The following is a 1,077,081-nucleotide window of genomic DNA, read 5'->3' on the forward strand; positions in this document are numbered from 1 at the left end:
AAAGTCGTGTGACTCCCCATATTCCTCCCGCCACCTCCATGACTCCTTGCTGCACTTGCACTTAAACTTAGTGCGTTGCACAATGGGGGAGACGGCATCCCCTCCTCCTCTTCCTCCTGGAGCCCATTATGACATGGAGCATCTGCAACCAGGCAGCCCAGCCAGTGTCTCGGCGCATCTCCCCCAGCGGCTAAGATGCATACAGCACCAACAAGGGCCGGAAAAAGAAGCAAGTAGAGGGGTGCTTCGCTCCCACTCTGGAATATGGAGCAAGTCTCAATCCATCGGAGTCACCCTTCTCTTCTCAGGGCAGGCAAGGAGTGACGGGGAGGGGAGGGGCCACGCAGTGGTGGGATCATCTGACAGGGAGCTGCAGGAGAGGGTCCAAAGAGCCGCATGCAGCTCTAAAGCTGCATGTTGCTGACCCCCAGTACACACTCTCCTGCTAGGAATGATGGACTGCCAAGTCCTTCCAGCACCCATTAGAAGCACAGGGCTGTTTTCCACAAAGCTCATTTTTCACCAAAACCCCATTGTAGGACAAGTCATATCCTTATGTAGGAAGTTAGTACCCACCCCTTTCCTGGAAGAGTGAAATATTTTAGGAAATATGAAAAAGGCAGAATATTATATTTCCTTGGATGAGAAATGGATAAGCATGTTTTGAAGCAGCTCCCATCTTCCTGCCCCCACCCTTTGTCAATGGGCCATTAAGGCTTGGGCCAGTCTATTCTACATAACAAAGATCTACCTTCTTCAGGCAGAGCCATAGTAGGAATTGCCAAAGATCCAACAAAGATAGGATTAGCCCTCACAATAGAGGCAGAAACTCACCACATGTGACCTGGGAAGCATGTGACCTGGGAAGCACATGTGACCATCAGCCAGCAAGGCTAGCTAAGACCCCCACCCCCTTGGAGTCTGACAACCAATCAGGATACTCTTTCGGGGGCCCACGAAATGCAAAGCCAGAAAGAGCATAAAAACCCTTGGACTCGCTGTATTCCGCCCTTTTCTGTTCAGGAACTCAAGCCATGTGATCCTGTCCACCATTAAACCATCTTTCCAAGCAGTCTCCATGTTTCCAGTGTCTTTTTCCCCACTTGGAGCAGAACCTAGAAGGAGATTTCTTCCAACACTTATATAGCATCCTCTATAAAATTCAAATTTCACCAGCTGGCATGCAGAAATGGGAGCCTTATTCATGCTGGCATAAGGCTTCGCCTCTTTTTAATATTCTGCCCAACCATCTATGAAACAAATCCTTTTGGAAGGCATATTCTGCAAAAGACAAAAACCTCAACAGCCAGAAGTGTCAGATGATATATTTATTATATGTAATAGCTGTGTATCTATTATTCAATCCATATTATAACTCCTGTTGGTTTAGACTGATCACTCTTTGAATACCAAATATAGGACAGGCTTCTGAAATGAAGATTATAACAAGTGAATGTGATTTAGTAGAATTCTATGGAATGAATTTATAGTCTATCACTTGGATCATTTCAAAGTAGCCTCCCAAAATTAAAGTAAAAGATGGATGGCCCTTTCGAATTTTATCTGTACACTGGCTGATTCCAAGTTCAAATTAACCATTTTTAAAGCCAGTGGTGATCCTCACAAAGCTGCTTTCTAGAAGCTTTGCTTGTCTAGGGCCAGTCGAGTAATAAACTCAACCAGGGTACGTGTTGGCCTTCCCGCCATGCCTTTTCGCAGATATGGAACCTCATCTTTATTTTCCATTACACCAGCAATATCTAAATGAGCCCAGTGAGGAGCAGTCACAAATTCTTTCAGGAATGCAGCAGCTGTGCATGCACCACCAGACCTGATGGGAGAAAGATAAAGTTTAGTCACTTTGTTAAAGAATGAAATAAGATTGGTTTGGCATGATCTGTTTTTAACAAACCTGTGCTGGCTATTATAACTTTTTTTGTTTCTATATGTTCACAGATCTAGTTTTTAAATTTATTTTTCCCCAGTATCTTCCCAGGTATTAGTGTTAGGCTGATAGGTCTGTAGTTTTGTTTTTCTTCTTTTTTTTGAAGGTGGGAACCACATCAGTTCTTTTCCAAAACTCTGGTAGTTTCCCAGTGCTCCAAGATTTTTTTAAGATATACAATGGTTCTGAGATAACATCTGTCAGCTCCTTCAGAACTCTGGGATGTAATCTCTCAGGTCCTGGTGATTTATATTCATCAAGGTCAGATAGGCATTCTCTTACAGTTTGTATCCTTCTATCAGTACATTCCAGTCATCTGTTTCATCCCACCAAGTTTCATTAATGGCAACTATATCATATCTGCCTTCATGTACTAATATTTCAAGTTCATCCTGTTTGTTCCCTAAACTTTGAACATCAGTGTGTAAGCATTTCAATCCTTTAGTGGTCTTGGGTATGTTTCTTATATCTCCTACTCTGTAGCTGGGATTTCCATCCTTTCCATCACACTCTACTTCATTATGTTTTTCTTTTTTCTTTTTTTTTCTCTTACTTCCTTCTGCCCTTTGATTATCTAGTGGCTTTTCCTTAGAATTAGGTTCTATAGGTCATGAAAATTGCCCCCCCTTCCCCCTCAATTTTAGTTTAAAGCCCTTTGGATAAGATGAGCCAGTCATTTTCTGAATATATTGTTTCCAGTTCTTATGAGGTCCAGTCCATCCCTTGCAATTAGCCCTTGATCTAGGTTAGGGGTCTGCAACCTTAAACACTCAAAGAGCCATTTGGACCCATTTCCCACAGAAAAGAAAACACCGGGAGCCACAAAACCTGGGTAGGTATGGCCAACTCAATGTCACTCACTTCCACCAGTCACATGAACCCCCCCCCCCAGCCATGGCTACCCAGCCAGTCATTAGGGCAGAGAACCAGTTGTTAAAAAACACCGGAACCACAAAATCCTTTTGACATCTCTCTCTCCCCTCCCTCTCTCTCTCCCCCTTTCCCCCCTCTCTCTGTATCTCTTTATGTCTCTCTCTCTCCGCCTCTCTCTGTATCTCCCTGTCTCTGCCCTGGCCGCTTCTCTATCCCACACTGTCGCCCTTACCTTCTCAGGCCACGCAAGGAGTGACTGGGGGGGGAGGGTGGGGGGGCAGCCAGTGGTGGGATCACCTGACAGGGAGCCATAGCAGAAGGCCCAAAGAGCCGCATGCGGCTCTGGAGCCACAGGTTGCTGACCCTGATCTAGGTAATGCAGACCATGCTCTAAGAAGCCAAAGTTCTGTTGACACCAGATTTTTAAGCCAGTTTCTAAAATCTTTTGCTCCCTCATTGGATGTTGGCCTTTTGTTGGAAGTATAGAGGAAAACACCACTTGTGCTCCTAATTCTTTAACTTTCTTCCCTAGCTGTTTGTAATCTCTTGTTATTTTTTTCAGATTCATTGTTGTGTCATTGGTCCCCACAAGTAGGAGAAGAAAGGGGTAATAATCCGTGGGTTGATTACTTTAGTAAGGTACTCAGTTACATCTTTGCTCCAAGGAGACCATATACCTCCCTAGATTGAGTGCTTGGTCTGCAGACTATAGTTTCTATTCCCCTAAGAATTGAATCTCCTATTATCAATATTAACCTTTTTCCCCCCTAGGGAAGTCTGCAATACATTTCTTCCTGTTGAAGGAATGCTGGGTTGTGCCTCTTTTTTTAGAAACTATTGATGAATGTTCTTTTGAGAGTGTCTGTATATTTTCTTCCAGGGGGAGGCTATGAAAGCGAAAACATGATTTGATACTACACCAAACCTTGATTCACATAACCAGAAATCAGACTCTAAGCTATGATTTCAACTTGATACAAACAAAAGCCAAAAGAAATGTGCAGTGTTTAATCTGGTACAAGCACTGTCTCTCTACTTGTCTTTGGCACATTTTCCTGGACTCATGTGGAGTCACACTTACTTAGAAAAATAACACTTACAGAAGGAGTAGCATAGTTGCATTATTATTTCTTTATAATTTTGTTCTTCAACAAAATTCTCCATTGGTTGAATTCAGAAAAACAACAATCCATTTCTGCATCACAACAAAAAGCTGAAGCAAATTAGTGAAGAATTTTCTCTGAGCAAACGAGTGTCTGTTGTCCTCAGCAAAGTGGAAGGTCCAATTATGCTTCCTCTGCCTAGTCATACCCTCATGAACTTGGCCATAGCTTGTTGTTCTATTGGATCTTTGCCCAAATAAACAAGATCTGAGATCTGAAATATTTTCAGGTAGGTCCCTCCTTTAACTCCTATTTGCCCAAGTTCTCTGTAGGCACTGGAAAAAGTAATATGAACATAAAGCATAGCAGCAGCATTTCATTTCAGCTTAGCAATGTTACCTATATTTTCCAATGTTATTGATATCTGCTAGGTGGCAGTCTGTCATTTGCTTTGTGTAATGTTCGAAGAGAGGCATTCTCCAAACTCGATCCCCCGTCAGAATGCTAGCCTGTCAGTGTAGAGAAAAGAATCTATTCAGATATCAAATTTCCATACATTTCTCTACCGTCTTTAGTTTGCTTATAATGGTTGAGCCCAATAGCTAGACTTAAGCTGAAGTAGAGACTATGAAATACAGATATTAAGTTCTAAGTTTCACTCTTCTACCAAAATCCCTTTTTTAAAAAAAAATATATATTGCTTCAGAATAATAAAACAGAACTGATCTCAGGAATTGGCATGGAAAGGTGGGACTGACACTTTCAATTTTCTTCCTAATGACTTTCACAACCAACCTGCCTTTTTCATAGCAATCCCAGATTCGGGCAATATTAAACTATCTGCATCAAGATCCCTACAAGCTCAGGCCTGACAGTGTATCTATGAAGTTATTATTTATTAAATTTATAAATGAAGTTGAGGATTTTGTGCATCATTTTATAGTTGCTTAAACTGAACACTTTTACCCTTCCAATGCTCATTTCTTCTCTTTGAGACATTATCTTGATATTCTTTAATCTTTGCTTTATCCAACTAAATCATTTGTTCTCATTGCAAACTAAGCCACTTCTCATGCCTGCTTTCAGATCATGTCCGACATCCATGCCTGATCAAAGGGTATGACTCTTGAAACTTTCACTTGGCTAAAGAACTTGGTTGCCTATTTCATCTGCCACCTACAGAAAATATGTATCCTGGCTACATAGGTGCTGTATTGACAAGATCAGTCTGACAGTATTTTAGAAATTTATAACATAAATTGTTGAAATAATTAGGAACATCAAAAATACTGTTTTCCATTTTCACAGTTAACAATTAATAAATCCAAACTTAGTTCTCTTCTGTTTTCTGTCTGATAAATATTAGAGGCAGGATCAAATATATTCAGTTGCATTGCTGTGTTGTTTGTTTGTCTCCAGGTGGCTTACTTTAGGTAGCAGAATAGACAGAAGCCTCTAGGAATGTTGAAAACAAGGTGAGAAGATTATCACTAGTTCACAAAAGTATTATCAATTCCAAAGCCAAGGTTTTGTGTTTACAGTAGTGGCCAAAATTGTGGAAACCTTTTGGGAAAAGTGTATTTTCTAAAACTAGCTAATAACACCACCTTTTTTTGGAGTAGTACCATAAAATTATATATCAATGGAAAGATACTTTAGTCAAGAATGTAATGCAATAACTTTTATGAAGGATTTGCTATTAGAATAGCAGTTACAGTATAAAGAACAAAAGTGAAACAGAAAAAACGAGATATACAAAAGTTATCACCATAGAAAAAATGAGATATACAAAAATTATCACGTCAGTTAATATTTAGTTGGGTAACCTTTAGCATGAATTATGGCCTTACAATGTCTTCCCATGGAGTGAACCAAGTCTTTTAGTTCTGCAGCTGTTATAATGTGAAACCAAGATTGAATGATTGCTTCTATTAACTGGGTTTTATTGCTGGGTTGCTTCTGACTAACAAGTTTCTTTAGTCAGCTCCATAGATTTTCAATTGGGTTAAAGTCTGTGTTATTTCCAGGGCATTCCAGCAGTGGAATATGATTATCTTGAAACTCAAAACAGTGGTGTTATTAGCCATCAAACCTCAAAAGTACACTTTTCCCAAAAGGTTTCCACAATTTTGGCCACTACTGTAGCTTTCGTAGCCAATAGTCATGACTTGGATTCTCAATAAAAAGGGTTGAATCTTTTCTTAAAAACCCTCTAATTCAGGGGTGTCAAACTGGTGGCCTGCAGGCCAGATGTGTCACACACAGGCCATGCCTACCCTGGCTCTCCAAAGGTAAAAAAGTCATGATACGTCACGATACATCACATGATGAGATCAAGTTTGATACCCATGCTCTAAATCAAAACGTATCTTGAAATCAATTATTAGTAGCATCACTTACCTCATACAGGTGATGCCACAGCTTCTGTGAATTTGTAAAAACTCCAGTAGCTGCTGATCCTAATGCTACATCCATGGCACCTATAAAGTTTATAAAATACAGATTATCCAGCCATTTTTCCATGTCAACTAGCAAATTGCTCATCAGCTAACAATTTATATTCACATTACTAAAAATATCTTTGTTCTTTTATTTGCAAGGTTATAATATATAGAAAATGTTTAAAATTCAATACATTTGTTCTATGTTCTAAGAAAGTGGATCATTTTCCTGCACACCAGCATTACTATCAGATGCACAAGAGATATTGTTATGCAGTTCCACCCCACTTGTTGGAAGTGTCCTATGAAAAGTTTGTTTGATCCATCCAACTCTTTTTTAGTGTTTATTGCCAAGCAAAGATAATTTTATTCAGATGGTTTTCCATTTACTTTTGATGTTTCAACCTTTTTATTATCTGCAATATCGGCACCTGTTTTTGTTTTGCTTTGCTTTTAATTGCTTCAATTACTCACAATGAACTGCTTAAGTGCACAACCTTGATGAAAAGCTGAATCTTTATTTAAAATAATCCTCTCCCAGTAATCAGAATAGTGCTATGGTCAACATTATTTTAAACATCAAAGCTTATACTTTTGTATCTGAATATGTAACCTATTCTTCGGGGGGGAGTGGGGGCTCTAAGTAGTAAAAAAGAAAAAAATCCATTATGCTTTAAGACAATACAAATCCTCTCCATGCAATTTGGAGGGTCTGCAAGACATCACATTATTAAAATATTCTGCATAGGAAGGGGCACTTTTCATAGTATTCCTAATATTTTGGGAATATGGAATATAGAAGCTTCAGACAAATAAAAAAGGGCTACCTGTTAATGTTGCAGCATCTAAAATTGCCCTTGGATTAAAACGGTGTGCATAGTGAAGAGCATCAGCCAACACCAATCTTCCCTCTGCATCTGTATTGTCAATCTTTTATGAAGCAATCAGAAAATCAGCAAGAGAAAATTACATAACAGCATGGGTTAAAAAGCTTGCCTATATCATCAATAGCTAATTTTTTTTTGGGGGGGGGGGGCAATACTACAGTTTAAAACTGTAAAATTTAATGTATTATAACTCTAAACCCGAAGTAAATAAAATTACTATTATCAAATAATGGATACAATAGAATCAAACAAAGCTCAAAAGAATATAATATTTGTGAAAATATTTTATTTGCCACTAAGACATGCCTTTCCACCATTTCCTCTCTGTAGCAGCTACCTCCTGCACCACATTTTGTAGGGTAATCAGGAGGAATCCCCTATCTAGACTGGCAAATATGAAAGACTGCAATTCTTTTATTAGTGCAATGGTATTGCAATCCTGAAAGACTAATGATTAATATAAATAGTCTAAACCAATGTTTTTCAATCTAGGCAGCTTTAAGATATGTGGATACAACTCCCAGAATTTCCCAGCCAGCACAGGACCACATTAGGAGTATGTAATTGTTCTGTTAAATATGAGATTGCTAACATTCCCTCAACTCTGATGACCTTCAACGAGGATTAGAAATGTTAGCAAGGTTGGCCTCTAGGCCTTTCCATGGGGCTTTTGCGAGCAACTGTTGATTCAAAGTTTATTTGTTTAGCTAGAAATTATGTTACTAGATGAAACTTCAGGTCCAACCCAACCTCATGTTATTTTATTAAAACCTGTGCTGAGCAAGCATTTTAAAACATACCTGAATCGTTTTTCCATTCATGGCTGTCACAACATCTCCGGGTTTATTTGCTGTCCCACTGGGCAAGTTTTCACAAAGGGGGGCCAGACCTTAGATATAAAGAATTCCAACTGAATTTATGCATAGAATAACATTATTGGGTATTCTCAAAACTTGAATCAAAAATTCCTCAGCAGTGGTATTGTTTAATTGGTATTTAGTTACCTGATACCAAGACACAATTCCTTTGCTCACCTCTCTCGGCTAGTCCACCCAACTGCACTGGAAACAAGCCACCACCAGAACGAAATAAAGTGGTTGCAATTTCTTTAATCAGGTTCGGCACAGCAAACACAGGCAGGAGAAAGGCACAAGCCGGAAACAAGGTTTAAAGTTAGAGCTACATGCAATTGCAGTGTAGCGCCTTTTATATACGCAGCAATAAATCAATTGGCAATCAAACAGTTAACATCACCCCTCCTTCCCCTAGCTGGCCTGTAGGAGGAGCGCAATAAACCAATTTGCAATCAAACAGTTAACATCACCCCCTCCTTCCCCTAGCTGGCCTGTAGGAGGAACGCAATAAATCAATTTGCAATCAAACAGTCAACATCATCCCTCCTTCCCCTAGCTGGCCTGTAAGAGGAGCGTGCCTCTGTTACATCACAAGGCAGCGTCATCTGCATACTCCACGCCCCCCCGATCTCCAATGAAAGCGTTTGCTTCGTTTTGTGCGCGAGTGGTAAAGACTTCTCAAACAGCTGATGACACGCCCCTGGAGAGTCCAGCAGCTCGCCCCCTCCTCATCGTCCTCCCCATTGATGGCGAGACCCAACCGAGGCTCGACAGGCGGCTCCTCTCTACCAGGAGTCCACCTGCAGGAAACAAAATAAAGATGTTAGTATAGCAACCGTTCTACCCACTGGGACTTGGTTTATTTGGATATTTACGATGATACCGACGGAGCAACTGGTCGGCATGAATGTCTGGAGCTGCCACCCAAGACGCTTGTGCAAGTGGATAACCCTTCCACCGTACTAAGTACTGTAACCTGCCTCTACGTAGATGTGAATCCAACACTTTATCTATCTCATATTGATCTGAATGACTCGGTCCCGGGGAAACAGTCTGATGTGCGGGTCTTTCCTCCTTGACAGGTTTAAGGAGGCTGCTCTGAAAAACAGGATGTATTTTTCCTAACAGTGAAGGTAGTTTAAGCATGACAGTGACAGGGTTGATCACACGTGTTATAGGAAAAGGACCTATGTATTTGGGACCTAGTTTCCTACTAGATAATCGTAATTTCAAGTATTTGGTTGATAGATACACGTGATCCCCTACAGAAAACGGTTTTGGGTCGGCTCTTTTTTTGTCGACATAAAGTTTGTATTCATTTGCTGCTTTTTGAAGCGCCGTTTTTACCGCTGGCCACGTTTGTCGGATCTTGTCGGCCCAACCGGAATGCGTAGATACACCTGTAGCTGGAGGTTCTACTTCAGGTATGGCAGGGAATTCTCTTCCATAGATGATTTGGAAAGGAGAAAATCCCGTGCTAGGGTGGCTGATGTTATTGTACGCGACTTCAGCGAACGGGAGTAAGGTGGACCAATCAGTTTGCTGATACGAAACGTAGCAACGTAGATATCGTTCCACAGCGGCATTAGCCCGTTCGGCTGCTCCATTTGTACTGGGATGGAAGGCTGAACTTAATCCTTGAGTAGACCCTATCCTATGAATGAAAGACCTCCAAAACTTGGCGGTGAACTGGACACCCTGATCTGATATAATATGCTTCGGGACCCCGTGAAGGCGGTAGATATGTTGTATAAACATGTCTGTTAATCGTCGGGCAGATGGTAAACTCCGACAGGGTATAAAATGCGCCTGCTTTGAAAATAAGTCTACTACTGTCCAAATAACGGTATGTCCATTGCTGGGCGGAAGGTCCACTATAAAATCCATCACCACCTCCTCCCATGGACGACTAGGATCAGCCACCGATTGTAATCGACCGAGTGGTTTCCCTGACCATGGTTTTGCTGCCGCGCATGTTGGGCACGTTTTTACGTAACGTTCAATTTCACCACGCATTCGTGGCCACCAAAATTGACTTCTAATCAGGTGAAGTGTTTTAAGGAAACCATAGTGACCTGCTGGTTTGGCATCATGGCACCGGCGTAAGACTGTAGCCTGAAGCGGTTCTGGAATGTATAAACGATCCCCATTCCACCCTAATCCATCTCGTAGGACTATTGACGTTTGGTTTTGATTTAATCACGTATCCTGGCTGATAGCTATCCGAAGATTCATTAAGAAGGACTCTTCTTTCCGTAACACTGCTGCAACCGCATGCCCACTCTCAATGGGTGGTATAAGAGATTCCACTACTTCCTCGCGCTTACTGTTATATTGTGACACATGAGAAAGTGCATCGGCGAGGAAGTTCTTTCCTGCTGGCACATATTTGAGCCTGAAATTGAATCTTCAGAAATATTGTGCCCAGCGTAGTTGCTTTGGAGACAGACGTCTAGGCGTTTGTAATGCCTCTAAATTTTTATGGTCTGTCCATACTTCAAATGGGATAGTAGCCCCTTCCAGGATGTGACGCCACGTAAGTAGAGCCCAATGGACAGCGAAGGCCTCCTTTTCCCAGATCGCCCACCCTCACTCTGTAGTGTTTAATTTGCGTGATGTATAAGCACAAGGGCGTATCCTATCCTGTTCATCTTTTTGCAGCAACACAGCTCCCACAGCAACATCACTAGCATCGGCTTGAACGATGAATTCACGAGACAGATCAGGGTGTTTAAGTACCGGTTCTCTGGTGAAAAGATATTTCAACTGTTCAAACGCACTTTGACATTGAGCTGTCCATTGCAATAACTGGTTTGGTCTTGGTTTTATCACAGTGGATTTAGTGCGTAACAGGTCTCTTAACGGTAGTGCTATAGCAGCAAATGCGGGGACGAATTGGCGATAGAAATTCGCGAAACCAAGGAAACTTTGGAGTTGTTTCCTGGTTTTCGGCGCTTGCCACTCAACTATAGCTTGGACTTTACGTGGATCCATTTCTATCCCGTCGCTTGAGATCCTATACCCGAGGTAATCTATTTTTGATTTATGGAACTCACATTTCGAGAGTTTTATAAACAGTTTAGCAGCTAACAACTTCTCTAAGACCTGACGGACTAACACGACGTGTTCTTCCAAGGTGCGCGTATATATTAGAATGTCATCTAAATGAACAAGAACTCCTCTATACAAATGTTCATGCAAAACTTCGTTGATAAGCTGCATGAACACCGCTGGAGCGCCTTGAAGTCCAAACGGCATAACTCTATATTGGTAGCTACCAAGAGGGCAGTTGAAAGTGGTCTTCCATTCATCGCCCTGTTTGATATGTACTCGGTAGTACGCTTCCCTTAAATCGAGTTTTGTAAAGACCCGTCCTGTAGATAGCGCAGCTAACAAATCCTTCATAAGCGGAAGGGGGTATAAATGTTCTATACACACTCTGTTCAAACCTCAGAAGTCAACACATAACCGAACCCCGCCGTCCTTCTTCTCCCTGAAGAAAACTGGGGCGGCCATCCTAGATCTACTAGGGACGATGAAACCTCTAGCTAAATTTTTGTCGATATATTGTCGTAACTCGGTTAATTCTTGTTGGGTCATGGAATACATTCGAGGTTTCGGTAACTTAGCCCCAGGCACTAACTTGATAGCTCAATCCGTAGTCCAATGGGGGGGGGGTAGTACTTTGCATTCCTCTTCACTAAATACGGCTGAAAGGTCTTGGTAAACAATAGGAAAGTCCGGTGTATGCGGCACCTCTGTGGAGGCACAGCTATTGTCCTGTCCCTCACTCGACTGTCCCACTGAAGAAGCAGGGGATGGGACAGCAGGTCCCAAAGGGATTCTAAGCTTACAATAACCCCCCTCCCACCAGATGTGAGGCTGCCATTTATCTAACCATGAGACCCAGAATAACTGGTTCTATCATTTTTTCAACCACAATAAACTGGATGGACTCTTGATGTTCACCTATCGCCAACAACAAATGTTCGGTTACGTGGTTAGCAGGCGCCCCCCCCCCAATAACAACCCGTCCATCTGTTCGAACTTCACAGGAACTTTTAGCTTTTTTATCTGTAAGCCCAGAGTATCCACCACACTTCTCCGCACCAGACAACAGGTACATCCAGTGTCTATTAAAGCACCATACTGAAAACCCGTTGTGCTTCGGGGATTCCTCAGCACCACAGGTATGACAAAAGGGAACACAGTTTTGCTCACCATAGGGTCCTCTGGCTCGTCGTCATCACTGTTGCCCGATACCACCGGGAATTTCTCCACCACAGTGGTTGGTGTAATATCACGAGCCTGATGGTCTACGATGGACTTTGGTCCTTGAAGTGCTTGTGTACGGTCTTGTGGCTGCCATGGTCGACCTCTGGTCGCTACCCCCATAGCCGGCTTTTGGGTCTGTACTCGTAACGGAGGTACAGGGCATTCAGCCGCTCTGTGTCCTACCTGATTGCAGCGAAAACAACGAAACGCCGGTCGCTGAGACCTTTCAGGTGGGACGACGCTGGGCAGAGGTATTTGAACCCGCATTGTTGGCGGCTTTTCTGAGGCCCTTTCCGTGGGAACCCATCTCTGTCCCACATTAACTTCCGACCGAGGCCTAAACTCCCGGAGGGTAATGTCCAGTTCAATAGCGGCTTTAAACCAAACAGCTAGGCGTGGAGCCAGGCCTCGGTACGCACAGGCTTGACATAACTCATGGTCCAACCCCATCCAAAATTGCTGGACTAGCATCCGTTCGGGCCAGTCCCTTAAACGACTAGCAATTTTCCGGAAATCACGTACATAGTCTTTTGCAGGAACACCCCGCTGTTTGAGGGCCACAAGATCTCCTTCCATGATTTGTACACTGGAGTCATCCTCAAAAGCCGACCGGAGAGCTTCTAAGAACCTACCCACGTCCACCAGTTCTCTAGCATGGTTGCGATGTAATCCCGCCACCCAATCTGCTGCATCGCCAGTTAACACAGCCGTAATGGCTACCACCATGGCCCATTGTGATGGATACCAGCGACCATACTGGTCTAGATGACTGACCACCTAGCTTAAGAATAACGCCACACGGTCTGGGCTCCTGTCAAAGGTGGCTTGCAGTGCAGGAGGGCCCCAGATTGGAGGTGGTGCCCACATCCCAGGAACCGGGATCCATGCTGGGGGTGGTACAGGCGGTCTATTCTCCCCATCTCTCCTTAGGTCTCCAACGGGCCTCCGTTCCCCCACAGGACGTTGTGCCCTCCTTCCAGCTCCTACCTCTCTTCTGTTCGGTGGTTGTTCGGAACCCCTGGTGCTATCCTCCCTCTTAGGCAGGTGGTAGTCCCGGTCTTAGATCTGGCCCTTTCTTTTTCCTGTTTCCTGTTCCCTTCGGAGTTTGGGGCTAGCAATGCGAAACCGAACTTCTGACCTGGAAAGGCCCTCATCCTGCCAAGACATGCCCTATAACAGCTCCGCCCCAGTGGCCCAGGGTTGCCAAGACGGGGCGTCCCAGAAACTTCCTTCTCCAAACCGGTCTCTTATGGCATCCATAGCATTGGGTTCCGGACCTGTAGTATCATAGCCCCAGTCCGCCTCCTCGTTGTCTGTCCTTGTTGTCTCCCGCCAACCTCTAAATGACGGACCCAATGGGGGGGGGTAGGTGGCCATTGGGACTCGGTATGAGTAGAACTTGGCCACCAGCCCCCACCGGAAACCTGTCCTGAAGGGTCTAGCCCTTGACTCTGCGCACCAGCTGTCTCCACACAGTCCTCCTCACGTAGCTGGCGCAACTTGGGTCTGACCACCGGTTGGTGAGGGGTTACGGTTTGTAGCTTCTCCTCTTCCACAACCACCTCCTCCACGTCAGCCTCTCGAGTGGCCTCCAACTCCGAATCACCTAGCGCCGTCCCTTCTGCCATCTCTGACAGCCTTTCTCACTGGACCACAACTAGGGAACATAGGCAGTTGAAATTGGTGGGTGGTGGAGTGCTAACTTTCTCTCGGCTAGTCCACCCAACTGCACTGGAAACAAGCCACCACCAGAACGGAATAAAGTGGTTGCAATTTCTTTAATCAGGTTCGGCACAGCAAACACAGGCAGGAGAAAGGCACACCCGGAAACAAGGTTTAAAGTTAGCGCTACACGCAATCGCAGTGTAGCGCCTTTTATATATGCAGCAATAAATCAATTGGCAATCAAACAGTTAACATCACCCCTCCTTCCCCTAGCTGGCCTGTAGGAGGAGCGCAATAAACCAATTTCCAATCAAAAAGTTAACATCACCCCTTCCTTCCCCTAGCTGGCCTGTAGGAGGAGCGCAATAAATCAATTTGCAATCAAACAGTCAACATCATCCCTCCTTCCCCTAGCTGGCCTGTAGGAGGAGCATGCCTCTGTTACATCACAAGGCAGCATCATCTGCATACTCCACGCCCCCCCGATCTCCGATGAAAGCGTTTGCTTCATTTTGTGCGCGAGTGGTAAAGACTTCTCAAACAGCTGATGACACGCCCCTGGAGAGTCCAGCAGCTCGCCCCCTCCTCATCATCCTCCCCATTGATGGTGAGACCCAACCGAGGCTCGACACCCACTCAATAAGCAAATTTGTACAAATGCCAGATGAGAGGGTTTATTCCTTACAAAATAGATATCCTTGAAAATTTCTCTCCATCCTGTGTCCTGTTTGGTGTTTGTCAATGTTTCGAAGGAAAAGGGTAAACCCTCACCCAATTTTTTTTTCCTAGAGGAATTAAACCAACTAAAGATTGGGTCAGAGATTGTAAAAAGTTTGAGGGTCCACTGATCCATATGATATGGTCTTGTGAATGTCTGATAGACTTCTAGAATAGTATTTCAATGTACATAAACATTAAGATATTAAAGTGATACTAAATTATATTGTCAGATATGCCTGGCTCAGCTTGGGGAGCCTCATAGGCATCCTGCCATCAAAAGAAAAAAAGGAGAGGGGCGGAAGGATGAGAGGGAGAAAGATGAAAGGGCAATAAAGTTTTGTGTGTACATGATAGGAAATGGGGGAGGGGAGCGGATGACAGGTGACAAGGACCAAAGCAGCCAGATCCTGTTTGTACCAGCATCCCACGGCCAGGTACCCTGAGAAATATGAGGATTACTCCCAAACATCTCAAGAGTACTCAAAACATCATGGCGAGCTCTGGTTGGCTGGAAACAGAGTGTTCGGGGAGGGGGAGGAGGGCAAACCTACACCTTATTTTGCATCCAGCGAGCATGGTGATTTCAGAGCTGGCTTGAATTTACTGCAACCAACACTCTTAGTAAAAGAACACTTTGGTTTAATGGAGTCAAAGGCTTTTCTTTCCTAAGGGATCGGATTGGGGCAGGTCTGACATTAAGCCAGCTCTGCAGTTGTGGTCAACCCAGAGAGGAAACACCCTCTATCATGGGGACCATGCGAACAATGTCAGCTCACGGAAGTGACCAGGAAGAGATCGAAGCCTCGGGGGAAACATCCTCGAAACCCCCTCCTGGAGAGCTAGATCTATCTGGATGGCTGGGAGAGGATGACCTACAAAGACCCCAATGGTCCCTCAGGGTTGAGAAAAAGGAAGAATGGGAAGAGAAACCCATGGGAGTGACATTCACCTGTGGGGGCTGAGGCAGCCGTCCGCGAGAGACCTGAGTGGAGCTGGAGGAAGAATCGAGCACAGATGAGCCAGAGCAAGAGGACTGAATGCTGGAGGAAGCCATAACGTTCCTGAGGGGGGGCTTTTGGTAATCTCAAAGCTCAAGAAGCCCTAGCCTGGGTGGCATATCCCACTGACCAGCCAACTCCAGCCATGACAAGTGAGAGGGCAAGTATCTCTGCCACTGCAAGGGCAGCAGCAGTGAGCTCCTTGGCAACCGCAACCATCCCAGTGCCTAGCCCCACAGCCTAGCCTGAACTGGCTGCAGGAGCAGTGCCAGCAAGGTGAAGAGGATGCAAGACACCAGCCCTGAAAGTAAAGTTCAATGGAGACTCCAAGCATTTGGGGTTCTTCCTAGCACAAATTTGGACATACATGCAAGAATATGGTCTAGAAATAGCTACCGAAGAGGCTAAGGTATGATGTGTGATCATGGCATTAGAGGGGGCCACAGCTGAATGGATGGTCAAACTCCACAACAATGATGCCCTGGAGCTGAGAAACGTTGACTGCTTCATAGCTGTACTTTGGAAGTGCTTGAAAGGTCCTTTAGCTGATTGCAAAGCCAGAGATTGCAACCATCAGCCAAGGGCACAGGGGGATGGCTGGGTGCATCCAGGAGTTTCGGGACCTGGCCTGCCAACTGACTGACTGGCCAGAAGACATCTTAATCAGATGTGATGCATTCTACAACACCTGCATTTCCAGAAGTGCCCCACCCAACCTCCATGGCTGGTATGTCCTAGCAGAGGAAGTGGAAATCCACCTGGATTGATCTAGATACCGGCCAAGCCATGGATGGTGAAGATTCCCCCACCCTTTGAAAAGAAAGAACACATGCGCGTGAGTAGCCCTTGCCGCTGATCCATTAGCTGTTTCTGGTGTGGGAAGGAGGGGCACCGAGCTGCTGACTGCTGATCTGCATGCCCAGCCCAGAAGGCAACTCAGGATCCTGCTCAAAAACCAATGAAACCACAACAGTGAGCCCATGAAACTGTCCTGAAGAGAGTGGAAGTCGTAGAGTCCTCCAAAGAGGGTGAGAGAACTCTGACTGACCCAGTGGGCAGCCCGGTTGAGTCAAACTACGATGATGATCCCTTGGTAAATTGCCTGGTCAACCCAATGACCATCTCGATAGAACTGGTGGTTCAATCCTCGGAGCGAAAAGGGAGCCTAGTAGCCTTACTGGACTTGGGGTGCACCAGATGCCTGATCAACCCTGCCCTGGTCAAGAAACTGGATGTGAGACTCAAACAGCTTAAAGTGCCCATAGTTTTTTGCCAGCTGGATGGCTCAGTAGCAGAGGGGCAGCAACATTTGTTACCGAACCAATAGAGATGAGGATAGGCGCGCGCACAGAGACCATGAGCTTCATCGTAGCCCCTGGAATGGAAAGGAACCTTGTCTTGGCTCCAGAAATGGAAACCCTGTGTGAACTGGAGGAGGGGGCTGCTAAAAATCTGGCTTGCCAGCTATGAAGGGGGAGGGGAAAGGGGCATCAAAAACCTACTTTGAAGCTGCAGCAGGCAAAACTAAAAAGGGAGATTGGAGTAGCCACCAAAAATTAATCCCCTGGTGACTCTTGGATCCCCAAGGAGTATTGGGACTTACTGGATGTCTTCAGTGAATAGGGGTCAGACCCCACCAGCCAACTGACTGTGCCATAGAAATCCTACTGGGGGCCAAACTACCCAAACCTAAACTATATTACATGATCCCTAGGGAATTGGAGGAATTGCAGGCTTTTATAGACAAAAACCTGGATTCATCCAACCCACCAAACCGAGGGTGGCTGCTCCGGTACTATTTAGGGAGAAGAAGGATGGGCCCCTTTGTTTATGTGTTGACTATAATGGACTTAATGTTGTGTGTGTAAAACATTTACTCACTCCCCTTATGAAGGACATGCTGGCCCATTTGGCCAAAGGAAAGGTCTTGGATTTGCAGGAGGCATACTACCGAGTCAGGATCAAAGCAGAGGATGAATGGAAATCAGCTTTCAATTGCCCCCTAGGATGCTTCCAGTTCCAGGTTCTCCCTTTTGGACTACAAGAGGCCCCTGCTGTGTTATGCAGCTAATAAATGAAGTGCTACATGAACACCTGTATAAGGGAATGTTAGTTTACCTGAATGACATTTTAATGTATATTAAGACCATGGCAGAACACATAAAACTAGTTAGAGCTGTACTCAAGAAGCTTTGAGCAGCCAAACTATATGCCAAACTGTCCAAATGTGAATTCCACCAGGGTAAAATCAACTATCTGGGCTACCACATCCCCCACAAGGAGATAGAGATAACCCCAAAAAGGTACGGGCAATTCTAGAATGGGCTCATCCCCACACCCAAAAGCAACTACGAAGTTTCCTGGGATTTATGAACTTTTACCGCCAGTTCATCCCCTCATTTGCCTAGATAGCCCTCCCCATCACCAACTTGATAAAGACAAAAAGAGAAGGGAAACCCAAATCCATCCAGCTGCTTAAATGAACTATGGAATGCCAGGCTGCATTTGAAAAGCTTAAGAGCTTGTTTGCAGCAGAACCGGTGCTAAAACACCCAGACCCCAACATCCCCTTAGTCATTCAGGCTGATGCCAGTGATGTCGCAGTGGGCACAGTGCTTTTACAGGAAAATGAGCAAGGGGTCCTGCAGCCCTATGCCTATGTTTTTAAAAAGCTAAATGAGATGGAGCAGAGGTGGTGAGCCTGGGAGAAGGAAGCCTATATGGTGCACTGGGTGCTCCTAACTTGGAGGCATATTCTAGAACAGTGGTTCTCAACCTTCCTAATGCCGCGACCCATTAATACAGTTCCTCATGTTGTGGTGACCCCCAACCAGGGGTGGATTCTAAATTTTTTTACTATCAGTTCTGTGGGCGTGGCTTATTTTGTGGGCATGGCTTGGAGGTCATGTGACTGGGTGGGCATGGCTAGTTGGTCATGTGACCGGGTGGCCATGGCTATGTGTATAGGAACTACTCAGAGGGCTGAAAAAAGTCATTTCTGACAGATCCTCGCACTTTTGACTGGTCCTCACACTTATGACCATCTTCACATTTATGCCCGTGCAGCATTCTTAACAACCATGTCACTCATTTCACAACTGCTTCTCTTCACCATGGTGATAAGATAGGGCAAAAAACGTAAAATGTGAGGACAGTCGTAAATTCGAGGACTGGTCAAAAGTGCGAGGACCAATCAAAAATAACTTTTTCAGACCTCTGAGTAGTCCATGTGCACAAAAGGACTACCCAGAGGGCTGAAAAAAAGTGATTTCTGACAGGTCCTCGCACTTTTGACCGGTCTTCGCACTTATGACTAGTCATCATGCCCATTGTAGCATTCTTAACAACCGTGTCACTCATTTCACAACTGCTTCTCTTCACCATGGTGACAAGATAGGGCAAAAACGTAAAATGTGAGGACAGTCGTAAGTTTGAGGACTGGTCAAAAGTGCGAGGACCAGTCAAAAATAACTTTTTCAGCCCTCTGAGTAGTCCATATGCATAAAAGGATATAGCAATAGAGAGGGATGAAGGAAGGGAAGGGAAATTAGAGTAGGAGTGAGGGTAAGAGAGGGAGGAAGAGAGGAGAAGGAGAAAGGAAGAGAAAGTAGGAAGGAGAAGAAGAGGTGGGGGAAGAGAAAGTAAGAAGGAAAGAAAAGAGAGAGGTGGTAGGTTTGAGGAGAAAGATTGCTGTACAATAAAAAAGATAAAAGGGAAGAAAGCCAACCCCAAACAAATATAAGGATATTAAGATAAAGAATGAATTGTTAAACTTTAAAGAATAAAAGAGAACAAATATGAATAAATAACAATAATTAGAAACACACATACAAACATACAATGTATTTTCTTTGAACAGAGTATTTGGCCGGTTCACAAATTTAACCAGTGTTTAGTCATTTCAATTAAATTTACAATTTCTATATTTTCTTTTTGCCATATTTATTCCTCATCTATTTTTTTAAAAAACCAATATTACCCTTCATCCTCATCTCTAATCTTAATCAAATTCAATTTTTCCCTTCTATTCTATATTATACCCCTTCCGATTATCATCTATTTTTATATCCATCGTCACATTGGTTAGTTATGTAATTATGTAATACAGTTGTTTAATACAAATTCAACATTTTAATATAAATCAATTAGTTATATAACTATCTTTTTTGTATATCAATCAATATGAACATGAATATTCCAATTATTTCCATGCAATCCAATTTCTTACAAATCAATTAATTATATTTACCAATAATAATAAAAAACCAAATAATTCCCCCCATATATTCCTCCAAACCACAACTTAACCATTTCTGCTTTCAACACAAAATACAATTAATAGTATCTCAATTATTACAATTCCCTAGTTAAATAGAGCTTTTTTCCTTTGTGTTTTAAAATCTTGAACCTCCTCTTTTGCTCTAAATTTCCCATTGTTTGCAGTTTTGCACCTACCTTTTTTGGTGAGGAAAAAGAAAAAAAAGAAATCTCTCTCTGCCTCATTTTGTCACGTTGCTGCTTTGCTTTCAGTTTCGTTTTTCAGCATAGCTAGGGGAAAAAAAATCTGCTCCTCTCTTTGCAGCTAGCAACAGAGCCCTCGCAAAACAGCTGAGAGCAAAACAGCTGAGAGTCTGGAGGCTGATCAAATCAATTTATGGTAATTAACCTATGCTGAAGCTGAAAGGGTCTGTTTTTTTCTACTTTTGCAGGGACCGGTCTTCTCATTTGTTTTAACACTGATCAGCTGTAGGGCGGCCCTTTGAAGCCCCGCGGCAAGAATTTAAACGGTTTGTTTCCCTCCAGTATTGGAGGGAAACAATTCCCTCCGGAGGCAGCAATAGATTGGGAGTGGGCGGGGTAAGCAAACGGCGACCGGTGATCCAACAGAGGCAGAGGGTGAGGGTAAGTGAAGGCATGGGGGGGCAGCGAGAGAGGGCTTTGGCGACCCCTGTGAAATGGCCGTTTGACCCCCAAAGGGGTCGTGACCCCCAGGTTGAGAACCGCTGTTCTAGAAGGAGGGAAAACCTCATTTGAACTATGGACTGACCATAAAAATTTAGAAGCCTTTAAAAAAAGCCTAGAGACTATCACGCAAACAGGCTCGCTGGGTCCAGTACTTTAACCAATTCAACTTGACATTAAGGTACCTCCCAGGGAGGGGATGAACTTTCTAGCAGATGCTTTATCCAGGCTGCTGCAATACAATATTTCAAAGCCAGATGTGATTAAACCAGTTATCCCCTCCAAGCAACTGGCGGCCCTAGTCACCACCCGGGCACAAGCCAAAATGAAAACCCAAGTAGCTGATGTTTTAAAGGGCACCCTAAAGGCAGCTTTGGAGGAGGATGAGTAATTCCAAAATGCACAAGGGAGAATGTACAATGCAAGATGGTCTAGCTTGGGTGGTAGCTAAACTATATATTCCACAAAGCTAACATTTAATGGTTCTACAAAAAAGCCATGATTCAAAAGTGGCGGGGAACTTTGGCTTCATAAAAACCCTGCACCTAATCAAGTGGCAATTTTGGTGGCCGTCACTGAAAAAGGATATAAAGAGCTATGTGGCTAGCTGCCCCATTTGTGCCTCTGCCAACAGGCAACAAGGGAAAATACCTGGGCTTCTCCAGGCATTAGCAGAGCCCAAAGCCCCATGGAAAGAGATATCAATGGACTTTATTGTAGAACTGCCTGAAAGCTGGGGGAATACCTGATCTGAGTGGTAACTGATCTGTTCTCCAAGCAAGTGGACTTTATACCCTGTCAAAAAATCCCCTCAGCAAACAGTTTGGCTAAACTATGCAGCACATCTATCAGCTGCATGGTGCTCCAGAAAGAATAATCTCAGATCACGGAATGCAATTCACTTTGCGGCTTTGGTAGGAGTTGTTAAAACGTTTGGGGCCTCAACTCAGGCCTCAACTCCTCACATCATCTGGCTACTAATGGAGGGTATGAATGGAACAATGGCATCCTGGAACAGTAACTCAGATGCTATATTAATTACCAACAGGATAATTGGATGGACCTTCTCCCTTTTGCAGAGGTCACCTACAATAATTCAATGCACAGTAGCACTGGGTTCCCTCCATTTAAAGTGGCCACAGGACAAGACTGTATCTATCTCTGAATTACCTTAGGCCATCCCATTGACTGCATCACTGAAAGATTGGGTTGCCCAGTTACAGAACACCTGGCTGGTGGTGTTCACCACTTTGGATGAAGCTATGGAAGCATACAAAAAACAGGCTGATAAAAAGTCATCAAGCCAAAGGACTTTAAGGTGGGAGACATGGTCTATCTCTCTACCAAATTCCTACAATCTAGATAACCATCAAAAACATTGGGGCTGAAATACATTGGACCTTTCCCCATCAAAAGGATTATTAATCCATTAACTGTAGAACTTGAGCTGTCAAAAATGATCAGACATGTACACCAGGTATTTCACTGTAGCTTACTGAAACCAGAAATCACATCTTCCTTGCATCCCGAATCACAACCACTCCCGACCCCATTATGATCGAGGGAGAGCAGCACTTTGAGGTCAAAGACATTTTGGATTCTCACATACATCAGGGAAAAACTCAGTATTTGGTAGTCTGAAAAGATTTTCCCCCTCAGAAACTGAATGGGTCAACTTCCAACATATTAAAGCCCCCAAACTGCTTTAAAAATTCCATGACCGATATCCAGATAAGCCACATTTAACTGATTGCTAATTGAGAAATTTTGTGTATTTCTCTCTCCCCTCTTTTTTTTTTTCCTTTTGCAGGACTAACATCTCTGTCAAGGGGGTTGAATGTCAGATCTGCCTGGCTTGGCTTGAGGGATCTCACAGGCATCCTGCCATAAACAGAAGAAGGGGAGAGGGAAGGATGAAAGGGAGAAGGGGGGAGGATGAAAGGGGGAAAGATAAAAGGGGAATAAAGTTTTGTATGTACATGATAGAAAATTGGGAGGGGGGATGACAGGTGAGAAGGACCAGAGTAGTCAGATCCTGTTTGTATCAGCATCCCATAGCTAGGCACCCTGAGAAATATGTGGATTACCCCCAAACATCTCAGAGTCCTTCAAACATCTTGGGGAGCTTCGGTTGGCTGGAAATGGACTGGTCATAGGGGAAGGGGGGAGGGATGGGCTGGGGCAAACCTACACCATATTTTTGCATCCAGTGAGCACAAAACTTTCAGAGCTTGCTTGACATTACTGCAACCAACACTTAGTAAAAGAACCATTTGCTTTAATCAAATGGAGTCAAAGGCTTTTCTTTCCTAAGGGATCGGATTTGGACAGGTCTGATATATATGGCAAAACCCTGGGTAGGGAAAAATGGAAAAAGTCATATTATTATAGATATTTTGATTTTGGAAATGGGTAATTTTTCTGTTCTGCAAATGGCAGTGTTTTCAACAAATCAACAAATGAAGCAGTTATGTTCTTCTTTAGTATAGATTTTATGATACTTTACAATAACACTGTGATATCATTGGGTAATTTCATTTTATGTTTGCATTTAATTATAATAGACAGTACTATATGGTATTTTTTATAAAGCAGAGACTATAAGTTAATCATAAACATTAGAATTACATTTTAGTACAATTCTGTTAATTTTAACCCTTTACTATGAAATTTGTTAAATTATATTAGTCTTAAAATGGTTGTTGGATTTATTTAGTTTTAATTGTTATTATTGTTCAGTTTGGTGCTCTTTATTTTTTACATTCTTCTAAAATAAAGAAAAATATTTGAAAATAAAATAAAATACAGGTAATCTTCATACAAATAAATAAATAAAATACAGGTAAACATTCCAAGTTGGCCTGGAATTTCCACTGCTAAGCAATGCGGTCATAAAGTGCGATATCATATGATGGTACCTCTTAGCAAAGGCATCATTAAGTGAATCGCCATGTGTCACAAAATGAGGACATCACATGGCCACCATTTGTGACTGCCTGCCAGCTTCCCCATTGGCTTTGCTTGTAGGAAGCCAACAAAGAAGGTCACAAATGGGGTAACATAGCTTACTAGTGCAACAGTTTATTCAGGATCTTCAATCATATCTGCCCCCATCAATAGTAAATATCTTCTTATATGTATAAAAGTAAAAACAACCACCCAAGTGACATTATAATTATATTCCATATAGTAATATTGTGGGTTTCATCAGGATTATTAATTCCCATCATCGTAGTGGGTAACAACCCGATCTTCTGCATGCCCCAGCATAATTCTCTTGCCTTGTGATTCAAGATAATATAATATGTTTATCAACACAAAAAGAAATTCCAAAATGGATAATTCAAATCCATCAGTTTAAGGCTCGTTTCACGTCCCCGGATTACGGCCATGCAGAGATCTGCCACAAACCTCAGGATGATATTAACCAATACGTCGCCTCTTCTGTGTTTACCCATAATCGTTCATATTTTAAAATCACTGGCTTCACTGTTGCCTGATTAGAAATTTCTGTTTTTATGCCACCTATTTCTTTTTTTCTTTTCTTTTTGTGGGTTTGGTTTCCATCCTGGTTCCCTTTCTATAAAGTGTGTATCATCTGGTCGGTTTTTATTCTGCTTGGTGGTTTGGTCTTGTTGGTTTTGCTTTTGTATCTCATATTTCTTTTTTATCCCTTGTATATCCCCTAATTGGTTTCCATGTTTATCCTTGCCTTGATAAGTCATCACATTAGGATTAGATGCCTCTTCTCTCAAATTTGTAGATAGTCCAGCTGGGGTATCCAATAAATCCAATGGCAATTCATCTGGTACAGTCTCTATAATTCGATATTTTACCTTTATTTCCGGCTCCTTCTGCTTATCCTGTATTATACCTGGAGATGTTAAGTTCATTTTCAACCTATTTTGATAAAATTCTTCCGCTCTTTCAACAGTATTTAGCTGATATCTTTCTCCTTGGTATCTAAATATAATACCCACTGGGGCGTCCCACCTGTAGGAGATATTTCTCTTTTTTAACTCATTCACCAGAAAACCAAATTTCTTCCTTTCCATCAATATCTTAGGTGGAAGTTCCTTGTAAATCCAAATCTTTCTTCCATACAATTGCAAATTAGAATTGAAGGAGTTTTGAACGATATTATTCCTAATCTCCTTATCTGTAAAATAAATCACCACATCTCTAGGCCATTGCCTTTGTTTAGCAATCCAGGAGTTGATTCGATAAACTCTGTCGATCCTACAAAACACTTCGTCAGGTTGAACCTTTAGAATCCCAGCTAGAAATTCAGAAGATATTTTCCTTAAATCATCTCTATTATTTTCCTGCAAACCTCTTAATCTTATCGCATATTCTGTAAAATTATATTGTACCATTAAAGTCTCTTTTTCAATCTTCTGTTGCAGATTTTCTACATTACCATACTTTTGATCAGCATCCATTTTAGGTTTTTCTTCTAAGCTATTATCCTGAGTGTTTGTCAAATCATTTTCAATTTTTTGAATTCTATTGTCCAATTTATCTTGAATTTCTTCCATTTTAGACTCTAGTACATTAGTATTTGCGTCCAACTGTTTCATAAATCCTGTAAAACCATTAACCACTTTTGAGAGTTTTTTCTCCAAAAAATCAAACTTAGATTTCACCAATTCTTTAATTTCCTGCTTAAATTTTTCAAATTGCTGATTCACAATCTCCTCCCTTCTTTCAATCTCCTCTATAAAAAATTCTATTATATTAAAGTCAGGTTTCTGAGACTGAAGAATTAAGACTTGTTCCTTTAAGTTGTTGGTGGGGGGATCCCCCCCCCTTCTTGTTTATCTGACTTTATGAGTCTCAGTGCCATGTTTCCGCCCAGGCAGGCTTTGTTAAAAAAAAAAGCAAGCAAGAAAAAAAAAAGGGACTTCTTTCCAATCAACAACAATATCAGGTCTCCAAGGGAAAAAAAAAGAGAAAAAGACACAGGAGCAAAGTTTTGTCTACAAATGTAGCCAGATTATGGATGTTGGTTCTACCAATCCAGTGGAAAGACCTCAAAGAAGATACTATATGGATTATAAATTTAAAGTCATTGTCTTTTCTTTTTTTTTATTTAGATATAATGGAAAATATAGACATATATTTTTAAGAAGTGTGGGCAGTGAATCAAAGATGTTAAGAAATGTTGTGTATGGCAATTTTGCATGATAGTGGGTGAATAAGCTATTTAGTAGATTGATTAGTCTAAGAAAAGGGATTTTTAAGTGTTATATTTAGGGGAGTGGAGGAAATGGATAGAGTGGAATAAATGTTAAACTAGATTTTATGGGGAAGGCCGCTTTGGAATGTTATAGTAATATATATAGAAGATTAAATGTTAAAGTAGGACTTATCGTATAGTTTTAAAGTGGAGAAGTTATTTTATAATGTCATAGTATAATGTCTTTTTTTTCCCCCTTTCTTTTCTCTTTTTTGATATGTATGGATAAAGGGGGATGTTATAATATTAATAATATTTTTAGTAAGTAAAGGTCAATATCTAGAGGAGGGAGTAAGTAATCTGTTATGAATTATGGTTTTTTTTTTTGTTATGAAGAAGTCACAGGGGGGGATGGGTGGGGAGGGGGGTTAGGGAGGGGGAGGGAGAGGGGGAAAAAAAGGGGGGGAAATTTGTATTTGAAAACTTTTTCAATAAAAAAAAAAAAGAAGATCACAAATGCAGGATACTGCAATGTTATAATTACAAGCCAATCACAATCATGGAAACATTGCAGTGGTTGAAACTAGGAGGACTAATAGTAAGTATCTCTCATTCAGTGTCATCACAAGTTTGAATGGTTGTTGAATGAGTATTAAGCAGGACCACTGGTAATTAGGCAAAGGATATCTTCTAATCTAAAACACCATGGGAGAAGGGAATAGGTAGAGCAACTGGGAATCCTTACAAAGTGACAAACCCCAAAACTGGAACATCTACTGGAATGTCTGAACTGGAAGACTCTTGATGATGGAATCTAACCAGTCAAAATTACCGGATTTTGTTTTGGAGAAGAAGCCAGAGGGACAAGGCAATCCAGCCTTCAATTTCAGCAGCTAATTCAGTTTGTTTGAGTTCTTAGGTTTAGTAGGTTCTATATCCAGCTCAGGAAGCAAATCATGGGATAACTTCTGTACCACAGACCTTGGAGAATCAAGATGGGCTGACTGAAGGTCTGTTGACATCTCTTTCCAATTCAAATAACTTTTGTGAATTTATTCTTCTACAATCTACTTACCAATTAGATTAATGGGTAACTTGAACTCTGCAGCTGTAACAATAGCAGAAAAAATGATGGCTGCTCCTCCCATATCTGCTCTCATGGCATCCATATTGGCTGAAGGCTTGATGGAAATGCCACCGCTGGGAAAAAATATAAGAGATACCACAAAGATTGGTCTCTTTGCCCACCCGACCCCACAAAACTTTCAATATCAAGAGAAAACTTTGCTCAGATGCCAAGCCACAATTTTTTTGTTATAATAATTGAAAAAGCATGGAAAATATGGCACTATTATCTGACAGGAAGGTTCTACAACATAGAGGAACATTCAATTCAGGTCTTCTGGAATAATACTGGAGAAGAATTAAATGAAGTCCACAGGCTGAAATTGTAGGTAAGCAGAACAATTACAATCCATCTGATGGTAAAAAATACTTTAGCACCATGATTCCCTAATAGGTGCTTGTAAAGCAGGGGTGAAATGCTCCCGGTTCGGACCAGATCATTTGATCTGGTAGTGATGGTGGCAGGTGGTTCAGAGAACTGGTAGCAAAAATACCTGCCCTCCTCGCCCATGTCCAGCTGAGCCACGCCATCATCAGAGACTTTTTTTTACTTTTAAAAACATTTTTTCTACAACCTCTGAAGAGGTTGTAAAAAAAATGCTTTTAAAAGGCTCTGACGATCCCAGCTGAGTTGCCTGATTGTCAGAGGCATAAAGCTTTTAAAAGAAAAAAAAAAGCCTCTGACATCAGAACCTTTTAAAAGTATTTTTTCTACAACCTCTTAGGTTGTAAAACAAATGCTTTTAAAATGTAAAAAAAAGCCTCTGACAATCACAGCTGAGCAGCGCGATCATCAGAGGTTTTTTTTTTTTACTTTTAAAACTGGTAACTTTTAAAAGTAAAAAAAAAGATTGCGCGCCACAGCTGATCACCCTTGTGCACTGTTCTACTTACCACATGGCTCCTTTTGGTGTGCACTATGCACGTGCACCTTGCATTTGGTGCGCACTGCGCACTGCACATGCTCAGCCAACGAACCAGTAGTAAACCAGTTCAGATTTCACTACTGCTGTAAAGTTCCCTTTGTCTAGACTCATTATGCACCTTCTTTCTGAAAATGAATCCCATTATCAGAAGCCCATTTTTCCAGCACAATTTCAGGAATTTTCTCCTATCCTACTCCCAGGCCATGAAAGCCTCACTCTTAGACAGCCTCAGCATTCAAAAAATATAGCCCTGTCTCCTTGTATTTCTCTTATTGATAAGATAGAGAATAATCTCTGCAATGGATTCTTCATTTAGGAGATTTATTCATTTGTATCTTTATATACAGGTGGAAAGAAAAACTTTCCAATTATTCCATGAATCCTGAATGGTCCTTCCATGATCCATATCTGAAGCTGCACAGCTTTCTCCCTTTAAGACATGAGACCAGAACTGGAAAGCTTCTTTCTCTAGAAACCACACGACCTTGGGAAGATGAATGAGCTGAAACCATCTTTCCTACAATTCCTTTCAACAGAGTTTGCATTGCATTCATTTGCACTTTCAAAGCACATATCCTGGGAATGGGAGAAATTAAATTCTGCTCCAAAAATGCTCCGAAGAAGATGCTCACCTATCAAAAGTTATCCCCTTTCCAACAAATACCAATGGAGCTTCTTTGGGGTTGCTGCTGCCTTGGTAGTGGACTTCCAAAAAGACTGGGGGTTCATCCGAGCCTTTTGCCACACTCCAAAATGAGCCCATTGCTTGCTCCTGTATCCAAGATTTATCTCTGTAATGGCAGGGAACAATTTCCATTATTTCTTTCTCAGTTACTGAAAAAGGACATACATTGCATTCCCGAATGCCAGCTGATCAACAAAATAATATCTCAAATTTTAAGATGACAAAAAAGCAAACACATAAAAAAAATACACACACACACACACACACACACACACACACACACACACAGTCAGGTCCAGAAATATTGGGACATCGACACAATTCTAACATCTTTGGCTCTATACACCACCACAATGGAGTTGGAATGAAACAAACACAATGTGCATTAACTGCAGACTGTCAGCTTTAATTTGAGGGTATGTACATCCAACTCAGGTGAACGGTGTAGGACTTACAGCAGTTTGTATATGTGCCTCCCACTTGTTAAGGGACCAAAAGTAATGGGACAATTGGCTTCTCAGCTGTTCCATGGCCAGGTGTGTGATATTCCCTCATTACCCCAATTACAATGTGCAGATAAAAGGCCCAGAGTTCATTTCAAGTGTGCTATTTGCATTTGGAATCTGTTGCTGTCAACTCTCAAGATAAGATCCGAAGAGCTGTCACTATCAGTGAAGCAAGCCATCATTAGGCTGAAGAAACAAAACAAACCCATCAGAGAGATAGCAAGAACATTAGGCGTGGCCAAAACAACTGTTTGAAACATTCTCAAAAAGGAGGAATGCACCGGTGAGCTCAGCAACACCAAAAGACCCGGGAGACCACGGAAAAAACAAGTGTGGTGGATGACCAAAGAATTCTTTCCCTGGTGAAGAAAACACCCTTCACAACAGTTGGCCAGATCAAGAACACTCTCCAGGAGGTAGGTGTATGTGTGTCAAAGTCAACAATCAAAAGAAGACTTCACCAGAGTGAATACAGAGGGTTCACCACAAGATGTAAACAATTGGTGAGCCTCAAAAACAGGAAGGCCAGAATAGAGTTTGTCAAACAACATCTAACAAAGCCTTCAGTTCTGGAACAAGATCTTATGGACAGATGAGACCAAGATCAACTTGTACCAGAATGATGAGAAGAGAAGAGTATGGAGAAGGAAAGGAACTGTTCATGATCCTAAGCATACCACCTCATCAGTGAAGCATGGTGGTGGTAGTGTCATGGCGTGGGCATTTATGGCTGCCAATGGAACTGGTTCTCTTGTATTTATTGATGATGTGACTGCTGACAAAAGCAGCAGGATGAATTCTGAAGTGTTTTGGGCAATATTATCTGCTCACATTCAGCCAAATGCTGCAGAACTCATTGGACGGCGCTTCACAGTGCAGATGGACAATGACCCAAAGCATACTGCAAAAGCAACCAAAGAGTTTTTGAAGGGACAGAAGTGGAATGTTATGCAATGGCCAAGTCTATCACCTGACCTGAATCCCATTGAGCATGCATTTCACTTGCTGAAGACAAAACTGGAGGGAAAATGCCCCAAGAACAAGCAGGAACTGAAGACAGTTGCAGTAGAGGCCTGGCAGAGCATCACCAGGGATGAAACCCAGCGTCTGGTGATATCTATGTGTTCCAGACTTCAGGCTGTGATTGACTGCAAAGGATTTGCAACCAAGTATTAAGAAGGGAAAGTTTGATTTATGATTATTATTCTGTCCCATGACTTTTGGTCCCTTAACAAGTAGGAGGCACATATGCAAACTGCTGTAAGTCCTACACCGTTCACCTGAGTTGGATGTACATACCCTTAAATTAAAGCTAACAGTCTGCAGTTAAAGCACATTGTGTTTGTTTCATTCCAACTCCATTGTGGTGGTGTATAGAGCCAAAGATGTTAGAATTGTGTCGATGTCCCAATATTTCTGGACCTGACTGTATGTATGTATGTGTGTGTGTGTGTGTGTGTGTGTGTGTATGTATATGTATATGTATACACACACACACACACACACACATATATATATTAACCAGGTTTCCCTTTTACAACTATTATGTGGAAAAACTCCTCTGCAACAGTTGCTTTTACAGTAACCTTTTTTAATTCTTTTACAGTAAAGCATGGACATTTTCATGAATGCCTTTGGCAACAAGTGACACCATCCTGTCCTTCCTCTTTGCAGGAACTCATGGAAAGCTGTAGACCAACAAAACATTATTCTCAGACCAATCAAACAGCCAATTTGTTAGGTCTGTACCAGTGGTGAAATGTAAAATTTGTTACTACCAGTTCTGTGAATGTGGCTTGGTGGTGGTGGTAATGTGACTGGAAATCAGCCAAAATAAAATATGCTGGAAATCAGCCAAACGATAGGTGGAGGTATGGAGGAGAATATGCTGGAAATCAGCCAAAATAAAATATGCTGGAAATCAGCCAAACAATAGTTGGAGGTAGGGAGGAAAATATGCTGGAAATCAGCCAAAAAAAAAATGCTGGAAACCAGCCAAACAACAGTTGGAGTTATGGAGGAGAATATGCTGAAATTCAGCTAAAATAAAAATTGCTGGAAATCAGCCAAACAATAGAGGAGAATAGATATAGAGGAGAATATATTGGAAAATAATCAAATTAATATGGGGTGAAAAAGAATATGTTGGAAGACAATTAAAATGAAGTGAAACAATTTTGAGATTATTCTGTGTAAAATGAAATGCATAATAGATGATAAACTCAAGAAAATTAAGTGTAAATTGACAAAGTTTAAGATCTAAAGATTGGATGAAATGGGTCCAGACATTAAGAAATACAGATAGAATTTTGATTTATAAATTGAAATAAAAATAGAGTTGTATATATTGGAAATTAAGATTTGTGGTGATAAAATAGTAAGGTAAATACTTAGATCAAGAGGTTATAATATTTCTTAAATTTGTGTTTTGATATTGATGTTAAAAGAAGTAGTGGAGAAAATTTAGGAAAGAGTTAGAATGAACTTTGATTTATATTTGGATATAAAAATGAGTGGAGTTTATTTGGGAATTAAGATTTGTGGTGATATAATAGTATGGCCTAAATTAAGATGTTGGAATTTATGTTAAAAATTTTGATTTGATTTGTAATTTTAAAAGATGCAATGAGGAAATTTTGAATGGAGTTTGTTAAAAAATGTAAGCGATTATACCTATTTATGACTGGATCAAGACTTCATTCTTAAAAGATATATTTTATGTTTATGTTTGAAAAAAAATTAAAAATATTTAAAAAAAAAGAAGTGTGGACTTCTTAAAGCCAACGCTGGCTGGAAAATTCTGGGAGTTGAAGTCCACATTTCTTAAAGTTGTCAAAGACAAGAAGTACTGGTGTAAGGTATTTGATGCATAGCATAATACTGGAGATAATGTTAAGCCCATGCAACACTGGTACCTCAAATGCTAAGCTAGCACGGGTCACATGAATGTGACTGAGGTCCAGCTCTATTTAATCATTCTCAGAAATATGCTACCAACTAACAACCTCTTAAACGGAACTTACCTTTTATGAACAGTCACATTGCTGCTGAAGCTTTTCAATTTGTCCTCAATGATGGTAGCAAATTTGGTTGGTGTGATATGGTTTGCAGGGCCTTCCATAAGATATCTGGCCAGGTTCTGGCCTTCTGCATAGCGAATCCCTTTCTGCCAGGCATCAATTCCATCACTAAGTAGAGACACAGAATGTTTAGCTATAAAGTACTACTCTGAAGTTTTCTTAAACAAAACAGAACTGTAGAACTTTACATTCATGAAAGAGAAGATCAAGCTCAAAAACCCAGTCTGGGAACAATGTGAGTGGGCTGGAGAGTCTTCAAAGACAACAGATGCCTAGAGGACAGGGTGGGAGCAGGATCATATCCAAAGGATTGCAGCTTCTGCTAGGATTATTTCTTTCTAAGGAAGAGCTCTGAATGACAAGGGGCTCTAAGGAAGACAGCTGATTTTTTCAAGCTGGACAGCTCACACAAAATAATATTGGCCTGGACTTCCAGAGAAGAAATGGCAGATAAGACTTATGACTGTGGTGGAACAAAGAGCTGACAGGTGCAGGCTCTTCAATAATTCCTCTCCAGACAAGGAGAGGATTTGGGATTGCCCATAAATGTTCCAGACAGTCTTTGTGAGGAGATCACAAGATAATAGCCTCTAGTAGCTTTATTTCTCTGGGAGAAGAAGAAATAACCATCTTGTTTAAACCATGGCCAGCAACTTTAAGGACACTGGATTCACATGTTTCCTTTTCTAATTACTTTTGGAAATTGCTTGTTAATTATTTTTCAGCTGTTAGGAACCTTCAGAGCAACATATTTTACAGCACTGGGTGAATTTCCTTCAATTCTTAGTGAAATAAGTTTTAAATACAAGTTTAAGAACTTTAAATTTTTATTTTGGAATAAACAGCAATGATTAGAACTTTTTAGAAAGTTATAAATGGACTAAAGAGCCAGAAAGATCAGAAAAAAGATTGAGACTTCCGGCGGTGACGTCAGAGCAGAGTGGGTGAGGTGTGATTTATAGCTCCCGAAATCCTAATTAATTCCTGATAAGGAGCCCTTTAAGGGCATTTCTGATCCTGGAGGGATCAGAAAACTAAAGGGGAAAGTTGGAAGACTTCGGACAATGCGCTATCGTCCTGGATGACAAGACCAAACTGCTTAAATCCTGCAGGGAAAAAGTCCGTCTTCAAGATGGACCAAGAGCGATGGCCGCACAGTGAGGAAGCAAAAAGTGGAACCAGCATTGGTGGTTGAGGAGGATCTAAAAGAAGAAAAGACGAAATTCTATCGAGTAGAGGCACAAGAGGAGTAAGACATGGAGAGGAAGGAAAGCGCGATTGAAAAGAAAAGCGCAAAACGGAGAGATGATTGAGTGGAGAGGTTAGTGCGATGGGAGGAAGGATCCCATAAAGGGGATACAAAGTAACAAAGAGAGATACTTGGACTCAAGCTAAGGGCATAACTTGAAAAGGAAAGTGAAAATGGCACGGAAAGGAAGGGATACATAAACTTTGGACTAAATAAATAAATGAAGAGATTAGAGACTATAGACTGGTGGACTAAGGAGGAAGTAAACTCAGAAAGTATAAATAAACTTACGGTTATTTCTGTGGACAATTATGGATTTATAAACTTGAGATATATTAAGAAGATTACAAAATTGCAGTGGGAAGAGGAAAAAAAAGAAGAAACACAGAAGAAAATAGAATACAAAGAGAAGATCTTGAAGGACTTAGAGATGGTACTGTGGAATAGAAGGTGACTAAGCTTGTACTGTGTGATAGAAGGAGCCTGATGCAATAAAGACTTGAGAGAAAATAATAGAAAAGAAATTTAAAAAAGAAAAAAATTGGTTGGAATTTAAAACAATAGAAAGTGTAAACTGAAAGAAATTAATTTGTTGATTGGTTTTGAAAAGGGGGGGGAAATAGGAAAGGTTGTTAAAAATTAATGAAGTGTAAAAGAATTGATTGGATTTGTGCTGAATGAACTAAAGGGATTGGTATATTTGTATTACTTGGTACTTCACAATAATTATAGAGAATCTATTTGAAAAGGACCCATACTATGGGGGCAATAAGCTGACTTTGTATAAATATACAAAAGTATGAAGGCTATTGCTTAACGCATTGTAAACCGCCCTGAGTCTCCGGAGAAGGGCAGCATATAAATGAAATAATAATAATAATAATAATAATAATAATAATAATAATAATAATAAAAGAAAAACATTTAATTAATGTATTGACTGGATTTGGAAGGGAAGAAAAAAAGGAACGATTGTTAAAGAATTAACGAATTGTAAAAGAATTGATTGGAGCTGTGGTGAATGAACTAAAGTGATTGATATATATTGATATATATGTGTTATTGGTAAAAGGCAAATATAAAACATTGATTAAGGCAATTGCTGTTAGAGTCTAAGAAAGAGAAAAAAGGGGGGAATACACACACACACACACACATTGAATATCATAAGTACTTAAAAAGTAAATAAGAGTGATATTAATTAAGTGTGTAAGAAATTAGATAATTAAATTAGAAGGTGGCAGAAGAAGGTGGAGATAGCACTTCCAGTTGGCGCTGCGGCGATTCGGACGTGGAAATAGCAGGGCTCCTCGGAGCCCCATGAAAATCCCGTCTGCCAAGCCCCCGCCGGTAGGTCTGCAGACCTCCCCTGTCCTGTAGGGACAGGGGGACAAAGAGGGACCTCCTCGGAGCAGGTTCCTTGAGGCCGGAGGATAACCCTCTACGCTGGCGGCGGCAGGAGAGGCAGCCATGGCGGCTGCCCCAAAACCACAGCAGCCAGGACAAGCGAAGTGCAGGAGGAGACACTGGAGCAAGCTGTTTGAATGCTGGGTGAGTAAGACCAGCCCAGGGGGGAACAGCTTTCAAATATTTGGGACTAACAATGCCCTGGCCCTAACAGCGGCTAAGAATTATTGGGGCGAAAGATTTAAAATAATTAACAAGGAGAAGAGAAGACCCTTTAAAGGACGATAATATCTACTATCTGCTTTTGGAATTAAATGTTTTTTTAGATGGATTTTTGGTTATTAAAGAGAATGGATTAGCTGTAAAGAGAAAGAAGGAGAAGAGGAAATGGAATGTCTTTTTAAAAGCTGCGAGGATAAGTGGAGGAAGTTTAAGATGGACGCTTGTTAACAGAAGTGAAAGTGGAAACTGCAAATTGTGTATTCCTTCCTGTTTGAAGAAGAAACTTTGTCTCTTATTTCTCGAACTGGAGTATAGTGAGGAAAAACTAAGGAGGTCTGATTTTGGATGTATTCAATTTGTTTTTGAACTACTTATGGACAGTTGGGAAGAAGAAGCTATTTGGAACAGTTAAAACTGCTGATTAATGGTGTTGTAATGAAGAAGAAAGGCGTACCCCTAGAAGAGGACATGATGATACCATATATGGAATACAAAAGAACTAAATCTGTTAGTCTTTATAACTTTATGGATATTGGAACTGGAAAAAGGAGAAGAAAAAAGAAGAAAGAGTTTGGACAGAATGAAAAAAACACCATAGTTTGATTAAAATGGATGTAAATGTTTTTTATGTAATTTGACTCCTAAACAATGCAAGGAAGAGTTTCTCTTTCCTCTCTCTCTTCTTTTTACCTTTTTCTTTTTTGCTCTGTATTATTTTTCTACCTCATTCCTTTCTTTTTGCTTTTCCTTTTTCCCTTCTTTTTTCTTTCGAATCTTTTCCTTTGATATTTTTTGTCATACTTCTATTTCTTTTTTCCTCTCCCTTTCTCTTTCTTAAGTTTACCTTTCTTTATTATTATTAAAAGAATCATTTTTTTTAAAAAGGGGGGGAAATGGGAATATAGAAAAAATTACAAGAAATATGAAGATTATGAATGACTTTCTGAGTATTAATAAGAATTGCTGATAGATTTAATAATTACAGAAAACTGTTCTTTTGCTTTTTTATAGAAAGTAAGGAAATGTGGATATCTGAATATTGCTAAGAACTATTTATAGATGATAATTTCTAAAGCGAGGATTATTATTATAGAAAAAATGTGGATACTTTGAAAGAAATTTCTTTAAAAAAAAATTTTAATTAATAAGCATGGTTTAAAATGCTGTAAGCTATAAGAAATATGAAGATTATGAATGAATCTTTGATTACCAATAAGAATTATTGATAGATTTAACAATTACAGAAAATTGTTTCTTTAAAATGGTTAAAAATATTGTGCTTTATAGAAAATAAGAAAATGTGAATGAAGCTTTGAATACTCTTAAGAACTATTTATACACGCTCATTTTTAAAGCGAGAAATGTGATTAATAGAAAAATGTGAATACTTTGAAAGAATTCTCTAAAAAATATTAATAAGTGTTTTAATGGTTATAGAAAATGGATTTGAAAGTTGTTTTAAAATGTTGTTTTTCTATAGCAAACAAGAGAATGGGAATAAATAAGATTTGTTTATAAATTCTATGACTATGGTGAATTGGCCTAGAGCAGTGGTGGGATTCTGCCAGTTCTAGGGGGTTCGGCTGAACCCTTTGTTAAATTGCTGGCTCGCCCCGCCCCTTGCCCTGCCCCTCCGCACTACTATTTATTGCCAATAAATAGCAATTTAACAAACGGTTCGGTGTTTTTTTGCAATTTATTGGCCCCGCAGCACACCGGACCGTTTTTTAAATTGCTGGCTCACCCGCCCCTCACCCCGCCCCACCACTATTTATTGGCCAGGCAGCACACCGAACCGTTTGTTAAATTGATGGCCCGCCCGGCGCCCGCCCCTCACCCCGCCCCACCACTATTAGCCTCCCTCGCTGTGTTGCAAAGCTTGCCTTTGTGACACACCGAGGCATAGCTTCTTTTCGTCTTTGGCTCCTCTCAACCAGCCTGCTTTCCTACCTTTGCCCGCGGCGGCCTCTCACTCTGTTCCCGAACGCCCACCTCGGACTGCCCCGACCGCTCCAGCAGCAGAACAGGCAAGTACAGCCGAGTGCTGCCCTCGGGGAAGCGGGGCTGGGAAAGGTGGTCGACCTGCAGCCGCCCAGCTACCGGCCGCGGCCTACCCTTTTTAAAAATGTAGGAGCAGAATCTTGGTGAACTGGACAGGATAATAAAATTATATTTTGGCTTTTTTTTGATTCGTGATCTCCATGGTGGGGATAACCAGAGAGGCGCTTGGGTGGAGGTAGCCCCACCCAAGCCTCGTTGGCCACGCCAGCTCCCCCCACCGTCCACCCAAGCGCCTCGCCGGCTTCCTCCACCCAAGCGCCTCGCCGGCTACCCCCACCCAAGCGCCTCGCCGTTTACCTCCACCCAAGCGCCTTGCCGGCTAAGTCCACCCAAGCGCCTCGCCGTTTACCTCCACCCAAGCGCCTCGCCGTTTACCTCCACCCAAGCGCCTCGCCGGCTACCCCCACCCAAGCGCCTCACCATTTACCTCCACCCAAGCGCCTCGCCGGCTACGTCCACCCAAGTGCCTCGCCGTTTACCTCCACCCAAGCGCCTCGCCGTTTACCTCCACCCAAGCGTGTCACCGGCTACCCCCACCCAAGCGCCTTGCCATTTACCTCCAAGCAAGCGCCTCGCCAGCTACCCCCACCCAAGCACCTCGCCGTTTACCACCACCCAAGCGCCTCGCCGGTTACGTCCACCCAAGCCGGCGAGGCGCTTGGGTGGGGGTAGCCGGCGAGGCGCTCAGGTGGGGGTAGCCGGCGAGGCGCTTGGGTGGACGGCGGGGGTAGCTGGCGAGGCGCTTGGGTGGAGGAAGCCGGCGAGGCGCTTGGGTGGAGGGAGCCGGCGAGGCCCTTGGGTGGATGGTGGGGGTAGCTGGCGAGGCGCTTGGGTGGACGATGGGGGTAGCCGGCGAGGCGCTTGGGTGGACGGTGGAGGAAGCCTGCGAGGCTCTTGGTTGGAGGCTTCCTCCACCCAAGTGCCTCGCCGGCTTCCTCCACCCAAGCCTCATTGGCCACAGGGCCGCCGGCTACCCTACCCCATCCAGTCGCGGAGGGGCCAATCAAACGCTTCTCCTGGGTCTTCTCAGCAAATTCTAATGCCGCCGAGAGCAGCTCCCGAAAAAACTTACTGGCCGGTCCTGATTGGACGGCATGTGACGTTGAGACTAAGCTCCGGGTGTGGGTCAAAGTGAAGTTGTGCAGGTGTGTGTCTTGCTGTGGTCATGGGGAGGTTGTTCCCCTGTCATGGGTGGTGCCAGTGCCAAGCACCAAACTCCCGAACGCCCTCGAGAAAGGAAGGGTTGTCGGCAGAAGCAGAGACTCGGCAAGGTGGAAGGGGCGGTGGTGGCAACTTGTTGTACGCTCTTAACACTGTTATGGTAATGTTGGCATTATATAGTTGTATATTGAGAACTGGTCATAGCTAGATTGAAGAAAAAAAAGACATAACACTATTCCCTGTTTTGTCAGACACGAAAAGGCCATTTTGTTACCTAAAATATTGCCCGATACGTTCTAAAAAAGCTATTTGTAAGCTCCAGAGTTTTCTGTAAAAGCAAGGTTACCATGTTACCTATTTTTCTGAACAAATATTTTTCAAGGATAAACTTGGTAGGAATACATTCCACAGACAATATGCTTTTAAAAGCAAGACTGAGCTTGCGATGAATGTGTGGTTGATTTCCATTGCTTTAAATTATTCTAATTTTAGAGTATGTGGCAGTATTCTAAAAAATGGTGGATCTACTCCTTTTTTTCTAAAGTTTATTTAAACCAAATCTACTGTCATCGTAAGAGCTGCACTGTAGAACAGCTTTAATGCATTCCAGAACCTCTGGTTGCAGAGCTGTTCCATTGGAACAGCTGAATAGGGCAGATATACTGTATGGATTAAGTTAAAAGGCGGGATGAGTTTTTTGTTACTCTGAAAAGGGGCTACCAGATGACTCCTGAGTTTTGTCTACTGTTAAAAAGGACATTTTGAACAATAAGGGGACACTATTTACAAATTGTTTTTAACTTTACTCACATGAGAACTTGAAGCATTTTGCAAATCCTCACAGATACTCTATAGAGATGGTGCTTCAGGCACAAACAACACAAGAGCTTATTTTCTTTCAATACAGAATACATCATAAAAGTAAGCAAGGAAAGGTGAATATACAGGCAATCCTTGATTTACAACCAGCATTGGGACCATAATGTCTATGACTAAGCATTGTGGTTGTTAAGTTTGTTGCACCTGATTTTATGACTTTTTTTGCAGAAGTTGTTAAATAAATCACCATGGTCATTAAGCAAATCTGGCTTCTCCTATTGATTTTGCTTGCCAGAGGTCTCCTGGGAAGGTTGTAAGTGAATTCACATTCTTCAATGCCATCATAACTTTAAATGGTCATTAAATGAATGGTCATAAGTTGAGTACTTGAATAAGGTGCATAAGAAAACTGCATGGGGCAGCCATGTAAAAATGTATCTGCCTAATGTGGACATCATAATTATCCAGATTTCATTTTGTGAAAAAACCCTTTAGACCTTCAATAATGGACTGTAATAAAAAGATAATTTTCCATTGGCCTTGGGGGAAAATATGGAAAATCGGAGATAAAAATCAGCTACAGTAAAACTGGTTTTTTTGGAGTAGGAATTAGTTTACTGCTAAGATATCAGAAAATCTAATGTAAAAGTCACAGAGCTGACAATAGCTACATTTCCTCTTAAACAGTTTTCCATTACTATTCTGCTGTTGCCGAGTAAGTAGCGGCTTGGTGGAACAAGGCCTTATCTGCCAGGGACAACATTTATACTCCACACCCTGCCCTTTGAGCCATTCCTGTTGCAATGACAACTATGTTCAAACTTGTGACTAGAATAGATACTATTTGGGCCAATTTTCCCTCTAGGTTGAGTGTTTAAAGTTGCAGACCCCTGACCTACCCCACCCCATTGCTTCACCTTGCAGCCAGCCCTGTAGGCCTGCGCCCACCTCCCACCTGGGCAGCAACAGCCTATCTACCCTGGTTATATCACCTTGCCCTGCAGCCGGCCCAAACGCCCACCTCGGACTGCCTCCAACTGCTCCAGCAGCAGAAAAGGTAAACACAGCCAGGTGCCACCTTGTTTAATTTTAAATTTATTTATTTATTTTATAAAACTTGTGTAGCTATGTATAGTTTTTATTCATATTGTAAAACTTGTATAGTTTTGAATAAATAGTTTTTATTCATATTGTAAAACTTGTATGGTTTTGTATAGTTTTTCATTCATATTATAAAACTCATAACAAAATCTAGTTCTGTGTACCTCTTATTCTTAAGTATTAAATACTTATAAATAAACAACCTTTTGGTATATCTTTTTTATATTTAAAACAGTAATTGGGGAAAAGAAATGATGTCGAGTTGGCCACGCCCACCCAGTCACATGGCCACCTAGCCACGCCCACCCAGTCACATGGTCACTTAGCCACACCTGCCCAGTCACGTGGTCACTTAGCCACGCCCACTTAGCCACACCCACAGAACCTATTGTTAAATTATTTGAATCCCACCACTGGCCTAGAGAGAGTAGAAGAGAAGATATATTTCAAAACGTATTATTATCTTAAATTGCTAAAGAAGTATGATTTTAGGAATTAGATGATTAAAATTAAATTGTGAATTTGTTAAATATAAGGTTAGGACTGGAGGAAAGCATCCCTGGAGAGCAGCTGACTAGACTGTGAACCAGCTAAAAATAAACCTAGGAGGAGTGGAGGAGGCAATGCTGGAGAGCAGTTAGAGCCAAACTGCGAACCAGTTAATATAAGGTAAGGAGTAGAGGTAAGCATCCCTGAAAAACAGCTAATTAAGCTGTGAACCAGCCAAAAATAAACCTAGGAGGAGTGGAGGAGGCAATGCTGGGGACCAGTTAAAGCTAAACTGTGAACCAGTTAAATATAAGGTAAGGAGTGGAGGAAAGCATCCCTGGAAAAAAGTTTATTATGCTGTGATCCAGTAAAAATAAACCTAGGAGGAGAGGAAGAGACATACTGGGGAGCAGTTAAAGCTAAACTGTGAGCCAGCGAAATATAGGTTAGGAGTGGAGTGAAGCATCCCTGGAAAACAGCTGAAAAACTGTTATCCAGCTAAAAATAAAACTAGGAGGAGTGAAGGAGAAAATGTTGGAAGCAGTTAAAACTAACTGTGATCCAGCCAATAAATAAGGTTACGAGTGGAGGAAAGCATCCCTGGAAACCAGCTAATTAAGCTGTAATCCAGCTAAAAATAAACCTAGGAGGAATGAAGGAAATACTTCTGAAGAATGGATATTGACTTTAAAATGTTTTTCAGAGAGGAATGAAATATTTTATATTGGTTATTAGATATGTTCTAAAAGAAACATTGATTTGATTTGGGTCTTTGAAGTATAGAAAATACATGAAATACTGATTGTTTAAAATGATAAATGAATACTATAAAGTGCTGTTTGGATTTTAAGTTTAAGAGTTAGGGTGACTACATAATAAAAACTTAAATGTTAGAATAAGATGTTAGATTGGATGATAAAAATTGGGTTTAGATTTGGGTTGTGGTTTTTTTTGGTTTTTTTGTTTTTTTGTTATTTTTTGTTTGTCTTAAGATGTTAATCGATGAAATTGGGAATTTATACTTATGTTATATCGGGCCAAACTCTTGCTCCAAAAAGATGTTGTTTTATGTTTTATGTTTTAAAATAAATAAATAAAAAATTTCAAAAAAAAGAGAAGAAGGTGGAGATAGCAATTAAGAAACATAGAAGAACGATTAAAACCAAACGGAACACTTTATTTTTATGATACTGTGGAAGAATTTTACTAGAAGTTTAACAATGTCATCCACAGCAACAGTAGTCAAAATGGGGAAAAAACCTATTACTAACCCCTCACTTATGGCCTCCTTGTCAAACCAACGGACAATAGAAAACATGTTGAGGAAAGAAAAAGATAAAACAGAGCTGACAATGAATAATATGCATAGCATGCTCCAAATGATACAAGAAACCCTAATGAAGTCACAAGAAAAAATGGCCAATAACCATGAAGAGGCGAGAGAACATCACAAAGAGATTAAAAATGAGATGGGAGAAGTAAAGGAAGACTTTAAAAATATGAAGGAAAAGATGAAAACTATACAGCAAACGATTTTGGAGAATGAGCAAAAAATTAAAAATATGGAAACAAAAGTAGATCAAATAGACCTTAAATTAGAAATGATGGAACAGAAAGCATTACAGTCAAATAAGGAACTGTCAGATTCAATCATATTCCTGGAAAAGGAGAAAGCCTCGTATTTTTTATGCTTCCAGAATGTTGTGGAGGAGAAAGAGGAAGATCTGGGGGCGGGGTGGGGGGGGAATGGTCGAAATATTGGCAGAGTTAACACAAAGAAATAAGATGGAGATAAAAGACACCATAGATGAAATCTACCGTGTACACAATAATTACATAGGAAGACACCGATTGGTAAGGGAAGTGCATATAAGATTCACAAAAAAACCAGTAAGAGACGAAATTTACAAGAAATCAAGGGAAGAAACCATAACATATAAAGGTAAAGAAATCATAATCTTAAAACAAATTCCACGAAGAATTCAGACCCAAAGACAACAGTACCAGTTCCTTACATCTCAACTCATTAAGCACAAAGTGATGTTCAGATGGATTATTCCAGAGAGCATTCTTATCACTTGGCAAGATAGGAAATATAAGGTGGATTTGATAGAAAAGGCACAGGAATTTTATAAAAGTTATCTCCTACAAGAAGAACAAGAAAGTAAAGATGAATCAGAGAGTAAAAGACAGGAAGACGACCAACAAGAGGAAATAGAAAGAGAGAGAGAAATAAGAAAAATCCAAGAAAAAGAGCGAGAAGAAAAAGAAGGAGCAAGAGGAAGAGTAAAAAGAGAGACAAGAAACACCAAGAAACAACTGTTGTAAGAAATGGAAGAGACATTAAATCTCTTCTCAGTGAATACTAACGGCCTAAATTCACTGAAAAAGAGAACACAAACTTTTATGAAATTAAAAAAATTAAGAGGTAGATGTGACCTGCCTGCAAGAGGTACATATAAAAAAAAGATTCCAGAAATTATAAGAAAACGCGACACTAGGAAGATTATATGCATCACTAACACAACAGAAAGGAAGAGAAATTGCGGTATATATAAAAGAGAGAATAAACTCAAAATTAGTTTACGCAGATGAAGAAGGTAGAACTTTGATGATAGAATTAGACACAGAACAGAAACAAATCCTATTAGTAGTAATATATGCCCCAAATAAAAACCAACAGGAATATTTTAAGAAACTACATAACAAAATATTAGAATTAGGCCATGACAATATATGCATAGTAGGTGATTATAATGCCATAATAGATAGTCAAAAAAATTATATTAGCAACAAAAAGAATAAAAAAGAAGGAAATATTACCTAAAGAATTCTTCAATATGATAACAGAATTAAAGTTAAGAGATACATGGAGAGAAATAAATAAAGAAGAGAAACAATATACGTTTTATTCCTACCCACATCAATCATGGTCTAGGATCAACATGGCCTGGATGATAGCACAACTATAACTAGGTTTAGAAAAAATAGAAATAGGAATAAATGAATGGGCAGCCCACAACCCGATAATCATATATTGGAAAGGACAAAAAAAATATAAAAGATGGACTGTAAATCAAAACATATGTAAAGAGAAAGAGTATAAGCAATTGCTGGAAAATGAGTTGAAGACTTTTTTAAGCATAAATAAAAAAGAAGATACGTCAATTCAAAATCTCTGGGACACGTTAAAGGCATACATTAGAGGAGTGACAATAACCTATATGGCAAGAAAAAAGAAAGAAAAAAAGTCCCAACAAGGAAAATTTCAGGAAGAACTTACAAAATTAGAAGAAAACTTACAGAAAGACCCCCAAAATAAAAAAATAAAAGAGGAATGGAGAAGAATTAAACATAAATTAAATCTAATAACCCAAAAAGAAGTAGCATTGAAAATAAAGATGTCAAAGCAAAATTATTTCGAACACGCAAATAAAGTGAGCAGATGGTTAGCTTACAAATTAAAAAGGAGAGAGACAAACGAATGATATATCAATTGAAAGATGATAAAGGAACAATCCAACATGAAAGAGAAGATAAGAAGCAAATTATATATACGTTCTTTTCTAAATTATATACACAGGAAGAAATACCAGAAACAAAGATTAAAAATTATTTAGAGGAAATAAATATATGTAAAATTACAGAGGAACAACAGGAAATATTAAATCGACCAATATCAGAAACAGAATCTGGAATTGCAATGAAAAGACAAAAAAATAACAAAACGCCAGGCCCAGATGGAATAACAGTGGAGCTGTATAGGATTATACAAGAACAGACAGGAGGATTAATGCTGGAAATATTCAACGAAGCTTTAGAACAAACAAATATACCAAAAACCTGGACAGAAGCTTTAATTACGCTCATACTTAAGGAAGATTCAGACCATCAATTAATACAGAATTACAGGCCAATTTCTTTGTTAAACACTGATTACAAAATATTCATGTCAATTATAGCTGAGAGGACAAAAACAGTTTTAAATAAACATATACAGCCAGATCAAAATAGTTTCCTACCAGGCCGACAAATCAAAAATAATACACGGATGATATATTAGAGTTTTACAAGGCGCACCCGGAAAAACAAGCCTCACTGGTTTTCCTGGATGCCCAAAAAGCTTTTGATAATTTGAATTGGAAATTTATGGTACAATAATTGAAAAGTATGGAATTCAGGACTAAATTTGAAAAAATGATTGAGAAAATATATACAAAACAAACTGCAAGAGTAATTATGAACCAAGATATGACCGATAAATTTGAGATAACAAAAGGTGTGAGATAAGGAAGCCCACTTTCCCCACTTCCCTTTATACTATCATTGGAACCGCTTTTAAACAAAATCAGAGAAGACTGAGAGATAAAAGGACTGAAGATAAAAAAAGAAGAGCATAAATTGCAAGCTTTTGCTGATGATTTGGTCTTCATTGTGGAGGAACCCTTAAAATCAGGTTCAAAATTAATTTAAAAAATAGAAGAATTTGGTGCAGTGGCTGGACTAAAAATAAATAAAAGTAAATCTAAATTATTAACTAAAAATCTCACAAAAATCAAGAGGAAGAATTAGAAGAAAATATGAAGATCCAAACAACTAAAAGAATAAAATATCTAGCGATCTGGCTCACTGCAAGAGGTTCCTCAATTAAAAAAGATAATTATGATAAATCAATACAGCAAATTAATAAAGATTTGGATAATTGGAAGAACTTACAAATTTCATTCATGGGAAGAGTCGCAGCAATTAAAATGAATATCTTGCCTAAAATTTTATTCCTCTTCCAGATTATACCGATAAAATTAGACAAAATATTTTTCGATTCATTAAATAAATTGATTTCAAAATCTATATGGCAAGGGAAAAAGCCCAGAATTAGATTAAAAGTTCTGCAAGATACCAGCAAAAGAGGAGGAGTAGCACTCCTGGAATGGGAGATATATTATCAAGCAGCATGCCTAACATGGTTGAAAGAATGGATGGAGCTGAGAAGTAAAAGAATATTAATAATCGAAGGGCATGATCTACAGGTAGGATGGCATGCATTTCTGTGGGATGAGAAATGTAAAACACATGTATACTTCAGAAGGCACAGTCTCAGGAATGCACTGCTATCAATTTGGATTAAAATTAAAAAACATTATACGAAGATACTGACCTAGATCTCTCCTACTGAAACACTAACACACCCAAATTTAATAGATTGGACCAAGATAATCAGATATAGGGATATTTTAAATGATTTGGGAAAACTAAAAACAAAGCAAGAATTGGAAGGATTTGAATAAGGAAATTGAATGGTGGACATAGTCACAAATTTGGTCAAAATATAAAGAAGATACAAAGACGAATGAGGTACAATTGGAGCAAAATGAATTAGATAAAATTATATATGGGATGGAACAGAAATTAATTAGCAAAATATACAAATTCTTATTATGGTATAAAATGGAAGAGGAAACAGTTAAAGAAACCATGATCAAGTGGGCAAGGAACTTTAATCATACAGTAGAATTAGAGAAGTGGGAAAAGATGTGGCAAATAAATATGAAATTAACATTGTCTATGGCATACAAGGAAAACCAGTTGAAGATATTCCATAGATTGCATTTACCACCAGACAGAATAGCCAAGATGTTTCCGAGCACATCCCCAGTATGCTGGAAATGCAAAACAATTATGGAACATATTATCATCTCTGGTGGACTTGTCCAGCAGCAAAGAAGTTTTGGGCCAAAGTCAAAAAATGGCTACAGAAAATAACGCAACTATCAATAAAGGGAGAACCAGAGACATTTTTGCTAGGGATTTTTACAGAAAATTACACAAAGGAAATAAAATATTTAATATTACATATTCTAACAGCTGCCCGCATAGCTTATGCCCAAAATTGGAAAAAAGAAAGCACACCAACAGAGGAGGAGTTAATAAAAAAAAAAATTGGAATGCGCAGTGATGGATAAATTGACAAAAGAACTCAAAGAAAAAGAGGACACAGAATACTATAAAATTTGGTATATAGATGGTATGGGCCATGCTGCACCTCCTCCACCCCTTCTGAAATAGGCTGGGTCTCCACTGTGGCCTCCATACCTGTTTCACCTCGGTTGGTGTGGTCCTGTCCTTTGTGCAATGAGTGAAGGACGATCCTGGGAAAATGGGCCGAAGCTGTGAGGTGGGGGCGGACAATCCGCTTAGGCCGTGAAGCACTCAATCAAAGGCCTCTGTACTGGCCTAATCTGGCTCCTGTCCCCTTCCCCCTCCCATGACTTACTTTATTTATTTATTTATTTATTTATTTATTTATTTATTTATTTATTTATTATTTATTTATTTATTTATTTATTTATTTATTTATTTATTTATTTATTTATTTTATACTTATGCCGCCCTTCTCCCGAAGGACTCGGGGCGACTTACAGAAATTAAGACAATAAAAACGATAAAACAGTAAAACTAACTACACAGACAATCAATTTAAAATCCATCCAATTAAAACCACCCATCAGATCAGCAAATTTGTTCGGAAAGCCATGTCTTCAGCTGTCAGCGGAAAGAGCGGAGGTCAGGGGCCGTCCGGAGCTCCGTGGGTAACCCATTCCAGAGGGTCAGTGCGGCTACAGAGAACGCCCACATCCTTGGTGCCACCAGCCGACATTGTCTGGTCGATGGCACCTGGCGGTGGGAGACAGGCAGAAGGTGGTCCTGTAAATATCCCGTGCCCGTGCCATGTAGGGCTTTATAGATAAGTACCAGTACCTTGAAGCGAATCCGAAGGACCACCGGTAACCAGTGCAGCTCGCGCAGGAGAGGTGTTGCACGGGAGTAGTGGGAAGCTCCCATAACAACCCACGCAGCCACATTCTGGACCAGCTGGAGCCTCCGGGTACACCCCAAGGGCAGCCCCATGTAGAGGGCATTACAGTAGTCCAAACGAGAGATGACGAGAGCTTGGGTGACTGTGCGGAGGGCATCCCTGTCTAGGGAAGGACGTGACTGGCGCACCAGGCAAACCTGTGCAAAAGCCCCCCTGGTCACGGCCGTCAGATGGTTCACTAAAGACAGCCGCGAATCCAGGAGGACGCCTAAGTTATGCGCCCTTTCAGAGGGAGTAAGCAATTCCCCTCCCATCAAAAGAGGTGGGGCCACTACATCATGAGATGCCAGCAACCACAGCCACTCCGTCTTGGAAGGGTTGAGTCTGAGCCTGTTCCTACCCATCCAGACCCGCACCACCTCCAGGCAATTAGACATTATGGAAAGGGCATCTCTAGATTGGTCCGGGGTGGAGATGTAAAGCTGGGTATCATCAGCATATTGATGATACCTCACCCCAAAACTGCGAATGATCTCACCCAGTAGCTTCATATAGATGTTAAAGAGCAAGGGGGAGAGAACCGACCCCTGAGGCACCCCACACGTAAGGGGTTTCGGAGACGATCTCTGACCCCCCGTCCAGACAAACTGTGTACGACCAGCAGATAGGAGGAGAACCACTGCAAAACAGTGCCCCCCACCCACAACCTCCCGAGTCGTCGCAGTAGGATACCATGGTCGATGGTATCAAAAGCCGCTGAGAGGTCAAGTAGGACCAGGATGGAGGAATAACCCCCATCCTGGGCCCACCAGAGATAATTCATCAGAGCGACCAATGCCGTTTCTGTGCTGTGTCCACGCCTGAAACCCGATTGGTATGGGTCTAGATAATCCGTTTCCTCCAGGAATTGTGGAAGTTGGTACGCCACCACGGACTCAACAACCTTCGCTATAAAGCGAAGGTTGGAGACGGGACGAAAGTTGTTCAAGGAGGCCAGATCGAGGGCAGGCTCCTTGAGAAGGGGTCAAACCATCGCCTCCTTAAGGGTGGCGGGGAAGACCCCATCCCTCAACGAAGCATTGACAATCGCCTGGATCCAGTCTCTAGTCACCTCTCTGGTTGCTGCAACAAGCCAGGAGGGACATGGGTCCAACAAACATGTGGAGGCCCCCAATCTACCCATAATCCTGTCCACTGCATCTATGGATACAGGGTCAAAGTCAACCCAGATGTTACCTTCAAGACTTGCTCCTGTCTCCTCGTCAGACCCCATCCAGTCAGAGTCTAAACCCGTCTGGATCTGAGCGATTTTGTCTTGCAGGAATTGAGCAAAATCCTCAGCACTGCCCTGCAAGGAGTCCTCCCAAGGGAGCGGGTGACTCGAAACAAGGCTGCTGGGCGATTCTCTGCAGACGCAATGAGAGCGGCGAAGTAATCATGCTTCGCCGCTTCCATCGCCACAAGATAAGACCTAATATAAGTTCTTAACTTTATTCGATCAGACTCGGAATGGGAATGTCAGATCCCTAAAAGTGATACTGCCATTCAAGTGAAGGAAGGGGGGATGTGGATTTGATTTACTAGCATGGCCTGTGTCATCAGATATTTTACAACCTATATCCTGGCGCCAAGGAAGCCTGAGATTCCCTTTACCTGCAGGAATTTATATGATAGCCATGTGGGTTGTCTCACTTTAAAGGGAAGTGGTGGGAATGCATGTTTGTTCGGGTTCTCAAAGGAAATAGTAAAGAAAACATCTTCACACTTGTGTATTGGCTGAAATCTGCATTCTGACCTGAAGGGAGGGGTCTCTACCACTTTAATCCTACTGCTTTGCCTAAGGGCATTCAGATTGTGCTTTAGCTGGATGGTTTTCACTTCTGCTTAATAAAAGAATCCTTTTGAACAACTACGTTTCAAGAGTTCGTACTTTCTTAAGTTGGAAGGAGAGGCGATCCTCACAGAAAGCACAATCTGCAAAACGGTCAACCCAGAGAAGCAATCTTTGCTCTACTGAGGGGACCTTGCAAACCATGTCTGAACAAAGCAGAGAGCTGGGAGAAACCGATTGCTGGAGAGAGACAGCAACCGCCACCCAGTCGGATGCCTGTCTTGGGCAACCCATCGGAGAGGATGAGGTAACCCTGGAGAATCCTGAAAAGCCCCGCTGGTCGATTGGCATCGGGAAGAAAGATGGCTGGGATGAGAGAACCAGAGGAGTCACCCTCAACCGTGGCAGCCGAAAACCGGGGTGGAAACTGGAACTAGAAGCCCTTACTGACCAGGGGGGGCTGACCGAAGCACCCCTGAGGGAGGACTATCTGAAGAGGCATATAACCCAATTGGTGATGGAGACTTTGGAAAATCTTAACATCCGAAGGGAGCCAGGACAACAACCAAAGACCACTGAAACGGCAGCAGTCATGGATGATGCCAGTGGAGGCACCCCCCTCCTGGAGGCCGCCTATCGAGCAGATGGTGCAGCAGCTACGGGAGAAGACCCAGCAAACCCTCCCCCCCAGGCAGCACGCACACCGGCGCCCATTCCCAATCAACCCTGGGCTCCTCAGCTGGAAAGAGAAACTCCCCCTCTTGGGGTGAAGTTTGATGGGAATCTGCAACAATTAGGATTCTTTGTGGCACATGTGCTCACCTACATGCAAGAGTATGGGCGTGATTTCCAAACCCAAGGCTCCCGAGTGCGAGTTGTGACCCTAGCCCTAGAGGGTGCCGCAGCCAGATGGATGGTGACCCTACATAATGCCAACGCACCAGAACTGCGGAATTTCGACCATTTCATGATGGCCCTGCGACGTCGGTTTGAGGACCCACTGGCAGATCGCAAAGCACGTGACCGCATTAAGGTGGTGAGGCAGGGGCGACGGCCAGTAGGAGAGTATACTGAAGAATTCCGGAGCCTCGCGTGTCATGTGCACTGGCCGGAAGATATTTTGGTGAGCTGTTTTAAGGACGGACTGAGTGATGATCTATACAATGCCTGCGTGGCCCGAGGGGCACCGAATGACCTACATGAATGGTATGTCACCGCCGAAGAAGCTGAGATCGATATGGCCAGAAACCAGTATCGAGCGGGGCGAGCATGGAAGAAATCCTCACCCCAATGGAAGCAAGAGCCCCACAAACCACAAACCGCATTCTCCCCGAGATCTTCAGCCTGTTTCAAGTGTGGAAAAGAAGGGCACCGAGCTGCAGAGTGTCGTTCACAAACACCCGCCCGGAACCACCCACCAGGGGAGGGTCCTGGAAAACCGGGTCGGCGTGGGAAGGAGACTGCTCTGAGGAGCAGGGAGGCCATAGAAGTCCCATCCCCTCCCCTCTTTGGGGAAGAAACCCTGGCATCTGAACAGGAGGAATCACACTCGTTTGGAAGCGATCCAGATGATGAGCCACTGGTAAGCAAACCAATTAAACCGCTTACCCTCCCCTTAAGACTATTTATCCCAAACCAGGACAGGGAGATAAGTATCCCCACCCTAGTGGATTCGGGGTGCACCTGTTGTTTGATCAGCCCAACCTTAGTAGGGAAGTTAGGGATTAACGTAAGGAAGCTGAAAACCCCCATTGCTTTCTGCCAACTAGATGGGTCAATAGCAGGAGGGGAGCCAGCTTCTCTGGCCACCGTGCCTCTACATATAGGCATTGGAAGCCACGAGGAAAGGCTTACCTTTATAGTGGCACCTGGCATGGAATGGCCGTTGGTTCTGGGCCTTGCATGGCTAAAAAGATGGAACCCACAAATCAATTGGAAACAAGGCATCATAAAATTTCAGAGGAAGGTGACTTTTGCTGAGTATCCACATAAAGGACTTGAGGGGGGAGAGAATCGAGAAACAGCCATGCCTGGTCATGCCATACCAACTGAGGGCATACCCATAGAATACAAGGATTTAGCTGAGGTTTTTAGCGAAAAAGCCTCAGATGAGCTCCCCCCCCCCCCCACCGTGCCACTGACTGTGCAATAGAAATCCTACCCGGCGCGAAACTCCCTAAACCCAAGATGTACAGCATGTCACCGAGGGAGTTGGAAGAGCTGAGAACATTAATTGAGAAAAACCTAGCAAGGGGTTTCATCGAGCCAGCCCGACCAAAAATTGCAGCCCCAGTGTTGTTTAGAGAGAAAAAAGATGGTTCAAAACACTTATGCGTTGACTACCAAAACCTTAATACTATCAGTGTGCAGAACGTGTATCCTCTCCCCCTTATGAAAGATATGTTAGCATACCTCGCTAAAGGGAAAAATTTTTCAAAGCTGGATTTAAGGGAGGCTTACTACCGTGTCAGAATTAAGGAAGGGGATGAGTGGAAAACGGCATTTAACACCCCCCTCGGCTGCTACCAATTCAAGGTGCTCCCCTTTGGGTTACAAGGAGCTCCTGCAGTGTTTATGCAGTTAATAAATGAAGTGCTGCATCAGCATTTATATAAGGGGGTTCTGGTCTATTTGGACGACATTTTAATCTATACCGAGACCAAAGCAGAACATGTAAAACTAGTCAGGGAAGTTTTAAACAAACTCCGTGCTGCCAAACTTTATGCCAAACTTTCCAAATGTGAATTCCATCAAGAGAAGTTTGACTATTTGGGATACCACATTTCACACCAGGGGGTTGAGATGGATCCTCTAAAAGTGCAGGCTGTACTTGATTGGGACCCTCCACGCACACGTAAACAGTTACAGAGCTTCCTGGGGTTTGCCAACTTTTACCGCCAGTTTATCCCTGCGTTCGCTCAGATTGCCCTCCCCATCACCAAGCTCTTAAAAACAAAGGGGGAGGACAACCCTAAACCAAAGCAACCATTGAACTGGACTATGGAATGCCAGGCAGCATTTGAAAAACTTAAACGGCTGTTTTCAGCAGAACCAATTCTACAACACCCGGACACGGAGAAACCATTTGTCATACAAGCAGATGCCAGCGATGTGGCAATAGGAGCGGTCCTGTTTCAGAAGAATGAGCAAGACCAACTACAACCCTGCGCTTACACATCCAAAAAGTTGAATGAGACTGAGCAAAGGTGGGCTATTTGGGAGAAAGAGGCGTATGCAGTTCGTTGGGCATTGTTAACCTGGCGGCACTTCCTAGAAGGCAGTAAGACCCCTTTTGAAGTCTGGACTGATCATAAAAATCTAGAAGCCCTAAAGACCCCAAGGAAACTCTCCCCAAAACAAGTACGATGGGCTCAGTACTTTGATTTTACTCTAAAATACCTCCCGGGGGGGAAAAACTTTCTGGCGGATGCGCTATCCAGAAAACCACAATACATTCGTGCAAGGTCAGACGTAATCAAACCTATAGTACAAAACAGTCAACTAGCCGCTAAAGTAGTCACCAGATCCCAGGAAAAACAAGAAACAGTGACAGACAATGACACCACCCAAAATTTTAAACAAGGATTGGCCATTGATGAATGGTTTTTGAACAACAAATCCAGCTGTCTGATGAAAGAAGACTTGGCTTGGGTGGGGGGGAAGTTGTATGTCCCTGCAAGCCAAAGACTATGCTTAATGGTACGGTGCCATGACTCCAAATTAGCTGGACATTTTGGGTTTGTGAAAACTTTACACCTGATTAAAAGACAATTTTGGTGGCCATCACTAAAAAAGGACATAGAAAGCTATGTAGCTAGCTGCCCCATTTGTGCAGCAGCAAAAAGACGCCAGGGGAAATCCCCAGGTCTATTGCAGAAGGTAGCTGAACCTTCAGCGCCTTGGAGAGAGATTGCTATGGATTTCATTGTGGAATTGCCAAACAGTGAGGGAAATACTGTTATTTGGGTTGTGACAGACCTATTTTCAAAACAGGCACATTTTATACCCTGCCAAAAGATCCCAACTGCTAAAAGTTTAGCCAAATTATTCCTAATACACATTTATCGACTTCATGGTGCTCCACAAAGGATCATCTCCGACAGAGGGGCTCAATTCACCTCCAACTTTTGGAGGGCGTTTTTGGGCTTACTTGGTACTGGCCAGGGGTTGAGCACATCTTTTCATCCGTGTACTAATGGCAATTCTGAAATTTTGAACTCGGTACTAGAACAATATTTAAGATGTTTCATTAATTTTCAACAGGATAACTGGACCGAACTTTTGCCTTTTGCTGAAGTTGCGTTTAATAATGCTGTCCATTCAAGCACTGGTTTTACCCCTTTTAGAGTAGCAACAGGCCAGGATTTCAGCCCCATGCCTGAACTACCCACAGAAAAACCCACCATCCCCTCACTTAAGGAGTGGATGGATAATTTGCAAAACACGTGGCCAGTGGTTAGATTAGCCTTACAGGAAGCTAGAGAAGCTTTTAAGATTCAAGCTGACAAGGATGGAACCCAAACCTTTTCATATTGGAGACAGAGTATACTTATCTACAAAATTCTTGAAATCATTACAACCATCAAAGAAACTAGGGCCAAAGTTCATTGGACCTTTCCCCATCACTAGAATCATCAATCCAGTAGCAGTTGAACTACTTCTTCCAAAGACACTCAGGCAGATCCATCCAGTATTCCATATCAGTTTACTCAAACGAGAAGTAATCTCATCCCTCAGACCACCTGCATCTACACCACCTGTTCCCATCATGATTGAAGGTGAACAACACTTTGAAATCAAGGAAATCCTTGATTCTAGGATCCACAGAGGGAAAGTCCAATACTTAGTTGCTTGGAAACATTTACCATCAGCACACAATGAATGGGTCACTAAACACCACGTTAGGGCTCCAATCTTACTGAGAAAATTTCACTCCCAATATCCTAACAAACCTTGTTGATCTACTATCATGAAATCTTGTGTATATTTGTTTTTTCTTGTTTTTTTTTACAGGTGGACCCTTTTGTTTTCTAAGGAGGGTAGCATGTCAGATCCCTAAAAGTGATACTGCCATTCAAGTGAAGGAAGGGGGGATGTGGATTCGATTTACTAGCATGGCCTGTGTCATCAGATATTTTACAACCTATATCCTGGCGCCAAGGAAGCCTGAGATTCCCTTTACCTGCAGGAATTTATATGATAGCCATGTGGGTTGTCTCACTTTAAAGGGAAGTGGTGGGAATGCATGTTTGTTCGGGTTCTCAAAGGAAATAGTAAAGAAAACATCTTCACACTTGTGTATTGGCTGAAATCTGCATTCTGACCTGAAGGGAGGGGTCTCTACCACTTTAATCCTATTGCTTTGCCTAAGGGCATTCAGATTGTGCTTTAGCTGGATGGTTTTCACTTCTGCTTAATAAAAGAATCCTTTTGAACAACTACGTTTCAAGAGTTCGTACTTTCTTAAATTGGAAGGAGAGGCGATCCTTACAATAGCCTTCTAGGCGTCTTACAATAGCCTTCTAGGTGTCTCTTCTGATGCTTCATCTCCCTGAGCTCCGCGGTAAACCATGGAGCTGCACAGGATCCCTGTCGAAGGAGGCCGCAAGGGGGCGATTCGATCCAATGCCCCGGCGGCAGCCTGTTCCCAGGCATCCACCAGGGCCTCTGGCGAATCGCGGGATAGGAATGTGGGAAATGTCCCACTGTCCAAGCTCTGTCAGGAATCTTTCAGGATCCATCAGGCGCCTGGGGTGGAACCAATGTATTGGTCCTGCTTCCCAGCATGGGGGTTAGCGGATAGAAAGTCCAGCCTAAGGAGTAATGGTCAGTCCATGACAGGGGTTGAATAGATAATTCCCCCCTACCCTGAACATTTATCCACTGCCCAGAGACAAAAATCAGTTCAAGTGTGTGTCCGCCACTGTGAGTTGGGCCCTGTACAACCTGAGTCAGGTCCATGGCCATCATGGAGGCCATGAACTCCCGAACCAGCTCAGATGTCTCACCGGCTGACGGGAGATTAAAATCTCCCACTACCATCAGGTTGGGTAGCTCAACCGTCAGTTCGCTAAGACTTCAAGCAGTGCGGGCAGGGCTGAAGACACGCAGTTGGGAGACAGGTACGTAATCAACAGACCCGACTGTCCTCCAGGGCTCCATTTCAACAGTAGAAATTCACACCTGCCTATCTGAGGGACAGTGACCTCCCTGGGATTAAAACTTTCTCTAATAATAACCGCCACCTCCCCACCCCTTCCCCGGAGTTGCAGCTGGTGCAGCGCATGGAAACCCGGCGGGCATAGATCAGAGAGAGGAACCCGTGCCTCCAGGCCCAACCAGGTCTCAGTGATGCAGGCCAGGTCCGCGCCCTCCTCGTCAATAAGCATGAATAAATGTCATGAACAAATGTCTCTCTTAAAGTAGGACATAAAGTGAAATTTGAATATAAGAGTGAAATAATACGGGGTCAGCCTGGATGATCTCTGAAGGGCCCCTTTGACTTGAGACAGTTGCAGAGTTCAAGAAGTCAAACCGCAGGCAAAGAGACAGTTGCTGGGTTCAAAAAGTCAAACCACAGAGTTAGCTAATTTCTCTTGCCAGTCAATAAGGAAAGGGGGTGAGCCTAGCACGTAGGAGGTTTATTTCACATACTTCCTGTTTTGCTACTATTGAAAGACTATAAGAATGCATATCTGAATCAAAACATTGTTCAGAATATAACAGATTAATTAATCTGTCTGAACCATTTTTGGCCAAAAATAACGTTTCTCTTGATTTCGAAATTCATCTCTTTTATTTTTCTGCGACATTTTTTGATGAGCCAGCCAGGAGATGAAGCGAGATTTCGCTAAGGGATGGAACGGAGCAGTCAGTGCCCAGGTGAGACTTCAGGCGTCACTGAGAGTTTTTCTCTGGAAGGAAGCAGATGGCCCCTCTGGACACTCGATGGCTTCCACCGATCCAAGAACTAGACGAAATCAAGACAAGCTAACAAATAACGCCAGCTGAGAGAAAAGAAGACTCCTGCAGGCAAGTATTGTGGGAATTGTAGGCCCACTCCTTGAGAGTGGAAGAGGGAGCCTGATCACCTCCCTGGGTCTGGGAAACGTCCCTTCCTAATGGAACCGGCGTGTCCTAATGAGACTCTAGAATTGTGTGGGTGGTTAAGCCATTGCAGTTCCTATTGGTGACCATTGGAACATCCGGCACCGTAGGTCAGTGGCAGTGTCTCAGAAAATGGCTGGAAAAGGGAGTGTTCCCTGAACAACTCTTCAATGTATGTTGAAGAATTTTAAGAAAGGTTTTAGTGGGGATTATGAAGACCCCAAGGCTAATTCAGGTGACTTAAAGAAATCCTGTGAAAATCCCAAAAGCAAACCCCAGGATTTTTAGGAAATTGTGAAGCTGTGAAGTGTAGGTGGTGTCCGTAGTCTGTGTTGGGGGTACCAGGTCCTCCCAGATTTCCGTTATAAGAGGGGTCTGAAAATCAGTGGCAGAGCTGATGTTGTGTAGCCCAGCTGAACCAAAGTGTAAAACCCCACATCGAAAGGGGAAACATGGGAAGTTGCAGCCCTAGGGTGGTAGATACTTGTAGAGGGTGGTAAGGAAACTTGTCTGAGGCATGGGACGAGAGGCAGATGCCTGTCCTGGCCAGCCTGAAGAAGAGAGAGGAAAACAGATGTAGTAAATGGGCCTTGCTGAGGGATGACAGAGGAAAACCAATTTGGGTAAATAAAGGTCCTTAAAAGAAAAGTGGAGTTCAAACTTGCTCATGAGAGCCCTGGCTAAGTGCAAATGATGTGTGAACAAAAATCTGTATACATTTTGGATCTTTAAAAATAGGCCAGCGCCTGCTGGGAGATCTAAAATAGAAAGAGCTAGACAGAACATCCCCAGGGCAGAGACAATCCAGTGCTTGAGGAGATTGAACAACGGATGTAACTTTGAGTAAAAAGTGAGAAGTTCACTAAAACAATTAGAAAGAATCCCAAACTGTAATAGACCCGACTAGTCCTTAAAGGAAAAATATTTAGAAGTTGGGAAGCCCACCATACAGTAAAATGATTCAGACGTTGGGGCTGACCAAAGAAGATATGGTTAGTTTATGCTGTTATGTGTGGTAGGAGGAACCCAGAGTAGGAGAAAAGAAATACTGCAGTGTTATAAAGATTCTGACAATTTACCATTCTTAAAAAGAGCCAGAGAACTCTGAAAGAACTAAGAATAGAGAAGAAAATTGTTTAATTGTTCTTCCCACCTGGGGTTTAGCAGGTAAAGCCTGTCTAAATGGGAAGACTCAGATAATTTGAATTGATTAATATGATGTGATTTCTGTTAAAAATTATTTTGTTGATGTGCATCTATAATGCCTAGTGTGTATGTCTAAGTCGTTGTGTACCTTCAGGGTAACTGCAATTGTTAAATGCCTGATCTCTAGAGATATGAATTTTAAATTGTTAAAAAAAAAAAAGAGTTGAAGGCGCCAAGAGGAAGGAAAATGAATCACCCAGTTTGGTCTGGCCATTTAGACGGGGTGAAGAACAGAGTTAAACTTTTCCTACTCCTCTGTGCTTTTAAGATAAGCTCAAGTTTATGAGGAAACTTTTTAAGTTCACTTAACTACAATACTGATGAGTTGTGTTCTTTCAAACTTTGCCTGTAAGCTATCTATCCCCCCCACTTTTCTTTTTTTCTAATCCTGCAATGCCTTTCCTCACCCGGAAAGTGGGGAGGGGACCTCATTCTCATGTCTTTTAGCCCTGCAAGGATGACTCAGATCTGTGGAAGCAGAACTAGAGAGATTGAGGACTCAGCTTTTATTCAGTCATGAAGAATTATCAAAAGTGAAAGATGATTTACAAATAGGACACAAAATAAATATTGAAAATCTTAAAGATAATATGACTATGCAAGCTAAACAGCAATTAGATGATTTGCACAATGAAAAAAAAAATTAGAAGCTAAGCAATTCGAAAATGACAACTTAATAAAAAAAATAATAAAATCAGAAACAAATTACATTAGAAATAGCAAGACTAAAAGATTTACCTACAGTAATTACTATCTCCGAAGAAATGATGCTTCTGGATAAATAACCTCAAGGAAGAGATAGAAGTTCTTAGACAAATTAATAGCTGAAAATGAAAAACTCGTACAAGACATCAAACAAAAAGAAATTAAACATCCCTTTCTAATCGAGAGACTCATAGTCACTGTCAAGATACCAAAGACAGAAGCGATGATGCATTGCAAGGGATATCAGAAGGGGCAAGGTGAAATAGACAGAGGGAGACACCTAAGTTGGAAAGGGCTAGGAAAAACAGAGATTGGACTATAAAACAATTACTTATTTGCCAGATCCAGGACGGAAGAACCCAATCACAAAAAAAAGCAGGATTTAAACACCATAAAACAATCACACACACAAATCAAAGGATTCACATGCCAAATCAAAAGAATTTCAAAAGACTTTAAAGGGTCACATAGAAAAATCAAAATACCTTTTAGGATATAAAAAGGGTTTTTCTTACAGCTCAAACAGGCTAGCCTTGGAACGCTGTGCTTGTATTTGTTTCTTGCCTGCCTTCCTATAAACAATAAACTAATTCTGTTCTCAAGCAGCTGACCTCCAATCATTTCGAAGTAATCTCCCAGCCGGGAGTTTTGAATTCAAGAAAAAAGGAAGCTCTGCCTTCCAACAATCCTTAAAAGGAAAAGCTTCTTTTTTCCTTCCAGCAAGTCATTATAAAGACTCACAATCCTACCTGGCAGGACTTGGAACAGCTGATGACTACTCTCCTTAATGGTGAAGAGAGAGAGAGATTAAGTAATGCCATTAGTAAGAGCTTAAAACCCACGGAGGGGGAAACCTCCAGGCTATATTAGACCAACGGTTTGCAAGACGGGATCCACAGTGGGATCCCTATAATAACATGGTCAACCTTCAAGCTTATCAAGCATCGCTCCTTCAAGGCTTAGAGCAGGCTGCTAAACCTCCAGTAAACATGTCCAAGCCTTCCTTGGTAATACAAAAGACTGAGGAAAGCCCCGAGGCTTTCTCAAAAGGCTTGTTGAGACTTATAAGACATACACTCCAATCAATCCCCTGGATTCTGAGAATGCCCACATGTTAGCCCTGGCCTTCATATCCCAGAGTGCCCCGGACATAAAGTGGAAACTCCAGAGGAAAAGGCTGTGGTCAATTGACTCGGGAGGTCAAGATCTATGATTTTCAGAGAGGAGTGCGTCCCCGTGGTTTCCAAGGCAGAAGGCAAAGTCGCTTCCAAAAACGGACCCTCCCTTTCTTTCTCTTGGAGCATTGATGGATATTCTGTTTGAGTGAAAATGCATCTCTTCTCTGCGCACAACTTATAAAAAAACTTTGTTTGCATCTAATTGAGACCTTTGCTTAGCCACAAAAGTGACAAAACTTGCTTTCCTTCTCTTTGCATCCCAAATTCCATTTGGATTTTTTTTTTAAACAAAAGTTTTTTATTTTTTATATTCAAACAACTAAACATTACACAATCAATTATCATACATCATTTTATCCCCACCCAACCCCCCCTCCCCAATTCCCCCCCCCCGACTTCCCAGAGCAAAAACAGGATAGAGCATTTAACAAACATAAGCTAAAATATGCTAATTATTACAGAATTCAAAACTCTCTCACACTTGTTAACTCCCTTTTTAAAAATTATACTTCAACCTTCCTTTTATAAATTCTCTTATCACATTTCACATTTGTAAAAAAAAAACATCGTAATCTTATTTTAAACATTTTAAAATCTCTTAATACATTAGCAGAACATTCTCCAAAATATAAGTTTCAAGACTTTCAAAAAGTTATCCATTAAATTTTAAGTTATCCACCTTTAAACTTTAATACTTTAAAACTACCGTAAAATTCAAGTTATCCAACTTTAATTAAATCTTTTAACATCATGAGACAATCTCCAAAATATGACCAATCTTTCTTTCTTTCTATATTTTTTCCAGTCCTTTTCCAATACTACTTTCTTCTTCAGCATTGCTCCTCCCCCTGCTTTTATTTTCAAAAAATTTTGGGTTGAAATTGTAGTTGGTATGTCTTGGGAATTTGTTCTCTTCTTGGGATTGTTTCCTTTAATTTGAAGCCCCCATTTCGACTCTTCCTGCATTTGTAATCCTTCAGTTCATTCCTTATATATTGATTCTGTCTGTAGAGCCAAAACTTGTCAAAATATTTATCAACCTGCAGTAAAGAGTCTTCTTGCTGTTTCTCAGTTAATTGAACTTCCAGAACCTGTGTTTTCAATATAATAACCTCCATTTTAGCCCCAGCAATGTCTCTTCTATCCTCCAAAGGCGCATTGTCCTGATTAATTTCTTCCTCTTCTCCAGCCAGCAAGTCATTATTATTCCCCAATTTAAAATCTTGAATAGTTCTTTTAATTATCTGTCTTATCTCAGCAGTAAAAGATTTTAAAAAGTCTTTTAAGTCCTTCGCAGTCACTGCTTGTAAGTTTGCTGACTCATATAATCCATCTTTAATTTCAGCCATTTTTCAATTGTCTCTTTATGTTTGTATTAATTCAGCTATCAGGTCATAACTCCAATTATTTTCAAGCAAATTAGAGATATAAGTTAGTTAAAATCAATACCACAGTCTTTTCCATTCCAGTTCCACTTTAAATCTTTTTCTTGAATAACCCAATAGCTTTAACAATGTTACTGATGTTAACAAGGACTTTCACTTATAAGTTTCATTTTCACACCCTAAGGCGCCATCTTTTTTTAAACGGAGTTAACGTACAATACTTGCATTTTTAGTCTCCTGGATTAACTCTGCCAGCATCCAAAATCCAAAATCCAATTTCTTTATAATCCTTTTAATTGCTTGCTGGTGTGGTCGTGACGTTCGGTCTGCTTTAAACAGACTCATCCTGGCTCCGGAGATTTGGAGGGTTTCAGGGAGCTCTCACCCTGCAAACCCCAGGCTTAAAAAAAAAAAGCCTGGGGATCTAGGGGAGCTCTACCCAGACCCTTCTGCTCTTCTCTCCCCCTTTTCCCTGAGGGAGAGTTTTAAAGCCGCTAGACAGCTGATTTTCGCTGTTCTAGTGACTATACGGAGTCACGGGGCTGGAGCTCCTAAAAGGAGCTCCGTCAGCGTTTTGCGGAGCCACTGGATTTAACTGAGTAAAGTATTCTGCTCAGCAGTAAAAGGACAGAAAGAGGAAAGACAGTTCTTGTGTTAACTAAGAAGATTGCCCTGCAATAAAGGGGCCCAGGGCTGCATGTTTGAATCACCCTTGCAAAGTTGTGCGTATGTTGTTTTAGAACAGTGGTTCTCAACCTTCCTAATGCCGCGACCCATTAATACAGTTCCTCATGTTGTGGTGACCCCCAACCAGGGGTGGGTTCTAAATTTTTTTACTATCGGTTCTGTGGGCGTGGCTTATTTTGTAGGCGTGGCTTGGAGGTCATGTGACTGGGTGGACATGGCTAGCTGGTCATGTGACCGGGTGGACATGGCTATGTGTATAGGGACTACTCAGAGGGCTGAAAAAAGTGATTTCTGACAGATCCTCACACTTTTGACTGGTCCTCACACTTATGACCATCCTCACATTTATGCCCGTGCAGCATTCTTAACAACCATGTCACTCATTTCACAACTGCTTCTCTTCACCATGGTGATAAGATAGGGCAAAAAACATAAAATGTGAGGACAGTCGTAAGTTCGAGGACTGGTCAAAAGTGCGAGGACCAGTCAAAAATAACTTTTTCAGCCCTCTGAGTAGTCCATATGCATAAAAGGATACAGCAATAGAGAGGGATGAAGGAAGGGAAGGGAAATTAGAGTAGGAGTGAGGGTAAGAGAGGGAGGAAGAGAGGAGGAGAAGGAGAAGAAGAGCGGGGGGAAGAGAAAGTAAGAAGGAAAGAAAAGAGAGAGGTGGTAGGTTTGAGGAGAAAGATTGCTGTACAATAAAAAAGATGAAAGGGAAGAAAACCAACCCCAAACAAATATAAAGATATTAAGATAAAGAATGAATTGTTAAACTTTAAAGAATAAAAGAGAACAAATATGAATAAATAGCAATAATTAGAAACACACATACAAACATACAATGTATTTTCTTTGAACAGAGTATTTGGCCGGTTCACAAATTTAAACAGTGTTTAGTCATTTCAATTAAATTTACAATTTCTATATTTTCTTTTTGCCATATTTATTCCTCATCTATTTTTTTAAAAAACCAATATTACCCTTCATCCTCATCTCTAATCTTAATCAAATTCAATTTTTCCCTTCTATTCTATATTATACCCCTTCCCATTGTCATCTATTTTTATATTCATCCTCACATTGGTTAATTACGTAATTATGTAATACAGTTGTTTAATACAAATTCAACATTTTAATATAAATCAATTAGTTATATAACTATCTTTTTTGTATATCAATCAATATGAACATGAATGTTCCAATTATTTCCATGCAATCCAATTTCTTACAAATCAATTAATTATATTTACCAATAATAATAAACCAAATAATTTCCCCCATATATTCCTCCAAACCACAACTTAACCATTTCTGCTTTCAACACAATATACAATTAATAGTATCTCAATTATTACAATTCCCTAGTTAAATAGAGCTTTTTTTCTTTTGTGTTTTAAAATCTTGAACCTCCTCTTTTGCCCTAAATTTCCCATTGTTTGCAGTTTTGCACCTACCTTTTTTGGTGAGGAAAAAGAAAAAGAAATCTCTCTCTGCCTCATTTTGTCACGTTGCAGCAAAGACCCTGCTTTACTTTCAGTTTTGTTTTTTCAGCATAGCTAGGGGGAAAAAAATCTGCTCCTCTCTTTGCAGCTAGCAACACAGCCCTCCGCAAAACAGCTGAGAGCAAATCAGCTGAGAGTCTGGAGGCTGATCAAATCAACTTATGGTAATTAACCTATGCTGAAACTGAAAGGGGCTGTTTTTTTCTATTTTTGCAGGCACCGGTCTTCTCATTTGTTTTCTTTTAACACTGATCAGCTGTAGGGCAGCCCTTTGAAGCCCCGCGGCAAGAATTGAAATGGTTTGTTTCCCTCTAGCCATCAGCTGGGATTCAGGAGGCAGCAATAGATTGGGAGTGGGCGGAGTAAGCGAACGGTGAACGGCGATCCAACAGAGGCAGAGGGTGAGGGTGAGTGAAGGTGGGGGGGAGAGAGGGCTTTGGCGACCCCTGTGAAATGGCCGTTCGACCCCCAAAGGGGTTGCGACCCCCAGGTTGAGAATCGCTGTTTTAGAAGTTTACCTTGGCAGTAAAACGAGAAAGGCCTTGTTTTAGCACAAAGTAAGCAGAGCCACATGGCCTCCGTGAAAGTTGAAATTGCATGATACAAGTTGCTTTCTCAGCCTAGTGAGCTCAATCTGCATTTGAATAAAAGTTGCAAAGGCATTCTGTAAAGAAAGGAAGCCATAGGCCTGGCCACAGTAGATGAGAGGCCTGAAGACTGAAGGGGACCAAGGTTCAGTCAAGCCACCCCTGAACCCTTGGTCCGAATGAAAATAGGGGGCAATAATGTAACCTTCTTAATAGACACAGGGGCATCTAGATCTGTAATTACAAAGCTGCTGGCTCCCTTTTCTAATGATGTAGTAAATATCCAAGGGGTTAATGGCTTCATAAACCGTCGCCCCATGCTGAAACCCCTGAAATGTTCCCTAGATGGAAGAAATATAGAACACCAGTTTCTCTATATGCCTGAGTGTCCAGTTTCCCTCCTGGGTTGTGACATCCTATGTGAGATGGGAACTATTCTGTCCTTTGAAGAAGACAAGATGTCAACTAATAGGAGAGAATTGCAGGGATTTTAGGAGCAGCGGAAGCTAATAAATTAACCTTTGGGCAGCCAACTACCATTAATAATGAGGCACCCCGCCAGATGAAATATGGCGAATAATGTTGGCTCAAGAGGATCAAATCCCCAATACTTGGCAGGAGTTTGAAGTACCGGAGTTATGGGCAGAAGATAACCCACCAGGACATGCGAGGAAGGAAGCTGTCTGTTGAATTGCAGAACCATTTACACCAGCCATGCGATTTAGGGAGTTTTAGAGACGAAGGGCCATTTATGTCTGACAAACCCCAGAATTTACAAGCATCAAGCTCTCCTCATTCAGAACCCACGAGTGACCCTGAAATAAATAAATGCTTTAATCCACCCATGAACACAACTGTATGCAGGTCATCACAGCAACCAGAGTGGAGCAGACCTTCCCAAGCCTGACTGACCAGCCTTACCACCAAGCAGACATGAAAGAAAGGATAATCAGAAATTATTTGCTTTTGAATGAAAGGGCTGAAAGAATGAACAGAACTATAAGAGAAAAGGTGACAAAGGTGTGCCTTGAAAATAACCTTAAGTGGGTGGATGCATTACACTAGCACAGTGATGGCTAACCTTTTTGCCATTGCATGCCAAAAGCTGGGGGAGTGCGGGGTGGTCTCACACGTGTGTGCCCATACCCATAATTCTATGCGCCCTGCCCTCCCCATGCATGCATGCGTGATCCCCCCCTGCTTCTCCCACTTTTGGCATGTGATGGCCTGGTGGGCCCGGTAGGCCCGTTTTTTGCCCTCCCCAGGTTCCAGAGGCTTTCTAGGAGCCTGGGGAGGGCAAAAACAGCCTTTCCCACTTCCCCAGAGGCCCTCCAGAGGCTGGAAACTGCCCATTTGCCAACTTTTGTTGGGCCCAAAAATCAGCTGGCCACCGCGCACATGCGTGCTGGAGCTGAGCTAGGGCAACCCTCGCGTGCCCACCAATATGGCTCCTCGTGCCACTTGTGGCACGCATGCCATAGGTTCGCCATCACGGCACTAGCACTTTGGTCTGTGCAAAGTACTCCACGTAAAGGAATTAGATTAACTCCTTTTGAAATACTTGAAAATCATATAGGGGACTTAAGCCAGATAGGAACTAAGTGGGTGAATCAGCTGGTGGGAGAATTAAATAAGCAAATACAAGAAATACAACAATATTGTGTGTCCCTTAGCCCACCATTTTTGATCACCTCTAGTTATAATATTCAAATAGTAGTAAGAAATAAATGGGAAAACATGATTGTACAAATGAAATGAATAATAATTGGAGTATTTGTCTTTGTATTTTTGAAATCTAGACAATGATAAGTTTTTCTTTTAGAAATATGAATAAGTATAAACTGTAACAATTTAAATACCTTAATGGTATATGGTGGTGAAAGTAAAAAGGATTAAGTTGTAACTTGGATAACAGCTAGAACATTTCTAAATTTAATTAGGGAAATTGTAACGATTAAAAATATTTTTAAAATTTATATTGTGATGAAAGTAGAAATGATTAAATTGTGATTTGGAGGATTGTATGGGTAAAACACTGGAAAGGAGAAAATTTAATGCCTAGGTGGAAGGGCCCGTATACTGTGGTCATGTGTTCCCCGCTTGCAGTAAAAATGTTGGAATCCAAGTCTTGGATTCACTGGACTTGAGTTAAGTCCGCAGCTGAGGAATATTGGGAGGCAGAACAGGACCAGGCCCAACCCCTAGTGGTACGCTTGAAGAAGCGCCCCCTATAACTGTCCTACCAGCAACGGGCAGGCAACATACGGGGCAGAAGAGGCCTTACTGGTGTCACACCGGAAGCTGACCCTCCACGTACGGCTGAAGATTTGGAGGAGAAAGAGAACATTCTATTTGTTAGAAGTAAAATATATAAGGTTGAACATATATAGCCATAGTTACACTATCTCTTGCTTTAGTGAGCATGCTTGTCCTTATTGTGAATTGCTGTATTGGCTATTCATTTTGCTGGAATCACCTTCTCCCCAGAAGGACAGGTGCTGAGCCTAAAATCATTGACAGTGACAGAGAGCAGTACGAAACTCCTGTAGATACTTAAGCCTGGGAGTGGGCTCTCTGTGATGCTGCTCTAGCTCTAAGACTGTGGATATTGTATTTAACAAATAAGGGGTGGTTCTGTGGGATACCTAAGACTGATATTGCCTTTTTCCCAAGTCACATATAACCCTAACCTTCTTCCTGACGTGGTGATTTTGTAGATTGAGGGAATTGTGATTGGATAGATTCTGTGTAGAGGACAATTATGAGTTTATTGTGGCTTTGGCTATTATTGTCAAAGGGCCTAATGAGTGATAACATCCTGAACAGTAGTTCCCAATGTTGTGAGAATGCCTGAGGGACCCCCCTTGCCCTTGAGAAAGGTTCCGGGAAAGTTGAGAACCCCGAAGAACAGGGCAGGAACAGGTCACAAGGTGTGGACACTTTGAAACAGGTCCACTCCCACCAACGACGTATCATCAATAGGTGGGGTCGGTGCCCTGGACCTAAGCCAACCCCAAGACCTAAAGATAAGCATCTGACAATCCTGATACAGAGTGGGGTAGAACAAAGGGAAAATGGGCCCCTGCAACAATTGAGAAAAGGGAACTACATGTTAAGAATACTGGAATTGAGTCAAAGCTTAGTTAATCAGTCTGACCCTGCCCTAGGTCAAAAAAAATGCTGGTTGTGTTTGTCTGCTGGTTTTACAATGCTGTTCCAGTTGAACCAGATCTTTGGGTCAGGCTCAGGGCCACAATAGTCCTTGAGAAAGATATTAGATGGAGAACCAAAGTGGCAGTAGCCAATTTGCAAGGAGACTGTTATAATGCATTCAAAAGGCTGCGGATGAGCCACCTCCCTATTGTTGGCCCTATAGTCATTGGTGTGGAAATCCTAGGGTCACCCTCCTTGTGTGTAAAGCAACATCAGGAACCAGGTATTCCTGTAGGATCCCTGAAGGGAGAACAATGTCCATCAGAAATACATCTTGGCCCTAAAGAGACACTTATGGATATAAAACTATCTAGTGGCATTTCTCCTTATGCCCACTATTTATTTCTACAGAAGATCACTTTCTTAATACCACGTTTCCATTAAAAAATGGGGAGGATGGAATATGTCTCAGGAAAAGTGCTCGAGACCATTTCAGCCATCCCAATTTCCAGTCTGGCTCTCCCTTAGGTCCAGCACAGGCTTATGTGTCCTATTTCTCCCTGGAAATGCAAGTTCCTGTTATCTTTTTGAAGGCCCAATTCTCAGAGATAAGCAAAAGGACCCAACACTAGAAGTCCCATTGCAGCCGCTGACTGGCATGCTAGTGGCAGGGACTTTGGGAGTCTGGACTAATGAGAAAAACCAACGGGCCCATGCCTTTTCCATGAATATAGGTGTGTGTGTAGGGAAAAATGGAGTTTTCTTCTTCTTCTTTTTTTTTAAATTTGATTTATATGCCGCCCTTCTCCGGAGACTCAGGGCGACTTACAATGCGTTAAGCAATAGCCTTCATTCTTTTGTATATTTTATACAAAGTCAGCTTATTGCCCCCACAAACTGGATCCTCATTTCACCTACCTTAGAAAGGATGGAAGGCTGAGTCAACCTTGAGCCTTGGAGAGATTCGAACCAGCAGAAATTGCAGGCAGCTGTGTTAATAACAGGGTGCACTAAACCCCTGTACTATCAAGGTTCTTATGTGGGAAAAATGTGTATTTGTGTTTACCTACAAACTGGACTGGAACATGCACTTTGGTACATCTTTTCCCCAAGTCAGGTGTGGTCAGAGAGATTGCCAAGGATTTACGGGACCGGGCATCTAAAATGGGTCAGCAGTTACAAGCTACAGAAATGTGGTTCTCTTGGTTGCCTGGGTCCGGCTGGATTAAACAGATGTTATTCCTGTTGCTATGTACTGCGGCAGGCCTGGCTTTTATTCCTTGTGCAATACCTCTGTTCAGACAACTAGCTATGAGAGCAGTAAAGGAGATAAGAGTTGAGAAAGAGTTGATTTTGCTGGAAAGCCTTATTGACCGTAAAATTGACTCCGATCTCTTTGATGAAAATGAAGTTTCTGATGCAGGAACATATGTACAACTCTCAACCAGGTGACTAGAGAAAATGCCTTCAGAGAATAAGATTTGACAGTCATATGTATTACTTGTCTTTTCCTTTGCATTACTATATATCTTATCCTGAATTGATTATGTTATGCCAAATGTTATATGCTTGCATTGCTGATTTAAGCTCTGTAATAGGTAAGACTCAATTGTAACTAAGTAAAATAGAGCCTTAAAGGGGGGAATAAAGTAGGACGTAAAGTGAAATTTGAATATAGGAGTGAAATAATACGGGGTCAGCCTGGATGATCTCTGAAGGACCCCTTTGACTTGAGACAGTTGCAGAGTTCAAGAAGTCAAACAGCAGGCAAAGAGACAGTTGCTGGGTTCAAAAAGTCAAATCACAGAGTTAGCTAATTTCTCTTGCCATGTCAATAAGGGAAGGGGGTGAGCCTATTACGTAGGAGGTTTATTTCACATACTTCCTGTTTTGCTACTATTGAAAGACTATAAGAATGCATGTCTGAATCAAAATATTGTTCAGAATATAACAGATTAATTAATCTGTCTGAACCATTTTTGGCCAAAAATAACGTTTCTCTTGATTTCAAAATTCATCTCTTTTATTTTTCTGCAACACTCTAGGATGCTGCACTCGCTCTCCATAAAGGCCCAGGCTTTCCAAAGTTATGCTGGAACACACAGATACAGACAGACACACACACCCCAGGGGTGTCTTACCCCCACAGTGCTTGTCTGTGGAGGGTAAGTCATCTGTGTACCAAGTTTGGTTGAAATTGCTCAAGGTGTTCCAGAGTTATGCTTGAACATACATACATACATACATACATACATACATACATACATACATACATACATCCTTTTATATATATATAGATAGATTTCAACGTTTTTCTTTTTTTTTATTATAACACACTAAACCAATACAAGACATACAACACATATATACAAAACTCTTTTTACAGCTCTTTCATAGTGGTCCTTCCTTATTATTTACTATTTCCACCAATTTTACTTCATCTTATTCCAAATTACTATCTATCCCCATCATTTCATTTACAATATGATTCTCTTTTTCATTTCAACCACTAAATTATATTTTAACAATTTTTCCCATTATTTTTGACATTTCTTTATCTTCCCCTTATTTTTCTTCTTCATTTTTCCTTTCCTCCAACCACTCATACCATATATACCAGTGGTTTCCAAACTTTTTCAGCCCACCACCCCCTTGGTACTACAAACTCATCCTCACTGCCTCCCCCCCCAGGGGTGGGTTCTACTTACCTTTACTACCGGTTTGCAGCAGGGCCGCGCGTGGGTGCTCACTTCGCTCGTGCATGCACATGCTCTTCTGCACATGCGCAGAAGCGTTTTGGTGATGTCGGGGTCGGTGGGCGGGGCCTCCTGCTGGTTTTACTACTGGTTCTAAAGAACCGGTGAGAACCGGGGCAACCCACCACTGCCCCCACCCCCACCCCCTATAAATAGCATTGTTCGGAATAGCGGTTTGCACGACCCACTAAGGAAGATAGTAACAGTAAAATACACGGAATACAGCCATTTTTGACCTCCCGCATGTCCCGTTTTTGTGAAAAACAGGCCTGCAGTGATTCTCAGCTAGGGGTTCCTTTTGAATTTGCTGACCATCAGCGAGTGGAAGAAAGCAATTTCACAGAGGAGGGGATGGAGAGGGCTGTGGGATGAATTCACACCCACTCCGAGACCCTGTTGTGACCCCGGCCCCGGAGACTGATATATCTTCGCATGCTGAGTTGGAGGATGATATGGAGGAGGAGGAAACTGTTACGAGCTATGTGCCGGAGGGGCCGTCTTCACTGGTGAGTCAGCAAGAACTGACAGTTGCTGACGTACCTCTGGACCCCAGCCAAATTGAGGAGGAAGCAGAGGCCGGTAACGACGAGGGGGAGCCCCTATTGGATGCAAGAGAGAGACGTAGGAGAGGTCGTAGAGAACAGCTATTGCCACGTCCCAAGAGGTGTGGTCAGGAGATGTAGGGCCACACCCTACAAAGTATAAAAGGGGTGTGACTGGGCTGGAAAGGCGTGGTGAACAATTTGTTGGCGTTTTGGATGCAGTGGATTTACAACTGTTAGTTTGGAGGTTTTTTTGACAAGAATCTGCATTCCTGCATTAGCCTGCTAGCCGTCTGCCAAGACCTTTGGAACATTGCCCGGTAACTATTGGACTGATATACTCTTTGGAAGAGAACTATTTATTAAAGGGCCAGCTTCAGCCTCTCTACCCTGCATTTGTTACTCCCGGGCTATTTGAGCCTCTGCAAGGCCACTTGTGGGAGGGGACAGAACAGACCCCCTTGGAATCAACCTGCAGCCCTCCCCTGCTTCCTCAGGTGGTGGAGCATGTGTGTGGGGGGGATGCTTTTCAAGAAGTCACAAGGAGGGCTGAGAGTTGGTTTCTGTCCCACAAGTAAGATTTGGTCCAGAACCCCAACATGAAGGTCTTTTATTTGCTCCTTGTACTCCTTGTCTTTGCATTTTTAACAGGTAATAAATTAAATTTCTGATGATGTAAAAATAGCTCATAACTCACCTTTCTAGACAACTATTATCATGTCTAAAAGCAAGATACTCTTCTCCATCTTTTGTCTTGAGTACCATTTAATCCAGAGCCTTTTAATTCCAGAAGTCCAAGTTTAAAGAATGGACTTCTGGAATTAAAGCTCCATTTTTTAGCTAAAACTTAATTCACACCTGTTAGTTTTGCTTGAGCAGTGTGAACAATTGACAGTGTGATCCTCCACAGGTCTGAAAAATATATCATTGATTTTTTTTGGCGTTTAAACTAGATAACCAATGTGAAAAAGTGCAAAAGTGCAAAAAGGACTGGAAAGCCAACTCATACTGAACTATATTGGGTTTTCTGTTGTTATTTGAATAAAATGAAAAGAAATCAAATAGTGGTACCTAGTGCGGAAAAAGAGATGAAATAATGGGTCATTCTAAACACTTGAATTCTCTACACTTAAAATATCTAGAAATTATTATGGTTGAGTTTTGCCCCATTTTACTATTTTTCTTGCCATAGTTCAAATCAAAGTTCAAATCAAAGATTTGATAGTTCAAATCAAAGTTCAAATCAAAGATTTGATAGTTCAAATCAAAGTTCAAATCAAAGATTTGATAGTTCAAATCAAAGTTCAAATCAAAGATTTGATCGTTCAAATCAAAGATTTCTAAGACCAATGTTGAATACTTAAATTTCAGTAGTCACCAATCCCAGTCTTAAAATGAGTTTAGAACCAGTGGGAGTCACTGATAACAATGAATTACTAGCTACTGATAATGAGTCCAGTCCTGCCTTTCTTTTCCTTCTGTCCAAGTTTTGCAAGTACTTTTTCCAGGTATATGTTTTATTCCAAAGTATACAAACCATTATTGTTAGGGAAAAAATGGGTCTTCCCAGCAATTTTAAAAGACACTGTCAGAATGACTCTGCTCTCAGCCCCCCTTGTGGCTCCTTGAAAAGCATCCCCCCCATATGTAAATGAAAAGAATAAGCTTAAAAATCCTAACCTTTTAAAATTGAAAATATGGAGAATTGGGAGGATGAATATGACACTAAGGGAGATGTTTCAAAAAGTAAGGGAGGCATTTAAGAGAAATAAAGAAGCAGAGAATTGGTTAGCTTGCAAAAAAAAAAAAGAGAGAAAAGATGAATGAGAAGCAAGAAAAACAAGGAGATAATATTGAAAAGGAAATAACTGAAAAAAAAGATAAAGATGATTACATTGGGTTCAATAGTGATAGAATAAAAATGGATATGGGAAAATACATCTCAAATATGAGGAAAAGAGAAATAAATGGGGTAAGATTGAGAATGAAAAGTAATAGAGTTAAAATTAAAGGAAAAAGGCTGAAGGAGAGATATAAGAACAGGAAAAAGAAGAAGGTAAAGAAATGGGAGAAAGAGAGGGAAACATCAAGAAAAAGAACTGTGGAGAGACCAAGAGAAAATGGTTAAGAGTCAGTGAAAATGTTAATTTGTCAATAAAGAGAAGGATGCTAGTTTTAGAAATTATATGTGAAAATGCTGTTAAATGAAAAATAGAACAATGTAATGTGAAAGAAAGAATGATATTGGAAGAAGCACTAAAAGGAGAGAATAAATTATAATATAAGAATTAATTGAATAAGATGGAATATGGAAATTAAATGTAAAACTGAGTGAAATTGAAATGCAAAAATGATTCAAATTATATACTTGTAAGAAGTAAAGTAAAAATATATTGTTAAAAGTAAAAAGTCTAAGGATTGGAAGATTGTTTGAGTAAAGATTTAAAAGAAAAAATGGAATAAGATGAAATATACTGCTAATAATTAAAAAGATGAGGGGAAATTTTGAGAAATATACTTGATAAATGAAAGAAAGACCGGGGTTGCCTGAACTCCACAATGGAAAATATAAAATTGAAAATGAATACAGCAATAGAGAGGGATGAAGGAAGGAGAAGAGAGATGGAAGAAGGAAGGAGAGAGATGGAAGAAAGAGAAGGGAGGAAGGAAGGGAAGGGAAATTAGAGTAGGAGTGAGGGTAAGAGAGGGAGGAAGAAAGGAGGAGAAGGAGAAAGGAAGGGGAAGTAGGGAGGAGGGGGGAAGAGAAAGTAAGAAGGAAAGAAAAGAGAGAGGTGGTAGGTTTGAGGAGAAAGATTGCTGTAAAACAAAAAAGATGAAAGGGAAGAAAGGCAACCCCAAACAAATATAAAGATATTAAGATAAAGAATGAATTGTTAAACTTTAAAGAATAAAAGAGAACAAATATGAATAAATAGCAATAATTAGAAACACACATACAAACATACAATGTATTTTCTTTGAACATAGTATTTGGCCGGTTCACAAATTTAACCAGTGTTTAGTCATTTCAATTAAATTTACAATTTCTATATTTCCTTTTTGCCATATTTATTCCTCATCTATTTTTTTAAAAAACCAATATTACCCTTCATCCTCATCTCTAATCTTAATCAAATTTTTCCCTTCTATTCTATATTATACCCCTTCCCATTGTCATCTATTTTTATATCCATCCTCATATTGGTTAATTATGTGATATTACAGTTGTTTAATACAAATTCAACATTTTAATATAAATCAATTAGTTATATAACTATCTTTTTTGTATATCAATCAATATGAACATGAATGTTCCAATTATTTCCATGCAATCCAATTTCTTACAAATCAATTAATTATATTTACCAATAATAATAAACCAAATAATTTCCCCCATATATTCCTCCAAACCACAACTTAACCATTTCTGCTTTCAACACAATATACAATTAATAGTATCTCAATTATTACAATTCCCGAATTAAATAGTTTTCCCCTTGTTACTCATTTTTACATCTTAAATTCTCCCAATAACCCAAATAGTTTCGCCCATATAATCCTCCAAATCATAACTTAATCATTTCTACTTTCATCACAATATATAATTAAAAATATTTCAATCGTTACAATTTCCCTAATTAAATTTAAAAATATTCTAGCTGTTATCCAAGCTACAACTTAATCCTTTTTACTTTCACCACCATATACCATTAAGGGTATTTCAATTGTTACAGTTTATACTTATTCATATTTTTTAAAAAAATAAAAAAATAAAAACTTATCATTGTCTAGATTTCAAAAATACAAAGACAAATATTCCAATTATTATTCATTTCATTTTTACAATCATGATTTCCCATTTATTTCTTACTACTATTCATATTTCAATTCTAAATATGTATAACATCTTTCACTTTCATTTCTTTTTCTTTTTCTCCCTTCCCATTTTTGCCTTTTTCTTTCTCCTTTTTTTCTTTTGTGTTTTAAAATCTTGAACTCTCCTCTTTTGCCCTAAATTTCCCATTGTTTGCACCTACCTTTTTTGGTGAGGAAAAAGAAGAAAAAGAAATCTGCCTCTGCCTAATTTTCCAACCTTGCAGAAACAGCCAACAGCCTGCTTTACTTTCAGTTTCATTTTCTGCTTGATTAGCACAAGGAGAAAAAAAAATCTGCTCCAGCAATTTAGCTCTTTGCAGCAAGCAGCAGAGCCCTGCACAAAACAGCTGAGAGCAAATCAGCTGAGAGTCGGGAGGCTGATCTAATCAACGGGCTAATTAGCCTATGCTGAAGCTGAAAGGAGTTGTTTTTTCTTGCTGTTTGCTTGCAAGGAGGTAACTGCTGCGAGGCACAGGCCAAAGGGTGGGGGCCACCCTCCTTGCCACTTAGCGCCCCCCTGCCGTCCCCCTTTGCCTCTAGCGCCCCCTGCCACCCCCCTTGCCTCTTACCGCCCCCCTAAGGCATCCCACTGCCCCCCAGAAGGTGGTACCACCCACTTTGGGAACCACTGGACTAGACGTACAAGAGAAACTGGCTGATGTCTTAATAATTAAAAGGGATATACAAATAAAAAAAAAACCCAAGAGATTGACTGGGATAATTTTCTTTTCCTTGATTTACAAGGCTTCTTAAAGCTTTGAAGAATGTTTTGAGAAGGAGAAAGAGAAATGAAATGAAAAGAAATAAAGTTTTAGGCCATTAACAGAGAAGATGTGATAGAGGAAGAAGTTGTTACTGGAACTTTGGGTGAGAGTGACCATACCATATTGGAATTCAGCATAAAACATACTCAAGCAACAGAGAATAATCAAACTAGTGTCCTAGACTTTAAAAGAGCTGATTTTAACAAAGAGAGAATGTGAGAAGGATTTCTTAAAGGGGAAAACAACCTAAGATGCTTGGGAAATTCTGAAAAATCAAAGAAGCCTAGCCCAGCACAATACCACTGAAAAAGAAAAACAGGAAATCCAAAGATCACAAATATGCACAAAGATCTCTCTAACAAACTAAAAGACAAAAGGGATCAATACAGAAAATGGAAAGAAGGACTCATAACTAAGACAGAATACCAACAAATAACAAGAACTGGCAAAGATGAAATCAGGAAAGCTAAGGCTCAGAATGAAATAAGATTTGCAATAAATACAGTCAGGTCCAGGAATATTGGGACATCAACACAATCCAAACATCTTTGGCTCTATACACCACCACAATGGAGTTGGAATGAAACAAACACAATGTGCGTTAACTGCAGAATGTCAGCTTTAATTTGAGGGTATGTACATCCAACTCAGGTGAACGGTGTAGGACTTACAGCAGTTTGCATATGTGCCTCCCACTTGTTAAGGGACCAAAAGTAATGGGACAGAATAATAATCTTAAATCAAACTTTCCCTTCTTAATACTTGGTTGCAAATCCTTTGCAGTCAATCACAGCCTGAAGTCTGGAACGCATAGACATCACCAGACGCTGGGTTTCATCCCTGGTGATGCTCTGCCAGGCCTCTACTGCAACTGTCTTCAGTTCCTGCTTGTTCTTGGGGCATTTTCCCTCCAGTTTTGTCTTCAGCAAGTGAAATGCATGCTCAATGGGATTCAGGTCAGGTGATTGACTTGGCCATTGCATAACATTCCACTTCTGTCCCTTCAAAAACTCTTTGGTTGCTTTTGCAGTATGCTTTGGGTCATTGTCCACCTGCACTGTGAAGCGCCGTCCAATGAGTTCTGCAGGATTTGGCTGAATGTGAGCAGATAATATTGCCCGAAACACTTCAGAATTCATCCTGCTGCTTTTGTCAGCAGTCACATCATCAATAAATACAAGAGAACCAGTTCCATTGGCAGCCATACATGCCCACGCCATGACACTACCACCACGCTTCACTGATGAGGTGGTATGCTTAGGATCATGAGCAATTCCTTTCCTTCTCCATACTCTTCTCTTCCCATCACTCTGGTACAAGTTGATCTTGGTCTCATCTGTCCATAGGATCTTGTTCCAGAACTGTGAAGGCTTTGTTAGATGTTGTTTGGCAAACTCTAATCTGGCCTTCCTGTTTTTGAGGCTCATCAATGGTTTACATCTTGTGGTGAACCCTCTGTATTCACTCTGGTGAAGTCTTCCCTTGATTGTTGACTTCGACACACATACACCTACCTCCTGGAGAGTGTTCTTGATCTGGCCAACTGTTGTGAAGGGTGTTTTCTTCACCAGGGAAAGAATTCTTCGGTCATCCACCACACTTGTTTTCCGTGGTCTCCCGGGTCTTTTGGTGTTGCTGAGCTCACCAGTGCATTCCTTCTTTTTGAGAATGTTTCCAACAGTTGTTTTGGCCACGCCTAATGTTCTTGCTATCTCTCTGATGGGTTTGTTTTGTTTCTTCAGCCTAATGATGGCTTGCTTCACTGATAGTGACAGCTCTTTGAATCTCATCTTGAGAGTTGACAGCAACAGATTCCAAATGCAAATAGCACACTTGAAATGAACTCTGGGCCTTTTATCTGCACATTGTAATTGGGGTAATGAGGGAATATCACACACCTGGCCATGGAACAGCTGAGAAGCCAATTGTCCCATTACTTTTGGTCCCTTAACAAGTGGGAGGCACATATACAAACTGCTGTAAGTCCTACACTGTTCACCTGAGTTGGATGTACATATCCTCAAATTAAAGCTGACAGTCTGCAGTTAACGCACATTGTGTTTGTTTCATTCCAACTCCATTGTGGTGGTGTATAGAGCCAAAGATGTTAGAATTGTGTCGATGTCCCAATATTTCTGGACCTGACTGTATCAAAAATAATAGTAAAAAAGTTTCTTTCAACATATTAATAGTAACAAAAAGTCAAGGAAATAATCGCCTCACCAATTTTAGAAAATGGTAAGAAAGTGACAGGTAATAGAGAGAAAGCAGAACTTCTCAATCCATTCTTTGCATCTGTCTTTACACAAAAAGAAAATATAGCTCAATGTGCCAATAACATAACTGCAAAAGACAGTCTAGTAATGCAAATTAAAATAGGCAAGGAAATAGTAAAAGAACACCTGACTGCTGTAAATGAGTTCATATCACCAGGACTTGATGGATTATCATATTTTTTGGTCTATAAGACGCTCTGGACCATAAGGCACACCTAGCTTTTGGGGAGGAAAACATGAAAAAAAAATCTGCCTCTGCCTCCCAACATCCATTGGTATTCATCTGGCTAGCATCCTTGCAGCAACCAACAAACAGCAAATAGCCTGGTCACTTTCAGCATCTTATCGCAACCTGATTTAGCATGAGCACCTGATTGGCAATTGGATCGGCCTCCCGGAATACCACCAATCAGCTGTTCCAGGTTGCAGGGAATCACCGCCTATCGCCACCTCCATGCATCCCATTTTTGGCCTCCGTGCACCCCATTTTTGTCCTCCGTGTGACCTGTTTTTGGCCCATTCCAGGTGGTGGGGATCACTGCTGCCTATCGGCACCGATTGCCGGCAGAGATTGCCGGCAGAGATTGGCGGCGGCAGTGATAGGCAGCAGTGGTGATCAGCAGTGACAATTGGCTGCAGCGGCAATTGCCACCGCCTAGAACGGGCCAAAAATGGGATGCACAGAGGCCAAAAGCGGGGCACGTGGAGGCCAAAAATGGGACGTGCAGAGGCCAAAAATGGCTGAAGGGTGGGGACTGTTGGGTGTGCAGGGCTTTGGCAACATTCACTCTATAAGACACACAGACATTTCCACCCACTTTTTGGGGAGAGGGGGGAATGTGTCTTATAGTGTAAAAAATACGGTACACCCTAAAGTACTGAAGGAGCTAGCAGACGAGATACCAGAACCATTAAATATCTTTCAAAGATGCTGGAGAATTGGAGAACTACCAGAAGATTGGAAAAGACCTGATGTGATCCCCATCTTCAAAAAAAGGGGGAAAACATATCCAGGAAACTATAGACCAATCAGTCTGACATCAATACCTGGGAAGACCCTAGAAAAGCTAATCAAGCAACACATCTGCAAACAACATAAAGCAAGCAGAGTTATAACTAGTAGTCAATATGGGCTTGTCAAACAAATCTTATTTCATTCTTTGACAAAATACTAAATTAGTGGACCAGCAAAATGCAGTGAACATAGTATACTTGAACTTCAGTAAGGCATTTGACAAAGTTGATTACAACTTATTTCTTGTTAAGCTAGAAAAATGTGGAATAGATTGCATCACCACCAGATAGATTTGTTACTGGCTGACAAACCACACTCAACATGTAGTCCTTAATGAAACTACATCTACATGAAGGGAAGTAAGTAATGGGGTTCCCAAAGTTCTGTATTAAGCCCAGGACTCTTCAAGGTCTTCATAAACAACTAAGATGAAGAAATAAAAGGGGAACTCATCAAATTTGCAGATGACACCAAAGTGGCAGGAATAGCCAATACCCCAGAAGATAGACTCAAGATCCAGATGATCTCGATAGACTTGAACACTGGGCCCTATCCAACAAAATGAAATTTAACATAGAGAAAAGCAAGATCTTAGGCAAAAATCTTAGTAAAAAAACCCAAATACAGGTACAGACCAGGTGAAACATAGCTCAATAGTAGTAAGTGCAAGAGGGATCTTGGAGTTCTAGTGGGCAACCATCTAAACATGAGCCAACAGTGTGCAGCAGCAGGCAAAACAGCTAATACAATACTAGGTTGCATTAGCAGAAAAACAGAATCAAGATCACATGAAACATTAGTACTGCTTTAAAACCCAATAAGGCCACACCTAGAATACTGCATCCAGTTTTGGTCACCCCAATATAAAAAGATGTTGGGATTTTAGAAAGAGTACAGAGAAGAGCAACAAATATGATTAAGGGCCTGGAAGCTATACCATACAAAGAAATGGGTTGCAGGAATTGGGTATGCCTAGTCTAGTGAAAAGAACCGGGGGTGACATAATAGTCTTCCAATACTTGAAGGGGTACCACAAGGAAGAGGAAGCCAACTTATTTACCAAAGAACCTGAAGCCAAGACAAGAAACAATGGATGGAAAATAATAAAGGAGAGAAGCAATTTAGGACTAAGGAGAAAATTCCTAACAGTGAGAACAATCAATCAGTGGAACAAATTGCCTTCAGAAGTTCTGGATGCCCCATCATTGGAGGGTTTTAAAAAGAGACTGGACAGCCAGAAATAGTATAGGTTTCTGTATGAGGAGGGGGTTGGACTAAATGACCTTCAAGGTCCCTTCTAACTCTGTCACTGTCACTGTTACTATTATTTGAAGGGACTAACGATCAATATTGTTAGAAGTAAAAGGAAGGAATTGGTCAAGGTTAAAACAGATATGCTATTTCTAGTAAATCTTAATGGACTTTTCTTGACATCAGAACTGAAATGATGATGCTTTAAGGATTTGTTATAGATAAGAGATGGGATATAGAAAGAAGATATCATTTGTTTTATTTACATATAGAGTCAGAGAATGCAATGTTGCTAAAAGTGTTGATGAAAAGGAGTGATTTTTCTTCCTTACTAGATTCTTCCTTGTTTTTTTCTATTTCTCTTTCTATTTTTTTCTGTACCTATTTTTCCTTTTTATTCTTTCAATTTTTTTTAATTTGTATTAGTTATTGTTGTACTTGTAAATTTGCTAACAAATTAGTTTTAAAAATGGATAATATTTCCCTGACTTAAAACTGGGTCCCCTCCATCACGCAACTAAGGGAAGCACTATTCATTTGCTCCTCTCTTCTAACAAGTTGATATTCCAGCAACTTTGTCTATCTTGGTCCCCAATTATTCAATTCTCTGCTATTCTTTACTAGGGCAAATTACTTAAGTTTGACTCCTTGGGGTAGCAAACCTAACAAGACTGCACAAACCAAACCACTCTGCCAATGCTCTTGATTCATTGGTTGATCACTGCTGGAGTATAAACCATGTTTGCATATGGAAATGATTTGTTTATTTAAGTGCAAGGTTTTAGGGTGACTTTCAGTAAAGACTTCATTCAACAGCCTTTTATTTCTCAACACTTCATAGCAAATAAATTATTTCTGCAACAGAAGCACCATACCAAGGTGATGTCTCGGTTACCTGCCATGTAACTGAATTTGAAGAGTGGGTTTCTTTTTTTGCTTCAGCTCCTCATATTCAAAGATGCTGAGGGCAGCCCCTTCAGCTGCAGCCTGAGCATCTCCACAAGGGTCCACTTCAACACAAGGGAGTTCTAGGTCCTGCAGCTGCCTGCATCCAGCTAAACAATAAAATACACATTGGAAAAATTATGACCAAGACAGAAGCAAGGAGGTGTTTTCTAGCAAATACACCTCCTGCCATAAGGAGTAAAAATCAGCCAAGACAATCATTTCTGCAATCAAAGCTTTCTGAAGTGAAAATGATTAATTATAGGACAATTAGACAAGTTATCTAGAAGCTACTCCCTACAAGTAATTCAAGAATGAGAAAGTGCCGCACCCAACTTTCTCATGTTAGAAAATGATGACTGAGCAACCTCAGTTGGCCAAAGTACACAATACATTAAAAAAACAATTTTTGCAATATGTGCCTTTATTTAGCCATGTTCAAAACTCAATTCTGCCAAAGGCCACTTTATCAGCCCATTGAGTAACAGTAAAATAAAATTACAGAATTACAGAGTTGGAAGTGACCTTGGATATTTTTTAATACAATCCCCTTCTCAAGCAGGAAATCCTATGCCATTCCAGACAAAAGGCTCTCTTCTTGAAAACTTCCAATGAAGGAGCACCTACAACCTCTAAAGGCAAGTCGTTCCATTTGTTAATTATTCTCACTGTCAGGAAATTTCTCCTTAATTCTAGATTGGACTCTCTTTGATCATACTTTCTTTTATGTAAAGCTATTACAAACCAATTGCTGTGCCAGCGTTGGTTCTAAAGGCTGCAAAAAGTGGTGTTGTTGAAAATATGAGATTTGACATTTTGCATTTGGGCTGGATTCTGCTGCCATGCTTCCCTCATGGTGCCAAGGACAAGGGCCTTACATACCCATCACATTTGTGTGGAACAGGCAGTTCCATCAGTTGCCATTCAAGCTGCCCTATTGAAATTCCCTTAAGTGTGTATCTTATGGTTGCAGAGGTCTGATCTCTTGTAAATTAAAAAAACCATGGACTTTTATCCATCCTGCTTACAACAGAATGTTTAATATTCACTAAGTTCAGCAGAATTTAATGCAAGAGGGACCAGCAACAGCCATCTAAGCTACTAAGCTTGACAAATGGAAACAACCTTCTAAAATATAGATTGCACTCATTATGGAAGTAGTATTAGAGATTATACATTAACACAAAAGTAGTGTTTTAATTTTGCTAACCTGCCACAGCTGCCCGTATGTTTTCCTTGTCTTCATTCCAGTTTTCATCTATGTTCATTCCCATTGCTTTCTTTCCCAGCCCAACAACTACTACATTTGGAAAGGCCTGCAACAAAACAGAAGAGAAAAACAATTAATTTTTCCTTTTTTTAAAAAAACTCAACCAACTGGAATTTCAAAGAATGTCTTTCAAGATTGGAGCAAATCTAGTATTTACTTTCTTCACATTTTAAAATATTAAAATGGAGGGAGACTAAACTAGCATTATGTAGTAAATGCTCTCCAAAAAATATTCCAAGAAATAGAAATGTTTTTTGTAATATCCAGTATCTAACTTGATGCATTAATGCAAAAAGGATAAGCAACAGGATGGTGTATAATTGCAAGAAAGCCCTAAAAGGCTATTTTGTTTTTTAAACATTTAATTCAGTACATGCTATCAGATCTTTTAAACACATAATTGCAACCTCAGATGTTGGGATGGTTCATTGCTTTGAACAAGGATAGCAATACACTTAGACTTATATACCACTTCATAGTGCTTTACACCTCTCTCTAAGGCTAAGCAGTTTACAGAGTCGCATATTGCTCCCAACAATCTGGGTTCTCACTTTTCCAACCTTGGAAGGATGGAAGGTTGAGTCAACCTTGAGCTGGTGAGGATCGAACTCCTGGCAGTAAGATGAATTAGCCTGCTTTCCACAAATAAAACTGTGATGCCATTTTCAACTATTTTAGTTTCAACTATTTCAACTGTTTTAGTTTTAGTCAAAGGTTTGCAATTTTTGCAATGCTTTTCTTTTTGGAACACTGAGTCACCACATTGCTTCCTTGGACCTGCCCCATGGCTTTCATCAGAGCTTTCATGCCCAAAAACAGTTTACCACATTCCCGTAGCTAACGTCCCAAGTGTCATTTAAGAGATCGAGTTTCACAGTCAAGATTTGAAGGACTGGAAGTCAATTTTAGAAGTGAGATCAGACTTGAGGAGCAGGTCTCCGCGCTCCCATGCTGAGTTCTCCTGTTGGAGGGTTCCAAAAGGAGCTAAAGTCATCCTGTAGGGTGGTGAAGAAAAGAGGGGTGCCCTGCAGGTCATGTAGAGTAGCAACTCTCCTGCTTGACCCAGGGCTTCTTCCCTCTCATCCACGATGAGAAGAGGCAGCCAACATGGCTGCCATGAAGCTTGGACAGCCGCAGCAACAAAGAAATGTGCAGGAGCGGTGTAGATGAACAGTGACTGGAGCTGGGTGAGAAGATTCCTTTTTTATTTAAAAAAAAAAGAGGAAAATCCAGGAAAAAAGACTCTTAGAACTATTTCTTAAAGTGGTGAACAACCATAGAAAGAAAAATCCTAGACCCGAAAGAAAGGAACTAAGGGGAGAAAAGCTAAAGACTTTTTAAAACATAGAAAATTTGATTTTTAAACTGGATAGGCGTTGTTTTGGAAAGGCATTATAAAATGCTGGGACTATCGAATAGCCGATTTTGCTTTCATAAATTAAATTGAATTAAAATCGGATTAATCAATTTATCAGACTTAAAACAACACTGAAACCTAAGCTGAGGGTGCCATCTACTGGTGAATGGAAAATATACTATACCTCTACAAGCCTAGGAAAATTCCTGATAAGAGAAATAAACAACATTCATCTGGAGGACTGTGGTGACACTATAACTATCTACTTTATGATTACTGGAGACTCTATTGTGAGAATAAGGAAGACTCTTAAGTAAAGTAAAGTGACTTTTGATTTGTGGAAGCTGCCTGGACTACTTAAATTGAACTGATTAATAATCCTGAGATGTAAAGAGCTATGATTATTGAACCTTTTAAGGAGCAACATTCGACTTGAATACATTGTTTTTGGACTATTGACTAAGAGCTTACTAAACTAAGACAAGATGCTCCATCAGGGGGAAATGAGTGAGATTTTATAAGAAATGGCGTTGATGTTTCAAAGTATTAGGGATACTATGAAAAAGAATCACAGAGAGATAAAGAACCTATTGCAAGGCATAAATGGGAAAATAGAAAATATCCTACAACTGATAATGAAGATCAAAGAGTCCAGAAAAGAGAGGAGACAGCAAAAAGAATGGAGGAAAAGAGAGAACAGACAAACCAGAAAATAAAGCAAGAGGAGGAGAAGACAATAAATATAATAATGACTGATGAAATAAACCAAGGAAAAAGTACTTTAAGACAGGGGTCACTAACCTTTTGGACCTCAGGGACCACTAAATTCATAATTTTAAATCCTGGGGACCACTAATATGAATCCAGCACGCCACTCGCTGAAGCGCCTGGACTCCCAGTGACAGGATGGGATTCTTCAGGCACTTAGTTTGGCCTAAGAAAGAAAGAAAAATCTCTCTTTCTCCTCTCTCTCCCCCTCTCTTTGTCTGTCTGTCTGTCTCTCTCATCTCTTTCTCTCTCTCTCACCTTTCTTTCTCTCTCTCCCCCTCTGTCTGTCTCTCTCATCTCTCTTTCTCTCTCCCCCCTTTGTGTCTCTCTCATCTCTCTCTCTGTCTGTCTTTCTCTCTCTCTCATCTTTCTCTCTCTCTCCTCTCTCTCCCCCTTTGTCTCCCTCATCTTTCTCTCTCTCCCCCTTTCTTTCTCTCTCTCATCTCTTTCTCTCTCTCTCATCTCTCTCTTTCTCTCTCATATATCTCTCATCTCTCTCTCTCTCTCTCATATATATCTCTCATATATATCTCTCTCCTCTCTCTCTCCTCTCTCTCATCCTCTTTATCTCTCTCTTTCTCATCTCTCTCTCTCTCTCTCTCATTCTGATTCTCCGGCGCTCTTTGGGTCTCACAGGTGCTTCTTCGGCCTTTGTTGATACTGGACACACCTCAGTGCTCAAAATACCCGACCTGCTCTCCGTCCCGAGACACTCACCTGACCCAGCTGCAGCTGATGCTCCACATTGTAATGAACTCCAGGAGGAGACGCCGCCTCCTCCATTGTGAAGCACGCTAAATTTAACTGTGCTGCAAGAGCAGCAGGCAGGCCATGGAGGCACCAACAGCAGTGGCAGAGAGAAATGGCCGGGTCAGGCCAGTGTCTTGGGGCTGAGAGGAAGTCGCGCGTCTTCCCAAGAGACCAAGGTGTGCGGAGCACCAACAAGGGCCAGGAGAAACACCCGTGACACCCAACAAGAGATGAAGCTTCGCTCCAGCTCTGGAATCTCCATCCCCTGCCCTTCCCTTCTCAGGCCAGGCGAGGAGTGACGGGGAGGGGAGGTCAAGGGGTGGGCCAGCCACTGGTGGGTTCAGCTGACAGGAAGCCACAACAGGGGGAAGAAAGAGCTGAGGGTTGCCGACACCTGTTGCTTCGGCCCGACTGTGCCACCCCCACCCCCGTTGCACCATTACCTTGTTCCGGCCAGCGAGGGCTATGCTACTCCTTGCACGTTGCACTGATTGCAAAATTGCAAGTTGCACGTACCTCCCTCTACGGCAGAGATTTCCAGCCCCACCACAAACTGCCTGGCTGGTCCCATATTTCAAAGCTCTAGTCACAGGACTGACCATTGGTCATCCCAGAGCAGCTCCTCCACCTGGGTGCACTGTGGACCACCAAAATTTTCCCACGGACCACTAGACCGCTGCCTTAAGAGATTTAAAAATGAAATTGGATAACTTCGAAGATACTTTTGAAAGGAAGATAGGGGTTTGGGTGGACACTCTGGAGACCTGGCATCTTAGGAGGATACAGATGGAAGAAATATTCAGACTGTATAGTAAAGACACAGATGCTGATAGAGACAAAGATCCAAGAGAGGAGTATGGGAGGCAAGCTAAAAAATGAATAAGAATTGAAGTATTAAAACGAGCAAGAGATGATGGATAGAAAGGAACTATTTCTTTTTTCTCCTTTTTTTCTAATATAATGATTGCCTGACTAAAAACTAGAATAGAGATAGAAATAAGAATATACGCCTTTATATAAAGCAATAGTTAGATGGAAAGAGTGGAGGTTGAAAGATGGTATTACTATGAACGCTTAATAATATAATTGGCATTAAAATGGAACATTGAAATATTGAATAACTACTCTAACACAAACATGTATATCAATACTAGGATTATAGAAGTTTGATTAATGTAACAACTATTATTGTTGTTGTTGTTGTTGTTGTTATTGCTGTTTGTATCAAAATGAATTATACCCAGAGGCCACATTGTTCATGTATTGATCTTGATGTATATTTAAAAATAGAAATCCAATAAAACTTTTTTTTTAAAAAAAGAAGCCCTGGAACCTAGGGCTGCATTCAATGTACTCTGGAACTCAGCATTCAGAGTGCTCCCAAGTGAATGACCCAAAGCTGTACCAACACTGTCCCAATGGACAGTGAAATTCCCTTCTAAAAGGTCAGGTTCCTCACTGGCTAAGAAACTTGGTTGTAAGCAAACCAGAGCTGGTTTTAAGACAGGCCGCTATACAGGTAGTCCTTAACTTACCACAACTGGGACCAGAATTTCCATTTCTAAGCAAGGTGGTGGTTAAGTAAGTCATGTCTAATTTCATGACTATTTTCCATAGTTAAGTGAAGCATTGAAGGTGTTAAGTAAATCATGTAGTCTAAATCAGGTTCTGCTAAAGGGTTTCACTTTATGAGCAAAAGTTGGCTGCTGACGGTTATCACTGCATTTTAACTATTTTAATTCCTCAAGGTGCTCTGACACCCTGCCTGATTTGTAACTCTGGGTTGCAGTTATTGCTGATAAAAAGGAAAGTATTTAGACAGAATGGTTTAGGTTTCATGATGGCTGTGACTGTTATTGATCTTCAGTGTGTATTCCCCCATTTCTAATCTAATGATTGGTATTTAGGGCAGCTTTTTTGCAAGCAAAGAAGTTTTTTGTATTTCTGTACAGATAATCCTTGATTTACAACAGTTCATTTAGTGACCATTCAAAGTTACAATGGCACTGAAAAAAGTGACTTATGACCGTTTTTCACACTTACAACTGTTGCAGCATCCCCACAGTCACGAGAGGCCTGGCGAGGCGAAGTAACCCTCAATGTGAGTGATGTCGAGTTGGCCACGCCCACCCAGGCACATGACCACCCAGCCATGCCTACTCAGCTGGTCATTAGGGCAGAGAACCGGTTGTTAAATTATTTGAATTCCACCACTGGGTCACCTGAGTAGTGCAAACGGGTGTGGAGCTTTCTTGGAACTGCTGAAACTGGCACAGTCTTTTCAGCAGTTCCAAGAAAGCTCCACACCCATTTGTACTACTCAGGTGACCTGATGACACAGATGAACCTCCAGGTGGCCTCAACAACTCTCTAAAACTCTCTATTCCAACTGTGTGCAAGGAATATAAATCCTTCCATTCCCCACTATCCAGTCAGAGCTGAAGAAGCTTCTTGGATCAGAAGTGAAATGACTTCAAAGAAAACAAGAAAGTCCAGTTGCCTCTTGAAAAAGCACCTTTGGAATTTCCATCTTATCTCCTACCACTAGATGACCTTCTCAACATTAACTACCATAATCACTTGATTCTCAGTCTTTGCTTCAATCCTGAATCTGCTGTCTTCTTATGAGGTTAGAGCAAGCTGTGAAAAGAAGCCAAACTCCACACTGGAAAAACTATGGGATGTACACATTTTTATTCCAGTGCTGTTCTATAAACTCTGCCAATGAGAAAGACAGTTCTGAAGAATCTGTTTTTATCAGAGAGAAATAAAAAAGTACTATGGGAATTTTCAGTTCACTGTCATATTTATGTAATATTGTAATATTTTCTCTTCCTCAAAATTCAGCAGGAAATCCTCAAAGCTCCACCACATTCTTCCAGCAAAAAAACCAAAACAAAACCCTTTAAAAATTAAGAAGCACAAGGTTAAATTAGTTAAATATTTACCCCCTACCTGATGCAAACCATGAAAGATGCGGGTCTTCCCTTTCTTCAGAGGTGGTCCAGAACTATAATAGGAGACAAAGATGTTCAGTAGTCCACAACAAAACAGATGTTGCCCACTCACTATCAGCAACTGAATCAGAAAATTAGAATATAACAATGATGGAGCTGACAGAAGCAATTAAAAAACAAAAAAGTGGGAAAGCACCAGGTCCAGATGGATTACCGGCAGAATATTATAAGACTTTGCAGGAATCACTGAGTCTCCCATTACTAGAAATTATGAATGAAGTAATGTTACAGAAGGAAATACCCAACTCATGGTTAGAAGCATATATTACACTTATTCCAAAAGAAGATACCGACCTACAGCAAGTCAAAAACTATAGGCCAATATCCTTGCTAAACTCAGACTATAAAATCTTCGCTAGAATACTAGCAGAAAGACTTAAAAGATATTTAAACAATTTTATACACCTGGACCAAAATGGATTTCTGCCAAAAAGGCAGATTAGAGATAATTTGAGGATAATTTTGGATACATTGGAATATTATGATGCGCACCCAGAAAAGCAATGGCTTTGATCTTTTTAGATGCACAGAAAGCCTTTGACAATGTGAACTGGTGATTTATGATACTACAATTGAAACAGATGGGCTTTGGAGAGAAATTTGTCCAAGCTATAGAAGCTATATATTATAAACAAACAGCAAAAATAATGATGAATGGAGAGATGACAGAATCTATTGAAATACAAAAAGGAACAAGACAAGGATGTCCATTGTCACCATTGTTGTTTGTGTTAACATTAGAAGTACTAAACAGAAATATCAGAGAAGAAAAAGGAATAAAAGGAATGAAAATTCAAAATCAAGAATATAAATTGCAAGCATTTGCTGATGATCTGGTGTTTATCTTGGAAGAACCACTTCAATCTGTAAACAAATTGATAGACAAAATAGGAGATTTTGGGAAAGTGGCTGGTTTGAAAATAAATAAAGATAAAACGAAGATGTTGACAAAAAATATGTTAAAAAAACAGAAAGAAGAATTGGCGGAAGTATCAAGGATGCAGGTCACGAATAAGGTTAAATATCTGGGAATATAGTTGACAGCAAGATGTGGTACTCTTAAGGAGAATAATTATGATAAGCTTAAACAACAGATAGCGACAGATCTAACAAAATGGGAGAATTTGCAGCTATCATTGATAGGGAGAATATCAACTATTAAAATGAATATACTGCCCAGACTTTTATACTTGTTTCAGACAATTCCAATTAAGTTGGGGAAAAAATATTTTGAAGATTTAAATAAAATGGTGTTAAAATATATATGGCAGGGCAAAAAGGCAAGGATAAAATTAAAATTGATGCAAGATGTTAGATCAAGAGGAGGTTTTGGTTTGCCGGATTGGGAATTGTATTATCAATCTTGTAACTTGATGTGGATTAAAGAATGGATAACGCTAAGGAATATTAGATTGTTGACCTTAGAAGGACATAATTTACTGTTGGGTTGGCACACTTTTATGTGGTATAAAAGTACAAAGTACAGGGTTATTTCAGAAGACATATGATACGAGAGCCTTTGTTATTAAACTGGGAGAAGATCAAACAATGTTACTATTTAAAAATTCCAGTCTGGTTATCACCTATTGAAGCAGTCTCACACGCAATAACATTTAGAAAGGAACAAATTGTTAGATATGGTGAATTATTAAATGAAAGGGGTGAACTTAAGTCGAAGCAAGAATTAGAAGAACAAGAGCTTGAAATGGATTGGTTTTCATATATGCAAATACAGTCTAGATATGATGAAGATTCTAAAAAGGAGGGTTTTTATAGTAACTTGACAAACTTAGAGAAAATCTTAACAGGTTCTGATGACCATGTAATTAAAAAATTGTACAGTCATTTATTAGAAGTAAAATTGGCAGAAGAACAAGTTAAAGAAACAATGATTGCATGGGGGAAAAATGTGGGTCATGGGATTGACTTAGAGAAGTGGGAAAAATTATGGCCGGGGAATTCTGGGAATTGAAGTCCACACATCTTAAAGTTGACAAGATTGAGAAGTACTGCTTTAAATCAAGTGGTTTTCTCAGGCTTACAAGAGGTTTGAACTAATCAGTCCTATCAATATCTCCACCAATGCATTTGCATCAATAATGCCTTTCTAACTTAGCCTATCTAAGTTCTAGTTTTAAAATCCTCACTCACACAGATGTGGCCCCTTGACTTTATAAAAACAACATGACCAAGACATTAGTATCATTTAGTATATTGCTAATCACTTGTTTCCAGTTAGTGAACCATTAAAACTATGCATACTTTGGACTCTCTTCCAAAAGGTGCTTCAGAAGGCCATGCATATAAAACATCAGTGTTTTAAAACAGCCATGTCTTTTCCTGGGACTTCATGGTAGCTACAAAAGTACATACATTCTCCTGGAAAAAGAGCTGCTTGATTTATATGAATGTTACATTCAGGTTCATACAGGAACCTGTATGCAAATCTTTTGGGAATAGTATTAAGTGTTGCAGGACCCTTTTGATTATGACTGTTAGGCCATCTCACTTTTCTAGTCACCTGCTCCTTACTTGAAATTGAGAACACCTGACAAAATGGGCTTTTGGAGAAGTCCAAAAAAGGAAGGGGGGTTGCTTGCAAAGAGAGCAATGGAATCAACATCATTTGAATGGCAAAAAGGAAAAAGATGAATGTGGGAATGGAGAAAGGAGAAAGGAGGAAACAAACTTGCAACAACTTCTGCAGCTACTTGCAAAACATCCTTAAGGCCAAATGTTTTTCCTGTCATTTTGCAACAGTTTAATAAAGAGAAGGAAATGCAACCAGTTGCTTACAGGGCCAGTAACTCCTTCAGCTTCCCGTTGACTTGTTTGTCAAAAGCCTCTCCTGCATAAGACAATTGAGAAGGTTCATCATCACGGTCGCTGGCAAAGGCTCCAAGAATGAGACCCTACAGAAAGTGAGGGTTAAATTAGGTAACATCCATAAAACAATGGCAGATTCTTTCCACAGGATCAAGATTGGAGGGCAAAAGATTTCCATCACGAACTCATAGGTTTTATATTGTATCATTTTGATGGAGCAACATTCTCTTCTACTGAAACCAGGGTCACTCTGAGATATATTAACTTTTAATTAATAGGTTAATTTCACCTAATCTTATCATCTTCTTAAACATACTTATGACAGGCCAGTCTTTTGAAAGAAAAAGCTATGCCGTGAAAGATCCTACACAAATTGGGAAAAAGGCAAAATCCCTATTTAGACCATGTAATTGCTGCAAATTCCTATTCTCAGCCCTTGATGGCTTCTTCTTGCCCCAAGATCCGAACTCACCTACCTTTCCAGCATGAGGACTATCACTTTGTTGATGAGGCATTGTCTGCAGAACTGCTGCTTCTGGCACTTTCAGCTCACTACCGGGGCAGATTTTATAGCAGGGACGATATCTTGGTCCCGCCTCCAAGGCTTAATTAATTCTGCCCAGTGTGAAAACAGAAGGAACAGCAGGGCGTGAGCCACTGCAAGCCCTCAAGGTGCTCAGTGCTGCCTTCCCAGGAGATTTAATTTTGTTTATCTCAATTTGCCTTGGGGGGAAATCTAAGGAACAAGCTAGAAGCAGGATTCAGCAGGTTCAGAAAGCACCTGACCTGTGCCAAGATCATATGTAATACTCATGGTCTACTCCAGTGTTTCTCAACCTTAGCAACTTTAAGATGTATGGACTTCAACTCCCAGAATTTCCCAGCCAGCATAGTCCACATATCTTAAAGTTACCAATGTTAGAAAACTCTGGTCTACTCACTTTAAAAGCTTCCAGTTGCTAAATCAAGGCACTTGTCCCTTCAGGCGGTTTAAAGGATTTTTTTGGGGGGGGAAGGGGGGGTATTCTCAATTTTGGGGAGACTGGCAACAGTAGACCTATCTAGTCTTTTTTCTATTTTGTCACATATTCCCAGTTTTTTTCTTGTCTTTCTCTATACAAAAGATTTTTTTATTATTATTGCCCTAAAAGTGGCTGAAAAGACAGTTCCCCATAATTTAAAGATTAAGAAACCTGATCTCTTAAGACTTAGAGCAAAGCTGTTCTGAATTAAACCATGTTTTGAGTGTAGGCAGACTAAAACCAAAGCTGCAGTTAAGGCTGGAAAAACTGCTGCTGCCAGTCACTGAGGACGATATCAATCTAGATATGATTTAGTCCTCTGAGATCATATGCAAAATCAATACAATTTAATCACTCAGTTCATCCACAGAAGAACAAATTGGATCAAGACCACATGATTTCTGATACAACCTAGTTACAGGCAAAGCTGGAATGGCCTCAGCTGGATCCCAAACATTGGGAACAAGGGCATGGCAGGAAAGGATGGCCCATCTCAATGTGAGCAATCTCCTGGCCTCCTGATGTACTGGATTACAACTCCTATCCCCTCGGGTCACTGGCCACATTGTTGGGGATAATGAGAGATGGATCTCAAAACACGCTGGTTATCAGATATTTTATTTTATTTATTTATTTATTTTATTTTATTTGTATACCACCCTTCTCCAACAGGACTCAGGGCGGTGAACAGCCATGGTAAAACATAACATATAAAATTTAAAAGCAATTTAAAAACATTAAATAATTTGGCTATCCAATTAAAACAACCTGATATAATACAGACTATAATACAGATACAATACAATATAAAATTGTATTGAATTACAATACTATAAAACACGATACAATACTATAAAACAGAATACAATACAGACACAAGTAACAGAACCAATATTCAAACCAGTGCATTAGAACTTTAAAAGAGCTAATTTTGACAAACTCAGAAAAAGCTTGGGAAGGATCCCATGGATGAAAATCTTAAAGGGGAAGCCAACTCAAGAAGCTTGGGAAATTCTGAAAAATGATAATAAAAGCCTAGTTCAGCTCAATACCACTGAAAAAGAAAAACAAGAAATCCAAGAAGAAATCACTATGGTTGCACAAAGAGCTCTTAGACAAACTGAAAGAAAAAAAGGATAAATACAAAAAATGAAAAGAGGGACACATAACTAAGGCAGAATACCAACAAATAGCTCGAACCTGCAAAGACAAAGTTAGGAAAGCTAAGGCTCAGAACAAAGTAAAACTTTCAGCAATCCACTAATTGGAGATGATGGCAAGGAAGTAATGACCAGAAGAAAGAAAACAAAACCTTTTAACTCATTCTTTGCATCTGTCTTCACGCACAAAGATAATACAACCCAACTTACCAAAAACAGAACTGTAAAAGATGGAATAGGAATGCAAATTAAAATAAGCAAAAATAAGCTAAGAGAATACCTCTCAAGAGTCTCAACTCTAGACAAATTCAAATCACTGGATCCTGATGCATTACATCCCAGAATTCTGAGAGAACTGTCAGACATGACCTCTGAACCACTGATCCATATCTTAAAGTTCTTGGAGTACCAAGTGACTAAATTAGTTAAGTCTGTTTTTATATTAACCGATGGTATAAAAATGTCACTACACTAAAGAAATTCTGTCATATGGATTTACAGACACTATTCATTAATTTAATACTCTTCTATGACTGCCATGAGTTTTGTTCATTTATACCAGGGGTGTCAAACTCAAGGCCCGCGGCCCAGATCTGGCCTGTAGGGGGTTCGATCTGGCCTGTGGGGCCAGCCTGGAAATAGCAAAGGCAGTGGCTCTGCTAGGGAAAACAGGGCACAGGGGGCCACACACTGCCTGCTCGTGCCCTGTTTTTGCTGCCAGAGTGCCACAGAATGCCACCCAGGCCAAAAAGGCATTTCCATCTCCTGTTTTGACTGGCAGAGGGCTATCAAAACTAAAATCAAAATAAAAGGAGAAATGTTTCCCCTTTTGCATTTGAGCATGCAAGAAGGGGCACGAAAGGAGAAAGGGAAAGAGGAAAGACAAAGAAAAAGATGGGAAGATGGGAAGAGAACAAGGAAGGAAAAATAAGGAAAGGGGAAGGAAGAAGAAAGGAAAATGAAGAGGGAAGGAAAAAGAAGAAAAAAGTAAGTAAGTAAGTAGGGAAGGAAGGAAGGAAGGAAGGAAGGAAGGAAGGAAGGAAGGAAGGAAGGAAGGAAGGAAGGAAGGAAGGAAGGAAGGAGATTATAATGAGTGAGTGAGGGTCTCAGGGAAGACCTGCCTTAGCACTTGGCCACCACAGGTGCCCCCCCAACACAAGTCCCGTGTCATACCCACATGCCCACCCCCACCCCCACCCCCGAGGTCAAACACAACCCTGATGTGGTCCTCAAAGAAATTGAGTTTGACACCCCTGATTTACAGTAGTTGTGGTCTTCATACATCCTAAGCTTGCATAAATAAGGCATTGCAAACCTTAGCAAACCAAATCCTGTGGGCTGAACAGAGATATCCAGACTCCCTACTCATTGTGTTAGGAGATTTTAACTGTTCTAATCTAAGCCAGGAGCTGCCAAGATACACTCAGCATGTCAGTTGTCTCACTAGAAGCAAGAATATTTTAGACCACTGCTAGTCAACACTAAGAAAATTCCTATTGTTCTCTAACAAGAATGGCTGTGGGACACTTTGATCACTGTATGATTCACCTGGTACCTGTTTATAGACAAAGACTAACATCATAAAACCGATAGTTAAAACAGTGAAATCTTGGACTGAAGAGGCAAAGTTAAACCTACAGGCTTGCCTCAACTGCAGACTGGAGCATTTTTGAAGCTGCCTGAGAGGATTTGGATGAACTCACACTGTGACATCATACATAAGTTGTTTTTTTAAATAAATTTTTATTAGACATTTTCAACATTAAAAAACAAAACACAATTTTTCACTCATTACAGCATTTCCATATCGGTATCAATATCATCCATAACATTCATATTTTCATAGGTTCTATTTCTATGGTTCACTATTATATTATACAGTCGTTTGAGTTATAATAATATAATTATTATTAATTATATCTGCATGTGCAGATCGTCCATTATGACGTCCAGGTGGGTGGGTGGAGCTTCCTGCCGTTTTTACTACCAGTTCGCAAGAACCGGACAGAACTGGGAACAACCCACCACTGATGCTGACCAAAACCTTATGCATCTACAGTAATAATAAACCTTGGTTCACAGCTAAGTTTAAACAACTACATCATGCCAAAGGAAAGGAGATAAAATGCTCTACAATCAGGCCAGGAATGTATTAGCATGAGAGGTCAGGGCAGCAAAGAGAAGTTACTCTGAAAATCTAAAGAATCAGCTCTCAACAAATGAACCAGCAAATGTGTGGAAAAGCCTGAAAAATATCACTGGCTATAGCACACCTACCTCTCTTGCTGAAGGGTTGATGAGCTGAATGTGTTCTACTGTAGATTTGAGAGGATATCACAGTCAACTATTGCTACCCTCTCCATCTCAGATACACCAACAATAGCCAAGTCTCCTACACCTCACTCTGTCTCTCTGCCCCGCCCCTCTGGTGAGGCTACAAAAAGAGATGCAGGGTCTATTCCACAGACAAAAGTCTAGAAAAGCACCAGACCAAGGCAGGCTAACTTCTTGCTTGAAGTCTGTGCTGATCAACTGGCCCCCATCTTCTTTAATAAATCACTGGAGATATGCTATGTTTCTTCTTGCTTCAAACACTCTACTATCATTCTGGTGCCCATGAAACCCTCCATTAAGGAGCTGAATGACTACAGACCAGTTGCTTTGACATCTTTAGTTATGAAAATCTTTGACAGGTTAGTGTTAGCCTACCTGAAAATCATCATGGATCTGCTGCTTGCAGGTTGCTTACCATGCAAATAGATTGGCAGATGATGCTGTCAATATGGCACTGCACCACATCTACAACATCTTGTAAGGTATGCACGGGTTCTTTCTGTAGACTTCAGCTCGGCATTGAATACCATCATTCCTGAAATCCTTCTCTGATTCAGGTAGCTATGCCTGACCTACCGTATTTTTCAGAGTATAAGATGCACTTTTTCCCCCCTAAAAGAGGGTGAAAATTTGGGTGTGTCTTATACCACTGGCCCCCACCCTTTGACCTCTGCCTCCCAACAATTTACCTCCTTGCAGCAAGCAACAAACAGCAAAACAGCCCATTTCAGCTTCAGCACAGCCTGATTAGCACAAGCAGTTGATTGTCAGTTGGATGAGCCTCCCGACCCTCAGCTATTTCAGGCTGCAGGGATTGCCATTGCCTATTGCCACACGGGCCTCCGCTGCTTGCCACAAGCAGGCAAATTGCTGGGAGGTAGTTTTTTTTTTTCTTGTGCTGAAAATGAAAAGCAAGGCTGTTTGCTGCAACGAGGCAAACTGGGAGGCAGAGTTATTGTGGGTGTTTTATGGTCTTATTTTTTTCTTTGTGTCCTTTTGTTATAAAATTTCTGTCTAGAATCAACAATTAGCTGGAATTTAAAAAGCATTTCACTAACTTAATTAAAATGTTACCTGAAGGAAAATAAAGAGGTGGGGGGGAAGCTTTAAATCTAATAGATTGCATGCTGAATAATTTACTGATTCTGATTACAATACCAATCTATGCAAAGAAAAAAACTTAAAACAGTTCCAAACTGGTAAAATTTCATATTATTTCCCATATCCATGCACTAGCATATATCCTGTTTTCCTCCCCAAAAAAGGTAGGTGCGTCTTATTGTCCGGGACGTCTTATACTCCAAAAAATACTTGCAGATAGATTATAAGCTTTCTAACAGATAGGAAGCAGCAAATGAAGCTGGGTAAAATCATATTGAATACCTGTTCAATTAGCACAGGAGCCTTCCATGAGCTGTGTGCTCTCTCTATTACTCTCTTCTCTATATACCAATGACTGCATCTTGAAGGACACCTCTGTTAAAATACTGAAGTTTGCAGATGACAACAATCATTGGTCTCATTCGAAATGATGATGAGTCTGCATACAGCTGAACACTCTTAAAACTGTAGAGATGATAGTAGATTTTAGGAGAAGCTCTACTATTCTACTAGCGCAGACTGCCCATGGAGCTGCTTATACAGTTCTACAGAGGAATTATTGAGTCTGTCATTTGTACTTCTTATCACTTGTTGTTTGTATCTTATGGTTTAGGATTGTATTTTATGATTTATGATATTTGACTATATTTCACTTTGTTTTCTGTATATATACTGAGAGCTTATGCACCAAAGACAAATTCCTTGTATGTCCAATCACATTTGGCCAATAAAGAATCCTATCCCACCCTACCCTACCCTACCCTTTAGATCAGCAAAATGATGTGGAGATAATATACTTAGATTACACCAAGGCATTTGACAAAATAGACCACAGCCTACTTGTTGGAAAGCTAGAAAAATGTGGGATAGACAACACTACCACCAGATGAATTCAAAATTGGCTGCCAAACTGCAATCCATATGTAGTCTTTAATGTAACTACATCTACATGGAGGAAAACAAAGCGTTGAGTACCCACGGTTCTGTCTTAGGCCCAGTACTCTTCAATATCTTCATAAACAATTTAGATGAGGGAATAGAAGGGGAACTCATCAAATTTGCAGATGATACCAAGCTGTCAGGAATAGCCAACACTCCAGAACATAGGCTCATCATCCAGATGGATCTTGACAAACTTGAACAAAGTAGACCACAACCTACTTCTTGATAAAGTAAAAAAATGGGGGATAGACAGCATCACCACCAGATGGATTTGTAACTGGCTGACAAACCGTATTCAATGTGTAGTCCTTAATGAGACTAAATCCACATGAAGAGAGTGGACAGTGAGGTACTCCAGGGTTCCGTTTTAGGCCCAGTACTCCTCAATATTTTCATAAATGATCTAGATGAGGGAATAGAAGGGGAACTCATCATATTTGCAGGTGACACTAAGCTAGCAGGAATGGCCAACATCCCAGAAGATAGGCTCAAGATCCAGAAGAATATTGACAGACAAGAATATAACAAAGGCCCTATACAACAAAATAAAATTCAGTATGGATAAAAGTAAGATTTTATACTGAGAAAGAAAAACAAAAAGTATAGGTACAGACTGGGTGAAACTGTGAGAGGGATCATGGAATCCTAGTGGACAACCAGTTAAATATGAGCCAGCAGTGTGCGGCTGCAGCCAAAAAAACCCAATGCAATTCTAGGCTGCAATAATACAGAAATAAAATCAAGATCATGTGAAATATTAGTACCACTTTACAAAGCCTTAATAAGACCACACTTGGAATACTGCATCCAATTTTGGCCACCGCAATATAAAAAAACATGTTGCGACCCTGGAAAGAGTACAGAGAAGAGTGACAAGGATGATTAGGGGGCTGGAGGCTAAAACATATGAAGATCGGTTACAGGAATTGGGTATGTCCAGTGAAAAGGACTTGGGGAGACATGATAGCAGTATTCCAGTATTTGAGAAGCTGCTACAAAGAGGAGGGGGTCAATTTATTTTCCAAAGTCAGAAGGCAAGGCAAGAAACAATGGAGGGAAACTAATCAAGGAGAGAAGCAACCTAGAACTAAGGAGAAATTTCCTAGGTGAGAACAATTAATCAGTGGAATACCTTCAGAAGTTGTGGGTGTCCCATCCCTGGAGGCTTTCTTAGGAGAGACTGGAAAGCCACTTGTTTAAAATGGTATGTGTCTCCTGCTTGGGCAGGGAGTTGGATTAGATGACCTCCAAGGTCCCTTTCCTACTCTGTTATCCTATGTTCTATCAACATAGCAAGGCAGGTTTTAAATAAGTTCAGTGAATTCTCGATTCATGTTATAGTGACTCCAGTTCAGAAATATAAATAATAAATAAATAAATAACTTTATTGTCATTGTACATGTATACACAATATACCCATACAACGAAATTCACTTAACACCCAAAGACCAGGCCCAACACATATAACAATCCCCAAACACACTCCCACCCACCACAATCCTCCACCCCTAAACCACCCAAACATCCACACAACAGACCAAGTAATACTGTCCAACAGCTCACTGATGGTGGCCCTTTAGTTCATTGTTGAGTGCAATTATAGCTCTGGGATAAAAACTATTCAGAAAATGTGTGATCCGAGTTTTAATTGTTCTGTATCTTCTGCCAGAAGGCAACAGTCCAAAAAGATTGTAAGCAGGATGGGAAGAGACTCTGAGAATGTTATGCAACTTTCTCAAACAGCGAGATTTGAAGATGTCGTACAGGGCTGGTAGCTGGAATCCGATGATATTCTGGGCAGTTTTAATGATTCTCTGTAGAGCTTTTTTGTCTCCTACAGAGCTGCTCCCATACCATGCAAGAATGCCGTATGTCAGGACACTCTCAATGGTGCTGCGATAGTAGGACAGAAGTAGATGCTGAGATAGATTTATTTTCCTGAGCATTCTCAAGAAGTACAGACTCTTCTGTGCCTTCATCACAAGCATGTTAGCATTCATAGTCCATGAGAAGTCCTCCAAGATAAAAATGCCCAGAAATTTAAAACTACCCACACTCTCCACCTCCTCACCATTTATGTACAATGGTAAATGTACATCGATCTTCCTCCTGAAGTCAATTATAAATTCTTTAGTTTTGGTGGTGTTAAGTGTGAGAAATATTGAAAGTTGAAACCGCAGGGGCTTTAAGCCATTCCTTCCAAGGGGAACAGATTTTCACTGCGTTACAAATAGAAATATAACATTACAAATAAAACATTCTTATTGCGCTGTTCTATTTCCACAAAAAAACTTGGAAGCAGGAAATTACTAAGCACCTGAAGGGATCTGAAAAGTGCTTCTGAGCCCCTGGAACACACCAACCTGTGTCATGATCGTGGGCAACCAAGCTCCACTTAGAGGCGTCTTTTTTCCCACAAAAACAAAATCAGATTCAGGTCACTAATGCAGCAGAGGGTCGCGGTCTTGGGACAATGTCACCCAGAAGGTTTGATCTTGGGACAGTATCACCGGCAAACGCAAACCACCCCGGCCATCTTCCCTCGCTAGTTCCGCAGCCAGCCAGCCAGCACTCCAACCGCTGGGGCGGCCGAGCCCCTAGCTCAGGGGTGGGCAACTATGGCCCTTTTATGACTTGTGGACTTCAACTCCCAGAATTCCTGAGCCAGCCATGTTAGCTCAGAAATTCTGGGAATTGAAGTCCACAAGTCATAAAAGGGCCATAGTTGCCCACCTCTGCCCTAGCTCAACTGCGAGGATCAGAGGAACCTCGAAAGGACAGGGACAGGCTGTCCGCGACGCAGCGCCCCGGAGCATCTGCCGCCGAGCGTCGCGAGGGCTTGACACCTGCCTCTCCCTTCCTCTCCGATTCCCAGAGCCCGGGAGGCGCGCTCGAGCCCTACCTGCCGAGCGGCGGCGCGCGTGCCGGCTGTCATGGAGGCGGCGAGGAAGAGGAGGGCGCGCGGGGGATGGGCGACCAGCGGGCACCGAACTCTCACCAACAGCAGCCGCAGAAGCATGCTCGCCGCCCACGGCCAGGAGGACGACGGGAACGGGGCGGGGGAGAGCGGGAGGCGAGGCTCCATATGAGGGGTGGGGGGGAGCCATCGTGGGAAGAGACGTCTTTTATGCAACAACCTCGCTTTCTCTGCGCTGCTTACAAGGGTCTACGCTTGCTGACCAATGCATGAACAAAGTAATAATCGCAGGCGGCTGGGCAGATATCAATCCCTGAGCAAAGCTTCCGCTTCTCTCCCTTGTTGAGTGAGGAGGTCCCCAGGCGGCCGCTCCTCCCCCTCGCCTCTTGCACGCGAGTCCGCCAGGAAATCCAGCCTGCTGGATTTAAGATTCCGGCCCTCGTGGAATGGAAAGAGACCTGGATACCCCGACCCTGGAGGCAAATTCTGTCCAGTGTGAATGGGAAGTTATTTGGTTTCTTCTCCAAAACCAATTCCAGTCCAGAGCCAAGTTGGGGAAGTTCTCTACCAACCAGGAGAGCCTGAGTTCTAGTCCTATCCTAGGCACTAAACCAGCAGGGCAACTTTAGACAAGACCCCTTTCTCAGCCCAAGAAGAAGCAGCAGTCAAGGGTCACCTTTTTTTGTAAAACGCAGCAAGAAAACTGCAGAGCCTTGTCTGCGAAATTACCTGTCAAAAGCAGACCCACATATAAAAGTCCAGCTAGACTCTGCTTCTCTGCATTTACAGCCCGTCCCTCCTCCTTGTCAAGCAATAGCCTTGCTGTTATTACAAGTTTGACATCAAATCTCCCCTCAATTTCTCTGGGACAAACAGGCTCACCTGCTTCTTGGGACTCCAGTCCAGCCTGTTTGCCATGACCTTCCCTCTTCTGGCTTCTTGTACATCCCACTCCAGTATGTGACTCCTAACACAGGCCTGGACTTAATATGGCTTAGTTCAGTGGTGGCGAACCTTTTACTCACCGAGTGCCAAACAGGTATGCCCTTCACTTACCCGTGGCTCCTCCCCCAGGCACTACACACGCAACCACAGCATCAGCACATGCACACGGCTTTTGTTCGCCTCCCCTGTGTGCTGTGTGCACAACCGCACCATCTGTACTTGCACATGGTTTTTGCGCAGTTCCCCCATGCGTTGTGCGTGCAATTGCACTATCTACACAATGCACATGCGCGAACACGAATGCATGCACAGGATAACTCCAAAGACCAGCTGGGTCTCCGAAATTGCGCGCATGTGCATCAGAGGCCCAAACACCAGCTGAGGGATGCGCGCATGCACAGCTGCAGGTGAGGTGTTTTTTTTTTAAATTTGATTTATATGCCGCCCTTCTCAGGAGACTCAGGGCGGCTTACAATGCGTTAAGCAATAGCCTTCATACTTTTTGTATATTTATACAAAGTCAGCTTATTGCCCCCACAAACTGGGTCCTCAATTTACCCACCTTAAAAAGGATGGAAGGCTGAGTCAACCTTGAGCCTGGTGAGAATTGAACTCGCGGTAATTGCAGGCAGCTGGATGTTAAATGCTGCCTTAGGAGGCATTAGCCTCCTACGCCACTCAGGCTCTTGAGTGACAGCTCGCATGCCTGGAAAGATGGCTCTGCGTGCCACCTCGGGCACGCATGCCATAGGTTCGTCATCACAGGCTTAGTTAATGCAGAACAGGATAGAGTCATGACCTTCTTTGACTTGGACAGGACTGACTTCTATTAATAAGAGCAAAGGCATTCCACCCCTCAGTTAAAGCACTTAACAACCTCTCTTTCGTTTGACATGCAGCCTTTCCAGCCTGAGATTTTCTTTCTCCATTTGTAGCTTGTGGTAGGTAGTCTCACTACTCAGAGACACGGAGCCACATACTTCCTTTTGAATGGGAAAATAAAGATTTCTTTTCATCGAAAAGTTGAGTTTCTCTTTTCTTCTCCTGAACTCTGCTTGCTTGCTTGCTTGTTTGTTTGTTTAATCAAATTTAGAAATCGTCCATCTCACTTTCAGAGTGTCTCTTGTTCTTTAATGCGTATATTTGCGATTGACAATTCCTAAAGCTCCGTGCCTTGATTCTCCTTCTCTAATTCTCCTAATCTACTACTTTTATCTTATTTTCACTTTTCTTATGTTTGGCTTCCATTTAAAGCTGTGCCCTGTTGAACCTTATGTCCTACTCAGGTCCACACATCTTAAAGTTGCCAAATATGGAAAACAATGGCCTACAGCAAACAAACCAACTTAATCTGCTCCTACATTGACAACGAAACTTTAGCTTGTCTGTAAAGTCAGACAGAAGGTAACCTCTAGCTGTCCTATCTAATAATGAAAATAATATTAACCCGGCCCTGCGACACACACCTACAGAGAGAGAGAGAGAGAGAGTCAGAGACACTGGTTTTATCTCTTATTCCAATACTGTCAAAGGGCAGCTTCAAAGCGCATCCTATCATGGAGTATGTTGCTTTTTTTGGAAAGTATCTTGGGACCCAAGGAAATACTGCAAGGAGGTTTAACAGATTAATAGAGTTGGAAGGTTCAATCACTCAGTCAACATAAAGGGCTTGTCACAATGCTTGACAATTTCTGGGATTGTTGCTCTTCCTGTCTTTATAAATGCAGAGGAAATTTTGATTGAGGGAGCAGCTGCTTTCAGCACCACAGGACAAAGAAAGAAAAAAGAAGAGAAGGAGGAAGAGGGGCAAATGAGCTGGAATCCTCCACAGGGTCAGAAAGCATGGGGTAAAAAATATTCTCTTCCCTTGCTCCATTTAACTAATCTTTGCTCACTTTTAAATAAGATGGATGAACTGCTCCTTTTAAATAGGATTAACTCCGACTTTTCCAACTCAGCAGCCCTCTGCTTCATAGAAACTTGGCTAAGTGAATCAATGAGTGATAACTGCTTGCAAATCCCAGGATTTCAGATTCAAAGAGCAGATGGAATTGCAGAAACAAGAAGGGAGGAGATATCAGTTTTTATATTAACAACTGATGGTGTAAAAATGTCACTACACTAAAGAAATTTTGTGATGTGGACCTAGAGACACTATTCATTAATTGCATACCCTTTATTTCCCCCCCCAAGTTTTCTTCATTCATACTATAGGTAATGCCAGATTCCTATGGGGTCATGAAAGGGTCATAACAGAGCCCTCTCTGTGGGCACATGCACTGTCACCAGCTGCTCTTCCAGGTTCCGTCACGCACATGCGGCAGGCCAGCTGGCACACATGCACGCACCAGAACCCAGAAAAGATCAGTTGGCTGGCACGCATGCACACAATGGAACCCGGAAGAGCAGCTGGCTGCAGCACACATGTGCACCGGCAAGCTGCTCTCTTCTAGGTTCTGGCGCTCTGGCTTTTCGGCTAGGTTAACCATCACTGTCCTAGGTGTTTTGTTTGTCTGAACTTGTCAGCTTCAGCTCTTTGCCTATAGGTAAAGGTAAAGGTTTCCCTCTCACATACGTGCTAGTCATTCCCAACTCTAGGGGGTGGTGCTTATCTCCGTTTCAAAGCCGAAGAGCCAGCGCTGTCCGAAGATGTCTCCAGGGTCATGTTGCCGGCATGACTAAACGCCAAAGGCACACAGAACGCTGTTACCTTCCCACCAAAGGTGGTCCCTATTTTTCTACTTGCATTTTTTACGTACTTTCGAATTGCTAGGTTGGCAGAAGCTGGGACAAGTAATGGGAATTCACCCCGTTAACGCGGCACTAGGGATTCGAACCGCTGAACTGCCAACCTTTCGATCAACAAGCTCAGCATCTTAGCCCCTGAGCCATCGCATCCCATTCTTTGCCTAAAGTGTTCTTATTTGGAGTTTCTGGCTGCTCTTTGCTTATGAATAGATTGACTGAGCTTTCTGAATGGATACAAAATATCTGTTCCTAAAGACTAGCCTTTTCAGGTTTCTGCTTGAGGCTGTTTTCCTATAGCAAGAAAACTGGAGATGCTTTCTGCCTTTTAAGATATTTCTCCTCTTCTCCTTCAGGGGAAATATTCTATTCTGCCTCTTTTTAAAATTAAGAATAGAGAATATTTTATTCTGGGGAGAGGGGCCTTCCTACAGTAGCATTTAGAAGTGATTTTTCTTCCCAATTGGTGATTTTGCTTAGAACTGCAAAACATCTGGTGTTCCTTCCAGAAATTTATTCCAGTGAGTTCCAAACAACAAACCTATAATAAATTACATATAAATTGCCAATTCTATTAATAAGTCTCAAAAGACCAGCTATCCCTGTTCATGTTCATATACAAAGAGATTTCATTTGATTGGGATGCCAACATTTCATTGGCTGCACGATCTTTAGCAGATATCAAGAGTTGCCCCTTGAAGGCTTGAGAGGTCTACAGCTGGAGAAACTAACACATGTTGTTCTGAGAAAGATGAGGAGCTTCCCTTTGATGGGTTGTTCCTAATCACAGCCAGTCCAGCCCAAACCACAGTTACAAATGACTGTCTGGATTGGTAGAATTACAAATGCTTTGGGTACAAGATTCAATCAACCTCTCAACCTCTCTCAAGACAGAATGTTATATTGTCTTCTCTTCTTTTTTCATTACAGCACAGCTTTGTTTCGTGATTTGTTATATGTTAAATTAAATGTTATAATTTGATGAGGGACTGGAATACCTGCCAATCTCAGTCTTGTGGCTCCTGGATTCTCTTCATTTCCTTAAAACTACAGTCTCCCAGTACAATCAATGGTAACAGCAGCTTTGTCATTCTCACACTTTGGGCAGCAGAATGCCTCAGTGAGAATGTTGTTATTTGATTATGTGCCATCAAATTGGTGTCAACTCTTAGGGACCACTTAGATAGATCTTTTCCAGGACACTCTCTAACCTGGTTGGACTTTCTGCAACCTGGTCTTTCAGATCTTTCAATGATACATCCATAGTTGCTGCTGGATGTTGTATTCTCTTTCCTTTCACTTTTCCCAGAAACTACGGTAGGTTTTCACATAAGGTCTCCTAAATAGAATCATTTGAGCCTGGTCATTTTTTGTCTTAAGTTGGTTTGTTTGATAATCCATTTATTTATTTTCTTGATTATCCATTGTATTCTCAGGAATCTTTTGAATGAAGTTCAAAAGCATCTTCCTGTCTTGCTGCTTCAAAGACCACTTCCAAAGAGCATGACAGAGAAAACTATGGCTTGCACAATTCTGATACCTGCAGGTACAGACAAATTGCACCATCTGAATATGTTACTTACAAATATCTAATTTCCCAGTTCAGAATTATTCAAGGTAGTGCCTTAATTAAAGTATTTCCCCGCCTCATCCATTGAAGTTTGCAGAATCTGAAGACTGAGGCTTTTCCTTTGGACATACATAGTCCTAGTCCATAGTTCTTTCCACAATAAATCATTCAGGAGAGAAATAGCAATCACTTTTGTTTTGTCACTAGTTTTATTTATGCATATCTCATCTGGCGTATATTTGTCAGTTTTAGGTGGCTTTGATAGGCACAGACCAAGAACTTAGACTTTTTTGTATTATGGTTTTTCCTTTCTGGCATTCCATTTATCTGAGAAGTTTGAGTTAAATTCCAAAATGCTAAGGATATTGTGACTGGGTAATTATCTTCAAGGCTCAGTAAAAATAGTAAAAATGAGCTAGTGATGCAAAATAAAATTGGATACAATAATAAATGAATAAAAATAAAAGGAGACATAGAGGAAGTGATTTGTGCCACAGGCTCATCAGCACCATTTTCCTTTCATTCTGAAGAGAAGGATGAAATGTTTAGTGCCTTATAGATGACATCATTGAAATAACTCAACAGCAGCATTTGAGAGGTGGTCAAAATCTGTAAGATGGAAGCAAGACTTGGACCACAATGCCACACTTTCCATTTTGAAGATTTGGACCTTCAATCCACAAATTCCCATGGAGTCCCATGACTTGACAGCTCTCAATAGTTCCATGATTCCATTTCCTTGCACAATAGGATAGGGAATGCCATCTGACAAGTTTTCCAACAAAACACTAGTGTACTTCTTGTAATCTCAGCTATGCATGTTAGGCCAAAGTTTTTGTGATGCTTGTCTGGGAAAGCAAATACCTTAGGTCACCCAAGAGAGAGTCAAAAACTGTAATAGGAAATTAGTTTTCATCTAATTTTTTGTTGCTCCTCAAAAAAGGCAATGTATTTTTAATTCTTTAGCAAAGGCTTATGGTATCTTGCCAAGAGTAAAACAGGAGTATGAATTAATACACTTCAAAAATAATCATGTGGCAGGAGGAAAAGTTCTCCTTTAGTTCCTCACCTTTAAAGAAACAGTGATACAGACCTCTTTAGCTTCTGTGGTACTGAACAAAGGCTAATGATATACTGAATTAGTTTTCATGAAGCAAAGGAATCCATTTTCCAATATACAATGTTGGGGCAAAGGTAATGTAAACTTCTCTTTTGGAAGATCTATGGATGACACCTTATAACCAGCAGGAAAAGGTGGAGGGCTCCTAAAATTTTGAACACTGTGAGGGAGACACAATCCTCTTCCAGAGTATGGACACAGCAATCAATGGACATCAGCATTTGCTGAAATCAACCTGTTTGTAATACTAATTTTCCCCCTTTAAGACCCAGAAACTCTACTTGATGTCAGTGGCTTTAAAGTATGCAGATGATCAAAGGATCATGGAAGTTCAGAAGAGGCAAATGGCAAACAAAGAACTTAGTACATAATATCTTCTGCTGTAACATTTGCTTCTTCTGTCTTTGTTTTCAGAGTTGGGAAGCGAATTGTGCTGAGGGCAACAATGATCAAATTCAGCCCATGGATTGTTGCACTTGCTACACAAAGCCAGAAAGAAGGCATGTACTCTTCTTCCAGGATGAGAAACTGGAAGCTGTTTTCTCGAAAATTGGTGATTCTTTCTGTAAGCCGATGCAATTTAACAGCTGCCACAAAAGCAGTCACAGCCAACACAGTACATCCACCTAGAAATAAATGTAAAAAAAAAAAAAAATCATTTATGCACATGCCCTACAGAGCAGATGACTCTCATTTCTAAGCTGATCCTAGAGTTGTTCATGTTTGAGTTGTTGAACCAGCCAAAGATTGCATCTAACCTTTTAAGAGATGCCAAAGCTACAGAGAGCAAGATGCTGATGCAAAGTGAAAGAGGACCCCTCATCCCATAAGCAGAGTTGGGCTTTTCATTTTTCCCTTGGATTTTGGAGAAATTAAACTATCCCTTTTGAGCCGAAGGGGTTCAATGGTCATAAATGTCTGGGGCCAGAGGTTGATTTTGCTTTTAATACCCCCCCCCCAAAAGCCTTGCAAATATCTCCAGTGGCACAAAGATTTCCTTCCAAAAAGACATGAAACTCACAGAATTTATCTCACTGGAGAGGCACAAACCAACCGGTTGTACCATAGCTGCAGATATTGACCTGTAAATTGTTTCTATTTTCCTTACAGATAGTCCTTAATGTACAATGTAGCAATAGCAATAGCACGTAGATTTATATACCACTTCACAGTGCTTTATAGCCCTCTCTAAACAGTTTAGAGAGCAGTCAGCATATCGCCCCCAACAATCTGGGTCCTCATTTTACCCACCTCGGAAGGATGGAAGGCTGAGTCAACCTTGAGCCTGGTGAGATTTGATCTGCCAAACTGCTGGCAGCCGGTGATCAGCAGAAGTAGCCTGCAGTACTGCATTCTAACCTCTGTGCCACCGCAGCTCATGTACTCATGTTTTCCCAAAAAATAAGACCTGGTCATATATATTTTTGCCTCCAAAAGAGGCATTAGGGCTTATTTGGGGGGGGTCTTATTTTTTTTCATGTAGAGGAGGAGAGTATGAGGGCTGATGGAAGTGGGAGCACTGCTACTGCTGATCCCACCCTCTCTGTCCCACTGTCTGCTTGCCTATGGCCACAATGGGCCAGGCTTTTGGCATGCCCTGGCCTCCACCCACCCTGCCTGCTGCGTCTGCTGCTGCTGGGACACTTCTTGGCTGCTGGCCACTGAGCGGCTGCCTGTGCTGCTGCTGGCCTTTTGGGGCTCTTCACCCTCCTGGAAACAATGTTCCCAGCTGCCCTGTTGTCCTGCTCCTGCCTGGCGCAAGGCAAGTCAGTCCATCTACAGTACGACCACCAGAGTGCCCCCTGCCACCAGTGCAACTGTGCTGCCTGCGCTGCCTTGCACAGCTGGCCCGAGAACTGCAGCACCCACCAGGCCAGGGCTCAAAGAGCGCCAGGCTCAGTCTGTAGCCCAGCACCTGCAGCACCAAGTAGACGTGCAGGTTGCACTCAGCAGCCCGAAGGCAGTGGCTAGTGAGGTGGTATGGCTCCACCGGTGGCCACTGTTGAAGGGGCCCTGGCAGGCTGGCAGTGCTGGGGAGTGCTCCAGAGGTCATAGATATGGGCCAACTCACCCCAACCAGGCAGGAACAGCCCAGCAAGGCAGCCGAGAGCAGCACTGCCAGGAGGGTGAAGAGCCCCCAAGGGGCCAGCAGCAGCACAGGCAGTCACTTGTGCCAGTTGCTGCAAGCAAGTGGCAAGCACATCAAAAGCAAAAAGTGGGATTCATCTGCCACTCCTTGCACTGCAGAAGATGGGAAAACATAGAGAAGAGTCACCCTCCCTTCGGGAAAGAGCCTGGAGGCATTTCAATAGCAGGTCTTATTCAGATGTCATGTTCTGGAAGGGAGATAAAAATAAATCCTGCAGTCTCTCACCACCACCGTGCAAACCCCAGCAAGGGCAATAGCAGTTGTGCCTTCTCCCTTCCAAAACATGCTGGGATGTGATCTGAATTAGACCTCGCTTGACATGCTATTGAAACACCTGCCAGCTCTTTCCTAAAGGGATGGTGGCTCTTCTCTACATTTTGCTGCCTTCAGCTGTGCAAAGTGCAATGGGCGAGTCCCACTTTTCATTTTTGATGCGCTCGCTTGCAGCAACTGGGACCACTTGGGTGGCACCAGCAGCAGGCAGAGGCATGGGTCCACCCACTCTATGTCCAGCAGGTGCTGCAAACACATTTTGGGAAAGAGCTGGGAAGCATTTCAATACCAGTAGTAGGTCAAGCCAGGTCTAATTCAGATCACATCCCAACGTGTTTTGGAAGGGAGGAGGCGCAGCTGCTACTGTATTGCCCAGGAAGTGACCTGAATAATACCAAACTGCTACCATATTGAAACACTTCTTGAAAAAGAGGAACAAATGGGAAGGGCACCCAAACTCATGGTGCTTTCTTTTGATTCAGTTGCTGCTGCTGACTTGGAAGGGGTGGCTTTTACATTTGCACACCATGTCTCCTGAGAGGTCTTGTGGAGATGTGGGCGATCCCCTCATCCTTAGTCGCTTGGCTTCTCAACCCCTCTTTTTCCTCTGCTTCAGCCCAGCCTAGCCCTTCATCTCCCTCCAAGGAGGGAGGCCAGGTTCAAAGGGGATGGGAGGCTCCAGACCAATCTGCAAGAAACAGACCCTTCCTTCCATGCCAGGTTCCCTCAAGCAAGCCAGGAGCAGTGATCTAGAGACAGCCCTCTAGCGACCATTCTCCCTTCTCATCAGGGGTGGGTTCTACTTACCTTTACTACTAGTTCACAATGGGATAGCTGATGACAACATCCGGGGCAGTGGGCGGGGCCTCCCACTGGTTTTACTACTGGTTCTTGCAAACCAGTCTGAACCGGGGGCAACCCACCACTGCTTTCCATCCTTCTCTTTCCCTTTGCTTCTGAGGTGAAGGTTGAAAAGCCCCATCATTCCCAGCTGCCATCCCACCATCTGTCTTTGCAGAGAGTGTGGTAGAGCTGGAGGATCAGACTGGACAGTGGGAGCTGAGCATGAAGGGACCATGGTGTGCCCCTGCCCCTTCCCCACTGCCTGCTTTGCCTAGCCTCACTGTGGCGGCACCAACAACAGGCGGAGGCAAAGGCACATGGGAATGGGGGAGGCATGCAATACGGACATGCTGTGTGTCTGCCTGCCCCATCGCAGCCACGGGCAAAGATGGACAGAGTGGGTGGGTGGCTACACAGCACATCTGGCAGGCCAGATCATGTGCCTCCACCTGCGCCTCTGCCGGTGCCACCGCTGTGAGGTGAGGCAAGTGGTGGGGTGGGGATGGAACCATGCCATGGCTCCTCCCCTGTGCTCTCAGCCTCCACAATCCAACCTTGTCCTCCAGCTCCTCTGCACACTCTGCAAGCAAAGACAGACAGTGGGATGGATCACGTGTCTCCCCCCTGTGCCTCTGTCTCTGCCTGCTGCTTGAAAGGACTGCGCTGTGTGGGCTGCAGCTGCTTCTGGACACCATCAGCCCCCACACGTGCGCTCTCCACCTCCTTTGCTAGCTACACCTACCCCTCGTTGATGAGGCTCTGAACTAGGGCTTATTTTGGGGGTAGGGCTTATATTGCAAGCAGCATGAAAAATAATGCTAGGGTTATTTTGGGGATAGGTCTTATTTTTGGGGAAATCCGGTATGTACAATTGGGATCAAAATTTCCATTGCTAAGCAATGCAGTCATTAAACAAAGAGCCTTGGTAGTACAGTGGACTAAAGCACTGTTATTAACATCTGCTGCTTGCAATTACTGCAAGTTCAAATCTCACCAGGCTCAAGGTTGACTCAGGCTTCCATCCTTTCAAAGGTAGGTAAAATGAGGACCTAGATTGTGGGGGCAATAAGCTGACTTTGTATAAATATACAAAAGTATGAAGGCTATTGCTTAACGCATTGTAAGCCACCCTGAGTCTCCGGAGAAGGGCGGCATATAAATTAAAGCAAAAAAAAAAAAAAGTCACATCTGATTTTATGACCTTTTTGCCATGATTGTTAAGGAAGTCACTATGGCTGTTAAGCAAATCCAGTTGCCCTCATTGAAAAACAAACCAGTTCCATATCACTCTAAAAAAGCTGAATGGAGCTGGGCTTTTTGATTGCAGTAAAGCATTATACTAAGCTTAGCTGATCCTCCCAAAGCTGCATGGAACTGGGTCTTGTTAAGACTTCCTAGGTTTTAGGTTCCATTTAAAATTAAAATATATAATTGAAAAATATTTGGAAAATTAAAGAAACTTTAATAAAATGTTTTAGCTTTAGTTAATTTTTTTCAAAGATTATGCTGTGGTCAAGAAAAGAACAGGAACAGAGATAACCATGAATCCATCAGAAGTTCAGCATGACTCAAGATTGTCTTTATCTTTTTACGTACCTCCTAGACCATTGATTAGCGGACTCTGTAATTTCAAAGGGCACATGTAATCAAATTATATTCCATTTATCACTTATCAGCATAAAATGTTTTAATATGTTATAACTGTTGAAGTTTGCAGTTCACCAACTCAAATTACACTTTAGAAACTGATGTTATCTTGTGAATTGCATCATGTGGGTTTTACTGAAGATCCAGTATCACCACATCAAATACTTTGTGATTATTTTTCAGCAGTTCATATTTTACTTTAGTAGCATTTTTGCAACACCCAACCTCCCAGCCATTTACAATGAAAGCCCTAAAATCTGCAAAAGTATGTTTACACTTAAAAAGGTAGACTTAAATCCATGGTTAGCATAGTTTATAAATATATAGTTTACAATGAGAGAAGCTTCTAGTGGACCTGCATTTGTTCACCAAAGTATTCATTATTAAAGTCCTCAAACCAAACTCAGTGATATTTTTATTAGGCTAGGTTTGGAAAATTACAACAAAAAAATTATCTTTTTGTGGGCAATGTTTCTAATATCAAGATATACAAACTAGAAAAGGGTGAGATGGGAGAAAAAGGGGTGGCTGAAATTCACCCTTAAATAATGAGATCTGCATGGTTAGGAGAGATATTTGAAGGATATGATCAGAAAATGTCAAGATGGCAGCATAGCAGTGTGATTGATATACATATAAACAAGTGATGTTCCAATTACAGTGTTGTGGCTGCCTTTTTCTGACCACACCTGGTGGACAGCCCTGATGATCAGAATTTGTGAACTGTGGAAGGAGATCTCAGACTCTAACATTACATCTTCCCAAAATTTCAAGATTGTTGGTGTGAAGAAAGAAAAGTTCATTATACCTGCCACCAAGTTCCACAAAGCTACTCCTGCTGGTCCTTGAATGGCCCGAAAAGGGACTTTTAGGAGGTTCAAGAAGCAGAATCCGCAGCTGACCAGAGCAAAGAAAAATGCCACCGACAGGGAGAAGATAACTGTCACATGGAGCATCGCGTTCACCTTTTTCACCAGGTGTGGAAACACTGACAAGGGAGGAAAAAGCAAACTCCAGAAAGATTGGGGAGGTAAGCAGATCCCATAAATAAACAATATTACAGAAAATGGAGCAGATATTGTCAGATTTTCCATTTGGATTCAATGCAGATTTGTATTACTTTTGCCTAAAGTCATGTGCACACCCATACATGTTTGGTATTAGGGAACATAGAACATAAAATAATAGTGTTGGAAGAGACCTTAGAGGTCTTCTACTCCAACCCTTTGCTCAAGCAGGAGATCCTATACCATGCTGGACAAAGGGTTGTCCAGTCTCTTCTTGAAAACCTCCAGTGATGTAGCACCCACTTCTGGAGGCAAGTCATTCCATTGATTAATTGTTCTCACTCCCAGGAAATTTCTCCTTAGTACCAGGTTGATCTCTCTTTGATAAGCTTATATCCTTTATTTCTTGTCTTGCCCTCAGATGCTTTGGAGAATAGGTTATCCACCTCTTTCTGACAGTGTCTCAAAAATTGGAAGACTGCAATCATGTCATCCCTAGTCCTTCTCTTTGTTAGACTAGACCAGTGATGGCTAACCTTTTTGTCATCGCATGGCAGGAGTGGGGGTGGGGTGGGGTGGGGGGATGTTGCATGCATGTGTGCCCACACCCATAATTCTGTGCCCTGCCCCCATGCATGTGCATGCGACCCCCCCGCACCCCTGCTCCTGGCACAGTAGGCCCATTTTTTGCTGTCCCCAGCCTCCAGAGCCTTTTTAGAAGTCTGGGGAGGGCAAAAATGGCCTTCCCCTCACCCCCAGAGGCCTTCCAGTTGGCAAACAGGCCGTTTCTGACCTCTGGAGGGCCTCCGGGGGGGCATTTTTGCCCTCCCCAGATTCCTAGAAAGGCTCTGGAGGCTGGGGAGAGAGGAAAAACGGGCCTTCTCCACCCCCCCCCAGGTCCTCCAGAGGCAGGAAACAGCCTGTTTCCCTACTTCTGGTGGGCCCAAAAATCAGATGGCCAGCATGCACATGCATGCCGGAGCTGAGCATGTGTGCCCACCGATATGGCTATGCATGCCACCTGTCGCACGTGTGCCATAGGTTCGCCATCACGGGACTAGACATACCCAGTTCCTGCAACCATTCATCATATGATTCATCCTACAGCCCCCTAATCATCTTTGTTGCTCTTCTCTGCACTCTTTTTAGAGTCTCAACATCTTTTTGTATCATGGTGACCAAAAGTTTTGCGATGACGCAGTACTCCAAATGTGGTCTCACTAGTACAGTATAAAGCAATACTAACACTGTACATGATCTTGAAATTATCCCTAGGTTGATGCACCCTAGGACTACATCAGCTTTTGTGGCAGCTGCAGCAAGCAACCGAACTCTAAATCTAATTATGCAAAAGATCTGGCAACATTTTGGCCTTTGTCATAACAGAGAGGACTACTTTCCCTCTAACAATTCTAGTTGTATTACAGGTAGTCCTCCATTTGCAACCGTTCATTTAGCAACTTTTCAAAATTACAACAGCACTAAAAAAAAAATTATGACTGGTCCTGACGCTTATAACCATTGCAGCATCCCCACAGCCATGTGATCAAACTTTGGATGTTTGGCAATAGGCATGTATTTACAATGGTTGCAACTTCCTGAGGTCAAGTAATTGCCCTTTGCACTTTCCCAGCTGGTTTCCAACAAGCAAAGTCAATGGGGAGGCTGGATTTGATTGATGACCACATTTTACTTAACAACTGCAGTGATTCACTTAATAACCATGGCAAAAAATATCTTAAAACTAGACATGACTCACTTAGCAACTGCTTTGTCTTTCCAAGTAATGGAAATTCTGGTCCCAATTATCATCATAAGTGAAGGGCTGTGTTCTGTTCTTTGGGTGGGAATAATAATTTTAAGTACAGTTAACAAAATCTGGTCTGCAAAGATATAGACCACCACTAGACAATAGCAAAGACATGTTTTCTGTGTCTCTTGGTTGCCCTCTAGTAGTCCCTTTGCTTAGTCAACACAGCAAGTGAATTAGCCATCTTCTCTGTAATAAGATACATCATTTTCACCTTATTAGTTCCCATGGTTGCCACTTTGGTCAAATTATATTGAAAAATAAAATTCCTTTTTCAATCCAAACTTCAGAAGATGAGAATACAGAATAACAAAGCTGGAAAGGACTGTGGAGATCTTCTAGTCCAACTCCCAGCCCAAGCAGAACTTCCGGTAAACAAAATTTTAGGGCAAATAATGACCTGAATAATCACTAATAATCAAAGAACCTCACTTGAATATGTTTATTTGCAAATGCAGGAAAAATGGAAACAAAAGAGGCACTTACTTCTGAATCCGGAAGGGCGACCCCCAAGTCCACACTGTCGCATTTTGTGGCCCCCAAAGAGCCCGTAGTAAATTTTCCCCATGAATTTGACTAACTCAGGGTCTGTGGCATTGACCAGCTCAGCGCCAGTTTTGCAAAGGATTTTTCCCATCATCCATTTCTGGCTGCCCATGGCCACGAGGATCAGGATGAAAGAGGCAAAGCTCAACATAGCACTGAGAGCAAATAAAACCTTTTGAAAGCAGCTGGACATTCCTAACAGTTTTGGGAATCATATGGTGAGGCCTACCCACAAGGTCTCTTTCCAATCCATGGGTTAACTCTTTTTCTTTTTTCTTTAAAGTACCTCCGAAAGATTATTTTTATCTGCAATAATCCAGAGACAGACAACAGAAGCCTCGTAATTCTGCAGGAAGAGGATGCTTGTTGCTAAGAGGACAATCTAGGATCTATTACATGACTAATGTTTCATTGAAAGGTTCAAATTTCTCCCTGGTTTTAAATATTGAAGTGACACCTATGTCTGACCTGGAATGTATTTAGCTTCACAGTCTGCTTCTAAGACTCTTCTGGACAAAGAAAGATGAATTTATTAGATTTTAGGACACCAAATCGCTGTCACCTAGAATTTCTGTTTCTTAAATGTCATCCTGGCCATCTTGCTCAGATGATACTCTGCTTTCCAAGACTAAATAATATTTCCAGATGAAAAGGCACACCACTAGCACAATTTTCAGGCCATGAAAAAAAAAAAAAGAAGATACAAATTGATTGCAGCCTGGAGAAACACATGCTTTTCTTGCAACATTCTCAGGATGTAAAATAACCTCACGAGGCATCTCTCAGGTATGCCAGTTGCAAATGTTTGTTTAATGACCATTTATTTTATTTTATTTATTTATTGATGGCTGATGGGAGCATCTATACTAATCTGTGCACAAAAAGAAGAAAAAAATCTGGCAAAAAAACCCAACAGCAAGCAGCGTTAATTTCTATATTTGCAAATATGGGGCTGCCCAAGACAATTTGCTACTTGAGGCATCAGGTTTGTGGGGTCTTTAGTGCCCTCTGAGCTTGGTTGTTTTCTTGCAGATGTTTTATTACCCAACTAAATTGTCAATGTTCCGACTAATGAACACAAGCAAATCAGAACTCTGAGGCTAGAGACTTCCTCAAAGAACTTCTTTATTGGATACATCATATCGGCATGATCAAATGCAAAGCCAACTCTAAATGTTTCAGTATAATTAAAATAAGAAATAATTCCCTCCCCAACAGTCTCAGGTCATGTTGGCCAATTAGGTTAATTGGTGGGCTTTTCAGGCACTCCTCCCCGGCTCTATCCATCACCTGTAGAGATGACCTTGGTTCTCATGAGAAAGATCTGTGTTGTGTCTAGCAAAGCATTCCATCCTCCTTCCCCACTTCCCACTCTGTGTGGCAACTGAGGAATAGGAAAATGGCTTCTGCTAAATTCAATTCAAAGTTGACAGTTGGATCTCCCCCTAGTGAGTGAGGAATACCTGGAAAAAATATAGATAGGCTAATTTCCTATTATCTCCCCCTCCCATCACCTGGTGGTTTCTTTGGTTTCTGGGGATTTTTTTTATGGAACTTCCTGACTAACCTCTCTGCTCTAAATTCTGCTCTTCACCCATGTAGCTTCTGACAGGGGGTAACCCTTCCACTGCACTAAGTATTGCAGCTTCCCCTTATGTAGTCTTGAGTCTAGGATCCTTAGTTCATAATGGGTTTTCCTTTCCACTATGATAGGACCAGGGGTTGCCTGAGCTATTGGCCTCAATGCCGATCTTATTAGCAGCTTCAATAAGCAGCTGTGAAAGATTGGATGCACTTTCCCTAGTAACCAGTAGTAACAAATCTAAAATTTGTTACTACCGTTTCTGTGGGCATGGCTTGGTGGTGGTGGTGGGGTGTAATGTGACTGGGTGGGCATGGCCAACTTTTTTTTTTTTACTTTTAAAAGCATTTTTTCTACAACCTTAAGAGGTTGCAGAGAAAGATGATTTTAGAAGCTTCTGGCGATCAGGCAAGTCAGCTGGGATCACCAGAGGCTTTTAAAGGCATTTTTTTCCCTACAACCTCTTCGGCTGAAGGGGTTGCAGAAAAAAATGCTTTGAAAAGCCTCTGACGATTCCAGCTGAGCCGCGTGATCATCAGAGGCTTTTTAAAAAAAAATTTTAAAGCATTTTTTGGCTGGAGAGGTTGTAGAAAAAATGCTTTGAAAAGTTAAAAAAACAGCCTCTGATAATCGCGGCTCAGCTGGGCATGGGGGTGTGTGTGTGCAGGGATTTTTGCTACCGGTTCTCCAAACCACCCGCCGCCATTGCTACTGGATTGGGCGATCTGGTCTGAACCGGGAGCATTTCACCCCTGCCTAGTAGGCATGGGAGTTTCAGCTCTAGTGTGACTGGGTTGATGATTCTTATAATGGGGAAAGGTCCTAATAAACTTAGGACCCAGTTTTTTGCAAGGCAACTTGTTTCAGGTACTTGATAGAAAGGTAGACTTTCTCTCCTATGTGAAAGGGTCTCTATGGGGATCGCCTTTTGTCTGCTTGTTCTTTTTGCATCTCTGAAGCTTTGCCAGGTGCTCGTTTCACATTTCCCCAAACATTCTACAGTGTGTCCACCCATTCTGTGAGACTCACTAGGAAGGTGGCTCCTGAGGGTACTCAGGAATGGAAATGAACTGAACTCCAGTAGTCACTTTAAAGGGAGTAAGCCCAGTGCTGCTGTGCACAGTATTGTTGTATGCAACCTCTGCGAAAGGCAGTAAATCTGGCCAATTAGTTTGTTGGTAATAACATCTCAAATATTGCTCTACCATCGCTCATTCCACAGCCCCATTGGCACTTGGATGGAAAGCTGAACTAAGCCCCTGGGAGGACCCAATTTGCTTTATGAACTCCCTCCAGAATTTGGCTGTAAAGTGAACCCCTCAATCTGATATGATTCTCCTTGGAACTCCATGCATTCGGTAGATGTGTTTTTTAAACCCCAAAGTGGCCAGCTTGCTTGGTGTCATGACTTCTGTGCAGAACCTGGATTGGAGGGTGCTGGGGATGTACAATTTGGGCACCTTCCATGCTAACCCTGCCCTGAAAACCAGGAGCTGTTTGTTATCCCTCAACTAGGGGTCTGCCTGTAACTCGGCTTTGAGCTTCTGGGTCAATTCTCCATCAGGCTCGGTCGACCTCCCTCAGGCTTGATGCCTCATAGCACTGCCTTTTGAGGGAGGGGGATGATGGAATTGACCACTTCTTCGTAATTGCTTTAGTATTGTGACATTTGGGACAAGGCATCTGCTAGGATGTGTCCCCCCCCCCAAGATATACTTCAAAGTGAAATCAAATCAGTTAAAGTATAGAGCCCATTGGACCTGTTTGGGCAAGAGCTTCCAAAAGGTCCTAAGTGCCTCCAAATTCTTGTGATCAGTCCATACTTTGAACAACACTTTGCTTCCCTCTAGGAAGTGACACCAGGTCAATAATGCCCACTGGACAACAAAAGCCTCCTTCTCCAACACTGCCCATTTCCTTTTGGGGTCAGTGAGTTTCTGGAGATATATCTGCATGGTTTCAGGTTCCCCTCTGATTTTTCTGTATGAGCATGGTGCCCATGGCTACATCACTGTCCTCAGCCTCGATAACAAAAGGCTCCTTGGGTTTGGTGTGTTTTACGACAGGCTCCTTCACAAAGAGTCACTTAAGGGTCTTGAATGCCCCCTGGCATTCCATAGTCCATCCTAGTGGTTGACTGGGCTGCAGCTTGCCCCCCCCTTTTCCTGTCTTTAGCAGCTCAGTGATCGGCAAGGCTATCTTGACAAATGAGGGGATGAACTGATGGTATAACTTTGCGAACCCTAGAAAGCTTTGTAATTGCTTGCTGGTTCAAAGGGCTGCCATTCTAGGATGGCTTTCACTTTTCCTGGGTCCATCTCCACCCCCTTGCTCAATACTTGGTACCTAAGTAGTCAAGGTCAGTTTTGTGACACTCACATTTAGACAATTTAGCATAGAGGTTTGCGGCCAGGAGTTTTTTCAGTGCCTGACAAACCAATTTTATGTGTTCCTCCATCATCTTGGGAAAGATGAGGATGTCATCTAAATAAACTAGGACCCCTTTATACAAATGATCATGCAGCACTTTGTTAATCAACTGCATGAACACCGCAGGGGCCCCATGGAGACTGAAAGGCATCACTTTGAACTGGAAACCAGCCAGGGGGCAGTTAAATGCTTTCTTCCATTCATCTCCCTCTTTAATTCTTACTCCGTAGTATGCCTCCCTCAGGTCTAACTTGGTGAAGATCCTTCCTTTTGCCAGGTGAGCCACCATGTCTTTCATAAGAGGGAGGGGATACATGTTCTCCAAGCATACACCGTTTATTCTTCTAAAATCCATGCATAATCTCATAGTCCCATTTTAATTTTCCTTGAACAGCACAGAGGCCACCACGTGAGATTTACTGTTGTGAGCCGCCCTGAGTCCAGCTGGAGATAGGGCGGCATATAAATCTCATTAATAAAAATAAATAAATAAAATTTTGCTGGTTGGATGAAACCCCTGGATAGGTTTTTGTCCATGTATTCCCTTAGCTTCTTCATCTCCCTTGGGGTCATGGAATACATCTTTAGTTTGGGAAGTTTTACTCCTGGCAGGATATCAATTGCACAGACGGTGGGGTGGGGGTGGGGGTTTAGTGCATCTCATTCCTTCTCACTGAACATCCCAGCCAGATCCTGGTATTCCCGGGAATTGAGGGGGGTCCCCGATGCTTGCTCTCTTTGGTTCCTGCTGTCTGCTGGATGGCCCCCTTTCTGGGGTCATTTCAAGGTGGGAGAGGACCCATTCCTCTCTCTGCATTCCCATCAGATCATTGGGCCCCATATGTCTAGCCAAGATAGTCCCAGTTTCACTGCCTCAGTCATTTTTGAGATTATTACGAAGCAAATAGTTTCCCAAAATTGGGCCATCTCTAGCCGCAGTGGCTCAATTAGGTATGTGGTGGGGGATCTCCATCAACTTACTTGAATCTCATGGCTTGGAGGAGTTTCCTCATTCAAATCCCCAACCTCAGCACCATCGGTAAGCTAATTAGGCACTTGGTACATCCTGAGACTATTAGGGCATCCACCTCTCCCTGAACCCCTGATTGTGGCACCACGATTCTCACAGGAATAGTGAAGGGGCAGATGGCTTCACTTACCATCGAATCACCTTTGCCTTCACTGTCATAGGGGGCCAGTTGCCGGTTCTCTTCTGTCTGAGTTCCCTCTCCTTCACTTGAGGGGGTGGAGACCTGAATGGCCTGGTGCATTCTGAGTGATATGCCCATTGAAAGCAGAACTCCCAAGTTACCAAAATTGCCTCTGGTATCAGGCATCTGAAATTTACAATGTTTTTAATCAGCTGACCTGTCAGAAATTGATATTGTTGTCTTAGTTTTCTTACTCTTCTTAGCACCTGTTTGATCACCACAATTTCTTTGCCTTTATATTGCAGAGGTTCATCTCTTGCTTTTTTGAGTATTTCAACTCTTATCATCTTCTTGACAAATCTGACATGAACTTCTCTTGGGAGATTATGTCTTCTCGCGTAGGTTGTGTGTATTTGAAATATGACATCAATCTCTGCTTGCATTTCCTGTTTTGTAATTTGTAAAGCATTTGCCAGCAATTCTATCATTATATCAGGTAGGTCTTCTCCTTTTTCCACTTCTATATTTTGGAATCTCAGAAAGTAAGCAGCCTTTTCCATTTGCAATGAAATCATGTTTTCCTCCAACTGTTTATTTTCCTATGTAAGCCTTTGGTTCATATCATCCATTTTTTTCTTGGCTTGTTCTGATTTTTCTTCTATTTCCTGAATCCTTTGTTTATTTTTTTCTATCATCTGTTGGAAATTCCCTATTCTTTCATTCATATCATGTATCATTTCTTTCAAGATATAGACTGGACTCACTAGATAAAGCACATGAATTTTATGAATATCAATTTGGAACTACTGAAGAACAGGAAAGGGAAAAGGAAGTAGAATGTAAAGGACAACAAGAACCAGTAAATGTGGAAAAGACTACATGGCAAGAAGAAAATGAGTCCGAGAAAACAGAATAAGCAGAATGAGAAGAAGCAAAAGCAAAGGAACAGAGAGAAATAAGATCAACTAGGACAATACAACCTATATACAAATGAGAAGATGGAAGAAGAAATACAGATGCTATCAATTAACATGAATGGATTGAATTCACCAGTGAAAGGGGAAAAAACTGTCACAAAGTTACAAAAATTAAAATTTGATTTAATTTGTCTCCAAGAACTCCATATTCAAAAACAATATAGTAACCTTTTAGATTACCCCAAAATGGGAAAGTATATATTTCATTAGCACAACAAAAGAAAACAGGGGTGGTTTTATATATAAAGGAAACAATAAATGCCAAGCAAATATACAGAGATGAAGAAGGGAGAATTTTGATGGTAGAGGTAATAATAAACCAAAGCCAAGTACTTTTTATAGCAATATATGCGCCAAATAATAAACAAGAGAATTCTATAAAAAATGCCACATGAAAATAACTGAAATGGATTAAGAAAATATTTTTGTATTAGGGGACTTCAATGCTATTGTGGGTGCAAAACTGGACTATAGAAGCCGGAAAATAGGTAAAAGGCACGGAATACACCCCCTAGGACCTTCTTTAAAATGATAGAACAACTATCACTTCAAGATACATGAAGAGAAATGAACTTAGAGAAAAACCAATACACATTTTACTCAGATAGACATCAATCATGGTTGAGAATAGATATGATATGAATGACACCAGAATTAAGAATAAATGTACAAGAGTTAGAAATTGAAACAAATATATGGGCAGATCACAACCCAATGAAAATAAAATGGAAAGGTCAAAGGAAAAAAGTGAGATGGATGTTGAATCAAGCAATATTAAATTATAAAGAGTTTATACAAATAATGGAGAAAGAGATGGACTTCTTTTTCAAGGAGAATAAAAAAGAAGAAACCTCACTACAAAACATATGTGATACAGCAAAAGCATATATTCAGGATCATCTATACAGCAAAAAAGAACAAGGTAAAGATGCAAACACAAAAGAGATGGGACTTCCGGTTGAACTTCTGGCACCTTCAGAAACGAGTTCCTCTACCTCCACGGGTCCGTTCCAAGCTCTGTCGGGGGCTTCACTTGAAGCCACAGCCACCCTGTGGGGGTGGTGAAGCAAAGGGGGACTGCCTTGCAGGTTGAGGGGAGCCGCACCTCCCCTCCCTGACTCGGAAAACCCCCTCATCCGAAGACTAGGAGCAGTGGCAGTTAAAATGGCTGCCATGAAGCTGGGGAGCAGCCAGAAACCATAAGTTTTGCAGGAGCAGAGAAACAGTGAATGGTGTGTCATCTGGGTAAGAAAAGATTTACAGCTGAAGCCGGACCCTAAAAAAATTTAAGGGGAATACCTTTTAGAACAATTTGTTACAGCGGCATGTAACTATTGTGAAAAAGCATATTGGAAATTTAAAGAAGTAAATATTTGTTTAAAAAGAAAATTAAGTTGGACACGGAATCCCCAAAACAAAAGGTGTGATATTAAGAAGGCATATTAATGGAGTTATAAGTTAAACTATGCAAGAGAAATAAATTGGACTTGTCAAAATAAAAGCAGAGTGGCAGCAGAGTCATTATCTTCAAGACCGCCTTCTACCACATAGCTCCCAGTGACCGGTAAGATCCCACAGAGTTGGTCTCCTTTGGGTCCTGTCAGCTAAACACTGCCGGCTGGCGGGCCTGCGAGGGAGGGCCTTCTCTGTGGCTGCCCCAGCTCTCTGGAACCAGTTACCTCCTGAGGTCCGGACCACCCCCACCCTATTGGCCTTCCAAAAAGCAGTGAAGACCTGGCTTTTCCAGCGGGCCTGGGGCTGTTGATCTCACTGTTGCGATCTTGTGAGATCTGGCCATGAATGGTGTGAATGGGTTTTAATGTTTTAATGTTTAAATGTTTTTTTTTTTAAATGCATTGTAAGCCGCCCTGAGTCTCCGGAGAAAGGCGGCATATAAATTGAATTATTAAATAAATAAATAAATAAATAAATAAATAAATAAATAAATAAAATAAAAGCAAAGAGGCAGCAGAGTGAAATAAAGAGTGCCATCTGCTGATGACAGTGAATTTTTGCAACTTGGGAGTAAATATTGAAATGAAGGGAAATAACTGTTGAACTATACATATTTACCTTCTAACCACTGGAGACTGGAATATTAAAAAAGGATTTATGTCTGGGGACCTCTAAATACTATTGGATATACAAAAACGACTTGAGGAGTGAAGGATCCCTGAAGTAACTAACTGATTTGACTGAACATTGATGAGACATTTAAATTTGACTTGGAGGTTTGGTTTATGAACTGACAATTGTGGAGATTCAAACAGAATGGAGTTAATGATTCAAAACATTAAGGACATTAAGGATCTTATCCTGGAACTACATAAGGACATGGTGGAAATATATGATTGTTAGATAGAAGACAGGAAAATTGTATACAAGAGACAAGGAGCAAAGACCAGGACAAGAAGGAAAGAATGGAATCATCAGTTGGAACAGAAGGGGAATTAGAACTGAGAAACAAACAAAAAAAAAAAGAACTGAGAAACCAGCAAAAAGAAGATAACAAGGAGGAGATATTATTAAAATTAATAAGAATTGAGGAATTAAAACAGGAGGTAAACATTTTAAAAGATTTTAAAAAGAAATGGGAGAAACAGGAAGAGGTTTGGAGGGAAGCGATAGGATTTAGAGCAGAACTTTTTCAAATTAAACAGTGGGAAAAGACAGGGCAAGGAGAAAAAATTAAATTATGGAGTCAGAATATAAACTTAGAAGTAGATGGAATAAAAGACTTAAGAGGAAAACGGGAGACAAGTAAAAAAAAGGTAGGATTAAAGGATGGGATGTGGATAAGAGATAATGGTTAAGGGGAGAAAAAGAGTTATAGATATGACATGATAATATGTTAATAATTGTATTAATATTAGAATGATATAGGCTGGACAATTAGTTGGTATTAAATATAAATAAATATTAGGATAAATATTACCACAAATAGATATGAAACTGGAAAATTATGAATGAGAATTCATTATTAATTGTAAATGAGAAGTTGAATGATGGTATTATTAAACTGCATAAAATATGACTATTATGTAGGTAATGTGAAAGTAGATATATTTATGTGTATTAACAAACTTTAAAATATACAGAGAAGAAGAGTTAAATAATGGAAATATGAATAACAAAACAGAGTATCATGTCCTTGAATATAATAATGTGGAGGGGAAAAAATATTAGTGGAAGTTGAGAATGGAAGGGTGTAAAGCAATGTATCACAAAGTCAAATAAGTTAGGAAAAGAAACATGAAAAATAGATACAAAGAATGAAAATAGTGGTAAGCTTGAAATGTTAGGATGTAAGAAACTGGTATTCAGACGGTATGCTGTTTGAACAATGAAGTGATGTTAGTATTAAAAGAATAATATTGTAGTTGCATATATATATATATGATTAGAATGATGATGTGTGTAAAATTATTAACAAGAAGATTAATCAATATTATGATGATATTATTATTATTATTAATAACACATGTTTAAGTGATTAAGTCTGTTGCTTTTATTTTTGAATGTAACTTTAAGAAGTTGTATAGTTATAGTTGAAAGAGATATTAATTGGAAAATACACAATATCCTGTAGGTATTGGGAATATTATATACAACGATATATCTGCTCGATATATTTTTTAGCATTTTTAGATTTGTTTTAACTTACTTGACACCTTCTGCTAGAGTTATAAATTTTATCTTGGGGAGGGTGTGTGTGTGTGTGTATGTGTGAGTGTATCAGGATGGATTGGATAGAAGGAGTGGGTTTGGAGCGGCTGAATTTGGGGGGAATGAGGGAGCCGGGGGCAAGAAATGGAGCCCCCCCTGCTGAGTGTATAAACAGAAGCAGATGGGGGTTCAGATATGACCCCCAGCTTGGTGTGAGTGGGATGCCTTGCCTGCCGGAGAGGAGGGGGGGGCGTTAGGGTGGGGGAGGGGATCTCTGGGGTATTAGAGAGCCAGAGTATTGCGGTTATGACTGGGACAGGTAGATATGGCGGGAGCCGAGGGGTAGGCCGCTCTCGGGGAACTAGGACTCGCTGTCTCAAAGCGATTACTTGTTCCGGTCCCTCTGGTTCTGGTTCACTGGGCTCGCTTCGTATACCTGGTAACTTGGGATGTCAGGGCCCTGACCTCAGGCTGCTGCTGTTTAATGCAAAAGAGCCTAGTGGCGCAGCAGACTAAAGCAGACTGTTATTAACACCAGCTGCCTGCAATTAGTGCAAGTTCAAATCTCACCAGGCTCAAGGTTGACTCAGCCTTCCATCCTTTCTAAGGTAGGTAAAATGAGAACCCAGTTTGTGGGGGCAATAAGCTGACTTTGTATAAATATACAAAAAGTATAAAGGCTATTGCTTAACGCATTGTAAGCCACCCTGAGTCTCCGGAGAAGGGCGGCATATAAATCATTTTTTTTTAAAAAAATGCCAGGTCTGTTGTCAACAAGGCCCCCCTCGTTCAGGATTTAATCCCGGAGGAGGGGGCTGACCTGACATGCATAACTGAGACCTGGCTGGGCCAGGAGGGGGGTGTTCCCCTCTCAGAAATGTGCCCAGACGGGTTTCAGGTATTGCATCAGCCGCAACTCCAGGGAAGGGGTAGAGAAGTGGCAGTTATTGTCCGTAAGAGTCTTTGTCCTCGCAGGATCCCTGCCCCGGAGATTGTTGGGTGTGAGTCTCTCCTCTTGAGGTTGGACTCAAGGGTTCAGTTGGGCTTGCTGTTGACGTACCTGCCTCCCAGCTGTGTTACAACAGCCCTGCCTGTGCTGCTAGAGGCAGTAGCTGGGTTGGCGGTGGAGTTCCCCAGGCTTATGGTACTGGGGGACTTCAACTTGCCGTCACTTGGCGAACCCTCAGATGCGGCTCAGGAGTTCATGGTTTCCATGACAACCATGGACCTGACCCAAGTAGTTCAGGGTCCAACTCATAGCGGGGGACACATCCTTGACCTGGTGTTTCTCTTGGGGCAGTGGAGACATGATCTGGAATTAAGGGGTATAGATGCTTCTCCCTTATCGTAGTCAGATCATTTCCTGCTGAGGTTGGACTTCAGGGCGCCACTCCTCCATCGCAGGGAGGCGGAGCTGATTAAGTGGTTCAGCCCCAGACGCCTAATGGACCCTGAAGGGTTCCAGAAGGAGCTTGGGGAGATAACCTGACTCCCTTGTCCACAGTCCGGCCGAGACCCTGGTGGCTGCCTGGAATACGGCGGCATCCGGGGCACTGGACCGGATTGTGCCTTTGCGACCTCTCCATGGCAGTGGATCCAGGAAAGCTCCCTGGTTTACTGAGGAGCTCTGGGAGATGAAGCACCAGAAGAGACATCTAGAGCGATGCTGGAGGACCAGTAACTCCGAATCTGACCGAACACTCTTAAGAGCCTATATTAGGACTTATTTAGTGGCGATACGGGCAGCAAAATGTTCGCATTTTTCCGCACTTATTGCATCCGCTGATTCACGCCAAACCACCCTATTTAGGGTGACGCGCTCCCTCCTTGATGTAGGGGGAGTGGAGGAGCCCTTGCAGAGTAGAGCTGAGGAGTTTGTACAGTTTCTGTCGGATAAAGTCGCTCAGATTCGGATGGACCTGGATTCTGATTGGACAATTCCGACCGAGATGATGGGGGCAGGTCTTAGTCCTATTGTGTGGGATGAATTTGAGCCTGTGACTCCTGAGGAAGTGGACAAGGCTGCAGGGGCGGTGAGTTTCTCCACTTGTTTGTTGGACCCATGCCCCTCCTGGCTGGTCTCGGCCAGCAGGGAGGTGACACAAGGCTGGCTCCAGGCTTTAGTTAACGCGTCCTTGAGGGAGGGGTCCTTCCTGCAACCATTGAAGGAAGCGGTTGTAAGGCCCCTCCTCAAGAAGCCTTCCCTGGATCCAGCAGAATTAAAGAACTTTCATCCAGTCTCCAACCTACCCTTTGTGGGAAAGGTTGTAGAGAAAGTGGTGGCACTTCAGCTCTTGCAGTCATTGTGTTGCAGGAAACCCAAGTTCCCAAAATCAGGAGACAAGACCACGAAAGTTGGAGAACACAGGTTTATTTGCTAGCAAAGGTTCAGAGTAATAGTTTGGCAAGGTCTTTTTTAGGTTTTGCAATTCTAGTTCTACTGATGCTTTACATTTTCTTATACGTATCGAGATACAGTACATCAAAACAGGATATGAAAAGAAGAAGTTATCTTTCGGTACATATTCCATATAGGGTTATATCTTGCATATCTTACACCATCTGTTAGTTTCAGAACTCCTCACGTGCCAAATATTGTGTTACAGAATAATATGATACATAGGTCATTAAGCATACAAGTACATTTAGCAAGAAGTTGGTACTTTCCTAATCTTGTGACAGAGATAGAAACAAGTAAAGGTCAATCTACCTATACTTTGATATCAATTTAGTGGTATTTGGGCCTACCTGCCTCAATTGGATGAAATGGATTATCTTGACCCTTTTCAGTCTGGCTTCAGGCCTGGCTACAGCATGGAAACTGCTTTGGTCACACTGATGGATGATCTCTGGCGAACCCGAGATGGTGGTCAATCCTCCATCTTGGTGCTACTTGACCTCTCAGCGGCTTTCGATACCATTGACCATGGTATCCTTCTGGGACGACTAAGGGAGTTGGGAGTGGGAGGCACCATGTTACAGTGGTTCTCCTCCTACCTCTCTGGTCGGTCACAGTCAGTGTTGGTAGGAGGTCAACCTCTAGGCCCCTCATTTGCGGGGTGCCTCAGGGCTCGGTCCTCTCTCCCCTCCTATTTAACATCTACATGAAGCCGCTGAGTGAGATCATCCGACAATACGGGGTGAGATATCAGCAGTACGCTGATGATACCCGGCTGTATATTTCTACCCCGCGTCAATTCAGTGATGCAGTGGATGTGATGTGCCGGTGCCTGGAGGCTGTGAGGGTCTGGATGGGAGTCAACAGGCTCAGACTTAACCCAGACAAGACTGAGTGGCTGTGGGTATTGCCTCCTAAAGACTATGTCGATTGTCCATCCTTGGTTCTGGGGGTGGGGGAGAAATTGTCCCCCTCAGAACAGGCTTGCAATTTGGGTGTCCTCCTAGACTCACAGCTAAGATTAGAGCAAGATCTGACAGCTGTGCCTAGGGGGACCTTTACACAAGTTCGCCTGGTGCACCAATTGCAGCCCTACTTGGATTGGTAGGCTCTCCTCACAGTCACTCATGCCCTTATCACCTCATGGTTAGATTATTGCAATGCGCTCTACATGGGGCTACCCTTGAAAAGTGTTCGGAGACTACAGTTGGTCCAGAATGCAGCCGCGTGAGCTATCGTGGGTGCACCCAGATACACCCACATTACACCAATTCTCCGCGAGCTCCACTGGCTCCCTATTGGTCTCCGGGCACAATTCAAGGTGTTGGTTATTATCTTTAAAGCCCTACATGGCTCCTAGCGATTGGTAAGATCCCATAAAGTTGGTCTCCTCCGGGTCCCATCAGCTAAACAATGCTGGCTGGCGGGCCTGCGGGGGAGGGCTTTCTCTGTGGCTGCCCCAGCTCTCTGGAACCAGTTACCTCCTGAGGTCTGGACCACCTCCACCCTATTGGCCTTCCGAAAAGCAGTGAAGACCTGGCTTTTCCGGCAGGCCTGGGGCCGTTGATCTCGCTGTTGCAATCTTTTTTTTAATGTTTTTTATTTTCAAAAAACAAAAACAAAACACAATATAAAAACCATTATCATTCCGTACCATCAAAGACAGTGTAACAGTCGGTGGCATTTTTTGTGCTCCTCCTCTCTTCAATTTCTTATTTTCAAAAAAATTCAACATCCATTTATATCATAATTATTTCCAATTCTTATTCTCTATCCATTGATAAAATAAATCCCATATCAAATAATATTGTATATCTTCCTGTTCTCTTATTTCAAATGTCAATTTGCTCATTTCAACACATTCCATCATTTTCTTAATAATTTCTTCATCATTAGGTAACTTTTCTCCTTTCCAGTTTTTAGCAAATACAATTCAGGCTGCTGTCAAGAGATTCACGATTAAGTATTGCAGTTCTTTATTGTATATCTCCAGTACGATCCCTAATAAAAATATCTCTGGTTTAAAATCAATGTGTCTCTTTATCATTTTTTCCAACCACGTGTGTATCTTAGTCCAATATCTCCTTGCTTCTGCACATGTCCACCACATGTGGTAGTAGGAACCTGGGGTCTGATGACATTTCCAACATTTCTCCAATTTATTCTGGAACATTCTGGCTATTCTCAACGGGGATAAATGCCACCTGTAAACATCTTATACAAATTCTCCTTATATGTCAAGAGCCTGGTGGCACAGCAGACTAATAGCCTGTTATTATCATTCAGCTGCCTGCAATTACTGCTAGTTCGAATCTCCCCAGGCTCAAGGTTGACTCAGCCTTCCATCCTTTCTAAGGTAGGTAAATTGAGGACCCAGTTTGTGGGGGCAATAAACTGACTTTGTATAAATATACAAAAGTATGAAGGCTATTGCTTAACGCATTGTAAGCCACCCTGAGTCTCCAGAGAAGGGCAGCATATAAATCAAATTAAAAAAAAAAAATGCTGTAGACATTGTCATTTTATACTTATGTGACCACAATTTTTGCCATGTCTCTAAGTCAAAGCATAGCCAAAATTCTTCCCCCATGCTATCATTGATTCTTTAACTTGTTCTTCCTCCAATTTAACCTCTAGCAAATAACCATATAACTTTTTAATTACATGATCATCAGAACCCATCAAAATCTTATCTAAATTAGTCAATACATTATAAAAACCTTCTTGTTTGAGATCTTCTTGATATCTAGAAAGTATTTGTATATATGTAAACCAGTCCATCTTATACCTTGATCTTCTATATCTTGCTTTAATTTAAATCCACCCTTTTCATCCAATAATTCCTTATATCTTATAATTTGTTTCCCTTTAAATGTCACTGGATACAAAAATGCTTCAGTTGTAGATACCCAGACTGGTATCTTCAAATAGTGTCCTTTTTTTGTCTTCTCCCAGTTCAACCATAATGCTTCACGTATTTTATGTCTTCTAAAATACCCCTGTATTTTAGTTTCTTTATACCACAAAAAGGCATGCCATCCCAACAACAAATCATGTCCCTCCAAATTTAACAATTAGTATTTTCTAATGATATCCATTCTTTAATCCACATTAAACTAGCTGCTTGATAATAAAGTTCAAAATTAGGTAAGCCAAAACCAACCCTCATTTTAGCATCTTGTAACAACTTCATTTTTATTCTTGCCTTTTCCCCCTGCCAAATGTATTTCAGTATCATTTTATTCAAATCTATAAAAAAATCCTTGTCCAGCTTTATCGGAATCGTTTGGAATAAATATAAAATTCTAGGCAAAATATTCATCTTAATAGTTGCAATTCTCCCAATTAGAGATAGTTGCAGATTTCCCCATTTTTCCAAATCTTGTCCTATCTGTCACTTAACCTTAATATAATTATTTTCTTTGAGAGAGCTACACCTTGCTGTCAATTGTATTCCCAGATATTTTACCTTATTCATAACTTGCATATTTGAAATCTCCATCAATTCTTCTTTTTGCTTTTTCAGCATATTTTTAGTCATTATCTTTGTCTTTTCTTTATTAATTTTTAGACCAGCCACTTCTCCGAACTCTCCAATTCTTTCTAGCAATTTATTTATTGATTTTAAAGGTTCTTCCATAAAAAAAACCAAATCGTCTGCAAAAGCTTGTAACATATTCCTCTTTCCGAATTTTCATACCTTTTATCTCCTTTTCTTCTCTAATATTTCTGTTTAACATTTCCAATGTCAATATAAACAACAATGGGGACAATGGGCATCCTTGTCTAGTGCCTTTCTCTCTCAATATATTCGGACAATTCTCCATTTATCATTACCTTAGCCTTTTGTTTTGAGTATATAGCTTCAATTGCCTGAAGAAATTTTTTCCCAAAGCCTATCTCCTCCATCTGTAACATCATAAATTGCCAATTGACATTGTCGAAGGCTTTTTGTGCATCTAAAAATATCAAAGCCATCTGCTTTTCAGGATGCGCTTCATAGTATTCTAAAGTGTCCAAGATTATTCTTATGTTGTCTCGGATTTGTTTTTTAGGGAAGAATCCATTTTGGTCAGAATGTATAAAATTATTCAAATATCTCTTAAGTCTTTCTGCCAGTATCATAGCAAAGATTTTATAATCTGCATTTAGCAGGGATATCGGACTATAGTTTTTTATTTGTTGTGGGTCTGTCTCTTCTTTATGAATCAAAGTGATGTATGCCTCAGTCCATGTCTTGGGTATTTCTTTTTTTTATCATTACTTTATTCATAACCTCCAGCATTGGGATTGATAGTGATCTTGTAAAGTCCTATAATATTCGGCTGGCAGTGCATCTGGACCTGGTGCCTTTCCATTCTTCTGTTTCTTAATTGCCTCGGTTAGCTCCATCATTGTTATATTTTCATCCAATAACTCCTCAACCTCTTTGGGGATTTTTGGTAATTTAGCTTTTTGTAAATATCTTGCCACTTTATCCTCTTCTATCGCTATTGCGATCTTGTGAGATCCGGCCATGAATGGTGTGAATGGGTTTTAATATTTTAATATTTAAATGTTTTTATAATGGTTTTTTTTTAATGCATTATAAGCCGCCCTGAGTCTCCGGAGAAAGGCGGCATATAAATTGAACTAATAAATAAATAAATAAACGAAAAGAGAGGGAAATGGAATGGAGTGGAAGGGAGTAGGAGAGGAAGGGAGAAAGAGTAAGGGTAGAGAGGGGAAAGGAGAAAGGGAAGTGGAGGGGAGGGGAGGGGAGGAGAAGAGTAGAAAGGGAAGGAAAGGGAAGCGGAGAAGAAAAGAGGGGAAATAAAGGAGAGATGAAGGAGAGAAGGAGAGAAGGAGAGAGGGAAAAAGAGGAGAAGGAAGGAGGGAAGTAGAAAGAGAGGGGAGAAGGGAAAAGAGGGAGGAGAAAGAAGAGGAAAGGAAATGGATTGTTGTTGTAAAATTGGGTGAAATATGGTGTACAGGAGAAAAGAAAACAGACGGTGTCAGGTATGCTTCCTTCAGTATCCAGGAAAGAAAACCCCAAACTCAAGCATTTTGAAGAATCTGGTACTTTTACTGAATATGAAAAGATTAACATCCCAGTGAAAAGCTGGAAGTGATCAAAACGCGCGAAATGCATCTACTAAGCTTCTTCCCCCCCTCGTGTTTATAGTTTCTCAGCCAATCTAAAGGTCTTCCAAAGGTCAGGTGGCAACACGTCTGGCAGCGTCATCCATCAGGAATGTCGAGACAGTTGGTCGGCCATCCCCTTCTGAAATCCAGCTTTCGATTCCCACGAAGTCCCCTCCTACAAAGACAAACCCCCTCCTGCTCTCTTCCCCCCCTTTGCTCCATACCTAATCCCTCCCCGTTTCTTATGGCAGCTAAAGCAGGAAAGCTGATGCTGACATTCGGCCCCTCTTGCAGAAGAGACGTTAGTCCTAATTAAAAGGAAAAAGAGAAAGAGAAACAGAATATATACAATGATCAAGGTTTATCAGGGTATTTGGCATAGAACTGTTGTACTTTCTTGGGAGCTAGGACATCCCGTTTATTTACCCATTCAGTCTGAGATAGTGGAAAATGTTTCCAGGCAATCAGATATTGGACTTTACCATGGTGTTTTCTAGAGTCCAAGATTTCCTTAACCTCAAAATGTTGCTCCCCTTCTACGAGGATGGGAATTGGAGGGTTGCTATGATCAACCCTTAGGGGAGATGAGTGTTCAGGTTTCAATAAACTAACATGAAATACAGGATGTATCCGTCTCAAGGTTTTTGGTAATTCTAATTCAACTGTCACTGGATTTATCAGTCTGATCACACGGAATGGTCCTACATACTTAGGCCCCAGCTTTTTAGACCTCTGGGTGGTTTGTAAGTATTTGGTAGACAAATAGACTTTATCCCCCACTTTGTAAATGTGAGCTGGGGACCTTTTCTTATCGGCTTGTGCCTTATGAGCTCGGTGTGCCTCATCTAATGCCTTCCGAGTCACTGTCCAGGTGCTCCTTAATTGTTCTATCCAATCTATCAAAGAGGGATTTTGGAGATCATCTTGAGGTAACTCGGGAATGGGTACAAAATCCTGGCCCGATGCAACTTTAAAAGGGGTGAATCCGGTGCTACTATGCACAGAATTGTTATACGCCACTTCTGCAAATGGCAACAAGTCCACCCAATTGTCCTGTTGGTAATTCACGTAACATCTAAGGTATTGTTCGAGCACCCCATTGGTTCTTTCACAAGCACCATTTGTCTGAGGGTGGTGACTGGAACTCAACCCCTGTGCGGAGCCTATCAATCTTAAAAATTCTCTCCAGAAACTGGAAGTAAATTGCACACCCCTATCAGAAATTATTCTTTTCGGAGACCCATGTAGTCGGTAAATCTGCCGAATAAATAACTTTGCGAGGGTTTTTGCTGAAGGGATCTTTGAGCAAGGTATGAAATGTACTTGTTTAGAAAACAAATCAGTTACTACCCAAATGACAGTGCAGCCCTCACTGTCAGGTAAGTCCACCACAAAATCCATAGATATTTCCTTCCATGGGGCGTTCGGTCTAGCCACACTTTGCAGTAATCCAGGGGATTTTCCTGGAGGTCTTTTAGCCGAGGCACATACTGGACAGCTAGCCACATATGTCTGTATGTCCTTTTTTAGTGCAGGCCACCAAAATTGTCTCTTAACAAGATGTAAAGTTTTGACAAACGCAAAGTGTCCTGCGGCTTTGGCATCATGCGCATATTTCAATACGGTTGGTCTTAATGTGGTCGGAACATACAATTTCGATCCAACCCAAGCTAGTCCATCGCGAAGTGTGCATTCATTCGAGTGGATTTTAAACCACTCGTCAGCTTTTAGTGCTTCTCGTAACTTTTCGAGTAAATCCCCTGAGAGTTCTGGATCGGTTTTACTCTGCGCTCTGGTAGTGACAGGTGTTGCCAATTGCGTTAAGGGGATCATTGGTTGAACCAGTTCCTTCTTTATGCTGTTGTACTGTGGCAATCTGGAAAGTGCGTCTGCCATGAAATTTTTTCCCCCAGGAAGGTAACGTAAAGTGAAATTGAAACGCTTGAAATGTTGGGCCCAGCGTGCCTGTTTGGGTGACAATTTGCGTGGTGTTTTTAATGCTTCTAGATTCTTATGGTCAGTCCACACCTCGAAAGGATGTTTTGCCCCTTCCAAAAATTGTCTCCATGTTAACAGCGCCCATCTAACTGCAAACGCTTCCTTCTCCCATATGGCCCATCTCCTTTCTGTTTCAGATAGTTTACGGGATGTGTAAGCACAGGGTTGTAATATTCCATTCTCGTTCTTTTGCAAAAGTATCGCTCCTACGGCAACGTCGCTAGCATCCGCTTGTATTACAAAAGGTTGTTCTATGTCGGGGTGTTTGAGCACAGGTTCAGCTGCAAACAGCCGTTTCAGTTTTTCGAAAGCGGCCTGACAGTCCATAGTCCATTCTAGTGGTTTCGAGGGTTTGGGTTTTATTTCCCCTTTTGTTTTGAGCAAGTTTGTAATTGGCAGTGCGATTTTTGCGAAAGAGGGGATAAATTGTCTATAAAAGTTAGCAAACCCTAAGAAACTCTGTAACTGTTTACGGGTGCATGGTGCGGCCCATTCCATTACTGCCCGGACCTTTTCCGGGTCCATCTCTATTCCCTCATGCGATATATGATATCCAAGATAGTCGATTTTGTCTTGATGGAATTCACATTTAGAAAGTTTGGCATAGAGTTCAGCTGCTCTGAGTTTATTCAAGACCGCTCGAACCAATCTTATATGGTCGGCCATGTTGTCAGAATAAATTAGAATATCGTCCAAATAGACCAACACCCCCTTATATAGATGCTCATGCAACACTTCGTTGATCAACTGCATGAATACGGCCGGGGCCCCCTGTAGTCCAAAAGGGAGTACTCTAAATTGGAAACACCCCAGTGGGCAATTAAATGCTGTCTTCCATTCATCTCCCTCTTTTATTCTCACTCGGTAGTATGCCTCTCTTAAATCAAGTTTGGTAAAAAATTTTCCCTTTCCTAAATGGGCCAACATGTCCTTCATAAGTGGGAGGGGATAGACATTTTCCACACAAATGGCGTTCATGTTTCTATAATCAACAACTAATCTGAAGGATCCATCTTTCTTTTCGCAGAACATTACTGGCGCTGCTACCTTGGGTTTGGCTCGTTCGATAAATCCCCGTTCTAAGTTTTTGTCAATAAAATTCCGCAATTCCTCCAATTCTCGAGGTGTCATGGGGTATATTTTTGGTTTGGGAAGCTTCACCCCTGGGAGTATTTCAATGGTGCAGTCAGTGGCCCTGTGGGGAGGCAGATTATCAGAAGATTTTTCACTAAACACTTCCTTGAGGTCCCAATATTCCTTCGGAATTTTCTCTTCTCCCTCAATATAGTTAATGGCTACTGCGGCCCCTTCTGGTCTTATGTCGTCCCTTAGGGAGGGGCCTTCCTTTTCCGGAGGTGGTTCTGCCGTACGGATGCGCAGGACCCCCGTTTTCCAATTTACTCGTGGGTTCCATTTACGAAGCCAGGGCAGTCCTAGAATTAGGGGCCTTTCCATGCCAGGGGCTACAATAAAGCTGAGCTTTTCTATATGATTCCCCAACTGTAGTTCGAGGGGTTCGGTCATAAAACTAGCTGGGCCCCCCCCTGCAATCGACCCATCTAATTGACAAAATGCAATGGGTCTTTTTAAAGTTTTCAGTCTCAGTCCCATTTCCTCCACTACTTTGGGGCTAATTATGCACCTAGTGCACCCCGAGTCCAACAGGGCTAACAATTGCGCGTGAGTTCCTGTGGAGGGCACCCTTACTTCTACGGGGATGAGTAAGGGTTCTTCCGTGTGACTCACCCGTTCATCGGTGTCCGAGTCGGAGTCTGTCTCGCTGTCGTCATCGTTGGTCGGAGTTCCCAACTCACGCTGGTTCCGGGGAGTGAACTCAACGACTTCTCCTTTCAGGGCGGTGCCGCGGGTTTTGGCGGGTATTTTATCGCTTTTCTTTTGGCTGGCCCCGGTGGCTTTTGGCGGTGGTTTGGAGAAACATTCGGCCGCCCGGTGACCCTCCTTCCCACATTTGAAACAGGTGAAGGGCTTTGACTTGGGTTTGAATTCGGTCTTCCCGCCAGTCATCTTGGCCGCCCCCTTACGGTAGAGAGAGGATGACTGGTCCCCCATCCGCCTTCCTCGGAGTTCGCTCCGTTTCAGCTCGATCTCCACATCCTCAGCTACTATGTACCATCTATCCAAATCATCGGGGACCCCCATGCTCCTGCAATCTCGATATATCTCATCATTCAATCCATCCTTGAAACTCTCCAAAAGCACCATTTCTGACCAGCCTGTCATATAAGGTGCCAGTTCACGAAACTCTTGGATATACTCTGCCACCGGCCTCCGGCCCTGCTGAATGCTCTTCATTCTGAGTCTCGCCTTTCGTTCAGCTAAATGGTCTTCAAAACGTCTTCTAAGGGCCCTCATGAACTGGTTGTAATTTCTCAGCAGGAGGGAGTTGTTATTGTGGAGAACTACCATCCACTCAGCCGCCACTCCCTCTAGGGCATTCGCAACGCTTCTGACTTTAGCCGCATCTGTTTCGTAGTCCTCCCCCCAATCCTGCATGTGGTTCCACACTTGGGTCAGGAAAAATCCCAAGGTTTTAGGATTTCCATCAAACTTTCCAGGAAGGGGGGGGATTTTTGGCTTTTTACATCTGCGGGGGGGGGGCTGCAGGGCTGGGGTTCTCTGGCCGGCTGCATCTCTTTCTCGAGCTGCCGAAGCCTGGGATGTTCCCTCCTCAAACTCTTCCTCTCCCCCGCAGGCTCTCTCTTCTGCCTCCCCCCTGGGGTCTGCTTCCCCCTTCTCCACAGGAGTTTCAAAAGACTCACGCCAGCAATTTCGTATTTTTTTCTACTTGAGGGTTATACTATTGAAATTATAATGAAAGATAATACGGTGGACGTTAAAGCATATCGGTTTAGATGTTATTGCATACTTGTTAATATTTATATGAAAATAAAAATTTTGTGTAAAAGATAGGGGTAAATAATATGGAATAAGGAAAATGGAATGTAATAATTATGAATATGTTTATCTGTATTGAAATGTATGATACTCAAACACCACACCATCCACATAATGATATGTATAAATTTTAAAAAAGTAAAAACTTGATGGGAAAAAAAGAGAACGAAAATAAAATGGAAAGGTCAAAGGAAAAACATGAGATGGATGTTGAATCAAGCAATATTAAATGATAAAGAGTTTATACAAATAATGGAGAAAGAGATGGACTTCTTTTTCAAAGAGAATAAAAAAGGAGAGACCTCATACAAAACATATAGGATACAGCAAAAGCATATATTCAGGATCACCTATACAGCAAAAAAGAACAAGGAAAAGATGCAAACACAAGAGATGAACAGAAGAACACAAAAGACTGGAAACAGAGTTACAGAAAGAACCGCAAAAAAGAAATTAAAAAAATTGGAACTATAAAACATAAATTCAATTTAATGGAAACAGAAGAACTAGCACAAAAGATTAAAAGAGAAAAACAAAACTACTTTGAAAATGCCAATAAACCAGATTTCTGATTGACGTTGCAGCAGCTTTCAGACACAGGAGAATGGAGTTCTGTCCCCTGCACTGAATTCTTCCTGTTTCTGGGCTCCGTGAGGGGCCAAAGCCCGCCAGGATGAATCTTAGCAAATGAGGGGATGAATTGTCTATAGAAATTTGCAAAACCAGGAAACTTTGCAACTGCTTTCTGGTGTGAGGGGGCACCCATTCTAAGACTGCCCTCACTTTCTCAGGGTCCACCTCTATCCCCTCATGAGATATATGATAACTGATAGAGTCAATTTTATTCTGGTGGAATTTGCACTTAGCCAATTTAGTATACAGTTCAATGCAGGGGTGACATCTAAAACTTTTTGCTACCGGTTCTGTGGGCGTGGCTTAAGTGGTGGGCGTGGCTTGGTGGTCAGGTGACCCAGTAGGCGTGGGTTGATGGTCAGGTGAGCAGGTGGATGTGGCCAAGTCGATGTCACTTCTTTGCCTTTTTTTGCCCTACAAAAAGTTATACCAATTATTTCATGCAATACTTAAATAAACAAAGTACACAAAACAATAAGAGGTACACAAATACTTATATAAGAGCAATAAAAGTGTTGTCTTCAATGTTACTTCTTGCATCAATGATAATAATGACCTACAAGGAGATATAACATGATATACAAATTTAACCATTTAATACATAAATAAGGATAACAGAAGTACACAAAACAATAAAAAAACCAATAAAAGAGGTACACAAATACTTACATAAAACTGTTAGTTGTCTTTAGCTTTAAGATGTTTCCACATAGCTATTTCAGTGGCACTCTCCTCACTTTCACTTTTCTTGCACTTCATGCGTGGATCATTGGCTGAGCGATGGTGTTCTCTGAACCATTTTTTCACTGCAGGAATAAGGTCCCATTTTGGAAGAGGTAGTATGGTAACGCTGATGGTCATGAGGTTGGTTAAATTGGAAATGGCTAGACGACTTCTGCTCTCTGAACATATGAGGTTCATTTTCGAAAAACCCCTTTCCGCTTCTGCAAAACTCACTGCAATTGTTCTGACAATATCTTTTGCTTTTTTGATACTGTCAGGAATTGCATAGCTCTTCGAATCTTTTAACACATTCTCCACAAAATCTCTATAGTCGTTGATGTCAATGTTGTAGTTGAAAATGTCACCAAAGGTGCGCAATTGTTTTTCAGCTGCTGTCCATGGAACGACTATTTTGTCAAAATCCCAGTACTCTGGCACCAAAAACTGTAGAAACTGTAGTTTATTTGTGGTGTCTTGCAATTGGTTCCCAGTTTTTAAATGTTCACAGTCCATCAGTCATTTCTGCAAATTTTTTATGATACTTTGTAAAAGTCTTTCTTGATGAAAACCAACAAATCGATGATTTTCTATGAATTTTATATTCCTGAAGGTTTCTGAGGTAATTAGTCCTTCAACTTTTCTTTCGTAAGGGCCCTTTCCCTTTCTTAGCAGTTCAAATGCTTTTATTGATCTTCTCACCAGTTTTTCAGCCTTTATTATGTCTGTATTGCATGCTTGCAGTGCAGTTTAAAGAAGTGAAATTTCTTCCAAAATGTCTATCATCAATACCAAATCATTTAAAAAATGTTTATTTTCCAGATGGGCAGCCATACTTGAGTATTTTGCATTCGCATGAAAATATTGATGTAGCACAGGATAAGCACACCACACAGCTATGGTTGCCCGTAAACTACAGACAACCCATCTTGGTCCAAAAACTCGAACAATCCTTATGATGTTAATTTCAAGTTCTTCAGATATTTCATCAAGTTCAATTTGGTTTTTATTGGATTGCTGGAAAATGGAGCATATCTTATCAATAAATATTTTAAAATGATTTACTTGCTTTATTTCCTTTATGGCATCATCTAAAACAAGTTGAAGGTGATGGTTCAAGCAGTGCCATATGATGATGTTTGGAAACTCTTTTGCTATTCTGGTGCTCACTCCAGATTTTCTCCCAAACATAATGCTGGCACCATTAGAGCAGAACGCTATTACATTTTTTTGTAGGAAGTCCCGGGTAAATCCAACCTTATGTAAACTTTCAAAAACTGCAGAACATATTGTCTCTGCATCTTGTTTCTTCAATTCAACAAGCTCGACAAAAATTGTTGATGGGTCCTCTGAGTCCTCAACTTTTATGAAAACTATCAGAACTGGTTTGTAGGATACTGTTGAAGCTTCATCAATGATCAGACATATTTTCAGATTCTGTGCAATGATGCTGGAAAACATTTGGGTTTTAATTTTGTTTGCAATGCACTCAGCTATTTTCACAACCATTGACCTTGAATGCAATCCTACTCCCAGATCTACACCATTTTCAGTTTGTAATTCTGTCAATTCCTCTATGCTTGAAATTGGTCTGCATGCTTTTGCCAGGCTGTAAACAGTTTTGAACATTTTAGAAGTGGTGCCAAATTGCCTTTCAGAAATCTTGTCCATTGCTTTTGTCATGGCTTCCTGCTCAGCTTGTTTTACGTTGTCTCTACAAATGATGTGCGATTTTGATACAAAATATTCTCTCATTTTCTTCCTTAGAGACGCCTGGTGTACTTCCTTGTTTTTCCTAGCCGCCTCAATCTTGAAAAGCTTCCCCTCTTTGGACACATGAATACTGCTCTCTATTACAAAGTCATGTTTTGCACAGTACTTACAACCTAGTTTCTTGTTTGAAACTTCCAACCCATCATACTTCTCTTGGAAGTAGCTGTACTGTTGCATGGTCCAGCAGTCTGGAAGAATGCTTCCGATTTCAGGTGTGGTGGGTGACTCTATACTTGATTTGCTGCTTTCTCCGGTTTCAGATGGTGGTGCTTGTGGCGCTGGGGATGGTTTTGGTTCCACTTCTGCTGGTTGTTGTTCATGTTTTGGTTTCTTGGCCAAGAAATCCATCAAAGTCTATTGCCTATTCACCCTTCCTCTTAAAGGCGGCAGCTACTGCAAAAAGAAAAAAAGGAGGTTTGTTAGCTGATGACACACAATATAAAAGCACACAAAAAGTTCAAAAAACTCAAAAACCAACTTTCACAACACAACAACACAACTGATTCACACACAATGTAAAAGCAGCTGTGCTTGACCCAAAATGGCCCCTGCAACAAGCAGGAACCTCACACAGCCACAAAAAGCTCAAAAACCAACTTTCACACTTTACACACACACAACACAACACAAGTGACTCACACACAATGTAAAAGCAGCTGCGCTTGACCCAAAATGGCCTCTGCAACAAGCAGGGACCTCACACAGCCACAAAAAGCTCAAAAACCAACTTTCACACTTTACACTCCTCCTTTCTCTCCGACCGGTCACAGTTTGTGTTGGCAGGGGGGCAGAGGTCGACCTTGAGGCCTCTCATTTGTGGAGTGCCGCAGGGATCGGTCCTCTCGCCCCTTCTGTTCAACATTTATGTGAAGCCGCTGGGCGAGATCATCCGTGGCTTTGGGGTGAGATACCACCAGTACGCTGATGACACCCAGCTGTACATCTCCACCCCAGGCCACCCCAACAATGCCCTTGAAGTGATGTCCCAGTGCCTGGAGGCTGTGCGGATCTGGATGGGGAGGAACAGGCTCAGGCTCAACCCTTCCAAGACTGAGTGGCTGTGGCTCCCGGCATCCTGATATAGTCAGTTGACCCCATCGCTGACTATTGGGGGCGAGTCTTTGGCCCCCACTGAAAGGGCTCGCAATCTGGGAGTCCTCCTGGATAGGCAGCTGTCTTTGGAGGAACATCTAACGGCTGTTACCAGGGGGACCTTTTATCAGGTTCGCCTGATTCGCCAGTTGCGACCCTTTCTTGATCGGGATTCCTTGTGCACAGTCACTCACGCCCTCGTCACCTCTCGCCTTGACTACTGCAATGCTCTCTACATGGGGCTCTCCTTGAAGAGCACCCGGAGGCTCCAGCTGGTCCAGAATGCAGCAGCGCGGGTAGTGATGGGAGCAACATGGCGCTCCCATGTAACACCGCTCCTGCGCGAGCTGCACTGGCTCCCGGTGGTCTTCCGGGTGCGCTTCAAGGTGTTGGTTATCACCTTTAAAGCGCTCCATGGCATAGGGCCTAGCTATCTCCGAGACCGCCTGCTGCTACCGACGACCTCCCATCATCCCGTGCGCTCCCACAGAGAGGGCCTCCTCAGGGTGCCATCAGCCAAACAATGTAGGCTGGTGACCCCCAGGGGGAGGGCCTTCTCTGTGGGGGCACCTACCCTCTGGAATCAGTTGCCCCCAGAGATAAGAAGAATCCATGACCTCAATGCCTTCCGTCGTTCCCTGAAAACCTATATTTTTCAGCAAGCCGGGTTGGCTTAGAAGAAATTTTTAGATTCTTTTAATTAGTTTGTGATTCTTAACTTTCGGGCCGAAATTTATATATATTTTTAAATGTTTTAATATTTGTATTCTATGTTTTTTTATCTTGGCTGTACACCGCCCTGAGTCCTCAGGGAGAAGGGCGGTATATAAATTGGAAATTAAATTAAATTAAATTAAATTAAATTAAATTAAATTACACACACACAACACAACACAAGTGACTCACACACAATGTAAAAGCAGCTGCGCTTGTCCCAAAATGGCCTCTGCAACAAGCAGGGACCTCACACAGCCACAAAAAGCTCAAAAACCAACTTTCACACTTTACACACACACAACACAACACAAGTGACTCACACACAATGTAAAAGCAGCTGCGCTGGACCCAAAATGGGCCCTGCAACAAGCAGGAACCTCACACAGACACAAAAAGTTCAAAAACCAACTTTCATACTTTTTCCACACAAAATGCCATATACAGCTTTGTGAGATTGTGTGTTTGTGTAGTTAGAGTGAAACACTACAGAAACACACCAAATCTCAGAAATCTGCACAAATATTTTATTTTATTATTTTATTTTATTTTATTTATATTTTTAGATAAAAGCAGCTAAATTTAAAACTTCCTAAACTTTAAATGGCTATGTCTAAAAAAAACCCAAATTCCTAAAAAAAAACACCAGTTAACTATTTTTTAAAGCTCCCCCCCCCAAAAAACCCCAGTTGTTTACCCAATTGAAGGCATAAGGCAGGCAGATTCAGTTGCTCACCTATGAGATTGATTGCAGGCAGGCAGATTCAGTTGCTAACTGATGCAATTGATTGCAGGGATTGCAGCAAGTGAAGCAAGGCAGGCGTTGTGACCAGCAGCTCGGGATTTGGTCCGAAGAGTGAAGGTAAGCAAGCTGGAGGCTGGGGGGAACATGGGTGGTTAGCTAGGCGGCTTAGCCAGGCCAGGCAGGCAAGCATTGGGACCCGGGGACCAGGAGGGCAGCACAAGGCCCACAAACTATGAACTACGAACTGCACGAACTACGTGAGCCCGGAGATTGGGGGGGGGGCGCGGCAGGCTAGGCCGCAACCGGCAATGCTTACCTTTTTGAGGGAGCAGCAGTCAGCGAGGTGAGGTCCAGGCGAGGTGAGGTCCGAGCGGGCAGACGCCAGCGAACTTCTGGCCGAAGTAGCTGGGCCATGTAGAAAGGGGAACTTATATAGGCCGGGGGATGAGGGGGAGGAAAAGCAAGTAGCCGGAGCGCCAAGTGGTGGGAAAAGTAAGTGAGCCAGAAAGAAGTGCCAAATGGGCAAGTGGGCAAGCAGGCGACCGGGCGATAGGTTGGCCATGACGTGGGGGGGGGGGCAGGGATTTTTGCTACCAGTTCTCTGAACCACCCACCACCATTGCTACCTGATCGGCAGATCTGGTCTGAACCGGGAGCATTTCACCCCTGGTTCAGTGGCCCTGAGTTTGTTTGATTGTCGACACTAACTTCACATGTTCCTCCATAGTTTCCGTGTATATAAGATTGTCATCTAAGTATACCAGGACCCCTTTGTAAAAATGCTCATGTAGCACTTCTTTGATTAATTGCATGAACACAACAGGTGCCCCTTGTAATCCAAATGGGAGCACTGAACTGGAAGCAGCCCAAAGGGCAATTTTTTTTGTAAAGTTTTTTAATTTTTTAAACACACAAACAAACATACAATGCATCTTTTCTGAACAGAATATTGGCCTGGTTTTAAATTTATACAGATTTTTGTTCATCTTTAACACAATTTTATATACAATTTTTCTCATATCATTTATTTTCTCTAATTCTAAAAAACCAATATTACCCTTCATCTTAACTTCTCATCCTAATATAGTTCATTTTTTCTTTTCCCTCCTTAAAATTTGAACCCCTAAATTTAACTTCACATAACATAATACAATCCGCAATTATTACCTTAAATTCTCTTATTCCAATCACCAATGATTCATTTATCAACTATTCCAAATAATACATTTCAACAATTAAACATATTCAATAAAAATTAAGTATCAATCTTGCTCCAATATCTCTACATTTAAATTCGTATAACATAATACAATTCCCAATTATTTTCTTAAATTCTCTTGTTCCAATCTCAAATAGTTTTTTCTTTATCAATTGTTCCAAATAGTACACTTCAACATTTTTATCAAAAACCAGTTAAATATATCTAAGTAGTTCATAATCCAATATCATTTCAACTTTCTTTTCTTATTTAGTTAAATTCCAACTATATAATTAAGAATATTCCATTTGTTACAATACCCTTCATTAATTAAAAATATTCCAATTATTACATTCATCATCCATCCATATATATTTAAACTCACTTCATTCAAAATACAGTTCATTTCTGCATATTGACTTCCATATGGTTTTCAAATCACTTCATTAAAAATACATTTTCATCTTTTCCCTAGTATTCATTTCCTTTACCACATATTCTCCATTTCTTTCTCCCTTTCTATCTTTATATTTATTTATTTATTTATTTATATAAATTTATTTATTTGTTCGATTTATATTCCACCCTTCTCCGGAGACTCAGGGCAGCTTACAATGCGTTAAGCAATAGCCTTCATACTTTTGTATATACCTGCTTAGTAGGGCTTTCGTCCCCCCCAAGCGGTGTTCTTTTTTTTAATACAAAGTCAGCTTATTGCCCCCACAATCCGGGTCCTCATTTTACCTACCTCAGAAGGATGGAAGGCTGAGACAACCTTGAGCCTGGTGAGATTTCAACTCGCAGTAATTGCAGGCAGCTGGCAGCTAAGTGCTACTTAACAGCGCTTTAGTCCGCTGCTCCACCAAGGCTTTACTTTCTTTTTCTTTTTCTTTTTCTTTCCCCTTCTTCTTTTTTGTATTTTAAAATCCTGATCTCTCTCTTCCCTTTTTCTTATCTTCCCACTGTTAATCACAATGTAATCTTTTGTTTTTTAAGATCATAAACTCTTATATTTTGCTGTATCTTTCCCATTATTTTCCATCCCTTTTCCCTTTTTTAAATTTTCTCACTGATAATCCCAGTGTAATCTTTTACGTTTTTTATATTCTTTCTATTCCATCCTCCTTTCTTTTTTTGTTTCTTTTCCCTTTTTCTATTTTTTCCATTGTTAAACCCAATGTAATTTTTAAAGTTCTCCTTTTTATTATTAATACATCTGATCGAACACTAATTAGGTCTCACATTAACACCTATTTAGTGGCGATAAAAGCGCCACTTTTTCGCTCTTATTGCATCGGCAGATAATCACCCAACCGCCTTGTTTAGAGTGACCCACTCCCTCCTACATCAGGGAGCGTGGGAGGACCCCTTGCAAGGGCAGGCTGAGGATTTTGCACAGTATCTGCATGATAAAATCGCTCAGATTCGGGAAGGCCTGGACTCTGACGGGGTAGAGTCCGGCGGGGTGGCTGAGGCGGTTCTTGAGAATGTTATCTGGGACGAGTTCGATCCTGTGACTCCTGAGGACGTGGACAGGATTCTGGGGAGGTTAAACGCAACCACATGTTTACTGGACCTGTGTCCCTCCTGGCTGGTACTGGCTACCCGGGAGGTTACGTGAAGCTGGCTCCAGAGGATTATAAATGCTTCTCTGGGGGAGGGTTTCCTGCCGCCTGCCTTGAAAGAGGCGGTGGTGAGGCCACTCCTTAAGAAGCCTTCTCTGGACCCGGCTGTTATGGCTAACTACCGTCCTGTCTCCAACCTTCACTTTATTGCGAAGGTTGTTGAGAGTGTGGTTGCGCAACAGCTCCCGCAGTACCTGGATGAAACCGTCTATCTAGACCCGTGCCAGTCCGGCTTCAGGCCTGGGTACAGCACGGAAATGGCACTGGTCGCGTTGGTTGATGATCTCTGGAGGGCTCGGGACAGGGGTTGCTCCTCTGTTCTGGTTCTATTAGATCTCTCAGCGGCTTTTGATACCATTGACCATGGTATCATGCTGCACCGGCTGGAGGGATTGGGGGTGGGAGGCCGTGTTGCGGTGGTTCTCCTCCTATCTCTCCGACCGGTTGCAGTCTGTGTTGGCAGGGGGGCAGAGGTCGACCTTGAGGCGCCTTGTTTGTGGGGTGCCACAAGGGTCGGTCCTCTCACCACTCCTGTTCAACATTTATGTGAAGCCACTGGGTGAGATCATCCATGGATTTGGGGTGCGGTGCCATCTGTACGCTGATGATACTCAGCTGTACATCTCCACCCCAAACCACCCCAACGATGCCCTTGAAGTGATGTCCCAGTGTCTGGAGGCTGTGCGGGTCTGGATGGGGAGGAACAGGCTTCGACTCAACCCTTCCAAGACCGAGTGGCTGTGGATGCCAGCATCCCGATATAGCCAGCTGGTGCCATCGCTGGCTATTGGGGGCGAGTCATTGACCCCCACAGAGGGGGCTCGCAACTTGGGCGTCCTCCTGGACACACAGCTGTCTTTAGAAGAGCACATGACGGCCGTGGCCAGGGGGGGCTTTTTATCAGGTTCGCCTGATATGCCAGTTGCGCCCCTTTCTGAGTCGGGATTCCTTATGCACAGTCACTCATGCTCTCGTCACTTCTCGCCTGGACTACTGCAACACTCTCTACATGGGGCTCCCCTTGAGGAGCACCCGGAGGTTCCAACTGGTCCAGAATGCGGCCGCGCGGGTGATTACGGGAGCGACATGGCGCTCCCATATAACACCTCTCCTGCGCGAGCTGCACTGGCTCCCGGTGGTCTTCTGGGTGCGCTTCAAGATGTTGGTTCTCACCTTTAAAGTGCTCCATGGCTTAGGGCCAGGGTATTTACGAGACCGCTTCTGCTACCCATAACCTCCCACCGGCCAATACGCTCTCACAGAGAGGGCCTCCTCAGGGTGCCGTCGGTCAAGCAATGTCGGCTGGCGGCCCCCAGGGGGAGAGCCTTCTCTGTGGGAGCACCTGCCCTCTGGAACGAGCTACCTCCCGGAATACGGCTGATCCTGGATCTCCACACTTTCCATAAGGCCCTGAAGATGTTTTTATTTCAGCAAGCCGGCCTGGCCTGAATAGGGTTTATGGGTTAGTTTTTTAATTGTATAGCTTGGGGTTTTAAATTGGGAGGCCGATTAATTTAATTTATTTTTAGTTATCTTAACTTTTATATTGTATGTTATTTTAATTTTCGGCTGTTCCCCTGAGTCCCTTCGGGGAGAAGGGCAGGATATAAATTCAATAAATAAATAAATAAATAAATAAATAAATAAATAAATAAATAAATAAATAAATAAATAAATAATCTCTTAGCTGGGGGGCATTATCACTGTGAAGAGTGATCATCCAGTCTGCTGCAGCCCCTTCCAGCGCCATGGTGACACATCTCAGTTTGGCTGCTTCCAATCCAAAGTCTTCTCCATACTCCTGCATGTGATTTCAGACTTGAGCTAGGAAGAATCCCAAGGCTTTGGGATCCCCTCCATATTTTATTCCCAGCAGAGGAACCTTAGGAATTTGGTGCCCCGGGGGATCCCCCACCCCCTCTTGGGGCCTGGACTGCAGCTGTCAGAGTTTGTTGCACCACACACAAGCAGATTATTAAGCAGGATTCAAATTATATAAGAAACGTCTTTATATACAATACCAACACATAAGGCATACAATACCCTTGTAGGTTTTTCCACGTTGTAGAGAAGAGAAATAGCAAGTACAAACACAGCACAAAATGGAAGCACAAAATGGAGAAGGCAAATGGAGAAGAGAGACGCTAGTGCCCTCAAGCTTATATACAGAACAGTTAAGTCACACCCAGGCTCCAAACTGTCTCTTATGGTCCCATACAACAAATACTACATTTCAGTTACCAAACAGCCCTCATTGGCTGACCTGTTGCTATGCCCTATTCCAGTTCATGAATATACTCTGACAGCAGCAACAGTTGTTGCTGGGGCAGCGGCTGCCAAAGCTGCCCCCTGCGGAATGATAGGGGCTGCCACTGGGGTTGCAGAGATGGTGGCGACTCCCCCTGCATGCCTCACCTGCCTCTCCATGCACTGGCAGGGAATGCTTCTATGCTAGGGTCTCCCGAGCTATCCGACTCTCAATTGCTTCATGCAGTAGTTGCAAAGCATGGGTCAGCAGGAGGTCCTCTTTGTCAGATTCTGGCAGGGCGTAGTCTCCATGTTAATCTCTGGTGAGAGTCACCCACGGGGGGTTCTCCTCAGGGTCTTCCATGAATCCTACATCCAGTGACCATCTGGCTTGAACTGGAATCCCCTCAAGCTGCAGCTCCTCCAACCATTCTGTCTCCTCCTGGCACCGGTGTGGCTGGAGAGAGGTCGACCCCAGGGTTCCGGACTTTTCTTGGTTGCTCCCATGGTGTCAAGCGCCCTCGACAACTTACCAAATAAGAGGAGCACTCCACATGGAAAACCAGCTGGCAGAACATATTAATGCCAGAATAATAAACACTGGTGTTGGTGATGGTGGTGAGAATGGGGCGATAGCAGTAGCAATGTTGGTGGTGGGATTAGTGGGGTTCGGTACAGCTGTTTGTGGGATATTGGGAGATAGGAATCCTGTGCTGGATAGTTGGAACAGCCCAACCTGAAGCTGTAAACACAGACCAATGATGTCATATGCCAGCAACCCAAGGAAAGCTCCAGCAACTTCAAAGCAGGGAGGAAAGCATGCAGCTTATCAACTGACGCTAATTGTGAGCAATTACAAAGCAGCCGGCAGAATAGCCTATAAAAAGGAGCTGAGTAGCGGCCATTCTCAGCTCCAGCTTTATTCTTGTATAGGGAGCCGGTATTTGCTTATCATCTGTCTTTCAACCTGCATTGCTTCATACCATTTGTCTTGCTCATAATGGAGTCGCAGAAGAATGTCAAAGCATTGATTAATCCCATGTTTGGCTCTGGGACAAATCACCCTGATTAATTAGAGGATGGATCGTGGCTTCTCCAAGTTGCAATATTCTGAAATAAAACCCAAAGAAAAGTTCTCTAATAAAACTCATTTATTTGTTATAAAGAAAATAAAACACCTCACTAACTAAGAAAGATAATTGTTACATTTTGAAAATAATTTGGGCCGGCTGCTTTTCACAGCAACCGGCACTCCTGGCAAGAGAACAAAGGAAGGAGTGTGAAGGAATGTGGGTGGATGGACATGCGTAGTAGCTTTTGATAATAATTCTTGGCAAGGTATGGAAAGTCTGATAGTCCAGAAATAATTAGCTCTGCTGGTAAATAAAATAACGCAGTGACATTCCCCTTCTTTGCCAGTTGAGCGAATATCAGTACATCATCAAATAAGGCACATCTTCTTACGCAGATACTCGTGTTGAGCTGCTGGAAGTGGTTTGTTGAGGATATCAGCAATTTGATCATGTGTGGATACATATTGCATTTTAACAAAACCTTTTTTCACTAAATGTTTTATGTTTTGATAACGGATGTCAATGTGTCTGGACCTAGAACCTGTGAAATGTGATTCAGAAATATAAACCACAGATTCATTGTCTTCCATCACGGTGATCGGTCGGATCGGGTGTGTCCAGATATCTCTGACTAAAGCATCAAACCAAGTTAGAGAATTACATGCATCTGAAACACAAGCATATTCAGCTTCAGTAGATGAACAAGAAACAAAATTCTGTTTACGCACTTGCCAATAAACAGGACATCCATTTAAGAACATCATATAACCTGAAGTACTTTTACGTGATTTCTTATCACTTGCCCAATCAGAATCTGCATAACAACATAATTCTGCATAATCAGTATGTGTTGGTTCTAACAATAACTTCAAATGTTTAGTGTATTTTAGGTGTCTCAGTAATTTCTTAATACATGTCCAATGAAACTGTTTTGCTTTACCTACGTGTCGTGATAAAAGATTAACACTAAGTGCAATGTCGGGTCTGGTCCAACTACTAATGTATATCAATGACCCAATGACTGAACGATAAAGTGTTTGATCCTCGAACTCAGGACTTGCTTCTTGAGTCAAGTTGTGAAAATCTGTTTGCATGGGTGTTTTTGTTGTGTTAGCATCTTTCATGTTGCAATGATGCAAAATTTGTTCAATTTTATCTTCTTGTGAAAGACTAAACCCCTTCTGTATTTTTTCAATCTGAACACCTAAGTAAGTGCTAATATGACCTAATGATTTCAATGTGAAGTATCTCTGCAAAGCTTTGGCAAAAATCTCACTCATTTGCCTATTTGGACCAATATAAACAATATCATCAACATAAACAAGAACTATCTCATATGCATTGTTAGATCTTTTTGTGAACATGCACTCATTAGTTTCGGACTTAATAAAGCTCATTTAATTTAGTTTGTCAGTAAGACATAAATACCACATTAAACCAGATTGTTTCAGACCATAAAGACTTTTGTTTAGGAACCAGGTATCCCCTTCTTGCTGTCGGAATCCTGGAGGACTTCTCACGTAGATCTCTTCATCTAGGTCTGCATGCAGATAAGCCGTGTCAACATCAAACTGGAAAACTTCTAAACCAAGGATAGTTGCAGTTGCTAAAGCAATTTTTACACTCTCAGTTCGAACTGTCGGTGAGTAAGTATTTGTGTAGTCCTCAGGATAACGTTGAGCGAAACCCTGAGCTGCAAGTCTGGCCTTGTACAGTGACTCACCATTTGGTTTCTTTTTGATTCTGTAGACCCATCGAGTGCCAATGACCTTTTTGTTTGTTGGAGGTTTTGCAGGTGTAAACACTTTAAGTTTCTTTAGACTGTCCATTTCAACCTGCATTGCTTCATACCATTTGTCTTGCTCTGAATCAGGGAGCTGCTTGATCTGTGTGAAATTATCAGGTGGAAGTGTAACATTGCAAATCAAAGGCAAGGGTGCTTTTGTCAGTTGCCAAGAATATCGTTGTGGAGGGATCCCTTTTGTGGCCCTCTTGGAACATCTCGGGACAACTGTCCAGTCTTCTTCTGCTTCGCCCTCGTCCTCACTTTCGTCGCTAGCGTCAGCATCTGCGGCTTGCAAAGACGGAACATCGAGTTGAGAAGAACCAGTGGAATCTTGATCATCAATCTGCGTAGCATCAGCAGTATCATCTCTAGGAAAATAAACTCCAGGATCATTGGAATTAATCCTGGACCAGTCTTCTTCAAAATTAGCAGATTGGGAAATCACAATTGCATGTTTAGAGTCAATAAATTTGCTCCATTTTGAATTATCATCAATACCCATAAATCTCAGTCTCTTTGCTGCTGGACTTCCTTTTCTTCTTTGAGCTAAGAGAATGTTCACCATAGCATATGAACCAAAAATATGAATGTTTTTAAGATCGGGCTTATAGCCATACAACATGAAGAAAGGAGTCTGATTTGTTACACTGCTCCAAGTACGGTTGACAATGTAATTTGCATACTTTATAGCTTCACCCCAGTATATCATGTCAAGGTTGGTGTCTTCTAGGAGACAACGCATCATGGTTTGCAGTACCTCTCCGTTGTGAGCCGGTGTGTCAGGGGCCGACGTCTGATGAAGAATTCCATTCTTACGCATCCAGTCCTGAAAACGCTGAGACATGAATTCGGCACCACGATCACTCTGGATTCCGGCGATGCGAACTTGGTGTTGGGTAGAAACAAGGGCTGCAAAGTCTTTAACGATCTGAAAAGTCTCTGATTTTTCTTTCATAGGATATACATATCCATATCTAGAGTAATTATCAACAATTGTTAGAAAATATTTTCTACCACCAAATGATGGCGGAAATGGACCAACTATGTCAATGTGAACCAAATCAAAAATGCGTGTTGACAGGCGTGTAGTGTGTTTGGGAATGGCTGCTGCTTTGGATTTCGCCTTTTTGCAGACAGCACAATCCAAAAACACCTTACACCCCTTTAGATCCAAACCTTTTGCGAACTCCGGCATCTTCCTAAGAACACGGAAACTGGCATGCCCCAATCTTCTATGCCATTTATGGATACACCTGGAATGCAAAGGTTTACCTGTTAGTGAATTCTCAACATTAACATTTTTATGCGGAACCTCAGGCTTGCTCTGAGCAACCTGTTTACCAACTCTCTTTTTGTTGGCTTTAGGACCCTTTGGAATAGCAACAGGATCTCTCTCTGGAGCATCTCTCTCTGGGCCTGTGCTCTCCCTTTTTGGAGTTTGTATACTTGCCTGTGTTTGTGGTTTAGGCTTTGGCTTTAAGTAATAAACACCACCAATTAATATGGTTCCAGCAACAATATCTCCATCTTTAACTATGTAACTTGCATTTTCAAGGTGGTGAACCTGGAATTTTAACATTCTAGACAAGTGACTCTGACTAAGCAAATTACTGGTTGCTGTTGGTATGTAATAAACATCAGGAATGAATGCATCAAGCTCTTCAACATAAACAGTTCCTTTTCCTTTGACCTGACAAGGATGATTTGAAAAAGAATAAAGTTCACGTAGTTCTGGTTCAGGCTCGTGCATCTCTGTGAAAAGTTCCTTTCTGTAGGTAACATGCAATGCTGCACCACTGTCCAAAGTCCACAGGAGTCGTCTGTCGTACTCTGGTTGAGGTTGTGGATCATTGGTTAAAGCCAATGTGGCGAGTGGAGTTTGTGGATCACGCCGGGGACCACGACGACCTTGTCTTCCACCTCTGCATCTGCCTCTGGAATCTGTTCCTCTGGGCTGGTATGTGACGGGAGCTGGAACTCGTTGGGGACAATCCCGGGTGGCATGTCCCACACGATTGCAGGTGTAGCATCTTGGCATCCTTGGAGCGTAGGTCCTTCCTCGGAAGGGGCACCTAGCTGGAGCTCTTGATGCGGGTGGTCCTCTCAAATGTGGCGTGGCCAACATGAATGCCTCTTCTTCAATTAAAAGTCTACAGACATTGTCCACTGTGCATTGAGCAATTGGGACTTGGTTAATTTTTGTAACAGCATCTTTCCATTCATAATTCAAAGAGTTAATGATGATGTTGATCATTTGAATATCTTCAATGTTATGGCCTCTTTCTCTCAATTCTGTTCTCAGTCCTTTCAGTTTGGTCAAATGCCCTCCAATTTGTTCACCAGGTTTCAATCTCGAACCATGGAGTTCAGACATGAGTAAACATGAAGATTCAATTGAGACAGGCCTGTAGCAATTTTCCAATTCAGCCCAAATTTGTCGGGCTGTTGTGTTTGGTGGAAAAGTGACCTGCAGTTCAGTATCCATGGACATCAATAATGTTGTGCGAGCTCTTATCTCTAAATCTCTTATTGCAAAATTCCAAGGTTGTGCAGGAGGGTTAAAAATCATGCAGTGAGTGCCTTCTCTAAGAAGCAATAGTGTAATCTCACTGACCCAGGCTTTATAATTGTGTCCTGACATTTTTAGTTTTGACTCACCAGTTAGTGGAGAGACAGAAAATGCCTGGTAAGGAGCCTGCATTTGGTATGCTGGCTGTGCTGGCAGAAATGCCTGTGGTATTTGCTGTGCCTGTTGTGGACCTAAAAATGGTCTTGGTTGTGCCATTGGAGGTGGACCAGGAGCTGGCCCTATTTGCACTTGTGGCTGTGGCATATATGCAGGCATTTGTTGCTGGGGCACATATAGAATGTGCTGTATTCCAGCTGCCATTTGTGCTTGAGCTGCAATATTGGCATGACCTGCTGGAGATGCAGTCATTTGCCTTTGCTGCACTAAGCGTGGTTGTGTTCCATCTAAAAGGACACCAACACCACCAGGGGGTGTTGGAGTTTGGGCCCGTGGAAACACTTGTGGCATTTCAGCTTGAATTTCTGAATGAGTTAGAGACAGGTTTGCCAGGGTCTGCTGTAGTAATTTAAAGTGTTCATCTACGCTTCGTTCTGTTTCAGCTTCCTGTAGTAAATTACTTTCGCCAGCAGATGGTGCTGCACCTTTAGCTTTGGGCAGCTTTGCAGTTACAAGAAATGACTGCGTGGCAGGTTTATGTGTAACTTGATCAGGGAGACTTTCATGTGACGTATGTAGTGCTCTTTGTCTTAATTGGCCTGACACAGAATCCACCAGGGGGAGTGTCTTTGGCTCTGAGGAAGAAGACAAGATGGCGCTTTTTGAAAAACTTAAGTCATGGGGCTCTGCCTTTTCTTGTTCCAGCATAAACAAATCTCTCTTAAATCGAAACAGTTCATTTTCATAATATTTTACATGCTCATGATAGGATTTGATGGCCATCTCACACTGGGTGGTTTCAGGCCCTTGAGGAGGATAGTAAATTACTTCTCTCTATATATGTGAGGAAGAATGCTCAGCAGTTTGTGGAAACTTTCTTGGCCTAGCACCAAGCACATCGTAATCTGTGGGCTCTGGGGGGATAGATTCATAGTATGCAAATTGAGAAGAAAAAGCTACTGACCTCAGTCGCAATTCATTATCTTCAAAAGCAGCTGTTCTGATATCTCTCCTTTGATGTGTTTCCGAAAGCATTTTCAGATCTTCCTCACCTATGGCGCCTTCTTGTTCCAGTTGCATAGCTGTAGCAAGAGGCTGGAACCTTGAAGGCGTTACTATCTCCTGTTCTTCTTCCAAAGAGGATAAAGCTCTGGGCTTCATTTTTTCCTTTTTCTTGTGTTTCAGCATGTTAGCAAAAATAATTAGCGTACCTCAGTAGCTAAAAAACTAATTGCCTATGCGCTCTTATCAGAAATAACAAACAAGGAAAAAAAAAACCATAAATCAACCTCCTCTGCTACCAGAATGTCAGAGCATTGATTAATCCCATGTTTGGCTCTGGGACAAATCACCCTGATTAATTAGAGGATGGATCGTGGCTTCTCCAAGTTGCAATATTCTGAAATAAAACCCAAAGAAAAGTTCTCTAATAAAACTCATTTATTTGTTATAAAGAAAATAAAACACCTCACTAACTAAGAAAGATAATTGTTACATTTTGAAAATAATTCGGGCCAGCTGCTTTTCACAGCAACCGGCACTCCTGGCAAGAGAACAAAGGAAGGAGTGTGAAGGAATGTGGGTGGATGGACATGCGTAGTAGCTTTTGATAACAATTCTTGGCAAGGTACGGAAAGTCTGATAGTCCAGAAATAATTAGCTCTGCTGGTAAATAAAATAACGCAGTGACAGAGTAGCTGTCATTAAATGAGTTAAATCATAGTTTGAGTCGTGTGTTTAACTCAGCCAGCACAGGCAGGAAAGAAAAGCCGAGACATGGGTTGACATTGTGTGCTCATCCCCCTCGGTAGACTGGGGCCTCCGGATTGGCAGATAAAGCAGATCTTGTCTAATGTCAGGCTTGCCTCCATTCAAAACTCAAGAAAGAAAACCCCAACTCCATTGAGATAGATAAGAGATACTGTCAGCATTCCAGCAAGTCCCCAACTCCAGGTAAAACTCCGAGGCAGGCATTTCTCAAAGTTCCATTTATTAGAGAAGGTAAACTGGCACATCTGGGAAAACCCGAATCTGAGAGTTCGTTTTCCCTCAGTAAAACAAAAACCCAAATCCAGCCCCTGCACCCATCAGTCTGTCACATGGCCCAATCATCATCCGTCTCAACTTGAGCCATCCCTGCAACCACTCCTCCTCTAGGTGCATAAACACCATGACCTTGACTGAAAGGAAGAATGCTATTATGTCTAACTATCATTCCTTTAAATCCCCACTCCTATTTTCCCAAGCGCAAGAAGTTGGCAGCAGGGAAGCATCTGGTGCTAATATGGTTTCCAAAGCTGACAGATGTCCACCCCCACCCCCCGATGGAAAGACCATGCTCTGGAAAATAAAATGGACAAAATACAAAAGAAGAGGTTAACATAAGATCCCCAGGCTGGATCTTGCCACTGGGTGGGGAGTGGGCTGGCTGCTCTAGCCAGCGGTGGGGCTCAGACTGCGCCAGGACAGAAGTGATTGAGTGGTTCAGGTCAGGAGTCCTCCAGGCAGTTCGAACAGACGTGCTTGCCCCATTCTCTTGAGGCTCATCCAGTTGAACTTCTTCCTTAGTTGCTCCACCATTTGGCCTGGGAGAGTGATCCAGTACCACCATTCTCCAGATTCATCCAGCTCAATTGATCTCCTCGCCCTCAACTGCATCACCAGGGCAGCCAAGTCACGCGTGGACATCAAGGGAAAGTCAAATCCAATCTCCCGGCCAGGGCCTTGATGCCCAAGGTCCTCCTCAGCCCGGTAGAGTTCTCCAATGACTGAAATCTCCTTTCAGACCTTTGGCCTGGTCACTGCTAGTAGGGCCATCCTGGCTGGCACTCCTGCAGCTGGCTCATTATCAGCTGGGGTCATGCTGGTGCTGGCGGCGGCCTCAGACAGCCCTTCCATCTTCTCCATCTCCCCTGAGTTTTATCTGACCCCATGAATGAATTGGGTGGGCAGCCGGGCCTCAGGACCCTGGAGATTGCTTCCATGTGGAGTGGAAAGTTTTCAGAGTTGGCTTAATGTCAGCATTCTAAGTGACGCACCCATCGAAAGCAAAACTCCGAGGTAGGCAGATTCCTCAAAGAGCGTTTTTATTAGATGCATCATATTGGCATAGCCTGTGAAAGCCAATTCTGAGAGGTTTCCTGCATTTGTAATGCAATTAAATATGCAATTGCTCTCCTCCCCAAGTGTCCCAGATCACATTGTCCAATTACAACATTTGGCGGGTCTCTTGGTCACTCTTCTTCTTCAGCAGCCATCTGTTCTTGGTTCCCATGAGAAAGCTTTTTGTTATGACTGCTAGCCAGTCTATCTACTTCCCTTCCCCCCTCCCTTCAGAGTTCGAGGCAGCAAAAGATGGCTTTGGTCAGGTTCGCTTCAGAGTTGACACTTCTCCAGAATCTTCCTCAGCAGCTTTTTTGGCTTGGCTGTGGTGGGCAGGTTGCCCTTTGGCTGGGGAGTGGGTGCTAGGCATTTGGCTGCTTGATGACCTGCTGGCTGCACCTGAAGCATTTGATAGGGGCTCTGGCTGAAGCAGTGGGGGAGTCGGTGGTCAGAGTAGTGATGAGTCATTGTCTGAACTGGCACATCTCCTGGCTCTGTTTTGGTTTCTGCTCAGCTGTGCTGTGCTTCTTACACTGTTTCAGCTTGAGGTACAGTGCTATGGCCATCCGGTACCATTCATGTATTCACTCTGGGACCCCCCCGGTAAATGCAGCCTTGGAGCAGCTCTTGGTCTAAGCCCTCTTTGAAGTAGTAGACAAGTAGCCACTCCAGCCACTACCTCAGCTTGCCAGCAATCCTGCAGAATGAATTCTTTCGCCGGTCGGCCTTTCTGCTTCAGGTCCCAAATCTCCACCTTAGCTTGCAAGGCTTGGGACTCATCCTCGAATCTGAATCTCAGTTCATCCAGGAAAACATTGATGTCTCCAGCTCTGGCGTGTCCTCATCATGGAGTTTTGTCACCCACTCTGCAGCTTTCCCCTCAAATTTAGTGGTTACAGTGTTCACAATCACCACCTACAACAGGTCTAGGTGAGCCTACACCTGCTTGAGAAAAAATGTTTGTTTCTCTGGGTCCCTGTCAAACGTGGCTTTCATTGGCGGAAGGTCTATCAGTGGCAGAGGTGAAGGTGCCCATGGGCCGGGGAACCAACTGGGGGCTGGATAGTAGGGCCATGGTTGGTGGCTGGGCCATCCAGGGGGGAACCAAGGTTGGCCGGCTGGGCTCGCTGCTGCCACTGAGGGCTCTGCCTCTGGCCCAGACTTGCTGCCACTGTTGGGGAGGCAGGTTAGCCACTTGGGCTGCTGCAGCCGGGCTTGGGCTCCAGCAAACAGGAAGTGGCCAAACTGCCCAGGCTATGGTTTCCACCAGCAGTGAATCTCTCTCTCAGCTGTTTGATCGATGGGCTGTGGGTGGCAGCCAGGTACCTCCTCTACTTGTCCCACTCGGCTGTTCTCTTTGCTTTGCATCTCAGGAGAGGGGTGTCCACCTCCACTTGGTAGAGATCCTCAGCAGCTAGGGCTTCTCCTCATACCAGTGGCCTTTGAGTCCTCTTCATGCAGATCTTCGGTTTAGCTGCAAGGAGGGAAATTACCTCTCCAGCCTGACCTGTTGGTTGCGCTCCATCAACCAGGGTTGTACCAGGATTGGCAGCAACCTCCCCCTTCTACATCTCTGAATCTTCCCTGAGTCTTCTCGGTCCTCCCGGGGTTGCCGGGTAGGCGGCCGGGGCTCAGGACCCCGGAGGGCTTCTCCTTTTGCAGAGCAAAATTTAAGAGAGTTGGTTTAATGTCAATGTTCCGACTAACAAACCCAAGCAAATCAGAACTCTGAGGTTAGAGACTTTCTCAAAAATCTTCTTTATTGGATAGATCATATTGGCACAATCAAATGCAAAACCAACTCTAAATATTTCCTGTGGTTTTAGTATAATTAAGAGATAACTCCCTCCCCAACAGTCTCAGGTCACATTGGCCAATCAGATTAATTGGCAGGCTTTTCAGGCATTCTGCCCCGGCTCTATCCATCACCTGTAGAGATGATCTTGGTTCTCACGAGAAAGATCTGTGTGTATCCAGCAAAGTATTCCATTCTTCTTCCCCACCCCCCACTCTGTGTGGCAACTGAGGAATAGGAAAATGGCTTCCACCAGGTTTGATTCGAAGTTGACATAGATAATATGAAGATACATCTAAAGTCTGTAAGAAACAATCAAGCTAAGAGAGCCCCAAGGACCCCACAGTTCAACCCTGAGCTACAGATCTCTTCTATTAATACATTTAGGCAAGAAAAATAAAATGCATAGGTACAGTATATGTGTACTACATATGCTCAATAGTAGTAACTGTGAGAGGGATCTTGGAGTCCTAGTGGACAATCATTTAAATATGAGCCAGCAATCTGCTGCAGCTGCCAAAAAAAATCAACACAGTTCTAGGCTGCATAAACACAGGGATAGAATCAAGATCATGTGACGTCTAAGGTATACACACTAGGAATACTGCATCCAGTTTTGGTCGTCACAACATAAAGAAAATGTTGAGACTCTAGAAAGAGTGCAGAGAAAGCAACAAAGATGATTAGGGGATTGGAGGCTAAAACATATAAAGACTATAAAGTAAAATATAAAACATAAAAACATATAAAGTTGCTGGAATTGATAATTAATCAGTGGAATAACTTGCCTCCAGAAGTTGTGACTGCGCCAACATTGGAAGTTTTTAAGAAGAGATTGGATAACCATTCGTCTGAAATGGTATAGGATTTCCTGCCTAAGCACGGAGTTGGACTAGAAGACCTTCAAAGTTCCTTCCAATTTTCTGTTCTGTCCTGTCCTGTCTTGTCCTAAGTGCTACTAGGTGCCCAGGTGTTACTCCTAAAACCCGGAGTAAGTCTTAGGTTAGAAGTGATCAGTAGTCTCTGTGCTAGGTTCCCCTCTGTGTTACAGATAGTCCTTGATTTACAACCACAATTGAGCCCCAAATTTCTATTACTAAGTAAGGCAGTTGTTAAATTAGCTTTGCCCAAATTTACAACCTTTTTTGCCACAGTTGTTAAGCAAACCTGGCTTCCCCCATTGCCATGCTTGTCAGAAACCATCTGGGAAGGTTAAAAATGGTGATTACCTGAACTGGGGAGAATGCAAGAGTCATAAATATGAGCCAGTTGTGATTCTACTGGAAGCGTCACGGTGAGACAGTCGGGGAATAGCAGGCTCTGATGAGCCTTGCAAAATCCTGGGCTGACAAGGTGCTATCGAGGGGTCTTTGGACCAGATCTGTCCTGTAGGGACAGTGGAGAAGGAGAGGCATCTCAGACAACCAAGAGGAACAGGAAAGTTCCTTGGAGGTCAGAGGAAACTCTTCGACTTGGCAGCGGGTGTGGCAGCCATTGTGGCCATCATTAAGCTGGGGCAACCGGACCAAGTTTTGAGCAGGAGCGGTGATTTGAATGGAGTACTGAAGCCGGGTGATTGCCAGCTCATAGGCAAAAAAGGAAGATTTTTAAATTTGTTAAAGGTGCCCCAGTGAAATAACAGTAGCTAATGGGCGTGGGGGCAATGAAGGAAGAAGAGTAAAGCGGAAATTTAAAGTGGCAAAGCCCGAAAAGAAAATTGATTTTTGGACTAAAATGTGGGAATGCGGTGGCCATAGTACATGTATAGACCAGTCTAACTGGTTGGACACTGTATGGAGCTTGGCACCGAAATAATCTGACTATGAAAAGCGGGTTCAGCTGGATACTCTCTGAAGGGCCCTATTCGTTCTCTCTTTGTTCAGAACATAGGCTGTGCCTGTATAGAAGAGACATCTCCTTGCAGAACGGGGCCTCTTTGTTGGCAGGTGATGGGATGCTGGGAACAAAGCCAAATATGATAACATGACAGAATTAAGTTTTGTTTTACCTTAAGTATCGCTTTCCTAGAATTCACGTGATTTACTGTAAATTGTAGAATGTGAAACCTATATGGATATTTTTCTATTTCTTGTATGTAATATGAGATGTGTAGCCATAATAACGCCTTCTGATGACTCTGTATTTGGATAACTAATAAAAGAGATGGTAGCCTTTTGTTCGCTGCTCTCTCATCACGAGAAAACACCTGTCCTTGTGTTTTTTCTAAACTGGAACCCTCATGAGAAGCCCATCAGAATGAATGCAACACTAAAATGTGTGGAGATAATTAAAAAATTAGAAGAAACAAAAACCCATAATAGGTGTGAAGAGGATTGGGAAGAATGTAAAAAAAATCCCTGTTGATCGTTGAAGAAAGAACAAAGAGAAACTTAAAATTAGCCCTGTAATAGAAGATTTTTTTAAAAAAGAAAAAAGAAAGAAAAAATGGATTTTGGAATTTGGATTTGGATTCTAAATTGACTTGGGGAAATACAAAATAAAAAAGAAGAAGAGAATTCTGCAAAGAAGTGTGTTATTATTTACTTCTAGAAATAAGGTCAGTTCCTGATTAATCTTTTGTATGTATTCCTTCTCTTGTAGTATCTGTGGGTTTAATATCCATTTGCAGAATCTATGGGACAATAAAAGCATACACAAAGAGGGATAACTGTAGCATATATGGCAAAAAGAAACAAGGAAAAATGGAAACAACAGGATATATTAGTAAAAGAATTGGAACAGCTAGGAAAAAAATTCAGATAAGACCAGGTGATGTACAACTAATGGGCTGACCCTGATCTTTGGATTTTATTATTTTATTGTTGTTGTTTTAACTACATTACCTTTTATTATTGTATGTTTTAACCTTTAATTACGTTACCTTTTATTATTGTATGTTTTAACCTGTGTTCGCCGCCCTGAGTCCTTAGGGAGAAGGGCGGCATATAAATTTTTGGAAATAAATAAATAAAAATAAATAAATAATTGAAGAATTAACATTAGTAAAACATAAATTAAACCTAATAGAACAAGCAGAACATGTTAAAAACATTAAATATGTGCAACATTACCAATTTGAGAACGCAAATAAGCTAGGGAGGTGGTTATCATACAAATTAAGAAAAGGAAGGGAAAGTAGAATAATACACCAACTGCAGGACGAGGTAGGGGATTTACAAAATAAGGAAGAAGAAATTAAAAGGATTGCATTAAAATATTTTGAGAACTTATATACACAGGAGGAAACTGAGATAGAAAAAATAAATGACTATTTAAAAAAGAAAAAGATGCCCATCATAGAGGAAGATAAGAGAACGCTGCTAAATAGGGAAATAACATTGACAGAGCTAAAAGAAGAGATTCAAAAACAAAAAAATAATAAGACCCCGGGACCAGAAGGTTTACCAGGAGAATTTGACAAAAACATGGGGGAGCTATTAGATCCCATTCTTTTAGAACTGTATTAACAAGGTTTTGTTAGAAGCAAAAATCCGTTTCATGGAGAGAAGCATATATCACAATGATTATGAAAGAAGGTACCGACCCAAACCAAATTCAAAACTACAGGCCAATTTCACTTTTGAATGCAGGCTACAAGATTTTTATGGCAGGAAGAATAAAATAAATACTGAATGAAATTATTCACTCTTTTTTTTATTTTTTATTTTTTTCATCAACATATTTAAATGTACAGTCTTTTATCCATCCTTATCCATCGTTCATTCATCTTATTCTTTAATTTCTATTAGCTAATTAATGAATTGTTCGGGTCTGCTCTTTTACCATTTCCTTCCTTTGTTTTACTACAACCTTTCCTTTTTCTCTTCCTCTTTTCTTTCTACTTTCCTCATTCCTCCTCTCTTTTCCTTTTCTACTTCCTCTCCTCCTTCCCTCTCCTCTATTCTTCCTCCCCTTCTTACCCTCTCTCCTACTCTTCTTTCCTCTTCCTTCTTCCTCTCCTTTTCCCATTCTTCTCTTCTCTTCTCTTCTCTTCTCTTCTCTTCTCTTCTCACCTCATAACTCCCCTACTATTCCCTCTCTACTCCTCCCCTCTTTCCCATTCCCTTGTTTCCTTTTTTAATTCAATCTAAGATGGTATTCGAGCAGACCCGATTTCTATTTACATACATCTTCATTTCAAATTTCTTTTTTACTTTACAATTCTTCTTCTTCTAATATTCCTGTACATTATTAATTAATCCATGTACAGTATCATCTCGGTATAACTTTTGTGCCATCATCTTCAAAGTTGATCATCATTTCTTAACATATATTTATCTTTCCTTTTTTTCATTTAATTTTAACATACTACAACATATTCATCTCAAAGTTCTTACCATGTTTATTGTCTATACTCACTTTCTATCCATTGATAAAATTTCCCCCAAATGTTGTAATACTCCAGTTCTGTTTTCCCTTTAATTGCCAATGTCAACCAATTCATTTCTGCACATTCCAATATTTTCTTAATTACTTCTCCCTTTGTAGGGTTTTTTTCTGCTTTCCACTTTTGTGCAAATATCATTCTTGCCACCATTATAACATGTATTATCAAATATATATGTTCTTTACTATACTTCTCTGAAAAAATACCCAACAGGAACAGTTCTGGTTTTAAATCAATATGTTGCTGTATCATCTTCTCTAACCATATTCTAATTCTTGCCCAGTATTTTCTCGCTTCTGGACATGACCACCACATATGATAATATGATCCTGGTATCTGATGGCATTTCCAACATTTAGGTGATTTATCTTTTTGCCAATCTCTCTGGTGGCATGTGCCATCCAAAGAACATTTTATACAAGTTCTCTTTATATGCTGTGGCCATTGTTAATTTATAATTTCTTTCCCATAGTTGTTCCATATAATTTTGCATCTTTTTCATATCTTGATTGTATTTGCAGCTGGGTATACCACTCCATTTCAATCCCTTGTTCCTCTAATTCTTGTTTCATTTTCAATTCCCCTGTTGCTGATAAGATATCTTTATATCTTATAATATTTCTCATATTCATAATATTTGGATGTACAAATGCTTCCATTGTTGAAAGCCATATTGGTATTTTCAAATAATGTTTTTCTCTAATTCTTTCCCATACTAATAATAATGCATTCCTCACATAATGTCTTTGAAAATAACTATGTATCTTATTCTTCCCATACCATAAAAAAGCGTGCCAACCCAGTTGTAAATCATGTCCCTCCAAAGTTAATAGTCTTATATTTCTCAACACAATCCATTCTTTTAACCAAGATAATGCTGCTGCCTGATAATATAGTACCCAATTTGGTAATTCAAAACCTCCTCTTAATCTTGCATCCTGTAACATTTTCATGCTAATTCTCACTTTTTTCCCCTGCCATATAAATTTCAATATCATTTTATTCAAATTTTCAAAATATTTCTTTTCCACTTTTATTGGTATTGTCTGAAATAAGAACAGCAGCCTAGGTAATATATTCATCTTAATTACTGCTATTCTTCCCATTAATGATAGTTGCAATCTCCCCCATTTTCCCAAATATGTTTCAATCTGATTTTTCAATTTGTAATAATTATCTTCTTTAATCGTTGCACACTTTGCTGTTAATTGTATTCCCAAATACCTTACTTTTTTAGTAATCTGAATATCTAGTTTCTCCATTAATTCTCTTTTCTGTTTCTCTATAATATTTTTCACCAATATCTTTGTTTTATCTTTATTAATTTTCAGTTCTGCCACTTCTCCATATTCCTCTATTTGTTCTATTAATTTAGGTCCTACCTCTAATTCTTTTAGTATAAACATTAAATCATCAGCAAATGCTTGTAATTTATACTCTTCTTTTTTGATTTGTGTCCCCTTTATCTCTTTATTTTGTCTACTCATCTGGGTAGAACTGGATGGACTGATGGAGGGGAATCTTGAGAATGTTATCTGGGAGGGGTTTGACCCTGTGACTCCCGAGGACATGGACAGGATTCTGGGGAGGCTTAGCGCTGCCACATGTTTATTGGATCTGTGTCCCTCCTGGTTGGTGCTGGCCTCCCGGGAGGTTACATGAGGCTGGCTCCAGGGGATTATTAATGCTTCTTTGAGTGAGGGTTACTTCCCCCCTCTTTGAAAGAGGCGGTGGTGAGGCCTCTCCTCAAGAAGCCTTCCCTGGACCCGACTGTATTAGCGAATTATCGCCCAGTCTCCAACCTTCGCTTCGTTGCGAAGGTTGTTGAGAGTGTGGTGGCGCGACAACTTCCCTAGTACCTGGATGAAGCCGATTATCTAGACCCGCTCCAGTCGGGCTTCAGGCCAGGGCACAGCATTGAAACGGCATTGGTCGCATTGGTCGATGATCTCTGGAGGGCTCAGGACAGGGGTTGCTCCTCTATTAGATGTCTGGTCCTATTAGATGTCTCAGCGGCTTTTGATACCATCGACCATGGTCTCATGCTGCAACAATTGGAGGGGTTGGCAGTGGGGGGCACAGTGTTGCGATGGTTCTCCTCCTTCCTCTCCGACCGTGTGCAGTTTGTGTTGGCAGGGGGGCAGAGGTTGACCCCGAGGCGCCTTGTATGCAGGGTGCCGCAAGGGTCAGTCCTCTCACCCCTTCTGTTCAACATTTATGTGAAGCCGCTGGGTGAGATCATCCGTGGTTTCGGGGTGAGATTCCATCAGTATGCTGATGATACTCAGCTGTACATCTCCCGAACCACCCCAATGATGCCCTTGATGTGATGTCCCGGTGCCTGGAGGCCATGTGGATCTGGATGAGGAGAAACAGGCTCAAACTCAACCCCTCCAAGACTGAGTGGCTGTGGTTTCCGGCAGCCTGGTAGAGTCAGCTGGCACCATCGCTGACTATTGGGGGTGAAACCTTGGCCCCCACAGAGAGGGCTCGCAACTTGGGTGTTCTCCTGGATGCACGGCTTTCTTTGGAAGATCATATGATGGCCGTGGCCAGGGGAGCTTTTTATCAGGTTCACCTGATACACCAGTTGCATCCCTTTCTGGACCGGGATGCCTTGCGCACAGTCACTCATGCCCTCGTCACGTCCCGTCTGGACTACTGCAGCACTCTCTACATGGGGCTCCCCTTGAAGAGCACTCGGAGGCTCCAGCTGGTCCAGAATGCGGCCGCGTGGGTGGTTACGGGTGCGACCCGGCGTACCCATGTAACACCCCTCCTGCATGAGCTGCACTGGCTTCTGTTGGTCTTCTGAGTGCGATTCAAGGTGTTGGTTACCACCTTTAAAGCTTAGGACCGGGGTATATATGAGACCGCCTTCTGCCAGCAACAACCTCCCACCGGCCAATACACTCCCACAGAGAGGGGCTCCTCAGGGTGCCATCGGCCAAACAATGCTGACTGGCGACACCCAGGGGGAGAGCCTTCTCTGTGAGGGCACCAGCCCTTTGGAATGAGCTGCCCCTAGAGCTTCGTCTTAGCCCCGACCTGCGCACTTTTTGCCGCACCCTTAAGACCCTTCTGTTTCAGCAAGCCGGACTGTCCTAATATGAATTTTAAATGGGTGTATGTGTGTTTTAAATTGATGGCCAAATTTCATATATCTGATTTTAATTGGTTTTAAATTTTATAAATTCATGTGTTTTAATATGGCTGTACATGGCCCTGAGTCCCTCGGGAGAAGGGCAGTATAGAAATTTAATAAAACTTAAACTTAAACTTATATTTCTAGTTAACACCTCTAGAGTCAACACAAATAACAATGGGGATAGAGGACATCCTTGTCTTGTTCCTTTCATAATATTAACTTTCTCTGTCATATCTCCATTTATTATTACTTTTGCAAATTGTTTACTGTAAATTGTCTCAATCATCTTTATAAATCTTCCCCCAAAATCCATAATCTGTAGTTGTTTTATCATGAATTTCCAATTCACATTATCAAAAGCTTTTTGTGCATCTAAAAACATCAATGCCATTTGTTTTTCTGGATGTGCTTCATAGTATTCTAAAATATTCAAAATCATTCTCATATTGTCTCTAATTTGTCTTTTTGGTAAAAACCCATTTTGGTTTACATGTACAAACTCATTTAACCACCTCTTCAATCTATTCGCCATTATTGATGCAAATATTTTGTAGTCTGCATTTAGCAAAGATATTGGTCTATAGTTTTTAACTTGTTGTAAGTCTGAATCCCCCTTTGGTATAAGCGTAATATACGCCTCCCTCCATGAATCAGGTATTTTTGCATTCACTAAAAGATCATTAAATACTTCCAGCATCATATTACTAAGTACATCCTGAAATGTTTTATACAGTTCTGCTGGTAATCCATCTGGACCTGGTGTTTTACCATTTTTTTGTTTTTTGATGCCTTCTATGACTTCCATCATCGTTATCTTTCTCTATATTTATACTTACGCTTATACGAGTATAAGCTTCCTTATACTCTTCTGGTATTTTTGGTAAATTTATTTATTTATTTATTTATTTATTTATTTATTATATTTCTATACCGCCTTTCTCCCGTAGGACTCAAGGCGGTGTACAGTCAAGAAAAATATAGACACACAAACATCATAAAATTGCTAATTAAAATTGTTACTTAGTTTGGTCAATTAAATAAAACCCAGAATTAGATAACATTTAAAAAACCATTCGCATGTTTGTATGTTTAGCCCTGCCTGTTGGAACATCAGGGTCTTGAGGGCACGGCGGAAAGCATGGAGATCAGGGATATTCCGTATCTCTGGGGGCAGTTCATTCCAAAGGGTTGGAGCCCCCACAGAGAAGGCCCTCCCCCTGGGAGTCGCCAGTCGACATAATTTGACTGACGGTACCCTGAGTAGTCCCTCCCTGTGAGAATGAACTGGTCGGTGGGAGGCTATTGGTGGCAAAAGACGGTCTCGTAGGTACCCAGGTCCTAAGCCATGGAGCGCTTTAAAGGTGATAACTAACACCTTGAATCACACCCGGAAGACCACCGGGAGCCAGTGCAGCTCGCGTAGGAGAGGTGTTACATGGGCGTAACGAGCTGCGCCCATAATCACCCGCGCGACTACGTTCTGGACCAGTTGGAGCCTCTGGGTGCTTTTCAAGGGGAGCCCCATGTAGAGAGCATTACAGTAGTCCATACGGGAGGTAACTAGGGCATGAGTGACCGTGCGCAAGGCGTCCCGATCCAGAAAGGGACGCAACTGGTGGATCAGGCGAACCTGATAAAAGGCACCCCTGGCCACGGCCGTCAAATGATCTTCTAAAGATAACCGTGAATCCAGGAGGACACCCAAGTTGCGGGCCCTCTCTGTGGGGAGCAAGATCTCCCTCCTAGCCTCGGAGTTTCAGCTCTGAGCTGCCATTTTGTTTTGCAACTGTCAACGGAATTTCAGACTTTTCTAAATATTTTCTCTTCTGATATTGTCTCTTGCTCATAGAGTTTCTTATAGTATTTCTGTACCACTTTTTTCTTTTCCTCATTTCGATAACATAGTTGTCCTTCTTCATCTATTAATTGATTAATTAATTTCTTCTTCTCCTTTTTCATTTTATATGCCAGCCATCTACCTGGCTTATTTGCGTTTTCAAAAAAGTTTTGTTTAGACATCTTTATTTTATAGGCCAAATCTTCTTTTTCAATTAAATTCATTTCATGTTTTTTTCAAATCCATTTGGTTTTTAATCCTCTCAATTTGTGTGTTTTTTTGTAATTCCATCTCCAATTTCTTGTATTCTTCTTCCAGTTTTTTCTGTGCTTGTCTTTTCTTTTTATTTTTTTCCCACATAAGTCATTGCCAATCCTCAAATGTATGCTTTTACTGTATCCCACACATTTTGTAGTGAAGTATCTTCCTTTCTGTTTTCCTTAAAAAAGAAACGCAATTCTTTCTCTACAGATTGTTGAAACTCTTTTTCATTTAATATTGTCTGATTCAATGTCCATCTTAATCTCTTTCTTTGTCCCTTCCATGTAGTTATAATCGGGTTATGATCTGCCCAAATACTTGTTTCAATACTTATGTCCTGTACATTAGCTAATAAATCATTTGTCATCCACATCATGTCTATTCTGGACCATGACTTATGTCTATTTGAGTAGAAAGTATACTATTTTTCTTTCAAATGCCTTTCTCTCCAAACATCTTTGATACCTATTTCCTCTACCATTGTGAAGAAGGCCTTTGGGAGCATTTTTCTGGGTTTCTTGTTAGTTTTTGTCGTCTTATAGTCCCAGTTTACTTCCCTTATCACACTGAAATCTCCCATTATATAAATATTATCATACTCTTTTTTTGAAGTTTTTTATTGTAAACACATTAAAACAAGACACAAACATACAACATTTATATACATACACTTTTTTTAAAAACAGCTCTTTCGAAGTGGTCCTTTCTTACTATTTACACATATTTTAACTTTATCTTACTCCACTTGTTATCTATCTTCCCTTATTTCGTCTACATTTTACCTTGATCTTTAACATTTTTTCTCTCTCCTTTATTCCACTTTCTCGTTTTTCCTATTCTCCAACCATTCATACCATCTGCACCACACTTTATAATATTCTGTATCCGCTTTCTCCTTGAATTCTTTTGTTAGTTTGTCCATCTCTGCGCACTCTAAAATTTTTTAAATTAAATCTTCTTTTGTTGGTGAGTTTTCCTTCTTCCAATTTTGCACATAGACTATGCAGGCTGCTGTTAGTATGTGTAATGTTAAATATTGCATTTCCTTTGTGTAATTTTCTATGGGAATCCCTAGTAAGAATTGCTCTGTTTCTCCCTTTATTGATTTCTGTGTTATCTCCTCTAGCCACTTTTTTACTTTGGCCCAGAATTTCTTTGCCACTGGGCAAGTCCACCAGAGATGATAGTATGTTCCATAGTTACTCTTACATTTTCAGCATTTTGGTGAATTACTAGGGAACATCTTTGCTATTCTAGCTGGCAGTAGATGCCATCTAGGAAACATTTTCATCTGGTTTTCCTTGTATGCTGTTGATATTGTCAATTTCATATTTATTCTCCACATCTTTTCCCACTTCTCTAATTCTACTGTATGGTTGAAATTCCTTGCCCATTTAATCATAGTATCTTTCACTATTTCCTCTTTTTATACTGTAATATGGCAGTTTATTTCTCATTGCCTATCGAGTATGAACTCTGTATATCTCATCAATCCCATTTAGTATCTTTTCCTTGGTCTCCTCCATCACTCCTGCCAGTATCTCCGCCACCACTTCCACCAAGTTTTCTCCCTTCTCTTCTATATTTTGGAATCTTAGGTAATACTCTGCTCTGTCCATTTCGAGAGAGATAATTGTTTTTTCCTGGTTTCTATCAGCAATTGTGAGTCTGTCATCCATTTCTCCAGTTTTTTTTCTGTTGAGTCTGCCTTTTCCTCCACTTTCTGTATCCTTTCTTCATTCTTACCCATCATCACCTTCACTTCTTTAAGCTCTCCTTCCACCTTTTCCATCCTTTCTTTAAAGTCATCATGGAAGACCTGTATCATATTTTTTAGTTCCAGTTGCATGGTCATAGTATCCAATGTCCTCTGCACTGCAGGGCTTGAACTTAGTGTTGTGAAAGGTAATTGTGTTGTTGCCTTTTTCATCTTGTCCCACCTTGTACACTGTGATCAAATGGGTTTGTAATCAAAATGCTATTTTAAATTATAATCCAAATAACTAATCCACCCCATTGAATGAATTAGTTAAACATAAAAATCAAAAAGTTCCATCACTCTCCAAAAACACATTGCCAACAATCAAAAGAAAAAAACAGAAAAAAAGCAGAAAAAAAAGAAAAGGAAAAAAAAAGTGGGGGGGGGAACCAACCAAAAACAAAACCCAAAAGCTTCTGTTTCTTCAGGTTCTTCTTACTTTAATCCAATTTTTTATATATCATCAAAATTCCCACATTCAAAAAACCTACCAATCAAAAAAGGATAAAGAAAAAAAAGATGAAGAAAAAAAAAGAGTACAAAATTTAATCCAGTCGATGAAGATAAATCAATAAAAATAAAAATAAAGGAAAAATAGAAAAGATAACTGAGAATAATCAAATAGTGATACAATCCTAAACCCAAAGCGAGGAAAGAAAAAAAAATCAAGAATTCAACAAAAAAGAGGGGAAAAAAGTAAGAAAAAGATGTCCCCCACAAAAAAGGAGTAAAGACAAAGCCCACTTCAAGAGAAAAAAAAATTCCCAGACAAAGCTGTTTATATTGTTTTGATTGTCTTGTTCTTATTTTTGCTTCAAAAGTTTCAAAGATTCACTCTTTTATGTTTCTGTTAAAGCTAACAATCTCAATACACAACTCTTTGCCAGACACAGCTGTTTCTTATCAGTCCAAGCCTACAATCTCAAGGCCAGTCTTCTCAGTCAATTTATTTGAAACAATGTCTTTTAGTTTGTATCTCTAGATGGCGCTGCCAACCACTTTGATCCAGGAAAAAAAAGAAAAGAGAAAAAAAAATAGAAAAATTTTTTTATAACTAAAGTTCCTTCAATAATTTTCACTCAGTCTCATTTTTTAATATAGGTTCACAGATCTAAAATTTGCAAATACTCAATCTGGCTTCTTATTTTTATTTTCTTGCTTTCCAAAGCAATTTTGTTACTTCTTTTAATTCATTTCTTCTGCTTGAGCCAATCCACTTTCTTCGCCACTAAACAGCTGAAGGTGGAGAGCTGACACACACCCCACTCTCCTCTCTTCTCTTTGAGCCCTTCACTTTTCCTTCAAGATACTTCCTGGGGTTTTTAAAAAGGAAAAGGAATTCAAATCACCAAAGAAATTATGGCGAAATTATTCACTCTGACCAAAATGGTTTTCTCCCTTCTAGACAAATTAGAGATAACACAAGAATAGTATTGAACATATTAGAGTATTACAAGGCACATCCAGAGAAACAAATTGCCCTTATTTTTCTGGATGCACAAAAAGCATTTGATAATTTAAATTGGAAATATATGATTAGTCAAATTAGAGAAATGAAATTCGGCGACCAATGATTGAAGCAATTTATTCGTTTCAAAAAGCAAACATAATAATAAACGGAGAAATTACAAAAACATTTTAAATAAAGAAAGGAGTCTGTCAGGGATGCCCACTGTCACCTCTGCTTTTTATTTTGACTTTAGAATCGCTATTGATGAAAATTAGAGCAAACCCAGAGATTAGGGAACCAAAATTAGAATGGAAGAATATAAATTAATGGCATTTGCAGATGATTTGGAATTTTTTTGGGAAGACTCAAAGGAAATAGGACCAATATTATTACGGGAAATAGAAAAATATGGGGAAGTAGCAGGCCTTAAAATTAATAAGACAAAAACAAAAAGGATAGTCAAAAATTTAACAATACAACAGGAAAGAGAATTAGAGGGGAAATTAGGATTACAGAATGTGAGAAAAGTTAAATACTTAGGAATTTGGCTGACAGCGAGATGTTCTTCAATCAAAGAAGACAACTACATAAAGCTTATGCAACAAATTAAATTTGATTTGGAAAGATGGGGGGCATTAAACCTATCCTTACTGGGTCGGATTGCGATGATTAAAATGAATATTCTTCCGAAATTGTTATATTTTTTCCAAATTATTCCCATAAAATTAGATAAGAAATTTTTTATAGAACTGAATCAAATTACAACAAAATTTATATGGGTGAAGAAAAAAGCAAGAATAAAATTATCTGACCTTCAGGACAGTAGAAGCAGAGGTGGCTTAGGGCTCCCAGACTGGTGACTTTATTATCAAGCAGCAACTCTAGTTTGGATTAAAGAATGGATTAACCTGAGAAATAAAAGATTACTCACACTGGAAGGACATGACTTAAAAAAAGGATGGCATGCCTTCCTATGGGACAGAGAGAACAAATCTCATTCCAATTTTTTTCAACATAAAATACGAGAAGCTCTAATGCAAACATGGCATGAAATTAAGAAAAAACATTACATGAAAATCCCAAATTGGGTTTCAACTATGGAAGCAATGATCCATACTAATACATTGAATTTAAGTAAAATGGTAAAATACAGTGAAATTTTAGACAACCAGGGAAATCTAAAAAGTAGGCAAGAATTGGAAGAACAGGGAATAAATATAGATTGGTGGCTTTATCTACAATTAAAATCAAGATATATAAAAGATAAAAATGAATATGGCATTGAAATTCTACCAAAACAATTAGATAAAATATTGATTGGCCCAGATGAAAAATTAATAACCAAAATTTATAATTATTTACTAGAATTTGACAGAACTGAAGACATAGTAAAAGGAGCTATGATAGTCTGGGCTAGGAATATTGGATATAATATCGAACTAAAGGATTGGGAAATAATTTGGAACAAAAATTATAAATTAACCAGATCGGCAAAATATAAAGAAAATCAATATAAAATGTTTTACTGTTGGTACTTGGCACCTTCTAGACTGGCAAAAATATATCCAAATTTAAACCCCAATTGTTGGAAATGTGGACAAAAACAAGGTACCGTCTTTCACACATGGTGGTTATGCTTTGAAACCAAAAAATATTGGATTGAAATACATAGTTGGATACAGGAAGTAACAGGCTTCCAGATAGAATATACACCAGAATTGTTTCTTCTAGGAATAATGAAAAAGAAATATGAAAAAACGACAACATATATTATTCTACATATGATAACGGCAGCAAGATTGGCATTTGCACAATGTTGGAGAAGTTCGAACACACCCTCCGAATATCTAATAATCAGAAAGATATTAGATTGTGCCGAGATGGATAAAATGACATTGGAACTTAAAGAACAGATGGATTTGGACTTTTACGTAATATGGGAGAAATGGTATAATTGGATTGAAGATAGAAAAAAAGGGAAATAACAGATAGTAGATTTTGTAAAATTATATAGAGTATAGGAGAAAATTAGCGTGATGATATGTAAATGGTCACAGTCATGCACAAGAGTTGAATAAGAATTGTTTAATTGTTAAACCCAATAAAACTCAAATGAAAAAAAGAAGAGAAAAATTGGCAAAGATTGGTAACATGGATTTTAAACAAAATGGATACTTCTTTAGGCTGTTGATTGGAATTGTGGATTGGAGAGGGACATCTATAGGCGGAAAAAGAACATTACAACATTGAACTTTTATTTTGAAGACAAGAGAAGGACTTTTGTAGTGATAAGAGCAGTGGGAACTTTTAAGGAAGGTTTGTTTGTCTGCAAGCTGCTCAACTTTGATAATCAAAGAAGGTGGATTACAACGAAACTTACAATTAGAATAACAACAATCCAGAAATAATAAAATGGCGCAGGAACTTATTGAAATGGTTAAAATGATGTCTATATCACTGAAAACAGAATGAAATGAAATGATTATAATGCTGCATGGAAAACTTAAACCTGATGAACCAGAAATCACGTTAGAACATACTCAAAAATTCAAAAATAAATAAATAAATAAATAAGTGGATAAAGAAACTACAAATGAGAAGCAAGAAAGTGAAACTGAAGATAAAGACAAAGGAAAAGATATTGACCATGAAAAATTAAATGATCACGTGGGTAGTAATAATGAAAAGGAGAAGAGAATCGGGAGAAAAGAGAAAACTTTAGTAATAGAAGTGAACCTTAAAGATTACATTGGGATTAACAATGATAAAATTAGAGAGGGTGGAAAGAGACAAGGAAAGAAAAAAGGAGGGAACGGAAAAAACAAAAACTCAAATGATTACAGTGGGATTAACAGTGGGAAGAAAAAGGGATGGAGAGTAATGGGGAATACAGGGCAAAACAGAAGAGTTCAGGATTTTAAAATGGAGAAAAAAAGATGGGGAAAAAGAAGAAAAGAAAAAAAAAGAAAATGGGAGAAAGGGAGAAAGAAATACATTTAGATTTATAGATACAATGAATTTTAGAAAATGCAACAGTTGAGATTGCAATACTTGGAATGTATCTAATTATAATTTTGTTTAAATTAAGTATAAAGCAATGGATAATTACCTTGATTTATAAATGAATTGAAATAGGATTTAGATCTTTATAACTAGGGAAACTGTAATAATTGGAACATTTTTAATCGTGATTTTGGAATTTAACTAAAAAATTGGAAATTATATTGTATTATGAATAATTAGATTTACTGCTCAATTAGAAGTGAAGATATTGTTGAAGCGGTATAAATATATATATTTGAAAAAATAATTGAAAATTGTATTTAAGATTTAAGAACATGTACTGTGCAAAGTAATTTGGTTTATTGTTTAATAAGAAGAGATCAGATACATATTTGAAAAAGCAATGGAAAAGAAATGAATGATTGTAATGTTATATATTTAAGTGACTTTTAGTAAAATATTGGATTGTAATATTTGGAAAAGTTGACAAAGAAAAATATTTGTGATTAGAATAAGGAAATCTAGGGAAATATGGGGAATTACATTATGTTGTGAGATCTTAAAGTTAAGGGTTTTAATTTGGAGAAAAAAGGGAAAAATTGAATTTGATTAAGATTAGAGATTAGGATGAAGGGTAACATTGGTTAATAAAAATTAGAGAGAAAGATTATTATGGCAAAAAGTGAAATATATAAATTGTGTTGGAGATGACCAAAAATTGTATAAATATGTGACTCGGCCAATATTCTGTTCAGAAAAAATGCATTGTATGTTTCTTTGTGCATTTGTGTAAAAAAAAAAAAACTTTTACAAAAAAAATATATGAACCAGTTGCTAAGCACCTGAATATTGAGCATGTGACCATCAGGATGCTGCAATAGACATAATTGTGAAAAAGAGTCATAAGTCACTTTTTCTGTATGGTGTAACTTTGGTCACTAAAAATGGTTGTAAGTCAAGGACCACCTGTATTATCTGGCCAAATGCCCCTATCTCATTCTGGCTAATGGCAGGCACTGTTTATGAAAACCATGAAGGTCCTACTTCTGTCTCCTTCAAAAAAGCACCTTACAAGCCCTGAACAAGGCTGCCCTGGAACCTCCCACTTTTGGAGAAGTAAGGAGCAAGAAATCTCAGCTGAGATGTTCAGTTGTTAGGTTGATCTCTGGATGTCTCAAGGGGCTGCAAGCCAAGACCATTTCATGAGAAAGAGGTTAGACTCAAACCTTAGGGTCCAGTTGGTGAGCAAGGCTTCTTGCTTTCCTGCAGCCCCACCAAGATTGTTATGAGTACAGTGGAGGATCACTTTGGCCTCCCAAAGAAAAGGCAGGGTTCAATAACAATGCAATAGTAACAAAAGAATATGGTAATCCTTCACTTACGACCACAATTGGGACCAGAATTTCTGTTGCTAAGCAAGGTGGCTGTTAAGTAAATTGTGCCAGATTTTACAATATATTTTTGCCATGGCTGTTAAGCAAATCACTGCAGTTGTTAAGTGAATCATGCAGTTTTTAAGTGAACTTTGGAAGGTCACAAATGACAATCACATGACCCCATGACACTGCAATAGTTTTAAATACATGCCAGTTACCAAGCACCTGAATTTTGATCATGTCACCATAGTAACGCTGCAATGATCATAAGCCAGAGACTAGTCGTGACTTTTTTCAGTGCCATTGTAACTTTGGTTGCTAAATGAATGGTTATAAGTCAAAGATTATATGTAATGCAATTTCCCTGGAGCCAGAGGGGAGGAGATAATCAAGCTACCTGAGTTTCAGTGAGAAGGCATCCATGTGGGAACCAGGCAAAACCCGATCTTGAAGTGCTGTTATTTAAAGGTTGCATCTCTGTCCTAAAGTGAAGGGCTGAAATGAAGAATACGTGGGCTAATCAGATGAGCAAGAACTAGAAAGCATTAATTGGTTGCTTCCTTTTTCTTTTGTGCAGGTTAATCCAGGTAGCAGATCATAGTGTACTTCAGGAAAGTAGAATACAGCATGCAATATTTAGTGCTGGGATGGGAGACCTCAGGGAATCCCACTTGTATAGGCTCAAGTTTTTTTTTTTTAAAAAAAGGATCCTAGAACAGTGGTCGGCAAACCGCGGCTTGCGAGCCACATGTGGTTCTTTGGCCACTTGAGTGTGGCTCTTCCACAAAATACCAAAAAGTCCACAAAGTGCCGAAAAGTCCTTCAGCCGGTGAGAAGAAAGCTGCGCATGCGCAAAGATGGCGGCAGTGACCGGAGGTCTTTTCGGCGCTGTGCGCCAGTGGCTGGATAGAAAGATCAAAAGGCGTGGAGCAGTCTTTAATTAGGTAAAAGAAAACAAACCACTGAGGGAAGGAGCCCACTGAAGCTGCCAGCGTTGCAGCCGCCCCCCCCTCCCCGCAACTTGGAGCTCCAAGCGGAAAAAGTCCTCGGCTGTTGCAAAGAAGCAGCAGCTCTGGGTGAGCCATGCCCGCTTCGTTCTCTTTGAGAGTTGCTTTGCAAACAAGGTGCAAAGCAGCTCTCAAAGAGAACGAAGCAGGCATGGCGCACCCAGAGCTGCCGCTTCTTTGCAACAGCCGAGGACAGAAGAGTTCGCTCAGGAGCGACACCAGCAAGGAAGGCGGCTGGGTCAGAGGGAGGCGTAGCCCGAGCTCTCTGGGACGGGTAAACAAGTGTGGGGAGGTGAACGGGAGCGGACTTGGCCCTCTGCGTGTTGCATCCCCCTCCCCCTACTTTTTAATTGTAGTTAAAAAGAACTAATTAAGTTAATAACAATGTACCTACCTATATAGTTTAAGTTTAAAAAATTTGTCTCTCAAAAGAAATTTCAATGGTTGTACTGTTGATATTTGGCTCTGTTGACTAATGAGTTTGCTGACCACTGTCCTAGAACAAAAGCAAAGCTACATTATTTCGATATTGTTACCAACATATGGCAAAATATCTGGAGCTTAATTCAGCCCAATTGAATTCAATTCAGGAGGTGTAATGACTCAAAATCAAGGCAGCTTTAATCTTTCTCAGAAAAAAAAGAGGCTTTTGGAGAGCTGACAGAAGGGACCTTATAGGTCATCTAGTCCAACCCCCCACCCACCAGACCCTACACCATTTTTGACAGATGGAAGTCCAGTCTCTTCTTGAAAGCTTCCAGGAATGAAGCTCCTACAACTTCTGAAGGCATTGGTTGATTGTTCTCACTATCAGAAAATGTATCCTTATTTCCAGGTTTCCATCCATCTATTATTCCTTGTCTGGCCTTCAGGTGGTTTGGAAAATAGCTTGACCCCTTCCTCTCTCTGGCAGCCCCTCAAATATTGGAACACTGTTATCCTATCTCCCTGGTCCTTCTCTTCACTAGACTAGCCATGTCCAGTTCCTGCAACTGTTCAGCGTATGTTTTAGCCTCCAGTCCCTTAAGTTCCCTGACCTTTGACCCCATTGGCAACATTTCTTTAGAATCATAGGACTTTCTCATCCAACCAAGACGTCCTTGTATCATCCTGGACAAATGGCTACAGATGGAAACTAATCAAGGAGAGAACCAACTTAGAACTAAAGAGAAATTTCCTAACAGTGAGAACAATTAACCAATGGAATGGCTTGCCTCCAAAAGTTGTGAGTGCGCCATCACTGGAGGTTTTCAAGAAGAGACTGGATAGTCATTTGTTCAAAATGATAGATTCTCCTGCTTGAGCAAGGAGTTGGACTAGAAGACCTTTAAGATTCCTTCCAACTTTGTTATTCTGTATTTTCTTTAAAACCTCCAGCGCTGGAGCACCCACAACTCTGGAATGCAAGGTATTCCACTTAATTGTTCCCATTGTCAGGAAATTTCTCATTAGTTCTGGACTGGATCTCTCTTTAATGATCTTCCATCCATTACTTCTTGCCTACCCTCAGATGCAAGCTCTTGCCAGGATTAACCTCACACCCTTGGAGGATTTGTGCACAGCTTCCTGCCAGATTCCCTGGAGCAGTGCTGGCTGGGGGATTCTGGGAGATGAAGTCCCCGCCGCTTGAAGTTGGCGAGATTGACAAGCACAGGTCTGGACACTCCCCCCTCCCTGACTGTACGGAAGAGAGAAACCAGGATCGCCTAGCAGGGGCCGTGCCTCCTTTTCCGCCACTTAACCAACCTATCGGGGGCGGAGAGTTCGGGCGCCCGCCTTCTGCTTCCCTTTCACCACGAACGCTTGTCGTCGGAGCAGCGGTCATGGCAGCGGGAGAGGTCTCCCGGGCGTTGGTATACGGCGGTAGGGGAGCGCTGGGCTCAGCCTGCGTGCGGCACCTGCGTGCGAAGAATTGGGTAAAGGGCTGGGGGGTGCGGAAAGGTTGGCAAAAGTTGGTCTGTGGACTCCGGCTTCGGTGGAAGAAACCTTGGAGAAGGCGGCTTTCCTACACCTTCGCATACAAGGGGGGGGGCGGTGATGGGGAGGCCGCTGTGCAAAGGAAGGAACGCACACGGAAAGGTGTTGCACACTTCTGGCCCGGGAGAGAAGCCGCGCTGCCCTTAGCAAAAGAGCGGCCGGGGGCGGAGAGGCGGTTGCAACGAAGTGCTTCGCTCTCTTGCCTCCTAGGTTTGGGGCAAATGCAGCCCCGTTTGAAAACATCAAAACAAAACAAAATCTTGGTGTGTGTGTCTGTGTTCTCCCCCGCAGTGGGTGCTCAGCATTGATTTAGCAGAAAACCAAGAGGCAAGCGCCAACGTCGTGGTGCAAATGGGCGATTCGTTTGTGGAACAAGCAGAGCAGGTAAAAAAAAAACGAGCTCAAGTTTTTAGGCGCTTTGTGATTGGAAAAGAGCGGAAATGTTGACTTCAGCTTCCTAAGCAAAGCTTGAAAAATTTGGGATTGGTCAACAAATGTGTTCCATCTCTGCCAGATTAGGAACAAAAATCTTTGTAGCTGTTAAGACACAAACTTGATAGCAGATAATCAATCACTTCTCCTAATTGTCCTAAATCTCATTCTGACTGGGGAATTCTGGGAATTGAAATCCGTGCATTTTAAAGTTGCCAAGGTTGGGAAACCCTGTTCTAAATCTTTCCAAAATCAGGTGGAGTCTGGTAGCATCTTTTCAGAGGAACAAATATGAAGGCATTGAAATGAAAAATCATTCTGAAAAGACACTACTAGACTTCTCATTTTTGACTACCATAAATAACATCTCTGTTCTCCCACAATATCCATAAGAATTAGAAGGCGTTGATTGGTGGACAGTATTCTGATTGAAGTTTTGCCTGTCACGTGGCTGGTAAAGTGCCAGTGTTGGAAACCCTGAAGAAACATTTCACAACTGTTTACTCCATTACAGGAGTTAGACTTATTGTAACCTGCGAATTTTGCATTGATTGGTATGTTGGAGAAAAGGGAAAACATAATACCACATGCCAGAGTCCAACTTGTGCCACATAGGCCTCCCTTAGATGTGATATATAGGTAATCCTCAAATTACAGCCATTTGTTTAGTGACTGTTCAATTACAGTGGCACTGAAAAACTGGGGAAGTTTCTCATACTTATGACCATTGCACTTCCCCATGGTCATATGATCAATATTTGGGCGCTTGGCAATTAGTTCATAGTTATGACGGTTGCAGTATCCCAGGGTCATGTGATCCCTTTTGTGACTTTCTGACAAGCAAAGTCAAAGGAGAAGCCAGATTCACTTAACAATCACGTTACTAACTTAATTGTGGCAAGAAAGATCATAAAGTGGAGCACAACTTACTTAACTGTAAGCTTAGCAATGGAAATTTTGGGTTCAATTGTGGTCTAAGTCAAGGACTACCTGTATTTTCAGTGCCTATTAAAATGTAAAGGATTTCCTGTGATGCCATCAAAGTTGCTGTCCTGATTTTTTTGAAAGTCCTCTTGGAAGTAATATTTTTGGTGCATGCTCAGCCACTGCTTGTGAGAGATCCACAACAGAGAATGGAAAAAGAGGGCCAGACCAGCCTTACAAAACACAGGCTTACATTAAGCATTATGCTTTGCATTCTTGCTCCTATTTAGAGGTAGGGAAGTATGGTTCATGCATGTTAATGAGATGAAAATTCAGGAAAAAAAGACCATGAAAAGTTTTGCAAAATTCCCAGTTCCATTAGTTACAACATTAGCATCTGCTCTGCAGCTTTCTGTCCTATTTCACTCCCAAAACAGTCAGTCTTATTTTTCCCAGTAGCTTTCCAAAACCTGTTTTGTAACTCGCTCAGTCTTGCTCACCCAAACAAGTTTTGAGGCATCTTCTTCATACCAAAGTGACACCTGAGTCCTCCCCCCCACCCCTCCCCAGGAAAAGAAACCACCCTTCCCTCCCTTAGAATCCCGTTTTCTGTTATTTTCATATTTGTAATTTTACTAATTCCCAATGTTGTTAATAACAGCAAAATGGTGAAAAAAGCATGAAGATTCTCTATTGCAGGTAGGGAAGGAGTTTGGAAAATTCTCTCTGTTAACCAGGCAAGTAGAACTCTTTCTACTCCTTTATACCTGAGTAAGAGAAGAAAGAGAGGAAAACAGAAGCCCAGCTACTTTAGTTTAATAAAATCTGTGCCAAAGCCAGATGATTTCAGATTTCAGATTAAGATTTGCTGAAAGCTTAACACCAACAAAGCCAGGCTTCTAACGATTCCATATGGAGAAATATTTATCGATCTTGTTTTACAGAGTCTTTGTACTACTTTGGTAAGGACTGGTTGAAATATTTATAAATCAAAGTTGCTAGTACTTGTTCTGTAACTCTGCTCTTCCAACTCTGCCTTTTGAAAGGTGACAGAAGACATTGGAAAAGTCCTGGGTGAAAAGAAGGTGGATGCTATCCTGTGTGTGGCTGGTGGATGGGCTGGAGGCAGTGCCAAGGCAAAATGTAAGGGTGGCAGTTCACACAATGCTCTCTTCTTTCTCTTTCCCATGGTCTTTCAGAATGGCCTATTTCTGGTCTGTGATGGAGCTGCTCAGCAAAGAGTGCTGCAGCTCCCCCATTTAATGTCTTCCTGATGTCTCCAGCCCTGAATTTCCATTGATGCAATAGAAGCTGTAGGATAACATCAGCTTCCTCTCTTCCAGTGGTGTCCTGGACTGGCTGGCATTGGAAAAAAAGCCTGTTGGGGAAAAATAGAAGACTTTATAACAGATTTCTAAATTTAAATGCATTTTAGTAGGGATGTGTTGCACAGTTGAGTCTGCCCTGAAGCCTATGATTGCAAAGATAGCGACTAGAAAGCATTTGGGATTTTTATTTTACTTATTTGATTTTTATCCCACCTTTATTACTTTCTACAGTGCATTCAGAAAGTATTTGGACCCCCTTCACTTTTGCCCATTTTGTTATGCTGCAGACCGATTCTATAGTTGTTCAAATTAATTTTTTTCTCATTAATCTACCCCATAATGACAAAGTAAAAACAGAATTTTAGAAATGTCTGTAAATTTATTAAAAAGAAAAAAACGAGAAATATCAAATTGGCATAAGTATTCACTCAGTACTTTGTTGAAGCACCTTTGGCAGAAATTACAGCCTTGAATCTTTTGGGGTATGATGCACACCCAAGTTTTGCACACCTGGATTGGGGGATTTTCTGCCATTCTTCCTTGCAAATCCTCTCAAGTTCAGTCAGGTTGGATGACAACTGTCGGTGGAAAGTCATTTTCAGATCTCTCCAGAGATGTTCAATAGGGTTCAAGTTAGGGCTCTGGCTGGGCCACTCTAGGACATTCACAGAGTTATCCCTAAGCCACTCCTATATTGTCTTGGCTGTATGCTTAGGATCATTGTCATGTTGGAAAGTGAACCTCCCAGTCTTGAGCACTATGGAAAAGGTTTTCATTGACAATATCCCTGTACTTGGCTCCATTCAGCTTTCCCTTAACCCTGACCAGTCTCCCAGTCCCTGCTGCTGAAAAACACCCTCACAAGCACGATTCTGCCACCACCATGCTTCACTGTTGGGATGATATTGGGCAGGTGATGAGCAGTGCCTGATTTTCTCCAGACATAATGTTTAGAATTGAGGCCAAACTCTTCAATCTTGGTTTCATCAGACCATAGAATCTTGTACCTCACAATCTGAAAGTTCTTCAGATGCTTTTTTGCAAACTCCAAGCAGGCTTTCATGTGTTTTGCACTGAGGAGACACTTCTGTCTAGCCACTCTACCATAAAGCCCAGATTGGTAGAAGGCTGCAATGATGGATGTCCTTCTGGAACTCTGTGCCATCTCCATACAGTATCTCTGGAACTTAGTCAGAGAGACCATTAGGTTCTTGGTCACCTCTCTTACTAAGGCCCTTCACCTGAATTGCTCAGTTTGACTGGGTGAGTTTTGGAAGAGTCCTAGTTGTGCCAAACTTCTTCCATTTGAGAATTATGGAGGCTACTGTGCTCTTAGGAATCTAAGCAGAAATTTTATTCTAGCCTTCCCCAGATGTGTGCCTTGCAATAATCCTGCACTCTGAGCTCTGCAGGCAGTTCCTTTGAAAAAGTCTCATGGCTTTGGCTTTGTGCAATATGTCAGCTGTGAGGTTTTCTATATAGAGGTGTGTGCTTTCCCAAATCATATCCAATCAATTTAATTTATCACAAGTGGACTTCAATCAAGGTGTAGAAACATGTCAACAACAATCAAGAGAAATGGGAGGCACCAGAGCTAAATTTCACGTGTTGTTGCAAAGGGTCTGAATACTTACGCCAATGTGATATTTCAGTTTTTTCTTTTTAATAAGTTCACAGACATTTCTAAGATTCTGTTTTCACTTTGTCAGTATGGAATACTAAGTGTAGATTAATCAGAAAAAAATGAATTTCAACAGAATCAGGCTCTCGCATAACAAAATTGACAAAAGTAAAGAGGGTTTGAATACTTTCTGAATGCACTGTAAGTAACTCAAGGTGGTAAACATATATAATACACCTTCCTCCTCCTATTTTCCCCACAATAACAACTGTTATGAGGTGGTTGAGAGAGTGATTGACCCAAAGTCACCTGCCCGGCTATCATGCCTAATGTGGGACTAGGACAGAGGTCGGCAACCTTAAACACAAAGAGCTACTTGGACCCGTTTCCCACAGAAAAAAAACACATTGGAGCCACAAAACCTGGGTGGGCATGGCTGACTCGATGTCATTCACTCCCACCCAGTCACATGATCCCCTAGCCATGTCTACCCAGCCACAAAACCATTCTCTCTCTCCCTATCTCCCCCTCTCTCCCCCCATGCCTCTCTTCCACTGTATCTCTCTCTCCCTCTCTCACCCCTCTCTATGTATCACTCTGTGTGTTTCTATGTCTCTTTCTCTCCCTCTCTCTCCGTATATGTGTGTGTGTGTGTCTCCCCCTCCCTTTGGGTGACCGTCCTCCTCCCCTCGTGATGCCCTGACTGGCTGTGGCTGAGCCGGCTGCACACGCATGGGGAGACCCTCCCCAAGTGAGCGCCAAAGTGCAGCAAAGGCATACACAGGGTGGGTGGCCGCTCGCTTAGGAGGGTCTTAACAGGACACGGCTTCTCTCCTGCACTAATGCTCTGGCCATCGCCTTGCCGTTTCATCCCCCACCCCCAGCAACTCTTCAGCCAAGTGTGGAGTCCAGCCCGAAGCGGCAGGAAGCGAAGGCTGCCTTACGTGCAAATGTGGCACAGAGGCAGATACAGGGAAGCTTCACTCCTGCACGCTCCTCCCACTCTTGTGATGCCCTGGCCAGCTGTGGCTGAGCCAGGAGCATGCGCACACGTGGGGAGACACTCAAGCGAGCCGCTGCTTGCCCCACGCGCACCTTTCCCAAGCTTCGGTGCTTCCTTGAGGAGGGTCTCCCCGCACGTGCGCACGCTCCCGGCTCAGCCACAGCCAGGGCATCACGAGAGTGGGAGGAGGATATCCGGTAATGGCCAGATCATTAGTGCAGGAGAGAAGCCGCGTCCTGTTAAGACCCTCCTAAGCGAGCGGCCGCCCATCTTGCACGTGCCTTTGCTGCGCTTTGGCACTCACTTGAGTGTGTCCCCACACGTGCGCACGCTCTCGGCTCGGGGGGAGGAGAATGCAGGAGCGAAGCTGCCCTGTATCTGCCTTCGTGCCACATTTGTGCATAAGACAGCTTTTGCTTCCTGCCATTTCGGGCTGGAGTAAAAAAAAGAAATAAGAGGGGTGAACCAGTGATGGGACAGGGAGCCGCAACAGAGGGCCCAAAGAGCCGCATGCAGCTCTGGAGCCGTGGGTTGCCGACCCCTGGACTAGGACTTAAAGTCTCCTGGTGATTAGCCCAAAGTCATGCAACCAGTTTTCATGCATAAGGCAGCATTAGAATTCAGGTCTCCTGGTTCCTTGGCCAGCACCTTAACCACTGGCTCTCAGATGTGGTTTATATTCCAAACCCTTGGCATAAGCATAATATTTAAGAAAAAAGATTTGTGTGTGCCTTGTAGGGCAGCAATAGGTTAGTGTGGATCCTCCCTTTACATATCTGATGTGAGTAGAAACAGTTCATATTGTTTAAATGAAATTTTTGTGTAATGGTTGAACTGCAGACTTGGGATTGTTTAATGTGCTTCCTGCAAAATAAAATTGCCTCCTTCAACTTTAAATCGTAGTTTGTAAGAAGATTTAAGGCCCAGTTTGGAGGTTATGGGAAATGGAGTTAGCAAACTATGAAGTTGATCAAAGGCATTGGTGTACGTTTTCTGTCCTTCACTCCTGTCCGTATCGAGAAACCAGATGGTTAATAGGGGAGCGTCTAAATTTGAAGCAGGATTGAGTCATCGGTGTCTCATTAGATTTAAATCAGATTAAAAAGAAGTGGTGTGAAATGAACAAAATAAAATTGCAATTGACAGTTTATTTTTGAACTGGGAGAGTGATCTAGATGTTCTGAGACTTGCTTTGAATGCTACAGGTGTCTGAATGCTACCAGTTTTTTTTTAATATATGACCATCCCATTGTTAAACCCACAGGTATCTGACTGGGCAGGTTGGAGTTAAATTCCTATTTCATACCTGGCAGCTAAGCTAGGGAGCTGTTCTCAACTGTCTTCTGCAGAACAAGACCTTATCTGGCTAAGAGAGAACAGTTGGTGATGCTCTCTCCAGAAGGTGGATATGTTTCATGATGTCTAAAGTTTTTCATATCTTCCCTTAGCTTTATACAAAAACTGTGACCTGATGTGGAAGCAAAGTGTTTGGACATCAACCATCTCTACTCATTTGGCTACCAAATACCTGAAGGAAGGGGGGCTATTGACTTTAACAGGTGCAAAAGCAGCATTAGCTGGAACTCCAGGTAAAATGGGAATGTTCCTGGTGTGTGCATGTTCATTTGGTCAACATTTTCCTTAGCCTTTAATACTCAGATTGGAAATTTCAGTTGTAGAAATTCTGTCCTCCATGACAATTTTAAAATTCTGTTAGGGTTGAGTGTATAGTTTAAGAAAATATTTGGGAGAAGAATGTATGTATGTTCATGAAAGGCTTTTTTTAACTTGTACAGAAAGGCTTTAGCTTGAATATAAGCTGCAAAAAGGCTAAGACCTAAGCTTATATTTTGTTCCTTAAGTAATAATGCTGATTCTGCTTGTTTACTTTGAATTAGACCTTTGTATTTTCTTGCTTCAAAGACAAAAGACCGTCAACCCTCTAACTCAATCCTTACAAAATAGACCTGGCCCTATTTGTAGTTTTGTGTCTGTATAAAGTCTACAGAAATGCTGTGCTTTCAATATTGAAACAGTGAGTTCTGTAATCAAATCAATGTTAATAACATTTTAAAAATTGCAAATGAAAAAAGCCCAGTCTTTGAAATGCTAGGAGTTTTCACTATCTTTTGCTGAATTGGCAGATTCTAGTTCAGACCAGGGAATCTGCTTTTGTATACAGACCTCCAGCTCAAAGAAAAGGTAGAGGATTAAGGATTCCTATTTTCCTTAATAGAGTAGTGTCTGAAATATATTGTAGGATATCCACAATCAAATAAGGTTTTTGATTCTAAATGAATTTAGATTTGTAATTGGGTTACAATTTACATTGTTTCCTTCACTTAAGAAAAAAAGTATCCAGGTTCAGTAGCAGAATACATAAACCAGTTTTGTGGTAGGTAGGTAGGTAGGTAGGTAGGTAGGTAGGTAGGTAGGTAGGTAGGTAGAAGGAAGGAAAGTAGAAAGGAAGGAAGGAAGGAAGGGAAATCCAATCTAAATTCATAAATATGGAATAGTTTAATAAATTCATTGGTTCATTTTGTAATACAGATAGTCCTCAACTTACATCCATTCATTTAGTGACCATTTGAAGTTATGATGGCACTGAAAAAAAATGACTTATGATAGATCCTCATACTAACTGTTGCAGCATCCCAGCAGGCATGTGATTGCAACTGGGCAATCTTATAACAGTTACAGCATCCTGCAGTCATGTGATCATATTTGTCACCGTCCCAACCTTCCCCTTTCAACAAGGCAAAGTTAATGGGGAACTGGCAGTGGAGATCACAAGTTGCAGTAACATGATGTCTTGCTTAAGAACTATAGCAAAAAAAAGGTTATAAAAATGGGTCAAGTGATTCCTTACTTAATAACTGGATTACTTAACAGCAAATATGGCTGTAAATCAAGGACTATCTGTAAAACAAAATTTGAAGCATTGATATTTAATGCTAAATACTACTTTTTAATGGGTTACAAAAACCCACTAAAACAGCAACATGAAACAGTCCATAATATATTAAAATGATAGTTAAAATTAACATATTTGCAAGTCATTTCTTAACCTTGCTCTTATATTCCCACACTGATGCAATGACAGGTGGGCTTCCAGAGGCCATCTGATGTGGTGGGATTCCACAGTAAGGTGCATTTCATAACAGGCTGAAAGTCAAACTTTATTCTTAACCATGAAATGACTGAGGAAGATATTGTTGTGATCAAGACTATTTCTGTGGAAAACAGAAAAATCCAAGGTCATGGGGTTGAACGGTTAAGAAATAGCAATAGCACTTAGACTTATATACCACTTCATAGTGCTTTTACAGCCCTTTCTAAGCTGTTTACAGAGTCATCTTATTGCCCCCAAACATCTGGGTCTTTATTTTACTGACCTCGGAAGGTTGGAAGGCTGAGTCAACCTTGAGCTGGTGAGATTTGAACTGCCAAACTGCAGCTAGCAGTCAGCTGAAGTAGCCTGGAGTGCTGCACTCTAACCACTGTTCCACCTCGGCTCTAAATATACAGGTAGTCCACAACTTACAACCACAATTGAGCCCAAAATTCATGTTGCTAAGTGAAACATTTGTTAAGTGAGCTTTGCCCCATTTTATGACCTTTTTTGCCACAGTTATTAAGTGAATCATTGCAGTTGTTAAGTTAGTGACTATGTAGGACAGATGGGAAGGAAGCTAACCACCAGATTGCAAGAATATAAGCAAGAAGTCAGACGAGGAGACCTGAAGTTATTGGTAACCTCACACCGCAATGAACAAGGATATACATTCAATGCTGCAGCTACTAAGATTGTTGGACAAACAGGCACAAAAACAGCCAGGGAAGTGATTGAAACCTAGTAAACAGCCCTCATCAGTTAGCAGGAGTGCTGATTTACCACCAGCCTATCAAGTATGTAGAAGGCAAGGGCTGGACAGCACAAACAAATGACAACCAATGACTTAAAAGCCAGTCATCAACACACTCCAATCAACATCTAAAAAGCCACATACAACAGGCACTATAAATAACACAGACAAAGAGTAGTTCTCTGAAGATGGCTCCAGCACATGTCTGAAAGCTTGGAAGACAAAACCTCTGGTACCGCTGACCGACCCCAATTGGCTCCTGCAACATTATCCTGGGATATAAGTTAGAGGAGGGAACTAGAGGGACAGCTATACTGGATCTAATTCTTACTGACAGAGAAGAGATAGACGGGGTTGAAGCAGCCTAGAACTAAGGTGAAATTTCCTAACTGAGAACAAATAACCAGCGGAATGGCTTGTCTTCAGGAATTGTGGATGCTTCATCACTGGAGGCTTTTAAGAAGAGACTGGACTAGCAAAGGACCGGCCCGCGGTGGCTCTGCTAGCAAAAACAGGGCACAGGGCCACGCATGACCTGCCCGCACCCCGTTTTTGCTGCCAGAGTGCTGCAGGAGGCTGTCCAGGCTGTAAACAGGGCGGGGGGGGGGTTGCGTGCAGCCCGCCCATGCCCTGTTTTAGCTGCCAGAGTTCCGCAGGATGCCGTCCAGGCTGAAAACAGGGTGCAGAGGGAACCTGCACCAGTTTTGGCTGGCAGAGGGCTATCAAAACTAAAAACAAAAGAAATGTTTCCCCTTTTGCATTTGAGCATGCAAGAAGAGACAGGAAAGGAGAAAGGGAAAGAGGAAAGACAAAGAATAAGAAGAAAAGATGGGAAGAGTGCATGGAAGGAAAAATAAGAGGAGAAGGAAGAAGAAATTAGAAAGAAGGGAAGGGAAAAAAAGGAAGGAAGGAGATTATAATGAGAGTGAGGAAGGGTCTCAGGGAAGTCCTGCTTGAGCACTTGGCCACCACAGGTGATCCCCCAACTTGAGTCCCATGGCATGCCCACCATGGCCATGCCCACCCCCGGCCCCCTGAGGTCAAACACAATCCTCATGTGGCTCTCAAAGAAATCGAGTTTCACACCTCTGGTATAGAGTCTCCTGCTTGAGCAGGAGGTTTGACTAGGTCCTCTAAGGTCCCTTCCAACTCTTGTATTCTGTATTCTGTATTCTAGGAATGATTGCATATGGCATGGCCAAAGGAGCTGTCCATCAACTCTGCCAGAGTCTTTCTGGTTCAAACAGTGGCCTACCCCCTGGCACTGCAGCTGTTGCGATCCTTCCGTAAGTCATTCTGGAATCACATGGGAGTTATGTGGTTCAAGGGATGGCCTGAAATTCACTGGGTGCCAAGCTCCTGCAGAGTTGGAACCTCACAGAGAAGTAGCTTGAATATTGGGCCTAGATCCAGAGGCATGTGCCACACATACAAAAAGAGGGTGGGACTTGGATAATGTGGTCTCTGCTGCAATCTTGACATTTTTAATCTCCTCAGGATTTGTGAATCCAAAGATGCGAAAAAATAGTTTATGAAAAACTGTATTTTCCATATCTGGGGGAGAAAAAAACTATTGGACCTTTGATGAAGTTTGGATGTAATATTTTATTCTGGGTAACGTGTCTGCTTTAATCAAGAAGATTGTAATGAATGAAAGTGCATTTTCCTGGAGACTGGATTGAAAAAAAAATATGCTCTTTATTCTGGGTTGAGCCAGATGCTTTTGTTAGAGCACAGAAGAAATGATGGCAGAATTGATCAGATGAACCAGACAGTGACCAAAGGAGTTTATCTCTCTCTCCCTCCCTCCCTCTCTCTCTCTCTCTCTCTCTCTCTCCCTCTCCCTCTCCCTCTCCCTCTCCCTCTCCCTCTCCCTCTCTCCCTTTCCCTCTCCCTCGCTCTTTTTCTGTTCCAGGGTTACCTTGGATACTCCGATGAACAGGAAATCCATGCCAGAGGCTGACTTCAGCTCCTGGACACCACTAGATTTCATTGCAGGGTGAGCAAAGAAAACTGTTTTCTAGCTCCCAGTCGTTTGAAACCTTGAACATCTGTTGTATGCATTTTGGTTCAGAGATTTGTGGAATAACAAAACCTGTGTTCTGCACAAATCAGTGTCCTGCAAATTGATGCTTGGAGTCTTGGATGTCCACAGTGAGTTGGGGGAGGGAGGAAGCCATTATGGTGGCCATGATTGCAGAAGAAAAACAGAATAACAGAGTTGTCAGGAAATTTCTCCTTAGTTCTAGGTTGCTTCTCTCCTTGATTAGTTTCCATCTATTGTTTCTTGTCTTGCCTTTTGGCGCTTTGAAAAATAGATTGACCCTCCTCTTCTTTATGCCAGTGCCTCAAATATTGAAACACTGCTATCATGTCAAACCCAATTCCTATAACCGTTCTTCATATGTTTTAGTTCCAGCTCCCTAATCATTTTTGTTCCTTTTTTTTGCACTCTTTCCAGAGTCTCTACAACTTTTTTATAATAAGATGTCCAAAACTGGATTCAATATTCTAAGTGGTCTTACTAAGGCTTTATAAAATGTTATTAATACTTCACATCATCTTGATACTATTCTGCTGTTAATGCAATGTAGGATTGCGTTGGCTTTTTTGGCTGCTGCCGCACACTGATGACTCATATTTAAGTGTTTGTCCACTAGGACTCCAAGATTCTTTCACAGTTACTGCTATTGAGCTAGGTTTTACCTAAACTGTACATATACATTTGATTTTTCTTGCCTAAGTATAAAACCTTACTTTTCTCTACTTTGAATTTCATTTTATTAGATAGGGCCCAGTTTGTTGGGCCCTATCAAGTTTGTTGAGATCCATCTGAATTTTTAGCCTATCTTCTGGGCTGTTGGCTATTCCTGCCAGATTAGTGTCATCTGCAAATTCGATGAGTTCCCCTTCTCATTTAAATTATTTATGAAGATGTTGAAGTGTACTGGGCCTAACACAACCCATTTCTTCTTGGTTGTATGTGTGTGTGTATTATACACCTATGGCAATGGCATTCTTTTTTCCTTTTATATTGACCCATATTCATTCTGGAAAACTTATTGATTTTATGCGTTTCTATAGAGATGTAATGATGTCTTACATATAATGCAACTCCACTGCCTCTTTTGTTAGGTTTTTTTCTTTTGAACAATTTGTATCTTTCCATCAGTACATTCTCGTCCTGAGTTTCATCCCACCAAGTTTCAGTAATGTTAATTACTGTATATCATACTTGTCCTTGTGTACTAGGACTTCAAGTTCACCTTGTTTATCTGATCTATTTATTTATATTTTCTATCTTGTGCAAGCAGAATAAGCTGAACTACAGAAGAGAGATCTCCTTTAGCTGAGATGTCTCAAACCAACCTCAACTTCATAGTGCCTCTTTTAAATTGTAGATTGGGAATAATTATGATTTATCTCCTTGTATGTAGTAGGTGGTTTAGCTTCTTTTAGTAGTAGCCCTGATGAAGCTGAGAACAGTTGTTCTTGTGCATGACAAAAATAATGTTACATCTTAACAAATCTTTGGATTTAGGACGTTTGTCTTTCCAGGAAAATAAAGAAATGCATCTCAAGCCCATTAAAATAGAACCGTCTGCACTACAATCTTTTACAAGGTCCTCTGAATGGGGGACTCAAATTTCTTTTCAGCTTGTTATCTCAGAACGTTATTGATAAGGGAATTATGGAATAACTATGGAAACTCAATGAGCATTTGGAATGTGAAACTTTACAATGAAGCTAACTCATGTACTTGTTCTGTTTCCATCTGTTCTGCCAGAATTTTTTATGACTGGATCATCGGTAAAAACCGGCCAGACTCTGGAAGTTTGATTGAAGTGGTAACAACTGGAGGAAAATCTGAACTTTCACTGGCCCACCTCTGACCCAAGAGTGACATTTGTGCAAATAGGGGTGAAATCATAAAGATATAAAATCGGTCTAGTGTATTTGATCACCTTCTGTTCCTGCCATTATCTGGCTTTATTTGGAACCAGATCTGCAGTTGTGTTTATCTTGCTTAATGTGACTTAATTATTCAAAGGGGCAAGGCATCATGCATTTAATCAATGCAGAAATGAGTTTCAAAATGGATTAATAGCTTAATTTTGCAGAATGAAAACTAGGGAGAGAGAGCAGGTGGGAAGCAAATGATAAAACATGGCTCATGTGGCAAATCCCACAACTTATGTATTTGTATCTGATCTTGGTGTGCAAGTACAGAAGAATGAGGCTTGCATTGGGGCATCCCTACCCTCATTTATAGGTGAGGATGCTGTGAATGGAAAATCGTCTTCTTGTAGAATAGTTGTATTTCTGTGAATGGCCATCTTGAATGTTACCCAGGTAGATGTTGTGCTTAGTTGTCATATATTACTGTATTTTTTGGAGTATAAGACGCACCCCCCTCCCCAAAAAAAGTGAATGAAAATTGTGCGTCTTATACACCTAATGTTGCTGAAGCTGACCAGGCTGTTTGCTGTTTGCTATAAGGATGCTAGCCAGATGAATATCGATGGATGCTGGTAGGCAGAGACAGAATCTCCAAAAACTAATGTGTGTCTTATACTCTGGAGCGTCTTATACTCTGAAAAATACGGTAATTCTGATCAAAGATGCAATACAGTTACTGTCTTTGAATAACTATGACTATGTCAAGAGGTTCCACAAAAACCAAGAACAAAACAAGAGTATGTATTCTACCTTCCCATTTCACAAAAAATACTTTCCCATTTCACTAAATACAACCTAGAGAATGTAAGTGCTGTCACTTAATTCTTCATTCCCAAATACTTTCTGAAGTTTCTTTACAAATGCAGAAAGAAGGGGATATTTAGAAGAGCCCATTTAACATGGACATTATTGTTACTGTCATTTGCCTTAAAAGCAATGAAAAATTGTCAGTGCAGAGTGCCAGTTCTCAGGGCTGGTATATCTGGCATATTCCTGTTATCATGTGCATACAGAAGGCTGTTGACATTATTATTTCTCGGGAGAGTAATCCTTCAGATGAATTCTTCAACCCACACCAGTGATGTTGCTAAATTGTAGCTAAGGGTTTTTAAGTCTACATGTTCCCTACCATTCTTGATTCAGGGCAGAAGGAAGAGAAGGGAAGAGAAAATAGAATAGAAAATAGAATAACAGAGTTGGAAGGGACCTTGGAGGTTTTCTAGTCCAACCTCCTGCTTAGGCAGGAAACCCTATACCATTTCAGACAAATGGTTATCAAATCTCTTCTTAAAAACTTCCAGAGTTGGAGCATTTACAACTTCTGGAGGCAAGTAGTTCCACTGATTAATTGTTCTAACTGTTAGGAAATTTCTCCTTAGTTCTAAGTTGCTTCTCTCCTTGATTAGTTTCCATGCATTGCTTCTTGCTCTACCCTCAGGTGTTTTGCAGAATAGCTTGACTCCCTCTTCTTTATGACAGCCCCTGAGATATTGGAACACTGCTATCATGTCATCCCAGTCCTTCTTTTCATCAAACTAGACATACCCAGTTCCAGCAACCATTCTCTATATGTTTTAGTCTCCAGTCCCCTAGTCATCTTTGTTGCTCTTCTCTGCACTTTCTAGAGTCTCAACATATTTTTTATATCGTGGCGACCAAAACTGGATGCAGTATTCCAAGTGTAGCCTTACCAAGGCATTATAAAGTGGTATTAACACTTCATGTGATCTTGATTCTATCCCTCTGTTTATGCAGCCTAAAATTGTGTTGGCTTTTTTGGCGGCTGCAGCACACTGCTGGCTAATATTTAAATGATTGCCCACTAGGATTCCAAGATCCCGCACACAGTTACTACTATTGAGTGAGGTACTACATATACTGTACCTGTGCATTTTGTTTTTCTTGCCTAAATGTAGAACCTTACTTTTTTCATCATTGAATTTCATTTCGTTAGATAGCACCCAATGTTCTAGTCTGTCAAGATCCTTCGGTATCTTAAGCCTATCTTCTGGACTGTTGGCTAGTCCTGCTATCTTGGTGTCATCTGCAAATTTGATGAGTTCCTCATCTTTCCCCTCATCCAAATCATTGAAGATGTTGAAGAGTACTGGGCCTAAAACAGAGCCTTTCACCTATGTAAATGCAGAGGCCTGATAATATAACTCCCAGTCTGGCAGCCCAACCCCCCCCTTTGTTTTTAGAGTCTTGTAACATTTTCAATCTTGTTCTTTTCCCTTGCCAAATGTATTTTGACATTTAATTTAGCTTCTCAAAATATTTCTTTTCTAACTTTATCGGAATTGTTTGGAACAAAAATAATCTCGGCAAGATACTCATTTTTATTGTAGCTATTCTTCCTATCATCGATAATTGCAAATTTTTCCATTTCTCCAGATCTAGTTTAATTTGTTGCAACAACTTAGTATAAGTATCTTCTTTAATAGTTGCCCATCTTGCGTTAATTGAATTCCTAAGTATTTTACTTTCTTAACTATCTGAATATTTGTCTTCATCAATTCTTTTTGTTGTTTATAACATTTCTGACTAATACCTTGGTCTTTTCTTTATTTTCAATCCTGCAACTTCACCATATTCTTCTATTTTTTTATTAATTTGGGTCCAGTTTCTTGCGTTTCTTCTAGAATAAATACAGGTCATCTGCAAATGCCTATAATTTTTTTTCTTTTTTAAATTCCGTACTTTTTATTTCTGAGTCTTGTCTAATGTTTCTGTTTAGCACTTCCAATGTTAATATAAATAGTAAAGGGGACAAAGGACATCCTTGTCTTTGCCTTTCTTTATATTAAAGTTCTCTATCATGTTCCCATTAACCATCACCTTTACAGTTTGTTTAGAATATATATTGCCTTAATCATATTAGTAAATTTTTCACCAAAGTCCATATATTTTAATTGTAATAACATAAATTGCCAATTCACGTTGTCAAATTCTTTCTGTGCATCTAAAAAAATCAACAACATTTGTTTTTCAGAATGTACTTCCTAATACTCCAACGTATTCAAGATAATTCTCATATTATTTTTAATTTGTCTTTTAGGTAAAAATCCATTCTGGTCTAAGTGTATACATTTATTCAAGAATCTTTTTAGTTTCTCTGCTACTATTGACACATATATTTTATAGTCTACATTTAATAATGATATTGGCCTATAATTTTTTATCTGTGTTAAGTCTGAATCTTCTTTAAGTATTAAAGTGAGGTTTGCTTCCATCCAAGTCTTTGATATCTTGGCTTCTAATAATACTTCATTGTAAACCTCCAACATTGACAAGCCTAAAGTGTCTTGTAGATTCAGCAGTTTCTACTTTTACCTCCCCGGGCAACTATAAGAATCAGTGGGGCCTACCCATCCACAAACAACTTAATGAATACTCTCTAATATGTAGCTACTTAAAATTGAGCCTTAAAAGAGTGAAATAGTCAAAATATTGTTATCGCCATATAGAATGTATACTGAATAAATATACTTAACAGGAGAAAGTCTAATTGGTCTTTTGTGATCTTTTATGAGCCTTGGTGGTGCAGTTGTTAGAATGCAGTATTGCAGGCTAACTGCCCACAGCCTGGGGTTCGATCCTGACAGGGCTCGAAATTGACTCAGCCTTCCATCCTTCCGAGGGTGAGGAGCCAGATTGCTGTGTGCAATACACTGACATTGTAAACTGCCCAGAGAGTGCTGTAAAGCACTATGGGGTAGTATATAAGTCTAAATGCTATTGCTATTTGGTGCTTTTCCTCAAATGCGCCTTGAAAATTTATCTTCACATTGGATAAGCTATTTCTTATGATTTACAATCTGCAAAATGACAAACATGTAAGTATTTGTATTAAATACATTTATTTAATGAATAAATATTGTAAGACTGCACAAGGATACTGATGTAAAAGGCAGTATATAAGCATTGTGAATATCCTTATAGATGATATATAATAAAATAACATGTTCAACTGTTTCAACATTTCCTGTTTAACACAGACAAACATGTTTTTCAAATAGGATTTTAGATAATTTTCTGTGTAGTGATGCTGAAGGCAAAATAGAAAAAAAATCCTTAGTTTGAAAATGCCAGTAAGGAGAGATAATTGCCCGCTTCCCAAAAGTCTTGGTCATCTAAATTCTATTTCTTTCTGATATGTACAGGATCATGAGGTGGTTTGAAATGGTCTCCAAGAGTGCCTCAGTCTAGCCAATATCCTGCATTTCTCAGATAGTTCCCCCCAATCTGATGCTAATTCTGCATAATTTCTTATATTGCTGTAGACACAAATTATATTAGAATAAATGTGTAGATGTAGGAAATAACAGCTTCTTCAGGTTTTCATCAATCTTAAATTGTGCGAATCTTAAACATCTTGCCAGCCTGGTTTTCTCAAACAAAAACAATGAACTTGGCATTGAAACATGCAACATTTATTTTCCTCCTCCTCTGCTGTTCTGTTCTTTTTCCAAAAGACTCATGATCAACAGAAATAGGGCAAACCCTGACAACAGATTTTGTATAACCAACCAAACACTTTTTGTCCTCATCTTTTGTGATTTTATTTATTTATTTATTTTATTGAATTTCTATACCGCCCTACTCCCGAAGGACTCAGGGCGGTGAACAGCCATAAAATAAAACACATACATATACAAAATTTAAAATCGAATCAAATGAATTAAATAAATTTGGCTGAATTAATACCCATTATTTAAAATACCCATATTTTATTTTGATTGATATTTTGATTGATGATCATCTCTTGGCATTACACTGCTTTCCTCTCACTCAGCCAATCCAGAAGGTATTTGTGCTATGCTAACAGTTTAACAAGATATTTTATTCAGACTTGAGCTCTATATACATGTACAACACAGTCTCTTAGATTGTTTCAACAGCCTCCCTGCTCCCAGTCTCAATGGGTATTGGTGCAAACAACATCAGCTTTTCTCACTGAAATGCTATAACTTTTAACGCATGCTATTTTAAACCACCAGTTGTCACTGTTAGGGTATGGAAGCATAAATGTACCTAGATCCTATAGGTGACAAGGATGAGCTGTACCAAAAAAAGAGGAGGAAGGAACAAATATTTCAAGCAACATGCAGAGAGAAGAGAGACAAGGTGAGTGGGAGAGAGCCTTCCGACTTTAGTGTTTCAATATTTGGGACAAAGTGGAGACATCATCAAAACAGGCTGTTGTGACTCTTCCAAAGAAATAGAACATGACAGAAGTGAAGAGGAGAGAATTGTCTCCAGCGCATAAGATCTCATTGTACATGCAAACAGCAGAGTGATAGGTTATAGATCATAAATCATAGTTACAATTATTTATTTATTTATAAAATTTATTGACTGCCCAATTTATCATAGGGTAACTCTGAGTGGCTTACAGTTACATATTCAGTTAAAACATAAAAACTTAAAATCAAACATTAAAACCAAGTTCACATGGAGCGGGAATGGAGTGGGGGGAGGTGGGATCTGTTATTAATCAACCAGCTCCATTGTGCTGTTCCCCCACTGGAGCCCCAAGTTTATTCTTTTTTATTATTATTATTATTACCAGATTTATATACCGCCCTTCTCCCGGAGGACTCAGGGCGGTGCACAGCCAAAGTAAAAACATAAATACAAACATTAAAATACAGTTAAAAAGATATGTATGCGTTTGGCCCCATAATTAAAAAACAATAAACCTATTAAAAACATTTAAAAATGTGTTAAGCCAGCCCGACTTGCTGAAAAAGAAAGGTCTTCAGGGCATGGCGGAAGGTACCGAGGTCTTGGATTCTTCGTATCTCTGGGGGCAGCTGATTCCAGAGGGCAGGTGCCCCCACAGAAAAGGCCCTCCCCCTGGGGGCCACCAGTCTACATTGCTTGGCCGATGGCACCCTGAGGAGGCCCTCTCTGTGGGAGTGCACAGGTCGGTGGGAGGCCATTGGTAGCAGCAGGCGGTCTCGAACATATCCAGGTCCTATGCCATGGAGCGCTTTAAAGGTGATAACCAAAACCTTGAAGCGCGCCTGGAAGACCACTGGGAGCCAGTGCAGCTCACACAGGAGAGGTGTTATGTGGGAGCACCATGCAGCTCCCTTGACTACCTGCGCGGCCGCATTCTGGACCAGTTGGAGCCTCCGGGTACTCTTCAAGGGGAGCCCCATGTAGAGAGCATTGCCCTAGTCCACGCGAGAGGTGATGAGGGCATGAGTGACTGTGCACAAGGAATCCCGATCTAGGAAGGGCCGCAACTGGCGGATCAGGCGAACCTGATAAAAAGTCCCCCTGGTTACAGCCGTCAGATGTTCCTCCAAGGACAGCTGCGTATCCAGGAGGATGCCCAAATTGCGAGCCCTCTCCGTGGGAGCCAAAGACTCGCCCCCAATAGTCAGTGATGGTGTCAACTGACTATATCGGGATGCCGGAAACCACAGCCACTCAGTTTTGGATGGGTTGAGCCTGAGCCTGTTCCTCCCCATCCAGATCCGCACAGCCTCCAGGCACTGGGACATCACTTCAAGGGCATCATTGGGGTGGCCCAGGGTGGAGATGTACAGCTGGGTGTCATCAGCGTACTGGTGGTACTTCACCCTGAAGCCACGGATCTCACCCAGCGGCTTCACATAGATGTTGAACAAAAGGGGCAAGAGGACCGACCCCTGAGGCACCCCACATATGAGGCATCTCGAGGTCGACCTCTGCCCCCCTCCCAACACAAACTGCCACCGGTCCGAGAGAAAGGAGGAGAATGACCGTAACACGGTGCCCCCCATCCCCAACTCTTCCAACCGGCGCAGCATGATACCATGGTCGATGGTATCAAAAGCTGCTGAGAGATCTAACAGGACCAGAACAGAGGAGCAACCCCTGTCCCGAGCCCTTCAGAGATCATCTACCAATGCGACTTATGCCGTTTCTGTGCTGTACCCGGGCCTGAAACCCGACTGGAATGGATCCAGATAAGACGTTTCCTCCAGGTATTGTGGAAACTGTCATGCGACCACACTCTCAACAACCTTTGCCACAAAGTGAAGGTTGGAGACGGGACAGTAGTTGGCAAATACTGCCGGGTCCAGGGAAGGCTTCTTGAGAAAAGGCCTCACCACTGCCTCTTTCAAGGCCGTGGGGAAGTAACCCTCACTCAACGAAGCGTTGATAATTCCCTGGAGCCAGCCTTGTGTAATCTCCTGGGAAGCCAGTACTAACCAGGAGGGACACAGGTCCAGCAAACATGTGGCCGCACTAAGTCTCCCCAAAGTCCTGTCCACGTCATCAGGGGTCACAGAGTCAACCTCTTCCCAGATAACATTCTCAAGACTATTCCTCGCCACCCTGCCCGAATCTACCCAGTCAGAGTCCAAATCCCCCCAAATCTGTGTGATTTTGTCATACAGATATTGTCCAAAATCCTCGGCCCTGCCTTCCAGAGGGTCCTCCCGCACTCCTGGATGTAACAGGGAGCGGGTCACCCTGAACAGGGCGGCCGGACGATTATCTGATGACACAATAAGAGCGGAAAAGTAATTAAACTTTGCCGCCTTTATCGCCACTAGGTAGGTCTTAATAAGCGACCTTACCAGTGTTCGGTCAGATTCAGTGAGACTGGCCCTCCAACCACTCTCCAGGCGTCTTTTCCGGCGCTTCATCTCCCTCAGCTCCTCGGTGAACCATGGAGCCACATGGGATTGGCACCGGGTCAGAGGCCGCAAAGGCACGACTCGATCTAAAGCCCCACCAGCCGCCCGCTCCCAGACAGCTCCCAGGTCTTCGGCTGAGTTGTGTGCCAGATCCTCAGGAAATGGCCCAAGCTCCGTCTGGAACCTATCAGGATCCATCAGTTGCCTGGGGCGGACCCACCTTATTGGTTCCTCCTCCCTGTGGCGGGGTGTAGCGGTTCAAAAGTCCAGGCGAAGGAGCGAGTGATCTGTCCATGACAAGGGTTCCATCTCTATATCCCCTATAAAAAGACCACCCAACCACTGGCCAGAGCAAAAATCAGGTCCAGAGTGTGTCCCCCCCCTGTGAGTGGGGCCATGAACTAACTGGGTCAGGTCCGTGGCCATCATGGAAGCCATGAACTCCCGAGCCATCTCAGACGTTTCGCCAATGGATGGCAGGTTGAAGTCACCCATGACCATAAGCCTGGGTGTATCAACTGCCACCGTGGCTATCACGTCGAGTAGCTCGGGTAGGGCCGTTGCCACGCGGCAGGCAGCCAGGTACGTTAGCAACAAGCCCATCTGAACCCCCTGACCCCACCTCACAAAGAGGGACTCGCACCCGGCAATCTGTGGCACAGTGGTCTCCCTCAGACCACGACCTTTAATAATAACCGCCACCCCCCCGCCCCTGCCCTGGGCCCTTGGCTGATGGAATGCTCTGAAGCCTGGTGGGCACATCTCAACCAGAGGGATCCCTCCCTCCGGGCCCAACCAGGTCTCATAATACCCGCCAGGTCCGCTCCCTTCTCCTGTATAAGATCGTAAATGAGGGGGGCCTTATTTACCACGGACTTGGCGTTGCACAGCATCAGCCGAAGGCCCAGGGCCTGAATATCTGTGCAACCTAGTACCCGAGAGGAGCATTGGGGACCGGGGTGTGTAATTGCTCTCAAACAGCGAGTGCGCACCCCCGACACATGGTATGGCCCCCTGCTCCCGCCGTATCTGCCCCTCCCATCCACCGTGCTGATAGTGCATCCCTCATTAGGATGGCCCTCCATCACCTCCCCAGCCCCTCATCCTGCACCCTCCAAACTGTTACCCCGTGCCGGGCTCAGCTCCGACCTTGGTGGATTACCCCCCCCCCCATCCCCCTTGGTCGTCCTCCCAATTCCCCTTAAAAAATCATTAAAAGCCCTTTTTAAAAACCCTTCAATCCCTGCTTTAAAACATGCCACCTCTCGGGGCTCCAAAGCCCGTCCTTGAGGTAGGCCTTCGATAGAGTGGAAGGCCATCGCCGCGAGAGGGGGATATCTCGCAGCGCAAGCAGATCCGCCGAGGTGTAAACCATACAAGTGTGATGAGGTAGGAGAGGGTAACTCTGGGTGTCAGCGATAGTCATAGAGGCGAGAGATAGCGATGCAAAGTCACATCATTTGGACCCTTACAAAAAGATAGGAGGGTTGGGGCCAATCTCACATGGGGGGGGGCAAGATGTTCCAGAGGGTAGGAGCAACAGTACAGAAGGCCTTCCTCTTGGATCCCCCCCAACTGGAATAATTGAGCTGACAGATCCCGCAGCATGCCTCCTCTGCTGGCACGAATGGTATGGGCCAATCCCCGTGGCGTGAGACCGACCCTCAAGTAACCTGGACCCATGCCATAAAGGACTTTAAAGGTGATCACCAACACCTTGCATTGCACCTGGAAGCAAATTTGCAGAGCAGTGGTGTTACAGGGACTGTTCTTGGGCCTCCCAAATGTACCCGCACTGTTGCACTCTACATGAGCTGTAGCTTCCGAATGACCTTCAAAGATAGAGCACATTACAATTATTCAGCCATGAGATGATTAGCAACTGAATGACTGAGCACAGGGAATCCTGATCCAGGAAAGGCTGCAACTAGTGCATAACAAGAAGTTATGCAAAGGGTCTCCTAACCAGGACTACCACTTGTTCTTCAATAATCATAAGATGCAACAACAAGTGATAAATCATAAGATACCAATAAGAGAAGATAATAGGAAAGAAGAAAAGGTGAGAAATGCTCCAGATTTTTCTGGCTGCATTGCAGGACCAATTTGTTTAATTATATGCAGACTCATCTTTATCTCGAATGAGACTGATAACTGTTGTATCATCTACGAACATCAGTACTTTAATAGAAGAATTTTTTGAGATGAAGTCATTGGTATCTATAGAGAAGAGTAAGGGAGAGAGCACACAGCCCTGGAGGGTTCCTGTGCTAACTGAATGGGTATTCAATGTGATTTTCCCTAGCTTCACCTGCTGCTTCCTATTAGAAAGTTTATAATCCATCTCGAGACATGGTAGGTCATCCAGTGACTACAAAAGACAAACATGGGAAATGGACCTACCAAAAGGACAGATCACTGCATGAATCCTTTTTCTACAATCAGGAACAAGTAAAGCACTGGACTTCAATAGGATTGTAGCAGCTTCAACAAGCCCAAGATCTGCTTTTATGCCCGAAGGATTAAATCCCGAGTTTTGTTTTGCTCTTTTGTAATGGGCTGTTTAAGGACCATTTGTCACACTGGTTAGATGGTCATACCAGCTCTGTGTTTATAAAAAAAACCACTCTATATCTGGGGGCTTTGTTATCTATCTTGTCCCTTCCAATTCCTAAACCATTTCCAGATGGTGGAAATGGATTAGAGCCATGTGCACAACATGGTAATTCACAGTGGACTGAACCATGGACAATTGAAAGGATAGGCAATGTTTGAGAAAGACAAGGGCATCCTCCTAATCGTCTAGATCTAGAAGGCCGCAGGAGAACATCTGCTGATAGAATGAGGGCAGGCAAACTGCTCGGATTATATTCCTAACTCTGCCTTCAATATCCCCAAATGCATTGACTATAAATCAACTGTATTGATCAATTCATATAATTTGCTGAACAATAACCTAACCATTAAGATTTTAGCTAAGGATGCTTAGAGACTCACAGGATTTATACCTTAGCACTGGGAAATGGTCTTTTTTTTTTTTTTTGATAATTTTTTAATATTTTTTTTAAAACAAAAAAATAAAACAAAATAGAACACATCTTTTCAAAACGAAGCTTTTGCTCCAGTCACAAATTGAAACAAATCATTAACAAATCTTATTTTCAATTAACACAATTCAATATTTTAAACAGATATTTCCCTCAAATCTATCTATATAACTATACCATTATCCCCAAAAACCCGTTACTTAAATCTTAAATCCTATTCAGTTAACAATTCTTTTTTCTCTTTCATTTGCTTAGATGGATATTTTGACAATATAAATCATACAATTATATTAGACAAATTAAACATTCATTAATTATTTAATTATTATTAAATCTAACATGCGTTTTATCTTAACTATCACTCTCAACATCCACCTCCTTGTTTTGATCATTCCACCTCTTTTTATTATCTTTGATGTTAAACCAATCATTTCTATTTCTTGACTGTTGATCACAGCATAATCCTTTGTTTTAGCTATTAAATATAGCATATTTTTATTTTTTGGCCGTTACCCAGCATGCCCTTTGTTTGGCTGTTGAACACAGCATATTATAACTTTTTGGCTGTTAAATACAGCATGTTCATAGTTGGTTTAACCATCTCTACTTAAACCTTTCCGTGTTGTTTCCCTCCATCTATGCAATGCTTTTCATTTAGTCATATTTTTCTTTATCTTTTTTCATAGCAATCATAACATTTTAACCTTGAGACATGGTTCTTGCATAAAACATATTTTTAAGTATATTTTTAAATTTCTTTTAACATTTTCAATTAATCATGTTTACCCTTATTCTTTATCTTGACATTTTACCATTAAAACATAGTTCTTGCATTAAACATATCTTTACATGTATTAATTAGTTTCATTTAACAATCTTAATTTCTATAAAAGCCTCCCTTTAATTTATTACAATCATCTTTATTTTTAATCACATTAACTTCATTTCCTCGTCTGCAAACATAAATTTCTTTCCATTTTCCAAGTTTTAATTTTATTCTCCATAAATCCAATTAGATCTCTTTTCATATTTTTATTTCGGATATAATGTATCAAATCTCTTTCTTTTGGGGCTGCGCTAAATCCTTCTTCTATTCCTGCGCCAACATTCAAGTTATTATTTGTTCAACTGTAGGAGTTCCATTGTAAATTCCTTTTCTTTTCACCCAAGTCCAGCTGCTTGCAGTCAGGAAAGAAAAATCTTCCTCCACAGTTCAGCAATTTTTTTTTTCTGTAGAGCTCAAAGTTCTCATAACAAAGGGAGGTTACATAGTTCCTCTTTGTGCCAGATGGTGTCTCTCTATAATTCACATTTCTCATTAGTCATCCAAGACTCCATTTTATTTCTTATTATATAACCATTGACTTTATTTTCTTCTTTTTTTTTTGAAAAAAGTTTTATTTTAGATTAAAAATAAAATAAAAAAAAAACAAAAAAAAACACAACAATAACATAAAAATATCATCCTTACAAACAATCATAGACAGCATCTCAATCGGTTAAAATCATTTCGTGCTTACAATTCTCCAAATCTCCTCATATAACAATTATTCTTTACTTAAACTAAAAATACATATTTAAACATTTCACATATGCTATCTCATCTCCATACTTTTTTATCAAACCATTGATAAAATATCTCCCAAATCAAATGGTATTGTTTATCTTCCTGTTCTCTTATTTCAAATGTCAATCTACTCATTTCAGCACAGTCCAACATTTTCATAATAATTTCTCATCGGTAATTATCTTCTCTCCTTTCCAGTTTTTGGCAAATACAATTCTGGCCGCTTTTAAAATGTTCACAATTAAGTATTGTAGTTCTTTATTAAATGTCTCTGGTAAGATTCCTAATAAAAATATTTCTGGTTTAAAGTCAATATGTCTCTTTGTCATTTTTTCTAACCATGTATGTATTTTAGTCCAAAATCTCCTTGCTTCCACGCATGTCCACCACATATGGTAATACAATCCTGGAGTTTGATGACACTTCCAACATTTCTCCGATTTATTCTTAAACATCCTGGCTATTCTCGTCGGGGGTAGATGCCACCTATAAAACATCTTATACAAATTCTCTTTATATGCTGTTGACATTGTCATTTTATAATTATGTGACCACAATTTTTGCCATTTCTCTAGATCAATACTATAACCAAAGTTTTTTCCCCATGCTATCATTGATTCTTTAACTTGTTCTTCTTCCAGTTTTGCTTCAAGTAAATATCCATATAGCTTTTTAATTATATGGTCATCTGAACCCATTAATAACTTGTCTAAACCAGTCGAAACACTATAAATACCTTCTTGTTTAAAATCTTCTCGATATCTGGAAAGTATTTGCATGTATGAAAACCAATCTATCTTAATTCCCTGATCTTCTAAATTTTGTTTCAATTTAAGTTCACCCTTTTCATCCAATAATTCATTATATCTAACAATTTGTTCCCCTTCAAATACCACTGGATAAGAAAAAGCTTCAATTGTGGATACCCAGACTGGAATCTTCAGATAATGGTACTTTTTGATCTTCTCCCATGTCAAAAACAAAGCTTCACGTATCTGGTGCCTTCTAAAATACCCCTGAATTTTAGTTCCTTTATACCATAAGAAAGCATGCCATCCCATCAGCAAATCATGTCCCTCCAAATTTAATAATCTAGTATTTTTCAATATCACCCATTCTTTAATCCACATTAAACAAACCGTTTGATAGTATAATTCAAAATCCAGTAATCCAAAACCACTCCTCATCTTAGCATCTTGTAACAGTTTAAGTTTTATCCTTGCCTTCTTTCCCTGCCAAACATATTTCAAAACCATTTTATTTAAATCTGTAAAAAATTCCTTACCCAGCTTTACAGGAATTGTCTGAAAAAGATACAAAATTCTAGGTAAAATATTCATCTTAATAGTTGCAATTCTACCAATCAAAGATAACTGCAAGTTTCCCCATTTCCTGTCCTATCTGTTGCTTAAGTTTATTATAATTATTTTCTTTAAGAGAACTACATCTTGCTGTTAATTGAATCCCCAAGTATTTTACCTTATTTGTGACCTGCATCTTAGAGATCTCCATCAGTTCTTCTTTTTGTTTTTTTAACATATTTTTAGTCATTATCTTCGTCTTCTCTTTATTAATTTTCAAACCAGCAACCTCCCCAAATTCGCCTACTTTTTCTATCAATTTATTTATTGATATTAGTGGTTCTTCAATAATAAAAACCAGGTCATCAGCAAAGGCTTGTAATTTATATTCTTCCTTTCTAATTTTCATTCCCTTTATCTCTTTTTCTTCTCTAACCTTTCTATTCAACACTTCCAACATCAATATAAATAACAATGGGGATAAGGGACATCCTTGTCGAGTACCTTTTTCTATTTCAATAGCATCGGTCAATTCTCCATTAATCATTACCTTTGCTGTCTGTTTCGTATATAGTTTCAATTGCCTGAATAAATTTTCTTCCAAAGCCCATCTCTTCCATTTGTAACATCATAAATCGCCAGTTCACATTATCAAATGCTTTTTGTGCATCTAAAAATACCAAAGCCATTTGTTTTTCAGGGTGCGCTTCATAATATTCTAGAGTATTCAAAATTATTCTTATATTATCTCTAATTTGTCTTTTTGGAAGAAATCCATTTTGATCTGAATGAATAAAGTTATTCAAGTATCTCTTAAGTCTTTCTGCCAGTATTGAGGCAAAGATTTTATAATCCGAATTCAGCAGGGATATAGGCCTATAGTTTTTGACTTGCTGTGAGTCTGTGTCTTCTTTATGAATCAGTGTAATATAAGCCTCAGTCCATGATTGGGGTATTGTTTTATTTGTCATTACTTCATTCATGACGTCCAAAAGTGGAAGGCATAAGGATTCTTGTAATGTCTTATAATATTCAACAGGCAATCCATCTGGTCCTGGTGTCTTTCCATTTTTTTGTTTCTTAATTGCTTCTGTTAGTTCCATCATTGTTATATGCCCGTTTAGCATTTCTTCAATGTTCTTAGGGATCACAGGTAGTTTTGCGTTCTGTAAGTATTTTTTAACTTTCTCCTCTTCAACCTGCTCTCTTTTATAAAGTTGCCTATAGTATTCTTGTATTATTTTTCCCATCTCTTTATTTCCAAATTTACTTTGTCCTTGATCATCAATCAGTTGCGTTATTTTTTTTGATTCCCTTTCTTTTTTCAATTTATATGCTAGCCACCTTCCCGGTTTATTTGCATTTTCAAAATAGTTCTGTTTAGCACTTCTTATTTTTTGGGCTAGCTCTTCCTTCTCCAGTAAGTCCATTTTATGTTTTAACATATCCATTTTCATTTTAACATCTTTCTTATGTGGATCTTTCTGGAGTTCCTTTTCAAATCTCTTATGTTCATTCTTTTTTTTTTTTTATTGCAAAAGTTTTACAATTACATTTTCACCCCTTTTTTTTCCACCCCCCCTCCCCAAACTTCCCATCCTCCCTAACCCCCCCTAACCCTCCCCCCCCAGACTTCCCTATTATGTACTCATAACTAATAACACTGATATATAAGCTTGAACCCATCCCTCCCCCTGTATAATTTTTCCTCTTTGTCTCTTTACATTAAAATATTTCTAATACATTATTTTCAAATAAAAGCTATTTGATACTTTCTAGTTTGGTATTTGTTCTGAACATATTCTATCCACCTTTTCCATTCCCATTCATAAGTCTCTTGTGAACAGTCATTCTTTAATATTGTAAAAGTTTGTCTTTTTTTCACATTCCTTTTCTTTATGTAATCTATTATTATACCTCTAGCATAGGCCTTCATTGTATCCCAACGGTTTTGTATCGATGTATCTTCTTTTTTATTCTCCTTAAAGAAAAACTCCAACTCTCTTTGCATTTTCTGTACAAATTCTTTTTCTTTTAAAATTGTATTATTCAAAGTCCATCTGGCTTTCCTTTTTTGACTTTTCCAAGTTACTATCACTGGGTTATGGTCAGCCCATAAGTTAGTGTCTATTTCCACCTGTTCAATTTTCGGAATTAAGTCCATTGTTGTCCATATCATATCTAACCTGGACCAAGATAAGTGCCTGTTTGAATAAAAAGTGTATTGTCTATTCTTCCCATTTCTGATTCTCCATATATCTTTCAAATTTATTTCCTCTGTCATTTTAAAGAAAGAGTTTGGCAGTGTCTTTCTATTATGCTTTCCTGTTTTTGTTGTTTTATAGTCCAATTTTTCATCTGCTATTCCATTAAAGTCTCCCATCATGCATATATTATCATAGTCCATTTTGATTATTTTCATATGTAAATTTTGAAAGAAGTCACTCTGGTTGTTATTTGGCGCGTATATTGCAACTAGAAGTATCTTCATGTTATTATCAATTATCTCCACTATCAAAACTCTACCCTCTGAATCTGCATATATTTGTTCTGCTTTTATTGAATTTTTAATATATAGAACAATGCCTCTCTTTTTGTGTTGCCATAATGATGAAAATTTTTTCCCAAGTTTGGTTTGTGCCAATAATTTTTCGTGTTGCTTTTTAATGTGAACTTCTTGCAAACAAATTATATCAAAATTTAGCTTCTCTAATTTATGAAAGACCTTTCTTCTTTTCACAGCTGAATTGAGTCCATTTATATTTATTGAAATTAATTTTGTTTTGTTACTTTATTTTCTTCTTTTGGTTAAAAAAGTATCAAATCTTCTCCCCCCCCCAGTCCAATTCAGATTTTAACGTGCTTAGTCCTTTTACCAAATCTCTAAATTAAGTCTCTTAATTCTTGTTCCAAAATTAGTTGTTTCTCGGGTCTTTGTTCTTTAAAGTTGCAGTTTAAATTTTTTTTTCAAAGCTCCTTTGTTACTTAGCCGCTGTTTTACGCTAGGGGTCTTCTAGTTACTGATATAGCTCCAAACGTTGTTACAAGCCTGGGGTGTTGTCACTCAGCCAGCTTCAAAAGGCTCCATTTTACTTCACTTTCCTCCAGCACTTTTCTTGCCGTTTGTCCCAGCTTCGTGGCAGCTGACATGACTGCTGCCCCCTGCCGACGACTCACAGAGGGTTTCCTCTGACCTCCGAGGAACTTGCCTGATCCTCTCGGTCTTCCGAGCGCCCCTCTTCTTCCCCCGTCCCTGCAGGACAGGTTCGGGCCACAGACCCATCGGCAGCAGTTTGGCAGCCGGGGTTTTCGTGGGAGTCATCAGAGCCCTCTATTTCCCCAACTGTCTTGCTGCGACGTCAACCAGAACTTCCTGCACTGGGAAATGGTCTTTATGCTGGTTTTACCTTCCATTTATCCATTTTTTGGGTCACATTTTATTTATTATGAAGCTTCAATCAGGACACAGAGTTGCAGGCATACGTCAACAGCAGCGAACATAGAAAAGCGACAACTCCGATCTCGCAACCTACCCACAGCTTCTAAACTGAAAGTAGGGGCCCGATGATAAAAAGTTAGAGAGCTTTTCGAAATGTTGCCAAAAGAAAACTTTTAAAGTGTTGGTTAGGATTTTAGTCAGAGTCTCAAAAGACCTTACAAAGTGTTTGGTTGGGATTTTGGAGGATTTTAAGCTGGGATTTTAGCCAGGATTTTAAGTATTTCAGCAACAGACTTCTAATGACGCGGGAAAACACCTGAGATTTTAACTTTTACATAGACACACCCATGAAAACTTGAGAAGATATATATATATGTGTGTGTTCTGTCCCCCTTCCTCACATCAGGCCTGCTGGCTGCCAGAATACATGACATGTGGGTGTGGCTTACAGATGATGGCTAACAAGCCAGAAATAGATCTATATAAGTCTCTCACTAGGCAGCATAGGGCAGCATCGGGCCTGCTGGCTGCCAGAAGTAAAAAAAAACAACAGCCCAGAATCGAGTGGATGTGACTCCACTGAGCTAGGGCTGTAGAAAAATCTTGGTTACATAGGAAAAACCTAGCTAAAAGAAAAACACACATAAAACCTACGAAAAAGTAAGAAAATAGATATTGTACCCTTACAGGGAGGATATATGAGATGTGGGTGTGGCTTACTGATGATGGCTAACGAGCCAGGAATAGATCTATATAAGTCTCTCACTAGGCAGCATAGGGCAGCATCGTGCCTGCTTGCTGCCACAAGGAAAAAAAAAGCCCAGAATCGAGTGGATGTGACTCCACTGAGCTAGGGCTCTAGAAAAATCTTGGTTACGTAGGAAAAACCTGGCTAAAAGAAAAACACACATAAAACCTGGGAAAAAGTAAGAAAATAGCTATTGTACCTTTATAGGGAGGATACATGAGATGTGGGTGTGGCTTACTGATGCTGGCTAATGAGCCAGAAATAGATCTATATAAGTCTCTCATTAGGCAGCATAGGGCAGCATCGGGCCTGCTGGCTGACAGAAGAAAAAAAAAAACTCGGACTTCCGGCGGCGACCTCAGCAGGTTAGGGACAAAAGGGACGGCGCTCCGTTCCTGAGTCTCTAACAATCCCACATCTGGAGCCGAAACAGGCGCTATCGATCTCGGAGGGATTGATAGTTTAAAGGGGAACGTCTTAGGACCTCGGAGGAGACCGCAACTCCCTCGAAGGTACAAGACAAACCCTTAATCCAGAGTGAGGAAAAACCAGCCTTTCGAGACTGGCCGGAGGCGCTGACAACTCCGTGAGTGGGAAGCGAAGATTGAAAAAAGAAAAGAAGTCATCAACAGAGGACTTTAACCTAAAAAAACCCAAAAAGCATTTGATGAAGAAGCAGACGCTGGTGGCAGAGATACCGGGAAAAGACATTAGACAAGCGGCGGCAGAAAAGATCGAGCGGATTGGAGCCATTTTGAACAGAGATGACAGCGCAAAAACTTTGAACAGCCGAGAGAAAAGAGAGAGCGACAAGAATTGCGGAGGATTTAACTCCGATATAACCGGATTTTATTGGGGTGGACTGGATCGAGAGGACTAAACTGAGAATAAGAATAAGAACAGATCTTGCGAGATTGAAGGAAATAAAGAGAGAGTGAGGAGGCTGGTGTGCCGGAGATCGGAAGGAAATAAAGAGAGAGTGAGGAGAGCGGTGTGTTGGAGATCGGAAGGAGGATTCTGGACGGACTTCTAAAAACTGATTGCATTGGACTCTATTGGCTTCGGCTGGGCAGATTGGATTAAATTGGAAAACCGAGTGTGAAATAGACTGAGGAGAGCGGTGTGCTGGAGATCGGAAGGAGGATTGAAGGAAATAAAGAGAGTGTGAGGAGAGCGGTGTGCCGGAGATCGGAAGGAGGATTCTGGACAGTTTCTAAAAACTGATTGCATTGGACTCTATTGGTTTCGGCCGGGCAGATTGGACTGAATTGGAAAACCAAGTGTGAAATAGACTGAAGGAGAGTGTGGACATTGCATTGACAGAGACGAAACAAACTTTGATACAACGTACTTTGAGCGGACTTTTAGAAGCTACCAATATTTTCACCATTTCCACTGGCACTCTTCTAAAAAACTGGGATATATAACGATCTAACCGTTAAATATCGAACTATTTAACTATTGAACCACCGAAACAACTGGTGAACAAACGGACAATATAGCTATTAATGGTCGCTTAATCTTATCATAATATATTAGAACGGAATAGAATTGAAAAGAATATTTAATAATTTAGTAGTTTTTCTTTCCTCTTTTTTCTGTTGGTGACTATATAAGTTGATTATAATAATAATAAGTTGATCACTCAAACAACCATAGAGTACTACATGTGTGATAAATATTGATTGAAAGCTAATTAATTTAAACAATTTAATACAGTTATAACAATTAAGATAACTAGCAATATAAATTGATATAGAATTGATTTTAGAATTACTACAAATACTGCTAGTGAAATAGATCTTTTAACTTACAATTAATTTAAGAATAAGGTAATTTATGAATTGCTAGAAACGTGCCCTTTCCCCGCTGTTTTCCCCATTTCTACCTTCCCTCCCCCTGCTTTTCTCTTCTTTCTATATATATTATTATATTGCTGATTGCTGATTAGAAGTATTTCCACTAATATTAATCCCAACAAGAACGTTTCATTTAAGCCATTAACATAAAATAGGCAATACATAATTATATGAAATTGTGGACAAGACTAACACATACAATAGACATGGCTACTTCAAGTATATCAACTACTATTAAAACAACCAAAAAGGTACCTCAAACTCAAACACTACTAGTAGCCTCCCCAATACAGCAAAAGACGGGAGAAGAAAAGACCAATACTATCATAGGCATGCAGAATATACAGGCTGCCCTCGCAATGATACAAGAGGGAATGAAAAGGATGGAAGATAAGATGACGCTAAATCACGATGAAACTAGAAAAAACCATGAACAATTGCGACTGGATGTAGGAGAAATTAAAGATGACATCAGAAATATAGATGAGAAGATAGTGAAAATCCAGCAAAATATCATAGAAAATGAACAGAGAATACATAAAGTGGAGGAAAAAACAGAAGCTACAGCCTTGAGGCTGGAGAGGATGGAGAACCAACAAACGATGAGGAGCCGGGACACCGAAGATGCACTCACGTTTCTTGAAATGGAAAAGGCATCCTTCTTCCTTAGATTCCAAAATATAGAAGAACAGAGAGATGAAGACCTGGGCGAGATTATGATCGAAATACTGGCAAAGGCAACACACAAAGATAAGGACGAAATTAGAAATGGAATTGATGAAATTTACAGAGCCTTTACAAATTATGCAAGGAGAAACAAACTCCCCAAAGAAGTCCATATTAGGTTTACAAAAAAAACAATGAGAGAAGAAATATATAGAAGAATGAGAGAGGAGACAGTTATGTACAAAGGGAGGGAAGTTCTAACATTGAAACAAGTACCGAGAAGAGCCAGAGACAGGAGAAGAGACTACAATTTCTTAAGTAGACAACTGAATAAACTCAAGATAAAATTTAGATGGCTCATACCGGAAGGCCTACTTATTTCATGGGAAGGAAGGAAAATCAGAATAGATACAATAGAAAAAGCTCAAGACTTTATGGACCAATATCTAGGAAATGAAGGAGAACAGGAAAGCAGAGATAGTAGAGAAGAACATAACCCAAGTGACCAAGAGACACAAATGACAAACAAGGAAGACAAAGAACAAAAGAAGGGAAGGTTGGAGAAGGAGGAAACAGCGGGGATCTCACAAAGAGTTACAAGAAACACAACAAAGCTCAAAATAACAGACAAATAAACACTAGCGGAAATGGAAGAAGAAATAAAGCTCATTTCCATAAATATAAATGGTTTAAACTCACCAAGCAAAAGACATCAAATGTTTACAAGGTTGCAAAAATTAGAGGCAGACATAATCACATTACAAGAAGTACACATAAGAAAACAACAGAAAAAACTACTTGAAAACAAAAAATTAGGAGTAATATATACATCTTTAGGAGATTGCAAAAAAAGGGGAGTGATAACATATATTAGAGATCATATAAGATCTAAACTGATTTACACTGATAAAGAAGGCCGAGTCTTAATGGTAGAACTAAAATTGGAAATAAAAACAATATTGTTAGTAGCTATTTACGCTCCAAATGGAAACCAATTAGATTTTTACAAAAAATTACATGACAAACTAAAGGAGTTGGACTACGAAAATGTATGCATTGTCGGCGACTTTAACGCGATAGTAAACTTACGAGAAGATTACCACAGCACTAGGAAGAATAAAATTAAAAGGAAGACATTGCCACAAACATTCAAAGATTTAGTACAAGAAATGAGCCTACACGACACCTGGCGAGAACTAAATATCAAAACAAAACAATATACATATTTCTCGGGCCCACATCAATCGTGGTCCAGGCTGGATATGGCTTGGATGACACCTCAACTAAGTAAAGAAACACACGAAGTAGAAATTATGTCTAGTATATGGGCTGATCACAATCCTATCAAAATAGTCTGGAAAGGTTTCCGAAAACAGAAGAGATGGAAAATGAACACAAGTATAATAAAGGAAAAAGAATATCAGCAAATGATAGAAAAGGAAATCAAGATATTTCTACAAATAAATACAAAAGACACAACATCATTACAAAACCTATGGGATACCACGAAAGCCTATATTAGAGGCCTAACTATTGCATATATGGCAAGAAAGAAAAAGGAGAAACAAAGAATCAGAAATGAATTATTGGAAGAAATTAAGACAGAGGAACTTAAATTACAACAACAGCCCAACAACACGAGTGTGCTACAAAAGCTAAATTTGGCCAAACATAAACTGAATCTAACCACAAAAACTGAATTGGCACAGAAAATAAGAATGGTAAAACAAAATAATTTTGAACATGCTAACAAAACTGGACGCTGGTTAGCATATAAGCTAAAAAAGCAAACAGAAAAAAGAATTATACACCAACTCCAAGACGAATCAGGAACTCTTTACCACACACATCTGGAGAAGAAAAACATAGCCAAATTTTTTTTTCAAAAACTTTATTGCCAGAAAGAGGTCCCGGAAGACCAAATAAAAAGATACCTCCAAAAAACCAATCTTATGCACTTCACAGAAGATCACAGAGAGATGTTAAACCGGCCCATAACAATGCTGGAACTAATGGAAGCCCGCAAAAAACAAAAGAACAATAAGACTCCAGGACTGGATGGAATTCCTACTGAATTCTATAAACTTTGTCAACAATCGATAGACCAAATACTGTTACAAGTTTTTAATGAAGCACTACTGATAGCAGAAATTCCAAAATCTTGGACAGAAACTATTATTACATTAATACACAAAGAAGACTCAGATCCGACGCAAATTAAAAATTACAGACCAATTTCATTACTCAATGTGGACTATAAGCTATTCATGTCAATACTAGCTCAGAGACTCAAAGCAATAATACACAACTATATACATCCAGACCAAAACGGTTTCATACCTAAAAGACAAATAAAGAATAATTTGAGAATGATTATAAATATTCTGGAATACTATGATCAGAAGATAGACAGAGAAATGGCCATAATCTCCCTTGATGCCCAGAAGGCCTTCGACAATTTGAATTGGTCTTTTTTCACAAAACAACTTGAACTAATGAACTGTGGAGAGAAATTTCATAATCTGATTAAAAAAATTTATTCCCAACAAACAGCAAAAATCTCAATAAATGGTGACATGACACAAATTTTTGATATTCAGAAAGGAGTACGACAAGGATGTCCCATGTCATCGCTAATATTTATAATAGCATTGGAGGTATTATTAAACGAAATAAGGAACGAGGAAGAAATCAAAGGACTCAAGATCCGGGGAGAGGAGTACAAATTGCTCGCCTTTGCAGACGACGTAATTTTCAACTTGGAAAACCCAAGACGATCTGGACCCAGACTGATGTCGATGATAGAACAATACGGGGAAGTCGCGGGCCTCAAAATAAACAAACAAAAAACAAAACTAATGACAAAAAATATGACCCAGACTCAGAGATCGGAATTAGAAGAAGAATTAGGAATCCAATTAGTAAAGAAGATAAAATATTTAGGTATTTGGTTGACGGCGAAAGCAACCACAATCACAGAAGACAATTACACGAAATTACTAAAAGAAATTAAAAAAGACCTGGAAATCTGGAACAGGCTACAATTGTCATTGATGGGCAGAATCAGTTCAATTAAAATGAATATATTACCGAGGGTACTATATCTATACCAGGTAGTACCATTACATCCAGGAAGGGACTTCTTCAAAAATCTCAACAAAATTACAATGACCTATATATGGCAGGGAAAGAAGGCCAGAATTAAGATTAAAGCGCTACAAGACACATGAGACAGAGGAGGCCTTGCAGTACCAGACTGGGAGCTATATTATAAAGCAGCCGGATTGACCTGGATCAAAGAATGGATGAGATTAGATGACAAAAGAATGTTATATCTAGAAGGCTTTGATCTCATACGAGGATGGCACGCGTTCCTATGGGATGGACCAGACAAACAACACATGTACTTCCAAAGACACATAATTCGAGCCTCACTCTTCAAGATTTGGCAGGGAATTAAGAAAACTTATTATACTAAAATACCAAAATGGTGGTCCCTGATGGAGGCATTGATATTTCCAAATACCCTTGAAATCGGAAAGATGATGAGATAGATTTACTGAATCATGAAGGAGAACTCACTCCAAGACATCAACTCCAAAATGGCGATATAAATATTGATTGGTGGCACTACACTCAAATACACTCAAGATACAATGCGGATAAAATCAAATATGGAATTGCAAAAGATCTGAACGAACTGGACAGAATTTTATTGGGAGCAGACCAGAAAATGATTACTAAAACATATAACTACCTTTTGAGAGACAAATTAATAGAAGAAACAGTTAAACATAATATGACAATGTGGGCCAGGGACATAGGACATAATATTCAATTGGCAGACTGGGAGAAATTATGGAAGCAGAACATAAAAATGACAAGAGCCACATCCTACAAGGAGAACCTCATTAAGATGTTTTATAGATGGCACTTACCACCAGCCCGACTTGCCAAAATACACCCAAACACTTCGGCGTTGTGTTGGAAATGTAAATCAAAAAAGGGGACATATTATCACACTTGGTGGAAATGTAGGAAAGCCCAACACTATTGGCAAGATATAAAAAATATTATCGAAGAAATAACGAACATTCAAATAGAAAACAGTCCAGAATTTTTTCTATTTGGCATGATAACGGCACAACATCTTAAGGAAACGAAATATCTCATCATACATATCTTTTTTTTTTTTATTGCAAAAGTTTTACAATTACATTTTCACCGCATTTCCCCCCCCCATCCCACCCCCCGCTCCCCACCCTAACCCCCCTCAAACCCCCCCTAACCCTCCCCCCTGACTTCCATGAAGTATAATCCCATCAAAGTCCCCTTTTTACAAAACTTGAACCCCTCAAACCCCCTTAGGAAAAAAAAAAAAATTCCCCCCCCCTCACAGTATTCATACATTTCTATTTTTATATAATACTTTCAATGAAAAGCTATTTGGTATTTCCTAACTTGATATTTGTTCTGCACATAATCTATCCACTTTTTCCATTCCCATTCATAAGTCTCTTGTGGGCGATCTTTTAAAAATGCTGAAATCTTCGCCATCTCCGCAAAACTGGCCATTTTCAAAGTCCATTCTTCAATAGTGGGTAAAGACTCATTTTTCCAATATTTACCTATCAATAACCTCGCTGCTGTGATCATGTACAATATCAACTTAATTTCATCCAGTGTAAAACCCTTTACTATACCCAATAAGAACAATTGTGGGGAAAATGGAATTTTTCTCTTCAAAACATTCTGCATAACCCACCATATTTTAATCCAAAAAGCCTTAACTTTCTTACAATTCCACCAAACATGATAATATGTAGCATCTAAACAATCACATCTCCAACATTTTGGCTGAACATTAGGATACATACAGGATAATTTCTTGGGATCTAAATGCCATCTGTAAAACATCTTATAAAAATTTTCCCTCAAATTCTGCGATTGTGTAAATTTAACATTCTGAACCCATATCTTTTCCCATGTTTCTAACATCACTGGTTCTTCAAAATTTTGTGCCCACTTAATCATACAATCTTTAACCAATTCAGTTTCTGAATCCCTTTCTAACAAAACATTATAAAGCCTTTTAATATGCATTGGACCTTTCTCTTTTATATGTCTGACCAATTCTTCCTCATGCAACATAATACCAGTTTTTTGGTCCTCTTTCCATCTCAATTGTAGTTGATTATATTGTAACCAAGTTAAATTAATTCCTTCATCCAACAGTGTCTGTAATGTCTTCAACTGCCATCTGCCCGCATCTGTAAAAAGAATCTCTTTATATAAAAACCCCCCGAGTGACATTATATTTGTATTCCACATAGTATGACCAAGATCCAGCCATAACGGTATTTTGTAATCCCATTTGAGTCGGTGCTTCTTCCAAACTCTCATCAAAGAGTCTCTAAGTATATGGCTTTTAAATACTTTATCCACTTTGTTATCATAAAATAAATAAGCATGCCATCCAAATTCAAGATCAAAACTTTCTATATTCAATATTCCAGTCTTTTTCCTTCCAAACCAGTCACTTGCTTGAGTCAAAGCTGCTGCTTCATAATATAACTGTAGGTTTGGAAGTTTAAGACCTCCCCTTTCTGGAACATCTTGCATAATTTTCAATTTCACTCTCGGTTTTTTCTCATTCCAGACAAACTTATTCAGTCCTCTTTGCCACTCTTTCAGTTGTTTATCACTTTTAAGCACCGGAATCATTTGAAACAGAAATAGAAATCTTGGCAAAATATTCATCTTTACTGCTGCTATTCTTCCAAGTAAAGAAAGCTGCAGTTTTTTCCATGTCTCCATGTCTTTTTGCACCTCTCGCCACAAAACCTCATAATTATTTTGAATCAGTTTCATATTAGATTCTGCAACCTGAACTCCTAAATATTTAACCTTTGACACAATCTCAAAACCTGCCCTCCTTTCAAGTTCATATTTTCGTTCTTGTGTCATATTTTTGACTATCATCTTAGTTTTTTTCTGGTTCAGTCTGAATCCTGATACTGCACCATAATCTCTTATAATGTCTTTCATCAGGATTATTGATTCCACCGGTTGTGTTAGGGTAACAACCAGATCATCTGCAAATGCCCTTATTCTGTAATCTTCTTGCCTTATCACTATACCTTTCAAGCTAATCGAATCCCTTATTATATTCAACAAGACTTCTAATGTTAAAATAAAAAGCAATGGGGATAACGGACAACCTTGTCTTGTTCCTTTTTCAATTTTGAAATCTGTTGTCAAACTTCCATTAATAATAATCTGTGCCTTTTGCTCTTGATAAATTGCTGAAACCGCCAATATAAATTGATCCCCAAAGTCCATTTTTTTCAAAGTCTTTAATAGAAAATTCCAATCCACTCTATCAAAGGCTTTCTCCGCATCCAAAAAAGCCAGCACTGCAGGGATCTGTTTATTCTTCTCAAGATATTCCAGTAAATCTATCACTTGCCTTACATTGTCCTTCATATATCTACCCTCTATAAATCCCGCTTGATCTTCATGAATCACCTCTTGAATCACTGGCATCAACCTGTTGGCTAATACTTTTGCATAAATTTTGTAGTCATTATTCAGAAGAGATATTGGCCTATAATTTTCCGGTTTTTTAGGACCCGCTTGCTCTTTTGGTATCAAAGAAATATAAGCTGTTTTCCATGATGGGGGTATTTTACCCCCTTGTTGTATATTACAAAATAAGTCTCTAAGTTGTTCCACCATTTCTGCTTGCAAAGTTTTATAATACACTGCAGTCAAACCATCTGTTCCCGGAGCTTTGGCAGTTTTCAGTTGTTTTATTGCTACAATTATCTCCTCAGCTGTTATAGGGTGATTCAGTCTTTCCTTTTGTAAGTTAGTAACTTTTGTAACTCTTTTATTTTCTAGATATTTTTCTATAAGTCCATTCTGTATGTCATCTTTAGCATATAGTTTAGTATAGTAATCTACAAAAACTTCTTTAATTAATTTTTGTTGATAAATTTCTGTCCCTCCAATGTCAATACAGTCGATGGTCCGCATACTCTGCTTCTTCCTTAGGGTGTAAGCCAGCCATCTGCCCGGTTTATTGGCATTACAAAATGTGTTATGCTTTGCATATTGTAAATTTGTTGCAACCTGGTCCGCCATAAGCATTTGGAATTGGTCTTTCAAGAGTTTTATAGCACTATGTGTTCTTTTATCTGTTGGATTTTTAATAAGTAACTGTTCTTTTTTCTTTATTTCTGCTTCAATTTCAATTCTTTTCTTTTGTCTATTCAATTTGTGCTTAGAGTTCATGTAAATGAGTACCCCTCTCATATATGCTTTACTCGCATCCCATACAATTTCAATAGGGGTACCCTTGTTCAAATTGATTTCAAAAAATTCTTTCATCTGCTTCTTAAGTTCTATTATATTTTTTTCATATCTAAACAGATTTTCATTTAGTCTCCATGATCTTCTCTCAATTTTTGCAGTCTCAATTTCTATCCATACTGGACTATGATCAGATAAAGTTCTTGGAAAAATTTTTGTTCTTTTTGTTTTGACAAGTAAATCATTTGATACTAAAATAAAATCAATCCTTGAAAAAGATCTATGTCTGTCAGAAAAGAAAGTATAATCCAAGTCTTTTAAGTTATGTATTCTCCAGACATCCTTTAGTTCCAAATCTTCTTTCATTTCAAAAAAAGTTTGTGGTAGTCTAATCTTTGACTTCGCCAGACTTCTTTTATCTAGCTTGGAATCAATTACTCCATTCCAATCTCCCATAATCAAAATTGATCTATAGTCCCATTGCAACATTTTAGTATGCAAAGTTTTATAAAAGTGATCCTGCTGTTGGTTGGGAGCATAAAGCCCAATCACAAGAATTTGACCATATGGAGTACACAGTTCAATTGCTACAAATCTACCACCTTCATCCGCTTCTATAATTTTAGCTGAAAATCTTTTGTTTATATAAATAACCACGCCATTCTTTTTTTCCAAATTTGATGCTATGAAATGTATTCCTAACTTTAAGTTTATCAAATATTTTTGATCTTGCGTTCTGATATGAGTTTCTTGTAAACAAATTATATCATTATTAAATTGTTGTAAATATGTAAATATTTTCTTTCTTTTCTGTGGCGAATTCAGTCCATTCACATTCCAAGACAAAAACTTAACCATCATGTATACCTTTTTGAAGCGACGAGCAGAATTGCCGGATGTCTTCCGAGGCCACCGACGTTGCTCTCCCCATGGCTTCCCTTTGATCTGTAGTACTCTTAGCTCCTTTTTTATATTGTTGTGCCGTAGCTCTTTCTTGCAGTTGTTTTTCTTTAAGTTGTTTTGAAACTGCACGAGTTATTCGCTGGTCTTTAGCTTCAGCCATACGCTTTAGGTCCAGTGCCACATCTCTTGTAGTCAGAATTGGAGAAGATTCTAACAGGGGCTCATCCAGAAAACCTCCTTCAGCACCCTGCGCTTCCGTTGGATCTAGTTCAATCTGCTTAAGCTGCGCTTCCAATTCTTGCTGGGGTTGCTTCTCCTTCTCACTCTCCTTTATCTCCAGTACAGTAGATGAGCGTGGGGATGGTGACCTCTCTTTAAAAACATTGTAGTAAAAATATTCCGCTTTTTCAACAGTATTCAGTCGGTGTTTTTCCCCCTGGTACTTCAAAATTATACCCGTTGGGGCATCCCACCGAAATGGAATCTGTAATTTGTTTAATTCCTTTACTAGAAAACCAAAATCTTTTCTATCTTTCAGCATCTTTGGCGGTAACTCTTTATAAATTCCAACTTGAGTTCCCTCAACTTGCACAGAGGAAAGAAAGGATTTTTGCAGAATATCATTTCTCATTCTTCTGTCTGTGAAATAAATCACCACGTCTCTTGGTAATTGTCTTTGTCTGGCCACCCACGAGTTCACTCTGTAAATTTTATCTATTTTGCATAAAATCTCATCAGGATCAATTTTTAACAACACAGCCAAGGCATCAGCACAAACCTGTCTCAGATCTTGCCGGTCACTCTCCTTGATACCTCTAATTCTTATAGCAAATTCCATGGATCGGAATTTCATCATCGTGATTTCATCTTCAACTCTCTGCACTTTATTATCCACATCAGAAATTTTAAAATCAGTATCTTTTATTTTAACATTCACTTCTGATTTAAATTCTTCCAATTTAGAGTCCACTTTAATGATAACTTCTGACAGGCCAGAAACTGCATTTGATAATTTATCAGTCACCTTGTCATAATTCTCTTTCACCAAATTTTTCATTTCAGTAATTTCCTGCTTAATTTCCTGTTGGGATTTTTGAAATTTATCATCCAAAGCCTGCGTGATAAATTTTTTTAAACTTTCAAAATCAAACTGCTCTTCAGGCTTATGTGTGGGAGATCCCCCCCCTGCTGCCTTGCTTTCCTGTTTTTTAGAGGCCATTTTACCTCGTGAGTTAGATTTTCTAAAAAAAGAAATCCTTTTTCTTCTTCCAGCACCACAAAGTCCTCTTAGAAAATCCCCCAGTTTTAATCAGGTTAGAAGTAAGTAAATTTAAACTTGTGTGAAGTCAGCTTGTTTTAGAAAGGGATTTCTTTTTTTTTTCTCACCCCTCTTCTCCTGTACTCGCAACAAACAGCGCTACAATGTAACTTGTTAGAATAGCTTCAAAGAGTCACTTTCCCTTTCAGCTTGTTAACTTGTTAGCGCTGGAGCGGCGCCATCTTTTCAAGCCACTCCCACTCACTTCAGTTTTTAGTCAGATCAAAAAGTCACAAAGAAAGGGAAATACTTGCAATTCCTTGGTTTCAGGGTTCGGGTTTTTTTTTTTTCTCCGTTAATTAGTAAGGTTAAATTCAATCGGCTGTGTTTGCTGCTGCCGGCTTGCTCTGCAATAAACAGAGTCGTCCCACGCCGCCCGGAGTCTTTGCAAGTTGAAAGGGAGCCACGCCTGTTTCCTCCCCAGTAGCAAATTCCTGGGGGCTCACAGGGGCTCAACCTGCGCCTTGCCAACTCTCTCCTTCAAATCCTACAGATTCTGGAGTTTTCAAGCCGCTTCTCACGATCGAAGCGGCTCTACAAACGGCGGGGCTGGCGGACCTTAAAAAGGCACCGTCTTCACCGGAGCCAGCAAAACCCGGAAGTCCTCATCATACATATCTTGACAGCAGCAAGACTACTGTTCGCGCAAAACTGGAAATCAGACCAACTCCCATCCAAAGATAAAATCGTTGCAAAGATAACAGAGTGTGCTGAAATGGACAGATTAACGCTGGAACTCCAGGAAAAGGAAGAAAGCGAATACTATCTTGTATGGCACCAATGGTATCAATGGCTGGAAAGGAAAATCAACAAAAATGTAGAGGACAGAAATTAGGGTAAAGACTTTCACAAGGAGATGAACCCATAAGAAATGTAAATTTGTAGTGAAAAGTTATAACATTGGAATTAGACATTTAATAATTACTCTTTATTAAACTATATAAGCTCAATGACATATATTCTGTTGATGACAAAAGCGTAAATGTAAAATGTTAGGTGGGTTTGTAGGTGGTGGGTTTTTTGTTTGTCTTTGTATTGTATTATCTTTATATCTGTGTTTATATTTTAATAATAAAAAAAATTTTAAAAAAAAAAGAAAAAAAAAGGAAAAAAAACTCAGAATCGAGTGGATGTGACTCCACTGAGCTAGGGCTGTAGAAAAATCTGGGTTACGTAGGAAAAACCTGGCTAAAAGAAAAACACACATAAAACCTACGAAAAAGTAAGAAAATAGATATTGTACCTTTACAGGGAGGATATATGAGATGCGGGTGTGGCTTACTGATGATATCTAACGAGCCAGGAATAGATCTATATAAGTCTCTCACTAGGCAGCATAGGGCAGCATCGGGCCTGCTGGCTGCCAGAAGGGGGAAAAAAAAGCCCAGAATCGAGTGGATGTGACTCCACTGAGCTAGGGCTGTAGAAAAATCTTGGTTACGTAGGAAAAAGCTGGCTAAAAGAAAAACACACATAAAACCTAGGAAAAAGTAAGAAAATAGATATTGTATCTTTACAGGGAGGATACATGAGATGTGGGTGTGGCTTACTGATGATGGCTAACGAGCCAGAAATAGATCTATATAAGTCTCTCACTAAGCAGCATAGGGCAGCATCGTGCCTGCTGGCTGCCAGAAGGAAAAAAAAAAAAAGCTCAGAATCGAGTGGATGTGACTCCACTGAGCTAGGGCTGTAGAAAAATCTGGGTTACGTAGGAAAAACCTGGCTAAAAGAAAAACACACATAAAACCTACGAAAAAGTAAGAAAATAGATATTGTATCTTTACAGGAAGGATATATGAGATGTGGGTGTGGCTTACTGATGATGGCTAACGAGCCAGGAATAGATCTATATAAGTCTCTCACTAGGCAGCATAGGGCAGCATTGGGCCTGCTGGCTGCCAGAAGGAAAAAAAAAAAAAAGCCCAGAATCGAGTGGATGTGACTCCACTGAGCTAGGGATGTAGAAAGATCTTGGTTACGTAGGAAAAAACTGACTAAAAGAAAAACACACATAAAGCCTACGAAAAAGTAAGAAAATAGATATTGTACCTTTACAGGGAGGATACATGAGATGTGGGTGTGGCTTACTGATGATGGCTAACGAGCCAGGAATAGATCTATATAAGTCTCTCACTAGGCAGCATAGGGCAGCATCGGGCCTGCTGGCTGCCAGAAGGGAAGAAAAAGCGCAGAATCGAGTGGATTCTCCCCTCTCGCAGGTTTGGCCCTCCACATTATCGAGGGCCTATCTCGATGACGGACTTTGGAGTCCGGAGAGATGGCATGGAGCAAGGAAGAATTTGTGGGACTTTTTAGGGAAATTTTTAAAGATTTTAAGGGGTTCTGGGGGGGGGGATTTGTAATAATCTTTTTAGAGAAATTGGGAAGATGACTATGGTGGATGGGGGGGGAATCCACCAGGGTCAGAGCCGAGCCCGGCACACGGTAACGATTTGGGGGGCGCTGGACGAGGGATTGGGAAAGGGATGGGGGACAACACCTATGAGGGTTGTACCATCAGCATGGTAGATGGGAGGGGCAGATATGGCAGGAGCAGGGGACCATATGTGTTGGGGGCTTGCACTTGCTGTCTGAGAGCAATTGCTTGCCCCGGTCCCCAAGGCTCTGCTTGGATACTAGGTGGCTTAGATACTCAGGATCTGGGCCTTCGGCTGATGCTATGCAATGCCAGGTCCGTGGTAAACAAGGCCCCCCTCATTCACTATCTTATACAAGAGGAAGGAGCGGACCTGGCGGGTATTACGGAGACCTGGCTGGGCCCGGAGGGCGGTGTCCCTCTGGTTGAAATGTGCCCACCAGGCTTCAGAGCATTCCATCAGCCGAGGGCCCAGGGGAGGGGCGGGGGGTGGCGGTTATTATTAACAATGATCTAGGTCCGAGGGAGACCACTGTGCCTCAGACTGCCGGATGTGAGTCCCTCCTTGTGAGGTGGGGCTGTGGGGTTCAGATGGGCTTGTTGTTTACATACCTGGCTCCCTGCCGCATGGCAACAGCCCTACCTGAGCTACTCGACGTGATAGCCATGGTGGCAGTAGACACACCCAGGCTTTTAGTCATGGGTGATTTCAACTTGCCATCCGTTGGTGAAACGTCTGAGGTGGCTCGGGAGTTCATGGCTTCCATGACGGCCATGGACCTGACCCGGTTAGTTCATGGCCCTACTCACAGGGGAGGTCACACTCTGGACTTGATTTTTGTCTCTGGCCAGTGGTTGAGTGGTCTTGTTATAGGGGATATAGACATGGAACCCTTGTCATGGACTGACCACTCACTACTTCAACTGGATCTTCGAACAGCTACCCCTCGCCGCAGGGAGGCGGACCCAATTAGATGGATCTGCCCCAGTCGCCTGATGGATCCTGATGGGTTCCAGATGGAGCTTGGCCATTTCCTGAGGATCTAGCACATGACTCGGCCGAGGACCTGGTAGCCGCCTGGGATCGGGCGGATGGTGGGGCCTTGGACCGAGTTGTGCCTTTGCGGCCTCTGACCCAGTGCCGATCCGGGCGGCTCCTTGGTTTACTGAGGAGCTGAGGGAAGTGAAGCACCAGAAAAGACGCTTGGAGAGCGGTTGGAGGGCCAGTCTCACTGAATCTGATCGAACACTGGTAAGGTCGCATATTAAGGCCTACCTAGTGGCGATAAAGACGGCAAAGTTTAATTACTTTTCCGCCTCTATTGCGTCATCAGGGAATCAGCCGGCTGCCCTGTTTAGGGTGACCCGCTCCCTGCTCCATCCGGGATTGCGGGAGGATCCCTTAGAAGGCAGGGCGGAGGATTTCGGACAATACCTGTATGACAAAATCGCTCAGATCCGGGGAGATTTGGACTCTGACTAGGTAGATCAAGGCAGGGTGACAAGGAATAGTCTTGAGAATGTTACCTGGGAGGAGTTTGATGCTGTGACTCCCGATGATGTGGACAGGATTTTGGGGAGACTTAGTGTGGCCACATGTTTACTGGACCCGTGTCCCTCCTGGTTGGTACTGGCTTCCCGGGAGGTTACACGAGGCTGGCTCCAGGGTGTTATCAATGCTTCGTTGAGTGAGGGTCACTTCCCTGCTGCCTTGAAAGAGGCGGTGGTGAGGCATCTCCTCAAAAAGCCGTCCCTGGATCCGGCAATATTGGCCAACTACCGTCCTGTCTCCAACCTTCGCTTCATGGCGAAGGTTGTTGAGAGTGTGGTCGCGCAATAGTTTCCACAATTCCTGGAGGAAACATCTAGATCCGTTTCAGTCGGGTTTCAGGTCTGGGCACAGCACGGAAATGGCATTGGTCGCGTTGGTTGATGATCTCTGGAGGGCTCGGGACAGGGGTTGCTGCTCTGTTCTGGTCCTGTTAGATCTCTCAAGCAGCTTTTGATACCATCGACCATGGTATCATGCTGCACCGGCTGGAAGAGTTGGGGGTGGGAGGCACCGTGTTGAGGTGGTTCTCCTCCTTTCTCTCCAACTGGTCGCAGTTTGTGTTGGCAGGGGGGCAGAGGTCGACCTCGAGGCCTCTCATCTGTGGAGTGCTGCAGGGATCGGTCCTCTCGCCCCTTCTGTTCAACATTTATGTGAAGCCGCTGGGCGAGATCATCCGTGGCTTCGGGGTGAGATACCATCAGTACGCTGATGACACCCAGCTGTACATCTCCATCCCAGGCTACCCCAACGATGCCCTTGAAGTGATGTCCCAGTGCCTGGAGGCTGTGCGGATCTGGATGGGGAGGAACAGGTTCAAGCTCAACCCTTCCAAAACTGAGTGGCTGTGTCTCCCGGCATCCCGATATAGTCAGTTGACTCCATCACTGACTATTGGGGGCGAGTCTTTGGCCCCCACTGAGAGGGCTCGCAATCTGGGAGTCCTCCTGGATATGCAGCTGTCTTGGAGGAACATCTGATGGCTGTAACCAGGGGGACCTTTTGTCAGGTTCGCCTGATTCGCCAGTTGCGGCCCTTTCTTGATCGGGATTCCCTGTGCACAGTCACTCATGCCCTCGTCACCTCTCGCCTTGACTACTGCAACGCTATCTACATGGGGCTCCCCTTGAGGAGCACCCGGAGGCTCCAACGGGTCCAGAATGCAGCAGCGTGGGTAGTGACGGGAGCAGCATGGCGTTCCCATGTAACACCGCTCCTGCACAAGCTGCACTGGCTCCCGGTGGTTTTCCAGGTGCGCTTCAAGGTGTTGGTCATCACCTTTAAAGCGCTCCATGGCATAGGGCCTAGCTATCTTCGAGACCGCCTGCTGCTACCGACGTCCTCCCATCGACCCGTGCGCTCCAACAGAGAGGGCCTCCTCAGGGTGCCATCAGCCAAACAATGTAGGCTGGTGACCCCCAGGGGGAGGGCCTTCTCTGTGGGGGCACCTACCTTCTGGAATCAGTTGCCCCCAGAGATAAGGAGAATCCAAGACCTCAGTGCCTTTCACCGTGCCCTTAAAACCCATTTTTTCCAGCAAGCTGGGCTGGCTTAAGAAGAAATTTTTAAATGTTTTAATTGGTTTGTGATTTTTAATTTTTGGGCCAAATTTATATATATTTTAATTGTTTTTTAATATTTGTATTTCATGTTCTTAATTCTGGCTGTACACTGCTCTGAGTCCTCAGGGAGAAGGGCGGCATATAAATTGGAAATAAAAAAAAAAAGAATATACTGAATAACTGTTGTAATGGGAATAAGAAAGCGGGGATAAATAAAAATAAGTGATATCTAAGCCCAAAAAAGGGGGGTTTAGGACTCCCAAATATTAAATTATATTATGTCGCTAATAGGCTTAGACATGTTATAGAGGCAATTTTAGGAATAGGAGAATTGGAATGGTTGGAAGATAAATCTAAAATTAAAACCAAATTAGAATGGAAGCTGGAAAATATATTTTTTATGGAAGGTGGAAAGAAATGGGCTGAAAGCATAAGCAATCCTCTCCTGAAGTTTCATTGGGAAATTTGGATTAAATATAAAGGGAGGCTGCTTCCGAAGAACTCTCCATTATCACTGGTAGTAATCTTGGAAAAGTTCCCAGGGAATTTGAAGAATAAAGTGAATAAAATTTTAAAAGAGAAAAATAAAATGAAACTAAGGGAATGGTTAGGAGGAATGAGGACACGTGGGGAATTGGAAGAGGTTCTAGGAGGAAAACGGTTGTCTTGGTTAAATTACAGCCAAGTGGAACAATGGACTAAAAACTGGATAAGAGAAAATGGAGAGTGTAGAGAGTTAACAAGGTTCGAGGAATTAATTGAAAAAAATAAAACTGTAAAGGAAGAAAATAAAGGGATAAAAGGCTTAATGAGTGGAATTTATAAAATATTGTTGGAGGAAGAGGAGAGGGAAAATTTAGGAAAGATGGTATGGGAAACTGATTTGAAGATACAAATAGGGCAACAGAGTTGGGAAAGAATTTGGCAACAAAGAGTGTTGAGAAATATGTCAGTAAGAATAAAAGAGAATTATTATAAAACGGTATGGAGGTGGTACTTAACTCCGGTTAGATTAAGCAATATGAATCAGCACTATTCAGATAACTGTTGGAGAGGTTGTGGGGAAAAAGGAATGTATTTACATATGTGGTGGGATTGTAAATTTGTGCAAAAATTGTGGAAGATGGTGTTTAAGGAGATTGAAGAAATTGTAGGAATAAAGGTAGAAGAGGCACCAAAGGTAGCATTACTCTTACTATTGGAAGATATAAAGTGTAAAAAAGAGACTAAAGAGTTGATAACAAATTTGTTGACCGCAGCAAGGTTAATGTTTTCTAGGAACTGGAAGACACGAGGTGATTATTGTTTGGAAGAATGGTATAAGGAAGTATGGGATATTACCATAAATGATAAACTGACTTGTAATATTGAAGGAATATTAAAGTAAGGAGGGGCATAATGAAAGTAAATGAATTCAATGGAATCTGGAAACAGTTCCTAATATATGGAAGGAAAGGGAATACCACCACCAGAAGAAGCTTTAAGATTTTGGAAGCAGGAATGATCCCAAGGTGGGGGAGCACGTTGATTGTTTGTATTGTGTATATTGTTATATATTATATATTATGATTTATGTATGTTAATAAAATTTTTAAATTAAAAAAATATTGACATTACAGATTTTAAATAGAAAAGTGAGACAGGAAAAGGAAATAAAAGGAATGAGAATCAAAAAAGAAGAATATAAACTACAAGCATTTGTGGATGATTTGGTATTTATCATGGAAGACCCAATAGAGACTGCGCCAAAATTTTTAGAGCAAATAGAAGAATATGGGAAAGTAGCAGGTCTGAAAATCAGTAAAGATAAGACAAAGATATTAGTTAAAAATAAAAATGAATGTATTACCAAAAATATTATTTTTATTTCAAACTATACCAATAAAACTGGAGAAAAAATATTTTGAAGAGTTGAAGAAAATAACATGGAAATATGTGTGGCAAGGAAAGAGAGCAAGAATCAACATAAAAATGCTACAAGATGCGAGAACTAGAGGTGGGTTTGGCTTACCGAATTGGGAATTGTATTATCAAGCGGCAGTGTTAACATGGATTAAAGAATGGATTTCATTGAGGAATACAAGACTATTGACTTTGGAGGGTCATGATTTACAACTGGGTTGGCATGCCTTTTTATGGTACGGGAAACAAAGGATAAATGGATATTTCCAAAGACATTACATAAAAAAATGGTTTGTTATCAGTGTGGGACAGAGTGAAAGAAAAACATTATCTGAATATACCAATGTGGCTTTCTACAATAGAAGCAGTGACATACCCAAATATTGTGAATATGGGGAATATTGTTAGATATAAGGACATCTTGACAAATCGGAGAGAACTGACACAAAAACAAGAACTAGAGAGTCAAGGGATTGAGATAGATTGGTGTACAAGACTGTAAATACAATCAAGATATGAAGCAGATCATAGAAAATATGGCTTTAACTTGGGGAAATCAGAACTGGATGAAATATTGACAGGAACAGATGAGAAAATGATTAAGAAATTATATAATTATTTATTGCGGATCAGACTAGAAGATGAAGAAGTAAAAGAAACAATGATAACATGGGCAAAGAATTTTGGATACACCATAGAATTGGAGAAATGGCAACAACTTTGGGAAGGAAACTATAAATTAACAATGGCAACAGCTTATAAATAAAATGTATATAAAATGTTCTATAGATGGCATATGCCACTAGAAAGATTAGCTAAGATGTTTAAAGATAAATCAGTTAACTGTTGGAAATGTTACCAGTTGCCGGGGTTATACTATCATATGTGGTGGTTGTGTAAAGAAGCAAAACATTATTGGGTGAAAATACAAACATGGTTAGAGGGAATGTTGCAGCCACATATACAGTTTAATTTAAATTTAATTTAATTTAATATTTAAATTTATATACCGTCCTTCTCCCGAAGGACTCAGGACGGTGAACAGCCAGAAGCAAAAAACATCAAATACAAAATATAAAAAAATTTAAAAATGAATTAAACAATTTGGCCCAACAGTTAAAATCCCCCATTAAAAATCCAAATTAAAATACACAATTGGAGAGATTAGGCCAGCCCGACTTGATGAAATAAAAAGGTTTTGAGGGCCCGACGGAAAGTACGTAAGTCTGGAATCATCCATATCTCCGGGGGGAGCTCGTTCCAAAGGGCAGGTGCTCCCACAGAGAAAGCTCTACCCCTGGGGGCCACCAGTTGGCATTGTTTGGCCGACGGCATCCAGAGGAGCCCCTCTCTGTGGGAGCGTACTGGCCGGTGGGAGGCTCTTGGTGGCAGAAGGCGGTCCCGTAAATATCCCGGCCCTAAGCCAGGGAGTGCTCTAAAGGTGGTCACCAACACCTTGAATCGCACCCGGAGGACCACCGGGAGCCAGTGCAGCTCACGCAGGAGAGGTGTTACATGGGAGCGCCATGACGCTCCCATAATCACCCGCGCGGCCGCATTCTGGACCAACCCCTCCAACCGGCACAGCATGATACCATGGTTGATAGTATCAAAAGCCGCTGAGAGATCGACCAGGACCAGGACAGAGGAACAGCCCCTGTCCCGAGCCCTCCAGAGATCATCAACCAACACGACCAATGCTGTTTCCGTGCTGTGCCTAGGCCTGAAGCCCGACTGGAATGGATTGAGATAGACCACTTCATCCAGGTACTGGGGGAACTGTCGCGCCACCACACTCTCAACAACCTTCGCCACAAAGCGAAGGTTGGAGACTGGACGATAATTTGCTAAAACAGCCGGGTCCAAGGAGGGCTTCTTGAGGAGAGGCCTCACCACTGCCTCTTTCAAGGTGGCGGGAAAGTAGCCCTCTCTCAACAAAGCGTTAACAACCCCTTGGAGCCAGCCTCGTGTAACCTCCTGGGAAGCCAGCACCAACCAGGCGGGACACAGGTCCAATAAACATGTGGCCATGCTAAGTCTATCAAGAATCCTGTCCACGTCTTCAGGGGTCACTGGGTCAAACTCCTCCCAGATAATGCTCTCAAGACCTGTCTCCGTCACCCCACCTGTATCTACCCAGTCAGAGTCCAGGCCTTCCTGAATTTGAGTGACTTTGTTATGCGAATACTGCACAAAATCCTCAGCCCTGCCCTCTAAGAGGTCCTCCCGCGCTCCCGGATGGAGCAGGGAGCGGGTCACCCTGAACAGGGCGGCTGGGCGGTTAACTGCAGACACGATAAGAACAGAAAAATAATTAAACTTTGCCGTTTTTATCGCCAATAGGTTGGTCTTAATATGAGACCTTACCAGTGTTCGGTCAGATTTGGAAAGGCTAGCCCTCCGACTGCTCTCTAGGCATTTTTTCCAGCGCTTCATCTCCCTCAGCTCCTCAGAGAACCAGGGAGCTAAGTGAGATTGGCGGCGGGTCAGAGGCTGCAAAGGCACAACACGGTCCAAAGCTCCAGTGGCCGCCCTATCCCAGGCGGCCACCAGGTCTTCAGCCGGGTCGTGAGCCAGAGCCTCAGGGAATGGCCCAAGCTCTGTCTGGAACCTATCAGGATCCATCAGGCACCTGGGGTGGAACCACCTAGTCAGTTCCTCCTCCCTGCGGTGGGGTGTAGTGGTTTGAAGGTCAAGTTGAAGGAGAGAATGGTCAGACAATGACAAGGGTTTAATCACTACATCCCCTATATCTAAACCATTCAGCCACTGGCCAGAGATGAAAACCAAGTCCAGAGTGTGTCCCTCTATGTGTGTAGGGCCATGAACTAACTGGGTCAGGTCCATGGGCATCATGGAAGCCATGAACTCCTGAGCTGCCGCAGACGTTTCACCGATGGACGGCAGGTTGAAATCCCCCATAACCATAAGTCTGGGGGTATCAACCGCCATCCCGGTTGAGCAGCTCAAGCAGGGCCATCGCCATGTGGCAGGGAGCCAGGTATGTGATCAGAAGGCCCACCTGCACCCCATGACCCCACTTCACAAAGCGGGACTCACATCCGGCTATCTGAGGCACAGTGGCCTCCTTCGGACCAAGACCTTTCTTTATAACAACCACTACCCCCTCGCCCCTCCCCTGAACCCTCGGCTGATGGAATGCTTGGAAGCCTGGTGGGCACATTTCAACAAGGGGAACCCCTCCTCCTGGCCCAACCAGATCTCCGTAATACCCGCCAGGTCCGCTCCCCCCTCTTGAACAAGATCACAAATGAGGGGGGCTTTATTTACAACGGACCTGGCGTTGCATAACATCAGCCGAAGGCCCGGGCCCTGAGGATCTGCGCAGCCCAGGGAACGAGAGGAGCATTGGGGGCCGGAGCGCACCACCACTCAGAGTCAGCAGGCGCGCGCTCCTATAACCAGATATGGCCCCCTGCTCCCACCATATCTGCCCCTCCCACTTACAGTACTGATGGTATCGCCCTCCTCAGTACGGACTCTAACCCCCTCATTGACTCTGGACCCCGCACCCCCATTACGTAGCCCACTGTCGGACCCGGCCTCCCCCTCAGTGGGTTATCCCCCAAACCCACAATCCTATCCCCCCTCCCAGAACCCCTTAAAATTTTGATTAAAAAAGAAGTTAAAAAGCCCCTCAACCCCCTCTTTGCCACATGCCATCTCTCGGGATTCCAAAACCCTTCATCAAGGTAGGCCCTCGATAGAGTGGAGGGCCAGGCCTGCGAGAGGGGGGAGTCTTGCAGTGCAAGAAGGACAGCTGCCGTGTACATCCAATAAACATAAACATAGATGGGAGGTAAAAAATCCGGTCAGGGGTATGATGAAAAGTTTAAAAGTACTGGAGCAAGATGGATCTGAATGTCAGTAAGCTGGACTCCACTGCCCTCTCACGGCAGTAGGAGGAGTCCCGTGTCATTTTGCCAAAACTGGAGGTAAGGATCCAAGCCACCCTCTCACGGTGGTTAGCCCGGATGGAAATGGCTCAGGAAAGTCAGATAGTCTGTTTCTCCATTGGTGAAAGGCAACAGCTCCCTCAGCTCCCGCATAACAATTGCCCAGACACCCTCCGGCTGGGGCTCAGATGAAAAAGGAGACTGGTCCGTAGAGACAAGATGATATTAGACCTTGAGGGAGGAAAGATGTTCAAAAAGGAGAGGGATAACATGCATCTGGACACAATCTGGAGGTAGATGGCCATATAAGCCAAAGACCAGGCCACAAACGGGGGGGAGAGCACCCGAGGTGACCAGATGACCAGTCCTTGGCTGCCCTCCAGCCTCTCCAACCCCCAGAACTTTATAAATCCTCCCAGTCATGTCCCCAACTTCCAGGCTCCAGCCCCCAGATCACAATGGGGCCTGTAAATCCCTGCAGTCCCCGCTGGTAGGTATGGTAAGGCCAGAAATAAGCCAGCCATATCTCCCCCTCTACTTGGCTGCTAGGCACCAGGCTGCCACTGCCATCATCTCGCCATCAAGCCGCCACCGCCATTGCCGCCCCGGCTGCCGCCGTCGACGCCATCCGGACCCAGGCCCCTCAGCACATCCCAGGACCACCAGCAAAATATCCAGGGCCTGGGAGGGGGGCCCCGCTCCATACCGCTGCCGCCACACCCACAGCCACCGCCGCTCTGGCCTCTGCAACCTCTGGCGCTGAAGAAGGTTGCTGCACTCAGGCTGCCGCCGCCGCCATCCCACAGCATCTCCCGCATCGGCTCCAACCCAGCCATGTCATTCCGGAGGGCAAAAAAGCCCTCAACAGGCTGGGCAGAGACTCCCCTAGCCGGGACTGGAGCCGCAGATGGTTAAATCAGCCACCAAAGCCCCCAAATGACCAGAAACCATCCCATCATCAGGCGTAGCTCACACGGACAGCGCCATCTTGGGGCATGTGCCAAGAGTTAAAGCCAGAGATATTCTTACTGGGAATTTTATCAGAGAATTACAGTAAAGAAGATACATATTTGATTATTCATATAATAACAGTGGCTAGAATTGTATTTGCACAAAATTGGAAAGCAGATAAAATCCTGTTGGAAGGAGAAATTATAAAGAAAATTTTAGACTGCAGAAATGAATAGATAAACATTGATAATAAAAGATAAAGAGGAGTTGATGTATTTCAAGACATGGGAAAATTTTATGATTGGGTAGAAAGGAAATATTAATAAGGGTATAGAGGTAAAATAGATAGAGAACAGATGGGAGAAAACAACTAAAAAAATAAATACCCAGATGATGCCAAGTAAAAGGAGAAAGGGGGGGGGTAAAAGGGAAAAAAGGTGAGAATTATAAAATGTACACAAATGATGAAATAAAAATAAATATTAATTGAATAAGAAATTGAAATGAGAATAAAGATAATTAGAAAATTGGGACTGCTCGAATACCACTTTAGATTGAACTGAAAAGGGAAACAACAAGAGAGAGGGGAAGGAGTAGAGAGAGAGGAAGGGAGAAGAGAGGAGAGGAGAAAGAAGAAAGGGAAAAGGAGAGGAAGAAAAGGGAGGGGAAAGCGGAGTAGAAGAGAAGGTTAGAAGGGGGGAAGAAGAGAGGAGTGGGGGAAGGGAAGGGGAAGTAGGAAAGAGAAGGAGAGGAAGAAAGAAGAAAGTAGGAGAAAGAGGAAGGAAGAGAAGGGGAGGAAAAGAAGAAAGGTTGGAGTAAATTTAAATGGTAAAAAAGCAGCCCCGAAAAATTAAAAATGATAAGGTGAATGAAAAAGGATGGATAAATGACTGTACATGTAAATGTGTTTATGAGAAATAAAAATAAAAAAAAACTTTTTTGAAAAAAAAACAAAGAACCACTTCTAATTTAACTGGAATACATTGTTTTCATTCTCAGTTTTTCTGGTTACAGAACATCCCTTCTCCTTCACTCATCATTTCTCCCTTTAATGATGTTTGTACGTACTTGCAAGAAAAGGATCCGCCATATCCAGGCCCGGCTTCATCCCGAGCGGTGATCCCAGCACTGGTCTGGTGGCCATCACTGGCTTGCTAGCCCGCCAGCCAGCCTGCCTAGCCCGAGTCTGCCAGGTGTTCCTGGCCAGTCTCCTGGGGACCAGGTGCAAAGGGACGATCATGCCCAGTCCCGCATTGCCTGGAAAGGCTGACAAGCAAGGCTTCCAGGTCCAACAAAGGGGTCGGGGGCGGGACTTTCTCCCCTCCCTCTTTTGGGGAGATTTATAAACAAAGGGCTGGGAACTTTAAGCAAGGCATGCACTGCAGCCTCGCCCATCCTGCCGGCAGCTAAGGGCTAGGCAATGGTTCGGCTTTCCCAACTGGCTGCAACCTTACCTTCCTCCTGCAGCTGGTGGCAGAAGGGAAGGTGAGCCAGCCAGGACTGATCTGTCACTGCTCAGCTACCCTCAACCCACATCTTGCCCCCTGCTCGGATTCTCTGCAGCTGCTGGGCCTTGCTTGCCAGTGGGTGGGGGGTTGGGAGGTGACCAGGGAGCATGATGCTACACCATCCGCATCACCCCTCTGCCAGCTGCCCCTCCCTCACCCAACTGCCGGCCTGTGCACTTTGGCCGCTGTGAGAATGGTGTGAGCCCCATTGGCTGGAAGGTAAGGCTGATGGCAGGGAAGGAGGATCCGCTCCAGGCTTCCTGCGCTCAGCTGAAGAGCTGCCTTGTTGGGGGGTGGGGGACATGGTGAGGCGAGGATGCCTTTCGGGCCCTGCTCTGGGCTGCTACCTGCTTAACTTCCGCTCTGCCTCTGGTCCTGCATCTACCCCGTGACAAGGGGTCATGCTGCTTCCAGGCCAGCCCAGTTGGCAGATGGGTGAGCGGGCAACACACAATTAAGGGAGGTGTCAGCCCCACTTGGAACCACCTGTGCTGCACCGGATAAACACACACACTCACGCTCAGAAGAGGAATCTATCTGGTTTAATCATAGCTTACACGATGGTCAAACAGTAAGCGCTGAAGTTCTTTGGTGAGAAACAAAGTCGGAGACGGCTGTTTCTCCCGTGTCTCCGGCTTTATAGAACGCCCTTCAAGAGCCCCTCCTTTGCTCTATTACAAATTTAAAGTAACCGCGCTGCTTATCCCATTCTGGCTACCTACAGGTCGCCCTTACTTCCGGGTTTTTACTATCTTCTCCTGTCACTGGGATCTGTTTGATGTTGATGGATTTATTCCCCCCCCTTTTCCCTTATACTGTCCATCACCTAATATCACCGTGCCATCCTACATGCTATAACACCCCCTCCACCGTGTGTGTTCTTCCGGGTCTGTCCGATCTCATTCTGGATCTGCACAGATGCTCATGTTCAGGTGTTTCATATTCCCCAGGATATTGTGTCAAGGGGTTGTTTGACACTCGACAGGAGGCATTTTCTCTCAGGCCTCCCACCCAGAGGCCCTGCAGAAGCCAAAGCTGGGCCCGAAAGATGGCTGAGCCTCACTATGTCCCCCCCCCCGAGGTGGCCCTTTGGATGAGTACAGCAAGCCTGGAGCAGATCTTCCTACCCCGCCATCAGCCTTACCTTCTGGCCCATGGGGCTTATACTGTTCTCACAGCTGTGGCTCGCACCTGGCCAAAGAGTTCAGCCTGGCGGGCAGGTGAGGGAGGGGTGGGTGGCAGAGGAGAGATGTGGGACACATAGCCTCATGCTCCCTGGTCACCCCCTGCCCCCCACCCACTGGCAGGTGAGACCCAGCAGCTGCAGAGAATCACCCGGTTCCCAGGAGACTGGCCAGGAATCTGTTGGGCTTAGGCTAGGCAGGCTGGCTGGCTCGCAAGGTGGTGGTGGCCTCCAGACCGGTGCTGGAATCGCTGCTCGGGATTCAGCCGGGCATGGATACAGCCAGCTGCAGGGCGAGGTGATCCAACGAAGGTAGACAGCCACCACTCTGGTGGGAGGTGGGCGAAGGCCTGTGGGACTGAATGCAGGGCGAGGCAATTGGATGGAGGTAGGCTGCAGCTGGTGGCTGGGTGGGCACAGGATGACCACCCTTCCCAGTCCCACTTCCCCAAGGGGGCACTAGGCTGTACTTACCTGTTCTGTTGCTGGAGCTGTTGGGAACAGCCCGAGGTGGGTGTTTGGGAGCAGGCCAAGATGAGCAGGAGGCCACCGCATCATAGGCCGCATTGTTGGCAGCAAGCAGGCTGGCCACATAGTCGAGGCAAGGGAGCCAAAGAGCAACTGCAGCTATGCCACGGTGTGACTCTAAGGCACCAGTAAAAGCGTGCGAGGCCAATAAGTACTGGTGGGGTGGGGCAGGGCGAGGCGGAGCCAGCCAGCAATTTAACAACCAGTTCACCCAAACCGGCTGAATCCCAGCACTTATCCCAGGGCTTTAATCTGATATGCTTTGTGTACTATTTAAAGGGAAATTATAGTAGTTTTTATACAAAAAAGGAATGATAAATAAATGTGCCTCTATGTGCCCTGCATTGTTTGTATTCCCCTGACCTTGCTTTTGATCATTCAAATGGGTGTGCAAGGAGCTACATGCAAAGAAATTACAGTTTGTGCATGTCACTGTGTTATTTTATTTACTAGCTGAGCTCATTATTTCTGGACTGTCAGACTCTCCGTAGCTTTGCCAACTTCTTATCAGTAAACTACGCATGTCCATCCACCCACATTCCACTCACTCCTTCCTTTGTTCTCTTGCCAGGAGTGCCGGTTGCTGGAAAGCAACTGGCCTGATTTATTTTTAAAAATGTAACAATTAATTTTTCTTAGTTAGTGAGGTGTTTTATTTTCTTTATAACAAATAAATGAGTTTTATTAGAAACCTTTCTCGCGTTTCTTTTCAGATTATTGCAACAAGGAATAAGCCTCGATTCATCTCCTCTAATCTAAACCAGGGTAATTAGTCCCAGAGCCAAACATGGGATTAATAAATGCCCTGACATCTGATAGCACGAGGACAGTTTGATTTATGGCTTTTTTCCTTGTTTTGTTACTTTCTGATAAGAGCGCATAGGCAATTAGTTTTTAGCTACTGAGGTACGCTAATTATATTGCTGAGATGCTGAAACAGAAGTAAAACAAATACAAAATGTATTTTGCTGAGAAGGTGGCAGAAAGGAGGTTTCCAGATTTCCAGCCCCTTACTACAGCCACACGCCTGGAACAAGAAAAAGCCGTGGGAACAGAAATGGAGGGAGATAAGACAGAAGCTGTTTTTGAAGATGATGATTTACGACTGAGGTCAGTAACATTTTCTTCTGATCTTCCAAGCTCTGAAAAAGTCTTTCCAGAACCTTCTGAATTTGTAACGCTCGATGCAAGGCCAAAGCACACTGCTGAGCAAATTTCCTCCCACGCAGAGAGAGAAACAATTCATTATTCTCCTCGAAGCTCTAAGCTCACCCTGGATGAGCTGGCTATGAAAGCCTATTGTGACCGTATAAAACTCTATGAACAGCAGCTATCCCAAGCAAAAATGGCTATATCTATGCTTGAGCAAGATATGGGAGATAATTTAAATTTTTCAAAAAGCGCCATATTGCCGCCTTCTCCAGAGCCAAAGACACTCCCCCTGGTGGATTTTGTGTCAGGCCAATTAAGGCAGAGAGCACTGCATACGTCACATGAAAGTCTCCCTGATCAAGTTACACATGTCTTACATAACCACTCCTACTCTAAAGCATACAATGCCACGTATGCAAAGCTGCCCAAAGGTGCAGCACCATCTGCTGGCGAAAGTAATTTACTACAGGAAGCTGAAATGCCACAAGTGTTTCCACAGGCCCAAACTCAAACACCCCCTGGCGGTGTTGGTGTCTTTTTAGATGGAACACAATTAAACTTAATGAAGCAAAGGCAAATGACTGCATCTCCAGCAGGTCATGCCAATATTGCAGATCAAGCACAAATGGCAACTGGAATACAGCAGATTCCAGTGCATCAGCCACAGCAGCTACAAATGCCTGCATATGTGCCCCAGCCACAAATGCAAAGAGGGCCACCTCCTGGCCCACCTCCAATGGCACAACCAAGACCATTTTTAGGTCCACAACAGGCACAGCAAATACCACAGGCATTTCTGCCAGCACAGCCAGCATACCAAGTACAGGCTCCTTACCAGGCATTTTCTGTCTCTCCACTAACTGGTGAGTCAAAACTAAAAATGTCAGGACACAATTACAAAGCCTGGGTCAGTGAGATTACACTATTGCTTCTTAGAGAAGGCAGTCACTGTATGGTATTTAACCCACCTGCTCAACCATGGGACTTTGCAATAAGAGATTTAGAGATAAGGGCTCGCACAACATTATTGATGTCCATGGATATTGAACTGCAGGTCATTTTTCCACCAAATACAACGGCCCGACAAATTTGGGCTGAATTGGAAAATTGCTACAGGCCTATCTCAATTGAATCTTCATGTTTACTCATGTCTGAACTCCACGGTTCGAGATTGAAACCCGGTGAACAAATTGGAGGACATTTGACCAAACTGAAAGGTCTGAGAACAGAATTGAGAGAAAGAGGCCATAACATTGAGGATATTCAAATGATCAGCATCATTATTAACTCTTTGAACTATGAATGAAAAGATGCTGTTACAAAAATTAACCAAGTCCCTATTGCTCAACGCACAGTGGACAATGTTTGTAGACTTTTAATTGAAGAAGAGGCATTCATGTTGGCCACGCCACACTTGAGAGGACCACCCGCATCAAGAGCTCCAGCTAGACGCCCCTTCCGAGGAAGGACCTACGCTCCAAGGATGCCAAGATGCTACACCTGCAACCGTGTGGGACATGCCACCCAGGATTGTCCCCAACGAGTTCCAGCTCCCGTCACATACCAGCCCAGAGGAACAGATTCCAGAGGCAGAGGCAGAGGCGGTAGACAAGGTCGTCGTGGTCCCCGGCGTGATCCACAAACTCCACTCGCCACGTTGGCTTTAACCAATGATCCACAACCTCAACCAGAGTATGACAGACGACTCCTGTGGACTTTGGACAGTGGTGCAGCATTGCATGTTACCTACAGAAAGGAACTTTTCACAGAGATGCACGAGCCTGAACCAGAACTACGTGAACTTTACTCTTTTTCCAATCATCCTTGTCAGGTTAAAGGAAAAGGAACTGTTTATGTTGAAGAGCTCGATGCATTCATTCCTGATGTTTATTACATACCAACAGCAACCAGTAATTTGCTTAGTCAGTGTCACTTGTCTAGAATGTTAAAGTTCCAAGTTCACCACCTTGAAAAAGCAAGTTACATAGTTAAAGATGGAGATATTGTTGCTGAAACCATATTAATTGGTGGTGTTTATTACTTAAAGCCAAAGCCTAAAACACAAACACAGGCAAGTATGCAAACTCCAAAAAGGGAGAGCACAGGCCCAGATAGAGATGCTCCAGAGAGAGATCCTGTTGCTACCCCTAAGGCTCCTAAAGCCAACAAAAAGAAAGTTGGTAAACAGGTTGCTCAGAGCAAGCCTGAGGTTCCGCATAAAAATGTTAATGTTGAGAATTCACTAACAGGTAAACCTTTGCATTCCAGGTGTATCCACAAATGGCATAGAAGATTGGGGCATGCCAGTTTCTGTGTTCTTAGGAAGATGCCGGAGTTCGCAAAAGGTTTGGATCTAAAGGGGTGTAAGGTGTTTTTGGATTGTGCTGTATGCAAAAAGGCCAAATCCAAAGCAGCAGCCATTCCCAAACGCGCTACACGCCTGTCAACACGCATTTTTGATTTGGTTCACATTGACATAGTTGGTCCATTCCCGCCATCATTTGGTGGTAGAAAATATTTTCTAACAATTGTTGATAATTACTCTAGATATGGATATGTCTATCCTATGAAAGAAAAATCAGAGACTTTTCAGATCTTTAAAGACTTTGCAACCCTTGTTTCTACCCAACACCAAGTTCGCATCTCCAGAATCCAGAGTGATCGTGGTGCCGAATTCATGTCTCAGCGTTTCCAGGACTGGATGCGTAAGAATAGAATTATTCATCAGACTTCACCCCCTGACACATCGGCTCACAACGGAGAGGTACTGCAAACCATGATGCGTTGTCTCCTAGAAGACACCAACCTTGATATGATATACTGGGGTGAAGCTATAAAATATGCAAATTACATTGTCAACCGTACTTGGAGCAGTGTAACAAATCAGACTCCTTTCTTCATGTTGTATGGCTACAAGCCCGATCTTAAAAACTTTCATATTTTTGGTTCATATGCTATGGTGAACATTCCCTTAGCTCAAAGAAGAAAAGGAGGTCCAGCAGCAAAGAGACTGAGATTTATGGGTATTGATGATAACTCAAAATGGAGCAGATTTATTGACTCTAAACATGCAATTGCGATTTCCCAATCTGCTAATTTTGAAGAAGATATTGATTGGTCCAGGATTCATTCCAATGATCCTGGAATTTATTTTCCCAGAGATGATACTGCTGATGCTACGCAGATTGATGATCAAGATTCCACTGATTCTTCTCAACCCGATGTTCCGTCTTTGCAAGCCGCAGATGCTGATGCTAGCGACGAAAGTGAGGACGAGGACGAAGAAGAAGACTGGACAGTTGTCCCGAGACGTTCCAAGAGGGCCACAAAAGGGATCCCTCCACAACGATATTCTTGGCAACTGACAAAAGCACCCTTGCCTTTGATTTGCAATGTTACACTTCCACCTGATAATTTCACACAAATCAAGCAGCTCCCTGATTCAGAGCAAGACAAATGGTATGAAGCAATGCAGGTTGAAATGGACAGTCTAAAGAAACTTAAAGTATTTACACCTGCAAAACCTCCAGCAAACAAAAAGGTCATTGGCACTCGATGGGTTTACAGAATCAAAAAGAAACCAAATGGTGAGTCACTGTACAAGGCCAGACTTGCAGCTCAGGGTTTCGCTCAACGTTATCCTGAGGACTACACAAATACTTACTCACCGACAGTCAGAACTGAGAGTGTAAAAATTGCTTTAGCAACTGCAACTATCCTTGATTTAGAAGTTTTCCAGTTTGATGTTGACACGGCTTATCTACATGCAGACCTAGACGAAGAGATCTACGTGAGAAGTCCTCCAGGATTCCGACAGCAAGAAGGGGATACCTGGTTCTTAAACAAAAGTCTTTATGGTCTGAAACAATCTGGTTTAATGTGGTATTTATGTCTTACTGACAAACTAAATTCAATGGGCTTTATTAAGTCCGAAACTGATGAGTGCGTGTTCACAAAAAGATCTAACAATGCATATGAGATAGTTCTTGTTTATGTTGATGATATTGTTTATATTGGTCCAAATAAGCAAATGAGTGAAATTTTTGCCAAAGCTTTGCAGAGATACTTCACATTGAAATCATTAGGTCACATTAGCACTTATTTAGGTGTTCAGATTGAAAAGACACAGAAGGGGTTTAGTCTTTCACAAGAAGATAAAATTGAACAAATTTTGCATCATTGCAACATGAAAGATGCTAACACAACAAAGACACCCATGCAAACAGATTTTCACAACTTGACACAAGAAGCAAGTACTGAGTTCGAGGATCAAACACTTTATCGTTCAGTCATTGGGTCACTGTTATACATTAGTAGTTGGACCAGACCCGACATTGCACTTAGTGTTAATCTCTTATCTCGACACGTAGGTAAGGCAAAACAGTTTCATTGGACATGTATTAAGAAATTACTGAGATACCTAAAATACACCAAACACATGAAATTATTGTTAGAACCAACACATACTGATTATGCAGAATTATGTTGTTATGCAGATTCTGATTGGGCAAGTGATAAGAAATCACGCAAAAGTACTTCAGGTTATATGATGTTCTTAAATGGATGTCCTGTTTATTGGCAAGTACGTAAACAGAATTTTGTTTCTTGTTCATCTACTGAAGCTGAATATGCTTGTGTTTCAGATGCATGTAATTCCCTAACTTGGTTTGATGCTTTAGTCACAGATATCTGGACACACCCGATCCGACCGATCACCGTGATGGAAGACAATGAATCGGTGGTTTATATTTCTGAATCTCATTTTACAGGTTCTAGGTCCAGACACATTGACATTCGTTACCATAACATAAAGCATTTAGTGAAAAAAGGTTTTGTCAAAATGCAATATGTATCCACACATGATCAAATTGCTGATATGCTCAACAAACCACTTCCAGCAGCTCAACACGAGTATCTGCGCAAGAAGATGTGCCTTATTTGATGATGTACTGATATTCGCTCAACTGGCAAAGAAGGGGAATGTCACTGCGTTATTTTATTTACCAGCTGAGCTCATTATTTCTGGACTGTCAGACTCTCCGTAGCTTTGCCAACTTCTTATCAGTAAGCTACGCATGTCCATCCACCCACATTCCACTCACTCCTTCCTTTGTTCTCTTGCCAGGAGTGCCGGTTGCTGGAAAGCAACTGGCCTGATTTATTTTTAAAAATGTAACGATTAATTTTTCTTAGTTAGTGAGGTGTTTTATTTTCTTTATAACAAATAAATGAGTTTTATTAGAAACCTTTCTCGCGTTTCTTTTCAGATTATTGCAACAAGGAATAAGCCTCGATTCATCTCCTCTAATCTAAACCAGGGTAATTAGTCCCAGAGCCAAACATGGGATTAATAAATGCCCTGACAGTGCATACCAAGGCCTCTCTCTGAAGTGAACCTGGGTACATACAGGTACATTTTGAGACCATTGTGTTGTTCAGGGAAAATGGGGAGCCTTCTCTCCTTGTAATGTGGACTTTTTGCAATCCTAAACCCTGTTGTTTCATTTATTAATATTTAGGTCAAAGCAGTCTGAACATCTCTGAAATAAGATTTCCAAAACAAAATAAATATATGAAATAATGTTGATTCAAAAGGGAGCCACTGTAATTCAACACTTCATCATATGAGCCAATGTTGCATTTTAAAGTCCCACTTCTACAATTAACTGAATCCACAATTTCTTTCTGAATATATACATAAATATTCAATATCTATAAAATAACAGGTGGGCAGTAAAATCTTTCTTAAGGATCCTGAAAAGTTTTAAAAACTGTTCACGGGTAGCCCAAAGCAAAGCATAAAATGGTCCCAGGGGTTTTTGTATGGTGTGGTAAAAAAAATTAAGCTCCAATGGTGCAATCAAAACTTTGATTGTTTTGCCTGCCCCACACATAAAAAGAAGCAAAGCATCATCATAGCCACCATCTTGATTTTTTTTAACCATTGTAGGAAGTTAGCACCCACCCCTCTCCTAGAAAAATGAAATATTCTAGGAAATATTAATTTTTTTTCTTATTTTGAGGACCCTTCAGGGTGCAGAAAGCCTGGAGGGCATTGCGAACTAGAGGGAGAGTCCAGAGCGTGGCAAAGTGAAGGGCGATCACTCGTTGCCCGAATGGACACCCCTGTCGAACCAGCGTGAATGTGTCTGACAGCTTGTTATGGCAGACCTGAGGCTGCGATGAGCCAGTGAGTATAGGGAAGAGAAGATTTTTACAGCAGATGGTGTCATTTGAATACAGCAAGATTAAAGATCATTTCGAAGAACTGAGTCCGGTTTTAGCTGGTTAAAAGATTTCCAGGGAGAGAGCGAGCGGCGATTTGGTGGAAGGTAAAATGAGTCAGCATATTACATCTAACTGTTAAGACAGCGATGAGGAGAAATGTGTGAAGACTGGGAAGGTGCGGCAAGATTGTTGATAACTGGTGAGAAAAGAAACTAGAAGATGAAGAAGGAGAGAGAGCTGGTATAGTAGAGCAACAGAAAAGGACAGGATCAGAATCGAAAGGAGAAGAAGTGAGGGCTGACATTGCCGTGTTTCAACAGTAAGAGGAGTTGATCGGACAAGTGCTTGAACTGTAAAAGAAAGGAAAGAATTTTCTTTTATTCCAAATGAACCTTCGAATAGAGCAGCGGTTCTCAACCTGGGGGTTGCGACTCCTTTGGGGGTCGAACGGCCATTTCACAGGGGTCGCCAAAGCCCTCTCTCGCCCCCCCCCACGCCTTCACTCACCCTCACCCTCTGCCTCTGTTGGATCGCCCGGTCGCCTTTCGCTTACCCCGCCCACTCCCAATCTATTGCTGCCTCCGGAGTCCCAGCTGATGGCTAGAGGGAAAAAAAACTTTAAATTCTTGCCGCGGGGCTTCAAAGAGCTAGCTGCAAAGAGGTAAATTCCTGGAGCAGATTTTTTTCCCCCTAGCTATGCTGAAAAAGCGAAATTGAAAGTAAGCAGGCTGCAACATGACAAAATGAGGCAGAGAGATTTCTTTTTCTTTTTCCTCACCAAAAAAAGTAGGTGCAAAACAGCAAACAATGGGAAATTTAGGGCAAAAGAGGAGAGTTCAAGATTTTAAAACACAAAAGAAAAAAGCTCTATTTAACTAGGGAATTGTAATAATTGAGACACTATTAATTGTATATTGTGTTGAAAGCAGAAATGGTTAAGTTGTGGTTTGGAGGAATATATGGGGGAAATTATTTGGTTTATTATTATTGGTAAATATAATTAATTGATTTGTAAGAAATTGGATTGCATGGAAATAATTGGAATATTCATGTTCATATTGATTAATATACAAAAAAGATAGTTATATAACTAATTGATTTATATTAAAATGTTGAATTTGTATTAAACAACTGTATTACATAATTAACCAATGTGAGGATGGATATAAAAATAGATGACAATGCGAAGGGGTATAATATAGAATAGAAGGGAAAAATTGAATTTGATTAAGATTAGAGATGAGGATGAAGGGTAATATTGTTTTTTTTAAAAAACAGATGAGGAATAAATATGATAAAAAGGAAATATAGAAATTGTAAATTTAATTGAAATGACTAAATACTGTGTTGGAAGAAATATCCTTCTGGGTTCTGCTCCAAGTGGGGAAAAAGACACTGGAAACATGGAGACTGCTTGGAAAGATGGTTTAATGGTGGACAGGATCACATGGCTTGATGGGGCCCATTGTGTTAGTTTCTGTTGCTATTGTGTTGCAAATGTCCTTTGACAAAGGATTGACTTTCTGCCTCTGGCCCATTAACAAAGGGTGGGGGGCAGGAAGGTGGGAGCTGCTTTGTCTGTAAAATATGCTTCTCCATTTCTCATCCAGGTAGGGAAATATAATATTCTGCCTTTTTAATATTTCCCAAAATATTTCATTCTTCTAGGAAAGGGGTGGGTGCTAACCTCCTACAACTGTTTAAATTTGTGAACCGGCCAAATACTCTGTTCAAAGAAAATATGTTGTATGTTTGTATGTGTGTTTTTAATGATTGCTATTTATTGCTATTTGTTCTCTTTTATTCTTTAAAGTTTAATAATTCATTCTTTATCTTAATATCTTTATATTTGTTCGGGGTTGGCTTTCTTCCCTTTCAGCTTTTTTATTGTACAGCAATCTTTCTCCTCAAACCTACCACCTCTGTCTTTTCTTTCTTTCTTACTTTCTCTTCCCCCCCTCTTCTTCTTCTCCCTACTTCCTCTTTCTTTCTCTTTCTCCTCCTCTCTTCCTCCCTCTCTTACCTTCACTCCTACTCTAATTTCCCTTCCCTTCCTTCATCCCTCTCTATTGCTGTATCCTTTTATGCATATGGACTACTCAGAGGGCTGAAAAAGTTATTTTTGACTGGTCCTCGCACTTTTGACCAGTCCTCGAATTTACGACTGTCCTCACATTTTACGTTTTTTGCCCTATCTTATACCATGTTGAAGAGAAGCAGTTGTGAAATGAGTGACATGGTTGTTAAGAATGCTGCACAGGCATAAATGTGAGGATGGTCATAAGTGTGAGGACCAGTCAAAAGTGTGAGGACCTGTCAGAAATGACTTTTTTCAGCCCTCTGAGTAGTCCCTATACATATAGCCATGGCCACCCGGTCACATGACCAGCTAGCCACGCCTACCCAGTCACATGACCTCCAAGCCACAGCCACAAAATAAGCCACGCCCACAGAACCAGTAGTAAAAAAATTTAGAACCCATCCTTGGTTGGGGGTCACCACAACATGAGGAACTGTATTAAAGGGTCGCGGCATTAGGAAGGTTGAGAACCACTGGAATAGAGGATCCAAAGGACATTAAGGAGAAATTAAAGTGCAAGGGGGAAGAAAAGTGATCCAAGGAATTATATAAAACCTATAAAATTATATACCAACTACACTACTGAGGCACAAGAGACTTGGGAGGAGTCAAGAGAGGTATTTGAAAGAAGGCACTGGAGAAGACATAAGATTTATACTCCTAAGAAATTGGTTGTCTTAATGTATACTTAAACCATTTTATAACTTTCTTAGTGACCAAGTGAATAATTGTGAATTAATCAAGAAGATTTAATTATATTTATATCTGGTAATAATAATTATATTATAATTATATTAATTGCAAATATTAGACAGTAGTAATATTGATAAAATTTATATCTTATAAAGAGTGTAAACAGTTTATAGATATTAGATATAGATAATATAGATTTTGTGAATATATGAAGTATTGATAATTGATATTAATTTGTTTAATTTAGTATACATTGAGATTTATATTTTTGAATTAACTTGGGATATATACCTACTTGACTGCTAATAGATACTCTAATCCTAATTGCTAGTATTGATTCTGAAATTGATATACATATAGACTTGTTCAGTGACCTAAGATAGTTTGATTAATTAATATAGAATATTGATATTGTTATTTATCCTACCTGCACTTTTGTATATTTATAGCTATATTAATAATAATAACAATAATAACAACAAGTAGATAGTATTTGGTTGATGACAGTGTGAAAAAATATTTATAAGGTTTTGGGAGAGCAAAGCAGAGTATTGAAAGAGATGACCAGTCTTACAACAACAACTTTAAAGGCAGGGAAAAAAACAGCATTGAATCCAATGATAACAATGGCGTCTCCTTCAAACCAATGATCGACTGAGGGGCCTTCAAAGACGGAAAAATCTACAATGGCTCCAAATATGCAAACAATGCAGGCGACCCTGACATTGATTCAAGAGACAATGGTAAAGATGCAAGAAATGATGTTCAGCAACCATGGCGAAATGAAAGCCAATATTCAAAAATTAGATAGTAAAATGAACTCAATCCAGGAAGTAATTCAGAAGAATGAACAAAAAATAAAAATTGTTGAAGCTAAGGCTGAGCAAACTGAAAAAAAATTGGATCAGGTAGATCAGAAGATGTTATGAAATGGGGTTGAGGGGTACCCCGGACCGTGAACCAGCTCATGAGTAAACACACTGAGACTGAAATAATTCTGACAGAGGCGTCTTGTGTAAAAATATAATTTACTTTAAAACATTTAAAAAGCACTATGTCTTTAAGAAAGCACATTAAAAACAAAGTCTTATCTGGGTATGTGAAGCAAGGCTATCACCCTAGATCCCTCTCCACAGTACCGAAACAGTTCACAAGAGAATAAAGCTAGCATGAAGGTAAGCAGCTTCGGCGTCGATACATCATCAAGGCAATCAAAATGGGGGCAGCACAAACTTCACAGCTGAAAGTCAGCTGAAGTAAAAATAGTTCAAACAGCAAACATTGCTTGAAGCTTGTGGGAGGAAAAAGGTCCAGCAGCAGTCCCGATGATAGCTTGCGTGCTTCAAAACAGCAAAAGGCAAGCATCTGTGGGAGTTTCTCTGCAACGGCGTCTGGAGTCCTTATCTGCATTCTTCTCCCATCTGCGGCGTTGCACTGAGCTTCCTGCAGGAGCTGTGCATTTAGGCCTAAACCAGGAGTCTAGGCCCGAGTAGCAAGCGAAAAGGTCCTTGCTTATATAGGGAGTTAACCTGCAATTAACTAGAGTGGGGAAGGCTTGCAGGTAATTACAAACAGGAGATGACTTGATTGAAACCATACTGTTTGTGAGTAGGCAAGTAGCCACAGCAATCCTGGAAACACTCGTGACAATCCCCTTCTCTGCGGCTATTTGACTTGTTAACAAACATACATTCTACATTGGGTACATGTACACATCAATGGTAAGTACATTCACATAGCCATCGACATTTTACCCAGAAGATAGAGGTGTTGGTCACGGGGCAGCGGTTTGGTAAACACGTCCGCTACCTGTTCCTTGGTTTCACAATACACAGTCCTAATGAAACCTGTTTTCACCAATTGCCTCACATGTTTGTTTTGTATATCAATATGGCGCGATCTCTGGCCCACAGCATCAGCTTCCGATATGTTAATGGCAGCCATGTTGTCCTCATAGACTTTTATAGGTTGCATGGGCTGCCTCCATAAGCTTACCAGAAGATCGTCAAACCAAACTAGGTTATTGGAAGCTTTGGACAAACTCACATACTCAGCTTCCGCTGTGGAGGTTGCAATTAGCTCCTGCTTCCCGGAGTACCAATACACGGGGCTACTATTTAGGTATACAATGTACCCCGAGGTACTTTTTCTAGATCTAACATCCCCTGCCCAATCGGCATCCGAAAAACAACTCAATCTTAATTCTCTAGTTGCTTCTGGTTCCAATAACAATGAATAGTTCACAGTACCTTTTAAATATCTCAGGAGTCGTTTGATTCCGCTCCAATGGTACTGTGTAGGATGTTCAGAGTGTCTAGATAACACATTTACACTTAGACTGATGTCCGGTCTAGTCCAATTTGCAATGTACAACAACGACCCAATCACAGGCTTGTAAAGGGTCTTATCTTCAAACTCCGTACTCTCAGTGTACATATTCTTAAGGAAGTCTGTTGCCATAGGGATATCGCATGGCTTCGCCTCTACCATGCTACACTTTTTAAGCAATTCCTGAATTTTATCTTCCTGAGAGAGCCGAAACCCCACAAAATGGGGTTTGTGACCTTTATGCTCAGTTATCCCTTGGACTATGACAGATTCCCGGACTGGCTTTTCTTTTCCCATCTTTGGTTCGGTTGATGCTCCAAAAAACCGACCTTCTTGCGCTGCGAGACTCCCCCCTCTCACAGGCCTGGCCTTCCACGTTATCGAGGGCCTATCTTTATAACCGGCTTTGGGACCCCGAGAGATGGCATGCAGCAAAGAGGGGGTTGAGGGGTTTTTAAGCTAAATTTTTAAGGAAAATTTTAAGGGGACCCGGGAGGACGGGTGGGGGTTGTAAAAGTGGACCTGGGGGGGTCCAGATAGCGACTGCGCGGGATGATGGGTTGATTAGCTACAGCAGAGGGGTCGCGAAAGGAAATTTAACCGGGGGGCAGGGAGACGATAGAAAGGGCTGTGTAATTGAAATCATGAGTGGGAGGGGCAGGTATGACGGGCACAGGGGGTCATATCAGGTGTTGGTGGTGCGCACGCGCTGTCTCCGAGCGATTGCGCACTCCGGCCCCCAATGCGTGACTCGTGTCCTGGGTTGTGTAGAGCCTCAGGCCCAGGGTCCACGGCTGATGTTATGTAATGCCAGGTCGGTGGTTAATAAGGCCCCCCTCATCTGTGATCTTATTTTGGAGGGGGGTGCAGACCTGGCAGGTATTATGGAGACCTGGTTGGGCCAAGAGGGGGGGGGTCCCCCTCGTTGAGATGTGCCCGCCAGGTTTCCATGCATTTCATCAGCCAAGGGCCCAGGGGAGGGATGGGGGAGTGGCAGTGATCATTAGGGAGAGTCTTTGTCCGAGGGAGACCACTGTTCCTCAGATAGCCGGATGTGAGTCCCTTTGTGTGAAGTGGGGCCGTGAGGTGCAGATGGGTTTGCTGACTACGTACCTGGCTCCCTGCCACATGGCAGCGACCCTGCCCGAGCTACTCGACGTCATTGCCGGGGTGCCAGACTTATTGTCATGGGGGATTTCAACCTCCCATCCGCAGGTGAGGCGTCAGAGGTGGCTCGGGAGTTCATGGCTTCCATGACGGCCTTGGACCTGACCCAGTTAGTTCAAGGCCCCACTCACATAGGGGGACACACTCTGGACCTGATTTTTATCTCTGGTCAGTGGTTGAATGATCTTGGTAGAGGGGACCTAGATATTAAATCCTTGTCATGGACAGATCATTCACTCCTTCAACTAGACTTTCCTACCGCCTGCCCCCGCCGCAGGGAGACGGAACCGACCAGATGGTTCCGTCCCAGGCACCTGATGGATCCTGAAAGGTTCCTGACGGAGCTTGGGTCGTTTCCTGAGACTCTAACACACGACTCGACTGAAGAGCTGGTGGCCGCCTGGGAGAGGGCGGCCGCTGGAGCTTTGGACCGCGTCGTGCCTTTGCGACCTCTGACCTGATGCCGATCTCAATTAGCTCCTTGGTTCTCTGAGGAGCTGAGAGAGATGAAGTGTCGGAAAAGACGCCTAGAGAGCATTTGGAGGACTAGTCAATCCGATTCCGACCGGACACAGGTGAGGTCTTATATCAAGACCTACCTAGTGGCGATAAAAGCGGCAAAATCTAACCATTTTTCCGCTCTTATCGCATCTGCAGAGAACCACCCAGCCGCCCTGTTTAGGTTGACCCATTCCCTTCTTCGGGGGGGAGTGCGGGAAGATCCCTTGCAGGGTCGTGCTGAGGATTTTGTGCAATTCCTGCACGATAAACTCGCTCGGATTCGGGATGGCTTGGACTCCGATTGGATGAGTCCACGGGAGGAGACCGGGGCAGGTCTTGAGAATGTTATCTGGGAGGAGTTTGATCCTGTGACTCCTGAGGATGTGGACAGGGTTCTGGGTAAGATTAGTGCCGCCACGTGTTTATTGGACCCGTGTCCCTCCTGGTTGGTACTGGCCTCCCGGGAGGTTACACGAGGCTGGCTCCAGGGGATTATAGGTGCTTCTCTGAGTGAGGGTGCCTTTCCTGCCGCCTTGAAAGAGGCGGTAGTGAGGCCCCTCCTCAAGAAGCCTTCCCTGGACCTGGCTGAATTAGCCAACTATCGTCCAGTCTCCAACCTTCGTTTTGTGGCGAAGGTTGTTGAGAGCGTGGTGGCACGACAACTTCCCCGGCACCTGGATGAAGCTATCTATCTAGACCCGTACCAGTCGGGCTTCAGGCAGGGGTACAGCACAGAAACGGCATTGGTCGCGTTGGTGGATGATCTCTAGAGGGCTCGGGACAGGGGTTGCTCCTCTGTCCTAGTCCTATTAGATCTCTCAGCGGCTTTTGATACCATCGACCATGGTATCATGCTGCAGCGGTTGAGGGGGTTAGGAATAGGGGGCACCGTTTTGCGGTGGTTCTCCTCCTTCCTCTCCGACTGCTCGCAGTTCTGTTGGCAGGGGGACAGAGGTCGACCTCAAGGCGCCTCGCATGGGGAGTGCCGCAAGGGTCGGTCCTCTCGCCCCTCCTGTTCAACATTTATGTGAAGCCGCTGGGTGAGATCATCCGTGGTTTTGGGGTGAAGTGCCATCTGTACGCTGATGATACTCAGCTGTACATCTCCACCCCAGACCACCCCAATGATGCCCTTGATGTGATGTCTCGCTGCCTGGAGGCCGTGTGGGTCTGGATGGGGAGGAACGGGCTCAGACTCAACCCCTCCAAGACCGAGTGGCTGTGGCTTCCGGCGCCCCGATATAGTCAGCAGGTGCCATCGCTGACTATTGGGGGTGAATCTTTGCCCCCCACGGAGAGGGCTCGCAATCTGGGTGTCCTCCTGGACGCGCGGCTGTCTTTAGAAGAGCATATGTCGGCCGTGGCCAGGGGGGCCTTTTATCAGGTTTGCCTGATTCGCCAGTTGCAGCCCTTTCTGGATCGGGACGCCCTGCGCACGGTCACTCATGCCCTTATTACTTCCCGGTTGGACTATTGTAATGCTCTCTACATGGGGCTCCCCTTGAAGAGCACTCGGAGGCTCCAACTGGTCCAGAATGCAGCCGAGCGGGTGGTTATGGGCGCAACCCGTTGTGCCCATGTGACACCCCTCCTGCGTGAGCTGCATTGGCTTCCAGTGGTCTTCCAGGTGCGATTCAAGGTGTTGGTTACCACCTTTAAAGTGCTCCATGGCATAGGACCCGGGTACCTCCGAGACCGTCCTCTGCCATCAATAGCCTCCCACCGACCAGTCCATTCCCACAGAGAGGGTCTCCTCAGGGTGCCATCAGCCAAGTTATGTCGGCTGGCGACACCCAGGGGGAGGGCCTTCTCTGTGGGAGCCCCAGCCCTGTGGAACGAACTGCCCCCGGAAATTCGTAAGATCTCCGACCTCTGGGTGTTTCGCTGCGCATTGAAGACCCTGTTGTTCCGCCAGGCCGGACTATCAACACAATAGCTTTAAATTGGGGTATTTATATTTTTTGGGGTTTTAAATCTGAGCCAATTTATTTAATTATTTTAAATTTTATATTGTTGTTTTGTCTGTGTTTTTAAATAGGCTGTACACCGCCCTGAGTCCTTCGAGAGAAGGGCGGTATAGAAATAAAATTATTATTATTATTATTATTATTATTATTATTATTATTATTATTATTATTATTATTACTACTACTACTACTACTACTATTATTATTCTCGGTTTTTACGAATTGCACCCCTAAAAATTTGCTAATGTGACCTAATGGTTTTAAGGCGAAACTCTTACTTAGGTCCTCAGAGAACTTCTTATGCCTGTTCTTGATCTGCAATTATATAGGATGTTATCAACGTACAACAGTACCGTTTCCCTAATGCCCTGATCTTCCTTGACAAAAACACACTCGTCAGCCGACGATGGTAAAAAGCCCATCTCTCTCAGGCTTTTTGTGAGACACTTGTACCATCGTTTACCGGATTGTTTTAAGCCATATAGGCTCTTGTTCAACAACCACACATCGTCTTCCCGATGGCTTACTCCCTGAGGAATCCTCACGTACAGCTCTTTATCTAACTGGGCGTGCAGGTACGTGATCTGAATGTCGAACTGATAGACATGTTCGCCTCGCATGGTAGCGATGGTGAGAGCTGCTCTCATGCTCTCAGGGCGCACCGTGGGGGAGAAGGTGTCCTCGTAATCGTCAGGGAATCTCTGCAAGAATCCCTGCGCCACTAGTCTTGCCTTATAGATAAAGCCCCCACCTTCAATGGGCTTTTGCTTGAAAAGCCACCTGGTGCCGATCACCCTCTTGTCCTTGGGCAATCTTGTTGGCATGAATACATCCAGCCTTTTCAGGCTGTCTAGTTCTGTATCCATGGTGGCCAGCCACTTCTGTCGTTCATGGTCAGGTAAGGCCAGCACATCCTCATATCTCTGAGGGGTGGCCAAAACCTGGTCAACTGAGGTAACAAAGTCATCGTACCTCCTATGCTTATTGCCTCTAGTAGCCCTTACTGGTCTGCCTCTGGGCGTGTCACTGACATCAGAGTCGTCCGATGAGTCATCTACCTCGTGACTATCACTGTGCGTCTCAGAAGCTGGGTGCCTATCCTTCCTGGCTACCCCCATCTTACGCTTCAATATCCCTTTCAAGGGTGCCTGGGATGCACGCTTCCCAGAACCAGATGTATCCCTATCCTCGGGTAGGTTTTCCGATATATCCTCCGCTCGTCTACGACAACTACGGGAAGGGTTCTGAGTAAGAATCTCATTGGCATGGATCTTACTCCAATTGGCCCCTTCATGAAAGGTAGCAGACCTTGATATCATCAGTTTTCCGTTAGGGTAGGCAAACCTAAATGCCTTGGAGCCCTGCTCGTAACCAACGAATCTCAGTTTAACAGAGATCCGGTCTCCCTTTCTCCTGAGCTCCTTCAGGACATGAACATCGGCCATCACCCCGAAAATGTGGAGGTGTGCCAAGCTAGGCTTTTGGCCGTATAGCACCTCGTATGGGGTCTTCTGCACCACGCTAGACCACACTCGGTTCAAGGTGTAATTCGCGTATCTAACTGCTTCTACCCAGTACGCGAAGTCTAGTCCGGAATCCTCTAGGGCGCACTGCATCATTGTTTGTAATATGTCGCTGCGCTGTTCTGCGATGCCATTTTGAAACTTAGAGTAAGGCGCGGTGCGTAAGTGGACTATGCCCTTACTCCTCAACCAGCTGGAGAACTGCCTGGAATTAAATTCAGTCCCCCTGTCAGTTAAGATCTTCTTAACTCTGACCTGGTGCTGGTTCTGGACTAAGTTACAAAATTCCTTAAAATTAGTCAACGTTTCACTCTTGGACATTAGGGGAAAAACGAATCCAAATCTGCTATGGTCGTCTACTATGGTAAGAAAGTACCGTCTCTTACCCACGGAAGATGCGAATGGACCCACCAAACCCATGTGGATGAGCTGAAATGGGTGTTCAGAGTACCTCTGAGACCTCTTGGGCGCAGATTTCACCTTCAACTTTGCACTCCTACAAATTGAACAATCTAGAAATGTGTTACAATCATTGATCTTGGTTCCCTTTGAGTGTTCGGTTACCTTTTTCACTATAGGAAAACTCACATGACCTAGCCTGCGATGCATCAAGTGAGCACATTCATTGTGCAGCGGCTCACCTATAGCAATTGCATTAGCATTTTCAGGTTCCCTATTATCTGACTCTAAGTTAAAGTTTAAAAACTTTTTATTAACTTTACATTTGTCTTTACAAGGCTTCCTCTGGTGAAAGTCTTGATCCTCATCACCTAGTTCTAACTGTGATTCATTGTTACTACCAAATGAGATAGTATAATTGCTATCACTGCAGGTCTCAGCATTCGTATTGGGGAAATAACAAGGCAAGCCACCTATCTTCAAAACCACCCCAATCACACATTTATTGTTTTGGATCATAGCTGTTTCTCCTGAGGACAGAATCTCCATTCTGGGGTTCTCACATATCCTCATTAGGCTTAGCAAATTATGATCTATCTCAGGTACATACAATGCTCCATGAATCTCTCCTATCCCAGGGATATAAACATCTCCAATGCCAACAACATTCACCTTTTTACCGTTTGCAACTTTGACCATGGATTGATGCCTTCTCATATTAACAAACAACCTTTGGTCACTCACAACATAGTTACTGGCCCCACTGTCCATCAACCATAGTTGCTCTCGCTGTTCCCTTGTAAGCTCTGACTCAGTAGTTTCCACTATACCTACAGAGCTATCATTAAACCTGGGATTGTTCCCTTTGTTGCTGATCTGTCCCGTCCACAAACACACACAAACACAGCCAGCTGAGGGTTAAGGAAACACTTTGGCACACACCCAGGTCTTTATCTCCAACTTGGCAGCGATTTACACACCGTCTGCCAAGTGCATTTATTTCCACAAAACAGAAAGATAAGATACTTAGCGTACAAAAGTCCAATCAGAATAATATTCCTCTCAGCAGTTTCCGGATGAGGCTTTAGTGACTATCCAAGGTTTACTTTTGTTCATCACAGGGATCGCTGGCCACCACCCTCTATTATATAGTCTCTGGGGTGTGGTCCAGTGACTCAGTTCTAATCCCTAGCACGCCTCCTGAGCTGCTGCAATCGTTTATCACGCCTTCGGAGGCGTGCGTCCAGGAATGATGTCTCTCCCTCGCTCTCATCCGAGCCACCTGTCTCCCTGCTAATCTCCTCTCCCTCGGCCGGCACCTGAGACAGTGCCAGAGGGGAGGGGCCTGGAGAGGGAGGCCTGGCTGACTTCTCTTCCCCATGCTTGGAGCTTTCTTCCTCCGATGGGACAGGCTCAGAGGGCGGGGCTACAACAGTTGCCTCTATTTGGCTTTTTACCCCTTCTGTGGTTAGGAACATCTACACTTGGCTTTCTACCAGGAGGTAATGGCCTCCTTTTACATTTATTATCAGAAGGTACCTTTGAGCATGCCCTAGCATTCACATTTTGTGGGCAATCCCTTCTATAATGTTCTTTTGAACCACAATTGAAGCATTCTCCGATAGTATATGCTCTATCTGAACTATCGGGCCTTCTTAAAGGTTTTTCTTCTTTGTGAAAAGCCACCCTGCATTTTCGCAAATTATCTTCTGCAATCAATCTGCCAGATAACACTTCTAAAGATAAGTTATTACAACTAACATTATCCAGTTGCGATATAAAATTATCCCAGCTAGAATCAAGGGAATTGAGTATAACAGTAATGAGGGTTTGTTCAGACACTGTTTCCCCCCTCAACATCAATTCCTGCCTTAACCTGTTTAACTCACATAAGTGTTCATTAATATCTACTCCCGCCTTCAACCTTGCGGAATAGAACTCCCTATAAACTCTGTTTGTAACATGGGAGCTTTTTGAACAAAATAGCTTATGCAGTTTCACCCAAACTTCTGTTACGGTCAGGTTACTAGGTATACTGGGATATAGTGCAGGGTCAATGGACATCAATAAAATACAAAAGGCCTTATGATGTAAAAGATCAACTTCTAAGGACCATGGTCTAGGTGGGGGTTTTAACAACAACGATAAAACATTCTCTTTCATTAAGATTACTTGGATACTCTTAACCCATTCCTTAAAATTTCCTCCACCCACACTTAAACTTTTAAAATTAGGAGGAAGGACCTGTACATTATTAAACATGGAAACAGACATTAATTGATGTTCAAAATGTGGTCCATCTTGGAACGGGCAATAAGGCATTGGAATGGAAGCACACAGCACAGTGTCTTCCATCTGGCATTCTGACGGTCGTTCCTCCCCAATGGGAGGGATTAAAACCTCACGTTGTGCAGATGCAAAGCTCATCCTGGTTTGATCACAAAAGCTCGAGGGTCCTCTCTGGTGCACATCTCTAGGAATTTCTGGACGCGGTCCCAAATTCCCATCTTCAGTTGAGGCAGCCTCCGGAACCGTCCTGGATGTCGATGTTGTCACGGATGGATATATCCCACTCGTGGTGTGCGCTGAATTAGTCGCAGACATCAAGGGTACTTTGGTACATGCAGCTACTATTTGTTGAGCCGATGGCGCCTGCAAACCATCGCCTAAAATGGTTGCCAAAGTTTCTATCACACTTGCAACCTTACGCTCAACATGAGAGTCTCTTAAATTTTTAGCAGAAGTCACTGACGTCATCAAGGGAGCTAAAGTCTTTATGGCCTGATCTATGATGGCTTCAACAGCAGGTGGCGCAATATCAACTTGGCCATGCTGGTTTAACAAAGAAGCAGGAACACTCGAATCAGGCAGTCTGTTATCCCCCATTCTCCACTTATGGTCTGAGGTAGGGGTTTTAGGAAAAGATTGAAAGTCTCTTACCAATCCGGTGTTTTCTAGGGCTTCTTTCCTTTCACGGCTGGATTCTTTAATAATTCGCTAGAATCAGGGCAAACCTAAAAACTGAAGGATTGCCTTCCTAAATTCATTATCATCCACCTCAGTATTTGTTTTCAAGACCTGAAGTGGTGTTCTTCCAGTCTCTACTTCTTTAGGTGATGATGGTTTACTCACTATCTTAGGCCCTTCAGAAGTTAAGGCCTCTGCTCCAAAACTTACAGCTCCACTATTCTCTAAATCAATTAGAGTTTGGGGTTTTTCAGCCAAAACATTTTTGGCCTGAGCCCCAGACAGTCCAGTTTGTGACTGCATACTTTTTGCTGCTGCTGCTGCCCCAATCAACATCTGTTCAACTGCAGACATTCCAGTCTAGCGTGTTACCACATGAGCGTAGGTTCGTTAAACCATCCTCTGCTACCAACTGTTAGGGAATGGGGTTGAGGGGTACCCCGGACCGTGAACCAGCTCATGAGTAAACACACTGAGACTGAGATAATTCTGACAGAGGCGTCTTGTGTAAAAATATAATTTACTTTAAAACATTTAAAAAGCACTATGTCTTTAAGAAAGCACATTAAAAACAAAGTCTTATCTGGGTACCGAAACAGTTCACAAGAGAATAAAGCTAGCATGAAGGTAAGCAGCTTCAGCGTCGATACATCATCAAGGCAATCAAAATGGGGGCAGCACAAACTTCACAGCTGAAAGTCAGCTGAAGTAAAAACAGTTCAAACAGCAAACATTGCTTGAAGCTTGTGGGAGGAAAAAGGTCCAGCAGCAGTCCCGATGATAGCTTGCGTGCTTCAAAACAGCAAAAGGCAAGCATCCGTGGGAGTTTCTCTGCAACGGCGTCTGGAGTCCTTATCTGCATTCTTCTCCCATCTGCGGCGTTGCACTGAGCTTCCTGCAGGAGCTGTGCATTTAGGCCTAAACCAGGAGTCTAGGACCGAGTAGCAAGCGAAAAGGTCCTTGCTTATATAGGGAGTTAACCTGCAATTAACTAGGGCGGGGAAGGCTTGCAGATAATTACAAACAGGAGATGGCTTGATTGAAACCATACTGTTTGTGAGTAGGCAAGTAGCCACAGCAATCCTGGAAACACTCTTGACAGAAGATGATGGCCTTAAATAAAGACCTCGAGGACTCTGATTCAGCTAGAAATGGACAGGGCATCATTCTATCTGAGATTCGAAAACGTGATTGAAGCAAAAGATGAAGATCTTGGGCAGATAATGACAGAGATTATAGCAGAATCTTTACAGAGGGATAAACAAGAAATTGTGATGGAAATAAATGAGGTATATCAAATTCAAATGAATTATGCCAGATGCCATAAACTGCCCAGAGAGGTCCATATCAGATTTGTTAGAAAGAGGGTCCGTGACATACAGTAATATACAGTATAACCTGAGAAGAGCCTATGATTTACAGGGGAAAGGAAATCACCACCTTGAAACAAGTTCCTAGAAGAGTTTGAGATAAATAAAGGGGTACGACAAGGGTGCCCATTGTTACCATTGCTATTTATTCTAACATTAGAAATCCTATTAAATAGAATTAGAGCAAATTGTGAGGTAAAGGGAATGAAAATTAAAAGAGAAGAATATAAGGCACAGGCCTTTGCAGACGATGTGGTATTTATCATTGAGGAACCTCTGGAATCTGGCCCAGTTTTATTACAAGAAATAGGAAGGTATGGGGAAGTATCAGGACTTAAAATCAACAAAGGGAAAATCAAAATGTTAGTTAAGAACTTAACAGCAACTCAGAAAAAAGAATTAGAAAAGGAATTGGACTTACAAATTGTTAAAAAAATCAAATACCTAGGGATATGGTTAACAGTGAGATGTTCATCCCTAAAGGAAGATAACTATGTGGCTTTGGTCCAAAAAATAAAAAGGGATCTGGAAAAGTGGGGGGGAGGGGCTTGACATTGCGGCAAAATGGACGGGTGATTCCTGGGCTCTAGGGACACCGCCGAAATCTCCGCTGCTGGACAGTCCATTTCGGACCACACAGTCTCGTTTTGACTGTGTTAGCAGAGGGCACATCCTGTGGGTCTCAGGGACATCACAAAGTCCCTAACAGCAGAGCAGCAGCCATTGAGCTGCTGAAGCTGGGAGAAGCTCTGGAAGAGGAAGAGAAATAACAGTAAGCCGATGCAGTGAGAGACTTTTAACTTAATTAACAACACCCTGACTTGAAATGGACTTAGAATTGGATTCAAAAGAAACCAAGCGGCGAATTTAAACAGGAGCTATTTTTTCTATCTTCTACCTAGTTAAGTTAGTGAGTTTTAAAGTTTTATTTCTGACTGGGACCAGACTGAGAAAACTGATTGAATTGAGACTTGTAAGCCTTTGTGTTTTAAAAGTGAATATTTTTACTCCTGGAGTTAACTTTTTTACTTGGATTTAATTCTCTTATTTTTTTTCTTCTCTTTTGGGGATTGTTTTGTTAAAATTTTTGACTTTTTTCTCTTTTAACAAAGAATTGTTGGACTATAAAAGGGAACTAGGAGAGTGTGTAACATTGCTATTTACTGCTATCTGCTGGACGGAAACATTGCTAACTTTCCGTTTTTATTAGTAACAAGCTGAAACAATTACATAACATTGTTGCCAAGTAGAGATGCTGAACTGAACTTTCACTGCTGTTAAGAAGTGTGGGAAGAACATCTAAGAGAGTTGGAGTTATTGGTTGTGTTTATTCAGGTGTTCTTTGGAGATATATTTGAAGCAGGAGACTGAGGCAAATGAGAGAGGCTTGTTAATGTATTGCTGTAGAGAGTGAGATATTTTTTCCTTTTGACCTTCTAATATTTGGGAGTTTTTTTCTAATATTTTGGCTAAATGATAACTCTCTGTAAGTTCCCTTAGTTTAAATATTTTTGATGGTACTTTTATTCACTCTTCCTTTAATTGGTTTCAAATAACTGTATTGGATTAGGACTACAAGAGTCTGAAGATGAAATATTGATCTTTTTCTTCTCTTTTTTTTCTTTTTCTTTTGCTGTTTCCTCAAGTTGGCTATTTTTGAAATTGATTGAAATTTTGGCGTAATTTTGCTACTATTTGGATTAATTTTTTTTTGTTGCTGATTTTTATATTTTGATTTTATTTTTTTTCTCTTTTCTCTCCTATGTTTCTTTTTTTAAAAAAGTGGATTAGGGTATTGAAGAATCTGAAGAATTGATTTTTCATTCTTACGCTTTTCATTTTTATTCTTTTTCCTTTTTTCCTTTTTTTATTTGTTATTGTTTATTTTCTTGGATTTTTTCCCTGGCTGTTGGTGTTTTCGACTATTGGATAAAATGAGGCCTCATCTCCATCTGGAGGACAGCGATCAATTCAGTTGATGCTTCAGCAGGAGAACGACAAGGAAAAGGATAAAGACAAAGAAGTAACATTACAAATGATCTTTCAAACAATGCAGAGGATGGAACAACAAATACTTAAAATAGATGAAAAAGTAGAGAACACGCAGCAAATGATGGTGAAATATGACGAGAGGTTGCAAAAGCTTGAGAAAAGAGGAGCAAAAAGAGGAAAAAATTAAAGATATAGACAACAGATTGGGAGAAGTTGAACGGAATAGGAGTGGATTAATTGGATGAGAGATGGATAAATCAGATTTTTACCTCAGATTTCAAAATGTGGAAGAAGAAAAAGGAGAGAATTTGGGGGACATAATGATTGGAATTTTGGCTAAGGCATTAGAAATTACCAAGGAGAAGATGGACTGGGTTGATGAGATATATTGAGTCTATACGAAGTACGCAATGCAGAACAAGCTACCACGAGAAGTTCATATAAGATTTACTAAGAAATCAATTAAAACACAAATACTGCAAATTGCCAGAGGAAAAATGTTGAAGTATAAAGAGAAAGAAATTGCGGTTTTGAAACAAATACCCAGAAGAGTGAGAGAGATGCAGAGAGAATATCAATTTCTGACCAAAGTATTACTCCAAAAAGGTGTGAGCTACAGATGGCTGGTACCAGAGGGTCTTATATTAACATGGCAACTTCAAAGATATAGAATTGATACAATAGACAAGGCAAGAGTATTCTATACTGATTTTTTTAAAGAGAAAGAAACAGAAATGGAATTTCAATCAACTGTTGTTCCAATACAACTCCAAGAAGAGGAATTGGCAATGATGGAAAAAGTAGAAGGGGCAGTAGGAGGGGCTGTGGAACAAAAAGAACAGAGGGAATTAATATCAACTACAGCAACAAAGCCTACATATAAAGTATGAATACGGAAAAAAGAAAATTAATTTCAATAAATATAAATGGACTTAATTCGGCAGTAAAAAGAAGAAAGATATTCCACAAATTAGAAAAATTAAAATGTGACATAGTTTGTCTGCAAGAAGTACATATTAAAAAACAATGTGAACAGATACTTGTACATTCTAAATTAGGGAAAATCTTTACATCATTACCACAATGTACAAAAAGAGGAGTGGTTTTATACATTAAAAATACAATACCAGCCGAGCAAGTATATGTGGATAATGAAGGAAGAATTTTGATGGTGGAGATTATGGACAATAATATGAAAATCCTCTTAGTAGCAATATATGCTCCAAATAATAATCAAAGTGACTTTTATAGAAAATTGCACATGAAAATAATAGAAATGGAATATAATAATATTTGCATGATAAGAAAATACCACAATCATGGTCTGAGGCTTACATCACATTGATACCGAAGGAGGATACAGACCCACAACAAATCAAAAACTATAGACCAATATCCCTGCTAAATTCTGATTATAAAATCTTTGCTTTAATACTGGCAGAAAGACTTAAAAGATACTTAAATAACTTTATATATTCAGATCAAAATGGGTTTCTGCCTAAAAGACAAATTAGAGACAATATGAGAATAATTCTGGATACTTTGGAATACTATGAAGCACACCCGAAAAAGCAAATGGCTTTGATATTTTTAGATGCGCAGAAAACCTTTGACAATGTAAATTGGTGTTTCATGTTGCTTCAAATGGAACAGATGGGTTTTGGAAGAAAATTTACTCAAGCAATTGATGCTATATATTATAAACAAACAGCAAAAGTAATGATAAATGGAGAATTGACAGATTCCATTGAGATAAAAAAAGGCACTAGACAAGGCTGTCCACTATCCCCCCTGTTGTTTATATTAACCTTAGAAGTGCTAAATAGATGCATAAGAGAAGAAAAAGTTATAAAAGGAATGGAAATTCGAAAAGAAGAATATAAATTGCAAGCATTTGCTGATGACCTAGTTTTTATTCTTGAAGATCCACTAACATCAATAACTACATTGATAGATAAAATTGAAGAATTTGGGAAGGTGGCCGGTTTGAAAATTAATAAAGATAAAACGAAAATATTGACTAAAAATATGTTGATAAAGCAGAAAGAAGAGTTGGCGGATATTTCAAAATTGCAGGTCACAAATAAAGTTAAATATTTGGGGATATATCTAAGAGCAAGATGTAGCACACTTAAAGAAAACAATTATAATAAACTTAAACAACAGATAGGGATAGATTTAGCAAAATGGGAAAATTTACAGCTTTCTTTGATTGGAAGGATATCTACCATTAAGATGAATATCTTACCCAGAATTCTATATCTATTCCAGACAATTCCAATTAGATTGGGGAAAGATTTTTTCGAAGAATTGAACAAAATGGTGTTAAAATATATTTGGCAGGGAAAGAAGGTGAGGATAAAACTAAAATTGCTGCAAGATGCTAGAATGAGAGGGGGTTTTGGCCTACCGAATTGGGAATTTTACTACCAGGTGACAAGTTTGATGCGGATCAAAGAATGGGTAACATTAAGGAATACTAGATTATTGAATTTAGAAGGTCATGATTTGTTGATGGGGTGGCATGCATATTTATGGTATAAGGGGACAAAAATACAGGGGTATTTTAGAAGACATCATATATGGGAGGCTTTATTGTTGAATTGGGAGAAGATGAAAAAACAGCATTATCTGAAAATTCCAGTCTGGGTCTCAACAATTGAAGCCTTTTCATATTCTGTAATATTTAGAAGAGAACAAATTGTTAGATATAGTGAATTAATGGATGAAAAGGGTGAACTTAAGTCGAAACAGGAAATGAAAGAACAAGGTTTTCAGATGGATTGGTTTTCTTATTGGCAAATACCCTCTAGATATGAATAAGATGTTAAACAGGAAGGTTTTTACAATGTTATGACTACTTTAGATAAGATCTTAATGGGTTCTGATGATTATGTGATTAAAAAATTATATGGATATTTGCTAGAGGTAAAATTGGAAGAAGAACAAGTTAAAGAGACAATGTTAGCATGGGGGGAAAATTTTGGGCATGGGATTGACTTAGAAAAATGGCAAAAATTATGGTTGCAAAATTATAAAATGACAATGTCCACAGCATATAAGGAAAATTTGTACAAGATGTTTTACAGGTGGCACCTACCCCCGATGAGAATAGCCAGAATGTTCAATAATAAATCGGAGAAATATTGGAAATGTCATCAGACCCCAGAATCATATTACCATATGTGGTGGACATGTGTAGAAGCTAAAAGATATTGGACTAAAATCCACACATAGTTGGAAAAAATGACAAAAAAAACACACTGACTTTAAACCAGAGATATTTTTATTAGAGATTTTACCAGAAATATACAGTAAAGAGTTAAGATATTTAATTGTGAACGTTTTAACAGCGGCTAGAATTGTTTTTGCTAAAAATTGGAAAGGTGAAAAGATACCTACTGAAGATGAAATTATTAAGAAAATTATGGACTGTGCTGAAATGAGTAAATGGACACTTGAAATTAGGGAACAGGAAGATAAACAATATTATTTAATTTGGGATTTGTTTTATCAATGGCTAGATAATAAAACATGGAGATAAAAAATGAAATAGGAATTAATATAAAGATAAAAATATACGAAGTGATATTCCTTTTGTTTTTATTCTCTCTTCTTTCTGTTCAATAATGGCTAAGTGAATATATATGTGTGTGTGTGTGTGTGTGTGTGTGTGTGTGTCTTTAGCCAGGTTCTACCTACATAAACCAAGATATTATGCAGCCCTAGTTCAGTGAAATCACAATTCACTGAATTGTGAATTGTGAATAATATCTTGGTTTACGTAGGTAGAACCTGGCTAAAGAGACATACACATAAAACCTACGAAAAAGAAAGAAAAACAAATATATATACCGTTAAACGAGAGAAATTAAATAACTTGAAATTTGGGAGGACAGACTGAGCACAAAATTTTTTTAAATGATCAACATACTGTTTGTAATTGTATTTGAATGATGGACATTTTATGTTTTGTTTTGTTTTTTCTACGTTTGTTATAAATATATTTAAAAAAAAAAGAAAAGAAAAGTGGGAGAAGTTACAAATATTGCTTTTAGGTAGGATAGCATCTATTAAGATGAATATCCTATCTAAACTACTATATATATTTCAAACGATACCCATCCCATTAGATAAAAAATTCTTCATAGAACTCATTAAAATTAGTACCAAATTCGTCTGGTCCGGGAAAAAGGCAAGGATAAAATTACGATTGCTTCAAAATAGTAGATGTAGGGGTGGTTTTGGTCTTCCAGCGTGGGAAATGTATCATAAAGCAGCTACGTTAGTTTGGGTAAGAGATTGCATCAATTTAAGGAATAGAAGAATTTTAACTCTGGAAGGACATGACCTACAAAAGGGGTGGCATGCTTTTAGTTGGGACAAAAGGAACAGGATACATTCATACTATTTTAGACATAAAATTAGAGATGCATTGATACGAGTTTGGGAATAAGTAAGAAGGAAGCATTATATGAAAATTCTGGGCTGGCTATCAACCATGGAAGCTATGATCCACCCCAACTCAGTAGATATTAGCAAAATGCTTAGATACTCAGAAATTTTAGACAAACAAGGAAAACTTAAAAGTAACCAGGTATTAAAAGAACAGGGAATGCCCATTGATTGGTGGCCATACTTACAAATACAATCCAGATATAAAAAAGATATGGAAGAATTTGGTATTGCCATAGAACCAAATCATTTAGATAAATTGCTGACGGGCCCCCGAAAGAAAATTAATATCCAGATTATAGAATTACTTATTAGAATTTGACAGAGCGGAGGAGGTGGTAAAAGAACCGATGATTACCTGGGCCAAGAATATAGGACACAATATAAACTTAGATGAATGGGAAACTGTTTGGAATAAAAATTATACATTAACAAAATTGGCAGCATATAAGGAAAATCAATATAAAATGCTATATCATTGGCATCTAGCACCAGCAAGACTGGCTAAAATATACCTGAACCTAAGTCCCAAGTGTTGGAAGTGTAATCATCACCAGGGTACCTTCTTTCATGCATGGTGGCTATGCCCCGAAGCGAAGAAGTATTGGAGCAAAATACAACACTGGTTACAAGATTTAACAAACTGCCAAATTGAGTTAATTCCGGAAACATTTCTCCTGGGTGTACTAAAAACCCAAATATGACAAAAAAAATAAGCTATTTGATTCTACATGTACTTACAGTAGCAAGAATTGCATTCGTGCAATATTGGAAAGAACATAACTTACCACCAGAGGGATTGATTATTCAAAAAACATTTGAATGTACCAAAATTAATAAATAAACTTTAGAATTAAAAGAAAAAAATGATTCAGAATATTATGCTGTGTGGGAAAAATGGTATGGGTGGATAGACAATAGAAATAAAAATAGGTAGTGTTTATAAGGAAGTTGATGTTGTACATATGTATGTATATAATGTAGATCTCATATGAACTTTAATCCAACATCTATAAAAATGACACTGTCTGTTTGATTATGTATTAGAGTTTTGGAAAAGGAAAAATCACAATAAAAAATATTTTTTAAAAAAGAAGAAGTTTATAATTCTCCTTTAGGGGAGGGGGAGGGGGGGTTGGGGTTTTTTTCCGCTAATAAAACTTTTTCAATAAAAAAAAAAAATTACCTGCTTATTCATATTATCTTCTACACTTTAGGCATAAATACCTTATCTGAAATAAAGGCAAATGTTTTGCCTTTATTTGAAGTCTCCCCAGAACTGGGAGCCGAAAGATTCTGACTTAAAACTGTAATCATATTAATTACTTTTGGCTATCGTTTTGCTATCTGAGTGCAATGTTACACACTATCAATATTAAAAATGTAAATAAAATAGTATGTTCTAAAAATGAAAATCACTTTAAATGTAGAGCTGTTTCAATTTCAAAGAGCCATTATGTTTAATGGCATTTTAAAAAAACTATTAAAGTTGAGTGGTTACTTTTTATTTTTGCATTTAGTTACATTTGGGAGTCATTTGTTTTGTTTCATGCTCTAACAACAGTGAAATTGTTAGGGAAGAAAGATCTCTGTAAGGATTGCCTCTCCTCCCAATTTAAGAAAGTAAAAACTCTTGAAATGGAGTATTTCAAAAGGACCCTTTTATTAAGCAGAAGTGACAGCAATTAATTCAAAGCAAGGTCTGAATATCCTTAGGCAAAACAGGTAGGATTAAAGCAGCAGAGACCCCTCCCTTAAGCCAGAATGCAGTTTTTAGCCAATACACATGTGAAGATGTTTTTTTAAAAAAAAATTTAATTTTTTAAATTTGATTTATATGCCGCCCTTCTCTGGAAAACTACTCACTACTCTAAACGGGGGAAAACCAGTGCTTGAGTGTACAGCATTATTAAACGCAACTTCAGCAAAGGTAAAAGTTCAGTCCAGTTATCCTGTTGAAAATTAATAAAACATCTTAAATATTGTTGTAGCACTGAGTTCAATCTTTCAGAATTACCATTAGTACACGCATGATGTGAGGAGCTCAACCTCTGGCCAGTACCAAGTAAGTCCAAAAAAGCCCTCCAAAATTTGGAGGTGAATTGAACCCCTCTGTCGGAGATGATCCTTTGTGGAGTTCCATGAAGTCGATAAATGTGTATTAGGAATAATTTGGCTAAACTTTTAGCAGTTGGGATCGTTTGACAAGGTATAAAATGTGCCTTTTTTGAAAACAGGTCTGTCACGACCCAAATAACAGTATTTCCTGCACTGTTTGGCAATTCTACAATGAAATCAATAGCAATTTCTCTTCATGGTGCTGAAGGCTCAGCTACTTTCTGCAATAGACCTAAGTTTTTCCCCTGATATCTTTTTGCTGCTGCACAAATGGGGCAGCTAGCTACATAGCTTTCTATGTCCTTTTTTAATGATGGCCACCAAAATTGTCTTTTAATAAGGTGTAAAGTTTTCACAAACCCAAAATGTCCAGCTAATCTGGAGTTGTGGCACCTTGCTATTAAGCATAGTCTTTGGCTGGCTGGAACATACAACTTCCCTCCCACCCAAGTCAAGTCTTCTTTCATCAGACAACTGGATTTGTGGTTCAAAAACCATTCATTGGTGGCCAATGCTTGTTTAAAAGTTTGGGTTGTGTCATTGTCCATCAATGTTTCTTGTTTTGCCTGGGATCTGGTGATTAGCAGCTAGTTGATTGTTTTGTATTATGGGTTTGATTATGTCTGACTTCACACTATTGTATTGCGGTTTTCTGGATAGTGCATCTGCCAGAAAGTTTTTTGCCCCTGGGAGGTATTTTAGAGTAAAATCAAACCATTTAAAGGACTGAGCCCATCGTACTTGTTTTGGGGAGAGTTTCCTTGGGGTGTTTAGGGCTTCTAAATTTTTATGGTCAGTCCAGACTTCAAAACGGGTCTTACTTCCTTCTAGGAAATGTCTCCAGGTTAACAGTGTCCAATGAACTGCATAAGCCTCTTTCTCCCAAATGGCCCACCTTTGCTCAGTCTCATTCAACTTTTTGGATGTGTAAGTGCATGGTTGTAGCTGGTCTTGCTCATTTTTCTGAAATAGGACTGCTCCTATTGCCACATCACTGGCATCTGCTTGTATGACAAATGGTTTCTCCATGTCTGGGTGCTTTAGAATTGGTTCTGCTGAGAACAGCCATTTAAGTTTTTCAAATGCCGCTTGGCATTCCATAGTCCAGTTCAAAGGCTGCTTCAGTTTAGGGTTGCCCTCCATTTTTAAGAGCTTGGTAATGGGGAGGGCAATCTGAGCGAAAGCAGGGATAAACTGGTGATAAAAGTTGGCAAAACCCAGGAAGCTTTGTAACTGTTTATGTGTGCGTGGAGGTTCCCAATCAAGTTCAGCCTACACTTTTTGAGGGTCCATTTCTATACCCTGGTGTGAAATGCGGTATCCCAAATAGTCAATCTTCTCTTGGTGGAATTTACATTTAGAAAGTTTAACATAAAGTTTGGCAGAGCGGAGTTTGTTTAAAACTGCCCTGACTAGTTTTACATGTTCTGCTTTGATCTCGGTATAGATTAAAATATAAAAGGTTGAATTTATCATGGTTTGGAAGAATTGCTTTAGTAAAAATGAAGATTTTAGCAAAGATTAATTTTGCTTTTAGGATGCTACCAATAATAATATCAGATTTAGAGTTAAAGAGTTGGCAGAATATGAAAGCTTCTTCTGCGCATGTCCAAGATGGCGCTCCGGCGCTGAATCTCGGATCTTCAGGGGGCGATGCCTTGGCTTGGGGGGCCTCGGGGGGGTCATTTTGAACATCCATGACCCCCCGTCTGGGTAAAGGAGCATCTGGGGAGCCCGTTGGGAGCTTTGCTGGCTCTCTGGATCACCCCAGCTCCGAGGAGGACGACGTCGAGACGGTGGCGGGTGATGGCGTGAATGGACGCGGCCTGCGGGGAGCAGCACTGGCATTGGCAGCTACGGGTGATCATGGTAGCGGCGGTGGCGGCCCCTTGACGACGTCGACGTTGTGAGGCCCCTACGGAGGTTCCCCACGCCCCTGGATGCCTCGAGGTGGATCTGCGGAGGCAGGGGGCAGTTGGGGACGTACGTGGGGGGGCCGATGGCGATGGTGGCTGTGGCGGCTGCCGCGGTGATGGTGGCTGATGTCGGGGCGGCTCCCAAAGGCCTGCAGACCTTAAAACAGATGGCATAGGACCCTTCAGCGGCAGACTTAGACCTGATTCCTGGGTGATTGGAGAGTGTTTGACCCTTGGGGGAAGGGTTACCTCCATGGAGACCCAGAGACCCCCCAGGGTGAGCTGGACGGGGGGAACGAAATAGGAAAGCTCGATTCATCAGAATGGAAGGTTGAGGGATTTACAGGGGTTGGAAAATGACTACAAACTTATGCTGTTTGAATTTCCCCTCCCTCCTCCTTTCTTTCGACCGAGTTTAGGCCTATTGGCCTTATTACGGCTATAACTACCCATCTATCCTGGCCTGCTGAATTATTCCTAATTTTCCCCACCTTTATCTAGCCTGTCTGGATTCCCTGCCATGTAAAACTTCTCTGACGTAAATTTACGAACTTAAACCTCCTTATGAGCAGGATGTTGGATTCCCTGATGCTACTAATCCCAGGAGGGATACTGGTTCTATGGACGCAAGGCCGGTTGGAGGTGGAATATGGCTATCTTCACCCCTAAGTTTTCCATCAAAGTTTCTATGGGTCGGCCTAGGTGAGAGGACGGCTGCCCTGGAAACTTCTGGGGTCGAATGAAGACTGTCGTGAGAAGACAATGGAGCTTGGCGGCCTGACCATAGACTGGAATTTTCCCTATGTTTGTAACATCGGTGGCCCCCCACCCTTGGACTTTGTCTCCCCTGATGATTATATGTATTCGGTGTCGGAACTCCTTGCCCTCCTCGCCAGGGACCACAACGACCTTGTCTTCCGCCTCTGCTTCTGCCTCCTCTGGAGTCTGTTCCTCTGGGCTAGTACGTGACGGGAGCTGGAAATCGTTGGGGACAATCCCGGGTGGCATGTCCCACACGATTACAGATGTAGCATCCTGGCATCCTTGGAACGTAGGCTCTTCCTCAGAAGGGATGCCTCGCTGGAGCTCTTGATGTGGGTGGTCCTCTCAAATGTGGTGCAGCAAGCATAAATGCCTCTTCTTTGGTTAAAATTCTGCATACATGATCCACTGTACGTTGAGGAATGGGCAGTTGATTAATCTTTGTAATGGCATCTTTCCATTCATAATTCAATGAGTTAATAATAATGCTGATCATTTGAAAATTATCAATATTATAGCCTCTTTTGCCCAATTCCTTTCTCATTCCTTTCATTTTTGTTAAATGTTCTCCAATATATTCACCAGGTTTCAATCTCGAACCATGGAACTCAGACAAGAGCAAATATGTAGATTCAATTGAAACAAGCTGGTAGCATGTTTCTAAGTGGGCCCAAATTTGTTGGGCAGTTGCATCAGATGGAAAAGTAACCTGCAGTTCAGTATCCATGGACATCAATAATGTTGTGCATGCTTTAGTATCTAAGTCTCTTATTGCAGGAGTCCATGGCTGGTCAGGAGGATTAAACACCATGCAATAGGTACCTTCTCTACGGAGTAAAAGTCCAACCTCACTGACCCATGCTTTATAATTTAGTCCTGAACGCTTTAATCTTGAATCACCAGCCAGTGGAACAATAGAAGTTGCCTTTGAGGTGTTGTGGCCAAGTTGGAGATAAAGAAACTGGGTGTGTGCCAAAGTGTTTCCTTAACCCTCGGCTGGCTGTGTTTGTGTGTGTGTGTGGACGGGGACAGATCATGAGGAAACACCTGTGGTACCATTGGAACAGGTGCTGGTCCTGGCTGAGCAGGCTGTGCAGCTAAAGGCATTTGTAGTTGAACCTGAGGCTGATGTATTTGGACTTGTGGTTGGTGTGCTCCAGCTGCCACTGGTGCCTGAGCTGCAATATTAATATGGCCTGCTGGAGGCGCTGACACTTGTCTTTGCTGCATTAAGCGTTGCTGTGCCCCATCTAAATTAGGAATTTGGACAAAAAAGTCATCAGTACCACCAAGGGGTGCTGATGATTGAGCCTGTGGAGGCTCGGTTGCAGCCTGAAGAACTGATTGATTTAGAGACATCGTTGAAATAGTTTGATGTAATTTGCTTAACTGCTGTTGCATCTTGGAGTGCATTTCAGCTTTATTTTGTAAATTACTTTCACCAGCAGGTGGTGCGCAACATTAGTTTCAGGCATTGCAAAGTCATGTGTAATCAGAGAAGGTCCAGCATCACGAGTTAAATGTGATGTGGACACTGCTTTCTGTTCTGATTTGCCTGGCACAAAACCCTCCTGGAGGAGTGGCTTTGGCTTCGAAGGAGAAGACAAGATGGAGGATTTAGGAATTTGAAAAAGACGAGAGTCCCTCTTATCTGGCTTGAGCATAGAAACAAACGCTTTTGCCTTCTGCAGCTCATGTTCTAGAAACTCCATTTGATCACAATAACTTCGCACAGCCTTATCATGCAGAGTTTCTTCAGGAGTAGGAGGAGAATAATGAATATCACCTCTCTCTGTGGGTAAAGAAAACCCAGCCGCTTGTGGAATTTTAGGTTTGGCACCAAACCTTTCAAATTCCTGGGCTTCTTTAGTACATTCTTTAGTAATTAACTGGGGGCTTGAAGAAATATAAGAAGGTGTCACTGACCTCAGCACATCTTCTTCAAGAGCAGCTCCCCCAACAGCACCTTCATCAATTCTGGTTGCTGAAGCAAGCGCTGTTTGAAAAGTTGAAAGCCTCTTTAAAATTCTTTTAGCCACTTCATAAGAGAGATCAGAGATATCTATGTCTTCAGCAGACAGTGTCCTGTATTTTGTTTTCTTTTTCTTTCTTGGCATATTTGAAATAAATAATCAGCGTTCCGCAGTCGCTGAAAACTAATTGCCTAATAGCCTATTTGCTTATCAGTTGAGTAACAAACAGCCAAGGAAAACAAAATAAATCAAACCATCCTCTGCTACCATTGTCGAAGCGTGAATCAGCTTCGTCCCCCCCCCTGGGGAAACTGTAATTAATTAGAGGTGATGGGACCTTGTTTTCCATGGAGTATACTCTCAGAAAAAGAAAACCCGAAGTATATATTCTAAGAAACATTTTATTATAAAAGTACAAAACTAGCTAACTACATCTTACCGGACAAAGGAAGAAAATCAGGAAGTTAGAAAAGAAAGAATGCAGACATGCGCAGTAGCCAATGTCTCACAAGATCAGCCTTATCTCAGCTACAGATAAATTCCCTGGCAAACTACCATACTGCTTAGAATGGGAGCTCAGCTGGCAAACACTTAACGCAGAGACAGTGGTGGCTCACCATCTTATGGTGGCCACCTTGAAGCTGGGACAACTGAACTGAAAAATTGTGCTGGAATGGCGACTGGACAGAGTGCTAGAACTGGGTGAGATAAATGCCAATTTATACTAAGAAAGATCGAAATTGAAGCTTTAAAAGAATTTCTGAGCCTTGATTAGCAGCTATTTGGCATTTGAGGGGAAAACATATATGTGGAACAAAGAGAAGGCACGGACTGTAATATAAAGAATCTAAGAGAGAGTCTTGGATTTGGAAAATTGGGAAAAGCAAAATATTTTAAAAAGGAAAAAAATGATTTTCGGAAGAAAACAATAATTTATAAGAGAACTTTTAAAAATCATTGGACATTTTGACAAACGATTGGATAAAATAGCCTGCTTTGTAATGGAGTAGAAACAGAGTGTGACATCTGCCGGAGGAAAGAAAAAGTACTGTAACATTCTATTCAAATAGTCAAAACAGAAGAAACAGCAGCTGAAAATTTTGTACTTGGCCATATAGAAGAAGATAATTTGGACACTGTGAAAATATTGAAGGAGTGACTGTGTTTTACATCTGGGTGGTTGTTTTATTTCCCTTCTCTTTTGGAAGATAGCTTTATAATTGGATTTGATTGTTACTGAATTTGGACAATAATTAATAATTGAGAAGAACATTTTAACTTAAAGAACAAAGGAATAATTGAAGAAGAAAAGAAGAAAAGAAGAGGAGATACAAACTATATTGACTTAAAATTCTGGGTAAGTGCATAGAAATACAATTGGGGAGGTATTAGTAACCTTTTAAATTGTCATAAAATGGAGTTGCAGATGCATGAAGAGTAACTTTTGATGTTTAAAAGTATGTGTGAATCTTTAATAGGCAAAAAAGAAATAGAAAATTCATTTAAATATACAGAAAAAGAAAATGAAAAGAAGTTGGAAGAGGGAAATTTAAATTAGAAACAAGAAATTAGCAATGTTGAAGAGAAAATGTTAAAAAACAGAAATCAGATAGAGAGCATTATAGAAATGGTTGGGAATGTAAAAAGAGCAGAAAGGAAAGGGGGAAAATTCCCCCTAAAAAAGAAACAGGCCAAAGGAAAGAAGGGGAAAATCTGGACGAGACAAGTTTTGGTGAGGGGTGCTCAAATAATACAACAAAAAAAGATAAAAGGAAGACAGAAGATGAAATATAACATACATAAAAAAATAAAAAAGAGAATTGGGAAGTTAGAGCAAGATAAAGGGTCGTGCAAAAAATTATTAGAAAAGGGGATGCTAAAAGATTTAGAGATGATAGTTAAAGATGAAGGATGATGGGGTAAAATTGGCCAATATATATGAGATAGATTAATAAATGGGAATGGGAAAGTAGATAATAATAATAATAGTATTTTTGACAGTTTTTTAAAATTAGAATGGAATTTTAATTGTTATAGTAGTGGTAAAAGAGAACAATTATAGGATATATTGTGATATTAGCTAGATGAAAGCATTGAAAATGAAATGATAAAGAAATATGTAAGAATAATATGGTAGAAATTGAAAAAATATTATATGGCGGACAATGATTATAAATGAATATATGATAAAGGTGAATGAATAGAGTTTGTCTACACTAAATCTTAATAGATAGAAATGTGAAAATAAGCAATTTGACAATATTATTAATTTTGATATCAATGTAAATTAAAATGGACATTTAAAATGTTAATTGTAAAGAGAATAACAGTGTTGAAATAGAACATGTTTGTGATAAACCACAGCAGATGGAAAGGTGAAAATAAGTAATCTAAGGATATTATTAATTTTGATAACAATATAAATTAAGATGAATATTTTATTGTTAATGATTGGGTAGAAGGAATTAGAGAGACACTTCTGGAAATGAAGAAAGAATGAAAACAACTGGAGTAATTGTAACTGAGAAGAAGCATAAGGCATAAAGTGATATTATTTATATAAAATTGAAAATGATAAAAAATAATGGAAAGAAAATAATATGGCAGAAGTTGAAATAAGAAGATATGGAGAAAAATGATAAATTTGTGATAAAGGATATACAAAAGAGATGAATATTGGAAAAAAATGGGAAGATTAAGATATATTATAGTGATGATTTTGATTATGTATAAGATGTGACCTGGTCAACACTCTGTTCATAAAATATGTATGATGAAAAAAATTTTTTTTAAATAAAACTTGTCTCTCTCTATATATAAAAAGAAATCCTCCCGGGGTGAAACTCCCTAAACCAAAGATCTACTCCATGACCCCTCATGAATTGGAGGAGTTGCAAAATTTTATTGATAAAAACCTGAGACGGGGCTTTATCCAACCAGCAAGGCCATGAGTGGCCACCCCGGTGCTGTTCAGGGAGAAAAAAGATGGCTCTCTTCACCTGTGTGTTGACTACAAGAACCTGAACACCATTTGTGTAGAAAATGTTTACTCACTGCCTCTTATGAAGGACATGTTAACTTATCTGGCCAAGGAGAAGATTTTCACTAAGCTGGACTTGAGAGAGGCTTACTACAGAGTTCGAATTAAGGAAGGGGATGAATGGAAGACTGTCTTCAATTGCCCTTTGCGTTGTTTTCAGTTTAGGGTGCTTCCATTCAGATTACAGGGGGCACTGGCGGTGTTCATGCAACCGATTAATGAGGTGCTACAAAGGGGTCCTGGTCTATCAAGATGACATTTTATTTACACTGAGACCATGGAAGAACACATGAAAATAGTGCAGTCAGTCCTGAAAAAACTCAGGGCTGCTGAGCTGTATGCTAAATTGTCAAAGTGCGAGTTTCATCAAAGTAAGATTGACTATCTGGGTTACCACATATTGCATGAGGGAATTGAAATGGATTCGGAGAAAGTCCGGGCAGTCTTGGAATGGGCCTTCACGCACCCGCAGCAGCTGCAACGCTTCTTAGGCTTTGCCAATTTTTATCGCCAATTCATTCCCACATTTGCAAAAATTGCATTACTCATTACCAATCTCCTAAAAACAAAGGGAGAGCCTAAGCCAAAGCCTAGCTGGTCCCTCAAGTGGACCATGGAATGCCAGGCATCTTTTGAGAAACTGAAACGATTGTTTGCAGCCGAGCCCGCCCTTAAGCATCCCAACATGGAGGCCCCTTTCATAGTCCAGGCTGACGCCAGCGATGTGGCTGTGGGGGCAGTGCTACTTCAAGAAAATGCTGCTGGAACTTTACAACCCTGTGCCTACACCTGTAAATTAACTGAAATCGAAAGGAGATGGGCAATCTGGGAGAAGGAAGCTTTTGAAGTTATTCCACTCCAAATACCCTGATAAACCTTGATTATATTATTCTCTATGATTGTATTATTGTCTATGTTTTGATGCTTTTGGGAGGTATCTACCCTGTCCATTTTATTTTGTTTTTCTTCTAGGACTAACGTCTCTTCTGCAGGAGGGCTGAATGTCAGCCTCTATGATGCTTGCTTGCTATTGGCTGCCATAGTAACGGGGGGTGGATGTACAGATATTTGGGTGTGGGGAAGCGAGCTGGTGGAGATGTCTCATGATGTGACCGAAAAGGGAGGAAAAGGGAGGGATGCTCTCATTGTCTTCTGTGCAGTTGAATGGACTTATTGATAGCCAGTCAAGGTCAACCATTCTGGCATACCAGATGGATGGAGCCATCTGAAAATGCATCTCACATGACACCTTGGGGAGCTGAAGAGGGTGGTACAAGAAGTGGTGCAAGAAGTAGCACAGCCAGCCAGAGCAAGGTAATGGTGCAGTTGCAGCAAGGTGGGGCAGCGCAGGTGGGCCAAAGCAATGGTGGCAATGGCGGGAGTCTTGGTGTGCCGGAGCGAAGCACCCCTGTACTTGTCTTGAAGGCAACAGTATTCTGCCTTCATTGTGGTACATTTGTTCTAGCTGGTGGTGGCCAAAGCAGCCCTTGCCTCCCACCACTTCAGGCTTGGAGCTGTAAGCTGCATCCAAGAAGCACTGTAGCAGAGAGAAGCAGCTGGGGTTGATTCTCCAGTGTGTTATCTCTTGCTGGGTCTCGCTGCCTGACAGACTGCAGCACAACATGGCAGGCAGATTCTTCTGGCCCTTGTTGCTAATGGGTGTGATTTGGTCACTCGGGGAAACATGCAACCTGCTCTCTGCCCTGAGATACCGGCCCGCCCCACACTGTGGCTGACACTGCTGCTGTTGCCACCTCATGGGTGAAGTGGCCTACCACTGCTCACACAATGCCTTGTGCAGCACAGTGAAGTTCAGCATGTGTCACAATGAGGGAGATGGGGTCCCCTCCTCCTCCTGGAGCTCATTACAATGTGGGGTCACAATGTGACCCTGCCCCACTCGCCCCTAGCTGGCCCTGATTTATCTTCTGCTGGGGAAAAAAAGATGGCACGTGGATTCCAGTCTCTAGAAGTGAGCTAGAACAGATGCTTTGGTGGTGCAGTGGCTCTCCAGATCGAAGCAGAACTGCAACTTTCCACAATATTAGTGGAATGGGAACTGGAGTACCACCTGGAATTCGGATTTGGACTCCCGGCATCGGAAAAATATTATAAAGCCTCAAGCTTAACATGGATTAGAGAATGGGTAACCCTGGGAAATCAAAGATTATTAAATTTAGAAGGTCATGATTTAATGAAGGAATGGCATGCCTTTATATGGAGCCCTAGAAATAAAATATACAAACATTTTAATAACCATATTATTAGGAAATCATTAATTGGTATATGGCAAGAGATAAAAAGCAAACACTACATGAAAGTTCCTGGCTGGTTATCAACGATAGAAGCAATAACATACCCCAACATATTAGCAAAACAAAAACCATTAAGATACAGAGAAATATTAGATTCACAAGGAGTATTGAAAACAAGGGAAGAACTCAATGAACAAGGAATATCAATAGACTGGTGGCCCTATTTACAAATAAAAATAAGATACAGAAAAGATCAAGAGGAGGGAGGAATAGATCCAAAACCAAACAGATTAGACAAATTATTAGAATCCAAAGAAGGAAAACTAATTTCAAAAATTTATAAATACTTACTAGAATTTGATTTGGCAGAAGAACTGGTTAAAGGACAGATGATAGCATGGGCAAAGAACATCGGGCACAGCATACAGTTAGAAGAATGGGAAAGGGTATGGGAAAACAATTACAGTATGACAAAATCGGAAGCATATAAGGAGAATCATTATAAGATGTGGTACAGATGGTATCTGGCTCCTTCGAGGCTACCGAAAATGTACCCGAATGTAAATCCTGTTTGTTGGAAATGTAAATAAGCCCAGGGTACTTTCTTCCATGCTTGGTGGCTTTGCCCAGAAATAAAGAAATATTGGAAAAAAATAAAAACATGGATAGTAGAAATAATAGACCAAGAAATTGAATTAGAACCAGAAGTTTTCTTATTAGGCATGATTAAAGGGAATATTAGTAAAGACATAAAATATTTAACACTACATATAATTACGGCGGCTAGACTGGCACTAGAACAATTGTGGAAAACAGATCGTTTGCCAACAGATCAGGAAGTAATTCAAAAAATTTATACATGTGCAGAAATGGATAAATTAACTTTAGAATTAAAAGACAAGGAAGACTCAAAATATTTTATAGTATGGAATAGATGGTACAAGTGGATAAATCAAAGGAAAAAAGGGTAAAGACAAAAATTAGGGGAAATTAACGTAACAAAGAAGCACCTCAGAAAGATAGAATAGGTAATAAGTCACTGTTTGTATATATGTGTATATATAATCACATGTATTTAGTTTGTTTGTGGTGTTGTATATTGATTATGTAATTTTATGATTGAGAAAATTTGTATATTTTTTCTTTTTTAATATTTTTAAATTTAATAAAGTTTGTTTTTAAAATTAAAAAAAAGTTGATTATGCTAGGATTAACAGCAAAAATAAAAATGATTATGCTGGGTTTAACAGTAAAAACAAAGATGATTATGCTGGGATTAACAGTAAAATTAAGATGATTATGCTGGGATTAACAGTAAAATTAAGATGATTATGCTGGGATTAACAGCAAAAAACCCAAAAATGATTATGCTGGGTATGATAGCAAAAATAAGGAGGATTATGCTGGGTATGACAGCAAAAATAAGGAGGATTATGCTGGGATTAACAGTTAAAATGAAATGATTATGCTGGATTCAACAGTAAAAATAAAGATGATTATGCTGAGATTAATAGTAAAAGATGATGATTAAGATGAAGATGATGTGTTGGGATAAATAGCTAAAATAAAGATGATTGCGCTGGGACTGGTGGTAAAAATAAGATGATTATGTTGGGATTAATAATTAAAATTAGGATGATTATGTTGGGATAAACAGCAATGAAGATGATTATATTGGGAGCAACATTTAAAATATTGTTTAAATGTTTATAATAATTGTAATGATTTATATTTTTAAAATACATTCATCTAAGCAAAAAGAAAAAGAAAAATGAAATGATATTTGGTTAGGATTTAACCTAACCAAACCATTATTTTTGGGATAATGGCATTATTAAATAGACAGAATTTAGGGAAATAATTGAGTAAAATATTAAGTTGTGTTAATTGAAAATTAAATTTGTTAGTGATTTGTACCAATTTATGACCGGATCAATGCTTCATTTTGAAAAGATGTATTTTATGTTTATATTTAAAAAAAAAAAAATTAAAAAAAAAGAAACCCTGGTTACAATTTCTTCACTCTGTATTGGCTGTATTCACCATTGATACTAGGCAACTATTTTATTCATGATTTCTTGAATAAGCCACAATTTTGAGTGAGCCCAAACCATAATGATTAAGCTAATACAACATACTAAGCCAAAATCAAACAAAATATTTATAGTTTAGCACATTGTAAACCTAGTCAGTTCTTGCATGTAAGATATTTAGATGCGAATCTCAAAATGAACAATCAAAGACAGACAAAACTGAAAGTTATTCATACAAATGACTGTTTGGTCTGGATAGTAGGTAACATTTTCTGCATCCCTATATACTGTGCATATAGATGGGGTAGATCTAAAGAAGAGTATATACACACTATTACAGAAATGCCTGGAGGCCGTGCGGATCTAGATGGGGAGGAATAGGCTCAGGCTCAACCCATCCAAGACCGAGTGGCTGTGGTTTCTGACGTCCCGATATAGTCAGTTGACACCATCACTGACTATTGGGGGCGAATCATTGGGCCCCACAGAGAGGGCTCGCAACTTGGGCGTCCTCCTGGATTCACGGCTGTCTTTAGAAGAGCATTTGACGGCCATGACTGGGAGGATTTTTCATCAGGTTTGCGTGATTCACCAGTTGCGTCCCTTTCTAGATCGGGACTCCTTACGCACAGTCACTTATGCCCTCGTCACTTCCCGCCTGGACTATTGTAATGCTGTCTACATGGGGCTCCCCTTGAGGTGCACCCGGAGGCTCCAACTGGCGCAGAGTGTGGCCGCGCAGGTGGTAATGGGAGCGACATGGCGTTCCCATGTAACACTCCTGCGCGAGCTGCACTGGCTCCCAGGGGTCTTCCGGGTGCGCTTCAAGGTTTTGGTTACCACCTTTAGAGCGCTCCATAGCTTAGGACCTGGTTACCTACGGGACCGCCTACTACCACCAATAGCCTCCCACCGGAAGGTACGCTCTCATAGAGAGGGGCTCCTCCGGGTGCCATCAGCCAAACAATGTCGACTGGCGGCCCCTAGGGGGAGAGCCTTCTCTGTGGGGACACCTACTGTCTGGAATGAGCTCCCCCTGGAGATACGGAGGATCCTGGATCTGCGCACCTTCCGCCGCGCTTTGAAGACTTTTTTATTTCACCAGGCGGGCCTGACCTAATCTTTTTCCCTCTTTTCTTTTTAAACATGCAAATTTTAATCTGTTTTTAAACGACTGGAGTGTTTTAATTTGTCTGGGCCAAATTGTTTAATTCGATTTTATCCTGTTTTTTAAATTTTGTATTTATGTATTTTACTGTTTGGCTGTTCACCGCCCTGAGTCCTTTGGGAGTAGGACGGTATACAAATTTGATAAATAAATAAATAAATAAAATAAATAAAGTTAAAGCTCAGAATGAACTGAAATGTGCAAAGTGCATGTGTATGTGTGCTCTGCGTATTTATGATTTGGGTTTTTTTATGCATTCAAGTCAGTTTTTACACCTGGTGATTATTTGGATAGATCCCTGCCATTTTCTTAACAGTATTTGTCCTTGCCTTCTTAGGCAAGAGAGAGGGAGAGGGAAGGAGAGGGGCAGGGAGGGGAGGGAGAGTCACTGGTTCAACAGCAAGACTAGAACTTGCAGTCTCCTGAGATTAACAGTTTAACAGAGTTGGAAAGGACCTTGTAGGTCATCTAGTCCAATCCCCCACCCAAGCAGGAGACCCTACACCATTTCTAACAAATGGCAGTCCAATCTCTTCTTGAAAGTCTCCAGTGATGAAGCTCCCACAACTTCCAAAGGCAAGCTGTTCCAGTGGTTGATTGGTCTCACTGTCAGAAAATGTCTCCTTATTTCTAGGTTGAATCTCTCTTTGATCAGTTTCCATCCATTATTCCTTGTCTGGTCTTCAGGTGTCTTGGAAAATAACTTGACCCCTTCCTCTCTGTGGCAGCCCCTCAAATATTGGAACACTGCTATCATGTCTCCCCTGGTCCTTCTCTCCACTAGACTAGCCATGTAATTGTTCTTCATATGTTTTTGTCTCCAGTCCCCTAATCATCCTGGTTGCTCTTCTCTGCACTTTTTCTAGAGTCTCAATATATTTTTTATACTGTGGTGACCAAAACTGGATGCAGTATTCTAGGTATGGTCTTACTAAGGCTTTATAGAGTGGTATTAGTACCTCACTTGATCTTAATTATATCCCTGTTAATGCAACTGAAGATTGCATTGGCTTTTTTGGCTATCGCCGCTCATTGCTGGCTCATATTTAACTGGTTGTCAACTAAGACTCCAAGATCCCTCCCACAGTTACTGCTATTAAACCTGGTTTCACCCAGTCTATATGTGCATTTTTGGTTTTTCTTGCCTAAGTGTAACACTTTACTTTTCTCTACGTTGAATTTCATTGTGTTAGATAGGGCCCAGTTTTCAAGCCTGTCAAGATCCATCTGGATCTTGAGCCTATCATCTAGGGTGTTAGCTATTCCTGCCAGCTTAGTATCATCTGCAAATTTGGTAAGTTGCCCTTCTATTCTCCTATCAAAGTCATTTATGAAGATATTGAAGAGTACTGGGCCAAAGATGGAACCTTGTGGTACCCCACTGCTTACTTCCCTTCATGTAGATGTAGACCCATTAAGGACTACTTGCTGAGTATGGTTTGTCAGCCAGTTACAAATCCATCTGATGATGATGCTATCTATCACACTTTTTTCTAGCTTACCAAGAAGTAGGTTGTGGTCTACTTTGTGGAGTGCCTTGCTGAAGTCTACGTATTTTATTTTATTTTATTTTATTTTATTTTATTTTATTTTATTTTATTTTATTATTTTATTTTATTTATTTTATTTTATTTTATTTTATTTTATTTTATTTTATTTTATATTTTATTTTATTTTATTTTATTTTATTTTATTTATTTTATTTTACTTTACTTTATTTTATTATTTTATTTATTTATTTATTTATTTATTTGTTTGTTTGTTTGTTTGTTTGTTTGATTGATTTTTATACCGCCCTACTCCCGAAGGACTCAGGGCGGTGCACAGCCAAACAATAAAATACATACATACAAAATTTAAAAAGTGGAATTAAAATCAAATTAAATAGTTTTGGCCCAGACAAATTAAAACCCCAATCAATTTAAAACCAATTTTAAAATTTGAATATATAAAATACTAAAAAATATAAAAAATTAAAAATCTTTTATAAAAGAGGGAGAAAATTAGGCCAGGCCCACCTGGTGAAATAAAAAGGTCTTTAGAGTGCGGCGGAAGGTGCGCAGATCCAGGATCCTCCGTATCTCCGGGGGGAGCTCGTTCCAGATAGTAGGTGCCCCCACAGAGAAGGCTCTCCCCCTGGGGGCCGCCAGTCGGCATTGTTTGGCCGACGGCACCCGGAGGAGCCTCTCTTTATGGGAGCGTACCGGCCGGTGGGAGGCTATTGGTGGTAGTAGGTGGTCCCACAAGTACCCAGGTCCTGAGCCATGGAGCGTTTTAAAGGTGGTAGCCAAAACCTTGAAGCGCACCCGCTTATGTCCACAGTATTTCTCTGGTCTACTAATTAAAGCCACTATGTTGAAGAATGAAATAAGACTGGTTTGGCATGATCTGTTTTTAACAAACCCATGCTGACTTCTAGTTATTACTTTACTCATTTCTAGATGTTGGCAGATCTGGTTTTTTGTTTTGTTTTTTTTGCAAGTCTTTCCGATCCTCTGCTTTCCTGACTTCGTCTTTGCAGATTTTGGCTGTCTGCTGATATTCTGCCTTAGTTGTGTGTTCCTCTTTCCATTTTTTGTACTTGTCCTTTTTGTCTTTTAATTTGTCAGAGAGATCTTTGTGCAGCCATGCTGATTTCCTCTTAGATTTCTTGCTTTTCTTTTTCAGTGGTATTATGCTGGTCTGGGCCTTTATGATCATATTTTTCAGAGTTTCCCAAGTTTTTTGAGTTGTTTTCCCCTTTAGGATTTTCATCCAAGGAATTTTTCCCAAGTTCTCTCTGAGTTTGTTAAAGTCAGCTCTTTTAAAATCTAAGACTCTGGTATCATTATGTTCTATTGCTTCTGTTTGGGTTATGTTGAATTCTAGCAGTGGTGGGTTGCTCCTGGTTTGAACCGATTCGCAAGTAAAAATTTGTAGTAGTTCGGAGAACCGGTAATAACATTGGCTGGCCACGCCCCCGAACCAGTCCCCGGCCCAGTCGTTGCTCGCTTACCCTGCCCATCTCATCAGAGGCTTTTTTTTTTTTTACTTTTAAAAGCATTTTTTCTACAACCTCTTTGGCCGAAAAAATGCTTTTAAAAGTTAAAAAAAAAAAAGGCTCTGATGATCGTGCAGCTCAGCTGGGATCATCAGAGGCTTCTGAAAGCATTTTGTCTGCAACCTCTTCGTCCGAAGAGGTTGTAGAAAAAAAAAATGCCTTTGAAAGCCTCTGGCAATCCCAGCTGAGTTGCCTGATCGTCAGAGCCTCCTGAAAGTATTTTTTTCTGCAACGTTTTAAGGTTGTAGAAAAAATGCTTTTAAAAGAAAAAAAAAAAAGTTGGCCGTGCCACCCAGTCACATTATCCCCCCACCAAGCCACGCCCACAAAATAAGCCACGCCCACAGAACCGGTAGTACAAAATTTTAGAACCCACCCCTGAATTCTAGTATGATATGGTCACTCTCACCCAAGGTTCCTGCAGTTTCAACCCCATCATCTCTTCTCTGTTTGTAAGAATTAAGTCCAGTATGGCTATCCCTCTAGTTCCCTCCTCTACCTTTTGGACAACAAAGTTGGCAGCTAGGTTGGTTAGGAATCTATTTGATTTCTCACTTGGTGCAGAATTAAATCTTCCAATTGATGTCAGGGTAATTCAGGGGTGAAATCCAGCAGGTTCTAACAGGTTCTGGAGAACCAGTAGCAGAAATTTCGAGTAGTTCGGAGAACCGGCAAATACCATCTCTGGCTGGCCCCAGAGTGGGGTGGGAATGGAGATTTTGCAATATCCTTCCCCCAGAAGGGGAGGGAATGGAGATTTTGCAGTATCCTTCCCCTGCCATGCCCACAAAGTCATGCCCACAGAACCAGTAGGGAAAAAATTTGGATTTCACCCCTGGGGTGAAAAGTCCAACCATTACTATTCTAGTGTGTTTCCTACATATATTTGTTAGCTGATTAGCAAAAAGGACATTTATTTTTTCTGCTTGATTGGGTGGCCTATAGTACACACCTATAGCCGTGTCATTCTTTTTTTCTTTTATATTGACCCATATACATTCTAGGAAGTTTTTGTCTTTGGTTTCATGCATTTTTGTAGCAATATAGTGGTCCTTTACATATAGTGCAACTTCACCTCTTTTATGGGGTCTGGTTTTTTTGAAGTTTTTATCCTTCTATCAGTATGTTCCTGTCATGGGTTTTATCCCACCAAGTTTCTGTTATTCTGACTATATCATATCTACTTTCATGTATTAATAATTCAAGTTCACCCTGTTTGTTCCCCAGACTTTGTGTATTTGTATATAGGGACTTGACATCTTTATGTCTGATTCTGGGTATGCTTCCTATGTCTCCTATTTGATGTCCTTCTCATCCCTCCTTACATCATTATTTGACTTGCTTTCTAGGGGTTTTTGCTTGGAATTAGGCCCTGAGATCTTAAAGTTTGGTCACCCTCCCCCCTCAATTTTAATTTAAAGCCCTCTTGATAAGTTAAACTAGTCGTTTTCAGAAAACATTCTTCCCAGTCTTTGTGAGGTGCAGCCCATTCCTTGCCAAAAGCCCATTATGGAGATCGTACAGACCATTGTCCAGGAATCCAAAATTTTTTTGGCAACACCAACCCTTTAGCCAGTGGTTCTCTTCTGAAATTCTTTATTCTGTTACCAGATGTTCTTTCATTGGCAGTACAGATGAAAAAATGACTTGGGCACCTAAGTCCTTGATTTTCTTGCCTAGCTGCTCAGTCACTCAATATTGTTTTCAAATCCTTTTCTGTGTCATTTGTCCCTACATGTAGAAGTATAAAAGGGTAGTAATCTGTGGGCTTTATTATTTTGGTTCAGTTCTCAGCCACATCCTTTGATTTTTGCTCCAGCTTACCTCTCTTGATTGACTGCCTGGTCTACAGACTGCCTGGTCTAAATCTTCTCCCCTTTTAAATATAAATTTTAAATATAAATTTTAATTTGTTTTAAATTATGGGGTATTTTAAATTCAGCCAAATTATTTAATTCGTTTTTAATCTATTTTAAATTTTTGTATTTATCGGGAGAAGGGCGGTATAGAAATTTAATAAAATAAAATAAATAAATAAATAAAATACAGATGGCTGGTTCTATTCCCTTGAGAATTGAATCCCCTATCACCAAGAGTCATATTTTACTATCTATCACAGAAGCATTTGATGGTGCTACTTTTTTAGGGATATTTGATGATGCTTCTTTTCTATGTGTCTGCATATTGTTTTCTAGCAAGAGTCTATGAAATTGATTGCTTAGCACCAGTGGGGCTGCATCAGAATGGGTTGGGTTGGACATGGGTTTTGTACTAGGTTTGTGTTTCTTTTCTATGAGTGACATGTTTCCATCTGTCTTCTTCTTTCTCTAAGGGGTCAATTCTTTTAGAAGTTGTTTGATCATTATTATGTTCAATTTGGGCATATTCTTCTTGCAAGATTTGGGGTTTTTCATTTTGTAGGTTGAGTTTCAGAGTGGTTAGAGTTTCCTCTAGACCAGTGATGGTGAAAACAGCCTCCCCCGGCACTCTGGAGGCTTTCCTGGAGCCTCCAGGAGGGCAAATACAGACTCCCCTGGGCCTCCTGAGTCCTCCGGAGGCCGGAAATGGCCTGTTTTTCACTCTCCACAGGCTCCGGAGGCTTTACTTGAACTCCAGGAGAGTGAAAACGGCCTCCGCCGGCCCTCCAGAGGCCCTCTGGAGGCCGGAAATGGCCTGTTTCCGGACTTCTGGTAGGCCTGTTTTTCGTCCTTCCAGAGCCTCTGTGTGAGCCCTATACTTACCTGGCATCCAAAACGGGCCGTGTGGAGACTCGTGGGAGGGGTGGGGCAGGATGGGCAAGCGCGCACATCTCCTGCATGCGTGGCAGAGACCCGAAAATCAGCTGGCTGGCGGGAGGCACATGAGCATGCATGGTGGAGTTGATCGAGGGTGATGGCTTGTGTGCCTGCAGAAATGGCTCCTCATACCACCTGTGGTATGCATGCCATAGGTTCACCATCACGATTCTAGACCCTTTACTCTGCTAAGAATTCTATCCACCTGAGCATTCTGGGCGAGAGGATAGGAGGCATGGGTCTGTCTCCCGCTATGATGCCCAGTAGCGGTTTGTGGTCGGTTGTGAGTTCGAATTGCTGACCGTAGAGGTATTCATGAAATCTTTTTATTCCGGCTACTGCAGCCAATGCTTCTTTGTCCAATTGGCTGTAGTTTCATTCTGGCTTTGACAGAGTTCAGGAGAAAAATGCAATGGGGCTTCTTTTCCGTTTGGCATGCTATGGCTCAATACAGCTCCGATGCCGAAAGGTGATGCATCGCACGTTAGTCTTATTGGCAATGTCCCGTTGTATTGCACCAAAATTCTGTCTGAAGTTAGCAGCCTTTTGATGTCTTCAAATGCCTTCTTCTCCTGATTCCCCCATCTCCATTCCGCCATTCTGTCCAGTAGCCGGTGGAGTGGTTCAGCAGTAGTAGCTTTCTGCTGCAGGAATATATTATAAAAATTAAGTACACCCAAAAATGCCTGTAGTTCCGTCTTATTCTTGGATGTGGGGGCCTCTTTGATGGCTCTCAGCTTTCCTGTTGTGGGCCTGATTCCCGACCCATCGATTAGATACCCCAGGAATTCGACCTGTTTCTCTGCTAGATGGCATTTGTCTCTCTTCACTTTAAGCTCCACCTTCTGGAATCTCGCCAGTACCTCTCATAATCGCTGCTTCAATTGGGGTAGGTCTATTGCCGATATAAGGACATCATCGAAGTAAGGAACGACTCCTTCGATTCCTTGTAATAGTCATTCCATCAGGCTCTGGAATAGTCCGGGCACTACGCTAACCCCAAATTGCAACCTTTTGCACTTAAATGCCCCCCTGTGGGTGACGATTGTTTGGGCTTCAGGTGTGGCATCGTCTACTGGAAGTTGTTGGTACGCCTGTGCTAGGTCCAGCTTTGCAAAAATCTTTCCCTGGCCCAACGAGTGTAACAGATGCTGCATCACTGGCACGGGGTATGCGTTTTGCTGAAGTGCCTTGTTAATGGTACTTTTGTAGTCCCCACACAAATGTACCGACCCATCTGGCTTGATGGGTGTCACTATAGGAGTTTCCCACTTTGCTTGATCTGTAGGTTCTAAGACACCCTGAGCAACCAGTTTGTCTAGTTGCTCATCTATCTTGGGCCTTAGAGCAAATGGGACCCTTCGGGGCTTTATCCGGACAGGGCCTACCTGGGGGTCTAAGCTAAATGAGATCGGGGACCCCTTGTACTTGCCTAGCTCGCCGTTAAAAACTTCCTCAAACTCTCTCATCAGGTCTTCTTCCCAGCCGTCATCTCCGATGTGGTCGATGCCAGTAATTGCAAGTCCTAGCGGCTCGAACCACTCCAGGCCCAGTAGGCTGGGTCTGTCTCTGTCCACTATGGTGAGAAGTAGCGTGGCTTTGAAAGTTTTGTAGGCGACGTTGAACATGCTGGTGCCCACTACAGGAATTCAGTGTCCTTGGTAGTCGATGAGTGTTAACCTCACCATGCATCTGGCAGCTGCCCCTTCTAGGGTTAGGGTAATGACTCACACTTATGCCCCCTGGGTTGGGAAATTCTGCCCGTACTCTTGCATGTAGGTGAGGACTTGGGCCAGGAAAAATCCCAACTTTTGGAGTTCTCCATTAAATTTTACCCCCAAGGGAGGGGTCTTCTTCTCTAACTGTGGGCCCCTGGGTTGGCCGAAGATGATTGCTTGGGCTGGGACAGTGGAAGGTTGGGTACCTGGTGCAGCTGCTGCTCCGCCGGCTTGGTCATCTGTTTGGTCAGCCATGGCTGGGTCAGGGGTGATGGCTTGATTTTCCTTGGCTGCTGGTCCACCCGCTCTCCTTCGTTGGTGACCCTGTTCACCTCGAACATTGAGATTTTCTAGGGTTTCCATCATGATAGGGTTGATGTACTGCTTCAGTCGATCATCCACCAGGGGATCCTCGGTCAGCTCTTCCTGATTGGAGAGGGCCTCCAGCTCCCTTTTCCACCCAGGCTTGCGGGTGTCATGGGTGAGAGTCACCCCCTTGGCTCTTCCATCCCAGATGTCTTTCTTTCCTATGCCGATTGACCATTGGGGCTTCATGGAGCTTTCAAGGACAGCTTTGATGTCCTTGATGGGACATATGGAGCCGGTGACTGGGTGGGTAGTTGTTGAGGTTTCTCCCCAGCACTCGGCTTCCCCTTGTTCACTGCTTCGTTCGGACATTGTTGCAGGGTCCCCTCGGTAGAGTGGAAATTAAGGGGAAAATTTTTTTCTCTTTGGGTTGACCACTATTGCAGAGCCTGCTTTATGTAAGGACCAGCTTCTCCCCTCCCCTTTCAAGAAAGTACAAACTCTTGAAAACTTTGTATTTCAAAAGGAACCTTTTATGTATGCTGGAATTACCTGTCAGAATATTGATTATCTGTTTGAATAAATAGAAATGGAACCTGTTAGAATTTGTGCAATGTTGAAGTTGAGCTGAAGGCGCCATCTACTGGTGAATGAAATAGACAGTATACTCCTACAACCCTGGGAAAAATACTGTTAAGACAGAGGACAAAGTGGAAATAACACCTGGAGGACTGCTGTGCTATCTATTGCTCTACACTTATCTCCTCCAAGACTACTGGAGTTCTAATGGTGAAAACACAGAAGACATCTAATTAAAGTGACTTTCAAACATCAGCAGTTATGATTGAACTTAAGTGGACTTAAGGAGACATTTGGAAATCTTTCTGGATTACCTAAAAAGTGCTAAATTGACTAACTGTGGGACATAAAAAACTATATTACTGTATTCCCTGACGAGAAATGTCTGGATTGAGTAAATGGTTTTCAGCTCGACTTTCTGAGATCAAAGATAATTGAGCCTCTGGGGAAGTGATAGACCACTGACAGACTATAGAGCTATACTAACTTCCTGTTATACTTCCGGCACCTTCGGAGCTGGACTGTGACCTCTCCGGCCCCGCTCCGATCTCTCCTCATCAGAGGGCTCAAAATCGAGCCATAGCCGTCCTGGAGGGGTGGTGAAGTAAAGGGGGACCGCCTGACAGGTCGAGGAGAGCCGCATCTCTCCTCCCTGACTAGGAAAGCCCCTTCACGAAGACTTGGAGCAGTGGCAGCAAACATGGCTACCATGAAGCTGAAGAAAGCCTGAACACTTAAGACAGTGCTGGAGTGGAGAAAGTGAGTGGTATAGATCTATTTCAAGTTATTTAGCTCATCAGCTAGCCATACCCTTCTGGGATTCGAACCCAGGCTGCCAGAAGCACATGGCTAGCTGATGAGAGCTAAATAGCTTGAAATGGATCTATACTAGTCTTCCTTTATTTCTTTGTTGGTAAATATAAATTTAACACAAAAATAGTTTGTCGCGAAAGTGACTGCTTGCAAAGGCTCTTGGATTGGAGCTGAAGGGCGAAAGCATAAGTAGTATGCTCCATCCCATATTTGGGTAGACCAGGTTACCCTGATAAAAACACTTTCTCTTCTGAGTTGAGCTTAACTCCTTAACTATGAAAACCCAGCAGAAAATCTCCCACTACTTTGCAAAAGTTTAAATTTGAGACATCACTGTGATGCAAAAGAAGAAGAGAAGATATTATCAAGTAGGACCAACTGAATAGGTTTTCATTTCCACCAGATCTTTGGACTGTGGCCTAGTATATGGAAACTGGTTATATGCAAGAATCTAGTCAGTGTTTTCTCATGTTTTTGAGCTGGGAAGATCCTCACAAGGTTTTCAGAAATCTGAAAACTGAGAGTTGCTTGCTATCTCTGACTTGAATGCATGTCAGGCGGGAGAGAATAGTAGAAAGATAGAAAATCTTGCCTTGGGTGCATCAATGTTGTGGCCCCCATGTTGACTTTTTCCAAACTACAGGTAGTTTCTGGCTTATGACCATTTGTTAATGACCATTCAATGTTGTGATGACACAGGGAAAAAATGAGTCATGACTGGTCCTTGCACTTATGACCATCACAGCATCTCCATGATCATATCCTAAAAATTAGGTGCTTGGCAACTGGCATATATTCACAATAGTTGCAGCATCCTGGAGTCATGGATTGCCATTTTCAACCTTCCCAGGAGACTTTAGACAAGCAATGGGAACATCCATATTTGCTTAAGAACTATGTGATTCATTTAACAACTACTGCAAAAATGCTGTATGACACAATAACTGCATTTCTTAGTGACCAAAGTTTCAGTCCCAATTGTGGGTCATAAGTCAAGGACTATCTGAACTTTGCAGATGCCCCTGTTGGTCTAAATCCTCAGTTAAATACTTATCCCTATGTTTTTATAGGGACAAATAAAAACAAAGCCCAAGAAGTAAGTTTCTAGGATAGTCAATTTTGGCTGAGATATGTTAATTTTTTAAGAAGGTGTCTTTATGACTAAGTAGCTTTCAGTCATATTATATAAATTTTCAGGCATACAGCCCTTAGACCTTGAAGAAAACATTCCCAGAGGTTTATCAAAACAATAGAAGAGATCCAGCCCCAGCAGCTTGCCCTTCATTTGTGTTAACAACACTAGGATATCAATCTGTCTTCAGCGGACAAAAATTCTGCATCACTCCCCTTGCCCCACTTTGCAGGGGTGAAATCCAACAGATTCTGACAGGTTCTGGAGAACCAGTAGCAAAAATTTTGAGTAGTTCGGCAAATACCACCTCTGGCTGGCTCTAGAGTAGGGTGGGAATGGAGATTTTGCAGTATCTTTCCCTTGGAGTGGGGTGGGAATGGAGACTTTGCAGTATCCTTCTCCTGCCATGCCCACCAAGCCATGCCCACCAAGCCATTCCATGCCCACCAAGCCACGACCACAGAACCAGTAGTAAAAAAAATTGGATTTCACCACTGCAACTTTGCCCCAATCCATTCAGTAGGAGATCAAGGGCAGAAAGTATCAGCTTTTCCTACTGTCAAAAGAAGGGCAGAGACAGAGACCCTAAATTGCAAGTACTTATACTTATTTTGCAAAGGTAAGTAAAAAAGAACTTTTAAAATGGCGACTGCCGAAATTTGAGCAGGGAAGCTGAAAAGGGAAAGTCCTTCCGTTTCTTATTAAGCCACAAAGTAGCGGAATAAATGCTCTGGGCTACAATTGAAGAAAAAGCTCCACTTTTGTGTTTTCTCCTTTCTGGAGATTTGATTTGATTTGATATTGGTCTTGTTTGGAAAGAAGCTTTGCTTTTTTTTCTTTTCTAAAAAAGTTTGCCTGTGTGGAAACATGGCGTTTAGGCTTACAAAGCTGGACAAACAAGCAGGGGGGGGATTCCCCCATCCACAAACTATATGAACAAGTTCTTAATCTACAGTCTCAGAAAACTGATTTTAATATAATTGAATTTCTTCTGGAGGAGACTGTAAGAAGGGATGAGATTATGAATCAGAACTTTGAGAAATTTAAGCAGGAAACTAAAGAAAAGATTATAAAAATGGCTAATGGTTTCTCAGAATTTTTGATCAGGTTGGATACAAATATTAATCTATTAGAGTCTAAAATGGAGGAAATTGAGGACAATTTGGAAAATAAAATAGAAAAAATTGAAAATGATTTGATAAACATCCAAGACAATAGTTTAGAAGAAAAACCTAAAATGGAGGCTGATTGTAATGTAGAAAATATACAACAACGTATTGAAAAGGAAGTTTTAATGATGCAATATAATTTTACTGAATATGCGATCAGACTGAGAGGATTACAGGAAAATAACAGAGATGACTTAAGGAAAATATCTTCTGAAGTTCTGGCTGGGATTTTAAAGGTTCAACCTGAGGAGGTATTTTGTAGGATCGATAGAGTTTATAGAATAAACTCCTGGATTGCAAAGCAAAGGCAATTGCCTAGAGATGTGGTGATTTATTTTACAGATAAAGAAATAAGAAATAATATTGTGCAGAAATCTTTTAAGTCTACTTTGCAACTGTTTGGAAGAAAGATTTGGATTTATAAAGAACTCCCGCCTAAGATGTTATTGGAAAGAAAGAAATTTGGTTTTCTGGTGGCTGAGCTTAAAAAAAGAAATATTTTATTCAGATGGAATGCTCCAGTTGGTATAATATTGAGATATCAAGGAGAAAGATATCAATTAAATACTGTTGAAAAAGCAGAAGAATTTTATCAAAAATTTTTAAAAATGAACTTAACATCTTTATGCACAACACAAGACAAGCAGAAGGAGTTAGAAATAAAGGAAAAATATCGAGTTACAGAGGCCTTTGTAGATGAATTGCCTTTGGATTCTCCAGACACCTCAGCTGGATTATTTATAAATAAGAGAGAAGTGGTATTGGATTCTAACATGACGACTCACCAAGTTACAGACAATCATGTAAATCAACTAATTGATATACAACTTACAGAAAAGAAATATGAGTCACAAAAGCAAAACCAACAAGATCAAGTTATAAAGCAGAATGTAAACCGATCAGTTGACACACAACTTGCAGAAAGTAAATTAGGATGGAGATCAAACCCACAAAAAGAAAGGAAAAAAAGAAACAGGTCTCACAAAAACAAAAAATTTCTAAATTAAGCAACAGCGAAGCCAGTTATTTTTTTAAAAAAATACATGATTGAATATATGAAAAGATGGTTGAGGCGAAGTAGTGGTTAATATCATCCTGAGGAGAGTGACAGACCTCTGCAATGCCGTAATTTTTGGATGTGAAAAGGGCCTTAAATTGTTGGATTGGAATTATCTATTTTTGGTTTTGTTTTTTTTTTTTCATTGGTCAACGTATTATACGTATGCTGAGCTATAAGGCAAGAGAGTTATGCTGGGGCATGCAGAAGATCTGGCTGTTACCCCATTATGAGAATGGGAATTAATAATCCTGAAGAAAGCCACTATTACAGATATTATATGGATTACAATTATAAAGTCACTCGGGTGGTTGTTTTCTTTTTTTTATATATATACGAAGATATTCATTATTGTTGGGGGCAGATGATAACTGAGGATTTTGAATATTCTGTTGCAACTGGGATGTCATGTTACCCTAATTCGGATGATGGAGTCAGCAATCCACTGGAAAGATATTAAAGAAGATATTGTATGGATTATAAGTTTAAAGTCATTGATTTTGTTTATATAAGGAAATATTTTTTAGTAGGATGGGCAGAAGAACAAAGATATTAAGAATTGTTGTGTATGGTAATTTTGTAGGAAAGTGGGTGGAGACAGGTTAGTGTATTGATTGTACAGATTAAGAAAAGGGATGCTTAAGAGATATATTTATGGGAGTGGAGGAAATGGATAGAGTAGAACAAATGTAAAATTAGAATATATGGGGAAGGCTGCTTTGAAATGTTATATTAATATACACAAAAGATTAAATGTTAAAGTAGGATTTATTATATAGTTCTAAAGTGGAAGGTTATTTTGAAATGTTATATTAATATACAGACATAAGTATGGGGGAGGAGAAAAAAAAGGGCAGATTATCGATAAATTGGGAGTTATAATATTACTGTGTTAAATTAGAAGTTATTACATAGTGTTATAATGGAATGTTATTTTGAAGTGTATGGTAAGAGGGGGAAGTAATAATATTAATAATATCACTAGAAGTAAGGGTCAGTATTTGGAGGAGGGAGTAAGGGGATGGTAAAATATTATATAATCTGTTATGTATTAGGTTTTTATTTTGAAGAAGTCACAGGGGGGAGGGGGGTTGGGGTGGTGAGGGGGGGTTAGGGAGGAGGGGGTGGAAAAAGGGGGAAAAATTTGTAATTGAAAACTTTTTCAATAAAAAAAATAAAAAAAATAATGGGGTTGTTAAGCAAACCTGACTTCCCTATAATGATTTAAGTGTTATATTTGCAAGAAGTAAAGAAGAAAAAAACATATTGTTCAAAGCAAAGAAGATAAAGGATTGGAAGATTGTTTGGGTAAAAATTTAAAGGGAAAAAAATTGAAAAATGGAATAAGATGAAATGTATTGTTTATAATTAAAAAGATAAGAGGGAAAAAAAAGGATAATGACTAAAAATATGTTGAAAAAGCAAAAAGTGGAATTGATGGAGATTTCAAGTATGCAGATTACGAATAAGGTAAAATATTTGGGAATACAATTGACAGCAAGGTGTAGTTCTCTCAAGGAAAATAATTACAATAAGGTTAAGCGACAGATAGGACAAGATTTGGAAAAATGGGGAAATTTGCAACTATCTTTAATTGGGAGAATTGCAACTATTAAGATGAATATTTTGCCTAGAATTTTATATTTATTCCAAACGATTCTGATAAAGTTGGACAAGGAATGTTTTATAGATTTGAATAAAATGATATTGAAATATATTTGGCAGGGAAAAAAGCAAGAATAAAAATGAAGTTGTTACAAGATGCTAAAATGAGGGGTGGTTTTGGTTTACCTAACTTTGAACTTTATTATCAAGCAGCTAGTTTAATGTGGATTAAAGAATGGATATCATTAAGAAATACTAATTGTTAAATCTGGAGGGACATGATTTGTTGTTGGGATGGCATGCTTTTTTGTGGTATAAAGGAACTAAAATACAGGGGTATTTTAAAAGACATAAAATACGTGAAGCTTTATGGTTGAATTGGGAGAAGACAAAAAAAGATCACTACTTGAAGATACCAGTCTGGGTATCCACAATTGAAGCATTTTCATATCCAGTGACATTTAAAGAGAAACAAATTATAAGATATAAGGAATTATTGGATGAAAAGGGTGAACTTAAATTAAAGAAAGATATAGAAGGTCAAGGGTATAAGATGGATTGGTTTTCATATATGCAAATACTCTCTAGATATCGAGAAGATCTTAAACAAGAAGGTTTCTATAATGTATTGACTAATTTAGATAAGATTTTGATGGATTCTGATGATCATGTAATTAAAAAGCTATATGATTATTTGCTAGAGGTTAAACTGGAAGAAGAACAAGTTAAAGAATCAATGATAGCATGGGGGAAGAATTTTGGTTATGGTATTGATTTAGAGAAATGGCAAAAATTGTGGTCACATAATTATAAAATGACAATGTCTACAGCACATAAGGAGAATTTGTATAAGATGTTTTACAGGTGGCATCTATCCCCATCGAGAATAGCCAGAATGTTCCAGAATAAATCGGAGAAATGTTGGAAATGTCATTAGATCCCAGGATCCTATTACCACATGTGGTGGACATGCGTAGAAGCAAGGAGATATTGGACTAAGATACACATGTGGTTGGAAAAAATGATAAAGAGACATATTGACTTTAAACCAGAGATATTTTTATTAGAGATCATACCGGAAACATATAATAAAGAACTGCAATACTTAATGGTGAATCTTTTGACAGCAGCCAGAATTGTATTTGCTAAAAATTGGAAAGGAGAAAAGTTACCTAATGATGAAGAAATTATTAAGAAAATGATGGAATGTGCTGAGATGAGTAAATTGACATTTGAAATAAGAGAGCAGGAAGATAGACAATATTATTTGATATGGGATTTATTTTACCAATGGATAGAGAATAAGAATTGGAAATAATTATGATATAAATGGATGTTGAAATCATTGGAAATAAGATAGCATGTTTAGTGATAAATTGAAGAGAGGAGGAGCACAAAAAATGCCACCGACTGAAACACTGTCTTTGATTGTATGGAATGATAATGCTTTTTTATGTTCTGTTTTGTTTTTGTTTTTGAAAAATAAAAAAAAATATTAAAAAAATTGGTCATTAAATGAATGGTTGTAAGTAGAGGACTAATGTATGATGGGATTTTAAATATTGTACTGATGTAGAAATCCTTCTCCTTCATGGATTACTGCCTTGTCATGGCAAAGGGGCTACCATAGCTCAATGAAGCTATGAGCTATGCTGTGCAAGGCCACCCAAGACAGACAGGTCATAGCAGAGAGCTCTGACAAAATGTGATCCACTGGAGAAGGAAATGGCAATCCACTCCAATATCTTTGCCATGAAAACCCCATGGACAGTACCAAAAGGCAAAAAGATATGACGCCAGAAGGTGAGCCCTTCAGGTCGGAAGGTGTCCAATATGCTACTGGGGAAGAGCAGAGGGCTAGTACTAGTAGCACCAGAAAGAGTGAAGCAACTGGGCCAAATCTGAAAGGACGCTCAGCTGTGGATGCATCTGGTGGTGAAAGGAAAGTCCGATGCTGTAAAGATCTATTCTCCATAGGAACCTGGAATGTAAGATTCATGAATCAAGGCAAGCTCGATGTGGTCAAACAAGAGATGACAAGACTGAACATCGACATCTTAGGAATCATGGAACTAAAATGGACAGGAATGGGTAAATTTAATTTAGATGACCATCAGGTATACTACTGTGGGCAAGAATCCCTCAGAAGAGCCTTGGTAGTACAGGGGTTTAAGGCACCCTGTTATTAAGCTGGTTATTAAGACCAGCTGCCTGCAATTACTGCAGGGTTCGAATCTCGCCAAGGCTCAAGGTTGACTCAGCCTTCCATCCTTTCTAAGGTAGGTAAATTGAGGACCCAGTTGTGGGGGCAATAAGCTGACTTTGTATAAATATACAAAAGGATGAAGGCTATTGCTGAGCACATTGTAAGCCACCCTGAGTCTTCGGAGAAGGGCGGCATATAAATCAAATAAAAAAAAAAAAGAAATGGAGTAGCCTTCAAGGTCAATAAAAGAGTAGGAAAAGCAATACTGGGATACAATCCCCAAAATGGCAGAATGACTTCAGTTCGAATCCAAGGCAAACCATTCAATATCACAGTAGTCCAAGTCTATGCCTCAACCACTGGTGCTGAAGAGGATGAAGTTGACCAGTTCTATGAAGCCCTACAGCACCTTATAGAATTAACACCAAAAAATGATGTCCTTATCATCATGGGGGATTGGAATGCTAAAGTAGGAAGCCAAAAGATAACCAGAATAACAGGCTAGTTTGGCCTTGGAGTACAAAATGAAGCAGGGCACAGGCTGAGAATACGATGGTATTTCCAACAACCCAAGAGATGACTCTATACATGGAGATCACCAGACGGTCAACACAAAAATCAGATTGACTATGAGCTCTGCAGCCAAAGATGGAGAAGCTCTATACAGTCAGTAAAAACAAGACCAGGAACTGACTGTGGCTCAGATCATGAGCTTCTCATTGCAAAATTTAGGCTTAAATTGAAGAAAGTAGGGAAAAGCACTAGGCCACCCAGATATGAACTAAATCATAACCCTGATGAATATACAGTAGAGGTGACAAATAGATTTAAGAAATTAGATCTGATAGACAGAGTGCCTGAAGAAATATGGACGGAGGTTCACAACATTGTACAAGAGGTAGCAACTAAAACCATCCCAAAGAAAAAGAAATGCAAGAAAGCAAAATGGCTGTCTGAGGAAGCTTTGCAAATAGCTGAAGAAAGAAGGGAAGTGAAAGGCAAGGGAGAAAGAGAAAGATACACCCAATTGAATGCAGAATTCCAGAGAATAGCTAGAAGAGATAGGAATGCCTTCTTAAATGAACAGTGTAAATAAATAGAAGAAAACAATAGAATAGGGAGGACCAGAGATCTCTTCAAGAAAATTGGAGATATGAAGGGAACGTTTCATGCAAAGATGGGCATGATAAAGGACCAAAATGGCAGGGACCTAACAGAAGCAGAAGAGATAAAGAAGAGGTGTCAAAATTACACAGAAGAACTATACAAGAACAAACTTAACGTCCCTGATAACCATGATGGCATGGCCACTGACCTCGAGCCAGACATCCTAGAATGTGAAGTCAAATGGGCCTTAGGAAATCTGAGCAACAAAGCTAGTGGAGGTGATAGTATTCCAGCTGAGCAGGGGTGAAATACTCCCAGTTCAGACCGGCTCAGGCGAGTAGGTAGCGATGGCGGTGGGCAGTTCGGAGAACTGGTAGCAAAAATCCCCGCCCCCCATGCCCAGCTGAGCCGCGCGATCATCAGAGGCTTTTTTTCTTTTAAAAGCCTCTGACGAGCCAAGCTCTGATGATCCAAGCTCTGACGATCCCAGCTGAGTTGCCTGCCGATCAGGCAACTCGGCTTGGATTGTCAGAGCCATTTAAAAGAAAAGAAGTTTTTTTCTTTTAAATGGCTTTGATGATCCAAGCTCTGACGATCCCAGCTAAGTTGCTTGATTGGCAGAGGGTTTTTTAAAAACCCTCTGACGATTAGGCAACTCAGCTGGGATCGTCAGAGCCTTTTGAAAGCATTTTTTAGCATGGTTTTACATGTAAAAATGGTTTTAAAAGTAAAAAAAAAATTGGCCACGCCCGTCCAGTCACATTACCCCCCCACCAAGCCACACCCACAGAACTGGTAGTAACAAATTTTAGATTTCACCACTGCAGCTGAGCTATTCAAAACCTTAAAAAACAATGCAGTAAAAGTGCTACACTCAATTTGCTAGCAAATTTGGAAAACTTTGTGGCCACAGGATTGGAAAAGGTCAGTTTACATTCCCATTCCAAAGAAAGGCAATGCCAAAGAATGTTCAAACTATCGCACCATTCCACTCATTTCACATGCTAGTAAAGTTATGCTTAAAACCCTACAAGCTAAACTCCAGCAGTATGTGGATCGAGAACTACCAAAAGTACAGGCAGGATTTCCAAGAGGCAGAGGAACTAGAGATCAAATTGCCAACATACGCTGGATCATGGAGAAAGCTAGGGAGTTCCAGAAAAATATCTACTTCTGCTTCATTGACTATACTAAAGCCTTTGATTATGTGGATCACAACAAATTGTGGCAAATTCTTAAAGAGATGGGAGTACCAGACCATCTTATTTGTCTCTTGAGAAACCTATATACAGATCAAGAAGAAACAGTGAGAACTGGACACAGAACCACTGATTGGTTCAAAATTGGGAAAGGAGTCCGGCAAGGGTGTACTGTTTATTGTCTCCTTGCCTATTTAACTTATATGCAGAGAACATCATGAGAAAGGTGGGGCTAGATGAATCAAAAGCTGGAATTAAGATTGCCGGGAGAAATATCAACAATCTCAGATATGCAGATGATACCACTCTAATGACAGAAAGTGAAGAGGAACTAAAGAGCCTCTTGATGCAGGTGAAGAAAGAGTGTGCAAAAGTTGGCTTGAAACTCAACATTAAGAAAACTAAGATCATGGCATCTGGCCCTCTCAATTCCTGGCAAATAGATGGGGAAGAAATGGAGATAATGAAAGATTTTATTTTCCTGGGCTCCAAGATCACAGTAGATGGGGACTGCAGCCAAGAAATTAAAAGACCCTTGCTCCTGGAGAGGAAAGCTATGGAAAATCTAGATAGCATACAAAAAAGCAGACACATCACCCTGCCAACAAAAGTGTGTATAGTCAAGGCCCGTGATGGCGAACCTATGGTGTGCATGCCGGAAATGGCATGCAGAGCCATTTTTCAAGGTACACAAGTTGTTGCCCAACTCACCTGCAGCTGCGCATGTGCAAGCCCTGCAGCTGTTCAGGTCTCCACAATTCAAGGGACCCAGCTGGTCTTTGGAGCTCTCCTGCGCATGCGTGCATGTTTGAGCAAGCACCCAGGAGTACTGGTGCACAGTGCATGCATGCACAGACGGCATTCACACATGTGCATTGCATGTGCAAAAACCACACACATGTGCAGATGGTATGATTGTGCATACAGCGCATGGTGGGGCACACACACAAAAGCTGTGCGCATGCGCAGATGGTGTGGTTGTGCATGCAGTGCATGGTGGGGGCAGTTGCATGTGCAGCACATGGGGGAGGAGCCATGCATTACACGGATGGCACACGTGCGCACAAAGCACACAAACCACTGACCTGTTCGACATTTGGTGAGTAAAAGATTCACCACTGGTCAAGGCTATGGTGTTCCCAGTTGCAATGTATGGCTGTGAAAGTTGGACCATAAGAAAGGCTGATAGCCAAAGAATTGAGACCTTTGAACTATGGTGCTGGAGAAGACTCCTGTGAGTCCCTTGGACTGCAAGGCAATCAAACTGGTCAGTTCTAGAGGAGATCAACCCTGACTGCTCTTTAGAAGGCCAGATCCTGAAGATGAAACTCAAATACTTTGGCCACCTAATGAGAAGGAAGGACTCAGGAGAGACCGGAAGCATCGTGGTGAGACTGGCTGGGAAAATAGCAGGCTCTGACGAGTCTGGCGAAACCCAGCCAGATGAACCATTATCGAGGGGGTCTTTGGACTGGAACCATCCTGGAGGGACAGCAAAGAAGGAGAGGCATCTCGGACAGCTAAGAGGAACAGGCAAGTTCCTCGGAAAGCCAGAGAAAGCTCTCTGATCCAACGGCGGGGGGCAGCATCCATTGTGTCCGTCATGAAGCTGGGGCATCTGGAATAAGAATTGTACAGGACTTCCAGTTGGCGCCATGGTGATTCAGACAGGGAATTAGCGGGGCTCCTTGGAGCCCCGCGAAAACCCCATCTGTTAAGCCGCCGCCAGCAGATCAGTGGACCTACCCTGTCCTGTAGGGACAGGGGGTTAGAGAGGGACCCCTCGGACAGCCGAGAGGAATGGGCAGGTTCCTTGGGGCCGGAGGATTGCCCTCTGCGCCGGCAGCGGTGGATGCAGCAGCCATCGCGGCTGCCCTGAGACCGCATCAACAGGAACGAAAGGATGCGCAGGAAGGGAAGCGGAGAGCGGAGCAGGGAGTTTGAAAGCCGGGTAAGTGGACTTCTGCCCAGGTGGGAACTGCCCATAAATGCTGGATTACAATAAGTGTGCCCCAGCCTTAACAGCGGCTGAAAACTATTGGGGCAAAAAGACTCAAATGAATGGTGGAAGGAAAAGACCTGTTGATGGATAGCGTTAAGGGGGTTTTTATACTCAGGGTAAGCCCCTCCTTTCCACATAGGGGTGGAGACACTCTCTGCCTCCACTGGTGTCTATATGACACATGTGCCAATGGCTTGCAAATGCTTGACAAATTTGGAACAAAATTGGTTGAGGAAATGTGAGTAATTGTACCTGTTTTATACCAGATCAAATCCTTGCTCTAAAAAGATGTATTTAATGTTGTATGTCTAAAAAAAGAAATTTTTTTTTTACAGGAGCGGAGATTTGAACAGAGTATTGGTACCGGGTGAGTGATTGGCCAACTCACAGGTAATAAAGAAAAAAAATTGGAAACTTTTAAAGCTATCCTGGCATGGAAACAGCAATTAAATAGCGTTGGGGGAGGTTAATTGACAGAGAAGAGAGAAAGCGGAAGTAAAAAACACAAAAGCCCAAAATGGAGTTTGATGTTTAAACTTTAAACGTGGATACTGAATTTGGAGAGACTAAATTTATTATAAGAAAAAGAAACTCAAAAGAAAATAGTTTTGGAATAGGATTGGATATAAACTGCAAGAAAAAATTTGAACCTTAAAGGAAGATGAAAGAATAAAGAAAAATCCACAATAGAAAAGCCCTGTTAAGGATTTTAAATTGGACTTGAATTGGAATGTAAAGTTGGAAATTGGAAAGCATAAAAAAAATTAGAAGAGAAAGAAAGTTGGACTTCAGGGCGGAGGATCGGTGTGGTGCAAGCTCCGTGGTGCCGATCAAGTTTCTTGAAGCTCCGTGGCTGTTTTTAGCCGCTTCCAGCCCCAGAGAGGCAGGGGGAAAAAAGGGACTTCCTTTGGAGGCGAGGAGAGGGTGTGCGACCCCCTCGCTGCAACAAAACGTGAGCCCCGAAGATCCGGAGATCAAGAAGGCCGCGTATAAGTGGCCCCAAAGCCAATGACGCTGCGGTTTTGACCGGCATGGGGAGGCAGGACAGAACGTGAAAGGAGAAGAAGAGGAAAGAGAGATTGATTTGAGAATCGTAGGGGCTGTACAGCGACTGGAGAGAATAGCGGCAGCCCAGATAAGAAAGGGAAGGAAGTTTTTATTTACAAAGCTTTTGGCAATCTCGCTGCTGAGAAATTGGAGAGAAACGGAAGGGCGAGTGAGATAAGGACTAAAACTCAGTGGATTAAGGAACAATATATAACGATTAACTTTATAAAGCCAGGGATGATTTGGGGGTGAATCTCTTTTCTCCGAACCCCCCCTTCCTCACTAGTAACTTAGCGTGACAGTGAGCGCTTTTCCTGTTTATATTAATTAGCTGGACAAACGGAAATAAGAGTGGGGATTAAAGAAGCTTTCCTTTCTCTTTGAAGATTTATTCAACTCTTAGTACAAGTGTATATAATAATTATGATCTAATAGTTTGAGTAATTAATTATTTATTTAGAGTTATTTATTACTTAACATAAACTGATATAATAATTTGCATATATAGTCATATAGATTTTACTTGTGTATTTTGATAGGAATGAAATAAGGGAGAAAGTGGACTGAATGTGTATATCTAAATAGACTTCATAATAATATTTAATATCTAATATCTAATAATAATAATAATAATAGTAGTGTATGATAATTTGGAAAAGCTTTCTTTGTTTAGCAAACATGTCAACCACAGTAACCTCCACCAAAGTAACTAAAAAGCACATAGCCTCTACAGTGGCATCCTCACTGATCACAACGCCTCCAGGTTTAAGAAAATCAGCTGAAAATTTACCAACAGCAGAGAAACCAATCACAATGCAAGGAATGCAGACAATGTTCCAAAATATTCAAGAGCTAATTGAAAAGAACCAAGAAGCTACATCTAAAAATTTCGAGGATCTGAAAACGGAGATGAGTGAATTAAGAGGAGAGATGAAACAAATCAAAGAGACATTGGGAGAGATGAGATCAACTCTGATGAAACACGAGGAGAGATTGACTGAGGTTGAAAAAACTACTGAAAGAGTTGAAACTCAAATAGACATTTGTGAAAGGAGATGTGCTCAAGCGGTTGGGTAACTCGAAGAGGAAGTAGTATTTTTAGAGATGGAGAAGTCTGCTTTCTTCTTACGTTTGCAAAATGTGGCGGAGGACAGAGAGGAACGGTTGGAGGAAATTGTAGGAGAAGTGATTGCTGAAGTAGTGGGGAGGAAGAAGGAAGAAGTCTGTGGCGAGATAGATGAGGCCTACCATGTTTATACCAACTACGCGAGACGGCATAATTTACCTAGAGACTACACATAAGACTTACTAAAAAGGCGCTCAGAGATGAAACCCTTCATAAGGCCAGAGACCAGAACATTACATATAAGGGATGACAAATTACATTTTTAAAACAGATCCCTAGAAGGGTGTGAGAACAGAGACAGAGTTATCAGTTTATAACCTCGCAATTAAGAAAACACAACGCGCCTTATCGATGGTTATTGCCGGAAGGACTTTTGGTGACCTGGCAAGACCGAAAGATTAAAATTGAAAACATACAGGATGCATAGGATTTTTGTGAAAACTTCTTTGGACCCACTGAAAGGGAAAGAGAGAAAGAAATAGATAAAAAGAATCAGAAAGATCAGAAAGAGGAGTGGAGAAATGAGAGAGAAACACAAGCATACCAAGGAAAGGTGAAACGAAATGGGAGGAAGGGGGAAGAAGGAGAAATAGAAGAATACGGGGTTGAAACTCATCTAGCAGCTAAAATTAAAGGGACCAATAGATAGGGATGGACCAAGGAGTGAGACTATTGACAGTAAATGTCAATGGCCTCAATGCTCTGGCAAAGAGGAGACGTATATTAACTAAAATTGTGAAAACTAATGTGGATATTGTCTGTATGCAAGAAACACACATCAAATTGTCACATGCTAACTTACTGAAATGTCCTAAAGCTGGGAAATTGTTTGTAGCGGCCTCAGAGGAGAGAAAGAGAGGCGTTGCAATGTATGTAAAGGAGTATCTCTCCCCAAAACAACTCTTCGCAGATGAAGAGGGACGAATATTAATGTTAGAGGTGGAAATATCTCAGAGTAAAGTCTTACTGATAGGAATTTATGCCCCAAATATTAAACATAAATTGTTCTTCCGGAAAATACAAAGAGAAATCCGTGACTTGGACTATGAGCAAGTATGTCTTCTGGGTGATTTCAATGCAGTTGTTAATAGGATACAGGACTACAAAACAGGGAAAAGTCAAAAAAGAAACGGAGGACAAGATAGGATAATCTTACCAGTCATTTGCAATGAAATGAGAGAGGAATTAGGACTGAAAGACACATGGCGTGAGCACAATCCGACCAAAGAACAATTTACTTATTACTCATCCAGACACAAATCGTGGTCCAGGCTGGACATGATTTGGTTGACACAAGAACTTAACTCTCTAGTAGAACTATACAAAACAATGTTCGAGGTTATGGGAGAGCATATGAAGGATCTATTTAATGAAGTAGTGGGAAAAGTGGAAATTCCCCATTCGTGGAGAGAGGCAAATATTAGCTTGATTCCCAAGGAAGATCCCCCCCCCATCAGATATAAAAAATTACAGACCAATTTCCCTTCTGAATTCAGATTATAAAATTTTCACTACTATTTTGGCAAATAGATTAAAAGGGTTTTTGAATGAATTTATACATATGGACCAAAATGGATTCCTACCATCACGACAATTACGGGATAATATGAGATTTATGTTAAATATATTGGAATACTATGAAGAACACCCAGGCAAACAGGCTGCATTAGTTTTTATAGACGCCATGAAGGCATTTGATAGAGTTAATTGGGATTTTATAATAGTGCAACTAGAATATATGGGCTTTGGGCAGAGGTTTATAAATGCGATTAAAGCTATTTACTCTAAACAAGTGGCCAGATTATTGATAAATGGGGACTTGATGGAAGAATTTGTTATTGGCAAAGGCACAAGACAGGGATGTCCCCTATCTCCTTTACTTTTTATTTTATTATTAGAAATCCTATTACATAAAATAAGGAAAGAAGAAAAAATTAAAGGCCTTAGAATTGGACAACAGGTATATAAAACCCAGGCCTTTGCTGATGATATGGTTTTCATTTTGGAAGAGCCCATAGAATCCTGTTTATACTTATTAGAGACAATCAAAGAATTTGGGGCTGTAGCAGTGTAATTAATTAATAAAAACAAAACAAATATATTAACTAAGAATATCCTAGAAGAACCTAAGAGAGAGCTACAGGTGGTAACTGGACTAAAAGTAGTCAATAAAGTTAAATACTTGGGAATCTGGCTAACTAATAGATGTTCGAGTATACAGGAGGACAATTACAATAAATTATTAATCCAAATTAAAAAAGACCTAGATAGATGGGGTAAAATACAACTCTCACTACTAGGACGAGTTACAACAGTGAAATCTTATGTTTTACCAAAGTTCAATTTTCTATTTCAGACTGCACCAGTGAGTCTATCTAAGAAATTTTTTATAGAGTTGAATCAAATAATATCGAAATTTGTTTGGCAGGGGAAGAAACCACGGATTAAAAGAAAGATGATGCAAGAAGTAAAGGAAAGAGGAGGCTTAGGACTACCATGTTGGGAGAATTATTATTCAGCTGCTTTACTAACTTGGGTAAAAGAATAGATTACCTTATGTAACAATCGGCTCCTAAAGATAGAAGATTTTGATATACAACAGGGTTGGCATAAGGCACTTTGGCGTGAGAATATCCCACAGAGTAAATGGTTTACCCGACATTATATAAGAAAGATTTTAATCCAAAATTGGGAAAAAGTCAGTAAAAAGTACTACATTAAAACGCCCTGTTGGTTAGCACCTCTAGAAGCAGTGACATATCCCAATTTATATAATGTGGCTAAAAAATTAACATATAAAGACTTACTGAATGCACAAGGGAGATTAAAGTCTAAACAGGAATTAATCGTCCAAGGAGTGCAAATGGATTGGTGGAGTTATCTGCAGATCCAGTCTAAATACCAAAAGGATAGGGATGGAAGAGGGATTGATGGAGAATTACAAGAATTAGATAAAATTTTGATGGGTCAAGAAAAGGGTATGATTTCAAAATCTTATAAATTGCTTATGAAATTAGAGATAGGTGAAGAAATAGTCAAAGATTCTATGATCGCTTGGGGGAAGAATTTTGGGTACCCAATACACCTAGATAAATGGCAAGAGATCTGGTGGGATAATATGAAATTAGTAGTATCCATGGCCTATAAAGAAAATATCTATAAAATGATATATAGGTAGCATCTGCCTCCCAATAGACTAGCTAAAATGTTCTCAGGGCAGTCGGCTGATTGTTGGAAATGTGGAGGGGAATGTGGCACTTACTATCACCAATGGTGGTCATGCCCGAAGGCAGTGATATTTTGGGGGGAAATTAAAAAATGGCTCAATGAGATATTAATGTTAAAAATCGACTGGCGACCAGAGACATGCCTGCTCGGCTCCAAACCGGAAAATATAAAAAAGGACCTATGGTATTTGGCATTACATATCATTACAGCGGCGAGACTGACATACGCACAATTTTGGAAGAACCAAAATATCCCAACAGAGGAGGCTATTATAAAAAAAAAATTGGAATGTGCGGAAGCAGATACGCTAACTAAAAAATTACAGGATAGAGAGCAAACACAAGTAGGTTTAGCTTGGGACAAATTTTATAAATGGTTAGAAAAGAGGAATCTATAACCCACATTAGTTGAGGATTGGTATTTGAAGAGAAATTTATACTATATAAGGTAAGTGTGGTCGGACAGACCTAAGTGATGCACTAAGAGATATAAGATGTTCTGCCTTCTCCGGAATATAATTTAGAGTTATAGTACCAAATACTTGTTTACTATGGTACTATATGGAAGTACGTATATTTATTGTTGTATTGTTATGTTTGTCATTTTATGTTGTTTGTTCTTTCTTTTTAAATGAAATGTAAATAAAGATTATTTAAAAAAAGAGAAAGAAAGTTAATTGGATTTAATACACAAAACTGGATACTTTGTTATATTGTTGATTTGCTACTGGTGGATTCTAGAGCGCCATCTACTGGCAGAAAAAAGCAGTACAGTGAACACTTTAAATATAGGAAATTTACTGCATCCTTGAGGAACGAGCCGTGAGAGTTTGTAAGGATGATTTGTTTGTTTTCTCAGTAACTGGACATTGATAATACAAGAGGTGGAGGGAGGCTCATCTAATCAACTTGTGCTAATTAACCTATGCTGAAGCTGAAAGGGGCTGTTTTTTCTTGCTGTTTGCTTGCAAGGAGGTAACTGCTGCGAGGTACAGGCCAAAGGGTGGGGGCCACCCTCCTTGCCACTTAGCCCCCCTGTCGCCCCCTTTTGCCTCTAGCGCCCCCCTGCTGTCCCCCTTGCCTCTTACCGCCCCCCTAAGGCATCCCACCGCCCCCCAGGGGGTGGTACCGCCCACTTTGGCAACCACTGGCTTAACTACTTAACTACTTAACAACCGATTCTACTGAAGTAGAATCCCACCACTGGGTCTACCCATTTATTGTTGCAGGCACCAGTCTACTAATTTGTTTTCTTTTAACACTGATCAGCTGTAGGGCAGCCCTTTGAAGCCCCGCGGCAGCTGTGAGGCCAATAAAATTATAAAAAAACACCGAACCGTTTGTTAAATTGCCGGCTCGCCCACCCCTCGCCCACCACTATTTATTGGCAATAAATAGTGGTGCGGAGGAGGGGGCAAGGGGCGGGGCGAGCCAGCAATTTAACAAATGGTTCGGCCGAACCACCTAGAACTGGCAGAATCCCACCACTGATTGGTTTGATATAAAATTATTTCTTTAGAAGGGGAAATTATATATAAGTATAATAATAGTTTTATTAATAATTGTGTTAGAAATAATATTGGTGATTATATTATATGAATAAATTGAAATATATTTTCTAACCCTGAAAGCGCAAAGGAATTTTTATTAATATCGGGACAGTAAAAATTGAATTATACAAAATGAATTATTTGAAGGGGAAAGTTGGAATGAATTCGAAATGGAAATTAGGTTTACTCAAAAAGGGGGTTATAAAAACAAATGTGAAGAATTGTATTGTTTCTGGTAAAATGGTAAAATGATTAATTTTTAGATTAAAATGATGTAAAACAAATATAAAGAAATTTATGCTTAAAAAGGTAAAATAATGGATAAGGTAGTAAGACAGGAGAAAATGGCTATTGGGATTGTAAAATTGAATTTATGACAATATAAATGGTTTAATATAAAAGGATTTATTTAGAAAGGAAATTTTGAATCACATTGAAATGGAAGAGAGGTCTAGAAGAAGGATAATATGATATATAAATATAGTAATAGTCTTAATAATGGTATTAGGAGTAATATTGGTGATTATATTAATGATATATTTAGGAGGGGTTAAGAGATGGAAAGTTAAATGAAATTAGAATAACAAATGTGAAAAAGTGTATTGTTTTTGCTAAAATGGCAAAATGACTAATTATTAGATAAAATAAATGTAATGTAAAATAAATTCAAAGAAATATATGGTTAAAATGATAAAATTAATAAGGACCGATGATATGATAAACTGGTCCACCTTAGGAAAATAATTGTGAAAAATTAAATGATTAAATAACTGTGTTTAAAGTACAGGGTTTCAATAGAATGAAAAACTTTGGAAAATAGATATGATAAAGGGAGTAATAAGATGAAATAAGCTAAGATAAGGAGGTTAGGGCAGATGGCAATATTGATTATATATTATATAGTAAATAAAAATTAGAGAAAAGGGGAAAGTAGAATACATTGGCAGAAATTGAAATATATATATAGTAAATTTGGAGAAAATAAGCTTATGAATTTTGACTTGGTCAATACTCTATTTCAGTGATGACTAACCTTTTTGCCATCGCGTGCCAAAAGCTTGGGGAGTGTGGGGTAGTCACACGTGCGCATGCCCACACCCATAATTCTAGGCGCCCTGCCCCCCAATGCATGCGCGTACGATCCCATGTTCCCCCCCATTTTTGGCATGTGACAGCATGGTGGGCACGGTAGGCCCATTTTTTGCCCTCCCCAGACTCCAGAGGCTTTCTAGGAGCCTGGGGAGGGCGAAAACAGCCTTCCCCACCCCACCGGAGGCCCTCCAGAGGCTGGAAACAGCCCATTTGCCAACTTCCAGTAGGCCCAGAAGGCCCAAAAATCAGCTGGCCAATGCGTGCATGCATGCTGGAGCTGAGCTTGGGCAAGGCTCGCGTGCCCAACAATATGGCTCCATGTGCGGGACTTCCGGTCGGCACCGCAGGCTCTGTGGACGGTCTTTTAAGACTGCCAGCCCTGCGTCTTCGTAAAAGCTGCTTTGACAGTGCAAACCGGCTGTCTGGCAGCTGAAAAACTCTCCTTCAGGAAAAGAAGGAGAGGAGAGCCGGTGGGCGAGAGGAGAGCTCCCCGAAAGCCCTCTGGAACATTTCCAGAGGCTTGGAGGGTGAGAGCTCCCCAGCCAGCCCGCCAAGAAGCTCTGGAGCCAGGACGACTCTGCGAAAGCAGAGCGAGAAGCCGCGATCCAATCCTGCTTTCAAAAGTGAGTTTGACTGATTACAAGCGCAGGCAGAGTGGAAAACAGGGGAACAAGCTTTAAAAGTACAGAGCTTAACTCTGAAGTTACTTTGTTTCAAATTGAATTTCATTGAGCTGGAGGCTGAAGATGGTGTCTTTGTTATGGTTTTGAAAGTGAAAGCCAGAAACGAAAGTGCTTGAGAACTTTGTGCTGGGAGAGTGACTATCTGCTTATTAACTGCTGGGAAGTGAGTGTTTGTGGAAAACCCAAAAAAAAAAAACCAAACTATCCTGCCTGATAAATTGGAGACTATAAATTACAAACATTTTAAAGTTGTTTAAAAGACTTTGTGGCTTTCAAAGATCTCCTTAAAAGAGGAGGGGGGGGGAAAGGCTTCTAGACAAGTGAAACCAGGAGTTGTTAAAGGAGGGGGAGGTTCTCCAGTTGTGTCAGTTGTGACACAGAAAGCACAACTTCTGGTTGATCCACAGACTCAGACTCAGAGTCAGGAGGCTGCACTTAATGATTTTAAAGAATTTATGAAAGAAGCCATGAATAATCAAGCAACATCAATGAGAGAAGCTATGAATAATCAAACAATAGCAATGAAAGAAGCTATGAATAATCAAGCCACAGCAATGAATAATCTAACACTACTTGTGGAAGGGAAATTAAAGAAAGTTGAGGAGGATATCAGTTCAATCAAGGAGGTGGTTGCAGAAAAACATGATGAAATAAGAGATGATATTGTTTATGCTGTATCAGGATTGTCAAACCTTGTTATCCAGCTTGATGGGAAAGTTGAAGAAATTAATGAAGCCAATTTAAATTTGGAAAGCAAAATGGGTGATGTCATGACCAGAACAGAGAAAGTGGATGATGAATTGGTAATGTTACAATACAGATCCATGGAGTTTGCTCTGAGACTGAGAGGCCTGAAGGAAAATAGCAAAGAAAATTTAAAAGACATTTGTGCTGATGCTATGGCAGAGATAATTAAAGAAAGACCAGAAGATGTGGCAATCCAAATTGATAAAATTTACAGGGTTAATTCTTGGTTGGCAAAACAAAGACAGCTGCCAAGAGATGTGGTGATCTATTTTACAACTAGGAGGATCAGAAATGAAATCCTACAAGCTTCTTACAAGAATAAAGTCCAGGTGGCTGGGCAAGAGGTGGTGGTTTTGAAAGAGATTCCTCCAAAGATGTTGAGAAGTAGAAAAGACTTTGGCTTCCTGGTAAATGAGCTGAGAAATCAACAAGTGACATACAGATGGGACGTTCCAATTGGACTAATAGTGACTTATAATGGAGAAAGATACTGGTTAAACACAGTCTGGAAGGCAAAAGATTTCTATGTAAATGTTTTAAAGGCTGGATACCCACCCTCACCAGGGAGGAGAAGGAAGAAAACGGAGATGTTACAACAAGAAAAAGATGGAAAACAGATACAAACCTATGCTGAAGTTGCAGCTGGAGGAATTATTATGGAAGAAGATTTGGATCTTGGGGGCTTACCCCCAACTTTGGAACCACCTAAGAAGGGAGAGCCGAAAGTATAACGACTGACCCGATCAACTTATAAACTTCAAGAACAACAATCAAAAAGGCAACAATCTCAAGATTTATCTCAAGAAGTTCAAAAAACAGAAGCAGTGGGGGGGGGGGGTGGGCTAGGCCGAGGAGTAAGGTGGAGGAGGATCTTCAGCTGATGCTCACAAGGCTTCGAAAGGCTAAAGATGGCAACTAAATTCCTATCTTGGAATGTCAATGGCCTAAACTCACCACAAAAAAGAAAGAAAGTATTTCACTACTTGAAACAATTTAACAATGACGTTATTTGCTTGCAAGAAACACATATCAGATTATCAGATCAAAAATATTTGATAAATTCAAGATTAGGTACACATTTTGTGGCATCAGCACCAGAGAAGAAAAATGGACTAGTCATATATGTAAGGAAAGGACTATCAGCTAATTTAATTGAGGCAGATGATCAAGGAAGATATATTGCAATTGAATTATTAACACAGATTGGAAAAATGCTTTTTATTGGAATATATGCCCCTAATCAGCAACAAGACAAGTTATACAAAGTTATATGCTAGTGACTCAATACAAGGTATAGATATAGATAGATATTTAAAGGATGGGAACATTTCGGAATTAACGTTGGAACAGAGGGAAGGATTGAATCAACCAATAACCTCTGAGGAGATCATTGTGGCAATTAAGCAGTTAAAAACAGGGAAAGCTCCAGGAACAGATGGATTAACAGCTGTTTATTATAAGAATTTACAGCTTGAAATGGTAGAGCCACTTAGAGCTCTATTTTGTAAAATTCAATTGGGGGAGGAATTCCACCCGCTTGGAAAACAGCTTTTGTTTCATTGATTCCGAAGGAAGATCAAAACTGTATCAAACCTGAAAATTTTAGGCCAATTTCACTTTTGAATACTGATTATAAAATTTTTGCTAAGATATTAGCGAATAGGTTAATGCCAGTTATGCAACAAGCAATTCATAATGACCAATCAGGTTTTATAAAAGGGAGGCAGATGAAATCTAATGTTAGACAAATTATTAATTTATTGGAATATTTGGAAAAAAATAACCAGGTTCCTGCAGCGTTCATATTTTTGGATGCAGAGAAAGCATTTGATCGATTGAATTGGCAATTTTTGTTTAAGATAATAGAAAAAATGCACTTTGGGGAGTATTTTATACATTCAATTAGAGCAATATATCAGGAACAAACAGCACAAATAATAGTTAATGGAGGCCTAACAGAAGCCTTTAAAATTGAGAAAGGTACAAGGCACGGTTGTCCCTTGCCGCCATTGTTGTTTATTCTAACTTTAGAAGTTTTGTTGAATAAGTTACGGGACTCTGATAAAATAAAAGGAATTGTAATTAGACAGCAGGATTATATGTTAAGAGCGTTTGCAGATGACCTGGTTGTTACTTTATCTCAACCTATAGAGGCGGCTCCCTATATGCTGGACATAATAGCTCAATACGGTAAAGTATCTGGATTTAAAATAAATCTACATAAGACAAAGATGATAACAAAAAATATGTCCATAACTCAAAGAGAAGATTTACGGAGATTAACAGGGTTTGAACCAGTGATGATGGAAACGTGGGAAAAGATTTGGGTCAGAAATGTTAAATTTACGCAAGCATAAAATTTGAGAGAGAACTTTTATAAAATGTTTTATAGATGGCACTTAGATCCTAAAAAATTATCATGTATGTACTCTAATTTGCAAGCTAAATGTTGGAGATGTGAATGTGATGATGCAACCTATTATCATATATGGTGGACCTGTAAGAAAATCAAGGCATTTTGGATAAAAATTTGGTGGGTGATGCAGAATATTTTGAAAAGAATGTTGAAATTTACTCCTCAATTGTTCCTATTGGGTATAACTATGGACTGTACAGTATCAGAGACTAAATTGATTTTGAATCTAATATCAGCAGCTAGGCTGTTGGTAGCACAATATTGGAAGAAGGACTCTTTGCCTACTATTGAAGAGTGGATACTGAAAGTAACGAACCTAACAGAAATGGCGAAAATCTCAGCGTACTTGAAGGACTATACACAAGAAAGATATGTATCGGAATGGAGAGGATGAATTGACTATATTCAAAATAAGTATCAGACAAGAAAATATCAAATAGCTTATGAATGAACGTTAAGTATTAGAAGTATTTTGTTATCTATAGTGGAGTTAAGGTTTCAGGGGGGGAGTTAGTAGTCTAAGGATAAGTAGGTTAATCTAGTTTATGATTGTTAAATGAAACACCTTGTATTTTGCTCTGGGAAGTCTGTGGGGGAGGGTGGGATGAGGGGAGGGAAAGGGTGGGGGGAATATGGGGGGGAAGAAAATTTTTGTTTTTTGTAAAACTTTTCAATAAAAAAAAATATGGCTCCGGGTGCCATCTGTGGCATGCGTGCCATAGGTTCGCCATCACGGCTCTATTCAGAAAAAAAGTGAAGGAAGGAATCACCGGAGAAGTGCCTAATGCTGGGAAAGATTGAGGGCAAAAGAAGAAGGGGACGACAGAGAACAAGGTGGTTGGATGGAGTCACTGAAGCAGTCAGCGTGAGCTTAAATTGACTCCAGAGGATGGTAGAGGATAGGAAGGCCTGGAGGAATGTTGTTCATGGGGTCACGATGGGTCGGACATGACTTCGCAACTAACAACAACAAAGAAATCCTTTACATAAACCTGAATATTGGTTCCTCAAACATTCCCCTTTGGCTCACTAACAGCTTGTCTTCCATCAGGCAATAGGATGCAATTTTCATTCTCTTTCAGTGTTTTATCCTGTTTCTATTTACTATTTGACTAGCTGGTTGTCTCTTTTATTTTCAAAGTTCCTAGGTTTATTTATTTAAGGTCACAGTCAAATATAAATATAAAATAGCAACAACAACCTGTGAACTAAAATGTTGAAAAACAATATAGTCAATATCCAGTGGTGGGATTCAACCAGTTCGCACTGCTTCAGCTGAACTGATTGTTAAATTGCTGGCTGGCCCTGCCCCACCCCTCACTAATCTCGCCCCGTCCACCTTGACCGATGCCTTCAGTCATGCATGTGGCATAGCAACTGCTGCTGCTCTCTGGTTCCCTCGCTTGCCTCGATTGTGGCCTCCGCAGCCCAGCTGATCTCTGCCTGGTGAGTCTTCCTCTCTTAGCTGCCTCTCACACAGCCCAGCCTGCTTGCCTGCCTTTGCTGTGGCCTACCTGATCTCTGCATGGGCGACTGTGCATGTGGCTGGCACTTGGCTTCCAGGGCCAGACAGGGTGGGGAAGGAAAGCAGCTGAGCTGCTGCTGCCTTCATCGGGGTGCATGGAGCGAGATGGAACTCCTCTTGCTGCCTCTTCCCCCCCCTGCCAGGCATGGCAGGTCTTCCTGCCCCTCACTTTTGCTGTAGTGTGGAAGTTGGGGAAAGGTGGGGTGGGCGAGGAAGGGTATTCCAGACTCCCAGGCTGTTCTGTCCCCATCCCACACACGCACCCCGATAGACGGCCCGGAGTTAATAAGCCACACGACAAAGTCTTTGAAGATAAAGCTGGCAGCAACCCAATGGCTAGCTGCCAATTCAGACTTTACTCATACAAAACAAAGATTAGACTGCAAGCATTCCGATAAAGCAGGCAAAGTTTCAGCAATACAAGGATTAGTCCAAATGCAGTCTGACAAGGCAGGCAAAAGTCCAGTAACACAGAGATCATGATTATTTCTAGTTTTTGCTTGTCACAAACTGAACTGGCCACCACACCCACATTTATACCCTGTGGGGTGTGGTCCAGTGACTCAGCTAATCTCTGGCACGCCTTCCCCTCTGTTGCGCATGCTTCTCCCTGCGCCGCTGTCGAGGATCCAGCCAGCACTTATCTCCTTCGTCGCTGTCCACCCGTGGCTGCAGGGACATGCTTGGCTCTGGGCCTATCTCTTGGCCTTCGGTGTCCTCCGGAGGCATTGCCAGAGAGGAGGGTCCTGGAGAGGGAGGCCTTGCCAACTCCTCTCCCTCACTCTCAGAGTCTGTATCTGTTGATAGCCCAGGCTCAGGCAACGGAGCCACAACACAGGCCTACTGACTTCTTCCCCGCAGCTCTTGCTCTGCCTTTTGGTGTCAGCCGTCAAAGACAAGCTTTTTGTAGGCAGAAGAGTTTGGCGGCACCGGCCAGATGCCCTTGCTTCCCCAAAGCATTTTTTTTTTTTTGCCTACCTGATTTCCAGCTCCATCGCGTTTCTCCATCGCGTTTCTTACCATCGTGTGCAGGGAAACAAAACTTTGTGGGACTAAAAATAAAGTGCAATCAATCAATTTCAACTTCTTGTGAAAGAAAAAAATCTCATGAAGTTGGAATCAATTAAATTTTTTTTAGTCCCACAAACCTTTGTATTCCTGCACATGATAGCAAAAAATGCAACAGAGCTGGAAATCAGGTAGGCAAAACAATGCTTGGGGGAAGTGAGGGTATCTGGCTGGTGGTGGGTGGGGCAAGTGGTGGAATCGTGGGGAAAAAAATGAAACCACCCGTTATAGCCAGGACCCACTAAACAAGTAGCAGCCATGGTGGCTTCATTGTGCCATGCAAGAGAAGTCTCCAACCTCTGTTTGTGTGTGTGTGTGAGAGAGAGAGACAGAGGGAGGGGGGAGGGAGGGAGGGAGCGATCCGTGCTTCAGCCGAGGCATCCAAACTGCTGGCAGTGGCAGAGGCAGCTTCAGAGCAGCATGATCCTGCCTCCAGTCAGCCAGCTCCACCTGACCTACTCCCTGAGTCTCACTGTTCTCCTTGCCCCCCCTCAAGCAGCAGCAGGCTCTGCAGAACAGGGCCTCTCATTTTTCCCACAGCGCGGCGTATACTTGCTGCCTCTGCTTGTCTGCTTTCAAGCAGCAATCTTCTCTGCTGCTCTCGGGATGCTCGTGCAGGCATCATGCATCGCTTGTTGGGGCTGAGCAGGGAAGCCGCTGTCACACCACTCCCCCCTTCCTTCCCCGAGCACAAAACCAAGGCTGTGCGCTTCCTCACCTGGCTGGCCACCAGTAAAGAGCTGTGTGGCCGATAGCCACTCAATGCCCTATGCAGCATTACCCAGCCGCCGGTGAGGATAGAGCACCCAGCCCAGCCCAGCTTGGGCTTGGACTGTCTGGTTGGAAGCAACCGCTGACCCAGAGAGCACATGGAGCCACTCCACATATTCTCCAGGCCGGCAGCTGTTTTCTCTCCACTGCTGCTCTTGCTGGTAAAGCGTCTTGTGCAGCACAGCAAAATTTAGCAACTGTGAGCTGCTGCTTTGGGTCCTGTAGTAAGTCCCATCCAGAAAGCACTACAGCAGAGAGAAAGAGCATTCAACCTGGCTGCTTCTCTCTGCTGCCATGCTTTCCGGATGGGACCTAGAGGAAAGCGGCAGCTCATGGTTGCTAAATTTCACTGTGCTGCACAAGATGCTCTCCCAGCATGAGCAGTGGCGGAGAGAAACAGCTGCCAACCCAGAGAGTACATGGAGCATCTCCCTGAGCACCCAAGGCACGTTCAGCACCAACAAGGGCCGCAAGAAGTGGCTGTGAGATCAAGCAACATCTTGATGGATGGAGGCTGCCACCACTCTGGAGCTCTCCTTCCACCGCCACTGCCGCCGTTGCCACTCTGGAGCTCACCTTCGGGGTGGATCAGTAAGTTCTTGCTTTGCTCCCTGGGAAGGGCTCCGTCATGGAGGGCTGTGTGCCCAGACTAGGAACTTTCTCTGATGCCTCCCGCCTCTCATGGGGCAGCAGGAGGAGGAAGTGTGTGGTGGGGAAGGCTGCCTTCAGTTCTTGCAGCCAAAGTTGGGATGTCTGTGAACTTGCACATCTGTGAGGTCTTCTACCTTAAGCAGAAAGTTGAACTATAAGACCACCAAGGTACCTTCTGATTCTAAAGTCTCCAAAATAAGGGAATTTGCTTAAATTGAGTGTATGTGTGTGTATTTCTTCTCAGGAATAATGAAATAACAGAGTTGAAAGGGACTTTGGAGGTCTTCTAGTCCAATCCGCTGCTTAGGCAGGAAAACTGAAGATGCCAAAATCTGAGTGGAGGGCCTGGGAAAGGTGTCAGAATAACAGAATAATACTTAGAAGGGATTTTGGGGGGGGACTCTATACCATTTCACAGAAATGGCTACCCAGTCTTTTCTTTAAAACTTCCAGTGATCAAGCACCCAGAACTTCTGGAGATAAGCAGTTCCACTGGTTAACTGTTCTCACTGTCAGGAAGTTTCTCCTTAGTTTTAGGTTGCTTCACTTTTTGTTCAGTTTTGAACTATTGCTTCTTGTTTTGCCTTCTGCTTCTTTGGAAAATATATTGCCCCCCCCTCTTTTTGGCAGCCCCTCAAAAGCCTGTTTTGTGACCTGCCTATCACACTCTTGGGCAAAGCATGTGAGCCATTTTGTCCTTTCAGTGGTCCATGAAAGTACATCTATAGTATGTAGATACAGATAATAAAATCGAAAAAAGGTGAACAACGTTTTTACGAAACTATAGATATGTTGAGGCCGGGTGTGACAAGGAGTGGCTGGGAGGAGAGAGGCCAGGCGAAGCACCCCTCAACGTGAGTGATGTTGAGTTGGCCACACCCACCCAGTCACATGACCACCAAGACATACCCACCAAGTCACGCCCACCAAGCTACGCCCACTGAACTGGTTGTTAAAAATTTTGAATCCCACCACTGCCAATATCATATATCAGAATATGACATAACAGAATGTGTAATGCAGCATGATAATCACTCAAAAATTCCTAAATATTATTTCATTATTTTTGCCACCTTTTAAAAAATTTATGATGGTTCATTGGCCAATAAAAAAGATGTGTTCTTGGTATTGGAGTGTTTAATGGTCATATTAATCAATTAATATGACCATTAATATCATACATGGTACATCAGGCATGGTGCACTATGTATGATATGATGGATACTCAGCAGAATATGAGAACAGACTCAGGAATTATTAAAATGAATATCTAGTTCATTTCTTTTTGTTTTTAAGCATATGCCACATTTTAAAAAAATCTGAATTCCAGAAATGCATTATTGAAGTTTAATGCATAAAGGTCAACTGCACTTCTACATAGAAATGTAGATTTAAGCCCAGTTTAAGAATATGTTGTTTTTCTAATATCCACATTTTACCAACATGTTTTATTATAGGACATTTGAGGTGTAGCCATTCTTTTATTTATTTATTTGTTTTGCTTTTATTTATTTAGTCAGTTAGTCAAGCATGTATGAGAAAACAGGTATAAGTATGAACATAACATATAAACCTATAAGTATAAACAGGTATAAGTATATACATAAGAAATGGGGACAAATAAATGGGGACACTAGAACAGGGATGGTAGGCATGCCCCTTACAGACCTCTTAGAAATGGGGTGAGGTCCATGGTAGACAGTTTAAGGTTAAAGTTTTGGGGGTTTGAGGATGTAACAATAGAGTCAGGTATAGCATTCCAGGCATTGACCACTCTGTTGCTGAAGTTGTATTTTCTGCAATCGAGTTTGGAGCCGTTTACTTTGAGTTTGTATCTATTGTTTGCCTGTGTATTATTGCGGTTGAAGCTGAAGTAGTCATTGACAGGTAGGATATTGTAGCAGACAATTTTGTGTACTAAATTTAGGTCACACCGTAGGCGGTGTAGTTCTAGGTTGTCCAGATCCAATATTTCAAGCCTGGTAGTATAAGGTACTCTATTGTGAGCAGAGGAGTAGAGTACTCTTCTTGTGAAATACCTCTGGACTCGCTCAATTGTATTAATGTCTGTTATACAGTGTGGATTCCAGGCAGATGAACTGTATTTGAGAATTGGTCTGGCAAAGGTTTTGTATGCCCTGGTTTGCAGTACAATGTTACTGGAGAAGAAGCTTCGCAAAATTAAGTTAACAACTTGTAATGCTTTTTTGGCAATGCTGTTACAGTGAGCTCTGAGGCTTAGATCTTTTGAAATGAGTACTCCTAGGTCCTTGACAGAGTGAGTGTCGTCTATGAGATCGTATCAGCCCAGTTGTATCCTGGTCTTCTAGCTCGTTCTTCCTTTCTCCCAGTCCATCTTACTTACAGCATCCCTAATCAAGTTTATAGAAAGTGCAGCATGGAGAGTTAACTCTTAGGTATTTCTTTCTTAAGACCGGGCCTCCTCCATATGGGAAGAACCCCAGGGGAGCTGGTTCCATGTTTCCTTCCCCACCAATCATTATGGCTTCTTTTCCAAACCTTTGCATTGACTGTCCACAGGGTTGGGCAGTCCCATGGTTGTTCTTGGAGTGCCTCGTTGAACTCCCCTCCCTTGGATGTGCTAGAGAGGATTCAAGCAGATTTTCTTTGTCTTGTGGGACTTGCAGTTTCATGGAAGGTGCTGGGCTCTGGCACCTCTGCCCTAGAAAGGACACCTCTCAAGCAGGGGTGAAATGCTCCCGGTTCGGACCGGATCGCCCGACCGGAAGACGCCAACCAGAGATAAGTGCAGCAAGACAAGAACAAGTCTATCAACGTTATTTTCCGACAAAGAGCCCAAGAGCCGTTGTTGGTCTTTTAAACCTTATGGGAGGGGCCAATCATCTTTCGGCCCTACTCCCGAGTCATCCTCTTTGCTTTAGCTGCTCTTGCCTTCTGGCAGCTCTCCTCATACGTGCACTAGGAACAGGCTCCTCTTGTTCCTCTGCCTCTCTACTATTAGCCTCTGGAGGCTCCGGAGTCCACACCTCACTCCCCGATGGCCCTAGCCCCATCTCTGCCTCCAACACAGAGCCCTCATCTGGGCCTTCCCCAGCCTCCAGGACTGGCCCATTTTCTTCCTCAGCCTCATCGCTGTCTGACTCTACTGCCAGCTCTGCAGGCTGCTGGTGGACCACAACAGAACTGCAGAAAAAACAGTTACTACCAACTTGCCTTACATTCAGGACCTGTATACTGCACGAGTCAAAAAGAGGGCTGTGAAAATATTTACAGACCCCTCGCATCCTGGACATAAATTGTTTCAACTCCTACCCTCAAAATGACTCTATAGAGCACTGTACACCAAGATAACTAGATACAAAAACAGTTTTTTTCCTGAACGCCATCACTCTGCTAAACAAATATTCCCTCAACACTGTCAAACTATTCACGTTAGGCTGCATTACTATTGCTATTGGTCTTCTCATCGTTCCTGTCTCCCATCTCTTCCCACTTGTGACTGCATGACTGTAACTTTGTTGCTTGTAACCTTGCAATTTATATAGATATTGTTTCCTAGTATGATTTGATTGTTTATTGTACCATATGACTGGGTGTTGTGCCCTGTGATTCTTGACGAGTGTATCTTGTCTTTTTATGTACACTGAGAGCATATGCACCAAAGACAAATTCCTTGTGTGTCCAATCACACTTGGCCAATAAAGAATTATATTTTATTCTAATAGTTAGAGGAGGATGACCTTATTTTATTTTATTTTATTTTATTTTTCATATTTGTATACCGCCCTACTCCCGAGGGACTCAGGGCGGTGAACAGCCATAAATAAATACAAAGACATACAAAAGTTAAAAACTATTAAAAAATATTAAATAATTTAGGATTAGGTTCAAAGATTAAAGCATCCAAATTTAACTAAAAGAGATTTAAAACCCAATTTAAAGCAATTTAAAGGCCAATTTAAAAGGGAGAGTTAGGCCAGACCAGCCTGTTGGAATAAAAACGTTTTTAGGGCGCGGCGGAAGATGCGTAGGTCTTGGATCCTCCGTATCTCCGGGGGGAGCTCGTTCCAGATGGCAGGTGCCCCCACAGAGAAGGCTCTCCTCCTGGGGGCCGCCAGTCGACATTGTTTGGCTGACGGCACCCCGAGGAGCCCCTCTCTATGGGAGCGAACTGGTCGGTGAGAGGCTACTGGTGGCAGGAGGCGGTCTCCTAAGTACCCTGGTCCTGAGCCATGGAGCGCTCTAAAGGTAGTAACCAAAACCTTGAAGCGCACACGGAAGACCACCGGGAGCCAGTGCAGCTCGTGCAGGAGGGGGGTCACATGAGAGCGCCACATTGCTCCCGTCACCACCTGCGCGGCCACATTCTGGACCAGTTGGAGTCTCCGGGTGCTTCTCAAGGGGAGCCCCATGTAGAGAGCATTACAATAATCCAGGCGTGAGGTGACAAGGGCGTGAGTGACCGTGCGTAACAAGTCCCAATCCAGAAAGGGATGCAACTGGCGAATCAGGCGAACCTGATAAAAATCCTCCTGGCCACGGCCGTCATATGTTGTTCTAAAGACAGCTGCGAGTCTAGGAGGACGCCCAAGTTGCGAACCCCATCTGTGGGGGCCAACGACTCGCCTCCAATAGTCAGAGATGGCGCCAACTGACTATATCGGGACGACGGAAACCACAGCCACTCGGTCTTGGATGGGTTGAGTCTGAGTTTGTTCCTCCCCATCCAGATCCGTACGGCCTCCAGGCACCGGGACATCATTGGGGTGGTCTGGGGTGGAGATGTACAGCGTACATTGGGGTGGTCTGGGGTGGAGATGTCATCAGCATACTGATGGTACTTCACCCCAAAACCACGGATGATCTCACCCAGCGGCTTCACATAAATGTTGAATAGAAGGGGCGAGAGGACCGATCCTTGTGGCACCCCACATATAAGGGGCCTCGGGGTCAACCTCTGCCCCCCTGTCAACACAGACTGCGACCGGTCAGAGAGAAAGGAGGAGAACCACTGTAGAACAGTGCCCCCCACCCCCAACCCTTCCAACCGGTGCAGTATGATATCATGATCGATGGTATCAAAAGCCGCTGAGAGGTCTAGTAGGACCAGGACAGAGGAGCAACCCCTGTCCCAAGCCCTCCAGAGATCATCAACCAATGCGACCAATGCTGTCTCAGTGCTGTACCCGGGCCTGAATCCCGACTGGAACGGATCTAGATAATTCGATTCATCCAGGTACTGAGGCAGTTGTCATTCAACCACACTCTCAACAACCTTTGCAACAAAGCAAAGGTTGGAGACAGGACGATAATTTGCTAATACAACTGGACCAGGGAGGGCTTCTTGAGGAGGGGCCTCACCACCGCCTCTTTCAAGACGGTGGGAAAGACACCCTCACTCAAAGAAGCATTTATAATCTCCTGGAGCCAGCCTCGCGTCACCTCCCGGGAGGCCAGTACCAACCAGGATGGACACGGGTCCAATAAACATGTGGTCGCATTTAGTCTGTTCAGTATCCTGTCCACGCTTTCGGGAGTCACAGGATCAAACTCTTCCCAAATAATATTCTCAGGACCTGACCTTGTCATCTCCCCTGGATCAATCCAGTCAGAGTCCAGCCGTTCCCGAATCTGAGCGATTTTGTCATACAGATATTGTACAAAATCCTCAGCTCTACCCTCCAAGGGATCTTCCCGCGCCCCTTGGTGGAGCAGGGAGCGGGTCACCCTAAACAGGGCGGCTGGGCGATTATCTGATGACGCAATAAGAGCAGAAAAGTAGTTACTCTTCTCTACTCTTATTGCCACTAGGTAATTCTTAATTAATTAATTAATTAATTAAGGTTAATTCTTAACCTTGATGGAGATAGCTTTCCCCTTGTTGCTCTGTAACTAAAGTAACAAGGGGAAAAGCAGGAAGTATGATGAAGCACCTCAGATAGACACCTCCCCAATTCAGATGGGTATAAGCAGGAGGGGAGGCACAGCACAATCAGTTCTTCTAGATCAGGGGTGTCAAACTCATGTCATTCCATTGTCACATGATGTATCACAACTTTTCCCCCCTCCACTAAAACAGGGGTGGGTATGGCCATCATGTGACGCATCTGGGCTGCGGGCAGCAAATTTGACACCCCTGTTCTAGATTGTGTTATTAGAACCATTCTCAGTAAAAGTGGTTTGAGATTTCCCAATGGGATTGATTCTTAGTGCGTGGATGACAGTAATTCAGATCTAGCTGTGTTTCAAGCTATGGTTTTCTGTTTAATCTGCTCCAAGCTTACTAGGAATTTAATTGCAATCAACTCTCTCAGTACCAGTCACTGTTAGTCAGGAGAGAGAGAGCACTGCAGTATTGCATTTACATTCTGGTGTAAGCTCTCTGCACCTTCTTAGTAACCTATGAAAACTGAATGCTGAAGTAGGTAGGACTTGAAATGCTTCAGCACAGTTCCTCTTAAGAATTTATAATCCCTGGTCAATAGTCTATAGCAGGGGTCCTCAAACTTTTTGAACAGAGGGCCACTTCACAGTCTCTCAGACTGTTGGGGGGCCGGACTGGGTAGGTGGATGTGGCTAAATGGTCATGTGACTGGGTGGCGTGGCTGGCTGGATGTGGCCAATTTATCAATCCATTTTGCCAATTTAGCAGCCCATTAAATAATACACACAAATTAAATTTTAATTTGTTTTCCTCCTGGGGGTGTGTTATTTGCTTTTGTTTGACTTTTCTTTTTACTAGATCATTTTTTGTTTACGAGTCTAGTGGTCCACTTCAGAAAACTCAGTTTTTCAGCAATTCTTCTCAGCCCCAAGAAGGTTACAATCAGCAAGTCTCTCTCTCTCTCTCATCTCTCTCTCAGGAAAGAAAAGTGTGCTAGAAGAGCAAAGGGGATGGGGAAGAGAAACCTTGCTGAATTCCATTCCATCCCATCCCTATTCCCATTCCATTCCATTTGCATTGTGGCAGTCTCAATCTGCTTTTGGGATATCATTAGTTGTCCCGGAGCTTCCTCCACATGTGTCGAATGCGTGCAACAGATTCGGGCAAGGGATTCCCGCGTCTGGCAGGCAGGTTACAGCCCAGGCAGGCATCACTTGGAGCAGATCTGGCGAGGAAGCCCCAAGGTGGGGGCTCAGCAGTGCTGACCCACTGGCCAGCCAGACAGCCCTTCCTGCCTCCCTTTCCAGGGGTGGAGATGGCCATCCTCCTTTGGGGGGCCGGCAGCCTCACCAGCCACAGCCCTGTAACTGCCAAGCACCAAGTAGGAGAAAGGCGGGCAGCCAAGCGCTGGCAGCAGGAGGGGAAGACAGCAGTGGGGGTGGCTGTTGCGGTGCCCGCTCCCTATCTCACTTGCGTCTTGCTAGCCCTACTTCGTCAACAGGTGTCTGCTGGCTTGTAGAAGCCTCTTTTGGGCCAGCGGCTTGGCCACTTGGAGCGTGCTGGTTTATCCCCACCCCGAGTCTGGAGATGGAGGAAGCCCAAATTAAGAAGCAGAGGCAGAGGGACACCACAGCTGCCCAACGCATGAGTCCCTGCGGTTGCCATTGGACCCAGATGAGGGTGGGGCTGGGAAGCCCCTCTTCTGGGAAGCTGAATCGCGCTCAGCTCCCAGCATTGCATCACTCGCTCAGCCCTCCCACTGTGCAGCTGTGAAAGGGAAGGGAAGGGAAAGGAAGGAAGGAAGGAGGCTCATCCAGAGCAGCTGACACCATTGGCCCCAGGAGCAAAAGGTGGCTGCCTTGTAGGGCAAGAGAGCTACCGGCTGAGGAAAGAGCTCAAAGATTTGCCACCATCGCTCCACCGTGGGGGAAAAAGCCAAAGGGTCCCAACGAGAGGTTGTACCTGCCATGTAATTATGCATCTATTCCAAGAATCGCGCTTAGTGCCATGGTGGCGCTCTCCCCTGAGGGCCCCCCACTCACCATCCCCTCCGCCTCAGGCCCTGCATCCAGCCCAGGACTGGGGGATGCGCCACTTCCATGCAAGTCCAGTCACCGGGAAGAGCGCCGCTCTGGAACTCTGCGTGCTCTCAGGCCTCCTGCCCTTTTCTGCTTTTGCTCTGCTTCACCCAGGATGAATGGAATGCTCGCAGGTACCTGGCACTAAGCGCAACTCTTGGAAGCAATGCGTAATTACGCGGCAGGCACAGCCTCTCCCATTAGGACCCTTCAGCTTTCCCCCCCTCAGCAGAGCAATGGTGGACTGAAGTCCCTGGTAAATCTTCAAGCTCTTTCCTCGGCGAAAGGCATGTTCCTTTATTGGCTGGCAGAGTACTTCTGGGGGTGGGGGAAGGCAAAAACGGGTCCCTTGGAGGACTCCTGGGTCCATTTTTCTCTCCCCTGTCCCCACAAGCACTCTGCCGGCCATAAACAAGATGTGCGAAGGCCTTCCAGGAGCTCCGTGCAGCCCATTTTTCCTTCCCTCATCCCCACAAGCACTCTGCCAGCCATAAATGAGGTGCATAAAGGCCTCCCAGGAGCTCTGCACAGCCTGTTTTTCCTTCCCTCATCCCCACAAGCACTCTGGCGGCCATAAACGAGGTGTGCAAAGGCCTCCCGGGAGTTCCGCGCGGCCTGTTTTTCCTTCCCTTATCCCCAGAAGCACTCTGATGGCCTTACCTTCCAGTTCAAGCCACGGGGCTTGCTAAGGTAAGTCCTGCGCTCGGCTGAAGGGTGGGGGCCAGCAAATGGGTGGGGTGAGGTGGGCGGGGCAGCCTCTGAGTCCCCCGTGGGCTGGATTAATGGCTTGGGTGAGCCGTATCCGTCCCACAGGCCTTAGTTTGAGGACCCCTGGTCTATAGAGACATTTCATGAACAGCTTAACTTCTAAAACTTGTTGGAACTCTTGCAAAAAAACATTGGTCTTTGGTTTCATCCAGCAAGGATTTCCTTACATTCCTAAGCAAGAGTGCTTACCCTAGATCACAAACACACATGAGTTTTGAGTTTCTATTAATAGTAGATCACAGAGGCTGGAGACTATTTTTCCTACTTCACGGCTTGAAAAAGCAAGAACAGTATTCCTCATATATCTGATTATATTTTCCATTGTGGTCCCGATCATTTGTCCTTAATTTGTTTAGTACAGTGGTTCTCAACCTTCCTAATGCCCTTTAATACAGTTCCTCATGTTGTGGTGACCCCCAACCAGGGGTGGGTTCTAACTTTTTTTACTACCGGTTCTGTGGCTGTGGCTTATTTTGTGGGCGTGGCTTGGAGGTCATGTGACTGGGTGGGCGTGGCTAGCAGGTCATGTGACCGGGTGGCCATGGCTATGTGTATAGGGACTATTCAGAGGGCTGAAAAAAGTCATTTCTGACAGGTCCTCGCACTTTTGACTGGTCCTCACACTTATGACCATCCTCACATTTATGCCTGTGCAGCATTCTTAACAACCATGTCACTCATTTCACAACTGCTTCTCTTCAACATGGTGATAAGATAGGGCAAAAAACGTAAAATGTGAGGACAGTCGTAAATTCGAGGACTGGTCAAAAGTACGAGGACCAGTCAAGAATAACTTTTTCAGCCCTCTGAGTAGTCCCTGTGCACAAAAGGACTACCCGGACGGCTGAAAAAAGTGATTTCTGACAGGTCCTCGCACTTTTGATTGGTCTTCACAGTTATGACTGGTCATCCTTTATGCCCATTGTAGCATTCTTAACAACCGTGTCACTCATTTCACAACTGCTTCTCTTCACCATGATGACAAGATAGGGCAAAAACATAAATTGGGAGGACAGTTGTAAGTTCGAGGACTGGTCAAAAGTGTGAGGACCAGTCAGAAATAACTTTTTCAGCCCTCTGAGTAGTCCATATGCATAAAAGGATACAGCAATAGAGAAGGATGAAGGAAGGGAAGGGAAATTAGAGTAGGAGTGAGGGTAAGAGAGGGAGGAAGAGAGGAGGAGAAGGAGAAAGGAAGAGGAAGTAGGGAGAAGGAGGGGGGGAGAGAAAGTAAGAAGGAAAGAAAAGAAAGAGGTGGTAGGTTTGAGGAGAAAGATTGCTGTACAATAAAAAAGTTGAAAGGGAAGAAAGCCAACCCCAAACAAATATAAAGATATTAAGATAAAGAATGAATTGTTAAACTTTAAAAAATAAAAGAGAACAAATAGCAATAAATAGCAATAATTAGAAACACACATACAAACATACAACGTATTTTCTTTGAACAGAGTATTTGGCCGGTTCACAAATTTAAACAGTTGTAGGAGGTTAGCACCCACCCCTTTCCTAGAAGAATGAAATATTAAAAAGGCAGAATATTATATTTCCCTGGATGAGAAATGGAGAAGCATATTTTACAGACATGTAAAATACATGTGATCCTGTCCACCATTAAACCATCTTTCCAAGCAGTCTCCATGTTTCCAGTGACTTTTTCCCCACTTGGAGCAGAACCCAGAAGGATATTTCTTCCAAAACAGTGTTTAGTCATTTCAATTAAATTTACAATTTCTATATTTCCTTTTTACCATATTTATTCCTCATCTATTTTTTAAAAAACCAATATTACCCTTCATCTTCATCTCTAATCTTAATCAAATTCAATTTTTCCCTTCTATTCTATATTATACCCCTTCACATTGTCATCTATTTTTATATTCATCCTCACATTGGTTAATTATGTAATTATGTAATACAGTTGTTTAATACAAATTAAACATTTTAATATAAATCAATTAATTATATAACTATCTTTTTTGTATATTAATCAATATGAACATGAATATGCCAATTATTTCCATGCAATCCAATTTCTTACAAATCAATTAATTATATTTACCAATAATAATAAACCAAATAATTTCCCCCATATATTCCTCCAAACCACAACTTAACCATTTCTGCTTTCAACACAATATACAATTAATAGTATCTCAATTATTACAATTCCCTAGTTAAATAGAGCTTTTTTTCTTTTGTGTTTTAAAATCTTGAACCTCCTCTTTTGCCCTAAATTTCCCATTGTTTGCAGTTTTGCACCTACCTGTTTTGGTGAGGAAAAAGAAAAAGAAATCTCTGTGCCTCATTTTGTCAGGTTGCACCAAAGAGCCTGCTTACTTTCAATTTCTCTTTTTCAGCATAGCTAGGGGAAAAAAAATCTGCTCCAGGAATTTACCTCTTTGCAGCTAGCTAGCAACAGAGCCCTCTGCAAAACAGCTGAGAGTAGGGCAGCTCTTTGAAGTCCTGTGGCAAGAATTTAAAGTTTTTTCCCCTCTAGCCATCAGCTGGGACTCCGGAGGCAGCAATAGATTGGGAGTGGGCGGGGTAAGTGAACGGCCAGCGATCCAACAGAGCAGAGAGTGAGGGTAAGTGAAGACGTGGAGGGGGGGCGAGAGAGGGCTTTGGCAACCCCTGTGAAATGGCCGTTCGACTCCCAAAGGGGTCGCGACCCCCAGGTTGAGAACCGCTGGTTTAGTAGCTTCTGTAGCACATGGCTAATAGCTAAGTTATAGATCAGCATAAAATTGTTCAGCTAAAATTTCATCATTTTTTACTCTGTGTACCTTTTTTTTATTGTTAGTGTTTCTTACATAGCTTTGGTTCTCAGCACAAAAGGCCCAAGGACAGAAAAGGTTTAGAAGAAGACTTTTAGACATATTTTAAAGTCTTTTACATATTGATTTTACAGAAGACAATGTTGAAAAGGCACTACACAATCTAAAACCATCTCTATCTATGGACCTGATGGACTATGTGCATACTTCTTAAAAAAGCTTTCCACTGCAATTGCAGAACCTCTAAGCATAATTTTTGAAAAATCTTTCAGTACCAGTACCTTGCCCTACCAATAGTCACAAACCAGGACTATTGGTAGGGCAACAACAACAAAGCCTAGTTGAAAATTACAGACCAATCTCTTTATGTTGAGTCACCTGCAAAGTCATGGAATCAATCATTAACCAATCTATTACTCTCCACCTAGAGACAAACAATCTACTTTCTAACAAATAATTTGGTTTCAGAAAAAAATTATCCTGTAATCTACAACTACTACATTGCAAAAACAAATGGACTACACATCTCGCCATGATGAAGAAGTGACCAGGAAAACCCCCTGGACTGCTACAATCAGTAGCAGAGCCTACAAGACCATGGGAAGAGATGCAATGGACTTTACAGTGGAGTTACCGAAAAGTGGGGGAAACACGGTGATCTGGACTGTAATAGATTTATTTTCCAAACAGGCACACTTCATACCCTGCAGCGGACTACCCTCAGCCCACCAGATGGTCAAACTGTTCCTGAAACACATCTACTGCCTCCATGGAGTACCAAGAAGAATTATCTCTGACAGAGGGGCTCAGTTCACGGCTAAGTTCTGGAGGGAGTTCCTACGGTCCATTGGGTCATCCCAGGGCCTTAGCTCAGCCTTTCATCGAAGCACCAATGGGGGGGCAGAGAGACTGAATGCTATGGTAGAGCAGTACCTGAGGTGCTACGTGAACTATCAGCAGTCCAATTGGGCGGACCTCCTGACTTTCGCTGAGGTCGCGTATAATAATGCTGTTCACAGTAGCATGGGGCTAACCCCGTTCAAGGTAGTGAGTGGCATGGACTTCGTCCCAATGCCTGAGTACCCAAGGGAACCCTCCTCCTCAGTCAGCTTGACCAATTGGATGGCGACACTGAAAGCAACCTGGGAGAATGTCAAGAAAGCGCTAGCTAAAGCGGCACAAACCTACAAAAACAGGCAGACAAACACCGAGCTCCCCAAAGGCCATTTCAATTGGGGGAGAAGGTTTACCACGCCACAAAATATTTGAGGTTAAAACTCCCTAGCAAGAAATTGGGGCCAAAGTTTATGGGACCATTCCCCATAATAAAGATAATCAACCCGGTCACGGTGCAATTGAAGTTGCCCCGACTGCTAGGGAAGATACACCCGGCATTCCATAGTAGCTTCTTAAAACCCGTGGTCGGATTGACCCTGAGGCCACTACTCTGTGAGCCCCCAGACCCCGTGGTCATACGGGGCCAGACCCATTATGAGGTGCAGCAAATCCTCAATTCGGGGTGGCACAGGAGACAATCCAATATTTAATCAAGTGGAAGGGTTACCCCTTATCAGAGGCATCTTGAGTAAAGAGTTGAAACATCCAGGCTGATCGTCTGATAGCCAAATTTCACGTGGAAAATCCAAACAAGCCAGGTGGGGGGTCACATCCCTAAACTCTACATCTGTACTAAAATTGTTTTGCTTTGCGCAGGTCACCCTCGGAAAGTGAGGGGAGCTGAATGTCAACTTGCAAAGTTTTCAAGTTGCCATGAGCAGGAGGGAGGGAGAACTGATAAGAGCTAATTGATTTCCATAACAGAAGCTACATTCCATACATGCTTTCTCCCGCAATTAAAAGAAGGGTGTTGGATTTCACAGCCAGCCAAAGTGGGTAATTGGAGAATGTGATTTATGACACGGCCAGGGAGGAGGGGAAAGACAGGGTCATAGGGGAACGTAAATCTACGTGGGATTAGTTCTAACTGCATCCGAATATTGCTGAAATGGTGCTCCTAATAAATGACTGTATTTCTTTTGAAGTTTGGCTCATGGCTCATGAATTAATTAGGGCATCTTTCAGAAACTTCACACTTCACTAGTATCGCTTATGATAACTGTAAAACCTGTTCCCTCTAGAGGCCTGGCAGTAGCCCACCTTAGTTTTTTGCAAGGAAATGAAACAAATTTGTTCTTCCACTCTGCCTGAAGGGAGACATTATAATGGCTTTTAATAAATGGATTTTATAGGAATTGTATTAGTAGTTTTGTTGTTGTTTTACTGTAATTGCAGTGCTGTTTTATTGCAATGAGACTTTGTTGAGAGTGGGGCAGCTAGAAAGTCTAGAAATGGTGAGAAGCAAGGAAGGAAAAGAAAGAGAAAGAAAGGAAGCAAGGAAGAACGGATTGGACAAGTCTTCAGGAAACTTAGTTTGCAAAATCTAGGAATTTCACTTTTTAAAAGTGAAGGAAATTAAACAAATAATATTTATGTAAAATATCAGATTGAGAAACGTTCCTTTCCAGCAGTGCCAAAAATGCACACTTCTTTTCCATAAAAATTAGGGTGTTTTTAGCTTGTACTTATGATTTTGTTTATTGTTTTTCATTAAGATTGAAGATTATTTTGTTTTAAAAATAAACAAAATGGACAGGTACAGTATATGTGGTACCTTGCTCAATAGTAGTAACTGTGAGAGGGATCTTGGAGTCTAGTGGACAGCCATTTAAATATGAGCCAGCAGTGTGCAGCAGCTGCCAAAAAACCCAACAGAGTTCTAGGCTGCATAAACAGAGGGATAGACTCAAGATCATGTGAAGTGTTAATAACACTTTATAATGCCTTGGTAAGGCCACACTTGGAATACTGCATTCGGTTTTGGTCGCCACAATGTAAAAAAGATGTTGAGACTCTAGAAAGAGTGCAGAGAAGAGCAACAAAGATGGTTAGGGGACTGGAGGCTAAAACATGAAGAACGGTTGCAGGAACTGGGTATGTTTAGTTTAATGAAAAGGAGGGGAGACATGATAGCAGTGTTCCAATATCTCAGGGGCTGCCAGAAAGAAGAGGGAGCCAAGCTATTCTCCAAAGCACCAGAGGGTAGGACAAGAAGCAATGGGTGGAAACTAATCAAGGAGAGAAGCAACTTAGAACTAAGGAGAAATTTCCTGACAGTTAGAACAATTAATCAGTGGAACAACTGAGAACTTGGGAATGTGGGCATAGGTGTGCATGTGCCTGCCGTAGAGATCCTGAAAAGCTCTAAGAAGAATTGTCAGGTCCAAATAGATTTCAAAAGATTAGAAATGGCGCCGCAGGCGGGGAATTTTGCTTAGCGTTAAAAAATGGGGAAAGAACGGGCGAGGCATTTAAGCACAACACTTTGAGGCTCGTCCAGTACACCTCACAGAGCTGTTGTGTGGCTTGAGCACATTTAGTCTTCAAAGCCCTTTTCAGCAATTGCGTCCCGGGACATTTGCATTTCCAAATGCTTTAGACTGCAGGGAATGAACTCGAGAGGCTGCGCGAAGCCCTCTTTCGGATACCTGGCAGATACCTCCCTGCCGACGTCTTTAATTGCCAAACTTTCGGCGCAGCTTCTTTTTTAAGCACATGCCTCCTGCTCTCTTACTTCCCTTCCTATGAAAGCTGCTGCTTCGGGTGTGGGAAGCAAAGCCGGACAGCGGAGCGCAGAGAAAGCTGGGCCATCCCTCAACCAATCTGAAGCCCGCGCCAAGACGGGGTCGGAGAAGCAAGGCATTCTTCGGGCAGCGCGGAATAGCGTCCCCCCACCAAGCCCAGGTGTGCCCGGACCCTCTTCCGAGGAGAGGGGGTAACGCCGAGCGGAGTCCTCGCTTGGCACGGGGAGGGGGGGCGCCTCTCTCCCGGGCCCGTGCGCGCGCGCGCCCGCCTGCGCGGTCTCTCCTTTTCTCCATCTCCCGTTCTGCCTCTCTCCCTGCATCTTTAGGCTCGGTCCTCGCAGGGGCTCCCGTGTGGCCGGGAAGTGATCCTCTGCTGCCGCCGCCGCTTTCCAACTCAGGTGGAGAGCTCGCATCCTAGCAGCTGACCCCCCCCCGCCTCTCCCTCTCCAGCGGCAGCGGCGCTTCCCAGCCAGTCGCGTACCCCGCCTCCCTTCCTCCCCGCCTGCCCCCGCCTTGCGCTGCTTACTTTGCAGGGCGCAGAGCCCCCAGCCCATGTGCTCGCTCGGCGCTCCCCTGCTGCGGGCCTCGTCTCTAGCCCCGGCCAGCAGGCACGATGTCCAGTGTGTCGCACGATCCCTTCTACTCCTCGCCCTTCGGCCCCTTTTACCGGCGCCATACGCCCTACATGGTGCAGCCTGAGTACCGAATCTACGAGATGAACAAGCGGCTGCAGGCTCGTTCCGAGGTGAGTGCGCGCAGCCAGGCCAGCCGCTGCGCCTTGGACCGGCTCACCTCCCGTCTTTGGCCCGGTGCACTGCAACTCCACGCCGCCTGGAAGACCGGGAGGTGGGCGGGGGGCGCACTTCCCGCCTAGGTTCGCTCTCTTTCTTGGGCACTTGTGCATCGTCGCAAGATTTCAGCGGCGGGGTTGTGGGGTGTTCAGTTGCTTGTCTGCGATCCCCCGCCAACCCACACGCGCTCACCAGTTGCGTGATTTGGAAGGCGACTTGGCCAACTTGCTGCCGGAGGTTGCGGCGGAGGAGCAGAAATGGCCCCGTAAAGGGTGGCCACCCCCCCACCCCCCCACTTCTGTTTTGGAGGATCTGATGTGCGAGGGTATCTTTCCCTCGAGGCTCGCCCAACACGATTCTCCCTGCTGGTCCCCGAGCAGAAACGGGTGTCCTGGATGGTTCTTGTTTTTAGGTCAAGTTGCTCTTGCGCACAGGGCAAGGAAGCCGTTACTCCCAGGGCGGAACTAGTCCTTTCCGGAATTCAATAGCTCAGTTACTTTTCTGTTCCTTTCCAAGTTTTTCTCTTGGAAGTTGAAGTTACATTTTTGAGGCTGGGGAATGGCTGCCTTGCAAAAGGAGGTTTGGTTAGGTTGGCGAAGGCGGGGAAGGGACTCCGAGTTGTCGAACCAGAAGCTGCTTTGCGGGTTAGGAGATCAAGATGTGACCTCCTTTCTGGCTGATGTCTAAGGACAATGGTTTAGATTTCCAGACACTAAACTGGGTTTGTGGGTTTGTTTCCTTTCCAACCGTCGTTGTAGTTTCTGTTTAGATTTGGGGGGTTGGTGTCAGCTTCCACTGAAGTTGAAAGAAAGTTGAGGTCCTGATGGCTTGCAATCGCAAATGCGTGTGCTCTGATAGTCATTCCATTTCCTCAACATTTTGGAAAATCCTGCTTTCCTGAAATATTTGATAATAAGGGAAAGTAATGAAGCCTGGCATAGGTGCTGATTCTTTTCTGCAGATTTTTACTAGCAGTTCCTAGATCCTCCTTCCACTAGTTTAAGCTTGCAAATTAAATTTTGTGAATTTGGCAACTGATATTTTCCATGATTACAAGTTGTTTCTTTTGGAGATCGCTTTCATTTTACACTAAAAAAAGTTTTGAAAATATATTTACAAAGATTGAAGCTTATTAGCTTGAATTGATAAGATTGTAGTCTTATAGTCTGTTTACCTATTGCCGTCACCTGGTGTGCCTGGTTCTTAGGAAGGACAATGCTAAGATATTCTCTGAGTTTTGCAGACTTCTTTAAAACTTTGATGACTTCAAAACTACCTATTTCTGAATTTTTAATTTTTTTTAATTTAATTTAATTTAATTTAATTTATTTTATTTATTTATTTATTATTTATATTTATATTTATATTTATATTTATATACCGCCTTTCTCCCAAAGGACTCAGGGCGGTGAACAGCCAAGATCAAATACATAAATATAAAAATTAAAAACAATTTAAAACCAGATTAAATACTTTGGCCCACAATTAAAAACATCCCATTAAAATCCAATTTAAAATTTAAAACCGTTAAAATTAGGCTAGCCTGGCTTGCTGGAATAACAAAGTCTTCAGGGCATGGCAGAAGGTGCGCAAGTCCGGGATCCTCCGTACCTCCGGGGGCAGCTCATTCCAGAGGGCAGGAGCCCCCACTGAGAAGGCTCTCCCCCGGGGGGGGGGGCTCGCCAGTCGACAGTGTCTGACCGACGGCACCCTGAGGAGCCCCGCCCTGTGGGAGCGTACTGGCCGGTGGGAGGCTGTTGGTAACAGAAGGCGGTCCCGTAAGTACCCAGGTCCTAAGCCATGGAGCGCTTTAAAGATGTTAATCAACACCTTGAATCGCACCCGGAAGACCACTGGGAGCCAATGCAGCTCGCACAGGAGAGGAGTTACATGGGAGCGCCCCGCTGCTCCCATAATCACCCGCACGGCCGCATTTTGGACCAGCTGGAGCCTCCAGATGCTCTTCAAGGGGAGCCCCATGTAGAGAGCATTGCAGTAGTCCAGTCGGGAAGTGACAAGGGCATGAGTGACCGTGCGCAGGGAGTCTCGATCCAGAAAGGGATCAGGTGAACCTGATAAAAAGCCCCCCTGGCCACAGCCGTCATATGCTCTTCTAAAGACAGCCGCACATCCAGGAGGACACCCAAGTTGTGAGCCCTCTCCATGGGGGCCAATGACTCGCCCCCAATAGCCAGTGATGGCACCAGCTGGCTATATCGGGATGCCGGAAGCCACAGCCACTCAGTTTTGGAGGGGTTGAGTCGGAGTCTGTTTCTCCCCATCCAGACCCGCATGGCCTCCAGGCACCAGGACATCACTTCAAGGGCATCATTGGGGTGGTCTGGGGTGGAGATGTACAGCTGAGTGTTAGTTAGTTAGTTAGTTAGTTTATTTGATTTGTATACCGCCCTACTCCCGAAGGACTCAGGGCGGTGAACAGCCAACAATAAAATACATAAATACACAAAATTTAAAAACCCGATAAAATCAAATTAAATTATTTGGCCCAGACAAATTAAAATACCCCAATAATTTAAAAACAGATTAAAATTTACGTATTTAAAAAGGGAAGAGATCAGGCCAAGCCCGCTTGATGGAATAAAAAGGTCTTCACAGCACGGCGGAAAGAGCGCAGATCCGGGATCCTCCGTATCTCCGGGGGGAGCTCATTCCAGATGGTAGGTGCCCCCACAGAGAAGGCTCTCCCCCTAGGGGCCGCCAGTTGACACTGTTTGGCTGACGGCACCCGGAGGAGTCCCTCTCTATGAGAGCGTACTGGCCGGTGGGAGGCTATTGGTGGTAGTAGGCGGTCCCGTAAATAACCAGGCCCTAAGCCATGGAGCGCTTTAAAGGTGGTAACCAAAACCTTAAAGCGCACCCGGAAGACCACCGGGAGCCAGTGCAGCTCGCACAGGAGAGGTGTTACATGGGAGCGCCATGTCGCTCCCATCACCACCCGCGCGGCCGCACTCTGCGCCAGTTGGAGCCTCCAGGTGCTCCTCAAGGGGAGCCCCATGTAGAGAGCATTACAATAGTCCAGGCGGGAGGTGACGAGGGCATGAGTGACCGTGTGTAACGAGTCCCGATCCAGAAAGTGACGCAACTGGCGAATCAGGCGGACCTGATAAAAAATCCTCCCGGTCATGGCCGTCAAGTGCTCTTCTAAAGACAGCCGTGAATCCAGGAGGACGCCCAAGTTGCGAGCCCTCTCCGTGGGGGCCAATGATTCGCCCCCAATAGTCAGTGATGGTGTCAACTGGCTATATCGGGACGTCAGAAACCACAGCCACTCGGTCTTGGATGGGTTGAGCCTGAGCCTGTTCCTCCCCATCCAGATCTGTACGGCCTCCAGGCACCGGGACATCACTTCAAGGGCATCGTTGGGGTGATCCGGGGTGGAGTGTCGTCAGCGTACTGATGGAACTGCACCCCAAAACCACGGATGATCTCACCCAGCGGCTTCACATAAATGTTGAACAGAAGGGGCAAGAGGACCGACCACCACTAGTTCTGCTCTTGTACACATTCCAGTATAGAGGGAAAATAATGTTCCATCAGCATGTCATCTTCATAAAGAATGGATCTTCACCACAAAAAATTATCAGATGTAGGAGCTTGGGTTCACTGCTCCATTATCTATAAATGGGTTTACTTACAGTCTGTCACAGGATTTCTTATTATAATCAGGTGTTAAAGGTATGAATAGAATTGAACCATTTGTCATTAACATTCTACATTTGGTAGTGAGTCTTCATAATTACATGTAGCAATATGTTTCAGCAATCGGTGATTTCTAAACATGTCAATTTATATTAACCAATGGCATCCAAAAATCGGGACTGGTCACATATTTTCTGACTAACTAATGTTATTAATAGGCATAAGAAAGCCTTTGACATTCATTGTGCCACAAATGATGACATTTGTTAGTCTGAAAAGTGTGATCAGCCTCCTGATTTTTTGAGAACTTTCTAAACAAAAGTTTGTCAAAGTATTAGTTGTCATCTCAGACAACTTGGCAATTTTGGATGACAATGTGAGATTTATTTATTATTTATTAGTTTGATTTATATAAATCATTTATATGATTTAAAATATAAAAATATTTATATTTTATATAAATATATCATATTTATATGATTTATATTTTATATGAGATACTTGTATTAAACATGAATATGTGTGTACTTTTATTATAAATATTTTCATACAGCATCTTAACTTTTGTGAACTTGTCAATGTACTATCATTTCAGCAATTGCTTGAATTTGTGAAGAATTGATTTCAGTCCTGGAAGGTCATTTCATGCCAGAACACATGGTATATGATGGTGCCTTAGAACATGTGCGGAATCATAACAATTAGCTTTATTTTTTCGTTTCCATAACATCTAAATACCTCCTTACAGGACTAATGTATCAGACACCATTGAGATGGATTTCTTAAATTCCTAGTGATCTGGGATGGGGTATTTTTCCAACAGTTAGCATCCTCTGTTACCTGTCTACCTCTTAGCTTCTGAACTACCTGGCTATCATTTCTTTTCTAAGAAGAATAACAATCAGAGTTGGGTTCTCTTCTATACAAAGCATCTTTGCCGGCATTCACATAATACGTTTCTATGCTTTAGTTCTCCAGATTTCTAAGATGTTAAATGAGTAATTTCTAAAACACTTTGACATTTGGATGATTAGTTGAATGGAAATGTTGACCAACAGTTATTGAGCTATTGTCATTTAGTAACTGAAAAGGTGAAATAATGAATTAGATGATGTTGGGTTATTTACTAAGATGTGTGCAAAAAGAAAGGTGGAGCTTTGATCACACAGTCAATGCTGCCATCAGACTTTGTTGAACCCTTCTCTCCCTTCAGCTGTCCCTGGTTGTATCCATCACAAACATAGAAAATGGTCTGCAATGAACCTTTGTTCTCTCCATTTCACCTTTTCTTTCCTCTAAACCCATGATGGCGAACCTATGGCACACATCTCTGTGGGCATGCGCACTGTCACCAGCTGCTCTTCTGGTTTCCAGTGCTGGCCAACTGGTATTTGCGGGTTCCGGAGCACCGAAAAATGGCCTGAAAATGTCCCCCAAAAGCAGCCAAAAAACCGGGCCTTTTTCGGGCTGTTTTCAGGCCATTTTTGTCCCCGAAAAACGGCCTGAAAAACGGCCAAAAAAACAGGCATGCATGCACTGGCCAGCTGGTCTTTGGGTTTCTGGCACTCAGGGGCGTGCACATGCACGTGTGTTCTGGTTTGGGCACTCGGTGCCCAAATGTTCTCCATCACTGCTCTAAACTAAGTATGGGAGCAATCACACTTCTATGTTTTGAAGAGTCATGTTAGTGATCACAAGATCCTGTTTGGTCTAATGGTTAAAGCACCAAGCTAGAAAGCAGGTGACCGCTTTCTAGTCCCACCTTAGCCATGAAAGCCAGCTGGGTCACCTTGGGCCAGTCACTTTCTCACCTCACCTCACCTCAAAGGGTTGTTACTGTAGGAAAATAAAAGGAGGAAGGTGTGCTGCATATGTTTGCAAATTAAAATATGCAGAAAATAAGAGAACACCTGTCACTTGTAGATGGCTTCAGATCATTGGGTCCTGATGGACTGCATCCCAGAGTTCTGAAGGAAATGGCAATGTAATTTCAGAACCATTGAAACATGTCTCACAGTTCTCAGATCACCGGGGAACTACCTGAGGACTGGAAAAGTGCTGATGTGGTCCCCAACTTCAAAAAAAAAAAAAAAAAACCCGGAGAAAAAACAAATCCAGGAAATTACAGATCAATCAGTCTGACATCAATACCTGGGAAAATAATCAAGCAACAAATCTGCAAACCTCTAGAAGCAATCAAGGTTATAGCCAGTAGTCAACATGGGTTCGTCAAAACCAGATCATGCCAAATAAATCTTATTTCATTCTTTGACAAAGTGACCAAATTAGTAGATCAGTGAAATGCTGTGGACAAAGAATACTTAAATTTTAGTAAAGCATTTGATAAAGTAGACCACAACCGACTTCTTGGCAATCTAGTAAAATGTGGGATAGAAAGTATCTCCACCAAGTGAGTTTGTAACTGGCTGACAAATCATACTCAATGTGTAGTCCTCAATGGAACTACACATGGAGGGAAGTAAGCAGTGGGATACTCCAAGTTTCCATTTTAGGCCCAATAGTCTTCAATATTTTAATAAATGATCTAAATGAAGGGGAATATATGAAATTTGCAGACAACACTTAAGTTGTCAGAAATAGCCAAAGACAAGCTCAAGATCCAAAAATATCTTGACCGACTTGTGAGGACCAGCTTCTCCTCCCCCTTCTAAGAAAGTACAAACTATTGAGAACTTTGTATTTCAAAAGGAGTCTTATTGAAAGGGATGAAAGCAAGTCAAAACTCAAAGCAGGCTCTGGGGTCCCTCAGGGCATGCAGTTCAGGATAAAGGAAATTATCCTCCTCCCCACCTTCCAATGTGGATTCCGACCAGTCCGTTGGTGTGAATACGAATTGCACCAGCCTCTCTGAGAAACAGATATGAAGAGCTGCTTAGGGTCATCTTTCAATCCACCCGTTCCCCCCCACCTTCCCTTTCCCAAGGTGTGAGAATTCTCCAGGCATTCCTGGTGCCAGGAAACGGTTATAAATCAGGGTAAAGTTTATACAAAGAGGGCCAGACAGGAAATAGGATACTTAGGATACATAGGAAAAGAACTAAACGTGACAACTCCAAATCCCCCCCCCTTCTTCCACGAAGAATGGCAGATACACGGATCTGACAAGACTTGAACACTGGGTCCAATCTAACAAAATGAAATTCAACATAGATAAAAGTTAGGTTTTATACTTAGGCAAGAAAAAACAACTGTATAGGTATAGGCTAGGTGAAACTTGGCTTAACTGTGAGAAGGATCTTGGAGTCCTAGTGGACAATCATATAAATAAGAGCCAACAATGTGTGGCAGCTGCCCAAAAACCCAATGCAATCTTAAACTGCATTAATAGAGGGATAGAATCAGATAACGTGACATTCTAGTACAGCTTTACTTAGTAAGACCACGCTTGGAATACTGCATTCAGTTCTGGTCACCACAATACAAAAAAGATGTTGAGACTCTGGAAAAAGTGCAGAGAAGAACAACAAAAATGATTAGGGGGCTGGAGCCTAAAACATACCAAGAACGGTTACAGGAATTGGGTATGTCTAGTGTAATGAAAAGGACTATGGGTGATAGCACTGTTCCAATATTTGAGGGGCTCCTACAAAGATGAGGGGGGGTCAAACTATTTTCCAGCACACCAAAAGGCAAGACAAGAAACAATGGTTGGAAACTAACCAACAAGAGAAGCAACCTAGAACTAAGGAGAAACTTCTTAATAATGAGAACCATCAACCAAGCTTGCCTTCAGAAGTTCAGAGCTCCATCACTGGAGGCTTTCAAAAAGAGCCTGGACAATCATTTGTCTGAAATGAGTTATTTGTAAAAATAGTAAAGGTGGGAATGAATGAATGAATGAATGAATGAATGAATGAATGAATGAATGAATGAATATGTACAATACTTAAATCCTAACTGTGTAGGCAGTCATAACTACCTTCTTCCAAAATGCTTCAACTTTTCAGGTGGCTTACTGGGCCTATCCATGCAAGTTTCTTCACGTAATTTTCTGCAGAGTTTTTCCAACTCTCTGATTTTGCTACAGCCCTGGTATTCCCAGGTTTACCAAGTAGGGCTGGTCCCTACGTAGCTTCAGCACTGGTTGAGTAATTGCTGATCCTGCCAAAGGAAGTCTGGAATATATGACACATACAGTTCTTGGAAATCTCAAAAGCACCAGATAAATATGAAAGGTCAAATCTTACTAATCGGTAAAAACAAAATCATAGTAATCTTGTGATGATAGAAAAAGTTCCCTGAACTCCATTTTTGGGGCTCTTGTTTCCTGTCTAGTACTAATGGTGTTTCCTTCAAGGATGTGGTGCTACCTTTAACAGTATCAAACTTACCAATAGTAGCATTGAGCTGGATTGACACCTGTTGAGATTTCTGTAAATGACCAGTAAATGTATAAAATCCAAGGTTTATATTTTTTCCCTCAAAATATTCCTTTTTTTTTTGTAAATATTTTTTTTTTCAAATATAAACATAAAATATAACTTTCAAGAACAGAGTCTCGATCCGGTCATAGTTGGTTACCACACTTACATTCCTTTAACAAGCTCCATTCACAATTTCCCATTACATCTTTTACGGATAAAAATTCAAAACATAAAAGAACAAATTTTAACATAAAGTCTAGCATCTTCAACTAAACAAATCCATTATATCAATACAATTTTAATTTCAAATTAACTTTCACTCATTTTTATATCTATATATCAATCCTGATTATATCTTCTTGTTCTTCACCTTGTATCTTTTACCATCAAGGTCAAAATAATTTTTAACAATATTCTAACCTCTTATTCTAATTATTTACCTTACAATTTTATCACCACAAATCTTAATTTCAAATTCAATACAACTCCATTTTTATTACACTTTATAAAACAAAATTCTATCTAATTCTTAATCTCTTGACCCTTTTCCTCGAATCTTAATATCTTAAACTTTATCAATTTATCCTTGATTTTATCCCACTTATCATCTATTACACTTTTCATGTTACACAGGTTTATCACAAAAACATGTTTTATTTGAACTAATTTCCAGCATATTTTCTTCCATACCTCCCTCTATTGTTTGGCTGCTTTCCAGCATATTATGTTTGGCTGATTCCCAGCATAGTCTCCTCCAGAGCACCAACTATTTTTGGCTGATTTCCAGTATAGTCTCCTCCAAGTCTACCACCATTATTGGCTGATTTCCAGCATATTATGTTTGGCTGATTTCCAGCATAGTCTCCTCCTAAACTCCCTCCATTGTTTGGCTGATTTCCAGCATAATCTCCAACTCTCCTCCTATTTGCTTGACTGATTTCCAGCATTTTATTGGCTGATTTCCAGCATATTTTGTTTGGCTGATTTCCAGCATAGTCTCCTCCAACTCTCCTGTAAGCGTTTGGCTGATTCCCAGCATTTTAACTAGTTTCCAATGTATTTCCTCCGAATCTCAAGCTCTTATCTAGTTGGTATCCATCCCTCTTATTTTAATTTTCTCTTACAATATGATTATCTATTTTGTGTCAGTTTCCCAGCATGCTCTTTCAAATTAATTCTCAATATATTTCATAATAATCATCATTTCCAGCATATATTAAATTAAATCACAATTTGTTGCTGTTATCTTATAGTTTGTTCAATAAAACCTTAGTCAAGCGTAATCACCAATCTAGCATTTGTTTGCAAATTAAAATTAAAACATTACATCAAGCAGTAAATTTTCTTAAAGTTGTTTCACATTAATATATACTCTTCTTTATTGTTTTTAATCACCTATATATCATTCTCTATTTTAGTTGCCATCTCTTATTTTCTATTTTTATTACTCCAAAAACCCTCCTGTTTTTATCCAAAAATCATATATACCTTTAGGCTTTTAAACTTTACATTTCAATTTAGTTACATTTCAATTTATCTACTTTATTTTTTCCTTTTCTTCCTTTTTCTATCTGTCTATAAATGTTCCATTTCAAAGTTCATTTGTTCAAATTAAAAAATTCTGTATGTCCCTTTAATGCTTTATAATGTCTGTTCCATGTGTGATGCATCAACTTCCTGTCTTTTGTTCCTACGCCACACCTAATTTCTTTTGCTAAGCTTGTTAATTTCCATTGTCAAATGTCCAAAATATTCCTTCTTTCTTCTTAAAATCATCCAGGACAGAATAGGGATCTCCAAATTCCATAGATCTAATGTTATTTTCAAAGTAATCCAAGGTAAAAAGCCATTTAAAATGTTTCTTTTCCAAACAGAAAGGGAAATCTCTTCAATCCACTCTCCTGCTTAGTCACCGCAGACTCCATGGCAATTATGTAGCCATCCATCTGTCTTTCTTCATTAACTTTCAAAGGTGTAAACTCCCAGAGATACATTTCTCCAATCCACTCCAAATAAAAGAAAAATCACTTTTCTAAGTTGTTAAAAGCCAATTCTTCCAAGCCAAATTTACTAAAGCAAGGTCTGTCTTGGGTCTTTATTTCCATTTCCCCCCCCCCATTTTAATCTTCAAGCCCCACAGGTCTGTAGCCACTATTTAAAGTTTGGGGTCTTATTTTTTTTTAAAAAAAATCCAAATAATCATGTTGTTTTGCCTGAGTTGGTGTCACTCACCCGGCTTCGAGATACTCGCTCTTTCTTCATCTTCTCTCCTGCACGATCTTGTGTGCTGGTCTGCCGCGGCTTTGTGGCAGCCGCCATGGCTGCCTACCCCCACCGCCGATTTCGAGGATTCCCTCTGGCCTCCAAGGAACTTGCCTGTTCCTCTTGGCACACCGAAGCACTCCTCTTCACCCCCCATCCCTGCAAGATGGGGGTCGGTCTGAAGACCGATTGGACAGTGGTTTGTCAGTCGGGGTTTTCGCGGGCTCGTTAGAGCCTGCTATTTCCCCGACTGTAGCGCCGCGGCTCCAGACCGGAAGTCCCTCAAATATTCCTTGAGGAGTCTGAATATGGACTAAGTTTCCAGTTCTGAAATATATAATAATATTGACAGAATTTAGAAAAGTTTAATCACAGGTAGGTAGGCATATTAAGTGAAGGGTTTGGATTTGCATTAGCAGAGCCATAACAAATGTAGGAAATTTGCTTCTAATGATTTTAAGCTAGAACAAAAAGATCCTTAGAGATAATCAAGACCCTTTAAGGTGGCAGCACTTTTTAAGAAGAGAAATGGATCTTTGATTTGAAGGTCCAGAGCACAGACAAAAATTACTATGCTGCTAATAAAAAGCAACCAGCATCGACGAAAAAAAAATAGTATACATATTCTCCAAATACTTTGTTAAATTCAGATAGGTTTGTTAAAAAACCTATCTGAAAAAGAAATGGGGAGGAAAAGATAAAAACGAAACATTAAGAATTTTCATTTGCTGATTCTTGATTGTAAAGTAGTAGTTTGATCTGAATGGAACTGAATTTCTTTTCTTTGGTCTTTGTACTCTTAAATATAAGCTCAATCATGATGCATAGTACTGTTTCAACACTCAAGGCAGCAGCCAAAACAGTGTGGTTGCAGTCCTGCCCTTGTTATGTGCACCACACCTAAACCCCACCCTTTTTAGCTACCTCATACAAACCCTCATTTGTGGATAGCCCCACTAAGAGCCAGGTTCTGGGTCTATGAACATGAGTGCTTGTGTATGTGTTTTATCTTTTACAAAGATAAAAGACAAGTATGAAAATAAAGAAAAAAAATGCAGAAATCAGTACAGTAAAAGAAAAAAGATTATTCAATTAACAAGAGTCAGGAAAAGGAAGTGATGTCTGATCTCAGCAGTTACAAACTTATACCTCTCCTATCAATGTTACAAATACCCCTTCAGTCCCTTATTTAATCCTTTTTCAGGCATCAAATCCACAAATTGTTTCATTCTTTTCCATTTTCAGCAAAATGTCCATAAAAGTTTTCCAGACTTTTATGAAAGTTCTTCTTGTTGTTTTTTTCCTGATGAACCAGGTCAGTTCTTCTTCTGCCAGTTCTGACATCCTTGCAATCTATTCCTCCACTGTGGGTGTTTCAGTACATCTGCATCTTGAACAGGATACTGGGCAGACTAAAAATGGAGGGGTAGCATTTTGCCGATGTGTGAGGGAGGAAATGCAGCTAGAGGTCTTGCACACCTACTTCCCTGCATTCTTGCTAATCTCCAGGTGTTCATTGAGATTTCATGACTAAACCTGGTCTTGTGTGGGCTTCAGCGATGTGCTGCTCCTGTGCAATACAAACATTGCACAATCAGGTCCCAGATTCTGGAGAGAGCTGTATGTAGTGCATCTCCTCTTCAGCATTTCCATGTGCTGGACTTAGTGTGCAGGGACTGGAAGTGTTCCTGGTGTTTGTTTACCTGAAGGATTGCAAGGACATTATCACCACTGGTGGAAGTGGACCCTTTCTAGAGTCCAAAGCGTAATTATTTTTCCCAGGAGCCTTGCTTTTTGACATTAAAAAAAATTAGAAAGAAATTACTAGGCAATTTGTACAGGTAGTCCTCAACTTATGACTGGTCGCTCAGTGACTAAAGTTATTACAGACGGCAAAAACTACTTACGACTTGATTTTGAAGTTACAATGGCTGATACCCTTCCCCTATGGTCAATGATCAGATTTTGGGTATTTGACAACTGGCATAGATTCTGTGTGGAGATGGGACAGAGTTCCAGAAGGACATCCATCATTGCAGCCCTCCACTGATTTGGGTTTTATGACAGAATGGCTACACGGAAACCTCTCCTTAGTGCAAAACATACAAAAGCCCACTTGGAGTTTGGAAAAAAAGGACTCTCAGATAGTGATGAACAAAATTCTCTGGTCTGATGAAACCAAGATTGAACTGTTTGGCCTCAATTTTAAAAGTTATGTCTGGAGGAAACCAGGCATCGTTCATCACCTGCCCAATACCATCCCAACAGCGAACCATGATGGTGGCAGCATCATGCTGGGGGGTGGGTGGGTGGGGTTTCAGCACCAGGGATAGCTAAGACAACACAGGAGTGGCTTAGGGACAACTCTGAATGTCCTAGAGTGGCCCAGCCAGAGTCCTTACTATCCATGGTCATGTCCTCATTATTTCTTTGCAGCAAGAAATGTTTTGAAAAGCAGAGAGAGTTGCAGGGCATGTTTTAAAGGGTAGCCTTTGAATGGATGATTGTGACCACCATATTAACTTTTTTTGCCCCCACCCCTGCCAATTCCTTCTAGGATTTGCAGGGAAAGGTGTGGCCTGTGGAAGAAACTGACTTCATAGTGCAGCATTACCCACATCAGATGCACATCTCTGTTTTCCCATACTACTGAAAGAACATTTAATTTTCCTTTTTAATTTTATTCAGCCTGATTTAATACTGCTTTGGTTGTGTTTTACATTCATATCATTTTTTGTCAGATAGACTTGTTCCTTTGTATTGATAGCCATCTGCAAATATTTTATATAGTATAGAGATTACAATATACCAATAAATCAAGACTTTTTGGGGAGAATTTTTTTTTTTAAAAAAAGGGAATTACAGCAGCCATCTTGAAGAAGATAGTAGAATATCATTTCAATACATCAGTTGGTAGATGAGTGTGATGATGGTTGTGTTCCAAGGGGGATGATATTAGATTTATCTCTGGCCCTTGAACACTGAAGGTTTCATTATTTTCTTTCTGAGTTCAATATCAACATCTGGGGTTCCCAAACTGTCCATGCAGCCAGGTCATTCTCGGCAAAATTTAATTTAATTTAATTTAAAATTTAATTTTTGTAATTTTGTTTCTCCACATAATTGATCTTATTGGCATGGTTTTATTTAGGTCTCTTTTTATTCTTTTCTAAACTGTTCTGGTTCCTCTGTGAGAAAAAATGAGAGCGGGATAAATATACTGCTACAGCTCTTAATTATCTTCATAGCAACAAATAGTGATAAAAATTCAGATTGTAGAGGACTGGATCTAATGTTTCTGTGTTGTGAGCATGAATCTTGGGCTTTATTTTGCATGAGGTTTTTTACCTGAATGTGGAGGTGCCAAAAGACACTTGGTATTCACAGAGTGCATTTAAGGCCTGGCATTTAAAAAAACAAACAAACATTAAAAATAATCTATGACTGAAATCCTCATTGACATGTTGGCTGTTGAATACAGTATATTCAGTTGCTTGGAATTCCTTCTTGCTTTTGGTTCCCATTCTTGTGTCTGTGGTAGTTTTTTCTCACTTTAATAACTTCAACGTCTAGCAACGTTAATAAATAAGGACTCCTGCTTTGGGCAGGAGGTTGGACTTGAAGACCTCCAAAGTCCCTTCCAGTCCTAGGATTCTACAAACTTAAGAACTTCCTGTTTCACAGGCAGGACAAACTTGAACATTTTACAACATGGTGAGATGAGAGGCTTTCTTACCAATCCAGTGCGATCGGAAATTACTACTGGTGTTATATTACCAAGGAGGGAGGGGGAAAATGTCTTTTATTTAGCTTTATTAGATTTGATCTGCCCTCTGATCCCTTGTATTCAACATTTTGTTTTAACACAGTAACCAAATCTCAGAGCATCACTATTCCACTCTTGTAGCAGGAACTGCTATACTTTAATTGTATTGGATCAGAAAACACTGTGAATTCTGCCTATTTTGTATTTCCATTTTTCCTGATTTTGAACACAAGTAGGATGTTTGTATGATGTCACATAATCTCTCTCAGCAGACATCTGAGATTGGAATGGGTTTATTCTTATACCGGTAGTACCAATCCAGTGGGATGAGAAATTACTACTGGTGTTATGTTCCCAAGGAGGGAGGGGGCAAATGTCTCTTACGTTGATTCATTAGATTTTATCTGCCCTCTGATCCCTTGTATCCAACATTTTGTTTAATACAGTGATAACATGGCTCAGGAATTCTGGGAACTGAAGTCCACAGGTCATAAAGTTGCTCACCCCTGTTTTAGAAGACTCCAAGGTTCCTACTAGCCCTATGATTCTATGATTCTATTTTATGATTTTATCATTCAACCCAACATAGATGGGCTCTCACCCAACATAAAGACAGAGGCACACACTTTTCCTTGTTTGCAGTTTTAACCATTTTGTTATTCATAACAGATTGAACCCTTTGTGATTGCAAACAATATTAAGTTGTTGATAAAAAGCACAGACCATTGTACACCAAGGACCTATTCTGCGCACCTAACATGCTAATACAACAATTTTAAACAATAAGCACCTTCCTTCCCTTGCAGGGCTTATGATAAACCTGCTTCTTTATTGGGAAATAAAGAATATCTTTATTCTTTAATATCTGCAGTTGCTAATATGCAAATCAGCAGAGATCCTTAGGACCATGAACAGCAGAATGCATCATGTGTCTGAGGAGATTTTTGAAAGTACCAGTATATCAGGTGTTTTCAGTCCACATTCGGTGGACCACATGCAGCCCTGGACAACTAGTAATGCGGCCCCACAAGATTCCCCACCTCCAAATAACGGAAGTTTGTTATTCATATACATTAACTATATTCTATATTTTATATGTCACTCAAGACAATTCTTCACTTAATGTGGCCCAGGCAAGACAAAAGGTTGGATGTGCCTGGTCTATATGGTTAGACTTGATTTATATTTGAATGAGGCACCAGCAGGGAATTCCCAGGGGGCAGTCTAGATTGACAACTTGCAAAAACAAACTGGAGGAAGGCAACCACAAATCCCTTCTGTATTTTTTTTAAAATAAATTTTATTAAGTTTTCCAGGTTAAAATCAACATGAGACAAAAACATTGATTATACATAAAAACAAAAACCATACATTCCCCTCCCCCCCTCCCCCATTCATAACACTAAACATACAAACACGTCTATCCCGGCAGATAATATTCCTGCCCTCATTAATAAATAATTATGCCCACAACACAGAATAAAGTAAATAATCCCCAAATATGGTTTTCATACAATTATCTTTCAATCTAGATAAGTATATCTCTCCTCATATTGATTTAGGCCCTCACTTCATCTCAATCCTTTTATTCAACAACCGATACCAACTGTCCCAACTTTGAAAAAATTCAGAATCCTCTTTTTCTTTCAACATACATGTCATTCTGTCCACCTCAGCGCACTCTAATACTTTATTTATAATTTGGGCACTTGCCGGTATCTTTTTCTTTCCACTGTTGGGCGAACACTATTCTAGCTGCGACTAAAATATGTAGAGTGAGATACCATTTTTTCTTACTCAGCCCCTCTGGGCGAATACCTAGTAAATATATCTCAGGTTTCCATTGGAGGTCCACATTAGTAATTTCCTTAATCCAATTCCTAATCCTTCTCCAATACTTCTTTGCCATTATACAAGTCCACCATTGATGGAAATATGTACCTCTGGTTTTCTCACATTTCCAACATAACTTTGATGCACTTGGAAACATTTTAGCAATTCTTGATGGTGGGAGGTGCTACCTATACAACATTTTATATATATTTTCCTTGAAAGACGTTGCCGTAGTCATTTTAATATTTCCCCCCCCCCCCACATTTGTTGCCATTTTTCTAAAGGAATCGAGTACCCAAAATTCCTCCCCCAGGCAATCATAGTATCTTTTACAACCTCCTCTCCTATCATTCGCTCAAGCAATTGTGCATACATTTTGGTTATGTATTTATGGTCCTCTCTCAATAGTATTTTATCAAAACTCTGTTCCATCACATATATCCCATAATTATCTCTATCTCTCCTGTAACGAGATTGAACTGTAGCGTAGGTCCACCAATCTAGCCTGATTCCTTTATCAACCAAATCTCCCCTAGACCTTAATATCCCTTGGGCATCCACAAGATTTTTATATCTAAAAATATTATCCTGTTTAAGAGCTGTTGGGTATGTCATTGCTTCTGTTGCTGAGAATCAGGTTGGAATCTTAGTATAGAATTTTCTTCTGAATATATCCCAGGTTTCCAGCAATATTCACCTTAGGTAATGTCTCTTAAAATACTTATACTGTTGCACTTTCTCTCTCCATAGCAGTGCATGCAAGCCGTGTTATAGGTCGTGCCCTTCTAAATCTATTAAAGACCTCCTTTTCAATAATACCCAACCCTTCATCTGGGCCAGCAGTGAAGCTCGATAATATAGTTCCCAGCAGGGGAGGCCGAAGCCCCCCCCCTCTATGCTCTTGTAACTTTTTTTTTTAAAATTTGATTTATATGCCGCCCTTCTCCGGAGACTCAGGGCGGCTTACAATGTGCTCAGCAATAGCCTTCATCCTTTTGTATATTTATACAAAGTCAGCTTATTGCCCCCACAATCTGGGTCCTCAATTTACCTACCTTAGAAAGGATGGAAGGCTGAGTCAACCTTGAGCCTTGGCGAGATTCGAACCTGCAGTAATTGCAGGCAGCTGGTCTTAATAACAGGGTGTTTTAAACCACTGTACTACCAAGGCTCTTGAGCTTCACCCTAGGCCTTTTCCCCTGCCAAATAAATTTCAGCACGACTCAATCCAGACCTTTAAAAAACCTTTTATCTAGCCTCGCCAGAGCTGATTGAAATAAAAATTTATTGAAATAAAATTTGCCATTTAGGCAAAACGTGTCTTAATTGCAGCTATCCGTCACATCAAGGACAATTGTAAATTTTTCCACTTTTCCAGGTCTCTTGCAGTCTGATCATATAATTTAACAAAATTAGAATGATTAGAGGAGATCCGTTGGTGACGTCAGCGTGATAGGAACCGAGGGGACAGCGCTCCGTTCCTAGGTCCCAATTTTCGGTCTGAAAGCTGAATTTTTTTAGCTCTATTGACCACGAAGAGGTCAATAGATAAAAGGGAAAATCCTGAGGACCTCGGGAGTATAAAAAATTGCCCCGAAGGTTCAAGGAAAGTCCCTTAATTCAGCCCGGAAAAAAACCAACCTCTTGTCGGTTGGCCAGAACGCTGATGGTTGCTTTTAAAAAAGGGAAGCGAGGATCGAGCAAACAGCATCAATAAGAATAACTAATTACTCTTATTCTGAAACATTTAAATATTTAAAACATCGGATACATAACTAAAAAGAGAAACTGATCGGCAAAGCAGAATTGTTAAGAAGAAACGGAGTGAAAATATAACGGAGTGAGTTAACGAGGCTAATTGAAGTGTGAGGGGGCGAAACTGACAGGCAACGGAGCTGAGGCGATTTTGAGGAAGTGCAACGGAGAGGTGTGGATTGGAAATAAAACACATAGTTATAGATTTACCAGACAGAAATTGGGAAATAGACAAAGATTATTCATTTGGGGAAAGAAATACAGATCCAAGTGTTGGACTTATTTTTAAAAAAAAGAAGGTGGTGCGGAGACAATAAAGAAGAGACGAAGAAGAAACAGTATCTAGTTTCGGGAGTGACTGTGAGGGATTTAAAAACTTTGTAACGGTGGCAGAGCTTCAGTGAACAGATACTGTAACTATATTAGAGTATTAACTTGCAAATAAATAAAAAACATTGAGGCTCTGGAAGAGGTGTTTAAAATATTTTTAGAAGGCAAATTGAAGGACTTTGGAAACAATTACAAACTAGACGACTGAAAAGACACAAAACCAAGTGAGGATTGCAAAGACTTCAATTCTGGAACCTAATACAACGAAAGAAATTTATTTTATTGTTTGAAAGACTTAATTTATTTGAATTATTTTAATTGAATTATTTTAATAATATTTTAAGTACTTTTAAGTACTTTTATCTATTTATTTGTTTATTTATGTAATACTTAATGTTTTAATATAGAATATAGTATATAATATTATAGCCCAAATAGCATAAGGTTTAGGATTACTTAAGTTTAAATGTTAAATATATACTTTTTAATATATTCTGGAACCTAATATAACGAAAGAAATTTATTTTATTGTTTGAGAGACTTAATTTATTTGAATTATTTTAATTGAATTATTTTAATAATATTTTAAATACTTTTAAGTACTTTTATCTATTTATTTGTTTATTTATGTAATACTTAATGTTTTAATATAGAATATAGTATATAATATTATAGCCCAAATAGCATAAGGTTTAGGATTACTTAAGCTTAAATGTTAAATATATACTTTCTAATATAAGTAAGAAAAGTTGGAATATATAAGTTTTGAATAGATATAATAATATAACACATAGCATATCTGTTTTTTCTTATTTCTGTTTTATCTTGTTTTTCTATTCTAATAGTTTTTTTATGTGACACAATTTAATATTAATTTAAAAATTGATATGGTGTTAAAAGAATGAATTGAAAATTGATTATTAATATTGATATATATTGATTTAAATAAGAATAAATTTATTAAAATTGATAAAATTTATTAGAGATATAACTAAGGATTTAATAGAACTTATTAGAATTAATAATATATTTAAATAGAATATTTAGTTTAGAAACTGAAATATGACTTGCTGAGATATCATATTTTATCCCTGCTCCTTATTTAAATTTAATTAATCCCTCATATAATGATATTATAGTTTGAAATTTGACTGTATTTGAAAACTAAACAAGTGATATTGGCTTCTGTAATTATCAGAAGGAAAATCTTACTATATACTATAGACAGTGCATGAAAATTTGGGAATTATTAAATTAGAAAATTAAGACGACAACTACTGACTTATTAATAATGACAAAACCAGGTAAAAAGGCAATAGCCAACCAAGCAATGTCTATTACGTCATCAACACAACAGAAAACAATAGACACAATGTTACTTTCAGAAAAAGAGAAATCTCCTCAATCAATTAACATCAAAAACATTCACTCAGTATTATCAATGATACAAGAGACTATGAACAAAACACAGGAATCAATTGCTGATAACCATCAAGAAAGTAGGAAAAACCATGAGGATTTGAAAATGGACATAGGTGAAATTAAAGATAATCTTAAAAAAATGGATAATAAGATGGAGAAAATTCAACAAAATATTGCTAAAAATGAACAAAGGATCCAAAATATTGAAGATAAGATGGGCAAAGTAGAAAAAAAGATAGAAGAGTCAGAATGTGCTCAAACAACAATAAACAAAGAACTGGAAGATTCAATTTCATTTTTAGAAATGGAAAAGGCGTTATTTTACCTAAGATTTCAAAATATAGTGGAAAACAGAGAGGAAGATTTGAGAGATGTAATGGTGGGAATTCTGGCTGAAGCAACATTAAAGAATAAAGAAGAAATTAATAAGGAAATTGATGAAATTTATAGAGTATTCACAAATTACGCCCGAAGAAACAGGTTACCAAAAGAGGTTCATATTAGATTTGTAAGGAAGTTGGTGAAAGAGGAAATATACAAAAAAATGAGAGAAAAACCAATTATATATAAGGGAAAAGAAATAATTACATTAAAACAAATACCAAGAAGAATAAGAGAAACAAGGAAAAATTATAACTTTCTGACAACAGAATTACACAAACATAAAATAATGTTCCGGTGGTTAACGCCAGAGGGACTGCTTGTTTCATGGCAAGATAAAAAATATAAACTTGATACACTAGAGAAAGCACAGCAATTTTTTGATAGCAACTTTTTTCCTGAGGAAGAACAAGAATCTGAACCACAGCAAGAAATTGCAAATCAGGAGAACAAACCGAGAAAAATACAGCAAGAAGAAAGAAAAAGAGGGGAGAAAGAAAGAATGGAAAGAGAAGGAGCAAGGGATAAAATACAAATTACAGGGAAAAAAAGACACTAGGAAAATAAGAACATCAAGAAAATAGAAATTTGAAATGGAGAAAGATTTAAAATTGATATCGATTAACATAAATGGACTAAACATTCCATCAAAGAGATCACGTACTTTTAGAAATTTACAAAAATTGAAGATAGATATTATAACATTACAAGAAGTTCATATTAAAAAACAACAACGCAGTTTATTAGAGAACAAAAGATTAGGAAAACTTTATACGGCACTAACAGAACAAAAAAAGAGAGGTATAGCAATGTACATCCGGAATCATATACAATCAAAGCAATTATTTGCAGATGAGGAGGGTAGGATGCTGATGGTTGAAATTGAAACAGAAAAGAAGAAGATATTACTAGTATCACTTTATGCACCAAATGGAACCCAAATTGATTATTTTAAAAAGATGCACAACAAAATTAAGGAATTGGAATACCAAAACATATGCATAATTGGAGATTTTAATGCAATTGTAAACATAGAGAAGGACTATAGGAGTTGTAAACATAATAAATCCAGGAAAAAAACACTTCCAGAAACATTTTATGATATAGTAGAAGAATTTCAATTACAAGATGCTTGGAGGGAACTCAATTATGATAAACAACAATACACATTCTATTCAAATCCACATCAATCGTGGTCCAGAATTGACATGGCTTGGATGACAGCAGAGCTTATAGCAGACATTAAACAAATAGAAATTACAACAAACACATGGGCTGATCATAGCCCCATTGAAATAACATGGAAGGGACACCAAAAGCGTAAAAGATGGATGATGGATAGAGATATTATAAACGACAAACAATATGTGGATATGATCCAAAAAGAATTGAAAATATTTCTACAAATTAATGTGAAAGAGCACACCAGTCTACAAAATCTATGGGACACAACCAAGGCATATATCAGAGGCTTAACAATTGCCTATACTGCACAAAAAAATAAAAACAAACAACAAATAAAACAAAATTTACAGACAATATTACATCAATATGAATTAGATCTACAGAAACAGCCATATAATCAAGAAATTAAGGAGAAAATAAATTTAACAAGGCATAAATTAAATTTGATCACAACAACAGAAATAGCAAGAAAAATAAAAATCGCTAAACAAAACCAATTTGAACATGCAAACAAAACTGGACGGTGGTTAGCATATAAATTGAAAATAGAAAAACAGAGGAATATTATAATACAGTTAAAAGATGTAGATGGTTGTTTATACCAGAATATTGAAGACAAAAAACGAATTGCAAAGGAATTTTTCAAAAACTTATACGCAAAGGAAGAGATTAGAGAAGAAAATATCATAGAATATTTAAATAAAATAAAGATTCAAGAATTAGAAGAAGAACATATAGAATTATTGAACAGACCAATCTCAATGTTAGAATTAATAGAAGCGAGAAAGAAACAAAAAAATAACAAGACACCGGGAACAGACGGTATACCGGCAGAGTTTTATAAGACATTCCAACAACCATTAGATGATAGATTAATACAAGTTTTCAATGATGCATTAATGGAAGCTGAAATTCCGAAGTCATGGAATGAAACAATAATCACATTAATACCAAAACAAGATTCGGATCCCACGGAAATTAAAAATTATAGACCAATTTCTCTTCTCAATGTAGATTATAAACTATTCACATCAATTATAACACAGAGATTGAAAAACCTAGTCAAATACTATATACATCCTGATCAAAATGGTTTTATTCCTGGAAGACAAATTCATAACAATACAAGAACAATTATTGACACTCTGGAATTCTATGAGCAAAGATCGGAAAACCAGTTAGCTCTAATTTTCCTAGATGCGCAAAAAGCGTTTGATAATCTCAACTGGACATTTCTATTAGCACAATTAGAAAAAATGAAATTTGGAGAAAGATTTATAAAAATGATTAAAAAGATATACAACACCCAAACAGCAAAAATACAAATTAATGGCGATACAACTGAACAATTTGATATAAAGAAAGGAGTGAGACAAGGATGCCCATTATCTCCTATACTGTTTATATTAACATTGGAAATATTACTAGAAGAAATCAGGAAAGATACAGAAATAACTGGACTAAAAATAAAAAATCAAGAATATAAACTGCAAGCCTTTGCAGATGATATAGTATTCATTTTAGATAAACCCATACAATCTGGACCAAAATTAATGATAAAAGTACAACAATATGGAGAAGTAGCGGGATTGAAAATTAATAAACAAAAAACTAAAATTATAACAAAGAATCTTAACAAATATCAAAAAGAAGAATTGGAAAATATATTAGGGATACAAATAGCAAAGAAAGTTAAATACTTAGGAATATGGATTACAAACAAAATATCAACTTTGAAGGAAGACAATTATATTAAATTGGCTAAACAAATAGAAAAGGATTTGGAAAAATGGGCAAAACTCCAATTGTCTCTTTTAGGCAAAATTGCTACCATTAAAATGAATATTCTGCCAAGAGTGTTATACTTATTTAGGGTAATACCAGTAAACCCAGGAAGAACATATTTTAAAGATTTAGACAGAATGATATTAAAATTTATTTGGCAGGGGAAAAAAGCAAGAATCAAATTAAAACATCTACAAGACAAAAGAGAGAGAGGGGGAATGGGACTCCCTGATTGGCAGAGTTATTACAAAGCCTCAGCGTTAATATGGATAAAAGATTGGATCGAACTCAAAAAACATAAGAACATTAATATTGGAAGGTTTTGACTTAACAAGAGGTTGGCATGCATATCTTTGGGGAGAGAAAATTACAAAACAAGAACAATTTCGCAAACATATTGTAAGAGATAATTTGCTTAAAATATGGAATGAAATCAGAAAATATCACTATGATAGGATTCCTAGGTGGACTTCCATAATGGAAGCACATATTTATCCAAATACAATAGATACAAATAAATTAAAAACATATAAGGACATCTTAAATGAAGAAGGAAAACTAAAAACAAGAGAAGAATTGAGAATGCAAAATGTGGAAATAGAGTGGTGGTCATATTTGCAATTAAAATCCAGATATAAATCTGATATGGAAAAAACTGGAATTCAAATGGAACCAAATCAGTTGGATAAAATTTTATTAGGCCCCAATGAGAAATTAATAACCAAAATTTATAATTTTCTATTGGAATATAAACTAGCAGAGGAAGTAGTTAAAGAGAATATGATCACATGGGCGACGAATTTTGGGTATGCAATAGAATTAAATAAGTGGGAAAATTTGTGGAAAAATATTAATAAATTAACATTATCTGTACCATACAAAGAAAATGCTTATAAATTGTTCTATAGGTGGCATCTACCACCGGCGCGAATTTCTAAAATGTTTCCTGGCACATCTCCACTCTGTTGGAAATGTAAAGCGCATAAAGGGACATATTATCATATATGGTGGTCATGTTCCAAAGCTAAAAAATTCTGGAACAATATAAAAATGCAACTAGAACAAATAATAACTCAAAAGGTGCCATTAAAGCCAGAAACTTATTTATTAGGAATACCTACAAGCAAATATGAAAAAGAAATAATATATTTAATAACACACATTTTGACTGCAGCAAGAATTATATACGCACAAAATTGGAAACAAGAAGAGGTCCCGACTCAAGAGAAATTAATATCCAAAATTATGGAATGCGCTGAGATGGATAAACTTACCAAGGAGATCCAAGGAAAAGAAGAATCTGAATATTATTTAGTCTGGCAAAAATGGTATAAATGGTTAGAGGGAAGTGAAAAAAGAAGAGAAGAAGAAAGAAAGAGAAATTGAATAAAAGAAAAGATATCAATAGAGTAAAATAAAGTTTTAAATCAAATGAAATTTAAGAAAGAGACACGAGATATCAATAAAATAATATCATTATATAAGGTGAGAGAAATAATGTATATTGAAGAATATAGGATATTGATATTGTAACAATTCAGATATTATAGGTAGATGTTATAAAGATGATGTTTGTTGTAAATTGTTTTACTTGCATTTATAAATGTATTATGTGGTTTCTTAAATTAATAAAAATTTAAAAAAACAAAAAACAAAAAAAACAAAATTATCTTCCTTAATTGTAAAGTGTTGGGCTGTTAGCCAAATTCCTAGATATTTAATTTTATTTACAATTTGAACATCCAATTTAGATTCTAATATATCCTTCTGCATCTTTGGAATATTTTTGACCAATATCTTGGTTTTATCCTTATTCATTTTTAACCCAGCCTCTCTACCATATTCTTCTATCATCAGCTTGGTCCGATAAATTCATATGGTGCCTCGCCAATCCTCTTGCTTCTTTCGCTATCTTATCTGTCAGTTCCTTTTGTAATCTCATTTCCCATTTCTCCAACCTGTCTGCCCACTCTAGTCTCTCCTGCTTATTTTCCTTCATTTTTTGGCCATATATTTAATCATGACCCCTCTCACCACTGCCTTAGCCGTGTCCCATATTATTTGTAAAGATGTATCCTCTCGTCTATTTTCCTGGAAGAAAATAGCCAGCTCCCGATCCCCTGTGCACTGCTTGGAGTGTCCAAGCCTGGGTTCTTGTCAGTCAGATATGATGTCACTGGGTTGGAATTTCTTTGGCCACGCCCTCCATCTTTTGGCCGAGCCTTCAGTTTTTCCAACTCAGTCAGAGGAAAGTCTTGTTAGAGTTAGCTCTTAAATTTATTTAAATTTAAAGGTATTTTTCTTAGTTAATTTGGCCAATTTCTTTAATTCTTCAAAAAAAAAAACCAACAACAAGCCTTTTGAATTCGGCTTGGGTGGCTGAGTGAGTGAGTGTGAGTCAGCAGCTGAGCGCTCTGCAGAGGAGGCTAATAGATCGCTCCCAGCCGGCCTTTTTCTCTAAGTGCAGCCAGGATCACAGGAAAGGCTTGGGGAAGCCTTTTAAAGCATCGGGGCAGTCCGAGGCTTTGGATTTCGCCGCGGATTGCTGCAGGAGAGAGAGCACGCTGACTGCATGGCCAATAGTCACCATTTTGCTGGCGGTGGCCATTTTGTTTGGGCTTAAAGGCACAGCAAACTATTGTGGAAGGCAGCTGGGCGAAAACTGAGAGGATTGCAGCTTTGGAGAGCCGGATCTGCTTCTGCTCACACAAGTAAACGTGTTCCAGTATTTTTTTCTACAATTGTGGCCTTGGCAACAGTATAACTAGACTTCTGTGCCTGTATTTACTTGGGCTGCCCTTTCTTGCTGCTGCTGCTGCCTGATTATTGTAAAAAAACCGTGTTGCTGGTTTAGCAATTCATTATAAGCCCTGAACTGCGCAGTGAGTAATCCTTTTACATTTGACTTATTTTGATTGTTATATTGTGTCCATCATGGCCAATAGTAGTGATTCTGAGGAAACTTATGCTCCTCAACCTCAGCCTGAAGGCTCTAGAAGATTGAGATCCAGCAAGCCTTCTGCTAACACCCAGGCTAAACAATCTAAATCATCTGCAGCTGCTGATAAAGATGCCTTGAGAAGACAAAAAGCTTTAGAAAAACATTTTGCAAAAGCTCAACTGCAGGCTGTTTCTGCTACTTCTAAATCCCTTGTGGGGTCAGGGGATCAAGGTGGGGCTCCCCATATTTTTCCCACTGTTATTATAAATCAAGAGCCTCAAGAGGAGCAATCTAACTGGTCTCCCACTATTGTTCAGGAACAACAGGAGTTTCACGCTGTTCCTTTTCAGGAAGGTCATGTCTTGCCTACTGTTCAGCCCACTCCTGTGCCTTCCCAGGCCCCAGATGCTCAGGGCCCTGCTCCCTCAGCTACTTTTACGCCCACAGCAGCAGGGCTCCGCCCACAGGAGCCTGCACAGCAGGTTTTGTCCTCAGACTTATGTTTTGCCATTGTGCAAACCATTACTCAGGGCATTGATGAGGCATTAGCCCAGAGGGGTTTTTCAGCTCCTGCTCACCCAAGGCCTTCCAGGGCAGACCCTGTGACTCAGCCAGCTAGACATAGGGATTACAGGGAGGAATCCTATCAGGATACTCAATCTATTCACAGTGAAGATTCCCTGGTAGATGAGGAGGAATTAGGTGAATTTGAGATGTCTGGGGATGAAGGCTTTTCTCAGGATAAGCCTACTTATTCTGGTTTATTCAAACCTCACCTTTTCAGAACATAATTAATGAAGGCTAAGATGACTGCTAATATGGGCCAGGTGGATAAATCTACTTCTGCCCTTAGGGATTCTCAGGATTTGTGCGCCAGCCTGTTTTCAGAACAGGTCACTACTCAGGAGGTTATCCCATCTCCACAGTTCTTTGTGGATACAATTAAGAGGCAATGGGAACACCCTATTTCTGTTTCTCCTCCTAGTGGCATGGATAATAAGTTGTTTTCTGTAGAGAAGGAACTTGAGGATCTTCTCCAGATTCCTACTGTTGATTCCTCCTTGACTAATTTGGCTTCGGCCTCTATTCTTCCCTCTGATAACGCAGAAAGATTGAAATCTGAGGATAGGAAGGCAGATTTGGCTGCGCGCAAAACTCATCAGCCGCGGCTTGGGTGATTAGATCTGCTACTGCGGCTTCCTTCATGGCCAGAACTTCGCTTCTCTGGTTCAAGCAGCTTCAGACCAGGGTTTCCCCTGAGGATACCCGCCTGCAACTGGACCTTAGTAAGTTGATTGCCGCTACTGAATACACAGCTGATGACCATATTTCCAGGGAGGAGATAGACTTCATGACAGATCAGGATTCCAAGATAGATCTCGGCAATCACAGTCCAGACGCCCCTACAGGGGTTCAGGGGGACGCCCCTATCGTCGTTCCAAGTGACTTTTGGCCCACATTCTCATTGGCGGCAGGTTGAAGGTGTTTGCCGACCAGTGGAGGGATTCCACCATGGACGCATGGGCTTTACAAACTGTGAGTCTCGGACTAACACTAGAATTTTGTTCCAGACCCCCTCATCGTTTCCTTCAGTGTCCAGTTCCTAGGGATGCCACCAAGAGGGCCGTGATGGAGACCGAAATTCAACATTTCCTGGATATCGCTGCCATAGAACCGGTACCGATTGGTCAAAGGGGTTTCGGATTCTACTCCATACTCTTTCTGGTGCCAAAGAGTTCGGGGGGCCAGAGGGCTATTTTGAACCTGAAAGACCTCAACGTTCACATTCAATACAAGAGGTTCAAGATGCATTCTCTGCATTCGATCCTGGGAGGCCTCAGACATGGGAATCTCTTAACATCAATAGACCTCAAGGAGGCTTACCTTCATGTGGCCATAAGGTTATCCCACAGGAGGTTTCTCAGGTTTGCCTTTGCGGGCCGTCATTGGCAATACCGGGCCCTTCCATTCGGCCTATCATCAGCACCCCGCACCTTCACCAAATTATTAGACATGGTGGCAGCTCGTTTGTGGGCCCATCCAGTCCGCCTGCAGTGTTACCTGGACGATGTGCTGATCCAGTCATCATCTCCCAGACAGGCACAGTGAGACCCTGCAGGATCATGGCTTCTCCGTAAACTGGGAGAAAAGCCATCTGACTCCATCCACCAGACTGGTGCATTTGGGGGTGGTAATAGACACCCAGTTATCTCAGGTGTTTCTATCGCAGGAACGCAGGGACAGCATCAGACAGTTGATAGGGCAGATTCAGGCGTCTGGCACTGTGCCCCTTCTCCTGTCTCAACTATTGGGAAAGATGATACCTTGCCGTGCCATAGTTCCCTGGGCTCGGTTTCATACCAGAACCTTACAATGGTTCCTACTTCCCAGTCAGAAGTTAGGGAGCAGCAATTCTCTAGGCAAGGTCAGGGTTCCTCCACAGGTGCTTCGCTCCTTGGACTGGTGGCTGTCGGTAGCCTTGGAGAAAGGATGTCTGTTTCGGGACCCTCCCAGACTGGTCTTGACGTCGGACGCCAGTCTCTTCGGTTGGGGAGCGCATCTGGGAGCCTCCGTGACACAAGGGTGTTGGTCTCAGGAAGATTTCTTTTTTTTTTAAAAAAAAAAATCTTTTATTTATATTTCAGTTAAAAAGAAAAAACAACACAACATAAAATGACACACGAAATGCAATACAACAATAAACATACGTTCTTCCTACTTCCATATAGTACCTTAATGAACAAGTATTCGGTACTATAGCTCTAAATTATATTCCGGAGAAGACAGAACAACTTATATTTCTTAGTACATCACTTAGGTCTATCTGACCACACTTATATAATATAAATTTATCTTTAAAAACCATTCCTCATCTAATGTGGGTTATAGTTTCCTCTTTTCTAACCATTTATAGAACTTGTCCCATGCCAAACCTACTTGTGTTTGCTCTCTATCCTGTAGTTTTTTAGTTAGCGTATCTGCTTCCGCACATTCTAAAATTATTTTTATAATAGCGTCCTCTGTTGGGATATTTTGATTTTTCCAAAGTTGCGCGTATGTCAGTCTCACCGCTATAATGATATGTAATGCCAAATACCATAAGTCCCTTTTTAAATTTTCCGGCTTAGAGCCGAGCAGGCATGTCTCTGGTTGCCAGTCGATTTTTAACATTAATATCTCATTGAGCCATTTTTTAATTTTCCCCCAAAATATCACTGCCTTCGGACACAACCACCATTGGTGATAGTAGGTGCCATGCTCCCCTCCACATTTCCAACAATCCGCCGACTGCCCAGAGAACATTTTAGCTAGTCTAGCGGGAGGCAGGTGCCACCTATATATCATTTTATAGATATTTTCTTTGTAGGCTGTAGATACTACTAATTTCATATTATCCCACCAAATCTCTTGCCATTTATCTAAGTGTATTGGGTACCCAAAATTCTTACCCCAAGCGATCATGGAATCTGTTGTGGCTCCGATCCCCGAGCCCATCTTATTGGAGGAAGAAGGCTCCGAACATGAAGGAGAGGAGCCGGTCAGTCCTCCCTCTCCAGGCCCCTCCTTCTGGCAATGCCTCAGGTGTCTGCCGAGGGAGAGGAGATTGACCAGGAGCCAGGTGTTTCCGATGACAGCGATGAGGGGGATAAGTCGTTCCTGGATCCACGCCAACGAAGACGAGATAAACGTTTGCAGCAGATGAGGAGGCATGCCAGGGATTAAGCTGAGTCACTGGACCACACCCCACAGGCTATATAAGAGAGAGTGGTGGCCATTTAGACTCTGTGACAGACAAAGCTAACTTCTGGCTAGTCACTTTGTACAACGCCTGATTTGCTGAAGGTTTCATGTTTGAGCTGGACTGTTTTGAAAACTGTGTGTATTAGTTGGCGTTATCTGGTGGAGGAACACTCCCTCTTCTTGTAGTAAAGCACTTGGCAGACGGTTATCGTATTGCTGCCAAGTTCCTGATAACGAACCTTGTGTGTGCCGAGTACTTCTTTAACCCCCGGCTGGCTGTTTGTGTGTGTGTGGGGACGGGGACAGAACAGAATCTTTGACTATTTCCTCACCTATCTCTAATTTCATAAGCAATTTGTACGATTTTGAAATCATGCCTTTTTCTTGGCCCATCAAGATTTTATCTAGTTCTTGTAATTCGCCATCAATACCTCTTCCATCCCTGTCCTTTTGGTATTTAGACTGAATCTGCAGGTAACTCCACCAATCTATTTGCACTCCTTGGGATGTTAATTCCTGTTTAGACTTTAATCTCCCTTGTACATTCAGCAAGTCTTTATATATTAATTTTTTAGCCACGTTGTATAAATTGGGATATGTCACTGCTTCTAAAGGTGCTAACCAACAAGGCGTTTTAATATAATATTTTTTACTGACTTTTTCCCAATTTCGGATTAAAATGTTTCTTATATAATGTCGGGTAAACCATTTACTCTGTGGGGTATTCTCAGGCCAAAGTGCCTTATGCCAACCCTGTTGTATATCAAAGCCTTCTATTTTAAGGAGACGGTTATTAGATAAGGTAATCCATGCTTTTACCCAAGTTAATAAAGCAGCTGAATAATAATTCTCCCAACATGGTAATCCTAAGCCTCCTCTTTCTCTTACTTCTTGCATCATCTTTCTTTTGATCCGCGGTTTCTTCCCCTGCCAGACAAATTCCGATATTATTCGATTCAACTCCATGAAAAATTTTTTAGATAAACTCACTGGTGCAGTGTGAAATAAAAAGTTGAATTTCGGTAAAACATAGGATTTCACTGTTGTAACTCGTCCTAGTAGTGAGAGTTGTATTTTACCCCATCTATCTAAATCTTTTTTAATTTGAATTAGTAATTTATTGTAATTGTCGTCCTGTATACTTGAACATCTACCAGTTAGCCAAATTCCCAAGTATTTAACTTTATTAACTACTTTTAATCCAGTTACCTCCTGTAGCTCTCTCTTAGATTCTTCTAGGATATTCTTAGTTAATATATTTGTTTTGTTTTTATTAATTAATAACCCTGCTACAGCCCCAAATTCTTCAATTGTTTCTAATAAATATAAACAGGATTCTATGGGCTCTTCCAAAATAAAAACCATATCATCAGCAAAGGCCTGGGTTTTATATACCTGTTGTCCAATTCTAAGGCCTTTAATTTTTTCTTCATTCCTTATTTTACGTAATAAGAGTTTCTAATGATAAAATAAAAAGTAAGGGAGATAGGGGACATCCCTGTCTTGTGCCTTTACCAATAGGAAATTCTTCCGTCAAGTCCCCATTTATCAATAATCTGGCCATTTGTCTAGAGTAGATGGCTTTAATCGCATTTATAAACCTCTGCCCAAAGCCCATATATTCTAGTTGCACTATTATAAAATCCCAATTAACTCTATCAAATGCCTTCATGGCATCTATAAAAACTAATGCAACCTGTTTGCCTGGGTGTTCTTCATGGTATTCCAATGTATTTAGCATAAATCTCATATTATCCTGTAATTGTCATGATGGTAGGAATCCATTTTGGTCCATATGTATGAATTCATTCAAAAACCCTTTTAATCTATTTGCCAAAATTGTAGTGAAAATTTTATAATTGAATTCAGAAGGGAAATTGGTCTGTAGTTTTTTATATCTGATGGGGGGGTGGGATCTTCCTTAGGAATCAAACTAATATTTGCCCCTCTCCATGAATGGGGAATTTCCGTTTTTCCCACTACTTCATTAAATAAATCCTTCATATCTCTCCCATAACCTCAAACATTGTTTTGTATAGTTCTGCTGGAAGTCCATCTGTGCCAGGTGTTTTTAGATTCCCCTGTTTCTTTACTGCTTTTTCTATCTCCATTAAGGTAATTTCCTCCTCTAGTATCTCTTTCGTTAAATTAGCTATCTTGGGTAAGTCCGAATTCTCTATATAATTTTTTATTGCACCTAATGAGATCTCCTCCCTTTTATACAGTTCTTTGTAGAAGTTCACTGCAATTTTTTCCTTTCCTTTTTTTATCTTTTAATAGATTCTCTTCCTTGTCTTCCAATTGGTCGATTCGTCTAATCTGTTTTTCTTTTTTTAATCTAAATGTCAGCCATCTTCCTAATTTATTAGCTGATTCAAAGTGTTTTTGTTTTGCTCTCTTTATCTTATCTTTCAATTTATCCAATTCCAGGAGATTAAGCTGATGCCTTAGTAGTATTATCTGTTCTTTTGCCCCTGCAGAGAGTGGGTTATCTTGTAATTGTTCCTCAGCTTTTATTAGTTTACTTATTAGCTCACCTCTTTCTTGTTCTTCTTTTTTATGTTTATTGGCCATATATTTAATGCTAAGCCCTCTTATAAAAGCTTTAGCGGTGTCCCATATTGTTTGAAGTGGCATTCCCGGTGTTTTATTTTCTTGAAAGAACAGGGGTATTTCTATTTTAAGCTTCTGTATGAACTCAGTCTCTTTTAAGATCTCTGACCTCATCATCCACCTCCTTCTATTTTTCTCCTCTTTCTTTAATATAACTAGTACTGGAATATGATCTGCCCAGTCGTTCGGCATAATTCTAGTCTCTGCTACTAAAGAGTTAAGTTCTTGTGTCAACCAAATCATGTCCAGCCTGGACCACGATTTGTGTCTAGATGAGTAGTAAGTAAATTGTTCTTTGGTCGGATTGTGCTCACGCCATGTGTCTTTCAGTCCTAATTCCTCTCTCATTTCATTGCAAATGACTGGTAAGATTATCCTATCTTGTTCTCCATTTCTTTTTTGACTTTTCCCTGTTTTGTAGACCTTTATCCTATTAACGACTGCATTGAAATCACCCAGAAGACATACCTGCTCATAGTCCAAGTCACGGATTTCTCTTTGTATTTTCCGGAAGAACAGTTTATGTTTAGTATTTGGGGCATAAATTCCTATCAATAAAACTTTACTCTGAAATATTTCCACCTCTAACATTAATATTCATCCCTCTTCATCTGCGAAAAGTTGTTTCGGGGAGAGATATTCCTTTACATACATTGCAACGCCTCTCTTTCTCTCCTCTGAGGCCGCTACAAACAATTTCCCTGCTTTAGGACATTTCAATGAGTTAACATATGACAGTTTGATGTGTGTTTCTTGCATACAGACAATATCCACATTAGTTTTCACAATTTTAGTTAATATACGTCTCCTCTTTGCCAGAGCATTGAGGCCATTGACATTTACTGTCAATAGTTCACTCCTTGGTCCATCCCTATCTATTGGTCCATTTAATTTTAGCTGCTAGACGAGTTTCAACCCCGTATTCTTCTATTTCTCCTTCCTCCCCCTTCCTCCCATTTCGTTTCCCCTTTCCTTGGTATACTTGTATTCCTCTCTCATTTCTCTCTTTCACCTTCAGTGAGTCCAAAGAAGTTTTCACAGAAATCCTGTGCATCCTGTATGTTTTCAATTTTAATCTTTCGGTCTTGCCAAGTCACCAAAAGTCCTTCCGGCAATAATCGTCAATAAGGCGCGTTGTGTTTTCTTAATTGCAAGGTTATAAACTGGTAACTCTGTCTCTGTTCTCGCACCCTTCTAGGGATCTGCTTTAAAAATGTAATTTGCCATCCCTTATATGTAATGTTCTGATCCCTGGCCTTATGAAGGGTTTCATCCCTGAGCGCCTTTTTAGTAAGTCTTATGTGGATTTCTCTGGGTAGATTATGCTGTCTCGCATAGTTGGTATAAACACGATAGGCCTCATCTATCTCGCCACAGACTTCTTCCTTCTTCCTCCCCACTACTTCTGCAATCACTTCTCCCACAATTTCCTCCAACCATTCCTCTCTGTCCTCCGCCACATTTTGCAAACGTAGGAAGAAAGCAGACTTCTCCATCTCTAAGAATACTACTTCCTCTGAGTTTCCCGACTGCTTGAGCACATCTCCTTTCACAATTGTCTATTTGAGTTTCAACTCTTTCAGTATTTTTTTCAACCTCAGTCAATCTCTCCTCATGTTTAGTCAGAATTGTTCTCATCTCTCCCAATGTCTCTTTGATTTGTTTCATCTCTCCTCTTAATTCACTCATCTCTGTTTTCAGGTCCTCGAAATTTTTAGATGTAGCTTCTTGATTCTTTTCAATTAATTCTTGGATATTTTGGAACATTGTCTGCATTCCTTGCATTGTGATTGGTTTCTCTGCTGTTGGTAAATTTTCAGCTGATTTTCTTAGCCCTGGAGGCGTTGTAATCGGTGAGGATGCCACTGTAGAAGCTATATGCTTTTTAGTCACTTTGGTGGAGGTTACTGTGGTTGACATATTTGCTAAACACAGAAAGCTTTTCCAAATTATCATACACTACTATTATTACGTATTATTATTATTAAATATTGTTATGAAGTCTATTTAAATATATACATTCAATCCACTTTCTCCCTTATTTCATTCCTATCAAAATACACTCTCAAATTCCAATATTTATAACCATATGTCAATTCAATCTTATCATATATATCTATAATTAGCTAAAATCTATATGTACAAATTATTATATCAATTTATGTTAAGTAATAAATAAATCTAAATAGGTAATTAAATACTCAATCTATTAGATCATGATTATTATATACACTTATACCAAGAGTTGATTATATCTTCAAAGAAAAAAGAAAGCTTCCTTAATCCCCACTCTTATTTCCGTTTGTCCAGCTGATTAAGATAAGCAGAAAAAGGCTCACTGTCCTTCCTAGGGAGGAAGGGGGGTTCGGAGAAAAGAGATTCACCCCCAAATCATCATTAGCTTTATAAAGTTAATCGTTATATATTGCTCCTTAATCCGCTGAGTTTTAGTTCTTATCCCAGCTAAGAGTTTTCACTCACTCCAATAGTCACCAACACTTAATCCAATTCACTCGCCCTTCCATTTCTCTCCAGTTCCTCAGCAGCGAGATCACCAAAAGCTTCGTGAATAGAAACTTCCTTCCCTTCTTATCTGGGCTGCCGCTATTCTTTTCAGTCGCTGTACAGCCCCTGCGATTCTCGATCCAATCTCCTTCTTCTTCTTCTCCCTTCACGTTCTGTCCTGTTTCCCCGTGCCGGTCAAAACTGCAGCGTCATTGGCTTCGGGGCCGCTTATATGCGGCCTTCTTCTTGATCTCCGGATCCTCGGGGCTCACGTTTTGTTGCAGCGAGGGGGTCGCACACCCTCTCCTCACCTCCGAAGAAAGCCCCTCTGCTCCCCCTGCCTCTCCGGGGCTGAGAGCGGCTAAAAAAAGCCGCGGAGCTTCAAGAAATTTGATCGGCACAACGGAGCTCGCGCTGCGCCGATCTTCCGCCTTGACAGCTGCACCGGAAGTCCCGGTCTCAGGAAGATTTCCAGAACGACATCAACTGGCTGGAGCTGAGGGCAGTGCACCTGACGCTTCAACACTTTCGGGCTGAGCTTTCGGATCAACATGTTCTACTTCTCACAGACAATGTCATGGCCAAGGCGCATGTCAACCGTCAGGGCAGCACCCGTTCGAAGGTCCTCATGCGCGAGGCGAGGCAGCTGTGTCTCTGGGCGGAACGACATCTTCGGTCCTTGAAAGCAGTAAACATCGCCGGGACGTCCAACTCCACGGCGGATTGGTTGAGCTGGACTACAATAGACCAGGCCGAATGGCGTCTTCACCTGGACCTGTTTCATCTCATCACTGTTCGTTTCGGGGACCCGATCCTGGACTTGTTTGCTACCCCTCAGAATGCTCATCTTCCGAGGTTTTTCACCAGATTTTGGACTCCAGCGGCTGAAGGGGTCAATATCCTTTGCTCCCCGTGACCGACTGGGTTGCTGTACGCATTTCCCTCGATTCCCCTGCTCCAGAAGGTGATCGGGAAGATTCTGGTGGAACAGGCGGAGGTGTTACTAGTGGCGCCGTACTGGCTGAGACGTCCATGGTTCGCAGACCTCATGTCTCTTTCGACGGAGCGCCCCTGGAGGTTGCCACCGCACCAGGTCTCCCTCAGTCAGGGCACTCTTCAACATCCAGATCCTCAATGGCTCCAGTTAACCACCTGGCGATTGAGCGGGAAGCTCTCCAGAGGGAACACTACCCCTCCGAGGTAATTTCCACTATTTTAGCTTCTCGGAAGCAGTCAACGCTTTGCATCTACCAGGCCACCTGGGCGGTGTTTTGTTGCTGGTGCGCAAAGAATTCCTTCGTACCAACAGCTGTGACGGTCCCGCAGGTTCTCGCCTTTTTGCAGTACGGCTTGAAGAAGAAGCTGTCCATTAATACGCTGCATCGTCAGGTTGCCGCCTTGGCAACTGTTTTACCAGGTGAGGGTCCTATTCCCCTTTCACACCATCCCAAGGTTCGCAGTTTCTTGAAAGGTACTGCCAACTTGTTGCCACCCGTGGTCCACTACATTTACTGTGCAAGAAAAGAGGAAAAAGGTTTTTTTTGGCTGATTCACTTTCAGACATTGCACACGATTTCTGGTTCTTGGGGATTGAATTGAGTAGAAAATTGGATTTCTGGCTCTTGACACTGAAATTACTTTGTAATCCTTTTGGATAAAGAGCCAGTGTATGCATGAGTGGGGTAGGCGGTGGAAGCTTGCAATTATGTCGACAGTAACAAGGTCTTAACCCTTTCAATGGTGCCTACCCCCACGGTGACATCTCCAGCATTAAGAGGATTGGTAAGACCCCCAGAAAAAGGTCGGAGGACAGGAACTTCAAAATATGCTACAGATGATACAAAACACTATTACAAAGAATCAGGAACAGACAATGAAAAAGTTTGAAGATGTGCAGGAGGAAATGGCAAGTATCAAACAGGAAATCATGCACATCCACTCAAAATATGAGGAAGTTCAAGAAATATTAGTGGCTCATGAACAAAGATTTGACCGAGTAGAAACAAAAGTGAAGAAATCAGAGAATAAAATGGACAAATGTGAAGCACGATTAATGGAAGTAAATCGAGAGTTAGAAGGGGAGATAATTAATTTGGAGATGGATAGCGCTGCCTTCTATCTTAAATTTCAGAACGTGACGGAAGTGAAAGACGAGCAGCTTGAAGATATAATTGGGAAAATAGTAGCTGGTGCGCTTGGGAGAGAGAAGGAATTGGTACAGCGCGATATAGACGAGGTCTACCGAGTCTATAAAAATTATACTAGGCGGAATAAATTACCTCATGAAATACATGTCCGATTTAGCAAAAAATCGTTAGGGGATCTAACTAGGGATCAAAAGATTACTTACAAGGACCGAGAAATTGTGATATTAAAACAGGTCCCGCAACGTGTTCATGAGCAAAGACAGAAATACCAGTTCTTGACAGAACAATTAAGGAAATATAGGGTTCCTTATTGGTGGTTGCTCCCAGAGGGATTGATGATGACGTGGCAGGAAAAGAGAGTGAAGATTGAGAACCTTCGAGATGCACATGATTTCTATGAAAACCAAGTTAATGCAAGCGAACCCGGTAATGAAGAAGAACTGGAACAAAAGAATTGCGAGAACCAAAAGAGTGACAGAACGGAAAAGGGCGGGAAACTGAAAGAGACAACGAAAGGAGGAAAGAGTAATATAAGTGAAGATGAAATCCCAGGAACCCGATGAGAAACAAGACAAACAACAAAGGCGAAAGCCACAGCGAAGTGAGGATATGGAGAAGATTGGAAATTTGATTTCGATTAATATTAATGGACTAAATGCTCCAATAAAACGAAATAGGATCTTTTCAAAATTACAAAAATTAAAAACTGGTATAATATGTCTCCAGGAAATCCCTTCTGTATTGATGCCAAGAGTTAAACCTGACTTTGGAAGGATGTCCATTTTTGCAATAGGATCTCCTCCCACAATAAACCTGCACTAGACCAAACCTGGTGAGGAATGTGGTGACACTGTTTTTCTTATTTCACTACAGATTCTTATTTCACTACAGTTTTGTGTAGTGAATTGTGATTTTCTAGCATAATGACATATTTATTGTAATTTTACAGTTTGAAGCACAGTTGAAGAGCTTTTCTTGAATTATGATGTTCAGGATGTGTTAGTACTCTTTAAGGAGAAAAATAATTGAATATAAATTATTTGATTTATTAATTTAGGTAAGAAATATGGTACTATTTTAGCTTTTAATTGATTACCAATTTCAATAAATGAAAATAAAGCAGATACATTTGTGCAATGATTGGCTTTGGGAGTTGCAGAAAATTCATGTCTGTGGCCTGAAAAGGGACTGAGGGAAAAATTGCTTCTGCAAAGAGTACAACTGTTAGTATGTAGGCCATTGTCTCATTTCTCATTATAACAATAAACCAGAGAACAGTCTGTCATTTTCTGTGTTCCTGTCAGTGGTGCTATTTAGCCGATTCTATCTGGTTCGGGCAAAGCGGTAGCAGCGGCTGCGGGAGGCTCCGTCCACCCACCCGGATGTCATCACGTCCCATTTTTGACGCTCTGCACATGCGCAGAAGGTCCTGCACATGGGCAGAGGTGGCGTGCACGCTTTCATTTGTGAACCGGTAGCAAAGGTAAGTGAATACCACTCCTGATTCCTGTGTGTTATTTTTACATACAGAACATTCAGATAAAAACAAAATTGTAAGGATCAACATTAAAGAGTTGGAAGGAAACAAAGCAAGGGAAGATAATACTGAAAGGAACTGCTTCTAATTGAGGGTGGGGTCATATGTTAACAGATCTTGTGGATGGGAATTCACCTGACAGTTTTAATCTATCATGACTTATAAAAAACCAAAAATCCTCTTCTTAATAAGGCTATTAATATAAAAATAAACTACTAGACTTAACCACTAGACCAAACTGGCCCTCAGGCTTATTTTCAGGGAGGTCTTTTGTTTTTTTAGTGCAGGAGGTGGCGAGCGCAGGGCCTGATGGGAGTGGGAGCGCAGCTACTGCTGGCCCCGCCCTCTCCATCCCACTGTTTGCTTGCCCGCAACTGCAACAGGTCAAGCTCTCGGCATGCCTCGGCCTCCTTGGTGCAGCACAAATACTATTAATTCGGATGGAAGCTTTAATACACCCAAATGTTTTTAATTTTGGAAATTCTGTTAGATACAAGGATTTGTTAACAGATAAGGGGGAATTGAAAGAGAAACGAGAACTAGAAGAACGGGATTGAGATAGATTGGTATATGTATATCCAGATAAGAAAAAGATATGAAAAAGATGCTAAGTTACATGGTTTTTATTTGGAAAAGACTGAGTTAGATAGGATACTAACAGGAACAGAAAAAAAATTAATAAAATTTTTAAATAATTTTTTGTTATATATTGAATTGGAGGAGGAACAGGTGAAAGAAACAATAATAACTGCCAAAGTTCTTCAGCAGGTTTGCATCACGGGGGGTGGAAGGGGTCAATGCCCTCCACAGTCCATGGCCCAGGGGGCTCCTCTACGCCTTCCCTCCTGCTAATTTCAGCGGTAATCAGGAGGGTGTTGATGAAAAGGTCGAAGATATTACTATTGGCCCCCCATTGGCCCAGAAGACCATGGTTTGCCAATCTGGTCAACCTGTTGGTGGCCCGACCCTGGAGGATACCTCAGGACAGAATCTCTCTCAGCCAGGGGGCTCTGATCCACCCTGATCCACAGTGGCTCCAACTGACCATCCGACGCTTGAGTGGAAGGTCCTGAGTCAGGACAACCTTTCCTCCAGGGTCATCCAAACCATACAGGCCTCCAGGAGGCCATCACCGACAGGATATATGATGCTACCTAGAAGGCCTTTTGCACCTGGTGTTCCAGGATGTACGCTGATCCTTCTTCGGTGTCAGTGGCTCAAGTTATGGAGTTACTCCAGGAAGGATTGGACAAAGGGTTGACACCTAATACTATCCATAGGCAGGTGGCAGCACTGTCTTTGGTCTTATGTGGGAGTCGAGTCTCTCACTAAACATCCTACCATGTGCAGGTTCCTCAGGGGTACTACGAACTTGAGGCCTCCTGTGGTCCACAGGTACCCCACCTGGGACCTGATGAAGTTTTTGCATGCCCTCATTGAGGGACCCTTTGAGCCACTAAAATTGGCTAGCCTGTGCTTCCTCACATGTAAGGTAGCCTTCCTTGTGGCCCATCACGTTGGCCAGACAGATCTCAGAACTGATGGCTCTTTCTGTGAGGAAAGACCTATATATATTCCACCCTGACAGGGTAGTCCTGCGGTTGAACCCCTCCTTCGTTCCCAAGGTGAATTCCTGGTCCAATAGGGCCCAGGAACTGATACTGCCCAACTTCTGCTCTGGGCCAAAGCATGCTCTGGAGAAAGAAATGGCACACCTTGGATATTAAGAGGGCCCTTCACATTTATATTAAGAGGACTTCCCCCCTCAGGAGGACAGAGTCCCTGTTTATTTCCTTCCAGCCCTCTATTCTGGGCAACAGGGTCACTCCATCGATGGTGGGACAATGGATTTGGGCATGCATTGCCAAGGCCTATGAGGTTCAGACTCTTCCAGTGCCTTGGAATGTGACAGCCCATTCCACCAGAAGCATGGCCATGACAGTTGTATGGGTGACACAGGCCTCTATAGAGGAGGTCTGTCGAGCAGCGACATGGTCCTCTCCATCCCCCTTCATCAGACATTACAAGTTGGACGCCTTCGCTTCAGCTGAAGCGGCCTTTGGCAGGTGAGTCCTCCAGAGGGTCCACACTGCTTCCCACCCATAGAGCAGGCCGGCTTTGGTAAGTCCCATTCCTGGATTCTCTCTCCCCAGCGCAATGGAGAAGGAGCGTTGGTCCTACCTGATACGGTCCTTCTTGTGGCTCTGGGAGAGAGAATCCAGCCCCATCCTGACTAACATTCCTGGATGGCTATTACATCAGATTTAGATAAGAAACTCACTAGTCCACTGTCAGCCACTTCTTTCCACCCAGCTATGTTCCAAAATCACAATTTGTATAGGACTCCTGAAAGCAAGATATTCTGACTGGGTTTGTTGACTAGGGAATAAGGGTACTGAATGTCAATTTATTTTTGGAGCTGGATTTGGATTTATATTGTTATATCCTGCTGAGTATTCTTTACTTTACTTTTTGCTTTGGGCTGACACATTCCCTTTTTATTTTGTTGGGGATTTGGTGCTTTCAGAAATAGAGCTTAGTAACAATTCTGCAGAAGAGCAGCTAGAGGGGAGCTTTCTGTTGCATTAGTTGTCAACTTCGATATTGAACTGATTATTCTGATTTTCTTTAAAATCAGCTGTTGATCTTCTGGGCAAAGGGTGGCAAACTGATGAATGAATTCTTCTTCATCCTCCATAAACTGTTACTATCTGTTAAGTAGATCTGAGTTCTCTTTTTATTATCCTTATCGTGTTCTATCCTTGTTAATAGAGGGATTCTTTGCTTGGCTGTTAATGTTTTAGAATTTTCAAGGTTAGAGTAGGCCTCCCTCGCTGTCTTGGCTCTCTGCCCAGACTTTTAGCAGAGGTTGGATTTGGGTGGTATAAAACACCCGTATTGGCCGAATACAATATTTCCTTAGAAAGGTTTCAAGACTGAATAACATCGATGGAAGAACAATCTGCCCAAAGGTTAACAATATTCTTTTACACTTAGCTGGGGAGCCAAGAAATCTCTGTTAGTTCATTAGAATATACCCTGCAGTGTAGAAGTTGGGAAAGAGAGTTCAATATTACTATGCCACCTATGCATGTTATTATGCAGCCTGCCCCTGTTCAAAGGAATATCAGCAACTTGGAGTACTATCCTAAGTCTTTGTAGCACTAGCCTCTCTTCTGTGTCTTCTCCATCTTGCAGCCCCTGATCCACGTGAACTGTCTCTAAAAGTAAGTTTTGGAGCATGGGCTTTGCTATTTACTTCCATAACTGTTTGTGCTGTCAAGAGGCAATTCTTAGCAACCAAATCCAAGTGTCCTTTAAAATTGCTCTTAATATTATTCTTGTACCCTAACCCCTGTGTCTCCTGATGAAGCCTCATTTTCCACAAAATGGCAATGCTCCTCCTCCCAATCCAGTTAGGAGCAGGACTTGTTTACAGAGGTTACAAGGGGAGACGAGAAAAAAGAAGACTTACTCCTTCTAAAATTTCTTTTCAAGTCCCTTTTTGCTTTTATTGTTAGCTTTTGTTTTTGCATCCTTGGATGGTTTAAAGGATTTTAACATACTCCCACTTCATCAAACGAATGTTTGGAGCTGATAAATTCCAAAACTTGTAGTCTAAAACCTAATCCTATCTAATCCTAAATCTAAAAGCCTAAAATTACTTCTCCTTGTGAAAGAAAACTAACCTTATTAGTTAATAATATTAGATAAAAATAGATAAAAATAAATCATTTTACAACCCTATATAACAGTAACTAAAATAAGATGGTAAGGAACTCACTAAAAGAGCTGTCACATGGTGGCCATCTTCAGACTGACTTCTGCTCTCCAAATTGTTTGTCAGACAAGCAGCTCCCAAACGCAGAGAAATGCAAAGGAAGCAGAAGACTAGTGGTTAAACCAGAGGTATTTTCATCCATCAGGACAAGTGTGTTGACAGTATTAAATGCATTAACTAGGGGCATCCACATACTAGTTGCATATAGGAAATCCATATGTTGGAAATAGAAGTGGCATCTCAAAGGCTGCAGCTGGCATCCATGTCTCCACAAAAGTTCTAACACAAAGAAGATAGGAGTAAAGCTAGTGAACACCAACCCATGAGAAATAGGAGGTGGTTAATGGATCCATTAGATTAATGGATCATTAGGAACATGAGCAAGTGAGTTATACCTTCCTTCTCTGTCACTTTTTGGGCCCCTCTACATAGGACCTAGATGCTATTCCTGGGGTGAGGCTCTCTCCCCTTAGGATCCAGCTCGGGTTCCTCCTTAGGTAGGCAACAGATCCCCCAAGTAGTGGCTCAGAAGGAATAACAAAATTCTAGACTCTGTGGCTCCTCATCACTGAGACTCAGCCTGTTCTGGCTTCTAGACTGTGTCCCCCTCTTTTACAAAGAAGGCACTATGACACTATGGCATTGTTGCAGTGAAGGTATGAATAAGCTAGAGGAATGACCTCTTTGCTTTTCATAAGCAAGTTGAGCATTGGGGTTTAATTTTTGATGAAGTTAGCAGGTTATTGGAGATATCTCCTGTAGCCTTGGTACTGCGCTCAAAGTGAGATGTCCTCAATCAGAAAAAAGTGCCTTTCTAACCCATATTTGGTTAAGACTGCTTGTACCATAAGCTGCTGTTTAGTGTCATTCTTTTAACCTCAGAATGTCTGAGGAAAAGAGCAAGAAGCAGGGATGATTGTTTTTCTCCTGCTTGCTTGGAAAATTTGAAAGAGTGCTCTGCAACTCAGCCTTTGGGATCTCTACAATTTGAATCCTCTAACCAATCATTTGAGGGCAGTCGTTTTTTAGCTAGAGCCATCTGGTTTTAATTTTTTTTCAGTTTAAGATTTTATTGAGTTATAAAATATTGTAAAATACAAAAGGAAATAGAAAAGCAATGGGGAGGAAAACGGGGAAGAGAAGTGAGGAAGGATAAGTATTGTACCGCAAACTAGGGCATACAAAACTTTTGCTAGACTAATTCTTGAATACAGCTCATCTGTCTGGAACCTGCACTGCATATCGGACATTAATACAATTGAACGAGTCCAGAGATATTTCACGAGAAGAGTCCTCCACTCCTCTACTCGCAACAGAATACCTTATGCCACCAGACTCGAAATTTTGGGCTTAGACATTTAGAACTTTGCCGCCTTCGGTCCAACCTAAGCATAGTACATAAAATTATCTGCTACAATGTCCTACCTGTCAATTACTACTTCAGCTTCAACCACAATAATACATGAGCACACAATAGATACAAATTTAAGGTAAACTGCTCCAAATGTGATTGCACAAAATACAACTTCAGCAACAGAGTGGTCAATGCCTGGTATGCATTACCTGACTCTTGTGTTTCTTCCCCAAACCCCCAAAACTTTAACCTTAAGACTGTTTCCTGTCGACCTCACCCCATTCCTAAGAGGTCTTTAAGGGGCATGCCTATCGTCCCTGTCCTAATGTTCCCTTTTATTCGTATCCATTTCATGTATTCATAATTATGTTTATACTTATATCTGTTACCTAACACATGCTTGATGAAAGAAAGAAAGGAAGAAAGGAAGAAAGGAAGAAAGGAAGAAAGAAAAAGAAACATTGGCTTCCGACTCTCTCTGTTGCAATAAAATAAGGCTTTAACATCAAATCACAAGCATTTGTTTTTTCATAATAATATGAACAAGCTATTTCTGTAAAGATCTATCGATCTACTGAGTAAAACCCAAAATCAAAGTTTCATTCTTTTCCACTTCAAGCACGAAGTTCAGAAGCGATCTCCATGTGAAAACATAAGTATTTATGTTCTTTTCTTAACCAAAGTAGTCAATTTTGCCATTTCAGCCAACTCCATCAACTTCTGAAATCATTCGTCCATAGTAGGAATCGAAGTGTCCTTCCATTTTTGTCCATACAATAGTCTTGCTGCTGTCAACATATATAATAACAAAGTTCCAAATTTTATCTCTAGTTTTTTTTTCCATTAGGCCCAAAGGAAAACTGGTTTCATTTTTATCTCCATTTTCAAAATTTTCTGTATTGAAATATGAATCATTCTCCAATTTTGCTTTATCACATGTCCACCATAGATGATAAAAAGTCCATTCTTTACTTTTACACTTCCAACATTCATTTGACATATCTTTATACATCTTAGATAACTTATCTGGTCTTATATATCAATGATACATCATTTTATAGAAATTTCCTTTTAGATTATAATTCAATGTAAATTTAAAACCCTTTTTCCACATATTTTCCCATTGTTCAAGCAACACATTATATCGAAGATTCCTTGCCCACTGAATTATACAATGTTTTTACATGTTCATTTTCCAAATTCAATTTCAATAGCATTTTATAGACTTAGCAATAATATGTTCATCGTTGCCACATAATGAAATTTCCAATTCATTTTTAACAAAGTCAAATCCATAGCACTTTTTGTCCAGTTTAAAACTTTCTTTCTTGTTGATAAGTAAACCAATGGCAAACATAACCTTCTGATTCAAGTTCTTCCCTCAGCTTTAGTACTGGGTCACCAGAGTTGAGAGATAAAATTTTATCATACGTTGAGAGATAAAAAGTTTATCAGCCAGACTGTTAGCCTTGGAAGCCATATTAGGCCGGAAGCTTCAATGCTGCCACCTCCTCATGTGTGGGAAAGTAGGAGGGGGGATTTAGGAGAGAGGAATTAGTAGACATAATAGCATTCTTCCTATCGGTCAAGGTCAGGGTGATCCAGCATCTGGAGGAGGAGGGTCAGGTGCTGGGTCGAGGTGGAACGGACATTGATTGGAGGAGGTGATCAATTGAGGAGAAAGGGGGTGGTTTTGGGAGCTTTGTATTCCTGAAAGAAAGCCCGGGCTTTTCCTATTCGGGATTTCCCAGATGTGCCAGTTTACCTATTTCTAGTAAAGAGAACTTTGGAAAATGCCTGCTTCCGCATCTTTACTGGGAGTCGGGGGTTTTCTGGAACACTGACATTATCCTGAATCTCTCTAAAACCTAATGGCACCCCATAAGGGGGCTGTCAGGGGTGCTGAGCCCCAGCATCTACCTAAACCCTGGGTGGTGCGAAGACTCAGTGAAGATGGAAGAGAAGGAAGGAGCTGTCGGGGGCCTGGGGGCTCAAGGAAGTACCGACCCCTTGCTTTCTTCTGCTGAAGAAATGGAACAGGCCATGAAGGCTGCAGAGGAAGCCCTTCGGCTCGGGACTTGGCCTAAGGCATCAGAGTCCTGAAGAGTTGCCAGTCCGACCCAGCTTCAGGAGGGGATTTGAAGTCGCCACGTGAGAGTGACTGGAGGATAGGGGCTGCTGTGGGCTCCAGCGACTGCCAGGACTGGGACCGGCTGGACCCCACGCAGAGCCAGTCCTTGTCTGGACTTCCTGAATGCTTTGAATGGATGGAAGTGGGGAAATACGCACCCTCTTCAAAACCCCTTGAGGTGAGATGGCTAGCGCAACCTACTTTCTCTTTCCCTGGCCTGGGACAAGGATGGGGGGTTAGTGGAGTGCAGTCCCCACCCCCATGGCTAGGAGCGAATTGGAAAGATCGACACACCATGGCAACCCTGCAGCAGTGGGATTCCAAAACCCTCCTTTTTGGGGCCCTCTCCAGCCTGCATTACCTCCTGCGGAGAGCATACCGCCCATTTGGGCTTTTTACCCAGGCCAGGGATGGATCCAGTGCCAGTGGTATCCCGCGCCATCTGTCCCAAGCTCCCAGGGATCCCCCTGGCCCCCCTCCTATGCCTCAACAATCTTGGCACCACAGGGGGGGCTAATCCAGCAGCCATCTGGAATGCCTTTTCCTCCAGCGCAGCAAGCAGCTCAGCAACCAGCCCCCCTCCCCCAACAACCAACACCGTCACCTGCCGCCCCTCCAACCCAGCTACCTTCACACCAACCTGTTGGAATGCAACAACCAGGGGCACTACAGGGGGGACTAATCCAACAGCCAGCTGCAATGCCCTCCCCTCCAGTGCAGCAAGCAGCTCAGCAACCAGCCCCCCTCCCCCAACCACCCGCAGCTGATGCCCCCCCCATGAGGCCAACACCACCCCGCCTCAGAGCAACTTTTGACAGAACACCAGCCAAGCTAGCTTACTTCCTCAGCAGGGTCTAGGCTCACGTTGATCAGTATGGTGACCAATACAAAGCAGAACAGGACTTGGTGTCGGCAGTCTCAGATGGGATAAATGAGGGGGAGGCCTCTGAATGGATAGCCCAGCTACACGATGAGGGTGCTGTTTAACTTTATGATATTGAAGGCTTTATCACACTGCTATGGTCCCGCTTTGACGACCCAGACCGTATAAACAAAAACGAAGCCACGCTAAAACTCATGAAGCAAGGTAATCGACCGATGAAAGACTTTGTATGGGACTTTAGGCGAGTCGCAGGCACTCTGAGCCATTGGCCTGATCGCATACTCCTGCACTACTTCAAGGACGCCAGCGACCCAGAAGTCAGAAAAGCCTGTGGGATCCGGGGAGTACCTGAGCATCTCCACGACTATTATACCATGTCCATTGCGCTGGACAGAGAAGTACACCCCCCCCAAGCCAAACACCAGCTCAGCAGCCACTTCGTAGGGCATTAGCAAAAAAGCCCATTTCAAAACCTGCATATCGCACCCCCCCTCCACAAGGGGGGGGTGATTAAATGCTATCGCTGTGGACAAACAGGACATTGAGCTTCTGAGTGCTTGGCCCCTGCCCCAGTTCCAAAGAACAATGACTCGCCACAGCTGCATGAGGGAGGAGAGCTCCAAAGAAAACCCCAGACACCAGCCAATTCACCAAACAAGCCATGGAGATTCCCCTCCCCACTGAAGAGAGGGGGGATTCTCCGGCTACAGGAGCACCTCCCGACGAGCCCAGCGGGGATGAAGACCCGATGGTGAGTGCCCCCATCACCCCTTTCTCTTTTTTTTTATTGAAAAAGTTTTCAGATACAAATTTTTCCCCCTTTTTTTTCCCCCTCCCCCTCCCCCTCCCTAACCCCCCCTCCCCACCCATCCCCCCCTGTGACTTCTTCATAACAAAAAAAAACCTAATTCATAACAGATTACTTACTCCCTCCTCTAGATATTGACCTTTACTTACTAAAAATATTATTAATATTATAACATCCCCCTTTATCCATACATATCAGAAAAGAGAAAAGAAAGGGAAAAAAAAAGACATTATACTATGACATTATAGAATAACTTCTCCACTTTAAAACTATACGATAAGTCCTACTTTAACATTTAATCTTCTATATATATTACTATAACATTTCAAAGCGGCCTTCCCCATAAAATCTAGTTTAACATTTATTCCACTCTATCCATTTCCTCCACTCCCCTAAATATAACACTTAAAAATCCCTTTTCTTAGACTAATCAATCTACTAACTAGCTTATTCACCCACTATCATGCAAAATTGCCATACACAACATTTCTTAACATCTTTGATTCACTGCCCACACTACTTAAAAATATATGTCTATATTTTCCATTATATCTAAATAAAAAAAAAGAAAAGACAATGACTTTAAATTTATAATCCATATAGTATCTTCTTTGAGGTCTTTCCACTGGATTGGTAGAACCAACATCCATAATTGGGTAACATAGCTTGCTGGTGCAACAGTTTATTCAGGATCTTCAATCATATCTGCCCCCATCAGTAGTAAATATCTTCTTATATGTATAAAAGTAAAAACAACCACCCGAGTGACATTATAATTATATTCCATATAGTAATAATTGTGGGTTTCATCAGGATTATTAATTCCCATCATCGTAGTGGGTAACAACCCGATCTTCTGCATGCCCCAGCATAATTCTCTTGCCTTGTGATTCAAGATAATATAATATGTTTATCAACACAAAAAGAAATTCCAAAATGGATAATTCAAATCCATCAGTTCTGGGCTCGTTTCACGTCCCCAGATTACGGCCATGCAGAGATCTGCCACAAACCTCAGGATGATATTAACCAATACGTCGCCTCTTCTGTATTTACACATAATCGTTCATATTTTAAAAATCACTGGCTTCACTGTTGCCTGATTTAGAAATTTCTATTTTTATGCCACCTATTTCTTTTTTTCTTTTCTTTTTGTGGGTTTGGTTTCCATCCTGGTTCCCTTTCTACAAAATGTGTATCATCTAGTCGGTTTTTATTCTGCTTTGTAGATTGGTCTTGTTGGTTTTGCTTTTGTATCTCATGTTTCTTTTTTATCCCTTGTATATCCCCTAATTGGTTTCCATGCTTATCCTTGCCTTGATAAGTCATCACATTAAGATTAGATGCCTCTTCTCTCAAATTTGTAGATAGTCCAGCTGGGGTATCCAAAAAATCCAAAGGCAATTCATCTGGTACAGTCTCTGTAATTCGATATTTTACCTTTATTTCCGGCTCCTTCTGCTTATCCTGTATTATACCTGAAGATGTTAAGTTCATTTTCAACCTATTTTGATAAAATTCTTCCGCTCTTTCAACAGTATTTAGCTGATGTCTTTCTCCTTGGTATCTAAATATAATACCAACTGGGGCGTCCCACCTGTATGAGATATTTCTCTTTTTTAACTCATTCACCAGAAAACCAAATTTCTTCCTTTCCATCAATATCTTAGGTGGGAGTTCCTTGTAAATCCAAATCTTTCTTCCATACAATTGCAAATTAGAATTGAAGGAATTTTGTACGATATTATTCCTAATTACTTTATCTGTAAAATAAATCACCACATCTCTAGGCAATTGCCTTTGCTTGGCAATCCAGGAGTTGATTCGATAAACTCTGTCGATCCTACAAAACACTTCGTCAGGTTGAACCTTTAGAATCCCAGCTAGAAATTCAGAAGGTATTTTCCTTAAATCATCTCTATTATTTTCCTGCAAACCTCTTAATCTTATCGCATATTCTGTGAAATTATATTGTACCATTAAAATCTCTTTTTCAATCTTCTGTTGCAGATTTTCTACATTACCATACTTTTGATCAGCATCCATTTTAGGTTTTTCTTCTAAGCTATTATCCTGAGTGTTTGTCAAATCATTTTCAATTTTTTGAATTCTATTGTCCAATTTATCTTGAATTTCTTCCATTTTAGACTCTAGTACATTAGTATTTGTGTCCAACTGTATCATAAATCCTGTAAAACCATTAACCACTTTTGAGAATTTTTTCTCCAAAAAATCAAACTTAGATTTCACCAATTCTTTAATTTCCTGCTTAAATTTTTCAAATTGCTGATTCACAATCTCCTCCCTTCTTTCAATCTCCTCTATAAAAAATTCTATTATATTAAAATCAGGTTTCTGAGACTGAAGAATTAAGACTTGTTCCTTTAAGTTGTTGGTGGGGGGATCCCCCCCCTTCTTGTTTATCTGACTTTATGAGTCTCAGTGCCATGTTTCCGCCCAGGCAGGCTTTGTTAAAAAAAAAGCAAGAAAAAAAAAAGGACTTCTTTCCAATCAACAACAATATCAGGTCTCCAAGGGAAAAAAAAGAGAAAAAGACACAGGAGCGAAGTTTTGTCTACAAATGTAGCCAGTGGTATTTATTCCGCTACATTGTAGTAATAGAAAACGGAAGGACTTTCCCTTTCAGCCTCTCCTCCAGCCGACGCCATTTTAAAAGGCTTTTTTTCCCCCTCTTTCTTCTCCTCCTCTCTCTTAAGTAATTTTCTTTAAAAAATCAGTAAAATACTTGCGGTTCAGTATTACAGGTCCAGCTCACATTTTCTTTGAGTAGTCTGTTAAATTTGCAGGCTTGCTTTTGACGCCTGGCTCTGCATCAGCAGAGGTCTCCCAAAGCCCGGAGCAGCGGCTGGGGATACGGGGCATCTCATCCGCTCCGTCCCAAAAGTAAAGGAAAAACTTTTGGGACTCCGCAGAGAGTTCTACCCACCCCTGCCGGCTCTATCTCTGTTTCCTCATGGAAACGGAGTTTTTTCGAGCCGCCATTCCGTTGTGAAGGCGGCTCTAACAGGCGATGGAAGCTGACGATCCCAAAGGAACGTCTGGCAGCGACAAACAGCAACCCGGAAGTCTCCCCCCATCACCCCTTTCTCAATTAAAGTAAAACTAGTCCTGCCAGAAACAGGGAAAGAAACAGAACTCCCAGCAGTAATAGACACGGGCTGCACCAGATGTCTAATCGGCCTTAAAATTGTAGAACACTTGGGCATCAAAACAACACCCTTTAAAAAAATCGATTAAATTTTACCAGATTGATGGCACGCTAATTGGGGGAGTCCCTTCCTCTCATGTTACTGAACTGATTAGATTAGAAATGGGGAAACATCATGAACTCATATGATTTATAGTAACCCCAAAGATGTCAGAATTTATCATACTAGGCTTGGCTTGGCTAGATAAATGGGGGGCCCACCATCACATGGGAAGGTGGATACCGAAAAGTCAGGATAGGGGTTGGCCCAACACCCCTTAGCCCTCCCCCCAACCACCAACCTACCCAAAATGACCAGCAGCCAGAAACAGCAGCAGCTTGTTCAGACAAGCCTCCAGGCGAACACCAAATCCCCAAGGTATATGCAGACTTAGCCGATGCTTTCAACGAGGAGGAATGTAACCACCTCCCCACTCACCGGCCCACAGACTGCGCCATCGAATTACAACCGGGGGTTAAATTGCCAAAGCCTAGGATGTACTCCATGACACCTGCTGAGATGACTGAATTGAGGAAGTACATTGACACCAACTTAGCCAGAGGGTTCATCGAGCCTGCAAAATCCACCATGGCCGCCCCAATATTATTTAAAGAGAAAAAAAATGGCACTTTGAGGATGTGTATCGATTTTCGAGCCATAAACACAATTTGCATTCAAAATACCTATCCTCTCCCACTAATGAAAGACTTACTCAACCACCTATTGAAAGGAAAAATTTTCACCAAGCTAGATCTAAGAGAAGTTTGCATAAAGGAGGGAGATAAATGGAAAATCGCTATCTCCTGTGCACTGCTTGGAGTGTCCAAGCGTGGGTGTTTTTCAGTCAGTTATGACATCACTGAGTTGGAATTTCTTTGGCCACGCCATCCTCCTTCCAGCCGAGCCTCAGTTTTTCCAACTCAGTCAGACAGGAAAGACTTATTAGAGTTGGTTCTTCATTTTTTCTTAAAATTCAATATATAATTGGCCAAACCCCCCACCCAAAACCCGAGCCTCTTTAAAATTGGCTTGGGTGGCTGAGGCAGTGAGAGTGAGCTGTGAGTCAGCGCTGCATGCTCTGCAAGGCAGGGATAAGATCGCTGTGGCGGCGGCCATTGCTCCCTGACTTACAATAGCAGCTGGGAGCATGAGGAGGTCATTTTTAGCCTTAGGTCCGAGGCTTTGGATTTCGCCACGGATTGCTGCTGGAGCGCTGCGGATCGCTGGAGAGAGAGCGCTGACTGCGCGGCCGATAGCTGCCATTTTGTTGGCAGCAGCCATTTTGTTCGGGTTTACAACGCAGCAAAATACTCCTTTGAAAGCAGCTGGGCGAAGATCTGCAATCTGGGAGCCTTTACATTCTTATCACGCAAGTAAACTGTGTTTTCTTCTTGGGATCAGTGTTTTTGTGGCCTGGGAGTCTGTGTAGCAGCCTTTTTGTCTCCTTAACTCCTGGAGTGCCCTTCTATTGCTGCTGCTGCTGCTTATTATTATTGCAAACAAACCGTGTTGCCGGTTTAGCAATTTAAGAGCCCTGCACTGCGCAGTGAGTAACCCCTTTTCTTATTACCTTATTCTTTGGGTTGAATCTCTCAATTTGCATCCATTATGGCCAATAGCAGTGATCCTGAGGGGTCTTCTACACCTCAACCTCAGCCAGAAGGCTCTAACATTAATAAGCCAAGAGTGAGATCCAATAAGCCTTCTGTTAGCACCCAAGCTAAACAGACTAAATCCTCTGTAGCTGCTGATAAGGATGCCCTGAGAAGGCAAAAAGCCTTGGAAAAGCATTTTGCAAAAGCTCAAACAACAGGCTGCAGCTCCCAAATCCCCTGTGGGTTCAAGGGATCAGGGTGGGGTTTCTCATATTTTTCCCACTGTTATAATAACTCAGGAAATACAAGAGGAGCAACCTAACTGGTCTCCCACTATTATTCAGGAACAACATGGGTTTCAAGCTGTTCCTTTTCAGGAAGGTTATGTCTTACCCACTGCTCAGCCCCCTGCTAAGACTTCTCAGGTGCCAGGCAGACAGGGCTCTGTGCCTTCGGCCACCTTTACGCCCACAGCAGCAGGACTCCGCCCTCTGGAGCCAGTGCAGCAAAGTTAGTCCTCAGAATTACGTTCTGCCATTCTACAAACCATTACTCAGGGTATTGATGAGGCATTAGCCCAGAGAGGTATTTTGGCTCCTTCCCATCCTGGACCTTCCAGGGCAGCCCCTGTGACTCAGCTACCTAGGCATAGGGATCACAGGGAGGAATCATATCATGATACTCAATCCCTTCGCAGTGAAGATTCACTGGAAGGTGAGGAGGAATTAGGTGAATTTGAGATATCGGGATGAGGGCATTGCTCAGGACAAACCAGTTTATTCTTGTTTATTCCGCCCTCATCTTTTCAGAACCTTATTGCTTAAGGCTAAAATGACTGCTAATATGGGCCAAGTGGATAAATCTGCTTCAGCTCCTAAGGATTCTCAGGATCTTTGTGCTAGGCTGTTTTCAGAACAGGTCACTACTCAGGAGGTTATCCCTTCTCCACAATTTTTTGTGGATACAATTAAAAGACAGTGGGAACATCCTATCTCTGTTCCTCCTCCTAGTGGCATGGATAAAAAGATGTATTCAGTGGAAAAGGAACTTGAGGATCTTCTCCAAATTCCTACAGTGGATTCTCTCTTGACTAATTTGGCTTCTGCTTCTATTCTTCCCTCTGATAACGCAGAAGGGTTGAAGTCAGAGGATAGGAAGGCGGATTTGGCCACGCGTAAAACTCATTAGGCTGCTGCTTGGGTGATTAGATCTGCTACTGCGGCTTCCTTTATGGCCAGGACATCACTCCTATGGTTCAAGCAGCTTCAAGCCAGGGCTTCCCCAGAGGATCTCCGCCTACAGCAAGATCTTAGTAAGCTGATTGCTGCAACAGAACACACAGCTGATGCCTCTATTACTGCTGCAAAATTTGCCTCCAGGGCTGTAGCTTCTAATGTGGCATCTAGATGTTTGTTATGGCTGTGCCAATGGCAGGCAAATGCCAGGTCTAAAGGGCGTCTGGCAGCTTCACCCTTTAAGGGACAACAGCTCTTTGGAGATGTGTTAGATCCCATCCTGGTGGAAGGGAAAGACAAGAGGAAGGTGCTACCCCAGCTGCATAGGAGATATGATAGGAGACCAACTCCTTATTATCGTAGGCAGCCCTTTCGGAATACGGAGGCAGGATTCCCCGCCTCCCAGTCTCAGAGACCTTATTTCCAGGGAGGAGACAGATCTCAGGACAGGTTAGGGTTCCGAGATAGATCTCGGCAGCCACAGTCCAGGCTGTGGCTTTTTACCTTGAACGTTCCATCTATGTGCACTGCTGGAGTGTCCAAATCCCACCCTGGCTTGTACTGGTCCGGGGTCCAGGAGTGGTCGGTTCTTCTATCGGATGGCGTCTTCCCTGGTTCCGGTTTCTTTGAAAAAACTGAGGCTCGGCTGGAAGGAGGAAGACGTGGCCAAAGAAATTCCAACTCAGTGATATCATAACTGACCGATAAACACCTACGCTTGGACACTCCAGCAGTGCACATAGATGGAATGTTCAAGGTAAGCCCAAAGTTCATTTAACTGCCCCTTGGGCGGCTTCCAATTCCGGATCATGCCTTTCGGACTCCAGGGGGCCCCAGGGGTCTTCATGCAACTGATCAACGAGATTTTGCATGAGCATTTATATCAGGGAGTTCTTGTTTATCTCGATGACATTCTTATATTCAGCGAAAATATTGAAGACCACATCAAATTAGTCAGACAAGTGCTGAAAAAACCCCTAGCAGCCAAACTTTATGCAAAATTGTCCAAATGCGAGTTCCACAAGGAGGCCCTGGAATACCTGGGATACAGGGTGTTGAATAAGGGTATCGAAATGGACTCAGGTAAGGTGAAGGCAGTACTGGACTGGCAGCCCCTACGCACCCGTAAGCAGCTCCAAAGCTTCCTGGGATTTTTCAAACTTTTACAGACAATTCATCCCTTCCTTCACTGAAGTCGCACTCCCTTTGACAGAATTGCTAAAGACCGGCCCATCTCCCACCAAGCCAAAACCCAGCCAGCCCTTAGCTTGGACAATGGACTGCCAAAAATCTTTTGAACGGTTAAAACGCCTATTTGCGATGGAGCCGATACTACAGCATCCTGACCCAACTAAACCCTTCGTGGTTCAGGCTGATGCAAGTGATGTGGCAGTGGCAGCTGTTCTACAAAGAGACCCCCGGAACAATCTAATGCCATGTGCTTACGTATCCAGGAAGTTAATGGACACTGAGCGCAGATGGGCGGTATGGGAAAAAGAGGCATTTGCACTCTCCTGTCCTGGAGACATTTCCTGGAGGGGGTGGATGAGCCTTTTGAGGTTTGGACTGACCACAAGAATCTCGAGGCACTGAAGACCCCGAGGAAGCTTTCTCCAAAGCAGGTTCATTGGGCTCAATATTTCAAACTTTTTAACTTTAACCTGAAATATATCCCAGGGGGTAAGAACCTTCTGGCTGACGCTCTCTCCCGCAAACCCCAATTTGACAGCTGACGGGAAGAGGTAAATCACGCCATGATTTCAGAGTCTCAGCCAGCTGCCCAAGCCCACACCAGAGTGCAAACATGCCAGGGTTCTAACCTCCCCAAAGACAAATTGACAGCGGAGCTAAAAGCAGAGCTTTCAGATGATTCCTGGTTCAAAGAGCACCAGGCGGACCTCACCCTAAGGGACAGGTTGGCATGAAAAGGGAATAAACTTTATGTGCCCCACAGCCTACAGCTCCTGGTACTGAAGAGAAGTCATGATTCTCGCTTAGGGGAACACTTTGGGTTTTTAAAAATCCTCCATTTGACTAGGAGGCAATTCTGGTGGCCAAAAATGAAAACCGAAGTGGAAGACTATGTCAGGAGCTGTGCCACCTGTGCCACCATGAAATATTGACCGGGGAAGCCCCCTGGACTTCTCCAGACTGTGGCCGAACCCACCAAGCCCTGGGAGGAGATTGTGATGGACTTCATAGTTGAGCTCTCCGACAGTGGGCAACCGAGTCATTTGGACTGTCATTGATTTATTCTCCAAGCAAGCCCACTTCATTGCCTGCAGTGGACTACCCTCAGCTAAAAAACTGGCAAAGCTATTTGTGAAACACATCTACAGGCTACATGGAGTCCCAAGACGAATAATATCGGACCACGGGGTCCAATTTACCACTAGGTTTTGAAGGGAGTTTCTATGATCCATTGGGTCATCTCAGGGACTTAGCTCAGCTTTTCATCTGTCGACTAACAGATTGGCTGAAAAATTGAATTCAATGGTGGAGCAGTACATTAGGTGTTATGTGAATTATCAACAAGAGAACTGGGTGGACTTGCTACCGTTCGCAGAAGTTGCTTATAATAATGCAGTACACAGCAGTACTGGCTTGACTCCTTTTCAGATAACTACGGGCATGGATTTTGTGCCGATGCCTAAATTGCCTAGAGAGTCGCCTACTTCCATGTCCTTAATGGACTGGATGACCTCATTGAAAAAGGGTTGGGAGAATACAAAAAAAGCTTTAGCGGAGTCAGTGGAAAAATATTAGGCTGAAGCCGACAAACATCGGGGTCTCCAACCACCTTTCCGAATAGGTGATAAGGTGTATTTGTCAACCAAGTACTTAAGATTGAGTGTGCCCAGCAAGAAGTTTGGACCCAAATTCATAGTTCCCTCTCCTATAATGAAAGTGATTAACCTGGTGACTGTCCAACTTAGACTCCCTCGCATATTAGGGAAAATACACCCTGTTTTCCACAGTAGCTTATTGAGACCGGTCAGAGAATCTACCCTCAGACTTTTGCCAGCTGCTCCGCCCCCTCCTTTAGTAATACAAGGGAAGACTCATTATGAGGTGAAGAAAATCCTGGACTCTAGACTCTACAGGGGTCGAATACAATATTTGGTGCACTGGAAAAATTACCCTTTGACTGAAGCTATTGGGTTAAGAGTTGGGATGTGAAGGCTGATGCGCTTGTGAAACAGTTTCATGACAAATTTCCTGACAAACCAAAAGGTCCTCCTGGTGGGGGGAGGGGGGGTTAAAGGGATTGGTGCTAAGCGGTAACCCCTTCCTTTTGTGTTTTGTCTGTTTTATTTTTCAGGATGTGGTTCTTCCTGCACGGGGAGACGCCTGTCAGCCTTGGAAGCCATATTAGGTCAGAAGCTTCAATGCTGCCACCTCCTCATGTGTGGGAAAGTAGGAGGGGGGATTTAGGAGAGGGGAATTAGTAGACATAATAGCATTCTTCCTATTGGTCAAGGTCAGGGTGATCCAGCATCTGGAAGAGGAGGGTCAGGTGCTGGGTCGAGGTGGAACGGACGTTGATTAGAGCATGTGATCGATTGAAGAGAAAGGGGGTGGTTTTGGGAGCTTTGTATTCCTGAAGGAAAGCCTGGGCTTTTCAGATTCGGGATTTCCCAGATGTGCCAGTTTACCTATTTCTAGTAAAGAGAACTTTGGAAAATGCCTGCTTCCACGTCTTTACTGGGAGTTGGGGGTTTTCTGGAATGCTGACAAACCAATGGCAAACATAACCTGATTCAAGTTCTTCCCTCAGCTTTAGTATTGGGTCACCAGAGTTGAGAGATAAAATTTTATCATATGTCGAGAGATTAAAAGTTTATCAGCCAGACTGGTTGAAGTCTGGATTTGCCACCATTTATTTTCTAAGAAAAGCTTCCTGGGGTGACACCCAAAGGGACAGCTTCATACAGAGCCTTGTTTTATATTTATTCCAAACTCCTAGTATAGCACGTCTAACAAAAACAAAAAAGAGCCTTGGTAGTACAGTGGTTTAAAGCACCCTGTTATTAACACAGCTGCCTGCAATTACTGCAAGTTCAAATCTCACCAGGCTCAAGGTTGACTCAGCCTTCCATCCTTTCTAAGGTAGGTTAAATGAGGACCCAGTTTGTGGGGGCAATAAGCTGACTTTGTATAAATATACAAAAGTATGAAGGCTATTGCTTAACGCATTGTAAGCCGCCCTGAGTCTCCGGAGAAGGGCGGCATATAAATCAAATTAAAAAAAAAATGATTATTAAAATCAACATTAACTTTTATCATACCATAAGTAGCCATGCCATCCAAACCTTAATTCATGGCCCTCTAATTCAAGTAACCTCTTATTCCAGAGACTCACCCATTCTTTGGCTGAGGTCAAACAGCATGCATCAAAATACAATTTCATATCTGGTGGACCCAAACCCTCTTTCCTTAGCATCTTGCAGTAGCTTATATCTAATTCTTGGTTTTTTCCCTTGCCATATGAACTTAGATATATCCTTCTGACATTGTTTAAATGGTTTGCCAGTTGTAAGTATTGGTAACGTTTGAAATAAAAAAAGCATCTTTTATAAAATATTCATCTTGATTACAGAGATTCTGCCCAATAGTGATACGTACAATTTATCCCATCTTTGTAAATCCTGTTTTAATATCCCTCCAAAGAGGGACATAGTTGTTTTGAAGCAGTTTTATATTTGTATTTGTCAACATAAGCCCTAAGTGTTTCATGTTTTCCTCAACCCTAAAACCTGACTTTTTGTTCAATGTATCACTATCTTGAGAAAGCATATTCTTTTTTTTAATAAATATTTTATTGATTTTCAACAATTAAAATACAAAAAGAAGGAAGTTTGTGCATCTGTGACCATTTACATGAGATATTACTATATTTCACTTATACTCTATATATTCTAACTAAATTCAATCCTATTTTATCTAAAAAAAATTCTATTCTCAATCCATTTATTTACTTCTCCCATATTATATAATATTCCAAATCCATCAATCCTTTCAGCTCAAGTGTCATCTTGTCCATTTCAATGCAGTCCAAGACTTTTTTGATTAAGCCTTCCGAGGGTATATTTGTGTTTATCCAACACTGTGCAAAGGCTAGTCTTGCTGCCATTATTATAGGTAGAATAATGTACGTTGTTTTTTTGTTGTATTTCTTTTTCGTTATCCCCAGAAGAAACAGTTCCGGAGTGTATTCTATTTGGACACCAGTTAATTCCTGTAACCAGTTTTGTATTTTTTTCCAATATTTTTTTGATTTTGGGCATAACCACCATGCATGAAAGAAGGTACCCTGCTTTTGTCCACATTTCTAACAATTTGGGGTTAAATTTGGATATATCTTTGCCAATCTTGAAGATGCCAAATAGCAGCGATAAAACATTTTGTATTGATTTTCTTTATATTTTGCTGATTTTGTTATTTTATAATTTCTGTTCCAAATTGTTTCCCAATCCTCTAATTTGATGTTATGTCCTACACTTTTTCCCAAGCTGTCATTGCTCCTTTCATTATGTCCTCGGCTCTGTCAAATTCTAATAAATAATTATAAAATTTAGTTACCAATTTTTCATCTGGGCCAATAAAAAATCTGTCTAATTGTTGTGGGACCAATTCAATTCCATATTCTTCTTTATCTTTTAAGTTTCGTGACTTTAATTGCAAATAAGGCCACCAATCTATATTTACTCCCTGTTTTTCTAAATCTTGTCTACTTTTTAAATTTCCTTGAGAATCTAAAATTTCTTTGTATTTGGCCATTTTTATTTATTTATTTATTTATTTATTTATTTATTTATTTATTTATTTATTTATTTATTTATTTTTAAATTTGTATACCGCCCTTCTCCCTGAGGACTCAGGGCGGTGAACAGCCAAGTAAAAACATAAACTACAAACATTAAAATACAATTAAAAAGATATATAACTGGTCCAGAATGCAGCAGCGCGGGTAGTGACGGGAGCAGCCTGGCGCTCCCATGTAACACCGCTCCTGCGCAAGCTGCACTGGCTCCCAGTGGTCTTCCGGGTGCGCTTCAAGGTGTTGGTTATCACTTTTAAAGCGCTCCATGGCATAGGGCCTAGCTATCTTCGAGACAACTTGCTGCCACCGACGATCTCCCATCGACCCGTGCGCTCCCACAGAGAGGGCCTCCTCGGGGTGCCATCAGCCAAACAGTGCAGGCTGGTGACCCCCAGGGGGAGGGCCTTCTCTGTGGGGGCACCTACCCTCTGGAATCAATTGCCTCCAGAGATAAGGAGAATCCAAGACCTCGGTGCCTTCCGCTGTGCCCTTAAAACCTTCCTTTTCCAGCAAGCCGGGCTGGCCTAATTTTTTTTAAGTGTTTTTAAGTGTTTTGTTTATTGTTTTTAATTAATGGGGCCAAATTTATATATGTATATTTTAACTGTATTTTAATATTTGTATTTGATGTTTTTACTTGGCTGTTCACCGCCCTGAGTCCTCAGGGAGAAGGGCGGTATACAAATTCAAAATAAATAAATAAATAAATATATATAAATTTGGCCCCATGATTAAAAACAATAACAGACAATTAAACATTTTAAAAGTGTTAGGCCAGCCCGGCTTGCTGGAAAAGAAGGTTTTAAGGGCACGGCGGAAGGCACCAAGGTCTTGGATTCTCCTTATCTCTGGGGGCAGCTGATTCCAGAGGGTAGGTACTCCCACAGAGAAGGCCCTATATTTATATCCATAGTGTTGGGATGAATCATCGCCTCCATTGTCGACACCCATCCAGGCATTTTCATATAATGTTTTTTCTTGATTTCTTGCCATATTTGCATTAATGCTTCTCATACCTTATGATGAAAAAAATATGAATGTGTTTTATTTTCGTTATCCCATAGGAAGGCTTTTTGTAAATCATGTCCTTCCAATGTCAGTAAACTTTTATTTCTCAAATTAATCCACTCCTTAACCCAGGATAAGATTGCTGCTTTATAATAGAGTCGCCAATCTGGAAGCCCAAGGCCACCTCTGCTCTGCTATCCTGAAGGTCTGTTAGTTTTATTCTCGCTTTTTTGCCAGTCTATATAAATTTTGTTGTAATTTGGTTCAAATCTGTAAAAAATTTCTTATTTAGTTTTATGGGTATGGTTTGAAAGAAGTAAAGCAATTTTGGGAGAACATTCATTTTAATAGTAGCAATTCGGCCTAATATAGATAATTGTAATGTACTCCATCTTTCCAAGTCCAATTGTATTTGTTGCACTAATTTTGCATAATTGTCATCTTTAATCAAGGAACACCTTGCTGTCAACCATATTCCTACATATTTAATTTTTTCGTGCTCTGTAGTCCCAATTCTTTCTCTAATTCTTTTTCTTGTTGTGGTATCATATTTTTGACTATCATTTTTGTTTTTGTTTTGTTAATTTTAAGACCTGACACTTCTCCAAATTTTTCTATCTCCCTTATTAAAATATGTCCTGTCTCTTTTGGGTCTTTGATAAAAACACCAAGTCGTCTGCAAATGTTTTTAGTTTATATTCTTCCTTTCTAATTTTAGTTCCCTTAATTTCTGAGTTTGCCCTAATTTTCTTCAATAACGACTCTAAAGTCAAAATAAAAAGCAGAGGTGACAGAGGGCATCCTTGGCGAACTCCTTTTTTATTTCGAATGGTTTTGTAATTTCCCCATTTATTATTATATTTGCTTTTTGAGAAGAGTAAATTGTTTCAATCATCATTCAAATTTTTCTCCAAATTTCATTTCTTTAATTTGTTTTATCATATACTTCCAATTTAAATTGTCGAAAGCTTTCTGCGCATCCAGAAAGACAAGAGCCAAGTGTCTCTCTGGATGGGCCTCATAATACTCTAGTATGTTCATAACTGTTCTTGTATTGTCTTGGATTTGTCTCAGTGGGAGAAAGCCAGTTTGATCAAAGTGGATAATTTCTTTTAATATTTTTTTCATCCTTCCTTCTATGACGGTCATAAATATTTTGTAATCTATGTTCAAAAGAGAAATTGGTCTATAATTTTGAATTTGGTTTGCATCAGTACCTTCCTTTATGATCACTGTGATATATGCCTCTCTCCACGAGATGGGCAGTTTTGCTTCCAGTAACCTCATTATACAATTCTAAAAAAATCGGTTCTAATATTTCCCCCATGTTTTTATAGAATTCTCCTGGCAAACCATCTGGTCCTGGTGTCTTATTATTTTTTTGTCTTTGGATTGCCTCTTTTAACTCTACCAATGTAATCTCTCTATTTAACATCATTCTCATCTCTTCCCCCAATATGGGCATACCTTCCTCTTTTAAATAGTCATTTATTTTTCCCATATCCACTTCCTCTTAATTATACAGGTTCTTGAAATATTCTGATGTAATCTTTTTAATTTCTTCCTCATTGTTTTGTAAATTTCCTATCTCATCCTGTAGTTGGTGTATTATCCTACTTTCTTTTTCTTTTTTTTTAGTTTATATGCCAACCACCTCTCAGGTTTGTTTGCATTTTCGAATTGATATTGCCTCACGTATTTGACATTTTTAACAGGATCTGTTTGTTCTATTAAATTTAGTTTATATTTAACTAATGTTAGCTCTTCCTTAAACTGTACATCATCTGTCCTTAATTGATTTTTTTTAAAAATACTCTACTTCTTTCAATAGTACATCCTGTTGTTTCCACCTTCTCTTATTCCTCATTGATGTATATGCTATTGTTATCCCTCTTGTAAATGCTTTTATTGTGTCCCATAAATTCTGCAATGAGGTATGTTGTTTTTTATTAACGTCAAGGAATAAAGTTAATTCTTTCTTCATCTTCTGCATATACTCGTCTTCTTGAAGTATTCAGAGTCCATCTCCTATTTTTTCTTTTTTTATTTTTCCAAATTATTCTCTAGAGATTATGATCTGCCCAAACATTCGGGAGTATCTCTAAATTTTCAACCTCTTTAGTTATTTCTCTATTTGCCCACATCATATCAATTCTCGAAAAGGATTTGTGTGGGTTAGAGTAGAAAGTATTTTTTTTTCCTTTGGGATTTAATAATCTCCACGCATCTATCAAATTTAGTTCTTCAACCATGTCAAAGAAAGTTTTTGGTAATACATTCCTTTTTTTTGTTTTTTGTTTATTACAAACATAATCATTTTTTTCTGTCCACTATTCCACTGTAATCACCTACTATGCATATATTTTTATAACTTACCTTGATAATCTTTTCATGTGTTTTCTTATAAAATTCCCTTTTGTTTTTTATTGGGGGCATATATATTAACTAATAACATTTTGGTATCCCCCAGTATCAATTCAATCAATAATACTCTTCCCTTCGGATCCTCATAAATTACCTTGGCTTTTATTTCTTTCCTAATATATACCACTACCCCTCCCTTTTTCTCTGCTAGTGCTGCAAACAAATTTCCCAATTTATTGTATCCCAAATAGTTCTGATCTTGCTTTTTAATATGTACTTCCTGGAGACATATAATATCTACATTCTGTTTAGTTAATTTCTTGAATATTTTTTTCCTTTTCACCTGGTCATTTAATATGTTCACATTTATTGATAATAATTGGGTTTCTTTTTCTATTTTCCTAATTATTTGCCGATCTCTGATTTCTAGCTGTTCTGGTGATTCTTTGTTGTCTAGTCCTGGTACCCTTTTTTTCATTTCGGTTTTCTTTTATTGCCTTTGAACTTCCTTCTATTTCTTCGCCTCCCGATTCTTATCTCTGATCTTCTAGGCTAGCGACCTCTAACTTCTTTTTACTGGTTGAATCCTCCATTTCCATTAATTGGTCATACAGTTCTTGAGCTTTGTTTAGGTCAGGGGTGGGCAATTGAGGCTCTTTTACAATCTGTGGACTTCAACAGGTTGTAAAAGAGCCACAATTGCCCACCCCTGGTCTAGGTCATCCACTTTAATTCTTTTACCCTGCCAATTTATCAGCATTCCCTCTGGAGTGATCCACCTAAATAGTATTTTCCTTCTATTCAATAGAGATGCTAAAAATCGATAGTCCTTTCTCTGTTCCCGAATTCATCTGGGAATCTGTTTCAGTGTTATGATCTCTATTTCCGTGGTAGAACATAGGTTCTTCTCTTGTAATTTTGTATATGGTGGTGCGAACCTTTTTACACGCAAATCTAATATGTACCTCTCTAGGCAAATGATGGTGCCTCGCGTAATTGGTTTGGACTCTGTATACCTCGTCCAATTCATTTATAATCTCCCTCTTATTCCTTTGAAGAACTTCTGCGATCAGTCCCACCATTACTTCTCCTCAGGGTGGATTTAATTTAAATCAAATTGATTTAAATCACAATTTAAATCACTAGTCAGTAAGGCTTGATTTAAATCATAGTTTTCTACATAAAGACTAATTCTTGCTGGTATAACTTTAATATGCAAGTAGATGAAGATTTTTAGAATAACAACTTTTCATATTAGTTTTTTTATCCCCAGTTTAATAGGTTAATCATTCATATTTGGACAACTTTTCTGTTGTACTTAGGAAGGAGAAAAATAATCATTACCTTAATAATAACAATTTAAATAGATTTATTCAACTGAAACAATAACATTACAGCATATGTTATTTGCTTAAACAAACATCCATGTTTGTTAACTAATTTGGCTAAACAAAATATATATATTTTAAGAAACTTAGACTGTCAGCCCAGCCTACACATGAAAAACTTAAATACTGTCCTCTGTAGCTCACTTGTCATCTTCATCTTCTTCTTTGTTCATAATCTGGAAAAGAAAAACAAGCTTTCCTGCTTTATCGGGTCCCAAAGATTTCTCAAGTTAGAATGAATGAGTCCAAAGGAAGAGAATATTCTTTCTTTTCTTTTTTTTTTGGAATTTTTTTTTATTTTTAAACAAAACTTAAAACATAAAACAATTATCATCCATTACAATTACAGAAAGTGTATTGATCGGTTACAAATCTTTTGTGCTTAATCCTCTATCCAACATTTTCTTATTTAACAATTTATTACATTATTATTCTCATTTACCAATTATTTAACAGTAAATTGTCCTCTATAAGGGGAAAAAAAAACCCTTTATATGTTTTATTATCTTATCCATTTCATATTTCATATTTCATTTCCATTCTTTCTTGTCTAACCATTGATAAAATAAATCCCATATCAAATAATATTGTTTATCTTCTTGTTCCCTAATTTTAAATGTCAATTTACTCATTTCAGCACACTCCAAAATTTGAAAGCGTTGAAAGAGAATATTCTTTCAACGCCTGCAGAAGAGGCTACTGCTGTTAAAAGTGAAATCATTACTTGAACAGTCTCTAAATCCAAGTGTTTAAGTGACTTCCACCAGTTCACTGGTGTGACTTTCTTTAAAATATCTTCAGCAAACATATATTTCTTGAAGGGTTCCCCCTTAGCTTTGAATTTTATTATAGTTGGCATTACAGATGGATGATTGCTGGATACCCATGTCATAGCTAACTCCTCTTCCTCAGCACTTAAGTTTTGACCCTGATACTGGATATTGACAATATTTGCCAAAAAATGAGCTGGAGACAGTACTTGTCCCATTTGTTTTTTTAATGCTTGTAATTTAATTCTGTCCATGTGTAGTTCTGTTTTTAAGTGTTCACTCAGTTCCTTCCAAATTTCAACAGCATCAGCAATAAAACAGCTATTTTTCTGTATTTTGTTTAAAGCTTCAGAGATGGGTTTCAGGATGCTCAGCATATGTTCAACATTTCTCTTAAGCCCAACGTTGAGGATTTTGGCCGTGACAGTGCCATCTATTTTATCTCGATTTTCTTCACAAACTGTCATCAGAATAGGCCAATTCTTTTTTTTTAATTTTTTATTTATTTCTTTACAACAAAATATTTATTCACACACAGATCGCGACGGGAGCTTTACACAATATATTAACTTCAGTCAAAATATACAAATAAATAAAATCTATACTAACCTTATCCTTTTTTTATTCTATTATTCAACCAGATATACCATTGGTCCCAACACTGAAAATATACGGAATCCTTTTGATCTCTCAAAATTTTTGTTAACCTGTCAGCTTCCGCATATTCGATAATTTCCCCCAAAATCAAATCTTCAGCCGGTAGGTCTTTCCCCTTCCAATGTTGAGCAAAACATATTCTTGCTGCGGTTGTGATATATGTAATCAGACACCATATATTTGTGCCTATCTTATCTGGCCTAATATTTAATAAATAATATTCTGGTTTCAATTGTAATTTATATCCCGTGATTTCTAAAATCCACCTCTGTATAAATCTCTAAAATTCGATTACCTTAGGGCAGGTCCACCATACATGATAGTAAGTACCTATCTCCCCACACTTCCAACAATTTGGAGAGAGTTCTGGGAACATTTTGGCTAATCGAGCAGGAGGGAGATGCCATCTATACACCATCTTATACAAGTTTTCTTTGTAAGTGGTTGCCATCAGAAATTTCAATTGTTTCGTCCATATTTCTTCCCATTTTATCAGTTCAATTGAGTAACCAATATTTCTCCCCCAGGCAATCATTGAATCTTTAACAACCTCATCCCCTATCCAATAGGTTATTAAGAATTTATAGATCTTAGATAATATTCTTTCCTCCTTTCCTAATATAATACTATCTATTTCTTGCTGGGTCATATCTATACCACTTTGTTCCTTGTCTTTCTTATATTTAGAGCTAATCTGGGCATAAGACCACCAATCCAATTTTATTCCTTGAAGCTCTAACTCAGTTCTTGTTTTTAAGCAGCCTTGGGCATCCAACAATTCCCGATAGGATAAGTGTTTTTCTTTATTGTAAAGCGAACTATATGTTGTAGCTTCTAACGGGACCAGCCAAGAAGGGGTCGAAGAGTAGAATTTCCCCTTAACTTTCCTCCATGTATCAATTAAGATATCCCTTACATAATGTCCTGCAAAACTCATATGTTTTTTAACCTTATCTTGCCAAAGAAAATAGTGCCAATCCTGTTGTAGCCCTGAACCTTCCAGAATCAACAACCGTCTTCTTCTCAGCAGGATCCATTCCCTTACCCAAACTAAATTTGCAGCCTGATAATAATATTCCCATTTTGGTAAGCCAAATCCCCCTCTTTCTTTCACCTCTTGAAGCATTTTAAGTTTAATTCTGGGCTTTTTATTCTGCCAGATAAATTTAAGGACACATTGATTTAACTTTTTGAAAAAATTATTGTCTAGTCTAGCTGGTGCTGTATAAAATAGATATGTCCATTTTGGGAGGATATAGGATTTTATAATCGCGATCCTACCTAATAGAGACGTCTAAAGATTCTTCCATTTCTCTAAATCCTGTTCTGTTCGTTGGAGTAATTTCAAATAATTATCTTTTTTAATTGTTGTGCATTTGGCTGATAATATAATACCTAAATATCGTAATTTATTGACAATTTGGAATCCCAAATTCGCTTCTAATTACTTCCCCTGCTTTGTTGTCAAATTTTTAATGATAACCTTAGTTTTTTTCTTGTTTACTTTTAAGCCTGCTACATTTCCATATTTTCCTAACTCATAAATCAAATTTGGACCCGATAAAATGGGATCTTCCAATATAAATACTAGGTCATCAGCGTATGCTTGTACTTTATATTGTTGGTTTTTAATATGCAATACTTTTATCCCTGAGTTATGCCTAATTTCCCTCAATAAAGGTTCTAATGTTAAAATAAATAGCAACGGAGAGAGCGGGCAGCCCTGTCTAGTTCCTTTCTCAATGCAGATTTGTTCAGAAACATCTCCATTAATTAGAATTTTAGCAGACTGCTTCGAATAGATTGAACAAATTGCCTGGATAAACCTTTCCCCAAATTGCATATGTTGTAATAAACCCACTAAAAAACTCCAACTCACTCGATCAAAGGCCTTTTGCGCATCCACAAAAACCAAAGCCAATTGTTTATCAATATGGGTTTCATAATGTTCCAAGACGTTCATAATTATTCTCACATTATCTCTAATCTGCCTACAAGGTAAGAAATCAGGCCAGTTCTTGATATACTGCTCAAAACAGTCCACCACAGAGTTCCATCTAACATCTTGTGGGAGCATTAGCTTGGTTCCACCCATCCTTTTCAGAGCTGCTGCAGCAAAATGATTGTTACGGAACTATGTAGCAATTTCAATAACATTGGTCTTTATTTCTGGAACACTTAAGTCTTTGGCTAAGAGGTTCCAGCAAATGAGCACTGCAACCATATGTTATTAGCTTTGTATTCCCTTCCTGCTCTTCTAAATTTCTTCTCATCTTGGATACATTTGCAGCATTGTCTGACCAAACTGCGTACTAGACATTTGAATTTTTGTTCACATGTTATTATAGCTTTTACTGCCACTTCTTGTAAGTATTCTGCTGTGTGTGCATTTCCTGACATATCAATTGTTTGTGCAAGGAAGACTTTCCCTTCTTCTGTTGTTATACAAGCACATACAATAGGATCATTGTGGACATTACTCCACCCATTAATACTTAGGTTAACAATTTTACCCTCCAGAGCTGTTGCACATTGCTCCATTTCTCTGTCATACACTTTATCCAGCAGTTTCCCTGCAACATCTGCTCTGCTGGGTGGACTGTATCCTGGTTTCAGTGACTGAACCATATTAATGAAATGTGGGTTCTCAGTCAGACGGAAAGAAGAGTTCGTTGCATAAACAAACTGGGCAATGTTTTCATCAATTAACTCTTTTTTCTAATCTGCTAGTTTTTATCACAAACTTATCTATGGTGGTTCCAGGAGGGAAGGGTTTTTTCTTTCTTTTAGGTGATAGTGATATGTGGCTGTGGGTGTCTGATGATGAAGATGTTAATGAAGCACTATCCTGGATGGATAACTCTGAAACTGTAGAACAGGAGGATGGTGATCTTGAAGGTGGATAGTTTCCAGATTCCATGAATTCCCCTAAACAAAAAAGTCAATGCTGTTATTTTATTGTTTATACAATTTCTGCTTATTGTACACAGCACTGCCCCAAAAGGAATATTTGCTTTTCTTCATAACTGTACCAAATGACAGTAACATGAAGTAATAATAAGAAATATAATTTTGCTCAAACATGACAGTTCAAGGCAGTCTTTAGAAATATGATTCAATAAAAATGTTTACCAACCTGAAGATCCTGCCTGTTCAAATGTGTTTCTTTGGTCATCTTCATCACAGCACTTCTCATGATGTTGCCTCATTTGGGCCACCAGGCCTTGCATTTCTTTGTTGCAGTGTTTGCAGTTTGCACGCATGCCTGCCTTACCGATAGGTAAAGGAACTTCATTAAAATATTGCCAAACTGGGTCTCTTTTACGGCCTGCTGCCATTATAGGTTTTTTCCTCCCAAGGAAAGAATGTGATAAACCTCAGGTCACACAAAAAGATCCAAAGACTTGTCTGTCTGTGGCTGTGCAGTATTGTGCTCAGAAAGTTTCACTTTCATTTTGTACTGCTTGTTTGCTTGCCCCTTCCTCCTCACACTTAGTTTCACTTTCTTCTTGTGCAGATCTATTCCACTCCAAACAATCAGAAAAATATTGTTTCTATTCTATTCACTGAACTTCTTGAAACTTAGCACTGAAGGGGTTGATTCTGTATTCATAGGTTTGTAGAACAATAGGATTAAGGTCTTTTTCTCAACTCTGTTCATGTTATAACATTTTTGATTTTTATCCACCCTGCTTCTCCTAGATCGTCTTCTTTTGTTTCTTGGATGGTTTGAAACCTCAAGTAAAAAGAGACTCAGTCCATTTCGAGATGTATCTGCAAACTTTACAGATCTTTATTTGTTGCCATCAATTTTTGATCTATTTGTTCTACTTTTTTTTCAGTTTGTTCAGTTTTCATTTCAACTGCCTTGATTTTTTTGTTCATTTCTGTGTATCGTCTCTTGAATTGAGTCCATTTTATTATCCATAGTTTGTATATCAATTTTCAGGTCCCCATGATTTTTTATCATTGTCTCCTGAAGCTTCATCATGGTTTCCTGTATCATTACCAGGGTAAACTGCATCGATTGAGCGGTTAAGTTAAAACTCAATTTTTCATCAGGCAGCATCCCTTCTATCATTCTTTGAGTTGACGGAGAAGCTGTCACCACCATCGGGTTGGATGCCACCTTTTTCCCTGTTCTCAATGTTATGGTAGCGATACTAGTCATTTCTTTTAAGATTCTACTTTGTTCTCCCAAAATTTTATAGATTTTTTCCCAAATTACCATCCACTACTTTTTTTCCCCCCGATCAAAAATTTATGTTTCTTTCTTTTATCAAAATTTAGTTCAGTTATCTATATGTTACTTATAGTTCTATAATTATTTTAAACTCTAGTTTTCTATTATCTTTAGTTGCTTACGTAACAAAGAAAAACTATATAACTGTATATCAATATACAAATATATAATATAATACAATATACTTAGAGATAATTCAATATACTTCCTCTATATTCAATCAAATAAAGTAATTTAATTAATTAATATAGATTAAACTAAATTAACTATATTAAATATCTCTGATTTATAATAAATGTCTCTGATTTAATACATATTATTTGTAAATAAGTTACTATTAAATATAATATCCCCAGTTTGGTTTAGTTAGTCAAGAACTTCTATTAATACCAATCTATATATTTATGAATACAATCTTAGTGCAAAAGCAATATCATAAAAATGTTCTGAAAAAGAAGAAAACCGTTACTAACCTAATAATCACCACATACAATAAATATAATATGACAATCTATTTAATATTCCATCCAGAACAAAGTCTCTACTGTAACTTTTAGGATTTCCAAAGTCTTACATTGTTCTTAATATTTATGTCTTCAATTCCAACACCACCTTTGTCCTCTTTCCTGCTTAGTCACTTAATATTATGTCCAAGTCTCTTTGTCACTACAAATCCTCCTCCTTCTTCTCACCACTCACTATCTTTCTCCAATGTCTTTACTTCCATTGATGTCGCTCTGCTTTCTCTTTCTTGTTATGTATTATTGTTAGCCTTATCTCCCTAAATCAATCTTTCAAAGCTCCGTCTGGTCTTATTTTCCTGTCCAGGATTTCTTCTTGCCTCTTGAATTCTCCCTTTTCGCCTGTTTGTTTCCTTTCTTAAATCCTCTCCTTCGAGCCTCCAGTGATCATATCAATTGTCAAAATGTGGATTAAAGTGTAGATTCCTCTTTTCGCCTTTTCTTAGTTCTTTTCATCCTCCGTTGTCATGCACTCTCCCACTCCCACTCTTCCATTTATAGTCTTATATCAGTCTTACTTTCCTTTTCAACTCCTCTCACTTGGCAGTTGATTTTGATGAGTCACGGCTCGCCTCTTAGTCGCCGCTAGTTTTCTACCGGAGCTCCTTTCAGTTTTACCGGAAAAAAAAAAAGTTTAGAATTACTCACTATGACAGTTCCGATCTCTACAAGTAAGGGAGTTCCTCGCAAGCATGAATGGACACAGTCTGCTAGAAATCTTTTTTGTGAGCTGTCACGGCCTCAAGTCCGCCATGTCAAAGTGAAATGACAGGACACATTCGTGGCAGATTAAAGAGGGATCTCTCGTTCCAGCGGGCGGTTGCGCACCACCTCACTGACCTCCGGGCTTCCCCTATGTTTCGCGCGGCTCTCCAAGCATAGCACGCTTTCGAAGGGTCTCTGAATATGAAAAAATCAGAGGTAAAAGACAGAGCTTGTCCTTTTCCCCCTGCGCCGCCCCAACAGCACCATCAGAAGCCTGAGAAAGCATATTCTTCATCAGCATTGTTGTTTTCTGTTTGTTTATTTTGAAACCTGTCAAAGCCCCAAATTCATTCAATTTCCTCATCAAATATTCAAAATAATTTTATGGATCCTGTAAAAATATAACCAGATCATCAGTGAAAGCCCTCAATTTATAAACTTCTTTCTTACTATTTATACCCCTTATTTTATCATCTTGTCTAATATCTCTATTCAGAACTTGCAATACCAAAATAAACAATAGAGGGGACAAAGGACCTTTGTCTTATTCCCTTTTGAATTTCACATGAGTTAGTTAGATCACCATTTATAACAATTTTTGCATTCTGTGACATGTAGATTGCTTTCATTCCTTGAATAATATTCACTCCAAAGTCCGTTTCTTCCAACACTTTAAACACAAAGGCTCAATTTAGGTTGTCTCTGTATCTAAAAATATTAAGGCAGCCTGTTCCTCATTATAATATTGCAAGTATTCATAATATTTAAGGCAGTCTTCACATTATCATTTAGCTGTCTTTTCAGCAGAAAGCCTGCTTGGTCTTCATGTATATACTTCTTTAGTCTTTCTGCCAGAATGGCGGTGAAGAGTTTGTAATCTTTGTTTAATAATGAAATTGGTTTGTCTTTGTAACATCTTGACCCTTCTTTGGGAGCAACACAATGTTGGCTTCTTTCCAGATCTGGGGTATATTTCCCCTCTGTAATATATCATTCATTGTGTCCTTTAGTGGTTGAAGAAGTTCATCCCCAAAGCACTTATAATATTGGTTTATGAAACTATCTGGGCCTGGGACTTTGCCTGACCTCATTTTTTTACTAGCTTCTGATACTGGATCATTCATAAGTTGTTTTTGGGTTTGTGATAGTTTAGGAAACTGTTGTCTTAAAAGATATTCATCTATTTTAACATATCTATCTCCTGCCTTTTATACAAATTTGAATAGAAATTATGAAAGGAATTTTTAATAAGTTCATTGTCTGTTATTATATTATTGCCTTCATAAATTTTTCCAATCATTGTCTTTTCTGTTTCTTTTCTTAATTTATATGCCAACCATCTGCCTGCTGTATTTGCAAATTTGAAATGTCTTTGTTTTGCATAGGTCAATTTTGTTTCTATTTAACTGTACAGTTAACATAGATAATTGTTGCCATAGCAACTTAATATGGTGTAAAATTTTAGAATCTATAGATGTCCTTTGCAGCTGAATTTCTTTCTGTCTAATGTCATCCACGCAGAGCCCTCGTCCGAGCCTTCCCCAGACTCCAGGACTGGCCCATGGTCCTCCTCAGCCTCCTCACTGTCTGACTCTGCTGCCAGCTCCATAGGCTGCTGGCGGACCACAACAATATCCTTTGCATCTTTTCCTGGGATTTTTCTTCTCTAAGTGATTGTATTGTATAAAATAGCCCCTCATAACCATTTCACTAACATCCCATAATGTCGTTAAGTTTGTCCCTTTACCCAAATTATTCCCAAAGTATTCCTGCCATTCGTTTTTACAATCTTTTCCTTCTGTAAAATAGCTTCATTTAATCTCCAACTGAAACTCAAACTCTTTCCTTTTAAAGCCAAAATCACAGGATTATGGTCAGAGAAAGATTTAGGCAGAATGTCCACTTTCAGAATTTTATTTGCGAGACTTTTAGATATCCATATTATGTCAATCCTTGAAAAATTTAATTTAATTCAATTTAATTAATTCAATTTATATGCCGCCTCTCTCCGAAGACTCATGGTGGCTAAAAGATTTATGTTTTTCAGAAAAGAAGGTATATTCTCTGGCATCTTCATTTTTATATCTCCATGAATCTATTAGTACTAGATTATCCATCTTCTCAAAGGAAGTCTTAGATAATTTGCCCTGTGAGGGTTTAACCCCTTTGATGGATGTTCTATCCAAAGCTGATGTAGTCACTCCATTCCATTCCCCCAACATAAGCCAGTTTCAATATGAGAAAGGCACTAACTGATCCATTAAATGATCAAAAAATGTGCTTCTATCATCATTTGGCCTATACACACCCACCACTATTGAATTTATTCCATTAAATTCAATTTCCATTGCTACAAATTTACCATATTCACCTGCTATAATTAAACTTAGGTTTGAATTGGGGTTTTATATATAAAACAACTTCATTAATCTTTTTTACACCAGCTGATATAAATTCATCTTCTAGTCATTTATTTATCAAATATTTCTTGTCTTGTTTCTTAATATGTGTTTCTTAAAGACAAATTATATCCAAATTAAGTTTCCTCAAATAGTGAAACAATTTTTTATGCTTAGATGGGGCATTTGCTCCATTAATATTCCATGGGATAGACTTAATCTCTATCTTTAAGCACCGTAATAGATTCCTGTACAACTATCTTGACCACATCTTCTTCTTTCTTTCTACTTCTTTCTGCCACATCTTCTTCTTCAAAGCCATCTTTTGGGTCTTGCTAACTTCTTTTCTAATTTCTTTTCAATACCCATTTCTCCACATGGATCTGGAATTAATTTATATCTGATCAAAAAATCCTCAGCTTTTTCTATGGAATTCAGCCTAAATCTTTGCTCATGTTAAGTAAATATCACCCCTTCCAATTTATCCCAATGGAATAAAATGTTTGTCTGCTTCAGGATATCAGTAATCTCAAAATTCTGACCGGAATTTCCTTCAGAACAATAATATCTATATTTTCCATTTTCAGCCTGTATTTAAAATGGCAATGATCCCTTGTTATTCTTCTTGCAAAATGAACTAGAACCATGATGGTGAACTATGGCATGTGTGCCAGATGTGGTACGCAGAGCCCTTCTGTGGGCATGCATGCCATCACCCCAGCCCAGCTCCAATCATGTTCAATTCCAACTTCTCATGAAAGAAAAAGATCTCACGAAGTTGGAATTGATTAAGTGAACTTTTTCACTCACATGCTTCACAATGGGGGAGGCGGGGTCCCCTCCTCCTCCTCCTGAAGCCCATTATAACATGGACCCACAATGTGACCCATGCGGCTCTTTCACCCCTCTGCTGCGGCACCCTGACACGGCAGAGGGATGAAAGAGCTGTTGCCCTGTTGCCACAGTGGCAATAGGCGGAGCCTCAGTGCAGGAGCGAAGCACCCCTGCACTTGCCTTTGTGTGGCAACAGCATTCCGCCTTCGCTACATTTGCTGTTGCCGCCAGCAAAGAGGGCTGGGATAGAATGGTGGGGGTGGATCTTGTAGGGTGGGGGCCATCCCCTAAACCTGGCCTTCCTCCTCCCTTGTCAGCGGGGCCAAGAGAAGCATTCCCCTCCTCTGGCTGAGCACTGACCACAAAAGCCTAGCAGGAGGGGGGTGGCTGGCCCAACAGAAGCGGCCCCATTGGTGAGTTGGATGGTGGAGAGGCCTGGCCCGGCTCTCGCAGCTGCCCTGCTGTTTGGCATTTCCAGATGTGAGCTGCCACTTTTGAAATGTGCTGCACCTTTGAGGAAGCCAAGCAGTGATGGCTGGGGCCGTGGGAGGGGGCAGCGGAGGTGTCAGGCCTGCTCCCCGCTCCTCAGCAAGCCGGGCCTGGAGGAGCACGGAGAGTTGCGGGCCAAGAGCCGGTGTGTCAGAAGGCACGCTCCTATGTCGCCCTAACACGTTTCCAGCATGCATTCCTCTGTCCCGAAGTGGGATTGAGTGGGAGTTAGGGAAAAGGGACCAGGGAGCAGAGGAGAGGGGAGGGGGCTTCTAGGAGGAGAAGCCCAGCTGGCTTTCCTTTTGGCGTGGGGTGGGGGGAAGACCCAATAAAAATCCAATTTCCCCCAATAAATGGGAAAATAAAAGCCCACCGGTCCAGAGTCCCAAAAGAGGGGTGGGGTCTGTTGGAGAATCAGAGAGAAAATCAGTTGAAATTTGGGTGGGAGGCTATTCAGAGAGGGATCTGTCTAGGTCTCTTCTTCCCTCCCCCTTAGATTCTCCCCTCCTGGCTTTCTTCCCTAGCCTCATTTTAAAAGGAGGAGGAAGCAAGATGGGACAATAGTAGCTAAAAGGCTGCAGGAGGGGGTATTAAAGACAGGGATGGGAAAAAGATGCCATTCCTTTCCCAAGGACCCAGGGAAAGTGGAATAAAAATAGGTGTGTGTGTGTGTGTAAATAACAACCCAGGATATCTTCAGCTACAAACAACAGCTGCTGTTATTTTTGCTGAGAGCTTCTAAGCTACACAGCATTCTTTAATAAAACTGACAATAACGAACCATAATATACAGGATTAAAGGAAGGAAGGTGAAATCAGAGGAGCGGGGAAGGAAGGGAGGGAGGGAGGGAAGGAAGGAAAAGAAGGAAGGAAGGAATAAGGATGTGATGGCCCTCCAGAGGCTACTGCACTACACTCCCATCATTCCTGAGTTGTGCTGTTAAAAATATCCAGTGCCACCAGGGAAAAGTCAAGTTGTGAAAGAGTGATTGAAATTCCTCACAAAACCTCATTATTCAGGTTAAATTGTCATGTTGGCACTTTGTGATAAATAAGTGGGTTTTGGGTTGCAGTTTGGGCACTCGGTCCCTAAAAGTTCGCCATCACTGAACTCGAACATCTCTTGGTAACTTTCTTGTTGTGGCAAATCTGGAGTTTATTCTGTATATCTTATCAAGATCAAATTCTATTTCATTTCCCACTTTATTAATTAACTGAGCCAAAGCCGGACTTCCGGTTGGTGCCGCGGGGACACAGACGGGGAAATGGTGAGCTCCACGGAGCTCTGCCAAAACCCCTTCTGCCAAGCTGCTGCCAACAGGTCTTCGGACCTTCCCTGTCTTGAAGGGACAGGGGGACAAGAAGGGACCCCTTGGGTGGCCGAGAGGAACGGGCAGGTTCCTCGGCGCCGGAGGCTTTCCCTTTACGCCGGGGGCAGTGGAACGACAGCCATGGCGGCTGTCCCAAAACTGCGGGAACCGGGAACAAAGATTGTGCTGGAGGAGAGGAGGAGAAGCGGAGAAGAACAGGGAACTTGTATGCCTGGTGAGTTTAACAATTGCCCAGGCGGGAGCTGCCCTCAGATGTGGATTGCAACAAGTGAGCCCCTGTTTTAATAGTGGCTAACAACTACAGGGGCTAAAAGACAAAGGACCTGTTTGATAGAAAGCACTTATTATGACCGTGTGGAAATGGCTTAGTTACAAATTTTAAAACTATTTTTATTTTTATTTTTTTTCCTGTGGATAAATGAGGCTAGACTGATTTTGTGGAATGAGACTGGATTATATCTGGGGGAGAGGAAGGAGAAGAGGAAATAACAATGTTTTAAAAGTAAAGACAAAAGACAAACGGTGATGGATAAAATGGCTGCTAGCTCTGAAGGGAAAGTATGAATCCCAGACTATTTGTTAATTGAAAAGAGAAACTATATTGCTTGTTACTTGTACTGAATTGATACCGAGAAAAGACTTAGAGACCTTGGTTTCTGATACATAATCTGTTCACTGAAGGATTTATGGAAGATTTGAAAGAAGAAATTTAATGGAATAATGGAAACTGAACAAAAGGAAGACATGATGATTCCATATATGGAATAGTTCCAGAATTAACTTTACAGAATTTATAACTTTGATGACACTGAAAGGGAAAGAAATACATTTGGACAGATTGGAGGGAAAAAAAAACAAGGGAATAAATCAAGTAACAAGATAACAAAATATCATATTTTGATTCAAATGGATGTAATGGTTATTGAGTGAATGATTAATGTTAGGAGATACTTTTCTTTTCCATGCTTTCTTTTTATTTCCTATCTTTTTTTTTCTCTTTGTTTTATTCTTTTCTCATTTGCTTTTTTCCTTCCCTCTCTATTTTCTCTCTTTTCTCTCTCTAATATAATTGTTTAATTCTTTTTTTTTGTTATTTTTAAACTCCCTTTTCCCTTTTTACTGATGTCTCTATTACTTCCTTATTTTTTTATTGTAATTACTATTATTATTTTCCTTGTTATTACTATCACCACCTTGTTTTAATATATATATATATATATATATATATATATATATATATATATATATATATATATATATATATAAATACAGAAATAATTTGATTAAGAAATAAGAGCACAAATGATTTAAGAAAAATACGATCTCTGGAGGCTTTAACTTTTTTTTAAACTTTGAATTTTTCGTAGATTCAACAACTTAGAAGAAAAGGTTTTTTAAGACATTGGAAGATATTTGTTAAAATATATTTTTATTTTAAGTTAGAAATATGGAGGAGAATAAATGGAAAAACAATATGGGTAATACATTGTGAAGTAATTTGAAGCTAACAGATTGAATAAGAGAATAGGAGTGGAGGAAGGTATTATATTAGAAAACAGTTGAAACAAAGCTTGGAATTAGTTAAAAATTAAAATAAGAGTTAGGAGTGGAGGAAAGCATGAGCTGGAAAACAGTTAAAGCAACGCTGTGGACCAGCCAATTAACAGAGTTAGGAGTGGAGGAAAGCATATGCTGGGTAACAGTTTATATGAACTGTGAACTAGTTAAAAATAAAAAGGTAGGAGTGGAGGAGACTATATCTGGGGATCAATTGAAATATAATTGTGAACCAGTTAAAAATAGGGGTAGGAGCGGAGGAAAATATGCACTAGAAGACAGTTAAACTAAAGCTGTGAACCAATTAATATATAGATTAGGAGTGGAGGAAAGCATATATTGGGTAACAGCTAAAGCTAAACTGTGAACTAGCCAAAAAATATAAAGTTAGGAGTGGAGAAGACTATACCTGGGGAACAATTGAAATATAGTTGTGAACCAGTTAAAAATAAAGGTGGGAGTGGAGGAAAGCACTGCTGGAAAACAACTATTTAAGTTGTAAACCAGTTATAAAATAAATATAGGAGGAGTAAAGGAGATAAGGCTGGTGTGTAGTTAAAATCATACTGTGAACCAGCCAAAATAATTTAAGGTCCACCACACATGCGCAAGATGGTGGTTCCCCGAGGGCGATGGCGATGAGAGGATTGCATCAGCTGGGCGCCGCTAGGAGGGCGGCGTCGGCCTCTGCAACAGCGCCACGGCCATCAGAGCTTCATTGGCCAGATCAGCGCTCTAGACGCTGTATACACTCGGCAATTCTACATCGGGGGGCGCTACAGGCGCTGTGGTTGCTGTAAGATCGTTAGCCCCCCTTATGAATCTGCTGGGATTAGGTTGGCGAGCATTGTGGAGGCCTTGTCGATGGTGGTGAGTGCCACACCGGAGATGAAGGGACTATGGCCCAGCAGATTATTCTGCTGGGATTACATCTAATAGCCCCTGAAGGGCGTGAGGCCGGGAAGATCTGGATCTGGGTTGTAATATCCCAGCGTGGACAGACTATGACTGTGGGGTTGGTGGACCTGAAGAAGATCTGGGGATTGGGAGTTGGCCGGAGGGGAAGTGGTAATTATCCATCTTGCTCTTCCCTGGGGCTTCTCCCTCCCCCGTTTTTTATGCCCCCCCCCCGGACTGTTGCCTGCCTTGGTTTGGCCCACCTGCTAATTCATCTTCAGTTGTTTATTGGGACCTTGTCATCCGCCTCCTTTTTGAACTGCCATCTGATCCCTGGCTCCTCTCTCATCACGATGTGTTACACCTCATCTTTTTACCCCCTATTACTGCCTTCATTGGACTCGATGTATCGGACAGAGGCATGGAGTTACAGGCTAAAGAGCTGTGAGTCCTGGTGGACTGCTGCATCATGTTCCTAGGAACTGTTCCATGACTCCGCTGGTGGTTGCTCCCCACCTAACCACCGTGAGAGGGTGGTTGCGGCTGGTTCCGCTGGATTCATTCGCTGCAGCTTCTGGACTCCCCCACCGCTGTGAGAGAGTGGTGGACATGCCGGCCTGGTTTGCCGGCCTGGTTTACTCCTATTTTGTTATTCTTCCCCTCTTGTTTACCATCTCGATCCCGTCGCTGTCTTCCCACCCACTTCTCGTATTTATTCTGGCTTACACTTTGGTGACCCTCCTCGCTCTGCGAGATGCCCCCTTCTCACAGACATGGCCTTTGGATTTATCGAAGGCCTACCTCAAGGATGGGTTTTGGAACCCCGAGTGGTGGCATGCTTCTAAGCATGGTCTGAGGGGTTTTTTAATTAAGACTTTTAACCAAATTTTAAGGGGACCCGGGTGGTGGGTGGTGAGGGATGAGCCGGGGCGGCTCCTATGGTTCAGCAATTGGGCCCGTCGGATGGTTGTGGGGGGATGGGGGGAGGGGGAGGGAACGAAGAGGCTCGGTGGAGAGAGGGTCTTCCAATCCCTGTGATGGTTGGGAGAGGCAGAGGTCGGGAGAGGGGGGGCTTGGAGAGCGCCCCCGCTTTGGTCAAGCGGTGGCGCTCTCCTGCCCCCTCAGCTCATCCTGCTCTCCCGACGGCGACGGAATGCGGAGCCCTGGACTCCGGCTGGTATATTTGAATGCCAGGTCCGTGGTGAACAAGGCCCTCCTCGTTTGAGATCTTATTGATGAGGACGCGGACCTGGCTTGTATCACTGAGACCTGGCTGGGACCAGAGGGTGGTGTCCCTCTCATGGATTTATGTCCTCCAGGTTTTCAGATACTTCACCAGCCGCGACTCCAGGGGAGGGGCGGAGGAGTGGCAGTAATTATTAAGGAAAGTCTCAGTCCTAGGGAGGTCACCGTTCCTCAGATAGGCGGGCGTGAATCCCTTCTTTTGAAATGGAACCCTGGAGTTCAGTCAGGGCTGTTGATCATGTACCTCTCCCCCAGCTGCGTGGCCTCAGCCCTGCCCGCACTACTAGATGTCTTAGCCAAATTGGCGGTGGAACTACCCAACCTTTTGGTTGTGGGAGACTTCAACTTGCTGTCGGCTGGTGAGACATCTGAGTTGGTGCGGGAGTTCATGACCTCCATGACGGCCATGGACCTAACTCAGATTGTACAGGGCCCAACTCACATTGGAGGACACACACTCGACCTGATTTTTCTCTCTGGACGGTGGATAAATGATCATGGGGAGGGGACTTTATCTATCAACCCTCTGTCATGGACTGATCATTCCCTCCTTAGGCTTGACTTTCCCACTGCCATCCCCCGTCGCAGGGGTGCGGAACCGGTAAGATGGTTCCGCCCCAGGCGCCTGATGGAACCCGAAAGGTTCCTGATGGAGCTTGGGTCATTTCCCGCCTCCTTAGCTCACGATTCATCCGAGGCCCTTGTCGCAGCCTGGGAACGAGCTGTGGCCTCTGATCCGACGCAGATCCCGGGTGGCTCCTTGGTTCACCGCGGAGCTCAGGGAAATGAAGCGTCGGAAAAGACGCCTGGAGGGTGGTTGGAGATCATCCCGATCCGAGTCCGACCGAACACAACTAAGAACCCATATTAGGTCTTATCTTGTGGCGATGGAAGTGGCGAAATGTAACTATTTCGCCACTCTCATTGCATCTGCAGAAAACTGCCCAGCAGCCCTGTTTAGAGTGACCCACTCCCTCCTTAATCAGGGAGCGAGGAAGGACCCCTTGCAGGGCCATGCTGAGGATTTTGCACAGTTTCTGCAAGATAAAATCACTCAGATTCGGACCGAGTTGGACTCCGACTGGACAGAGTCCATTGAGGTGACAGGGGCTAGTCTTGGTGGAAACATCTGGGTTGAGTTTGAGCCTGTTTCGCTGGATGACATGGACAGGATTATGGGTAGGCTGGGGTCCTCCACGTGTTTATTGGACCCTTGTCCCTCCTGGCTAGTTTCGGCAGCCAGAGAGGTGACTGGAGACTGGATCCAGGCTGTTGTCAATGCTTCATTAAAGGAGGGGGTCTTCCCCACTGCACTCAAAGAGGCGGTGGTTCGACCCCTCCTTAAGAAGCCTAACCTGGACCCTGACATTCTTAACAACTACCGTCCAGTCTCCAACCTTCGCTTTTTAGTGAAGGTTATTGAGTCCGTGGTGGCGCAGCAATTCCCTCAATTCCTGGAGGAAACTGACTATCTTGATCCTTACCAATCTGGTTTCAGGCGTGGTCACAGCATGGAAACGGCATTGGTCACCCTAGTAAATGATCTCTGGCGGGCCAGGGATGGGGGTTGTTCCTCCATCCTGGTCCTTCTTGACCTCTCAGCGGCTTTCAATACCATCGACCATGGTATCCTGCTGCAGCGGCTCGGGGAGATGGGGTTAGGAGGCACTGTTTTACAGTGGTTCTCCTCCTATCTCTCTGGTCGTCTGCAGTTTCTTTGGGCTGGGGATCAGGGATCCTCCCAGAGGCCTGTCACTTGTGGGGTGCCTCAGGGATCGGTTCTCTCCCCTCTGCTCTTTAATATCTACATGAAACCGCTGGGTGAGATCATTCGTGGTTTTGGGGTGAGGTATCATCAATATGCTGATGATACCCAGCTTTACATCTCCACCCCTGACCACCCTAGGGATGCCCTTTCTGTGATGTCCCACTGCCTGGAAGCGGTGTGGGTTTGGATGGGGAGGAACAGACTTAGACTCAACCCTTCCAAGACTGAGTGGCTGTGGATGCCGGCATCCCGGGATCTGGAGGTTCCATCTCTAATGATCGGGGGAGAAACACTTGCTCCCTCTGATAGGGTCCGCAACTTGGGTGTCCTCCTGGATTCTCGGCTGTCCTTAGAGGACCATCTGATGGCCATAACCAGGGGGGCCTTCGCACAGGTGTGTCTTGTGCTCCAGTTGCGCTCTTTTCTAGACCGGGATGCCCTCGCCACGGTCACTCATGCCCTCGTTACCTCTAGGTTGGACTACTGTAATACCCTCTACATGGGGCTGCCCTTGGGATGCGTCCGGAGGCTCCAGCTAGTCCAGAACGCAGCCACGTGGGTAGTTACGGGGGCGTCTAGATACTCCCGTGTAACACCTCTCCTGCGTGAGCTGCACTGGCTGCTGGTGGCGCTCTGGATACATTTCAAGGTGCTGGTGCTCACCTATAAAGCCCTTCATGGCTTAGGCCCGGGATACTAACAGGACCATCTCCAGCCGCTCTCCCACCGTCCTATGCGCTCTCACAGAGTCGGCCTCCTCAGGGTGCCGTCGGCCAAACAATGTTGGCTGACGGCCCCTAGGAGGAGGGCGTTCTCTGTGGGAGCCCCAACCCTCTGGAATGGATTGCCCACCGAGCTCAGGATAGCCCCCGACCTTCTTTCCTTCCGTCGCGAGCTGAAGACTGTCAGGACATCGATTAATCCCATCTTTGGCTCTGGGAAAAATCACCCTGATTTAATTAGAGGATGGATCGAGGCTTTCTCCAAGTTGCAATATTCTGAAAAGAAAACCCGAAGAGAAGTTCTCTAATAAAACTCATTTATTTGTTATAAAGAAAATAAACATCTCACTAACTAAGAAAGATAATTGCTACATTTTGAAAGTAATTCGTGCCAGCTGCTTTCCAGCAACCGGCAGCCGTGGCATGAGAACAAAGGAAAGAATGTGTGAAGGAATGTGGGTGGATCTGGAAACATGTAGCTTACTGATAAGAGGTTGGCAAGCTACGGAAAGTCTGACAGTCCAGAAATAACTAGCTCAGCTGGTAAATAAAATAACGCAGTGACAAAGACATGGCTCTTTCGTCAACTCAACTGATCTGTTTGGGGATACACTGTCATAATTTTAAACTGTTTTTAATAGGGTTGCTGATTTTAATTTTATTTCATTGTGATTTGTATTGGAATTTGTCATTTTGTAAGCCGCCTTGAGTCCCTAGGGAGAAAGGCGGCATATAAATCGCAATAATAAATAAATAAATAAATAAGGTCAGGAGTGGAGGTAAGCCTTGCTGGAAAGCAGCAGATCAAGATGTGAACCAGCTAAAAAATAAACTTAGGAGGAAGTGGAAGAAACTTTACAGGAGAATAATAATATAACTGTGAACCAGTTAAATAATCAGATTGGAGTTATATAAACTACTAAGAGAAAAGGGAAATAAATTTTTGATAAGATTTGGATATTAGTTGTGATCAAGAAGAGGTGAAATACAGGTTTGGTGTAATGGGTCTTAAATTGAGAAATGTATATGAAATATTGATTGTTAAAATGATAGAGATTTAGAATGGTGTTTATAGTCTAGAATGTTGGGCAAAATAATTAAATGATAAATGTTTAGAATAAGATTTTTTTTCTTTTTTCTTTTTTTTTTAAAAAAAGATGTAATTGGATAAAAATGGGAACAAAATTGATTGTGGGAATCTTAATAATTGTACTTATTATATGACAAAACAAGCACCTGCTCTAAAAAGATGTATTTTATGTTTTGTGTTTTGAAAAATAAAAAAAAATTGGAAAAAAAAAATAACTGAGCCAAAGCCTTTACCATTTTTAATCTGACATATTCACCTGGTTGTTCAGGTATTCCACAAAATCTTAATTGAAATTCTCTAATGTGAACTTCCAGAGTTATTATCTCATCCAGTTCAGCTTCACAAAAGCATTTGTCTTCTCCAATCCATGCTCCTTACAATCTACTCTGGCTTTCACCTGTTTCATGTTCCTTTCAGACATTTGATTTCTTCCCGGAGTTCCCTTGTGAGTGAATCAAACTTGGTTTCCAGCTGTAATCTGACATTTTGGATGTGCTCTTGCGTTTTTGACATGTACTCATCCATAAATGGCTTTAAAAGTTCTATATCTCCTGATAGTCATTCTAATTTCTCTGTCTTCTCTGTATTCCTTCTTCTGGCTATCCTTTTGGGGTTTAAAAAAAAGATTTTAAAATTATAAGTTACAGAATTATAGGTTTGAAACCTATATTTTACTGGGTTTAATAAGACTGAGTGTTTTTTTTTTCTTTCATCACTAAGAGGCATCAGCAAGAAATGGTAAGTAGAATTCCCGCCATTGCATTTTTTTTAAAAAAAAGTCAAGGTGCATTGAATCATTAGCTGCCTCACTGCATTGTTTAATTCAAAGAGAATTCAAAAGCTAAAATCATGTTGCCATAACTTCTGAGATGCCACTAAATTTTATCAGAGTAAAGTTGGAAGCCATTGGGGACTGCAGGACGGAGGTTGTGGTGCTCTTTATGTCAAGAGGTTATTGGTTGCTCTTCAATTCCAGAAAGCAGAAGGATTCTAAACCTTTTAAGATTTAGCAAAGATCATAATGATTTTTCATTTGTCTCATCTCAGGTAACAGTGTTATTAACATTGGTAAAATGAAACAAATGCTATAAATTATTATGCATAACTTCTTAGAATAATATAAAGAGCCTTGGGAGTACAGGGGTTTAAGGCACCCTGTTATTAAACTTATTAAGACCAGCTGCCTGCAATTACTGCAGGGTTCGAATCTCGTCAAGGCTCAAGGTTGACTCAGCCTTCCATCCTTTCTAAGGTAGGTGAAATGAGGACCCAGTTTGTGGGGGCAATAAGCTGACTTTGTATAAATATACAAAAGGATGAAGGCTATTGCTGAGCACATTGTAAGCCGCCCTGAGTCTTCGGAGAAGGGCGGCATATAAATCAAATTTATATATATATATATATATATGTGTGTGTGTGTGCAGGCCACGGCCATCCCATCTCCGCAAAGGGAAAAAATGCCACAATACATCACATGATGGCAATGTGACGCTGCGGATTTGACACCCATGCTCTAGTAATGATCTTTACTAATGATCTCCTGTCTGAAACTGAAAATTTTTGATTTTCTGGAGTTGAACATATTTCAGCCATTGCATAAAAGCTCAGATTATGATGTGTGAGCCTTTGAACAGCATGGCAACCATGTCAAAGAAACTACTGAAACAATGGCAGAGTCAATTACTACAAGTCTCCACCCATCTCTGTCTTAAATCTAATGAAACTTGAACCATCCAGTTATCACGAGTCAAAGGGGCTTTACCTTTATATTTCAGGCTTTGATGAAGGCCAGGCTTTCTTGAGATCTTGCTCTTCTACAAATAATTGTAACATATAAAATCACTTCATCATTTGGTTGGATGGACTTTTTGGAAGGGTTGCTTGAATTAATAGCAATAGTACTTAGATCAGGGGTGTCAAACTCAAGGCCCATGAGCCACATCCGGCCTACGGGGTGCTTAGATCTGGCCCATGGGGCTGGTCTGGAAATAGCAAAGGACCAGCCCGCGGTGCCTCTGCTAGCAAAAATAGGGTGTGGGAGGGCACCCTCCCCTGCAACCACATTTGGCCTCCGGAGTGGTCCAGGAGGCCTTCCAGGCCCAAAACGGGGTCTCCGGAGTCATCCAGGAGGCCTTCCAGGTCCAAAATGCTGCCTCCGGAGTGACCCAGAAGGCCTTCCAAGCCCAAAACGGGGCCTCTGGAGTACTTGTAGAGGCCATCCTTGACTCAGAAGATTATAAAAGGGAGGAAAAATAAAATATTTTACCTTTCAGGCTTTCACGATTCTGCTACTAGCCTATGTCAATAATTAAAGTTCTAGTCTTCCTATGGAGTCAGTTTCTTGATCTGGTCTCTCTCATAAGGTGATCAGGTAAATCAAGTAAGTATTAAAACAAAATCACAGAAATGTATGCCTCCCTATTTTTATAAGTTTATAAAACCATGTCTGTGGAGATGCGGTTCCATGTCATGCCCACCATGGCCACAGCCACATGGCCATGCCCACCCCCCTGGCCCTCCAAGGTCAAACCGAATCCTGATGTGGCCCTCAATGAAATTGAGTTTGACACCCCTGACTTGGATTGTATACCGCCCAAGAGTCTCTGGGCAGTTTAGTGTTGTGACTCCGGCTCCCGAGCCTGTCCTCATGGAGGAAGATAACTCTGAAAGTGATGGGGAGGAACTGACAAGGCCTCCCTCTCCAGGACCCTCCTTTCTGGCAACGCCTCAGGTTCCAGCTGAGGGAGCTGGAACCTGTTGGAGGAAGAGGCGTGCACAGCAAAGGAAGAGGTGGGGAAGGGCCAGAGATTGCTGAGTCACTGAGCCATGCCGCACAGGGGATAAAAGTGGGTGGGGTTGCTCTGCAGGCTCTGTGATGGACAAAAATTGCATATCGTGAGCTTTGGATGGGATATTGTTTGGAATTAAGGCTTGGACTTTGTGAATGACTTCTGACTACTCTTTGAACTCTTGGTTGCCCAAGCAATGGACTACAGATATGCTGACTCCTGTTTCTAGAGGTGATAAGAAACTTGGCAGGCATTCGGAAAGTAGCTGCCAGAATTTTTATCTGCCAAAGGGATTCAGGTTGGCTTGTAAAATTAAATTACTGATAGACATCTTTTGCTCGTGTGTCTGCCTATGTGAGGTAGGGGGACAGAACAGTTTACAATGTAAAAGCATTATTTGCATATTGCCTCAAATAATCTGGATCTTCATTTTACCAATCTTGGAAGGATGGAAGGCTGAGTCAACCTTGATTCCTGTCAGGATTGAACTCCAGGCTGGGGGCAGAGTTTATGTCATAGCTGTCATTGTTACTTACTTCGCATTGCATCTTGCCAGCTTGATATCAGCAATGGCAGGAGGGAGAGATTGAAATGTGGGTTGTTGGAAAGGGGTTGGTTTGAAGCAGAGCTGGCCCTGACTATGAGAAGCATCACTCAAGCACAAGCTCAGCAAAAGGAATGTGGAGATGAGAAAGGTACGAATGCAGGATCCATTTCCACAACAACCTGAAATTTTTTAATTAGACTTTGACTGATAACAGGGGGATTGCCAGGGGAAAAGGGAAAATTAATTGCATCGTTTTGTGCCAAGCCAACAGATTCTGCCTGCTCTAATCTCTAACCACTTTGTTCTTAGTAAAGTATACTCTTGGAAAAAGAAATGAACCAGAGGTCTTTCTTTACTAAGTAAACTAAGTGTGATGGATGACAGTTTGCCTGCAGTATTGGATTTTAGTGTGTGGACATGATGGTTCAGTGGTTAAAGATGCTGACCTTGTCAACTGGAAAGCTGACAGCTCAGTTGGAGATCTGAATGCTGTGCAATGGGGATGAGCTCCCATTCTTGCCCCAGATCCTGTCCACCTAGCAGTTTGAAAGCATGCAAAAGTGAGTAGACAAACAAGTATCACTTTGGTGGGAAGGTAACAGAGTTTTGTGTGCATAGTCAAACTGGCCACATGACTACAGAAATGTCTTTGGACAATGCTAGTTCCCTCGGCTAAGAAAAGGAGATGAGCACTGCTCCCTAGAGTCGGACACAACTGGACAGAAGAAACCTTTACCTGTACTTTACTGTATTTTAACCATAGTGCCACACGGCCTCTGAAAACAAGCTTAATGAAAAAAGGATGGCTGGTTTTATATATATATACATAGGATTAAATAGTATATTTTGGATGTTCAGTAGTAATAAATAGATAGAGAAATTGTATCTCGTTGAGGCCTTTGAGGCGAGGAGAGGCCAGGCACACTAACCCTAACCCTAACCCTTGATGTGAGTGACGTCAAGTTGGCCACGGCCACCCAGTCACATGATCACCCAGCTATGCCCACCCAGTCACATGATCACCAAGCCAAGCCCACCCAGTCACATGATCACCAAGCCAAGCCCACCCAGTCACATGGCCCTATCACATCTGCATTATCTAGAATTCCTGTCTGGAAATCCAAGGCCTTGGTTCTCAGAATCTGATTGCCACAAAGACAGGATGACTCCAGTCATTGCAGATGATTGATAAATTCACCATTGAATTTGCAGAGCCACACGGTGTTCTTTTTCCATTTCGTGATCCTTATCCTTTTCCTTTTCCGTTTGATGACGTGAGGGTTAAATGCAGCATTTTCATCATTGTTTTTGCTTCCAAAGGGCCTTAACTTTTAATTTTGGCAACATGAGGGGAGGGTGAGTGGTCTTTCCTTCCGTTTGTTTTCCTCCTGTTTGAAATTATTTCCTTGTTTATTTTAGCTTCTTTGGGGAAAAGAAAATTTCAGCATTCCAAACTAGGCCAAATGGATCTTGGAGGACATTAAAAACAGCTATATGTAATTCAATTTGCTGGTGCTCTAAGCACTATCACCCCTTTCCTCACTTAGCTACCTAGCATTTATAGGGATTTGAGAAAAATAATGCAGGTGAATGACTTCCTTCACACTTTCACCTGCCAGCCTTTTCAGAGACGGGCAGACCATGATTCCTAATGCACCATGCTGTACCCGGGAGATATACTGAGCAGAACTGTCTAGTATGTTTGGCTTGGAGAAGGCTCCATAAATTGGAAGGAATTGGGATCAGGGAAACTATGTTGCATGCACATAGGAGGAGAAATCCAGTCAGAATTGTCTTCAAAGCTTCTAACTCAGTCAATCAAAACTAAATAAAGCTGATCTTCTTCCTGAAGGATAAATAATCCAAAATCTTTTTTTTTTGGAAAAAAGTTTTTTATTTTATTTCTTACAAACAAATCGTAAATGTACATTCTCTTATTCATAATTACTCACACATATACATATATTTTCTACAGAAAAAAAAGATTTTTTAATTATGTTCGGGGTTGTTCTACCCTTTCTTCTTCCTTATTTTACAACAATCCTTCTTCTCCTCTCTTTCCCTTCTGTACCTCCTTCTATCCTTTTCTAATTTCTTCTTTCCACCTCTCCTTCCTCTTCTCTCCTTCTCCTTCCTTTCCCCTCTTCTCCTTTCTTCCCCCCCTTTCTAACCTTCTCTCCTACTCTTTTTCCCCTCCCTTTCTTCCTCTCCTTTTCCCTTTCTTCTGTTCCTCTCTGTCAGGTGTGCTTCCTTCAAAGTCCAGGAAAGAATGAGCCAAACTCCATATTTTATAGAGTAATGTACTTTTACTGGAAAATGAAATGAACACAACCAAAGAAAAGCTGAAACTAAAGCAATAGGCGCGAAAGTTGCATGTAGAAAGCATCCCCCTCCCACTGTCCATCATCAATCACCCAATCCAAAGGTCTCCCAGAGGTCAGGTGGAAGCACGTCTGGCATCGTCATCAATCAGGAACGCGATGACGGTTGACCCGATAGCCACTTCGGTGATTAGGTTTCATTTCTTCAAAATTCACCAGCTTGCTTCCCTCCCCCCCGCTCTCCCCCCCCGTTTCTTATGGCAGCCAAAGCAGAAAGTCGGAGGCTGACATTCGGCCCCTCCAGAGAAAAGACGTTAGTCCTAAATAGGGAAAAGGGAAGGAAGGGGAAAAAAAGAAATTGCAATATAGGCATTAAGGTTTATCAGGATATTTGTTATGAAACAACTGTACTTTCTTTGGCACCCGGACATCACGTTTGTTCACCCACTCAGCTTGAGACAAAGGGAAATGTTTCCAAGCCACCAAATATTGCACCCTACCATGGTGCTTCCTAGAGTCTAGAATTTCTTTGACTTCGAAATGTTGTTCCCCTTCTATCAGTATGGGAACCGGAGGGGAATCTTAGTCTGGTCATAAAGGAAACAAGTGTTCTGGTTTCAACAAACTAACATGAAACACAAGGTGTATCCGTCTCAACGTTTTTGGCAATTCCAATTCAACTGTTACTGGATTAATAAGTCTAGTGACCAGGAAAGGATTCACATACTTGGGTCCAAGCTTTTTTGATTTCTGTGAAGTCTGTAAGTATTTGGTGGAAAGATAAACCCTGTCACCCACTTTATACACATGTGCCGGGGACCGTTTTTTATCTGCTTGTGTCTTATGCGCTCGGTGTGCATCATCTAGGGCTTTTCGAATTACAGCCCAAGTGCTCCTTAACTGTTCGATCCACTCAACCAAAGATGGGTTTTGTGGGGTGTCTTGTGGTAACTCGGGGATTGGCACAAAATCCTGACCAGATGCTACCTTAAACGGAGTGAAGGTATGCTATGGATAGAGTTGAATGTTGAAGGGATGATGGGTTGAACCACTTCTTTCTTGGTACTGTTGTATTGAGGCAGTCTGGAGAGTGCATCCTCCATGAAATTCTTTCCACCAGGAATGTAGCGTAGAGTGAAATTAAAATGGTTGAAATGCTGGGCCCAACGAGCTTGTTTTGGTGACAGTTTACGTGGTGTTTTCAATGCCTCCAAATTTTTGTGATCAGTCCAAACTTCAAACGGGTGCTTTGCTCCTTCCAGAAATTGTCTCCACGTTAACAATGCCCATCGCACCGCAAAAGCCTCTTTTTCCCATATGGCCCATCTCCTCTCGGTTTCTGATAATTTACGGGACCTGTAAGCACAGGGTTGTAATTCCCCTTCTGCATTCTTTTGCAGAAGTATTGCTCCCACAGCCATGTCACTCGCGTCTGCCTGTACTACAAAAGGCTCTTCCATGTCTGGATGTTTGAGGACCGGCTCAGCAGCAAACAGTCGTTTCAACTTTTCGAAAGCTGCTTGACAGTCCATAGTCCATTCAAGAGGTCGTGAGGGCCTTGGTTTTGCCTCACCCTTAGTTTCCAGAAGATTTGTTATAGGCAGAGCTATTTTGGCAAATGAGGGGATAAACTGTCTATAGAAATTCGCAAAACCCAGGAAACTTTGCAATTGTTTGCGAGTGCGTGGGGCAGCCCATTCCAATATGGCCCGAACCTTCCCAGGGTCCATCTCTATCCCCTCATGTGATATGCGATATCCAAGATAGTCAATTTTGCTTTGATGGAACTCGCACTTAGAAAGTTTGGCATATAGTTCAGCAGCCCTGAGTTTTTTCAGGACCGTTTGCACCAATTTCACATGGTTGTCCATGTTCTCTGAGTAGATAAGAATGTCATCCAAGTAGACCAGAACCCCCTTAAACAGGTGCTCATGCAGTACTTCGTTAATCAATTGCATGAACACAGCAGGGGCTCCCTGTAGTCCAAACGGAAGCACTCTAAACTGGAAACATCCAAGTGGGGAGCTAAATGCTTTTTCCATTCATCTCCCTTTTTAATTCTCACTCGGTAGTAAGCTTCCCATAAGTCAAGTTTGGTGAAGATTTTTCCCTTTCCTAGGTGAGATAGCATATCCTTCATAAGTGGTAGGGGGTAAACGTTCTCCACACAAATCACATTTAGGTTCCTATAATCAACTACCAAGCGAAAAGAACCATCCTTCTTTTCTCGGAAGAACACTGGTGCCGCCACCTTTGGTTTGGCAGGTTTAATAAACCCCCGTTCTAGATTTTTATCAATAAAGTTTCACAATTCCCCTAATTCTCGAGGGATCATGGGGTAGATTTTCGGTTTAGGAAGTTTCACACCTGGGAGTATTTCAATGGTACAGTCCATATCTCTGTGGGGAGGCAGTACATCCGAGGCCTTTTCACTAAAAACTTCACGGAGATTCCAATACTCTTTTGGAATCTTCTCCTCTCCTTCAATGTGGCCTACTGCCATTTCCACAGTTTCGGGCCCTGACCTGTCCTCTGGGGGGGGTCCCTCTCCAATCTCGGTTTTCTGGTGCGAATACGCAAGACCCCTGTTTTCCAATTAACCCGTGAGTTCCATCTACAGAGCCAAGGCAGTCCAAGTATGAGGGGTCGTTCCATGCCAGGGGCCACAATGAATCTGAGACTTTCTACGTGATCCCCCAGCTGCATTTCAATGAGTTCGGTCACAAAACTGGCTGGGCCCCCTCCTGCAATTGATCCATCCAACTGACAGAACGCAGTGGGCCTTTTTAGCGTTTTTAGTCTCAGGCCCATCTTTTCCACCACTTTCGGGCTGATTATGCACCTGGTGCACCCAGAGTCTAGTAGGGCTAATATCTGCGCTTGTGTCCCTGTGGATGGCACCCTTATTTCTACGGGGATGAGCATGGGTGTCAGGGCATTTATTAATCCCATGTTTGGCTCTGGGACTAATTACCCTGGTTTAGATTAGAGGAGATGAATCGAGGCTTATTCCTTGTTGCAATATTCCGAAAAAGAAACGCGAAGGAAGGCTTCTAATAAAACTCATTTATTTGTTATAAAGAAAATAAAACACCTCACTAACTAAGAAAAGTAATTGTTACATTTTTGAATTAATTTGGGCCAGCTGCCTTTCAGCAACCGGCACCCGTGGCAAGAGAACAAAGGAAAGAGTGTGAGAAGGAATGTGGGTGGATGGACATGCGTAGTAGCTTCTGATAACAATTCTTGGCAAGGTACGGAGAGTCAGACAGTCCAGAAATAATGAGCTCAGCTGGTAAATAAAATAACGCAGTGACATTCCCCTTCTTTTGCCAGTTGAGCGAATATCAGTTCATCATCAAATAAGGCACATCTTCTTGCGCAGATACTCGTGTTGAGCTGCTGGAGGTGGTTTGTTGAGCATATCAGCAATTTGATCATGTGTAGATACATATTGCATTTTGACAAAACCTTTTTTCACTAAATGCTTTATGTTTTGATAACGAATGTCAATGTGTCTGGACCTAGAACCTGTGAAATGTGATTCAGAAATATAAACCACCGATTCATTGTCTTCCATCACGGTGATCGGTCAGATCGGGTGTGTCCAAATATCTGTGACTAAAGCATCAAACCAAGTTAGGGAATTACATGCATCTGAAACACAAGCATATTCAGCTTCAGTAGATAAACAAGAAACAAAATTCTGTTTACGTACTGGCCAATAAACAGGACATCCATTTAAGAACATCATATAACCTGAAGTACTTTTACGTGATTTCTTATCACTTGCCCAATCAGAATCTGCATAACAACATAATTCTGCATAATCAGTATGTGTTGGTTCTAACAATAACTTCAAATGTTTGGTGTATTTTAGGTATCTCAATAATTTCTTAATACATGTCCAATGAAACTGTTTTGCCTTACCTACGTGTCGAAATAAGAGATTAACACTAAGTGCAATGTCGGGTCTGGTCCAACTACTAATGTACAATAGTGACCCAATGACTGAACGATAAAGTGTTTGATCCTCGAACTCAGGACTTGCTTCTTGTGTCAAGTTATGAAAATCTGTTTGCATGGGTGTCTTTGTTGTGTTAGCATCTTTCATGTTGCAATGATGCAAAACTTGTTCAATTTTATCTTCTTGTGAAAGACTAAACCCCTTCTGTGTTTTTTCAATCTGAACACCTAAATAAGTGTTGTGACCTAATGATTTCAATGTGAAGTATCTCTGCAAAGCTTTGGCAAAAATTTCACTCATTTGCTTATTTGGACCAATATAAACAATATCATCAACATAAACAAGAACTATCTCATATGCATTGTTAGATCTTTTTGTGAACACGCACTCATCAGTTTCGGACTTAATAAAGCCCATTGAATTTAGTTTGTCAGTAAGACATAAGTACCACATTAAACCAGATTGTTTCAGACCATAGAGACTTTTGTTTAGGAACCAGGTATCCCCTTCTTGCTGTCGGAATCCTGGAGGACTTTTCACATAGATCTCTTCGTCTAGGTCTGCATGTAGATAAGCCGTGTCAACATCAAACTGGAAAACTTCTAAACCAAGGATAGTTGCAGTTGCTAAAGCAATTTTTACACTCTCAGTTCTGACTGTCGGTGAGTAAGTATTTGTGTAGTCCTCAGGATAACGTTGAGCGAAACCCTGAGCTACGAGTCTGGCCTTGTACAATGACTCACCATTTGGTTTCTTTTTGATTCTGTAGACCCATCGAGTGCCAATGACCTTTTTGTTTGCTGGAGGTTTTGCAGGTGTAAATACTTTAAGTTTCTTTAGACTGTCCATTTCAACCTGCATTGCTTCATACCATTTGTCTTGCTCTGAATCAGGGAGCTGCTTGATTTGTGTGAAATTATCAGGTGGAAGTGTGACATTGCAAATCAAAGGCAAGGGTGCTTTTGTCAGTTGCCAAGAATATCGTTGTGGAGGGATCCCTTTTGTGGCCCTCTTGGAACGTCTCGGAACAACTGTCCAATCTTCTTCTGGTTCGTCCTCGTCCTCACTTTCGTCGCTAGCATCAGCATGCGCGGCTTGCGAAGATGGAACATCGGGTTGAGAAGAATCAGTGGAATCTTGATCATCAATCTGCGTAGCATCAGCAGTATCATCTCTGGGAAAATAAACTCCAGGATCATTGGAATGAATCCTGGACCAGTCAATATCTTCCTCAAAATTTGCAGATTGAGAAATCACAATTGCATGTTTAGAGTCAATAAATCTGCTCCATTTTGAGTTATCATCAATACCCATAAATCTCAGTCTCTTTGCTGTTGGACTTCCTTTTCTTCTTTGAGCTAAGGGAATGTTCACCATAGAGTATGAACCAAAAATATGGATGTTTTTAAGATCAGGCTTGTAGCCATACAACATGAAGAAAGGAGTCTGATTTGTTACACTGCTCCAAGTACGGTTGACAATGTAATTTGCATACTTGATAGCTTCACCCCAGTATATCTTACCAAGGTTGGCGTCTTCTAGGAGACAACGCATCATGGTTTGCAGTACCCCTTGTCTTCGTTCTGCGACTCCATTATGAGCCGGTATGTAAGGAGCCGAAGTCTGATGAATAATTTCATTCTTACGCATCCAGTCCTGGAAACGCTGAGACATGAACTCGGCACCACGATCACTCTGGATTCTGGCGATGCGAACTTGGTGTTGGGTAGAAACAAGGGTTGCAAAGTCTTTAAAGATCTGAAAAGTCTCTGATTTTTCTTTCATAGGATATACATATCCATATCTAGAATAATTATCAACAATTGTTAGAAAATATTTTCTACCACTAAATGATGGCGGGAATGGACCAACTATGTCAATGTGAACCAAATCAAAAATGCATGTTGACAGGCGTGTAGCGCGTTTGGGAATGGCTGCTGCTTTGGATTTGGCCTTCTTGCATACAGCACAATCCAAAAACACCTTACACCCCTTTAGATCCAAACCTTTTGCGAACTCCGGCATCTTCCTAAGAACACGGAAACTGGCATGCCCCAATCTTCTATGCCATTTGTGGATACACCTGGAATGCAAAGGTTTACCAGTTAGTGAATTCTCAACATTAACATTTTTATGCGGAACCTCAGGCTTGCTCTGAGCAACCTGTTTACCAATTCTATTTTTGTTGGCTTTAGGACCCTTTGGAATAGCAACAGGATCTCTCTCTGGAGCATCTCTCTCTGGGCCTGTGCGTTCCCTTTTTGGAGTTTGTATACTTGCCTGTGTTTGCGGTTTAGGCTTTGGCTTTAAGTAATAAACACCACCAATTAATATGGTTTCAGCAACAATATCTCCATCTTTAACTATGTAACTTGCTTTTTCAAGGTGGTGAACCTGGAACTTTAACATTCTAGACAAGTGACACTGACTAAGCAAATTACTGGTTGCTGTTGGTATGTAATAAACATCAGGAATGAATGCATCGAGCTCTTCAACATAAACAGTTCCTTTTCCTTTGACCTGACAAGGATGATTGGAAAAAGAATAAAGTTCATGTAGTTCTGGTTCAGGCTCGTGCATTTCTGTGAAAAGTTCCTTTCTGTAGGTAACATGCAATGCTGCACCACTGTCCAAAGTCCACAGGAGTCGTCTGTCGTACTCTGGTTGAGGTTGTGGATCATTGGTTAAAGCCAATGTGGCGAGTGGAGTTTGTGGATCACGCCGGGGACCACGACGACCTTGTCTACCGCCTCTGCCTCTGCCTCTGGAATCTGTTCCTCTGGGCTGGTATGTGACAGGAGCTGGAACTCATTGGGGACAATCCCGGGTGGCATGTCCCACACGATTGCAGGTGTAGCATCTTGGCATCCTTGGAGCGTAGGTCCTTCCTCGGAAGGGGCGTCTAGCTGGAGCTCTTGATGCGGGTGGTCCTCTCAAGTGTGGAGTAGCTAACATGAATGCCTCTTCTTCAATTAAAAGTCTACAGACATTGTCCACTGTGCGTTGAGCAATAGGGACTTGGTTAATTTTTGTAACAGCATCTTTCCATTCATAATTCAAAGAGTTAATAATGATGCTGATCATTTGAATATCTTCAATGTTATGGCCCCTTTCTCTCAATTCTGTTCTCAGACCTTTCAGTTTGGTCAAATGTCCTCCAATTTGTTCACCGGGTTTCAATCTCAAACCGTGGAGTTCAGACATGAGTAAACATGAAGATTCAATTGAGATAGGCCTGTAGCAATTTTCCAATTCAGCCCAAATTTGTCGGGCTGTTGTGTTTGGTGGAAAAGTGACCTGCAGTTCAGTATCCATGGACATCAATAATGTTGTGCGAGCTCTTATCTCTAAATCTCTTATTGCATAAGTCCAAGGTGGAGCAGGTGGGTTAAATACCATACAGTGCGTGCCTTCTCTAAGAAGCAATAGTGTAATCTCACTGACCCAGGCTTTGTAATTGTGTCCTGACATTTTTAGTTTTGACTCACCAGTTAGTGGAGAGACAGAGAATGCCTGGTAAGGAGCCTGTACTTGGTATGCTGGCTGTGCTGGCAGGAATGCCTGTGGTATTTGCTGTGCCTGTTGTGGACCTAAAAATGGTCTTGGTTGTGCCATTGGAGGTGGGCCAGGAGGTGGCCCTCTTTGCACTTGTGGCTGGGGCACATATGCAGGCATTTGTAGCTGCTGTGGCTGATGCACTGGAATCTGCTGTATTCCAGTTGCCATTTGTGCTTGACCTGCAATATTGGCATGACCTGCTGGAGATGCAGTCATTTGCCTTTGCTGTGTTCCATCTAAAAGGACACCAACACCGCCAGGGGGTGTTTGAGTTTGGGCCTGTGGAAACATTTGTGGCATTTCAGCTTCCTGTAGTAAATTACTTTTGCCAGCAGATGGTGCTGCACCTTTAGCTTCGGGCAGCTTTGCATACGGGGCATTGTATGCTTTAGAGTAGGAGTGGTTATGTAAGACATGCGTAACTTGATCAGGGAGACTTTCATGTGACGTATGCAGTGCTCTTTGCCTTAATTGGCCTGACACAGGATCCACCAGGGGGAGTGTTTTTGGCTCTGAGGAAGAAGACAAGATGGCCTCTTTTGAAAATCTTAAGTCACGGGACTCTTCCTTATCATGCTCAAACATAAACAAATCTCTCTTAAATCGAGAGAGTTCATTTTCATAATATTTTACATGCTCACGATAGGATTTGATGGCCATCTCACGCTGGGTGAGCTCAGGGCTTTGAGAAGAATAATGAATTACTTCTCTCTCTGCGTGGGGGTGAAAAAGCTTTGCCGTTTGTGGAAACTTTCTTGGCCTGGCACCAAGCACATCGTAATCTGTGGGCTCTGGTAGAATAGATTCATAGCATGCAAATTGAGAAGAAAAAGCTACCGACCTCAGTCGCAGTTCATTATCTTCAAAAGCAGCTGTTCTGATATCTGTCCTTTGATGTGTTTCCGAAAGCATTTTCAGATCTTCTTCACCCATGGCACCTTCTTGTTCCAGTTGCGTAGCCGTAGCAAGAGGCTGGAATCTTGAGGGCGTTACTATCTCCTGTTCTTCTTCCAAAGAGGATAAAGCTCTGTGCTTCATTTTTCCTTTTTTCTTCTTCTGTTTCGGCATCTTAGCAAAATAATTAGCGTACCTCAGTAGCTAAAAACTAATTGCCTATGCGCTCTTATCAGAAGTAACAAAACAAGTAAAAAGCCATAAATCAAACCGTCCTCATGCTATCAGATGTCAGGGCATTTATTAATCCCATGTTTGGCTCTGGGACTAATTACCCTGGTTTAGATTAGAGGAGATGAATCGAGGCTTATTCCTTGTTGCAATATTCCGAAAAAGAAACGCGAAGGAAGGCTTCTAATAAAACTCATTTATTTGTTATAAAGAAAATAAAACACCTCACTAACTAAGAAAAGTAATTGTTACATTTTTGAATTAATTTGGGCCAGCTGCCTTTCAGCAACCGGCACCCGTGGCAAGAGAACAAAGGAAAGAGTGTGAGAAGGAATGTGGGTGGATGGACATGCGTAGTAGCTTCTGATAACAATTCTTGTCAAGGTACGGAGAGTCAGACAGTCCAGAAATAATGAGCTCAGCTGGTAAATAAAATAACGCAGTGACAATAGGGTCCTCTGTGTGACTCACCAGATCATTGGAGTCGGAGTCTGTCCCGCTGTCATCAGCGGTGGTCGGAGTTCCTAACTCACCCTTGTTTCGGGGAGCGAACTGAACGACTTCTCCTTTCAGGGCAGTGCCGCGGGTTTTTGCGGGTGTTTTGTCGGCCTTTCTTGGTCCCAAACCGGCAGTCTTTGGTACTGATTTGGAGAAACATTCGGCAGTCCGATGTCCTTCCTTCCCACATTTGAAACAGGTGAAAGGCTTTGACTTTGGTTTAATTTCCGCCTTCCCTTCGGCCATCTTAGGTGCTCCTTTACAGTGAAAGGAGGATGACGGGTCTCCAGCACGCCCCCCTCGGAGTCGGCTTTGGGCCAGCTCGATCTCCACATCCTCAGCTGCTATATACCAACTCTGCAAATCTTCGGGGACCCCCCGGCCTCTACAATCCTTGTATATCTCTTCATTCAGCCCATCTTTGAAACACTCCAGGAGAGCCGCTTCTGACCACCCTGTCATGTAGGGTGCCAGCTCGCGGAATTCTTGGGTGTATTCTGCCACTGATCTCCGGCCTTGCTGGATGCTTTTCATTCTAAGTCTCACTAAGTCTCCTAAGAGCTCCCATGAATTGGTTGTAGTTTCTTAGCAAGGGGGAGTCATTATTGTGGAGGACCACCATCCAGTCAGCTGCGGCTCCCTCTAATACGCTCGTGCCGCATCTCACTCGAGCGGCATCTGATAAGTAGTCCTCCTCCCAATCCTGCATGTGGCTCCACACGTGAGTCAAAAAATAACCCAAGGTCTTCGGATTCCCATCATATTTCCCAGTTAGGGGGGGAATTTTTGGTTTTTTACGTCTGCGGGGAGGGGCCTGCAAGGCTGGGGGTCCCTGACCTGCTGCATCCCTCACTTGAGCTCCCGAAGTCTGAGATGTTCTTTCCTCAGCTTCCTCATCCTCTCCCCCACAGGCTGTTTCTTCCGGCTCCCCCCTGGGGCCGTCTCCTCCCTTCTCTACAGGGAACCCATAAGACTCATGGCTTTTCCGGCTTTCTTCAATATCATGGAGGAGTTGCAATGCCTGTGCCAGCATGAAGCTTTCCTTTTGCTCTTGCAGCCACACCGCCTCTCTCTTACGTGGTCTGGAGCTGGTTACTCCCTGGGGGGGGTCCCTCCCCAGTCCGGCAGCCTTCCTACTCCTTTCGACCATCTGGTTTCCTCAGGCTCCTCTCTCAGCCGGAGTTTTTCCAACCATTCGGCAGTTTCTTTCTCTGTTTGAAATGAAGCCATCATAGAGCCCGATGCTCCCATTTCTGCTTCTTCAGCTTCCTGATCCGACATGATCTGGATCACAGTCCCCTCGGTGGTTATCTGGGATGACTGGAGTGAGTTTCAGCTTAATGTCAGGTGTGCTTCCTTCAAAGTCCAGGAAAGAATGAGCCAAACTCCATATTTTATAGAGTAATGTACTTTTACTGGAAAATGAAATGAACGCAACCAAAGAAAAGCTGAAGCTAAAGCAATAGGCGCGAAAGTTGCATATAGAAAGCATCCCCTCCCACTGTCCATCATCAATCACCCAATCCAAAGGTCTCCCAGAGGTCAGGTGGAAGCACGTCTGGCATCGTCATCAATCAGGAACGCAATGACGGTTGACCCGATAGCCACTTCGGTGATTAGGTTTCGTTTCTTCAAAATCCACCAGCTTGCTTCCCTCCCCCACGCTCTCCCCCCCCCCGGTTTCTTATGGCAGCCAAAGCAGAAAGTCGGAGGCTGACACTCTCTCTTGTTCCCCCCTTCTATCTTACCCTCTACTCCTCTCTCCATTCTCTCTCCTTTGTTGTCCAATATTTCCTCTATTGGTATCCAAGCAGCCCCGATTTTCTATTAATATATGCTTTCTTTTCAATTTCTTTTCTATTTTACCAATTACACATATATCATCATGATTGTACATTTATATAGTAACATTTTTTCCTTCCCCCCCCTTTTCCATTTACACAAGTGTCATCTGAGTTTCTATTTCTTTTTGTCTTCTCTCTTATATACCTTTACATTGCCTGTCATATTTTATTCATATTGATGGAAGGAATTAAAAAACAGAAGAATGGCAAAGCCCCAGGACTAGATGGATTACCAGCAGAACTAAATAAAAGGTTGCAAGATATATTAAATAATATAACGTTACAAGTATTTAATGACTTATTAATAGAAGCCAAGGTCCTGAACTCATGGATGGAGGCATATATAACTCTTATACAAAAAGAAGAATCAGATTTACAACAAATAAAGAATCATAGATCAATTTCATTATTAAATGTAGACTATAAAATATTTGCATCAATTATGGCAGAAAGATTGAAGAAGTTGTTAAATGAGTTTACACATTCAGATCAGAATGGATTTTTATGTAAAAGACAGATCAGAAATAATATATGAATCATATTGGATGTCAGCTTTGGAAGCCATATTGAGCCGAAAGCTTCCATGCTGCCACCTTCTCATGTGTGGGAAAGTAGGAGGGGGGATTTAGTAGAGGGGTTGTCTGTAGACATAATAGCATTCTTCCTGTTGGTCAAGGTCAGGGCAGTCCTGCATCTGGAGAAGGAGTGGTCGGAGTGATGTCTTGAGAGGGGACGGCAGTTGATTGGAGCATGTGATCGGCTGAGGCGGGATGGTTTGGGGTTTTTTGATTTACTGAGGGAAAACCCAAACGTCTCAGATTCGGGTTTTCCCAGATGTGCCAGTTTACCTATTCTAGTAAATGGAACTTTGAAAAATGATTGCTTCAGAGTTTTACTTGGAGTTGGGGGTTTTCTGGAACACTGACATTAACCCGAATCTGTCTTAAAGCATAAAGGCACCCCGAAAGGGGTTGCTGAGCCCCAGCATCTACCTAAACCTCGGGTGGTGCAAAGACTCAGTGAAAATGGAGGAGAAAGGAGAGATCGCAGAGGGGGCCGAGGAAGCCCGAAGGCTAGGTGCTTGGCCCAAGGAGTAGGATTCCTGGAAAAGTTGCCAGTCTGGCCCAACTCCAGAAAGGGGAGAGACCGCCTGGATATAGTGCTGCTCCCAGCCCAATGAAGTCATCCCATGAGCCAGAGTGGAGAGAAGGGACAGCTATGGGATCCGGAGACTTCTGGGACAGGAACCTGTTGCCCCCATCACGAAGCCAATCGTTAACTGGGCTCCCTGAGCGTTTCGAACAAATGGAAGTGGGAAGTTATGCACCCCCTCCCAACCTCAAGTGAGATGGAGCTTAGCGCAACATACGTTCACTTTCCCCAATCCAGGACCTGGTGGAGAAATTAACAGGGTGCAAGCACTTCTCTACCCGGCCAGGGGCAAAACGAGTGGATCAGTGCAGCATGGCCATCCTGCAGCTGGGGGATCTCAGACGCAGCCAGCATGGGGAAATGCGAAACCCCACTTTTGGAGCCCCTCGCCAGCCTGCCTTTGTGCTACCCCTTGTTGAATGTATACCCCCAGGCTGGGGATTTTATCCCGGCCAGGGGTGGGTCCAGTGCCAGTGGTATCCAGCCTGCTCCACATTTCCAGGGATCCCCATGGCCCCAATATGGCCCAATGATCCTGGCACCACAGGGGGGGCTAATTCAGCAGCCAGCTGGAGTCACCCCTCTCTCTCCAGCCCAGCAAGCAGCTCAGCAACCGGCCCCCCTCCCCCAGCAGCTGGCTGGAGTCCAGCAACTAGCAGCAGCTCCGCCACAGGTTCCAGCTCAGCCACCCATTGCCGGGCCCCATCAACCCATGAGGCCAACATCACCCCGCTTCAGAGCAACCTTTGATGGTACGCCTGCCAAACTGGCTTACTTCCTCAGCAGGGTCTGGGCTCATGTAGATCAGTATGGAGACCAATACGAGTCAGACCGGGACTTGGTATTGGCGATTTCTGACGGGATGAATAAGGGGGAGGCTTCTGAATGGATAGCCCAGCTGCACAATGAGGGCACTGCAGAACTAAATGATGCCGATGGGTTTGTTGCACTGCTCCGGGCCACATTTGAAGACCCAGATCAAATAAATGAAAATGAAGCCACACTAAAGGTGATGAAGCAAGTTAATCGACCCATAAAAGACTTTGTATGGGACTTTAGACGGGTTGCAGGGAAACTGGGGCACTGGTCAGACCGCATACTGCTACACAGGGTGGATTTGATTTAAATCGAGTTGATTTAAATCACAATTTAAATCATGATTTAAATCACTAGTAAAAAGGCTTGATTTAAATCAACTCGATTTAAATCATATTTTTAAAGAGCAACTGTCATCTCTGCTACTCCTTTGATCCACTGTTGACTCACCGATAGTCCCAGTGTTGCAGCATATACAGCCTCATGCTACATAACTAAGCTCCATTTCATGCCGAATAAACTAAATTATTTATTTATCTTAAATAGAAAACTATCTTACGATAGATTTTTACCCCAAAAGTTTTTTATTAAAATAAATTCGATAAAAATCAAAAAAATCTGATTTTTTTATTTTTTTTTAAAAAACCATTGATTTTTATCCACCCTGCTGCTATACTATTTTAAAGAGGCCATTGACCAAGAAGTCAGAACAGCCTGTGGGGTTCGGGGGGGGGGTGCCTGAGCAACTGCACGACTGGTATACCATGTCCATAACTGTGGATAGAGAAATTCACACCCACTGCAAAACCCCAGCAGAGAAACCTCCTCGGAGAGCTTTAGCTAGACAGCCCCTTTCTGTTGTGGCCCATCAGCGGCCTGTGCAGCTAGTAGCTGATTCCGACAGCGAGGAGGCTGGTGTGGTGCTGCGCCAGCAGCCTTTGCAGCCGGCACACGAGTCAGACAATGAGGAGGCTGGAGAAGATGTGCCAGAGGTGGGGATTCAGCCAGGGCCTTCAGAACCTCCAGAAGCTCCTATAAGTGAAGAGGAGGAGCCTCTTCTCGATGCATGGGCGCACAGAGCTGCCAAAAGGCAGGAGTGGCTCCACAGGAGGAGGTCTCCTCGAGAGTAAGGCTTGGGGCTAATTGGCCACTCTCTTAGCCTATTTAAGGAAGGACGACGACTGAGGCAATTTGCAGGGAACAACTTCATTCACTCTCCTTCGTGTCTCGATCTTAATTCTCTTACCAGGTTCCTGCAAATTGCTTCTGGGCTTTCTGCCAACCATAGTAAGATTATGATTATTTATTCTTTGGATTCTTGTAGGCTGTTAAGAAAGTTAATTAACAGCCTTTGTTTGAAAAAGACTGATTTAATTTAGTAAACTAAGGTTTGTACAGACTTTGTGTGTGCTGTGTTCTTTGGGGTTCGTAGCTGGGGCAGAACACTTTCAAAGCCTGCTGAAGTCACACACACCCTCTCAACTGGCAGGGGCGATTAAATGCTATCGGTGTGAACAACTGGGACATTGAGCTTCTGAGTGCCTGGCCCTTGCCCCAGTTCCACAGCAATGTCCTGCCACAGCTGAACGAGGCAGAAGGGCTCCAAGAAAGGCCCCAGACACCAGTCGATTTGCCAGACAAGCCATAGAGGTTCCCCTCCCCACTGAAGGGAGCGAGGAACCTCCAGCCACAGAAGCCCCTCCCAGCGAGGCTAGCAGAGATGAAGATCCGATGGTGAGTTCAATTAAAATGAAACTGGTGCCAGAGACAGGGAAGCAAGGAGAACTGCCAGCAATAATAGATACCGGCTGTACCAGATGTTTAATTGGACTTCCAATTGTTGAACAATTGGACATCAGAACAACAGCCTTAAAGCACCCAATTAAATTTCACCAGGGATGTTAATTGGAGGGGTCCCCGCCACCCCTGTTACAGAACTGGCTAGATTAGAAATTGGAAGACATCATGAACTTATACGATTTATAGTAACCCCAAAGATGTCAGAATCTGTCATACTGGGCCTGGCTTGGCTGGACAAATGGGCCCCCACCATCAAATGGGAAGATGGATACCGGAAAATCATAATGGGTGTCATCCCACTACCCCATGCCCCTCCTCCCCAGGAACAGCCTACCTATAAAGGCCAGCTGCCAGAAACAGCAGCAGCTTGTTCAGACAAGCCTCCAGGCAAACCCCAGATTCTTAAGGTATATACAGACTTGGCTGAAGCATTCAGGGAGGAGGAATGTAACCTCCTCCCCACTCATCAGCCCATGGATTGTGCCATCGAATTAGAACCGGGAGCCAAGTTGCCAAAACCCAGGATGTACTCCATGGCGCCTGCTGAAATGACCAAGTTGAGGAAGTACATTGACACCAACCTAGCCAGAGGGTTCATCGAGCCTGCAAAATGCAGGGTGGCCGCCCCCATATTGTTTAAAGAAAAGAAAGATGGGGGGCTGAAATTGTGTGTCGACTTTAGGGGAGTAAATTGCATTTGCATACAGAATACCTACCCCCTACCACTAATGAAAGACTTGCTGAACCACTTGTCAAAAGGCAAGATTTTCACCAAGTTAGGTCTAAGGGAAGCCTACTACTGGGTTCACATAAAGGAGGGAGATGAATAGAAGATGGCTTTTAACTGCCCCCTGGGCAGCTTCCAATTCCGGGTCATGCCTTATGGACTCCAAGGGTCCTTGTTTACCTTGATGACATTCTTATATTCAATGAAACTTTGGAAGAACATGTCAAATTAGTCAGGCAAGTGCTGAAAAAACTCCTAGCAGCCAAACTTTATGCAAAACTGTCAAAATGTGAGTTCCATAAGGAGTCCTTGGACTACCTGGGATACAGGGTATCGAATCAAGGAATCGAAATGGACCTGGGGAACGTGAATGTGGTGCTAGACTGGCAACCCTCACGAACCTGTAAGCAACTTCAAAGCTTCCTGGGGTTTGCAAATTTTTACAGACAATTCATCCCTTCCTTCGCTGAGGTTGCTCTCCCCTTGACGGAATTACTAAAAACTGGTCCGTCTCCCACCAAGCCAAAACCTAGCCAACCCCTAGCTTGGACAATGAACTGTCAAAAATCCTTTGAACAATTAAAACGCCTATTTGCAGTGGAGCCAATCCTCCAGCACCCAGACCCAAATAAACCATTTGTGGTCCAGGCTGACGCGAGTGATGTGGCAGGAGCTGCTATTCTACTGCAAAGGAATGCCCAAAACAAACTAATGCTGTGTTCTTACGTATCAAGAAAGCTAACGGACACTGAGTGCAGATGGGCGGTATGGGAGAAGGACGCTTTTGCGGTGCCATGGGCTCTCCTATCCTGGAAACACTTCTTAAAGGGGGTTAAGGAGACTTTCGAAGTGTGGACTGACCACAAAAACCTCAAGGCGCTGAAGACCCCACAGAAGTTTTCCCCCAAGCAGATTTGCTAGGCTCAGTATTTCAAATGTTTTAACTTCAACCTGAAATACATTCCGGGGGGGGGGAACCTATTAGCTGATGCTCTCTCCCATAAGCCCCAGTTTGACAGCCGATGAGAAGAGATAGTTCATGCCATGTTCACTGAAACTCAGCCAGCAGCCCAAGCCTGCAGTAGAGCGCAAACGCGCCATGGTTCCAACCTCCCTGAAGACAAGTTGACAGCAGAGCTAAAAGCGGCACTCTCAACCGACTCCTGGTTCGAGGAAAACCAGACGGAACTAATCCTAAGAGAGGGATTGGCTTGGAAGGGGAGTAAGCTTTATGTTATTTATATACCCTTTTTATACCCCAATGGAGGAGACGGAACATCATCCCTGGTGTAACCATCTCTAGGGAGACTAACCATCATGAGAGGATGGTTTGGATATGGCCCTCCGTTGGGTGAAAAAACAAAGGACATTGGACCTTCTCCCTGTCATGAGAGGACAACGGAGTCCAGCTCTACGATGGATATTTTGTGATCTTGTGCACGGTTATCTCTCTGGACTATGGAGGAACCCCGAACTGGCCCTCCTTTCTCATCCTTGGTTTGGATGATGCTTTTTTTTTTATTATTATTATTATTAAAAAGTTTTACAGAAGGTTTACATGTTTATTCCCCCCCTTACTTTCATTGTCCATTCTTGGATTGTAGGTAAATCTTGCTTCTTCCAATATTGTGCCACCAACAACCTTGCTGCAGTTATTAAATTCAAAATCAAATTAGTCTCTATAACCATACAATCCGTAACTATACCCAACAGAAACAACTGTGGTGTAAATTTTAAGCTCTTTTTAAGAATATTTTGTAAAATCCACCAAACTTTTATCCAGAATGCTTTAACCTTTTTACATGTCCACCAAATATGAAAGTATGTAGCATCCTCACAATCAGATCTCCAACATTTTGGTTGTACATTTGGATACATACAAGATAGTTTTTTTTGGATCTAGATGCTATCTATAAAACATTTTATAAAAGTTCTCCCTTAAGTTTTGTGCTTGTGTAAATTTCACATTTCTTACCCATATTTTTCCCCATATTTCCATCATTATTGGTTGTTCAAAATTCTGCGCCCATTTTATCATACAATCTTTAACTAGCTCTGTTTCCGAGTCTATCTCTATCAATATATTATACAATCTTTTTATATGCATTGAACTTTGGTCTCTAGTTTGTCTTATTAAATTTTCATCGCTTTGTATAATACCAATTTTCTGATCTTTTCTTCATCTGGCTTGTAGTTGTACATACTGAAACCAAGTTTGAATTATTTTCTCCTCTTTCCACACATTCAAAGGTTTTAATTTTAGTATACCTCCCTCCATATTAAGAATATCTATATATGTAATTACATCCTGTCTGCTTTCTATACTCGTATTCTCTATTGAGTGCCTGGGTACTGTCCATATAGGTATCTTTTCATTTAACTTATATTGATATTTCTTCCAGACACGCAATAAAGCATTCCTCAATATATGGCTCTTAAATGCTCTATCCACCTTTTTATCATACACTAAATAAGCATGCCAACCGTAAACCAAATCATGCCCTTCAATGTTCAGAATCCTTCCATTTGTTAAATTAATCCAATCACTAATTGCTGATAAGACAGCTGCTTCATAATATAATTTTAAATTGGGCATTTTCAACCCCCCTCTTTCTCGTATATCCTGCATTATTTTCAATTTTATCCTTGGTTTCTTACCTTGCCATACAAACTTATTAATACCTTTCTGCCATTCTTCCAGGTTGGCATCCTTTTTTAGTATTGGTATCATTTGAAAGAGGAATAAAAACTTAGGTAAAACATTCATTTTTATAACTGCTATTCTACCTAACAAGGACAATTGTAATTTTTTCCATTTATCCATTTCAACTTGTATTTTATGCCATAACAACTCATAATTATATTTATACAGTTTCCCATTAGAAGGTGCAATATGAACACCTAGGTATTTAACTTTTTTAACTATTTCACATCCCGTTACCCTTTGTAACTCCTCTTTTTGATTTATTGTCATATTTTTAACTATCATCTTTGTTTTTCCAATGTTTATTTTAAACCCAGACACTTGACCATACTGTTTAATTATATCCATCAGAACCTTTGCTGATTCCACTGGTTGAGTTAAGGTCACAACCAAATCGTCTGCAAATGCCTATACCTTATATTCATGATCTCTAACTTTAATTCCCTCTATCTCATCTATATTACGTATTCTATTCAACAACAGTTCTAAAGTTAATATAAATAATAATGGCGATAAGGGGCATCCCTGCCTCGTACCTTTCTCAATTTTGAAAGTTTCTGTTAAACTGCCATTAACAATTATCTGAGCTGTCTGTTCTTGATATATTGCTTTTATAGATTGCATAAAGCAATTCCCAAATTGCATCCTATAAACCACTCTCAATAAAAATTGCCAATCCAATCGATCAAAAGCTTTTTCCGCATTTAAAAATATAAGCACCGCAGGGATTTGGTTGTTCCTTTCCAAATATTCCAATATATCAACAATTTGTCTTACATTATTTTTCATTTGCCTCCCTTGTATGAAACCAGATTGATCAGCATGAATCATTTTTTGCATTACTGACATTAACCTATTTGCCAATATCTTAGTAAATATCTTATAATCTGTATTCAATAATGATATAGGTCTATAATTCTTTGGGTGTGTCAAATCTTGATCTTCTTTTGGAATTAATGAAATAAAGGCTGTTTTCCATGAAGGTGGTACCCCTTCTCCCAACTGTATTCTGTTAAACAATTCTTTAAGAGGTACAACCATTTCCGATTGTAGATATTTATAATACACAGCCGTTAATCCATCCGCACCATATTTTGGTGATAAACCTCTTTACCTTTATACTTTATTTTCTCTATGGTACAAGATTTTTGTTTTTTCCTCAGGATGTATGCCAATCATCTACCTGGTTTATTTGCATTACAAAAGGTATTATGTTTAGGATATTGTAAATTAGTTGCCACTTGATCTGAGAGCATCATATTAAACTGCCCTTGTAATAGGGTAATCTCTTCTTTAGTTTTCTTATCCCCTGGGTTATGTATTAACACCTTTTCTTTTTTCTTAATCTCTTCTTCTAATTCCCTCCTTTTTTCTGTCTGTCTATGCCTATATGCATTATTCATATTTATCAAAACTCCTCTCATATATGCTTTACTAGCATCCAATACCATATCCATAGATGTTCCCTTATTCATATTGAAAACAAAAAAATCCTTCATTAATTTTTTACACTCTATTACGTTTTTCTCATATCTAAAAAGATTTTCATTTAACCGCCAAGATCTCCTAGACCTTTCCCCACACTCCAGTTCCATCCAAACTGGACTATGATCCGTTAAAATTCTGGGGCAAATCTTTGTCTTCTTTACCCTGGAAAAAAAAATCATTTGTAATTAATATAAAATCAATTCCCGAAAAAGATTGATGTCTATCTGAAAAAAATGTAAAATCTTGTTCTTTGTAATTCTGTTCACGCCAAATATCTCTTAATTCCATATCCTCCATCATATCGAAAAAAGATTTAGGCAGTCTCGCTCGCAATTTAATAGATTGTAAAAGTATTTTCTTATCAATATTGGGGTCTATTACTCCATTCCAATCCCCCACCAGCATACATGAATTATAATCCCAGTGTAATAATTTTGTATGTATCAATTTATAAAATTTTTCTTGTTGTTGGTTAGGTGCATATATCCCCATTAAAAGTGTTTTCTTCCCTTCTATCAGTAACTCAATTGCCAAATATCTTCCTTGTTGATCTGCTTCAACTAATTTAGCCGCCAAGTCTCTTTTCAGATAGATCACTATTCCATTCTTTTTTTCCGGGGCAGACGCAACAAAATGTGTTCCCAGTTTTGCATTTATTAAATATTTTTGATCAGTTATCCTTATATGTGTTTCCTGCAGGCATATTATATCATTTTTAAATTGTCTCAAATGGTGAAATATTTTCTTCCTTTTTTGTGGTGAATTTAAACCATTGACATTCCAGGTTAAAAACCTAAAAGCCATCTTCAGACTCTCGAAGCTTGGCAAGAGCCGCTTGGTAATCCACTTGGAATTTCTTTTTCGGTCTTGCCCCTCCCACAGCTTCTGTACCGGTATTCACATTTTCTTGTAATAAGGCCTGCACTTGTAACATTTTTAATTCTTGTTCTTTACGTTTAGTAACTGCTCTGGTTTGTCTTTGATCTTTAACTTCTTGTTTTTCAACTATATTCCATGCTTGGACAGCACTTGAAAGTTGCAGTAATTCATCCTGCATACTCATAGCTCCACCTTCTGCTTGCTTCTGCAGATCCTCTTTCCTTCCCTCTGTTGCATCTCCTACTTTTTTAACTCCCACAGATGGTGGGTATCCAGCCTTTAGTATGTTAGTGTAGAAATCTCTTGCTTTCCAAATTGTATTAAGGCGATATCGCTCTCCTGCATAGTTCACCACTAATCCGACTGGAACTTCCCATCTGTATTGTATCTGTCGATTCATCTGCCAGAAATGCATACTCTTTCTTGGATTTCAACATTTTAGGTGGTATTTCTTTGACTACTGCCACTTCTTGTCCTGCCACTTGCAGCTTGTTTTTGTAAGAGGCTTGTAAAATCTCATTTCTAATCCTTCTGGTAACAAAGTACATTACAACATCTCTTGGTAATTTCCTTTGTCTGGCTATCCATGAGTTAACGCGATAGATCCGATCAATTTGCCATTCAAGTTCTCCTCTGGGCTCTCCTATAAACTGTGCCAGGGCTTCCACAAAGATCTCTTTCAAGTTTTCTTTGGGATCTTCTTTCAAGCCTCTTATTCTTACAGCAAATTCCATCATCTTATATTGTTGTCAACATCACTTCAGCTTCTGTTTTATCAATATTAATTTGTGTTTCCTCAAATTTACCGTCCAGAATCTCATTAGTTTGAGCAACCTCTTCAACTCTATCCTCTACATAATTAACATGCTTTACCAGTCCCTGGAGTGCAACAACTATGTCTTCCCTTATATGTTTATTTCTTGTCTTAATTATGTCCTTCATTTCTTCCATTTGATCTGAGACTCCTTTAAATACAAATGCAATATCTTCTTTAAATCCTTCTTTAATTTCTTTCATGGCTTCCTGAAACATCTCAAGTGTTAATGTTTGTGCTTGTGCTTGTGGTTGTGATTGAGCTTGAGCTTGTGTATCTGCTGGGGGCAATAAAGCTTGCAGCCTGGTAGTCTGGGCGGGAGAACTTCCCGCATTCCCTGTTTTAGGCAGCCCAGATTTTATCTGCTTTGAAGCCATTTTAAAATCACACAGTCTCAGAATCAGTTCATAAAGCCAGTGAAGAAAATACAGAAAATCTTTAAATTTTAAATCCCAAAGTCTAAAATACAGAATTAAATCCAAAAAATTTTGAGCGGGGCTGGTAGCTGAAAGGCGCTAATGAGTTAACAAGTCAATAAAAACTTTCTTCTTAACTTTCACTTTCGTCTCTTTGTGTTAACAAGCCAGCGCCATCTTCCCCCCCTTTCCGCTTCACCTCCGTTATTGTAGGCTCGGAAAGAAGCGATGTTCAATGGAATTGAGGTATAAATACTTGCAATTATGTAGCCTCCTGTCTTTGTTCTGCCTGCTTCAGTTCAATTTGTTTCAATTTTGTAGCAGGGGCGGTTGCAGCGTTTTGCTCTGCCTTTTGGCAGAGGTGTCCCGGCTTTGGAGCTTTCCCCGGCTCCTGGGGAGCTTTCACCTTTCAAGCCCCCTAATTCTAGGGCTCTTAGGGAGCTCTACCCTGCGCCTGGCTGCTCTCTTCTCCCTCTTCTCCCGGGGGGGGGAAGGTTCTTCACCGCTAGACAGGTTTTTTCGCTGTTCTAGCGGCTAACAAAGTCGCGGGGCTAGCGCTCCACAAAGGAGTGTCCACAACGTCCTGCGGAGCCGCCGGAAGTCCGGTTCGGATGATGCTTTTAAAAGCCGACCTTCTAGTGCTGCAAGACTCCCACCTCTCGCAGGCCTGGCCCTCCACGTTATTGAGGGCCTATCTTGATGATGGGCTTTGGAACCCCGAGAGATGGCATGCAGCAAAGAGGGGGTTGAGGGTTATTTTAGCAAAATTGTTAATGAAAATTTTAAGGGGACCTGGGAGAAGGGGAGGGGGTTGTAAAGGTGGACCTGGAGGGTCCATATAGCCACTGAGCAGGGTGATGGGTCGATTGGACGCAGCGGAGGGGTCGTGGAAGGAAATTTGACCGGGGAACAGTGGGGGTGATAGGAAAGGCAGTGCAATCGAAATAATGAGTGGGAGGGGCAGATATGACGGGCGCAGGGGGCCATATCATGTTCCGGGGGTGCGCACACACTGTTTACGAGCGATTGCGCACTCCGGCCCCCAATGCGCGACTTGTGTCCGGGTTTGCACAGAGCCTAAGGCCCTGGGTCCACGGCTGATGTTATATAATGCCAGGTCGGTTATTAATAAAGCCCCCCTCATTTGTGATCTTATTTTGGAGGGGGTGCGGACCTGGCAGGTATTACGGAGACCTGGTTGGGCCAGGAGGGGGGGTCCCCCTCGTCGAAATGTGCCCACCAGGTTTCTGTGCATTTCATCAGCCAAGGGTTCAGGGGAGGGGTGCCGATTATTAGGGAAAGTCTTTGTCCGAGGGAGACCACTGTTCCTCAGATAGCCAGATGTGAGTCCCTTTTTGTAAAGTGGGGCCGTGGGGTGCAGATAGGTTTACTGACTACATACCTGGCTCCCTGCCATGTGGTGGCGGGACACACTCTGGATTTGATTTTTGTCTCTGGACAGTGGTTGAATGATCTTGGTTGAGGGGACCTAGACATTAAACCCTTGTCATGGACAGATCATTCGCTCCTTCACTTGGACTTTCCAACTGCTTCCGCCCACTGCAGGGAGACGGAACTGACCAGATGGTTCCGTCCCAGGCGCCTGATGGACCCCGAAAGGTTCCTGATGGAGCTTGGGCCGTTTCCTGAGACTCTGACACACGACTCGACCGAAGACCTGGTGGCCGCCTGGGAGAGTGTGGCCACCGGGGTGTCAGCATTCCAAATTAGGCTTTCTTCCAGCGCTGACATAACAAGTTGAAGCAGAAAGAACGGAAGCTTGATTTATTGCTGAGATGAACTTTTACCTAGTTTTGTATGTACAGATAGTGTTTCCTGGGAGACGAGGACGGGGGCTGCATTCCTGTGAGAAGAACGTGCCGGGATGTAGAGATGGATCTGTATGATGGCCAATGGGACATTGGAGTTGGAGAGCGGAAGAGGAGGGGGTTGGAAGGAGGGGCCAGTTTGGCTGCAATTTGAATCAGAAATGTCGGATTCTGCTATTCTTAAAAATAAAATGATTCATTAGACAGCTTGCGCTTGAGAATGAAGTTTATTCAAGATAGCACCGAAACCTGACAGACAGCCAAACTCTCCTCCAAATCCAGGCTGGCTGAGTTTAAATCATCCCGTTCCCTCCCAGACATCTGGTCGGACGGACTATGGCTGAAGCCAAGCTATCAGAGGAAAGCCTGCTTCAAGAAACGGGAGGAGCAGAAGCGGTCGTGATTCCAGCCAACTTGGAAAATACAAAGGTTCAACTTTCTTCGCCTTCCCTCCCCGCAGAACTTCAAGCAAAGAAACGTGAAGCAGATAAGTACCCGGGGACTGTGCCAAAAGCCTTAGAGGCGGAATCCCCTTTTGCAAAGGTAAAAGATAAAGAAAAACCCCTAAGTGAATTGGGAAGGGCGAGCTGGGGATGGGAATGGCAGCGAAGCCCAGACAAGGCAGCACCTCCCCACCCCAGGATGAGAGACGAGGCAGAGGACTATCAACACCAGGGCTGGCCCTCCAGAGCTCAGCACAGAGAGGAGAGGGCAGAGAGGGAGGAGCCACCCCAGTTCAGAGGGAAGTTCGATGGTGACCCAGACAACCTCGCCCAATTCCTCGATTCAGCTGAGATATACATAGAGCGGTTCGGACACCTCTACCCTTTCCCCAGAGCCCTAGTGAATGCTATCTCGGAAGGGCTGGAGGGAGAAGCAAAGAGGTGGTCAGCATCACTCTACAAATACAGGGCACCCCAGCTACAAAATGCGGATGGGTTCTTGCAACTATTGAGAGCCCGTTATGAGGAGGAGGAGGAGGACCCCTATGTGGAAGACGAGCTCAGAAACCTAATGCAGAGGGGGAAGCCTATCAGAGAGCATATCCGTGAATTCAGGAGAGTCATTGGGACACTGCCTCCCCTACCAGAGCGATTGCTGGTGTATTTTTTTAGAACAAGCCTAGATAAAAGAATTTCCCAAGTGACTGCCTATCGTGACATCCCAAACCGACTCGCTGAATGGTTCCGGGTAGCGATAAAAGTCGACAGAGGGCTGCGGGCGAGTGACACATCAAAACCACCAGAGGGAAAGGAGAGAGGCTGACCAGACCAGGGGCCACTCAACAGATGAGAAACCCCAACATCACAGCCCTCCTACAGACCAACTGCCCCACGGAGCCCACTGAAATGCTACAGATGTGGGGGAAGCGACCACATAGCAGCAAGATGTGGAATGCCTAGACCGGGACCAGCTCCACCACCCAAAGCACGACCGGAACGAGGACCCAAGTGCGTCACCCACGTACCGCAGGAAGCTCCCCAGATCCCTGAGTTTTTCGCTCATCTGACTGAAACCAGAGGAATCCCAGATGAGGGAGATCAGTTCCCTGAACCCTATGACACGGAAGACGAAGGCGAGGATGACCCGATGGTGAGTGGACCCGTTCATCCTTTTCTTTTCCCCATACGCCTAACAGCCCCCAAAACAGGGGCCCAAGAGACTTTCCAAGCCCTAATAGACTCGGGTAGCACACGGTGCCTAATCAACCTACCCACAGTTCTAAAATTGGGAATCCGAGCTAAACAGCTCAAACAACCAATTCGCTTCGAGCAAGTTGATGGGTCCCTAGTGGGAGGAACGTACGCCACACACTTGACTGAACCCGTGAGACTAGAACTCGCAGATCACTGGGAGACAATCCGCTTCATAATAGCCCCCAAGATGACAGAACCAGTCATATTGGGACTCTCATGGCTCGACAAATGGGGCCCAATCATTTGGTGGCAAGAGGGAACCCGCAGGCTGAGAATAGCAAAGGGGCCCCAACCCCTGCCGCCCCGACCAGAAGAATTCCCTCCCACGCTGAAACCCCAAAGCAGCCCTCCACTACAGAAGAAAACACCATCAACACAAGGGTCCCTCCCAGAAGGTGCAGCAAAGCAATTGGCAGCCGCACCCACCACCGCTTGTAACACAAACCAGATCCCACGGGAGTACCAAGACCTTGCAGGGGTATTCAGCGAGGCCGAGTGTGACATTCTGCCCCCCCACCGCGAGACCGATTGTTCCATCGAGATTATCCCAGGAGCGAAACTACCCAAACCTAAAATGTATGCCATGACGCCCCGAGAAATGCAGGAAATGCGGGACTACATAGACAAAAACTTACAAAGGGGATTTATTGAGCCAGTGAAACCAAGGGTAGCGGCCAAGGGTAGCGGAGAAAAAGGACGGCTCCATGAGACTGGTGGTCGACTTTTGAAGTATCAACGCTGTTTGCGTACACAACGTGTACCCCCTTCCCCTCATGAAAGACATGTTAGCCCACCTAGCTAAAGGGAAGGTTTTCACCAAACTAGACCTTCGAGAAGCTTATTACCGAGTACGCATAAGGGCAGGAGATGAATGGAAAACAGCATTCAACTGCCCCCTGGGTAGTTTCCAGTTTAAAGTAATGCCTTTTGGATTGGATTGCAAGGAGCCCCGGCAGTGTTCATGCAGTTAATAAACGAAGTCTTACATGAACACCTTTACAAAGGGGTCCTCGTCTACCTGGACGATATTCTTATCTACACGGAGACCATAGACGAACATATACCCCTCGTCCGCCAAGTACTGAAAAACTGCTACGGGCAAACCTATATGTCAAACTGCCAAAATGCGATTTCCACCAATCACGGCTAGACTACCTGGGCTACCGAGTATCAAATGAGGGGATAGAGATGGACCCAGCCAAGGTCCAATCAGTTCTACAATGGCAGCCCCCTCGCACCCGCAGACAACTGCAAAGTTTTCTAGGCTTTGCGAATTTCTACAGACAATTCATCCCCTCGTTCGCGAAGATTGCCAAACCTTTGACAGATCTCCTAAAGACAGGAAGCCCAGCGATGAAACCTCGCCCGGGACAACCCCTACAGTGGGACCTGACCTGCCAACAGGCATTTGAGACGCTAAAAGGACTGTTCGCGAAAGAACCTGTCTTAAAACACCCGGATCCAGAACAGCCTTTTGTCATCCAAGCAGATGCAAGTGATGTGGCAGTAGGAGCCGTGTTACTCCAAAAGAACAACCAAGGTGATCTACAACCCTGCGCCTACACCTCCCGCAAACTCACCAATACGGAGAGGCGATGGGCGGCATGGGAGAAGGAAGCGTTTGCAGTAAGGTGGGCCTTGTTGACCTGGCGGCACCTTCTAGAGGAGGCCAGAAACCATTTGAAGTCTGGACTGATCATAAAAACCTAGAGGCCCTAAAAACCCCACGAAAACTGTCGCCCAGGCAAGTGCGGTGGGCACAATACTTCAATCGTTTCAATTTCGAGCTTAAGCACATCCCACGTGGGAGAAATTTCCTGGCTGATGCCCTCTCCCGGATGCCCCAATACAACAGTGAGCGGGAGCAGGTAGTGAATGCCATCATCCCCTCCACCCAAGCTGCGGCCCAAGTGGTCACCAGACGGCAACGACGTGACCAGCAAGGCCAACTTGCAAGTGACTTAACTGCGAAATTAAAAAATGAAACGCTGACAGACCCCTGGTATCGGGACAATCAACATCTCTTGACAAAAAGAGATGAACTAGCATGGAGGGGGACAAAGCTCTATGTCCCACAGAGTTTACGCATCCTGATTCTCAAGAGGAGCCACGATGTTAAACCAGCAGGACACTTCGGGTTCCTAAAGACTCTGCACCTAGTACGAAGGCAGTTCTGGTGGCCACATATGAGAAAGGATGTAGACAGTTATGTAAAAAGCTGCACCATTTGTGCCACGATGAAGACAAGGCCAGGGTGCCCGCCTGGATTGTTGCAACCAGTAGCTGAGCCAACAAGACCATGGGAGGAGATTGCAATGGACTTTATAGTAGACCTACCGAGGAGCAGTGGAAATACAGTGATCTGGACTGTAATAGACTTATTCTCCAAACAGGCACACTTCATTCCTTGTAGTGGACTGCCTTCAGCCCGTCAGTTATCCAAACTGTTCCTGAAACACATTTACCGCCTACATGGAGTCCCCAGGAGAATCATTTCCGACAGAGGGGTCCAGTTCACAGCAAAGTTCTGGAGGGAGTTTCTACGGTCCATAGGTTCATCCCAAGGGCTCAGCTCAGCATTTCACCCGAGCACCAATGGGGGGGCAGACTGAACGCTATGATAGAACAGTATTTAAGATGCTACGTCGACTACCAGCAGTCCAATTGGGCAGACCTCCTATCTTTTGTGGAGGTTGCATATAATAATGCTGTCCACAGCAGCACGGGGCTAACCCCGTTCAAAATAGTGAGTGGCATGGATTTTGTTCCCATGCCAGAATACCCGAGGGAGTCCCCTTCCTCAGTCAGTTTGACCGACTGGATGGCAATGTTGAGACAAACTTGGGAAAATGTTAAGAGGGCACTGGCAAAGGCGGCTCAATCTTATAAGGACCAAGCAGACAAGCACCGAACTCCCCAAAGACCATTTCAGCTGGGAGAGAAAGTTTACCTCTCCACCAAGTACTTGAGACTTAGACTCCCGAGCAGGAAATTGGGCCCAAAATTTATAGGACCATTTCCTATAATAAAAATAATCAACCCCGTTACAGTGCAATTGCAGTTGCCACGGCTTTTGGGGAAAATTCACCCCGTTTTTCACAGTAGCCTTCTAAAACCTGTAGTGGGGTCTACTTTAAGGCCAATGCCACGTGAACCCCCTGGGCCCCTGGTTGTTGGGGGCCAAACGCACTACAAAGTGCAGCGGATTCTTGATTCAAGATGGCACAGGGTGCGCCTTCAGTACTTAATTAAATGGAAGGGTTACCCATTGTCAGAGGCTTCCTGGGTGAAGAGCGCAAACATCCAAGCTGATCGCCTTATAGCAAAATTCCATGCAGACCACCCGGGAAAGCCGGGGGGGGGGTGCACAGCCAGGGAGGGGCTGATGAGACTAATCTTGTTGTGTTTTCCCTATGGGATAGGTGATGTCGCAGAAGTGAAGGGAGAGGGGCCGGATGTCAGCATTCCAAATTAGGCTTTCTTCCAGCGCTGACATAACAAGTTGAAGCAGAAAGAACGGAAGCTTGATTTATTGCTGAGATGAACTTTTACCTAGTTTTGTATGTACAGATAGTGTTTCCTGGGAGATGAGGATGGGGGCTGCATTCCTGTGAAAAGAACGTGCCGGGATGTAGAGATGGATCTGTATGATGGCCAATGGGACATTGGGGTTGGAGAGCGGAAGAGGAGGGGGTTGGAAGGAGGGGCCAGTTTGGCTGCAATTTGAATCAGAAATGTCGGATTCTGCTATTCTTAAAAATAAAATGATTCATTAGACAGCTTGCGCTTGAGAATGAAGTTTATTCAAGATAGAACCGAAACCTGACACGGGGCTTTGGACCACGTCGTGCCTTTGCGGCCTCTGACCCGATGCTGACCTCAATTGGCTCCTTGGTTCTCCGAGGAGCTGAGAGAGATGAAGCGTCGGAAAAGACGCCTAGAGAGCATCTGGAGGACTAGTCAATCCGATTCTGACCGGACACAGGTGAGGTCTTATATCAAGACCTACCTAGTGGCGATAAAAGCGGTGAAATCTAACCATTTTTCCACTCTTATCACATCTGCAGAGAACCGCCCAGCCGCTCTGTTTAGGGTGACCCACTCCCTTCTTCGGGGGGGGGAGTGCGGGAAGATCCCTTGCAGGGTCGAGCTGAGGATTTTGTGCAATTCCTGCATGATAAAGTCGCTCGGATTTGGGAAGGCTTGGACTCCAACTGGATGAGTCCGGGGGAGGAGACGAGGGTAGGTCTTGAGAATATTATCTGGGAGGAGTTTGATCCTGTGGCTCCCGAGGATGTGGACAGGGTTCTGGGTAAGATTAGTGCCACCACGTGTTTATTGGACCCTTGTCCCTCCTGGTTGGTACTGGCCTCCCGGGAGGTTACACGAGGCTGGCTCCAGGGGATTATAAGTGCTTCCTTGAGTGAGGGTGCCTTTCCTGCCACCTTGAAAGAGGCGGTGGTGAGGCCACTCCTCAAGAAGCCTTCCCTGGACCCAGCTGAATTAGCTAACTACCGTCCGGTCTCCAACCTTCGTTTTGGTGAAGGTTGTTGAGAGTGTGGTGGGACGACAGCTTCCCCGGCACCTGGATGAAGCTATCTATCTGGACCCGTACCAGTCGGGCTTCAGGCAGGGGTACAGCACAGAAACGGCATTGGTTGCGTTGGTGGATGATCTCTGGAGGGCTTGGGACAGGGGTTGCTCCTCTGTCCTGGTCCTATTAGATCTCTCAGCGGCTTTTGATACCATCGACCATGGTATCATGCTGCAGTGTTGAGGGGGTTAGGAATAGGGGGCACCGTACTGCAGTGGTTCTCCTCCTTCCTCTCCGACCGTTCGCAGTTTGTGTTGGCAGGGGGGCAGAAATCGACCTCGAGGCACCTCGCATGGGGAGTGCCGCAAGGGTCGGTTTTCTCGCCCCTTCTGTTCAACATTTATGTGAAGCCACTGGGTGAGATCATCCGTGGTTTTGGGGTGAGAGTCCATCAATACGCTGATGACACTCAGCTGTACATCTCCACCCCAGACCACCCCAACAATGCCCTTGATGTGATGTCTCGCTGCCTGGAGGCCGTGCAGGTCTGGATGGGGAGAAATAGGCTCAGACTCAACCCTTCCAAGACCGAGTGGCTGTGGCTTCCGGCGTCCCAATGTAGTCAGCTGGTGCCATCGCTGACTATTGGGGGTGAATCTCTGCCCCCCCCCCACAGAGAGGGCTCGCAATCTGGGCGTCCTCCTGGACGCACGGCTGTCTTTAGAAGAGGATACAACGTCCGTGGCCAGGGAGGCTTTTTATCAGGCTCGCCTGATTTGCCAGTTGCAGCTCTTTCTGGACTGGGATGCCCTGCGCACAGTCACTCACGCCCTTGTCACCTCCCAGCTGGACTATTGTAATGCTCTCTACATGAGGCTCCAGCTGGTCCAGAATGCGGCCGCGCGGGTGGTTATGGGTGCAACCCGTTGTGCCCATGTGACACCCCTCCTGCGTGAGCTGCACTGGCTCTTCCGGGTGCGATTCAAGGTGTTGGTTACCACCTTTAAATGGCTCCATGGCATAGGACCTGGGTACCTTCAAGACCGACTTCTGCCACCAACAGCCTCCCACCGGCCAGTTCGCTCCCACAGAGAGGGTCTCCTCAGGGTGCCATCTGCCAAGTTATGTCGGCTGGCGACACCCAGGGGGAGAGCCTTCTCTGTGGGAGCTCCTGCCCTTTGGAATGAACTGCCCCCGGATATGCGTAAGATCTCCGACCTCCGTGTATTTCGTTGTGCCCTCAAGACCCTGCTGTTCCACCAAGCTGGGCTATCAATGTAATGATTTTTAAATTGGGTTTTAAATTTTGGGGTTTTAAATTTGAGCCAAAATTATGTAATAATTTTAATTATTTTTTAACTGATGTTTGTCTTTGTGTTTTTAATAGGCTGTACACCGCCCTGAGTCCTTCGGGAGAAGGGCGGTATAGAAATAAAATTATTTATTTATTTATTATTTATTTATGTGCCCAGCAGCATGCAACTCCTGGTGCTAAAGAAGTGTCATGATTCTTGACTAGGGGGCCACTTTGTATTTTTAAAAACCCTCCATTTGACTAGGAGACAATTCTGGTGGCCAAGAATGAAAGCTGATGTAGAAGACTATGAGAAAAGCTGCGCCACCTGCGCCACCATGAAGTCCAGACCAGGGAAGCCCCCTGGGCTTCTCCAGACCGTGGCGAACCCACCAAACCCTGGGAGGAGATTGCAATGGACTTCATAGTCGAACTCCCTGATAGCGGAGAGAACAAGGTGATTTGGACTGTCATTGATTTATTCTCCAAACAAGCACACTTCACTGCCTGCAATGGACTACCCTCAGCCAAGAAGCTGGCAAAGCTTTTCATGAAGCATATCTACAGTCTACATGGGGTTCCAAGGAGAATAATATCAGATCGCGGTGTCCAGTTTACTGCTAAGTTCTGGAAGGAGTTCCTGCGGTCCATTGGGTCATCCCAGGGACTTAGCTCAGCTTTCCACCCATTGACTAATGGATTGGCTGAAAAATTGAATGCAATAGTAGAACAATACATTAGATGTTATGTAAATTATCAACAAGAAAACTGGGCGGACTTATTACCATTCGCAGAAGTGGTTTATAATAATGCAGTACACAGCAGTACTGGGTTGACTCCTTTTCAGATAACCATGGGCATGGATTTTGTACCGATGCCTGAGTTGCCTAGAGAGCCGCCCACTTCCATGTCCCTAACAGAATTGATGACCTCATTAAAAAAGAGTTGGGAGAATACTAAGAAAGCTTTAGCTGAATCAGCAGAAAAATATAAGGCCCAGCCGACAAACGCCGGTCTCTCCAACCACCTTTCCGAATAGGAGATAAGGTGTATTTGTCAACCAAATACCTAAGATTGAGGTTACCTAGCAAGATGTTTGGCTCCAAATTCATACATCCCTTCCCTATAGTGAAAGTGATTAACCCAGTGACTGTCCAACTTAGCCTCCCTCGCATATTAGGGAAAGTGCACCCAGTTTTTCACAGTAGCTTATTGAAACCAGCAAGATAATCTAATATAAGGCCCTTACCAGCTACTCCCCCCCTCGTTTGGTAGTACAAGTGCAGACTCATTATGAAGTTAAGATGCTTGACTCTAGACTATACAGGGATCGGTTACAATATTTGGTACATTGGAAAGGGTACCCGTTGTCTGAAGCCACTTGGATGAAAAGTTGGGATGTGAATGCTGATACTCTAATAAAGCAATTTCATAATAAGTTCCCTGAGAAACCAAAGGTCCACCTGGAGTGGTGAGAGGGGGTTAAGGGGTCCTGTACAAGGTGTTAACCCCTTCTTTTGTGATTTGCTTGTTTTATTTTTCAGGGTATGTTTTTTTCTGTGGGGGGGGGGACGCCTGTTAGCCTTGGAAGCCATATTAGGCCGGAAGCTTCCATGCTGCCACTTTCTCATGTGTGGGAAAGTAGGAGGGGGGATTTAGTAGAGGGGTTGTTAGTAGACATAATGGCATTCAAGGTCAGGGCGATCCTGTGTCTGGAGAAGGAGTGGTCGAAGTGATGTCTTGAGATGGGATGGCAATTGATTGGAGCATGTGATTGACTGAGGAGCGAGGGGATGGTTTTGGAGTTTTGATTTACTGAGGGAAAACCCGAACCTCTCAGAGTCGGGTTTTCCCAGATATACCAGTTTACCTATTCTAGTAAATGGAACTTTGAAAAATGATTGCTTCAGAGTCTTTACTTGGAGTTGGGGTTTTTCTGGAATGCTGACATTGGATACATTGGAATATTTTGAAGCACATTCAGAGGAACAAATGGCATTGTTAATTTTAGATGCACAGAAAGCATTTGATAATGTGAATTGGCAATTTATGACTACACAACTATAAAAGATGGACTTTGGGGCTGTGGTGAAATGTAACATTTGTTACTACCAGTTCTGTGGGCATGGCTTGGTGGTGGTGGGGGTAATGTGACTGGGTGGGCATGGCCAACTTTTTTTTTTTAACTTTTAAAAGCATTTTTTCTACAACCTCTTCAGCCAAAGAGGTTGTAAAAATGCTTTTAAAAGGCTCTGATGATCCCAGCTGAGTTGCCTTATTGTCAGAGGCTTTTGTTTTCTTTTAAAAGCATTTTTTTTGGCTTTTAAAAAATTTTTAAAAGCATTTTTTCAGCCAAAGATGATCATGTGCCTCAGCTGGGCATGTGGGGGAGGGGGCAGGGATTTTTGCTACCCGTTCTCCGAACCACCCACCACCATCACTACCGGATCTGGCAGCCTGGTCTGAACTGGGAGCATTTCACCCCTGCTTTGGGGATAGGTTTATTAATATGGTTAAAACTATATATAAAGATCAATCAGCAAAGGTAATGGTAAATGGTGAAATGACAGAAAAAGTGGACACTAGAAAAGAAACCAGACAAGGATGTCCGCTATCTCTGTTATTATTTATTTTGACTCTAGAAATCTTAAATAGAAAAATAAGACAAGATAAAGAAATAAAAGGAATGAAAATCAAAAAAGAATATAAACTACAAGTATTTGAGGATGATCTAGTATTCATTATGGAAGAATCAACAGAAATGAGTCCAAAGTTAATTGAGCAAATAGAGGAATATGGAGAAGTAGTGGGACTGAAAATTAATAAAGATAAGACAAAAATTATAGTTAAAAATATGAGAGAAAAACAAAAGAAGCAACTAATGGAGAAGTTAGATATTCAAGTAGTGAAGAAAGTAAAATATTTGGGCATCCAATTAACTTCAAGGTGTATTATGGTGAAGGAAGACAATTACTATAAATTGAGAAATCAAATTGAGATAGATTTGGAAAAATGGAAAAATTTGCAATTATCACTAATGGGAAGAATAGCGTTAATTAAGATGAATATATTACCAAGAATTTTGTTTCTCTTTCAAATGATTCCGATAAACTTGGAGAAAAAATATTTTGAAAATTTGAATAAAATGATGTGGAGATATATATGGCAAGTTAAAAAAAGCAATTATTAATCTTAAACTGCTCCAAGATTCTAGAATCAGAGGAGGATTTGGCCTACCAAACTTGGAAGTCTATCACCAAGCGGCGATATTAACTTGGGTTAAAGAATGGATTTTATTGGGAAATACAAGATTATTGATTTCGGAAGGACATGTTTTGCAATTAGGTTGGCACGCTTTTCTATGGTACAGGGAAAATAGGATTCATGGATACTTCCATTCTGTAAGGAATAGCTTGTTAACAGTATGGGAGAGAGTGAAAGAAAAACATTATATGAAAATACCAATGTGGCTTTCAACAATAGAAGCGTTGATACATCCAAATATGATTTAACATGGAAAATATTGTGAGATATAAGGACATTTTAACAGAGAAGGGAGAATTAAAACAGAAACAAGAACTAGAAAAACAATGAATTGAGAGAGACTGGTATACACAATTACAAATACAATCAACATGCAATAAAGACTTGAAACAGTATGGTTTTCATTTGGGAAAATCAGAACTGGACGAGATAATGACTGGAACAGATGAAAAATGATTAAGAAATTGTATAATTACTTATTGCAAATTAGATTAGAAGACGAAGAAGTAAAAGAGACATTGATAACAAAGGCAAAAAAAAATTGGTTACACAATAGAATTAGATGGCAACAATTATGGGAAAGGAATTATAAATTACAATGGCAATCAGGAGTGAAATCCAGCAGGTTCTGACAGGTTCTGGAGAACTGGTAGCAGAAATTTTGAGCAGTTTAGAGAAGTGGTAGCGGAAATTTTGAATAGTTCAGAGAACTGGCAAATACCACCTCTGACTGGCCCCAGAGGGGAGGGAATGGGCATTTTGCAATATCCTTCCCTTGGAGTGGGATGGAAATGGAGATTTTGCAGTATCCTTCCCCTGCCTCGCCCACCAAGCTGCATCCATCAAGCCACACCACGTCCACCAAGCCACGCCCACGAAACCGATAGTAAAAAAATTTGGATTTCACTACTGATGGCACTACTGCATATAAAGAAAACTTATATAAAATGTTTTATATATGGCATATGTCACCAGAAAGGTTAGTAAAAATGTTTAAGGATAAATCAGCTAAATGTTGGAAATGTTTGCACTTGCCGGGATCATATTATCATATGTGGTGGTCATTGATAGAAGCAAAAAATTATTAGATTAGAATACAGACATGGTTAGAGGAAATGTTACAGCAATGTATAGAATTAAAACCAGAGATTTTTCTATTGAGTATTTTACCAGAGAGATATAGTAAAGAAGATACGTATTTAATTATACACATAATAACAGCAGCAAGAATTTGCACAATGTATTTGCACAAAATTGGAAGGTAGAAAAAAATCCCATCAGAAGGTGAAGTAATAAAGAAGATTTTAGATTGTGCAGAAATGAACAGATTAACATTAAGAATAAAAGATAAAGCGGAATTGGCGTATTTCAAGACATGGGTTCGATAATCCAAAATCTATAGCTGCTCTTGCAAGCGTTTGAATTGTACCACATGCTCTTTCAAACTACAAGATTTTAAAAGAAACAGAGATTGTGAAACACAATAAACAACTTTCAATATTTTGCCAGGTTTGTGGCCCTGAGATAATGCAATTTAGACTTGATCTGAAAATGGAGACTGAAGACAGGCTAAATCGATCACAGGAGCCTATTTTATTTATTATTTTATTTTTATTTTATTAAATTTCTATACCATCCTTCTCCTGAAGGACTTAGGGCGGTGTACAGCCAGAAATAAAACCATGACAATATAAAAATTAAAAGCAATTTAAAACAATTAAATCAATTGGCCGAAAACTCTAATAAAACAACCCATTAAAATAGTAAAAATACTATTATTATTTAGGCCAGCCCTGCTTGTTGGAATAATAATGTTTTTAGGGTGCAACGAAAGGTACGCAGGTCGGGAATCCTATGAATCTCCAGGGGCAGCTCATTCCAGAGGGTGGGGGCCCCCACAGAGAATGCTCTCCCCCTGGGGGTCGTCAGCCGACATTGCCTAGCTGACAGCACCTGGAGGAGCCCCTCTCTGTGGGAGCGTACCGGTCAATGGGAGGCTATCGGTGGCAGAAGGCAGTCTCATAGATACCCAGGTCCCATGCCATGGAGCACTTTAAAGGTGGCAACCAGCACCTTGAATCACACCTGGAAGACCACCGGGAGCCAGTGCAGCTCGCGCAGGAACGGTGTTACATGGGCGCATCGAGTCACTCCCATAATTACCCGCGCGGCCGCATTCTGGACCAGTTGGAGCCCCCGGGTGCTCTTCACGGGGAGCCCCATGTAGAGAGCATTACAATAGTCCAGACGGGAAGTGACAAGGGAGTGAGTGACTTTGCATAAGGAGTCCCGGTCCAGAAAGGGACACAACTGGTAAATCAGGCAAACCTGATAAAAAGCCCTCCTGGCCACAGCTGTCAGATGGTCTTCTAAGGACAGCTGCGAGTCCAGGAGGACACCCAAGTTGCGAGCCTTCTCTGAGGGGGTCAAGATCTCACCCCCAAGTCAGTGATGGAGTCAACTGACTATGACGGGACTCCGGAAACCTCAGCCACTCGGTCTTGGATGGGTTAAGTCTGAGCTTGTTCCTCCCCATCCAGATCCGTACGGCTTCCAGGCACCGGGTCATCACTTCAAGGGCATCATTGGGGTGGCCCGGGGTGGAAACGTACAGCTGAGTATCATCAGCGTACTGATGGAAATCCACCACGAAGCCACGGATGATCTCGCCCAGTGGCTTCACATAAATGTTAAACAGGAGGGACAAGAGGACCGACCCCTGTGGCACCCCACAAACTTGGCACCTTGGGGTCGACCTCTGCCCCCCCTGCCAACACAGACTGCGTACGGCCGGAGAGGAAGGAGGCGAACCACCGTATAACGGTGCCCTCCACTCCTAACCCCTCCAGCTGGCGCAGCATGATACCATGGTTGATGGTATCAAAAGCCGCTGAGAGATCTAACAGGACCAGGACAGAGGAACAACCCCTGTCCCGAGCCCTCCAGAGATCATCAACCAATGCGACCAATGTCGTTTCCGTGCTATACCCAGGCCTGAAACCCAACTGGAATGGATCCAGATAATTTTACAGATTCATTCCAGTGATCTTCCGCTTCTAGTCACCTCCTGAACTCCTTATTGTAATAAAGTTACTGAGTGCTTCTATACTGGAGATAAATACCTTGTATATCTAATTACACTTGGCCCAATAAAGTATTCAGTTCAAATAAAGTCTTGAACTGAAGTACTGTATGTGTTACTCCCCAGTGGGTTTTGAAAGTTTATGAATAGGAGTTAGGGAACTGTAGTGACATCAATCCAGAATTCATGCTTCTGAATCTCTGTGGACTTGGTTGAGTTTTGGAATTGGAAGTTTAAGCCTGTGGGAAAAACAAGTTTGGAATTGTGATGGAGACAAATACTATTGAACTTTGATGGATTATAAATAGCTTGGGTTAACTGATATAAAAGTAAAAAAAAAAGTTATTTTGCTGACGTCTGGGGAAATAGCGGGCCTTATGGACTATAAATATCAATGAAGAAAATACAAAAGATATAAAAAGTAGATAGCTACTGGACAGGAGGAAAATATTATATTGGAGCTACTGTGGACTTTTTTGGACTACCAAAACCAATGGATCCAGGTTTGACTCTGAGCTTCTGAACTATTAAGACTCTGAAAAATGAAAGACTGACTGAAACAGGATTGAAGAAAAGTGGAAGCAGTTATACTGCTTTTCTACCTTGGTACCTCAACACGGGGGTTATTTGTTATTGTACTGTTATGTATTGAAGGTGGGATATATTGATTGTATTGGAATACTTTAGGCGCTTAACTCTGGGTTGGCCCATGTTCTTAGTGGATAGTAGGATTGGTGGGAATATCTACCTGCTAAAAACACTAATTACTAAAATGTCAACCTTAAATATAACAAAAATAGGGAAGAAGGCATCTTCCACACCATCTTCAGCATTCTCAAATCCTTCTAACTAGAGGTAGATTGAAAGTGTTTTACAGCTGGAGAAAGCTAACTCATCCCAAAAGGAGATATTAACATTGCTACAGGCATTACAGGAATCTAGGACCAAAAGTCATAACGAAATAAGGAAAGATATAGGTGAAGTGAGAAACCATATGGGAGAGATGAAGGGGAAAATCCAAAATATGGATAAGAAACTTGAGAGCTTTCAACAAATGATCATAAAAAACGAGCAAAGAATCCAGAAAATGGAAGAAAAAACAGAACAAGTAAAGAAAGTAGATTATATAAATTATAAACTGATACAAGCAAACAAAGAGTTAGAAAATACTGTGATAATGTTAGAAACAGAGAAAGCTGACCACGATCTAAGGTTTCAAAATATAGAAGAGAAGATTTACCAGAGATAAGGAAAGAACTACTGGCGGAGGCGCTAGGAATAGATAAACAGGAGATGGATATTGAAGTGGATGAAACATATAGGATCTACACAAACTATGCGATAAGATATAATCTTCACAGAGAAGTGCATGTAAGATTCATGAAAAAATCAATACGAGATGAGATCCTTAATAAGATGAGAGACGAACCACTAGATTACGAAGGGAAACAATTGGTGGTTTTGAAACAAATCCCTAGGAGAGTAAGGGAGCTCAGAAAACAATATCACTTTCTGACCACAGTATTGATTAGACACAATGTAAATTTTAGGTGGCTGATCCCCGAAGGGACTTTAGTCACCTGGTAGGAAAAAAGACATTGTTTAGATTCTCTTGACAAAGCAATGGATTTCTATGAAAACTACTTAACTTCAGAAGAGGAACAGGAAGCAAGAGATGAATTAGCACACAAGGATCAAGAAGTATCAACAATAGAAGGGAGACACTTACAACAAGCACTAAGTTCAGAAGCAGTCTCCATGTGGAAACAAAAGTACTTATGTTCTTTTCTTTAATCAAAGTAGTCAATTTTGCCATTTCAGCCACCTCCATCAACTTCTGCAACCATTCGTCTATAGTAGGAAATGGAAGTGTCCTTCCATTTTTGTGAACTCATCTTCAAAAAAGGGGGAAAATACAAACAAAAAACAGACCCAGGAAATTACAGACCAATCAGCCTAACATCAATACTTGGGAAGATGCTGGAAAAAATAATCAAAGAACAGAACTGTGAACATCTAGAAACAAATAAAATTATAACTAGTATTCAGCATGAGTTTGTTAAAAACAGATCATACCAAACCAATTTATTTCATTCTTTGATAAACTGACTAAATTAGTACACCAGCGAAATGCTGTGGACACAGTATACTTAGACTTCAGCAAGGCATTTGACAAATAGACAACTACCTACTTCTTGGTAAATTAGAAAAATGTGGGATAGAGAGCATCACTCTCAAATGGATTTATAACTTGGTGAAAAACCATACTCAATGAGTTGTTCTTAATGGTACCACATCTACGTGGAGGGAAGTAAGCAATGGAGTACCAGAAGCAGAGGTGGGCTGCTGCCAGTTCGCACTGGTTTTCTAGAACTGGATGTTAAGGATCTGTGCAGTTCAGCGAACTGCCAAATCCCACCTCAGGCTGGCCCCACCTTGCCCCTCCCATGAGTCCCCTGCGCCCTGTTTTGGCGTCCAGGTTAGTGAAGGGAGGCCTTCCAGGCCCAAAATGGGGCACCAGGGGGGGGGGCATTGCGGGCCCTGTTTTTGCTTCCAGAGTGGTGCTGGGAGGCCTAGCAGGCCCAAAATGAGCCTGTTTTTGCTTCCACAGTGGTGCTAGGTGGCCTAGCAGGCCCAAAACGAGCTCTTTTCACTTCCAGGGTGGTGCTGGGAGGCTAGCAGGCCCAAAATGGGGTGCGGTGAGGCATTTTGGCTGCCAGAATGCTGCAGGAAAATAGTGCGTTATCATTACTGTGGGGTGAATTGGGAATGTGGATTTTGCATTATGATTGCTCATAAATAAGTAGAAATCAGTAAAAGAGGAATGGAAAAATCCCTATCTGTAAATCAGCGTTTTTCAGTCTTGGCAAGTTTAATATGGGTGAACTTCATGCTACCTGGGGAATTCTGGGAATTGAAGTCCATGCACCTTAAAGTTGCCAAAGTTGAGAAACATGGGTCTACATTAGAGTTTAGGATTTTCCATTCCTGTTTTATTTAGAGTTTGGTGCAATTCAATAAATCAGTAGTGGTTTCCTTAACAAATAGTGAGTAAAGCAATATGAAAAATTACTGGACTTTTTGTGAGAAACTGAAATTAAAAATTGATCTGGGCTTTAATGATTAGATATGGGATTATGGAAATAATGTAGACAAATGTTAATCTTAAGAGTAAGAGTTTATATATTTTGTACTTATATCTGTACCAAAGAAAGTTGGAAGTCATTCTTTTTCGATTTTCCTTCTTTTCCTCTTTCTTTCTTATACTTTCACTCTTTTTCTTTCCTGAGCCTTTTTTTTCCAAATCTGTTTTTTATTTGTTTATCCCTTAGCTTTGCACTTTTTGATGTATGAAGGATCAAATTCGCAGCCATTATAATTCTACATTCCTTATTTACCCAAATATATCAAAATTTAAAATTAAATCTACTGGGAGCCATCTCATATAAGGCAGGCTCTGAGTCCCTCTAACCAAAAAGTGTTTATCAATAGAAGAGAATGTTTGTAGCTCAGGGTTGAACTGTGGGGTTCTTGGTGCATCTTGCATCTTGCATCTTGCAGATGTTTCATTACTGTAGAAAGTTAGAACCCACCCCTCTCCTAGAAGAATGAAATATTCTAGGAAATATTAAAAAGGCAGAATATTATACCTCCCTGGATGAGAAAAGGAGAAATATGCTCATGGGAAGCAGCCCCTGCCTTTGTTGATCGCCCCAGCGATATTTTGGTGCCAACCTATCTGCAAGACAAAAGGTTGGGCCAGCTCATCTACAAAAAAAAGAACCTCACCCTCAGGACATGATAGGATTAGTCCACTACCCAACTCACCACATGGCACAAATAAAGTCCATCATTGCATCAGAATTATGGCCCATGACTTCACATGGCCACGTGGTAGCCTACAACCAATCAGGATACTTGCCCTTGTCACAGGAACAGGAAGCAAGGTCATAGCCCAAGAGAGGATATAAATCTATCCTTCTCTCTCACCCATGTGCTCATTTTGCCCAGGACCAAACCATGTGGTCTTGTCCAGCATTAAAACCATCCTTCCAAGCAGTCTCCATGTTTCCAGTGTTTCTTCCCACTTGGAACTGAACCCAGATGGATATTTCATCCAACATTACCAAACTAGGTAACATCAGTACTAGAAGGGAGTGGAGTTTGCTCTTATTTTCATATACCAGTGGCTTACCCTGTCAGTGTTGATCGGTTGCTTCACAAACAGTGTTTTGCTTGGTGCCAGGTCTCTATAGCCTCAGGCAGAGAAGGGCTATTCTGCACCACTCCCTCAAATGTTCTTTAAAATAGAGTTTCCCATCATTCCTTTAGGAACCTCCAACATATAAACTGGTTACTCATCCTAAAATGAATCCTCTTTATCTGGAGCTTCAAAATTTGCTCTTTGCTAGGAAGATGTGTAGCTAAAAGTCAGTTTACATTTAGTGTACATCTGACTTTGGGGATATTTCTTCATAACCAAACAAAAGTGCAGTTCACACCCCTTGCTCACTGGATCTGGATGTCACTTGTAATTAACCCCCGCACCCCGTTTTGTCTGGCAGAATGCTGCAGGAGGCTGAGTGCTGTCATGCCCCTTGGCCATGCCCACCCAATCACGCCCACCCAGCCAGTCATTAGGGCACAGAACCAGTGTTAAAAAATTTGCAGCCCACCACTGACCATAAGGTTCTGTCTTAGGCCCAATATTCTTCAATAGCTCATAAACAACTTAGATGAGGGAATAGAAGGGAAATGCATCAAATTTGCAATGACACGAAGCTGTCAGGAATAGCAACACCCCAGAAGACAAGCTCAGGATCCAAAAAGATATTGACAGACTTGAGCAATGGGTCCTATCCAACAACATGAAGTTTAATGTGAAGAAAAGCAAGGTTTTCTACCTAGGTAGGAAAAACCAAAGGCACAATTACAGAGTAGGCAAAACCCTGCTCAAAAACAGTAACTATGAGAAGGATCTTGGAGTCCTAGTGGACGATCACTTAACCATGAGCCAGCAGTGTGCGGCAGCAGCCAAAAAAGCCAATACAATCCTTGATTGTATAAACAGAGGCATAGAATCAAAATCACATGAAGTATTAGTATCGCTTTATAAAGCCTTAGTAAGACAATACCTGGAATACTGAATCCAGTTTTGGGCACCACATTACAAAAAAAAAATGTTGAGACTTTACAAAAGGTGCAAAGAAGAGCAAATAAGATGATTAAAGTCTATAGAAAGTAAATAGCCAGTAGCCAACCTGGGTTTGTCAAAAATCATGCCAAACTCCTCCAAATTCCATCTGTAGATGCTCCTCTAACTACATTGACTTCCCCTGCTATTCTCCCTTCAGACACTGCAGAGGGGTTGAAAACAGAGGATAAGAAAGCAGAGTTGTCTGCCCGCAAGACTCATCAAGCGGCAGCTTGGGCAATTAGGTCAGCCACTGCAGCTTCTTTTTTTGCCAGAATCTCACTACTATGGCTGAAACAAATGCAGGCCAGGGCCTCTCCTGAGGATATCCGCCTGCAACAGGATATCAGTAAATTGATTGCTGCAACTGAGTATTTGGCTGATGCGACTCTTAATTCAGCCAAATTTGCCTCAAGGGCTTTAGCCTCAAATGTCACTTCCAGACTTTTATTGTGGTTGCATCAGTGGCCAGCTGATGTGAAATCCAAATGGAGGTTAGCTGCAGCACCATTTAAGATCGGTCAGTTATTTGGGGAAGTGTTGGACCCTATACTCTATACCCTATACTCATCTGTGATCTTGTTCAGGAGGGGGGTGCGGACCTGGCAGGTATTACGGAGACCTGGTTGGGCCAGGAGTGGGGGGGTTCCCCTCGTTGAAATGTGCCCGCCAGGTTTCCAAGCATTCCATCAGCCGAGGTCACAGGGGAGGGGCGGGGGGGTAGCGGTTATCATTAAAGAAGGTCTGAGACCGAGGGAGGCCACTGTTCCTCAGACGGCCGGCTGTGAATCCCTTTTTGTGAAATGGGGTCATGGGGTTCAGATGGGTTTGCTGATCACGTACCTGGCTCCCTGCCACGTGGCAACAGCCCTGCCCGAGCTACTCAACGTCATCGCCGCGGTGGCGGTTGATACCCCTAAGCTTATGGTTATGGGGGATTTCAACCTGCCGTCCGTGGGTGAGACGTCAGAGATGGCTCGGGAGTTCATGGCTTCCATGACAGCTATGGACCTGACCCAGTTAATTCATGACCCTACCCACACAGGGGGAAACACGCTGGATCTGGTTTTTGTCTCTGGACAGTGGTTGAGGGATCTTGATATAGGGGATATAGTTACTGAACCCTTGTCATGGTCAGATCACTCTCTCCTTCGTCTCGACTTTCGAACCGCTGCACCCCGCCGCAGGGAGGCGGAGCCGGTCAGATGGTTCCGCCCCAGGCGCCTGATGGAACCTGACAGATTCCAGACGGAGCTTGGGCCATTTCCTGAGGTTCTGGCACATGCCTCGACTGGAGACCTGGTGGCCGCCTGGGATAGGGCGGCTGCTGGTGCTCTGGATCGGGTCGTGCCTTTGCGGCCTCTGACCCGGCGCCGATCTCAATTGGCTCCTTGGTTTACCGAGGAGCTGAGGGAGTTGAAGCGCCGGAAAAGACGCCTAGAGAGTAGTTGGAGGGCCAGTCTTCTTGAATCTGACCGGACACTAGTAAGATCCCACATTAGGAATTACTTAGTGGCGATAAAAGCAGCGAAATGTAGTTATTTTGCTGCTCTTATTGCGTCATCAGATAATCGCCCGGCTGCCCTCTTTAGGGTGACCCACTCCCTGCTCCACCAGGAAGCGCGGGAGGACCCCTTGGAGGGTAGAGCCGAGGATTTTGTTCAGTATCTGTATGACAAAATCACTCAGATTCGGGAAGATTTGGACTCCGACTGGGTAGTCTCAGGGGGAGAGACAGGGGCAGGTCTTGAGAATGTTATCTGGGATGAGTTTGATCCTGTGACCCCTGAGGACGTGGACAGGATTCTGGGTAGACTGAATGCGACCACTTGTTTATTGGACCCGTGTCCTTCCTGGTTAGTACTGGCTTCCCGGGAAGTGACACGAGGCTGGCTCCAGGGGATTATAAACGCTTCGCTGAGTGAGGGTGACTTTCCCGCCGCCTTGAAAGAGGCGGTGGTGAGGCCTCTCCTCAAGAAGCCTTCCCTGGACCCGGCAATGTTGGTAAATTATCGTCCGGTCTCCAATCTTCGCTTTGTTGCGAAGGTTGTTGAGAGTGTGGTCGCGCAACAGCTCCCCCAGCACCTGGATGAAACGACGTATCTGGATCCGTTCCAGTCGGGCTTCAGGCCCGGGTACAGCACGGAAACGGCATTGGTCGCGTTGGTTGATGATCTCTGGAGGGCTCGGGACAGGGGGTGCTCCTCTGTCCTGGTCCTGTTAGATCTCTCAGCGGCTTTTGATACCATCGACCATGGTATCATGCTGCACCGGTTGGAAGAGTTGGGGGTGGGAGGCACTGTGTTGTGGTGGTTCTCCTCCTTTCTCTCTGACCGGTCGCAGTCTGTGTTGACAGGGGGACAGAGGTCGACCCCGAGGCCCCTCATATGTGGGGTGCCGCAAGGGTCGGTCCTCTCGCCTCTCCTGTTCAACATTTATGTGAAGCCGCTGGGCGAGATCATCCGTGGTTTCGGGGTGGAGTACCATCAGTACGCTGACGACACCCAGCTGTACATCTCCACCCCGGATCACCCCAACGATGCCCTTGAAGTGATGTCCCGGTGCCTGGAGGCCGTACGGATCTGGATGGGGAGGAACAGGCTCAGGCTCAACCCATCCAAGACTGAGTGGCTGTGGTTTCCGACGTCCCGATATAGTCAGTTGACGCCATCACTGACTATTGGGGGCGAATCATTGGCCCCCACGGAGAGGGCTCGCAACTTGGGCGTCCTCCTGGACTCACGGCTGTCTTTAGAAGAGCACTTGACGGCCGTGACCGGGAGGATTTTTCATCAGGTTCGCCTGATTCGCCAGTTGCGTCCCTTTCTGGATCGGGACTCTTTACGCACGGTCACTCATGCCCTTGTCACCTCCCGCCTGGACTATTGCAACGCTCTCTACATGGGGCTCCCCTTGAGGAGCACCCGGAGGCTCCAACTGGCGCAGAGTGCGGCCGCGCGGGTGGTAATGGGAGCGACATGGCGTTCCCATGTAACACCTCTCCTGCGCGAGCTGCACTGGCTCCCGGTGGTCTTCCGGGTGCGCTTCAAGGTTTTGGTTACCACCTTTAAAGCGCTCCATGGCTTAGGACCCGGGTACTTGCGGGACCGCCTACTACCACCAATAGCCTCCCACCGGCCGGTACGCTCCCATAGAGAGGGGCTCCTCCGGGTGCCGTCAGCCAAACAATGCCGACTGGCGGCCCCCAGGGGGAGAGCCTTCTCTGTGGGGGCACCTACTATCTGGAACGAGCTCCCCCCAGAGATACGGAGGATCCCGGATCTGCGCACCTTCCGCCGCGCCTTAAAGACCTTACTATTTCACCAGGCCGGCCTGGCCTAATTTTCCCCCTCTTTTATAAAAGATTTTTAAAATTTTAAATATTTTTTAGTATTTATATATTCAATTTTAAATTGGTTTTAAAAGTTTGGGGTTTTAAATTTGTCGGGGCCAAAATTATTTAATTTGATTTTATTCTATTTTTTAAATTTTGTATTGTATGTGTTTTTATTGTTTGGCTGTGCACCGCCCTGAGTCCTTCGGGAGTAGGGCGGTATAGAAATCTAATAAATAATAATAATAATAATAATACTTGTAGAGGGTAAGGATAAGAGAAAAGTTCTGCCTCATGTTTCTAAAAGGACGGATAGGAAATCCACCCCCTTTTATTGCAGGCAGCCCTTTTGTGGTTCGGAGGCAGGGTTTTCTGCCTCACAGTTCCACAGGCAGTATTCCCAAAGTATGGACAGGGCTCAGGACAGATAAGCCTTCAGAGATAGGGCTCGTCAACCACAGGCCAGACGACCTTATCGGGGCGCCGGTGGCCAGCCTTACTGTCATTCAAAGTGACTCACCATCACAGGTCCCCATTGGCGGCAGGTTAAGGATGTTTGCCGACCAGTGGCGGAAGACCACCACCGATGCGTGGGCTTTGCAAACAGTAAGTCTTGGCCTGACCCTAGAATTTTGTTCAGTGTCCAGTTCCCAAAGATGTGGCCAAAAAGGCCATGATGGAGGCCAAGATTCAGCACTTGCTAGATATCGAGGCCATAGAACCAGTTCCAGTGGGGCAGAGGGGTCTAGGCTTCTATTCTGTTCTTTTTCTAGTTCCCAAAAGTTTGGGAGGCCAATGAGCCATTCTGAACCTAAAGGAACTGAATGCATATGTAAGGTACAAAAGGTTCAAGATGCAATCACTTCAGACAATCCTGGGTTGCATCAGACAGGGAGATCTGTTAACATTGATAGATCTCAAGGAAGCATATCTTCATGTCCCCATCAGACTGTCCCACAGGCAATTCCTCAGGTTCGCCTTTGCAGGCCACCACTGGCAATATCGGGCACTCCCTTTCGGCCTCTCTTCGGCCCCACGAACTTTCACCAAGCTGTTAGATGTAGTTGCAGCTTGTCTGCGGGCCAGGTCCATCCGCCTGCAATGTTACCTGGACAATGTATTAATTCAATCATCATCCATTAGTCAGGTAATGTTGGATGTTCAAGTCACTGTCCAAACTCTGCAGGATCATGGATTTTCCGTGAACTGGGAGAAAAGTAATCTGACCCCTTCCACCAGACTTCCCCACTTGGGAACAGTGATCAACACTCAGTTATCGCAGGTTTTCCTATCTCAGGAACACATAGATAGCATAAAGGGGATGGTGGCACAAGTCAGGTCCTTAGACCTAGTTCCCTTGTTACTACTTTCCCAGTTATTAGGAAAGATGATATCTTGCCTCGCTATTGTCCCTTGGGCCCGATTGCACACACGGGCCCTACAATGGCTCCTGCCCAGTCAGAAATTGAGGCACAGCAATTCACTCTCCAAGATCAGGGTCCCACAGCAGGTCCTTCATTCTCTGACTTAGTGGACGTCTGCAGCAATGGTGAAAGGATGTCTGTTCCGGGAGCCTCCCAGACAGGTCCTGACATCGGACGCTAGTCTATTTGGATGGGGGGCATATCTGGAATCCAAAGTGACACAAGGGAGGTGGTCTCAGCAAGATTTGTTCAATGACATCAATTGGCTGGAGCTGAGAGCAGCTCACCTTGCACTGCGCCACTTCCAAGCCGACCTGTCAGGACACCATGTACTTTTGTTGACGGACAATGTCACTGCCAAGGCGCATGTCAACAGACGGGGGCACTCATTCCAGGGTCCTGATGCGAGAAGCTATGGCCCTGGGGAGCTGGGCGGAACTACATCTGCTGTCATTGTGAGCAGAGCATATTGCTGGGAAGTCCAACTCCCAAATGGACTGGTTGAGCAGAACGACCATAGACCAGTCCGAATGGCGACTTCATCCGGATCTCTTTCACTTCATAACAATCAAGTTCGGGACTCCGGTTCCAGACTTATTTGCCAGTCTGCAGAACGCTCAACTTCCAAGGTTTTTCTCCCAGTTCTGGACTCCAACGGCCGATGCCCTTCGTTGCCAATGGCCACCTGGTCTGTTGTATGCCTTTCCTCCCATACCTCTGATCCAGAGGGTGGTTCAGAAGATCTTAGAGGAAGAAGTGGAGGTATTGTTGATAGCTCCTCACTGGCCACGTCCATGGTTTGCGGATCTGATGTCACTGTCCGTTTCCCGTCCCTGGACAATTCCACCTCACAGGATCTCCCTCAGCCAAGAGGCCCTTCAACACCCAGACCCTCAGTGGCTACAGTTGGCCGTTTGGCACTTGAACGGGAGGTCCTCTGGAAGGAACACTTTTCAGGAGACGTAATTTCCACTATGCTTGCTTCAAGGAAAGCTTCAACGGTCCAGATTTATGATGCTACATGGGCATCATTTTGCCGTTGGTATGCCAAAAGAAATGTAGTTCCTATAGTAAATCCAGTTCTTTTAGAAATCAGTATGGCCACCCCATTTTTTTTTTTGAAGTCCCCAGTGCCTTTTCATAATGGAGTGACCACTTCAAACGAACTTCATTTACTCCATCCTTATCCTGATGAGTTTCCAGCAAAAAAATGATGTCAGATCTTTCCTTGTTTAACAATTGTACAATTCTCCTCCTTTTCACCACTGCCCCCAAACCTTTGACATCGAGTGTTGTAATTCTTATAGTTTTATCCATATTCAGCACATACCAATTCTTTACGATCCCTTGTGCACTTTAACTTAAACCAACATATAAAAAAACATAAAACAAACTCAACTAAATAACCCTCATAACCTACCCCCCTTCTCCACCCTCAAGTCTCCCCAAACTCTTTTCCCCCCACTAAATCCCCGGTAGCCTAATGCTCCAGCCATTCCCTTAAAGGGGGGGGGATGAAGCCCACAGTCCAGAACCAGCAAGCCTTCTAGTATTAATATGTTACAGATTTATCATCTCAGTCATGTCGATTTCACTTCCCACTTGCCATGGCTCCTCTTCCTCCACCATTGGCACTTTTAAGAGCAGGATCGCCCTGCAATTCTAGCCCCAGACTTTTAAGTAGCTCAATGCCTTGCTCCAAAGAGGTAATCCTATATTGTTTCCCATCATACATAAACCTCATAAATACTGGGTTTCCCCATGCGTACTTTATCTCCCTTCTCTTGAGCTCTTCGGTGATTGATTTAACACTACGCCTCCACTTAATTGTTTGGTGACAAAGATCGTTATAAACTTGAACTGTAGATCCTTGAAACTTCAACAAAGCTAATGACCTCAGCTTTATCATCAGCTGTTCTTTTTTGTAATAATTAGAAATTTTACCAAAATGTCTCTGGGACGAGACCCAGCTCTGAAAGCGCCCACTCTGTGGACGCGTTCAATGTCCTCTTCTCCTGTGGTCAGGTTAGGGATTATTTCTTTAAACCATCGTGGGATCAAATTCCTCATGTCCTCTTCTGTCATCTCTGGTAAGTTTCGAATTCGTATTGATGATCATCTGCTTTGATCTTCCAGAGAAATCAGTCTTTTCTCATGCTCATCAAACTCCAGAGAGTGCTTTTCTTCCATCTGCCTCATTTGTTTCCCTAATTGGTCAGCTTCCACTGTTATGAGTAAATGCCTAACTGTGTATACACCATTGCATAGACTGACCCACTGATCCCTCCTCCCTCACTTAGCCCTTCCCATAACCCCTCCTTACCTTGACTCCACCTTCTCCATATATAAGGCTGTGCGCAGAAGTCCAGGACCAGTTCCAAATGAATACCTGAATAGAAAGAAATGGAGTAAATAAATACATTGAACTCAAAGCCTGTCATGTCTGTGATTATTGGGCAAGATCCTTGGAAAACTTACTTATCAAAATGGCAGCAGAGGACGGTTATGCCCAATAAACAGAACCAAAATCGGAAATGGAAGGAAGGATGAACACAAGGTCCACCACCAGGCTGATGGCAGAGATGGAGGAACTGGACCAGACAAACAGAAGCGTGAGGCCAAAAGAAAGTGCAGCCAGGCACGCCAGAGACAGATCACCCGAGAGAGATGAACTAAAGGACATCATACAGAAAATGATAGAAGCCTCCATAAGCAAGAATGAACTCATCGCGAAGCTCCGGGACCTTCTAGATGACCAGGGAGCAGCAATGAGCCCCCAGGAGCAAGACCACGAGGCTGCCAGACCGGTAAGACAGAGATACCCCCTGGCAGAGGCCCAAGAGCCAAACGGTTCCATTTTCGTGCCATGCTCCGGGCGGCCATCTTGGGATGGCCACCGACCAATAGGGAGCCAGGATTCAAATCCAATGGCGGGAAATGAAAGAAACCCCAGAACAAATGGGGGAACAGCCAAAGGCACCCCAGAAGGGACACACCAAGGCAGCTGGAGCTCACCTCCCGAGCTCGAAGCCAGAAAGACACCCGAGGCCCCAGCAGCCGTGATAGGCCCTGCACGCAACCCCTTCACACCAGCCATGCACCCCAGAGACCCCGCCGCGAACCGAGGGGGCTACGGGGGGGCCATCGATGATAGCACACACACCCAGATACTCCACACGATGACCAGCCCCCACGAAGACAACCGCAGGGCACCAACTATGCTTGAATCATGCAGATGGCAGGACTCGAACCCAGCACCCGCAGCACCAAGCATAAGAGGCCCCAGGGGAAGAGGCCACACCTGCTACTCAACCCCCATGCGGCCTCCGCCCGGCCTACTCACGTGCCCAGGGACCAGCAATCAAGGATCGGGACCCACCACAGCCGCCACGCCTCAGAACCCCAGAAGTCCTTGACTTACGACCGCCTCGCCTCCTCGCCTCTCTCCAGCCCCCTGCATGGATCCGGATGCCCAGTGATGGATGCCTGCCTCCAGAGATGAAGCCGGACACCCCAGGAGTGAGATGGGACCCCCAACTGGAGGCCTAGGCCGAGGCCTAAGAGCAGCAACAGCCAGCTACTCCCCCATTGGCTACAGTAGCGAAATGGGCCTCACACATGCTCAGTCGGCTCCAGCAAGAAGAGAAGGAAGGAACATAAATCCAAGTCTGTACAGAGCTGCAAACTGCATACCCAAGCCATATTGTGAGTTCCCTCACCTGAGACACCATGGGCAGCAACAGACTGTGAGTAATTCATCACACAACTCAGGGAATTTACCAGCTAACTTTCCCACTCTTAAATTAGACGGATCGAACCTCATGCAGTGGAATCACCAACTCCAGGTTTTATTTTTAAAAGAGGATCTATTGTTTTTAGTTGATGATCCCCCCCCCCACAAAACCTTGGACTTTAGAAACAGATTGCTTGCATCACAGGGCTTACTCTTTAATTATAGCAAGTATCCCACCAGGTGTATACCCCAGTCTAAGCCATTATCTGACTGTGTCTGAGATACAGCAGAGAATATTTAATCTGTTCTATAGTAAAAGCGCTGCCACCACAGCAAGGATATCCAGGGAATTCCACTCTGCCAGGCATAAAGCAGGGACTCCCATGGGTGAACATATACTGAACCTGAATGCCACAAGGACTGAACTGATACAAAGGGGGGAGGATATATCCGAAGAGAGCATGAAGAGCATAGTCATCAACTCCCTGGACTCCAGCTGGGACAATTTTATAATGCAGCTGGATAGCATAGGCTTAGGCCACCTCACACTCGAGTCACTGACAAATAGGATAATAGCAGAAGATAGCTTAAGGAGGGACCGCTCCATCAGCCGCAGGGACAGCAGGCCAACTAAGAAAGTTGAGTTCCAAACCAGGAACCTAGACTACCCAGAATGCTTCACTTGTGGCTCAAAGAATCACTACAAACGGGATTGCCCAAGAAACTCAAGGGGAAGGAACCACACCTATCAAAGGGAAAGGGAAGGCAGGAAGCCGGGGCTCCCCGATAGATCCCCATCAGACAACAGATACAGGCGCAGAGACTCCCCCGACCCAAGGAACAGAAGGGGAAGTAGGGACAGCTCTAGGGAGAGCCGACCAGGGTCCATGTATGGGATCGAGGAGAACACACACACACACTCACAAACCAGAGAAGGAGAAGCATGGCTCATCGACTCGGGAGCCACCAACCACACAACTCATGACATAAAGATACTGACCTCATTCACAGAGGAAAACTACCACATTAAGGTGGCCAATCAAAACAGGGTCCTAGTGACAGGAAGAGGAAACACGTTCATAAGCGGAATAGGCAAAGTAGAGGGGGTATTACTCATACCCGAAATACCCCACAACATTTTAGCACCGCTTAAACTGAGCAAGGACATGGGCATAGAGACCACCTTCAAAGAGGGAGAAGCCTACCTGACCAGAGACAGGGAAAGCATCGGCAAAATAGTCATTAATGGAGGGCTAACATACCTCCACCCTAAAAAGAATAACCAGACCCAAGTTATCGCCCAACTAGAAAACACTGAGAATAGAGTCAACACACATGTTGAGGCAGAGGGGGGCAGGGAAGACGACCCCACCGAAGGCAACACGACACACAGAGGGAAATTGCTAATAGGCAAACCCATTCACGATGACTGCGCCCATTTGCTACACAGAAAATTGGGCCATGCCAGCTTCCCAGTCATCCAAAAAATGACAGAATGTACCAGTGATTTGAAAATAAAAAACTGCAAAAACTACTTAGAGTGTTCTATATGTAAATCATCTAAGTTAAAAACCAAACCCAGACCTAGAAAAGCCACCCGTACTACCAATTCTATCTTCCACCTGCTACATATGGACATTGTAGGCCCCATGAAGCCCTCTATAAAATACAAAAGGAGATATTTTCTGACAATAGTAGACGACTACAGCCGCTATGGCTTTGTGTATACCATTAATCATAAAGACGAGGTATTCCAAAAATTTAAAGAGTTTTATAAGAGAGTGGAAACGCAACACAACACAAAGATAAGGCAAATAATGACAGATAGGGGGTCTGAGTTCTTATCGAGGGAATTCTCGAACTGGTCAAAGATGCACGGGATAATACACTACAAGACTTCTCCCTTTTCCGCGTTCCAAAATGGAGTCGTAGAGAAGAGGAATGGAGTCCTACAAACAATGATGAGATGCGCCCTAGAGGATGCGGGGTTAGGACAGCCATTCTGAGCAGAAGCCCTCAACTACTCAAATTATACCCTGAACAGACTCTGGTCTAGCGTAATAGGGAAAACACCTTATGAGGTGATGAACGACCGAAAACCAAAGATTGCGCACCTGCACATATTTGGAGTCACGGCGGATGTGTACATCCCCAGGCAACTGAGGCGAAAAGGAGACAAGGTCTCCAGGAGATTAAGGTTCATGGGGTATGAACCAGGCACAAAAGGCTATAGATTCATTGACAGGGACAACAGGTTCATCGTATCCAGAACAGCGGTGTTCCATGAGAACGCCAACTGGTCTAAGATACACCTCAACGAGACACTCATCAGACAGGAAGACACAAACGAATCAAGGGACAAAAGCAAACCCATCACATTAGAAGCAAATACACAAGACAGACAAAGACCAAGACACCATGAGGTAGCCACCAAGGGGTGGAAGGAAGACCACCCCATCATCAAGGTAGACACGGTCACAGAGAAGGAGGCCAAATACATGCATGACACCGACACAAGACCCATGAGACCTATCAGACCCAACAGAAACAAAATGCCCAAGAGGTCTAAAGATTATGTCATGTCCATTCACCCAAATAGAACAACACCCAACTCATACGAAGAAATCATTAGTCTGCCGCAGGTAGAGAGAGATAAGTGTGAGCAAGCTATGGAAAGGGAGATGGCTAGCCTGCACGAACTGAACGTGTACACCCCCTCTAAGGTCCCAGCCGATAAGACACTCATAGGCACGAAGTGGGTTTTCAAAATCAAGGAACTCGAAGACAACAAGGCCCTCTACAAGGCTAGACTCGTAGCTCAGGGGTTCGCCCAAAGGTATCCAGATGACTACACGGATACCTACTCACCCACAGTTAGGGCAGAAAGTGTCAAAAGCGCCCTAGTAGTTGCATCTATCTTAGGCCTAGAAGTCTACCAATTTGACGTTCAAACCGCATACCTCCATGCGAAGTTAGACAAAGAAATATATGTCAGGGCACCCCCAGGGAAAGGCGCGAAAGAGGGAGTCACTTGGCTACTAAACAAAAGTTTGTATGGTTTAAGACAGTCCGGGAAAAGATGGTATGAATGCCTAGCCAAAACACTCAGGGACATGGGTTTTACCGCCACATCAGCAGACCTCTGCCTCTTCGCCAAGAGGGAGGGCACATCGATCGAATACGCACTCGTTTACGTAGACGACATCCTGTACATGGGGCAGCACAAGCAAAATTGCGATAAATTCGCCAGAGAACTAGGGAAACAATTCACACTCAAGACCCTAGGGAAAGTCAATAAGTATCTAGGAGTACAAATCGAGAAAACAGAGAACGGGTTCAAGGTTTCTCAAAAGGAGAAAATATTAGAACTTATACATAGATGCAACATGAGGGATGCTAAGCCATGCGAAACCCCCATGCAAACAGACTTCTTGAAACATATGCACGAAGAGGGGGAGTCATTTAAGGACAACACCTTGTATAGATCTGTCATTGGATCCCTCCTGTATATTGCCAATTGGACAAGGCCCGATATCAGCTTAGCTGTTAATTTATTATCCAGACATGTCAGTGAACCCAAGGCATACCACTGGGAAGGGGTGAAGCGAGTAATCAGGTACCTGAAACATAGCATAGACGCGTACCTATGCCTGGAACCATCCAAATCCAAAGAACTGGCACTGACCTGCTATGCGGACGCTGACTGGGCAGGTGATACCAAGAGCAGGAAAAGCACATCAGGTTACGTGTTCCTTATCAATAACTGCCCGGTACACTGGTATACTGGCAAACAGAACCTGGTTGCCACATCCACAGCAGAAGCAGAGTACATCTGCCTATCAAAGGCAGCTAACAATTTAGTGTGGTTCGATGACCTGCTCTCTGAAATATGGACCGAACCGGCTTATCCTATAACTATCCACGAGGACAATAAAGCAGCCATAGACATCTCCAACGCAGAAGCAGTGGGTCAGAGATCCAGACATATCGACATCAAGCATAAGCATGTCAGGCAGTTATCAAATGTAGGTTTTATTAGGGCCGTACATTGTGAAACCTCTGAGCAAGTCGCGGACATTCTAACGAAACCATTACCAAACAAGCAACACACATATCTCACATCAAAACTAGGGGTGACCATGCCGGGCACAGAATCAACCCCGAATGTTAGGCATTTAGAGGGGGATTTGTTACGAGTAAATGCCTAACTGTGTATACACCATTGCATAGACTGACCCACTGATCCCTCCTCCCTCACTTAGCCCTTCCCATAACCCCTCCTTACCTTGACTCCACCTCCTCCATATATAAGGCTGTGCGCAGAAGTCCAGGACCAATTCCAAATGAATACCTGAATAGAAAGAAATGGAGTAAATAAATACATTGAACTCAAAGCCTATCGTGTCTGTGATTATTGGGCAAGATCCTTGGAAAACTTACTTATCATCCACTCTAAGGAGCTTAATCTCTTTATCATTATGACCAATATTTATAGCTAATTGGTCCATGCGCTTGTCAACTTTTTCTGCATAATCATCCATTCGTTTGAAAATCACCTCTTTAGTGCTAGTCAGCATTTCTCTGAGTTCATCCACTGTTGCTGGCTGTGAGCCAGTTTTCGCCACCATTATTGTTTCACTCTCTGAGCTCTCTTGCTCTGATTCACCCAGAGATTGTCTTTTTAATCGTGCTGCGGTGTGATTTGAAGGACGGATACATTGCCACTTATATTTACTAACCCCTTTTTGTTTTTTCGATGGCATAAATCTTCAAAGCCTGGGCAACAATCAAATAAACCTTCTGCTTCCAGCGGGTGTTTTTTTTTTTTTTATCCATAATAAAACTGGCTGCTTAACGATGTGAGGTTGTAAAATTATTAATCACTCCTTGAAGCACGCTGCTGTCTAAAAACAATTCCAAATATTCTTCTGTGGCATTCCAACAACAGCGATTAGACCCCACACTTTAAACATTATTTATCGGTTTTTCACTGTCCCAAACAACTCTCTTTTTCCTCCGCTGTTGGCCCAGGTAATCATAAACAATCCTTCACAAATTTCTGTCCATTTTAGTTAGATGATAAATTTTATCGGCCCACTATTCCGGAGCCAGGAAAAACTCTTACTGGCTCATCAGGCTGTCAGGCTCCACCCCACAAGTCCTGGACTTTTTGCAGAGTGGCCTTAAGAAAGGGTTAGCCACTAATACTCTCCGCCGACAAGTTGCAGCATTGGCTACCATTCTGCCTGGTGAGGGGCCAGTTTCGCTTTCTCAGCATCCAAAGGTCAGCAGCTATTTGAAAGGGGCCACTAACCTGTTACCACCAACGGTCCACAGATATCTGACCTGGGATCTGTCTGTAGTGTTGAGGGCACTCACCTTGCCTCCATTTGAGCCTTTGGGAGCTGCCAGTTTATGGCTTTTTACTTTCAAGGTTCCCTTCCTGGTGGCGATCACTTTGGCTCGCAGAATTTCAGAATTGGCGTCTCTTTCGGTGCATTCCAATTTGTGCATTTTTCACCCGGATAGAGTCATACTTCATTTAGACCTGACATTTGTGCCAAAGGTAATACTTGGTTCCACAGGGCACAGGAAGTTATTCTAGCAGACTTCTGCCCGAGCCCGAGACACCCGCATGAAAAACGATGGCATTCCTTGGATGTCCGCAGGGCTCTCAAGTGATATATTAAACGTACAGCTTTTTTCAGAAGAACAGAGGCCTTGTTCGTGTCATACCAACCACCGTCTATTGGTAAGAAAGTATCGCCATCCACCATCGGACGTTGGCTTAAGGCTTGTATTACACTGGTTTATGAACATTAAGCTCGTCCTGTGCCATGCCGCATTACGGCACACTTGATTCGCAGTGCGGCCACTTTGGCTGCTTGGGCTACACAAGCTTCCATTCTGGAAATTTGCAGAGCGGCCACTTGGACTTCACCTTCTCCATTTGTGAGGAATTACAAGTTGGACCAGTTCGCTTCTGCAGAGGCGGCATTCGGGAGACGGGTGTTACAGCGAGTCCTACTGGCCGAGGGGACCCTGGACCAATCTGTTTTCCACCCTACAACAATTTAGCTTGGGTATATCCCATGCTTGGACTCTCCAAGCAACGCACAGGAGAATGTACGTTGGACTTACCGTGAATGTTCATTCTATGTGCGCTGCAGGAGAGTCCAATCCCACCCTGTTTTATTATGGTCTGGGGTCCAGGAGTGGTCGTGATGTTGCTTGGACTTCGTCTTCTCCAGTTCTTGGTCTTAGTTGAAAAAACTGAAGCTCGGCTGGAAGATGTAGGCATGGCCAAAGAATTTCCAACTCAATCTCTGACAAATCACACAAATTGAACCCATGCTTGGACTCTCCTGCAGCGCACATAGAACGAATGTTCACGGTAAGTCCAACGTTCATTATGGACTGAATGCTGAAAGAAATGTGCTTTGCTCTTAACATTTTTGAGCCCAAACCAGCACACCATTCAACTTCCATTTGAGCCTAGCCAGAAGCAAGTCCCTAAATATCCAAAAAAGCTAAGATTTCCCCCCTATTATTACTATGTACATGCACCTAACTATTATATTTTGAAGAAGAAAAAAAACCATTGCATCGGTTAATGTTATTTTACTATTGCCCATGCATTTATACAAGCTTTGGAAGTATCTCCTGCTTACCCTGTTTTTTTTTTATTTGCTTTTTTAATGCCCTACCATGTGCCAACAGCTTCCAGAGTACATTCTCATTCATCATGTTTGTATTAAGAAAGAGATAGGGAGAAAGGTTGCAGCAGCAATAGTCAGCTCCTTTAATTTTTGCATCTTTCAACCCTCTGTTCAGCCATTAAAGAATCAATCAACATGATTATGAAAAACAGTGCTTGAGATGCACATTTTACATTTTCCTTTATCTCCATTGGATAGGGAAAAGTAAATATTGAAGATTGTGCTACAGTAAGTCAATTGTGGAGCATTCATACAACTGCCTCACTGTCCTGTGATCTGCAGCCTCCATCTGCCTCTATTCCTAATATAGATCTTAAAAAATAGAGTTAAAAAGCATTGTTCAGGATTCGACCGGAAGCGTCGCAGCGAGAGAGTTGGGAATTAATGAGCTTTGCAAAATTCCGGACTGACAAACCGCTGGAAGGGGGGTCTTCAGAATGGATCTGTCCTGTAGGGACGGAGAAGAAGGAGAAGCACCTTGGATGACCAAGAGGAACAGGCAAATTCTTCGGAGGTAGGAGGAAATTCTTCGCTTCGGGGGTGGGGGCCATAGTGGCCACCATAAAGCTGGGGCAACTGGACTAAGTTTTGAGCAGGAGCAGTGATTTGAATGGAGTACTGGTACCAGGTGAGTGATTGCCAGCTCACAGGTAAAAACAGAAATATTTTAAAATTGTTAAAAGGTGCCCAGTGAAGAAACAGCTAATGGGCATGGGGGAATGTTAATGGAGAGAGAAGAACAAAGCGGAAGTTTATAAAGTATTAAAGCCCGAAACGGAACCTGATTTTTGGATTAGAATTTGAGTGGAGATAATTAAATTATTAGAAGAAGAAACCCGAAATAGCTGTGAAGAGGACTGGAAATAACTTTAAAAACTTTGACCATTGAAGGAAGAACAAAGAAAAATTTAAAACTAAAGCCCTGTAACAGAAGTCTCTTAATTGGATTTGGAACTAGATTTTAAATTGGTTTTTGGGAAATACAAAATCAAGAAGAAGAAGATGGAAATTGGCAAATATTGGTAAAGTGGATTTAATAAATAAAATGGATATTTTCTTAGTTTGTTGATTGGAATTGTGGATTGGAGAGACATCTACGGGTGGAAAAAAACATTACAACGCTTAACTTTGTATTTTGGAAAAAAACTTCTTAAAGTGATAAGAGCAGTGGGAACTTTTGAGGAGGATTTATTTTCTTTTAAGCTGCTTGATCTCGACAACTAAAGAAGGTGGATTATAATAAAACTTAAAATTGAAACAACAACAACCCAGAAACAACAAAATGGCACAGGAACTAATTGAAATGATTAAAATGATGCATATATCATTCAAATTGGAATTAAATGAAATGATTATAATGATGTATGGAAAACCTAAGCCTGATGAATTAGAGACTGCATTAGAACATACTGAAGCGGATAAAGAAACTATGAATGAGAAACAAGAAATTAATACTGAAGATAAAGACATTGATTATGAAAAATTAAATGATCATGTTGGGAGTAATAATGAAAAAAAGAGAGGAGTTAGGAGAAAATTAACTGGAAAAAGGAAACAAAGAAAGTGAAGAAAAGAAAATGGGAAAAGATTAGGAACAAATGTGAACTTTAAAGATTACATTGGGATTAACAATGACAAAAATAGAGAGGGTGGAAAGAGACGAGGAGAGAAAGAAGAGGGGAAGAGACAAAACACAAAAAATTCAAATGATTACACTGGATCAACAGTGGGAAAATAAGGGGAAAAGGGGAAAAAGGCGAGCAGATAGAAATACAGGGCAAATCAGGAGAGTAAAGGACTTTAAAATTAGGGGGGGGAGGGAAAAAGAAGAAAATAAGAGAAAGAGAGAAAGGAGTAGTTAATGGAAAGGAAAAGGGAAAATATGTTTTATATTTAGAACTATAAATGAATTAAAGTAAGATTTATAATTATAAATGAATTGTAGGAAGTTTAATATATGTGATTGTAATACTTGGAATGTATTTAATTGTAATAATGGAATTCAGCTAAAGCATTTGAAATTGTATTGTGAAAAGGGATTAATGGATTATTAAATAAGAGGAGAAGGGAAAGGGAAAAGATGAAAATTGACTTTGTTTACTGTTTAACATGAAGAGATTAAGACACTGTTAGCAATAATCGAAATTAACTTTTAAGAGGGGGAAATATTACTGATTATGGTTTATTATGAAAAGGTGTAGATAGTATATATACTTGAAAAAACAATGGAAAATTGGGTCTATTTTAAAAAACAACTGGAATTGAGAAATAGAAATGAATGACTTTAATGTTATATACTTAAGTGAATTGTAGTAATATATTTGATTGTAATATTTAGATAAACTGATAAAGGAAAGAAATGGAAAAGAGGGAAGGAAATGGGTTATATATGTAAAATTGTATGAATACTAATATCCATAATTGGAATAATGGAATCTAGGGAAAATATGTTGTGAGAAGGGAGCAGTGGGAAAATATTTGAATAAGATGATTTAGAGTTAGGGTTATGTTTTAAGAAAATGATTGACTTTAAATTAAAGGGTTTCAATTTGAAAAAAGTAATGAGAGGGGGAAAAAAAAGAAAAATTGACTAAGATTAGAGATTAGGACGAATGGTAATATTGGTTATATACCAGAAGAAACAGAAGGAAAATAAAATAAAAAATTAGAGAGAAAGAATATTATGGCAAAAAGTGAAATATATAAATTGTCTTGGAGAAAACTAAAGGCTGTACAAATTTTGACTTGGCTAATACTCTGTTCAGAAAAAAAGTACTGTTTGTTTGTTTGTGTGTGTGTTTGAAAAAAATAAAATTCTAAAAAAAAAAGCATTGATCACAGGAAACCCCTCCCCCCCAATATTTGTTTTCTGAGAGGTATTAATGTCTCATAGGCGTGTAATGTTGGGGGTAGGTGACCAGAATTTGCTATTTTGCTTTATTAGACAAACAAATTGTAATGATAACGTAATATTGTTGAAGCTAAAAGTGTTAAATTATTTTGATTGTCTTATATAAAATATTAACAAATTATACAAGTTGCCATGATAAGAAACATAGTTTGTCAAGTTCAGGTTTAAAACAAAACAAAACATTTTCATAGATGAAAGAATACAAGAATATTTGATCACATTGCTGAAAACTCTTGCCTCTTTATTGCAAAAATACTGTTTCAAATGTTAACTGTTTCAGACGTTAATCTACTGCTGCAAATGATTAGTTTTTCAGTCTTGAATAATAATTAAGTTTGCTAATACTCATGTGTGTAAATCCAGAATTGTTGAAGCCTTATTAAATTCCAAAAAGTGAAATCAGAATCCAGAAGATGGTATGAGTAGTAATAATCACTCTAAAATCAGGTTAACAAATACATGAATTTAAGTGAAAACCATATGAGTTAATGTCCCAGCTTCTGTTGTTTCAAAATAAGGGTTAATACTAACAACCAGTAAATATTGTATGATAGAACATGCAAAGAATAAAACTTTCTGTGATATTAATCATAATTTAATATTAGAAATTAGAATTACACAGTTTTTAAAACAATCAGTCACTCCTTTGTAAAAACAGATTTAAGCCATTAATCTAGAAGAACCAGGAATAAGACCAATTTCAGCTATTATCTTCAATTTTTCTTGAAGAAATACTGTTGAGTTGCAGAGATGCCATCAGGGCCAATTAATCTAAGTAACAGGTTTTCAGGTTAAATAAATTGCCCAAAATAACTGAAAAAAATCTGGATCAAGATAAGATAGCTGAGATCCAGCCTAGACTTGCAGTAAATGTCAAAAATAATAATAAAAAGTTTCTTTCAACACATCAAAACCAAGAAAAAACAGTTGGTCCACTAATGGAAGAAGATTTCCAGCAAGCCGGGCTGGCTTAGGAAGAAATTTTTTAAATGTTTAATTGGTTTGTGGTTTTTTAAATTTTTGGGCCAAATTTATATATATATTAATTGTTTTTAATATTTGTATTTCATGTTTTTAATTCTGGCTGTGCACCGCCCTGAGTCCTCAGGGAGAAGGGCGGTATATAAATAGAAAAATAAATAAATAAATAAATAAAGATGGAAAGGAAATAATGGGCAGTATAGAGAAAGCAGAACTGCTTTATTCATTCTTTGCATCTGTCTTCATGCAAAAAGAAAATACAAATCAACTTTACAAAAACAACTAAAAGACAGGCTGGGAATGCAAATGAAAATAAGCAAAAATCAAGTAAAAGAACACCTGTCAGCTCTAGGCTGATTCAAATCACCATGTCCTGATGGATTACATTCCTGAGTTCTGAGGGAACTGAAGATGTGATCTTGGAACCATTGAATCATATCTTTCAAAGTTCTTGGAGCACTGGGGAACTATCTGAGGACTGGAAAAGAGCCAATTTGCTTCCTATCTTCAAAAAAGGAAAAAGAAAAACACCCAGGAAACTATAAACCAATAAGCCTGAGATCAATACCTGGAATAATCTTGGAAAAGATAATCAAGCAACAGGTCTCGAATACCTAGAAGCAAACAAAGTTATAACAAAGAATCAAAATCACATGAAGTATTAGTACCACTTTATAAAGCCTTAGTAAGACAACACCTGGAATACTGAATCCAATTTTGGTCACCACATTACCAAAAAATAAAAAAATGTTGAGACTTTACAAAAAGTGCAAAGAAGAGCAAATAAGGTGATTAAACTCTAGCCACCTGGGTTTGTCAAAAGTCATGCCAAACTAATCTTATTTGATTCTTTAACAAAGTGACTAAATCAGTGGATCAGCAAATTGCTGTGGATAAAGTATACTTGGATTTCAGTAAGGCATTTGACAAAGTAGGCCACAACCTACATCTTGCTAAGTTTAAAAAAGTGGGATATACAGCACCACCATTAGATGGATTTGTAACTGGCTGACAAACCATACTCAATGTGTAGTCCTCAATGGAACTACATCCACATTGAGGGAATTAAGCGGTAGGTTACCCCAAGGTTCTGTTTTAGGCCCACTACTCTTCAATAGCTTCATAAATATTTTAGATGAGGGAATAGAAGGGGGACTCATCAAATTTGCAGAATAGCCAGCACCTCAGAAGATAGGTTCATGATCCACTGTTATGTTCCAGGTCACCTTGGCAGAGACAGGTAATGATAGAGTCCTTTATTGCTCTGTTAACTGCCACAACAAACGCCCTACAGTGGTCAGTAAGGCTCCACCCCATACTTCCCTGAAGGTAGCCTCCCTCAGCCCCACAAACAAAAGCCAGTAAACAAACAAATCCAATTTGCAAAGGCAAAGAAGTCCAAAGAGAAGGTGCAAACTCATGGGACAAGGTCCAGAGTCAAGGTCCCAAAGGCAAGGCAATTTGACAGGGTCAGGAAAGTTCATGAGGCCAAAAGCAAGTCCTTGAGGCAAAGGCAAGGCAGAAACAAGAGTCAAGGCTGAATGTTTCCAAAGCCAGGGGAGCGTAAACCAAAGGAAACAATTGCTCCTGACAAAGACAAACTCCTCCAGCTTCTCCTTAAGTCAACCCATGCCAGGTGTTCTTTGTGAAGAGGGGCGGGTAACCTCCTGAGCAGTCTTGCAGCCCTCCTTTGAACTTGTCTTCACTTTATTCTCCATACCCTTGAATTGAGTGGGGGAAGCAGCTGTTCCTCATCAGAAGGAATCTGCTGCCTCTCAGCACCACTGTCTGTCTGCAGCCAATTGTTACCTGTATCTATTTATTTATTTATTTATTTATTTATTTGTTTGTTTGTTTGTTTAAATTTCTATACCGCCCTTCTCCAATATAGGACTCAGGGCGGTGAACAGCCAAAGTAAAAACAAGACATACAAAATCTAAAAACTGTTTAAAATAATTAAATATTTTGGCCGTAATTAAAAAATTCCAATTTAAAATCAGTTTAAAATTTAACTCAAGCCAGCCCAGCTAGTTGAAATAAATGGGTTTTCAGGGCCCGACGAAAAATCCGGAGGTCTGTTATTGTACGTATCTCTGGGGGGAGGTTGTTCCAGAGGGTGGGCGCCGCCACAGAGAAGGCTCTCCCCCTGGGGGTCGCCAGCTGACATTGTCTGGCGGACGGCACCCTGAGGAGGCCCACTCTGTGTGAGCGTACTGGCCGGTGGGAGGCTATTGGTGGCAGAAGGCGGTCTCGTAAATACCCCGGCCCTGAGCCATGGAGCGCTTTAAAGGTAGTCACCAACACCTTGAAGCGCACCCGGAAGACCACCGGGAGCCAGTGCAGCTCGCGCAGGAGAGGTGTCACATGGGAGTGCCTCGTCGCCCCCATAATCCCCCACACGGCCGCGTTCTGGACCAGCTGGAGCCTCCGGGTGCACCCCAGGGGGAGCCCCATGTAAAGAGCGTTGCAGTAGTCCAGGCGGGAAGTGACGAGTGCCTGAGTGACTGTGCGTAGGGAGTCCCGATCTAGAAAGGGGCGCAACTGGCGTATCAGGCGAACCTGATAAAAAGCCCCCCTGGCCACGGCCGTCAAATGATCTTCTAAAGACAGCCGTGCGTCCAGGAGGACGCCCAAGTTACGAGCCCTCTCCGTGCGGGCGAGTGATTCACCCCCAATAGCCAGCGATGGCATCAGCTGGCTATATCGGGACGCCGGAAGCCACAGCCACTCAGTCTTGGAGGGGTTGAGTCGGAGCCTGTTTCTCCCCATCCAGGCCCGCACGGCCTCCAGGCACTGGGACATCACTTCAAGGGCATCTATTAGGGCAGGCAGCTCTCTGTCTGGTCAACCACCTCACCCAATGCCTGAAGGGCCTGGGACAGCATTGTCCTCAGCCCCTGATCTCTTCAAACATTCCAAAGGAGATGTGCCATCTCTGTCCCAGTTCCAACTCCTCCTCCTCTTCTGAAATGGGATTAAATGGGGCCATGACATCTAGATGGATCTCAACAGCCTTGAGCACTGGACCCTATTTAACAAAATGAAACTCAATGTAGAGAAAAGTAAGGTTTTACACTTAGGGAAGAAAAATCAATTGTACAGTTATAGACTAGCTGAAACCTGGCTCAATACCAGTAATTGTAAGAGGGACTGTTTGAGTTTTAGTGGGCAGTCACTTAAATATGAGCAAATAGTGTGTGGCTGCAGCCAAAAAAGCCAATGCAATCCTAAACTGCATTAATAAAGGGATAGAATTAAGATCATGTACAGTATTAGTAACCCTTTACAAAGCCTTAGTAAGGCCACACCTGGAATACTGCATTCAGTTTTGATCACCACAATATAAAAAGAATGAAGAGAAGAGCAACAAAGAAGATTAGGGAGCTGGAGGCTAAAACATGAAGAACGGTTGCAGGAATTGGGTATGTCTAGTCTAGTGAAAAGAAGGAGTAGGGGAGACATGATAATAGTGTTCAAATTTTTGAGGAGATACCACAAAGAAGAGGGGACAGCTTACTTTTCAAAGTACCAGAAAGCAAGACAAGAAACAATGGATGGAAATTAATTAAGGAGAGACGCCACCTAGAACTAAGGAAAAAATTCCTAATGAGAACAATCAACCAGTGGAATAGCTTGCCTTCAGAAGTTGTGAGTTCTCCATCATTGATGGCTTTTAAGGAGAGACTGGAAGCCATTTGTTTGAAATGGTATAGGAATTCCTGCTCAAGCAGGGGTTTTGGATTAGAAGACCTCCAAGGTCCCTTCCAGTTATTTTATATTCTGTCAAGCTCCCCTCAGAACAATATAGAGCAATCTAGCCAAAGTTCAGTTCTTTTTTTTTTTGCTTACATCCAATAGATCAGAATTCCCCAACCTTTCTGGCTTTGCAGACCAGCCAGGGGTGGAGAGGGGATGGATCCATGTGAGCAGCGGGCAAGTGTGCACACCCCCACAGCTCCATTTGTGCAAGCAGTGGGCACGCCCACCTGCTGCTCACAAAATGGAATTTGCGTGCCCGCACTTGCCCACTATTCGTGCAAGTGAGGATGCACATATGCTCCCGCCTGCCACTTCCATGGCCCCATTCTGAAGGGCTCAAGCCCCGGTAATGGGCCGCAGCCCAGGAGTTGAGGATGCCTGCAATAGATAGAATCTTGCCAGACTAAACCTATACCACTTTCCCCCTAACAGATATCATGTGGGGAATTCTACATCCTATATCTCTTCCTCTCCAATCCAGCTCTGGGTTGTGTCGTCTCTTGACTCACCTCCCTTCTTGGAATGTGCTCCCTCCTTCATGGGAATCTACCACTTCAGTGTAGCCCTTTACACTACCTCCTCCTTCATAGACAGAATCCATCACAAGCCCCTCTGCCAAAAGTCCTCAGTTATTTCTTAACAAGGACAGACCCCTGTAGAGTACAATACAATAGTTCTATTGGGTGGTGACTAAGGCAAGAGTGATCATGAACAAGGCCTCCTGGTTCAGGAATGGGCACAAACTGGTGTACAAGTTGGAGTTGTGCAAAGGCTATACTGACCACAGCAGTTTCCAGTTTTTGGAGCAGCAGGTATGAGTCCAGGAGGATCCCCAGATTGTGCACTAAATCTGAACAGGGCAGACCACCCAGTCCAGAGTCAAAGGTGGAAACTGCTATGATATGTGGAAAAGATCTTGGGAGATGTAGCAAAGAAATGCTGCCTAGGGAACAATCAGATAAGAGACAATGTAGCTACTGCTGAAAAGTGGGTGGGCAAGAGGCTCAGATGAGACCTCCCTAGTTTCTCAGGCCACTAAGGAGACAGCAGGAGAATTGTACTTTCAGAGTTGTAAGATTCTCTTAATGTAGTCTTACAATAAATAGAATTAGCTGATCTGATCATGTTTCCTGTTGGGTCTATCCAGTGGTGGGATTCAAATAATTTAACCGGTTCTCTGCCTTAATGATTTCTTCCAACAACCAGTTCACCAAACTGCTCAGAAAGTTAACAACCGGTTCTCCTGAAGTGGTGTGAACAGGCTGAATCCCACCACTGCATCTATCTGGAAAGGCTGATAGAAACATCCAATTTCTGGATCCAGGGGACTCAGAACCCCAGGCATTCTATCCTGGCAGAGTTGAGCCATAAGCTGTTCTTCCCCCTTCAGAACCTTACAGTCCGCAGACACTGGGGCAATAGTTGACAGCTTCATCTGGATGGATGTGGATAGAGATGTATCATCAATATCAGGATTTTGATGATATTTCACCTTGTATAGGCAGGTGACAGTAGTACTCAAATTCAAAGATGAGCAGAAGTTTGAAATTCTTCATTATAATCTACAATGGAGCCAAAATATATATGTATGTTCCGCAAATGTGGAAAATGACAGCTCTGTTTCTCAACAGGCAATTAAATTTATTCAGTGGGAATTTTGGAGGGTGATTCTGCCAAAGAGAATGGTTCAATAGTTGATTAGTCATTTAAAATAATGTCAAGTAATAAAAATAAGATCTCTTGTAATTTGGATCATACTTGGTATTAAATTGATCTTAATCTTATATATTCTGCCTCAGCACCTAGAGAAATTTTAGAGGACCTGTTTTGGACTTCTTAATTTATTTTGACATTTGGATAAATTTTAATTTGGGAAGGCTTTCTAAAAATTATTACATTGAGTTAAAAAAAATCAGAATACCACCTTTAAATATCACTGTTGGTATTGTAACTAGCACTGTTACCTCTATTATTACAAAATTATTGCAAGACTACCAAGTCTGATTTATCTAAAATTAGGTACACTTCAGAGAAAGTGTTTAAAAATCACCTTAAAAGAAGTAAGATAAGGATATATGCTGCTAGCATTTTTATAAACCAGAAAGGTTTGATCTGTTTGTAAGTATCCACAGGGACATATTAAAAATAATTAAGATGGAGACTGTGATCATGTGATCAAATCCCTCCCTTTCTACATGTGTTACACATGCAATGTATTAAGGGGGTGGGTTCTTGATTGCATACTCAAAAATGCCATATTTTTAAATCACGCCCCCCTCCCCCCCTGACATAGGCAATTATTTCTCAGGGAGAAGAAGTCAAATTGAGGTTGGTGACTTGGCTTTAGGACAGTTATCTGTTTCCTAGGTTCTGTGAAAAGCAAAGAGTGAATCACATTACATAGTTTCCACAATAAAGTTAAAATAATAACTTGATATTATTATTCCATAGGGATCACAAATAAGAAAGAGACTATTTCATTTCTTAATTTGAAATCCAGTATCTTGTTAGATTCTTCACCCCTTTCTCAATATTGCTTCCAATTTCATTTTGCCTAAATATCTCTTTTGAAAGCATGAAGCATGAAGAATTAACATTTCCTTGCCTTTCTCTGGTATGAACTGAATTTTGGTGTGAATGTTGGGTTTTTTTTTCCTATAAGAAACCTGTTCAATAACATGACCTCATTTTGCAGCATCTCCTACCAAAGAGAACAATGCCTTCTGCTATGCAAGAGCTAGTTGGCTCATGGTCAAAAGGGCATTGTATGTCATAGTATATGCTCTATCGATCAGCATCCACATGGCCCTGACTCTATTGGTCTTTCATAAGGCATTAAAGAACTGGTTGCTCCCACTGACCTTTGGGCTGGGAGGTGAAGTGTGGTCTTTTTTTATTATTATTATTTGTGTGGTTCCAGTCTTCGAGGACTAAAACAAGAATGTATTTAGATTTTATATTTATTTTTTCATTGTTAATGTTTTGGTTTTGATCCAAAATCACTTCTTGGTAAGCTAGAAAGAAGTGGAATAGATAGCATCACTATCAGATTGATTTGTAATTGGCTGACAAACCATACTCAGCAAGTAGTCCTTAATGGTACTATGTCTATATGGAGGGAAGTAAGCAGTGGGATACCACAAGGTTGCATCTTAGGCCCAATACTCTTTAATATCTTCATAAATGACTTAGATGAAAGAATAGAAGGGGAACTATTCAAATTGGTAAATGATACTAAGCTAGCAGGAATAGCCAATACCCTAGACTTTAGACTCAAGATCCAGATGGATCTTGACAGACTTGAATACTGGGCCCTATCTAACAAAATGAAATTCAATATAGAGAAAAGTAAAGTCTTACACTTGGGCAAGAAAAATACACATATAGATCGTATAAACCTGGCTCAATACAGTAACTGTGAGAGGGATCTTGGAGTCTTAGTGGACAACCAAATAAATATGAGCCAACAGTATGCAGTAGCAGCCAAAAAAAGCTAATGAAATCCTAAGTGGCATTAACAGAGGGATTCAGTCAAGATCAAGTGAGGTACTAATACTATTCTATAAAGCCTTAGTATGACCACATCTAGAATATTGCATCCAGTTTTGATCACTACACTATAAAAAAGATGTTGAGACACTAGAACATGGGTCCTCAAACTATGGCCCGCGGGCCGCATGTGGCCCGCTGAAGCAATTAATCCGGCTCGCGGAGCACCATGAGGTTGCCCCGCCCACAATACCCCACCCATGCTTCAGCAGAGCGCAGGACTTGCCTTCGGGAGACCTGTGGGCTGGAACCAAAAGGTAAGCTCAACAATTTTAGCCTGAAGAATGGTTGTGGAGGTGTGTGTGTGTGTGGGGGGGAGGTTAGAAGAGGCAAAAAAACAGGCAAAAATGGCCAATTCAATCTAAACTATTAGGAGTAATAAGAGAATGTCCGCATTAACAACATTTGCAGTATTCGAATCAGCCACTGAAACTTGGATTCGTATGTAGCCCGATTTGAATGTTTCCTGCTAGCTAATGATTTTGGCAAACTGTCAAATAAAAGGAAAAAGGCATATTTCCTTAGTTTTTGTGGAAATGCCGTATTTGAAATGACACGGGCTCCAGTAGCACCTCAGCCCATTAGAGATGTTCATTGGGACGTATTACTAACCAAATTACAAAGTCACTGTGCTCCCAAACCATCACACATTGGACATAGACATACATTTCACTGCAGAAATCAGGCTGAGGGGGAATCCATTAATCAATTTATGGCAGCCTTCAGGGTAGCTGCCCTATACTGTGATTTTAGGGATCTTGATGATGTCCTGTTGGATAGATTTGTCTGTGGCGTTCGAGACCTCCAGCTGCAGCGCTATCTCCTGGCTAAACATGACCTTACCCTGCAAATGGCATTGGATGAAGCACGAGCGACCGAGATGTCAGAAAATTCCATAGCTGTCATCCAGAAGCTGAACAGCCCGAGTCTCGACAGAAAGCCTCTAACCGTGCATTATGAAGAACCCGAGTCTGGAGAAGCTACAGATGACAGTGAGGACGAAGACATCCATCCCTTCAAGCCTGTGATCAGGAAAAGCCGGCTGGGTGAGAAAAATGTTCCTCAGTCCCTTTGCATGGGCTGGGGTGCTACCCATCCCCACTCAGTATGCAAATTTAAAAACACCATTTGCTTGCGTTGTGGGAGAAAGGGTCACATGGCCAAAGTATGCCAGGCAACTCTGCCCAATTCAGCCCAGATTAATAATAGAGGGTTCCCTAGGAAATACTCTAAGAAAGCATTTAAACAACCTGAAGCTTGTCACACAGTTTATAAAGATCATACGGCCCCTATTGCGAATCAAACTACCAAAACTCCTCTTAAGAAAATCTTTCTAAACATTAAAGTAGAAGAGCCTCTTGCCCCATGGAGGTAGACTCAGGATCCTCTATATCAGCGGTTCTCAACCTGGGGGTCGCGACCCCTTTGGGGGTCGAATGGCCATTTCACAGGGGTCGCCAAAGCCCTCTCTTGCCCCCCCCCCACGCCTTCACTCACCCTCACTCTCTGCTCTGTTGGATCGCCGGACTTTCGCTTACCCCGCCCACTCCCAATCTATTGCTGCCTCCGGAGTCCCAGCTGATGGCTAGAGGAAAAAAACCTGTTTAAATTCTTGCCGTGGGGCTTCAAAGGGCCTCCCTATAGCCAGTGGTGGGATTCTGCCAGTTCTAGGGGGTTCAGCCGAACTGTTTGTTAAATTGCTGGCTTGCCCCGCCCCTCCGCATCACTATTTATTGCCAATAAATAGTGGTGGGCAAGGGGCGGGTGAGCCAGCAATTTAACAAATGGTTTGGTGTTTTTTTGTAATTTTATTGGCCCGTGGAGCTTCAGCATAGGCTAATTAGCCCTTGATTAGATCGGCTCCCGACTCTCAGCTGATTTGCTCTCAGCTGTTTTGCTCAGGGCTCTGCTGCTTGCTGGAGCAGATTTTTTTCCCCCTAGCTATGCTGAAAAACGAAACTGAAAGTAAAGCAGGCTGTTGGCTTTGCTGTTGCTGCAATGTTGGAAAATTAGGCAGGCAGATTTCTTTTCTTTTTCCTCACCAAAAAAGGTAGGTGCAAACAATGGGGAATTTAGGGAAAAAGAGGAGGTTCAAGATTTTAAAACACAAAAGAAAAAAAGCTCTATTTAACTAGGGAATTGTAATAATTGAGATACTATTAATTGTATATTGTGTTGAAAGCAGAAATGGTTAAGTTGTGGTTTGGAGGAATATATGGGGGAAATTATTTGGTTTATTATTATTGGTAAATATAATTAATTGATTTGTAAGAAATTGGATTGCATGGAAATAATTGGCATATTCATGTTCATATTGATTAATATACAAAAAAGATAGTTATATAATTAATTGATTTATATTAAAATGTTTAATTTGTATTAAACAACTGTATTACATAATTACATAATTAACCAATGTGAGGATGAATATAAAAATAGATGACAATGTGAAGGGGTATAATATAGAATAGAAGGGAAAAATTGAATTTGATTAAGATTAGAGATGAAGATGAAGGGTAATATTGGTTTTTTAAAAAATAGATGAGGAATAAATATGGTAAAAAGGAAATATAGAAATTGTAAATTTAATTGAAATGACTAAACACTGTTTTGGAAGAAATATCCTTCTGGGTTCTGCTCCAAGTGGGGAAAAAGTCACTGGAAACATGGAGACTGCTTGGAAAGATGGTTTAATGGTGGACAGGATCACATGTATTTTACATGTCTGTAAAATATGCTTCTCCATTTCTCATCCAGGGAAATATAATATTCTGCCTTTTTAATATTTCATTCTTCTAGGAAAGGGGTGGGTGCTAACCTCCTACAACTGTTTAAATTTGTGAACCGGCCAAATACTCTGTTCAAAGAAAATACGTTGTATGTTTGTATGTGTGTTTCTAATTATTGCTATTTATTGCAATGGTGGCTGCCTGGAATAGGGCGGCATCTGGGGCATTGGACCGGATTGTGTCTTTGCGACCTCTCCATGGTGGTGGATCCAGGAAAGCTCCCTGGTTTACCGAGGAGCTCCGTGAGATGAAGCACCAGAAGAGACGTCTAGAGTGATGCTGGAGGACCAGTAACTCCGAATCTGACCGAACACTCTTAAGAACCTTTATTAGGACTTATTTAGTGGCGATACAGGCGGCAAAATGCTCACATTTTTCCGCACTTATTGCATCCGCTGATTCGTGCCTAGCCACCCTATTTAGGGTGACTCACTCCCTCCTTAATGTAGGGGGAGTGGAGCAGCCCTTGCAGGGTAGAGCTGAGGAGTTTGTGCAGTTTCTGTTGGATAAAGTCATTCAGATTCAGATGGACTGGACTCTGATTGGGCAATTCCGACTTAGATGACAGGGGCAGGTCTTAGTCCCATTGTGTGGGATGAGTTTGAGCCTGTGATTCCTGAGGAAGTGGACAAGGCTGTAGGAGCGATGAGTTCCTCCACTTGTTTGTTGGACTTGTGCCCCTCCTGGCTGGTTTTGGCCAGCAGGGAGGTGACACGAGGCTGGCTCCAGGCTTTAGTTAACGCGTCCTTGAGGGAAGGGGCCTTCCCGCAACCATTAAAGGAAGCGGTTGTAAGGCCCCTCCTCAAGAACCCTTCCCTGGATCCAGCAGAATTAAAGAACTTTCGTCCAGTCTCCAACCTACCCTTTGTGGGAAAGGTTGTAGAGAAAGTGGTGGCACTTAAGCTGCTGCGGTCATTGGAGGAAATGGATTATCTAGACCCTTTTCAGTCTGGCTTCAGGCCTGACTACAGCACAGAAATTGCTTTGGTCACGCTGATGGATGATCTCTGGCGAACCCGAGATGGGGTCATTCCTCCATCTTGGTGCTACTTGATCTCTCAGTGGCTTTCAATACCATTGACCATGGTATCCTTCTGGGACAACTAAGGGAGTTGGGAGTGGGAGGCACCGTGTTATGGTGGTTCTCCTCTTATCTCTCTGGTCGGTCACAGTCGGTGTTGGTAGGAGGACAGAGGTCGACCCCTAGGCCCCTCGTTTGCGGGGTGCCTCAGGGCTTGGTCCTCTCTCCCCTCCTATTTAACGGGGTGAGGTATCAGCAATACGTGGATGATACCCAGCTGTATATCTCTACCCCGCGTCAATTCAGTGATGTGGTGGATGTGATGTGCTGGTGCCTGGAGGCTGTGAGGATCTAGATGGGAGTCAACAGGCTCAGACTTAACCCAGACAAGACCGAGTGGCTGTGGGTATTGCCTCCTAAAGTCTATGTCTATTGTCCATCCTTGGTTCTGGAGGAGGGAGAAATTGTCCCCCTCAGAACGGGCTCGCCATTTGGGTGTCCTCCTAGAATCACAGCTAAGATTAGAGCAACATCTGACAGCTGTGGCTAGGGGGACCTTTGCACAGGTTCGCTTGGTGCACCAATTGCGACCCTACTTGGATCGGGAGGCTCTCCTCACAGTCACTCATGCCCTTGTCACCTCACGGTTAGATTATTGCAACGCACTTTACATGGGGCTACCCTTGAAAAGTGTTTGGAGACTACAGTTGGTCCAGAACGCAGCCGTGCGAGCTGTCGTGGGTGCACCTAGATACACCCACATTACACCAATTCTCCGCGAGCTACACTGGCTCCCTATTGGTCTCCGGTCACAATTCAAGGTGTTGGTTATTACCTTTAAAGCCCTACATGGCTCAGGGCCAGGTTATCTTCGAGACTGCCTTCTGCCGCATAGCTCCCAGCGACCGGTAAGATCCCACAGAGTTGGTCTCCTCCGGGTCCCATCAGCTAAACAATGTCGACTGGCGGACCCGCGGGGGAGGGCCTTCTCTGTGGCTGCCCCAGCTCTCTGGAACCAGTTACCGCCTGAGGTACGGACCATCCCCACCCTATTGGCCTTCCAAAAAGCGGTGAAGACCTGGCTTTTCCAGCAGACCTGGGGCCGTTGATCTCGCTCTTGTGATCTGGTGAGATCCAGCCATGAATGACGTGAATGAATTTTTAATGTTTTTTATTTTTAAATGTTTTTTTTTATATAATGATTTTTTAAAATGTATTGTGAGCCGCCCTGAGTCTTCGGAGAGTGGCGGCATATAAATTGAATTAATTAAATTAAATTAAATTAATTAACTCCCAGAATTCCTGAGACAGCTTCACTCTCTCAGGAATTCTGGGAGTTGAAGTCCACAGGTTGTAAAAGAGTCACAATTGCCCACCCCTGCCCTAGGGGAAGGCAAAGTGTTTGCCAAGTTAGACTTGGCCCAAACTTATCAGCAGCTTCCCGTCGACAAAACTACTGCTCTAGCCCAAACCATAGTAACCCATAGAAGTGCTTTTAAGTGCCATCCAAACCATCTCCAGTTTGGAGTCTGTGTGGCCCTGGGAATATTTCAAAGCTTAATGGAGAGGCTTTTACAAGGAATAAAGGGAGTAGTTCCTTGCTTGATGACGTTCTGGTTACAGCAACAAATAACAAGGAATTACTGCACTGTTTGAGAACAGTACTCCAAAGATTTCAAAATGTAGGATTGAAATTAAAAAAAGAGAAGTGCCATTTTGCAGTCCCTAAGGTAGAATTTTTAGGTTATTTGGTAAATTCTGCGGAATACATCCCACAGCTGAAAAGATAAAGGCCATCAAGGAAGCTCCAACTCCCACCCAAATGGCTGAGTTACAAGCCTTTTGGGGACTGCTTAACTTTTATAGCATTTTCCTTCCTCATAAGACTTCCGTAGCAGAACCCCTACATAGACTGTTAGATGCTAAAGCCCCTTGGTCATGGGGAACCAAGGAAGCCAAAGCATTTAGAGCTGTCAAAGCTCTCCTAACATCTGACAGCATTCTTGTTCAATATAACAAGAAATTGCCAATAGTTTTAGCCTGCGATGCCTCCCCATATGGGGTCGGGGCTGTACTCAGCCATTGTCTTCCAAATGGCGCTGAGGCTCCCATAGCTTTCTTTTCAAAAACCCTTTCTCCTACTGAGAGGAAATATAGCCAGCTCGATAAAGAGGCTCTGGCTATGGTAGCTGGAATTAAAAAATTTCCTGAATATCTTTATGGCCATCATTTCAAGTTGATTACAGATCATAAGCCACTCTTAGGTCTACTGGCTGGTGACTATCAGACACCGCAAGTACTGTCTCCTTGGATGACCTGTTGGACTGCCTTTCTTGCTGCCTATGACTATTCGCTGTTCTACAGACCAAGCAAATACCTATCACACACTAATTGCCTTGAGTCACTGCCTGCTGCCTACAACGGTTCAAGACCCTGCCCCTGCGCGATCGGTTCTCCTCATCAATTAGTTAATGGGTTTGACAGCCAGGTATAAATAGCCGGCTGGTGCGAACTCAGCTATTGCGGACAGCTGAGCGGAAAATTGTTAGCTATCGCTCCAGCAACCTTGTTAGCCACCTTATTAGAGAATTGTTAGCCACCTTGTTAGAAATAAAACTTACTGTTAGCCTGTTAGCCTCCGTCTTGCCTCCGTTATTGCCCATCGTTTGCAGAACATGAAACCCTATTTTTATAAGTGTTTAAAAACATGTCTGCAGAGGTGCAGTTCTATGTCATGCCCGCCATGGCCACGCCCACCCCACACCTCCACCCAGCCCTCCAAGGTCAAACCCAATCCTGATGTGGTCCTCAATGAAATGGAGTTTGACACTCCTGGTCTAGAACAAGGGTGTCAAACTCACATTGTCACGGCGGCATCATGTGACATATCAGGACTTTTTCCCCCTTTGCTAAACTGGGCATGGGCATGGTCAGCTCATGACATATCTGGCCCCCGGGCTGGGAGTTTGGCAGCCCTGCTCTAGAAAGAGTGCAGAGAAGAGCAACCAAGATGATTAGGGGACTGGAGGCTAAAACATACGGTGAACGGAACTGGGCATGGCTAGTGTAGTGAATAAAAGGACCAGGGGAGACATGACCAGGGGAGACTGGCGCCGGCCTCTGACCTGGTGCCAGTCTCACCTGGCTCCTTGGTTTACTGAGGAGCTGAGGGAGATGAAGCACCGGAAAACACGCCTGGAGAGCAGTTGGAGGGCCAGCCGTTTTGAATCCAACCGAACACTGGTAAGGTCATATATTAAAACCTACCTGGTGGTGTTAAAAGCGGCAAAATGCAATTATTCTTCCGGTCTTATTGCGTCATCAGATAATCGCCCAGCCACCCTGTTTAGGGTGACCCGCTCCCTGCTCCACCAGGAAGCGCGGGAGGACCCCTTGGAGGGTAGAGCCAAGGACTTTGTACAGTATCTGTATGACAAATCGCTCAGATTCGGGAACACCTGGACTCTGACTGGGTAGATTCAGGGGGGATGATGGAGGCAGGTCTTGAGAATATTATCTGGGAAGAGTTTGATTCTGTGACTCCCGAAGACGTGGACAGGATACTGGGTAGACTGAGCGCGGCCACATGTTTATTGGACCCGTGTCCCTCCTGGTTGGTGTTGGCCTCCCGGGAGGTTACGCGAGGCTGGCTCCAGGGGATTATTAATGCTTCCTTGAGTGAGAGTGTCTTCCCCGCCACCTTGAAGGAGGCGGTGGTGAGGCCTCTCCTCAAGAAGCCTTCCCTGGACCCGGCAGTGTTGGCTAATTATTGTCCAGTCTCCAACCTTCGCTTTGTTGCGAAGGTTTTTGAGAGTGTGGTAGCTTCCTCAGTACTTGGATGAATCGGCTTATCTAGATCCATTCCAGTCGAGCTTCAGGCCTGGGTACAGCACGGAAACGGCATTGGTCGATGATCTCTGGAGGCCTCGGGACAGGGGTTGCTCCTCTGTCCTGGTCCTATTAGATCTCTCAGTGGCTTTTGATACCATCGACCATGGTATCATGCTGCACCAGTTGGAAGAGTTAGGGGTGGGGGTCGAAGTCTGTGTTGACAGGGGGGCAGAGGTTGACCCCAAGGCCCCTTGTATGTGGGGTGCCACAGGGGTCGGTCCTCTCTCCCCTTCTGTTCAAAATTTATGTGAAGCTGCTGGGTGAGATCATCCGTGGTTTTGGGGTGAAGTACCATCAGTACGCTGATGACACTCAGCTATATATCTCCACCCCGGATCACCCCAATGATGCCCTTGAAGTGATGTCCCAGTGCCTGGAGGCTGTACGGATCTTGTATGGATCCCATCCAAGACCGAGTGGCTGTGGTTTCCGACATCCCATCACTGCCATCACTGCCATCACTGACTATTGGGGGTGAGTTGTTGGCCCCCACGGAGAGGGCTTGCAACTTGGGTGTCCTCCTGGACTCATGGCTGTCTTTAGAAGAGCATTTGACGGCTGTGGCCGGGAGGATTTTTTATCAGATTTGCCTGATCCACCAGTTGCGTCCCTTTCTGGATCAGGACTCGTTATGCACGGTCACTCATGTCCTCGTCACTTCCTGCCTGGACTACTGTAATGCTCTCTACATGGGGCTCCCCTTGAGGAGGCTCCAACTGGTCCAGAATGCGGCCGCGCGGGTGGTTACGGGAGCGACATGGCGTTCCTATGTGACTCCCCTCCTGCGCGAGCTGCACTGGCTCCCGGTGTCTTCCAGGTGCACTTCAAGGTTCTGCTTACCACCTTTAAAGCGCTCCATGGCTTAGGACCAGGGTACCTACGAGACCGCCTTCTGCCACCAGTAGTCTCTCACCGACCAGTACGCTCCCATAGAGAGGGTCTTCTCAGAGTGCCATCGGTCAAACAATGTCGACTGGCGGCCCCCAGGGGGAGAGCCTTCTCTGTGGGGGCACCTGCCATCTGGAATGAGCTCCCCCCAGAGATACGGAGAATCCCATATCTGCGCACTTTCCGCCGCGCCCTCAAAACATTCCTATTCCAGGGATTTCCTGTGGCTCCGCCGGTGCCGAAAGACGCTCCTTTGTGAGCGCCAGCCCCAGGATTCCATTAGAGCCACTAGAACAGCGAAAATCAGCTGTCTAGTGGCTTGAAAACTTTCCCCCCGGGAGAAGGGGGGAAAGAGAGCTGACGGGTGTGGGTAGAGCTCCCCGAGAGCCCCAGGTTTCTTTTTAAATCTGGGGCTTAAAGGGTGAGAGCTCCCCGGAAAGCCCGTCATTGCTCCGGACCAGGGATGTTTCTGCTTCAAGCAGAACTAGACACCGCGACCACCCCAGCAGCTCAATTTAAAAAAAGATTTTGGACTTGAAAGCTGGCAGAGCAAATACAGGAGAAACTAAAATTGCAAGTACTAAACTTTAACTCCGAAAAGTCTATCACTTCCCTCTGTATTTCTATGGGAGAAAGGGAAAGTAAGATGGCGTTTGATTCTAACGGGGCGTGAAGAAGTGAAAGTTAGATACAAAGTATTATGTTGTGTTGAAAGCCCCTGTTTAAAAGAAGAGGATTTTATCTTAAAAGAGTGATAGCCAGGGCAGTAGGTTGAGTGGAGGGGATGATTGGGATGAGGACTTCAGCCATGGAGCTATTATATTGAGGCAACCAGGACAGGGCATCAGCCAGAAAGTCCCACCCACCCACCCAGGGAGATATTTTAGCATAAAGTTAAAGCAGTTGAAATACTGAGCCCATCACACTTGCTTTGGGGATAGCTTCTGGGTTTTTTTCAGGGCTTCCAGGTTCTTATGATCTGTCCATACTTCAAAATGGGCCTTACTACCCTCCAAAAAATGTCTCCATGTTAGGAGGGCCCATTGCATGGTGTACGCCTACTTTTCCTAGATTGCCCACCTTCACTCAGCTTCAGACACTTTCCTAGAGGTGTAAGAACATGGTTATAGGACCCCCTGTTCATTTCTCTGGAATAGGACAGTCCCGACAGCTACATCACTAGAATTGGCTTGAATGACAAACTGGGGATTCAGGTCTGGATGCTTTAGTACAGGTTCACTGCAAACAGGCATTTAAACTTTTTGAACACTGCTTCACATTCCATAGTCCATTTAAGGAGATGGCTTGACTTGGCTTTTCCCTCCCCCTTAGTTTTTAGAGCATGGTGCTCACGAGTAAACTGCAGATTACAGGAAGACGGCAGATCGCTGGCTTACTCGCTCTACTGCTTGCCTGGCAGAGCGTAGACTGTCAGCTCCAGGTCGTCTCTCAGCCATTGTGTGCAGGGAAAAGTCTTGCAAAGTAAAGGAAAACTTCTGAGTGTGAGAAGTTAATTGCCTTGTACTCCCTGCACACATTGGCTGAGAGATGACCCAGAGCTGCCACTCTCCAGTAAAATGCACGTCTTGCAGTGGGGCGCAATTTGGGGTGGCAGGTGGGGCAGGGGATGAGGGAAGCTTGGAGCCTGGTGGCGCAGTGGACTAAGTGCTGTTAAAGTAGCACTTAGTTGCCAGCTGCCTGCAATTACTGCAAGTTCAAATCTCACCAGGCTCAAGGTTGACTCAGCCTTCCATCCTTTCAAGGTAGGTAAAATGAGGACCCAGATTGTGGGGGCAATAAGCTGACTTTGTATAAAAAAAGAACACCACTTAGGGGGGCCCAAAAGCCCTACTAAGCAGGTATATACAGAAGTATGAAGGCTATTGCTTAATGCATTGTAAGCCGCCCTGAGTCTCTGGAGAAGGGTGGCATATAAATCGAACTAATAAATAAATAAATAAATAAATAAATAAATAAACAAACAAACAAACAAACAAACAAACAAACAAACAAACAAACAAACAAACAAACTTGGCAGTTGTGTGGCTACAAAGGTTGCTTGGCTGGCTCCCCTCTCCCTGCCGGCCAGTGGCGTTGCATGCAGCCGCTGGCAGCAGCAGTCCTCTGTCTTTTTCCAGCTGGGCAGGAAAAAAAGGAGGGGGACTTCACAAACAAAAGAGAATTCCCTCTTTTGGCACCGAAGCCAAAGCTAAAAGCAACTGGTGGTGAGAAAAAGAGGGAGGGTAGGAACAGGGGAAGGGCAATTTTTTCATGGTTTTAACTCTATAGCAGCATCCTTCCCAGCTACTGCTTTCTCTGCTCAGCAGCAGAACTTTCTTTTTTTTTTTAAGGTTAGTCCCCTTCTTCCCAGGGGAGAGAAGAGCAGGGGCGGGGAGAGAAAAAGAAGGCAGCGTGGGATGGTAGGGGGTGGGAGCGGAGGTCTTCTTAGTCCCGGCTGGATGCTGCTTCCTTGAGTCCCGTCAACTTTTCAGTCTCAGAAAGCGGCTGAAAAATGCCCTCCTATTTTGCAGCCATGCACCATTTTCTCTCCTTGCCTCCTTCCCGTTTTTATTTGGCTTTCCCTCCCACCATGAAAGGAGTTTCAAGCAAAAGAAAGTGAGGGGGGAGGGGAAAAGAAGGATCCGGGAGTGGAAAGGGAAGGGATTGGGAAGAATGAGAACGAGGAGGGCATCCCAGCTCAGGGAAGGCTCAGAGTCCGGAATCCAGAGCACGCCTTTCCCCTTTTCTCTTGCTGCGCTTTTATTTCCAAAGCCCCCACCCCCCTCCAGTCCACTCTCTTTACCTAAAAATGGAGCTCTTGGTCCAAGGTGGGCGGTGTGTAACGAAAGCAAGATTTAAAAGAAAGAAAGTTGAGTTAGTTTCTAAGGAAAACAAATACTGTCAAGGTTCAGTGCAAGCCATACTAGTATTCCAAACTAATGAGTTTTAATGTTTGGTTAAAATGGGTAGTACTTCCATTTAAAGAAGAAAAGCATAGCTCAGACTACTGCTATGATTTTTTGCTCCTATATTGTTATGAAGTGGAGGTTGAGGGGTACCCCGGACTGTGAACCAGCTCATGAGCAAACACACTAGGACTGAAATAAATCTGACAGAGGCGTCTTGTGTAAAAATATAATTTACTTTAAAACATTTAAAAAGCACTATGTCTTTAAAAAAGCACATTAGTAACAAAGTCTTATCTTGGTTATGTGAAGCCAGGCTATCTCCCTAGATTCCTCTCCACAATACCGAAACAGTTCACAAGAGAAAAAGGTTAACATGACAATAAGCAGCTTCGGTGTCGATACATCATCGAGGTAGTAGAAGGGCGGCAGCATAAACTTCACAGCTAAAAAAAGTCACCTGAAGAAAAAACAATTTCAATCAGCAAACGTAGCTTGAAGCTTGTGGGAGGAAGATTGTCCAGCAGCAGGAGTTCTGATGATGGCTTGCGTGCTTCAAAACAGCAAAAGGCAAGCATCCATAGGAGTATCTCTGCAACAGCATCTGGAGTCCTTATCTGTGTTCTCCTCCCTTCTGTAACGTTGCACTGAGCTCTGCATCTAGGCCTAAACAGCGTTTAGGCCCGAATAGCAAGCGAAAAGGTCCTTGCTTATATGGGGAGTTAACCTACAATTAACTAGGACGGGGAAGGCTTGCAGGTAATTGCAAACAGGAGATGGCTTGATTGAAACCATATTGTTTGTGACTGATCAAGTAGCCACAGCAATCCTGAAAACATATATTGACATATATTCTGTTGTTTAGGTATAAATTTTGTTAATATAGAAATTTTACTTACAGCCTATTAAACAATGGAGCTAGCTGTCTGCCTGCAATCATGTGTATCTATTCGTAGTAAATCCCACTGAAAGAGAGTAGCCTTATTGCCAAGTAAACATGCATAGGCTTTACGTAGTTGAGAAATAGGGTATCGATTAGTATGAGGTGTATTATAGAGAGAAATGAGAACTTCTGTAACAACAGATACTTTGTGCCCAGACCGGGGGGGGGTGTATGTGTGAGAGAGTGAATGAGTGAGTGAGAGAGAGAGAAAGAGACAGACAGACAGAAAGAAAGAAGGAAGGAAGGAGAGAGAGATAGAAGAGAAAGAAAGAGGAAGGGAGAGAGAGAGAAAAAAACTGTGCTATTATTTTTAATTGTTCCATTATTTATCATGTGTTAATATTTTACCCTGTCCCTACACCTAGAATTATTTTACTGCCTTTCTTTTGCCCAGGGCTACCACATATTTTTCAGAGATTTACATGCATTCAATGACTATAGTCCAGAGCATAAATATGTACGTGTTTATTTGTACATCAGATTGCATAAATCCATCTTAATATGCTATTCCTGGTATGTGATGTTTTGTATACATACAGAGAAAGAAGCACTCTTGTGGTCTTTGACTTTTAGGCTTGCTGTCAAACATCGGCCATAATACTAATGACTGTTTTGAACAATATGCAGGTTGTATTACACAAATGGCTATTTTATATGTGAAATTATGACTGAAATATTTTTGCACCTATATTGGTTCACAGTGTCAGGAAGTTTCTCCTTAGTTTTAGGTTGCTTCTTTCTTTGTTCAGTTTCCATCCATTACTTCTTGTTTTGCCTTCTGGTGCTTTGGAAAATACATCCCCCCCCTTCTGGTAACCCCTTAAAAGCCTGTTGCCTATCACACTCTTGGGCAAAGCATGTAAGCCATTTCCTCCTTTCAGTGGTCCATGAAAGTACATCTATAGTCTGTAGATTATAAAGTTGAAAAAAACTGAACAACTTTTTTACAGAACTATAGATACGTTGAGGCTGGGGTGACAAGGAATGGCTGGGAGGGGAGGGGCCAGGTGAGGCACCCCTTGACATGAGTGACATTGAGTTGGCCATGCCCACCCAGTCACATGACCAAGCCATGCCCACTGTCACATGACCATCAAGCCATTCCCACAAAATAAGCCACACCCACAGAACCGATAGTAAAAAAATTTAGAACCCACCCCTGATACATAGTATCTTTTTCCATATCCACCTAACCTAATTCTTTTGCATTCCAACTTCTACCTCATGTTTTTAATCATTGATAGAATCGATTCCATGTAGCATAGTATTCTGTATCTCCTTTATCTTTTATTTTTAGTCTGTCCATTTCCGCACAGACTGATATCTTCCTTATTGTCTCCTCCACTGAAGGGGTGTTTTCGCTCTTCCATTGCTGTGCATACACAATTCTTGCTGTGGTCAAGATGTGTAATATTAGGTATATTGTCCCTTTATCATAACCATCTGATATAATGCCTAATAAAAATAATTCTGGCTTAAACTCTATATGTTGTCTGGTCATTTTTTCTAACCACATATGAATTTGTATCCAAAATTCCTTGCCTTTATACAGGTCCACCACATGTGGTAATATGTGCCAGGTATTTGTTTATATTTCCAACAGTGTGGGGACATATTGCTAAACATTTTGGCCAATCTTGCTGGGGGCAGATGCCATCTATAGAACATTTTATAGAGATTTTCCTTATATGATGTGTCCATTGTCAGTTTCTGATTTCTCTCCAAAAGCTTTGGCCATTTATCCAGATCTATATTAAAAACAAAAATTTTAGCCCATATTTTAGCTCATCATCTTTTTAACTTGGTCTTCTTCCATTTTATAATTTAATAAATTACTGTACAGTATCCTTATCAATTTGTCATCAGTCCCCACTAATATCTTGTCCAATGTAGTTAATTCTCTATAAAAACCCCATGTTTTCACATCTTTCACATAACACGATTGTATCTGCAGGTACGACCACCACTCTAATTCCACCCCTTGGTCTTTTAATTCTAATCTGGTTTTCAATTCATCATTCTCATTTAATATATCCTTATAAGAAACATTTTTTGTCATATTTATAAGATTTGGGTGTATCAATGCTTCTAAGGTGGAGAGCCAGACTGGTATTTCCTTACAGCTTTGTTGTTTAATTTTGTCCCACACTGATAACAATGCGTTTCTTACATAATGTCTTTGGAAATATCGATGTGCCATATTTCTCCCATACCAGAGAAACGCATGCCACCCTAGTTGCAGATCGTGATCCTTCAATAATAATAGTCTTCTATTCCTCAACGTTATCCACTCTTTCACCCATGTGAGTGCAGCTGCTTGGTAGTACAGTTCCCAGTCAGGCAGACCAAAACCTCCTTTCCCTTTTGACTCTTGCAGTAGTTTCAGTTTTATTCTCAGTTTTTTTTCCTTGCCAAATGAATTTCAACATTATTTTATTCAATTCCTCAAAATATTTTTTCTCTAGTTTTATTGGTATTGTTTGGAATAAAAAAAAAAGTATCTTCGGCAATATGTTCATCTTTATTGTAGCTATTCTACCCATCACGGAAAGTTGCAAGCTTTTCCACCTCTCCATATCCAGTTTAATTTGATGCATTAATTTTGTGTAGTTGTCCTCTTTGATTGTTATACATCTTACTGTTAGATAGATTCCTTAGATAGACTTTTTCCACTATCTGGATATTCATTTTCTTTATTTAATTCATCCCTCTGTTTATTTGTAAGATTTTTAACTATCATTATGGTTTTTTCCTTATTTATTTTTAGTCTAGCAACCTCTCCATATTCCTCTAATTTCTCTATGAGTCTCGGGCCTGATCCTAACGGTTCCTCTAATATGGAAACTAAATCGTCTGCAAATGCTTATAATTTGTACTTTTCTCTTCTGATTTTGATTTACTCATCTTGCCTGATGTTTTTGGTTAGTACTTCCAGTGTTAAATAACAATGGAGGTAATAGGCAGCCTTGCCGTGTACCTTTTTGAATTGAAAATTTTTCAGTCACTTCACCATTCACAACCGCTTTGGCTTTCTGCTTTGTGTATATTGCCTTGAACATATTTATAAATTTATCTCCAAAATCCATATGTCTTAATTGTTGTAACATGTATTGCTAGTTCACATTATCAAATGCCTTTTGGGCGTCCAAAAACAACAGTGCCAATTGCTTTTCACTATGCATTTCGTAGTATTCCAATCAGAGGTGAAATGCTCCTGGTTCGGACCGGCTCGGGCGAGTAGGTAGCGATGACAGCGGGCAGTTTGGAGAACCGGTAGCAAAAAACCCTGCCCCCCCCCATGCTCAGCTGAGCCACACGATCATCAGAGCCTTTTTTTTTCTTTTAAATGGCTCTGAGAGCCCAGCTCTGATGATCCCAGCTGAGTTGCCTGGATCACCAGAGCCATGTAAAAGAAAAAAAGTTTTTTTCCTTTTAAATGGCTCTGACCAGCCAAATTCTGACAATCCCAGCTGTTGCCTGCTAATCGGTAGCAAAAATCCCTCCCCCCCCTCAGCTTGCTTACCTTACTGCTGGTCGTCACGCCTTGCTGTAATCCCTGCAATCGATTGAATCAGCAAACAACTGTATCTCCCTGCCTGCAATCAAGCTGGCAGAGAGTTGTGGACTTCAACTCCCAGAATTCCTCAGCCAGCAAAGCAAAGCTGGCTGAGGAATTCTGGGAGTTGAAGTCCACAAGTCTTCAAGTTGCCAAGGTTGGAGACCCCTGTTCTATTGGGTAAGTTTTTTTCCCCTTTGGGAGCTTTAAAAAAAATAGTTAATTGGGGTTTTTTTTAGTTGTTCTTTTTTTTAGACCTAGCCATTTAAAGTTTAGGAAGTTTTAAATTTAGCTGCTTTTATATAAAAATAAAAATAAAATAAAATAAAATAATATTTGTGCAGCTTTCTGAGATTTTGTGTGTTTCTGTAGTGTTTCACTCTAACTACACAAACACACAAAATCTCACAAAGCTGTATGTGGAATTTTGTGTGTCTAGCACAGCTGCTTTTACATTGTGGGTGAGCCAGTTGTGTTGTGTTGTGTGTGTGTAAAGTGTGAAAGTTGTTTTTTGGGCTTTTTGTGGCTGTGTGAGGTTCCTGCTTGTTGCAGGGGCCATTTTGGGTCTAGCACAGCTGCTTTTATATTTGGGTGAGCCAGTTGTGTTGTGTTGTGTTTTGTAGGTTAAAAAAGGGTAAAGCAGTGACATTGACTTGGCCACGCCCACCTTACCAACAAGCCACACCCTCTGAGTCACCTTACCATTAAGCCACGCCCACTAATTAAGCCACGCCCACAGAACCAGTAGCAAAAAAAAATTAGATTTCACCCCTGATTCCAATGTATCTAATATTGTTCTCATATTATTTCTTATCTGCCTTTTGGGTAGGAAGCCATTTTGGTCAGAGTGTATGAACTCCTTCAAAAAACTCTGCAGTCTTTCTGCTACTATTGAGATGAATATTTTATAGTCGGCACTTAGTAGGGATATGGGTCTGTAGTTTTTAATTTGCATTAAGTCTGAATCCTCTTTTGGTATCAAAGTAATGTTAGCTTCCACCCATGATGGTGGTACCTTTGCTTCAGATAGGACTGCATTGTATACCTCTAATAATGATTGGCCTAGAGGATCTTGTAGCTCTTTATATATTTCTGCTAGTAGCCCGTCTGGACCAGGTGTTTTGTTATTTTTTTGTTTTTTAATTGCCTCTGCTAGTTCTGTCATTGTTATCCTCTTGTTCAGAATAGATTTCATTGCTTCTGGAATCTTAGGCAAGTTAGCTTTTTCCAGGTATTGTAATATTTTTTCTTCTGAATGTTGCTCATCATATCATATAGTTTCCTATGGAAGTCCTGGATAATATTCTTCTTTTCCTCAATTTGATAACGTAAGGTTCCCTCATTGTCTTGCAATTTACTTATCAATTTTTTCTCTTCTTTTTCAATTTGTAAGCTAGCCATCTCCCTGGTTTGTTTGCATTCTCAAAAAACTTTTGCTTCATTCTTTTTATATGTTGCGCCAGGTCTTCTTTTTCAAGGATATTCAATTTGTGTTTAGTTAGCTCCATTTGCTGTTTTAAATTTATTTTTTGTGGTTCCTTTTGTAACTCTGCTTCGAGTCTTCTACTGTATATTCTTCTTCTAACATTCTTTGTTGTTGCTTCTTCCTTTTATTTTTCTTCACTATAAATGTTATAGCAACTTCTCTCATATATGCTTTCACTATGTCCCATAGGTTTTGTAATGACGTATCTTCTTTCCTATTTTCTTTAAAGAAGAATCTCATTTGTTTTTCCAACGTCTGCCTAAGTTCTATATAATTTAATATCAATCAGTTCAGAGTCCATCTTGTACTTTTCTTTCATCCTTTCCAGCTGATTCTCATTGGATTGTGATCTGCCCATAGATTTGTATCTATTTCTACCTCATATACATTAGTATTTAATTCCATCGACATCCATACCATATCTGTTCTGGACCAGGATTGGTGTCTGTTAGAATAAAATGCGTATTGGTTTTTCCCCTGGTTCCTCTCTCTCCATACATCTTGTATGTTTAACTCTTCTGGCATTTTAAAGAAGGTTCTAAGTAGAATACTTCTTACTCCTTTCCTTGTTCTATTACTTTTATAGTCCAATTTTTTTTGTCTATTATTGCATTGAAGTCTCCTAGGAGACAAAGATTATCATACTCCATATCACGTATAGTATTATGTAGATTTTTATAAAATTGTTCTTGTCCACTATTTGGTGCATAGATTGCAACTAGGAGTACCCTCTTTTGATTTAGTGTTACTTCCACAATCAGGATCCTTCCCTCTTCATCATTATATATTTGGTTAGCCTGAATAGTTTCTTTAACAAATAACACCACTCTCCTCTTCTTTTGTGATAACGACACAAATAGTTTCCCCAATTTAGAATACTCCAGTAGTTGTTTATGTTTTTCTTATATGGACTTCTTGTAGTGATATTATGTCTAGATTCAATCTTTGTAATTTATTGACGGTTTTCTTTCTTTTCATGGTGAGTTCAATCTGTTGATGTTTAATGATAGTATCTTAAGATCTTCTTGCATTGTTCTATCTTTATCTGGGTCTTATACTCCTTCTTGTTCTTATTTCTCTCAGTTCTTTGGGTCTTACTCTGTTGCTCTCTGTTCTGTCCCTTTTCTCTTTTTCACTTTTCTTTGCTGCAGTTTCTTTTTTTCTGTAGCAGGCATCCCTTGATCTCTATCTTCTATTACTTCCCCCTCCTCCAGTTCCTCTTCGGTACCGAAATGCTGATTGTAAAACTCCATCGCTTTATCCAGTGAGTCCACTCTATGTCTCTTTTCATGCCATGTGACCAGTATCCCTTCCAGAGTCAACCATCTGAAATTAACATTATACTTAATCAACAATGTAGTTAAAAATTGGTACAGCTTCCGCAACTCTCTAACTCTTCTTGGGACCTGTTTTAGAACTACCAATTGTTTCCCTTTGTACTGTATTGGCTCGTCTCTTGTCTTGTTAAGCACTTCATCACTCATCGATTTTTTCATGAATCTTACATACATCTCCTTTGGTAGATTGTGTCTCCTTGCATAGTTTGTATGTATTCTGTATGTTTCATCGATTTCTATTATCTTTCTCTGTCCCCAATGCCTTTGCTAGTAAATCTACCATAGCATCTGGTAGGTCTTCCCCTTTCTCCTCTTCCATATTCTTGAATCTCAGATAATGTGCTGCTTTTTCTGAGTCTAGCAGTATTACTGTGGTTTCTAACTCTTTATTTTCCTGGGTTAGTCTATTGTTTATTTCATCTACTCTTTTTTCTTCTTTCTCCATCCTCTCTTCTATTTCCTGTATTTCCTGTTCACTTTTTGTAATCAATTGCTGGAATTTTCAAACTCTTCATCCATCTTTTGTATCTTTTCTTTTAATTCTCCCATGTTGTTTCCCACTTCTACTATTTCTCTCTTCATTTCATCATGGTTTTTTGTCATGGATTCCTGCATCAATTGGAGCATAGCCAGCAATTCCTTAAATGAATTTGATCTCTCCCTTTACAACATATCTACTATTGACCTCTGATTGGATTGGCTTGAGATGGCCAATGATGGTGTGGAGGCAGGTTTCCTCCCTATCCCTATCTTTGTTAAGTTTGTAATGCTTGTCATAGTCAACAATTTTACCTCAGATTTTTTTTTGTATCCAACACCTCCACCACCTTTTAACAGGTATATAACCCTCCAGCACTCCAATCTCGCTTGAGCTATAGATATAGGCAAAGACATAAACTTCTTTCAGATCCAATCCCACTTCATTCCTCCCTTTAGACCATTCTTTTTGTAATCCACAATGTTTTATATGCAATTAAAAGAAACAACAACAACAACAACAACAACAACAACAACAACAATAATAATAATTTTTCCGTATTTCTTCAAGTTCGACTTCACTGAGCACTTTGTTCCGAGTGGTGAATTGTCGCTGATTGGCTAATTGTAATTCAGTTATCCTTGAGTCTGGGTATTCTTGTTTCCATAATTGGTACATCCTTTTTTGGTAGCCTCGTTTTTCTGGTTCTGCTTTGTAATAGCATTTCATTACATTGTGGTTCTCTGACATGGTGTATTTCTGCCGCTTCTGAGGTTGTTCATCTTCCAGTTGCTCTGCAGGCCCATGCCCTGGTTGGTCAGCTATGGGACCCGCGGCCTGTAGCCCACTTGTCAATGGATGTCCAGGTTCCCCAACACCTGACGCGGTCCTTGTTAACCCAGGCGACAACTGAGCCAGTATAGGCTTCATTCAGTTGTGTTTCACCATGCTTCATTGCATGGGTTGTTGGGTGCACTCAGTTCTGCTCCTCAGCCTAGACCTCTCTGCTGGTAGTTTACAGTACCGCCAGCACAGCTCTCAGCTTCATTGGAGCAGTTAAGCCCCCCGCCACATCAAGGCGGCACCCGACCTTGACGTGGTGATGTCGACAGGCTATATTTGCCCAGAAATGCAGGCAGCAGAGGACTTCTGCAAGTAAAGCAGACAGTTGAAGAAGAGAAGCATGCTCTGGCAGATTATGTGAAAGACAATGTTGAACCAGCTCTGCTGGAGGTCAACAAGAGGAAGCTGCTCAAAGTGCAGCAAACCAAGATTCAATATAGGAAAACAGTGATGCAAACTTGGGCTGAAAGCTGGTGTAACAAAGCACTGCATGGACAGGACTTCCGGGTTGCTGTTTGCCGCTGCCAGACGTTCCTTTGGGATCGTCAGCTTCCATCGCCTGTTAGAGCCGCCTTCACAACGGAATGGCGGCTCGAAAAAACTCCGTTTCCATGAGGAAACGGAGATAGAGCCGGTAGGGGTGGGTAGAACTCTCTGCGGAGTCCCAAAAGTTTTTTTTTTACTTTTGGGACGGAGCGGATGAGATGCCCCGTATCCCCAGCCGCCGCTCCGGGCTTTGGGAGACCTCTGCTGATGCAGAGCCAGGCGTCAAAAGCAAGCCTGCAAATTTAACAGACTACTCAAAGAAAATGTGAGCTGGACCTGTAATATTGAACTGCAAGTATTTTACTGATTTAAAAAAAAAAAAATTACTTAAGAGAGAGGAGGAAAAGAAAGAGGAAAAAAAAAGAAGCCTTTTAAAATGGCGTTGGCTGGAGGAGAGGCTGAAAGGAAAGTCTTTCCGTTTTCTATTACTACAATGTAGCGGAATAAATACCACTGGCTACATTTGTAGACAAAACTTCGCTCCTGTGTCTTTTTCTCTTTTTTTTTCCCTTGGAGACCTGATATTGTTGTTGATTGGAAAGAAGTCCCTTTTTTTTTTCTTGCTTTTTTTTTTAACAAAGCCTGCCTGGGCGGAAACATGGCACTGAGACTCATAAAGTCAGATAAACAAGAAGGGGGGGGGATCCCCCCACCAACAACTTAAAGGAACAAGTCTTAATTCTTCAGTCTCAGAAACCTGACTTTAATATAATAGAATTTTTTATAGAGGAGATTGAAAGAAGGGAGGAGATTGTGAATCAGCAATTTGAAAAATTTAAGCAGGAAATTAAAGAATTGGTGAAATCTAAGTTTGATTTTTTGGAGAAAAAACTCTCAAAAGTGGTTAATGGTTTTACAGGATTTATGAAACAGTTGGACACAAATACTAATGTACTAGAGTCTAAAATGGAAGAAATTCAAGATAAATTGGACAATAGAATTCAAAAAATTGAAAATGATTTGACAAGCACTCAGGATAATAGCTTAGAAGAAAAACCTAAAATGGATGCTGATCAAAAGTATGGTAATGCAGAAAATCTGCAACAGAAGATTGAAAAAGAGATTTTAATGGTACAATATAATTTTACAGAATATGCGATAAGATTAAGAGGTTTGCAGGAAAATAATAGAGATGATTTAAGGAAAATATCTTCTGAATTTCTAGCTGGGATTCTAAAGGTTCAACCTGACGAAGTGTTTTGTAGGATCGACAGAGTTTATCGAATCAACTCCTGGATTGCTAAGCAAAGGCAATGGCCTAGAGATGTGGTGATTTATTTTACAGATAAGGAGATTAGGAATAATATCGTTCAAAACTCCTTCAATTCTAATTTGCAATTGTATGGAAGAAAGATTTGGATTTACAAGGAACTCCCACCTAAGATATTGATGGAAAGGAAGAAATTTGGTTTTCTGGTGAATGAGTTAAAAAAGAGAAATATCTCCTACAGGTGGGACGCCCCAGTGGGTATTATATTTAGATACCAAGGAGAAAGATATCAGCTAAATACTGTTGAAAGAGCGGAAGAATTTTATCAAAATAGGTTGAAAATGAACTTAACATCTCCAGGTATAATACAGGATAAGCAGAAGGAGTCGGAAATAAAGGTAAAATATCAAATTACAGAGACTGTACCAGATGAATTGCCTTTGGATTTATTGGATACCCCAGCTGGACTATTTACAAATTTGAGAGAAGAGGCATCTAATCTTAATGTGATGACTTATCAAGGCAAGGATAAACATGGAAACCAATTAGGGGATATACAAGGGATAAAAAAGAAATGTGAGATACAAAAGCAAAACCAACAAGACCAATCTACAAAGCAGAATAAAAACCGACCAGATGATACACACTTTATAGAAAGGGAACCAGGATGGAAACCAAACCCACAAAAAGAAAAGAAAAAAAGAAATAGGTGGCATAAAAACAGAAATTTCTAATCAGGCAACAGTGAAGCCAGTGATTTTAAAATATGAATGATTATGTGTAAACACAGAAGAGGCGACGTATTGGTTAATATCATCCTGAGGTTTGTGGCAGATCTCTGCATGGCCGTAATCTGGGGACGTGAAACGAGCCTTAAACTGATGGATTTGAATTATCCATTTTGGAATTTCTTTTTGTGTTGATAAACATATTATATTATCTTGAATCACAAGGCAAGAGAATTATGCTGGGGCATGCAGAAGATCGGGTTGTTACCCACTACGATGATGGGAATTAATAATCCTGATGAAACCCACAATTATTACTATATGGAATATAATTATAATGTCACTCGGGTGGTTGTTTTTACTTTTATACATATAAGAAGATATTTACTACTGATGGGGGCAGATATGATTGAAGATCCTGAATAAACAGTTGCACCAGTAAGCTATGTTACCCGATTATGGATGTTGGTTCTACCAATCCAGTGGAAAGACCTCAAAGAAGATACTATATGGATTATAAATTTAAAGTCATTGTCTTTTCTTTTTTTTTTATTTAGATATAATGGAAAATATAGACATATATTTTTAAGAAGTGTGGGCAGTGAATCAAAGATGTTAAGAAATGTTGTGTATGGCAATTTTGCATGATAGTGGGTGAATAAGCTATTTAGTAGATTGATTAGTCTAAGAAAAGGGATTTTTAAGTGTTATATTTAGGGGAGTGGAGGAAATGGATAGAGTGGAATAAATGTTAAACTAGATTTTATGGGGAAGGCCGCTTTGGAATGTTATAGTAATATATATAGAAGATTAAATGTTAAAGTAGGACTTATCGTATAGTTTTAAAGTGGAGAAGTTATTTTATAATGTCATAGTATAATGTCTTTTTTTTCCCTTTCTTTTCTCTTTTTTGATATGTATGGATAAAGGGGGATGTTATAATATTAATAATATTTTTAGTAAGTAAAGGTCAATATCTAGAGGAGGGAGTAAGTAATCTGTTATGAATTAGGTTTTTTTTTGTTATGAAGAAGTCACAGGGGGGGATGGGTGGGAAGGGGGGTTAGGGAGGGGGAGGGAGAGGGGAAAAAAAAGGGGGGGAAATTTGTATTTGAAAACTTTTTCAATTAAAAAAAAAAAAGCACTGCATGGACAGTTCCTTGAGAAGATCCAAGGAAAAGTAGATAAGGAAAAGACCTGGTTATGGCTGACCAACGGAACACTGAAGAAAGAGACAGAAGGCTTGATTCTTGCAACCCAGGAACAAGCCATCAGAACGAATGTAATCAAAGCCAGGATAGAAAAATCTGCTGATGACCCCAAATGCAGACTCTGCAAAGAAGCGGATGAAACCATTGATCATATACAGAGCAGTTGCAAGACAATAGCTCAGACTGACTACAAATAATGTCATAACACAGTCGCTCAGATTGTCCACTGGAACTTATGTCACAACTACCATCTGCCTGTAGCAAAGAACTGGTGGGATCATAAGACTGAAAAAGTGGTCAAAAATGAGCGTGCAAAACTACTGTGGGACTTCTGAATACAGACTGACAAAGTTTTGGAACACAATACCCCGGATATCACGATTGTGGAGAAGAATAAAATGTGGATCATCGACATTGCCATACCTGGTGACAGCAGAATCAACAAGAAACAACTTGAAAAAGTCACCAGATATCAGGACTTGAGAATTGAACTGCAGAGACTCTGGCATAAACCAGTGCAGGTGGTTCCAGTGGTAGTCGGCACACTGGGTGCTGTGCCTAAAGACCTAGGCAAGCACCTAAAAACAATTGGCACTGACAAGATCACCATTGGTGACCTTACTGGGATCTGCTCGCATAATCCGCCAATACATCACGCAGTCCTAAACACTTGGGAAGTGTTCGACTAGTGATTTGTGATACGAAACCCAGCATGGTTATCTCGTTTGCTGTGTATACTGTCATTTTTGTGTAAATAATAATAACAACAACAACAACAAAACAACAATAATAATAATAATAATAATAATAATAATAATAATAATAGTAATAATATTGGGCCCAGAATAGGAAAAAGAAATTTGTAATCCAAGAGGGACCACTCTGCTTGTCTTTAGCATTCTGCTTTATCTGTCCAATAGTATTATGAGTTCATCAAGAGTATTTATAATCCACAGGGCCTGATAAATTGCTTCAGTGTCTCAGTATTCCAAAGAAATGTAGCCAGACAGCACTTGGCCTTAGTCCACGTTATTTGTAATCCATCACCAGTCAGCCAAAGTTATAGGTTATAAGATATCCAGGAACAGAGAGAGAGAGAGAGAGAGAGAGAGAGAAACAAAGAAGCGGTATTCATCAATTCCACCATCCTTCAGTTATATATCCTCTTTGCCCAGTAGATGTCCTCCTTGCTCCTTACTTCTCTTCTCAGAGTGGTTTATATGTCAATGCAAGAAGGGAAAGCCATTTTATTTTCCCTATTTTAACCCACAGTCCAGGAAAGCGACTCAGATTATCTCTATTCAAAGTTAACTCTGTCCAAATCTTTTTTTGTAAACTCCAGACCAGTTCAGTCTCTCCATGTTTTTTTTATCACAACAACTCTCCCTTTACTCCTTCCTTATTGTTATGGATCTGTAACTGCTCCATGTTTTTTCCTCGCTGCTTCAAAGGTGGATGGAGGGAGAAGAAAATCCCACCCCCTCCTCACTGGAGTCCCTTTTCTTAAATCAGGATAGGGAAATTCACTCACTTTGGTGGAAGTTGGAAAGAAACTTCATCCAGGTCCAATCCACTGCTTTCTTCCACTTTCTCACCGCTTGCTCTGACCAGCTGTCACTACTTTGGTTCGGCCATTAATGGCCATCTTCCTCTCCACCTTCTTTCAGGAAGGATTACTCCTGACCAGCAAAACAGACCACCGCCCATTTATTTTTTTTATTTTATTTTATATTGGATTTCTATACCGCCCTTCTCCCTGAGGACTCAGGGCGGTGTACAGCCAGATTAAAAAACATGCAGAACAAATATTAAAAACAATTAAAAGATATATAAATTTGGCCCAATTAAAACTCATTTACCAATTAAAAACATTTAAAACATTTAAAAACAGTTAAAAATTTCATCTTAAGCCAGCCCGGCTTGTTTAAATAAATGGGTTTTAAGGGCGCGACGGAAGGCACTGAGGTCTTGGATTCTCCTTATCTCTGGGGGGAGCTGATTCCAGAGGGTAGGTGCCCCCACAGAGAAGGCTCTCCCCCTGGGGGTCACCAGCCTACATTGTCTGGCTGATGGCACCCCGAGGAGGCCCTCTCTGTGGGAGCGCACGGGTCGATGGGAGGTCGTTGGTAGCAGCAGGCGGTCTCGAAGATAGCTAGGCCCTATGCCATGGAGCGCTTTAAAGGTGATAACCAACACCTTGAAGCGCACCCGGAAGACAACTGGGAGCCAGTGCAGCTTTGTGATCAACAGAGAGCCCTTCCTCTCCCGTCACCCCTACAGGGCAACTTTGGCTCCAAGGAGCCCCTCAAATGGACAGAAATCAGCTATGCTCTGCAGAGAGCCCACTCGCACACCTGTCCACGATGACTCCAGCTGGTTCCTCCCATTCCTCCGGGCTTTTGTTCTCATCAATAAAGGCCTCCTCAAGCCGGGAGGGAAACACAAGGCCATGGTCTCCGTTCTCATCAGCAAAGAGCTTGAGGAGGCCTTTGCCAATGAGAACAGAGGCCTGGAAGGACACATACAGCCATCCCAGGCTCTGTTCTCATCGGCAAAGGCTTTTTGCAAAAACAACCGGAGCCTGAAGCACTGAAACCTTCCCTCCATTTTCAAAGCCTTTTGCTGTATTTGCAAAAATCCTTTGCTGCTGAGAATTGAGGCCGCAAGGGATGCACCCTTCCCTCCGGGCCTCCATTCTCATCAGCCTCTTCAAGCCCTTTGCTGATGAGAATGGAGCCTGGGATGGCCGAATGTGTCCTTCTGGGCCTCTATTCTTGTTGGCAAAGGCTTTTTGCAAAAATGACTGAAGCCAGGAGGGATGCAATCTTTCATCCCTGTAGGCCTTGGCAAGTCTTTGCTCCAGGAAAACCACGGCATAGAGACTAGAGTGGAGAAAGCTCCTTTGATCATTGAGATGTATGTAAGGTAAGTGACCCGGTCAGGCAGGAGAGGGGGGATTATGAGATATCTCAGTGGGTTCGGGGAAAGCACTAGGTAGGGAAGGCCCCTGATGGCCTTCCCTACCCTGAGATACCTCATGCACTTAACGACCCACACATTCAATTAGTGAATGCATGGAAGAAAGCAGAAGTTATGACATTTAAGTTACATGATTCACTTCTACGAATCCTCAGGTTACGAATGTAATTAGTAGGCTGTGTTACATTCGTAACTCAAGGACTATCTATCCTTCATCTCAGAAGGGTTTAGAGCAGTTGGTGATTTGTCTAACATGTAATTTATATTACTAAGTATAGTGGGTGAATAAAAGACAAAGTTGATTTTGGAATGTCTTGAATTTGGAGACTTTAAGCAGCTGCTGTTAAAATCTACTTCAAACAGCTATGATCCAATGTTTTTGAAAATAATGTACTGTGCCCAAATTTTGGTTGTTATTTGCTTGAAGCTATTAGCAAAGTGGATGGACTCATTAAGCTCTGCTTTTCACTTCTGATAGCAGCAATCTTCATTTTAATGGCATGTTGCAAAATAACACATTAAAGTGACTTATCATTCAACTATTCCTTAATTATGTCCATTGCCTGAATCTGTATATTAGAAAGCCTGAAAGAGCAAATGCTGCTTTTGATAAAATTTTATTTTTCTTTTGATTGCAGAACCATTTGGTTCTTGAAGCCCCTATGTTTGGAAACTGGGTCGATCTCAATTGAAATTATAGCTTATTCATGAAACAATTAAGGTGGTTGTCCTATAGACTTCCTCCCTTCTGTAACAGTAGGATTTGTGTCAAAAAAGATAAACCCTTTCCTTTCTATTCATTGTCTCTTGCCCGCTTCAGTATTTTAGTTGCTATGCTTTTTTTTTGACTTGCCTCCCTTATTCCTCTCTTGGATCTTTATCTCTGTCTGCATCTACTTTTTAGCTATTCAGTCTAAATATTTCTCCCATCTCTATTCTCTTCCACTGCCTAGCTTCCAAAGTATCTGCCTAAACCCCTATCTCCCATTCAAAAGTATCTTCCTGTATCTCCAATTCTCTTTTCAGCTCTATTAAAATACCCCCCCATTTAATTCATCAACCACTGTTATTTTTATTATTATCTCCTCCTTGTCTTCTTTTATTCACTGGTTCTTCGGTTCTATCTTTTCTTCAATTCCTTCTGTTAGCTCCTCCTTTTTCTGAGCATCTAAATCAGTGGTTCCCAATCTTTTTTGGGCCATGCCCCACCTAAGCATCTGTAAAATCCTGATGCCCCCCCCCCGTGACATATAATTCTTACTATTCAAAAAGTGAACTCCTACTCATGTGGAGGAAGCCTAAAAGGCCATTAACTTGGTTTAAACAAGGTTCCAAAGAACATGGCATCCATGAAAGAGAAAAATAAAAAAACAAAAGACAGTAGAAGTACTGAGGAACTTAAAAAATATGAAAGGATATGAAAAAGCAGCAAATAAAGTTTCAAAACATATAGTAGAGAACTGAAATGCATAAATATAAAATAATTTTAATGAAAGCTTTTTCTGTAATACTTTGATCATATTAATTACTATACATCTATATATATAAAAGCAAAAATCACTCACGCCGTAATCACAAAATCTCCAGAAGTATAAAGCCTATAAACTTGAAATTTGCCACGTATGTTACTCTCGGCTTCTAGGTGCTCACTAAGAAAGGATTTTTTGAAATGACCATCAGAGCATTAGTATTTCCTATATTATGATTAACATGCTCTGATGCTAAGGAGCTCTACTCCCTCTCCCCACCTGAAAAGAAATCTGTTCCAAATGCAAAACACAAGCAGAGGATAAGAGTTTCACTTTCAGTTTTACTTTCACAGAAGCAACCAGGGGATAGGATAGGGGAGGCTTCTGTGGGGCAAGGCTAAGGGAGAGAAGGAGATAGGATAGGGGAGGCTTCTGTGGGGCAAGGCTGAGGGAGAGAAGGGAATAGAATAGGGGAGGCTTCTGTGGGGCAAGGCTGTGGGAGAGAAGAGGATAGGATAGGATAGGGTTCTGTGGGGCAAGGCTGAGGGAGAGAAGGGGAGAGGAGAGGCCGATCGTAACTACTCGTTAATTTTCAAGCTGTAAGTGTTGATTTATCAAGCCCGATCACATAGTTTGGTAGCGAAGCACGGGTATCCAGCTAGTATTAAAATAAAGGTACCTAACAAATTCAAAATACTCCTGAGTCCTTCGGGAGTAGGGCGGTATAGAAATTTGATTAATAAATAAATAAATAAATAAATAAATTTGAGCTCACCTCAAGATCATATTTACAACGCAATCCTATGCATGTCTACTCAGAAGTAAGCACCATTGTCTTCAATGGGGCTTACTGCTGGGAAAGTGTTTTGCAACTTTAGAAGTGCAACTTTAGTCTACTTAAGCTAGTGAGATGCTTGTGCTTGATGCCTGCTGCAGAGAGATTTTATATTAGGCTCCAATTTAGTCAGCTTCATTCTCAAATCTCCTCGTTCAGTGATATCCAGTCAATTTCTTCAGTAGCAAATCATTTACAGCACTAAAGCCACATTCAGCTAAATATGAAGATGGGAATGGTAACAGCAGTTTTCTTGCAAAGTAGGTTGAATTTGGGTACTTAGTTTCTGTCTCATCACAAAGCCATGCCATTGCTCCGTTTATATTGAATAAAGTTTTAAATGACTCATCATTTTGCATTTCCAAGAGTTCTCCTTGGTACTGCATTGAAACATCAGATAGAGTTCATTCATCCATTTGTACTGAGAATTTTCTTGATTTCAGCTTTTCAACAAGTTGTGTTTCAATATCTTCGCTCATTTCATCTATTCTTCTGCTAACAGTATTGTTACTGAGTGGCATGGCTTTCACATCTTTGTCATCTTTTTCCAGAACTGTTTTAAGAAATGCTGATATTGATGGTTTAATTAAATCATCCTCTTTAGCAGGGGTGAAATCTAAATTTTTTTGCTACCAGTTCTGTGGGCATGGCTTAATTAGTGGGCGTGGCTTCGTGGTAAGGTGACTGGGAGGGCATGGCTTGTTGGTAAGGTGGGCGTGGCCAAGTCAATGTCACTGCTTTGCCCTTGTTTAACCTACAAAACACAACACAACACAACACAACTGGCTCACCCACAATATAAAAGCAGCTGTGCTAGACCCAAAATGGCCCCTGCAACAAGCAGGAATCTCACACAGCCACAAAAAGCCCAAAAAAACAACTTTCACACTTTACACACACACAACACAACACAACACAACTGGCTCACCCACAATGTAAAAGTAGATGTGCTAGACCCAAAATGGCCCCTGCAACAAGCAGGAACCTCATACAGCCACAAAAAGCCCAAAAAAAACAACTTTCACACTTTACACACACAAAATTCCACATACAGCTTTGTGAGATTTTGTGTGTTTGTGTAGTTAGACTGAAACACTACAGAAACACACTAAATCTCAGAAAGCTACAGAAATATTATTTTATTTTATTTTTATTTTTATATAAAAGCAGCTAAATTTAAAACTTCCTAAACTTTAAATGGCTAGGTCTAAAAAAAGAACAACTAAAAAAAACCCCAATTAACTGTTTTTTTAAACAGTTTCCCAAAGGGGAAAAAAACTTACCCAATAGAACAGGGGTCTCCAACCTTGGCAACATTAAAACTTGTAGACTTCAACTCCCAGAATTCCTCAGCCAGCTTTGCTTTGCTGGCTGAGGAATTCTGGAAGTTGAAGTCCACAACTCCCTGCCTGCTTGATTGCAGGCAGGGAGATTCAGTTGCTTGCTGATGCAATGGATTGCAGGGATTACAGCAAGGCAGCTAAGGTAAGCAAGCTGAGGGGGGGAGGGAGAGGAATTTTTGCTACGTCAGAGCCATTTAAAAGGAAAAAAGTTTTTTTCTTTTACATGGCTCTGGCGATCCAAGCTGAGTTGCCTGATTAGCAGGCAACTCAGCTGGGATGTCAGAGCTTGGCTCGTCAGAGTCATTTAAAAGGAAAAAAAGGCTCTGATGATCGCGCGGCTCAGCAGGGCATCGGGGGGTGAGGGCAGGGATTTTTGCAGGGATTTTTCCAAACTGCCCGCCGCCATCGCTACCTACTCGCCTGAGCTGGTCCGAACCGGGAGCATTTCACCCCTGCCCTTTAGTATGATTTTTTCCAGATTTAGCAATGAGTAAAGAAATTTCATAACTAGCCTCAAGACAACCTCGTTTCATTGATTCATTGGTTCATCATGGGTAGCGGGTATGAAGCCAAGTTTTAAATATTCTTGTGAATACTGAGGAACTTTTTTCTTGCTTGCACTACTCATTTTATGCATAGGGTTTGTGACTAAAAGAAATAAATGTGAGGAAAAACTTATGAAATGGTGCAAATTATTTAAAGAAATAACTATTAAAAGAAGATGGCACAGAAAGAGGGAAATTTAAAAAACATTCTTAGCTTAATTTATGAATAATAAGATTGTCATGAACGAAAGGGGGGTTGTAACCTATGATCCCCCTACTCGCCCACTTGGTTTGAACCTGCAGCTTAGTGGAGAAATGCTTTGGTACTTCAGTAGGTGGAGGTGAATCACACAGGTCTGGCAAGGTCTATGCACGCGTGGCCCAGCTGCAGATTGCTCTGAGAGGAAAAATCTTGTAAAACATGGCCTGGGAAAATACAGACTAAAAATAAGTGTAAATCTAACAATTTCTTACTTAAACTTGGGTCCTGGCTCTGGCCTTCCCCCAGCAGCCATCCACTCTGTCAGCAATCCCTGCAATCACCCAGCAACAAAGCCCACAGGAAAAAGAGAGACTGCTAGTCCCATGATCCTTAGTGGGAACACATCTGATTGTCTGGCAGTTGCTCCCTCCTCTCCCCAGCTGGGATATCCTTTTCAGACCAGGCCCTAGAAAATGCACTTTAACAAAGACAACAATAGGTAAATGAAACACAGCTGTTTCATCACAAATATATAAGAACAATTAGCAGGCTTTTAAAAATTCAGTTAATAGCTCATTTTCAAATTGCCCCCTTTAAAAATCAAATTGCCCCCCTTTGGAACGTGGGCCCCATGTTTGAAATCACTGGTCTAGATCTTTACTCATTATCCCTTGTATAGTATTTTCCATTTTTTCCCATGGTCTCCTTAAATCCTTTCTCCATGATGTCGTTTATGCTTTGGAAAATCAATTCCATCTCCTTCAAAGTTCCACTCAATTCTTCCTTATGAAGCATCTTATTTTGTTTTTTTTAAAAACCCACTTTTGTTCAGTACAAGAACCATTTATTCAAACCTAAAATTGCCCTTCAAGAAGTACACTAATCACAGTTCTTTGTATCCCATAAGAAATCAATCAGTTCTGTTTAAATGGTCCCAGAAGTTATCAAAAGCCTCTTTACACCCCCTTTACAGATTCAATCTTCTAGCATAACATTCAGGGATCACTTTAATTAAATAACTTCCTTGTTCTCATATTTGAGTCTCCAGTAGTAATGGAGTAGTTAGATATAACCCAGTAGATATTTTCACAATCCTTCATATAAGTATTCCCAGACATGTATATTTTCCTTTTGTCAGCAGGTGGCATTCTCAACTTAAATTTCAATGTTGCCTCTAGTCAGTCTAATTTTAGTTATTTTAATCATAATTTTAATTGTAATTCAATTATAGAAGCAGGATAAGTTTTTAAAGTAAATAATTCCAGCATTTTAAAATGCCTTCCCATTACCACAGCTTCCCAGTTTAAGAGTCCAATCTTCTGTATTTGTAGAAATTTATTGTTTTTCTCTCTTTAGGTCTTTTCCTTCTAGTCTGGTATTTTTCTCAGAATGCTTAATCACTGCTTTAACAAACAATTCTGAGCAAATAGTTCTAAATTGTTCCTTGGGGTTAGGTTTTAAGTAAAAAGGAATCTTCTCACTCAGTTCCAGTCACTGTTCACCTACTTCACTCCAGCACCAGTCTTAGTTGTTCCTCAGCTGTCCCAGCTTCGTTGCAGCCATCTTTAGGCTGCCTCTTCTCCTCATTGTGGCTGAGAGGGAAAGGGAACCCTGGTTCAGACAGGAGAGTTGTAACTCTCTGCGACCTCACAGGGCACCCCTCTTTGCTTCACCAGCCCTACAGGGTGGCTTTGGCTCCTTTCAGATCCCACTAATGGGGAGAACTTGGCATGGGACTGTGGAGATCCGCTCCTCGTGTCCAATCTCGCTGCGACATCAACAGGAAGACCCCATGATAATACTTTTATTGAGGTATAATGAATATGCTTTCCTCCTTTCTCTCTATATCTTTGTGAGAACTATAAGTATCTTGTCTCAGATGCTTACACTGGGTACCATTCTAGTCTGGACTCAGACTTCTCTTATTTATTGTTCTCTTGGTTGCAACTCTTCTCCTGTTCCTCAAGATAATTTTTTCTGGGTCTAGGACAACTCGATGTGGACAATTCAACATGGCATAGTTCAGTGTGGGATAACTTTATAGAGTACATTGGAGGAAAGAACCCATTCCTCTCTTAATATTATTAGGGCAACTGTCTGCCTCTTCTTCCTTTCTTAGTTTTATTAAAATCATTAGCACATGACTCTGATCCCTCGAGGAACCCATGCTGCTTGGAAAAACTGGGAAGAGACTGAGAGAACCGGAGCTGGTTGCGCTAAAGTTGTGGGCCATTGTTGCACCAGCATTGGTTTAACTAAATCAAGGCTGAACCTTCCACTTTGGTTTCCAAAGCTGGCCTGGTTTAAGGAAGGTGAAAGTTCCCACCAGCCTGCACTCCTCTGAAAGCTTACATCCCTCACTTGCCAGAGCCACCCCACCCCTGTGAAAGGTGGGCTGAGTGGGAGCCATTATTCCGAGCCGGACAGCAGGAAAAGCCTTCATAGCGATGGCTGTCAGGAGCAAGTCAGCCTATCACTGTCCCTGCTTGCCCCTCTCCTGGCCCAGGAGCCATACATGTCCATTGCAACAGCATGCTGAAGAAGAGCTCCTACTCCTCAAGCCCAGGCATGATTGGAAGCTCGGATACTGGATTAATTTGGGTGATCACAGCTTTAGAAGGAGTCAAGATTGATCCCAGGCATTTAGATAATGGCTTTAGTTTGCCAGTTTGGATGTGAATAAAAATTCCCAAACTCAGAACGGCCTGTGTGTGTGTGTGTGTTGGACGCTCCAGTCTTTCAAGCCTCGCCTTTAAGGTCATTTGCATTTTATTCTTTCCAACACCTCTATTACATCTGCTAAGCTGGTGTTCCCTCAGGTATTATTCAGGCGGCATCAGCATTGAAGACATCTCTGGACTCTTCTGTGCACTTGCACCAAGCAATATTTTCCTCAACACTCGGCCTCCACACCCCACACTCTCTTTCCACACCTAGGCTGAAATCCAGTCCCTGCCTGCATTAGGAAAGTGGACACCAGGGCAACCAAGCTCAGCTCAAGTTGGAGTTCAGGGCTGGTCCAGATGAATGGAGCAGTGGGAGGGAGAGGCAGATGGGATCTCTCTTTCTTCTTTCCTCTCCCAGGGTCCCAGAGAGAAGAAAAGGCAACTCCCAATAGGCGGAAGGACCAAGGACTTTGGCAGCTGGAGCCATACCAGAGACAGCAGAAGCTGTGTCCTCTTCTCAATTGTCTGTCAGGGTTCCAACCAATGCCCTAATTAAATAATGAGCCTCAGGCCAAGCTTCAAAGGAAATCGAGTTATTTATTAGGAGCTTCATGTCGGCATTGTCCAAATGGAGCCAACTCTGACCTCACATAATTAGCGCTTTGGCTCTGACTCTGTTTCCCCCTCCCCCCAAGATGTGACATCAGTCACATTTCCCAAAGAAGCAATTTTGCGGGTTGTAGAAGTCACTCCGGCTACTGTGTCTTCCTGTGGAGATGACCTTGACATCACCAGCTGGAATGTGCTTTGTCTAGAATAGAATAGAATAGAATAGAATAGAATAGAATAGAATAGAATAGAATAGAATAGAGTAGAGTAGAGTAGAGTAGAGTAGAGTAGAGTAGAGTATTGTAGAGTAGAGTAGAGTAGAGTAGAATAGAATAGAATAGAATAGAATAGAATAGAATAGAATAGAATAGAATAGAATAGAATAGAATAGAATAACAGAGTTGGAAGGGAACTTGGAGGTCTTCTAGTCCAACCTCCTGCCCAGGCAGGAAACCCTACACCACTTCAGACAAATGGTTACCCAACATCTTCTTAAAAATTTCCAGTGTTGGAGCATTCACAACTTCTGCAGGCAAGTTGTTCCACTTATTTATTGTTCTAACTGTCAGGAAATTTCATCTTCCGGTTTGACGTCGCTGCGAGACAGTCGGGGAAATAGCGGACTCTGAGGAGTCCCGCGAAAAACCCAACTGTCGAACCGTCGCCAATGGGTCTTCGGACCAGAACCGTCCTACAGAGACAGGGTAGGAAGAGAGGTGCCCTGGACGACCAAGAGGAACAGTCAAGTTCCTCGGAGGTCGGAGGGAACTCTCTGTGAGTCGGTGGGGGGGGCAGCAGCCATGGCGGCTGCCACGAAACTGGGACAAACCGAACTAAGTGATAAGCAGGAGGAAGGAGGAAAAGAACGAAGTTCTTTGAAGCCGGGTGAGTGACACCAACTCAGGCTTGAAACAATGCTAGAGCAATGATTGTTATTTGTAAGACCCCTAGCCTTAAAACAGCGGCTGTGGATTTGAGGGGCATAGAAGATTTGGAAAAATAACTTCAGGAGGGAAAGACCCGCTAGGGAATTTATTTTGGGATAGATTTAACTGGAACAATTAAACATTGAGGCATGCTGAAAGGACTGGAAAAAATTTTCAAATTAGAATTGGACTTTGGAAAAAAAAAGAAAAAGACAAGGATTCAACACTTTTAAAATTCAAGAGAAGAAGAGAGTCAAATTGGATTGTCACATAACTGCAACAAAATGGATACTGGGGTGACTAAGGGAAAGTGTGGATTGCAGAGATACACCTTCTCCTTTTAAAAAAAACACTGTAACTTGCTGTTTTGCTTTGGAACATTCTGAAATTACAAATAATAGCTATGGGATTTTGGTGTTGGAGGTTTTTGCTTTGTCTACAGACGGCTCCTTCAGGGGAAAAAAAGAGGAAATAAAATGGAACTTTTACAACTGTTACTAATTGGCGCAGGAACAAAAGAAAATGGCGCAGGAACAAAAGAAGGAAAGCTGATGTACTTTGCACAGAATAGAATTAACAAAAAGAACTAAAATGACTTATGGAGAATTAAACTTGAGAATACTGAATTTGAAATGGAATATATGTTGATAGACAAGGGAATGAAGAAATAAAATATACACGGTTGGGGAAAAAGAATATAAAAATAGTTTGATTTAAAAATGAAAATATAATATTTGGATGAATATTAATTATAAAAAGGAGGTGTTTAGAGATGTATAAGGGTGGCAAATAAAACAGTGTGATTAAAATAAAGTAAAGATGGATTATATTGATAAATAAGAATGTATATGAATAAGAGAAGAATCCAAGAAATTTTATTGATTTATATCGGGATGTGTGTGTTTTTTTTTTTATTTGATTTATATGCCGCCCTTCTCCGAAGACTCAGGGCAGCTTACAATGCGTTAAGCAATAGCCTTCATACTTTTGTATATTTATACAAAGTCAGCTTATTGCCCCCCACAAACTGGGTCCTCATTTCACCTATCTTAGAAAGGATGGAAGGCTGAGTCAACCTTGAGCCTTGGAGAGATTCGAACCAGCAGTAATTACAGGCAGCTGTGTTAATAACAGGGTGCTTAGACCACTGTACCATCAAGGCTCTTTGATGAAACAATTAAGTCTCAATGTTAAATTGCAGATAAAGTTGAGAATGACAATATGATTAAATATGAACAATTAATGTATAGATGGAAGGTAAAATAAAATAGGGAATTACACAGAGATAAACAGTAAAATTAAGAATATGCTTAATGAATATTCTGGAAACAGCCAAATAACAATGAATATGCTGGGAAACAGCCAAATAATATGACTATGCTGGGAATCAGCCAAATAATATGAATATGCTAGGAAACAGCCAAACAATATGAATATGCTGGGAAAAGCCAAAACAATAGTTGATGATGCTGGGAAACAGCCAAATAATAAAAATGAATATGCTGTAAAACAGCCAAAAGAAGATGATCAAGAGACAAATAGTTAAAATAAATATGACTTAAATTGGATTATAATAATGAAATGACTCTCTGTAAAACGAAGAGTGTAATGTGTGATAAGTTTAAGAAATATAGATATAAATTCAAAGAGATTAGGATTTAAAGATTTATTGTAATGGGTCCTAGGATATGGTTATACAGATAGAATTTAGGGTAATAATTGTAATTAAATATTGAGTTGTGTTATTTGGAAATTAAGATTTGTGGTGATATAATAGGTAAATGTTTAGATTAAGATATTACAATTGTGGTAAAAAAAATTTGTTTTGGTTTTTATTTTAAAAGATGTAATGGTGGAGATTTGGGAAAGAGCTTGACAAAGAGGGATAAGCGATTGTACCTATTCATGACCGGATCAAAGCTTCATTCTTAAAAGATGTATTTTATGTTTATGTTTATGTTTTAAGAAAAATAATAAAAACTTTTTTTTTTAAAAAAATAAATAACTGTCAGGAAATTTCTCCTTAGTTCTAAATTGCTTCTCTCCTTGATTAGTTTCCACCTATTGCTTCTTATTCTACCTTCAGGTGCTTTGAAGAATAGTTTGACTCCCTCTTCTTTGTGGCAACCCCTGAGATATTGGAACACTGCTATCATGTCTCCCCTAGTCCTTCTCTTCATTAAACTAGGCATACCCAGTTCCTGCAACCGTTCTTCATATGTTTTAGCCTCCAGTCCCCTAATCATCTTTATTGCTCTTCTCTGCACTCTTTCTAGAGTCTCAACATCTTTTTTACATCGTGGCGACCAAAACTGAATGCAATATTCCAAGTGTGGCCTTACCAAGGCATTATAAAGTGGTATTAGCACTTCACGTGATCTTAATTCTGTTTATCCCTCTGTTTATGCAGCCCAGAACTGTGTTGGCTTTTTTGGCAGCTGCTGCACATTGCTGGCTCATATCTAAATGATTGTCCACTAGGACTCCAAGATCCTTCTCACAGTTACTACTTTTGAGCAAGGTACCACATATATGGTACCTGTGCATTTTGTTTTTCTTCCCTAAATGTAGAACCTTGCTTTTTTCACTGTTGAATTTCATTTTTTTAGATAGCGCCCAATGTTCAAGTCTGTCAAGATCCTTCTGTATCTTGAGCCTATCTTCTGGAGTGTTGGTTATTCCTGCCAGCTTGGTGTCATCTGCAAATTTGATGGTTTCCCCATCTATCCCCTCGTCCAAGTCATTGATGAAGATGTTGTTGTTGTTGTTGTTGTTGTTGTTGTTATTATTATTATTATTATTATTATTATTATTATTATTATTAATTCAATTTATATACTGCCCTTCTCCTATTGGACTCAGGGCGGTGCACAGCCAAGGATAAAAAACATACCAATACAAAATTTAAAATCAATTAAAAGAATTATACAGCTTTGGCCCACAATTTAAAACAATCCAATTAAAACCCAATTTACACTTAAAAAGCTAAAAAGAGCTAAAAAGGGGAGGGGGGTTTCACGCCAGCCCTGCTTGATGGAAAAGAAAAGTTTTTAGGGCATGGCGAAAGGCCCGGAGATCTGGTATCCTTCGTATCTCCAGAGGGCAGGTGCTGCCACAGAGAAGGCCCTCCCCCTGGGGGTCGCCAGCCGACATTGCCTGGCTGATGGCACCCTGAGGAGTCCCTCTCTGTGGGAGCCGCTTGGTCGGTGGGATGCTATCGGCAGCAGAAGGTGGTCTCACAAATACCCAGGTCCGATGCCATGGAGCGCTTTAAAGGTGGTAACCAATACCTTGAAGTGCACCCGGAAGACCATTGGAAGCCAATGCAGCTCGCGCAGGAGAGGCATCACATGGGAGCGCCCTCTTGCTCTCATAATCCCCCGTGCAGCCGCATTCTGCACCAGTTGGAGCCTCCGGGTGCTCCTCCAAAGGAGCCCCATGTAGAGAGCATTGCAGTAGATGTTGAAGAGCACTGGGCCTAAAACAGAGCCCTGGGGTACTCCACTGCATACTTCCCTCCATGTAGATGCAGTTCCATTGAGGACTACATGTTGAGTCCGGTTGGTCAGCCAGTTATGAATCCACGTGGTGATGCTGTCTAACCCACATTTTTCTACTTTATCTAGTAGTAGGTTATGATCTACTTTATCAAATGCTTTACTGAAGTCCAAGTAAATTATATCGACAGCATTCCTCTGGTCCACTAATTTTGTCACTTTGTCAAAGAATGCAATAAGATTAGTTTGGCATGATCTGTTTTTGACAAACCCATGTTGGCTTTTGGTTATTACTTGGTTTGCTTCTTGGTGTTCGGTGATTCATTGTTTGATTATCTTTTCCAGAATCTTCTCTGGTATTGAGCTCAGACTGATAGGTCTGTAGTTTCCTGGATCTATTTTTTTTTCCTTTTTTGAAGATGGGAACTACATCAGCTACAACTACATCAGGAGCTACATCCAATCCTCTGGCAGTTCCCCTGTGCTCCAGGATCTTTGAAAGATATAGTTCAGTGGTTCTGAGATTTTGTCTGCCAGTTCCTTCAGTATCTTGGGGTGTAATCCATCTGGTCCTGGTGATTTGAACTCGTCTAGGGTAGACAGGTGTTCACTTACCATTTTCTTCCCTATTTTAACTTGTGTTCCTAATCTGTTTTTTGTGGTGCTGTTTTTGATAGGTTGGACTGTTTTTTCCTCTTGTGTAAAGACAGATGCAAAAAATGAATTAAGTAGTTCTGCTTTCTCCCTGTTGCTTGTCACCTTGCCACTTTCTCCCAGCAATGGGCCAATTGTTTCCTTGACTTTTTTCTTGTTTTTAATATGTTGGAAGAAGCTTTTTTTGTTATTTTTTACTTTAGTCGCTAGCCTTTGTTCATTGTGAGCCTTAGCTTTCCTCACTTCATCTTTACAGGCTCGGGCTATTTGCTGATATTCTGCTTTAGTTATTTGCCCCTCTTTCCACTTTTTATACTTGTCCTTTTTGTCTTTCAATTTGTTAGAGAGTTCTTTATGCAGCCATAGTGGTTTCTTTTGAGATCTATTATTTTTCTTCTTCATTGGTATTGTGCTAGACTGGGCTTTTATAATCTCACTTTTCAAAATTTCCCAAGCTTCTTGAATTGTTTTCCCCTTCAGGAGTCTCATCCATGGAATACTTCTCAAGCTCTCTCTAAGTTTATTGAAATTAGCTCTCTTAAAGTCCAAGACTCTAGTTTGACTTTGTTCTACTACTTGTGTTTGCATAATGTTGAATTCCAATATTGTGTGATCACTTACCCCCAAGGTTGATTGAAATGCAAATTCCTTAATGCAGCTGCAAGGTTCGATTCCCCATCCTCCTTGCCTATGGCAACTTGAGAGCAGGTCAGGGATGCTCCACGAGTTGACATTGCCTCTACTAGCCAGTGAGCTGGCCATGGCATGTTGTCCCATTCTGATTCCTTCTACTCATTATACTCCAACAACCTTTGTTATTTTTAATAAGGTGCCACTAACTTATAGTTTTGTTCTGGGTTTTATAATTGTGCAAATGATACCTGTGACCTAATTGAATCTGGACTGTTGTGCGAAGCAAACAAATTCTGCTTCTTGCTCCAGCCATCAGGTCTTGAGTTTGTTTTATTGGTTTGTTGGAAAAGCTTATATTACACCACAAATTAAAATTAAAATATCACTCATTCTATGCTAAGCTATCCACCAAAATGTATATAGATACACGAAATTAATTGTACATTGGTATTTTATTTCACAATCGGTTAAATTTTTAATCAGAATAAATCTTGAGATTTTTGTTCACAGTATCTTTTATGTGTTTAATTTCCACCTTGCCAAATTCTCAAAGCAGCTGATTTTTTTAAAAAAAAACACTTCTATTGACTCAAAATTGTTTCCAAAATAGAATGTATGAAGAATAAAAAGTCCTTTAAAAATTAAAGATTTAAAAAGCTCCCATACACCTATACATCACCAGTACCAATAAATAAATTTAAGTAGTGTGATTTTTATTGTTATTAAAAATAATGCAAAGAACCTTTGACATTTTCATTATGTTGCCTTAATCTTACAACCTTGTAAAAATACTTTTCTACTGGCAGTATTCCCCCTTATTGCAGATGACAAGATTAGATTAGATTAGATTAGATTAGATTAGATTAACAGAGTTGGAAGGGACCTTGTAGGTTATCTAGTCCAACCCCCTGCCCAAGCAGGAGACCCTACACCAGGGGTCCTCAAACTTTTTAAACAGGGGGCCAATTCATGGTCCCTCAGACTGTTGGGGGGCCAGACTGGCTGGGTGGGTGTGGCTAGGTGGTCATGTGACTGGGTGGGCATGACCAATTTAGCAGTCCATTAAACAATACACACAAATTAAAGTTTAATTTGTTTTGCTCCTGGGGGGTGTTTTATTTGCTTTTGTTTGCATGTTGCTCTTTTGGTTCACTTTTGAGAACCAGTCGACATTGCAGCAGGCTGAAAATAGTGGAACTCTGCTGAGCTCAATGAAAATCAGCCAGTATCTGCGTGCCGGGAGACCCTATGTGGTCAAAGCCACCCTGGAGGTGTGGTGAAGGAAGGAGAGGTGCTTCATCAACCACAGGGGAAACCACAATTTCCTCGTTAGGTCCAAAGAAAGCTCTCCCGAATGGCAGCAGGACGATGGCCATTTTTTGCAAGTCATAAGCTGTGACAACTGGGACAATAAGATTTGTGCTGGAGCGGTTCATGGACAGAGCATTGAAACTGGATGAGACAACTTCCAACTTTTATTCTAGAGATCTAACCCAAGTAAAAGAATTTTTTAAAATAATCTCCAAACGTTAAGAAAATGATGATGGGATACATGGAGAAAGATTAAAGACTCAGATGTGAAAGTAATATTTAAGGGAAGCTTTAAAACATAGAAAGCCTGGAAAAAGATTTAACAACTTCTTGAAGAGTGATTATGGGGAGAAACTGCTTTTTTTACTTTTATTTCTAATCCCCCCCCATTGGTTGACAATCAGCTGTTTTTTGTATGCTGTTTAATATTGGATTTGGAGCAGGGGAGCATCTACTGGAGGAAGAAGATTACTGCAGCATGGGAACTTCAGTGAAAGTGATAATTGTTTAATATACACAAAGAAAAGGAGAGAAAGTAAGCAACACTTGGAAGCCACTTGACCTTGATTCTATTTCAGTAGGCTATTTGGATGTTTGGAAATATCTAATGAGCTCTCTGAAGATTTTTAAGACAAATTGAATTGCAAATGACTAAAACCGTATTGAAACTGTTTATTGGAAGGTGGATTTGAAAGACTTGAGAAAACTGGGTGGGCCAATTTGGATTTGGATTACTAATGATACTTGACAGAACATCCTACGAGGCAAAAGAAGAAAGGTGATAGAAGAAAAGAAGAAGAAAAGAAGAAGAAAAAATAAGACTTTAAAAACTGGACAATTGGGAAGGTGTAAACTGGAAAATTATAAAGTTTGTAAGTTATCAATTTATAGCTTTTAAGGACTATAAATTTAGCGGACTTGAAGGTATAATTTTGTGATTGACTGAATTTTATTAATAACTGGCTTTGGACTTTTTAGATATTGGGACACTGAAATCTTAGTGGTATATTGAACAACTTTTATATTAAACTATTACAAAATGACTCAAAGGGAGACAATAAAGATGTATGAAGAAATGTTAGTGATGCTTAAAAGTATTTATGGAAATGTGACAAAGAATCATAAGGAGATGATGGGATTGTTCAAAGATAAAGATGTGAGTGTAGGAGACCCTCAACAGATGGTGGAAAAAGATGAACATAATATTCAGAAGACAGATGAGAAATTAGAAGGAGTGGTGGAGAAGAAAAATCAAAATAAGTTACAAGAAGTCAAAAACACTGAAGAGACAGTAACAATAAGTACTATGAATCAAATAGTTAATCCTTCAAGAGTTTACAATAGAACAGAGAGAAAAAAGAAAGCTCTCCCAAAAATAAGGAAAAGTTTATGGATGGGTATTCAAATGATTCAGCAGAAGGATACAAGGGGTAAGGCAGAGGGAACATTCAGTCTGTGCAAAAACGTTAGAAAGAAATATAAGGTTCCAAAAGAGAAAGATAAAAGAGTTATCAAAAGTCAATAAACAATGAAATTCTAAAAAGGTTAAGAATGGATAGAGATGAAATATCTTGTAATACGGTGACTGCATTAAAACTAATAGAAAAAAGTAGAAAGTATAAATTGGGGAAATAGTAGTATACATATTGACATATAATAGAATTTATTATAACCACAAATATATTAAGGTTAGGAGGTGGAAGACTATGATTAGGCATATTTAAGGTTAGGAGGTGGAAGACTATGATTAGGCATATTTAAATGTATTATAGTTTTGCAGCAATTCTTCTCAGCCCCTAAGAGCTTACAATCAACAAGTAGATCAAACGAGGGAAGGCATTGCCTCTCCTTGTTTTGGGTGGGTGGGAGGCAAGGGATACAGCCCAAGAGCTGGGCTTCCTTAGAGAGGCAAAGGAGCAGAACCTGGAAACAGGTATCCCTCAGCAGCAACCTCCCACATACTTGGAACTGTTCCCTGGCCAAGTCTCCTAACCAGCAGGGGCTCCTTTTGCTCTCCCTCCACTGCTGCTCCACCTCATGCTTCAGAACAGACAAGAAGGAAAAGGGGTGCTTCTCCTCTGGGCTTGATTCCTTTGTCCCCTCCCCAATAGCTCCCTTGCCAAGATAATGTGTTTTATTATGGCTGAAGCAGAAGCCATGAGACCCAGGCAAGTCTCTTCTGGCATAAGGGTCTCCTCTGCCTTCCTGGGCTGAGTTAAACTACCAAGTATAGTAGCCTGCCTGCCCACTTAATTGGTGGGGGAAGGGAAAATGAGGAATTACTAGACTGGCCTACCTTCCCAGAAAGTTCTGCCTTTCTCTCCCCCGCTCACAATTTGGCTACTGAAATTAAGGCTGGCTTCCCCTCAGCCCCACTCTTGATCAAGGAGCCCATAGCCTCAATCTAAAAACTATGAAGAGGGATAGGGGAGCACGGAAGCAATTAAGAAAACTTAAAATCTACATTGCCACTTTTTCAGAATGCTGCACCAAAACCCTTTTCTTGAGTGGGGAAGAGGAAGATCACCTTTACTGCAGGTTCCTGCTCCCATTGCCACTGTGCAAGCCCAACCACAGCAGAGGCACCATCCACAGGGCCAGAGATTGGGGGTTTTCCTGCCTTGCTACTCGCTGCCACCTTCATTACCTCACAGCCACCTGACAGGCAAAGTAGGGGCGATGGGCCCTCTTTATTGTGAGGGCCTCCTGGAAGGGATCTTGCTACTCCAGCTCCCCCTTGACATGCTCCCCAGGGGCAGATATTAAACTGCCCTCCCCACTGGAACTGGGTAGCGAAGGGCGAGCATCCCAAGCAAAGCAGGAAGCTGTGGTGGCACTTGGGGCAGGGGATTTGGCTGGTGCGAGGCGCTTCAGGGAAGAGCCAGGGAGCATTCCAGGAAGCCTCACCAACCCTGCTGTCACCATCCTGCCTGAAGTGCCACCGCAAACATTCCTAGCAAGGCAGGGAGTGGCGGCAGGGAGTGGCGGCAGCATTCGGGATGGGATTCAGCTGGTGCGAGGCGCTTCAGGGGAAGCTCTCCTCCCTGCGCACATCAGTCCACCTGCCGCCGCCGCCCTGGCCACTTAGGCCTTGTGGTGTTCCGGGAAGCCTCACTAACCCCCCCGCCACTGCTGTCCTGTCCAAAGTGCAGCTGTGAGTGTCCCAAGCAAGGCGGGAAGTGGCGGTGGTGGCATTCAGGTCAGGGGATTCGGCTGGTGCAAGGCATTTTAGAGAAGAACCAGGGAGGGTTCTGACGCCACCCTCTCCCGCACGCTCCCCTTCCTCCCCGTGCGTATCAGTCCACCCCCTGCCAGCATCATCCCTCCCCCAGCCACCCCTTCTCTGCCTGCCCCGGAGCACATGGCTGTGCTACTGACATCACCCTTCTGCCAGCTGGCCCTCACCCACCCACCCACTTGCCCACACCCTTTGGCCTTACTTTTGCAGGCAGCTGTGGTGCGGTTGAAATGAGCAGAAGTTCCGATGGATTCTGGAAGATAAGGCCTACGGCTGGAGGAGGGGTAATGGGGGAGGTGCAGGCTTGTGTTTGGCGAGGCACCTCCTCCCCAGGCCCCGGTCAGCCAGGAAAAGCCAGCAATGGAAGGAGAGGGGTGGGGCAAGGGATAGGGCTGAACCACTGCGCAGGCCAGATACACTGAGTCAGCGGGCCATATGTGGCCCATGAGCCATAGTTTGAGGACCCCTGCCCTACACCATTTCTGACAAATGGAAGTCCAATCTCTTCATGAAAGCCTCCAGCAATGAAGCTCCCACAACTTCTGAAGGCAAGCTGTTAAATTGGTTGATTGTTCTCACTAGGAGCCTTGGTAATACAGTGATTTAATGCACCCTGTTATTAACATAGCTGCCTGCAATTACTGCAGGTTCAAATCTTACCAGGCTCAAGGTTGACTCAGCCTTCCATCCTTTCTAAGGTAGGTGAAATGAGGACCCAGTTTGTGGAGGCAATAAGCTGACTTTGTATAAATATACAAAAGTATGAAGGCTATTGCTTAACGCATTGTAAGCTGCCCTGAGTCTCCGGAGAAGGGCAGCATATAAATCAAATTAAAAAAAAAAAAACTGTCAGGAAATTTGTCCTTATTTCTAGGTTGAATCTCTCCTTGATCAGTTTCCATCCATTATTCCTTGTCTGGCCTTCAGGTGCCTTGGAAAATAGCTTGACCCCTTCCTCTTTATGGAAACCCCTCAAATATTGAAACATTGTTACCAAAGATGAAGCTGAATGATATGCAGGAGAAATAAAAATAATTCAGAATGGTTGTTGCAACAGTGTAATTGATAGTGTTCATCAAAATGCCTTCATTCATGTCATTTGCATGACAACATAACATGTGACATCACTGCAGCTTCTTCAAAATGCTAAAACCTGTAAGGATCGCCTCTCCTTCCAATTTAAGAAAGTACGAACTCTTGAAACGTAGTTGTTCAAAAGGATTCTTTTATTAAGCAGAAGTGAAAACCATCCAGCTAAAGCACAATCTGAATACCCTTAGGCAAAGCAGTAGGATTAAAGTGGTAGAGACCCCTTCCTTTAAGTCAGAATGCAGATTTCAGCCAATACACAAGTGTGAAGATGTTTTCTTTACTATTTCCTTTGAGAACCCGAACAAACATGCATTGCCACCACTTCCCTTTAAAGTGAGACAACCCACATAGCTATCATAAAAATTCCTGCAGGTAAAGGGAATCTCAGGCTTCCTTGGGACCAGGATATAGGTTGTAAAATATCTGATGACACAGGCCATGCTAGTAAATCGAATCCAAGTGCCCTCTCCCTCCACTTGAATGGCAATATCACTTTTAGGGATCTGACATGCTACCCTCCTTAGAAAACAAAAGGGCCCACCTGTAAAAAAAAAAAAAAAACAACAACAACAACAAATATACACAAGATTTCAAGATTTCATGATAGTAGATCAACAAGGTTTGTTAGGGTATTGGGAATGAAATATTGTCAGTAAGATTGGAGCCCTAACGTGGTGTTTAGTGACCCATTCATTGTGTGCTGATGGTAAATGTTTCCAAGCAACTAAGTATTGGACTTGCCCTCTGTGGATCCTAGAATCAAGGATTTCCTTGATTTCAAAGTGTTGTTCACCTTCAATCATGATGGGAACAGGTGGTGTAGATGCAGGTGGTCTGAGGGATGAGATTACTTCTTGTTTGAGTAAACTGATATGGAATACTGGGTGGATCTGCCTGAGTGTCTTTGGAAGAAGTAGTTCAACTGCTACTGGATTGATGATTCTAGTGATGGGGAAAGGTCCAATGAACTTTGGCCCTAGTTTCTTTGATGGTTGTAATGATTTCAAGAATTTTGTAGATAAGTATACTCTGTCTCCAATATGAAAAGGTTTGGGTTCCATCCTTTTCTTGTCAGCTTGAATCTTAAAAGCTTCTCTAGCTTCCTGTAAGGCTAATCTAACCACTGGCCATGTGTTTTGCAGATTATCCATCCACTCCTTAAGTAAGGGGATGGTGGGTTCTTCTGTGGGTAGTTCAGGCATGGGGCTGAAATCCTGGCCTGTTGCTACTCTAAAAGGGGTAAAATCAGTGCTTGAATGTACAGCATTATTAAATGCAACTTCAGCAAAAGGCAAAAATTTGGTCCAGTTATCCTGTTGAAAATTAATGAAACATCTTAAATATTGTTCTAGCACCGAGTTCAAAATTTCAGAATTACCATTAGTACACAGATGAAAAGATGTGCTCAACCCCTGGCCAGTACCAAGTAAGCCCAAAAACGCCCTCCAAAAGTTGGAGGTGAATTGAGCCCCTATGTCGGAGATGATCCTTTGTGGAGCACCATGAAGTCGATAAATGTGTATTAGGAATAATTTGGCTAAACTTTTAGCAGTTGGGATCTTTTGGCAGGGTATAAAATGTGCCTGTTTTGAAAATAGGTCTGTCACAACCCAAATAACAGTATTTCCCTCACTGTTTGGCAATTCCACGATGAAATCCATAGCGATCTCTCTCCAAGGCGCTGCAGGTTCAGCTACCTTCTGCAATAGACCTGGGGATTTCCCCTGGCGTCTTTTTGCTGCTGCACAAATGGGGCAGCTAGCTACATAGCTTTCTACGTCCTTTTTTAGTGATGGCCACCAAAATTGTCTTTTAATCAGGTGTAAAGTTTTCACAAACCCAAAATGTCCAGCTAATTTGGAGTCATGGCACCGTACCATTAAGCATAGTCTTTGGCTTGCAGGGACATACAACTTCCCCCCCACCCAAGCCAAGTCTTCTTTCATCAGACAGCTGGATTTGTTGTTCAAAAACCATTCATCAGTGGCCAATGCTTGTTTAAAATTTTGGGTGATGTCATTGTCCGTCACTGTTTCTTGTTTTTCCTGGGATCTGGTGACTACTTTAGCGGCTAGTTGATTGTTTTGTACTATAGGTTTGATTACGTCTGACTTTGCACTAATGTATTGCGGTTTTCTGGATAGCGCATCCGCCAGAAAGTTTTTCCCCCCCGGGAGGTATTTTAGAGTAAAATCAAAGTACTGAGCCCATCGTACTTGTTTTGGGGAGAGTTTCCTTGGGGTCTTTAGGGCTTCTAGATTTTTATGATCAGTCCAGACTTCAAAAGGGGTCTTACTGCCTTCTAGGAAGTGCCGCCAGGTTAACAATGCCCAACGAACTTTCTCCCAAATAGCCCACCTTTGCTCAGTCTCATTCAACTTTTTGGATGTGTAAGCGCAGGGTTGTAGTTGGTCTTGCTCATTCTTCTGAAGCAGGACTGCTTCTATTGCCACGTCGCTGGCATCTGCTTGTATGACAAATGGTTTCTCCATGTCCGGGTGTTGTAGAATTGGTTCTGCCGAGAACAGCCGTTTAAGTTTTTCAAATGCTGCCTGGCATTCTATAGTTCAGTTCAATGGTTGCTTTGGTTTAGGGTTGTCCTCCCCCTTTGTTTTTAAGAGCTTGGTGATGGGGAGGGCAATCTGAGCGGACGCAGGGATAAACTCGCAGTAAAAGTTTGCAAACCCCAGGAAGCTCTGTAACTATTTACGTGTGCGTGAAGGGTCCCAATCAAGTACAGCCTGCACTTTTAGAGGATCCATCTCAACCCCCTGGTGCGAAATGCGGTATCCCAAATAGTCAATCTTCTCTTGATGGAATTCACATTTGGAAAGTTTGGCATAAAGTTTGGTAGTGCGGAGTTTGTTTAAAACTGCCCTGACTAGTTTTACATGTTCTGCTTTGGTCTCGGTATAGATTAAAATGTCGTCCAAATAGACCAGAACCCCCTTATATAAATGCTGATGCAACACTTCATTTATTAACTGCATAAACACTGCAGGAGCTCCTTGCAACCCAAAGGGGAGCACCTTGAATTGGTAGCAGCTGAGGGGGGTGTTAAATGCCATTTTCCACTCATCCCCTTCCTTAATTCTGACACAGTAGTAAGCCTCCCTTAAGTCCAGCTTTGAAAAAAATTTCCCTTTAGCGAGGGGGAGAGGATACATGTTCTGCACACTGATAGTATTAAGGTTTCGAAAGTCAACGCATAGGCGTTTTGAGCCATCTTTTTTCTCTCTAAACAACACAGGAGCTGCAATTTTTGGTCGGGCTGGCTCAATGAAACCCCTTGCTAGGTTTTTCTCAATGAATGTTCTCAGCTCTTCCAACTCCCTCGGTGACATGCTGTACATCTTGGGTTTAGGGAGTTTCGCGCCGGGTAAGATTTCTATTGCACAGTCAGTGGCGCGGTGTGGGGGGGAGCTCATCTGAGGCTTTTTCGCTAAAAACCTCAGCTAAATCCTTGTATTCTATGGGTATGCCCTCAGTTGGTGTGGCGTGACCAGGCATGGCTGTTTCTCAATTCTCTGCCCCTTCAAGTCCTTTATGTGGATACTCAGCAAAAGTCACCTTCCTCTGAAATTTTATGATGCCTTGTTTCCAACTGATTTGTGGGTTCCATCTTTTTAGCCACACAAGGCCCAGAACCAACGGCCAAATGTAAGCCTTTCCTCGTGGCTTCCAATGCCTATATGTAGAGGCACGGTGGCCAGAGAAGCTGGCTCCCCTGCTGCTATTGACCCATCTAGTTGGCAGAAAGCAATGGGGGTTTTCAGCTTTCTTACGTTAATCCCTAACTTCCCTACTAAGATTGGGCTGATCAAACAACGGGTGCACCCTGAATCCACTAGGGTGGGGATACTTATCTCCCTGTCCTGGTTTGGGATAAATAGTCTTAAGGGGAGGGTAAGCGATTTAATTGGTTTGCTTACCAGTGGCTCATCATCTGGATCGCTTCCGAACGAGTATGATTCCTCCTGTTCAGATGCCGGGGTTTCTTCCCCAAAGAGGGGAGGGGATGGGACTTCTACGGTCTCCCTGCTCCTCAGAGCAGTCTCCTTCCCACGCCGACCCGGTTTTTCAGGACCCACCCCTGGTGGGTGGTTCCGGGCGGGTGTTTGCGAACGACACTCTGCAGCTCGGTGCCCTTCTTTTCCACACTTGAAACAGGCTGAAGATCTCGGGGAGAATGCGGTTTGTGGTTTGTGGGGCTCCTGCTTCCATTGGGGTGAGGATTTCTTCCATGCTCGCCCCGCTCAATACTGGTTTCTGGCCATATCGATCTCAGCTTCTTCGGCGGTGACATACCATTCATGTAGGTCATTCGGTGCCCCTCGGGCCACGCAGGCATTGTATAGATCATCACTTAGTCCGTCCTTGAAACAGCTCACCAAAATATCTTCCGGCCAATGCACACGACACGCGAGGTCCCGGAATTCTTCAGTATACTCTGCTACTGGCCATCGCCCCTGCCTCACCACCTTAATGCGGTCGCGTACTTTGCGATCTGCCAGTGGGTCCTCGAACCGACGTCGCAGGATCATCATGAAATGGTCGAAATTCCGCAGTTCTGGTGCGTTGGCATTATGTAGGGTCACCATCCATCTGGCTGCAGCACCCTCTAGGGCTAGGGTCACAACTCGCACTCGGGAGCCTTGGGTTTGGGAATCACGCCCATACTCTTGCATGTAGGTGAGCACATGTGCCACAAAGAATCCTAATTGTTGCGGATTCCCATCAAATTTCACCCCAAGGGGGGGAGTTTCTCTTTCCAGTTGAGGAACCCGGGGTTGGTTGGGAATGGGTGTTGGCGTGCGTGCTGCCTGGGGGAGGAGGGTTTGCTGGGTCTTCTCCCGCTGCTGCTTCACCATCTGCTTGATAGGCGGGCTCCAGGAGGGGGGTGCCTCCCCTGGCATCATCCACGACTGCTGCCCTTTCAGTGCTCTTTGGTTGTTGTCCTGGCTCCCTTCGGATGTTAAGATTTTCCAAAGTCTCCATCACCAATTGGGTTATATGCCTCTTCAGATAGTCCTCCCTCAGGGGTGCTTCAGTCAGTTTCCCCTGGTCAGTAAGGGCTTCTAGTTCCAGTTTCCACCCCGGTTTTCGGTTGCCACGGTTGAGGGTGACTCCTCTGGTTCTCTCATCCCAGCCATCTTTCTTCCCAATGCCAATCGAACAGCGGGGTTTTTCCGGATTCCCCAGGGTTACCTCATCCTCTCCGATGGGTTGCATGAGACAGGCATCCAACTCGGTGGCGGTTGCTGTCTCTCCCCAGCAATCGGTTTCTCTCAGCTCTCTGCTTTGTTCAGACATGGTTTGCAAGGTCCCCTCAGTAGATTGCTTCTCTGGGTTGACCGTTTTGCAGATTGTGCTTTCTGTAAGGATCACCTCTCCTTCCAACTTAAGAAAGTACGAACTCTTGAAACGTAGTTGTTCAAAAGGATTCTTTTATTAAGCAGAAGTGAAAACCATCCAGCTAAAGCACAATCTGAATACCCTTAGGCAAAGCAGTAGGATTAAAGTGGTAGAGACCCCTCCCTTTAAGTCAGAATGCAGATTTCAGCCAATACACAAGTGTGAAGATGTTTTCTTTACTATTTCCTTTGAGAACCTGAACAAACATGCATTGCCACCACTACCCTTTAAAGTGAGACAACCCACATGGCTATCATAAAAATTCCTGCAGGTAAAGGGAATCTCAGGCTTCCTTGGCGCTAGGATATAGGTTGTAAAATATCTGATGACACAGGCCATGCTAGTAAATTGAATCCAAGTCCCCCCTTCCTCCACTTGAATGGCAGTATCACTTTTAGGGATCTGACATAAAAACAGCATAACCTAAAGCATAAGATATTGGCACCTTGCTGAAAATTGTGCAGGATCTGGATAGAAAAATACAGAACCTGGAAACCAAATTTATACCTTTTGAGAATCACAAGAGTAATAAGAGATGATATCAATTGGTCCTTCTTCTCCAGAGGTTAAAAGAAAGTATTCCTTTATAGTAGTGTTTCTATGTTGAATTTATTTATTTATTTATTTATTTATTTATTTATTTATTTATTTATTTATTTATTTAATTATTTAATTTATTAATTAATTTTATTTCTATACCGCCCTTCTCCTGCGGGACTCAGGGCGATGTACAGCCAAGATAAAACATAGCATATAAAATTTAAAAAAAACTTTAAAAAACAATTAAATAATTTTGGGCTAAGTTTAAAACAACCCAATTAAAACCGAATTCGATTAAAAACTGAGAGGATGGGATCAAGCCAGCCCGGCTAGATGGAATAAGTGTGTTTTCAGGGCCCGACAAAAAGTCCGGAGGTCTGATATCGTGCGTATCTCAGGGGGCAGGTCATTCCAGAGGGCTGGTGCTGTCACAGAGAAGGCTCTCTCCCTGGGGGTCGCCAGACGGCACTGTCTGGTTGACGGCACCCTGAGGAGGCCCTCTCTGTGCGAGCGAACCGGTCGGTGGGAGGCTATTGGCGGCAGAAGGCGGTCTCGCAAATACCCCGGCCCTAAGCCATGGAGTGCTTTAAAGGTGGTCACCAACACCTTGAAGCGCACCCGGAAGACCACAGGAAGCCAGTGCAGCTCGCGCAGGAGAGGTGTTATATGTGAGTGCCCCGTCACTCCCACAATCCCCCGTGTGGCTGCATTCTGGACCAACTGCAGCCTCCGGGTGCACCCCAAGGGGAGCCCCATGTAGAGAGCATTGCAGTAGTCCAGGCGGGAAGTGACGAGTGCTTGAGTGACCGTGCGTAGGGAGTCCCGATCCAGAAAGGGACGCAACTGGCGTATCAGGCGAACCTGATAAAAAGCCCCCCTGGCCACGGCCGTCATATGCTCTTCTAAAGACAGCCGTGCATCCAGGAGGATGCCTAAGTTGCGAGCCCTCTCCGTGGGGGCCAGTGATTCGCCCCCAATAGCCAGCGATGGCACCAGCTGGCTATATTGGGACGCTGGAAGCCACAGCCATTCGGTCTTGGAAGGGTTGAGTTGGAGCCTGTTTCTCCCCATCCAGGCCCACACGGCCTCCAGGCACTGGGACATCACTTTAAGGGCATTGTTGGGGTGGCCTGGGGTGGAGATGTACAGCTGAGTGTCATCAGCGTACTGATGGAACTCCACCCCAAAGCCATGGATGATCTCACCCAGCGGCTTTACATAAATGTTGAACAGAAGGGGTGAGAGGACCAACCCTTGTGGCACCCCACAAACAAGGCGCCTCGGGGTCGACCGCTGCCCCCCTGTCAACACGGATTGCGACCGGTCAGAGAGGTAGGAGGAGAACCACCACAGAACGGTGCCCCCCACCCCCAGCCCCTTCAACCGGTGCAACATGATACCATGGTCGATGGTATCAAAAGCCGCTGAGAGATCTAACAGGACCAGGATAGAGGAACAACCCCTATCCCGAGCCCTCCAGAGATCATCCACCAATGTGACCAATGCCGTTTCCGTGCTGTGCCCAGGCCGGAAGCCGGACTGGAGCGGGTCTAGATAGACAGCTTCATCCAGGTACTGGGGAAGCTGCCGCGCCATCACACTCTCAACAACCTTCGCAACGAAGCGAAGGTTGGAGACTGGACGATAGTTAGCCAAAATAGCCGGATCAGGGAGGGCTTCTTGAGGAGGGGCCTCACCACCGCTTCTTTCAAAGCGGGCCGGCAGGACCCCCTCACTCAGAGAAGCGTTAACAATCCTCTGGAGCCAGCCTCGTGTAACCTCCCTGGAAGCCAGTACCAACCAGGAGGGGCACGGGTCCAATAAACATGTGGTCGCGTTCATCCGTCCCAGATCCTGTCCATGTCCTCGGGAGCCACAGGATCAAACTCCTCCCAGATAACACTCTCAAGACCTGCCTCAGTCATCCCATCCGGACTTATCCAGTCAGAGGCCAGGCCTTCCCGAATCTGAGCGATCTTGTCATACAGATACTGCACAAAATCCTCAGCTAAGAAGATTGAGTTTCTGTGTTGTTATTAAATATTTATTTGTTTTAATTAAGAATTATTTACTCTGATTTTAGTATATGTGGGTGTGTCTGCAGCCACTATGCAAAATGGAAGCAGCAGTTTAAAATATTTATTTCATTAATTTAGTGATCTTTTGCTGTGATTTTTCTTTTTTTCCCCCTCCATAATTCTCCATAATATGCATGTGGTGCAATATGCAATATCTTAAAATTAATAAATATGCAAATACTGGGCAATGCAATTTTTGGAAGGGTTTACAGACCGTGAGAGAATAACATTCAATGTTAAGTGTGGCTTCATATTTGAAATACTGAGCCTAGAAGTTAATTGCTTTTCGGAACCAAAACTGTGCATGACCTTGAAAATTACAACTATACTAGAAGTTCATGTCACACTTTTGCAGAATGTGGCAGGAGGTGTTAAGAAATACGGTTCTACTTCTTTCCCCAAGCACAGGGGAGAGTGCCATCCAGTAGGCTGAATAACTGTCTGCAAATAATTAAGCTGGGGTGTTGGGAAAATAATACCCAAAATCACAAGCTGGCTCTGCTGTTTATAAATCAATACCAGCTGTTGCTGTTTACAGAATGCTTTGCAAGATGAAGAGCATTGGTAGAAAGTACATATTCCCAGTTACAGGAGAAAACAGTCAATATGCTAAGAAAGAAGAAAGGGGAGGGGAACACAAATGGGAGGGAGGAGAAGACAGAAAGATGTGGGAGAGGAAGAGAGGAGTGAACAGAAAAAGGTAAATAGGGAGAAATGGAGGAGAAATGGGAGGGCAGAAAGAAAGAGAAAGGAAAGAAAGAAAAGAAAGAAAGAAAGAAAGAAAGAAAGAAAGAAAGAAAGAAAAAGAAAGAAAGAAAGAAAGAAAGAAAGAAAGAAAGAAAGAAAGAAAGAAAGAAAGAAAGAAAGAAAGAAAGAAAGACGGTTACTCCACATTTTCAACAGACTTTTACAGTTCCTATTTCATTAATAACTAGCTGTACCTGGCCACGCGTTCTGGGGCTTCCGCTGGGCTAAAAGAGTGAGGCTGAAGTTCCAAACTCTCCATGAACATTTGGTGGGCATGGCCAACTCGATGTCACTCACTTTCATCAGTCACATGACAGCCCCCGAGCCACGCCTACCCAGCTGGTGATTAGGGCAGAGAACCAGTTGCTAAAAAACAATGGGAACCACAAAATCCTCCCTCTCTGTCTCCCCCTCTCTCTTTGTATCTCTCTATTTCTCTCTCTCTCCCCCATCAGTATCTCTCTATGTCTCTCTCCCCGTCTGTATCTCTCTATCTCTCTCTCTCCCCCCTCTGTATCTCTCTATGTTTCTCTCTCTCCCACCCTCTCCTTCTGTATCTCTGTATGTGTCTCTCTCTCTCCCCCCCCATCTCTCTGTATTTCTCTATGTCTCTCTCTCCCTCTCTCTGTTTATCTCTGTCTCTGGACCGGCCTCTTCTGCATCCCCCGCCATCACCCTTACCTTTTCAGGCCAGGCCTTCCCAGCTCTCCTCACCACAGCAGAAACTCAGGGGCCCCCTCCATCCTCCCTACACAGATGTTCTCTGGGGGCTCGATGGGGAGATGCATAGCAGAGAAGGGAAGGGAAGGGAAGGGAAGGGAGGGAGGGGGTGCGGTGGGGGTTTGAGGCTGGTTTGGGGCTTCCCGCCCGAAGGAAGAAAGCGGCAAAGCCAGGAGCCACGCACACCCCACTGGACCCCTCCTGCGCAGTTCTCCTCCCCTGCCTGCCAAGGGCAGGGAAATGATTAAATCCCCTGCTCTTCCAGGCGAAACGAAGGAGGGCCAGCCATCCTCCCTACTGGCCGTTTCCGCCCCCCAAAGCCTCCCCGGAGCCCCTTTTCTGCCACAGGCCGAAATTTTTGTGTAGACTCCGTGAACTGCCAGAGCACCCACCTGGGAATCAAAGGCCTCCATCTCCTGCTCACCAACCGGATTCACATAGCGCCGGTTAGCGGCTGGTCTTTCTGACCTCGGGGCCCGTGGTAGCGCTGGGCCAGGTGCGATTCGGGCCAGGCAAGGGATGGAGGGTTCCCACTCGGCGGACACAGGCAGCCTCATTGCCAGGTGTTCTTTGGCGGGAGCCCCAAGAGCGGCTGGTGAGGGGGATGGGCAGCAGCGGCAGGCGAGGCTAGTTCGCGGGGCGGCCAGGGAAGGGGGAGGTCAGAGCCAGGCTCGGGCAGGCCCCGGCCCACCCTAAAAGTGCTGGCTGCGAGGGCTTCCCAGCAGGGAGCCGGCTGCCTACCTGTCGAGCCTGGTGGCAGGATATGGCCCTCGGGCGTCTCTGCCTTCCAAATGCACAGTTTCTTGGAAGCAATATGGAGAGTCTAAATATAAGGAGCAGAAATCTGTTGAGCGTAATCTGGGCTGGGAGGCTGCCATGTTGGTTTTACCAGATGGCGCTGTTTTTCAATGTTTGTCAATGTCTTTCAATGTTTTCCAATGTTTTTCATGTTTTTACTTGTCATAGGTGTGACATGTATATAATATAGGTATATAAAAACATGCCCGTAGTCGAATGTAACATTGTGTCAAAATTTGAAAGCAATCAGTGAAGAACTTTCAGAGATGTGCGGTTATGTACAAACAGACATTTACATTTTTATTTATATAGATGAAGGGAGAGAACAGATGGAATCCCTGAATATGTTAGCTTTAGCAGAGTTCTTGGTGCAAACAAGCAGATATTATTGCTTTGCAATCTTCTTTGGAAAGGAGTCCAAGGAACTCTGCTTGACTAATAATTTTCTTTGCAAACTAACCCTATTGCTGGGCACTTTTTATACCCATCCCATCTTTCCAGAACAATCTGAATGAGTCATGGATCTAGAGCAGGGGGGTCAAACTCAAGGCCCAGGGGCCGGATCTGGCCCCCACGGGCCTTAGATCTGGCCCACAGGGATACCCTGGAAACAGCGAAGGACTGGCCCGCAGTCCTTCTGCCAGCGAAAACAGAGCTCAGGAAGCCGTGCGCGACCCTCCCAGGCTCCGTTTTCAGCCGGGACGCCTTTGTGCAGCCCTCTACCAATGAAAACAGATTCTTTTTAGCTCGTTTTCACTGGCAGAGGGCTTCAGGAAGCTGTCCCAGCCAAAAATGGGGCCCGGGGGCCGTGCATGGCCTCCTGAGCTCCATTTTCACTGGCAGAGGGCCATGCCTATCCCACCCTGGCCCCCTGAGGTCAAACACAACCCTGATGTGGCCCTCAATGAAATAGAGTTTGACACCCCTGATCTAGAGAAAAAATCCATTTATTTGTCCCAAAGATGCTTTTTCCGGAGACAACTGGCCTTTTTTGTTTTTTCTGTGAAGACGTTTTGCTTCTCATCCAAGAAGCTTCTTCAGCTCTGACAGGATGCTCCAATGACCCTCCAAAAGGATGCAAATGACCAGCTATTTGCAACGAACACAAATTGAAGCATCCTGTCAGAGCTGAAGAAGCTTTTTGGATGAAAAGCGAAACATCTTCAAAGAAAAAACGAAGTCCAGTTGCCTCTGGAAAAAGCACCTTTGAGACAACCATGACCTGGATGAGTGAGAATCTCCATAAATCCATTTACTTTCTTTTCATACTCTTGAAGCTGAGCAGCTTGTCTGCCCTTTGCAGCTGGTCAGTGAATGAAATTCTGGGGGTCAGTTCCCTCTCCCAAGCAGATCCAGATGGATTTAGAAGACTTCATTCTCACAATTGGCCCATTTTGGCAACTAGCATCCTCTATCAGGAGCACAACAAAAGCTTCAGTGTCACTTTGTCTTTGCTGCTTTTGCTGCTTTGAAGTTTCTAAATCTTTGACAACACTGGGAATTTCTGTCCTTTTTCAGATATCAATTTATTAGTGCAAAGATTAAAAACAGAGTTAAAATGTAATTTTTTAAAAAGTAGAAATGGCAAAATGGCTGGTATTTAGAAATAAAATTAACCAGCTGGCAATTGTGCTCATCTACAGAGTTTGTGTCTGGTAATTGTGCTCATTCTACAGAGGAATTATTGAGTTTGTCATCTGCACCTCTATAACTGTCGGGTTTGGCTCTGCAACCAAACAAGACAGACACAGACTTCAATGGATAATTAGAACTGCAGAAAAAAACAATTGCTACCAATCTGCCTTCCATTGAGGACCTGAATACTGCATGAGTCAAAAAGAGGGCTGTGAAAATATCTACAGACCCCTCACATCCTGGGCATAAATTGTTTCAACTTCTACCCTCAAAACGACACTATAGGCACTGCACACCAGAACAACTAGACACAAGAACAGTTTTTCCCTGAATGCCATCACTCTGCTAAACCCACAACACTGTCAAATTATTTACTAAGACTGTATTACAATTATTCTTCTCATCCTTCCTATTATCTATCTCTTCCCACTTACGACTATAACCATGTTATCTTTACAATTTATATTGTTTTATTTGTTTCCTAGTATGATTTGATTGCTTATTAGTAACCTATGACTGTCACTAAGTGTTGTATCTTATGATTCTTGATGAATATATTTTTTTTTCTTTATGTACACTGAGAGCATATGCACCAAAGACAAATTCCTTGTGTCTCCAATCACACTTGGCCAATAAAGAATTCTAGTCTAGTCTAGTCTAGTGTAGTCTAGTCTAGTCTATCTTAACATATTAAGGCAATGATAAGCTTACACTTTAGTTTATGGATGGGGGTAAGAGCCATAATTAGAGGGTTTCTTTAAAAGAACAGAATTCTTCTAAACTCAATTACTGAGTCACATGGTCCTTTCTAAGTGACTTTTTGGAGAAACATTTTTCTTAAAATGCAGCTGTATTGCAGTTTTTTTTTAAAAAAAATAATCAGTGGCTTGTGCTTTGTACATTTTAGGAGTGATGATAACTTTAAAGTTGGCCTGTTATAAAGCAGGTGCATTTATTTTGCATTTCTGCACCCTCATGTAATCACTGTTTTTGCTACTGGGTTTGGAAAACATCACCATTATCTTTCTGCCAGACAGAATGGAAGAGCAAAAATTTCTCTTTGAGTCTTGATGTTAGACTGATTGGTCTGTAGTTTCCTGGCTTTGTTTCCCACCTTTCTTGAAGATGGAAACCTTATCAGCCCTTCTCCAATCCTCAGGTAATTCCCTGGTGTTCTGAGATAACATCTGACAGCTCCTTCAGAACTCTGGGATGTAATCTGTCAGGTCCCAGTGATTTATATTCATCAAGGTTAGCTAGGTGTTCTCTTACCATTTTCTTACTTATTTTAATTTTTATTTCTAGTTTGTCTTTTACAGTAATTTTTTTGGTATGTTGGGCTATAATTTCTTTTTGCATAAAGACATGCAAAGAATGAGTTAAACAGCTCTGCTTTCTCCCTACTGCCTGTTATTGCCTTGCCACTTCCCACACTAACTTTACGTGATCTTCCATCATTTCAGAATCAATGAGGATGTTGTTCAGGTACACCAACACCCTCTTATACAGATGCTCGTGCAGCATTTTGTTTATCAGCTGCATGAACACTGCAGGTGCTTTCTGCAGTCTGAAGGGCATCACTGGGAATTGGTAACACCCTAAGGGGAAATTGAAGGCTGTTTTCCACTCTTCCCCCTCCTTAATTCTCACTTGGTAGTATGCTTCTCTCAAGTCCAGTTTGGTGAACATTTTCTTGGCCAGGTATCCTACCGTGTTGTCAGGGTAATGCAGATTTAAAGCTGACCAGCCATTGTAAGGATGTGGCCCTTTAAGACTGAGGATGAGTCAGCAGGGTTATTGCCTTTAAGAAGCTGTCTATATAAAGGAGACCATTAGAGAGAGTCTCTCTCTCTCTTCATGTATCACTCTCTCTCCTCATTTATCACACTCTCTCCTCGTGTATCTGCATTGTAGTTCTCCATGTCGATTGCTTGCATGACTTTGCTTAACATATGTATGTATACTGCTCAAAAAAAATAAAATACACTGCTCAAACAACTAAAGGGAACACAAAACTACTGTATGTAATGAACAAAGTATTTAATAAGGCTTTTTCATTCATTCAGATCTCAGATGTCTTCTGCTTGTGTTCCCTTTATTTTTTTGAGCAGTGTATATATATTTGTCTCAAAATAGTAGTCATGCTGTAAACATTCTGACAGGTTATAGGCCCAGTCCAGAGAAAAGGCCAGAGTGACTAGAGAGACTAGAGAGAAGAGAAACCCAGTGAGAGCTTGTACCAGAGCCAGAGGGGTTGTGCATCACAGTTTGATAATGGTTAGTGGCTTGTGAAAGAAAGCAGGCAACATGGCCTTTGTCGGCATAATGGGAGGAGGTTTCATGGTGTCTCAGCTGAATGAGACAAACTACCTCTCCTGGAGTGTAAAGATGGAGATGTACCTGCAGAGGGAGGAGTTGTGAATGATCATTTCTAATCCATCATCAGTCCTGGATGATGGAGACCAGAGGAGAAATGAAAAGACATTAGCCAACATAATTCTGGCTTTAGAAGACAGTCAGCTGATACACATGAGGGGTCTCCAGCCTGTGAAAGAGTGCTGGGAGGCTTCGCGTAGTGTGTATATGAGAGAGACTGTGTGCAGTAAAGTGTTGCTGACAAGAAGACTGTATAAAGCATAACTGAAGCAGGGGGAAAGCATGTCCACACATCTGCAGGCTATGAGAGGGACATTTCTTGAGTTAGAGGATGTTTACTGAGGCACACAAGATGTATGTACAATGTTCTATTGTACCTGCATTAAATCATAATCTGTTAAGTGTATCCAGATTAGACAGGCAGGGTTATGAAATATTGTTTGCAGGAGGGCAGTACTCCATTAGAAAAGGTGGAAGGATACATGCACGAAGGGTTAAGAAATGGCCTGTACATTCTAGGAAGGCAGGAGAATAGTTGTGCACAAACTTGTACAAATGCTGCCACACATGGTAACTGTTCATTTGTTGCATAGGGAGGTGGAGCATGCGAGTGTTAGAGAGTTGCAGAAGATGCCAGACCTAGTTAGGTGGCATGAGCCACAGCAAAAACCAAAGCAGTGCAAGATGTATGTAGAACGTGCTGTTTGTAAGGAGGAAAAATACAGGGTGTGTCCTGTGAGTAAGAAAAACCCAAGGCAAACAAACAGAGGTATACATAGGAGACCTGAAGGGTAAGATAAAGGGTTAACTCCTGAGCAGTTCACTGCAAGGGAGGTTAGAGTAGATAGTGTTAGGAATGAACCCCATAATTACCAAGAGATACAGTATGGTCATGGTCATTGCCTAATGAACAATGAGATAAATGGAGGAAGCCAGAGTTAAAGAGAATGACAATCAAGGCCTGATATAACCAATGCTGTTAGTATATTAAGTCGGCACACTGCAGCACCAAAACACCACCACTGGTTAGGAGTGAAAAGAATATTAAGGTATCTAAAAGGAACAATGGACGTAGGACTGTGGATAAAACCATCCGGTGACCTCTCATTAAAATGCTATGTAGATAGTGACTGGGCAAATGATATACAGGATAGAAAATCAAACACAGGGTTTGTCGTGTTATTTGCGTGTTATTGGTTATTTACTATAATTGGATGGAAATCCAGAAAACAACCTTCAGTAGCACTCTCTACTGCTGAAGCGGAATTCATAGCACTGTGTGAAGCTTGTTCAGAAATAACCTGGTATGTACAATTGCTGAAGGATGTAAGGAATGTAAAAGAAGCCATACCAGTGTTTGAAGACAATGTTGCATGTATAAAGATGGCAACAGGCGATCGCATTGGAAGCAGGAGTAAATATGTAGACATCAAATATTGTACTGTTAGGGAGGCTGTAAAGGAGAAACTAATAAGATTACAGCAATGTTCTACTGACCATAATATAACTGATATATTAATGAAGCCTATATCTTTGTACAAAAATCAGGAACATGTTAAAGCATTTGGATTATCAGATGTTCAGTTTTAAATGGGAGGAGTGTCAGTAATGTAGATTTAAAGCAGACCAGCCGTTGTAAGGATGTGGCCCTTTAAGACTGAGGATGAGTCAGCAGGGTTATTGCCCTTTAAGAAGCTGTCTATATAAAGGAGGCCATTAGTGGGCATCTCTCTCTCTCTCTCGTGTATCACTCCTCGTGTATCTGCATTGTAGTTCTCCATGTAGAGTTGAAGAAGACTGATTGCCTGCCTGGCTTTGCTTAGCACGTGTGTGTGTGTGTGTGTGTGTGTGTGTGTGTGTGTGTGTGTGTATGCTGTAAACACTCTGACACATATCCTTCACAAAGGGGAGGGGTTTCATATTTTCCATGCAGACTCCATTAATTTCTCAAAAATCCATGCACAATCTCAAAGAACCATTTTTTTTCCCTTGAAGATCACCGGGGGCTGCCATTCTGGATTTTGCCTTTTGGATGAAGTCCCTAGCTAGATTTTTGTCCACAGAGTTCTTGAGCTCCTCCATTTCCCTTGGGGTCATTGAGTACATCTTTAGTTGGCTAATTTTGCCCCAGGCAGTATTTCAATTACGCAGTCCATTGGGTGATGGGGAGGGAGTACATCCAACTCCCACTTGCTAAATGCTTCTGCTAGGTCCCGGTATTTTTTTGAGATGCTCAACCATACTAGCACTCTCAGCTAGTTCATTAATGGGCTCTGTCTTCCCCTTCCCCACCAATGATATTTTGCCAACTTTGTGCATCATCCCCACTCACTGTAGTTCGCCTACTATACTTCTCAAGCACCACTTGTTGCCCTTCCAGTTAACTGCTGGATTCTACTTTTTCAGCTACGCCAACCCTAATATCATAGTCTCTGCCATTTTGGGAATACTATAAATCAAATGGTCTCTCATGGCTCCCGGTCTTTAGTCTCACTGGCTCTGTTAGGTACGTTGCAGGCACGCACACCCCTGAGTGAACCATCAACTTGTTCAAAGTTCATAGGCTGCCTCAATTTCTTAAGTCTCCATCTTTTCTACCGTTCATAGGCTGACCAAGCAGCCAAGCAGGTGGAACTTTAGTCTACCAGGGCAGTGAAGACCCCCTTGCTCCTGAGTAGGGCACTAACATCTCCACCTGCATGGTCAAAGGGCCGATAGTTCCACTTACCATCGGGTCGTCATCCTCCTTGCTGTCACTGTCATAGAGGATCAGATTAGGCTTGCTGGTGATCGGAGTTCTGTCCCCCTTGCTGAATGGAGAGAGCGACCTCCACAACCTGTTGTGCCACCTGCATCTTCTCCTTTGTCTTTCTTGGTGTCCTTTTGGCCTTCGGTTGACTTGGAAGACTGAGCACTGACATGGGCTGTGGGGCTAGGCAATTTGCAGCCCAATGGCCTTCTTTTCCACATTGGAAGCAGGCTCTGGAAGGGTGTCACAGACTCTACTTTGGGGTCGAGGGAGGGGCTATTTCACCTTTGAGCACCAGAAGGCACTTCTCATGGCTTCGTCAGGCGCAACCGTGATGCTCTGTGTGCTGCTGATATTCCAACAGATCTAGCTTCACTGTGGTTGCCAGGTGGTACCACACATGTTGCTCGTCCAGAATTCCCCGGGAGAGGCAGTTTTTTGGTATAGTTCCTTATTTACTCCATCTTGAAAGTGATAGACCAGAAATGCTCTGGCCACCTCCTTAGCTTCCCAGCCAGGCTATGGAACTCCCAAATGTATTTGGCTATGGCTTATGGCACGGATTCCAGGTGCTGCTTGGCAGGTTTGTGTGGTGTGTCCAAATCTAGCTCGAAGTTCATCTAGGAAGGCATCCTCATTTCCCTACTCTGGGGCCCCTTCATTGTGGAGAAACATCACCCAGTCCACAGTCTCTCCTTCTAGATTTGAAGTAATTGCAACTTCACACAGGCAACTTCATCTAGGTATATTGCTCTGCATCGCTCCAAGTGGTTCCACACCAGGTTCAGGAAATAGGCTAACTTCTTTGGCCACCAATCGAACATGGCTTTCAGAGGCAGGGGTTCTCAGTCATTCTGGACTGGCACATAGTCTGGTGGCAGCCCCATCACCTTTGGGACTGCATGAGCCAGAGATCCTGCCACTGCAGGGACCCCTTGGGCTTGTCTTTCTGGAGGGAATGGAGCCATCCCTCTGGGACCCCCAGCTCCTTGCCCCATGTGCCCTGGCCTCACCAGTTGGGGTGGAGATGAGGCTGAGGCTGCTGATGCTTGGCCAGTTCCAAGCCCTGCTCCCAGGACTGATAATTTCATTGACACTGCTTCCTGCATCTTCATTCCGACAAATCTGTCATGCAGCTGCTCTACCGAAGGGCTGTGTTATGCAGTCAGGAATTTCCACTCTGCTGGCTCTTCTCAGTCTGCATCTCTCCTGGCTTTCCATTTGCTTCCTCGAGTCACCGCAACCCTAGGCAGGATCAAGGGGAATTCTATTTCAGCTGCCTTCCCCACCTCAACTGGCCATCGCATTTTTGGGTCAAGGTGGAGGGATCCTGCCATGGCTCCTTCCTCTTGCACTGGTGGCTGCTCTGTCTTCTCCACCCTTAGCTTGGATTGGGTCCCGGAGTCCTCCTGGGCTGTTTCGAATGCTTCCCATGGATGGCCAGATCCAGGCTTTGCTGTGGCATCTACTTTTTGCTCTGTACTGGACATTGTTATGTCATAACTCTCTTAGAGGCATCCAAGTAGGCTGCATTAAATTAAAGAGAGTTGGTTTAATGTCAGCTGTAATGCACTAATGCACCAAAACAAGTAAACACTCTTGGGAGCTTTGAATTCCCAAAAGTAAATCTTTATTGAATACACCATTTGGTACTGAAAAAACAAAACCAGCTCTGGTTTCTCCCTTCAGTTCATTGTCAAGTTGAATAGCGATAAGGTTTGAAAAAAAGAAAGAGATTCTATCTGACACCTTCATTATATTTAAAATAGGTAGTGGTCAAGTAGAGGTCTAGTATGACACATACATGGTTTGGGCTGAGGTTGGTTCTGTCACTTAAGGTGCTGTCTTGTAGCAGTCATCTTTTCACTACCATGATAGTTTCAGTTGTTGGAATGCAGGTGAAGACAGAAGTCACATCATAGGAAACCATGATTCCATCCAGGTTCAGTTTGGTTTCCAAACTTTGCTGGTGGTCCTGTGAATTGTTGACAAGAAAGAATTCAAGAAAGGAGAGCTCGATAGGAAGAGTCCAAAACATCACCATCCTGCCATCTGATAAAGGAAGATGAGTACAAGGCCAATGTGAACAATCTTCTGAAGGAGATTACTACGTATGAGACTCAGAAGAGACACCGCACCAGCAGTTACAAGAAAATGGTGATTGATTTCTTGCAATACCTGCTGAAGGACAATGCCATCAACAAGCCACAATATTATCATCTTTACCCTGGGGAAGCTACCCCATGCATATACGGATTCCCCAAAATCCACAAAGAGGAAACTCCACTCAGACCAATTGTCAGCAGCATCAACTTTGTCACCTACAACATTGTAAATATTTAACCACCTTATTAACTCTGACTCGGCGCCGATCTCAATTGGCTCCTTGGTTCTCCGAGGAGCTGAGAGAGTTGAAGCGCCAGAAAAGACGCCTGGAGAGCGGTTGGAGGGCCAGCCGTTCCAAATCTGACCGAACACTGGTGAGGTCTCATATTAAGACCTACCTAGTGGCGATCAAAGTGGCAAAATTTAATTATTTTTCCGCTCTGATTACGTCTGCGGATAACCGCCCAGCCGCCCTGTTTAGGGTGACCCGTTCCCTACTCCATACGGGAGTGCAGGAAGACCCCTTGCAGGGTAGGGCTGAGGATTTTGTGCAATATCTGCATGACAAAATCACTCAGATTCAGGAAGGCTTGGACTCCGACTGGATGGGTTCAGATGGGGTGATGGAGGTGGGTCTTGAGAGTGTTAGCTGGGAGGAGTTTGACCTTGTGATTCCTGAGGATGTGGACAGAATCCTGGCTGAATGCGACCACATGTTTGTTGGACCCGTGTCCCTCCTGGTTGGTGCTGGCTTCCCAGGAGGTTACACGAGGCTGGCTCCAGGGGATTATTAACGCTTCTTTGAGTGAAGGTTTCTTTCCCGCCACTTTGAAAGAGGCAATGGTGAGGCCCCTCCTCAAGAAGCCTTCCCTGGACCCGGTTGTTTTATCAAATTATCGTCCTGTCTCCAACCTTCGTTTTGTGGCGAAGGTTGTTGAGAGTGTGGTGGCATGACAGCTTCCTCAGCACCTGGATGAAGCGGACTATCTAGATCTGTTCCAGTCGGGTTTCCAGGCCTGGGTATAGCACGGAAACGGCATTGGTCACATTGGTTGATGATCTCTGGAGGGCTCGGGACAGGGGTTGTTCCTCTCGATGGCTTTTGATACCATCGACCATGGTATCATGCTGCGCCGGCTGGAGGGGTTAGGAGTGGGGGGCACCATTCTACGGTGGTTCCCCTCCTTCCACTCCGGCCGTACGCAGTCTGTGTTGGCAGGGGGGCAGAGGTCGACCCCAAGGCGCCTAGTTTGTGGGGTGCCACCAAGGTCGGTCCTCTCGCCCCTCCTGTTCAACATTTATGTGAAGCTGCTGGGCGAGATCATCCGTGGCTTCGGGGTGGATTTCCATCAGTATGCTGATGATACTCAGCTGTACATTTCCACCCCAGACCACCCCAATGATGCCCTTGAAGTGATGACCCGGTGCCTGGAAGCTGTACGGATCTGGATGGGGAAGAACAAGCTCAGACTCAACCCTTCCAAGACCGAGTGGCTGTGGTTTCCGGCGTCCCGTCATAGTCAGTTGACTCCATCACTGACTATTGGGGGTGAGACGTTGACCCCCTCAGAGAGGGCTCGCAACTTGGGTGTCCTCCTGGACTCGCAGCTGTCCTTGAAAGACCACCTGACGGCTGTGGCCAGGGAGGCTTTTTAATCAGGTTCGCCCGATTTACCAGTTGCGTCCTTTTCTGGACTGGGACTCCTTACACACAGTCATTCACGCCCTCGTCACCTCCTGTCTGGACTATTGTAACGCTCTCTACATGGGGCTCCCCTTGAAGAGCACCTGGAGGCTCCAACTAGTCCAGAATATGGCTGCGCAGGTAATTACGGGAGTGACTCAACGCTCCCATGTAACACCACTCCTGCGCGAGCTGCACTGGCTCCCGGTGGTCTTCCGAGTGCGATTCAAGGTGCTGGTTGCTACCTTTAAAGCGCTCCATGGCTTGGGACCTGGATATTTACGAGACCGCCTTCTGCACCTGTTAAGGATATTGTTAACCAACCAACAGAGCGTAGAGCACAGGGAAACGGTGCTGAGAGCAATGAATAAAATACATACAAACTGGTTTATCAAAGTTTTTACTTTGTAGTGAAAAACAATCTCATAGTCTTTTATCAATCCAAGTCTTTGCCAGTCAAATCAGTCCAGTGATACAAAAGTCTTCTTACCATACATAACAGCAATAGGTAATAAATAGCAGCACATTCACGCTGGTAACAGATCATGATGGTAGCATTTCCGCACACGATGGGTATCCACCCATGATGATAGCATTTCCACACACGATGGGAGCATATCCACACACGATGATAGCATATCATCAATGACATTTCAGCTAGATTTCAGCTCCCTTCTTAAATACAGTTACAACAGAGCTTATCCAATCAGGATACAATGACTCAGCATTACAATGATTCATCAGTACCTCTTAAAGTCATATAATACATATTCATGTTAAAGTCATAGAACACATATATTGTCCATATATTGCCTGGACAACCTGTTAGGCATACACCATATCCTAACATTCTCCCCTTTGGACAGGCCAATATATAACTGTTCATATTCCCAAGCCATAGCTTTCGCAACACATCTTATGTTTGACTGCACCCTGCGCTTTGGTGAAATTATCGGCAATATTATTTTCGGACATACAATATTCCAGCTGGACCATATCGCTTTATTGGATTTGCGGCCTCCCAATGCCGATCTGTTGGCTCTGCATTATATCTTGCTAATTGGTTTACGCTATATGAAATATCAGGTCTCGACCAATTGCTAATATATGATAGACTTCCTATTAGGGATTGATAGATCTCCTTACTAAATCCAGGACTTTGGATTTCTCCATGTTGGAAATCCTGTGCCATAGGTGTTTTAGCTGGCTTACATAGCTCCATACTATAGCGTTGAACATCTGACTTATCTTGCTAGACTGAGACAATTTATATCCTCTAGCTGTTTGAACAATATCAAGGCCCAAATAATGTCTAATATGACCTAAATTCCTGATCTTGAATTTATCTTGCAACTTTCTAATAATCTCCATTGCTTCTTTATCAGTTTTAGTCTCTATTGCTATATCATCAGTAAATAATAGCAAAAATGATATTAAACCATCATTCTCTCCTTTAAAGAAACATTTGTCTGCTACACCTTCCTGAAATCCAATATTATTAAGCTCTTTAACTATACACTGGTTCCATTCAGACCCTGATTGTCTTAAACCATAAAGGCTTCTTTTTAATTTCCAACAATCAGTTTGATTATTTGTTTTAACTCTTAACGGCTTTCTCATATAAATGTTATGTTGTAATGGAGCATGCAAGTATGCTGTCTCCACATCTATATGGTTAATTATATACTTATTCTTTGCCACCCACACTAGCATTGTTCTTAGCGTGCTAGCTCTTAAACTCGGAGCAAACACCTCATCAAAATCTTTTTCAGTTTGAGCAAAACCTTGAGCTACAAGGCGAGCTTTATGGGTTACAGACCCATATATACCTTTCTTTAATTTATACACCCATCTACAACCAATCAATTTCTCTCCAGGTGGTAATTTAACATTTACATAAATTCCTAATTTAGTTAATGGGTTGATTGCTTTACTCATTGCCTCCTTCCATGCATTTTACTTCTTTTCAGATACATCTTGATGTCCTCATAATTTGAAGGTTCTATGTTAACCTGACAAACTACGGTTGCTTTATACCTATCAGGTGGATGTCTTTCCCTATTAGATCTCCTAGGCAATTCAGGACTCATTTCTGGTATCTCCTCCCCTAAACCTACGTCCTCTATGTCATCCTTAATAGAGACCTCTACATTGTCTATATCCTCATCAGGGGTATCGTTAAACATTTCATGCTTAATACTAACATTATTGTCATCCTGTCTGTAATCTGCATGCTCAAGTTTCTCCCATCCTTCGTGCTCCAGAAATTTTGCATTTGTACTACAGTAAACACTAGTAGTTCCTGGTGCCCAAAATCTAAAGGACCGATGATTTGAATCATAGCCAACAAAAAACATTTTTTTGGCTCTCTGTTGTTCCTTCCTCCTCACATTAAATGGAATATGTACCCAAGCAGGGGCTCCAAATGTGTGCAAGTAACTAAGGTTTGGTTTCCTCCCATGCCATAATGTAAATGGTATTTCACCCGTAGATGAATGTACAACGTTATTTAGTACATGATTAGCACACATAACAGCCTCACCCCATAAGGTTTCAGGCAAACCAGAATCTGCCAACATTGTTCTAGTCATAGCTTGTAATGTTTGACCCCTTCTCTCAACATAAGCATTGGGTTGTGGTCTATACGGTGCAGATCGTTTATGCTGTATTCCTGCCTCTTGCAAAAATTTCTCTAACCTTTGGTTAGTGAATTCTGTGCCATTATCAGTTACTAAGCACATTACTTTAAACTTCTGTTTCCTTTCTACAAATCGCAGCCGGTTATTTATATGCTGGAATGTTTCACATTTCGTTTTCATTAGATAACAGAATCCGTATCTAGAGTAATGGTCTACTATGCTTAGGATATAGCAGGCTCCTCCTATACTGGGTTTTTTTGGTCCAATCAAATCTATAAACACTACTTCTAATGGCTTTTTGGTTTTAAAACCATTGATACGATTTGCTGGGGTTACCTTTATTCAATTCCACAAAAAATTTTCTATTCCTAGTAATAGATTGAGAAGTACCACTATCAACAACCCACCAATCCTGGTTCACTTTAGTAGTTGAACTGGATATAGCTAAATTACAACCCTTCTTGGGTCTATTATTGTCCCCAACAGACATTTTCTTATTCTTACAATACTTAGCTATATGCCCTTTAGCCCCACAAGCAAAACATCATTTTACAAAAGCAGGTGTCCTCTGGAACGAGCTGCCCCGGGAAATTCATCAGATTCCTGACCTTCGTACCTTTCGCCGCGCCCTTAAAACACTATTATTCCATCAAGCAGGGCTGGCCTAAAATATTATTTTATGGGTTATTTTATTTTAGATTATTGGCCAAACTATTTAATAATTTTAAATTATTTTTAACTTTTATATTGTTGGTTTTTATCTTGGCTGTACACTGCCCTGAGTCCTTCGGGAGAAGGGCGGTATAAAAATTTAATAAATAATAAATAAATAATAATAAAAATAACATGCAATCATTTGCCTAATAGTATGAATCTTAAAACTAGGATTCATTTTTACTTTGTCATACCGCAAATAGGCATACCACCCAAATCTCAAATCAAAACCTTCAAGGTCTAACAGCTTTGAATTTTTTAAAGTTATTCAATCTTTTAACCATACCAGACAACAAAGGAGCCTTGGTGGCACAGCAGACTAAAGTGCTGTTAAGTAGCACCAGCTGCCTGCAAGTTCAAATCTCACCAGGTTCAAGGTTGACTCAGCCTTCCATCCTTTCGAGGTAGGTAAAATGAGGACCCGGATTGTGGGGGCAATAAGCTGACTTTGTATAAAAAGAACACCACTTGGGGGTGGCGAAAGCCCTACTAAGCAGGTATATATAAAAGTATGAAGGCTATTGCTTAATGCATTGTAAGTGGCCCTGAGTCTCCGGTGAAGGATGGCATATAAATCGAACCAATAAATAAATAAACCCAGACCTCTTGTATCTTTGGAATTTTGTAGCAGCTTAGATTTAATTATTTTTAATTTAATTTTTTTTTATTTTGCCAAATAAATTTCGGTATAGTCTGAAATAAAAATATCATTCTAGGTAGTACAAAAGTACATTCATTTTAATTACTGAAATTCATCCCATTAATGACAAATCTAATTTTTCCCATCTATTTAAATCAAATTTCATTTCCTTCCATATTTTACCATAATTATTTTTATAAAGCTTATAATTTTCCTCAGTAAGAGTCACCCCCAAATACTGTACCTTTTTACATACTTTAAAAAGTATAATTTGTGGCCTCTGCAAAACAGACTAATTTAATCTCCATTTAAAAGACTGAGGACCAAATTTAAGATGTAAAGACACTGGATTATGATCAGAAAAAGTTGTTGGAAGAATTTAGTTGTTTTGTGAATTGGATTTTTTGTAATCCAAATCATATTGATTCTAGAAAAGGATTTGTGTCATTTTTACACCTCCAAACATCAATCAAACCTAAAGTATTGGTCAGCTCAAAAAAATGTTCGGGTTTCTTTCATTCCTTTATCAAGTGATCTGTCCAATTGTGGGGTTACTACCCTATTTTAGTCTCTAATTATACACCAATACTGAAAAGAATAGGAGAATAAGTGTTCAGACAAATGTTTAAGAAACTTGCCTTTTTCTTGCTGTGTGGTGTATAATCCCACCACAATAGATTTTATTCCCTGTAATTCAATTTGCATAATTACATATCTGCCTTGATCATCAGCAAACAAATGTGGATGTAATTGGAGTTTTATATACAAAACTACCCCATTAATTTTTTGCTTAGAATTAGCAGAAATAAGTTCCAGACTTATTAAACTTTATTTAAGTAACTTTAACTTTATTAAAGTTCCAGTGTTATTTATTAAATATTTTTTGTCAGTCCTTTTTATATGAGTTTCTTGCAAACATATTGTATCATGGTTCTCTTTTTTCAAATAATGAAATAATTTCTTTCTCTTTTGTGTGGAATTTGCTCCATTAACATTCCATGTCAGAATCTTGCAATGCATCTGTTATGAAAAGGATGTTCCAGGGATTCCAGCTGTGGCTCCCATCTCCACAGAAAGATATTCTTTGTGTTTCCTTAATGTTGTAATTGGAATTTCTCTGAATATTTGCAACTCTTTTCCAGAAATGTTAAATCTCTGATGGTAATGGCAATTAGTGTATATAGACAACATTAAGGAAACACAAAGAATATCTTTCTGACAGATCTCCTGAAACAAAATAATATTCCCTTTTGCTGGGACAATATAGATGTATATATGTGTATAGACCAGTTAGATGTTTCAATCAAAAACTATGCAGTTCATCTTCACCTGGTGCTGACCAATTCTTGATCTTCCTTGCTCTTTTCTCTACCATTTCTGCAGGTACTACTATTTTCATTTCAACTTGTTTTTTATTCTTATCCACCACTTTTAACTTTGTTGTATATCTTTGGATTATCCCATATCTATGACCAGAACTGCACCCTTTCTTCCTTGTCAGGTACTAACTGATTCTGTTTTCCATTTTCCATTGATAGATTGTAGAAATGTTTCTGATTGGATTGAAATTGGGAGGTTCTGCCTATAATTTGCAATTCGAGCTTTGTATCTGCTGATCTTGGCTATAGCTCAGTGGTGGGTTCCTCCCGGTTCGGTGGGGAGGAGCCAGTAGCGGTGACGATATGATGTCACCGAACCGGTTCTCCCCCCTGCCCTCCCCCCCACCCCCCCACGTTATTCTTACCTTTTATTTGGTCCCACCCCCAATCTATTGCTGCCTCCTGAGTCCCAGCTGATGACTAGAGGGAAAAAAACTGTTTGAACTCTTGCCGCGGGGCTTCAAAGGGCCGTCCTACCGCTGATCAGTGCTAAAAGCAAACAAATGAGTCGGGTCATAAGTGCGAGGACTGGTCGTAAGTGCAAGGACTGGTCGTAAGTGCAAGGACCTTCCAGAAATGACTCTGACCAGCTAGCCACACCCACCTAGTCACATGACCTCCAAGCCACACCCACAAAATAAGCCACGCCCACAGAACCGGTAGTAAAAAAAATTAGAACCCACCCCTGCTATAGCTGTTATTTGCTGCTTTATTATTTCTAGTGCTTCCTTGATCTTCCTTATTGTGGTATTTCTTGATTAGGTATTCTTTGGTCTTATTGTTTTTCAGCTTCTTTTCTTTCATCTGTTCTAGTTTACTTGCATCTGATCTTAACTTGCTGATCTTATTTTCCAGTCTAATCTTCCATTTTTGTGGAGCACTGTTTGGGTTTTTTTCTTCTCTGTTGATTTTGCATCCCAGGTATTCAGTTATAACTGCAACTGTGCTGTAAATTAATTGGTTTGTTTCTTGCAGTGCTTATACTTGATATTGCAGTATTTACATCTTTTAATGTGTGTGCTAGCTGTTTCTTTGGAACAAGCTTCAATGCAGACAGCCTTATTCTGATGTTTTTGTGCTGTTCTAGATGCTCAGTTATTCTTTGTTTGAAGTCTTTATTTCTTTAGTTTAGAAGGCTTTGTTCTTCCTGAGGCAGAAGAGTGGGTGCCTGGTTTCCAAATGAAAACAATTGTTTATCTTTGCTGGATTCCTCTACTGTGAACTTCCCCTGGTTTGCTTCTACATTCTGAGTTACTTCTGGCAAGTCTTTGATTTCCTTGCCGTGGGTAAACTTTTGTAGTTCTTCCAATTCTGCTTCTGTGAATACTTTATTTCATGTTATAAATTGATGTTGATCTGCTAGCCTTTGTTCTGTTATCTCTAATTCTGGATGTTGTTCTTTCCAGAGCTGGTGCATTTGTTTCAAATATTCTCTTCTTGCTGGACATGATCTGTAATAACAGATTATTATTATTATTATTATTATTATTATTGTTGTTGTTGTTGTTGTTGTTGTTGTTGTTGTTGTTGCTGTTGTTGTTGTTGTTGTTGTTGTTGTTATTTTCAATCACTGTATATTTGTGATGGGTAAACACCCTTTCTTCCAATAGTTCTGCAGTGGCTGGTTCTCAGGACTGCTCAGCCAACAATCTTGAGTCCTGTAGCCCATTTTTCATCAGATATCCAGGAACTTCCACATCTAGCACAGATGTCAACTGTCCAATTAGTGAACCAAAAACAAGGAAATACTCTTGGGAGAATTGAATTCCCAAAAGTAAATCTTTATTGGATATACCATGTTGGTACTGAAGAAATGAAACCAGCTCTGGTTTCCCGTGCAAATGCTTGCCCTATTAATACTTTTTCCAGTGAGGTTCTGATAAGACTCCAGGCTCCTTTAGCAGCCAGCGCCATTTTGAAGAGCTTGTTGGTGTGGGTGTTGATTTTTGGCATGAACTCTACAGCAGGCAGAAAGACCCAAGTGGCCAGGTGCCAGATTGATTGTGAATAGCGTGAAGGGCCGTAGGCTCGAGCCTGCTACTCAGAGGGAGTGCTCCAGCGGCAGGAAGGTGTTATCAAGCCGCAGAGCTTAACAGAAACAACAGAAGCCACTGTTGGCGCCTTGGGTCGGATTAGAGTATTTGCTGGCTGGAAGCACAAAGGAAAAGGAGCTCTCTCAGCTGCCTGCCCAGGAGGGAGTGCAGACCCTGAGCAGCATCTACCATGAAGGGCGTAGAGAGGCTCCTTCAGGCAGCCTGCCCGGTTGGGAGGTAGACTGAGACCTCCGACTTCTAGAAGCCTTAGAAGACCTGCTGGGAGTGGTGAGATAATTGTTTTTGGCTGGAAGCCTTCAGGCTTTTGACAGAAGAAGAAGAAGAAGAAGAAGAAGAAGAAGAAGAAGAAGAAGAAGAAGAAGAAGAAGAAGAAGAAGAAGAAGAAGAAGAAGAAGAAGAAGAAGAAGAAGAAGAAGAAGAAGAAGAAGAAGAAGAAGAAGAAGAAGCAGCAAGCTGGTAGACCAGGTCATACGATAGTGTCTACAGCTTCTGTTAGTGACTATAATCAATCAGTCAACCACAATCAGTCAGACAGGGCTGTCAGTCGAGGCTTCAGATATGGATCCTCTAAATCTAAGAGGGGGATCACAGGGGTGGGTTCTAAATTTTTTTACTACCGGTTCAGTGGGCATGGCTTATTTTGTAGGCATGGCTTGGAGGTCATGTGACTGGATGGCCATGGCTATGTGTATAGGGACTATTCAGAGGGCTGAAAAAAGTCATTTTTGACAGGTCCTCGCACTTTTGACTGGTCCTCACACTTATGACCATCCTCACATTTATGCCCATGCAGAATTCTTAACAACCATGTCACTCATTTCACAACTGCTGCTCTTCACCATGGTGATAAGATAGGGCAAAAAACATAAAATGTGAGGACAGTCGTAAGTTCAAGGACTGATCAAAAGTGCGAGGACCAGTCAAAAATAACTTTTCAGCCCTCTGAGTAGTCCATATGCACAAAAGGACTACCCAGAGGGCTGAAAAAAGTGATTTATGACAGGTCCTCGCACTTTTGACCAGTCTTTGCACTTATGACTGGTCATCATTTATGCCCATTGTAGCATTCTTAACAATTGTGTCACTCATTTCACAACTGCTTATCTTCACCATGGTGACAAGATAGGGCAAAAATGTAAAATGTGAGTACAGTCGTAAGTTTGAGGACTGGTCAAAAGTGCAAGGACCAGTCAAAAATAACTTTTTCAGCCCTCTGAGTAGTCCATATGCATAAAAGGATACAGCAGTAGAGAGAGATGAAGGAAGAGAAGGGTAATTAGAGTAGGAGTAAGGGTAAGAGAGGGAGGAAGAGAGGAGGAGAAGGAGAAAGGAAGAGGAAGTAGGGAGGAGAAGAAGAGGGGGGAAGAGAAAGTAAGAAGGAAAGAAAAGAGAGAGGTGGTAGGTTTGAAGAGAAAGATTGCTGTACAATAAAAAAGATGAAAGGGAAGAAAGCCAACCCCAAACAAATACTGTATAAAGATATTAAGATAAAGAAGGAATTGTTAAACTTTAAAGAATAAAAGAGAACAAATATGAATAAATAGCAATAATTAGAAACACACATACAAACATACAATATATTTTCTTTGAACAGAGTATTTGGCCGGTTCACAAATTTAAACAGTGTTTAGTCATTTCAATTAAATTTACAATTTCTATATTTCCTTTTTGCCATATTTATTCCTCATCTATTTTTTTAAAAAACCAATATTACCCTTCATCCTCATCTCTAATCTTAATCAAATTCAATTTTTCCCTTCTATTCTATATTATACCCCTTCCCATTGTCATCTATTTTTATATCCATCCTCACATTGGTTAATTATGTAATATTACAGTTGTTTAATCCAATTCAACATTTTAATATAAATCAATTAGTTATATAACTATCTTTTTTGTATATTAATCGATATGAACATGCAATCATTACAAATCAATTAATTATATTTATCAATCATAATAAACCAAATAATTTCTCCCATATATTCCTCCAAACCACAACATAACCATTTATGCTTTCAACACAATATACAATTAATAGTATCTCAATTATTACAATTCCCTAGTTAAATAGAGCTTTTTTTCTTTTATGTTTTAAAATCTTGAACTCTCCTCTTTTGCCCTAAATTTCCCATTGTTTGCACCTACCTTTTTTGGTGAGGAAAAAGAAAAAGAAATATCTCTCTGCCTCATTTTGTCACGTTGCAGCAAAGAACCTGCTTTACTTTCAGTTTCGTTTTTTCAGCATAGGTAGTAGAAAAAAAATCTGCTCCAGCACTCTTTGCAGCTAGCAACAGACTGAATCCTGAGAAAACAGCTGAGAGCAAATCAGCTGAGAGGCTGATCTAATCAACTTGAGCTAATTAACCTATGCTGAAGCTGAAAGGGGCTGTTTTTTCCATTTTTGCAGGTACCGGTCTACTCATTTGTTTTCTTTTAACACTGATCAGCTGTAGGACGGCCCTTTGAACCCCCGCGGCAAGAGTTTAAACAGTTTTTTTCCCTCTAGCCATCAGCTGGGACTCAGGAGGCATCATAGATTGGGAGTGGGCGGGGTACACGAACGGCGACCAGGCCGGAACCAGTTCAGGAGCGTGGCCAGCCAATCTTATTACCGGTTCTCCGAACTATTAAATTTTTTTACTACCGGTTCTTGAGAACCGGTGCGAACCGGGAGCAACCCACCACTGGGAGATCAGAGGAGCGGCAACCAAGATTAGAATCAAGGCAGCCGCTAGCAAGAAACCATGTAAGGCCCAGGAGAAGGCAGAGCAGAAGCTTCAGAAGGCCTTAGAAAAGCAGGTGGCAAAAGTGGCTAAAGCTGCAGAGAAGATAATGCAGCTAAACCCACTAGTGGACAAGGGCATTATTGCAGTTCCTTCTTCCAACCAAATATCAGAGCCAGACAATGTCAGCATAACAGGAGGTTCAAATTTCCAAGATGGGCCACCCAGGAGTAGGGCAGGTTCAGTGCTGATGGCAGATCCTGGCCCTTCGACTAGCGATATGTGGCCTCCTCAGTCCGTGTCACCTTTGCTACAAGATAGGGCAATTGGCAGTCATAGAAGGCATACGCCAGAGGCCACTTTCACTCCTACTGTGGTGGGGCTCCGTCAAGAAGGAGAGGGTGACACAGGAATGCCACTAATAGTACAGCAGTGGATTCCTGAGGCAGTTCAGCGAGGCTTTGAGGCCGGCAGGCAGCATTTTCAGTAACCATTGGTGGTGCCTGAGTTGCCAGTGCAGGGGAGATCATTTCAGGAGCCAGGGGACATAGCTGAGTAATCGGTCCATGTTTATTTATTTTATTTTTATTTATTTTATTGAATTTCTATACCGCCCTACTCCCGAAGGACTCAGGGCGGTGCACAGCCATGAAATAAAACACATAAATATACAAAATTTAAGATCAAATAAAAATGAATTAAATAAATTTGGCTGAATTAATACTAATTAAAAACCCATAATTTTAAAATACATTTAAAAATTTAAAATTTACAGTTTAAAAGGGAGAAGAATTAGGCGAGGCCGGCTTGATGAAATAAAAGCGTCTTCAACTCGCGGCGGAAGGTGCGCAGATCCGGAATCCTCCGTATCTCTGGGGGGAGCTCATTCCAGATCGTCGGGGCCCCCACAGAGAAGGCTCTCTCCCTGGGGGCCGACAGCCGACATTGTTTGGCCGACACCTGTTCTCCAGATTCTTCCACAAGGAGTGATAATTCTATCTCCAAGGAAGAGGGCCTGATTGATCAGGAGTTATCAGAAGATGAGGGAATGGTGCCTGAGCAACCTACCTTTAAGGGTTTGTTCCAGCCACATTTATTTAAAATGCTACCGTTTAAGGCAAAAACTTCAACCCGGCTGGGTACAGACTCGACTAAGCCTGAGACTTCTCAGGAGACAGCAGATCCCACTGAGCTCCTTTTTTCAGAGCCTACAGCAGAGACAGAGACCATTCCAGTGCCACAACTATTTATGGACGTAATTCAATGTCAGTGGGCTTGTCCTGGGGCTTATCCCAATCCCACATCATTTGAGAAGAAATTTTACAATGTCACTCCGGACCTCACCGAGCTTCTGCAGACCCCAGAGGTTAACAAGCCGGTGATGGTGTTAGCATCCCCCTCAGCTACTCTCACAGATGCTGAGGACGTCCTAAAGCCAGATGAAAAAAAGGTGGAGTTTATGCTTTACAAGGCCCACCAGGCGGCTGCCTGGCTGGTCAAGTCTGCCACGGCGGCTTCCTTTTTTACCCAAGCATCACTGCTTTGGCTAAAGCAGATGCAGGAGAGGATACCACCCAGTGACCTCCGGACACATCTAGATTTTAATAAAGTGGTGGCTGCCGCGGAATTCACAGCGGATGCCACGCTGAATTCTACAAAATTTGGAGCATGAGCTATTGCCTTTTCTGTCACGGCAAGACATCTCCTTTGACTCAAGCACTGGCAGTCAGATACTAAGAGGAAGTGAAAGTTGGTATCTGTGCCATTTAAAGGGGCCAAGTTATTTGGAGCGTCCTTAGAACCAATTTTGGTGGAATCTAGGGACAAAAGGAGAGTTTTGCCATTGATCTCCACGAGGTTTGACCGCTGCCCCTCCCCTTCTTTCTGTAAGCCTTATTTTTGACCATAAGCGGGGTCAGGCTTTCAGCGACAGCAGAGGAGTTATGCGCCTAGGCAGTATAACCAACCAGGGCAGGGGTTCACAGATAAGAATTGGTCACAACCCCAGAACAAGCGGCCCTTTTGAGGGGGGGCAATCGCCCCTTTCGTTTCTCACAATGACTCCAGGGCCACGGCTCCCATTGGTGGCCAACTAGGACTATTCTCTCACCAATGAGATGAAACAACTATGGACGCTTGGGTCAGGGAGACCATAAGATCAGGTCTCTCTCTAGAATTTCTTTCCATTCCCCCGAGGTTTTTTATCTGCTGTCCTGTATCCAAGGACATGACCAAAAGGAAGAGCATGGAAGCTGCCATCCAGAATCTACTGGATATATAAGGTGGTGGAGATGGTTCCAGTAGAACAAGAGGGACAGGGCTATTATTCCATGCTATTTGTGATTCAGAAAGCCTCAGGGGGCTTGAGACCAATTCTCAGCCTCAAAGGACTCAACAAATATTTATGGTACCGGAGATTCAAGATTCATTCTCTACAGTCGATCTTGGAGAATGTCAGAGAGGGAGATTTCTTGACCTCCATCGACCTCATGGAGGCATATCTTCACATACCGATTCTACCAACCCACAGACAGTACCTGAGGTTTTGTTACAATGGCAGATATCTGCAGTACAGGGCCCTCCCTTTGGACTGGCATCAGCTCCCAGAGTGTTCAACAAGTTCTTGACAGCACTGGGGGCCTTTCTCAGGGCAATACCAGTCCAGATACAATGTTATCTGGATGACGTACTAGTACAATCCGTCTCTCACAGATGGGCAGAAGAAGACCTAGGGGTCATGGCATGGCTTCTACAAAGCCATGGCTTCTCCATAAATGTGAAGAAGAGCCACCTGAGACCAGCTACCTGCCTATTACATCTGGGAGTGATAACAGACACCTTAGCAGGTCAGGTTTTTCTTTCACCAGACAGACGGGAGAGCATCAAGACAGTAACAAGACAGATCTGATCGGAAAGGGTGCCCCCCGCCTTACTATCCAAGCTCCTAGGCAAGATGATATCTTGCATAGGGATAGTTCCTTGGGCTTGGTTCCATGCCAGACACCTGCAGTGGTTTCTGCTCCCCTTCCAGAAGTCAGGCAGGAGCATCTCACCTGTGAGAGTTCGGGTCCTGACAGCGGTACTGAGATCATTCCTCTGGTGGGAATCAGACCTCCTGGACAGAGGCTGTGTTTTCAAGGAACAGAAACCTCTAACTATTACCACAGACACCAGCCTGGGGGGCTGGGGAGCCCATCTCCAGAACTTGGTGGCCCAAGGGAAGTGGTCGCAGATGGACTTATGCCAAAATATCAGTTGGCTAGAGCTAAAAGCGGCTCGCCTGGCACTGAAGGAATTCAAGGAGCAGATTGCAGGCCACCATATCCTCATCCTCACTGACAATGTGGCCACCAAGGCACACATAAGCAGAGAAGGGGACACACACTCCAAAGCGCTCATGAAGGAGGCAGAGTGGCTTTGTCGCTTGGCAGAGAAGAACGTACTTTCCATCAAGGCCGAGCACATTTTGGGATTGAGGAATGTGCAGGTAGACTGGCTGAGCAGGGCTACCATAGACCATTCTGAGTGGCGCCTGCACCTGGACTTGTTCTGGGACATATTGGATCTTATTGTCACAGTTGTCACACTTTACGACTTACCAAAATGACCTCCATCCCTGCTGCCATTCAGGAGAGCTTTCTTCAGATCTAACAAAATTGCAGTTTCCTAGTGATTGACGAAGCACATCTCCTTTCTTCACCACCCTTTCAGGGCAGCTTTGACCCATAGGGTCTCCTGGCAAGCAGATACCGTCTGGTTTTCATGGAACTCGGTGGAGCTCCACTATTTCCAGACCATTACCGCCACAACACCAACTGGTCATCCCCATCCTTCCTGGTTCTTGTGAAGTACACAAAGAGATTATGAAATTGTTTACAGTTGTCATGCTGAAGGTGGGACATTTCTTTCTTAGCTTTTCTTTTCTGTCTCTATTTTTATCTCTTTCCTTTCTTACATCTTTTTCTTTCCTTTTTTCTTTCTTTCTATTGTAATTACAACTTTCAATAAAATTATTTTTAAAAACTAAGAGCGACTGACATATTATGTTATACTAATAAATAAACTGAATCTTCTGTCATTGCACTCAGTCTTTGCTCATCCCTTATTAAAATTGGCCCAAGTTCCTCCCCAACCTCCTCACTGTCAGACTCTGCTGCCAGCTGTGCTGGCCGCTGGTGGGCCAGAACAGAAATGCCTAAATTGTAATTTACAATTTGTAAATTCTCTACCTTTTGGTTTTTTTTTTAATTGAAAAAGTTTTTCAAATACAGATTTTTCCCCCTTCCCCCCCTCCTCCCTAACCCCCTCCCCCTCCCCTCCCCCTGTGGCTTCTCCAGAATAAAACCCAAATTAATAACAGATTATATAATACTTTACCATCCTTTTTGCTCCACCCCCCATATGCTGACCCTTTCTTTCTAACAATATTATTATATCCCCCTTATACTATACATTTCAAAGCAACATTCAGCTGTAAAATTATATAACAAATCCTAATTTGGCAATTTCAGCTCATAATCTATCCATTTCCTCCTCCCCCATGCATATATCTCTTAATTCAAATCTTTTATGTATATTAATATAGCATAACATCCCTTTACCTAAACTAAACAATCAATAAGATAACCTATCTCCATCCACTTTCCTACAGGTCTACCATACATAATATTTTCGATATCTTTGTTCTTCTGCCCACACCACTAAAAAATATTTCCATATATAAATAGAATTCTCAAATGACTTGAAGCTTGTAATCCATATAATATCTTCTGTGATGTCTTTCAACTGGATTGTTAATTTCATCACCCATGTTAGGGTAACATCAAATTCTAGTTCCAACAGTATGTTCAGTATCTTCAATTACCATCTGCCCCCATCAATAGTAAGTATTTTCGTATAGCAAAAAACCACCCGAGTGACTTTATATTTGTATTCCGTATAGTGTCTTTTGTAATGTCTTTCATCTAGATTATTCATTCCAACCACCGTGTTAGGGTAACAACCAGATCTTCTGCATGCCCCAATCCCATAATTCTCTTGTCTTGTAGCTCAGCATAAACGTAATCCATTTGTCAAAGAGTCCAAAATAGAAAGTTCCAATCCACTCAATTTAAGGCCATCTCACATCCCAAGAGTACAGCACTGCAGAGATCTGTCACTCTCCTCAAGATAATATAAACTAATACTTTGCCTCAACTATATTTTCATATATTCAATCGTCTCTTAAGTAACTGGCATTACACTGTTGTTTAGTCTACAAAATTTTATTTTTGTAGGACCTGCTTCTTCTTTTCTTAACTTTTTGTGGCTTAGATCTCCATCCTGGTTTCCTTTCTATGAGTTGTATATCAACTGTTTGATTTCCATGCTGGTCTATAGCTTGATTAGTCATCACCTTAGAATCCAAAGCCGCCTCTCTTGTATTTATAGGTAATCCAACTATAATCTCTGAAGGAGAATCCAGAAGCGGCTCATCCACAAAGGCCTCTGTAGCTTGTTGTTCTTCCGTTACCTCCACCACCATCTGCTTAGCCTGAATTTCAATCTCTTGTTGATTTTGCTTTTCTTTATTCCCCTCATGTGTTATACATGGAGATGTTGAACCCATTTTAAAAACCTTATAGTAAAATTCTTCCGCTTTTTCAACAGTATTTAGTTGATATCTTTCTCCTTGATATCTCAGTATTATACCAACTGGAACATCCCACCTAAATGGGATGTTTTGTTTTTTTAGCTCAGTCACCAAAAATCCAAAATCCTTTCTATCTTTTAACCTCTTGGGCGGTAACTCTTTAAATATCCAAATCTTCCTTCCATGCATTTCAAGAGTGGAGTTAAAAGACTTTTGCACAATATCATTTCTTATTTCTTTATCAGTAAAGTAGATCACCACATCTCTAGGCAACTGCCTTTGCTTTGCCACCCAAGAATTAACTCTATAGGCCTTATCAATCTTGCAGGATACCTCTTCAGGACTAACCTTTAAATCCCAGCCAGAACTTCAGCAGACATCTTTCTCAAATCTTCTCTTTTATCTTCCTGTATTCCCCTAATTCTGACCGCAAATTCCATAAATCTGAATTGCATCATTATGACTTCATTTTCAATCCTTTGTTTTATATTATCTGCATTGTGAGTCTTGTAGTCAGCTTCCTTTATTTTTGACTCTACTTCTGAGCTATTTTCTTGAATCATTGTTAAATCATTCTCAATTCTTTGTATTTTATTATCCAAATTATGAATCTTGTAATCAACTTCCTTCATATTAAACTCTATTTCTGAATTAAACTTTTCATCCATCTTTATCATTGTGTTTAAGAAACTTATCATATGTTGCTTGAATTTATCATACATTTGTTGAACCAACTCTTTAATTTCCTGTCTAAATTTTTCAAGGTTCTGATTCACAATCTCATCACGTCTTGCCATCTCCTCCAATACAAATTGTGTTAGATCTTTAAAGCCATTCCTCTGCATCTGCAAACTCAAAACTTGTTCATGTGATTTATGAATGGGGGACCCCCCCCCACAGTTTGGTTGTCTGGCTTTGTGAGTTTTAACGCCATCCTGCCACACAAACAGATTTTTTTTCCTTTTTCCCCTTTAAAGAAAAAGACTTCTCTCCAAACAGTATCAATATCAAGTCTCTAAGAAGAAAAAAGCATGAAATAAGGATTTTTCTCTTCACTTCTAGCCAGCACTGTTATCTTAGTTACTTTGTAACATATTAAATTAGTCAAATGGAAGGACTTTCGCTTTCAGCTCTTCTCAAGCCTCAGCCAGTCGCCATTTTAAATTTTCTTCCCCCCCCCCTTCCACTCTTCTTTGCTTTTAAAGTCAGTCTTAGGGTCGTTAGAAGTACTTGCAGTTTAGGGTCCCAGGTCCAGACTTCATCCTTCTTATTCAAGAAATCTGTTAATTTTCGTTGGTTGGTCTGGTCCGATCGCCTGGCTCTGCAGAGCGCAGAGTTCGCCCGAAGCCCGGAGCAGCGGCGAGGAGAATAGGGAGCCTCATCCTGCTTCCTCCCCAGAGGTAAAAAAGAACTCTGGGGACTTCGCAGAGAGCTCTACCTGCCCTCGCCGGCTCTGTCTCACGTTTCCTTATGGAAACGGAGTTTTTTGAGCCGCCTTTCAGGTGTAAAGGCAGCTCTTTACGGGCGACGGGGCTGGCGGTCTCAAAGGACTGTCTGGCGGCGACAGAAGCCAGACCGGAAGCCCTATCTTTTGGTTTAACCTTAACAGCCTTAGTAGCTTTTTTCATTCTCAAAGATGGCTCATCGCCATCTCTGCAATAGTGTATGTTTAAACTAGCAGAAAAATTTAACAGCTTGGCATGAGGAACAACATGTTTTTGATTTAATGATACTTATCCTGTGAGTTGCCAGGAAATCTACTTTATAGAGCCTAAGACTCATTCTGCAACTGATTTATTAATTAAGTTGCATTTTTGTTGAAGTGTCAGCTTGGACCTAATCTGTGCTTTCTTCAGAAAATAAAAATGATTCAATTAAAAAACAATGATTGAGCTATAGTATATAGGAGGGAGCTAGAAATGGCACTATTTTCACATATAAGCAAGCTGAAGTGTACTGACAAGTTAAAGAGGATTCAAGACAGAAAATAAAAAGTATTTATTATATAAACATATTTACATAATGCTTAATTAAACTAATTGTTCATTTGTAGAGTTTAGAGTTTAGAGTTTATTGGATTTCTATACCACCCTTCTCTCAGGGGACTCAGGGAGGTGTACAGCCACATTAAAACACATGCATTTATAAAATTTAAAACCAATTAAAACAAATATATACAATTTGGTCCTCAAATTAAAACACACATACACCCACTTAAAATTCATATTAGGCCAGTCCGGCTTGCTGAAACAGGCACGACGAAAAGTACACAGGTCAGGGCTAAGACGAAGCTCTAGGGGCAGCTCATTCCAAAGGGCTGGTGCCCCCACAGAGAAGGGGTGTCACCAGTCAGCATTGTTTGGCCAACGGCATCCTGAGGAGCCCCTCTCTATGGGAGCGTATTGGCCGGTGGGAGGTTGTTGATGGCAGACGGCGGTCTCGTATGTATGCCGGTCCTAAGCCATGGAGCACTTTAAAGGTGGTGACCAACACCTTGAATCGCACTTGGAAGACCAACGGGAGCCAGTGCAGCTCGCGCAGGAGGGGTGTTACATGGGCGCGCCAAGTTGCACCCATAACCACCCACGCGGCCGCACTCTGAACCAGCTGGAGCCTCTGAGTGCTCTTCAAGGGGAGCCCCATGTAGAGAGCGTTGCAGTAGTCCAGACGGGATGTGACGAGGGCATGAGTGACTGTGTGCAGGGCATCCCAGTCCAGAAAGGGACGCAACTGTAGAAGGTATACATATGTGGAAGCACTTTTCAGAGCTTGAATTGGAAGAGTTGCCTCCCCCTCTCCAATTTATAGACAAAGGAGAGCATCTAATACATGATACCAGAATTCCTCAAGTTTTAGGTTTTGTGGACCAGTGGGAGAGGGAGGGAATGGTTCTGTGTGAGTGGTGGGTGAGTGCATGCACTTCCATTTATGCGTATCTGCCAGTCACATCAATGAAGCTGTGCACGCATGTTGCCACTCATACAAGTGAAGCTGTGGTGCATGCTCTCGCACATCATTCATGTAAGTGGAGCTGTGTGCGTACACTTGCTTGCCTGCCACTTCCTCAGCCCAGTTCCAAATGGGCTGTAGCCCAGTACTGGTTTGCAACCCAGGGGCTGGGGACCCCTGTACTATACTATACCATAAAATCAAAATGGATTATCCATATTTGGAATCAGTACATAAGAGGGAAAAATGCAATGCATTTTTGGCTTTATGTTCTGTTTTCAGAATTCCCAAAAGCAAGAGACTAAAGTCTTTTGGGAAAAATAATGCTGGGCTGAATTATCCTCTGTCAATCCAACAACAACAACAACAAAAAAAAAAAATCAGGAGTTTTTTTTAAAATTAGCCCTATCTTAATTTAACATCCATATGACAATAAAAAATGACAGAATTTTTTTTTAGAAAACTCAAACTTTTTGCAGCCATTTAATAGTCATCAAGACTTTTGCTACCCCATCTTTTGCTCCTTATGCCCCCTTCTATAATCATCATCGTCGTCATCATCATCTGTCACACAACACCCCAGATTTAACAATTATCGATAAGAAAGACAAAAAGTCTGAATAATGGATATTATTCATGGAGACAGCAGAAGAGAAGAGAAAGAACTGGAGAAGATAACAAAATACAAAGACCTACAAATAGAAATAGAACGACTATGGCAAAGGCAAGCAAGGATAGTACAAATAGTAATAGGTACCTTGGATGCAATCCCAAAACAACTGAAGCACCACTTGAATACCATTGGCATTGACAAATTCACCATCAATCAATTTCAGAAGGCAGCTTTACTTGGAACAACTTCCATCCTGCGATGATATCTGTAAAAACTGTCGAACATCCAATTCTGCCTATCCCAGGTCCCTGGCAAGGACTTGATAGGTAGATAAAAATGCCAAACTCAGTCTGAACATCTGGCTGACTGTGTAATGATCAATAATAATAATGATGATTTGCAAATTGAAGTTGAGTGACTATGGAGGAAAAAATCAATGGTTGTACCAATAGTAATAGGAGCACTTGGGTAATACCCAAAGGGTTGCCTAGATACATGGAAATTGTGGACTTATTTGTTGTGGCCTGCTGGCAGCCAGCAGAGTTGGCTGCAGATTCGGACAGTGAGGAGGTTGGGGAGGAACTTGGGCCAGTCCTGGGGGCTGGGGAAAGCTCGGACGAGGGCTTTGCATTGGAGACAGAGAGAGAGTTAGACAGCAGCGAGGCAGAGGAACACCTGGAGCCTGTTCCCAGTGTGCGCATGCACAGAGCTGCCAGAAGACGATAACAACTCAGAAAGCAGGGTCGACTTAGGAGTAAAGCCACACTTTGGAAGTGATTGCCCCCCTCCCATAGGAAATAAAAAAGGAGCGAACAGGGAATGGGCTTTTACAGGAAACAATTTGTTCATTCCGTGACTCTGAGGGACTCTGTGCCAAGTTTTGCCTTATACTGCGGTTGGAAATAAGTTACATGGCAGCTTGCCAAGCGAGATAAGGTGTGTTGAGAAATATTCCTTTGAAAAACTGTTTGGACAAACCTTGCTGATTGTGAATGAATGTAATTCACAGTCGTGTAAATAAAAGAGGTTTTGCCGGGACCAATTCCTGCCTCCTGCTTGTTAAGGGAGCCTAGGTCAGAACATTATTAGACCTGAATATCTTTGCAAAAAAAACCCTTTTTTTATATTGTGGTGACAAAAACTAGATGCAGTATTCTAAGTGTTGTCTTACCAAGGCATTATAAAGTGGTATTAATCACTTTACATGATCTTGATTTTATCCCTTTGTTAATGCAGCCTAGGACTGTTAGCTTTTTTGGCAGCTGCAGCAAGCTGCTTTCTCATATTTAAGTGATTGTCCAGTAGGATTCCAAGATCCCTCTCACAATTACTACTATTGAGCCAGGTACCACCTACACCAGGGGTATCAAACTCGATTTTATTGAGTGCCGCATCAGGCTTGTGTTTCATTTTGGGGGGTGGAGGGGTGGCCAGGGTAGGGGTGGCCAGCTCAATGTTACTCATGTCAGGGGCGCCGGTGGCAGTCCGAGCGCTCTGCCAGAGAAAACAGGCTTCCGAAAGGCAGCTGAGCCTTGCCGTCCTCTCCGATGTTGCCCACACCCTTCATCCGAGTGTAGTGGACACAGAGCTGGTCTCCCTCCCCCACTGTCATCCTTGCCTTTCAGCCTGCAGGACTTGCACCTCTCTGCTCACCACGGCTGCCCACTCTCTGTAATTTTGGTATTGGACACAAACAAGTTCACTGCTTGTAATATGAACAAGCTTTTCATATACTCAGGTGGTTGAATTATCTAATGTGAAGATGACATTAATACAAGAGAGGAATGGACTTCCGGTGGCACCGTAGGCACCGAAGACGCTCCTTTTGTGAGTGCCAGACCCACAATCGCGTAAAGCCGCTAGAACAGCGCAAATCAGCTGTCTTGCAGCTTGGAAACTTTCTTCCCAGGAAAAGGGGAGGAAGAGAGCAGATGGGTGCAGGTAGAGCTCCCCAAGAAGCCCCAGGAACAATTCTGGGGCTTGAAGGGTGAGAGCTCCCTGGAAGCCCGACAGAGCTCCGGATCCGGGATGCTTCCACTTTAAGCAGAAGAAGATGCCGTGACCACCCCTGCAAACAACGCTTTGAATAAACATTGGATTTGGAAGCAGGCTGAGCAAAGCCAGGAGACAACAGATTTGCAAGTACTAAGCTTTAACTCCAAATGTGTATTACTTCCTTCTGACTAACTAAGGGGAGAAAGTGAAACCAAGATGGCGATTGAGTCTTAATGGGGCGTGAAAGTGAAAGTTCAAAAGGAAAATTTCGTTTAGCGCTTGCAGCCCCTGTTTAAAATTAGAGATCTTTGCTTTGAAAGAAAGAAGATTAAAAGGCTAAAAAGACTATAGCAGTGCTTTTAAAAAAGGGTTGATATTATTTAAAAACTGGAAATTTCTGGATTTGGATGATTTGTTGTTCTGGTTGCTGAATAAATTCAAATTGGAAACTAAAAATGGCTTCAAAACAAATAAAGACTATTGTTCCTAAAAGTGCTGGGAGCTCGCCAGCTCAAACGTCCAAATTGTAATCTCTCTCTGTTCCAACGGAACCACCAGTATTAACACTTGAAATATTGCAGGAAGCCCTTAAAACACAAGCCTGTTACAGAAAAAAAAATTACTTCGGTGTTTGAGGATAAAATTTGAGATGTTGCTGAGATGGTTCAAATTAAAGAGTTCATTCAAAAATGAAATCAGGAAATTAGAGAAGATATTATCATGGCAGTCCAAGGTCTGGCAGGCCATATTGAAGCAATAGATGAAAAAGTGGAAGAAATTAAGCAGTCTAATGAGAACTTGGAAAATAAAATGGGAGATGTCCAGAATAAGATGGAAAGAGCAGAGGCCAATGTGATAATGATACAATATAGAGATATGGAATTTGCTTTGAGAATAAGAGGCCTCAGAGAAAATAAGCAAGAGAATTTGAGAGAGATTTTTTCAGAAGCATTTGCACAGATAATGGGAGATCAAAAAGCAAATCTGGAATGGCAAATTGACAAAATTTACCGTGTCAACTCATGGGTTGCCAGACAGAAACATCTACCAAGAGATATTGTAGTCTATTTTACAACAAGGAGAATACGCAACGAAATCCTACAAGTCACTTTTAAAAATAAACTTCAAGTGCAGGGGCAGGAGGTTTTAACATTGAAAGAAATTCCCCCCAAAACGTTGAGAGCCAGAAGGGATTATGGCTTTCTGGTGGAAGAACTGAGAAACTGTCAGATACAGTATAGATGGGAGGTTCCAGCTGGACTAGTGGTGAACTATTCAGGAGAAAGATATCGTCTTAACTCAGTGTGGAAGGCACGAGATTTCTACACCAATGTACTAAAGGCTGGATGCCCACAGTCCCCAGAAGCTAGAAGGAAGACGGAAGCAGAGGGGGCAAGAAAGGGGGAGAAGGAAGAATTGTTGGCACAGGCCCAAAGGGGAGCTTTGAGTACTCAAGAAGATTTAATACAACTTTCGACTACTGCTCAAGCTTTGGAGGTACTCAAAAAAATAGAAGAATCTAATGATCAAAGACAGACCCGAGCGGCAGCCAAGCATCAGGAAGAATTAAGAGTGCAGCAACTCCAGATGATTCAAGAAACTACAAAAACAGAAGCAGTGGGAGGAGCAAGGCCAAAAAGCAAAATGCATGGAGATTTCCAGCAGATGCTCCAAAAGCTTCAGGGGACCAAGAATGGCAACTAGATTTCTGACTTGGAATGTTAATGGCCTAAATTCACCACAAAAGAGGAGAAAAATATTTCATTATTTGAAACAGTTTAAAAACAATGTAATCTGTCTACAAGAGACTCACATTAGAACGGAAGATCAAAAATATTTAATAAATACAAGGTTAGGTATACATTTTGTTGCATCTGCTCCCGAGAAGAAGAATGGTATAGTTATATACCTAACAAAAGATTTAATTGCTAAATTAATTGAAGCAGATGATCAAGGAAGATTTATAGCAATTGAACTTTTAATAAAAGGAGAAAAAATACTTTTAATTGGAGTATATGCACCGAACCAACAACAGGAAAAAATTTATAAGCTTTTACATTCCAAGTTACTACAATGGGATTACAAATCATGAATTTTATTGGGCGATTGGAATGGAGTTTTGGACACTAAAAAAGATAAGAAGGGGCTCTTGCAAAATATCTCAACGCATGCTAGATTGCCAAAATCGTTTTTTGAAATGATGGATGATATGGAGTTGAGAGATATCTGGTGAGAGAGGAACTCTAAAGAAAAAGACTTTACCTTTTTTTCTGATAGACATCAATCTTTCTCTAGGATTGATTTCATATTAATTACTAATGATCTTTTTTCTAGAGTAAAGAAGACGAAGATCTGCCCAAGAGTTTTAATGGATCATAGTCCAGTTTGGATGGAATTAGAGTATGGAATGGGATTTGAGAGGTCTTGGAGGTTAAATGAAAATCTGTTTAGATATGAGGAAAATGTAAAAGAATGTGAAAAATTTATGAAAGAATTTTTCATTATAAATATGCTTAAAGGTACATCTATGGAAATGGTTTGGGATGCAAGTAAAGCATATATGAAAGGTATCTTGATATATTTAATAATAAACATAGACGTAAACAGGAAAAAAAAAGGAAGGACTTAGAAGAGGAAATTTTAAAAAAAAGAACAAGCTTTGATATTGAATCCAGCAGACAAGAAAATAAAAGAGACAATTAAGTTACTGCGAGGGCAATTTAATATGCTAATGGCAGATCAGGTCGCAACTAATTTGCAATATGCTAAACATAATACTTTTTGCAATGGACGGTTTTTCCATGGACTGGGAGGAGGGGTGTGGCTTTGCATGCTGCCTGGATCCCACGCGTGCATGGATAGGGCTTCACTTGCTTATGCAGCATGGTTCCTGGTGGACCTTCAATTGGTGCCAGGCCACAGACCAGGGATTGGGGACCCCTGTTGAATATGAAATGATTTGAATATTTAACTACATAAGATTATGTTTTTCTTTTCCTTCCAGAATAGAATGAGTGTGTCTATAGAAAGTCTCTGCTACATTCGTTCATTTAGTTCTTTCTTCATTGAAAAATTAGTCAATAAGTTGTTCTCATTCTTATCAACCTTGAAAGACTCACCACGCAATCAAAGCATTTGGAATAGATTCCTCTCTTGTATTTTTTTTTATTAAAAAGTTTTATCAAGTATTACAACAATTTTCCCCTCCCTCCTCCCCCCTTCCCTCCTACACCCACCCCCCATCCCTCATCCCCCCTCTCCCTTCAACCCCCCACCCACCCACCCACCCACCCCGGACTTCCCAGAGCAAATACAGGGTATAACATTTAACAAACATAAACTAAAATATGCTAACTTTCTGTAGGCTCCAAACTCCCTCTTGCTCTTTAACTCCCCTTTCAACTAACAAAACTAATTCAACTAATTCAAAAAGAAAATGTTGGTTTAATTCATAAGCTATTTGAAACTTTTTAGTCCAATATTTGTTTTGAATATAGTCAATCCATCTTCTCCATTCCAATATATATCTTTCATTTGAATGGTCCTTCAAGTATGCCGAAATTTTTGCCATCTCTGCTAAATTCACTACTTTTAATGTCCATTCTTCAATAGTAGGTAAGTCTTCCTTCTTCCAATACTGCGCCACCAAAAGTCTGGCTGCTGTTATTAAGTTTAAAATCAATTTAGTCTCTATGACTGTACAATCTGTAATTATACCTAACAGTGGAGTAAATTTTATCTTCTTTTTGAGAATGTTTTGGATAATCCACCATATTTTTATCCAAAATGCCTTAATTTTTTTACATGTCCACCATATATGATAGTACGTGGCATCATCACATTCACATCTCCAACACTTAGGTTGCAAACTTGGATACATACAGGCTAGCTTTTTTAGGATCTAGATGCCATCTATAAAACATTTTATAAAAATTCTCTCTTAAGTTTTGGGCTTGCATAAACTTTACATTTCTAACCCATATTTTTTCCCACGTTTCCATCATTATTGGTTCTTCAATGTTTTGTGCCCATTTTATCATACAATCCTTAACTAGCTCTGTTTCTGAATCTGTTTCTGAAAAACCATAGATAACACTCTTCTAATACAGCCACATTAAATTTACCCAAGCTGAAATTTCTTTGTATGAATGCAGTTTCCTAAATTGAATAAGCCTATGGTAGCCTCCAATTATAATTTGTTCAGGTTTACTATTTCATTTCTTACTTTTCTCTTGCTAATAATATTATTTGGTTGTGTATGTGCTCTTCTAGGTGTTTGCTTTACATTCACTGATTCTTACCAATTTACTGAAGAAATCATTTATAGAAGGTTTAACAGAAACTCTCAAACAACTCCTAGGGTTATCAAATGTTCCTGCAAAGCCTACCTATTGTTCCTATTGTTTGGCAATGGTTTCATTGTACAAGCACTGATACTGGTTCCTCAAATGACTGTTTTGCCAAGGCTGATAGATTCCATTTGTTTTGTATGGCAGTATGCCATACAGTCTATTAGTTTATGTCAGCTATAATTTAGTCACCTATAGATTCAAGTGGAAAGCTGATTCATTGGTGTAGAGTACATTAAAATCGAAAACAAACGAAGAATTAGCTTATCACTAGATCTCTAGTTTTCACTGAATTTATAATGCACTTGTCAGCCCTGGAGGCCATCTTTACTTTGGATCTTCAGGGCTGCCACACTTGGTGGATGGGCATGCTGTAGGAAATGGGAGGGGTGGTGGATGGAGACAGGGTGAAATGTATAGCCATAACAACATTCTTTTCCCTGGGAGTCAAGGATGTTAAGCCTGCACCTGGAGAGGCGTGACTGGGAAGCAACTCTAGTTGGGACGGGGACATGATTGGACCATATGATGGACATGTGGGTGCAGGGGAAGGAACTTTGATTTTGATTTGGGTGGGGAAAACCCGGAGGCCTTTCAGATTCAGGTTTTCCCAGATGCGCCAATATGACATTCTAATAAAATGGAACTTTGAGGAGAATGCCTGCCTTGGAGTTGTATTTCTCCTGGGGATGTTACTTGGAACCCTAATATTAACCCGAATCTTTAAAAAAAATTAAAGATTTATTTTTTTTAAAAAATATACCCAGCTCCCCGCTCCCCGCAGTCTGCATTGCCAGCTGCCAGCTGCATTGCCAGCTGCCCCATGGTTCAGGGCAATGTTCTATGGAAATGTCATTCTCCCCCCCCTTTATGTTGACCTAAATACATTGACGCAAGGGACGCGGTGGCTCAGTGGCTAAGATGCTGAGCTTGTCGATCGAAAGGTCAGCAGTTCAGCGGTTCAAATCCCTAGTGCCGCGGAACGGGGTGAGCTCCCGTTATTTGTCTCAGCTTCTGCCAACCTAGCAGTTTGAAAGCACGTAAAAAATGCAAGTAGATAAATAGGGACAACCTTTGGTAACAGCATTCTGTGCGCCTTTGGCATTTAGTCATGCCAGCCACATGACCATGGAGACGTCTTTGGACAGCGCTCTTTGGGTTTGAAATGGAGATGAGCACTGCCCCCTAGAGTTGGGAACGACTAGCACATATGTGTGAGGGGAACCTTTACCTTCACCTTAAATGCATTGAAGATAGTTTTCATCATTGTTCTGCTCTATTGTAGTAGTTATTTCTTATATATAGTGCAATTCTATTAGTTATATCTATCTATCTATCTATCTATCTATCTATCTATCTATCTATCTATTTATATACACACACACACATATATACATACATATTAGTTATATAGTGCAATTCTACTAGTTATAACTAGTAGCCAGTACCAATTTGTTAAAAACAGATTGATGCCAAAACAATCTTATTTCATTCTTTGACAAAGTGACTAAATTAGTAGAAAAGCGAAATACTATGCACATAGTACATTTAAACTTCAGCAAGGGAATTGACAAAGCAGACCACTACTACTTGTACTACTGCACAACCTACTACTTGGTATTGCTAGACCAATTCTCGAATACAGCTCATCTGTCTGGAACCTGCACTGCATATCGGACATAAATACAATTGAGAGAGTCCAGAAATATTTTACAAGAAGAGTCCTCCATTCCTCTACCCACAATAAAATACCTCATGCCACCAGACTTCAAATTTTGGGCTTAGACAACTTAGAACTATCCCAACTTCAGTCTGACCTAAGGGTAGTACATAAAATTATCTGCCACAATTTCCTACCTGTCAATGACTACTTCAGTTTCAACCACAACAGTACACAAGCAAATAATAGATACAAATTCAAGGTAAACCACTCCAAACTCAATTGCAGAAAATATGACTTTAGTAATAGAATGGGCAATGCCTGGAATGCACTACCTGACTCTGTGGTTTCTTCCCCAAACCCCCAAAACTTTAACCTTAAACTGTCTACTGTTGATCTCACCTGAGAGGTCTGTAAGGAGCAGGCATAAGTGCACCAGCGTGCCTACCGTCCCTGTCTTAACATTCCTTTTTACTCTTACTCTTTTCATGTATTCAAATTATGTTTATACTTTTACCTGTTATCTTATATATGCTTGACAAATAAATAAAATAAAATAAAATTGTGGAACAGACAGCATCACCACCCGGTGGATTTTATAACTGGCTGACAAACTGTACTCAATGTGTAGTCCTTAATGGTACCACATCCGCATGGAGGGAAGTAAGCAGTGGGGTACCACAAGGTTCCATCTTAGGCCCAAGTACTCTTCAATTTCTTCATAAATGATTTAGATAGAAGGAGAACTCATCAAATCCGCAGGTGACACTAAACTGGCAATAGTAGCTAACACTACAGAAGACAAGCTCAGGATCCAAAAAGATCTTGACAGACGAACACTGGGCACTATCCAATAAAATGAAATTTAATGTCAAGAAAAGCAAAGTTTTATACCTGGGCCAAAAAAACCAAAGGTACAAGTACAAATTAGGCAAAACAGTAAAACAGTAACTGTGAGAGGGACCTTGGAGTCTTATTGAATGATCACTTAAAGATGTGTCAGCAGTGTGCTACGGCAGCCAGAAAATCCAATACAATTGTAAACTGCATTAACAGAGGGATACAATCAAGATCAAGTGAGGTACTAACATCACTCTATAAAGCCTTAGTAAGACCACACCTAGAATATTGCATCCAGTTTTGGTCATCGCACTATAAAAAAGATGTTTGAGACTCTAGAAAATGTGCAGAGAAGAGCAACCAGGATGATTAGGGGACTGGAGACTAAAACATATGAAGAACAATTACAGGAACTGGGCATGGGTAGACAAGAAATAATGGATGGAAACTGATCAAGGAGAGATTCAACCTAGAAATAAGGAGAAATTTTCTGACAGTGAGAACAATCAACCAATGGAACAGCTTGCTTTCGGAAGTTGTGGGCACTTCATCACTGGAGGCTTTCAAGAAAAGATTGGACTGCCATTTGTCAGAAATGGTGTAGGGTCTCCTGTTTGGGCAGGGGGTTGGATTAGATGACCTACAAGGTCCCTTCCAACTCTGTTAATCTGTTAAATCTCTCTAGCTATATATTTCATTCATAGGTTTCTTTACACCAAGTTTCCATAATGGTAGCAATATCATATCTGCCTTCATTTACTTGAATTTCTAGTTCACCCTTTTTATTCCTTACACTTTGTGCTTTGGTGTATAGACATTTCAGTCCTTTTTGATTGACCCTGTGTTTACTTTCTACATAATCTGTTTTGTTTCTGAATTCCCATTCTTTTTTACCACATACCAGCACATGTTATGGTGTGTACTATCAAAAGCTTGATTTTCCTTGACAGCAAGGTTGATGTTCTTAACTGCACAATCATCTGTGTTAGAAGTACTGATAACCCTATTACTTTTAGATTTCTGGGGACAGAAATGATCTGTGTCAATTAACTCTCTGTCCCCATTGTTTAGTTTACATATTTCTACAGAAAACCCCTGAATTTAGTACTAAGTAAGTCACTCCCTTTGTTTGATGGATGCAAACCATCTCTTTTGTACAACATTTCATCAGATCACCTCACCTCTTTCAAAATCTCCCCATCCATTCCTAAATTGACATCTCTTACAATTGAATTGCCAACCTGAAGGTAGCTTCTCTTTTTAGATACCTCCTCACCTCACATCATTGATTTGTAATATCTGATTCACACCTTCCCCTTTCCAGAACAACTTCTTTCTCTCAGACCATGATCTCCTGCTAAGTTGAGTTATTGTCAGACTGGCCCCAGCTATTCCCTAGGAAAGAATAACCCTTGACCCCATAGGTTTTAGAGAAATGTACTCATTCCTGACCCATTCCGCAGCCTTGGAGAAATGGTGTTCACGGTAGGACCAACACCCCTTTTACTAGAGATGCTGAGTGTAGCATGGATGAGGCAAGTTCTGATGAGAAACTGTGAAAATCAGGGATGAAATGCTCCCGGCTCGGGCGAGTAGATAGCGATGGTGGCGGGCAGTTTGGAGAACTGGTAGCAAAAATCCCTGCCCCTCCCCCCATGCCCAGCTAAGCTGCATGATGATCAGAGCCTTTTTTTCCCTTTTAAATGGCTCTGATGAGCCAAGCTCTGACGATCCCATCTGAGTTGCCTGCTAATCAGGCAACTCAGCTTGGATTGCCAGAACCATGTAAAAGAAAAAAACTTTTTTCCTTTTAAATGGCTCTGACGATCCAAGCTCTGACGACCCCAGATGAGTTGCCTGCTAATCAGTAGCAAAAATCTCTCCCCTCCCCCCCTCAGCTTGCTTACCTTAGCTGCTGGTCGCAACACCTTGCTGTAATCCCTGCAATCTCACACCCACAGAACCGGTAGCAAAAAAATTTAGATTTCACCCCTAGTGAAAATCATATATTGAAAGGAATTCCCAGTGTTCAAAACCTCCTCCTCTGGGAGAGCAGTCCAATCAGGTCTTTTTTTTTATATTGAAAAGTTTTTTTAAAAAGTTTACACATATTTTCCACCCTCTCCTCCACCCTCCTGCCCCAACCCTCCCGCCCCCGCCCTGGACTTCCCAGAGCAAATACAGGGTATGGCATTTAACAAACATAAAAAAAAACATAAGCTAACTATAGATTTGTCTCCCTCTTGCACTTTAACTCCCCTTATTCATATCTAAATATAACTATTTAGACCAATTATTGCTTGAAAGTGATCAATCCAACTTCGTTCTTGTCCGTTCTTCAATAATAAACAAGTCTTCTTTCTTCCAGCATTACACAATCGGAGCCCAGTTACAGTTAACCATCAGATCTCCAACCCTTACATATATTAATACCTTAACAAAATATTTTAACCAATCTCAAATAAAATACATTGTAAAAACCTTATTTTTACTTTTTACCCCATAAATTTATATTAATTCTTCCTGAAAACATTCCTTGCTTAATAACTTTGCATAAACTTATTCATCTTATTCTCTACAAATCCACTACGTATAATCAAATAACATCTTCACTATTAATATCTATATAAAATATTGTCAAAAACCTTCCCTCAACCCTTGCACCACTTATATTTTCCTTATACCCCACAAGTTTATATTTATTCTTCAACAAAGCATTCTTTAATATAGTATTAATGTAATTTAAAACAAAGTATAAAGGTTTAAGTAATATCCTTCTTCTAACCCATAAACTTATATTGAATGATCTACACTGTCCATAATTTTTACATCCACAATATTTTTCTTTTAACCCATAAACTTATATAAATTCTTCACCAATTCATAACAATTCAACCATAACATTATATAATATAACTTTTCAAAACAAATCATGTCCCTAGATATAAGTAAATCATTCATTTCACTATAATATAACTTTTCAAAACAAATCATGTCTCTAAATACAGGTATAATCATTCATTTTCACTATTACTATCCTCCCCAAGAAAGAGGATTGTAATTTTTCCTTCTCCATTTTTTCCTGACTTTTTTGCAAACCTTCTGCTTCAGTCTTTTTCCTCCACCTTCTTTTATTTTTATAAGTTCTTGAATTTTTAACTGAAGTTGCTGAACCTCACAATCCTGTTCTCTTCGCAAAGTAATTCCTTTCAGTAAAAACACCTCTTTAACTGCGATTGGGAATCCATTTTTGTTAAAAAAATTGTAAAGTTCCACTTCGAATCTTCCTTCTTATATAAGAAATCCCAACACCTCCTGTGATGGTAGGGAGGGCAGATGAGATGGGAGTGGGGGCCGGGGACCCTGCACCCGTTGTATTCGGGTGGTGGTGCGCTCCTGCTCCCACTGTTCATCCTGCTTCCCTGGGGGTGCAAGAGCAGGGAACCCTTGATTCCGACTGGTGTATGTGAATGCCAGGTCCATAGCGAATAAGGTCCCCCTCGTACAAGATCTTATCGATGAGGAGGGCGCGGACCTGGCTTGCATTATGGAGACCTGGTTGGGGCAGGAGGGGGGAGTGCCTCTCTCTGACTTATGCCCCCCAGGCTTTCGTATACTGCACCAGCCGCGATGCCAGGGAAGGGGTGGGGGGTGGCGGTGGTTATTAGAGAAAGTCTTAGTCCTAGGGAGGTCACTGTTCCTTAGATAGGTGGATGTGAGTCTCTCCTATTGAAGTAGGACCCTGGAGTTCAGTCGGGTTTGTTGGTCACATACCTATCTCCCAGCTATGTGGCCACTGCCCTGCCCGCACTGCTTGATGTCTTGGCTGAAGTGGCAATTGAACTCCCCAGCCTTCCGGTTGTGGGAGATTTCAATCTGCCATCGATTGGCGAGACATCAGAGATGGCTCGGGGGTTCATGGCCTTCATGGCGGCCATGGACCTGACTCAGGTAGTGCAGGGCCCAACTCATAGGGGTGGACACACACTTGACCTGGTTTTTCTCTCTGGGCAGTGGATAAATGGACGGGGTAGGGGGGAACTCCATTGCCCCCCTGTCATGGACTGACTATTCTCTCCTTAGACTGGACTTTCAACCCACCAACCCTCGCTGCTGGGAGGCTAAACCAGAAAAATGGTTCCGCCCCAGGCACCTGATGGACCCAGAGAGATTCCTGACAGAGCTTGGGACATTTCCTACTTCCCAATCCCGCGATTTGGCCGAGGCACTGGTAGCATCCTGGGAGCGGGTGGCTGCCGGAGCCTTGGACTGAATCGCACCTTTGCGGCCTCTGACCCAATGCATATCCCGGGTGGTTCCTTGGTTTTCCATGGAGCTCTGGGAAATGAATCATCGGAAAAGACACCTAGAGGAGCGTTGGAGGTCCTCCCAGTCTGAATCTGATCAAACACAGTTAAGAACCCATATTAGGTCTTATCTTGTGGCGATGGAAGCGACGAAGCGGGATCACTTCGCCGCTCTCATTGCATCTGCAGAAAACCGCCCAGCAGCCCTGTTTAGAGTGACCTGCTCTCTTCTCAATCAGGGAGCGAGGGAAGACCTCTTACAGGGCAGAGCTGAGGATTTTGTACAGTTTCTTTTTTCTTTTCTTTTTTTTTTTTATTGAAAAGGTTTTCAAATACAAATTTTTCCCCCTTTTTCCCCCCCTCCCCCCCTCCCTAACCCCCCCTCCCCACCCTTCCCCCCCTGTGACTTCTTCGTAACAAAAAAAAACCCTAATTCATAACAGATTACTTACTCCCTCCTCAAAATACTGACCTTTACTTACTAAAAGTATTATAAATCCCCCTTTATCCATACATTTCAGAAAAGAAGAAGAGAAAAAAAACAAAAAAAAACAAACACATTATACTATAACTATTATAAAATAACTTCTAATTTAGCATAATAGTGTTTTATATCTATACATTATTGCAACAATTCAAAACCACCTTCCACTTTAAAACTATACGATAAGTCCTACTTTAATAACATTTCAAAGCGGGCTCCCCATAAAATCTAATTTAACATTTATTCCACTCTATCCATTTCCTCCACTCCCCTAAATGTATCACTTAAAAATCCCTTTTCTTAAACTAATCAGTCTGTAGCTAGCTTATTCACCCACTGTCTTACAAATTTACCATACACAACAATTCTTGATATCTTTAATTCACTGCCCACACTACTTAAAAATATATATATATATATATTCCATTATATCTAAATAAAAAAAGAAAAGACAATAACTTTAAATTTATAGTCCATATAATATCTTCTTGAAGTCTTTCCACTGGATTGTTAAAACCAACATCCATAATAGGGTAACATAGCTTGCTGATGCAACAGTTTATTCAAGATCTCCAATCATATCTGCCCCCATCAGTAGTAAACATCTTCTTATATATATAAAAGTAAAAACAACCACCCGAGTGACATTATAATTATATTCCATATAATAATAATTGTGGGTTTCATCAGGATTATTAATTTCCATCATCGTATTGGGTAACAACCCGATCTTCTGCATGTCCCAATGTGATTCTCTTGCCTTATAATTCAAGATAATTATAATATATTTATCAACACAAAAAGAAGTTTCAAAGTAGATAATTCAAAACCATCAATTTGAGGCTCTTTCCATGTCCCAAAATTACGGCAATGCAGAGATCTGCCACTATCCTCAGGATGATATTGACCAATATGTCGCCTCCTCTATGTTTTCACATAATCATTCATATTTTAAAATCACTGGCTTCACTGTTGCTTGGGTTAGAAATTTCTATTTTTGTACAACCTATTTCTTTTTTTGTTTTCTTTTTGTGGGTTTGACTTCCATCCTAATTTTTTGTGTCTCGCGTTTCTTTTTTATCCCTTGTATATCCTCTAATTGGTTTCCATGCTTGTCCTTGCCTTGATAAGTCATCACATTAAAATCAGATGGCACTTCTCTCAAATTTGTAGATAATCCAGCTGGGGTATCCGATAAATCCAAAGGCAATTTATCTGGTACAGTCTCTGTCTTTAATTCCAGCTCCTTCTGCTTATCCTGTATTATATCTGAAGACGTTAAATTCATTTTCAACCTATTTTGATAAAATTCTTCCGCTCTTTCAACAGTATTTAACTGGTATCTTTCTCCTTGATATCTCAATATAATACCAACTGGGACGTCCCACCGGAATTGAATATTTCTCCTTTTTAACTCAGACACCAGAAAGCCAAATTTCTTCCTTTCCATTAATATCTTAGGTGGGAGTTCCTTGTAAATCCAAATCTTTCTTCCATACAATTGCAAATTAGAATTGAAGGAATTTTGCACAATTTTATTCCTAATTTCTTTATCTGAAAAATAAATTACCACATCTCTAGGCAATTGCCTTTGCTTGGCAGTCCAGGAGTTTATTCGATAAGCTCTGTCAATCCTACAAAACACTTCCTCAGGTTGAATCTTTAAAATCCCAGCTAGAAATTCAGAAGATATTTTCCTTAAGTCATCTCTGTTATTTTCCTGCAAACCTCTAAGTCTTATTGCATATTCTGTGAAATTATATTGTATCTTTAGAACCTCTTTATCAATCCTCTGTTGCAGATTTTCTACATTACCAGACTTTTGGTCAGCATCCATTTTAAATTTTTCTTCTGAACTATAATCCTGAATATTTAACAAATCATTTTCAATTTTTTGAATTCTATTGTCCAATTTATCTTGAATTTCATCCATTTTTGACTCTAGTAAATTAGTATTTGTATCCAACCGAATCATGAATTCTGACACTTTTAAAATTTTTTGCTGCAAAAAGTCAAACTTGGATTTCACCAATTCCTTAGTTTCCTGCTTAAATTTTTCAAGTTGCTGATTCACAATCTCATCCCTTCTTTCAATCTCCTCTAAGAGAAATTCTATTATATTAAAATCAGGTTTCTGGGACTGAAGAGTTAAAACTTGTTCCTTTAAATTCTTAGTGGGGGAATCCCCCCCACCTATTTGCTTGTCTGACTTCACAAGCCTCAGTGCCATGTTTCCGCCTAAGCAGGCTTTGTTAGAAGAAAAAAAAAAAAAACAAGACAAAAGACTTCCAGCCAGCAACAAGGGAAAAAGAGAAAAACAAAAACAGGAGCGGAGTTTTATCTACAAATGTAGCCAGTGGTATTTATTCCGCTACATTGTAATAATAAAAAACGGAAGAACTTTCCCTCTCAAACTCTTCTCCAGCCGCGGCAGACGCCATTTTAAAAAGAAACTTTTTTCCTCTTTCTCTTCCTCTATTCTCTTAAGTAATTTTTAAAAGATAAGTAAAATACTTGCGCTTCAGTATTACAGGTCCAGCTCACATTTTCTTTGAGTAATCTGTCAAATTCGCAGGCTTGCTTTTGACGCCTAGCTCTGCATTAGCAGAGGTCTCCCAAAGCCCGGAGCAGCGGCTGGGGATATGGGGCATCTCATCCGCTCCATCCCAAAAGTAAAAGAAAAACTTTTGGGACTCTGCAGAGAGTTCTACCCACCCCTGCCGGCTCTATCTCCGTTTCCTCATGGGAACGGAGTTTTTTCGAGCCGCCGTTCCGTTGTGAAGGCGGCTCTGACAGGCAGTGGAAGCTGACGATCCCAAAGGAACGTCTGGCGGCGGCCAGCAGCAAACAGGAAGTCTGTACAGTTTCTACAAGATAAAATCGCTCAGATCTGGACTGGATTGGACTCTGACTGGGCAGAATCCATCAAGGAGACTGGGGCATGTCTTGGGAGTAGTATCTGGGTTGAGTTTGACCCTGTTTCCATCAATGAACTGGACAGGATAGTGGGTAGACTGGGTGCCTCCACGTGTTTGTTGGATCCGTGTCCCTCCTGGCTTGTTTCGGCTGCCCATGAGGTGACTGGGGCTGGATCCAGGCAATTGTCAACACTTCTCTGAGGGAGGGGGTCTTCCCCGCCTCTCTTAAGGAGGCGGTGGTTCGACCCCTCCTCAAGAAGCCTGCCCTGGATCCAGACTCACTTAATAACTATCGGCCTGTCTCCAACCTTCGCCTTATAGCGAAGGTTGTTGAATCCGTGGTGGCGCAACAGCTCCCACAGTTCCTGGAGGAAACGGAGTTCCTAGACCCATACCAATCAGGGTTCCGGCATGAGCACAGCACGGAAACGGCATTGGTCGCTCTGGTGAATGATCTCTGGCGGGCCCGGGATGGAGGTTGTGGTCCATTCTGGTCCTACTTGACCTCTCAGCAGCTTTTGATACCATCGACCATGGTATCTTACTGCAGCGACTTGGGGGGTTGGGGGTAGGAGGCACTGTTTTACAGTGGTTCTCCTCCTACCTCTCAGGTCGCTTGCAGTTTGTATGGGTGGGGGGGCAGAGGTCAACCCGAGGCCCCTAACCTGTGGGGTGCCGCAGGGTTCGGTTCTCTCCCCACTACTCTTTAACATCTATATGAAGCCGCTGGGTGAGATCATTCATGGTTTCGGGATGAGGTATCATCAATATGCTGATGATACTCAGTTATACATCTCTACCCCGGACCACCCCGGGGATGCCCTTTCCGTGATGTCCCGATGCCTGGAGGTGGTGCGGTCCTGGATGGGTAGGAACAGGCTCAGACTCAACCCCTTCAAGACTGAGTGGCTGTGGATGCCGGCACCTCGTGGTCTAGAGGTCCCATCACTTGTGATGGGGGGGGAGGTACTTGTCCCCATTGAAAGGGCCCACAACTTGGGTGTCTTCCTGGATTCCCAGCTGTCGCTGGAAGATCATTTGACGGCCGTGACTAGGGGGGCTTTTGCACAGGTTCACCTGGTGCGCCAGTTGCGCCCTTTCCTAGATTGAGATGCCCTTCGCACGGTCACCCATGCCCTGGTTACTTCTTGCTTGGATTACTGCAACTCCCTCTACATGGGGCTGCCCTTGAGGTGCACCCGGAGGCTCCAGCTGGTCCAAAATGCAGCCGCACAGGTTGTTACGGGAGCTCCCCGTTACTCCCGCATAACATCTCTCCTACGTGAGCTGCATTGGTTACCAGTGGTCCTCTGGATCCGCTTAAAGGTGCTGGTACTTACCTTTAAAGCCCTACATGGCTTAGGTCCGGGGTATTTGCAGGACCATCTCCTACCCGCCTCCCACCATCCTGTCCGCTCTCACAGGGCTGCTCTCCTCAGGGTACTGTCAACCAGACAATGTTGGCTGGCGATGTTCAGGGGTAGAGCGTTCTCTATGGGTGCCCCTGCCCTCTGGAATGAGCTACCCACCGAACTCTGGACGACCCCTGATCTACGCTCCTTCTGTCAAGGCCTAAAGACTTGGCTGTTTCAACAACTGGGCTGAGTCTGATTCTTGGGTTGTATTATTTATTTATCCTGTTTTAATTGGTTTTTAATTAGGATTTTTTATTATTGTATGTTTTTAATTTGTGTTCGCCACCCTGAGTCCTTTGGGAGAAGGGCGGCATATAAATAAATGAAAATAAATAAATAAATAAATAAATAAATAAATAAATAAATAAATAAATAAATACTTCCCAATTTCCCATGGCATTCTTTTACACCTCCAGCATGCTTCCCTTCCCAGATGCCCCCTCCCCCCTGGTTATGACAGTTGTTAGCAAACTTCAAAGAAAGCTAAGATGAGCAGCTGACAGTTATCATTCTCACAAACAGCTTGACCTGCCACTTTGCTATCCCTATTCAGCAAGGGCACTCTATCTGTTATACAAGGATATACCAAAAGCTTTGTGTGTATGGCTCACAGCTATCACCCTGCCAAATTACACAGTTATCCTTACTGCCCTTCTCCTGCAGGATTTTGTGGTAGAGGGAGCTGATAGTGGGACAGCTCAATAGAACAGAACGGCTAAATTGGACATTTAATTTCTGCCTGGAGAGCACAGATTAGAGAGTCTAGATAAGCAACCTGTCCAGATAGACTAGCAATTTGCTTACAGATAGGACAGTATCCAAATTTTAAAAAGAGTACCGTGAAAGACAGCTGCAAAACAAATATTGCATTGAACTAAGCCAGACATTCTAAAATAAAATTGCAATCACAGAAGCACTTACCAAGGATGAAACACTGTTGATTTTCAGTTATATGATTTGCGCGCCATTAGGCACATGGGCCACTACCTTGGTCAACTGGATTTCCTTTCAGTCTTCCTGAACTCACATTGATTAGCTCTTCCCAGCAGTCTCTGGTGGTATGCAAATGCAATGCAGATGCAACCAGTAACTCAGCTCCCAGGTGCCTATCTTGGTCCACTGGACTTCATCTCAGACTCAGTGGTGGGATTCAGCCGGTTCGGGTAAATCAGTAGTTAAATTGCTGGCTGCCAAGAAATTGTCCCTTCCAAGGATCCAACGTGCCCCATTTTGGCTCCCAGGTAAGTGCAGGGAGGCCTACTAGGCCCAAAACAAGACACGGGGGGCGCGTCCCCCCCATGGCCCGTTTTTGCTCCCTGAAGGATGCAGGAGACTGAGTGCTGCCTGTCACACACCCTGGCCATGCCAACCATGGCCATGCCCACCCAGCCGGTCATTAGGGCAAAGAACCAGTTGTTAAATTATTTGAATCCCACCACTGGTCTCAGTCCTCCTGAACTCACAGTGAGCAGCTCTTCCCAGCAGTCTCTAGTGCTATGCAAATGCAATGTCTGAAAGGGACCTAAAATTGAGCTAGCCTAAAATTAGAACAATTAGGATTGTTAACCTAATCCAATTTGGAGGGTTCATGCGCAGAAGCAGAAATGACCTGGAGCTTCATCTTTTTTGCTCTAGCCCCCTGCCTGCTGATTTGATGTGCCTGCAAAGGCACATCCGTATTTAAAGTCTATGGTAAGAGTTGGACTATGGCTAAAAGGTCCCATTTTAATATTTGATGTCAAAGAGTAAAATTTGGGGGAATGTCACAGAAATCTATAATTTAGAGAAGAGACCCTAACAGAAGCTTATATTTCCTAGCTTCCATATTTTCAAGAAAATGGCAACAATGAAATCTAGCAATCTTTTTAAAAAATTCTCTTTTATTTGAACATAGATTTTGGGGGAAAACAACAAGGAAAATTAAAATGGATTTTTTTTAAAAGAAAAATCTCTAGTTAGTTTTTAATGGTCACAGGTAAGTCCTCTTCTGTGGAATTTCTTCTGTATTTTTTCCTTCTTTTGTCCCATGCATTAAATATATCTTTAAAGTACTCTTCTAAGTATTATTTTTTTGTCCATTATTTCAGTGTTGGAGAGCATTAATGCAATGTGAAAGAAGGGTTGCCATGGAAATATCTCATTATTGTTGAATTGGAAAATAATTACTCTGCCAAAAAATCCCAGGTAACCTGTCAGTGCTTGAGTTAAGGATGACTAGGGCAGCCTCTACTCTTTCTCTTTAAAATGGGGGAATATATATATATATATTAGGATGGCTTCATTTTTCTTTCTGTTGATTTATAGCATGAAGATCTGATTAAAAATCTTGGCTAGTGTTCAACTTGTACCTGAAAAGTACACATAAAAAATTTTATGTGAATGTATGAGCTTGTGTGTGGATTCCCTACATAGAAGCCATTAAGGTATTTTCTATAGTTTACTGCAGGTAGAACCACAATCCCCAGTCCACAGACTGGCATCGGTCCGTGGATGCCAGAAACTGGGCTATGCAAACAAACAAAGCCTCATCCACAGAATACAAGCAGCACACAAAACCACACTGCCCTCTGGTCCACAGAAAAACCTCTCCATGGAACCAGGCCCTGGTGCCCAAAAGGTTGGAGGCCACTGACCTAGAATGTTGAGTTGTAAATAAAAGCAATAAGCACATGAAATGAGCAGAAATCAAGCAATTGTTCAACCCAACCAGTGGTGAAATGCTACCAGTTTGCACCGGTTCAGGCAAACTGGTAGTGATAAAAACTACCGGTTTGGGCGAACCGGTAGTAAAAAAAGCTACCAGTTCCTCCAAACTGGTATTTCCAACGATCAGCTGTGCTGCGCAATTTAAAATTGCTAGAAAGCAGAAAATCCTACTTTCTAGTGAATCTAAATCACACAGCACAGCTGATTCCCCCCTCACTGCTCTACTTACCTTCCCAAGCGTCCTTTTGGCATACACTGTGCATGGGCTCATGCGGCGCACGTGTCAGCTTTGGAAGCCATATTAGGCCAGAAGCTTCCATGCTGCCACCTTCTCATGTGTGGCAAAGTAGAAGGGGGGATTTAGTAGAGCGATTGTTGGTAGACATAATAGCATTCTTCCTGTCAGTCAAAGTCAGGGCGATCCGGCATCTGGAGAAGGAGTGGTCGGAGTGCTGAGTCGAGATGGGACAGATGTTGATTGGAGCATGTGATCGACTGAGGAGTGAGGGGATGGTTTTGGGGGTTTTGATTTACTGAGGGAAAACCCGGACCTTTCAGATTCGGGTTTTCCCAGATGTGCCAGTTTCTAGTAAAGAGTAAAGATTAATTTAATTTAATTTAATTTAATTTAATTTAATTTAATTTAATTTAATTTAATTTAATTTAATTTAATTTAATTTAATTTAATTTAATTTAATTTAATTTAATTTAATAATTTAATTTAATTTAATTTAATTCATTTAATTTAATTTAATTCTAGTAAAGAGAACTTTGGAAAATGCTTGCTTCTGCATCTTTACTTGGAGTTGGGGTTTTCTGGAATGCTGACATTAACCTGAATCTCTCTTAAAGCCTAACGGCACCCCATAAGGGGGCTGTTGGGGGTACTGAGCCCCAGCATCTACCTAAATCTTGGGTGGTGCGAAGACTCAGTGAAGATGGAGGAGAAAGGAGAAATTGTAGAGGGGGCCATGGGGACGGATGCTCAAGGAATTACTGAGTCCTTGTTTCTCCTTCTGAGGAAATGGTATGAGCCATTGAGGCTGCAGAGGAAGCCCGAAAGCTGGGGCTTGGCCCAAGGCAGCAGATTCCTGGAAGAGTCACCAGTCTGACCCAGCTCTGGGAGGGGATATGAAGTTGCCCTGTGAGCCAGAGTGGAGAATGGGGACAGCTGTGGGATCCGGAGATTTCTGGGACTGGGACCTGTTGCGCCCAATGCAAAGCCAATCCTTAATTGGGCTCCTGGAGCGTTTTGAATGGATGGAAGTTGAGGTGAGATGGAGATTAGCGTAATTTACATTCACCTTCCCTGATCCAGGACCTGGAGGGAGAATTAGTAGGGTGCAGACACCTCTCTACCCGGCCAGGGGCGAAACGAGTGGATCAGCGCAGCCTGGCCATCCTGCAGCTGTGAGACACCAAACACAGCCAGCATACAAAATGCAAAAAACCCCTTTTGGAGCCCCTTGCCAGCCTGCCTTTGTGCTACCTCCTGCTAAGAGTATACCGCCAGGCTGGGGATTTTATACCGGCCAGGGATGGGTCCAGTGCTAGTGGTATCCAGCGCCATCTGTTCCAAGCTTCCAGGGATCCCCATGGTCCCAATATAGCCCAACAATCCCAGCACAACAGGGGGAACTAGTCCAGCAGCTGGCTGGAGTGCCCCCCCCAGCCGAGCAAACCCGGCTGTTTGCTGGGCTGGAGAGAACAGCTCAGCGGCCGGGCCCCCTCCCCCAGCAGCCGGCTGGAATACAGCAACCAGGAACAGCTCTGCAACAAGTTCCAGCTCACCCAACTGCTACCAGGGGCCCTCCACCCATGAGGCCAACACCACCCCGCTTCAGAGCAAACCTTTGATGGTAGGCCTGCCAAACTGGCTTATTTCCTCAGCAGGGTCTGGGCCCCTGTGGATCAGTACAGAGACCAATACGAGTAAGACTGGAACTTGGTGTCGGCGATTTCCAATGGGATGAATGAGGGGCAGGCTTCTGAATGGATAGCTTAGCTGCACAATGAGGGCGCTGTGGAACTGAATAATGCCGAGGGGTTTATTGAGCTGCTTCGGGCCCGATTTGAAGACCCAGACCGAATAAATGAAAGTGAAGCCACGCTAAAGTTGATGAAGCAAGGTAATCGATCCATAAAAGATTTTGTATGGGACTTTACATGAGTTGCCAGGAATCTGGGGCATTGGCCAGATCGCATACTCCTACACTATTTTAAAGAAGCTATTGATCCGGAAGTCAGAAAAGCTTGTGGGATCCAGGGGGTTCCTGAGCATCTGCACGACTGGTAAGCCATGTCCATAGCTCTAGACAGAGAAATCCACCCCCACAGCAAAGAAGAAATCCACCCCCAGCAGAGAGCGTTATCTAGATGGCCCATTTCAAAGGCTACTGAAATCACCCCTTCTCAACCGGCAGGTGCAATTAAATGCTATTGGTGTGGACAATTGGGACATCGAGCTTCTGAATGCCTGGCCCCAGTTCCACAACAACATCCTGCCTCAGCTGCATGAGGCAGGAGGGCTCCAAGAAAAGCCCCAGACACCAGCCGATTTGCCAGACAAGCTGTAGAGGTTCCCTCCCTGCTGAAGAGAGCAAGGATCCTCCGGCTAAAGAAGCCCCTCCTGGCAAGGCTAGCAAAGATGAAGACCCGATGGTGAGTCCACCCATTCTCCCCTTTTCAATTAAAGTGAAACTGGTGGTGCCAGAGACAGGGAGGCAAGCAGAACTGCCAGCAATAATAGATACCGGCTGCACCAGATGTCTAATTGGACTTCCAGTTATTGAACAATTGGAGATCAGAACAGGAGCCTTAAAGCACCAATTAAATTTCACCAGGTGGATGGAACATTAATTGGGAGGGTCCCCGCAACCCATATTACAGAACTGGTTAAATTAGAAATCGGAAGGCATCATGAACTTATACGATTTATAGTAACCCCAAAAATGTCAGAGTCTGTCATACTGGGCTTGGCTTGTCTGGACAAATGGCCCCCCACCATCAAATGGGAAGATGGATAACTGAAAAATCAGAATAGGGGTTGGCCCATTACCCGCTGGCCCTCCTCCCAATGAGCAGCCTATTCATAACGGCCAGCTGCCAGAAACAGCAGTGGCTTGTTCAGACAGGCCTCCAGGCGAACACCAGATTCCTAAGGTATATACAGATTTAACCAAAGCTTTCAGTGAGGAGGAATGTAACCTCCTCCCCCCTCATCAGCCCACGGATTGCACCATCGAATTAGAACCAGGAGCCAAATTGCCAAGACCCAGGAGGTACTCCATGACACCTGCTGAAATGACCAAGTTGAGGAAGTACATTGACACCAACCTAGTCAGAGGATTCATCGAGCCTGTGAAATCCAGGGTGGCTGCCCCACTATTGTTTAAAGAAAAAAAAAGATGGTACGCTGAGATTGTGTGTCGATTTTAGGGGCATGAACAGCATTTGCATACAAAATAGCTACCCCCTACCACTAATGAAAGACTTGCTGAACCACTTGTCAAAAGGCAAGATTTTCACCAAGCTGGATCTAAGGGAAGCCTACTACCGAGTTCGCATAAGGGAGGGAGACGAATGGAAGACTGCTTTTAACTGCCCCTTGGGCAGCTTCCAATTCCGGGTCATGCCTTTTGGACTCCAAGGGGCCCCTGCAGTCTTCATACAACTGATCAATGAAGTTTTGCATGAGCACCTGTATAAGGGGATCCTTGTTTACCTTGATGACATTCTTATAATCAGCAAAAGTATGGAAGAGCATGTCAAATTGGACAGACAAGTGCTGAAAAAGCTCCTAGTAGCCAAGCTTTATGTGAAGTTGTCCAAATGCGAGTTCCATAAGGAGTCCTTGGACTACCTTGGATACAGGGTGTTGAATCAAGGAATCAAAATGGACCCAGGGAAGGTGAAGGCAGTGTTGGACTGGCAACCCACCCCCCGAACTCCTAAGCAGCTTCAAAGCTTTTTGGGGTTTGCAAACTTTTACAGACAATTCATCCCTGCCTTCACTGAGGTTCCTCTCCCTTTGACAGAATTGCTAAAAACCGATCTGTCCCCCACCAAGCCAAAACCTAGCCAACCCCTAGCTTGGACTGTCAAAAATCCTTTGAACAGTTAAAATGCCTATTTGCTGTGGAGCCAATCCTACAGCACCCCGGCCCAAATAAGCCATTTGTGGTTCAGGCGGATGCGAGTGATGTGGCGGTGGCTGCTGTTTTACTGCAAAAGAATGCCCAAAACAATCTGATGCCATGTGCTTATGTATTGAGGAAGTTAACAGACGCTGAGCGCAGATCAGCAGTATGAGAGAAAGAGGCTTTTGTGGTGCGATGGGCTCTCCTATCCTGAAGACACTTTCTAGAGGGTGTTAATGAGTCTTTTGAAGTATGGACTGACTACTCTCAGCCAAGAAACTGGCAAAGCTGTTTGTGAAACATATCTACTGGTTACATGGGTTTCCAAGGAGAATAATACTGGATCACAGGGTCCAGTTTACCGTTAAGTTCTGGAGAGAGTTCCTACAGTCTATTGGGTCATCCCAGGGGCTTAGCTCAGCTTTCCACCCATCAACTAACGGATCGGCTGAGAAGTTGAACTCAATGGTGGAACAATACATTAGGTGTTATGTAAATTATCAACAAGAAAACTGGGCGGACTTACTACCATTTGCAGAAGTGGCTTATAATAATGCAGTACACAGCAGTACTGGGTTGACTCCTTTTCAGATAACTTGGGCATGGATTTTGTGCTGATGCCTGAGTTGCCTAGAGTGCCGTCCACTTCCATGTCTCTAACAGAATGGATGAACTTGTTGAAAAGGGTTGGGAGAATACTAAAAAAGCTTTAGCGGAATCAGTGGAGAAGTATAAGGCCCAAGCCGACAAATGTCGGTGTCTCTAACCACCTTTCCGAATAGGAGATAAGGTGTGTTTGTCAACCAAGTACCTAAGATTGAGGTTACCTAGCAAGAAGTTTGAACCCAAATTCATAGGTCCCTTCCCTATAGTGAAAGTGATTAACCTAGTGACTGTCCAACTTGCCTCCCTCGCATATTAGGGAAAGTGCACCCAGTTTTTCACGGTAGCTTATTGAAACCAGCAAAAGAATCTAACTTAAGGCTCTTACCAGCTGCTCCCCCCCCTCATTTAGTAGTGCAAGGGGAGACTCATTATGAAGTGAAGAAGATCCTTGACTCTAGACTCTACAGGGGTCGCTTACAATATTTGGTGCACTGGAAAGGGTACCTATTATCTGAAGCTACTTGGGTGAAAAGTTGGGATGTGAATGCTGATATGCTAGTGAAGCAATTTCATGATAAATTTTCTGAGAAACAAAAAAGTCCCCCTGGGGGGGGGAAGGGGGTTAAGGGGTACTGTACAAGATGTTAACCCCTTCTTTTGTGTTTTGTCTATTTTATTTTTCAGGATGTGGTTTTTTCTGCAGGGGGGGGGGGGGCGCCTGTCAGTTTTGGAAGCCATATTAGGCCGGAAGCTTCCATGCTGCCACCTTCTCATGTGTGGGAAAGTAGAAGGGGGGATTTAGTAGAGGGGCTGTTGGTAGACATAATAGCATTCTTCCTGTCGGTCAAGGTCAGGGCGATCCGGCATGTGGAGAAGGATTGGTCGGAGGGCTAAATTGAGATGGGATGGATGTTGATTGGAGCATGTGATCAACAGAGGGGATGGTTTTGGGGGTTTTGATTTACTGAGGGAAAACCCGGACCTTTCAGATTTGGGTTTTCCCAGCTATGCCAGTTTATCTATTCTAGTAAAGAGAACATTGGATAATGCTTGCTTCCGCGTCTTTACTTGGAGTTTGGGTTTTCTGGAATGTTGATAGCACGCTTGGCATGCAGTGCGCATTCGTGACCAGCAAACTGGTGGCAAACAGGTTCAAATTTCACCACTGAACCCAACCCTTTATTAATTTTGAACTATATAATATACAAGGTGTTCCTCAAATTATTACATGTAGGAACTTAGCACTTCAATAGTTGGTCAATTTAAAAAGTTTTATTTAGTTTTATGTTCTATGTAATCCATTAAAAGTCTCTGACTGGCAGGGTACAAATGTACAATAAATAAATAAGTAATTCAATGATTGTTTTTTCTTTCAAAGCAATTCAAGAGGGATTTTATGCTATTTACTTGCTGAAAATATTGAGTTAAAATATATTTTAATATTCTAGTGCAGAATAATCACAATTTTGTAAAAAAAAAAAAAAGTATAACTCAATATTTGTTAGCTAGTTTGCATAGTTCTTCCCTTGTTTTGAATGTCAAGGGTAAATTCACAAGACTTAAGGGTAATTTAAGCTTGATTTAAAAAGAAATACTTCAACTACATTTTGTGATAGAAAAGGACAGGTGTCCGGTAGATGCTATAGTGGTGTCATTGCTCAACTGAAACAAATTAGTTAATTTGTATGATAATGTGTATGTTGTTATTCTACTCTACCACATACACATAGACATACAAATGTGCATAGGATGGTGTGCTCTAAGCAGTGAATGCATTGTATATCTTACTGGTTTTCCCTCATATAAAAAGGAAGGAAGGAAGGAAGGAAGGAAGGAAGGAAGGAAGGAAGGAAGGAAGGAAGGAAGGAAGGAAGGAAAGAAAGATTTATTGAAGTATCTGCAAAACCTGTTTTTTACTTCTACCTGACCCAATTGCCTATGCTTTTGAGATCTTTCTTGGGAAGTGAGACTGGGTGCCAACATTTACAGAAATAGAGGATCATTGCTTGTTCTAGGGTAATATTTCTAGATATTACACCCTGTTTGAAGCGTCATTGCAATGTGACATTTATTTTAGCATAATAAGTATGGCAGCTGAGGTCCCTGGTATTTATTTTAAGCATTCTTTAGTAACCTCACATGAATAAATATTTCACTAACTTGACAACTTGTTCTTTTGCTGTGGTGAAAAAAGAAAATAGAGAAAATAGGATCACACTCACGAGCAGGGCTCATGTTTGTACAAAAAGAGTTAAAATCTATCTTCTTTTTTAATGTACTGAAAGTCTTGCTCAGGGTGTTGCCTGACAAGGTGAAGCACAAATAATAAACTGGAGATGGAATCTATTGCATACTTACATTTATCCTATTTGGTCATTTAATATAAAATTATTCTTTAAAAATATTTGTTTGATATGTTAGCAAATAGCAGTAGTAATAGCACTTAGACTTATATACCACTTCAGAGTGCTTTACAGCCCTCTCTAAGTGGTTTTACAGAGTCAGCATATTGTCCCCAACAATCTGGGTTCTCATTTTACCAACCTCGGAAGGATGGAAGGCTGAGTCAACCTTGAGCCTGGTGAGATTCGAACTGCCACATTGCAAGCAGCCAACAGTCAGGAGAAGTAGCCTGCAGTATTGCATTCTAACCACTGAACCACCAAGGCTCATATGAGATTATAAGTAAGATGCAGGGCATTCTTAATTATTAATAAAGGCATCCTGGATGTATGTGGGTTATAAAAGTCAAGAGGTGCCCCTAAATTGTATGGTCCAGGTTTTATTCCTTGTTTATGCATGAGATACCTTAAGAAGAGCAGGACTTTGATTGCACAGTCCCATCCAATGTCTTTAACTCCTCCTCCCAATGCAGAGGCCCCTCATTATTAGCAATATTAGCAATATTTAAATAATAATAATAAATTATTAAATACTGGGAATCACAGGTTGAATACAAGTTGAATGCTTATGGAAAATGAAATCCATTGAAATCATGCCTGGAGCCCTCAGAGAGATATTTAAAGGAATTCCTCTATATTTGGGAATATAGAATTTATCAGACCTGGGCACCCTACTTTTCCAAAATCCCACCCTGCTTGGAATTGCCTATATTCTTAGATCCTATCTTAATAATTCTTAGCTCCTTGGTTAGAACCTTATTAAATATCTACCAGTCTTAAGATGTAAATCTAACTGTAGATTACTGATATGTAGTAATTTCCCTTTCTTGATATTTAGATAAGAACAGATATTGTTTTTAAAATAGTAAAATATATATTTCCTGTTAAAAGAACATTTTTCTCTCTCTCAGGACAGTGACAACCTGTGGTGGGATGCCTTTGCGACAGAATTTTTTGAAGATGATGCAACCTTAACACTTTCCTTTTGTTTGGAAGATGGACCAAAGCGATACAGTAAGGGAAAAAATATATTTTAATATTTCACTAGCTTGTGGCAGAGCTAAAACTTATCAGTAATGAAGTGAGGAGATATATAAAGTCTTCCTTCAACTGTGGGTTATATTGATTATGAAACTCTTCTTCTGACCAAATTTAGAGGCTAAAGTAAAAATGAAATGAAATGATTCCTTCCAAGCATCCAGTCTGTATTTGAATAAGGAGAGTAAACTTCATATATATGGCATTTATTTGGAAAGCTGAATTGGAGATTGATACAAACATAATGGGCAGGCAGATAATGTGAAAAGAAAGGCTTCTGGTCTATTTCTGACACAAATAAAAGAAACAAGAAAAGCCTGTAAGTGGGAGGGAGCAGTCATAGATTGTTTCCCAGAATATTTCCATAAGCCCAACTCTTTTTAAAAGAGAGTTTCAGTTGCAGAATTTTTATATTATACTGTGTAATCTTATCATGGTACTTTTGATTCATTCTCATCCAGTTCTCAAATAATGGCAAATTATGACTTACAGGTACTTGATGCAAAAGAAAAAAGATATCTCTGGTGCAGTTAACTACATGAGTGTTTTATGCTTCTGAGTAGTTCTTCTGTTATGGTCTTCAAGAGTCAATTCAAAGACTACTCATCATATAAAAAAATAGGAACATTTTTGTATACTTATAAAGCCTTTAGTCTTAAAGCAGGATTCCCTTTCAGCTTGTTTGTCCATTTGACATACCTGAAGCTATTCTAGAACCACTTTTCTGTCTGGGTTTCTGAAATGAAGGGAGGTCCTTAGCAGACCTTAATCATTAAATTATTATTTACTGATATGACATGATTTGTTCTTGCTTTATGGTAGGCCAGCCATCTCTACTTTTCAACATTTTCTTATTATGTGGCAAAAGAAGGAGAATTATCACACATCACATAAATAATTATTGCATCTGCTGATTCTCGCCCAGCCGCACTGTTTAGGGTGACTCGCTCTCTCCTTGATGTAGGGGGAGCGGAGGAGCCCTTACAGGGTAGAGCTGAGGAATTTGTGCAGTTTCTGTCGGATAAAGTTGCTCAGATTCAGATGGACCTGGACTCTGATTGGGCAATTCCAACCAAGATGACCAGGGCAGGTCTTAGTCGTATTCTGTGGGATGAGTTTGAGCCTGTGACTCCTGAGGAAGTGGACAAGGCTGAGGGTGCGATGAGTTCCTCCATTTGTTTGTTGGACCCGTGCCCCTCCTGGCTGGTTTCGGCCAGCAGGAAGGTGACACGAGGCTGGCTCCTGACTTTAGTTAATGCTTCCTTAAGGGAGGGGTCTTTTCCACAACCATTAAAGGAAGCGGTCATAAGGCCCCTCCTCAAGAAGCCTTCCTTGGACCCAGCAGAATTAAAGAACTTTCGTCCAGTCTCCAATGTACCCTTTGTGGGGAAGGTTCTAGAGAAAGTGGTGGCAATTCAGCTCCTATGGACATTGGTTGAAACGGATTATCTGGACCCTTTTCAATCAGACCTGGCTACAGCATGGAAACTGCTTTGATCGCTCTGATGGACGATCTCTGGCGAGCCCGTGATGGGGATCATTCCTCTATTGTGGTGCTACTTGACCTCTCAGCAGCTTTCGACTGTCACTGCGTTATTTTATTTCCCAGCTGAGCTCATTATTTCTGGACTGTCAGACTCTCCGTAGCTTTGCCAACTTCTTATCAGTAAGCTACGTGTTTCCGCATCCACCCACATTCCTTCACTTGCTTCTTCTCTCTCTCTTTCCTTTGTTCTTTTTCCAGCAAGGTCCGGCTAAGAGATAGCCGGCCCGAATTACTTTAAAAAATGTAACAATTAACTTTTCTTAGTTAGTGAGGTGTTTTATTTTCTTTATAACAAATAAATGAGTTTTATTAGAAACCTTCTTCGCGTTTTCTTTATCAGAATAGTGCAACTTGGAATAAGCCTCGATTCATCTCCTCCAAACCAGGGTAATTAGTCCCAGAGCCAAACATGGGATTAATAAATGCCCTGACATTCTGGTAGCACGAGGATGGTCTGATTTATGGCTTTTTCCTTGTTTTTGTTACTTCTGATAAGAGCGCATAGGCAATTAGTTTTTAGCTACTGAGGTACGCTAATTATTTTGCTAAGATGCCGAAACAGAAGAAGAAAAAAGGAAAAATGAAGCATAGAGCTTTATCCTCTTTGGAAGAAGAACAGGAGATAGTAACGCCCTCAAGATTCCAGCCTCTTGCTACGGCTACGCAATTGGAACAAGAAGGTGCCATGGGTGAAGAAGATCTGAAAATGCTTTCGGAAACACATCAAAGGACAGATATCAGAACAGCTGCTTTTGAAGATAATGAACTGCGACTGAGGTCGGTAGCTTTTTCTTCTCAATTTGCATGCTATGAATCTATTCTACCAGAGCCCACAGATTACGATGTGCTTGGTGCCAGGCCAAGAAAGTTTCCACAAACGGCGAAGCTTTTTCACCCCCACGCAGAGAGAGAAGTAATTCATTATTCTTCTCAAAGCCCTGAGCTCACCCAGCGTGAGATGGCCATCAAATCCTATTGTGAGCATGTAAAATATTATGAAAATGAACTGTCTCGATTTAAGAGAGATTTGTTTATGCTTGAGCATGATAAGGAAGAATCCCGTGACTTAAGATTTTCAAAAGAGGCCATCTTGTCTTCTTGCTCAGAGCCAAAGACACTCCCCCTGGTGGATTCTGTGTCAGGCCAATTAAGGCAAAGAGCACTGCATACGTCACATGAAAGTCTCCCTGATCAAGTTACATATAAACCTGCCACGCAATCATTTCTTGAAACTGAGCTGCCCGAAGGTGCAGCACCATCTGCTGGCGAAAGTAATTTACTACAGGAAGCTGAAAGAGAAAGGAGCTTAGATGAACATTTTAAATTACTACAGCAGACCCTGGCAAACCTGTCTCTAACTCACTCAGAGATTCAAGCTGAAACGCCACAAGTGTCTCCACGGGCTCAAACTCCAACACCCCCTGGTGGTGATGGTGCCCTTTTAGATGGAACACAGCAAAGGCAAATGATTGCATCTCCAGCAGGCCACGCCAATATTGCAGCTCAAGCACAAATGGCAACTGGAATACAGCAGATTCCAGTGCATCAGCCACAGCAGCTACAAATGCCTGCATATGTGCCCCAGCCACAAGTGCAAATAGGGCCACCTCCTGGCCCACCTCCAATGGCACAACCAAGACCATTTTTAGGTCCACAACAGGCACAGCAAATACCACAGGCATTCCTGCCAGCACAGCCAGCATACCAAGTGCAGGCTCCTCACCAGGCATTTTCTGTCTCTCCACTAACTGGTGAGTCAAAACTAAAAATGTCAGGACACAATTATAAAGCCTGGGTCAGTGAGATTACACTATTGCTTCTTAGAGAAGGCAGTCATTGTATGGTATTTAACCCACCTGCTCAACCATGGGACTTTGCAATAAGAGATTTAGAGATAAGGGCCCGCACAACATTATTGATGTCCATGGATACTGAACTGCAGGTCACTTTTCCACCAAATACAACAGCCCGATAAATTTGGGCTGAATTGGAAAATTGCTACAGGCCTATCTCAATTGAATCTTCATGTTTACTCATGTCTGAACTCCACGGTTCGAGATTGAAACCTGGTGAACAAATTGGAGGACATTTGACCAAACTGAAAGGTCTGAGAACAGAATTGAGAGAAAGAGGCCATAACATTGAAGATATTCAAATGATCAGCATCATTATTAACTCTTTGAATTATGAATGGAAAGATGCTGTTACAAAAATTAACCAAGTCCCTATTGCTCAACGCACAGTGGACAATGTCTGTAGACTTTTAATTGAAGAAGAGGCATTCATGCTAGCCACACCACACTTGAGAGGACCACCCGCATCAAGAGCTCCAGCTAGGCACCCCTTCCGAGGAAGGACCTATGCTCCAAGGATGCCAAGATGCAACACCTGCAATCGTGTGGGACATGCCACCCGGGATTGTCCCCAACGAGTTCCAGCTCCCGTCACGTACCAGCCCAGAGGAACAGATTCCAGAGGCAGAGGCAGAGGCGGAAGACAAGGTCGTCGTGGTCCCCGGCGTGATCCACAAACTCCACTCGCCACATTGGCTTTAACCAATGATCCACAACCTCAACCAGAGTACGACAGACGACTCCTGTGGACTTTGGACAGTGGTGCAGCATTGCATGTTACCTACAGAAAGGAACTTTTCACAGAGATGCACGAGCCTGAACCAGAACTACGTGAACTTTATTCTTTTTCCAATCATCCTTGTCAGGTCAAAGGAAAAGGAACTGTTTATGTTGAAGAGCTCGATGCATTCATTCCTGATGTTTATTACATACCAACAGCAACCAGTAATTTGCTTAGTCAGTATCACTTGTCTAGAATGTTAAAGTTCCAAGTTCACCACCTTGAAAAAGCAAGTTACATAGTTAAAGATGGAGATATTGTTGCTGAAACCATATTAATTGGTGGTGTTTATTACTTAAAGCCAAAGCCTAAAACACAAACACAGGCAAGTATGCAAACTCCAAAAAGGCAGAGCACAGGCCCAGAGAGAGATGCTCCAGTGAGAGATCCTGTTGCTACCCCTAAGGCTCCTAAAGCCAACAAAAATAGAATTGGTAAACAGGTTGCTCAGAGCAAGCCTGAGGTTCCGCATAAAAATGTTAATGTTGAGAATTCACTAACAGGTAAACCTTTGCATTCCAGGTGTATCCACAAATGGCATAGAAGATTGGGGCATGCCAGTTTCCGTGTTCTTAGGAAGATGCTGGAGTTCGCAAAAGGTTTGGATCTAAAGGGGTGTAAGGTGTTTTTGGATTGTGCTGTATGCAAAAAGGCCAAATCCAAAGCAGCAGCCATTCCCAAACGCGCTACACGCCTGTCAACACGCATTTTTGATTTGGTTCACATTGACATAGTTGGTCCATTCCCGCCATCATTTGGTGGTAGAAAATATTTTCTAACAATTGTTGATAATTACTCTAGATATGGATATGTATATCCTATGAAAGAAAAATCAGAGACCTTTCAGATCTTTAAAGACTTTGCAACCCTTGTTTCTACCCAACACCAAGTTCGCATCGCCAGAATCCAGAGTGATCGTGGTGCCGAGTTCATGTCTCAGCGTTTCCAGGACTGGATGCGTAAGAATGGAATTCTTCATCAGACATCGGCCCCTTTCACACCAGCTCATAATGGAGTCATAGAACGAAGACAAGGGGTACTGCAAACCATGATGCGTTGTCTCCTAGAAGACGCCAACCTTGATAAGATATACTGGGGTGAAGCTATCAAGTATGCAAATTACATTGTCAACCGTACTTGGAGCAGTGTAACAAATCAGACTCCTTTCTTCATGTTGTATGGCTACAAGCCCGATCTTAAAAACATCCATATTTTTGGTTCATATGCTATGGTGAACATTCCCTTAGCTCAAAGAAGAAAAGGAAGTCCAGCAGCAAAGAGACTGAGATTTATGGGCATTGATGATAACTCAAAGTGGAGCAAATTTATTGACTCTAAACATGTAATTGTGATTTCCCAATCTGCTAATTTTGAAGAAGATATTGACTGGTCCAGGATTCATTCCAATGATCCTGGAGTTTATTTTCCTAGAGATGATACTGCTGATGCTACGCAGATTGATGATCAAGATTCCACTGATTCTTCTCAACCCGATGTTCCGTCTTCGTAAGCCGCGGATGCTGATGCTAGCGACGAAAGTGAGGACGAGGACGAAGCAGAAGAAGACTGGACAGTTGTTCCGAGATGTTCCAAGAGGGTCACAAAAGGAATCCCTCCACAACGATATTCTTGGCAACTGACAAAAGCACCCTTGCCTTTGATTTGCAATGTTACACTTCCACCTGATAATTTCACGCAAATCAAGCAGCTCCCTGATTCAGAGCAAGACAAATGGTATGATGCAATGCAGGTTGAAATGGACAGTCTAAAGAAACTTAAAGTATTTACACCTGCAAAACCTCCAGCAAACAAAAAGGTCATTGGCACTCGATGGGTCTACAGAATCAAAAAGAAACCAAATGGTGAGTCATTGTACAAGGCCAGACTTGTAGCTCAGGGTTTCGCTCAACGTTATCCTGAGGACTACACAAATACTTACTCACCGACAGTCAGAACTGAGAGTGTAAAAATTGCTTTAGCAACTGCAACTATCCTTGGTTTAGAAGTTTTCCAGTTTGATGTTGACACGGCTTATCTACATGCAGACCTAGACGAAGAGATCTACGTGAGAAGTCCTCCAGGATTCCGACAGCAAGAAGGGGATACCTGGTTCCTAAACAAAAGTCTCTATGGTCTGAAACAATCTGGTTTAATGTGGTATTTATGTCTTACTGACAAACTAAATTCAATGGGCTTTATTAAGTCCGAAACTGATGAGTGCGTGTTCACAAAAAGATCTAACAATGCATATGAGATAGTTCTTGTTTATGTTGACGATATTGTTTATATTGGTCCAAATAAGCAAATGAGTGAAATTTTTGCCAAAGCTTTGCAGAGATACTTCACATTGAAATCATTGGGTCACATTAGCACTTATTTAGGTGTTCGGATTGAAAAAACACAGAAGGGGTTTAGTCTTTCACAAGAAGATAAAATTGAACAAGTTTTGCATCATTGCAACATGAAAGATGCTAACACAACAAAGACACCCATGCAAACAGATTTTCACAACTTGACACAAGAAGAAAGTCCTGAGTTCGAGGATCAAACACTTTATCGTTCAGTCATTGGGTCACTGTTATACATTAGTAGTTGGATCAGACCCGACATTGCACTTAGTGTTAATCTCTTATCTCGACACGTAGGTAAGGCAAAACAGTTTTCATTGGACATGTATTAAGAAATTATTGAGATACCTAAAATACACCAAACATATGAAGTTATTGTTAGAACCAACACATACTGATTATGCAGAATTATGTTGTTATGCAGATTCTGATTGGGCAAGTGATAAGAAATCACGTAAAAGTACTTCAGGTTATATGATGTTCTTAAATGGATGTCCTGTTTATTGGCAAGTACGTAAACAGAATTTTGTTTCTTGTTCATCTACTGAAGCTGAATATGCTTGTGTTTCAGATGCATGTAATTCCCTAACTTGGTTTGATGCTTTAGTCACAGATATCTGGACACACCCGATCCGACCGATCACCGTGATGGAAGACAATGAATCGGTGGTTTATATTTCTGAATCTCATTTTACAGGTTCTAGGTCCAGACACATTGACATCCGTTACCAAAACATAAAACATTTAGTGAAAAAAGGTTTTGTCAAAATGCAATATGTATCTACACATGATCAAATTGCTGATATGCTCAACAAACCACTTCCAGCAGCTCAACACGAGTATCTGCGTGAGAAGATGTGCCTTATTTGATGATGAACTGATATTCGCTCAACTGGCAAAGAAGGGGAATGTCACTGCGTTATTTTATTTCCCAGCTGAGCTCATTATTTCTGGACTGTCAGACTCTCCGTAGCTTTGCCAACTTCTTATCAGTAAGCTACGTGTTTCCGCATCCACCCACATTCCTTCACTTGCTTCTTCTCACTCTCTTTCCTTTGTTCTTTTTCCAGCAAGGTCCGGCTAAGAGATAAGAGTCGGCCCCTAGGCCCCTCATTTGTGGGGTGCCTCAGGGCTCGGTCCTCTCTCCCCTTCTATTCAACATCTACATGAAATCGCTGGGGGAGATCATCCGACGATACGGGGTGGGATATCAGCAGTATGCCGATGATACCCAGCTGTATATCTCCACCTCGCATCATTTCAGTGAAACAGTGGATGTGATGTGCCAGTGCCTGGAGGCTGTGAGAATCTGGATGGGAGTCAACAGGCTCAGACTTAACCCAGACAAGACCAAGTGGCTGTGGATATTGCCTCCCAAGGACCATGTCGATTGTCCATCCTTAGCCCTGGGGGGGGGAGAAGCTGTCCCCCTCAGAACAGGTTCGCAATTTGGGTGTCCTCCTTGACCCACAGCTGAGATTAGAGCAACACCTGGCAGCTGTGGCTAAGGGGACCTTTGTACAGGTTCGCCTTGTACACCAATTGTGACTCTACCTGGATCGGGAGGTTCTTCTCATGGTCACTCATGCCCTTGTGACCTCACAGTTAGATTATTGCAACGCGCTCTACATGGGGCAACCCCTGAAAAGTGTTCGGAGGCTACAGTTGGTCCAGAATGCAGCCGTTTGAGCGGTCGTGGGTGCACCTAGGTACTCCCACATTACACCAATCCTCTGTGAGCTGCACTGGCTTCCTATCGATCTCCGGTCACAATTCAAGGTGTTGGTTATTACCTTTAAAGCCCTATATGACTTAGGGCCAGGCTATCTTCGAGACCGTCTTCTACCGCATAGCTCCCAACGACCGGTAAGATCCCACAGAGTTGGCCTCCTCCAGGTCCCGTCAGCTAAACAATGTCAACTGGCGGGTCTGCGGGGGAAGGCCTTCTCTGTGGCTGCCCCGGCTCTCTGGAATCAGCTACCTCCTGAGGCCCAGACTGCTCACACCCTACTGGCTTTTCCGGCAGGCTTGGGGCCATTGATCTCGCCACTGCGATCTTGCAAGATCCAGCCATGAGCGGTGTGTATGGGTTTTTTAATGTCTTTTATTGTATATTGTTTATACTGTCTTTGTTGTAAGCCGCCCAGAGTCCTCGGAGAGTTGGGCGGCATAGAAATATGAATAATAAATAAATAAATAAATAAATAACCTGTGAAGTTTATTCACACAAAACAGTGTGATAGCCACCAATTTGGAGATCTTTAAAAGAAAGTTGAATCAATTCCTAGAGAAAAGTTTGTTGAAGGCTATCAGTTGTAGATTCCAGGTTGGAGGTGGCATTGTTCAAAATTATCAGTTTTGGGAGAACAGTGGTGGGGAAATGATATATTTTCATCTCCTGCTTATGAACACCTAAGACACATCTGATTGTGAGAAATAGAGAAGGATCTTTGTCTCATGTCTTCTTATATTTGCTAGTATCTAGAATAACATTTCTCTTATTCTTACCTACTCACTGATGACTGACCAAAAACTGTTATTGTTTATCTTAAAGCATTTACATTCTGTATTTCCAGACTTCTATGAAAAAAATGAAGACAGCATGCATAAGCATAGGTAATTCGTGCAAGACTCCTTATTTATTTATTTATTTATTTATTTATTTATTTATTTATTTATTTATTTATAAAATTTGTATGCCGCCCTATCTCCAAGGACTAAGGGCGGCTCACAACAACAATCGACCAAGCAACTGTTAAAATCAACAAATATACACAAAAATATGAAAAGTTTTAAAAATTTTAAAATATATTACCTCATCAGTCCAGGCTGGGGGACATAAATAGCCAGGTTTTCAATTCACGGCGGAAGGTGCAAAGGTCAGGGGCCAACCAGAGCCCCAAGGGAAGTTGATTCCGAAGGGTGGGGGCGCTCACAGAGAAAGCTCTTCCCCTGGGGGTCGCCAGCTGACATTGTCTAGCCGACGGCACCCTGAGCAGGCCCTCTCTGTGAGAGCGCACCGGGCGTTGGGAAATTGACGCTGGTTGCAGGTGGTCCGACAAATAGCCTGGGCCTAAGCCATGAAGGGCTTTATAGGTTAACACCAGCACCTTGAATCTCACCTGGAGGGCAACCGGCAACCAATGCAAGCCGCGCAGGAGAGGTGTAATATGGGAGTATCGAATCCCTCCCGCAACAACCCACACAGCCGCATTCTGTACCAGCTGAAGCCTCCGGGTGGTCTTCACGGGCAGCCCCAGATAGAGAGCATTGCAGTAGTTGATCCGGGAGGTGACTAGCACATGAGTGACTATGTGTAGGGCATCTCAGTCCAAGTATGGTCGCAACTGGCACACCAGGTGAACCTGGGCAAACGCCTCCCCCCGGTCATGGCCATGATATGTCCTTCCAAACTCAGCCGTGAATCCAAGAGGATGCCCAAGTTGCGCGCCCTGTCTATGGGGGGCAACACCTCGCCCCCCAATAGACAGCGTTGGAACTTCTAGCTCGGCCCGAGATGCCGGTATCCACAGCCACTTGGTCTTGGCCAGGTTGAGTCGAAGCCTGTTACTCCCCATCCAGATCCGTACCGCTTCCAGGCACTGGGACATCACGTCGAGGGCATCACTGGTCTGGTTCGGAGTGGATATAAAAAGCTGGATATCATCAGCGTACTGAGGATACCCCACCCCAAAACCACTGATGATCTCTCCCAGCGGCTTCATGTAAATGTTGAACAGGAGGGGCAAGAGGACCGACCCCTGAGGCACCCCACAAGTGAGGGGCCTCATGGCTGACCTCTGCCTCCCTGCCAACACCGCTTGTATACGACACAAGAGGTAGGAGGCGAACCACTGTAAAACAGTGCCAGCCACTTGAGGCGTCGCAGCATGATACCATGGTCGATGTATCAAAAGCCGCCGAGAGATCTAATAGGACCAGGAGCGAGGAATGACCCCTGTCCCGAGCCCTCCAGAGCATCCACCAGCACGACCAATGCCGTCTCCGTGCTGTAACCGGGCCTGTAACCCGATTGGCACAGGTCTAGGCAATCTGCTTCATCCAGAGCCACCAGAAACTGACGTGCCTCCACGCTCTCAACAACCTTTGCCAGAAAGCGAAAGTTGGAGACCGGACGAAAGTTACCCAAAATGGTTGGATCCAAGGCAGGTTTCTTAAGGAGGGGCCTAACCACCACCTCCTTCAAGGCAGTGGGAAAACTCCCTCCATCCAAGGATGCCGTTATCACTGCCTGGATCCAACTGCGTGTCACCTCCCGAGCTGCATAAACCAGCCAGGAGGGACATGGGTCCAGTATGCAAGTGGTCGCACTCAGCTTCCTCATGATCCTGTCCACTTCCTCTGGGGTAACAGGGTCAAACTCTTCCCAGATAACAAGACCCGCCACCTCCCCACCGTCCGACCCTGCCCAAGCCATGCCGAATCTGAGCGATCTTGTCCCGCAGATGTTGACTAAACTCCTCGGCTCGCCCCCGCAAAGGGTCCTCTCCCACCCTCTGATACAGGAGGGAGCGGGATACCCTAAACAGGGCAGCCGGGCGATTATCTGCGGAAGTGATGAGGGCGGAGAAGTATGTACACTTCGCTGCCACCATCGCCTCCAGGTAAGACCGTGTGAACGATCTTAGCTGGGCTCGGTCAGATTTGGAACGACTAGCCCTCCAACAGCTCTCTAGGCCTCTTCTCCTGCGCTTCATCCCTCGGAGCTCCTCAGTATACCAAGGGGCAAGCCGGGGTCTGCGCCGGGTCAGAGGCCTCAAAGGCACGACACGGTTGAGAGCCCCAGCAGCCGCCCTATCCCAGGCCTCCACCAGGGTCTCGACCGGGGCGTGGAGAGAGAGAGAGGGATCATCCCAAGCTCCGTCTGGAACCTCTCCGGGTCCATCAGGCGACTGGGTCAGAACCAGATGGTCCGTTCCGCATCCCAGCAAGGTGGGGTGGCATTCTGGAAGTCCAACCGGAGGAGATGATGGTCAGTCCATGACAGGGGGAAATGACAAATACCCCTCCCACCGAGCATAACACACCACTGCTCCGAAATAAAAACAAGATCGGGTGTGTGCCCTTCCTCATGAGTCAGTCTCTGAATAATCTGAGTCAGGTCCATGGCCGCCATGGATGCCATGAACTCCCGAGCCACCCCCAACCCCCCGCCCAGGGAAGGCAGGTTGAAGTCCCCTAGTACCAAAAGTCTGGGGAGCTCCACCACCAATCCCGACAGGGCATCGAGTAGGCCAGGCAGGGCCACTGCCACGCAGCTGGGAGATAGGTACGTGATCAGCAGATCCAACTGACCCTGTGGACCCCATCTCATGAGGAGGGTTTCGCATCCATCTATCTGCGGAACAGTGACCTCCCGCGGACTAAGGGCTTCCCTTATAACAACCGCCACCCCGCCTTCCCTTCCCTGGGCCCTCAGTTGGTGTAGCATCCCGAAACCTGGTGGGCAAAGTTCAGTCAGAGGGACACCTCCCTCTGAGCCCAACCAGGTTTCCGTAATGCAAACCAGGTCTGCGTTTTCCACCTCAATCAAATCCCGAATGAGGGGAGCTTTGTGAACCACAGACCTGGCATTAAAATAGACCAACTGGAGCCCAGAGTCCCTGTCTCTCAAACCCCCAGGAAGTCGGATAGAACCAGGAGGGTCGGAGCATGCTACCACTCGAAGAGAGCAGGGACGAGCTCCTGAGTTTTGATATGGCCCTCCATTGATCCAACTGCCTCCATTCCCAATCACAACCGGAATATGAGCTCCCACCCTTTCCCTTAGGGCCCCCAGGGCCCCCCATCCCACTCCCCCTCCACCGTTCTCCCCCCAAAGCCTGAACTGCTGCTGGCCTGACGGAGCCCCCCCCAGCCACCCGCTGGCAATACCCCTCCCCAATCCCCTTAAAAATTTAGTTAAAAAACAATATAGTGTCCCCTTAAAAAATCCCTTAGAGCCTGTATGCCACCTCTCCGGGTCCCAAGACCCGTCATTAAGGTAGGCCTTCGCTAGGCCAACAGGCCACTCCCAGGAACAGGGGGCATTCCTCAGAGTCACTAAGTCTGGCTTGTTTTGAAAAAGACAGCTATCACACAACCCCCAAATACACCCACCAACTGCATCCCTCTTGTAATTGGATTGAGAAAGAGCTGTACCGAACAATATAACTGTTTAATCGCACTTGCAAGTATTTTGTCTTTCACTTTAAGATCAAGTTTATGGATTTGCTCTCTCATGAACTAATGCCAGTTAATTGTTGTGCAATTAATAAAAATTAGTTGTGACAACAGGAATGCTCCCCCTCCCTTTGATAAATCTTTTCATATGTAGCCCAGTCCAATCTCACTGGACATTAATTACTTTTTTGCTGATGTATCTATGCTTCTTCAGCTGATAAAACAACTAACAAATTTGATATCTGACAAGTTGACTCCATCTAGTTCCTTGGTTCATGGAGGAGCTGCGGGAGATGAAGTGCCGTAGGAGAGGCCTAGAGAGCGGTTCAAGAGCCAGCCGTTCTGAATCCGACCGTTCCCAGTTGAGATCGTTCACACGATCCTATTTGGTGGCGATGGAGGCGGCGAAGCGGGCATACTTCTCCGCCCTCATCGTGTCTGCAGATAATCGCCCGGCTGCCCTGTTCAGGGTGTCCCGCTCCTTCCTAAATCAGAGGGCGGGGGACGATTCTTTGCAGGGATGCGCTGAGGAGTTTAGTCAGCATCTGCTGGATAAGATCGCTCGGATTCGGGATGGTCTGGACTCTGACTGGACAGAGTCAGATGGGGAGGAGGCGGCGGGTCTTGTTCTTTGGGAAGAGTTTGATCCTGTTACCCCAGAAGAAGTGGACAGGATCATGAGGAAGCTGAGTGTGGCCACATGTGTATTGGACCCATGTCCCTCCTGGTTGGTTTACTCAGCGCAGGAGGGGACACGAGGCTGGATCCAGGTGGTGATAACTGCCTTCTTGGAGGAGGGAACGTTTCCTGCAGCCTTGAAGGAGGCGGTGGTGAGGCCCCTCCTCAAGAAACCTGCCTTCGATCTGGCTGTTTTGAGTAATTACTGTCCAGTCTCCAACCTTCGCTTTCTTGCGAAGGTTGTTGAGAGCGTGGTGGCACGTCAGCTCCCGATGGCCCTGGATGAAGCAGAGTACCTTGATCCATACCAATTGGGTTTCAGGCCCAGATACAGCACGGAGACGGCATTGGTCACGCTGGTGGATGATCTCTGGAGGGCTCGGGACAGAGGTCATTCCTCACTCCTCGGTCCACTCCGTCTTGGAGGGGTTGAGCCTGAGCTTGTTTCTCCCCATCCAGATCTGTATGGCCTCCAGGCACCGGGTCATCACTTCAAGGGCATCATTGTGGTGGCCCAGGTTGGAAATGTACAGCTGAGTATCATCAGAGTACTGATGGAAATCCACCCCGAAGCCACGGATGATCTCACCCAGCGGCTTCACATAAATGTTGAACAGGAGAGGCAAGAGGACCGACCCCTGCGGTACCCCACAAACTAGGCACCTCGGGGTCGACCTCTGCCCCCCTGTCAACACAGACTGCGTTTGGACAGAAAGGAAGGAGAACCACCGTAACACGGTGCCCCCCACCCTAACCCCTCCAACCGACGCAGCATGATACCATGGTCGATGGTATCAAGCACTGCTGAGAGATCTAATAGGACCAGGACAGAGGAACAGCCCCTGTCCCGAGCCCTCCAGAGATCATCAACCAATGCGAGCAATGCCGTTTCTGTGCTATACCCAGGCCTGAAGCCCAACTGGAACGGATCTAGATAGTCCGCTTCATCCAGGTACTGGGGAAGCTGTCGCACCACCACACTCTCCATAACCTTCGTCACAAAGCGAAGGTTGGAGACCGGACAATAGTTTGGTTTAAACAGCTGGGTCCAGAGAAGGCTTTTGAGGAGGGGCCTCACCACCGCCTCTTTCAAGGCGGCAGGAAAGAAACCCTCACTCAGAGAAGCGTTGACAATCCCCTGGAGCCAGCCTCATGTAACCTCCCGGGAAGCCAGTACCAACCAGGAGGGGCACGGGTCCAATAAACATGTGGCCACGTTCAATCTACCCAGAACCCTGTCCATGTCCTCGGGAGTCACAAGGTCAAACTCGTCCCAGCTAACATTCTCCAGACCCACCTCCATCACCCCATCCGGATATACCCAGTCGGAGTCCAGACCCTCCCGAATCTGAGTGATTTTGTCATACAGATATTGCACAAAATCTTCAGCCCTGCCCTGCAAGGGGTCTTCCTGCACTCCCAGGTGGAGGAGGGAGCGGGTCACCCTAAACAGGGCGGCTGGGCGATTATCTGATGATGCAATAAGAGTGGAAAAATAATTACATTTTGCCGCTTTTATCGCCACTAGGTAGGTCTTAATATAGGACCTTACCAGTGTTCGGTCAGATTCGGAATGGCTGGCCCTCCAACCGCTCTCCAGGTGTCTTTTCCGGCACTTCATCTCTCTCAGCTCCTCAGAGAACAAAGGAGCCAATTGAGAATGGCGCCAGGTCAGAGGCCGCAAAGGCACGATGTGACCCATAGCCCCAGCGGCTGCCCTCTCCCAGGCCGCCACTAGTTCTTCAGTCGAGCCGTGAGCCAGAGCCTCAGGGAATGGCCCAAGCTCCATCAGAAACCTATCCGGGTCCATCAGGCACCTGGGACGGAACCATCTAACCGGTTCCGTCTCCCTGCGGCGAGGGTTAGCGGTTTGAAAGTCCAGTTGGAGGAGTGAATGATCAGACCATGACAAGGGCTTGGTGACTAAGTCCCCTCTTTCTAGATCATTCTGCCACTGACCAGAGACAAAAATCAGATCCAGAGTGTGTCCCCCTGTGTGTGTGGGGCCATGAACTAACTGGGTCAGGTCCAAGACTGTCATGGAAGTCATGAACTCCTGAGCCGCCATAGACGTTTCACTGACCGACAGCAGGTTGAAATCCCCCATAACCATAAGCCTGGGGGTATCAATTGCCATCCCGGCTATCACATCAGGCAGCTCAGGTAGGGCCGCTGTTGCGTAGCAGGGAGCCAGGTACGCAATCAGCAGGCCCACCTGCACCCCCTGGCCCCACTTCACAAGGAGGGACTCACATCTGGCTCTCTGAGGAATAGTGGCCTCCCTCGGACATAGACTTTCATTAATAATAACTACCACCACCACCCCACCCCTTCCCTGAGCCCTCGGCTGATGGAATGCCTGGAAACCTGGTGGGCACATTTCAACAAGGGGCACCCCTCCTTCCGGGCCTAGCCAGGTCTCCGTAATACCCACCAGGTCCGCACCCCCTCCTGAATAAGATCGTAAATGAGGGGGGCTTTATTTACCACGGACCTGGCGTTGCACAACATCAGTCGGAGGCTCCGGCCCTGATGATCTGAACAACCTGGGGAACGAGAAAAGCATTGGGGACCGGAGTGTGCAATCGCTCAAAGATAGCGAGTGCACACTACCCGAACATGATATGGCCCCCTGCTTCCACCATATCTGCCCCTCCCACTCACAGTACTGATAGAACGGCCCTCCCTAAGTTGAACTCCAGCCCCCTCCCTAACATCCGACCCTGTATCCCTAGTGCCACAGCCCCTCGCAGGGCCCGGTCTTGACCCTGGTGGATTACCCCCAAACCCACCCTGGTCCCCCCCGAACCCCTTAAAATTTTGATGAAAAACCCACTTTAAAAACCCCTCAGTCTCTTCTTTGCCGCATGCCATCATTTTGCATTGATGTGTCCTCTTTTCTATTTTCTTTAAAAAAGAAGGCCAATTCTTTCTCCATTTTCTGTACAAAATCCTTTTCTTTTAATACTGTATTATTTAGAGTCCATCTAGATCTTCTCCTTTGTCCTTTCCATTTCATTGTCATTGGATTATGATCTGCCCAGGTATTTGCTTCTATGTCAATTTCTTCTATATTAGAAGCCAATTCCCTTGTCATCCATATCATATCTATTCTGTACCATGATGAATGTCTATTTGAATAAAAAGTATATTGTCGGGACTTCCAGTTGGTGCCGTCGTCGTCGCTAGATGGTCTCCTCAAGACCGCCAGCCCCGCCGTCCATAAAGAGCTGCCTCTACAGCTGAGAGGTGGCTTGAAAAACTCCGTGTTCCTGAGGAAATGTGAGGAAAGCCGGTGAGACCAGGTAGAGCCCCCTGCGAAGCCCCCAGATTGTCTTATTTGCTTCTGGGGAGGAAGCAGGGTGAGGCTCCCTATCCAGCTCGCTGAGGCTCCAGACTCCGGGGACAACTCTGCATCCAGCAGAGCCAGATGACGCAACCAACATAACCAGTGAAAGCCAAGAGAATTATTAAAAATAAACAGAGTGGAATCTGGACTTGAAACTCAAAACTGCAAGTATTTGTATTAGCCCTGTGATTGAATTTAAGAATGGAGAAAAAGTGAAAGTTTGCTAAAATGGCGTCCGGCTTCAGCGAGGAAAAAAGCTGAAAGTGAAAGTGGATTTGCTTGAGTGTTTTAATACGTTACAAAGTATCTAAAGCAACAGCACTGGCTAGAAGAAAAGGGAAAAGTTCTTTTTAAAGTGATTCTGATCTGTTCCTTCTCCCTTAGAGACTTGATTAAAGCTGGGGAAATTTTTGAGAGGACTCTGTGGTGAAAAGGGAGGGAAGACTTCCTTCTTAGAAAGAGTTAGACTGCGTGGCAGAATGGCTTCAAAGCAGACAAAGCCAGCCACTAAAGCTGCAGGGGGGGGGTTTCCCCCACTCATAAGTCACAAGAGCAGCTATTAAGTTTGCAGACTCAGAGCCAAGCACAGGAGACTGGTTTTAAAGATTTGAAGGAATTTATTGCTGCAGCTCTGATGAATCAAAATGAAGTTTTGGACCAGAAATTTGAAAAATCTCAACAGGAAATTAAGGAGGTGGTTCAAGAAAAGTATGACAAGATGAAGCGTGACATACTGACAGTTGTGACTGGCTTGTCAGAAGTAGTTGTTCATATTGATAAAAAAGTGGAAGAACTTAGTTCAGAAGTAGAATCTAAAATGAAGGAAGCTGATTATAAAATCTCTAATGTTGACAATAAAACACAAAGGATTGAAAATGAAGTGACAATGATGCAATTTAGATTTATGGAGTTTGCTGTAAGACTGAGAGGAATAAAAGAAAACAAAAGAGAGGACTTGAGAAGGGTTTGTGCTGATGCCCTGGCTGTGATGTTAAAGGTTAATTCTGAGGAGATTTTGTGCAAGATGGACAAGGTCTATAGAGTGAATTCTTGGGTGGCAAGGGAAAGGCAATTGCCTAGAAATGTGGTGATCTACTTCACAGATAGAAGAATAAGAAATGATATCTTGCAAAAGTCTTTTGTTTCTACTATTCAAGTGGATGGAAGGGAGATTGGGATTTACAAAGAGTTGCTGCCTAAGATGCTAAGAGATAGAAAGGATTTTGGATTTTTGGTGACTGAATTAAAGAAACAACAAATTCCATTCAGATGGGATGCTCCAGTTGGCATAATATTGAGGTATCAAGGAGAGAGATATCGATTAAATACTGTTGAAAAAGCGGAAGAATTTTACTTCAATGTTTTTAAAACTGGCACAACATTTCCACGCACATCCTCAGTGTTAGGTATAGAGGAGGGTGATAAAGAGAAGCAATTGGAACAAGAGCTTGAAGAGCAGCGGAAACAGATGGAGGTGGAGGCAATGGAAACTCAAGGAGCAACAGGGTTTTTTTTGGATGAACCGTTGCTGGATCTTCCTTTAGAGGCTATAGGTGGACCACCCAAAAATACAAGAGAAGTGGCAGTGGATCTCGAGTTGATGTCGTATAAAGCTAAAGACCAGCGTATAACTCGAGCAGCTTATAAACAAATTTTAGAGAAACAACAACAGCAGAGGTCTAAGCCACGACAAGATAAGAAGGGAGTCGATGGTAAAACACAAAAATCTGAAGCTATGGGAGGAGCTAAGCTGCTGGAACAGAAACTTCAGCAAATGCTCTCAACGCTTCAGGAGACTACAAATGACAATTAAGTTTTTATCTTGGAATGTGAATGGATTGAACTCACCACAGAAAAGAAGGAAAATATTTCATTATCTGAGACAATTTAATAATGATGTTATTTGTCTACAAGAAACTCATATTAGAATACAAGATCAAAAATATTTGATAAATTCTAGATTAGGAGCACAGTTCATAGCCTCAAATCCGGAGAAAAAGAATGGTGTAGTGATTTATATAAATAAAAGATTGCCAGCTAAAATTATAGAAGCAGATGACTGTGGAAGATATATAGCAATTGAACTTTATACATATAATGGTCCAATTTTGGTGATTGGAATTTACACTCCTAATCAGCAACAAGAAAATTTCTATAAAATATTGTATTCTAAAATATTACAATGGGACTATAGATCTATTTTACTTATGGGAGATTGGAATGGAGTAATAGATCTTAAAAAAGATAAAAAGAGTTTGGCAAAGTCATGTGTTAAATTACCACAGATCTTTTTTGATATGAAAGAAGATTTGGAATTGAAAGATATATGGAGAGTGCATAACCCAAAAGAATTGGACTTTACTTTTTTCTCAGACAGACATAGATCCTTCTCTAGGATTGATTTTATCCTACTTACGGCTGATTTACTTTTAAAAACAAAGAAAACAAAGATATTTCCGAGGACTTTAACTGACCATAGCCTGACATGGATAGAAATAGAAATGGGAAAGAATGAGAGAAGATCGTGGAGAGTAAATGAAAACTTGTTTAGATATGAAAAGAATGTAAATGAACTCAAAAAACAAATGAAGGAATTTTTTGAAATGAATTTGAATAAAGGTACCCCTATTGAAATTGATTGGGATGCGAGTAAGGCGTATATGCAGGGGGTACTGATCTATATGAATTCTAAACATAAATCAAATCGACAAAGAAAAAGATTAGAATTGGAAGGAGAGATAAAGAAAAAAGAACAGTTACTCATAAAAAATCCAACAGATGAAAAATTACAAGGAATTATAAAACTTTTGAAAGATCAATTTCAAATGCTCACAGCGGAACAAGTAGCAACTAATTTACAATTTGTGAAACATAATACATTTTGCAACGCTAATAAACCAGGCAGGTGGTTGGCTTACACACTGAGGAAACAACAGAGTACTCAGACTATTGGCAGTATTGAGTATGGAGGGAAGGAAGTTTTTCAACAAAGACTAATCAAAGAAGCCTTCTTAGATTATTATACTAAACTATATGTCAAAGATGATATACAGAATGAACTTATAAATAAATATCTAGAAGAAAGGAGAGTTATGAAAATTTCTAGTGATCAAAAGGAAAGAACGAGTCTACCAATAACAGCTGAGGAGATTATTGTTGCTATTAAACAACTGAAAACAGCTAAAGCTCCAGGAACGGATGGTTTAACTGCGGTGTATTATAAAACTTTACAAGTAGAAATGATTGAACATCTTATTTTGTAGCATACAACAAGGGGGTAAAATACCCCCTTCATGGAAAGCAGCTTTTGTTTCATTGATACCAAAAGAGGAAGCAGGTTCTACAAAACCAGAAAATTTTAGACCAATATCTCTCCTGAATACGGATTACAAAATTTTTGCAAAAGTATTAGCCAACAGATTAATGCTGATAAACAGATCTCTGCAGTGCTGGTGTTTTTGGATGCGGAGAAGGCCTTTGATCGAGTGAACTGGAACTTTCTATTAAAGACTTTAAGAAAGATGGACTTTGGGAATCAGTTTGTGCAGGCGGTTTCGGAAATTTATCAAGAGCAAACAGCACAAATTATTATTAATGGAAGCTTAACTACAAATTTCAGTATAGAAAAAGGCACAAGACAAGGTTGTCCGCTATCCCCGTTGTTGTTTATCTTAACTCTAGAAGTCTTGTTGAACACAATATGGGACTTGAGTACTTTGAATGGAATAGTTATAAGGCAAGAGGATTACAGAACAAGGGCATTTGCAGATGATCTGGTTGTTACCCTAACACGGCCGATGGAATCAATAATTCAGATGAAAGACATTATAGAAGAATATGGTATGGTATCAGGATTTAGACTGAATCAGAAAAAAACCAAGATGATAGTTAAAAATATGACAGAAGATCAAAAGAAGGAACTTGAAAGGAAGGCAGGCTTTGAAATAGTACCAAAGGTGAGATATCTAGGAGTCCAAGTTGCAGATTCAAATATAAAACTTTTCCAAAATAACTATGAGGTGTTGTGGCGAAAGGTACAAAAGGATATGGAAACCTGGAAAAAACTGCAGCTGTCCTTACTTGGAAGAATAGCAGCAGTTAAAATGAATGTTCTACCTAGATTTTTATTTTTGTTTCAAATTATTCCGGTGCTTAAAAGTGATAAACAGCTGATGGAATGGCAAAAAGGAGTGAATAAGTTTGTTTGGAATGAGAAAAAGCCAAGAGTTAAATTGAAAATTATGCAAGATGTTTGTGAAAGGGGTGGCCTTAAACTTCCAAACCTACGACTGTACTATGAAGCAGCAGCGTTGACACAAGCAAGTGATTGGTTTGGAAGGACAAAGACTGGAATATTGAATATAGAGAGTTATGATCTTGAACTTGGTTGGCATGCATATTTATTCTATGAAAATGAAGTGGATAAAGTATTCAATAGCCATATACTTAGAAACTCCTTGATGAGAGTATGGAAGAAGCACCGGTTCAAATGGGATTATAAAATACCATTGTGGTTGGATCTTGGTCATATTATACGGAATACAAACATAAAGTCACTCGGGGATTTTTTATACAAAGAAGTACTTTTTAATGATGGGGGCAGATGGCAACTAAAGACATTAAATACACTGTTGGAAGAAGGGATTAATATAACTTGGTTACAGTATAATCAACTTCAACTGAGATGGAGAGAAGATCAAAAAACTGGTTTAATGTTGCATGAAGAAGAATTGGTAAGACAGATAAAAGAGAAAGGCCCAATGCATATCAAGAGGGTTTATAACGTTTGTTAGAAAGAGACTCAGAAAATGAATTGGTTAAAGATTGTATGATAAAATGGGCACAAAACTTTGCAGAACCAGTTATGATGGAAACGTGGGAAAAAATATGGGTTCAGAATATTAAATTTACGCAGTCACAGAATTTGAGGGAAAATTTTTATAAAATGTTTTATAGGTGGCATCTAGATCCTAAGAAATTGTCATGCATGTATCCTAATGTTCAACTAAAATGTTGGAGATGTGATCGTTTAGATGCTACATATTATCATATATGGTGGACTTGCAAGAAAGTGAAGGCTTTCTGGATAAAAATTTGGTGGGTTATGCAAAATGTTTTGAAGAAAAAACTCCAATTTTCTCCTCAATTGTTTTTATTGGGCATAGTTAAGGACTTTTCAATGGGTGAAACAAAATTGATATTGTATATGGTGACAGCAGCTAGGTTACTGATTGGTCAATATTGGAAAAGGGACGTTATGCCTACTATTGAAGAATGGACTCTGAAGGTGGCCAGTTTTGCAGAAATGGCGAAGATATCAGCATACTTAAAAGACCGGACTCAAGAGACTTATGTATGGGAATGGAAGAAATGGATAGATTATGTGCAGAATAAATATCAAACTAGGAAGTACCAGATAGCTTTTAGTTGAAGGTTGTATAGAAATGTATAGTATATAGGGGGTAGAATAGTTTAATGTCATGTAGAAATGTATAGTACACAGGGGGCAGAATAGATGGGCGGTAAAGTATGATTTGGATTTGGATTTCACCTTGGGGAAGTCATGGGACGAGGGGAGGGCTAGGGAGGGTTAGGGAGGGAAAGGGGGGGGAATGGGAAAATTTGTATTTGTAAAACTTTTTCAATTAAAAAAAAGTATATTGTCTATTTTTTACATTTCTTTCTCTCCATACATCTTTTAGGTTTATTTCCTCTATCATTTTAAAAAAGGATTTCGGAAGAACCTTTCTACTTTGCTTTGTCGTCTTCTGTGTGTTATAGTCTAATTTCTCATCTACTATACCGTTGAAGTCTCCCATCATGCAAATATTATCATAGTCCAATTCAATTATTTTCATATGTAATTTTCTATAAAAATCTTGTTGATTATCGTTAGGTGCATATATTGCTATTAAAAGTATTTTCATATTTTCTGTTATTTCCACCATCAAAATTCTTCCATCTTCATCTGTATAAATTTGCTGCGCTGGGATTGTATCTCTAATATATAAAACAACTCCTCTTTTTTTTACATTGTGGCAATGAAGAGAATATTTTCCCTAATTTTGGCTGTACCAATATTTCTTCATGTTGCTTCTTAATATGCACTTCTTGTAGACAAATTATATCAATCTTTAATTTCTCTAGTTTATGAAATATCTTTCTTCTTTTGGTAGCTAAATTAAGTCCATTTATGTTTATTATAAATTGAACTAATAAATAAATAAATAAATATTGTAATCAGTTTTTTCTTTTCCATGTTTATATTTTATAAGAAGGGTTTATTGCTCTAGTGGATCTCGGTTCACGTTGCTCTTTGTATTCCACATTGCCATCCACTGCTCCTTCTTCTTTTTCTATCATTGCTAGACACTCCTCTTGTAATTCGATCAAAGATTCTTCTCTTCTTATCTCCACTTCTTTCTCTCTTATATGTTCTACATAAAAAGCTTTTGCTTTATCAATTGAATCTATTCTGTATTTTTGTTGTTGCCATGTAAACACCAAGCCTTCTGGTATCAACCATCTGTAGTTCATACCTTTCTGAAGTAATATTATGGTCAAGAAGTGATATTCTCTTCTCATCTCCCTTACTCTTCTCGGTATTTGCTTCAAAACCACAATTTCCTTATCCTTATATTTCAATGTTTTCTCTCTAGTAATCTGCAGTAGTTGCATTTTAATCGATTTCTTAGTGAATCTTATATGGACTTCTCTTGATAACTTATTTCTCATTGCATATCTTGTATAGACTCAAAATATCTTGTCTATACCATCCATCATCTTTTCTTTAGTAATTTCTAATGCTTCTGCTAGAATTTCTATCATTATTTCTGCCAAGTTTTCACTCTTTTCTTCTATATTTTGAAATCTGAGATAGAATTCTGCTCTATCCATCTCCCATCCCAATATTCCACTTTTATCTCATTTGACCTCGTCCAATCTACTGTCAATGTCAATATTTTTTTTTATCTCTTTGTTCTTCTTTTTCCTCAATTTTTTGGAGTCTATCCTCATATTTCTTCATCATTTGCTGTATGTTCTCCACCTTTTCATCTGTTTTTTCTGTTCTCTGTTCAATATTCAATTCTCACGCCTTCTATTCAACATTTATGTGAAGCCGCTGGGTGAGATCATCTGTGGTTTTGGGGTGAAGTACCATCAGTACGCTGATGACACCCAGCTGTACATCTCCACCCCAGACCACCCCAATGATGCCCTCGAGGTGATGTCCTGGTGCCTGGAGGCCGTACGGATCTGGATGGGGAGGAACAAACTCAGACTCAACCCATCCAAGACCGAGTGGCTGTGGTTTCCGTCGTCCCGATATAGTCAGTTGGCGCCATCTCTGACTATTGGGGGCAAGTCGTTGGCCCCCACAGATGGGTTCGCAACTTGGGCATCCTCCTGGACTCATGGCTGTCTTTTGAAGAGCATATGACGGCCGTAGCCAGGAGAACTTTTTATCAGGTTCGCCTGATTCGCCAGTTGCATCCCTTTCTGGATCGGGACTCGTTACGCACGGTCACTCACGCCCTTGTCACCTCACGCCTGGATTATTGTAATGCTCTCTACATGGGGCTCCCCTTGAGAAGCACCCGAAGGCTCCAACTGGTCCAGAATGCGGCCGCGCGGGTGGTAATGGGAGCAATGTGGCGCTCTCATGTAACCCCCCTCCTGCGCGAGCTGCACTGGCTCCCAGTGGTCTTCTGGGTGCGCTTCAAGGTTTTGGTTACTATCTTTAGAGCGCTCCATGGCTCAGGACCAGGGTACTTACGAGACCGCCTCCTGCCACCAATAGCCTCTCACCGACCAGTTCACTCCCATAGAGAGGGACTCCTCAGGGTGCCGTCGGCCAAACAATGTCGACTGACGGCCCCCAGGGGGAGAGCCTTTTCTGTGGGGGCACCTACCATCTGGAACAGGCTTCCCCCGGAGTTACGAAACATCCAAGACTTACGCATATTCCGCCGTGCCCTGAAAACATTTCTATTCCAACAAGCTGGTCTGGCCTAACTCTCCCTTTTTAATTGGCTTTTAAACTGGCTTTTAAATTGGGTTTTAAACCTCTTTAGATAAATTTGGATGTTTTTAATCTTTGAGCCTAAATTACTTAATCTGTTTCTTAATAGTTTTTAACTTCTATATGTATTTGTATTTATTATGGCTGTTCACCGCCCTGAGTCCTTCGGGAGTAGGGCGGTATACAAATATGAAAAATAAATAAATAAATAAATAAATAAAATATTCTCTACTCTTGTATGTATTTTTTTGGATTCCTTGCCAAATCATCTGCAGTGTCACTTCCTTATCCTTCTCTTGTTCTTTTTCCTTTTCTTGTTGTAACATTGTCTGTATTGATCGTTGTCCTCCAGACAGTGAAGAGGAAGGGGTCGATGTAGATGAACTAATAACTGTTACTTTTCTGCTCATTTCTGTGGAGTGCTTAGGAAAAGTTCAAACAAATAAAAAATATTCAGGTTCTTCTATACCTTAATCCACTTATATATAGGACAAATATTATCCCAGGTACCAGTAAGCAAAAGAGAAGCAAAGAAAAAGAACACCGCAAAAAACCATAAAAATAGGGGAAAAAAGGAAGTAGAAAAAAACTTCAAGCTCTTGTGTGCCTTAATCCAATTAAACGAGAACAGAAAAACACCAAAAAAGAAACAAAGAGCAAAACACTTGGAAAAAATCTATGTATATGTGGAAAATTAGGAGTCCTTCAAAAAATCACAGTCTGGTTAAAAGTAATTTAAAACAGGGAGAGTAGCACCAAAAAAGAAAAAAAATTAGAAAAAAAACCCATAATCTTTCTATCTGAAGGGAAAATCCACCACTATGTAACAACCACAAATTCTTTTGTTGAATCTCAAATATATATTTACAGCTCTCTTTCCAGAGTCACTGTAATCTTCTTCTTTTCAATTTCAGACTCCTGCCACTGACAGTTCCCAGAAGAGCACCTGAGTAAACAATCCTGCAGACAGTCTTTGATGCTCTTCCCACTATCTTATCTATGACTAGGCTCAGAGTCCTTGAAGAATAGCACAGTTGTTACTTTCTTAAGCCAAAGAAAAGAAAAGGCAACAATGTTTCCAATCTACTCGATGGCAGTGCTACTTATTTTCTCCACCCTCCCTCCCTTCTTGTCATTCAATATGCCATAAAAAGTTACAAAATAAAATTGTCCTTAAGCATCCACAAGTAAAAATAAATGGAAAAATAAGAAAAACTACCTTCGACTCAAGCTTAATTCCGCCGCTTCCTCTTATTCTGTCTTCAATTTTAACTTCCTTATGACCTCAGGGTGTTCTCTCAAATAATCTATTTAAAAGTTCTCTCACCAAGCCGACACACTTTCACTGGATCTCTTCCATTCCGGAGCTGTCCCAAGTTCAGCAGCTTCTATGGCTGCCTCTTCATCGCTGGAAAAAAGGGCTTCTCCTGGATCAACCAGGGACTTTGCGGTGTCTCTGGGATCAATGTGCCCTCCACTATCACCATCTCTATGGGACAGTGAGATCCAAAAAGGACTGTCCAGCGGCGGAGATATCGACGACGATCTTGGAGCTACAAGATCGTCTGTTGTACCATCGCGACGTCAGCTCCACCTCTCTAAATCGTCACAAGGTCCCACTTCTGTGGTGACTTTTATGAACAGAAGTGGGACTTGGAAGAGCCTTGGTAGTGCAGCGGACTAAGTGCTGTTATGTAGCACTTAACTGCCAGCTGCCTGCAATTAGTGCGAGTTCAAATCTCACCAGGCTCAAGGTTGACTCAGCCTTCCATCCTTCTGAGGTAGGTAAATTGAGGACCCAGATTGTGGGGGCAATAAGCTGACTTTGTAGAAACACCGCTTATGGGGGGCCAAAAAAAGTCTGTTAAGTGACTAATGCCTAATTTTATGACCTTTTTTTACCATGGTTGTTAAGTAAATCATTGCAATTATTAAGTGAATCACATGGTCATTAAGAGAATTCAGTGTCGCTATTAACTTTGCTTGTCAGAAGCCTGTTAGGAAGGTCACAAATGGCAATCACCTAACCCTGGGATGCTGCAACCATTGTAAATGTGTGCAGGTTGCCAAGTGCCCAGATTTTCATCATGTCATCATTGTGATCAGGGGTGGGTTCTAAATTTTTTTTACTACCGGTTCTGTGGGTGTGGCTTATTTTGTGGGTGTGGCTTGGAGGTCATGTGACTGGGTGGGCATGGCTATGTGTATAGGGACTACTCAGAGGGCTGAAAAAAGTCATTTCTGACAGGTCCTTGCATTTTTGACTGGTCCTCACACTTATGACCATCCTCACATTTATGCCCGTGCAGCATTCTTAACAACCATGTCACTCATTTCACAACTGCTTCTCTTCACCATGGTGACAAGATAGGGCAAAAAACGTAAAATGTGAGGACAGTCGTAAGTTCAAGGACTGGTCAAAAGTGCAAGGACCAGTCAAAAATAACTTTTTCAGTCCTCTGAGTAGTCCATATGCACAAAAGGATACAGCAATAGAGAGGGATGGAAGGAAGGAGAAGAGAGATGGAAGAAGGAAGGAGAGAGAGGGAAGGAAGAGAAGGGAGGAAGGAAGGGAAGGGAAATTAGAGTAGGAATGAGGGTAAGAGAGGGAGGAAGAGAGGAGGAGAAGGAGAAAGGAAGAGGAAGTAGGGAGGAGAAGAAGAGGGGGGGAAGAGAAAGTAAGAAGGAAAGAAAAGAGAGAGGTGGTAGGTTTGAGGAGAAAGATTGCTGTACAATAAAAAAGATGAAAGGGAAGAAAGGCAACCCCAAACAAATATAAAGATATTAAGATAAAGAATGAATTGTTAAACTTTAAAAAATAAAAGAGAACAAATATGAATAAATAGCAATAATTAGAAACACACATACAAACATACAATGTATTTTCTTTGAACAGAGTATTTGGCCGGTTCACAAATTTAAACAGTGTTTAGTCATTTCAATTAAATTTACAATTTCTATATTTCCTTTTTGCCATATTTATTCCTCATCTATTTTTTAAAAAAACCAATATTACCCTTCATCCTCAACTCTAATCTTAATCAAATTCAATTTTTCCCTTCTATTCCATATTATACCCCTTCCCATTGTCATCTATTTTTATATCCATCCTCACATTGGTTAATTATATAATATTACAGTTGTTTAATACAAATTCAACATTTTAATATAAATCAATTAGTTATATAACTATCTTTTTTGTATATTAATCAATATGAACATGAATATTCCAATTATTACCATGCAATCCAATTTCTTACAAATCAATTAATTATATTTACCAATAATAATAAACCAAATAATTTCCCCCATATATTCCTCCAAACCACAATTTAACCATTTCTGCTTTCAACACAATATACAATTAATAGTATCTCACTGTTTTTTTTTTAATTTGATTTATATGCCGCCCTTCTCCGGAGACTCAGGGCAGCTTACAATGTGCTAAGCAATAGCCTTCATTCTTTTGTATATTTATACAAAGTCAGCTTATTGCCCCCACAACTGGGTCCTCAATTTACCTACCTTAGAAAGGATGGAAGGCTCAGTCAACCTTGAGCCTTGGCAAGATTCGAACCTGCAGTAATTGCAGGCAGCTGTTCTTAATAACAGGGTGCTTTAGACCACTGTACTACCAAGGCTCTTTGTTATTACAATAATTTACAATTGTAAATTATTACAATTCCCTAGTTAAATAGAGCTTTTTTTCTTTTGTGTTTTAAAATCTTGAACTCTCCTCTTTTGCCCTAAATTTCCCATTGTTTGCACCTACCATTTTTGGTGAGGAAAAAGAAAAGAAATCTGCCTCTGCCTAATTTTCCAATGTAACAGCCAACACCCTGCTTTACTTTCAGTTTCATTTTCAGCTTGATTTGCATAAGGAGAAAAAAAATCTTCTCCAACAATTTAGCTCTTTGCAGCAAGCGGCCAAGCCCTGTGCAAAACAGGTGAGAGCAAATCAGCTGAGAGTCGGGAGGCAGATCTAATCAACGGGCTAATTAGCCTATGCTGAAGCTGTTTTTTCTTGCTGTTTGCTTGCAAGGAGGTAACTGCTGCGAGGCACAGGCCAAAGGGTGAGGGCCACCCTCCTTGCCACTTAGCGCCCCCCATCACCCCCTTTTGCCTCTAGCGCCCCCTGCCACCCTCCCTTGTCTCTTACTGCCCCCCTAAGGCATCCCACCCCCCCCAGGGGGCGGTACCGCCTACTTTGGGAACCACTGGCTTAACTACTTAGCTACTTAGTAGCTACCAGTTCTACCGAAGTAGAATCCCACCACTGGGTCTACCCATTTATTTTTGCAGGCACCGGTCTACTCATTTGTTTTCTTTTAACACTGATCAGCTGTAGGGTGGCCCTTTGAAGCCCCGCGGCAAGAGTTTAAACAGTTTTTTTTCCCTCTAGCCATCAGCTGGGACTCAGGAGGCAGCAATAGATTGGGAGTGGGGCCAAATAAAAGGTAAGAATAACACGGGTGGCGGAGTGGGGGGGCGGGCAGAACCGGTTCGGTGACGTCATATCGTCACTGCTACCGGCCGAACCGGACTGAACTGGGAGTAACCCACCACTGATTGTGATGCTGTGTAGGTCATGAGAATGAGAACCAGTCATAAGTCATTTTTTTCACTGCTGTTGTAATTCAAAAAGTCACTAAACATGGTTGGAAGTCAAAGATTACCTATAAATGCTATAATTTTTTTGTATTCATTATTTCTAAGCATTGCTGCTTAGAATATTTAGAGAGAGAATAATTACATCATCATCATTATTATTATCTCTTTTATTCATTAAACATGAAACACAGTCAACTGTATCACAAATATCATTGACTGGTGCTGATGGTTGATACGGGTTGCTGCCAGCATCCTAGGTATCAACCAAGTATCTTCTTAAAATGTACAATGTTCTGAGTAGCAGTTTTTTGCAGTTCCACTAGTGTTATTGCAGGAAGCTGCAATTTCTTGATATATTTTGTAAAATTCTTGGACATGGTACCAAGTGCTCCAATGACAATGGATATCACTGTTACATGTTTCATCCATAATCACATAGTTTTGATGGCCAGGTTGCAATATTTCGTGATTTTTTCCAATTCTTTTTCTTCGACTCTGGCATCTCCTGGTACAGCAATATCAATAAATTGTACGCTTTGGTTACTACTACTACTACTACTAATTATTATTATTATTATTATTATTATTATTATTATTATTATTATTATTATTATTGGTTAATCTTTAGTGAGATTCACAGCCTTTGAGGCTGGTTAATAGCTCAGCAGCTCGAGTCCTAACCAAGGACCTAGGAACTGTTAAGGTATCGTTGGAGGATGTAAGCTGTTCCGAGTAAGGTGGTTTTTTGTAGAGTCAAAATGTTCAAGTCCGGTAAATTTTTTAAAAAAATTTACCTAAATTTTAATTATTATTATTATTATTATTATTATTATTATTATTATTATTATTTAATCTTTAGTGAGATTTACAGCCTTTGAGGCTGGTTAATAGCTCAGCAGCTCGAGTCCTAACCAAGGACCTAGGAACTGTTAAGGTATCGTCGGAGGATGTAAACTGTTCTGAGTAAGGTGGTTTTTTGTAGAGTCAAAATGTTCAAGTCCGGCAAATTTAGAATTTCTAACTAATGGGGTAGCCCTTTGGGTATTGCTCCAAGGGCTCCAATTACAATTGGGACAACACACGATTTCTTTTTCCACAGTCGCTCAACTTCAATTTGCAAGTCCCGGTACTTTGTGATTTTTTCTTGCTGCTTATCTTCAATCCGTGCATCACCAGGTATTACAATGTCAATGAACCATACTTTTTTCTTTTCAACTATTGTTATGTCAGGTGTGTTGTGGACCAAGTGCCTGTCAATCTGAATCCTGAAGTCCCACAAGATCTTGAGTTTCTCATTCTCTAACACTTTCTCAACCTGATGTTCCCAGTGGTTTTTGCTATACTCAAATCCAAACTTCTGGCACAATTTCCAGTGAATGATCTTAGCAACGCGGTCATGGCATTGTAGGTAGTCAGTTTGTGAAATTTTGCTGCACCCACTGATCGACTGTCTCATCTTTCTCATTGCAGAGGCGGCATTTGCTGTTGGTGGTAACATGTTGAATTTTTGCCTTCATGCAGTTTGTGGCTAGGGCTTGTTCTTGAGCTGCCAAAATAAAGCTTTCTGTTTCTTTTTTCAGTACTCCTGATCTTAACCAGTTCCAAGTTAGTTTCTGGTCAGCTTTGCCTTCAATACTTTTCAAGTATTGGCCATGCAGAGCTTTGTGTTTCCAATTTTCAGCTCGCTGCTCAATTACTTCTTTCTTATATTCTGCTTTTGTTTTAGTTGTCTTTAAAAGGCCTCCTTTATTTACTTCCTTAATCATTGGTTCTTCACTTTTCTGGATGTAATCATTCAAGCTGCGTTTTTCTTCTTCCACAGTCTGCTTTACTTGTAGGAGTCCTCGACCACCCTCTGCTCTTGGTAAATATAATCGGTAAACATCACTTTTGGGGTGCAAGGCATGATTCATTGTCATAAGCTTCCTTGTTTTTCTGTCCAAGCTGTCTAACTCCATATGGGTCCAGTCAATTATTCTATGTTTTTAAAATGTTATCTAATTTTAGGTTCTATTTAATTGGGCCAAACTATGTTATAATAATAATTTTAATTAGCAATTTTATGATGTTTGTGTATCTATATTTTTCTTGACTGTACACCGCCTTGAGTCCTACGGGAGAAAGGCGGTATAGAAATATAACAAATAAATAAATAAATAAATAAATAAATAAATAAATAAATAAATAAATAAATATTCCTGCAGAGTATCGAATCACAGGTATAGCCCAGGTATTTATGGCTTTTATGATGTTTCCTCCACTCAGCTTGGACATTAATATCTTACGAATTCGCCGAATGTACTTGGCTGAGATTAATTCCTTGACTTTATTATGCATTAAGTCAGAGGTCTCTAAAATCCCCAAGTACTGATAGCCTTCTTCTGATTTTACTGCCTTTATCATTTCTTCATTCTCTAGTTCTATTCCATCCTCTTCTGTGATCTTGCCTGCTTTGGTTGCTATTGTTGCACATTTGTCAATTCCAAACTGCATACCAATGTCTTGGCTGAATTCTTTTGTGTTTTCAATTAATAAATTCAGTTCAGCTTTTGTTTTACTGAACAGTTTCAAATCATCCATGTACATCAAGTGCGAGATTTTCAGTCCTTTCTTTGCAAGTTCGTATCCACAGTTCATCTTCTTTAGAATGATTGTCAGTGGTAGCATGGAGAGTATAAAAAGTAGGGGTGAAAGGGAATCGCCCTGGAAAATGCCTTGTTTAATTTCAACTTCACTCAGTTCTTCTTCATTAGCCATAAGTTTCGTTTTCCAGAGGTTCATTGAAGACTCCATGAATTTTTGTATGTTGCTGCTGTTGCCAAAGATTTCCAGGCATTTCTTGATCCGGCTATGGGGAATTGAATTAAATGCTTTCTTATAGTCTATCCAAGCCATGAACAGGTTGGTTCGTCTTTTCTTTGAGTTCTTTAGGATTAGCTTGTCAATCAGCAATTGATCCTTTGTTCCTCTTGAGTTTTTGCAGCATCCTTTCTGTTCTACAGAGCAAGTTATTTCTTTCCAAGTATCCATAGATTTGGTTTGCAATGATACCAGTAAGAAGCTTGTATGTTGTTGGCAAACAGGTGATTGGCCTGTGATTTCCAGGATCCTTTCCTTTATCTTTTTGGATCAAAAATGTCCTTCCAGTTGTCATCTATTCGTCATTTTCAGGTGTTTTTAGGATCTGGTTCATCTAGGTTGTCAATCTTTTGTGCACACTTGTAAGTGCCTTTAACCAGAAGCCATGCAGCTCATCCGGTCCAGGTGCGCTCCAGTTCTTCACTTTTCTTGACTGTCTTTGAACCATTTCTTTTGTTATTTTCATGTCTTCTATTTTATGCACTTTAATAGAGTCCTCAACCTGTTTGATCCATTTTGCATTTCTGTTGTGCTTCTTGTTGTTTTCCCACAAATTCTTTCAGAATTTCAGAGCTTTCTCTTTATCAGGCTTTTCATTTGTTGTTACTCCATCTCCATTTTCTAAGCTCTTATAAAACTGGTGCTGATTTGCTCTGAACTGTGAGTTTTCCTTGAACTGGATTACTCAATTTTCATATCTTTTAATCTTTTCAGCGATGGCAATAACCCTCTGCTTCAGCTCTTCAATTACTACCACAATTTCCTTATTCCTCAGATTGTATCTTGCTCCCAGGCTGCTTTTGACCTGCTTGTTCTTTAGCTGACCTTACCTTAGGTTCTTCAAGTTACTTAAATCTCCATGTAATTTTTTGATCTTCAATTCCAACTGAATTTTCCACTTAGCCTTCCCCTTCTTGCCTCTTTGGTTCTTTTGTATTTTCAAACCCAGTTCTTTGGTGGTTATGACGCTGCTGCATACATCAGTTGTTTTGTTTCGGCTAATGTAGTGGTTCAGATAGTTTGCACAGCCTCATTGACTTTTTTTAGTACTTTTCTCAATTCTTTCCAGTTCATTTGGTTCAGCTTTGGCAAACATGTTCTTTCAGCATCTACCATTTGATGCTTTATTTTTCCAGCTAATTGAGTACTATCTGTTGGTGTTTGTTCTTCAGTGCTTCCTTGTTCTTTATCTTCATCCATTTCAATATCCTCTTCCTCCCTTTCTTCCTCAATTTGCTTTTGAATCTGCAAATCATTCTTGATGTTACTGTTCTTTGTTGGTGTACTCAGACCATTAATTGCTTTCTCTTCTATTGTTGTTGTTGTTGTTATTATTATTATTATTATTATTATTATTATTATTATTATTAGTTAATCTTTAGTGAGATTCACAGCCTTTGAGGCTGGTTAATAGCTCAGCAGCTCGAGTCCTAACCAAGGACCTAGGAACTGTTAAGGTATCGTCGGAGGAGGTAAGCTGTTCTGAGTAAGGTGGTTTTTTGTAGAGTCAAAATGTTCAAGTCCTGCAAATTTAGAATTTCTAAATAGCAGGGTAGCCCTTTGGGTATTGCTCCAAGGGCTCCAATTACAATCAGGACAACACATTATTATTATTATTATTATTATTATTATTATTATTATTATTATCATTATTATTATTGCAGCCAAAGTTTTGCTGATAATTCTATTACCCAAATTTCACTACAACTCAGTAATTATGCTGAAAAAATGACTTAATAAGCTTTGAATCTTGAGATTCGCCAAATCATGCTGCAGGGTAGAAACATTTGTGCATGAACCACAAAAATGGATTCAATGATAAGATTCTACAGAAGAAAAGGAATATGATATTACAGTTGCCTTTTGAACACCTTCCTGGGAGTTCTTTGGAGCTTCTCCAGCAGACTTGTAAAGAAGTGTCATTTGCTCCATCGCGTCCAAGGCACCTTTTCAAATTATTATTTCTGAGGCAATGAACAGCCCTGTACTAGATTTTTTAGAAGTACTTCTGAAAGTTCTCTCCCTCCCCAAAATTCCTATTTGTCCAAGTAAAATATTATTTGAAATGACTAGTATGGAACAATAAAGAAACATGTGTTTTTAGCAGTAAAAATTATTAAGAAATGTTTGTCCAACAAATTGAGTTTAACAACCTAGGTACTAGTTGGGGGACTCTATTGATTCTGGAATATTGCGTCAAAATAGACTTTAGTGATGTTATTAGAGAGCAGTGTTTCTCAATCTCAGAAACTTTTAAAATGGGTGGACTTCAATTCCCAGAACCCTCCAACCAGCATGGGAGTTGAAGTCCATGCATCTTAGAAGTTGTTGAAATTGAAAAACATTACCCTATTCAGGGGTCTCCAAACTTAGTAATTTTAAGACTATAAACTTCACAACTTTAAGACATGTTGGCTGGGGAATTCTAGGAGTTGAAGTCCACAATTCGTAAAGTTGCCAGGTTTGGAATCCCTGCCCTAATTGATTGGATGTTTGCTTCACTCATTGATAAGCCATAGTTTATCATGTTTTAGTGAATGGATTATGATTGGCTGAGTTTATAAAAGAGTGGGCCCCACACAAATCATATTTTGATTAAATATGGTGTGCCTTTAATGCTATAGTACGAAGACAAGTATGGTTCAAAGTGAAATGTTTTTAGTTATCTCATGTCATGGGGGCCAAATTCAACGGGGGTTCCTACACAGGGGTGAAATCCAAAATTTGTTACTACCGGTTCTGTGGGCTTGACTTGGTGTGTGTGTGGGGGGGTGTAATGTGACTGGGTGGGCGTGGCCAACTTTTTTTTTAACTTTTAAAAGCATTTTTTCTACAACCTTAAGAGGTTGCAGAAAAAAATGCTTTTAGAAGCCTCTGATGATCAGGCAACTCAGCTGGGATTATTAGAGGCTTTTAAAGGCTTTTTATTCCTACAACCTCTTCAGCCGAAGAGGTTGCAGAAAAAAGTGCTTTTAAAAGCCTCTGATGATCCCAGCTGAGCTGCGCGATCATCAGAGGCCTTTTTTTTTTTACTTTTAAAAGCATTTTTTCAGCTGAAGAGGTTATAGAAAAAATGCTTTTAAAAATAAAAAAAAGCCTCTGATGATTACTCAGCTCAGCTGGGCATGGGGAGGGGACGCGCAGGGATTTTTGCTACCGGTTCTCCGAACCACCCGCTGCCATCATGATCCGGTCTGAACTGGGAGCATTTCACCCCTGGTCCGACCCCAAGCTCGTGATTGATTGATTGATTGACTGATATCCAAATTTATTATTTTTATAAGTAACTCAAGCCGGCGAGGATTCCTAACACTAGATATACTATTTATTTTCCACATAACAACAACAACCTTGTAATATGGGTTAGGCTGAGTGGCAGGGGTGAAATGCTACCGGTTCGGACCAGTTCACCTGAACCAGTAAAAAAATGCTACTGGTTCAGGTGAACTGGTATTTCCGACAATCAGCTGTGCCGTGTGATTTATATTTGCTAGAAAGCAGGAAATCCTGCTTTCTACTTACCTTTGCAGACTCAGAAAAGGCTTCTTAATCCTCCTTTTTCAGGGCTGCGCAGTAGCGCTTGAAGTGTGCATGCCCGCGAAGTGGGCATTTGACGTGCACTGCACATGCGTGCACAATGCAAACTGATAGCAGACTTCAGAGCATTTCACCCCTGCTGAGTGGTTAACCCAAAGTTGCCAATCTTTAATGCCTAAGGAGGGACTAGAATTCACAGACTCATTGTTTCTAGCCTGATTCCTTCACTACTAGACTTAACATGCTCTCCATTCATGATATTTTGAATGATAATTTCTCAGCTTTTCGTCATGCAATATATTTTAGAAAACAGTCATAACACCAGTAGAGTAATTAATTTTAACATTTCTTTTTTAAAAAATTAAAAACAAATAAGATTTTAATCTGTAATAAGATTTTTAAAAAATAATAGACATTTTATATATCGACAGTTTTAAATGATATTTTCCTGGTTGCTATAATATAAACAAAAACTGAGTAAATGAGCTATTTTGATTTCTTAAACTTATTAATTTTATGCTTTGTTATCTTGAGATTGCTATGTACATTAGAAAAACAATCAATTAGCTGATTATTAAATATACTGAGTAATTAAATGCAGAAATTGTTTCATGCATAATAGTTTATAAGCATTTTACAGTATAGTACTCATGTTATGGACCGTATTGTTCTGCACACAAGGATTATAGTTGAAATCATTATGTGATAAACTGTGTAATGTTTAAATAGAAATCATTGAAAAAAATAATTGCCACTAATCTCAACAGAGAATGGCGAAGTTCAAACATTGTCCCAAACTAATATATGAGATGATTTCAGCCATCATGGCTTAGCAAACAATTGCTAAGTAATCATTAGCAAGCCTTTAATTACACCATATATGCAGACATTCTGTGAATTCAACCAGTGTGAGCACAACCTCAGAATTTTCTTCAACACTCTTTGGGTCCAAAACAATTCAGAATTCTGGATGATTTGTCATGAGATGCAAACACTGTCAGAACAACTAGTTCTTGCAGCAAAAAATGCTGGTGGTACAAGCAAGGATCCAAGACAATTGGGAGAATTTGTACTTATTTCAACTCCTGGAGTGAGTGCCAAAGAAGTAGATTTTTGGTCTTAATGCTTTTGAGTGTCTTTTGACATCACAGAAAGCTACCTTTGCAGGAAGAAAACAAAATCTATACAAATATTGTAATATCCCTCCCAGTGTGTTCAATCAAGTGGAAAGGAGTCAGGTTGTAACTGTTGTGTTTGGCTGTCACATTTTAAGAGACCTGAGGACTAGATGTTCTTTTGGGCTCCTGGTATCCTCCATTGAAGTCAGTAAATCAGTAGTGGGTTTCAATTTTGTTCACTACCAGTTTGCTCATGGATGCACATGCATGCACAGAGACATCCGGGCGGGTGGGCAGAGCCTCCTGCCACCACTACCAGTTTGCCCGATCCGGGCAACCCACCACTGTAGTAAATGACAAATGGGGAAATCAAACTGATTTATGAAGTTGAATTTCAGTGGATTAGTTTTTCACTAGCTTGGATCTATTTAAAACTATTTCAAATTCTGGAATTGTACTTGGACAGGGTCCCTCCAGATGTAGTAGATGCAAGGGTGCAATGCACTGGTGGGTTCCAACCGGTGTTACCACCAGTTCTCTTCACGCATACGCTTTGTGCGCAATCGCTGCGTGCATGCTCACTTCGCTTGCATGCGTGACCAAACTTGTGCTCCATGCAAGCGTGTTAGGTTTCTGGCCAGCTGAGGTGCAGCAATCCACTCTGCCGCACCTATCAGCTGGGCTAAAAAACCAGAAATAAAGTAAATAATAAATAAGGAATAAAGTGGGGGCGGGTGGGAGGGCCCAGCTCCCAGTCAAAGAGAACTGGTTTGGTGACGTCACATAGTCACCACTACCGGCTTGGCCGAACCGGACCGAACTGGGAGCAACCCACCTAGATGCCTCCCAACACCCTGCATCAAGGTTCTGTATCCATCTATTTCTCCCTCCCTTCCTATCATCTCTGTATCACAGAGATTCAGTTCAAGAAAAATGCCTCTGAATGGTACATGTATACAGGCTGATTTTGGGTTTATATCACACCAGTTTTTGGGATTGATCTTTTATTATTTATCACTAAAACAACCTTATAAGATAGGATGGGAGGAGAGAGGATGACTGACCAAGTCACCCAGTGAGCTTCTACAGTTGAAGTGGATTTTAAGTGGCATCTCAATGGGCAGGGGATGCAGGGAAGCCAGGATGCAGGGGAATCAGATAATAGCTGGACAGATTGTCAGTTTCCTTACATTCAGTCTCATAAACAACATTTATACCAGCCTGTATAATGAGCATTCAGATCATATAAAGCAATTGAATCTGTGAAAGCTCATTTTAATTCTTTCAAACCCCATGCTGGCACAGACTCACGTTCCATCAATTTTTTGCTGAGCAAGAAATGCTGTTGGCAGAAGCCCACTGGAAATCAGCCTAACAAATGTGAATTATGGAGCCAAGATTCTTGTCTCACAGTGTTGTTAAAGACAAAATCTAATTCACCTCTGTTATCATATCCATTTATGCTGATGTAACTTCTGCTTTATCTATCTACTCATTTATTTGAAGTGACTATATAAAAATAAGAAAAGGTTCAATTAATTTGTGGACAATAAATCTTTGGTAATCTTGCTCTGATATTAACTTGTTCCTGTTATTCTTGATGCACCCCTGGAGCACACCAGCAATAATTTAAGTATGTGAGTTTTATAATTTTTGATTCTCAGAGGGTAGGGAAGTGCTTCTTTCAAGAAACCAACTCACATTGTCATTTTTTTATCTACTGCCGAATAATGCTCCATTCATTAAAATTATAAAATATTGCAGATAAAAAGTTTCAGTTAGCTTCAGAACTTCTCATGATTAGGCTGAACGTACACTGAATCTTGAAATATTACAAAGCAATCAAAAGACAGATTTAAAAGAGCCAAATTAGATGACACTGAAATCATTCCTCTGATAACAGAATAACAAAGTTGGAAAGACCTTGAAAGTCTTCTATCCAACCCCCTGCTCAAGCAGGAGACCCTGTATCGGTGGCTGTCTAGTCTGCTTAAAAGCCTCCAGTGATGCAGCATCCATAGCACCCATAACTTCTGAAGGGAAGCCATTCCACTGGTTAATTGTGCTCGCTATTAAAAAATTTCTCCTTAGTTCTAGTGTTAAACATCTAAATGACAGGTAGGCCTCAACTTATGACCAAAATTGGGACCAGAATTTCCATTGCTAACAAGGCAAACAAGTTGTTACATGAGCCACACACGATTTTACAACACTTTTTCCCATCGTTGCTAAGCAATCCCTGCAGTTAAGTGAATCACACAGTTGTTAAGCAAATATGGCTTCCCCCATTGACTTTGCTTGTCAGAAGTCAGCTGGGAAGGTTGCAAATAGCAACCACGTGACCCCAGGATGCTGCAACCATCGTAAATACATGCTGGTTGCCAAGCATTTTGATCACGTGACCATGGAGATGCTGCAACAGTCATAAGTGAGAGGATCAGTCATAAGTCACTTTTTTCATTGCTGTTGTAACTTTGAATGAAGGCTAAACAAATGGTTTTTCAAGGACTATCTGCATCTGTGGCTTTAACCTTCCAATTAACATCTAACTAGATTTCAGCTGCATCTCTGCACCAGGCACAAGAGGATAATTTCCTTATTTCCAAAATGCAGGAGAATAACCTAGGCTCAAATGAAGTTGTTGTACTTCTGAGTGTTTTTCAAGCTTAGCAACTTTAAGTCATGTGGATTTCAATTCCCAGAATTCCCCAGGCAGCATGAGATCTGATCATTTGATTACTCCCAAGTCAGTAACATGAAAGAATTACCAACTTTAAAGATATTGAGCATTGTATCTCTGTATGAATTGATTTAATAAGATTCCATACTTACCACGCTTGTGTCTCTGCTTGGACAGAACCATCAAGGCGCTTCTACTGGATACCATTTTGGTACCCTGATATCTTGTACCATTTTGGGGGGCTCTGATTTAATATTGCCTCCTCCTCCTTGTTAGGATATGGTTTGAGCCTAACAAGTTGTCCAGGCAATATATGTGTTCTGTGACTTTAATATGAATATGTATTGTGTGACTTTAAAGTTTTCCTGCTGATTCATTGTAATGCTGAGTCATGCTGTAATTAGTTGTGAACGTATTTAAGAAAGGTACTGTAACGTATTCAGTTGATGATAAGCTACCATAGTGTGTGGAGTTGCTATCCATTGTGCTATCATCATTGGATGGATCTGCTACCATCGTGGTTTGTGAACCAGAGTACGTTTGTTATTCTAACCAACTACTGTTTGTGTGGTAAGAAGATTTTGTATCACTGGACTGATTTAACTGGCAAAGACTTGGATTTATTTAAAGACTATGAGATTGTTTTTTCCTTATAAAGTAAGCTTTTGACAAACCAGTTTGCACATCTCTTATTCATTGCTCTCAGCAACGTTTCTCTGTGCTCTACACTCTGCTGGTTGGTAACACAACAACAATATCCTTAACACTCTTCACTAAATGCATGGATTGACCTCAAATGGATGTTACCTATTTTCTATTGGTGGATTAATCTATCAAAATGTAATATAAACTGCCCCTTCATCACAAGGACACAGCTTTACAAAGGGTTTTTCCCCCTAAATATCTCTTTCAGGATGGCTGTTCCTAGTCCATTAAAATGTTCTAGGGTTAGTGCTGTCTTAAATTTAGAAATAGGTATTTGGTTTAATTATATTGTATTAATTATATTAATAGTGTAAAGCAGCAGAGATTGAATACTGAAAATCATACCTAGAAAGGCCAGCAAATCTAATTGTCTTTCTAACTCCATAACATAATTTTAAGGCTGAGTATTACCTGTTTATAGCCCCATCATAAGCACTACAGCAAATGAAAAGCCATAACATAGCAATTTCCAATGAATTAGTCAATTAAATAATAATTTTAAACTACTTTTTCTCCCGCAATCTGGGCTGAAGCAGAATTAAACCATATCTGCTCCTTTGTGTTTTCTGAATAGATTTTATAGGAAGGAGGCTTAATTTCACACCCACATACACCAGCCACTCGATCTACCTCATTTAGGAAGCATGGAGGAGGTAGTCAGCTACAGCAAAACTCAATATCTTCCAAATGGGATAGGCGCAGATGGAGGGGGGAGGGATTCTTGCTTCAGGCTACTTTAAAATGCTTTAAAGCCTGGCCGTTCAGCTCCAGCAACAGTGGCTTCCTGGAACTTTTTCTCCTTTTGCACTGAGCTCCTTGGCTTTTATTTTGAAATCCAGCACTCTTGGATTTCAAGAGTGCTCAGGCTCAGAAGCTGGAGAAGCAGCACTGAATTTAAAAAGGCAAGCAGCTCAGTGCTTCAAGAAGTGCCAGGGTGGCTGGGAGGGGCAAGGGGCATGGCTGGTTGTGCAGAGCTACTGGTTTGGGTGAACCAGACAGGACTGGCTGAATCCCACCACTGGGACTGCCCCTATTGCCACATCACTTGCATCCGCTTGTATTACAAACGGTTTCTCTGGGTCTGGGTGTTTTAAAACTGGTTCAACCAAAAAAAGCCGCTTGAATTTCTCAAATGCCACTTGGCATTCCATTGTCTAGTTCAATGACTGTTTAGGCTTTGATTTCCCCTCCCCTTTTGTTTTTACAAGGTCAGTTATCGCAAAGGCGGGGATAAATTGGCGGTAAAGGTTAGCAAATCCCAGGAAGCTTTGTAGTTGCTTGCATGTGTAGGGCATTTCCCAGTCAATTACTGCTTGGACTTTTTGGGGATCCATTTCTATCCCTTGGTATGAAATGTGATATCCCAGATAGTCAATCTTTTCCTGGTGGAATTCGCATTTAGAGAGCTTGGCATAGAGCTTTGCTGTGTGGAGTTTATTTAGGACCACCCTGAGTAATTTTACATGTTCTTCTTTTGTCTCCATATAGTTTAAAATGTCATCAAGGTAAACCAGGACCCCTTTATATAAATGTTCATGGAGCACTTCATTTATTAGTTGCATGAATACGGCTCGGGCTCCTTGTAATTCAAAAGGAAGTACCTTAAATTGGTAGCAGACCAGTTGTGTGTTAAATGCCGTTTTCCACGCGTCCCCCTCCCTTATTCTTATTTGATAGTATGCCTCTCTCAGATCTAACTTTGAAAAGATTTTCCTTTGTGAGAGGTGTGCCAACATGTCCTTCATAAGGGGGAGGGGATACATGTTTTCTACGCTTATTGTATTTAAATTCCTATAGTCCACACATAATTTATTTTATTTATTTATTTTATTAGATTTATATACCGCCCTACTCCCGAAGGACTCAGCCACAGAATAAAACACATAAATACAAAAATTTAAAATAGAATAAAAAAAAATTAAATAATTTGGCTGAGACAATTTAAAATACCCAATAATTTAAAAACAAATTAAAATTTACATTTAAAAGGGGAGAAGATTTAGGCCAGGCCAGCTTGATGAAATAAGAAAGTCTTGAGTGCGCGACGGAAGGTGCGCAGATCCGGGATCCTCCGTATCTCCGGGGGGAGCTCATTCCAGATCGTAGGTGCCCCCACAGAGAAGGCTCTCCCCCTAGGGGCCGCCAGTAGACATTGTTTGGCCGACAGCACCCGGAGGAGCCCTCTCTATGGGAGCGTACTGGCCGGTGGGAGCCTATTGGTGGTAGTAGGCGGTCCTGTAGATAACCAGGTTCTAAGTCATGGAGCACTCTAAAGGTGATAACCAAAACTTTGAAGCGCACCCGGAAGACCACCGGGAGCCAGTGCAGCTCGCGCAGGAGAGGTGTTACATGGGAACTCCACGTCGCTCCCATAACCATCCGCGCAGCCACACTCTGCACCAGTTGGAGCCTCTGAGTGCCCCTCAAGGGGAGCCCCATGTAGAGAGCGTTACAATAGTCCAGACGAGAGGTGATGAGGGCATGAGTGACTGTGCGTAGGGAGTCCCGATCTAGAAAGGGATGCAACTGGCGGATCAGGCGGACCTGATGAAAAATCCTCCCGGTCACGGCCGTCAAGTGCTCTTCTAAAGACAGCCGTGAATCCAGGAGGATGCCCAAGTTGCGAGCCCTTTCTGTGGGGGCCAATGATTCGCCCCCAATAGTCAGCGATGGCACCAGCTGACTATATCGGGACATCGGAAACCACAGCCACTCGGTCTTGGATGGGTTGAGCCTGAGCCTGTTTTTCCCCATCCAGATCCGTATGGCCTCCAGGCACCGGGACATCACTTCAAGGGCATCGTTGGGGTGGTCCGGGGTGGAGATGTACAGCTGGGTGTCATCAGCGTGCTGATGGTACTTCACCCCGAAACCACGGATGATCTTGCCCAGCAGCTTTACATAAATGTTGAACAAAAGGGGCAAGAGGACTGATCCTTGCGGCACCCCACATATGAGGGGCCTTGGAGTTGACCTCTGCCCCCTGTCAACGTAGACTGCGTTTGGACAGAAAGGAAGGAGAACCACCGTAACACGGTGTCCCCCACCCTAACCCCTCCAACCGACGCAGCATGATACCATGGTCGATGGTATCAAGCACCGCTGAGAGATCTAACAGGACCAGGACAGAGGAGCATCCCCTGTCCTGAGCCCTCCAGAGATCATCAACCAACGCGACCAATGCCGTTTCCATGCTGTACCCAGGCCTGAAGCCCGACTGGAACGGATCCAGATACGCCATTTCATCCAGGTACTGGGGAAGCTGTCGCGCAACCACACTCTCAACAACCTTCACCACAAAGCGAAGGTTGGAGACTGGACAATAATTAGCCAATACTGCCGGGTCCAGGGAAGGCTTCTTGAGGAGAGGCCTCACCACCGCCTCCTTCAGGGCGGCAGGGAAGACACCCTCGCCCAATGAAACATTTATAATCCCCTGGAGCCAGCCTTCCCAGGAGGTGACCTCCTGGGAAGCCAGCACTAACCAGGAGGGACACGGGTCCAACAAACATGTGGTCATGTTCAATCTACCCAGAATCCTGTCCACGTCACCTGGGGTCACAGGATCAAACTCATCCCAGATAACATTCTCAAGACCTGCCTCCGTCACCCTCGCTGGATCTACCCAGTCGGAGTCCAGATCTTCTCAAATCTGAGTGATTTTGTCATACAGATACTGAACAAAATCCTCGGCTCTTCCCTCCAAGGGGTCCTCCCGCGCTTCCTGGTGGAGCAGGGAGCAGGTCACCCTAAACAGGGCAGCCAGGCAATTATCTGATGATGCAATAAGAGCAGCAACATGAGTACATTTTGCTGCTTTTATCACCACTAGGTAATTCTTAATATGAGATCTTACCAGTATCCAGTCAGATTCAGAAAGACTGGCCCTCCAACTACTCTCTAGGCATCTTTTCTGGCGCTTCATCTCCCTCAGCTTCTCGGTGAACCAAGGAGCCAGGTGAGATCGGCGCCGGGTCAGAGGCCGCAAAGGCACGACTCGATCCAGAGCTCCAGCGGCCACCCTGTCCCAGGCGGCCACTAGGTCTCCAGTCGAGGTGTGAGCCAGAACCTCGGGGATTGGCCCAAGCTCCATCTGGAACCTGTCAGGTTCCATCAGGCACCTGGGGCGGTACCATCTTATTGGTTCCACCTCCCTGCGGCAGGGTGCCGCAGTTCGAAGGTCAAGGCGAAGGAGAGAGTGATCCGACTATGACAAGGGCTCAGTGACTATATCCCCTATCTCGAGATCACTCAACCACTGTCCAGAGACAAAAACCAAGTCCAGTGTGTTTCCCCCCATGTGTATAGGGCCATGAATTAGCTGGGTCAGGTCCATGGCCGTCATGGAAGCCATGAACTCCTGAGCCACCTCAGACGCCTCACCCACAGACGGCAGGTTAAAATCCCCCATGACCATAAATCTGGGGGTATCAACCGCCACCGCGGTGATAACGTTGAGTAGCTCGGGCAAGGCTGCTGCCACGTGGCAGGGAGCTAGGTACGTGATCAGCAAACCCATCTGAACCCCATGACCCCACTTCACAAGGAGGGACTCACAGCCGGCTGTCTGAGGAACAGTGGTCTCCCTTGGCCTAAGGCCTTCTCTAAGAATAACCGCTACTCCCCTGCCCCTCCCCTGTGACCTCGGCTGATGGAATGCATGGAAGCCTGGTGGGCACATTTCTACCAGAGGGACCCCTCCCTCCAGGCCCAACCAGGTCTCCGTAATACCCGCCAGGTCCTCTCCCTCCTCCTGAACAAGATCACAAATGAGGGGGGCTTTATTTACTACAGATCTGGCGTTGCACAACATCAGTCGAAGGCCCGGGCCCTGAGGATCTGTGCAACCTGGAGAATGAGTGGAGCCTTGGGGGCCGGAGCGCCCTACTGCTCGAAGACAGCGGGTGCGTGCTCCCTTAACATGATATGGCCCCCTGCTCCCGCCATATCTACCCCTCCCACTCACAGTACCGATGGTAAAAACACAATCTGGACAAGCTCAACCCCCCCATTACCCCCGGATCCCCCACCCCCCCATCGCGCATCATGACCAGGCCCAACCCTCCCCTTGGTGGGTTATCCCCCAAGCCCACGACCCTAGTTCCAATCCAACCCCCCTCCCCCCTCCCCAATCCCCCTAAAAGATTAAACAAAGACGATTTTAAAAAACCCTGCAGCCCCCTCTTTGCGGCATGCCACCTCTCGGGGTTCCAAAACCCATCATCGAGGTAGGCCCTCGATAGAGTGGAGGGCCAAGCCTGCGAGAGTGGGGAGTCTCGCAGACCAAGAAGCTCCGCTGCTGAATACATCTTGACCATAATGGGTAAACACGACCATATCCTGAGGGATATGCCATATCATAGAGAAGGGCCAGGGGAGAAGACAAAGAAATGGGGGGTCTCGAAGACACGTTCACAGGACCAAGTCCACTGTCCCCTCACAACAGAGGACAAGTCTAGATCCAAGACGACCACAATCCAAGGGGGGGGAAGATCCAACCACCCTCTCACAGTGGTTAGGTCAACTGGTCAGCCCCCTCTTGTGGTGAGATGGCAGTGATGAAACCGATGCAGACAGATAGCGTCCGGGGATCAGGTCCAAAAATCACCCTCTCACAGCGGTTGGTCCGATGGTCAAGTCCCCTCCACTGACAAAGTGCATAAATATGTGAAATCATCCTAGTTCAGCCCCCAGGGGCCCTGACACCAGGCCATCCTCTCATGGTGGTTGAACTGATGTCCAGCCCCCTCAGCCGACGGGATGCAGCCATGTACCAACCTCCAATTCAGATGGAAATAGCCCTCTCCACAGTCAGGGGGGTTCAGATGACAATAAACATAGCGACACGTGAGTCCCACAGGCTAACAGCTGGTCCAGGTGGGCCCAGTCCTAAAAGGGGAACGCTGGAGGAAAAAGAAATGGGGCAGAAATAGGGCAGTTGTCTCAAGCCCCCAGCCACAATTTGAGGCCTCCCAAGGCCTGGGAAAAGATATCACACCAGGTCCTAGCAGGTCTTGTTGTTTCGTTGCCCCCCCAACTCCAACTCCAAGGGGGGGGGTCGCCAGTGCCCTCTGACCGCCAGACAGCCACCACCGCCATCGCCATCGTCATCGCCACTGCCACCGCGCCATCGTCGCCAGCACCACAAAAGAGCCTGGCGGCGTCCCAGAGGTCTTCGGAGGTGCCCGACATGTCTTGCAACTCTTCAGGCAACCCCCCCAGGCTTGGAATCTCGCCGTGCAGCGGGCGCCCCCAGCGCAACGCCGCTCCAACACTCAGATGGCCTCCGGCTGTGGAAAACGCTGCCACCGCCCAGCTGAACAGCCTGCTGCTCCCGACATCACACCTTCCTCTCTGCTCAGTCACGGAGGGAAAGAAAAGCCTCTCCGTACTGGCAGGGAGCTCCCCTAACCGGTCCTGGGGTCATGGGTCATTGAAACGACTCCCAAAAGACCCAAAAGGTAGGTTGGCGCCCCGTCCTCAGATCGCGATCCCAGCGGGCGCTGCCATCTTGGACATGCGCAATATGTCATAGAGCCATCTTTTTTTTCTCTGAAAAGTATTGGGGCTGCGATTTTCAGGCATGCTGGTTCAATTAACCCTCTTTTCAGGTTTTTGTCAATGAAAGCTCTTAATTCTGTCAGTTCTCTAGGGGACATGCAGTACAACTTTGGTTTGGGAAGCTTTGCCCCTGGCAAGATCTCGATTGCGCAGTCGGAGGGGGAGTTCGTCAGATGCCTTGTCACTAAAAACCTCAGCTAGGTCTCTGTATTCCTATGGTATATCCCCGTTCGGCATTCCCCAACCAGGCATCGCCATTTTGCGGTCAGCCCACCCCACCTTCCGGTCTCCCTTTTCGTCATCTACAAAAGTTACCCATAACTGAAATCTGATTGACCCTTGCTTCCAGTGTCAGACTTCGATGCTATCTCAAAATAAATGAATTTCCAAACTGCCAATCTTTAAGGAAATCTTTTCTTTAATTGAGCACAGCCACCGGATCATGACTCGATGCGGACAAGACTGACCTTTTGCCCCCCAATCCCTCCCTTTCCGATCCCCAAATCTCTGCTTCTGATTGGCTATCTTCCAAGTCATTCTTCAGACTTCTTGTCTCATCATTTCCCAGGAATGTCTCCCCCCTTCATTTCCACGACAACCGGACATCAAAGGGATTTAGCAGGCAGAAGTTCAGAGCTTATCTCTCTCTCTCTCTCTCTGCTCTCTATGCCAGCGTTGAAATGCTGACATCCAGTTAATTTTGGGATTCCATTTTCTCAGCCATGCTAACCCCAATACTAATGGCCATTCCATCCCAGGTGCCACCACAAATGTCAGTGTCTCTTTGTGATTATCCATAGTTATTTGTAGGGGCTCAATAGCAAACATGGCAGGTTCTTCCTTGGATATTGATCCATCTAATTGGCAAAATTCGATTGAGTTCCTTTGCTTCACGACTTTGATTCAGTCTCGGGCTTTTCGATCGGCAAGAGGGTCCTCGAAATGGTGACGTAGAGCCATCATGAATTTGTTGAAGTTTCTTAACTCTGTGGCATCTGCATTGTGCAGGGTGACCATCTATCTGGCCGCGGCTCCCTCTAATACAAGCGTCACGACTTGTACTCAAGCACCTTGGGTTTGAAATGTGCACCCGTATTCTTGCATGTAGGTGAGTACATGTGCCATAAAGAATCCCAGCTGTTGCGAGTTTCCATTGAATTTCACTCCTAAGGGTGGTGCCTGTCTCTCCAACTGTGGGCCACTGGGCTGACCTGGTGTATTCACAGTAGCTCAGATCATTGGTTGCAGTAGCAGCTATTTCAGTGGTGTCGGCTTGATCCCCTGCGGCAGGGTCTGGGGTAATCACCCGGTTGCCGTCTGTGGCTTCTGATCCTCTGGGTGGCGGTTATGGTTCCCCCCCTCAGGTTGATGTTTTCTAGTGCTTCTATTACCAGCCGGTTGATGTGGTCTTCAGTCAGTCCCCCCTCCTGGTTTCTTTGAAAGTTTCCTCTTGATCAGACAGGGCTTCCAGCTCTAATTTCCAGCCAGGCTTTTGACTGCCTCTGGTTAGGGTGACTCCTCAGGTCCTCCCGTCCCAGCTGTCTCTTTTCCTCCCAATTCAGAGTGACCAGCACAGTTTTTTGGAGTCCTCTTGGGGTATCCCCAACTCCACAACTGGGTATGAGCAGTATGCTTTGGGTTGAGCGATCTATGTAGCATTCAATTTCTCCTCATTTGCTGCTTTGCTCAGACATCGTTGCAAGGTCCTCAATGTAAAGAGAAATGTGCTTCTCCAGGTTGACCTACTTTGCAGAGTATGCTTTCTGTAAGGACCTCCCTTTCCTCCTTTCCCAAGAAAGTATAGACTCTTGAAACATGGTATTTCAAAAGGAACCTTTTATTGAGAAGAAGTGATAGCATAACAAGCAAAGCAGACTCTAAATTCCCTCCTAAACTACACAGTTAGAAATAGAGCTTTAGAATCCCTTCCTCCCATCCAAATGTGGATTTAGCCAATTCACAGCAAGGGGTGAGTTCTAAATTTTTTTACTAAGGTTTACTAAGGTTCTGTGGGCGTGACTTGGTGGGGGAATGGGACTGGGTGGGTGTGGCCAACTTTTTTTTTTTACTTTTACTTTTAAAAGCATTTTTTCTACAACCTTAAGAGGTTGCAGAAAACAATGCTTTTAGAAGCTTCTGACAATCAGGCAAATCTGCTCGGATCGCCAGAAGCTTTTAAAGGCATTTTTTCCCCTATAACTTTCTCGGCTGAGGAGGTTGCAGGAAAACATGCTTTTAGAAGCTTCTGACAATCAGGCAAATCTGCTGGGATCGCCAGAGGCTTTTAAAGGGATTTTTTCCCCCTACAACCTCCTCGCCTGAGGAGATTGCAGGAAAACATGCTTTTAGAAGCTTCTGACAATCAGGCAAATCTGCTGGGATCGCCAGAGGCTTTTAAAGGGATTTTTTCCCCCTACAACCTCCTCGCCTGAGGAGATTGCAGGAAAACATGCTTTTAGAAGCTTCTGGCAATCAGGCAAATCAGCTGGGATCGCCAGAGGCTTTTAAAGGGATTTTTTCCCCTACAACCTCCTCGGCTGAGATGGCGATGGGGGGGGGCAGCCTTTCCAACAAGCAAAGTCAATGGGGGGGGGAGCCGGATTCACTTAAGTTAACAACCATGTGAATCACACCTCCCTGCCTAGCCTAACACAACACACACATACATATCCCCTCTCCCCAGGCAAGAGAGACCCAATCCTGACAGAGCCAAGACAGGCAGGGAAGCCAGCAGCACAAACGTTTGGGCGACCTGTCCTTTTTTTGGGGGGGGGATCTTTGCAAAGAAAATGAATGCAGATAAGGCAGGTTTAAAGACCCCTCCGCTGCAAAGGCAGGGGCATCCCCTGGAAGTCCCAGTCATCGGAGATCCTGGCCCCCACTCCAAACAAGCCAATCCACAGGCTCGGATTCCCGCCCACCCCCTTCTTCCCATGAGCCACACAAAACGCGCATGGAGCGTCAGAATCCCCAACTCGTGCCTGGTTTTGCAAAATCCCAGTTGGATAGGACACCCCCCCATGCCCACCCTCCCCACTCCCTCCGCCGGTTCCCTAGTGGCATACGCGCAGCAGTCCCGGCTGGGGAAAGGAGGCACTGGCCGTGAGGCTGCTTTGCAAAGGCGCACCTGCACTGCGCAGTGCCTCCTGCGCTCTCACCTGTTGGATCTGCCTGGACGCCATCACCTGTCTCATCTTCCTTAAGAACGGGGGAGGCACTTCCGCAACAATCAGAGGCCACTTTTGACTTCTTTGGCACTCCAGAGAAGGCGGTGGTAGTAATTCCAGACCCCTCCACCAGAAGGGTGGAGGAAGAGATACAAGGAGTAGTGCCTCGGGGTGATTGACTAGACAACAAATGGCCAATAACTAGGGTATCTTATATCACTAGCCTTTCCCTCCTGTCCTGGAATATAGCGGGCTGGAAAGGCATTGCAAACCGGATGGATTTTATAAAACTGATTTCAACACATCATCTCATCCTCCTTCAAGAAACCTGGCTGACTACTAATGATCCACAGATCAGCTTACCGGGCTTTGCCTCATGGCATAAACCGGCAGGCAAAGTCAATTTAAGAGGGAGGGCAATTGGGGGCTTAACCACGATGGTCAAAAGGGATACGGGATGGAAGGGTGAAGAAATTTCTTTAGACCCTCAATTCCAATATATTCTGCCTATTAGATTTCCGTTCAGGGGGATGGACTTAATCTTTTTTTTTTTTATTGCAAAAGTTTTACAATTACATTTTCACCCCTTTTTTCACCCCCCCTCCCCAAACTTCCCATCCTCCCTAACCCTCCCTAACCCTCCCCCCCCAGACTTCCCTATTATGTACTCATAACTAATGACACTAATATATAAGCTTGAACCCATCCCTCCCCCTGTATAATTTTTCCTCTTTGTCTCTTTACATTAAAATATTTCTAATACATTATTTTCAAATAAAAGCTATTTGATACTTTCTAGTTTGGTATTTGTTCTGAACATATTCTATCCACCTTTTCCATTCCCATTCATAAGTCTCTTGTGAACAGTCTTTTAAATATGCTGAAATCTTCGCCATCTCTGCAAAACTAGCCATCTTCAAAGTCCATTCCTCGATAGTGGGCAAAGCTTCATTCTTCCAGTATTTACCTATCAACAATCTTGCTGCTGTTATCATATACAATATCAGTTTTGTTTCACCCCGTGTAAAACCCTTAACTATACCCAATAAAAACAACTGTGGAGAGAATTGAATTTTTTTCCTCAAAACATTCTGCATGACCCACCAAATTTTTATCCAAAAAGCCTTAACTTTCCTACAGGTCCACCAAACATGATAATACGTAGCATCCAAACATTCGCATCTCCAACATTTTGGCTGAACATTAGGGTACATACATGACAACTTTTTAGGATCTAAATGCCATCTATAAAACATTTTATAAAAATTTTCTCTCAGGTTTTGCGACTGTGTAAATTTAACATTCTGAACCCAAATTTTTTCCCAAGTTTCCAGCATCACTGGTTCTTCAAAATTCTGTGCCCACTTAATCATACAATCTTTAACTAATTCCGTTTCTGAATCTCTTTCTAACAAAACATTATAAAGCCTTTTAATATGCATTGGACCTTTCTCTCTTATATGTCTAACCAATTCTTCCTCATGCAACATAATACCAGTTTTTTGGTCCTCTTTCCATCTCAGTTGTAGTTGATTATATTGTAACCAAGTTAAATTAAACCCTTCATCCAACAGTGTCTGTAATGTCTTCAGCTGCCATCTGCCCGCATCTGTGAAAAGAACCTCTTTATATAAAAACCCCCCGAGTGACATTATATTTGTATTCCACAAAGTATGACCAAGATCCAGCCATAGCGGTATTTTGTAATCCCATTTGAGTCGGTGCTTCTTCCAAACTCTCATCAAAGAGTCTCTAAGTATATGACTTTTAAATACTTTATCTACTTTATCGTCGTAAAATAAATAAGCATGCCATCCAAATTCAAGATCAAAACTTTCTGCATTCAATATTCCAGTCTTTTTACTTCCAAACCAATCACTTGTTAAAGTTAAAGCTGCTGCATCATAATATAACTGTAGGTTTGGGAGTTTAAGGCCTCCTCTTTCTGGAACATCTTGCATAATTTTCAATTTCACTCTCGGCTTCTTCTCGTTCCAGACAAACTTATTCACACCAGACTGCCAAACTTTCAGTTGTTTATCACTTTTAAGCACCGGAATCATTTGAAACAAAAACAGAAATCTTGGCAAAATGTTCATCTTAACTGCTGCTATTCTTCCAAGTAAAGACAGTTGCAGCTTTTTCCAAGTCTCCATGTCTTTCTGAACCTCTCGCCACAACACCTCATAATTATTTTGAAACAATTTCATGTTTGATTCTGCAACCTGAACTCCAAGATATTTTACCTTAGGTACAATTTCAAAACCTGCCCTCCTTTCAAGCTCATGTTTACGATCTTGTGTCATATTTTTAACTATCATTTTAGTCTTTTTTGAATTCAGTCTAAAACCTGAAACTCTACCATAGTCTTGTATAATGTCCTTCATCAGGATTGTTGATTCCATTGGTTGTGATAGGGTAACAACCAGATCATCTGCAAATGCCTTTATTCTATAATCCTCTTGCCTTATCATTATGCCTTTCAAAATTTTAGAGTCCCGTATTGTATTTAGCAAGACTTCCAATGTTAAAATAAATAAAAGTGGGGACAACGGACATCCCTGTCTTGTTCCTTTTTCAATTTTAAACTCTGTCGTCAGACTTCCATTAATAATAATCTGTGCCTTTTGCTCTTGATAAATTGCTGAAATCGCCTGTATAAATTGGTCCCCAAAGTCCATCTTTTTTAAAGTCTTTAGTAGAAAATTCTAATCCACTCTATCAAAGGCCTTCTCTGCATCCAAAAAAACCAGCACTGCAGGAATCTGTTTATTCTTATCAAGATATTCCAATAAATCTATTACTTGCCTTACATTATCCTTCATATATCTGCCCTCAATAAATCCCGCTTGATCCTCATGAATCACCTTTTGGATTACTGGCATCAACCTGTTGGCTAATACTTTCGCATAGATTTTATAGTCTGTATTCAAAAGAGATATTGGTCTATAATTCTCTGGTTTTTTAGGACCAACTTGTTCTTTTGGTATCAAAGATATATAAGCAGTTGTCCATGATGGGGGTATTTTACCCCCTTGTTGAATATTGCAAAATAAATCTCTAAGTTGTCCCACCATTTCAGCTTGTAAAGTTTTGTAATACACTGCGGTCAAACCATCCGTACCAGGAGCTTTAGCTGTTTTTAACTGTTTAATTGCTGCTATTATCTCCTCCTCTGTTATAGGGTAATTCATTCTTTTCTTTTGTTGATCAGTAATTTTTGTAACTCTCTTGTCATTTAGATATTTTTCTATAAGTCCATTCTGCACCTCCTCTTTGGCATATAGTTTGGTATAATAGTCCACAAAAGCTTCTTTAATTAATTTTTGTTGAAAAATTTCTTTCCCTCCAATATCAATACTATCAATAGTCCGTATACTTTGTTTTTTCCTCAATGTGTAAGCCAACCATCTGCCCGGTTTATTAGCGTTGCAAAATGTATTATGCTTCGCATATTGTAAGTTTGTTGCAACTTGTTCCGCCATAAGCATTTGAAATTGGTCTTTCAAAAGTTTTATAGCACTTTGTATTCTTTCATCTGTTGGGTTTTTAATAAGTAACTGTTCTTTGTTCTTTATTTCCGTTTCCAATTCAGATCTTTTCTTTTGTCGGAACAGTCTATGTTTAGAGTTCATGTAGATAAGTACCCCTCTCATATAAGCTTTACTTGCATCCCAAACAATTTCAATTGGGGTACCTTTATTCAAATTTGTTTCAAAAAATTCTTTCAAATGCTTTTTAAGTTCTATTGTATTTTTTTCATATCTAAACAAGTTCTCATTTAATCTCCAAGAACGTCTCTCAACCTTATCCATCTCAATTTCTATCCATACAGGGCTATGGTCAGTCAAAGTTCTTGGAAAAATCTTTGTTCTTTTTGTCTTAACAAGTAGATCATTTGACCACATGATAAAATCAATCCTAGAAAAGGATCTATGTCTATCAGAAAAGAAAGTGTAATCCAATTCTTTTGGGTTATGTATTCTCCAAACATCTTTTAGTTCCATATCTTCTTTCATATCAAAAAAAGTCTGTGGTAGTCTAATTCTAGACTTTGCCAAACTCTTTTTATCTAGTTTAGAATCAATTACTCCGTTCCAGTCTCCCATAATTAAAATAGATCTATAGTCCCATTGCAATATTTTAGTATGTAACATCTTATAAAAATAGTCCTGTTGTTGATTGGGAGCATAAATTCCAATCAAAAGAATTTGGCCATTTGCTGTAAACAATTCAATTGCTACAAACCTACCATCTTGATCTGCTTCTATAACTTTAGCTGTTAACTTTTTATTTACATAAATAACCACACCATTCTTTTTCTGCGAAGTTGAAGATATAAAATGTGCTCCTAGTTTTGAGTTTATCAAATATTTTTGATCTTGAGTTGTAATATGCGTTTCTTGTAAACATATTATATCATTATTAAATTGTTTCAAATATGTAAATAGTTTCTTCCTTTTCTGTGCTGAGTTCAACCCATTGACATTCCAAGATAAACACTTAAAGGTCATCAGCCTCTTTCTGGAGCACAGAGCAAAATGCTTGAAGATCATCCGAAAGCTTCGATCTCGCTCCTCCCATAGCTCCACTCTCTTGTACAGTACTCTTAACTGCCTTCTTGTCTTGTCTTTCCTGTTGTTGTTGTTGCTTTTGTTTAAGTAGCTTAGATTGAGCTCTAGTTATACGTTGATCTTTAACTTCAGTCAACTGAATCAAGTCCAAAATTGGAGAAGAATCAAACAAGGGCTCACTCAAAAAACCTCCTTCTGCACCTTGCACTACTTCTAATTCCTGCTTGGACTGTTCTTGCACTTAATCTTAATTAATGTATATATTGCTCCTTTTTCATTCCACCTTCTAGGAAGGGATTTGTGGGATGAATTAGATTCAGTATTAGCTACCTTAAAGGGACACTTTCCCTTTAAAAAGCAAAAATTATATTAGCTGGAGATACTAATGCAAGACTAGGCCCCTCAATGAAGAGCTATGCTAACCGAGGCCTGGTACCAACTGGATACTTTTATAATGAGTTCACCTGGTCCTCAATGGACAAGAGGACCAATAAATATGCCCAGAGGTTAATTTCCCTGCTGTTTATGAATGATATGCAAGTACTTAGTGGCTTGAGTGATGGGTATATATATCCCTATACTTTCAACAAAAACATCAACCTCTATCGATTATATCTGCACTTCCTCTAGTTTAGTACACCATTTTTCAGATGTAAGAGCTATATTTAGAGAGGAAAGTGACCACTTTCCCATCACGGCTCTGGTTTCACTCTCTTCAGAAGTTAGGCCTCATTCAAGAGAGGAAATTGACACCTTAGTAAACGCCCGGGTTTATAACTACAAAAGGTTATATTGGCACAGACTTGATGTCAAATCTGTGACCACTTATTTGGGCTCAGACGAAGCCAGGCAGCTAGCAAGGGAAATCTCCCAATCTAAGCCCGGAGACAACACCCCAATGCCAGCTTATATAGAGCTAACTTCTACTCTTAAGAACTTAATGATCCAGAATGATAGAAAAGTAGATGGGATCTCTAGAAAGTGGTTTGATGACGATTGCCATAGCTTGAGGTCAAATCTAAGAGCCGCAGTTAGGAAAGTTAACCGGTCCAGACAGGATGGTGATTATTCAAATATGGTTCAACTCAGGAGAGCATACAAATCCCTCCTGAAAAACAAGAAAAGTATCTATAATACCAGGATGTGGAAAGAGGTAGAAATGGCAGCGAAATCCCAATTCCCTACGATCTTTTGGCATAAGATAGCCGGTATATTAAAACAACGTTCCCCATTTATGGACACTGATATATCAGCAGTAAAATGGGAGAAGCACTATCTTGCTTTATTTGATGGTAATAATACAACAAATGTCTTGCAACTGGATATTCTCCAGCAGGAATTAAGGAAATGTCCGGAATGGACACCAGTTACCTCTACCAAAGTTAAACATATAATTCAATCCTTAAAGGCCGGGAAGGCCCCTGGAGAGAACTTGCTGCCTCCTGAACTCTTTAGGTCCAACATTGACTTTTGGGTACCGGTGCTGGTAGCACTGTTTACTTATATCGATAAAGTCGGGATAATCCCTGAAGGGTGGAGGTTAGCTATAGTTTCCAATTTTTAAGAAAGGTGACAGAGCCGCCCCATCCAACTACCGACCCATCAGTCTTCTTAATATAATTTCAAAAATGTATACGAAACATCTGCTAAACAAAATAGAGGACTGGTGCTTGGATAAGGAAATTCTGGCAAATGAGCAGGCAGGTTTTAGATAAGGTAGGTCTACCATTGACAATTGTTTTGTCCTTTCCCACTTAATTAATAAATACAAGACCCAGCGGAAAAAGCTGTATACCGTCTTTATTGACCTTACCGCTGCTTTTGATTCTATAGATAGGAACCATTTGTGGAGGAAACTACAAGTCATGGGGATGGACCCCAGACTTATTTTGTTGATCAGGACTCTCTATACTAATACGGCAATTAGAGTCAGATATGCAGCAAATGGGGCCTCAACAAACAGCATACCGACAACTAGAGGAGTGAGGCAGGGCTGCCTGCTGGGCCCTACTCTTTTTAACCTTTATATAAATGATATCCCAGCGCAGCTGGAAGATCTTCTGACGCATAGCCCCCAAATAGGCTCTAGATTTATTAACGTATTAATGTACGCCGATGACTTAGTGCTGTTTTCTAGAACCCAAATAGGAATGAGGAGACTTCTTGCCAAGCTCACACATTATTGTACTACAAACCACTTGACTATAAATGTAGCTAAATCAAAAGTTTTAGTCTTTGGCAATAAGAATAAAAAGCTCAATTGGCAGATTAATGACACAAAGATTGAACAAGTTACCCAATATACTTATCTTGGAATTGTTTTTTCCAGTGCAGGAGGTTGGACTCCGCACCATCAATACCTTTCTCAAAAGGTCAGAGCAGGAGCAAGCCTTGTATCCAAATTAAGTAAACGTATCCAACCTACCTCCATTTTACCTCTTCGTAAAGTCTTTCAGGCTAAACTTGTTCCGATCATGCTCTATGGTGCCGAAATTTGGGGTTTTACAGAGGCCCCCCATATTGGAGAGAACTCAAAATAATTTGTTAAGGAGGATGCTCGGGGTAAACAATTCCACTTCAGCTGCAGCCGTCAGAGCTGAATTGGGACATTTCTCACTGTACACCTATACAATCACTAGGGCAGTAGCCTACTGGCTAAAAATGACTCAGATGGAAGCCAGCAGACTCCCCAAAATCTGCCTAGAGGAACAGCAGATTTCAAATCCTCAAAGGTATTCCTGGCTAACCTGGCTGTCAGAAATATTGAACCGATATGGCGTAGGGTTCCCATTGTGTGACACACTGAAGCAAGTTAAACAATAGATTAAAGATATACATGGGCAAATGGACATGGCAACTCTTTCAACTAATCACTCCCTTAAACTGCTGACAGCAGTTAAAACAACTTTCACCCTGGAAAAGTATTTACATTTAGAAATGCCATCAGTGGAGAGACAGTTATTTGTTAAGTTTAGATTCGAACTTTTAGATACCAACGTTAAATTCGGCCGTTACCAGAAAATCCCGTATGACAAAAGAACAGGTATATGTGGGGTAAACGTCGTGGAGGACACGGCACATATAATATTCGAATGTAGGCTGTATGAGGAAGTAAGAAAACAATATCTGTCCCCAATTATAAATAAATTTCCCCACTGGAATATAAGGCATAAATTAGCATTTCTGTTGAAGGCTGACTCTCCTCCCATGGTAAGGGCTATCACTCGCTATCTTAAAAGGATGACAGCAATACGAGCCAGTTATATCAAAAAGAATTTCATTGATTGTAAGAAAGATGAGCTGAGTTAGAGAGGAGCTATCTTATTTGGGTTATCTAGTCTTGGCAATTTAGCTATTGAAATCTGATACTGTAAAATTTTAATGTCATATATCATATATTTTTAGATTGTTATTTCTGTAACTGTTTTGCCTTTTTCCCTTTTTCTTTTCTGTTTTGTTTGAAAAGGCCTTAGGGCTATTCAATAAACAAATACAATACATTACCGCCGTCGCCACTGCAGCCACCGGAGCCTGTCCGGTGCTGGTGGGGAACTTTTTCAAACTTGGCCTGGCCCCACGGAGGAAATGCGGCATGCATCTCACGCCCTTTGCTGGCTCTCCAATCCGGCCGGAGCCGGCAAGTCCCCGTGGAAAACTTGCCGTCTTTGCCCCGCGGGTTCTGCACAATGACCCTCGCAGGTAGACCCAGGGCCCTAGGAAGGTCGTGGGGATGCTGGGCACCACGCGCCCAAGTGAGTCGTGTTTGGCGCAGTGGGCGCATCGTGGGGGTGGCGGCCTCTGGGGCAAGTTTTGCCTTCTGCTCCCACATGTCTGGGGCGGATGGCTTATCCCTCGGTCAAGCCAGCTAAGAGGCAACATTCCTCCTCCTGCCATCCCTGAGCTCAGCTCCAGGCAGCGTCCAGCCAGCCATACCTGGCTTCTCCCTGCGGCAGCCCACGTCAATCCCAGGCAGCGGAACTTCGGGGCCTTTCTTCATTGTGGCGGTGACGAGGCAGGCAGGCAGCCAGGTGCATGGGAGCGACTGGCGGCAGTGCTCCTGGCTGGCAAAGGGCGGAGTGAGTCCCGGGGCTGCATGCGGGCAATGATGGTGGGCAGGGTAAATGACCGGAGACTGGCCCGGGAACCGGTTCAGGGGCGTGGCCAATCAATCTTATTACCGGTTCTCCAAAGTATTAAAATTTTTTACTACCGGTTCTTGCGAACCGGTGCAAACCGGGAGCAACCCACCACTGATCCACAGGTATGAAGATGTTTATTGTAATGGCCATCTTGAGAAACAGATAAGGAGCAGTTCCCAGGATCTTTTTTTCATTTTTTTTTCATTTTTATTAAATTTGTATACCACCCTACTCCCGAAGGACTCAGGGCGGTGAACAGCCATAAAATAAAACATGTAGATACAAAATTTAAAATAGAGATAAAACTAATTAAATAAATTTGGCTGGGACATTTTAAAACCCCAATAAATTAAAACCAAATTTAAAATTCCATTTAAAAGAGGAAAAGTTTAGGTCAGGCCAGCTTGATGGAATAAAAACGTCTTAAGCGCGCGACGGAAGGTACGCAGATCCGGAATCCTCCGTATCTCCGGGGGGAGCTCGTTCCAGATCTTCTTCCACCTTCAGCAAACTGAAACAATCCACATGGCCCTCCCTCTTTATTACATTCCAAAGAAGGTGAGAATACTGCAGGGTGCTTAGACACAAGGAAAACAGTTATAAAAATACAGCTTATCCCCTTGCTCCCCCCTCCCTCCATTTGAATGGCAGTATCACATTAGGGATCTGACAGGTTCAGGCCAGTCTCTCAGTTTTCTTGCCAACTTCCGGAAATCCCAGGCAAAGTCTTTTGGGGGTTGGCCTGCTTGCTTCAGGGCTTTGATCTGGGCTTCTGCCTCTTGCCTATGGGCCATGTCTTCAAAGGGGATTCTGATTCAGGTTAATGTCAGGTTCCAAGTAACACCCTCAACCAATGAAGACTCCAAGGCCAACAGTTTCTCAAAGTTCCATTTTATTAGAGATGTCATATTGGCACATCTGGGAAAACCCGAATCTGAAAGCTCCTGGGTTTTCCCCATCCAAAGGAAAGTCAAAGTCCCTTCCCCTACACCCACATGTCCATCACATGGTCCAATCAATCCACCATCCCAACTGGGGATGCCTCCCAGTCACGCCACTCCAGGTGGAGGCTGAACATCCTTGACTCTCAGAGAAAAGAACATTGTTATGACTAAATACCTCTATCAATAAACCTCCCTCCCAGTTTCCCACAGACTAAGTGTGGCAGATCCAAAAGAAAAGATGGCCTCCAGGGCTGACAGCCAGCTTGTATGGGTCTCCGACAAAGGTAGCTCTGAAGCGTGGTGGAGCTGCAACCCGAGTTGATGGTGGAGGCAGTGGTGGCGATGCAGGGGCAGGGGTCCACTGGGCTTGGATCCAGCCATGCCCCGTGTAGTAGGCCCAGCCAGGCGGCACTTGAATATTTGGTGGGAGCTGGGGCTGGCCAGGTGGGCTGGCTGCTCTCTGATGTCTCAGTGGGCTCCATTGCAGTCCTAGGCTTGACTGCGCCGAAGGGAGCAATGGAGGGCTAGTCACCCAGGATATTGCGGGGGTAGACCAGTCCCTCTGGGAAAGGTATAATCCTGAGCTTGATTGTGCTGAACAAAATGGTGGAGGGCTGGCTGGTCAGGGGGCTATAATCAAAGTGGGAAACAAATATATATCACTTTCTCATAAAGAGTTCTTCCTGCCTGATTTACTATATTATTTGCATCAGAGCTAAGGAGCTATTAAAGCTTCTAACCTTTAAAAGATCCCACAAAGAGAAAGATGAGTATCACTCCTGGTTACATGTGCTTTACTCCTTTAGTAGCAAATACCAAATTCCATATGCAGTAGGCTCATTTTGCAAATGAGAAAGTTATTACAGTGCTATTAGTTCAATTAGGAATGCAAGACATTGCAAATTGCTCTAGAATACGCAATGACTAGATTTAGATATTAAGTTTCTATTATATCCTGTTAATCATATGGACAGTTTGCATACTGTTTCTAAACATATTCAGGGGGGGAGGGGGGAGGGAGGGAGGGAGGGAGGGAGGGAGGAAGGAAGGAAGGAAGGAAGGAAGGAAGGAAGGAAGGAAGGAAGGAAGGAAGGAAGATCATGGCGTTTTCCTTCTTTCAGGAAAAAAGAAATAGAACATTTCAAACTAACAAGAACTTGTTTTCTTTTTTCTGCCATGATGTGGTAAACAGGGAAGCTTTTTTTTGAGGTAAAAAAGAAAAAAAAGATAAAATTGTATGACTGTCTTAAATATTACATGAGTCAGGTACCAAGACTACCTGTCTGTACTCTCCAATTTCTCAGGGTATTTTCAAATGAACTCTTTTATATCCAGGGATTTGGATACAAAGCATTTATAAGTATTTATACCCTAAGGTATATATTCTTGGACAAATACATTGATTCATGAATGTACTTTATATATTTTACTTTCACTTCAGAGATTCAAACCTTTTCACAAGTGTTAATTAAAGCTCACCACAGTTGTTATTCTTCAGTTTCCTATTATGTCAAATATGAACATTTTCTACAGATGGAAACAGAGCTTTGCAGTATAATCAAAACTTACTAGTTTCCTAGTTCCATCTTATTATTTGAACTATCATAGCAAGATATATTTCTTTTTTTAAAATAGATTTTATTAAGCATTTTTCACCTTTAAAAACAGAAAGAAAGAAAAAGGACAAAAAAAAATAGTAAAAAACAAGACAAACATAACATTGTGCCATATTTTTACAGCCTTCCGCATTGGCATGTACAGTATATTCTGCTTTTATACTTAACTCTTCTACTTTATCTTTCTATCCTTTATAACAACTTTAACAACTATTGTAACCACACTTGTTACATATATTTACATTATACTTATTTACATAGTCAGTAATTTAACATTAACAATAATTAATAACTTTTTGTTTTTATTTAATTGATATTAGGTTTAAACTCCTATTTCTTATTTTGGTTTCTGTTTTCTAGCCACTCGTACATTCTATTCCACACTTTATAGTAATCCGAATCTTCTCTTTCTTTTATTTCCATAGTCATTTTATTCATTTCTGCACTTTCAAGAATCTTTCTAATCACTATTTCCTCTGATGGTATATTAATCTGTTTCCACTTTGGTGCGAGAGTAATCCTAGCCGCTGTTAATATATGCAGTATTATATATTGCAATTTTTTCTCCATTTTCAGGTCTATTATTCCTAATAAGAACAGCTCCGGTTTAAGTTCTATCTTTTGTTCCGTAATTTCTTCCAGCCATCTCTTAATTTTACATCAGAATTTTTTTATATTGGGGCACATCCACTACATGTGGTAGTATGTTCCTAGTGTATGGCCACATCTCCAACATTTGGGAGATAAATTTGGAAACATTTTGGCCAATCTTGCTGGAGCCAAATGCCATCTATAAAACATTTTGTAAAGATTTTCTTTGTATGCTACCATCATTGTAAATTTGTAATTCCTTTCCCACAATTTATCCCATTTTTCTAATTCTACATTGTGTCCGAAATTTCTGGCCCAACTAATTATTGTTTCTTTTACTATTTCCTCTTCCATTTTATATCTTAAAAGAAAATTGTAAATTTTAGTGATCATTCCCCTCCCCCACCCCACGATCCTTGTAGTAATTTATCCATTTCCAATTGTTCCTCATATATACCATATTGTTCCTGGTCTTTTTTAAATCTAGTTTTAATTTGTAGATATGGCCACCATTCCATATTTATTCCTTGCATTTTCAAATCCTGAACTGGTTTTAATTCTCCTTTTTCATCGAGTAATTCTGCATAGCTCACCATTTTGCTCAAATCTGTGGTACTTCCGGGGTGACGTCACAATGGTGTGGTGCAGGAGAACAAGACTTCGCTCCTTTTGCCTGATTTTTCACATCTGGAGGTAAAGTTGGACCTTGGACCTTGGAGAGGACAGCGATAGAGAGGGGATAACCCAGAGGTGGCGGGGAGAAGAGCGATCCCCCGTCACAGAGGGTGGAACCCCCAAAATCTGGCATGGAAGAGACCAGCTGTCATGGCTAGGTCCGGAGGCGTGATTGAATGGTGAGGAAGCAAAAAAGTGAGAAACAGCAAGAAGTAATGGCAGAGAGAGTTTAAATAAAGCGAAATACCGAACTACTTCTTTAAATTGGTGGGATTTACAAACAAGTAACAAAGTGAGCCTTCAAAGTGTGAAGAGTGGCACCTTAGCAGTGGGAGTGGAAAAGAAAGAAGAAAGAGACAGTATAGAATTAACAGAGTGAAAGTGTTTGCGAGTGGCAATCTGAAAGACTGTCTAATAGATCACTGAGACTGAGACTGAGACTGAGGCTGTGAGATGTGTGTTGAGGGTTTGTGTAGGTGGTGAACAGACTGGAAAAAGAAGAAAAGAAAGGGTCTTTTTGGAGACAGACGGAGAAAGTGAGGAGGAGGGACAGTGACTGAGCAAATTGGAGAGTTTAAAGCAAATCTTTAAACTTGGAGAATGGGACATAGCAGAGAATATAGAAAGCAGAGAGATTGAGTAATAAAGAACTTCGGTAATTTGGGTGAAGAACTTTGGACTGGACTCATTAAACCAATTGTGTATATTGATTATCTATATTTTCTTCTTTTTTTTAACTGAAAAGTTTTACAAAAAAAATACAAAAATTTTCTTCCCCCCCATGTTTCCCCCATCCTTTCCCCCCCTCATCCCACCCTCCCCCCATACTTCCCAGAGCAAAATACAAGGTATTTCATTTAATCAATCATAAACTAGATTAATCTACTTATCCTCCAAGTACTAACTCCCCCCCTGAAACCTTAACTCCACTATAGATAACCTAATACTTCTAATACTAACATTCATTCATAAGCTATTTGATATTTTCTTGTCTGATACTTATTTTGAATATAATCAATCCATCTTCTCCATTCCGACACGTATCTTTCTTGCGTGTGGTCCTTCAAATACGCTGAGATTTTCGCCATTTCTGCTAGTTTGTTACTTTCAATATCCACTCTTCAATAGTAGGCAAAGAGTCCTTCTTCCAATACTGAGCTACCAACAGCCTAGCTGCTGATATTAAGTTCAAAATCAATTTAGTCTCTGATACTGTGCAGTCCGTAGTTATGCCCAATAGAAACAACTGAGGAGTAAATTTCAACCTTCTTTTCAAAATGTTCTGCATCACCCACCAAATTTTTATCCAAAATGCCTTGATTTTCTTACAGGTCCACCATATATGATAATAGGTTGCATCATTACATTCACATCTCCAACATTTAGCTTGCAAATTCGAGTACATACATGATAATTTTTTAGGATCTAAGTACCATCTATAAAACATTTTATAAAAATTCTCTCTCAGATTTTGTGCTTGTGTAAATTTAACATTTCTGACCCAAATCTTTTCCCACGTTTCCATCATCACTGGTTCCTGAAAGTTTTGTGCCCATTTTATCATACAATCCTTAACCAATTCTGTTTCTGAATCTATTTCCAATAATGCATTATACAACCTTTTAATATGCATCTGACTTTGATCTCTAATCTGTTTCACCAGATTTTCCTCATTTTGCATAACCCCAGTTTTTTGATCCTCTCTCCATCTAGCTTGAAGCTGACCATACTGAAACCAAGTATAAATTATCCCTTCTTCTTTTAATTCATCTAGAGATTTCAGTTGCAACTTACCCCTTTCCAAAAGAAGAAACTCTTTATAAGTAATCACCTCTATTTTTTGCTCTATACTTATATTTTCTATTGCATGTCTGGGATTTGCCCATATAGTTCAGCTTATATTGGTACTTTTTCCAAACCCTCAACAATGCATTTCTGAGTATATGACCCTTAAACACTTTATCAACTTTTTTTTCATATAACAAATAAGCATGCCATCCATATAACAAATCATAACCTTCTATGTTTAACATTCTTTCTTCAGTTAAGTTAAACCAATCACTAATTTGTGATAAAGCTGCTACTTCATAATACAATCTTAAATTAGGCATTTTAAGACCTCCTCTCTCACATATATCCTGTATGATTTTCAGTTTCACTCTTGGTTTCTTCCCAACCCAAATAAAAGTATTAACCCCTTTCTGCCATTCCATCAGATTTCCATCTTTTTAAAGCACTGGTATCATTTGGAACAAAAATAAAAACCTAGGTAGTACATTCATTATTTATTTTCATTTTATTTATTTATATTATCACCCAGTAGTGATAATTGTAACTTTTTCCATTTTTCCATTTCTTCTGTACTTTTTGCCAAAGAATTTCATAATTATTTTTAAACAATTTCGTGTTTGAGGCTGCAATATATATATTCCTAGATACTTAACCTTTTTAACTACTTCAAACCCCGTTATTCTCCTTAAATCTTCTCTTTGAGTTATGGACATATTTTTAGTTATCATCTTTGTCTTGTGAAGATTTACTTTAAATCCAGATACTTTGCCATATTGATCTACTATGTCCAGCATATAGGGAGCCGCTTCTATAGGTTGAGATAAAGTAAGAACCAGGTCATCTGCAAACGCTCTTAGTCTATAATCCTGCTGTCTAATTACAATTCCTTTTATTTTATCAGAATCACGTAACTTATTCAACAAAACTTCTAAAGTTAAAATAAACAACAATGGCGACAAGGGACAACCCTGCCTCGTACCTTTCTCAATTTTAAACACATCTGTTAAACCTCCATTAATTATTATTTGTGCTGTTTGTTCCTGATATATTGCTCTAATTCAGTGGTTCTCAACCTGTGGGTCGGGACCCCTTTGGGGGTCGAATGACCCTTTCACAGGGGTCGCCTAAGACCATCAGAAAACACATATTTTCAATGGTTTTAGGAATAATTTTATGGTTGGGGGTCACCACAACATGAGGAACTGTATTAAAGGGTCGCGGCATTAGGAAGGTTGAGACCCACTGCTCTAATCGAATGTATGAAATACTCCCCAAAGTGCATTTTTTCTATTATTTTAAACAGGAATTGCCAGTTCAATCGATCAAATGCTTTCTCTGCATCCAAGAATATGAACGCTGCAGGGACCTGGTTATTTTTTTCCAAATATTCCAATAAATTTATAATTTGTCTAACATTATATTTCATCTGCCTCCCTTTTATAAAATCTGATTGGTCATTGTGAATAACTTGTTGCATAACTGGCATTAATCTATTCGGTAATATCTTAGCAAAGATTTTATAATCTTTTGTTCAAAAGTGAAATTGGCTTAAAATTTTCAGGTTTGATACAGTTTTGATCTTCCTTCGGAAACAATGAAACAAAAGCTGTTCTCCAAGAGGGTGGAACTCCTCCCCCTAATTGAATTTTACAAAATAGAGCCCTAAGTGGCTCTACCATTTCAAGCTGTAAGTTCTTATAATAAACAGCTATTAATTCTTTCCCTGTTTTTAACTGCTTAATTGCCGCAACGATCTCCTCAGAAGTTATTGGTTGATTCAATCCTTCCCTCTATTCCAACGTTAATTCCTAAATATTCCCTTCCTTTAAATATCTATCTATATCTATACCTTGTATTGAGTCACTAGCATATAACTTTGTATAAAATTCCAAAAAAGCCTTTTTAATCATATTCTGTTGGTAAACTTCCTTACCTCTATATTCTATCTTACTAATGACTCATGATTTCTGTTTTTTCCTCAGCATGTAGGCCAACCACCTACCTGGTTTATTGGAATTACAAAATGTATTATGTTTAGCATATTGTAAACTAGTTGCCACCTGATCAGCCATTAACATATTAAATTGCCCTCGTAGTATATTTATTGTTTCTTTTACTTTCTTATCTCCTGGATTAGATATAAGTAATTGTTCTTTCTTTTTTATTTCTTCCTCTATCTCTTTACGCTTCTTTTGTTGTTTTAGTCTATATTTATTGTTCATATGTATTAAGATACCCCTCATATAAGCCTTGCTAGCATCCCAGACCATTTCCATAGGAGTACCCTTATTCATATTAATAACAAAAAATTCTTTCATTTGTTTTTTAAGCTCTTTTACATTTTCTTCATATCTAAATAAGTTTTCATTTAACCTCCAAGACCTCCTTTCTCCCCTCTCCTGTTCAAATTCCACCCAAACCGGACTATGATCAGTTAAGGTTCTTGGACATATCTTCATCTTCTTCACCCTGGAAATAAAATCATTTGTGGTTAGTATAAAATCAATCCTGGAGAAGGATTGATGTCTATCAGGAAAAAAAGTAAAATCTTTTTCCTCCAGGTTACGTTCTCTCCAGATATCTCTCAGTTCTATATCTTCCATCATGTCAAAAAAAGATTTAGGTAGTTTTGCACGTGTTGAAATCTTTGATAAGCTTTTTTTATCTTTCTGCATGTCAATTACTCCATTCCAATCACCCATTAATATAAAAGATTTATAGTCCCATTGTATTATTTTAGTATGTAAAAATTTATAAAACTTATCTTGTTGCTGATTAGGGGCATATATTCCAATAAAAAGCATTTTTCCAGTCTGTGTTGATAATTCAATTGCAATATATCTTCCTTGATAATCTGCCTCAATTAAATTAGCTGATAGTCCTTTCCTTACATATATTACTAGTCCATTTTTCTTCTCTGGTGCTGATGCCACAAAATTTGTACCTAATCTTGAATTTATCAAATATTTTTGGTCTGATAATCTAATATGTGTTTCTTGCAAGCAAATAACATCATTGTTAAATTGTTTCAAGTAGTGAAATACTTTCTTTCTTTTTTGTGGTGAGTTTAGGCCATTGACATTCCAAGATAGGAATTTAGTTGCCATCTTTAGCCTTTCGAAGCCTTGTGAGCATCAGCTGAAGCTCCTCCTCCACCTTATTCTTCGGCCTAGCCCCCCCCGCTTCTGTTTTTTGGAAGCCATTTTTTTCCTCCCCCCCTCTATATTATCTATATATTCTTGATCGTTTAAACACTCTTATATAATTTAGAGATACTTATTATTGTGAGATTTATATAGAACCTTTGAATTTTAAAACTTAATATTTTATATATACATATATATAGATATACCTAATATATTTATATATTTCTTTTTCTTTCTACTTTTTTTTACATATTTACATACTCTCTATATATTGATTATAGATTTTTATATATTTAAAAATAGATTAAGGTTGCTTTTTTTCACTATCGTAGATTTGAAAATAACTGCTGATTAATATTAATTTCCTATTGATTAAGTAAAGGAAAAAAATAGTTAAGTTAAGTTAAGGTACTGTATATTAAATAACATTAATCATAAATAGAATAATATATAACGGTGATTTATATAAACAATTGTGCACAGAAAATAGATATTATAAGTTGGACTAAATTGATGAATTACACTGCATTTTCATTGTAATTGTAAAAATATTATAATTGTTCTAGGATCAAATATCAGATATAAAAGGAGGTATAGACTGGGATAGTGACTAAGGAAAGTTCCTTTAGAGTAGAAGATTAGACACTTATGGTATTGTGGAATAATCTTTTCCAAAAGTTAAAAATGTCAAACACATCCACAGTCACTAAAACTGTAGAGAAGACAATTCCAATGACAGCCTCTCCAGCAGGTCAGAAATTAATAACAGACATGTCACACAGCAAAAAAAAAGGATCAGCATTAACCTTACAAAATATGCAAACTACATTGAATATGATTCAGGAGGTTATGATGAAAACGCAGGACAATAAACAATAACCATGAAGAAATGAAAGGCAAACTGTGTGAAGTAAAAGAAGACATAAAGAAATTAGATGATAGAATGGGAAAGATTCAAGAAACAATAGCCAAAAACGAGCAAAAGATAAAAATAGTAGAGGCAAGAACAGAACGAACTGAAAGGAAACTGGAAGCAGTGGAGGAGAGATTGACAGCAGTGAACAGAGACTTGGAAGAGACAATAATCCATCTAGAATTGGAGAGATCCTCCTTCTATTTAAGATTCCAAAACATAACAGAGAACAACGAAGAGGACCTTCCCAAGCTCATGATAGAATTGCTAGCAGATCCACTGCAAATGGACAAACATGAACTACGAAACAATATTGATGAAGCATATTGAGTACATACCAACTATGCGCAACGACACACGTGTGAAATCCATGTAAGGTTCGTGAAAAAATTGGTGTGAGATGAAATGTACAAAAGAACAAGAAAAGATCAACTGATTTATAAAGGAAAGGAAATTATAATACTTAAGCAACTACTGAAAAGAATTTGAGATCAACAAAGGAGCTACCAATTTCTCTCCTTGCAACTGATAAAACATAGAATAATGTTTCGCTGGTTAATACCTGAAGGCATGTTAATATCATGGCAGGCTAAGAAAGTAAGAGTGGATACTGTAGATAAAGCCCAGGAATTTTATGAGCAATGTTTAGGGGAAGAATCAGACAGCAGAGAGGAGTTAGAAACCAAGAGCCAAGAGGAGCAACAGACAGAGGAAAGTGAACCAGATCAAGAATTGAGAGAGAAGATAGACACAGAAAATCAGGAAAGAGAAGGAGCAAGGACAAGACACCAAAGGGAAATAAAACCAAGGAGAGGAACAAGAGTATATAAATAAGTAACAAAATGGAGAAGGAGGAGAATTTAATATTGGTTAATATAAATGGATTAAATTCACCTATAAAAAGAAGACAACCAATCACCAAACTTCAAAAATTAAATGTGGACATCATATGCTTATAAGAGGTGCATATCCAAAAAGAAAAAAGTGGTATCTTGGAATCCCCCAAATTAGGGAAATTATATCTAGCATTGGCTGAAAAGGGGAATTGCAGTATATATAAAGGAATGGCTAAAGTCTAAACAAGATAAAGAGGGAAGAACATTAGTGATAGAAGTCTTAATAAAACAAAAAAGAGTATTAATTGCAGTTATCTATGCACTAGAAAGAGTATTATAGTAAATTACACAAACAAATAGTAGAATTAGAATTGGACAATGTTTGTATATTAGGAGATTTCAGTGCAGTAGTAGATCCAAAGAAAGATTATAAAAGGGGGGGGACTTTGAAAGGAGAACATTACCAACTGCATTCTTTGAAATGGTCCAAGAATTAAATTTAAAAGATGTATGGAAAGAAATTAATCCGCAAAAGAATCAATGTACCTTTTTTTCCAACCCCCACAATTCGTGGTCTAGGATCGACATGGTGTGGATGGACCCAGAAATAGAAAAAGATATAGCAGAAATAGAAATTGCAACTAATACCTGGGTGGACCACAATCCGTTAATAATCAAGTGGAAAGGAGAAGTAAGGAGGAAAGGGAGGTGGACCATGAACCAGACAGAACAGGGAGTGTGTGCAAAGTGATTCCCTTCCCTAGAAATGCTTCTACTGGTTTTTCTTCCAAATCTATCCTTTCTATCTACTCATAACAGGGCTGTGCTACAGCTGCTGTATAAGCAGGTTCTCCATTTTTATTTTTTTTAATAAGGAGAAAACAAGTTACAGAGTTCAGACCCTCAGCAGTGGTGCTTAAATAACAGCAATAACCACAGAGGACAAGAGCATAAATTACATAGGTTAAACTCTTTTCTGTAGACACTCCATCTTTTCCATTTAATTCCATAATTTAAGTTTCACTGCCATGCGAGTCTGGACCAATTTTCTTCCACTCCATCATTCTCTCTCCCTGCTGCTTACCCACCACCAGCAGCTAACAAGAGACTTGGCTGTCTCATCGTGTTTTATATCCATGTCTAACTGCTGCATTCAAACCTGTGCACTTGTTTTCCCAGCCATTGGCAGTGGGCCACATAGCAAATCTATCCACTTGTATGCTAGTCAGATCCCACTTGGATGTTAGTCCATGACAACACCTGCCTGTATTGGTGGAGAAATTTCTAAAAGAGCCACAATGTATCCTTCTGCTGAGTGTTGGGATTTAGAGTGACAGAAATATTAGCAACAAAAAAATTATTCTCCATATGATCTGGAATTTTACCATTGCTTTGCATAAGAAGGCAAATGCGGTTCTACTGAGAATATTTCTCTAGAGAATAATATATATTCAATACCTGCATGATACCTGCACCATAATAAGCCTTAGTTGGCCTTCCTCTGCTGCCAACTGAGATATATTTAGCTTTAAGTACTTAGTATAGATATAGTAATATAAAAGAAGAATCTCTTTCTTCCAGTTTATAAACATTTCCTAGCCTTGTCTCCCACCTGAAGCATTTGTGTCTTGCTATTGGCTCCTAGCAAGAAGTTTTAGTGGCCACATTCACACAAGGCAAGCATTCCATCACCAGTCAGCTAAAGTGCTACTGTCTCTCCATCTGAATGATTCTATCTATCACCCAGTAGCTGTTTTGATGTTTTTCCAGCTGTTGCAAAGACTGTTGTTCCTTTTTTGTTCTCTCTTAGGATATTGTGTAGAGAAGGTCTTCTGGTGATGCTATTAGAATTGCTGCCACCGCTGATTGGATTACCCTTCCAATTCCTTTCCTTTTAGAAATCATTAAACATAAACCACTGCATTAGACTCTTGATCTATTTTTTCTGTTTTGGAAAAGAAAATGTGCCCATACTTCAGCTAGAGATGAACATATTGACTTATTATTTTAGACACCAGGCATATTAAACTTAAACAGAACAGGGCACATTTAGACTATGATAGGGATTTTGTCGTAGTTACAGTGGAGGAAATGTAAGATATTCATATGAATTACATCCTGGATATAATTCTGAAATAAAATTTGTACATGCAACGTATACATTTTCTGTTTCTCCTTTTGTTATATAACAAATTACCATTTTGAAGCACAAGTTTGTTTTGATTCAGTCCTGAAAGGTAGAAATTTCATTGTCTCTTCTTGCTGCAGTGTGTAGTTTCTCTTCAAGAATCTGTTCTAGTCAAACATGGCAGCAATGTCTATACAGAAGACGTTTTGTCCTTAATTCTCAAGTATAATTTATTTTCAGGAATAATTGCTAACATCAGAAAACAAAGATGCTCCCAGCTCTTACTTTTATACCAGCAGGAATACAAATAAATAGGTTTCCTTACTGTGGATTCTGAACAGGTTCTGTTTTCTGGAGTTAATTTGACAAATATGTTGGATGGTAGGAAGTATTTGCCAGAAATAGGTAAGAGGAAAGCTAAACACAATTTACCTGGTGCTTATTGTTGTTAGTGTCTACTGTCATTCTCCCAACCTTGCAGAAGAGGTGGCCAGTGCCTTCCAAAAACAAATTGAAGATCTTTCCAGGAGGCATACAGTCATAATAAAAGATGACTATCTTCCCCAGCATTTGTTAGAAAGTCTGCCAAACATGGTCCTTCCAGGAAATTCCTGAGTTGTATTATTGACAGCTTGAATCTTCCTAAGATGAAAGAAAGCACAAGAATTGTCCTTGATGTGATATTAAGCAATAGTTCCTTACTTAAGGAAATGGAAATATCAGCAACTCTGCAGGGAAATAACTATGTAAGCATGTTGTGGATTGTAAGGGACATGTGTGTGTGTATACATAAATACACATATACATACATACATACATATCTCCATCTTTTTTAACCATTGTTTTATTCTTGTTCTTGTTGTTGTTGTTAGTTGCAAAGTCGTGTCCAACCCATCGTGACCCCATGGACAATGTTCCTCCAGGCTTTCCTGTCCTCCATCATTCTCTGGAGTCCATTTAAGGTCACGCCTACTGCTTCAGTGACTCCATCCAGCCACCTCGTTCTCTGTTGTCTCGTTCTTCTATTGCCCTCAATCTTTCCCAGCATCAGGCTCTTCTCCAGTGAGTCCTTCCTTCTCATTAGGTGGCCAAAGTATTTGAGTTTCATCTTCAGGATCTGGCCTTCTAAAGAGGAGTCAGGGTTGATCTCCTCTAGGACTGACCGGTTTGATCACCTTGCAGTCCAACCGACTCGCAGGAGTCTTCTCCAGCACTATAGTTCAAAGGCCTCAATTCTTTGGCGCTCAGGCTTTCTTATGGTCCAACTTTCACAGCCATACATTGCAACTGGAAAACCATAGTCTTGACTATGCACAGTTTTGTTGGCAGGGTGATGTCTTTGCTTTTTAGCATGCTGTCTAGATTTGCTGTAGCTTTCCTCCCAAGGAGCAAGCGTCTTTTAATTTCTTGGCTCCAGTCCCCATCTGCGGTGATCTTGGAGCCTAGGAAAATAAAATCTGTCACTACCTCCATTTCTTCCCCATCTATTTGACAGGAATTGAGAGGGCCGGATGCCATGATCTTAGTTTTCTTAATGTTGAGTTTCAAGCCAACTTTTATACTCTCCTTCTTCACCCACATCAAGAGGCTCTTTAGTTCCTCTTCACTTTCTGCCATTAAAGTGGTATCATCTGGATACCTGAGGTTGTTGATATTTCTCCCTGCAATCTTAATTCCAACTATTGATTCATCTAGCCCCGCCTTTCTCATGATGTGCTCTGCATATAAGTTAAATAGGCAGGGTGACAATATACAGCCTTGCCGGACTCCTTTCCCAATTTTGAACCAATCACTGTTTTCATGTCCAGTTCTCACTGTTGCTTCTTGACCCGCATATAGGTTTCTCAAGAGACAAATAAGGTGGTCTGGTACTCCCATCTCTTTAAGAACTTGCCACAATTTGTTGTGATCCACACAATCAAAGGCTTTAGCATAGTCAATGAAGCAGAAGTAAATGTTCTTCTGGAACTGCCTAGTTTTCTCCATGATCCAATGTATGTTGGCAATTTTTTTAAAAAATTTGATTTATATGCAGCCGTTCTCCGGAGACTCAGGGCGGCTTACAATGCACTAAGCAATTTGATCTCTAGTTCCTCTGCCTCTTTGAAATCCTGCCTGTACTTCTGGTAGTTCTCGATCCACATACTGCTGGAGCCTAGCTTGTAGGAATTTAAGCATAACCTTACTAGCATGTGGAATGAGTGCAATGGTGCAATAGTTTGAACATTCTTTGGCATTGCCTTTCTTTGGAATTGGAATGTAAACTGACCTTTTCCAATCCTGTAGCCACAAAGTTTTCCAAATTTGCTAGCAAATTGAGTGTAGCACTTTTACTGCATTGTGTTTTAAGATTTTGAATAGCTCAGCTGGAATACTGTCACCTCCACTAGCTTTGTTGTTGCTCAGATTTCCTAAGGCCCATTTGACTTCATATTCTAGGATGTCTGTCTCAAGGTCAGTAGCCACCCCATTGTGGTTATAAGGGATGTTAAGCTTGTTCTTGTATAGTTCCTGTGTGTAATTTTGCTACCTCTTCTCAAACTCTTCTGCCTCGGTTAGGTCCCTGCCATTTTGGTCCTTTATCATGCCCATCTTTGCATGAAACGTTCCCTTCATATCTCCAATTTTCTTGAAGAGATCTCTGGTCCTTCCTATTTTATTATTTTCTTCTATTTCTTTGCACTGTTCATTTAAGAAGGCATTCTTACCTCTTCTAGCTATTCTCTGGAATCCTGCATTCAATTGGGTGTATCTTTCTCTTTCTCCCTTGCCTTTCACTTCCCTTCTTTCTTCAGCTATTTGCAAAACTTCCTCAGACAGCCATTTTGCTTTCTTGCATTTCTTTTTCTTTGGGATGCTTTTACTTGCTACCTCTTGTACAATGTTGCGAACCTCCATCCATAGTTCTTCAGGCACTCTGTCTATCGGATCTAATTCCTTAAATCTATTTGTCACTGCTACTGTACATTCATCAGGGATATGATTTAGTTCATACCTGAGTGGCCTAGTGCTTTTCCCTACTTTCTTCAATTTAAGCTTAAATTTTGCAATGAGAAGCTCATGATCTGAGCCGCAGTCAGCTCCTGGTCTTGTTTTTACTGACTGTATAGAGCTTCTCCATCTTTGGCTGCAAAGCACATAGTCAATCTGATTTCTGTGTTGACCATCTGGTGATGTTCATGTGTAGAGTCATCTCTTGGGTTGTTAAAAAAGAGTGTTTGCTTTGACCATTGTATTCTCTTGACAAAATTCTATCAGCCTGTGCCCTGCTTCATTTTGTACTGCAAGGCCAAACTTACCTGTTATTCCAGTTATCTTTTGGCTTCCTACTTTAGCATTCCAATCCCCCATGATGATAAGGACATCATTTTTTGGTGTTAATTCTCTAAGGTGCTGTAGGGCTTCATAGAACCGGTCAATTTTATCCTCTTCAGCACCAGTGGTTGGGGCATAGACTTGAACTACTGTGATATTGAATGGTTTGCCTTGGATTCGAACTGAGATCATTCTGTCCTATCTTTTTTCCTTTTGGTACTGTCCAAGGGGTTTTCATGGCAAAGATACTTGAGTGGGTTGCCATTTCCTTCTCCAGTGGATCATGTTTTGTCAGAGTTCTCTGCTATGACCTGTCCATCTTGGGTGGCCCTGCACGGCATAGCTCATAACTTCAGACCAGTTGCTCTAACATCTGTAATCATGAAAAACTTTGAAAGGCTAGTGCTGTCCCACTTGAAAAACATCACGGATCCGCTGTTAGACCACTTGCAATTTGCATACTGAGCAAATAGATCAACAGATGATGCTGTTAATATGGCTCTGCACTACATCCTACAACATCTTGAATCTCCAAATACCTACACAAGGGTCCTCTTTGTAGACTTTAGTTCAGCATTCAATACCATCATTCCAGACATTCTTCTAACTAAGCTAAACCAGCTACAAGTACCTGAACACACTTGTAAGTGGATCATAAGCTTCCTAACAAAAAGGAAGCAGCAGGTGAAGCTAAGCAGAATCACATCAGATACCTGTACAATTAGCACAGGGGCCCCACAAGGCTCTCCCCACTTCTCTCTATATACCAATGACTGCATCTCTAACGATCCATCTGTTAAACTACTGAAGTTTGCAGATGACACAACAGTGATTGGTCTCATTCAAGACAATGATGAATCCGCATACAGATGGGAGGTTGAACAACTAGCCTCATGGTGTGACTGGAACAATCTGGAACTGAACACACTCAAAACCGTAGAAATGGTGGTAGACTTTAGGAGAAATCCTTCTATACTTCCACCTCTTACAATACTAGACAACACAGTATCAACAGTAGAGACCTTCAAATTTTTAGGTTCCACCATATCGCAAGATCTAAAATGGACAGCTAACATCAAAAATGTCATCAAAAAAGCACAACAAAGAATGTTCTTTCTCTGCCAACTCAGAAAGCTCAAACTGCCCAAGGAGCTGCTGATACAGTTCTACAGAGGAATTATTGAGTCTGTCATCTGCACCCCTATAACTGTCTGGTTTGGTTCTGCAACCCAACAAGACAGACACAGACTTCAGAGGATAATTAGAACTGCAGAAAAAACAATTGCTACCAACCTGCCTTCCATTGAGGACCTGTATTCTGCACGAGTCAAAAAGACGGCTGTGGGTCGCTGCCAGACGTTCCTTTGGGATCGTCAGCTTCCACTGCCTGTCAGAGCCGCCTTCACAACGGAATGGCGGCTCGAAAAAACTCCGTTTCCATGAGGAAACGGAGATAGAGCCGGCAGGGGTGGGTAGAACGCGGAGTCCCAAAAGTTTTTTTTTACTTTTGGGACGGAGCGGATGAGATGCCCCATATCCCCAGCCGCTGCTCCGGGCTTTGGGAGACCTCTGCTAATGCAGAGCCAGGCGTCAAAAGCAAGCCTGCAAATTTAACAGATTACTCAAAGAAAATGTGAGCTGGACCTGTAATACTGAACCGCAAGTATTTTACTTTTCTTTTAAAAATTACTTAAGAGAAAGGAGGAGAAGAAAGAGGGAAAAAAAAAGCCTTTTAAAATGGCGTCTGCCGCGGCTGGAGAAGAGGCTGAAAGGGAAAGTCCTTCCGTTTTCTATTATTACAATGTAGCGGAATAAATACCACTGGCTACATTTGTAGACAAAACTTCGCTCCTGTGTTTTTTTCTCTCTTTTTCCCTTGGAGACTTGATATTGTTGTTGATTGGAAAGAAGTCTTTTTTTTCTTGTTTTTTTTTTAACAAAGCCTGCCTGGGCGGAAACATGGCACTGAGACTTATAAAGTCAGATAAACAAATGGGGGGGGGGATTCCCCCACCAACAATTTAAAGGAACAAGTTTTAACTCTTCAGTCTCAGAAACCTGATTTTAATATAATAGAATTTCTCTTAGAGGAGATTGAAAGAAGGGAGGAGATTGTGAATCAGCAACTTGAAAAATTTAAGCAGGAAATTAAAGAATTGGTGAAATCTAAGTTTGATTTTTTGGAGAAAAAATTCTCAAAAGTGGCTAATGGTTTTTCAGAATTTATGATACAGTTGGACACAAATACTAACTTACTAGAGTCTAAAATGGAAGAAATTCAAGATAAATTGGACAATAGAACTCAAAAAATTGAAAATGATTTGATAAACACTCAGGATAATAGCTCAGAAGAAAAACCTAAAATGGATGCTGATCAAAAGTTTGGTAATGTAGAAAATTTGCAACAAAAGATTGAAAAAGAGATTCTAATGGTACAATATAATTTCACAGAATATGCGATAAGATTAAGAGGTTTGCAGGAAAATAATAGAGATGATTTAAGGAAAATATCTTCTGAAATTCTAGCTGGGATTCTAAAGGTTCAACCTGAGGAAGTGTTTTGTAGGATTGACAGAGTTTATCGAATAAACTCCTGGATTGCCAAGCAAAGGCAATTGCCTAGAGATGTAGTGATTTATTTTACAGATAAAGAAATTAGGAATAATATTGTGCAAAATTCCTTCAATTCTAATTTGCAATTGTACGGAAGAAAGATTTGGATTTACAAGGAACTCCCACCTAAGATATTAATGGAAAGGAAGAAATTTGGTTTTCTGGTGAATGAGTTAAAAAAGAGAAATATCCCATTTAGGTGGGACGCCCCAGTTGGTATTATATTCAGATATCAAGGAGAAAGATACCAGCTAAATACTGTTGAAAGAGCGGAAGAATTTTATCAAAATAGGTTGAAAACGAACTTAACATCTTCAGGTATAATACAGGATAAGCAGAAGGAGCTGGAAATAAAGGTAAAATATCAAATTATAGAGACTGTACCAGATGAATTGCCTTTGGATTTATCGGACACCCCAGCTGGACTATCTACAAATTTGAGAGAAGTGGCATCTAACCTTAATGTGATGACTTATCAAGGTAAGGACAAGCATGGAAATCAATTAGGGGATACACAAGGGATAAAAAAGAAATATGAGACACAAAAACAAGACCAACAAGACCAATCTACAAAGCAGAATGTAAACCGACCAGATGATACACAATTTGTAGAAAGGAAACCAGGATGGAAACCAAACCCACAAAAAGAAAAGAAAAAAAGAAATAGGTCACATAAAAATAGAAATTTTTAAATCAAGCAACAGGGAAGCCAGTGACTTTAAAATATGAATGATTATGTGTAAACATAGAAGAGGCGACGTATTGGTTAATATCACCCTGAGGATTGTGGCAGATCTCTGCATGGCCGTGAAAAGAGCCTTAAACTGATGGATTTGAATTATCCACTTTGGAATTTCTTTTTGTGTTGATAAACATATTATAATTATCTTGAATCACAAGGCAAGAGAATTATGCTGGGGCATGCAGAAGATCGGGTTGTTACCCACTAGGATGATGGGAATCAATAATCCTGATGAAATCCACAATTATTACTATTTGGAATATAATTATAATGTCACTCGGGTGGTTGTTTTTACCTTTATACATATAAGAAGATATTTACTACTGATGGGGGCAGATATGATTGAAGATTCTGAATAAACTGTTGCACCAGCAAGTTATGTTACCCTATTATGGATGTTGGTTTTACCAATCTAGTGGAAAGACCTCAAAGAAGATATTATATGGACTATAAATTTAAAGTCATTGTCTTTTCTTTTTTTTATTTAGATATAATGGAATATATAGACATATATTTTTAAGTAGTGTGGGCAGTGAATCAAAGATATTAAGAATTGTTGTGTATGGTAATTTTGCATGATAGTGGGTGAATAAGCTAGTTAGTAGATTGATTAGTCTAAGAAAAGGGATTTTCAAGTGATATATTTAGGGGAGTGGAGGAAATGGATAGAGTGGAATAAATGTTAAACTAGATTTTATGGGGAAGGCCGCTTTGAAATGTTATAGTAATATATATAGAAGAGTAAATGTTAAAGTAGGATTTATCGTATAGTTTTAAAGTGGAAGGAGGTCTTGAATTGTTGTAATAATATATAGATACAAGCTTGGGAGAGGTGAAAAAGGGCAGATTATTGCCAAATTGGGAGTTATAATACTATTATGCTAAATTAGAAGTTATTCTATAATGTTATAGTATAATGTCTTTTTTTCCCCTTTCTTTTCTCTTTTCTGAAATGTATGGGTAAAGGGGGATGTTATAATGTTAATGTTAATGATAATAATATTTTTAGTAAGTAAAGGTCGATATCTAGAGGAGGGAGTAAGTAATCTGTTATGAATTAGGTTTTTTTTTTGTCATGAAGAAGTCACAGGGGGGGATGGGTGGGGAGGGGGGGTTAGGGAGGGGGAGGGAGAGGGGAAAAAAAGGGGGGGGAAATTTGTACTTGAAAACTTTTTCAATAAAAAAAAAAAGAGGGCTGTGAAAATATTTACAGACCCCTCACATCCTGGACATAAACTGTTTCAACTCCTACCCTCAAAATGACTCTATAGAGCACTGCACACCAGAACAACTAGACACAAGAACAGTTTTTTCCCAAATGCCATCACTCTGCTAAACAAATAATTCCTTCAACACTGTCAAACTATTTACTAAGTCTGCACTACTATTAATGTTCTCATCGTTCCCACCACCCATCTCCTTCCACTTATGACTGTATGACTGTAACTTTGTTGCTTGTATCCATAAGATTTATATTGATATTGTTTCCTGATTGCTTATTGTACGTTATGACTATCATTAAGTATTGTACCTTATTATTTTTGATGAATGTATCTTTTCTTTTACAGTATGTACATTGAGAGCATATGTACCAAGACAAATTCCTTGTGTGTCCAATCACACTTGGCCAATAAAAAGTTCTATTCTATTCTATTCTATTCTATTCTATTCTATTCTATTCTATTCTATTCTATTCTATTCTATTCTATTCTATTCTATTCTATTCATTGAGCTACGCAAGCCCCTTCGCCATAACAAGGCAGTAATCCATGAAAGAGTTCTATCCCATAGTTTCTGCCATTTATCTAATTCATTCAGATAGCCGAAGTTTTTAGCCCATACTATCATTGTTCCTTTTACTTGTTCATCTTCCATCTTAATACTTAACAAATAGCTATATATTTTCTTTATTAATTTTTGATCTGTCCCTATTAAAATCTGATCTAATTCTATTAATTCTTTATTTAAAGCATACATTTTAATATCCTTCTCATATTTAGATTGTATCTGCACATATGACCACCATTTTATCTCAATCCCTTGATCACTCAGTTCCTCCTTAGTTTTAACTTCCCCCTTTTCATTTAAAATATCTTTATATATGGTAACATTGTCTATATAAATAACATTTGGATAAATCAGTGCCTCCATTGTGGAGAGCCAAACCAGTATTTTAAAATAATGTTGTTCTTTAATTCTCTCCCATACTAATAATAATGCATTCCTAATATAGTGTCTTTGGAAGTAGCTATGTATTTTGTTTTTTCCATACCATAAAAAAGCATGCCAACCAGTGGTGAAATCCAATTTTTTTTACTACCGGTTCTGTGGGCGTGGCTTGGTGGGTGTGGCAGGGGAAGGATACTGCAAAATCTCCATTTCCACCCCACTCCAGGGGGAAGGATATTGCAAAATCTCCATTCCCACCCCACTCTGGGGCCAGCCAGAGGTGGTATTTGCCAGTTCTCCAAACTACTCAAAATTTTCACTACCAGTTATCTGAACTGCTGAAAATTTCCACTACCAGTTCTCCAGAACCTGTCAGAACCTGCTGGATTTCACCCATGATGTCAACCTAATTCAAGATCATGTCCCTCCAAGGTCAATAGTCTTTTGTTCCTCAAACCAATCCATTATTTCACCCAAGTAAGTATTGAAGCCTGATAATACAATTCCCAATCCGGTAGCCAAAAACCACTTCTATTTTTAGAATCTTGAAACATTTTCAAACTTATCCTTGCTTTTTTTCCTTGCCAAATATATTTTAATATTGTTTTATTTAATTCTTCAAAGTATTTTTTCCAATTTTATTGATATTGTTTGAAATAAATATAATAAACATAATCATTTTTTTAAGTGGCTATTCTTCTCATCAATGATAGTTGTAGATTTTTCTACTTCTCCAAATCCTTTTTAATTTTTTGCACCAGTTTGTAATAATTCTCTTCTTTAATTACACACTTTGCCATTAGTTGAATTCCTAGATATTTAACTTTCTTAACTATCTCTATACCTATTTTCCTCCTTAGTTCTTTTTTCTGTGTGTCTGTAACATTTTTAACTATTATTTTGGTTTTTTCTTTATTTTCTTCAAAAAATAAAGGACTTTTTCTTCAAAGAGAATAGGAACAAAATGTTTTGTTACAAAATGTTTGGGACACTGCTAAGGCATATATTGGGGGATTAGCAGTGATGGGTTCCTCCCGGTTCGGCCCAGTTCCACCGAGCCGGTAGCGGTGACAATATGACATCACCGAACCGGTTCTGTCCCCCGCCCCTCACCCCCCTGCATTATTCTTACCTTTTATTTGGCCCCACCCCCAATCTATTGCTGCCTCCTGAGTCCCAGTTGATCGACTAGAGGGAAAAAACCTGTTTAAACTCTTGCCACGAGGCTTCAAACGGCTGCCCTACAGCTGATCAGTGTTAAAAGAAAACAAATGAGTAGACCGGTGTCTGCAAAAATAAATGGGCAGACCAGTGCCTGAAAAAATAAATGAGTAGACCGGTGCCTGCAAAAATAAATGGGTAGACCAGTGCCTCCAAAAACAAATGAGTAGACCGGTACAGTTCTGCAAGCAGTTAAAAGCCTGGTAGACCAGTACCTCTGCTAAATCCTAAAGAATTGTCACAGGATCATCAAGCCACACCCACAAAATAAGTCACACCCACAGAACCGGTAGTAAAAAAATTTAGAACCCACCCCTGGGGATTAGGTATAATATATACAGGGGAAAAAACAAGAAAAAGAAACAAAATCAAAAGACGTTAGTAGAAGAACATAAGAGACTGGAATTAGAATTACAGAAAGAACAAAAAAAATATTAAAAAATCAAATTAAACTAATAAAACATAAAATGAATCTACTAGATAAAGAGAAATTGGCACAAAAAATTAAAAATGCTAAAAATAATTTCTTTGAAAATGCGAATAAATAAGGTAGATGGCTGGCATATAAATTGAAAACAGAGAAAGAGAAGAAATGAATATATAAACTGGTAGATGACAGATGTTATTTTTAATAACTCTCCAAAATATAAACAGAACAGCTGGATAGAGTCTTTCTACAATATTTAGTAACTTCTCAGTAGGAACTTGAATATAGGCCACAGGTTTAACAGTGGGATGTTTAGCAAATTCTGCACACAGTTTAAACAGCTTTCATTTTTAACATCAATTAGTCATTGTTTCAGACTACTTTGGTATCCATGACATTCTAAGTAATCTGTATGAAGTATTGCGATTTCTATAGTGACTGTTACAAAGAAAGGAAGTGTTAGGATATGGTATAAGTCTAACAAGTTGTCCAGGCAATATATGTGTTCTATCACTTTAAATGTATTCTGTAACTTTAAATGTAATGCTGAGTAATTGTACTGCTGAGTCATTGTAGTGACTAATGACTGCTGACTGACTGCTGACTGCAATTATCATAATTGTACTGTTGAGTCATTGCACTGCTGACTTCACTTATCTTAAGTGGATAATTACTAGTGTAAACTGTATATAAGAAGGAAGCCGAGTTATAGTCATTGTTGGACCTGCTCTCGTCATTGCTTGACTTGTTGGTTGGAACTGTTACCGTCGTGTGTGAAGAAGTGGATGGATATGCTACCATTGTGATTTGTTACTAGCATTGAATTGCTGTTTATTACCTACTGTTGTTTGTATGGTAAGAAAATATCTCTAACTTCGGACTGATTTGAATGGCTAAAGACTTGGATTCATTAAAAGACTATGCAATTGTTTTTCACTACAAAGTAAAAGCTTTGTTAAACCAGTTTGTATGTATTGTATTCATTGCTCTCAGTACCGTTTCTCTGTGCACTTACTCTGCTGGTTGGTAACACAACAATATCCTTAACAGGAAGGAATCAAAATATTGAACAATAAATAATACCGCATTTCCCCAAAAATAAGACCCTGTCTTATATTTTGCCAACAAAAAAGGCACCAGGTCTTATTTTCAGGGAGGAGGGGGGTGTCTTACACTGACTTACCTTGCAGCAGCAGCACCGACAGCCCCACCCAGCAGGAATCCACTGCTGGCCCACTTCTGTGGCTGCTTGCCGCCGCTCGCACACTTCGCCCCCAGCCTCTGCTTCGCTGTCAGAGGCCCTTTCGGAAAGCTGTCCAGCCAAGAAATGAGGTCAGGATTGATGCATGTGGCTGGTAGCCAACTTTTTGTACAGTTCAGTGAACCAGCTGAGTAGCATGCCTCGCTATACCCTGCCCCTTGCCCCATCCCTCCAAGCCACTCCTTGCCTGGCCTGAGAAGATAAGGCTGACAGCAGGGAAGGAAGACCTGCTCCAGGCCTGCTGCACTCAGACGAATAGCCACTTGGGGGGGGGAGCACACAGCAAGGGCCCAGCTCTCAGCTTCTGCAGGGCCTCTGGGCGGGAGGCCCAAGAGAAAGCATCTGGTCTGGCACACAGCCCTCCACCATGGAGCCCTTCCTGGGGAGCAAAGCCTTGGATGACCTGATCTGTCCTAAAGGCCTTGAGGGGCTCCAGAGTTTCCATGAGCCTCCACCGGCCAAGCACCTAATGGGTGGTGGTACTCCTGGCAGGCAGGCAGATGTCCCAGGGCTGCACACATGCACTTTGCCACACCGCAGCAGAGCAGCAGCCTCTACCCTAGTGCAGCACTCCCCTGAGGGAGTGGCCGGGCTGGCCCAGAAGCGACACATCTCTCCATCACAGGCTGGATGCGGGACCTGAGGTGGAGGGGAGGGCGAGAAGGTGGCAGCTGCCCAGAGGCCAAGTAGAAGCCAAGATCCAGGCCCGACAGACAGCCAATCCTCACTGTGTCCCCCCCCCCCAAGGCAGCCCTTCGGCTGAGCGCAGCAGGCCCAGAGTGTGTCTCCCTCCCCCACCGTTGGCCTTACCTTCCCGGGCAGCCACAGTGAGCATAACAGTGTGAGCCCTGTGGGAAGGTAAGGCCAACAGTGGGGGAGGGAGACCCACTCCAGGCCTGCTGCACTTGGCCGAAAGGCGTGTGACGGGTACGGCGAGGCTTGGCCGCCTTTTGGGCCTGGCTCTTGGTTTCTGCAGGGCCTCTAGTGGCTGCCACCTGCTTGCCTTCCTTCCACCTTGGATCCTGCATCCTGCCCACAACGGCGGGATGTGCCGCTTCATAGGTGGCTTCATAGCTGGTCTTAACACCAAGCTATGGAAAGGTAGATGGATGCACCTTTTAGGCAGCTCTAATTCCACTATCACCAGATTTACAATCTGGACAAATCGGAGAGTCCCAGCTTTTTGCAAGTTGGACTTGAACTTGCCTCAAGTTCAAAAGCTTCGTGGACAGGTATACTTTATCTCCAACTCTGAACTGGAGTGCATTTTTCCTGTCTGCTTGTCTCTTCTGTGCTTCCCTCACTTTTTCTAGTGCACATCATACTGTGACCCATAGGGCTTACAAAGTATTCAGCCAATGAGGCTGATGAGGGTCTCTCCTGAGGGAGTTCTGGCATAGGCACAAACTCTAACCCAGTGATCACCCCGAAAAAGGTAAATCTGGTGCTACTATGTACTGACTTATTATAGGCCACTTCTGTGAATGGTACAAGCTCAGTCCAGTTGGTTTGTTGATAATTTACATAACATTGCAGATATTGCTCCAAAACTGAATTTCTACTTTCGCAAGCCTTGTTCATTTGAGGATGACTGGAGCAAGCCTCATTAATTTGAGGATGACTCCTTGGGAGGAGTCTATCAAACTCAGGAATTCCTACCAAAACATTGACATGAATTGCACTCTCCAGTCTGAGATGATAGCTTCGGGATCTCATGCTGCTGATATAAATGCTGCACAAATAGCTTAGCCAAGGACCAGGCTGAAGGAATCCTGAGGCATGCCACAAAATGGGCTTGTTTGTGTTCCCAGGGCTTTCTGACAGCTCCACAGTAAAGTTCATAGAGATTAGCTCCCAGGGCTTTGTAGGGTTGGTCATTGACTGCAACAGTCCTTGGGGCTTGCTGGGCAACTGTTTCATCGAAGCACACACGGGGCAGCTGGCTAGGTCTACTCTATGTCCTTCTTCATCTTCGGACACCATCAGGGTCTCCCAATTTCTAGCCCAATGTTTCAACCCATAGACCAAACTGTCTCTACATAGTGACTACTACAGTGTGAATAGTAAAAGAATATTATAAGATAATCTAGTGTTACTTTTATTTTATAAAAGCTTGTCAACAACATGTCAACCTGTTCTACCTTGATCAGTGGCTAGAACCCCAGCAATGGGACTATGAAAAGAGAAAGAGATCTTATTAACAGTTACAGAAGTCACCATGTCTTGGGTTCAAGCTTGACCTCTATCCCACTATCCATAACAAGAATATTTTATTTGCTATGGATGTTTTATGTGTTAATAAAGGATCATCATTCATTTCAATAGATAACATAGAACACAATATTAAAACTTGGGAGCTGAAAAAATAGATCTGAGAGATCATTCCATGACCCACAAACTATGTAAGATCTGCATCAGTATAATTTAGCCAGCCTAACTCCACTACAAATACCTAACTTGCTTTTTGTGGTATAGCTTATCACACTTAAAAGACTTCCTATGTTAAAATCATACCAAACATTGAGAACTTTAGTTATGTCCTTCAATGGGAACTGTCCTTGATAGTCTGCAGATATTCCCAGTATTTGATCATTTTCCACCATCTGATCAAACCAAATAATCCAACATTTCCTCAAAACTTTCAATGTCTGGAAATGAACAATCTCCTGCTTAACATGGTGGTAATTTAGCTGAAACACATTTTGAATTCTGATGTGTTTCAGTGATCATCAGCCTTTGATCCAGGTCATTGAGTCTTCAAAGATGCCTCTGATTCAAAAGTTCTTATTCCTATTCCTAATAACAGTGTCTGTAGTGTTGTAACACTTTTTAGCAATAGATACAAGGACTTGTCATTTTCCTTGTCATTGCTCCTACTCATCACAGATCCTGCAATTTGGATTTAAATAGTCCAATCTTTTCCAGTTCTTGCTTCTTTCTTGTTTTGGTAGAACCATCTCTCAATATTTCCTTTTTCATATTTAGTTTGCATATCTCTACTTGTCCAATATTTATAATAGAATTATCTTCCAAGAAAACTGGAACAGGTAACCAGATTTGTAAAAATGTGCTGACCAAATATAATTTGTTTCCTGTGGTATAAGGAACCCAAAGGTTTATGTTCAACCTAGCAAAGAGAAGATTATATTTTGTTCCCTTACACCTGCATACAACTGAGAGCTGTGCACCTAAGTCAACATCTGCCAACTTTCCTTCTGAATAATACCCAGACCTAGTGCCAGGTTAGAAATCATTTCTTTGTTCAAATTGCCATCCTGATCAGAAGTGAGAGAAGCCTCAATTCACTGTTTTCATTAGCTTCCCTGCTTCTGAATGCAGATGTGGGGAACTATGCAGGCTGTTGGATCCTCAGACTGTGTTCTTTCTTCTGCAGCCTCTAAGGGTGCAGGAACAACAGTGGTACCTGGTTAAATATCAAAAGTTGCCAAATCACAGCTTGGAGGAAAAAGTTACTACTGTGGACTTGCTGTTTTTCCCAAGTTGGCCACCATCTTTAACATCATTAATGCAGGCTGTCCAAGTTGGGAAGAGCATTAAGACTTTCTGAAATGGCTCATGCAGGAAATCATATTGTTTCTCTTCATACTACATGATTATGCCCTTGCATCTTTTCTGCATTGTGTCTGACTTCCTGAACTTTATAAAATCATAGATTTGGAAGGTACTTTGGAGGTCTTCTAGATCAACCCCTGCCCAACATAGGAGACTTTATACCAGGGGTGTCAAACTCACGTCATGGCAGCATCATGTGATGTATCAAGACTTTTTTCCCCTTCACTAAACCTGGCGTGGGCGTGGCCAGTGTGTGACACCTCCAGCCCATGTGCCGGAAGTTTGACAGCCCTACCTTATACCATCCAGACAAATAAATGTCCAATCCTTTCTTGAAAACCTCCAGCAATGGAGCACCCACAATTTCAGGACGCAAACTGTTCCATTGCTTAAGTGTTCTAATTGTCAGGAGACTGGTTGGATCTCTCTTTAATCAAGCTTCGACCGAGCATCTTATCCTGACCTCAGGTGCTTTGGAGAATAAGTCAATCCCCTCTTTTCTTTTTTCCTCTTTCGGAAACTTGACACCCTCAAGCAATGGAAAACAGCTATCCTATCACCCCTAATCTTTCTCTTTGGACATTGCCTAGCTTCCTTAACCTTTAAAATGCTTTGTCTCTATAACGTTAATTCCCATGCACTACTCAGAACTAGGATGACATACTGGACCACTTCTTGAGTCCCATTGGTTTGACCCTGACTACCTACCTTTTTGTCTGTGATCTGCTGAACCTCTTGCTTGGGATAAATAGGCTGAAATTTCTGATTGCTTATTGTGCATCTTTCCATGGTAAAGTTAGTGTTGAACTGTTTTCTAACTATAGTATCATGCAGTCCTAATTTCATTGCAGCCAACTCTTTGAGGGTAGTATTAAGAAGTTATTGATTCTTCACATGGCAGAGCACACATATAATAATGTACAATCCCATTTGTACATCCAGCTAGTTCAAGAAAAGAATTTAATGAATTGACCAGTTGTTTATAATCTGTTTTATTTTTCTTTTAAATTAATAGCACATTTGTAAAGCTCTTTCCACTTGAAGATTGAAGAATGAGAAGATTCATCATACTCCTTCAATGCAACTACTCATTGAAGTTCGTTGTTCAACTGTGGTTTCCTCTGTTTATGATGCAAGATACATTATGTGGCTTGGACACCCCGACTTAAGGATGCACCTCACCACTGCTTTTGCATTTGTATATCACAATGAGCAGCAGATGGGGCATCAGTAACACATTACCTGTAGCCTAGGAATCTGATTACTGTAATAAATCAGAATGTCCTGCTAACAAATATGGGCTGAATTAGTTTCTTGCATGTGCTTTGATTTGTGCTAGAATATTAATTTAATTTGATTTGTAAGTAAAACATAGCTACAAAACATACAGGCCTGCAACATTCAAAACATCTGAAAGTATTCTTTTAGCAACCCTGCGAAGCCCATAGCTGCAAACTGAGTTAGGTCTGTCTGTAATAAGAGGTCTCAGCTTGCTCCTTTGAGATAGACAGATTAACAGAGTTGGAAGGGACCTTGTAGGTCATCTAGTCCAACCCTCCGCCCAAGCAGGAGACCCTACACCATCCCCGACAAATGGCAGTCCAATCTCCATTTGAAAGTGATGAAGCTCCCACAACGTCCAAAGGCAAGCTGTTCCGTTGATTGATTGTTCTCGCTGTCTTCTCCTTATTTCTAGGTTGAATCTCCCCTTGATCCGTTTCCATCCATTATTCCTTGTCTGGCCAACAGGTGCCTTGGAAAATAGCTTGACCCCTTCCTCTCAATGGCAACCCCTCAAATATTGGAACACTGCTATCATGTTTCCCCTGGTCCTTCTCTTCACTAGACTAACCATGCCCAGTTCCTGTAACTGTTCTTTTTTTTCCCCTGAAAAATATTTTTTTATTTTTTTCAAAACATAAACATAAAATATATCTTTTAAGAACAAAGTCTTGATCTGGTCATAGATAGGTACAATCGCTTACATTCCTTTAATAAGCTCTATTCCCAATTTCCCCGTTACATCTTTTAAAATTAGAAATCAAAACAAATGTTTTTAACACAAATTCTAACATCTTAATCTAAACCAGTCTATTATATCACCAAAATCTTAGTTTCCAAATAAACTCTACTCATTTCTTATATCCAATTATAAATCAAAATTCTATCTAGCTTAATTCCCTCCCTTACATCTTTTAACATTAAAATCAATAACACAAATTTTAAAAAATATCTAACATCTTGATCTAAATGTTTACCTTACTATTTTATCACCACAAATCTTAGTTCCCAAATATGTACAACTCTATTTTTATTTCAACTTATAAATCAAAATTTTATCTATATTCCTTAATCTCTAGACTCATTTCATCAAATCTTTAAATCTTAAACTTTAACAATTACACTTAATTTTCTTAAATTTGTCATCTAATACACATTTCAATTTACACAGATTCATCTCATACTCATTTCGCTTCATTTTAGTTGTCTTCCAACATATTCTTTTTCACTCTGTATTATTTTAGGTATTTTCCAACATATTCTTCTCTATATCTCCAACTGTTTGTTTGGCTGACTTCCAGAATATTTTATTTTAGCTGATATCCAGAATAATCTCCTCCATATCTCCACCTATTTTTTGGCTGATTTCCAGCATATTTTGTTTTGGCTGATTTCCAGCATATTCTCCTCCACCTCTCCAACTCTTGTTTGGCTGATATCCAGCATATCTTATTTTAACTGTTTTCTTTTCAATCTATTTAATCTATTATTTAACTATTTCCTAACATACTCTTCCAGGGTGACTCCCAACATATTTCTAAATATTAATCATTTCCAGCATACATTAAGTTTAATCACAATTGTATATCTTGTTTTATCATCCAATAATACATTAATCATTCAAATTTAATCATATTTACATTCTCAACTTTGTTTACAATTTAAAATTAAAACATATTATACCAGGCATATTCTCTTCTTATTCTCTCATAATCTAATAAGTTTTCTTAGGTTTATCTCATATTAGTATATACTCTTGTATTTTTATAAAGATCTCATTTTTAACCACCTTTACATCAATTTTCTATTTTAATAACCTTCTTTTATTCTCCATCTTTATTATTCTATAAGCACCTCCTGTTTATATTTAAAAGTCATTTAAATATTTGAACATTTAAACATTACATTTTAATTTTATCTATTTTATTTCTTCATTTCCCTATCTGTCCATAGGCATTCCACTTCAAAATCCGTGTTTCCATGTTTGAAACTCTATAACTCATTTTAATTCTTTTGCAACATCTGTTCCATATAAAATCCATCAGCTTCCCTTCTTTTCTTCCTGCGCCACATCTTTTGTTCCTGCGCCAGTTAGTTTCGATTTTAATCGCTCCATTATATTTCTTCTTTCTTTATCAAATCACCCATAGACAGAATAGGAATCTCCAAAATCCAAAAGTCCATAATTATTTTCAAAATAATCCAGAACAAGTAGCAAGTCAGAATATTTCTTTTTCAAGCAGAAGGCGAGTCTCTACAATTCACACTTTCACTTAGTCACAGCAATCTCCATTTTGTATCCATTAGGTAACCATCCATTTGTCTCTCTTCTTTTAACTTTTAAAGGTGTTAAATCCATAGTTATCGCTTTTTTCTTTTTCCAAGGATCAAATCATTTCCAATTTAAAGAAAAACCCAATTTTCTAATATATTAATAATCAATTCTACCAAGTCAGCCTGTACCAAGGCAGATTCCTTAATGAGTCTTTGTCTCCTCTTATTACTTTGCCAAATCTTCATGCCCCGCAAATCTACAGCCTCTATTTAAAGCTGGGGGTCTTATTGGTAAAAGTCCATACTCAAATGTTGTTTCCCGCCAGGGTTGGTGTCACTCACCCAGCTTCAAAGTACCTCATTCTTTCTTCTTTCCTCCTGCACAATTCTTTTCCCAGTTTGTCACGGCTTCATGGCAGCCGCCATGGCTGCCGCCCCCCGCCACCGACTCAGAGGGTTCCCTCTGGCCTCCGAGGAACTTGCCTGTTCCTCTCGGCCGTCCGAGGCACACCTCTTCTTCCCCTGTCCCTGCAAGATGGGTTCGGTCCGAAGACCCATCGGCGGCGGTTCATCAGTCGGGGTTTTCGCGGGGCTCATCAGAGCCCGCTATTTCCCCGACTGCATCCCCACGACACCAAACTGGAAGTCCCCTGTAACTGTTCTTCATATGTTTTGGTCTCCAGTCCCCTAATCATCCTGGTTGCTCTTCTCTGCACTTTTTCTAGAGTCTCAACATCTTTTTTATAGTGTGGTGACCAAAACTGGATGCAGTATTCTAGATGTGGTCTTACTAAGGCTTTGTAGAGTGGTATTAGTACCTAACTTGATCTTGATTGTATCCTTGATTGTATTAATGCAATTTAGGATTGCATTGGCTTTTTTGGCTGCCGCTGCACACTGTTGACTTATATTTAATTGGTTGTCCACTAAGACTGCAAGATCCCTCTCACAGTTACTGCTTTTTAGCCTGGTTTCACCCAGTCTATATGTCTACTCTTGGTTTTTCTTGCCTAAGTGTAAGATTATGCTTTTCTCTACATTGAATTTCATTTTGTTAGATAGGGCTCAGTGTTCAAATCTGTCAAGATCCATCTGGATCTTGAGCCTATCATCTAGGGTGTTAGCTAGCCCTGTCAGCTTAATATCATCTGCACATTTGGTATGTTCCCCTTCTATTCCCTCATCTAAGTCATTTATGAAGATATTGAAGAGTACTGGACTTAAGATGGAACCTTGTGGTACCTCAATGCTTACTTCCCTCCATGTAGACATAGACCCATTAAGGACTACTTGTTGAGTACAGTTTATCAGCCAGTTACGAATCCATCTGGTGGTGATGCTATCTATTCCACTTTTTTCTAGCTTACAAAGAAGTAGGTTGTGGTCTATGTTGTCGAATGCCTTGCTGAAGTCTAAATATATTATGTCCACAGTATTTCGCTGGTCTGCTGATTTAGTCACTATGTTGAAGAATGAAATAAGATTGGTTTGGCATGATCTGTTTTTAACAAACCCATGCTGGCTGCTAGTTATTAAATTACTCGTTTCTAGATGTTGCTGTTTTTTTATTATATTTTCCAGTATCTTCTTGGGTATTGATGTTAGACTGATTGCTCTGTAGCTTCCTGGGTCTGATTTTGTTTCCCCCTTTTTTGAAGATGGAAACCACATTAGCTCTTTTCCAGTCCTCTGGTAGTTCCCTGGTGCTCCAGGATTTTTGAAAGATGTGGGGCAGTGGTTCTGAGATGGCATCTGCCAGCTCCTTTAGAACTCTGGTGTAATCCATCAGGTCCCGGTGATTTATATTCATCAAGATCAGGGACAGGTATTCTCTTACTATTTTTTCTTATTTTAACTTTTATTTCTAGTCTGTCTTTTACAGTTATGCTTTTGGTAGATTGGGCTATAGTTTGTTTTTGCAGGAAGATCAATGCAAAGAATGAGTTAAGCAGCTCTGCTTTCTCTCTGTTGCCTGTTACTTCCTTGTTGTCTTCTCTCTGTAGTGGACTGACTGTTTCCTTGATTTTTTTCTTGTTATTTATATGTTGGAAGAAACTTTTTTTTATTATCTTTACTATTGTTGCAAGTCTTTGTTCATTCTGAGCCTTTACTTTCCTAACTTCATCTTTGCAGATTCTGGCTATTTGCTGATATTCTGCCTTTAGTTGTGTATCCCTCTTTCCATTTTTTGTACTTGTCCTTTTTGTCTTTCAATTTGTCAGAGAGATCTTTGTGCAGCTATGCTGGTTTCTTCTTGGATTTCTTGTTTTTTTTGTTGTTGTTGTTTTTTCCCCTCATTGGTATTGTGCTGGTCTGGGCTTTTATGATCATATTTTTCAGAGTTTCCCAAGCTTCTTGAGTTGTTTTCCCCTTTAGGATTTTCATCCAAGAAATCTTTCCCAAGTTGTCTCTGAGTTTATTAAAATCAGCTCTTTTAAAATCTAAGACTCTGGTATCATTATGTTCTATTGCTTGTATTTGTGTTGTGTTGAATTCTAGTATGACATGGTCACTCTCACCCAAGGTTCCTGTAGTTTCAACTCCCTCTATCATTTCTTCTCTGTTTGTAAGAGTTAAGTCCAGTGTGGCTGTCCCTCTAGTTCCCTCCTCTACCTTTTGGATGACAGAGTTGTCAGCTATGTGGGTTAGGAGCCTATTTGATTTCTCATTTAGTGCAGAATTAGTCTTCCAATTGAAGTCAGGGTAATCGAAGTCCCCCATTACTATTGTGTGTTTCCTACATATACGGTATGTGTTAGTTGGTTAGCAAAAAGGACATCTATTTTTTCTGCTTGATTGGGTGGCCTATAGTATACACCTATGGCTATGTCATTCTTTTTTTCTTTTATTACCCATATGCATTCTAGGTGGTTTTCGTCTTTGGTTTCATGCATTTCTGTAGCAATATAGTGGTCCTTTACATACAGTGCAACTTCATCTCCTCTTTTATGGGGTCTGGGTTTTCTGAACAGTTCTTATCCTTCTATCAGTATGTTCCAGTCATGGGTTTCATCCCACCAAGTTTCTGTTATTCCAACTATATCATATCTACCTTCATGTATTAATAGTTCAAGTTCACCCTATTTGTTCCCCAGACTTTGTGCATTTGTATATAGGCACTTTAGATCTTTATGTCTGATTCTGGGTATGCTTCCTATGTCTCCTATTTGGTGTTTGAGTTTGTCTTCCTTCCCATCCCTCCTTACTTCATTATTTGACTTGCTTTCTAGGGGTTTTTGCTTGGAATTAGGTCCTGGAGATCCTAAAGATTGGTCACCCTCCCTCCTCAATTTTATTTTAAAGCCCTCCTGATAAGTTGAGCCAATCGTTTTCTGAAAATATTCTTCCAAGTCTTTGTGAGGTGCAGCCCATCCCTTGCCAAAAGCCCATCATGGAGATAGTACAGAGCATGGTCCAGGAATCCAAAGTTTTTTTGGCAACACCAACCCTTTAGCCAGTGGTTCACTTCTAGAATCCTTTGTTCTCTTACCGGATGTTGTCCTTTCATTGGCAGTACAGATGAAAAAACTACTTGTGCACCTAGGTCCTTGACTTTCTTGCCTAGCTGCTCATAATCACTCAATATTGTTTTCAAGTCCTTTTTTGTATCATTCATGCCTACATGTAGTAGTAGAAAAGGGTAGTAATCTGTGGATTTTATTATTTTGGTTAGGTTCTCAGCCGCATCTTTGATTTTTGCTCCAGGGAGACAACATACCTCTCTGGAGTGACTGTCTGGTCTACAGACGGTTGATTCTGTTCCCTTGAGAATTGAATCTCCTATCACCAATACTTGCCTTTTTTTTTCCTAGGAAGGTTTGGGGCATTTTTCTATCTATCACAGAAGCATTTGATGGTGCTACTTTTTTAGGGACATTTAATGATTCTTCTTTTCTATGTATCTGAATGTTTTCTTCTAGGGATGGCTTTGCTTCCTGATGCTGAAGCCTCTTTGACTTTCACCCAGTTCAAGCAGTTTTTGATCTCTTCCACAGATCCCAAAGCATTTTTATCCATCACTCTGGCTCTTTACCTAAATAGATCTACTACTGCTGGTCATCGGTTGTCTAGATAACAACTTCCTCTCCCACAGTCCTGATGGAATCTTTTTAGGGATTTCATTGCCAGCTCCAGCTTCTTACCAGCCATATCCAATGTGGTGTTTTGCAGACAGTATTTGGGGTGCAGACCACCACATTACCAGCAGTGTATGACAATACCAGTAGTATCTTGAAGGACTAGGCAGAGAGAACTGCAATACTGTTCCTAGTGCAAGAGAAATTGACCTCCTTATCTCTGCTTACTTCCTGAGATCATCAGTTATTAAAATTTATATAATGGTAAACAATGCAAATATATTTGGCAAATCGTAGGAGGAAAACTGTTTGGTATTATATGGCAACTACAGCATGATTATTTTGAAATGTAATTTGTATTGATTAACCCAAGCGGTTAAGAAATCAATTTAATAGGGCATATTTTACATTTTATATATTTTACATTTTTATATATTTCTATATCATAAAGCAAAGCGCATGATGTTTTGCCTTTTTTGAAAAAATAACTGTATGCTGACCTTCCATTTCTTTTCTCTGGTTAATTTTTAAATGAGAGAAATAAAATGCAGAACATGCTGATCGGAAGTTGCAATGGCAAAACAAGAAATTGCATTGGCTTACAGTGATAAAGAAGCATCTCCAAATCGTAAAGGGATGTGAGTTGAAATAACCAGTCAGCAATATTTCACCTATTTTACTAATAAAAATTCTTAAGCCCATAAAAGTTGACAATGACAGAGAAACATGATGTCAGAAGGTTTTCTCCATAATCAAGCTTTCTTCTTAAACCCATTCTTGCCTTCTTCAGTTCTCAGGCTATCCTGAGTGTGTTTAATTAGAGAACAAGCTTATTCTATAGAGCAGTATTTCTCAATCTTAGCAACTTTAAGATGTGTAGTGTAGACTTTAACCACTTGAACTGCCCAGCCATACCAGGAAGAAGTCCACATACCTTAAAGTTACTAGTGTTGAGGAACATTGTATAGATAGAGGGTACTTCAATCTGTAAAGACTGCATGAATCTTCATTCCAGTAATGTGATTTAACAGTAATTCCATAAATTGTATCCCAAGATTCTGAGAAGTTGTGAAGAAGTATTTTATCACATTCCAGCACTGCATTAATAAATCTAAAAATAGTCTTGCATCTCTAATAGGATATTACTGATTATTATATCAGCAACCTCTTTCCTTTGCTCAAATACATCCAGTCCTTTAAATAATGAGCAAGTTTTTCTCTACCTGCTGTGGGTTCATGTTATTTTTCCTGCAAGGATCTGTCCTGTGGTCGCATTTGATTTAAGAGGGTTACTAAACTGAGTATTGTATACTAAAATTTCCTACCATGTTTTTTAAAAAACAAATAAATGAAATAATGCTTAGCAAACTGCTAAATCTTGCGGTTATCATTTTTACAGACTGGAAGGATTTTTTAATAAAAATATTTGTAACTATGCAGATACTTTCCCTACACTAAATAGAAAAGATGCTGGTCTGCTGTGTGTGTGTGTTGGTAATTAAAAATAAAATGCAATTAAAAATAAAATAAAATGTGTAAAAGAGTATAGGAAAAGTGAATACTTGGCACTGGCTAATTTAGGTTTTAATCAAGTATATTCGCAGCATCAACAAGGGATGTTGCAAGGGACAGAATGATGAAAGCATTGTGATGTAAGCCCCACCTCCTTTGGGCATACCTTTTGACATCATATAGGTATTACACACCAGTGGAGCTTAGTCCCCTGCTAAGAAGAGCAGGAATCTTCTGCAGGAATCCATGGCTGTCTGAAAAACAGGAGCAAAATATAAACCAATTTTCTATCCTCCAAAAGTAGACTTCAATCAACAATAATCAGCAGTGAGGAAAGGATTTGAACATTGTTTGAGGTCGCCTTCTTCTCATCTAAAAAGAACTAGGATTGGTGGATAATTGGAAGTTTAGTCTGAAGACTAGTTGAAGGAGACTAACTGAGGTATAATCACTCCAAGAGAACTTGATGAATGTGATTGAGTCAGAGATAATGGTCCCAATTGAGACAACGGGGCTCCAACTTGTTCCATGGAAGAAAGCAGACACCCAAAGATCTTCCTATTACTCTCTTTTGAGCCTCTTTCTCTCAAGGCTATCAGAAGAGTGGTGAATTTGCAACCTTATGCACACTTACTTGTGAATAATTCTAAATCTGATAAGGCAGTAAAATTTATTCATGAGGGGTCTCTAAAACCATGGAAATCACAATAAAAAAACTCTTGAGTTCTGTTAACCTCAGTAAACAGAGCAGGAGTTTATAATCTTATTTATACAGTGATAATTTTATAATATTGTATGTATTAATAGCTGGATCATTATGTATCTGAAGCACCTTTATCTACTCAGAATAGAGGGAAATAAGTCTCCTTGCAGAAGGAGAAAGAAAACTGAAAAATGAAGGATGGGCCCAGTTGCTTTGAAATAGGCAGAGAAGGCCTGGAATGCTGTCCTTCTGAAATAGAACAGAGAATAAATGAAATGGAATCCTAAGTAAGAATATTCCACCTTTCAAGTCTTACTTAAAGACATGTAACAGGAGAATCCAGAGGGGCAGGTATGGTTGTCACAAAAATTAAAGTGATGGACAAAACTGTATGCATTTGCAGTGCATACAACATGATGCAGGACTTCAATTGCATAGACCCAACAGTCGTAATTTTCTTGAAATCCACCCCTGCAGACCCATGGTGCAGAAATAAAAGTTACAATAAAATTACCATTCGGTGGCAACTGATTGTTAATGAATAATGTCCAGTTGCTACTCTATTACTGTTTTTGGATTAGGATTGGTTTGTTATAAAGTCAATGTGGTCTAGTCAATTAACAGCTGTCAACAGTTTAACATGTTCTCTCTAGCAGCTCATGTGCTTTGTATTTTCCCCACAGCCATTGGAAGGACCCTCATCCCTCGTTATTTTAGTACTGTCTTTGAAGGAGGAGTGACAGAGCTGTATTACATCCTCAAGCACTCAAAAGAATCCTATCATAGCTCCTCCATCACAGTGGATTGTGATCAATGCAGCATGGTCAGCCAATATGGAAAACCTATGTTCACAAAGGTAATAGGAAAGAGTGATGTGAAACATGCAAATAATGGGTGTTTGAGATACTTTTCAGTGTATAACAAATGTTTTCTCCTGAGAGTTGATGAATTTCTTGGTTTCTTCAGTATTCTTTTTTTAAAGGACATATAACTAGATTGTTAGTCATAAACAAGAAACTGGGGGAAAGCGCCGCTATTAATTTTAATATATTTTGTTTAAGAGTATGAAAAAGAGACTGCCAGATCTGGACACAAGCCTAGATGGATACTTCAATTTGTTTAGCAAAGGGACAGTCATACAACTGTTCCATTAAACATGAGCTTGACATATCATGCAAAGACTCAGTTGTATAGAGACCAAGTTTGCACACGCCATATATTGTATTAAATTGGAGGTGATCTGTCCCTATTCTCTATCAGGAAATGAGCATATCAGTCTATATAGGGACAGGCTATCTATCTATAGAGTCTTCCAGAAGACATTCTGGAAGAGAACAATGATAGCCAAAAATATAATGAGTCTGGCAGTACCAGAAGAGTTACTTAATTTGGAGAAAGTAAAGCTAGGGAAGAATTCATGCTGAATATTTGAACATGCACTTGAATGGAATGGAAAAACTCTGTGTGCCTAGGTATTGAGGGAGCTGGACAGATTCCAACAATCCCAGATGCCATGACAAATAATCATACATCATCATCCTCAACAACAACATCATCATTGTATTTGAGTGCCATCAAGTCATTACAGCTTCCAGTTCCTTAAAAACTGAACAAAATGACATAAATCCAACTTTAATTAAACACCCATGGTAAACAAAGAAAAGGTAATAATTAAATTTTTACTCTACACCCCTCATAACACTAGAGCTCAAAATAACTTTAAAATTAAATCAAAAGTAGCATTAATAATAAAATTTTTAAAAATCATAAAATGGCTGGTGAAAGGATCACTACCCAACTATATTTAACACCTTCTGGAAATCCATTACCAAAGTACATATTCTACCTTCTAGAGCTGTGATGGTGAACCTATGGCACGCATGCCACAGGTGGCACGCAGAGCCCTCTCTGCGGGCACGCTAGCCATCACCCCAGCCCAACTCCACTGTACATGTGTGCGCGCCTCCCGCCAGCCAGCTGGTCTTCGGGTCTCTGCAGTGCATTCATGGAGGGCGGGGAGCATGAGGGGGACATGTGTGTATGCACAGGGGTGGGGTGGATGCACGGGGGGGGGGGGTGCAGGCTGGTGCAGGAGGGTTTCCAGGTCCAAAATGGGGTGCAGGGGGGGCTCACTCAGTGCCCCCGCACCCCATTTTGGCTTCCAGGTTGGTGCAGGAGGCTTTCAAGGTCCAAAACTGGGCATGGGGGGTGCTTGCATTGTATTTTGGGGTTTCAGGCACTGGCGCATGCATTCTTGCATGCATGCTTGTGCTTTGGGCACTCGGCACCAAAATGGTTAACCATCACTGTTCTAGAAGTAGTTGTTCCAAAAAGAATAGTTGCTCAGCAATGCTTTATTGTCATAGTTCCCCCATCTTACAAAAATGGGATTTGTAGACACTGCAAATATCTTGGTGTCAAGCCTTCTGGATAAATAAGTTAAAGCTACCACTAGAATTCCACTCAGAAGCCAGCTGATAAAAGTTGTGATCCAGTAATATCTCTGGTTAACATCCTTTCTCTATAATTTTACCTTTAAAGATAAATAGTCGCCCATTATTCCAAAGTTTTGGGAGATCTCCCTTATGCAACAGGTTTTATCTTTTTGAGAAAATGATTGCCACTTTCAATAATAACAATATCCAGTAAAAGCTACAATGATGCCAGGCACAACATGGCTTCACACACAAATGATGCGAATTGTGTAGTTTGCACAGTGGCATAATTATGTGCATGATATTACTTACCTCCCCTACCCCATACCCTGGCAAATGCTACTTCCAATTATTTATTAAATCTAAATACAGGTGATACATTCTCAGCTACTTATGAAAGCTATGTACTTTTCTTTTGGTTTCAAAATTAGGCAGGTTTTTTATAACTAAAAAGGTATCTTCATTCATATCTTCTTGGTTTACTACTCAGGGTTATTTAAATGCAATCTCTTTGGCCAAAGGAGCTTGCAACCATTTCATGTTTGATCACCAGCATCTCAGAGGCAGTGGTGAGAAGTGGTGAGAAGTGTAACATTTCATTAGATTTCATCAGCACTGTTAAGCGCAATACCACTGTCCATTAATCAGGAGTTTGTTTGCATGCTGGTAATCCCCTGCTATGCCACCAAATAAATAAGAATTACTTAACCCAGCTGATTCATTAATAACAAAAGACCGCTTCCCTACTAATGGATCACTTTGCTTCTGGTCTGAATTGTTTTTATTATGTCTCACCTTCTTAATCCCAATTTAACTCAAAATTAGAGGCCAAATTGGCTTAAAAGAGTGTTAATTTGAATGTTTAAACTTTAAGAGAGAGAAGGTAGGCATTACCACTGCATTGCTTGACTTCAAGTACCTTAAAAATATTTACTACTGTATTTAGCTCTCTTGATCCATAACTGGATAAATGATTATTTATTTTGTAAATTCTGCTTCAGTGAAGTATAAATAGCTTGGACAGAATTTAACAGCAGGGGTGAAATGCTACTGGTTCGGGCTGGTTCGCCCAAACCGGTAGTAAAAAATGTTACTGGTTCGCTGAACCAGTAGTAAAAAATGTAAAAAGAAAAGTTCCGATGATCACGCATCACTCAGCTGATCGTCGGAAATTTTTAAAAAACTTTTTAGGCATTTTTTTTACTACTGGTTCGGGCGAATAGGTAGTAAAAAATGCTTTAAAAAGTAAAAAAAAAAAAAAGAGGCTCCGACGATCACAGCTTTGCCACGCAATCACTGGAGCCTTTTTTTTTTACTTTTTTAAAGCACTTTTTTACTATCTATTCGCCCAAGTAAAAAAATGCTTTTAAAAGGTAAAAAAAAAAAAAAGGATTTTTGAAGGATATAGCAGGCTGAACAATGGCAGGCTGTTCAATGAAATGAACAAGGATACTCTATTTAAAGTATATGTCTTTTATACTGGATTCTTTGCAGTTGTTAGCATTGTTTCCAATATTACTATATGAACAACATTTTAGAGACCTCCTTAATTAGATCATAGATAAATTGAGCCTCATTCTTTTCCTGTATTTCACATATGGGAATATAACCTTTTATAGTTTGTCTCAGTGGTGGAGAGAAATGGATTTGGTTAAAAATAGATTGTCAGTATATTCTTATAGCTTAATATAAATCTCTTTATAGACATCAGCACATAAAAATGTTAATAATATATTCCAGATACAACTAAAATATACTTTTCCTTCTTATGCAATCAGAAGCATTTTCCTCAATCTTGGGTACAACCCTGAGGTTCAATTTATGTTTTCCAATTTTATCTGAACTTAAAAAAAAAGGAAAATGCACATACTTTATTTTGCACATTTATACAAACTATATCTCAGGTAAAGGTTTTTGGTCTCGGTAATAAAACTGAAGGTCAAAAAATAATTCATAGCTATTTTAGCCATAGTTATCATTAGCTAAGAAGAGGGAAGGGTTAACTGGTGAGTTGTAGAAATGTTCTTTTTCCACTCTCCCCACTTTCCTCCCCTGGCCTACTCTAGCACCTCCACGTGATCTGCTGAAAGCTGATGGGCCCTTTCTTGTTGATTCTCTAGAGAACCTCTGTACTGGGGGCATTGATTAGAAACAATCTGGCAGATTTATATCTTTTCTGTTACTATGCCAACAAATCAGCTGATTCGGGTTGCCACAGAAACAGAATGTCAGAGCTCATAGTGCAGGAACATGAATTCAGCACAATTGAAAATGTTTTCTTAATTGGAGACCTTTTTCATTTAGGATTTTGTGAGGAAGGCAGCTGGCAGGGTAGCTAGGGAGGAAAGCTTCAAATAAGATTTTGCCTTAATTGATTAGAAAGTAAGTTTAGGGTTGTTTTTGTTTTTCTACAAATTGGAAAGGGGAATGTCTTTATAAAGTGTGCTGTAATCTGGGGGTTGCTGTTGCTCAGCTTTTCCTAAAGAAGGGTGTTCAAGAAGCGATATGCAAATTCTGGTGTTAATGGAGGTGGATTTCAGTGGACATGATCCACCATTGGTTTTATTAGGAAGAAGTGAATATTTACATCAAACTCTCAGTATTGAACTAGGACTAGTCACTAGAACTACTACAAACAGATCTGAGCTGCAAAACCACCAGCAGCCACTAGAGAACAGTAGAAACATGCAGAAGACCCTCTGCTGTTCTCCAATGGACCCTTTAATATTTGCAGACCAAATTTCATAGCCTTTAATCTGGGCCTTTCAGATTTACCCATATCATGGGATATCCACATGAAGGGGTCAACAAAAAAAATCAAAATGGGGGACTTCCAGCTGACGTCGCAGCACTACCAGTCACAAGAAACAGAGCTCTCCATTCCTGTGCTGGCTTCTCCCTGTTTGTGGGCTCCGAAAGGAGCCAAAGCCACCTTGTAGGGGTGGCAAAGCTAAGGACAGGCAATCTGAGAGATTGCAACTCTCCTGCTGAACCCCAGAGCTTTTTTCCCTCTATGTCACAGCGAGAAGAGGCAGTCTAAGATGGCTGCCATGAAGCTGGGACAGTCAAGGAATATCTATCTTGTGCTAGAGTGAAGTTGGTGAACTGGGTGAGTGTCTGGAACTGGGTGAGAAGAATCCTTTTTATTCAAATTTTAACTTCAAAAGAATATTTAGGAAAAGAGAGGCTCTTAACTATTTTTAAAAGCAGCAGTGACTTAACACTCTGAGGAAAATTTCAAAACTGAAAGAAAAAGAATTAAAGGGAAAAAGGCAAAAAAAATGTAAAAATACAGAAAATTTGATTTTTAAATTGGACAGACATTGTTTTGGACAGGTATTTTGAAATGCTGGAATTATCTACTTTAAAAACATTATTTTTACATTGTGAAAAACTGGAAAAATTGGTTAACATTGAAATCTAATCAAAGAGTGCCACCTGCTGATGAAAGGAAGTATAATACATACCCAAAATCTTGGAAATACTTGATTACTGGAGACTTACCATATTTTTCGGACTATAAGATGTTCCGAAGTATAAGACGCACCTAGCTGTTGGGGAGGAAAATAAGGGGGGAAAATCTGCCTCTGCCTCCCAGCAATTTACCTCCTTGCAGCAAACAGCAAACAGCCTGGTCAGCTTCAGCACAGCCTGATTTAGCACAAGCCCTTTGGCACTGTCACCGTCCATTGCTGCTGCTGCCTATCACCACCTCTGCATGGCCCATTTTTGGCTTCCGCACCTCCCATTCTTGGCCCATTCCAGGTGGCGGGGATCGCTTCCACCACCGCCTATCCCTGTCACCTGGAACGGGCGAAAAGGGGATGCGCAGAAGGCAAAAATGGGGCACATGGAGGCTGAAATGGGACACACACAGGCAGCAATAGGCAGCAGCAGTGATAGGCAGCAGCAGCAATAGGCAGCAATGGCGATGGGCGGTGGCAATCCCTGCAGCCTGGAACACCTGATAGGCAGTATTCTGGGAGGCTGATCCAATCACTAATCAGCTGCTTGTGCTAAATCAGGCTGTGATGAAGCTGACCAGGCTGTTTGCTGCAAGGAGGTAAATTGCTAGGAGGCAGAGGCCAAAGGATGGGGCCTGGTGGGTGGGCGGGGCTTTGGCAACATTCACTGTATAAGACACACAGACATTTCCACCCACTTTTTTGGGGGGAGAAAAGTGTGTCTTATAGACCAAAAAATATGGTAAATGTGAAAATAAGAAAGACACTATCATTAAAATGAGCCCTGAAGATTACATCACAAGATGGACTTAAGGAGGTTCTGAAAAACTTATGGGACTATCCAGAGGAACAGGTTGCTCAATTGTGGGATACAAAGAATTAAGAATATTGAATTTTTTGAGAAATGACTTTAGGCTTGAATATATGGTTTTTGGATTATTGGACAAAGGAGGGACACAATAAAATTTAACAAGATGCTTCATCAAGAAAATATTAATGGAATTTGGAAAGAGATGGCATAGTTAGTTCAAAGTACAAGGGAGATACTGATGAACCAAATTGAGAGCATAGATGAAAAGCTGGGAAATATAATACAAAGGACAATGAGTGATCAAGACGCCCAGGAAGAGGAGGAGCCAAATCAAAGAGTAGATGAAAAAATGGAACAGACAAAACAAATGAAACAAGAAGGAGATAATAACAAAAATAATAAGGATTGATGAAATAAGCCAAGGGGCGAGTATTCTAAGGGAATTAAAAAAGGAACCAGAGAACCAGGAAGATTTTTCTGGAGGAGAGATAGGGACAAAAGTAAAGCTAGACAATGGAAAAGGGCAGAGAAAGGAGAAATGTTTAAAATGAGTAGTCAAAATGTGGAAGTAGATAGAAATAAAGATCCAAGAGAGGAATATGGGAGGCAAGCTAAGAAATGAGCAATTAAAGCTTTGAAGCATGTAAGAAACGATGGCTAGAAAGGGAATATGTTTAAATATAGTAGTGGCATAACCAAAAGTTAAAATAGGTATGGAAACTAGAGGGAAGGGGATTAATAAAATACACATTTTATATAATAAGGAGAAGTAATAATAATAAGAGGGGAAATCAGAATTTGAATGATGGTTTTATCAAGTATGTTAAAATAATATGGTGACTGGCATAAAAATAATATATTGGACTTCTGGTGGTGATGTCATAGTGGTGCAGGAGAAAGAAAATGCTCTCCATTCCTAGATCCCGAATTTTTCATGTCTGGGGACCCTTCGGGGCGTGGTGAGCCTGGAGAGCCATGTGGAATAGAGGGGAAACCTGGACGGCAGCGAGGTGAAAGGCAATTACTTGCTGCAATGAAGGAAATCCCTGTCAACCCAATGTGAAAGTGTCTGCCATCACATTATTGGCGGTCCAAGGCTGTGACGAGCCAGAGAGGCTAAGGAAGAGAAGATTTACTTAACAGACTGTGACATTCTATCTGGCTGAAAATCTCAGAGCCGCAAAGGTGATAATTGGCCATAAAAGTAACTCCTGATTTTGCAGTTATAAAGGAAGCTCCAGTTGGGGGGAATCCCCCAAAGAACGAGTGGCGACCCAGCGGGAGGAGCAGTGACTCAGCATAATAAAGTTAACTGCAAGAGTGAAATGAGGAGAGAGGACATAAACTTTTGAGAGGTGAGATTGAAAGGAGACGAGCGGGTATTCAGATAAAAATCAGAGGAAAAAAGGAAGAAAAGAGGAGCAAGGAGAGTGATCCGGTGAGCCAGAGTGGCAGGAAAAGAAAAGAAGGAAAAAAGTGAGAAATGGCAAGAATGGACTACGGCGGACTATGGCGGTGAGAGAAGCTTGAGCATTTGAGACGGAGGTTGTAGGTAGAAACTGGTGTCCCAAAATGACGGAATAAAAGATGGGAGATGCACAGAGATCGATACAAAACAGAGAGGGAGCAGAAGGGCTCGGTGTTGAACAAGGAAGAAGAGAGGATTAAAAACTATTTAATAGATAACAAGACCCCTATGGAGGATTAAAAAGGAAGAAGGAGAAGCAATTGCCTGGACATTGAAAGTAATGTTAACAAGCAACTATTTATTAATTTACCAAGTTAACTAAGAAGACCTGAAGAAATATTTATACATATTTAAGTGGTTAAGTAAGCAACTCATGAACTAATAACCATAAAAGCTATATCTAAAAATTGTTTACAATTAAACCATATTATACCTGTAATTATATATTTGCATCTTTATACATTTTTGTTTATATCTCAATGCATATTTACATTTAAATTTATATATATACTAGCTGTATCCGGCCACGCGTTGCTGTGGCCCAGTCTGGTGCTTCCGCTGGGCTAAAAGAGCAAGGCTGAAGTTCCAAACTCTCCACAAACATTTGGTGGGCGTAGCCAACTTGACGTCACTCACTTTCATCAGTCACATGACAGCCCCCGAGCCACGCCTACCCAGCTGGTGATTAGGGCAGAGAACCAGTTGCTAAAAAACAATGGGAATCATAAAATCCTCCCTCTCTGTCAGTATTAAAGGGTCCAAATATGCCTATAAAGCAGGGGTGAAATCCAGTAGGTTCTGAGAACCAGCAAATGCCACCTCTGGCTGGCCCCAGAGTGGAGTGGGAATGGAGATTTTGCAGGATCCTTCCCCTGGAGGGGGGTGGGAATAGAGATTTTGCAGGATCTTTCCCCTGGAGTGGAGTGGGAATGGAGATTTTGCAGGATCCTTCCCCTGGATTGGGGAGAGAATGGAGATTTTATTTATTTATTTATTTATTGGTTCGATTTATATGCCGCCCTTCTTCGAAGACTCAGGGCGGTTTACAATGCGTTAAGCAATAGCCTTCATACTTTTGTATATACTTGTTTAGTAGGGCTTTCGCCCCCCCCAAGTGGTGTTCTTTTTTATACAAAGTCAGCTTATTGCCCCCACAAACGGGGTCCTCATTTTGCAGGATCCTTCCCCTGGAGGGGGGTGGGAATGGAGATTTTGCAGGATCCTTCCCCTGGAGTGGGGTGGGAGATTTTGCAGGATCCTTCTCCTGGAGTGGGGAGGGAATGGAGATTTTGCAGGATCCTTCTGCTGGAGTGGGGAGGGAATGGAGATTTTGCAAGATCCTTCCCCTGCCATGCCCACCAAGCCACGCCCACCAAGCCACACCACACCCACCAAGCCACACCCACAGAACCAGTAGTAAAATAAATTTGGAATTCACCACTGATATATATATATGGAGAGAGATAATATAAAACATGATGCATGTATACAATACCTTTGCAGGTCTTGCAATGTGGTAGATAGAAGAAGAAGTAGCAAGAACAAGAACAAGAACAAGAAGCAGAAGAACAATCAAGCAAAGACAAACAAACTCTTATATACACAGAACAGTTAAGCTAAATCACGGCCAGGCTCTGAGCCATCTCACATGGCTCACAAGAAATCCTGTGCCTCAGTCACCAAACAGTTGCCATTGGCTGACTTGTTATGGCTATTCCAGTTCATAAATTCTTATACACTGACAAACTTTAGATCCTGCTTTCTTTTGTCCTACAATCACTCTCCTTCAATAAAAGGTCCTTTTGAAATGCTAATGCTTCAAGAGTCTTTACTTTCTTGAATGGAGAGGAGAGGCAGACTCTTACATAAAGCAGGATCTGCAAAAGTGGTCAACCTGGACAAGCAACTTGCTCTACCAAGGGGACCCTGCAAGCCATGTCTGAGCAAAGCGGCGAGCAAGGAGAGGGAGAATGCTGGGGTGAAACCTCTATCCCCACCCAGGCAGATGCAAGGTCCATGTGCCCCATCGAAGACATCGAGGCTGTTTTGGGAAACTCCATGGAGTCAAGATGGTCAATCGGAGTGGGGAAGAAAGACAGCTGGGACGGGAGAACCAAAGGTGTCACCCTTACCTGAGGCAGGCAGAAACCAGGCTGGAAACGTAAGCTGGAAGCCCTGTCGAACCAGGAAGAACTGACCAAGGAACCGGCCAGGGACAATCGACTCAAAAGACGTGTCATGTAATTTGTTATGGAGGCCTTCGGGGAAGTGGACCGATTTGTGATGGAAGCCTTCGGGGAACTGGACCAGCACGAGAGAGGAGGTGAGATGGCAGCAGTAGCTGACAGAGTCAGAGCCACCATCCCAGATCTGACAGCCACAGATCAAGCAGATGGCACAGGGGGAGCAGCAGCCATTCTGGCAAACCCGCTCTGCACAGCACCAGCTCCTGCAAGAGTCCCCAGTCAGGCCAGAGCTCCACAACTGGAAAGGAACCCTTCCTCCACCAGGAGTGAAGTACGATGGTGATCCACAGCAGTTGGGTTTTTTCCTGGCACATGTCCTCACATATATGCAAGAATATGGGAGGGATTTCCAAACCCCGGGTGTCCAAGTCGTCACCCTAGCCCTGGAAGGGGCAGCCACCTGCTGGATGGTGACTGTCCACAATACCAATGCCCCCGAATTGCAGAATTTCAATAGTTTCATGCTGGCCCTCCATCACTGTTTCAAGAATTCCCTGGCAGACCGAAAAGCCTGCAACCGCATCAGAACGTGAAACACATCCTGGTGAGCTGGTTTAAGGATGGGCTAAATGCCTGCCTAGCCCGAGGGGCCCCAAACTGCCTTCATGACTGGTACATCCTGGCCGAAGAAGTAGAAATCGACCTAACCAGAAACCAGTACTGAGCAAAGAGAGCCTGGAAGATATCCCCTCCCCAGGGGAAGTGAGAGCCATCCAAACCGCAAACCGCTCTCACACTGTGATCATCCACTTGCTTCATGTGTGGGAAGGAAGGGCACCATGCAGCCGAGTGCCACTCAAAAATCCCTGCTCGAAAACCTGAGTGCCTGTCAAATGGAAAGCCTGTGAAAACCACCACACCACCCCCCGTGGGAAAGACACTGCACTGAGAAGTGGAGAGGCCATGGAGTTTGGCACCTTACAAAACTGGGGGAAAACCCACCAGGACAAGACCCAGGCCCATTTGAAAGCGACCTGGAAGACGACCCACTGGTAAGCGAACTGATCAAACCAGTCAAACTGCCCCTAAAACTATCCATCCCCAGCTGGGGAAAAAGAGTAAATGTCTCAGCCCTCCTGGACTCAGGGTGCATCTGGTGCTTAATTAGCCCAATCTTGGTGGGGAAATTGGGCATCCACCTGTGAAAACTAAAGACCCCCATTGCATTTGGCCAATTAGATGGGTCAGTTGCGGGGGGAGGGGGAGCCACACACTTTCACCATGGAACCTTTAGAAATAGCTATGGGGACCCATGATGAGAGACTCACGTTCATTGTGGCACCCAGAATGAAGTGTCCACTAGTTCTCACCTGGCTGAAGAAATGGAACCCCAGAGTAAAGTGGAAGCAGGGGACCCTAAGATTCCAATGAGGAGTGACCGGACCAGATGACCGAAGGGAGGTTTTGGGAGAAAATCCAAACAAAGAAACAGCTGTGGATGGGAGGGCCGAGCCAGCTCAGTGCATTCCCTGGGAATACAAGGACTTAGCTGAAGTATTTAGCGAGTTCCCCCTCCCCACCACCCCATAGACTGCACCATTGAAATCCTCCCAGGGGCCAAACTACCAAAGCCCAAAATGTATAGCATGTTCCCCCAGGGAACTCAATGAATTGCGAGTTTTCATAGATAAAAACCTTGCCAAGGGGTTTATCCAACCAACACGATCCAAAATTGCCATACCAGTACTGTTCAGAGAAAAGAAAGATGGGTCTTTGCACCTATGTGTAGACTATAAAAATGTAAGTGCTATAAGTGTGGAGAATGTGTACCCACTTCCCCTTATGAAAGATATGTTAGCCCACCTCTCCTCAAAACTGGACTTGAGGGAAGCTTACTATAGAGTCAGAGTTAAGGAAGGGGATGAATGGAAAACAGCTTTTAACACACCCTTGGGGTGCTACCAGTTTAAGGTGCTCCCATTTGGACTACAAGGCGTCCCAGTAATGTTCATGCAACTAATAAACAAGGTACACCATGAGCACCTATACCAAGGAGTTCTGGTGTACTTAGATGATATTTTAATATACACCAAAACTAAGGCTGAGTATGTAAAACTTGAACGGGCGGTCCTAAACAAACTCCATGCCGCAAAGATTTATGCAAAACTGTCTAAATGTGAATTCCACAAGGATAAAATTGACTACCTGTGGTACCAAATCTCTCATGAGGGCATGGAGGTGGACCCAGAAAAAGTGCAAGTGGTGATTGACTGGACCCCTCCCCACATGTGCAAGCAACTGCAAAGTTTCCTGGGTTTTGCAAACTTTTATCAGCAATTTATTCCAATGTTTGCACAAATTGCACTCCCCATCGCTAACTTGCTGAAAACAAAAGGGGGCGGCAAGCCAAAACCAAGACAGTCCCTAAATTGGACCATGGAATGCCAAGCAGCATTTGACAAACTGAAATGATTGTTTTTCACTGAACCAGTGCTAAAGCACCCAGATCCAGAAAAACCTTTTGTCATACAGGCAGATACTAGTGACATTGCCATCAGGGCCGTCCTACTCCAAAAGAGTGAGCAGGGCCAACTACAACCCTGTGCATACACTTGTAAAAAATTAACAGAAACTGAACAGAGATGGGCTATCTGGGAGAAAGAGGCCTATGCCGTACAATGGGCTCTCCTCACATGGAGACATTTCCTGAAGGGGAATAAAATCCCTTTCCAAGTTTGGACTGACCACAAAAATCTGGAGACCCTTAAGACCCCTCAGAAACTGGGTGGTTACACCCCTGGACCCAGCCTCCCAGCTAGCAGCCAAAGTTATAACCAGGGCTCAAGCTAAACAAAACCTCCTAATGGACAATGCCACCACCTAAGCTTTCAAGCAAGCCATAACTCAAGGATGACTGGTTCTAGGCCCATAAGAATACCTGCTTCCTTAAAAACAACCTGGCATGGGTGGGAGGAAAGCTATACATCCAATCCAGCTAGAGACTTCCTCTCATGAAAGCCTGCCATGACTCAAAATTTGCTGGCAACTTTGGGTTCGTGAAAACCCTGCACTTAATTAAAAGGCAGTTCTGATGGTCATCCCTCAAGAAGGACATAGAAAGCTACGTCACCAGCTGCCCTGTCTGTACAGCTGCAGAAAGAAGGCAGGAAAAAAACCCTGGGCTATTGCAAATTGTAGCACCCTCGAGAGAGATCTTCATGGATTTCATTGTAGAACTGCCAGAAAGTGGGGGGAACACTGTTATTTGGGTTGTAATGGACCTGTTTTCTAAACAGGCCCACTCCATTTCCTGTCAAAAAATCCCCACTGCCAAGGCACCTGCCAAACTGTTTCTACATCACATTTACCGGCTGCATGGTGTCCCCCCACCAAGGATAATATCCAACCAGGGGGTGCAATTCATGTCCAAATTCTGGAGAGCGTTCCTGAGCCTTCTAGGTATCATCCAGGGCCTACGTTCTAGTCATATCCCCATACTAATGGTGGGATAGAGAGAACGAACAGTGTTCTAGAGCAGTATTTAAGTTGTTTTATCAACTGCCAACAAGACAACTGGACCGACCTCCTCCCATTTGCAGACGTCACACGTACTCAGAGCATTCAAGCACTGGTTTCATCCCCTTTAGAGTTGCCACAGGTCAGGACTTCAACCCAATGCCAGAACTACGAGGAGAAGAACCAACCATACCCTCCCTTAAGGAGTGGATAAAACAACTACAAAATACCTGGCCAGTAGTAAGAAAAGCTTTGAGCAAGGCTAGAGCCGCCTTTAAAGCCCAAGCTGGTAAGAAAAGGATAGAACAGCGGTTCTCAACCTGGGGGTCGCGACCCCTTTGGGGGTTGAACGGCCATTTCACAGGGATCGCCAAAGCCTTCTCTCACCCCCCCGCACACCTTCACTCACCCTCACTCTCTGCTCTGTTGGATCGCCGGCCGTTCGCTTACCCCGCCCACTCCCAATCTATTGCTGCCTCCGGAGTCCCAGCTGATGGCTAGAGGGAAAAAAACTTTAAATTCTTGCCGCAGGGCTTCAAAGAGCTAGCTGCAAAGAGATAAATTCCTGGAGCAAATTTTTTTTCCCCTAGCTATGCTGAAAAAGCGAAATTGAAAGTAAGGAAGCAGGGTCTTTGCTGCAACATGACAAAATGAGGCAGAGCGTTTTCTTTTTCTTTTTCCTCACCAAAAAAGGTAGGTGCAAAACTGCAAACAATGGGAAATTTAGGGAAAAAGAGGAGAGTTCAAGATTTTAAAACACAAAAGAAAAAAAGCTCTATTTAACTAGGGAATTGTAATAATTGAGATACTATTAATTGTATATTGTGTTGAAAGCAGAAATGGTTAAGTTGTGGTTTGGAGGAATATATGGGGGAAATTATTTGGTTTATTATTATTGGTAAATATAATTAATTGATTTGTAAGAAATTGGATTGCATGGAAATAATTGGAATATTCATGTTCATATTGATTAATATACAAAAAAAATAGTTATATAACTAATTGATTTATATTAAAATGTTGAATTTATATTAAATAACTGTAATATTACATAATTAACCAATGTGAGGATGGATATAAAAATAGATGACAATGGGAAGGGGTATAATATAGAATAAAAGGGAAAAATTGAATTTGATTAAGATTAGAGATGAGGATGAAGGGTAATATTGGTTTTTTTAAAAAAATAGATGAGGAATAAATATGGCAAAAAGGAAATATAGAAATTGTAAATTTAATTGAAATGACTAAACACTGTTTAGATTTGTGAACCGGCCAAATACTCTGTTCAAAGAAAATACATTGTATGTTTGTATGTGTGTTTCTAATTATTGTTATTTATTCATATTTGTTCTCTTTTATTCTTTAAAGTTTAACAATTCATTCTTTATCTTAATATCTTTATATTTGTTTGGGGTTGGCTTTCTTCCCTTTCATCTTTTTTATTGTACAGCAATCTTTCTCCTCAAACCTACCACCTCTCTCTTTTCTTTCCTTCTTACTTTCTCTTCCTCCCCCTCTTCTTCTCCTCCCTACTTCCTCTTCCTTTCTCCTTCTCCTCCTCTCTTCTTCCCCCTCTTACCCTCACTCCTACTCTAATTTCCCTTCCCTTCCTTCATCCCTCTCTATTGCTGTATCCTTTTATGCATATGGACTACTCAGACGGCTGAAAAAGTTATTTCGGACTGGTCCTCACACTTTTGACCAGTCCTCGAACTTACGACTGTCCTCACATTTTACGTTTTTGCCCTATCTTGTCACCATGGTGAAGAGAAGCAGTTGTGAAATGAGTGACATGGTTGTTAAGAATACTACAATGGGCATAAATGATGACCAGTCATAAGTGCGAAGACCGGTCAAAAGTGCGAGGACCTGTCAGAAATCACTTTTTTCAGCCCTCTGGGTAGTCCTTTTGTGCACATGGACTACTCAGAGGGCTGAAAAAGTTATTTTTGACTGGTCCTCGCACTTTTGACCAGATCTTGAATTTACGACTATCCTCACATTTTACGGTTTTTGCCCTATCTTATCACCATGGTGAAAAGAAGCAGTTGTGAAATGAGTGACATGGTTGTTAAGAATGCTGCACGGGCATAAATGTGAGGATGGTCATAAGTGTGAGGACCAGTCAAAAGTGCGAGGACCTGTCAGAAATGACTTTTTTCAGCCCTCTGAAATAAGCCATAGCCATGGCCACCCGGTCACATGACCAGCTAGCCATGCCCACCCAGTCACATGACCTCCAAGCCACGCCCACAAAATAAGCCACGCCCACAGAACCGGTAGTAAAAAAAATTAGAACCCACCCCTGGTTGGGGGTCACCATAACATGAGGAACTGTATTAAAGGGTCACGGCATTAGGAAGGTTGAGAAACACTGGGATAGAGCCTAAGCCATTTAAAATAGGGGATAAGGTATACTTATCCATCAAATTCCTACAATCCTTGCAACCTTCAAAAAAGCTAGGTCCAAAACTCATAGGACCTTTCCCCATCATTTGAATCATAAACCCAATAACAGTTGAATTACTACTCCCCAAAACCCTTAGACAGGCCCACCCAGTGTTTCATTGCAGCCTGTTGAAGACACAGATTATCTCTCCCCTGAAACCACCAGCAGACATCCCATCTACTCCTATCATGATTAAGAGGGAGCAGCATTTCAAAATTAAGGAAATCCTGGACTCACGCACACACCATGGCACCACGCAATACCTAGTTGCTTGGAAACATTTGTCTCAAAACGAGTGGGTAGCTAAAAAACATGTTAGGGCTCCCATCCTACTGAAAAAAATCACTCACAGTATCCTGACAAACCCAAATAACTCACTGTTTTGTTTTCTTTTTGTGCTTATTTTGCAGGTGGATTTCTCCTTTTTCTAGCATGTCAGATCCCACAGATCCCTATCAGATGCTGCCATTCTTGTGGGGATGGGGCGTGGGTGCATTCTTTAGTTTATAGCATTTTTTCTGATGCTTATGTATCCTGTACTTTGATTTACCTTCTGGGGAATGTAAGGGGGGAGGGCCATCTGTTTTGTCTCAGTTCCTAAGCCTCCAGCAAGAGATGCCTGGGAACAGTTTCTTATCACCTTCTCAGCCTAAGCTTCTCACAACAATTTCACACCTATGGATTGGCTCATTCAACATCGGACTGAGGAAAAGGGTTACTAATTGCTTTATTCTAATTGAATTGCCAAGGAACTTTAGATCCTGCTTTCTTTTGTTCCGCAATCACTCTCTTTCAATAGAAGGTTCCTTTTGAAATGCTGATGTTTCAAGTCTTTACTTTCTTGAGCAGAGAGTAGAGACTGATAGCTTGCTTTAATTTCCTTAATTTACTTAAAGGAGTTTAAATAAAGAGCACTAAGGATAATTAAAACAGAGATTTGCAACCTTTGACTCTGCAGTGCTTTTTTGCCATTATGCCTTTTTCTTTCAAGCAAACATGATCCTCAGTCCAGTTGTTTGCTTATTTTTTTAAAAAGCCTATTGTCCTGCTTGAACCTCTGAAGCATTAGTTGAAGACAACACTGCTCTCTTTTTAAATTGATGTAGCAGTTTGGAGGACTGAAGGGTGGCCATTTTAAATGGGTTGAGGTTTTTTTCCCCCTTCTGGTGTTGCGTCACCCAGTTTTTAAACTTTGTCTGTAGCTCACTAAATAAGTTCAACAGGAAAGAGCTATCTCATCCCAGTAGAGGTAGAGGAAGTTCATCCTTATTTAAATTAATGTTATTAATGGATGACTTGCATGTTTTAACCATGGCTGGTATGCTGACTGAAGGAACTAGGAAAAAAACTAAAGAAAAAGTCTAAAAGAAAAGAAACGAAAACTACAGTAAATGAAATGGGATAAAGATTAATACCTGTGAGATGTGTCTGTATTGAATTCAGTTGAATAATTACTCGTATTTCAATACCTATCAATATCATATGCCTATATGGGTACAAATGCATCATCTACTTCAAAAATCAGCTATCCTGAATGTACTACTGCTGATCACACTCAGACTAACAGGCTTAGTATTGTTAACTAGCAACAGCAATTTCAGAGAGAAGGAAGAGATAAACAAAGTTTTAGTACTCATAAAATTTACAGCTTGATCAACTGCCATCAGTTGCTTTCTCTTAATTCTTCTTTGCTCAGGAAAGGATACAATTGCCCTAATGAAATCAAATGGCAAACTCTATTGACATTTGAAAAAGTTTTCAAAAATTTTCTAGTAAATCTATTTACATTTCTTGTTGCCCTTTATTTTATGCTTGTAGGTGTGCACAGAAGGACGTCTGATCTTGGAATTTATGTTTGATGACCTTATGAGAATAAAAACATGGCACTTTACCATTAGACAATACAGAGAACTTGTCCCTCGCAGTATTTTAGCCATGCATGTAAGTATTCAGCCCAAATTGCTTTCTAAAACTTTTGGAGACCATCAAAGCCATAATTTATTGTCCCAGAAAATGTATCTTAGGTTGAAGAAGAAAATCTTAGAAGTGGCATTGCCTTTGTTATTGTTCAGTGATGTGTTGAACTAGAGCATTAGGTGGATATCTCTGAAATTTCACTTAATACCTTGCTTTTTGAAATAAAATTAGAGGTACATTCAATGCCATACTTGCACACATTCAGGTTTACTGAATGTTAGAACAAGTCACTTGCTAGCCAGGAAGGTCAGCTACAAGATCCTGTTCTCAGGCTCACCCTCGAGATTTGTTAAATAGTACATAGAAGAGCAAGGACTTTTCAGTGGATAGTTATCTTCAGAATCCTCTTCCAACAGAAAAAGTACTGAATCCACTTTTATTTATTTATTTTAAAAATGATCATCTTCTCTACTTAGCACAGAATTTTGCATTACAGGCATGGATATTTCACTGTTTTCCAGAATAATTTTCTTGCTTTCTCCAAATGGCTAATTTGGCCTTTCAGATATGATCTGAGTCAAGGTGGATCATATCTGGAATTTCACAATTTCCTATTCTAAAAAATTTAAATTCTAGAACCATTGGTTGATGTACCTGGCCCAAAACTAAACATTCTGTGCATTATATTGAATTCTACACATCTTTGTCCTGAAAGTAGGTGGGCTTTAGTTTTAAACGGCCATGAAGAGTTAGTTCTGTTTTTAATTAATAGTGGTTTGTACACATAACAGTTGATACCATTCTTTTCTCTTTGTATACCGGATAGTTTTGTTTTAGAGGGATGGAAATGACTTATGGGTCTTTTTTTTATTGTTTTGGGAACTGCGTATTTAAATAGCAATATAAATATTTCAGTCAATATAAATAAATCAAAAGGTACATCAACAATTGCTAGGAATAGTTGGATATGAAGTAAATTCATTTCTGAGCCCCAAATGCAATTGAGTTTTATCAGCATCAGACAAGTTGCATTATTACTGTTTTGCTAACTCCATGGTTCCTGCTAGTATTTTCAGAGGTGCTTTCTTCTGAAAGAGGGACTGGCCCAAGGTCATCCAGTGGGGTGCGTGCCTAAAGTGAGACTAGAACCCATGCTCTTCTAGGTTCAAGATTGAAGCCATTAAAACCATCAAATCAAATCGAGTCTTTTAATTGTTGTGCTAAGCAGTGTCTAAGAAACCCTGAAGACAATGGGAGAACACCTCAGAAGAATAATGTGAGTTCATTATCTTGTGAATGTCCTAAGCCCATGATGGCGAACCTAGGCACATATCGGTGGGCATGCGAGCTTAGCTCTGGCACGCATATGTGCGCCAGCCAGCTGATTTTCAGACCTGTTTCCAGCCTCCAGAGGGCTCCGGAGGGGGTGGGGAAGGCCATTTTTGCCCTCCCCAGACTCCTAGAAAGCCTCTGGAGACTGGGGAGGGTGAAAAATGGGCCTACCGGGCCCACTGTGCCATCACGTGCCAAAAGCGGGGGGAGCGCAGGGGGGTCACACGTGCATGTGCAAGGGGACAGAGCGCATAGAATTATGGGTGTGGGCACATGCACATGCGACCCTCCCCCGCGCCCCCCGCTTTTGGCACGTGATGGCAAAAAGGTTAACCATCACTGTCCTAAGCTATGAACTAAATTAGATCAAGTTAAAATCTTAACTTACTTAATCTTCATCTTTTAACTTTACATTAGGGTTATGATTCAAAGCAATATTTTCCTCAGGAAGATGTCAAAAATGTATCACTTCAGTATCCTTGCTTTTTTTAGTGTTGTGGTAACATATAGTGACAGATTATTTAAAAACCTCTCAAGATAACAACTATGATCAAAGCCACCATCTTAACTATTCTATGATACCTTGGTATCATTTTTTTAAGAATAATGATTCCTAAGAGTTTGATCATCTGCAAACTGTGTTGAAGTACTGCATGTCTCTCATTGAAACATAAAAAGATATATCTATTTTTTGGTGCAGGCACAAGACCCTCAGGTTTTGGAGCAGCTGTCCAAAAATATCACTCGTATGGGTCTGACTAACTTCACTCTCAACTACCTCAGGGTAAGCTTTCTGTGATTCGTTTCAAGCATTACTCTTGTTCTTTCTTCACCTTCAAACTTTGCATGCCTTCATCATCTTCATGATTAAAGTCACAACAAAAATGTTTAATAAAGCTAGTTTTCTGGAAATCTGGGATTAATCTGTTTGCTCCACATTCTACTTAGTGGTTCTTCTCAACAAAGATACAACTTGGCTAGTCCAGTCAGAAGATGGGGCAATTTTTAAAAATTCTACGACAATGAAAATACTTATTCCCCCTTCATTTGTGTTGCCTTAGACAATATATGCTTTGTTAATACCATTGCCTTTCAGAAGGATCATTACAAAGTTTAAAATCTTTTGCAGGAAAAGATAAATATAGCACTCTTTTTTGCATAGTTTTATTCTACATTATGCAGTTGCATTTACCTCCTGTTTTCCCATGTGTCAAAACAATGCACAACACCTTGTGAAGTAAGTTAGGTTGCAGACTAGTAACTGGCCCAAAGGCATACAGGCAAGTTTTCCATTTGAATGGGAAATTGAATGGGAAGTTTGGTCTAATGATTAAGGCACCAGGCTAGAAAGCAGGAAACCATGAGTACAAGCCCTGCTTTAGCCATGAAAGCCAGCTGGGTGACTTTGGGCCAATCACTCTCTCTCAACCCAATTCACCTCACAGGGTTGTTGTGGGAATAATAGGAGGAGGAAGGTATGTTAAATATATTCATTACCTTGAGTTATTTGTAAAAATGATAAAAGCACTAAACTGGTCCTACTTCCACACCCCGGAACATCACATACACTTCAGATACAGATTAACAGAGTTGGATGGGACCTTGTAGGTCATCTAGTCCAACCCCCCACCCAAGTAGACCTTACACCATTTTTGACTGATGGCAGTCTAGTCTCTTCTTGAAAGCTTCCAGTAATCAAGCTTGGTTCGCGTCTCTTTCCGCCGCGAACTAAAAATGTGGCTATTTCGCCTGGCCGGCCTGGACTGATGGGGTTTTTTAAAATGGATTTTAATTGATTTTAGGATTTTTTGTGTAACTTTTAACCCAGAGTTTTTGTTTTATTTTTCTGTTTTATTGTTGTGAGCCTCCCTGAATCCTCTCGGAGAAAGGGCGACATATAAGTTTAAACAAACAAACAAACAAACAAACAAACAAACAAATAAATAAATGAAGCTCTTACAACTTCTGGAGGTTCATTGTTCTCATTGTCAGAAAATTTCTTCTTATTTTCAGATTGACTCTCTCCTTGTTCAGTTTCCATCCATTATTCCTTGTCTGGCCTTCATTTGCTTTGTAAAATAGCTTGACCCTCTCTTTTCTGTTGCAGCCCCTCACATATTGGAACACTACTATCATGTCTCCCCTGGTCCTTCTCTTCACTACACTAGCCGTGTCCAGTTCCTGCAACCGTTCATCGTATGTTTAAGCCTCCAGTCCCCTAATCATCTTCTTTGCTCTTCTCTGCACTCTCTCCAGAGTCTCAACATGTTTTTTATAGTGTGGTGACCAAAACTGGATGTGGTCTTACTAAAGTTTTATAGAGTGGTATTAGTACCTACCATAATCTTTTTTTTTTAAAAAAAATTATTTATTTCTTTACAACAAAATATTTATTCACACACAGATCGCGATGGGAGCTTTACACAGTATATTAACTTCAGTCAAGATATACACATAAAAAATAAAATCTACACTAACCTTATCCTTTTTTTGTTCTATTATTCAACCAGATATACCATTGGTCCCAACATTGAAAATATACGGAATCCTTTTGATCTCTCAGAGTTTTTGTTAACCTGTCAGCTTCCGCATATTCGATAATTTCCCCCAAAATCAAATCTTCAGCCGGTAGATCTTTCCCCTTCCAATGTTGAGCAAAACATATTCTTGCTGCGGTTGTGATATATGTAATCAAACACCATATATTCGTGCCTATCTTATCTGGCCTAATATTTAATAGATAATATTCTGGTTTCAATTGTAATTTATATCCCGTGATTTCTAATATCCACCTCTGTATAAATCTCCAAAATTCGATTACTTTAGGGCAGGCCACCAGTAAGTACCTATCTCCCCACACTTCCAGCAGTTTGGGGAGAGTCCTGGGAACATTTTGGCTAATCGAGCAGGAGGGAGATGCCATCTATACACCATCTTATACAAGTTTTCTTTGTAAGTGGTTGCTATCAGGAGTTTCAATTGTTTCGTCCATATTTCTTCCCATTTTATCAGTTCAATTGAGTAACCAATATTTCTCCCCCAGGCAATCATTGAATCTTTAACAATCTCATCCCCTATCCAATAGGTTATTAAGAATTTATAGATCTTAGATAATATTCTTTCCTCCTTTCCTAGTATAATACTATCTATTTCTTTTCTTTTTTTTTATTGAAAAGTTTTATGAAAAATACAAACATTTTCACCCCCCCACCCTTCCACCCTCAACACCCCCTCCCCTTAATACTATCTATTTCTTGCTGGATCATATCTATACCACTTTGTTCCTTGTCTTTCTTATATTTAGAGCTGATCTGGGCATAAGACCACCAATCCAATTTTATTCCTTGAAGCTCTAACTCAGTTCTTGTTTTAAGCAGCCTTGGGCATCCAACAATTCCCGGTAGGATAGATGTTTTTCTTTATTGTAAAGCGAACTTATAGCTTCTAACGGGACCAACTAAGAAGGGGTCGAGGAGTAGAGTTTACCCTTAATTTTCCTCCATGTATCAATTAGGATATTCCTTACATAATGTCCTGCGAAACTCATATGTTTTTTAACCTTATCTTGCCAAAGAAAATAGTGCCAACCCTGTTGTAGCCCCGAACCTTCCAGAATCAACAACCGTCTTCTTCTCAGCAGGATCCATTCCCTTACCCAAACTAAATTTGCAGCCTGATAATAATATTCCCATTTTGGTAAGCCAAATCCCCCTCTTTCTTTCACCTCTTGAAGCATTTTAAGTTTAATTCTGGGCTTTTTATTTTGCCAGATAAATTTAAGGACACATTGATTTAACTTTTTTAAAAAATTGTTGTCTAGTCTAGCTGGTGCTATATAAAATAGATATGTCCATTTTGGGAGGATATAGGATTTTATAATTGCGATCCTACCTAATAGAGACGTCTGAAGGTTCTTCCATTTCTCTAAGTCCTGTCTGTTCGTTGAAGTAATTTCAAGTAATTATCTTCTTTAATTGTTGTGCATTTGGCTGATAATATAATACCTAGATATCGTAATTTATTGACAATTTGGAATCCCAAGTTCGCTTCTAATTCTTTCCCCTGCTTTGTTGTCAAATTTTTAATGATAACCTTAGTTTTTTCCTTGTTTACTTTTAAGCCTGCTACATTTCCATATTTTTCTAATTCGTAAGTCAAATTCGGGCCTGATAAAATGGGATCTTCCAATATAAATACTAGGTCATCAGCATAAGCTTGTACCTTATATTGTTGGTTCTTAATATGCAGTCCTTTTATCCCCGAGTTACACCTAATTTCCCTCAATAAAGGTTCTAATGTTAGAATGAATAACAACGGAGAGAGCGGGCACCCCATCTAGTTCCTTTCTCAATGCAGATTTGTTCAGAAACATCTCCATTAATTAGAATTTTAGCAGACTGCTTCGAGTAGATTGAACGAATTGCCTGGATAAACCTTTCCCCAAATTGCATATGTTGTAATAAACCCACTAAAAAACTCCAACTCACTCGATCAAAGGCCTTTTGCGCATCCACAAAGACCAAAGGCAATTGTTTATCAATATGGGTTTCATAATGTTCCAAGACGTTCATAATTATTCTCACATTATCTCTAATCTGCCTACAAGGTAAGAAACCATTTTGATCTTCATGTATAAATTGACTTAGGAAACCTTTTAGCCTTTCTGCTAGTACTGCCGCAAATAGTTTGTAGCCTGCATTAAGAAGCGAAATAGGTCTATAATTCTGGATCAGGGATAAGTCACTGTTTTCCTTCGGCAAGAGGGTTATTAATGCTTCTGACCAGGAATTCGGAATCTGTCCCTCCTGGATTACCCCATTAAATAATTCTGTCATATAAGGACTTAAGACTTCCCAAAGTGCCTTATAATATTCTATTATAATATTATAATATTCTGTACCGGGAGTCTTTCCTGTTTTTTGTTTGCCCATAACCCTTTCAATTTCCCCTTCGGTTATCTCCCTGTCCAGTATTTCCCTAGACAGGTCCGATATTTTGGGTAGGTCAGATTCTTCTAGATATTTCTTTATTTCCTGCTCGGACTTATCCTCTTTTCTATATAAGTCGGTATAAAATTCCTGCGCTATTCTTTTCTTCCGTTCTTCCCCTGTAATCCATTCACCATTCCCATCTCTCAAGTTGTGAATTCTACTCCTTTCCTTTTCTTTTTTTAATCGGTATGTGAGCCACCTTCCCTGTTTATTTGCGTTTTCAAATTGTCGTTGTTTCATCCACCTAATTTTTTTTTCTAAGTCCTCTTGATCTAATAAGTTAATTTGATGTCGTACTAATTTCAAATTCATATTGAGTTCTCTATTGTTTGGGTCCTGTTGCAACATAGCCTCACTTTTTGTCAAGTCTTCTAATAATTTATCTCGTTTAGCCCTCTCCTTCTTCCGTTTCCCAGCTATATAGTTTATCACTAAACCCCGAAACACTGCTTTAGCTGTTTCCCAGACATTTTAAAAGTTCACATCTTCCTTATTATTTTCCTGAAACAAAAAACCCATCTCCTTCTTTAAATAACTTAAGAATTGTTCATCTTTGAGGACTCTTACATCCATTCTCCACCTAGGCCTTGTTTTCAAACCTCCCCATGATATCCATAGTGGATTATGGTCTGCCCACTCATTGATACCTATTTCTACTTTCTGTTTTTTGTTTTTTTTTTAAATTTGATTCATATGCCGCCCTTCTCCGGAGACTCAGGGCGGCTTACAATGCGTTAAGCAATAGCTTTCATTCTTTTGTATATTTTATACAAAGTCAGCTTATTGCCCCCACAAACTGGGTCCTCATTTCACCTACCTTAGAAAGGATGGAAGGCTGAGTCAACCTTGAGCCTTGGAACGAACCAGCAGAAATTGCAGGCAGCTGTGTTAATAACAGGGTGCACTAAACCACTGTACTATCAAGGCTCTTGACTGTGTTCCCTGCCTCAGTTTCCCCAACATCCAAGCCGCATCTATCCGCGATCAGGATGAGTGCCTGGCGGAGAAATATGTGTACTGTCTATCTTCCGGATGTTTTTCCCTCCAAATGTCTCTAAGTTCAAATTCCTCTTGTATTTGATGACAAATAGTAGGCAATCTTTTCTTTGCTGATCTCTTTTTTCCCTCCTGATTCTTATTTCCAGATATATATAGTCTTTATCCTTATCATCTATGGCGTTGAAGTCCCCCACTACACAAATGTGTGAGTAATCATATTCTACCAATTTACTATAAAGATTCTGAAAAAAACCTTTCTGATTCCCATTAGGTGCATAAATACAAACCAGTAGGCATTTTTTACCACAAATTTCTACTTCAATCATCAAAAGTCTCCCTTCTTCATCTGCAAAAATTAGTCTCAAGTTTATATGCTTTTGAACATAAATTGCTACTCCTCTTTTTTTTAGTTTCCACTAAAGATGTATATAATTGACCCAATTTGGTATAATTCAGTAAATAAAGATGATCTCTTTTCACGTGTACTTCTTGAAGGCATATAATATTCAGACGTGCTTTTGTTAATTTATTAAAGATCTTCTTTCTCTTACTTGGGCTATTCAGCCCATTGATGTTAACTGACAATAAATGAATTTCCTCCCCCATCCCTTCTCCCTTCTGTTGCCCTTACTTGCCTTCTACTTGGAGTTTCTTTTTTGTTTGTCTTGTTTCTCTCTGGTTTAGTCCCTCGGTTCCTATTTCTGCCTGTATCTGCATCTGTCCTCTTCCTTTCTTTCTCCCATCTAGCTGTTCTGGTTCCCCTCTCTCTTCCTCCTCTAGTAATTCTTCCCCACTCTTACTCTCTGACTCTTCTCCCACATCCGCTTCTAAAGGGTTCATATATCTTATCAGAAAGTCTCTGGCATCTCTAAGGTTATCAATTCTCACTTTTTTATCTGCCCAGGTAAATTGTAACCCTTCCAGTAATAGCCACCTGTATATAATACTTTGTGTTTTCTTAGTTGAGTAGTTAAGAAATGATAGTTTCGCCGTATTTCCCGTACCCGTCTGGGGAGTTGCTTCAGTATTATTATTGTTTATCCATATATGTCACCGTTTTGTCTCTGGACTTCAAAATCACTTCTACCCTAAGAGCTTTTTTGGATAGTCTAACATGGACTTCTGTCGGAAGTCTCTGCCTACTGGCATAACTTGTATATACACAAAAAACGTCATCTATATCTCTCAGGACATCTTTCTTAGTTATCTCCAGAATCCCAGCCAAAATATCCACTACAATATCTCTTAGAGGCTCCCCCCATTCTTCCACCACATTTTGTATCCTCAGGTAAAAAGCTGATTTTTCCATTTCAAGAAAAATAATTTCTTCTTCGGGGGCTTTATTCACCGAGAGCTGCTCTCTTTCATTTCCATCCAGTCTCTCCTCACATTGTCCCACTCTCTTCTCTATCTCTTGAACTTTACTCTCCTGTTGTGTCAACACCCCCTGAACACCTTCCAGTCTCTCGTTCAACATTTTGATATTGTTTCTAACAGCTCCCAACTCCCTTTTAAGGTCTGATGTTAAGTCCTCTAAGTTTTTGGAGATAACTTCTTGATTTTTTGTCATCACTTCATACATTGCCTGCAGCATATTCTGTAGACTTGATAATGATGGAGGTTTCCCTGCAGCAGCTAAGTCATCCAAAGATTTAGATGATGATGAAGATGATGATGTAGGTGTGACTGGAGTAGCAACCATTGGAAGTGTCAGAACTTTTTTCCCCGCTTTTGTGGTTGTCACAATTGTTGCACTTGACATCTTGCTTATAGGGATATTCCCAATCACTTTCAATATATCTTAATCAGCTTTTAAGCTAGTCAATTCAACAAATATATTATATTCCAAGTCCTTCACGTCAAGTTTAGTCAATAAAGATAATAATCAATGGGGGTAATTCATTCAATCACGTACAATCAGGTACAGAGCAGATTCAGATTTCTTCTCTCCTAAGAGCACAATGTATAATATAATTCTACAATTCGCCACTAGAGGGAGATAGAGTACTGTTCCACACACACATCCTCTAATGATAAAAAAATGGGGAAAGGAGTATTTCTCTACCAAGGGATATATCTGTCCGTTCGACCGCCGTTCTTAATTCTTAATTTATCAGCAGGAAGAAAGGAAATAAACCATCCAGCAATACTTCCCACCAATCAAATACAAATCCAATATTTCTTTCAGTCAGCACAATTCAATAACGGCTCGAAGTTCATGGTGTGATAAACTAGCAGCCACTTTCCCCGTCTTAGCTCCAATCGTAAAAGGGCACTCAGAACATTCCTCCACCACCACAGCACTCACAATAGGGAGATCAAAAAGGTCAAAGGTCCATCTCAGTGTAGATTAATTTTAATTAGAAGAGGGCTCCTTGCCTGTCTGCGATCAGGTTTCCCTTCCAATATAGGTAGTCATAGCTTTAGGGACGCCATGGCTGGCACCATCTTCCCAGCCTGTGACAGGAGAGATTCGCCTTCGCGCATCGGATTGCCACTCCACATGCGCTCTCTGCTCCTCTCCGCTTACGGCCGCCTCTCTGGGGCCGCCGCCGGCAAGGAAAAGCCGCCCAGGCTGGAAAGTTTACAAAAAAGGGACAGGAGCGATCTCCATACCCGTCTTGCTTGGCACGATGACGTAACCGGAAACCTCAGTACCTACTATAATCTTGATTGAATCTGTAAGATTAGCTCGTCTCCCAACTTAAGAAAGTAAAACTCTTGAAACGTAGTATTTTATTAAGCAGAAGGGACAGCAATGGATTCAAAGCAATGTGTGAATACCCTTAGGCAAGACAAGTAGGATTAAAGCAGTAGAGACCCCTCCCTTAAGCCAGAATGCAAATTTAGCCAATACACAATGTGAAGATATTTTCTTTACCAACTGCCCTGAGAATCGGATAAGTATGTATTCACATCGTTTCTCCTTTATCCTTTAAAGTGAAACAGCCCGCATGGCTGTCATGAACATTCCTCAACGTTAAGGGGATCTCAGGGCTCTTTGACACCAGGATATAGGTTGTAAAATATCTGTTGACACAGGCAATGCTAGTAAATGGAATCCAAGTCTCCCCCTTCTCCCAATTGAATGGCAGTATCACTTTTAGGGATCTGGCATGCTATCTTCCTTAGAAAATGAAAGGTTCCACCTGTGAACAAAATATAAACAAAAAATTCATGATAGTATATTAACAAGGTTTGTTAGGGTATTGGGAATGAAATATTGTCAGTAAGATTGGAGCCCTAACATGGTGTTTAGCGACCCATTCATTGTGGGCTGAGGGTAAATGTTTCCAAGCAACTAAGTATTAGATTTTCCTTCTGTGGGCCCTAGAGTCAAGGATTTTCTTGATTTCAAAGTGTTGTTCACCTTCAATCATGATGGGAACAGGTGGTGTAGATGCAGGTGGTCTGAGGGATGAGATTACTTCTCGCTTGAGTAAACTAATGTGGAATATTGGGTGGACTTGCCTGAGTGTCTTTGGAAGGAGTAGTTCAACTGCTACTGGATTGATGACACTAGTGATAGGGAAAGGTCCAATGAAATTTGGCCCTAGTTTCTTTGATGGCTGTAATGATTTCAGGAATTTTATAGATAAGTATACTCTATCTCCAACGTGGAAAGGTTTGGGTTCCATCCTTTTCGTGTCAGCTTGAATTTTAAAAGCCTCTCTAGCTTCCTTTAAGGCTAATCTAACCACTGGCTATGTGTTTTGCAAATTATCCATCCACTTCTTAAGTGAGGGGATGGTGGATTCTTCTGTGGGTAGTTCAGGCATGGGGCTGAAATCCTGGCCTGTCGCTACTCTACAAGGGGTAAAACCAGTGCTTGAGTGTACAGAATTATTAAACGCAACTTCAGCAAAAGATAAAACTTTGGTCCAGTTATCCTGTTGAAAATTAATAAAACATCTTAAATATTGTTCTAGCACCAAATTCAATCTCTCAGAATTGCCATTAATACACGTGTGATGTGAAGAGCTCAACCCCTGGCCGGTACCAAGTAAGTCCAAAAATGCCCTCCAAAATTTGGAGGTGAATTGAACCCTTCTGTTGGAGATGATCCTTTTGTGGAACTCCATGAAGCCAATAAATGTGTATTAGGAATAATTTGACTAAGCTTTTAGCAGTTGGGATCTTTTGGCAAGGTATAAAATGTGCCTGTTTTGAAAACAGGTCTGTCACGACCCAAATAACAGTATTTCCCACACTGTCTGGCAATTCTACAATGAAATCCATAGCAATCTCTCTCCATGTCGCTGAAGGCTTGGCTACTTTCTGCAAGAGACCTGGGGTTTTTCCCTGACATCTTTTTGCTGCTGTGCAAATGGGGCAGCTAGTTACATAGCTTTCTATGTCCTTTTTTAGTGATGACTTTTAAGTAGGTGTAAAGTTTTCACAAAACCAAAATGTTCAGCTAATTTGGAGTCGTGGCACCTTGCCATTAAGCATAATCTTTGACTGGCTGGAACATACAACTTCCCTCCCATCCAAGCCAAGTCCTCTTTCATCAGACAGCTGGATTTGTGGTTCAAAAACCATTCATCGGTGGCCAATGCTTGTTTAAAAGTTTAAAACATTGTCCATCAATGTTTCTTGTTTAGCCTGGGATATGGTGATTACTTTAGCAGCTAGTTGATTGTTTTGTACTATGGGTTTGATTACATCTGACTTTGCACTATTGTATTGCGGTTTTCTGGATAGCACATTGCCAGAAAGTTTTTTCCCCCGGGGAGGTATTTTAGAGTAAAATCAAACCATTTAAAGTACTGAGCCCATCGTACTTGTTTTGGGGAGAGTTTCCTTGGGGTCTTTAGGGCTTCTAAATTTTTATGATCAATCCAGAGTTCAAAAGGGGTCTTACTCCCTTCTAGGAAATGCCTCCAGGTTAACAGTGCCCAATGAACTGCATAAGCCTCTTTCTCCCAAATGGCCCACCTTTGCTCAGTCTTATTCAACTTTTTGGATGTGTAAGCGCATGGTTGTAGCTAGTCTTGCTCATTTTTCTGAAGCAGGACCACTCCTATTGCCGCATCTGCTTTTTTGACAAATGGTTTCTCCATGTCCAGGTGTTTTAGAATTGGTTCTGCTGAGAACAGCTGTTTAAGTTTTTTAAATGCAGCTTGGCATTCCATAGTCCAGTTCAAAGGCTGCTTTGGTTTAGGGTTGCCCTCCCCCTTCATTTTTAAGAGCTTGGTAATGGGGAGGGCAATCTGAGCAAAAGCAGGGATAAACTGGTGATAAAAGTTGGCAAAATCCAGGAAGTTTTGTAACTGTTTACCCATGTGTGGTGGTTCCCAATCAAGTACAGCCTGTACTTTTTGAGGCTCCATTTCTATGCCCTGTTGTGAAATGTGGTACCCCAAATAATCAATCTTCTCTTGGTGAAATTCACTTTTAGAAAATTTAGCATAAAGTTTGGCAGAGCGGAGTTTGTTTAAAACTGCCTAGTAACTGACTAGTTTTACATGTTCTGCTTTGGTCTCGATATATATTAAATGTTGTCCAAGTAGACAGGACCCCCTTATACAAATGCTGATGTAGCACTTCATTTATTAATTGCTTAAACACTGTGGGGGCTCCTTGTAATCCAAAGGGGAGCACCTTGAATTGGTAGCACTCGAGGCGGGTGTTAAATGCCATTTTCCACTTGTCCCCCTCCTTAATTCTGACACAGTAGTAAACCTCCCTTAAGTCCAGCTTTGAAAATTTTTTCCCTTTAGCGAGGTGTGCTAGCATATCTTTCATAAGGGGGAGGGGGTACATGTTCTCCACACTGATCGTATTTAGGTTTCAAAAATCAACACAGAGACGTTTTGAGCCATCTTTTTTTTCTCTAAATAACACTGGAGCTGTGATTTTTGGTCGGGCTGGCTCAATGAAAACCCTTTCTAGGTTTTTCTCAATAAATGTTCACAGCTCTTCCAACTCCCTCAGTGACATGCTGTACATTTTGGGTTTAGGGAGTTTAGCGCTGGGTAAGATTTCTATCGCACAGCCGGCGCGATGGGGAGGGAGCTCGTCTGAGGGTTTTTCGCTAAAAACTTCAGCCAAATCCTTGTATTCTATGGGTATGCCCTCAGTTGGCATGGCGCGACCAGGCATGGCTGTTTCTCGGTTCTCTGCCCCCTCAGTTTCTTTATGTGGATTCTTGGCAAAAGTCACATGCATCCGAAATTTTAAGATGCCTTGCTTCCAATTGATTTTGGGGATCCATTTTTTCAGCCATGCAAGGCCCAAGACTAACGGCCATTCCATGTCAAGTGCCACTATAAATGTAAGTATTTCCTCGTGGCTTCCAATGTCTATATGTAGAGGCTCGGTGGCAAAAGAAACTGGCTCCCCCCCGCTATTGACCTATCTAATTGGCAGAAAGCAATGGGGTTTTTCAGCTTTCTGATGTTAATCCACAATTCCCTACTATGGTTGGACGGATCAAACAACAGGTATACCCTGAGTCCACTAGAGCAGAGATATTTATCTCCCTGTCCCAGTTTGGGATAAATAGTCTTAAGGGGAGGGTGAGCAGTTTAATTGGTTTGCTTACCAGTGGTTCATCTTCTGGATCACTTCCGAATGAGTGTGATTCCTCCTGCTGAGATGCTAGGGTTTCCTCCCCAAAAGGGGGGGGGATGGAAATTCTATGATCTCCGTGCTCCTCAGGGCAGTCTTCTTCCCATGTTGGCCAGATTTTGCAAGTCCCCACCCCCTTCCCCGGTGGGTGGTTCCGGGTGGATGTTTGTGAATGACACTCTGTAGCTCGGTGCTCCTCTTTTCCACACTTGAAACAGGTTGAGGATTTCGGAGAAAATGCGGTTTGTGGTTTGAGAGGCTCTTGCTTCCATTGGGGTGGGGATTTCTTCCATGCTCGCCCCGCTCGGTACTGGTTTCTGGCCATATCGGTTTCAGCTTCTTCAGCGGTGATGTAGGTGATTCGGTGCACCTCGGGCCATGCAGGCATTGTATAGATCATCACTCAGCCCGTTCTTGAAACAGCTCACTAAAATATCATTTGGCCAGTTCACATGACATGTGAGGTCCCGGAATTCTTCAGTATACTCTGCTACTGGCTGTCGCCCTGCCTCACCACCTTAATGCAGTCCCGTGCTTTGTGATCTGCAAGAGGGTCCTCAAACCGTCATCGCAGGGCCATCATGAAATGGTTGAAATCCCGCAGTTCTGGTGCATTGGCTTTATGAAGCGTCACCATCCATCTGGCAGCAGCACCCTCTAGGGCTAGGGTCACAACTCACACTCGGGATCCTGGGGTTTGGAAATCACACTCTTACATGTAGGTGAGCACATGTGCCACAAAAAATCCTAATTGTGGACTTCCGGTTTGGCGTCGCGACAAGACAGTCAGGGAAATAGCGGGCTCTGATGAGCGCTGCGAAAACCCCGGCTGTCGAACCATCACTGATGGGTCTTTGGACTGGAACTGTCCTGCAGGGACGGGGAAGAAAGAGGGGTGCCTCGGACAACCAAGAGGAACAGGCAAGTTCCTTGGAGGTCAGAGAGAACCCTCTGTGAGTTGGCGGTGGGGGGCAGCAGCCATGGCGGCTGCCACGAAGCTGGGACAACCAGACTAAGAGATTTGCAGGAGGAAAGTGGAGCGAAATGGAGCTCTTTGAAGCCGGGTGAGTGACAACCAACCCAGACTTGTAACAACGCTTAGAGCAATATTTTTAACTATAAGACCCCTAGCCTTAAAACAGCGGCTGAACAACAAAGGGGCTATGGAAAGTTTAAAATGTAACTTTAATGAGACAAAGACCCAACAAACAACTAACCCTTGAACAGAACTAATGGGATTAAATATCAAGACATGGTGAAAAGAGAAACTTCCGTTGGTGGTTGCTCCCTTCGGAGTGCTAGCCCTGCGATCGCGTTAAAGCTGCTAGAACAGTGAAAATCAGCTGTCTAGTGGCTTGGAAACTTTCCCCTCAGGAAAAGGGGGAAAAGAGAGCAGCCGGGCGTGGGTAGAGCTCCCCAAGAGCCCCAGGAGTAATTCTGGGGCTTGAAGGGTGAGAGCTCCCTGGAAGCCCGACAGAGCTCTGGATCCGGGACGCTTCTGCTTTAAGCAGAACAAGACGCCATGACCACCCCTGCAACAACCTTTCAAAATACTGGATACAAAAGCAGGCACAGCAAAGGCAGGAGTGATCATAATTGCAAGTACCAAACTTTAACTCTGAATGTGTATTATATACTTCCTTCTGGATTATTAAGGGAAGAAAGAGAAAGGAAATGGAGCCAGAGCTTTAATGGGATGTGAAAGTGAAAGTTAAGAGCAAAGTATCGTCTAGTGCTGACAGCCCCTGTTTAAAATTATTGGATTTTACTTTAAAAGAATGAAGATTTAAAATTGACTTTAGATGAATCAAAAAATTTACCAAGAACTGGAAATTAACTTGATTTAATGGACTTATTGTTTTGGCTGTTGCAAAAGTTTAAAATTAAAATTGAAAATTAAAAATGGCTTCAAGACAAATAAAAATTGTTGCGGCTAAAAGTGCTGGGGGATCACCAGCCCAACTATCTAAATTGCAATCTTTGTCAGCTCCAATGGAACCACAAATATTAACACTGGAAGCTTTGCAGGAAGCTTTAAAGACACAAGCCTCTGTTTTAGAGGAAAAAAATTACTTCTGTCTTTGAAGAAAAAATGCAGGATGTGGCTGAAGAGATGGCAGAAATTAAAGAGGTAATTCAAATTTGAAATAAGGATATCAGAGAAGATATTGTTTTGGCATTTCAGGGTCTGGCAAGCCATATTGAAGGGCTGGATGAAAGAGTAGAAGAAATTAATCAATCCAATGTGGATTTGGAAAATAAAGCGAGGTCCAGACAAAGATGGAGAGGGGAGACTTAGAAGTGACAATGATGCAATATAGGGTGATGGAGTTTGCCCTGAGAGTAAGAGGCCTGAGAGAAAATAATCAAGAGAATTTGCGAGAGATCTTTGCAGAAGCCTTTGCACAGATAATTGAGAACAAAATGCAGATCTTGAATGGCAAATTGACAAAATTTATCATGTTAACTCATGGGTTGCCAGACAGAAAGATTTACCAAGAGATATTGTAATCTACTTTGCAACAAGAAGGATATGAAATGAAATTTTACAAGCTTCCTACAAAAATATACTTCAAGTGGCAGGGCAGGAGGTTTTAATATTGAAAGAAATTCCCCCCAAAATGCTGAGAACCAGAAAGGACTATGCTTTTTTGGTGGAAGAACCTAGAAATCGCCAGATACAGTACAGATGGGAGGTTTCAGTTGGATTAGTGGTGAATTACTCAGGAGAAAAATATCGTCTCAATACAGTTTGGAAGGCAAGAGACTTTTACACAAATGTATTAATGGTTGGATGCCCACCATCCCCAGAAGCTAGAAGAAGAAAGGAAGCAGAGGAGGCAAGAAAGGGGGAGAAAGAAGAAATGCAGGCACAGGCCCAAGGAGGGGTTTTGATTACTCAAGAAGACTTAATACAACTCTCTGCACTGTTCGAGCTCTGGTGTTATTGGAAAAAATAGAGGAACCAAAGGATCAGAGACAGACCCGAGCGGCAACTAAGCGCAGAGAAGAATTAAAGGTGCGGCAAATTCAGACGAAAACTCAAGAAATCACAAAAACAGAAGCAGTGGGAGGAGCAAGGCTGAAGAGGAAAATGCAGGAAGATTTTCAGCTGATGCTCCAAAAGCTTCAAGGTGCCAAGAATGGCAACTAGATTTTTAACTTGGAATGTCAATGGTTTAAATTCACCGCAAAAGAGAGGAAAATATTTCATTATCTGAAACAGTACAAAAATGAAGTAATTTGTTTGCAAGAGACACATATTAGAATGAAAGATCAAAAATATTTGATAAACGCAAGATTGGGAACACATTTTGTAGCATCTGCACCCGAAAAGAAAAATGGCATAGTTATATACTTAAAAAAAGACTCAATAGCTAGACTAATTGAAGCAGATGATCAAGGAAGATATATAGCAATTGAAATTTTAATAGAGGGGAAATACTTTTAATTGGAGTATATGCACCTAACCAACAACAAGAAAAATTTTAGAAGCTTTTACATACCAAACTAATACAATGGGATTACAAATCGTGTATATTATTGGGTGATTGGAATGGAGTTTTGGATACTAAAAAAGACAAAAAAGGACCTTCGCAAAATATTCAAATGTGCGCTAGATTGCCTAAATCTTTCTTTGATATAATGGAAGATATGGAGTAGAGAGATATCTGGTGAGAACGGAATGTTGAAGAAAAAGACTTTACTTTTTTTTCTGATAGACACCAATCCCTTTCTAGGATTGACCTTATTTTAATTACTAATGATTTTATTTCTAGGGTGAAGAAGATGAAGATATATCCAAGAACATTAACAGATCATAGCCTGGTTTGGATGGAACTGGAACATGAAAAGGGACCCAGGAGATCCTGGAGGTTAAATAAAAATTTGTTTAGATATGAGGAAAATGTGAAAGAATGTAAAAAATGTTTGAAAGAATTTTTTGTTATGAATATGCATAAAGGTACATCTATGGAGGTGGTATGGGATGCAAGCAAAGCATATATGAGAGGTATTTTAATATATATGAATAATAAACACAGACGTAGACAGGAAAAAAAACGGATTGATTTAAAAGAGGAAATAAAAAAGAGAGAGCAAGTATTAACATTGAACCCAGCAGATAAGAAAATAAAAGAAGCAATTAATTTATTGCGAGGGCAATTTAATATGTTGATGGCAGATCAGGCTGCAACTAGTCTGCAATATGCTAAACATAATACTTTCTGTAATGCTAACAAACCAGGTAGATGGTTAGCATATTTGTTAAGGAAAACACAAAAGCTACGTATTATAGAGAAAATAGAATATAAAGGTAAAGTGGTATATCAGCAAAACATGATTAAAAAAGTCTTTTTAGAATTTTACACGAGGTTGTATGCTAGTGACAAAATTCAAGGTATAGATATAGATAGATATCTACAGAAGGAGAATATTTCTAAAGTTACAGAAGAGCAAAGGGAAGGTTTGAATCAACCGATAACCTCGGAAAAAATTGTCTTAGCAATTAAACAGTTGAAAGTGGGTAAAGCTCCTGGGACAGATGGATTGACAACTGTTTATTATAAAAATTTGCAGTTAGAAATGGTGGAACCACTTAAGGAATTATTTATTAAAATACAATCTGGAGGAGATGTACCCCCATCTTGGAGAACAGCATTTACTTCTTTGATTCCAAAAGAGGATCAAGACCATAGTCAGCCAAAGTACCAGTACGCTCCCATAGAGAGGGGCTCCTCAGGGTGCCATCGGCCAAACAGTGTCGACTGGCGGCCCCCAGGGGGAGAGCCTTCTCTGTGGGGGCACCTACCATCTGGAACGAGCTCCCCCCAGAGATACGGAAGATCCCGGACCTGCGCACGTTTCGCCGTGCTCTCAAAACTTTTCTATTTCAGCAAGCTGGCCTGGCCTAACTCCCATCTTTTAAATTTTTAAATTTTTTAAGTCGTGATTTTACAAATTGGGTGTTTTAATCTGTGTTTCGACCGAAATATTTAATAATTTTAAGGGATTTTTTAATATTTGTATTATCTGTATTTTATCTTGGCTGTTCACCGCCCTGAGTCCTTCGGGAGTAGGGCGGTATAGAAATTTGATTAATAAATAAAGAAAGAAAGAAAGAAAGAACTATAGGCCTATATCGCTTTTAAATACAGATTACAAGATTTTTGCTAAAATATTAGCAAATAGGTTAATGCTAGTTATGCAACAAACGATTCAGAATGATCAAACTGGTTTTATAAATGGGAGATAAACGAAAAGTAATGTAAGGCAAATAGTTAACATATTGGAATATTTGGGGAAGAACAACCAAGTCCCTACGGCGCTTATATTTTTGGATGCAGAGAAGGCATTTGATCGATTGAATTGGAATTTTTTATTGAAAATAATAGAAAAAATGCAGTTTGAAGAGTATTTTACACAATCTATTAAGGCAATATACCAGAAACAAACAGCACAAATAATAATTAATGGTAGTTTAACAGAAACTTTTAATATTGAAAAAGGAACAAGACAAGGGTGTCCTTTGTCTCCATTACTGTTTATTTTGACTTTGGAATTTTTGCTGAATAAAATACGTGGTTCAGATAAAATAAAGGGAATTAAAATTAGGCATTATGATTATAGATTACGAGCATTTGCAGATGACTTGGTTGTTACTTTAACCCAACCAGTGCAATCGGTTATAGGTTTAATGGATATAATTAATCAATATGGACAAGTATCTGGATTTAAAATAAATGCAGGGAAAACAAAGATAATGACTAAAAATATGACTATAAATCAAAAAGAAGAAATAGAAAGAGTAACAGGATTTGAAATAGTAAAGAAGGTTAAATATTTAGGGGTTTATATTGTGACTTCAGATGTAAAATTATACAAGTATAATTACAAACCGTTGTGGCAAAAAAATACATAAAGAGATGGAAAACTGGAAAAAACTACAACTGTCTTTGTTGGGAAGAATAGCAGCAGTAAAAATGAATGTTTTACCAAAGTTTTTATTTCTTTTTCAAATGATACCAAACTTTAAAAAGATGCAAATTTGAAGGAATGGCAGAAGGGTATCAGCAACTTTGTTTGGGCAGGAAAGAGACCGAGAATAAAGCAAAAAATAATGCAAGATATACGTGAGAGAGGAGGTCTCAAAATGCCCAATTTAAGATTGTATTATGAGGCAACTGCCCTTTCAGCAATTAGTGATTGGATTAACTCAACAGAAGAGAGAATATTGAATATAGAGGGATATGGTTTGGTATATGGCTGGCATGCATATTTATTATATGATAAAAAGGTGGATAAGAATTTTAAAAGTCATATATTAAGGAATGCGTTATTACGTGTCTGGAAAAAGTATCAATATAAACTAAACAATAAAATACCTATATGGGCAATACCCAGACATGCGATAGAGAATATAAGTGTAGAACAAAAACAAGATGTGATTACTTACAAAGAGCTTCTTATTATGGAAAGAGGCACATTGCAGTTAAAATCTTTGAATGTATTAAAAGAAGAAAGGATAATTCAAACTTGGTTTCAGTATGGACAGCTGCAAGCTAGATGGAAAGAGGATCAGAAAATTGGTATCTTGCAAAATGAGGAAAACTTGATAAAACAAATTAGAGACCAAGGTCAAATGCACAGAAAAAGGTTGTATAATGTATTGATAGAGATAGATTCAGAAACGGAGTTAGTCAAAGACTGTATGATAAAATGGGCACAAAATATTGAAGAACCAATAATGATGGAAACGTGGGAAAAAATATGGATTAGAAACATAAAATTTATGCAAGCCCAAAACTTGAGAGAAAATTTTTATAAAATGTTTTATAGATGGCATCTACATCCTAAAAAGTTAGCTTGTATGTATCCAGGTTTACAATCCAAGTGTTGGAGATGTAAGTGTGGTGATGCCACGTATTATCATATATGGTGGACGTGTAAAAAAATCAAGGCATTTTGGATAAAAATATGGTGGATTATGCAAAATATTCTTAAAAAGAAGATAACGTTTACTCCACAGTTGTTTTTATTGGGTATAATTACAGATTGTATGGTTATAGAGATTAATTTGATTTTGAACTTAATAACCGCAGCCAGACTTTTGGTGGCGCAGCACTGGAAGAAGGAAGATCTACCTACTATTGAAGAATGGACACTAAAAGTAGTGAATTTAGCAGAGATGGCTAAAATTTCAGCATATTTGAAGGATCACTCAAATGAAAGATATATATTGGAATGGAGAAGATGGATTGACTATATTCAAAATAAATATGGGACTAAAAAGTTTCAAATAAGAGCCTTGGTAGTACAGTGGTCTAAAGCACCCTGTTATTAAGACCAGCTGCCTGCAATTACTGCAGGTTCAAATCTCACCAGGCTCAAGGTTGACTCAGCCTTCCATCCTTTCTAAGGTAGGTAAATTGAGGACCCAGTTGTGGGGGCAATAAGCTGACTTTGTATAAATATACAAAAGGATGAAGGCTATTGCTTAGCACATTGTAAGCCGCCCTGAGTCTCTGGAGAAGGGCGGCATATAAATCAAATTAAAAAAAAAAAAAAGCTTATGAATGAAAAAAAAAGATATTTAAGGGAATTCTTATATTTAGTCATGTAAAGGGTAGTTAAAGTGCAAGAGGGAGATAGGAGTTTATAGATAGTTTGCATATGTTAGCTTATGTTTGTTAAATGCTATACCCTGTATTTTGCTCTGGGAAGTACGGGGGGGGGGAGGAGGGTTGGGTTGGGAGGGGGGAGGAGGGGTGGGAAAATTGTTTGTAAAAAATTTTTTAAAAAAACTTTTCAATAAAAAAAAAAGACATGGTGAAAAGACTGGATATTTTAAAATTTGAACTGGATCTTAAAAAAGAAGAAGATTTGATATTCTTAAAATCAAAGGAAAAAGAGTAATTAAATTGGACTGTTATATAATTGAAACAAAATGGAATATGACTAATGGAAAATGTGGATTGTAGAGGGACACCTTCTGGTTTAAAAAGGAACATTGCAATTCGTCTTTGTTATGGAAAATTCTGAACTTTACAGATAACAGCCTTGGGATTTTGTGGAGGAGGTTTTTCTTCTTGTCTGCAGGCAGTTTGATTTTGGTGAAAAGAAAAGGAAACTACAATGGAACTCCTATAATTGGAATAATAATTTAAAAAACTGGCACAGGAATAAAAGAAGGATCTAGCGCAGGTTCAAGAGAAGGGAACTTGATGCACTATATCCGGAATAAAAATAAGAAAAAGATTTAATATGACATATGGAGGACAAAATTTGAAGACTTTGAAAATGGAAGGAAATATATGCTAGCAGGCGAGAAAATGAAGAAATAAGGAATACATGGCTGGAAGATTGAAACAATGTTTAAAAATGAAACAATGTATAGGTGGGTAGTAATAATAAAAAGGAGGTTTTTTATAGGCAAATATGGATGAATAAGAATATGAGAAGAATATGACATAGATATATAAAGTTGAAATATTGATGGAAATTAGAACATAAGAGAAATTAAGCATGTTAAAAGAGATTTATAAATATATACAAAGGTATGTTTTAAGTAAGAACCATGTCTCAATGTAAAACTGTCAAAAAAAGGATAATGATAAATATGATTAACTGAAATAAACAATGTATAGATGGATGGAAACAATCAAAAGAGGACCATGCTGGGATTAATAGTAAAACTAACTATGATTATGCTGTGTTTAACAGCCAAAAAATAAAAATGATTATGCTGTGTTTATCAGCCAAAAACCAAAAATGATTATGCTGTGTTTAACAGCCAAAAAACAAAAATGAATATGCTGTGTTTAACAGCCAAAAAAACCAAAAATGATTATGCTGTGTAGGACAGCAAAACAAACGATTTTGCTGGGAGTAACAGTAAAAATGAAATGATTATGATAGGTTTAACAACAAAGACAAAGATAATGATGCTGGGTTTAACAGTAAAAATAAAATGACTATGCTGGGATTAACAGCCCAAAAAATAAAAATTATTATGCTGGGTAGGACAGCCAAAATAAGGAGGAGTATGTTCAGATTAACAGTAAAAATGAAATGAATAAATTGGGTTTAATAACAGAAACTAAGATGATAAAGTTGAGTTCAACAGTAAAAATAAAATGATTATGTTGGAATTAACAGCCAAAAAACAAAAATGTTTATGTTGGGAATAGTAAAAATGAAATGATTGTGTTAGGATTAATAGTAAAGTAATGAAGATGATTATATTGGGAGCAATAGTTACAATATTTTTTAAACGCTTACAATAACTGTAATGATTTATATTGTTAAAATATATCCATCTAAGCAAAAAGAAAGAGAAAAATGGAATGATATTTGGTTAGGATTTAAGATTTAAGTAACGGGTTTTTGGGATAATGGCATAGTTAAATTGATAGAATTTAGGAAAATAACTGAGTAAAATATTAAGTTGTGTTAATTGAAAAATAAGATTTGTTAATAATTTGTATTAATTTGTGACCGGATTAATGCTTCGTTTTGGAAAAAATGTGTTTTATGTTTATGTTTTTAAAAAATTAAAAAAAAACTTTTTTCAAAAAAACACATCTTAATTGCTGTGGATCCCCATCATATTTCATCCCAAGGGAGGGAGTTTCTCTTTCCAGTTGCGGGACTCGGGACTGGTTGGGAGTAGGCGCCAGTGTGCGTGCTGCCTGGATGGGAGGGTTTTCTGGATCTTCTCCCACTGCTGCTGCACCATCTGCTCGATAGCTGGGCTCCAGAAGAGGGGTGTCTCCCCTGGCATCATCCGCAACTGCTGCCCTTTCAGCGCTCTTTGGTAGTCGTCCTGGCTCCCCTCAGATGTTGAGATTTTCCAAAGTTTCCATCACCAATTGGGTTATATGCCTCTTCAGACAATCCTCCCTCAGTGGTGCTTTGGTTAGTTACCCCTGGTCAGCGAGGGCTTCTAGTTCCAGTTTCCACACAGGTTTTCAGTTGCTATGGCTGAGAGTGACTCCTCTGGTACTCTCATCCCAGCTATCTTTCTTCCCGATGCCAATTGACCAGCGGGGCTTTTCAGGATTCTCCAAGTTTACCTCATCCTCTCCGATGGGGTGTACGAAACAGGCATCCGGCTGGGTGGTGCTTAATGTCTCCCCCCAGCATTCGGCTTCTCACAGTTATCTGCTTCGTTCGGACATGGTTTACAAGGTCCCCTCAGTAGAGCGAAGATTGCTTCTCTGGGTTGACTGTTTTGCAGACGTTGCTTTCTGTAAGGATTGCCTCTCGTCCCAACTTAAGAAAGTAAAAACTCTTGACTTCCGGTTGGAGCCGTTGTCGTTGTTAGACGGTCCCTTTAAGACCGCCAGCCCCGTTGCTCATAAAGAGCCACCTCTACAGTTGAGAGGTGGCTTGGAAAACTCCACGATCCGAAGGAATCGGGAGAAGAGCCAGCGCGACAGGGTAGAGCCCCCTTTGAAGTCCCCAGATCATTTTTTCAGCATCTGGGGAGGAAGCAAGGTGAGGCTCCCTATACAGCACGCTGAGGCTCCGGGCTCCGAGGACGACTCTGCAATTGCAGAGCCAGGCGACGCGACCAACGAAATGAGAGAAAGCCAAGAAAATTGTTAAAAATAAGCAGGGTGGAATCTGGACTTGAAAATTAAACCGCAAGTATTTTTCTTAGCCCTGTGAATGAATTTAGTAACTGAGAAGAAGTGAAAGTTCTTTTAAAATGGTGCCCAGCTTTAGCAATAAGGAATGCTGAAAGCGAAAGTGGAATTGTTTGAGCGTATTTGCGCTACAAAGTAACAAAAAGTAACAGCGCTGGCCAGAAGAAAGAGGAAAAGTTCTTTTAAAAGTGATTTGACTTGTTCCCTCTCCCTTGGGACTTGATTAAAGCTGGGGAAATTCTTGAAAGGTTTTTGTGGTGGAAAGGGGGAGAGGACATCCTTTTTAGAAAGAGTCAGGCTGCATGGAAGAATGGAATGGAAGAACAAACAAAGCCAGCTAAAGCTGCTGGGGGGGGGGGGGCTCCCCCACTCATAAACCAAAAGAGCAGCCTTTGAGTTCACAGACGCAGACCCAAACACAAGAATCTGGATTTAATGATTTGAAGGAATTTATTGCTGGGGCTTTAGATCAGAAATTTGAAAAATCACAGCAGGAATTTAAAGAGATGGTTCAAGAAAAGTATGACAAGATGAAACGGGAAATATTGACAGCTGTGACTGGTTTGTCAGAAGTAGTGCTCCAAGTTGATAAGAAAGTGGAACATCTTAGCTCAGAAGTGGAATCTAAAACGAAGGAAGCTGATCAAAAAATTTCTAATGTTGATAATAAAACACAAAGGCTTGAAAATGAAGTGACAATGATGCAATTCAGATTTATGGAGTTTGCTGTGAGACTCAGAGGTATAAAAGAGAATAATAGAGAAGACCTGAGAAGGGTTTGTGCTGATGCTCTGGCTGTAATGTTAAAGGTTGACCCTGAGGAGATTTTTTGCAAAATTGATAAGGTCTATAGAGTGAATTCTTGGGTGGCAAGGCAAAGGCAATTGCCTAGAGATGTGGTAATCTACTTTACAAATAGAAGAATAAGAAATGATATTTTGCAAAAATCTTTTGTCTCTACTATTCAAGTGGATGGAAGAGAGATTGGGATCTACAAAGAATTGCCACCTAAGATGTTGAGAGATAGAAAAGATTTTGGATTTTTGGTGACTGAATTAAAGAAACAACAAATTCCATTCAGATGGGACACTCCAGTTGGCATAATATTGAGGTATCAAGGAGAGAGATATCGATTAAATACTCTTCAAAAAGCGGAAGAATTTTATTTCAGTGTTTTTAAACCTGGTGCAGCATCTCCACGTACTTCCTCAGTGTTAGCTATAATGGAGGGTGAGAAGGATAAGCAATTTGAACAAGAGCTTGAAGAGCAGAGGAAACAGATGGAGAGGGAGGCACTAGAGACTCAAGGAGCGGCAGGGGGCCTACCTTTGTTGGATCTTCCCTTAGAGTCTTTAGCTGAACCACCTAAAAATACAAGAGAAGTGGCAGCGGATCTTTTTTTTTTTATTGAAAAAGTTTTTCAAATACAAAATTTTCCCCCTTTTCCCCCCTCCGCCCTAACCCCCCCTCCCCCTCCCCTCCCCCTGTGGCTTCTTCAAAATAAAACCCAAATTCATAACAGATTATATAATACTTTACCATCCCCTTGCTCCATCCCCCATATGCTGACCCTTTCTTTCTAATAATATTATTATATCCCCCTTATACTATACATTTCAAAATAACATTCTACTATAACATTATATAATAACTCCTAATTTAGCATAGTAATATGATTATATCCCCCAATTTAACAATTTCTACTCATAATCTACCCTTTTTCTCCCCCCCATACATATATCTCTTAAATCAAATCTTTTATGTATATTAATATAACATTTCAAAGCAACCTTCCACTATAAAACTATATAATAGATATATCTCTTAACTCAAATCTTTTGCATATATTCATATCTAAACATAATATCCCTTTTCTTAAACTAAACAATCAATAAGCTAACCTGTCTCCACCCACTTTCCTACAAGACTACCATACTTAATAATTCTTAATATCTTTATTCTTCTGCCCACACCACTAAAAAGTATTCCCTTATGTAAATAAAATCCTCTTAAAATGACTTTAAGTTTGTAATCCATATGATATCTTCTGTAATGTCTTTCAGCTGGATTGTTAACTCCATCACCCATGTTAGGGTAACATAACATCCTAATTCCAACAGTATGTTCGGTATCTTCAATTACCATCTGCCCCCATCAATAGCAAATATCTTCATATAAAAACAAAAACAAAAACAACCACCCGAGTGACTTTATATTTGTATTCCATATAGTGTCTATAGTAGTGTCTTTCATCTAAATTATTAATTCCAACCACCGTAATAGGGTAACAACCAGATCATCTGCGTGCCCCAATCCCATAACTCTCTTGCCTTGTAGCTCAGCATAAACGTAGTACATTTATCAAAGAATCCAAAAAAAAAAAGATAGTTCCAATCCATTCAGTTTAAGGCCCTTTTCACATCCCAAAAGTACAGCACTGCAGAGGTCTGTCACTCTCCTCAAGATAATATAAACCAATACTTTGCCTCAGCTATCTTTTCATATATTCAATCATCTCTTAGATAACTGGCATTACACTGTTGTTTAGTTTAAAAGTTTTTGTTTTTGTGAGACCTGCTTCTTCTTTTCTTGACTTTTTGTGGGTTAGATCTCCATCCTGATTTCCTTTCTATAAATTGTATATCAACTGTTTGGTTTTCATGCTGATCTATAACTTGATCTTGTTGGTTTTGCTTTTGTGGCTTAAATCTCCATTCTGATTTCTTTTCTATGAGTTGTATATCAACTGATTGATTTCCATGCTGGTCTGTAACTTGATAAGTCATCACATTAGAATCCAGAGCCGCCTCTCTTGTATTTATAAATAGTCCAGCTGAGACCTCTGAAGGAGAATCCAGGAGCGGCTCATCTACAAAGACCTCTGTAACTTGTTGTTTTTCCATTACTTCCACCTCCTTCTGCTTATCCTGAATTTCTATCTCTTGTTGATTTTGCTTTTCTTTATTCCACTCATATATTATACATGAAGATGTTGAACCCATTTTGAGAACCTTGTAGTAAAATTCTTCCGCTTTTTCAACAGTATTTAGTTGATATCTTTCTCCTTGATGTCTCAATATTATGCCAACTGGAACATCCCACCTGAATGAGATGTTTTGTTTCTTTAGCTCAGTCACCAAAAATCCAAATTTCTTTCTATCTTTTAACATCTTGGGCAGCAACTCTTTATATATCCAGATCTTTCTTCCATACAGTTGTAGAGTAGAATTAAAGGATTTTTGCACAATATCATTTCTTATTTCTTTATCTGTAAAGTAAATCACCACATCTCTAGGCAACTGCCTTTGCTTTGCCACCCAAGAATTAACTCTATAGGCCTTGTCAATCTTACAAGATACCTCCTCAGGATGAACCTTTAAAATCCCGCCCAGAACTTCAGCAGATATTTTTCTTAAATCATCTCTATTGTTTTCCTGTAACCTTCTCATTCTAACCGCAAATTCCGTGAGCCTGTTTTGCATCATTGTAACTTCTTTTTCAATCCCTTGCTTTATATCTTCTGCATTGTAAGTCTCGTGACCAGCTTCCTTTTTAGAGTTTACTTCTAAACTATTGTCTTGAATATTTATCAAATCATTTTCAATTCTTTGTATTTTATTATCCAAATTATAAATCTTATCATCAACTTCTTCCATTTTAGACGCTAATAACTTGATATTTGTATCCATCTTTATAACTATTTCTGAAAAAGCATTAGTCACTGTTACAATCTTTCGTTGCAAATTATCATACTTTAGTTGTATCAATTCTTTAATTTCCTGCCTAAATTTTTCAAGATTCTGGTTCACAATCTCGTGATGTCTTGCCATTTCCTCCAGGACAAATTCTTTTAAATTAAAGCCATTCTTCTGAGTCTGTAAGCTCGAAACTTGTTCACATAATTGTAAATGGGGGAACCCCCCCCCCCGCTGCTTGTTTGTCAAGCTTTATTAGTTTTAACGCCATCCTGCCACACAGACAAACTCTTTTTAAAGAAAGAGAACTTCTCTCCAAACAAGATCAATATCAAATCTCCAAGAAAAAAGAAACTTAAAATAGAAATTTTTCTTCTCACTTCTAGCCAGCACTGTTTATTCCGCTACTTTGTAGCTTGTTACGGAAGGACTTTCGCTTTCGGCTTTCTTCCTCTCAAGCCTCAGCGGTCGCCATTTTAAACTTTTTTTTTCCTTCACTTAAGAGCGCTTGTAAAATCGTTAAGAATACTTGCGATTTAGGATCCCAAGTCCAAATCTCATCCTCTTTAATTAAACCATCTGTTGATTTTTGTTAAAAGGCTTGGTCTCGTCGCCTGGCTCTGCAAAAGGCAGAGGTCTTCTGAAGCCCGGAGCAGCGGCGAAGAAAATAGGGAGCCTCATCCTGCTTTGTCCCCAAGAGTAAAACAAAAACTCTGGGGACTTCGCAGAGGGCTCTACCTGCCCTCGCCTGCTCTATCTCACATTTCCTTATGGAAATGGAGTTTTTCGAGCCGCCTTTCAGCTGTAAAGGCGGCTCTTTACGGGCGACGGGGCTGGCGGTCCCAAGAGACCATCTGACAGTGACGGAAGCCAAACCGGAAGCCCCGAAGTGGCAGCGGATCTTGATTTGATGTTGCATAGTGCTAAAGATCAGCGCATTACTCGAACAGCTTATAAACAATTTTTAGAGAAACAACAACATCAGAGTCCTAAGTTATCACAAGACGAACAGGGAGTCAATGGTAAAGCTCAAAAATCCGAAGCTATGGGAGGAGCTAAGCCGAAGACTATCAGTGTGGAACAGAAACTTCAGCAAATGCTCTTATCGCTTCAAGAGCCCGCAAATGACAATTAAGTTTTTATCTTGGAATGTGAACGGATTGAATTCACCACAGAAAAGGAGGAAGATATTTCATTATTTGAGACAATTTAATAATGATGTTATTTGCTTACAGGAAACTCATATTAGAATACAAGATCAAAAATATTTGATAAATTCTAGATTAGGAACACAGTTTATAGCTTCAAATTCAGAAAAAAAGAATGGTGTAGTGATTTATATAAATAAAAGATTGCCAACAAAAATTATAGAAGCAGATGATTGTGGAAGATATATAGCAATAGAACTTCTTACAGATAATGGCCCAATCTTGGTGATTGGAGTTTATGCTCCTAATCAGCAACAAGAAAATTTTTATAAATTATTGCATTCTAAAATACTACACTGGGACTATAGATCTATCTTATTTATGGGAGATTGGAATGGAGTAATAGATCCTAAAATAGATAAGAAGAGCTTGGCAAAATCATGTGTTAAACTACCACAGGCTTTTTTCGATATGAAAGAAGATTTGGAATTGAAAGATATTTGGAGAGTGCATAATCCAAAAGAACTGGACTTTACCTTTTTTTCAGATAGACACAGATCCTTCTCTAGGATTGACTTTATTTTTACTTACAGTTGATTTACTTTCAAAAACAAAGAAAACAAAGATATTTCCGAGAATTTTATCAGACCACAGCCCGGTATGGATAGAAATAGAATTGGGAAAGAATGAGAGAAGATCTTGGAGAGTAAATGAAAATTTGTTTAGATATGAAAAGAATGTAAATGAACTTAAGAAACAAATGAAAGAATTTTTTGAAATGAATTTAAATAAGGGTACCCCTATTGAAATTGTCTGGGATGCGAGTAAGGCGTATATGCGGGGGATACTGATTTATACGAACTCTAAACACAAATCAAATCGACAAAGTAAAAGATTAGAATTGGAAGGAGAGATAAAGAAAAAAGAGCAGTTGCTTATAAAAAATCCAACAGATGAAAAATTACAAGGAGTTATAAAACTTTTGAAAGATCAATTCCATATGCTTACAGCGGAACAAGCAGCAACTAATTTACAATTTGCAAAACATAATACATTTTGTAATGCCAATAAACTGGGCAGGTGGTTGGCTTACACACTGAGGAAACAGCAGAGTACTCGGACTATTGGGAATATTGAGCATAGAGGAAAGGAAGTATTTCAACAAAGACTAATTAAAGAAGCCTTTTTAGATTATTATACCAAACTATATGCTAAAGATGATATACAGAATGAACTTATAAATAAATACCTAGAAGAAAAGAGAGTTATAAAAATTTCTAATGATCAAAAGGAAAGAATGAGTTTACCAATAACAGCTATTGTTGCTGTTAAACAACTGAAAACAGCTAAAGCTCCAGGAACGGATGGTTTAACTGCGGTGTATTATAAAACTTTACAAGCAGAAATGATTGAACATCATAAAGACTTATTTTGTAGCCTTCAACAAGGGGGAAAAGTACCCCCTTCATGGAAAGCAGCTTTTGTTTCTCTGATACCGAAAGAGGAGGCAGGCTCTACAAAACCAGAAAATTTTAGACCAATATCTCTCCTGAATACGGATTATAAAATTTTTGCGAAAGTTTTAGCCAACAGATTAATGCCAGTTATTCAAGAGGTGATTCATCATGATCAAGCAGGATTTATAGAAGGCAGATATATGAAGGATAATGTGAGGCAAATTATAGACTTTTTGGAATATCTTGAGAAGAATAAACAGATCTCTGCAGTGCTGGTGTTTTGGATGCGGAGAAGGCCTTTGATCGAGTGAATTGGAACTTTCTATTAAAGACTTTTAAAAAGATGGACTTTGGGGATCAGTTTGTACAGGCGGTTGCAGCAATTTATCAAGAACAAACAGCACAAATTATTATTAATGGAAGCTTAACTACAAATTTCAGTATAGAAAAAGGCACAAGACAAGGTTGTCTGTTATCCCCATTGTTGTTTATTCTAACTTTAGAAGTCTTGTTGAATACAATACGGGACTCGAGTATCTTGAAGGGAATAGTGATAAGGCAAGAGGATTACAGAACAAGGGCATTTGCAGATGATCTGGTTGTTACCCTAACACAGCCGATGGAATCAATAATTCAGATGAAAGACGTTATAGAAGAATATGGTATGGTATCAGGATTTAGACTGAACCAGAAAAAACCAAGATGATAGTTAAAAATATGACAGTTGATCAAAAGAAGGAACTGGAAAGGAAGGGAGGCTTTGAAATAGTATCAAAGGTGAGATATCTAGGAGTTCAAGTTGCAGATTCAAATATAAAACTGTTTCAAAATAATTATGAGGTGTTGTGGCGAAAGGTACAAAAGGATATGGAAACCTGGAAAAAACTGCAGCTGTCTTTACTTGGAAGAATAGCAGCAGTTAAAATGAATGTTCTACCTAGATTTTTATTTTTGTTTCAAATGATTCCGGTGCTTAAAAGTGATAAACATTTGACTGAATGGCAAAAAGGAGTGAATAAGTTTGTTTGGAATGAGAAAAAGCCAAGAGTTAAACTGAAAATTATGCAAGATGTTTGTGAAAGGGGTGGTCTTAAACTTCCAAACCTGAGATTATATTATGAAGCTGCAGCGTTTACACAAGCAAGTGTCTGGTTTGGAAGGACAAAGACTGGAATATTGAATATAGAAAGCCACGATCTTGAATTTGGTTGGCATGCATATTTATTTTATGAAAACAAGGTGGATAAAGTATTCAATTGCCATATACTTAGAAGCTCCTTGATGAGAGTATGGAAGAAGCACCGATTCAAATGGGATTACAAAATACCGTTGTGGTTGTATCTTGGTCACATTATACGGAATATAAATATAAAGTCACTCGGGGGGGGGGTTTATATAAAGAAGTACTTTTTAATGATGGGGGCAGATGGCAACTAAAGACACTGAACACACTGTTGGAAGAAGGGATTAATTTAACTTGGTTACAGTATAATCAACTTCAATTGAGATGGAGAGAAGATCAAAAAACTGGTTTAATGTTGCATGAAGAAGAATTGGTTAGACAGATAAAAGAGAAAGGCCCAATGCATATTAAGAGGATTTATAATGTTTTTTTAGAAAGAGATTCAGAAAATGAATTGGTTAAAGATTGTATGATAAAATGGGCGCAAAATTTTGGAGAACCAGTTATGTTGGAAACTTGGGAAAAAATATGGGTTCAGAATGTTAAGTTTACACAGTCGCAGAATTTAAGGGAAAATTTTTATAAAATGTTTTATAGGTGGCATTTAGATCCTAAGAAATTGTCATGTATGTATCCTAATGTTCAACTGAAATGTTGGAGATGTGATTGCTTAGATGCTACATATTATCATATATGGTGGACATGCAAGAAAGCCAAGGCTTTTTGGATAAAAATTTGGTGGGTTATGCAAAATGTTTTAAAGAAAAAAATTCAATTTTCTCCTCATCTGTTTTTACTGGGTATAGTTAAGGGTTTTTTAGTGGGTGAAACAAAATTGATATTGTATATGGTGACAGCAGCTAGGTTACTGATTGGTCAATATTGGAAAAGGGTTGATGCCTACAATTCAAGAATGGACTTTGAAGATGGCCAGTTTTGCAGAAATGGCGAAGATATCAGCATACTTAAAAGACCGGACTCAAGAGACTTATGCATGGGAGTGGAAGAAATGGATAGATTATGTGCAGAATAAATACCAAACTAGGAAGTACCAGATAGCTTTTAGCTAAATGTTGTGTAGAAATGTATAGTTTATAGGGGGCAAAATAGATTATTGTTATGTAGAAATGTATAGTGCACAGGGAGGAGAATAGAGGGCTGGTAAAGTATGATATAATATAATGTGGATGGATTTCACCTTGGGGAAGTCATGGGGAGGGAGGGTTTGGGAGGGTTAGAAAGGGATGGGGGGGGGAATGGGGGAAAATTGATGTTTGTAAAACTTTTTCAATAAAAAAAAGAAAGTAAAAACTCTTGAAACGTATTTCAAAAGTACCCTTTTATTAAGCAGAAGTGACAGCAATGGATTCAAAGCAATGTCTGAATACCCTTAGGCAAGACAAGTAGGATTAAGGCAGTAGAGACCCTTCCTTTAAGCCAGAATGCAGATTTAGCCAATACACAAGTGTGAAGATGTTTTCTTTACCAGCTGCCCTGAGAACCAGATAAGTATGTATTCACATCATTTCTCCTTTATCCTTTAAAGTGAAACAGCCCGCATGGCTGTCATAAACATTCCTCAACATTAAGGGGATCTCAGGGCTCTTTGACACCAGGATATAGGTTGTAAAATATCTGTTGACACAGGCAATGCTACTAAATGGAGTCCAAGTCTCCCCCTTCTCCCAATTGAATGGCAGTATCACTTTTAGGGATCTGACAGTATTCCTCTGTTAATGCAATTTAGCTTTTGGCTTTTTTGGCTGGCGCTGCACACTGTTGACTCATATTTAATTGATTGTCTACTAAGATCCCTCTCACAGTTACTGCTATTAAGCCTGGTTTCACCCAGTCTACATGTCTACTTTTGGTTTTCTTGCCTAAGTGTAAGACGTTACTTTTCTCTACATTGAATTTCATTTTGTTAGATAGGGCCCAGTCTTCCAGTCTGTCAAGATCCAGATGGATCTTGAGCCTATCATCTAGGGTGTTGGCTATTCCTGCCAGTTTAGTATCATCTCCACATTTGGTAAATTCCCCTTCTATTCCCTCATCTATGAAGATATTGAGGAGTACTGGGCCCAAGATGGAACCTTCTGGTATCCCACTGCTTACTTCCCTCCATGTAGATGTAGTACCATTAAGGACTACTTGTTGAGTACAGTTTGTCAGCCAGTTACGAATCCATCTGGTGGTGATTGCTATCTATCACACTTTTTTCTAGCTTACCAAGAAGTAGGTTGTGGTCTATTTTGTCGAATGCCTTGCTGAATATATTATGTCCATATAATATTATATGGACATAATATTATATTATGTGCACAGTATTTCACTGCTCTACTAATTTAGTCACTATGTTGAAGAATGAAATAAGATTGGTTTGGCATGATCTGTTTTTAACAAACCCATGCTGACTGCTAGTTATTACTTTACTCATTTCTAGATGTTGCTGTTTTTTTATTATCTTTTCCAGTATCTTCTTGGGTATTGATGTTAGGCTGATTGGTCTGTAGTTTCCTGGGTCTGATTTTTTTCCTTTTTTGAAGATGGAAACCACATCAGCTCTTTTCCAGTCCTCTGGTAGTTCCCTGGTGCTCCAGGATTTTTGAAAGATGTGGTGCAGTGGTTCTGAGATGACATCTGCCAGCTCCTTTAGAACTCTGGTGTAATCCGTCAGATCCTGGTGATTTGTATTCATAAAGATCAGGGACAGGTATTCTCTTACTATTTTTTTCTTATTTTAACTTTTATTGCTAGTCTATCTTTTACAGTTATGTTTTGGTAGATTGAGCTGTAGTTTCTTTTTGCATGAAGACCGATGCAAAGGATGAATTAAGCAGCTCTGCTTTCTCTCTGTTGATTGTTACTTCCTTACTGTCTTCTCTCTGTAGTGCACCGACTGTTTCCTTGATTTTTTTCTCGTTATTTATATGTTGGAAGAAACCTTTTTTTATTATCTTTGATTTTTGTTGCAAGTCTTTGTTCATTCTGAGCATTTGCTTTCCTGACTTCATCTTTGCAGATTCTGACTATCTGCTGATATTCTGCCTTAGTTATGTGTCGTTCTTTCCATTTTTTTGCACTTTTTGTCTTTCAATTTGTCAGAGAGCTCTTTGTGCAGCCATGCTGGTTTCTTCTTGGATTTTCTTGTCTTTCTTTTCCAGCAGTATTATGCTAGTCTAGGCTTTTATGATCATATTTTTCAGAGTCTTCCAAGCTTCTTTGAGTTGTTTTCCTATTTATTTATTTATTTATTGGTTCAATTTATATGCCGCCCTTCTCCGGAGACTCAGGGTGGCTTACAATGCATTAAGCAATAGCCTTCATACTTTTGTATATACCTGCTTAGTAGGGCTTTGGGGCCCCCCTAAGCAGTGTTCTTTTTTATACAAAGTCAGCTTATTGCCCCTAAAATCCGGGTCCTCATTTTACCTACCTCGAAAGGATGGAAGGCTGAGTCAACCTTGAGCCTGGTGAGATTTGAACTTGCAGTAATTGCAGGCAGCTGGTATTACTTAACAGCACTTTAGTCTGCTGCACCACCAAGGCTCTTTAGTATTTTCATCCATGGAATTCTTCCCAAGTTCTCTCTAAGTTTGTTAAAATCAGCTCTTTTAAAGTCTAAGACACTGGTTTGATTATGTTCTATTGCTTGTGTCTGCAATATATTGAATGTTAATATATATGGTCCCTCTCCTCCAAAGTTCCTGCAAGTTCAACCTCCTCTATCATTTCTTCTCTGTTAATGAGAATTAGGTTGAGTATAGCTGTCACTCTAGTTCCCTCCTCTACCTTTGATTTGATACCTACATCTATTTTTTCTGCTTGATTGGGTGGCCTATAGTATATATGGCCATCAAATTTGCAGATGATACTAAACTGGCAGGAATAGCCAGCACCCCATAAGACAAAATCAGGATCCAAAAAGATCTTGACAAACTTGAACAATTGGCCCTATCCAACAAAATGAATTTTTTTTAATTGAAAAGTTTTATCAAATATTACAACAATTTTTTCCCCATCCCTCCTCCCACCTTCCCTCCTCCACCCACCCCCTATCCCCCATCCCCCCTCTCCCTCCAACCCCCCTCCCCGGACTTCCCAGAGCAAATACAGGGTATAACATTTAACAAACATAAACTAAAATATGCTAACTTTCTGTAGGCTCTTAATTCCCTCTTGCTCTTTAACTCCCCTTTCAACTAACAAAACATAATTCAAAAAGAAAAAGTTGGTTTCATTCATAAGCTATTTGAAGCTTTTTAGTCCGATATTTGTTTTGAATATAGTCAATCCATCTTCTCCATTCCGATGTATATCTTTCATTTGAATGGTCCTTCAAATACGCTGAAATTTTGGCCATCTCTGCTAAATTCACTACTTTTAGTGTCCATTCTTCAATAGTAGGCAAGTCTTCCTTCTTCCAATACTGCGCCACCAAAAGTCTGGCTGCTGTTATTAAATTTAAAATCAACTTAGTCTCTATAACAGTACAATCTGTAATTATACCTAACAAAAAGAACTGTGGAGAAAATTTTATCTTCTTTTTGAGAATATTTTGAATAATCCACCATATTTTTATCCAAAATGCCTTAATTTTTTTACATGTCCACCATATATGATAATACGTGGCATCATCACATTCACATCTCCAACACTTAGGTTGCACACTTGGATACATACAGGCTAGCTTTTTAGGATCTAGATGCCATCTATAAAACATTTTATAAAAATTCTCTCTTAAGTTTTGGGCTTGCGTAAACTTCACATTTCTAACCCATATTTTTTCCCATGTTTCCATCATTATTGGTTCTTCAATATTTTGTGCCCACTTTATCATACAGTCCTTAAATACTTAACTATTTTTACTATTTCAAATCCTGTTAATCTTTCTAATTCACCTTTTTGATTTGTAGTCATGTTTTTAGTTATTATCTTCGTTTTCCCTGCATTTATTTTAAAACCAGATACTTGCCCATATTGTGTAATTATATCCATTAAACCTACAATCGACTGTAATGGTTGGGTTAAAGTAACAACCAAATCATCTGCGAATGCTCGTACTCTGTAATCATACTGCCTAATTTTAATTCCATTTATTTTGTCCGACCCACGTATCTTACTCAACAAAAATTCCAAACTCAAGATGAACAATAATGGAGACAAGGGACATCCTTGTCTTGTTCCTTTTTCTATATTAAAAGTATCTGTTAAGCTACCATTAATTATTATTTGCACTGTTTGTTTCTGATATATTGCCTTAATAGATTGTGTAAAATATTCTGCCAACTGCATCTTTTCTATTATTTTCAATAAGAAGTGCCAATTCAATCGATCAAATGCTTTCTCCGCATCAAGAAATATTAGCACCGCAGGTATTTGGTTGTTCTTCCCCAAATACTCTAATAGGTTAACCACTTGCCTTACATTACTCTTCATTTGTCTACCATTTATAAAACCAGTTTGATCATTATGAATCATTTGTTGCATGACTGTCATTAACCTATTTGCTAGTATTTTAACAAAAATCTTATAATCTGTATTTAAAAGTGATATAGGCCTATAATTTTTTGGCTGAGTATGGTCTTACTCCTTCTTTGGAATCAAAGAAATAAAAGCTGTCCTCCAGGATGGGGGTACATCTCCTCCAGATTGTATGTTGGTAAATAACTCTTTGAGTGGTCCCACCATTTCTAACTGCAGGTGTTTATAATAAGCAGCTGTCAAACCATCCGTCCCGGGGGCTTTACCCACTTTCAACTGCTTAATTGCAAACATAATCTCTTCGGAAGTTATTGGTTGATTTAAACCCTCCCTTTGCTCTCTTGTAATTATAGGAATATTCTCTTTCTGTAAATATCTATCTACATCTATACTTTGAATTTTATCACTAGAGTACAACCTCGTAGAAAATTCTAAAAATGCTTTTTAAATCATATTTTGCTGATAAACCTCTTTACCTTTATATTCTATTTTCTCTACAGTCCATGACTTTTGTTTTTTCCTTAACAAATATGCTAACCATGTCCCTGGTTTATTAGCATTGCAAAAAGTATTATATTGCATTGCAAATATATTGTATATTGCAAATTAGTTGCGACCTGGTCTGCCATTAACATATTAAATTGCCCTCGCAGTAAGTTAATTGCCCCTTTTATTTTCTGGTCTACTGGGTTCAATATCAAAGCTTGTTCTTTTTTTTAAATTTCGTCTTCTAAGTCCTTCCTTTTTTTTCCTGTTTACGTCTATGTTTATTATTCAAATATATCAAAATACCTCTCATATATGCTTTACTTGCATCCCAAATCATTTCCATAGATGTACCCTTATGCATATTTATAATGAAAAATTCTTTCATAAATTTTTTACATTCTTTTACATTTTCTTCATATCTAAACAGATTTTCATTTAATCTCCAAGACCTCTTAAATCCCATTCCATACTCTAGTTCCATCCAAACTGGACTATGATCCATTAAAACTCTTGGACAAATCTTCGTCTTCTTCACCCTAGAAAAAAGATCATTAGTAATTAATATAAAATCAATCCTAGAGAAAGATTGATGTCTATCAGAAAAAAAGGTAAAGTCTTTTTCTTCAGAGTTCCTCTCTCTCCAGATATCTCTCAACTCCATATCATCCATCATTTCAAAAAACGATTTTGGCAATCTGGCACACGTTGAGATATTTTGCAAGAGCCCCTTCTTATCTTTTTTAGTGTCCAAAACTCCATTCCAATCACCCAATAAAATGCATGATTTGTAATCCCATTGTAGCAATTTGGAATGTAAAAGCTTATAAAATTTTTCCTGTTGTTGGTTCGGTGCATATACTCCAATTAAAAGTATTTTTTTCTCCTTTTATTAAAAGTTCAATTGTTATAAATCTTCCTTGATCATCTGCTTCAATTAATTTGGCAATTAAGTCTTTTTTTAGGTATATAACTATACCATTCTTCTTCTCGGGAGCATATACAGCAAAATGTATACCTAACCTTGTATTTATTAAATATTTTTGATCTTTACTTCTAATATGAGTCTCTTGTAAACAGATTACATCATTTTTAAACTGTTTCAAATAATGAAATATTTTTCTCCTCTTTTGTGGCGAATTTAGGCCATTAACATTCCAAGTCAGAAATCTAGTTGCCATTCTTGGTCCCCTGAAGCTTTTGGAGCATCTGCTGGAAATCTCCATGCATTTTGCTTTTTGGCCTTGCTCCTCCCACTGCTTCTGTTTTTGTAGTTTCTTGAATCATCTGAATTTGCTGCACTCTTAATTCTTCTTGACACTTGGCTGCCACTCGGGTCTGTCTTTGATCCTTAGGTTCTTCTATCTCCAAGGCTTGAACAGTAGTCAAAAGTTGTATTAAATCTTCTTGAGTAATCAAAACTCCCCTTTGGGCCTGTGCCAGCAATTCTTCCTTCTCCCCCTTTCTTGCCCCCTCTGCTTCCGTCTTCCTTCTAACTTCTGGGGATTGTGGGCATCCAGCCTTTAGTACATTGGTGTAAAAATCTCTTGCCTTCCACACTGAGTTAAGATGATATCTATCTCCTGAATAGTTCACCACTAGTCCAGCTGGAACCTCCCATCTGTACTGTATCTGACAGTTTCTCAGTTCTTCCACCAGAAAGGCATAATCCCTTCTGGCTCTCAACATTTTGGGGGGGATTTCTTTCAGTATTAAAACCTCCTGCCCCTGCACTTGAAGTTTATTTTTAAAAGTGACTTGTAGGATTTCATTACGTATTCTCCTTGTTGTAAAATAAACTACAATGTCTCTTGGTAGATGTTTCTGTCTGGTAACCCATGAATTGACACGGTAAATTTTGTCAATTTGCCATTCCAGATTTGCTTTTTGATCTCCCATTATCTGTGCAAATGCTTCTGAAAGAATCTCTCTCAAATTCTCTTGCTTATTTTCTTTGAGGCCTCTTATTCTCAAAGCAAATTCCGTATCTCTATATTGTATCATTATCACATCGGCCTCAACTCTTTCCATCTTATTCTGGAAATCTCCCACTTTATCTTCCAAATTCTCATTAGACTGCTTAATTTCTTCCACTTTTTCATCTATTGCCTCAATATGGCCTGCCAGACCTTGGACTGCCATGATAATATCTTCTCTAATTTCCTGATTACGTTTTTGAATGAACTCTTTAATTTGAGCCGTCTCCTCAGCAACATCTCGAATTTTATCCTCAAACACCGAAGTAATTTTTTTTTCTATAACAGAGGCTTGTGTTTTAAGGGCTTCCTGCAACATTTCAAGTGTTAATATTGGTGGTTCCGTTGGAACAGAGAGAGATTGCAATTTGGACGTTTGACCTGGTGAGCTCCCAGCACTTTTAGGAACAATAGTCTTTATTTGTTTTGAAGCCATTTTTAATTTCCAATGTAAATTTATGCAGCAACCAGAACAACAAATCCACCAAATCCAGAGATTCCCAGTCTTTAAATGATATCAATCCTTTTTTATTTTTTTTTAAAAACACTGCTATAGTCTTTTAAACTTTTAATCTTCTTTCTTTCCAAGCAAAAATCTCTAATTTTAGACCGGGGCTGCCAGCGCTAAATGAAACTTTCCTTTTTAACTTTCGCTTTCACGCCCCATTAAAGCTCAATCGCCATCTTGGTTTCACTTTCTCCCCTTAGTAAATCAGAAGGAAGTAATACACATTTGGAGTTAAAGTTTAGTACTTGCAAATCTGATCTCTCCTGAGTTTGCTCAGCCTGCTTCCGAATGATGTTTTATTCCAAGCGTTGTTTGCAGGGGTGGTCGCGGCGTCTTCTGTTTAAAGGAGAAACGTCCCAGATCCGGAGCTCTGTCGGGCTTCCAGGGAGCTCTCACCCTTCAAGCCCCAGAATTGTTCCTGGGGCTTCTTGGGGAGGTCTACCTGCACCCGTCTGCTCTCTTCCTCCCCTTTTCCTGGGGAGAAAGTTTTCAAGCAATTAGACAGCTGATTTGCGCTGTTCTAGCGGCTTTACGAGATCGCAGGGCTGGCGCTCGCAAAAGGAGCATCTTCGGCGCCTACGGTGCCACCAGAAGTCCTCCCAACAAAATGAATTTTAATGTGGAGAAAAGCAAAACTTTACATTTAGGCAGGAAAAATCAAAGGTATAAGTACAGATTAGGCAAGACCTGGCTCAAAAACAGTAACTGTGAGGGGAACCTTGGAGTCCTAGTGGATGGTCATTTGAATATGAACCAGCAATGTGCAGCAGCAGCCAAAAAAGCTAATTGAATCCTGGGTTGTATAAACAGAGGCATAGAATCAAGATCACATGAAGTATTAGTGCCACTTTACAAAACCCTAGTAAAACCACCTGAAATATTGCAAGCAATTTTGGTCACCATACTACAAAAAGATGTTGAGATTTTGGAAAAAGTTCAGAGAAGAGCAACTAAGATGATCAAAAGCCTGGGGACTAAACCATGTGAAGAACGGCTGCAGGTTTTGGGTCTGGCTAGTCTGAAGAAAAGAAGAATTAGGGGTGACATGATAGCAGTATTTCAGTATTTGAGGAGGCTGCCATAAAGAAGAGGGAATAATTAATTCCAACCTGGAATTAAGGAAAAACTTCCTAACAGTGGAACAGCTTGCCTTCAGAAATCGTGGGCACTCCATTATTGGAGGTTTTTAAGAAGAGACTGAACAGTCACTTGTCTGAGAGTTATAGGTTCTCCTGCTTGGGCAGGGGGCTGGACTAGAAGACCTCCAAGGTCCCTTCCAGCTTCTATTCTATTCTATTCTATTCTATTCTATTCTATTCTATTCTATTCTATTCTATTCTATTCTATTCTATTCTAATTAAGCTGGGTTTCTCCTGATCCAGTCTTTTGTGGGCTCTTGCTGCTGTTTGAGCTCTGGTGCTTAAGCAATAACCATTTCTTGCTCCTGTCAGATTTCTCTTGGTTGATACCAGATCCAGAAGTTATAAAGGCAATGAGTCATGGACACAGATCTAATTAAGTAAGTGTATTGGAAGAACTTAAGAAAGAATTCTAGCAATTGCCAGGTTCAAAATGCCAGCCCCATTTATTGTTAATTCAAAATTGAATCTTTGCACAGGAGGCCTCCTACTTCTGGCAGAATGTAAAATTTCCACCTATTCCTTGTTCTATAAATCTGTTTCTGGCTGTTTGCTCCTAATCTTGCTGGAATTAGCACTCTCATGTTCATGTGGAGAGAGTGAGAGTGAGAGTGAGTGAGTGTGTGTGTGTGTGTGTGTGTGTGTGTGTGTGTGTGAGAGAGAGAGAGAGAGAGAGAGAGAGAGAGAGAGAGAGAGAGAGAGAGAGAGAGAGAGAGAGAGAGAATATCAGCTAGTTTGGTCAAATTATGTGTTATATTTAGTCATGATATAGGACCATTCCAGACCACTATTACTTTGGGGACCCATCTTGGAAGTTTCATATTGTCTAGTTAATGACATTTTATGGTGCTACAAAGCCTTTTCTTGTGTTTGTGTTATGTGAATTCTAGTATGACATGGTCATTCTCACCCAAGGTTCCTGCAATTTCAACTCCCTCTATCGCTTCTTCTCTGTTTGTAAGAATTAAGTCCAGTGTGGCTGTCCCTCTAGTTCCCTCCTCTACCATTTGGACAACAATGTTGTCAGCTAGGTTGGTCAGGAACCTATTCGATTTCTCATTTGCTGCGGAATTTGTTTTCCAGTTGATGTAAGGCTAATTGAAGTCCCCCATTACTATTGTAGTATGTTTCCTATATATATTTGTTAGTTGGTTGGCAAAAGGTACCATATTTTCCAGCGTATAAGACGACTGGGCGTATAAGACGACCCCCGAATTTTCCTGTTAAAATATAGGGTTTGGGCTATGCTCGCCGTATAAGACTACCCCTCTTCCAATGCACACCAAATAAAAATTAAAAAACATCAACTGGCTCACCCACAATGTAAAAGCAGCTGTGCTAGACCCAAAATGGCCCCTGCAACAAGCAGGAACCTCACACAGCCACAAAAAGCCCCCCAAAACAACTTTCACACTTTACACACACACAACACAACACAACTGGCTCACCCACAATGTAAAAGCAGCTGTGCTAGACCCAAAATGGCCCCTGAAACAAGCAGGAACCTCACACAGCCACAAAAAGCCCCAAAAAACAACTGTCACACTTTACACACACAAAATTCCACATACAGCTTTGTGAGATTTTGTGTGTTTGTGTAGTTAGAGTGAAATACTACAAAAACATACTAACTCTCAGAAAGCTGCACAAATATTATTTTATTTTTTTTTATTTTTATTTTTATATGAAATAAAATTAATTTAAAACTTCCTAAACTTTAAATTTAAAACTAAATTTAAAACTTCCTAAACTTTAAATGGCTAGGTCTAAAAAAGAACAACTAAAAAAACCCCCAATTAACTATTTTTTTTTAAAGATCCCAAAGGGGAAAAAAACTTACCCAATAGAACAGGGGTCTCCAACCTTGGCAACTTTAAGACTTGTAGACTTCAACTCCCAGAATTCCTCAGCCAGCTTTGTTTTGCTGGCTGAGGCATTCTGGGAGTTGAAGTCCACAACTCCCTGCCTGCTTGATTGCAGGCAGGGAGTTGCTTGCTGATGGAATGGATTCAGGCAAGTGAAGCAAGGCAAGCAGCTAAGGTAAGCAAACTGGAGGGGGAAAACTTTTTTCCTTCTCCATGGCTTTGACGATCCCAGCTGAGTTGTCTGATTAGCAGATCATCAGAGCTTGGATCGTCAGAGCCATGTGAAAGAAGAAAAGTTTTTCCCTTCTCCATGGCTCTGGCGATCCCAACTGAGTTGCCTGATTAGCAGATCGTCAGAGCTTGGATCGTCAGAGCCATGTGAAAGGAGAAAAGTTTTTCCCTTCTCCATGGCTCTGGCAATCCCAACTGAGTTGCCTGATTAGCAGATCGTCAGGGCTTGGATCGTCAGAGCCATTTAAGGCTCGTCAGAGCCACTTAAGGCTCGTCAGAGCCTTTCGAGCTGGTCTGCCTGGTTACAGGAGAACGACACCCGATGTATAAGATGACCCCCGACTTTTGAGAAGATTTTCATGTGTTAAAAAGTCGTCTTATACGTCAGAAAATATAGTACATATATTTTTTCTGCTTGGTTGGGTGGCCTGTAGTATACCTATGGCCATGTCATTCTTTTTTTCTTTTATATTGACCCATATGCATTCTAGCATTTAATAACAGAAATTAGAATTCTCATCAATAGAAACCTAAATTACCTGTATTTCAATACCAGAAGCTAAAGAAAGTTCAACCCCTTTATATGGATTTATGCAAATCAAAATATGCATGGAATCCATGAGGTCAGAGGCAATGAGTTAATCAATGTGGGACTTCAAAGTCATCCAGAGACTGTGTTAGATTGACCATTACTGTTAGGTGTGTTTGCCTTGCTTCCTATAGCTTTCTTTGTTTCTAAGTATCCCTTATCATTATCCACATTCCTTTGCCTTCCAAGTATTTTTATTACTGGCTTGGCTTATGTAAGAAAGATTACAGGGAGACGTGGTGGTGGTCTGCTTAACCTAGCTAATGCCATTTTTTTTCCTTGAGTTCCTTCCATGGGTCCCTGCACATTCTTCTCATGGAGAAGGCTTTGTAATTCAAGTTCTTATTCCCTCTTTTTAAAATCCCAAACTCTTGATTTGAAATCATGTGTTTTGTTTTCCTACAGAGTTTTATCTACATAGAATGTTCAACTGGAGAATCTAAACTCATGCTAAGAGGTTCAAGAGTCTCTTGGTGAGAGTGTTTCTAAATTTGATAAATAAATATTAGGGATCCCTGTAATAATTGTGTTCCCCATGTCCTGAAATCAGTTGTGTTCAGGATCTAAGTCCAGTCCCAAAGATTGGCAGTGTTTGTTCTCTGAATGGCATTTATTGATTGGAAAATTATATTCCATCTTTCCACTCTTGTAGTTGTTCTCCCCTTTGTGCAGGACTAATTTATTGGATCTTGCACATCAATAAAATTTCTGTCCTTTTGATGTATGGGAGACATTTCCAGATCTGCCCTAGCCAGATGGGTGTGCATTGAACAGGGGAGCAGAAAAATATCGTTATTGCCAGTTAAGCCAACAAGCTTCAACTCTCAGAATCTACACATCCAATCTTCCACGAGTATTCCCTGGAGTTTCATTTGATGGATTTGCTAAGGTCTTGTTTGCCCATATACATGTTGTAAATACATGACATAACAATAAATGCACATAAAAGGTGAAGACCTAGCAATGGTTACAAGCGTATAGATCAATACCCATTTTTACTACCATCCCCTTGTTCCATTAAATTAATCTCCTGAAGAGTATAGCATCACTCCCAGCATAAACAAATCAGTTGTTCCACGATGGGAATCTGGCAGCCAAAATGCCTTGTCAGCAGGAGGGATGGTAAAGGCATCAATGCTATGTAATTCTAAATAGTTCATGTCCTGCTGGATAGCTCTTCATGAAGCAACTGCAGTCCTCCTCATTCTATTGAAGTCTGCTGAATCAAAAAGACAATCATTAGCCATTATTATAAGGGAGCCAGGGTCCTGTTATACACATATACAATAGATCTATACCCATTAGTGCTAACCCTGTTGTTAAATGCCCATCCATAATGATGTCACTGGCATTTTCCTAGTTTTTCCTGTAGCTGGCAGTTGTGTCCACTAGCAGGAAAGCAGATTCTTATTTTCAAATATTCTCTTGGAGGTTTCTGTTGTATAGACTAGGTGATGTGATTGGTATTTAGGATGAGTGACCTTCCCTTCCTTCAGTGTTTGGACAGGAGACAGATTAGCAGTGAAAAAAAGACTTTAAGAAAATTGATCAGTGCTATATTCCTATTTCTATTTTTCCTATTGGTAAAATAACCAGAGTTCCTGTGAAAGGTTCAGTATCAAAATCTAAGGAAATCTAAAAGGACTGCCTGATTTTGCAATGCAAAAAATGGAAAAGTCTCAATTAGTACAAGCTACAAAGTGATATTACATTTATACTTTCAGCTGAGAGACCATTTTTCTTTTCAGCTGAGATTTTTTAAATTTCTTTCATATTTTCAGTCATCTGTAATTTTATATATACATTTATCGTTTTTACAAAACTGTGGATTACAACCTAATCTAGAGGGCAACCTAACTTGCATATAAGTCCTACTCAACATTAGCCATAAGAGGGACCAAAGACAAACACTGAAGAATAAAAATGTTTGGTTTAATTATTTTACAAACTAATAAGAACAAAAAAAATCTACATTTTGAACATGTTTGAATATTTTAATTTTATAAGAACTTTCAGAATTTTTAAAAATATTTGAAAAACAGAAGGTGAACAGAATCAACTGTCTGTAGACCAGTGATGGTATTCAGCCAGTTCTATCTAGTTCGGGTGAACCGGTAGCGGCGGCTGTGGGAGGCTCCACCCACCCACCCAGACATCATCTCATCCCATTTTTGATGCTCTGCGCATGCACGGAAGGCCCTGCGCATGTGTGGAGGTGGCGCTTGCGAGCAAAGCCAGCGAGCATGCACGCACACTCACATTTGCGAACTGGTAGCAACGGTAAGTGAATACCACCCCTGCTGTAGATGTACAATCACTCTAGGGAGGTATGTTGTCTCCCTGAAGCAAAAATCAAAGATGTAGCTGACATCCTTACTAAAATAATCAAGGCCACAGATTACTATCCGTACCTTCCCCTTCATGTGGGGATGAATGACATGATAACCTAAAAAACAATATCAACAGACTACAAGCATCTTGGCAAGAAAGTTAAGGAGTTAGGAGCACAAGTTTTCATCTGTACTACCAACCACAGTCTGCATTGCCTACATGAAGGGCCTCTGGCAAGGGATGGGCTGCACCTCACAAGAATCAGGAAGGAAGTATTTGGAAAACAATTGCCTCAATTTACTAAAGGGCTTTAAATTAAAACTGAGGGAGGAAGATGACCAATCTCCAGGAGCTTTAGGATCTAATCCCAAGCATAAACCCCAAGACAACCAATCAAACAAGGAGGTAGAGAGTGAGGGGAAGAAAGAAAACTTCAGATACAAACTAGGTGATGCAGGAAAGATACCCAGGATCAGCCATAAAGGATTCCAGATAACTATAAACTAACACTCAAAGTTTGGGAAACAAACAGGGTGAATTTGAAGTACTAGTACATAGGAGCAAGTATGATATAGTTGCCCTTATTGAAACTTGGTGGGATGAAACTCACAATTGGAATGTATTGATGGAAGGATACAAACTATTCAAAAGAAACCGACCTAACATAAGAGAAGATGGAGTTGCATTATATGTAAGAGATCACTACAACTCTAAGAAATGTGTTAAACCAAGGAAGAAAGCCTCCTAGAATACATATGGGTTAACATAAATGAAAAAAGAATGATATTGCCATAGGTGTATACTACAGGTCACTGAACCAAGCACAAGAAATAGATGCACATTTTGCTTGTCAATTAATAAATGTATGTAGGAAACAGTAGTAGAAATGGGGGTTTTAACTACCCTGAAATAACTGGGAGACAAACTGTATCAAGTAGGAGATCAAAAAGGTTCCTGAACAACCTAGCTGACAACTTTGTCATCCAAAAGGTGGAGGAGGGAACTAGAATGACAGCTATACTCAACCTAATTCTCATTAACAGAGAAGAAATGATAGAGGAGGTTGAACTTGCAGGAACTTTGGAGGAGAGGGACCATATATATTAAAATTCAACATATTGCAGACACAAGCAATAGAACATAATCAAGCCAGTGTCTTTGACTTTAAAAGAGCTGATTTTAACAAATTTAGAAAGAATTTGGGAAGAATTCCATGGATGAATTCTAAAGAAGAAAACAACTCAAGAAGCTTAGGAAACTCTGAAACATACAAATGGAAAAGCTCAGTGCAGCACTGTTAGGTGTTTTGTGCCAGCCATGGCAGTCTCTTCAAAGGCCACCAGATGGGGGCAAAGAGGCACCTTTGATCCCACTGGTGGGTCAAGGGGCTCCAGCCCCTGCAGCCCCATTGGGGAGAGTTAATGGCCCTCCAGCCCCCTCACACACATGGGTAAGGGAGGGGCCAGGGGCCCCTATAAGAACCCCTCCACAGGGGCTGCTCCCTGCCTTTTGCTTTTCCCTGCCCTTTTTCCCTGCTCTTGTTCTACTCTCCTATGGCACTGAGCCATGGGCTCAATCCAGGCATGGATGCCTCCATGCCTTGGAACTTATTTTACTCTACCTTTACTTCTAAATAAAGACTTAATTTGATTGCATCCTTGTGTGCTGACCTTTTTTTGGAAGCGCCCTCAACGAACCATCGTTCTTCATGATATCCCTCACAAAGTGGTAGCCAAGGATGGTTTGAGGCAATGCTTCCAAGCCAGCAGAAGCAAGATGCCAGGAGGTTCCAGCAAGAACTCCCAAGAGATGGATGGTAGGACTTCCCCGGTTATGACCAGGAGTCTCCAAGCAAGGTTGGCAACCCTGCATCCAGTCCCTGATGCGAGCTTCGAGGAGGGTACAGATGATCTCTATGTCCCCAGAGGACCCAGCGGAATGCAAGGGACCCCTTCGCATGCTTCTTTACAGCTGCAAGCCACAGAGGAAGGCATGGAAGGCCAGCAGTCCATCCAGGACTTCCAGGACACCGGGGAGGAGGCTAGGGACCAGGCCACCCCCAGCGTAGACCAGCTCACTGGTGAGGAATGCAGAGAGCTGCTAAGAACGCTCCTAGCAGCCCAAGGGATGCCAGGAGCCCAGCCACGTGGGACACCAGTGCAGGGGGCCTCTGGACACCGGGTGAGTCCTTCCCCAGCGCCCAGGAGGCTCCCCAACATGGCGGCCCCCAGGCCACCTACTCCAGCGAGGCTTGGTAGGCCTCAGCTAGGCCATGAGGCCCAGCAACCGATGGCAGCCAGCCAAAGCAGCATGCAAACTGCTCGCCCCCCCCCACAGGCAAGCCTCGAAGTCTGCCCAGCCGCTCCTGCTGCAGCGGGCATCAGGGCTGTAATCCAAGTCCTGGTCGAAGCCCTGGAGGCCACAATGACTGTGGCCTCAACCTCGGGGGCAGCCAGCCTCCCTTAACACCCCCAGGGGACCAGCGAGGGGGGGTGTCCAGTCCGGAGCCCCCCAGCCAGGACCCAGGCCTCCAGAGAGCCCCAGAAGAACCCCTGGGGGCTCCAGCCTTCCCAACACCCCCACCGAGGTAATGGAGGACTCACCCGGATGACTTCAGGGGGCTTCCAGCTGAGCCTCCTGCCTCCCAAGATGGATGCCTCCTCCGGAGTCTTCAGGACCAGCGGTGGGCCCCTCCAGGCGATCCTCAGCATTTTCGGGCTTTTCCGGCCCCATCCTGCAGCCTTCACCCTCTGGTAAGTGTTCTAGTACCAGGGGGGCTTCCAGAAGACTCTTCAGAGCTCCACAGGCCTGGGCCCAGGCCTGGCCCTGAAGCACAGAGGGAGAGGTCTGCTCCCGTCGGCTCCTGGGCTGGAATGAGCTCTGAGCATGCTGTTTGCTCCACCTGAAAAGGAGAAAAATAATCAGAGAAAAATACCTACACCGGCTAGCAGAGGGATCCCTCTCCCATTTACTTCAATGGAACCAAGGCAGAGATACCAAGGACAGCAGAATACATCAGCATTTTCTGCCCCAACTGTGTCTGTTCTCCCAAATAACTTTCAGAAGCTACATCTGGGAGGGGAAAATTTTAACATATGGAATAAAGAGATACAGGTATGTCTCTTAAAAGAGGGGACCCTAGAAATGGTTTTAGACCCCCCACCTTTCCCTTGGGGACCTCAAGAAGAGTGGTACCACAGGAGAGCCTATATCACTCTACTGAGCTCACTGGATGCTAAATTGTACCCTAGCATTCCAGATGGGCTCACAGCTGGATAAATTTGGGGGTTGTTATATAGCTTATTTAATAGTGATAGCTTGGGCTCCACCACAAGACTCACAATGGAGTTCTATAACACCAAGCTAAAATTTGGGGCTAGCATGGCTGAGCACCTGGGAAAGTTGAAGGCACTCAGGGCAGAGCAGGTGCTCAGGGACTACCCCGTGACTGAGGCCAACATGATCGCTGTCATTCTGGCATCCCTGGACAAAAGTTGGGGCAATTTTATTGTCTCACTAGAGGGAACCAGAAAGGAAGCCATGACTCTGTCCTACCTCACAGGGAGGCTCAATGAGGAAGACAGGAGGCGTAGAGATGCGGGAGAGTACACCAGGGCCACAACTCATCGCATCAACAGAAGGCACCAGAGTTCAGAGCAGGTTAATGCTCTACCCAAGTGTTTCATCTGTGGCTCTGAGGAGCATCTGAAGAAGGACTGCCCCCATTACCAGCAAGGACTGAAGCATGGTTCCAATCAAGGAAGGGGCAGGGGGCAGAGAAGGGGGCCTGGCGGGGGCAAAGGTGGTGCTAAGGGCAATTTTGTGTATACTAGCTATTTCACCCCCGCCACAAAGGCTGATGGCCCTGCTGGCCTCTGGTTACTGGACTCTGGGGCTTCATCTCACATTGCTAACTTGAGGCAAGGCTTTAAGAGGTTAAGGAGAATTAACTCCTCTGTTAAGGTTGCAAATGGTAACAATGCTTTGGTTGTTGGGGAGGGCACTGTCTCTGTACCAGGGCTGGGCAATGTCGAAGGTGTATTACATGCTCCCTCTATAGTCAATAACCTGTTAAGCATAACCAAGCTATGTGATGATGGCAGGGTGGAGGTATTGTTTCGCAAAGGGGGAGGTCATGTCACTCGAGACAAAGGGTCATTGGGAATGTTACCATTATAAATGGTTTGCCATATTTCTCCCTTGAGTACCCAGCCACAGAAGACAGCTCACAGGGTGCCACCCCAGAAGGGGCCTGTGCGCAGAGAGAGAGAAAGGCTCCACAGCCAGCTCCCAGGCTGTCAAAGATGCACAAGACTGAGGCAGTTGCGCCCACGCCGCCTCAATCGGCACCACGGCCTTCCAAGGCCAATGCGGGCAAGAAACCCGAGCCTCAGCAGGCACCTAAGGCAGATAAGCCCAAAGAAGGGCCTAAGGTGCCAGCACCGCCCAGGGCAACCAGAGCCAAGGGGGTGTCAGTGGGAAAGCCGCTCCATACTAAATGTGCCCACCTCTTACATTGGAGGTTAGGCCATGCGAGCTTCCCAGTGGTTAAAAAGATAGGGGAATTCGCTGAGGGGATTCATCTTCAGGTGAAACACCTCAACTCTGAGGTGTTTCTGGACTGTGCCATCTGTAAGAGGGCAAAGAGGAAGGCCGCCCCAATACCTAAGGTGTCACTGCGTAAAACTCAATACCCATATCAATTAATACATGTTGATTTGATTGGGCCATTTACACCGTCCCTAGGAAAAAGACAGTATTTCCTCACTGCCGTCGATGATTTCTCGAGGTATGGCCATGTGTATACCCTCACAGAAAAGTCTGAAGCCTTTGATGCCATAAAATCATTGTACAACTACGTAGAAACTCAGTACAAGACAAAGATCGCGCAGCTGCAGAGCGACCGTGGGGCCGAGTTCATGTCCCGAAAATTCCAGGACTGGATAAGGCACAAGGGCATACACCATTTTCATACAGCACCTTTTTCTCCTGCACAGAATGGTGTATCAGAAAAATGTAATGGCATTCTGCAGACTATGGTGCACAGCCTGATTGCAGATGCTGGGGTTGCGGAATCATACTGGGCGGAGGCGGTACACTACGCCAACTACACCCTGAACCGCACCTGGAGCAGCATTGTGAACCAGACCCCCTATTTTCTGGTCCACGGTAGGAAGCCAAATTTGGGACACTTGCGTGTGTTTGGCTCCTACGCTTGGGTGCACATCCCCAAGCAGCTGCGGAAGAAGGGGAGATCCGTCTCCCAGAGACTGAGGTTCTTGGGCTATGCCCCTGGCTCCTAGGCCTACCGATTCCTGGGAGAAGGAGGCAGGACTGTGACCTCCTAATCTGCCTCCTTCGAAGAGGACTCCAATTGGACTCAGATCCACTCAAATGATCTGGGCCCATACATCAACCGGCCCAGCAAAGCCGCACCAACCATGACACCATCTGAAACAACCACAGACCCTGCCACCAACGAGAGCGAGGAACAGGACGAAAAGGTCAGCCTACCTGGTCCAGATGAGGACGATGAGCCGTCCAGTCCTGAGGGGGAAGACACGCCATCTTCACCTGACTCTTTGCCTCCAGCAACGCTCCAGAGGCCCATGATGCCCAACGCCTGGGACCGAGGGCCTCCACATCCCGGTCGTGAACAGCCAGTTGGCGAAGAACCCGCAGAGGAAAAGGGTGGTGAGTGGCAGGAGGTCAGAAGGTCAAAGTGGTCCAACAAGGGGGTCCCACCAAAGAGAATTGACATTGGGCACGTCGCATCTGTCAACAGCATTGTGATCACCCCAAAGACTTTCTCTGACATCCAGGAGCTGCCCATCGAAGAACAGGAGAAGTGGCAGCTCACAATGGAACAGGAGATGGAGAGCCTGAGAAAACTCAAGGTCTTCACCCCCGGGCAGCCACCCAAGGAGAAGAAGGTCATTGGCACAAGGTGGGTTTTCAAGGCCAAACCACTTGCCAATGGCCGCTATCTGTACAAGGCCCGCTTGGTAGCACAGGGGTTCGCCCAACGCTACATGGAGGACTACATAGAGACCTACTCTCCAACTGTCTGGGCAGAAAGCATCAAGGCCGCCCTCGTAACTGCAGCCGCTCTGGGGAAGGAAGTCTACCAATTCGACATCCAGACGGCCTACCTCCACACCAACTTGGACCGGCAGATTTACATGAGGGCCCCTCCTGGTTACCAGCAGGAGGGGGGAAACACATGATTACTCCAAAAAGGATTATATGGCCTCAACCAGTCAGGGAAACTCTGGTACAACTGTCTCAAAAAGGGTTTAGAGCAAATTGGCTTCAGGGCATCCCATGCCGATGAGTGTGTTTTTACACGTGACACCAAAGGTGACATAGAATGGATGTTGGTTTACGTGGATGACCTCCTATACGTAGGGCCTGGCAAGGAAAGGTGTGACAAATTTGCCAAGGCCCTGGGGGAAAGGTTTACCCTGAAGTCCTTGGGGCGGGTTGACAGGTACCTGGGTGTACATATCTTGGCCACTAAAAAGGGATTTGCATTATCCCAGAAAGAAAAAATTCAAGAATTGTTGGCCAAATGTAAAATGGCGGAATCTAACCCAACGCGTAGCCCCATACAAAGTGGTTACTACAGCCACGATCACAAAGACAGCCCTGACTTCACAGACAACAAATTATATAGATCTGTGATTGGCTCCTTGCTATACATTAGCAATTGGAGCAGGCCTGACATAGCTTTAGCCGTGAATCTATTGTCCAGGCATGTGGAAAACCCAAAGGAATTCCACTGGAATGCTGTCAAGAGGGTACTTAGGTACCTCGGGGCATGGCCGATGCCCTCCTTATGCTGGAGCCAGAGAAGGGGAAGCCAGACCAGCTCTCCACTTACTCGGATGCAGATTGGGCTGGTGACACCAAGAGTAGACGGAGCACCTCTGGTTTCCTCATACTGCTAAATGGCTGTCCTATCCATTGGCATGTTAGGCAAGAAAAATGTGTTTCTTGCTCCACGGCCAAGGCAGAATATGCCAGCCTATCAGACACTGCAAATGACTTGATTTGGTTCAATGCTCTGGTAACGAGCATTTGGGCAGCTCCTACTCTGCCCATCCAAATTCAGGAAGATAATACGGCCACAATTGGGATCTCAGGGGCATACGCGGTGGGCTCTAGGTCCCACCACATAGACATCCGCTACAAGAATGTCAGGCAGCTTGCCAGAATTGGGTTTGTACACATCAAACATTGTAACACAACCGACCAGTTAGCTGACCTGTTTACAAAACCTGTGCCCATTGACCGACACAATCTTCTGTGTAAGCGTTTGTGTTTGGTCCTGTAAACGATGCATCTGTATGTCTATGACACCTGCTCGCCCTCTCAGACATATTCACCGTCACCTGTCATTGGCTGGCAAGAAGGGGAATTGTTAGGTGTTTTGTGCCAGCCATGGCAGTCTCTTCAAAGGCCACCAGATGGGGGCAAAGAGGCACCTTTGATCCCACTGGTGGGTCAAGGGGCTCCAGCCCCTGCAGCCCCATTGGGGAGAGTTAATAGTCCTCCAGCCCCCTCACACACATGGGTAAGGGAGGGGCCAGGGGCCCCTATAAGAACCCCTGCACAGGGGCTGCTCCCTGCCTTTTGCTTTTCCCTGCCCTTTTTCCCTGCTCTTGTTCTACTCTCCTATGGGACTGAGCCATGGGCTCAATCCAGGCATGGATGCCTCCATGCCTGGGAACTTATTTTACTCTACTTTTACTTCTAAATAAAGACTTAATTTGATTGCATCCTTGTGTGCTGACCTTTTCTTGGAAGCGCCCTCAACGAACCATCGTTCTTCGTGAGATCCCTCACAAGCACAATACCACTGAGAAAGAAAAATAAGAAATTCAAGACGAAACCAGCATGATTGCACAAAGAACTATATGATAATGTCAACTGTCCAACTAGTGAACCCAATTTAAGGAAACACTCTCAGGAGTTTTGAATTCCCAAAAGTAAAACTTTATTGGATACACCATTTTGGTACTGAAGAATCAAAACCAGCTCTGGTTTTCCTGTGCAAATGCTTGCCTAGTTAAACAATGGTTTCTCTTTCTCCCCACATTGTCCAATTATGAGACATCCCTTTGTTATGGGAACAGTCCACCTCTTTCTCAAATTGAAGAATTATTACAGGGGATGCGACTTTTATTCATGTTCTTCTGATATTAATAATGAAAGCTGCTTAGAGACTCCAGAAATCTAGGTCGTAATAATGACACAGTATGTTTATGTTTATTATATTTGTATACCGCCCTTCTCCCGAAGGACTTGGGACGGTGAACAGCCAGCAGATAAAATACAAAAAATACAAAATTTAAAACAATATTAAAATCCAATTAAATTAATTTGGCCCACAGTTAAAACACAGTAAATAAATTGACACAAGTTCTTTGGTATTTTTAAAAATCCAGTTTCTTTAACCTATTTTCTCATTGTGGAAACTTCATATCTGACATATACACGCACTGTACATATACACAAACTGGCATTGTGCTCTTGACCTTGATTTCCAATACTTGACGGGTCAGAAAAGAGGAAAAAACTTTTCAGGAAGATTTGAAGGAAACAAATTAAGAAAAAACTCCTCTAATTGTCACTACATCTTGTGTCAACTGGGATCAAGATGTGGATCCCTCCTGCTCATTTTGCAGAGAGTCTAGGACAACTCGCTGCGGCCAATTTGCCATTGCCAACTGGCCACAGCCAACTCACCATAGTCAACTCACTGTAGGACAATTTGCCATAGCCAACTCACCACAGCACAACTCAACATGGGACAATTCAATTCTGTGTTAATCGTGGTCATGTGACTGGGTGGGCATGGCTAGCTGGTCATGTGACCGGATGGCCATGGCTATGTGTATAGGGACTACTCAGAGGGCTGAAAAAAGTCATTTCTGACAGGTCCTCGCACTTTTGACTGGTCCTCACACTTATGACCATCCTCACATTTATGCCCGTGCAGCATTCTTAACAACCGTGTCACTCATTTTACAACTGCTTCTCTTCACCATGGTGACAAGATAGGGCAAAAACGTAAAATGTGAGGATAGTCGTAAGTTCGAGGACTGGTCAAAAGTGCGAGGACCAGTCAAAAATAACTTTTTCAGCCCTCTGAGTAGTCCATATGCACAAAAGGACTATCCAGAGGGCTGAAAAAAGTTATTTCTGACAGGTCCTCGCACTTTTGACCAGTCTTCGCACTTATGACTGGTCATCATTTATGCCCATTGTAGCATTCTTAACAACCACGTCACTCATTTCACAACTGCTTCTCTTCACCATGGTGACAAGATAGGGCAAAAACGTAAAATGTGAGGACAGTCGTAAGTTTGAGGACTGGTCAAAAGTGCGAGGACCAGTCAGAAATAACTTTTTCAGCCCTCTGAGTAGTCCATATGCATAAAAGGATACAGAAATAGAGAGGGATGAAGGAAGGGAAGGGAAATTAGAGTAGGAGTGAGGGTAAGAGAGGGAGGAAGAGAGGAGGAGAAGGAGAAAGGAAGAGGAAGTAGGGAGGAGAAGAAGAGGGGGAGGAAGAGAAAGTAAGAAAGAAAGAAAAGAGAGAGGTGGTAGGTTTGAGGAGAAAGATTGCTGTACAATAAAAAAGATGAAAGGGAAGAAAGCCAACCCCAAACAAATATAAAGATTTTAAGATAAAGAATGAATTGTTAAACTTTAAAGAATAAAAGAGAACAAATACGAATAAATAACAATAATTAGAAACACACATACAAACATACAATGTATTTTCTTTGAACAGAGTATTTGGCCGGTTCACAAATTTAAACAGTGTTTAGTCATTTCAATTAAATTTACAATTTCTATATTTCCTTTTTGCCATATTTATTCCTCATCTATTTTTTAAAAAAACCAATATTACCCTTCATCCTCATCTCTAATCTTAATCAAATTCAATTTTTCCCTTCTATTCTATATTATACCCCTTCCCATTGTCATCTATTTTTATATCCATCCTCACATTGGTTAATTATGTAATATTACAGTTGTTTAATATAAATTCAACATTTTAATATAAATCAATTAGTTATATAACTACCTTTTTTGTATATTAATCAATATGAACATGAATATTCCAATTATTTCCATGCAATCCAATTTCTTACAAATCAATTAATTATATTTACCAATAATAATAAACCAAATAATTTCCCCCATATGTTCCTCCAAACCATAACTTAACCATTTCTGCTTTCAGAAATATACAATTAATAGTATCTCAATTATTACAATTCCCTAGAGCTTTTTTTCTTTTGTGTTTTAAAATCTTGAACTCTCCTCTTTTTCCCTAAATTTCCCATTGTTATCAGCTACCTTTTTTGGTGAAGAAAAAGAAAAGAAATCTGCCTGCCTAATTTTCCAACGTTGCAGCAACAGCAAAGCAGTTTCAGTTTCATTTTTCAGCATAGCTAGGGGGAAAAAAATCTGCTCCAGCAAGCAGCAGAGCCCTGAGCAAAACAGCTGAGAGCAAATCAGCTGAGAGTCGGGAGCCGATCTAATCAAGGGCTAATTTGCCTATGCTGAAGCTCCGCGGGCCAATAAAATTACAAAAAAACACCGAACTATTTGTTAAATTCCTGACTCGCCTACCCCTCGCCCACCACTATTTATTGGCAATAAATAGTGGTGCAGAGGGACAGGGCAAGGGGCGGGGCGGAACTGGCAGAATCTCACCACTGGCTATAGGGCTGCCCTTTGAAGCCCCGCGGCAAGAATTTGAACAGTTTTTTTTTCCTCTAGCCATCAGCTGGGACTCAGGAGGCAGCAATAGATTGGGAGTGGGCGGGGTAAGCGAACGGCCGGCGATCCAACAGAGCAGAGAGTGAGGGTGAGTGAGTGAAGGCGTGGGGGGGTGAGAGAGGGCTTTGGCAACCCCTGTGAAATGGCCGTTCGACCCCCAAAGGGGTCACGACCCCCAGGTTGAGAACCGCTGCTCTATATCATTTCAGACAAGTGGCTGTTCAGTCTCTTATTAAAAGCCTCTACTGATAGAAACCTCACAACTTCTGAAGGCAAACTATTCCACTGGTTAATTGTTCTCACTGTCAAGAATTTCCTCCTTAGTTTTAGGTTGCTTCTCTCCTTTGATTAGTTTCCATCTATTGTTTCTCATCTTGCCTTATGGTACTTTGGAAAACAGGTTGATCACTTCGTCTTTGTGGCAGCCCCTCAAATATTGGTACACTGCTATCATGTCATACCTAGACCTTCTTTTTACTAGACTAGACATACTCAATTCCTGAAACCAATCCTCATATGTTTTGGCCTCCAACCCGCTAATCATCTTTGTTGCTCTTTTCTACACTCTTTCCAAAGTCTCAACATCTTTTTATAACATGGCGACCAAAAATGGATGAAGTATTCTAAATGTGGTCTTATTAAGGCTTTATAAAGCAGAACTAATGTTATCTTGATTCTATCCCTCAGTTAATGCAACCTAGGTTTGCATTGAATTTTTTGGCTGCCGCTGCATACTACTACAATATATTTAAGATTGTCCACTAGGACTCCAAGATACCTCTCACAGTTACTGCTATTTCACCTAATATGTACCTGTACATTTGGTTTTTCTTGCCTAAGTGTAAAACCTTACTTTTCTCACCACTGAATTTCACTTTGTGAGTTAGGGCCCAGTATTCAGATCTGTCGAGATCCATCTGGATTCTGAGGGTATCTTCTGAGGCTATCTACTTATTCCTGCCAATTTAGTATCATCTACAAATTTGATGGTTTTCCCTTCTATTCCCTCATCTGAATCATTTATTTATTTATTTTTATTGCAAAAGTTTTACAATTACATTTTCACCCCTTTCCCCCCCCCTCAACCCACCCCAGCCTTCCCAACCTCCCTAGCCCTCCCTAACCCTCCCCTCCCCCCGGACTTCCACACAGTATACTCATATCAAGTAAAAAAAAAAAAACCCTTTGTATAAAACTTATATAAAACTTGAACCCCTCCCTCCCCCTTATAATTTTCTTTTTTATCTTCATTACGTTAACATATTTCTATCTTAATATATCATTTTCAAATGAAAGCTATTTGATACTTCCTAGTTTGGTATTTGTTCTGAACATAATCTATCCACTTTTTCCATTCCCATTCATAAGTCTCTTGTAAACAGTCTTTTAGATATGCTGAAATCTTCGCCATCTCTGTAAAACTGGCCATCTTCATAGTCCATTCCTCAATAGTGGGCAAAGCTTCATTGTTCCAGTATTTACCTATCAATAATCTTGCTGCTGTTATCATATACAGTATCAACTTTGTTTCACCCAATGTAAAACCCTTAACTATACCCAATAAAAACAGTTGTGGAGAAAATTGAATTTTTTTCTTTAAAACATTCTGCATAACCCACCAAATTTTTATCCAAAAAGCCTTAACTTTCCTACAAGTCCACCAAACATGATAATATGTAGCATCTAAACAGTCACATCTCCAACATTTTGGCTGAACATTAGGGTACATACACGACAATTTTTTGGGGTCTAAGTGCCATCTATAAAACATTTTGTAAAAATTTTCCCTCAGATTTTGCGACTGTGTAAATTTTACATTCTGAACCCAAATTTTTTCCCATGTTTCCAACATCACTGGTTCTTCAAAATTTTGTGCCCACTTAATCATACAATCTTTAACTAACTCTGTTTCTGAATCCCTTTCTAACAAAACATTATAAAGCCTTTTAATATGCATTGGACCTTTCTCTTTTATATGTCTAACCAATTCTTCCTCATGCAACATAATACCAGTTTTTTGGTCCTCTTTCCATCTCAATTGTAGTTGATTATATTGTAGCCAAGTTAAGTTAATCCCTTCAGCCAACAGTGTCTGTAGTGTCTTCAGCTGCCATCTGCCCGCATCTGTAAAAAGAACCTCTTTGTATAAACCCCCCCCCCCCCGAGTGACATTATATTTGTATTCCACGAAGTATGACCAAGATCCAGCCAAAGCGGTATTTTATAATCCCATTTGAATCGGTGCTTCTTCCAAACTCTCATCAAAGAGTCTCTAAGTATATGGCTTTTAAATACTTTATCCACTTTGTTGTCATAGAATAAGTAAGCATGCCATCCAAATTCAAGATCAAAACTTTCTATATTCAATATTCCAGTCTTTTTCCTTCCAAACCAATCACTTGTTAGAGTCAAAGCTGCTGCATCATAATATAACTGTAGATTTGGAAGTTTAAGACCTCCCCTTTCTGGAACATCTTGCATAATTTTCAATTTCACTCTCGGTTTTTTCTCGTTCCAGACAAACTTATTCACTCCAGTTTGCCACACTTTCAATTGCTTATCACTTTTAAGCACCGGAATCATTTGAAACAAAAAAAGAAATCTTGGCAAAATGTTCATCTTAACTGCTGCTATTCTTCCAAGTAGAGACAGCTGCAGTTTTTTCCAAGTTTCCATATCTTTTTGCAACTCTCGCCACAACACCTCATAATTATTTTGAAACAATTTCGTGTTTGATTCTGCAATCTGAACTCCTAGATATTTTACCTTTGGTACAATCTCAAAACCTGCCCTCCTCTCAAGCTCGTGTTTACGATCTTGTGTCATATTTTTAACTATCATCTTAGTTTTTTTTTGATTCAGTCTAAAACCTGAAACTTTACCATAGTCTTGTATAATGTCCTTCATCAGGATTATTGATTCCATTGGCTGTGTTAAGGTAACAACCAGATCATCTGCAAATGCCTTTATTCTGTAATCCTCTTGCCTTATCATTATACCTTTCAAGATATTAGAGTCCCGTATTGTATTTAACAAGACTTCTAGTGTTAAAATAAATAAGAGTGGGGACAACGGACATCCCTGTCTTGTTCCTTTTTCAATTTTAAACTCTGTTGTCAAACTTCCATTAATAATAATCTGTGCCTTTTGCTCTTGATAAATTGCTGAAATCGCCTGTATAAATTGATCCCCAAAGTCCATCTTTTTTAAAGTCTTTAGTAGAAAATTCCAATCCACTCTATCAAAGGCCTTCTCTGCATCCAAGAAAACCAGCACTGCAGGGATCTGTTTATTCTTCTCAAGATATTCTAATAAATCTATTACATTGTCCTTCATGTATCTACCCTCGATAAATCCCGCTTGATCATCATGAATCACCTTTTGGATTACTGGCATCAACCTGTTGGCTAATACTTTTGCATAAATTTTGTAATCAGTATTCAGAAGAGATATTGGTCTATAATTCTCCGGTTTTTTGGGACCTGCTTGCTCTTTTGGTATCAGAGATATATAAGCTGTTGTCCATGATGGGGTATTTTACCCCCTTGTTGAATATTACAGAATAGATCTCTGAGTTGTTCCACCATTTCTGCTTGCAAAGTTTTATAATACACTGCAGTCAAACCGTCCATTCCAGGAGCTTTGGCTGTTTTTAATTGTTTAATTGCTACTAATATCTCCTCCTCTGTTATAGGATAATTCATTCTTTCCTTTTGTTGGTCAGTAATTTTTGTAACTCTTGTATTAACTAAGTATTTTTCTATAAGTCCATTCTGCACATCCTCTTTAGCATATAGTTTGGTGTAATAGTCCACAAAAACTTCTTTAATTAATTTTTGTTGAAAAATTTCTTTCCCTCCAATATCAATACTATCAATAGTCCGTATACTCTGTTTTTTCCTCAATCTTCCAATTTTCCAACCATCTGCCCGGTTTATTGGCATTACAAAATGTATTATGCTTCGCATATTGTAAGTTTGTTGCAACTTGTTCCGCCATAAGCATTTGAAATTGGTCTTTCAGAATTTTTATAGCACCACGTATTCTTTCATCTGTTGGGTTTTTAATAAGTAACTGTTCTTTATTCTTTATTTCTGCTTCCAATTCAAGTCTTTTCTTTTGTCGATTCAGTCTATGTTTAGAGTTCATATAAATAAGCACCCCTCTCATATAAGCTTTGCTTGCATCCCACACAATTTCAATTGGGGTACCTTTATTCAAATTTATTTCAAAAAATTCTTTCATGTACTTTTTAAGTTCGATTATATTTTTTTCGTATCTGAACAAGTTCTCATTTAATCTTGGAGAGCGTCTTTCAGTCTTGCCTATCTCAATTTCTATCCATACTGGGCTATGGTCAGTCAGAGTTCTTGGAAAAATCTTTGTTCTTTTTGTCTTGACAAGTAAATCATCTGACAACAAAATGAAGTCAATCCTAGAGAAGGATCTATGTCTGTCAGAAAAAAAAGTGTAGTCCAATTCTTTTGGATTATGTATTCTCCAAACATCTTTTAGTTCCATGTCTTCTTTCATATCAAAAAAAGTCTGTGGTAATCTGATTCTAGACTTTGCCAAACTCTTTTTATCTAATTTAGAATCAATTACTCCATTCCAGTCTCCCATAATTAAAATAGATCTGTAATCCCATTGCAGTATTTTAGTATGTAACATTTTATAGAAATGGTCCTGTTGTTGATTGGGAGCATAAATTCCAATCAGAAGAATTTGGCCATTTGCTGTAAGCAATTCAATTGCTACAAACCTACCATCTTCATCTGCTTCTATAACTTTAGCTGTTAACTTTTTATTTACATAAATAACCACACCATTCTTTTTTTGCGAAGTTGAAGATATAAAATGTGTTCCTAATTTGGAATTTAACAAATACTTTTGATCTTGAGTTGTAATATGCGTTTCTTGTAAACAAATTATATCATTATTAAATTGTTTCAAATATGCAAATAATTTCTTCCTTTTCTGTGCTAAATTCAACCCATTCACATTCCAAGATAAACACTTAATCATCATCTTTATCTTTCTGGAGCAAAGAGCAGAATAACTGAATGTCTTCCAAAATCTTTGGTCTTGCTCCCCCCATGGCTCCAGTCTCTTGCATAGTACTCTTAGCTCCCTTTTTATCTTGTCTTTCCTGTTGTTGCTTTTCTTTAAGTTGCTTAGACTTAGCTCGAGTTATACGCTGATCCTTAAATTCAACTGTCTGAACCGGATCCAAAATTGGAGAAGATTCCAACAAAGGCTCATCCAGAAAACCTCCTTCAGTGCCCTGCGTTTCCTCTGGTTCCTGCTTAGACTGTTCTTGAGATTCTTGTTGAAGTTGCTTCTTATCACTCTCCTTAATCTCCAGAACTGTGGATGTACGCGGAGATGGTGTTCTGTCTTTAAAGATAGTAGTATAAAAATGCTCCGCCTTCTCCACAGTGTTCAGACGATATCTTTCTCCCTTGTATCTCAAAATTATACCAGTTGGGGCATCCCACCGAAATGGTATCTGTTGGTTTTGCAATTCTTTAACAAGAAAGCCAAAATCTTTTCTGGTTTTCAACATTTTAGGTGGTAATTCTTTATAGACTCCAATTTGTGAGCCCCCCACTTGCACAGTAGTATGAAAAGATTTTTGCAGGATGTCATTTCTTATTGCTCTGTCCGTAAAATATATGACCACATCTCTAGGCAATTGTCTTTGTCTGGCCACCCAAGAATTCACTCTGTAAATTTTATCTATTTTGTAAAAAACCACATCAGGATTAATTTTTAGAATCACAGCCAGTGCCTCAGCGCAGACCTGTCTCAAATCTTGTCTGTCATCTTCTCTGATTCCTCGAAGCCTTATTGCAAATTCCATTGCCCTGAATTGCATCATAACAATTTCATTTTCAACTCTCTGCATTTTATCATCAACATCAGAAATTTTATAATCATTGTCTTTCATCTTAACATTGACTTCTGATTTAAATTCTTCCACTTTAGAATCAACTTTAATAATAAATTCTGCAAGGCCAGACGCCACCTCTGATATTTTTTTAGTCACCTTGTTTTGATTCTGTTTCACCATATCTTTGACTTCATTAATTTCCTGCATAATTTCCTGTTGAGACTTTTGAAGTTTATCATCTATTTCCTGTTGGGATTTTTGAAATTTATCATCCAGAGCTTTAGAAATAAATTCTTTTAAATCTCCCACATCAAAATCTTTTTTCTGTGTCTGTAACTGTTGAGCAGGGGGAGGCTGCGTTGCTTGTTTGTGTGTGGGGGATCCCCCCCCTGCTGCCTTCCCTTCTTGCTTCTTTGAGGCCATCCTGCCACGTAAGCTAGTTTTTCTGAAGAGGGAAGTTCCTTTTCCTTTCCCACCTCCACAGAGACTTCTAAAAAAGTCCCCCAGATTTAATCAAATAAGAACTAAAGTAGAACAAAGTCAAGTATTAAAAAGGGAGAAATTTTTCTGTTGTTTCTCTTGTTACAAGCGAAGCAACTTTGTAACAACTTGGTAACTTTGTAACAAAGCAAGATGACTTCACCAATCCACACTCGCTGGCTCGTTAACTCTAAAGCCGAGCGCCATGTTTTTTCAAATCACTTTCACTCATTCGCATTTTTTCTGAAGTTAAAGCATCAACAAAGCACTAATACTTGCAGTTCCGAGTTTCAGAGTCCAAGTAAATTTTCGCTGCTTATTAAGGTTGGTTCCTTTCGCTTTAAATGTTTCCTGCAGCTGGCTTGTTCTGCAAAAGCAGAATTGTCCCACGCCGCCCGGAGTTTCAGCAGGTTGGGAGGGAGCCGCTCCTGTTTCCTCCCCAGAAACAATTCCCTGGGGGGTTACAGGGGCTCGACCTGTGCCCTGCGATCTCTCCTTCAATAATCCTGTGGATTTTGAAGTTTTCGAGCCGCTTCTTGATCGCGAAGCGGCTCTACAAGCGGCGGGGCTGGCGGTCCTTCAAAAGGCACCGCCGTCGCCGAAGACAAGGAAACCGGAAGTTGTTCCTTCTGAATCATTTATTAAGATATTGAATAGTACTGGGCCAAAAATGGGTCCTTGAGGTACCCCATTGCTTACTTCCCTCCATGTAGATATAGTTCCATTAAGGACTACATGCTGAATGTGGTTTGCCAGCCAGTTACAAACCCATGTGGTGGTGGTGCTGTCTATCCCACATTTTTCTAGCTTACCAAGAAGTAGATGTGGTCTACTTTGTCAAATGCTTTACTGAAATCCAAGTATACTATGTCCATTGCATTTAACTGGTCCACTAATTTAGTCACTTTGTCAAAGAATGAAATAAGATTTGTTTGGTATGATCTGTTTTTGACAAACTCATATTGGCTTCTGGTTATAACTTTGCTTGCTTCTAAAACCGTCATTTGTCTGAAATGGTATAGACTCCCCTCCTAGAGCAGGGGGTTGGAGTAGATGACATATAAGGTCCTTTCCAATTCTATGTTCCAGATGTTCACAGATCTGTTGCTTGATTGTCTTTCCCAGGATCTTCCCAGGTATTGATGCCATGCTGATTAGTCTGTAGTTTCCTGGGTCTTTTTTTTTTTTTTTTAAGATGGGAACCACATCAGCTCTTTTTGAGTCCTCTGGTGGTTCCCCGGTCTCCAGGATCTTTGAAAGATATACTAAAATGGTTTTGAGATCACATCTGCCAACTCCTTCAGAACTCTGGAATGTAATCTGTCAGATCCCTTTGATTTGAACTCATCTAGAGTGGACATGTATTAACATTTTCTTACTTATTTTACTTTGTATTCCTAGTCTGTGCTTGTGTTTTTAGTAGGCTGGGTAATCTTTTTGCGTAAAGACACTTGCAAAGAATGAATTAAGCAGCTCTGCTTTTTCTCTACTACCCAGTACTTCCTTGCCATCTTTTTTCATTAGTAGATTGTTTGTTTCCTTTTTTGTTTTTTTATATGTTAAAAGATTTTTATTATTATTCTTGACATTTGTTGCAAATCTTACTCCATTCTGAGTGGTAGCTTTCATCTTTGCAAGTTCAAGCTATTTGTATTCTGCCTTAGTTATGTGTCCATTGTTTGTACTTATCCTTTTTGTCTTTCAGTTTATTAGAGAGGTTCTTTGTGTAATCATGCTGCTTTCTTCTTGGATTCCTTATTTTTCTTTTTCAGTGGTATTGAGCTGGACTGGGCTTTTATAATAATATTTTTCAGAGTTTCCCAACTTTCTTAAGTTGTTTTCCCCTTTAAGATTTTCATCCATGGAATCCTTCCCAAACTCTCTCTAAGTTTGTTAAAGTCAGCTTTTTAAAAGTCTACGACAGTTGTTTGATTATGTTATATTGTTTCTGTCTGCATTATATTGAATTCCAACATGACATGGCCACTTGTGACCAAAGTTCTGGCAACTTCAACTGCCTCTAATCACTTCTTCTTTATTAATAAGAATTAGGTCCAGTACAGCTGTCCCTCTAGTTTCTTCCTCTACCTTTGGATGACAGAGTTGTCAGCTAGGTTGGTTAGGAACCTATTCAATCTCCCACTTGATGCAGAGTTTGTCTCCTAAAGTCATCCATTATTACTGTGGTGTGTTTCCTACAGACATTGGTTAGCCAAAGTTCATATATTTCTTCTGCTTGATTGCACGCAAGAAGCCTGCAGCCAGCTGTTGCTGCTGACTCGGTTCCAGCTGACAAAGAGGCAGTGGCTGGGAGGCTTCTCGCACCGAAAAAAGAGGTGGCTGCTGCAGGCATCTTGCGACAAGGGGGGCAAGATGTGGGTGCCAGCAGAGCCCAGCTGTGATGGCTTAGCCCTTGTTTGCCTTCCTTGGCAGCCAGCTGTGGGAAGAAGGTAAGATTGTGGCCGCAGGACGAAGAAAGAGGCAGTCATGGAGGAGGAAGTGGGGAGATTGAGTAATGGCCGGGACCTCTGAAGGAGGGGAAATGGGGCGACATGTGGCAAAGGGAGAGCAGGATGGGCAGCATGCAGGAGGAAGCCCTGGGAAGGCTGGAGCTGGGGAATGGCACATTCCCCGACCTGGAAGAGGCAGGCAGAGAGTGGGCAGCAGCTCCGGGGCAAGGTCGGAGCCAGGTAATGGTGTGTTCCCCGACCTGGCCGAGGTAGACAGCAAGCAGGCAGAGGCTCCAGGGCCTTGAGGAATGGCACATCCCTGGGCCCCGGTCGCCGACCCAAGGCAAAAGGTGAGTGGGCGGCATGCTTACCTTCGGTAAGCTGAGCAGAGCGGGCAAGGCACAGAGGCAACTGGCAAGGTGATTATCTGGGCTGCGTGGTGAAGGCAACATATATATATAGGGCAGGAGGGGTGAGAGGGCAGGGGCAGGGCCATGCAGAGGTGGTATTTACCGGTTTGGCGAATCAGGTCAAATTTCTGCTACTGGTTCATCTGAACCAGTCCGAACCAGTCGAATACCACCTCTGCTTGGCATCTGTGTTTTAGGAGCTATCATGCATGGCTAATTGTCCCCCATGGTGAATCAGCTGGGGTAATTTCTCTTACAGTGAATTGTTCGGGATGAGGCAGTGGAGGGAGGGTGAACAGGGAGGGATACCTTAGGAGGAACACCTGTGGTGGGATCTACCACAACTCACCATGCCAACTCACCAAAGCCAACTCACCATGGCCAACTTGCCCCAGGATAACTCATCATGGCCAACTCGCTGTGGGACAACTCTTTGAGGAACAAGAGTTACACTTATATTGAAGAAATAGTGGATTAGAATCATTAAAGAAAGGATGACAGAGAAGGGACAAAATGAAATGTGAATGACAAAAATTAAAATAATTTTAAAAATAATTTTAAATAATTAAATTGAATTGTTGAATTATCTCATAGTGAGGTGTCCCATGGTGAGTGGGTAGGCTAGGGTAAAGGGGCTGTGGTGAAGAACTAGGGCAAAATGGATGCAGCGAATTGTCCTAAACCTTAGATTGTCAATGCAGTTCTGGTATCCAGAGCTGAAAGCCTTGTGATACATTTCCTTCCAATTTAAAATAATTAATTCTTAATTCCTTCAAATATATTTCATTAAAAGTTCCATCTCCGCATGACAGTTCTTTATTTTGTGTAACTTCAAAATTAGCATTTATTGCAGCATCAATACAGCTATATGCATCCATCTGGCCACAGTATCCAAATCCAGAGATTGTAATGAAAATGGGCAGATGAAGAAAGAATGAAAGAGTTCTGTCCTTTGAAATTGTGGGAACAAGCAGGTTCGTTTAAGATGGGAGATTTTAGGCAGGTAGGATACTCATACTTTCTAGCATGTTTGTCACAAAAGGAGAATTTGTTAACTACTACTAATATTTTTCTTTTCTTTTAGAGAACATTTTGTGGTTTTTAATGTGTATTTTCCTCACTATTTTAAAACAGAGTGAGGCCTCCAGGGTTGTCTACAAGAGGGGAACAGAGGAGTCTAATTGGTGACCACAACCACATAATCCTGCAGATATTCTCCAGTATTGAGTCTTACAATAATATCAAAACAAGTCACCAAATCACCCAAAACTTTGCACTACATGATCAAGAATTTGGCCGTTTATTAATCATGCTAATAGACCTTCTCCCAGAGTTATAACAACAGGCAAAAATTCTTTGGCTAAAGGGCAAGTCTACATTTGAAGGACTATGTTACCAGGCAATGTAGTTCTCGCATTTATTAATGCATCAGATTTCCTCCAATTCAGTCTAAAAATAGAACCAGGTATGTGAAAAACATGACATTTGTGCCTAAACTAGTATAAAAATTGGATTTTTTAATATGGACCTGGAAGGAGATTTAGTACACAGAAGGTTTGCATCTTGTAAATGGGAAACATGTCACGATCACATGTAGGTAGTTCCTAATAAGATTCAGAAATTTTAATCAATGTTACTAATAAATGAATCAAATAAAAATTAATTGATTAATCAGCTGAACCACATTTGATTCAATGAAAAGATACTGGTTAGGTTCATACAGTGTCAATTAGCCATGAATCAGCTCATTTCCTATTTACACAATCCACTAAGTCATAAATAAACAAGCCTGGGTTTGAGCCAAGTTTGTTAAGGTTCACAGAAACAAGCCAAGGTTAACAGAAATCCAGTTTAACATGCTGCATAAAGGCAGTTGCTGGTTTTTTAGTTGTCCTAGTTAAATTATTGTGATTTGGATATACATTTGGTACTAGGGGTCCTTTCTGTTTTTGAAAAAAAAATGATTTTTCTGGAGGAAAATGAGAAGGGAAATATTGAAAAATGTTTAATGTATCAAATATATTGAAAATATTGAAGATTGACTTCTTTCTCTTTAGATCTGGTAGCTTTTGCAAACTATTTTTTATTTGATACTGAAAGAGATAAAGGTTTTAGGATGTATTCTTGCTAAAAAGAATATTGTCTTTCATTTATGAGTGTTTCTTTGTTACGAATAGTTTCAGCAATAGTCATTGTGGCTTGTACTAGATGCTAATGGAGGCCTGTCCTTTGCCCACTGACAGAAACAAAGCCTTGTCTCTTAGATCCTCTCTCCTGCAGCCTCTGGGCTTTTGTTGAATGGCAAAATTGTCCACAGGTTTGGGCACCCCTATTTTCCCAGTCACCGTTACCTTTGAACCCACATAGCTGAGAAAAATGGCTATGTGCTAGTGCTAGCAGTATCCCTTAAAACTTGGGAAAGTGACCATACTGTTCTGGCCAAGAGTGGAAACAGTCCTGAGAAATGGGACAGACTGTAATCTTACTCCACTTACTCCATTATTTTCATGAAAGGCCAGGAAAGCAAGACTTAAAGTAATAGGAAGGTAGTATATGATTGACCACCTGGTTTTTTTCTGAAAAAAAAAAGGGAGTTTTGGAGTAAACCCACCTCCTATCCTCAGCTCCTTGAAAGAAACAAGACAAGAGTTATTAGATCCAGCAGGAGAGCACATGAGAGCAGCTTAATTGAATATGGAAAGTTTTAATTTGCCTTCCAAATTAGCAACAGCATAGACTAGAATTGGGAAATTAGAATGCATAATCAAGAAGACACTAATGCTGAATGGTTGTTGATGATGAGACTTCTTACAGTACAGGGGTAATCTGCCAAGGATGGTTAAAAACAGTCAACAGGGCAGTTGCAATTGAAAAACTTTATATGCCATGTACCATCATGGCAGTTATCGTGACCTGTTAAAATACAAGTGGCACTGAGTATCCAAAGAGGAAACGGGGTAAGCAATAACAGAAGGAGGACCAACAAGGATAGAACCAAAGGTAACAGTGACTGGGAACCAGAAGTGAGCACCTGTAGGCTTGACAAAATGAGCACCATAAACTATAAGTTGCTAACCAACTAACAAATATATTTAGGAAACACACTACAATAGTAATGCGGGACTTCAATTATCCTGACATCAATTGGAAGACTAATTCTGTGCCAAGTGAGAAATCGAATAGGTTCCTGTCCCAAAAGGTAGTAGTAGGGAACTAGAGGGACAGCCATACTGGACTTAATTCTTACAAACAGAGGTGATAGTTGAAATCGCAATAACCTTGGGTGAGAGTGACCATGTCATACTAGAATTCAACATAACACAAATGTAAGAAATGGAACACAATGATACCAGAGTCCTAGATTTTAAAAGAGCTGATTTTAACAAGCTCAGAGTGAATGTGGAAAGATTCCTTGGATGAAAATCTTAAAGGGGAAAACAACTCAAGAAGCTTGGGAAACACTGAAAAATATGGTCATAAAAGCCCAGTCCAGCACAATACCACTCAAAAAGAAAAACAAGAAATCCAAGAAGAAATCAGCATGGCTTCACAAAGATCTTTCTGACAAATTGAAAGACAAAAAGGGCAAGCACAAAAAATGGAAAGAAGGACACATAACTAAGGTAGAATATCAGCAGATAGCCAGAAGTCTGCAAAGACGAAGTCAGGAAAGCAAAGGCTCAGAATTAACAAAGACTTGCAATAAAAGTAAAAGATAATCAAAAAAAGTTTCCTCCAACATAAAAATAACAAGAAAAAAATCAAGGAAACAGTCAATCCAATAAAGAGAGAAGATAGCAAAGAAGTAACAGGCAGCAGAGAGAAAGCAGAGCTGCTTAACTCATTCTTTGCATTGGCTTTCACACAAAAAGAAACAATAGTGTAACCTACCAAAAATATAACTGTAAAAGACAGACTAGAAATAAAAGTTAAAATAAGCAAAAAAATGGTAAGAGAACACCTGTCTGATCTTATTTATTTATTTTATTTATTAATTTTATTTCTATACCGCCCTTCTCCCGAAGGACTCAGGGCGGTGTACAGCCTGATTAAAAGCACAAAGACAGACAAAATTTAAAAATAATTAAAATTATTAAATAATAGGCCCAATTAATAAAACCCCAAATTTAAAATCCCATTTAAAACCAATTAAAATCTTGATCTTGATGAATACAAATCACCGGGACCTGATGGATTACATCCCAGAGTTTTAAAGGAGCTGGCAGATCTCAGTAGCACTGTATTACATCTTTCAAAAATCCTGGAGCACCAGGAATTACCAGAGGACTGGAAAAGAGCTGATATGGTTCCCATCTTCAAAAAAGGTGGGGGGGGGAAACAGACCCAGGAAACTACTGTGTTTTCCTGAAAATAAGACCAGGTCTTATTTTCTTTTGACCCCCGAAATAAGTGCTTGGCCTTATTTTCAGGGAGGTCTTATTTTTTTATGAGGTGCAGGAGGCGGCGAGTGCCATCATCTCATGGCTGCTCAGCCCCTTAACCATGACCTGCAGATCAGCTGATCCAACATGGGCCATAGGTTTTGTTTCTCCGACGCCTGGAGATGTTTCTGGCACACTCTTGCCAGCCCTAGCCCTGTCAACCTGGGATTGGATGGAGGGGGACCGGTGCCAGAGCTCCAAACAGTGGCCGGTGCAGGCTCTGTCTGCACAGCCACGAAGTGGGATCGGCGTGGCCGGTTCTTGCCAGAGCATTGCCGGCCAGGATTGGGTCAGAGCCATTGCTGCTGCCACTGCCAGCCGAGATCAGTAGGCCAGATTCGATGAGCCAGATGCACTGTCAACAACTTGGAGGAAAAGAAGGAGAGGAGGCACTGAGAGTGAGCCCATTTCTCACATTCTCGCATTCAGCTCACTGAATTTCAGCCTGCTGATCTTGGCCGGTGAGGGGGAGAGAGAGAAAGGGATGAATGAGCAACTGAGTATACGCCTGTCTGTTGGCTTCCAGTGCCAGAGAGGGCAGAGAAGGGAAGCAGCCGGGCTGCTGTTGCCTTTCATTGGGGCGCGTGGACTAAGACGGGGCTCCTCTTGCAGTCTCTTCTCCCCCTCTTGCCAAGCATGGTATGCCAGGGCTCCCTGCTCCTTGCTTAGCCACCCGCTCCCTTTATCAAGGGGGGTGGGAGGTGGGGAGGGGTGGGGTGGGGTGGGGGACAAGTGAGACACATGGAGCGAGACGGGGCTCCTCTTGCCATCTCTTCTCCCCCCATCACTGGGCATGGCAGGGCTTCCTGCCCCTCACTTAGCCACCCACCCCCACCCACCCACTCTTTCTCTGCCTTTCAGCGTCAGCTGTCAAAAACGAGGATTTTCTGGACAGAAGAGCTTGCCCCATTCACCACCACCCAGGTACCTTCACTTCCTCTAAGCCTTTCTTTGCCTACCGGTACTTGATTTCCAGCTCCGTTACATTTCTCACCATTGTGTGCAGGAAAATAAGTTTGTGGGACTACCGTAGAAAAAATTCAATCAATTAATTCCAACTTCTCATGAGAAGTTTTTTTTATGGTAGTCCCACAAACTTGTTTCCCTGCACACAATGGCAAGAAATGCAATGGAGCTGGAAATCAAGTACCAGTAGGCAAAGAATGGCTTGGAGGAAGCGAGGGCACCTGGGTGGTGGTGGGTGGGGCAAGCTTTTATGCCTAGAAAATCCTCGTTTTTGACAGCTGACGCTGAAAGGCAGAGAAAGAGTAGGTGGGTGGGGGCGGGTGGCTAAGCGAGGGGCAGGAAGCCCTGCCATGCCCAGTGAGGGGGGGAGAAGGGATAGCAAGAGGAGCCCCATCTCACTCCATGCATCTGACTTTTCCCCTGCCCCACCCCTTGATAAAGGGGACAGATGGCTAAGTTAGGGGCAGGATTCCAGCTGTGCTGCTATCATGAAGCTCATGGCGGTGCTGTCATTTGTTCATGCAACGGCACAACAAGCCTTGTAGAGTCCTGCTCCAAGAGGCTGTGGAGTTTGGGGGAGAGAAAGAAAGACTTCTGCTGCTTCTGCTGCTTTCCTTGCATGCAGCCAAAAGTTCGCAAAAGGCAGGAAGGCGAAATGCCAAACTCAACCCATACTAACACCTCATGTATGGGCTGCCCCTGAGCAGGGCAAGGGTGGGGAAGCCATCGGAGGCCCCGCCTACTTCAGCTATGTCTTTGCCAGGGTAGCAGGCACTAGAAGGGTGCTGTCCTGAAGCCTCCCTGCTGCTTGGTTTGGGGCAGATGGTGCCCAGCAGGCCCAGGTGCGATGGGCGGGCAGGCGGATGGAGCAGAGAAGAGAAAGGGCGCAGAGGAAACCCTTTCAAATTGTGAACTGTGGAACAGTCCTTGGCTGCAAGGTTACCTAGCGCCATAGGCAGGGCTAGGGCTAGCAAGAATGCGCTGGAAATATCTCCAGGCACCCAGAGAGACAGAACTCCCAGACCTCGCTGGCTCAGCTGATCCACGGGCCAAGCAGCCATGAGATAACAGGGAAGAAAAGGGCTACCTCCTGTGCTGGCCATGCCCACCCCCTTCACTAGGGCTTATTTTTGGAGTAGGGCATATATTACTCCCACCCGAAAAAAATTGGGGTAGGCCTTACTTTTTGAATTGACCATATTTTCAGGGAAACATGATACAGACCAATCAGCCTAACATCAATACCTGGCAAGATACTGGGAAAGATAATAAACAGATCTGCCAATATCTAGAAATGAGTAAGTAATAACTAGCAGTCAGTGTGAGTTTGTTAAAAACAGATCATGCCAAACCAATGTTATTTCATTCTTCAATACAGTGAATAAATTAGTAGTCCAGCGAAATACTGTGGACATAATAGGACTTCAGCAAAGCATTCAACAAAGTAGACCACAACTTACTTCTTGATAAGCTAGAAAAAAGTGGGATAGATAACATCACCACCAGATGAATTCATAATTGGCTGACAAACTCAATGAGTAGTCATTAATGGGTCTATGTCTACATGGAGGGAAATAAGCAATGGGGTACCACAAGGTTCTGTCTTAGGCCAGTACTCTTTAATAGGAGTACTGGTGGCTCAGCAGACTAATTAACATCCACTTACATCTGCTGCCTGCAATTACTGCAAGTTCAAATTTCACCAGGCTCAAGGTTGACTCAGCCTTCCATCCTTTCTAAGGTAGGTAAAATGAGGACCCAGATTATGGGGGCAATAAGCTGACTTTGTATAAATATACAAAAGTATGAAGGCTATTGCTTAATGCATTGTAAGCTGCCCTGAGTCTCCGGAGAAGGGCGGCATATAAATCAATTTTTTAAAAAAATCTTCATAAACAACTTAGATGAGGGAATAGAAGGGGAACTTACCAAATTTGCAGATGATACTAAACTGGCAGGAATAGCTAACACTCTAGAACAGTGATGGCAAACCTTTTAGGCACAGAGTGCCCAAACCGGAAGGAGTGTGTGCGCACCAAATCACCAGAAACCTGATGACCAGCTAGCCGGCGCACATGCATAACCCAACTACCAGCTGGCTGAGCTGGGGCAATGGCATGCTTGCCCACAGAGAGAGCTCTGCATGCCACCTCTGGCACGTGTGTCATAGGTTCGCCATCATGGCCCAGGAAGATAGGCTCAAGATCCAGATGGATCTTGACAGACTTGAACACAGGACCCTATCTAACAAAATGAAATTCAATGTAGAGAAAAGTAGTCTTACACTTAGGCAAGAAAAACCAAAAGTATACATATAGACTGGGTGAACCCAGGCTTAATAGCAGTAACTGTGAGAGGGATCTTGGCATCTTAGTGGACAACCAGTTAAATATGAGCCAGTAGTGTGCAACAGCAGCCAAAAAAGCCAACACAATCCTAAATTACATTAATAGAGGGATACAATCAAGATTGTGAGGTACTAATACCACTCTATAAAGTCTTAGTAAGACCACACCTAGAATACTGCATCCAGTTTTGGTCACCACACTATAAAAAAAGATGTTGAGATTCTAGAAAAAGCGCAGGGAAGAGCAACCAAGATGATTAGGGGACTGGAGACTAAAACGTATGAAGAATGGTTACAGGAACTGGGCATGGCTAGTGAAGTGGAAGACCAGGGGAGACATGATAGAAGTGTTCCAATATTTGAGGGGCTGCCAGAGAGAGAAAGGGGTCAAGCTATTTTCCAAGGCACCTGAAGGCCAGACAAGGAATAATGGATGGAAACTGATCAAGGAGAGATTCAACCTAGAAATAAGGAGAAATTTTCTGACAGTGAGAACAATCAACCAATGGAACAGCCTGCCTTTGGAAGTTGTGGGAGCTTCATCTCTGGAGGCTTTTAAGAAGAGGTTGACTGCCATTTGTCAGAAATGGTGTAGGGTCTCCTGCTTGGGCTAGATGACCTACAAGCAGTCATGGGACTCAGCCAGTTCACACCACTTCAGGAGAAACGATTGTTAACTTTCTGAGCAGTTTGGCAAACTGGTTGTTGGAAGAAATCATTAGGGCATAGAACCGGTTGTAAAATTACTTGAATTCCACCACTGCCTACAAGGTCCCTTCCAACTCTGTTAATCTGTAATCTGAACACTTTTATAAAAAATTAATTTGGATAACAAGTAAAAATAGAGGGGTTTGGTTATCTACAAATTACATCTATTACAATACTGTAGGTTTTGTGTTAATATTGCCCAATATCTATTCCTCTCACAACCAGCATCAAGTTAAAGTGTAGGTAATGCAGGAGGAAGGCCCAGATCCTGCTAGGTCCTGGTTCTGCATAATAAGTTTGGCCCAGTTATTCTTTCTCAGGCCAGCCAGCCTCATCTAGCAATTGTTACTGGAAAAAATGAGAGAAGATCTTCACATGCTTCATCTTAAATCCTCAGAAAAAGAATACAGCACATAAAATTGGTAGGGATTATGTTTAGTCCTCCAAATATACACATATACAACTACATTTTTAGAATTCTTTCTCTATTTTTTTCAGAAATATTCCTTTAGTTTCACAGCATGCCAGACAATGTGACCAACTTGGATAGTTTGGTGGTGGTATTTGATGCAAACTGATGAATGTATGGTGCCTCAGATATTGGAAGAACATATGTTTAAATTCACCAGAATTCAAGTTGTCTGAATGTTCCATTGTGTGAATTACAGAGATAGATGGTAGGTAGGTAGGTAGGTAGGTAGGTAGGTAGGTAGGTAGGTAGGTAGGTAGGTAGGTAGATAGATAGATAGATAGATAGATAGATAGATAGATAGATAGATAGATAGATAGATACCCATCAGTGGTTTGTAATTGGTGAAGACAAGCAGCTTTATAAAATCCACACCCCACCACAATCAAGGGAAGCTGCCAGGGTCACCCAACAATAATGGAAGGATCTCTGGAGCTAGAATGGAGAGCAGGAAAGTGATTGTTATCTCATTGTTGCATAAGTAGGGAAAGCTGGCAGTTTCCATACCCAGGGCATCAGAGCTTTGGATCTGAGTCAGTGTGGCTGAATAGAGATTGTTTGCCTCTGGAGAAATTGAAAGGAAAGAAATCTCATACAGCAGCATCACACACTTTGGGGACAGGAAACAACACATAAGGAAATCCACCTTTCCTGTGCTGCTTCCTAGAGATACTATTTGCATAGAAGTTTCTGATAGTTTATAACTCAGTGATGCTGAATGGCATTTTTTTCCAAACTAGAAAACTAGGGAATAATAATTTATAATCTGGCTATGTTCTTCTCATTTGAGATTGTTGCTTCACTTCAGTTTTAGCCAAGGTGCTCACTAAACATAGAAGCAGTCTATTTCCTTTCTCTGGTGTTCTGGGTTGTAATAGTGTGTTTGTACAAGTCTGAATAGTGTTCTTACACAGCAACTTTTGTGGGAGTGTAAGGTCCCAAAATGTACTTGAGTCACCAGAATGCCAGAGAGAAGCCTCAACACGAGGCTTCCAAAAAGAAGCAGATTTTATTTATGGCCAAAAACAAAATACTGGGTGGGACTATATCTAGAAGATATAGTTACAATGCATGTGAGGAAATAGCCACACCTTGAGGAAGGTATGGCGTCCTTTTATACCCTCAGAAACACCACCTTAGTACCCAATTCTGCCCCCCTGGCTCTTCCCTTCCTTTGGCAATGCAGCAAGGAAGGGGTGTGTGTGCTTCTTGAGATATCCATCAGGCACAGAGTGGTACAAGATAACAGGATAACATAGAGGTGAGATCACTGGTAGAAGCAAATGGCAGAGGTAATTCCAATCTTAGCAAAGCAATTCTTACAGAAGCAAAACAGCAAGTCAAACCAATTCTACTGACTCTACTATTATGTCCCACCAATTCTACATGTTCTATTATTATTATGTCCCTTCAGGAGCTTGGCTTGTTACTTTGGTAATGGAGCACTTGATTAGTGTGGATTGTTTTTTAACAGTTTCTTTAGATAGACAATTCAATAGACAAATACATAGGTACTCTATTAAAAAACAACCCATGATAACCAAGTAGTCCAATGGAACAGCTTGCCTCCTGGAGTTGTGGGTGCTCCATCACTGGAGATGACTGGAGCAGGGGGTTGAACTAGAAGACCACCAAGGTCCCTTCCAGCCTTGTGATCCTATGATTACTAAAGTAGCAACCCAGCCTTCCACACACTCCATTTATATACACACTCCAGGGGTGAAATCCAGCAGGTTCTGACAGGTTCTGGAGAACTGGTAGCAGACATTTTGAGCAGTTTGGAGAACCGGTAGCGGAAATTTTGAGTATTTCGGAGAACCGGCAAATACCACTCTGGTTGGCCCCAGAGTGGGGAGGGAATGGAGATTTTGCAATATCCTTTCCCCAGGAGTGGGGAGGAAATGGAGATTTTGCAGTATCCTTCCCCCAGGAATGGGGAGGGAATGGAGATTTTGCAGTAACCTTTCCCTGGAGTGGAGGGGGAATGGAGATTTTGCAATATCCTTTCCCCAGGAGTGGGGAGGGAATGGAGATTTTGCAGTATTCTTCCCCTGGAGTGGAGGGGGAATGGAGATTTTGCAATATCCTTTCCCCAGGAGTGGGGTAGGAATGGAGATTTTGCAATATCCTTTCCCCAGGAGTGGGGAGAGAATGGAGATTTTGCAGTATCCTTCCCCTGGAGTGGAGGGGGAATGGAGATTTTGCAATATCCTTTCCCCAGGAGTGGGGTAGGAATGGAGATTTTGCAGTATCCTTCCCCAGGAGTGGGGTGGGAATAGAGATTTTGCAGTATCCTTCCCCTGCCATGCCCACCAAGCCACGCCCACCAAGCCACACCACGCCCACAGAACCGGTAGTAAAAAAAATTGGATTTCACCACTGACACACTCCTTGTATGTAAATAGGAAGCAAATCCATATTCACTAGCACTGATGATATAACTAGTTGGGTAATGAAATGTTGGCAAGCAAACAACCAAGTTCAGAGAGCAGCAAGGATTCTACATTTTTTCACTTCTTGCCAAAGCACTTATCAATGATCAGACTGAAGCATCTTCTATTTTAATTTCTCAGACCAATTTCAGTACACGTAGAACTCAAGTTATGAATGTAAAGGAGCCTGCCAATTACATTCATAACCAGAGGATTCATAGAAGTGACTCTTGTAACTTGAACGTGATCACTCTTTGTTTTCACCCACACATTCACTAATCAAATGCGCAGGTTGTTAAGTGCATGAGATATCTCAGGGTGGGGAAGGCCATGGGGGGGCCTAGTGCTTTCCCCAACCCACTGAAATAAACTCATGCTTCCCACCCCCATCTTGCCCAAACAAGTCACTTACCTTACGTAGATTTCTATCAATGGAGCTGTCTACTCTCCAGCCTGTCTGCCATGGTTTTGTCTTGAGCAAAGGCTTGCTGAGGCCTACAAGGATGATGGCTGTACACGTGCCTCCAGGCCTCTGTTCTTGTCAGCAAAGGCCTTTCCTCAAGTCCCTTGACGATGGGAACTGAGCCCAGGAGGGGCATGCGCATCCCTCCGGCCTCCATTCTCATTGACAAAGGACTTGAGGAAACCTTTGCCGACAAGAACGGAGGCCTGGAGGGATGTGCGTGCCCCTCCTAGGCTCCATTCTCATCGGCAAAGGAATTGAGGAAGCTTTTGCCAATGAGAACTGAGGCCCGGATGGACCCACACACCCCTCCCAGCTCCATTCTCATTAGCAAAGGACTTGAGGAAAGGCCTTTGCTGACAAGAACAGATGCCTAGAGAGACGAGTGCGGCCATCCCAGCCTCCGTTCTCAACAGCAAAGGGTTTTTGAAAATATGGCAAAAGGCTTTGCAAATGGAGGGAAGGCTTCGGTGCTTCAGGCCTTCACTCCATTTGCAAAGCCTTTTGCTCCAGATCTCATCCAGACCTCCATTTGCAGAGAACAGAGGCCTAAAGTACCATGAGATCAGGTGAGATCAGTAACGTGAGATCTCACGCAACTGATCTCATGTGATCTTGTGGTACTTTAGGCCTCCATTTTCTGCAAATGCACCTCCATTCTCTGCAAGGCTTGAAGCACCGAACAGGCCAAGAAACTGAAGGCTCACTAGATCTTTGCAAGGTGAGTATCCACAGGCCTAGTACCTGTAGAGATCCAGCAGGGGTGGGGGGAGAATAGGCAGGGCAAATGTTGCAGAGCCTCTGCGGTCATTCTTATGTGTGAACAACTGCTATTGTGCTGCAACATTTGTAATTTCAGGACTGTGTCATAAGTACTTAGGGGGGTTGTTATGTATTGATACTTTTAAGCGGGAGATTCAAACCTGCCTATGTTTCTGATTGGCTGACAGTCCCTCCAGGATTGTATATAAGGAGGGCTGCAGCCTCTGAGTTTTTGCTGAAGTCTCACTGTAAATTAAAGAGCTGTTGTCACTTGCTTGGTTGTGCCTCTCGTTATTCCCAAACCACTTCATTGGCGATGAAGGTGGGATAGAGGTCACAGAAAGCGAACCAGTGAGACCACGAGCTTCAGCTAGGCGACGAGGCGAACTACAGGAGGCATACCGAACATGTCTGCCTACGTTCCGCCCAAGCCTTTTGATCCGACCCGCGAAAAATGGGTCTCGTACCTGACGAGGTTCGAATGCTCGCTCGAAGCCAGCGACATGCAAGGGCTCTCTGCTAATCGGAAGAGGGTCCACTGTGGACCGGACGTGTTCGAGATGGCAGAGTCACTGTGCGAGCCAACGCCGGTCCAGACCGTTTCCTGGGACACCCTGATGGCCACGCTCCGGGCTCACTATGCTCCCATGCCCTCCAAGTTCGTGCAACGATACCAACTCAGACAGCGCGTTCAGCAAGAGGGAGAACCGGTCAGCGCATACATGGCCAGCCTGAGAAAAGCCGCAACCCATTGCGACTATAGAGACTTGGACGATGCGTTGCTTGAGCAACTCATCTGTGGTGTCCGGGACATTAGGCTGCAACGGCGCCTGCTCGCCAAGCCTGATTTGACGCTTGCTGGAGCCCTAGACGAGGCCAGGGCTCATGAAGCCTCCACAAAAGCCGCAGAAACGCTGCAGCGTCCACTGACCAGCAAAGACAACCCCAAGTCTGCCCCGGTGCACAGAGAAGACGCCGGATCCAGCTCGGAGTCCGAGTCGGATGAAGATGTCTTCCGAACGGAGCACCAGAGAAAGGACACAGGCAGCCCACAGCGAAGCTGTCCCAGCTGTGGAGGGCACCATGATAGACTGTCCTGCAAATACAGGGAGGCTATCTGCAGGCGTTGCGAGAAAAAAGGGCACTTGGCGCGAGTCTGTAGAGCCATTCTGCCCAGAAAACACCAACCACGTGAGCGCCGCAGCCAACCAGAATCAACGCGCCAGAAACAACCAACGAGAGAAGGCGGCGCGAAAAAACGGCACGAATTTGAACCTCGAGATGGCCGCAGCATTCACATAGACCAGGCCAGCGCGGAAATCGAGGACAAAGTCAGCACGGTGGTCGAAATCAACGGCAAGCCATGCTCGATGGAGATCGACACCGGATCAGCTCTCTCCATAATGTCATGGGCGACCCTAAAGACCCTCCTGCCGTCGTTCCGGAAGGACCAGCTCTCCAAACAGCGACTGCGCATCCTAGACTACCAGGGGAACCGAGTCCCCCTCGAGGGCGTGGGCACATTCCGAGTCACCTACGGAGACTACGAAAGAGACCTGCCACTGACCATCGTCACGAAGCAGCTTCCCAGCCTTCTCGGCATGGGGTGGTTCCGAGCCCTCGGCATGGGCTTCACCGGCGTCCACCAGATGCTCAAGTCATCGTTAAAAGACAGTCTCCTGACCAAGTTCCAGGACGTTTTCGGGGACACGTTGGGCAAGTATGTGGGGACCCCTATCTCTCTTAATCTAGACCCCAACGTAGCCCAAATAAGACTCAAGGCGAGACGGGTGCCCTTTGCATTGAAACCAAAGATCGATGCGGAACTGGACAAATTAATTAAACAAGGGATCTTGGTTCCCGTTGACCACGCAAAATGGGAAACCCCCATAGTGACCCCAGTCAAGTCGGACGGCTCAATTAGAATTTGTGCCGACTACAAGTGCACGATCAACAAGGCTTTGCAGCCGAGCGCCTATCCGGTGCCGATCGTGCATCATCTACTACACTCCCTGGGGCCAGGAAAAATTTTCGCCAAACTAGACCTGGCCCAGGCCTATCAACAACTTCCTGTCGATGATGCCACGGCTGAGGCACAGACAATAGTGACCCATAGGGGTGCATTTAAATGCACCAGGCTCCAGTTCGGGGTGAGCGTCGCACCCGGCCTATTTCAAAGCACCATGGAGTGCCTGTTGCAAGGGCTTCCCGGGGTGGTGCCATATTTCGATGACGTCCTAGTCAGCGCTCAGGACGAACAACAACTAGGGGACAGAGTTAGGAACGTCCTGTTCAGATTCAGGGAAGCGGGACTCAAATTAAAAAAAAACAAGTGTATGATAGCAGTCCCCTCCGTTGAATTTTTGGGGTACAGGGTGGATGGCACAGGCATCCACCCTACCGAAAGCAAGGTGAGAGCTATTAAGAGCGCACCTGCCCCCAAGACCAAAGCAGAGCTCCAAGCCTTCCTTGGACTGCTCAATTTTTACTCAATGTTCCTGAAAGACAAGGCTACTGTCGCAGATCCCCTACACAAGCTATTGGGGAAGAATGTACCATGGGTCTGGGGGAAACCACAAGCAGCCGCATTTGAGGCTGTAAAGAGACTTCTATCGGAAGACAGTTTCCTAATCCAATACAACGCGGCGCTACCGCTTGTATTGGTTTGTGACGCCTCCCCCGTAGGAGTTGGTGCCGTCCTAGGCCATAGACTGCCGAACGGCCTAGAGGCGCCCATTGTGTTTTACTCTCGCACTCTGTCAAGCGCAGAGCGGAACTATAGTCAATTGGACAGAGAGGCTCTGGCTGCAATTGCGGGGGTTAAAAAGTTCCACGAATACCTTTATGGCCGGCAATTCGAACTTGTGACTGATCACCGGCCCTTGCTAGGACTTTTGGCAGGCGACAGGCCCACCCCCGCTGCTCTTTCCCCACGTTTGACTAGATGGGCTATTTTTCTTTCGGCCTATTCATATCAGCTTGTACATCGACCCAGACGGACCCTGGGTCACGCGGATGCCCTCAGCCGCTGCCCCCTACCTGACTTACTGACCAACCCAACACCAGAGGCCTCCGTCCTTCTACTGGACACATTAACTTTGGGACCTATTTCCTCTGCCGAAGTGGCAAAAGCCTCAGCCAGGGACCCGATCATTCGCACTGTGATGGGGTGGGTGCTGAAAGGGTGGCCGGTCAAGGTGGACGGGGGGGACTACCAAGGTTTTGTAAACAAACGAAATGAACTGTTTACGCAAGGTGGTTGTTTGTTGTGGGGTGACAGGGTGGTAGTGCCAACGAAACTACGAATGAGGGTCTTAGAATTGCTGCACGAAGGGCATCCGGGCATTGTTAGAATGAAAAGTTTAGCCCGCAGTTACGTATGGTGGCCCAACATGGACCAAGTTATCTCTGAGTGGGTGGGGAAGTGCAGACCCTGCCAGGAGTCTCGCCCCGATCCCCCGGTAGCGCCCATCCGAGAGTGGGAGAAACCAAAAGGGCCATGGGGGAGGATCCATATTGATTTCGCTGGCCCCTTCCATGGGCAAACATTTTTAATTGTAGTTGATGCCTTTTCGAAATGGCTCGAAATAATTCTAATGCCCTCTACCACAGCCGAGGCAGTCATTAAAGCCCTTCGCAAGCTATTTGCCACACATGGCCTACCGGATACTCTAGTATCTGACAACGGCCCTCAATTCACAGCAACCCTATTCGAGGGTTACTTGGCCGGCCTGGGCATCCGCCATGCCCTATCGGCCCCGTTCCACCCGGCTTCTAACGGATTGGCCGAACGTTTTGTAAGAACGGCCAAAGAGGCCCTATCCAGACTAGATAACGAGGACTGGCAGGCCAGGATAGACCAATTCTTAGCTGTCCAGCATGCCACACCATGCACAGCCACAGGGAGAAGCCCAGCAGAGCTCCTCATGGGCAGGAAGCTTCGGTGCGTGTTAGATAGGCTTCATCCTAACTACTCGCACGAAAATTTCAAGGGAGAGACCTCTGGACTAAGACAGTTTCAGGTTGGGTCCCCGGTGTTTGCTCGCAACTATGCCAGCGGACCACTATGGGTTGCAGGAACCATAGTGGGCATAACGGGCCCGAAATCTTATACGGTAGACGTAGGGGTAGACAGACTCTGGAAGCGCCACATAGACCAGCTGAGGAAAAGGGTAGTCGGCGAAGCAAACATAAATTTAGACATATCCGAGCCTAACTATAACAACTTTCCCAAAACAGCTAACTCAAGCCCGGGTTCGCGAGAATACTTAGCTGACAAGCCCTGGTTCCAGCGCTGCCCCAGCGAGTCGCCACTCCCAACCGGGGATAACCACGCCCCGGACAAAATCCAGGAGGTTCCATTGGCGGAGCCGGGAGAGACAGAAAGTCCCTCCGACCAGCTCGACGCCCCACCAAACACTGAACTGCGCAGGTCAACTAGGACGAGAACTCGGCCTGGGCACCTGCGAGATTTTGTGTGTACTTATGTAAATATTTGAATGTTAGTGCCTTCTGGGAAGGGAGGAGTGTTATGTATTGATACTTTTAAGCGGGAGTTTCAAACCTGCCTATGTTTCTGATTGGCTGACAGTCCCTCCAAGATTGTATATAAGGAGGGCTGCAGCCTCTGAGTTTTTGCTGAAGTCTCACTGTAAATTAAAGAGCTGTTGTCACTTGCTTGGTTGTGCCTCTCGTTATTCCCAAACCACTTCAGGGGTGTTATGTTGTAATTTAGAACAGTCGTTAAATGAACTGTTGTAACTTGGGGATTACCTGTACTTCATACCACTAACATCATCTTTTAACCTTCTGTGACTTTTCTCCTGGTAACTTCCAATTGCTGGGGAAATGCTCTTGCTGGCTAGGGAGAGAAAGAGACCAGGAGTCAAGAACAGCTGTGTTTCAAAGAATTGGAAAATGGAGGTCCTAAATTTGCATATCTAAAGAATTTCAGGGAAAAGAACTATTTTGCTGTGGTTTCACATCACAAATCACAAGCAACATTTAGAGACAAAACCCATCCAGAACTTATTCTAAACAGGCACAAAGACTCTATGGAAATGTCCAGAGGCAATCTCATTTTCTAAATTAAGTGGAACCCCCCCCCTTTTTTTTTTTCATTAGAAGTACTTGTTGGGATATCTCTTGAGGAAATCTGACATATGCATTGGGGAGTGTCAAATCCAAAGGGAGTGAAATTCCTGCCATCCTTTTTCTGAAACCCAGTGCTTAACTCTTTGTGGGTAATCACTTGGCATTCCAGTTTAAGCAATCTGTGACTCTCCAGCCATGCTGACAAGAGCTGGCAGCTCAGATTCAGCAGCAGGGTCAAGGGCACAGATTAGCTAGCATTGCTGCATATCACAGCTGACATCTGTATAAGAATTCTGGTTCTAGAAGAATCACCACATTCTTTGGAATGAGGTATGCGCAATTAATTCAGATTCAACAGAGATCCAGATAAAGTCTCACTAAAGATCAGATCCACATCTTAAGCATTTGTCTTTGTTATACTGTTAAGGATTAAAATAGTTGCATTTTGGATTTTCAATCCTATAGCTTTAGGTTTTAGAGCATTTTTTTCCTCCCAGAAATCTTCAAAACATATTGTATTTCTTTAACAAATTAATTAATCTGAATGCAATTACCATGTGTGATCTACTGCAGAATTTCAAGGGAGGATTTTAGTTTCCTGACTTAATTCTGCCACCTTGAGTTCAGAATGTGTTAAAATATGGTGGCTTTATTTATGTATTTATAAAATGTAGTGGATGCCCATCTAACCATAGAGTAACTGTGGAGAGCTTACAGTCATAAAAATGTATCTAATAACAGAGTTGGAAGGAACCTAATAAGGTCAACTAGTCCAACCCCCTCCCAAACAGAAGACCCTATACCATTTCTGACAGATGGCAGTCCAGTCTCTTCTTGAAAGCTTCCAGTAATGAAGCTCCCACAACTTCTGAAGGCAGACTGTTCTATTGGTTGATTGTTCTCACTGTCAGAAAATTTCTCCTTATTTCGAGGTTGAATCTCTCCTTGATCAGTTTCCATCCATTATTCCTTGTCTGGCCTTCAGGTGCCTTGGAAAATAGCTTGACCCCTTTCTCTCTGTGGCAGCCCCTGAAATATTGGAACACTTCTATCATGTCTCCCCTGGTCCTCCTCTTCACTAGCCATGCCCAGTTCCTGTAATCATTCTTCATACGTTTTAGTCTCCAGTCCCCTAATCATCTTGGTTGCTCTTCTCTGCACTTTTTCTAGAATCTCAACATCTTTTTTTATAGTGTGGTGACCAAAACTGGATGCAGTATTCTAGGTGTGGTCTTACTAAGGCTTTATAGAGTGGTATTAGTGAAGTGGTTCGGGAATAAAGAGAGGCACAAACAGGCTAGTGACAACAGCTCTTTAATATACAGTGAGACTTCAGCAAAAACTCAGAGGCTGCAGCCCTCCTTATATACAATCCTGGAGGAACTGTCAGCCAATCAGAAACTTAAGCAGGTTTGAATCTCCCACTGAAAAGTATCAATACATAACACCCCTCCCTTCCCAGAAGGCACTAATACTCAAATATTTACATAAGTACACACAAAATCTCACAGGTGTCCTGGCCAAGTTCTCGTTCTAGTTGACCTGCGCAGTTCAGTGTTTGGTGGGGTGTCGAGCTGGTCGGAGGGACTTTCTGTCTCTACCGGCTCCGCCAATGGAACCTCCTGGATTTTGTCCGGGGCGTGGTTATCCCCGGTTGGGAGTGGCGACTCGCTGGGGCAGCGCTGGAACCAGGGCTTGTCAGCTAAGTATTCTCTCGAACCCGGGCTTGAGTTAGCTGTTTTGGGAAAGTTGTTGTAGTTAGGTTCGGAGATGTCTAAATTGATATTTGCTTCGCCGACTATTCTTTTTCTAAGTTGGTCTATGTGGCGTTTCCAGAGTCTGTCCACCCCTACGTCTACCGTGTATGATTTTGGGCCTGTTATGCCCACTATGGTTCCTGCAACCCATAGAGGTCCGCTAGCATAATTGCAAGCGAACACCGGGGACCCCACCTGGAACTGTCTTAGTCCGGTGGTCTCTCCCTTGAAATTCTCATGTGTATAATTGGGGTGAAGCCTGTCTAACATGCACCGAAGCTTCCTGCCCATGAGGAGTTTGGCTGGGCTTCTCCCTGTGGCCGTGCATGGTGTGGCATGCTGGACAGCTAGAAATTGATCTATCCTGGCCTGCCAGTCCCCGTTATCTAGTCTGGACAATGCTTCTTTGGCCGTTCTTACGAAACCTTCAGCCAAACCATTAGAATCCGGATGGAACGGGGCCGACAGGGCATGGCGGATGCCCAGTCCGGCCAGGTAGCCCTCAAACAGAGTCGCTGTGAATTGAGGGCCGTTGTCAGATACCAGAGTATCTGGTAGGCCATGGGTGGCAAATCGTTTGCGAAGGACTTTGATGACTGCCTCGGCTGTGGTTGAGGGCATTAGTATTATTTCGAGCCATTTTGAAAAGGCATCGACTATGATTAAAAATGTTTGCCCATGGAAGGGGCCGGCAAAATCAATATGGATCCTCCCCCATGGCCCTTTTGGTTTCTCCCACTCTCGGATGGGCGCTATCGGGGGGTCGGGCCGGGACTCCTGGCAGGGTCTGCACTTCCCCACCCACTCGGATATGACTTGGTCCATGTTGGGCCACCAGACGTAACTGCGGGCTAAACTTTTCATTCGGACAATCCCTGGGTGCCCCTCGTGCAGTGACTCCAAGACCCTCGTTCGCAGTCTCGTTGGTATTACCACCCTATCACCCCACAACAAACAACCCCCTTGCATAAACAATTCGTTATGTTTGTTCACATAACCCTGGTACTCCCCACCGACCGCCTTGACCGGCCACCCTTTAAGGACCCAACCCATTACAGTATGAATTACAGGGTCCCTAGCAGAGGCTTTCGCCACCTCGCAAGAGGAAATAGGTCCCAGAGTCATAGCGTCGATCAACAGAACGGGGGTCTCCGGCGTGAGGTTGACCAGCAAATCGGGGAGGGGGCAGCGGCTGAGGGCGTCCACGTGGCCCAAGGTCCGTCCGGGTCGATGGACAAGCTGGTATGAGTAGGCCGATAGGAAAATGGCCCACCTGGTCAACCGTGGGGACAGGGCAGTGGGGGTGGGTTTGTCGCTGGCCAAAAGTCCCAGCAGGGGCCGGTGGTCAGTCACAAGTTCGAATTGACGGCCATAGAGGTATTCATGGAACTTTTTAACCCCCGCAATTGCAGCCAGAGCCTCTCTGTCCAACTGATTATAGTTCCGCTCTGCGCTTGACAGGGTGCGAGAGTAAAACGTAATGGGCACCTCTAGGCCGTTTGGCAGTCTATGGCCTAGGATGGCACCAACTCCTACGGGGGAGGCATCACAAACCAATACGAGCGGTAGCGCTGAGTTGTATTGGATTAGGAAACTGTCCTCAGATAGGAGTCTCTTTACCGCCTCAAAAGCGGCTGCTTGTGGTTTCCCCCAAACCCATGGTACATTCTTCCCCAATAGTTTGTGTAGGGGATCTGCGACGGTAGCCTTGTCCTTTAAGAACATCGAATAGAAATTGAGCAGTCCAAGGAAGGCTTGGAGCTCCGCTTTGGTCTTGGGGGCTGGTGTGTTCTTGATAGCTCTCACTTTGCTTTCGGTAGGATGGATGCCTGTGCCATCCACCCTGTACCCTAAAAATTTGACTGAGGGGACAGCGATCATGCACTTATTTTTCTTTAATTTAAGTCCCGCTTCCCTAAATCTGGAAAGGACATTTCTCACTCTGTCCCCCAGCTGGCATTCATCCTGAGCGCTGATTAAAACATCGTCAAAGTAGGCACCACCCCCGGAAGCCCTTGCAAAAGGCACTTCATGGTGCTTTGAAATAGGCCGGGTGCGACGCTCACCCCAAACTGGAGCCTGGTGCATTTGAATGCACCCCTGTGAGTTACAATTGTCTGTGCCTCTGCCGTGGCGTCGTCGACTGGTAATTGTTGGTAGGCCTGAGCTAGGTCTAATTTGGCAAAAATTTTGCCGGGCCCCAGGGAGTGTAGTAGATGATGCACGATCAGCACCGGATAGGTGCTCGGCTGCAAAGCCTTGTTGATCGTGCACTTGTAGTCGGCGCAAATTCTGATTGAGCCATCAGATTTAACTGGGGTCACTATGGGGGTCTCCCATTTCGCATGTTCAACGGGGACCAACACCCCTTGTTTAATTAATTTGTCCAGTTCCGCATCGATCTTTGGTTTCAATGCGAAGGGCACCCGTCTGGCTTTAAGTCTTATTTGGGCTACGTTGGGGTCTAGGTTTAGGGAGATAGGGGTCCCCACATACTTGCCCAACGTGTCCCTGAAGACGTCTTGGAACTCATTCAGGAGGCTGTCCTTCAGTGACGGCTCGGACATTTGGTGGACGCCGGTGAAGCCCATGCCAAGGGCTCGGAACCACCCCATGCCTAGAAGACTGGGTAGCTGCTTTGACACGATGGTCAGCGGCAGGTCTTTTTCGTAGTCTCCGTAGGTGACTCTGAACGTGCCCACGCCTTCGAGGGGGACCCGGTTCCCCTGGTAGTCTAGGATGCGTAGTCTTTGCTTGGATAGCTGGTCCTTCTGGAACGACGGCAGGAGGGTCTTCAGGGTTGCCCACGACGTTATGGAGAGAGCTGATCTGGTGTCAATCTCCATCGAGCATGGCTTGCCGTTGATTTCGACCACCGTGCTGACTTTGTCCTCGATCGCCGTGCTGGCCTGGTCTATGTGTACACTGCGGCCATCTCGCGGTTCAAATTCGTGCTGTTTCTTTGCACCGCCTTCTCTCATTGGATGCTTCTGACGCGTTGATTCTGGTTGGCTACGGCGCTCACGTGGTTGGTGTTTTCTGGGCAGAATGGCTCTACAGACTCGCGCCAAGTGCCCTTTTTTCTCGCAACGCCTGCAAATAGCCTCTCTGTATTTGCAGGACAGTCTATCATGGTGCCCGCCACAGCTGGGGCAGTTTCGCTGAGGGCTGCCTGCGTCTTTTCTCTGGTGCTCTGTTCGGAAGACGTCCTCATCTGACTCGGATTCCGAGCTGGATCCGGTGTCTTCCCTGTGCACTGGTGCAGACTTAGGACTGTCTTTGCTGGTCAGCGGATGCTGCAGCGTTTCTGCGGCTTTTGTGGACGCTTCATGAGCCCTGGCCTCGTTGAGGGCTCCAGCAAGTGTTAAGTCAGGCCTAATGTCCCGAACACCACAGATTAGTTGCTCAAGCAACGCATCGTCCAAATCCCTATAGTCGCAATGAGTTGCGGCTTTACGGAGGCTTGCCATGTAAGCGCTGACCGGTTCTCCCTCTCGCTGTACACGCTGTCTGAGTTGGTATCGTTGCACGAACTTGGAGGGCACAGGAGCATAGTGAGCCCGGAGAGTTGCCATCAGGGTGTCCCAGGAGACGGTCTGGACCGGCGTTGGCTCACAAAGTGACTCTGCCATCTCGAACACGTCCGGTGCGCAGTGGCTTAGGAAGAGGGCTCTTTTCCGATTAGCGGAGAGTGCCTGCATGTCGCTGGCTTCAAGCGAGCACTCAAACCTCGTTAGGTACGAGACCCATTTTTCGCGGGTCGGATCAAAAGGCTTGGGCGGAACGTAGGCAGACATGTTCGGTATGCCTCCTGTAGTTCGCCTCGTCACCTAGCTGAAGCTCGGGGTCTCACTGGTTTGCCTCTTGTGGCCTCAATCCCACCTTCGTCGCCAATGAAGTGGTTCGGGAATAAAGAGAGGCACAAGCAGGCTAGTGACAACAGCTCTTTAATATACAGTGAGACTTCAGCAAAAACTCAGAGGCTGCAGCCCTCCTTATATACAATCCTGGAGGGACTGTCAGCCAATCAGAAACTTAAGCAGGTTTGAATCTCCCGCTGAAAAGTATCAATACATAACAATTAGTATCTCACATGATCTTGATTGAATCCCTCTGTTAATGTAATTTAGGATTGCATTGGCTGTTTTGGCTGTCTCTGCATACTGCTGGCTCATATTTAACTGGTTGTCTACTAAGACTCCAAGATCCCTCTCACAGTTACCGCTATTAAGCCTGGTTTCTCCCAATCTATATGTGTACTTTTGGTTTTTCTTGCCTAAGTGTAAGACTTTTCTCTACATTGAATTTCATTTTGCTAGATAGGACTCAGTATTCAAGTCTGTCAAAATACATCTGGATCTTGAGCCTATCATCTAGGGTGTTGGCTACTCCTGCCAATTTAGTATCATCTGCAAATCTGATAAGTTCCTGTTATGAAGTGGGGTTGAGGAGTACCCCGGACCGTGAACCAGCTCATGAGCAAACACACTAGGACTGAAATAAATCTGACAGAGGCGTCTTGTGTAAAAATATAATTTACTTTAAAACATTTAAAAAGCACTATATCTTTAAAAAAGCACATTAGTAAGAAAGTCTTATCTTGGTTATGTGAAGCCAGGCTATCTCCCTAGATTCCTCTCCACAATACCGAAACAGTTCACAAGAGAAAAAGGTTAACATGACAATAAGCAGCTTCAGTGTCGATACATCATCGAGGTAGTAGAAGGACGGCAGCATAAACTTCACAGCTAAAAAAAGTCACCTGAAGAAAAAACAATTTCAATCAGCAAACGTAGCTTGAAGCTTGTGGGAGGAAGAATGTCCAGCAGCAGCAGTTCTGATGATGGCTTGCGTGCTTCAAAACAGCAAAAGGCAAGCATCCGTAGGAGTATCTCTGCAACAGCGTCTGGAGTCCTTATCTGTGTTCTCCTCCCTTCTGTAACGTTGCACTGAGCTCTGCATCCAGCTTCCAGCAGGGGCTCTGCATCTAGGCCTAAACAGCGTTTAGGCCCAAGTAGCAAGCGAAAAGGTCCTTGTTTATATGGGGAGTTAACCTGCAATTAACTAGGGCGGGGAAGGCTTGCAGGTAATTGCAAACAGGAGATGGCTTGATTGAAACCATATTGTTTGTGACTGATCAAGTAGCCACAGCAATCCTGAAAACACTCGTGACAATCCCCTTCTCTGCGGCTATTTGATTTGTTAACAAAACCTACATTCATCATTGGGTACATGTACACATCAATGGTAAGTACATTCACATAGCCATCGATATTTTACCCAGGAGATAGTGGTGTTGGTCACGGGGCAGCGGTTTGGTAAACACATCTGCTACCTGTTCCTTAGTTTCACAATATACAGTTTTAATGAAACCTGTTTTCACCAATTGCCTCACATGTTTGTTTTTGATATCAATATGGCGCGATCTCTGGCCTACAGCATCGGCTTCCGATATGTTAATGGCAGCCATGTTGTCCTCATAGATATTTATAGGATGCATGGGCTGCCTCCATAAGCTTACCAAAAGATCGTCAAACCAAACTAGGTTATTGGAAGCTTTGGACAAACTCAAAAACTCAGCTTCCGCTGTGGAAGTTGCAATTAGCTTCTGCTTCCCAGAGTACCAATACACGGGGCTACCATTCAGGTATACGATGTACCCCGAGGTACTTTTTCTAGATCTAACATCCCCTGCCCAATCGGCATCCAAAAAACAACTCAATCTTAGTTCTCTAGTTGTTTCTGGTTCCAACAACAATGAATAGTTCACAGTACCCTTTAAGTATCTCAGGAGTCATTTGATTCCACTCCAATGGTACTGTGTGGGATGTTCCGAATGTCTAGATAACACATTTACACTTAGACTGATATCCGGTCTAGTCCAATTTGCAATGTACAACAGTGACCCAATCACGGACTTGTAAAGGGTCTTATCCTCAAACTCCGTGCTCTCAGTGTACATATTCTTAAGGAAGTCTGTTGCCATAGGGGTATCACATGGTTTCGCCTCTACCATGCTACATTTTTTAAGCAATTCCAGAATCTTATCTTCCTGAGAGAGCCGAAACCCCTTCTCGGTTTTTATGAATCGCACCCCTAGAAATTTGTTAATGCGACCTAATGGTTTTAAAGCAAAACTTTTGCTTAGGTCCTCAGAGAACTTCTTATACCTGTTGTCTGATTTGCAAATATATAAGATGTCATCAATGTACAACAGTACCATTTTCCTAATGCCCTGATCTTCCTTGAATAAAACACACTCGTCAGCCGACGATGGTAAAAAGCCCATCTCTCTCAGGCTTTTAGTGAGACACTCGTACCATTGCTTACCAGATTGTTTTAAACCATATAGGCTCTTGTTCAACAACCAAACATCGTCTTCCTGATGGCTTATTCCCTGAGGAATCCTCACATACAGCTCTTTATCTAGTTGGGCGTGCAAATACGCGGTCTGAATATCGAACTGATGTACATATTCACCTCGCATGGTAGCAATAGTGAGAGCCGTTCTCACACTCTCAGGGCGCACCGTGGGCGAGAAGGTGTCCTCGTAATCATCAGGGAATCTCTGTGAGAATCCCTGTGCTACTAATCTCGCCTTATAGACAAAACCTCCATCTTCAATGGGCTTTTTCTTAAAAAGCCACCTGGTGCCGATCACCCTCTTATCCTTGGGCAATCTTGTTGGCATGAATACGTCTAGCCTTTTCAAGCTGTCTAATTCCGTATCCATAGCGGCAAGTCACTTCTGTCGTTCATAGTTAGGTAAGGCCAGCACATCCTCATATTTCTGAGGTGTGGCCGAAACCTGGTTGACTGAGGTAACAAAATCGTCATACCTCCTAGGTTTATTGCCTCTGGTAGTTCTAACTGGTCTGTCTCTAGGCGTGTCACTCACATCAGAGTCATCTGATGAGTCATCTTCCTCATGATCCTTGCTATGCGTCTCAAAAGCTGGGTGCCTATCCTTCCCGGCTGCCCCCATCTTACGCTTTAATATCCCTTTCAAGGGTACCTGGGATGCACGCTTCCCAGAACCAGATGTATCCCTATCATCAGGTAGGTTCTCCGATACATCCTCCGTTTGTTTACAACAACTACGGGAAGGGTTTTGAGTAAGAATCTCATTGGCATGGATCTTACTCCAATTGGCCCCTTCATGAAAGGTAGCAGACCTTGATATAACTAGTTTCCCATTAGGGTAGGCAAACCTAAATGCCTTGGAGCCCTGCTTGTAACCAACGAACCTCAGCTTAACTGAGATTCGGTCTCCTTTCCTCCTGAGCTCCTTTGGGACATGAACATCAGCCATCACCCCGTAAACGTGGAGGTGTGCCAAGCTGGGCTTATGGCCATATAGCACCTTGTATGGGGTCTTCTGCACCACGCTAGACCACACTCGGTTCAAGGTGTAATTCGCGTATCTAACTGCTTCCACCCAGTATGTGAAGTTTAATTCAGCATCGTCTAGGGCGCACAGCATCATCGTTTGTAATACGCCATTGCGTCGTTCTATGACGCCATTTTGAAATGCAGATAAGGCGTGGTGCGTAGGTGGACTATGCCCTTACTCCTCAACCAGCTAGAAAACTGACTCGAATTAAATTCAGTTCCTCTGTCAGTTAAGATCTTCTTAACCCTGACTTTATGCTGGTTCTCGACTAAGTTACAAAATTCTTTAAACTTAGTCAACGTTTCGTTTTTGGACATCAAGGGGAAAACGAACCCAAATCTGCTATGGTCGTCAACTATGGTATGGAAGTACCGTCTCTTACCAACGGAAGGTGCGAATGGACCCACCAAATCCATATGGACAAGCTGAAACGAGTGTTCAGAGTACCTCTGAGACCTCTTGGGCGCAGATTTCACTTTCAACTTTGCACTCCTACAAATTGAACAATCTAGAAATGTGTTACAATCATTGATCTTGGTTCCCCTTGAGTGTTTGGTTACCTTTTTCACTATAGGAAAACTCACATGACCTAACCTGCGATGCATCAAGTGAGCACATTCATTGTGCAACGGCTCACCTATAGAAATTGCATTAGCATTTTCAGGTTCCTTATTATCTGACTCTAAATTAAAACTTATAAACTTTTTATTAACTTTACATTCATCATTGCAAGGCTTCCTCTGTTGAAAGTCTTGATCCTCATCATCTAGTTCTAACTGTGATTCATTGTTACTACCAGATGAGATAGTATAATTGCTAGCACTAAATGTCTCAGCATTCGTATTGGGGGAATAATAAGGCAAACCACCTATCTTCAAAACCTCCCCAATCACACATTCGTTATTTTTGATCACAGTTGTTCCTCCTGAGGACAGAATCTCCATTTTGGGGTTCTCACATATCCTCATTAAGCTTAGCAAATTATGATCTATCTCAGGTACATACAATGCTCCATTAATCTCTCCTATCCCAGGGACATAAACATCTCCAATGCCAACAACATTCACGTTTTTACCGTTTGCAACTTTAACCATGGATTGATGCCTTTTCATATTAACAAACAACCTTTGGTCACTGATAACATGGTTACTGGCCCCACTATCCATTAACCATAGTTGCTCTCGCTGTTCCTTCATAAGCTCTGACTCAGTAGTTTCCACTATGCCTACAGAATCATCATTAAACCTAAGATTGTTCCCTTTGTTGCCTCTATTTGGCTTTTTACCCCTTCTGTGGTTAGGAACATCTCCACTTGGCTTTCTGCCTGGGGGGAATGACCTCCTTTTACATTTACTATCAGAAGGTGTCTTTAAATTTGCCCTAGCGTTCACGTTTTGTGGGCAATCCCTTCTATAATGTTCTCTTGAACCACAATTGAAGCATTCTCCGATAGTATATGCTTTATCTGAACTATTGGGCCTTCTTAAAGGTTTTTCCTTTTTGTGGAAAGCCGCCCTGCATTTTCGCAAGTTATCTTCTGCTATTAATTTGCCAGATAACACTTCTAAAGATAAGTTATTACAATCAACATTATCCAGTCACGATATAAAATTATCCCAGCTAGAATCAAGGGAATTGAGCATAACAGTAATGAGGGTTTGTTCAGACACTGTTTCCCCCTTCAACATCAATTCCTGCCTTAACCTGTTTAACTCACATAAGTGTTCATTAATATCTACTCCCGCCTTCAACCTCGCGGAATAGAACTCCCTATAAATTCTGTTTGTAGCATGGGAGCTTTTAGGATAAAATAGCTTATGCAGTTTTACCCAGACTTCCGTTACGGTCAGGTTACCAGGTATACTGGGATATAATGCAGGGTTAATGGACATCAATAAGATACAAAAGGCCTTATGATGTAAAAGGTCAACTTCCAAAGACCATGGTCTAGGGGGGGGGGGGGTTAACAACAACGATAAAACGTTCTCTTTCATTAAAATTACTTGAATACTCTTAACCCATTCCTTAAAATTTCCTCCACTCACACTTAAACTTTTAAAATTAGGAGGAAGAACCTGTACATTATTAAACATGGAAACAGACATTAATTGATGTTCAGGGTGTAGTCCGTCCTGGAATGGGCAATAAGGCATTGGAATGGAAGCACACAACACAGTGTCTTCCATCTGGCATTCTGACAGTCGTTCCTCCCCAATGGGAGGGATTAAAACCTCACGTTGTGCGGATGCAAAGCTTGTCCTGGTTTGACTACAAGAGTTTGAGGGTCCTCTCTGGTGCACATCTCTAGGAATTTTCGGATGCGCTCCTAAATTCCTATCTTCAGTTGAGGCAGCCTCTGGAACCGCCCTAGATGTCGATGTAGTCACGGATGGATATGTCCCACTCGTGGCGTGCGCTGAATTAGTCGCAGACATCAGGGGTACTTTGGTACATGCAGCTACTATTCGTTGAGCTGATGGCGCCTGCAAACCATCGTCCAAAATGATTGCTAAAGTTTCTATCACATTTGCAACCTTACACTCAACATAAGAGTCTCTTAAGTTTTTAGCAGAAGTCAAGATGACACTGTCGATTCCATACAAAGAAAATTTATACAAGATATTTTATAGATGGCACCTTCCTCCGGCATGTTTGGCTAAAATGTTTCCAAACACATCACCAATGTGTTGGAAGTGCAAGACACAAAAGGGGACATACTACCATCTCTGGTGGTCTTGCAGGAAGGCACAACATTGCTGGCAAGAGATTAAGAGAATAATTGAAGAAACAACGAGGCAAAGAGTAGAAATGAAACCAGAATTCTTTCTATTTGGAATGACTACACCACAGTGTACCAAGGAGATAAATTATCTTACCATCCACATATTGACAGCGGCACGCATAGTGTACGCTCAGAATTGGAAATCCGAGATAATACCAACAGAAGAAAAAATAATAACAAAAATAAATGAATGCGCAGAGATGGATAGGCTCACAAAAGAGCTCCAAGACAAAGAGAACACTGACTTTTATTTAGTTTGGCAAAAATGGTACACATGGTTAGAAGGAAGGATAGGGCCAACAACATAGGACACTAGGAGAACATAACTCAAGAATCGCAGAAATAGATACATGAGATGAGCCGTAGGATTGTATAAATAAATGGTTAATATGATCGTAGAAAGATACTGCTGAACTTCTATGAATGTATTAAGGTATAAGCAAGTAAATTTGTAAATAGTATGATTAAGGAAAATTGGTTAAATGGACATTAATCACCGATGCGAAGGTTTTCTAGAAGTTAGTCGATGGACTTTTTGTTAATGTATAAGTGTTTACATGTATTTGTGTTTTACGTTTGTTTATGTTAATAAAATAAAAAAAAAAGTTTTTAGCAGAAGTCATTGACGTCATCAAGGGAGCTAAAGTTTTTATGGCCTGATCTATAATGGCTTCAACAGCAGGTGGCGCAGTATCAACTTGGCCATGTTGGTTTAACAAAGAAGCAGGAACATTCGAATCAGGCAATCTATTATCCCCCATTCTCCACTTATCATCTGAAATAGGGGTTTTAGGAAGGGATTGAAAGTCTCTTACCGATTCGGTGTTTTCTAAGGCTTCGATCTTCTTTCCTTTAGCTGTCGTTACGACTGGATTCTTTAATGATTCGCTAAAGTCAGCAATCGGATTCTGACTTGTTATGGGCAATCCTAAAAATTGAAGGATTGCCTTCCTAAATTCATCATCCACCTCTAATTTTGTTTTCGAGACCTGAAGTGGTGTTCTTCCAGTCTCTACTTCTTTTGGTGATGATGGTTTACTCACTGCCTTAGGCACTTCAGAATTTAAAGCTTCTGCTTCAAAACCTACAGCTCCACTACACTCTAAATCAATTAAGGTTTGGGGTTTTTCAGCCAAAGCATTTTTGGCCTGAGCCCCAGATAGTCCACTTTGTGACTTCATGCTTTTTGCTGCTGCTGCCCTAGTCAACATCTATTCAACTGCAGACATTTCAGTCTAGCGCATTACCACATGAGGGTAGGTTCGTTAAACCATCCTCTGCTACCAACTGTTATGAAGTGGGGTTGAGGGGTACCCCGGACCGTGAACCAACTCATGAGCAAACACACTAGGACTGAAATAAATCTGTCAGAGGTGTCTTGTGTAAAAATATAATTTACTTTAAAACATTTAAAAAGCACTGTCTTTAAAAAAGCACATTAGTAAGAAAGTCTTATCTTGGTTATGTAAAGCCAGGCTATCTCCCTAGATTCCTCTCCACAATACCGAAATAGTTCACAAGAGAAAAAGGTTAACATGACAATAAGCAGCTTCAGTGTTGATACATCATCGAGGTAGTAGAAGGGCGGCAGCATAAACTTCACAGCTAAAAAAAGTCATCTGAAGAAAAAACAATTTCAATCAGCAAACGTAGCTTGAAGCTTGTGGGAGGAAGAATGTCCAGCAGCAGCAGTTCTGATGATGGCTTGCGTGCTTCAAAACAGCAAAAGGCAAGCATCCGTAGGAGTATCTCTGCAACAGCGTCTGGAGTCCTTATCTGTGTTCTCCTCCCTTCTGTAACGTTGCACTGAGCTCTGCATCCAGCTTCCAGCAGGGGCTCTGCATCTAGGCCTAAACAGCGAAAAGGTCCTTGTTTATATGGGGAGTTAACCTGCAATTAACTAGGGCGGGGAAGGCTTGCAGGTAATTGCAAACAGGAGATGGCTTGATTGAAACCATACTGTTTGTGACTGATCAAGTAGCCACAGCAATCCTGAAAACACTCATGACAGTTCCCCTTCTATTCCCTCATCTAAGTCATTTATGAAGATATTGAAGAGTACTTGGGCCTAAGATAGAATCTTGTGGTACCCCAGTGCTTATTTCCCTCCATGGAGACATAGTAGCATTAAGGACTACTCACTGAGTATGGTTTGTCAGCCAGTTATGAATCCATCTGGTGGTGATGCTATCTATCCCACTTTTTTCTAGCTTACCAAGAAGTAGGTTGTGGTCTACCTTGTCAAATGACTTCTTGAGTTTTAAGTATATTATGTTCACAGCATTTTGCTGGTCTAGTAATTTAGTCACTATGTCAAAGAATGAAATAAGATTGGTTTGGCATGATCTGTTTTTAACAAACCTGTGCTGACTTCTAGTTATTACTTTACTTGTTTCTAGATGTTGGCAGATCTGTTTTTTTAATTATCTTTTCCAGTATCTTCCCAGGAATTGATGTTAGGCTGAAGGGTCTGTAGTTTCCTGGCTCTGGTGGTTGTTGTTGTTGTTGTTGTTGTTGTTGTTGTTTTGAAGATGGGAACCACATCAGCTCTTTCCAGTCCTCTGGTGCTCTAGGATTTTTGAAAGATATGGTACAGTGGTTTTGAGATGACATCTGCCAACTCCTTTAGAACTCTGGGATGGATTAAATCCATCAGGTCCTGGTGATTTATATTCAACAAAATCAGACAGGTGATCTCTTACCATTTTTTTGCTTGTGTTAACTAGCCTGTATTTTATATTTATGTTTTTGATAGATTGGGCTATTGTTTCTTTTTGCACAAAGACCGATGCAAAGAATGAGTTAAGCAGCTCTGTTTTCTCTCTGCTGGCTGTTAATTCCTTGCCATTTTCTCTCTTTAGTGGATTGTTACCTTGATTTTTTTCCTTGTTATTTATATGTTGGAAGAAACTTTTTTTTATTATCTTTGACTTTTGTTGCAAGTCTTTGTTCATTCTGAGCCTTTGCTTTCCTAATTTCTTTTCTTTTTTTTTATAAATACTTTATTGAATTTTCCAAAATAAAAAGAAAATATACAATCTCTATCTTGATCAGAGGTACAGTGTTTATACAATTTGGTGAATCATACGTTGGATAAGTTCCATCCTTAGCTATACAATGTTCTACGCAATTAAGTCCAATTCAAGTGCATAACAAGTCATATCCTATGATCATACTTTTATTTTGTTCTTCAACCAGTTATACCAGTTTCCCCATACTTCATAATATTTAGAATTCTCCTCATTTTTTAACTCACTCGTCAATTTTGCCATTTCTGCACACTCTAGAATTTTATTTATTAATATTTCTTCTGAGGGCGTAGATTTATTTTTCCAGAGTTTCGCAAAGGCTAGTCTAGCCGCGGTTGTAATCTGAATTATGAGTTGCGTTTTGTTATTGTTGAGGCCATCTTCAGTCATACCCAAGAGGAAAGATTCTGGAGCTAGGACTATCTCCTGTCCCGTTATTTCAGAGAGCCAGAGTCGGATCTTTGACCAGAACTTTTTGGTCTCAGGACAGGTCCACCATAGATGATAGAAGGTGCCGACTGTTTTTCCACATTTCCAACATGTGGCTGGGAGATTTGGGAATATTTTTGCTATTCTAGCCGGGGCTAGGTACCACCTGTGTAACATTTTATAGTGGTTTTCTCTGAATGTTGCCGATTTCGTTATTTTGTAGTTCCTATTCCAGGCCATCTCCCAGTCGTTGAAATTAAGTCTATATCCTAAGTTTTTTTCCCAGATGCTTAACTGATTTTTTGCTATGGTCTCTGCTCTGTCCTCATCTAATAGGAAATTGTAGATTTTCGATAGCATTTTCTTGTCTGTTCCCCAAATGATTTTATCAAAATGTCCGTGTTTCGCTTCAATACCAAATTTATCTCTATCTTTTTGAAATCTGGAATTTATCTGGAGATAGTTCCACCAATCCAAGTTGAACCCCTGGTCCCTCAATACATCCAAAGGTTTGAGCTTCCCTTCTTCATCCAAAATGTCCTTATATGTGCCCAATTTATAATCATCTCTCCTGTTTGGGGCCACTAAAGCTTCCATAATAGACAACCAGCTAGGTACCTTGGTGTAAATCCTCTGTCTAATTTCCTCCCACGTACGAATAAGTGTCTCCCTAATTTTATGTTTATGAAAATAAGTTTTTCTCCTGTTCTTTGTATCTCACAGGTGAGCATGCCATCCTTCAAGGAGATCATGTCCTTCTAGTGTCAAAATTCTCCCATCTTGTAGCTTGATCCACTCCTTTATCCAGATTATTTTTGCCGCCTTTTGATATAATTCCCAGTCAGGGAGCCCAAACCCTCCCAGATTTCTTTTCCCTTGAAGTGTCTTAAAAGAAATCCTCGATTTCTTGCCCTCCCACAGAAAGTTCCTAATATGTTTGTTCAAGTCCAAAAAGAATTTTTTATCTAATGGTATCAGAATGTTTTGGAATAGAAACAAAATTTTAGGTAAGATGTTCATTTTGATCGCTGCAATTTTGCCAATCAGGGACAATTTGAGCCTTTTCCATCTATCAAGGTCTTGATAAGTTTTCTGCAATAGGGGGATATAGTTATCGTCTTTTAATGAGGAGAATCTCGCAGTGATCCATATTCCCAAATATTTTATTTTCTTAACTGCCTGGAGGCCTAATAAATCTTCTAATTCTTTCTTTTGTAGATCTGTCATGTTTTTCACTATTATTTTAGTTTTATTCTTATTGAGTTTAAGGCCCGCCACTTATCCATAATCCTGTATTTCCTGCATTAATTTTAAACCGGTTTCTAATGGATCTTCTATTATGAGGGCAACATCGTCCGCAAAAGCTTGGATTTTGAATGTTTCCTTCCTAATCTTTAAACCTTTAATATCTTTATTAGCTCTAATCTTTCTAAGTAGCACCTCTAGCACCAAGATATAAAGTAAGGGAGATAGGGGGCATCCCTGCCTCACTCCTTTTTGGATCTGAAATACCTGGGTTTTGTCTCCATTCACTAATATGTTTGCCCTCTGATTTTGGTAAATATTCTCTATCATCTTCCTAAAGTTGGTCCCAAATCTCATTAGGTCGATTTGGTTTATCATAAAGGTCCAGTTCAAATTGTCGAATGCCTTTTGGGCATCGACGAACATTAAGGCCAGCTGTTTTTCAGGGTGTTGTTCATAATATTCTATGGTGTTTAAGACTATTCTCAAATTATCTCTAATCTGTCTCCCTGGGAGAAAACCATTTTGATCTTTATGTATCCATTGATTTAAAAAAATTTTGAGCCTCTCCGCAATTATATTCATGAACAATTTGTAATCTGCATTCAGCAATGAGATGGGTCTGTAATTTGATATCTGCTTCGGGTCGGCACCTTCTTTCAGTATGAGCGTCAAATACGCTTCCCTCCAAGAATCTGGAATTGTTATACCAGCAAGAGCATCATTTAGTATTTCTAACAATTCTAATTTCAGGACATCATCAAATTTTTGATATAATTCCCCGGGGAGACCATCTGGGCCTGGGGTTTTATTCTTCTTTATTTTAGATAGGGCAGTTTTTAGCTCCTCTATAGTGATCTTTTCGTTTAACATTTCCTTTTCTTCTTCAGAGATTGGAGGTACTTTGGCTTCCAACAAATACTGTTCTACCTTATTTAACTCAATTCCTTCATTTTTGTATAAACATTCGTAAAATTTTCTTATGCTTTCTAATTTGTCTTCTTCCTTCGTCAGCAGGTTACCCTGAGGATCTTCTAACACTAATATTTGGTTTTTTTCCTTCTCTTTTTTTAATTTATACGCCAGCCATCTCCCCGACTTGTTAGCATTCTCAAAACAATAATGCTTGGATCTTTTTATTTTTTGTGCCATCTCCTCCTGGTCCAATAAATTCAATCTATGTCTCATCATCAACCACTGTTGTTTAATCGCCTCATCTCCCAGGCATTGCTGGAGTTCATCTTCAACTTGTAATAGCTTTTGGGTGAGTTCTTCTCTAATCTTTCTTTTTCCCTTATTTTTGAAGGCAGTATATGAGATGGCTACCCCTCTCACATAAGCCTTCATGGTGTCCCACACAATTTCTTTGGCTGTCTCTTGATTCCCGTTTTCTATGAAGAAGCGTTTGACTTCTTCGTTCAATTTAAGTGTAAACTCTTTTTCATTTAACAAATTAATCCTTAAACTCCATCTCTGTTGTATTTTCTTGGTGTCATGGAGCCAACTAATTTCAAGGAGCTTATGGTCTGCCCAAGTATTAGTGCACATATTAACCTTTTTAATTTCTAGAGCCAATTTTCTGGTAGCCCAGACCATATCTATTCTGGACCAAGAGTTCTGTGGCATTGAATAAAAAGTAAATTGTACTTTACACCCCCAGGATAGACAATTTGCTTTCCTAATTTCATCTTTGCAGATGCTGATTGCCTTAGTTATATGTCCTTCTTTCCATTTTTTGTACTTGTCCTTTTTGTCTTTCAATTTGTCAGAAAGATGCAGCCATGCTGGTTTCTTCTTGGATTTCTTGTTTTTCTTTTTCAGTGGTATTGTGCTGGACTGGGCTTTTATGATTGTATTTTTCAGAGTTTCCCAAGCTTCTTGAGTTGTTTTCCCCTTTAGGATTTTCATCCATGGAATCTTTCCCAAGTTCTATATTTATTTTTTATTTTTTTAAAAAAAAATTTATTATTAAAATATAAACACAGATATAAAGACAATACAATACAATACAAAGACAAACAAAAAACCCACCACCTACAAACCCACCTAACATTCTACATATACGTTTTTGTCATCAACAGAATATATGTCGTTGAGCTTATATATTTTAATAAAGAGTAATTATTAAATGTCTAATTCCAATGTTATAACCTTACACTACAAATTTACATTTCTTATGAGTTCATCTCCTTATGCAAGTCTTTACCCTAATTTCTGTCCTCTACATTTTTGCTGATTTTCCTTTCCAGCCATTGATACCATTGGTGCCATACAAGATAGTATTCACTTTCTTCCTTTTCCTGGAGTTCCAGCGTCAATCTGTCCATTTCAGCACACTCTGTTATCTTTGCGATGATTTTGTCTTTGGATGGGAGTTGGTCTAATTTCCAGTTTTGAGCAAACAGTAGTCTTGCTGCTGTCAAGATATGTATGATAAGATATTTCGTTTCCTTAAGATATTGTGCCGTTATCATGCCAAATAAAAAGAATTCTGGACTATTTTCTATTTGAATGTTCGTTATTTCTTCAATAATATTTTTTATATCTTGCCAATAGTGTTGGGCTTTCCTACATTTCCACTAAGTGTGGTAATATGTCCCCTTTTTTGTTTTACATTTCCAACACAATGCCGGAGTGTTTGGGTGTATTTCGGCAAGTCGGGCTGGTGGTAGGTGCCATCTATAAAACATTTTAATGAGGTTCTCCTTGTAAGATGTGGCTCTTGTCATTTTAATGTTCTGCTTCCATAATTTCTCCCAATCTGCCAATTGAATATTATGTCCTATGTCCCTGGCCCACATTGTCATGTTATGTTTAACTGTTTCTTCTATTAATTTGTCTCTCAAAAGGTAGTTATATGTTTTAGTAATCATTTTCTGGTCTGCTCCTAATAAAATTCTGTCCAGTTCGTTCAGATCTTTTGCAATTCCATACTTGATTTTATCCGCATTGTATCTTGAATATATTTGAGTATAGTGCCACCAATCAATATTTATATCGCCATTTTGGAGTTGATGTCTTGGAGTAAGTTCTCCTTCATGATTCAGTAAATCTTGGTATCTCATCATCTTTCCTATTTCAAGAGTATTTGGAAATATCAATGCCTCCATCGGGGACCACCATTTTGGTATTTTAGTATAATAAGTTTTCTTAATTCCCTGCCAAATCTTGAAGAGTGAGGCCCGAATTATGTGTCTTTGGAAGTACATGTGTTGTTTGTCTGGTCCATCCCATAGGAACGCGTGCCATCCTCGTATGAGATCAAAGCCTTCTAGATATAAAGTTCTTTTGTCATCTAATCTCATCCATTCTTTGATCCAGGTCAATCCGGCTGCTTTATAATATAGCTCCCAGTCTGGTACTGCGAGGCCTCCTCTGTCTCGTGTGTCTTGTAGCGCTTTAATCTTAATTCTAGCCTTCTTTCCCTGCCATATGTAGGTCATTGTAATTTTGTTGAGATTTTTGAAGAAATCCCTTCCTGGATGTAATGGTATTACCTGGTATAGATATAGTACTCTCGGTAATATATTCATTTTAATTGAACTGATTCTGCCCATCAATGACAATTGTAGCCTATTCCAGATTTCCAGGTCTTTTTTAATTTCTTTTAGTAATTTCGTGTAATTGTCTTCTTTGATCGTGGTTGCTTTTGCTGTCAGCCAAATACCTAAGTATTTTATCTTTTTTACTAATTGGATTCCTAATTCTTCTTCTAATTCCAATCTCTGAGTCTGGGTCATATTTTTCGTCATTATTTTTGTTTTTTGTTTGTTTATTTTGAAGCCCGCGACTTCCCCGTATTCTTCTATCATTGACATCAGTCTGGGTCCAGATCGTCTTGGGTTTTCAAAGTTGAAAATTACGTCGTCTGCAAAGGCGAGCAATTTGTACTCCTCTCCCCGGATCTTGAGTCCTTTGATTTCTTCCTCGTTCCTTATTTCATTTAATAATACCTCCAATGCTATTATAAATATTAGCGGTGACATGGGACATCCTTGTCGTACTCCTTTCTGAATATCAAAAATTTGTGTCATGTCACCGTTTATTGAGATTTTTGCTGTTTGTTGGGAATAAATTTTTTTAATCAGGTTATGAAATTTCTCTCCACAGTTCATTAGTTCAAGTTGTTTTATGAAAAAAGACCAATTTAAATTGTCGAAGGCCTTCTGGGCATCAAGAGAGATTATGGCCATTTCTCTATCTGTCTTCTGATCATAGTATTCCAGAATATTTATAATCATTCTCAAATTATTCTTGATTTGTCTTTTAGGTATGAAACCGTTTTGGTCTGGGTGTATATAGTTATGTATTATTGCTTTGAGTCTCTGAGCTAGTATTGACATGAATAGCTTATAGTCCATGTTGAGTAATGAAATTGGTCTGTAATTTTTAATTTGCATCGGATCTGAGTCTTCTTTGTGTATTAATGTAATAATAGTTTCTGTCCAGGATTTTGGAATTTCTGCTATCAATAGTGCTTCGTTAAAAACTTGTAACAGTATTTGGTCTATCGATTGTTGACAAAGTTTATAGAATTCAGTAGGAATTCCATCCAGTCCTGGAGTCTTATTGTTCTTTTGTTTTTTGTGGGCTTCCATTAGTTCCAGCATTGTTATGGGCCGATTTCACATCTCTCTGTGATCTTCTGTGAAGTGTGTGAGATTGGTTTTTTGGAGGTATTTTTTGATTTGATCTTCCGGCACCTCTTCCTGGTGATAAAGTTTTTGAAAAAAAATTTTAGCTATGTTTTTCTTCTTCAGATGTGTGTGGTAAAGAGTTCCTGATTTGTCTTGGAGTTGGTGTATAATTCTTTTTTCTGTTTGCTTTTTTAGCTTATATGCTAACCAGCATCCAGTTTTGTTAGCATGTTCAAAATTATTTTGTTTTACCATTCTTATTTTCTGTGCCAATTCGGTTTTTGTGGTTAGATTCAGTTTGTGTTTGGCCAAATTTAGCTTTTGTAGCACAATCGTGTTGTTGGGCTGTTGTTGTAATTTAATTTCCTCTGTCTTAATTTCTTCCAATAATTCATTTCTAATTCTTTGTTTCTCTTTTTTCTTTCTTGTTACATATGCAATAGTTAGGCCTCTAATATAGGCTTTCGTGGTATCCCATAGGTTTTGTAACGATGTTGTATCTTTTGTATTTATTTGTAGAAATATCTTGATTTCCTTTTCTATCATTTGCTGATATTCTTTTTCTTTTATTATACTTGTATCCATTTTCCATCTCTTCTGTTTTCGAAAACCTTTCCAGACTATTTTGATAGGGTTGTGATTGGCCCATATACTAGACATAATTTCTACTTCGTGTGTTTCTTTATTTAGTTGAGGTGTCATCCAAACCATATTCAGTCTGGACCATGATTGATGTGGGCCAGAAAAATATGTATATTGTTTTGTTTTGATATTTAGTTCTCGCCAGGTGTTGTGTAGGCTCATTTCTTGTACTAAATCTTTGAATGTTTGTGGCAATGTCTTCCTTTTATTTTTATTCTTCCTAATGTTGTGGTAATCTTCTCGTAAGTTTACTATTGCATTAAAGTCGCCGACAATGCATACATTTTCGTAGTCCAACTCCTTTAGTTTGTCATGTAATTTTTTGTAAAAATCTAATTGGTTTCCATTTGAAGCGTAAATAGCTACTAACAATATTGTTTTTATTTCCAATTTTAGTTCTACCATTAAGACTCGGCCTTCTTTATCAGTGTAAATCAGTTTAGATCTTATGTGATCTCTAATATATGTTACCACTCCCCTTTTTTTGCAATCTCCTAAAGATGTGTATATTACTCCTAATTTTTTGTTTTCAAGTAGTTTTTTCTGTTGTTTTCTTATGTGTACTTCTTGTAATGTGATTATGTCTGCCTCTAATTTTTGCAACCTTGTAAATATCTGATGTCTTTTGCTTGGTGAGTTTAAACCATTTATATTTATAGAAATGAGCTTTATTTCTTCTTCCATTTCCGCTAGTATTTATTTGTCTGTTATTTTGAGTTTTGTTGTGTTTCTTGTAACTCTTTGTGAGATCCCCGCTGTTTCCTCCCTCTCCAACCTTCCCTTCTTTTGTTCTTTGTCTTCCTTGTTTGTCATTTGTATCTCTTGGTCACTTGGGTTATGTTCTTCTCTATTATCTCTGCTTTCCTGTTCTCCTTCATTTCCTAGATATTGGTCCATAAAGTCTTGAGCTTTTTCTATTGTATCTATTCTGATTTTCCTTCCTTCCCATGAAATAAGTAGGCCTTCCGGTATGAGCCATCTAAACTTTATCTTGAGTTTATTCAGTTGTCTACTTAAGAAATTGTAGTCTCTTCTCCTGTCTTTGGCTTTTTTCGGTACTTGTTTCAATGTTAGAACTTCCCTCCCTTTGTACATGACTGTCTCCTCTCTCATTCTTCTATATATTTCTTCTCTCATTGTTTTTTTTGTAAACCTAATATGGACTTCTTTGGGGAGTTTATTTCTCCTTGCATAATTTGTAAAGGCTCTATAAATTTCATCAATTCCATTTCTAATTTCGTCCTTATCTTTGTGCATTGCCTTTGCCAGTATTTCGATCATAATCTCGCCCAGGTCTTCATCTCTCTGTTCTTCTATGTTTTGGAATCTAAGGAAGAAGGATGCCTTCTCCATTTCAAGAAATGTGAGTGCATCTTCGGTGTCTCAGCTCCTCATCGTTTGTTGGTTCTCCATCCTCTCCAGCCTAGAGGCTGTAGCTTCTGTTTTTTCCTCCACTTTATGTATTGTCTGGTCATTTTCTATGATAGTTTGCTGGATTTTCACTATCTTCTCATCTATGTTTCTAATGTCATCTTTGATTTCTCCTACATCCAGTCACAATTGTTCATGGTTTTTTCTAGTTTCATCGTGATTTAGCGTCATCTTATCTTCCATCCTTTTCATTCCCTCTTGTATCATTGCGAGGGCAGCCTGTATATTCTGCACACCTATGATAGTATTGGTCTTTTCTTCTCCCATCTTTTGCTGTACTGGGGAGGCCACTAGTAGTGTTTGGGTTTGGGGTACCTTTTTGGTTGTTTTAATGGTAGTTGATATACTTGAAGTAGCCATGTCTATTATACGTGTTAGTCTTGTCCACAGTTTCATATAATTATGTATTGCCTACTTTATGTTAATGGCTTAAATGAAACGTTATTGTTGGAATTAATATTAGTGGAAATACTTCTAATCAGCAATCAGCAATATAATAATATATATAGAAAGAAGAGAAAAGCAGGGGGAGACAGCGGGGAAAGGGCACGTTTCTAGCAATTCATAAATTACCTTATTCTTAAATTAATTGCAAATTAAGAGATCTATTTCACTAGCAGTATTTATAGTAATTCTAAAATCAATTCTATGTCAATTTATATTTCTAATTATCTTAATTATTATAACTGTATTAAATTGTTTAAATTAATTAGCTTTCAATCAATATTTATCACACATATAGTACTCTATAGTTGTTTGGATGATCAACTTGTTATTGTTATAATCAACTTATTCTTATATAGTCACAAATAGAAAAAAGAAAAAATACTAAATTATTAAATATTCTTTTCAGTTCTATTGCGTTCTAATATGTTGTAATAAGATTAAGCCAGACCATTAATAGCTATATCGTCCGTTTGTTCACCAGTTGTTTCAGTGGTTCAATAGTTAAATAGTTCAATATTTAATAATTAGATCGTTATATATCCCAGTTTTTTGGAAGAGTGTCAGTGGAAATGGTGGAAATATTGATAGCTTCTAGAAGCCCGCTCAAAATACGTTATATTGAAGTTTGTTTCATCTCTGTCAATGCAATGTCCACACTCTCCTTCAGTCTATTTCACACTCGGTTTTCCAATTTAGTCCAATCCGCCCGGCCGAAGCCAATAGAGTCCAATGCAATCAGTTTGTAGAAATCCATCCAGAATCCTCCTCCCGATCTCCGGCACACTGCTCTCCTCACTCTCTCTTTATTTCCTTCAATCTCGCAAGATCTGTTCTTATTCTTATTCTCAATTTAGTCCTCTCGATCCAGTCCACCCCAATAAAATCCGGTTATATCGGAGTTAAATCCTCCGCGATTCTCGTTGCTCTCTCTTTTCTCTCAGCTGTTCAAAGTTTTTGCGCTGTCATATCTATTCAAAATGGCTCCAATCAGCCCGATCCTTCTGCCGCCGCTTGTCTAATGTCTTTTCCTGGTATCTCTGCCACCAGCGTCTGCTTCTTCATCAAATGCTTTTTGGGTTTTTTAGGTTAAAATCCTCTGTTGATGACTTCTTTTCTTTTTTCAATCTTCGCTTCCCACTCACGCAGTTGTCAGCGCCTCCGGCCAGTCTCGGAAGGCTGGTTTTTCCTCACTCTGGATTAAGGGCTTGTCTTGTACCTTCAAAGGAGTTGCGATCTCCTCTGAGGTCCTAAGACGTTCCCCTTTAAACTATCAATCCTTCCGAGATCGATAGCGCCTGTTTCAGCTCCAGATATGGGATTATTAGAGACTCAGGAACGGAGTGCTGTCCCTTTCGTCCCTAACGCACTGAGGTCGCCGCCGGAAGTCCCCAAGTTCTATATTTAAAAAACCCCAAACATTAAAATCTAAGGACACATTGTGCGGGGAGGGGTGAAGTGGGGAAATGTGGGATCTGTTGTTACTTGATCAACAACCTTCACTGTGCTGTTCTCTCATTAGAGCCCCAAGCCATGAAAGGCTTGGGGCCTATCCTTATGAAAGGATAGGAGGGTTGGATTGTTGTCTACCTTGCTTGTATGTGATGAAAATCTATGAGAGATTGGAGAAAATTACAATATGAATAAGAAATATAATAAAACCTGGCAGTTTGTGTGTGTGTGTGTGTGTGTGTGTGTGTGTGTGTGTGTGTGTGTGTTTCCTTTAGACTGCAAAAACATTATGCCATACAAAAACCTGCATAATAATTCTGGGTAAAATTCAATCTCTCAGATACTACAAAATGTATACAGGCAGAATAATCTTTTCAAATGTCTTGCTGAGAAATTATTTGATCCCAGGGCATCTGCAAGGCATGGTTATAAAAAAAGGTCAAGATGGCAGCCACAATGTGTGACATCTAAAAAGCAGGTAACATTTCAATAACATGGTCATGATCACCATCTTGGCTAGGAGGGATCTGCTAGCCATGGCTTGCATACAACAGCATAGAAAATTTAGAAAAGAGGCAACTCTTTTTGCCCTTTAAAACAGCTCCTGGTATTGACCTTAAGTGAAAAATCTCTGGCCTTTCCTTTACTTTGATGTATCTTGCTGGGCTAGGGAGGAGGGAGGGAATGGCTTGGGGCCATCTGTTTTGTCTCAGCACTGAGGGAACGAGCAAGCGGTGTTTGACAACAACTTCTTATCACCTTCTCACCTCGATGTTCCCACAACACACCTGTGGATTGGCTCACCTCGGCCTGGACAAAGAGGGGGATTTCTACAATGTTTAACCTAACACTTTTGAGTGGGAATTTCAGATCCTGCCTATTCTTCTTGCTATCACCATCTCCCAATAAAAGTTCCTTTTGAAATGCTGCCTGTTTCAAGAGTTCTGCTCTCTTGAGGGGATAGGAAAGGTAAGTCCTTACATTAGGCAGGATGTACACTGAGGAGTTCCGAGATCTGGTTTGCCACGTGGATTGGACAGAAGACATCCTTGTGAGCTGTTTCAAAAATGGGCTGAATGATGACCTCTACCATGCTTGCATTGCCCACAGAACCCCGAATTGCTGCCAGACTGGTACATCCTCGCAGAGGAGGCAGAGATCGACCAAGCGAGGAACCAGTACCGATCCGGCCAAGTCTGGAAATGGTCCTCACTCGACTTAAAGCGAGATGCCACTAAGCTTCCAGAAGAGCCTCTGTGCTCAACCGCCTGCTTCAAGTGTGGCAGGGAAGGCCACTGAGCTACAGAATGCTGAGTGAAAGCCCTGGCCAAGAAGGGAGACCACCTGACTGGGGAGAAACCAACAAAACCCATGTAGTACAGAAAAGACACGACCCTGAAAAGTGGCAAGGTTGTCAAGTTCTGTCCCTTCCCGAAGACAGGAGTGGGAATTCCAACCTCATCAGAAGAGGAACCTGGCCCATCCAATAGCAATTTTGAAGATGACCCCCTGGTAAGTGGGCCGATTGAGCTGGTCACCCTGCCCCTAGAACTGTTAATCCCCAGCTTCAGAAAGAAAGTCAAGCTAAGAGCCTTTCTAGACTTGGGGCGCACCAGATGCTTAATAAGCTCAAACCTGGTGGGGAGCCCGGTGGTCTGCCTGAAGAGACTAAAAAACCCAATTGCATTCTGTCAACTGGATGGGTCTGTCACAGGTGGAGTCCCAGCCACATTTGCCACTGAGGCCTTGGACCTAGCCATAGGGAGCCACACTGAGACTCTAATTTTCGTGGTGGCACCAGGATGGAATGGCCCCTCGTTTTAGGACTAACATGGTTTAAGCAATGGAAAGCACTGGTGAATTGGAAGGAGGGATTCCTCAAGTTCCCAAGAGGGGACCCAGCTCCAAGCAGCAGCAACTACGAAGAGCGGGATGGTCAAATTAAAGAAACCACTGTGGCTTTGAACAATGAGCCTCTGCAGAGCATACCTCGCGAGTACCGGGACCTAGCCGAGGTATTCAGTGAGACAGGCTCAGACAAGCTCCCCCCTCAACAGCCTACAGACTGCACAATTTAAATTGTCCCCGGAGCTAAGCTGCCAAAGCCAAAACTATATTCCATGACTCCCAGAGAGCTGAACGAGTTACACACCTTCATAGCAAGAACCTAGCCCAAGGTTTCCCAACCACCTAGACTCAATGTAGCTGCCCTGGTACTGTTCCGGGAGAAGAAAGATGGGTCTCTTTGCTTATGTGTTGATTATAGGGGTCTTGAACACAGTGTGCTTGGAGAACATGTATCCTCATGAAAGACATGCTAGCTCACCTGTCAAAAGAAAGTTTTTTTCTAAATTAGACCTCAGGGAGGCCTATTACAGAGTCAGAAACAAAGAGGGAGATGAGTGGAAAACCATATTTAACTGCCCCGTCAGATGTTTCCAGTTCAATGTACTTCCCTTTGGGTTACAAGGAGTCCTTGCCATGTTCATACAGCTGATAAATGAAGTGCTCCATGAACACCTATATAAGGGGGTTTTGGTGCATCCCATCTTAACGACATATTAATTTACACCAAAACAAAAGCTGAACACGTGAACCTCATCTGTGCAATTCTAAACAAACTTGTGCTATTAAACTATACACCAAACTCTCCAAATGGGAATTCCACAAGAAAAAATAGACTACCTGGGCTATTGAATTTCTCATGAAGGAGTAGAAATTAGCAGTGGATTTCAATTTTTTTTTTGTAAAAAGTTTTTTTATTTTTTAAACCATAAACATAAAATACATCTTTTTAGAACGAAGCATTGATCTGGTTATAGGCCAGCCACCACAACCGTAAAGTGACCCTCAAAGAGGCTTTTTCTTTTTTGACAGGTAGCCCAGTCGCCGCTCACTTGCTCTGCCCTCCCGCATGACTGCCTGGAAGTGGCTGGCAAAGAGGCGGCAGCTGGGAGGCTTCTCACAGTTGCATCAAAAAAGAAAAAGCCTCTTTGAGAGCTGCTTTGCAGCTGTTGTGGATGGCGGCAGGCTGCCAAAAACTACCAGAGGTCGCCAAAAAAGCCGCTGTCATTGCATCCCATTCCCCTCGCACTGATGCATCTCATTGCCTGCTGCGTCAGTCTGAGCGTAACGCAGCAGGCAATGGGATGCGAGTGCACAGCCAGTGCAAGAATAGAGCAGCAACGGCAGCGGCTTTTTCAGCAACCTCTGGTAGTTTTTAGCGGTCTGTAGCCAGCCACTGCAGCTGCAATGCAGCTCTCAAAGAGGCTTTTTCTTTCTTTTTTTGGGGGGGGGGAGTTTTTTTTATTTTTAAAACAAAACTTAAAACATAAAACAATTATCATCCATTACAATTACAGAAAGTGTATTGATCGGTTACAAATCTTTTGTGCTTAATCCTCTATCCAACATTTTCTTATTTAACAGTTTATTACATTATTATTCTCATTTACCAATTATTTAACAGTAAATTATTTATTTATTTATTTTATTTTATTTTGAATTTATATACCGCACCTTCTCCCGAGGGACTCAGGGCGGTGTACAGCCAGATAAAAACATACAATACAAACATTAAAAAACAATTAAAAGGATATATATTGATTTGGCCCCAATTTAAGATAACAAACCAATTAAAAATTAAAAATATGTTAAAAAATAAGTTAAGCCAGCCCGGCTTGCTGAAAAAAGAAAGTTTTAAGGGCACGATGGAAGGCACCGAGGTCTTGGATTCTCCTTGTCTCTGGGGGCAGCTGATTCCAGAGGGTAGGTGCCCCCACAGAGAAGGCCCTCCCCCTGGGGGTCACCAGCCTACATTGTTTGGTTGATGGCACCCCGAGGAGGCCCTCTCTGTGGGAACGCACAGGTCGATGGGGGGCCATTGGTAGCAGCAGGCGGTCTCAAAGATAACTAGGTCCTATGCCATGGAGCACTTTAAAGATGGTAACCAACACCTTGAAGCACACCCGGAAGATCACTGGGAGCCAGTGCAGCTCACGCAGGAGCGGTGTTATCTGGGAGCGCCAAGCGGCTCCCATAATTACCCACGCGGCCACATTCTGGACCAGTTGGAGCCTCTGGGTGCTCCTCATGGGGAGCCCCATGTAGAGAGCGTTGCAGTAGTCCAGGCGCAAGGTGACGAGGGTGTGAGTGACTGTGCACAGGGAATCCTGATCAAGAAAGGGCCGCAACTGGCGAATCAGGCGAACCTGACAGAAGGTCCCCCTGGCTACAGCCGTCAGATGTTCCTCCAAGGACAGCTGCATATCCAGGGCGTGCAATCCAGATTGCGCGCCCTCTCTGCGGGGGCCAAAGACTCGCCCCCAATAGTCAGTGATGGAGTCAACTGACTATATCGGTATGCCGGGAGCCACAGCCACTCAATCTTGGAAGGGTTGAGCTTGAGCCTGTTCCTCCCCATCCAGATCCGCACAGCCTCCAGGCACTGGGACATCACTTCAAGGGCATCATTGGGGTGGCCTGGGGTGGAGATGTACAACTGGGTGTCATCAACGTACTGATGGTACTTCACCCCAAAGCCACGGATGATCTCACCCAGCGGCTTCACATAAATGTTGAACAGAAGAGGCGAGAGGACCGACCCCTGAGGCACTCCACAAATGAGAGGCCTCGAGGTCGACCTCTGCCCCTCCTGCCAACACGAACTGTGACCGGTCTGAGAGAAAGGAGGAGAACCACCATAACACGGTGCCCCCATCCCCAACTCTTCCAACCAGCGCAGCATGATACCATGGTCGATGGTATCAAAAGCCGCTGAGAGGTCTAACAGAGTTCTTGTGCCCCTCGGGCTGAGTCGGTATGGTACTATCTGCATTTCGCCAGCAAAGGGAATTGACTATCAGACCAACCACCGTGAGAGGGTGGTTGTGGACTATTAAACCAACCACTGTGAGAGGGTGGTTATGGACTTTAACCCCTTGTGCTGTGTTTGACATTGCAGTGGTTCACTACTTCCATCTCACCAGTAGAGGGGATTGACCATCAGACCAATCACTGTGAGAGGGTGGTTGGATTGTATCCCCCTTGAACTGTGTCGACTTGGCAAGAGATCCTGCCCACTGTGGTGAGGGGACAGTGGACTTTGGACCTTGGACTTTGGATGCCCTCAACTTATTTGTCCTCCTTGGACCTTTTATTTTCCATCTGGACCCTTGGGACATGGTCACTTATCCTCCTGTGGCAAGATGTATTCAGCAGCTGAGCTTCTTGTTCTGCGAGACTCCCCCCTCTCACAGGATTGGCCCTCCACTCTATTGGCCTACCTCGATGACGGGTTTTGGAACCCCGAGAGGTGGCATGCGGCGAAGAGGGGGTTGAGGGTTTTTTAAAAAATTGTCATTTGGCAATTTTTAAGGGGTTTTGGGAGGGGGGAGGGTTGTTTGGCAAAGGATAGGGAGGGTGATTTGTTTGGGGGGCCAGGCCCGGCACAGGGCCGCATTAGGGGAGGTGCAGAGCGGGGATCTGAGGGGGTGGGTGTTGGGAGGGAAGAGGGCGATGTCATCAGTACTGTGGGTGGGAGGGGCAGGTATGGTGGGAGCAGGGGGCCATATCATGTTGTGGGGGCACGTACCCGCTGTCTCCAAGTGGTAACGTGCTCCAGCTCCCAATGCTTTTCTTGTTTCCCAGGTTGTCCAGAGCCTCAGAGCCTGGGTCTTAGGCTGATGTTGTGCAACGCCAGGTCCGTGATTAATAAAGCTCCCCTCATTTGTGAGTTGATTTAGGAGGGGGGAGCGGACCTGGCGGGTATTACAGAGACCTGGTTGGGCTAGGAGGGGGGTCCCCCTCGTAGAAATGTGCCCACCGGGTTTCCGTGCATTTCATCAGCCGAGGGCCCAGGGTAGGGGTGGGGGGGTGGCGGTTATTGTAAAAGAAGGTCTTGATCCTAGAGAGGCCACTGTACCTCAGATAGCCGGCTGTGAGTCTCTCCTTGTGAAGTGGGGCCATGGGAGGCAGATGGGCCTGCTGGTTGCATACTTGGCTCCTTGCTGCGTGGCAGTGGCCCTGCCTGAGCTCCTCAACGTGATAGCCGGGGTGGCAGTTGATACCCCCAGGCTTTTAGTCATGGGGGATTTCAACCTGCCATCCATCGGTGAAGGGTCTGAGGTGGCTCGGGAGTTCATGGCTTCCATGAGGGGCCATGGACCTGACCCAGTTAATTCAGGGCCCCACTCACATAGGAGGAAACACGCCTCCTATGGTTTTTGTTCTCTGATCAGTGGTTGAATGGCCTAGATACAGGGGATATAGTCATTGAACCCTTGTCATGGTCAGACCATTCCCTCCTTAGACTTGACTTTCTGACCACTACACCCTACCGCAGGAAGGCGGAACTGACCAGGTGGTTCTGCCTCAGGCGCCTGATGGATCCTGATAGGTTCCAAATGGAGCTTGGGCCATTTCCTGAGACTCTGGCTTACGACTCGACGGAAGACCTGGTGGCCGCCTGGGATAGGGCAGCCGCTGGTGCTTTAGATCAGGTCGTGTCTTTGTGGTCTCTGACCGGGCGCCGAATCTGCCCAGCTCCTTGGTTCTCCAAGGAGCTGAGGGGGATGAAGCGCCAGAAAAGATGCCTAGAGAGTAGTTGGAGGGCCAGTCGCTCCAAATCTGACCGTACACTAGTGAAGTCTTACATCAAGGCCTACTTAGTGGCGATAAAGGTGGCGAAGTGTAATTACTTTTCCGTCTTATCATGTCAGCAGATAATTGCCCAGCTGCCTTGTTTAGGGTGACCCGCTCCCTTCTCCATCTGGGAGCGTGGGATGACCCCTTGCAAGGTCGTGCTGAGGATTTTGCGCATTATCTGCACGATAAAGTCGCTCAAATTCGGGAAGGCTTGGACTCTGACTGGGTGGGTACAGGCGGGTTGTCCGAGGTGTGTCTTGAGACTGTTACCTGGGATGAGTTCGACCCTGTGACCCCCGAGGACGTGGACAGGATGCTGGGGAGCCTGAACGCAACCACATGTTTATTGGACCCGCGTCCCTCCTGGTTGGTGCTGACTACCCGGGAGGTTACACAAGGCTGGCTCCAGAGGATTATAAACGCTTCCTTGAGTGAGGGTTTCTTGCCTCCCGCCTTGAAAGAGATGGTGGTGAGGCCCCTCCTCAAGAAGCCCTCTCTGGACCCAGCTGTTTTGGCAAACTATCGTCCAGTTTCCAACCTTCGCTTCTTGGCGAAGGTTGTTGAGAGTGTGGTTGCGCGACAGCTCCCGCAGTACCTGGATGAAACCGTCTATCTAGATCCATTCCAGTCCAGCTTCAGGCCTGGGTACAGCACGGAAACGGCATTGGTCGCATTGGTAGATGATCTCTGGGGGGCTCAGGACAGAGGTTGCTCCTCTGTTCTGGTCCTATTAGACCTCTCAGCGGCTTTTGATACCATCGACCATGGTATCATGCTGCGCCGGTTGGAGGGAGTGGGAGTGGGAGGCACTGTCTTACGGTGGTTCTCCTCCTATCTCTCCGACCGGTCGCAGTCCGTGTTGGCTGGAGGGCAGAGGTCAACCTCAAGGCCCCTGGTTTGTGGGGTGCCACAAGGGTCGGTCCTCTCGCCTCTCCTGTTCAACATTTATGTGAAGCCGCTGGGCGAGATCATCTGTGGTTTTGGGGTGCAGTGCCATCTGTACACTGATGACACCCAGCTGTACATCTCCAGGTCTGGATGGGGAAGAACAGGCTCTGACTCAACCCCTCCAAGACTGAGTGGCTATGGCTGCCGGCGTCCCGATATAGTCAGCTGGTGCCATCGCTGACTATTGGGGGCGAGACATTGGCCCCCATGGAGAGGGCGCGTAACTTGGCTGTCCTCCTGGACACACGGCTGTCTTTAGAAGAGCATATGACGGCCGTGGCCAGGGAGGCTTTCTATCAGGTTTGCCTGATACGCCAGTTGCGCCCCTTTCTGGATCGGGACTCCCTATGCACGGTCACTCATGCCCTCGTTACTTCCCGCCTGGACTACTGCAATGCTCTCTACATGGGGCTCCCCTTGAGGAGCACTCGGAGGCTCCAACTGGTGCAGAATGTGGCCGCGCGGGTACTTATGGGGGCGACATGGCATTCCCACGTGACACCTCTCCTGCGCAAGCTGCATTGGCTTCCAGTAGTCTTCCGGGTGCGCTTCAAGGTATTGGTTCTCATCTTCAAAGCGCTCCATGGCTTAGGGCCCGGTTATTTATGAGACCACCTTCTGCCTCCAATAACCTCCCATCGGCCAATACGCTCCCACAGAGAGGGCCTCCTCAGGGTGCCGTCTGTCAGGCAATGTCGGCTAGCAACCCCCCGGGGAAGAGCCTTCTCTGTGGGGGCACCCACCCTCTGGAATGAGCTACCCCCAGGGATACGACTGATCCCGGACCTCCAGACCTTCTGCCGGGCTGTGAAGACTTTTTTATTTCAGCAAGCCAGGCTGGGTTAAAAATCTTTTAATTGGGGAATTTTATGGGTAAGGGGTTTTAAATTGGGGAAGCCAAAGATAAATTTAATTTTGTTTTAAAGTATTTTAATATAGTCCTTCAGGAGAGGGGGCGGTATAAAAATTTAATAAATAAATAAATAAATAAATAAATAAATAAATCCCCCCAGATCTGAGTGATTTTGTCATACAGGTATTGTCCGAAATACTCGGCCCTGCCTTCCAGGGGGGCCTCCCGCACTCCTGGATGGAGCAAGGAGTGGGTCACCCTGAACAGGGTGGCCGGATGATTCTCTGATGATGCAATAAGAGCGGAAAAATAATTAGATTTATCCTCCATAAGGGGAAAGAAAAACCTCTTTATATGTTTTATTATCTTATCCATTTCATATTTCATATTTCATTTCCATTCTTTCTTGTCTAACCATTGCTAAAATAAATCCCATATAAATAATATTGTTTATCTTCTTGTTCCCTGATTTCAAATGTCAATTTATTCATTTCAGCACACTCCAAAATTTTCTTGATAATGTTGTCATCTGTGGGTATCTTCTCTCCTTTCCAGTTTCTAGCAAATACAATTCTAGCCGCTGTTAAAACATTCACAATTAAATATCTCATTTCTCTATTGTATATTTCTGGTAAAATCCCCAATAAAAATATCTCTGGTTTAAAGTCAATATGTTTCTTTGTCATTTTTTCCAACCATTTGTGGATTTTAGTCCAATATCTTTTAGCTTCTGCGCATGTCCACCACATATGGTAATATGAGCCCAGAGTCTGATGACACTTCCAACATTTCTCTGATTTATTCTTGTACATTCTGGCTATTCTCACTGGGGGTAAATGCCACCTGTAAAACATCTTATACAAATTTTCCTTATATGCTGTTGACATTGTCATTTTATAATTCTGCAACCATAATTTTTCCCATTTCTCTAAGTCAATCCCATGACCCACATTTTTCCCCCAAGCAATCATTGTTTCTTTAACTTGTTCTTCTGCCAATTTTACTTCTAATAAATGACTGTACAATTTTTTAATTACATGGTCATCAGAACCTGTTAAGATTTTATCTAAGTTTGTTAAGTTACTATAAAAACCCTCCATTTTAGAATCTTCATCATATCTAGACTGTATTTGCATATATGAAAACCAATCCATTTCAAACTCTTGTTCTTCTAGTTCTTGCTTCGACTTAAGTTCACCCTTAATTCTTTAATCCACATCAAGTTACAAGCTTGATAATATAATTCCCAATCCGGCAAACCAAAACCTCCTCTCGATCTAACATCTTGCATCAATTTTAGTTTTATCCTTGCCTTTTTGCCCTGCCATATATATTTTAACACCATTTTATTTAAGTCTTCAAAATATTTTTTCCCCAACTTAATTGGAATTGTCTGAAATAAATATAAAAGTCTGGGCAGTATATTCATTTTAATAGTTGATATTCTCCCTATCAATGATAGCTGCAAATTCTCCCATTTTGTTAGATCTGTCGCTATCTGTTTAAGCTTATCATAATTATTCTCCTTAAGAGTACCACATCTTGCTGTCAAATGTATTCCCAAATATTTAACCTTATTCGTGACCTGCATCCTTGATACTTCCGCCAATTCTTCTTTCTGTTTTTTTAACATATTTTTTGTCAACATCTTCATTTTGTCTTTATTTATTTTCAAAACAGCCACTTTCCCAAAGTCTCCTATTTTGTCTATCAATTTGTTTACAGATTGAAGTGGTTCTTCCAAGATAAACACCAGGTCATCAGCAAATGCTTGCAATTTATATTCTTGATTTTGAATTTTTATTCCTTTTATTCCTTTTTCTTCTCTGATATTTCTGTTTAGTACTTCTAATGTTAACACAAACAACAGTGGTGACAATGGACAACCTTGTCTCGTTCCTTTTTGTATTTCAATAAATTCTGTCAGCTCTCCATTCATCATTATTTTTGCTGTTTGTTTATAATATATAGCTTCTATAGCTTGGACAAATTTCTCTCCAAAGCCCATCTGTTTCAATTGTAGTATCATAAATCGCCAGTTCACATTGTCAAAGGCTTTCTGTGCATCTAAAAACATCAAAGCCATTTGCTTTTCTGGGTGCGCATCATAATATTCCAATGTATCCAAAATTATCCTCAAATTGTCTCTAATCTGCCTTTTTGGCAGAAATCCATTTTGATCTGGATGTATAAAATTATTTAAATATCTTTTAAGTCTTTCTGCTAGTATTGTAGCGAAGATTTTATAGTCTGAGTTTAGCAAGGATATAGGCCTATAGTTTTTGACTTGTTGTAGGTCGGTATCTTCTTTTGGAATAAGCGTAATATATGCTTCTAACCATGAGTTGGGTATTTCCTTCTGTAGCATTACTTCATTCATAATTTCTAGTAATGGGAGACTCAGTGATTCCTGCAAAGTCTTATTATTCCGCCGGTAATCCATCTGAACCTGGTGCTTTCCCACTTTTTTGTTTTTTAATTGCTTCTGTCAACTCCATCATTGTTATATTCCCTTCTAACATCATCTCAACATCTTTTGGAATCTGAGGTAAATTCGCCTTATGTAAATATTGTTTAATATTTTTCTCTTCTATCTTTTCTTTTTCATATAGCTTTTTATAATAGTCTTGTACAATGTTCTTCTTCTCCTCATTTCCAAATCTAATTTGTCCTTGATCATCTATTAACTGTGTTATTTTCCTTGAGTTCCTTTCTTTTTTCAATTTATATGCTAGCCATCTGCCTGGTTTATTAGCATCTTCAAAATATTTCTGTTTAGCGTTCCTAATTTTTTGTGCTAGCTCTTCTTTCTCTAATAATCCCATTTTATGTTTAATCACGTCCATTTTCATTTTAATGTCTTTTTTTGTGGGAACTTCTGCAGTTCTTTTTCTAATGTCTTATAATCATCCTCTAAAATTTTATATGCTTGCCTTTTCTTAATATTTCCTTTCCTTGTATAGTCAATAATCAGGCCTCTGGCATAAGCTTTCATGGTGTCCCATCAGTTCTGCAGTGATGTATCCTCTTTTCTATTTTCTTTGGGAAAAAAAGCTATTTTTTTCTCCATGTTCTGTAGGAAATCCTTTTCTTTTAATATTGTAGTGTTTAAAGTCCATCTGGACCTTCTCCTTTGTCCTTTCCAGCTCATCATCATTGGATTATGATCTGCCCAAGTATTAGCCTCTATGGCTATTTCTTCTATGTTCAAGGTCAAGTCCATTGTCAACCATATCATATCTATTCTGGACCAAAATAAATGTCTATTGGAATAAAAAGTATATTTTTATTTTTTGCATTCCTTTCTCTCCATATATCTTTTAAATTTATTTCCTCTATCATCTTAAAAAAAGATTTCGGCAAAGTTTTCCTACTTTGTTTTGTTGTCTTTTGTGTATTATAGTCCATTTTCTCATCTACTATTCCTTTGAAGTCTCCCATCATACAAATGTTGTCATAGTCCAACTCTATTAATTTCAAATGTAATTTTCTGTAGAAATTTTCTTGATTGTCACTAGGAGCATATATCGCTGTTAGCAATATTTTCCTATTGTTGTCTGTCATTTCCACCATCAAAATTTGTCTTTCTCCATCTTCATAATTTTTTTCTGCTAATATTGTATCTTTAATATACAAAACCACTCCTCTTTTCTTACATTGTGGCAGTGAAGCAAATGATTTCCCTAGTTTAGGCTGTACCAAAAGTAATTCATGCTGCTTTTTAATATGCACTTCTTGTAAACAGATTATATCCATTTTCAATTTCTCCAATTTGTGAAATATTTTTCTTCTTTTAGTTGCTATATTAAGTCCATTTATATTTATTGTAATTAACTTTTTCTCCTCCATGTTTATACTTTATGTGTTGGTTTTGTTGATCTATTAGGTCTCAGTTAACGTTGTTCTTTGTATTCTATAGCACCTCCTACTGCACCTTCTAATGCGCTCTCCTCCTTTCCCATCATCAGGAGATCCTCTTCTTGTAGTTGGAGCAATGTCTTTTTCCTTCTTGGCTCAGCCTCTTTTTCTCTTATATATTCCACAAGGAATGCTTTAGCTTTGTCAATTGAATCTATTTTAAATCTTTGCGTTTGCCATGTAACCACCAATCCTTCTGGTAGTTCACTCCTTTCTGGAGCAGTATTTTTGTCAAAAATTGATACTATCTTCTCAGCTCTCTTACTCTTCTCGGTATTTGCTTCAGCACTGTAATTTCCTTGCCCTTGTATTGCAATGCCTTCTCTTTTGCTGTCTGCAATATTTGTGTTTTAATTGATTTTTTAGTAAATCTTATGTGGACTTCTCTTGGTAGTTTATTTCTCATTGCATATCTAGTATATACTCGGTATATTTCGTCAACGCCATCAAACATTTTTTCTAGAGCTCCTGCAAGAATTTTGTATCATTTTTTTCTGCCAAATTTTCTCCTTTTTCTTCCTCCACATTTTGGAATCTTAAGTAAAATTCTGATTTATCCATCTCCCATCCTAAGGCACTTCTATCACGTTCAACTTCTTCTAATCTATTATCCATATCTCTGATTTTTTTATCTCTTTGTTCCTCTTTTTCTTCAATTTTTTCAAGTCTGTCTTCATATTTCTTCATCATCTGTTGTATATTCTCCACTTTTTCATCTGTTTTCTCTATTTTTGATTTTATATCTTGTATTCCTTGCAAAATCATTTGCATTGTCACATCCTTTTCTTTCTCACATTCTTTCTCTTTTTCCTGCTGAATCATTGTCTGTATTGATTGTTGTCCTCCCGCTGGTGAGGAAGAGGGGGTTGATCCAGCAGAGCTAATAACTGCTGCTTTTTTGCTCATTTCTATAAGTAATCCAATTTGACACAGTGAGATAATATATCTTCAGGTTCTTCTCAACCCTAATCAGTTTTGTAGATGGCAGGAGATTACAAAAGGATAAAAAGAAAAAACAGAAAAGAGACCAAAAAAAGGAAAAAGAAGAAAAGAAAAGAAAAATAATACCCCCCAAAAAACAACACTCTTCAGACTCTTGTGTGCCCTAATCCAATCATCTGGGATAGCCAAAAACAAATTCAAGTAAAAATCTCCAATCAGTAAGTAAAAAAAAAAGAAAGAAAGAAAAAGAAAAGAAAAAGGGCCAAAAGAGAAAAAGGAAAAGTTTCTTCAGACTCTTGTATGTCTTAATCCAACTGTGTAAAATAGCCAAAAACAAATTCAAATTACTGTCTCCAATCAGTAAATTTCTCAGAAATGCTCGCAAAACCTGGGCACTTCACAAACCACGCTGCAAGGAATTGCCTTCAAACAGGATTCAGGTTTGTTCATCCGCCAGGTTTGCAGGAGATGCTGAGTTCAAGTAACGATAACACAAAGTTGGCATTGGGATCTATCACAACCCAACGCCGTTTAAATAGCAGTGCCTAATTAACCAGCCAATCCCCTCTACTTCCGGGTTTACAGCCTCGCACCTGCACAGACCGTTTCGCCACCCGGACGCTTGAAGGCGATATGACCCGAATGGCCTCTAGCCCAGCTGCGGGGTGACCGTCCGCCTACCGAGCCTCCAGCACCCCCCTTCACCGTGAATGTGCTGTTCATGCCCCCTCCCCCTTGCAGCCCGCAATCGTAGCTTCCAGAGTGCATCTGGTTTTGCTTGGTGAGCTCGTTGCCTTGAAGTTTTCCCCGGTGTGGCGAGCGGGGAATGGCTCAACAGGCGGCTCCCTCTACCAGGAGTCCACCTGCAAGAAATAAAGGAAAGTGTTAGTAACGGTTATCAACTCCCTTTCATACAAGGCCTCCGGGTTTATGAGGATGTTCTTTGTGGTATCTTTTTCTCAACCTATCCACATTAAGAGCCTCAACTGGGGCCCAGGACGCCTCCTCCAGTGGATAGCCCTTCCATTGAACCAAGTATCTTAGTTTCCCCCTATGTACCTTGGAATCCAGTATGCCCATAATTTCGTATTGGTTCTCACCCAACGGTCCTGGATGTTCTAGGGGGATCTCGTATCTCATCCACCGGTTTCAGCAGACTGCTGTGAAATACCGGGTGCACTTTACCCAGTAAAGGAGGTAACTTTAATTCAACCGTTACTGGATTTATAACCTTTGTGATGGTGAATGGGCCAAGTTACTTGGAACCCAGTTTTCTACTGGGTACCTTTAGTTTGATATATTTAGTAGACACATATACCTGGTCTCCCACCCGGAACGGCCTATGATCCGCCCGTTTTCTATCAGCATATAGCTTATACTCTTTAGCTGCTTTTTGTAATGTGTTCTTGACTTTTGGCCAAATATGTCCAATCCGGACCCCCCACTCCCTTGGGGAAATCTGCTCTTGGTCCTGTGTCTCGAGCTCTGGTATTGCAGTGAATTCACGACCATAGACTACCTGAAACGGTGTAACACCAAGGCTTCGGTGTACCACATTGTTATATGCTACCTCAGCAAAGGGTATTAGATCTGACTAATCGGACTGTTGATAGGAAATATAACAACGAAGATATCTTTCCACCATAGCATTGGCTCTTTCTACGGCTCCGTTGGTACTTGGGTGATAAGCCGAACTCAACCCTTGGGACGACCCTATCATAGTGAGCAATTCACGCCAAAAGCGTGCTGTGAATTGTACCCCTCTATCTGAAATAATGCGACGGGGAGCTCCATGCAACCGATATACATGACATACGAATAAGCGGGCTAGTTTTCTAGCGGAGGGCAACCCTTTACAAGGGATGAAATGAGCCTGTTTAGAGAAAAGGTCAATTATTGTCCATATAACAGTGTGTCTTTTGCTATCGGGTAGGTCTACTATAAAGTCCATCCCTATCCCATGGTCTACTAGGGTTTGCCACCGATTGTAATAGGCCGAGTGGTTTGCCAGGCCTCGTTTTCGTTGTTGCACATATTTTACATCTTTTTACATATCGCTCGACATCTTTATGCATGCGAGGCCACCAACATTGCTGACGGGTGAGATGCAGAGTCTTAAGGAATCCAAAATGACCTGCTGTTTTGGCATCGTGACATTTGGTTAATACTGTTGTTCGTAACGTCGGTGGTATGTATAACTTGTTCCCATCCAGGCTAAGCCGTTATGCATTGTTACTGAGATTTTGTTCTCAGCTACCCACGGATCACTTTCTACCGCTCGCCGTAACTCCTCCTTCCAAGTAGGGACTGTTGGTCTCTTGTGCACCTGCCCTGCTTGTTGGGTTTTTGGCAACATGGCTTGTACCACATTTTCTCTTTTACTGTTAAATTGAGGCATCCGTGACAACGCATCAGCCAGGAAGTTTTTTCCTCCAGGGACGTATTTCAAGTCAAAATTGAACCGTTGAAAGTATTGCGCCCAACGTACTTGCTTCGGCGACAATTTCCTAGGAGTCTGGAGGGCCTCCAGGTTTTTATGATCTGTCCAAACCTCGAATTTAATATCAACACCTTCCAATAAATGCCGCCAGATAAGTAACGCCCACCTGACCATGAAAGCCTCTTTCTCCCAGACAGCCCAGACCTGCTCTGTCGGGGTTAGCTTGCGTGACGTATACGCGCAGGGACACAAAGTTCCATCCTTCGTTCTTTGTAACAATACAGCACCGACAGCTATGTCACTAGCATCCGCTTGTACTACGAATTGTAACAGGGGGTCTGGGTGTTTCAGGATGGGTTCTTGAGAAAACAACTCCTTCAACTTCTCGAACGCTTGTTGACACTCTGGTGTCCATGGTAACGGCTGTCCTGGTCTTACTCTGCCTACCATATGTTTCGTTTTTAACAGATCGGTTAATGGTAGAGCTACCTGAGCAAAGGATGGAATAAATTGCCAGTAGAAATTCGCAAAGCCAAGGAAACTTTGCAACTGTTTCCTGGTCCTGGGTGCTTGCCACTCTAATACAGCCGTTACTTTTTTTGGGTCCATTTCCACACCATCTCCAGATATACGATATCCGAGGTAATCCAACTTTCTGCGATGAAATTCACACTTAGACAACTTCACGAAGAGTCTGGCCTTTAATAGTTTGAGCAATACCTGTCTCACTAATTGTACATGTTCCTCCAAATCGTTCGAATATATAAGAATATCGTCTAGATAGACGAGGACACCACAATACAAATGTTCATGCAAGACCTCGTTGATGACCTGCATGAAAACGGCTGGGGCCCCTTTTAACCCAAAGGGCATTACTCTGAATTTATAGCTACCTAAGGGATAATTGAAGGTGGTTTTCCACTCGTCACCTGGGCATATGCGTACCCTGTAATAAGCTTCCCGCAAATCGAGCTTCGTGAATATCTTCCCTGTTGATAACATGGTTAGAAGGTCTTTCATCAAGGGTAAAGGGTAGAGGTGCTCAACACATACGGCATTCAGTCCTCTAAAATCGACACATAAACGTAAGCTCCCGTCTTTTTTCTCACGGAATAAGACTGGGGTGGCCATACGTGCCCGACTGGGTTGAATGAAACCCCTAGCCAAGTTTTTATCTATGTACTGACGTAGTTCATCTAACTCTTTTTTAGTCATTGCATACATGCGTGGTTTAGGTAGCTTGGCTCCAGGGATTAACTCTATAGCACAGTCGGTTGCTCTATGCGGGGGTAATGTTTCACACTCTTCCTCATCAAAAACTGCATCTAAATCCTTATACACCTCTGGATATCCTACATCAGCTTTAAAGTTCTCCCCACATTGCTGGGTTTGTGATTGGACCTCGGGGATTGGCTCTGGACCCGTACTGAGTCGCAGCTTCCGGTAGCCACTTTCCCACCATATCGTGGGACGCCACTTATCTAACCAGGCCAACCCCAATATAACCGGCTCGATCATGCGATCTACCACTACAAAAAGAATCTGTTCCTGATGTTCCCCGATCTCCAGGTGTACACACTCCGTGACGTACATAGCCGCCCCCCCCCAAAGAGACCCGTCCATTTGTTCAAACCATATAGGGGCATTCAATTTTAACATGCAGAGACCCAAGCTGTCCACTACCATCCTCCGCATCAGACAACGAGTGCACCCGGAATCTATTAGGGCTCTTTGCTGGATTGTTACAGAGGTGTATATATTTCATAACATTATTGGTATTATGAATGGTTGAATCAGATCGCTTACCATGGGGTCCTCTGGTGCACTTTCCTCGCTGTTATCCGACAACACCGGCAACCCTCTCTGCCCAATGGGCTCTTGCCACCCAGTAATGTGGAACAGGTACCACTAGATGGCGTTGGTGTGGATACCTTCAGCCGCTCAGACGTAGAACGAACCTGCTCCCGATCCTTGCTTCCGACTGTTGGACCTCATGACAGGGTAGCTTGTAAAGGCGGTATGGGGCACTCGGCTGTGCAATGGCCTAATTGGTTGCATCGAAAACAACAAAAAGTCCCTCTGCCCCCAGCCATCATGGGTCAGACAGACATGGAACCACCTGTCCCTGGCTCCCTCTGGCTCGACGGTTTGGTCGCTGCATACCGTTGTGGCTGAGGCGGACGTGGTCGGAATTCCCTCAACCCCACCTCCAACTCCACCGCCACCTTGAACCATTCTGACAGCCTTGGTGTCACCCACGATATACGCATGCCTGCCTCACCTCTCTATCTAGCCCAACCCTGAACTGGTGCACGAGTAAACGTTCAGGCCAGGATCGGAGTCACCCAGCCAGAGTGTGAAACTCCTTTACATACTCTCTAGCCAGATGCCCTCGCTGTTTCAATGCCAACAACTCCCCCTCCATCACCTGGACCCTTGCACTGTCCTCAAAACGACTTCTCAACGCTTCCAAAAATAAGCCAACGTCAGCTAGTTCTTTTGCATGCTTGCTATGGAGGTCTGCAACCCAGTTAGCCGCCTCCCCATGCAAGACAGCAGTGATGGCGATAATCATAGCCCACTGCAAGGGATACATACGGCCGTATAAATCCAAATGGCTAAGTATCTGGCTTAGGAAAATAGACACCCTATCTGCACTACCATCAAAAGAGGCCTGGATGGGAGGGGGTCCCCATATTTGCTGCTGCTGGTGGTGAGGCCATACCCTGGGCAGCCAGATAGGTGGACTACCAGCGCCCTGGGCACCCTGCGCATCCCTCCCTTCATATCTACGCTGGCCTACCTGAGTCCGTAGGGCTGTATGACTCTCTGACCTACGGTGTATATCCTGACCTATGGTGTATATCCTGCTCTGTCTCACGAGAGCCCTCCGAGGGCGTTTGGGGGTCTGAAAGCTGCTGCTCCGTGGACCTGCCCCTGCCACTCCCTTTATCCATCCGGAACCTAGGACTTGCTAGCCTGAAATGGGGTTCGAGCCCACTCCCCCCCATGCCAGGATTCAGTGGCCTCCCCTCCTGTCATCCAGAGCTGCCATGAGGCCGCATCGTGGAAGCTGGCCTCTCCAAACTTTTCCCTCAATATGTCTAAGGTGGAGGCTCTGAGTCCAGTGGAGCAACTCCACTCGCCGTCATCATCGTCTATCCATTTCCATTCTCTCCAGCCCTGGAAGGGGGTTGGGGTTTTGGACGGGGGTTGCGTACTGTGCGTACCCGGGCCAGTGATAGCCAAACTCTGCCACCAATCCCCGGATGCACTCTTCATTCCACTAGGCAACCCAGGGTCCTGCTCCTCGCCAGTGCTTACCACCTGCAGAGGCTTCGTTTCCTTCGGTCGGACCACAGGGGGCTCGCTGCTGCTCTGTACACCAAGCTTCTCCAGGATGGCGGTGGTATCTTCCCCCTCTTCCACAGCGACTGGCACTTCAGCTGTCATGCCCTCTGCCATCCCATCCGCTCCGTGGCCACTCAGGATGGCAAAAACGCCGCAAAGGAAGCAACGCCGACTTTCTCTCAGAAACGCTCGCAAAACCTGGGCACTTCACAAACCACGCTGCAAGGAATTGCCTTCAAACAGGATTCAGGTTTATTAGTCCGCCAGGTTTGCAGGAGACAACGCTGAGTTCAAGTAACGATAACACAAAGTCGGCGTTGGGATCTATCGCAACCCAACGCCGTTTAAATAGTGGCGCCTAATTAACCAGCCAATCCCCTCTACTTCCGGGTTTACAGCCTCGCACCTGCGCAGACCTTTTCACCACCCGGACGCTTGAAGGTGATATGACCCGAACGGCCCCTAGCCCGACCGCGGGGTGACCGTCTGCCTACCGAGCCTCCAGCACCCCCCTTCACCGTGAATGTGCTGTTCATGCCCCCTCCCCTTTGCAGCCCGCAATCATAGCATCCAGAGTGCGTCTGGTTTTGCTTGGTGAGCTCGTTGCCTTGAGGTTTTCCCTGGTGTGGCGAGCGGGGAATGGCTCGACAAAATTAAAAAGATTTTTTAAAAAATTCTTCAGGCTCTTATGTGCCTTAATCCAATTAAGTAAACACTTATTGTGAAGGAATAAAAGAATAAAAGAAAAAGAAAAAAAGGGGAGAAAAAAAATATATGTATATATCTGCTCCAATGTTTTAAAAATGAAAATATTAGGGAAGTGAAAGGTAAAACTAGAAAGGGGAAGAATTCCATCTAATTTAAAAGTCCACAACTGTATAACATTCAAAATCTCTTTCTTGTGCACACTTAATCTAACAGCTCTCTTTTCCAGAACCGCTGTTATTTTCTTCTTTCCAGTTTTAATTGCCTTTCAACAATGCTTTTCCCAGCAAGTCACCTGTATAAACAAACTTGTAGACACTCTTTGATGTCCTTTTTACATTTTATCTGTAAGTTAGCCAATTGACCTTGGAAAATAACACAGTTGCTACTTTTTTCTCTTTCCCCTCAGTTAAAAAAAAACAAAGGAAAAATACAATGTTTCAATCCACTAGATGGCAATGTCTCTTATTTCTTCCACTTCCACTTCTCCTTTCAATTAGCAATAAAGCAGAAAGAATGTTAAAAAATAAAAGTCTGCCAAAAACAAAAATGACAAATCTAATTCCAAAATTAATAATCTCAGTCTATATCAAAAATTTAATATTTAAGCAGATAGAAAAGTGAGTCTCCTTTCTAGTCCAGTCCAGTCAATTTTAAAGTAAAACTTTCCACTGACATCCACACATAGGAATAGTTTATATTTTAGGAAAATTAACTTAAATTCAGGCTCAATTCTGCCGCTAAGTTACTTCTATATTGAATCCTAATTGCATTTGCTCTTCAGGGTGTTCTTAAAATCTAATTAGAAAAACTCTCACCAGATTGTAACACTTTCACTCATTCTCTTTCGTTCGGGGCTGTCCCAACTTCAGCAGCTTAATGGCTGCCTCTTTAGCGCTGGAAAAAAGAGCTTCTTCTGGATCAACCAGGGACTTTGCAGTGTCCCTGGGATCAACAGAATGTGCCCTCCTCTATCACTGTCTCAACAGGACAGTGAGATCCAATTTGGATTGTCCCGCGGTGAAGATATCGGCGGTAGTTTCGGAGCCCCGAAAACTTCCCGCCGTCTCATCGCGATGCCAGCCCCGCTTTTTCTTTTTTGATGCGACTGCAAGAAACCTCCCAGCTGCCACCTCTTTGCCAGCCGCTTCTAGGCAGTCGGGTGGGCAGGTGTGGGGCAAGTGAGCGGCAACCAGGCTACCAGTTCAGGGGCATGGCCAGACAGCAGTCACTACCAGTTTGGCAACCCAGGCCAAATTACTGCTACCAGTACACCTGAACTGGTGTGAACTGGTAGAAACCCACCACTAGTGGAAATGGACCCAGAAAAAGTTCGGGCGGTGATCGAATGGGCACTTCCCTGCATGAGAAAGCAACTACAGAGCTTCCTTACCTTTGCAAATTTTTATAGGCAATTCATTGCGGCATTCACCCAGATCACTCTCCCCATCACTAACTTACTAAAGATGAAAGGGAGGGGAAACAGGAAACACTTTCATTTGGTTAGTGATTGATCTGTTTCCGAAACAAGCCCACTTCATCCCATGCCAAAAAATCCCCACAGCCAAAACACTGGCCAAACTATTCTTACACCACATATATCACCTACATGGAGCCCCACAATGGATAATCTCAGACTGTGGGGTCCAATTCACCTCAAAGTTCTGGAGGGTATTTCTGGCCCTTTTGGAACAGATCAGGGTTTGAGTTCGAGTCACCACTCACAAATGAATGGTGGGATGGAACAAACAAACTTGGTCTTGGAACAATACCTCAGATGCTTCATAAACTACCAACAAGACACCTGGACCGACCTCCTCCCCTTTGCGGAGGTTGCTTAGAAGAATGCAGTCCATACCAGCATCGGATTTACTCCATTCCATATGGCTACTGGGCAGGACTTCAACCAAATGCCAGAACTTCTAGCTGAAGAACCCACCATACTATCCCTGAAAGACTGGATGGAACAATTATGAAACACCTGGCCAGTCATATGCAAAGCCATAGACGAAGCAAGAGCTGCTTGCAAAGCACAGGCAGACAAAAAACTAATAGAACCTAAACCATTCTGAGTCATAGATACACCTCTCCGCTCTGTTTCTACAGTCCCTGCAGCCCTCAAAAAAGCTGGGACCCAAATTCATAGGACCTTTCCCCATTACATGTATCATAAACCCAGTTACGGTGGAACTACAATTACCAAAACCCCTGAGATAAGTACATCCAGTATTCCACTGTAGCCTCTTGAAGCCCGAAATAACCTCACCTTTAAGACCTAAAACCAGTGGTGAAATCTAAAATTTGTTACTACCAGTTCTGTGGGTGTGGCTTGGTGGTGGGGGTAATGTGACTGGGTGGGCATGGCCAATTTTTTTTAAAACTTTTAAAACCATTTTTTCTACAAACTATTCGGGGAAGAGGTTGTAAAAAAATGCTTTCAATAGGCTCTGACGATCCCAGCTGAGTTGCCTGATCGGCAGAGGGTTTTTAAAAAACCCTCTGATGATCAGGCAACTCAGCTGGGATCATCAGAGCTTGGATCATCAGAGCCATTTAAAAGAAAAAAAGCCTCTGATGATCGTGCGGCTCAGCTAGGCATGGGGGAGGGCAGGGATTTTTGCTACCGGGTCTCCGAACCACCCGCCTCCATCGCTACTGGATCGGGCAATCCGGTCCGAACCGGGAGCATTTCACCCCTGCCTAAAACTGCTGCACTGCCACAGCCCATTATGGTTGAGGGTGAGCAGCATTTTGAAATCAAGAAAATACTTGATTCAAGAAAGCACCATGGTATAGCCCAGTACCTAGTGGCTTGGAAAAACTTCCCCTCGTTTGAAAATGAGTGGGTACATTAAAAACATATTAGGGCCCATAGATTACTAAAACAGTTTCACGCCCATTATCCAGATAAGACTAACTAACTATTTATATTTTCTCTTCCCCCTCCTTATTTTCTTTTCTTCCAGGTGGACCTCTCCTTCTCCTGGGGGGGTGGGGAGGCAGCATGTCAGGTCCCGAAAGATCCCTATTGGGATGCTGCCATTCTGAGGAGAGAAGGGCTGTTGACATTTTATGAGCTTTTTAAATCTCAGGCCTTTACTTTGATTTATCTTCCTGGATTAGGGAGGAGGGAGGGAATGGCTTGAGGCCATCTGTTTTGTCTGAGTACTGGGGGAATGAGCAAGTGGCACCTAACTTCTTATCACCTTCTCACCTCGAGGTTCCCACAACAACTTCACACCTGTGGGTTAGCTTGCCTCAGACTGGAGGGGGGAAGGGATTTCTACAATGTCTAGTTTAATGGTTTTGAGTGGGAACTTCAGATCCTGCCTATTCTTCCATCTTCTAACCTTAATATGCTTATGCTTAATATGCTTATGATATAATAAATTCTATTATATATCAATATGTATACTACTATTTTCCCAATTTGTACTTTCTACTTTTTTCTTTTAATTTTTAGTACAGTCAGCGTATTGAAAAGTATTATATCTCTATCCATCATCTCTTGTCCTTTTTAAAATTTCATCATTTTTTTTTATTGAAAAAGTTTTTCAAATACAGATTTTTCCCCATTTTCCCCCCTCCACCCTAACCCTCCCCTCCCCCCATGGCTTCTCCAAAATAAAATCCAAATTAACATCAAATTATATAATACTTTACCATCCTTTTACACCACCCCCCACATGCTAACCATTTCTTTCTAACTTTATTATTATATCCCCCCTATACTATACTATACATTTCAAAGCAACCTTCAGCTATAAAACTATATAATAAATTCTAATTTGGTATTTATTCAACTCATAATCTACCCATTTCCTCCACCCCCAAACATATATCTCTTAATTCAAATCTTTTGCATATATTTATATCTAAACATAACATCCCTTTTCCTAAACTAAACAATCAATAACCTATCTCCACCCATTTTCCTACAGGTCTAAAATACATAATATTTTTAATATCTTTGTTCTTCTGCCCACACCACACCACTAAAAGATATTTCCATATATAAATAAAATCCTCAAATGACTTTAAATTTGTAATCCATATAATATTTTCTGTAATGTCTTTCAACTGGATTGTTAATTCCATCACCCATGTTAGGGTAATATCAAGTTCCGCTTCCAACAGTATATTCAGTATCTTCAATTACCATCTGCCCCCATCAATAATAAGTATTTTCATATATAAAAAACCACCCGAGTGACTTTATATTTATATTCCATGTAGTATCTTCTGTAGTGTCTTTTATCTAGATTGTTAATTCCAACCACCACATTGGGGTAACAACCAGATCTTCTGCATGCCCCAATCCCATAGATCTCTTGCCACATAACTCAACATATACGTAATCCATTTTTCAAAGAGTCCAAAATAGAAAGTTCCAATCCACTCAATCAGAGGCCATCTTCCACATCCCAAAAGCACCAGCATTGCAGAGATCTGTTATTCTTCTCAAAATAGTATAAGTCAATAATTTGCCTCAGTTATATTTTCATGTATCAGCCTTCTATAAATCCCGCTTATTATATTTAGTTGTCTCTTGAGTAACTGGCATTAGACTGTTGTTTAGTTTAAAATTTTTTAGTTTTGTAGGACCTGCTTCTTCTTTTCTTGGCTTTTTGTGGTTTAGATCTCCATCCTAGTTGCCTTTCTAGAACTTGCATATCAGCTGATTGATTTCCATGCTGGTCTATAACTTGATAAGACATCACATTAAAATCCAAAGCCGCCTCTCTTGTATTTATAGGTAATCCAGCTATAACCTCTGAAGGAGAATCCAAAAGCGGCTCATCCAAAAGGGCCTCTGCAACTTGTTGTTTTTCTTTCTTTTTTTTTATTGAAAAAGTTTTCAAATACAAAATTTTTCCCCTTTTCCCCCCCCTCCCCCTCCCCCTCCCTAACCCCCCCTCCCCACCCGTCCCCCCCTGTGACTTCTTCATAACAAAAAACCTAATTCATAACAGATTACTTACCCCCTCCTCTAAATACTGACCTTTACTTACTAAAAATATTATTAATATTATAACATTCCCCTTTATCCATACATTTCAAGAAAGGAAAAAAAAAAAGAAAAGAAAAAAGAAAAGAAAAAAGACATTATACTATAACATTGTATAATAACTTCTAATTTAGCAAAATAATATTATAACTCCCAATTTGGCAATAATCTACCCTTTTTCTCCTCTCCCAAGCTTATATCTATATATTATTACAACAATTCAAAACCACCTTCCACTTTAAAACTATACAATAAATCCTACTTTAACATTTGATCTATATATATTACTATAGCATTTCAAAGCGGCCCTCCCCGTAAAACCTAATTTAACATTTATTCCACTCTATCCATTTCCTCCACTCCCCTAAAACATATCACTTAAAAATCCCTTTTCTTAAACTAATCAGTCTGCAGACTAGCTTATTCACCCACTGTCCTGCAAAGTTATCATACACATCAATTCTTAATATCTTTAATTCATTGCCCACTCTACTTAAAAATATATGTATATATATTCCATTATATCTAAGTAAAAAAGAAAAGACAATAACTTTAAATTTATAATCCATATGATATCTTCTTTAAAGTCTTTCCACTGGATTATTAAAACCATCATCCATAATAGGGTAACATAGCTTGCTGATGCAACAGTATATTCAAAATCTTCAGTCATATCTACCCCCATCAGTAATAAATATCCTCTTATATGTATAAAAGTAAAAACAACCACCCGAGTGACATTATAGTTATATTCCATGTAGTAATAATTGTGGCTTTCATCAGTATTATTGATTCCCATCATCGTAGTGGGTAACAACCAGATCTTCTGCATGCCCCAGTATGACTCTTTTGCCTTATAGTTCAAGATAATTATAATATAGTTATATAGTTACAAAAAGGAGTTCCAAAGTAGATAATTAAAATCCATCAGTTTAAGGCTCTTTTCACATCCTAAAATTACGACAATGCAGAGGCCTGTCACCATCCTCAGGATAATATTGACCAATACGTCGCCTCCTCTATATTTTCACATACTCATTCATTTTTAAAGTCACTGGCTTCACTGTTGCTTGATTTAGAAATTTCTATTTTTATGCAACCTATTTCTTTTTTTTCTTTTCTTTTTGCGGGTTTGATTTCCATCCTGGTTTCCTTTCTACGGATTGTATATCAACTAGTCGGTTTTGATTCTGCTCTGTAGATTGATCTTGTTGGTTTTGTTTTGGTGTCTCATCTTTCTTTTTTGCCCCTTGTATATCCCCTAATTGGTTTCCATGCTTATCCTTGACTTGATAAGTCATCACATTAAAGTCAGATGCCACTTCTCTCAGATTTGTAAGTAATCCAGCTGGGATATTCAAAAAATCCAAAGGCGGTTTATCTGGTACAGTCTCTGTAGCTCGATATTTTCCCTTTATTTCCAACTCCTTCTGCTTATCCTGTATTATACCTGAAGACGTTAAGTTCATTTTCAATCTGTTTTGGTAAAATTCTTCCGCTCTTTCAACAGTATTTAGCTGGTATCTTTCTCCTTGATATCTCAATATGATACCAACTGGAGCGTCCCACCTGAATGGGATATTTCTCTTTTTTAACTCACTCACCAGAAAAGCAAAATTCTTCCTTTCCATTAATATCTTAGGCGGGAGTTCTTTATAAATCCAAATCTTTCTTCCATGCAATTGCAAATTAGAATTGAAGGCATTTTGCACAATATTATTCCTAATTTCTTTGTCTGTAAAATAAATCACTACATCTCTAGGCAGTTGCTTGGCAATCCAGGAATTTATTCTGTAAACTCTGTCAATCCTACAAGACACTTCCTCGGGTTGAACCTTTAAAATCCCAGCCAGAAATTCAGAAGATATTTTCCTTAAATCATCTCTGTTATTTTCCTGCAAACCTCTGAGTCTTATCGCATATTCTGTGAAATTATATTGTACCATTAAAACCTCTCTTTCAATCCTCTGTTGCAGATTTTCTACATTACCAGACTTTTGATCAGCCTCCATTTTAGGTTTTTCTTCTGAGCTATTGTCCTGAAAGTTTATCAAATCATTTTCAATTTTTTGAATTCTATCGTCCAATTTATCTTGAATTTCTTCCATTTTACACTCTAGGAAATTAGTATTTGTAGCCAACTGTATCATAAATTCTGACAAACCATTAGCCACTTTTAAAAATTTTTTGCTCCAAAAAATCAAACTTAGATTTCACCAATTCTTTAATTTCCTGCTTAAATTTTTCAAGATGCTGATTCACAATCTCATCCCTTCTTACAATCTCCTCTAAAAGAAATTCTATTATATTGAAATCAGGTTTCTGAGATTGAAGAGTTAGAACTTGTACTTTTAAGTTATTAGTGGGGGAATCCCCCCCCACTACTTGTTTGTTTGACTTTATAAGTTTCAGTGCCATATTTCCGCCCAGGCAAGCTTTGTTAAAAAAAAAAGGAACAAGAAAAAAGACTTCTTTCCAATCAATAACAATGTCGAGTCTCCAGGGGAAAAAAAGAGAGAAAAAGACACAGGAGCGAAGTTTTATCTACAAATGTAGCCAGTGGTATTTATTCCGCTACATTGTGTTAATAGAAAATGGAAGGACTTTTCCTTTCAGCCTCTTCTCCAGCCGCGGCAGACGCCATTTTAAAGGGCTTTTTTTCTCCCCCTTTCCTTTCCTCTTTTCTCCTAAATAATTTTTTTTAAAAAAAATAAGTAAAATACTTGCGATTCAATAGTACAGGTCCAGCTCACATTTTCTTTAAGTAATCTGTTAAATTCGCAGGCTTGCTCTTCACGCCTGGCTCTGCATTGGCAGAGGTCTCCCAAAGCCCGGAGCAGCGGCTGGGGATATGGGGCATCTCATCCGCTCCGTCCCAAAAGTAAAAAAAAAACTTTTGGGACTCTGTGGAGAGTTCTACCCACCCCTGCCGGCTCTATCTCCGTTTCCTCATGGAAACGGAGTTTTTTCGAGCCGCCGTTCCGCTGTGAAGGCGGCTCTGACAGGCAAAGGAAGCTGACGATCCCAAAGGAACGTCTGGCGGCGGCCAGCAGCAAACCGGAAGCCCCCCACTTCTTGTTTTTCCATTACCTCCATCTCCGTCTGCTTAGCCTGAGTTTCAATCTCTTGTTCATTTTGCTTTTCTTTATTCCCCTCCTGTATTCCTAACACTGATGGCATACATGGAGATGTTGGATCCATTTTAAAAACCTTGTAGTAAAATTCTTCCGCTTTTTCAACAGTATTTAGTTGATATCTTTCTCCTTGATATCTCAATATTATACCAGCTGGAGCATCCCACCTAAATGGGATGTTTTGTTTCTTTAGCTCAGTCACCAAAAATCCAAAGTCCTTTCTATCTTTTAACATCTTGGACGGCAGCTCTTTATATATCCAAATCTTCCTTCCGTTCCTTTCCAGAATGGAGTTAAAAGACTTTTGCACAATATCATTTCTTATTACTCAATGAGTAAAGTAAATCACCACATCTCTAGGCAACTGCCTTTGCTTTGCAACCCAAGAATTCACTCTGTAGACCTTATCAATCCTACAGGATACCTCTTCAGGACTAACCTTTAAAATCCCAGCCAGAACTTCAGCAGACATCTTTCTCAAGTCATCTCTGTTATTTTCTTGTATTCCCCTCATTCTGACCGCAAATTCCATGGACCTGTATTGCATCATTATGACTTCTTTTTCAATCCTTTGTTTTATATTGTCTGCATTGTAAATCTTGTGGTCAGCTTCCTTTATTTTAGACTTTACTTCTGAGCTATTGTCTTGAATATTTATCAAATCATTTTCAATTCTTTGTATTTTATTGTCCAAATTATAAAACTTATTATCAGCTTCCTTCATTTTAGACTCTAATTCTAAGTTGGTATTGTTATCCATCTTTATAACTATTTCTGAGAAAGTTTTCAAAGCTGTTACAATCTGTTGTTTCAGGTTGGCATATTTTCACTGTACCAACTCTTTAATTTCCTGCCTGAATTTTTCAAGATTCTGGTTCACAATCTCATCATATCTTGCCATCTCCTCCAAAACAAATTCCTTTAGGTCTTTAAAACCATTCTTCTGAATCTGCAAGCTCAAAACTTGTTCATATGATTTGTAAATGGGGGAGCCCACCACCCCTGCTGCTTGTTTGTCTGGCTTTGTCAGTTTTAACGCCATCTTGCCCCACAGACAAACTCTTTTTTTAAAAAAAAAGATTTCTCTCCAAACGGTATCAATATCAAGTCTCTAAGAAGGAAGAAACATAAAGTAGAAATTTTTCTCTTCAATACTAGCCAGCGGTATTATTTCAGATACTTTGTAACATATTGAACTATTCAGGCAGAAGGACTTTCGCTTTCAGCTTTCTTCTTCTCAAGCCTCAGCCAGTCGCCATTTTAAGCTTTTTTTCTTTGCTTTTAAAATCACTTATAAAATCGTTAGAAATACTTGCGATTTAGGGTCCCAAATCTGGATTTCATCCTGTTTGTTTAAACAATCTGTTAATTTTCATTAATTGGATTGGTCCCGTTGCCTGGCTCTGCAAAAAGCAGAGTTCCCCCGAAGCCTGGAGCAACGGCGAGCTGAATAGGGAGCCACATTCTGCTTCCTCCCCAAGAGTAATAAAAAAACTCTGGGGAGTTCGCAGAGGGCTCTACCTGTCCTCGCCGGCTCTATCTCACGTCTCCTCAAGGAGACGGAGTTTTTTGAGATGTCTCTCAGCTGTAGAGATGGCTCTTTACAGGCAACGAGGCTGGCGGTCCCGAAAGACCGTCTGGCGGCGACGGAAGCCAAACCGGAAGCCAAAATTTCATCATTTATTGACTTTTTGGTAACTTTTATATTTCTCTCTTGGAATCTTATATCTCTTTCTAACGTTTTTATACAAACTGAATAGTCACTGTGCCTAACCCTAACCCTTGTCTCCTTCTGCTGTGTTGTTTGAATACCCATCCACAATCCTTTCATTGTTTTTGGGAGATCTTTCTCTTTTTTTTCTCTCTTCTATTATAAACTCTTAAAGGATTATCTATTTGATTCATAATACTTATTGTTACAATCTCTTCAATGTCTTTATCTTCTTGTAATTTATTTTGATTTATCTTTTCCACCCCTTCTTCTGGTTTCTCATGTTTTCTGAATATTGTGTTCATCTTTTTTCCCCATTTGTTGAGGATCTTCTACATTCACATCTTTACCTTTGAACAGTACCATTATTTCCTTTTGATTCTTAGTCACATCTTCATAAATACTTTTAAGCATCAATAACACTTCTTCATACATTTTTATTGTCCCCTGTTGAGTCATTTTGTAATAGTTTAATATATTAAGAATTACTCAATATACCACTAAGATTCCAATGTCCCAATATCTAAAAACTCCAAAAAAGCCAATTATTAATAAGATTTAGTCAAAATTATACCACCAAATCCCCTAAATTTATAGTCCTTAAAAGGTATAAATTGATATTTTAGTCTTTATAATTTTCCAGTTTACACCTTCCCAATTGTCCAAGTTTTACAGTCTTATTTAGCTTTTCTTCTTTCCTTTTTTCTTCTTTCACCTTTCTTTCACTTCATAGGATGTTCTGTCAAGTAGCATTAGTAATCCAAATCCAAATTTGCCCACTAAATTTCCTCAAATCTTTCTTTCTTTTTTCTTTTTAAAATATTTTTATTCGACATTTACATCTTTAAAATCTTAATTACACTTTTACAATTTTCCAATACCGGCATCTTTAGTAATATCCATTTTATCCTTTGCCCAATTATATACATATGCATTTTGTTTGTTACATATTTATTCATATAATCACTACATTAAATACAACTAGACATTGAATAATGCATTTTCACTATAATATCTTCTCTTAACTATCACGATACATTGATTTTAGATTTCTTTTCCAGCCAATTATACCATCTGTTCCACGTTTCGTAATAAATGGTTTCCTCTCTGTCTTTGAGTCCCATCGTTAACTTATCTGATTTTGCACACTCTAGCACCTTTTTTATGATTATTGTGTTTGATGGAGCAGGTTGTTGTTTCCAATTTTGGGCAAATGAAATTTTGGCGGCAGTGATTATGTGGCGCATGAGGTATTGAATATCTTTACTCATTTTTTCTTTTATAATCCCCAAAAGAAATAGTTCTGGTTTCATGTCAATTTTTTGCTCAGTCATTTCTTCCAACCACTTTTTAATTTTTAACCAGTAATCTCTGGTTTTGGGACATGTCCACCACATGTGGTAGTATGTCCCTTGTTGATGGTTACGTTTCCAACAGTGCAGTGGGTTATTTGGAAACATCTTAGACAATCTCATCAGGGGTAAATGCCACCTATAAAACATTTTATAGATATTCTCTTTATAGGCAGCCGACAATGTCATTTTATAATTTGTTCCCCATACTTTTTCCCAATGCTCTAATTCTATATAATATCCAAAATTTTTCACCCGAATTATCATTGTTTCTTTCACCGGTTCCTTCTCCATTTTAAATTTGAGAAGACAATTATATATTTTGGTAATTGTTTTCTCATCAGTCCCTGTTAATATTTTATCCATTTCTTGTTGTTCATTTTGGAATCTATATAGTTCTAAATCTTTTTTGTATCTTGTTTGGATCTGTAGATAAGGCCACCAATCTATTTTAATTCCTTGTTCTAATAATTTTTGTTTAGATTTCAAATTCCCTTGTCCATCTAACAACTCTTTATAGGTTACTATTTTGTTTAAATCAATTAAATTGGGGTAAACCAAGGCTTCCATTGTTGATACCATCTGGGAACTTTTGTATAGAAATTTCTTTTAATCTTCAGTCAGATTTCTAACAGGGCTTCCCTCACCTGATGTCTCTCGAAGTACTTGTGGGCTTTGTTCTTTCCCTCCCAGATAAAGGTGTGCCAACCCCTCTGTAAATCATGTCCCTCAATCATTAGTATTCTTCCATTTTTTAAATTTACCCACTCTTTGAGCCATGATATTACTGCCGCCTGATAGTAGAGTTCCCAATCCAGGAGGCCAAAGCCACTTTTAATTCTAGAATCTTGTAGAAGTTTTAGTTTAATTCTGGGCTTTTCCCCCAACCATATAAATTTAAGAATTATTTTGTTCAGTTTTTAAATATAGGATTTTTGGTAGGATGTTCATCTTTATAGTAGCAATTCTTCCAATCAATGATATTTGTAATTTCGGCCAACTCTCTAAGTCTTTTTGAATTTGTTGCAATAATTTAAAATAATTATCTTCCTTTATTGAAGACATTCTTGCTGTTAGCCAAATGCCCAGGTACTTTGCTTTTTTCACTATTTGAATTCCTAATTTCTCCTCTAATTTCTTATTTTGGCTTTGCGTAAGATTTTTGGTAATCTTTGTTTTGTTTTTATTTATTTTTAAGCCAGCAACTATACCAAATTCCTCTATTTCCTGCAATAGCAATTCTCCCATTTCCAGAGGATCCTCTATTATAAAGGCCATATTGTCTGCGAAGGCCTGTGTTTTATACTCCTCTTTTTAAATTTTTAACCCTTTTATTTCCTTATTCTCCCTTACCTGAGTCAGTAAGACTTCTAATGAAAAAATAAATAGGAAAGGAGATCATGGACATCCTTGCCTGACCCCTTTATTTATATTGACTTTTTCTGTTAGGTCTCCATTTACCATAATTTTTGCTGTTTGATTTGAATAAATTGCCTTAATCATTTCTATAAATTTTCCACCAAATTTCATCATAGTTAGTTGAGTAATTAGGAATTGCTAATTTAGGTTGTTAAACGCCTTCTGTGTATCCACCAGTATTAGTGCTAGTTGTTTTTTAGGGTGGGCCTCATATTACTCTAATATATTCATTATAATTCTTGTATTGTTTTTTATTCATCGTTTGGGTAAAAACCCATTTTGGTCCGAATGAATAATTTAGTTTAAATTTTTTTTGAGTCTTTCTGCCATTATTGTCACCAGGATTTTATAATCGGCATTTAGCAGCAAGATTGGCCTATAGCAGTGATGGTTAACCTTTTCGCTGTCATGTGCCAAAAGCAGGGGGAGTGCAGGGGTGTCGCATATGTGTGTGCCCACACACATAATTCAATGCCCCCCAAGTCCCACCCCCCTGTGCATGTGCACGTGACCCCTCCCCCCGTGCTTCCCCCACTTTTGGCACACGACGGCAAAAAGTTACCGGTGGGCCCAGTAGGCCGTTTTTCGCCCTCCCCAGACTCCAGAGGCTTTTTTGGAGCCTTGGGAGGGCAAAAACAGCCTTTCCCAACCCCCTGGAGGCCCTCTGGAGGCCAGAAACAGCCAATTTCCCAACTTCCAGTGGGCCTGGAAGGCCCAAAAATCAGCTGGTTGGTGCGCTGGAGCTGACCTAGGGCAACGCTCACGTGCCCACAGATATGGCTCAGCGTGCCACCTGTGGCACGTGTGCCATAGGTTCGCCATCACGGGCCTATAGTTTTGGATATGTTGATTATCTGTATTTTCTTTTGGGATTAATGTTATATATGCCTCTGTCTACGAGTTTCACATTTTGGCTCTCTCTAATACCTCACTGTAAATTTCTAACATAATTTCCTCTAAAGGTTCCTGAAATTTTTTATATACTTCCGCCGGAATTCCATCTGGCCCTGGTGTTTTATTTTGTTGTTGTTGTTGTTTTTTAATTGCCTCTTTCAGCTCTGTTAAGGTAATTTTGTCATTCAACATTTCCCTATCTTCCTCTAATATATTTGACAGTTTTCTTTCCTGTAAATATTTTGTGATATTTTCTTCTGTAATATTTTCTTGGCAGTATAGTGTTTGAAAGTAATTTTGAATAATATTTTTTTTCTCATCAATCTTGTAATGCAAGTTCCCTTGTTCATCTTGTAAGTGTTGTATCAACTTTTTAGCTTTTTCTTTTTTCAATTTGTGGGCTAGCCATCTTGCGGGTTTATTTGCTGTTTCGAAGTAATTTTGTTTTGCCAGCTTTATATTCCGTATCATTGCCTCTTGTTGTGATATATTGATTTTATGTTTTATTAAGTCTCTTTCCTCTATAATTTTCTCATTCTGGGGTTCTTTCTGTAGAGCTGTTTCTAATTTTTTGAGTTTCTCCAATATTAACACTTGTTGTTCCCTTTTCTCTTTATTTCTCCTCATCAGATACACTATTATTCCCCTCATATATGCTTTGGTGGTGTCCCATAAGTTCTGTGGTGTTGTATATTCTTTCCTATTCTCCTTAAAAAAGCTATTTAATTCCCTTTCCATTGTTTGTATATAAGATTTTTCTTTTATAATTCTTTGGTTTAGAGTCCATTTCCTTTTTTTCTCCCTACCTTTCCATTTTAATGTTAAGGAACTATGATCCACCCAGGTGTTTGGCATTATTTCCATCTCTTCTAAATTATTAATCAATTCTGGGTTCATCCAAGCTATATCAATGCGTGACCACAAATTGTGTGGGTGGGAGAAGAAGGTGTATTGTTTTTTCTCTGGGTTCAATTGTCTCCACGCATCTCTTAAATTTAGCTCTTGCACCATCCCGAAAAACGTACTTCGTAATTTTCGTCTTTTATATTTATTTTTCCTTATAGTCCTAAAATCAACTTTATTATCTGCCACTGCGTTGAAATCCCCTATTATGCAAATATTTTCCTTAATTCTGTTATTTTCCTACGTAGTTCGTTGTAGAATTTTTTTTGTTTTGTGTTTGATGCGTAGATTGTCACTAGAATGATTTTCTTATAGTTTGTTATTTCCGTTATTAAGATTCTACCATCTTTATCACTAAATATTTTCCTAGAATTTAACTAATCCTTTATATATACAGCAATCCCTCTTTTTTAATTTTGTGCCAGTGCTGAATGTAATTTAGGACATTTTAAAAGATCACTGTGCTTTTCTCTAATATATACCTCCTGCAGGCAGATGACATCCATCTTTTCTTTTTGAAGTCTTGTTAGTATCTGTTTACGTTTGATAGGTGAATTGATGCCATTAATATTTAGTGATATCATCTTTATTTCACCTTCCATCCTATTATTTGTCTGTTGGTCTTAGTCCTCCCCTTGCTCTGTTCTCGGTTTGTGCTCTAATTCTGGCTCCTTCTCTCACCTGACATTCTATTTCCTTTTGATCTCTTGTATCTTGTTCCGTAATGTTTTCTCAGATATCTGATCTTCCTGGCTTTTACTTTCTCCTTCCTCTCTACTATCTTGTTCATCCTCCCCACTTATATAATGGTCGTAGAATTCCTGTGCTTTTTCCAAGGTGTCAATCTGGAATTTCTTCTCCTGCCATGTTATTAACATCCCCTTTGGGATGAGCCATCGAAACATAACTCTATATTTTAACAGCTGTGTGGAGAGGAAGTGATAACTTTGTCCTTGCTCTCTTATTCTTCTTGGGATCTGCTTCAACACTATAATCTCTTTTCCTTTATAGGTCAGGGGGGGTCTTCTCATGTTTTACTGTATACTTCATCTCTGGTTTTCTTTCTCACAAATTTAACATGAACTTCTCTCGGGAGTTTATGCCTTCGAGCGTAGTTCGTATGAATCCTATATGCTTCATCAATTTCATTTTCCAGCTCCTGTTTACTTTTTTGCAGTGGTTCCGCTTCAGCTATCAGTTTAGGGAGTTCTTTTTCTTTGCTTTGTTTTGTTTTGAATGTTTTGAAAACAGAGGTAAATGTTTTGAAATGTTTTGAAAACAGAGGTAAAACATTGATTTTTCCATCTCCAGATTTACTATAGCTTCTTGTAATTCCCTATGTTCTGCCACCATTCTATTTGTTGCTATACCTATTTTTTTTCCATATGCTCTGTTTTAACCTCTACCATCTTTATCTTTTGTTCATTTTTAGTTATTATCTCCTGCATTGTGACAATTTTATCATCTAGCTTATGTATCTCCCCCTTAACTTCTCCCATATCGTTCTTAATGTCTTTGTGATTATTTGTCATAACCTCCTGTATTTTAAGCATTGTTTCCTGTATTGCCAATAGAGTTGCCTGCATACTCTGTAGATTAACAGTAGAACCAGATTTTTCACCTCCCAACATAGTTTCCACAGATCTTGATCCCGAGGGGGAAGTTATTGAAGTTATTTTTTCCCCTATTTTAGTGACTGTGGTAGTTGTGCTTGTAATTTTAATATTTTTAAGGAAGTTTTTCCACAGTACCATATAATCAACCGTATTCTTCTATTCCTCTCTTTCAATCTCTATCCTTCCTTAATTCCTCTATGTTCTTTCCATACAATTGTTATAATACCTCCCATTAATCTCTTGATCTAGACCTTGGTTGATTTATTGCCAATTTCTAATAATTAATTAATTGATAAATAATTAGTAATAATTAATTCTTAAATGCACTCCTTCTTTCTTAAAGTTCAATTACAACAATCAGCCTTAAATATATTTCTATATATATATACTACAGTGTTATATAGATATTATAAAAAGGAAACTTACAGTTATGTTCAATAGTTATACTTCTGACTTAATGTCCCGATAATCTCCAATACTATCTGTTTGTCTTACGATTGAATAAACATATATATTAATATGCAAGTCTAAATATATATAACTGTATCTGACTATAAAGGTAGGCAAAACTTATTGTAGGTTATAAATGTTTCAGTAAATATATAGGTATAGATCTATAAATATTCCAATAAATATATATAAATATACGATTATAAATATTTCAGTGAGTATATAAGTATAAATATATTAATATATAAATATTATTTTATTATATTATTATTATTATTATTTTCTTAATTGTTACTTTTTAATCTTTTCCTCAATTAATTCTTTACTAAAACCAAAGTTTCCTAAAAGTTCTTGTAGACAGATATTATATGTCAATGTCTGAATTCATAATATCTTCTGTTTTACTTATTCTTCTTCTTTCTCTGTAAGACCTGTGTCTGGGGCTGGGGTTTCCACCCCCTTCCTCCAAGATGTCTTCTCTATTCAAAACTGTACAGTCACCTCTGCTTTCTGTAGCGTAGATTCTGTTCGTTCCAGGGGTGAAATGCTACCGGTTTGGACCAGTTCGGGAGGACTGGTAGAGGAGATTGAGGCTAGTTCACCGTACTGGTAGCAATTAGTGGCTGGCCATGCCCCCGAACCGGACCATGGCCTGCAGTCCTGCCATGCTTCCCTGCCTTCCCATGCAGCCTTTCCGTGACCAGCTTGCAAAGGCAGGCAAGCAGAAGGCCATGTGGAAGGCAGGCAAGCTTCGCAGGACTGCGGGGAAGGGAGCTAGCAGTGTACTCCCTTCCCAGCATGCCCTCCTCCTCTCCCAGGTGACAGCCAGGCTTCGCCACCTCCTCTTTTCCTCAGAGGGGCAGCGTCTGCCTCCAAGTCCTTGCAGAGGGAGGGACATACACACACACACAAACGCACACGCCCCTGTTGCCCCCCCACTACTTTTGCTGTCAGCTTAAAGTCAATCTTGAAGAGCTGGAAGACATTTCCTTACATCGCCGCCAAACTCATTGTTGGGAGCGTCAGTGATCTAAGGAAACGTCTTTTTACACCTTCTCCTCCCCATTCCCCCCACCCCCCATTTTTCCATTTCTTTGCCTGGATTCTGCTAATTACACTTCTCCTCCCCATTCCCCCCCTCATTTTTCCATTTCTGTGCCTGGATTCTGCTATTTACACCTTCTCCCCATTCCCCCCCCCTCGTTTTTCCATTTCTGTGCTGGATTCTGCTAATTACACCTTCTCCTTCCCATTCCCTCCTCGTTTTTCGATTTCTGTGCTGGATTCTGCTAATTACACCTCCTCCTCCCCATTCCCCTCCTTGTTTTTCCATATCTGTGCTGGATTCTGCTAATTACACCTTCTCCTCCCCATTCCCCCCCTCGTTTTTCCATTTCTGTGCCTGGATTCTGCTTCTGCAAGAATCCTCCAATGTTTGTTTGGGTGGTGGAGGGAAACTCAAAGTGTTGGGGGCTTCAGAAGGGCAGAATGAGCTTCAAAATGTGCAGGTCCTGGCTCTAACAGTGAATGATGTCAAGTTGGCCACACCCACATGACCACCAAGCCACGCCCATAAAGCCACACCCACGGAACCGGTAGCAAACATTTTTACATTTCACCCTGGTTCTGTCACCTTCAACACATCAAGCACAACCAACACTTTCTCTCTTTTCAAACAATAATCTCGAAAGTCAGAAGCTTCTTTCTGGTAACAGTAACAAAGAAATAAAAGCCCAATCCACTCGTTTGCTCCCGCTCACACAGTAACTTCCTTTCCCTTTTTGACAGCTCACAGTCTCTGCTCCCACTACTGACTCGCCGCTTACTTCACCTTTTGCTCACTTTGCCGCTTCTGTCTAGTGTCGTTTTATAATCCCTGAGAGTTTTTCCTTTCTGTCACTCTTATTTCTCCTCTCACCAGTTCTTCAAGCCACTTTTCACTGTTTTCTCCCTGCTCAAATCATCAGGCTGTCACGCCTCTGGATCTGCCATTTTCAGGAGGATTTCTTCTGTGTATATCGAGAGGGCTCCTCTTGCTGAACAGGAGCTCGCACTACTCCCCAATCCAACTCTGAGGAAACCCCTCTACCTTGCCAATCTCTTCAAGATCCGACCTGCCGATAGAAGCCTCAAAAACATGAAAATTAGGTATGAACAAGCGGAGCCCCATTTGTTCTTCCCGCTACAGTGTGACATCACTGCCTGAAGTCTCCCCTCTCCTCAAATCTTTCAAATCCACCATCCAGTGAACAGTTTCAATAGAGTTTTAGTTATTTGCAATCCAGTTTGTCTTAAAGATCTTCAAAGAGGTCACTAAATATTTCCAAATATCCAAATCACCTACTGAAATAGAATCAAGGTCAAGTGGCCTTCCAGGTGTTATTTACTTTCCATCATTTCCTCTGCTTATATTTAACAATTATCACTTTCCCATGAGTTTCCCACACTGCAGTGATATTCTCCCTCCGGTAGATGGCTCCCCTGCTCCAAATTCCAACATTAAGCAGTGGGCAAAAATCAAACAGCTGACTGTCAACAGTTCAAGGGGGGTTAAAAGTAAAAATAAGAAAAGCAGTTTCTCCCAATAATTACTTTTCAAGTTGTTATTAACTCTTCTCCAGCCTTTCTATGTTTTAAAGCTTCTATTAGACATTTATTTCACATCTGAGTCTTTGATCTTTCTCCATGTATCCAATTGCCGCTCTCTTAATGTTTGGAGATTATTTTTTGGAATTCTTTTATTTGGGTTAGATCTCTAGAATAAAAGTTAGAAGTTATCTCACCCAGTTTCAATGCTCTGTCCACGAACCGCTCCTGCACATAATCTTATTGTCCCAGTTGTCACAGCTTGTCAAACTTGCCAAAATGGCCATCATCCTTTCTGCTGTTCAGGAGAGTTTTCTTTGGATCTAATGAGGAAATTACAGTTTCCTCATGATTGATGAAGTACCTCTCCTTTCTTCACCCCCACCCCCACTCCAGGGCGCCTTTGACCCCATAGGGTCTCCTGGAAAGCAGATACTGTCTGGTTTTCACAGAGCTCGGCAGAGCTCCACTATTTCCAGACCATTCCCACCGTGACACCAACTGGTCTCTCAAGAGTTCTGCTTTCTTGAGGGGATAGGAGAGGCAAGTCCTTACAGCATCTTCCCATGTGTAACAAATTAGCTGATCTCAGAAAGTAGATCAACCATACCTAGGCAACCAGGAATGCTCAAAGCTCTAGGTTAAACTGAGAAGTTGGGAAAAAAGATGCTGGTAGAAGGAATCTACTTTTGTCCTGATACCAAGGAAACAACACGGATATGTCCAGGTAGTTACTTGTAGTCAATTTCATCTTGAAGAAACTTGATCTCCCCTCCCTCCTTTCATAGCTAGTGATTTCACAAAACTGTAGTCCCAGATTGTATGTATGAAAGTGTTATTTATTGCTCTGAACTAAGGGATTTCAAGAAAGACAGCCTGAGTCAAAGTATTTAAAGCCACAGGATGGTGAAGATTGTGGAGTTAATTCAATTCAAAGAAAATTATTATTGGTAAATTTGTTTTCATTAGAATGAAATAGATTAAAATAATAGAAACAGGAGGGATAAAGGAATTGTTTAATCACAGAAACAGGGTTGGAGAAAAAGAAGAGAAAAACATACAAGAAAGCAAATTGGATATGATACAGATGAAGCAAAATCGGACAGGATTTATTTTGGAAAACCTGAATTTCTATATGATGAAAAGCAGAATTTTGTGTGTTGTGAAAAATAAACAAAAATTATCTGTCAATCTTGATCTCCTAAATCCTTTCCATCTCAGGGTTTCATTCATTTCATTTGCATTTTCTACCCATATTAATTGAAATAAAGTTTCCCATAGGAGAGCAAACTGCGATGTACACAACCTATGCTGAAATTAGTTTCATTTTCCTGGGTGATAACCCATGCAGATTGCTACAACCGCTGCTAAAGGAGAGAAAGACTCTTTTTCTTGTTGCCTGGTCTTGCTGCTGGCAAGGCCCAGTCCCAGGGGTGCTATTCAGCAGGTTCTGACAGGTTCTGGAGAAATTTTGAGTAGTTCAGAGAACCAGCAAATACCACCTCTGTCTGGCCCCAGAGTGGGGTGGGAATGGGGATTTTGCAGTATCCTTCCCCTGGAGCGGGGTGGGAATTGAGATTTTGCAGTATCCTTCCCCTGCCATGCCCACAGAACCAGTAGTAAAAAAAATTGAATTCCACCACTGCCCAGTCCTATGGGTAAGAGTAGAGAAAAGAAAAGGGGGAAACTCCTCCAAGAGATTTTGGGGACTGAACACTTTACTTCCTGGATGATCATCTCAATGACTGGGCCAATTTGTTGCTGGTTGAATTGCATAGCAAGGAAACACAAAGGTGCTTTTTCAGGAGGCAACTGGACTTTGTTTTTTCTTTTGAAGACATTTCACTTCTTATCTAAGAAACTTCTTCAGCTCTGACAGGTGACCCTGAGGACTCAGATAAACCTCCAAGTGCTTCAACGACCCTCTAAAAGGATGCAAATTACCATTCCAGACATTGTCCATTCTCTTCTTAAAAACCTCCAGTGTTGGATCCCTCACTTCTGGAGGCAAGTCATTCCACTGATTAATTGTTCTCACTGACAGGCAATTTCTCTTTAGTTCTAGGTTGATTCTCTCCTTGATTAGTTTTCATCCATTACTTCTTGTCCTGTCCTCAGATGCTTTGGAGAATAGATTGTTACCCTCTTCTCTGTGATAGCCCATTAGATAATGGAAGACCATATCACCCCTTCTTGGAGAAGCTCCTGAATATCTTGGAGAGTCTTTGTCTTCTCACAATTAAAATCTGAGTACTCTGGTACTTTGTCATTCTTTCCTTGGAACTTTAAACAAGTAGAGATAGCACTGGCACCCTATCCAGAGCACGGTTTATTGTATTCTTGTTCTTCTACGCCAGGGGTGTCAAACTCAATTTCACTGAGGGCTGCATCAGCATTATGGTTGCCCTAAAAGGGCCAGTTGAGTGTACAGGTAGTCCTCGACTTATGACCATAATTGAGCCTGAAATTTTTGTTGTTAAGTGAGACATTTGTTAAGGGAATTTTGCCCCACTTTATGACCTTTCTTGCCATGGTTGTTAAGTGAATCATGCACTTGATAAGTAAATGTGCCCTCCCCATTGATTTTGCTTATTAAAAGGTTGTAATAGGGGACCTTTGACCTTGGGACAAAGCAACATTCATAAATATGAACCAATTGCCAAGCACCTGAATTTTAATCACATGATCATGGGGATGCTGCAAAGGTTGTAAGCAGTGGTGGGATTCAGCCAGTTCGCACCATTTCGGGAGAACTGGTTGTTAACTTTCTGAGCAGTTTGGTGAACTGGTTGTTGGAAGAAATTATTAGGGCAGAGAACCGTTTGTTAAATTACTTCAATCCCACCACTGGTTGTAAGTGTGAAAAATGGTCATAAATCACTTTTTTCAGTGCTGTTGTAACTTTGAACTGTCATTAAATGAACTGTTGTAAATGGAGGGCTACCTGTATACAGTACTGGGCCTAAATTCCAAAATTAAGGTTCCAGATTAAAATAATTCTTCCAGGCTTTTTCATAATATAAACAGCATATTGGGGAGGGGGAGGTTTAATCAACCGACCCATTTCTTTTCTAAGAAAGAGCCAAATTGCATTAGGAATTTATCCTAATGTTACTATTTTCATTTGTGGCAGTCTTATGCAGTGGTGAAATTCAATTTTTTTTACTACCGGTTCTGTGGGCATGGCTTGGTGGGTGTGGTGTCGCTTGGTGGGCATGGCTCGGTGGGCATGGCAGGGGAAGGATACTGCAAAATCTCCATTCCCATCCTATTCCAGGGGAAGGATACTGCAAAATCCCCATTCATTCCCCACTCCTGGGGGAAGGATATTACAAAATCTCCATTCCCACCCCACTCTGGGGCCAGCCAGAGGTGGTATTTGCCAGTTTTCCAAACTATTCAAAATTTCCGCTACCGGTTCTCCAGAATCTGTCAGAACCTGCTGAATTTCACCCCTGGTCTTATGGGAAACCAAAATTCTGGAGTGAATACGCATTCCTTGATTTTGTAATGCACACTCCGACAATGCCCCATGGATTTTCTAAAAATCAATGTTAACCAAAAGGGGGGAAAAAACCTTCAAGCTTTTCAGCTTTCCATACAAAGCCTAGGATTAACTCAATACATGAACTGTACTCCACTGACATCTGGAGGTGATAAAATGACTTGTGAAAATATGATGGATCAGATATTGCAAGCAAACACAGTTTAAAAGTTGTAACAGCAGCTATAAAGGGGCTCTAGATGGAGTTTAGTCCAGAGATAGTCTCAAAATAAACTACCTAAGTTAACAGGGTTATGCTATTAAGAGGGCAGGTGGGGTGAGGTTGCAGCATTTTAAATATAGTAAATAGACTCAATTTGATACAACTCTTTGAGTTGTGATGACAATGCCTTAATGAAGAGGCTTCTTTTTCATTCAGGGCATCAAATCCCACATGAGGTAACAACAGACAGAACAAGAACTGAACCCTCCTTTTGATCTGGCTCCAGCCTGGCTCCCCACACTCTCATGGCCTCCTCTGCAATATGGAGAGTGCAACTCCCAGGAATTATGTCAACTCCCAGGAATTACGTCAAAAGACCAAGGCCCCAAATGCACCTAATTGGATAGACTTCCTTGTAAACCCCAGCCAACAAGGAACTAAAGCAGGGGCTGAAGTTTAGGAGGTGGAGAGCAGAGCCCGTCCCCCTCCCACTCAGTGTGGTGACACCATAGTCTGCATAGAAAGCACCGCTGAGGAAGTGCCTGGAAGCTGGCAGGCAGGTGGTGATGGTGGCCTCCATGGTGCCCCATGCCAAACTCTGAAAACCCACCACTTGCCTTTGCTCCTCCCACTCCCTCAACCAATCCTACCTCCATGGTGTGCACAGCAGCAGAGGCTCCTGGCGACTGTTATATCCAACTGGCACCTTTTTCTCCTCCTCCTTCCTTCCCCCTCCCCTCTTCCCATAAAAACTGCTGCGACCGCCCAGCCCTTAAGCACCTAGAGCACCAGGACCCTGCAGCCCAGCCCAGCCTGAACCCACTTCCCCTCTGGGCTCACGGGTTTCCCAGGTTGGAGGAGAGAAAATAACGTATCTGTTCTACGCCAAGTTCCTGCTTAGCAGGAAAATAAGAAGTTTGGAGAGCAACGAAAGAAATGGTTGAATCTTAAAATGTCCAGAAATGTGGTTTTTTTTTTCTGTTCCTTCTTTGCAGTTGTGTGTAATATTGGAGCCAATGCAAGAACTAATGTCAAGACATAAAACATATAATTTAAGTCCTCGGGACTGCTTGAAAACATGTTTGTTTCAAAAATGGCAGCGGATGGTGGCACCTCCAGGTAGGAATTCTCTCTGGTCTCTGATTCTAAGTGGGTGAAAGAGTAAGAATTTAAGAATATGGAATACCATTGAAAGTCCTGTGACTATTCTGCAGATATTCACTCTGAATCAGTGTTTCAATAGAATTATTGGATTCCTAGATGTGAGCATTTCTATGAGAGGGGGATGGAGAAAGAGTACATGACCTCATACACATGACGATCATCATTGTACAAATGGTGTGCATTATATACTGTAATAATGACAAAGAATATGTTCTGCCTAGCACATGGAACTACTTCTCCATCTTCTTAGTTGCATGCAGGTCTTCTGGATCATGTACAGATGTAATCCTACACCCTTAAAAAGGGGTATGGAAACCCAACTGCTCTTGAAATTAGCATGCCAGCCATTGTGGAGGTTGCCCAAAATGCACAATTCCTAAAATATGCAGGTAACATTCCCAAGATGTTTTGCAGTATGCAGAGTCAAGAACATCTGGGATAAAAATGGTTGAGGGTGAAGCTTTTAGATTGTGCCTGAAGTCAAACTTGGGTAACACTGGTCTTACCATGAGGAAGGGTGAGAAGTGGTCCATGTGGGCCTTTTAACCTTTCATTTTACCATGTGGCACCATTCCTTGATCTTTATGTTGCCCCCACTCCCACCCCCACCCAGAAGAGAATAAATTCCTACTCAGCCCAGTGGCTGTAGCCTGACATTTGGCATGTCCAGAAGAGAGGAGGAGACAGAAAGGCAGCTGTTCTGTGCTCTGCTCCTGCAAGCAGATCCCTCTTTCATGATGTTTCTGAGGTTCCAGAAGGGTGCCACGACTTTCTTTAGATATGTTTAAATATGCACTTATTTCCATGTTTACATGCAAACGTTTTGAAGTGTCCTGTTCTTAGATGCCTTTCATCCAAATGATGAAAGCAATGTCCCTCCTTCACAAGGCAAACTCCATCCCTTTCATGTGTGCAGTCACAACACTGTTTTCGTCACTTGACTACCTCTTCAGTCAGCCATGTAGCACAATTAACTATTTTAATTCCATTTTCATGCTTTGTCTTTCATTTGCTATTGTAGATTAATGTTCTCCTTTATGAATGGTCCAGCAAGATTTAGTAACAGATGACTAAATGTAGCTACAGCAGCATTAAAGATTTGCCAAAGCCTGATGAATAATCCATTATAACCATTTTATACACTTAACACTCCAAATCTTTTCATATTATCACCTTGTTGTATTTTAGTACCTAATAATTATAGGCCTCCACAATTTAAGGAATGTTGTTACATAGCTCAGGCCATACTCTTGTTTACATGCAACCAATATATAGGCTGCCAAATTATGATTTCAATACAGATTTTATTTATTATTATTTTATTCTACAACTTTTAACCAGATACTCTTTTGAGCATTTTAATTGTACTGGTCTTTGACTGTAATAAATTTGATTGAGACCAAAAGCATGATCATACTATCTCCTAAAATTATCACTGGTTGTTTTGCCTACCAGAATCTAGGAAATGTTTCCAGCTGTGCAGGTGCTCCATTGCTGACAGTTTTCAAGAAAAGATTGGACAACCATTTGTCCAAGATGGTAGGACTTCTGCCTTGGGTAGGGGGTTGGACTGGAAGATTTCCAAGGTCCTTTCCAACCCTATGATACATTATACATGTACACCCATTATGAGGTCTTTCTGGTAGAAAACATTTTTGATTCAGTGTATTCAGTGTATCCCTTCCATTTCAGGATTTATCCAGAACAGAAGAGATCTTTGCATAAATAAACCCCTAACTGCACCCCATGCAAGCTAATGTTTCTATTGACTTCTAGAGGGCAAAGTGAATGGATATAAATCTTAAATTTCTATTCTGACTCTGAGCCAAGTAATCTAATTTCTTGATAGCGCCCATTATGAATCCAAGCAATTTGTCTCCTCTTTTTGCTCAGTTGACTGTGGCAAGCAACTTTGTGCAAGGACTATAAAATACTATTATTATGATACAGTATTTCCCAACCTTGGCAAGGTTATGTGGATTTCAACTCCCAGAATTCCCCAGTCAGCATGGTTGACTAGGGAATTCTGAGTTGAAGTCCACATATCTTAAAGTTGCTAAAGTTGGAAAACGCTACTATAAAACAACACAATCTATACTGAATTACAGAATAGTATATAGCAGAGCATTGTTTTTGTATCATGGATGCCAAACTATAAACAACTGTTCCTTCTTTTTCCTACTCTTAATTTATATGTGCTTTTTGACTCAGGTTAACTTTCTCAATAGTTAGCCCTATTTTCAATATTGTGCCTGCCCTCTTTTAATGAATTTGAGAGGGCGCAGACCAGAGGTGGGTTCTACTTACCTTTACTACCAGTTTGCAACGGGAAGCTTCTGCGCATGCGCAGATCACTGATGATGACATCCAGGGCGGTTGGCGGTTTTACTACCAGTTCTTGTGAACCTGTCCAAACCGGGGGCAACCCACCACTGGCGCAGACTCATGCATGGCAGCCTGGCTCCTTCAACTCTCTGCATATGCCTTTGTGCTACATCTCAGCCTTTTCTCTCCCACAGCAGAGCCTGCAAGACAGCCCACCACCAAAAGGAGAAAAAGAAAAAATTCCACCAGTAGCACCTCCAACAGCAGTGCCGGAAATAACATCAACAGCACCAACAGCAAGAAGAAAACTGCAGCAGCGAACTTGAGCCTTGCCAGTCAGGTACCTGTAAGTCTCCTTTTCCTTTTAGGCCTCATGTAAGACCATCTGTAGGCCAGGATCCCTAAAAGAGCGAAAACTGCTGCAAATCATTAAGCAACCCCTTCCCATATTGGGTCCCCAAGTGACTGCAATTTATTCAAGCACCAAGCAGGGTTTCAGAAGTTAGCTTCTTGGCATTGGCCAGTGGGGAAGGGCTGGGCTCAAGGGGGACCTTTACCTGACCTCCATAGAGCTCAGCAATGCTCCCATGCATTGCTGCACACCTGTGGAAACTGAATCCAATTCATAAAAAACAATGGGCAGGGCAGGCAAGCACTCTTGGCTAGCAGTGCAGGCATAAACATCAAGTGAGAACCACATTAACATCTTGATGCTACCATGCAAACAATGCATATGACATAATTTATATGATGATATCATTGTGTTGTCCCTCAATGTCTCCCCTCTCCCACAGGTGATCCCAAAGCAATCAGGTTGGTGGCTATTATACCGAACTAGCTAGTGAAGATAACACAGGGTTGAATTGGAGGCTGTCTTTACAGTTCTACTCTAGGACAAGTACCGTGTTTCTCCAAAAATATGACCTACCCCGAAAACAAGTCCTAGTCCAAAGATCGGCCAACGTAGCTTCGGCCCGGTCTGCCCAGTGCGAAGAGGAAAGATCAGGCCAACGTAGTTTCGGCCCAGTCTACCCAGTGCAAAGAGGAAAGATCAGGTCAACGTAGCTTTGGCCCTGTCTACCCAGTGCGAAGAGGAAAGAACAGGCCAACGTAGTTTTGGCCCAGTCTACCCAGTGGGAAGAGGAAAGATCAAGCCAACGTAACTTCAGCCTGGTCTACCCAGTACGAAGAGGAAAGATTAGGCCAATGTAGCTTTGGCGCAATCTACCCAGTGTGCAGAGGAAAGATCAGGCCAGCGTGGCTTTGGCTCAGTCTACCCATTGTGAAGAGGAAACATGCCAGCAGTTTGGGGAGTGACGTCAAGCTGGCCATGCCCACCTAGTTGGCCACACCCACCTAATTGGCCATGCCCGGCCAGCCCCCCATAGTCAACCACAGCCCTAATGCGGCCCTCAATGAAATTGAGTTTGACACCTCTGGTCTGAAGAGGAGCACTATGCAGGTAGTCTTTGATTTAACAACCATTCATTTAGTTACCATTTGAAGTTATAACAGCACTGAAAAAAGTGACTTACAACTAGTCTTCGGACTTACACTACTGCAGAATTGCCATGCTTCCATGATCTAAATTCAAGCACTTGGCAATTTGCAAGTATTTACAACAGTTGCAGCATCTTAGGGTCATGTAATATCATTTGCAACTTCCCTGCTAGCTTCCAACAAGTAGTGTGGGAAGCTCAATTTGTTTAATGACCACATGGTTCACCGAATAGCTACAGTGTTTAGAAGTAGAAGTGTTTATTCTCTTTAATTTTTTCTTCAGGAAGGAAGAATTTTTAAATCTAGGGTGCTCTTTCCTTTTCTGTTCCTGTGTGAACATCAGCAGGGCTATATTTCTTTGGGATGGATTGAAGGAAGCAAATGGGGTTATGAATAAGCCACAGTGGTACCATGCATGTCACAACATCTATGGGCTAATGATGTGACTGAGGTCATTTGCATGATGGGATTGTGCTGCACATGAAGCCTTCTCATAAATGCTCATGACCCATATGGCTATTGCATTCGAAGAGGATTCCCCATAATTAGCCATGAGGTCAAGAAAGGTTGCTCAGTTCCTATCTTTGTGTGTTTCTTGCTAGCTTAGGATGAGTCACGAAGTACCAACAAGCAGTTGTGCTAGGAGTTTATTTATTTAGCGTAATGGCAAAAATATTAAAAAGCACATGAGAATTACATTGTCAAAGAGTAAATATTAAACTAGTTATTTACAAATTCAGAGATAGATTATATACTCAATACAGAGTTGCATACAGAAGGTCTTTGGGGTTCCTCCGATATGCACTCAGAGGGCACTGTTCCAGAATATGTCCCACCGTCTGCTTTGGAGCACCACAGCTACATTCCAAAGAGGAGAGCTTTCCCCATTTATGGAGGGGATTAGTATATCTGCCATGTTGGGTCCTATGAAGAGTATAGGAATCCTACATTCAGGAGTCCCCCAGGCAAAAATACAGAGTCAGAGAATTCTTCCACAATGGCAGCCAGACAATCCTTGTGATCTCCTGGCTTAAACCACCTCACTATAATAAGACCTCAGGAAAACAGTCTTTTTAAGGACTTAGCATCTCGGACCAACCATCCAATAAAGCAAAGAACACGAAGTCCTGAGTTCATTCTTTTTCCCCATGGCATTAAAGGTAGCTCTTTAAAGGGTTGTAGCAAATTGCTTTTTTATTGCTTTTTGATTTTATTTTAAACTGGGATGTCTTGAATTATCTAGGACCAGAATGTTTAGTATATTTTAATTGGTTTTTTATTATTAACGTTTGTATTACATGTATTTTTATCGTTCGCTGTTCACCGCCCTGAGTCCCTTAGGAATAGGGCGGTATATAAATTTAATAAATAAATAAATAAATAAATAAATAAATAAATAAATAAGGGAGAAATAAGTTAGGATGTAAAGAAGTCAGGCAGGGTTATATGGGGAGGATGGTCAGAAAAGTCAAGATGAGCCTATGGACTTCAGTCATGCAGTCACAGCCAGCACCTTGACTTTTTTTGACCACCCCTGATTTAATCAGGAGACAGCTTCCAAGCATCTTGTTAGAACAGATTTCACTAGATTCTGTCTTTGAGATTAACAAAACTATTCCTGAGGTGATACTATTTGTTTTTGCTACCTGAAAACCCCACAAATATGAATGTGAATTGCTAAATAATGTGTTGATTCTATACAGTGTCATGTTACCTTTTTACACAACTTTTTCAACCCTTTCAGTCAATAGTTTGGAATTTTTGAAAATTGGATTTCCAAGTTAGCATATACAAACAGAATGCCAACAGGTTTGAATATATCCCTTTGAGGCCTGGCAGTGATAATATGGGGAAATGTGTGGAAGGATTCTGGGTAATCCTCTCATAGGAATTGAGATACTTTATTTAGCTTGCTCTTGTTTATAACAACTAACAAATCATGGATCCCTTTCCAGGATGTGATGGTTGTTGGGGAACCCACTCTGATGGGTGGAGAATTTGGTGATGAAGATGAGCGGTTGATCACTAGACTGGAGAACACGCAATATGATGCAGCCAATGGCCTGGATGATGATGAAGACTTCAACAATTCCCCTGCCCTAGGAAATAACAGTCCTTGGAACAGTAAAACGTCTACCAACCAGGAGACCAAGTCTGAGAACCCCACACCCCAGGCTTCCCAGTAGAGCTCCATACCCACCTCCTGCTTGACTGGTAACAGCAACTAACCTCCATCTCATAGCATTCCATAGATAAGCAGAACAAAAACCTCTAGATTTTCGACAGAGATAGAAGCTATTTCTAGATGTACAGCTATCTTTTTTGAAATTAGAAAAATAATTTATAAGCCCCAGGGAATGATCTCAGAAACTCTTGTACTTGCAATGATATTGGCACTGACCTCAGTGAAACTAAATATGTAAGTAGCACTTCATGACAATTTTTACATTTCGATGCAGGATTTTTCCCCAGGATAATCCCCTTTTATTCTATAAAGGCCATATCTTCTGTCAGTGCTCAGGATCGAATGACTTTTTTTTTTTACCATGAAAGAGGACATCCTGGCTTTTTTTGTTCTGCAATATAAATGGAAAGAGCAGACAATCTGGAAACAGCCCTTATTTTCTGTCCGTGCCATTGATTTTTCTGGCTATCCATTTGAGAAGGCAAGAGGCAGGAGAGAATATTTTTTTTAATCAGGCTCCAAAAACAGTTTATTGTTATTTAAAAAAAACAGTAGCAAAGCTTTAGCATTTAGTCTACATATTCTGGACTGAAACTTTTCCCGAACTCAATCAGCAATTGAGGACCAGATCTGATGGTGGAGAATGCTACTGTAACGTTTGGTTAAAATATTCTCTCAAAGAAGAAAACCAAGCTTTCTGGGACAGCAATGATTCAGCTATGATAATATGGGCTTTATTAAAGATCCAATCATTCTAATGTTGCTGGTTACAAAATACAGCCTTAATATTTCAAATGATAACTCTTTAAGCTGTTGCAATAAGATCATAACAATACCCCAATATCTTTTTTTGTAGCTCTGATCCATAGCAGAGCCGGTGTGTTACCACTCTGAAACTTGAAAACTCCAATTCCAAAGATGATTGGTAAAACTTCAGGTTTCTTGAAAGGAGTGTGAGCATGCATATCTAGCTATGTGACTGGCTAGGAATAATTGTGAGATCAAAGTTACACATGTTTCATTCTCCTGAAGCTGGTATTTGTAAAAAACCCTGTCTTTCTCAACATCTCCATAATTTTCGCTTTCCTGACACAAGTTGACCTTTTGCCTTCTTTCTTTCTCTCCCTTTTCTAGTCTTCATTGCTTTCAGGCAAATAATGTAACAGATTCTAAATCAAAGTTTTTTATCCCCTTGTGAAAAGCACTGAAACAATTATAAATGCCATTTTGTTTCATCAAACACATAACAAATATTTTTATGTGAAAGGAGGGTAGCTGTACCCTATGAAAGTTTATGCTTTGTAAAATTGTTGTTGATCTGAATTTTGAAAGCCATGTAATCCATCAATTTTGTGAACAATTTGAACAAAAACCAATTTGGGTTTTATTGCATATTGTTTATTTGATTTTCTTCATGCGTTATCTCTTGTATAATAATACTTTTTGTAAAGCCCTTAAACTAATTAATTTTTGATTATAATATATTTATGTGAAACTTTATAAAATAAACTATTTTTTTCATTTACATAATATTTTCAATTCATCATGTAAAAATACAGTGAGTTGATGTGTTATGATACAATTGTATTTTATGTATGCTTTCCCAATACGTGTGCCAATAAACCATGTTAACAAACATGTTGTTTACATTTCCTTTCTAATAGAATATACAGCTATAAAAATATTGGTACTGTACATTTAAAGAGAGCTTACTAGAGCAGAATATTTGAGCAACACATTATTTTTTTCAATAAAATGATTCTTTTAAAAGAGTTTTATGAACTTACATGAAAACATAAGGTGGCACTGACATGCAGGAGAACCAAACAGACATTTGGAGTGAAAGTTGTCAATGATTCTACACCTTCAGTACTATTCAGTCAATAAAAGTGGTAAATGTGGTAAGTCTCTGTAGCAAAATACAAATGTGTTTCTTATCAGCATTACAGAAGCAAGTTTAGCTTTATTTTTGATTCAGTGTCAAATAGGACATGCTTGGCATTTTGTTTGTCAAATGAGACTGGCAAGTGAAGGTGACCCCCCCTCCCCAGATAGAAGAAGAAACCATGAGGCAGCAAATAATTCAAACACAATACAAATAAATACAAATGATTAAATCATAATTTAAATCCTTTCAACTAAAACACTAGCCTTGTCTGACTCATTTCCAGAACTGACAGCCCCAGGGGCGGTGTGTGTGTGTGTGCTAATCAAAAGGACTAACAAAACCACCAGAATGTAGCAACAAAGTAGCCAGATGCGTAACACAGTGGCTGACACATAATACAGTAGTGATGTCTTGTGAAACCAATTACCATCTTGTTAAAGCAATTATTAGGACAAACAAGGCACAGGAACTAGTCAGATTTCCCAACTTCATTTCTTTTCAACAGAGATAAATCCTTTTTCCTTCCAAACAAAGCCAAACTAAGAAAAATTATCCCATCAATAGATATAGAATTAAAAAGTCACCAAATTCAGGATTTAATTATCAAAAACATGTGTTAAGCTGAAAGGTTCAGAAAGAATATATAAACTCATATTTGGATGTCAATCGGCCTCCCTTCTTCAGCCAAGAAACTTTGCTGAATGTCACTTGTCTTGGTTTCTTGCCATTAAAAGACTTCTTTCCAGCAGCTCTGCTTCGCTATTCCATTTATTCAAAGCGTTGTTTCCCAGCTGGAAGAATCCTCATCGGGAGGCATTTTCCTCCCAACAATTCTTCCCTGAAGGGGAAAGTGGAATCAGCTGTGTGAGTGTGTGTGTGTGGGGTGGGGCATCCTCTACCAACAACAGGTGGATCTCACTCTCTTCGTGTTCTCTCTAGCTACCCCCCAACCTGCTGCTTACTTGCAAAAGCCATGACCAGCAGGACCTGGGAAAGCAAGGGGAGAGAACTAAAGCGTGAGACCTGTAAGAGGAAAGAGGAACCGAGCAGTTAGCGAAAGTGTTAGAGTTTTTTTTCCTTTCTGTCCTTTCCCTTTTGGTATTGGTAGACCGGAGCCACCCAACAGCACTTGGTAAATAAAAGCCCTGTGAGAGGAAGGGGCCCTTATCCCTGGAAACAAGCAAGGGTCCTTCTGGACTTTCCTGAGTCTGAAAACTGTGAGTGAGGGAAAGGCCAGTGACAGAAGGTGTCCATACTTACATCAGGGACCAGTAAAATCCTCCCATACCATTTTTTTTTTCAGTCTGAAAACTGCAGGCAGGAGAATCCCTAACTGGAGGTGCCCATACTCTGATAGGAAACCAGAGTCCTCATGAATCTCTTTTTTTTATCCGAAAACTGCTGGCGCGACAGTTGTCTCACTAGGAGACTCAGTTCACTGGGACCCGGCAGAGCCAAATTGAATCCCTACATCAGAGGGGAAACATGGGATGCTCTAGCTCGAGGGTCATGGTAGGCTCCTCAATAAAAGACTTACTTGATGCCTAGGATGAAAAGAGGTTGCCTGTCCAGGTGGGCATGACAAAGAAAAAAGCACAGAGGCTATGTAAAAAGTGGGCTCTGCTTACCAATGAATATAGGAAACAGATCTGGCCAGAAGGCAGTACATTTGAATACTCAACCCTGAAAGCACTTAGGTGTAGACTGAAGCCAGCTCAACTACCCTACTGGTATTGCTGGGCTGAACTTTCCAGGTTTAAGGACCTAGATCTGACTAAAACACAGGAAACCCTATCAGCTCCAGACAGTTCAAAACCAAAATTTATGGCCCCTTTGCTAAGCAGGTCTGTACCTCAGCAACAAAGAGACCAGCTTGATTATATATTAACCCACACTCCCTTTTCCCCATCCGATCTAGTCACAAGGAATTAATTGTTGGTTTTCTCTTGGTCTCAGGAATGCAGAAACAGATATAAAATTTGGGAGGTAATGGTAGGAAAATTGATCCCTGCCACTCTAAAATTATTTATCTGTACCAGATCACTCCATAAAAGAAGGCAGAAATTTCATGAGAAAAATATTCATTGTAGCTTATAAAAAAAGTGTATTGGATTAGCTTCAATACTGAAATTCTTCTGGAGTTGCCTGTAACAATTACATTGATTCCTGATCATCAAGCAAAAATACCTCCTGTTCATATGATAGTAAGATCTAGCAGCTAATCCAAATCTAACATTGCCTGGACCATGAATTGTCCCTCACCCCCTTTTCTGCAAATTGGAACATTGGATCACGTCATTGGTTTTTTTTGGCATGACCTTCAGCATTTGGTATATACAAAATATTCTGAAATTTGCTTTGTCAATCGCTTCTTGACATCATATGACTGCTTATTATTTTTTTCTTAATCTTGAGCATAAATTACATGTATTATCATGCCTTCACATCTATTCGATTTTAAATTGTTTCTTGTCATTGCTGATATAGGTTCTGTAATCTATATTAAAACCTCTTAACAGGTGTAAGGATTGCCTCTCCTTATAATTTAAGAAAGTAAAAACTCTTGAAACGTAGTATTTCAAAAGAAACCTTTTTATTAAGCAGAAGGGACAGCAATGAAGTCAAAGCAAGGTCTGAATACCCTTAGGCAAGACAAGTAGGATTAAAGCAGTAGTGACCCCTCCCTTAAACCAGAATGTAGATTTTAGCCAATTCACAAGTGTGAAGATGTTTTCTTTACTAGCTGCCCTGAGAACCCAAATACACATGTATTCACATCGTTATCCTTTAAAGTGAAACAGCCCACATGGCTGTCATAAACTTTCCTTCACGTTAACAGTATCTCAGGGCTCTTTGGCACCAGGATATAGGTTGTAAAATATCTGTTGACACAGGCAATGATAGTAAATCGAATCCAAGCCTCCCCCTTCTCCCAATTGATTGGCAGTATCATTTTTAGGGATCTGACATGCTACTTTCCTTAGAAAATGAAAAGGTCCACCTGTAAAAAACAAATATAAACAAAATTTCATGATAGTATACTAACAAGCTTTGTTAGGGTATAGGGAGTGAAATTTTCTCAGTAAGGTAGGAGCCCTAACATAGTGTTTAGCGACCCATTCGTTGTGGGCTGATCGTAAATGTTTCCAAGCGACTAAGTATTGGATTTTCCTTCTGGATCCTAGAGTCAAGGATTTCCTTGATTTCAAAATGTTGTTCAATCATGATGGGAACAGGTGGTGTAGATGCAGGTGGTCTGAGGGATGAGACTACTTCTCGCTTGAGTAAACTAATGTGGAATACTGGGTGGACTTGTCTGAGTGTCTTTGGAAGGAGTAGTTCAACTACTACTGGATTGATGACTGAGTGATGGGGAAAGGTCCAATGAAATTTGGCCCTAGTCTCTATGATGGTTGTAATGATTTCAGGAATTTTGTAGATAAGTATACTGTGTCTCCAACATGGAAAGGTTTGGGTTCCATCTTTTTCTTGTCAGGTTGAATTTTAAAAGCCTCTCTAACTTCCTTTAAGGCTAATCTAACCGCTGGCCATGTGTTTTGCAAATTATCCATCCACTCCTTAAGTGAGGGGAAGGTGGGTTCTTCTGTGGGTAGTTCAGGCATGGGACTGAAATCCTGGCCTGTTACTACTCTAAAAGGGATACATGCACATGTTGGAGAGGTGATCTGAGAATCATGCAGAGGTCCATCAGGCACAGAGGCAACGACAGGGGAAGGGGATCAAAATGATAAGGCTCTGCCCATTAAAAAAAAAAAACCTACAGAGCTTCCTGTTTTGTCCACCCTCCCCTTCATTGCCTCCAAGCCTGATGCCAAAAGGGAAACTCTGCTTCCTCCCCCCACCATGCAATGCCAGAAGCCACACGCCACCTCCCTTCACCTCCACGTGCCCCCTGCCAAGCCTGTGCGATCTCATACCCATGGCGGCTGGCAGGCAGAAATCCCTGCCCTGGTTCCCATGCCCTCTCCTTCCCACCTCTTCTTTCCTCCATGAACAGGTAGGGATGTGGCTTTCCCATGTGGGGGTTGGGTAGGGAAAGGCCAGCAAGCAGGGACAGGAGGCACCAGTGCCACCCATGGCCAGCATTAGATCCACGTTGCCACTTCGGCCCCGCCCTCTAGGCGTGCACACAGGAGGCTCCAAGCGCATGAGGACTGGTGTCCTGGATGAAGGGCAGCACTCAGCAAGCAGTCCCCAGGGATGCCAATTGCCAGGTCCTGCATGCTCTCTGCCTCTTGTGCACAGGCCAAGGCGGCACTGCAGATCTAAGGCTGGGCCGTGGGCGTCACTCTAGGTGAGCAGCCAAGGCAAGATAAGGAGTGGCTGGGATAGGGGTAAAACCAGTGCTTGAATGTACAGCATTATTAAACGCAACTTCAGCAAAAGGTAAAAGTTCGGTCCAGTTGTCCTGTTGAAAATAAATAAAACATCTTAGATATTGTTCTAACACCGAGTTTAAAATTTCAGAATTTCCATTAGTATACATGTGGTGGGAGAAGCTCAACCCCTGGTCAGTACCAAGTTAAGTCCAAAAATGCCCTCCAAAATTTGGAGGTGAATTAAACCCCTCTGTGGAGTTTGTGGAGTTCCATGAAGTCGATAAATGTGTATTAGGAATAATTTGGTTAAACGTTTAGCAGTTGGGATCTTTTGGCAAGATATAAAATGTGCGGGTTTTGAAAACAGGTCTGTCATGACCCAAATAACAGTATTTCCCTCACAGTTTGGCAATTCTACAATGAAATCTATAGCAATCACTCTCCATGGCACTGAAGGCTCAGCTACCTTCTGCAATAGAACTGGGATTTTCCCCTGACATCTTTTTGCTGCTGCACAAAATGGGACAGCTAGCTACTTAGCTTTCTATGTCCTTTTTTAGTGATGGCCACCAAAATTGTCTTTTAATTCGGTGTAAAATTTTCACAAACCCAAAATGTCTAGCTAATTTGGAGTTGTAGCACCTTACCATTAAGCATAGTCTTTGGCTGGCAGGAACATACAACTTCCCTCCCAACCAAGCCAAGTCTTCTTTCATCAGATAGCTGGATTTGTGGTTCAAAAACCATTCATCAATGGCCAATGCTTGTTTAAAAGTTTGGATGGTGTCATTGTCCATCAATGTTTCTTGTTTTGCCTGGGATCTGATTATTACTTTAGCGGCTAGTTGATTGTTTTGTACTATGGGTTTGATTACATCTGACTTCGCACTATTGTATTGCGGTTTTCTGGATAGAGCATCTGCCAGAAAGTTTTCCCCCCGGGGAGGTATTTTAGAGTAAAATCAAACAGTTTAAAGTACTGAGCCCATCATATTTGTTTTGGGGAGAATTTCCTTGGGGTCTTTAGTGCTTCTAGATTTTTATCCAGACTTCAAAAGGGGTCTTAGGGCCTTCTAGGAAGTGTCTCCAGGTTAACAATGCCCAACGAACTGCATAAGCCTCTTTCTCCCAAATGGCCCACCTTTGCTCAGTGTCATTCAACTTTTTGGATGTGTAAGGGCATGGTTGTAGTTGGTCTTGCTCATTTTTCTGAAGCAGGACCGCTCCTATTGCCACATCGCTGGCATCTGCTTGTATGACAAATGGTTTCTCCGGGTGTTTTAGAATTGGTTCTGCCGAGAACAGCCGTTTAAGTTTTTCAAATGCCGCCTGGCATTCCATAGTCCAGTTCAATGGATGCTTCAGTTTAGGGTTGCTCTCCCCCTTCATTTTTAAGAGCTTGGTGATGGGGTGGGCAATCTTAGCGAAAGCAGGGATAAACTGGCAGTAAAAGTTGGCAAAACCCAGGAAGCTTTGTAACTGTTTACGCGTGCGTGGAGGTTCCTAATCAAGTACAGCCTGCACTTTTAGAAGTTCCATTTCTATGCCCTGGTGTGAAATGCGGTACCCCAAATAGTCAACCTTCTCTTGGTGGAATTTACATTTAGAAAGTTTAGCATAAGGTTTGGCAGAGTGGAGTTTGTTTAAAACTGCCCTAACTAGTTTTACATGTTCTGTTTTGGTCTCGGTATAGATTAAAATCTTCAACCTGCTGTCACTTGGCGAATCCTCAGCTGTGGCTCAGGACTTCATGGCTTCCATGACAACCATGGACCTGACCCAAGTAGTTCAGGGTCCGACCTATGAGGGGGGACACACACTCGACCTGGTGTTTCTCTCAGGGCAGTAGAGACATGATCTGGAATTAAGGGGCATAGAGGTTTTTCCCTTGTCGTGGTCAGATCATTTCCTGTTGAGGTTGGACTTTAAGATGCCACTCCTCCATCGCAGGGAGGCGGAGCCGATTAAGTGGTTCCGCCCCAGACACCTAATGGACCCTGAAGGGTTTCAGAAGGAGCTTGGGGAGATACCTGACTCCCTTGTCCACAGTCCGGCTGAGACCCTAGTGGCTGCCTGGAATAGGGCAGCATCTGGGGCATTGGACCAGATTGTGCTTTTGCGGCCTCTCAATGGCAGTGGATCCAGGAAAGCTCCCTGATTTACCGAGGAGCTCCGGGAGATGAAGCGCCAGAAGAGACGTCTAGAGCGACGCTGGAGGACCAGTAAATTCAAATCTGACCAAACACTCCTGAGAGCCTTTATTAGGACTTATTTAGTGGTGATACGGGCGGCAAAGTGCTCACATTTTTCTGCACTTATTGCATCCACTGATTCTCGCCCAGCCGCCCTATTTAGGGTGACTTGCTCCCTCCTTAATGCAGGGGGAGCAGAGGAGCCCTTGCAGGGTAGAGCTGAGGAGTTTGTGCAGTTTCTGTCGGATAAAGTTGCTCAGATTCGGATGGACCTGGACTCTGATTGGGCAATTCCGACCGAGATGATGGGGGTGGGTCTTAGTCCTATTGTGTGGGAGGAGTTTGAGCCAGTGACTCCTGAGGAAGTGGACAAGGCTGTAGGTGCAATGAGTTCCTCCACTTGTTTGTTGGACCCGTGCCCCTCCTGGCTGGTTTCGGCCAGCAGGGAGGTGACACAAGGCTGGCTCCAGGCTTTAGTTAACGTGTCCTTGAGGGAGGGGTCCTTCCCGCAACCATTAAAGGAAGCGGTTGTAAGGCCCCTCCACAAGAAGCCTTCCCTGGACCCAGCAGAATTAAAGAACTTTCAGCCAGTCTCCAACCTACCCTTTGTGGGAAAGGTTGTAGAGAAAGTGGTGGCACTTCAGCTCCTGCGGTCATTGGATGAAACGGATTATCTGGACCCTTTTCAGTCTGGCTTCAGGCCTGGCTACAGCACAGAAACTGCCTTGGTCACACTTTCTGGCGAGCCCGAGATGGGGGTCATTCCTCTATCTTGGTGCTACTTGACCTCTCAGCAGCTTTCGATACCATTGACCATGGTATCCTTCTGGGACGACTAAGGGAGTTGGGAGTGTTGCGGTGGTTCTCCTCCTATCTCTCTGGTCAATCACAGTCGGTATTGGTAGGAGGACAAAGGTCGACCTCTAGGCCCCTCGTTTACGGTGTGCCTCAGGGCTCGGTCCTCTCTCCCCTCCTATTTAACATCTACATGAAACTGCTAGGTGAAATCATCCGACAATACAGGGCGGGGTATCAGCAATATGCTGATGATACCCAGCTGTATATCTCCACCCCCCGTCAGTTCAGTGAGGCAGTGGATGTGATGTGCGGGGCCTGGCGGCTGTGAGGGCCTGGATGGGAGTCAACAGGCTCAGACTTAACCCAGATAAGACCGAATGGCTGTGGGTATTGCCTCCTAAAGACTATGTCAATTGTCCATCCTTGGTCCTGGGAGGGGAGAAATTGTCCCCCTCAGAACGGGCTCGCAACCTGGGTGTCCTCCTAGACTCACAGCTAAGATTGGAACAACATCTGACAGCTGTGGCTCGGGGGGCCTTTGCACAGGTTTGCCTGGTGCACTAATTGCGACCCTACTTGGATCAGGAGGCTCTCCTCACAGTCACTCATGCCCTTGTCATCTCATGGTTGGATTATTGCAACATGCTCTATATGGGGCTACCCTTGAAAAGTGTTCGGAGACTACAGTTGGTCCAGAATGTAGCTGGGCGAGCTATTGTGGGTGCACCTAGATACACCCACATTACACCAATTCTCCGTGAGCTGCACTGGCTCTCTATCGGTCTCCGGCCGCAATTCAAAGTGTTGCTTATTACCTTTAAAGCCCTACATGGCTCAGGGCCAGGCTATCTTCGAGACCGCCTTCTACCGCACAACTCCCAGCAACTGGCAAGATCCCACAGAGCTGGTCTCCTCCGGGTCCCGTCAACTAAACAATGTCGGTTGGCCGGCCCGCAGGGGAGAGCCTTTTCTGTGGCTGTCCCGGCTTCCTGGAACCAATTACCTCCTGAGGTCCGGACCGCCCCCACCCTATTGGCCTTCCGGAAAGCGGTGAAGACCTGACTTTTCCGGCAGGCCTGGGGCCGTTGATCTCGCTACGGCGATCTTGCGAGACCTGGCCATGGAATGGAGTGTATGGGTTTTTAATGTTTTCTTTAAAAAAATTTTTACGGGATATTGTTCGCATTGTTTTTTTGCTGTAAACCGCCCAGAGTCCCTAGGGAGTTGGGCGGCATAGAAATGCGACTAATAAATAATAAATAATAAAATAAATAAATAAAATGTTGTCCAAGTAGACCAGGACCCCCTTATACAAATGCTGATGTAGCACTTCATTTATTAACTGCATAAACACTGCAGGGGCTCCTTGTAATCCAAAGGGGAGCACATTGAATTGGTAGCAGCCAAGGGGGGTGTTAAATGCCATTTTCCACTCATCCCCCTCCTTAATTCTGACACAGTAGTAAGCCTCCCTTAAGTCTAGCTTTGAAAAAAATTTCCCTTTAGCGAAGTGTGCTAACATATCTTTCATAAGAGGGAAGGGATACATGTTCTCCACACTGATTGTATTCAGGTTTCTAAAATCAACATAGGGACGTTTTGAGCTATCTTTTTTTCTCTAAATAACACTAAAGCTGCAATTTTTGGTCAGGCTGGCTCGATGAAACCCCTTGCTAGGTTTTTCTCAATAAATGTTCTCAGTTCTTCCAACTCCCTCGGTGACATGCTGTACATCTTGGGCTTAGGGACTTTAGCACCAGGTAAGATTTCTATCACACAGTCGGTGGCGCGGTGGGCAGGGAGCTCGTCTGAGGCTTTTTCGCTAAAAACTTCAGCCAAATCCTTGTATTCTATGGTTATGCCCTCACTTGGCATGGCGTGACCAGGCATGGCTTTTTCTCGGTTCTCTGCCCCCTCAGTTCCTTTATGTGGATTCTCAGCAAGTCACGTTCATCTGAAATTTTTTTTTTTTTGCAAAATTTTTTTACATTTTTTTTCCAAACACACAAATTACATCTTTTCAGAACAGAGTTTTGATCTGGTCATCAATTTGTTCATTTTTTGTCATCTTTACCAAAATTTTATATATTCTATTTTATCATATCACTTCTTTCTTAGTTTTATATCACATATTCCAACTAATACCATCTTTTTTTTTTTTTAATTTGATTTATATGCCGCCCTTCTCCGGAGACTCAGGGCGGCTTACAATGCGTTAAGCAATAGCCTTCATTCTTTTGTATATTTTATACAAAGTCAGTTTATTGCCCCAACAAACTGGGTCCTCATTTCACCTACCTTAGAAAGGATGGAAGGCTGAGTCAACCTTGAGCCTTGGAGAGATTCGAACCAGCAGAAATTGCAGGCAGCTGTGTTAATAACAGGGTGCATTAAACCACTGTACCATCAAGGCTCAAGGATCTTAGAAAAAATTTACTCATATTTGCTTAATCAAAAAACAACCACCCTTCTATTAACCCCCCTTAAATCTTAACAATTAATAACCCATACTACATTTCACAATTCTTACCCTAAGTCCTCACTGTTAACAGTACAGTTTAAACATGTTTATATATGTCAAAATTATTTCCATTTCTAAAACTTCCTTACATTTATTTATTACTTCATATAGTTCCCATTAAATCTTTATTCCAGTATTACTTTATCAAATTTAAATCTTTTAAATCTTTTTGTTTGTAAATCATAATCATATATTGTTTTAATTTTTCTTTTCTTTTTTGCTTAAGTAAAAAATATTCAATTTATTACAATTGTTATACATATTTAAACAATATCCCAATTATTATGGCTATCAGTTTTCTCAAATATACCATCCAGCATCTTATTAAAAATTGATTCATTATGTCTATTATTATATTTCCTTTTTACTTGGTCTAATTTAACCTTTCCTTTTATGATTCCACTGCTATTCCCAGTGTAATCATCTTTATTCCACTGTTAATCCCAGTGTAATCTTCTTTATTCCACTGCTATTCCCAGTGTAATCATCTTTTTTTCCACTGTTAATCTCAGTGTAATCATCTTTATTTTTCCCCACTGTAAATCCCACTGTAAAACCTTCTTTTATCATTCTACTGTTAATCCCAGCATAATCATCTTTTACTTAAATAAATACATTATTAAAAGTATTCAAATTTGTCACGAGTGTTTCCAGGATTTCTGTGGCTATCTGCCTACTCACAAACAGTATGGTTTTAATCAAGCCATCTGCTGTTGCCAATTACCTGCAAGCCTTCCCCGCCCTAGTTAATTGCAGGTTGACTCCCAATATAAGCAAGGACCTTTTGCTTGCTACTTGGGCCTAGTCTGATCTAGGCCTAAATGCACAGCTCCTGTAGGAAGCTTGTTGCAACGCCGCAGATGGGAGAAGAATGCAGATAAGGACTCCAGACGCCGCTACAGAGAGACTCCCACGGATGCTTGCCTTTTGCTGTTTTGTAGCACGCAAGCTATCATCGGGACTGCTGTTGCTGGACCTTCTTCCTCCCACAAGCTTCAAGCAATGTTTGCTTTTTGAACTGTTTTTACTTCAGGTGACTTTCAGTTGTGAAGCTCGTGCTGCTCCCACCATGATGGCCTTGATGATGTATCGACGCCGAAGCTGCTTACCTTCATGCTAGCTTTATTCTTTTGTGAACTGTTTTCGGTATTGTGGAGAGGGATCTAGGGAGATAGCCTTGTTTCACATACCCAGATAAGACTTTGTTTTTAATGTGTTTTCTTAAAGACATAGTGCCTTTTAAATGTTTTAAAGTAAATTATATTTTTACACAAGACGCCTCTGTCAGAATCATTTCAGTCTCAGTGTGTTTACTCATGAGCTGGTTCACGGTCCGGGGTACCCCTCAACCCCATTTCGTCATAGTTGGTAGCAGAGGATGGTTTAACGAACTTACGCTCATGTGGTAACGCACTTGACTGGAATGTCTGCAGTTGAATAGATGTTGACTAGGGCAGCAGCAGCAGCACAAAGTATGAAGTCACAAACTGGACTGTCTGGGGCTCAGGCCAAAAATGTTTTGGCTGAAAACCCCCAAACTCTAATTGATTTAGAGAATAGTGGAGCTATAAGTTTTGGAGCAGAGGCCTCAACTCCTGAAGGGCCTAAGATAGTGAATAAACCATCATCACCAAAAGAGGTAGAGACTGGAAGAACACCACTTCAGGTCTTGAAAACAAATACAGAGGTGGATGATGAGTTTAGGAAGGCAATCCTTCAGTTTTTAGGTTTGCCCACAGTAAGTCAGAACCCGACTGCTGATTCTAGTGAATTATTAAAGAATTCAGCCGTGAAAGGAAAGAAGATCGAAGTCCTACAAAACACCGGATCGGTAAGAGACTTTTCCTAAAACCCCCACCTCAGACCATAAGTGGGTAATGGGGGATAACAGACTGCCTGATTCAAATGTTCCTGCTTCTTTGTTAAACCAGCATGGCCAAGTTGACATTGCGCCACCTGCTGTTGAAGCCATCATAGATCAGGCTATAAAGACTTTAGCTCCCTTGATGACATCAGTGACTTCTGCTAAAAATTTAAGAGACTCTCATGTTGAGCGTAAGGTTGCAAGTGTGATAGAGACTTTGGCAACCATTTTAGGCGATGGTTTGCAGGCACCATCGGCTCAACAAATAGGAGCTGCGCATCCCAAAGCCCCCCTGATGTCTGCGACTAATTCAGCGCACGCCACGAGTGGGATATATCCATCCGTGACGACATCGACATCCAGGACGGTTCCAGAGGCTACCTCAACTGAAGATAGGAATTTGGGAGCGCGTCCAAAAATTCCTAGAGATGTGCACCAGAGAGGACCCTCGAGTTTTTGTGATCAAGCCAGGATGAGTTTTGCATCCGCACAACGTGAAGTTTTAATCCCTCCCATTGGGGAGGAACGATCGTCAGAATGCCAGATGGAAGACACTGTGCTGTGTGCTTCCATTCCAATGCCTTATTGCCCGTTCCAGGACGGACCACATTTTGAACATCAATTAATGTCTATTTCCATGTTTAATAATGTACAGGTCCTTCCTCCTAATTTTAAAAGTTTAAGTGTGGGTGGAGGAAATTTTAAGGAATGGGTTAGAAGTATTCAAGTAATTTTAATGAAAGAAAATGTTTTATCGTTGCTGTTAAAACCCCCACCTAGACCATGGTCCTTAGAAGTTGATATTTTACATCATAAGGCCTTTTGTATTTTATTGATGTCCATTAACCCTGCACTATATCCCAGTATACCTAGTAACCTGACCGTAACAGAAGTTTGGGTGAAACTACATAAGCTATTTTGTTCAAAAAGCTCCCATGTTACAAACAGAGTTTATAGGGAGTTCTATTCCGCAAAGTTGAAGGCGGGAGTAGATATTAATGAACACTTATGTGAGTTAAACAGGTTAAGGCAGGAATTGATGTTGAGGGGGGAAACAGTGTCTGAACAAACCCTCATTACTGTTATACTCAATTCCCTTGACCCTAGCTGGGATAATTTCATATCGCAACTGGATAATGTTAGTTGTAATAACTTATCTTTAGAAGTGTTATCTGGCAGACTGATTGCTGAAGATAACTTGCGAAAATGCAGGGCGGCTTTTCACAAAAAGGAAAAACCTTTAAGAAGGCCCGATAGTTCAGATAGAGCATATACTATCGGAGAATGCTTCAATTGTGGTTCAAGAGAACATTATAGAAGGGATTGCCCACAAAATGTAAATGCTAGGGCATGTTCAAAGGCACCTTCTGATAATAAATGTAAAAGGAGGCCATTGCCTCCTGGTAGAAAGCCAAGTATAGATGTTCCTAACCACAGAAGGGGTAAAAAGCCAAATGGAGGCAACAAAGGGAACAATCCCAGGTTTAATGATAGCTCTGTAGGTATAGTGGAAACTACTGAGTCAGAGCTTACAAGGGAACAGCGAGAGCAACTATGGTTAATGGACAGTGGAGCCAGTAACCATGTTGTCAGTGACCGAAGGTTGTTTGCTAATATGAGAAGGCATCAATCCATGGTCAAAGTTGCAAACGGTAAAAAGGTGAATGTTGTTGGCATTGGAGATGTTTATATCCCTGGGATAGGGAAGATTCACGGAGCATTGTATGTACCAGAGATAGATCATAATCTGCTAAGCCTGATGAGGATATCTGAGAACCCTAGAGTGGAGATTCTGTTCTCAGGAGGAACAGCTGTGATCAAAAACAACAAATGTGTGATTGGGGAGGTTTTGAAGATAGGTGGCTTGCCTTATTATTCCCCCAATACGAATGCTGAGTCCTACAGTGATAGCAATTATGTTATCTCAATTGGTAGTAACAATGAATCACAGTTAGAACTAGGTGATGAGGATCAGGACTTTCACCAGAGGAAGCCTTGTAAAGACAAATGTAAAGTTAATAAAAAGTTTTTAAATTTTAACTTAGAGTCAGATAGTAGGAAACCTGAAAATGCTAATGCAATTGCTACAGGTGAGCCGTTGCACAATGAATGTGCTCACTTGATGCATCGTAGATTAGGTCACGTGAGTTTTCCTACAGTAAAGAAGGTAACCGAACACTCAAGGGGAACCAAGATCAATGACTGTAACACATTCCTAGACTGTTCAATTTGTAGGAGTGCAAAGTTGAAGGCGAAATCTGCGCCCGAGAAGTCTCAGAGGTACTCTGAACACCCGTTTCAGCTCATCTACATGGATTTGGTGGGTCCATTCGCACCTTCCGTGGGTAAGAGACGGTACTTTCTTACCATAGTAGACGACCATAGCAGATTTGGATTCGTTTTCCCCCTAATGTCCAAGAGTGAAACGTTGACTAAGTTTAAGGAATTTTATAACTTAGTCCAGAACCAGCACCAGGTCAGAGTTAAGAAGATCTTAACTGACAGAGGAACTGAATTTAATTCCAGGCAGTTCTCCAGCTGGTTAAGGAGTAAGGGTATAGTCCACTTACGCACCGCGCCTTACTCTAAGTTTCAAAATGGCGTTGCAGAACAGCGCAGCGATGTATTACAAACTATGATGCGGTGCGTCCTACAGGATTCCGGATTAAACTTCGCGTATTGGGTAGAAGCAGTTAGATACGCGAATTACACCTTGAACCGAGTGTGGTCTAGTGTAGTGCAGAAGACCCCATACGAGGTGCTATACGGCCATAAGCCTAGCTTGGCACACCTCCACGTTTTCGGGGTGATGGCCCGTGTTCATGTCCCGAAGGAGCTCAGGAGAAAGGGAGACCCAATCTCTGTTAAACTGAGATTTGTTGGTTATGAGCAGGGCTCCAAGGCATTTAGGTTTGCCTACCCTAACGGGAAATTAATGATATCAAGGTCTGCCACTTTTCACGAAGGGGCCAACTGGAGTAAAATCCATGCCAATGAGATTCTTACTCGGAACCCTTCCCGTAGTCGTCATAGGCAATCGGAGGATGTATCGGAAAACCTACCCGAGGATAGGGATACATCTGGTTCTGGGAAGCGTGCATCCCAGGCACCCTTGAAAGGGGTATTGAAGCGCAAGATGGGGGTAGCCAGGAAGGATAGGCGCCCAGCTTCTGAGACGCATAGTGATAGTCACGAGGTAGATGACTCATCGGACGACTCTCATGTAAGTGACTCCCCTAAAGGCAGACCAGTTAGGGTTACCAGGGGCAATAAGCCTAAGAGGTACGATGACTTTGTTACCTCAGTCGACCAGGTTTTGGCCACCCCTCAGAGATATGAGGATGTGTTGGCCTTACCTGATCATGAACGACAGAAGTGGCTGGCCGCCATGGATACAGAATTAGACAGCCTGAGAAGGCTCGATGTATTCATGCCAACAAGATTGCCCAAGGACAAGAGGGTGATCGGCACCAGGTGGCTTTTCAAGCAAAAGCCCATTGAAGGTGGGGGCTTTATCTATAAGGCGAGGCTAGTGGCGCAGGGATTTTCGCAGAGATTCCCTGACGATTATGAGGACACCTTCTCGCCCACGGTGCGCCCTGAGAGTGTGAGAACAGCTCTCACCATCGCTACCATGCGAGGCGAACATGTATATCAGTTCGATATTCAGACCGCGTACCTGCACGCCCAGTTAGACAAAGAGCTGTACGTGAGGATTCCTCAGGGAGTAAGCCATCAGGAAGACGATGTGTGGTTGTTGAACAAGAGCCTATATGGCTTAAAACAATCTGGTAAACAATCACAATCACAAAGTGATGGTACGAGTGTCTCACAAAAAGCCTGAGAGAGATGGGCTTTTTACCATCGTCGGCTGACGAGTGTGTTTTTGTCAAGGAAGATCAGGGCATTAGGGAAACAGTACTGTTGTACGTCGATGACATACTATATATTTGTAGATCAGAGAACAGGCTTAAGAAGTTCTCTGAGGACCTAAGTAAGAGTTTCGCCCTAAAACCATTAGGTCACATTAGCAAATTTTTAGGGGTGCAATTCGTAAAAACCGAGAAGGGGTTTCGGCTCTCTCAGGAAGATAAGATTCAGGAATTGCTTAAAAAGTGTAGCATGGTAGAGGCGAAGCCATGCGATACCCCTATGGCAACAGACTTCCTTAAGAATATGTACACTGAGAGTACGGATTTTGAGGATAAGACCCTTTACAAATCCGTGATTGGGTCATTGTTGTACATTGCAAATTGGACTAGACCGGACATCAGTCTAAGTGTAAATGTGTTATCTAGACATTCTGAACATCCCACACAGTACCATTGGAGCGGAATCAAACGACTCCTGAGATATTTAAAAGGTACTGTGAACTATTCATTGTTATTGGAACCAGAAGCAACTAGAGAATTAAGATTGAGTTGTTTTTCGGATGCCGATTGGGCAGGGGATGTTAGATCTAGAAAAAGTACCTCGGGGTATATTGTATACCTAAATAGTAGCCCCATGTATTGGTACTCTGGGAAGCAGAAGTTAATTGCAACTTCCACAGCGGAAGCTGAGTATGTAAGTTTGTCCAAAGCTTCCAAAAACCTAGTTTGGTTTGATGATCTTCTGGTAAGTTTATGGAGGCAGCCCATGCAACCTATAAAAGTTTATGAGGATAACATGGCTGCCATTAACATATCGGAAGCCGATGCTGTAGGCCAGAGATCACGCCATATTGATATACAAAACAAACATGTGAGGCAATTGGTGAAAACAGGTTTCATTAAGACTGTGTATTGTGAAACCAAGGAACAGGTAGCGGACGTGTTTACCAAACCGCTGCCCCGTGACCAACACCTCTATCTTCTGGGAAAAATGTCGATGGCTATGTGAATGTACTTACCATTGATGTATATATGTACCCAATGTAGAATGTATGTTTGTTAACCAGTCAAATAGCCGCAGAGAAGGGGATTGTCACGAGTGTTTCCAGGATTGCTGTGGCTATCTGCCTACTCACAAACAGTATGGTTTTAATCAAGCCATCTGCTGTTGCCAATTACCTGCAAGCCTTCCCCGCCCTAGTTAATTGCAGGTTGACTCCCAATATAAGCAAGGACCTTTTGCTTGCTACTTGGGCCTAGTCTGATCTAGGCCTAAATGCACAGCTCCTGTAGGAAGCTTGTTGCAACGCCGCAGATGGGAGAAGAATGCAGATAAGGACTCCAGACGCCGCTACAGAGAGACTCCCACGGATGCTTGCCTTTTGCTGTTTTGTAGCACGCAAGCTATCATCGGGACTGCTGTTGCTGGACCTTCTTCCTCCCACAAGCTTCAAGCAATGTTTGCTTTTTGAACTGTTTTTACTTCAGGTGACTTTCAGCTGTGAAGCTCGTGCTGCTCCCACCATGATGGCCTTGATGATGTATTGACGCCGAAGCTGCTTACCTTCATGCTAGCTTTATTCTTTTGTGAACTGTTTTCGGTATTGTGGAGAGGGATCTAGAGAGATAGCCTTGTTTCACATACCCAGATAAGACTTTGTTTTTAATGTGTTTTCTTAAAGACATAGTGCCTTTTAAATGTTTTAAAGTAAATTATATTTTTACACAAGACGCCTCTGTCAGAATCATTTCAGTCTCAGTGTGTTTACTCATGAGCTGGTTCATGGTCCGGGGTACCCCTCAACCCCATTTCGTCACAAAATTGTTACAATTGTTATAGTTATTTAAACAATCTCCCAGTTTTTGTTTTTGTTTTTAATTTGATTTATATGCCGCCCTTCTCCGGAGACTCAGGGCGGCTTACAATGCGTTAAGCAATAGCCTTCATACTTTTGTATATTTATACAAAGTCAGTTTATTGCCCCCACAAACTGGGTCCTCATTTCACCTACGTTAGAAAGAATGGAAGGCTGAGTCAACCTTGAGCCTTGGAGAGATTCGAACCAGCAGTAAATTGCAGGCAGCTGTGTTAATAACAGGGTGCGTAGACCACTGTACTATCAAGGCTCAAGTTATTATAACCATCAATTTTCTCAAGTAATACCTTCTAACATCTTAATATTAAATTGATTCATTATATCCATTAATATATTTTCTTTTAACATAGTCTATTTCTTGTATGTTTTAACTTCAATCCATATTTCATTTCTAAGTATCTGTAACATATTTCTTCTCACATTTATTGATCTCAATATAGTCATTTTATAAATCCAAGTCCTGAACTTTTTTATTTTCCTTAATATCTTCCAACCTTTTATTCTTTTATCATTCACTGTTAATCCCAGTGTAATCATCATTATATTGTTATAATCTCAATATAATCTCTAGAGACCTCCTTTTTATTATTACTATTCACATGATCAATTATTTATTCATATTTAAAAACATTGTCTTTATCTTCTTTATTCTCCATCTCTATATCTTATTCCTCCTTTTTCATTTTCTTGTCCATTTATGTATACTCCATTTTAACTTCTGTATCCTCGAATTTTTGTCCTCTGTGCAATATTATAATTATTTCTCTTATTTCCATTGTCTAAGTCAAATAGATCAATTTGTTCCTTTTCTGATTCCTGCGCCATTTTCCTTTTAAAATTAATATTATTCCAATTATAAGAGTTTCGTTATGGTACCTTCTTTTTATTTTTTTTTCTCCCAAAGTCAAGCCGCTTGTAGGCAAGGAAATCCTCCCCCATAAGTTCTCACAGATTTTATCTGTAAAGTCCACATTTTCCATAACAAAAATCAAGTTGCAATATTCCTTTTTACTCCAGATGGTGTCTCTCTGCAATCCACAATTTCTGGTTGTTTAAAAAGTATCCATTTTGTTTCAATTACATAACAATCTTATTTAGCTTCTCTTTTTCTTTTAGGTTTAAAAATATCAAATGATATTTAAAGTCCAGTCCAAATTTAAATAGCTCTTTTCACTTCTTTTTTCTTCTCCTTTTTTCCTTTTATTTGTACATCAATTCTTTTTTTAAAAGCTTATTATCCATTCCCTTTGTTTTTCTTAAAATTTAAAAAGAAAGAAGAAAGAAAAAAAAGATATCGTTATTTCTTTTCAATTCTTTGACCATTATCCAATTGTTTAAGATTTCCAAATAGTTTATTCAAAAATCAATTTTCTATCGGGTTGTTGTCTCTTTAAAGTTACATTTCAAAGTCTTTTTTGCCCCACGCTCCTTAGCCGCTATTTATCATTAGGGGTCTTATAATTGAAAGATGTTTCCCTTGTTGTTTCATGCCTGGATTAACTGTCACTCACCCAGCTTCAAAAAACTCTGTTCCATTTCTCTCCTCTCTCCAGCTTTATGCTTAGTCCGGTTGTCCCAGCTTCGTGGCAGCCGCCATGGCTGCCATCTCCCGCCACCGAGTCACAGAGAGTTTCCTCCGACCTTCAAGGAACTTGCCTGTTCCTCTTGGTCGTCCGAGGTGCCTCTCTTTCTTCCCCGTCCCTGCAGGACGGTTTTGGTTCGCAGACCCCTCAGCAGCGGTTCGTCAGCCGGGGTTTTCGCGGAGCTCATCGGAACCCGCTAATTCCCCAACTGTCTCGCTGCAACACCAAACTGGAAGTCCTTCGTTCATCTGAAATTTTATGATGCCTTGTTTCCAATTGATTTTGGGGCTCCATTTCTTCTGCCATGCAAGGCCCAAAACTAACGACCATTCCATGGCAGGTGCCACTATAAATGTAAGCATTTCCTCATGGCTTCTGATGCCTATATGTAGAGGCTCAGTGGCAAAAGAAGCTGGCTCCCCCTCTGCTATTGACCCATCTAGTTGGCAGAAAGCGATGGGGTTTTTCAGCTTTCTCACGTCAATCCCCAACTTCCCTACTAGGGTTGGGCTGATCAAACAACAGGTGCACCCTGAGTCCACTAGAGCAGAGATATTTATCTCCCTGTCCTGGTTTGGGATAAATAGTCTTAAGGGGAGGGTAAGCGGTTTAATTGGTTTGCTTACCAGTGGTTCATCTTCTGGATCGCTTCCGAATGAGTGTGATTCCTCCTGCTGAGATGCCAGGGTTTCCTCCCCAAAGAGGGGAGGGGATGGAAATTCTATGATCTCCCTGCTCATCAGGGCAGTCTCCTTCCCACGCCTGCCCTGTTTTGCAGGGTTCTCCTCCGGTGGGTGGTTCTGGGTGGATGTTTGCGAACAACACTCTGTAGCTCAGTGCCCCTTTTTTCCACACTTGAAACAGGCTGAGGATCTTGGAGAGAATGCGGTTTGTGGTTTGAGGGGCTCTTGCTTCCATTTGGGTGGGGATTTCTTCCATGCTTGCCCTGCTCGGTACTGGTTTCTGGCCATATCGATCTCAGCTTCTTCGGCGGTGACATACCACTCATGTAGGTGTTTCGGTGCACCTCGGGCCATGCAGGCATTGTATAGATCATCACTCAGCCTGTCCTTGAAACAACTCACCAAAATATATTCTGGCCAGTTCACACAACACACGAGGTCCCGGAATTCTTCAGTATACTCTGCTACTGGCCGTCGCCCCTGCCTCACTACCTTAATGCGGTTGCGTGCTTTGCAATCTGCAAGTGGGTTCTTGTTTTATTAAGCAGAAGTGATAACAACCCAGTTAAAGCAAGATCTGAATACCCTTAGGCAAGACAAGTAGGATTAAAGCAGTAGAGACCCCTCCCTTTAAGTCAGAATGCAGATTTTAGCCAATACACGTGTGAAGATGTTTTCTTTACTAGTTTCCCTGAGAACCCGAACAAACATGTATTAACACCGTTATCCTTTAAAGTGAAACAACCCACATGGCTATCATAAACATTCCTCCACATTAAGAGGATCTCAGGGCTCTTTGGCATCAGGATATAGGTTGTAAAATATCTGTTGACACAGGCAATGCTATTAAATCGAATCCAAGCCTCCCCCTTCTCCCAATTGATTGGCAGTATTACTCTTAGGGATCTGCTTTAATTTTCGGTAGCCCCTGTCCCAGGTGATCGTTGGGCTCCATTTGTCTAGCCAAGCCAGTTCCAGTATGATGGACTCATTTTTGGCACCACTACTAACAGAATCAGCTCCCAGTGGCATCCCATCTCTAGTTTGACAGGTTTGGTGACAAGCGCAGCTGGGCTCCACCCTATTAGTGACCCATCGAACTGTTCAAATTGTATAGGGCTTGCTAGGGGTCTCGTCTTGATGCTCTGCTTAGAGACTGTGGAGGGGCTGATAAGGCAATGGGTGCAGCCCGTGTCTATGATGGCTTCTACTTCCCTTGGGCTCCTGTCTCTGGCACTATTATTTTTGATTTAATAGTGAAAGGATGGATGGCTTCACTTAACATTGGGTCATTCTCACTGTTGTCGCTGCTGTCACCACATGTCAGGGGCTGGAGTTCCTTCTTCCCCTTTTGGGGAGGGGAGACCTCAATGGCTTGTCCGGCAAATTTCCCCTTCTCCGTTGTCTTTCGCTGTGGTCTCTTTGGCTTCATGGGGGTTCTGTCAGGCCTGCAAGCCATCTTTTGTATTGGGCCTTCAGACCTGCCACATTTACCACTGTGGGAAATTGAGAGGGGGGGATTGTATGGAGCATGGGTGATATACAGTCATAATAACATTCCTTTCTTAGAGATTCAAGGACATCTTGCCCTGCACCTGGGAGGTTGGAACTTGGAGACATCTCCAGTTGGGACGGTGCTTTGATTGGACCATGTGATGGACTTGTGGGTGTTGGGCAGGGACTTGAACTTTCCTTTGGGTGGGGAAACCCTGGAAGCTTTCAGATTCAGGTTTCCCAGATGTGCCAATATTACATCTCTAATAAAATGTAACTTTGAGGAAACTCAAGCCTCAGCATTTTCTTTCAATGGGGGTGTTACTTGGAACACTGACAGGTTTGACCTCTCACTTGTGGCACAGGGGCTGGGGCCAAGCATGCAGACGCTTGGTGACCCTCTAGTCCACACTGGAAGCATTTAATGGGCATCATGGAGTTCCCTCTTAGTGGCTTCTCAGCTTGGCATGGGCTGGATAACCATCCCAATTGCCTCTTAGGTTTCTTCTCTAAGGTCTCCTTTTAGTGTCACTGTAGTTTGAGGTCCATTGCTAAATCCATCTGGTACCAGTTGTGGATGTGATCTGGAACTCCCCGGCAAAGGCAGATTTGGAGCAGTTCTTTGTCCAGGCCCTCTTTAAAGTAATGGACCAGCAGCAGTTCAGGCCACCGCCTCAGCTTCCCGGTGATTCTCTGAAATTCCTGGATGTATTCCTTGGCTGGGTGGCCTCTCTGTTTGATTTTCTTGATTTCTGCCTCTGCTTCTTGCCTGTGGGATATGTCCTCAAATCGGCTCCTTAATTCCTGTAGGAAGTCATCAACATTCCCCAGTTCAGGAGCCCCCTTGTCATGAAATTGGGTCATCCATTCAGATGCTTCTCCCTCCAGGTTGTCAGTGAAGGTGGAAACTATTTCTCAGTCATCTTGGTAGTCGTCTCCATAGCAGTTGATATGCGCCCACGCTTGGTTTAAAAAGTAAGCCAATTTATCTGGGGTCCCATTGAACACCGCTCAAAAGCACAGTGGAGCCTCCTCTCTGGGCCAAGGTGACAGTGGCTTTGGTGCAGCCAGTGGGGTTGGAATCCACTGTGCCTGGACCTGGACCCAGCCTTGTCCAGGGTAGTAGGCCCATCTAGGGGGCACCTCCCCAACTGGTGGCAGCCAGGGTTGGCCCAGTGGGCTGGCTGGTCTTCTGCACCTGGGTGAGCTCCGATAAGAACTGGGACTTGACCAAGCCAATAGCGGTGGTGGAAGGCTGGTAGTTCAGGTCATCTGAATAGTTCATCAGTCCCTTCTGGGCAGATTTGGCTGCATTCCAGGTTAATGCAGAGCTTGAGGCATTGTGCCTTGGGTAGACTGGTCCATCTGTTCAGGAAATGTAAAAATTGGCTGGCCAAGGACTGCCAGCACATGGCCGGTTCACTGCAGCTGGAAGACGCTGCCTAGATTCATCTGCTTGAATCTTTTTGGTAGTCCCTCCAGGGTTTGGCTGCAAGTCTGGTATTTCCATTCTCCTGACTCCGGTCAACCTCCACTCCAGGATCGTTGTTCTCACTTCACTCATGGATGTGATTGGTCTCTTGTTAATTTAGTCCTGGGAAGCTGATTTGGACTCCAGGTCCTCCTCCGCACGGTAAAGCTCATCAGAAGCCGGCCATTTGACATGCACCTTGGCCCGGGCTCCCAGCTGGTGCTCAACTTTGGCTGCGGCCACTTGCTGAGGCATTGAGGGGAATGGCAGGCTCTCCTCAACTCCCCCACAGGCTCGTCTGGTGCTCATCATCTTTCCAGTTTCCTTCTCCATCTTCCCTGAGTCTTTTCTGCTCCCCGGGTAAACCAGGTAAGTGGCCGGAGACAGCAACTCCAGTTTGGAGCCTTAGAGTTTGCAGAGCTGGTTGTCAGCCTTGGAAGCCATATTAGGCCGGAAGCTTCCATGCTGCCACCTCCTCATGTGTGGGAAAGTAGGAGGGGGGATTTAGGAGAGGGGAATTAGTAGACATAATAGCATTCTTCCTATTGGTCAAGGTCAGGGTGATCCAGCATCTGGAGGAGGAGGGTCAGGTGCTGGGTCGAGGTGGAACGGACGTTGATTAGAGCATGTGATCGATTGAAGAGAAAGGGGGTGGTTTTGGGAGCTTTGTATTCCTGAAGGAAAGCCTGGGCTTTTCAGATTCGGGATTTCCCAGATGTGCCAGTTTACCTATTTCTAGTAAAGAGAACTTTGAAAAATGCCTGCTTCCACGTCTTTACTGGGAGTCGGGGGTTTTCTGGAATGCTGACACTGGTTTAATGTCAAGGTTCCAAGTAATACATCCCCAACAATGAGAACTCCAAGGCAGGCATATTCCTCAAAGAACATTTTATTGGGACATATCAAATTGGCACAGACTTGGTAGAAAACCAGCTCTAAGTTCTCACCAGTTTTACACCCAATTAAAAGTAAAACTTTGTCACTTCCCCCTAAAATCACCAGTCACATGATCCAGTCAACATATAGTCCAGTTGCTAGGTGACTTCAGTCTCCATCTTTTAAATACCTGCACGAACATCCTTGATTCCCAGGGGAAAGAATTTTATTTTGGCTACAACACCCCAGTTATCTCTACACTCCTCTCCCTGCCCCTTAGCTTCAGGCTGTGTCAGCCCTGAAGCAATGTGAAGAGAAACCTCCTTAGAGGAAAGCCACAGAAAAGAAAATGGCCACAGTTAGGCCAGCTTCAGGGTTGACAGGTATTTACATGAACAAGATTTGAACAGCTTGACACAATGGTCAGATATGGGAGATTCCATTCTATACCTACAATGGATGTCTCTGCATTTGCAGAGCAGCAGAGGTAGGAGAACTGACTCACATCCTGTTTGATTGTTGCCTGTATAAGAGGGTGAGAGACAGGTACCTTGGTCTATATACCAAAGGAATGACCCATTGGGATCCCCATATCAAAACAACTTACCTTATGTGCAGCCAGAATCTGAAAATAACATTTAACACAGCACAGTACTTAAGCAAAATGGTTCAGTTGAGATTGGCATATGTGGGACTGATTGCGGTAGATTGTAGGGGTGACACCAAAATATAATTTTATTATATTTTATTTATCTATATATTACTTTATTGTATTTTATTCTAATTTTATTTTAAACTGTATTTTATTCTAATTTCATTTTAAATCATATTTTATTCCAATTCCATTTTAAATTGTATTTTATCCAATTCCATTTTAAAACGTTTTTATCAGATTTTAGTAATAATTTGTGTCTGGAACTTTGATATGGCCCAAGGACTAATCAATAAAGTATATTACTGCTATGGTGACCAAAACTGGATGCAGTTTTTTAAAGTGTGGTCTTACTAAGGCTTTATAAAGTGGTAGTAATTCTTCATGTGATCTTGATTCTGTCCCTTTGTTAATACAACCTAGAATCACATTGGCTTTTTTGGCTGCTGCTGCACACTGCTGTCTCATATTTAAGTGATTGTTTCACTTAATCTATACCTGTACATATGGTTTTTCCTGCCTAAATGTAAAACCTTACATTTCTCACCGTTGAATTTCATTTTGTTAGACAGGCCCCGGTCAAGATCCATCTGGATTTTGAGCCTTTCTTCTGGGGTGTTGGCTATTTCTGCCAGATTAGTATTTTCTGCATATTTTATGTGTTCCCCTTTTATTCCTTCATCTAAATTATTTATGAAGATGTTGCGAGTATTGGGCTTAAAAAAGAACCTTGAGGTGCCCCAGTGCTTATATTTCCCTTGATGTAGATATAGTTCCATTAAGGACTACATGCTGAGTTCAGTTTGTCAGCCAATTACAAATATTTGAGAAGGGTGTCGATCTGTTTTCCAAAGCACCTAAAGGCCAGACAAGGAATAATGAATGGAAACTGATCAAGGAGAGATTCAACCTAGAAATAAGGAGATAATAACCAATCTTATTTCATTCTTCAACATAGTGACTAAATTAGTAGACCAGCAAAATACTGTGGACATAATAGACTTCAGCAAAGCATTCGACAAAGTAGATCACAACCTACTTCTTGATAAGCTAGAATACAGTGGGATAAATAGCACCACCACCAGATGGATTCATAACTGGCTGATAAACCCTATTCAATGAGTCGTCCTTAATGGGTCTACGTCTACATGGAGGGAAGTAAGCAGTGGGGTACCACAAGTTTCCGTCTTAGGTCCAGTACTCTTTGATATATTCATCAATGACTTAGATGAGGGAATAGAAGGGGAATTTGCAGATGATACTAACCTAGCCCTAGATGATAGGCTCAAGATTCAGGGCCAGACAAGGAATAATGGATGGAAACTGATCAAGGAGAGACTGAACCTAGAAATAAGGAGAAATTTTCTGACAAGTGAGAACAATCAATCAATGGAACAGCTTGCGTTCTAACGCTGTGGAATCTTCATCTCTAGAGGCTTTTAAGAAGAGGTTGGACTGCCATTTGTCAGAAATGGTATAGGGTCTCCTGCTTGGGCAGGGATTGGACTAGATGACCTATAGTACAAGGTCCCTTCCAACTCTGTTAATCTATTAAAATCCATCTGGTGGTGATGTTGACTATCCCATATTTTTCCAGCTTACAAGAAGTAGGTTCTGTTCTACTTTATCAAATGCAACTGAAATTCAAGTATACTATGTCCACTAATTTAGTTACTTTGTTAAAAAATAAGAATAAGATTTGTTTGTCATGTTCTGTTTTTGACAGCTTCATGTTGGCTTCTGTTTATAAATTTGCTTGCTTTTAGGTGTTTGCAGATCTGTTACGTATCTTTTCCAGGATCTTCCCAGGTATTGATGTTATGCTGACTGATCTGTAGTTTCCTGGATCTGTTTTCTTCCCCTTATTTGACGATGGGAACCACATCAGCTCTTTTCCAGTCCTCTGGTAATTTCCGGGTGCTCCAGGTCCAGGATCTTTGAAATATATGGTACAATGGTCCCAAGATCCATCTGCCAGCTCCATCAGGTACTTTGAACTCATCTAAGGCTGACAGGTGTTCTCTTACAATTTTTCTGATTTTAATTTGTATTCCTTTTATGGTTATATTTTTGGTAGGTAAATTTGGTCCAAGCCAATGTGGGTAACTTTGGTCCAAGCCAGTGTGGGGTAGTGGTGAAGAGGTTGTAGTAAAAATGGGGAATGGAAAGATGCAGGTTCTTGTTCAGACATTATTGAATGCTGTCAACCCCTTGAAGTAGGCCATCTCAAGAAACAGGCAGTCAGGCCTTCCAAGAATGCTCTATATAAGGTAGAATAATAACTTTGAAAGCCTGCCAGTATCTTCTGTCCCATCTTATACTAAACAAAACCAAGGTGAAATTATCTTCAGGGTTTTTTTTGTTGGGCTTCCCTCTTTTTAGGATTTCATAATCTTTCCTGCAAGCCTCCCTCTCCTCAATGGCATGCCCATTCTTTTCTATATCCAAGGTCAACTATACTCCCTCTCCCTCCCCCCATATGACCTGGAATCAGCTATTTTCTCTCAGTTCAGTATGCTTGATGTTATGGTGATAAAAATTTAGGAAGAGCCCCATGTAAGTTACCTTTGGCTTGTGTTGGAAATTTGCCATGCACGTTCAATTCCCTCCATTCCCCATTCTGTCATGGAGATATACAAAAATGGTGCCAGTTTTAAACTTGTGCAAGCATTGCTTGAGAAAAAGCTCCTAAGGATTATATGCATTAATAGGACATTATATTCCTAAACACATTTATTTGGAATAGGTCCTGCTGATTCATATAAAAATACCAAATTTATTTAAAATACTTGTACAGCCACCCAATTTCAGGTAACCTGCCTGGAATCATTCAAAATGATTGCAGGCAGGTTACAGAAAATTCAACAGAATCTTAGAAAAGTACGAAACCATGGTATATAAACCAATAAAAATAATAAAATGTGATCAAAACAGAAGTAATGCCATAATTCAATAAGAGATCCAATACATCAAGACTCAATGGCCTGGGAAATTGCTAGATCTTAACAGTCCTTCTGAAAGCCAGCAGGGATTGGGGCCAATCACATCAGGAGAAAGGTCATTCCATAAGATCACCACAAGAAAGTGCACTCCTAAGTCCCACAAGGTGGTATTGTTTCAATGAAGCAGCCCAGAGTTCACGTCTCTTTTCCCAGTCTTTTTCTGTCCTTCCATGTCAAAGTGTGAGGACAAGTTAGAAATCAGGTGGTAGCTAAACAAAATTTACAATAGGGTGGATTTTCACATCTTTGCCCCTTATCAGAAAAGGAAGTAGATTTAATTTGGTGCATCAATTTTATATAATTATCATATTTGATCGTCACACACCTTGCTGTTAGATGGATACCAAGATATTTAACCTTTTTTGTTATCTGTAAACCAATTTTCTCTGTCAATTCCTTTTTTTGTTTGTCTGTAAAATTTTTGACTAATATCTTAGTTTCAGTGGTGAGATTCAAATTTTTTAACAACCAGTTCTGTGGGCATGGCTTGGTGGGTGTGGCTGGGTGGGTGTGGCTGGGTGATCATGTGATTGGGTGGGCATGGCCAGGTGGTCATGGGTGGGCATGGCCAGGTGGGCGTGGCCAACTCGACATCACTCATGTCAAGGGGCGCTTTGCCCAGCCCCTCCCCTCCCAGCCACTCCTTGTCACCCCCGGCCTCAACGTATCTATAGTTCTGTAAAATGTTGTTTACTTTTTTCAACTTTATTCTCTGCATCTACATACTATAGATATACTTTCATGGACCACTGAAAGGAGGAAATGGCTCACATGCTTTGCCCAAGAGTGTGATAGGCAATAGGCTTTTAAGGGGCTGCCAGAAAGAGGGGGGGCAATGTATTTTCCAAAGCAGAGAAGGCAAAACAAGAAGCAATGGATGGAAACTGAACAAAGAGAGAAGCAACCTAAAACTAAGGAGAAATTTCCTGATAGTGAGAACAATTAACGAATGGAACTGCTTGTCTTCAGAAGTTCTGGGCACTCCAATGCTGGAGGTTTTCAAGAAGAGACTGGACAGCCATTTCTCTGAAATGGTATAGGGTCCCCTCTAAGGTCCCTTCTAAATATTATTCTGACACCTTTCCCATGCCCTCCACTCAGATTTGGCATCCTCAATTTTCCTGCCTGAACAGGGGGTTGGACTAGAACAGAGGTCTTCAAACTTGGCACCTTTAAGACTTGTGGGCTTCAACTCCCAGAATTCTTCGCCACATCTCTCTCCCTCTCCCTCTCCCTCTCCCTCTCCCTCTCCCTCTCCCTCTCCCTCTCCCTCTCCCTCTCCCTCTCCCTCTCCCTCACACACACACACACACACACACACACACACGTTGGATTGGATATCTCTCTCCCACCCTCCTTCCCTAGCTTTGTCCAACTGTCGGGGGGGCATGGCTTCCTCCCCAGGCCCCCATCCATTCCCCCCCCGACAGCTGGACAAAGCTAAGCAAAAAGCCAGCCCTCACCAACACCCAGCTTCATTGACAGCAGGCTTGGAAAGGGCAATGTGAGCTTCTACCTGCGTCAACCTAGACTGGGGAGGGAGAGAGCATGAGCGAGCCAGAGGCCCTTCCCTCCAGCCTTTGCCCAAAGCCCCACGCCGCACCAGGAGGCTGAAGTTTGCATTTATTCCCAACTCCGACCCATGCGTACTTTGGCAATGGGACTGTTTCTCTCCGTCCCCTTTTCTAGCTGCTGGATCAGAGGGACGAATTTAGCTTTGCTGCTCATTGCAGCTAGGAATCTCAAAGCTGAGAATGAATGTTTGTGCTACAACCAGTCCCTAGATCAGCCTCCTGCAAACTCTGTCTCCTGAGGAGCCCAGCAGAACTTTTGTTTTGTTTTTTTTTAATAAATACTTTATTGAATTTTCCAGAATTAAAAAGATAATATACATTCTCTATCTTGATCCGAGGTACAGTGTTTACACAATTGGTAAATCAAACGTTGGATGGATTCCATCCATAACTATACCATATACTATACAATTCTATACAATTTGTATAGAACGTATATTGTATAGAACGTATATTGTATACGACTTTGTGTATTGCCGTACCATCAGTTTCTTTGCCGGATTGATGTGCTGGGTGTATCCCGAATAAAGGCATTGCAGCAGAACGTGGCTCGAGTGCTCCTTCTTCGCTTGTTCGCTTGGCACGCTACCCGGTTCCTGATAGAAAGTCGGCGTTCCCCTCCTCGCATTCGGCGGCATGGCGGAGGGTGCAGCAGCTGAGGCTCCGGCGACCGAGGGGGTGGTGGATATGGACGAAGAGGGCCTATTGGAGACCCTGGTAGCTGAGGAGTCGGAGCTGCCAGTTGTGCGCCCAAAGGAGACCACGCCCCAGGCAGCAGCTGTTACGCCCGAGACGGAGGAGCGCCGTTCCCGGTGTGAGGGAAGCCCTCCAGGTCAGTGGTTTCCATCCCTCCCTGACCTGGGCGGGTCGTCATCGTTCCAGGGGTGGAGAGAACGCAGGTGGACAGATGAGGAGGACTACGAGACGAGCCGTTCTACTGGGCTAGGGGCGTCCACGCTGGATATATTGCGCGAGAAGTTTGGTGAGGCGAGTTTTAGGGATGCCACCTCGTGGCAGCCATGGATGTCAGAACCCGAACCCTGGCACAGGGCGTCGCAAAGTGTCTCGGCACCGCGCTTCCGGCTGGCTAGCCCGAAGCTGCAGATCGAGAAAGGGCCGTTAAGACTCGAATATCGGGACCAGGCAGTAACTGGCCCCGCTCCGGCTGTATCGCGTACGCATCTGCGAGGCCAGGAACGGGAGGCCGTTCAACCAAGAAGCTCGCACCCTGATCAGCAGGGATTGCGAGGGCCCAGAGGCCAACAGAGGGCTGTTCAAGGGGCCAGCGGTGACAGGGCTACTACCCAGGCTGTTGGACCGGCGGCCCCGGGTCCCGGCTGGGGTCCTGGGCCGTGGCACGGCCCGTAGCAACTATGGGGCCCTCCTCCTCTACAAGCCACGTTCGACGGCAGTCCTGATAGGATCTCTTTGTTTATCAGCCAAATATTGAGTTATATGGACTTATACGGTCATCTTTTCCCGTCGCAATGGTCTATGGTGGTGGCCATTACCACTGTTCTATCGGGCGAGGCAGCAGACTGGGTCGCTGACTTACATAGCGACCATGCGAAAGAGTTGGCTGATGTAGGATTGTTTCTGGAGGCGCTGCGTTGCCATTTTGAAGACCAATCACGCACCCAGTTGTTGGAAGGTGAGCTGGTGGCGTTGAAGCAAGGAGGCCGTCCTGCCAGGCAATATGTTCAGGAGTTTCGGGCCGTGGCGGGTCGCTTACGGGCGTGGCCTGAACGCCTCCTAATTCATCAATTCCGCTTGGGTTTGGACAGAGAATTAAGACAGGCGTGTGTGTACAGAGGGCTGCCACCAAAACTCACGGAGTGGTTTAAGGCTGCAGTAGACCTAGATGTTAGCTTATGGGAATTCCGTCCTCGGGGGGTGGCTGGTTTTCCTACGGCCACACGACGCAGCAGCAACAAGCCTATGGTCGCGCGGGGGGTGGCCTCTTTCCCTCCCCGCTCCCTCCTCCCAGTGGGGAGGGGGGCTATTCGTTGTTTCAGGTGTAACCAGCTTGGACATCGTGCTGCTGACTGCCCCATGCCTCCTGTGTCTACTGTTCCCTCCAAAACACCGTCTTCAGGGGCCCGAAATCGGGACCGCGGACGTTCTTCCTCGGAATGGTCCAAAAGCGCCACCCCTACGCTGCCATCAACGCCTATTCGTGGGTCAGTGACCGAGCCGAGACCCCCACCGCTCCAGGGGAGCACTCCAGTGGCCTCGGACAGTAGTGACGGCGACGCAGCTGGAGACCTCATGGTGAGTGGACCAATCCGACCTTTCGTGATACCAGTGGTATTAAAGCATTTACGATCAGGGGAGGGGGTGCAACGAGATGCCCTCATTGATTCGAGGTGTACCCGATGTCTCCTCCGAAAGTCTATAGCTGTGGAACTGGGTCTCCATATGGAGCCTTTACATGTGCCTATACGATTTGAACAAATGGATGGGTCGCTATTGGGGGGCAAGCCGGCAACCCAAGTAACTGAGCTGGTCCGGTTGGAGGTGGGTGATCATTGGGAAAGGATCCGCTTTGTGGTTGTTGATACTATGGTCGAGCCCATTATCCTCGGCCTAGCCTGGTTAGACAGGTGGAGGCCTACCATATGGTGGGAAGGCGGGAACCGGAAGTTACGTCTCAGTCTCGGTCCCGAGCCGGAGCCAGAGGAGCCGGCTGGTAAAGCAGAGGGGGAAGGAGACGCCACACACAAACAACCACCAAACGGGTACCCCGTGGAATATAGTGATCTAGCAGCTGTCTTTAACGAAGACGAATGTGAAATACTACCACCCCATAGACCAACCGATTGTGCCATCGAATTAAAACCAGGCGTCCGGTTGCCGAAACCCCGTATGTACGCCATGACTAGGGTGGAATTGGAGGAGTTGAGGCGGTATATTGACAAAAACCTGGCCAGGGGTTTTATTCAGCCCAGTCGGTCCCACATGGCAGCGCCTGTCTTGTTCCGGGAAAAGAAGGATGGCGGGTTACGTTTATGTGTGGACTTTAGGGGCATGAATGCTGTTTGTGTTGAGCATCTGTATCCCCTGCCTCTTATGAAGGATTTATTGGCCACCTTATCAACGGGAAAGGTGTTTACAAAATTAGACCTAAGGGAGGCATACTATCGAGTACGGATTAAGCCTGGCGATGAATGGAAAACCACCTTCAACTGCCCTCTAGGTAGTTACAAGTTTAGGGTGATGCCATTCTCCAGGGAGCACCAGCTGTCTTCATGCAGGTGATAAATGAAGTCCTGCATGACCATCTGTATCGGGGTGTTCTTGTCTATTTGGACGACATCTTAATTTATACAAAGACAATGGCAGAACATATAGTTTTGGTCCGTCAGGTGCTTAAAAAATTGTTACACGCTAAGTTATTTGTAAAACTCTCGAAATGCGAGTTCCATCGGACAAAGTTGGATTACTTGGGATATAGGATTTCAGGCGACGGGGTTGAGATGGATCCGAAGAAGGTGTGCGCGGTATTGGACTGGCAAGCGCCAAAAACACGGAAGCAACTACAAAGCTTTCTTGGCTTTGCGAACTTTTATTGCCAATTCATACCAGCGTTCGCACATATAGCCCTCCCCTTAACAAACCTGCTCCGTACAAAGGATACATACCAAAAGGCACGCCCAGGGCAGGTGATAACCTGGTCGCCTGAATGTCAGCAAGCCTTTGACGGGTTGAAGACTTTGTTTTCACAAGCCCCAATCCTCAAACATCCAGATCCCACCTTACCTTTTGTGGTACAGGCTGATGTCAGCGATGTGGCCGTGGGGGCGGTCCTTATGCAAAAAACCGCAACCACTGGATTAACCCCTTGTGCATACACGTCTCGTAAATTGTCCCCTACTGAGAGGCGTTGGGCTATTTGGGAAAAAGAGGCCTTTGCTGTTAGGTGGGCTTTACTGACCTGGCGGCATCTATTAGAAGGTAGCGGAATGAAATTCGAAGTATGGACGGACCATAAAAACCTTGAAGCATTGCAGACCCCAAGACATTTGTCACCAAAGCAAGTGAGGTGGGCGCAGTACTTCCAACGCTTCAACTTTGATCTGAAGTATGTACCAGGGGGGAGAAACTTTTTGGCAGACATGGTATCACGCCTCCCTCAATATAACAGTAAAAAAGACCAAATAGTACAAGCGATAATACCGGAGGCCCAAAAGGCGGGTCGAACATCCCACGGGACAGCATTCTCGTGGGAAACAGAACTTAAAAAAGCAGTAGAATCGGATGTATGGGCGTTGGAACACAAATCAACATTAACGTACGAGAATGGTTTTGCTTGGATGGGGGCCAAATTGTACGTACCCCTGAGTGTACGTCCGCGCATATTGCACAAATGTCATGATGTGAAAACAGCCGGCCATTTTGGCTTTCTTAAAACACTGCACCTCGTACGGCGTCAATTTTGGTGGCCTCGTATGAGAAAAGATATTGAGGACTATGTGAAAGGTTGTAAAGTGTGTGCAGGGGCTAAACCCCGACCTGGCAAACCTCTTGGCCTTCTGCAGACTGTAGCGGAACCGAATCAGCCATGGGAGGAGATCGCTATGGATTTTGTCGTTGAACTCCCCGAAAGTAACGGCTACAACGTTATATGGACTGTAATAGATCTCTTTTCGAAACAGGCCCATTTTATACCATGTCGAGGGTTGCCTTCAGCCCGTAAACTGTCCAAACTGTTTTTAGTACATATTTACCGGTTACATGGGGCGCCCCGCCGTATTATCTCAGACAGAGGTGTCCAGTTCACCTCAAAGTTCTGGCGTACTTTTGTGACCATGATCGGTTCATCACAGGGACTAAGTTCTGGGTTTCATCCAAGTACAAATGGTGCTGCGGAGCGGGCAAACGCTATGATAGAGCGCTATTTAAGATGTTATGTTTCCTATCAACAGACAGACTGGGCGGAGTCCTCCCTTTCGCCGAGATAGCCTATAATAACGCAGTCCATGGGAGTACCGGGGTCACCCCATTTCAGGCAGTCTCTGGTAGAGACTTTTCTGCCATCCCAGAACTCGACAAGCAGACTCAGGAGCAGGTAACCCCAGGTACGTGGGCCATCCATGTTAGGAGAGGATGGCCCCAGATAAAAGAAGCGTTAGAAAGGGCAACATGCATGCAGAAACATCAGGCGGATAAGCGCAGAGCAGACCATAAACCATTTGCAGTAGGAGACAAAGTATATCTCTCTATCAAATATTTGAAACTACGGACACCAAGTCGTAAATTGAGTCCTAAATACCTCGGGCCGTTCCCTGTCGTAAAGGTCATTAATCCAGTCACAGTGGAACTTAAGTTACCACCATTGCTTGGCAAAGTCCATCCCGTGTTCCATAGTAGCTTATTGAAACCAGTAGAGGTACTTTGGGAGGCAGTAACCAAGCCTGGGCCAATTGAGGATAACCAATACGAGGTGGAGCAGGTCCTAGATTCAAAAATCAGTAGAGGAAAGTTAAAATATCTGCTCAAATGGAAGGGATATCCATTTGAGGAGGCGTCCTGGGTGGATGCCACTGAAATACGCGCTAATCGCTTAATCAAACAGTTCCATAAGACATACCCTCACAAACCAGGGCCCCGAAGCACAGAACTGACATCTTAATATGTGCTAACCTGTTTCTTTATGTGTTCCAGGAGGGCTCCTGGTAGGGGGAGCCGCCTGTCGCGGTCCACTCGACACCTCACCTGGTCGCCTGGATCAAGAACCCAACTCCTGAAATGCCATGGGGGCTACCGATGGAGGGGGGAAGCCTGCAACGAACGCCGGACGTTTCTTTACCTGCATTCACTGGTGGTGGGGGGTGCTAGCGTAAGCCTAGGCGGTCGGACACGGGGGCGACCGGTGAAAGGGTTAACTTTCACAGCACTGTAACCACGGGGTGGTGGCCCGGCGGCGCATGCGCACCAGGCCCGGAGGGGTGGCGGCGCGATGATTAAAAGGGCGTTGGGATGCGGCCGCTCCCAACGCCGACTTTGTGTATTGCCGTACCATCAGTTTCTTTGCCGGATTGACGTGCTGGGTGTATCTCGAATAAAGGCATTGCAGCAGAACGTGGCTCGAGTGCTCCTTCTTCGCTTGTTCGCTCGGCACGCTACCCGGTTCCTGATACCTCGGAAGATCACGGAGTTTGCAGGCCGCCTGCCTAGCTAGTGCCCAGATTGGCTGCAACACAAGCATTCATTCTTGGCTTTATTTGAGATTCCTAGCTGTGATGGATAGCAAAGCTAGGACTGACCCCGGCCATCTTTCTCATTTAGGGAGCCTCTGCTGATTGGGAGGGCCGTGCGGCAAGAGAAAAGGCATTACATATCAGCCTCATCCAAGGCAAGTGGCTGGGAGGGGCAAGGGGCGTGGCCGGGCGTGGTTAGCTACTGGTTTGGGCGAACCGGTGCGAACCGGCTGAATCCCACCACTGCTTAGTTTTATCTTTGTTTATTTTCATCCCTGCCATCTCTCCATATTCCTCAATTTTCTTTATCAGTTTGGGGCCAGTTTCTAAAGGTTCTTCTAATATAAATACTAAATCATCAGCAAATGCTTGTAATTTATACTTTTTGTTTTTAATTTCCATTCCTTTTATCTCTAAATCTAATCTGATATTCCTGGTTAAAATTTCTAGTGTTAAAATAAATAATAATGGAGAGAGTGGGCATCCTTGTCTTGTTCCTTTTTTGTATACTAAAACTTTCTGTCACATTTACCAATACTTTAGCTTTCTGTTGAGTATAAATTGCCTTTATCATATTCAAAAATTTCCCACCAAAATTGATACATTTTAGTTACTGCAACATAAATTGCCAATTTATGTTATCAAACACTTTTTGTGCATCCAAAAATATACCTGTAACATTGATAGGCTCAGGGTGTCTTGTAATTCTTTATAAATTTCTACTGGTACATCATCCGGTCCTGGAGTTTTATTGTTGTTTGTTTGTTTGTTTGTTTTGCTTTTTAATTGTGTCTGTTAGTTCTGCCATTGATATTCTTTCATCCAGCATATTCTTCACCATTTCTGGAATTTTGGGTAAATTAGCTTTGTCCAAATACTGTATTATTCTTTCCTCTGGTATTTTATCGTCATCATATAACATCTTATAAAAGTCATGTATTATGTCTTTTTTCTTTTCAGGTTGGCTGTGTAATGTACCTTTCTCATCCTGTAGTTTTATTATCTAATTCTTCTCTTTTTCTTTTTTCAGTCTGTAGGCTAGCCACCTTCCTGGTTTATTGGTGTTTTCAAAAAAGTTTTTCTTTGTTCTTTTTATTTGTTGTGCCACTTCATCTTTTCCTATAATATTTAATTTGTGCTTAATCAGCTCCATTTGGTTTCTTAAGCCTATCTTGTGTGGTTCCTTTTGTGACTCTAATTCAAGTCCTTTATATTCTTCTTCCAGCGCCAGGGATGAAATGCTCCCAGTTCGGACCAGATCGCCCAATCCGGTAGCGATGGAGGTGGGTGGTTCAGAGAACCGGTAGCAAAAATCCCTGCCCCCACCCCATGCCCCCCTGAGCCGCGCTATCATCAAGAGGCTTTTTTTCTTTTAAAAACATTTTTTCTACAACCTCTTCGGCCAAAGAGGTTGTAAAAAAAATGCTTTTAAAAGTCTCTACCGATCAGGCAACTCAGCTGGGATCATCAGAGGCTTTTAAAAGCATTTTTTCTACAACCTCTTCAGCCAAAGAGGTTTCCCCTTTTACTCCCCCCTCCCCTTTCTCCTTTTACTTGACATCATCTGGGTCTCTATTTTTCTAATTGTTTTCTCCCATCTATTCTCTAGCTGATTTATCTTTAAACATCTTAGCTAATCTTTCTGGTGGCATATGCCTTCTATAAAACATCTTATACAAGTTTTCTTTATAGGCTGTTGCCATTGTTAATTTGCCATTTCTCCAATTCTATGTTATATCCAAAAAATTTTGCCCATGCTATCATTGTTTCTTTTACTTCTTCATCTTCTAATCTAATACCCAGTAAATAATTAATTTCTTAATCATTTTCTCATCTGTTCCTGTCAATATTTCATCCAGTTCTGATTTCCCCAAGTTAAAGCCATATTGTGTACGATCTTCATATCTTGATTGTATTTGCAGTTTTGTATGCCAATCTTTCTCAAGCCCTTGTCTCTCTAGTTCTTGTTTTTGTTTCAGTTCTCCCCGATCTGTCATAATGTCTTTATATCTAACAATATTCCCCATGTTCACAATGTTTGGGTATGTCACCGCTTCTATTGTAGAAAGCCACATTGGAATATTCAAATAATGTTTTTCTTTCACACTCTCCCACACTGATAACAAACCATTTCTTACATAATGTCTTTGGAAATATCCATGTATCCTTTGTTTTCCATACCATTAAAAGGCATGCCAACCCAGTTGTAAATCATGACCCTCCAATGTCAATAGTCTTGTATTCCTTAATAAAATCCATTCTTTAATCCATGTTAATGCTGCTGCTTGATATTACAATTCCCAATTCGGAAGGCCAATTATGTTGATCCTTGCTCTCTTTCCTTGCCACACATATTTCCATGTTATTTTCTTCAACTCTTCAAAATATTTTTTCTCAAGTTTTATTGGTATAGTTTGAAATAAAAATAATATTTTTGATAATACATTCATTTTTATTAATGCTATTCTTCCCATTAGTGATAATTGCAAGTTTCTCCATTTCTCCAGGTCTATTTCAATTTGGTTTTTTTTCAGTTTATGATAATTGTCTTTCTTAAGCGTTGCACATCTTGATGTCAGATAGATGCCCAAATATTTCACTTTCTTCACAATTTGGATGTCCAGTTTCTCCATCTTCTCCTTTTGCTTTTCTCTCATATTTTTAACTAATATTTTTGTCTTATCTTTATTGATTTTCAGACCTGCTACTTTCCCATATTCTTCTATTTGTTCCAATAGTTTTGGTACTGTCTCTATTGGGTCTTTCATGATAAACACCAAATCATCCACAAATGCTTGTAGTTTATATTTTTCTTTTTTAATTCTCATTCCTTTTATTTCCTTTTCCTGCCTCACTTTTCTATTTCAAATCTCTAATGTCAATATAAATAATAATGGAGATAAAGGACATCCTTGTCTTGTTCCTTTTCTAATATCTATTTTCTCTGTCATTTCACCATTTACCATCACTTTTGCCACTTGGTCTCTCTATATAGTTTGGATCATATTTATAAATCTGTCTCCGAAATTCATCATTTTCAACTGTTTTATCATAAATTGCCAATTCACATTGTCAAACGCCTTTTGTGCATCTAAAAATAACAACACTATTTGTTTCTCTGAGTGTAATTCATAATATTCTAATGTGTTTAATATAGTTCACATATTATCTCTAATTTGTCTTTTTGGTAAGAAGCCATTTTGGTCCAAATGTATAAACTCGTTTAATAATTTTTTTTAATCTTTCAGCCATGATTGATGCAAAAATCTTATAATCCGCATTTAATAAAAATATCGGTCTATAATCTGCATCTTCTTTTGGTATTAAAGTTATATATGCCTCCATCCATGAGTCCGGAATTTTAGCTTTAAGTAATAGTTCATTAAATGCTTGCAGCATCACATTGCTTAGTACATCTTGTAGAGTTTTATATACTTCTGCTGGTAATCCATCTGGACCTGGTGTCTTCCCATTTCTCTGTCTTTTAATTCCCTCAATTAATTCCATCATAGATATTGTTTCTTCTAATAATTTTTTGAACTTTTCCAGGATTCTAGGCAATTCCATTTTCTTCAAATATTGTTCTATCTCGTTTTCTTTTATTATTTCTTGTTGATACAATCCATTGTAATATTTCTCAATTTTCCTCTTCTTTTCCTCACTTCTATAATATATCTTTCCATCTTGATCTATTAATTGACTTATTAGTTTCTTTTCTTTCTCTTTTTTCATTTTATATGCTAACCATCGTCCTGGTTTATTTGCATTTTCAAAACAGTTTTGCTTTGTCGCTTTTATTCTATTTGCTAATTCTTCATTTTCCATTAAATTCATCTTATGTTTTTTCAAATCCAACAAATTTTTAATCTTTTTGTTGTGCGAGTTTTTTTGTAGTTCCATCTCTAATCTCTTATATTCTTCCTCTAACTTCTTTTGCATTTGTCTGTTTTGTTTTCTTGACATCCATATCATGTCTATTCTTGACCACGATAGATGTCTATTTGAGTAAAATGTGTACTGCTTTTCTTTTGAATGGCTTTGCCTCCAAGCATCCTGTAGACTTAATTCATCTATCATTGTGGAAAAAGTTTTTGGCAATGTTTTTCTTATCTTCCTATTTACCTTTGTAGGTTTATAGTCCAACTCATTGTCTATTATTGCATTGAAATCCCCTAATATACATATCTCTTCATATTATATTCTATTATTTTTTTCTTTTGCTCCAATAGATATTTATGTTGTTTCTTAATATGAACTTCTTGTGGACATATAATCTCTAATTTTAATTTTTCTAATTTATTGAATATTCTTCTTTTTATTACTGAATTTAGTCCATTTATATTCACTGATATTACTTTTACTTCGTCTTCCATTTTTACTTGTTTATTTGTTTAGTAGATCTAGTCACTCTTATTTCTCTTTGTTCTTTTATCTCTTTTGCTTTTGCCCCCTCTCTCAATGTTCTTTCCTCTTGTTCCTTGGTTGTCTCCATTAGTTGTTCTCTTTTCTCTTCCTGGCAGCTTGCCCCTTCTTCTTCTCTCACTTTTACTTCTTCTTGTTGTTCTATATATTGCCGATAAAAAGCTCTGCCTTTTCTACTGTATCCAATCTGTGCCTTTGTTCTTGTAAATTCACCAAGATTCCTTCTGGTATCAATCATCAAAACTCACTCCTTTTTTGATCAAATGTTTCATCAAAAATTGGTATTCTTTTCTTAAATCTCTCACTCTTCTTGGAATTTGTTTCAATGCCACTATATCTCTACCTTTATATTGTATCGTTGTTTTCCTCGTAAGTTGCAAAATCTCTGTTCTCAATGTTTTTTTGGTAAATCTAACATGTATTTCTCTGGGTAGATTATTCCTCATCACATATCTTGTATATACTCTGTAAATTTCATCTATCTCATTAATTATCTTTTCTGGACTTTCTTTCATAACTTCTGCTAATATTCCAGCAATTTTTTCTAGTAAATTCTCTCCTTTTTCTTCCTTTATATTTTGGAATCTTAAGTAAAAATGTGCCCTCTCCATCTCAAGCTGTCCTCAAGCTGCCCTCTCCATCTCAAGCTCTATCTCAAGCTGTCTTTTCCTGGCTTTTATCTGTAGTTGTGAGTCTATAGTCCATTTCCTCCACCTTTTTCTCTATTGCTTCTGCTTTCTCTTCCACTGTTATCAATCTTTGTTCATTTTTTCCCATCATTTCTTTAATTTCCTTAAGGTCATCATGCATTGCTTGTATCATGCTTTTTAATTCCATGTTGATTTTGTCTTGTTGTCTTGTTGTTTCTGCTGCTTTTTGTACTGCGGAGCTTGGTGCTGCTGTTATTAATGGTGATGATAAGTGTTGTGGTTGTTTCTTAATTTTAATCTTTACTTTCAAATCACCCAATTTATAATCCAAATTTCATAAATCAATATATAATCCACGTTTATTGTCCTGGTCACCACAGATCTTCAGGTTCTTTATATCCTAATCCATACATTTAAAAAAATGATATTAACAAAATCAAACACTAATGTTCCCCCTAAAGGGAAACTGAAATATGAAAAAAGAAGAAAAAAGAAAAGAAAAAGAAAATCCAGGCAGTGGAAGAAAAAAGAAAAAAAAACCCCACCAACTGCCAAAAAGAAGTTTTAATAATCAAGAAACAAAAGCAAGAAGTCCAAAGATCAGCCAAAAAATATAAAAAACCCAAATATAAAAAAGAGAGTAAAAATATAAGCGAATAAAAAATAAAAATCTGGCTATCGAAATGCAATAAAAAACAATAAATAGAAGAAAAAAGAGTAGTTATCCCAAATACAAAATATTAAATGTCAAGAAATGCAAAATCCAAAAAAGGGGGGAAAAAAGAAAGAAAAATACAATATCCAAATTTTAGCTTTTCCACATTTCAGGATTTAAACAGGAAAAAAAATAGAGGAAAGGAAGAGAAAAGATCGAAAAATTTGCACTCCAGGTAGTCAGCAAAAATAATATATCAGCAGATAATATATAGACAGAAAAAAAAAATTCCAACAAAGTAGTCTTTGGACTATTAGTCAGTTGTTAATCTTTTTTCTTCTTCCCCTTCTCTTTTACTTCCACTGAGTCATAAAACAGATTATCTCAAATGTTACTCAAAGTCATTCTTTGTTCATTCCACACTTCCAAAAAAAAAAAAAAAGGATTTTTTTCATCACTAGATGGCACTGTACACCTTCACAACTTATTTTCTCTGATCTAAAGTCTATTTGTTCTGACTTAGACCTTTCTGGTTTCTAATTAAAAGTCCACAAATCATCCGTATTTCAATCTCACTCTGCCCAATCTGCTTTCCCTTATTTTCACAATCAGTTCATATTCTTTAAAAAAATTAATTTTTATTCTTGGCCAGCATCTTGTACCGTCGCTGATCCAAAAATGGGGAGGTAGCCAGATATCCACTTTCTTCCCTTTCGCTCTTGCCATTCCTTTTCGTTCTAATTAAATTTTTTTACAGTTCAGATTATCTCTTAAAAAATAGAAGTCTTATTTCCAAAACAGCAATTACTTTTTCACCCAGATGTAATGCCTTGTTTCCTCTTTCTTTCTCTTCACTCGTGACTGCTCTGGCTTTGTGACAGCTCTCAATGGCTGTCTTCCCAGCTGTAGAGTCAAAGGCTCTTTGCTGGCGTTACAGAGAAATTGCAGATTCCCTGTCCACACAAGCCTGTGCCCCCTTTCTGGCCCCTACAGGTCAGCTATGGTCCTCTATGAACCCCCAAAACAGCTGAGATATCGACGCTCACTCCAGACCCCCAGAATTTGTGTCGTTCCACCAAGTTGCAAGCCATGCCCCTCTTAGTATGTTCCTTTCTATTCTCTTTAAAGAAGAAACCCATTTCTATTTCCATCATCTGTATGAATTCTTTGTCTTTTGGTTATTGATTGATTTAAGGTCCATCTTATTTTCCTCTTTTGTCCCTTTCCAGCTAATTTTTATTGGATTGTTGCCTGCCCAAAAATTTGGTTCAATTTCAATCTCTTGCACATTCCCACTTAATTCTGAATTCATCCAAATCATGTCTATTCTAGACCAAGATTGATGCACGTTAGAGTAAAATGTATACTGTTTTTTCTCAGGATTTATTTCTCTCCAAATGTCATGTATTGAGAGTTCTTCATCATTTAGTTTTCTTATTTGTTTTACTAGTGTAATCCAGTTTTGTATCAACTATTGTGTTAAAGTCCCCCGTGATACAAATGTTTTCATATTCTACTTCTAGTATATTTTTATTAAGTTTCTTATAGAATTCCTCTTGTCCTGTATTTGGTGCATATATAACAACCAGGAGAGTCCGTTTTTTATTCAAAGCCACCTCCAACATCAAAATTCTCCCTTCTTCATTGTTAAAAATTTGTTTAGCATTTATTGTCTCTTTAACATATAGTAGCACCCCTCTTTTTTTTCTTTTTTCTTTTTGCTGTGATAGTGAATAGAATAGTTTTCCCAATTTGGAGTGTTCCAATAATTTCTTATGGTGTTTCTTAATGTGCACTTCTTGAAGTGCTATTATGTCCAATTTTAATTTTTGTAGTTTAGAAAATATTTTCTTCCTTTTTGTAGGTGAGTTCTGCCTGTTAATGTTAACCGAGAGCATCTTTACTTCTTCTTCCATTAATTTACTTATATCTACTGTACATATCTTATACTGTACATACTTATATCTACAGGTCTGGTAGTCCTGATTGCTCTTACTTCTCTGGGTTCTTTTGCTATTGCTCCTTCTTGTTCTGAATGTTCTTTTTTCTCCTTTTCATTCTGCGCTTGTTGTAAGTGTCTCCCTTCTATTGTTGGTACTTCTTGGCCCTTGTGTCTTCTTTTGTTGGTACTTCTTGGCCCTTGGCTCTTCATCTCTTGCTTCCTGTTCCTATTCTGAGGTAAAGTAGTTTTCATAGAAGTCCATTGCTTTGTGAAGTAAATCTAATCGGTGTCTTTTTTCTTGCCAGTTGACTAAAATCCCTTCAGGTATCAGCCACCTAAAATTTACATTGTGCCTAATGAATACAGTGGTCAGAAAGTGATATTGTTTTCTGAGCTCCCTTACTCTCCTAGGGATTTGTTTCAAAACCACCAACTGTTTCCCTTTGTAGTCTAGTGGTTTGTCTCTTGCCTTATTAAGGAACTCATCTCGTATTGATTTTTTCATGAATCTTACATGAACTTCTCTGGGAAGGTTATATCTTCTCACATAGTTTCTGTAGATCCGATATGTTTCATCCACGCCAATGTCCATCTCCTGTTTATCTATTCCTAGTGCCTTCACCAATAGTTCTTTCATTAACTCTGGTAAATCTTCTCCCTTCTCCTCTTCTATATTTTGAAACCTTAGATAGTGGTCAGCTTTCTCTGTCCCTAACATTATCACAATATTTTCTAACTTTTTGTTTGCTTGTGTCAGTTTATAATTTATATTATAAATTAAAACACTGCTGTAAAACACTTTCAATCTATCTCTGGTTAGAAGGGCTTGAGGATGCTGAAGACGGTGTGGAAGATGCCTTCTTTGCTATTTTTGCTATATTTAAGGTTGACATTTTAGCAATTAATGTTTTTAGTAGGTAGATATTCTCACCAATCCTACTATCCACTAAAAAGTGGGCCAACCCAGAGTTACCCGCCGAAAATATTCCAATGCAATCAATATATCCCACCTTCAATACACAACAGTACAGATAACAAATAACCCATGTATTGAGGTATAAATAAACTTTATTGTCATTGTACATAGTATACCCATACGACAAAATTCACATAACACCCAAAGACCAGGCCCAACACACATAACAATCCCCAAACACCCCACCCACCCACCACAAATTCCCTGCCCCGAACCACCCACATGGGAAAGCAGTATAACAGCTTCCATTTTTCTTCAATCCAGTTTCAGTCAGTCTTTCATTTTTTAGAGTCTCAATAATACAGAAGCTCAGAGTCAAACCTGGATCAATTGGTTTTAGTAATCCAAAAAAGTCCACAGTAGCTCCAATATAATCTTTTCCTCCTGCCCAGTTGGTATCTTCTTTTTATATCTTTTTTATTTTCTTCATTGATATTTATAATCCATAAGGACTGCTGTTTCCCCAGACATCATCAAGATAAGAATTATTTATTTATTTATTTATTTATTTTATATCAGTTAATTCACGTTATTTATAATCCATCAAGGTTCAATAATATTTGCCTCCGTCGCAATTCCAATCTTGTTTTTTCCACAAAGATTTCCAAAACAGAGTACAATCCTTAATTAACTCTCTGACACCAGATGTTATAATTCCAGAAACACGTTTGTTAAGCCTGAACACTATACCATCAGGCAGCAGCTCTTACATGGTTAAAAGAATGGGTAAACCTGAAACACAGAAGGCTATTATTATTAGAAGGACATGATCTGCAATTAGGTTGGCATGCCTTTCTTTGGTATGGTAGAAACACGGTTCATAAATACTTTCAGAGGCATTATGTGAGGAATGCATTGCTTAACATATGGGAAAAAAAATAAATCACAACATTATAGAAAAATACCAGTCTGGCTCTCCACGATGGAGGCATTAATATATCCAAACCTCATTAATCTGGAAAAAATTGTACTCTATAAAGATATTTTAAATGAGAGGGCTGAACTTAAATCTAGGCAACAACTACAGAATCAAGGGGTAGATCTAGCTTGGTGGCCATACTTCCAGATTCAGTCAAGATATGAGAAAGACATTAGAACATGAGGTGTAAATAAAGAACCAACAGCATTTGACAAAATTTTAATGGAGACGGATGAAAAACTGATTAAAATATATAATTATTTACTGAACTACAAAATGGAGAAAGAAATAATAATAATAATAATAATAATAATAATAATAATAATAATAATAATAATAATAATAATAATTTTATTTCTATACCGCCCTTCTCCCGAAGGACTCAGGGTGGTGTACAGCCTAATTAAAAACAGAATAAACATCAATTTAAAATAATTTAAAAATATTAAATAAATTTGGCTTAATTTAAAACCCCAAAAATTTAAAACATTCAATTTAAAATTATATTGCTAACCCAGCCTGGCGGAACAATAGGGTCTTGAGTGCGCAGCGAAATACCCGGAGGTCAGAAATCTTACGAATTTCTGGGGGCAGTTCATTCCACAGGGCTGGGGCTCCCACAGAGAAGGCCCTCCCCCTGGGTGTCGCCAGCCGACATGACTTGGCCGATGGCACCCTGAGGAGACCCTCTCTGTGGGAGCGGACTGGCCTGTGGGAGGCTATTGGTGGCAGAAGACGGTCTCGAAGGTACCCGGGTCCTATGCCATGGAGCGCTTTAAAGGTGGTAACCAACACCTTGAATCGCACCTGGAAGACCACTGGGAGCCAGTGCAGCTCGCGCAGGAGGAGTGTCATAGTTAAAGAAACAATGATTGCTTTGGCATAAAACTTCAGTTATAATATAGAATTAGAGAAATGGCAAAAACTTTGGGACAGAAATTACAAATTGACTATGGCCTCACCATACAAAGGAAATCTCTATAAGATGTCTTACAAGTGGCATTTACCACCTGAAAGACTGACAAAAATGTCCAGCAACCTATCCACCAAATGCTGGAAATACAACCAGACCCCAGGCACCTATTACCACATGTGGTAGACATGCGGTAAAGTAAGAAAATATTGGGAGAACATACATAACTGGCTAGAAATGATAACTGAACAAAATATTGAGTTTAAACCAGAAACTTCCTTTTAGGTATACTATCAGAGGATTATGATAAAGCGATCACATATTTAGTGTTACACATACTGACGGCAGCAAGGATTACATATGATAAATACTGGAAAAATATGAACATCCCACTGGACGAGGTTGAAATGAGAAAAATCTGGGACTGTGCTGAAATGGACAGACTAACTTTAAAAGTTAAAGATAAAGAAGATTCAGAATACTATCGGACATGGAATAAATTTTATGAATGGATAGAGAAAAGAGGTAGAAATTAGAGAAAGTAAGATTATGAATGTTAATATTATAAGTATTGAAAGTAAAGAGGTATATAACTATAAACATAGTAATTGATAAAAATGTAAATAAACTAATGTAAGAAGAAACTTAGTAAAGCTTTTTGGTTATATTATTATTACTGCTATTATATATTACTATTGCTATTAGTTTATATGCTAAGATTTACTACCTTGGTTTTGTTCTATTTGTAAATGATGCTCTGACAATGCACTGTTTTTCAAAAATGTTTATGAATGAAAATTTACAAAAATAAAATTAAATAAAAAAGAAAGAAAAGGAAGTAGAATGCATTCAACCTAAAATAGCAAATTATGAATATTTGCTTAATTTCAATTGTTCAGTTTGCAGAATTTACTTTAGAATGGCACATGGCTGGAATTTACCTGGTGCAGAATTTTAATCTACTGTTACTGAGTTCATTATATCGCCTTTCATCTGTGTCTAAAGATAGATTTTATAATTTACCCCTTTCTTCAGCCTTTCTGACTGTCCTGCCACTTTGTCAGCATATTGGCCCCAACAATCTGGGTCCTCATTTTGCCAACCTTGGAAGGATGGAAGGCCGAGTAAACCTTGAGCTGGTCAGGATTGAACTCCTGGCAGTCAGCAGAGTTAGCCTGCAAAATTGCATTCTAACCACTGTGCACTATGACTCCTGTTGTCAGATCCCTAAAAGTGATACTGCCATTCAATTGGGAGAAGGGGGAGACTTGGATTCGATTTACTAGCATTGCCTGTGTCAACAGATATTTTACAACCTATATCCTGGCGCCAAAGAGCCCTGAGATCCCCTTAACGTGGAGGAATGTTTATGACAGCCATGTGGGCTGTTTCACTTTAAAGGATAATGTTGTGAATATATGTTTATTCGGGTTCTCAGGGCAGCTAGTAAAGAAAACATCTTCACACTTGTGTATTGGCTAAAATTTGCATTCTGGTTTAAGATGAGGTAACCCTGGAAGATCCTGAAAAGCCCCGCTGGTCAATTGGCATCGGGAAGAAAGATAGCTGGGATGAGAGAACCAGAGGAGTCACTCTCAGCATTGGCAACCAAAAACTGGGGTGGAAACTGGAACTAGAAGCCCTAGCTGACCAGGGGGAACTAACCGAAGCACCACTGAGGGAGGATTGTCTGAAGAGGCATATAATCCAATTGGTGATGGAAACTTTGGAAAATCTCAACATCCGAGGGGAGCCAGGATGACAACCAAAGAGTGCTGAAAGGGCAGCAGTCACGGATGATGCCAGGGGAGGCACCCCCCTTCTGGAGCCTGCCTATTGAGCAGATGGCACAGCAGCAGCGGGGAAGACCCAGAAAACCCTCCCCCCCCAGGCAGCACGCACACCGGCGCCCATCCCCAACCAGCCCTAAGTCCTGAAACTGGAAAGAGAAACTCCCTCCCTTGGGGTGAAGTTTGATGGGAATCCACAGCAATTAGGATTGTTTGTGGGCATGATTTCCAAACCCAAGAATCCCGAGTGTGAGTTGTGACCCTGCTGCTGCCAGATGGATGGTGACCCTGCATAATACCAATGCACCAGAACTGCGGGATTTTTACAGTTTCATGATGGCCCTGCGACGATGGTTTGAGGACCCACTAGCAGATCGCAAAGCATGCGACCGCATTAAGGTGGTGAGGCAGGGGCGATGGCCAGTAGCAGAGTATACTGAAGAATTCTGGGACCTCGCATGTCATGTGAACTGGCCAGAAGATATTTTGGTGAGTTGTTTCAAGGATGGGCTGAGTGATGATCTATACAATACCTGCATGGCCCGAGGTGCACCAAATCACCTACATGAGTGGTACATCACTGCCGAAGAAGCTGATCGATATGGTCAGAAACCAGTACCGAGCAGGGCGAGCATGGAAGAAATCCTCACCCCAATGGAAGCAAGGGCCCCTCAAACCACAAAACACATTTTCTGTGAAATCCTCAACCTGTTTCAAGTGTGGAAAAGAGGGGCACCAAGCTTCAGAGTGTCGTTTTCGCAAACACCCGCCTGGAACCACCCACCGGAGGGGGGGGACCTGCAAAACCTGGCCAGTGCAGGAAGGATACTGCCCTGAGGAGCAGAGAGATCATAGAATTTCCATCCACCCCCCTCTTTGGGGAGGAAAACCTAGCATCTCAGCAGGAGGAATCACACTCATTCGAAAGCGATCCAGAAGACGAACCACTGGTAAGCAAACTAATTAAACCGCTTACTCTCCCCTTAAGATTATTTATCCCAAACAGGGACAGGGAGATAAATATCTCTGCTCTAGTGGACTCAGGGTGCACCCATTGTTTGATCAGCCCAACCCTAGTAGGAAAGTTGAGGATTAATGTAAGAAAGCTGAAAAACCCCATCACTTTCTGCCAACTAGATGGGTCAATAACAGAGGGGGGGAGCCAACAGAGGGGGGGAGAGTCAGCATCAGGAGCCATGAGGAAATACTTACATTTATACTTACTTACATGGCCCTACGCACATGGGGACAAACACACTGGACACACCATTCCTTTTTGCCAACTAGATGGGTTAGTAGCAAGGGGGAAGCCAGCTTCTTTTGCCACCAAGCCTCTACATATAGGCATCGGAAACCACGAGGAAATACTTACATTTATAGTGGCTCCTGGCATGGAATGGTTGTTAGTTTTGGGCCTTGCATGGCTGAAAAAAATGAAACCCCAAAATCAATTGGAAACAAGGCATCATAAAATTTCAGATGCACGTGACTTTTGCCGAGAATCCACATAAAGGAACTGAAGGGGCAGAGAACTGAGAAACAGCCATGTCTGGTCACGCCATGCCAACTGAGGGCATACCCATAGAATACAAGGATTTGGCTGAAGTTTTTAGCGAAAAGGCTTCAGACGAGCTCCCTGCCCACCGCGCCACCGACTGTGCAATAGAAATTTTACCCGCCGCTAAACTCCCTAAACCCAAGATGTACAGCTCTGCCAAACTTTATGCTAAACCTTCCAAATGTGAATTCCACCAAGAGAAGATTGACTATTTGGGGTACCGCATTTCACACCAGGGCGTAGAAATGGATCCTCTAAAAGTGCAGGCTGTACTTGATTGGGATCCTCCATGCACGCGTAAACAGTTACAAAGCTTCCTGGGTTTTGCCAACTTTTACCGCCAGTTTATCCCTGCTTTCACTCAGATTGCCCTCCCCATCACCAAGCTCTTAAAAACGAAGGGGGAGGACAACCCTAAACTGAAGCAGCCGTTGAACTGGACTACAGAATGCCAAAGCGGCATTTGAAAAACTTAAACGGCTGTTCTCAGCAGAACCAATTCTAAAACACCCGGACATGGAGAAACCATTTGTCATACAAGCAGATGCCAGTGATGTGGGAATAGGAGTGGTCCTGCTTCAGAAAAATGAGCAAGACCAACTACAACCATGCCCTTACACATCCAAAAAGTTGAATGACACTGAGCAAAGGTGGGCCATTTGGGAGAAAGAGGCTTATGCAGTTCGTTGGGCATTGTTAACCTGGAGACACTTCCTAGAAGGCCCTTTTGAAGTCTGGATAAAAATCTAGAAGCACTAAAGACCCCAAGGAAACTCTCCCCAAAACAAATACGATGGGCTCAGTACTTTAAACTGTTTCATTTTACTCTAAAATACCTCCCCGGGGGAAAAACTTTCTGGCAGATGCGCTATCCAGAAAACCGCAATACAATAGTGCAAAGTCAGACGTAATCAAACCCATAGTACAAAACAATTAACTAGCTGCTAAAATAGTCACCAGATCTCAGGCAAAACAAGAAACATTGATGGACAATGACACCACCCAAACTTTTAAACAAGCATTGGCCACTGATGAATGGTTTTTGAACCATAAATCCAGCTGTCTGATGAAAGAAGACTTGGCTTGGGTGGGAAGGAAGTTGTATGTTCTTGCCAGCCAAAGACTATGCTTAATGGTAAGGTGCCATGACTCCAAATTAGCTGGATATTTTGGGTTTGTGAAAACTTTACACCTGATTAAAAGACAATTTTGTTGGCATGACTAAAAAAGGATATAGAAAGCTATGTAGCTAGCTGCCCCATTTGTGCAGCAGCAAAAAACGTCAGGGGAAAACCCCAGGTCTATTGCAGAAGTAGCTGAGCCTTCAGTGCCATGGAGAGAGATTGCTATGGATTTCATTATAGAATTGCCAAACAGTTCAGGAATTACTGTTATTTGGGTTGTGACAGACCTGTTTTCAAAACAGGCACATTTTATACCCTGCCAAAAGATCCCAACTGCTAAAAGTTTAGCCAAATTATTCCTAATACATATTTATCAACTTCATGGAGCTCCACAAAGGATCATCTCCGACAGAGGGGTTCAATTCACCTCCATATTTTGGAGGACATTTTTGGACTTACTTGGTACTGGCCAGGGGATGAGCTCTTCTCACACCCATCTACTAATAGAAATTCTGAAATTTTGAACTCGGTACTAGAACAATATCTAAGATGTTTTATTAATTTTCAACAGGATAACTGGACTGAACTTTTGCTTTTGCTGAAGTTGCGTTTAATAATGTTGTACACTCAAGCACTGGTTTTACCCCTTTTAGAGTAGTGACAGGCCAGGATTTCAGTCCCATGCCTGAACTACCCACAGAAGAACCCACCTTCCCCTCACTTAAGGAGTGGATGGATAATTTGTAAAACACATGGCCAGTGGTTAGATTAGCCTTAAAGGAAGCTAGAGAGGCTTTTAAAATTCAAGCTGACAAGAAAAGAATGGGACCTAAACCTTTTCATGTTGGAGACAGAGTATACTTATCTACAAAATTCTTGAAATCATTACAACCATCAAAGAAACTAGGGCCAAATTTCATTGGACCTTTCCCCATCACTAGGGTCATCAATCCAGTAGCAGTTGAACTACTCCTTCCAAAGACACTCAGGCAAGTCCACCCAGTATTCCATATCAGTTTCCTCAAGTGAGAAGTTTAGTTTAGTTTAGTTTATTTGATTTGTATTGATTTGTACTCCCGAAGGACTCAGGGCGGTGAACAGCCAAGCAATAAAATACATAAATACACAAAATTTAAAAACCAGATAAAATCAAATTAAATCATTTTGGCCCGGACAGATTAAAACACCCCAATAATTTAAAAACAGATTAAAATTTACATATTAAAAGAGGGAGGAGATTAGGCCAAGCCCGCTTGATGGAATAAAAAGGTCTTCACAGTGCAGCGGAAGGTGCGCAGATCCGGGATCCTCCGTATCTCCCGGGGGGGAGCTCATTCCAGACGGTAGGTGCCCCCACAGAGAAGGCTCTCCCCCTAGGGGCCGCCAACCGACACTGTTTGGCTGACGGCACCCGGAGGAATCCCTCTCTATGAGAGCGTACTGGCCGGTGGGAGGCTATTGGTGGTAGTAGGCGGTCCCGTAAATAACTAGGTCCTAAGCCATGGAGCGCTTTAAAGGTGGTAACCAAAACCTTGAAGCGTGCCCGGAAGACCACCGGGAGCCAGCGCAGCTCGCACAGGAGAGGTGTCACATGGGAGCACCATGACGTTCCCATTACCACCCGCGTGGCCGCACTCTGCGCCAGTTGGAGCCTCCGGGTGCTCCTCAAGGGGAGCCCCATGTAGAGAGCATTACAATAGTCCAGGCGGGAGGTGACGAGGGCATGAGTGACCGTGTGTAACGAGTCCCGATCCAGAAAGGGACGCAACTGGCGAATCAGGCGAACCTGATAAAAAATCCTCCCAGTCACGGCCGTCAGGTGCTCTTCTAAAGACAGCCGTGAATCCAGGAGGACGCCCAAGTTGCGAGCCCTCTCCGTGGGGGCCAATGATTCGCCCCCAATAGTCAGTGATGGCGTCAACTGACTATATCGGGACGTCGGAAACCACAGCCACTCGGTCTTGGATGGGTTGAGCCTGAGCCTGTTCCTCCCCATCCAGATCCGTACGGCCTCCAGGCACCGGGACATCACTTCAAGGGCATCGTTGGGGTGATCCGGGGTGGAGATGTACAGCTGGGTGTCGTCAGCGTACTGATGGTACTCCACCCCGAAACCATGGATGATCTCGCCCAGCGGCTTCACATAAATGTTGAACAGGAGAGGCGAGAGGACCGACCCCTGCGGCACCCCACATATGAGGGGCCTCGGGGTCGACCTCTGTCCCCCTGTCAACACAGACTGTGACCGGTCAGAGAGAAAGGAGGAGAACCACCGCAACACAGTGCCTCCCACCCCTGACTCTTCCAACCGGTGCAGCATGATACCATGGTCGATGGTATCAAAAGCCGCTGAGAGATCTAACAGGACCAGGACAGAGGAGCACCCCCTGTCCCGAGCCCTCCAGAGATCATCAACCAATGCGACCAATGCCGTTTCCGTGCTGTACCCAGGCCTGAAGCCCGACTGGAACGGATCCAGATACGTCGTTTCATCCAGGTGCTGGGGGAGCTGTTGCACGACCACACTCTCAACAACCTTCGCCACAAAACAAAGGTTGGAGACCAGACGATAATTTACCAACATTGCCAGGTCCAGGGAAGGCTTCTTGAGGAGAGGCCTCACCACCGCCTCTTTTAAGGCGGCAGGAAAGACACCCTCACCCAACGAAGCATTTATAATCCCCTGGAACCAGCCTCGTGTTACCTCCCGAGAAGTCAGCACTAACCAGGAGGGACACGGGTCCAATAAACAAGTGGTCATGTTCAGTCTACCCAGAATCCTGTCCATGTCCTCAGGGGTCACAGGATCAAACTCATCCCAGATAACATTCTCAAGACCTGCCCCAGTCCCTCCCCCTGAGACTACCCAGTCAGAGTCCAGATCTTCCCGAATCTGAGTGATTTTGTCATACAGATATTGAACAAAATCCTCGGCTCTACCCTCCAAGGGGTCCTCCCGCGCTTCCTGGTGGAGCAGGGAGTGGGTCACCCTAAACAGGGCGGCCGGGCAATTATCTGATGATGCAATAAGAGCAGCAAAGTAACTACATTTCGCTGCTTTTATCGCCACTAGGTAATTCCTAATATGAGATCTTACCAGTGTCCGGTCAGATTCAGAACGACTGGCCCTCCAACTACTCTCTAGGCGTCTTTTCTGGCACTTCAACTCCCTCAGCTCCTCAGTAAACCAAGGAGCTAAATGAGATCGGCACCGGGTCAGAGACCACAAAGGCACGACCCGGTCCAGAGCTCCAGCGGCCGCCCTATCCCAGGCGGCCACTAGGTCTCCAGTCGAGGCATGTGCCAGAGCCTCAGGGAATGGCCCAAGCTCCATCTGGAACCTATCAGGTTCCATCAGGCACCTGGGGTGGAACCATCTTACCGGCTCCGCCTCCCTGCGGCAGGGTGTAGTGGTTTGAAGGTCGAGACAAAGGAGAGAGTGATCAGACCATGACAAGGGCTCAGTGACTATATCCCCTATCTCGAGATCACTCAACTACTGTCCAGAGACAAAAACCAGATCCAGCGTATTTTCCCCCGTGTGGGTAGGGCCATGAATTAACTGGGTCAGGTCCATAGCTGTCATGGAAGCCATGAACTCCCGAGCCACCTCAGACGCCTCACCCACGGACGGTAGGTTGAAATCCCCCATGACCATAAGCCTGGGGATATCAACCGCCACTGCGGCGATGACGTTGAGTAGCTCGGGCAGGGCTGCTGCCATGTGGCAGGGAGCCAGGTACATGATCAGCAAACCCATCTGAACCCCGTGGCCCCATTTCACAAGGAGGGATTCACAGCCGGTCGTCTGAGGGACAGTGGCCTCCCTCGGTTTCAGACCTTCCTTAATGATAACCGCTACCCCCCGCCCCTCCCCTGTGACCTCGGCTGATGGAAAGCAAGGAAACCTGGAGGGCACATTTCAATGAGGGGAACCCCCCCTTCCTGGCCCAACCAGGTCTCCGTAACACCTGCCAGGTCTGCACCCCCCTCCTGAATAAGATCACAAATGAGGGGGGCTTTATTTACTACGGACCTGGCATTGCACAGCATCAGCCGAAGGCCTGGGCCCTGAGGGTCTATGCAACCTGGGAGACGGGTGGAGCTTTGGGGGCCGGAGCACGGCATTGCTCGTAAACAGCAAGTGCGCGCTCCCCTAACACGATATGGCCCCCTGCTCCCACCATATCTACCTCTCCCACCCACAGTATTGATATTCAAAACACTATCCAGATGAGCTCTAACCCCCCCCCTCGATCCCGGGCCCACCCGGGATTTAACTAAAAAAATTTGATAAAAAAGCCCTCAACCCCCTAGTTTTCACATGCCACCTCTCTGGGTCCGAAAGCCCGTCATTGAGGTGGGCCCTCGATAACGATGAGGGCCACATCTGCGAGAGGGGGGAATCTCGCAGCGCAAGAAGATCCACAGTCGTGTACATCTCCAAGATACAGCGATGGAGGCACGGAGCTCAAACAGGGGACTTCACAAAAGATGTAACACAGCCATTTGTTCATTGATGTACTATGAGAAGTAATCTCATCCCTCAGACCACCCGCATTTACACCACCTGTTTCCATCATGATTGAAGGTGAACAACACTTTGAAATCAAGGAAATCCTTGACTCTAGGATCCACAGAGGGAAAATCCAATACCTATTTGCTTGGAATCATTTACCATCAACACACAATGAATGGGTCGCTAAACACCATGTTAGGGCTCCAATCTTACTGAGGAAATTTCACTCCCAATATCCTAACAAATCTTGCTAATATACTATCATGAAATTTTGTGTATATTTGGGGTTTTTTGCAGGTGGACCCTTTCGTTTTCTAAGGAAGGTAGCATGTCAGATTCCTAAAAGTGATACTGCCTTTCAATTGGAAGGAAGGGGAAACTTGGATTCGATTTACTAGCATTGCCTGTGTCAACAGATATTTTACAACCTATATCCTGGCGTCAAAGAGCCCTGAGATCCTCTTTACATGGAGGAATTTTTATGATAGCCATGTGAGTTTTTTCACTTTAAAGGATAACAGTGTGAATGCATGGTTGTTCGGGTTCTCAGGGAAACTAAGAAAGAAAACATCTTCGCACTTGTGTATTGGCTAAAACTTGCATTCTGATTTAAAGGGAGAGGTCTCTACTGCTTTAATCCTACTTGTCTTGCCTAAGGTATTCAGATCTTGCTTTTACCAGGTGGCTATCACTTCTGCTTAATAAAAGAATCCTTTTGAACAACTACGTTTCAAGAGTTCTTACTTTCTTAAATTGGAAGGAGAGGCAATCCGTACAGTTTGACTATAGTAGATGTATATATTGAAGTAGTTGAGTTTACACACATCAAATCTGCAGTAGCTGCCAGACCACTAATGTAAGCAAAATCAGGGTTTTGCTTTCTTGACTTTTTCTATTAAGCTCTGCAGATGCCAGGCAAACCACAAACAACAACTCCCAAAGCAGAACAGTTTGAATGCACAAACCTGAGCACCATTCGCCAGAGCACCTTACAACTGGAGCCAAAATGATCTATGCAGCATAAAGAATGAAGGATTTTTTTTTTATTATTGAAAAGTTTTATAGGAAATACAAACATTTTCTCCCCCTCACCCTTCCCCCCTCACCCCATCCTTCCCCCCTTGCCCTCCCACCCATCCCCCATCCCCTTTCCCCCCACCCCCCTCCCTAGACTTCCCAGAACAAGCACAGGGTATAGCACTCACAAACATAAAACTAAAATATGCTAACAAATTGTTGACTTCAAATTCTTTCTAGGTCTTTAACTCCTTATAGCTCAAAACACTATAAACATAAGCTAAAGATTGAAAATGTTTCACTCATAAGCTATATGAATCTTCTTAGTCTGATATTTGTTTTGAATATAGTCGATCCATCTTCTCCATTCTGATATGTATCTTTCATTTGAATGGTCTTTAAGATATGATGAAATTTTTGCCATCTCTGCCAAATGCACGACTTTTAGTGTCCATTCCTCAATAGTAGGTGGATCTTCCTTCTTCCAATACTGTGCCACCAGTAACCTGGCAGCTGTTATTAAATTCAAAACCAACTTAGTTTCTATTACAGTACAATCCGTAACTATTCCCAACAAAAAAAACTGTGGTGTAAATTTAATCTTTTTCTTTAAAATCTTTTGAATAATCCACCATATTTTTATCCAAAAAGCCTTAATTTTTTTACATGTCCACCATATATGAAAATACGTAGCATCTTCACATTCGCATCGCCAACACTTAGGTTGTACGTTTGGATATATACAGGCTAGTTTTTTTGGATCTAAATGCCATCTATAAAACATTTTATAAAAGTTCTCTCTTAAGTTTTGGGCTTGTGTAAATCTTACATTTCTAACCCATATCTTTTCCCATGTTTCCATCATTATTGGTTCTCCTATATTTTGTGCCCATTTTATCATACAGTCCTTAACTAGCTCTGTTTCTGAATCTATTTCCACTAACACATTATACAACCTTTTTATATGCATTTGACTTTTGTCTCTTATTTGTTTTATCAATTTTTTTTTTATTGAAAAAGTTTTTCAAATACAAAATTTTCCCCTTCCTCCCCTCCCTAACCCCCCCTCCCCCTCCCCTCCCCCCATGGCTTCTCCAAGATGAAATCCAAATTGATATCACATTATATAATACTTTACCACCCTTTTACACCACCCCCTATGTGCTAAACATTTCTTTCTAACATTATTATTATATCCCCCGTATACTATACATTTCAAAACAGCATTCGGCTATAAAACTATATAATAGATCCTAATTTGGCATTTATTCTACTCATAAGCTACCCATTTCCTCCACCCCCATACGTATATCTCTTAATTCAAATCTTTTAAGTATATTAATATCTAAACATAACATCCGTTTTCCTAAACTAAGCAATCAGTAACCTAACCTATCTCCTTGTACCATATCAGTTTTGTTTCACCCACTTTCCTGCAGGTCTACCATACATAATATATTTAATATCTTTATTCTTCTGCCTGTATCACTAAAAGATATTTCCATATATAAATAAAATCCTCAAATGACTTTAAATTTGTATTCCATATAGTATCTTCTGTAATGTCTTTCAACTAGATTGTTAATTCCATCGACCATGTTCAGTTAACATCAAATCCTGCTTCCAACAGTGTATTTAGTATCTTCAATTACCACCTGCCCGCATCATTGATAAGTATTTCTATATATAACCCCCACCCCCCCCGAGTGACTTTATATTTATATTCCATATGGTATCTTCTGTAATGTCTTTTGTCTAGATTATTAATTCCAACAACCATGTTAGGGTAACAACCAGATCATCTGCATGCCCCTATTCCATAGTTCTCTTGCCTTGTAGCTCAACATATGCATAGTCCATCTTTCATAGAGCCCATAATAGAAAGTTCCAGTCCACTCAATCACAGGCCATCTTCCACATCCCAAAGACACCAGCACTGCAGAGATCTGTTATTCTTCTCAAAATAGTATAAGTCTATAATTTGCCTCCGTTATGTTTTCATGTATCTGCCTTCTATAAGTCCCGCTTATTATATTAAATCGTCTCTAAATAACTGACATAGTCTGCTGGGTAAAAAAAGTTTTTTTAGTTTAAAGTTTTTAAGTTTTGTAGAACCTGCTTCTTCTTTTCTTAACTTGTTGTGGCTTAGATCCCCGCCATGGTTGCTTTTTTAAGACTTGTATGTTAACTGATTGAATTGCATGCTGGTCTTTAACTTGATAAGACATCAAATCGAGATCCAAAGCCACCTCTCTTATATTTATAGGTGATCCAACTATAGCCTCTGAGGGTGAATCCAAAAGCGGCTCATCCAAAAAGCCCTCTGTAACTTGTTGTTTTTCCATTACCTCCATCTCCATCTGCTTACCCTGAGCTGCAATCTCTTGTTCATTTTGCTTTTCTTTGTCACCCTCCTGTATTCCTGACACTGATGACATACATGGAGATGTTGGGCCCATTTTAAAAACCTTGTAGTAAAATTCTTCCACTTTTTCAACAGTGTTTAATTGATATCTTTCTCCTTGATATCTCAATATTATACCAACTGGAGCATCCCACCTAAATGGGATGTTTTGTTTCTTTAGCTCAGTCACCAAAAATCCAAAGTCTTTTCTGTCTTTTAACATCTTAGACAGCAGCTCTTTATATATCCGGATCTTTATTCCATTCACTTCTAGAGTGGAGTTAAAAGACTTTTGGACAATATCATTTCTTATTCCTTTATCAGTAAAATAAATCACCACATCTCTAGGCAATTGCCTTTGCTTTGCCACCCAAGAATTTACTCTGTAGACCTTATCAATTTTACAGAATACTTCTTCAGAGCTGACCTTTAAAATCACAGCCAGAGCTTCAGCAGACATCTTTCTCAAATCCTCTCTTCTATTTTCCTTTATTCCCCTCAGTCTAATCGCAAATTCCATGGATCTGAATTGCATCATTGTAACTTCATTTTCAATCCTTTGCGTTATATTATCTACATTGTAAGTCTTGTGATCAGCTTCCTTCACTTTTGACTCTACTTTTAAGCTATTTTCTTGAATCATTGTCAAATCATTTTCAATTCTTTGCATTTTATTATCAAAATTATAAATCTTATAATCAGCTTCCTTCATTTTAGACTCTATTTCTAAATTGATTTCTTCCAATTTTTTATCCATTTGTACAATTACTTCTGAAAAACATTTCAAAGCTGTTACAATATATCGCTTCAGGTTATCATACTTTTGTTGAACCAACTCTTTAATTTCCTGTCTAAATTTTTCAAAATTCTGGTTCATAATCTCATCATGTCTTGCCAACGCCTCCACAACAAGTTCCTTTAAATCTTTAAAACCATTCTTCTGCATCTGTAAGTTCAAAAATTGCTCTTGTGATTTATAAATGGGGGAACCCCCTCCCCCCCCGCAGCTTTGTTGTCTGGCTTTGTCAGCTTTAGCGCCATCCTGCCATGCAGACAGACTCTTTTTAAAGAAAAAGTCTTCTCTCCACACAATATCAATATCAAATCTCTAAGAAAGGAGAAGCATGAAGCAGAAATTTTTCCCCTTCTCTTCTAGCCAGCGCTATTACTTCAGATACTTTGTAGCATATTAAGCCATTCAGATGGAAGGACTTTCACTTTCAGCTTTCTTCTCAAGCCTCTAAAGCCAGCTGCCATTTTAAACTTTTTTTCCCCCTTTCACTCTTTCTTCATTCTTAAAAACAATCATAGGGTTATTACAAGTACTTGCAGTTTAGAGTCCCAAATCCGTATTTCATCCTGCTTATTTAAGCAATCTAATCGCTGATTAGGTTGGTCACATCATCTAGCTCTGCAAAGCGCAGAGTTCCTCCGAAGCCCGGAGCAACGGCGAGCTGGATAGGGAACCTCATCCTGCTTCCTCCCCAAGAGTAAAAAAAAAAACCCTGGGGACTTCGCAGAGGGCTCTACCTGTTCTCGCCGGCTCTTCTCACATTTCCTTAAAAGAACGGAGTTTTTCGAGCTGCCTCTCAGCTGTAAAGGCGCCTCTTTACGGGCGGCGGGGCTGGCGGTCCCAAAAGACCGTCTTGCGATGATGGAAGCCAAACCGGAAGCCGTTTTATCAAATTCTCATCCTGTTGCAAAGTACCAATTTTTTGATCTTCTCTCCATCTGGCCTACAGCTGCCCATACTGAAACCAAGTTCTAATTATTCCTTCTTCTCTTAATTGCTCCATAGATTTTAATTGTAATCTAACTCCTTCTTTATAAAGGAGTTCCTTGTATGTAGTCTTATCTTGCTTTTGCTCCAAATTTATATTCTCTATCACGTGTCTGGGTACTGTCCATATTGGTAACTTATCATTTAATTTTCCAGACACGCAATAGAGCATTTCTTAATATATGACTTTTAAAAGTTTTATCTACTTTCCTATCATACAATAAATAAGCATGCCAGCCGTAGACCAGACCATATCCTTCAATATTTAATATCCTTTCCTCCGTTAAATTTATCCAATCGATAATTGCTGAGAGGGCAACGGCTTCGTAGTACAATCTTAAATTGGGCATTTTAAGACCACCTCTTTCTCGTGTATCTTGCATTATCTTTTGATTTACTCGCAGTTTTTTCCCTGCCCAAACCAATTTATTTATGCCTTTCTACCATTCCTTCAAATTTTCATCTTTTTTAAGTATGGGTATCATTTGAAAAACAAATAAAAACCTTGGTAAAACATTCATTTTTACTGCGGCTATCCTTCCCAGCAAAGACAATTGTAATTTTTTCCAATTTTCAATCTCTTTCTGTATTTTTTGCCATAACGGTTCATAGTTGTGCTGATATAATTTCATATTTGCGACCACATGTTTATTGGACCCGTGTCCATCCTGGTTGGTACTGGCCTCCCGGGAGGTGACACGAGGCTGGCTCCAGGAGATTATAAATGCTTCTTTGAGTGAGGGTGTCTTTCCCACCGTCTTGAAAGAGGCGGTGGTGAGGCCCCTCCTCAAGAAGCCCTCCCTGGATCCAGCTGTATTAGCAAATTATCGTCCTGTCTCCAACCTTCGCTTTGTTGCAAAGGTTGTTGAGAGTGTGGTTGCACGACAACTGCCTCAGTACCTGGATGAATCGAATTATCTAGATCCGTTCCAGTCGGGATTCAGGCCCGGGTACAGCACAGAGACAGCATTGGTCGCATTGGTTGATGATCTCTGGAGGGCTCGAGACAGGGGTTGCTCCTCAGTCCTTGTCCTATTAGACCTCTCAGCGGCTTTTGATACCATCGATCATGATATCATGCTGCACCGGTTGGAAGGGTTGGGGGTGGGGGGCACTGTTCTACAGTGGTTCTCCTCCTTTCTCTCTGACCGGTCGCAGTCTGTGTTGACAGGGGGGCAGAGGTCGACCCCGAGGCCCTTATATGTGGGGTGCCACAAGGATCGGTCCTCTCGCCCCTTCTATTCAACATTTATGTGAAGCCGCTGGGTGAGATCATCCGTGGTTTTGGGGTGAAGTACCATCAGTACGCTGATGACACCCAGCTGTACATCTCCACCCCAGACCACCCCAATGATGCCCTCGAGATGATGTCCCGGTGCCTGGAGGCCGTACGGATCTGGATGGGGAGGAACAAACTCAGACTCAACCCATCCAAGACCGAGTGGCTGTGGTTTCCGTCGTCCTGATATAGTCAGTTGGCGCCATCTCTGACTATTGGGGGCAAGTCGTTGGCCCCCACAGATGGGGTTCGCAACTTGGGCATCCTCCTGGACTCACGGCTGTCTTTTGAAGAGCATATGACGGCCGTAGCCAGGAGGACTTTTTATCAGGTTCGCCTGATTCGCCAGTTGCATCCCTTTCTGGATCGGGACTCGTTACGCACGGTCACTCACGCCCTTGTCACCTCACGCCTGGATTATTGTAATGCTCTCTACATGGGGCTCCCCTTGAGAAGCACCCGAAGGCTCCAACTGGTCCAGAATGCGGCCGCGCGGGTGGTAATGGGAGCAATGTGGCGCTCTCATGTAACCCCCCTCCTGCGCGAGCTGCACTGGCTCCCAGTGGTCTTCCGGGTGCGCTTCAAGGTTTTGGTTACTATCTTTAGAGCGCTCCATGGCTCAGGACCAGGGTACTTACGAGACCGCCTCCTGCCACCAATAGCCTCTCACTGACCAGTTCGCTCCCATAGAGAGGGACTCCTCAGGGTGCCGTCGGCCAAACAATGTCGACTGACAGCCCCCAGGGGGAGAGCCTTTTCTGTGGGGGCACCTACCATCTGGAACGGGCTTCCCCCGGAGTTACGAAACATCCAAGACTTACACATATTTCGCCGTGCCCTGAAAACATTTCTATTCCAACAAGCTGGTCTGGCCTAACTCTCCCTTTTTAATTGGCTTTTAAACTGGCTTTTAAATTGGGTTTTAAACCTCTTTAGATAAATTTGGATGTTTTTTAATCTTTGAGCCTAAATTACTTAATCTGTTTCTTAATAGTTTTTAACTTCTATATGTATTTGTATTTATTATGGCTGTTCACCGCCCTGAGTCCTTCGGGAGTAGGGCGGTATACAAATATGAAAAATAAATAAATAAATAAATATTTGTAGTCATAATATAAACCCCTAAATATTTAACCTTCTTAACTATCTCAAATCCTGTTACCCTTTCTATCTCTTCCTTTTGGCTTCTAGTCATATTTTTAGCTATTATTTTTGTTTTAGCTGTATTTATTTTAAAACCAGATACTTGTCCATATAAATTAATTATATCCATCAAGGCTGTAATTGATTGTACTGGTTGGGCTAAGGTAACAACCAGGTCATCCGCAAATGCCCGTAGCTTATACTCATGCTGTCTAATTTTTTTAATTTGATTTATATGCCGCCCTTCTCCGGAGACTCAGGGCAGCATACAATGCGTTAAGCAATAGCCTTCATTCTTTTGTATATTTTATACAAAGTCAGCTTATTGCCCCCACAAACTGGGTCCTCATTTCACCTACCTTAGAAAGGATGGAAGGCTGAGTCAACCTTGAGCCTTGGAGAGATTCGAACCAGCAGAAATTGCAGGCAGCTGTGTTAATAACAGGGTGCACTAAACCACTGTACTATCAAGGCTCTTTTAAATTTTAATTTCCTTTATTGTATCCGTCCCACGTATTTTACTCAATAGGATTTCCAGCATCAAAATAAACAATAGAAATAAATCAACACAGAGACATTTTGAGCCATCTTTTTTTTTTCTAAATAATACTGCGATTTTTAGTTGGGCTGGTTCGATGAAACCCCTGGCTAGGTTTTTCTCAATAAATGCTCTCAGTTCTTCCAGCTGCCTCAGGGATATGCTGTACATCTTGGGTTTAGGGAGTTTAACACTGGGTAAGATTTCTATCACACAGTCAGTGGCGTGGTGGTGGGGGGAGCTTCTCCAAGGCTTTGTCATTAAAAACTTCAGCCAAATCCTTGTATTCTATGGGTATGCCCATGATTGGCATGGTGTGACCAGGTATGGCTGTTTCTCAGTGCTCTACCCCCTCAGTTTCTTTATGTGGATTCTTGGCAAAAGTAACATGCATCTGAAATTTTATGATGCCTTGCTTCCATTTAATTTTGGGGTTCCATTTTTTCAGCCATGCAAGGCCTAAGACAAATGGCCATTCCATGCCAGGTGCCACTATTTATTTATTTATTATTTTATTTTATTTTATTGAATTTGTATACCGCCCTACTCCCGAAGGACTCAGGGCAGTGAACAGCCATAGAATAAAACATATAAATACAAAATTTAAAATAGAATAAAACGAATTAAATAATTTGGCTGAATTTAAAACCCCAATAATTTAAAACCAAATTTAAAATTTCCATTTAAAAAGGGGAAAAACTTAGGTCAGGCCAGCTTGATGAAATAAAAAAAGTCTTGAGCGCGCGACGGAAGGTACGCAGATCCGGGATCCTCCGTATCTCCAGGGGGAGCTCGTTCCAGATAGTAGGTGCCTCCACAGAGAAGGCTCTCCCCCTGGGAGCCGCCAGTCAACATTGTTTGGTCAATGGCACCCGGAGGAGCCCCTCTCTATGGGAGCGTACTGGTCGGTGGGAGGCTATTGGTGGTAGCAGGCGGTCCCGTAAACAACCAGGTCCTAAGCCATGGAGCGCTCTAAAGGTGATAACCAAAACCTTGAAGCGCACTCGGAAGACCACCAGGAGCCAGTGCAGCTCGCGCAGGAGAGGCGTTACATGAGAGCGCCATGTCGCTCCCGTCACCACCCGTGCGGCTGCACTCTGCGCCAGTTGGAGCCTCCGAGTGCTCTTCAAGGGGAGCCCCATGTAGAGAGAGTTACAATAGTCCAGACGGGAGGTGACGAGGGCATGAGTGACCATGAGTAAGGAGTCCCGATCTAGAAAGGGACGCAACTGGCGGATCAGGCGGACCTGATGAAAAATCCTCCCGGTCACGGCCGTCAAGTGCTCTTCTAAAGACAGCCGTGAATCCAGGAGGACACCCCAGTTGCGAGCCCTTTCCGTGGGGGCCAATGATTCGCCCCCAATAGTCAGCAATGGCACCAGCTGACTATATCGGGACATCGGAAACCACAGCCACTTGGTCTTGGATGGGTTGAGCCTGAGCCTGTTTCTCCCCATCCAGATCCGTACGGCCTCCAGGCATGGGACATCACTTCAAGGACATTGCTGGGGTGGTCCGGGGTGGAGATGTACAGCTGGGTGTCATCAGTGTACTGGTGGTACTCCACCCCGAAACCATGGATGATTTCGCCCAGCGGCTCTACATAAATATTGGACAAAAGGGGTGAGAGGGCCGATCCTTGTGGCACCCCACATATAAGGGGCCTCGGGGTCGACCTCTTCCCCCGTCAACACAGACTGTGACGGGTCGGAGAGAAAGGAGGAGAACCACCGTAGTACGGTGCCTCCCACCCCCAACTCTTCCAACTGGTGCAGCGTGATACCATGGTCGATGGTATCAAAAGCCGCTGAGAGATCTAACAGGACCAGGACAGAGGAGCACCCCCTGTCCCAAACCCTCCAGAGATCATCCACCAATGCGAACAATGCCGTTTCCATGCTGTACCCAGGCCTGAAGCCCGACTGGAACAGATCTAGATACGTCGTTTCATCCAGGCACTGGGGGAGCTGTCGCGCAACCACACTCTCAACAACCTTCGCCACAAAGCGAAGGTTGGAGACTGGACGATAGTTAGCCAATACTGCCGGGTCCAGGGAAGGCTTCTTGAGGAGAGGTCTCACCACTGCCTCTTTCAAGGTGGCGGGAAAGACACCCTCGCCCAATGAAGCATTTATTATCCCCTGGAGCCAGCCTCGCGTCACCTCCCGGGAAGCCAGCACTAACCAGGAGGGGCACGGGTCCAACAAACATGTGGTCGCGTTCAGTCTACCCAGAATCCTGTCCACATCCTCAGGGGTCACAGGATCAAACTCATCCCAGATAACATTCTCAGGACCTGCCTCCGTCATCCCCACTGGATCTACCCAGTCAGAGTCCAGATCTTCCCGAATCTGAGTGATTTTGTCATACAGATACTGAACAAAATCCTCGGCTCTTCCCTCCAAGGGGTCCTCCCTCGCTTCCTGGTGGAGCAGGGAGCGGGTCACCCTAAACAGGGTGGCCGGGTGATTATCTGATGATGCAATAAGAGCAGTGAAATGGGTGCATTTTGCTGCTTTTATCGCCACTAGGCAATTCTTAATATGAGATCTTACCAGTGTCCGGTCAGATTCAGCACGACTGGCCCTCCAACTACTCTCTAGGCGTCTTTTCCAGTGCTTCATCTCCCTCAGCTCCTTGGTGAATCAAGGAGCCAGGTGAGATTGGCGCCTGGTCAGAGGCCGCAAAGGCACAACTCGATCCAGAGCTTCAGCGGCCGCCCTATCCCAGGCAGCTACTAGATCTCCAGTCGAGGCGTGAGCCAGAAGCTTGGGGATTGGCCCAAGCTCCATCTGGAACCTATCAGGTTCCATCAGGCGCCTGGGGCGGTACCATCTTATCGGTTCCACCTCCCTGCGGCAGGGTGCAGCAGTTCGAAGGTCAAGGCAAAGGAGAGAGTGATCCAACCATGACAAGGGCTCGATGACTATAGCCCCTATCTCGAGATCACTCAGCCACTGTCCAGAGACAAAAACCAAGTCCAGTGTGTTTCCCCCCATGTGCGTAGGGCCATGTAAGTAAGTATAAATGTAAGTATTTCCTCATGGCTCCTGATGCTGATCTCCCCCCCTCTGTTGGCTCTCCCCCCCCTTTGTTATTGACCCATCTAGTTGGCAGAAAGTGATGGGGTTTTTCAGCTTTCTTACATTAATCCTCAACTTCCCTACTAGGGTTGGGCTGATCAAACAATGGGTGCACCCTGAGTCCACTAGAGCAGAGATATTTATCTCCCTGTCCCAGTTTGGGATAAATAATCTTAAGAGGAGAGTAAGCAATTTAATTAGTTTGCTTACCAGTGGTTCGTCTTCTGGATCGCTTTCGAATGAGTGTGATTCCTCCTGCTGAGATGCTAGGTTTTCCTCCCCAAAGAGGGGGGGGGATGGAAATTCTATGATCTCTCTGCTCCTCAGGGCAGTATCCTTCCTGCACTGGCAAGGTTTTGCAGGTCCCCCCCCCGGTGGGTGGTTCCAGGCAGGTGTTTGCGAAAATGACACTCTGCAGCTCGGTGCCCCTCTTTTCCACACTTGGGCTGATCAAGCAGCAGGTGCACCCTGAGTCCACTAAAATGGAGATATATATCTCCCTGTCCTGATTTGGGATAAATAGTCTTAAGGGGAGGGTAAGTGGTTTAATTGGTTTGTTTACCAGTGATTCATCTTCTGGATTGCTTCTGAATGAGTGTGATTCCTCCTGCTGAGATGCCAGAGTTTCCTCCCCAAAGGGGGGGGGCATGGAAATTCTATGATCTCCCTGTTCCTCAGGGCAGTCTCCTTCCCATGCTGGCCAGGTTTCGCAATTCCCCCCCCTCCCTGGCGGGCATTCTGGTTTCTGGGGAGATGTTTCAGAATGACACTCTGCAGCTCAGTGCCCCACCTTTCCACATTTGAAACAGGCTGAGGATTTTAGAAAAATGCAGTTTGTGGTGTGAGGGGCTCTTGCTTCCATTGGGGTGGGGATTTCTTCCACACTTGCCCCGCTCGGTACTGGTTTCTGGCCATATCAATCTCGGCTTCTTCGGTGGTGAGGTACCACTCATGTAGGTGATTCGGTGCACCTCGGGCCATGCAGGGATTGTATAGATCATCAGTCAGCCCATCCTTGAAACAGCTGACCAAAATGTCCTCTGGCCACTTCACACGGCATGCGAAGTCCCGGAATTCTTCAGTATACTCTGCTACTGGCCATCGCCCCTGCCTCACCACCTTAATGCGGCCGTGTGCTTTGCGATCTCCGAGGGGGTCTTTGAACTGTCGTCATAGGGCCATCATGAAATGGTTGAAGTCCCGCAGTTCTGGTGCATCGGTGTTATGCAGGGTCACCATCCATTTGGCAGCGGCTCCCTCCAGGGCTACAGTAACAACTCACACTCATGATTCTTGGGTTTGGAAATCACACCCATACTCTTGCATGTAGCTGAGCACGTGTGCCACAAAGAATCCTAATTGTTGAAGATCCCCATCAAACTTCACCCCAAGGAGGGAGTTTTTCTTTCCAGTTGCAGGGCTTGGGGCTGGTTGGGAATGGGTGTCAGTGTGCATGCTGCCTGGAGGGGAGGGTTTGCTGGGTACTCTGCCACTGCTGCTGTGCTCTCTGCTTGATTGGTGGGCTCCAGAGGGGTGGGGCCCCCCCTGGCATCATCCAAGGCTGCTGCCCTTTCAGTGCTCCTTGGCTGTTGTTCTGGCTCCCCTCAGATGTTGAGATTTTCCAAAGTTTCCATCACCAATTGGATTATATACCTCTTCAGACAATCCAGATGGTTCCGCCCCAGGCGCCTGATGGATCCTGATAGGTTCCAGATGGAGCTTGGGCCATTTCCTGAGACTCTGACTCATGGCTCGGCTGAGGATCTGGTGGCCGCCTGGGATAGGGCGGCTGCTGAGGCTTTGGACCGAGTCGTGCCTGTGCGGCCTCTGACCTGTCGCCGAGTCTACCTGGCTCCTTGGTTCTCCGAGGAGCTGAGGGGGATGAAGCGCCAGAAAAGACGCCTAGAGAGCAGTTGGAGATCTAGTCGCTCCGAATCTGACCGAACACTGGTAAGATCTCATATTAAGACTTACCTAGTGGCGATAAAAGCGGCAAAATGTAACTATTTTTCCGCTCTTATCGCATCGGCAGATAATCGCCCGGCCGCCCTGTTTAGGGTGACCCATTCCCTCCTTCATCTGGGAGCGCGGGAGGATCCCTTGCAGGGTCGTGCCGAGGATTTTGTCCAGTATCTGCACGATAAAATCACTCAGATTTGGGAAGGCTTGGTCTCTGACTGGGTAGGTACAGGCGGGATGATGGGTGTTGGTCTTGAGACTGCCATTTGGGAGGAGTTCGACCCTGCTGCTCCCGAGGACATGGACAGGATACTGGGGCGGCTGAACGCGACCACATGTTTATTGGACCCGTGTCCCTCCTGGTTGGTGCTGGCCTCCCGGGAGGTTACGCGAGGCTGGCTCCAGGGTATTATCAATGCTTCTTTGAGCAAGGGTGTCTTGCCATCCGCCTTGAAAGAGGTGGTGGTGAGGCCCCTGCTCAAGAAGCCTGCTCTGGATCCGGCTGTTTTGGCTAACTATCGTCCGGTCTCCAACCTTCCCTTCTTGGCGAAGGTTGTTGAGAGTGTGGTGGCGCAACAGCTTCCTGGGTACCTGGATGAAGCTGTCTATCTGGATCCGCTCCAGTCCGGCTTCAGGCCTGGGCACAGCACGGAAACGGCATTGGTTGTGTTGGTGGATGATCTCTGGAGGGCTCGGGATAGGGGTTGTTCCCCTGTCCTGGTCCTGTTAGATCTCTCAGCGGCTTTTGATACCATCGACCATGGTATCCTGCTGCGCCGGTTGGAGGGGTTGGGAGTGGGGGGCACTGTTTTGCGGTGGTTCTCCTCCTATCTCTCTGACCGGTCGCAGTTGGTGTTGGCAGGGGGGCAGAGGTCGACCCCAAGGCGCCTTGTTTGTGGGGTGCCTCAGGGGTCGGTCCTCTCGCCCCTTCTGTTCATTTATGTGAAGCCGCTGGGTGAGATCATCCGTGGCTTTGGGGTGGAGTTCCATCAGTACGCTGATGATATTCAGCTGTACATCTCCACTCCGGGCCATCCCAACAATGCCCTTGAAGTGATGTCCCAGTGCCTGGAGGCCGTGCGGATCTGGATGGGGAGTAACAGGCTTCGACTCAACCCTTCCAAGACCGAGTGGCTGTGGCTTCCGGCGTCCTGATATAGCCAGCTGGTACCATCGCTGGCTATTGGGGGCGAGTTATTGGCCCCCACGGATAGGGCTCGCAACTTGGGCGTCCTCCTGGATGCACGGCTGTCTTTAGAAGAGCATATGACGGCCATGGCCAGGGGGGCTTTTTATCAGGTCCGCCTGATTCGCCAGTTGCGTCCCTTTCTGGATCGGGATTCCTTACGCACAGTCACTCAGGCACTCGTCACTTCCCGCCTGGACTACTGCAATGCTCTCTACATGGGGCTCCCCTTGAGGAGTACCCAGAGGCTCCAACTGGTGCAGAATGCGGCCGCGCGGGGGATTATGGGAGCAAGGGGTCGCTCCCATGTGATACCTCTCCTGCGTGAGCTGCATTGGCTTCCAGTGGTCTTCCGGGTGCGCTTCAAGGTGTTGGTTACCACCTTTAAAGCGCTCCATGGCATAGGACCTGGGTACTTGCGGGACCGCCTTTTGCCGCCGATAGCCTCCCACCGTCCAGTACGCTCCCACAGAGAGGGACTCCTCAGGGTGCCGTCGGCCAGGCAAGGTCGGCTGGCGACCCCCAGGGGGAGGGCCTTCTCTGTGGCAGCCCCCGCCCTCTGGAACTATTTACCCCCAGAGATAAGAAGGATATCGGATCTTCGGGTCTTTCGCCGAGCCCTGAAAACACTTCTTTTCCAGCAAGCAGGGCTGGCATGAACCCCGCCCCCCTTTTTTAGTTTTTAATGGTTATTAATTGTTTAGTTTTAATTTGTGAATGGGTTTTAATTCGCACTGTTTTAATTCGGGCCAAAGTATATAATTCTTTTAATTAATTTTAAATTTTGTATTGTTATGTATTTTAGTTTTGGCTGTGCACCGCCCTGAGTCCACTAGGAGAAGGGCGGTATATAAATTGAATAAATAAATAAATGAATAAATAAATCCTCCTTCGGTGGTGCTTCGGTTAGTTCCCCCTGGTCAGAGAGGGCTTCTAGCTCCAGTTTTCACCCCAGTTTTTGATTACCATGGCTGAGGGTGACTCCTCTGGTTCTCTCATCCCAGCTATCTTTCTTCCCGATGCCAATTGACCAGTGGGGCTTTTCAGGATCTTCCAGGGTTACCTCATCTTCTCCGATGGGGTGTATGAAGCAGGTATCTGGCTGGGTGATAGTTGATGTCTCCCTCCATCATTCAGCTTCTCCCTGTTCCCTGCTTTGTTGAGACATGGTTTGCAAGGTCCCCTCAGTAGAGCGAAGAATTCTTCTCTGGGTTAACGGTTTTGCAGATGTTGTTTACAGTAAGGATTGCTTCTAGACATGTCCAACACATGTGGTAATAGGATCCTGGGGTCTGATGACATTTTCAACACTTCTCCGATTTGTTCTGAAACATTCTGGCAATTCCCGATGGGGATAAATGCCACCTGTAAAACATCTTATGCAAATTTTCCTTATATGCTGTAGACATTATCATTTTATAGTTATGAGACCATAATTTTTGCCATTTTTCTAAATCAATCCCATAACCAAAGTTTTTCCTCCAAACTATCATTGATTCTAACTTGTTCTTCTTCCAATTTTAGCTCTAGCAAAAACCCATACAGCTTTTTAATAATATGATCATCAGCACCCATTAAAATCTTATCCAAATTAGTCAAAGCATTATAGAACCCTTCTTGCTTACAATCTTCTTGATACCTAGAAAATATTTGCATATATGAAAACCAATCCATCTCAAATCTCTGTTCCTCTAGTTCCTGTTTTAATTTGAGTTCACCCTTTTCATCCAGTAATTCACTGTACCTAATAGTTTGTTCCTTTCTAAATATTACAGGATAAGAAAAAGCCTCTATTGTGGATACCCAAACAGGTATTTTCAAATAATAAAGTTTTTTAACCTTCTCCCAATTCAGCCATAGAGCTTCACATATTTGATGTCTTCAAAAATACCCTTGTATTTTTGTTCCTTTGTACCATAAGAAAGCATGCCAACCCATCAACAAATCATGTCCCACCAAATTTAATAATCTAGTATTCCTCAAAGTTATCCATTCTTTCATCCACGTTAAACTAGCAGCTTGATAGTACCATTCAAAATTGGGCAGACCGAAGCCCCCCCTTGATTTAGCATCTTGTAATAGCTTTAACTTTATTCTTGCCTTTTTCCTTTGCCATATATATCTCGTTATCATTTTATCTATAAAATGAAGGGTCATAAACTGCCAGTTAACGTTGTCAAAGTCTATAAAAAATTCTTTATCCAACTTGATTGGAATTGTCTGAAATAAATACAGGATTCTAGGCAAGACATTCATCTTAATGGACATTCATCTTAATCCTACCAATCAAAGACAATTGCAAGTTGCCCCATTTCAACAAATCTTGCCCTATCTGTTGTTTAAGCTTGTTGTAATTGTTTTCTTTCAAAGCACTACATCTTGGTGTTAAATGTATCCCCAAGTATTTCACTTTGTTTTTAATCTGCATTTTCGAAATCTCCATCAATTCTTCTTTCTGTTTTTTCAACATATTTTTAGTCATTACTTTTGTTTTATCCTTATTAATTTTCAAACCAGCTACTTTTCCAAAATCTCTAATAATTTCTATTAATTTACTTATTGTTGTTAATGGTTCTTCAATAATAAAAACCAAATCATCTGCAAAAGCTTGGAGTTTGTATTCTTCCTTTCGAATCTTCATGCCCTTTATCTCTTTTTCTCCTCTGACATGCCTATTTAAAACTTTTAATGTCAATATAAACAACAATGGGGATAAAGGACATCCTTGTCTCGTGCCTTTTTCTATTTCAATCGCATCCATCAATTCTCCATTTATCATTACTTTTGCCGTTTGTTTAGAGTAGATAGTTTCAATGGCCTGTACAAATTTCCTCCCAAAGCCCATTCTTTCCATTTGAAGGGTCATAAACTGCCAGTTAAAATTGTCAAAGGCTTTTTGCACATCTAAAAAAACCAAAGCCATCTGCTTTTCAGGGTGTGCTTCATAATACTCTAAAGTGTCCAAGATTATTCTTATGTTGTCCCTAATTTGTCTTTTTGGAAGAAATCCATTTTGTATGAAATTGTTTAAGTATGTATGAAATTATTTAAGTATCTCTTAGGTCTCTCTGCCAATATTGAAGCAAAAATTTTGTAGTCCGAGTTTAACAAGGATATAGGTCTATAATTTTTTATTTGTTGTGGGCCCGTATCTTCTTTATGAATCAAAGTAATATATGCCTCTGTCCATGATTTGGGTATTTCCTTCTTTATCATCATTTCATTCATCACCTCCAATAATGGGATGGTCAAAGGTTCTTTCAGTGTCTTATCATATTCAGCTGGTAGGCCATCGGGCCCTGGTGCTTTGCCATTTTTTTGTTTCTTAATTGCTTCTATTAACTCCATCATCGTTATGTTTCTTTCCAACATCTCCTCAATATCTTTACTAATCTGAGGTAACTTTGCATGTTGTAAGTACTTGGACACTTCCTCCTCCTCTATTGTCTCTCTTTTATAAAGTTTTCTGTAAAACTCATGTATAATCTTTCCCATCTCTTTATGTCCAAATTTGCTTTCCCCTTGTTCATCAATAAGGTGTGTTATGTTCCTCGATTCTCTTTCCTTTTTCAATTTATATGCTAGCCATCTGCCTGGTTTATTCACGTTTTCAAAAAAAATTTGTTTAGCACTTCTTATCTTCTGAGCCAGTTCTTCCTTCTCCAATAAATTTATTTATTTTATTTATTTCATTCAATTTGTATACCGCCCTTCTCCTAGTGGACTCAGGGCGGTGCACAGCCAAAACTAAAACACATAACAATACAAAACTTAAAATTATTAAAAGAATTATATACTTTGGCCCAATTATAAAACAATTCAAAGTAAAACCCATTGACAACTAATTTAAACAACTAAAAAACTAAAAAAAGGGGGGGGGGTTCACGCCAGCCCTGCTTGATGGAAAAGAAAAGTTTTCAGGGCACGGCGAAAGACACGGAGATCCGATATCCTTCTTATCCTTCTTATCTCCGGGGGCAAATCGTTCCAGAGGGCGGGAGCTGCCACAGAGAAGGCCCTCCCCCTGGGGGTCACCAGCAGACATTGCCTGGCTGACGGCACCCTGAGGAGTCCCTCTCTGTGGGAGCGTACAGGTCGGTGGGAGGCTATCGGCGGCAGAAGGCGGTCCCGCAAATACCCAGGTCCTATGCCATGGAGCGCTTTAAAGGTTGTAACCAACACCTTTATTTTATGCTTTACTGTATTCATTTTAATTTTGACAATCTTCTTATGTAGATCATTCTGAAGTTCCTTCTCAAGTCTCTTATAATCGTGAGTCAGAATTTTCAGTGTTAATCTTTTTTTTACATTCTTTTTTCTTGTATAATATATAATTAATCCTCTAGCAAATGCCTTCATTGTATCCCAGCAGATTTGTATAGATGTCTCATCTTTCTTGTTTTCTTTAAAGAAGAAGGCCAATTCTCTTTCCATCTTCTGCATAAACTCTTGCTCTTTTAATATTGTATTATTTAAAGTCCATCTAGCTCTTCTTTTTGTCTTTTCCAAGTTATCATCACCAGGTTATGATCCGCCCATAAATTAGTTTCTATTTCCACATGTTCTATATTCAACAACAATTCCATTGTTGACCATATCATGTCTAACCTAGACCATGATAAATGTCTGTCTGAATAAAATATATATTGTTTCTTTCCTTTATTTCTTTCTCTCCATATATCTTTCATATTCATTTCCTCCATCATCTTGAAAAAGAATTTTGGCAATATTTTCCTACTGTGCTTTGTTGCTTTATTCATTTTGTAGTCCCAATTTTCCTCAACAATTCCATTAAAATCTCCCATCATGCATATGTTGTCATAATCCATTTCAATTACTCTATTGTGTAGTCTTCTATAAAAGTCACTTTGGTTTTCATTTGGAGCATAAATTGCTATTAAAAGAATTTTTCTGTTTTTTTTTTTTTTTTTTTTTATTGCAAAAGTTTTACAATTACATTTTCACCCCTTTTTTTCACCCCCCCACCTCCCTCCCCAAACTTCCCGTCCTCCCTAACCCTCCCTAACCCTCCCCCCCCAGACTTCCCTATTATGTACTCATAACTAATAACACTGATATATATACCTGAACCCATCCCTCCCCCTACATAATTTTCCCTCTTTGTCTCTTTATATTAAAATATTTCTAATACATTGTTTTCAAATAAAAGCTATTTGATACTTTCTAATTTGGTATTTGTTCTGAACATATTCTATCCACCTTTTCCATTCCCATTCATAAGTCTCTTGTGAACAATCTTTTAAATATGCTGAAATCTTCGCCATCTCTGCAAAGCTAGCCATCTTCGAAGTCCATTCCTCGATAGTAGGCAAGGCTTCATTCTTCCAATATTTACCTATCAACAATCTTGCTGCTGTTATCATATACAATATTAATTTTGTTTCATCCCGTGTAAAACCCTTAGCTATGCCCAATAAAAACAATTGTGGAGAAAATTGAATTTTTTTCTTCAAAACATTCTGCATGACCCACCATATTTTTATCCAAAAAGCCTTAACTTTCCTACAGGTCCACCAAACATGATAATACGTAGCATCCAAACATTCACATCTCCAACATTTTGGCTGAACATTAGGGTACATACATGACAGCTTTTTAGGATCTAGATGCCATCTATAAAACATTTTATAAAAATTTTCCCTCAAATTCTGCGACTGTGTAAATTTAACATTCTGAACCCAAATTTTTTCCCATGTTTCCAACATCACTGGTTCTTCAAAATTTTGTGCCCACTTAATCATACAATCTTTAACTAATTCCGTTTCTGAATCCCTTTCTAGCAAAACATTGTAAAGCCTTTTAATATGCATTGGACCTTTCTCTCTTATATGTCTAACCAATTCTTCCTCATGCAACATAATACCAGTTTTTTGGTCCTCTTTCCATCTCAATTGTAATTGATTATATTGTAACCAGGTTAAATTAATCCCTTCGTCCAACAGTGTCTGCAATGTCTTCAACTGCCATCTGCCCGCATCTGTAAAAAGAACCTCTTTGTATAAAAACCCCCCGAGTGACATTATATTTGTATTCCACAAGGTATGACCAAGATCCAGCCATAGCGGTATTTTATAATCCCATTTGAGTCGGTGCTTCTTCCAAACTCTCATCAAAGAGTCTCTAAGTATATGACTTTTAAATACTTTATCAACTTTGTCATCATAAAATAGGTAAGCATGCCATCCAAATTCAAGATCAAAACTTTCTGCATTCAATATTCCAGCCTTTTTACTTCCAAACCAATCACTTGTTAAAGTTAAAGCTGCTGCATCATAGTATAACTGTAGGTTTGGAAGTTTAAGGCCTCCTCTTTCTGGAACATCTTGCATAATTTTCAATTTCACTCTCGGCTTTTTCTCGTTCCAGACAAACTTATTAAGTCCAGTTTGCCAAACTTTCAGTTGTTTATCACTTTTAAGCACCGGAATCATTTGAAACAAAAACAGAAATCTTGGCAAAATGTTCATCTTAACTGCTGCTATTCTTCCAAGTAAAGACAGTTGCAGCTTTTTCCAAGTCCCCATGTCTTTCTGAACCTCTCGCCACAACACCTCATAGTTATTTTGAAACAATTTCATGTTTGATTCTGCAACCTGAACTCCAAGATATTTTACCTTAGGTACAATTTCAAAACCTGCCCTCCTTTCAAACTCATGTTTACGATCTTGTGTCATATTTTTGACTATCGTTTTAGTCTTTTTTGAGTTCACTCTGAAACCTGAAACTCTACCATAGTCTTGTATAATGTCGTTCATCAAGATTATTGATTCCATTGGTTGTGATAGGGTAACCACCAGATCATCTGCAAATGCCTTTACTCTATAATCCTCTTGCCTTATCATTATGCCTTTCAAAATTTTTGAGTCCCGTATTGTATTTAGCAAGACTTCCAATGTTAAAATAAATAAAAGTGGGGACAACGGACATCCCTGTCTTGTTCCTTTTTCAATTTTAAACTCTGTCGTCAAACTTCCATTAATAATAATCTGTGCTTTTTGCTCTTGATAAATTGCTGAAATTGCCTGTGTAAACTGGTCCCCAAAGCCCATCTTTTTTAAAGTCTTTAGTAGAAAATTCCAATCCACTCTATCAAAGGCCTTCTCCGCATCCAAAAAGACCAGCACTGCAGAAATCTGTTTATTCTTATCAAGATATTCCAATAAGTCTATTACTTGCCTTACATTGTCCTTCATGTATCTACCCTCAATAAATCCCGCTTGGTCCTCATGAATCACCTTTTGGATTACTGGCATCAACCTGTTGGCTAATACCTTCGCGTAAATTTTATAGTCTGTATTCAAAAGAGATATTGGTCTGTAGTTCTCTGGTTTTTTAGGACCAACTTGTTCTTTTGGTATCAAAGATATATAAGCAGTTGTCCAGGATGGGGGTATTTTACCCCCTTGTTGAATATTGCAAAATAAATCTCTAAGTTGTCCCACCATTTCAGCTTGTAAAGTTTTATAATACACTGCAGTCAAACCATCCGTGCCAGGAGCTTTGGCTGTTTTTAGCTGTTTAATTGCTGCTGTTATCTCCTCCTCTGTTATAGGATAATTCATTCTTTCCTTTTGTTGATCAGTAATTTTTGTAACTCTCTTATCCTTTAAATATTTTTCTATAAGTCCATTCTGCACCTCATCTTTGGCATATAGTTTAGTGTAATAATCCACAAAAGCTTCTTTAATTAGTTTTTGTTGAAAGATTTCTTTCCCTCCAATATCAATACTATCAATAGTCCGTATACTTTGTTTTTTCCTCAATGTGTAAGCCAACCATCTGCCCGGTTTATTAGCATTGCAAAAAGTATTATGCTTCGCGTATTGTAAACTTGTTGCAACTTGTTCCGCCATAAGAATTTTTCTGTTATTATCAAGTATTTCCATCATCAAAATTCTTCCATCCAAGTCTGAGTATTTACATTCTGCCAAAATTGTTTTTTTAATATATATTACAACTCCTCTTTTTTTATTTTGCGCTAGTGATGAAAAATTTTTCCCCAATTTTGGTTGTGTCAATAGATATTCATGCTGTTTTTTAATATGTACTTCTTGTAGACATATTATATCAGCTTTTAATTTCTCTAATTTGTGAAATACTGTCTTTCTTTTGGTGGCCGAATTGAGTCCATTTATATTTATTGAAATTAATTTCCTCTCTTCCATCTAAGTGTGAAGATTTACCAACTGCCCTGAGAACCGGATAAGCATTGTTATCCTCCGTTATCCTTTAAAGCAGGGGTGAAATGCTCCCAGTTCAGACCGGATCGACCTATCCAGTAGCGATGATGGCCGGTGTTTCGGAGAAAGTGATGACAACTCAAGGCTCCACCCACTCCCCCAGTCATTGTTACTTCCTGCTTTTACTTCCAGAGAACCGGTAGTAAAAAAATGCTTAAAAAGTTTTTTAAAAAAGTTCCGACGATCAGCTGAGCAATGCCTGATGGTCGGAACTTTTTTTTTTTAAAGCATTTTTTTCTACCGGTTCTGGAGAAACAAAAGTGCTTGGCTGCTCTACCTTTTCACTCACCCCGAGCTTTCTGCTGTGGATTTTCATGCCTTGCTTCACACGCCCAGGATTGTTGCCCTCGTCTTCTTCTTCCTCCTCCTTCTCTCCAAGTGGAAAAATGCCAGGAGCAAGTGCAAAAAGAAGCGCTTGCTTGCTCCCAACGTTTTTCTATTTGTAAGGAAGCTTTCGTACCTGTGAAGGGAAGTCTGGCTTCCTGTGCTGCTTGCTAAAAACCTCACCAGTACTGCTGTGCACGCAGCTTGTGTGTGTGTGTGTGTGTTTGCTCCTGGTCTTTCGCAGCAGCCTGTGCCTGCCATCCCATCTCTGGCTGGCTGAACCAGAGTTGGGGAATTCACCCCTTCAATCCACCCCCGCTTTCATTCCTCTTTTCTTTGAAGGCCAACCTGAAGGAGCCCCAAATCATTCTAAAGGTCTTTTAAAGCCTCTGTGTGTGTGTGTGTGTGTGTGTGTGTGTGTGTGTGTGTGTGTGCGTGTGTGCGCTGCACTGAATGTCGGTGCAGAGGCAGGGAGGGGGAAGGAAATAATCCCTCCAATCCACCCCCGCCTTCATTCAAAGGTCTTTTAAAGCCTCTCTGTGTGTGTGTGTATCTGCTCCTGGTCTTCGCAGCAGCTCATGCCCGACATCCACACACACACACACAAGCTGCGCACACAGCAGTACTGGTGAGATTTTTAGCGCAGGAGGCCAGACTTCCCTTCACAGGTATGAAAGCTTCCTTACAAATGGAAAAAGACCAGGAGCAAGCAAGCACTTCTTTTTGCACTTGCTCCTGGCATTTTTCCACTTGGAGAGGAGGAGGAAGAAGAAGATGAAGGTGACAATCCCAGGTGCATGAAGCAAGGTGTGAAAATCCACAACAGGAAGCTCGGGGTGAGTGAAAAGGGGGAGCAGCTGAGCACTTTGTTTCTCTCTCTCCCCCACCCCCCCCGTCATCTCCCAAACTGGGTGGCTGAGGTAGAAAGGTTTGCAATCTTTGGGGCTAGGAGGCGTTGGATCTGGCTTGGCGAGGGGGGCCAGGCTGGTTAGGTGCTGATCATCGGAAACTTTTTTTTTTTACTTTTAAAAGCATTTTTTATATTTTTTACTAGTTAAAAATGCTTTAAAAAGTAAAAAAAAATGGCCACGCCTACCCACTTACATGACCACCACCAAGCCACACCCACCAAGCCACGCCCACAGAACCGGTGGCAAAAAAAAAATAGATTTCACCACTGCTTTAAAGTGAAACAACCCGAGAAGTAAAAACAATAGAACAACTAAGAACTCAAGGGCTTGAAATGGATTGGTGGCCATACTTACAATTACAATCCAGACACAAAACGGATATGGAGAAATTTGGAATCCAAAAAGAACTAAACCACTGGACAAAATCTTATTGGGCCCCAATGAGAAATTAATAACAAAAATCTATAATTTCTTACTGGCATATAAATTAGAGGAGGAGATAGTCAAGGAAAATATGATTACATGGGCGATGAACTTTGGATACCCTATAGAATTAAACAAATGGGAAAAACTATGGAAAATTAACAGTAAATTAACCTTATCAGTACCGTACAAAGAAAATATTTACAAGATGTTTTATAGATGGCATCTCCCACCGGCACGAATCTCCAAAATGTTCCCCAATACATCTTCACTCTGCTGGAAATGCAAAGCACAAAAAGGGACATACTACCACATGTGGTGGTCGTGTCCCAAAGCCAAACAATTCTGGAATAATATCAAAACCCAATTGGAACAAATAACAGCCCAAAAAGTACCACTAAGACCGGAAACATATTTATTAGGCATATTTACAAGTAATTACGACAGAGAAACAATATACTTGATCACACATATTTTGACTGCCTCAAGGATCACTTATGCACAAAATTGGAAATTGGAAGAAGTCCCAACACAAGATAGAATAATATCTAAAGTCATGGAATGTGCTGAGATGGACAGACTCACCAAGGAAATTCAAGGAAAGGAAGAATCTGACTACTACCTGGTTTGGCAAAGGTGGTATCAATGGTTAGAGGGGAAAAACAAAACCAAAAGAGGATCCTAAAAGAGTAAAATAAAATTCTGTACCAAATAAGATATAACAACCCATAATTAAAGATTAAAAAATAATATCGTTATATAAGGCGAGAGGAAGGAATATATATTGAGGAATTTAGGTTATTGATGTCGGATAAAATCAGACACTACGTTTAGATGTCATTTATGTTATTAATGTCGTATTTGTCACATTTGTATGTGTATGTGTTTTTTGTGTGTTTATATATGTAAAAAAAATAAAATGAAATAAAGTGAAACAACCCACATGGCTGTGATAAACATTCCCCAAAGGTAAGGAGATCTCAGGGCGCTTCAGCGCCAGGATATAGGTTGTAAAATATCTGTTGACTCAGCAATGCTAATAAATTGAATCCAACCCCACCGCTTCTCCCAATTGAATGGCAGTATCACTTTTAGGGATCTGACAAGTTCCCTCCTTCACACCTGTTCCCATTCCTTCCTTTCACCTTTCAACAGGCTCTTTGCTGGACATTTCATGGCTTTGAAACTGAGCAGTTGTGGATTATTTATACAAATGGTATCTTTGACCTGGGAACCTTTGCCTGTCATCTTAACTCTACCAGAAAGGCTGCAAAACAAGGGAATATGCTTAAATTGAATGTGTGTGTGTGTGTGTGTGTGTGTGTCAGTCGTGGACTTCAAATTTTTTACTACCAGTTCTGTGGGTGTGGCTTGCTTGATGGGAGTGGCTTGGTGGTCATGTGACTGTGGGAGTGGCTTGGTGGTCATGTGACTGGGTGGGCGTAGCTGGGTGATCATGTGACTGGGTGGGCGTGGCTGGTTAGTCATGTGACTGGTGGGCATGGCCAACTTGACGTCACTCATGTCAATGGTTAGGGTTAGGGTGCCTCACCTCTACTCACCTCAAAGGCCTCAACGAGATACAATTTCCCTGTCTATTTATTTACTACTACTGAACATCCAAAATATACTATTTAATCCTATGTATATATGCTATATGTGTACATACATATTACATAGTATAGAGTGTGTATAGGCACACAAAAAGATACATTATCTACTATATATGCTGTATGTGTATGCGCACACACACACACACACACACAGAGAGAGAGAGAGAGAGAGAGAGAGAGAGAGAAAGAGAGAGAGAGAGAGAGAGAGAGAGAGAGAGAGAGAGAGAGAGAGAGAGAGCTCTTCTAAAATTATACACATTCCACCTCACTTACTACATATGGAAAAAAACACCCAGAGTCCACTTTCTGCCACACATTTAACTATAACTTCTGTACATTCGAACATTACATACCCCTTCAGATGTTCTTCCCTAGCTTGCACATGACTGTTAGAACCAGAAGAGGTCATGGATTGAATAAAATGTGGTGAAACTCACTTAACAATGCTCTTGCTTAGCAACAAAAATTTTGGGCTCAGTTGTGGTCATAAGCCAAGGACTATCACTGCCTTCCTCTGCATGGCAGCCTTGTCCTAGTAAACTCCTCCTTTCTGGTAATTTCCCTCTCTGTTAGGGGCACCAAAATAATCCAGATGATGTAAGGTTTCCTGCTGCAGCAGGGTTTTGGACTAGAAACACTAGATGACCTCTGAGATCCCTTCCAGCCCTAGATTGCTGTGAAAGTTTCTTCTTTCTCTTTCTTTCTCTTTCCTTCTTTCTTTCTTTCTTTCTTTCTTTCTTTCTTTCTTTCTTTCTTTCTTTCTTTCTTTCTTTCTTTTTTTCCTCTTTCTCCTTTCCTTCCTTTCTTTTTTCTCTTTCCCTTTCTTTCTTTCTTTCTTTCTTTCTTTCTTTCTTTCTTTCTTGTCTCTCTCCCTTCCTTCCTTCCTCTTCCTTTCTTTTTCTTTCTCTTTCTTTGTCTCTTTGTCTCTTTCTTTCTCTTTCTTTCTTTCTTTCTTTCTTTCTCTTTCTTTCTTGTCTCTTTCTCTTTCTTTCTCTCTTTCTTTGTCTCTTTCACCCACTGGCTGGCCCGGCCCAGAAGCATCCCCAGTCATGGGCTAGATGTGGGCAGCAGGACCTGAGGTGGAGGGGAAGGGAAGCAGGTGGCAGCCCCACAGAATCTGAGCGCGCCAAGCCCAAAAGGCGGCTCTTTGGCCAAGTGCAGTGGGTCTCCTGTCCCCGCCACCAGCATCGGACTTATCTTCTAGATCTTCCACATGCCTCCACCGACCTTAAATGGAATCCCTTCAGATCCCAATGGAGCCAGGGCATGACTGCCTGTGAAGTAAGGCTGACGGCGGGTGGCCCTCGGAGGAGATGCCGTGCTGGAGCCGAGACTGCGATGCAAACCTGGTACATCTGCCCGCCCGTCCGGGGCTGCCATGCTAAGCTCCAGGCAGTGGCAGGAGGCAGCAGGCAGTGGCAGGTGGTGGCAGCAGCTGAAACGGGAGCTCCAGGCAGTGGTAGGTGGGGGAGCAGTGGCAGCAAGCAAAACAGGAGCTCCAGGTGGTGGCAGGCAGGGTGGTGGTGACGGCGGCCGAAAGGGGAGCTCCAGGGAAAGTGCATACTTTCTGGATGGGACTTACAGGAGTCTGACTCCCAAAGCGCAGTGCTGCAAAACTCTCTCCCAGGCAAGAGAAGCAGGGGGGAGAAGCAGCAGCCACTGACCTGGGAGCACATGATTAAGCCCTCCAAGTGTTCTCTGGTGACCTGTTTTCTCTCCCCCGCTCTCTTTCTGGGACAGAGAGAGAGTTTTTTGCAGCACTGCGCTTTGGGTCCTGGTAAATCTGGAAAGAACTGTGCCAGAGAGAAACAGGATTCAACCCATTTCTTTCTGCCTGGCTTTCCGGATGGGACTTACACTACAGGACCCAAAGCGCTGTGCTGTGAAAAATGCTCCCCCAGCAAGAGAGCGGGAGAGATAAAACAGGTAGCCAGAGAACAACGCTCCATGTGATCAGCAGCTGCTTCTTCTCTCCACCGATCTCTTGCCTGGGGAGCATCTTTCACAGCACAGAGCTTTGAGGACCCATCCGGAAAGCCAGGCACAGAGGAACAGCCAGGTTGAAGGTGGGTACTTTCAGCACCCACGAGGAACCGAGGCTTGGAGCAGTTTTGGAGGTTGTTAAGGAGGACAGCTCATCGGCCCCAGCCATGTGTTTTCAAGCCCGGGCTGCTTGGAGGGAAAAGCTATTGCAATAGCCTGGGCTTGAAAATGCATGGCTAGGGCTGTGGAGTGGTTCTCCTTAACAACAATGTTCCTCATGGGCGCGGGCATGCCTTTCCCTCTGCCACCAGCCATGGAAGGAAGGTAAGGTTGCAAGCCCAGTAGGGACGGTGGGGGGCCTACGGCAAGCTAGGCTATGGGCAGTGTGGCCTGGCATGGAGACATGCCAAGCCATAGCAGCTTAGCCAGCCAAGTGAGCTCGGGGGGATGGGGGGGGAGCAAGCTCTGGGGAGGAGATGGCTAGCGCAAATTACCTGTAGGCAGGAGGAGGCAGCTCAATTGAGGTGCAGGGCAGGCAGGCACCACGTGAGAAGGCAGCTTAGGCAGGCAAGCTGCCCAGGAGGTGAGGAGTGACTGGGTGGGGCAGGTGGGCGGGGTGAGCAAGTGGCAACCGGCTGACCAGTTTGGGGATGCAGCCAGCCAGCAGTCGCTATCAATTCGGCGACCCAGGCCAAATTACAGCTACCAGTTCTTCCGAACCAGTGCAAACCGGTAGAAACCCACCACTGGTGTGGGTGTGTGTGCGTGGGTGTGTGTGAGAGAGATGTGGTTTCTTGGGGGTGCATTTTGGAGAAGTGTCAAGAAAAATGCTAAAAGGGCAATCAGTTTGGGATTAAATTCCAAATGAAATTGGGTCTTCAGGGTAAAGAGACATGAAGAACTTTCAACTGCACGTTTCTAAAAATCTATTAAAATGAATGTCTAGAGGCAGCTCTTTAACTCATTAGTCCAGAAGGAGCAAAAGAGATAGGTCCCAATGAGGGCCAGTGTATTTAGCTCAGGAATAACTGAATAACAGAGTTAAAAGGGACTTTGGCGATCTTCTAGTCAAAACCCCTGCTCAGGTAGGAAAACAGGATACCAAAATCTGAGTGGAGGGAAAGGTGTCAGAATAACATGTTGTCCCCAATTCGGGTCTGAGCCTGGTGCCAAAGCCAATAATGGATGCCAGAGATGAGGTGAAGTTTTTCTGATTGCTTTTTATTGGAGTACTCCAAGGAAAAGGGCTCCTGGTCAAAATGCCAAGAACTAAGAATAAAGGTTTAAGTAAGCTTTATATATTTTCACTAAAAGAGAAGGCAGGACAAGGCAAGATAATAAGAAATATCATCTAATAAACATTTTAGTAATAATTCTACAATATTCTACAATTCTACAATAATACCATGTTTCCCCAAAAATAAGACATGTCCCAAAAATAAGGCCAATCGGGCTTTTCAGCACATGTGATAATATAAGCCACCCCCGCAAAATAAGCCCCCCCTCCAACTACTTACACGCATGTGCAACTGGTCCCACCATTTCATCTGGTTGCCTGCAGCACAAACAACACGAGGTGAGGCAGTGAGGCCGGGGGGGAAGGGGGGAACATGCCCCACGCATCCCCACATGCCCTTACTGTGCAAAAAGCGCCGTGCCCTGCACTCCACTCTTTAGCACCAAGCTGATGGCCACCGCAAAAAGAGCAGCAAGCCAGCGCCATGCCCCGCGCTCCAGTCCTTAGCCCCAAACTGATGGCCACTGCAAAAAGAGTGACAAGCCAGACCCATGCCCCGCACTCCACTCCTTAGCCCCAAGCTGATGGCCGCTGCAAAAAGAGTGGCAAGCCAGTGCCCTGTCTCACGCTCCACTCCTTCACACCAAGCCGATGGCCACTGCAAAAAGAGTGACAAGCCAGTGCCATGTCTCGCACTCAACTCCTTCGCGCCAAGCCAATGGCCACTGCAAAAAGAGTGACAAGCCAGTGCCGTGCCCCATGCTCCACTCCTTAGCCCCACTCCTTACTGGCACCTACCACCACCTCTAGCAAAAATGAGAGACAGAATGGGAAGAGAGAAAGGAAAGAAGAGGTGGGGAGAGGATGAGAGAGAAGAAAATGAGAGAGAAAGGAAAGAAGACAGAGAGGAAAAGAAAGAGAGAGGGAGAGGAAAAAGAGAGAATGGGGTGAGAGAAAGGAAAGGAGAGAGAAAGGGGGAGGATGAGAGAGGAAAAAGAGAGAGAATGGGTTGAGAGAAAGGAAATGAGGGAAGAGGATGAGAGAGGAAAAAGAGAGAATGGGGTGAGAGAAAGGAAAGAAAGAGAGAGGGGGATGAGAGAGGAAAAAGAGAATGGGGTGAGAGAAAGGAAAGGAGAGAGAAAGGGGGGAGGATGAGAGAGGAAAGAGAGAGAATGGGGTGAGAGAAAGGAAAGATGAGGGGAGTGGATGAGGGGAGCTCCACGTCTCGCTTCTCCCCTGCCCCACCTACCAGAAATGAGTCTTTGTGAGACTTTTTTTTTTTGCAAAAAGTTTTTTATTTTTTAAACAAAAACAACATAAAAACATCAACCTTCCAAACACTTATAGACAGTATTTCTTTGTGAGACTTGTCGTGCCACCACCACTGCTTCCTCGTAGAGCAGGACTTTGCAAGGCTTGTGCCATTGCATGCAGGAACGGCAGCAAGGTTTGACATACCGGCACAGCTGCGAGCAGCAGGACGCTAGCTGTGCCGGTATGATGAAGCTCATGGCGGTGCTGCAGTTCGTGCATACAATGGCACAAGCCTTGCAGAATTCTGCTCTACAAGGAAGCGGAGGCGGCGGGACACATCAGGGCAGCGGCTGGCACGAAGAACAGGGAGGGGGCAATGGCAGCGACGGGACGTCCAGTCCCACACTCGCTGCCTCCTGCACCCCCAAAATAATAAGACACACCCCCCTCCCGATAATAAGGCCAAGCCCTTATTTGGGGGGTTAAAAGAAAATAAGACCCTGTCTTATTTTCGGGGAAACATGGTAGCTGTCCCTATTCCTAAGCCTTGGCTAATGAATGCCCCAGGAGTTATCTAATACACATTTTATTGGCTGCAAGCCATCTGTATTCTTATTTTTTAGCTGAGGCCTGCAAGTTGTCTAACTCTTGTTACTTTTATCAGCTTTCTAACTACCCAGAATTGTTACAAGATTTACATATGCATATTTCCTGTAGATAAGCATTCTTCGTTCTTGCCAGACACCCTCCACAATTACAGTCTTCCTTGATTTACTTTCAAGTGTGTGCCATGACCTGGCTTTTATGTAGCATACAGCCCATCAACAGAATAATACTTAGAAGGGACCTTGGGTGGGATGGACCCTATACCATTTCAGAGAAATGGCTATCTAGTCTTTTCTAAAAAATCTCCAGTGATCGAGCACCCAGAACTTCTGGAGATAAGCAGTTCTACTGGTTAATTGTTCTCACAGTCAGGAAGTTTCTCCTTAGTTTTAGATTGCTTCTCTCTTTGTTCAGTTTCTATCCATTGCTTCTTGTTTTGCCTTCTGCTGCTTTGAAAAATACATTGCCCCCCTTCTTTGTGACAGCCTCTCAAAAGCCTGTTTTGTAATCTGCCTATCATACTCTTGGGCAAAGCATGTGAGCCATTTCCTTCTGTCAGTGGTCCATGAAAGTACTTCTATAGTATGTAGATGCAGATAATAAAGTCAAAAAAAGGTGAACATTTTTACAGAACTATAGATACGTTGAGGCCTTTGAGGTGAGTGGCTGGGAGGCGGGGTGGGGCCAGGTGTGGTGAGGAGAGGCCGGGTGAGGTGAGGCACTCCTTGACATGAGTGACATCGAGTTGGCCATGCCCACCCAGTCACATACCCACTCAGCCATGCCTACCCAGCCGGTCATTAGGGCAGAGAACCGATTGTTAAATTATTTGAATTCCACCACTATTTCTAGTGCTTCTACAATTGTCTTCTGATTCCCTGAGAGAGCAAGAATTTGACTGCCTATATGTTTAACATTTTCCTAAATTGGCAGATTGCACAATGGATGCTTATGCCTGAAAGATGCCATGAATGTTCACAAACACCTGCACCATAAAAAGCACCATCACTGAATCTAGCTTTTAATTATTATATTAAATCTCCTAATTATTCTGTGAGACAATGGCTTGACCTCTTATTTGAGAAGTGCAAATCACTTTCAAAATGAATCTCCTGTTCCACTTTTAAGCAGATTCTAACTCCAACTGTGACTCAGAATGTCTTTCCTTTTTTTTTCACTTTCTCTCTTTTCACATGTTCTTTCCAACTGTCCCAGAAGTCATAAATGCCAGTAGTAAATATCCAAAGTCTCTGCAAGTAAATCTACATTTCAAATAGAAACTAAGGGGCAGTCCCCCAGAAGATAGACATACACATATGTATGTTCAATCATCTTAATTTTGCTACAATAATTAAAATGTAGCTGAATGAATAAAATAAATGATGGTGTTGCAAAGAGGATTTATATGATAGAACTGCTTTATTTTATGAGAGGTGGATACATTGATCGAGAAATAAATAGCCAAACACATCCTCCTCCAGGATGATTCTCACAGGCACAAGCACACATTTTTAAGCTCTAAGTGCACAGCACATTTTCTGCTCAATCTCTGTATTGCTGCTGCAACTTTGATCCACTGTGATTGTCATATATGTAAATGCCTAATATTTATTAATGTATATATCTATAGCCAACTCCCACTTAATTATTGTCATCCCTATCACCACTCCTACTTACCTCTGACCACTCCTCTTTAGTATATATAGTGAAACTCCCTTGGTTCTTGGTTCTTCTCTTTTTCTCCTGCAAGAGAACAGACATAATACTATACTATTAAAGACTCTGAGTAATCATTGGGCTAGATCCTCGAATTCTAACAAATATGGTAGCAGAGGATGGTTTATAGCCCAAATACATCCAGATATGTCTGAAAACAACGAAGTTAAAAAACCTAGAAGAAAAAGAACCGTTACTCGGGCCTTTGCACAAAAGATGGCAGCCCAACTATCACCTGAAAGCAGCACCCAGAAGGAAACCTTGACGAAAGGAGAAGAAAAAGAAATCCTCATCAATGTCTCTCCAAACAAAGAAGACAACTTCAGAAATAACCTACTGGAAATGATCAAAAATACCCCGGGTGAACAAGACCTAATCGTGAAACTCCAAGACCTAATCAAAGACTGTGGAGCAGCGACTAAGGCTAATGAATCTGATCCAGAACCAGAACAAGAAGACTTCCACCTGGTAAGAGACTCACCCATTTGTCTATCATCGATAGAAAAGGCCAAAACAACTTTCATGCCTTTTTCGCGGCGGCCATCTTGGACAGTAATCACATCAGAGGTGGCCGACCAATCACAGAAAAGGCCCCCAAATTCAAATAATGAGGCGGGAAATGAGGGCTACTCGCAAGAAAACCTATCCGACAGTGATGAACAATGCGAGGAAGATGACTATGACCCTCCCAAAGAATTACCCAGTAAAGAAGACATCGAGAAGGCCATGCAAACTCTAACCGCAGCCTTCGGCAAAAACCTAAAGTTTCCCAAAACGCCCCCAAACACTCCAAAAACTAGCCAAATCCAAACAGACACAACCGAAACCTATACAAGGGGGCCTTACAACAACACCGGACTCTCGCCAACAGCATTACTTCCCTGGGGCACCCACGCACAGCAAACAGTGACCATATCGATCCCTAGAGAACAATCAAAATACTTACCGATCCAGCAGACACAGAAGGGACACCTCGATCCAGCAGCAGACATCTTCGATCCACTCTCGTTAGATGGACGGAACGCAGGACCAGACTTCCTGGCTGTTTCTCTTGTGGCTGCAGGCTTCACAGGACACGCGGCGATCCAGAGGGACATCCAGGCAACCCACGCGACAATCCAGAGCCTCTCCGCCCTTCCAAGAACCCCTAAGCCCGAACCAGGACTCTACCCAGGCGAATCAGGCCCTCAGCTGGAAGCTCCTGCAGAGAGATCCTTCCCTGACGACTGCAGAGCAAAAATGAGAGCTGAGCATGCGCAGAACCAACCACCTATAAAAGAAGAGAAGAACATAGAGGCAAGTCAGTACAGACTACCAAACTGCATTCCAATACCATATTGTGAGTTTCCTCATATTCTTAACCATGGACAGCACCTGCCAGTAAGTAATACACCACACAACACTGGAACTTTACCTATTGACTTTCCTAAACTGAAACTAGATGGAACTAATTTGTCAGAGTGGAACCAAGAGCTGCAAGTTATTTTTTTAAAAGAGAACATTTTATTTCTAATTACTAATCCACCAGAAAAACCCTGGTCTTTTGAGATAGATTGTTTACACCACAGAGCTTTCTATTTGTTAATTGCTAGCATATCCCCTTGTATTTACCCCAGTTTAAGCCACCACCTAACTGTACCTGAAATGATACAAAAATTATTCAATCTATTTTACAGCAGAAGTAGGGCAACCACTACTAGAATTTCCAGGGAGTTCCATTCAGCAAAGCTCAAAACAGGAATGTCTATGAGCGAACACTTGCTTACACTTAATGCTACCAGAGCAGAGTTGATTCAAAGAGGTGAGAACATAACAGATGAAAGCATGAAGAGTATTATTATTAATTCTTTAGATCAAAGCTGGGATACTTTCATATCACAGATAGATAGCCTTAACATAGAATACTTATCCATAGAAAGCCTCTCAAGTAAACTGATTGTTGAAGATAATTTGAGGAAGGATCACTATATGTCATTCAGGGAACACAAAATAGATAGAAAGTCAAGTCCCTCAGATAGATATAGTCACCTACCAGAGTGCTACATATGTGGATCCAAAAGCCACTACAAAAGAGATTGTCCCAAAGCCATTCGAAGTAGAGAACACAACCAACATAGAGATAAGCCAGAATACAGGTACAAACATTCTCCGGAATGCAGACTTAAATGCAGAGACTCCCCTAATCCCAACAACAGAAAAGATCATAGAGACAGATCCAGAGAGAGATATTCAGGCTCACTATATGGACTCACAAAGCAGGGATACACTAGTAAACATCTCAAAGCAGAAAATATTTGGTTGATTGATTCAGGTGCAACCAACCACACCACTTATGATGTCAATTTACTATCATCATTTACAAAAGAAAATTCCATGGTCAAGGTAGCCAATCAAACAAATGTCAAGGTAACTGGAAAAGGAAATATAACCTTAGCAGAAATTGGAAAAATAGAGGGGGTCCTTCTCACACCTGAAATCCCTTATAACATTCTAGCTTCCATAAAGTTAAGTCAAGACTTAGATATAGAAATTAAGATCAAAGCAGGTCAGATATACATGAACAAAAATGGAAGGAGCATTGGGAAGACCATCATCATTGATGGCTTACCATACCTTAGCACAAAAGACATCAATCACTTATCTACCAACTTACTCACAACTGATAACGATGTAGAAACAGACACTCAACTAGAAACACAAGGAAATAAGCCCTCAATAGGAAAACTATTACATGATGACTGTGCACACCTCCTGCATAGGAAATTAGGACATATTAGTTTCCCCACAGTACAAAAGATGAAGGAATACACTAATGGTTTAAAATTAAAAAATTGTGACAATTATCTTGAGTGTTCAATTTGTAAATCTGCCAAACTAAAAACCAAACCAAGACCCAAAAAATCAGTACACACCACTGATTCCATCTTTCAATTGGTTCATATGGATTTAGTTGGACCATTTAAGCCTTCCATAAAGTATAAGAAAAGGTTTTTTCTAACCATAGTAGACGACTACAGTCGCTATGGATTCGTATATACCATCAAACACAAAAATGAAGTTTATCAAAAGTTCAGAGAATTTTATAAACGAGTAGAAACCCAACATAATACAAAAATAAAGCAAATAATGACTGACAGAGGTTCAGAATTCCTGTCTAAGGACTTCTCCAAGTGGTTAAAAGAGCAGGGAATATTACATTACACATCTTGTCCTTTTTCGGCCTTTCAGAACGGTATTGTAGAACGAAAAAATGGTACACTACAGGTAATGATGAGATGCATATTAGAGGATGTGGGACTAGGAAAATCATTTTGGTCAGAGGCCTTACTATATTCTAATTATACAATCAACAGATTATGGTCCAGCACAATAAATTCAACTCCTTACGAACTAATGTATAAAAAGAAACCTAATATATCACATCTACACGTTTTCGGGGTTACGGCTGACGTCCTCATACCTAAACAACTCAGAAGAAAAGGGGACAAGGTATCCAGAAGACTCAAATTCATGGAGTATGAATCTGGCACCAAAGGGTATAGATTCATTGATAATCAGAATAACTTTATAGTATCCAGATCAGCCACATTCCATGAACATACTAATTGGTCTAAAATACATCTAAACGAAATAATTCATACAACACACACTTCAGATAGTAAACAAAGTTCAGATAGTGTAGAAAACAATGAGCATCAAACAACCAAGCCCAATCATCGAGATATTAACATTAAAGAGTGGAAAGAAAACCACCCATCACTAAAATTAGACACTCTCTCTGAAAAAGAAGCAAGATACCTTCATGAATCAGTCACTCCGCCAAATAGACCCACCAGAGCAAATAGAAATAAAAAACCTAGTAAATTTAATGACTTTATCATGTCCATACACAAAGAAAAATCTGCTCCAAACTCATATGATGAAGTAACAAAATTACCACACGAAGAAAAAAACAAATGGGAACTGGCTATGAAAAAGGAACTAAATAGTCTAAAAGAGTTAGATGTATACACTCCATCAGAAATACCAAAGGATAAATACCCCATTGGAACGAAATGGGTATACAAAATAGTACGATTGTTTGTCCACTATACTCAAATCAATAGGTTTTTCTGCCACACCTGCAGATATGTGCTTCTTCACTAGAAAAGATAAGGAATCTATAGAATATGTTCTCATTTATGTAGATGATATATTATATATAGATAAACAAAAACATAAATGTGACACCTTCGCTCAAGAATTAAACAAACACTTCTCTCTAAAATCTTTAGGAAAAACAAACAAATATTTAGGGGTTCACATCACACAAACACAAAAAGGATTTCAACTCTCCCAAGAAGAGAAAATATTAGAACTGGTAGATAAATGTAACATGAGTGAAGCTAAATACTGTGACACACCCATGCATCCTGACTTTGTGAAAAACATGCATAATGAAGATGAGCCTTTTACTAATAACAAACTGTATAGGTCAACAATAGGGTCTTTACTATATATAGCCAATTGGACTAGACCTGACATAGCATTGCCTGTCACTTTATTATCTAGATATGTAAGTAAACCTACAATTTATCATTGGGAAGCTGTAAAAAGAATTCTTAAATATTTAAAACATAGTTTAAGTGCATTTCTGAAATTGGAACCAAGTACTTCAACAAAACCTATACTTTCCTGCTACGCTGATGCGGATTGGGCAGAAGATATAAAAAGTAGGAAAAGTACGTCCGGGTACATCTTTTTTCTCAATGACTGCCCTGTACATTGGTACATTGGAAAACAGAACTTGGTTGCAACATCTACAACTGAGGCCGAATTTGTGTGTCTCTCAAAGGCTTCTAACAATCTTATATGGTTCGACAACTTAATATCTACCATATGGAATGAACCAAGCTACCCCATCACTATTTATGAAGATAACAAAGCTGCAATTGAAATTTCTAGATCAGACGCAGTGGGTCAAAGATCCAGACACATCGATATTAAACATAAGCATGTGAGACAACTCTCTAACATTGGATTTTTGAAAACCATTCATTGTGAAACAAAAAAACAAATAGCGGACATACTTACGAAACCTTTACCCAATAAACAGCATTTGTATTTAAGATCTAAGTTAAATATTCATCTATCTTAGGCATTTAGAGGGGGTTCTGTCATATATGTAAATGCCTAATATTTATTAATGTATATATCTATAGCCAACTCCCACTTAGTTATTGTCATCACTATCACCACTCCTGGTTACCTCTGACCACTCCTCCTTAGTATATATAGTGAAACTCCCTTGGTTCTTGGTTCTTCTCTGTTTCTCCTGCAAGAGAACAGACATAATTAAAAGTATATTAAAATACTATTAAAGACTCTGAGTAATCATTGGGCTAGATCCTCGAATTCTAACAGTGATGCATCTGCAGGATAAAGAAAGATGAAGATTCTAAGATGAGTGGAACAGACTGGAAGTTGAAAGCCAAATCTCGCCCTAGGTTCTGCCTCTGTTTACCTTCCCAATAAGCAACTAAATCAGAAGATAATTTAAAAGCAGTTTATTAGGGTACCTTGATAAAGTGGGATCTCTCTATGAAAAAGGAGAGAGAGAGAGAACCTCGAGCCCCATATTTCACTCCGTTTTATAGTTAACACAACAAAAAAAATGCAAGAGGAAAGTTGATTGGACAGGATAAAACTAACCTCCCCTTTGCATAGGAAATCAGTAACATGTAGTCAAATATGTTACATATTTGCATCCCATAATATCACACATGTTCATTAAAATGAGGTCTGACATCAGAAGAGGCATAATTGTAAGGGAAAAGGGGACAAAATTGTTTGGAATTCACAAAAGAGATAAACCAGACCCCAATTTGTACTAACAAACTTTTTCTTATCTGGAGCTAGTCTCCAGCTTGTTTATCCATTTAGAAACATTAAAAATGAATAAAAGTGAACATCATTTTAAAAGAGAGAAAATAAATCAAATTAAAATACAAAGTAACTATGTTTGTTAACAAATTACAAAATCCATGTCATTTGCCCTTCATAGTGGAGATGCAAAAACAATTTTAAATTTTTGAACCTAGATCCTTCATGTTCCTGTTGCATGAAACTTTTCTGGACTGGAGTCTATTGATGCTTTCTTCTATTGGATATGTGATAGCCTCTTCAAGTTCCTGAAAGTCCATGATGGGAGTATCCACTGGGTATGGTCAAAAAGTGAAGATGGTAGCCATGTTGGTATGATCAAAACTCCACTGACTTTTTATGTGTATCAATGTTTTAGTTCTGCCATAAACATGAAGTCAGAGGGATGACTTGGGTGAGTCCTCTCTCTCAGTCCTGGGTAAAAGAAGCCAAGGGGAAACCACTTCTGAAAATCTTGCCATGAAAACTGCAGGAACGTGACCAGCCTAAGGCATTAAGGAGTCAAAACTGGAGTAAAAACTGGATTAAAGGCACATATTTCTGTTTTTTATCTTCTCCCAGTCCAGCCTCCGTCAATATGTATTCAGCTTATACAACTGGCTTCAACAAAAGCCAGTTTGTTTCACCAGGATCAACACAATCAAAGGAGACACTGACCATCTCTGCCAGCCTACAGGACAAGTACGAGCTGCTTGCATTCACCGTCCGGAGCTACGGTGCCTGACTCAGCCACCTCTTTTTCTTCCTCTGTTAATGCCGACATTCTCTCCCCACTCAGATATTGATTTATTTCTTCGGCTGTCACTTTATCTTGCTCATAAAGTTCTTGAAAGAATTGAATTACTATCTCCTTTTTCTTTTCTAAACTATGTTGCATTTTACCCCTTTTGTCCTGTAGTTGTTGAATTATTCTTTTCTCCCTTTCTTTTCTCAATCTATAAGCAAGCCACGTCCCTGGCTTATTCGCGTGCTCAAAATGGTTCTGTTTTATAAATTTCAGTGCCTTTACATGATTTTCCTGTTCTAATATATTCAATTTATGTTTAGCTGCTATCCATTTACCTCTAATTTGCTCATCCCCAGGATTATCTTGTAATTTTCCTTCCCAATTTTTAATCTCTTCTTGTACATTATTATATTCTTTTTCCCTCTCCTTTTTTCATTTTACATTATAAACTATCATTAATCCTCTCACATAAGCTTTATATATGAAACAAAAAGCAAGTATACTAGTAAATGGAGACTTTACTAAATTCTTTGAAATAAATAAAGGAGTACGGCAGGGATGTCCACTTTCACCTTTACTATTTATTTTAACATTGGAAAATTTACTTATAAGAATTAGATCAAACAAAAAAATAAAAGGATTAAATGTAAAATGAGAAGAATACAAGGTCCAAGCATTTCCGGATGACCTTGTATTCTTAGAAGAACCATTAAAAACAGGACCAATATTAATAAAAGAGATAGAGGAATTTGGAAAAGTAGCAGGTTTAAAAATTAATAAAGATAAGACTAAAATGTTAACGAAAAATATAACAGGAAAACAAATGGAAGAATTAGTTAACGAATTAGGATTACAGATAGTAAAAAAGGTGAAATATTTAGGTATAAATTTGACAGCTAGATGTGCAACCATAACGGAAAACAATTATGGAACCTTAGTCCAACAAATAAAAAAAGAAAGGTGCATAAAAACACATTATACACATATCATGCCCTCTAGTGAATACTGATTAATATATTACTAAAACATTAGTTCCCACCTCTTGCAAAACAGGCCCTCCAAACATTTTTAAACTACTAAATCTATTTGCAACTTGCTGACCTTTCTTCTATATGTAATATTAGTGACAAAATAATTATCAGGAAAAACAACAATAGTAAACCACAACAAAATTAAAGTTTCAAAAGTCTTCGTTAAAACTGTTATTGTAATCCACTCATAGAAAATTTACCACAACATCTTAACTATCCCAAATCATCCCAAAAGTTATAAATAGATCTCCTGGGTCAAAAATCCATGTTTCTTAATGTCTTGTCTTGTCAATTGTTATTTAACTAAATGTAGTGAATTCAATCTCCAGAATAGATCTATCTTCCAATCAGAGTGCAAGCAGAAGTAGTTACCCGTTAACCATAATAAATCCATCCAGTCTTCCTCTGTCTTCATAGAGGAAAGGAATTCCTTCATAGAGGAAAGGAATTTGTCTCCCTCCCTTCCAACTAAGGTGGTAATATTGAAGAAGTATGAAGTCTCAAACTTTAGAACAAAAGATGAAATCCACTTTGCTGGTTCTTTAGCCATAAGACTATCTCTTGATCTGGAACTGGATCAAAGTCCTTTTGTATATTCTTATCCAAAGATAAATGTTCAGATTGTAACATTCTTTGAACAATCATTAAAGTTTAATCAAGTTTTTGTAAGAGAAATCAGCTACAAGCTACATATTCCCCGACCCTTATGACCACAATTGAGTCCAAAATTTATGTTACTAAGTGAGAAATCTGTTAAGTGGGTTTTGCTCCATATTACAACTTTTCTCGCCCCTTTTGTTAAGTGAATCACTGCAGTTCTAAAATTAGTAACACAGTTGTTAAGTGAATCTGGTTTCCCCATTGACTTTGCTTGTCAGAAGGTTGTGAAAGGACTCTGGGATACTGCAACTGTCATAAATGTGAGTCAGTTGTCAAACATCCAAATGTAAATCACATGACCATGGTGATGCCGCAGTGGTTATAAGCAGGGGTGAGTTCTACTTACCTTTACTACCGATTTGCAATGGGGCCGCGTGCACGCGTTCTGATAATGTTGAGGTCAGTTGGCGGAGCCTCCTGCTGGTTTTACTATCAGTCCTATAGAACCGGTGCAAACCAGGGGCAACTCACCACTGGTTATAAGTGTGAAAAATGGTCCTAAGTCTCTTTCTCCAGTGCCGTTGGAACTTTGAATGTTCACTAAATGAACTGTAACAGTTATACTTTTTTGTTTTTACTGTATACTTTTTTTATAACAGTTTTATAACATTTTATAACAGTTTTGACTGTATACTGTACAAATCAAAAAGAGGGTTGTGAAAATATCTACAGACCCCTCACATCCTGGACATAACTTGTTTCAACTTCTACCCTCAAAATGACGTTATAGAACATTGCACACCAGAACAACTAGACACAAGGACAGTTCTTTCCCCAGATGCCATCACTCTGCTAAACAACTAATTCCCACAACACTGTCAAATGATTTACTAAGACTGTATTTCTATTGCTCTTCTCATCCTTCCTATTACCTTTCTCCTTTCTACTTATGACTATAACCTTCTTGTTTGTATCTTTACAATTTATATTATTTTATTTAGTTTCCTAGTATGATTTTGATTGCCCTTTACCTGCGGGAATTTTTATGATAGCCACGTGGGTTGTCTCACTTTAAAGGGTAGTGGTGGGAGTGCATGTTTGTTTGGGTTCTCAAAGGAAATAGTAAAGAAAACATCTTCACACTTGTGTATTGGCTAAAATCTGCATTCTGACTTAAAGGGAGGGGTCTCTACCACTTTAATCCTACTGCTTTGCCTAAGGGCATTCAGATTGTGCTTTAGCTGGATGGCTTTCACTTCTGCTTAATAAAAGAATCCTTTTGAACAACTACGTTTCAAGAGTTCGTACTTTCTTAAGTTGGAAGGAGAGGCGATCCTTACAGAAAGCACAATCTGCAAAACTGTCAACCCAGAGAAGCAATCTTTGCTGTACTGAGGGGACCTTGCAAACTATGTCTGAACAAAACAGAGAGCTGGGAGAAACCAATTGCTGGGGAGAGACAGCAACCGCCACCCAGTCAGATGCCTGTCTTGTGCAACCCATCAGAGAGGATGAGGTAACCCTGGGGAATCCAGAAAAGCCCCACTGGTCGATTGGCATTGGGAAGAAAGATGGCTGGGATGAGAGAACCAGAGGAGTCACCCTCAACCGTGGCAACCGAAAACCAGGGTGGAAACTGGAACTATAAGCCCTTACTGACCAGGGGGGACTGACCGAAGCACCCCTGAGGGAGGACTATCTGAAGAGGCATATAACACAATTGGTGATGGAAACTTTGGAAAATCTCAACATCCGAAGGGAGCTAGGACAACAACTAAAGACCACTGAAAGGGCAGCAGTCGTGGATGATGCCAGGGGAGGCACCCCCCTCCTGGAGCCTGCCTATCAAGCAGATGGTGCAGCAGCAGTGGGAGAAGACCCAGCAAACCCTCCCCTCCCCAGGCAGCACGCACACCGGCACCCATTCCTAACCAACCCTGGGCTCCTCAACTGGAAAGAGAAACTCCCCCCCTTGGGGTGAAGTTTGATGGGAATCCTCAACAATTAGGATTCTTTGTGGCACATGTGCTCACCTACATGCAAGAGTATGGGCATGATTTCCAAACCCAAGGCTCCCAAGTGCGAGTTGTGACCCTAGCCCTAGAGGGTGCCGCAGCCAGATGGATGGTGACCCTACATAACGCCAATGCACCAGAACTGCGGAATTTCGACTGTTTCATGATGGCCCTGCAATGTCAGTTCGAGGACCCACTGGCAGATCGCAAAGCACGCAACCGCATTAAGGTAGTGAGGCAGGGACGACGGCCAGTAGCAGAGTATACTGAAGAATTCCGGGACCTTGCATGTCATGTGCACTGGCCGGAAGATATTTTGGTGAGCTGTTTCAAGGACGGGCTGAGTGATGATCTATACCTGTGATGGAGAACCTATGGCACGCGTGCCACAGGTGGCACGCGGAGCCATATTAGTGGGCACACCAGCTCAGCTCTGGGGCATATGTGCGTGCCAGCCAGCTGATTTTCAGGCCTTCTGGGCCCACCAGAAGTAGGGAAACAGGCTGTTTCCTGCCTCTGGAGGGCCTGGGGGGTGGGGAAGGCCCATTTTTCTTTCTTACCTGGCTCCAGATCCTCTCTGTGTATCTGGGAACGGCGAAAACAGCCTTTCCCACTTCCTTGGAGGCCCTACGGAGGCTCAAAGGGCCCATTTCCCCACTCCCGGTGGGACAGGAAGTGACTTTTTTCCTGTCCCCAGCCTCCAGAGACTCCTAGAGAGGCTCCTACAGACTCCTAGAGAGGCTCCTACAGACTCCTAGAAAGGTTCTGGAGGCTGGGGACAGCAAAAAATGTCACTTCCTGTCCCACCGGGAGTTGGGAAATGGGCCTTTTCAGCCTCCGTAGGGCCTCCAAGGGAGTGCGAAAGGCTGTTTTCGCCGTTCCCAGATACACAGAGAGGAACTGGAGCCAGGTAAGAAAGAAAACAGGCCTACCAGGCCATCATGTGCCAGGAGGGGGGGGAGGGGGAGGGGGTTGCGCACACATGCGCGTGGGCACGTGCTTGCACGACCCGCCCCCGCCCCCCCTCTCCTGGCACGCGATGGCAAAAAGGTTAGCCATCACTGATCTATACAATGCCTGCGTGGCCCAAGGGGCACGGAATGACCTACATGAATGGTATGTCACCGCCAAAGAAGCTGAGATCGATATGGCCAGAAACCAGTATCGAGTGGGGCGAGCATGAAAGAAATCCTCACCCCAATGGAAGCAAGAGCCCCTCAAACCACAAACCGCATTCTCCCTGAGATCTTCAGCCTGTTTCAAGTGTGGAAAAGAAGGGCACCGAGCTGCAGAGTGTCATTTGCAAACACCCACCCAGAACCACCCACCGGGGGAGAACCCTGCAAAACAGGGTCGGTGTGGGAAGGAGACTGCTCTGAGGAGCAGGGAGACTGTAGAAGTCCCATCCCCTCCCCTCTTTGGGGAAGAAACCCTGGCATCTGAACAGGAGGAATCACACTCATTTGGAAGCGATCCTGATGATGAGCCACTGGTAAGCAAACCAATTAAACCACTTAACCTCCCCTTAAGACTATTTATCCCAAACCAGGACAGGGAGATAAGTATCCCCACCCTAGTGGATTCAGGGTGCACCCATTGTTTGATCAGCCCAAACTTAGTAGGGAAGTTAGGGATTAACGTAAGAAACCTGAAAACCCCCATTGCTTTCTGCCAACTAGATGGGTCAATAGCAGGAGGGGAGCCAGCTTCTCTGGCCACCGAGCCTCTACATATAGGCATCAGAAGCCACGAGGAAAGGCTTACATTTAGAGTGGCACCTGGCATGGAATGGCCGTTGGTTCTGGGCCTTGCGTGGCTGAAAAAATGGAACCCAAAAATCAATTGGAAACAAGGCATCATAAAATTTCAGAAGAAGGTGACTTTTGCTGAGTATCCACATAAAGGAATTGAGGGGGCAGAGAATCGAGAAACAGCCATGCCTGGTCATGCCACACCAACTGAGGGCATACCCATAGAATACAAGGATTTAGCTGAGGTTTTTAGCGAAAAAGCCTCAGATGAGCTCCCCCCACCACCACGCCACTGACTGTACAATAGAAATCTTACCCGGCGCAAAACTCCCTAAATCCAAGATGTACAGCATGTCACCGAGGGAGTTGGAAGAGCTGAGAACATTCATTGAGAAAAACCTAGCAAGGGGTTTCATCGAGCCAGCCCGACCAAAAATTGCAGATCCTGTGCTCTTTAGAGAGAAAAAAGATGGCTCAAAACGCCTATGTGTTGATTTTCATATCCTTAATGCAGTCAGTGTGCAGAACATGTATCCTCTCCCCCTTATGAAAGATACGTTAGCACACCTCACTAAAGGGAAATTTTTTTCAAAGCTGGACTTAAGGGAGGCTTACTACTGTGTCAGAATTAAGGAAGGGGATGAGTGGAAAACAGCATTTAACACCCCTCTCGGCTGCTACCAATTCAAGGTGCTCCCCTTTGGGTTGCAAGGAGCTCCTGCAGTGTTTATGCAGTTAATAAATGAAGTGCTGCATCAGCATTTATATAAGTGGGTTCTGGTCTATTTGGACGACATTTTAATCTATACCGAGACCAAAGCAGAACATGTAAAACTAGTCAGGGCAGTTTTAAACAAACTCTGCGCTGCCAAACTTTATGCCAAATTTTCCAAATGTGAATTCCATCAAGAGAAGATTGACTATTTGGGATACCGCATATTGCACCAGGGGGTTGAGATGGATCCTCTAAAAGTGCAGGCTGTACTTGATTGGGACTCTCCACGCACACGTAAACAGTTACAGAGCTTCCTGGGGTTTGCCAAATTTTACCGCCAGTTTATCCCTGCGTTCGCTCAGATTGCCCTCCCCATCACCAAGCTCTTAAAAACAAAGGGGGAGGACAACCCTAAACCAAAGCAACCATTGAACTGGACTATGGAATGCCAGGCAGCATTTGAAAAACTTAAACGGCTGTTCTCGGCAGAACCAATTCTAAAACACCCAGAAATGGAGAAACCATTTGTCATACAAGCAGATGCAAGCGATGTGGCAATAGGAGCAGTCCTGCTTCAGAAGAATGAGCAAGACCAACTACAACCCTGTGCTTACACATCCAAAAAGTTGAATGAGACTGAGCAAAGGTGGGCTATTTGGGAGAAAGAGGCTTATGCAGTTTGTTGGGCATTGTTAATCTGGTGGCACTTCCTAGAAGGCAGTAAGACCCCTTTTGAAGTCTGGACTGATCATAAAAATCTAGAAGCCCTAAAGACCCCAGGGAAACTCTCCCCAAAACAAGTACGATGGGCTCAGTACTTTAAACGGTTTGATTTTACTCTAAAATACCTCCCGGGGGGGGGTGACTTTCTGGCGAATGCGCTATCCAGAAAACCGCAATACAATAGTGCAAAGTCAGATGTAATCAAACCTATAGTACAAAACAATCAACTAGCCGCTAAAGTAGTCACCAGATCCCAGGCAAAACAAGAAACATTGATGGACAATGACACCATCCAAACTTTTAAACAAGCATTGGCCACTGATGAATGGTTTTTGAACAACAAATCCAGCTGTTTGAAGAAAGAAGACTTGGCTTGGGTGGGGGGGGAAGTTGTATGTCCCTGCAGCCAAAGACTATGCTTAATGGTACGGTGCCATGACTCCAAATTAGCTGGACATTTTGGATTTGTGAAAACTTTACACCTGATTAAAAGACAATTTTGGTGGCCATCACTAAAAAAGGACATAGAAAGCTATGTAGCTAGCTGCCCCATTTGTGCAGCAGCAAAAAGACACCAGGGGAAATCCCCAGGTCTATTGCAGAAGGTAGCTGAACCTTCAACGCCTTGGAGAGAGATCGCTATGGATTTCATTGTGGAATTGCCAAACAGTGAGGGAAATACTGTTATTTGAGTTATGACAGACCTATTTTCAAAACAGGCACATTTTATACCCTGCCAAAAGATCCCAACTGCTAAAAGTTTAGCCAAATTATTCCTAATACACATTTATCGACTTCATGGGGCTCCACAAAAGATCATCTCCGACAGATGTATTTTAGTTCTGGCTGTGCACCGCCCTGAGTCCACTAGGAGAAGGGTGGTATATAAATTGAATAAATAATAATAATAATAAATAATAATTCACCTCCAACTTTTGGAGGGCAGTTTTGGGCTTACTTGGTACTGGCCAGGGGTTGAGCACATCCTTTCATCCTTGTACTAATGGTAATTCTGAAATTTTGAACTCGGTACTAGAACAATGTTTAATTTTCAACAGGATAACTGGACCGAACTTTTGCCTTTTGCTGAAGTCGCGTTTAATAATGCTGTACCTTCAAGCACTGGTTTTACCCCTTTTAGAGTAGCAACAGGCCAGGATTTCAGCCCCATGCCTGAACTACCCACAGAAGAACCCACCATCCCCTCACTTAAGGAGTGGATGGATAATTTGTAAAACACGTGGCCAGTGTTAGATTAGCCTTACAGGAAGCTAGAGAAGCTTTTAAGATTCAAGCTGACAAGAAAAGGATGGAACCCAAACCTTTTCATATTGGAGACAGAGTATACTTATCTACAAAATTCTTGAAATCATTACAACCATCAAAGAAACTAGGGCCGAAGTTCATTGGACCTTTCCCCATCACTAGAATCATCAATCCAGTAGCAGTTGAACTACTTCTTCTAAAGACACTCAGGCAGATCCACCCAGTATTCCATATCAGTTTACTCAAACAAGAAGTAATCTCATCCCTCAGACCACCTGCATCTACACCACCTGTTCCCATCATGATTGAAGGTGAACAACACTTTGAAATCAAGGAAATCCTTGATTCTAGGATCCACAGAGGGGAAGTCCAATACTTAGTCGCTTGGAATCATTTACTATCAGCACACAATGAATGGGTCGCTAAACACCACGTTAGGGCTCCAATCTTGCTGAGAAAATTTCACTCCCAATACCCTAACATACCTTGTTGATATACTATCATGAAATCTTGAAATCTTGTGTATATTTGTTTTTTTTTTTCAGGTGGACCCTTTTGTTTTCTAAGGAGGGTAGCATGTCAGATCCCTAAAAGTGATACTGCCATTCAAGTGGAGGAAGTGGGGACTTGGATTCAATTTAGTAGCATGGCCTGTGTCATCAGATATTTTACAACCTATATCCTGGCGCCAAGGAAGCCTGAGATTCCCTTTACCTGCGGGAATTTTTATGATAGCCACGTGGGTTGTCTCACTTTAAAGGGTAGTGGTGGGAATGCATGTTTGTTTGGGTTCTCAAAGGAAATAGTAAAGAAAACATCTTCACACTTGTGTATTGGCTAAAATCTGCATTCTGACTTAAAGGGAGGGGTCTCTACCACTTTAATCCTACTGCTTTGCCTAAGGGCATTCAGATTGTGCTTTAGCTGGATGGCTTTCACTTCTGTTTAATAAAAGAATCCTTTTGAACAACTACGTTTCAAGAGTTCGTACTTTCTTAAGTTGGAAGGAGAGGCGATCCTTACAATATCCTATGACTAAGTGTTGTATCTTATGATTCATGATCAATGTATTTATAATGCCTATGATCATGATTTATCACTTATATCTTTTTTGTACACTGAGAGCTTATGCATCAAAGACAAATTCCTTGTGTGTCCAATCACACTTGGCCAATAAAGAATTCTATTCTATTCTGTACCAGGTAACTTGACATCTAAGCTTTTATGAAACCTACTCAATGATGCTATCTTCTTCAAATGTTTTCTAATGTTCTATTTAATGTATTTTCCTCTCATTGTTTATAGTTTTGTTTACTTTTAAAGCTGCTTCTCTAAAGCTTATACAGGGAAGTTGCTTTAGAGAGAACTTTGGGGAGAATTTCAGAATAATGACTGCAGAAAGGATGTGGTACTTAATCTTGGCCTATTTTATTTATTTTTTTCCTCTCCGCAGAATATTTGTATCTTCCACATGCATGTGTCTCAGAGCAAAGATATTGCATCATGGCATCATAGTGCAAATGACATGAATTAAGCAATGTGCTTCAATTATGTGACTTATGCCTTGACATCACTTGCTAGCTTTAGAATTGACCAACACATTTGACCAGAAAACATTTGACCAATATCATCCATTTGGAAAATCTACATAGTAGCAACAAATTTAACTTTTGTAAAAGAAATGTTACAATACTTATTAATCTTCTTGAAAGATATATGTAAGCTTCTTGGATATGCCCAGGATAACATTTCTTCTGATTGCCTAAGGATGAGTCTCAAATTGTTCTTCATTACTCAAAACTACCCCTTTTGGCAGGATACAAAGCCCAATACTGAACAAGAATTGAATGTCTGGAACATCCATTTCAAGATTCAGAAATGCGGCTTTATGCTAAGAACATTCTGCCACTGCCTGTTGCCATGGCAAATGGAAACATGCTGTACTAGGACCTAGCAGATGACATTGGAAGAGTGCCAATTTTATTGCCAGACAATGCTAATGAAAGCTAATTTGATGAGTTCCCTTTTATTCCCTCATCTAAATCATTTATGAAAATATTGAAGAGTAGTGGGCCTAAGACAGAATCTGTACCCTACTACTTACTTCTCTCCATGTAGATGTCATTCCATTAAGGACTACACATTGAGTGCGGTTTGTCAGTCAGTTACAAATCATCTGGTAATGATGCTGTCCATCCCACATTTTTCGAACTTACAAAGAAGTAGGTTCTGGTCTACTTTCTCAAATGCCATACTGAAATCCAAGTATACTATGTCTACAGCATTTTGCTAGTCCACTAATTCAGTCACATTGTTAAAGAATGAAATAAGATTTATTTGCTGTTTTTGACAAACCATATTCGGCTCTGGTTATAACTTTCCTTGCTTCTAGGTGTTTGTACAGTATATCTGTTGCTTGATTATCTTTTCCAGCATCTTCCCAGGAATTGATGTCAGGCTGATTGGTCTGTAATTTCCTGGATCCATTTTTTCCCCTTTTTTTGAAGTTTGGAACTACATCAGCTCTTTTTCAGTCCTTGGTAGTTCTCTGGTGCTCCAGGATCTTTGAAATTTATGGTTCAATGGTTTCAAGATCACATCTGCCAACTCTTTCAATCTTTTAAATTTTAATTGTTGTTTTGTTTCTGTGTTTTTAAATAGGCTGTACACCGCCCTGAGTCCTTCGGGAGAAGGGCGGTATAGAAATAGAAATAATAAATAAATAATAAATAAATAAATAAATCTTTCAGAACTCTGGGATATAATCCATCTGGTCCTGGCGATTTGAACTCACCTAGGATAGACAGGTGTTAATTTGTATTCCTAGTCTGTCTTTTACAGTTCTGTTTTTGTAGGTTGGGCTATTTTTTCCTTTTCAATGCCCATCACTTCCTTGCCATCTTCTCCTTGTCAGGCGGATCTCCAGCATGGGGTTTTCCTTTGATACATACTTGCTATCGGCTGCCATAGTAATGGGGAGGAGGGCATGGCATTTAGGTTTGGAAATGAGCTGGTGGGCTAAGGCCCATGTGAACTAAAAGGGAGGTTTGCTCTCAAGAATTACTGTGCTGCTGAGTGGAGTTGTTTACACCCAGTCAAGGCCAACCATCATAGAACTCCAGATGGGCAAATATATCTGAAGATGAGCTTTACATGACATTATGCGAGAAGTGGATTGGATATTCAGCCTGGGACCCTGGGGGTAGGAATTTGGGGAAGCTTTCATCCTGTATCTTTCACGCCTTTTGAATCAGATTTTGCTTTGCTTTTGCTGTTATCATTTCAAACTCAGTAAATGTACCTCTTCTCTACTTCAATGGAGTCAGAGGTTTTCTTTCTTGGGTTTGAATGGAGGTGGGTCTGACACTCCTATTAGTGGACTGATTGTTTTCTTGACTTTTTTCCTTGTTTTTTTACATGTTGAAATAAACTTTTTAAAAATATTTTTGAGATTTGTTGAAGTCTTAGTTCATTCTGAGCCTTAGCTTTCCTGACTTCATCTTTGCAGATTCAGACCATTCTGCTTTAGTTATGCGTCCCTCTTTCTATTCTTTAAACTTATCCTTTCTGTCTTTCAGTTTATCAGAGATTTCTTTATGCAACCATGCTGGTTTAGAACATAGAATACTGTGATGACTCTCCCAGACATTTCCCCAGACATGTCTCCAGATGGTAATTTAGAGGAGGATAGCAATAGCACTTAAACTTATATACCACTGCTTTACAGCCCTCTTTAAGCAGTTTACAGAGTCAGCATATTGCCCCCAACATTCTGGGTGAGTGTATCTTTCTCATTTGAGTTCATATTAAACTAGTTTCAGGTTAAGAAAGCTCTGAAGTGCTCTAAACTCAACTGAGTTAAATGAAATGTTGCACACCATGAACAATGTATTTATTTCAGAATTCAGTTTAATTAATCCTATATATGGCTGTGGTTTAATTATTCAACAGTTCCATGCATCAACTCTTACTGACATTCTCTTCTCAGGATTTAATAAATCATCAGAGTGCAGGGAAAATAATAACCAGGAATCATATTTTTAATTTTGCTAACTTTCTCAATTAATTTGGAGAGAAAAGTGAAGAATTATTATACAGGATTAAAGACTATTGATATGTACCAATAAATGTCAGTTTTAAAGGGCCACCAAATGGGTCTCTGAACAAAATGTCTGCCTGCTGGTGAACCTCAGACCTGGTTAAATGGATCTTCTTCACAAGGAATATCAGCATCTGGCAGCAGTAATCAAGAACTAGGAACATTCTTGGTTTCCCAGTAGAGATATTATAGTGCTGGGAGAAGACCTCTCTACAGAGAGCATACATACAAATGGTGTTTTAGCAGTCTAGTCCAAAAAAATAATGGGTGGAGTCATGATTTCTTCACACACACAAATACACGCAGACACTTTTCAATGCATTAAATGTCTGTGAAATTAAGTATAGCAAATATACTTAATACTACTCTCCAGTCCTTCTGCCATGTTAAAATTTGAATTTCAGTAACACTTCTTGGAGATCTTTCAGTAACACTTCTTAACATTTCTAAGGTACTGTCAAGATTGAACCACTTTGCTTCTTTCAAACCCTATCTCTATTCAACTTGCCAATAAACTGAGGGAATGGTAGAATAGAATGCTGAGAAGTTATGCAGATTGTGAGAGCCTGGAAACCATCAAGATCACCACTGCAAGTGCTTGAGACAGAGGTGGACTATTCCCATAACAAAAGGATGTCTCCTAATTGGGCAATGTTGTTGAACTAAGCAAGCATTTACATGGGAAAATCAGAGCTGGTTTTGATTCTTCAGTACCAAAAGGGTGTATCCAATAAACTTTTACTTTTGGGAATTCAAAGCTCCCAATAATCATTCCTTATTTTGAGTTCACTAGTCAGACAGTTGTATTAAACCAGCTCTCTTTTAACCTAACACAGCCTACTTGGATGCCTCTGACAGAGCTGTGACATAACGATATCCAGTATGGAGCAGAAAGTTGATGCTGCAGCAAAGCCTGGATCAGTCCCTCCATGGAAGGCACCAGCTGCAGCCCAGGAGAACTCTGGGACACAGACAGTGGTGACCCAATCTAAGCTGAGGGCAGAGAAGATGGAGCAGCCACTGGTGCAAGAGGAAGGAGCCATGGCAGGAACCATTTGCCATGATCTGAAGACATGATGGCCAAGCAGAGTGGGGAAGGCAGCCAAAATAGAATTCCCCTTGATCTCACCTGGAATTGCCATGACTCAAGGGAACAAATGGAAGACCAGGAGGGCTGCAGATTGCAAAGAGCCAGTGGAGTAGAAATGCAGTAGCTCTTCAGTAGAGTAGCTGCGTGAAAAATTTGTCAGAATGGAAATGTGGGGAGTGGCATTGATGAAATTGTCGGTCCTGGGTACAGGGCTTGGGACTGACCAAGCATCAACAACCCCATCCCCATCTCCACCCCAACTAGCAAGGCTGGGGAGTGTGGGGCAAGGAGCCAGGGATCCCTGAGGGGTGGCTGCCTTCCCTCCGGCAGCCATGAGACAAGCCCAAGTGATCCCCGCTGCACCAGAACCTCCAGCTCAAACGGTCCCGCAGGCAGTGGGGATGCCACTGGGCTATGTGCTGGTCCAGGATGACTGACAACCCCCACCTCTGAAAGCCATGTTTGATGGGTGATCAGAGAAGCTAGCCTATTTCCTGAATCAGGTGTGGAGCCACTTGGAGTGATATGGAGCAATGTACCTAGGCAAAGTTGCTTCAGTGAATGCAATTACCTTGAATCTAGAAGGAGAGGGAGTGGACTGGGTTGTGTTTCTCCATGACAAAGAAGTGCCTGAGTTGGGGAAATGGATGCCTTCCTGGATGAGCTTCAAGCTAGATTTGGAGACCCTGAACAAGCCCACTGAGCAGAATCTGGAATCTGCGCCATAAGGAAAGGAAGCAGACCAATAGTTGAATACATTCAGAAATTCTGCAGCCTGCCTGGGAAGCTGAGGGGGTGACCAAAGCACTTGCTGGTCTACCACTTCTGAGATGGACTAAACAAGAAACTGTACCAAAACTGCCTACCCCAGGGAATCCTGGATGACATTGGGTGTGGTACCAGCTGGCAAATACAGTGCAGCTAGACCTGTTGGAGTATCCGCATCAGGCAGCGCATGAAGGTCACCCCTAATGAGGCCAAGAGAATTATCTGCTGGTGCACAAGGGGAAAACAGCCCCTCCCTTGACCCCAAAGGAAAGCCCACAGTGCTCTTCCAGAGCCTGCTTCCAATGTGGAAAGAAGGCCACCGGGTTGCGAATTTCCCAGCCCTGCAGCCCATGTCAGCGTTGAGGGTTCCAAGTCAACCAAAGGCCAAAAAGGCACCAAGGAAGGTAAAGGAACAGATGCAGATGGCATAACAGGTTGTGGAGGTCTCTCACCCCTCCCAGAAAGGGGGAGAGAATTCCAACCTCTAGTAAGCCCAACCTGGTCTTCTATGAAAATGACAGCAAGGTGGAGGACAATCCAATGGTAAGTGGAACTATCGCCCCTTTGACCACCCAGGTGGAGATATTCATGCCCCACTCAGGAGCAAGGAGGGTCTTCACTGCCCTGGTAGACTTGGGTTGCACCCGCTGCTTAGTTAGCCTACAAACTGTGGAAAAGATGGGCCTGAGGCTTAAGAAATTGAGGCAGCCTATGAAGTTTGAAAAAGTTGATAGTTCACTCTTGGGTGGCGGGGTTGAGCCACAAAATGACCATTCTGTTTATAGTAGATCCAAAAATGCCAGAGACTATGATATTGGAGTTGGTGTGACTGAAAAAGTGGAATCCAATGGTTGACTGGAAAGACAACAAGTGGCACTTGAGAAGTAAAGCAGGCAGACTACAACAAGTGGGGATGACACATAAAGTTGGCAAAACACTATTGGTGGGGAAAGGTAAGATACAGCCTGTGAACACACTAGCTGAGAGTGATCAAGGGAGACGGGCATCCCAAAGGAATACCAGGACTTGGCTGAAGTGTTTAGTGAACGGGAATCAGATGTACTCCCTCCTCATTGCCCCACTGACTGCCATTGAAATCCTGCTGGGGGAAAATTACCCAAACCAAAGATGTACTCAATGACCCCAAGGGAGACAGAGGAACTCAGAAGCTTTCTAAACAAAAATCTAGCTAGGGGCTTCATCCAACCAACAAAATCTAAAATGGCAGCTCCGTTAGCTCAAAGAAAAGAAAGACTGTTTTTTGAGATTATGCATGAATTTTTGGAGGATTAATGGGGTCTGCATGGAAAGCATGTACCACCCCCCTTGTAAAGGACATGCTGGCATACCTGGCTAAGAGAAGAGTGTTCACCAAACTGGATTTGAGATGAGCATATTACCGAGTGAAGATTAAGGAAGGTGACAAGTGGAAAACAGCTTTCAAATGTCCCTTAGGGTGTTACCAATTCTAGGTGATGCCTTTCAGACTGCAAGGATAACCTGCGGTGTTCATGCAACTAATAAATTTATTTATTTATTTATTTGTTATTTATTTATTTTGCCAAGCATGTATGAGAAAACAAGTATAAATATGAACAAAACATATAAGTATATACATATTAAATGAGTATGAATAAACAGGAACAGTAGGACAGGGACGGTAGGCACGCTGGTGCACTTATGCATGCCCCCTTACAGACCTCTTAGGAATGGTCCACAGTAGACAGTTTAAAGTTAAAGTTCTGAGGGTTTGAGGATGTAACAACAGAATCAGGTAGTGAGTTCCAGGCATTGACCATTCTGTTGCTGAAGTTATATTTTCTGCAATCGAGTTTGGAGCAGTTTACTTTGAGTTTGTATTTATTGTATGCCCGTGTATTATTGCAGTTGAAGCTGAAGTAGTTATTGATAGGTAGAACGTTGTAGCAGACAATTGTGTGTACTAAGCTTAGGTCAGACTGTAGGCGGAGTAGTTCTAGGTTGTCCAGGTCCAAAATTTCAAGCCTGGTGGCATAAGGTATTCTATTGCGAGCAGAAGAGTGGAGTACTCTTCTCGTGAAATACTCTGGACTCACTTAATTGTATTAATGTCCGTTATACAGTGTGGATTCCAGGCAGATGACCTGTATTTGAGAATTGGTCTGGCAAAGGTTTTGTATGTCCTGGTTTGCAGTACAATGTTACCGGAGAAGAAGCTTTGCAAAATTAGGTTAACAACTCTTTTAAAGATATTTTAACTGGATTTGAATTGGAGTGTAAAATTTGGACTTGGAATATATAAAAATTAAGAAGAGAAAGAAGAAACTAGAAAATATTAGGCAATTGGATTTAATACACAAATTGGATACTTTGTTAAATTGTTGATTTGAAACTTTGGATTGGAGAGAGACATCTACTGGTGGAAAAAAAGTACTACACTGAACATTTTGAAATTTGGAAAAAAAATATAGTGACCTTGATCAACGAGCCCTGAGAAGTTTTGAGGAGGATTTGTTTTCTTTCAGCTATTTGACTTTGATAATTAAAAGAGGTGACAAATAAACTTCTAAACTGGAGTTAAAACTTAATTAGAACATTAAAATGTGGCAGGAATTAATTGAGATGGTTAAAATGGTACATATATCATTTGACTTGGATAGAAAGAAATCAATAATTTTGCCAGAACAGATTCAACTGGATAAACAGATTACCAATGAGAAGCAAAAAAACAACAATGAAGATAAAGACATTAATGAAAAATTAAATGATTACATTAGGAGTAACAATGAAAAAAAGAGAAGGGCTAGGAGGATACAACCAACAAAAAAGAAACACATTAAAGAAAGGAAAGGAGAGAGGAAAAGACTAGAGAAAAACATTGTTAATGATTACACTGGGATTAACAGTGGTAAAAATAGAGAGGGTAGCAAGAAACAAAAGAAACAAGAAAAAGGGAAAAGATTAGAGACAAAAAATGTAAATGATTGCACTGGGATTAACAGTGGGGAAACAAAGAAGATGAAAGGAGAAAAGGGGAATAGATCAGATGGGAATATAGAGCAAACTAAGTGAGTAATGGAGTTAAAAGCTAAAGGAAGGAAACAGGGAAAGGTATAATAATTGTAAAAAGAAAATAAAAGAAAATGAGAGAATGGATTAAAAGGAGGAGAAGTTTAAGAGGTGGTTTGCTAGATGGACCAGGAAAAAATGGTTAAAAGGAGTTTAGTGGAAAGGAGAAAGGCTAATATAATATATAAGTATGGTTAATTACATATGTAATTATACGTAGTCATATGTATAAGTATGATTAATATTGTTGATTGTAATACTTGAATAGGTTGAAATATATTCTGTAATATGAATGGTAGAATCTAGGAAAATAATGGGTGTGAATTATAAAACGATATATTTAGAAGAGTTTAAGAAATGGAAAGTTAAATGAAAATGAAATGATAATTGTATTATTATTATGTAGAGATGAATTGTATTAATACTAGGATGGAAATATTAGGATGGAAAAAAATTGAATTTCAGGGAATGCAGGAAGATGATTGGAAATGATGACAGAATTGTGAAATATAAAATGATTTAATTAGAAAAGGATGGTAATAATGGTATGATTGTAATATTTGAATAATTTGAAATATATTTTGTAATATGAATGGTAGAATGCAGAAAAATAATGGTTGTGAAAGATATATTTAGAAGAGGATAAGAGATGGAAAGTTAAATGAAATTGAAATGATAATTGTATTATTATTATGTATAGATTTCAAAGAATTGTATTAATATTAGGATTGGAAAAATTTGAATTTAAGGTAATGTAAAATGATAATTTGAAATTGTTTACTTAGAGAAGATGATGCTTGGAAATGATAAAATTGTGAAATATAAAATGAAAAGAAATGGAAATGGAAGATAGGTTTATTTAAATGTAAAATGATAATTTGAAATTATTTACTTAGGAGAGAAGATGATTGGATATGATGATATAAATTGTGAAATATAAAATGATTTAATTAGAAGGGATTTATTTAGAAGGTGAAATGGAAATTTGAGGGGAGCCAACTCTTGAACACCTAATCCCAGAGGAACTGTTCATAATATAAGCGGATGCTAGCGATGTGGCGGTGGGGACCATCCTGCTCCAAAGAAATGTGAAGGGAATTCTGCAACCCTGCACCTACACTTCCCGGAAATTGATCAACACCGAAAGATGTTGGGCAGTGTGCAAAAAGGAGGCTTATGCCATTCGATGAGTGCTGCTCACTTGGAGGCAAAAGATCCCTTTTGAAGTGTGGACTGTCCACAAAAACTTAAAAGCCCTAAAATCAGTGGTGGGATTCAGCCGGTTCGCACTGGTTCGCCCAAACTGGTAGCTAACCAAACCCGGCCACGCCCCTTGCCCCTCCCAGCCACTCGCCTCAGATGAGGCTGATATGTAATGCCTTTTCTCTTGCTGCTGCGTGGCCCTCCCACTCAGCAGAGGCTCCCTAAATGAGAAAGATGGCCAGGGTCAGTCCTAGCTTTGCTATCCATCGCAGCTAGGAATCTCAAATAAAGCCAAGAATGTATGCTTGTGTTGCAGCCAATCTGGGCGCTAGCTAGGCAGGCGGCCTGCAAACTCTGTGGTCTTCCGAGGAGCCCGGCCGAAGTTTCACTCGCTGAGGCACCAGGACTCCTGATGACACGATGGGGTCCTTTGGGCACTTAGTTTGGTTACCTATTAGCTCCAGCCCCACCCTCTGCTTCAGCAAGTGGCGCGCAAAAGTTCGGTCAGGCTCCTCGAGAGACAGAGTTTGCAAGAGGCTGATCTAGGGGCTGGTTGTAGCACAAACGTTCATTCTCGGCTTTGAGATTCCTAGCTGCAATGGGCAGCAAAGCTAGGTTCGTCCCTCTGATCCAGGAGCTGGAAAATGGGGTGGAGAGAAACAGTCCCATTGCCAAGGTACATGTGGGTCGGAGTGGGGAAGAAATGCAAACTTCAGCCTCCTGGTGCGGCGGGGGGCTTTGGGCAAAGGCTGGAGGGAAGGGCCTCTGGTTCGCTCACGCTCTCTCCCTCCCCAGTCTAGGTTGATGCAGGTAGAAGCTCACATTGCCCTTTCCAAGCCTGCTGTCAGTGAAGCTGGGTGCTGGTGAGGGCTGGCTTTTTGCTTAGCTTTGTCCAGCTGTCGGGGGGGGGAATGGACGGGGGCCTGGGGAGGAAGCCATGCCCCCCTGACAGCTGGACAAAGCTAGGCAAAAAGCCAGCTCTCACCAGCACCCAGCTTCTCCGACAGCAGTTTTGCAAAAGGCAATGTAGCTCCACCTGCAATCAAGCTAGAGTGGGGAGGGGAAACACAAGGGAGCACTGAGGAGACCACGGGAGGAGGGAAGCCAGGCAAAGGGCGAGCGAGGGCATCCACAGCATGCTGTAGCACATGCACTTTCCCTCAGACACCCTTCTTTCGGAGGGCTCCGATCGGCTCCCCCGTCTCTCCTCTCACCCCATTAGCCAGCCTGCCAGCAGGAGGTGAATTGGTGGGCTTTATTGCGTTCCAGGCATTTCCCACCTGAACAGCCTGCCGCATTTGCAATGGGGGGAGGTCTTTGGAGAAGGCAGCGGGGGAATGGGGGGTGGCAGAGGAGCCGGGTGGAGAGTCTCTGGAGAGTCTCCCCCTAGTTATGCAGGCAGAGGCATGCTTCCCATTTCGGTAACCCCCATAGGAAAAATATTTTTTTAAAAAAACCCCATGGCTCGAGCCGGGCTGCCAGGCTAGCAGCAGTGCCCTGATGGACCTGCCCATGTCACCCATAGCGCGTATCCGCCGGCAGCAGATGGTTTGTACAAAATGAGATGCTTTGCCTCCCCTGGGCAGTAGAGTTGCATCTCTCATTAGTGCTGAGAGGCTGAGGAGTAGGCATGGTATGCCTGCCAAAAACTCTTTCTGAGAGCCTCACCTGTAGCAGAAATGAGAATGTCAACTGTCTCTAGCCCCTAATTCTCCTTAAGCATTGCCAAATGAGGAGCAGCAATGGCAGACTTTTTAAGCCTAAAGCAGAGAGGGAAGGAGGGTGGGAGAGAGATATCCAATCCAACCTGTGTGTGTGTGAGAGAGAGAGAGAGAGAGAGAGGGAGAGGGAGAGGGAGAGGGAGAGGGAGAGGGAGAGGGAAAGGGAAAGGGAAAGGGAGAGGGAGGGAGATGTGGCTTCTTGAGGGTGCATTTTGGAGAAGTGTCAAGAGAAATGCTAAAAGAGCAATCAGTTTGGGATTAAATTCCAAATGAAATTGGGTCTTCAGGGTAAGGAGACATGAAGAACTTTGAACTTCAGGTTTCTAAAAATCTTATTAAAAGGAATGTCTAGAGGCAGCTTTTTAACTCATTAGTCCACAGGGAGCAAAAGAGATAGGGTCGCAATGAGTGTCTTAGCCAGTGGTGGGTTCTAATGGTATTACCACTGGTTCACTTTGTACACGCGCTTTGCGCACAATCTCCTCGAAGTGGGGAGAACCAATAGCAACCCACCACTGGTCTTAGCTATTTAGCTTAGGAATAACAGAATAACAGAGCTTAAAGGGACTTTGGAGGTCTTCTAGTTCAGGGCCCCCCAAACTTGTCAGCTTTAAGACTTGTGGACTTCAACTCCCAGAATTGGAGTTGAAGTCCACAAGTCTTAAAGCTGTCAAGTTTGAAGACCTCTGTTCTAGTCCAACCACCTGTTCAAGCAGGAAAACTGAGGATGTCAAATCTGAGTGGAGGGCCTGGAAAAGGTGTCACAATAATACTTAGAAGGGACCTTGGAGGGGACCCTATACCATTTCAGAGAAATGGCTGTCCAGTCTCTTCTTGAAAACCTCCAGCGTTGGAGCGCCCAGAACTTCTGAAGACAAGCAGTTCCATTGGTTAATTGTTCTCACTGTCAGGAAATTTCTCCTTAGTTTTAGGTTGCTTCTCTCTTTGTTCAGTTTCCATCCATTGCTTCTTGTTTTGCCTTCTGCTGCTGTGGAAAATACATTGGCCCCCCTTCTTTCTGGCAGCCCCTTAAAAGCCTGTTGCCTATCACACTCTTGGGCAAAGCATGTGAGCCAATTCCTCCTTTCAGTGGTCCATGAAAGTACATCTATAGTATGTAGATGCAGATAATAAAGTTGAAAAAAGTGAACAACATTTTACAGAACTATAGATATGTTAAGGCTGGGGGTGACAAGGAGTGGCTGGGAGGGGAGAGGCTGGGCAAAGCACCCCTTGACATGAATGATGTCGACTTGGCCACGCCCACCCAGTCACATGACCACCCCGGCCACACCCACCCAGTCACATGATCACCCAGCCACACCCACCAAGCCACGCCCACAGAACTGGTTGTTAAAAAATTTGAATCCCACCACTGCCTAAAATCCCCAAGAAAACTATCCTCAAGCAAGTACGATGGCCTCAGTACTTCAGTCAGTTCAATTTCACCCTTCAGTACTTGCCAGGGGGAAAGAATTTCCTCGCTGATGTGCTTTCTCAGATGTTCCAATACAAAAGCACCCAGGAGGAAACAGTTAACTCCATTATTCCCTCCCAGCAACTGGCAGTACAGATCTCCACAAAGCAACGGCTGCTAGCCACTCCTCGGCCATCTGATAGTGCTCTGACCCAGCAGCTAAAGGAAGCCCTGAAGGAAGCTGCATGGTTGAAGGACCACAAAGATGAGCTGATGATGAGGGAGGACCTGGTATGGAAGGGAGACAAACTGTATGTTCCATCCAGCCAGAGGACCCAGATTCTACAAAAAAGCCACAATATAAAGCCGGTAGGCCACTTCTTCTTTTTTAAAAAGTAAGTTTTATTTTTTAAAAAAATTCTTTCATCATACATATTTTATGAACAGAGTGTTGACCGGGTTACATCTTATACATAATCAAAATAATCATTATAATACTTCTTAATCTTCCCATTTTTTCCAATATTCATCTCTTTTGTGTAATCCTTTATCACAAATTTATCATTTTTCTCCATATCTAATTATTTCAACTTCTGCCATATTATTTTTTCCCTATTATTTTTTATCATTTTCAATTTTATATTCAAATAACATCACTTTGCGCTTTATATTTCTTCTCAATTAAAGTTGTTCCAGTTGTTTATCATTTTTCTTCATTTCCAGAAGGGTTTCTCTAATTTCTTTTTCTCATTCATTAACAATAATACATTCATCTTAATTTACATTATTATCAAAATTAATAATATTATTAAATTACTTATTTTCACCTTTCCATCTTCTGTGGCTTATCACCAACATATTCTATTTCTTCTTCTTTGCAAAAATAATCACTTTCATTCTTTCAACATTGTTATTTTCTATACAATTAGCATTTTAAATATTCATTTTAATTACATTATTATCAAAATTAATAATAGTGTCAAATTACTTTCGCATTTCTATTAGGATTTAATGTAAACAAATTCTATTCATTCATCTTTATCATATAATCACTCATAATCATTTTCCACCATATCTTATTTTTTCAACTTCTGCCATATTATTCTCACATATTTCTTTATCAATTCATTAATGCTTTCATCTAGCTAACATCATAGTATAACTACTTCTTCGCTCTTGCCACTACTATAACAATTAAAATTTTATTCTAATTTAAAAAGCTATAAAAATACTATTATTATTATATTGTCTACTTTCCCATTCCCATTTATTAATCTATTTTATGTATATTTGCTAATGTTTACCTCATCATCTCATCTTTAACCATCATCTCAAAATCTTTTTAACATCCCCTTTCCTAACAGTTTTTTGCACAACTCTTTATCTCATTCTAATTTCTCTATTCTCTTTTTTATATATATATATATATGTTACATTTCTTCTTCTGGCTTTCTTTTATCTTTTTTTGTTGTGTTGTTTGAACTTCCCTTACCAAGGTTTTCCCTTGTCTCTTCCAGATATTCCCCTTTTTCCCTTTTGTCTGTTTCTTTTTTAGGGGGGATTTTCTCACTTTCCTCTCTGCTCTTTTAACATTCCCAAACATTTCTGTGAAATTTTCTGTCTGATTTCTATTTTTTAATACTTTCTCTTCAACATTATTAAGTTCTTGTTTCTCATTTAAATTTTCCTCTTCCCACTCCTCTTCCTTTTTCTGTATTTTTAAATGAATTTTACATTTCTTTTTTGGCTATTAAAGACTCATGCATGCTTTTAAGCATCAAAAGTAACTCTTCATACATCTGCAACTCCATTTTATAACAATTCAATACCTCCCCAATTACATCTCTATGAACTTAACCAGAATTTAAAGTCTATATAGTTTTCTTGTATCTCCGCTTCTTTTCTTCTTTCCTTCTTCTATTATTCCTTTTGTTCTTTAAAATTAAAATGTTCTTCTCAATTATTCTATGGTGGGAAAGGTAACAAATAAAATAATAAATAAAGTAAACACGGATCCAACTAGATGGTCACTGAAGGGCCCTCTTTGTTCTTAATATTGTAAGAGAGAAATTGCTTGCACACAGGCAGGCACATTCCTTTCTACTAGGACTCTTACTTCAAGGCCTCTCAGTTGTCACAGATAAGAACAGTCTAGGTGATTTACACTTTGAAGGTCAGAGTAACAGAGATGTCCATATTGTTGTTTCAACAAGAGATAATTTGAAAAATATGCTTCAGTAACTTTTTAGAAGAATTATTATAACTGTTCTGCAAACTTAGTAATTAGGAAATGTCAATTAAAAATGACAAATGTATAGGACCATATGAATTGCTGACTTCACAGAATCCTTTGTTTGAAACTGTATAAATATTCTGAGTTGAAAATCATATGGCGTTCAAACACTTGATAGCTATACCAAGGTTTGATCCTTTATTGCAATAAATAATTAAGCTGATTCTGTCTGCCCTAAACGGGATGTTTCTTTAATTCCCATCTCCACAACAATTCATTATGAACCAAATTCAGCAACAGTCAAATCCCATTATGAAGCTATCTTCCAGAAGAGAAGGGAAATAAAACAACCACCCAATTGTAAAACATAGTCACTCCTTAAACTTAGCCAAAATTTAAAGTTTATGTAATTTTCTTTTCTTTTCTTTTCTTTTTTTCTTCTTAAAATATTCCTTTGTTCTTCAAACAGCTGCTTCCTGTTTTGTCTATTTGAATACAGTATCACAGTACTTTTCTTTTCTCCAGCAGATGGCACTCTCCGTTTCTACACATTACAAAATAGTCTTTTAAATCCAATTGTTTATCAAAATATTCAGTAATTTTTCAAAACCTCTTATAATTTGTTGTCTTTCTTCTGAAAACCGTTTGTTCCCTTTTTAAAATATTTAGCTTTTCCCTATTTTCCAAATCCAAGACTTCCTCCTAGATTCTTTGTATTACAGTTCACGCCTTCTCTTTTTTCCGCATTTGTGTTTTTTTCTCCCCAAATGCCAGATAGCCTCTAGTCTCCAAATTCAGGGATTCTTTTAAGACTTCAATTCCCATTTTTCTTAGTTTAAATTGGAGTTATCTCACCCAGTTCTGGCACTCCATCCAAATGCCATTCCTGCTCAATTCTTCGGTCTGGTTGTCCCAGCTTCTAAGCGGCCACCATAAGATGGCCCCCACTGCCGCTTCAGGAGAGCTGTTTCTGTTCCAGCGAGGAAATTGCCAGTTCCTCATGGTCCACAAAATGCTTCTCCTTTCTTCACCGTCCCTTCAAGATGGCTATGGCTCGAAAGCTTCCCGGCAGTGGTTCGTCCAGCTGGATTTCATGCAGTTCATCAGAGCCCACTATTTTCCAGTCCATTTCCACTGTGACGTCAACTGAAAGTCCTGGTAGGCCACTTCGAGTGCATAAAGACCTTTCACTTGGCTAAGAGGTGGTTCTGGTGACCCAAGATGAAGAAAGACATAGAAAACTATGTAACCAGCTGCCCAGTGTGCACGTCCACAAAATGATTGCTAGGAAAGACTCCCAGACTTCTACAACCAATGGCCAACCCCAGCAGATCATGGGAAGAAATTGCCATGGACTTTATAGTGGATTTGGCTGAGAATAATGGGAGTACCATGATTTGTACAGCGGATGACCCGTTTTCAAACCAAGTGCACTTAATCATGTGTCTGAAGGTTCCCTCAGCCCAGAGTCTGGCCAAGATGTTCATGCAGCATGTTTATTGGCTGCATGGAGTCCAGGGGGTGAAGTTTACAGCAAAGTTTTGGTGGGAGTTTATAAAGCAAATAGGCTCAACCCAGGGGCTTAGTTTAGAGTTCCATCAGAGTTCCAATGGGGTGGCAAACCGAACCAATGCACTAGTGGGGCAATGCCTATGTTGCTATGTAAACTATCAGCAAACCAATTGGATGGAGCTGCTACCTTTTGCAGAAATGGCTTACAATAACTCTGTGCATTGTAGCACGGGGTTCACCCCCTTTAAAGTAACCATAGGAGTTGAGTTTGTAACGATGCCAGAATTTCTGAGGGAACCCACTCCCTCAGTAACATTAGCTGAATGGATAGATACCCTGAAAGTTGCTTGGGGAAATGGCAAAAAGCACTGAATAAAGCCAGAGAGAAACAGGCAGATCAGAAATGAGCCATCCAGAAGGAGTTCAGGATTGGGGAGAAAGTATACCTGTATACTAAAGTAAACTAAATACCTGAAACTGAACCAACCTTGTAAGAAACGGGGTCTTGTAGGAAAACAGGATATTGTTTGATTGTGACTCACATTTCACATCTAAGGTTTGTGTGAACAGTTAAACATCACTTGGAAGCTTTACTCAGTCTATCACCTGGCAAGTAGTCCTATGACAGAAAAATGCAATGATTTACCAAAACAACAACTAGCTAAGTTGCATCAGGAGGCTCACATGTCCTGGCCGCAAACTTTGCTACTCACATTGTTAAGGCTTCACATTGCACCTTGAAAGCGAACAAGTTTTCAAGGTGCAAAAATGGCTAAAATGATGATGAGTTTCCTTTATTGTACTTCACCTGTCAGCAGAAATCTTGCCAGCCTATAGCAACTATCTACATAACTACAGATATACTCTGGGAAAATCTAGGGAGGAGCCATTTTAATCCTCTTCCTGCCAACCAAACTTTCCAAGTTCCTCTGCCTCTTTTCCCTCTCTCCTGGGAATCCAGATTACATTCCACCACAGTAGATATTCAAAGAAAATAAAGACTTAAAAAGTGGAGAGACCAAGATTATCAGGGAGGTCAGGTGAAGAGCTGCTAATTTTTTGCTACTTTCTCAAACCACTTGCTTTCTCAAGATCTGAAAAAGCCAGAAAGGGACATTGGAGGTGTCAAGTAAGTTGAGATAATAGTCATGACAGCATGATTAAAACCCTGATCTTTTGTCTATGCATATGACACTGAAGAAATGTTTTTTTTAATTGAAAAGTTTTATAAGAAATACAAAAAAATTTCTCCCCCCCCCCACCCTTTCCCCCACCCCTCCTTCCCCCCCACTCCCCTCCCTAGACTTCCCAGAACAGGCACAGGGTATAGCATTCACAAACATAAAGCTAAAATATGCTAACAAATTATTGCATTCATATTCTCCCTAAGTCTTTAACTCCTTATAACTCAAAAACTATAAACATAAACTACTTAAAAATATTTCATTCATAAGCTATATGAATCTTCTTGTTCGGATACTTTTTTTGTATATAGTCGATCCATCTTCTCCATTCTGATATGTATCTTTCATTTGAATGATCTTTAAGATATGATGAAATTTTTGCCATTTCTGCCAGATGCACAACTTTTAATGTCCATTCCTCAATGGTAGGTAGATCTTCCTTCTTCCAGTACTGTGCCACCAGTAACCTGGCAGCTGTTATTAAATTCAAAACCAACTTAGTCTCTATTACAGTACAATCTGTAACTATTCCCAAAAAAAAAACCTGTGGTGTAAATTTAATTTTTTTCCTTAAAATATTTTGAATAATCCACCATATTTTTATCCAAAAAGCCTTATTTTTTTTACATGTCCACCATATATGAAAATATGTAGCATCTTCACATTCACATCGCCAACACTTGGGTTGTAAATTTGGATACATGCAGGCTAGTTTTTTGGGGTCTAAATGCCATCTATAAAACATTTTGTAAAAATTCTCTCTTAAGTTTTGAGCTTGTGTGAATCTTACATTTCTAACCCATATCTTTTCCCATGTATCCAACATTATTGGTTCACCAATATTTTGTGCCCATTTTATCATACAATCCTTGACTAGCTCTGTTTCTGAATCTATTTCCACTACTACATTATACAACCTTTTAATATGCATTTGACCTTTATCTCTTATTTGCTTTATCAAATTCTCATCCTGCTGCAAAATACCAGTTTTTTGATCCTCTCTCCATCTGGCCTGCAGCTGACGATACTGAAACCAAGTCTTAATAATTCCTTCTTCTCTTAATTGCTCCATAGATTTTAATTGTAATCTAACTCCTTCCTTATAAAGGAGTTCCTTATATGTAAACTTATCTTGCTTTTGCTCCAAATTTATATTCTCTATCGCATGTCTGGGTACTGTCCATATTGGTAACTTATCCTTTAGTTTATATTTATACTTTTTCCAGACACGCAGTAGAGCATTTCTTAATATGTGACTTTTAAAAGTCTTATCTACTTTCTTGTCATACAATAAATAAGCATGCCAGCCGAAGACCAGACCATATCCTTCAATATTCAGTATCTTTTCCTCCATTAAATTTATCCAATCTGTAATTGCTGAGAGGGTAGCAGCTTCATAATACAGTCTTAAATTGGGCATTTTAAGACCACCTCTTTCTCGGGTGTCTTGCATTATCTTTTGATTAACTCGTGGTTTCTTCCCTGCCCACACAAACTTGTTTATGCCCTTCTGCCATTCCTTCAAATTTTCATTTTTTTAAGTATAGGTATCATTTGAAAAAGAAATAAAAATCTTGGTAAGATATTCATTTTTACAGCGGTTATCCTACCCAGCAAAGACAGTTGCAATTTCTTCCAATTTTCCATCTCTTTCTGTATTTTTTGCCATAACGGTTCATAATTATGTTGATATAATTTCGTATTTACAGTCATAATATAAACCCCTAAATATTTAACCTTCTTAACTATTTCAAATCCTGTTAACCTTTCTATCTCTTCTTTCTGACTTCTGTCCATGTTTTTAGCTATTACCTTTGTTTTAGCTGTATTTATTTTAAAACCAGATACTTGTCCATATGAGCAGATTATATCCATCAAGGCTGTAATCAATTGTACCGGTTGGGCTAAGGTAACCACCAGGTCATCCGCAAATGCTCGTAGCTTATATTCATGCTGTCTAATTCTAATTCCCTTTATTATATCAGTCCCACGTATTTTATTTAATAAAATCTCCAACATCAAAATAAACAATAACGGAGACAAGGGATAGCCTTGCCTTGTTCCTTTTTCTATATTAAAATTATCTGTTAAACCACCATTGATTATTATTTGTGCTGTTTGTTTTTGATATATTGCCTTAATAGATTGTGTAAAATGTTCTCCAAATTGCATCCTTTCTATTAGTTTTAATAAAAATTGCCAATTCAATCTATCAAAAGCTTTTTCAGCATCCAAAAAAACTAGCACTGAGGGGACCTGGTTGTTCCTTCCCAAATACTCTAGTAAGTTAACAATTTGCCTTACATTACTTTTCATTTGTCTCCCATTTATAAAACCAGTTTGATCATGATGAATCATTTGCTGCATAACTGTCATTAATCTGTTTGCTAAAATTTTAGCAAAAATCTTATAGTCTGTATTTAAAAGTGAAATTGGCCTATAGTTTTTAGGATCTGTATAGTCTTGCCCATCTTTTGGGATCAGCGAAATAAATGCTGTCTTCCAAGTTGGAGGTACCTCTCCTCCCTGTTGTATATTATTGAATAATTCCTTCAGTGGTTCCACCATTTCCTCCTGTAAACTTTTATAATAAATAGCTGTCAAACCATCCGTTCCAGGAGCTTTACCCACTTTCAACTGCTTAATTGCAAACATAATTTCCTCAGAAGTTATCAATTGATTTAAGGTATCCCTCTGCTCTTTTGAAGTTATACAAATATTCTCTTTCTGCAGATATCTATCTATATCTATATCTTGAATTTTATCACCAGTATACAGCCTTGAATAAAACTCTAAAAAAGCTTTTTTAATCAATTCTTGCTCATAAACCTCCTTACCCTTGTATTTTATTTTCTCTATTGTCCTTGCTTTCTGCTTTTTCCTTAACAAATATGCCAACCACCTACCTGATTTATTGGTGTTACATAAAGTATTATGTTTTGCATATTGTAAATTGGTTGCCCCTTGATCTGCTATTAACATATTAAACTGACCCTTCAATAAATTGATTGCCTCTTTAATTTTCTTATCTGTTGGGTTGGCTATTTTTTTTTTTATTATTATTATTTTAAATTTGATTTATATGCCGCCCTTCTCCGAAGACTCAGGGCGGCTTACAATGTGCTCAGCAATAGCCTTCATCCTTTTGTATATTTATACAAAGTCAGCTTATTGCCCCCACAAACTGGGTCCTCATTTCACCTACCTTAGAAAGGATGGAAGGCTGAGTCAACCTTGAGCCTTGGCGAGATTCGAACCCTGCAGTAATTGCAGGCAGCTGGTCTTAAGCAGCTTAATAACAGGGTGCCTTAAACCCTAGTACTACCAAGGCTCTTAAAGCCCGTTCCTGTTTATTAATCTCATCTTCTAATTCTTTTCTTTTTGCCCCCTGTTTCTTTCTAAATTTATTATTCAAATATATCAAAATTCCTCGCATGTAAGCTTTACTTGCATCCCATACCATTTCCATAGATGTACCCTTTTACATATTCATAGCAAAAAACTCTTTCATAAATTTTTTACACTCTTTTACATTTTCTTCGTATCTAAACAAATTATCATTTAACCTCCAGGACCTCCTAGGCCCTTTTCCATACTCCAATTTCATCCAGACTGGACTATGGTCTGTCAATGTTCTTGAACAGATCTTCGTGTTCTTCACCCTAGATAATAAATCATTAGTAATTAATATAAAATCAATCCTTGAAAAAGATTGATGTCTATCCGAGAAAAACATAAAATCTTTTTCTTCTGGGTTTCTTTCACGCCAAATATCCCTCAACTCCCAGTCGTCCATCATCTCCCAGAACAGTTTGGGCAATTTTGCTCTTGTTAAAACATTTTGTTTAGGTCCCTTCTTATCTTTTTTTACATCCAAAACACCATTCCAATCCTCCAATAGGATACAAGTTTTATATCTCCATTGTGTCAACTTTGAGTGTAGTAAATTATAAAATTTTTCTTGTTGTTGGTTCGGGGCATATACTCCAATTACAAGTGTTTTTTCTCCTTTTATTAAAAGTTCAATTGCTAAAAATCTTCCTTGAACATCTGCTTCAACTAATTTTGCAATTAAGTTTCTTTTCACATATATAACTATACCATTTTTCTTCTCTGATGCTGCTGCAACATAATGTGTACCTAATCTTGCATTTGTCAAATATTTTTGATCTTGTATCCTAATATGAGTCTCTTGTAGACAAATTACTTCATTCTTAAATTGTTTAAGATAGTGAAATATTTTCCTTCTCTTCTGTGGAGAATTCAAACCATTGACATTCCAGGTCAAAAATCTAGTTTCCATCTCTGGGCCTCTGAAGCGTCTGGAGCAATTTCTGATGATCTTGCCTCATTTGACCTTTAGGTCTTGCTCCTCCCACAGCTTCTGTTTTAGTAGTTTCTTGGGTTGCTATCTGCAGTTGTTGTTGTTGTTGTTGTTGTTGTTGTTGTTGTTGTTGTTGCTGTCTTAATTCTTCCTTACACTTAGCTGTTGCTGCTCTGGTCTGTCTTTGATCCTTCGGTTTTGAAAATATATCAATTAAATCCACATCTTGAACAGCCATCTGAATTTTTAGTGGTTCTTCTTGACCAGTCAAAGCTCCCCCCTGAACTACTGTTAGTAGCTCTTCTCTCTCTCCTTCCATTACTTCCTTCTTTCTTTTTCCTTCTGGTGATTTGGGTGTCCCAGCCTTTAATACGTTGATGTAAAAATCTCTTGCTTTCCATATTGTATTAAGCCGATATCTCTCTCTAGAATACGTCACCACTAAACCGTCTGGGACCTCCCATCTGTACTGTAATTGACGTTTTTTCAGCTCATCCACCAGAAAAGCATACTCCCTTCTAGCTCTCAACATCTTGGGGGGGATTTCTTTCATTGTCATCACCTCCTGGCCTTCAACCTGAAGCTTGTTTTTAAAAGTAGCCTGTAAAATTTCATTGCGTACTCTCCTTGTAGTAAAATATATTACAATGTCTCTTGGTAAATATTTCTGTCTGGCCACCCAAGAGTTAACACGATATGCCTTGTCAATCTGCCAGCCCAGCTCAGTTTTCGTCTCCCCCAGCAACTTTCTTTCAAGTTCTCTTGTTTATTCTCCATCACCCCTCTGAATCTTAAAGCAAATTCCATATCTCTATATTGTAACATCGTTACATCAACTTCAGCTCTCTCAAGTCTGCTGTTATTATCCAAAATTTCCGTAGATTGCTTAATTTCTTCAACTTTATCATCCACCATTTCAATATCACCTGCCAAACATTTAAATGCCAATAATATATCATCTCTGATTTGCTAATTCTGAATTAAAATCTCATCTGAAACAGCCTGTATTTTTTTATTAGTTTCATTAATTTTTTCATTAGTTTCATTAATTTTTTCATTAGTCACAGTAGCAATTTTATTTTGTGTGGCTTGTAGGGCTTCTTGTATCATCTCAAACGTTAAAGTCTATGGGTCTGTTAGAGGGGCAGAGGCTTGCAATCTAGGAGTATGAGCTGGGGAGCTTCCAGCGCTCCCAGTTCCTTTATAGGAACGGTCTTTACAGATTTTGAGGCCATTTTCAGTTTAAATTGATCGTTGTATTTTATTCAGAAGCCAAAAAGAAAAGTTCATCAAAGTCAAAAAAATTTCCCAGTCATAAATTAATGTTTAAAATCCTCCTTCTCTCAACACAACAGTTCTTTTCAGACAAGAGGCTACCAAGGAAACGAAACTTTCTGTAACTTTCCCTTTCTCTGCCCTTCCCTTTCAAGCTTCAATCGCCATTTTGTAGCAAATTGCTAACTTGTTACTTCCGAAGGAGGCTATAAACTTTGGAGTTAAGTGTAAATACTTGCAGTCTGACTTCTCCTGGCTTGTTCTGCCTGCAGCAATTAAAGATGTTAAGAATCCCCTCATTTGTTATCGGCAGAAATGGTCGCGGCTTCTAGCCCCGCTAAATAGCGGAGTCTTCCCAGGTCCGGAGCAGATTGACAGACTTCTAGGGAGCCCTCGCCCTTCGCGCCCCAAGATTTCTCCTAGGGCACTTGGGGGGCTCTACCTCCACCTGTCAGCTCTTCTCTCTCCCCTTTGCCTGGGGAGAGGGTTTCCAAGTCCCAGACAGCTGTTTTTCGGCTGTTCTGGAGCTTTTACAGTACCGGGGATCGGGTGCCCACGGAGGAGCATCAGCAAAGTCCATGGAGCCAACTGGAAGTCCGACACTGAAGAAATGTTTTGTAATCAAGATAAAAAATTGGAACCCTCGCACATGCCCAAGATGGCGACTCCCGATGGAGCTCCGGTTTTACGGGGGTAATGTCCTGACAGTTGGGGGTCCTTAGGGCCAATTACCCATCTATGGCCCATGGTGTGTTGAGAGGGCTGATTTGCCGATCCGATGGGAGTGTTTTCGGCTCCGGAAGACCTTCTAGGAGAGCGGTTTTGTGGCTTCACTCTCTGAAACAGCTTATAATGAGACGGGCGGTGCTGGTGGGATTTGAGTCAGCGAATTTGGGCCGATAGCTTCGTGACAGCCGGCCCTACATTCATCAGAGGCTGCCGGATGGATGGCGATATATGGATGCGATGACTGTCTGGCACCCTGGGCTGACTTCGTTAGACCCTTGGCAAGATTGGAGGTTGCCTGCAGAGGCCGGCGGTGGGCGAAATCGGCGCAGAGGAGGCCGATGGTGGTGGCAGTTTAAAATTCCAAAATGGTGCCCGAAATAGCAGTTACAGTTGGCGGTTACAGGCAGCAAAAACCAAAGCAATTTAGAGACCAAAGAGGCCTCAGAAAGGAGAATAGGGACCTTTCTTATTTATTTTCAACTGATCTCCTGGGCAATGGAAAGATGCCGATCCTTCCATTGTCGGGCCAGCTCTGGATTACCTCCCAGAGGCCTCCCCCCTCTCTTTCTATAGGGGGGGGGGTTAAACCTTCATGCATAAAAGACCTAAAGAAAGCTAAGGAGATTAGAAATGATTGTTATGTCTATCATGGGGGCTTTGCTTCTACAAAGTGACTGCCTTATTCCATCTCCCCTCCTGTATTTTATCTCCTATTGCCCTTTTATGACCGGATATTCGGCTTTTTGTGAATCATTTGCTATCCAGGTTTGTTGTTTCCTGTATATCAGGATGAGAATTTCCTTACTTTTATTTCATCTGAGTCTCCCTGGATTTTCACCTACTATATATATTTCCCACAGACTATCCGTATCTCTAATCTCAAGGATTGGCTACTCCATCTATGCCTAGGTACAACATTGAGAGGGTGATCGATGTTCACATCTGAGTTCAAAATGGCTCTTTCTACCGCTGATATGAGAGTTCAGTGGGACTAAAATGACTTGTACCTCTAATTGATACTCTCTCCACAGGACCCTGGATAACTAGGACATGTCTACCAGCTATAGACTATCTAGCTACAAAATGTACTCATTGGGAGAACTCCTCAAACTGCGAGATGCCCCCCTCTTGCAGGTCTGGCCCTCTTCTTTATCGAGGGCCTATCTCGATGACGGACTTTGGAGTCCGGAGAGATGGCATACAGCAAAAAGAGGGTTATGGGGGTTTTTAGGGAAATTTCTTAATAAGATTTTAAGGGATTCTGGGAGGGGGGTAGATTACGTGGGTTTGGGGGAAGACCCGCGGGGGAGGGTATCTGGGCCAGCCATAGGGCGTGGCATGGGAGGTGTGAACTCTGGGGTCAAGGAGATGATTAGATCTTATGATACAGATGCCCATAACATTGATACTGTAGGTGGGAGGGGCAGATATGGCGGGAGCAGGGGGCCACATCATCCTACGGGAGTGGGTCCTCGCTGTTTACAAGCGGTGGTGCGCTCCGACCCTCAAAGCTCTTCTCGTTCCCCAGGTTGTACGGAACCTCGGGCCCCAGGCCTTCAGCTGATGCTGTGCAATGCCAGGTCCGTGGTAAATAAAGCCCCCCTCATTTGTGATCTTATTCAGGAGGGGGGTGCGGACCTGGCGGGTATTACGGAGACCTGGTTGGGCCAGGAAGGGGGAGCCCCCCTTATTGATATGTGCCCACCAGGTTTCCGTGCTTTCCATCAGCCAAGGTCTCAGGGGAGGGGCGGAGGGGTGGCGGTTGTTATTAACGAAGGTCTTGGACCAAGGGAGGCCACTGTTCCTCAGACGGCTGGATGTGAGTCCCTTCTTGTGAAGTGGGGTCATAGGGTGCAGTTGGGCTTGCTAGTCACGTACCTGGCTCCCTGCCATGTGGCAGCAGCCCTGCCTGAGCTGCTTGATGTTATAGCCGCGGTGGCTGTTGACACCCCCAGGCTTATGGTCATGGGGAATTTTAACCTGTCATCAGTTGGCGAGACATCTGAGGTGGCTCGGGAGTTCATGGCTTCCATGACGGCTATGGACCTGACCCAGTTAATTTATGGCTCTACTCACATGGGGGGGACACACACTGGACCTTGTTTTTGTCTCTGGACAGTGGTTGAGTGATCTTGAGATAGGGGATATAGTGATTGAATCCTTGTCATGGTCAGATCACTCCCTCCTTCGCCTGGACCTTCAAACCGCCACACCCCGCCGCAGGGAGGCGGAACCGACCAGGTGGTTCCGCCCCAGGCGCCTGATGGATCCTGAGAGATTCCAGATGGAGCTTGGGCCATTTCCTGAGGTTCTAGCACACGACTCGGCTGAGGACTTAGTGGCCGCCTGGGATAGGGCGGCGGCTGATGCTTTAGACCGAGTCGTGCCTTTGCGGCCTCTGACCCGGTGCCGGTCTCACCTGGCTCCTTGGTATACTGAGGAGCTGAGGGAGATGAAGCACCGGAAAAGATGCCTAGAGAGCAGTTGGAGGGCTAGTCGTTCTGAATCCGACCGAACACTGGTAAGATCTCATATTAAGAATTACCTAGTGGCGATAAGAGTAGAGAAGAGTAACTACTTTTCTACTCTTATTGCGTCATCAGATAATCACCCAGCCGCCCTGTTTAGGGTGACCCGCTCTCTGCTCCATCAAGAGACTCAGGAAGACCCCTTGGAGGGTAGAGCTGAGGATTTTGTACAATATCTGTATGACAAAATTGCTCAGATTCGTGAACAGCTAGACTCTGACTGGATTGATCCAGAGGAGATGACAGGGGCAGGTCCTGAGAATATTATTTGGGAAGAGTTTGATCCTGTGACTCCCGAAAGCGTGGACAGGATACTGAACAGACTAAATGCGACCACATGTTTATTGGACCCGTGTCCATCCTGGTTGGTACTGGCCTCCCAGGAGGTGACGCGAGGCTGGCTCCAGGAGATTATAAATGCTTCTTTGAGTGAGGGTGTCTTTCCCACCGTCTTGAAAGAGGCGGTGGTGAGGCCCCTCCTCAAGAAGCCCTCCCTGGATCCAGCTGTATTAGCAAATTATCGTCCTGTCTCCAACCTTTGCTTTGTTGCAAAGGTTGTTGAGAGTGTGGTTGCACGACAACTGCCTCAGTACCTGGATGAATCGAATTATCTAGATCCGTTCCAGTCGGGATTCAGGCCCGGGTACAGCACTGAGACAGCATTGGTCGCATTGGTTGATGATCTCTGGAGGGCTCGGGACAGGGGTTGCTCCTCTGTCCTGGTCCAACTAGACCTCTCAGCGGCTTTTGATACCATCGATCATGATATCATACTGCACCGGTTGGAAGGGTTGGGGGTGGGGGGGACTGTTCTACAGTGGTTCTCCTCCTTTCTCTCTGACCGGTCGCAGTCTGTGTTGACAGGGGGGCAGAGGTCGACCCCGAGGCCCCTTATATGTGGGGTGCCACAAGGATCGGTCCTCTCGCCCCTTCTATTCAACATTTATGTGAAGCCGCTGGGTGAGATCATCCGTGGTTTTGGGGTGAAGTACCATCAGTACGCTGATGACATCTCCACCCCAGACCACCCCAATGTACGCTGTACATCTCCACCCCAGACCACCCCAATGATGCCCTCGAGGTGATGTCCCGGTGCCTGGAGGCCGTACGGATCTGGATGGGGAGGAACAAACTCAGACTCAACCCATCCAAGACCAAGTGGCTGTGGTTTCCGTCGTCCCGATATAGTCAGTTGGCGCCATCTCTGACTATTGGGGGCGAGTCATTGGCCCCCACAGATGGGGTTCGCAACTTGGGCATCCTCCTGGACTCACGGCTGTCTTTTGAAGAGCATATGACGGCCGTAGCCAGGAGGACTTTTTATCAGGTTCGCCTGATTTGCCAGTTGCATCCCTTTCTGGATCGGGACTCATTATGCACGGTCACTCACGCCCTTGTCACCTCACGCCTGGATTATTGTAATGCTCTCTACATGGGGCTCCCCTTGAGAAGCACCCGAAGGCTCCAACTGGTCCAGAATGCGGCTGCGCGGGTGGTAATGGGAGCAATGTGGCGCTCTCATGTAACCCCCCTCCTGCGCGAGCTGCACTGGCTCCCAGTGATCTTCCAGGTGTGCTTCAAGGTTTTGGTTACTATCTTTAGAGCACTCCATGGCTCAGGACCAGGGTACTTACGAGACCGCCTCCTGCCACCAATAGCCTCTCACCGACCAGTTCGCTCCCATAGAGAGGGACTCCTCAGGGTGCCGTCAGCCAAACAATGTCGACTGACGGCCCCCAGGGGGAGAGCCTTTTCTGTGGGGGCACCTACCATCTGGAATGGGCTTCCCCCGGAGTTACGAAACATCCAAGACTTACGCATATTCCGCTGTGCCCTGAAAACATTTCTATTCCAACAAGCTGGTCTGGCCTAACTCTCCCTTTTTAATTGGCTTTTAAACTGGCTTTTAAATTGGGTTTTAAACCTCTTTAGATAAATTTGGATGTTTTTAATCTTTGAGCCTAAATTACTTAATCTGTTTCTTAATAGTTTTTAACTTCTATATGTATTTGTATTTATTATGGCTGTTCACCGCCCTGAGTCCTTCGGGAGTAGGGCGGTATACAAATATGAAAAATAAATAAATAAATAAATAAATAATTTGTGAGAGGAAGAGAAGTTGGGTGAGCCAGAGCCAGATGTTTCCCAGGTTCACTTGTCGCAGAAGCAGCAACCTCACCCTCTTCCCCTTTCTGCTAGTCCCCTTCTTCACATGAGATCGCCCAGCAACAGAGACAGAGAGGGAGAAGGGGGTGGCATTTTTGTGTGCTCCCATTTCTGTGTGGCACTCTCACCTCAATGCTAGCAGCCACTGCTGTCCCCTTCTCCCTCTCTGTCTCTGCTGCTGGGCAATCCCATGTGAAGAAGGGAGCTAGCAGAGATGGGAGAGTGCGAGACTGCTTCTTCTGGGATGAGGGGGCCTGGAAAGCATCTGGGTCGAGCTTACCCAGCTTCTCTTCCTCTCACAGCCATCTTACTCCAGTCTAATTTGATGCAGTCTCTCTCTCTCTCTCTCTCTCTCTCTCTCTCTCTCTCTCTCTCTCTCTCTCTCTCTCTCTCTCTCTCTCTCTCTCACACACACACACACACACACACACACACACACACACACAGGTTGGATCTTTCTTTCCTCCTGCCCCCCCCACACCCGAGACCCCTGGATTCCCTCCCCAACCCAGCCTATCTCATACAGGTACCACCCACACAAGTGACATAGAGTTGGCCATGCCCACTCAGTCACATGACCCACCCAGCCATGCCCACCCTGCCAGTCATTAGGGCAGAGAACTGGTTGTTAAAAAATTTGGAGACCATCACAGAGTCTTAGTTTATCTGGTTGACATTTTAATCTATACTGAGACCATGGCAGAACACATAAAATTAGTCAGAGCTGTACTCAAGAAGCTTTGAGAGGTCAAACTATATGCCTAGCTGTCCAAATGCAAATTTCACCAGAGTAAAATTAACTATCTGGGCTACTGCATTTCTCATAAGGGGATAGAGATGGACCCCAAAAAGGTACAGGCTGTGCTAGAGTGGATTTCTCCCTGTACCCGGAAGCAACTACAAAGTTTCCTGGGAACTGCAAACTTTTACCATCAATTCATTCCCTCATTTTCCCACATAGCCCTCACCATCACCAATCTACTAAAGACAAAAGGGGAGGGAAAACCCAAGCCCAGCCAGCTGCTTAAATGAACTATGGAATGCCAAGCTGCATTCAAAAAGTTTAAGCACCTGGTCACAGAGGAGCCAGTGTTGAAACACCCTGACCCCAATTACGTCATTCAGGCTGATGCCACTGATGTCACAGTGGGCATGGTGCTTCTACTGGAAAATGAACAAGGTGTCCTACAGTCATGCATCTATATTTCTAAAAAGCTAAATAAGACGGAGTGAAGATGGGCAGTTTGAGAGAAGGAAGCCTATGGGTGCACTGGACACTCCTAACTTGGAGCCATTTTCTAGAAGGAAGGAAAAGCCCATTTGAAGTATGGACTGATGATAAAAACTTAGAAACCTTGAACAACCCCCTGAGGCTATAATCCAAATAGGCCTGGTCGGCCCAGTAGTTTAACCAATTCAACCATGTTGCAATACCTACTGGGGGGGGGGTTCTAGCAGAGGCTTTTTCCAGGCTGCCACAATATAATAGTTCAAAGCTGGAGGTGATTAAACTGGTCATCCCCTCCAGGCAACTGGTGGCCCCAATCACCCTCCAGGCACCAGCCAGAATGAAAGCCCAAATAGCCAATGATTTGAAGAGCATCCTAAAGGCAGCCTTGGAGGATGATAAGTGGTTCCAAATGTACAAGTGGGAATGTACAATGCAAGGTTGTCTAGCTTGGGTAGGAGCCAAACTATATATCTGTCAAGTATTTGCAAGCCATTGGCACATATATCATACAGACACTAGTGGAGGCAGGAAGTGCCTATGTGGAGAGGAGGGGCTTACACTGAGTATAAAACCCCCTCTAACCTTTCCACCATGCTCTCTTTTACGTTTGTTCTCCATGAGACATGATCTTTGATAGGGGTAGTCACACACGCTGTGTGCCCCCTATCCCAATGGATATTAAGACAGCCTTTGTATATAGTTAATATGTTTTGTTATATGAATAAATACATTTATCACATTTATTCATGCATCTGCCTTTGGACTCTTCTATGCTCCTGGGTGTTTCTACGATCCCAATTTCCACAATATCCCACAAAGCCAATGATTAATTGTTTTACAAAAAAGCCATGATTCAAAAGTGGTGAGGCATTTTGGCTTCATAAAAACCATGCACCTAATCAACCAGCAATTCTGGTAGCCGTCACTGAAGAAGAACATAGAGGGTTATGTAGCTAGCTGCCCCATTTGTGCCTCTGCCAAGAGGTGACAAGGGAAAACAACTGGGCTTCTCCATTTGGTAACAGAACTTAAAGAAGTTCTGGAACTTCTTTAAGTTCTGCTACCATGGAAAGAAATATCAACAGATTTTATTGTAAAACTGCCTGAAAGCTCAAGAAATACAGTGACTTGTTTCCCAAACAAGTGAAGTTTATACTCTGTCAAAAAATCTCCTCTGTGCGCACTTTGGCTAAACTATTTGTGCAACATGTCTATTGGCTGCATGATGCTCCAGAAAGAATAATCTCAGATTGCAGAGTGCACTTTGCAGTTTGGCAGGAGTTTGGCAGGAATTCCTAAAACTTTGGGGACCACTCAGGAACTCAGCTCCTTGCATCACGCAGCTACTAACAGGAGCTGTGAATGTATGAATGGCTTCCTGGAGCAGTACCTCAGATGTTATATTATTACCAACAAGACAACTGGATGGACCTCCTCCCTTTCGCAGAGGTCGCCTACAATAACTCAGTACAAAGTAGCACTAGGTTCACTCAATTTAAAGTGGCCACAGGACAAGACTTTATCTATTCCTGAATTACCCCAGGCCAACCCATTGAATGCATCGCTGAAAGATTGGGTTGCCCAATTACAGAACAGCTGGTGGGTGGCAAGAAAAGCTTTAGATGAAGCTAGGGAAGCATACAAAAAAACAGGCTGATAAAAAGTGCATTAAGCCAAAGGACTTCAAGATGGAGACAGGATCTATCTATCTACCAAATTCTTACACTAGATAACCTTTGTTGTCATTTTTTTTCTGTGGGCACTCTGGCACACATAAAATTCTGTTGCCTGCTCTCAAAAGTGTACACATACATAACACGCACATAGATATGCTATATACATATACCTACACCCTAACATATAAATACATATAAATATTAATCATTATCTATCCTAAATACTTAGGCTTAGGACCGGGATATCTATGAGACCGCCTTCTGCCACCAGTGGCCTCTCACCGACCAGTATGGTCCCATAGAGAGGGGCTCCTCAGGGTGCCATCGGCCAAACAATGTCGACTGGTGGCCCCCAGGGGGAGAGCCTTCTCTGTGGGGGCACCCGTCATCTGGAACGAGCTCCCCCCGGAGATACGGAGGATCCCGGACCTGCGCGCTTTCCGCCCTGCCATCAAAACATTTCTTTTCCAGCAGGCCGGCCTGGCCTAACCTCTCTTTTAAACTTTTTAAACTTTTTAAAATTCTTAAATTTTAAATTTGTCTTATAAATTGGGGTGTTTTAAATTTTGTTTTTTGGGCCAATTATTTAATTGTATTTTAATGATTTTTTAACATTTGTATTATATGTATTTTATTTGGCTGTTCACCGCCTGAGTCCTTCGGGAGTAGGGCGGTATACAAATTCAAATAATAATAATAATAATAATAATAATAATAATAATAATAATAATAATAATAATAATAATACATAGCGGAAAGAGGAAACTTGAGAGTTCACACATATGATACTGTATGAAACTGTGGCTGAATCTGGATGTTCTGCTACGGCAGGGGTGAAATGCTACCACTTCGGGCCGGTTCGCCCTGAACTGGTAGTAAAAAATGCTACTGGTTTGCCGAACCAGTAGTAAAAATGTAAAATAAAAGTTCCAACGATCAGCTGAGCGATGCATGATTGTCGGAACTTTTTTTAAAACTTTTTAAGCATTTTTATACTACCAGTTTGGACAAATAGGTAGTAAAAAAATGCTTTAAAAAAGTTTTTAAAAAAGATTCCAATGATTGCGCGGCACAGCTGTGATGCAATATGACAGCATGCTCTTGATCGTCCCTCTATAGAAAGTAGTAAAGACAGGGGGAGGAAGATGTACTTTTCTCATGCAATGCAGAAAATGCAGCCATTGCTGTGCCTGCTTCACCAGTGTCTTGTTGTTGAGGGACCAAGCCAGCCTACTTGTTAGCTACATACCCAGAAAGTTGATGCTGCTAACCACCTCCACAGGCAAATCATTTATACACAGAGGAGTGTGTTGTGCCTGCCTTTTCTGAAATCGACAAAGATTTCTAGCTTTTCCAACATTTAAAACAAGGCTGTTTTTTTTACACCAGTTCACCAAACCCTCTACCTCAGATTTCCCAGTTTGTTCACTTTCTTTGCTGGGCTGGGCTGGCTTTTGTATTGGGTGTGGTGCTTGGCAGTCAGTCCCTCGATGACCTTCTTTCCCACATTTGAAACAACTGGTAAAGTGGCAGTGTGAATTGGGGTCCTAGCCCCCTTACTTTGGGGTTTTTCTCTTTTCTGAGGGGAGGATCACCAATCATGGTGGGGGCAGTTATGGGATCTGGCTAGGTTAATTTCCATTCTTGTCGGCTAGGACGTACCAACTGTGGAGGGTTCGCAGTGCACCTCTGGGAATGCAGGTGTTGTAGATGTCTTCATTCAGGCTGTCTCGGAAGCACTCAATCAGCATGTTTTGTGGCCAGTCAGTTAGTCTGCATTTCCAAGCTGTGAAATTCCTGAGTTTATGCGGTCACTGGTCATCAGCCTTGAGTTATGGTCTTGATCCTCCTCCTAGCTTTTCTATCAGCCGGGGGGGAGGGTCCTTGAATCTCTTCTGGACGGCCCCCATAAATTGATCAAAGTTGTGCAGCTCTACCACATCATCATTGTGAAGGGCTACCATCAACTCTGCTGCCTCCCCTTCCAGTGCCAAAGTCACACTCTGCATCTTAGCCCCTTCCTGAATGAATTCTACCCCTGAGGTCTTCTACTCCCATTCTTCCTTTTTACCAACTCCCAGTGACCATCAGGACTTTTTTTTTCTTTTTTTTTTATTGAAAAGTTTTACAGAAAAAAAGAATCTTCTTCCCCCCATATTCCCCCCACCCTTTCCCTCCCCTCATCCCACCCTCCCCCCCAGACTCCCCAGAGCAAAATACAAGGTATTTCATTTAACAATCATAAACTAGATTAACCTACTTATCCTCAGACTACTAACTCCCGCCCGAAACCTTAACTCCACTATAGATAACATAATACTTCTAATACTTAACATTCATTCATAAGCTATTTGATATTTTCTTGTCTGATACTTGTTTTGAATATAATCAATCCATCTTCTCCATTCCGATACGTATCTTTCTTGTGTATAGTCCTTCAGGTACGCTGAGATTTTCGCCATTTCTGCTAAGTTCGTTACTTTCAGTATCCACTCTTCAATAGTAGGCAAAGAGTCCTTCTTCCAATATTGCGCTACCAACAGCTTAGCTGCTGATATTAAGTTCAAAATCAATTTAGTCTCTAATACTGTACAATCCGTCGTTATACCGAATAGGAACAATTGAGGAGTAAATTTCAACCTTCTTTTCAGAATGTTCTGCATCACCCACCAAATTTTTATCCAAAATGCCTTGATTTTCTTACAGGTCCACCATATATGATAATAGGTTGCATCATTACATTCACATCTCCAACATTTAGCTTGCAAATTCGAGTACATACATGATAATTTTTTAGGATCTAAGTGCCATCTATAAAACATTTTATAAAAATTCTCTCTCAAATTTGGACTTCCGGTTTGCTGTTTGTCGCTGCCAGACGTTCCTTTGGGATCGTCAGCTTCCATCGCCTGTCAGAGCCACCTTCACAATGGAATGGCGGCTCGAAAAAACTCCGTTTCCATGAGGAAACGGAGATAGAGCCGGCAGGGGTGGGTAGAACTCTCTGCGGAGTCCCAAAAGTTTTTCCTTTACTTTTGGGACGGAGCGGATGACATGCCCCGTATCCCCAGCCGCTGCTCCGGGCTTTGGGAGACCTCTGCTGATGCAGAGCCAGGCGTCAAAAGCAAGCCTGCAAATTTAACAGACTACTTAAAGAAAATGTGAGCTGGACCTGTAATACTGAACTGCAAGTATTTTACTGATTTTTTAAAAAATTTACTTAAGAGAGAGGAGGAAAAGAAAGAGGAAAAAAAAGCCTTTTAAAATGGCGTCGGCTGGAGGAGAGGCTGAAAGGGAAAGTCCTTCCGTTTTCTATTACTACAATGTAGCGGAATAAATACCACTGGCTACATTTGTAGACAAAACTTCGCTCCTGTGTCTTTTTCTCTTTTTTTTCCCTTGGAGACCTGATATTGTTGTTGATTGGAAAGAAGTCTTTCTTGCTTTTTTTTTAACAAAGCCTGCCTGGGCGGAAACATGGCACTGAGACTTATAAAGTCAGATAAACAAAAAAGGGGGGGGATTCCCCCACCAACAACTTAAAGGAACAAGTCTTAACTCTTCAGTCTCAGAAACCTGATTTTAATATAATAGAATTTTTTATAGAGGAGATTGAAAGAAGGGAGGAGATTGTGAATCAGCAACTTGAAAAATTCAAGCAGGAAATTAAAGAAATTAAAGAATTGGTGAAATCTAAGTTTGATTCTTTGGAGAAAAAATTCTCAAAAGTGGCTAATGGTTTTACAGAATTTATGATACAGTTGGACACAAATACTAATGTACTAGAGTCTAAAATGGAAGAAATTCAAGATAAATTGGACAATAGAATTCAAAAAATTGAAAATGATTTGACAAACACTCAGGATAATAGCTTAGAAGAAAAACCTAAAATGGATGCTGATCAAAAGTATGGTAATGCAGAAAATCTGCAACAGAAGATTGAAAAAGAGATTTTAATGGTACAATATAATTTCACAGAATATGCGATAAGATTAAGAGGTTTGCAGGAAAATAATAGAGATGATTTAAGGAAAATATCCTCTGAATTTCTAGCTGGGATTCTAAAGGTTCAACCTGACGAAGTGTTTTGTAGGATGGACAGAGTTTATCGAATCAACTCCTGGATTGCCAAGCAAAGGCAATTGCCTAGAGACGTGGTGATTTATTTTACAGATAAGGAAATTAGGAATAATATCGTGCAAAATTCCTTCAATTCTAATTTGCAATTGTATGGAAGAAAGATTTGGATTTACAAGGAACTCCCACCTAAGATATTGATGGAAAGGAAGAAATTTGGTTTTCTGGTGAATGAGTTAAAAAAGAGAAATATTCCATTCAGGTGGGAAGCCCCAGTTGGTATTATATTTAGATACCAAGGAGAAAGATATCAGCTAAATACTGTTGAAAGAGCGGAAGAATTTTATCAAAATGGGTTGAAAATGAACTTAACATCTTCAGGTATAATACAGGATAAGCAGAAGGAGCCAGAAATAAAGGTAAAATATCGAATTATAGAGACTGTACCAGATGAATTGCCTTTGAATTTATTGGATACCCCAGCTGGACTATCTACAAATTTGAGAGAAGTGGCATCTAATTTTAATGTGATGACTTATCAAGGCAAGGATAAGCATGGAAACCAATTAGGGGATATACAAGGGATAAAAAAGAAACATGAGATACAAAAACAAAATCAACAAGACCAATCTACAAAGCAGAATAAAAACCGACCAGATGATACACAATTTGTAGAAAGGAAACCAGGATGGAAACCAAACCCACAAAAAGAAAAGAAAAAAAGAAATAGGTGGCATAAAAATAGAAATTTTTAAATTAGGCAACAGTGAAGCCAGTGACTTTAAAATATGAATGATTATGTGTAAACACAGAAGAGGCGACGTATTGGTTAATATCATCCTGAGGATTGTGGCAGATCTCTGCATGGCCGTAATCTGGGGACGTGAAACGAGCCTTAAACTGATGGGTTTGAATTATCCATTTTGGAATTTCTTTTTGTGTTGATAAACATATTATATTATCTTGAATCACAAGGCAAGAGAATGATGCTGGGGCATGCAGAAGATCGGGTTGTTACCCACTACGATGATGGGAATTAATAATCCTGATGAAACCCACAATTATTACTATATGGAATATAATTATAATGTCACTCGGGTGGTTGTTTTTACTTTTATACATATAAGAAGATATTTACTACTGATGGGGGCAGATATGATTGAAGATCCTGAATAAACTGTTGCACCAGCAAGCTATGTTACCCGATTATGGATGTTGGTTCTACTAATCCAGTGGAAAGACCTCAAAGAAGATACTATATGGATTATAAATTTAAAGTTATTGTTTTTTCTTTTTTTTTATTTAGATATAATGGAAAATATAGACATATTTTTAAGTAGTGTGGGCAGTGAATCAAAGATATTAAGAAATGTTGTGTATGGTAATTTTGTATGATAGTGGGTGAATAAGCTAGTTAGTAGATTGATTAGTCTAAGAAAAGGGATTTTTAAGTGATATATTTAGGGGAGTGGAGGAAATGGATAGAGTGGAATAAATGTTAAACTAGATTTTATGGGGAAGGCCGCTTTGAAATGTTATAGTAATATATATAGAAGATTAAATGTTAAAGTAGGACTTATCGTATAGTTTTAAAGTGGAGAAGTTATTCTATAATGTTATAGTATAATGTCTTTTTTTTTTCCTTTCTTTTCTCTTTTCTGAAATGTATGGATAAAGGGGGATGTTATAATATTAATAATATTTTTAGTAAGTAAAGGTCAATATCTAGAGGAGGGAGTAAGTAATCTGTTATGAATTAGGTTTTTTTTTTGTTATGAAGAAGTCACAGGGGGGGATGGGTGGGGAGGGGGGTTAGGGAGGGGGAGGGAGAGGGGGAAAAAAGGGGGAAAAATTTGTATTTGAAAACTTTTTCAATAAAAAAAAAAATTCTCTCTCAAATTTTGTGCTTGCGTAAATTTAACATTTCTGACCCAAATCTTTTCCCACGTTTCCATCATCACTGGTTCCTGAAAGTTTTGTGCCCATTTTATCATACAATCCTTAACCAATTCCGTTTCTGAATCTATTTCCAATAATGCATTATACAACCTTTTAATATGCATCTGACTTTGATCTCTAATCTGTTTCACCAGATTTTCCTCATTTTGTATAACACCAATTTTTTGATCTTCCCTCCATCTAGCTTGAAGCTGACCATACTGAAACCAAGTATAAATTATCCCTTCTTCTTTTAATACATCTAAAGATTTCAATTGCAGCTTACCCCTTTCCAAAAGAAGAAGCTCTTTATAAGTAATCACCTCTGTTTTTTGCTCTATACTTATATTTTCTATTGCATGTCTGGGATTTGCCCATATGCGTATCTTATAATTTAGCTTATATTGGTACTTTTTCCAAACCCTCAACAAGGCATTTCTAAGTATATGACCCTTAAACACTTTATCCACTTTTTTTTCATATAACAGATAAGCATGCCATCCATATAACAAATCATAACCTTCTATGTTTAACATTCTTTCTTCAGTTAAGTTAAACCAATCGCTAATTTGTGATAAAGCAGCTGCTTCATAATACAATCTTAAATTAGGCATTTTAAGACCTCCTCTCTCACGTATATCCTGTATGATTTTCAGTTTTACTCTTGGTTTCTTCCCACCCCAGATGAAAGTATTAACCCCTTTCTGCCATTCCATCAGATTTCCATCTTTCTTAAGCACTGATATCATTTGAAACAAAAATAAAAACCTAGGTAATACATTCATTTTTATTGCTGTTATCCTTCCCAGTAATGATAGTTGTAGCTTTTTCCAATTTTCCATTTCTTTCTGTACTTTTTGCCAAAGAGCTTCATAATTATTTTTAAACAGTTTCGTGTTTGAGGATGCAATATATACTCCTAGATACTTAACCTTTTTAACTATTTCAAACCCCGTTATTCTCCCTAAGTCTTCTCTTTGAGTTATGGACATATTTTTAGTTATCATCTTTGTCTTATGTAGATTTACTTTAAATCCAGATACTTTATCATATTGAACTATTATGTCCAACATATAGGGAGCCACTTCTATAGGTTGAGATAAAGTAACAACCAGGTCTCTGCAAACGCTCTTAATCTATAATCCTGCTGTCTAATTACAATTCCTTTTATTTTATCAGAGTCACGTAACTTATTCAACAAAACTTCTAAAGTTAAAATAAACAACAATGGCGACAAAGGACAACCCTGCCTAGTACCTTTCTCAATTTTAAACACGTCTGTTAAACCTCCATTAACTATTATTTGTGCTGTTTGTTCCTGATATATTGCTCTAATTGAGTGTATAAAATACTCCCCAAAATGCATTTTTTCTATTATCTTAAACAGAAATTGCCATTCAATCGATCAAATGCTTTCTCTGCATCCAAAAATATGAACGCTGCAGGGACCTGGTTGTTTTTTTCCAAATATTCCAATAAATTTATAATTTGTCTAACATTATATTTCATTTGCCTCCCTTTTATAAAACCTGATTGATCATTATGAATTGTTTGTTGCATAACTGGCATTAGTCTATTTGCTAATATATTAGCAAAAATTTTATAATCCGTGTTCAAAAGTGAAATTGGCCTAAAATTTTCAGGTTTAGTACAATTTTGATCTTCCTTCGGGATCAGTGAAACAAAAGCTGTTCTCCAAGAGGGTGGAACTCCTCCCCCTAATTGAATTTTACAAAATAGAACTCTAAGCAGTTCTACCATTTCAAGCTGTAAATTCTTATAATAAACAGCTGTTAATCCATCTGTTCCCGGAGCTTTCCCTATTTTTAATTGCTTAATTGCATCAATAATCTCCTCAGAAGTTATTGGTTGATTCAATCCTTCCCTTCTGTTCCAACGTTAATTCAGGAATATCCCCTTCCTTTAAGTATCTATCTATATCTATACCTTGTATTGAGTCACTAGCATATAACTTTGTATAAAATTCTAATTTTATCTAATTTTGATCATATTCTGTTGGTAAACTTCCTTACCTCTAAATTCTATCTTACCAATGACTCGTGATTTCTGTTTTTTCCCTCAACATGTAGGCCAACCACCTACCTGGTTTATTGGCATTACAAAATGTATTATGTTTAGCATATTGTAAGCTAGTTGCCACCTGATCAGCCATTAACATATTAAATTGCCCTCATGGTATATTTATTGTTTCTTTTACTTTCTTATCTCCTGGATTAAATATAAGTAATTGTTATTTCTTTTTTATTTCTTCCTCTATCTCTTTCCGCTTCTTTTGTTGTTTTAGTCTATATTTATTATTCATATGTATTAACATACCCCTCGTATAAGCCTTACTAGCATCCCAGACCATTTCCATAGAAGTACCCTTATTCATATTAATAACAAAAAATTCTTTCATTTGTTTTTTAAGCTCTTTCACATTTTCTTCATATCTAAATAAATTTTCATTTAAGCTCCAAGACCTCCTTTCTCCCCTCTCCTGTTCAAATTCCACCCAAACCGGACTATGATCAGTTAAGGTTCTTGGACATATCTTCATCTTCTTCACCCTGGAAATAAAATCATTTGTGGTTAGTATAAAATCAATCCTGGAGAAGGATTGATGTCTATCAGGAAAAAAAAGTAAAGTCTCTTTCCTCCATGTTACGTTCTCTCCAAATATCTCTCAGTTCTATATCTTCCATCATATCAAAAAAAGATTTAGGTAATTTTGCACGTGTTGAGATCTTTAATAAACTTTTTTTATCTTTCTGTGTGTCTATTACTCCATTCCAGTCACCCATTAATATAAAAGATTTATAATCCCATTGTATTATTTTAGTATGTAAAAGTTTATAAAACTTGTCTTGTTGCTGATTAGGGGCATATATTCCAATTAAAAGCATTTTTCCAGTCTGTGTTAATAATTCAATTGCAATATATCTTCCTTGATCATCTGCCTCAATTAAATTAGCTGATAATCCTTTCCTTACATATATGACTAGCTCATTTTTCTTCTCTGGCGTTGATGCCACAAAATGTGTACCTAATCTTGAATTTATCAAATATTTTTGATCTAATAATCTAATATGTGTTTCTTGCAGACAAATAACATCATTGTTAAATTGTTTCAAGTAGTGAAATACTTTCTTTCTTTTTTGTGGTGAATTTAGGCCATTGACATTCCAAGATAGGAATTTAGTTGCCATCTTTAGCCTTTTGAAGCCGTATGAGCATCAGCTGAAGATCCTCCTCCACCTTACTCTTCGGCCTAGCCCCCCCCCCCGCTTCTGTTTTTGAACTTCTTGAGATAAATCTTGAGATTGTTGCCTTTTGGATTGTTGTTCTTGAAGTTTATAAGTTGATCGGGTCAGTCGTTGTGCTTTCGGCTCTCCCTTCTTAGGTGGTTCCAAAGTTGGGGGTAAGCCCCCAAGATCCAAATCTTCTTCCATGATAATTCCTCCAGCTGCAACCTCCGCATAAGTTTGTATCTGCTTTCCATCTTTTTCTTGTTGTATCATCTCCATTTTCTTCCTCCCCCCACCTGGTGAGGGTGGGTATCCAGCCTTTAAAACATTTACATAAAAATCTTTTGCCTTCCAGATTGTGTTTAACCGGTATCTTTCTCCATTATAAGTCACTATTAGACCAGTTGGAAGGTCCCATCTGTATGCCACTTGTTGATTTCTCAGCTCATTTACCAAAAAGCCAAAGTCTTTTCTACTTCTCAGCATCTTTGGAGGAATCTCTTTCAAAACCACCACCTCTTGCCCAGCCACCTGAACTTTATTCTTGTAGGAAGCTTGTAAAATATCATTTCTGATCCTCCTGGTTGTAAAATAAATCACCACATCTCTTGGCAGCTGTCTTTGTCTTGCCAGCCAGGAGTTAACCCTGTAAATTTTATCAATTTGGCTTACCACATCTTCTGGTCTTTCTTTAATTATCTCTGCAATAGCATCAGCACAAATATCTTTTAAATTTTCTTTGCTGTTTTCTTTCAGGCCTCTCAATCTCAAACCAAATTCCATGGATCTGTATTGTAACATTACCAGTTCATCATCCACTTTCTCTGTTTTGGTCATTACACCTCCCATTTTGCTTTCCAAATTTAAATTGGCTTCATTAATTTCTTCCACTTTCCCATCAAGCTGGATAACAAGTTTTGACAATCCTGATACAGCATAAACAATATCATCTCTTATTTCATCGTGTTTTGTTGCAACCACTTCTTTAATTGACTTTATATCCTCCTCAACTTTCTTTAATTTCCCTTCCACAAGTACTGTTAGGTTATTCATTGCTGTGGCTTGATTATTCATAGCTTCTTTCATTGCTGTTGCTTGACTATTTATGGCTTCTTTCATAAATTCTTTAAAATCATTAAGAGCAGCCTCCTGACTCTGTGAATCAGCCGGAAGTTGTGCTTTCTGTGTCACCACTGACACAACTGGAGAACCTCCCCCCCCCTTTTAAAAAGATCTTTTTTTTTTCCCCAAAGCCACAAAGTCCCTTGAACAACTTTAAAATGCTTGTAATTTATAGTCTCTAATTTATCAGGCAAAATAGTCTTTTTCTCCACAAACTCTCACTTCCCTGCAGTTAATAAGCAGCTAATCCACTCTCCCAGCGCAAAGTTCTCAATAAGCACTTTCGTTTCTGGCTTTCACTTTCAAAACCATAACAAAGACGCCATCTTCAGCCTCCAGCTCAATGAAATTCAGTTTGAAACAAAGTAACTCCGGAGTTAAGCTCTGTACTTTTAAGGCTTGTTCTTCTGTTCCCGCTCTGCCTGCGCTTGTAATCAGTCAGACTCACTTTTGATAGCAGGATCGGATCGCGGCTTCTCGCTCTGCTTTCACAGAGTCGTCCCGGCTTTGGAGCTTCTTGGCGGGCTGACTGGGGAGCTCTCACCCTCCAAGCCTCTGGAAATATTCCAGAGGACTTTCGGGGAGCTCTACTCTCGCCCACCAGCTCTCCTCTCCTTCTTTTCTCGAAGGGGAGGTTTTTCACCCACCAGACAGCCGATTTACACCGTCAAAGCGGCTTTTACGAAAACACAGGGCTGGCGGTCTAAAAAGACCATCCACGAAGCCTGCAGTGCCAACCGGAAGCGTGACCATCAAGACTTTGATTGGTCACTGAAATCCTCTACTTCTTTTTCAGCGACTGGAAGCAGCTTCTTACCAAGCCTTCATTTCCTTCTGTTCACTTTCCTGAATGGACATTATATGCACAGTCCTCATGGTAGAAGTGTATCACCAGGTGGATTGCTACTGCAGATCCATCTTAATGTTAAGCTTGTCCAGGATTAGGCACTTAGGAAAAAAAGACTCTCGACTCCATGGTTGAAGTGATAGGTTCACTTTTACTAAATTCAAGTGGTTACAGCGTAAGCAAAGCTGGATCTGAATATTCCTGCATAAAGCCTGCATTTTTCCCATCTTTCTGTGCCTCATCCCTTGACCAGTCAATCAGTGTCCAATAGTATTCATTTTTGATGTTCTGGGAATGGCTTTGAAGTTTGGCACCTCTTTGGTGGAATTTCACATTCCGTTCTCACAACTCTGTCTTTGGTCAGCCTGTTCATTCCAGATTAACACCTCTGGTTCCTGTCAACCTGTCATTCCCTCCCTTTCTCTCTCTGCTCATTTCATACTTCCCCATCCTCCTCCCTCCTCCCCTGCATTTTATGGCAGGATGCCAATGAAGATGACAGGCCTGACAGTTATTCTGTTATTCTGTTATATAGCTGATCCTACCTGGGAATTCATAAGATGCTATGGTTACATTTGGAAAACAAACCTGTTTTTTCAAAGATAAATATCAATATATACTATTATGATATGGCTAGAAGTGGAGATAGGATCAGAGAGCATGTTTTGGCATATGCTCTAGGTGTCAACTGTGAAGCTGATCTGGCTGTGGCCATTTTCTTTTCTGTAGCTTTTTCTATAGGGATTTTTCTTCAAATGGCTACAGGCTTGACACAGCCTGGAGCTGGGGCAGTGGGGTTGTAGAGATACTGGGGTTTTATAGCCAAAACAAAACAATTATCTTATGAACCAAGGACATTCCAACTTCTGGCTGGCCAGAGGAGGAGGAGAAAAGTAACCAGGCAACCAGCCAGCATCCAGATTGGACAATGTGACTTATTGTTTCGGAGAACAGGAAACTTTCACTTTTTAATGACGTGGAAAATGCGGGAACTCTCAGAGTTGGAATTCCACCAGTCTGTGCCAAGATGATATCTCCAAATAAAACTGTTCTTTGAGGAATCAACCTGCCTTAGAGTTCTGTTTGCAATAGGTGTATTACTTGGAAACCTAACATTATTACAACCTTCAAAAATTATCCACTCCAACCGGAGCCACTCTCCAGGGTCCTGAGCCCCAGCTGCTCACCCGGTTTACCCAGGGAGCAGGAAGCTCAGGGAAGATGGCAGAATGGAGAAAAAAGGGGATGAAGTGGATGGCTACTGTGGTGGCCTCCTGGAGAGCCTGCAGACTCCCTCAGAGACCCAGCAGATGGCGGAAGCAGTGCAGAGGCTGGCCGGTGGACACCCGGCCAAAGAGCAGTGCCAAATGGCCAGCTACCAGGGACTTGTACTGGGTGGAGGAGGACTTCAGTGCTGAGGTTCATTCCAAGAGCCAGTGAGAGATCTCCCTGTGATGACAATGAGGGAGCCAGTCATCACCACCATCCAGAAGAGAGCAGGGATACTGCTGGGTCTGGATGAGTCGGGGACCTGGGGATTTTGGATGAAGTCATGCCGCCAGGTCCTGGAAGAACTGCCAGAGGGGTTTGAGCAGATGAGCCTCAAGAGCCCGGGGCTGGGACGGAGCCTGCTGAGATGTAGCAGAGGAAGCAGCCTGCCTGGCCACCTGCAACTCCAGCCAGGGTGGCAGGCGCCACCTGGTTGGGTTTACCAACCCAGTCATGGATCCAGGCACAGTGGGTTTCTACCCCAGAGCCACCACAGCCCCTGTGTCAACTCCTTCAATCCCTCATCCTTCAACCCTGCTACTGATTAAGGGTCAGCTGAAGAGACATCTGCTCGGCTGACAACCCAGGCCCTGGCAAGTTAAAGAGCCGCCAAAGGGGCCCTCAGCACAGCACACTGAATGTATCTACTGCAGCCACCAAGGCCACCAGGTGGTTGACTGCCTGGTTCCAGCCCCCCAACCAAGGGTAAGGGCCCCCAAACCAGCCAAGGTGAAGAAACCGCTGCAGAAGGTGATGGAAAGGGGAAATTCACCTACCAGGTCATCAAAGTCTCCCTTCCCCCAACTGGGGAAGAGGGAACTCCAGCCCTGGGGCTCCAAATGTCAATGGCCTATGAGAGCAACAACGAAGGTGAGAATGACCTGATGGTGAGTAAAGCTGTCTGCCCATTCACCATCCAGTCAACAATAGTAATACCAAAGACAGGGGCACAGGGGGAGTGGACATGATCATAGACATGGGCTGCACCCACTGTCTGATCAACCTACCCACGGTCCTAAAGCTGGGGATCAGGATGAAGACAATGACCCTACCCATACAATTTGAGCAGGTTGATGGATAGTTGAGGGGGGATGCCTGCCATGCTCCTCACCAAACCTGTAAAGTTAGAAATGGACTGGCACTGGGAACTTATCTGCTTTGTGGTGGTGCCAAAAATGACAAAAGCAATGATTCTAGGCCTGGCATGGCTGGACAAATGGGACCCCACCATCTCGTGGGAAGGTGGCTACAGGAAGCTAAAGCTGGGGATAGGCCTTCTCCTTCCTCCAGAGGTTGCTGGAGAAGGGGCTGTCCAATAACAGAATGGTGCTAAGTGAAGCGAGAAAGCTGCCGCCACCTCACAGCCACTCCCAGGTACACCCCAGATCTCTAAAGAATACTGGGACCTGGCTGAGGTGTTCATCATGGAGGAATGCAACGTGCTACCCCCTCACTGCCCTACAGACTGCATACAGGGGGCTAAACTACACAAGCCAAAGATGTACTCCATGACCCCAAAAGAGATGAGACAGCTAAGAGAGTACATCAACACCAACCTTGCCTGCAGATTTATCCAACCGGCTAAGTCTAGACTGGCCACCCCAGTCCTCTTTAAAGAGAAAAAGGATGGGTCAATGAGGCTCTGTGTGGATTTTAGAGAAATTAACAGTATATGTGTGGAAAACACCTACCCACTTCTCCTCATGAAAAACATGTTAGCCCACCTGGCTAAGGGAAAGGTGTTCACCAAATTGGACCTATGAGAAGTGTACTACTGGGTGTGAATCAAAAAGGGGGATGAAGGGAAAACTGCCTTGAACCTGATAAAAAGCCCCGCTGGCCACAGCCACCAGATAGTCCTCTAAAGACAGCTGTGCAATATCTGCAGGACAAAATCACTCAGATTCGGGAAGGATTGGACTCTGACTAAGTAGTTTCAGGTGGGGTGACGGAGGCGGGCCTTGAGAATGTTATCTGGGAGGAGGTTGATCTGGTAGCTCCCGAGGACGTGGAAAGGATTTTGGGCATGCTTAGCGCGGCCACATGTTTATTGGACCCGTGTCCCTCCTGGTTGGTGCTGGCCTCCCAGGAGGTTATACGAGGCTGGCTCCAGAGGATTATCAATGCTTCTTTGAGTGAGGGTTTCCTCCCCTCTGCCTTGAAAGAGGCGGTGGTGAGGCCCCTCCTCAAGAAGCCTGCCCTGGACCCGGCTGTATTAACAAATTATCGTCCAGTCTCCAACCTCCGCTTTGTGGCGAAGGTTGTTGAGAGTGTGGTGGCGCAACAGCTTCCCCGGTACCTGGATGAAGCTGTCTATCTAGATTCCAGTCAGGTTTCAGGCCTGGGTAGAGAATGGAAACGGCATTGGTCGCGTTGGTTGATGATCTCTGGAGGGCTCGGGATAGGGGCTGTTCCTCTATCCTGGTCCTATTAGATCTCTCAGCAGTTTTTGATACCATCGACCATGGTATCATGCTGCGCCGGTTGGAGGGGTTGGGGGTAGGCGGCACCGTGTTGTGGTGGTTCTCCTCCTTCCTCTCTGACTGGTCGCAGTCTGTGTTGGCAGGGGGGCAGAGGCCAACCCCGAGGTGCCTTGTATGGGGGGTGCTGCAAGGGTCGGTCCTCTCGCCCCTTCTGTTCAACATTTATGTGAAGCCACTGGGTGAGATCATCTGTGGTTTCAGGGTGAAGTTCCATCAGTACACTGATGACACTCAGCTGTACATTTCCACCCCGGACCACCCCAATGATGCCCTTGACATGATGTCCTGGTGCCTGGAGGCCGTGTGGATCTGGATGGGGAGGAACAGGCTCAGACTCAACCCTTCCAAGACTGAGTGGCTGTGGCTCCTGGCGTCCTGGTATAGCCAGCTGATGCCATCGCTGACTATTGGGGGCGAGTCGTTGGCCCCCACGAAGAGGGCTCACAACTTGGGTGTCCTTCTGGATGCACGGCTGTCCTTAGAAGAGCATGTGATGGCTGTGGCCAGGGGGGCCTTCTATCAGGTTCGCCTGATTCACCAATTGCGTCCCTTTCTGGACCAGGACTCCTTGCGCACGGTCACTCATGCCCTCGTCACTTCCCACCTGGACTACTGTAATGCTCTTTACATGGGGCTCCCCTTGAAGAGCACCTGGAGGCTCCAACTGGTCCAGAATGCGGCCGCGTGGGTGATTGTGGGAGCGACATGGCGCTCCCATGTAACACCTCTCCTGCATGAGCTGCACTGGCTTCCGGTGGTCTTCCAGGTGCGATTCAAGGTGTTGGTTACCATCTTCAGAGCGCTCCATGGCTTAGGACCTAGGTACTTACAAGACTGCCTGCTGCTACCAATAGCCTCCCACTGGCCAGTACGCTCCCACAGAGAGGGGCTCCTCCGGGTGCCATTGGTCAAACAATGTTGACTGGCGACCCCTAGGGGGAGAGCCTTCTCTGCTCTCTGGAACGAACTGCCCCCCAGGATACGGAGGATTCCCGACTTGCGTATCTTTTGCTGTGCCCTCAAAACGTTTTTATTCCAACAAACCGGGCTGGCCTAATTTTTTAATTTTTTTAATTTTAAAATTTTTTAAAAAGGGTGTTTTATTTGAATAGCTGAGCCAAATTATTTAATATGCTTTTAAATTGTTCTTTAAATTTTATATTTGTGTGCTTTTACTTTTGGCTGTACACCGCCCTGAGTTCTTCGGGAGAAGGGCAGTATATAAATTGGAATAATAAATAAAAAATAAAATAAATAAAACCCTGACACTAGGTTTATTCCCATAGAATTTTCCCATAAATTGAAATTTCATATATATGAAATAAGTTTTTTTTAAAAGTTTTTATTGCCTTCTCTTTCTTATCTTCTTGTTTTATTTGTTGACTTGTCCATTCTATCTTTTCCCCTGGTCTCCCTATTATCTCCTCTGTTTCCTGGGCTTTTTGATCATTATTCATTATCCCTGGTGGAGCACTTTCTAGCTTCCCATTTATGTTATACATTAAATCCATTATCTCCCTGTGATTCCTTGCCATGATATCATAAATGCTTTGAAGCATTGACACCATTTCTTTTTGAAACCCACTTATATCCCCCTGCTGAAACATCTTGTTTTCTTTTAATAAATCCCAGTATAGCTCAATAGTCTGTCAGTGGTCTATCACTGCCCCAGAGTCTCAATTATCTTTGATCTCAGAAAATCAATCTGAAAACTATTTACTCAGTCCAGATGTTGCTCCTCAGGGAATACAGTAATATAGTTCTTTATGTCCTACAGTTAGTCAATTTAGTTCTTTTTAGGTAACCCAGGAAGATTTCCAAATCCACTCTATAAGTTCAATCATAACTTCTGATGTTTGAAAGTCACTTTAATTAGATGTCTTCCATGTTTTCACCATTAGAACTTCAGTAATCTTGGAGCAGATAAGTATAGAGCAATAGATAGCACAACAATCCTCCAGGTGTTATTTCCACTTTCTCCTCTGTCTTATCAGTATTTTACCCAGGGTTGTAGGAGTATACTGTCTATTTCATTCACCAGGAGATGGCGCCTTCAGCTTAACTTCAACGTTGCACAAATTCTAACAGGTTCCATTTGTATTTATTCAAACAAATAATCAAAAGTCTGACAGGTAATTCCAGGATTTTAAAATGCCTTATTGTCTGTAAAAATTAGAGATCCAATCTTTCAATGTTTTAAAGGATTTGCGCTCTCTTCTTAAAATCTTTTCTTTTGGTTCTGTAATTTTTCTCTCTGTAATTGTTTGCTGCTTAAACAAACTTTTCAAAGAGTTTCTTTTCTAGAGTTAATTTCTTTGGGATAGGTTTTAGGTAAAAAAAGGTCACCTCACCCAATTCCAGTCACTGTTCGTCCACAGCGCTCCAACACATTCTTTCTTTCTTCAGCTGCCCCAGCTTCACAGCAGCCATAATGGCTGCCACTCCTCTTCATTGTCGCCTGAGAGGGAATAAGCCCTAGATCAAGCAAGAAAGCTGCTGTTCTCCGCGACCTGCAGGGCACCCCTCCACTCTTCGTCACCCCTACAGGGTGACTTTAGCCCTTTATGGGGCCCTCCAATGAAGGGATTCAGCATGATTGCACAGAGCCCTGTTCTTTGTGTCCAATAGCACCACGACATCAACTGGAAGACACTGCCTGGAGCTGGGGGGGGGGTTGTAGCCAAAACTGGGGTTTTGTAGCCAAAACAAAATAGTTCTCTTATGAGCCAAGTACATTCCAACTGTTGGCTGGCCAGAGGAGGAGAATGCTATAATGTCTCCTGCCTTGAATAAGGGATTGGACTAAAAAATCTTTGAGGACCCATCCAAGCTCAATGTTCTATGTTCTATAATTCAATAGAACAATACTTTTTTGTTTGTTTGTTTCCAGGGTTGCTCTGAAAATTTGTTGATTTTGCTGAGCATTTTCTAGCCTTATTATGGTGTAGAATATATAACAGTTCCATTTCTTTAAGATCTATGCAAATCACTAGCCACATAGAATGACCACCCTATAATGGTATCTGGAGAGATGGTATCAGAATCAGTGAGATGGTAGGGAAAGCAGTACAACATAGGGCCTGTCACTTTGCAACATGTGTGTGAAGCAAGAAAAGGAAGAAGGATGAGGCAAGCATCTCCATCTTAATAAGGAACACTTGAAGGTTCATGGTCCTCTAAAATCACAGGCCCTTGACCACTTTTATAACCACATTATGCACCTGGCAGCTAGGGTTGACTGAACAGACCTTAAAATAGGTTCTACTATCTCCATGTTCTTATAGATTTAATCAGCAATTTTTGCAATAGATATTTATAATTTTAGCTGCAAATGTATTTCCTATAAGGTCATGATATGAGGGACATTTTCATAATCTGAAAATTAATTAAAACTGTCAATGCATACACATAATACTGTTCAAGCCTATAGATTATGTACTTATGTAATTTTATATTTACATCACTTTTTGGCCTTTTGGCTAAAGTCGACAGCATTTTTATGTTTATATTTTTGGATTAAAATACCTATATGATTATGCAGATACAGCAATTGTATGCCTTGTTTGTTATGGTGCCTCGAGATAATTTGACCCAGCCTTAAAAATAACTTCAATTCAAAACTGTTCCAAAACAATTATGTACATCTCTGGAATGGCATTAAAAAACATTTATTAAGATGGGATAATTGCAGTTTTCACTACTATGTAGAATCTCTGTAATTAAGATGAATGTCTTACCAAAGATGCTTTTTCTGTTTCAAACAAATACTTGCAACTGATATTCCATTTAAACAATGGCAAAGGGACATTTCTAAATTTTTATGCCAAGGGAAAAAACCAAGAATTAAATCTAGACTATTGCAAGATGTTAAGGAAACATCTAAGGGGGTTTAACTTTACCAAACTGTAGTTTGATGCCTGCTGTTTGGTTTGGCTAAAAGAATGGATGAACCTTCAGAATAAGAGGCTACTGGACTTGGAAGGTTATGAATTGAGATTTGGATGGCACGGTTATCTATGGTATGATAAAGTTAAAGTAAATGTTGATTTCAACAACCATTTTGTCAGATGTGCCATTTTGAGAGTTTGGAATAAATATAAAACAAGGTTTTCCATGAAGGTGCCTTTTTTTGTTTCCCCACAGGAAGCTTTTTTTTAGAAAAAAAAATGGTGATGAGGCTGAACTGGTGGATTTATGATAAAATAATATCTTTCAACTTGGGTGACCCTACCCTCAAATCTATGGAGGAGCTAAATCAGAAGGTGATGTTTGCCATTAGTTTACATATCTACAATTGAAAGAAAGATTTAAATCCTACTGTGTGGTAGTTATGAAAATATTATTGCTAAAGTTTATGAAATTTAAATCTGGAAATGAACAAGTATAGCATTGTATGATTCAGTGGGCAAGGAACTTTGGGTATAATGTAATGCTTGAACAATGGGATAATATGTGGAATAAAGGTTTAACATTTACATTAAACTATAACTTAAAAGAAAATGTCTATAAGATGATGTATCGTTGGTATTTAACTCCAGATAAGTTGTCAAGAATGTATACAGGTATTTCAAATGAGTATTGGAAATGTAAATGTAAAGTGTAAAATGTAAAGAAGGGACTTTTTATCATTTATGCTGGTTGTGTGATAAAGCAAAGCAATATTGGAGTACGATTCTGTCAGTGTATAAGAGTTCATAAATTGGAATAGACATGGCAACAGGTCAGCCAATGGAGACTGTTTGGTGACTCAGACAGTTTGGAGTCTGGGTGTGGCTTAGCTTGACTGTTATTTACAAAAGAGTCGGTTTGTCCTTGCATTATTGCTTCTGTGATTCTGTGCTTCTGGATTCTAAATTCTGGTTCTGGCTTCTGCTGCATGGGTATTGTATACATGCATCATGCTTTATATTACTGTATGTAAAGAAGTTTCTTTTATACATGAATCCTGATGAATTATTTACTTGTGTGCTGGTTGAATTGCTGCAAACTCTAACAGGTTATGGGCCCAGAGCACACTAAGCACACAGTAAGACTGAACTGTAATTAAACTGAGGGACAGCCTGTGTTATAAATAAAAGAGAACAAGGCTGAGAAGGCTTGCAGGATGGCTGTTGTTTTCGAGGAGAACTCTCTGCCTCGATTGAGACAGAAGAATTATATTATTTGAGCTGCAAAAATGGAAAGCTTCCTGAAGGCTAAGGAGCTCTGGGATATCGTCATTAATCCACCCCAGGCACCATTAGCAGCAGCAGGAAAAAGGCAGCATGAGAGGGCACTGGCCTACATCATCTTAAGTTTAGAAGATGAACAATTCCTGAATGTAGCTAATTTAAAAACTGCAAAGGAGGTTTGGCTGAAATTGAGAAGTGTGCATGTGAGTGCATCAGCATGCAATATTGTGTATTTATTGAGACAATTATACAGAGGCCGGTTGCAACCACAAGAGAGTGTGGAGAGGCATTTGCTCCATAGGCAAACTTTATTTATTGAATTGGAATAGTGTAGAATGCAGATTCCTGAATCTCAGAAAGTGTTGGTAGTGTTAAATAGTCTTGATGAAACATGGGACATTGTTTCAGCCATTTTTGAGTGCAAACCAGAACAGGAATTACGAATGGAAGCACTTAAAGCCTGTTTCATTTCTGAAGAAAACAAATGCTATTTTAGAAGAAGCCACAAGGATAAATTCCTGAGGTGGGGGCCCAAGGAGCAGAGAGAGAAGAGCAATGGAAGAGATCGGATTATATTCCAAAGCAATAGACATGATGTCTGCAGAGACCAGAGTAACAGAAGAGACCAGATTACAGCCCAGCAAAGAATTTCTAAGAAGAAAGAAAAAGAATGGCGGTGTTTCATCTGTGGTAATAAGACTCATTTAAAGAAAGATTGTTTACATGGAAGAAAAACAACAGATGGAGAAGCTGCTGTTGCAATAGTTAGCTATTGTAATAGTAGAGACAAATAGTTAATAAACAGCGGGGCAAGTCAAACAATTGTTATTAATTCTAAATTGTTTTTCAGAATGGAGCCAGCTGGAGGAGATGCAGTAGCCTTGGTTAATGGCCAGAAGGCTAAAGTCATAGAAAAAGGCAGTGTGCTAATTCCATGTCTGGAAGAAAAATTTAGTAACATTATGTGTGCCTGAAATGGAGCATAATTTACTGAGTGTCTCCAGTCTTTGTCTAGAAGGGTTTGAGAAGATGTTTAGTCATAATAATTGGGACCCTGACATTAACCCAAATCCCTACTAAAATGATTTACTAGCTCCCTGAACCCCAGGGTGCTGTTTGGGGTCCTGAGCCCCATGCCAACCAGAAACCAGGTGGCATGAAGTCTCAGGAAAGATGAGGCCAGACGGTAGTTATGGGAACCACCAGAGCGATCAGCAGGACCAAGGGATTCCTGCCGGTGGACCAGATCAGCAACAGAGGGTGCAGCTGGTGCAGCAACTGAGACGCATGCAGCCGGTGCCCAGAGATCCGGGACCAGAAGGGGCAACCCCAGGCCAAGAAAAGGGAGAGAACCACTGCTGTGATTTGTCCTGGAGATCAGCGGGAAGCCCACTAATGGCCACTGCCGATTGGGAAGCAGAGGGGTGCCTGTCAGCCCTGGGTGAATTGAAGCCACTCAATCTTCCATGGCTCGCCCCCGGTCAGAACCCTCCCGATCCCAGTGGAGCGAGCCACAGTTCCTCCTACCTATTGTGGCCACTGGAGCCGCTGCCACCAAGGCAGACCACAGGGGGCTGTGGCATGAACTATGGCTGCCCCGGTTCGGAGTGGGATTTTATCCTCCAACTGACGCAGCCATCAATCCCCATATGGCCTGAGAGGAGCTGCAATGTTGGTCGTAGCTGGTCTGGCTTACCGGGATCATTTGTCCCATAGCCACAGAAGCCACCGGAGCCAGTGCTGCCCAGTGGGAGCAATATCGCAGTAGGCGGCTGGTCCAGCCTGCTGTGGAGTCTACCCCTACCTCCCTATAGGCAAGCTACTTCCTGTCCACCACATAGCTGACTCGGCCAGCGGCTTCCCTTGTGGCCATTGGGGGATATTAACGAAACTGTGAGAGGACGCGGTGAAGAAGGCAGAAGCCCCAATCGGCAGAGCAATTATGAGGCTGGGATTGAGGAGCTGGGAGCAGTGGTTGAGGCCCCTCCTCCCTCCTTGCCATTCGCACCGACATTAGGCCAGCATAGCATGCGTGAGATGGGCCTCGAGAGGAAGGAGCCAGAAGGAGGGGCTTTTCCCCCTCACCTGCTGTCCCTTCCTCTGCCATCCACAGAGTCCCGGCTCCAGTGCCACCTGCAGTAGCGGAGGCTTTGTGGGCTTCCGCAGAGTAAACAAGAGATGAGGCCAGAAAAGGTGCTGAAGGGAAAGCCCATCCAGCTATCTGGGAAGCCTGCAGGACTGTCAGAAGTCCGTGCAAGAGGATCCAGTCCCAAGACTCCTGATCCCAGATACAGTCAGCTGGAGCCCTGCCCCAGCAGTGGCTGGGTCCAGAGGGGAGGAGTCCCCACCTCAACTGAGGCCTTGCCTCCCATACTGGCTCTTCCTCCAGCAACAGAGGCAAAGCTCCCCCACTCAAAAGGGTGAAGCCAAAAGCCGCATGAAAGAAGGGATAAGGGGAGACCAGCCAGACAGGTTGCAGAAGCGGAACCCCATCCTCCAGAAGTCAATGGAGACCCAGCCAAAGAAAGAAGACCAAAACAGGTCGAGGAAAGCAGCAGGGATGATTAGGGGGGAATCTATGCCCCTTTGCTCTCAAAATCTGGTTGATAGTACTGGAAACCAGAGTCCAAGGGGAAGTAGAAGCCAGGGGTGAAATGCTCCCGGTTCGGACTGGCTCAGGCGAGTAGGTAGCGGAGATTGAGGCTAGTTCACCAAACCGGGAACAACAGCTGGCTGGTCACGCCCCTGAACTGGTCCACGGCCCGCAGTCCTGTCATGCTTGCCTGCCTTCCATGCTGCCTTTCTGGCGTCCCAGTGGCCAACTTGCAAAGGCAGGCAAGTAGAAGCCCACGTGGAAGGCAGGCAAGTATGGCAGGGCTGCGGGGAAGGAGCTAGCAGCTTACTCGCCCCCCCCTCAAGCAGCGGCTTCCCTGCTCAGCCCCGACAAGCTATGCATCCATAGCAATGGGATTGTTTTGTTCGCCATGGTGGTGCTTCAGGAGGGCAGGTGGACATATTCATTATAGTTGTCAGCTGCAGATGTCCACCTGCCCACCCGAAGTACCACCTCGGTGAACAAAACAACCCCATTGCCCTGCACCTCCTTCTGCAGCCAAATGCACCCGGCTGTGCGTGCCCTTTCCTCAAATGAGCTGTGCATGGGGCGCTTGGAAAGAGAGCGAGCAAGAGAGCTCTCCAACCTCTGTTTTTGTGTGTGTGTGAGAGAGCGAGAGGGAGGGAGGGAGGGATGGATCTGAAGCTGAGGCACCGAAACTTCTGGCAGCGGCGCAGGCAGCTTCTGAGCAGCCCTGAGTCAGCCAGCTCCACCTGACCTACTCCCTGAGTCTCGCCGTTCTCCTCACCCCCACCCCACCCCCACACACACACAAGCAGCGGCAAGCTCTACGGGACAACAGGACCTCTCATTTTTCCCACAGCACGGTGTACACTTGCTACCTCTCCTTGTCTGCTTGCAAGCGATGATCTTCTCTGCTTCTCTCGGGATGCTGGTGCGGGCACCATGGATGCATAGCTTGTTGGGGCTGAGCAGAGAAGCCGCTGCTTGAGTGGGGTGGAGATGGGGGCAAGGAGAACGGTGAGACTCAGGGAGTAGGTCAGGTGGAGCTGGCTGCTCAGAAGCTGCCCCCGCCGCTGCCAAAAGTTTGGGTGCCTCGGCTTCAGATCGCTCACACACACACACACACACACACACACACACACACACACACACACACACACAAACAGGTTGGAGAGCTGTCTTGCTCTCGCTCTCTCCAAGCGCCCCATGCACAGCCCATTTGAGGAAAGGGCAAGCAAGGCTGGGCACGTTTGGCTGCAGGAGGAGGTTCAGGTGGAAGGCAGATTTTTCAGCAGCATCCCCCTCTCCTCTTTGGATCACCCTGAAAGGGGGAGGCTCTACCTTTGCAGAAATGGGGTGGGCAGTTTGTACGGAGGATTGATGGGGGGGATGCGCGGCTCTCCAGGATGAAGAGCAGGGCAAGAGAAGGCTCTAAGGTTCACCTGGGTAGTCAAGCCAGAAGGAAACTCAAAGCGTTGGGGGCTTCAGAAAGGCAGAATGTGCTTTTGTGCAGCTCCTGACTTCTGTGACATTCTGTGAAATGTGCTGCTGTTCTGTGTCAGAATGTGGAGCTCCTGGCTCTAATGGTGAGTGACGTGAATGACATCAAACTGGCCACACCCACCCAGTCACATGACCATCAAGCCACGCCACACCAAGCCACGCCCACAGAACTGGGAGCAAAAAAATTTAAATTTCACCCCTGGTAGAAGCCATCATTGATACCAGCTGCACCAGGTGTCTGATCAGTCCCCATATCGTCGAGCAACTAGGCATAGGCACAAGGCCCCTCACACACCCCATCAACTTCAAGCAAATTGACAGGACGCTGATTGGCGGGGTCCCTGCCACCTTAGCCACCAACCTCGTCAGTCTGGAGATGGGTCATCATTAAGAACTCCTCTGGTTCGTAGTCATCCCAAAGATGACTGACTCAGTGATATTGGGACTTCTGTGGCTCAATAAGTGGGATTCCACAATCTCCTGGGATGGTAGCCATAGGAAGCTAGTCATTCGTATTGGGCCATTACCACCTGTGAGGCAAGACCATCCCCCAGAAGTCATCACCCTGAAGGAGACTACTGCACCAGAACCCGCAGACCTGGCCCGAGACGCCCTACCTGGCAGCCAGCAAGTGCCCAAGGAGTATCGAGACTTATGGGGGTTTTTTAGTGAAAAAGACTGTAATTTCCTCCCCCCTCATTGCTCAACCAACTGTGTGATGGAATTTGTGCCAGGGGCTAAACTACTTAAGCCAAAAATGTACTCCATGACTCCAAAAGAGATGGAGGATCGAGAGAACCTCAATTTGACAGCCGCTGGGAGGAAGTGGCCCACGCCATCATTCCACCCTCACAATCAGCCACCCAAGTCACCACCAGAAGCAAGCCAGGCAGCCACCTGACCCAACCCGGGATGGACTAAGTTGAAAGTGGTGATACCAGCAGACCCTTGGCTCACTGACAATAAAGATGTCCTGATAATGAGGGATGGATTGGCATGGAAAGGATCCAAATTATATGTCTCCACAAGCCTGAAACTCGAAGTGCTCCAGCGCAGCCACGACTCCAAGCTGGCAGGCCACTTTGGATTCCTGAAGACCCTACACCTCACTAGAAGGCAATTTTGGTGGCCAAAAATGAAAGCAGAAGTGGAAGACTATATAAAAAGTTGTGCCACATGTGCAGCGATGAAGACAAGACCAGGAAAACCACCTGGACTCCTTCAACAAGTGGCAAGCCCCAGCCAACCTTGGGAAGAGATCGCAATGGACTTCATAGTCGAACTCCCAGAAAGTGGGGGGAAACACAGTAATTTGACTTGTTCTCCAAACGTGCCCACTTCACTGCTTGCTCTGGACTGCCATCCACAAAGAAACTCACTAAGCTACTCATTAAACACATCTATTGTTTACACGGAGTACCCCATTCAATCATCTCGGACCGAGGAGTCCAGTTTATGGCCAAATTCTGGAGGGAGTTCCTGAGATCTGTTGGATCCACACAAGGATTTAGCTCGGCTTTCCATCCGAGTACCAACGGTGCGGCGAACATGTGAATGCGATGGTAGAGCAATACATCAGATGCTACGTGGATTACCAACAAGAGAACTGGGCAGATCTGTTACCGTTTGCGGAGGTGGCTTACAACAATGCAGTGCACAGTAGCACTGAACTGACCCCTTTTCAAGTCACCAGCAGAATGGAGTTTGTCCCCATGCCTGAGCTGCCAAGAGAACCCCCTTTGTCCATGTCTTTAACAGTGTTGTGGCCCCACCCTCTGAGCCTCTCCCATCAGAGGAAGAAAGCTCCGAGCATGAGGAAGAGGAGTCAGCCAGGCCTCCCTCTCCAGGCCCCTCCCCTCTGGCACTGTCTCAGGTGCTGGCTGAGGGAGAGGAGATTAACAGGGAGACAGGTGGCTCGGATGAGACCGAGGGAGAAACATCATTCCTGGATGCACACCTCCAAAGGCGTGATAAACGATTGCAGCAGCTCAGGAGGCGTGCTAGGGATTAGAACTGAGTCACTGGACCACACCCCAGAGACTATATAATAGAGGGTGGTGGCCAGTGATCCTTGTGATGAACAAAAAGTAAACCTTGGATAGTCACTAAAGTCTCGTCCGGAACTGCTGAGAGAAATATTATTCTGATTGGACTTTTTGTACGCTAAGTATCTTATCTTTCTGTTTTGTGGAAATAAAAGCACTTGGCAGACAGCGTGTATATCGCTGCCAAGTTGGAGATAAGACCTGGGTGTGTGCCAAAGTGTTTCCTTAACCCTCGGCTGGCTGTGTTTGTGTGTGTGTGTGGACGGGGACAGATCAAACAGAATGGATGGAGTCATTAAAGAAATAGTGGAAAAATACAAAAAAAGCACTGTCAGAAGCCACTGAGGAATATAAGAAACAGGCAGACAAGCACTGTTCCAACCCCCCTTTTGGGTGGGGGATAGAATTTTTCTATCCACCAAATATATACAGTTAAGGCTGCCTAGCAAGAAATTGGGACCCAAGATCCTAGGTCCTTTCCCAGTAGTAAAAATAATTAACCCAGTGACAGTTCAGCTTAGCCTCCCTCACATTCTAGGGAAAATACACCTTGTCTTTCATTGTAGTTTGTTAAAACCCATGGTTGGGTCCAGCCTAAGACCTCAAGCCCAACCATCTCCTCCTCCTATAGTAGTACAAGGAGAAACCCATTATGAAGTCAAGAAAATATTAGATTCTAGGCTACATAGGGGTCAATTACTTAATACACTGGAAAGGGTACCCTTTGTCTGAAGCTACCTGGGTCAAAAGTTGGAATGTGGATCCCACCATCGCTACATTTTTGCTCATTTTATAACTAGCCAGATTCACTTTCAAGCCAAAAGATGTTCAAGAGGTCCAGTTGAGCAATAGGACAGAAGGAAGGGAAAAAATAGGGGGGGGGAAAGGGGGGGAGGGAAAAAAGGATAAAAAAAGGGAAAGAAAAAAGAAAATAGTTCCTCAAATTCTTCAGGTTCTTCCAAAAAACCCTAATCCAAAGGGAAAAAACACAAGAAAAAGAAGGAAAAGAAAAAGAAAAATCTCCCTCCAAATACAAAGCCAAAAAAAAAGTAGAAAAATAAAAAAAAAAATTTTTTTTAAAGTAACTGTAATTCTTCGGGCTCTTGAGTGCCTTAATCCAATTTATATAGAAGATCCAATTCCAAAATAGAAGGGGGAAAAAAAAAGCAGGTAACAAAGCAACAAAAATAAAAGTATTTTTTAAAAAAAGAAAAAAATGCAAGCAATGAAGAAATCGAATCCTTCAAATCCTTTATGTCCAGAGAGCCTACAGGGAGTAATTTTTCCTTTTGCCTCTTTCCAGGCCACATATCTCACTAGAGTTAATATAGTTACACGAAGAAAAGAAAACCAAGGCCTTCCAATATGTTCCCAGACTTTATCAGTTTAAACACCTGTGTAAGCAACATTCAGTAGCTCTTCAGTCTCTCATTCCAAACAGGTTCTCTGTCTTTGTTTTGGCTACAGTATTTCTTTTCTTCTGCTACTTAAATAAACATAGCAACAAAGTTTCTCTTCCAGTGGGTGGCAGCACTGCACACTCCCCTAGCTCTCTTATTTTTTAAAGGGGAAAGAAAAAAAAAGAGAGAGAGAAGAAATTTTTTCTCTTAAACAGTCCAGAATCCAAAAATAAAATAAAAAATAAAATAAAAGGTACCAGTCCAGATGTGTCAACACAGCAAATAAAACAATCCAATAACAACAAATTCCAAAGGTTTCAAAAGTGTCCCAATACTGTTTTTCTTACTTTCAGTCCAGTCCAGCTTTCCACAAAAGAAGTAAAACAATTAAGCAGTTTCAAGTCTTTTAAAATGTATACTTGGATGAAAAAAATTAATCCAAATAGGTTCGCCGCTCTTCTTCATGCAGCGACTACACCATCCTCATCACCATCTGGAGGTCAACACTCCATTCAGACAATGTTGCAAGAGAAAGAGAAAGAAACGACACAAACGATTCTACAAACACTTCAAAGAATGGAAAAACAACAACAAAGAATGGAACAGCAACAACAAAGGATGGAGCAACAGTTACTTAAAACAGATGAAAAAGTGGTCAGCATAGAACAAACAATGATGAAATATGAAGAGAGATTGGTTAAATTGGAGGAAAAAGATGGCCAAAAAGAAGAAAAAATGAAGGAAATCAAGAATAGATTTGGAGAGGTTGAACAAGGAACATCTGGTTTAATTGGATGGGACATGGATAAAGCAGAATTCTATCTAAGATTCCAGAACGTTGTAGAAGAAAAAGGGGAGGACCTAGCTGAGATTATGAATACGATCTTAGCTGAGGCTTAGAAATACCTAAAGAGAAGATGATGGAAGGAATTGATGAAATTTATCGAGTTTATACTGGATATGCGATGTGTAATAAGCTTCCAAGAGAAGTACACATAAGATTTACTAAGAAATCAATTAAGACACAGATTCTTCAGGCTGTTCGTGACAAGGCTTTGGAATACAAGGGGAAAGAAGTCACAGTTTTGAGACAAATTCCAAGGAAAGTGAGAGAGATAAGAAGAAAATACCAATTTTTGACCAAAGTTCTGCTGCAAAAAGGGATTAACTACAGATGGCTGTTTCCAGAAGGAGTAGGCTTAACTTGGCAATTCCAAAGGTACAGGCTTAATACAATTGATAAGGCAAGAGCCTTCTATGAGGAAGTTCTTAAAAAGAAAGATGTAGATATGGAAGTTGAAACTCAAGCAACACCAGCTCCAATAAAACCTGTGGAAGGGGAATTGATAACACTGGAAGAAACAGAAGGAGCTGTGGGCGGAGTTATGGAATACAAGGAGCAACGTGAAGCCAGATCGACTAGAGCAACAAAACCTAATTATAAAGTATGAATATGGAAGAAAGGAAATTAATTTCAGTAAATATAAATGGACTTAATTCGGCCAATAAAAGAAGAATAGTTTTTCATAAATTAGAAAAATTAAAATTTGATATAATTTGCTTAAAGGAAGTGCATATTAAAAAACAATGTGAACAACTATTGATTCAACAAAAACTTGGCAAAACTTTTGTATCATTGGCGCAAAGTAAAAAAAGAGGTGTTGCTCTGTATATTAGGAATACATTAACGGCTGAGCAGAAATATGCGGACTCAGAAGGCAGAATTTTGATGGTGGAATTAATTGACAACAATACAAAATTGCTTTTAGTAGCAATATATGGCCCTAACAATAATCAGAGTGACTTCTACAGGAAATTACATAATAAGATAAGAAAAGACAAAAATAATGACTAAAAATATGTTGAAAAAGCAAAAAGAAGAATTGATGGAGACTTCAAGTATGCAGGTTATGAATAAGGTAAAATATCTGGGAATACAATTGACAGCAAGGTGTAGTCCTCTCAAGGAAAATAATTATAATAAGATTAAGTGACAGATAGGACAAGATTTGGAAAAATGGGCAAATCTGCAATTATCTTTAATTGGGAGAATTGCAACTATTAAGATGAATAGAATTTTGCCTAGAATTTTGCCTAGAATTTTTTATTTATTCCAAACAATCCCAATAAAGTTGGATAAGGAATTTTTCACAGACTTGAATAAAATGATATTGAAATATATTTGGCAGGAGAAAAAGGCAAGAATAAAAATGAAGTTGTTACAAGATGCTAAAATGAGGGGTGGTTTTGGTTTACCTAATTTTGAACTCTACTATCAAGCAGCTAGCTTAATGTGGACTAAAGAATGGATATCATTAAAAAATACTAGATTGTTAAATTGGGAGGGACATGATTTGTTGTTGGGATGGCATGCTTTTTTGGGGTATAAAGGAACTAAAATACAAAGGTATTTTAGAAGACATAAAATACGTGAAGCCTTATGGTTGAATTGGGAGAAGGTTTAAAAAAATCACTACTTGAAGATACCAGTCTGGGTATCTACAATCGAAGCATTTTCGTATCCAGGGGTGTTTAAAGGGAAACAAATTATAAGATATAAGGAATTATTGGATGAAAGGGTGAACTTAAATCAAAGCAAGACATGGAAGATCAAGGGTATAAGATGGATTGGTTTTCATACATGCAAATACTCTCTAGATATCGAGAAGACCTTAAACAAGAAGGCTTTTATAATGTATTGACTAATTTAAATAAGATTTTAATGGGTTCTGATGATCATGTAATTAAAAAGCTATATGGCTATTTGCTAGAGGTTAAACTGGAAGAAGAACAAGTTAAAGAATCAATGATAGCATGGGGGAAGAATTTTGGTTATGGTATTGATTTAGAGAAATAGCAAAAATTGTGGTCACATAATTGTAAAATGACAACGTCTACAGCATATAAGGAAAATTTGTATAAAATGTTTTACAGGTGGCACCTATCCCCGTCGAGAAAAGCCAGAATGTTCAAGAATAAATCAGAGAAATGTTGGAAATGTCATCAGACCCCAGGATCCTATTACCACATGTGGTGGACATGCGTAGAAGCAAGGAGATATTGGACTAAGATACACACGTGGTTGGAAAAAATGATAAAGAGACATATTGATTTTAAACCAGAGATATTTTTATTAGGGATCATTCCGGAGACATGTAATAAAGAACTGCAATATTTAATTGTGAATCTTTTGACAGCAGTTAGAATTGTATTTGCTAAAAATTGGAAAGGAGAAAAGTTACCTAATGATGAAGAAATTATAAAGAAAATGATGGAATGTGCAGAAATGAGCAAACTGACATTTGAAGTAAGAAAACAGGAAGATAGACAATATTATTTGGTATGGGATTTATTTTATCAATGGATAGAGAATAAGAATTGGAAATAACTATGATATAAATGGATGGTGAAATTTTTGGAAATAAGCTAGCATGTTTAGTGATAAATTGAAGAGAAGAGAAGCACAAAAATACCACCGACTGATACACTGTCTATAATTGTATGGAATGATTATGTTTTTATGTTTTGTTTTGTTTGTGTTTTTGAAAATAAAATAAATAATATCAAAAAAAAAGTTGGAATGTGAAAGCAGATAAGCTAGTCAAACAATTCCACAAGCACCCTAATAAGCCAAAGGGTCCCCGGGGGGGAGGGGTGGTTAGAGATATGATTAACCTCCCTTGTATTATTGTGTTCAAGATACATTTCTTTTCTGAGGTGGGGCAGCCTGTCAGACCTAGAAGCCAGCTTTCTATCCTTATGCCTTCCGGCTTCAGGCCTGCCACAAATCTTAATGTGGGAAATTTGGAGGGGGGATTGTATAGAGCAAAGAAGATGTTTAGTCACAATAAAATTCTTTGTAGAAAGTCAAGGCCATTGTGCCCTGCAGCTGCCCTGAGAAGAATGAGGAGGTGTCTTCTGTTCCAGAGGGTGTCTGATTGGAGGTGTGATGGACATGTGGGAGAGGGGCAAGGTCTTGAACTTTATTTTGGGTGTGGAAAACCCGGAAGCACTCAGATTCGGGTTTTCACAGATATGCCAATATGATATCTCTAATAAAAGTTAGCTTTGAGGAATCTCAAGCCTCAGAGTTTAATTTCATTGGAGTTGTTACTTTTGGAACCCTGACAGATACAACAGTTTAGAGAAGGGTTAAAATTGAAAGGGTGTAAGGCATACTTGGACTGTGCAGTATGTTAAACATCAAAGTCCAAGGTGTTCCCAATAAGCAAGAGTAGCACAAGATAGACAATAAAAGCTCTAGAGCTGCTACATGCAGATTTGGTTGGGCCAATGCAAGCCAGTTTGGGAGGGGCAAAGTATGCACTGGTCATTGTAGATGACTACAGCAGATTTTTATTTTTTTTTTAATTTGATTTATATGCCGCCCTTCTCCGGAGACTCAGGGCGGCTTACAATGCATTAAGCAATAGCCTTCATACTTCTGTATATTTATACAAAGTCAGCTTATTGCCCCCACAAACTGGGTCCTCATCTAACCTACCTTAGAAAGGATGGAAGGCTGAGTCAACCTTGAGCCTGGTAAGATTCGAACCTGCAGTAATTGCAGGCAGCTGTGTTAATAACAGGGTGCTTTAAACCACTGTACTACCAAAGCTCTTGGTTTCTGTTATTTACTAAAGAGTAAAATAGAGATGCTACAGAAATTTAAGCAATGGGTAAGCCTCGTAGAAAGGAGATATAAACAACAGGTATGTCAGCTGCAAACTGACAGAGGTTTGGAATTCATGTCAGCAAGTTTTCAACAATGGTTGGGACAGTTAGGAATAAAACACAGATGCACAAATCCGTACACAGCAGCTGAGAATGGCATGGTTGAGAAATGGAATGGAGTCTTACAAACAATGAAGGACTCACTGCTGGAGGATTCTGGTCTGAGCAGGTCATATTGGGGTGAAGTCATGTTGACTGCTAATTGTTTAATCAATAGGCTCTGGAGTTCCTCTATTAATAATACGCCATATGCAGTGCTATATGGGAGAAAGCCATCTCTGGCACATTTAAGGGTGTTTGGAAGCAATGCATGGGTGCATATTCCAAAAGCAATTAGGAGAAAAGATCAACCAAAGGCTAGAAAGATCAGGTTTATAGGCTATGAGCCTAGCTCAAAGAGCCATCGGTTTAGCGATGGAAGCAAAAGAATAGTCATTTCCAGGTCTGCTAGCTTTGCAGAGCAAAATCAGAACAGAATTGATACAAATTTTTGGAGTGAAACTCTAACAGATTCATTGAATGTGAACAAAAATGTCCAAACGCTATTTTATTTGGACTGGATAATAACAATGAATCTAATGATATCACAAAGGTTTGCAACATTATAAGAAACTCCAATAAACCAAACATCTCCCCTGATGACATCATCAAAATTTCAAGAGATGGCCCCACAATTTTGCAGAGTTATTTGTAAAAATGAGTCCATCAAACGCATATTCATACATACAATAAATTCAATTGCCAAAACCAACATCAGCCATAACAAACTTTTTTTTTTTTTTTTTAATTTGATTTATATGCCGCCCTTCTCCGGAGACTCAGGGCGGCTTACAGTGCGTTAAGCAATAGCCTTCATACTTTGTATATTTATACAAAGTCAGCTTATTGCCCCCACAAACTGGGTCCTCATTTAACCTACCTTACTTCGCTCACATCCAGACTTATCCATATTGCAAAGAATCCGTTCCCATGAACTCCGATCAGAACTTAAAAGATGTCAAGAACAAGGACATACTGACTTATACATCGACTACCGTGCCGACTATATCAAAAGAAAGTCCCACAACCCACATCCTAACACCCAATCCTCCTTAATCCAACTCCCCATCATCCAAAACTAGGCACGCACGCCCCAAACTTCCTCTATAACAACTACTACCAACCTTAAATGCAAGATACTTAATGCAAGAAGTCTTGTAAATAAAATACCTGAATTCCTCCTCTTACTAAATACGGCTATATTCGACATTATATTTGCCTGTGAAACTTGGCTAAATACATCCCTCCCTGACTCCATTACTACAGTAAGAGACTATCATGTTTACCAATCAGCTCATGAAATCCGTAGAGGAGGTGGTGTTGCTATCTTCTACAAAAAGTCCCTACATGTAAAAAATATTCAAGTTACATGCAAACTTGCTCTTCCTGAGACCATCGTCTGCAACCTGTCCTTAAATACCACACTTCGATTCTTACTTTGTTACAGAGCCCCAGATTATGACATCGAACATGCAAACAAATTAACTTCACTACTAACCTGGGCAACCTCCTGCCCACCCCCAATAATCTTTCTTGGTGACCTTAATTTACCACTTATTAATTGGACCCTAAATGAATGTACAACTGAACCTATACATACAACCCTGTACAATACTGTAACTAATCTGGGACTTGATCAACTAGTAACTAACAACACTAGCCTCAATAACTGCCTTGATCTCATCTTCTGCAACAGTTTAAATTCTATTTATGGACTACAAATAAAAGAACCATTCTCCAACAGCGACCACAGCATGATTGACTTTTGTCTCAAGTTACGCCCTCTCAAAAATCATCATAATGATAGGATTCCCAGTTATAACTTTAAAAGAGCCAATTATGATCTCATAGACAATGAACTCTCATATCTTGATTGGCAAAATCTGTTCTCTGGCTTTAATACTGCTGACGAACATTACAACATTTTCTTGCATGAACTCAAAAGAATCATTAAACTTTACGTACCACTAATACCCCACAAAACCAGAAAAAATAAACTACCAATAACAATAAGGAAATTACAATTGAGAAAAAAATCTCTTTGGCGAAAAAACAAAACAAACTACGTAGCTAACTTCAAAAACCGCTATAAAAACTTATGCCAACAAATAAAGATTGAATGCACCAATTATCACATCAAGCAAGAAGAAAACCTTCTACGCACAAAATCCACCCGTCCCTTCTATAATTTTGTAAACAACAAACTTAAAGACTCGAGATCCATCCCACCCCTAAAAGGACCAAACAATGAAGATTGTATTGACGAAACAGTTAAAGCCAATCTCTTTAACACGTTCTTTGGCTCAATCTTTGTAAACAGCAACAACACATACCCAATATTTCCCAGTCGTACTACAGACAATTACAACAATTACGGTGATCTTATACATATTGATTTTACAGAAGACAATGTTGAAAAGGCACTACGCAATCTAAAACCATCTCTGTCTATTGGACCTGATGGACTATGTGCATACTTCTTAAAAAAGCTTTCCTCTGCAATTGCAGACCCTCTAAGCATAATTTTTGAAAAACCTTTCAGTACCAGCACCTTGCCCTACCAATGGTCACAAGCCAGGGTCATCCCTATCTTCAAAAAGGGAGACCCTAGCCTAGTTGAAAATTACAGACCAATCTCTTTATGTTGTGTCACCTGCAAAGTCATGGAATCAATCATTAACCAATCTATTACCCTACACCTAGAGGCAAACAAGCTACTTTCTAACAAACAATTTGGTTTCAGAAAAAATTTATCCTGTAATCTACAACCATTACATTGCAAAAACTTATGGACTACACATCTCGATCAGGGCAAAGCAATAGACACAGTTTACATAGACTTCTGTAAAGCTTTTGATTCAGTGGTACACGACAAATTACTTCTAAAACTAAAATCCTATGACATTTCTGGACTCCTACATAAATGGATATCTGCCTTCCTGTCAAACAGACAACAAGTAGGAAGCGCTCTATCAAATCCTGTACATGTTAATAGCGGTGTTCCCCAAGGCAGTGTCTTAGATCCAACACTCTTCATACTTTACATAAATGACCTTTGTGATCATATTAAAAGCAACTGTGCTCTCTTCACTGATGTTAAACTATTCAACACCACCAACAATGCAACTACCCTTCAAAAAGACCTTGACTATGTGTCAGATTGGTCTAACAAGTGGCAACTCCAAATATCAACCAACAAATGCTCTGTCCTGCACATTGGCAAAAAAAAAATCAAAACATAAAATACAAATTAGATGGACATGACCTTGTAGATGACCCTCACTCTGTCAAGGACCTTGGAGTACTCACTTCTAATGATCTAAGTGCCCAAGACCACTGTAACAACATTGCCAAAAAGGCATTAAGAGTTGTTAACCTAATCTTGCGTAGCTTCTTCTCTGGTAATGTTGTACTACTAACTAGAGCATACAAAACATTTGCTAGACCAATTCTTGAATACAGCTCATCTGTCTGGAACCTGCACTGCATATCAGACATAAATACAATTGAGAGAGTCCAGAGATATTTTACAAGAAGAGTCCTCCATTCCTCTAACCGCAATAAAATACCTTATGCCACCAGACTTCAAATTTTGGGCTTAGACAACTTAGAACTACGCTGACGTCAGTCTGACCTAAGCATAGTACATAAAATTATCTGCCACAATGTACTTCCTGTCAATGACTACTTCAGCTTCAACCACAACAATACATGAGCAAATAATAGATACAAATACAAGGTAAATCGTTCCAAACTCGATTGCAGAAAATATGACTTCAGTAACAGAGTGGTTAATGCCTGGAGTGCACTACCTGACTCTGTAGTTTCTTCCCCAAACAGCAAAATTTTAACTTTAAACTGTCTACTGTTGACCTCACCCAATTACTAAGACATCTGTAAGGGGTGTGTATAAGTGCACCAGTTGTCTACCGTCCCTGTCCTAATATTCCTTTTTACTTACTCTTTTCATGTATTCAAATTATGTTTATACTTTTACCTGTTATCTTATATATGCTTGACAAAATAAACATATGACTTATGACATATACAGAAAATTCTTTTTTTCAAATTTTTTATTTTTATTTCACATTTACATGTAGAGTCATTTCCATCATTTTTCATTCATCTATTCTTTTAACTTTCATTTTTAATTTTTACTTTTTCGGGACTGCTCTTTTACCGTTTACCTTTACTCCAACCTTTCTTCTTCTCCTCCCCTTCTCTTTCTTCCTCTCTCTTCTATTTCTTTCATTCTTTCTCTCCTTCTCTTTCCTACTTCCCCTTCCCTTCCCCCACTCCTCTCTTCTTCCCCCTTCTAACCTTCTCCTCTACTCCTCTTTCCCCTCCCTTTTCTTCCTCTCCTTTTTCCTTTCTTCTTTCTCCTCTTTCTCCTCTCCCCTCTTCTCAATTCCTCTCTTTCTACTCCTTCCCCTCTCTTCTGTTGTTTCCCTTTTCAGTTCAATCTAAAGTGGTATTCGAGCAGCCCCGATTTTCTAATTATCTTTATTCTCATTTCAATTTCTTATTCAATTATTATTTGTTTTTATTTTATCATTTGCATACATTTGTATAATATCTCACTTTTTTTCCCTTTTACCCCTCCTCCCCTTTCTCCTTTTACTTGACATCATCTGGGTCTCTATTTTTCTAATTGTTTTCTCCCATCTATTCTCTACCTATTTTATTTCTATATCCTTATTCATATTTCTTTTCTAACCAATCATAAAATTTATCCCATGTCCTGAAATACATCGACTCCTCTTTATCTTTTATTCTCAATGTTAATCTATTCATTTCTGCACATTCTAAAATTTTCTTTATAATTTCTCCTTCCAATGGGATTTTATCTGCTTTCCAGTTTTGTGCAAATACAATTCTAGCCGCTGTTATTATATGAATAATCAAATATGTATCTTCTTTACTATATTTCTCTGGTACAATTCCCAATAAGAATATCTCTGGTTTTAACTCTATATGTTGCTGCAGCATTCCCTCTAAGCATGTTTGTATTTTCACCCAATATTGTTTTGCTTTTTTACACAACTACCACATATGATAGTATGATCCCAGCAACTGGTGACATTTCCAACACTTAGCTGATTTATCTTTAAACATCTTAGCTAATCTTTCTGGTGGCATATACCATCTATAAAACATCTTATACAAGTTTTCTTTATAGGCTGTTGCCATTGTTAATTTGTAGTTTCTTTCCCAAAGTTGTTGTCATTTCTCCAATTCTATGGTGTATCCAAAATTCTTTGCCCATGCTATCATTGTTTCTTTTACTTCTTCATCTTCTAGTCTAATACACAATAAATAATTATATAGTTTCTTAATCATTTTCTCATCTGTTCCTGTCAATATTTCATCCAGTTCAGATTTCCCCAAGTTGAAGCCATATTGTCTACGATCTGCTTCATCTCTTGATTGTATTTGCAGTCTTGTATACCAATCTATCTCAATCCCTTGACTCTCTAGTTCTTGTTTTTGTTTCAGTTCTCCCCGATCTGTCAAAATGTCTTTATATCTAACAATATTCCCCATGTTCACAGTATTTGGATATGTCACCACTTCTATTGTAGAAAGCCACATTGGAATATTCAAATAATGTTTTTCTTTCACTCTCTCCCACACTGATAACAAACCATTTCTTACATAATGTCTTTGGAAGTATCCATGTATCCTTTGTTTCCTGTACCATAAAATGGCATGCCAACCCAGTTGTAAATCATGACCCTCCAATGTCAATAGTCTTGTATTCCTTAATAAAATCCATTCCTTAATCCATGTTAACACCGCTGCTTGATAATACAATTCCCAATTTGGAAGGCCAAACCCACCTCTAGTTCTTGCAGCATTTTTATGTTGATCCTTGCTCTCTTTCCTTGCCACACATATTTCCACGTTATTTTCTTCAACTCTTCAAAATATTTTTCTCCAGTTTTATTGGTATAGTTTGAAATAAAAATAATATTTTTGGTAATACATTCGTTTTTATTAATGTTATTCTTCCCATTAGTGATAATTGCAAGTTTCTCAATTTTTCCAGGTCTATTTCAATTTGTTTTTTTTAGTTTATGATAATTGTCTACCTTGAAAGTTGCACATCTTGATGTCAGATAAATGCCTAAATATTTCACTTTCTTCACAATTTGGATGTCCAGTTTCTCCATCATCTCCTTTTTTTGCTTTTCTCTCATAGGTTATTAATGGTTGAAATAACTATGAACCAAAAAAAACATTGTTAGTGGCAATATATGCTCCAAATGATAATCAAGAAGAATATTATGGGAAATTACATTAAAAAATAATAGAATATGAATATGAAGAGATATGTATATTAGGGAATTTCAATGCAATAATAGACAATGAGTTGGACTATAAACCTACAAAATTAAATAAGAAGATAAGAAAAACATTGCCAAAAACTTTTTCCACAATGATAGATGAATTAAGTCTACAAGATGCTTGGAGGCGAAGCCATCCAAAAGAAAAGCAGTACACATTTTACTCAAATAGACATCTATCATGGTCAAGAATAGACATGATGTGGATGTCAACAGAATTAATAGCTAAAATACAAGAAATTGATATTGGAAGAAATGTACGGGCAGACCACAATCCAATAATAATGACATGGAAAGGGAAAAAAAGAAAAATGAGATGGACATTAAATCAAAAATTACTAAATGAAAAAAAATTCCAACAATATATGGAAAAAGAATTGACTTTTTTTAAAAAAAGAGAATAAGAAAGAAGCTACATCTTTACAATACGTGTGGGATACCAGTAAAGCATACATTAGAGGATTGGCAATGACATACTTAGGAAAATGAAATAAACAAAATAGACAAATGCATAAGAACTTTGAGGAAGAATATAAGAGATTAGAGATGGAACTACAAAAAAACCCGCACAACAAAAAGATTAAAAATTTATTGGATTTGAAAAAACATAAGATGAATTTAATGGAAAATTGGTGAATTGAATAAAAGCGACAAAGCAAAACTTTTTTGAAAATGCAAATAAACCAGGATGATGGTTAGCATATAAAATGAAAAAAGAGAAAGAAAAGAAATTAATAAATCAATTAATAGACCAAGATGGAAAGATATGTTATAGAAGTGAGGAAAAGAAGAGGATAAATGTCAGGACGGCCTCCTTTCATTACCCAAGAAAGAAAAATCCCAACTCTATTTTCATAGAAAAGGTATCTTTTACTGAGTATGAACTGAATGCTGTCAAAGAAAAGCAAGGTCTGAAGCAAAGGTGTGAAAATTACATACAGAAAGCATCCCCCTCCATCTGTCCAGTGTCCATCATCAAATCCACAATTTCCCCAGGGGTCATCTGGGTGCCACGTCTGATGGTGCCATCCTCCTGCTATGTCATGACTGTTGACCTTGAGCTGTTATCAACTTCAAAGAAGACGCTGAAGCACAGTTTTTTCCCTTCTTCTCCTCCAGCTCTCTTCCCCCCTCCCAAGAATTCCAATAGCTCCCCCCTCCCCCAGTTTCATGGCCGCCGAGCAATTAAGCAAAGAAAAAGCAGAGGCTGACATAATTGAGAAATCCTACAATGGATTGTATCAACAAGAAATAATAGAAGAAGATGAGATAGAACAATATTTGAAGAAAATGGAACTGCCTAGAATCCCGGAAAAGTTCAAAAAATCATTAGAAGAAAGAATATCTATGATGGAATTAATGGAGGGAATTAAAAAACAGAAAAATGGGAAGACACCAGGCCCAGATGGATTACCAGCAGAGGTATATAAAACCCTACAAGATGTACTAAGCAATGTGATGCTACAAGTATTCAATGAACTACTACTTAAAGCTAAAATTCCGGACTCACGGATGGAGGCATATATAACTTTAATACCAAACGAAGAGGCAGATCTGCAACAGATAAAGAATTATAGGCCGATATCTTTATTAAATGCAGATTATAAGATTTTTGCATCAATCATGGCTGAAAGATTTAAAAAATTATTAAACGAGTTTATACACTTGGACCAAAATGGCTTCTTACCAAAAAGACAAATTAGAGATAATATGCGAACTATATTAAACACATTAGAGTATTATGAATTACACTCAGAGAAACAAATAGCGTTGTTATTTTTATTTATTTATTTATTTATTTATTTATTTATTTATTTATTTATTGTTTATATTTATATACCGCCCTTCTCCCGAAGGACTCAGGGCGGTGAACAGCCAACAGATAAAACACAAGAAATACAAAATTAAAAACAATATTAAAATCCAATTAAATTAATTTGGCCCACAATTAAAAGCACCTCTGTATTAAAACCCATAATTAAACAGTTAAAAATTAAAACAATTTAAAAGAGTTAGGCCAGCCCGGCTTGTTGAAATAAGAACGTCTTTAGGGTACGGTAAAAAGTGCGTAGGTCCGGGATCCGCCGTATCTCCGGGGGCAGCTCATTCCAGAGGGTAAGTGTCCCCAAAGAGAAGACTCTCCCCCTGGGGGCTGCCAGTCAGCATTGTTTGGCCCATGGCACCCTGAGGAGCCCCTCTCTGTGGGAGCGTACTGGTCGGTGGGAGGCTATCGGTGGCAGAAGGCGGTCTCATAAATACCTGGGTCCTAAGTCATGGAGCACTCTAAAAGTGGTAACCAATACCTTGAAGCACACCTGGAAGACCACCGGGAGCCAGTGCAGCTTGCGCAGGAGAGATGTTACATGGGAGCGCCGAGTCGCCCCCATAACCACCCGCGAGGCTGCATTCTGGACCAACTGGAGCCTCCAGGTGCCCTTCAAGGGGAGCCCCATATAGAGAGCATTACAGTAGTCCAGGCGGGATGTGACGAGAGCATGAGTGACCGTGCGTAAGGCATCCCGAATCAGAAAGGGACGCAACTGGCAAATCAGGCGAACCTGATAAAAAGCCCCCCTGGCCACAGCCGTCATATGCTCTTCTAAAGACAGCCGTGTATCCAGGAGGACGCCCAAGTTGCAAGCCCTTTCTGTGGGGGCCAACGACTCACCCCCAATAGTCAGCAATGGCACCAACTGACTATATTGGGATGCCGGAAGCCACAGCCACTCGGTCTTGGACGGGTTGAGCCTGAGCCTGTTTCTCCCCATCCAGATCCGCACGGCCTCCAGGCACCGGGACATCACATCAAGAGCATCGTTGAGGTGGTCCGGGGTAGAGATGTACAGCTGAGTCTCATCAGCGTATAGATGGCACTTCACCCCGAAACCATGGATAATCTCACCCAGCTGCTTCACATAAATATTGAACAAAAGGGATGAGAGAACCGACCCTTGCGACCCCCCACACACAAGGCACCTCGAGGTCGATCTCTGTCCCCTGTCAACACAAACTGTGACCAGTCAGAGAGGAAGGAGGAGAACCACTGCAACACGGTGCCCCCTACCCCCAACCCCTCCAATCAGCACAGCATGATACCAGGGTCGATGGTATCAAAAGCCGCTGAGAGATCTAGTAGGATCAGGACAGAGGAACAATCCCTGTCCCGAGCCCTCCAGAGATCATCAACCAACGCGACCAATGCCGTTTCCGTGCTGTACCCAGGCCTGAAACCTGACTGAAATGGATCTAGATAGACGGTTTCCTCCAGGTACCGGGAAAGCTGTCGCGCCACCACATTCTCAACAACCTTTGCCACAAAGCGAAGGTTGGAGACTGGATGATAATTCGCTAATACAGCTGGGTCCAGGGAAGGCTTCTTAGGGAGGGGCCTCACCACCGCCTGCTTCAAGGTGGCGGGGAAGTTACCCTCACTCAAAGAAGCATTAATAATCCCCTGGAGCCAGCCTTCGTGTAACCTCCCGGGAGGCCAGCACCAACCAGGAGGGACACGGGTCCAATAAACATGTGGCCATGCTAAGCCTGCCCAGAATCCTGTCCACATCCTCAGGAGCTACTGGATCAAACTCCTCCCAGATAACATTCTCAAGGCCCGCCTCCGTCACCCCACCTGAAACTACCCAGTCAGAGTCCAATCCTTCCCGAATCTGAGCGATTTTGTCTGAGCAGATATTGCACAGCTGTCTTTAGAGGACCATCTAGTGGCTGTGGCCAGAGGGGCTTTTTATCAGGTTTGCCTTATCCACCAGTTGTGTCCGTTTTTGGACTGGGATGCCTTGTGCACGGTCACTCACGCCCTCATCGCTTCCCGTCTGGACTACTGTAACGCTCTCTACATGGAGCTCCCCTTGAAGAGCACCCGGAGGCTCCAGCTGGTCCAGAATGCGGCCGCGTGGGTGATTATGGGGGTGACTCGATGCTCCCATGTACCACCGTTCCTGCATGAGCTGCACTGGCTCCCGGTGGTCTTCCGGGTGCGATTCAAGGTGTTGGTCGCCACCTTTAAAGCACTCCATGGGTACCTACGAGACCGCCTTTTGCCTCCGATAGCCTCCCACCAACCAGTACGCTCCCACAGAGAGGGTCTCCTCAGGGTGCCATCGGTTAGACAGTGTCGACTGGCGACCCCCAGGGGGACAGCCTTCGCTGTGGGGGCACCTACCCTCTGGAACGAGCTGCCCCAGGAGATTCGACGGATTCCCGACCTTCGTACCTTTCGCCGTGCCCTTAAAACATTATTATTCCATCAAGCAGGGCTGGCCTAAAATATTATTTTTAATGGGTTATTTTATGTTATTTTAGTTTGTGGGCCAAATTATTTAATAATTTTAAATTGTTTTAAACTTTTACATTGTTGGTTTTTTATCTTGGCTGTACACTGCTCTGAGTCCTTCGGGAGAAGGGCAGTATATAAATTTAATAAAACTAAACTAAACTAAACTAAACAAAGTCCTCAGCTCTACCTTGTAAGGGGTCTTCCCTCGCTCCCAGATGAAGAAGGGTGGCTGGGTGGTTATCTGCTGATGCAATAAGAGTGGAAAAATAGTCAGATTTTGCCGCTTTTATCACCACTAGGTAGGTCTTAATATAAGACCTCACCAGTGTCCGGTCGGATTCGGATCGGCTGGCCCTCCAACCGCTCTCTAGGCATCTTTTCCGGCGCTTCATTTCCCTCAGCTCCTCGGAGAACCAGGGAGCTACAAAAGATGCACAAAAGGCATTTGACTACATGAATTGGCAATTTATGATAAAACAGTTGAAAATGATGGATTTTAGAGACAGATTTATATATATGATCCAAACTATATATATATATAGAGAGAGAGACCAAGCGGCAAAGGTGATGGAAAATGGTGAAATGACAGAGAAAATAGATATTAGAAAAGGAACAAGACAAGGACGCCCTTTATCTCCATTATTATTTATATTGACATTAGAGATTTTAAATAGAAAAGTAAGGCAGGAAAAGGAAATAAAAGGAATGAGAATTAAAAAAGAAGAACTACAAACTACAAGCATTTGCAGATGATTTGGTGTTTATCATGGAAGACCCAATAGAGACAGCGCCAAAACTATTAGAACAAATAGAAGAATATGGAAAAGTAGCAGGTCTGAAAATTAATAAAGATAAGACAAAAATATTAGTTAAAAATATATACAGAAAATTCTTAAAGTGAATATGACAGCCCTGGATTAGATAGATTTGTTGCTATAGAAATGGCTAGTTAATACGATTATGTAAAAGTAAAAAGTTGAAGTCTGATGTTAATACCTTATTCTACTGCACCAAAGGGAGTCGGAAATCAATGCCTTTTTTTCTTCACCCTCTTTCCCCCTCACTTTTCCTTTCCCTTTTCCCTTCCCTATTTTCCCTACTATTTACTTTTGTATTGTATTTTGTATTGAACTTCAATTCAGTGCTTGGTATTCATTTCAGAGGATTTAAGGACCACTGACACTAGATTGAAATGTCATTACTAGAGAAAAAAGGCAAATGAAAATGGGAATTGAAATATTTTGATGTTTTAGAATAATACAAGACAAGATAATCCAACCAAACATCATTCAGCATTGTTGTCTCATTCTATGAGTCATGATCACAATATTTATACCATGCTAAGTACAATGTCAGGAAATGCCTTCTATATTTATTCAGATAATTAAGCTGGAAAATCAAATTAAAGTGTTTCTTAATAGAAAATAGTTTAAATGTTTTAAAAAGCATATGAATAATACCTAATTATATTTGCCTTTCTTCTTCTCCCTAAAACTGTTAATCTAAATGCAAAATATTTATATTTTAAGACTTTTTAATTAGCTAAATACAAAAAGCAAAGAAAAATGGAACACAAAATTATAAAATTGATCTCCTTAAAAAGCATACAAAAAACAAATATTTATAAACATCAATAAACTGAAACCATTATTCATTACAGTCATCCATGGTTGATTTATATTAATAAATTCTGAATAGTTGGAGACATGTTTGCTTTTCTGATGTTCAACTTTCTGATGTTTGCTTTGTCTAGAACTGAAAATATTAAATATCAGAGTTGAGTTAGTGCTAGGTAATTGCTTTTTACCAAAATGGAGCAATATATTTAAATGGCATTAATTTCATTGCTTCTCTCATAACATAAATGCAGTGAGCGTATTTCTAAAATATTTTTTCTTGTTGAAAAGGATATAATCTAACAATCTGAAAATTTTGGATTTTTTTTTAAAAAACATTTTTTTAATTAAAAACTTTATTAAAGTAAAGCACTCAAGAAAGAAGTGCAACTTCCCCATACATACATATAGAATCATAGGAATGGAAGGGACTTTGGGGGTCTTCTAGTCCAACCCCCCGACCCAAGGCAGGAGACCTTATACAAAAGTGTTGAACCATGGCAACTTTAAGACTTTTGACTCCACCTCCCAGAATTCCCCAGCCACTATGGGGGACATCCATAGTATGGATAACCATCCCAAATAGTTATCCAATCTTTTCTTAAAAACCTCCAGGGATGGAACAGCCACAACTCTGGGAGATAAGATGTTCCATTGATTAATTGTTCTGTCAGGAAATTTCTCCTTTTAAAAATATATATATATATTTATTTATTTTATTTTATTTATTTCATCAAGCATATATTTTATGACAGATACAAGTATAAACATAATTATAAATACATATAAATGATACGAATAAAAGAAAACATTAGGACAGGGACGGTAGGCACGCTGGTGCGCTTATGCACACTCCTTACAGACTCTTAGGAATGGTCTACAGTGAGGTCTACAGTAGACAGTCTAAGGTTAAAGTTTTTGGGATTTGGGGAAGAAACCACAGAGTCAGGTAGTACATTTCAGGCGTTAACAACTCTGTTACTGAAGTAGTATTTTCTGCAATCTAGTTTGGATCGGTTTACCATGAGTTTGTATCTATTGTGTGCTCTTGTATTGTTTTGATTGAACTGAAGTATTCATTGGCTGGTAGGACATTGTAGCAGATGAGTTTATGAACTATGCTTAGGTCAGACCGAAGATGGTGAAGTTCTAAGTTGCCTAAGCCCAAACTTTTGAGTCTGGTGGCATAAGGTATTTTGTTGCAAGTAGAGGAGTGGAGGATTCCTCTTGTGAAATATCTCTGGACTCATTCAATTGTATTAATGTCTGATATGCAGTGCGGGTTCCAGACAGATGAGCTGTATTCAAGAATTGGCCTGGCAAAACTTTTGTATGCCCTAGTTTGCAGTTCAATATTACCGGAGAAGAAGCTACGCAAGATTAGGTTAACAACTCTTAATGCTTTTTTTAGTAATGCTGTTACAGTGAGCCCTAGCACTTAGATCATTTGAGATGAGTACTCGAAGGTCTTTAAAAGAGTGAGGGTTGTCTGTTAGGTCATATCTGTCCAGTTTGCATTTTGTGTTCTGACTATTTTTGTCAATGTGTAAGACAGCATTTGTTGGTTGAGATTTGGAGTTGACAATTGTTTGACCATTCTGACACATAGTCAAGGTCTTTTTGTAGAGTAGCAGCATTGTCAGTGGTGTTGAATAGTTTTACATCATCCGCAAAGAGAACACAGTTGCTTATAATATGATCGCAAAGGTCATTTATATAAAGTATAGAGAGTGTGGGTCCTAAAACACTGCCTTGTAGGACACTGCTGTTAACAGGTGCGGGGTTAGATAAGGCGTTCCCTATTTTGACTACTTGCTGCCTGTTTGATAGGAATGCAGCTATCCACTTATGCAGGAATCCAGAAATATGATAAGATTTTAGTTTTAAAAGTAGCTTGTTGTGTACCACTGAATCGAAGGCTTTACAGAAGTCAATATAAATTGCATCTATTGATTTACCCTGGTCGAGTTTTGAAGTCCATATGTGTTGTGGCCCGTCAGTGGCCTGTGCAGGTGGTAGCTGATTCCGACAGCGAGGAGGCTGGTGTGGTGCTGCGCCAGCAGCCTGTGCAGCTGGCACTCGAGTCAGACAACGAGGAGGCTGGAGAAGATGTGATGCCAGAGACAGGGATTCAGCCAGGGTCTTCAGAACCTCCAGATGCTCCTTCAAGTGAAGAGAGTGAAATGGAGGAGCCTCTTCTCGATGCATGGGCGCGCAGAGCTGCCAAAAGGCAGGAGTGGCTCCTCAGGAGGAGGTCTCCTCGAGAGCAAGGCTTGGGGCTAATTGGCCATTCCCCTAGCCTATTTAAGGAGGAACACCGACTGAAGCAATTTGCAGGGAACAACTTCGTTCACATACCTTCGTGTCTTGTCTTGCTTATCTTATCAGCTTCCTGCAAATTGCTTCTGGGCATTCTGCCAACCACAGTAAGCTTTCAGTATTATTCTTTGAATTCTTGGCGGCTGTTAATGCAGTTAATTAACAGCTGTTGTTGTAAAAAACTGGTTTATTTAGTAAATTAAGGTTTGAACAGACTTTGTGTGTGCTGCGTTCTTTGGGGTCCATAGCTGATGCAGAACAATGTTTTTGCAGTGTAATAGTTGTAGATTGCAGGACAATTTTTTTCTAAAGCCAAATTGCTTGTTAGAGAGTAGGTTGTTAGTCTCTAAGTAGAGGGTAATGGATTGGTTTATGATTGATTCCATGACTTTGCAGGTGACACAACAAAATGAGATTGGTCTGGACTTCCGGTTGGCATCGCGGCGACCCAGACGGCAGAATAGCGGGGCTCTTAGGAGCCCCGCGAAAACCCCGTCTGTTATGCCACTGCCGGCAGGTATACGGACCTACCTGTTCTGTCCCCGCCTCACACACGCACACAAACAGACAGCCGGGGGTTAAATAAACTGGCAGACAACAAATTCTTTCGATAAGAGGATTGGCAGCAACCCAGTAGCTGCTTGCCAAGAACTTTACTCATAAACAAGATACACACAGTTCAAGAGTTGTCAAGTCCAGTCCGTAATTAAATCCAAGGCAGATAACGTTGTTTCCAAAGATGCAATGTGACTCGATAGTAGTTAGTTTTGTCCGTCACAGAGTCTGAATGGCCACCTCATCCCCTTATATCCCCTGTGGGGTGTGGTCCAGTGACTCAGCTTAATCTCTGGCACGCCTCCTTTTCTGTTGCGTGCGCTTGTCTCTCCGATGCTGGCGTGGATCCAGCCAAGACTTATCTCTTTCACTGTTCAACTGTGAGGAGATACCTGGCTCCTGGCCAATCTCTTCTCCTACGGGAGACAACTGAGGCATTGCCAGAGAGGAGGGTCCTGGAGAGGGAGGCCTGGCCAACTCCTCTCCTTCATGTTCGGAGCCTTCTCCCTCCAATAAATCAGCCTCGGGGGTCGGAGCCACAACACTACCCTGTCCTGGAGAGACAGGGGGAAAGAGAGGGACCCCTCGGTCGGCCGAGAGGAACGGGCAAGTTCCTCGGGGCCGGAGGATTACCCTCTGCATTGGTGGTGGCTCAGCGGCAGTCATGGCAGCTGCCTTGAGGCTGTGGCAACCGGGAAAAGTGATGTGCAGGAGGAAGAAGCGAAGAAATAGAGCAAACTGTTTGGAAGCCGGGTAAGTGATTTAACCCAGGCGGGAATAGCACTTAAAAATGGATTTCAAAAAGAGAGCCCCTAGCCTTAACAGCAGCTACAGACTGTGGGGGCAAGAAGATTTAAAAAGTTATTTGCTGGAGGAAGAGACCCATCTATGAATTACCCTTATTATTGAATGCCATGGAATGGCTGTTAGTAGGAAATTGTAAACTTTGAAACTTTTTGTCATTGAAATGGATTACTTTTGGAGAGATAAAGAGGGAAGAGGTGGTAAGCAGAAATTTTTTGAAGCAACCGGGAAAGCTCAGCAAAGAATTACAGCTAAAATGGAGTCATGCTGTGGAAAAGTAAAAGTTTAAACCTGTGGATTGCTTTTGAATTAACTCAGACACAATGTATCTTGTTACCTAAATTGGTTTATTATGAAAACAATTAAAGAGCTCTAACTTTGGGGATTTTTAACTTGTTTATTGGTGGTATTAAGGAAAGAAAGAAGAAATAAGAAACAAGACGGAACAATTTAAACTATCTAAGTAGATGTGGCAGAGGAAGCTAAAATGGTTGCCTGTTAAGAAGAAGTGAAAGTGAAAATTGTGGACTGCTTGCTATTTAAAGGAGAAACTTTGACTCTTGCTTTCTCAATTGGATTATTTTGAAGGAAAACTAAAAAAGTTTGATTTTAGATGTACTTATTTCGTTTTTAGACTACCTATGGATAGTTGGAAAGAAGGAATTAACTGGTCAATTAAAACTGTTGATTAAAGGCGAGGCAACAAAAGGAAAGGGTGTAGAAATGGAAGAGGACATGACAATATCACACAGGGAACAAAAAAGAACTAAACTCTTTAGTCTTTATAACTTTACTGATATTGGAATTGAAAAGAAGGGGGAAAAAATTTGGGTAGCAAGATGGAAAATATTACATTCTGATTAAAATGGATGTAAATGTTTTTTATGTAATTGATGTTTAAATAATATAAGGAGGAGATTTCCCCTTCCTTCTTTTACTTTCTTTTTTTATTTTTTCTCTTTCTTTTTATTTATTTATTTTATTATTCTTTCATTTTATTCCTCCCTTTTTTCTGTTCCTTTGTGGAATTCTTTTTTTTTATCCTTTTCGCCATACCTTTATCTTTTTTTAAAAAAAAATTAATTTTTTATTATTCCCTTTTCCCTTTCTCTTTCCTTTTTTACTTTTCATTACTGTTATTAAGAGAAGTGATTTTTAAAGTGGGAAAAATCTGATTTTCGAAAAACTATAAGAAACATGAAGAGTATGAATTTTTGATTACTAACAAGAATTATTGATAGATTTAATGATTACAGAAATTTGCTTTTTTAAAGGGTCTAAAATATTGTTTTTTTACAGAAAATAAGAAAATGTTAATGGAGCCTTTATTAACAAGAATTGTTTATAGATTTTAATTATTTTCAAAGCGAGAAATGTTATTATAGAAAAACTACAAGAAATTTGAAGACTATGAAAGAACCTTTTAAGTATTAATAAGAGCTTTAATGGTTATAGAAAATTGATTTTAAAGTGGATTACAATGTTGTTGTTGGGTTTTTTTTCTCTTTAAAGTAAATAAGAGAATGGGAACAAATTTTTTGAATATTAATAAGATTTGCTTATAGATTTTACAATTATGGTAAATTGTTATTGATCAGATGATTAAAGTTAAATTGTGAATTAGTTACATATAAGGTTAGGAATGGCGGAAAGCATCCCTGGAGAATAGATGATTAGGCTGTGAACCAGCCCAAAATAAACTTAGGAGGAGCGGAGGAGATAAATGCTGGAGAGTAGTTAGAGCCAAACTGTGAACCAGTTAAATATAAGGTAAGGAGTGGAGGAAAGCACCACTGGAAAACAGCTAACTAAGCTGTGAACCAGCCAAAAATAAACCTAGGAGTGGAGGAGACAATGCTGGGGACCAGTTAAAATCAACTGTAACCAGTTAAATATGAGGTAAGGAGTGGAGGAAAGCACCACTGGAAAACAGCTAATTATGCTGTGAACCAGCCAAAAATAAACTTAGAAGGAGTGGAGGAGATTAATGCTGGAGAACAGTTAGAGCCAAACTGTGAACCAGTTAAATATAGGGTAAGGAGTGGAGAAAAGCACCACTGGAAAACAGCTGAAAAGCCGTTATCCAGATAAAAATAAACCTAGGAGGAGTGAAGGAGAAAATGTTGGAAAGCAGTTAAAACCAAACTGTGATCCAGACAACAAATAAGGTTAGGAGTGGAGGAACATCCCTGGAAACCAGTTAATTAAGCTGCAATCTAGCCAAAATAAAATTAAGAGGAATGAAGGAGATATCTTTGAAGAATAGTTACTGATTTTGAAATGTTTTTTAAAAGAGGAATAAAAAATTTTTTTATTATTATTTTTTAATTTGATTTATATGCCGCCCTTCTCCAGAGACTCAGGGCGGCTTACAATGCGCTAAGCAATATTATAAACTATAATATTATAATTATAAAATTATAAAAATATTATATGTTGATTATTAGATGTGATTTAAAAGAAACTGACTTGATTTGGGTCTTTGAAGTAAGGAGAATATATGAAATACTGATTGTTAAAATGATAAATGAATATTATAAAGAGCTGTTTAGATTTGAAGTTTAAGATTTAGGGTGATTACGTAATAGAATGTTAAATGTTAGAATAAGATGTTAGATTGAATGACAAAAATTGGGTTTAGATTTGGGTTTTTTTTTTCTTTTTTTTAAAGATGTTAATTGATGAAATTTGGAATTTATACTTATTTTACAATGGACCAAACCTTTGCTCTAAAAAGATGTTGTTTTATGTTTTATGTGAAAAATAAATAAATAAAATTTCAAAAAAACCAAAGACAACAACAAAATGAGATTGGTCTATAATTATCAACTAGGCTGGAGTCATCCTGTTTGAAGATAGGGATGACTGTGGCTAGTGACCATAAATTTGGTAAGGAGCTGGTTCTGAAAGATATTTTGTAGATTATACTAAGTGGTTCTGTTACGGTGGTTGAGAGCTTCTTTAGGAAGTAGGCACATAATCCACCAGGGCCAATCGATAGAGATGGTTTTAGGTTGTGTAGTGCCTTTTCAACAGCATCTTCTATGAAATCGACATGTTGTAAATTGTTGTGAGTAGTTGTGGTACGACTGGGAAATGAGGGGCATGAGCCATTGCTGTTTACAAACACTGAACTGAAGAATGTGTTGAAGAGATTGGCCTTAATAGTTTCATCATTACAGTCTTTCCTGTTTAGTCCTTAGTTCCAGGTTGGATATAACTTTTTAACAAGTACCATCGATTGCTTCTTGTTTTGCCCTCAAACTCCCTGATCTCTGTGACTATCCCTCAAACAGCTGGAAGACAACTATCACGTCATGCAAATCCTTGTTTTCTCAAGGGATTTTGAAAAATAAAAAGCAAAACAAACAAAAATTGTCTTTTAAAAAATTATAAAAGGACATTCTTGTAGGCCTCCACTTCACCTTTTTTTTCTCCAGCAACTAAATGACACTTGAATGTGTTTATCTTGATGTGAAATACTGATGGAATTGCTCTCATTCTATAAGAAAAACAGTTTACATTTCTTGTGAAAACAACTATGAAGACATAAGAATATTTTGTAATGTGGGTTAAAGTAGAACATGTGATATCTTGTTGTCATGAAGCTCCTATGCAAATGCAATCTGCATTGTTTGTGCAATGAAGTTATGACCCTGGTTGATGCCATATTTATTTTGAAAGCAACTCCTGGAACGAACAAACTTGGACCCAACCTGTACCACCACTGCTGGCCCAACTCCGTAGTCACCTCATGGACTGCTTGCTGGCCTGACCTGGCCACTGCTGCCACCTCATGTCCTGCCTGCTGACCTGACCCAACCCCGCCACCACTGCTGTTGCCACCTCATGGCCGAAGTGGCCTGCCTGCTGCTCCGGCAGTGCCTTGCATACCACAATGAAATTTAGTGCTTTTCACAATGGGGGAGATGGGGTCCCCTCCTCCTCCTGGAGCCCATTATGATGTGGAGCCATAATATGACTCTGCCCCACTTGCCCCTGGCAACAGCAGTGGCAATGATGTGGGTCAAGACAGTGGGCAGGCTGAGGCGGCCATGGCTGCAGCAGGGGTTGGGTCAGCTGGCAGGCCATGTGTCAGGGTTCCAAGTAACATCCCCAACAGAATCAAAACTCCAAGGCAGACATTTTCCTCAAAGCTTGAATTTATTAGAGAAGTCATATTGGCACATCTGGAAAAATTATTTTCACTATTGAAAAAGGTCCTAGGAACTTCGGTCCTAGGTTCTTGCTAGGCAATTTTAGCTTAAGATATTTGGTTGATAGGTATACACGATCTCCCACCTGAAAGGGGGGTTGGAGAGATCGGTTCCTATCTGCCTGCTTCTTATATGCCTCTGCTGCCTCAGCTAGCACTTGTTTAGTATTCTCCCAAACCAGCTTTAGTGATTCCATCTATTCGGCCAGGGTCATGGATGATGGCGGCTCTAGTAGCAGCTTGGCCATGGGGACAAATTCTGTGCCACTAGTGACCTGCAAAGGGATCAGTGCAGTGCTACTGTGCACTGCATTATTGTAAGTCACCTCTGCAAAAGGCAGCAAATCCGCCCAGTTATCTTGTTGATAGTCCCATAGCATCTCAGGTACTGCTCCATCATGGTGTTCGCATGTCCCATGGCTCCATTAATGCTCAGATGGAAAGCCTCAGATGGAAAGACCTAAGCCTCTAGGTCGATCCGATGGACTTCAGGAACTCTCTCCAGACCTTAGTGGTGAACTGAACCCTATGGGGCACTCTGTGTAGCTAGTATATTTGCTTTATAAACATCTTGGCCAATTTCCTGGCTGAGGGCAATCTTGAGCAGGCAGTGAAGTGCGCTTGTTTCAAGAATAAGTCAATCATGGTCCACATGACCATATTCCCATTGCTTTCTGGGAGTTTGACTATAAAGTCCATGGCAATTTTCTCTCAGGGACGCCAGGGGCTGGTTTTGTAGTGGCATCTCCTATTTTCAGCAGCTCTGTTAGGGGTAGGGCTACTTCAGCAAAAGCTGGAATGAACTGCCTGTAAAAGTTTGCAAACCCCAGGAAGCTTTGGAGTTGCTTGCAGGTGTGTGGAGTTTGCCAATCCAGTACTGCTTTTACTTTTCCTAGGTCCATCTCGACTCTGTCATTTGACACTTGGTAGCCCAGGTAATCTAGGGCAGTCTTATGAAACTCACATTTGGACAGCTTTGCATAGAGCTTTGCGGCTAGGAGCTTTTTCAGAACCTGCTGCACTAGTTTAATGTGTTCTTCGAGTGTCTCATTGAATATGAGAATGTCATCAGGTAAACTAGGACACTTTGTACAGGTGCTCATGCAGCACCTCATTCATTAGCTGCATGAATATGGCAGGGGCTCCCTGAAGCCCGAACAGTAATAGGCTTCTCTCAGGTCTACCTTGGTGAACACTTCGCCCTTCTCTAAGTGACTTAGCATGTCTTTCATGAGGGGGAGAGGGTAGGTCTTCTCTATGCACACGGTGTTAATTGCACTGAAGTCCACACAGAGCCTCACTCCCATCACTTACCATTGGCTCCTCTTCAGTGGCCTTGCTGCTCTCGCTGGTGGGTGCCTGGAGAGGATTCCAGAATTGGAGTTCCTCCCCTTTTTGAAGATGGGGGAGGGACTTCCTGTCTGGCTTCCGGCGCCGCCAGACGGTCCTTCGTGACCGCCACCCCGTTGCCTGTAAAAGAGCCGCCTTTATACCTGAAAGGCGGCTCGAAAAACTCCATTTCCTGACGGAAATGTGAGTCTGAGCAGGCGAGGGCAGGTAGAGCCCTCTGCGAAGTCCCCAGAGGTTTTTTTTAACTCTTGGGGACGAGCAGGTTGAGGCTCCCTATTTCCCCTCGCCGTCGCTCCGGGCATCGGGCGCACTCTGCCTTTTTGCAGAGCTAGGCGCTGGAACCGGATTAATCAACGAATCTAACAGATGGATTTATTAAAAAAGATGAGACTTGAACTTGGGACCCTAAATTGCAAGTATCCCTAATGAATTTATAAGCATTTCAGAGTGAAAGAGAAAAAAGAGAAAAATTTTTTAAAATGGCGACCGCTGAGGCTTGGGAAGTAGAAGAAAGCCGAAAGTGAGAGTCCTTCCATAACAGATACAAAGTAGCGGAATACATAGTGCTGGCTACAATTTGGAAGAAAATTAGTTATTTTAAGTTCCTCTCTTCCTGGAGATTTGTACTTGATCTTGTTTGGGAAAAAAAAAAGTTTGCTGGCAGGATGGCGTTACTAATAAAGCCTGATAGACAAGAAGGGGGGGTGCTCCCCCACTCACAACTGTTTGAACAAGCTCTGAGCTTACAGACTCTGCAGAATGGTTTTAATTTAAAAGAATTTATTCAGGAGGAAATGGCAAAATATCATGAGACTGTGAACCAGAAATTTGAAAAATTAAGGCAGGAAATTAAAGAAATGATACAACTAAAGTATGATAACTTGCAACAAAAGATTGTAACAGTGACTAATGGTTTTTCAGAAGTTGTTATAAAGTTGGATACAAATATTAAATTGTTAGAGTCTAAAATGGAGAAAATTGATGATAAGATTTATAATTTGGACAATAAAATATTAAGAATTGAAAAGGATTTAATAAATATTCAAGACAATAGTTTAGAAGTAAAGTCTAAAGAGGAAGCTGGTCACGAGACTTATAATGCAGAAGATATAAAGCAAGGAATTGAAAGAGAAGTTGTAATGATGCAATACAGGCTTACAGAATTTGCGATCAGAATCAGAGGCTTACAGGAAAATAACAATGATGATCTAAGAAAAACATCTGCTCAAGTTCTGGCTGGGATCTTAAAGGTTCATCCTGAGGAGGTATTCTGTAAAATTGATAAGGCCTATAGAGCAAATTCTTGGATTGCAAAGCAAAGGCAACTGCCTAGAGATGTGGTGATTTATTTTATAGATAAAGAAATAAGAAATGATATTGTGCAAAAATCCTTTAATTCTATTCTACAACTGTATGGGAGAAAAATTTGGATATATAAAGAATTGCCGCCTAAGATGTTAAGAGATAGAAAGAAATTTGGACTTTTGGTGACTGAGCTAAGAAAACAAAATATTTCATTCAGGTGGGATGTCCCAGTGGGTATAATATTGAGATATCAAGGAGTAAGATATCAGTTAAATACTGTTGAAAAAGCGGAAGAATTTTATTACAAGGTCCTTAAAAAGCAAAATCAACAAGAGACAGAAATTCAAGAAAAGCAGAAGGAGATGGAATTAATGAAGAAACAACAAGTTATAGAGGTCTCCACAGATGAGCCGCTTTTGGATTCTCTCTCAGAGGTCTCAGCTGGATTATTTAATATAAGAGAGGCGGTTCCAGATCCTAATGCAATGATTTATCAAGCCACAAACCAGCATGGAAGTCAATCAGTCGATATACAATTTACAGAACCAGAAAGATTTCAGCCACAAAAGCAAAACCAACGAGATCAAGTTATAGATCAGCATGAAAACCAAATAGTCGATACACAATCTACAGAAAGGAATTTATGATGGAGATCCAACCCACAAAAAGTCAAGAAAAGAAGAAGTAGGTCTCACAAAAACAAAAACTTTTAAACTAAACAACAGTGTAATGCCAGTTACTTATGAGAGGACTGAATATACGAAAAGATAATGGGCAAAGTATTGGTTTATTTTATCCTGAGGAGAATGACAGATCTCTGCAGTGCTGAATTTTTTGGGATGTGAAAAAGGCCTTAAATCGAATGGTTGGAAATATCTTGTTTGTTTTTTGGATTTCTTGATAAATATATTACGTGTATGCTGAGTTACATGGCAAGAGATCTACTGGGTTGGGGCACGCAGAAGATCTGGTTGTTACCCTATTATGGTGGTTGGAATTAATAATCTGGATAAAAGACACCTCTATAGACGTTATATGGAATATAAATATAAAGTCACTCGGGTGGTTGTTGTGTTCTTTTTTTTTTCTTTTTGCAATATGAAGATATTTGTTACTGATGGGGGCAGATGGTAATTGAAGATACTGAAAATACTGTTGGAATTAGGATGCGATGTTACCCTAACATGGGTGATGGAGTTTATCATCCAGTTGAAAGACATTACAGAAGATATTATATGGATTATAAACCTAAAGTTTTTTTCTTTTAGGATTTTATTTACATAAGGGAATATTTTTCTAGTGGAGTGGGCAGAAGAATAAAGATATTAAGAACAATTATGGTAGTTTTGTAGGAAAGTGGGTGGAGATAGGTTAGGTTATTGATTGTTTAGTTTAAAAAAAAGGGATATTATGTTTAGATGTGAATATATGTAAAAGATTTGAGCTAAGAGACATAATGATGGGGGGAAGGAAATGGGTAGCTGAACTGAATAAATGTTAAATTAGGATTTATTGTATAGTCTTATAGTGGAAGTATGTTCTGAAATGTTATATCGTATGGGGGGTAGTAAAAGGGTAGATCATGAGCGGAAATCGTTAAATTGGGAGATATAATAACATTATTATGTTAAATTAGGAGTTATTAGATAATGTTATAATAGAATGTCACTTTGAAATGTATATTATAGTATAGTATAAGGGGGATATGATAATTTTATTAGAAAGAAAGGGTCAGCATATGGAGATGGAGTAAGTTGATGGTAAAGTATGATATAATCTGTTATGAATTTGGGTTTTATTATGAAGAAGTCAAAGGGGAAGGGGAGGGGGAGGGGGTTAGGGAGGAGGGGGGGAAAAGGGGGAAAATTTGTATTTGAAAAACTTTTTCAATAAATAAAAAAAAAAGATGGGGGAGGAACCTCAACAGCTTGAGTTTTCCTTTGTCCAGCGGTCTCCACGGAGTTTTCTTCACTTTAGTATCTGCTGGAGTCCGGACTTGGGGGCTGGGGGTCGGTGCCAAGCACTCTGATGCCCAGTGGCCTTGCTGGCCACACCTGAAGCACTTGATTGTGGTTGTGAGGGTCAACTTTGGGTCCTCAACCTGTTTTGCGGGGGCTCGGTGTCCCAGGGATCGCTTAGTGGGTTTTTCCAGAGTAGGTTTCCAGTGAGGATGGATCTTGAGGTCCATGGCCACTGCCATCTGGTACCAATACTGCAGTCAGGGACCTCTCTGAAGGCACAAGCTTGCCCAAGGTCTTGTTGAATTGGTGAATGAAGAGGCTGTGATGACCCGGGGCGTGAGCACGAAGGCAACACAGCCAGAGAACCAGTATGAATCCCTTTATTAGAACCAACTTTTACGGCCTGGAGAAAAGCTCTCTCACAAACCTGAAGATACTCCAGTCCCAATGCTGTAAACAGCATGACTGTAATCAATCACTCCAGCAGGGCAAGATAATGAGTCCCAGACGGGAAGAATAATCACAGCAAGACAAGATAGGCACACAGTAGCACAGCAGTAATTCAAAGAGTCAGGAGGGAATGCCAGAAATGCAGGCCACAACTCTCAACACCAGATTAATTCAGAATTTGTTCCCGACAAATGCCCCTCCCAACTTCCTCTCTTTTAAACTCCATCCCCAGGTGTGTCTTGTGAAGGGAATTGGGGCCCTTTCCTTCCTCGTAACCCATGCAACCCACGTTGCTCTCTTCTGCATTCTTCCCTTATGCCCTAGGATGAAGAGTGGGTGGACCTTGGTCTTCATCTGAACCCACTCTCCTTTGTTCTACCTCTCCCCTGCTCTGCCCTGCCCCTCCCCAGTTTCCCCCACAGCCAATGGAGCCATTCTCTCGCTCTCTGTCAGTTGTTCGTCTTCCATCTCAGATTCAGACTCCAACGGGAGCATGACAGAGGCGTTCTGGCCAGTCTCTTAATTTTCCTGCCACTCTTCGGAATTCCCAAACTCCTTTGCGGGTTGGCTTCTCTGCTTCAGGTCTTTGACCTTGGCCTCAGCTTCTTCCCTCTGGGCTGTATCCTCAAATAGGGTCTGTAGCAGCTGCATGAATTTGTCGCTGTCCTCTAGTTCTGGGGCTCCTTCAATTTGCAATTGGGCTATCCATTCAGCTGCTTCTCCCTCCATCATATTGTCCGCAATTGCCAAAATTATCTCCTGATCTGTTTGGTATTGATCCCCATAGAGGTTGAGATGGGACCAAATCCAGTTCAGGAAGTACGCCAGCTTCTCTGGGGTTCCGTCATAAGTAGCTCTGAACTGTGGGGGAGGGGCGGCTGCTGGTATTGGCTGTGGAACAGGGACTGGCTGAAGAACTGGGGCTAGCATCCACTGGCACTGCATCCACCCCTGGCTGGGGTAAAATGCCCATCTAGGGGGAATTTGGTCTGCAGGGGGCAGTCAGATGGGTGGCTGGCAAGGAGGGGTATTCAGCCTTGGCAACCCTGGCATCTCCCCCCACACTCCTGGACTGGACTGGCCCAGAGGCCCCACTTGCTGGCTGGCAACAGCTCCCATTGGAGCAGTCAACCCATAGACTGGACCTGGAGACAAAGGTTCAGGCGCAATCTGCTTTGCGCTGAGTGGAACAAGGCAGACGCTCGACTCTGGATGGTCATGCTTCCTTAGCCTGGGAAGGTGAACATGGGCTGAGCCAAAGCCCAGCCGGGCAGGCTGTTTGGAGGGAGTTGAGTGATGCTGCCCATGCTGAGCTGGCCGAATCTCTCTGGGAGGCCAGCTAATGATTGGCTTTGAGACAGCGGTGGGGGACCCCACTCCCTTGACTTGCTGAGCTTGAGGGGTCTCGTTGCTCTCCACTTGAAAACTGTGGTGTGCTCTACCTGGCCCGATGCAATCTGGGGTTCCTGGAGTGTCACCCCGCTAGCCAACTCTTGTGGTGGTGGGATTCCCGCAGCCTTGCCCCATTGGGAAGGAGCCAGCTGTGTGATCTGCCAGGGCGCCAGCCCTTTGGGCTGGGTGTCCGGCTGACACTTTGCCTCCGCCTTGGCCATCACCTTTGCCAAGGGGAAGTATATAGTTTCGAGGACCACCTCTGAACTAGCCCCAGTAGCTCCTTCCATGGTTGCTGTCTTCTCCTCATCTTCCCTTAGTCTTTGTGCTATCCGGTAGACCAGGAATGCACCCAGGGCTCAGGACCCCAGACAGCAGCCCCGCAGATTGGGGAGATGATTGGTAGCTTAAAAAAGAGATTCAGGTTAATGTCAAGGTTCCAAGTAACACCCCCAACAGAATCAAAACTCCAAGGCAGACATTTTCCTCAAAGCTTGAATTTATTAGAAATGTCATATTGGCACATCTGGAAAAAACCAAATCTGAAAGCTCCGGGTTTTGCCCACCCAAAGTAAAGTCAAAGTTCTTTCCCCTGCATCCACATATGCATCACATGTTCCAATCAGGTCACTGTCCCAACTGCAGTTGACTTTCAGTCACGCCTCCCCAGGTGCAGGCTGAATGTCCTTGACTCCCAAGGGGAAAATGTTGTTATGACTAGACACCCCACACTGTCTCCACCGCCTCCCTCCCATTCCCATAGCTTGCCCATCCTCTGCTGTGGCAGCCCTGAAGACTCCAATTAAAGGTGGCTCCAGGGCTGACACCATGAGGTGGCTGTGGTGAATGCGGCAGGTCAGTGTCTCAGGGTGGAGAGCAGGTCGCGCATCTCCCCAAGTGATCAAGACATGCCGAGCTGCACCAACAAAGGCCAGAGGTAGCAGCCCGTTTCCTGCTGCAAAAAACTTTTAAAAACCACTGACTGTCAGGCAGTGAGACCCAGCAAAAGATGAGGCGCCAGAGAATCAGACCCGGCTGCTTCTCTCTGCCACAGTGCTTCCCGGACACAGCTTACAGCTCTGATCCTGAAGCAATGGAAGGAGAGGGCTGCCTTGAGCGCAAATGTACTGCAGCGAAGGGGGAATGCTGTTGCTACACAAAGGGGCACTTCATTCCTGCACTAAGGCTCCAGCCATTGCCACCACTGCTTTGGCCTGCCTGCACTGCCCCACCTTGCCATGAGTAACAAGGTTGGCCATACCCACTCAGTCATATGTCCCCCTTCAGACACGCCTACCCAGCCAGTCATTAGGGAGAACCGGTTGTTAAATTACTTGAATCGCATCACTGATCCAAGCCCTTTCTCCCCATGGCAACATATAAACCTCCCAAATACAGAGGCTGCCCTATTTCCCACTTTCTCCCTCCAGTAATGGTAGTGGGAATGACCTTGGGGGACAGGGAGAAGGGCCATAGCCAGGGCAATAATCAGTTAAGCTGCAGCTGAGCCTGCAGAAAGAATGGGGGTGCCATCTCAGAAGGCACCATCCTTAGTTTCTTGGACTGGAGAGGTGACAAGGAGGGGGAGGAGATATACTTTCAGACTTGTGACATTCTGTCATATTAATAAAGTAGAATAAAATAGATAGTGCTTCTTGTCTGGACTACCTTTCAGGAAGGCAGCGTGGGTTTTGCTGCCTGCTTATATAGAGTAGCTGGCCCTTCCATATGGGTGTGAAGAGTATTTTTCTCCTTCGTGGTTCAAGCCCAAAACGATTCTAATCAAAGGACGTTCAAAACTGTCAAGGCAGTTTGTAGGGAGCAACCCCACATTCACCATCATTGAAAATGTTGAATAATGAACCATCTGCAAGCAAACCACCAAATTCAAGAAAAGTCAACTCCAAAATTCAATCCTGAGCCACAGATAATCTCTATTGAACCCAGGGATGCCCTGTCTTTAAAAGACAGCCACACCTCGGATTTGTACAAGGGCACCTCAATGAGGGCCATTCTTTCTCACCAGAGCCCTGGTGGCGCAGCAGACTAAAGCACTGT

General features: G+C 41.7%; 5 protein-coding genes, 2 long non-coding RNA genes and 5 pseudogenes across 13 annotated transcripts; 6 read left to right on the forward strand and 6 right to left on the reverse strand.

Moving 5' to 3' along the window:
• Positions 1-1,313: 1,313 nt before the first annotated feature.
• Positions 1,314-100,164, reverse strand: LAP3 (leucine aminopeptidase 3). 3 transcript variants are annotated; one of them, XM_087874865.1, is made up of 14 exons: positions 99,769-100,144; positions 90,278-90,393; positions 87,420-87,474; positions 81,530-81,635; positions 80,270-80,429; positions 32,168-32,332; positions 28,586-28,744; positions 26,978-27,102; positions 8,284-8,355; positions 8,050-8,138; positions 7,190-7,292; positions 6,322-6,401; positions 4,321-4,430; positions 1,314-1,831 (listed from the first exon to the last, which is right to left on the reverse strand). In XM_087874865.1, exons 1-14 carry the CDS (start codon positions 99,949-99,951, stop codon positions 1,636-1,638), a joined length of 1,719 nt encoding a protein of 572 aa, XP_087730991.1. In that variant the 5' UTR covers positions 99,952-100,144; the 3' UTR covers positions 1,314-1,635. The 3 variants fall into 3 exon arrangements, with proteins under 3 accessions (XP_087730991.1, XP_034298647.3, XP_087730992.1); XM_034442756.3 differs by lacking the exon at positions 8,284-8,355 and having other exon boundaries at positions 99,769-100,164; XM_087874866.1 differs by lacking the exons at positions 8,284-8,355; positions 99,769-100,144 and adding an exon at positions 90,784-90,908.
• LOC148112650 (uncharacterized) lies at positions 56,582-81,821 on the forward strand. Its single transcript, XR_015729155.1, has 2 exons — positions 56,582-56,660; positions 80,882-81,821. It is a non-coding gene; the product is annotated as an uncharacterized LOC148112650 (long non-coding RNA).
• Positions 100,165-103,967: 3,803 nt separating the features above from the next.
• Positions 103,968-114,914, reverse strand: CLRN2 (clarin 2). Its single transcript, XM_034401293.3, has 3 exons — positions 114,379-114,914; positions 111,884-112,063; positions 103,968-106,789 (listed from the first exon to the last, which is right to left on the reverse strand). Exons 1-3 carry the CDS (start codon positions 114,629-114,631, stop codon positions 106,524-106,526), a joined length of 699 nt encoding a protein of 232 aa, XP_034257184.1. The 5' UTR covers positions 114,632-114,914; the 3' UTR covers positions 103,968-106,523.
• A 24,549-nt stretch (positions 114,915-139,463) lies between these two features.
• Positions 139,464-142,771, reverse strand: LOC148112651 (E3 SUMO-protein ligase KIAA1586-like; annotated as a pseudogene).
• Positions 142,772-177,760: 34,989 nt separating this feature from the next.
• QDPR (quinoid dihydropteridine reductase) lies at positions 177,761-222,489 on the forward strand. 2 transcript variants are annotated; one of them, XM_034442777.3, is made up of 7 exons: positions 177,761-178,013; positions 178,366-178,458; positions 180,477-180,573; positions 184,831-184,971; positions 188,426-188,534; positions 189,164-189,247; positions 191,036-194,710. In XM_034442777.3, the coding sequence occupies exons 1-7, from the start codon at positions 177,921-177,923 to the stop codon at positions 191,139-191,141; spliced, it is 723 nt and encodes a 240-aa protein (XP_034298668.1). In that variant the 5' UTR covers positions 177,761-177,920; the 3' UTR covers positions 191,142-194,710. The 2 variants fall into 2 exon arrangements, with proteins under 2 accessions (XP_034298668.1, XP_087731346.1); XM_087875220.1 differs by lacking the exon at positions 191,036-194,710 and adding an exon at positions 221,504-222,489 and having other exon boundaries at positions 177,783-178,013.
• Positions 179,275-333,558, reverse strand: LOC148112652 (uncharacterized). The gene is made up of 2 exons (XR_015729233.1): positions 332,862-333,558; positions 179,275-180,808 (listed from the first exon to the last, which is right to left on the reverse strand). It is a non-coding gene; the product is annotated as an uncharacterized LOC148112652 (long non-coding RNA).
• On the forward strand, positions 332,865-881,570 carry LDB2 (LIM domain binding 2). 4 transcript variants are annotated; one of them, XM_034442786.3, is made up of 8 exons: positions 332,865-333,080; positions 605,691-605,793; positions 703,020-703,192; positions 720,487-720,609; positions 722,618-722,701; positions 873,756-873,879; positions 876,444-876,595; positions 879,705-881,570. In XM_034442786.3, exons 1-8 carry the CDS (start codon positions 332,949-332,951, stop codon positions 879,933-879,935), a joined length of 1,122 nt encoding a protein of 373 aa, XP_034298677.1. In that variant the 5' UTR covers positions 332,865-332,948; the 3' UTR covers positions 879,936-881,570. The 4 variants fall into 4 exon arrangements, with proteins under 4 accessions (XP_034298677.1, XP_034298679.1, XP_034298678.1 ...); XM_034442788.3 differs by having other exon boundaries at positions 332,949-333,080; positions 876,444-876,589; XM_034442787.3 differs by having other exon boundaries at positions 332,949-333,080; positions 876,447-876,595.
• On the reverse strand, positions 470,871-471,622 carry LOC148112653 (uncharacterized; annotated as a pseudogene).
• Positions 568,045-569,667, forward strand: LOC148112654 (uncharacterized; annotated as a pseudogene).
• On the forward strand, positions 598,794-599,941 carry LOC148112655 (uncharacterized; annotated as a pseudogene).
• LOC148112656 (uncharacterized) lies at positions 619,063-621,586 on the reverse strand (annotated as a pseudogene).
• Positions 881,571-1,048,316: 166,746 nt separating the features above from the next.
• Positions 1,048,317-1,052,328, forward strand: LOC148112657 (uncharacterized). Its single transcript, XM_087875398.1, has 3 exons — positions 1,048,317-1,048,320; positions 1,049,681-1,050,672; positions 1,052,151-1,052,328. Exons 1-3 carry the CDS (start codon positions 1,048,317-1,048,319, stop codon positions 1,052,301-1,052,303), a joined length of 1,149 nt encoding a protein of 382 aa, XP_087731524.1. The 3' UTR covers positions 1,052,304-1,052,328.
• The last annotated feature ends 24,753 nt before the right edge of the window (positions 1,052,329-1,077,081 follow it).

This window comes from Pantherophis guttatus, chromosome 8 (genome assembly GCF_059756535.1).
Source record: "Pantherophis guttatus breed Tessera chromosome 8, ASM5975653v1, whole genome shotgun sequence".
In the NCBI taxonomy this organism is placed as follows: domain Eukaryota; kingdom Metazoa; phylum Chordata; class Lepidosauria; order Squamata; family Colubridae; genus Pantherophis; species Pantherophis guttatus.

Coding starts and splice junctions, on each gene's coding strand:
- LAP3 (XM_087874865.1), bottom strand. CDS start 99,951: ATGGAGCCTCGCCTCCCGCTCTCCCCCGCCCCGTTCCCGTCGTCCTCC. Junction 8,139..8,283: donor GGGTGGACTAGCCGAGAGAG/GTGAGCAAAGGA, acceptor TTTATATCTAAG/GTCTGGCCCCCCTTTGTGAA. Junction 6,402..7,189: donor AGATGCTGCAACATTAACAG/GTAGCCCTTTTT, acceptor TAAACTTTATAG/GTGCCATGGATGTAGCATTA.
- CLRN2 (XM_034401293.3), bottom strand. CDS start 114,631: ATGTCCAGCTGCTTTCAAAAGGTTTTATTTGCTCTCAGTGCTATGTTG. Junction 112,064..114,378: donor TCGCCCTTCCGGATTCAGAA/GTAAGTGCCTCT, acceptor CTCCCTTGTCAG/TGTTTCCACACCTGGTGAAA. Junction 106,790..111,883: donor TTTGTGGAACTTGGTGGCAG/GTATAATGAACT, acceptor ATTTATTTCTAG/GTGGATGTACTGTGTTGGCT.
- QDPR (XM_034442777.3), top strand. CDS start 177,921: ATGGCAGCGGGAGAGGTCTCCCGGGCGTTGGTATACGGCGGTAGGGGA. Junction 178,014..178,365: donor ACCTGCGTGCGAAGAATTGG/GTAAAGGGCTGG, acceptor TCTCCCCCGCAG/TGGGTGCTCAGCATTGATTT. Junction 178,459..180,476: donor TTGTGGAACAAGCAGAGCAG/GTAAAAAAAAAA, acceptor GCCTTTTGAAAG/GTGACAGAAGACATTGGAAA.
- LDB2 (XM_034442786.3), top strand. CDS start 332,949: ATGTCCAGTGTGTCGCACGATCCCTTCTACTCCTCGCCCTTCGGCCCC. Junction 703,193..720,486: donor GAAAACCTATGTTCACAAAG/GTAATAGGAAAG, acceptor TTATGCTTGTAG/GTGTGCACAGAAGGACGTCT. Junction 722,702..873,755: donor TCACTCTCAACTACCTCAGG/GTAAGCTTTCTG, acceptor CCTTCTTTGCAG/TTGTGTGTAATATTGGAGCC.
- LOC148112657 (XM_087875398.1), top strand. Junction 1,050,673..1,052,150: donor GACCAAACAATGAAGATTGT/ATTGACGAAACA, acceptor AGATACAAATAC/AAGGTAAATCGTTCCAAACT.